Here is a 1,153,433-nt window from a genome sequence, read left to right as displayed (position 1 = left end):
ATGAGAGAGTAAATCCAAAGTAATTCCACTGAGCTCAATAAAAGGCTTTTGATTTTACAGAAACATTTCTACTAGGAATTATTCTGGATTTACATTATTGGAACTCAGAACAGAATCTTACCCCAGATTCTATAAAGTGTTCTGGATCAATAAAAAGGTTTCCATTAAAAATTGTGATGGGATAGGGCACTTTAGGGTGTCTCCTGATGTGCTGGGGTGCCACTAAGTCAGCTTATTCTGCCAGCCTGGATCCCCTTTACCTGGCCTTGCTGGGCTGGGCTCACAAGCCTTTCCAGTCAAGCACACAGGCAGAGCCACACCCAGCTGCACAGGGAGACAAAGATCAGCTCTAGTGCCCACTCCCTGTAAGGAGGTACAAACCCAAAGGTTGTATGAAATTCGCTCCCTCCCTCCCTCAATGTGGAGGGAGATATGCACAACTTCTTCCCCCCCATTAGAAATTACATAAACTAGGCTATACTATAAACAAGAAATAAGTTTATTAACTACAAAAGTTTTAAGTGAACATAAGAGATAACAGACAGAACAAAGCAGATAACTGAGCAAATAAAACAAAGTATGCAAGCTAAGCTCAATATACTTAAGAAACAGGTTACAAAATGTAAATTCTCACCCTAAATGTTATTTTAGGTAGGCTGCAGAGTTTCTGTGGTTCAGAGTTCCAGTCATATTCCTTTTCAGACTGGTTGCCTGTCTCAGTCTGGACTCCCCTCTTGCCTTCCCTTCAGGTGGCTTTAGCAGTCTTTCTTCTTGGGCAAACAGGTCCTGGAGAGGAGGAGTCCTGTTTGCCTTCCTCCTCTCCCTTAAATAGGATTTACATAAGGCGGAAATCCTTTGTTTCCCAAACTTGACCCCCCCCCTTCCCTTCCAGGGGAAAGTTACAAGTCGTCCCAGGTAATGTTTAGTATCAGGTGACCAGACCACCTGACTCTGTAGGATCACAGCATCCAGGAGTCAGTGGTAGTATGGAGCATCCGCAGGAAGGCCAAGCCTTTCCACAGTCCATTGTCCTCGCTGATGGGCCATCCGCCCTGTCTGGCTTTTCCATGTTGTACCTGAAGTGCTAGCAGTGGGCGTCACCCAAACTAGCATAGTTGAAATACAGATACATAGTCAGTATTCCTAACTTCAGATACAGAAATGATACAGGCATACAGATTTGATAATCACATTCAGTAAATCATAACCTTTCCAATGGTATCTTACATGACCCATCTTGCATAAAGTACATCTCAGTTATGTTATATTCATATCATAAGCATATGGGGGGAGGGATAGCTCAGTGGTTTGAGCATTGGCCTGCTAAACCCAGCATTGTGAGTTCAATCCTTGAGGGGGCCACTTACAGATTTGGGGCAAAAATTGGTCCTGCTAGTGAAGGCAGGGGGCTGGACTCAATGACCTTTCAAGGTCCCTTCCAGTTCTAGGAGATGGGTATATCTTCAATTATTATTATATTTTCATAAAGAATATGGAGTGAAATGTCACAAAAATAACCCTCAATGAAAAAGTTTGTTTGGATGTCAACAGCCCCCTGAATGGTTTGCAAACCAAATGTTGCAAGCTTACAGTAGTGCATGAAAGCCACAGGGGACTGGTCTATTTTCATTGCCCATACTGAATAACAAGAAAAGTAGGTTTTGTAATGTGACTTCTAAACTGAGTGACCCTTAGCTGACCCCAAGTGAAGGGGTAGATAATGGACCCACTCCTTCTTCCATTAAAGTCAATGGTAAAATTACTTTGTGGCCAGTAAAAACAGACATTCAGAACCACAGCACTACAGACCAACATGGGGAGAAGAAACTGTTTTTGCCTCTTCCTTGATTGTATTTCCTTTGGGTGAGGAAGCTGGGGAAGCCAGTTTTACATCATCAAATGCTACAGTGGCTAAGATGGCTTGTAGCAAAAGGGCGAGAAGCATCATCTGCTATGTTTCTTATTTTTCAAAATTCAATTTAGTGCAGTAAATTACAGAAGAAACAAAACAAAGGGCTATTTTTGTAACTGTGATAGAATTTTAAAAAATGGATATGCTAGCATCTGCATAGCCTGCAAATAGCACCCCACTGGAGAGGCATGCTATTCCTGAGGCACAATGGAAACCTAAGAAATGGACACAGCACTTCAATTTTTATTGCATACCATCAACAGAGAGAGGAGAGAAACCCAATAGTTGAGCACTTAGAAAGAATGTGTGTTTGATAGTACTCTCACACAATTGCTGCTGGAGCAACTGGCTGTTAGGGGTTCTACCCCTGAATTGGGATATTAGTTTCTGACAGCACCATATATAATCTTGTATTAGGCTGGAAGTAAGCTTTTAGCCTTTTCCTTCTAACTAGGCTAACTTGATTCACTTAACTGGATGAGAAAAACAGCAAGAAATTGTTGTCGTTAATTAAAAAGTCATGACTGGCTTCTTTTGGTCTGGAGTGACAGAGCAAGTCACTGCTGGGATGAGAGAATCCAGTGGGTTCTGCTAAAGGGTAAACACAAAAGCTATCTTAATTTTATTGAAACCTTTAATGGAAATTATATGTGAAGTCATAAAAGAAATGGAGAAGGAAAACATCTACCGGTGCACACTGCGGAGTTGGTTCCTTCCTTCTTTCCATGCTGGAGAACAAAAAGTAGAGCCCTGGACATTCTTATTGTAAGGCACATCTTTTTACCTCAGAGCTCGGTGAAGTCAGTTGGACTTAGATTTCATTTTAAATCACAGATGAGGGTGTGTGAGTACATTAGTGATACCCTCACACAGCGCTATCTGGTGCTAGAAGAGAATTTGGAAACAGGGAAGGAACTCACTGGCTAAAGCAAAAGGAAGGAGAAACCCTGAGTAGCGCCCCTCTCCACCCAGTTACCTCCTTTAATGCCAATCCACTTACAGGTTTTGATGGACAGGTCTGGGTTCTTTTGGATCCCGCCACCCACTCAGAAGGGTGAATCTTCTTTCTTTTTTTTCTATGAAATTATTTGGTGGTGTCTCCATCCCTCTCGCTCCTTCCTGGCAGGGTCACCAGGGCAGCTTGGGCAGAAAATTCTAACTACAGAGTAATCCCCACTTACTAACTAAAAGTTGGTGCACTCACAAACTCCATGAATGATCCTCAGGTTTGAAGTGACTCCTCAGTCACTGCAGAAGGGCTGCTGTCCACTGTCAGGGAGCCTTCTCAGGCAGGAATCAGGCTGCATCAGTCCCAGGATTTGATGCAGGGCTCAAGGTGTAGGTTATACAACTACACTAACATCCAAACTGTAGCCTCCTAGCCCAGCCTCCAGTCACACATCCAGCAGGCAGCAGCCCTGGACTAGCAGCGCTGACCATGTGGTGACTGGTCTCACCTAGGGAGCTGGAGGGTGAACCCAGTCTGGCTAGGGAAATTTACCAGCAAGTGCTACAAATTGGGAATAAGCAGTGGGGAAGGAAAAACCCAGCTAAGGGATCTGCTGTCAGGTCCCTAGAGGCCTGTTCTCAGGGGGAACCCTGCATGCAAGCCTGGGACTCACCAGCTCCCCACACAGCCAGTCCTGCCTTTGCCCTGGCTGGCTCCAGATTGACTACAAAATGGCTTCTCCCTGGGAGGGCCTGTCACTCCCTATTGGTTGCTGGGCAGACTCTGAGGGCTTGGCTACACTGGAGAGTTGCAGCACTGGTGGTGGGTTTACAGCGCTGCAACTTACTCACCGTCCACACTTGCAAGGCACATACAGCGCTGCATCTCCCTGGCTGCAGCGCTGGCTGTACTCCTGCTCTGCCTCGGGTATAACTATTGCAGCGCTGGTGATGCAACGCTGCTCCGCCAGTGTGGCCACCACAAGCGCTGTAATTGGCCTCCAGAATTTTCCCAAAATGCTTTTAACTAAAGAACTCTTTGTTTTGTTATGATGCCTCTGTTTGTTTTGTTGTGAACTCGGGGCTCCCGGAGCTGCTTATCTGAAAAACAAACACAGCTCCTGTTTGCTGTGAATGAGGCAGGCAGGGGAATGAATGTCAACAGCTAGTGTTTGCTTGAGGAGAGAAACAGCACGGTGGGGGGGGGAGGAAGGGAGTCCGTCGGAGCAGCTGCTTATCTGGTCTGCAGGCTATTTGCATTTAAGAATGAATGAGGGGTCGGGGAAATGGTCAGAATTTGCAAGGCAGGGAGCTGACACAGTGTCGGCTCCAAAAATCCACTCTCTCTCTCTCTCACCCCCCCCCCACGCTCCCTGTCACACTCCACCCCACTCCCCTCTTTTGAAAATCACGTTGCAGCCACTTGAACGCTGGGATAGCTGTCCATAATGCACCACTCCCAACTCCGCTGCAAATGCTGCAAATGTGGCCACACTGCAGTGCTGGTAGCTGTCAATGTGGCCACACTCCAGCACTTTCCCTACACAGCTGTATGAAGACAACTGTAACTCCCAGCGCTGCACACCTGCAAGTGTAGCCAAGCCCTGAGTCTGCCTTGGCTCCCCCTCCCTGAGCTGCCAGCAGACAGAGTCCCAGGAATCTATGTAATCTCTTTGGGGGTTACATTTGGGATTATAAAGTCAGTTACAATCAGGAATCCATAGTAAGAAGACTTCAAATCAGAAATCATCCAGATGCTCCCTTGCATGGTAAAGCTGGGCCTTAAAGAAGGGTGATTCCTCATAAAGATAGCACCTGAATTTTGTCACTGGAATGTTGTGAAGGAAATTAATTTATTTGGGAGGGTATGTAATGTAATCGTTCTGCCAAGTGGTGTCAGCAGCAACAGGGGCCAGCAACAGTAGCTAGGTGTTCCTCTTAACTTTGCAAAACAGAACCAGCACAAGCCCCCACCCAGAAATCTCAGAAAATGAAACACTCCCTCTGGGTGCTTCTAAGACGGGAATACCCCCCCTCCCCCAACACAAACACTGACTTTGTGTATAATAATAATACCTTTTTATAAAATGGGAGAGGGACCACAGCATTAATTTTGGGAGAACACCACCACTTTGCCTCCATAGTACTCAAATGGATAAACACCCACAGTTTTTGGGCAGAAATCCTTTGACTAAGTGTCCAATGCTGTGATGTGATTGTCCATAGGACAAATGTCCCTTTAATGTGCCATTCCCCCTTCTACTCTGCTGTACACTACTCATGATTTGTGTCTGAGGTCAGTGAAATCCCATAGCCTAGGTGTGTATTCAGGTGGGCTTACCTCCAGCCCTGGGGAGGCAGGACTGATGGGGTGGTGAGATGATGATGATGATGCTATGCTGCCACCACCTCTTCTTCTCCACTGTGTCCTTGGTCCAATCTGGTCTGCTCCTACAGTACCATGACCACCTAGCTCAGCTATTAGTAATCACAGCTCTAGGATTTGCTGCTGCTCTATGTCTCACTATGGTGTCTTTATCTACAATGCCTTGTTCTGAGGCTCCACTGCTTAGCTAAGTTCTTAGTGATTTCACTGGGTAGTGGGGAACCTCACCGCTTACTCCTCCGGGCTGTCTTTCACCAGAACACTCTCTCCATAACAGGTCTGAGGCTCAGCCTCCCAGACCAGCTTAACAGGGATTTCAGTTCTAGTGGTCAGTGAGAACAGATAAGAGCTCTCAAATGAATCTGATCAGCTCTGCCTTTGAACTTCGGAGGAGGAGAGCCAAATAGTATCAATAAACCTTTAAACAGACTCTTAGCCACCAGGTAAGAACACCTATACCTACCCCCTCTGTCTCGCATTTGAATTTACTTCACTTCCCCAAACTTAGCAAGTGAGGCTAAAGTTAGGGTGACCTTCCCCTCAATTAGGGCATATTAAATACAGTTCTACTGCCCTTTAGACATAAAATTAGAATTTCATTACCCCTTCACCTAAGACGTAAGTGAATTTTAACCTAACACAGCATCATTGGAGGATTTTAAGAACAGGTTGGACAAATACCTATCAGGGATGATCTAGGTTTACTTGGTCCTGCCTCAGTGCAGTGGGTTGGACTAGATGAACTCTCAAGGTTCTCACCAGCCCTACATTTCTGTGATTCTATGAAAATTGATCATTTTGGTAAAGCATGTGTGTTTATGTAAATATGGTCTGCTCCTGAGGTCTTTTCCTCCACTTCATCCATAGATGGCAGAAAAGAGCTCATTCAGACCACTGGCTTACATTAAATAATAACAACCTATTTATGTGCCTACAATAGATGTCTAATTTTTTTCTGCTCTTCCTCTTTTCACTGACTCCTATACATTTACAAGCCATGTACCTTGTGCTACAATGGTCACATGACATGGAGACATAACATTTCCCGTTTGGGGAAGGGAGACAGTGAGAACTGGATCTGATCCTGTTGTGTGTGTGTGTTGTTGTTTTTCTTTTAAACTGCCACTTTATATTAAGCCAAGAATAGCAAAAATTATGACTATGTAGGCAGTATGGACAGTGCCAGAAAAGTTTTATAAAGAATGTATTGTACCTTTATGCTACAAGAGAAATACTGAGGGGAAAAAAACACAAGCATTAAAAATGAAGGAAATTCTAGTATCTGTTTGCTCCTGCATAGTGCAGCCAAGGAGGCTGGAGATGGTAGATAGGTCTGGGAGGCAGCTGATGAATAGAGGGCTTTGGCCAGTGGCTCGGGAATTGAGGGATGGAGTGAGGAAACTAGGGGTAGGTGGTGAGAGTGCTTGGTGTGAAAGAGCAAGGGTTGAAAAGAGTGGGCAGCAGACTGGGTGCGAGGATGTTGACAGCAAGGAAGCTTGTAGCTTTTGCCTTTGTTGTGGGCTGGCAAATGGGAGTCTTGGAGGTCAGATGGGAAAAGGGGCTAGCTGTTACCTCTAGGAACCAGTGGAGCAGAAGGCTATATATTCTCTGCCCAAGGCTGGTTTATTCTTTCAGTTTCCTGGCTCAGCCAAAACCCCAAACTGGACTGATGGGGAGTCAGGGCTCTTGTCCTCTAAGCTTGTTTTCAGGGGATAGCAATGTTATTCGGTACCCATCTACCATTGCCTCCAACTGGCCCCTTATTAGGAAGGGGTGGAGGTCTGATATCTACTTGTGTGCTGAGACAGCCAAAGTTTCCTGGCTGCTGTACTCTGCAGCATACATGGAAAATTCTGATTTGCTGTATTTTCATAAGGATGGTAGAAAAGGGAAGACAGCTGGTCAAAACAGAGCTTCCAGTAAATTTATGTAAAAGCAGCAAAGAATCCTGTGGCACCTTATAGACTAACAGACGTTTTGCAGCATGAGCTTTCGTGGGTGAATACCCACTTCTTCGGATGCAAGAAGTGGGTATTCACCCACGAAAGCTCATGCTGCAAAACGTCTGTTAGTCTATAAGGTGCCACAGGATTCTTTGCTGCTTTTACAGAACCAGACTAACACGGCTACCCCTCTGATACAGTAAATTTATGCGTTTTCACTGAAAACCTCTAGTCTATGGGATAACACCATGGAGATGGCAGGTCAATTTGTAATAGAATTTAGAAAGGATTTAGAAAGAAAACAATATTGAATTTAAATATCCCCAAATAATCAGCCTATTTTTTTTATTTTCAAAGTTCCTGTTCTCCTTTTGAGAAAACCATATGGCAATATTCCCTCTAATTTTTTCCATCCATGTGCGGAATTAATTTTTGTTATATGCACTTATATCGAGGTAATGTGCGAATGTGTGATACCAGTAGAAACACAAAACCTAGATATAATATATATTTTTAAAAAGTTACCTTACGGATAATTACTTCTGCCAGAACAGGTTAGGCATTTTAGAACTCACTGCTCAAAGAATTAAATTTAAGCATAAGAAAGCAATAAAATTATGAAATGCATAGACCAGTCAAAAAACTAAAAAACAGCACTTTGAAAGAATAAAATTACAGAGAATATATGATAGGTCTCAGAGTAGCAGCCGTGTTAGTCTGTATCCGCAAAAAGAACAGGAGTATTTGTGCATTGCAGGAAGTACCAAGAAGTAACAACAACAACACAAGTATGTGTTGGGAGGTGAGTGTGAAAGAGACCGTGTCTGTGTGTGTGTGTGTCTCTGTGTGTGTGTGAGAGAGAGACAGACAGAGACTGTGTGTGTGTGTGAGAGAGAGAGTGAGAGAGATACTGGGGAAGTGTATGAGAGACTGTGTACTGTCTCTTTAAGCAGAGAGGCATTTACCAGTCTGAAGGTTAGTACAGACCACAGCTCCCATCTAACTCCTGAGCCCTATTCCTCCTCCCCCACTCTGTGAAGATGGGGTACATGGGTAGGGGAAGGCAGAGGTGAAAGTAAGCTGGTACGGGCCGGTACGGAGGACCGGTAAGAAAAGGAGACTGGCTGAGGGAGGGAGAAGCCTGCCCCCTGCATAAGAACAGTTTAAACTCAGCTGTTCCCTGAGTGGTTCAGCCCTTGGGTTAGGAGTGGTTTCTGGCATCCTTGTTAATTTCACTCACAGTAGCTGCGGGGAGTGTGTGTGTGACCATGGCAGGGGCAGTCCTTGTCTGCCCCCGGGATGAGGAGATCTTGTCTCCAATACTAATATACACAACAAATACAAGCATTTGGCTGCACAGCTTAAATCCAGAGCTAATAAAAGCAGGTGGAAGGGGAAAGCTCACTGTCACATTGGTTTCTCGTCTCCTCCCTCCCCCTCCTCCAGCCAGGCTGCAGACAAGGCTCTGCATTCCTCCCACCGCACCCCCAGCAGGCTCTAGCTAGGCTCTAGCTTGCAGTAGGGACACTGGTTGAGATGCCTGCTGCTACTGCCTGCATAAGAACAGTGTGTGACCATGGCAGGGGCAGTTCTTTTCTGCCCCCAGGATGAGGGGATCTCCTATACACAAAAAACACAATCAAAATCAGGAACCATTTCCAAGTTCAAATCTATCCCATTCCCTCCCCAGCAGAGGATCATGGTTGTGATGTCCAAACTGCTTGCAGATCCTCTTTGAAATGTTACTGAACCGCGCAGGGAACAGCTGAGTTTAAACTGTTCTTATGCAGGAGGCAGGCTTCTCTCTCCCTCAGCTAGTCTCCCTGCTGCAAGCTAGAGGGTAGCCCCTGCAGCTGCTGCTCAGTGCCAGGCAGGGAGAAAGCACGGAGCCTAGTGTCCACAGCTTGGCTGGAGGAGGAGGGAAGACACGGAGAAAAATGTGACAGTGAGTTTTCACTTTTTCAGGCTTATTCCAATAGCAAAGTTTTATTACAGACAGTACTGGTAGTAGTAATAGTAGCTTTATTTTCTCTATCTATGTCATGCAATGGGAGGGATCCAGGAAGTACGCAGGAGAGGTGGGTTGCTTGCGATTGGACCACATGGGTAAGAAATGTAAAATTACTTTCACCCCTGCCCAAACCCCAGGGCTCCCAGCTGCCTCTGCAGCTGGTAGCTCCAGGGGTGATTTTAAGGGCCCAGCTCCTAGCTTCAGCTGAATCCCAGAGCCCTTTAAATCCTGATTGAAAAGCCCTGGGATTTAAAGGCCACACCTCTTCCGATAGAGGCCACACCTCTTCTGATTGAGGCCCCTCCCCCTCCACAGGACTCTGGAGTACCAGCAAGTCCTTTAAGTTACTTTCACCCCTGGTGGGGAGGGGACATCCTGACATCAGTGCCCCCTCCCCCCAGCTCTGCACAACAAGCAGAAGGGTTCCATCCCGGCAGCAGCTGGCCAGGGGCTCCAAGGCAGAGGGCAGGAGCAATGCAGCTGCAGAGTAGTGGGGGGAGGGACACCTAAACACAAGTCAATGGATGTGCGTGGCTCTACTAATCAAGTGCGTGGCACTTGATTGATTCTTGGGCGGCTGCAGGCTGTTTAGAGGAAACACTGCAGGAGGGGAACTATTTGTATGACAATAACTAAGGCTGTGAGTCTGTCATGGAAGTCATGGATTCCATGACTTTCCGGGACCTCTGTGAGTTCTGCAGTGGCTGGTGTGGCTGGCCTCGGGTGCCGCGTGTGCTCTGGGGCAGTTCGGGCAGCCCCTGGGCCAGCGGTACTGGCCACTGCTGGGGCAGTCTCAGGCCACCATGCCCCCCCCCAGCTGCAGCAGGGGTCTGGGGCTGCCAACCCCCCGCAGCAGCGGGAGGGGGGGCAGGCTGCGTGGTGCCCTCGGGCCACCTCCTGACCCAGAGCACCTGTGGCACCCTTGAGCCACTCCATGCCTGAGAGCACCCAAGATTTAGTGAAGGGTATATAGTGCAAGTTATGGACAGGTCACAGGCTGTGAATTTTTGTTTACTGCTTGTGATCTGTCCATGACTTTTCCTAAAAATACCCCTGACTAAAACATAGCCTTAACAATAAATGATACCTAGCGGTCCCAGTCAGGATTAGGAATCCTGTTGTGCTAGATGTTGTACATATAGGCCTCTGTCCTCCAATCACTTACGCATGTGAATAGCTTTATGCACAAGAGTAGCAACAACAATAAAATTACATCAAGGTTGTATGATCCAATAACCACCCACCTTGGGTCTATAGTATATTTGTAATTTAGTTTTAACCCTAGCCTGTTTCTCTTGCTTATTTTTAAAACCTCTGTTCTACTTCTCTAGTCTCTCCCCATTTTGTTTTTCTTTTGTGATTTTCCTAATGTAGAGCTGTGTGAGACACTGTAGGGCAAGGAGGAAACTAGGGAAGGAGAAGGGTGGAGGGAAGGCTTAGGAGGCATGGATCAAATAGCACAAGAAATTGTCAAAGTCCAGAATGCAGACTCTGATATGACAAAAAGTGTCTCAAGTCTGATGGCATGCCCAGGGCCGGTGCAAGGATGTTTCGCGCCCTAGGTGAAACTTCCACCTTGCGCCCCACCCCATGCTCCCACCCTGAGGCACCCTCCCCTCCCCGCGGCAGCTCCCCTCCTCCGCCCTGAGGCGCCCCCCTTGCGGCAGCTCTCCACCCTCTGCCCTGAGGCACCCCCCCACCCCAGCTCACCCCTGCCCCGCCTCCTCCCCGAGCACTCCGTGGCCACTTCACTTCTCCCGCCTCCCAGGCTTGCGGCGCCTAAGCTGATTGGCACCACAAGCCTGGGAGGTGGAAGAAGTGAAGCAGCTCACCCCTGCCCCGCCTCTTCCCCGAGCACTCTGTGGCTGCTTCACTTCTCCCACCTCCCAGGCTTGCGGTGCCAATCAGCTTAGGTGTCGCAAGCCTGGGAGGCGGGAGAAGTGAAGCGGCCACGGCGTGCTTGGGGAGGAGGCGGGGCAGGGGTGAGCTGGGGCGGGGAGTTCCCCTGCATGCCCCCCCCCTTACTTGCTGCAGGTGGCCCTCCCCGCGCTCCCCTGCCCCAGCTCCCTCCGCCTAAATGCCGGCGGCGACCGGGGCAGCCTAAGATCCGGCCGCTGCGGTCGCTGCCGAAGAAAATGGCGCCCCCCAAATGCCAGTGCCCTAGGCGACCACCTACGTCGCCTAAATGGTTGCACCGGCCCTGGGCATGCCTCCTCCCTCACTGCTGGCTGGGTGGCTCTAAGACTTTCATGCCCTCCAGAACTTAACTGCTGGCTGGGGGTTCTTACTGATATTGGTGGTTATCCAAAAGTAGCAATCGAGAAATGGTCTAAGATCTTTAATTGAACCAACACAGAAATAGTATAAAATTTCTACTAATGGTTTTACAAAATGAGAGCATGGAACACCCATGCCAAGAAGACCCATGCCATGTCTTCCTTATTTTAAAACATGCACTCATCTGATCTGACTCTCCTGAAATGAAATATGATAGCCTTGTCAGCCTGTTTTAGTATTAGGCTATTGTCAACTTTTACTGAAACTGGGCAGCTTTTGTAATCAGTTCTGTCAGTGTCTTTCATTGACACAACACCTTGAATATTTAAAAATCATCATCGCTCAGCCTATTCATAGTAATCAGATCAGAGATACAATGCAGGACTTGTTTACTGTCTGTAATACAATCTTACATTTTTAAATTAAGTGTGCCCATTGTCTAATGGACTTTGTGACAGTGACAGGAAATGTTTGCCTGTGAAATATTCCACACTTTTTCTGTTTTCAAACTGAGTATCTGGCCAGATTAAAGATAGCATTATAGGGAACTTATGTAAAAATGAGGAGACAATGGAATTGTAAAATATCTTCACTGATCTAGTGCAATAACATATATACTGATTGAGTTCTCACTTCTCTCTTGTTGGAAATGTGTTTCACACAGCACAGCTTTTTGGATTGCTGCCAACCCCCCTCAGGATTACATTAGCTACTCCTGGGGGAATTCTGTGCTACTGCGCAAGCACAGAATTAATGTGTATAGACTTCTGGCCCTGGTCTACACTACGAGTTTAGGTTGAATTTTGCAGCCTTCAATTGATTTAACCCTGCACTTGTCCACACAACAAAGCCATTTTTGTCGACTTAAAGGGCGCTTAAAATTGATTTCTGTACTCCTCCTCGACGAGGGGATTAGCACTGAAATCGACATCACTGGGTCAAATTTGGGGTAGTGCGGATGCAATTTGACGGTATTGGCCTCCGGGAGCTATCCCAGAGAGCTCCATTGTGACCGCTCTGGACAGCACTTTCAACTCAAATGCACTGGCCAGGTACACAGAAAAGCCCCGGGAACTTTTGAATTTCATTTCCTGTTTGGTCAGCGTGGCAAACTGATCAGCAGAGGTGACCATGGAGTCCCAGAATCACAAAAGAGCTCCTGCACGGACCAAATGGGAGGTACTGGATTTGATTGCTGTATGGGGAGATGAATCCGTGCTATCTGAACTCGGTTCCAAAAGACAAAATGCCAAAATATTTGAAAAAATCTCCAAGGGCATGAATGACAGAGGCTATAACAAGGACCCGCAGCAGTGCCGCATGAAACTTAAGGAGCTGAGGCAAGCCTACCAAAACACCAAAGAGGCAAACGGCTGCTCTGGGTCAGACCCCCAGACATGCTGCTTCTATGATGAGCTGCATGCCATTCTAGGGGGGGCCCCGCACCACTACCTCTCACCTGTTCATGGACTCCTGCAAGGGGAGAATCTCACGCAACAGGGATGAGGATTTTGGGGATGAGAATGATGATAGCGCACAGCAAGCAAGCGGAGTAACTCTTCTCCCCAACAGCCAGGAACTCTTTATCCCCCTGGAGACAATACCCTCCCAACCCTCCCAAGTCGGGCTCCCGGACCTTGAATGCAGAGAAGGGTGTGTATACCTTTGTAAATATAATACATGGTTTAAAAGCAAGCATGTTTAATGATTAATTTGCCCTGAAGACTTAAAGAAGCCAAAAGACTGTGCCTTACCTTGGCTTCCTGCAAGCCGAATTCTGTTGCCCGCTCTGCGTGTGTGACCTCTCACACCAAACCGTCAGGCCCTCAATATAAGAGGCAAAATGCGACCTTGTACTCTAAAAGTGTCTTTTTAAATAGTACTCTCCCTTTTTTTTCTTACCGCAGGTGCAAATGTTTCAGCGCTCCTCCTATCATCTCCATCCCAGAGGATAGAACAGATAACAAGGGGAAAAAAATGCACTCGCAATTAAATGTTCTCTGAGCTCATGCAGTCCTCCTGCACTGAAAGAGCCCAGAAAAATGCGTGGAGGCAGACAATGTCAGAGTCCAGGAAAGCACAAAATGAACGCGAGGACAGGAGGATAGATGGCTGAAGCAAGAGGAGAGGTGGCGGCAGCGTGATGAGAGGAGGCAGGCAGCAATGCTGAGGCTACTGGAGGATCAAACTGATATGCTCCGGCATATGGTTGAGCTGCAGGAAAGGCAGCAGGAGCACAGACCGCCACTTCAGCCCCTGTGTAATCGACTGCCCTCCTCTCCAAGTTCCATAGCCTCCTCACCCAGATGCCCAAGAATGCAGGGAGGGGGGCTCCAAGCACCCAACCACTCCACCCCAGAGGACTGCCCAAGCAACAGAAGGCTGGCATTCAATAAGTTGTCATCTCCTCGTTCTGGTTCTGCATGTACTGCAGGATAATGCGCGAGGTGTTACAACGGTGATAACTGCCGCAGTGATCTGAGCAGGTTTCATGCTTGCCGTGGTATGGCATCTGCAGGAGAGCAGAGTTGCGGTGGAAGCGGTGGATGATGGAATAGATATTTATAGAGAGATGCCATGAGAATATATATTTATAGAGAACGACAAGAGAACCTGCGAGGTGGATTCATGAGAGCAGGAGAGCAGAGTTGCAGCTGAAGCGGGAGCCCATGACAGCTAACATGGAAAAATTTGCTATCGATTGAGACAGGAGAGCAGAGTGGCAGTGGAAGTGGTGGCTGGAATATAATTTTTTCCAATTTATTGCTCCATCTGCGGCCAGAGCAGGAGAGCAGAGTCGCAGCAGGAAGCGGTCGTTCGATGACGACGATTAGCAGTCCTACTGCACTGTCTGCTGAAGCAATATGGCGCACACATGGAAAAAAGGCATGAAACGATTGTCTGCCATTGCTTTCACGGAGGGAGGGATGACTGACGACCTGTACCCAAAACCACCCATGACCATGTTTTTGCCCCATCAGGCATTGCAAGCTCAACCCAGAATTCCAATGGGTGGCGGAGACTGCGGGAACTGTGAGATAGCTCACAGTGGAACGCTCTGGAAGTCAACGCTAGCCATGATACCATGGATGCACTCCGCCAACTTAATGCGCTTAGTGGGAACACACACAATCGACTGTATAAAATTGTGTCCTAAAAAGTCGACTTCTATAAATTCGACCTAATTTCGTAGTGTAGACATACCCTTCTGGACTGGGGCTGGAGCCCTGGCTCTAGGACCCTGCAGGATGAGAGGGCCCCAGAGCTCCAGCCCTGAGCCCAAAAGTCTGTACAGCAGTGAAACAACCCCACAAGCCTGAGCCCTGTGAGCCCATGTCAGCTGGTGTGGGTGAGCTACAGGTTTTTCTTTGCGTTGTAGACATACCATTAAAGACGTCTGTGCTTGACATAGATGGAAATATTAATATTGACACCTGCTCTATGGAGTCATATTGATGTGCTAATGTACATAGTAAGGAATCTATTGGTCAAAAAACATTTCCTGAATCTTTTTTGTTGTCTGTATTGTTAGACATACTTGCTGACAGGTATTTTGAAATAAATTATGAAAATAATTGAAAATAGCATGATTTTATAGTGTTATTTTGACAAATAAAATATGCAGTATTTTAAAGTATTGTGTGCTGAATTTTAATTTTTTTGATGCAGAATTCCCTTAGGAAAAAACTGTAAATGTTAACATTGCTAACTATTTTGTTGCTTATGCCCTGCAAAAAAGAAGTAGTAATATCATATTATGAAGATCTCTACAATGTACTCTGAATGACCAATTGTTTTGATGCCATGAGTGGATGGGCTTGGGAGAGTGCTACATCTTGTTTTTTCCCCCTCTGTCAAGAAGGAGACAAACTCAGTGGAGTTCATGGATGTATTCATACCCCACTGAAGGGGAGTCAAGCTTAAATAGCCCAGAGAGCACTCAGGATCATATTTTGAATACTTGATAATCTACTGAGAGCAGCATCTCATTCTGGTTCCTTGAGTGGGCATAGTTTAGGGGAATACCACTAGCTTTTTATTTTTTTCCCAGTTTGACCCGTTGACAGGACACTGAAAAAATGAGTTCTTTTCGTTCTGTTGCTGGTACTTTCTCTAATCAAAATACCTTTTGGCCTAGGGGAAGATGCACTCTGTTAGGAACCAGGAGATGAGTCCTAAACTCACTTTTTCTATTAAGTGGTGCAAATAATGATGTGGCCTTTACAACCTTTTATTATTAAGCCAGGCCCCACAAGCTGGGAACAGAACACCTCTCTAATATGGTGGCCATAAGACTCAGACACTTAGACACACTTTCTTTCAGGGAAGGAAAGAAAGAAAGAAAAAGAAAGAAAGAAAGACCTTTCGAACTACTAAATATTTGTCCTTAGCTAGGCCATCTATAAAATGCGACGACTCCTGTTCATTATAATCCACTGTTTAAATGTCTTGTGTGTCCTTCTCTTGTGGTTGGTCTCCACAAGATTACAGGTTTCTTATGCTGCCAGCTAACATAGCTACCAGAGTGGGATTGAATTTTTCAGTTGACAAGTTTTCCCATCAAAAATAATTTTTTTGAGGGAAAATGTCTCTTTCAAAGTTTTTTATTTATATTTTGGCAAGAAATAATCAAATGAAAAAATTATTTAATTTTAAATTGAAATATTTGGTTTTCAAAAATGAAATAATTAAAAAAATTCTAAAATTTTGGATTTTTATTTCTTCTTTTTCTTCTTTTCTTTTCTTCTCTGGAATTTTTAAAAAATTTCCTCAACTTTGGGAATGCCAGAGAACTTCAGTAGGAAAAATGTAACTTTTTGCTGATCTGTTATTTTTCCAGAGTTGAAGATATTCTTGAAAAATTACAGGGTAAATAAAGGAAAAAGGGGTGGCTGGTACAAAAAAAGTGAATAATTCCAACTTCATATATTATTAATTGCCTTCAGTGGGAAACAGGAAATCTGAATTTTTTCTAAAAATGTTTCACATTTAAAAAAAAATCATTCAATTTTGATCTTTGCAAAATGGAAACCACTTTGAAATTTTGATTTTTTTGTTGTTGTTGGTGAAATGGTTTTTCCATTTTTCATGCAGCTTTAGTAGCTAGTCCTTTAGCTGAAATGGTAGAGGTCTTGGCTACAGTCCTCAAGGTTTCAGGCTCGTAACCTGTAAGTGATCCAAAATGGGGCTGGGAGTTGTTTGTTGCACATTATAAAATATGTTTATGTCTTTTTTTCTTTTTTAAAAACCTAGGAAATTATATTAAAAAGGAAAATTGTATTTAAATATCACTAAGCTTCAAATTATACACTCCAAAGTTAGGAAATGCCAGAATTAACTCTGCTTGTGCAACCTCAATTGTCATTATAATAGAATCTTTAATAACATGATCAAATAATATTTTTTTCAAGGGATCCCTGCTTCATTCAGTGATTTAGATAATGGTATAGAGAGTACACTTACAAAGTTGGCAGATGATACCAAGCTGGGAGGGGTTCTGAGTGTTTAGGATTAAAATTAAAAATGATCTAGACAAACTGGAGAAATGGTCTGAAGTAAATAGGATGAAATTCAATAAGGACAAAAGTACTCCATTTAGGAAGGAACAATCAGTTGCACACATACAAAATGGGAAATGACTGTCTAGGAAGGAGTACTGCGGAAAGGGATCTGATAGTGAACCACAAGTTAAATACGAGTCAACAGTGTGACACTGTTGCAAAAAGAGCAAACATCATTCTGGGATGTATTAGCAGGGGTGTTGTAAGCAAGACATGAGAACTAATTCTTCCGCTCTACTCTGTGCTGATTAGGGGTCAACCAGGGGCAGCTCTATGTATTTTGCTGCCCCAAGCATGGCAGTCAGGGAGCCTTCGGTGGCGTTTCTGTGGGAGGTCCCGCGGATTCCGCGGCGGTTCAGCGGGTGATCTGCCGGTCCCGCGCCTTCGGTGTACCCACCACCGAATTGCCGCCGAAGATACGGGACTGGCAGACCTCCCGCAGAAATGCTGCCGAAGGCTCCCTGACTGCCGCCCTCACAGTGACTGGCACACTCACCCGCCCCCCGGCTTGCCGCCCCAGGCATGCACTTGCTGCGTTGGTGCCTGGAGCCACCCCTGGGCTCAACTAGAGTATTGTGTCTAGTTCTGGACACCACATTTCAGGAAAGATGTGGACAAATTGGAGAAAGTCCAGAGAAGAGCAACAAAAATGATTAAAGGTCTAGAGAACATGACCTGTGAGGGAAGATTGAAAAAATTGGGTTTGTTTAGTCTGGAAAAGAGAAGACTGAGAGGGGACATGATAACAGTTTTCAAGTACATAAAAGGTTTTTACAAGGAGAAGGGATAAAAATTGTTGTTCTTAACCTCTGAGGATAGGACAAGAAGCAATGGGCTTAAATTGTAGCAAGGATGGTTTAGGTTGGACAACTTCCTAACTGTCAGGGTAGTTAAGCACTTGAAAAATTGCCTAGAGAGGTTGTGGAATCTCCATCATTGGGGATTTTTAAGAGCAGGTTGGACAAATACCTGTCAGAGTTGGTCTAGATAATACATAGTCCTACCATGAGTGCAGGGGACTGGATTCGATGACCTATCGAGGTCCCTTCCAGTCCTATGATTCTATGATTGTGTGATAATGAAAGAGTAAACTACACAGCTCACTGGCTCAGAAACCTCTGCCACCACTTTACCCACGGTAGATTTCCCAACACCAAACTGGTTGGCAACAGACCTGTAGCAGTTTGGGGCAGCCAGCTTTCAGTTGGCTATTGCAACCCACTTCTGGACATGCAAGGGTGCCTTTATGCATGTGTCTTTATGCTGGGGGGCCAGGACAAGCTGCTCACAAAGGTCCAAAAATGTGGCTTTCTTCATGTGAAAGTTTTGTCTTAACTGCTGGGCATCCAAGGGCTGCATGACGAGGTGATCCCCACCAGCCTGTGCTTGTGGCCTGCACCAGAAGCACAAGTCTACAGCATCAGCGGCTATACCGGGTGTAATGAGCAACATCAGCCAGTTTGAGACTGCCACGCCTGGGTACTCCTCTTCCTCTGCCTCCTCCCAGGGGTGTCAGAACCTGGAGGGCATGGGGACCATGGCCCTCCCACTTTTCACTGGGGCAGACCCCACTCCCTTCCCCTCCTCTTTCCCCGTGAAGCCTCACTGCCCAGCCAGGGAGGGAAGCCCGGGCAGTTGTGGGAGACCCTCCCCATACCTTCAGTGTAGGGGGGACTGAGAGCAGTCCCCAGCCCTTGTCCCTGCCCCCTGGCCTCCTCACCCAGCCCAGGGCAAGTGAAGTGGAGGGTTTGTGACGCCGCACAGGCTCACCACAGCTGTTCATGTGGCTTTCCCTGACCAGGCTCTGGCTAGGGAGTGGGGCCTTGGAGCCACAGCCTGGCCATGGTAAGAGCCACGCCATGGGCAGGTGTGGGGAGCTGCGGACCCTCCACGTGCCCTGGACAGGGACATGGGCTGCTGCTCTTGTCAGGTGCCTTTGGTGGGTCAGAAAACACTGCTGAAATGTCCACCAGCATCTCACAGAAGCTATGCCCATTGCCTGACAAGAATGAAAGTGAAAGCAAGAGAAGTTCTTGAAAAGGTGCCTCCTCCATGTTGCTCAGCAGGGTGGGCAGTAAAAGTTTCCCACAGTGCACCACAGTCAAGGGCTAGAGCGGCCACATGTCAGGAGGGTAATAGGGAGTCTGGGATATGGTTGGTTTGACTCAGATCTGTCTGCTGCAGTGTGGATGTCAGAGTCCCAGGGTTTGGCTACACTTGCAGCTGTGCAGCGCTGGGAGTTACAGCTGTCTTCGTACAGCTGTGTAGGGAAAGTGCTGGAGTGTGGCCACACTGACAGCTACCAGCACTGCAGTGTGGCCACATTTGCAGCATTTGCAGCGCTGTTGGGAGTGGTGCATTATGGGCAGCTATCCCACAGAGCACATTGTCCCATTTTGGCGCCGTGGGTTGTGGGAAGGGGGTGGAGGGTGCGGGTCATTCTGCTTCCTGTCCCAACGCCCCGTGATGTATCATGCATTGGAATCGTGTTGATGCAAGTTTGCATGGCCATTAATCGCATCCTGCTAAGAAGAACCGTGACTCTGGGGAACGTGCAGGACATTGTGGATGGCTTTGCACAAATGGGTTTCCCTAACTGTGGAGGGGCGATAGACGGGACGCATATTCCTATTCTGGCACCACCCCACCTAGCATCTGAGTACGTTAATCGGAAGGGGTATTTCTCTATGGTTCTTCAGGCGCTTGTGGATCACCGTGGGCGTTTCATTGACATTAACACAGGCTGGCCTGGAAAGGTGCATGATGCACGCATCTTTTGAAACACTGGCCTGTTCAGGAAGCTGCAGGCAGGGACTTTTTTCCCAGACCGGAAGATCACAGTAGGGGACGTTGAAATGCCCATTGTGATCCTTGGAGACCCCGCTTACCCATTAATGCCATGGCTCATGAAACCATATACAGGGAAGCTTGACAGGAGCAAGGACCGGTTCAACTACAGGCTGAGCCGGTGCCGAATGACTGTGGAGTGTGCTTTTGGCCATTTAAAGGGGCGCTGGCGATCTCTGTATGGGAAGCTAGACTTGGGGGAAAGCAGCATTCCCGTGGTTATATCCGCGTGCTGTACCCTCCATAATATTTGTGAAGGAAAGGGTGAAAGATTCAGTCAGGCATGGACCTCTGAGGTTCAACGCCTGGAGGCTGAATTTGCACAGCTAGAGAGGCCCAGCACAGGGCTGCAAGGATTAGGGATGCCTTGAGGGAGGAATTTGAGGCTGAAAACCAACAGTAATGTTTGGTGCCTTGTACGGGTCTTCGGGGCACTTCGGCGGCGGGTCCCTGAACGGAAGAGCCCCCCCGCCGCCGAATTACCGCCGAAGACCGAGCTGAACTTCGGCGGCGGGCCCCCCTTCGGCGGTAATTCACCAGTGGGGGGTCCTTCCGCCCCGGAGCGGAAGGACCCCCTGCCGGCGAAGACCGGGAGTGGAAGAAGCTCCTGGGCCCGGCCCCGCAAGAGTTTTCCGGGCCCCCTGGAGTGAGTGAAGGACCCTGCTCCAGGGGCCCTGAAAAACTCTCATGGGGGCCTGTAGCAGGGTGGACCCCTGCTCCTGGTTTGAAGGGGTTTAAAAGCGGCTTGGCAGGGCTTGAGAGCTGCTGCTCTCAAAGCTGGGCTGATTGGGGGAAGTGGCTGCATCTGGGCCACACCCCAATCAGGCCACAGCTGGCCCTTATAAAAGGCTGTGAGCCAGGAGCCCAGTCAGTCTCTCTCTGTTTCTAGAGGGAGATGGGCCTGGCTGCAGGGAACTGAGACAAGGTACCTAGGGTGAAGCAGGGCTGGGGAAAGGCTGAGGAGCTAGGGAAGCTCCAGCCTAGTAAACCCCAGGCTGCGGCCTAGCATAGGGCAAAAGGTACTGGGGGTTGCAGGGGGCAACCTAGGGGTAGGCCAAGGCAGCAGGTCCAAACCCCCTTTGCTGATGATGAGTGCTGGCTACTGCAGTCTGCCCCAGTGAACGGGGGCTAGATAGAGACTGGGCAGTAGCCACTACTGAGGCGAAGTGGGGATAGTAGGGTGGGGGTTCCCCTGGGAAGGGGAAACCCAATTAAAGGTTAAAGGGGCATCGGGGTCCTGGGAGGGACACGGGGCCAGTAGCAAACAGGTGGATCACCGGCCAGCAGAGGGCGCTCCGAACGCTGGAAAGAGCTAATTCCCCAGAGTCACCAGCAGAAGGCGCCACAGGGGTGAGTCGGACCCATTACAGGGCCCCTGTGGGGCCCGGGGCAAATTGCCCCTCTTGTCCCGTCCCCCCGGGCGGCCCTGGGCTGTACTGGGGTTTCTGTGCATTGAGAAAAGCAAACAGCTGCAGGGGGCACCTACACTGAACACTCTCCCAACATTTTCCACAGGAGTTGATCCTGGAAGATATCTCGCTGCTGCGGGTCACCTGGGAAGAGCGGGAGGATCTTCTACAGCAATGCAGATTCCGCCCTGGCCCCTATGCAGCTTGCCTGTGTGCAGCAATGGTCCCCCCACCCCTCACGGCACAGTGGCGCGGACGCGTTAGCCTGACTGGGACAAGGACCACGGTGGCTCTCCCAATAAACTTGCACAAGCGCATTGCCCACACTCTGGCTGAAACTTTTGAAGAGATTACCGAGGCCGATTACCGCGACGTGATAGACCACATCAATGCGCTATTCCACTAGGCAGGCATGCATGCATGCAGCCCTAACCCTCCCTCCTCTCCCGAAAAATTTCCATCCTGAAAATAAAAAGCCGCTTACCGGGAACCCTCTCCTCTGTTTGTCCTCCACCAAGTACCGGCTGCTGCAACTGGCTACCTTTCTCCTGGCTTGAGAAGAGCTCCTCGCTGCATGCCTCCTGGGACTCCGTGGTGTCTCCCCCCACCCCAGTACCCTCACTCTCCGTTTCCTCCTCCCCTCCCCCTCCTCCCCGCTCTGAAGTGTCCATCGTGGTCCTCGGATTGGCGGTGGGGTCACCCCCAAGTATCGCGTCTAGCTCTTTGTAAAAACGGCAGGTCGTGGGGGCAGCGCCGGAGCGGCGGTTTCCCTTGCGGGCTTTGCAATAGGCATTCCGCAGCTCCTTCACTTTAACCCTGCACTGCAGCGCGTCCCGGTCATGGCCCCTTTCCAGCATGGCCTTTGATACCTGGCCAAAAGTATCGTAATTCCTACGGCTGGAGCGCAGCTGGGACTGCACAGCTTCCTCCCCGCAAACACTGATGAGGTCCAGCAACTCACCATTGCTCCATCCTGGGGCTCGTTTGGCGCGTGGAGGCATGGTCACCTGGAAAGATTCACTGATTGCACTCCACACTTGGCTGAGCAAACAGGAAGGGGATTTTTAAAATTCCCGGGGCATTTAAAGGGTGGGTCACCTGAGGCCAGGACAGTAGAGTTTGAACTGATGAGCAGAGTGGCTGAACAGGCATTCTGGGATATCTCCAAATACCTCTGGAGGCCAATAACAGCGCTTTTGGTGGCCACACTGGCGGAGCAGCGTTGCATCACCAGCGCTGCAGTCGTTATTTCCCAGGCCGATGTGGAATACAGCCAGCGCTGCAGACAGGGAGATACAGCGCTGTATGTGCCTTGCAAGTGTGGATGGTGAATGAGTTGCAGCGCTGTAAAGCCACCACCAGCGCTGCAACTCTTCAGTGTAGCCAAGCCTCCAGTTTCAAGCCCAGGTTAGAAAATTCTTATTGTAGGGTTAACGTCAGTTTAGATGCTTAAGCCTTGGGTTTTCTAACTCAGGGTCAGCTGACTTGAGTCCCACTAACCCTGGGCTTACATTGCAGTGTAGACATACTCCAAGAGGGGTAATCTGCTCAGTTACTTGTTAGTGAACTAAAGTAAAGAAAGATTTCTTATATTAAAATAAACTTAGCTTTTAACTTAAAGATAATATGGAGGTCAGCTCAGTACCCATTAGCAGAGTTAAAATCCCAGTATAAGCAATGGAGGTAAAAGACCAGTAAAAACTGGTCAAGGTGAAGGCTATCAATTAGCACAGAATGTACAACCATGTGCTTCCCAGCCCAGATAGACAGACATGTGCTAGCTCTGCTCAAGCCAGCATGCTAAAAATTGCAGAGTGGATGTTGTGGCACGGGCAGCAGCTTAGGCTAGCTATCTGGGTACGGACCCAGAAGGTTGGGTGGATTTGTACCCATGCCATCACCCATGCTGCAACATCCACACTGCTATTTTTAGCATGTCTACCCAGGCATGTTCCCAGCCACAGTGTGGACATGCCCTGTATGAATATACTAGCGCAACTCAGTAGGGGTCTGTCTGGAAGTCAGGTATCAAAGGAGGAGAATGGCTCAGAGCAAACATTTAAGAATTGTTAAGAGACAGTGCCAGAACTGTTAGCTTTGATTACTCTCTCACAGGGTATGTCTTGATTGCAGAGTTAACTCCAGTAAATCAGCAGCTGGGTCAGCCATGCCCAGGGGTGTGCAGACACACTGCACAGCCTTACCAGAGTTACTGAGTCCTCACTGGTGCTGAATTCACCCATCTGTATTGGTAGGACTTTTGGGGATATAGTCCATGGTTCTTTGTACTGCAGTAAGCGGAGTCACTCTGTGATTCTTTCTTGGTTAATTGTGGGAGAACTTGTCTACCCTTCTGGGTGCAAAGGGGTATTTGCATTTACAGCGCTCAAGTGGTTTAGCCTATATCCTCTCTGCAAAATGGGTGGGCTACTAAATGAGTGAAAGCTTCACTGGGATTTTAGCCTACAGCCCCAGATGAGCCAGCTGCCCTGGGTAGAAAGCTCCACTAAACTTGGGCAAGAAGGAATTGTGTGTGGATGGGAGGAGAGTTGCGAGCAACACCTGCACAAAACCCTGCGTTAACTCTGCAGCTAAGACTTGTCCTCTTTTTCTGGACATCCTCTGAAACTAGTTTAAGCAGGAATGACTGAGGTCCTGCAAACACAGGCAGAGTTTAAAAGGAACATTCCCTTAGGACAGCAAATGGGAGAACCAGACTAAGACCAGACCCAGGAAATGGTTGGGGATGTCTGGAGAAGCGAGGCTTGCCTAGGTCACCATGATGGGCTGGTAGGACTTTAGGTAAGATAGAGATGTATGTAGATGGTTTGTTGTTTTAAAAGCCTTTCTCTCCAAAGCTTTGTTCCTACTGCTAAGTAAACAATGTTTGTTTTAAGAAGGATGTGGGTTACTGTGAAACTGGCAAGCTAGGTGTCAACTCTTGCCAAGGCTTTAGGCCTTAGCCAAGTACTGACAAATTCATTGCTGGAAACCAATCTGTTCCCCTGTGTGTTAGTATGGTTAAGATGTGTATTGAACTTATAACAATGTGTTTAGTCTTTATACAATGCTTATAAATTGCTGCATGCATTAATCCCACTTATAATTTCTTTATCACATGCTACAGTAACTCCTCACTTAAAGTCGTTCTGGTTAACATTGTTTTGTTGTTATGTTGCTGATCAATTAGGGAACATGCTCATTTAAAGTTGTGTAATGCTTGTCATTTGGCAGCCGCATGCTTTGTCCACTGCTTGCAGGAAGAGCAACCCCTTGCAGCTAGCTGGTGGGGGTTGGAACCAGGTGGATCAGCAGTCCCCTATCAGCTCCCCACTCCATTAAGTTCCCTGTGCAGCAGCTGCCTGCAGTTCAGCTGTGTCCCTCCCCCCACTGCCACGTGCTGCTCCTGCTCTCTCCCTTGGAACTGCTCCCCAAGACTCCTGCTTGCAGTGCCAGGGTGGGGGGGAAAAGGAGGGGGGCTAATGTCAGGGTGTCCTCCTCCACCCTGCTCCTACACCCCACTTATCCCATCTTCCATAGAGCAGCACTCAGGATGGAGGGAGCTTGCAGCAGCTGCAGTCTCAACAAGCGGATCTAATCAACAAGGCAGTGTACTTAAGGGAAATGTGCATATCTCCCTTCAGTCCTGTCACCTTGCAGAGTGAGAGAGTTAACCCTTGAGGGCACAGCCAATTGCTAGTTCATCATTTAGCAGTAAGAGAAATATCCCACCCTCTGACTCCTCCTCCTCAACCAAGCTTCATAATCATCATCACTGTGTACCAGTATTAAATTGTTCATTTAAAACTTATACTGTGTGTGTATATATATATATAATATAGTCTTTTGTCTGTTGAAAAAAATTTCCCTGGAACCTAACTCCCTCATTTACATTAATTCTTATGGGGAAATTGGATTCACTTAACATCGTTTCACTTAAAGTCACATTTTTCAAGAACATAACCACAATGTTAAGTGAGGAGTTACTGTATAAGATAATATTTTTCTTCTTCGAGTAGGGTCCCTATGAGTGCTCCACTGAAGGTGTGTTTGCATCCCTGTGCTGCTGATTGGAGAATTTTGGTAGCAGTGTCTGTTCAGCCCACACATGTGCTGTCTCCCAGTCCCCTTCTGTCCCTCCACCCACTGTGCTCTGCCATGAGGCTAACCAGTGTTGTGCAGGCAAATCCTCCTCAGTTCCTTCTCAACAGCCCTTGGCTAGAGATGGAGCTTTAGCTGTCTGTTAGCAGATTGTTAACTTTCAAAAGACTTACTAATCATTTCCTTTTCTTAACTACTTCTTAGAGTTTCCTTTACATTTCCCTTCTTTTATCCTGTTACTCAAAAATATCTCTAATTTAAACTTTGTTTTTTGTTCAACTCCTCCCCTCATCTGGGGACCCCCCTGGACAGGTTATGCCTGGTTCACTGGCATGGGCAGTGGGTGGAGCCCCCCTTTGGGGAGGCTAGCCCCCAGCTCTGCCCCTTCTGCCCATGTCCTCCCCTCCATGGCCGGAACCCCAAGACTCCCATCATCCCCCACGGCTGGAACCACAACCCCTCCCACCTGGATAAACCCTGAGCATCACTTGGCCGGAGGAACCCCAGGCTGGCCAAAGCCCCTCTCCCCTCCCCCCGCACATCTGCCTGGAGAAGCCCCGGGCTAGCCACACCTCCCCTCCTCTCCCATTCCTAGACCCAAGTTGCCCCAGGGAAAAGCATCTCTTCCTTACACATTTGATATGCCTGTTGCAGGTTCCGGAGTGGCTGAGGAGGTGGTATGTACTACTCAGCTTCCTGGGTTCATCAGTAAGCTGAATAGCACATTCCACCTCCTCAGCCACCCTGGAACCTCCATGGGGCATAATAAAGCAAAAACTTCCCCGCCAAATCCTGCAACCAGGGGTCTGGCGGCCACGGCAGCATCAGGGGACCCTCCCCTGGCCTATTATACCCACTTCTTATGTTCACTGGGCTTCAGGAAGTGTCTCAGCTGTAAAGAATCTATCCAGGTGACAGATGAACATGCCCAGTGTGTCTATTGCCTTGGAGAAAACCACATTCCCCAGAAGTGTGGTTTATGACAACAGTGGAAACCACGGTCCAGAAAGGATAGAGACCTGAGACTCAAATTTCTAATGGAAGCAGCTCTCCAATCACCTTCAGACCTGTGCCAAGTCTCAGGATGGCGGGAATCCTCACCACAACCCTCTACATTTAAGGGAGGTGAGCCTAAGAAGACAACCACGAGCCACTCACACAAGGCTTCTAAGAAGAGAGCCATGAGTCCCCACAGCGAGCCCCAACCAAGCCCAAAAAGATCACTGGCTCATTCAGTATCATCAGTACGGCCGGCACCGAGGCTGGCTAAACTTGATACCCAGAGCTGTCATGGTACTATCCCAACAGAACATGTTGGACTGCCTATGGACCCAATGGACAGGCAAGGAAACATCAGTACTGAAGGGGCAAGAGAAAGATAGAGACTCCACCCTGGGGAAGGCTCCTTTGGTATGGACAATGTCGGTACCGTCTTTGGTACGCAAAACACTGGTGTTCCATTCAGCCAAGATCTCCAACTTCAACACAGACATCCCAGAACTGTGAACCAATACCAGTAGCAATGCCTACAGCACCACTGCCAGACTTCTGGTACTTGAGAGACTTTTCTGTGTCTGATGCACTGGACTTGCCTCTACTCGGTACTGGGGCTCCAGTACTAAGTCCACCTTGAACTCCATATTCCACTTTGGTATTGTGCCATGCACCCCCATTCTCTAGAGGGGAGTCAGAGAGCGAACAGGAGAATGTAGTCTCCTGTTGCTCCTCTCATGCACCCTGTACCACCCCTTACCAATATAGACCTCAACCGACTGTCTCACTGACCCTCAACCTCCCTGGTATGGGCAGCCATGGTACCAACCACTGGGACCCTTCCCACCATCCCAGTGGCCTTACTGGGACCCTTGGCAGGCATATAGTCATTGTACCTCTCAAAGTTCTAGCATAGCTTATCAGGAGCCAACAAGGTATTTATATGTTTGTATCACATTTGTATTGTGAGTTATAGATATGTAGGGTATATCTGTATTTCAAAACTTGTGCTGTGTTTCTGGGTGACACCCCCAGACAGATTGGCAGCAGCATTGCCTAGCCTGTTTGAGGGCCCATTAAGGGTCATCAGCTGTACAATGAACTCATTGAAAAAGCCCGAGGCTACACCTTATGAGTCCAGCAAGGCATGGAGAATCATGCCTATGGACAGAACTCTAAGGCTTTTCCAAGCCATGTGCTGTGAAACTTGTGTTTGGGACTCGGGAAGTACAAGCCACATGGCAAAAAGGAATATAAAGGGCAGCTGCATCTTCTCCATTTTGTCTTCTTTCCTGCTTCTTACCTCATGAAGCTCTGAATAAAGGACTGAATGACCCATCCAAGCTGTGGATGTGTTCCAGAGGGACTTTCAAGCCAGCAAACTCACCAATACTACTAAGAACCTGATACATGGAGTTTGAAGTCTCTGTATATATCTGATTGCTTTATGATTTAACAACTCTCTTCTTGGCCCTTTTTTCCTTATAATAAACCTTTAGTTTTAGACTCTAAAAGATTGGCTGGCAGCATGGTATTTTGGGTAAGATCCAATAGTATTGATCTGGTAACGTGGCTGACGCTTTGGAGTCAGAAGAACATTTTGTGTATGTGAGCAGAGTTTTTAAATAACTTCTTACTGTACTGGACCTAGGTGCTGATTGGGATCCAGAGAACTGGAATGTGTTAGCCAGCAGTTTTTGGAGAATCGGCTCTCCTTTTTGCAGCCTGCCCAGGCACCCCAGCTCACATAGGGTATGTCTACAGAGCAATTAAACACCCACAACTGGCCCATGTCAGCTGATTCAGGCTCATGGGCTCAGGAGCATCCCAGAGCACAGGCTCCAGCCTGAGCCTGAATGTCGGCACTGCAATTTTATAGCCTCACAGCCTTGTGAACCTGTTAGCTAGCATGGTCCAGTCGCAGGTGCTTAATCGCTGTGATGACATATCCTTACACATGGTCCACATACACAGTTGCACCAATTAAATGAAAGGTGTAATTTTAAAATTAATTTAGTTAAGTAGTGCCACTTTTCATGAGGACACTCTTCGAGTGATTTAAAGCTGGCTTTTTATTAGCTTAAATTTACAGAGGCAAGCTAAACTAATATAACTCTTGTAAAACTCTATAAGTGGGGCCATCTTAGGTATTTGCATCAGTTTAACTAAACCAGTGCAAATTTGTGTGTACATAAACTCTTAAGAGGAAAGTATCTATGTTCTTGGGTAGCTTGTGTGTGCATAAGTAAAATCCATTTATTTATGTCTGAATATTGGTGACATCATAGCAGAATTTTTGGAAGCCTTCTCTATCAGTAGTTTTGAGCACTCAGCAGCTGCCCTTCCAGTGATCTGTCGCACACTATCTAATCATCTCCTTACTGGTCATCTCCAACTCTGTTATGATGACCCACTGCCATATTGTCAGATGTTTGGTGGTGTGTGTGTGTTCTCTCTGTGTGCTGTCCCAGCTCTGTGCAGATAGTTAGCACAGCAGACCTCCATCGAACGGCCCAATAACCACAGACCTGTTAGTGAAGGCACTCTGTCATGTTTATTGTCAACAAAGCATGGTCCTAATGCCATGGCTCAATGGTTACAGGTACACTAACACACGGAATGGACTATTCGATTAATGATGGGACTTTCCATTATCCCCTAGGCCAGCCAAAGACACTCCCTCTGAAACGTCATTTTATACCCCAATACAAACAAGTTACATATTGCCCCTCTGACATAGTTAGTTACTCCTGATGTGGGTTGTTACCACCCATTACCTTGTACACGTTGGTTCGATCAAAACATCGCTATCTATCACACTGTCCTCCTGACCTCATCTTTAGGAGGGGTCATTGTGTTCTCGTTATCTTCGGGAAGCATGTTTGTCCCAAACTTGGTATGGGGTGTTCTAGTACCACCCTTCTGGAATGTGCTTGCGTGAGTGTCCTGTGCCTAGCACTTCTCAGCAATGTGTGTTTTTGCAATATCAGCCCTGTTCTTACCAGGTTCTGTGAGCCCGCCCACAGGCAGAGCCTGACTTCTGCTCAAGGCCTGTCTCTTGCTAACTTTGCTTTATGTTAGCAAGGCTTGACTACTACTTTAGTTGAGGCCTCACACCAGGCTTCTGATACAAGGGGGTATGTCTCAGGCTCTCTTCCTACTAGACACCAATTCTTCCATTATAACTTTGTTGAGGTTATTTCCATTTCTATGCCTGATGTGACCAAAGTACATACGTTTGCTCCTGTTGACTTCTCTCCAATAACGTTTCTAACATGAATGGGAAGAAAGATGAATACCTATAAGATACGCAAGTGTTTCCACGAACACCTCATCTCAAAGGTTTTAATTTTCTCCTTGCCAGAAGCATTAATTTCCCACAATTCACATCCATAAGTTGCACTGGAAAAAGTATTCTTTTTACCAGTTGAACCTTTGTACATGTCAAGATGCCATGGTTTTTCCATGGGTGAGGCCATGGGTGAGCAAATCAATCCTCGCCTTCTGATTCCTTTGGTACAGCCTCCTTGATTGGATATGTATGATCCTAGATAACTGAATGCATGTGATCTAGCCTATGGGCAGGGGTGGGGGAAGGAGAGGGAAATGCATGGGAGTCAAGGGTAGGGAAGAGATCAAACTAGGAGTGAACATCTGAGTCTACTGAAGGATGAGACAGCAGGCTTCAGAAGACTGGAGGTGGGGAAGGTTAGGTGGAAGGGTGGGGTGGGGGTGTCATAGACAATGCTGAATGAGATTAGGCGGTGGCCAGAGCCAGAGAATTCAGAGAGATTAGAGGACAGAGTTTTAGTGAATATAAGGTCAAATGAATGGCTTTTTTGATGAGTGGGAGAGTTAATCCAAGGAGTAGTTGGCCAATACATCAAATGGGGCACTGATATGGAAACTGAAGTCACCAAGGATAGGAGTGGCAGACTCAGAAGAGAGGACAGGGACAGGGCTGGGGGAGATCTCATTTGCTGGTAAGAGTAAGTAAGAGCTGGTGTGGCAGGGGGGAGGGAAGAATGGAAGGAGAAAGGGAGAAGGGATGGAGAAGGCAGAGTAGAGGAACTGGATGGAGATGAGGCAGCCAGCAGAAGATTACTTCAATAGTCGTGATAGAAGTGAAAAAAAACAAAATCCACAGTGACTCAATACAGTATTTGGAGAAAGGATAAACCACATGAGCAGGGAAACAATTAATGAAGGACAAAAATTAGAGCTATGAATTAACTGAATACACAGAAAATCAATTGAGCAAAGAACTAATAATTAAATCTATAGAGGCAAGACATTTAATTAAGGAGAAAACAAATGGGGCTTGAAATAATATATTATATGGAAAATGTAAGCGATCAGTTGACAAATCAATATACAGCGAATCAATTGGTCAAAGGGATAATCAAGTATTAAATAGATCAAAGCGGCCAGATAAATGGCAAGCAAGTTCAGTCAGACATAGCTGGAGAGGCAATTGCTAATTTGTTTTCATTAGTGGAGGATAGTGTGTTGTCAACAAGGGAGATGAAAAACTTGCAGAATTATGCCCTCCAGGTCCCTCTGCCTGCCCTGTACTTTTCAGAGGCTGGAAAGGTGGCAGTAGCAATTGGTCTGCCATGGAAGTGATTAACCCCAATGGTGGGGTGAGGGAGAGTCAGGTAATATAATGTTCCCAAAGCTAATATTGTTAGCTCTGTTTCGTGAGAACTGTGCATTTCCTTTTTTTTCTGACATTGCTGAGAATACAACTCTCACATTCGGGAAGGGCACAGGGCAGTAGTGAATTCTTGCAACCTTAACTCCATGTTAACAAAAGTTTGTGTGTTCATTTTAGGCATGTTTTATAATGCAATCTTAACTATGGAGTGTAGCCTATAGAACTAACCTGCTTTCTTGTGTATCTATATCTCTAATTGTAGCTTTGGGGGGGATAGCTCAGTGGTTTGAGCATTGGCCTGTTAAACCCAGGGTTGTGAGCTCAATCCTTGAGGGGGCCACTTAGGGATCTGGGGCAAAAATTGTTCCCACTAGTGAAGGCAGGGGGCTGGACTCAATGACCTTTCAAGGTCCCTTCCAATTCTAGGACATTGGTATATCACCTATTATCTTTTCTTATAGTTTAAATATTTGGTTTACTGTAATAGGTTTATAGATTTATTTTAAAGTAAGTTTGTCTGTAATGCAAGAGACCTAAAGGCCATATCCTGTACATTAAGCTAAGGCAAAATTAGCATATCTATATTAAGACTTTTTACTCAGAAAGCAAAGTTGACATATATCTTGTTACCTAACTAGATGAGTACCTACGCCTATGTCCATGACCTTTTAGTTAGACCAATAGACAATGGAGAATGGCATAGGGGTTTTTTCAGTGTTGTACCCACAGACTTAACAAGTACACCACAAGAGACTGATGTGTGTACATACCTGTCATCAATATGCACATACATATTAGCCTATGGGGTAAGTGTACCCTAACATTTCTGTGGGTGAGGAATGAAATTTGGGCATAAGAGGAAGGATTTCTGGCATTTGCCCTATAAAAGAGGTGACCCACCTCAATAGAGTACTCCGTTCTCACTTTATTCCATCTCAATTTTTACTTTCCTCTAGTCTCACTTACTTCCTCCACAATATCTATTCTATCTATTTACGATGACTGCTACTATTCGTAGGCTGTACTTGTTCTTCTTAAACTTTAAGTTTCAAAGGAACTAGGCTAAGCTTGGTTTCCCTAAGTTTTATTCTTAGTTTGTTTGTTAGGTTTTGATTTACGTGTAAGTTAGTCAAGTAAACCCTAGTCAGCTTTGATAGCTCTTAGCATTTTCTAAGCACTGCATCCTTCACTCAAGAATTGAGAAACCTGACCCACAAGGCTGTTCCTGTGTCTCTTACCACCAGGTTATCAAGAAAGGGTGTGAGTATGTTAACCAAAGCTTTGTTGCATATAATACTACATCATCATATGTATCTTTTGAATAGCACTAATGCAATTGTAACTTTGTAACCCTGGTTATTTTACCATTTACTTACTATTATTGATTTTAATAAAAAGTCTTTAAGGCTCTATCTGTCTCAGTGTGAGCTTCCTGTCATACCCCTGAGGGTCCTTTATAAATTGTGGAGCCTGATTCAGGACAAGAACTTTTATCTTCTGATCAAACAGATTGGCGAGCCTAAGACCCATATTAATTAACGTTGATGATAATAATTATTATTAAAATCAAATAAAAATTAAATTAATGAATTAAATTCCCATATTATCCAAATTAATATTATCACTACACACTAAATCAGGCTACAGGAGCTGTAAGCAGTGGCTGTCTAATAGTACAGAAATGACTCTCTCTCTGTCTCCTCTCTCCACACCAAACAACCCAAAAAGGCAAATTTTGAAGATTCTGGTTTAACAAATTTTTGAAAATGACATTTCACTTCAAAAATTCCCTGTGAGTTTTTGAAAACCCACATTTGTTGAGTTAATGTTTTGTTCCTGTTTTTGTTTTGACAAAACAAACTCAAACCCCAAGGGATACAAATCTTATATGAAACAAGATAACAAATTTAGCACCCCTGATCATATAGCTCACGAAACTGGCCTACAAGGAAAAAAAAGGATGGGGAAAGCAAAAGCTTTAGGGTTCTATTTTCCATGCTTTGCAGTTTGGCTAGAGTACATTTCCCACTGGACTGCCTTTTTATATATTCAAAATAATGTAAAAGATACCTTTCTAGCATAGTTCGTATTATGTTGATCATTAAACATTAATGTATACCAAGTGCCAAAGTCAAGCATAGCATAAAAGGTAAACGTTTCCTTCCAGAGCATTTACATTGCTGTCTGTGAGAAAGTATATATTTATTACATTTTCTTTCCAATGTAGATGCCGATTTCTTGACGTATCTGCATTTTTTGCTTGGGTCTTTCAAACATTCTCATGTACAAAATACCCTATAGGTATTGCTGGCACACTAGCATGACTTTGCCCTCATTTTCTAGACATCTCACTCTTGACATATTTAAAAAAATATATATACTGCAGTGATTATTTGTGATTGAAAGAAAAATAACACAAAAATAACATCCCTCAAGGCACATTTAGCATGTGAGATTTATAAGTCATGTGCCTGAAAATACAAACTCGGGTTATTTTGTTTGATGTTCTGTGTCTGGTTTAGTTTTAAATGGTTCAGATGAGAGGGCTTCTATTGGACACTGTTGATAATCTCTCAGATCTAATTTTGAGGACATTGTTTTGATACTCCAACTAATTTTTTGTTCTATATCATCCCACAAATCTTAACTAAATACTTATATCTGTCATCTCTGGATTAAGATAAACAACTTAATCCTTATACCTTTCACAGCTTTGTAGTCACTCCTCAGATATCACTTAGTCAAACTATACAGATATCGTTCTATTAAGCTTTCCTAATAAGTGTATGTGATAAAGTGCATAAATCCCACACTGCAGGAGCCATGAAGGGGTTAATGGCCAGAACAGTGACTTTCCCAGCTGTAACCAAGTGGCTGACTAGCAACAGCTGGATAAAAGGCTGCATTTTCAGACAGAGAGGGGAGGCTGCTAAGGCCAGTGATGATCTCAGAGGTTCCATGAGTCCTGGCAAGGAGCTGCCCATGGAACAGGCTCACAGACCTTACTCTACAAGGTGAGAAGGAGAAAGCTGGACATCTGGAGGCTCACATTTAGTCACCTCTTGGAGTAGTCCTCAGAGACCCAGAAGGCTTGGAGACTGTGCTCTTAAAGGGCTATGGCATCACAATAGCCTCTTGGATATGGGGTGAAGGATTAAAAAACTTTCACATTTCAGCTCTTTATTTTTCTTGTTCTTGTCTAAATTTTATCCATTTGTTATCATTTTTCTGGTATTGAGAGGCCCAGAACTAAACACAGTACTCAAAGGGATCTGAGGAGCTGGCCCCTACTTTGATCCTACCTGATCAGTTTCTGTTGAATAAGATGATGCAATGGTGAGAAAAAACCTAAAACGCAAACTATTTTAATTTAATCCTTAAATAAATCCTTAAATGCATCAACAACCAATGAAGCTGAATGACACTTGAGAATAGGAGGGCAGTGAAGTATTAATTTAGTTGCATAACTTTGAATGGAATGAAGACTGTAGTTAGAAGAAGAAAGGATTCCAGTCAAAAGAGAATCACAGTAATTTAGGCATAATATATAGCTAGAGCTTTGACCAAGGTACCATAGCAAAGGGGAAGGTCAAGGAGTTGCATATTTCAGATATACATTCAAGAAATTAGATCAATAAAAGAAAGGTAACTGGATTCCTAATTCCTTATCTATCTTGGGTTTTCAACAGCATCTGAGTGCCTTCAACTTAAAATAGATTAGCAATAGCTCACATGCTCACAGTCTAATTGGTCACCATATGTGGGATTGAGAAGGAATTTTCCCCCAGGTCAGATTGGCAGAAACCATTAGAGGTTTTTTGCCTTCCTCTGAAGCACTGAGTTTGGGTCACTTTCCAGGGTTATAAGGGTATATCTTAATCAATTCCCTCCTATTGCAGGGGCCTCAGGTACTAGTGCACCTTGGTCCCTCCTACTCTCTGCCTGTAGCGCCTAATAGTCTAGTCTCCTTTAGTCCAATTTTGGACTGTTGGATTTGGTGTGAGAGTGGTGGTTGGGGGCTGTGGTGTGTAGGAGGTCAGACTAGATGATCTGGTGGTCCCTTATGGCCTTCAACTCTGATGTCTCCAGGAGGCTATGTGGAGTCTTTAGGTCTTCTTCATTTTTTGAGGCACAGAAACTCTGCTAATGGTTGGGTTATTTTTGTTTTTTTTCTGTTATTGGTCTTTTTTTTATGGTATTACTATGGGGCTGAGTTATAGGTAATAATAATTTAAAGATAATAATTGGAGATATACCAATCTCCTAGAACTGGAAGGGACCTTGAAAGGTCATTGAGTCCAGCCCCCTGCCTTCACTAGCAGGACCAATTTTTGCCCCAGATCCCTAAGTGGCCCCCTCAAGGATTGAACTCACAACCCTGGGTTTAGCAGGCCAGTGCTCAAACCACTGAGCTATCCCTCCCCCCATAGTTAAGATTGGGTTGCTTAACTATGCATTTCCTTAAGCTTCATAGAATTTAGGTCAGAAAGGGACCATTAGATCAAATAATCTGACCTCCTGAATATCACAAGCCATTGAATTTCATGCAAATACCCTACATCAAGCCTACAATGACTTCAGTTATACTAAAACATCATATTCCTCTGGATGCTAAACTGTTGCTGAAAACAGAGACCAAGGCACCACCAATGCCTGAGGTTCCTGCAAAGTAAAATTAGAATAATATTAAAGGCTGACAAATACAAGGAAGTAAAAAATATGAAAAGAAAAGTAATGCACAGAACACCCCCCCCCCTCCAGAGCAAACGATTTGGTAGTGCCCACTATCTTGTGCCTGCTCACCAACCTCACTAGGCAGAGGATCTGTTAAATCTTTTGGTGGGTGTTCCTAAGTCACTAAGGTTTGTGCACATATTTGGTTTAGTAATGTGGCAAAGTACCTGCTTCTCCTCAGCTGGCTCAATCTTGGGCAAAGCAAAATCCTTCCCAGTCACACAGGGTCTGGCTGATCCTCCTCTCAGTCAGTCCCTTGCTGTTTTTCTTCCCTTCTGGGGACAGAGTGCACTTTTCCTTGCTGGAAGAGGGCAGAGTCTTGCTGCACCTACTTACTGGCAGCTTCTCTCACTCCCCTCCCCCCTATCCCTGCCAGGGAGGGTTTAAAAAGGTCACCAGCAATTGGGGCCAGCTGAACCTAATTAGTTCCCTGGTAATCCCTGTTCCAGCTGAACCTAATTTCTCATGGCTATCTCTCCTCAATGGATAGGGGGAGGCCTTTTAACCCCCCTGGGACTAATTCCTACCCCTCCCTTTGTAGCCATTTGGCCTGGGTTTGCCACAGTAAGTATGTGCTGATATATTTTAAAATATTTTTTAAACATAAAGATAGAGTTGCAATCTGTTATTGCTTTCAGAGTTGCCTCAGTCACGCATAGCGTCTCAAGAATCCTAAATGTTGACTCACACAATAAAGTGAAGAGGTCTCTGGAGGCTCATTCACTTTTCCATAAACAATATAGATCACTACATCCAGTCCAAGTTGTTCAGAGATTATCATACAGTAATAAATATCCTTAGCCTTCACCTGATGTTTCTAATTGTTCTTGTTCTTCAGCATGCATTTGACTTTTCTTCCTGTTAATGCCACCTCACAAACAATCATTTTAGATCCCATTGTTTCAGGACAGAGTTGATCACTTCCACACAACCTTCTCAATTGTTATGTTTGGAGGAAAAGTAGTTAACCCTCTAAAAAGGACTAATTATTGAATAGTATTGAGACCATGCATACAAATATTCACAATTTTCAGACCAGGAAGAATTTTTATAAATCAAATATAAATACTTGAAATGTGGGTTTTAATGGGAACTGATTCTTAACAATACTTTTCAGGAAATAAGGTTGTTCATAATAAAAGAAATACATTTTATGAGAGTGGTGTGCACAGTTACTGCATACATGTTTGCACTATAAATCCAGGGCACCTTGTTTGTGCCCTTGGCATAAGGAACTGTGATTTTCCATAGTAATGAATTTTGTGTTTGCTCTTAACTGAGATTTGAGAAAGCTCCAGATCGGATGGCTGGATGCTTGCTACTTTTGAGTATCTTGTTTACTGAGTTAGTATATGTATAAAAGTGACAGAAAATACTGATAGCAAAACTATGATGTAGAAAAGAATGCTGCAAGCAACGATATAATGCTAGTAAACATGGGCTGTCTTTCCACTGACTTCTATGAGTTTTGGATCAGGACCTGTATGAGCCCTATCTCTTTTAGAGATGTTCATACTGTGTCATGTTTATCGGTAGATTTTACATTTCAAAGTGTAATTCATGCAATAACTCTTGGCGTCTGTACATACTCTTAAAATATGTGGGCTATATATATGCATAAAGGCTCTGTTACTGCTCTTCATACAAAGCAATATTATTTGAAAATAACCACAGATGGGTGTGAATGTCAGGCAAACAATAAATAATGCCTTTTTTGTTTCAACAAGATACTAGTGTATTGCAATATTATCCACAATCCACACAATAACGTCTGCTAATATGGGGTTTGTAAATAGAATATGTTAACTGTTTGAGATTGTACTTCTGAGTGTTGTCTTTTTGCAATGGAAAAACACCTCTTACCACATTTTTATGTGCTCTGGAATGCATGCCTGCTATCACATCTCTCTTTCTGCATTATGTTTTTGAAGCAGAAGCTCTAATCACTTTGATTACGTGACAAGCTGTTTCATCCCCTTCTACTTTTTCAAGCAATTTTCTAGGTCATGATTGCATGAGACTTCCCTGATTAACAAAAGGATTTGAGGAGATTTTCTAGTGTGTCTTTCAGCAAGCAAATTACATTAATTGTTTGGACACTTAATTTTGACACAGCAATTTCTGTTTGTATTTCTGAATAATTTTACCATTCTCTTATTTTTTTCAGAAAAATGTGAAGCACATTTATACATTTGGCAGTGAAAGTCATTTGTAAAATATTTAGAATGTAGTCCCTTCAATAAATATCAAACACAGATGCAATTAATATTTATTAAATTCAATCCAGCACCTTTCACATGCACTATTCAACTTTCAATTTAAAATGTTTAATATAAGTATTTTAGATTGAATTTATCTGACTTTTTTGATGTAGTGTAAAAACTTGTTTGTCTGCTTTCTTATCTTACAAATGATTTCATTATGTTTGTGGAATATACTGTCGAGTCAAATTATTGTGGCAAATTACATTTTTTAAAATGTAGAATAAGTAAATCTGGCTGGTAAAATAAGAGAGTGTTTTCCCATCAAAGATCATGTGGATACAGTCTGTAAGCATTCTCACAAGGAATAATTCCTCACCCCGGCTCATCCCCTTCTGTGGTAAATCCTCCAGGAGCAGGTTCAAAGGTTAGAAGTTTCTGCAAGAGATTATTATTGTGCTGGAGATGTGGAATTTCCCCAATCATGGAAATGACCTCAGGGCCATATCCCAAACCTGGAAGAAAGGGAAAAGATGATCTTGTGACCCAAGAGAACTGAGTTCTATTCTTGGCTGTGTTACCCAGCTTTAGGGAGTCTGTAAGTCACTCACACCAAAATGTTCATAATTATGTTCCTTATTTTCTGAGTGCCACACTTGAGAATCCTAGAGTGAAATTGTGACTCCACTAAAATCAATAGGAGTTCTTCAAGTGATTGCTCATGTGTATTCCACAGTAGGTGTGCGTGCTCACCAGGTGCACCAGTGCCGGAAGTTTTTCTCTTAGCAGTACCCGTAGGGAGGGAGCACCGCTGTGACCCCTGGAGTGGCGCCTCTATATCGCGCTATAAGGGGAGCTGTGCACTCCCCCCACCCTCAGTTCCTTCTTGCCGCCAGTGAAGGTAGTCGGAACTTCATGCTCCAGCCTTCCTGCAGCTTCTCTAGTTAGCCTTAGTAGTACAGTTGTTCAATAGTTAAATAGTTTCTCCAGTTAGTCGCCTGGGCTCGGGGCATGCCCCGTGCCCTAAGCTTCAAGTCCTGTGACTCCTGTCGCAGTTCTATGCCAAGAAGTGACCCGCACACGCAGTGTCTCTGCTGCTTGGGCGAGACCCATGTAAGTGAGCACTGCAGGATCTGTAGATCTTTCAAACCGCAGACTAAGAAGGAGAGGGACATTAGACTTCGCGCTCTCCTAAAGGAATCAGCGCTGACCCCGGCACCGGCAAGCTGAACAGATTCGGCACCTGGCACCGCGTCTTCGTTACGGAGTGAAGTCCCCTTCACTAGCCAGCACCACTCCCCTTCAAAGACGCAAAGGAAGACTCAGCGGCGCCGAGAGAAAGATAGGGGTGAGGCCGGACCCGAGCTGGGCAGCCCGCGATCCCCCTCGGGACCCAGGCTTCCGACTCACATTGAGCGGAGCAGCCTGGTCCCGTCCGCGCATGCCTCCCCTGTGGAGAGGATGCCGTCGATGCCGGAGGTGGCACAGGCTGCGTGTGACATTTTAACCCTCCCAGTACCCGGGGCGCCGCCTAAGACGGGCCCCCGGTCTCGAGGGAAGCCGCCATTGGGAGCACAACAACCCTCCCCGACGCGGCATAGTCCCCGCTCCGAGGACCGCTCGCCGCCTCGCTCGACGTGGTCTTCCTGCAGCTCGCACCAGCCCTCTACCCCGCTTAGGCTGACGGGCTTGCCACCTGCAAGGGAGCCTCGGGGCTCCTCTATGCCCTGCGACTGGGGACACAGGTACTGGGATCAGTGGCGCTGACACGCCTCCTCGTGTCGAAGCTACCAAAGCCAATCCTGTCGCCACTGATGTAAACGCTCTGACTCGAGCTCCCGCTCTACCAGACATCGCGGACGGGACTCATCTCGCAATTCACCAGCACTGAAGCGTCGTAGCTCTGGCCGCCGGGGCGAGTACAGGAGCAGCACCTCGGATGGGTACTGATCTTCGTCCTGGAGGTCCCGGTCATGTGGACAGCACCGTCACGGGCACCTTCACTCATGTCGCGCCTACGGTACCGTGCGGTCGTCGGCGACCTTCGCATTGGCACCCAGCCGCCCGTCTCCAAGTCATGCGGCTCTGTGAGAGCAAACTGCACCGCCTGGCACCCAAGTCGGTCAGTGGCATGGAACACTGTGGCAAGGGCAGTGGTGTCAAGGGGCACCGTGGCCACAGATCCCCGCCCAGGCAAGACCCGCTCAGTGGCGGGAGCGTCTCAGGCTCCTTTGGCCTCCCCTCCACGACAGAGGGAGAAATCAACAGGTCCCGAGTCGACAGCACCGTGCCCAGACTCTGACCTGGGGATCGACCCACCGGTACTGTCCGACATCCTAGGCTCTGTGCTGGTCCCCCCGCCGGCGCCAGAGGATACCATAGTGGCACCGCTGCCCGTCCCACAAGAGGACTTCAAGGCTCACCAAGAGCTCCTCAAGTGGGTGGCATCCAATCTGCAGCTCCAGGCTGAGGAGATGGAGGAGCCGTCTGACTCTCTCTTTAATGTACTGTCATCCTCGGCACTGGGCTATGTGGCCCTACCTCTCCACCAGAGGATAGCCAATATCTCGACTACCCTGTGGCAAACCCCAGCTTCCTTGGCCCCCATCTCCAAGAAAGCGGAGAGGAAATACTTCGTGCTGGCTAAGGGCCACAAATACCTGTACTCCCACTCAGCACCTAGCCTGGTGGTAGAGTCAGTTAATCACTGGGAACGTCACGGTCAGCCTGCACCCACCCCTAAGGACAAAGATAGTAGGAGACTGGACACATTTGGCAGGGAGGTTTATTCCTCGGCGAGTTTCCAGCTCAAGGTGGCCAATCACCAAGCCCTTCTAAGTTAATATGACTTCAATTTATGGGGGTCCCTACCAAAGTTCGAACCTCTTCTCCCGGAGTGGGACAAAAAGGAGTTCAGGGCTCTGGTAGAGGAAGGAGCGTCAGCGGCGAAAGCAGCCCTCCAGGCGGCATCAGACGCGGCAGACACAGCAGCCCGTTCGATGGCCTCCGCCGTATCCATGCGCAGGGCGTCGTGGCTTCTCCTGTCCGGACTGTCCGCAGAGTCCCAGTCCTTGATGCAGGACCTCCGTTTCGACGAGAAAGCGTTGTTTGTGGACCAAACTGACGTCCACCTGCATGGGATGAAAGACTCCAGTACAACCCTGCAAACCTTGGGCCTGTACATCCCTCCGGCGAAGGACAAACCTAGGCCACAAACTTCAGTTCCTCCTGCTAGGGACAGATACAAGCCCCCACCTAACAGACCGAGGGAAGAGAGACGCAAGTCCCAGCGTCAATCCCGCTTGGCCCCATGACCTGGCCCCTCAAAGGGCAAAAGACAGGGAAAGAGACATTTTTGACTCTTTGCAGGGGGCCACTGGGCTTGTTGCCAGGGAGACCCCCCAGTTAATAAAGTTTGTGTTCTGCAGCTGTTTATTTGTCTTCTGAGTGGAGTGGTCCTGGATAATGTCAGACCAGTGGGTCCTCAACACTATTTCCAAGGGCTACACGTTGCAGTTCACTTCACCCTCCCCACCCCCTGCTCCAGGCAAGCCTCGGGGACCCGAGGAAGGCCCACCTCCTAGAACAAGAGGCGGTGCGCCTCCTCCACCTGGGGGCGGTGGAAAAGGTACTGGTAGAATTTCAGAACAAGGGCTTCTATTCCTGGTATTTCCTGATCCCGAAGGAAAAAGGGGGGCTCAGGCCCATCTTAGACCTCTGGGATCTCAACAGTTTTATGGTCCACTACAGGTTCCATATGGTATCCCTGGCCTCTATCATTCCCTCCCTGGACCCGGGGGATTGGTTCGCAGCCCTGGATCTCCAGGACGCATACTTCCATATCCATATTTACAAGGGACACAGGCGTTTCCTCCGATTCCTGGTAGGGGGGGACCATTACCAGTTCACGGTCCTCCCGTTTGGCCTTTCCGCGGCCCTCAGAGTTTTCAGCAAATGCATGGCAGTGGTAGCAGCCTATCTCCAGAGGAAAGGGGCACAAATTTTCCCTTATCTGGATGATTGGCGTCTCAAGGGCAATTCTTGGTCCCAGGTACAGGCCCAGGTGGGACTTCTTCTGTCCACATGTGCAGATCTCAGCCTAGTGGTAAATGAGGCCAAGTCAGTTCATAGGGGCTCTACTGGACTCATTAGAGGCCACAGCCTCTCTTCCCCGGGACAGGGTCGAGACCCTAAAAGGTCTCATTGCCTCAGTCACAGCCTTCCCAGTGACGATGGTGAGGGTGTGCCTTCAGATCCTCGGTCACATGGCGGCATGCACATCTGTGGTTCACCATGCCAGGCTCAGAATGAGGCCCCTCCAGCTCTGGCTGGCCTCCCAGTATTCCCAGGCCTGGGACGGGCTGGACAAGGTTGTCGTGATACCATCCCAGGTAGTTGCTGCCCTACAATGGTGGTCCCTCCTGCGCAACATGCTGCAATGGGTCCCTTCCGAGAAATCTCCCCCTCACTAGACCCTGGTGTCGGATGCCTCGAATCTGGGCTGGGGAGCCCATATAGGGAATGTTCAAACCCAAGGGAGATGGTCGGCCTCGGAATTATCCCTACACATAAATGTCAGGGAGCTCAGGGTGATACGGCTGGCTTGCAAGGCCTTCAGCGGGCACCTTTGCGGGAAGGTAGTCAGAGTCCTCATGGACAATACGGCTGAGATGTATTACATCAACAGACAGGGAGGAATGCGCTCCTCGGCCCTATGCCTGGAAGCCCTGTACCTATGGGAGTTCTGTATAGCCCACAATATCTCCCTGCAAGCCTTCCACCTACCTGGCGCCCGCGATGTGCGAACCGATCACCTCAGCAGTGTTTTTTCCCACCAGTACGAGTGGTCACTCCACTAGGAGGTAGCCCTACAACTCTTCCCAGAGTGGGGAGTTCCCTGGGTCGACCTCTTTGCAACCGCCCAGAACCAACGCTGCCCCCAGTTCTGCTCCAGAGGAGGGGCGGGAAGGGGGGCATTCTCAGATGCCTTCCTCCTTCGGTGGTCAGGCCAACTTTTCTATGCCTTCCCACAATTCCCCCGATAGGCAAAGTCCTGCAAAAAGTAAAAGCAGACAGGACGCAGGTCGTCCTCATAGCCCCAGATTGGGCCCATCAACACTGGTACGGGACCCTCCTGCAACTCTTAGCGGCTCCTCTGCGGAGGCTGCCGCTTCGTCCAGATCTCCTCTTCCAGGAAAGGGGATGCCTCCTCCACCCCAACCTGGCCGCGCTTCACCTGACAGCATGGTTGCTCCGTGGTTAGATGAGGAAGAGGGGAGGTGTTCGGAGAACGTCAAACGAGTTCTGTTGGAAAGCAGAAAGCCGTCCACTTGACGGACACACCTGGCCAAATGGTCTAGGTTCTCTAGGTGGGTGGGGGGAGCGGGGAACTTCCCCATCGTCCGCATCACTCCAACTCATTCTCGATTACCTCCTGTCCCTTAGGACCCAAGGGCTAGCTCCCGTCTCCGTCAGGGTGCGTTTGGCGGTCATATTGGCCTTTCACCCACCGGTACAGGGCCACTCGGTCTTTTCCCACAGTATGACTTCCCGCTTCCCAAAGGGCCTGGATCGTTCATTCCCATATGCTAGGCCCCCTGTGCCACAATGGGATCTAGACCTAGTGTTATCCCGCCTCACGGGTCCTCCCTTGGACACATGTTCCTGGTCTCACCTGTCAAGGAAGGTAGCATTCCTTGTGGCTATTATGTCAGCCCGACGTGTCTCGAAGCTTAGGGCCTTGACCCTGGAACCCCTGTATATGGTCTTCCACAAGGATAAGGTCCAGCTTCGCCCACACCCCGCTTTTCTCACGAAGGTCTCCGCCTCCCATATGGATCAGGACGTTTTCCTACCTGTACTCTATCCTAAGCCCCACTCCTCCAACGAGGAGTGCTACCTACACACGCTAGATGTGCGTAGGGCGTTGGCTTTTTATCTAGACCGAACCAGGCCGTTCCAAAAATCCTCACAGCTGTTTGTTGTATCGGTCGAACGGATGAGGGGACAATCGATTTCCACCCAGCGCCTTTCATGCCGTATCACCTTGTGCATATGCACATGTTATGACCTGGCAGGGGTTCCCTCGCCGCCTATTGTTAAGGCGCATTCTATGAGAGCTCAGGCCTTGTCGGCTGCCTATGTAGCTCACGTCCCTATCCAGGACATATGCAGAGCTGTCACGTGGTCCTCTGTCCACACCTTTTCTTCGCATTATGCGATCGTCTCCCAAGCACGGGATGACGCTGGGTTTGATAGGGCGGTACTGCGTCCCGGAAACTCCTACTCACCTCCATCAGACATAGCTTGGAGTCACCTACTGTGGAATACACATGAGCAATCACTCGAAGAAGAAAGGACAGTTACCTGTTCTGTAACTGGCATTCTTCGAGATGTGTTGCTCAGGTGTATTCCACATCCCGCCCTCCTTCCCCTCTGTCCGAGTTGTCTGGCAAGAAGGAACCGAGGGTAGGGGGAGTGCGCAGCTCCCCTTATAGCACAATATAGAGGCGCCACTCCAGGGGTTGCAGCGGTGCTCCCCCCTACGGGTACTGTTAAGGGAAAAACTTCCGGCACCAGTGCATGTGATGAGCACACACCCCTACTGTGGAATACACCTGAGCAACACATCTTGAAGAATGCCAGTTATGGAACAGGTAACTCCTTTTCGTCTTGTATTGAGGATCCTATTGAAACCAACAGGTTTCCTACCGCTAGAATCTAATTTTCAGAAGTGTTGAGCACTTACAACTGTACTTGATATCAACAGGAGCTGTGGGTGCTCAGCAACTCTGAAAAATGACATCCTAGATTTTTAAGTTGGGTACCTAGGTAGTGAGGCACTCACAATTAATGGACATAGGTGAATTTGGGCCTTAATTGCTCTGTTCTTCAGTTCCCTGTCTATAAAATGGGCATAGTAATACCACCCACCCTTCACATGGGTATTGTGAAGACATTCATTTATTTTTATGAGGCACTCGAGCACTATGGTGATGGATAGCCTAGAAAAGAAAATGAATGATTCTGGTCTGGGTTTGGTTTGTGTACAGCAAATTAGGCATAGGAGCCACACACTGAATGATGATAAATAAAAATACTGAATAGCTTCATTCACCAAGCACCTTTTATCCTGTGCACTGAATGAGGCAAAGGTCCCAAGCATAAAAATGTGGTAATTTAATTAAAGATTGTATCACAATGCATCTGCACAAAAGGGCAGAATTAAGAATGCAGCAGCAGCAACATTAATTCTGACATTTTCTAATTTCCGAGTACTTGACTATGCAACCGTAACAGCTTTTGACATGTCTTGTGTGCGTACAGTTAAATGTACACATTTACAAGGTGTACAAAACAAACCTACAACACCGAGTAAACGTCTCTGGTAACACGAAGCAGATCTGTCACTCCCTTTTTATTCATAAATATTTTTCTATTCCACCGACACTTCCACTACGAGCAGACTCTGACTCAGTGTCCCTGGGACTGTTCCCTTTGCATTCTCAGGGCACAGCTAAGGAGAGCGGCGGCAGGCAGCGCTCCCCTAACAGAGCCGGCGGGCCAAGCCGGGCTGGGTAGTTAACAGAGCGGGGCGAGCGCCCCGCGCCCTCACACCCACCGGCCGGGGCCGCACCAGCCGGCGGGGCAGGACGCGGGCTCAGCGCGCGTCAGCAACCGGGGCGGAGCGAGCGGCTCTTCAGCCGCCGCCCAGACACGGACCCAGCCGCGGGCTCAACCGCCCAGGCCAGCGCCACGCTGCGCGCATGCGTGAGGCAAACGGGGCCGGTTTCAGTCGGGTCGGGCCGCCCCAAGCTGTCCCCGGTGGGGAAGGGGCGGGGGCTGGAGGGGCTGGCGCTGCGCGTGCGCGTAGGGCCGGCCAGACTCGTGGGTGAGAGTGAGGCTGAGGGACTGCGCAGCCCGGCTGCAGTTCACAGCCCCGCCCTCCCGCGCTGGCGCCTCGCGGACGCCGTAGCCGCCTCGCGCGGGGTCAGAGGGGCGGCGCGCGAGGGAAATGGCGGCGCCCCTGGGAGTCTGTCACGTTGCCTGTTGCGCGAACCGGGCCGGCGGCGGGGCCGTGGCGTGGGGGCGGGGCGGGCTCCTGGCCTTCGGCACCTGCCGCTCCGTGGCGCTCTACGAGCCCGAGGTGAGGGGCGGGCTGAGGTGACAGTTGACCCTACGGGGCTTCCCCGGGCTGGGGATTTAAAGGGCCCGGACCCCCGGGCCCTTTAAATTGCCGGCAGAGCCCCACTGCCGGAGCTCCGGGGCAGCGGCGGCGGCGATTTAAAGGGCCCGGGGCTCCGCAGCAGCTGGAGCCTGGGGTCCCCTTACAGCACCGCTGGGGCCTGCTGCCGGAGCCCCGGGGTAGCGGTGGTGGCCGGGAGCGCTGGGGCTCAGCTGGCAATTTAAAGGGCTCGGGGCTCCCAGCAGAGGCCGGAGTCCTGGGCCCTTTAAATCTAAGCCGGGGCTCCGGCCACCTCTGCAGCTGGTAGCTCCGGTGGTGAGTTAAAGGGCCTGGGGATTTAACAGCCCTGCCCCCTTCTGGCTGAGGCTCTCCCCCTCCCCCCACCCGCTCCGCTCAGGACTCCAGTGTACTGATAAGTCCTTTAAGACAGTGGTTCTCAAAGCTGATACCCTGTTGGTTCAAGGAAAGCCCCTGGTGGGCTGGGCTGGCTTGATTACCTGTCACGTCTGCAGGTTCAGCCGATCGTGGCTCCCACTGGCTGCAGTTTGCTGCTCCAGGCCAGTGGTAGCTACTGGAAGTGGCGTGGGCAGAGGGATGTGCTGGCCACCCTTCCCACAGCCCCTATTGATCTGGAGCAGCGAACTGGGGCCAGTGGGAGCCGTGATCAATGGAACCCACGGATGCAGCAGGTAAACAAACAGGCCCAGCCTGCCAGGGGCTTTCCCTGAACAAGCGGTGAACTGGTTTTGAGTACCACTCCTTTAAGTTACTTTCACTCCTGGGGGCAGGACAGCTACCTCATTTATCCCCCAGTTAGCGCCGCTGCTGGGCCTGCTGGTCTCGGGAGTTCCACTGCGCACGCCTCAGCCCCGCGACTGCCTCACATACCAGCGGGCGAGACCCCAGTCTGCTCAACCTCTAGCAGTCTGCACGCACTGTGTTGGGCCTAGCCACTTTGTTTGCATTGCAGCCGCGCCCCACAACGACTTGGTTATCAGCTCCTGCTAGCCCTTCTGCTTAATGTGCTGGCCGCGAGCCTCCTCAGCTGCGTGCGCCATGGGGAACCGAGTTCATGCACTCACGCCAGGCTGGCAGCATTTACCCGGCATGGAAACCCACATTTTAACCAGGCCAGCTCTGTATGTGTGGATGGGCTTGGCCCCCAGGGGTGGGGCCACCTGCCGCTGCCCCCGGTGTCTGCCCCCGTGAGAGTAGCCCGTGTAGTGTGAAAACTCTCAGTCTTAAATTTGCTACATGTAGCAGTTACTGATATTAAACTGCTATCTGACCTGCTTTGCTACTGTAACAGCCATAGCAAATTGTAATCAGTATCAGCAAAAAGAACAGGAGTACTTGTGGCACATTCGAGACTAACACATTTATTTCAGCATGAGCTTTCGTGAGCTACAGCTCACTTCTTCGGATGCATCCGAAAGCTCATGCTGAAATAAATTTGTTAGTCTCTAAGGTGCCACAAGTACTCCTGTTCTTTTTGCGGATACAGACTAACACGGCTGCTACTCTGTAATCAGTATCAGTTACTGATATGTAAAGTTGTTCTTATTTCCTGACTTGTCCTAATTTGCTAAAACTTGACAGTGGTATGGGATGGAAGCATAACATCTTCAGCTTCCAAAGAATCCTGCTTGGGGTACATATGTATCAATTACTTCTTAATTGAGTGAGGGCTTTTAAACGTTTATTTTGCAGCTTCATTTACTGTGCTCACACAATATAGCAATTACAATACTAGAAATACAGATGTCCTTGCTAAAACTATTAGTAAGTACTTACACATATCCATTAAAAATATTTGTTATTAAAATATAAATTAAATAGCACAGTGACACATCTGCACAATAACACAGGTAAATGATGAAGTGCTAAGAGTAATTCAGGGAATCCCAGCAGCAAATAAGTTTGTGAACTGCTAAGATACTTTATGCACTCATATAAACTGATAAGGGATTCTTTGTTTGTGAAGGGGTGTACGTAAAATATTTCACTGAACAAGTCTCCTGCAGCACCTCAGTAAGTTACGTCAGACAGAGAGGAGCTGCGGTGACTAGGCATTGGGATGCCTGTGCCTTTAATAACCCAGCGGGAAGCCCATGCTGAGAGGCACTGTCCTGTGGGAGGGGAAATGAAAAAGCCCCTCTGACCAAATTAAAAAGCCCCTTTGCCCCCGCACCCTATTTTTGCAAACACTGGTGTTTCAGTCCACTGGCGTAACCGTTACCCTCTCTGTCCCTGCCTGTGCTAGGGTTTTGCCCTCTGCCACTCTCTGGCAGCGCTTCATCCCTGGGCTTAACCCCAGTTCCTATCCCCCATCCCTGGTTTTGTCCTTAAGCCCCTATCCTAACCCTGCCTCCATGTGCTTGAACCCCCTGGCCAGTCAATTTCCGTCTCGTGCTCACCCCCCGGCCACCCTCCTCCTTCATTTTGCCCCTTTTGCCCCTTTATAACTTCTGTAAAAAGCAGTCCACAGAATCCGATGCCAAGTAAAGGCAGGCTGAAGGACTGTGGCTTCAGCAGATGTTACTGAGTATGCTCAGTTCGTGTGATACACCGTAAGTAGCAAATTAAGACAGAGTGTGGTTTGTCCTCACTCAGCCTCCCTCTGGCTGGGGGTCTGTGTGTCTCCCTCCAGCTCCCTTTTCTCCACTTTGCTTCTGGTGCCCAGGCTGCTAGCTATGTGATTGCCCTGAGTGGTTGAAGGACCCGCCTGCCATTAGAACACTAATGTCAAGAAGGTGTTTGATCTTTTTTTCTATAACTTGTCCCTTCTTGAGCAAGCTCTCCAGCACATCAGGAAGTTGTTAGATAAATGTCCCTTCTTAAAGCTTTGGCAGTGTGGCTCACCTCCCCTTGTTTTTATAAAACATAAATTTCCTCAAAAACAGTTGGGCGACTAAATGTTTTCTTTCTTTTCTCAGAAAAGAAGAGTAGTTGCTACACTGAATGGTCACACTGGTAGAGTTAATTGCGTGCAGTGGATTCACAAGCAAGATGGCTGTAAGTACTAAGCAAGCTGTGTTTACAAATACCACTTTTGTTCTATGCTGGAACAGGATGCTTAGTTTTCATGTGCTCATCTGAGAACTGTTGAATCCAGGATGCTGTCAACTTGCAATCTCATCAATTTAAAAATTTGAATTAAGTAGTTGTTTGTGTGTTAACTGACTCCAAATCCACTTGTGAGTTTTGATTTGATTTTTAATCATGCTTTGCTATTTTACAAAAATGCTGCTCTCTCCTGTTGCTTGGCGAAAGACCCATGCAAATGAGAAATGGTCCTAATTTTGCAAATACTTGAGGTATGGCTTCACTTCAGAGTTAACTTGGGTTATTGGCACCTGGGTTAGCCTACCTTGGGTGTGAATGGCAACTGTGCACTGGTGCTATACTCACTCTAAATTTGTTAAAGCAGTGGGTACTACTGCCTCTCTGCGTAGGTAATCTGCCTTCCCAAGAGGCAGTAGCTAGTGCTGTTTGCACTGAGAGTTATGTCAGCATAGCTACATTTCTCAGGGATGTACGTTTTTCGCACCACTGAGAGATGTAGCTGTGCTGATATAAGTTCCCAGTGTAGACCAGTCCTGAGTTAACTCTTCAGTAAAAACAAGTTTTTAAACTCATGCATAACTTTATTAATTTGAATAATACTGTTGACTTTAATGGGGCTAATAATTTTAATTAAACTACACAGATGTTAAGTGTTTGCACAATTAAAGCCAATAGAGGGAGACAGTGAAAAGGACTTTACAGAAAACACTGATGCAGAACGTAAAACTAGAAATAATGATTTTTTTCGCTAATAATCCGTTATAATCATCTTGGGATAGAGGCTTTGATAAAACCTGCAGAGGGGGGACTTATGATTAGGAAATCTCCTCACAGATATTCTTTACCTCATCTTACTTGGGCAAGGTTTGTTTTTTTTTTCCTGCAGAGAGAAAAAGTCATCCAGAAATCTGGTGGACCCTAGTAGCTGCTAAGATACTTGGAGGATACTCAAAATTAAGACCCCAAGAGCTATGAATAACTCTTGTGTATATTGTGCTGGGCTAGAAGGGGAACAGTGTATCCTACACCAGCCAGCCCCCTGGTGCTCCAATCTGCCTCAACTCCACCCCTCAACTCCTTGTGCAGCCTGTGGACCAGCCAGAAAGTTCTCTGAAGAGTCTGGGATGTGTGCACTGGGGTTGAGGGGGTCGGGGGAAGAGTGACACCATGGTGTCACTGAGGTAGCTGAGCTCCAGTTCCACATACTGAGAGATCTGTGCATGGAGGATCCCTATGTGAATCTCAGGGTCGTGATCTGATCTGAACCTTTAAGTGTGACTGGTAAGGACTGCAGGTAGAAAGTTTCAGAGAGAAATGTGACTTTATTTTGAGCTGATAACAGAGCATATTAAAGGAGATTATTTTTCATCTACTCCTTGCTCGGCAGTTGCTTCCCAGTTGTCTGCGAAGGAAAACAGCTAAACTGCTGTGTGGAAATGTTTCTGTTCTTCACAGTACATAATTGGTGGTTGGTACCTGTGACTGAAGCTCTTCAAATAGGAGAGTGAAGTGTGTATTTTAGGACAGTTCTTCCTCTGTCCCCATGCTTTTTCAGTAGGGAGGAACTTGAATCCAAGTGATGGTAGAGAGTGCTGCAGCATCTTCAAGGGGTACAGACAACTTGAAAATAATATTTATTAGAAAATGTTATATATAGAAGTAATCACTAAGATTACAATTGAAAGATTACAGTAATTTTTCTAATTTTCATTCTGTTTACTTTTAGGATTTGACAATACTTTGTGCATAGTCAGTTTCATTGATTTTTTTTTTTTTTAATGGTCAGTTGCTCTTCTTGTTTTTACCTGTGAGGTATGCATTCCTGTGAGGGGAGGGAATTTCAGTGCTTTTCCTCAGGCCCTTTAAGAGGGCATTTTTGGTGTTATTTTTGTGACAAGTTACTCCCCGTTGCTGAGAAGACCATTATATGCAACAGCAGAGAAGCAGAAAAAATGATTATAAAACTTATTTAAAATGGAATTAAAAAAACAAAGTAGGAAACAATATTTAAGGAGTTCTTCACTGGTAAATGTGAAGTTAGTCATCTTTAAAAATAAATAAAATTCACAATGCTTCAGGGGCCTCATCCAGTACCCACTAAAATCAAAGGGAGTCTGCCCACTGAGTTCAGTGGATATTTAATCATACTCTGTGTTCCATGCCCCGGGGTAGAGTGATGAGTGCATTTGATTTCTTCTCTGAATACTTTTGTTGTTTGTTTTTTTCTTATAAAACATTGGCAAACTGTAAATTTGTTGAAGCAGACTCGACAAATATTTTGAAAATGTAATGCATTACATGGCCCTGCTTCTAGACTGTTCTTGGAGTTTGGAGTTCTGTGTATTATTGTCTTGCAGAAAGCCTGTCAAAGAATCAGTAGGGCCATTGGATGATCGAGGTGCTAAACGAGCACTCAAGGAAGATAAGGCCACTGTGGAGAAGCTAAATGAATTCTTTGCATCAGTTTTCTCTGTAGAAGATGTGAGGGAAATTCCCACACCTGGGTCATTCTTTTTAGGTGATAAATCTGAGGAACTGACCCAGATCGAGAGGTCATTAGTAAGGCTACATGTTAGTCACGGGTATTTTTAGGAAAAGTAATGAACAGATCATGGGCAGTAAACAAAAATTCACGGACTGTGACCTGTCCAGGACTTGTACTATATACCCCTGACTAAATCTTGGGGAGGGGGGCAGCCTGGGGGTACCGCAGGTGCTTGGGGGGGGGGGCGGACCCAGAAGGGTGCTGGGGGGGGCAGGCGGTGGTGCACGGCCTGGGACCCTGCTGGTGCTGGCGGGAGGGGGTGTTCTTTGGAAGCGGCAACATCCCTCAGCTCCTAGGTGGAGATGGAGGCACGGCCACGCAGCTCTAAGCGCTGCCTCCCATCCCCGAGTGCTGGCTTCACAGCTTCCATTGGCTGGTTGGCAGTGCCTGTAGGCAAAGACAGCGCACAGAGCCCCCTGGCCGCACCTCCCGCTAGGAGCTGAAGGATGTCACTGCTTTTGGGGAGCTCCCCCCAAGGTAAGCGGTACCCAGAGCCCTCACCCCCTCCCGTACCCCAGCCCTTAGCCCCCGACCCAAACATCTGCTGCTTGGGGGGAGGGGGCAGAGGGAAGGCGGTGGCCTGAGACTGCCCCAGCAGTGGCTGCTGTGGCTGGTCCAAGGGCTGCCCGAACTGCTGAGGTGGCATGCCCTTGACCGTATTCATATAAAACTTCACAAGCGTTAATGTTTGTGGGTTTTTTTTTCCCCAAATATATTCAATGGTCTGTCTAGTCTTGAACAGCACTTAGCATTCTTAGCTATCACAACTCTTATCTTTTTAGGGAAATTTAATTTTCTGTAATACACATTGAGTAGCTTTGTTTGTTCTGTGACTGAAATAACTCTTATTTTATAGTAGCAATTAAAAGTAGGTGTTCACATAATTTAAAAAATATTTTTTTAGCTGCTGAGACGGAATTAATTTCTGGAGGATCTGATAAACAGCTCATTGTATGGGAAACACAGAATAAGCAGGTAAGCAGAAATGTTCCTATTGTCTTTTTGAACTATCACTTCATCAATTTTAATTTTCAAGCATAGTATCCATCAAATATTTAGTAAATTAAATTACTTCTGTCTGCATTTCTGAACTCTTTATCATGCCTTTTTATCTCACCTAGATTATTGCAACTCTTATATGCCTCTTCCAACTCTCTCTCTGAACTTTTGCATCAGCATAATGTTGCTATCCTCTGTCACATGATTACATTTAATCCTATTTCTAAATATTTCTGCTGCAATTCTTTTAGTGATTCATTTACAAAAAATCCATAGACTTTACATAGCTTGTTTCAAAGCCTTTTATCTCTTGCTGCTCCAAGCTTCATTTTCTAACATCATATAGTATACTTCTTTCCCATAATCTCATCACTCTTAGTGTGAGACCCATTTTTCTATAGTTCTGTGTGTCTGGCACAGCATTCCTGTATCTCTCTTCAGTCTTCTCTAGTTGGATCTGGTGAATCCACAACTGGAATACAGCATTTATGTACAGGGACCTTTATTACCAGAAGAATAGACAAATTGTGAGGAGTGTGGAAAAGATGGTTTGAAGGCTGCAAGGGTTTAAACCTTCTTGAATAAGAAGTTATACCTAACACAGTCCTGATGTGCATTATGGAAATTCAAAAATTCTATTTTAGTCAGAATCAGTCTCCCACTTGGTTGAAAAAAGAGGATTTGAAAAAAGACATTTGCACCCAGTATGAGAAGGGCTGTGATCAAAATGTAGCATGTATTTTGCACAAGAGAATACAGAGGCGCACTAAATTTACAAAAGCAATTGAAGGAAGATTTTGAAGGAGTTTGACAGATTGCAGGCTGACAGACTGTAGACTTTTCCATACTCAGTGGAAGTCTCAATTTAGCTAATTAACCAAAACCTGAAACTAGAACCATAGAAGGATAAAGTACGGTAATAATAATAATCCAAAAAGATGGAGATGCTATAGAACCTTTCTCTTACTTAAATAACATGGCTGATCACAAATACAAATGTAAATGATTGAGCTCAGTACATGAAGAAGAGGCTGAAATGTGACTGATGGACCTTAAGCCAGAGTGTGTTCTTGATATTCTAGCACTTAGAGATTTCTATCCCAAAGCCTGTGTGTCAAGGAGGTTGTCAGAGTTGTTTGCACCACAGTGGTGGGAAACCATGGGACTAAGTTATAGAAGGTGTAATAATTGAATTCAGAACTTAGTCAATTTTCAAAAGACCTACACTATGTTTAGCCAGACCACTGTCAATCAAGCACTTTTAATATATTTGAATTGGTTTTCATGAAACTGTGTAATAGGCTAGATTAAGATAAGGTGCCAGATGTTTCTGTGGGTGGAAAACAAATGCTAGGCCTAACTAGTTACAGGATTGCAAGCTTTTCTTTTCAGTCTGTAGGTATCATGTGATTATGAAATGTATCAGTCACAGTATGTTTTGTGTTTAATTTCATAAATTCTTTATGACTTAAAAAATGTTTTTTGGGGGGAAACAGTTTGATTTGCAGAAAATTGCAGCAATCCTGTATTAAGAAGTTGTTGGACACTAAATACACACTCAGGACAAGTCTACACTGCAGTGTTACATCAATGCAGCTGCACTGATGCAGTGCATCTGGTGAAGATGCTCTATGCCTACGGGAGAGTGCTCTCCAGTCAGCATAATTACTCCACCTCAGCGAGAAGCGGAAGCTATGTTGGTGGGAGAGTGTCTCCCGCCAACATAGCGCCAGTGGGGAGAGTGTGAAACTTGCATTGCTTGGGGGTGTGTGTGTAAGCTTTTTCACACCCTTGAGTGACGTAAATTAGATTGATTTAAGCGGTAGTGTAGCTCTGCCTTCAGCTATACTAATTGTTCCAAGTCTTCTTCAGTAATATACGCCACATTCTTATGAGCCTTTTGGAAAAGAAACTGCAGAACTTATCAAGGAAGTTATCATTAAATAGTTTTTTTCTAATGACCTTGTTATGACCAGGGCTCCGTGCCTGTCACAGAGGTCATGGAAGTCACAGATTCCGTGACTTTCTGTGATCTCTGACACTTCTCAGGGGCCAGTGTAGGTGACCCCTGATTCCCCCTGTCCCTGAAGATTTAGTCACAGATATTTTTAGTACAAGTCGTGGACAGGTCGTGGGCCATGAATTTTTGTTTATTGCCCGTGACCTGTCCATGACTTTTACTAAAAAATACCCATGACTAAATTGTAGCCTTAATTATGACATCTGTAATCTGGCAAGGTTCTCCTTTTAAGAAATACATGAACATATACTGTAATCAAGTTACCTCTTTGTCATTTTTTTCAAGGCTGAATGTACTTAAACCTCGGCAAGCTAGCCCACATAAGTTGTTAGTTTTCATATTTAACCGTTACAGCGCTCTTCTAAACATTTCCAAGAATTTAAATGTCTACATGCCTGAAAGTTTCATGTTTTCTGTTAAGTGATCTATCTTTATTCTTTGTTTAATCTTATGTAACTTTCTGTCATGTTCAGCTTGTGAAATGCATTCATCTTGAAGGCCATACAGAAGCTGTTTGTGCTGTGGATGCTGTGTACCAGACAGATGAGTCAAAAACAGAATTAAATCTACTAATAGCTTCTGCCGCTTCTGACTCTACTGTTAGAATCTGGTCCAAACGAGGTTCAGAAGGTAACTTTCCTTACTGTTAATACTGTAGACACAACAGAATGGCTTAAAGACCAACTCTAAAAATGGATGAATGTACACTTGTTAAAGTACCTCTAGTACACTAAAGTCTCAGAAGAATCTCTGCTAAAGACAGGGTGTAAGCTGGATTCTGTTTCTTCAGAGCAGTCATTCAGTCAGACCTCTTAAAATACATTGAAAGCTAGGGGATTGCACTGGTGTAACTGAAGATCTTATTTGCCCTGCAGAACCTTTGGCATTGATATAAAATAGAACCCACCCTGGGTCCAGGCTGAATTTGCAAGGATGGCAGTTAGAAAAAATACCTCTCTCATATCCGGCAGTGTGAAGTGTTTGGCATCCCCTTTTCCTTGGAGTATGATGGCACACTAATAATTTTGGCAGCATGCAGGGGCTAGGACTGCGCCTTTTTTGGAGTTCTCCAGTGTTCTTTGCCTTTGAGCCTGTAAATGTGTGGGACTCACCCCTGCAGCACCTCCTGCTGGTCGTCTCAGGGAATTAGCTCTTTCCAGCGCAGAGTGCCCTCTGCAGGCCGGTGTCCGGCTGTCCACTGGCCCCTGTGTCTCTCCCAGACTCTGGTGCCCTTTTACCTGAGGTGCTACCCCTCCAAGCAATACCCCACAGATCTGTGTCTCCCCTCCCTGGGGAACCCCCGACCTCTATCCCTGCCTTGCCTCAGCCTATGGGCTACTGCCAGTCACCATCTAGCCCCCTTTCACCGGGGCTGACTGCAGTCTGTATAAGACAGTCATAGGCAAGGGAGATTTTGACCTCATAGACTCAGACTCTAGATCAGAAGGGACCATTATGATAATCTAGTCTGACCTCCTGCACAATGCAGGCCACAGAATCTCACCCACCCACTCCTGTAACAAACCCCTAACCTATGTCTGAGTTACTGAAGTCCTCAAATCATGGTTTAAAGACCTCAAGGTGCAGAGAATCCTCCAGCAAGTGACCCGTGCCCATGCTGCAGAGGAAGGCGAAAAACCTCCAGGGTCTCTGCCAATCTTGCCTGGAGGAAAATTCCGTCCCGACCCCAAATATGGTGATCAGTTAAATCCTGAGCATGTGGGCAAGACTCACCAGCCAGCACCCAGGAAAGAATTCTCTGTAGTAACTCAGATCCCACCGCATCTAACATCCCATCACATACATTGGGCATATTTACCTGTTAATAATGAAAGATGAATTAATTGCCAAAATTAGGCAATCCCATCATACCATCCCCTCCATAAATTTATCAAGCTTAGTCTTGAAGCCAGATATGTCTTTTGCCCCCACACAATATTCCATATGAGGTCTCACCAGTGCCTTGCATAATGGTACTAACATCTCCTTATCTTTACTGGAAATACCTTGCCTGATGCATCCCAAAACCGCATTAGCTTTTTTAACGTCCATATCACATTGGCGGCTCCTAGTCATCCTGTGATCTTCAATACTCCAAGGTCCTTCTCCTCCTCTGTTACTTCCAATTGATGTGTCCCCAGTTTATAACCAAAATTCTTGTTGTTAATCCCTAAATGCAAGACCTTGCACTTTTCACTATTAAATTTCATCCTATTACTATTACTCCAGTTTACAAGGTCATCCAGATCTTCCTGTATGATATCCCGATCCTTCTCTGTGCTAGTAATACCTTCCAGCTTTGTGTCATCCGCAAACTTTATTAGCATATTCCCACTTTTTGTGCCAAGGTCAGTAATAAAAAGATTAAATAAGATTGGTCCTAAAACTGATCCCTGAGGAACTCCACTAGCAACCTCCTTCCAGCCTGACAGTTCACCTTTCAGTATGACCCGTTGTCTCCCCTTTAATCAGTTCCTTATCCACCTTTCAGTTTTCATATTGATCCGCATCTTTTCCAATATAACTAATAATTCCCCATTTGGAACCGTATCAAATGCCTTACTGAAATCGAGGTAAATTAGATCCGCTGCATTTCCTTTGTCTAAAAAAATCTATTACCTTCTCAAAGAAGGAGATCAGGTTGGTTTGGCACGATCTACCTTTTGCAAAACCATGTTGTATTTTGTCCCAATTACCATTGACCTCAATGTCCTTAATTACTTTCTCCTTCAAAATGTTTTCCAAGACCTTGCATACTACAGATGTTAAACTAACAGGCCTATAGTTATTTGGATCACTTTTTTCCCCTTTCTTAAAAATAGGAACTGTGTTAGCAATTCTCCAGTTGTACAGTACAACCCTTGAGTTTACTGATTCATTAAAAATTCTTGCTAATGGGCTTGCAATTTCATGTGCCAGTTCCTTTAATATTCTTAAAATATCTGGGCCCCCCGATTTAGTCCCATTAAGCTGTTCAAGTTTGGCTTCTACCTCGGATGTGGTAATATCTACCTCCATATCCTCATTCCCATTTGTCATCCTACCATTATCCCTAAGCTCCTCATTAGCCTCATTAAAGATTGAGGCAAAGTATTTGTTTAGATATTGGGTCATGCCTAGATTATCCTTAACCTCCATTCCATCCTCAGTGTTTAGCGATCCCACTTCCTCTTTCTTTGTTTTCTTCTTATTTATATGGCAATAGAACCTTTTACTATTGGTTTTACTTCCCTTTGCAAGATCCAACTCTACATGGCTTTTGGCCTTTCTCACTTGATCCCTACATGTTCTGACCTCAATAAGGTAGCTTTCCTTGCTGATCACTCCCATCTTCCACTCCTTGTAGGCTTTCTGCTTTTTCTTAATCACCTCTCTAAGATGCTTGCTCATCCAGCTTGGTCTACAACTCCTGCCTATGAATTTTTCCCCCTTTCTTGGGATGCCCACTTCTGATAGTTTCTGCAACTTTGACTTGAAGTAATTCCAGACCTCCTCCACCGTTAGATCCACAAGTTCTTCAGTCCAATCCACTTCCCTAACTAATTTTCTTAATTCTTTAAAGTTAGCCCTTTTGAAATCAAAAACCCTAGTCCCAGATCTATTTTTGTTTATCCTTCCATCTAGTTTGAACTGAATTAGCTCATGATCACTCGAACCAAGGTTGTCCCCTACAACCATTTCTTCTATGAGGGCCTCACTACTCACCAAAACCAAATCTAAAATGGCATCCCCTCTTGTTGGTTCTTCAACTACTTGGTGAAGGAATCCATCAGCTATTGCATCCAGAAAGATTTGAGCCCTATTATTATTACTAACACTTGTCCTCCAGTCTATATCTGGGAAGTTAAAGTCTCCCGTGATCACACAATTCCCATTAATGTTTTTAATGAAGTAAACACTAAAGAGGTCTCTATCCATATCCAAATCAGATCCCGGCGGTCTGTAGCACACCCCAAGCACTGTCTCAGGGGAGGCTCTAGTAGCTTTCTTCCCCAATTTTTTTACCCAGATAGACTCTACCTTATCCATTCCATCACTTCTTATTTCTTTACAGTCTACCTCATCATTGACATACAGTGCTACTCCACCACCTTTGCCTTTATTTCTGTCTTTCCTAAACAGCACATAGCTTTCAATACCTGTACTCCAGTCATGACTACTATTCCACCATGTTTCTGTTATCCCTATAATAGCTGGTTTCACTTCCTGCACCAGTAACTCTAGTTCCTCCATTTTGTTACCTAGGCTCCTCGAATTGATGTACAAACATCTTAATTTTTGCTGTTTGGCTTCACTCACATTCTTTACCCAATTAGGCCAGATGTTCTACTGCCAGTATCACCTATTAGACCGGTATCTACACTACCCTTCCTCCTTATGTCCATTCTCCTACCCATGGCTGTATCCTTTCTTACATTGTTTTCTTCCCTCTCAATGTTAAAATCTGGTGTGGGGATTACCTGGACATTTCCCCCAAATTCCTAGTTTAAAGCTCTCTTAATCAGTTGTGCCGGCCTCCATCCTAGAAGTCTATTTCCCTCCCTACTCAGATGAAGTCCATCCCAAGAGAACATTCCTCTGTCCATGAATGCTTCCCAGCGGCCATACATCCCAAAGCCTTCTTTATAGCACCACTGCCTGAGCCATCTGTTGATCACGATAATCTTGTCACACTTTTGTTGCCCTTCTCTAGGAACAGGCAGAATCCCATTGAAGATCACCTGAGCCTCAATTTCCTTAAGCATCATCCCCAGTCTGGCATAGTCTCCCTTGATATGTTCCAGTGAGAATCTAGCCGTATCATTTGTTCACACATGAAGGACAATCAGCGGATTCTTTCCCCTTCCCATTAGGATCCTTTTCAGCCTCAGGTCCACATCCCATATATTAGCACCCGGCAGACAGCACACCCTTTGGATCAGCTCTGGTTAGAGGCCTGTCTTTTCTTCTCAGTAAGGAGTCCCCAATCACATAGACCTGCCTTTTCCTGGTGACGGTGCGATTCTCTGGTCTATCCCCTGTTCCCTCTGGCTGCAAGTCCTCTTGATTTCTATTGTCCCTTGCAGTCCTCCACAACCCATCCCATCCCATATCCTCCTGGGGCTCATGTTTGATGTTGTTGTCTCCATTGACTCTTCCCCTCTTCCTATAGCTGCTCTTCTATTCCTGAAGGTGAGCGACCACCTGCTGTGCCCCTTCTTCATTTTCTAACTCCGCAAACCTGTTCCTGAGCTCTATTTCTCCTTCACTGACCCGTCTTTTCCTCTGCCTGGTTCTCTTAGTCACATGCTTCCACCATCCACTTTCCTCACCCAGCAGTCTCCCCTCAGAATTCTTTGGTCCTGCTTCCATCTGCAAGTCTGAGCTTTTCCCTTCAGCCTCCTCATGTCTCTGCTCCATCATTTGCTCAAAACCTGTTCTAAACTCAACCAGAGTTTCCACCTGCATCTCCAGTCCTCGGATCTTTTCTTCCATTAGCTCTATCAGGCGGCACTTCATGCAGACGAAACTCTTTTCTGGTACCCCCTCCAGGATCGTGTACATGCCGCAGCTTCCACATCCAGTCATCCTCATTGTGATTTCCACTGCTGCCTCTGTATCGGTCATAGCCTTCCCACCTAAACCCTGTTAGTCCAGGAAACACAAATCAAAGCAAACCATCAGCACCTACAGCAAAACAAACCCCCAACAGGCTCCGGGACACCGGCAGAACACCATCCACTCCCTTCACTGGCCTGTCTATTCCTCTGCCTAGCTCTCTTAGTCTCCCCCGCAAACTCCCACTGAAACTCCCCTGTTTACAGCTCTGTTTGCTGGCTCCTGTGCCGCTGCTGCCTTTCTCTGCAACCCAGTACTTCCAGGGGCCTTGGACCAGGCCCTGCAGCCTGGGGAGTTGCCAGCCTGGAGCTCCCCTGTTCCTCTGGCTCTCCCCAGCCCTGTTTCACTTCCAGTACCCTTTCTGCAGGCAGCCAGGCCCTGCTCTCTCCCAGCCTGGAGAGAGCCTTCTCTTGGGCCTCTGGCTCACAGTCTTTTTATACAGGCCAGCTGTGGCCTGATTGGGGTGTGGCCCAGCTGTGGCCGCTTCCCCAATCAGCCCAGCTTAGCAGCTCTCAGCCACAACCTTCTCCCAGGGCTGACTTTAACTCTTTTTCTGCTGGAGTGGGGGAGCCGCCCCACTACAGAGTCCATGCAGGAGACAGAACGAGGGTCTCTGCTTCTGGCAGGGCTTTGGGGATTCTTTTCAAGCCTCAAAAGAAAAATGAGGTAAAAGCAATTTTTGACTTGAAACAAAACAAGCAACCCCCCATCTCCTCAAAACAAAGAAACAAACAAAAAACCCAGAGATTCCTGGGCTCCTTTTAACCAGGGATTCTAGGAGTCATCTCTTCATGAACTGCTCCTTCCAAACAGGGAATCTCTTGTACCTAGGCAATGCCCAAGCAGAGCAGGAAGCACCTTTCTGCTTCTCCACACTGCAGCTGGGGCCACATGGACCAGAAGGCCTGAGGTGCAGGATCTCCTTGGACAGAGCAGAGAAGGACCAGGAGGCACAGAGAAAGCTAGGTGTTTGTTCTGTCCTCCCGAGCCTTCAGAAGGAGGAAGGTAGCATTCTGGGCCAGCTCAAAGACAAGGTCTGCATCGATCTGCTTGATTGGTTGGTTGTCCTCTCCTCTGCATTGGGTTGCTTACCTTAGGATGGGTAGCCCGATTTTACAGACAGCGTAGCAGACTAATGTAGCTAAATGTGTGATATTTTGGTTTTCCATATTAGAGATCTATGTTCTATTCCCAGCGTATGTAACCTTTCAGTGACACCTTGCTTAATAATAATGATTGTGAAGGGTACAGAATTGTTAGCACCAATTGGTAGAAGAGTGAGTCTAGAACTTGTAATTTCCTGGTTCCCAGTTGTGGGGTTTTGTTTTGTTTTATTATATAGACCTTAGCGGTCCCAGTCGTAGATCAGGGCCCCATTGTAATAAGCACTGTGTGCATACCGAGCAAAAAGTCAATCTCTGCCCTAAGAACTTAGTCTTAATAGGCTAATCAAATAATAATAGACAACATAGAAGCAAAATGTTGAGGTACAAAACTTGATGGTTATTTGATAGTTGTTTCTAGTTCTCTCAAACTAGTCACCTCCTCCACACCCCATGTACATCCGCCCCAGGCAACCTACACCACTATTTCTCATCCAAAGAGATCTCACTTTAACCTGACCACGTCAGAGAAATAACTTCTTTCCTAGATCAAACGAGCAGGGAACTGCCTAAGCAGAACTACCCACCCCAGAAAACAAATCCCCCATCTTCCTGCACAAACATTATAATTCTCTACATGTCTCTTCCCCCACATTGCCACACTCTAGCAGCAGCAGGGCTGAGCATCTCTTCCTAATCCTGCCCCTGAGATATGGGGGAGCTCTTCCCTTAGGGTGTTGCCTTTAGTTTAGGGTGCTGAGCCATTTGGGCCACTGCTGGGTCTGTAGGGTGGTTGGGGAAAAGTGTGGCTCATCTCTCTCTCCCTCCTGCCGCTGCAGCTGCTCTGGTAGAGGACAGGCTGAGTTTCTGCCCCAATGCAGTGAATGCATGCTGCAGTGATGGGGCCCATCCAGAGAGGGATTTAGAACATGCAGTGCTATTGTCATGCTGCCAAAATTAAACTGTACAATATAAGATGCTCTGGGAAATAACTTTTAATAGCTTATAACTCAGATTTCAATGGATTTTACTGGGGCCAGCAAAAGGCACTTCCCTAATTCCATGGAGGTCCCCTGCCAAAATCAAATGTTTTCTCTGACCAATGGAGGTAACAGGTTCTCAGTGGGGTGCATGATTTTTTTTTGTAATGGAAAGTGTTAAGCAACCAAAACATAAGTGTGCTGTCCCCTCCCCCTACAGCGTTAATTTGGTAGAGTGAGTTCAGCATTCTTTACTCTCAATTTTCAGCTAACTGCCTTCAGACCCTGGAATTTGGAAATGGATTTGTTATGGATGTCTGCTTATCCTTCTTGCCTGGCAGTGATGGTAAGTATATCTACATATCCTGAACGCTTAGTCCAGGAGAAATGACACATTTTTAAAAACAGTGGTTAATGTGCCTTGAAAATCAGTGTTTTCATTTAGCTAATTTTTGGTGCACACAGTATATGAATAATCATATCTAAATTGACAAGAAACCACCCCGAGCTTCACGTCTGAATAGATTTAATTTGGAGGTTAGTAGTTAGAACAAAGTTGCTTTGTTGTAGTGCTTCCAAAACAGTCTTGATAGAGCATATATTATATGTCAATTTAGTTGCATTGTGAGGCAGAAGTCAGTTATAGATTCATAAAGTTAGGTCAAGATATAAGCCCCCCAGCCCCCCCGCAATGATAGGATGGAGTTAAGCTCCTTTGGAAAGGAGGAACCATACCTGCAGCACCCTGAAGCAATTGTATAAATGTCATAGATTTTTTCTTTTTTTTTTTTTTTTAAAGACCAAAATGACCATTTAAATCATTTAACCTCCTGCATAACACAGGCCATAGAACTTCACCCAATACTTTGTGTTAAGTTCTATTATTATTACTAACTATTATCTGATATTTGTGTTATAGTAGCTTCTAGAAGTCTCATTGTGCTAGGCACTGTATACAGAGTCTGAGACAGTCTTGGCCTCAACGTTTATAGTCTAAGTAGACAAGACAGAAAAAGAATGTGTGGCAGAGATATAACACAAACAGTGAACAGTATGATGGTCTGCAAATATCATGTGAGTTCATGAATTTTTGGGGGGTGGGCTTTGTTGGGAGTAGATTAGCTAAACAGCTGTAGGAAGGGATAAGGGACGTTGCAGGGAGTGGGGTAAGGCAATCAGAAGGGAAGATGAGGAGGGCAAGGGGATAGCGTAAGGGAGAAGTGGAACAAGAGCAGGGCTATATGAGTGTGGGGTGCAGTGAGATGAAGAGGGCGGGAGGGAATTGAATTAAACTGCAAAATTAATGCAAAGGAGAGAGTGTCCAGAATAAAAATTGTAGGAAGCAGGTGTAGGAAACAGCACTGACAACATCATCAGTGTCTGATGGTCCCTGCTGCAGCTGCTTGGCTCTGCCTCTGCCGGCTGAGTCTCTTGGTGGGTCCTTTCATGAGTTTGTCTATCCCAAGATCATATGAATTGGAGGAGGGAGGAGGCTGAATGGAGCCTAGTGTCCGTGGAGTAGGTTTTTCCCCGTGCACAGTTGTATGCCCAGTGATACTGGGGGTAGAATATGTGATGAGCAGGACATGGGTGGTCTGGCCTAGCAAGTAGAACCAGGAATCAGGCTTAGTGGTTGGAGACAGGAGTCAAGCCAAGGGTCATAATTGAAGTCAGGAGACAAGCCAGGGGTCAGCCTCAGAGGCAGGGATCAGAGCCAGAGTTGGGAGTCAGGAGTTGGAGCAAGCCGAGATGCAGGTCTATTGATAAGTGAGTTTTTGCCAGACAGGATGCTATCAAACTGTTTGCTTTTACATCATCTAGGCTCTTCCCTTTCTCTGGAGGTGATAGGAATATCAGGACAGGATTGTATTCCTAACAGCCCCATAGCACCTTATTTTAATGTAACTAGTTTGGAATGTGAGGATGTGACCTTTCACTTCCTAGTTTATGGCTGCCTCTGCTGCTTAGCTGAATGCCTTAGCCTAAGAACAGGGCTCAGACTGTCACAGTAAGAAAAGGCCCTTAGACAGACAGACAGTGGTTTTGATTCTTTCTTTTATACCTCTATAACTACCTTAGTAATAAGAATACACCTAAATTCTTAAAGTATAGGCCTTTGCAGACAGGCCTGAATATCTATATCCTAACACCGGGTAATAGCATGGAGGCATTGGCCATCCTGCAGACCTGGGTTCCAGTCCTATCCCTGCAGAACCTCACATCGCACCCCCTTCAGGGGTGCCCATATGGCATTGTTGGACCAGGGTGTTTTTATGAAAGGTCAGGTGCATGGACGTGGTCAGGTGGTTCCCAGGACCATTCTTTAGGGCCATAGTCTTTCCAGTCGATGAGATACCATAGTGTGCCCCAATTTATCTTGGAGTCAAGCACTTTGTGGACTACATACTCTTTGTAGTCCGGGACATGTACCGGTGCAGGAGAAGGTTGGGTTTAGTGGAGAATGGATCTCCATGTAGGGTTTCAGGAGCGACATGTGGAAGACAGGGTGTAACTCGAGGAATCTAGACAGGCAGAGTTTGAAGGTAACTGATTTGTTACCTGATTTGGTATGGCCTGAGGAACTGGTGGTCCAGTTTGCAGGATGGCCTGTCCGTGCAGAGTTGTTCTGTGGAAAGCTGTGCCCCTTGGCATACTGAAAAAGTTGGCCATTGACAGTCTGATATCACTGTAGGCTTTCTTTGCTTCCTCAAGGGAGCCTCTTACCACTTCTTCGACCTGGTAAATCTGTTGAATCCAGTCAGTGACTGCTGGGTTTGGGGAAGGTGTAGGTAATGCTGGGTGAATCTGAGGGTGAAAACATGTTGTACATGTGAATTCCGCATAGGACAGGAGTGCGGACCTGTAGCTCTGGTGATAATTGACAAAGCATTGTAAGTAGTGTACTAATATTTGGTTTACCCTCTCTGATTGGCCAGCTGTCTGTGGGTGGTACACTAAAGACATGTAAGTGTGGGCTCCAAGTAGCTGTAGGGCCTTGCATTGGGAGTGTGATATGAACTGTGGGCCTTGATCTGAAATAACCTGGTCCAAGAGCCCCTGGAGGTGGATGATATATTTCACGAGGAGCTGAGCTGTTTCTTTGCAGAAAGGTAGGTGAATGCAGAGGATGAAATGTGCCATTTTGGTAAATTGGTTCACAACAGTTGTGATTACCGTGTGGCCACTGGACTCAGGGAGTTGGACAATGAAATCCAGGGCAATCATAGAATATCAGGGTTGGAAGGGACCTCAGGAAGTCATCTAGTCCAACCCCCTCCTCAAAGCAGGATCAGTCCCCAACTAACGATGGCTCCCCAGGGCCTGGGCAGGAGAATCCTCAAGAGTTTGTGCCTTGGTATGTTGATACTTGCATACAAGTCACGGGAGTTGACTTAAGCCTGTATCACAGCTTGCGTTCGGCATTACCAGAAGAAACAGGAGGGTTGGTGATAAGTTATAAGGTGACTGAAATACCCTGCTACAGGAGTGTTGGTGTCCCAAATGCATCACCTCTGTTGTGGGAAGCTCCTGAGGGACATGTGTGTCCAGTCACATATATTATCTCACCCCATGTGTCATGATGTCCCTTGTCCTTAGCTCTATGGGAAAGATCACCTTCCTTGAAGCAGAATGGATTAGGGTTAGATCTTGGTGAATGGCAGCATTCAGTAAATTGTGAGGCTTGAGAATGGAAGGCAGCTTCTGGCTAGGCATGTCTTGGACTACATAATAATTATGCCTTTTGGAATAGTTCATTGACCTTACCATTTTTGGCCTCTGGGCGGTAGGTGATGGTGAAGTTGAAGCGGGAGAAGACTACAACTCATCTGAGTTGCCTCTGGTTCAGTGCTGTGGCTTTGTCTAGATATTCAAGGTTTATGTGGTCCGTATAGACCTGTACTAGATGTTGCATTCCTTGGGGGTAGTGATGCCACTTCTCAAAAGTGGCTTAGATTGCCAGGAGTTCCTTGTCCAAGATCTCATAATTTTGTTCATTGGTTTTGAGTTTCCAGGACAAATAGGTGAACAGATGTAATGACTCTTTGGGACCATATGTGTGACAGAGCACTGCCCTGATTGTCACATTTGATGCATCAGCTTCCATGATAAAGGCTTGTGTGGGGTCTGGGTGTACCAGGACAGGAGCAGTGGTGAAGATGAGTTTGTCTTTTGAATGCTTGCTGGGGCTTTGGAGGACCAAATAAATCTGGCATTTTTATAAATGAGCATGGTCACAGGTGCTAATTGCCCTGAAAAGTCTGTGATGAAACACCAATAGTGAAGCCTAAGAAGCAGGTTTACTGAGGCCTTGGCCAATTGCAAATGGTCTCCACCTTTTTTTGATCCTTCCTGGGGATAGAATAAACCCTAGGAACTCCGTGGAGAGTTGATCAAAAACACATTTTTCCAATTTTGCATAGACTGTGTCGACTTTTCTTTTAGGTCGGCCCTAACGTGGTGAGTGCTTCTTGGGATTCTCTGAGGAGATGAGTATCTAATTGGGATATAAGATATTTCTGGGACATCTTGGATCAATATGTTGTCTTTAAGAAAATACTGGGAGGTTGCAGGGCATTCTTCAGTTCAAGTGGCATCACTAAATGCTCAGAGTCACTGTAGTGGGTACGGAATGCAGTCTTCCATTCATCCCCTGCCCAAATACATATTAGTTTAGTAAATAGCCGAGCAGATCTAATGCAGTCTAACAGTTCAAGTATTAAAGGTAAGGAATATTGGTTCCTGATCATCATTTGGTTCAAGGACCAATAGTCCATGGGACCAGAGCCCCAGTAGGAGATTGGCGCATAAGCACTTGACCAGGTTCCCTTGGAAGTATGTGCATAGGATAGCCAATTCAGGCATGAATATTGCGTGGATTTGACTATATGGAGCCCTCACCCCAAACTGCAGATTTGTGGAGCACTTGTAGTTCTGGCATGGAGGCAGGGTGTCCATGTTCTCCTCAAATGTCCATGGTATCTTGGTCTGAAGACTTGTTGCTAGTCATGTATAGGCAGACCCATTGACAGAATTCAGAGGGGGAGCTGGTTTTTTTTTTTTTTATTCCCACGAGAGGGTCTGAGGATTGTGGAGAGCCAACAACATTATATTGAGAATCAGTGGCCAAGTGATCTTGCCGAATTGCAGCATCTCTCTGTGTCCTTCGATGATGGCTTCCAAAGATGTGATCTCTTTCACCACTGGGGCTGAGGACAGGAGGAACACTTCTGTTTTATTAATGAGGTGTAGGGTGCAGTTTGCCTGTATCAGTGTTCGTAGGGCTCGAGCTATAGTGTCATCTTTAAAGTTATTGGCAGCACCTGAATTTTAAGGGCCCACTGTGTGGATATGTGTCAGATCTTGCCCAGAATGCATAGTTATAATCATATCATGAAGGTGTGGTGAGGACCTGTGTGGCGAGAGCATATCTCAGTCAGGACTTGGGGGATTGTCCTGGGGTATAACACCTTGGTCATGTGTAGGCTGGCTCCTAACTGCTTCAGTTACTTTCAACAGCAGTAGCAGATGGACCAGGAAGCTCACTGGTTCCTCTAACCTGGATTTGTCAGCACATTGCATCCCCAAAGGTGGTGATGCCTTAGTTTTGATAGATTTCAGTTAGTTCTTTTAACTAATGATCTTGATTCAGTTCCTTTCTTCTGATATGTTGGAACCGAAAGCAACGAAACTGGGGTTTAAGAGTTGTGCCTCTTACCCTCCTAATTTTCTTGCTTCTTATGGAGATATGTATTGTTTTGGTTTATTTGAGGAAGGTCATTCACCTTGTTGCTTTACATACAGCCCTGTTACTCTGAGGACCAGAAAGGAGCATCAGAATCTATAATTGCAGGGAGAGTGGCCTTAATTCCAACTCCTAAGGAGACTAAAAAGACTAGCCAACTTCCAGCTCACTCATCTGCTTCTTCGATTGAGCCAAACTGAAGGTGCTGTTCACTATGAATCCTCAAATATTGGATCTGACCAAGCATAAACTTTTGGCCTCACAGGTATATGCCTCTACTGAAAGAGCAAATTTCAGGAATCCAGTATTTCTGAGTCTGCATACTCAAGTGCAAAAGCATCCCCATGAAAAGTCTGAGCTCAAAAATCAGAACAGCAGCAAAGAGGGTATAAAGGGCCAGTATCATCCTGCCCTGAATTGGCCCCAGGCTTGAAAACTCATCAGAAGCCTGATAAAACACCTGATGCTTCCTTAGAGCTACTGGTTCCTGTTGGATCCATGGTTACAGTGGTGACTTAGGTTCACAGTGAACACTTGTAACACTGTCATTTAGTTACTCTCATGCAACACCAGATACGTTATCTTTGGTGATTTAGGGTAAAGGAAAGAAGTATAATGTGGTGGGTCTGGTTCCTCTTCCTTCTCCCCCTCCTCCAGAAAATAAAAATAAAAATGTAAGTTTAAACCATTTTCTTACCTACACAGACCTCTCTGGAGATATGAGAACCTCCCTGTAGGACCCGCTGCTTGTCCGCCATGGAAATGTGTCACACAGTTTTGATCTTTGTGCTTAACCAGGTTGCTGCTGTTGCCTTGGAAACTGCTTTAGATTGACACTGAGCTGCAATCAGGCTACTACTGGCCTGATACTTTTCCTTGTCATTGCCCTCCCAGAAAATGGATCAGGGAACCTCTCATAACTGACCATTCTCTTATAGATCTGGCATTTCAATTGGTATGCGCAACTTGGTAATCTGTATTGCAATCAATTTAACTGCATCGCCTCATCCCACCTTCCAAAAAGAAGAGTGCTACTTGTCAGTAGTCAAGAATTGGAATTTGCAAAGGCTACTTGAAGAAGTAAAGGTTACTCAGCCATACAGAGTTTTCATTGAGATGGATTCTGCACATTCACACTCCTCACCCACCTTTCCTTTTTTCCTCAGAGTCCTAATTTCAGTTTCAGACTTGAGGAGGTAGTGGTAAGAATTAAGGCAGTTGGCACCACCCCCACCCCCCGCCCACAGTCCTGCCCTTAGTATGGGGGCCCAAAAGTGCTCCAGTGGGCACTGCTGCTAGTATGGTCAGCTGATCCAAGCTGTACCCTTGCACAACGTGAGAGAGAATAGACCGAGTTCATCTTGAAGAACTCAAATTATAGAGAATCACCTATATTTATTTTTTAAAAGGAAATTTCAGGCCCTCAAGATTGTGGAGGAGAGCATGAAAACTTGAGTGTTCCAGTCAAGGTGTGCATGTGTTCCATGCACCTGAGATTGGAAGATTTTTTTCCTAGCCATGTCCATGGATCCATGTCTCTGCCCTTGTGCCCTGAACCGAGGGCATATGGGGCAGGTGTCCACTTCTCCAGTTCCTTTCTGCTGCCTGTGGTCCTTGGAGCTCAACTCATACTTTCACAAAACATTATTCCTTAGATCTAGCATTTAGATTGGTATGCACAATTTGGTAATCTGTATTTCAATCAATTTAACTGCATCTCCTCATCCCACCTTCTGAAAAGAAAAGTACTTCCTCAGTGTTCACAGCTTTAGCTGGAATTCCTGTTAAAAAAGTTTGATATTAATAGTTTTCAGTTTAGATAGTGTAGTTCTAGTAGTACAGAGGCATGGAGAAAAACCCGACCTACCCCAGCAACCCCTATACAGGGTTGCCTAGCATACCCAAGACTTCAGGATTCGAGATCTGCATTGCCTGCCTTCCTGGTCATCGACTCCACGACACATCTCTCTATCTGCCTTCTAAGTATAATATCTGATGGTTCTTTTCTTGGCAAACTTGTCAAGCCTGTGACTTCAGACGTAGAAGATTCCTGATGGATCATTCCATGAGACCGCAGTCCAACCCTCACCCATCCGACCTCCCTGTGCATTGCACAGAAGCATTAAGTATCTCTTCAAGCAGCTGGTCTCAGGCTCAGGGACTGCTCAGGGTAGATAGACTCTTCCAAACACAGCCTACATTAGGCGGCAGGAGCAAACCCTCACAAAAAATGTGAAAAATCTCCCTCAAAGTCTTCAAGTACCGGACATCTTCTTTGACACCCTCAAAGTTGGCTGAGACTCCACGCACTGGTCCACGTGGGTCAGGAGCTCACAAAAGGCATGGTACCAGTTTCTTGACACTGAGAACCACAAATGTCACAAAGCCATCCACAGCCAAATGGACAGCACCATCCTTGATATTGGTGAGGAAAAGAAGACAGTGGACATTTCCTACACCGACAGTACTATGCTCAAAGAAAAGAAATGATCAGTACCGAAAACAGCTAATCTCTGCAGGCCCAGAATCAATAATACTGTCAGATCTGGTCTAACCAAGGATGTCCCTGTAACTTTGATTAGCCACTGTCTGGTACCATTGACCAGCCAAGGAATAATGAGACCACCAGTACCAACAGCCCAGCCCACTGACAGAAACCTCATTCTCCTTCAGTGAGTCCAGAATCAAGGAGAGGGCTTCACCAGCCGAATCAAGGTGGAAGATCAGCCCTGATAGCATCTCCAAGGTCTCATGGGCACCTTCCCACTGTCACAGGTAGGACTACCTTACTTGGGATTGATGGTATCCTCCTCCAAGGGGACCATCCCATGAGCCCTTGCACTGGCCTTATTTGGGTCCCTGGGATCTGTATGAGACATCCCAAATATGCGAGGTCTCAGTGGGAATCAGGACAGGCTTTTTTATCTGGGGAAGAACCTCAATCTGCCCAGGATCACTCTGAGGAAGGGGAGCAATCAGCACAGCCAGAACCACTCACTTCTGTAGGATTATCATTGTTCTCACCAGATGAGGCAGTCACTCCTGCCTTGTCATTACCACACAATGATTATGACCTCTTGAGAATTGCATGCACTCTCTAGATTCCCCTGGAGGAAATACAGGGCACCCTTATAAGCTGCTGGATATTCTCCACAGTGCTACTCCCAGTAATGTGGCACTGCCTATTAATGAGGCCACTTTAGAACTGGCTGAAACAGTCTAGCATACTCCAGCCACTTACGCCCCCACTCTGAAAAGAACAGAGAATAAATATTCTGTATCATGGAAAGGGACAGAATAATTATTTTCACTCCTTGCTCCATACTCTTTTCAGTGGTGCAGGCTGTCATTGAAAGGAACAAGCAACTACCAACCCAGATCTAAACCCCCCAGATGAGGCTAAATGTCTAGAGCTTTTGGGGAGGAAGAACTTCACTTTGGCAAGTTTAACAGTTCTGGATAGCGAAGTACCAACCTTTAATATCAAAGTATGAGTTTATTAATTACAGTAAGTTCTCTGAATTCACTAAGAAACTGACTTGAGGATAAACTTCAGCTCCAAGCAATCATTGATAAAGGTAAATTTGCCAGCCTGATTGGCCCTTCAGGCTTTGTGCGTGCAGCAGATACAGCCTCCTGCTCAATGGCAGTATCTATAGTTATGAGATGAGTTTCATGGCTCTGATCCTCTAGATTCTCAAGGAAGTTCAATTCACTGTGAGGATCTGCCTTTTGAGGGCAATGATCTATTTAGCAAGAGAACGAATGAATCGTTAAATATGTATCAGATTCCAAGGCCATCTAGTCTGACTTCTTATATCACACAGGTCTTGCCCATAACAGAACTTCCTCAAAATAATTTCTAGAGTGTCTATTTTAGAAGGACATCCAATCTTGATTTAAAAATGGTCAGTGATGGAGAATTCACCATGGTAAATTGTTCTAAAATGGTTAATTACTCTCTCCATTAAAAATTTGTACCTTATTTCTGGTCTGAACTTGTCTAGCTTCAACTTCCAGCCATTGGATTGTGGTATGTCTTTCTCTGCTAGACTGAAGAGCCCATTATTGAATGTTTGTTCCCCATGTAGGTACTTCTGGACTATAATGAAGTCACCCCTTAACCTTCTCTTTGTTAAGTTAAATAGATTGAGCTACTTGAGTTTATAAGGCATGTTTTCTAATCCTTTGATCATTCTTGTGGCTCTTCTTTGAACTCTCTCCAATTTTTCAATATTCTTTTTGAATTGTGGTCATCAGAATTGTACACACTATTCCATTGGTGGTAGCACCAGTGTCAAATGCAGAGATAAAATAACTTCTCTACTCCTACTCTAGATCCCTTGTTTATGCATTCCAGGATTGCATTGGCTCCTTTGGCCAAGTGTCACACTGGTATCTCATGTTCAGCTGATTATCCACAATGACCTCCACATCTTCAAGAGTCACTGCTTCCCAGTATAGAGTTCCCCAACCTATAAGTATGACCCTGCATTCTTTGTTACTAAATGTACACATTTACCTTTAGCCATAGTAAAATGCATATTATTTGCTTGTGCCTAGTTTGCCAAGTGATCCAGATCTCTCTGTATCAGTGACCTGTCCTCTTCATTATTTACCACTCCACCAATTTGTCATCTCATCTGCAAACTTTATCAGTGACTGTTTTATATTTTCATTCAGGACATTGATGCGGGGGAGGGATAGCTCAGTGGTTTGAACCCTGCTAAACCCAGGGTTGTGAGTTCAATCCTTGAGGAGGCCATTTAGGGAACCGGGGTAAAATTCTGTCTGGGGATTGGTCCTGCTTTGAGCAGGGGGTTGGACTAGATGACCTCCTGAGGTCCCTTCCAACCCTAATATTCTATGATTCTATGATAAGTGTTAATTAGTGTAGGGCTAAGAACTGATGATCCCTGTTGGTCTATGCTGGAGAAGCACCCACTCAGTGACCATTCCCCATTAACAATTACATTTTGAGACCTATCAGTTAGCCAGTTTTTAATCCATACCTATGTGTGTGTATGCCATGTTAAATTTATATTCTAATTTAGTCAAGTGGTACCAAGTCAAACACAAATACAGAAGTCTATTACTTCAACAACCTGCATCAACCAAACAAACTTGTAATCTCATAAAAAAAAATTAAGTTAGTTTGATAGGATCTATATTCCATAAACCCATGTTCATTTGCACTAATTACATTGCCTTCATTTAATTCTTTATTTATAGAGTCCTATGTCAGCTGCTCCATTATCTTGCCCTTTTTCAAAACTGGCACAACATTTAGCTTTCAGTGCTCCAGGACTTACTGAAGATCAAAATTAATGGTCCAGCAGGCCTCCTCAGGCAGTTATCTGGACCTGCTGATTTAAAAATGTCTGACTCTGGTAGCTTCTGTTTAACATCCTCTAGAGATACTAGTGGAATGAAAAGAGTGTAATCACCATATGATGAGACTATACGGTCTGTTTTTCCCCCACCGTTGTTATTGCTCCAGCACAGGGTTCTGAGTTTGCTTACTTGGTAGGAAAACAGGATAACAGTGTGTGTGTGAAGGGTTACGTTTGTCCCGTCCCTACCCACAAAAAGTTTGATCAGCCACCTGCTTACTAAGTTGGGTAGACTGCCTGGATAAACATGTTCTTGGACCCAACAAGAATCCCAATTGCACATAAATGTCCTGGAACTTTGGGCAATGCAGAAAGTCTGCAAACAATTCCTACTGTTTATTCAGACCCTGGATGTTCAAGTCATGTCAGATAACATGATAGCACTTTATTATATCAGTGAATTGGGAGGAGCAAGGTCCACACTTCTTTGTACAGAAGCTCTTAGTATCTGGAACTGCATCTACCATCAAGTCACCATCTTGGCAGTGCTCTTTCCGAGAGTGGCTGACATCGCAGCAGACATTTCTCCAGAGACCGTGAGTAGGAACTACATAACTCAGTGGTACAGAGCATATTCAAACAGTGGGATTCCAATGGTGAGATCTCTTTGCATCCTCAAAAAAACAATAAATGCCCTGTCTACTGCTCCAGAGTGTCTCTGGGACACATTTCTGTACAGTGGATGAAGTTGTTGATGTACACATTCCTATACCATCCCTCTCTAACCTCAAGTCTTGAGGAAAACAAGACAAAGTCGGTAATCCTACTTGCTCCTCAGTGGCTGAGGCAGTTCTGGTTCACCAGCTTTTTCCAGATGCCCACTATTCTGGACTGCCTTCTCTCTAAAAAGGTCAGAATTGCCTATCAGCTTCTTGCAAGTGCATGGTGGAAGCTATTAACGTCTTTCACCCTCCAGTGGACAGCCCACATTTGCTCTTTGCACATCCTACTACAGCATGGTTTCTCAAGGCACTTGTCAGAACCCTTTTTCTGGTAGTGAAACCTACCCTGATATGGAATCTCAATCTAGTCCTGTCAGCATTTATGAAAGCTCCATTTGAATCTTTAGTCTCATGTTCCTTTGTTCATCTGTCTATGAAGGTTGCCTTTCTGGTTGCAAGAACCACAGCCAGAAAGGCAGCTGAGCTGGAGGCCCTGTATGGCAAACCTGCCCTACAAGGTTTTTCATAAGGACAGGGTTTTCCCTGAGAGGTAGCTTCCTAAATTAATCTCTAGAATAATGTTGGAATTCCATCTGAAGCAGGTCATCCGTTGACCTGTCTTTTTTTTTTATCTGAAGTGCCATGCCACCAGAGACGATGGGAAGCTACACACTTCTTGGATGTCAATCAAGCCTTGGCATTTCCCTGCAGAGGACAAAACCCTTCTGGAAATACCCTAAACTATTTGTCTCCTTTGCTTCCCTTCTCATACATTCAGAAATATCCTGTCAGAGACTTTCCTAATGGATTTCGCTCTGCAACCTGCTTTGGTAGGAGTTGATAGCAACCCCTCTCTTGCAAGGTATAAAGGCCCACTTGACCAGAATCCAGACTACATTGGTAGCTTTGCTTTGAGATGTCCCGCTCCTAGAAATCTATAAAGCAGCAGTCCGGGGCTCTGTGTACACTTTTACTAGGCATTATGCCCAGATACAAGCTTCTATAGCAAATATATCCTTCAGCGGAGCAGTCCTCTAATCTGTGGCACAGCATAGTTCCTTGTACCCTCCTTCTCAATGAATATTGCTTCTGAATCACCTTGAGTGGAATACATATGGAGTGTGAAATATGGTTATTTATCTTGTGGAGTAACTGGAATTCTTTAAGATGTGTAGTTCCTATTTGAATTCCACTACCTGCCCTGCTTCCCTTTTGTTGCAGATCCTTCCAAAGGCTGTGATAGAGCAGGCCATGAATGCTCACAAAATTGTGGTTGGAGTGCGGGAGTGGGTGAGGGCTCTGGTTGGGGGTGTGGGCTCTGGGGTGGGGCTGGGGATGAGAGGTTTGGGGTGCAGAAGTGTGCTTCAGGCTGGAATCGAGGGGTTTGGAGAGCAGGAGGGGGATCAGGGCTGGGGCTGGGGTTTGGGGCATAGGGAGAGGCTCAGGGGTGCAGGCTCCGAGCGGCGCTTACCTCAAGCAGCTCCCGGAAGCAGTGGCATGTCCCTTCTCCGGTTCCTACCCGGAGGCACGACCAGGTGGCTCTGCACGCTGCCCCATCGGCAGGCACCGCCCCATAGCTCCCATTGGAGGGCTTAGGAGCCGCGGGGCCATGCTGAGGCTTCCGGGAGCCACATGGAGCAGCCCCCGACCCAACGCCCCATCCAGAGAGGGCTGAGCCACGTGATGCAGCCCCCGACCCAGTGTCCCGGCCGGAGCACCGTAGTAGAGCAAGCCCCAGACCATGCTCCCCAGCGGGAACTCGCAGGCTGGCTTAAAACAGCTCGCAGGCTGGATCCGGCCCGTGGACCGTAGTTTGCCCACCCCTGGCATAGTCCAATGGACACTGGTAGCAGAAATCTTCCTGTCTAAGGTTCAAGGAGCACATGTGCACCTTGAGTGGAATAAACATAGGAAGCACGCTTCTTGAAGAGCTCCAGTTACTAGATAAGGTAAATAACCACATTACAGTAATGGGCGCCATATAAAATATCTGAACACCTCCCAGTATTTAATAGAAGTAGCGAGTGTGTTGTTAGTATGAATGCACGTGTTTCTGAAATACTAGGAAAATAAGCCAGAGAGAGAAGCCCTCCCAAAATCGCCCTGAATGTTCAGTGGGGGAAGAGATTCTTTGATAAGATAATTAAAATGTCAGCCATTTTGCATGGTGAGAAGAAGCTGCCAGCAGATATTCTTTCCTCAGGTGAATAAGGTATAAACTACCTTCTGGCCATGCATGTAAGGAACTGCATCAGGGCGTGGTTAGGAATATGCTGTATAACTGCTGCATTAAGACAGCAATCCAACAGTGCCCAGCATAGCACAGAACATGTATGAATAGGTCCCTACCAAATTCATGGCTTATTTTGGTTAATTCCACAGCCACAGGGTCTTAAAATTGGTCAATTTAACGATTTCAGATGTTTTCATCTTAAATTTCACTGTGTTGTAACCATGGGGGTCCTGATCCAAAAGGGTATTGTGTGGGGTGTGTGTGTGTGGTCCCAAAGCTGTTGTATGGGGGTTGCAGGATTGTCATACTCACTTCTGCAGCGTTTCCTGCAGCTGGAGGATGCTCCCGGAGGTAGAGGTAGGTCCGATCTCCCCAGTGTTGTTGGGAGTGTCCCAACTGGGGGCTCCTAGCTGCTAGTTAGGGCCAGTGGTGGATTAACTCGTGGGACCAGTCTGTGCCCAGAGGCCCCGGACAGTATGAAAAATGGGTGCCCTAGCTCTGGCAGGAGCCACAGGTGGAAGCCCCGAGCACCAGCAGGAGCTGAGGAGGGGGGAAGGGAGGCGAGGCAGAAGCCCCAAACTTGGGCAGCCCGGAGCCCAGGCAGGAGCCCTGGGGAACCACAGCCCTGAGCCTGTGCACACCGAGCTCTGGCTGGAGCCCTGGGGCGGGGTGTGTGTGTGTGGCACCTCCCCAAGCCCGGGCAGGAGCTGCGGGGGGTGGCAACTCCGAGTCCTGGCTGAAGCCTGGGTGCCCCGAACCCCTGGCAGGAGCCATCGGGGGTGGAGAGGGAGAAAAGAGAGCAGCAGCCCTGGAACTCGGGTGTCCCGAGCTTGGGCAGGAGCTGCGGGGGGTGGGGGTGGCGGCAGCTCTGAGCCTGGGCAGGAGCCACCGGGGGTGGAAGCCCTGAGTCCTGGCTGCCCCTAGCCCTGGCAGGAACCATGGGGTGGGGAAGTGGCAGCCCCGGAACTTGGGTGTCCTGAGCCCGGGCAGGAGCTGCAGGTGGTGGCAGCCCCGAGTCCCAGCTGGTGCCTGGGTGCGACTAGCCCAGGCAGGAGCTCAGGAGGGAGGGAGAGCGAGCAGGAGCCATGGGGGAGAGGGAACGGAAGCCTCAGAGCTTGTAGGCCCTGAGCCCCGGCAGGAACAGTGCGCTTGTGGGGGCGGAAGCCCTGGAACTAGGACACCGTGAGCCCAGGCAGGAGCCATGGGGAGCTGCAGTCTGGAGCCCAGCTCTGGGGCTTCTGCAGCACATAAGTGAGAGTGTACCATCCTCTTCTGTGTTGCCTGTGGAGGTGGGTCTGACCTCTCCCCATAACAGTCATGCAGGGGAAGGACAAGTCCTGTCCCTCCCCTAATAAGCCCCAGGGCTTATTTCGTGGTCCATGACACATTTTTTACAGCTGTGAAATTGGTAGGGCCCTATATATGACACACTTAATGAGACAAATATAGGCATATTCATAGCTGTCTAGTTATGTGTTGTTTAACTCTGACAGTTATTTTTACTGCAATGCCTTCAGAGCAGACAAGTCAGTTTGTTTGGTTTATGAAGTTTTCAAATCTTCTAGAACTGTATACAAAAATACATCATGCAGTTTGAAAATGCTGTCATACCGTGAAGGCAGTGCAATATGAAAAGCAGTATTTCCATTTTCACTCTGAATAATTTTAACTCAATAGAAATTTTTTCCTTAGATGTGTGAGTAGGTGGTTGTTGACAGTAAGTTTACAAGGCTGGAAAATTACAATAAATTCTTGTGACCTGTAGTTTGAAATAATAAAGGGTCTGTGCTGCATATTAGTCAGGATAATGCTGTCTTAAAATTCATGCTGTGAAGCAATAGATTAGTTCTTTGTTTATTATGGTGGTGTACATATTAGAAATTCTTTTTGTAGTACCCTAGGGGAATATATCAGTATAGCACTGTGTACATAAATGAGAAGTATTCATTCACACTTCAAGATTTAAAATAAAGCTTGCAAATCTATATAAGTAGTTTAAAAATGAAACTCAGAATTTACTGTGCTCAGTCTTAAAATCAGCTCTGTCTAAAGATGATACTCCATGTAAGGCTTAATCTTGAAATGTAAATAACTAGATATTAAACATTTTGCTTTATTATAAAGGTACCCTTTTGTTTCCATAGTTAAGGCTGAGTTTAAGTTTGTATTTAAGGCAGGGAACCATCATTGTTATGTGGAAATGATATAGCATATCTTCTACAGCTTAAAGGTAAAGAATGAATTTTCATATAAATCTGTTAAGTGAGGTATAAGCATTTTAAAATATCCCAAAAATTCTAAAAAGGGGACAAGCCTATTATTTTTAAAACCAATGGATAAAGAAATTCTTTGTTTTTTGTTTTTTTGGTTTTTTTTGTGGGTATAGGCATGTGAAAACTGACTTGCCTCTAGACCAGGGGTCCGCAACCTTTCAGAAGTGGTGTGCCGAGTTTTCATTTATTCACTCTAATTTATGGTTTCGCGTGCCCGTAAAACAATTTAATCTTTTTAGAAGGTCTCTTTCTATAAGTCTATAATATATAACTAAACTATTGTTATATGTAAAGTAAATAAGGTTTCAAAATATTTCAGAAGCTTCTTTTAAAATTAAATTAAAATGCAGAGCCCTCCCCCCCCCCCGGACCTGTGGCCAGGACCCGGGCAGTGTGAGTGCCACGGAAAATCAGCTTGTGTGCCGCCTTCGGCACATGTGCCATAGGTTGCCTACCCCTGCTCTAGACTGTATCAAAAACTCAGGTATGCGATAATGAAAAATTATTCATTTGTTAATTTTTGAATACTAGTTATAAATGTTTTGGTCTGTGCTGCAATGATTAAGGTTCAAAATCTATCATTATGATCCAAAGTCTTGTTTTAAAAAAAAAAAAAAAAAAAAAAGGAAATTCTAACTATGTTGGTAGTAAAGGAAACCTTGAAGACTTGAATAGCATGTAAACTGGTGCAGTTAGTTGTGTTTTCTGCTTGAATCCACGTTTTTATCTGCTATTCTGATATGTTCAAAGAATCCTAATACATTAGAGAGGCATCTAGTGGTTTGTCCTTATATTATCATTTGTGTTATAATTCTGTTTTTAATTATTTCAGTCAGTTTACTTGGTGTGGTACAAAATTTAGTAACATGTTACTTGCAGGATTACCCTACTACTCTTTTCTAAGACATGTCCATTTTCTACATTCTGATCTCCTAGTACAGTAGCTGATTTTAATGAGTGAATACTTTTGCTAGCATCTCAGAACTCTTTGATGGATAACATCTGGACCTGCTGACTCATTGCTCCTTAACTCATCAGCCAGTTCCAGCACCTTTGCCTTTAACATCTCAGTCTCTGACAGTTCTTCATTGTTATTACTTGGAAAGAGTAAGGTTGTGCTTGGTGTTTTCCTATTGTAATTTGTAATGAAGACTGATACAAAGAAATCATTTGGCTTCTCTGCAATGTTATCCTCAGACATTACTTCCTTAACTCCCTATTCCAGCAGATTTACACATTCTTTTGTCGTCTTCCTGCTTCTCATAATTTTAACAAATGTCTTATTTATTTTTATACCTTTAGCTACTTGTGCTTCATATCTATCTTCACCCTCCCACTCTCCTTGAATATTACTTGATGTAACTTCCATTTTCTGAAGGCTCAAATAAGGTCTTCAATCTTACTGCTTAGTCATATTGGTTTTCTACTTGTCTTCCTAGTTCCTTTTTTTAAATTAAGGGATCAAGTCCAACGTTTGTGTAGTTGAGGAGGTATATGATGAATACATTTCTACAAACTTCCCAGAAATAATAATGCCTGGTGTCACAGTTCAGGACAACTGTACCTGTATTTCCCTCTTTGTGGTTCAGCAAGGACGTCAACTTTTAGGCTTCTGGCTCTCCGCTGTCACTTCTCTGGGAAAGAGATGCACATCTCTCTCCCTCCTGACCAGTGGAATTCCAGGCAGCCCAGTTTCTTACCTATACTGTGTTATTCACAGCAAGCTAAGCTGCCTAGACCAGGGGTTTTCACAACAAATTTTGGTGTCCTTGGAATGTGGCCATCAACTTTCACTGATGGCCGCACTGACACTTTTGCCTAAAATATTTAATTAACTTTAGGAAAAACAATTAAATATGCACAGATACACATCCACATAATTGTAATTTATATGTGTAGGGTTTTTTGGCAGACTCAGTAATAAAAATAATGCTGCCTCCCCCTTCAGGAGTGATATTTGTATATTTGTTAATATCACAGCACACTTAGTAACTACCTGGGAGGCTATGAAAAGTAATAAGTGATATTAACAAATATACAAGTATCACTTTTCACAGATAGCTAGTAAGTCTGCTGTGAAAAGTGATATTTGCATGTTTGTAAATATCACTTTTCTCAGCAAACCCTACACCCATTAAGCTCTGGATGGGGGGGAGGGAGGTTGAAGGGGCAGGCATCAGGGGCCAGAGGCGATGGTGGGATGGATGTGGGGCTGGGGAGGCAGCGGGGGCACAGGGCAATGATGGGGATGGATGCAGGCTGTGGGAAGCAGTGGGGGCCGGGGGCGATGGGGATGGATGATGAATCTCACTGTCACGTGGCCAGGGCCTGGTGTCTGCTGTCATGCGGCCAGAGCCTGGTGCTGGGGACAGGACTGCGTGCCCAGAGCCAGGGATCAGAGCCTGCTGCCGCGCAGCCAGAGCTGTGGGTCAGCGCCTGGGGCCAATGCCTTCCGAGCCAGCACTTACTGCTGTGCGGCCTGGGCCAGGGGTTGGCACCCGGGGCTTGCTCCCACCACTGTGTGGCTGGAGCCAAGGAACAGAGCTGCTGCCATGCAGCTGGGCCAGGGGATCGGCGCTAAGTTCAATGGCTGTTAGCCAAGATTGTCAGGGACACAGATCCATGCTTGGCATGTTTGTAAACATCTGACTGCTAGAAGCTGGGACTGGATGACAGGACTCGATAAAAATGTCCTGTTCTGTTCACTCCTTCTGACGCATCTGCTACTGGTCACTGTCAGAAGATAGCATACTGGACTAAAGGGACCACTGGTCTGACCCAGTATGGCCATTATTTATAGTGTGTAAGATCTCCCAAAGATATTGCAGGAAATTGCCATATCTGTCACAACTGGACTTAATAGATGTACATTGGAGACCTAAATTAGAGGTACTTGCCCTTCAGCGTCCCAATATTTGTAGCAGATACTATATATCTACAAGAACTTCCATTTTAGATGCTTTTAAATAAGTCTTTTACTACTTTGAAGTTCCATTATATTATTCAGTTATATTTATGGTTTCATCTTGTGCCCGTTTTTTCTTTTAATAAAGATCACATAATGCTAAAGTTACAAGATTTAATAACAAAGACTTAATTTTTTCTCTTTTTTTGCAGTACCAATATTAGCTTGTGGTGGCGATGACTGCAAAATTAGTTTGTATATTCAACAGAATGGGCAGGTAATTATTGCTTCATATCCTGTCTTAAGTAAAATACTCATTCTTTTCTGCTTCATTTCTTTTGATGTGTGCTGCTATTCTTTTTGGCTTCTTCTATAGCTGTTATCTCTCCCTAGATAGCCATCACATAATAACAGCTTTATTTAAATTCTGTTTCAGGTATTTAGTTTTCCTGCATAGCTAATAATGGATGACACCAAGAAGGCTGAGGTGTTTAATGCCTATTTTGGTTCTGTCTTAACTAAAACAGTATTAAGTGTGCTAAGCATCTGGTCACAACTAATAACAAGGGGCACGTAACAATCCAGAATAGGGGGAAAAAGTGTACGGTCTGATGAAATTCACCCTAGGGTACTTAAAGAACTAGTTGAAACAATTCTCAGAACTTTTAACAATTTTCTTCAATAACTCATGGAAGATGGGTGAGGTCCCAGAGGACAGGAGAAGGATAAACATAGCACCTATATTTAAAAAGGGGAACAGAGATAACCTGGAAATTTATAGACGTGAATCTAGCTTAGATGCCTGGAAAGACAGTGGAACAAATTATTAGACAGTTTGTAAGCACTTAGAGGATAACAGGGTGATAAGGAATAGACAACATGGATTTTTCGGGAACAAATCATGCCATACCAACCTAATTTCCTTCTTTGACAGGTTACTGTCCTAGTGCATAGGAGAGAAATGGTAGATGTTGTACCTTGATTTTAGTGAAGCTTTTGACACAGTCCAGTATGACATTCTCATAAACAAACTAGGAAAATGTGGTCTAGGGGAACTTGCTCTAAGGTGGGGGCAAACTGGTTGGAAAACCATGCTAAATAAAAAGTTTTATTAATGGTTCTCTGTGAAAGCGAGAGGACTTATTTAGTGGGGTGCTGCAGGGGTCTGTCTTGATCTGATGCTAGTCAATATTTTCATTAATGACTTGAAAAATGGAGTGGAGAGTATACTTACAAAATTTGCAGATGGCACCAAGCTGGGAGAGGTTGCATGCATTTTGGAGAACAGGATTAGAAAATGGTCTGAAATCAAGAAGATGAAATTCAATAAAGACAATTGCAAAGGACTACACTTAAAAAATGCAACATACAACTAAAAATGTAGAATAACTGGCTAGATGGGTAGTATTGCTGAAAAGCATCTGGTGATTATAGTGGATGAGAAACTGAACATGAGCCAAAAGTGTGGTGCAGTTGCAAAAAAAACCTAATGTCATTCTGGGGTTTATTAGCAGGAGTGTCATATGTAAGACACAGAAGGTAATTGTTCCACTTTACTTGGCAGTGGTGAGGTCTCAGTTGGAGTATTGTAGCCAGTTCTCGGTGCAATACTTTAAGGAAAAATGTGGACAAATTCGAGAGAGTCCAGATGTGACCATAATGAATGAAAAAAGACTTAGAAAGCCTGACCTATGAGGAAAGGTTAAAAAAAATGGGCATGTTTAGTCTTGAGAAGAGACTGAGGGAGGACCTGATAACACTCTTCAAATATGTTGAGGGCTGTTATAAAGAGCATGGAGATGAGTTGTCCTACCTTTAATGGACTTGGAGAAGAAGTGTAATGGGCTTAATATATAGAGCAAAGGAGATTTAGATTATATATTAGGAAAAAGCTTCTTACTATAAGAATAGGTAAGCACTGGAATGGGTTACCAAGGAAGGTTGTGGAAACCCTATAATTGGAGGTTTTTAAGGACAGGTTGGACAAACACCTCTCAGAGATGGTCTAAGGTCCTGCCTTTGCACAGGGGGGATGGACTAAAATGACCTCTTGAGGTCCCTTCCAGCTCTACATTTCTATGATTTCTTAGGTAATCATGAAAAACAGATATGTCAGTTTCACACATGGAAATCTCAGGGTTTTTTTTAATATTTCTCTCTATGAAAAGGAAACCTACCTCAGTCCAACCACTGAACTAGAGTAATTATGCATCTCTTTCCTTAAGGCGTATCCATGCATTTAGAATATTTTAAAATAACTTCCTCAACTGAAAATGTAAATATCGTAGTCTAATTGTAATTACATTATTACTCTTTTTGGAATTAGGCATTTCCCATGAAAAGTACTGTGTGTCATTTGGAACATGGAAACTTTTAATTTTTCATATAGTTAACTATCAAAAGTATTCAAATGAGGATATGGGATGGAGCTCTAATAGTGCATCTGAATTTTTAGCTTCTGTCAAAACTTAAAAATGTTTGTGTCCCTCTGGCTTTTGGAAACTTTTTTTTAAATTTCTTCCATTGGCAAGTCATTCTGGCAAGGTCTCCCAAACATGTGGTGATGATTTTTTATATATCTGTTGTGATAGGCGTTAGAGACTAAATAAAAAATGTTTCTCTGATACGCACAACTTACAGTCTGAGGCCTTGTTTACAATAAATTCAGACCTATAATTCACCCTTTTGGGCAGCTAAACTAGGGTGAATTCTGGGTCTGAATTTTAGTATGTATATACACACAGAATGAAGGATTTCGGAAAGTTGTGGCTAAAATGCTAATTTTTTGTTGGTGATGCTGCTGCATTGTGGCCAAGAATTTCAAAAGTGATTTTATTTTGTGCCTTAATTTTTGGGTGCCCAACTTAAGATACCTTAAAGGTACTTGATTTTCAGAAAGTGTTGATCAACTATTCTTTGAAAATCAAGCCTCTTCTAAGTCATCTACATCTTCAGAGTCTGGAGTTGAAGATACTTTAAACTCAGTTCTTCTGGAGCTTGGGGAGGATACCTGATTTCAGATTTTCCTGAAGCAATACTCACTTGAAAATGTTGGGGTGTGTTGTATGCTGGTTGGGTTAGCTGCTCAGTGTAAGGGCTAAACTTCAGAAACTTGGCTCATACCCTATCCAAATTGACACCATTGGTAATAAGCCACTTTACACTTCTTACAGTCATGAAATGACATGGCCAAGGCAATAAAGAAGAGGTTCAGAATACACTTGTGAATGTAGGATTATATTCTGGGTCATATCCACTGTTTTCTGGTTTTGGGCCCTCATAGAGTGGCCATTATTACTAATACACAGTTTCAAGGTTACTTAAAGCATAACCAATTTTCTTGAATTTCTTTAAGTGCAGAGTTGCAGGGTTTAAAATAAGTCCCCTCCCAATCCCCGCATGCCCCTCCTCCATCCAAAAAGCATGAGAATCTATGAACACCCAGTCGAACCTGTATGTTCCTTCTTAAAAGTATTTGTCTGTATCTTGTACCTTTAGGTAATTAATGAGATGCAATCAAATAGTTTTTTTTCAGAGTAACATTTTGTCATTTTTTTCTAAAACTCAATGTAAATTTAATATTTTTTAAAGGTTTTTTACCAATAGCTTGTCCTTTTTCTCACTCCCCCATTCCATTAAGACCCACTGTTACCTTCAGCTCCCTTTTTCATCCAGGTGTAGTCCAGTCATCAAGTCCTGCCCACCAGGCCCAGTGTTAGCTCTGTTACATTAGAAGAAACCAAATTCAGTACATTAGGCGACATTTAAACTTGTACTTACTGGTCAGTTCCTCCTCTTTCCTTTCTTTGTTTTGTGTTTCAAGAGTTAGACATTTTATACAAAGTGAGGGTGGTCTCCATTTTGATAGTGAACACAAACTAATTTTAAGAATGGTGGTCTGGACCTAAATTCACATACTTTATTTAAAAAAAACCAAAAACATCTTTTTGATCTATATTTTAAAAGCATCTCTCAGTCGCTCCTCTCTATTTCTGTTCCTTGACCTACTGCCAGCTCTGCAGATAGTTTCCCCTTCACTCCCATGTTTTCTCTTTTCAGGGGCACATATTTATATGAATAAAATGTTACGCCTCATCCTGTCTCCTTTCAAGTTAATTTGGTGTGGAAGATTTAGTTTACAGACACTGCCTCCTCCCATAGCCAGTAAAGATCCTTCACCCTTCCCAGTCAACAGTGACTCTTTGGTGTTGAACCATCCCCCTCAGAGTCTCATCATAAGAAAAATAAAGTTTTGTGTGTGGGAGGGTGCAAGACAGGTTGATAAAGGAAAGTTCAGATAAACCCTAAAAGGGGATTGTTGTCATACTCTTGAGCAAGGTGAAATCTCTTCAGCTTCACGTCAAAATTCATGCTGAGAGCAATCTGAATATACTTATTCCTAAAGTCACCTAGGTTTTTGAGAGTGAGGGGTCAGATGTGAAATCCTTGAAGATTATTGTACTAAGAAATCCCTTGTACGATGAAAGAGAATGGGGAAACTTTCTTTTTATGTGAGTCTTTGAAAGATAGTGTTGATTCAGAATTGTTGCTTCCAGCAGGGGCGGCTCTGTTTTTTTGCTGCCCCAAGCACGCGGATTCGGCGGCGTATGTGTGAGTGATCTGCCGCTGCCAGTCCTGTGGCTTCGGCGTACCCACCGCCGAATTGCTGCTGAATCCGTGGGGCAGGGGGACCTTCCGCAGGCGCGCCACCGAAGGCTGCCTGATTGCCGCCCTCACGGCCACCAGCCTGCGCCCCCCGCAGCTTGCCGCCCCAGGCACACGTTTTGAGCGCTGGTGCCTGGAGCCGCCCCTGGCTCCCAGGGAAGAAAAGTTATGTGTCTCTTCCTGCATCAGCATTCTTAACAAGGCCTCTCAAGAGAAACTTAAGGAAAACAAAAACAACAACGAGTCCTTGTGGCACCTTAGAGACTAACAAATGTATTTGGGCAACAGTGTCTAAAAAATTTCAAAATTTGCATAAGGTTCTTTTTAGACAAAATGGAACTAGACTGTTAACATGTAAAATAAATGAGTTTGGAGAAATGGCTCAACTAAAAGCTGGGGGGAAAGCTGGCAGGAGCTGAAATGCACACAAGTTGGACAAAGACATTTGTTAAAGATGTGGGTAGTACAATGGTATCTGTGTATCCAATAAAGGGTAGAGTGAAAATACAAGTACACGAGAGCAGAGACAGGATAAGAACACAGAGGTACATTCCACAAAATTAGCTTGGTGTTAGATCAAGGAGTTATATAAAAACAGACACGTAGGCAAGAATATAAGCAAGAAGTTTCTGTGTGCCAAGGCAAGAGTTTTAAAAGCAAAATTAGGTATCTCAGAAATGTGGCGGAATGCTCAAAACCAGCCGGCTATTGTAATATCTACTTATAAACTATACAAAAAAGAGAGAAAAGGCCAGAGATGTTGAGGAGTAGTGCTATATATTAGTGATTCCATAGAACTGAATGAGCTTAAAAATGCTGAATGGAGACTACTACACAAGTGAATCTATATTGATACAAATCCCAAACTAAAAATGTAAATATATTAGTAGGTGTTACTTCGAGCTTCCATATCAAGCAAATGAAATTGAGCACTCAGTACTGAGAGAGACCAGTCAGGCAGTAAAATCTAACAAAACAATAAAGTGGGACTTTATCCATATAGAAACTGGTCAAATGGCATAACAGGACAGAGTTTAAAGAAACCATTTCTTGACACTTCAAATGATTGCCTCTTTCAACAACTGGTTCTAGGGCATAGGCTATTAATTAGCACACAAGAACTAATTCAAGAAATGATGGTAGCTAAACTATGCTGAAATACTGACAATGGTATGATTAGGTTTAACATTCAAACAGCAGGTAGAGTATTAAAAAGTGACACTAATCTTTAGAAAAAAAGATTTAAATAAAATGAGGTTAGTCAAAAGGCTGTTTGTGCAAATTGAAATCCTTCAAAATTTGGAATTCTTACCCTAGCTTAGCCAATGAACAGGAGTATAAATTACAGCAGTTATCAAAGAAGAGGAAAGTTAGAAGGGCCAAAATGAAATTCAAAAAGTAAATAGCTAAAGGTGTGAAAATAAACATGAGCTTCTTTAAATATATTGGAAGCAGGAAGCCTGCAAATGAATTGGTGGGTCCACTGGATCCTCAAGGGCTAAACTGAGCAATTTGAGAAGATAAAACCATTGCTGAGCAGCTAAATGATTTCTTTCCATCAGTCTTCATTAGTGAGAAAGTTGGTGAGATTCCTACCCCAGACCTAATCTTTCCTGGTAACAAAGGTGAGGTACTCTCAGACTGAGGTGACAGGAGAAGAGGATTTGGAGCATGCTGATAATGTAAAATGCAGTAAACCATCAGGCCCAGGTGGTGTACATCCAAGAGATTTGAAGGAGTTTAAGTATGAAGTAACTGAGTTGGTAACACAAATTGGTAATTTTTCATTAAACAGTTACTCTTCCAGAGTACTGGAAAGTAGCAAATGTTTTATTTATGTTTAAGAAAGGCTCGATAGATGATCAAGAAAATGATAAATCTGTAAGCCTTGCTATCTGTCTGTACCTGGCAAATCAGTTGAATTGATGGTTTAAAAAGAATAACAAAATCTTCCAGATATTTAATGAACTAGGATTCAACAACGAAAAGTTGTCTCACTAATCTCTTAGAATTATCTGAGTGTGTCAGTAAAGTAGTGAATAAAAGGAAACCAGTTGTCTTAATTTATTTAGTTCTCCAAAAGGCCTTTGGTAAGGTTCATAGGAAGAGACTACTAAAAAAGTCAGAGTAGTTATGGGTGAGAGGCAAAGTACTGTTTTTGTTTATCAAAAACTGGACAGGAGACAAAGCAAAGAATAGCAGTAAGTCAACTTTAATCATGGCAAAAAATTTAACGTCAGGGGGCCTCAAAAGTTCCATACTATGTCCTATGTTTAATATATTAAAACAGTGATCTGGAAAGGGTGGTTAATACGTAGCAAATTTGCATATGACACACAGTTTTTTAACCACTGAGCTATCCCTTAAGTTATTCAGGACCAGAGAAGACCATGAGAATCTTCAGAGCTAAACATTTTGGGCGAATGGGTAACATGATGGCAAATAATATTCAGTGTCGTGAAATGTAAAGTAATGCACATTGGAGGGAAAATTATAACTACTCATGTACCTAACAGGATTCCAAATTAACTGTATCAACCCAAGAAAGGGACCAGGGTCGTCATTGTAGACAGTTCAATGAAAATATCTGCTCAGTGTGCAACTGCAGTCAAAAAAGCTAACAAGACGTTAGGAATGGGATGAAGAATAATACTGAAAACACTAATTCCTTTATATAACTCAGTGGTCTAACCTCGCTTAGAATACTATGTGACGTACTGGACACTCGATTTCAAAAAGGGTATTGAAGAACTGAAGGGGATTCAGTGAAGAATGACAAGAATGATCAAAAGCTGGTAAAATTCCCATGTGAAGAGAAACAATCCCAATCTACCTTAGAAAGGAGACAAATAAAAGGGAAAACAATAAAAATATATAAAATTACAGAGAAGATAGATTGGGAGCTTCTGTTTTCCCTGTCTCAAAGCTGTAAGAAGGCAAAATTCAATGAAATTAGAAGTTGGCAAATTCAAAACACGCAGTGAAAAATTTTCCTCCACCGTATGTAATTAAACTAGAACTCATTGCCACAGGAAGTCATTGAGACCAAGAACATAATGAGATTCAAAAAGTGAATGGATATTTATACGGATATTAAGAATATCCAGATTTGTCATAATCAGTGACAGTACAGATTTTGGAAATGGCATTAAACTTGAGCTTCTGAGTTTAAGCCAATCTCTAACTATTAGAGATCAGGGTGAGACCTGTTTGAGGGACAGATTATTCCACATCTGCCTACTACGGGGTTCTTAGGCAATCCTCTGAAGCATCTGGTTCTGGCCACTCTATGAGACAGGGTGCTAATCTAGATGGACCATGGGTTTGCTCCAGTATGGCAATTCCTATGTTCCTACATTTTTATTTTATTTTTGTATAACATGTTTTCTTGTAATATCACAGGATTCACTTCATAGTCTTTTCTCTGATCCACAGTGGCCACAAAGCACATCTTGTTGTAGTCCTGGGATAAGGATGACCAGGGGCGGCTCTAGACATTTCACCGCCTCAAGCACAGCGGCATGCCGCGGGGGGCGCTCTGCCGGTCCCGCGGCTCTGGTGTACCTCCTCCCGCAGGCGTGCCACGTCCCACCGGAGCCGCGGGACCAGAGGACCCTCCGCAGGCATGCCACCGAAGGCTGGCTGCCTGCCACCTTCCCGGTGACCGGCAGAGCGCCCCCCGCGGCTTGCCGCCCCAAGCACGTGCTTGGCGTGCTAGGGCCTGGATCTGCCCCTGAGGATGACATCTCTAGAACCCACCTGATCATACGTCATTTGGTGGTCTGAAGTTAGATACAGCTTTCTAAAAAGCTTTGGATCTTAGCAAGCTCTCTGTATTTCAAGAGCATTTTTCCTACTGGTAAGATCTTCAAGATCTTTTGGAAAGATCAGAAGTAGTAATCATGAAAGTCTAACTACGTGTGATGGCAGCCAACATCCTGAATGCCTCACAATCAGGCTTCAGACCAGGGCACAGCACAGAAACCGCTCTAATGATGCTAAAAGACTACTTTCTTAGAGCCATGAACACAGGCAAAATCTCCATACTCATGCTGTTGGACCTCTTTGCAGCTTTTTACATAGTAGGCCACAAGGTGCTGTTAACCTGCCTATGTGACATAACAGGAGTAGATCGCTGTGATTGTACCTTTCCAGCAGAGCTAAGAGAATGATGAGTTGCCCTCTCTAAAACTCTTCACTTCTTCTACATCTACATGAGATTACAGAAGAGACAGTGGTTTTGCTGCCAACAACACAATAACTCACTTGTATATCTCATTCTGAACGGATGCAATTACCACCACTACAAAACTGTGATAATGCCTACAAGCAATCAGCACTTAGATAAAAAGCAACTGTCTCAAGCTAAATCTAGGCAAGACCAAAATGGTGATGGTTGGAAAGGGGAAATGCAGTGAAAAACTAGTGTAGATGTTGGCTCCGCTTTCCACTGAAGGCATTCATTCATCAATGTGGTGTGAAGCTTCAAAGTCCAACATGAAGTATCATTGTTTAAAAATGCTTTCTTTCACCTCCAACTTGCCAGGAAAATTCTCCCTTCCTTCCAGACAAGGATCTGGCCACAGTGATTCATGCATTTGACATCTCTGGTCTGGATTACTGTAATTCACTGAACTTGATGCTGAATGTGAAAACCATGCTCCGGCTCAAGCTATTATGGTTTAACATTAAATGTATTAAGTCACTGAAACCTTTTGGAAATCTGAACAGGAAAATTCCTTCCTCTGCAGGCATTCCTTCTGCCAGTTTGGAGTAATGGCCCTGGTTCTCTATATAATGAGATTTTAACCCTTCATTTACTGTTTTGATCTCTGGAGTGGTGCCTGAAAAACCAGGAATATGTCTAAGGGCAAACACTTGATGGACATTCCAATAGAATAAAAATTGCTAGGGTGATCTGTCTGAGCCACCCAGGACCTAAATTTGTCAGAGAATATGGTCATCTCTGGAATGGGGTCTGAGTATTATTTACCTGGAATTACAGGTATCGGGAAAAGTCTATGCTTCTAAAAGTGCCTCTTGCGACTTGCTCCCAGTTCAGAGCAATATTTGCCCTGCTGTGGAATAAGCAAATTGTTGGGGGGACTCATCTAAGGATAGTACTTCTATCACAGGAATGTCCTAGCTGCAGCACAGCTTTGGTGACAGCGCTGAGGTTCTTGCCTCGTATAATCAGCTGAGTCATTTGATCTAATCCTTTGGGGATTAGGAATTGGATGATAAAATTCTTCAGATGTGGGAGAAGAGGGCATGGAAAATCAATGTGTTGCAGAGAAGGTTAGAGCTTTTACCATCAAAGAACAGACTGGATTGAGGCCCAAGAGATTCTGGACTAAGGACTATCATAGAAGAATGTATAGAATGGCAGGCACTTGTTTATTATCAGTTTCAAAAGGCATTTGACAGCCTGCATGGGCATACATTGTGCAGTGTTGGTCAATTGTATGGAATTCCAGCTAAAGTCATTAACATCAAGGCTATGTACAGCTATGCAAAGTGTTCTGTAAAGGCGAACAACCAGATAATAGAGTGGTTCAGTGTGGATATTGGCATGAAACAGGGCTGTGTTCTGTCTCCACTGTTATTTGACATTGCTATAAACTGGATAATGAAGTATATAGCAATACAAACACTGGCATAGCATGCATAGAAGGCAAATGCCTAGAAGATCTAGGCTTTGGTGATATTACATGGAGCAACACTCCAAAAATCTACAAAGACACGTTGGCAAAAACAGCAGGCCAAGCAGGGATCGAAATCAGTTACACCAAAACAGACATCCTTGAAGTCCAAATGTCAAGCGATAATATAATATTAGAAGGCAAAAACATCAAGACAGTAGAACAGTTCCTTTACTTTGCCAGCACTGTCATGGGGGTACAGCCCTCATTGCCAGACTGGCACCTCCTCCTGGTCATGCTGGGGATTAGCTCAAGGCTGATGCCCACATTCACAGTTTGCACACCAGCACTCTCTCTCTGCTCGCGCCTATGGCGCCTCTCTCCTCTCCCAGAACCTCAGCATCCTCTTCTCAACTCAGCCCTCCGGCTAGGTCATCAGCTGTGTTTTCCCCTTCCAGGGTTAGGTATCGCCATCCAACAGTCCAGCCACTTCCCCAGGAGCAAGGGGGGTGACCCAGGCACCCTGTAAATAGCAGCCTCCTGTTGTGCTTCTGTAGCCTCTGTCAATACTGCTCTATTTCCTGGGCCACTTCCCCATGGCCCCAGCACCTTCTTCACCTTCATCTCAGAGCACAGCTGCTCAGTCCCAGGAGCCAACCACTTCTCTGTCCAAGGTGGTTATAATTCTCTTAGCCCTCCAGGGACACAGTCCTTACTCCCTGGGCTCCCAGCAGCAACTGAACTACTCTGCCCTGCAACTCCTTTTATATGGGCTCAGTGAGCCCTGATTGGCTGTTCCTCACTCTCCGTAGCCTCCCCAGGTCTCTGCTAACCCCATCTCTACCAGTGTGGTGCAGATGTCCCATCACAAGCACCATACTAGCCAATGGAGATGTCAAGAAAGAAGTGACATCAAGGATAGGAAGGGCATCCACAACATTCACTAAACTCAGTAACATTTGGAAATCAAAGCGAGACAGTACCAGACAAAACCTGAAAAATTTCAGCTCAAATGTAATCTCAGTGCTAACATATGGCTGTGACAGCTGAAGAGCTTCCAATACATCATATAGAAAATTAGATGTCTTTTTAAAATAAGTGCTATAAAAGCTCCTGGGATTCAATGGAGAGACTTTATTACCAACATAGAGATCGGAGAAAGTACCAACCTGCAGGTTGTCTCCACTAGAATTAGGAGGAAGTGTTGGACACATTTGGGACATGTACTCCGGTTGCCAATACGCAGACTCCACATGAAGCTGTCAAGTGGTAACCAATTGGGTGCTCTCATTTCCTCACTCCAAGGGAAACCTTAAGAAGAACTGTTAGCTGGGAGGACAGAACAGTCAAACTCAACACCATAGAGCAGATGGAAACAGCAGCTAATAATAAAGAGGGATGGAACAAACTAATTTCCACTCCATGTGCCAACATTGGCATGCGAAGGATACAATCTATAATATCTGGGGTGCCTGAGGAAGCTAGGTCTGCCCAGGTTACCATCACACGATGGTAGGGGCTTTAGATAAGACAAAATGGCATGTTAACTGTTTTAAAAATCCTTTTTCTTGAAATGCTTTGTTCCCACTGGTCAGTAAGCAATACGTTAGTTTTAAGAAGGCTGTATGTTCACTACTGACTCTCAAAGGTAAGAACTGCAGGTGGTGAACCCAGTTGAACATGCTAGGAAATGCAGTTGATACGCTGGGTACTGTAGTCCAGGAGCATGGGCTAAGAGTGGGAGAATTGCAGAATTCCACCCCAAAAGAGGTAGTGGTGGCCTGAGACCTTAGGGGCACGGAAAGGGGACAGAGATGCCACTAGCTCTGTAACACTGACAAGTATTTCATAGGTTCTCTTCTGTGTTGGAAGTTACCTCCTGGGCTTGTGCTATAGTTACTGCTCTGTTGTAGAGTAAACATTTAGGTGAGTAGTCAGATTGTTGGATTCCCTGTTACAAATAGACAAATTTATAGTTAAGAACAAAATTTTCCAATTTGGAGTGTTTTCAAAAGTCTTTTCAGTGACTTAATGTTTTTTATCTAGACATCTATGTAATGTTAAGGCTGTGAATTGTAAAAACAGAAAAGCAAAGAAATGTTGATTAGTAGGTGAAGATGATTACAGGAATGTCAAAGACTATGTAGGTAGTCATCCCTTTTACTGTGTATGCGTACATATCAACATAATAAATATAAACAATAATGGTTAATGGCTCTGCTGCTATTTCACTCAGACAAAACTCCTGTTGGAGTCACGTAAGTGTAGGATTGACCTCCGAGTTTACAGTACTGGCAATTTTTTTCCAAAAGATTTAAAAAAGAAAAGAAAAAGTTCATAGGGAGTAATAACCCCATCTGTTTTGCGCCCACCTTTCTTGTTTAGATAGTGGGACAATAACTGAGATGAGATGATCTGCTAAAGTTACTCCTTGGCTATGGCCCCATCAAAAGGGCCCATACAAGAACATGGTATTGGACAATAAGGCTTTGTTCTTCAGGTACTGAACATCCAGTTAATAGGAGTTGCAGGTGGTCAGCATATCTGAAGAGCAGAAGTTAATTGTCCAAAGGCATATGTACAGTATGTAAGACTATTGGACATTGAAGTTCTGACTTCTGTGGTGTAATGATGATTTCTTTTTAGTTTCAGAAAACACTAATACTCCATGGCCATGAAGATTGGATAAGAGGCATTGAATGGGCAGTCTGTGGTCAGTATGAAAGTCCAATAAAATATTTAATGAGGCAGAGAGTTGAAGATTAGGAGGAAATAAACAACCATCTGATCTTAATTTTTAATCCCATTCATTTGTTAGATCGCAGTTCTTGGTCCAGTGGAAGGCTGATGTCATTGCATGGATTAGATGTTAGGCAGAGGAATATTTTAGCATAGCACTGCCATTTTACTCCAGTATTCGCTATTCTTTGATATATTTATATTCTCTGATACTTCTATGACATATTTGCTGTAGATCTTTTTTTAGATGGCACCTCTGATTATAATCTATCTGGGTCACTTTACTGAACAACATTCCTCAGACTACACAAAGTACAGTAACTCCTCACTTAACGTCATAGTTATGTTTCTGAAAAATGCGACTTTAAGCAAAACGATGTTAAGCGAATCCAATTTCTCCATAAGAATTAATGTAAATGGCGCGTGGTGTGGGGGGTAGGTTCCAGAGAAATTTTTTTTTGCCAGACAAAAGTCTCTCTCTCTCTCTCTCTCTCTCTCTCTATATATATATATATATATATATACACACACACACACACACACAGAGTTTTAAACAAACAATTTAATACTGTACACAGCAATGATGATTGTGAAGCTTGGTTGAGGTGGTGGAGTTAGAGGGTGGGATATTTCCCAGGGAATGCCTTACTGCTAAATGATGAACTAGCAATTGGCTGAGCCCTCAAGGGTTAACCTGTTGTTAATGCCTCTACAAGGCAGCATGAATGGAAGGAGTGGAGACAGCATCCAGACAGAGATGCACATTTCCCCTTTAAGTACACTGACCTCACTCTTAAGTACATTGCCTTATTAAGTTAATCAGCAAGCTGAGATGCAGCTGCTGCCAGGAAGCTCCCTCCATCCTGAGCCCTGGCGTGTGTCCCCCCCCTGCTCTATGGAGATGGGGTAAGTGGGGTGCAGGAGCAAGGGGGAGGGGTACACCCTGAGATTAGCCCCCACTCCCCCCCCGCCCAGCAAGCTGGAGGCTTGGGGAGCAGCTCCAAGACAGAGGGCAGGAGCAGCACATGGCGGTGGGGGGAGGGACAGCTGAACTGCTGGCAAATGGTAGCCTGCTGGGCGGCTGCTGCAGAGGGAACTTAGGGGAGCTGATAGGGGGCTGCCGATCCACCCAGGTTCCAAGCCCCCACCAGCTAGCTGCAAGGGGCTGCTCTTCCTGCAAGCAGTGGACAAAGCAGGCGGCTGCCAAACAACGTTATAAGGGAGCATTGCACAACTTTAAACAAGCATGTTCCCTAATTGATCAACAATGTAAACGAAACGTTAACTGGGCCGACTTTAAGTGAGGAGTTACTGTATAATGCAAAGTAATACAGAAATTGAATTGTCTCAGTTAACCAGAATACCAGGATACTCAAGATTGGGGACTTATCCTTCCTAACGGCATGGAGGGTGAAAAGGTCAAGGGTGCAGGAGGGAGAAGCACATCTCAGAACAGTAAACTTGTGGGTTTTCTCCCTAAGTCAATAACCCAATGTATCCTGGACTGATGAACTGTGAGGCTGAAGTTTTAATATTGTATATCCCAGGATATGGCTGTTACCATGTAATTGAGGCAGGATCCATGAGTCAGTGTGTTCGAATTTGCTTGGTTGTGTTAAAATATTAGAATGAGTTGACATTGGAATAAAAGGAACAATAGTGTTCATAATACTGTTTGCAGAGGGAAAAATAAAATGTGTATGGTGTGGTGAAGGGTGATAAGAATAAAAGAAGTTAATCTTGTTAAGTCAGAATGAAAAGGTATGTGACTTAACATTTTTATTTTTACTGTGTTATTTTTTTAAACAGGCGGGGATCTTTTCTTAGCAAGCTGTGCCCAGGATTGTCTGATAAGAATCTGGAAAGTGCAGGCAAAATCAACACCATCTGTGGAAGTCAAAGATGATGACTCTATAAGGCTGAAGGAGAACACTTTTACTATGAAAAATAAAAGTGAGTAACAACTGAAATTCTCTCTCTGTAGCTATTCCTTCTTCCAACCAGTGTAGTGGTTATTGCTTTCAGTAGGGATAATAGGAATTCTCTCTGTTATAATTTTATTCCTATGCTAGAGGAATTTAAGACAAATTAAGTTACAGTAATAACTCTTGCTCCTTAGCAGCAAAAAATATAGTAAATATGTTTGTGTTTTAGAAGCATTGACTGTGTACAGTGTCTGGTTTATTGCAGAAATAGTACATCAGCAAAAAGTCTCAATAGAGGCCTTCTATTAAACTATAAATATTATAAGCATAGCCTATGGTTTTAAGACATGTATTTGTTCTACACACAGTAGGCTTGTTACACAGTTTCTCTCCAGTTATCAGACGAATGCACGTCTTAAGTTTTTTTAAATTAATAAGATTAGTAAGTCTTTCATATTAATAAGATTTAATTACACAGGTGCCTTTAAAGGTGAAAAGAGAGCATTTTGTATGCATTTATTACTTCAGATAATTTAACAGACTATGTAATCATATGTAAAGATAAATTATGTCACAGAGGTCATGCAAGACAGCTCTCAGCCACAGCTCCCAGCTGCTGGCCTTGCAGCTCCAAGCCACCATGGGCTGTGGAGGGGCCCCCACAACTTCCAGCCACTGGTCCTGCAACTCCGAGCTGCCTCGCGGGGTGCCCCCCTTCCTCCCTCGGTCTCTCATCCCCCTCATTGTTTTTTGTAAAAGTCACAGACATGTAGTCTTCTGTGTGTTCAGTTTTTACTGATTTTTCACTGGTAAATTACCAGGTTTTTTTATTAAAGGAGTTCAGTTTTTACAGATTTACAAATACAGATTTACAGATATCAATCCACTGAGTATTTTTTTTCAGGGACTTATTTTTGTTAAACATTAAAGCTTTATGCGATTGTTGTGTCCCGTAGCTCTGAGATTGAAGCAGTTCCACGGTGTAAAACACAGAACACACACACACGTGGTGGAGGTCTGAAAATCAAACAGTTAATATTGCACTATGATTGGCTCACAAAGAGATGCTGCCTGCCTGTTTCTTTGCATCTGTTTAGTGTGACAATGAATTTAAACAATCAGTTCTCCATAAAGATATCTAATGCCCCCTATCCCCACCCAGTTACCTCCTTTAGTGCCAAACTCCTTACAGGATTGGATGGACGGGCCTGGGTTCTTCTGGATCCCCACACAACCAGTCCTGCCCTTTCTATGGGTGGCTCCCGACTACCCCCAAAATTTCTTCTACCCTGAAAATCACAAAATTAAAAAAAATCACGATTAATTGCAGTTTTAATCGCACTGTTAAATAATAATAGAATGCCGTTTATTTAAATATTTTGGGGGGGGGGGGAAGTGTGTGTGTGGGGAGCACTGTCTCTTAAGCAGAGCACTCAGGAGCTTGAACACTTTTCCAGGCAGCAGAAACTGCTGTCAGCAACACTCACTCCTGAGCCAGCAGCAGACAGTATTCCCCTGTTGCCCAACCCCAGCTCAGCAGCAACAGGGTATGCGGGAGGGCGAGGGGGACACCCCAACATCAGCTCTCTGGCTCTGCACAACAGACAGGAGACAGGCTCCCAGTCCGGAGCAGGTTGGCCAGGGATAGTTCCATGCAGTAGAGCAGGGTGGTGGGAGAAGGGGCACCCCGACTCTTGAGGCATGGAGAAGGGCCCCTCTGAGCATGGCACCCTGGTGTGCGATTAACGCTCATTTAAAAAAAAAAAGTGTTAATCTGTTTTGAGTTAATCGCATGCGTTAACTGTGATTAATTGACAGCTGTAATTATTAATTTTTATTACAAATATTTGCACTGTAAAAAGATAAAAAAAGGTAGTGCAATTTACAAGTTGAATCATGAAAGGGCTTACAAATGTTTAGCATATCTGGCATGTAAATACCTTCTAACCCCAGCTACTACAGTGCCATGCAAACACCTGTTCTCACTTTTAGGTGACATTGTAAATAGAGGGCAGCATTATCTCCTGTGAATGTAAACAAACTTGTTTGTCTTAGCGACTGGCTGAACAAGAAGTAGGACTGAGTGGAGTTGTAGGCTCTAAAGTTTTACATTGTTTTGTTTTTGAGTGCAGTTATGTAAAAAAAATTCTACATTTATAAGTTGCGCTTTCACGGTAAAGAGATTGCACTACAATACTTGTCTGAGGTGAACTGAAAAATTCGATTATCTTTTACTTTGTAATAAGTCAGTCAATCGCAGTTAAGTCACAATTAACTCAAAATTAATTGCGCTTTAAAAAATTAATTGCAATTAATCACAGTTTTAATCACACTGTTAAACAATAGAATACCAATTGAAATTTATTAAATATTTTTGGATGTGTTTCTCCATTTTCAAATATATTGATTTTTTTTACAACACAGAATACAAAGTGTAAGCTGCTTCCTTTATGTTATTTTTTATTACAAATATTTGCATTGTGAAAATGATAAAAGAAACACTGTTTTTCAATTCACCTCATACAAGTACTGTAGTTCAATCTCTTTATCGTGAAAGCTCAACTTACAAATGTAGATTTTTTTTTTTTGGTTAGGTAACTGCACTCAAAAATAAAACAAACTTTAGAGCCTACAAGTCTACTCAGTCCTATTTCCTAACTAGTCCTTCTAGTCCTAACTAACTCATACAGAGCTCTTCATATAACAAGAGAGAGAAAGAGAGTGAAGTATGGTATAAACATGTTTGCACATATTTAACATATTGTAGGAGTTAGACTTGTGAGCACTGGAAACATCATGTTTATGGAGATTATAGCCAAAATTCGTTAGTCTTACACGGAGGTTTATAAGGGGCAGGGCCAGCTCCAGCTTTTTTGCCACCCCAAGCGGCAAAGAGAGAGAGGGGGAAAAAAAGGCACGATCACCGGCACTTCGGCAGCTGCTCTACTGCGCCGCTTCATTCTTCGGCAGCAATTCGGCAGCCAGTCCTTCTCTCCAAGAGGGACTGAGGGACCCGCTGCCGAATTGCCGCCAAAGACCCGAACGTGCCGCCCACTTGCTTGCTTGCTGCGCTGGTGCCTGGAGCCAGCCCTGATAAGGGGAGAAGTATAACAACATTTGAAAAAATCCCAGATATCTGTCCCTGTGCTGGATCAATTCATTATGATTTCCTTTACATGGAATGCTAAGTAATTTTCTATAGAAATTTCTAAAAAATATATAGTAATTCAGAGAAGATCAAGTCTCAGAGGCTTATTTTAAAAAAAATTATAATTATTAACATATTATTTCAAAATCTTTTCTTCTCTTTAAATATAGTACTTAAAGATGTATTAAAATATAATATATTACACAAATTGTTATAAATACCTCACATACCACCTTGTGTAAGACTTGAGCTATGGTTTGAGGTCAGAAATATTTTTATAATTAAGTGCATTGCAGTGAGTTAGACTGATTATTCTATAGTTATGAGTATTTCAATTTATGCGGGGCAGCCTTAATTTGCTAATTTCCAACATCATGGAGAGTAGAGTAAGGCTACAAATTACCTTTAATTTTGGTACCATTTCCAGAGAGGGCAATAGGATTGGCTTGTGCACTGCAGTGCCCACATTGGGTGTGACCCACCCAGCAGTGCAGGGTACCATATTGCAGTTCACTTTGCTTGTTTTTAAGGCTTCTCATTGAATTGTATCACGATATCAGCTGTCTCTGTATTTGTGAAAATGTGAAAGATCTTTGTTTTTATCAAAATGCTATTGAAGAATAAGCAGTCTCATTCCCTCTGTTCTATGGTAGATACTGAGACAACATATGCAGTTATTCTGGAGTCTGTGTTAGCTGGCCATGAAAATTGGGTATTTGCAGTTCACTGGCAACCTTCTTTTTTGAAAGGTAGGAAGAAAGTACATAAAGTACATAGCTTACCAGATTATGTATAAACATGGTGCTACTATACATTATATACCTTTTTGTGGGCAAGAGTTTCCACAGAGAAGCTATTGGAATATTCTCTGTAATTTTGCAATCAGAACATTTTTGCATGTATCATAAGGTCCTGCTGTATGGTGTTCCTGCTTTATTTGCTGTTGTGCACCATATGATGCTTTGTCTTTTATTGATGTTGCCTTGATAAAAGACAATATGAATATAGTATATGAATGTTTTACATGTAGTACTGGCTTTGTTTGATTTGTGATTTATACAGCTTGTGGTATCTCACTTCAGTTTGTTCAACACAAACTAAAAATAAATTGTAAAGATGAAGATTTGTTTTTAATAATCTCTCCAGAAGATCAGTGTTAACTCAAATGCCCTTCCTTGTTTTTCTTAATATAGAAAAATAGTAGGGTAATAAAATATTGGCATTCTGAATTTTTTTTATTTCAACCTTACATGCATTAGTAGAACTCTTCAGAGAAATCACTTGAATTTGTCTTTTTCAGATATAAATTATTTAAAACTATGCATTCATATTTAATTAGTCAAAGGTAATTGAAAACATTCTTCTTTAGTGCCTCTGCAATTCTGTGTCCCCAGCCATAGTATCAGGGATTTAAACAAAATAAAAGAATAAACTATTTATTCTAAATACGTGAAAGAACAGTTCTTCTTCGAGTGATTGCTCCTATGCATTCCATGTAGGTGTGCGCGCCGCGCGTGCACGGCTCTTTGGAACATTTTTAGCCTAGCAACACCGGCGGGCCGGCTGGGCGCCCCCTGGAGTTGCGCCGCTATAGCGCTAGTTATATACCCCAGCCGGCCCGTCCGCTCCTCAGTTCCTTCTTCCCGCCCGTGACGGCAGTTGGAACTGTGGAGTGCTTGTCGTCCTCCACTTACCTAGCTCACCTTGGTTCTAGTTTGTATTTAGTGTATATAGTTAGTTGTTAAACTCAGTTAGTTGATTAGTTAGTAGTTAGATTAGGGGGAATTAGGGGGGCTTAGCCCCTCTTTTCCCGTCCGGTGCGGGTGTATGCCCAAGACACCGGGATTCAAGCCCTGTGCGGCTTGCCAGCGGCATATGCCCGTTGGGGACCCCCACGACGCCTGCCTTCGTTGTCTCGGCGAGGGACATCGACCAGACAAGTGCCTCATTTGCAGGTCATTCAAGCCGCGAACTAAAAAGGAGCGGGACATTAGGTTGCGGCAGCTCCTTATGGAGTCGGCGCTTACCCCTGCGGTGCCGACTCCTCCGGCTCCGGCGTCGTCCTCGGTGCGGAGTGCTCCAGCGGTCCCCGGCCAGTCCGGTACCGAGACTGTTAAGAAGCAGCCGGCACCGAAGCCCCGGCACCGTTCCCATTCACCATCTGGGAAACGGAAGCCTAAGCCCAAGGCTGTAGACTCTGCTAAGCCGAGACCATCGGTCCAGCAGCCAGCAGCGGCGCCTTCGGCACCGTCCGTGACAGCGCACGGACCGTGCGCGGTACCGTCGACTCCGGCACCGGCTGGGCCGTCGAGTCCGGTACCCCCGCGCTCCCCGGTGCAAGCCGTGGTCGAGCTGCCTCTCCCGTCCACGCCCGAGACGTTCTCGACGGCGAGGGAGCTCATAGAGCTAACAGAGGCACCGAGCCTCCGGCCCCCGGCACCGCCGGTGCGGGCTGTTCCGTCAGCGGGTAAACCGGCCATGGTACGACCGGCCACCCCTGACAAACGGGATAGGAGGCAATCCAGGTCCCGCTCCCGGTCTCGATCCCGGAGACGGTCACCTTCCTGCCGTTCAAGGTCATGGCACCGGTCTCCATCACGGTACCGCTCTCCTTCTCGGCGCCGGTCACAGTCCCGGTACCGCTCCTCATCGCGGTACCGGTCGTACTCCCGGAGGCGTTCCAGGTCCCGGTCCCGCTCTCCGGACCATCGGCACCGAGGGAGGTCCGGATCCCGGCACCGCTCCCGACGCCATTCTCGAAGCCGCTCCCGTCGGCGACGATTGAGATCGCGGTCGACCTCCCGCTACTCTCGCGGTCGGAGGTCCCGCTCCCGCTCCCGGCACCGAGACGATCGGCACCGGTACACGGCACCATCCACGGACAGACTGGTGGCATCGACGGCGCAGTCTCTGAGCGCCTCTGCCCCCCCGTGGCCTTCCCGCCAACCGTCGGTCGCTTCACACGACGGCAGCGGTGCAGATTACCGCGCGGACCCACAAGGACAAGACCTGGGTCCCCAGCAATGGGGTTTCTGGACCCCCTGGGCGGGTCACGAGGCTCAAGGCGCCCCCTTCCTCCCGCGACAGGGGCCTTCTGACCATGGGGTGCCGGAAGCCACCGTCAGTAGGCCCCCTCCATCGCCTCTGGCTGAGGTTCCACCGCCGCCTGTGCAGACGGAACATCCCATAGAGACGGTGACCTCACACCCCATGGACGAGCCTCAGCCTCTGCCTATCGGTCAGGCCCACTCCTCGTCTTCCTCGCCCGACGAGGCGGTGGCGGGATCCTCGTCATCCGATCCCCCGCCGATTGACTTACGTGCCCATCAGGACCTCCTTCGTCGGGTGGCACAAGCAGTTAACCTTCCGGTAGCGGAGGTCGTCGAGGACGAGGACCCGATCACTAATGTGGTCGGAACGGAGGCCCCCATGCGAGTGGCCCTACCGTTTGTTCGGACGATCCAGAAAAATGCCACCACACTTTGGCAGTCCCCGGCGTCCATCCCTCCCACTGCCCGTGGAGTGGAGAGGAAGTACTCGGTACCCCCGACTGGGTACGAGTACCTGTACACCCACCCGACCCCGGACTCCCTAGTGGTACAGTCCGTGAATGACAGGGAGCGAAATGGGCAACCTGCGCCGGCTCCTAAGTCTAAGGACGCGCGCAGGATGGACCTCTTGGGCCGAAAAATATATTCGGCTGGCAGCCTCCAATTATGCATAGCAAATCAGTTGGTTCTCCTGGCCCGCTATGCTTACGATAACTTCGTAGCCCTCTCTAAATTTACGGAGTTGGTTCCAACATCCTCCAGGCAGGAGTTCTCAGCTTTGCTGGAAGAGGGCAAGAAAGCTACCAGGTCCTCCATTCAGGGTTCACTGGACTCTGCAGACTCCGGAGCCAGGACCTTGGCATCGGGAGTGACAATGAGACGGATCTCCTGGCTGCAATCATCCACCTTGCCGCCAGAGGTTCAGTATACTCTGCAAGACTTGCCCTTCGATACTAAGGGCTTATTCTCGGAGAAAACGGACTCCAGGATACAGACCCTTAAGGATGGGCGCATTGCTATCCGTACGCTAGGCATGCATACGCCTGCGACTCAACGGAGGCCTTTCAGGCAACAGCCCTTTCGGCCGTTCAATCAGTCCAGGTCTCGGCCGGACAATACACGCCGGGGCAGACTAAACCGCCGTAGGCCATCGGGCAATTGGCGTACCCAGTCCCAAGCGCCTTCCAAGGCCCCCCAAGGGCCGAAGCAGGCGTTTTGACGGGACGCACGAGGACGGCCCAGCAGTCTCTTCCCCGGATTCTTCCCCATTATTTTTCAATCGTCTTTCCCACTTCCTCCCAGCGTGGTCCCAGATTACATCGGACAACTGGGTGCTACGCACGGTAGAGTCTGGTTACCATCTCCAGTTTGTTTCGCCCCCACCCTCCCACCCACCCACCCCGTCCCTCTTCAGGGACCCCTCTCACGAGCAAGTCCTCCTACAAGAGGTCGAGTCTCTGCTGAGATTGGGTGCTATAGAGGAGGTGCCGAGCGATATGCGAGGCAGGGGATTTTACTCCCGATATTTCTTAATCCCCAAGGCGAAGGGAGGCCTACGACCCATACTCGACCTCCGAGAGCTCAACAAATACCTTGTCAAGCTCAAGTTTCGCATGGTAACCCTGGGAACTATCATTCCCTCCCTGGATCCGGGAGACTGGTTTGCCGCCCTCGACATGAAGGACGCGTATTTTCATGTCGCCATTTACCCTCCTCATCGGCGATACCTGCGCTTCGTTGTCAACAATGCGCACTACCAATTCACAGTGCTGCCTTTCGGCCTCTCTACAGCGCCGAGGGTATTCACCAAGTGTATGGCAGTGGTGGCCGTGGCCATCCGCCGTCGTCGGATACATGTCTACCCCTATCTCGACGACTGGCTAGTCCGAGGACCATCCCGCCAACTGGTGGCGTCCCACATGGCCACGGTCCTAGCCCTGTTTCAGCGTCTAGGGCTCATGATAAATGCCGAGAAGTCGATGTTGACCCCCTCGCAAAGAGTGGAGTTCATCGGTGCGGTCCTAGATTCCAACTTGGCCAGGGCCTGCCTGCCCCAACCTCGGCATCAGTCTCTGGTCTCTCTAGTTCGAGACCTACAAGCTTTCCCACGGACAACAGTGCGTTCCTGCCTCCGCCTTCTAGGCCACATGGCGTCGTGTACGTTCGTCACTCAGTACGCGAGGTTGCACCTTCGCCCATTTCAAAGTTGGCTCGCGTCAGTGTACCGGCCCCACCGCGACTCCATCGATATGGTGGTCACGCCCACGAAGCCAGCACTCGCTTCGCTCACTTGGTGGCTGGACCCAGCAGTCGTGTGTGCCGGAGTCTCTTTCCGCCCTCTTCAACCATCGGCCACTCTGACCACGGATGCGTCAGAGCTGGGGTGGGGAGCGCACCTAGCCGACCTGCACACCCAAGGCCTCTGGTCGCCCCGAGAGCTCTCCCTCCATATCAATGTCAGAGAGCTCCGAGCGATTCGCCTCGCCTGTCAAGCCTTTTGCCCCAGTCTCCAGGGGCGTTGCATCGCGGTGTTGACGGACAACACAACGGCGATGTTTTATGTCAACAAGCAGGGTGGAGCCCGATCTTCTCCGCTGTGCACGGAGGCGATGCTACTGTGGGACTTCTGCATAGCCCACTCCATTCACCTAGTGGCGTCCTATCTTCCAGGGGTGCAGAACACGCTGGCCGACCGTCTGAGCAGGTCGTTCCTGTCCCACGAGTGGTCCCTCCGCCCAGATGTGGTTCACACGATTTTCCGGAGGTGGGGGTTTCCCCGGATAGACCTGTTCGCCTCCAGAGAGAACAGGAAGTGCCACCAGTTCTGCTCGCTCCAGGGTCGCGCCCCGGGCTCCCTGTCGGACGCATTCCTCTACCCCTGGACGGGTCACCTACTGTATGCCTTCCCTCCGTTCCCACTCGTACATCGGGTGCTTCTCAAGCTTCGGAGGGACAGAGCCCGCCTCATACTCGTCGCTCCGGCCTGGCCGAGACAGCACTGGTACACTCTGCTGCTCGAGCTATCGGTACGAGATCCCATCCCTCTGCCCTTATGGCCGGACCTGATAACGCAGGACTTCGGCAGGCTCCGCCACCCGGACCTGCAGTCCCTCCATCTGACAGCCTGGTACCTGAGTGGTTGACCCGCGCGGAGCGGACCTGTTCGGCAGCAGTCCAGCGGGTCCTGCTGGAGAGCAGAAAGCCCTCCACTCGCTCGACCTACCTCTCCAAATGGAAGCGCTTCGCCATATGGTGCGACCAGAAAGATCTGAATCCATTCGTCGTCCCTATCCCAACGATACTGGACTACCTCTGGTCGCTTAAAGAACAGGGTCTGGTGGTCTCATCGTTAAAGGTGCACCTGGCAGCGATATCGGCCTTCAGGCCACCCGTCGGTCACCGATCCATCTTCTCCGATCCTACGGTTTCCCGCTTCCTCAAGGGTCTTGAGCGTTTGTTCCCGCCAGTGCGGGCCCCGACTCCGCCCTGGGACCTGAATCTGGTCTTGGGCAGGCTCATGGGACCTCCCTTTGAGCCCATGGCTGCGTGTTCACTGCTCCACCTGTCGTGGAAAACAGCTTTTCTCATCGCAATAACCTCAGCGAGGCGAGTTTCCGAGCTCCAGGCCCTGACGGCCGGTCCTCCGTACACCATCTTTCATGCGGACAAGGTCCAGCTTCGGCCTCACCCGGCCTTCCTCCCTAAGGTGGTGTCAGCCTTCCATGTAAATCAGGACATTTTCCTTCCCGTTTTTTTCCCGAAGCCTCATGCCTCGAGTCGGGATCAACAGCTGCACACCCTGGATGTCCGCAGGGCCCTTGCGTTCTACATACACCGGACAAAATCCTTCCGGCGTTCGCCACAACTGTTCATAGCGGTTGCAGAACGTATGAAAGGCAAGCCGGTCTCCTCTCAGAGGATTTCCTCATGGGTCACCGCATGCATCAGAACTTGCTATGAGCTGGCTGGGATGCCAGCTGACCGTCTTACCGCTCACTCTACGAGAGCGCACGCCTCGTCTGCTGCCTTCCTGGCCCATGTCCCCATTCAGGACATCTGTAGAGCGGCCACCTGGTCCTCTGTCCACACCTTCGCCTCCCACTACGCGTTGGTGCAGCAATCCAGAGACGATGCAGCCTTCGGCTCCGCAGTCTTGCACTCTGCCACGTCTCACTCCGACCCCACCGCCTAGGTAAGGTTTGGGAGTCACCTACATGGAATGCATAGGAGCAATCACTCGAAGAAGAAAAGACGGTTACTCACCGTTGTAACTGTTGTTCTTCGAGATGTGTTGCTCCTATCCATTCCAGACCCGCCCTCCTTCCCCACTGTCGGAGTAGCCGGCAAGAAGGAACTGAGGAGCGGACGGGCCGGCTGGGGTATATAACTAGCGCTATAGCGGCGCCACTCCAGGGGGTGCCCAGCCGGCCCGCCGGTGTTGCTAGGCTAAAAATGTTCCGAAGAGCCATGCACGCGCGGCGCTCACACCTACATGGAATGGATAGGAGCAACACATCTCGAAGAACAACAGTTACAACGGTGAGTAACCGTCTTTTACTGCTTTAGTTTGTAGAACAATGAATAGCATTATAGAATTCCCCCATCCCCGCTTTCAAGCAATAATAATCTAATGATATATATCCAACACACTAGACTCTCTTTACAAATAAAGAGTTTGGAATTGTGATTCATAACCTTGGGGTCTTTAGTGTTATCAGTGTGTGCTAGCTTTTGTTTCCTCTAAATCAAAACTTTGAAAAAATTGAATAAGTCAATTACCTTTGACTAATTAAATATGAATGCATAGTTTTAAATAATTTATATCTGAAAAACAGACAAATTCAAGGGATTTCTCTGAAGAGTTCTACTAATGCATGCAAGGTTGAAATAAAGAAATTTCAGAATTCCAATATTTTATTACCCTACTATTTTTCTATATTAAGAAAAACAAGGAAGGGCATTTGAGTTAACATTGATCTTCTGGAGAGATTATTAAAAACAAATCTTCATCTTTACAATTTATTTTTAGTTTGTGTTGAAAGAAACAGTATAAATTGCTTATTCTTATACTTTCCTTTAGCATAGCCCTGGTACAAACAAATATTTGAAACAATATTTTAACATACCTTATCAGAGATTTGCATTTATCAAGGGCCTGATCTTGTTAAGGCTGGTATTTATTCATTGTTTACAATGCAGCAGTTGAATTTTCAGCATATTTAGATTTCAATATTGCTATATTCTGTTCAAGAGCATTCTAATTTGTAGTAGCAGAATAATTTATTTTTTGTACTGTAGATGGCATAATACAACAACCAATGAGACTACTGTCTGCATCAATGGACAAAACTATGATTCTGTGGGCTCCAGATGAAGAATCTGGGGTATGGTTAGAACAGGTAAGGGCCAGTTTTTCTTAGCATACCTGTGTAACCTAACATATATTGGGTTTGCCTCAAGTTTCACTGTGATTTTTGTTTTTTGTGCTTTGTTTCTTTAATTTATTGTGGCAAATTTCAGGTAGAATATATTGCTTTGAAAATGTTTCCTAAGTTATATGTATGTTCAGTGGAATAAGAACTGTATGCAAAATATAGAAAAGATAATGCAGAAAACAGTTGTCGAGTTCAAGGGCAACAGCTGAACAAAAGATGTAGTACCTGACAAAACTGAATTATAGCTGAAGTGCTAGTGATATCCTTGGTTAAGGTTGCCATTTTAAATGCAGTTACTCAGTTGTGAATAACATTCTAATTTCCCACTTTTGGGGCTGAAATTTGCAAGAACTGGTTTTGATTGCAAAGTGAATTCTTTGAAGTTTTTACATAAACTGTTAAAACACTCTCTCCTTTGTTCACTCAACTGATATACTCTATGACATAAATAAAACTACATTTCTCAAAAAGAACAAAGTATACTTTGTGATGTAATAGTTTTAATTTTTCTGATGTATGTATTTTCTTTCTTATTTGCAACGTGTGGCAAGCCATAATAAGTTTCTTTATCATTAGTGCATACCACTACAGTATTTGTAATGGTGTTTTAATATATGTTCAACACCTATATTTAAAGTTCCTTTACACTTTCTAAGTCCCTGTTTTCCGTTACTTATAACTTTGCCAGACTTTAAGTGTTTGGGCTAAAATTTTCTATGCTTTGTCTCTGCTTAAGGTCAATTTTTGGATATAGCTATAGATATCAGCAAAAAGTTTCAACCATTTTGAGAATGAAGTTTTAGAAAATAGGTTGTGTTCTTAAGGTTAAATGTTGTTATTATTTCTTTGAAGAGTTATATAGGATCTTTGTGCTTGGGAGTAGGAATTTGAAATTGGCGTGGTGATGCTAATCAGGTCAGAGAGATGCCTTTTGCTATCACTATGAAAGTTCACACACATCTGGCCAGATAACGTCTCTGAAATCATCAGTTGCATATACAGTAGAAACTCAGAGTTATGAACACTTCGGGAATGGAGATTGTTCGTAACTCTGAAATGTTCGTAGTGCTGAACAAAATGATATAGTTGGTCTTTCAAAAGTTAATAACTAGCCATTGACTTAATACAGCTTTGAAACTTTACTATGCAGAAGAAAAGTGCTGGAATTTGTTTTCTTTCCTTCTGACTAAACTTAGGAAATTCCACACACAAACCTACATTAAATGGACTACAGTTGCAAAGACAAGAATTTAAAAGCTAAAAAATACCAAAATTAAGTTTGACCGTGCAACCTTAATACAGTCCCCTTACATATACCGTATTGTCCCGAGTATAGGCCGCACTTTTTCCCCCTAATTTAAGTCTTTAAACTAGGGGTGCGGCCTATAAGCGGGATCTTGCCCAAAAAAACCCAATAAAAATACTTTCAATCCCAGCCGCGGCGGGGAATCAGAGCGCTCTGCGGGCAGCCCGGAGCCCTCTGATTCCCCGCCGCGGCTGGGATTTAAAGAGCTCTGGGCTCCCCGCCGCAGCGGGCAGCCTAGAGCCCTCTGAGTCCCGGCCGCGGCTGGGATTTAAAGGGCTCTGGGCTCCCCGCCGCGGCGGGCAGCCCAGAGCCCTCTAATTCCCCGCCGCGGCTGGGATTGAAAGCGCTCTGGGCTGCCCGCCGGGGCGGGCAGCCCAGAGCACTCTGCTTCCCCGCCGCGGCTGGGATTTAAAGAGCTCTGGGCTCCCCGCCGCGGCGGGCAGCCCAGAGCACTCTGATTCCCCGCCGCGGCTGGGATTTAAAGGGCTCTGGGCTCCCCGCCGCAGTGGGCAGCCTAGAGCCCTCTGAGTCCCGGCCGCGGCTGGGATTTAAAGGGCTCTGGGCACCCCGCCGCGGCGGGCAGCCCAGAGCCCTCTGATTCCCGGCCCGCGGCTGAGATTTAAAGGGCTCTGGGCTCCCCGCCGCGGCAGACAGCCCAGAGCCCTCTGAGTCCCGGCCGCGGCTGGGATTTAAAGGGCTCTGGGCTCCCCGCCGCGGCAGACAGCCCAGAGCCCTCTGAGTCCCTGCCGCGCCTGAGATTTTCTTTAAGTTAAAAAAAGTTAAAAATTTAATTTTTTTAAAATAGCACCAAACTTTAAGGGTGCGGCTTATAATCAGGAGCGGCCTATACTCGGAACAATACGGTATATAATACAATGTATATAATACAATAGTCTTCGATTACATGATCACGCATTTGTTCTACAAGTCCCATTTCTCATTCAGTTCAAGGATGGATAGTGAATGAGGCAGAAGATTGCAAGAAGTTCTCTTGTGTTTAAAGAGCTGGACTGAGCAGGAGAGCTGGGTTCTATACCTGGCTCTACCACAGACTTACTGATTTGGGGAAAGGTCCCTGATATATAGAATCATCGAATATCAGGGTTGGAAGGGACCTCAGGAGGTCATCTGGTCCAAACCCCTGCTCAAAGCAGGACCAATCCCCAACTAAATTATCCCAGCCAGGGCTTTGTCAAGTCAGGCCTTAAAAACCTGTAAGGAAGGAGATTCCACCACCTCCCTAGGTAACCCATTCCAGTGCTTCACCACCCTCCGAATGAAAAAGTTTTTCCTAATATCCAACCTAAACCTCCCCCACTGCAACTTGAGACCGTTACTCCTTGTTCTGTCAGTCAAGGAGGCCACATAAAAATTTCATGAGCAACCTTTCTTTTGGTACCTCTTAATTTTTGTGTCCTTGATTTTGCAACCATAATGTAGTCCTGAGAGAATTCTGTGCCAAAAAACAAAATTCTGCATACAGTATATTAAGATTCTGCAAATTTTATTTGTCAATAAATAAATGTGGCAGTGGGGAGCACAGGTGACTGACTCCACAGAAGTGGGAGATCACCCTGCAGCCCCACCCGTGCTCCCCCCCCCTCCCCGGGACATGGACTTGGTGGAAAGGCTGCACCTGACCCTGACACAGCGCAGGGGCTGAGCCTGTTCCAGAAACACTCCAGGTCCCTGCGACTCCCTGCTAGATGCACCAAGTGTGGGCAGGCAGGCTCAGTCCAGCAGGATCAAAGTGTGGAGGGGTTCAGTGTGGGGAGATCCAGGTGTTGGGCGAGAGGGTTCTGTGGGGGGCAATCTGGGTGTGGGTGGCTCTGGTGGGGGTCTGGGTCCGGGTGAGATCTGGATACACAGGGGCTTGTTGGAAGGCATCCGGGTGCAGGGGCAATGGGACTGTGCAGTGGGGTCCAGGTGAAGGTAGTTAGGGCTCAGAGGAGTGTGGGGGGGCCTTCGTGTGGAGGAATGGAGCTTGGCAGGGGAGGTCTGGGTGTGGGGAGCTCATCAGGGTGGTCCAGGTGCATAGAGGGTGCGGCTCATCGGGGTGGGGGTTCAAGTGCAGGTGGCTCAGTGAGGGTGGTTTGGGTGCAGGGAGTGGGGCACGGTAACGGAGGCCTGGATATGGGGGCATCAGGATGCACGGGAGCTGGGCAGATGGGAGCAGCTCCCCATATAATGACCCCTCCCCCCCCAGCTGAGGAGCAATGGGGGCAGGAATGGCGGGGGTGCAGCACTGGGGAAGGTTTCTGGGGATGGGTCTGACCCAGACCCAGCCGCTCCGTATAGGGGAATAGTGCTCCTCCCCCCACTCCCAACCCAGCCGGGACTAGCAGCTGAGCCCGGTGCAGGGTAGGAGGCTGCCGGGGCTGGGGAGGGCTGGGTTAGGGGGGCTTGGTGGGAGTGTTTTGGGTGTTGGGGGGTGAGGCTAGATGGTTGGCGGTTTGGGTATGGGGGGGGGGCTTCATATGCATGGGGGTTGGGTGGCTGGGGGGTGGTCTGACCCGGCACTAGCCAGGGTGTCCCCAGACACCCTCTCCCCCCAGTGATTTATCTCTCCACTGGCTGCTCTAGGTGCCCGAAACCACACGCCCACACTACTGGGGAAGGACACGTGACCGCTCTTGCGGCTTCCCTTTGCCTCCCCATCAGAAAGTAATTTTTCTGTAGGGAAGCAAAGAAATCTGTGAATTCTGCACACGCAGTGGCATAGAATTCTCCCAGGAGTAATAATGCTCTTTTAATATGTTTTTTGCATGCAAAATATAGATTGTGCTATGTGGCTGAGCTTGGAGTAGGATTACAGCTAATGAAATACTAGTTACTGAGCAATAAATACTTCACTTTCAATTGTTCATTCAGGTCCGTGTAGGAGAAGTGGGTGGTAACACGCTTGGATTTTTTGACTGTCAGTTTAGCCCAGATGGTTCAATGATTCTTGCTCATGCTTTCCATGGAGCACTGCATCTTTGGAGACAGACTCCAGCTAACAAGGTAAAACCATTTTATTGTTTTTACTGTTGAGTAGAAAAATCATGATAAATGTATGTGCACCGAGTGCTATTTAACTTACTTTAAATGACAGAGCCTTTCTTTGTCTAAAGATATCATTCTTCAGGATTCTCAGTTCTGGACCTTGAAAATAAGGCATGCTGGGCCCCTCAAACTCTTAGCCTTTTGGTTTCTAAGGGCTGGTCTACACTACTGCAGTAAATCAATCTAACTTACACAACTTCAGTTATGTGACTAACGTAACTGAAGTCAACGTAGTTAGATTCATTTACTGTGGTGGCTACGCTGCACTGTGTCAACAGGAGATGCACTTTTGTTATGCTTCTCGGGGAGGTGGGGTACACAAATCGATGGGAGAGTGCTCTCTCATCAATTTAGCATGTCTTCACCAGACCCGCTAAATTGACGCCTGCTGCATCAATTGCAGCAGTGCTGACCTACCGGTAAGTGTAGACATGCCCTAAGGGCAATGATAGTGGCTTGGGGAATGAGCTAACTTCCATTTGGGTCTGGGCTGTGGTCCAGCTGCCTCCTCTGAATGTTCACATCTGCTGATAGTCAAGAATCACTGAGCAGCTCCCACCAGGACTTGAGCCTCTTCAGCCCATGCTCTGGCACTTCACTTTGGTCTAACCTTTTGCTGTTTCAGGTATCCTGTTTGTGTCTTCCTCACAGTCAGGTCTGGTAAAGGACTTCTGTATTCAGTTCTATGTATTTTGTATGTAAAAAGGTACACAGAAATAAATCTATTGCTCCTTTTTATGCATGTTCTCTCTCACATATGTGTAATTGATGGTTTCTGTTTTTTTAATAGAAAGAATGGACTCCAGAAGTTGTGATTTCAGGACATTTTAACAGTGTACAAGATGTAAAGTGGGATCCAGAAGGAGAATTTATTATCACAGTTGGTTCTGATCAAACTACTAGACTTTTTGCTCCATGGAAAAGAAAACACCAGACAGAGGTAAGTCTTTGGACGTTTTTGCAAAGGGATGTTAGAACTCAGGATGGATAAAGCAGTTTGGCGCAAGATTAGAGACGACCTGAACAATGGTTATTCCTTAAGCTATGCTAAACTGGGACCCATAGAAGGGTTTTTGTGTTTACATTTTTAATTTTGTCCTTCACCATTTCCTGTTTTCAGTGTTTGTAAGGACAAGAAACTGAAATCACAAAATATTACAGAGGATTTCTGGCAGTATTTGCTGCAGGTTTTTATGGTGTCCTGATCCCTGACTGGGGGTCTGTAAGTGCTACTGTAATATCAATTATAAATAGTAACATTTCCAACTCGTCAAAAACTAGCAAGTATTTGGAAACTAAAACCTGATCTTCTCACTGGTTTTCCATCCAGGTTTTTTATTTATTTTGTTATTTGTGTAGCATCACTTGTAAATTACATCAGAATTCTTAGTTTTGGTGACTTGTTCTTAAATTAGCAGTTTTGTTCCAGCACCTCTTTTGTTGACTCTTCAGTTTCTGATATGAGAGTACCTAATTAAGTATGTGAAGAGGGAGGTCCAGGTAAGGTATCTCCCCAACATCCCCTGGTGACAGAGCTGATTTCAGGTTCACTTTGAAAGGACAGTGATGTAAACAAAGGACACATCAGCTCATCAGCATCCCTTTTTTGTTTTGTTGTGGTTGCTCTTGTCATTCTATTTATAAATTGGTTTATTTCTATGAAATGTATTGGTTTGTCAAATACAAGAATTGAACAAAAATGGAATGAACTGAATAAAATATTTTATTTTGACTATAAAAAAAAATCCTCTGGTGAAGGCTGATGCAAAGAAATCACTTCAGCTTTCTTGCAAGGTCCTTATCTTCCTCATTGTTTTCTTAAATTGCTGCTGGTCCACTAGACCTATCACTTCTTTTTGTAGACTTTTTGCCTTGGATATAATGGAATAGGCATATCCAGGTGGATGAAAAATAATGAGGTCTCTAACTTTTTTTTTTTAAGATGTAGAGGAGATAGCGTCATGTTCAATTAAGCATCTGCTTCCTTCTCAAGCCATACCAACACCCCTCTCCTTTGTGTGTTTGTTGTTTGTTTTTGGAGGTTTTGTGCTGCTGCACTGACAAGCAGATATTCTAAAATGACAGACTTCTGACTTTTCTGAGGCTGTCTTTACTAGAAACGATGCTGCAGCTGTCGCTTTAGTGTAGATACTCACTACAGTGATGGAAGGGTTTCTCCCATTGCTATAGTTAATCCACTTTCCTGACGGGTGGCAGCTAGGTCGACAGAAGAATTCTTCCATCAACCTAGCCCTGTCTGTGCAGGAGAGAAGGGTAGGGTGAGGTTGGTTTAACTACATCACTCAAGGGTGTGGCTTTTTCACATGCCTGAGCAAGGTAGCTGGGTTTACCTAATTTTTTAGTGTAGACCTAGCCTGAAAAATAGAAATACCAATGAGAGGATGTGTACTGTTCAGTTGGTTAGTGTTAATACTGGACAATGACTTGGAAATGAAAAATGTTTGTTATGTGTTGTTACGCTGATTAAGGAATTATTTTGTGGAGGAATTGAAATAGGCCTGTGTTTGACATTGAGAGCACTCTTCTTATTATCTCTCTCAAAAAAGGGAAAGAAGTAGAAAAACAGGCTAATACAATTCTTGCAGTTTTAACTCACATAAGATGTAGTATCTTTGTCATTGTTTATACTACTATAGTCACATCTTCAATAGCTTCCACCAGTGTTTCCCAAACTCCCCCACCTCCTTCAGTAAAATTAAATCAATCATGCTTCCCTGTAACCTCACTTGTGTTTTGCACCTCTCTGTTTAGTCCTTCATGTGCCCCTCACTTTGGTCATTGTTGGAATAGTTCTTTATAATGATACTTCTCTCTTTTCTCATGTCTGCTCTACATGCAGTTTTTGTACTGATAGAACTATTTTGGTGAGGGGTATGTGATTATTTTACCAAAATAACTATACAGGTTTAGCCCCTAGCTTGGATTCAGTTAGGAGTTGTCTACACTTGCAGTTATTCAGTAATACCTATTAGGCTTAGGCCTGGTCTACACTACAAATGCTTTGCCGATATATCTATGCCAGCAGAATCCCCCAGTGTAGACACAGGGTATGCCAACAGAAGCAGTCTTCTGTCAGCATAGCTGCGTTTACACTGGGGGGTTTGCTGATATTGCTATATTGGCTAGAGAGTGTGTGGGTTTTTTTCCCACGCCTCTGACTGATATAGCTATGCCGAAAAAACATTGTAGTGCTTAAATGAAAAGTAATACAAAGTACTACATATGTGTCATGAGACAGTTAAGATTGCTGAGGGAGCTTCAGCTTTCAACTTCCTAATTTTTATGTATGTTAATTGTCAACATGTTAATAGCATAAAATTAAGGAATAGCTGTTTCTTCTCAGGAAATGGTATAATGTGGACTAAATTTAGATACCAGGTATAGTATGTATAGTAGATGTACTGCAAGTTGACAATCTTCAAAAAACTATCTGTCCAGAACATATTAGGGGTACTTATGGCTTTAAGTTATTGAGGTATCATTTACTTACGATACAAACTATAGTATAGTACTATGTATACTTTGTATCGTAAATAAACGATACCTCAATAATTTAAAGCCACAAGTATATTTTACTGTATTTTTAATATAGAGGTTCTCAAGCTGCTTAAGTATTTTCAATTTACTGTATATAACTTAGAAATGTATAGGATATGTAATGTTACTGATGAGGACAGTGACATCTGTTTGTGAATTAACTGTTGAGCAAAGTACAAAAAATAAAACAGGTATTGCTCAGATGTCCACGGAAATATTGGCAGCCAAATGTTTTTTCATCACAGCTGTTAGTTGCTTTTACTATGAACCTCTGTCTTATTAATTCTTTAATCCTCCATTTCGGTAAGATCCTGGGTCACTTTTTCAGTAATCTCTGTTTACCTTTATTTATCTTCTGATCTGTGAATGCAATACAAAATTAATCATCAGTTATAATTTGTCATCCAGACTTGCACTCTATTTTTGGAAGAAATTATTGAACAAATCATTGCAAAATTAGTACGGAATAGTATACAGGAATATAAATGAAAAGATAAGTTAGTAAAGAGTGGGGAAGGACTTAAATATAACTTTTTATGTCAGATAAGAGTTCAAAAAACTCTCTATTTTCACTGAAAAGAGATCTTGGGATTTTGCAAGATCTTTCAAACTTCCCATTGGTTTGTCATGGAAAACTCTTAGGACGCATGAAACTCGTGCAGATTTTTTCCACCTTGTAAGCTCTTCAGAATAGGCACCGTGTCTTTTTATATGTTTGTATAGTGTCTAGTACAATAGGATCCCCATAAACCAAAGAACACTATATGTTCTGCAAAGTAAGGTGTCAGATATGTGTAGTGGCAAAGGATGAAAGCTTTGGAATAAATGACTTCTATGAAAGGGAATTTGGTTAAAAAACTTTTTTTCATTTTAAGAAAAAAATTCCTTTACTTCGTTAAACAGATTATTTAAATTGAAATACTTTTTCAAAATCTAGCTTACTTTTCAATATTTGTATTATCAGTGTAGTTTTTTGCCTTTTATTTCATGTGACCAATAAAACTATTTCAAAGTCAGTTTCATTTGTCTAGTCAGTTTTCTCTGTCACTTTCTATTTCTCTTGCACTTGCAGTATCTGCATTTACACTCCAAGTATTACAGTATTGTACAAGAGAATTTTTAATTAAAAAAATGTTTCTATCAACACCAGGGTTTTGCAAACCCCCACCCCCACCCCAAAAAAACCAAAAACAAAACACAACAACCCAACAACGTATTAATAGGGTCTAACTACCTAAAAAAAGAAATTTTGCTAAAATGGTAGATTATGTTGTTGATGTTCTTTTATTGCCTCAGTTGACCTCCTCTTAATCTTTCTTTAATATTTGAAAACGTGCATGGTTTGCAAGTGAGCAATAATGAGCATCAGTATGAACGTACATCATTACATGCCACTTAATACAAAGCATTGTCAATTTAAGACAAAAATAAACCTACAATAAAAACATTGTGATATAGACAGAAGAGGGGAAAAAACAGGAATTGTAACACATTCTGTAAATAATGATACCTAGACTCCTTTTTAGAGGCTGAAACACAGAAAAAAATGGAAGGAAGGGAGGTCTGTTGGATGCATACTACCTAGAGCTAGGCAAAATTTTTCAGCTGAAACTTTTTCCAGTGAAAAATATTGATTCAGCACCAACAAAATATTTTGAAAATGTAGGTTTGTTTTGCCAAAATGTTCATGTTGGGGCAAAACAACAATTGTAATTTTTATTTATTTGTTTAGCAAAGAAATTTTGTTTTGCCATTTTCGAAAAGAAACATTTTGTTTTTTTTATTTGAAATGACTTTGTTTTGAAATTTCATTCAATTTTATTTTAAAAAATTAAAACTTGAAATCAAATAGTTCTTCCAGTGATTGCACATGCACATTCCACTCTTGGTGTTCATGCACCCTGTGCACCGTTGCCAGAAATATTTCCCTCAGTGGTACCTGTTGGGGCAGCTCTAGTGCCCGCTGGTGAAGCTGGTGTAAAAGGCCCAGCCGACCCCAAGCCCTCTCAGTTCTTTCTCACCACCTGTGACAGTTGCTGGAACTGCCCTTCATGCATTTGCAAGTACTCCCAGTGAACTGTGTTCTCTTGAATTTTATTGTAAATTGTTTAGTTTAATTAAGGTTATTAGAGTTTAGTATAGTTAGATAGGTGTTTACTACAGATGAAGATTTTGGTTGATTCCTGGTACTGAGGAATGCCTCTCTCACCAGGCGTCAGGTCCTGTGTTTCCTGCAATAAAGCTATGCTCATGAGTGACTTGCACAAAGGTTGCTTAAAGTGCCTCGGGGAGGTTCATATTGGAGAGCGTTGCCAAATTTTCAGACACTATAAGCCTCTCACGAAGAAAGATTGTGAAGCTAGACTAAAGTTTTTACTCATGGAGGCTGCCTTGAGACCTCCATCTGGACTGGGTTGGTGGACTCGACATTGGGTGCACCATTCACCATCCTCAATGCCTAAAAGAGGCATAAGAAGCAGACAGCCAAAAGGGGAAGGTCTCAGGCACCTAAGTCTGCTAAGCAAGGGCTTAAGAGGAGAGTGTGGTCTAAGTCTAAGCACTCCTTTGCAGAAGATGGAACCATTGACTCTGGCATCTGGGTAGGTGCCATGGAGTCTGGAACCAGAAGGAGCTCCTTCCACCTCTGCAGCAGCAGACCGTAGCTACTGTCCCGGTACCAACTGTGCTGGAGGCATTTGCGGCTGCCAATGCCTTGACTCTGTCAGTACCAGTATTGCCAACAATGCAAGAGTCAATGCTGTCTGTGCCAGCAGACACAGGAGAACCAGCAGGATTGCTGCAGTGCTCAGTGCTATGCCAGCCTCACATACTCCTGACGGCTCACCCTTTGATGGTACCATCAAAGGGAAACACATGTGATGCTATCCTCTCTGCAGGCCTCTCCACCTCTGTGGCAGTCACTGGCACGATCTGCAATTGGACCTCTGTAGACAGCAGAAAGAGAGTCATTTTCCGAATCGGAGATCAGGTCCTATATTTCCCATCTTCAGAGCCACTCTTGCTACCCCTCTTACAGATGTTTCCACCCTTCCATGGATCCTGTCACAGGAGTACCATCATGTGGTTGTCTGGAGGGCGTTGCTATGGGGCTTACCCCTGTCCAGTGGCCTTTTTGGAATCTGTGGTGCTTTCTCCTTGATTCCAGATCATATTCTATTAACTCCTGTTTGGTGGCCTCCAAAAGACATGTGGCACCTACCCACCAAGCAGCACCTGTTCCTGCCTCCGGTACCAGGCCTGGTACCAGACATCAAGAACTGGCTCAACAGGATCCTTTGGATCAAGAAATGATGGAAGAGCATCCACAGACAGAACTGGCCTTCTCTTCATCCTCCCCTGATGAGGCTGTCACGGAAGGGTGGGAGGGGAGGGAAGCATGTCGCCTACCCCAGATGACTATAAGGCACATCAAGAATTATTAAGTCTGGACATGCAGATGGAGGAAGTAAAAAAAATCCTCACACAACCTGGTTGATATTTTAGCCACTGCAGGTCCTTCCAGAGTGGCTCTGCCTCTCGATGGGGCCATTATGGACCCAGTTAAGGCACTGCAGCAGACTCCTGCATCCCTTCAACCACTACTATAAGGGCCAAACACAATAGTTTTGCATGAACATCCTGGCATCCGTTATTACCTGTCTGGATCCTTGAGACTGGTATGCTGCCCTCAATTTAAGATATGCCTACTTTCATGTTTTGGCTTACCAAGGACACAGATGTTCCTCAGGTTTGTAGTGAAGCACTCGCATTACCAGTTCACAGTGCGTCCGTTCGGCTTGTCTGCAGCTGTTTGGGTGTTCACAAGATATATGGCCATGGTGGCAGCATTCCTCAGGAGACTAGGAGTGCAGGTCTGTCCTTACCTGGACCGCTGGCTAGTCAAGCACCAGCCCAAAGCCCAGGTTAAATCCAGCATTCAGTTCACTTAGCCAGCTTTCAAGGCCTTAAGCCTACTGATCAATGCAAACAAGTCTATTCTTTGCCTAGTACAGAGGATAGCGTTCATAGGGACTATGTTGGACTCGACTCAAGCTAGAGCGTTCCTCCCAGAGTCAGGATTCCAGTCTATTCAATCTCTTGTGACAGACATCAAGATTCATGCAGCCCAAAACTGTATGAGGCTCCTAGGGCACACGGCCTCGTGCACATATATAATACACCATGCACGGCTGCACCTCACACCCCTCCAGATGTGGCTGGCCTCAGTGTACTTGCCAAGCCGTCTTCATCTGGACCCTGTGCTCACAGTATCTTCATGGGTTCTAATTTAGCTGAATTGGTGGTTGGATCCTCTGTGTACAAATGTTCCCTTTATCCACCCTCAACTGTCAGTCACTCTGTCTCTCTCGTTGGCTCTAGGGTGGGGAGCTCACCTGGGGCTCCACCTAACTCAAGGTCTTTGGGCCTTGAGAAAGTTCTCTCTTCATACGTTAGAGAGTCCAGGGTGATTTGTCTTGCCTGTCAGGCTTACCTGCCTCCTGCCGGGGGAGAAACCTGTTTGTTCTTATAGACAACACCACAGCAGTGTTTTACCTCACCTCTTTTGTCAGGAAGCAGTCCACATGTGAGAATTTTGCATAGCCCATTCAATCAATCTTGAGGCCTCTTACCCTGCAATGGTCCCTAATGAGCTAACAGACCACCTGAGCAGGTCATTTTCCAGTCACCACGAGTGGTCTCTTCGTGCAGCCCAGGCCGTAATTACTCTTTCCACCCCAGTCCCTGAGAATTATGAGCACCAGAGTTACGAACTGACCGGTCAACCTCACACCTCATTTGGAACCAGCAGTACGCAATCAGGCAGCAGCAGAGACCCAAGGGGGGAAAAAGGCAGACACAGTACAGTAGTGTGTTAAACATAAACTACTAAAAATATAAATGGAAAGTATAAAAAAAGATTGGACAAGGTAAGGAAACTGTTTCTGTGTTTGTTTCATTTAAATTAAGATGGTTAAAAGCAGCATTTTTCTTCTGCATAATAAAATTTCAAAGCTGCATTATGTCAATGTTCAGTTGTAAACTTTTGAAAGAACCACCATTGTGTTTTGTTCAGATTTATAAATGTTTCAGTTAGAAATAATCTCCATTGCCAAAGTGTTCGTAACTCTGAGGTTCTACTGTATAGCTAATTCACCTTTATTTTACGTATACTTACCTAAATTAAACTTTTTTCCCCGTTGTCTTGAATCTTTTTTCAAAGCTTAATGCTTTGAGAGGGATAATGTAACATATGATCCTCCTCTCCCCCCTCCTAACTAACCTAGGCCTGACCCTGCAACTTTACTACCATGAGTAGCCCTGCTCACAATAGTGAAGTTAAGCTTGTGCATGAGTTTTTGCAGGATTGGGCCCTAATGGTCTGGGTTGGTTGTTGGGGGAGTTGTTCAGCTGAAGAATGGTAATCTTAAGTGTTTTAGCCCTTGCATGGTGAGCTGAGAGTGGTTTTTTTTTTTTTTTTTAAGAGTATCAGCAGAAGATTAACTTAACCTTAAAGCAGTATTTGAAGTAGCTTAATTTGAAGATGGGAATTTAAGCTATCTGTTGTTGAATTTAGACAACTGATCGTTTGACTACTGTAGTTGCTTTTTACTTAGGTAACTTGGCATGAAATTGCAAGGCCTCAAGTACATGGATATGACATGCATTGTCTAGCGATGACTGGCCGATTTCAGTTTGTTTCTGGAGCAGATGAAAAGGTGCTGCGAGTCTTTACTGCCCCCAAGAATTTTGTGGAAAACTTCAGTAACATCAGTGGTATTTCAATGGAGAAACTATGTTCCAGTGTAAGTATTGAAACAAACAAACAAACAAGCATTTGATCAAATGGCTCCTTTGGGAGAGAGAGAGAGAATCATCACTACAGCATAACTATTGAGATTAAAATTTATAAAATGTCAAAATAATTTAAAAAAATCCTGAAACCACAGCCCTTAGATATTTTTCTCTTTCCAGTCTATTCAGGCAGGTGTGTGTGTACTTAGATCACATGTACCTTCTATATCGTTTTATCAAATTGGCTGGATAGAAGGAAGGTTGCTGAGGGTTTTAAAGTGTGTGGATATTTAGTAAAGGTCAGCACGTGTAAGCTACTCTTAATAAACAATTAAAAACAAATCTTGTGAATAGGTTCTCAAGATTGTAAGGGCATAATAACATTATCTAGATGTAGTTACAGTTGTATGGTATTATTTGTTCTTTAATGGTATGTTTTGAAACAATCCAAGGCTCCCAGAAGCTACTGCATTAGATGTTGTGTATAAATGTTGTATACGTACTCATCAATGTCTTTTTCCTCTTACCTTGCCTTGTCTTGTCTTCAAACTGTCTTGTGAGGTCTTTATGTCCCAGTTTTCCAGGCTATAGCTTTGCTTCCTTATCCACAGAAAGAGACATGACCACAGCATCTCCATCCTAAAATAGCTTCACTGGCTTCCCTGTGATCCAAATCAAATCCATTCTCTTTTCTTACTAACTTGCTTAATCTTAATAGGCCTTGTCTCTGAGGTTCAATCCTTCCTGTTTTCTATCTGCTTTCCGTTCCATAACATATTCTCTGCACTGCAGGCTCATGAGCTCTCTCTGCTGCAGCTACTACCAGCTGGAACAATCTTCTTGTGTCCAAACATTTTAGAGTTTCCATGTATTAAATATCAGCTAAAAAAAAAATCTTCTCCCATGGCTACTCATATTATTTCTCACTATTTTTATCTTTAACACGAAAAGGCATTTGTGATCATTTGTGTTAATGAAGCTATACAAAATAACATATTGTACTGTATGATGCAGACACACACTCTGTATGATTTTCCACACAGTTCTCCCTTTGTACTCTGTGACCTACAGTATTCCAGAACTCTTTACAGGCCTTGTCTGCACAGGAAGTTTTTACAAGTTAGAATGTAACTATGTACAATACATCTATGATATAGTTTTATCAGAATAACCCTCTGTTTGGACACACTTATTCTGGTATAAAACTGGCTTTTTTGATCTAGCTTAAACCCCGTTCTCGTGACATAAGGCACTTTTATACCAAAATAAGTGTCCACCTGGAGTTATACCCAGAACAATTGTATTGGTTTAAATTCATACTTTAAAAAAATTTAAACAAGGCCTTAGAGACTGTTATTTGTATTCTGGGTTTCTGATGTGGCTTTCTGATATAATTAAATATTGTTTATCAGGTAAGGTGTTTCCACCTAATCTGTTAACCCAATCCTGGAAAGTACTTTTGTCTCAGTGAATTTGCACAGAGGTGCTGAGTATGAATATACACACCAGCAGATACTGATCTCTCGTGTCCCTGCCCTCCCACCCCCCGAAAAGTGCTCCAACCTGACTTCCCGCTCATAGCTTTGGCTTTCTTCCAGGACTTCCCTTCCTTTGACATATAGCTGATGCAAACTGCCAGTCAGCTAACAGGACCTTTTCTCTCCCTATCCTGCCATGTGCCCAAAGCAAAGCTGCCCCTTAGGCACCCTAAGTCTTCTTGAAAATCCCAGATATATACTCTCACATCCTTTCCCCCCAGAAAAATCCTTCCTTGTACCCAGACCTCAAAACACCCAGTTCCCAGGTCTTGTTTTCCTGGAAACTATTGTATGAGTTAAGTATTCACTTTATAAAGGCAATATATATATTGAATAAGTGCAGTTACCTCAGAATACCTGTACTAAAATGATTAAAGATGCATGCTTCACACCAAATCTAGAGAAGTGAGCCAAGTTCACCATATGTAGTTTCAGAGGAGGGGCTGAAGCATGGCTTGGCTTTCAAAGTCTGTCAGTGCAGTTGCTCAAGCATACACTTCCCTGAGGAATTCTGGATGATTCAGAGGCTTCTTCTACAATGTGTGCTCAAGCATACACTTCCCTGAGGAATTCTGGATGATTCAGAGGCTTCTTCTACTTCCCTCTAGTGACATCTGGCCCTTGATTTTAAAGTACCCATAAAGTATACTAACTTCTGCATGAAAATATATTTACTTTTTTTTACCCAGGAAGCTGTTGACCTTCCAGAAGGTGCGACTGTGCCTGCTTTGGGTTTGTCCAATAAAGCTGTCTTTCAGGGTAAGACTATTGTGGAATAGTGGTGAAGGCACTCCAGAGTTGTTTGTAAATTTACATCATTACTTGTCTTAAAAGTGTATGTTTGATGACTTGACTAAGTCTGCCTCCATACAACTGATTAATGTTTAAGATCACCTGGAACTATTGTTAGGTGCTGAGCATTTACCTGTCTATGTAGGCTTCTTTATTGGTGCCCACTCTATTTGAGTGCCCTCCCGAAGGTAGAAGTGACAACAATAATTTCTCCTTTCTCTGCCATCAGAGACAGGCTTAGGAATTTTTAATACTGATGTACGAGAATGAAGGTGCTGATATGGGAATGCTTGGGCAAAGAGATAGGGTTTGCATTTAGCTCTGAATATGAATGGGGGGCCTTTTATATGCATTCCTGCTGTTCTTTCTGTCACGGAGTGTGGGGGAGACAGGGCCCTGCACCCCCCTCTTCCTGTGATTCACCGTGACTCTCAGCCAGCCAGTAAAACAGAAGGTTTATTAGACGACAGGAACACAGTCCCAGGCAGGGTTTGTAGGTACAAGCAGGACTCCTCAGCCAGGTCCCTCTGGCGGGCAAGGATCTTAGACCCCAGACTTGGGGTTCCCTGCCTCTTCCCAGCCAGCACAAAACTGAAACCAAAAACTCCTCCAGCAGGCTCTCTCTCCCTCCTTCTCTCCCCCTCTCCCTTTGTCCAGTTTCCTGAGCAAAGGTGTCGACTTGCCCCACCCCCCTTCCTGGCTCAGGTTACAGGCTCAGGTACTGTCCCTCACCTCAAGTCATCTCCTGCTCTCCCATCCCCCATGCAGACAGTCCCAGTGAAACTAAACGACATTCCCAGGTCAATCCACCCCACTCCCTACTGCATCACATCCTCTCATCCACAAGGTCCTCCTCAAGGTCTGGCAGGACAAGGCTTTGTTTCTTCTCATAGCACCGGCGCGACCCTGCCAACACTGGTTCTCCATGCTGTTGAACCTCTCGGTGGACATGCCCATGACCTTGCCCGTGATTCCAGACCTCATCACGCAGGACCATGGCTTCCTTCAGCACCCCAACCTAGAGTTTTTCCACCTCACCATATGGAAAATCCATGGTTAAACCCGTTAGCGCTCCAGTGCTCCGATTCGGTTTGGAAGGTTCTCCTTGGCAGTAGAAAACCCTCCACTCGTGCCATTTAACTAGCCAAGTGGAAAAGATTCTCTGTTTGGTCCTCACAGAATGGCACCCCTCTGCTACAGTCCTCAATCCCCTTTGTACTGGACTACTTACTCTACATAAAGCAGCAAGGGCTAGCAGTCTCGTCAACCAAGGTGCACCTGGCAGCTATTTCCACTTTCCACCCAGGTGCAGCAGGGCAGTCGGTATTTGCTAACCCCATAGTTAGAAGCTTCCTTAAAGGGCTAGACAAACTGTACCCCCGGGTGTGACAACTGGTCCCCCCCAATGGGACCTTAACCTGGTCCTCTCAAGGCTCATGGGGGCCCCCTTTCAAACCTTTAGAACTTGTTCTCTGCTTTACCTCTCTTGGAAAGTGGCATTTCTTGTGGCAATAACATGGCTCAAAGCTTGTCTGAGCCCCCTTATACAGTGTTTTATTAGGGAAAGGTACAATTGCATCCACACCCGGCTTTTCTCCCTAAGGTTGTTTCACAATTTCACGCAAATCAGGACATCTTTTTACCAGTGTTCTTCTCAAAGCCACATGCTAATGACAGAGAACGCAGGCTGCATTCCCTAGAAGTCAGATGGGTGCTGGCTTTTTACATTGAGCGGACAAAGCCATTTAGGAAGTTGATGCAACTCTTCATCGCCATTGCTCAGAGAATGAAAGGGCTGCCGGTCTCATCCCAACGAATCTCTTCTTGGATCACAGCCTGTATCAGGACATGCTACAGCCTGGCAAAGACACCAGCCCCAGCATTGACGGCGCACTCCACGAGAGTACAGGCTTAATCTGCAGCGCTCCTGGCGCAGGTCTCCTTTGAGGACATCTGCAGGATGGTGCCTGGTCATCTATTCATACCTTTTCGTCGCACTACACCATCACACAGCAGGCTAGAGACAATGCCACGTTTGGTAGAGCAGCGCTTCAGTCTGCAACTCCGTGAACTCTGACCCCTCCTCCGAGGGACTGCTTGAGAGTCCCCTACTTGGAATCAACATGAGCAATCACTAGAAGAAGAAAAAATGGTTACCTACCTTTCATAACTGTTGTTTTTCAAGATGTGTTGCTTATGTCCATTCCAAGACCCACCCACCTCCTCTCTAGCAAGAAGGAACTGAAGAGGTGGCGGGTCGGCATGGACCTATATACGCAGCCATGGAGGCTCCACTCCAAGCAGCTCCACAGCTGACCCAATGGGTACCGCTAGGGAAAAGCCTTCTGACAATTGTGCATGCGGCGCGCACACACCTACTTGGAATGGACATGAGCAACACATCTCGAAGAACAACAGTCACGAAAGGTAGGTAACTATTTTTAATTTTTAGACCAAAATAATTCCTAACCAAGATTAACTCTTTTTCCCCATACCCCAAATCTTCAGCAAATGGATGCGAGTGGAGCACATGATTGATGTGATTTTAAAAACAGTTAAAATATACACTGTATATGTTTGTGGAACTTACCAGTTCAGGAAAAGATCTTTATATATTCCCTTCTACCTTAGACGTCTGGGCTTGAGAGCAGCCAGTCCCTACTTGCACTGCATAGAACAAGTGTTCTGTCCACTGAAGTATTTTCACATGCAAATAAATTAATTACAGAAAGATTCAGAGCCCACTCAACACGTTCCAAAGCAGTAAGATAGGCAGAAAAGGCACCAGCTAGTACTAAGAAAATCTGTAAGAATTCTAACTAGTCATCCATAAACACTATCAACAGTTTGGTAAATCACTATAGGCTTGATTTTTATTACTCTGCCAAAGCATCTTTCACCATGAAGGTGCCCCAAAGTGGTTGTCTGAGAAGAGATAAGTGGTGGTGATTTTGGGGAAGAGGGAACCTTTCTCTTCTGTTCTGCATCATTTTTCCTCCCTTCTTATATTTTTTTTCTTAGTGCTTTCTGTATGCCAGAATTGAAAATTTGTTACTTGATATCATCCTTTCTGAGACTGACCTCCCTGAGTATGCCCCACCTGATAAGTTCTTTGAGTATCTTTTCAGTGGCCTCTTTAGGGTCAGATTAACAGTTGAATTTTAATTTACTAATTTACTTTAACTTTAGGCACCTACTGTATTTAAGTGCTGAGCACCCAGCAGCGCACATTTAAGTTCATGGGAAGTGCTGAGTTTGGCACCTTTGAAAATTAACCCCTTATTCAGCTGCCTAAATATAGATTTACAAAGCTAACTTTAGGCACCTGCTTTTAAAATCTTGGCTGTAGTGTTTCCACACATCTTTGAAAATACTCTTCTGGTGCACGGGGAGAAGCACATGGCCAACTCCCTGGAGGTTTGTGGATGAGTCTGAACTGCCTCAGAGTCTCTGTAAGAGAGAGACAGACCAAATGCCTCTAATCCAGGGAGAGGGCAGTCCCAGAAAGAAAATAATCAAGTAAGAAGTTTTACATTTCATACTATATATTTTTCTGACAAAGGCTTTTCCCCCTGACTTCCATAGATGTACACAGGGGCGGCTCCAGGCCCCAGCACGCCAAGCACGTGCTTGGGGTGGCATGCTGCGGGGGGCGCTCTGCCGGTCGCCGGGAGGGCGGCAGGCAGGCAGGCAGCCTTCGGTGGCATGCCTGCAGAAGGTCCGCTGGTCCCGCGGCTTCGGTGGAGCCGCAGGACCAGCAGACCCTCCGCAGGCACGCCTGCGGGAGGTCCACTGAAGCCGCGGGACCAGCGGATCCTCCGCAGGCACGCCTGCGGGAGGTCCACCGGAGCCGCGGGACCTGCGACCGGCAGAGCGCCCCCCGCGGCATGCCGCCGTGCTTGGGGCGGAGAAATGTCTAGAGCCACCCCTGGATGTACATTAGATATTTGAACTTACATTGAATAATTAATTCCTAATTTACATAGTTGGATATTACTGCAATAGACATATCTTCATCTAGATAATTTCTGTCCTAAAACTAATAGGATCTCTTTACTTATATGTAACCAAATTTTCACGTCAAGTATATTCTGTGTGGCTGAATTAAATATTTATTTTGAATAGGAGATATGGCAGCTCAACCAGCTGATGAGGAAGAAAAGTTTAACAGTGTTTCGAATCAGTATCATCAGATCTACTTTCAATCCCTCATCCTTACAGGTATGCAACATAAAAAGGGTATTTTATGTGAATTAGTAGTTGCTTTCATTACTAGAATGAGGTTTTTTAGGTGTTGCCCTTTGGGACAGAGAGATTAACTGGTAAAGAAAAACACTATACTAAATTTGAATAAAATGTATGCATATATCTTGTAGAACCTCCCACAGAAGATCATTTGTTGCAGAATACATTATGGCCTGAAGTTCAAAAGCTGTAAGTTATTTTGTTTTATATAAATATAGAAATGTTACAAAATGTCTTAGAAGCTCTTGTTGTAACTGATTCTTGTAGTCTTGTACACAGTATTATTATACATGTTTGTAAGGCATCCATTGCAGTAATATGTTATGTTCTTAATATCCAGTGCCCTTATTCATTCGTTTGCTAGTTGTTTTGATGTCATATATGTTCAGTATGTAGGTTGTAAGAAACTTTTTAAATATGGGTCAGTATACAAGTTTGCACTGGATAAATAGGAACTGATATACTTTTAAATAAGCTATTTCCATGTCTCTCATGGTGGTATGTCTGTAGCATAGCAATCAAGTATAGCTCCTTGTCAGCTTCATGAAGGGCTTAACACTTTTGAACCCTCTTATTAAAAAGCCCCCTGTGACCTGCGTCCTATTAAAACACACTGAGACACATTAAGACTAAAGGGCTTATATCAGCAGCCAGAAGCAGTGTTCTGAAGCTATAGAAAACCTGTACTATATTCCCAGCCATAAATGCACTTATGCAAACACAGATATTTCTGATCCATTGAAGCTTTTTTCTCCAGGATTATATGGTAACAGAGAACACAGCATTTACAATAAACATAAATCATGAGAAGTGTTTTCACATAATATAGTTATGCCAACTAATATAAACCATTTGGGCAAAGTAATACACACAATAAATAAAAAAAGACAAAACATATATTGGAATTCGTTGTTCCTAAAATGCCAAAAATGTGTTCTTGGTATTAATGGTGTTTTGAAATTTCATAAAATTACTGAAAAAGGTTTCACTGGCTTAAAAAACCCAATCCTGGGAGAATGGGTGAATTCAGTGGGACCACAACATTCTATTGGGCTTCATTCTGATCCAAGTAAACCTTATAATAGAGCAAGTCTGAACAAGAACACCACCAAACTCTGTCCAGTTTGTAAGGAAACTGGAATCAAGCAATTGTTTTAAATAAATACCGCTGCTGCATAGATCTGTATGCATCTGTGTGACAGTCAGCTGGGATTCCCAGAACTGTGAGCCACTTTATCCCTCTTAGCCTCAGCAAGTAGGAGCTTTGCTGCTAAGCTGACATACCAGCATGTCTGTCTTACCAGGAAACTCTTCAAGATGCTCTGCCAGTCCAAATCTTGCCTAGCAGGTAACAATCAGTGAACCCCAGTCCCTGAGTTCCCCAGAGATCTCTTTCTCTGCAGTGCTCAGCTCCTCTTACTGTAGCATCCACAAAACTTACCAAGCCTGCTGCTCTTTTAAAGAGACAAATCCTCCACTTCAATCAAAGCACTAAGTTGGTTTATGTTAAAAGTAAAACAAGTTTATTAACAAAAGGAATAAACCAAGTATAAGGAATAAGGATAGAAATGTTTACGAAAAAATAAAAATATGTGTCTAAGACTAAAATTCAACAAACTAGTCTTTGGTTCAAAGACATTTTTCTTTCCACTCTTTCTTCCAGCATGGCTGACCATTTTTTTAACCCGGACCCTTCAGAGAGTTCAAAGTGTTTGGTTTCTTTGTCATCTCAGGTGAAGGATAAAATAGGGGTTCTCTCCCCTCCTTTTTGTAGTCCAGTAAACTTTTGAAATGTATTCTTTGAAAAGTAAGCCCAGACAAAGTCTCTCTTTCATGCTGGGGTGTAGACACCAGGCTGCCTTCTCCTCCCACTTGTTCGTTGATAGCTTTGTTTATCTTGTATGCAAATGTACCTTCATTGTCCCTGCTTGAGAACCCGGCTGATCAGACAAAGAAATACACATTCCTTTGTCTAGGGCAGACTGAGCTTACCCATTGCTAGCTGAACACATTTTAAGAACGTAATTCTTTGTACACATCCTGTATGTGTACACCACTCAGTGATGATCAGGAATATTGTGTTACTAGTTTGTATATGATACTTTACATTACATTTTATAAATACAGATTATGACAACAATGAGTTGGGTTATACTGGGCTGGTCAGGTCAGCTGAAACTCACTGCTAGATACCAGGGAGCCCTTTATCTTCTTGCACTGGGATGCTCTGAGGGCCACAATCTGATACAAGGAGATTCATTTTTCCTGGTGGTACTGACTTCAGCTCATAGAATATGCTTCAAGCTCTAGTGACTAATTTACTGTAGAACAGACCCACTCAAGATTCTTTTTCAAGGTGATTGATGGGATTCCCCCCTTTGTTGGAGCCTATCATCATGCCAATGGTCTTCCCACGCTTTCTTGCCCATCCTATGAATGGCCCATAATTCACATCAAAAGGTCCTTGGGATTCTGCTTGTATTGATCTACCGCAGGGGTAGGCAACCTATAGCACGGGTGCCGAAGGCGGCACGCAAGCTGATTTTCAGTGGCACTCACACTGCCTGGGTCCTGGCCACCGGTCCGGGGAGCTCTGCATTTTAATTTAATTTTACATGAAGCTTCTTAAACATTTAAAAAACCTTATTTACTTTACATACAACAATAGTTTAGTTATATATTATAGACTTATAGAGAGAAACCGTCTAAAAATGTTAAAATGTATTACTGGCACGCGAAACCTTAAATTAGAGTGAATAAACGAAGACTTGGCACACCACTTCTGAAAGGTTGCCGACCCTTGATTGACCGTCTTTGTGTGTCCAAGATGAAAGTATTCATATTTTTTCTTATTTTAAAAAGTTAAAAGTTCAAGACTGACCATTTATTCTCCCCTGCCTCGGGGGAACTAGTTAAAAGTGTGGGGGAGAAGTCTAGCTGCATTTCAGTATATCCACGATTTTGGATTCTTATGCAGTAATGCAACTTTGACAGTTTTGTGATCCCCATTACTTAAAATCATAACTATATTACATTTTAGTGATAGGGTTGTGGGTAGCTTATTTAATCTAATTAATTTCCCTCTATTTTTAGAGATACTGAATCTTTTTTAAGAGAATCTTAAGAACATAAGAATGGCCACATTGGGTAGACCAAAGGTCCATCCAGCCCAGTATCCTGTCTACCGACAGTGGCCAATGTCAGGTGTCCCAGAGGGAGTGAACCTAACAGGTAATGATCAAGTGATCTCTCTCCTGCCATCCATCTCCACCCTCTGACAAACAGAGGCTAGGGACACCATTCCTTACCCATCCTGGCTAATAGCCATGAATGGACTTAACCTCCATGAATTTATCTAGTTCTCTTTTAAACGCTGTTATAGTCCTAATCTTCACAACCTCCTCAGGCAAGGAGTTCCACAAGTTGACTGTGCGCTGTGTAAAGAAGAACTTCCTTTTATTTGTTTTAAACCTGCTGCCCGTTAATTTTATTTGGTGGCCCCTAGTTCTTATATTATGGGAACAAGTAAATAACTTTTCCTTATTCACTTTCTCCACACCACTCATGATTTTATATACCTCTATCATATCACCCCTTAGTCTCCTCTTTTCCAAGCTGAAAAGTCCTAGCCTCTTTAATCTCTCCTCATATGGGACCGTTCCAAACCCCTTATCATTTTAGTTGCCCTTCTCTGAACCTTTTCTAGTGCCAGTATATCTTTTTTGAGATGAGGAGACCACATCTGTACGCAGTATTCAAGATGTGGACGTACCATGGATTTATATAAGGGCAATAAGATATTCTCCGTCTTATTGTCTGTCCCTTTTTTAATGACTCCTAACATCCTGTTTGCTTTTTTGACTGCCGCTGCACACTGTGTGGACGTCTTCAGAGAATTATCCACGATGAATCCAAGATCTCTTTCCTGATTAGTTGTAGCTAAATTAGCCCCCATCATATTGTATGGGGTTATTCTTTCCAATGTGCATTACTTTACATTTATCCACATTAATTTCATTTGCCATTTTGTTACCCAGTCACTTAGTTTTGTGAGATCTTTTTGAAGTTCTTCACAGTCTGCTTTGATCTTCACTATCTTGGGCAGTTTAGTATTATCTGGAAGACAAGGGTGACATTTTGAGGCTGTCCATGCTACACTTTATATGCCCTTTCTATAGAAGGACAACATTCCCAGCTTTTTCTCTTTTTTAATTTGTATTTTTATCAAATGAGGCTTCATCTTTAACAAACATTTTGTTGACCATCTGAATTTTGCTTTGAGGAAAACAGCTGCTGCTAATTAGGCAGCTTATGCTTACATCCTCACTGAGGCCTCTTATCACTAGTATTATTCAAATAATAAAAAATATCCTTTAGAAAGAAAGGATTAAAATAATATGTGTGCTAACAAGATTATCAGTAATAAAGAAATGTAGATGAGAGCAGAACCCTATGTACAAAGAATGTAGCCCATATATAACAGAATAGAGGAATCATTAAGAATTAAGGCATCCGAAGAAGTGAGCTTTAGCTCACAAAAGCTCATGATAGAATAGAGGAAGACACTTGTAAAGCAGTGGCTTGTAAAAGAACATGAGAGTCATGATGTATAATCAGCTGAACATGAGCTCCCAGTGCAACACTGGTCAAAAGTGCTAATGTAATGCTTGTATGTATAAACCAGAGGATATTGAGAAGGAGTGGAGAGGATATTTTGCTTCTGTAGTTTACACTGGTGAGACTGTCCACAATTCAAGAAGGATGCTGAAAAACTGAGCAGGGGAGTTACTTCAGTGGGAGGAGCATTTCAATGTGTACACATCCACTGTTTTGTCGACAAAAGTGTGTAGTGTAGAAAGGCCTTATACTAAGTTTTTTCGAGTTCTATTTTGCCCTTAAATTGGGATCTCATCCTTTCTTTCTGGGGGAAAAACAGTGCTTTGCTCTTCAACCAGCTGAGAATAATTGAACAGAGAACAAGGTCTTTGACAAAGCAACAGCTGCCAGGTTGAAGATCCTATTCTTTGTGAATTGATTCAGCCTGCTCAAGAGCATGGGGGTGCGGCTCTCTAGTCCAACATCATTCTTGTTGTTTGTACAGGAAGATTTTCAGCAAAGCACTGATTACTTTCATGAAGGAAAAAAACCTTCATAAAAGTGCCCTTTCATGAAAGTGAAGTCCCAAGACAATCAGACAGCTTAACAAAGATCCTGTTCTTCATATTGCACCTCCCTTCCGAAATCTTAAAAAACCAACCAACCTCCCACATCTGGGAAATTAATACATAACACCACTATGTTGTATGTCACTTCAGGTTAGTCTGTACATAACATACCTAACACAAAACAGACTAAGTTAAGGCATCCAGTAGTGTGTACCCTCTAGTCTTCTACCCAGAATCTCACTCACACTTTGCTACTAGCATAACAGTGATACACTTCAGACAATGTACTATGTTGTGGCTGTGCTTCAGAGTGGACGTGAGTGAATGTGATTTTCTAGAACTGTGCAAAAAGGGTATTGGGGAAAGACTGGCTGATTTGTGTTGATGTGCATGTATTTTGTTGGGCGAGTTCATATATTAATATTTTGTACCTCCCCCACCCATGAAAAAAAAAACACCAAGTGTGTCATTTTTCATTTTTAGATTGTAAACTCTTTGGGTAAGGGACTTTGTCTTTGTTTGTACAACACCTAGCACATTGGGCCCCTGATTCTGATTGGGTCCTCCAGCCATTATTGTAATATAGATATTTAACAACAGTAAAGTAAATGGCAAACTCATTTTTATTCTGTTCGTGAAGAGTTTGAATTGCCTTTTAAATACTGCTTCCTTTATTGATTTGATCTAGAGGTCTGAGGGAAAAATGAGGGAGATTAGATACTCATATCGTTGTTTTTGAGATTGCCTCATAATTTACATCAGTGGTGTTTTAAAAAAACCCTATATAACTCCTGTAACGTATCACCGAGATTCTGTAATCTGTATAACAAATTTTATTTTCCGTTTCAGATATGGACATGGCTATGAAATATTTTGTGTTGCTTGTAACAGTTCAAAAACTATAGTTGCCTCAGCATGTAAGGTAAGAAAAGAGAGATTTTAACCCCATTTATTGAAAAGGGTTATATGATATCAGATTGACAAGGATTGTGGTCTAAAAAATTAGAGCACGGGATTGGGAGACAGGATTTTAAATTGTGGTCTACATTCTGCTACTTGACTCCCAGTGACTTGGGGAAAGCCACTTAACTTTTCTGTGCCAGTTTGTCCATCCATAAAATGGGTAAATTTTGCCTTATGGACATATGCAAATGAATGTACAAAAATTAGTAATAATAAATGATTTTTGGTATTTTTGGTGTTGAGCAAGTTAAGAAGAAAGTGAATTGCCAGAATTCATACATATACTGTTGTCAGCTTCCAGAGTTTAGTAGAACGTTTAAGCGGGAAACATCCTTACTATCATAGTAACATCTGAGTGAAAATAAAACCTGGAACTTCCTAGAGGAAAATTCAATCTAACTCAGTTGCAAGCATTTAAAAAATCATGCTAATATTTTAAGGTGGTGTGTCATTTTGTTTTTTGTGTCCTTTCCTTCATTTTCAGTGGTTTTGTCCCTGTCCTTACAGGCCTCCAAAAAAGAACACGCAGCAATTATTTTGTGGACCACCACTTCTTGGAAGCAGCTGCAAAGCTTGTCTTTTCACAATCTGACCGTTACGCAAATGGCATTTTCTCCTGATGACAAATTCTTATTAGCAGTTTCCAGAGATAGGAATTGGTCACTGTGGAAAAATCAAGATAAAAAACCATTGCAATCAGGTAAGCTACATGGCATTGGTGTGTCTATTCAAAAAGAGGTATTGTAACTAGTAAATAAGTTTAGCTTTTAAAACTATTTTAACAATAAGTTAGTAAGATTCGGTTATATCTCACTGTGACCTTGTGTTATACTTTTATTTTTTCACTCTTTAGGAAAGAGAATTGTTCACATGGTTCTTTTTAAATACGGTACATTTATTGTCGTATGGACCAGCCACAAAGTAGATTAAAATGTAGAAAGCCAGGCATAGACATATTAATAAAATAAATACATGTATTGAAATAAAAATACATGTATATATGATGTGCTATCTCTGGGTTTTGTCAAGTAATTTGATTTGGTTTCACTAAATCAGAGCTATAAAAATACTGGTTACGGGAAACCTGTGATGTGTGGTCTGAACTGTAAAACTATAATCCATTAAGTAAGTTATTTGTTTGGTGTCGTCTGTCGCTCCTGTGCAGGCTAAAGGACACTATTAGACTGATGTCTAGCTCAGAGTCTGTTGGCCTTGTGTAGTAGGGCTGTATACCTGTTGAGTATTTCTTGATAAGATTAGCCACTTCCCACCTCTCTGGTGCTTTCTATGCACTCTACAGCAGTGGTTCTCAACCAGGGGTACGTGTTCCCTTGGGCATATGCAGAGGTTTTCCGGGAGTATTTCAGCTCATCTAGATATTTGCCTAGTTTTACAACAGGCTACATAGAAATCACTAGTGAAGACAGTACAAACTAAAATTTCATATAGACAATGACTTGTTTATACTGCTCTGTCTTCTGTACACTGAAATGTCAGTACAATATTTGTGTTCCCATTGATTTAGTTTATAATGCTATGGTAAGGATGAGGGAGTGAGCTGTTTGTCAGTCATACTGTGCTGGGACACTTCTGTATTTTTATTCTGGTTTTAAGTGAGGTGAAACTTAGGGGTACGCAAGACAAATCAGACTCCTGAAAGGGGTACAGTAGTCTTGAAAGGTAGAGAGCCACTGCTCTATAGGGTACACTGACTTTACAAACATAGCTCTGTCAGAGGAGAGTTTGATAAGAAGAGATTCATGTGACTTTCAGCCTTGGAAAATCCTGCAAGATCCAACTCCTAGTGGAGTGTGTTTTACTCAAACATCATATGCATATGCTGAAAGCTGTTGTAGTTATACCAGCTGTTGATTTGAACATAATTAAAGTTCAAATAAATAAAGTGGATATCCGCAGAGCTGCAGGGCTGCAGGGCTCTCTCAGGAACCACAGCGGCAAAAGCAGCAGCATGTCGGGCCGCCGCTTACAGGAGCCAGCACCCAGCTTGGGCAGCTCCTCCAGTGTGGTTATATCGCCCCCAGTCCTACCCACTGGGATGGGCACTAGGCTTACAGGCAGCTGTCCCTGGTGCAAGCATGTGCAAGCAGCTCATGCTCCTGGACAGGAGATGCAGAGTGATGGCCCGACATACTGCTGCTTTCACTGATGCGGTTCCTGATAGAGCCCTGCAGCTCCACGGATATCCGCTTTATATCCGCAGATATAAATTTTGTATCTGCGCAGGACTCTACATAGGGGTTTTCTGCATCTATAACTTCCGTGAGACAAATTTGGTAGCATAATTATACTTTGTATTTACAAATTTTAATAAGTGTGCTACAAGTAAATGAAATATACAGTGCATTTCAAGGGACAGTACTGAGCCCTGTGTTTAAAAACTAAGACCGTGTCTCCACTACAGAGTTAAGTCGACTTAAGTTATGTCGACGATCATAAGTCGCTTGTGTCTGAAGAGCATGTCCCCAGTTGTTGCTCTTCCATAGATAGGCAGTGTTTTGCATTGTGGGTAGCTATCCCACTGTGCAACTCGCCACCCTCTGTCACCCTGTGCCGCTGGGAATGGATCACGGTGCATCACGGGGACGTGTTCGCTGTCCCATGATGCAGTTCTTTCCATCCCATCATTCCATGGGCTTCCTACTTCGTTTCATGCCATTTTTCAACAGTCCTTGTAAACCGTGCACCTGCCATCTCTGCCTGACAACATGACTCTTGAGCTACTGACCAGTCTGGTAATGAGCGTTATGAACACAATGCAGCTGGTCCTGCAGTTATTTCATGAGCTGCAAAACAGAGAGTGAATCGGTGATGCATGCCCTGCTGGCTACCATGGAAACAAATAATTCAAGATTGCTGCTGCCATGGTAGACCATTGGTACTGGGCTCAGGAAACAAGCTCTGAATGGTGGGATCACATCGTGATGCATGTATGGGATGACGAGCAGTGGCTGCAGAACTTTCAGGTGCACAAATCCACCGTCCTGAAACAGTGTGTGGAGCTCGCCCCAGCACTGCGGTGCAAGGACACCAGAATGAGAGCTGCCCTCACTGTGGAAAAGCAAGTGGCAGTCACTGTGTGGAAGATGGCAACTCCATTTGCTACTGGTCAATTGCAAATCAGTTTTGAATGGGAAAGTCCACCGTGGGGGTAGCAGTGATGCAAGTGTGCAGGGTCATTAATGCTATGAAGGACTATAACTCTCGGTAATGTGCAGGAAATAATTGATGGCTTTGAGGCAATGGGATTCCCTAACTGCAGTGGGGCGATAGATGGAACACATCTGAATTTTGGCCCCCCCAACCATCTTGCAACAGAGTACATCAACCGAAAGGGCTACTTCTCCATGGTCTTGCAGGCGCTAGTGACTCACCAGGGCAGTTTCACTGACATCAATGCAGCATGGTCAGGGAAGGTGCATCATGCACACATCTTTCAGAACACTGGACTGTATAGAAAGCTGCACGCTGGGATTTTCTTTCCAGACCAGAAGATTTCAATGAGGAATGTGGAAATGCCCATAGTGATCCTTGGAAACCCCACCTTACCCCTTGCTCCTGTGGCTCATGAGCAGCAAGGAGCGCTTCAACAACAGGCTCAGCAGGCATCGAATGATTATTGAATGTGCCTTTGGTCGATTAAAAGGATGCTGGCCGGTTAGGCCTCAGTGAGAAAAATATTCCGATGGTCATTGTGGCCTGCTGTACTCTGCATATTTGTGACGCGAAGGGTGAAAAGTTTCCCAGGATGGACGACTGGGGCTGATCGTCTGGCTCCTGATTTTGAACAGCCAGAAACAAGGGCAATTAGAGGAGTGCAGTGGAAGGCTGTTTGAATCAGAGAGGCTTTAAAGGAGCATTTTAACAATGAGTCCCAGTAATGTGTCTTTATGTAATGCAGGGGTCGGCAACCTTTCAGAACTGGTGTGCCGAGTCTTCATTTATTCACTCTAATTTAAGGTTTTGCGTGCCAGTCATACGTTTTAACATTTTTAGAAGGGCTCTTTCTATAAATCTATAATATATAACTAAACTATTGTTGTATGTAAAGTAAATAAGCTTTTTAAAATGTTTAAGAAGCTTCATTTAAAATTAAATTAAAATGCAGAGCCCCCTGGACCGGTGGCCAGGACCCAGGCAGTGTGAGTGCCACTGAAAATCAGCTTGCGTGCCGCCTTCGGCACTCGTGCCATAGGTTGCCTACCCCTGATGTAATGCATTCGGCCAGGCAATGTTTACTTGTCCCCTTGAATTGCCCCTGTATGCTTGCTTCCTGAGCATTAATTGTACTAAGCAAATATTCCCACCTATAGCCACTGTGTTTCAATGTTAGCGCTGACTGATGTGTGTATGTCACAAATAAAGAGTCATTTCAAAAATTCAAGTTTAATAACAGGACAAAACACAAATTTTTGGTCAAACATGGGACATGACAATGAGAAACAGTCTCGAGGTTAGGACTCTCACAGCTGTGTGTAACTCCAGCTTTCATTGGGAAACAAGTCCTTAGGCATTGAGTGCACAGGGTATTGCGAGGGACCGAGAACACATGAGGAATGTGGTAGGGGAGTTTAGGGAGGGCATGGACCGAAGTTCTGTAGTGGTTACAGGGGAAATTGTGCACAGACCTGCTCATAGTGCATGGTTAATGAGGGACTTCATCATCTCTGTCTGGCCCTCCAGGAGCTTTATCATCCACTTCTGCCCCTGTGTCCTTTCCAGCTATCCAGCCTTAGTCTTTCATTAATTGACTCCCTCCTTGCTCTTGTTTTGCCATGTGCTGCATCTCTTTACTCCTCCTGGTCCTCCACCTTATCTGATGGAGGTGCTCTGCTGGTGTAGAGGAATGGGTTCGCAAGGGCACATCTGCAGAAGCCAGAGAAACAGTGAACAGAGACAGTATTGTGTGTGTGTGTGCTTACAGCTATGAATCATAAAAGTTGCACACACCTCTTTTTCACTGTCCCTTGGCTAGCACGCAGATCGGCATGAGTCCCAAATATGATGAGTTTGCAGGGGAGGAGGATGACAAGGGGGAATGGGCAAGAATTGATAAAGGGTGGTGTGATGGGTTCCCCCCAGGGTGCCATCTAGAAATAGGATACCACTGAGCCTTCTGACCCACCAGCCTGGGCTCCCTCTCACACTGTGCTGCTGTGACGAGCTGCAGACCCGCTCCCGGTCCTACACCTCCACCTGCATTCGCATTGGCAGGGACACACCCAGCTGCAGTTACATGCAGGCTCTCTGACCAGTCACTGCATGAACCAACAATAGAGAGGCTACAGCCAAAATAACCTCCAGCTTCCCAGTCTAGGACCCCAGAGCTATACCGTCCTGCCCTGGTTACAACCCCGAACAGTATGAATTTATTATCCAGTTCGCCTCCCTCTCAATGTGAAAAGGAAATGCAACAGCCTTTGCCCCTTGAGCTAAGATTTCCAAGCACTTCTTCAAACTCACTGGTTTAAATAAAGCAAAAAAATGTATTAACTGCAAAAGATAGCTTTTAAGTGATAACAAACAGATCAAAGCAGATTACCTAGTAAATAAACAAAAATGCAAACTAAGCTTAACATACTAGAAAGATAGGATTTGATTTAACAATCTGTCACCCTGATTGATGGTACAAGCAGGCTGCAGATTCTCAAGGTACAAGCTGCACCTGCTTTATAGCTTGGAATCCCCAGGTTTTTCAGATACAGGCTAGAAATCCCTTTATCCTGGGTCCAGCATTTCCTCCAGTTCAGTCTTTGTTCCTCAGGTGTTTCCAGGAGTCCTCTTGTGTGGGGAGTGAAGGACACCAGATGATGTCACTCCCTGCCTTATTATAGCTTTAGCATATGGCGGGAACCCTTTGTTCCCAAACTCAGTTTGTTGAAAAACATTGAGATCCCACGATGGAGTCCAGAGTCATGTAGCCTGCTCACATGTTCTTTTATACCTTGCTGAGTCATAGCAGCCATTACTTACAGCTTGTCAAAGTTCCTGTTGCCGGAGCAAAGCTGCGACTGCACAACCTCCTCTCCCCATAGACTCAGTAGATCCAACAGCTCTGGTGTGGTTCATGCAGGAAAGCGTAGCTGTGGAAGGCTGGCATGGTCAGCTGGGAAGATGCTGTGTGAACTGTGCATGCCAAACAAATGGGAAGAGGAATTTAAAATGTCCTGGGCCTTTAAATACCTGTGTACCTTCAGGGCAACGGAGTTCAAACTGCTGACCAGCGGTCATGACAGGCACTGGGAGACACCTCCTGGAGGCCAATTATGGCAACATAATCATGCACATTGTCTATGCTGATGCTGCGTCACTCTAACTGGGTCTCAAAAAGCTCTAGTGCTTGTCATGGTGGTTTTATTATGTTGGTGTAGCAGGGGAGTTACATTGGTGGGAGGAGCATTTTAGTGTGTGTATCTCCACTGTTTTGTAGACAAAAGTTGACTTTTGTCGACTAAACTATATAGTGTAGACAAGGCCTAAAGCAACACTATTAGGTTAAAAATCACATTTAAAAACAAACTTTCTTACCTGATAGTACATTAGATTATTAAAACTTAAATTTCCTTTGGTTTTGTCAGATATGAAAATTGGCTGTGTTGATTCTTCTTAATAAGTTAAATATCCCCAGATTTTGATGTTTGATGATATCTCCTATAAATAATCTGCTAAAAGGAAACTCCAGTGGTTGGTGGACTGGTTGTTTTTTGTTTTGTTTTCGGGAGGGGGTGGGGTTAGGATTTTTTTAAACATTGCAGAGAGATTTGGGGGGAGTACAAAAATGTAAATGCAAATTGAAAATAAATTAAAGAAATAAGTAAAAATGTCAACATTTTGTGGCTGTGGAAGGCTCTGAGCTTATTCCACAGAGACTGCCATTTTCCTGTGAAACAGGCAGGAAGCTTTGTTAACAGAAATCGAGTCTTTTCCACTGATTTCAGTCAGAAAAGCAGTCAACTTTGAATGTTGTTTTCAGTTAAGTTTCAGCATCTATTTTAAAGTTTTGTGTGAAAGGAAGGAAAAAATGTTTTGGTGTTTTACTTTGTAGATGAGGTCTAAGATATGAATGAGAAGAAATTCTGCTGTACTTCCCACTTTCTCAAGATTTTTTGCTCATTAACTTCTGAAAGGATGTGTTACTGATGTTTAAGTATGCCAGTCCAATCTAGTGCTAATCTTGCTAGCTTGTTTACAGTACTCCTCTCACTGGAGAAACTTCTTTTGTTTATGTTTGTGTTACTTTAATAAAGCAGTAGGAATAAGATTGGCACATTTAGTTTAAACTCCAAATAGCACACACTGTTCCAAGTTAAGGATCAGGAGTACTCTGTGGGAGGTGGACGGAAGAGATTCTCTTTTCATGTACAAATCCAGAACCCATCTGTCAACAAAGTACACATCACCAAATCAATTTAAAGTAGAACTACATTTACTGCCATCCCAAGAAATTTAAAGGCCTATTACAATTTAATATTACTGCTTTTTCCATTGCAGTAAACGAGAAAGTTAAACTTAAAACAAAAAATTGTTATCCAAGACTGCATGATTCTAGAAATTTGCAATATCACTGGAGTTTTTTGTATAAAGAATGAAGAACTGTTATTGGGTCAGTGACTTTTGCACACATGATGATACAGTGAAAGTTACATTGGTAATACTTTTCAAAGTCACTAAAATGTACTTATTAAGATACTATCAAAAATAAACAGAATGTCATAGAATTAGGCCAAGTAGAATATGAAAGAGTATTCTTATAGACATGGATACATTTTCAGAGCGAGAGAAATGCATGCAGAAGATAAAATTGTTTTTGCTATCATCTGGTGTTATAGCTAACAGTATTATATTGTAATTAGGCTGACTAGTTATATTTATATTGGTCGTTGTTCATATATAATAAATATGAAAGGAATATGGGTTGATCCTTCCTACAAAGTGCTGACTATCCCAGCTCCCACTAAAGTCACTTGGAGATGAGGGTGGGATTGTACAGGATTATTTCTGTAGCCTTGGTCCCCGTCCCCCCCCTTCCCTTTACTGCTTTCAAAGCAAAATAAGAGCAGGTATTTTTTTTACAAAAGATAATCACAAGGATTTTTCTTCTGTTTACTTGTTTTATTCCAGAACCTGTTTTCAGCCTCTTTGCGTACACAGACAAAAACACAGCTGTGCACAGCCGGATCATTTGGTCTTGTGATTGGACCCCAGACAGCAAATATTTCATTACCGGAAGTCGGGACAAAAAGGTAACTATACCTCTACCCCGATATAATGCCACTCGATATAACACGAATTCGGATATAACGCGGTAAAGCAGCACTCCAGGGGGGTGGGGCTGCGCGCTCCAGCAGATCAAATCAAGTTCAATATAACGCAGTTTCACCTATAACGCGGTAAGATTTTTTTGGCTCCCGAAGACAGCGTTATATCGAGGTTCAGGTGTAATACAAAAGGAACTAACAAAAAGAACAGCATAAAGTAAGCATTGATTTGAAATAAACGTATTTGGATTTAGCAACTGTATCATATGTATGAATAGTGACATGGAAGTCATTGAGGCTACTTGGGTGCATAAAGCTAAGCACGTACATAAGCATGTGCAAGATTATGGCCAGTGATTTGCTTTTTTTTATTGTGTATAGCAACAAAAGGAGAACATGCTGTATGTCATTTTGTGCATGTGTTTTTTAATCAAGGATTCTGTAACTTGATTCATTCTGCACTTACAAGTAGACTTATATTTACCAAATATTGGTGCCAACATCTTTAATAATACCACTCTAAACTCTGTTTTTAAGAAAGATTTAAATTCCTATAAATAGAAGCTGTTGTTTATTTCAGGGGGGGAAAAGAGTTTTGCTCCATCTACCTCCACACCACAATACAAAATTACCGCTATTCCTGATGTGTCCTTAGTTCCTAAGCACAGGTACATAAAAGATAAAAGTGAACAATTGATTCTCTTATTTCTAATAGGTCATTATCTGGGGTGACCGTGGCTCAGCTGGAGCTACTGAAAGCAGTGGGCTAGGTGCAATCGAGCCTTGTTCTTCAATACTGGATGTTGGGGATTCTGTCACTGCAGTCAGTATCAGCCATGTGCTTGCTCCTGATGAAAGGTATTGTTACCTCTGCATTCTGTAATTCATTTGTTGGTGTTTTTTTTCTTTTTACCTGCAATTGATATTTGTTTTCCACTTCAGTCAGTGCAAGCCTTTTCTAGGTCTGTTGCTTGCTCTCTTTTAACATTATATTTTTGTTTTCATTTACATGTTCTTTTGATGATGATAAAATATTGATTTGAAGAGCAGGTTTCAACATAAAATGTGTATGATTTGGGTAGTGATCATCTTTTTTGAAAATTGTTGATTCAAGCTTTTTAGAAATAACATAATTGTTCCTTCTCAATAGCTACATCATTGCAGTAGGGTTAGAGTGTGGGAAGATTAACTTGTACACATGGAAGCAGAGTGAACAGAGACCAGTGTTGACTGATTGGACCAAATGTGTCGAGACTGACAACAGGTATCATTTTGGGTGAAGGGGCTCATGAGCAGTTTTCCAGACCTATCCTGTCTCACAAGTGTGGCAAGGTACCTTCTCGGTCTCACCAGCCTCAGCTTTTTTTAGCCTTGGTGAGATGGGCTTGAGTAAAACAGTCCTCCTGGGGTGCATGGGGAAGTCCGTTCCTTCTCTCAGCCAGTCTTTTGGGCTTGTTTTTCTTCCCTTATGGGAGGGAATGCAGCCTCCCCTCCTGCTGAGGCTCGCTGTCTTGCTGCTCCTAGCCTATTGGCAGCTTGACTCCTTCTCTCTCTCCTCCCGCCTCTTCTCCCAACAGGGGAGGGTTTAAAAAGGTCTCAGGCAGCCCTTAGTTGGAATCAGCTGATCCTAATTGACCTCAGGTAGCTCCCTCTCAGCTGATTCTAATTGATTCTCTTGTAACCCCTTCTCAGCTGAACCTGATTGACCTGTAGTTACCCCTCCTCAGTTGATAGTGAGGAAGGCTTTTTAATCCTCTGGGACTGTTTTCCCCCCACCCCGCAGCTGTCTGTCCTGAGTTTATCACACAAGTCATATGCAAGGAAAGAACTTTCTTTTGAGATCTGGACAGTATTGGAATTCTGAATTAAATTTATTCAGATACACCTTTTTTTTTTTTTTTTTTTTTGCTGTTTTTATGGTGTATGAAAAGCTCTGGAAGTTTTTTCAGAAAAAGACAATATGCAACTCCTGTAACCCCAAGAAATCCTCCAGCAAAACCTGGGAAAGACCAGCATCAGCATTCCTGATATCTCCAAGGAAGCTTTTTAAAGACAAAAATATTATTTCAGGCTGCCATTAGATATCAGAGAAAGGCAAAAAAAGGGCATAAACCCAGTTTTTAAGAAATCCTTTGATGTCACCTCTAAGGGTAAAATAGGATTGAAGCTTTTAAAAATATTTTTTTAAAAAATCACTCTTAAAATGTGGAGAGGAGTAGGAAGTGAGAGAAGGCGTGGTGATTCCTAGCTCTGTATTCATTGGGAGTTGGTGCAGGGCTATAGCCGTTCCAGAAAGGCCCCAGACAGGGTATGACTTTCTAATAGTTGTTCCCAAGTCATAGTCATACTTTAACACCAATTCTTCAGTTCATTTAATTTGGCCCAAGTAACTTTTTAGTTTAAATTCAACATCCCAATCATCACTGTTGTTCTATCTACAATGTTTCCTGACAAGCAGTTTTATATGGCACCTTCCATACAGAAAGCCAACCCAAAAGGATCAGCACATTAGAACATACATACTGGTACTGTAGTGACTTAGTGGGCACATACAACAATCATTATAAAGCTGGTCAGGAACATTTCATTGAACCAAAACGTTTCACAGAGAGATCCGTTTCCACAAAACTTTTGTTCAGAGAGATCCTGTAATTGGGTGGGTAGAGGATTGGCCTGGGATGTCAGAGACCCAGGTTAAAGCACCCTGCTATGCCTGATTTGGAGTGATTTGGGATGAAAAACTACTGTGAATCTGGCAGAGCATGGACTTGAACCTAGGTCTTCCACAGCCCAGACTGATATCCTGACCACCTGGCTGGAGAGAGAGAGATACTCACAGACACATCAGTTTTGTGTGAAAATGTTTCAAAAGGTTTGGTTTTCATTCCAATATGGAATGGAAAATTTTGAAACCACAAAAGTGGTAATGAAAACATCCTCCTGCCAGCTCTAAGTCATTATGTTCCTAAGCACTAGCTTATGCATTGCATCCTGTTTTAAGAAGTAAGAAAAAATTACTCAATATACTGGAATTATACTCAACTCTTTATCTTGGAGGCCTGGACATGATCATCAGTCAGAAACCTTAGACTGATATCTTCGGTAAATGACAGCAGTATTTTAGAGTACACTACAGGAAGGGAAGCTACAGTGTTTCTCTGAATTTGTAACTAGAAATTATAGATGAACTCCAGTCAGAGCCGTGCATTAGAATCACCCTCCACCACCACCATACATTGAGGAAATTGGGATTCACATTTGGATCTGCAGATGAACATTGTGACTTTGGCTTATGTATACTTAGTCAGTTTGAAAGATGCATCAAACAATGTTCTAGCATTTAGTCAGCAGTGTCATTTCTGAGCAAGTGAGATGTTTAACCTGAAACTAATGTGGTGAAACTTGAAATTGATAGCAGTTTTAATTATTGACAAGTGAGAGGATAAAATGTCATTAGTGTTGTTAATAACCCTAGAAACTCTGGAGTGTTTAATACCTTCAGGTCATGACAAGTCAATTTTTCTCAGCTGGTAGCACTGAAAGGGAGTGCACTAATTAGATAAATGATGATATTTAAACTCAGAAGTCCAGCTGAGTTTGACATTTTGAAGTTGGTGTATGCATTCTTTTTTTCAATGTCTTCCGTCTTCATTGCAGCCAAAGTCACACTCTTGCTGTCAAACGGCTATGCTGGAGAAATCGGGTGGGCAGAGCTGGACATAATGACCAAGACAACAGTGAATGGTTGCAGCTTGCAAGTTGTGGAGCAGATCACTGTGTAAAGATACTAAATGTTAACAGGTGTGCTCTTTAGATAAGGCAGCAGACCCAGCTGAGCCAAATGAATCTGTATTTTAGTTTGTTTAACCATTTAATTTTTAAACTCCATTTTCTGTTGTGAAAACAGGAATGTCTGACCAGTATATTGATCTAATTTATTAAAGTATCTTGAATAATAGCACCTTGTATGTCTTGACGTGTAAATTATTATCTTATCCAGCAGTATTAGGAAGTTTCAAATACGTTGGGTGTTCCAGCTAGTAAATATTTTGGAGTGTGTGAAATAGATGGGGGTTTCCACTTTATATAGAAATGATGGCAAGGAGACGATGTTTCTCCACTCTGCATGGAGATAGAAGTACCGATTTCTCTGCTTATCCATCATCCAGTTGAGAGGGAAGGAACTGTTTGTGTTTGGGCTTCAAATGAAGTATCAAAACATTTCAAACTTATTACAGTAACTCCCCATTTATCGTTGTAGTTCTGTTCCTGAAAAATGCTACTTTAAGCAAAACGATGTTAAGCGAATCCAATTTCCCCATAAGAATTAGTGTAAATAGTGGGGGTTAGGTTCCAGGGAAATACACACACACACACACACACATATATATAAGTTTTAAACAAACAATTTAATACTGTACACAGCAGTGATTATTGTGAAGCTTGGTTGAGGTGGTGAAGTCAGAGGATGGGATATTTCCCAGGGAATACCTTATAGTTCTTCGAGTGATTGCTCCTATGCATTCCAGTTAGGTGTGCGCGCCGCGTGTGCACGGCTCTTCGGAAGATTTTTACCCTAGCAACTCCGGTGGGCCGGCTGGGCGCCCCCTGGAGTGGCGCCGCTATAGCGCAGGATATATACCCCAGCCGGCCCGTCCGCTCCTCAGTTCCTTCTTTCCGCCCGTGACGGCCGTTGGAACAGTGGAGCACAGCTCAGCTGACCTCCACTTCCCTAGCTACTCGTAGTTTTCTCTCGTTCTGTTTATAGTTGTAGTTAACTCTGTTTGTTTGTAGAATAGTATAGTGTATTTATTTTACAGGGGTTGGGGTTTATCCCCTTCCCCTCACCCGGGGCCGGGTCCGATGCCCGGTCCACAGGGTTTTCTAATGCTCGGCCGGCCACAAGCCGCTGCCGACAAGAGATCTTCTTCTAAGTGCCTCGAGGGATCTTACCTCACAGATAAGTGCCGCATTTGTGAGGCCCTTAATCAGTGAACAAAGGGGAGCGGGGCTTTCGTTTTAAACAGCTCCTGAGGGAGGCAGCTCTTGCTCCTCCGCTCTCGGCGCCGAGCGCTAGTTAGTTTTCACGGCGCGCTCCCTCGGCACTGGACCGCCGGTGCCGCCAAGGCCTCCTGGCACCACCGTCGCTGACTCCGACGTACCCTCGGCATGGACCTCTCTCCTGGAGGATGAAGAGTTACTCCGGCCAGGCAAGAGCCGTCGAGTCCGGTGCTGGAAAGCTCCCCGGTACGCACCGTGGTCGAGCTCGCCCGGAAGCTGCGTCCGAGCCGCCTGCTCCGCAGCCGAGCGCTATGCTCAGTCGGATCGCCCGGCACCGATGTCTGCCGCGGCACCGACAATATCCGCACCTTTCACTCCGGCCAGGCAAGAGCCGTCGAGTCTGGTGCTGGAAAGCTCCCCGGTACGGACCGTGGTCGAGCTCGCTCTGAAGCTGCGTCCGAGCCGCCTGCTCCGCAGCCGAGCGCTATGCTCCGTCGGATCGCCCGGCATTGATGTCTGCCGTGGCACCGACAATATCCGCACCTTTCACTCCGGCCAGGCAAAAGCCGTCGAGTCCGGTGCTGGAAAGCTCCCCGGTATGGACCGTGGTCGAGCTCGCTATGAAGCTGCGTCCGAGCCGCCTGCTCCGCAGCCGAGCGCTATGCTCCGTCGGATCGCCCGGAACCGATGTCGGCCGCGGCACCGACAATATCCGCACCGTTAACTCCGGCCAGGCAAGAGCCGTCGAGTCAGGTGCCGGAAAGCTCCCCGGTACGCACCGTGGTCGAGCTCGCCCGGAAGCTGCGTCCGAGCCGCCTGCTCCGCAGTCGAGCGCGATGTTCAGTCGGATCGCCCGGCACCGATGTCTGCCACGGTACCGACAGTATCCACACCGTTAGCTCCGGCCAGGCAAGAGCCGTCGAGTCCGGTGCTGGTAAGCTCCCCGGTACGGACCATGGTCGAGCTCGCTAGGAAGCTGCGTCCGAGCCGCCTGCTCCGCAGCCGAGCGCTATGCTCCGTCGGATCTCCCGGCATCGATGTCTACCGCGGCACCGACAATGCCCGCACCATTAACTCCGGCCAGGCAAAAGCCGTCGAGTCCGGTGCTGGAACACTCCCTGGTATGGACCGTGGTCGAGCTCACTATGAAGCTGCATCCGGGGTGCCAGCTATGCTCGAGCTCACTATTCCCTCCACGCCGGAGACAGTGTCCAGGGCGAGGGGGCTGATTGCAACGACAGCATCTACGCTGCCTCAACCCCCGGCACCGCCGGTGGGGGTTACATAGTCGATGGGCAAGCCTGCCTTGATCAGACCACCCTACCTCGGCACCGCACAGCGGCACCGTTCAGGGTCGCGGTTCCGCAGATGTTCTCGGTCCCGTCACCGATCTAGGTCTCGGCGCCGTTCTCCCTGTTGGTACCAGTAGTGCTCGCGGCACCGGTCAGCATCCCGTTCGCCGGTCCGGGACACTCAGCTCCAATCAAGCCTCAGGCACCGCCCTCGGTCGACCGCCCGGCACAGCTTCGGTGGCAGGTCCCGTTCTCGGTACCGGTCTGTCTACCGGTACCGATCCCCGGTGCCGCATCGAGCGACGTCAGTTACAGATGGAGACTCTACCAAGAGCTTTCAGCTCCTCCAGGGCCATCCAGCCACGCATCAGTGTCGTCCCGTGCGGACACTTCATATGCGTAGCACTCTGTTTTCCGATGTGCCCTCCAGAGTCTTCGAGGAGACCTATCAGTGGTCATTCTGGACGCCGTGGGTGTACTACCACGCCAGAGGCGTACCGGTGATCCCATCTCGCTCCGTTCCCTCCGAGCTCTGGGTGCCAGAGGTGACAATTAGTCGTCCCCGTCCGACTGGTACAGAGCAACCCCCGGTTCGGCACCGGGCTCCCAGATCCCACCGGATCAGGAGGTCGTCCAGGAGCTCGAGCCCACACAGGACCCGCTTGTCCCGGGCCTTTCTTCTTCCTCCTCCCCAGATGAGGCGGGGGCAGGAACGTACCCCTCCGGCCCTCCTCTAATCGAAATGCGACCAGCCCCTAAATCCAAAGAGGCTGGGCGTGTGGTCTTACTGGGCCATAAGATGTACCCGGAGGGGGCCCTGCAACTTCGTGTAGCGAACCGGCAAGCCCTGCTTATCCGCTACTGTGGGTGGCGGTGGGCAAATTTACAGAGTCGGTTCTTCGGAACTCCCGTCAAGAGTTCGATGCCCTCCTGCAGCAAAGGACGGAGCTGGAGAGAGCTTCCCTCCAGGCCTCGTTGGACGCAGCTGACTCCGCTGCCATGACTCTGGCCTCGGGTGTTGCCACGCGGCGCGTTTCAGGACTCCAGTTATCGAGCCTTCCCTCGCAGCTGCGGCACGCTATACAGATCTTGCCCTTCAGTGGCACAGGCCTGTTCTCTGACAACACTGGCCCTAGGCTGCAGAACCTAAAGGGCAGCAGGGTCACTTTGCTCTCTCTCTCTCTCGGCATGCACACGCCGGTAATTCAGCGCCGACGCTTCCGTCCCCAACCTCCGCTCTTACCCTGCGCCTTGACATGGCCAGGTCAGGACATGGCCAGCGGGCGTGGCTTACACGGTCGTGGCCATCAATCCGCACCCCAAAGGAGCCAGAATTAGGGTCCTTCTGACCACCAATGGGGCAAAAGCCTACCCATCCTCGCCCCTCCTAAGGACCCCTCTCACGAGCGATTCCTCTGGCAAGAGGTGCGGACGCTCCTCCTCATCGGAGCTATACAGGAGGTACCTAAGGGCGAAACCTATTCCCCCTAAGCGAAGGGAGGTCTCAGACCTATCCTAGGCCTGCAGGAACTCAACAAGTCACGATGCAGATGAGTTCCGCATGGTACCCAGGGCGACCGTCATCCCATCCTGGGATCCCGGAGACTGGTACGCCGCCCTCGATATGAAGGGCGCGTGTTTTTCACGTTGCCATTTCTCTTCCACACAGAAGGTACCCTCGGTTTGGGGCCTACCATCGTTATTCCCAGTATACGGCCCTCCTGGTTGGCCTCTATACAGCCCAGGGGTATTCAAGGTGCATGGCTGTAATCGCCACCTTTCTTCGCCACCGTCTGATACACGTTCTCCGTGTCTAGACGAGTGGCTCATTCGAAGAACCCCCGGGCCCAAAGTACCAGTCATGTGGGCATCGACACGAACCTTTTCCTGTGTCTAGGCCTGATGATCAATAGTAAAATCCACTCTGATTCCCATATAGGGAAGGGAATTCATTGGGGCCGTCCTGGACTCCAGACTCGCCAGAGCCTGCTTTCCTCAGCCTTGGTTTCAGGCAAGGGTAACAATTGTACAAGGTCTACGGACCTTCCCGCCAACTTGGGCTCGCTCTTGCCTCGGTTTCCTGAGTCACATGGCTGTCTACACGTTTGCAACTAAACATACCAGGCTTTGCCTCTGTTCACTTCAATCGTGGCTCACCTGGGGGTGCCACCCGGGCAGAGATGGCATACTCGTGGTCGTCTCGTTTCCACCGAGCAGCCTAGGCTCCCTCGACCGGGAGTCGGCGTCCTCCCCGGTGTATCCGGGGATGCTGTTTCACTCACCCCTCGGGGTCCCTCGTGACAGACAGCCCATCTCTCGGCTGGGTGCGCACCTGGTATAGTTTCGCACTCACAGCCTTCGGTCAGTGCAAGAGCTGGCCTTACACATCAATGTCCGAGAGCTGAGAGCAGTCTGCCTTGTGTACCAGGCGATTCAGCTGGCGGATCGTCTCAGCAGATCCTTCCTGTCTCACAAGTGGTGGTTTCCTCCCGTCTTTATCTATTCCGTTTTCCAGAAGTGGGTCTTCCCCCGCATAGCCCTCCTCGCTTTCGCGAGAACGGAAAGAGGGAGAGAAATTCTCCTCGTTCCAAGGCCTCTCCCCAGGCTCGGTCTTGGAGGATTTTCCTGAGGCCATGGATCAGCCATCTGCCGTATGCTGTCCGCTGTCCCCGCTGGTTCACAAGGTCCTGCTCAAACTCTGCAGGGACAGAGCGCCCCTGATCGGGTTCGCTCCAGTGTAACCTGGGCAGCACTGGCACACCATGTTGCTACACCTCTCGGTAGCAACCCTCTTGGCACAGACCCCATGACGCGGAATCACGACAACCTTCACCACCCGGTCGTGTAATCCCTGCACCTCACAGCAGGACTCCTGCGTGGCTAAACCGATCCGAGTTACGTTGTTCGGCCTCGGTTCTACGGGATTCTCCGGGGTGGTAGAAAATTCGTCCATTCGATTAAAGTATCTGGCCGAGTGGAAGCGTTTCTCATGCTCCGAAACGCGCAATGTTTCTCCCGCCGAGATCCCGCTCCGTTCCATCTGGTTCCTCAGGGCTTGGAGCGTTTATGCACCCCCCCCCCAAGTGGGGCCCCGCCATAAACCTGGCTCTTCAATCTGGTTCTACCCAGTTTTATGACTGCCCTATTCGAGCCAATGTCAACATGCTCATTGATATAACTGTCCTGCAAGGCAGTTTCCTGTAGTCTTTCCTGCGGCCAAACAAGTCTCCGAGCTTCAGACTCTCACAATAGGCCCAAGGGATACTGTGTTCCTCAAGGACAAGGGCAGTTATTACCACGTCTGACCTGCCTCCCTAAGGAGGTGTCAGCCTTTTATATCCACCAGGATATCTTCCTTCCGGTCTTATTTCCGAAGCCACTCTCTGTGCAAGGAGAGCAACGGTTGCCCTCCTTCGACATCTGCAGGGCGTCCGCAATCTATATCTAGCGGACAGAGCCCTCTCGTAACGCCCCCACAACCTTCATCGTACCGGCATACCGGACGAAGGGCATACCTGTCTCCTCCTAGAGGATTTCATCTTCAATGACGTTGTGCATCTGCACCTCTTCTGTTTCGGCCCATGTGCCATAGAGCCACCTTGCTGCACATTCCGCCAGGGCTCACGCTTCTCAGCTGCCTTCCTGGCTCGCATTCCCTTTCGGGGGGATGTGTTGTACACCTGTCTGGTCCTCGGTCCACACCTTTGCCTCATTGGTCCGGGAGTCCAGAGCTGTTGCAGCCTCTGGCTTAGCGGTTGCGTTCTGCAACATCTAACTCCGACCCCACCGCCTACGTAAGGCTTGGGACTCACCTAACTGGAATGCATAGGAGCAATCACTCGAAGAAGAAAAGACGGTTACTCACCGTAGTAACTGTTGTTCTTCGAGATGTGTTGCTCCTATCCATTCCAGACCCGCCCTCCTTCCCCACTGTCGGAGTCGCCGGCAAGAAGGAACTGAGGAGCGGACGGGCCAGCTGGGGTATATATCCTGCGCTATAGCGGCGCCACTCCAGGGGGCGCCCAGCCGGCCCGCCGGAGTTGCTAGGGTAAAAATCTTCCGAAGAGCCGTGCACGCGCGGCGCGCACACCTAACTGGAATGGATAGGAGCAACACATCTCGAAGAACAACAGTTACTACGGTGAGTAACCGTCTTTTAAATGATGAACGAGCACTTGGCTGAGCCCTCAAGAGTTAACACCGGGATCTCAAACTCAATTTACCTTAGGACCAGTGCCAGCCCTCAAATCCTCCCAGCGGGCCAATAATGTCACTCATGTTGCCCAGAACCCATCCCCCAATCTGCCTAAGGCCCTGGGATGGAGTTTGGGTGCTAGGTGCAGTCTCTGGGCTGGGACAGTGGGTGGGGTTGCAGGCTGTGGGAGGGGGTGGATGGGAAGGGGGTGCAGGCTCTGGGAGGGAGTTTGGGGCTGGGAGGTGTGGGGAAGCGGTGGGGTGCAGGCTCTGGGAGGGAGTTGGAGGGCACACTTACCTGGAGCTCCAAGGCGGGGCGGGCCAGGGGCCTCTGCGCGCTGCTGCCCCCAGGCACTGCACCTGCAGCTTCTCATTGGCCGCAGGGGCGCTCAGGGTGGGGGCAGCATGCAGAGGCACAGCCCTGCCCTGTCCCAGGGGCGCAGGGAAGGGCCAGCAGACACATGGAGCGAGCAGGCAGAAACCATTGTAAATCGCCCGGGGGCCACGCCAAGGGAGAGACCCGGCCACAAAATTGCTGGAGCCCCGCGGGCCACATTGGGGAGGTTCTCAGGCCACAGATGGCCCGCGGGCCGGGAGTTTGAGACCCCTGGATTAACACGTTGTTAATGTAGCTCACACGTTACAAGGCATAGGCACCGTCTTCCCCACCTTCCCATGGGTGCCCGACCTCCCCCTGCCCCAGCCCCACCCCCACTCCACCCCTTCCCTGCCCCTATTCCAACCCCTTCCTCACAGTCTCCACCCCCTCCCTGCCTCTTCCCCGCTTCCTCTCCTGAGCATGCCATATTTCCGCTCCTCCCCCTCCCTCCCGGAGTGTGCTAATGCTGCCAAACAGCTGTTTGGTGGCGGCCAGGCAGGAAGCGCTGGGAGGTAGGCAGAGGAGCGGGGATGCGGCACGCTCGCGGTGGGGGAGAAGTTGGGGAGGGGGAGCTTGGCTGCCGGTGTGTGCAGAGCACCCACTAATTTTTCCCCGGAGCACCCATGGAGTTGGCGCCTATGCTACAAGGCAGCACAAATGGAGGGAGGAGACACAATAGATGCATGGCAGTGGCTGCAAACATTCCCTGTGGAAACTGAATCTGATGATGAACCCACACTGTCCCACTGGACCGCACCACTCTCTCCACTTTCCGTGTGTGTGTGTGTGTGTGTGTGTGTGTGTGTGTGTGTGTGTGTGATGTGCATTACCCCTTTAAGTACACTGACCCCACTCTAAGTACACTGCTTTTTAAGTAGATCAGCAAGTTAAATCAGCAGCTGCTGCCAGCAAGCTCCCTCCGTCCTGAGCCCTGTTGCATCCGTCCCTGCTCTGTGGAGGTGGGGTACAGGGGGAGAGGGACAGCCTGACATCATCAGCCTCCTGCCCTCCCCCCTCCAGCTTTAAAATAATAGTTATGCCTGGGACTTCAACTCCTCTATCCATTCAATAGCAGCCAGGAAATACTTTTCCCACTGGGCACTATTTTTGAAGTGTATTATACAGCATATAGTATTTCATATTTCAATTAGGTGAAATAAGTACAGGGTGCAGCTAATGAAACCAGTATAAGACACCACCCTTATTAAGCAATTTCCTCTCGAAAGAGACTACTCCTAATCCAAATTTACAATTTTGCTTTTCCTTTATTATAAGACTATCTCAGTTAATTGTTTGTGCAGCTGGGTAAGGCCGCGATCCTGCAAATGCTTACAAATGTGCTTAACTTTACCATGTATGCAGTGGTGGTGTAGCCATGTTGAACCCAGGATATTAGAGAGACCAGGTGGGTGAGGTCGTATCTCTTATTGGACCAGCTTTTGTTGGTGAGAGAGACGAACTTCTGCGCTTATACAGAGCTCTGCTTCAGGCCTGGGAAACAAAGGCCAGGTCTACAGTACAACTTACATCAGCGTAGCTGCACCGGTACAATTGTGCCGCTGTAGCGTGTCTGGTGAAGGTGCTCTGAGCCGATGGGCGAGCGCTCTCCCCTCGGCTCAATAACTTGACCTCTGTGAGCGGCAGTAGCTATGTTGACGGGAGAAGCTCCTGCTGACACAGTGCTGTCTACACCCACACTTAGGTCGATGTAACTGCGTCTCTCAGGGATGTGGATTATTCACATGCTGAACGATGTAGTTACACCGAAGTAAATCTGTTGTGTAGACCTGAGCTAACTCAGTGTCACTGCTAAATACAAAGTTTGAACAGATTGTTTAGCATAAGTAGTCAACATATTTCAAGAGACCATTCAGGTGAAGTGATCTGTTAACACCCAAAAATCATGCATTGAATAGACACTGGATTTATGGCTTATCACAACAAACTGTAACCCACTAACAACCCCCTCCATCCCCACAGCTAATTTCCCCCTCCTTCCCTCCCTATGACTGGAGGGGTGTAAACAGGCTACTTCACCTTGAATGGTCCCTGAAATATATGTTTGTTTAGCATTAGTAGTTATTTCTTCAAACCTTCAAGTGTATTTACCAGTGACACTTTGAAAAATCCACTCCCCTGAGTGATGTTGTTACTACTCTCCAGGGTAGACAGCACTATGTTGGCAGGAGAACTTCTCCCATTGACATAGAGACAACCTCTCGAGGAGGTGGATTCGCTCTACCAATTGGAGATCTCTCTCCCTTGGACATAGAGCATCTTCCTTAAAGCACCACAGCGGCACAGCTGCGCTGATGCAGCGTTTTAAGTGTAGACCCACCCTTTGTCTCCCAAACCGGAGGAAGAACTCTGTGTGAGCTCAAAAGCTCATCTCTCTCACCACCAGAAGTTGGTCCAATAAAAGATATTCGCTCACTCACTTTGTCTCTCTAGCTTTACCTGGAGCAGTCACACTGAAGTCATGGGACTACGCATGGTGGTAGAGTTAAACACATGCACAAGTGTGTGCAAGATTGGGGCCTAAAACAGGTTTCTCTGGATTATAGATAAGAAACTGTGCAATGGTAGAAGGTCAGTCTTGCACATGAGTTAATATGTTAAAAGAAGAATAATTCCATGTATTTTTATTTCACAGGGATGAAATTCTAAATGCATAATATTTCAGTGATCATTGAACTGAAAAACTGCTCATTTTGTTTCTTTCTGTGTGGACCACCAGATGTCAGTGTAAGAAAAAGGATAAGCAAAGGACCACAGAATCTGTGATCTATAAATGAAAAAACAAAATAAAATGATCATGTCATTCAAAGGAAAATATTTGTTCTAGACTGAGGTTGCTTAAAAAAATGCTTCTGATAAGCACCTGACAGGAATAAAATGTTCACTCTCCATTTGTTGGGGTGGGTTGAATCTGACTTTAGAAAATGGAGAACAGTCTTCAAATCAGACTGCATCATGTTCTGCATTCCATCACCCTCACCCCAAAACTACAAGTTGAAGATCACAATATAATTTTTAAATTTCATCTAAAGCAAGAAAAATTAAGAGTAAAATCCAAATTATTTTACCAAAAAGCTTTTAAAGAGTGGGGGTTTTCTGCATTTTATGAAATCCTGTTAGAGTTTGTGTTTTACCTTGTGGAGTCTGGTATAACCATGCAGGTGTTGTAAGAAGGGTTTACAACTGTGAGGTACTGTGCACTCTGGAAGCCTGTGGGATTTGCAGTTCCTCCGCACCACAGTATGCATATAAAAAGATCAACAGTATTTATTACAATAGGTGATTCGTTTCATTTGTTTAAGTTGGGATTTGGATTGCATAGTAAATAGAACTGCTTATTTAAGACATTTACAAATCACTCTTCCATTTGAAAGAAGTTAAATCTTCCTTTTTTTGAAGCAGTGAAACCACCTGAAGTGAATTTAAAATAACCTTCCAGGACTATATGTGATGAGACAGAGCAGTTTCCCATTGCCCCTGGACTACTGCAGTCTATTGTAATTTAAGACACAACTAAAATGATTTTGCTGTTATTGGTCTAGGCTGTAATGGATACTTGTCAGCATCTCAAAATCACCACACAGTTTGGGATGATCAGCATTTTCTGCTAGTGAGGTTAATAGTTTAATAGTAGGCTGAGGTGATGGCAGTGTGCTTGCTTAGTACTGATAACATTATGCCTTATTCTAGCCTGTGCTAGCAGTCTTCTTGTAAATTCAGGGATCAATCAAAGAACAGTAGTGAAAAGTACGTTTATTGCCTCAGTGGAGGAAAGGGAGGCCAGAGGCCTTGGTCCACAAAGGGACTTAGGCACTGCAATGCTCAGCATTGTGGTGCCTAGAAAAAAACAGGATTCCTGTGATCCACAAAGCCAAGTTAGGCACCTAGGCTCACTATGCAGTGGATGGGGTGAGGCAGGAGAGGCGCCATAGAACACAATCCACAAAAGCCAGTCTGCTAGGTGGGGAGCTGCCTAAAATAGTCAATGGGAGATTCTGACAAATGGGGTGTGTCCCAAGCCCTGTCCCTCTCCCAAAGATCTAGGGACATCTAAGTCCAGGCTGTAGAGAGAAGCCTGTGTCTGCTCACAGTCCACGAATGGGAACCCACCACCTGGAATCAGGTGGCTCAATCAGGTGCTGAAGTCATTTCCTGCAGGAATGAGTGAGGCACGTTTCTCACTCCACACAAAACAGCAGGAGGAGATAGTAGTGGTGCCCCAATCCAGGGGGTAGAATACTTGCCTGAGATGTGGGAGACCCATATTCAATTCTCCTTTCTGCTAGAGGGTGAGAGAGGATTTGCAAAGGGGTCTCCCACCTCTTCAGAGAGGGCTGTAACCCCGGGGCTATGGGACAGTCTGATGTGGGGCTCCCTCTCTCTCTCTCTGCTGGTGAAGCTATTCCACTGTGGATAAATAGCAATGGGGGGAGCGATAGCTCAGTGGTTTGCACATTGGCCTGCTTAAACCCAGGATTATGAGTTCAATCCTTGAGGGGGCCATTTAAGGATCTGGGACAAAAATTTGTCTGGGGATTGGTCCTGCTTTGAGCAGGGGGTTGGACTAGATGACCTTCTGAGGTCCCTTCCAACCCTGATATTCTGTGATTAAGCCACAGCAGCCCCAGGGTCAGGGGAGCTACCCTCACCAGGAGCCTCCCCATAAGAAATCCAGAGGCTACAAGATGTGTCCTAGCCAGCAGGCCTCTCAGTCAAGCTCAAACCACAGTAGGCAGGCACGCAAGCTCTCATTTTGAGGGTATGCCCAAGAGCAAACTACTGGACTGTTCCCAGGATCCTCCCTCCCCTATTCTTGCCAACCACCTTTCTCCTTTCCTCCCTGCATGGGCATCTATAACATCGGACCGATGGGGCCTCAGTACAGTGGTGCAGGGCTACACCCTTCAGTTACTTTCTACTCCTTCCCACCTTCCTCCCCATCCCTCTTCAGGGACCCTTCTCATGAGAGTCTGCTCGCACAGGAGATAGAAGGGTTACTGCAGCTAGGTGCGGTGGCGGTCATTCCTCCAGAGTACAGGAACAAGGAGTTCTATTCACGCTACTCTTTAATCCCAAAGGCCAAGGGCAGCCTACAGACCCGAACCGCTTCTTAGCGAAGCTGAAGTTCCACATGGTCACCCTGGTCTCCATCATCCCCTTCCTGGATTCGGGAGACTGGTATGCTGCCCTCGATCTGAAAGGTGCATACCTTCACATCGCCATCTTCAAGGGACACAGACGCTCTCCACCCACTACCAGGCTTCAACCAACAACTGGTGCCGTGGGGTGAGGGAAGGGCTTTCTTGGTCAAGCTCCTGTCTCCTGTGACCTGTGTAGAGGTGCCACTAGCCTGCCCTGATAGCTTTGCTCATGGAGTAGGAGAACTGATATTTTGGTTGCTCCTGATGTGTGTGCACAAGGAGCAGAGAAGTGCTTCAGATGGCCTCTTCTCACCCCAGCCCTATCTGCCCCTGCCTTCTGCTGGGGCAGCTAGAATCTATCACACTGTGTTAGTCATACAGTCAAAGTCTTCACAAATACTTTACTAACGTTCTCCTTGTTGTGGCTTATTTTATGCATTCAAGACTTTCAGTGCTGCTTTTCACAGCAAAACATTTGCCTGAGTTATATTTATTCCAAAGATATTAATTTTACATGAGCAAGAGTTAGATTTAAAGTGTATAAAACATTGGCAGTGCTCTTAATCCGATTTCTAACAATGCATGCAACTATTCCAACACCACCACTACTGTTTTCATAGATATAATGCCAAAGTCTGCCTTCATTTACACTTGCCCAACCCTCAGTGCCTCAGTGGGGTTGAATGGGTTTAACTGATTACAGATTTAGGCACAACGCCTTCTGAGGCTGAGCTGTTTTGATTGTTATAAAATAAATCTGACCCAAAACATTGTTAAAAAGCAAATTTTATTTAAAAAAAAAGTGGCAGTAATTTTAGTGACCAGCAGTGCACTAGCCAGACTATTCAGCACTTCGTCTCCCATTGGAAAGACAGAAGTGCAGTTTTTCTTCATGGTAGTGACTCCAGTACATAAATTAACCAAGATCCTCCAAGGCTTGTACTTTTCATGCACTCTGCATCATGTTAGGAACATTAAAATATTAGCCAACTTTGATCCCAGAGCAATTTAAATGCTCATTCAGTCCTCTTTTCTGGCTAGAATACACTCAGTCTTTTGAATCAGTGGTCATGTTTAGAAACAGTCTTGATATTCTGGCTTTCAGTGTAACTTCCAGCATCTAAACGCTCTGATAATTTCTTTTAAAACCATTCTTAGCCCTTCTTTGGGGTTGTATTTTATAGATGTTCTGGGATATAAAATTATTCTAAAGAAAGACATATCGTATGCTCTCTAATCAGTCTTTTCCTTTATAATTTGGGGTGCTACAATCCCTATGCAACAAACCCAATATCTTGTGCTTCTTTATTATCTTGAATCTATCAATCTTCCCATGCTCACGTGGGCTCACAGTGTGGCCCGTGGAGGGTGAGTAGGCAAGTGGTGGGTGAGGGAGGGGGGCTGAACAGGCGGGTGGGCAGTGGCGGGGGGTGAGAAGGCGAGCCGGGTGGTGGAGGGGGGCAGGTGAGCTGGCAGCAGGGAAGGGGGGGGCTGAGGAGGCGAGCGGGCAGTGGCAGGGGCTAAGTAGGCGAGCCAGGGGAGTGGGGGGCTGAGGAGGCGAGCAAGGAGTCAGTGGCTGACCTATTCTACTGAGCTGGTCTGGCTCCCATCCCCTTTCCAAGGGTTGCAGCTGTCTGGAGGTGATTGCCTTCCATGCCTTCCTCAGTCACACCTCATTTATTCAACAGGGCGATTGATTACAAAGTGGGGGGAAGATCTTATTCTACTTCTAGCAAAAAGACATTTTTCTTTTACCTTAATTATACTACCTTAGGGGCTTGCTATAACATATTACCAAGGTTCAATACCACTGGTTCGGTGGGGCAGCGCTGGGGAAGGAGGGTTTGTTTCCGCGGGGGTGGGCGTTGCTGGGGGGGATGGCATTGTGTTTTTGGGGAGGGGGGCTTGGCGGCGCTGGGGGGGGGTGTCTGTGGGGCCAGGTGGGGGTCGGCCTTCAGCTGTTTTCTTTGGAGTAATATGGCCCTTGCCGCTTTACGAGTTGTGCAGGCCTGCTTTATATGGATGTGACCTGAATTCTTTAGATGCATTATTGTGTAGACACTGGTACAAAGAAATTGGAAATATTAAGATTGAGGTTGAGGGGGGAAAGGGAGAAAAGAGGTGACAAGGAAGCATTTCTTCTTCCTTCCCTGTGTATTTCAGCAGCAACACAGGGGTATTATGAAGGTCAGCCAGCAGAGATTCTCCCCCTTTTCCTTCCCTCCCCTTCCCCCCAGCTGTGACCTTCGCCTCAGGGGCCTGAGAGTCTTGATGGTGGCAACAGCAGACAGCCTGTGGGAGAAAGGCAAGTGACATTAAATCACTGTCATCTCTACCTACTGTGCTAAGCTGCCAGTTCAGCACTCATTCGCTTCCCTTCACAGGCTCTGTGCTGCTCTCCCCTGCAGCTGAGGTTCTGCGCAAGCCAGGTGATACGGAGTCAGCTGTGCTAGCCAGCCCAGTGCAGGAGCAGGAGTTAGCCAACTGTTAGTAATAGCATAGCACTGACTGGGGCCTGGGCGAGGAAGTGTAGGATTGGAAGGCACAAAGTGGGGACAGTGCCCAGCATGCCCTCCTCTTTGCTTCAAGCTCTCAGTCTGAGTTAGTGATTTAGCTGTATCTCCTCAAATTTGGTGTATTTCTCTCATGCCCTTCATTTAGGGTAGATCTTTTGAAAATATCCCTCTGGTTTGGGTCACATGAAGCCGCACGTCAAACACATTCCAGTCTGGCAAAATGACTTGCCTGTGCATTTCTAGCCCTAAGTCTCCTGTACTGTTTCCCCTCCTTCTTTACTGTGTCCCTGTCATCCAGTTCTAATTGGTACCGCTCTGTGATCTTTACACAGCAAATATTTTTCAGATGGGTCTGCCAGAGAAATCTGAAATATTGGTGATGTGAGAGACATAAAAGGCGGAGGGTGTGTGTGTGTGTGGGTATCCGTGGAAATTGAGGTACAATGAAATAGCTACTCATCACATCTACCCACAGCTATACCTGCAATGTTTGGTGACCTGCCACCATTTGGCATCGTAGTTGGCGTTTTACTTTTACTGACTGTCAGGTATTTTAATACTTGCAGATCATTAAAGGATATTTCTTTTGTTCTGCTCCTCAGTCTGAAAGTTCAGTTGGTAAGAAGCAGTTTTCACCATTAATTAGCTGTGAATGGAATGTAAAATGAAAGCTTAATTAAAATTGGCATTTCTGAGCCTTTTGTGGGTGGGAATCAAGTTGGTGACAGGTGACATTAGTGGTGACACTGAGTGTGGAAAATCAGTGTGAAATGTGTATGATAATTAATAGGAAGCTAGTTGATAACATGCATGACTGCAAGTCTGTATAGCAGAGGTCCCCAAACTATGGGGCTTGCCCAATTCGGGGGGAGCAGGGGCACTACGCAGCCCCCACCCCACCCCCAGCTCTGCTCTGGCCCTGCCACCAGCCACGGGCCTGATCCCCAGCCTTGGTGTGGCTCCGTACCTGGCCAGGAGCCTGACTGCTGGCTCCCACACCATGTCCCAGCTGTGGCCCTGCCCCCCGCCCCCAGCCTTGGCCCAGCTCACGGCCCCCTTACCCTTAACTACTCCCCTAGCTGTGGCCCCAGCCTTGGTCTCCTTATCCCTGTCTGCGGCTCCCTTCCTCCCCCTGAGACGCAGCCCCGTTCCTGGCCCCGGCTTGTGGGGGAGGGGGCATGGACAGGGATGGGGTGGCACAACCTTCCAAAGTTTGTGGAGCACTGCTGTATAGGCTGAGATCTAATTCTAGCTCTGCTACAGCCTCCGCTCTGATTTTAGGCATGTCATTTCACCTCTGTGCCTCATTTTCCATGACCTTATACCCAGTAAACTGGCATAAAACCTACCTCACAGGGTCTTTGTGAAGACTTGACTGGGTTACAATTTTCAAAGTGCTTTCTGCACTGATTTACTAAGTTCACACAAAAGTTTTAATTGATGGATCTTCCTCAGTATTAGTTTGGCAATCAGACTCATCTTTATTTACAAAGTGCACCCCTGCCCCACTGTAAACATTCATTAAAAGATCAAAGAGATTGCAGTGATTAGCCTAAAAAAATACTTTTGAAAAAAAAAGTTTTTATACAAGTTAAGCAAATACCCTCCAAGCACAAATATTAACAGAGTAAGCAGATGTGGCTTGCACCCTGCTCTGACCCACACAGCATGTGTCCAATTTACACCCTTTCTCAGGTTTGGTTTTGCTGGTAATGCTAGTAACAGCAACAAAACATAGACTTTGGCCTAAGCGTCCTCCCCCTGCCTGGCTGTTCATAGTGGTTTCCCCACAGGTCTTCTGTTTCCCAGTCCCATTTCCCTCTACTTCCCTGAGAGACTCCAATCCCTCTGTGATTTGGTTAGAGTTAATGAGCTGCATCTACTACTCCAGCTCTGCTGTAAATATCCTGCAGTTTCTTGCAGGGTTCTAGTACCTGAAGTCAAAGTGGCTCAGTGGAGCACTGCATTTATAGGAGGAATCTAGAAACTGTCATCACTAGATAACATAGGACATCTAGGTAATGCTGTCAGAAGGCAGCAAAAAGCCCTCTCTCTCTCTCTCTCTCTCTCTGTGTATGTATATACATTATATTAGGACTGTTAGGACTATGCAACAAGCACAGAATGAAATGCTGCTAGAATTTCTACGAGGTTTATGGAAGATTTAGAATATTTTAAGCACTAAATGAAGTCATGCATGATGTCTGAAAACTGTCATTCAAGCAATACTTATACAGCTCAGAAATTCACTGGAAACTTCAAAACAGGATTTTGAACAGGAGTCTGGGCTCTGAATTCAGACAAATTTCTGCAGCAAATTTTAAAATGGCACATGAATTTTCAAAATGAATGCGTGTTTACATTAAAGAAACAAGATGGATTGGACCAACTGCTGCTGGTGAGAGAGACAAGCTTTTGAGCCATACAGAACTGAGCATTGACATAGCTATGATTACACTGCATATTACAATTTAGTTTCTTTACTTGAATTGGGATTAAGATTAATTTTTCAGATTCCTTCCTGATTTAGAAGAATATACACTCTGAAGATAGAGGTAGCTATTGTGATGCTCAGGAAACAGTTTGTAAAACAACACACTGAATCTTTTATTTTCTAAAGCATCTTTCATACAAAATGATTGAAAGAATTAAATAATACAGCTCCAAAGTTAAATAAGAAACAGGCATGAGTGTATGTATAAGATATTGGTGAGGGAGGGAAAAATAGGGTTTCAGATGAGATTTGAAAAGAGATGGAGTCATGAAACAGAAAGGAAGGTTACTGTAGATGGTAGGAGCTGGAAATGAGAAGGCTATTACATCAAGAGAGGCCAGATACTGGGAAAGACTAAAGCAAGCAAGTGAAAAGAGAACCCAGTCACTTTGTTTCTACCAGCTCCTTTAAAACAATTGTATTTTGGAGTCGAGCGGTACAGGCTGTTCCCTTCTTCACTTTGATGCAACCAAATGCCTTTCCCTTGGCACTTCTAGTTTTCGTATGGAAGAGTCTTGCTTATATAACAGGGAAAGTTTAGTAGTATGGGACGATCCACTTTCATACTGGTCTTTCCATTAAAATTATGGTGTGCCTTGATTATGTAACCCTTCTGCCAGGCCGAATTGATAGCAGCAAGGGCCTGGTTCAATACATAGAGGTCCCTTCCCTACCACGTAATGCAAAACCAGCTCGAGCCCCCACCCAGTGACCTGGGAAAATCTTACACACACCCCTGGGCACCTCGAAGAGGCAATACTTCCCTTCTCACAAGCACAGTGTCTCAGTGTAGCAGAAAATGTTTAATAATATGAGATAAACAACATAGCATTAAATTGGGAAAACACCTCAGCTAGAGTTCATAGACCAAACCATGAGCAAAGACTCACCCCAGGAAATTGGGCCGTGTCCTTTTCCCTGGGCTCTTGAGTCCAGCAACCCCAAAATCACCCCAAGGCTCCAAAGTCCAATACCCCAAATGTTCCTAGAGTCCAGCAACCCAAAAATCACCCACAGTCCCAAAAGTCTCTGTCCCGGTCAGTGCAGCCCCAGAGTTCAAGAGTCTATCTGTAGGGTTTTTTCCCATCCCCAGCCTGGGTAGAAAGGGGCACCTTACGTAGTCCGGGGCCGACTGCCCTGCCTCTCCGTGGGGTTCTGCTTCCGCCTTCACCACGAACTGCTCCACTCTACCAGCCACTCCACTCTGCTCCTCCAGCCATCCCCATAAACTGCTCCGCTCCACTCCGCCAGCTGCTCTGCTCCATCAACCATCCCGTGATCTGCTCCAGCCGTCCCCGCAAACTGCTCGGCTCCGCTCGCTCTGTGGGCCGCTCCAACCATCCCACAAGCTCTGCCAGCTGCTCTGCTCCACCAGGCATCCTGTGATCTGCTCCAGCCATCCCCGCAGACTGCTTGGCTCCACTCGCTCTGTGGGCACTCCAACTGTCCCCACAAAGCAGTTTCATAGTTCCTCATTCACATAATCAGGGTGACAACACTTTATTCCTCCTGCCCCAATAACAAAGAAATTGGGGATCCCACAGCTGTCAAAGTAACCATTTTAGGCTGCCAGGGGCTGCGGGGTGGGTGTGCCTATGCAAACACGATCAGCCTCTGAAATTCTTTTCCACACTCGCCATAATTCACCACCAGACGTCAGGGTAGAGCTCATCCTGACTCTGCTTACAATTATAACTACTGTGAAGTGTCTACATTGTTCTCCTTTAAACACTTAGTCAGCAGGCCTTTCAGAGCAGCTGGAAATGTTACTAATTGATGAGCAAGTCTAAATACTGAGAGTGTGAAATAAGTAACATTCTTAAAGGTAAACATAGAAACTTTTAATCTGGAGGATGCTGTTGGTAGGTGCAGATCCAGTAGCTTTTGTCTGACGACACTATCTACACTATTGGATCTGATATAAAACACTTCAAGTCAAGTCTAAAATAGTGGCAGTAAAACCTCTGAACATGAAGCCTGTAGCACCACTTCAGCACTAAACAAAACATTTCGCTTTTAGTCTCTGCCCTAGTGGTCTCAACTAGACTATGACAAGCTTATGTCCAAGTGTAGTAATTGTTTCCGAAATAAAAGCGTTGTTGAACACAGTTTTGCTCTGTGTGAATATAAATAATTTCCCATGGAGTAGATGACGATGATTGCTGGATGACAGATTGATTTCCGCTCTATGCTTAACCATAAATAAACCTTGGGGCACAAGGATATTACTGTTGTGCATTCCTACCTATAATATTCAGCAGCAAGTGATCAATCACAAACATACACTCTGCATCTATTTGCTTTGCTTCTAGAGGCTGGATGACTGGAACACCAGGCTTTTTCAGGGCATAAAATTGCTTGTGCCATTATACATGACAGTTGTTAGTTTCCTCTGGGTTCTCCTGAACTGCTTTCGATTTACTAGATGCTATTTAACATTTTTAAAATCTTGCTGCTCTGTTCTTTTCTCTGAAGTGCTTAAATTCTTTAATAACATTAAAAGAGGAAAAGGAAATAAATAACTCCTTTTGTATGGATCAGCAGTCTAGAATACTGGATGATGATCTCAGACCCCCCATGGCCGTGCTCCATTAGAAGGGTTGTATAAGCAATGTAAAATTGCACCAAGTTCTTATCTAACCAGTGGTTTTACAGCCACCTAGGATAAAGCACACATTTTTTCTAAATGATTTTAGAAATGTGTATTATAAGCTTTCGTAGACAAGCTCACACAAATAGCTAAGCCCCTGTACACCATACAAGCTGTGGTTGCGGTTAACAAAAATAGCTGAAGTACCCCAGTAAGCTAGTCCCCATAATTCATTGGCAGGGATCAGTGCTGGTGGCAGTTGTTATTTAGCAATGAAGGAATGGGGTCTCCAGTGAGATTTCATTTTCACAGCTAGTTTGGTTGACAGAAAATTTGATTCTTCAACTAGATCTAGACACATATTCCACATAGGTGTGTGCTTATCCAGTGCACCGCTGCTGGAGATATTTGCCTAGCAGTACCCGTAGAGGTGTGGCCCCTCCCCTGGCTATATGCGGTGATGCTGCCTTCCCTGCCCCCCCCCTCGCCCCCAGTTCCTTCTGACTGCCCATGGCTGGAGTCAGAATTCTGTGTGGTTGTAACCTCACAAACTCACAATCAGTCTTAGCGTAGTTTTTACTGTATGTAGTTAGTATTTAGTGTTAGGTTAGCTCTAGTAGTTTTGTCCCCTGGTTCTGCCCTCATCTGGGGGAGCGATCCCTAACAGTGATCCCCACATGCGGTGCCTGCTATGTCTTGGCAAGATCAAAGAGTGTTGTTCGGTCGGCAGATTGTTCAAGAAAAGGACTAAGGTAGCCCAAGACCTTTGCCTCACCAGCACCTGCTCAAACAAGCCATGTGGTCTGATCTGGTACCAAGGCCTTCATCAGGCCGACGATCATCCTTGGGCTCTGAGAGGGTGGCTGCCTCACGCTCAGGAGCAGGTGCTTCTCCGAAGAGGCAGAGGAGCCTTTCTGCATTGACTGTGCCAAAAAAAGATCACATAAGACCAATTGACACCACTCCAGGTCTCGGGGTGACTCTCCAAGAAGAGCATGGACAGGCACAAAGCAAGTGCTGGCAGGCAGGACAATGTGGGTATTGCTGATCCATCCCTGGTAACATGTGGGAAGGTCAGAAACCCTGCATCATTGACTATGGTTCCAGCCTCTGGGCATCTGTGAAGTCCAGTGCCACTGAGAGAGCTGCTGGTATTGACTATCCACGGCATTGGCATGCCAGGCAGCTACAGACCTCCTCTGCCTTTTGGTCCCAACCTCATTGTTGGTTCAGGACTTTTCCAGGCCACTCTGATGGAGTAAGATGCTGAACTCTCGTGTCTGTCCACACCATGTCCCAGCGTTCCCCTTCCAGTAATTGCGGTGGGGCTGGTATCAGAATCAGTACGCATGCTTCCTTGGCAGCTCTCACCCCCCCACGGCACCAATACAATCGGGCATGCCAGTGCCACTATTCATGTCAGGATGACACCGCCTTTGCACTAGTATTTTCGGTACCAATGGTACTGCCTCCATCTGAGGCACTGTTTTCTGCCTCATTCTGGGTGACGGACAAATTGGATCATCTATTTGATCCCTCTGGTCTCACGTCATCCTTGTCAGCAGAGTCCCAAGACTCCTCAGCATCTGACCTTGATTCAGATCTTACCAAGGTCTGTGGTAAGAACAGAGGCCCCTGGCCAGCCACCAGGCCCTATCTATATCTATATACTGGCCACCAACTCCCTATCTATATCAGTGACCCCCTTGGAATTAGTGGGACACCCCTTGTTCATAGAGGTCCTGCTCTTCATCTCGTTCAAAGGTGAAATCACCTGCCAGATCTGTAATAGTGGCCACAAATCAACCATGGGCTCAGACATCAGCTGTCTTCCTCCCTGCAGAGCCCTCTTGTCCGGGTGCCTCATCCTTGGAACACTGTTCACAGGACCGGCTCTATAGTTTTCGCCGCCCCAAGCAGCGCACTGAATTGCCGCAGCGGGGGCAGTCCATGCGCCCTTAGGGCGGCAGGTGCGTTTCCGCGACGGCGGCAATTCGGCAGCAGCTTCTATGTTTAGCTGAAGCCACCGCGGATAGCTAAATATAGAAGCTGCCGCCGAACTGCCACCACTGCGGAAACTCACGTGCCGCCCTAAGGGCACATGGACTGCCCCCGCAATCCGCGGCGGCAATTCGGCGCGCTGCTTGGGGCAAAACAACAGGGACTGCCGCCCCTTGAAGATTGCCGCCCCAAGCACCAGCTTGGAATGCTGGTGCCTGGAGCTGGCCCTGACTGTTCAGCTTTGGCTCAAAAAAAGGTCTTTACTTTGTCTGCAGACAAGGCTGTACTACCGGGTTCATCCTCCTCTTCAATACCGGAGGAGTTTAAGGCATATCAATACCTTTTGTGCCATGTGGCTGCATCCTTCGGCATCCAGTCAGAATTCCTGAATGAGAACATCCACAAATTGGTGGACATTTTACAGCCATCTGCCCCTGAAAGAGTTGCCCTTCTGATCAGTGACACACTCCTCAAACTGGCCAAAGTCCTTTGGAGTACACCAGCCTCAGCACCATCAGCGCCAGCCTCAGCACCACCAGCACCAGCCTCAGCACCACCAGCGGCTAAGCACAAGGAACTTTGTTCCAGTTCAGGTATTTAAGGGCTTTTATTCACACCTGTCCTCAAATTCTCTGGTAGTGATGGCAGTGAATGACAGGACCTGGCAGAGCAGATTCAAATCCACTCCCCAGGACAGAGACTCTAAGCAATTGGACCTTATGGGCAGGAAAATCTACACATCCTCAGTCCTACTGATGCAAATTGCTAATTAATATGCCTTGCTGTCCAAATATGACTTCCTTAATTAGACATCTATGTCCAAATTTGCCGACCAAGTGCCCAAGGCCTCACAGGATGACATTAAGGCTTTTGTCAAGGAAGGTTACTTGGTGGCCAAGATGTCCCTGCAGTCTGCCCTTGTCATTGCTGACACTTAGGCCAAGGTGATGCTTCTGCAGTCACCATACGGAGATGCTGCTAAACTCCGGCATTGTGCCTGATGTCCAGCAGGCCTTTGGAGACTTGCCTTTTGATGGCTGAACCCTGTTCTTGGTCAAGACTGGTGATGTGCTTCACTCCTTCAAGGACTCCAGGACTACCCTGAGGTCCTTGGGGGTGTACACCCTGCCAGCAGAGGCACCACTATGTTGCTCAGTACCTTTGCACAGCCCTTTCCCCTGAAACAACAGGGATACCCTAGGAAGAGGGATAGGTCCCACAAGAGAAAGCACTCAGGGTTCAATCAGCCTACACACCATTCCCCAGTGTCATGTAAGTGCCCATTTTGACTCCCTGGTCCAGTGCACTTTTCCAGTTGTTGGTCCTCCCTCCTTCTCCTCTTGCCCATTTAGGGACAGACTGGCCCACTTTTACAGCAGTTGGGGCTTGATTATTTCCAACAACTGGGTGTTAGACACTGTCAGATTGGATTATGCCACTCAGTTCATCTCCCCACCTTCCCTCCCTGTCCCTTTTCAGGGATTCCTCTCATACGAGTCTGCTCACTGAGCAGCTTAGTTCCTTGCTGGCCCTGGGAGCAGTAAAGGAAGTTCCATTGGAACTCCATTGGGTCATAGCTTCTACTCCAGGCATTTCCTGATCTCCAAATCCAAGGGTGGGATGAGACCCATCCTCGACCTTCACAGCCTCAGATATATGAGGTTCTCTTCGACTATCCTCCCTGTGTTATTTCAGCACGACTGGTGCGCTGCTCTGGACCTCCAGGATACCTTATTTGATGTAGCGATTCTGCTGAACCCCAGGAAGTTCCTTTGCTTCGTTGTAAGAGAACACCATTTTCTATGTTCTGAGGTCCTGCCATTTGGCTTCTCTTTCTCTCCCCAAGTCTTCACCCAGTGCATAGTTCTTGTTACTGCATATGTCAGGAGACAGGGACGCCACATCTTTCTGTACCTCGACGACTGGTTACTGAGGGGCAGAACCAGAGAGGAAGTTCTCATCCCATCAGCACCACATTGCACTTGCTTGGGCCTCATTTTGAACACTGGAAAGTCAACATTGGCTCACACTCAAAATATCAAGTTAATTGAGGCCCTGTTAGATTGCATGAGGTCAAAAACATTCCTACTGAATAGCCACTTTCAAGCAATTCAACATCTCTGTTCCAGTCTGCAATCCCAGTCCTCCACGACAGACCAGGTGTGTCCGAGCCTCTTGGGCCACATGTCTGCTTGCACGCAGGTGGTCAAGTTTGTGAGGCTACACCTCTGCTCCCTTCAAATGTGTCTCAAGATGGTCTATCACCCCACCCTTCATTTGGGGGTTGTGCTTGGTCATCTTCCTCACTAGCCCCAGACTCCTTGCAGTGGTGGATTTACCCACAGATTGTTTGTCTGGGAGTTCCCTTCACCAACCAAGTCAGTTGTTACCAACACTTCCAGCAGGGGGTTGGACTAGATGACCTCCTGATGTCCCTTCCAACCCTGAGATTCTATGATTCTATGATAAGTAGTTTCATCTGGCTCAGCAACACCCATATATATATTTCTGTCTCAAACATTCATTTTCTATCAAAGCCAAAATTTTTAACAGCATATTCTTATATGGTCATCAAATAGAAGAAGAAAACACATGATGGATTCTGTGTATATACAGCCCACTGGCACTGGAGACATTCTGTGTATATACATATATATATACACAGAATCCAACATCTGTTTTCTTCTTTTATTTGATGACCATGTATGAATGTGCTGTTAAAAATGTTGGCTTTTGTAGAAAATGAATGTTTGAGACAGAAAGACAGGTAAGACATTCTCACCCTGTATTTGCTGGACTCAAAAGATTTACTGCTGGGAACAGTAACGTTAGTGACAACTACAGGAGACATCTGGATGTTTATTCCACAACAAATTGTTTTTTTAACATGCCTTTAATAAGAACACAGTCGGGGCGGCTCTAGCTTTTTTGCCGCCCCAAGCACGGCAGTCAGGCTGCTTTCGGCGGCATGCCTGTGGGAGCTCCGCCGGTCCTGCGGCTTCGGCGTACCTGCTGCCGAATCCGCAGGACTGGGGACCTCCCACAGGCAAGCTGCTGAAGGCTGCCTGACTGCCACCCTCGCAGGGACCAGCAGGGCGCCTCCCGCAGCTTGCCGCCCCAGGCACACGCTTGGAGCGCTGGTGCCTGGAGCCACTGCTGAAAACAGGCACCAAGTGAGATCCAAACCATCACAAGTCTTTCTTCTTTTAAAACCAATTGATGTTTATTGCAGTATTAGGAAGTGAGCTGATGCTCTGGAGATTGGTCAAGTTGCAGAGGGTTTGGTGTTCATTGGGGGAGCATCTTGTACCCTGGAGGAGGAAGGGTTTCTGGTTCTTCCAGGTGGGACAAGTCAGGATTCTTTGGAAGAGCTCAACATGTCCTACATCGCTGCCCTCTTTTGGGAGTTATAATTGGAGATATACCAATCTCCTAGAACTGGAAGTGACCTTGAAAAGTCATCACGTCCAGCCCCCTGCCTTCACTAGCAGGACCAATTTTTGCCCCAGATTCTTAAGTGGCCCCATCAAGGATTGAACTCACAACCCTGGGTTTGGGGGGGGGGGGGGCAATGCTCAAACCACTGAGCTATCCCTCCCCTCCTTTGGCCTGTGCTCCTGATGTGCATCATCCTACTTGCTGCTGTTATCTGACCCCTTTCTGAGGCTGGAAACCAGTGTGTGCGTGTGGGGGGTGTGTGTGCGCGCGTCACAATGGAAATGGCAGGGGAAGGAAGAACCCAAGTACAGGTGGCAGCAGAGAATAGGTAGGTGCAGAGCATGTGATGCTTTTCTCATTCAGGTGGTGTGATATCTCCTTGATCTGTGTGTGTTGTGGGGAAGGAGGCTAGAGGAGGGCAGTGCAGTTGGTAGGGGGCTCATTTGGCTGAGGTGACTGAAGGAACAGGACTAGTTAGGGAAGCTGGGATCCTGTTGAGGTAGAAAAGGAGGAATGAAATTAAAGTTGAGATTATTTGGATCCCATCCCTCAGGAAATTGCCTGGGGACAAGTATTCACATCCTTAGACTCTAAAGTTTAAGAGGGAAATTGCTTAGGCCCAGATCTTGTTCCTGACAAGTCAATAACAAAACACCACTTGCCTTCAATGGTATAGGATTGACAGGATAAAACAATTTGCAAAAGGTCTGTTCCTTAGAGAGGCTGCACCCCCACAGTTCCTTCTGAAGTTAACAAGAGTTGGGGCTAATCAAAACTTCTCAGGATCATAGCTAGCAAAATTACATTGCAGTATCATATTTATAGAACTCAGGAATCTATGCACTATAAAGTGGACTGCACAATTACACTACTATAACTCATAATGCAAAAAGATAATATTAAGAAATGACCTAATTCTTCTCTCAGCCTGACTTTAAAGTGGTGTAATCCTCTTGACTTCAGTGGCACTATTTCTGATTTGTCTGGTTTGAAGTCAGATGAGAATCAGGCCCATAAACCTCAAATGGAATTTAACCATTAAAAATAATTAAAAATAGAAGGAGAATACACAAAGCAAAGTATAAAGACAAGACAATGAAAACTCTTGATGACGTTAACCACAGCTTTCAGCATGCTGCACAGCAACAACACAGCAGTGAATAAAAGCTGACATTAATCACCCTACATCTATGCTTCACTAAAATAGCAAGAGTTTATAAAAAATGTATGAGCCCCAGAACAGCCTGTCAAAAATTCCTTACATGATCAATCAGTATAATCTTTATGTAATGTTTCTTATATTGGCTCATGAATATGGGCTTTATTTAACTGCAGATATAGGACTTTTTCCTCTTTTAGAGTCGCTAATACTGCATTACTCCTTTGTTCAGTATTTGGAAGGGATAGGTTTTTCCACAGTGTGAAAACCAACCTATGGACTTATGCTAAAATTAATTTAACATAATATCAGTAGAGCTGGTTGACAATTTTCTGACAAAAAGCTTTTATCGGAAAACAGGATTTGATTGAAAGCATTTGCATGTGAAAATGTCATTCATTGATATTTTTCAAAAAGAAAAAATATGGAAAAAACTGAAATTTAAAAATTGTTTTTTTTTCTTTCAGAAATGTTTCATTTTGAAATTGTGAGTTTTTGCCAAAATTCTCATTGTTTGCTAAATGGAGTCGGGAAAGAATAAGAAAGTATGATATGAGAAATCCTGTTAAGTGTTGTTACTTACATTCAGACTAGATCAAAAAATAAACTCACTGGGAATAACTGACGGGTTGTTTGCAAACTGTTTTTAACCCCAGTAACACATTTTCCTACAATATAAAAGCCAGCTGAATGTGGCCAAAGGCTTCCTGGGCGTTGGCAAATGCCTGTTACATGGCTTCATTACCACTTTAATGGCTCTTTAACAGTTTCAGTAATCTGCTACTAGGTCTCTGGAAGGCTTTTTCACTTGTGTAAAGTTACTCAGGGATCCCCTCCCCTCGCCTCCTCACTCCCCCGACTGCCACTGACTCCCCACTCGCATTCTCACACACACACACACACACACACACACACACACACACACACACACACACACACACACCATGCCCCGCAAGAGGTGGGGGGTGAGGAGGAGGGATGCGCTGGGTGGTGGTGGTGAGGAGGAGGGATGTGGCTGGCAGCTGCAGGGACCTCCAAAGGCGGAGGGGGATGGAGTGGAGTGGAGGAAGACTCACCAGGCAGCATGGAGCAGCAAGCTGTGGGAGCCCCAGGGAAGGTCAGAGCAGGGAGTGGAAGAGGTGCGGGGGGAGGGGGAACATGGCCCAGGTGTCGGGCTGCACGGATGGCTGCACTAGGGGATGCACAGCCTCTCCTTGCCTATTATACCCGCCGCCTATGGCCTCAGATCATTTTCAGGGGCTGTCTTGCCCTGTTTGCCCACAATAGGGGCAAGATCGCCATCAGCTGCTGGGTGCTGGATGTTGCTCAACAGGAGTACCTGATAGGGTTCCTCTCATTCCCTCCATGTCGCCCGCCCCATGGTGGCTCTGCAGATCCTTCCCAATGCAATCTCCTCTGAGCAGAAGCGGACACCTTCCTCCAGAAGGATGCCATAGAATGCGTCTCACGCTGCTACCAGGGCCGTGGTCCTTGTGCTGAAAAAGTGGGGTGGCTGCCGCCCCATTCTGGATCTCTGGTTGCTGAGCAAATTCATACACAAGTTCTGCTTCTGGATGGTCACACTCCCCCTCATCATCCCGTCTCTCCCCTCAAGGAGCCTGGTTCGCGGCTCTCTAGATGAAGGATGCATTTTTTAATATAGACGTCCACCCTGCTCAGCGCAAGTTCCTCCACTTCACAGTGGGACACTCCCACTACCAGTTCCGGGTGCTCCCCTTTGGGATTGCCACCACTCTCCATGTCTTCACAACAGTCTTTGCGGTTGTTACAGCCTACATGTGTAGTCTAGGCCACTCCCTATTCCCCCACTTGGACAAATGGCTCCTTGTTGCACCATCTTGTGACTGTCTCCTCGCCACTATCCAGCTCTCCCCCCGCCAGCCTGGGAATCTGCATCAATGACAACAAGTTGGTTCTCATCCCTACCTGCATGCTCACCTTCATAGAGGCATGCAGGACTATCATGATCCAAGTGCATAGCAATTTGCCACCCTCACCTTGCTCATCGCGCAACTACATTGCCATCTGCTTATGCATATTCGGCAGTGCCTCTCCCGCCTTGACCACATGGCAGCCTGCATCTCGGTCACATGGCATGCCCAACTGCATATGCGCTGCATCCAACTGCGGTTCCGGTCAGTCTACAATGCGCAGCTGGCCCACCCGGGCAAGCTCTCCACCTCTGTCCTGACTTCCTCACATGGTGGTGCATCCCATCCAAGCTCCTGGCTGGCACCCCATTCACTCCCGCCGCTTTGACCACGGACACCTTGCTTGTGGTGGGGCCACACTGCTCTGAGCCTCCGGTCTTCCAGGAAAGCACAGACGCATATCGACATCCTGGAACTGCAGCATGCCCACCTTGCTTGCCGGGCGTTCCTGCCCCTTGTCAGATTCCAATACATTCAGCTGCTCTCTGACAATATGATGGCAGTTTGTGTATATATAAACAAACAAGGCGGCACCAGGTCCCCTCCCTCTGCAAGGAGGCCATACACCTCTGGAACTGGTGCCTCAGGCACAGAGTCACCCTCCATGCTGTGCACCTCCTGGGCACCAGCAACTCCCTAGTGAACATGTTCAGCCACTCCTTCTATGCCAATCACAAATGGGAGCTGCAGAACCCCTGCACAGCTTGGTCTTTCACCAGTGGGGCACGCCACATTGGGACCTTTTCACAACTGCTGCAAACCACAAACTCCCCCTCTTCTGCTCCAGAGGAGCCCTTGGGCAAGGCTCTCAAGGTGAAGCACTTCTACCCTGGACCAGCGAACTCTGCTACACTTTCCCATGCATCCTACTACTCCCACAAGTCATCCACAAGGTGCAATGGGACTGAGTGACTATTAGCCTCCTAGCCCCTTTTTTGGCCCCCACCAATACTGGTTCACTGACTTCCTTCACTCTTCCGCCTGCCCCACCAATCTGCCTCCCCGACTCCTGGATCTCTTCACACAAGTGCATGGCCATCTCCAGCACACAAATCTGAGTCCGTTTCACCTCATGGCCTGGTATCTGGATGGGACTTGCGTGTAGACAGGGCATGCTCCACACCAGGGCATGACATCCTTAGAAACAACAGGCAACTGTCTACCAGGGCCTGCTATCAGGCAAAATGGTGATGCTTCACCACTTGGGAAAATCACTATCACTACCTCTTATCTCCATTCCTGCCCTGCTCGACTCCTTTCTCCACCGTAGGCTCTCGAGCCTTGCCCATTCCTCCATCTGCATCCATCTGGTGGCCCTTAGTGCCTTCCTCTCCCCTGTAGACATTTTCTCTGCCTTTAGTCACCCAACCATCATCCACTTCCTTCACAGCCTCCTCAAAGCCTTCCCATCAGTACTGAAGCCTACCCCGCCTTGGGACCTGAACCTCATCCTCTCTGTCCTCACTAAGCAGCCCTTCAAGCCCCTTGTGACCTGCTGTCTTGCCCACCTCGGTGAGGTGGGTTGGCGAGCTGGCGGCTATGATAGCTGACCTACCCTTTACTGTCTTCCACAATGACAAAGTCTCCCTGGGACTCCAACCTAAATTTCTCGCCAAGGTGGCCTCTCCATTTCACCTCAACCAATCTATCCACCTTCCAATTTTCTACCCCAAACTGCACACCTCTCTCAGGGTACGCTGTTGTGTTGTCTGTAAAGACTGACACTCACTTGCCCACCACATGGGGTTGGAATACCTGGCAAGCCAGGCGAACTGCCCTGAGCTCTCTGACATCGATGTGTAGCCAGAGCTCTTCTGGCGACCAGAGGGCTTGAGTTCTGAGGCATTCTTGGCTTTGGGGGGTTGGACCTTGCTGACCCTGTCACTCCTGCTTGTTGGCTTCTGACACTACCAACAAACTTGGCGGTGGATGGGTATACAGGAATTAGAACCCTTAAGCCAGAACAAAGTACTTTTTCTTCATCTTTTTTGCTATTGGTTGAATGGACACTGGGGTCTGCCACAAGGCCTTGATGGGGTCCATTATAGCCTGATTTAAGGGCAGAGCCACTCTTGAGAGGCCAAATGCAGCTAAAATGTCCACCGGGGCTTGGAAGGACTCCCTGAGCTCCTCTACCTGGATCCCCATGTTTTGGGCCATTCTTTTGAGGAGCTCCTGATGTGCCCTGTAATCATCCTGGAAGGGCACTATGTCGTCTCCTGGGATGTCGTCTGTTAGTAAAGCCTACAAACACAGGCAAAATGACTGTGGGACTTTGGGATTATTTCACCATTTAATCTGCAACACCAAATTTGAGAACAATACTGTGAAATGTTTTCTAATTTTTTTCACTGATAATGATAATACAGAAAAAGATAAGAAGAAACATATCATACTCAGTAGTGTACTTACAGTTTAATGAGCCACCTGTTAACCCTTGAATAGCCTGGTGATAAAACTTTTGATGAGCTCGTAAATCTGTTTTTAAAAAAACATTTCAACCCAACAGCCAGGGAAATAGTAGAATTATTTAAATGTAACTCTTGGTCAAGGAAAGCAGGGGAAACAAGGAGAATTTGTGGCAGAACTGAAGAAGCTCTCTCATGATTGTGATTGTTGTGTGACCCTGACACAAGTGCTAAGAGACAGATTAGTTGTGGCATTAATGATGACAAAATGCAAGGAGATTACTGTCTGAACCACAGTTAGCATTTGAAACAGCTCTGAAATTGGCTCAGGCATGGAATCTGCAAATAAAAATATACAGGATTTACGAATGCAAGATACAGGACCTGGGAAACACAAGGTGTACAGTGCACAAAATTGCAAGGCAACTTGGGAAACACATCCAATCAGCTAGCAGAGATTCTTATCGTTGTGGTGGCAAACACAACTCAATGGACTTTGGATTGAAAAAAATGAGATACGTCATATTTGTGGGTTGACAGGGCACAAAACAAAACCAGGAAAACTGACACACAAAGCCATGATAAAAAGAAGCCTCTTATCTATGTTACTTTTCATGTATTTTAGGAGGAAAGTAGTGAAAAAGAAGATGAGGTGGTAGATATTATCTACAGTATAACTGAAACAAATATTCCTAAAGTAGGTCCCATTATATTGGGCTCCCTGTAAATAAAAAAAATATACAATTTGAGCACAACAAGGAATGTAGAATTACTATTATGAGCCAAGAAGTGTATGAGACCTTGTGGAAAGACAGCGAACCACCTCCATTGCTGTTACCAGATCTGCCCGTTACTTTGGGGTATGCTCATTTATTCAGGTTACTCTTCTGCAGGGGGGCTGTTCTGTAAATCTATCAATGTACTGCTTGTGTCATGTGTGTTTTCATATGGAGCTCTACTTCTCCCTTCTGCAAGTCCCCTCCCAATGGAGCTATCCTGCAGGACCTAGGTTCCCTAGGGCTGGGTTCCTCCAGCCCCAGAACCGGATGAACACACACACACACACACACACATACATTAACAGAGCAAGTCTGAGCGGACTGGGTCAATCAGCACTTTCAAGCTGACCCCTTATATGTCCCTGGACAAAATGGGCTGGATCAAGCAGCACTTTCAAGCTGTCCCCCGCTTATGTGTCCCAGATTCAGCACGTCCCTATCCCCACTCTCACATCACAATTGTACTGGCAGTAACCTACTTGATGAGTATTTTGAGCGCTGCAGGGATCTTTAGCTTAGGTAAAAGAAACGTTGCTGCAGAGTAAATGGGGGAAGCTAAAAACACAAAAGAGTGAAGTTCAGCAAGAGAGAGAGAAGCAACCAGTGTAATCATAAAAGTTATTTATTGAATAATAGTGATAACTACACAAGGAGGCTAAACCAACATAACATACATTATTAAAAATTAATACCTAGGGTAGAAAGGAAAACAGAGAGAGAGAAAGAGAAGGGGATCTCACCACTCCATGAGGCTTGAACTGGTCAGGGTTCCCAGGTGATGGTGGTAGCTCAGGGTCCTGAGTGCTGGAGACAGGTAGAGACCCCAGCACAATCAGTCAGGAGAAGATGGAGTCCCAGTGGAGCTGATGCATAGTTTGGATCTAAGCATCAGAACACATACTTGAACGTAGGTAGGGGTTTTTGTAGAGAAATAACAATGGTTCAAGGGAGAACACGAGATTTATTTATGGATAAACTGATGACTCAAGGGCTTTCTTTAGGCTAGACAATAGGAGCTGATCACTCTTGGCTATGGGGTGGTGTTTTCTTCCAGGGAGCTCACAATGCAACTAGACTGCTTCAGTATTTTGGCTATCAGTGAAGGATTCATAACTAGAATTGGTCTGAAAACTGTTGAGCTGGGTGTGGGCAGGTGTAGGTTCATTAACGTCTGGAGCAGAGATTCCCATGATGCAGTGCTTCCCTGCTTTTCTGGTCCCAGAATTCAGTGCAGTTCTCTGTTCTCCATTCTGTATGCTAATCCCTGTCCCATCTTTCATGCAGATGAGACTAGGGGAATTGTCTTTGCTCTCCATTCTGTTTACAAATGGAGATTCCTTAAGCAGGGGAGGGATAGCTCAATGGTTTGAGAATTAGCCTGCTAAACCCAGGGTTATGAGTTCAATACTTAGGGGAGCCACTTAGGGGTCTAGGGCAAAGATCAGTACTTGGTCCTGCTGGTGAAGGCAGGGGGCTGGACTCAATGACCTTTTGAGGTTCCTTCCAGTTCTAGGAGATTGGTATATCTCCAATTATTATTATTATTATTATTATTATTAATCTTGTCACCCTTGTCAGGAGGGGTCTAGGTTTGTCTCCCAATACCCTTCACTGCTGTCTGCAAGCCTTTTCTCTGATCGGTTTTGTTTCAAGCAAAATCTGGTGCAGGGGGTGGGGTGGGAGTGTCTCTCATGAGTCAGACAGGCTAGATACTGCGCCCTGGTTCCCCAAGAACACAGTGCTGACTGGTGTCATTGCACAAATGTAGGATAAAATTTAAAACATACACTGAAGAATCAGTAAAGACTGCTTAATTTGTAATGAAAGAGGTGCCAAGGCTTGGCCCCAGCAAGGCCTGGCACAAATTAAGCACTCGCTGGGTGGCTGGCCAGACACCCAGCTCTGAAGGCAGCGCAGCCACCAACAGCAGCGCAGAAGTAAGAGTGGAATGGTATGGTATTACCACCCTTACTTCTGTGCTGCTGCTGGTGACAGCGCTGCCTTCAGAGCTGGGTGGCTGGAGAGTGGCAGCTATTGACTGGGAACCCACAGGTACCCGGGCTATGAATGGCCAAGGCTAGAGTTGCTGGGGCTGATCCCTGGCAAGCCCCCATCACTAATTAAGCACTGAGTAAAGATGCCGGGAGTCACCGCTGTGAAGGCTTGCCACCAGAGCCAAGTAAGACATCTACTGTTGTTAGGGTTTGTAGGCACTGGTCCTAACTTGCTTGGTAGATGGTGATCAGTTGACCTGCCACTGGACTGTATAGGACAAGGACATAAATTGAAATCAGAAGATAATCTAGTTCTGGAAACTGTTTTAAATACACATAAGAGAGTATTTAAAGATGGGCACTTTAAAAGGTACTACTGCTAAACTCTATTTAAATCCAAATGCCATGTCTTGTTATTTCAAACCCAGATCTGTACTCTTTGCCATGAAACAAATTTGAAATTGAGTTAAAAAGGCTACAGGCAACTGGTGTTATTGAACCTGTGAAGTTTCTGAATGGGCTGTACCAACAGTTCCAGTGTTGAAGCTGGATGGCTTTGTATGCATATGTGGTGACTATAAGTTGACTGTAAATAGGATCACAATTAGAATAATATTAAGTTCCAAAAACTGAGGATCAATTTGCAGTTTTAGCAGCAGGGGAATTGTTTACAAATTTAGACATGAGCCATGCCTACCAACAGCTCATTCTGGAAGATGATTCTAAGCAATATTTCACTGTAAATACTCACAAAAGACTGTTTAAATACAATCAGTTACCTCTCAGTGTGTCCTCAGCTCCTGTTACTCTCCAAAGTACCACAGAAAAATTAATTCAAAGAATTGCACATCTGGCAGTACAGTAGAACCTCAGAGTTACAAACACCTCAGGAATGGAGGTTGTTTGCAACTCTGAAATGTTCAGAACTCTAAACAAAACATTATGGTTGTTCTTCCAAAAGTTTACAACTGAACATTGACTTAATTCAGCTTTGAAACTTTACTATGCAGAAGAAAACTGCAGCTTTCCCTTTATTTTTTTAGTAGTTTACATTTAACACACTACTGTACTGTATTTCCTTTTTTGGGGGGTGGGGGTGGGGGTGTCTCTGCTGCTGCCTGATGGCATACTTCCGGTTCCAAATGAGGTGTGTGGTTAACTGGTCAGTTCATAACTCTGGTGTTTGTAACTCTGAGATTCTACTGTATATCTGGATGATCAGGGCCAGCTTTAGGAAGTGCGGGGCCCAATTCGAACAGTTTTGACGGGGCCCCGGCAGGGATGACTAAAAAAATAAAAATAACATTTAAAAAAACTGATGGGGCTTGTACTCACTGGGCGGTGCTCCGAGTCTTTGGCGACAGGTCCTTCACTTGCTCCAGGTCTTTGGCGGCACTGAATGATCCGCCGCCAATGTGCCGCCGAAGACCCAGAGCACTGTCAGGTGAGTAAAAATTGGAAGGGCGCCTCCAGCCAGGGAAGGGATTCTCACTGGGCACGGGGCCCTCTTAGGCGTGGGGCCTGATTCAGGGGAATTGGTGGAATAGGCCTAAAGCCGGCCCTGTGGATGATGTACTAATCACAGGTACCACCGACACAGAACATTTACAAAATTTAGCAGACGTGTTAAATAGGCTAAAGGAAGCAGGTCTGCTCCTAAAAAGGAATGTGTTCCTTCCTGGAGCATTAAGTGATATACTTGAGATAAAAAGTGGATACTCAGTGAGGATGTGAGTGAGAGATAGAGTAAAAGCAATTGGGGATGTCCCAGCACTTGGGAATATTTCAGCGCTTTAGACTTACTTAGGCTTGCTTAATTACTACTGTAAAAGTTTTTACCAAACTTATCAGTGTTTCTAATGACTCTGTATATATTACTTTTAAAGGGGGTTAAATAGTACTGGAAATCAGATCAGGAACAAACGCTGCAGGATTCTAAACTATTGCTACAATTGCTGACAAAGAACTAATATTGACTTGTGATGGATCACCTTATGCAATTGGAGCCGTTTTAGCTCACCAAATGGAAGATGGGTCAGAGAAACCAATTGGATTTGTATCCAAGACTCTGTCTTGTGCTGAACATTATTCACAGCTAGATTGAGAAGGCTTAGCTGTTATCTTTGGGGTTCAGAAGTTTACAAATATATATATATATATGGGTATACGTTTACAATCTATACTCATCATAAACCCTATATCTCATTGTTTAATGAGATGAAAGCCATGTCACAGATAACATCACCCAGGACCAGAGATGGGCCGTATGAGCCTATGACTATTCCATTGTATAAAAAGCTGGTAAGAAGTTGAGAAACGCAGATGCTGTAAGAGGGCTGCCTTTACTGGAGACACATGAAAAAGACAAAAGTGAACACAGAGTATGACTAATGGACTATCTCAATACACCTCTAGTGACAGAGTTCCAGGTAAAATCATGGACTGTAAAGATTTAGTACTCACAAAAGTTAGAGAACTTGTGCTAAGGGCATGACCCCAGACCAAAGCTGATCAGGAGCTCAGACGATGCAGTGAATTTAGTAAAAGCAGCAAAGAGTCCGGTGGCACCTTATGTGAATTTAGTGTGCAAGATTCTATAGTGTACTACAGGAGCCTGACTCATCACTCCAAAGCAAGGATGTGAAGTAATAATGGATGAACTCGATAAGACACACCCAGGTAACACTAAAATGAAAGAGTTAGCCTGGAGTTGCATGTGGTGGCCAAAGATGGATATTGATAATGCGAACAATCCTATTCTACTTAGCAAGAGAGTCAAAAAGCTCCTACTGTGGCACCACTCCATCCTTGGTAGCGGCCAGATAAGCCTGGGAGGAGAGTACATATTGATTATGCTGGACTATTTCTGGGAAAAATGTTTTTTAATACTAGCAGATGCACATTCCAAATGGGTAGACATCTATCCTATGAATACATCCATTAGAGAAACCACCATAGAAAAACTAAAGGCCAATTTTAGACTCTGTGTTTTACCTGAAATGCTTGTATCAGATATTGGAAGTTCTTTTACTAGCATTGAGTTCCAAAGATTTATGACTCAAAACACCATTTAACATATTACATCAGTATCTTACCAGCCATCATCAAATGGGTTATATTTACTTCCTGCTTAATATAATGACTGTGTTGGATATATTTTATGTTTTTGTTATTTGTTGGGCGTCTCCAACTATCTCCCAAGTAAGTGGGGGTTACCTTGTGCTTAGAATGTTTCTTCCACACTGGCCTGGCAACCCTGCCAAGAAGGAGGAAGGTGTGTGTGGAAGCACTCATTTAAAGAGGGTATTAAAAGAAAACATGGAGTTACTATAGAAATAAAAAGAACAGCAGTACTTGTGGCACCTTAGAGACTAACTAATTTATTTGAGCATAAGCTTTCGTGGGCTACAGCCCACTTTTTCAGATGCATAGAATGGAACACAAAGAAAGAAGATATTTATACATACAGAGAACATGAAAAGGTGGAAGTAGCCATACCAACTGTAAGAGGCCAATCAATTGAGATGAGCTATCATCAGCAGGAGAAATTTTTTTTTTGAAGTGATAAGTGAGATGTCCCACAGAAGGTGTGAGGAGAACTTAACATGGAAAAATAGATTCAATTAGTGTAATGACCCAACCATTCCCAGTCTCTGTTTAAACCTAAGTTAATTGTATCTAATTTGCATATTAATTCAAGTTCAGCAGTCTCTCTTTGGAGTCTGTTTTTGAAGTTTTTTTGTTGCAAAATTGCCACCTTCAAGTCTGTCACTGAGTGGTTAGAGAGGTTGAAGTGTTTTCCCACTGGTTTTTGAATGTTATGATTCCTGATGTCAGATTTGTGTCCATTTATTCTTTTGTGTAGAGATTGTCCAGTTTGGCCAATGTATATGGCAGAGGGGCATTGCTGGCACATGATGGCATATATCATATTGGTAGATGTGCAGGTGAATGAGCCCCTGATGGCGTGGCTGATGTGATTAGGTCCTATGATGGTGTCACTTGAATAGATATGTGGACAGAGTTGGCATCGGGCTTTGTTGCAAGGATAGGTTCCTGGATTAGTGTTTATGTTGTATGGTGTGCGATTGCTGGTGAGTATTTGCTTCAGGTTACCTATTTAATTGTCGGATAACACTGCAGTCAATCAGAGGCCTGTCCCCAGCAGCAATGTTAATGGGAAGGAAATGAAGGTGAAGGTTAGACCTTATGCATACATACTTAATGGGAAAAATACATCAGAAACAGTGGAAGCAAAAGCAACAACATGACAAACATGCTAACGAATGTAGTTTTACTGTTGGCAAAGCTCTATACTAAAAACTCTGGTTCTGGTCTCAGTTGGATGCCAGCTATCATCCAATATATTACAGGACCAATCTCCTACATGGTAATTCTAGGGATAGCAAAGTCGTGCACCAACGTATGGATCAGCTGAGAAAACGGATTGTGGTAAACTCTGGAGAGCAAGAATGGAATTGCCTCTGGAAAATGCCCAGTTAGGGTCTGTACTAGTTTCTGGAAGTTTGAAGGGGCATCAGCCTGCAACAAGATCGACTACTACAGACAGCCCTCATGGACAGAGTGTGCAAGTTCCCATCACAGAATGGCAGGTTTGAATCAAAAGCTGTTCCTGAAAATGCAGCAATGATGGTGGAATTACCTTTTTCATTGCTTGAATTGAGGCATTCTGTACATGAAAAATGTTCATCTACATACTGCAAATATTATACAGTGTAATAGTGATTGAGTGCCTATTTCTTTATTATTATTTGCCATTTGAAATGCATTACTAATTATTATTATTCATGTTGTAATTAGTATAGTACATACTTTAAAGTGTGTATGTGGGGGACACAATGTTATGAGTCTTCTGAACCAGCCCCTGGGGAGGGCAGATAGTTGAACAAGGAAATGTGTGCCTGTCTAATGTTCGTTGGTTTGTTGTTGTCGGCAATTGCTGGAAGTGGAGGCCTGGAGAACCACTCCAGACATATATGTGTGTGTTACCTGAATAAACACTGTAAATAAATAAAGAAGCTACCACACTTGATTTTATGATACAACAGCTAGATTTCTTTCTTTTTGAACTTGATGGTTTTCCTAATATCCCAGTAAATTCCTAGTGGTTGATCTGAGAATGCCATGAATTTAAGTGTTAGAAAATACTGATTTTGTTTGTGTAACTGGATGATGCTGGGAACAATGAACAAAATTCCCACTGTGCTGCATTTCAGTCAGATCAAAAAGTGCCTGTCTCTCCAGTTCAATTGTATGTTTTGATTCTCAGATAAACAGCTTGTTGGATTTTACACCCAAACAGAATAATAAATCAGAAACATCAGCTTCTGAAAAATTATTCCTAAAGCTAAGACTCTAGGGCATTGTTTATTACAACAATATTCTGCATACCTAGTTTAGAGTGTCAGCCTTGCCATTATAAACCACAAGTTATAAGGGTTTGTAGCTGAACTGCAAAATTCCTCCAAACTAAAATTCTAAAACTAAAAGGTGTCTGATGAGAGGAAATGGTCTATATGATTTGCTATCTTGGAAAAACAAAACAAAAAGGCCTTCCAGGATATTTCAGTTTAAAAAAAATATTTCTGTGCATGTGTAGAAACTGTTTCAATAAACCTTTTCACAAAGAGTTGTGACTTACTGCACATGGATTTAGACCCCCCATTGGGAGTTGGGCATCTGAGTGTTAAAGACAAGCACACTTCTGTGAGCTGTTTTCAGGTAAACCTGCAGCTTTGGGGCAAGTAATTCAGACCCTGTTTTTTTGTTGGAGCAGACGGGAATGTCTGGCTCAGTAAGACAGGGTGCTGGAGTCCTGAGCTGGCAGGGAAAACAGGAGCAGGGGTAATCTTTGCCCATCGGGTGGCAGCTCCCAGGGGAGGTTTCTGTGATCCAACCCATCACATACGCATGCTGAGGCTTTTAATGAAATGATCAGATTCAAATTTTAACATTGTGAAATTGGCTTTTGGGGTTGTCCAAGTACTCCAGTTTCAGTGGATGCTCCATGTTAGGTGTGCTTCCACCTGATGCTGACAATGGAACTGAAATGAATGCTGTCTGATTTCATGTGCATTGGGTTTCCAGCCAGCCATGTTGCTATAGTTCATTTTCCATTGGAGTCTTTTTCTTTGGTGGAATAGTAATTCGCAGTCTTATCACTATGGGTGTATAGCCAACCATAAATTAAGGATATTATATCTGTAGCCAGAAAGTCTTGGAGGGCAGGGGGTACTTAACTTGATCCCTTTCACCACACTCTTTTCTGTGTCCATATTAGGACTAAGTGTCTTCTGAGAGCTTTTGAACTAAAAGTTGTAATCATGAGCCATAGACATTCTCTGACCATAGTGAAATATCTGGCTTTTTATCATAGAATCATAGAATCATAGAATCCAAGATCAGAAGGGACCATTATGATCATCTAGTCTGACCTCCTGCAAGATGCAGGCCACATTAGCCGATCCCCCCACTCCTTTAGCAAGCGACCCCTGCCCCATGCTTCGGAGGAAGGTGAAAAACCTCCAGGGCCACAGCCAATCTACCCTGGAGGAAAATTCCTTCCCGACCCCAAATATGGCGGTCAGCTGAACCCCGAGCATGCGGGCAAGACTCTCCAGCCATACCCTCTGGAAAAAGGTTAAGAATATCATATAATTGACCCATTGTACTATTTACCAGTGTGGCACTTAATTAACCTATTGAGTAAGCCCGGTATCCTATCATACCATCTCCTCCATAAACTTATCTAGCTTAGTCTTGAAGTCATGGAGGTCCTTCGCCCCCACTGTTTCCCTCGGTAGGCTGTTCCAGTATTGCACTCCCCTGATAGTTAGAAACCTTCGTCTAATTTCAAGCCTAAATTTCCTAACTGACAATTTATATCCGTTTGTCCTCGTGTCCACATTAGCACTGAGCTGAAATAATTCCTCTCCTTCCCTGGTATTTATCCCTCTGATATATTTAAAGAGTGCAATCATATCTCCTCTTATCCTTCTTTTGGTTAAAACAAACCGAGCTCCTCAAGTCTCCTTTCATACGACAGGCCTTCCATTCCTCGGACCATTCTAGTGGCCCTTCTTTGTACCCGTTCCAGTTTGAATTCATCCTTCTTAAACATGGGAGACCAAAACTGCACACAATACTCCAGATGAGGTCTCACCAACGCCTTATATAACGGGACTAGCACCTCCTTATCCCTACTAGAAATACCTCGCCTAATGCATCCCAAGACCGCATTTGCTTTCTTAACGGCCACATCACTTTGCCTGCTCATAGTCATCCTACGATCAACCAGGACTCCTAGGTCCTTCTCCTCCTCCGTTACTTGCAACTGGTGCGTACCTAGCTTATAACTAAAATTCTTGTTAGTCATCCCTAAATGCATAACCTTACACTTCTCACTATTGAATTTCATCCTGTTACTAATACTCCAGTTTACAAGGTCATCCAAATCTCCCTGGAGGATATCCCGATCCTTTTCCGAATTGGCAATACCTCCCAACTTGGTGTCGTCCGCAAACTTTATCAGCCCACTCCTACTCTTGGTTCCCAGGTCAGCAATAAATAGATTGAATAAAATCGGACCCAAAACCGAACCTTGAGGAACTCCACTCCAACCCGACAGTTCCCCCTTCAATACTACCCTCTGCAGTCTCCCCTTTAACCAGCTCCTTATCCACCTCTGGATTTTCATTTCGATCCCCATCTTTTCCAATTTAACCAGTAATTCCTCATGCGGTACCGTATCAAACGCCTTACTGAAATCCAGATATATTAGATCCACCGCATTTCCCTTGTCTAAAAAATCTGTTACTTTCTCAAAGAAGGAGATCAGGTTGGTTTGGCACGATCTACATTTCGTAAATCCATGCTGTAAACTATCCCAGTTGCCATCGGCCTCCTGCTCCGTAACTACTCTATCTTTTAAAATTTTTTCCATGACTTTGCATACTACAGATGTTAAACTAACAGGCCTGTAGTTACCCGGGTCACTTTTTTTCCCCTTCTTGAATATAGGAACTACATTAGCTAATCTCCAGTCCAACGATACAATCCCCGAATTTAGAGATTTATTAAAAATCATCGCTAACGGGCTAGCAATATCACTCGCTAATTCCTAGGATGAAGATTATCCGGGCCCCCCGATTTACTTCCGTTAAGCTGTTCAAGTTTGGCTTCCACCTCCGATACCGTAATGTCTACCCCCATATCCTCATTCCCATCGGTCCCTCTATCACTATTCCTTAGCCCTTCATTAGCCTCATTGAAGACCGAGGCAAAATATTCGTTCAGATATTGTGCCATTCCAAGATTATCCCTAATCTCCACTCCGTTCAAAGTTTTAAGCGGACCCACTTCTTCTTTCTTGGTTTTCTTCCTATTTATATGGCTAAAAAACCTTTTGCTATTGCTTTTAATCCCCTTCGCTAGGTCCATCTCCACCCGTCGCTTTGCTTTTCTCACTGCTTCCCTACACCCTCTGACCTCAATAAGGTAGGTTTCTTTGCTGATCCCTCCCATTTTCCAGTCCTGGTACGCTTTCTGTTTTTTCTTAATGACCCCTCTGAGACGCTTGCTCATCCAGCTCGGTCTAAAACCGCTACCTACGAGCCGTTTTCCCTTTCTCGGGATACATGCCTCTGACATCTCCTGCAACTTCAACCTGAAGTAACCCCAGGCGTCATCTGCCTTTAGATCCCTAAATATGTTAGTCCAGTCCACTTCCCTAATTAGTCGCCTTAGTTTAGTAAAGTTAGCCCTTTTGAAATCGTAAACCCTAGTCTCAGATGCAATATTTTTGTCCGTGCTATCTGGAGGTTTCTTTTCATTTCCTTCAGAGTGTAACTATTTTTAATACAGTGGATCGCTGGATCGTGTTTGTTATCAAGTTTCTGGGTGAGTGCTTGTGAATTCTTTCTTTGTGCAGAAACTTGTAAGTACAGTTTGTTTGTTCTTAAGCATAGTGTTTTTAAAACCCAGTGTGTGATTTTGCTCTTTTTCAGGGAGGCCATCTGGATCATCTGGATCATCACAGTTTTTTATCGCTCTTTTTCTCTACAGATCAGGAATGTGATGACTTTGACCTGAACTATACACTTGTCATCCTCCCCTGCATATTGGTCTACCCTCTCCTATTCAGGGTTTAAATGACATGACCAACTCTTTAAGACAAGAGATGATGTTTTTAGGAGATGTGACTGTATCTTTAAGATAAAAATGCTGGCCTTGTCTACACTGCCACTTTACAGCGATGAAATTTTCTTGCTCAGGGGTGTGAAAAAACACCCCCTGCGCGATGCAAGTTTCAGCTCTGTAAAGAGGCAGTGTAGATAGTGCTACAGTGCTGGGAGCCATGCTCCCAGTGCTGGTAGCTACTCCCCTCGTGGGGATGGGTTTTTTTACAGCGCTTTAAGGTTGGGCGTGAAGACAGACCCACTGTGGTTTTGATCACTTTCCGCTCCTTTGTTGTTTTTTGCTTGAAGAAAAGCATTGTGTAATGCAGGAGCTTTTTCATTTGAAGCAGTGCTGCTTGCTCAGCCAGAGACACTACGTGCATTTTTGCAAAGTGAAGAGGCAGTTGCCAAGTTGTTCTTGCTGTTTCTTGCTTTCATCCATTTTCAGAGCTGCTGGAGAGACTGCTGTCAGCTCTGCCTGGCTGCTGCTCCTGCTGGATGACATATTATTTGATGAGCTGCAGAATCTGTTTTGGGGGCAAACGAAAGGATTTCTCAGGCTGAAGGAGCAGTTTTCACCTCTGTGGCAGGAAGAGCTTTTCTCCTGTACAGTCATGGTATAAGTAACAGGAACAGCAGATCTCACAAGACAGGTAATAGATTGGAGAGGGCTCCTTTCCTTTTACAGAAGCTGTGCTGGGTCCTCCTAGCATTCGTGTTCATTTAACCATCTTAAACTAAGCCATGTCTGTGCTAGCAAGCGGACAGTGGCACAGCTGTACCGATGCAGCTGTGCTGCTGTACGATAGCTCATGTAGTCGTTCTGTTCCGATGGGCGAGACCTTTCCCGGTGACATAGTAAAATCACCGCAATGAGTGGCAGTAGCTATGTTGGCAGGAGAGACTCTCACACCAACATAACGCTGTGCACACTACCACCCCTGAGTGACATACATTTTGCTGGCATATGTAGTAGTGTAAATATGGCCTAAATAGTATGTCAACTAATTTACCTGGCAAGGAGGAAAGACTCACGCCCCTTCTTAGAACAGAGGTTCCTGTCTCCAGTGTGTACTGTGATGCCTTTGCTACAATTTAAGTAACTGAAGTTCAAATACCAGAGGCCACTTATTATACGGGACTAATGGGTCTAGCTCCCAACAGTAATGTCAGAAGGCCCTTGCCCACTGTAAATACTGTGGAGTGTGGCTAAATGTGCTGCAGGGTGCGGTACCAACTGCTGTCACTGGGGGTTTCCTAGCCCTCCAGCACATACACTGAGGGTCTTCTGAGGGAGGAGGCGCTGCCTGGGACATACATGCTTCTGCAGGAGTAATTCAGCTCAGCAGCCGTCAGACACATGCACATTTCCTGCTTGTTGCACCCACAGACTTTCCTTTCTGTTTCTCTAGCTCCAACAGCAGTTAGTAGAGATGTCTGGCCTGAGGGGTCAGGGAGGCTGCTGAGCTTGGTGGGGTTGGGGTGAGGAAGAAGGAGGACGTTTTCTGAGCCCGGGGATGGGCTTTCTGAGCACTCTTGTTCACTCTGTGGGGAGGGGAGGCTGATATTGGCTTTGTATGGGAAAGGGTCTTGAGCTCCAGGGTGGCTCTGAGCTGTGGGCACAGGCTAAGTAGGAAAAGGCAGGGCTCTCAGCCTGGGGCTCAGGGCTTTTGTGTGTGTGTGTGTGTGTGTGTGCGTGCGTGTGTGTGTGTGTGCGGGGGGGGGGAAGAGGGGATGGCAGTTTATGAGCAAGTTAGATTGATGGGTGCTCAGAGGCCTTGGGGAGGTTGAGGGAGGGGGGTTGGCTTTTGTACAGGAGAGAATGGGGTCAAATGGTGAATGAGGCTATAGGTGACCTGGCGATGAGTATGTTGGGGGGTGGGAAGGTTGGGCCTGGGGGGTGAACAGTGAAGGGCTAACAGGGATAATCAGTTTGCTCCTGGCCTGGCCTTCACTATATAGTGTCCCTGGCTTTCAGTCAGAAAAGGGGTGGGAGAAGGCAGCTCTTGTTCCTCCTGCTTCCTCACCAACCCGCCTTATTCCCACCAATACGGTTCCAAGCAGCACCTTGCCTAGCTTCCTAGTTTGAAAACATAATTTGCCAAGGTGCCGGGGTGCAGCAGCGTGCTACCTGCAGCCCCACTGCAGGGCATATTTTGGACACCAGCCACCGCTAGACACAAGGAAGCAGTGTCACATTCTGGCAGCCACGCCATGTGAGCCCTGGGCCTGGAAGCTCATTGGGTGTGCTGAATCATTGCATGCCTAGCTCCCTTTCGCATCTCACACCCCAGCCAGTGGTGCTATCTTTGGCGACTCTGTTGGTGGACTGTGGGGTTCCTAGGAGAGGGGAGGCAGCTGCCACCTTGCTGAATGGACTCAGCTGTGCCCTTTGACAAGAACTGCCTTTGAGTAAATTTGACTCAGTATTAGTTTCCTTACAGAATTACAAATAAGGAGCTGGTGCTGGTGCAACACACTGGAATTGCTCCTTCATCCCTGTCGTGTCTTCCAGGTCACTATCCTGGGTCGCTTGTCCTGCTCGTGCCCTTCTGCTGCTTCCTATCCCTGCCATTATCACTCCTGGGCTCTGCAGCATCATGCCCATCCAGTTCAAGTTGAACTGATGCTGCCGAATGACATACCCCTCTACCCCGATATAACGCTGTCCTCGGGAGCCAAAAAGTCTTACCGCGTTATAGGTGAAACTGCGTTATATCGGGGTAGTGGCGGGGTAGCAGTGGCAGGGCTCTGATGATGATCTAAAGGGCCCAGGGCTCCCTGCAGCGGGCAGAGCTCTGAGCCCTTTAAAGCGCTGCCCAAGCCCTGCTGCTGGAGCACTGCAGTATTATCTGCCTGAGTTTCTCGTACCAGCGGTTCTTTGGCTGTATTCTACCCTGAGTTCCCATTTAACCAGAATGCTTTACCCCTTTCTGTGCGCATTCTTTTTTTACCATTTGGTCTATATGACCCAAGTTCAATCAGAATGGTATTTGCCAGGAAACCTATTTTTTGCTGATATCAGTCTCCTATCATCTTGGTTTATAAATCACTCAGTACACTGGCTTGAAGATTCTCCCCATTGCCACATAAACATGCGCTCTTGGTTACTCCCCTCCCCCTGCCTTGGCTTACTATGCGCCCTGAAAACACATGGGGTAGCCCAGCCAACAGAAGAACCCAATGTAGAACATGAACTCTATTGCCTGTGCACGAAGGGGCAGAGAGGTTTAGCACATGCTTTCATGAAACAATTTTAGATTCCGCTTAAAACCAGCTTGTTCACTGAAGCAGACATTGCCACAGTTTTATTACCTAGGTAGGTTTGCTTGCCTTCTAGTCTGAATAAATCTAGCTGTAGGAAAAGGTGAAGCTGAGGTGGGGCCTCGGGGGGAGAGGTGAAGCCAAGGTGTGGGGAGGTTCCAGCGCTTCCGCTGTAGCGTCTGTTTTTCAGAAATTAGAAAGTTGGCAACTCTAGTCACTTTGGAGTGGGAAAGGGCCAAGCTGAGGGATCCTGCTTCCAGGTTCCCAGAGGCCAGTTCTCAGGGGAACCCTGCATGCCGGCCTGGGCCTCACCAGCCCCCCACACAGTCAGTCCTGCCCTTTCTGTGGCTGGCTCCAGACTGCTCCAAAATGGCTTCTCCCCCCTCCAGGGCTCCCAGGGGATGGCATTTCACTTAGTGTTAGTCAGGTTAGCTCTTTTTTCTGGGCTTTCCCTTGTCAATCATTTGACTCTGCCCCCTTCTTTCTCTCAGACATGGCCCCTCTTCTGAGCAGGTGCCCTGCCAACCTCCTTGGCTCCCTTGGGGGAGGGATAGTTCAGTGGTTTGAGCATTGGCCTGCTAAACCCAAGGTTGTGAGTTCAATCCTTGAGGTGGGCCATTTAGGGATCCGGGGCAAAAATTGGTCCTGCTAGTGAAGGCAGGGGGCTGGACTCAATGACCTTTCAAGGTCCCTTCCAGTTCTAGGAGATTAGTATATCTCCAATTATTATTACAGTGACTCTCCTCTCCCCTTCTTGGTTGCCTAGCAGACTCTGAGTCTGCCCTTGGTCCCCCTTCCTCCCAGGGACAGTGCTTCCCCCTGAGTTTCATGCACACCAAGCCCCAGGAACCCAGATAAGCTCCTAGGGGGGTACAGATGTAAATGTTTAGAATGTCTAAATTGGTCCCTCACAGTTTCTAGTCTCTTTGGTGGACATTGCAAAGAAAGGTTTGTGAGAGGGATATAGACAAGGTTCTAAACTTCAGGCATAGTCACAACCAGGGCTGAAGCAAGCAGGTCTATTGTATCTTGGTGCATGTGCACTCAGTTAGACTATTAGTGTGCATTTTTACTCTTCTGGCTTATTACAAAGATGTATTGTGTTGTGATTCCCTCCTTCTCCAGAGTTTGGTTTGCTGCTCCTTTAGGGATGGGAGGCGATGGACTCATCAAGCTATAACAAAGTTAGATTTTCTATATTTTATTCATAAAAACAGATTTGCAACAATTTTTTAAAAATTGATCTCATGCAGTATAAGGGTATACAAGAAATTTTTCATTTACATTTTCTTCTGGCAGTTCCAGTCTAGTTTAAAGCATTTGTGCACTAACATCATTGGAAAATGCCATTGGGGCACAGCCTCTTCATAAATTTACAGTACTGTTTTGCTGCAGTATAAAAGAACAGAAACATTAAATAGCTATATTCACTTGGTGAGTCTTGTTATGCTGCAGGAAATTAAAAAAAATGTCATGGGAGAAACTACAGTATCATTGAGACAAAGAATGTACTGCATGGTTTAAACCTAATAAACGGCACACAGTCAGTATTCACAAAGTTACAGACACACACACACTCACCTCCATCAGGCCAATACTTTTGAGTTTTTCCTGCTATGTTGGATTAATATTTCTACAGCGATGTTTGTGTATACATTATATACAATATTGTCCTTTTCTCGTTTACAAATTAACAGATTCCTTTAAAAATAAACCAGGCTCTGATTAAATTAATAAAGCAAGAGAATACTGTCAACACACATTGAGTGACAACATCAATGCTTAAACAGAGTCATGAATTCTATTTTACCTGTGTTATACTTACATTTTTGTTCTAAAAGCTACAGGTACCTCCATAATCTCTCTTACTGTATGTGCCAAGTGAAATATTTTGTGATGCTCTCATTGGAAGATTTATATTTATGGTTATTTTTGGCTACGTGGTGAAGATTTTTGCTTGTTTGTCAAAGCTGCAATTAAGTCCCTCTGTTAATGAGCCTCCTCCACTGTGCAGATACTGAAAGCTGCTCTTTAGTCATCGCTGGTCTGAGAGTGTTTGTGGAATATTCACTTCAGAATGTGTGAGGTGGGCAGGCATTGGTTAAAGACACCTAGGGTGACCAGATGTCCCGATTTTATAGGGACAGCCCCGATATTTAGGGCTTTGTCTTATATAGGCTCCTATTACCCCCCACCCTCTGTCCCGATTTTTTACACTTGCTGTCTGGTCACCCTAAAGACACAGAGTGCATCCTGAGGCACAACTGCTATTTTTAGCTAGACAATATTTTTATTTGGTTTAAGAAAATCACTGGTCTTAACAACTGACGAGGCTGTGATACATCACACTGCCAATATACTAGGGAATAGGCTGGGATTAGGCCTCACTTATAATCCATGAGAATGTCTCTAAGATTGGTTCAGCTAGACCAGGGGTTCTCAAACTCGGGGTTGGCACCCCTCAGGGAGTTGCAAGGCTATTACATGGGGTGTCGTGAGCGGTCAACCTCCACCCCAAACCCCGCTTACCTCCAGCATTTATAATGGTGTTAAGTATATAAAAAAGTGCGTTTAATTTATTACGGGGGTCGCACTCAGAGGCGTGCTGTGTGAAAGGGGTTGCCAGTAAAAAAGTTTGAGACCCACTGAGCTAGAACATCTTGCAACTATAATACCTTAGAATAACTTTGCTTAGGGGAGTGGAGCTAAGGTATGTGCTCAAATATGAAAAACGATCAGCCTCTATCAACAGAGAGATTAAAATTCATGCTTTTCCCACAGCTTTATTTTTCATATTCAAACAAAATATTCTATGGGCAAACTTGGTTTATGCCACCTATTACCAGTTACAACTGTCACACACGCAGGTACCAAGCAAAGATTGTGTATATTATTGTCTATGCACTCTGCAGAATTTGCCTGCAGCCGCAAGGTGCTGTGCCCTGTTCCCCCACCCACCCCCTGTGTACTAAATTAATATGATTGTAATTATGTGTGGCATAATTCAAACAAACTGTGAAAATCAATCCATCCTGTGACATTAAGACTTTACTACCCAGCCATCCTCAGCTTCTTGAGTTAGCAGCCCTAGGACTTTTTCTGCCAGCTTTGTATATTACGGTTGGTTGTGTTTATTTTGAAAGAGAGGCAGAAACTCTGTCAAAATGAAGTCCCTGATGGTCAGCATGGGAACCTGGCAATCACCACAGCTAATCCCTGGAGAACTGTAAAGAGCTCTGACTCGGAACAGCAACTCTGTAGCTGGTAACGCCTCAGGGCTGTTGCTACAACCTCTGCTTCTGCCCTATGTATAGTTTTTAGTTACAAGGGGACCCTGCTATTAGCAACACAGAGTCTAAATCACACTTCAGGAATCATTTCTCAAAAACCCCCGTTCCCACTGAAAATCCTCTCTGAAATGAAAACAAGCAAGACTAACCAGTGCAGAATGCTTCCAACAATTTAACACAACTTTTGTAAAATGAAGTGTATCTATTTCAATAAATGTTATAGCTCTACCATTTTATTTTTCTTACACGGACAGCATATAGTTCCATGTTTTCAGCAGCCATGTAACAGTGACAGTTGAGTGGTTGTTTTTTTTTAATTGTCTCATTTTTTGCAAGATTCGTATTTCCCAGCCTCCTTGTTGCTAGTAGAAATTTGGGAAGAAATATTTTCAATGACTTCTTTGTGAAGAAATAAAAGCTCCATGAATAAGGCTACAGATCAAACTCCAGGTATCTCTTGCTCTCGCCTTTCCACATGAGTTACACTGGTACTCCCATGATGATGGCCTTAGCACTAGTTCCTCCGTGTGGTAAGAGCAAATAGTATGTTTATAGCAAAGTTCTACGTCTGATGTTCAGTCCAGTCACTGAGTACTTAAAAGCAGTTCAGGAAGCTCTGATCTCCCATTTCTACAGGCCCGAAACCATCACTCGAAAAGATGGTGGCACGTGTCTGTGCCGAGGACTGGCACTGGGGCTTACACATGGACTGGCACAGCTAGCGTCAACCCCTCCTATGGATGGCAAATAGGCATGGTGAAGAATGGGCAGCTGTAAAGACAATCGGCGTTGTATACTGTAGAGAGAGGGAAAAAAGAGATGTTAGCAGAAGAGGAAAATTGAATATATCAAATGCTTGATGTCTCTGCAGGTTTCTGTAAGAATGTTTTCTCTGACTTCTGCTATGACAGTGAGGGTTAATGCCAAGAACATTACATTTGCTGCTGTTGAGATATACCACTGCTGTTACAAACTTCCCTTTTGGGAGTTTTTTTTTTGACAGACTAGACAAGACAGGAGAATCTAATGGCTTGTTTCAAGTACCCCACAACTGTCTAAAATTCCCAGCTATTTTGAGATTAAATGTTAGCCCTGGTCTACACACACACCCTAATTCGAACTAGGGTACGCGAATTCAGCTACGTGAATAACGTAGCTGAATTCGAACTACCCTAGTTCGAAAACGTACCCGTCCAGACGGCGGGGAAGCGAAGTCCGCGGCTCGCAGGTCGACTCCGGCAACTCCTCCTGACGCGGTGGAGTACCGGAGTTCGACCTAGCGCTTCCGGAGTTCGAACTATCGCGTCTAGATCAGACGCGATAGTTCAAACTCCGAGAAGTCGAACTCCCCGCGTCGGACTGCAAGGTAAGTGTAGACCAGCCCTTAGACTGCTGATGTTTGGAAAAAACCTTTAACTTGCAATGAGGATGAACTAGCTAACAGAGCACACTCACAGGCTGATTTACCACCATTCTGAAGGCTGGATAACTAGACAGAACAGAAACTGAATGAATGAGTTCCAATCTATGTGTATTTTTAGTTCAAAAAGATTAGAATTAAAGAAGTCAGTTTTTCAAATCCATCTAAAGCAAATAAGTGCATACGGAAGTGTGGAAGGAACCTCTGGGTCACTCTGCATCTTTCTGTAGAGTTTGTCTACTTTTGCAGTTTGGGTCCAATCCAGGGACATGCTGAGCACCCCTCAAAGCCCAGTGAAGTCAATGGAAGCTGTGGTGGCTCAGCCCTCATGAAAAAATCAAGCCTAACTGTCTATTTGGAGCTTAACTTTAGGCACTCAATTTTCCTAGTGGGCTGGTTTTCACATCACAAGATCCCACCATCATAAATGCTAGTCTTAAGAGAGATGCTGAAGAGTGAGGACATGGAGTCTGAACTAATCTCTCCTCCCTGAAGGAGGAGGTCCTTCCAGAACAGAGTCGAGCCATACTAGCAGACTGCTTTGTGGAAACCTCTATTATCTCTGTGCATGGGCGGCAGATATAATAGGCAAGGGGAGGTGTTGCCTCCCCAGCACAGCCGTCCCTGCTGCCCGACACATGGGCTGTGGTGCCCCCCTCCCACCTCTTCCCCTCCCTGCTCTGACCCTTCCCCAAGGCTCCCATGGCTTGCTGCTGCTGCCTGGGGTGAATCTTCCTCCTCTCCTCCATTCCATCTCCTTCCGCCCTCGGAAGTCCCCGCAGTTGCCAGCTGCATCTCTCCTCACCCCCTGCTGTCACGGGGCGCGGGGTGTGTGTGTGTGTGTGTGTGTGTGTGAGAGAGAATGCAAGTGGGGAATCAGTGGCAGTTGGGGGAGTGAGGAGGCGAGGGGAGGGGATCCCTGAGTAACTTTACACAAGTGAAAAAGCCTTCCAGAGACCTAGTAGCAGATCACTGAAAACTGTTAAAGAGCCATTAAAGTGGTAATGAAGCCATGTACCAGGCATTTGCCAGTGCCCAGAAAGCCTTTCGCCGCATTCAGCTGGCTTTTATAGTGTAGGAAAATGTGTTATTGGGGTTAAAAACAGTTTCCAGTTGAGGACCCTTCAGTTATTCTCTGTACCCAGAAGCAGTAACTGCTAACCTGGCTCAGGGAGGAGCTGACATAGCCAGTGAGTTTATTTCTTGATCTAGTCATTTTATTCAAACCCAATTTAAGTAAACAAGTCCAGCAGGGAACTCTGTCTAAGAAAGGTGATTAAACTACTGCCTTAATCAGGGCTGGCTCCAGGCACCAGCACAGCAAGCAGGTGCTTGGGGCAGCCAACGGAGAAGGGCGGCACGTCCGTGTCTTCTGCGGCAATTTGGCAGCGGGTCCCTCTCGGAGTGAAGGACCTGCCACCGAATTGCCACTGAAGAATGAAGCTTTTTTTTTTTTTTGCTGCTTGGGGCGGCAAAAATGCTGGAGCCGGCCCTGGCCTTAATGCAGGCTGTCAATGACAAACACTTTTTCAAAAGGAGAGATTAGGCTTCAGTTTGGCACAGGTAGCCTGGCTTTTCATCTCTCTCTATACAGCATACACTGAACTCCCTGCCGTGCAGCGGAGACTCTATCTGGTAACTGAGCTATACCTGTTGCCTGTTCAGTTCCCTTGGGGAATGTTATTAGTGCCCTAAGGTGAAATGGAGAGAGGGTGTCACGGGGGCAGCAGCAGGGTGAGGAGTCAAGCGGTGAGCCAGCTGCACAGGGAGGTCTCATGGTGGGTGGGGAAAGGGTCTGCAGGGGAAGGTGAGGAGGTGAGCGGAGAGGGAGGTCTCAGGGGGGGTGAAGAGGTGAGTGGCGAGTCAGCGGGGGGTGAGGGCAGGGCTGTGGACAGAAGAGACAGGACAAAGAGCTCGTTTCTCCCAGGGGAAGTTTCAGCCACCACCGATGTCTCTGCCTGTGCTTTTTCTGCACTGTGGATAAACTGAGGTCTTCAGTTTCCAGGGCTGTCAATTTAGCACCTTTCACAAGAACCAGAATTTACTTAGGGCTTGTCTACATGGGAGATTTTCCCACTTATACTAGTATAATTATTCTGGTATTGCTAAACTGCTATAGTTATACTGGTATAAGTCCCATGTGGACATTCTTGGTCCAGACTAAGAGTGCTTTTTTTTGTTTTAGCTTAAACTGATTGCAAAGCAACATAAGCTAAACTGGAAAAAAGCACAGTTATACCAGAATATGAGCGTCTACATGGGAGATTATACCAGTACAATTATAGCACTTCTCACTCACCCTATAGCCTTCCCAAATAATAGAATTGTAGATTATTAGGGTTGGAAGGGACCTCAAGAGATCATCTAGTCCAACCCCCTGCTCAAAGCAGGACCAATCCCCAAATACCTAAATGGCCCCCTCAAGGATTGAACTCACAATTCTGGGTTTAGTAGGCCAATGCTCAAACCACTGAGCTATCCCTTCCCCAAATGGACAAGTCGTTTGAAAAAAAATATAAGCTTGAATGCTTGCTTGTTGATGATCTTTCTTATTCTAATAGATCTGCATTTGTTGTTTGTACATTATGCTGTCAAATGGAGATAGATTACTAGTCACCCATTGCTCTGCTCATGAACCAAAAATTAGTTACTATGGAGAACTTAAAATTGTTGGCTTTGTTCAGATTCTGCATTACTGTGCTGCAGTATATCAGACAAACATAGGGGGTGTAAATGATTGCAAACTGCAACACCCTGGACAGATAGACTCAACTTTACATTTCAGGGCTCTGCAGATTTCCTTTCAATGTTTTAAATGTTTGGTGAAATACAAATGTACACTGTTTATCATGCTACTGACGGCATTACATCTAGTGGATTAAATCAAATCCACTTATTGTTACTCTGCTACTACGTCACACTATTTTGGTGGTATCAATTGAATCATGCCCGTTCCCAGGGAGTGCAAAGGTGGCATGTTTGCTGATTCCACGTGCTGAATCCTTATTAGTTTGATGTTGCACTTTTTAATTGTGTTTATGGTACAGGGTCAAACAGAGAATTGCCAAAGCTTATTTTCCCACCAGTGAAACTGCTTAGTTTGACTATTACAAACTCTTCTTTAAAGAGCTATTTGAAGCTATTCCAAGAGAATTCAGTTGCATAATAGACTGAATGGGATTTTTCACCCATTTAAATGTCAGCCATGCCACAGACAAAGCATGTTTGACTACATCAATGCTGGCTGCAGTGGGTGGCAATTTTGCTTTAACTGTACTTAAAATTTACTTTAACTTGAAAACTTTGTTTCCAGCGGGGTAGCCTCTGGTAAAAGGATTGGATTAAACATAACAGTTTATACAAAAACTCTGTCTTAAAAAAATATCTAGCTCATAGTTTGCAAGGGCAAAATGTCTAAAGAGAAGGTGAAAGTTCAACTTCTAGAGTTAGTTACTCTGTATGGCATTGTATTCAATCTGCATTGCTTTTCTCTACCTACATCTTGTGGTCATAGCCTTCCATGATGACTGCTCATGAGGTGTCTCAAGATGGCTACATAAAAACTGAGATTCCAAAATTAGTGGACATTTTGAAAATGTAGGGCTAACCAGGTATTGGTGTAGGAGAGTTTAGTATTTTATTATCTATAGATTATATTGCAAATCCCTGTCATTGCTAAAGCTAGCCAAGATGGATGATAATGTAAGATGCTTCAGGAGTACAATTCAAACTGAAGTCAATTGGAGTTTGGCAAACAGAGTAGCTAAAAGTCAGGGCATTGGATGGGGCAGGAGCGGTGGAAGCGCCCTAAAAGTGTGTGTGTGTGGGGGGGCGGCCACAGGTGCCTGAACCGTGGCCCTGCCCCCTGTGCCACGCCATCCCCTGAGGCCCTCCCCCGCACTGCCCTTTCCCCCCCGAACTCCTGCTCCCACACCACCTCTTGCCCCCAAGACCCCCTCCCAATCGCTCCTCTCTGCCCCCACCCCCTGTTGCTTGCCCTTATGGACATAGCTCTGGTCCCCCCAGCCTCCCTGTTCTGGCGCCCCTGGTATGGGGAATAGAACATAGATGGTTTTTCACTTCTGTATGGAAATATATTCTTTAAATTTATCGGGAACAAGTGAAATCCTAGCAATAGTGTAGGTCCAATACTAGATAAGGATGGTAAAACTGTCAATCATGATGTGGGGAAGGAAGAAGCATCTATATAAAAATATTCCAGGATTGTCATTCTGTGTGTCATGCAGAAGCCTAGAATGTCTGAGTCAGTGTGAGGCAATGGAAACAGCTACAAGCATGGCTGAGAACTCTGTGCTCATACTATCACCAGGTTGAATCATCACTGGGTTTCACAGTCTGTTCCCATCCAATGTTTAAGTTCTCAGCTATTTTGACTTTAAGAATTATAATACAGAGTAGATTTCAGTAACACATGCAACTGTGACATGCCAAGAGTCCACCGAAACCATTGTGATATCGGAGGACACTCAGCCAATCATCTCCCTTACTCTACGGCTAATTTGCATGCAGCAGTCTCATGCGTTGTGTAAAGGAGACTGCACAGATGGGGGATTAGTTGGCCCAACTGCCCCACCTGTGTGCCCAGTTGCCACAGTTCTTCAAAGCCATGCACAAAACAACACAACCCCCCCCACACAATAATCCCGAACACACACAACCCTTTATGGCAGCACACATCCCTCATTTGCCATCACAACACACAACCCCCACACAATAACCCCAAATGCACATAGCATCTCACGGCATCACACAACCTTCATCCTCAACTGCACAAATCAACACAAATCTCCCAGCACAAACCTTCCCTCACTTCAACACAAATCAACACAACCAGCGCACACACTAATAACTCCAAACATCACGCTGAAGACTAGAATATTTAAGTCAATGTGAAGTGGTGGAGAGAGCTACAAGCATGGTTTGGAGCTCTTTTTGTTTGGAATATCACCAGGCTCAAACATCACTAAGACTCACAGTTTGTTAGCAACAAATTATTAAGTTCTTAGTCATTTGTGGCGTCTCCCATCCCCCATGACTTTATGAATTAAATTGGTGTGACAGCACTGCTTTCAGCTACTACTTCAATAAATATTTCTATTCTATATTTGAAAGGATGAGGTATTCACATCTTACAATGATGCTGAAATACTTTTCCATCAGTAACTAGAGTGAGTGGGTGTTAACAACTGTTATCCAGTCCAGCAGATTTTAAAATGTTTAACTTGCACCCAAGATTATTAAAAGAACTGGCTGAGGCACTCTCTGAACCATTAATGTTGGTTCTTGGGACACTGGGGAAGTTCCAGAGGACTGGGGAAAAAAAGCAAATGCTATGCCAATATTTAAAAGGGGAATTAAAATGGGATGGACCCAGGTGGGGTCAAACAACCTAAGTAGCTTTAAGATGGAACTTGATACGTTTATGAACAGGATTATATGACATGGTTGCCTGTGACTGCAGGGGACTGGAGTCTGACCTATGCCCTTCCAGTCCTATGTAAATGAACAACTAGTTAGAATGATAAATGATCTAAAGCTGTGTTTATAGAGATCAGCTTCCCTCTAGAAATACTGACTTAACTCCTAGTAACTCAAGAAAAATACAATTTTAATATTCTGATTGAAAGTGACCTAATCTAAACAGCACTCATGAGTTTTAAGCAGAAGAACTTTCTGTGGTGATCAGTTTCATACATGCCTACAACTTGTATTCGATTCATGCCTTCAGTTAGTATTCAGCTTTATGAAGAAGGGTCAGATTTTTAATTATTCAAATATATTGGTAACGCTCAGAGGTAATTTAAACGAAAACTCCTCTTTTTACATTGCAAAGCTTGAAGAACTTGAAGAGCTGTAAGTGTTGTATGCTAACAATAAAAGGAAGTGAATTGATTTTTGGTTATTACAGAAAGAATGAGTTGACATTTTCCAAAGTAAATGGTCACACTGTCTCCTAGGTTTGCATGAAGAGGAAATATTTAACGACTTTAATTCTAGCTCTCTGGAGTTAATTATTTTAGGTACACATTCCTGAGGTCTATTTGCTGAACTTTACTGAGTGCTGCTAAAGCTGTGAATTGTTAAACTGCTTCACCAACAAGTGGTTCAGATCAACCCTAACTACTTCAACCTTGAATTCACTTTTTACCAAATTATTGAGTGTTAGTAACCTTAAAGACACATACTCCACAACTCAAGCTGGAAAAGTGAGCATGGACACATTCAAAGTGCAATTCTACTTATGGAGAGCACAAAGCTTAGGTAAGAAATAGTCTCTTCTTAAAAGGTAAATAAAAAATTGTAGATCCCTAATCCCAGAGTCTAAAAAGTGTTCTGGTTCTCCTATAGGTACACATTCTGTGGTATGAAACCTAAATAGCAAAACTTGCTTTACAAGTACAAAAAATAATAGCATCTCCCTAAAATAGGTGCAATATAGTGATACAGAATCACTAACACAAACATTTATTTTAAAATGAAAAGAAAAGACCCTTCAGACAGCACAGTGCGTGAGTTTGGAAAAGGAAAACAGAGAGAAATTTTAGACCAGTTCCTTGCCTCCATTTTAGCTGCTGTAGTGCCCCAAAGCTTCTGGAAACCAGTGAATTTGTACAGGGGAATTCCCATGTGGCAAAGAGCTGAAGGCTCTGTGCCACCCCATCTGTGCATTCCCCAGCATGTAGAAAAGGGATGTGGCTGCTCAGTGTGCGTTACACATAGTCCTCTGTGTCTGATCTGCAGAGGATGTGTGTCTGCTACAGCTCATCTTCAGAGCCTGCTCTGTAACTTAAGCTAGAGAGACTTCTTTTCACCTCTGGAGGTCTGTAGTATCAGCCATGATGTTGGCTAACACACAAGTGTAGCATGTGCCTTCACCACTTGACATGAATGATTTGTTGGGTGACAGCAGCTGCAAGCAAAGGGTGGAGCTTGTTATATCTGTGCAAAGCATGTGTAGAATGCTACCATTTCGATTTAGAAGCACTTTATTAAGTGCTTTGCATAGGTATAAATGACTGTATAAAATGCAAGGCAATGAAGATTCAAGACCATTACCTTTGTGGAACCTCATTTTCCCCTCACCTATCATTAGCCTGAAGGAAGGATGCTGTATCCAACAAAATAGTGATTTCTTTTGTGCTTAATATGCATTAGGAGTTCTAGAGTATTTGTGTTTGGATATCTTTTCATGATATAACTCTATCTTTAATATAATAGTACTACGTTAATCGGCTGTGTATTAATCTATGCACACTACAGCATGTCTTGTAAATGGGGTTGAAATGGAAAAGGCACCTAATACCCATACATTAAGGGAGACTGCTCAATCTCACCAAACTGCATGCATCCTCTTTTAATGTGGGCCTTCCTTTTGTGAATTGACCAAATATTTTCTTGGTATATTTTTCCAATAACAAAATGCACTGGTAATTCAGGTCCCTGTGGATTTTCCTGCATCAGGGCACTACAGGTATAGTAAAATCCACATGTCTGTGGATTCGGTCATGGCTGGCACCATATAGCATAAGTTACATAAAGTATGGCTAGATCCACAAGTCTCTCTAATAGCTTTATACACCAATGCACGTGCATTGTTGACAACAGAAACTAGATATGCTGTGTCAAATCCTGTAGTGAGCCAGACAAATGCCAGGCATAACTGTGGGGCACAATGGTGTCTTGCTGCTACCTTTCTGTCCCCCTTAGCTCCCAATCTTGGGGGCTACTGGAGGCTGAACCGGGCTGCTCTAACTTGTGCTGTGGATAGAGGCTCCCAAGGAACCATTCTGCTGGCCAGGACCACTCCCTATCACATGGAAATCCTCATTTGCTGCCTTAAGGAAATTTTGCATCTCCATTGCAGCCCTGCAAAAGGGATTTACAAAAGGGCGAGGATCTGCCCACCTGTCAAAGACCTGTGATCTCCGTAGAAATCTAGACCTAAATTCTACGGCAGAGTCCCCTGGTTTCTGAATGACTCCAGCAAGACAGATTGGAAACTCTGCAGCAGCTTCAGGTAAACATTTTTTTTAAAAAAGGAGGCTGTTTAATTGCATGTTAAAACAAATATTATGATCAGATCAAAATCTGTTGTTTTATGTTGATACTAGATTCAATTTATTTTATATTAAACATATTTTACTCTGCCCTTACAATTTTCAATATGATCCAGTTTTCTGTATAAGGAACATGCAGCCTTAAGGGAGCCAGTGTGGTCCAGTGTGCAGGGTACAGCAATGAGACCTGGGTTCTATCCCTGACTGTGCCATAGGGCTGCTGGGTGACCTTGGGCAAGTCACTTAACCTTTCTCTGCCTCTACCAGGCAGGTGGAGCTTGTCAGCTGTAGTAGGCAGTGCACCTAGGAGAAGGAAAACTCTGATTCCAAACCAAGAACATCAGGCCTGACAAGCCAGTTTGTAAAATGTGTGCCAATGCTCTATGGGTCTGCACTGCCAACCCTGGCTACTGGGCCAAGGCAAAGAACCGTGCAACCTTAGGGCTTGTCTACATTACCTGCTGGATTGATGAGCAGTGATTGAGTTAGCGGGGGTTGATTTATCACATCTATTCTAGACGTGATAAATCGACCAACAAGCGCTCTCCCGTCAACTCCAGTACTCCACTGGAGTGTGAAGTGGAAGCAGAGTCAATGGGGGAGCATCAGCCATTGACTTACCACAGTGAAGACACCGCGGTAAGTAGATCTAAGTATGTCGACTTCAGCTATGTTATTCAGGTGAAACCTGGAGATTTGGGCAGCTAGGCAGAAGATTTTGGGGAATTCTGGCATGACATGAGGCATGGGCAATGGTTGAGGAATGTAGGATAGCCACATTAGGTGGATATTTCTGCTTAAATGATCAGCAATGAAATAGCTACCAATACTGAAATTTAAGCAGTTATTATTAGGATTCAGTGTTAACAGCCGTTTGGGATGAATACAGTAATTCACATCTTTTATAACTACTAGTTCGCTGACTGCATAATTGATAATAAAGCTGGTAAAATATTTTCTACAAAATGTTTTTCCGTTGAAAAATGCCATTTCATCGAAACTGAAATGTTTAGTGGATAGGTAGTATTTGAGGAAAATTTAGTTGGGGGGAAAGAGGAGGTTGTGAGGGTTAGTTAGTGCTTATAAAGTGCTTTGAACATATGGAGTGTTCTGAAAAATCAGGCCCTAGGTATCCCAAGTTGGGCACAATCACTGAGGCACCCCAAGTTAGTGGAAAGTTCTTCAAATATTGACATCAAATGTGTAAGTGATCAAATAATTAAAGAGTATCAAAATCCGTATGCACAATTGGCCTAAATTAAGGTTGCACAGGTAAACTCAAAAACTGTCATTTCCTCATTTTTGTGTGCTCTAAATAATGTTTAACAATAAGTGGCCCATGGTAAAACATGACCAAAACTTAACTCTCCAGTTAAAAAAATGTTCTCAGTTCCTTTCTGCATTTACCACTAATCTGTTTTCACCAATATGCTACTTACTGTTCTGGAGAGTTGATGTCTTCTATAGGATCTTTGCTTGTTCTGGAGGGCTCTGTTGTGCTCCACTGTGCTTGTGGATTTTGATCAAGGTGATTTTTCAAAACCGCTTTCTCACCATCTGGATGGGGGGAAAATGGTTAAATTGTATTTACTATGATGCAATGAAAATGTATTTTTGAAACGATTTCCTTTAAAAACATTTGCTATATGCTTAGAGGCATGACGTGACCCTTCCACGCACGCCAGTCCAACAGCATCTCTAATTTCACTGCAACTCTCAGCCTTTTTCTTCTTTCCCTCACCTCCATTGGTTGGTGCCCACCTCAACTTCACTCTCTCTTCTACACTTGATTCCTTCAGTCCTTTCTCCATTCGTTATGTCTGACTCACTAATTCCAACACTGGCTTAATCCTCACATCTTCCTCTTTCATCCCCTGCTTTCAATTACTCTGAGCACCTTTGGAGAAAATTAAGGACTATACTGACTTCCCTCATTCTCTCGTCTTTCAGATCTGCCTCAGCCCTTGACAAATACCATGCTTACTTACTAATGTGCCAGTAACCCATAGAAACTCCATCTCCATTTTCCATGCCCCTCCTCCAGCACCTGCCATTCTGCAAAAAAATGTTGACCCAATCTGGCAATACCTTTCATTCAATCTTTTCCCTCCTTTCTATGCTTTTCCCAAACCACCCAAAATTAATCACGTTTTTATATTTCCCCCCTTCTATTGTTTTTGTGCATCTTCCCATCTAGCCCTTGATCGATGACACCTGGAAGAGGGAACATGTTCCTCTCAGTTTTGTTTACTGTCTTGTGGTCCATCCACATGCAATCGCAGGATGAATGTATTCTCACTCCTGGTCCCAGACTTTATTTCTTTCAATGTGGTTTCACTACTGTATTGTCCTACACTGAGAGCTCCCTAGCTTTACATGCAAAAAGCTGCCCTCGCTTCAGTTAAATCTGTCCTTAAAATATTCTGTGAAGCCTATCAGTGGTAATTCTCCAGTGGAATAAGTATGCAGCATTTTCAGGACTGGATTAGGGCAACCTGGGGCTGTAGTCATATCCTAATAAGTGGAACCCCAGTAGTCCTACTCACCCTGACCACCTGAGGTCACTTACATAAGAAATTTAAAAATGCATAGGAGACTTATCTGTTTGGTATAATTTGGTATTAAGGGGCCTTCTAAAATATTAATGTGTAGCTGTTATCACATAACACTTAGACCGCATACTGCCCTTAGCAAAGATGGCCACTGACTCTTCACTTGCTTCTTGCAGCGTGCATCTTTCCATCTGATGGCAGTATAGCAGGCTGGCATCTTTGAGGGCAGACTGGCTTCACTCCCTTTTGACTCTTTGTGAGACAGTGGCCATCTTTGCTAAGGGCAGTATACAGGCTAAGTCCCATGGAGAATAAGGGGAGATGACAGTCATTTTGAGACAGTTGTCTTAACTGTGGGTTGTTTGTGACTTCAGTCCCACTGAGAACAACGTCATTTTGAAAGAGGACAGTTCTTAATGAATTTCTTTGAAGGAGAAGATTTTATGTGCCAGCCACTGTTGAGGGAGAAATTTGGAGTCATGAGGAACACTGGCAAAAAACTACCCTTAATCCTAAAAATTTCTTTAAAAAAAACCAAAACAACAAACTACTTGTGCCAGATCTACTCAACAAAGAGGAGAAACTGGGGAGTGATAACTCAGTGGTTTGAGCATTGGCCTGCTAAACCCAAGGTTGTGAGTTCAATCCTTGAGGGGGCCACTTAGGAATCTGGGGCAAAAATCTGTCTGGGGATTGGTCCTGCTTTGAGTAGGGGGTTGGACTAGATGACATCCTGAGGTCCTTTCCAGCCCTGATATTCTATGATCAAAAACTGGGACTGAAAGGTTGTAATAGAATATGTATAAATCTATTAAAGGTATTTGTTTCTAATACACTGGAAGCACAATCAGTGTTCTCTACAGCAGAATAGTTGATGCACTTTGCAACGGTGCTAGTTAAGGCAAAATGGCTGTATGCTGAATACCACAAAGTCACACAGACAGATTATAATGACATGTGATGGACTATGATGATGAGTCTAAAAATGTTATGTCTCTTCCTGAGAAATGAGGGGAGGTTGGATTAGACTTCACGTATAGTGTGATATTTTAAAATGTACGTGACAGAATGTCAGTCTGTTTCCCAATAGAGCTCTTAAAGTTAACAGACAATGCCCATTCTCACATTTTAGCTAACTGGCATGCTCATGAAGAGAGACCTATGTGGCTAGATAGTAAAATGGGTCAAATTCTGCTTAGTTATTCCAGTGTAAATCCAGTGTAATCTCAGAGTCAATGAAGACACTCTTGGGATTAGACTGGTGTAATGGAGCAGAATATGGCCCAGTGTATCTGTTCTCTCTACATTTATAGAGCGTCTGCATTACTAATGTGTTCCAAATCCTTTGTGACCATTCCCTCTTGGAAAGGGATATTTTAGTAGAATTGTATTTTGATGAGGGAACTGAACAAGAAGAGGGTCAATGTTACAGTTACATGTCTAGCTGCTTCTGTCCCCTTTCTGGTCTCTGAGTCACCCCTTCAGGTGCCAGGCCACAAGCTTTTACCGCTTCTGGGGAGGAATTCCAAAATTCTCCCTGTGGTTCTTCCCTTTGGGAGTCTGTGATCAATGGTGTATACATTGTTCAGACAGTCTTCTTAAAAACAAAGTATTCTTTATTTTAAACAATAGAAACAAAGAATTTTAGAGAAAAAGCATTAAAAACAAACAGTCTACCTGCATGTCTGTCTTAGCACCCCCTGAGGGTAGCTAGGGCAGGCCCAGCTCCTTCAGATGCCCCCAGTATGGTGTGTCTTAGTCTGGTTTCCCTGAACAGCTGAATGGGAGGCTAAATCTTCAAGCTAATAGTCCTGACATTGTCCCTTTTTACAATCCTCAAGTGTTTGCAAGGAGGTGGTTTATCTTGAACCATTCTTTTCCTTCCTGCCTGTTTTTTCAGACACACAATCTCCTCTTGTGTTAAGCCAATACAGTCACACAGAGAACATCTCAACCAAGTCAACAGACAGTATTCATAAATCATTACAGAGCAGCTCCAAATACATCAAGGTAGTTGTTTGCTACATATGAAAAGTGTGACTGTTGCAAGCATACAGGCAACATGGAAAAAGGGATGAAGGTGAAAATGGGAGAAGAACACAAAGGGTGCAGTTAGGGAGGAGGCTAGGACAGCGTGAAGGGAATGAGATGATGAGTAGCAATACACTAGAGAAAAGACAACACTAGAGAAAAACAGCAACAGAGCTGCAGAAAGCTTTCCATGGGTTTTATGTATTGTTTCTTATTGCAGTAGCACCTAGCATATGGAAACCTCAATCAGAGGCCGTTTTGTGTTAGGTTCTGTAATACCTGTAAAAATATCCCCAAAGAGCTTACAATCAAGATTAATAATGAGACAAAACAGATGGTGAAACAAGGCAGTGGGTTGGGTGTCAGGGAAGGAAGATGGGATAACAGTATTATGTGTGTTTTTGTTCAAACTAGCTATTCTCCACATGTGTTATTCTGTAGTCATCACAGAACAAGTGAGTCTTAAGGAGTGATTTGAAGGGAAAAAAGGATTCACATAGGAGAGGATGCCGAAGTGAATAGTGTATGGGAGTGCTATGGTCCAAAGGGTTAGGAGCAAAGATTTTCAGTATATTGGATGGACTAGTAATGAACTTGGTGAGAAGGAAGGAGGAGGCTAGAGTAGAAGAGTTACTTTAGCTGAGGCAAGGAATGACCATACAATAGGGACAAGGATTTTAGTTGTAGGAATGGAGAGGGAAGGACGAAATTTAGAGATGTTATAAAGAACGAAATGATGGGATTTGATTGCCTGGATGTGAGGGGAGAAGAACAGAAAGGAGTCGAATCTGACACCAGTTAATGTAAGAAGTTTAACATTTTGGACAGTGGTGAGGGTGGGGTGGGGGGTGAAGAGAGCTGAAGTGTGCTGTGTTTGCTGCGGCAGCTACTGTCATGTAGGTTCAGATTTTATTTTCTATACATCACATTTTTATGTGTATTGTTCTTGGCATTTGCGTAAAAGCCTTGTGGTGTCTATAAGCAAAGGCATTAGACAGGAATGCTTTTTTCTTTCAGAGATTAAAACAATGTTTGATGTAGAGCTGATTAAGGTGACAGTGTAACACACTGACTTTATGATACAGACCAATTAAATTAACAAACAAAGTTACATTTGGCAAATCTTAGAAATTAGAGACTGAACAGACTTGTGGTTTATCTAGTCCACTCCTTTTTTAGAGCATCATTGTTACCCATGCTACATTTTCTAGCCAATTGTCCAGTCTGGTTTTAAATGTCTCAGTTGAGGTCCCACCATTTCTTGTGGGAAACTCTTCCACAATTGAACAGAGCTCAGTGCCAGGAAGATTTTTACTAGTGCTCATGGCTGGATGGTGCTCAAAATAAGTGTTGGAGCTGGGGAGAGCAATTACATACCCACTCTCCTTCCCCTCAACCTGCCCACCCCTGACAAATTTTTTTATCTCCCAAATTAGAAAAAAGAACAACTGAAATATTTGGGGGCTCTTCCCCTTCCACCAATACATAAATCCTGTCCCCTCCCTCAATAGCTCCTCTGCTGTAACGCCCGCTGCCGTTTCGCTACTCCTCCTGAATATGAGCAAGCACCTGCTCCACTCACCAGGTTATAGGCTCCCCCTTTCACCCTTTTAACTGATTTACAGGCCCCCATGCTCCCCCTTTCCTCCTCAGTTGCAGGCTGCCCCTAGAAGCCGTTGATTTGCCAAACTCCTCTCTCCTTCTGCCCCAGTTTTCCCCACTAGGTCCCTGGGGCTGCTCCTGATGTGAGGTGGAGCGCTACACTCTGACTCTGGGACTACCTTGATTCTGCCTCAAAAACCAGCCTATGAACTTATGGTGCGCTCAGGAGGAGCACGCTTAGGAGTTGGAGACTCACCAGCTCCTTCTTTCCTGGATTGCCCTCTCTGGTATTGCACTGAAGATGCTACAATCTGCCAGCCCCTACTCCCAGCCCACCTGCCCCTTGCTCTTTCCAGGGTGCTTTAGGAGAGAAGGGAGAAAAAGTCATCAGCCTAAAAGGGGGTTAGTTTGTTTAAAAGGAGAGGAGATTTCATAGGTAGGGTTTAGCCCCATTAGTCCTTCAATACCTGAGTTACCCTCAAATGTACACATCTTTCTTGTGTCTCATTATTTGATACCCTCTTCTATCATTCTAGTCAATTCCTTTCCCTTCTTGACAGTACATGTAAGCATACTCATAGAGTATTGCCATGCCAAAGTGTTCATGAATCAGGCCCCCCAAACTCATAACTGGCTTAAAATGACTTTTAAAATAATAAACATGGGGTTATTTTTATTTGACCTCTCATGTTTTCAAGCTTTACTCCACAGCCAGGAGGGCTAGGAACTTTCATTTTTTTAAAATGAAAACTACAATTCTCCCAGATCCCATGCCTCCGGAAGCTGAGACTTGAAGAAAAACACCAAATGTCCCAAGGCTCACAATAAAATTATGAGAATTGGCAACACTGTATATAGACAAAACAATGGCAGAAACTTAAAACATACAACATTTTGAGAGCAAAGGGAAAGGACTTGGTTCAGATAACAAGGCTGCAATTTAAATTTCTTGCGCACATAGACACGGCACAAACAATAATATAGACAGTATTAACCAATGGGTTTATTTTATATATATATATATATATATATATATCATTTCATCATATGGTTCACATCATAATCATGATTTATGTGCAAAAATAGGTGAAAAGGAATAAAGTAATTGCACTGGCAAACTTTCAAGCTTCCAATTACCTCTGAAGCTCAATATTGGCTTGAACATCTCTTTCTTATTGTCTTCTCTTTCTTTGTTCATTAAGTACACTACTTAAAATTGCCTTCTTCCCTCTTCAAGGTGCTGTTTGTTACTACAGGATGTGAAACCTCAAACTGAATGGGTTGCACTGAAATGTTCTAACTCACTTTAAAACTGCATTTCCATTATTTGAAGGCAGTTTCTAAAGCACTCCACATTCGCATCTCATGCAGGTACTTAGAATCTTGAATAAATAATGGGCATTTTCTATTCACAGAGCAGTGGCAAGAGAGCCAGGCAGATATCAAGTACTTTACATGGAACAGAACTGATTGGAAATGCAAAAGCCAGTGCCCAATTGTCATTGAATGCCAGAAAGCTTTAGCAAAGGACTTTTATTCATCTATGGTAGAGAAGTGAATTCCAGTTACAAAACTCACAAGTGTATAGATACTCTCACTTGTTATAGTTTCTTAAAGCAACATGAACTATTTCTATGGTGTCATATACGTTTCTGTAAGTTTAAATTTCAATGTCATTTCATAGAATCATAGAATCTCAGGGTTGGAAGGGACCTCAGGAGGTCATCTAGTCCAACCCCCTGCTCAAAGCAGGACCAAACCCAACTAAATCATCCCAGCCAGGGCTTTGTCAAGCCTGACCTTAAAAACCTCTAAGGAAGGAGATTCCACCACCTCCCTAGGTAACCCATTCCAGTTCTTCACCACCCTACTAGTGAAAAAGTTTTTCCTAATGTCCAACCTAAACCTCCCCCTCTGCAACTTGAGACCACTACTCCTTGTTCTGTCATCTTCTACCACTGAGAACAGTCTAGATCCATCCTCTTTGGAACCCCCTTTCAGGTAGTTGAAAGCAGCTATCAAATCCCCCCTCATTCTTCTCTTCTGCAGACTAAACAATCCCAGTTCCCTCAGCCTCTCCTCATAAGTCATGTGCTCCAGCCCCCTAATCATTTTTGTTGCCCTCCGCTGGACTCTCTCCAATTTATCCACATCCTTCTTGTAGTGTGGGGCCCAAAACTGGACACAGTACTCCAAATGAGGCCTCACCAGTGCTGAGTAGAGGGGAATGATCACATCCCTCGATCTGCTGGAAATGCCCCTACTTATACAACCCAAAATGCCATTAGCCTTCTTGGCAACAAGGGCACACTGTTGACTCATATTCAGCTTTTCGTCCACTGTAACCCCTAGGTCCTTTTCTGCAGAACTGCTGCCCAGCCATTCGGTCCCTAGTCTATAGCAGTGCATGGGATTCTTCTGTCCTAAGTGCAGGACTCTGCACTTGTCCTTGTTGAACCTCATCATATTTCTTTTGGCCCAATCCTCTAATTTGTCTAGGTCCCTCTGTATCCTATCCCTACCCTCCAGCATATCAACCACTCCTCCCAGTTTAGTGTCATCTGCAAACTTGCTAAGGGTGCAGTCCACACCATCCTCCCGATCGTTAATGAAGATATTGAATAAATTTGTACTGTTGTAGTTTTATTAAGGCTCTTTGTTACTCTGCTTAAGTTGCAGCAGCATTTTAATGGTTTGCTACTTGATGAAAATACTTCTGTTTACTGTGTTTCTCCCGGTTTGATCATTACTTTCAATTCTATTGGAAAACATATTTTACACTCCACTCATTAATAAATACAAGTCTAATACTGACTTGAGGAAAACTGGCAGGTTTAAAATTCATACAGATTTAAAGCCAGATAACCTATCTGTATTATTAAAGGAATCAGAAATTTTTGAAGCAGATTTTTTTTTTAAATCTACTTTAATTTTCCCAATGTATGTTGTTTGTTTCCTTTGGACAGTGAAAACAGACCAATCAATTTCTGTTTTGTCAGCAATTTCTAATGAATTTCATATTTTGGGATCATAAGTCGGAGATGACAATCTGCAGATTAGAAACACTACACCTATTAAAAATAAATCATCTCTTTTGAAAAGAGTAAGATAAGATGACCGTATTCTCAGTTGGTATAAATCACATAGCTCCACGGAAGCCACTTCCCAGCAGGTGACAGTCTGGCCCAACCCTTCTAATGAGGTTAGGCTTTGAAAAAAGATTTTTTTAAACAAAGCCTGGGCAAAATTCTACTCTCATTCCACTGTAAATGTGACAAAACTCCATTTATTTTAGATTTACACCGGTGTAAATGAGAACAGATATTGAACCACCTACATTTTGGCCCTAAATGGACCTCACAGCTATTGTTACTACTGTTGTGGTATTGGAGTCACAGTATTAGGGTGGCACCCAAAGGCCCCAATCAGGATTGGAATCCATTTGCTTGGCTCTGTACAAACAAATAGGAAGTCCCTATTTTGAAGCAGTGTCCCTTTAAAGTCATATAGATCTCATTTTTGAAAGCCTTTGAATCTATCTGTGGTTCAGTCTCATGCTTAATGACTTCATCAAAGCAACTTCACTGAGGTATCATTTCTCTCTTCTGTTGCAGATGAACTTCTCTTTTCCCTGCGGTTACTAGCACCCTGCCTTTGAAGTTTGTTTTTCTTTGAAATATTTCTACAAGAGGAAAAAGTGTAACACTAAAAAAACATTGGAGGCTGGTGAAAACTGACAGTAGATAGGCAAACCTGACCCACCAAGCTGTATTCTGAGTCAATTTACAGCAGCGAGTAAAGATTATACTGTGTCTGACATGATGGGTAATACCTTCCCTGAGCAAACTATAGTGCTAAAGAGAGAAAATTTGCTAATGTGACAAGCAAAAAGTCAGAATTCTATCAAGTAGGGGGAAAAAAGAGTTGCAAATCACTGCCTTTAACTTCTTACTATGCTTCCTACAGTGCAGATGTCATTCATTGATTCTCCCCATGAACTGCTCTACAACTTACCATATAGATGTAGAAATAAATCAAGGGATTCTACTGAAGAATATAGAGTTTGGTTTTATATCAAAAGTCCTGTCATCCATGAATCATTTCTCATTTCTTTATCTAATTAAATGCCAGACACAATGTTAATGCATAACTGACTGCATATTTTAAATGATAAAATGTCAGTAGCCACATTACAAGTATATATTTTTTTCTGTTTTTCTTGTAGGGCCAAATTCAACCCTCATATACACATATTCAATTCCCATTGACTCCTGTGGGATTTATGCACAAGTATTTGAGAACCAAATTTGCCCTTAAACAGAAAAAGGGAAGAAAAACTCAGGAATCAGAAGGCACCCATTTCCAGCTGTGAAAAGGATTAACAAAAGATCAAGGGGAACCTTCCTTTAGCAGATATAATCAATAGCTCTTTAGAGGACAACTGATTACCAATGAATTAATGAAAGAAATAAACTAACAGCTACAGTAAGTGCAGGTCTACTCTGAAAAGCAACGTTTAAAATGGCATAATAAAGTACGTCATTTATTAGGTGAGCATATTTGCTCGTTTGCAAGTAAAAAGAGGTTGAGATCCCATGCTGCATTTCTTGGAGGCATAGCACAGAAGGCACAGCCCAAGGGGACAGGAGTTTGGCTTGCTCCAGAGGAGTACATGGCTTCTGGCAGACATCTGAGAAGCCCCAGGATTGCTCCAATGTATGGCAGCATCCTGAGGGCTACTTCACAGTCTGAAGCAACCCAGAATCTCTGTAGCAGTATGCACTAAAGAGACGCCCTGTCCTTTCTTGACAGGACCTTTCCTGTCCCTGATACACCCTCTACACTGGGACAGCATGGGGCAGCATGGGGCCACTTATGGCAGCCCTACGCTGTGCAAGTGCCATGGTAATTCTCCTGTGGGCCCTTGAGCACATTTCTGGCTCCAATACACTGTCCAAGTGGCTAGGATGGGGGATAAAATCTATCCTTTTTTTTTATAAATGCCAACCTGGGAAACTCAATCTGGACTCTTCTTGCTTGCACATCATCACCAGTAGCAAATATTCTGCAGGCCAAATTCTGTTCCAAAGGGTGTTGTATACAATGTAACAGGATGGAATGTAGTGTTACAACTGGAACAAAACTAGCAAGTATGTTAGTAGGCAAGCCAGAACAAAATCTATCTCTGCACTCATAACTCTGCAATGCTAGCAGAAGCAATGCGTTCAAAGAAAATAAACTATTTGAAGAAAATAACAAATAGAGTTGATGGGATGTTACAGTTGAAAACATTTCTATTTGGTTTGGGAAGCCATTTGATTCTGTATCGCAGAGGTTCCTAACTTGGCCCCAAATAAACTAAATGCTTTCCTAATATTACTTTTCCATGTAAGCAATTGCTGTAGATGCCACAGGAGTGTTATGGGATTATGGATGGGAGGCGAGTGTCTTGGACAATCTCCGTCTATAGGTAGGGTCTATCCAATGAAAATGTTTGTGCTGCACAAATACAGCACAGCTCTCCTGATTTAAAGAGTCAAACTGGGAGTTGCAGGTGCTCAGCACCTCTTGGGATTTGGCTTTCTATTCACCTCGCTAGAGAGCATGAATATAGGTTGCTGTGGTGTGACAGAGGTTTTTTAATGGCACAAGTTTGGAATGGTCACATTTCTCACACGTGGTGATGTGCATCTTGGAGCTTATCCCAAAAGAGTGTTCCTAACACCTTCATATTCTGCTACACCACTGTGTGTGTTCTGGCCAAGATTTTCTACAGTTAAACTCATAATTCCATATTTGAGATGAATGGGAAAATCAAGCAGCCTATTTAGGTGTTTAACTACAGATTTAGGAGCCTAACTTTTGCTCCTATTTTAAGAAATGTCTCCATAATACACAAGTGTGTGCTGTGGTATAAAGATTTTTATTAGAGATGAGCTGTACGGCTTACTTGTGGTGTCATCCAACCTCTGAAATGTGGTCATTCCAAACTCATGCCAGTGATAGACAATTGGAACCTACTGCAAATATATTCTTTTAGAACAGAGGAACACTGTAGCCTGGAGATTGGCTTAGGAATTAAACATGCCCATAAGAGCAGAGGCAAATGATTTTGCAGTGTCCAATCTGCTCCCCCTATCTAAGCCCTGGAATTACATCACAGCTCCAGTCTGCTGTTACTTTGCTTCTTTATTGTCCTGCTAACTCTCTCTCTCTCTCCACTCACCAGCAGGCCAGACGTGAACTATGAAGTTAGTGCATATAGCCCATCCCCTGTGCCCAGACATAGGCTATCCCTCTGCCCCCAGATGAGACATGTGGCCACTCCAAACTCATGCCAATACCATCTTTCTATCAAGCCACAACATTAAGTATTCCCTCTCCCCGTCCAAGAAGGACAATTTCACAAATATGCTTCTCTTGTCTATTCTAAAAAGCTGCAGGGTCCAGCCACAGTGACCACCTTTCTTCTGGGCACTGGCATCTCTAAATTTAGAGTTCACCTGCTCTAAACCTTCCTCTGTCAAAAGTATGTTATGGTATACTGTAAACCAGCATGCACAATATTTCCAGTTAGACACACCTGAAACTCAACTAAGAGACTGCAGCAAAGAATCCTGTGGCACCTTATAGACTAACAGATGTTTTGCAGCATGAGCTTTCGTGGGTGAATACCCACTTCTTCGTATTCACCCACGAAAGCTCATGCTGCAAAACGTCTGTTAGTCTATAAGGTGCCACAGGATTCTTTGCTGCTTCTACAGAACCAGACTAACACGGCTACCCCTCCGATCTAAGAGACTGTCATTGCTACTGGGCCCCGCAACTTAAATAATAAAGGGATTTTGAAGGTTCATTATCTAAACTTTTAAAAGGCTTTGGTTTGGCTAGAGCAAACAATGGGGTTTTATTTGTCTGAGGTTTTTACTCTGGCTAAACCAATTAGTTAGTTCACAACAAAGAACTATCTGGATACAAGAAGATTCTTGTGAGTGGAAGCAGTTTAATACAAAACAAACAAACACGGAACCAGTGGCATTAAACAAAGTTCACTCTTAGGAGAGATTTTGTGAATTTTATATGCCAATGATCTGGAAGAAAGAATTTGAAAAAAATCATTTATAATAATATACTGCTAGGGGACAGTACAATTCTGATTAAGCTGAATAGATTTTGAAATCTGTAATTCAGTGCAGAAAAAGGTAAAATGATTTAGCCTAGGGACAAAAACATGAAAATGGAACATGCCCTTGGCATTTGCATGGTGCAAAACAATGAAAAGTCTGGGACACCAATGTTTAAAATTTGAATACCTTCAGCATGCTGTGGAAAAGTTAATTTAGCACAAACAGAATATGAGCTACATAGAAAATTATTCTAATAAACTATTAGAAATAAGAGCAAGGTCACATTTAGAATTCTCTTTACCAAGGGAATCATTTTTATTCAAACCACATATTCAAGAATCCATTTGGCACAATTTAATGGCTCTTTTTTGCATGAACTATTGTTTGTGTTTTGTTATTTTTTTCTGGCGTGTCTGTCACTGGTGAAATAGTCCACGTTCCTTTCAAACACATTATAAAAGTGCTTAATTCCACTCCCCGGGGTTAGTTCTTGTTGCTGATCTCAGCCCAGTAATTGCATGACTCCAGCAGCTATATATGCTTTTTTAGGACATTGGAACTTTCTGGAGCCATAACTAGTGTAACTATAAGTACAGCCACAGTTGAAAATATGGATATTCTCTGACATGAAGGAAAAAAAGCTGCTCTGATACAAGTCAAATTATTTTGACCTATTGCAACAATAGTACATTTTAATGATTGAAAGACTGTAACAAATATTTTCATTGAAGTAGCTTCTGACTAGCTTAAATGGAGTTTGTGCTGCTGCAGAAATATGATACCTGTGCCCATCTGTTTGTTAATGTTTAAGCAATACACGATGTCTTATAGTGATAGACTCAAGGAACTCAGCTTAACAAAGAGAAGCTTAGGGGGTAACTTGAATACAGTCCATAGTACCTGCATGGGGAAGAAACGGTTACTCACTGCCATAGGCGCTGACTTCCCCTCTTTCCCCTTGGTGCTCAATCCCTGCTCTGCCCCTGGCCCCACCCCCACTCCACCCCTTCCATGAGGCCACACCCCCATTCCAATCCCTTCCCCAAAGTCCCCGCCCCAACTCCACCCCCTCCCTGTCCCTATTCCAACTCTTTCTCCAAATCCCCGCCCCGGCCCCGCCTCTTCCCTGCCTCCTCCCCTGAGTGTGCCATGTTCCCGCTCCTCCTCCTCCCTCCCGGAGCGTGCTAATGCTGTCAAACAGCTGTTTGGTGGCGGGCGGGCGGGAAGCCCTGGGAAGTAGGTGGAGGAGCGGGGACGCAGCATGCTCAGGAGAGGAGGAGGAGGTGGGGCGGGGGATGAGGGGAGTTTGGCTGCCAGTGTGTGCATAGCACCCACTAATTTTTCCCCGTGGGTGCCTATGCTCACTGCAGTGCCTCAAGATGTGTCTCCCTATGGGTGCTCCATTCTAGGTGCACTTGCACCCCCTGTGCCTTCAATTGGAGATTTTTCATAGCAGTGTCTGTTTGGCCCATGCATATGTGTTACTCCGCCTTGTGCTGCATGCTGTTGTTATATAGCATTGTGTGAGCTAACCGTCCTCAATTCCTTCTTACCACGATGCCCCATAAGAGGGAACTCTGAAGCAGCAGGGAAGGAGGGCGGGTAGTGGAGCACCCATAGGGACATACATCTCGATCTGCAGTTACTGCACAGAATGAGGAACTATTTCCTCTTCTTCGAGCAGTTACTCTCCCTATGTTCCACTGTAGGTGACTCCCGAGCAGTTCCCCTTTAAGGAGGAGGGGGCTTTGGAGTCTGGCTCTGCTGTACTTTCTTCCATACTGGACTAAACACAGGGTTGGAAGCAGAGTTGTGAATTGTTGCACAGTGTTCAGCAAATGTATGCGGAGAATCCCAAGTTGCGGCTTTACATATTTCAGTGATAGGAACATTCTAAAGAAAGGCTGTGGAGGTGGAAACAGACCTTGTTGAGTGAGCTCAGATGTCAGTGGGTGCTTCAAGATTATGAGATTGGTAGCAGTTGCTAATACAATCCTCTTGGCCCAGTGATGGGATTATCACAGCAAATGTCACCATTCTGAATTTTTGTGCCTTCACAAAGATGTTGAGTTGTCTTAAATCTAGAATGTGTCTCCAACCACTGCTTTTTTGGGGGGACCAGGAAATACCTGGAGTAAAACCTCTTCCCTCTGTGATGTGTGGGGACTGGTACAATTATGCCCAGCTGTAGAAGGGAATGAGATTCCTGCCATAGCAGGGTCTTGGGAGAAGGGTCCCTGAAGAGGGATGGGGAAGGGGGGTTGGTGAGTGGAAGAGAATTGAAGTGGATGCAGTACTCTGTGGAAATGTTCTCCAAAACCCACTTGGCCGTAGTCACGGACTCCCATGACGGCCGGAAGTGGTAAAAGGAGGAAGGTAGGTGAAACACTGCAGCTGGTATGAAAGGGGGTGGGAACTCAGGACCTTGACCATCCTGTCTAAATTGATGCTTTGAGGTGGAAGGTTGTGATGTTGAGGGCTGGGAGGTGGGTTGTTTCCTCCTCTGAAACCTCTGTCTCGTGCGGTGAGTTGAATCTGGCATCTGCAAGCCTGGGAACTGAGTGGGATGGGATCTCTCTGCTGTCTGGGACCTTGTCACTGAGTCCTGGTGTGGTTTTTTGAGGGGTCTGAGCTGCTCCTGACTGGCCTTCCATAGCTTGCACATGGATAGGACAATTCTTTGACTCTCACCTCTAAAAAAGTCTAGTAGTCTGCTTCAGTCTCTGTTCATGGAGGTAGTCTGGTGCAGCCTGGGTGTCATAGAATCATAGAATATCAGGCTTGGGAGAGACCTCAGGAGGTCATCTAGTCCAACCCCCTGCTCAAAGCAGGACCAACACCAACTGTTGCCCCTTTGCTGTCCCAGGCCTTTCTATCCCCCTTTGCTTCTCTGTACTATAGCAGACCTTGTTTCCCCTACTGGCTGCTGCAGCTGTGGGCGCCTGCCTCCAGGACTGGCAGCTCTAGCAGCTCTGTGGAGGTGTGGTCAAGCTGCTTGCGGTAAACAGGAGCGGCTCTCCTCACTTTTCTGTCTATGGTCAGTTTCGGGTTTGTAGACCCCATTACAGACCTACTAAATTTTCTCTTCTGGGCAGGCGTGTAGCTCCACAGAGATCATAAAGTGGCCCTGGGCTCATTTAATGTATGCAGAGATTCATCCATGTTGCCAGTGAACACCTTAGAGCTGTCAAAAGGGTGGTCTTTATCATATTATGGACCTAATTTGGGAATTCAGAGAGATGAAGCCAGGAGGCTCTCCTCATAACTATTGTTGTGGACTGGGGCGGCTCCAGGCCCCAGCACGCCAAGCGCGTGCTTGGGGCAACAAGCCACGGGGGGCGCTCTGCCGGTGCCGCGAGGGCGGCAGGCAGGCTGCCTCAGGCGGCTTGCCTGTGGAGTGTCCGCTGGTCCCGCGGCTTCGGAGGACCTCCTGCAGGCACGCCGAAGCCGCGGGACCAGCGGACCCTGCGCAGGCAAACCGCCGGAGGCAGCCTGCCTGCTGTGCTTGGGGCGGCAAAATCCCTAGAGCCGACCCTGGTTGTGGAAATCGAATGAGCAGCAGTATCGGCAAAGTTGAGAGAAGCCTGTAAAGTAGCTGAAGAATAAGATTTTTCTATCAAGGCAGTTGAGACATTTAAGATTTTTATCATAGGGCATAGATTTAACGTGGCACTGCCTTCCACATTCGTTAACCGCCTTGACCACCAAGGAGTTAGGAGATGGGTGAGAAAATAAAAATTCTAACTCTTTAGAAGCAACGCAATATTTTTTGTTTGCCCTCTTGTACCTGGGAGGAATTGAAGCTGACATATGACAGATGACATTTGCAGGATCCAGGAGTGCCTTATTGACTGGCAAGGCAGTGGGGGCAAAGGAGGCAGTAGGGAGGCTGTCAAACAGCTTATGATTCAGTTCTTCAATCTCCTTGATGGGGATCTGTAAAGAATCCACAACACTCCTGATGAGATCCTGAAACTGCTTAAAATTGTCAGCCAGGGATGGTAAGGTGGCATTGACAGCTTCATCTGGGGATAAAGAAGAGATGTTCGCAGTTGGAAAGATCTACTTGTCAACCCTGGCCTCCTGTTCCTCAAAAATCTCTTCCTGAGGCTCTAGTCTCCTGGAAAGGGAGGATGAGGAGGGTTATCTGTCTCTACGAAGGGTAGAGCTTGAGGCCCTAGAGAACTCATGGCAATAAGCCACCCAGGGGTTCCAGTATGGCCGATGTGGTGGTGCATATGGCACAGGAGGCGGATTCCATAGGTGCTCACCCCAGCGGGATGGTAGCTGTGGACGTCTGTCATGAGTGATCTCAGGCTTCTCAGGGATCTCAAGAAAACAGCCTTCCTGGGGGAAGAGTGAAGAGCCTTGCACAGATATTTGGGAGATGAGGAAGAGTGTTCATTGGAATCCCCTTTCTCTGAGTCACTTGGTAATGGTGGGGCAGCAAAAGGAACTTGAGGTAAAACCATTAATATCAGATGGGTGTATGGAGATCTGGAGGCTCTCGGTAATGAGGAAGTGTGAGATACCACCATTGGTACTTGGTAGGCATTTGGAGAGCTGGAAGTTCTCGGTATCAGGAAAGATCAGAGCCGAGAAATGGTGAATCAGGGGTCTTTGACACTCTTGAGGTCTCGGGGAAACAGGAATTCTTGCAATACCAAGATTGTGTTGGTACTGTGTCCATGGCTTAAGCTGAAGTAATGGTAGCTGAAGGAGTGGATGGTAGCATGAGTTTTGAAAGCTCCCAGGGGAATCCGGATGGAGCCCAAGCACTCTTCTTCTGTACCATGGTAGAGCTCTTCTTGCCACTGTAGTCTCCTGTCACTACCAATGACCTCTCAGAGCCTGATACATTAGAGTCTCTAGGCTTGGTGGAGCTCTCAGTACCTGAGGAACCATCAGCCTCGTGGGTACCATGCTGGAGATCAATGGGATCTGGGGGAGCTAATGACTTTGACTTCTTTGAGGTAGATTATCTGGAGAACTTGGGGCATGATCTTTGGAAGATTTACGAGAGGAATCTAGGGTCTTCCTCTCAGATGTCCTTATGGACTCCAGCTCAGAGATAGAAGAGGCAGCCGACTTACTCAGAAACCATCATATGAGGGGGCTCTTGGCCGGGGTCAGAGGCTGGATGCAGCGAGATCTCCATTATAAGGAGTTGAAGTTTTATCTCCTGGTTGTTCTGGCTCTAGATTTTAACACCAGACAGAAGTTGCACTTTTGGGAAATATGAGAGATTCCCCAAAACAACGGATGCAGCGGGAGTGTCCGTCACTCCCTGGGATTGACTCTTGACATGACAAGCAACACTTGAAGCCAGGAGAACACACCCTTGGAAAGAGTGAAAGACTCCCCAGGGGGTGGAATGGGGGAACTATGTAAAAGCTATATATATATTTTTTATATATATTTTTGTAAAAAATCTGACTATAACTAAACTATTACTCAGTACTAACTACTGTAATACACTAAGTACAAAAGCTAAGAGAAACAGTTGAGGCAAAAACCTCAACTCGGACAACTAGCTGAGGCTCCGTCTCAAGCTGGGGCAGTTGAGAAGGAATTGAGGATGGCTAGCTCATGCAGTGGTATACAGCAACGGCATGGAGCATGAGGTGGAATAACACATATGCACAGGCCGAATGGACGTTGCTATGAAAAATCTCCGATCAAAGGCGCAGGGCGTGCCAGAGCACCTAGAGTGGAGCACCCAGTGGGACACTACTCAAAGAAGAACAAATATTTAATAATGGTCTCTTCAATCTAGCAGAGAAAGGTATAACATGATCCAGTGGCTGGAAATTGAAGCTAGACAAATTCATACTGGAAATAAGGCATACATTTTCAATGGTGAGAGTAGGGCTGTCAAGCATTTTAAAAAATTTGCGATTAATCATGAGATTAAAAAAATTAATCGCGATTAATCACAGTTTTAATCACACTGTTAATAGTAGAATATCATTTATTTAAATTTTTGGATGTTTTCTACATTTTCAAATATATTGATTACAATTACAAGACAGAATACTAAATCTACAGTGCTCACTTTATATTTATTATTTTTTATTACAAATAGTTGCAATGGAAAAAAGATTTAAAAATATAAAGTATTTCAATTCACCTCATACAAATACTATGGTGTAATCTCTTTATCATGAAAGTGCAATTTAGAAATGTAGATTTTTTTTACATAACTGCACTCAAAAATAAAATAATGTAAAACTTTAGAGCAGTGTGTCTCAAACTTTTTGTGCTGACGACCCCATTTAGACTTAACATAAATTGTGACCCCCCCCACTAGAAAAAACACATTACTTGTGCTGTGAATTAATCCTTAATTGACAGCCCCTAGTGCAAAGTGAAAGGCCCTGGGGATTTATCAGTTGTAAGTGACAGAGAAGGAATAAGACTGGGTGCATTGATTGATGACTATGAGCTGCCAATGTGATGCAGCTGTGAAAAAGGTTAATTAACTCCTAGGATGCATCAGGCAAGGTATTTCCTGCAGAGATAGGGAAGTGTTATTACCACTTGTACTATTACAAGGTTCTGGTGAGACCTCATCTGGAATACTGGATGCAATTCTGATCTCTCATGTTTAACAAAGGTGATTTCAAACTGGAACACGTTCAGAGAAGGGCTGCTAGGAGGATCAGAGGAATGGAGAAACTACCTTACAAGAGGAGACTTAAGGATCTTGGCTTGTTTAGCCTAACAAAACAAAGGATGAGGAGAGGTATGATCGCTCTCTATAAATACGTCAGAGGGATAAACATCAGGGAGAGAGAGGTGCTATTTAAGTTAAGGGCCGGAGTAGTACAAGAACAAATGAATATAAACTGGCCATCGACAAATTTAGGCTTGAAGTTAGATGGAAGTTTAAGGCCCAGAACAGCCTTCCTAGGGGAGCAGTGGGAGAAAATAAACTAACTTGTTTCAAGACTGAGCTTCATAAGTAGGACTATTAAGCGATTAAAAATTAGTTGTGATTAATCATAGTTTTGATTGCACTGGATAAAAAAACGGTTTTATCTAGCTATTGCAAGGCTAAGTTCTAATACCATTGAAATACTTCAAGTCTGCAGTACCACCTACACACTAAACATGCTTTCGCCTCCAGATCTTGTGCTACAGATAACCCACCAACAGCAAATGAATCCCTCCAGCCGTGACAGAGTAACCTTACAGAGTTTCAGGATCGCTGCAAGCCCATGTATCAAAGAAAGTACAACAGTTTAACCAATGCTATTGCAAAGCGAATAGCTATGGTCTGCAGACCATTCAACATTGTAAATGACAGAGAACCAAGAGATGTTATTCAAATTGCATTTTCCAATCAGTCACACCTCCCGAGGAAAACATGACCTATATCACAACGAGAAGACTACAAAGTTGGAGCTTCTGAAAAATGCACTGCTTGCTGTGACTGGTGATCCTTGGACATCCTTGAGCAATCACTGCTCTCTTGGGAGTCACAGCACATCTGATTGATGCTGCATGGACACTGCAGTCATTTGCTTTAGCAGTAACACCTACTGAAGAGAGACATTATGCTGAAACGTGTAGAGCATTTCTTAGATGTTGCGAAAGAATGGAATATTCAAGAAAAGGTAACAACAATTAGTACTAACTGTGCCATCAAAACTGTGATTAATCACAATTAATTTTTTTAAATCACAATTAATTTGTTTTGAGTTAATTGCTGAGTTAACTGCGATTAATTGACAGCTGTAGGTGAGAGTAATTAACCACTGGAACAACTGAGGGCTTGGCTACACTGAAGAGTTGCAGCGCTGGTGGTGGCTTTACAGCGCTGCAACTCACTCACCATCCACACTTGCAAGGCACATACAGCGCTGTATCTCCCTGGCTACAGCGCTGGCTGTACTCCACCTCTGCCTGGGGAATAACGACTGCAGCGCTGGTGCTGCAGCGCTGGGGTGCCAGTGTAAACAGTGATTAATCTTACTACGCTGTAACTGACCTCCGGAATTTTCCCATAATGCTTTTAACTAAAGAACTCTCTTTGTTTTGTTATGATGCCTGTCGTTGTTTTGTTGTGAACTCAGGGCTCCCGGAGCTGCTTATCTAAAAAACAAACACAGCTACTGATTGCTGTGAATGAGGCAGGCAGGGGGATGAATGTCCACAGCTAGTGTTTGCTTGAGGAGAGAAACAGCATGGCGGGGGGGGGGGGCGCGGAGGGGAGGGAAGGGAGTCCGTCGGAGCAGCTGCTTCTCTGGTCTGAAGGCTATTTGCATTTAAGAGTGAATGAGGGGTCGGGGAAGTGGTCGGAATTTGCAAGGCAGGGAGCTGACAGTGTCGGCTCCAAAAATCCACTCTCTCTCTCTCCCCCACCCTCCCTGTCACACTCTACCCCACCCCCCTCTTTTGAAAAGCACGTTGCTGCCACTTGAACGCTGGGATAGCTGCCCATAATGCACCACTCCCAACACCGCTGCAAATGCTGCAAATGTGGCCACACTGCAGCGCTGGTAGCTGTCAGTGTGGCCACACTCCAGCGCTTTCCCTACACAGCTGTACGAAGACAGCTTTAACTCCCAGCGCTGCACAGCTGCAAGTGTAGCCAAGCCCTTAAATTGTGGTAGATTTTCCATCACTGACAATTTATATATCAAGATTGGCTGTTTTTTGAAAAGATATGCTCTAGGAATTATTTTGGGGAAGTTCTTCAGTATGTGTTATGCACGATATTAGACTAGATGATCATCCTGGTCCCTTCTGACCTGGGAATCTATTAATCAATTCTGAGATGTCTCACTGTGACATCCCAATTAATAGCAATTAGTTTTTCCAATAATATATATTGTGACTTTGGCAGACCAGGTGCCAGCTCATGCCAAGGCATGTAGGCCTCAACTGAACACTAACAAATAAATAGCTGAAACCAGCTGAAATCCTCCTCTTGTGATCAGTAATAACATGCAATGACACAGAAGCAGATTCTCCAAAAGAAAGTATGATTTATTTTGCCCAGTTGGTACATAGGAGTATGAAGAGACCTACATTATCTTATTTATGCCTGGCATTCTCCTCAACCCGCTCTGTGGACTTGACTTGGTGTCCCTGTTCTCTCTGGGCACCAAGTTACAGCTCACTTGCTGCAGACTGTGACTCCCAAGTCACTCTGTGTGTCAGCTTCGCTACATGCTGACTTTGTGTTCTGTCAGTTTCCAGCTGAGCAGACCATCCCCACTCATACCCTCATTTTCTGCCAGGGGCATCTTTTTTTTTACTCCTCAGGATATTTTGATCTCAGCCCTTGCCTTGGGAAGAGATAAATGCCTTAGTCTGGGTGGTTCTAGCAAAGTAATTTCTTCCCCCAGCTGATGGCCCAGCTCTTGTTTTTAACTTCTTTGAAGCGGGTACCTTAGAGGTTGTCTAGTATGTGTTATTGTTAACCTTTCCTAGATTTTACTTTTACATCCCCCTTTGATTTGATTATGCATTCAGGTAGGTAACAATACCAAACCAAATGGGGAAACAGGGTCAGACATAAGATTAACGAGAATAATGAGCCATTTTCCTGATTTGTCACATCATTATCCCCATTTTAGTCACAAAGCAGATCAATGTCAGAGCCAGAAATAGAACCAAGGTGTCCTGACTATGACTCAAGTGGAGCATGCTGCTTCTCAATAGCGAAACATCTTTAATGGAAGTAATTGTTTTTCCTGTATTTCTTTGGGGAGTGATGCAAAATACATGGTGAAAGCAGCTGTGGGGTAGCTATAGTAGTAATGAAAATTCCTTTTTAGCACAGCCTATTTCTAGGTAACAGTTTTCAGACACAAATGTCTCCAATCTGACGTTTGGAAGCTCAAATCACCACTTAGTATATAAGCACATAAATATTTATTTTTTGCGGCTTTTTGCCAAAAGCAAAATGTGGACACCCTAATAAGACCATCACGTTTGAAAACTTGGTTTCCCATATTTAATACTGACAACATGGGTGAGGTAATATCTTTTATTGGACCAGCTTCTGTTGGTGAGAGAGACAAGCTTTTGACCTTACATGGAACTCTTCTTCAGGTCAGGTCAGGTCAGGTCAGGTCGGGTCATGTTTAATACTGACTCAGTTAATTGTCACAACATCCAAAATAAAACAAGAAAGTCTTTTTAATCATCCCGCTATGACTTTCTATTCCTGCTTGCAACACAGAAAATCCTTGATTCTGAATATCTTTTAAAACGTCTTTCTCTATGATATTTTACCATATATGATATGCTCTTAGAGTGCACAACAGGATAAGGCCATTTTATATAGCGCGGTAACTAAGCAGTGAACATAGTATAGTTTAGTATTAGATTCTGCATATTTGCAAAATGAAACTTTATAATTTAACACTCAATCCAGTAAAATGAAGAGCCCTCTGGAGCCAGTCCACTGGGGCCAGACTGCTTAACACCTTGCAGGACCAAGCCCTTAGCAGGCATCAGTGATTCTTACCTTTGCTGTCTGTAAAGTTCCGTATACTGAGGATGTCATTAAGATCCTGATAATGGTTCTGCTTAATGTATGTTGTCTTCTCAGGTGTGTCCTGGAGCTGCATAGTAACCTCTTCTAAATCCTTGTCCAGCTGTAAAACAAAAACACAGTATAAGAAATCTAATGAGTGGGAACTAGGGCTGTCAAGTGATTAAACAAAAAATTAATCACGATTGATCGCACAATTAAAAAAATAATCATGATTAATTGTGTGATTAATTGAAGTGTTAAACAATAATATAATACCATTTATTTAAATGTTTTTTGATGTTTTCTACATTTTCAAATATACTGATGTCAATTACAACACAGAATACAAAATGTACAGTGCTCACTTTATTTTTTATTACAAATATTTGCACTGTAAAAAACAAAAGAAATAGTATTTTTCAATTCACCTAATACAAGTACTGTAGTGCAATCTCTTTATCATGAAAGTTGAACTTACAAATGAAGAATGTACAAAAAAACCTGCATTCAAAAATAAAATAATGTAAAACTAGAGCTTACAATTCCACTCAGTCCTACTTCTTGTTCAGTCAATCACTCAGATAAACAAGCTTGTCTACATTTGCTGGAGATAATGCTGCCCGCTTCTTGTTCACAATGTCACCTGAAAGTGAGAACAGGTGTTCGCATGGCACTATTGTAGGCAGTTGTCGCAGATGCGCTAAAGATTCATATGTCCCGTCATGCTTCAACCACCTTTCCAGGGGACATGCGTCCATGCTGATGACAGATTCTGCTCGATAACAATCCAAAGCAGTGCGGACCGACACATGTTCATCTGAGTCAGATGCCAACAGCAGAAGGTTGATTTTCTTTTTTGATGATGTGCGTTCTGTAGTTTCTGCGTCGGAGTGTTGCTCTTTAAAGACTTCTGAAAGCATTCTCCACACCTCATCCCTCTCAGATTTTGGAAGGCACTTCAGATCTTAAAACTTGGGTCGACCGCTGTAGCTAGCTTTAGAAATCTCACATTGCTACCGTCTTTGTGTTTTGTCAAATCTGCAGCGAAAGTGCTCTTAAAATGAACATGTGCTGAGTCATTATCCGAGATTATAATAACACGAAATATATGTCAGAATGCGGGTAAAATAGAGCTGGAGACATACAATTCTCCCCCAAGGAGTTCAGTCACAAATTTAATTAACACATTATTTTTTCAATTAGCATCATCAACATGGAAGCACATCCTCTGGAATGGTGGCCGAAGCATGAAGGAGCATACAAATGTTTAGCATATCTGGCACATAAATACCTTGTAATGCCGGCTACAAAAGTCCCATGTGAATGCCTGTTCTCACTTTGTTATGATGTTTTAAATAAGAAGTGGGCAGCATTATCTCCCGTAAATGTAAACAAACTTCTTTGTCTTAGCGATTGGCTGAATGAGAAGTAGGACTTAGTGGACTTGTAGGCGCTAAAGTTTAGCATTGTTTTGTTTTTAAGTGCAGTTATGTAACAAAAAATCTACATTTGTAAATTGCACTTTCACGATAAAGAGATTGCATTACAGTACTTGTATGAGGTGAATTGAAAAATAATGTTTCTTTTGTTGATCATTTTTACAATACAAATATTTGTAATAAAAAATAATAATGTAAAGTGAGCAGTGTACACTTTGTATTCTGTGCTGTAATTGAAATCAATATATTTGAAAATGTAAAAAAAATCCAAAAATATTGAATAAATTTGAATTGGTATTCTATTGTTTAACTGCATGATTAAAAATGCAATTAATCGCAATTCATTTTTAAATTTCGATTTTTTTTTTAGTTAATTGCGTGAGTTAACTGTGATTAATTGACAGTCCTAGTGGGAACCATTAAAAACTCAAGTCGCTGCTTCCAGTATGTGCACTAAATGCATAGCTTTCTATCATTAGATTAGTAGACAGCTTGATATTGCAATTACTACAGTGTGTCAAATACTGATTTTTAATAGCACCCGTATAGTACCTCCAAAAGTCATGATAAAGGTGAATTAAAGTGGAAAGCTGTGCACATAGGACTCTAAATAGCCAATAAATACTGTTATTTGCTAGAGATAATGTACAAATGAAAAACAACAACAACAAGCTGCTGTGTTGTTTAGTACTTTTCATTTTAGTTAAGCAAATTTTACTTCACATGACCTTGTAGTCTTGCTGAATAAGACAGCGAGTCCCTTGGACACTGGCATGCCTTGCATGGAAACCTCTTAATTTCATTCACTGCACACACATTACAGATGTACTATAGGTGGCTACTATACTGATTTCCACAGCAAGCTGCACACAGCCCTTTGTAGGAATTCTCCGTTATTTTTAAATTTGACCTTGTCTGAGTCAATGGCACATCAGTAGTGCACAGAAAGCTTCAGTCATTTAGCAGATTCAGTAATCAAACAATATATGAAATGTCAAAATATTTGATAACATGATGTAAAGAGAAAGCATTTAAACAAGAGATTGAGATAATCAAGTGTATGTTGTGCAGGAGTTAAGACTAGGTGATCATAATGGTGCCTCTGGCTTTCATAGTTATGGGAGGGATTCTCTGTGCTGCTCCTGACCCTGTATGCCACTGAGCCAGCATATGAGACCTAAAGGCACCACAAGGAGCTCGGAGAGAATTCCCCAGTGTAGGTCCTACGCACAAGATGTGTGTTGGGGTGGAATGAGGCATGTTAGAAGAAGCTGAGTGATCTCTATAGTGTACATTGCTATACCGATTATGGACACTGCAGGATGCACAGCCACTCAGGCCTGGTCTACACTACGCGTTTATACCGAATTTAGCAACGTTAAACCGAATTAACCCTGCACCCATCCACACAACGAAGCCCTTTTTTTCGATATAAAGGGCTCTTAATATCGATATCTGTACTCCTCCCCGACGAGGGGAGTAGCACTCAAATCGGTATTGCCATTTCAGATTAGGCTTAGTGTGGCCGCAATTAGATGGTATTGGCCTCTGGGAGCTATCCCACAGTGCACCATTGTGACCACTCTGGACAGCAATCTGGAGTTGGATGCACTGGCCAGGTAGACAGGAAAAGCCCCGCGAACTTTTGAATTTCATTTCCTGTTTGCCCAGCGTGGAGCGCTGATCAGCATGGACTGTACGGGAGATACTGGATCTGATCGCTTTACGGGGAGACAAATCTATTCTATCAGAGCTCCGTTCAAGAAGTTGAAATGCCAAAGCATTTGAAAAAATCTCCAGACAGAGGCCACGGCAGGGACTCAACACAGTGCTGCGTGACAAGCGTAATGGAAAGCCAAAGAATCAAATGGATGCTCATGGAGGGAGGGAGGGGGGACTGAGAACTCCAGCTATCCCACAGTCCCTGCAGTCTCCAAAAAGCATTTGCATTCTTGGCTGAGATCCCAATGCCTGAAGGGTCAAAAGCATTGTCCCGGGTGGTTCAGGATATATGTCGTCAATTTACCCCTCCCCCCCCATGAAAGAAAAGGGAAACAAATAGTTTCTCGCCTTTTTTCAATGTCACCATATATCTACTGCTGCTGGTAGACGTGGTGCTGCGGCGCTGAACAGCAGCATCGCCTCCCCTTCCTTTCCTGGTGGTAGACAGTACAAAAGGCTTGGAAACCATCCTCATCATCCCGTGAATGCTCCTGGCTGGCCTTGGTGAGGTCGGCTGGGGGTGCCTGGGCAAAAATGGGAATGACTCCCGGTGCAAAAGGATTGAAAACCGTCTTCATCATAGCAACTGGGGGCTGAGCTCCTCCCCCTCCCCCTTTCATATCTAATGAAGATTCTGTACTGCCTGGACTATCATAGCAGTGGGAGGCTGAGCTCCTCACCTCCCCCCCCTTCATGTCTAATGAAGATTCTGTAGTGCCTGGACTATAATAGCAGTGGGAGGCTGCCTCCCCCTCATTTTATCTCACTAAAAAGTCAGTGTTTCTTATTCCTGCATTCTTTATTACTTCATCACACAAATGGGGGGACACTGCCACGGTAGCCCTGGAGGGGTGTGGGAGGAGGGAAGCAACGGGTGGGGTTGTTGCAGGGGCACCCCGTAGAATGGCATGCAGCTCATCATTTCTGTGGGATATCTGGGGCTCTGACCCAGAGTGGCTGTGCTCTCTGGTTCTCTAGTAGACTTGCCCCATATTCTAGGCAGGACTGACTCTATTTTTAGACAAAACATAAAGAAGGGAATGACCTGGGGAGTCATTCCCATTTTTGTCCATGCGCCCCCAGCCGACCTCAGCGAGGCCAGCCAGGAGCACCCATGACAGCAGCAGACGGTACAAAAGGATTGATAACCGTCATTGCCAATTTCCAATTGCAGACGGTGATATAGGGCTGGTAACCGTCTCTGCTACCTTGCAAAGGCAAATTAATGCTGCTGTGTAGCACTGCAGTACTGCGTCTGTCAGCAGCATCCAGTACACATACAGTGACAGTGACAAAAGGCTAAACAGGCTCCATGGTTGCCATGCTATGGTGTCTGCCAGGGCAATCCAGGGAAAAAGGGTGCAAAATGATTGTCTGCCGTTGCTTTCACGGAGGAAGGATTGAGTGACAACATATACCCAGAATCACCCGCGACACTGTTTTGGCCCCATCATGCATTCGGATCTCAACCCAGAATTCCAATGGGTGGAGGAGACTGCGGGAACTATGGGATAGCTATGGGATAGCTACCCACAGTGCAGCGCTCCAGAAATCGATGCTAGCCTCGGTACATGGATGCACACCGCCGAATTAATGTGCTTAGTGTGGCCGCGTGCACTCGACTTTATACAATCTGTTTCCAGATACCGGTTTCTGTAAAATCAGAATAATCCCGTAGTGTAGACATACCCTCAGACAGCCTAGGCAGGAAATGCCAGAGCTTAGGTCAGCCATGGCCTATTTTAAGTTGTGCTGGAAGCAACACTGGCCCATAACTAGCCAGAATCCTGAGAGTGCTTTTGTGTCCTGCGCCTCCTGGAGTCACGTCACACACACTCACCCTATGAATAACATTTTCTTATAACAATAACAAAGTAGCACTGACATAAGTAACTCATTTGTTTAGTTTTGGCAATTAAAAAGGAAACTTACCCAAATTGTGACATCATGGATGTGACTATGAAGTCAAGACTGCAGGAAGGATTTCATTCCTTTAAACAAGACAAGCTGGGTGAGATAATATCTCTTATTGGACCAACTTCTGTTGGTGAAAGAGAGAAACTTTTGAGCTTACACAGGATTTGAAGAAGAGCTCTGTGTATGCTGAAATGCTTGTCTCTTTCATGAAGAGAAGTTGGTCCAATAAAATATATTAGCTCACTCACCTTGCTTCTCTAATAACCTGGGACAAACAACATCCTTTTAAATGGTATCTTCACTCCCTTATAACCTTCCCAGAGAAACTCCTTTTATGAGGATGTTTTTCTGTAATTCAGCTCAGAGGTGGCATTTTTGTAAGGTTTGAAGACGATCAAGCTCATGACAGAGTTGAAAAAGTTCCATGCTTTCTGTGATTTGGAAATTATTTTCTAACTTTTTAGATCCTTCATAACTCAAACTGACCAACCTGCCAGTCAGCAGGTGGCCATTCAGCTGCTGTTTTTGGTTGGCATTGCCCTTGGTACCCTCCAGGCAAGGGGAAAAACATCCTGAACTCTTTGAAAGCAGCCTTCAGACTGTAGGGAGAGAGAATCAAAGAGCTCTCCCCAGCAACATGCCTGGAAGACCAAGAGAGAGTACACTGGCCTGCTGCACTTGCACCATAAAGGACTGTACAAAAACAAAGAATGACCTCCCTGAGGGCTAAACTGTGCTAGTAGGTACAGTCCTGAGTAGGGAGTGGAGCAGGGTCTGGATTTTAATTACTCCTGGTACTTACAAGGGGCTCCTTGTACCACTCTCTTTATACAATTCTAGGGACACTCTATCCCCAGAATTTGATCTGGTTCTAGAACTGAGACCATAATAATGAATTAAGGTGTTCATTTAACATTGCTTCTTCATAAATCTCAGATCTGGAAACATGATGAAGGTAAGCTGTAGAGGTAGTCACAAGCTTTAATAGAATGAGCCCCGAGTTCTTCTGACACTGGAACTCTTGATTGCTCTTAGCAGATTTTGGTATCTAGTTTAATCCATTTAGAAAAAGTCTGAACAGAAAGAACTTCTACTCTTGGACTGCTCTGCAAATGCTATGAAGAACCAGTATGATTTCCAACATAGTTTGTTTCTATTCTGGTAATAGCTAACAGTTCTTTTTACATCCAATTTACATAGTCTGGCCTCACCAGATATACTCTAAGGCTCTGATTGGCAGACCAGGAGCTCGATGCTATAATTCAGATGGAATTCTGAGATCAACTTGGGCAACAATTTGGGATGAAGATTTGTCTTTGTGAAAAAATGTAACAGGAGAATTTCTCTCACCTCTCTCATTGACCTAACTGCTACCATCAAGGCAACTTTTAGAGAGCTGGTGAAAAGAACCATAGTTTGCAACTGTATTAAACTTTAGGCTATGCTCATCACAGTGTTATCTTAGCACCTCTGCGATTCTGATGAGTACTATGTTCAAGTCTCATGCATTAGGAGGATTATGAATTGGTGGATACAAATGCAATAACACTTCTAAGAAAATGTTTCACAGGAGGGTGAGTAAAACAGATGCCAATGTCACATTAGAGTAGCAAGCAGAAACCACCACCAGGTGTAATTTAATCATGCAGTAGACAAGCCAGGCTTCATTCAAAATGGCAAGGATTCTAAGATGAAAGAGATGGGGCAGGAGAGTGATGGGAGAAGCAGAGTTGGGTGGCCAGGATTGGGAGGAACTTCCCTAGCCCGGGCAGGGAGTGGAGCACTGAGCTGGGAAGGTGTCAGTGAGTGACCAGGATGGACCTGGGGGTGAGGGGCTGGGGGAGAGTTGTGGGCTATGAGGTGAGTGGGAGGTGTTGGGAGGGGGCTGCAGGGTGAGATATTGGGGGCAAGTGGGGAGAGCTGGGGGAGACGGGGTGAGTTGTGAGGGCTGTGGGGGGATGGGGGATATTGGGAGCTGTGGTCAGTGAGGCTGAGGGGTTGGAGTTGTGGTGAGTGAGGTATATGTCAGGGCTGCTGGGATGTGTGATGGGCCTGTCACAGCAAGCGAGGACTGGTGGAGGATTGTTGGGGCATATATGGGGTGAAGGAGAATTCTGGTGTCTGTGTGTGGGGCGGGACACTTTAGGAAAGAGGGGGCCCTCCAATTACCATAGTGCACAGAGTCCCAAAATTCTTTAATCTGATCCTGCTCCTGGTCTTAAAAATCTGTGAATAATTTGTAGCGCTAGCTATGGAATTAGCTTAGCTAACAAATGTAAAAGCCATTTATTCTTCTAAATAAATATTGACAGAGTGTTGTGAGATGGTGGTGAAAATGGTTCTGTAGGAAGGTGGGAAGAGAAGATGTGAGGGCAGTTGGGGCTGCACGCCTTTTATAACAGGGAGCAGAATGCCTGGAACTATCACCACGTATGGCATCACAGACTAATTGCTTTAAAGTGGGTCAGGGACTCAGGAGGCTCAGCAGTTAAACCCTACAATGTGGATTTGTGAAGGCAGCCATATAGAGGAGAACCTTGGCTTTCCCTAGTGAGAGCACACTGTGAATCAGGCTGCAGGATCAGCTGCAGAAGGGTAACAATGAGAGCAAGGACTTTTATACCCTCTTGCTGAATGGGGAGGTGGGGCAGGCAACCCATTGCCCAAAAAACCTTACCATGGACCTTAGGGGGCAGCAGCTCCCCTTACCAGCTCTCTGAAGACAAAGCTGCTGTGTTTCCCTTAACACATCTCCAAGTCCGAAGGGAGACCCACATCTGTTGGATTTTGATATTTGTATTCAGAGACTAGAACGCCACACATAGTATTAGGCCATGCTAATAGGAATTTTATACTATGGTAGTGCCCTGAAGTGCCAGCCAAGATCAGAGTCCCATTTTGCTAGGCACTGTACAGATACAGAGACACAGAGAGATGAAGTGACATGCTCAAGGTCATATAGCAATTAAGCAGCAGAAATAGGAACAGAATCCAGATCTCCTGATCCACAACATACTACCTTATCCACTAGAACACTCTGCCTCAGCTACCTCAAAATTGGGGTATTGGACCGACTCAGTAAAAGTGGAACTATTATTGGGATGCTGCAAGGTACAATAAAAAATTTCAATATACCATATCTATTCTTTGAGTCCCATGGTGGTCATGATATAAGGTTTGCACTTTTACAACTACACCTGTACAACTAGAGGTGTTCAGTCTGTCTACAGGTAGCATAGGAATTAATGTACCTGTTGGGAATTCTCAGAAGCGAGGGAAGTTTCACGTAAAGCTGATACAGGTATCATCTGTGATGAGATGAAGTGTCTCATCTCTATTAGTTTATAAGTATGCCAATACTTATGATTTTATTTTTTTCCCACTTGCTAACCAACTTTCTTTCTTTAGAAACACAGGCTAAGATTATGAGGTTTTAGTTGAAAAACATGACTGTAAAGCTTTATATGGCTTTACAGCTATGCAAATAAAGTATTTCGTCCACAGGACAGATTTATCTGGTTTAGTGTATACAATAAATGATACCTCTGTGATTTTCATTCTCAAGCGGTGGTTTTCTGACTGTAGTCCTTCTAGCCGAGATGTACTGGCTTGATTGACACTGGTGACTGATGTTGATGTTTTTGAGTCTTCTTTCTTTTGATTTTGAGTGAATTGGAAACGTCTGTTCTGAGTGGCCGCATCAGGATTTGTCCTCAGTGTGATTAACTGAAAGGTTTAAAAGCTGTGAGAAATTCTGCAGAGGATTTTATTTTTATATCAGTTTCTCCCATCCCCCAAAATAATAGAAGGTACACTTTACTTTCCACATGGAGTACAATTTCTCTGTGACCATACAGACTCTTGAGCTATAATAACCTCTGTTGAACTGATGAACTGTTCTATTTTTTCCAATTATTGGGAAATGTTTCTTAAAGTTCCAGTTAAATATATTATTTTTTAATTTACTGCATCATCCCTTATTAGTTCTTTCCTTTCATTGATATTTTCATCCTTCAAAGGGAAACATTCAACTTAAAAATCACACTTCTGTCTGAAAATTTCTTACACTCTATAGTTACAAGGAATGCGGTGAGCAGAGAGAAACCCTAGACAGAATGCGAAAGAGAGGTACCGACAAAGGGATCACAGGGAATTTAGACTGGGTGGGAGTTCAGCAGCAGGGGAGGAGGAGTAGGCAGCCATTAGTAGACTAAAATAAAGAATAGCCATTCAAATAAATTAAATACACCACGTTTTTAAAAAAAGGTTAAGATCAAACTTAAAGATAAAGATAAACCCCAGCACAACCTAATAGACAGTGACAGAGAAAAAAAATCCACTTTAAATATGAAGGTGGAAGGCCAGCAGCAGTTTAACAAAGGTGGGGGCTATCCAGTTTACTTCAGAGAGTGCAAACTGTATGACCATTTGCCAAGTGACATATGTATAAACCCACTTCGAGCCTCTCATGGCCCTCAAGCACAGTGCAGCCTCTTAAGGCCAAAGCTGATGAACCAGTAAGGCCTACAGAGATAGCGAATTATTTGAAGAGACGGCATATAAGGACATGGTAATACTGTTCCACCTCAGAGCTGGCTCCCCACATCCTCCAGTTAGGGAAGTTCTTTCTTAGTTCATGAGCCGAAGGAATGAAGGGAAAAACGCCTCTCTTTGGAACTCCACTTCCGATAGAGGTGGGAAGAGGCTGATCAGGCAATGAAGTGATCATTCCAGAAGATGGGGTTATAAATGAGAGATACAGACAGGCTACGGTAATAGGCTACATTTGAAGACATCAGGTTGTAATTAAGTTAAGGTATTAATGACTATTGTATCCAGTTTTTATAGTTAATATTTCCAGACAAAAAACTGCATTAAGATGGAGTTAAGGTAGAGTCTGAGTAACTTTTTCATCGAGCAGAAAAAAATATCACAAAGTTTGGAAGTTTGAAGTGAACTAAATTCAAATTGGAAATAATACAGAAAGAGTAATTAATTATCAGATCAGCTGACCAAGGAATGTAGTGAATTCTGCATCACTTGGGAGTCTTTAAATTAAGATTTGGCTGTCTTGCTAGATAGATGTGCTCCACTTCATCCATATGTTGTTAGATTAGATGCAAAAATCAGTAGGTGAAATCTATGGTCAATGTTATACAAGATGCCAGACTAAAGTATCACAATGGTCCCTTCCAGCCATAAAATTTAATCAATCCTCTGTTGCTCTGCACTTGTACAGTCCAAAGTGGGTGTCAAATGCTACCAAATTAGAAAGATAGAGTTTTACATCAACTTTGTACTCACTTTGCACTGGTGTAAAATATTAGGATGCATAAGAAATTGGATTAAAAATGTTTTAATACCATTATACCAATCAATGCTATGCTCTCATATGGAATGCTATGCTCATTTCTGATCACCCTATCTCAGAAAGGATATAGTAGAAGAAGACGGCTTCAGAAATGGGTGATAAAAATAAACAGGCATGGGAAGATTTCTATATGACAAGAGACTAAAACTATTAGGATTGTTTACTTTAGAAAAGAGATGAATAAGTGGGGACATGTTAAAGGTATACATTGCAAGAAAAAAGGGACTTTAAAGGCAGCAGATTTAAAACTTCTAATAGGAATAATTTTTGAACCAATGCATACTTAACCTATGGAGCTCATTTCCATGAGATATTAATGGGGCTAACAATGTAATACTATTAAGAATGAGTGGACTTTTATATGGATAAGCAGATCTTCCAAAGTTAGGTAGGCAACAATATATTGGATATGAATCTGCATACTTGGGGTATAAGGCAACCTCTAGGTGAAGAAATGTTAGGACTAAACTTTTCTCTGATTTAGTTATTCCATTATGAGCTTTCTTGAACTTTCTTCTGAAGCATCTAGTGCTGGCAACAGGTTACTCGACTAGATGGACCACTGGGCTGAGCTAGTATGGCAATTGCTATGTCCTATATCCTGAGCTAAGAAGAGAAAATGGTTTTTCTCTTTGTTCAGTTGTTTACTTTGTGTATTTGACAGTCATTTGTGTAGAGTCACTGTTTCTCCTGGGCAGTCAGTTACTCCCTTCCAGAAATCACTCTTACAGATATCAACATAATGACTTTTTAAAATAAGAATTAATTTTTCACAAATAAATAAATAAATTAAAAAGCCACTTTCAGAGAGACCATTTTTACCTAGTATGCCATAAAGCTGGAATTTTAAAAAGTCATTAAAAAAAAGTCAAGTGGTTGATGTGCCTTTAATTAATGCCCAGTTAAGAAAGGTTGTGGTACCCCCATCTACAGGTGCCACAACTTGCCAAAGCAACATGCAGTATCAATAAAGCCTCTCTAGTCATACAAGTAACTATCCTGTAATTATATTCTAGAACTGATTTGACAGATCTATTATTTATTTATTTATTAATTATTATTATTATTTTATTTTATTATTTAATTTCATATTTATATTCAGGGTAGCACAAAAAGGCCACAACCAGGTTGGGCCCCATTTTACTAGGCACAGTGAAAACACTGTAAACAATAGTCCTTGCCCCCAAAGAGCTTAGAGTCTAAAAGACAAGACATAACAGGGGGCAAAGACAAACAAGTGGGCTAGGATGGAGGGCAGGGGAAGCAGGACAACAAACCTAAGATGGTATGCACAGTTTTTAGCCCTTCAGGAGGAGTGATCACAGCACTCCCCATGACTAGCCATGATCGGGCTTCAGTATTCTGTATGCATTATAGCAGAGAATTCTGAAGAGGGATGTGAAAAAGGACAATTTGGTGGCTTTATGGATTTTCCCTGGAAGCTTGGCAATAAGATAATAGATTGATGGAGTGGAGTTGAGATTTTTTCTATGCTCGGAGATATCAGTGCACGTTTGCATTGTGAGTGGAAGGAACCTGATGAGAGTGAGAAGCTGAGGAGGAGAAGAAGAGCAGGGGTGAGTCAGCCTAAGAAATGGGAAGGGATGGGAGGGCAGGGGCAGGGGCAGGTGGAGGGGTTAGAAGAAAGCTGGGAAGCAGTCTCAGTGTCTGTAACAGGGAAGAGGGAGGCAAGTGTGATGGAGAGGTGTGATAGAGATGGTCTTGTCAGATTTTGTCAAGTTGTTCTCCTTTGAAGAAATCAAGAAGATCCTATGGGGAGATATGCATTCATATTCAATTTGTCATTCACTAGTACTCCTAAATCTCTTGCTTCATGACTGTGTTTATGAATAGGCTCTCTTATCTTATGGCTATGTTGTAAGTAATTCTTCTGTAGGATCCAGTATAAAAAAGTTGGACTATACAGCCCTGGAGACTGAATTACTCTAACCGCAGAACGCATAAAGCACTACTGGTAAGCTAACGTGACATTCCACCCACATGTCTCAACCCTCACCTACAGGGACCACATTTAGAGGCGATTTAGTAGTTCAGTTCCTGCTCCCATTTGTAGTTGGTCTATCTGCTGAAAATGCCAATCACTGCCAGATGTGTTGGTGGTTTTGTGGTGTGGACACCTGTTCACTAAGAACTGTTTTTAATTCTGGCTAGGAACAGATGCCACAACTAAACCCCAGGTTGTGAGTTCAATCCTTGAGGGGGGCCATTTAGGGAGATGGGGCAAAAATCTGTTGGATGACTTAATTGGGGATTGGTCTTGCTTTGAACAGGGGGTTGGACTAGATGACCTGAGGTCCCTTCCAACTCTAATATTTTATGATATACTTTACAGAAGCCACTAAAGAATTGTTGACAGTTGGTCATTATTAACCTTAGTTGGATTGGACCTGGTGACCTAGAGGTGAAAGGCTCCCAGTCTCTGAGGCATCCAGTCTCCAACTAACTATATGAAAGTCATCCAGGATACACATTTCATTTATGTTTATGTTACTTCAAAATATCAAGTAGATTTCCAAAAAATGAGGTCTTTACAAAGTCAAACTCCCATAGGAATCAATTTCCCTTTGACTCAGATTCTGTCAGACTCACCTTGACTAGCACCTCACTTCACAAGTAGCCCACAAGTGAATGGGACCATTTGTGGAGTGACATCAGACTCTGGCTCTTTGTGAATACATTCTGATTCATTCCACCAGTGCATAATATAAATATACACCTCTACCCCAATATAACGCAACCCGATATAACATTAATTCTGATATAACGCAGTAAAGCAGCACTCCGGGGGTGGGGGTGGGGGAGGCTCTGGCGGATCAAAGCAAGTTTGATATAACGCGGTTTCACCTATAACACAGTAAGATTTTTTAGCTCCCGAGGACAGCGTTATATCAGGATAGAGGTGTACAAGAGGAGCTCAAAGATAATAAAAGGCAATTAAATCGTGTGTTTCAGGGCACATCTACATGGGTCAGGAAAGAATTCCTCTCTCCTTCCATCATTGAATTGCACAGTCGGTGAGATGCATTAGGCTTTTTTGAGAGGGCCCCCCTTGGACGCATCAGATATTGGCCACTAATGTAGGCAGCATCCCAGACTTGATGGACCAATAGTCTGCTTTTATATCACAAATCCTGTGTTCCTCGGAGTTTCTATTATGTGGCAACCATTCCTGCTGTGTCTAGTGCTTCACAGTCCTTAACATATTTATCCTCACAATACCCCTCTAATGTAGACGAACACTCTTATGGCTGTTTTGCAGATAAGGAACCAAGGCATAGAGGGTATGTCTACACAGCCCGTGGCAGTGAGCCTCCCAGGCTGGGTCGACAGATTTGGGCTTGCAGGGCTCATGCTACTGCACTAAAAATAGCTGTGTAGGTGTTGTGGCTCAGGCTGGAGCTCAGGCTCTGGAAGCCTAAGGAGAGCAGTGGACTCCACAGCCCAAGCTCCATCCAGCCTGAGCCAGAACTTCAAAGCACTGTCTACACATCTATGTTTAGCATGGCAGCACAAACCCCGGGAGGCTGAGTCTGTTGACCCGAGCTTCTGTGGGCTGTGTAGACATACCTCGAGAGATGGAATAACTTGCCTTAGGTCACATAGCTTGTCTGAGGCACAGCAGAAAATTGAACCCAGGTCTTCTAAGCCTATGAATAGCACCCTTCCTCTCTTGCATTCCTTAAAAGAAGGAACCAGAGACCTATTCAAATTACGGATGCAAATCATTGTTTCCTGCAGACTTAGTGAGAGAGTGAGAGTGTATGGATTAGAAATGTATGTATTCAAGTTCTTGCACATTTTCCTTTATGTATTCATCTTTCTCCAAAATCTCATGGAAGTTCACCCCCTCTCCCACTAGGGCTCAGAGATAATTTAATGCATAACAAATTGGCTTAATTTAGAAATCTCACATATTCCTCTTGCTTGTAGGAGTAATGAAATTAATATAGAATTACCATACAAAAATCAAGCAACAATGTAAGTACTAGCATAAATGAATTCACCTACCTTAGGTACAAAAACAAGGCAGAGTGTAATGGTACTGCAGAATATAATGACTAAAGCAACAATGCAGAACTGAACATTGGGTTGATCCCGAGTGAGGAATGAAACTGCAGCTCCAATAATACACATGATCCCCACATTGTATACACTCATCCCGATGTATTTGCTGTCATTCAAAGCAGGAATGCTGACATTTCGAGTCTCCCATGCTAAGAAACAACCAAATAACTGAAATAGAAAAGAAAAAAAAAAGAAAGAAAAGAAAAAAGCTCATTGTTATAACACAATACCACTAGTTTACATGACTCAAAAGAGTAGTTTTTATTACAAGCTGTTATATATTTGGCATGGTATTTCTCTATGAGCAATTTATGGATTGTTGACAGATCGATACAGCATTAAGAACCAGAGATATGAATGTGCACAGCACACAATATCTAATTCAAAATACACTAACTTCTATCAGTAACTACAAAAATTAGATTTATATTGCTAATCCTACTCTCAAGAGATAAATGTGAAAACTATATTAGCAATCGGAAGAGATGGGACTGAATTTCCCCAAAGTTCAGGGTTGTTTGAATCTAGGCCCATCTTTAGCCATCAGTAAAGAAATATCATTACTGCTTTCATTCAAGGATTTCATTAAAACCCAAATATGGGAGGCCCAATTCATTTAGGCTTTGTTTCAGCGATGACTGAGAGTCCTAGTCAATCCTAGTCAATCATTCACTGATTATCACCTCCATTAGTAAACGGGCAGTGCTGAGAAACATCCTGTGACATCATTCAGACTTGTCCAGATAGAAACACCCACAGAAAAAAGCAGCACACCAGCTGCTAGGACAACAAGTGTGATTTATTTTATCGCAGGAGGAGTTGATAGTAACCATTATATTTAGGTGGCCTAGCACCTAATATAAACAATTCTTGTGACCTTTTTTGACAAGCTCTAACACCTCCACTGTTTACAACAGGCCTTTGAAATTCAGTAGAGGGAATGTCTTTAGGCTTCAGCAGTGGTTCTCAACCTTTCCTGACTACTGTACCCCTTTCAGGAGTCTGATTTGTCCTGTGTACCCCAAGTTTCACCTCGCTTAAAAACTACTTGTGTACAAAATCAGATACAAAAATACAAAAGTGTCACGGCACCCTACTACTGAAAAATTGCTTACTTTTCTCATTTTGTCCACGTGAAATTTTAGTCTGTACTGACTTTGCTAGTGCTTTTTATGTAGCCTGTTGTAAAACTAGGCAAATATTTAGATGAGTTGATGTACCCCCTGAAAGACCTCTGCGTACCTCCAGTGTACCCCTGGTTGAGAACCACTTGGCTAGAGAAGCACCTTTTCTTTGAAATTCCATTAAGGTTTGGCTGAGATATAAACTGCTGAAAATCACTTCTCTCCTCTCAGTTGCATTCCTCAAGAAAATTTTGGCAACTTGCCAGAAAAGTAACTGAACATGAACATTCCAAATGGCTGGGATCAGGCGACTGCCTAAGCAGCAGCAGCTGGAGGAGGACACGTTGCCCTCTGAGGAACCCTGGGGACCAGACAGCTTTTCTGGGACTGGGGAAACTGGGTCAGACTCCCCATGGCACATGTCCCAGCCCACCCCAGTCAAACCAAGCCTCTCAGTATGCCAGGGAGACTCCCGTTTGCAACCAAAAACTCCCCATTCCCAATTTAATGTCATTTCCTGCATAAAAATGTTACTCAGAATATGTGTCAGCCACACATGCACATCAGCCTTTGTTTGGAGAAACTCTGGCCAAAGCCGTCCCTTGGGTAGGCCGAATCAGGGCAACTGCTCCAGGCCCCACTCTTTGGGAGGCCCGGCGGGCTGGTATGATTAGCTGGTGCGGTCGGTCCTAGAAGCGATGAATCTGTCACTTCTGCACCGGGCCCCCCCACTCTGGGCCCCACGCTTTGGGGGTCCCCCCGGGCTGGTGCAATTGGTCAGTGTGGTCAGTCCCAGAAGAAATGAATCCGTCACTTCCGCCCCAGGCCCTGCACCCCACTAAGGACGGCCCTGAAATATGACAGATGCACAACATGCTGGGTAATGTAGCTGACCTTTGCTCTCCTTTTGGTTTCAACTAATGGGAGTTCAGAAGGGGTAGAGCTGGATGGGCTTGGTGACCAATGGCACAGGGGGGTGGAAGCTTTGAAGAACAGGGTTGCAGTGGTGGTGTGGAGCCCTGGCAGTGTGAAGTGGAGTCAGGTAAGGGGGCGGTGGCAGTATGTCAGGGAGAGGGCGGTCATGCCCCACTCTCCCCCAGGCCCTGACCACTGCAGGGAGTAGATAGATGGGGAGTTCAGGGAGGTGGGACACAGCCCCACTCACTCTGGGACTCAACACAGCAGGGGGTGAGTGGGGTGGGTGAGTTCATGCCCCTTTCTCCCCAGGCCTTTGAGTGCAACAAGAGGGGTATCAGGAAGGGAGTAATATCCCCTCCTCTTTTGGGACTTGGTGCAGCCAGGAAGGGGTAGACCTGGGTAGTTCTATTCTGCTGAAAGCACCAGGCCAAAAGTGAATGTCTTGTCTTCACTTCCCTGGGTGTAAATGCAGGCCTGCCTCCCAGAACATAGCCTGCCAGAACATAGCCAGGGGCAGCTCTATGTTTTTTGCTGCCCCGAGCACTGCAGTCAGCTGTTCACGCAGATTCGGCGGTGTTTCTGCGGGTGATCTGCCGCGTACCCGCCACCGAATTGCTGCCGAAGCCGCGGGAATGGCGGACCTCCTGAAGGCTGCCTGACTGCCTCCCTCACAGCGACCAGCAGGCTGCTCCCCATGGCTTGCCGCCCCAGGCACGCACTTCCTGCGCTGGTGCCTAGAGCTGCCCCTGCCTGCAGCTGAGCTTGGGATAGCCCTCCTGGGGCAGGGCCCACACTGGGGGTGGGGCTGCAAGTCTGCTTGCTTTGGTGTGTGTCCTACAGGGTGCAGGCATTGGATGGGCTGGAAAAGGCTAAGGAGACTGGATGGGAGTATTAGTGAGTTGGCAAGGGGATGGCAGTGATGGTGTGTTAGTAGGGCTAGCAGTGGCAGTGTTGTGGGGCGGGAGGCAGGGCAGTGAGGTTAGCAGTGGGGGTGTTTGGAGGGCATCACAGGTGTTGGAGGCTGGGGTGGGATGTTTCCTGAAATGAATTTGAAAGTGTTGATCAGTATGCCTCATTCCCTTTGGGGGCACCACAGGGGGAAAGGGGGAAAGGGAAAAGAGAGAGAGGGGTTGCTTTCCCCTCAGCCAAATGCACAGTACCAGTCGATCATTCCCCCCAGGACTGCAGCCTTCTCCTGTTGCTAGCTAACGTAGCTAGTCTGGTAGCTCAAGTAGTAGTAGTCTGTGCTGCAATGTCCCTGATGATGGTGATGATAGGACATGGAGGGTGGAGGCTTACAGTTACAGTTCTGACCATGTAATTAAAAAGTGTCTCATAATGCATATGCATAAAGGGGCTGAATGAAGGTTGCAGAGACAACCTTAATACGAAGGTTGCTTACCTGTATCCAGTTCTTCAAAATGGACTCTGCATATTGATACTGTTGGATATGTGCTGACTGATGTCACTGAATGGTGCAATCTTCCACTAGCAGTGCCTAGTCAAACACTCACATGCCCCTTTCTGCCCCTACCCTCAGCCTCCGAGCATTATTCTGAGGACGAGGCTATAAAAGGGAGGGAGGCAGCAGTTACCACCTCAGTTCCTTCCACTGCTAATGCTGAGCCAGTAGAAAACAGGATCCCGCAAAACAGAGGAAGGAGAGTAGGGCATGTGAATATGCAGAATCCATCTCAAAGAATCTCAGTTACAGGTTAGTAACATTAATTTCTTCTTTGACTTTTCTCGGCATAGTCCCACTCCTGGTATAGTTTAGTCCGTAGTACACATTTTAAACAGGATGGTTGGTATGGAGTCCTAACTAAATAAGGACTGAAGCACAGAACTACCAACTGTGCATCTGACCATATATAACAGATAATGTTTAATGAATATGTGTTTTGACTCCACATGGCTGCTGTACAAATTTATAGTAGTGGAACATGTCTCATACATGCCACCATTGCTACCATCACCCTAGTAGAGTGTGCTTACAGCTGAAGAGTGGGAGATCATGCTGCACTCTTATATCTTTCTATTATACACTGTCTGACTCATCTTGATAATGTTTGTGCTGACGCAAGATTTCCTTTATCGTTACCAGCATACGAAACAAGCAATTTATGCAAAAACCTAAAGTCCTTGCTCCTATTGAAATAGAATGATAAAACTCTTTTTGCATCCAAACAATGCAGCTTTGATTTGCCCTTACTCAAATGAGGTCTGGGAAAAAACACTGGTAGACTAATGGACCAACTGATATGGAACTCAAGTGATATTTTGGTATGAATCTAGGATGTGGATGAAGAAATACACTGTATTTATAAAAGGTCATAAATAGCATGTCAGCCATTAAGGCATGAAGTTTACTAAACTTCCAAGCTAATGTTATGGCTATAATAAAAGCAGCCTTAATTGATAGATGAAATAAGGAACATGAAAATAAGGGCTTGAAGGGTGGAGACATAAGCTGTGATTGCATTAAGTCCAATGGTGCAATAGAATCTCTTACCGGGGGTACAAATTTAGTAGTCCTTTAAAAAACTGTTAACAACATTATGTGAAAATACTGACTTGAATATAAGAAGCTGCTGTTTCAGCTAAATATACCTTTAAATGCTTTAAATATAACAATTACTCTAATATAGTTTGAATAGGGGATGACACAGGATTTATATCCTTATCAGATAGCCATGGCAAAAATCTTTTCCATTTTAACTTATAATATTTTCTAGTTGATTTCCTTATAGCATTAAGTAGAACATGTAGAAAAAATTATCTAAGGTATATCTGTAGACAAAGACTTCTCCAGCTCTGCTAAAAGCGTATTGCCCATGCTGTCAGATGCAGTGATGACAGGGTGTCGATGGTACACTTTTCCTTGTTGTGTCAGAGGCCTTGTCTACACTATGAGTTCATGTTGAATTTAGCAGCGTTAAATCAAATTAACCCTGCACCTGTCCACACAACGAAACCCTTTACTTCAATATAAAGGGCCCTTAAAATCGATTTTTGCTCCTCCCTGACGAGGCGAGTAGCGCCAAAATCGACATTGCCATTTTGAGTTAGGGTTTGTGTGGCCGCAATTCGACGGTATTGGCCTCTGGGAGCTATCCCACAGTGCACCATTGTGACCACTCTAGACAGCAATCTGAACTCACTGGTCAGGTAGACAGTAAAAGCCCCGCGAACTTTTGAATTTCATTTCCTGTTTGCTCAGCGTAGAGAGCTGATCAGCACAGGTTACCATGCAGAGCTCATCAGCACAGACGAAATGCCAAAACATTCGAAAAAATCTCAAAGGGCATGATGGAGAGAGGCCACAATAGGGACTCAGTACAGTGCCGCGTGAAAGTTAAGGAGCTCAGACAAGCCTACCAGAAAACCAAAGAAGCAAACGGAAGATCTGGTTCAGAGCCACAGACGTGCTGCTTCTACACTGAGCTGTAGGCAATTTTAGGGGGGGCTGCTACCACTACCCCACCTCTGACCGTGGATTCTGAGGAGGGGGTAATCTCAGCTATGGCTGAGGATTCTGTGGACGGGGAAAATGATGATGAGGAGGAGGACGAGCTTGCAGAGAGCACACAGCACACCATTCTCCCCAACAGCCAGGATCTTTTTCTCAGCCTGAATGAAGTACCCTCCCAAGGCATTATCCCAGACCATGAAGCCATGGAAGGGACATCTGGTGAGTGTACCTTTGTAAATATAAAACATGGTTTAAAAGCAAGCGTTTTTTAATGATTAATTTGCCCTGAAGACTTGGGATGCATTTGCAGCCAGTACAGCTACTGGAAAAGTCTGTTAACGTGTCTGGGGATGGAGTGGAAATCCTCCAGGGACATCTCCATGAAGCTCTCCTGGAAGTACTCCAAAAGCCTTTGCAGAAGGTTTCTGGGCAGCTCAGCCTTATTCCGTCCTCCATAGTAGGACACTTGACCACGCCATGCTAGTAGCAAGTAATCTGGTATCATTGCATGACAAAGCCTGGCAGCATATGGTCCCGGTGTTTGCTGGCATTCAAGCAACATCCTTTCTTTATCTCGCTGTGTTATCCTCAGGAGAGTGATATTGTTCATGGTAACCGGGTTGAAATATGGGAATTTAATTAAGGGGACAGAGGTGGCTATTCCTACTGGGCTGTTTGCCTGTGGCTGAAAAGAAATCCTTCCCTGCAGTTAGCCATTTCATTGGTGCTGAGCTTTTCGCGTTTGGCTAGCAGGGATCTTCCCTAATACCAGCCACACAGTGAGGGGAGGGGTAAAGCGATCATCCCAGAGAATTGGATGCAGGGAGGGGTTAGTTTGGTTTCTGCAGGGATCTTCCCTGATACCAGCCACGCGGTAGGGGGAGGGATAAAGCGATCATCCCAGAGAATTGAATGGGGCGGGGAGTTTAGTTTGGTTTCTGCTGCTGCACGTTAACCAGGAAAACTGCAGCACTCAACGGGCTTTGCTTGGTATGTGGGAAAGGAGGGCGCTGCTTTTATGAAGGCTGCAGAAGCCAAAAGACAATGGCTTATCATGGCCGCATGCAAGCCGAATTCTGTTGCCCAGACCTGCGTCTGTGATCTCCAACACCAAAGGCACTCAATATTAAGATGCAAAATGCAACCTTGTACTGAAATCACATGTGCTATGTAATGTGAATAGTGTTGTTCACCGTGAAAGAGTATAAGCATTGTTCTGTAAAATGTATCTTTTTAAATACTTCTCTCTCTTTTTTCCCTCCGTCCCACAGCTGCAAGTTTTTCAAGCCTCCCTCCTCCGTCCTGAAAGCTATCTCATAAGGCGGTGAAAAAAAACGACGTGAGACTAAATGTTCTCAGAAATCATGGAATCGACCCGCAATAAAAGAGCTCATCTGAATGAGTGGAAGGTCACCCTATCCCAGTACAGGAAAAATGCCAGTGAACGTGAGGCCATGAGGGATGAACGTGAGGAGAGGAGAGACACTCTAGATGAGAGGTGGCAGGATGCAATGCTGGGGCTGCTGTGTGATCAAACTGACATGCTCCGGCGTCTAGTGGAGCTTTAGGAACGGCAGCAGGATCACAGAGTGCCACTACAGCCCCTGTATAACTGCCCTCCCCCCTTCCCAAGTTCCATAGTCTCCTCACCCAGACGTGTAAGAACACAGGGGGAGGCTCTGTGCACCCGCCCACTCCACCCCAGTGGACAGCCCAACCAAAAGGCTGTCATTATTTTGAACTTTTGAAGTGGCCTTTTCCTTCCCTCCTATCCTCCTCCCAAACCCCACCCAGGCTACCTTGTCAGTTCTCTCCCTCTTTTTATAATCAATTAATAAAGAATATATGATTTTTAAATGATAGTGACTTTATTTCCTTAGAAAGCAAGCTGTGATTGAAGGGGGAGGGTGGGTTGCTTACAGGGAATGAGTCAATCAAGGGGGCAGGTTTTCATCAAGGAGAAACAAACAGAACTGTCACACCATAGCCTGGCCAGTCTTGAAACTGGTTTTCAAAGCTTCTTTGGTGAGCAGCGCTTCCTGGTGTGCTCTTCTAATCGCCCTGGTGTCTGGCTGCACGTAATCAACGGCAAGGCGATTTGCCTCAGCCTCCCATCCCGCCATAAACATCTCCCCCTTACTCTCACAGAGATTGTGGAGCACACAGTAAGCAGCAATAACAATGGGTATATTGGTTTGGCTGAGGTCTGAGCGAGTCAGTAACGTGCGCCAGCGACCCTTTAAACGTCCAAATGCACATTCTATCACCATTCTGCACTTGCTCAGCCTGTAGTTGAACAGCTCCTGACTACTGTCCAGGCTGCCTGTGTATGGCTTCATGAGCCATGGCATTAAGGGGTAGGCTGGGTCCCGAAGGATAACTATAGGCATTTCAACATCCCCAACTGTTATTTTTTGATCTGGGAAGTAAATCCCTTGCTGCAGCCATTTAAACAGAGTAGTGTTCCTGAAGACATGAGCGTCATGAACCCTTCCCGGCCATCCCACATTGATGTTGGTGAAACGTCCCTTGTGATCCACCAGTGCTTGCAGCACCATTGAAAAATACCCCTTGCAGTTTATGTACCGGCTGCCCTGGTGCTCCGGTGCCAAGAAAGGAATATGGGTTCCATCTATTGCCCCACCACAGTTAGGGAACCCCATTGCAGCAAAGCCTTCCACTATGTCCTGCACATTTCCCGGAGTCACAACCTTTGGTAGCAGCAGCTCAGTGATTGCTTTGGCTATTTGCATCACAGCAGCCCCCACAGTAGATTTGCCCACTCCAAATTGATTCCTGACTGACCGGTAGCTGTCTGGCATTGCCACTCGCTTCTCAACTGTGAGGGCTGCTCTCATGTTTGTATTCTGGCACTTCAGGGCAGGGGAAAGCAAGTCACAAAGTTCCATGAAAGTGCCCTTACGCATGTGAAAGTTTCACAGCCACTGGGAATCGTCCAACACCTGCAACACTATACGGTCCCACCAGTTAGTGCTTATTTCCCAGGCCCAAAATCAGTGTTCCATGGCTAGAACCTGCCCCATTAACAGCATGATCTCCAAAGGGCCCACGGTTTGAGAGAATTCAGTGTCCATGTCCTCATCACTCTTGTCGCCGCGCTGCCGTAGCCACCTCCTCCTTGCCTGGTTTTGCAGGTCCTGGTTCAGCATAAACTGCACGATAATGCACGAGGTGTTTACAATGTTCATGATTGCTGTCTTGAGCTGAGCGGGCTCCATGATTGCCATGGTATGGCGTCTGCACAGTTCACCCAGGAAAAAAGGCGCAAAAAGGTTGTCTGCCGTTGCTTTCATGGAGGGAGGGGCGAGGCTGTAGCCAGAACCACCAGCGACAATGTTTTTTGCCCCATCAGGCATTGGGATCTCAACCTAGAATTCCAATGGGTGGGGGAGACTGCAGGAACTATGGGATAGCTACCCACAGTGCAACGCTCCAGAAGTCAACGCTAGCCTTGGTACATGGACGCACACCGCCGAATTAATGTACTTAGTGTGGCCGCATGCACTCGACTTTATACAATCGGTTGCCCAAAATCAAATTCTGTAAATTCGGAGTAATCCTGTAGTGTAGACATACCCAGAGGGTCTGTCAATGCTAGTAAGCATCTATCTTCCCTTGGAATGAAGAGCAAGTGTGTGTACCACTGTTGTCTTGGCCATGCTAGTATGATCAGTATCAACTGTGATTAATCCTGTCTGATTTTTTTCAACCACTTTCAACATTAGAAAAAAAGACAGGCAAGCATACACTAGCTCTGTCTCCCAACTGAAGAGGAAACACACCTGCTGTTAGACACTGAGTATCTATTCCTGTCCTCTAACAAAACTATTGGCATGTCATGTTGAACTTTGTAGCACAGAAATCTATCTTTGGAGTACCCCAAAGAGCAAAGATGTCTCAGATCACTGAGTCTTTCAAGGACCATTAATGAATCTGGGTAGATTCCCTGCTCAGTTGGTCTGCTAACTGGTGGATCCCTTATTATGACCCTGTGTCCCCCATGCCTGTCCTTGTTTATTCATTTGTTGTCCCTTGAATTTAGTTGAACCCATAGGCTGAGGAAGGGGCCTTCCTGTGTTATGGCTTTCCCAGTATTCAATTGGTGGTCTGCTAACTGGGTAGGGGATCTTGCAAGATGCAGAGCTACTGGGTACACCTCATGGAGTATACACCCATCGCAAAGTTGTATTGCCTCCTTGCAAAGATATGATGGTCAGGCTCCTCTCTGTTTGTTTACATAGTTCATTGTGGTCATATTGTCTGTGGCCAGTTGAACCACTGACCCTTGTATCTGGGGAAGAAACTATATGAATGCCAACCAAATTATCCTTAACTCGAGTATGTTGATATGAAGCTGACTGTCCTGTTGACAACAGAACCCCTTGTTACAAACTTGATGAGCTGTGCCCTGAAGCGTATTTTTGAGGCATCTGTAGATGGAGCAGGAGGGATGAACAACACCCCTCTCAGAACATTTCCTTGATCCATCAACCATCAGAGGGATCTTTGGATTTCTGCTAGGATGGTAAGTATCAGATCCATACTGTCTACTATGGATCTGAAGTTTTTTAACAACCAACATTGCAGTGGTATCATACTTAGTCTTGCATAAGGTGTGACATATGTAGTTGACATCAGCAGACACATTAATGATAGAAAGAACTTTACTTTCTGAGACGGACTCTGCAGTAGAGATTTAGAAAAGAGTGCCTATGAATAGGATTTTCTATGATGGAGTCAGTAAGGATTTCTTTTAATTTATTAAGAAACTCAAACTTTGGAATACAGAGCATGTGAAATTTGTGATTTCTTCTAGCTCACCCTCTGAGGCTGCTTTTAGGAGTCAGTGGTCTAAATATGGAAAGACAAAATCCCTTGTCTCCAGAAATGCTGCTACTATGGACAGACATTTGGTAAAGAGATGGGATCCTGAGGAAAGGCCAAAGGGGAGGACCCTGAATTGAAAACGGTCCTACCCTATGGCGAAATGAAGGTACTTCCTGTGTGATGGTCTTATTGAAATATGAAAAGAAGCTTCTTTGAGATGGATCACAGTAAACCAATCTAGGTAAGACAGGGAAGGAATAATGGAAACTAGAGTCAACATTCTGAAATGCAGCCATCAAAAATACTTTTTAGTTTCCTTAGATCCAAGATGGGATGAAGTCCTCCATTTTTCTTTGGAAATGGGAAATAGAACCTTTGATTCCTGAAATGTATTGGAACCTCCTCTATTGCTTCCTTTGTTTACAGATAATTGATTTCTTTTCTTAACACTGAGTCATGAGAAGGGTACCCAAAAGAGGCAGATGTGGGAAGTTGGTTTGGGGTGAGAGTGTTGCACTGGATGGAGAAACTGTTCTTTATAATGCCCAGAACCCATCTCTCTGTGACGATATTTAGGTAATTGCTTTAACATTGGCTTAAACTGTCTCCAGTTGTAAGGGAAATAGAAGCCAAGATTGGTTTGCTGCCCTGAATACCACCCCAAACCTGCATCTAACAGCAGGCAAAGAAATGGTGGCAGACAAATTCTTCTGCTTCATTCTGGCTTTAAATGGTCATCTCTTATATGACTGAGAAGTAGCAAATTGTTATTGCTGTTGCTGTTGGTAGTGATGTCTACCTTTGTTGAAATAAGAAGAAGGTAGGTATTTAGCTATTCACATGTTTAGAGAGGAAGAAGAGATTAGTTTCCTTCCTAGGGAATCTAATCTTTTCCCTTCTCTATTGCTAGGAGTAGAATGTACCTCCTGATCTTGATCTTTGCACTGTTGCCACCACTACTAGAGAATTTGGCGAAGGATTGATACCAGTCAGCTCTGTGTTCTTGGGGAACCAGGGCGCAGTATCCAGCCTGTCTGACTCATGAAAGATACTCCCCCACCAGCCTCTGCTTAAACCAAAACCCACCAGAGAAAAGACTTGCAGAGAGCAATGAAGGGTGGATGGGAGACACACCTAAACCCCTCCTGACAAGGGTGACAAGATTAAGACATCTCCATTAGCATACAGAATGAAGAACAGAGACAACTCCCCTAGCCTCATCTGCACGAAAGATAGGACAGGGAGACATCTCAATTTGCATACAGAATGGAAAACAGAGAACCGCACTGAACTCTGGGACCAGAAAAAAGCAGGGAAGCACTGCATCATGGGAATCTCTGTTCCAGATGTTAATGAACCTACACCTGCCCACACCCAGCTCAGCAATTATCAGACCAATTCTAGTTATGAATCCTTGACTGATATCCAAAATACTGAAGCAGCCTAGTTGCATTGTGAGCTCCCTGGAAGAAAATACCACCCATAGCCAAGAGTGATCAGCTCCTATTGTCTAGCCTAAAGAAAACCCTTGAGTCATCAGCTTACCTATAAACAAATCTAGTGTTCTCCCTTGAACCATTGTATTTTCTCTGCAAAAATCCCTACTCACCCTCCAGTCAGTGTTCTGATGCTTAGATCCAAACTGTGCATCAGTTCCACTGGGACTCCATATTCTCCTGTCTGATCATACTGGGGGCTCTGCCTGTCTCCTGCCCGCAGGACCCTGAGCTACCACCATCACCTGGGAACTCTGACCAGTTCAAGCTTCAGGGAGCGGTGAGATCCCCTTCTCTTTCTCTCTCTCTGTTTTCCTTTCTACCTTAGGTATTAACCTTTAATAATGTATGTTATGTTGGTTTAGCCCTCCTTGTGTAGTTATCTCTATTATTCAATAAATAACTTTTATGGTTAAGTTGGTTGCTTCTCTCTCTCTTGCTGAACTTCACTCTTTTGTATTGTTAGCTTCCCCCATTTACTCTGCAGCAACACTTCTTTTACCTAAGCTAAAGATCCCTGCAGCGCCCAAAATACTGTGGGGTTTGCTCATCAAGTAGGTTACTGCCAGTACAATTGTGATGTGAGAGTGGGGATAGGAACGTGCTGAATCTGGGACACATAAGGGTAACAGCTTAAAAAGTGCTGCTTGACCCAGCCCATGAAGCCCAGGGGCATATAAGAAGAGTCAGCTTGAAAGTGCTGCTTCCTCCAGCCCAGTGAGTCCAAAGACATATAAGGGTCAGCTTGAAAGTGCTGATTGACCCAGTCCACTCAGACTTGCTCTGTTAATGTACGTGTGGGTGTGTTCATCTGGTTCTGGAGTTAGAGAAACCCAGCCCTAAGGAACCTAGGTCCTGCAGGATAGCTCCATTGGGAGGGGACTTGCAGAAGGGAGAAGTAGAGCTCCATATGAAAACACAAGTGACAGAAGCAGTACATTGACAAAATTACAACCCCGCCCCCAGAAGAGTAACCCGAAAAAATGAGCATACCCCAAAGTAATGGGCAAATCGGATAACAGGATGTACATGAAAAAAAGAAAATCCTTCATATGGAATCTGGTAAAGCTTATCTATCTTGTTTGCAATTAGCTGCCACGACGACGGGGTATTCCACATTAATTTTGCTGGTTGCCATACTCTCTCCAAAAGTGGCAGAGAAACTTTATTTGTAGAAGTGCTTCCAAATATATAAAAAATGGGATGCACAGTTTCTTTTAATGAAAAGGAAGGTTATTTCAATGTAGAAACCATTCTGCTGATTAATTCCTGGGAATGAATGGCATCCTCTGAAGTTGAAGGTGTTGAGGCTATTCCCACATTTTTGTCTGGAGAGGATTCACCCATAGGTTCCTGATCATGGGAAAGATCTGCCTGTAGAGAAACGTCTACCTTCTCCTCTTCATCATATAATTCATCATTAATTAGAGTAGGGGACTTGTATCCCATTACTGGGTCCATTAGTGTAGGATTCAAATGTCTTAGATCTGAATGTGCTCGAGAGTGGATGTGTCCGATCCATATAATTTGGATCTGGATGTCACAGATCCAGAAAGACCTCACCAGACTGATGGTGAACAGAAGGCTTGACCCTGGACGGAAGTTGATATGGAAGGTCTGGAGCTAACCAATAAGGTCAAGGAATTCATGGAGGCACTTGCCAATCCTGTCAATTTCAACAGTTTGGTATCATGGCAGAACCAGGGGGATACCTGGGTTTGTAGTAGTCCGTGTCCAATGGAGGTCTCTGAGATTGTGGTTCCGGACTATCCATTGGATCCAGTTGTTCATTTGAATGTGGATCTGAGTCCAGATCTGACAACAAAATGATTGGGGTGGGGGGACTACTGAGATTGGTATTCTTAACATGGACATTGGAGAAATCATCGTCTGAGGAGAGTCCGAAGGTGTCTTGGGTGGTGGAGGTAACATCATCAATGGGACATCTGATTTCCTTTTCTTGTGAGAGTGTGGGGATGGATTCCCATCCAATCTTCTTTTCACTGTTGTTATTGCAGAATCCACTGGAACTGAGGAGGGTGGTTCTGCAGACACTTGTATGTTTGCTGCATTGGATCTGATGAGTCTCCAGACAGGTGTTTAGTCTTCACTTTTTTCTTCCTTGGAACCGATGGCCTTGGTTCCATGGAAGTTCTTGGCATCTATTGTTTACCTTCCATGTCTGATTTCTTTGATACTGGTACCTTCTTTGGTATGGGGATCAGATGACCTTGTTACCAAGTGCTCAATTTCTTTAGAACTGGAGTTTGTTGCTGAGACGGATGGCTTATGTTCAAAAGTCTTCCTGGAAACAGAAGGGCTCAGAGCTCACTCAGAGCCTTATCTTCCAGAGCCTTAAGAACTAAGGATCTGGAGGTTCTTGCTGATAAGGCTTCTTGTAGAAGGAAGGCTTGGAGTCTCTTCTGCTTCTCCTTTCTGGCTTGCAGTGTGAAAGTGCTGCAGGTTGAACAATAGGAAGGAGAATGCCCTTCTGCTAAGCACTCCAGGGAGCAAGCATGGGAGTCCAGATCTAGGTAAATTGCCAGACATGACACACATCTCTTAAATCCATGCTTCCTGCTCTTCGGGTCCACCACAAGAACAACAAAAACTAATAAAAAAATCAACATATATTATCTATAAAACAACAACCAAGGCACTGTAACTAACTGTCTAAAGAATCTTGATTTGTAGAAGGCTCATGACTGTGTCAGCCAGGGGTGGCTCTAGACATTTCGCCGCCCTAAGCAGGGCGGCATGCCGTGGGGGGCACTCTGGTGGACCTCCCGCAGGCATGCCTGCGGAGGGTCCGCTGGTCCCGCGGCTTTGGTGGACCACTGGAGCTGCAGGACCAGCAGACCCGCCGCAAGCGTGCCTGCGGGAGGTCCACCGGAGCTGCCTGCCGCCCTCCCAGCGACAAGCAGAGCGTCCCCTGCGGCATGCCGCCCCAAGCACACGCTTGGCGTGCTGGGGCCTGGAGCTGCCCCTGGTGTCAGCATTGTGCAGGAGGTCAGACTAGATGATCATAATGGTCCCTTCTGACCTTAAAGTCTATGAGGTGGAAGGAACTGAGGTGGCAACCACTGCTGTGCCCACTTTTATAGCCATGGCCTCAGAATGTGCTCAGAGGCTGAGGGTGGGGGCAAAGAGGAGCATACAAGCGATTGACTAAGCACTGCTAGTAGAAGGCTGCAACGTTCAATGGCACTGGTTGGTGCATATCCAAGAATGGGAATATTCAGAGGACGTGCGAAGAAGAATCTGGCATTTCCTAACTTTTGAGTGCTTAACTTTGAATCCCTAATTATGTCCTTTTAACATTGTTTTTGGGTGTTCAGTATCACTATTACTGTTATTACAATAATAAAATTACAATACTGATTTACCATATTAGTTTCAAACCATAATCCTGTAACTTTAATGAACAGAGTTAGTGGACAGTACATGCTTTGCAACCTGTGACATGTCAGGATTTCTGGCATCTCCTACTACAATCATTACTAATTAGATATTTAGAATTTTTATTGAAATATGAAAAGATTCCTTTTAAAAAATCATTAGTCTGGGAATACAGCCAACAAACAAAAATGATGCCAGCATTTACTACAAAGGCAGTTATAAAGAGATCAGAAACATCAATTATAACTGAAAAACTGATTTGAATAGGGTTGTGGGAGTTGTGGTTTGACCCATCCTCATTTACAACCCGAGCACAGCATGTAAAGTAGTTAAATATTCTCTAGCTCAATAGGAAAATACTTCATTTTTATGATAACTGAAGAAAGGGAGAAGGTTTGGGTGCAAATGTGTTTCGTTCACAACTGTATGTTATAATTTGGGGAGTTTATTCCTACTTCTCATTGGCATTTATGACAAAATACTTACTTCTGGGAGAAATCCTTGTTTTTAAAAGAACCGCAACTAATTATGGCCACGGTAGTGTAAAAACAGGGGCAAATGCAAAGAGAGTTGCCCTTGGCCTGCTAAGAGGACAGTAATGGTTGTTGCAACGCTTCTTGGTTGCCAATATGAGTGACTGTACTGAGCCCAGCTAAGAATCTAAAGGGTTCTACAAACAGGCAACCAAACTGCTGATATGGTGAGAACATGTTGCTCTTCTCTTTTCCCCTTTGCCCTCACCATGCTGACTCCTTCCTTCCCAAGTGAAGAAGCTAAATTGGAGAAGGGTAGTTAAGATTGTGGGAAGCCTGCCACACTCAAAAATGCAATTATTGAAGTTAAGATTGGGAGCATGAGCTGTTAGTGAAAGATTCTAAAGTCTGCAATTCACTGACAATTCCCATGGAAATTATGTGCCTGGCCACTTTTGAAAACCCCACTTAATGCTTATCTGCATAGTTAGGCACCTAAATACCTTTAAAAATCTGCCCCTTCCCTCTTTGGTTCAATAGGTCCAGAGCTTGTTGATCTTCAGAACATGTTGCAAGGCCTGTTTTTAATTTTCTCTGATGATGTGGGTGGGGTGTGAAAGGCTGGTTTTCCCTTCTTGGTTTGTGGGTTGGAAAGTTCTGTAATCCCTCTTTTTGACATTATATTGATTTGGGCTATTATCTTTATCTGTGTTTTTAAATCGTAGTGCCAGTGCACTTAGAGAAACTGTGACTGTACAAATTGGAAAATAAAATTAAAAAACCTCCTCAGAAGTCGATGGGGTTACAACGCTATACTTGAAAGGAGAATTTGGGCCATTAACAGAAATTCATTGTAAACTGCTGGAGGAAAACAGGACTGTGAGCAATAAACAGCATGGATTTATAAGTTTTAACTGACAAACTTGATTTTTTTTATAGAATTACAAAATTTGTGGATGACAGGGATGCAGTAGAGGCACTATAGCTTGAGTGTAGCAAAGCATTTAATGCTGCCTCTCAAAACTACACTTGCAAAATCATTTCCAATTACCTTATTACGAGTACTGTCACACAGAGTCCATAGTGTGTTGTGATAAATGTCAATGTACTGAGTTGTAAAGGACTTCTGCTGGGGTACTGCAAGAACTAGTGTTAGGTACAGACTTATTTAACATCTTATTCTTTTTAACATCTTATTTAACAACAGTGATCTTGAAGAGAAAGTAGAGAACTTCTGTCTCATCTGTTAGTTTCTTTTCCTGAAAAACTGAATGCCTGCAAACCTATTATAGAGCCATGTTGGTCCCAGGATATAAGAGAGACAAGGAGGTGAGATAACATATTTTAGTGGACCAACTTGTGGTTGGTGGAAGGGACAAGCTTTCCAGCTTTGCAGAACTCTTCTTCAGGTCTGGAGAAGGTAACCAGAGTGTCTGAGCTAAACATGAAGTGGGACAGATTGTTAAGCATAAGGAGTTCATATATGCTGTAGGAGACCACTTAAACTGAAGTGGGCAATTAAAGGTTGGCAGACAGGGGTGTTATTAACTGTTGTAATGAGCCATAAAATCAGTATCGCTAATAAGTCCATGCAGATCTATTACCCTCTCACTGATTTGCTGGAGGGAGCTGAAACTTAATCACAGTGAGCCCTAGTCTATGGGGCCTGCTGACCTACTTCCAGCAGCAAGAATTCTTCCATAGCAATTATATTTAATAATGTAACACTTATAATGAACATAGGTACTGTGTGCACATAGGAATTTTTTTTCCTGAATGGATCCCTGAGTATGATCTGAACAACTCTTTGCTTATATACCAGTTTGATTGTCCCACATGTTTCCTTTGAGAGGCATGTCCACTTATCCTCTGCACAAGAGATATGAGTAGGAGTGAGGAAAAAATATAACAAAGGAAGGTCACAGTGAGGATATCAGATAGAAGCATAGAAAAATAACAGAAAAGCTGGCTACTATCCTGCCAAAAGTCAGGCCTGTCAATAATTGGAGGTCTGTTTTGTCACAGCTTTGGAAACTCTGCATATTAGACCAGGCTGCTGCTTTGCAGATTTCACTGGCTGTTTACAATTTGTATTGTAATAAACCCTGGGGGCCACTCTCATGTATCAGGGCCCTACTGTGTTATTTAGAGACACATAGCAAAACGTTGGTCTCTACCTCAAAGACCCTATGGCTCTTTTCCTTTGGCTGTGATGCTTGGTTAGTTTTTTCTTTCCTAAAATCAAGACAATGGCAGTTTTAGACCTGCAGACATTTCAGAGTCTTAAGTCACTGTGAAAATGGAACTGTGGTATTCCACATTTATTATCTCTTGGTGACTCAAAATTAAAAAATACTTTACAAATAATGTCAAAGAACTGGTTGAATTTTTTTCACTGATTATTTTTTCAACAAAAATAGTGTTTTGAGCAAAACAAAAAAAAAATCACTGACATTTTTTATTTTGTTTCCAATTTTCATGATTTGAAATAAAATATTTTTGGGGAAATCATAAGGGTTTGTTTTCAGTTTTTCACTGAAAAAGCAAAACATTTTCCTAGGAGAATTAGGAAAAAACAAATAAAAAATTTCCTGTGAAAAACAATTGGCAGTTTTCAACCAGGTCTATAAAAGATGATTTTTCTAAATACCAGCACTTCAAACTCAGTCATGAAATTGAAAGATAAGCTGTGTTCTTTCAGGCTTCACATCATCACCAATAATAGATTCAGCAGTTAACTCTTCTGTTGCTGATGTATAAGCCAGAAATGTATCCAGCTCTCTCTCCCAGATTTGTGTTTATGTACAGTGCTACATCAAAGTATTAATAGTGCTTAGTTTTGCAGGAATGTAGCCAAATGTGAGTTGGAATACACAATGGAGGTGAAATTCACCCGTTGGTGGAGGCCCGCACATAAAGCCCAAAATTCCCATTACTGTCCTGCGTAGGGGGTGCTGGTTAACCTTTCTTAATACCTGCATAGGCCTGTGGACAGGAGGCTACATTAACACTGAAAGTTATTTAAATAAAACTCACTTCATACTCTAGACCAGGAGTCTCAGACTCAACTGACCGCAAGGGCCACATGAGGACTAGTACATTGGCCTGAGGGCTGTATTACTGACACCTCCCCCACACCACCCTTGGCCCCGCCCCCACTCCACCCCTTCCATAAAGCCCCTCCCCTGACCTGCCTCTTCCCACCCCTTCCCTGTCCCCATTCCAACCCCTTTCCCGAAATCCCCACCCCAACTCCATCCCCTCCCTGCCCCCAGGGGGTGCAGGAGGGGTTTGGGATGTGGTAGGGGCTCAGGGCAGGAAGTTGGGGTGTGGGGTGCAGGTGGGATGAGGAGTGCGGCAGGGGATAAGGGTGCAGGAGGGGTGCGGCAGGTGGCTCAGGGAAGGGGGTTGGGGTGCAGGAGGAGTGCGGGGTGCCCCGGGGGCTCAGGGCAGGGGCTCAGGGTGCAGGGTACAGCAGGGGATCAGGGTGCGGCAGGGGGCTCAGGGCAGGGGCTTGGGGTGCAGGAGGGGTGTGGCAAGGGGTCAGGGCAGGGGGTTCGATTGCAGGAAGGGTTTGAGGGGCGGGCTCTGGCTCAGTGCACACTGGGGGCAGGGCAGGCTCCCTGCCCTGCCCCCACACCGCTCCAGGAAGTGGCTGGAAAGTGGGGGAGCAGGGGCCCAGGGGTGTGTGTGTTGCTGTTGCTTCAGGCACCACCCCCAGCATCTCCCATTGGCTGGGAACGGGGAACCACGGCCAATGGGAGCTGCTGGAGGCGGTGCCTGAAGCAACATCAACACACACCTCTGCGCTTCTCCTCCCACAGATTCCGTCCGCTTCCCGTAGTGGAGCGGGGGCAGGGCAGGCAGGCAGGGAGGGAGCCTGCCCTGCCCCCAGTGCGCGTCGGGCCGGAGCCACTCTAGGTAAACGCTGGAGGAGGGCGGGGGGAAGGGGACTGCGAGGACCTTGCAGGCCGCAGAAAATAACCGCGTGTTTGAGACCCCTGCCCTAGCCTTCCGGCCCACATGGATTGTAACAGCTTTTCCTTCCCTGTTTCTAGGCAGCCTGTGTCTTTCGTCCCTAGATCCTAACTGCTCTTCCCTAACAGCTTTATAACAACTGAACTAAACCTGTGGTAAGCAAACACCCTTTAGAAAACAGCCTATAACTTCACATTATTTCTACTATGGTTTCCAAAGATTAGATTGCAAGATTTTTAAAGTAATCAAGCACTTCTGCCACAAACATACTATCAATTTAAAATGTTAACAACATATGTACAGTTTATTTTATTGTAATATATTATATACTTTTGCTAAATAAAATAAATGCTACAATGGAGAACAAATATGTGAGACCCCATTAAAACCTTGTGCAACTTCCCAAATTTGTTTTGGCAGTTCTCCCCTGGTTCAGGTTGTAGGGATTTATCCTACAAATCCATATACCCTAATGTATATTTTCCACATCCTAAAATACCACCATTATTTTATACTATTGAAGAAATATGTAGATCTGGTACCAGTAGATGTAAAAATCCCACAATCCATAAAAAGCAAAATAATAATAATAAAAAAACAGTTGTAAGGCGGAATATCCAGGATGGTGCTGTATTCACTACATGCACAAGTTTAAATAGTGTAAAGGATAAATAAGCCACTTTCCTCTTATGGGTATTTTCTTTGGCTACCAAAGCATTGGGGAAAGAAGGAAAGCAAATCCATTCAAAATCACAGGTATTAAGAAAGGTTAACTAGGACTCAGGTTGTTTACCTTATTCTTTTACAGTACAAATTTTGATTCCTCAATGTACAGGTTAATCAAAAGTATCCAGATTACTCATTTATGAATTAAGTATTAAGAGTATAAGTGAATGGTCCAGATTCTGAACAGTACTGCAGGGATAGGAAAGCAGACCACCTGTGCAAAAGCAGTGGTAAAGAGCTATGCAGTGGGCATGTACACCAGACACAGTCCCAGCCAGTGCAGTCTGCATAAGGAAATTTATGTGGCTATGACAGGGAGGCCTGCCGACTGTGAGACAAATAGTGTGTATGAGGATACAAATCTTATATAAACTTTAAACATTTTATTTCTCAAATGGGTTTCATCTTGATAGGTTTTAAAGTACGGTAACTTTTTTTCTATCAAGATTCCAGAAGACAAGCTGTTGATTTATAGCCTAATTCCAAAATAGACAGGTTACTGTAATCTCCAAGAATAAGCAGCAGAGGTGATGAATTTATTGTTAATGTTGTTGATGAATGAATGTTGAGTGACAACTTTTGTTGCTAGTGTTTTTGCAATCAGCTATTTTTAGAGGATTTTTGTGTCAAACGTTGTGACACAATGTCCTCTCAAGACCTTTTCATCCAGATAATAAATACCATGGCAACTTCTTCAAAAGTGATATCATGCTTTGGATTTTTGATACTTTGGGAGTCACAGGTCACAGACCATTATGGTATTCAAAAATCTGAATATTTCTAAATTTGCTGATTTAAATGCACTCCTCCAAACAGGAGCGTCCTTAGGATTTATGGGCCTCAATGCAGTATTATGAAACTGGTGCCCCGATGCCCGACGGCAGCCTGGGCTTGCAGCCTCGGGGGGTGGGGAGGAATGAGACAGCAAAGGATACTGAGCCACCCGGCCCACCTCATGGTGGCGGAGAGTCACAGTTCCCCGCAGAGAGCCCCGAACCCTCTCCCTCATGCAGAATGTGCGGCGCCAACACATTTGTCTCTGTGAATATGGCCCCTGCCTAAGGAGACTGCAGTGTGCACTGGGTGTGCGGGAGCCGACCCACTCTTACCTGCTGTCATGCGCGGTGGGTGAAGCTGCCACTTGGGGAGGCTAGTTCCCCAGCCCACCTGAGGCCCCACCCATTTCACCCCTGCTCTGCCCCAGGCCCCACCCCTCTCTGCCCAGGCCCCGCCCTCTCCCCACTGTCTCCCTCCTCTCTTCCCTCCCGCTCCCTGATCACCCCCTTCCAGCCAAATCCCTGAATCCAAATGAAGCAAATGACATTTGAAAAAAACACTCTTCTGCAATTTCTTTCTAAAAAAATGGAGCATGTTTTCCACTGCATTCCAGAAGGTGAAGACTGGACATGCAGAAGGTACCTAATTAAAAGCATTAAACTTGGGAATAAAAAATATCAGTCACGGGTTTTTTGATATACCCTGAAGTTTGTCAGAGATCTATTTGCAAAAACTTTGTAGTAAGGGCAAGTCTGCTGTCTGGCTGAATAAAACATTACATATTATGGAATACGTAATGCAGCTCGTATCTGTTTTACATTTTCTTAATCAGTATTTCTAAGATGATTTTATATTTTAAATGTAATCTTAAACCTTCATAAAGTAATCATTCCAGATTACTACATATTTCACTCACTGAAACAAAGACATTATTTTAAATTAATCAGTCACAGAGGTTTAGTGTGTTCATAACAATGTTCATTGCTTTTAGAAAAAGGGAACACTAATTTACTTTGTGTGATCTCCATAACAATAGACATGTGTATGAAATTTCACCAATTTTAAAAAATATGTTTCCAAAGATTTTAGGCATAACAAAGGATTTTATATCTTACTAAGGTACTGATTTTGCTAGAGGGTTTTCTTAAAACTAGTTAATCAAATAGTCAGAAGTGAAGAAAGGGAAACTCGTTTGTCCAGCTATCTTTGTCCCTTTAAGGGCTCTCTTCAAGGATTTTTTAGAGATGAGGTTTTATCATCTTCAGCAACACACTAATGAAATATTTTTAAAGCAAATTTTAAACTAAGGTCCTGTAGACGAACATGTTCTGAGTAAACATTACATTAATGCACAAATGTTTTTGTCAGTAAATTCAGAAACTGACAATATATACCTGGGGATTAGCAAATGCCTGTTAAATGGCTTCAGTACTACTTGAATGGCTCTTTAACAGTTTCAATGTTGTGCAAATAGGGCTGGCAGGCTGGAAGGCTTTTCTACTTTTAAATACTAGATCCCCTCCAGAGTAAGAGTCACCAGGCTGCAGCAGCTAGTTGTGGGAGCCTGCAGGAAGGGTCAGAACTGGAATAGGAAGAGGCGGAAGGGTGGACACTAAGACCCAGGGGTGCCCCAAATATTCGGGTGCCCTACACAGCCTTGTATGCCTAGCTGCTTCCAAACTGATGCTAGATAAGCGTGACCTAATCTGAACATGAGTGGATTAAGTTGCATGGCTCCAAGGTAGCCCTCACACTTGATTTGTCCAAAGGCCCCTGGTGAAAGGTCCTGCAAGGCAGTGTAAACAATGTTTTGCAGCCATACTAATCAAGTCCAAGAAGCCTCACCTTTTGGCTCAACAGGCCAACTGAGAGCAGACTAACTTTCCCAAATTCCAAAGACTAATCACCTTGGGGCAAGGCAGTCATGACAACCACAACCAGGCCATTCCAGCCTCTGAGCAATTTTTCCATCCACCCAAAGGAGGCCTGCTAGTGAGAAGAGCTGTGCCAGCAGAACATCGCCATCTGGCTCCTTGACTGCAGTTCTTGCTCCTACCCTATGACAGTCCAGACGACTGTAAGAGCTGGAGTTTGCATCCCCCTGCCACCATTATCTTAAGGATCTTATTTTTTTTTCTATTTTGTTTTTATTTGGTCAGAGGCATCCCAGCCCCTTTATTATCAGAGTGAGGAAGTGAAAGTGTGGCTGTGTGCATACATTTGTGTGTGAGCATCCATAAAGTACAGGTAGGAAAGGTGCCAGAAGGAAAAGTTTCTCCAGGTTGTCTCATGAAATTATTCATAAGAGCATGTTCTGTGTTCTACATCTAAAATTCCACTGAGTCTTGAGTTATCTTGTGTAAATTTTTATTAGGTATTAAAAGGTACTATAATATCTATTGGGGAGGAGGAAAAGGTTAGATATCAAACAGCAATTGAATTCAAAGAAGGAAGCTTTATAATTTACTTTGAGGTTGTGGTTCAAATATTAGATAATAATTTGGTTTCAGTATTAAGATATTTAATAGGACTGTCGATTAATCACAGTTAACTCACGCGATTAACTAAAAAAAACCAATCACGACGAAAAATTAATCGCGATTAATCACAGTTTTAATTGCACTGTTAAACAATAGAATACCAATTGAAATGTATTAAATATTTTGGATATTATTCTACATTTTCATATATATTGTATTCTGTGTTCTACTTGAAATCAAAGTGTATATTATTTTTGATTACATATATTTGCACTGTAAAAATGACAAACAAAAGAAATAATATTTTTCAATTCACCTCATACAAGTACTGTAGTGTAATCTTTTTGTCGTGAAAGTGCAATTTATAAATGTAGATTTTTTTTTGTTACATATGTCAAGGTTCCTTCCCCACTCTGAACTTTAGGGTACAGATGTGGGGACCTGCATGAACACCTCTAAGCTTAACTTACATCTGGTCTTGCTGCCACCACTCTCAAATACTAGCTCCCTTTTCTGGATAGTCTTGAGAGACTTCTTCACCAAGTCCCTGGTGAACACCGATCAAACCCCTTGGATCTTAATACAAGGAGAATTTAACCATCCCCCCTCCTTTCCCCCACCAATTCCTGGTGAGTCCAGATCCAATCCCCTTGGATCTTAAAACAAGGAAAAATCAATCAGGTTCTTAAAAAGAAGGCTTTTAATTAAAGAAAGAAAGTTAAAAATAATCTCTGTAAAATCAGGATGGAAAATAACTTTATAGGGTAATCAGATTCATAGAGCCCAGAGGAACCCCCTCTAGCCTTAGGTTCAAAGTTACAGCAAACAGAGGTAAAATTCTGTCAGCAAAAAGGAACATTTACAAGTTAAGAAAACAAAGATAAAACTCACATGCCTTGCCTGGCTGTTACTTACAAGTTTGAAATATGAGAGACTGGTTCAGAAAGATTTGGAGAGCCTGGATTGACGTCTGGTCCCTCTTAGTCCCAAGAGCGAACAACCCCCAAAACAAAAAGCACAAAAAAAAGCCTTCCCCCCACCAAGATTTGAAAGTATCTTGTCCCCTTATTGGTCCTTTGGGTCAGGTGTCAGCCAGGTTTACTGAGCTTCTTAACCTTTCACAGGTAAAAGGATTTTGGTGTCTCTGGCCATAAGGGATTTTATAGTATTGTACACAGGAGGGCTGTTCCCTTCTCTTTATAGTTATGACAACATAACTGCACTCAAAAACAAAACAGTGTAAAACTTCAGAGCCTACAAGTCCACTCAGTCGTACTTCTTGTTCAGCCAATTGTTAAGACAAACAAGTTTGTTTACAATTACAGGAGATAATCTGCCCTCCTCTTATTTACAATGTCACCAGAATGTGAGAACAGGCATTCACATGGCACTTTTATAGCCAGCATTGCAAGGTATTTACATGTCAGATATGCTAAACATTCGTATGCCCCTTCATGCTTCGGCCATCATTCCAGAGGACATGCTTCCATGCTGATGACGATTGTTAAAAAAATAATGCGTTAATTAAATTTGTGACTGAACTTCTTGGGGGAGAAATGTATGTGCCCTGCTCTGTTTTATCCACATTCTGCTATATATTTCATGTTATAGTAGTCTTGGATGATATCCTAGCACATGTTGTTCATTTTAAGAACACTTTCACTGGAGATTCGACAAAACACAAAGAAAGTACCAATGTGAGATTTCTAAAGATAGCTACCACACTCAACCCAAGTTTTAAGAATCTGAAGTGCCTTCCAAAATCTGAGAGGGACAAGGTGTGGACCATGCTTTCAGAAGTCTTAAAAGCGCAACACTCCAATGTGGAAACTACAGAACCTGAACCACCAAAAGCGGAAATCAACCTTTTGGCATCTGACTCAGATAATGAAAATAAACATGTGTCAGTCCACACTGCTTTGGATTCTTATCGAGCAGAACCCGTCATCAGCATGGATGCATGTCCCCTGGAATGGTGGTTGAAGCATGAAGGGACATATGAATCTTTAGTGCATCTGGCATGTAAATATCTTGCGATTCCGGCTACAACATTGCCATGAGAATGCCTGTTCTCACTGTCAAGAAGTGACATTGTAAACAAGAAGTAGGCAGTATTATCTACTGCAAATGTAAACAAACTTGTTTGTCTGAGCGATTGGCTTAACCAGAAGTAGGACTGAGTGGGCTTGCAGGCTCAAAATTTTACATTGTTTTATTTTTGAATGCAGTTTTTTTGTACATAATTCTACATTTGTAAGTTTAACTTTCATAATAAAGAGATTACACTACAGTACTTGTATTAGGTGAACTGAAAAATTCTGGTTCTGTTGTTTTTTTACATTGCAAATACTTGTAATAAAAAATTAATATAAAGTGAGCACTGTACACTTTGTATTCTGTGTTGTAATTGAAATAAATATATTTGAACATGTAGAAAACATCCAGAAATATTTAAATAAATGGTATTCTATTGTTGTTTAACAGTGCGATTAATCAAGCAATTAATCACAATTAATTTTGTTAATCACGTGATTAATTGTGATTTAATTTTTTTAATCACTCTAATATTTAACCAACTCTAAATTATAATTTTGATTGACTTCAATAAAATTCTTTAGGTGGGAATTATAACCAACAGACAGGCACCTTCTATGAATCTTTTCTTTGAATTTTTGAGGACTATTTTTTGTATTAATTTAATTATTTAACAAATTTGATTTAATTCCAGTCCAATATTGAGACTAACCTGTTGATTTTGCTTTGATTTTATACAGTTGATAGCTGTATTGCTTTATTCTTACTCTAGTTTAATTTTATCAGTAGTAGCTTAACTTTGGCGATACATTTTATTGATTTTTATGTTTAGTGTTTTAAGTAAATGCTTAAAACTGATACTGAGTCACCTTTTAGTAATCAACATGGGTGTAGAACCTTTGAGAACTGGGATAGATATCAGCCGGTCAACCTTGAAGCCTGACTCTTAAATAGTGTTTGATTCTCACAACACATCCCCAAAATGAGATGTGATTTTCACATACTGGAAGAAAAGATTTGTGGACCTGAAGAAAGAGCTATCAAGCCTGCACAGCACCAGAGATACTGAAAAGTACTTGGCCAAATGGATTTGGGCAGCATCATTGCAGAGTCCACAAAGAAAGAAGCTGTCAATAAAGGAACTAGAAAGCACAGAAATTAAAGAAAAGATTGGCAGCTTGTGTGACTAAAGGAAAAAAGGAGGAATTTTACATGGCTTGAAGCAGAAGAATATGGACAATCTATGAGCCCCTAGAGGGAAGATAACCAGCAGGACCGCTACCTAGTCGATGTTGGTATCGAGCATGGCAGCTGAAGAGAATGCTTCTGAAGATTTTACAGGGGGAATGGTATAGAGAACTTCGGGGTGGGCGGGCATACCTGAAGATGGTTCCTCAGCCCAACTCACAAGGATGTAAGGTATGCTCAAGAGGTCTCCAACTGTCCAAAGATAGCAAACCATTTTCACTAAGACTCCATGTTGAGAACATTCTGCAAGGGAAATAAGGACAGCAGGATGCTGTGCTGTCTTCCTGGAGCTAAGACAAGATGTGACTGCAAAACTGCAAGGGATTCTGATGGCATCAGGCAAAACTGCACAACTGATGACACATATTGGCACCAGTCCAATTGGTCTTTTCAGAGATTTTCCGGTCCCATGAGCAAGGGAACACAATATTCTGGAAGCAAGCGAAATGAATAGAGTGATTGGCTTTGTGGAACATTAGGCCATCTTCTATGGTGAGAGGAAGCTGTGTGGTCTGGCTGGCTTCTATCTCAGTCTCTCTCTTCTGGATGGCAGGCTATCTAGACTAATCACATGAGTGTTAACCTAGAAACAAAAAACGAGGTTGCTAAGGGGGTAAACACACTGCCTAAATGCTCAGGCGTTTAACTCACACTCAAGTGTTCATGAATGTAATAAATCAAGGTGTCAAGGGATGTAAAGAAATGAATTTTTGTAGTTGCCTGTACATCGAGTAATAAACACAAGAAACTAGAAATGATCATTCATGAGAAGAAGTTTGATCTAGTTGGTATTCTTCTGGGAGCAGTGCAGAACCCCGGCAGGCAGGGAGCCTGCCTTAGCCCCGCTGTGCCACCAACCGGGAGCCACCTGGGGTAAGTGCTGCCTAGCAGGATCCCACACCCCAACCCCCCTGCCCCAGGTCGGAATGCCCTCCTGCACCCTAAATGCTTCCCAGATCCTGCACTCCACCCCAAATCCCTGTCCCAGCCTGCATCCTGAAGCCTCGTTTCTGGCTCCACCCCAGAGCCTAGGGGAAGCCCTGCTGCAGGGGGAAGCTCTGAGCCTCTGCGCCCCCACCACCCCCTGGAGCTATGTGGGGCCCATGACTGATTTTTATTTTGGGTCAGTAGACCCTGATAGTAAAAAGGTTCCCCACCCCAATGTAACAGGTCAAAACATTCAATAAATATTTCTTTGGAAAGAAGCTGGGTGAAATATTCACATTTTACAGTAAAAATTAAATATTTTCTATTCCAACAGTGATTAGGGAGGATGTTAAAAATATCTGCTAAAATTAACAAGACCAGATAACTTGTGCCTCATGAGTTCTCTGGACTGCTGACGTCAGCTGTTAATACATATTGAAATAATGGGGAAAATCCAAAGAACTAGAAAAATGCTTATGTAGTTCTATTGTTTAAAAAAAGTTAAGTGGCATGTTCTGAGTAATTATAGCTCTGTTAGCCTGCTATTTTTCATGGGCAAAAGAATGGAATGAGTGATATGGGAATCAGTCAATAAAAAAACAAAAGGTGGGAATATAATTAATGCCAATCAGCATGGTCTTATGGGAAATAGCTTTTGTCATCCAAACACATGTTGCAAGTTTGATCAATAAAATGCAATTGCATTTATATAATACTTGGATTTCTGTAAGGTATTTAACTTAGTACTGCATGATGCTCAGATAAAAAAATCAGTATAGCACATTGTGATGGGACAGACAAACCCCATGCTAGGCCTGAAGGGTTTAAAGGGCCCCTCTGGGCCTGCCAAGTATGTTCTGGCTGGAGGAGCAGGTTAAAAAGGAGTTCAGAACCCCAGGCAAAATGTGGTGGACAGGCTGCAGGAGAGACAATTCTTCTCTGGGAATCCAGGCAGAAGGCTGAGCCTGAGATGGACCACAGGCAGTGCCTTCTCCAACCACCATCCCCTATAGGTCTGGCAGGACTCCACTCATTTGGACTTTTTAAAATTAGGCTATTGACTGTTTGGACTATAATAGCCACTCCCCAGACTGAAGAAGGATATAGATAGGAAGTAGCGCAGTGTGGCAGATTTAGACTCTCTGCAAGAAGGAACCTGTTGTTGTTACTTCTCACAGGGCCCTGTGAGCTGGGACCTGGTGAAGAGGGAGGGCCCAGCTCCCCCTCCCAAGCCCCATTTAAGGGTAAAGGCCCAAGACACTTTCAGCCTAGGGGGAGGAACCACACCCACCCAACATAGAGATAAATGGCTGGAGGACAGGTGTGCTAACCACTTGGACACCTGGCCCACCAGACCCCATATCACACACATAAAATAGATTAATATCTAGTTGATAAATCTCAAAAAATGTAACTTCTAATGGAGAACAATCAGCAAAAGTGTGTGTTTCTGTGGGGGAGCCACAAAGGGAACAGTTCTTGACCCAATGCTATTTAATATTTGTATCAATGATCTGAAAGAAAGAACAACATTATTGCTTATAAAGTTAGCAGATGACACAAAGATTGATGGAGTTGTAATGAAGAGGACAGGTAACTATTACAAAGTGATCTGGATCATATAAGAATGTGGTATGATTAAAAAACAGTGCTTTAATATGGCCAAATCAAAATGATACATCTAGGAGAGAAGACAGTGTGCTGTACAGATATATATATATGTGTGTGTGTGTGTATATATATATATATATATATATTGTGATAGACCCAGGCCAGTTGGGTACAGCAGAATAGCAGAAGGCAGATATACTGGCCACTGGATTAACAGTTTTCTGTTCCCTGATTGACCAGAGCAGGGGCTGCTCCAGGCTAATGAGAACACCTGACTCTAATTAACCTGTAAAAAGTCAGGTGAGGCCATTCAGTTAATGTGACCACCTGACTTTAATTAAGGCCCTGCTGATACTATAAAAAGGGCTTACTCCAGTCAGGCAGGGGAGTCAGGGAGCCAGGGGAGAGGAAGTGCGGCTGAAGGGCTGGTTACTGAAGACACCCTAAAACCATCGTTAAAGGAGCCCTAAGGTAAGGGTGAAGAAGGGAGAAGCAGGAGAGCTGTGGGGAAGTGGCCCAGGGAAATGTAGCAACTCTGGCAGTGAAAGGTTGGCTGCCAACAACTGCTACCATTAGGGTCCCTGGGCTGGATCCCGGAGTAGAGGGCAGGCCCAGGTTCCCCCCAACCCACCACTACAGGAACAGCTCCTGGAAGGGGAAGTCAGGTCCCTGTCAGGAGAGGAGGCTGAACAGAGACTGTGGGAGTTCTCTCACCAACCTCCTTGTTGGCCTATGATGAAAAGGGCTCAGTAGACTGTAACCCTGGCCCTAGAGAGAGAAGGGCTACATGGAGGGTCACAGTGAGCCACTGAGGCTAGCATAAACCGCCTAGAAGCGCAGGACCCACAGGAGCAAGGTCAGAGCTCTGCCACAACATATATATGAGACAAGATCCTACGGGTGGCAAAGAAAGACACATTCAAACTGGAAAAAAGGGGCAAATTTTTAACAGTGAGGGTAATTAATCACTGGGACTTTAAGGGATGTGGTATATTCTCTATTACTTGAAATCTTTAAATCAAGCTTAGATGTCTTCCTATACAGGGGTGGCTCTAGCTTTTTTGCCTCCCCAAGCATGGCAGGCAGGCAGCCTTCGGCAGCTTGCCTGCGGGAGGCCCCCAGTCACACGGATTTGGTGGCTTGCCTGTGGGAGGTCCGCCAGTCCTGCGGCTTTGGCGTACCCACTGCCGAATTGCTGCCAAATCTGCGGGACCAGGGACCTCCCCCAGGCAAGCCGCCGAAGGCTGCCTGACTGCTGCCCTTGCAGGAACTGGCAGGGCGCCCCCCACGGCTTGCTGCCCCAGGCACGCGCTTGGAGCGCTGGTGCCTGGAGCCGCCGCTGTTCCTATAACCACAAGTTATTGGAATTCATGCAGGAATTACAGGGTCAAATTCTGTGGCAAGTTATGCAATGGGTCAGACTAGATGACCAAAGTAGAACACCAGACTGGGACTTACAAAACCTGAGATCTATTCCTGGCTCTGACATTGTCCTTCTGGATGACTGTGGCCAAGTAATTTCACCAATGTTTTTCAGTTTCCCCATGTGTAAAATGGGGATAATGATACTTACCTCCTTTGTAAAGCGTGTTCAGATCCATTCATGAAAAACTCTGTATAAGACGTGAGTATTATCATTACTTCTGGCATGAAAAGTTATGGTTCTGCATTCACATGATAAAAGTAGGATGTGACAAACAGTGCACCAGCCAAAGAGAAAACACACAAGGGACTTCAAAAAACTGCTCTCAGTGGACAGGGAGTGTATATTTATGGTACACATCAGTGGCAGTAAGAAAATAATTTATAAGAAGTGTACTCCTCAGTTTGGCTCTTCACATGAAATACGCTGACAGGAATTATCGAAAAAACAATGATTAGGCAGAAAGGAGTCAAACCTTAGGCAACACAGGTGTAGATGGTGAATAGACAGGTGCCTTGTCATGACACCAATTGTCCTCAGCCTGATAATGTTAGAGCTGAAATCAGGTTATGGAAGGAAAACCAGAAAAAGAAAGGCTTATGCCAATCACAGCACTTATAAACATATCAGTGAGCTAACTGTAATGGACACACATCTTTCAGCATCTACCATCCCTTGCTATATGTAAAGTGAACCATATCAACATCACCAGGAATCCAAGGCTAGACATGGAAGTGAAGGTCACCTGGCTGGCACACACAGAAAGGCACAACATCAGGAATTAGTCTACTCAACTTCTGTGATTGAGACACTTACTAAGGAATGCCAGAACACCAGACTCAAGAGCAGGCTTAGAGAGCAGTGATGTAAATATGCAGCATGGCAAACAAATGTGGTCACATAGAAAATTAATCTGGGGCAGTGGCCATTTAACAAATACAAAATCCATGTTAGCAATACAGATACAGTGTAGTGAATAATGAGAGTGGGCACAAAGCAGCCATAAATCTATGTGGAGCCATGTTTCAAAAACTGTGATATATTATATGTACAATATATTATATGCACAACCATCTCTGAAAAATCATACCAGCGCAGGCTTAAAGAATTAGGCCCATGAGAGTTAGACGTCTAAATATCAGTGAGGATCTGTATCTTGGTACCTAGAATTAAGGCAAAGCTGTCCCACACAGTGTGCTATCTTACTTATGTTTCAAGAAACATGTGTGGAACTGGTGTTAGATTATCTCCAGCAAATCTTTCTACATCATCATAGATGTGTAGATAGGTAGTCACGGCAACTTATGAACATCAGCATATTTGTGATGTCAAATTACAAGAAACTGTTTAAAGACAGGATATGTGGTCCACCTTTCTGTTATTCTTTGAACACAAATCAGGAAGAAACTGAAGTCAATACAGGAGAAACCTCCATGCTGTCAGCAAGAGTTTCTTCAGCAGTTGCTACTATTAATGCTCTCTTAAAGTACCCACAAGTACGCAAATGTAAGTCTTTTGTGTTTGCTTACTTCTGTATACAGTATGTGGAAAATGTGTAAGTACAGTTTTGGGGAATCGCTGTACAATTTATTAATTGTTTGAGATTATGAACTATCTGCATACATCTTTATCAAGCTGCAAACTCCATTTTTATTATAATAAAAATAATATAAGGCTGTTTTTTGCCTCTCTGCGTCTTTTTACTTCCATTGTGAAATTCCAAGTGGTGATGGCACAGGTCTAACATCAGAGAGTCACTAAACTTTGACAGTCATCCATTTGAATGGAGCATCCTTGGACAAAGATGGCTATGACCCAGGACAAAAGTCTGAACTGGTGTGTGTGTGTGTGTGTGTTCTAACTAAGTAATGGATCAGCAAACGGGGGACCTCAAAAGGCTGATCCAAAGGTCACCTGGCAAAAAGGATAAAAGAAAGGATCTGTCATTTTGCGAGAGAGGCAGAAGAGATCAGAAAGACTCTATGATTTGGGGAAGCCATGTTCAGGAGGGTGGGGGAGAGGAAGTGTACTGGACTCCACAGAAGACTCTGACCTCAGCCCAGAGAATGCTCCAGAGTGGTAAGGAAACTGTGAAAGGGAAAAGTGTATAGGTGTGCTTATTATTTTGTCTAGATCTGTGTATTCCTTGTGCTAGCTAAAGTAAAGAATGGTTTCCAAAGCCAATCTCTGGATCTACTTTTCACTATCATGTGTCCCTGAAGAGTGAACTGTAAACTCAGAGCACCCAGGAGGTTAGTCTTCTAACTAAAGGGTGTGCTTAAGCTACTGGGGAGGCTGGGGAGGTCAGCACTGGCCCTGGAGCCTAGGATAGCTGGGCCTCCTGGTCCCATTTCTGTGAAGGAATAACAGACAGAGAGCCTGTGCCCAGGAAATGTGCCAGAGAGGCCAAGAAAAGAGAGAATGCTACAGCCTGCTCAGTCCAAGGGAGGTTTTAGGGCTTTAGAAGCCTTGTGAGTATCCAGCAGAGGGAGCTTTGCCAGAGCTGTGCGCTATTTGTCTCTCTTATGGAACTCTTTGCTGCTCTGTGAAAACATACATATTGTTGTTGTGTATATTTATCAATACATTCATGCCAACAATTTCAGGTGTGACTTCTGATTTTGGGAACCTCAATTTTTGTATTCTCAACTTGAGACACCAGAGACACTTTAAATAATTTTTGCCCAAGTAAATGAATAAGTCAGCTGCTTAAAGCTAGATCCACAATGGGGACTCAGACTCAGTGTTGCAATATCTAATGTTTAGGTGCCCTTTCGCCCAGTGGAATACACAGCCCAGGCTCCATCTACAATGCATGGGCTGAGTCGGTGCCTAAGAATGGGATTTGCAAAAGCCATCAAGATGAGTGGGGAGCCACCTAAGCTAGCCAGTAGGAAATGCTGAGGAGAAAGGAGGGGCTAAGGCACTACCTCCTCCTCATGCTGTATTTTATAGAGGGCCTGATCAGGTAGGTGAGATAGGTGGGAGAACACCTAGCTTGTGAAACCAACTGGGGCTTAGATGTGAGTTAGGAGCAAGGCGTTAGGTCTTTTGTGACTCTGTGCATGTCCACTAGCAGAAATGAAACCACCTAAGGGAGCAGAAATGTAGGCAGGACAGACGTTAGACTCCAGAGTTAGATGGCAGCTGAGTAGAATTTTGTGAATCTAAATTTTGGACTTGTGCACCTAAAGTGGCAGTTAGGTCCCTAAATTCCTTTTGTGTATCTATCCTTTAGTGAATTATGTGAAATAACTGAAATGAATGTTTGTCTTGTTATAGATTGTTGAGTTTTGTATCTCAAACCCTTCCAATATTTTTCACAATGATATAATTGGCTTCTATTTTCTGTAACTACTGGCAAAGTATCTGTCTTGCATACAGAAATATTAAACTTCTGTGATAATGAGATGAAAAATGTTCCTAAGGTCCTCAGACATCTGGCTATGCAAAAAAACAAAACAAAAACAAAAACAAAACCTACAATAGGACAAAGGTGCAATGATGACAAAAGTAGCCTAATTAGTAAGAGAGCATCTTTCTTTTTCAATAGCAGAGATTTGTGTTATGATAAGGCACCAAAATAATGAAAGGTATGTATTTGGCTAATGGCTATGGAACACAGTACACCTCAAGTAACTGTAATTAGTAAAGCAGAACAGCCTTTGCAAACTTCAAAAAATTAGTCAATTAGTCAGTGCAATATGGCTGCCAGTAAATGAGGGACAACATGCACATGACCCACAATGTCTAATTGACCATAATAATGAGTAGCTAATGAGACATATGCTCTAGTTTACTTTTACTACTATAAATTATGACAGTAAGCACAGAAGTTACACAACATTCATTAGGCTTGATACTATCCTAGGGCTTGTCTACACTGGCAATTTACAGCGCTGCAACTTTCTGGCTCAGGGGTGTGAAAAAACACCCTCCTGAGCGCAGCAAGTTTCAGCGCTGTAAAGCGCCAATGTAGACAGTGCACCAGTGCTGGGAGCCAGGCCCCTCATGGAGGTGGGGTTTTTGTTTAGAGTGTCGCATTTGCCAGTGTACACTAGCCCTTAGACTAGCCCTTAGAGCAGAGGTCGCAACCTTTCAGAAGTGGTGTGCTGAGTCTTTATTTATTCACTCTAATTTAAGGTTTCGCGTGCCAGTAATACATTTTAATGTTTTTAGAAAGTCTCTTTCTATAAGTCTATAATATATAACTAAACTATTGTTGTATGTAAAGTAAATAAGGTTTTTAAAATGTTTAAGAAGCTTCATTTAAAATTAAATTAAAATGCAGAGCTCCCCGGACCAGTGGCCAGGACCTGGGCAGAGTGAGTGCCACTGAAAATTAGCTTGTGTGCTACCTTTGGCACACGTGCCATAGGTTACCTACTCCTGCCTTAGAGTATGTTTGTACTGTAAGTGGAGATGCAGTTTCCAGGTTGGGTAGGTATATGTGTGTTAGCTCTGTTCAAGCTAGTGGGCTACAAATAGCAGTGTAGCTATAGCGGCACAGGCAGTGGCTTCAGCTAGCCACTCGAGTACTTAGCTGGGCCTCAGACTAGGTTATACGTGGGTGGATTGCCTGTGCTGCCACCCACATTGTCACAGCTACACTGCTATTGTTAGCGCGCTAGCTCGATCAAAGCTAGCATGTGTACATCTATCCAAGAGGAAAATTACACCTCCAGTTGCAGCTTAGACATACCTTAAGGTCTTGCTCCTGGAACAATTAACACACATACCTCTCTTTACACACAGTGAGTAGTCCCTTTGAAGTGCATGGGACTATTCATATCGTGTCAAGCTAATTGTCTGTGTAAATCTTTGCTGGATTGGGGCCTAAATCTGCGGAGTCCTAAATGGTATTTGCATAACAATTTATCTGCAACAACCCAGAACATATATTTAAACCATATGCTACTGTTGAAGTTGTATGTGTTTGTAATTAAATACAAAAGCAGATTTGCAATTTAGTGTTAGTTGCTTTAATTGTCTCTATCCCACAAGTTACCTATGGACGAATGTATTAGTGGTGTTCAGTTGTCCACATGTAACATGTATGGAATTTTGCTCAGCATCCAAAGTAGTGTTTGTGATAGGCAACAAAAGATTAAGCAACATTCTCAGTAGCCAAATTATCAAATTCATACTAATCTGTAATTCTTAGTTGACGCTTACATTATTTTTATTTAAATAGTAATGAATTTCTCATCAAGCTATGCAAAAAACTATATTAGGACAAAGGAGCAATGATCATCAAATCAGCACCTACTATTTAGCTGAACTCAAATATGTAAGAGAGTATCTTCCTTACAGAGATATCATCTGAATCTAGAGCACAAAAATAAATACTTTCATGTTATCATAAATGTTACACTGATGGCCAAAATGTTTCAAAGAAAATGTTTAGTCAAAAATGGTCATTTTATCCAAAATGAAGTTTAACAAACAACTTGTTGACTTTTTAAAAAAATGTACCATGTGAAAATTTTCTTGGAATTTTTTTATAAAAATGATCATAGAAAATTGTATTGGAAATATTCTTTAATAATTATTTCTGCAATTTTTTAAAAAAAAGAAAAAATCAGTTCACTTTGAACCCTTCAACATTTTTCAGAATTTTAATTTAATTTTTGACCAGCTCTATTACACCATTATAGATGAACCAGACAAAACTTTTGACATATTAACTCTTATGAACAAAATTACAGAGAAAAATGTAGCAAACACCAATGCCTACTTTTTACCTATGAAAATGCAGAGTGAACATTTTATAATTTTGTAAGTTGATGTTGGCACTTAAGAGGTTTGGCCAATGATGTCCTTGCATACCAGTTATGGTCCTTATGATCTAATACACTATGAAACTGTATTACAAAACTAAACATGCAAAATGTGTAAAATCTGGTTACAGTTCAAGAATGAGAGTTTCCTGCTAGCAGTGACAAATTGGGAAGACACAGTAGATATAACTGAAAATGATTACAAAATCAAAGAAACCCATTATTCATTAAGACAAATGACATACCAACTATTACGGTGGGTGAAGTAATATCTTTTACTGGGCCAAGTTCTGATGGTGAGAGAGACAAGCTTTTCAAGCTTACACTTGTCTCTCTCACCAACAGATGTTGATCCAATAAAAGATGTTACCTCACTCATTTGGTCTCAAATATCCTGGGACCAACCCGGCTACAATAACACTGTATATATCAATCATCATGCAGCCTTTACATTGCAAAGAACATATATATTATGATAAAGTTTAATGACTTGTCAGCAATTGGGTACTAACGACATGAACTCAGTGCTCTTTCCAGTTATAGGGGTCTGCACGGATCTGAGGGCAGAATGTGTCCTATATTTATTGACTGAAAAATACAGTGTGTCTCCTAAAATACTTCCTAATTTTCAGAAGTAATCTTACATAGGTTTGGTTTAACAGAAAGTTTACTAGTCACATAGAATTAGTCATTAGCATTATGAAATTCAGAAAGAACCAAAACAGTATTGGTAGAATTTTCAAGAAGAGCCTAAGTAATTTGGAGTGACTTTCAATTGGATTGAGGCCCCTAACGGTATGTCTACACTGCAATTAGACACCTGTGGCCAGCCCAGGGCTCAGGCTGTGGGACTGTTTAATTGTGGTGTTGAAGTTCTGGTTCTGGTTGCAGCTGAGTTCTGGAACCCTCCCACCTGACAGGGTACTACAGCCCAAGCTCTGCCCTGAGCCTGAATGTCTTCACTGAAATTAAACAGCCCCTTAGCCTGAGTTCCACAAGAGATTTAAACACAATTCACATCTTCTCACTCGTATTCCCATTCTTTGATTGCCAAATTCTTTAGTTTGCATTATACCTATTAGGTTAAGTTTTAGTGTTGTATTTAATAATGCCCTTGTTACTTAATATAATATCACATCTGCTTTAAAAAGATTTATTCAAGGATTTTTAAACTTACGTCTATCCATTAGGAAAGCTGTTTATTTTTACCAAAGAGTAGCAACTAGACAGCACTGCTGTGTAAAGCAAGCAATACTTACCATGAGCAGCCCTTTGTAGGCATAGACAATGCCAAGCCAAATGGTCATGTGAGTGTTTTCACAGTGCTCTAAAATTGGACGAATGGAAATATCTCTGCCAGCAGGGTCCGGCTACAAAGGGAAGAAAAAGTAAAGAGTAAAATATTTGAATTAATATTTGACATGTACTTATGCCTCAGAAGCCATTTCATTCTGTTCCCAGTAAGTTGGGAACACATGTATTTGTGTGTAAAAGAAAAGCCAACTTTAATAAGACTTTTGATGGTGTGGTTCCATAAGGCTGCAAAGGAGCTTAGTAAAGATTAGTAATTAGGGAATGGAACGTGATAGGTGGATTCATGCTTACCCTGCTACAGCAAAATAGAAAGCAGAAGGAATGTTCATCATATGTTCAATGACTCTTTCTTTAATACTGCCAATCGCATCAATCTGTTATAGTTTAAACAAATATATAACTACCATGAAAAAAATATCCAGGAAGGCATTCTGTGTAACTGAAGGGAAAGAAAACAACTTGGTCTTTTTGATTTGGACAGCTAATTTGGTAAAAATAGTAAAAAAAGCTAATGGGTATAGCTCAAACATGCAGCCATGAAAATAAATATATATAGTTAAAATCACTCTTCACTCCACCCTACGTTTTGTGTCATTGATCAATGGCTGAGTATGCAATAAGACACACTGCGGTATGTTCCAGACTACTTTTTGTTTTGTTTTATTGCCCTGAGACAAACCAAGTGCTTGGATTATGCTATTGCCATTGCACTATAGAAACTGCAGCAAAAGATAAGTTTAGAATATAACTCATCCCCAAATCCCCTTAAGACCAAGTGAAACTCTCCGTACAAATTAATGCTGCTAGAAACCCTCATAGCTTCCACTCACCCTCAGAAAAGAGGATAGTGCAGCAATGCACGCCCTTTGTACCTGGACATAATACTTGTTCTTTACAAATTAGACTAGTGATTCTAACTGACTTGCTATGTTACTTTGACAGGAATATTCTGTTGCACCAATCTATCCAAAGTGGTTGTGAACTCTTATCTTGTTTTCCTTTTGAGAAGAACCTGAAATATGGGCACAAATGTTCAAAACAACTCACTATTTCCTATTTAAAATGATGGTCCAGATCTTCAGCTTCACTTTATGTACATGTGCAGTACCAGTGGAAGTCACTACAGCCAGTTTTTCTTTCAGCTGGCTACATGTATAAAATCTTTGAGGCAGAAGAATATTGATTTATCCGAGCTACGAAAAAATCAGTTTTTCTTTTACTCAAATATAGAAGTGAGTTTTTCATAGAAGGATTTCAGAGAAAAACTGGCCATTATTCTAGGGTTCAGTCTTGCTCCCATTAGCATCAGTAGGAATTTTTCCATAGATTTCAATGGGTGCAGAATTGAAGCCCCTACTCCATTTCCCTTCTCAGCCCTTCCATATGTAAAGCATGATTGCCTGACTATGACCTCAGATAGCAACAAAGAATAAAAAAAGACAAAAAAAAAAAAGAAAAAGAAAAAAGAAAAGACAGAAAAGGAAAGAGGATTGTGGGGCATGTTTCTCACAATCCATAGTTATTTCCTTGCACCCTTGGCAACAGAATGACAGTTATGTCCACCTCTTCCCAGTAGTAACCCTGAATAGGATAATCTAAATCCTAAAAATCTCTCAAATAAGAGGTCCCAGAGGAGGATTCTACCTTTTCATAAGTAGTGTATGGCCCCACTCTGACAGCCTCTGATCACCTGCAACTCCCATTACCATCAACATGAGCTACAGGTGCTCATCACCTCTCAGGGTAAGGCTGCCAGGTAGCAGAAAAATATATTACAATGCTACTAATGTGTGTTTGGGATCATTAAAAATGTCTCCTTCTCCCTGATCTGGGACAAGATGCTTCATAATGCCAAAGTCTTTATGTACAGAATGTAATTTGACATTCCAAACTGAGGATAAAGCTTTCTGGATTTTCCATCATTTATGACTGAAATGGAGAAAAGTTCAGGTGAGAGTTGCTATCTTAAAAATTCAGTAGCGTCAACATTTTCATATGAACAAGACTGTCCTGAAGATACATTTTCTCTAAGTTTCTAAACCTTGTCCTAGCTCATTACAAAGCCAAAGAGGTTTTTTTTTAAATACAGGACTGATCTCCCATACATCTTTGAGTTTTGGCGTGCCATTAATTGCATCCTTTTCTGAGTTGTGAGATAATTATTTCAGTTCCATTCTTTTCAGATCTACAGTATTCCCAAAAATGTTCAATTTTTAGCAGTGGGGAGCTACACCAGTTTACACCCACTCAGGATCTGGGCTCATGCCTTTTCAGCTACGTTCATCCTCTGCCCAAACCCCTTCTCCTTTTTACCTCACATTAGTGGATTGGGGTTTGAGATCTGCACTCAATGAACACCTGATGCATCACCATACTTGTGCCTGCATGGAAGACTGGACTCATGCTTGCACTGAAACTCAACAGGGTCAAGGTGCTGTCCAATATTTTGACATGTATGCACAAAGGGTCACTGAAGGGCTGCCGTACAACTCAGCCATAGGCAGTGAAATGCTCACTCTTCTGTTTTTCACTAAGGTATTTCTCTCCTAAAATAATGTAGTTATGTTCAAATTAGGGCTGTCGATTAATTGCAGTTAACGCACGTGATTAACTAAAGAAAATTAATCATGATTAAAAAAATTTATCACAGTTAATCAGTTTTAATTACAATTTAATTTTAATCTTATATGTATATGAATTTGTATATAATTTAATTATAATTTTGCATTGAATTAATCACACAGTTAAACAATAGAATACCAATTGAAATTTATTAAATATTTTGGACTTTTTTTCTAAATTTTCATATATATTGTATTCTGTGTTGTAATTTAAATCAGTGTATATTATTTTTATTATAAATATTTGCACTGTAAAAATGATGAACAAAAGAAACAGTATTGTTCAATTAACCTCATACAAGTACTGTAGTGCAATCTCTTTGTCATGAAAGTACAAATTACAAATGTAGATTTTTTTTGTTGCATAACTGCACTCAAAAACAAAACTTCAGAGCCTACAAGTCCACTCAGTCCTACTTCTTGTTCAGCCAATCGCTAAGACAAACAAGTTTGTTTACATACACAGGAGATAATGCTGCCCTCTTCTTTTTTACAAAGTCACCAGAAGGTGAGAACAGGCATTTGCATGGCACTTTTGTAGTTGGCATTGCAAGGTATTTATATGCCAGATATGCAAAACAATCATATGACCCTTCATGCTTTGGCCATCATTTCAGAGGACATGCTTCCATGCTCATGATGCTTGTTAAAAAAATGTGTTAATTAAATTTGTGACTGAACTCCTTGGGGGAGAATTGTATATCCCCTGCTCTGTTTTACCCATATTATGCCATATGTTTCATGTTATAGAAGTCTTGGATGATGACCCAGCACATGTTGTTCATTTTAAGAACACTTTCGCTGTAGATTTGACAAAATGCAAAGAAGGAATCAATGTGAGATTTCTAATCAACCCAAGGTTTAAGCCTCTGAAGTGCCTTCCAAAATCTGAGAGCGATGAGGTGTGGAGCATGTCTTAAAAGAGCAACACTCTGATTCAGAAACTACAGAACCCGAACCACCAAAAGAGAAAATCAACCTTCGGCTGGTGGCATCTGATTCAGATGATGAAAATGAACGTGTCGGTCTGCACAGCTTTAGATTGTTATTGAGCAGAACCCTTTCATCAGCATGGACGCATGTCCCATGGAATAGTGGTTGAAGCATGAAGGAACATATGAATCTTTGGTGCATCTGTCATGTAAATATCTTGCGATGCCGGCTACAACCGTGCCATGAGAATGCCTGTTCTCACTTTCAGGTGACATTGTAAACAAGAAGTGGGCAGCATTATCTCCTGAAAATGTAAACAAACTTGTTCGTCTCAGCAATTGGCTGAATAAGAAGTAGGATTGAGTGGACTTGCAAAATTTTACATTGTTTTATTTTTGAATGCAGTTTTTTTGTACATAATTCTACATTTGTAAGTTCAACTTTCATGATAAAAAGATTGCTCTACAGTACTTGTATGAGGTGAATTGAAAAATACTATTTCTTTTGTTTTTTTCCAGTGCAAATACTTGTAATAAAAAATAAAGTGAGCACTGTACACTTTTTATTGTGTTGTAATTGAAATCAATATATTTGAAAATGTAGAAAACATCCAAAATATTTAAATAAATGGTATTCTATTATTGTTTAACAGTATGATTAATCGAGTGATTAATCACGATTAATTTTTTTAATCATACAATTAATTGCAATTAATATTTTTAATCGCTTGATAGCCCTAGTTCAAATGTATTTCAAATGCAAGTTCTGTTCTGTTATTAGGGCTGGAGAGAATGCATGAGTTCATTACTCAAAACAGAAAAGTAGGCAAAAAATGTTGGTATATAAAAAGTGTTAAAATATTTTAAAATTCTACCAGAGTAGTAGATACATCATTTCTTTAATGGGAACAGTGCAAGAATTACACTAGAATTAGCCTGTAATGGACATTATATGCTGAGAAATATATATGGGCTTTTCTGGGATTCTGAGCTTGATCCTACAAGAACAGGCAAAGCTCCCACTGAAGACAAGAAGGGCCCAATCCTGTGAGGTGTTTGGGAGCAGAAGATACTCAGCACCTTGTGTGATCAGTCCCGATATCAGTATCAAAATTAGTAAAGCTTCTGTATTTGACAACACTCTTTTAAACCAGGCTTCAGATCCATAAAGTCTTAATATTTTTAATGACATTTTGTTGAATTCTCATAAATTATGAGTTGTGTGTGTTCCTAAACAGGTAGGAATTATTTTGCTGTATGTGGATTTTTGTGTTTTATTCCTGCGTTTCTATTTGCCTTTTGGTTGATGTATTGATTTTGCATGAATTTACTGATCCTGGCTAAACGCTAGATAAATAAAAATAAAATAAGGTCTTTTCTGATGTCCAAAGAATGTTTTAAAAGTCCATAATTATAACTGAATGCAGCATTTCACTGACCTCACTAATCAAACACCATTTGTGCACTTTGCTATTTGCCGGAGAGCTTGGCTGTAGAGAAGATGACAGCTTAAAACCTACCAAGGATTGTATATGTACTGGAATCCTGCCCTTTCCTTTTATAGAAAGCAATTGAAATGGCCTTCAGATGTCATCAGCAAAAGCCTGAAGACCTCCTGTCTGTGATTAGGCTGAAGCTTTCCTACTTTCTTTGAAACCTAATAAGGTTTCTTATACTGGCATCAGTTTTGCAATGCTTTCAGCAGCTCAACATAAACAGTTTATTCTGTTAACTTCACATTAGAGTTGCACACCATCCACAATAAAATGCTTACTCTACTCTATGCCGAAACTGCTGAGTCTAGAGAAAGGCTTTCGGACACCAATAAGCAGTTTACTTGTGAAATTATCATAACCCTCTTGGATGGCTGCATTATTATTAATAGGGGAGCAGCACCAACCCCTATTTTTAGGATGCTTAACATTGCTCATTATAAACATCCTCCAGACTGTTTTAGACCTCTATTGCCTTCAGTGTTTGCAGCAGGGCTTTGAAATTTGGCGGGGCCCCTCCCTGAGGCAGAACAGGCACCAAATATGAGCGTCTGTAATGGACACGATGCCAACCCAGGAGAGGCATATTGTGAACACCGTGGATTTTTCTTAGCCATGGCTAGACAGGTTCACAACACTCAGAGCCCAAAGTACATCCAGAATGACCGATGGGCAAAAAATTGGCAAAAGAGCTTAAGACTAACTTTGCTACTTCTAACTACAGCAATAATAACTCCACGTGGAAAGTTATGAACATTTCTCAAAAGGGTCTGATGGACAGCAGTGTTGGACACTGCTGAATAGCTGGTCAAAGCCTACAACTGTCAGAAGCAATTGAGTCATGGATGGGATTGTATTTCTTCATGCATCGCTAGGGGAGTATAAGGATATAGTCCCAATTTACAGTGTTCTCTAGAAAGGTCAGGGCTCACCCACTAGTGCCCCAGGCAGGCAGTGCTTGAAGAGGTACACAAACTTAACCCAACAACTCTCTACACCTTTTCTGTAGTAATCTGCTTTATATGAGTGAACTGCAGGGTGGGATGTCGGGGTGGTGAAAATTATGGCCCTCCTTACCTGGGGTCAGGGTGAGGAGATGTAGTACAGCCACTTCAAAGTCTTTTGTGACACTTGCACTCTGTAGTATGGCCACTGGGTCTACACACAGTGATTCTATGAACCCTCCTTTGGCCTGCACCTGGCCTTCCCTCTCACTGTTATCCCTGTCTTACTAGACAAGGACTGCTCAGAGCCCAACTTCACAGTGTGAAGGGTATGTGTATTATATGTGGATGTCCCCTTTCATGGCTGCCTTTTGGCAGTCCCGCTGCATTGGCCCACATGGGTCTTAAGGAGGGAGAAGGTACTGAATTGGCCCTCTGCACAAGTGTGAATTTCATCCATAGAAAATAGTATTCCCTTCCCCGTGGAACCACTGTCACACACTACCTCCGATACCTTCCCAACAGATTACTTCGTCACAAAATTTTCTTCAGTGTCTAGTCTGTGAGTACTGTAAAATGTTAAAAGTTTAAATATAGAGAGAATGGATGATATTGTAGGTAGGGCACTGGAGTGGGACTCAGGAGATCTGGGTGCAGTTCTGGGTCAGCCACAGACTTCCTGTGTGACTTTGGACAAGTCACCAAGAGTAAAACTTTCCAAAGTGCCTAAGTGTCTTAGTAGCCTAGGTTCCATTTTCATAAGTGACATAGACATTTTGGAACCTAAGTCTTATTGAAAGTCAAATCAATGGGACAATACTGAGTCATTTAGGCACTTTTGAAAATTTTATCCTTGATCTCTCTGTGTCTCAGTTGCCCATCTTTAAAATGGCAGTAATAATCTCCATTTCTCCCATCCTTCACCAGCCTTGTCTATTAAGTCTTCCTGATACATGTCTTGTTGATGTTGATAGTTAAGCAGAAGACGAGCTCTGTGTAAGCTCGAAAACTTCTCTCTCTCACCAACAGAAGTTAGTCCAATAAAATATATTACCTCACCTACCTTGTATAATTCTAGTCATTTTGGAAAATAACATTCAGGGAAAACACACAGGGTTGCACTCTTCTCTCTTTTGTTAGACTGTTAATTGGTCTTCATATTCTAATTCCACTGTGTATTTTATTTCTCTCGTCCCTAGATTCATATAGTTGCACTACAAGTGTAGAACACCACAGTCAATGCTGCTGCATAAACTATGCAGCTTTAACATTTAAAATCTGGCACATTTAGGAGTCATATGGAACCCAAATGTGTTTCTTCATTAGAAAATCCTCATTTTACTAAATCAGAACACCCTTAGTTCTTTCTGAATCCATGTCTTCTGCAAGGCTAATTAGATTTAATATTTCACTGCGCATTTTATGAAACTGAAAATGTTTTCTACATAAAAACATAAAATGCTTTTAATATGCAATGTATTGTGGTCGTGTTTGCAATTATACAAGGAAGACAGGAATATAAATAACAAATGCTTGTATATTTTTCAATTATTAGAACATTTAAGGACATTTTAAGATTAAACAACTCCGATATGAAAAGAGAGTGATTTTCTGTGAAATTGGTCCTCTCTCTTTAGCTAGGTATTTATTTTGTAAAATTCTTATGTTCACTAATGCAAAATAACTGACACATTACTAAACTGGGGTGACACATCCAGAATATTTTCCAAATTTTGAGGTCTGTTCATGGGAAGTATCGGAGAAAAAGACAGAATGTGATCTTTGTTTAATTTCTGAGTCTGTGGTCAAATGTGTTACAAGACATCTATGATACACAGTAGCTCAAATGGGTGCAAAAGAGTTACTGTGCTTTGATATATGTGTGACAGACTGACCATATTCTGAAATATCCTGAACAAACCTTAAGGAATTAAGATAAATCTTTCTGAATTAGAATTCATACCTTTGGGGCCCATTGAATTAAAAATACAGTGGTGTATGTGTTAATGTGGCATTGTATATAGCTTCTCTAGTAGCGAGGGCGATGCTAATATACTTCCTTCATTATCGCCCTTTGAAGCTACCCCCCCGCCACCCCCGGAAAGGTTTGCATATGCTAGTTCAAACTGGATTGTATAGGGGCCCCAGACAAAGAAAGGGGTTTTGGATAAAAAACCTGGTTTTAAACTGGCTCAGGGACTTTTCTTTCTGACCCAGCAAATGGACAGAACCCTGGTCCACAGAGGGCCCCAATCCTTAGGGAAGTGTTGGAAGGACTGGGCCTACTGAGGCCCCATAAGACTGGGTTCTTGTTTTGAGCTGAAGTTGTTATGAACTTGTAACCACAAGGAATCCCTGGGGGCCTGGAGTGGGTCCATGTCAGAATCCATGTTAGGGCTGGGGTGATCTCTGGTAATCTTAATAGCATGTGTGCAGGTTCTTTTATTGTTTTTAATATGTTTTCTCTGTTGTGCTTTTACCTTAAGAATAAAATAGGTTTGCATAGGAAGAGCAGTGTGGTAATTTGTAACTGTTGACAATCACTCTGTTATCAGCGGCAAAGAGTTCTGTGGCACCTTATAGACTAACAAAGGTATTGGAGCATGAGCTTTCGTGGGTGAATACCCACTTCGTCGGATACAGATCCGGACTAACATGGCTACCCCTCTGATATTTGACACACTGTTGTCAGTATCTGCAGAGAAAGCAAGCAGTGTGCTTGGGCAGCTAGTCTCTGCTAGGAATAACACAGTGGAGGCAGGCAACTGTGCAGCCAGGAAATACCCTGCTCAGAAGGGAGAGAGATGTGGGTCTCCACCCACAAAAGGCAACAGCTGGGGAGCTGGAAGCCTGAGAATGGGTGGCCTTGCTGGAGCATTAAAGGAAATTCAGGTGCACTTGCCCTGAACTGTGACAATAACATGACATACATCTTGTTGGTGTTGATAGTTAAACAGTGAAATGCATGAGGCTTTGACATAGCATCCTAATGAAAGTACTGGAAGCTCCAGCCATTGGGGTTTTAAACAGGGCCAATGCTCACTCCTTACAGCCTCCACCTTATCCAGTAGTTCATTTTCCAGGGTGACTTTGTTTTTTTCCTTCCGTTATACTGAAATTCAGCTTGCCAAAACATGAACTTTTGGCTTTCAAGTTATCTTGTTTCAATAGAACCTTAAAAAATTAAACTCTTTGAGAAACTGACAATACAATGGAAATCTCATTCACTTCACAATTTCCAAATCCTCATTGCTAGGAGTATCTTTAGATCCTGGCACACATATATGACAGTAATTCTGTAATGCTCAGCTAGCTGAGATCACCATGCAATGATGTCCAATAGAATGCCAGTATATATAGCTATATTGATATTAATGCCACATGTTATATATTGTAAACATATAATTTTATTTTGATGTGAGTTCTTGGAAGATGTAGAAAAATGTACTGTTTCATCACAACAACATTACCAAAGTAATAAGGCACCTACATCTTTCATGGGTTTCAGGTAACCTAATGTAGCTATTTAATATAATAGAACTTGCTACAAAGACAGATGGGATAAAACAAACTGGGGTTATGATTAAAGGGGAAAAAATGAAAGAAAAAAACGCCATGTCATAGATAACCACTGAAATTTCTTCTACTACAATAAAAAGAGCACTGGTGATTCAGCCTCAGCAATGCTCACACATTATTATCTTTGAAATAAATCTGCTTTCTTGCCCTCCATCTGTCTCTATACAAATAATTCCATAAAATAGTAATCATACATACTGTAGTTTACTGGGATTTAGAGACGAGAAAATACTCTTAGAGCTATTCATAGGCTCGTCCATTGTGAATGCTCTCATATTTTTACTCGCAAATGGCATGAATTCATAATTTATCATTTTATCCAGTGGGGGTTGATTTTTGTGTGTTTTAAATAAACTGATTTTTGAGAGCCACATGCTTCCCGGAGAGGAGAGACTTGTTAATTCCACAGCCTAACCCAGATAGCTCTATTTTAATTTTAATCTATTGATCTAATTGTTTTTAAATAGATGGCATTAACTAAACAAAAAAAAACAACCAACCAACCAAACACACAAACAAAACAAAGAATATAAGCAATAAGAGAAAGGAATATTCTGGTATATTAATGTCAAGAGTTCTCTGAAACACTATTAATTTCCTTAATATATAAATGCACTTAAAGGTCCAATCCTGATCCCAATGCAGTCAGTGGGAGTTTTGGTTTATATTATTTCCTTTAAGAAATCTAATCCAGATAGGATTATTGTCCAAGTATATGGTTTCAGACTTCCCTTCTTGTCTTCCTTTGATCACAGAATCATAAAAGTGTAGGGCTGGAAGGGACATTGAGAGATCATCAAATCCAGCCCCCTGTGCTGTGGCAGGGCCAAGTATTCCTATATGTCTGAGGAATAGAGACTGAAACCTGCCTAAATATGTGCTTGCAGCCACTTGGACAAATACTATAAGGTATAGTAGAGTGTCCTCAGCACTGGGACAGGAGTGGTTACTTTGTGACGTGAGGCAAGAGGCCAGGATTTAAGGGCTATGGCTGTGCCATGGATGAGACACAGGAATGTCAGGAGAGGATGGGGCCAGAAGCTTTGTTACTATGCAGCTCCTCTAGAACTCCATAAACTACTCATTTGGCTTCAGTAGCTGCTGTGGTGTTTTCCACAGACCTTCTATAGACTGGGTGAAGGATTCTTCCTCTCTCCCTATGAACCTGTCCAGAACCCAGCCTAGCTACTCAGTCTGGGGGCAAGGATTAGGATTTTCCCCTTACTGCTTAGCAGGGGTTCAGGGACAATTTTTATAGTGGGGCTGCTGAGAGCCAGTGCACCAAACTGTAACCCCTGTATATAATGGAAACCACTTCAAGCCAGGGGGTGCAGCAGCAGCCCAAGTTCCAGCACCTATGTACCTTGGTAAAATGGTACAAGTGATCAAATTCTCCTAGAATCGAGGGAGGCTCAGCATTGCTGCTAGCTGGGAGACTCCATTTTGAGTCAGGCAGAGAGGTCTGATGGCTAGAGTGTACTAGGTGCTATGAAGCCTGCCCCAGGCTTGCAAGAGTCAGTCTAGCTTGGGATTTCAGGTTAGGCAGAGACCTGATTCATCTTTGGAAGACTTAGTTATCCTGGGATTAACATTATGTTTGGAGTTTGGTTTAGATAGAGGCCTGTTCCAATGTTGAAAGTTTGAGTTTAGCTTGGCAAAGCCTAGAACCAGCCTGGAAAGATTTTGGTTCAACCTACGAAAAAGCTAACTCTGTTTTTTGTTTGTTTGTTACTTTAGTTGGGAGATATAGTGTTATGAAGTTGCTAGGAGAATGCTTTTGTAATTTATTTCAGTTCACTTCTCATTATGTTGAGAAGACAAATAACCAGGGCTGCAAGCTCAAGAAGAAAATATATAGAGACATTTTATTGTGTGTGTACATATACTCAAATATCAACGTTATTTTAGATTTTACAGAATAGAAAGTTATTGAAAGAACAAGGGAAGGTTCATTTAATATAAAAACCTACAGAGTATAGAAGAAAGGACTCAATCCTTACATGGGTAGTCTCATTGATTTCACTGGGATTGTTGATATGAGTAAGGACTGATGTTTTTTATGCTTATATAGTAAATTATATGCCTCCCCAGGAGATAAAAGTATGAAAGTTATGGGGATTTTTAGAGTCACTGAGTTTAAGGCCAGAAGGGACCACCAGGGCATCTAGTGTGACCTCCTGTATATCATAGGATCTCCACACTACCCAGTACTCACACTCTAAACCCAACAACTGAAACTAGACCACAGTTTTACAGCCCACAGGAGACTAGACTGTTATAGGAGGGACCAAGGTGCACCAGTGCCCAAAATCCCTACAGTGGCAGGGAGATGATTTCCTATTTAGCTTTCTTCAATAAATACTCAAGCAGTGTTGCCACTTCTGTGATGTTATTGAGAGCAAACCAGGTAGCCATGAGAAAGTGTTCTTGTCTGCATTCAGTAAAACTTTTATGCAACATTTTCCTTAAATAATTTATCTTCTTTCAGCAGCTGTCAAACCAGATTCCATTTAACACAATTCTACCAAATACTTTTTCATGTTGCTGGTATAGAACAGAAAAGTTGTTAATTTGGTAACAGTTCAAAACAATAATCAGGCGCCCTTTTATATATTCCTTGGAACTGTTCTTTGTTATGTTACCATGCACCATATGACTGAAATCCACATTTGCTTATGCAACAGTGTGTGTTTAATGCATGTCTGGTACAACTGGGCAATTCTGAACCTACTGTTACCTCTACTGTGTTAGGTAACATAGTTCCTATATTCTTAACAAAAATAGCTCTCTGTTCAAAATCTATTTATTTATACAATCATGCCTCAGTGACTTATAATAGTGAATGACTTAGGCAAGGCTATATGGCTTATTTTCAAAAAAGAATTCATTTTGGAAACTAACATATCATACAGGAGATGATCCATATACCATTTTCTGTCACATTTTCATATATTTTAGTTGGTGGTTGAGTGTAGGTCCGTACCTATACCTGTAAGCTTTTCCTCTGCATTTTAGGCCCATCTGGACTTTCAGTGATTTAGCTAGTCATAGGCGTTTCTTGCCCACAGAAACCTCTGTGTGGTGTAGGTATGCTGGGAGCCCATTTGCAGCATGTAGTCTGCCTGGGTCCAGCTCTGGCAGTGGTGCTATGGGTTAACCTTGGCTGACCTTGGACACTTCAGAAAGGTGTGTGTTTGATGTGTGGTGCCACTACCCTCGGCCCTGTTTATTCTTTCTATTCTTTTGGACAGTTCTACATATTAGTGAGCTGAATTCTAGTTCCAGCTCTCCTTGAAGTGACCTTGTGAAACCTCTGTTAGTTTATTTATAAAACTGCAGGAGTAGCAGGCCCTGGCTGCAGCAGAGACGAATATTTGACTTCTTCTAGAGTTGGGGTATGAGGCCTTGCTTAATAATGACGGCAGTGAAGTATATAGCAGTCAGAAAAGACAAGAGTTTAACTCCTATTCACGGGCTCTTTCTGCTGTGCATGTTCCCCTAGGCTACAGGGTATTTGGAAGGGCTTGCCCACTGTTGCATGTCTGTGGATCTTTGCCTGAACTACAGTATGGTGGGATAGGCAGCCTGATTCAGGCAAAATGTGGAACATACTACTACACTTGAGAGGTCTGGTTTTAACAGTGCTTTCCAGGGATCTCACTTCAGAAAAATTCAGTTGGAAGGGAACAATATTGAATAACATTACTTCAGCCTGTGGCTTTTCACATACAATTTAGAATATTCACAATCCCACCTTCAGAGTAAAAAATTTAAAAGTTTAAAAGGAACTCGGGGCAGAGGAGTTTCCACTGAAAAACAATGAAGAAAAAGGAGCAACAAAATATAGACGCTAGAAGTAAATTACAGAGGTGGAGCCAACAGTAAGAGGATGTCACCCAGCCTGAGGCAAACATATGGGTGCGGTAGCAGCTGTATTTCATGCATCAAAAAAGATACATTTAGTGCTTTCCAAAATAATTAAATAAAACCTGGAGTAGAGAGTACAGCACCTGATTTATCACAGAGTACTTATACAATATTTCTCCTTGAATCACAGATAGAATAATAAGCAACAATATTCCTCACTGAATTTTTTAATATTTGTTTTATCCATGTCAAAAATTAACATTTTGTGACAAGAAAAAGTCTAAGACTTGCATTTAATGGATGAAAGGTGGATTCAGATAACATATAGTTGGATATTAGACTCAATACATGTATCACTCATTCTTTTCTTATGCACTGAAGGATGTGTCCTCTCATATGCCTGCCACATTACAGAAGATCTAATTTATGTAGATAAACTGTAGGTATAAAAGAATAAGACTCTGTTGTAAGCCTGGTTTGTGACATGTTTATTTTTACAATACATACCAGTCATCTAAGAAAGGTCAGGGAACATGATGCTTCTGAGGAAAAGTTTTTAAAATATATGCAATACCTTTTTAAGGGGACAGTGTCAACTTGAACATCACATTTCCATGGGGAAATTTTCTGAAGGATACCTATTTATAATTGTCTAAAAATAATAATATATTTGGCTCAAAAACTTCATGAGCTGTTCCATATAATCAAATGATTCCCCTCCACCCAGTTTTCCCATTTCATTTTTTTGTAGGGGGTAGGCATTCCTTCTCTGATACTGTTATGACATGCTTAAGTAACTTCCAAATGGGTGGGTGTGGGTGAGAGCAACGGCTGTGTGCACAGTGGAACTCACCTACATTTTAGGGGTTATTAACTGGCAGTGTTCTGTAGGCATCAATTAGTTTTAAAGAGGGAATTGAAAAAGGATAAGATAGTGGATTAACGGAGTATTTTAGCAGTTTGTGTTGGCATAGGTTACAGCAATCAAGACTTAAGGAAGAAGTGGATTAACAAGGGACAAAAGATGGGACTGTTGGCTGAGTAAAAATGGAGGTCATTGGTGCAATAAGCCAATAGATAATAGATAAGGCAGGGGTGAGTCTATCTATGCATTTTTGATGTGGTGGTGAAAAGGGATCCATCTGCAGGGCTTAAAAAAGTGAGAAGACATGATTGAAGTAACAAGCAAGGAAGATGATTTTGGTAGAGAGTATTGAATGAAGTTGAGTTGCCAAGGTTGGAGTTGCCAAGTCCAGAGGAGAAGACATTACAGTAGCTGAGACACAAGATAAAAGTCTGAATGAAAGATATGGCTCTGGTACAGGGAGGACACTGGATGCTGGTTACTTCTGGCAGCAGGCAGTGCTCTACTCCTACTCCCAACCCACCCACCATGGTGATGGAGAACCGTTATGCTGCCCTGTCAATGAGTGATGAGGAATCACCCCCAAAGTTTGAAGAGGAGAAGCTCTGTACCCCCTAAGGCTGGGAGGATCACAGCCACAACTCCCAGGAGGAAATGTAGGATAATAGTGGTTGGAGACTCTCTTCTGAGGGGGACAGAAGGACTCATCTGTCACCCTGACATGGCATCCCGGAAGGTATGCTGCCTGCCAGGGGCCCATATCTGAGGTGTTACGGAGGGATTGTCGAGGATCATCCAGCCCTCTGACTACTACCCCATGCTACTCATCCATGCGGGCACTAATGATACTGCGAGGTATGACCCTCAGCAGATTAGAAGTGACTACAGGGCTCTGGGAGTAAGGGTGAGGGAGTTGGGAGCGCAGGTGGTGTTCTCTTTAGTCCTTCCAGTCAAGGGTAGGGGCCTCGGCAGAGATAGATGCATCTTGGAGGTGAATGCCTGGCTGCGAGGATGGTGTCTTGAAGGAGGACTTCGGCTTCCTTGACCAGGGGATGCTGTTCCAGGAAGAAAGACTGCTAAACAGAGATGGGGTCCACCTATTGAGGAAGGGGAAGAGCATATTTGGCTACAGACTGGCTAACCTAGTGAGGAGAGTTTTAAACTAGGTTCGATAGGGGCAGGTGACCAAAGCCCACAGGTAAGTCAAAAATATGGAGACCCATGAGAAGGGTCGGAATCTTGGGGGAGCATGGGCTGTTATAGCAGAAATAAGGGAGAGACAAGACAGAACTGGGGGAGGCGGTAATTCAAATCAGGCCTGGGTTCCATCTAAGATAAGAGAATAGCGTAGCTGAAGTCGACGTATCTTAGATTGACTTACTTCACATCCCTGGGGCGCGGGATCGATGGCTGCTGCTCCCCCATCAACTCCGCTTCCGCCTCTTGCCCTGGTAGAGTTCCGGAGTCAACGGGGAGCGCGTTCGGGGATCGATGTATCACATCTAGACGAGACGCGATACATCGATCCCTGATAGATCGATCACTACTCACCGATCTGGCGGGTAGTGTAGACATACCCTCAGTATCTTAGATGTCTGTATACTAATGCGAGACGTATGGGGAATAAGCAGGAAGAACTGAAATGCTAGTAAATAAACACAGCTATGACATAGTTGGCATCACGGAGACTTGGTGGGATAATATGCATAACTAGAATATTGGTATAGAAGGGTACAGCTTGCACGGGAAGGACAGGGAGGGAAAAAAGGGAGGAGGTGTTGCCTTATATATTAAAATGTATACACTTGGACTGAGGTGAAATAGGAATAAGAGACAGACTTGTTGAAAGTCTCTGGGTAAGGATAAAATGTGTAAAAAACAAGGGACATGTCATGGTAGGGATCTACTACAGACCACCAAACCAGGAAGAAGAGGTGGATGAGGCTTTTTTTAAACAACTAACAAAATCATCCAAAGCACAGGATTTGGTGGTGATGGGCGACTTCAACTACCTACACATCTGTTGGGAAAATAACATAGCAGGGCACAAATTATCCAACAAGTTCTTGGAATGTATTGGAGGCAATTTTTTATTTCAGAAGGTGGAGAAAGCTACTGGGGGGAGGCTGTTCTAGATTTGATTTTGACAAATAGGGAGGAACTGGTTGAGAATTTGAAAGTGGAAAGCAACTTGGGTGAAAGTGATCATGAAAAGGAAGAGTTCATGATTCTAAGGAATTGTAGGAGGGAGAACAGCACAATAAAGACAATGGATTTCAAGAAGGCAGAGTTTAGCAAACTCAGGGAGTTCGTAGGTAAAATCCCATGGGAAGCAAGTCTAAGGGGAAAAACAATTGAAGACAGTTGGCAGTTTTTCAAAGAGACATTATTAAAGGCACAAGAGCAAACTATTTGACTACATAGGAAAGATAGGAAATATGGCAAGAAACCACCCTGGCTTAACCAGGAGATCTTCAATGATCTAAAACTCAAAAAAGAGTCCTACAAAAAGTGGAAACTTGGTCAAATTACAAAGGATGAATATAAACAAATAACATAAGTATGTAGGGACAAAATTAGAAAGGCCAAGGCACAAAATGAGATCTAACTAGCTAGGGACATAAAGGGTAAGAAAAAAACATTCTACAAATACATTAGAAGCAAGAGGAAGACCAAAGACAGCATAGGCCCGTTACTCAATGAAGAGGGAAAGACAATAACAGAAAATGTGGAAATGGCAGAGGTGCTTAATTACTTCTTTGTTTCAGTTTTCACCAAGAAGGTTGGTGGCGATTGGATGTCTAACACATGGGCGCCAACTTATATGGGCTCTTGGGGCTAAAGCCCCAGGAATATTCATAATCAGGGGCTCTGCTCCACCAACATTTGAAGCTAGGTTTTTCCCCCTCCCCGGAGCTTCCCTGCCTGAATGTAAAGAGAGCGCACAGCTTTCCTTTGCTGCTGCTGCCATAGCCTAAGGGCTGCAACATTAGCATAAGAGGAATGCTAACTACTGCTGAAGCACTCAGGAGGGGGAGGAGAGTGGAGGGGGCCTCCCCTCTCCTGCCCCTACCTGGAGGAGACACAAACGGGCCAGGAGACAGACATCATTCACCTTAGCAGCTGCTGGGGCTTCCGTGAGTGTTTGACCCTATGATTTCTCCCCAGCCCCAGCCCCAGCCCCAGCCCCTACTCCTACCCCCAGTGAGGCACAGCAGGCTGCACAGGGGAGGCAGGAAGCCACATGTGAAGGCAATGCCCCCTCCCCCAGCACCCACCAACCCCCCCACCACAGGAGGGATGGGAGAGGGAGGCTTCCTAGACCTGAGCAGCTGGGGCTTGGGTGAATTTTATGACACCCTGCTCCCCCGTCCCATAGCCAGCCACCACCCTGCCTACCCCACTTCTGCCCCATGCTGGGCAAGGGGCAGCCCCATCACCCATCCACAGTGAAGTTATGGTGAGGGGCAGCATGGAAGGCCACCTGTGATGGCAAACCCCCCCCCCCAGTACCCATCATAGGGGAGGGGAGTGAGCTTTCTGGACCTGAGGGGCCCTAGGAGCATGTGCAGTGACTGTGGTGCAGAGTAAGTGTGATGTGGGGGGCAGGGGGGCAGAGGATGGGTCCCTCCCCTGGAGCTTGCTGCTGCCAGTGGTGGTGATGGGGAGTCCTCTCTGGCCCTAGCCCTGGGGCAGCCTGTCTGCACCCCAAGTTCCTCATTCTCAGCCCTGCCTCACCCCAAAGCCTGCACCCCCAGCACCGAGCACGCTCCTGCACTGTGAACCCCTCATCCCCAGCCCCACCCCAGAACCCTCACCTGAGGGGAAAAACATGCAACTTAAATGTGGTGGTCAGTTTGGAGTATCATTGTATTTAGCACAATATTTGATTATTTTACACCCTTCAAAGTATGTAACTGGTCATATACAGGTGTTTTCTCTGAATACTGTCTGTGTGCCTCAGTTTCCCCAATGCATTTCTTAAGGCTCTAGATGGTGGGATAAGGGGGTGTGATTGTTGTAAAGCCCTAGAGGGCCAGTGTGATGCTGTCTGCACAGAGAATGGCCAACACCCTGTCTCCAGGCAACTGATGGTCTGGGCCACTCTCCTGCAAGGTGCCAACTGAAGGTGTTTGGAGTATCATTGTATTTAGCACAATATTTGATTATTTTACACCCTTCAAAGTATGTAACTGGTCGTATACAGGTATTTTCTCTGAATACTGTCGGTGTGCCTCAGTTTCCCCAATGCATTTCTTAAGGCTCTAGATGGTGGGATAAGGGGGTGTGATTGTTGTAAAGCCCTAGAGGGCCAGTGTGATGCCGTCTGCACAGAGAATGGCTGCAACCCTGTCTCCAGGCAACTGATGGCCTGGGCCACCCCCCTGCAAGGTGCCAACTGAAGGTGTTGGAGAACAAAGAGATCAGGTGGCCTCCTAATGCCTGGAAAAGAGACAAAGGCCAGAGGAGGGAGGCACATGTTGTGGAAGGGGATGCTGGGATGCTTTGGAACAACTCCATACAAAGCCAGTCAGGACTCTGGGGGAGCCTCCTCTCTGAGCATACTGTCTCCAGAGCAAGAAGCTTACACCTTCCTGGGTCTGACCTCGGAGCATTCAGCCCTTCCACACCATGCACTTTCTGCAGCGAGTGTGCCCAGGCAGGTCCTGGGGCAACCAGAGGTCCCTGCACCCCAACTCCGCAGTCAGATGTGACTCTCAGCCAGACAGTAAAACAGAAGGTTTATTAGATGACAGGGATACAGTCTAAAACAGAGCTTGTAGGTACAGAAAACAGGACCCCTCAGTCAGGTCCATCTTGGGGGGCGGAGAGCCCAGACCCAAGTTCTGGGCCTCTCCCGATTTCCCCAGCCAGCTCCAAACTGACACTCCCTCATCTGGCCTTTGTGTCTCTTCCGGACAAGGAGGCCACCTGATCTCTTTGTCCCCAACACCGTCAGTTGGCACTTTGCAGGGGAAACTGAGGCACCCACACAGTATTCAGAGAAAACATTAAGAACATTCCCACTTTGTCACAACAGGTGCAACAAAATTTAATACCGTATATTAGGTATTAATAGGCAAGTGCTGCTTCTGACTTTCCACTTTTAATTGACCCTTGTAATCTTGTGGTGCTGACGCATTGTAGCTTCATTTTATATCAGCTTACAGGGTGAGAGCGGGGGGGGGGGGGACCACCATTTTGGGCCCCACCAAAAATTATACGAACCTGCCGCCTATGGTCTAACATAGTGAATGCCAGTGAAAATGAGGTAGGCTTAGGGAAAGAACAAGTCAAAAATTACTTAGACAAGTTAAAAGCAACGAAGAGTCTTTGTTGCTTTTTACAGATCCAGACTAACAAGGCTACCCCTCTGATACTTAGACAAGTTAGATGTCTTCAAAAAAAGGGCCTGATGAAATGCATCCTAGAATACTCAAGGAGCTGACTGAGGAGATATCGGAGCCATTAGCAATTGTCTTTGAAAAATCATGGAAGACGGGAGACATTCCAGAAGACTGGAAACGGGCAAATATAGTGCCCATCTATAAAAAGGGAAATAAGGACAACCTGGGGAATTACAGACCAGTCAGCTTAACTTCTGTACCCAGAAAGATAATGCAGCAAATAATTAAGAAATCAATTTGCAAACACCTAGAGGATAATAAGGTGATAAGTTACAATCAGCATGGATCTGTCAAGAACAAATTGTGTCAAACCAACCTGATAGCTTTCTTTGACAGGGTAACAAGCCTTGTGGATAGGCGGGAAGCGGTAGATGTGGTATATCTTGATTTTAGTAAGTCTTTTGATACTGTCTCGCATGATCTTCTCATAAACAAACTAGGGAAATACAACCTAGATGAAGCTACTATAGGATGGGTGCATAACTGGTTGGAAAATCATTCCCAGTGGTTCACAGTTATGCTGGAAGGGCATAACGAGTGGGGTCCCTCAGGGATAGGTTCTGGGTCCGGTTCTGTTCAATATCTTCATCAATGATTTAGATAATGGCAAAGAGAGTACACTTATAAAGTTTGCGGACAATACCAAGCTGGGAGGGGTTGCAAGTGCTTAGGAGGATAGGATTAAAATTCAAAATGATCGGGACAAATTGGAGAAATGGTCTGAAGTAAATAGGATGAAATTCAATAAGGACAAATGCAAAGTACTCCATTTAGGAAGGAACAATCAGTTGCACATATACAAAATGGGAACTGACTGCCTAGGAAGGAGTACTGCAGAAAGGGATCTGGCGGTCATGGTGGATCACAAGCTAAATATGAGTCAACAGTGTAATGCTGTTCCAAAAAAAGCAAACCTCATTCTGGGATATAGTAGCAGGAGCATTGTAAGCAAGACACAAGATATAATTATTCAGCTCTATTCCACGCTGATGCGGCCTCAAGAGTATTGTGTACAGTTCTGGGTGCCACATTTTCAGGAAAGATGTGGACAAATTGGAGAAAGTCCAGAGAAGAGCAACAAAAATGATTAAAGATCTAGAAAACACGGCCTATGAGGGAAGATTGAAAAAATGGGTTTTTTATTCTGGAGAAGAGAAGACTGAGAGGGGACATGTTAACAGTTTTCAAGTACATAAAAGGTTGTTACAAGGAGGAGGGAGAAAAATTGTTCTTATTAACCTCTGATAGAACAAGAAGCAATGGGCTTATTCTGGGCTGGTGGGTGGAGCTGAGAGGTTTGGAATATGGGAGGGGGCTCTGGGATGAGGCAGGGGATTGGGGTGTGGGAGGAGGTATGGGCTCTGGTCTGGGGGTGCAGGTTTGGGGTGGGGCCAGAAATGAGGGGTTCAGGTTGTGGGACGGGGTTGGGGTGCAGAGGTGTATGAGGGCTCTGGCTGGGGGTGCAGACTCTGGGGTGGGGCTGGGGATCAGGAGCAGGAGATTGGGGCCCAGGAGGGGGTTAGGGGTGCAGGGTCTGGGCGGCACTTACCTTAAGCAGCTCCCGGAAACAGCAGCATGTCCCCCATCTAGCTCCTATGCCGAGGTGCGGCCAGGTGGCTCTGCATGCTGCCGCTGCCCCGCCTGCAGGCGCCGCCCCTGCAGCTCTCATTGGCCATGGTTCCTGGCCAATCAGAACTCCAGGGGCGGTGCTTGGTGTGGGGGCAGTGTGGGGAGCCCCCTGGCTGCCCCTACGTGTAGGAGCCAGAGAGGGGACATGCCACTGCTTCCTGGGAACTGCGCGGAGCAGAGGCTACAGGGAGCCTGCCACCCCTGCTGCACGACACCGCCAACCGCACAGTTAATGGCCTGGTCAGTGGTGCTGACCAGAGCTGCCAGGATCCCTTTTTGACCATGTGTACCAGTCGAAAACTGGACACCTGATCACCCTATTCAAACCTCACTTCTATATGGTCCAAATGCAAAGTGCACTTCCTTTGACCTGGCCTTCACAAATAGTAGTACATTAGGTATTTTTTGTCTTTTTAAAAATTATAAACCACACACAAAGTTCCTCACAGGGAGAAGAAACACGTGTGACAGTTAGTCACTTATTTATTTCTCACTGAACAGCGCTCAGATACCACAGTGATGAAAAGATGGAAGAACCTGAATAGATTGTGAATTACATAACCTATTACTCTCCAACAGGGCCGACTCTAGGGTTTTTGCCACTCCAAGCGGTGGAAAAAAAAAAGCTGCAATCTCGATCGGCGGCAGATCCACCGCACCACTTTCTTCTTCGGCGGCAATTTGGCGGCAGGTCCTTTGCTCCGAGAGGGACCGGGGGACCCGCCGCCGAATTGCCGCTGAAGAGCCCGACGTGCCGCCCCTTCCCCTTGGCCGCCTCAAGCACCTGCTTGCTGAGCTGGTGCCTGGAGCCGGCCCTGCTCTCCAAGAATAATGTATTACAAATAGTGAATAACTCAAGTCATTAGTTTGTCTACAATCCAGAGACTAGAATTTGTTCACATCAAATGTTCTTCTAACAATTTTGAACACACACACACACACACACACACACACACACACACACACACACACACACACACACACACACACACAAAAGAATCAATGCATGTTTATGCATAATTTGTGAACAGAAGAGAGGGTTAAAATCACTCTTATTACTGTTCTCCAAATAAGTAAGTTACTAGCTTTTCTCCAGACTTCTGGTACTCTATAATTTTCAAACATTGCTCAAATGATTGTCAGTGGTAAAGCAGGTTCATGGTGCTATTACGAATACCTTAAAGCTGACTGTGATACCCTTACGCATGCTGAGTAGCACGTTACTCCACAAAGAGTCCCACTGAAGTCAGTGGAGCTATCTGTGGAATAACAATAAAGGGTTACCTGACATGAATAAAGATATTAGAATCTGGTCCTTAGAAAGCATATAGTCCCTTATTCACGTGTAATAGTACCTTACCCTTGCCATGTGAGTAAAGATATCAATCACACTTGGTCTTACATGCTTATCTACACATACAGCGCTGCAATGGCTCAGCTGTGCCACTTCAGCGCATTGGGTGAAGACACTCTATACCAACAGGAGAGAGCTCTCCTGTCAGCATAATAAAACCACCTCTGCAAGAGAAGCTCTCCCACTGACATAGGGCTGTCCACACTGGTGATTATGTTGGTGTAATTTATATCACTCAGGGGAGTGCTTTATTCAGACATAGACAGCTTTTGGCGACAAAACAGTGGAGGTGTACACACTGCAATGCCACTTTTTTTGGCAACAAAACTTGTCTGTTTCAACAACAAAATAAAACCACATCAACAAGAGGCATAAAGCTTTTTGCGGCAAAGTTAAAGAGACAAAGTGTCAGTATAGACACTGTCGTTCATTACATGACCAGAACTGGCCTCCCCCAGTATCCCACAATGCCTGCCGTGACCATTATGCTCACTCTTTTGAACTCAGCAGCCCTGCTCCCCTTTCAAAGCTCACAGAAGTTCTGACAGCTGGGTGTGCTGCTCTGCTCTGGACAACAAAGAGCAAAGCATTGGTGTGGAACGCTCCTGCTCTCTTCCACACTAGGAACACAGAGGCAGACAGGCAGGGTGCATATGTGTGTGTGTGAGAGAGAGACTGCTGTGCTGTGCAGAGCCAGGAAGGGAGGCAGGGGCTGATGTTGGGGTTTCCCCCCTCCCCCTGTCTCAGCACTGGTTGCTTCTGGTGGCTGTCTGAATTTATGAGACAGCATGTGGACACACTCACTCCCCTCCCCGCCACACACACTCCCCATCACACTTTCTCCCACCTCCAGACATGCCAAACCCACAAAAAAAACACAGAAATTGGGCTTGTTTTTGGCTTAATAGGCTTGTGAGTTGCTTGTTGGCTAGTTTTTGGCTTGTAGCTTGTTGCTTATTTGGTTTGTACCTTGTTGCTTGTTGTAGCTTCTTGCTTCTTTTTTTTATCGGCTCCCGGCAAGGGGCAAGCAGGGTCAATGGGGGGAGAGAGCCAGGGGTGCACAGCAGGGGCAGCACAGTCCCAGACTGCATGCTGGGGGAATCTAGTCACATAGAGTGTTGGGGTTCTTAGGGATTGTCTTGTTTTGGCCTCGTTTTGAAATGGGATTAGTTTGATTTTTGATTTATTGTGAAAGCCGGGATGCTAATTTACCACGTGAAAGTTGGCAGCTGTGCCCACCTCCCTCCCCACACACTTCAGTTGAAAAGCAGCTGACTATCTACTAGGATGCCCCTGGAACAATGGGATTGAGAAACCTGCATCATGTGATGCTGTACCTGCCCCATGACGCATTGCACACCCTTCCCAAAGCACCTTAGGGACACTTGCACAGTGGGATAGCTACTCCATCAACACAAGGAGCATAGTGTGGATATGCAACAGTGGTTTAATTAAAGTGGCATAAATTTTGGTGACTAAACTCTGCAGTGTAGATACACCCATAGCCTAAATTTCCTATGAAGCATTTTGGCTTCTTATGGGTTCTTTAGATTCATTGTTTTCAGAAGAATTATAGCCATTTGTGTCTTAATTAAGGTTTGCCTTAATTATATTTAATTAAAGGGATTTAATTTATAATTTGATGTACATAAATAGACTGCTTTTAATGACTGTACCAAGTACAGTATTCATTATTCAGTTTTGATTGAATTAAGTCAGTGAAGCTAAACACTTTCTGTATAAATGGATTTATGTACAAATCAAATCAAATTTGGGAATCAGCATCTCTTGTCACCAGCAAAAGTAGATTTCTCCAATATGATCATATCCCTGCTGACTATGCAAAATGCATCTGATTTTTTTTTAAATTGGAAAATGTATTCCCCTAATACATATGATATAGTTTAATTCCTATCCACAATATATTCTCATGCACCACACTGTGATTTCTGCTTCTGTATGTGTCAAGCTCTGTGCCCTTCCTGTTTATCAAAATAGTTTCAAAAGGATTCAGTCATATTTCAACTTTCCTGCTAAATGCATTTGATCATGCCACTAGATAGAGAAATCTAACAATGTAGCTTAAATATTACAGACTGAAATCAAATCCACCAGATGCTGCTTGCCGCTTCTGGTTTGCTTACTGTGCACCTTACTTGGTGGAGGGGTAAAATGGACACAGACATCATGATACTTTCACTCTTTTATTTATAGACATTGTCATACCTATATGGCAATGTTTACCATAGTATCCTAGCATCTGCATGATTCTATGGTGATTTCGACTCTTATTATTGTGATATCATTTAAACTAAAAATAAGAAAAGATAGCGATGATAAATATCTTGACTGGGGACATGCCTGAGTGCTTCCCCAGCAGCATACCATCTGCCAGCTGAAAAGGTCCCATCTAAAATAAAAAACCACATTTAAACATGGTTGTGAAACATAACTGTGGTCAAACCCATGTTGTTATATGAATTACTCTTGCCCACGTAGACAGAAAAACATATTAAAACCATGTTAAAAAGTGTTTTAATGTAGGTATCGACTTGGATTAGCCAGGCTTCTGTAACATGGCTGTACATTTTTTTTTCTGTACATACAGGCAAGAATAATTCATAGTACAACATGGTTTGGCCACAGAGGTCTTGTCTACACTATGAAAAGTGTTACCCATTTTTCAGCACTGTCACAGTTGTTCATTGTGTCATCCAACCTTGAGGATAAGAAAACTGCCTACACCTGAAGTGAAATCCTGGCCCCATTGATGTCAATGAGATTTGCCATTTACCGGAAATGAGGAGTGAGCGGATTCAGTAAATCAAAACCTAGGTTCATCAGATACTTTGCATTACCAGCACTGTATCAGTATGTAATTTTTGAGTTGGCATTTCTTCTTTATGGCTGTTCTTTAAAAGAGAAAATTTAAAATCTACAAATTGTGTATAGAAGAATCACAATGTGCCCCTTTCTATTTACTTCATAAAATGCTGAACTGTCATTGAACAACACAATTCCAAATCAGAAGAGTAAGTCTGTGTCTACACTACAGAGACTATACTGACATAGTTGTGTTGGCGTAGCTAGGCTGGCATAGTCCAGGTTTTTCCATCAGTGTAGGAATGCTGTCTCCCCAAACGAAGTTGGCTCTGCTGATGGAAGCATTCTTCCATTGATAGAGCTGCATATACACTGGGGATTAGGTTGACATAGCCACATCAGTCAGGGGTGTGGTTTTTTTCACACCCATGACCGATGTAGCTATGCTGACCTAACTTTTAAGTGGTGTAGAGCGAGCCCTAGTCTCACCAGCTTCCTAAAGCTGTCCTTTACATGTGCAAACATTCACAGGGCTTCTGTACAGTTCGGTCTCCAGACTAATTAAGTGCTCACTGTGGACACCTGTCACTCAGGCCAGCCATCTGTGTTTTCTCTGACTTAGCCCCCTCTCTAAATCCAGGTCAAGTCTAAACCTTGCAGATGCTTCCGGCATAACACCTCTAAGATAACTCTTATCAGATCTTCATTATCCTGCATTTCAATGATCAAAAATTGGCTCGCGTGCCACCTTTGGCATGCATGCCATAGGTTGCCGAACCCTGCACTAGTGAGAGATCAAATCCCGCATCCACTCTACCAGCCTTTTTCATCCATTTGTACCATTTTCAAATGAGCGTCTTTGCACTCTCTCCCTTATGTATGGGAGAAGCTCCCTGTAAACATCTGTAGAACCACCTCATTGTCCTCCTTCAAAGGCCACCTTAAAACTCTCCCTGCCATGACGCCTATAAAATCTCGACACTACTTTGGCAGCTGGTGGGCTGTGTCTGCTGCTTATCACCATAACCAGTATTATGTCGTTGTTTTCCTATGTTTGCCCCATTGGTGATGTATTCACATGTTGTTCTATGTCTTGGATTGCCACTTACATATCCTTTGGTTAGGGACCATCTTTAGTATGTCTGTATTGTATATAGCAAAATGGAGCCCTGATTCATGAGTAGGGACTCCACGTGCTACCATAATACAGATAGCTAATAAATAATGATGATAAAAATCTTAATGGCACTACAGACTAGAATATCGGAGGCAACAATGTATCACTTTTTTATTGTTCCTAGGCTGCTCTATCCAATAAAAACATTGCAATTAAAAGACTCCATTTTAGCCCATGTGAATATTATCCTTTTACTTTTGGAGTAATGCATGTGCAAAGCACATATCTAACAAACCCTGATTCACAAAAAATTCTCTATAAATGGATTTATAAACAAAATACCAATTCTTAAATACAGATATAACTAAAAACAGTCCACGTGGATGAGGTAATATCTTTTATTGGACCAACGTCTCTTGGTGAAAGTGACAACCAATCGAGGTCCACAGACCATTTTTTTTTTCAGGTCTGGGAAAGTCAAAAGTGCAAAAAAAATAAAAATAAAAAAAAATCCCAGTGTATTAATTACATGCAATGCCAAGCCTGACTGAATGACTTTTGTTCTAATGGCATAAAATGATACTGTCTGGTCTGGTAAAGAATTCTGTATAATCTCTAGACAAAAAGGAAACTTATTAAGAGTATTTAGAATAATTGTTTTAAGTATTTGTTAAAAGTGGAAAAAGAAAAAGTTTTAAATCCATTTTACACTATCTTCTGTTTAGTCCTCAGGTATATTTCACAGCTTTTCACTCACGCTATGTCCCTAGTGCTGGTATTAGTGGGTATGTTGAAAATTTATGCAATGCTTTACATGGCTACCTAATTTGCCATTCAGTAGAGATGTTGTCATAGCAACTGCTAGATCTCATGATGCTTAACACTGTCTCCAGGATACCAAACACATTCTCAAAGCAATATACCAGACTGTGTTTAGCCACATTCATCCAACTTTCTACAATTCAGCATTTTCCATTAAAATTAATACATTATCCCCCTCAAGGACAATTTTTAACAAATTGACTGATTCCATTGAAACCCTTTTCCCTATAACTTCTCCTTCCACCCTAAACTGTGCTAAAATAATGTTTGTATAAGGATGAAATTTGAGGAAGGAATTAAAATGCAATTCCAGGGACAGCTGTGGAATTAGTGAGATCATACGATGTATATGGCATCTGTTGGTGACAATATTTGGGATCACTATTACCTGTAAATATTTGTGGCCTAGCCTCTGTGATCACTGCAGCACAGAAAGGTCCTGTATAGTGAACAAGTAAATACTTCCTTCCCCTCCACCAAATCATTGCTATTTTATTTAACATTAGGTGGCTCTTGGTATGCAGAATTAATCTGATATCTGCTGCAATAGATCTACAGACCGTGCAGGGGACCTACTGAGACACATGTATCATGCACATCAGGAGCAATCTTCTAAAAGTAAAATGTACATGAAAGCAGAGTCTAAGTGGAATACAAGACTGTGAGAAGCCCTGTATGCAACCCAGTCTTGAAAAATATCATCAAGCTTGATAAAAGAGAGACCGAGATAGACTACATGATTGTGTCTTAAAAAAAAAAAAACTTTGAAAAAGAGACTTCAGAGTCTGAATATGAGGATACAGGGCACCAAGCAGTTGCAAGTCAATATTCTTAAAATACTTGTTACTGTAGAGGCATTGGCAGTGTTCTGTTGCTTAAGAAAGAAAGAAAGCCAACTAGGGTTAAAAACTGAAGGCAAGAGTGAAAAACACACACAGACAAAAGGAAAACAGGAACGGATTATGAAAGAAAGAGCTCTCTGTTGCACCCTTCCCCTCCTCTCTTGTGTGTATATTGTCTATTTAGGCTCCAGTGCTGCTAATCCTTTTACAGGATCAAGACCTCAGACTGTATGGGTCTAATTCTCCACTCCCTGGCATCTGGTATTGCAATTTCCAGCTATGCAATGTAAGTGCAAAACACTAATCTTGGTGTAAGGGACGGAAAATTCAGTTTTGATGGCATTTTACACCCAATTTACCCTGACTTTGCACAGGTGTAAGCCACTACACAAGTTTCAAGCCAGTGAAGAATCAGGCTTGAAATGATTTTGTTAGTCAAGGATCTGTCTTCTTACCTGTCTGATTTATCATGCAAACTTAATTGCGCTCTATAAATAACAATAATTAATAATAGCTGGCTCTTCTGTCTTTGCTACTTATACATCCCTTTCAGTCACATCAATTTCACTCTGGGAAGCATTATGGGCAGCAGCATCAGAGGTGCTGTCATGATCCTAACAGCCTCCATTGTAATCATCCAAAAAATCAGTTCATTTATCTCTAATGCAATTATCTTCTTTAAATGAAGAGTGATGTTAATTTGCTGCATTAAGTTATGAGATCAACCAGTTCTCCTAATATGTTTACACTGCTCTAAAGAAGACAGGCCAGGTTCTGTTCTCAGCTACTCTGATTTTCACTGGTATAACTTCAGTAATTACTACACTTTTACACAAGTGTGACTGAGAATAGCATTTGGCCTGACAGTGCAGCAGCCAACTGTGTACTCACTTCATTTACTGACATAAAAGCATGTTTCTAAGGCTAGCATTTGATGTCCAGTAAAAAAAATAAAACTTCAAAAAATAACGTCCACCCTCATGATTAATCAGTAGTGGAATCTGTGATGAGTATTTGTCAGTGGCACTCGACATATGTTTAGTCGATGAATAGAGAGACTTCTATAATAAACAAAACAAAACAAAATTTGAAGCCATTCCATCTCATTTTCCTGTGCATTTCTCTGAATTGTGCCTGTACATTAGACTGCAAAGCCCTTGTAGTAGGGACTATTTTTCTTTGTACCTTGTGCAGCACCACGCTCTTTGCTGGCACTAACCAAATAAGAAATAAATAAAAATCTATTGTAATGATAAGTATTAATTCAATATTTCTAATGTACTGTATGTCATGACCAGGATGTGGGCAGTCTGAGCTAGTGGTCAGAGCAGGAATCATGATGAGTCACATACCCGGACATCAGAATCAGGGGCGGCTCCAGGCACCAGCATGCCAAGTGCGTGCTTGGGGGCTGCAAGCCACGGGGGGCACTCTGCCGGTCGCTGCGAGGGCGGCAGGCAGGTTGCCTTCGGCGGCATGCCTGCGGAGGGTCCACTGGTCCCGCAGCTTCGGCGGACCTCCTGCAGGCTGCCGCCGAATCCGCGAGACCAGGAACCTCCTGCAGGCAAGCTGCCAAAGGCAGCCTGCCTGCCGTGCTTGGGGCGGCAAAATGCCTAGAGCCGCCCCTGATCAGAGTCGGAGCTATACCAGAGGGCAGACCGAATATCAGGAGGCAGGCAGGGTCAGGCAGTAGGAGCAAATAGAACAAGGGAAGCAGTCCTAAGCAGTTGCATGGAGAGTTGCCTGTTCCTGTGCTTGGTTTAAATAGAAACAGGGAACCAATCAGATCCCAGCACTGGAGGCCTGTGTCAGAGTTGAGCTTCTAATTCTGGCAAGTGTTAGCAGGTCACTGGGTGGCAGGTTGGAATTTACTGGCTCCTAAGTGCCCTGTAGAGAGGGTTGGAGACCCATAGTCAATGGGGTGCCCTCTGGTTGACATTAGATTGGGCTTTTCAGGGTGGTTCCTATGGAATGCAGGTGCCTGCAACCTATTCTACTGGCTCCCAGACATGCTCCTCAGGACCATATCTTTCCCAGTCAGTAAAATACCAGAGCCTTTTACATTTAGAGTCCAGGATCTTGTGAACCACATATTCCTTGTTGCCCTGAACTGGTGGAGGAGGCGGCAGGGGCCAGAGATGGACAGAGTTTTCCGTTTAGGGTTTCAAAAGTGATACATGAAACATTGGGTGAATCTTCAGAGACCAGGGTAGTTGAAGTTCAAAAGTGTCACAGGATCCTAAAGGGCCAAGGAACAAAAAATCCAGCTTGGGAGCAGGTCTGTCTGTGTGGAGATGCTCAATGGAGAGCCATATCTTTTGTCCCACTGAGTAGGTGGGGCCTTGCTGGTCTGCATCCATTTATAGTCTGCTCTGGCTTTTTCCAAGGGTCCCTTCATTTCTTCCTGGGTCAGATAAATGTGCTGCACTAGGTCTGAAGAAGCCGTTTTGGGAGAGAATGCAAGTAATTGCAGGGGGAATCAGAGTGATACCCATAGTTGGTAAAAGAGGGCTTTGACCCATAGACGCATGGGCTGAAAATGCTGTATTAAGGGAGAAGTGAGGACCAATTACCTTTGTCATGATTGATGTAACATCACAGATACTGCTTGAGGATTTGGTTGGCCTTTTCTGTTTGGCCATTGGGATCGGGATGGTAAATGGAGGAAAGGCATGTGGGACTCCTTGCAAGCACAGGGCCTTGTTCCAGAACCAGGCTGTGGACTCTGACCCTTGACTGGAGGTGATGTGCTCTGGAGGGCCATGGAGGTAGGCTACATGGCTAATCCATATCTGGGCTGTCTCTTCAGCTGAGGGGAGGCCTGTGCAAGGAATTTAGTGGGCCATTTTGGTAAAGTGATCCACTGCTGTCAAAACTCTTGTAGATTTTTGGTAGACTCCTGTAATTCTATAAAAAAATTCTATGTCGATAGTCACCCATGGTTGAGATGAGGTGTCCAAGGGCTGGAGGAGACCAGGGGGCTTGTCGCATGGTGTCTTGGCGCGAGCAGAAACATCACAGAAGGCAATAAATTACTACTGTGGGGTGCAGCTGGGGCCACCAAAAAGAGTGGGAAATTAATCATTGGGACTTAAAGTGCTCCAGGTGTCCTGCTAGGGGAAAGTTGTGGCATAGTTGCAGGAGAACCATTCTTGTGGATCCTGGTGGAACACAGACATTGGTCCCTTATGTATGTAATCCCTTCCCAGGAGCCTTGCAGTTGCTTGTTGATAATGGCTTGTTCATCAGGTGCAATTCATGAGGCAGAGTTAAAGGCAGAGTGTACCCACGTGAGTATATCCTGGTGAAGAGCTCTGATGAGAAAGTTACGGGATTTGAAAATGAGGGTTGGTTCCTGGCTGGGGCTCATGGGTTGGTACTGTATCTACAGGATATGGTGTCAAGCTTGCCGTTTTTGGTTTAAGAGTGATATGTGAGGACAAAATCAAATTATGAGAAAAACAGGGCCCACCAAAGCTGCCATTGATCTAATGCTTTCACCTTATGTACATGACACATTACCCAGGATACAATCTGGACTGATTAACAGTTGTGTTGTCTCAGTTCTCCAACCTGGGGTGCTTTTTATACTGCTTCTCTGTGAGAGCTACCACTCCTGGGCAACAGGTGGAACCCCACCTTTGGGGAGGCTAGTCCCCAGCTCCACCCTTTCTGCCCGCACCCACCCCTGATGGCCAGAGCCCCCGAGACCTCCTCTGCCCAGAGGAGCCCTGAGTACCCCTCCTTGGCCAGAGGAGCCCCAGTCTGGCCGGAGGTCAGAGCATCTCCCCCCTCAGCCAGAGGAGCTTTGGGCCAGCCAGAATCCCCCTCCTCACCTGCCTGGAGGAGCTCTGGGCCAGCTGGAGACTCCAAGCTGCCACAGGGGAAAAGAGTCTCACTTTCGTCTGAAAGAAGTTTTTGATATGCCCCATGCAGGTTCCGGGGTGGCTGAGGAGGTGGCATTTGCTACTCAGCTTCTTGAGTTAATCACTAATCTCTCTGGAGTCCAGGGAGATTACAGATGAACCTGGGAAGCTGAATAGCACATACCGCTTCCTCAGCCACCCCAGAACCTGCACTGGGCATAATAAAGCACAAACTTCCTCAGCAAAACCCTGCAACCATGGCTTTGTAGAATGGTGGCACTACCTGGAAGGAGCTCACTGGCAACCATGGGTTCAGCAGCAGCAGCAGCAGCACCAGGGGAGGCTGAACCTCCCCTGGCCTATTATATCCACTGCCCATGAACTCCTTGTCTGCTCACACCAACCTCCAGCATGAAAGTTACTCCCAGTTATGGTATATGAATGCTGCAGCCAGGCAACACTGGCAAACTCCCAGTCCCAGACTTTCCCCAGAAATGTACGTCTTGTACTGCTCACCTCTCTCCTGGACAATGCAAGTTCATATAAAGTCCATAATTTTATTATTAGAAAATGACATACTCAAATCCTGTTATCTCAAATAGAGTTTCTCAAACACTTCGATTCAAACACACTAGTTTAGATAAAACAATAGAACACATTTATTAATTACAAAAGATAGATTTTAAGTGACTACAAGTAAAGAGGCATAAAAGTCAGAATTGGAAACAAGAAAATAAAACACAACTAATGCCTAACTTAACAAGCTAAGTGAATTCAAAGGAAAGTCTCTCTTACTACATGTTTCAGCAGTTCCTGGCTGAATTTCTTTCAGTCAGTATCCCTCCCCCAGTCCAATGCGGCTTCCTTTGTTCTTCAAGTGTTGGCAATGCTGTGGGTAGAGACACAGGGAGAAATCATTTGGGGTTTCTACTCTCCCTTCTTATAGTTCCTTCTCTTCTTCGAGAATCATCTCTAGCTGAGGTTCAGGAGACAGAAAGTCTGTGTGGATGAGAACCCCAAAGATGTTTCTTTGTCAAGATGTAGATTTTTCATCCACATCTTCTTTCCTGACAAAGAATGGCTACTTAATCAGGTGATGCTCCATTTGATTTTGTTGACACTTGGCTGAGGCATCAGCTAGCCTCATGTCTCTGGGGAACTGGTTTGTGACTGTTCTCCAGGCTTAGAACATGTTTTAGTAATATCACAGAGTAGAATATTATAACATTACATACAATGTTGCCATATATATTTTACCAGGACAATAATGTTCAGCAAATTATGAGAGTTTTCTAATAATGCCTCCCAAGGCATACTTTATACAACATTTATCATAGTCCCGTAAAAGGGGTGAACACAGTGGTACAGACTGTCACAGTAGGTATTCCAGATTTTTATGATCAGTGAATACCTGAACTAGGCAGTGAGCTCCTTCCAGGTAGTGCCACCATTCTACAAAGGCAGTTTTTATCATCGGGGGTCCTTATCCAGTATTTCACAGTGTAGCTCTCCAGGGGTGAGCTTCCTTAAGTAGTACACAAACGGGTGTAATACTTTCTCAGGACCAAGTCAATGAGAGAAGACAGCCCTGATCACTGTACTGGAACTGTCCACTTCTATAAATAAGGCTTGCATGACATCTGGATGAGTCAATAAGGGTGCAGTAGTGAAGGCAAGTTTCAGCAGACTGAATGCATGCTGGACTTGGGAGACCAATGGAATTGGGCATTATTCCAGAGGCGAGCGGTGAGGAGCTCGATTTGTTTTGAAAAATTTGGGATGAATTGATGATACAAATCAGTGAACTCCAAAAGCTTTACAGATCATGTACCATGAGGGGAATCAGCCAGTCTTGAATGGCTTAGACCTTGCATGGCTCCATTTGGAGCTCTTCTGGGGCTAAGATGAAGCCCAAGAACTCTGTGGATGCCTGATTGAAAGCACACTTCTCGATCTTGGTGTAAAGGCCATGCTGCCGTAAGCATTCCAAGACTTCAGACACAAGTGGTATTTTGTTCAGGGTACTCAGAGAAGACCAATATGTCATCTAGGTAAACTACTAAGTTCTGGTTCAATATGTCTTGGAATACATTATTTATAAAATGTTGAAAGATGGTCAGAACTTTGGTCATTACAAGATATTCATAGTGGCTATATTGGGCTCGGAAAGTGGTCTTCCACTCATCCCCTCCCCTAATTCGTACAAGGTTGTGCACCCACCTAGAGGTCCAACTTAGTGAATATATGGGCAGCCCCTAAACAACCCAGCAACTCAGGAAACAGGGGTAGTAGGTAACAATTCCTGAAAGTTATCTGACTCAATGCATAGTAGTCGACACAGAGACTGCCATCTTTCTTCTTGATGAAAAGAAGTAGTGCACCAGCCAGAATGGTCAACTTGCGGATATACTCTTGGGCAGGTTTTACAGGGTTATGCTTGGAGTGCTGTCAGATCAGGTTCTGACATGGCATAAATTCATCCTAATGGAATTTTTATTCCTGGCTGCAACTCTATTGGGCAGTCATAGTCCCAGTGCAAAAGCAGGGTTTCCGCATTCCTCTTTTCAAAAGCATTGGTGTAGTCTTGGTATTGTAAGAGGAGTTCCAATGTAGCTTCAACAGAAGGTTCTGCCTGGATAGCCACCTCAACCTGAGCCTTTAGACATCTGGACAGGATCCACCAGTCCCAAACAGTACTGCCAACAAAACTGCAATGGAAAACAGACTTCCTATAATTGCCACCAAACAAGTGGATTGTGTAGGCTCAGTAAGGAGATCCTGAGGATCAGGAGAAAGTGTGGAGAATGGATCACACCAATCTGTAACATTTCTCGATTACCCTGAATCACAGCCTCCAAGGGAGTTGTTTCCTGTGTTAATGGACCAGAAGCAAAGAGGAACCATCTACGAGGTTGAGAGTGGCTTTGCATTGCCGGGGAGTCTGCAGAATCTGGGCTGCCACTGCCTTTATGAAGTAGTCAGCTGCACTGAGTCAATGAGAGCCAGTAGGATGGGAGTTCACAGGAATTCCCCAGGTATGTGCAACTGGACCAGCACCTGCACATGGGGAGCCCTTGGGCAGAGTCCAGAATGTTTCAGTTAAGACCAGACGTAAGGGATCTCTTTTCCCTGATTTTTTGAGTTCATACAGGACAGACAGAGATCATGGAATGACCTGATATACCGCAGTAGAAGCAGAGATGGTGCTGGTAGCAGCATTCCTTTTCTACAGTGGCAAGCCATCGATAGCCCCCATCCACCTGCATCAGCTCGGGGGGAGGCAGTAATGAAGAGTTATGTACATGGATAGGAGAGATGCAAGACCCTTCTTTTTTCCTCCCTTCGTTTCCATAACCAATTATCCATGAGGGCATCCAGACTCATGGGTGTCTCCACCCAGGTTAACTCATCTTTAATTTCTTCTCTCAGGCCCCACCGGAACTAATACAGTTCACACCTTGTTCCAATCTGTATTGGCTGTGAGAGGGTGGAATTGCATGGTATAGGAGGCTACAGTGTCCTGCACCTCTCAGAGCTTTCTTAGGGCAACCTCCACTGTTCAAGCATGAAATGGCACTGACCCACTTTGGAGAAAGACTGCCCAGTGTGTCAGTATGAGGCTGTCACATTCCAAGAAGGGGGAGCCCCAGTCTAATGCTTCTCCTGACAGCAAGTTGATAACCAGGCTAACCTTTGCACCATCAGTAGTGTAGGACTGTGGATGGATTGTGAAAAGCAGGTGGCACTGGTTTATGAAACCCTGGAATCATTAGTGACTAATATTAAACCATTCTAGCAGATGTGTTGGGGAACATGGTTCTGTGAGCCCTACCTGGAGTGTGGTGTTTTCTACATGCAATTGCCTGACTTGGTTCTGCAATAGCTGGTTCTCCAAGGTTAACTGAATGACCTGGGCCTGCAGGGCTTGGTAGCCCATGGAAACTGTTATGACTGGGACATGACATGGGCTGTCTGATCCTGTCACCAGAGCAGGAGTCAAGAACCAGGCAGGGTCAATTACCAAGAAATCAGAGTCTGAGGTATGCCAGAGGGCAAAATTAGAGTCAAGTGTCAGGCAGGCCCATCAGGTTGCCAGGAGATCAGGCAGTAGCAGCAGGTAGCACCAGAGAAGCAGTCTTAGGCAAGAGAAACACACTTGCATGGACAACTTCCTCTGCTTGGTTTAAATAGAAGCAGGGAACCAATCAGGACCCCCAGAGTTCTGCCAAATAGAACCCAGGTCTGGAGTCCTCTGTCAAAGTTGAGCTTTTAGTTCTGGCAACTGTTAGTAAGTCACTGGTTGACAAGTCAGAACTTACTGTCTCCTTGGAGACAGGAGTTTGAGACCTGCGATCTCTGACACTAACTGTTAGAAAACAATGATGAATGTATTTATTTACTTTGAACGCACTTTCTATCACTATCTCATATCTCCCTTTCTTTCTAAATGAACACTCCTATCCCGTTCCCACTATTCACACCTCTTTCTTCCCGACATGAGTTCCCAGCCCTTTTTAGATAATAAGACAAGTCTCTTTCTCCAGAACTGTCTCCTTCCCTGTCATTCCCTCCCTGGTACCTGCCCTGCCAGTTGTCATCCTGACACTTGTAGACACAGAGGGCTGGATCCAAAAAAGGATTTAGGTATTGTGACACTGAGCACTACAAGCCTAACTTTTAGGTGCTTAGAAAATCACAGGAACAACACTGAGATCCACAAAGCCTGAGTTAAAGTGCATAGATTCCCTATACATGGGAGGAGATAGGCATCTTAGAATACAATCCACAAAAGACAACACCTACACTGGCCAATGGCAGATGCTGACCAGAGGGCTGTGTGCTAAACCCTTCCCCTCTCATGGAGATAGGTGCCTAAATCTGGAGTGCAGAGAGGAGCCTGTCTCTGCTTGTGACCCTCAGTTGGGAAGCCCTCTCCTCACGTCAGGTGTCCAAGGAACCTAAATTGTTTCTTGTGAGAATATGTTAGGCACTTGCCTTACTCTACACAAAATAGCCCAGTGATTAAAGCACTCACCTGGGATATAGGAGACCCAGTTTAATTCCTTCATCTGCTTGGGGAGGGAAGAATTTGAAAAGGCATCTCCCCACCTCTTCTGAGAGTACTGTAACCCCTGAGCTATGGGACAGGCTGATGCAGAGATTCTTCAGTCTCCCCTGTTAAATCTGTCCCACTATGGATAATAATGAAAGAGTGATGGGAGCAGAGGACTGGACCCTGGGTCACCCACTCTGAGGTTAGTGCCCTAGCCACCAGGCTTCAGAATCATTCTCTCTCTCTCTCTCTCTCTCTCTTTGGCCAATGACTCTTTGGATTAAATAATTAAAGTGGAACAGCTTCAACAAGAGAGATGGCGGGAGCCCCACAACAGAATAACCCAGTGGTTAGATCACTCTCCTGAGAGGTGGGAGACTTATCTTCAAATCCTTTCTGCCCTTCAGGTGGAATGTGGGGAAACTGAACTGAGATCTACCACAGTGCAGGTGAGTGCTCTCACCACTGGGCTAAAAGTTATAAGGTGGGCTGCAGCTCCACCATCACTCCTCCTCTGGTCAGATTTTGAATGGGACATGTCCAATAGGCAGCCTGGCCTTTGAGCACACCTACTGGATTGGGCACTGCAGGCAAGATAAGCAAAGGAGACCTCTCTTTCCTGGTTTGTGGCTCACTCTGGGGCTTAGATGTTCAGGTGCCTAGAGTAAGGCAGGCACAGGCATGCCTAGAGGCAGAACTTTAGGCATCTGGGAAACTTTTACTTCAAAAATTTAGGAGCTGAGTGAGTTTAGGCGCCTATAGAATTAGATGGTAGCCAAACAGGAGTTTTGTGCATTGCAGTAGAATCTAAAATTGGGATTTAGGCACCTAAATCTGGAGTTAGTTATCTAAGCACTTTTGTGGATCTGAACGATAGTGCTGCCCATCCCAGTCCTTTTATATCACCACTCAGCACAGTGGTTCTTCTGAGAAGAGAATTGCTGGGTTGCTCAGAACACACAACAAGAATGGGACATGCTGAGAACCAGCAATGATGACCTGGACATGTTGAGATTTGCTCTAGACAAGGTAACATTTCAGTACTATGTGGGACTAGTTAAATCAGTATTCTTTAAGCATGAAAAGTTGAAAAATCAAAATGAGATGCCTGTAGATGTAGATCAGCACGTAGACCAGACCTTTGTCCTAAAGTAACACACAGGAGTTTGTTCAAGAAGTAACTATAGTTGATCCATAAAGCAATAGAGACTGAAAAATAATTAAGAATGATATCAAGAAAGGAGGGATTGTGGCAGAACCAAGAAATGTGATAGAAAACATTAGCAATTAATTATATTTAAAATACAATAAATGAAAAAGCTAGTCAAAATGACCAAAATCAAAATGGAAGAAATTAAAATTCTTACCCATGTCACTGAGAGTATTTAAACAGCTACAACAGAGTCAAATACGGCATGCTTGTCCCTACACAATACAGGAAGCAAGAAGGCAAGAAAAAAACCAGTATGGCTGGAAGGCAAGACTCAAGGGGTCATTCAAACCCACCAGAGATCCTTCAGAAAAATAGAAATCCACCCCAAGTAAAGCCAAGAGAAAGGGAGCACAAACTATAACAGATTAAATATAAAATCATCTGCTAGTTATAAAAAAAGCAAACAATTCTTTAAATATATCAGATATAGACAGCTTATGAGAGAACCAGTGTGTCCCCAGGACATAAAAGAATAAAGAAAATAATTACATTGTATACTCATTGGGCAAGGAGCATCTTTTTTGTTCTGTGTTTGTACTGAGCCAAGCACAATGGGGTCCTAGTCCATGAGACTGGGGCTTCTAGGTGCTACAGTAATACAAAAAATAAATAATAATAACAATTAAGGAAGATAAGGGCATTACAGATATACTAAGACACTAATTCTTTGCTATGTTACTCCAGTTTTATACTACACAGGTGTAAACTAGTTTAATGGACTGGAAAATCAGTGGGACGCTGGAAATGACTCCTCTGAGTCCTTAGCACTATTTTGATATAAAAATAGTCAGTTAACTTGGGATTGCTTCAAATAATTATCTCATTGACCATCTACAAAACCCTAAGGCCTATCCCTGTATAATGGAGGATAGGTGTCAATTATGTTTTGAGAGGGGGTGTTTGCTGGACAACCCAAAAATGCTAAGGTGAGCTCCTTGCTCTCATGAATAACAGAGAAGATTTGGCCCTTAGTATTCTGGAATAGTTGTAGGGAAAGGAGAAAGGAAGTAGGTTGATTGGCTGGGGTGGAGAAATGGGCATCAGGAAGGAAGGAGGGAAATTTTGATTTAGTGTTTTGTAATACCAATAATCACTGGCTAGTAAGTGTCTCTAATCCTCTTCTAACTTTGTTCTGGCATTTTATTATGTGTGTGGCACATCTATCCTGCCAGCTGTTTTGCTTGCTTTAGGGAACTAAAACTAGCTCACAGCACAGCAAAACTAGCTCAAAGTGTGTAAGAGAGAAAGGGGACATAAAATTAAATCTCTCTCATGTGCCACAGTTTGTCTCCAGTGACCAACAAAATTATAAAAATGCACTATGGTCATCATCCCTTTGAAATACAATCAAAGGGTGCATCTTCAAATATTTTAATAAAATAGTCTCCAGGACTTGTTTTTGTCTAGTGAACAAATCACTCTTCCTAAACAGAGATGATGTTAGTATGGCTCCAATGCACCTGAAATGCTATATTCATACAAAAGCCACTTGTTTGAATGATGTGACAATTTAAGAAAAAGAATATACCTATACAAATGTACTCTATATTGTAGCTTTTGAAGCCTTTTGTTCAGTCAACGCCCAGTGCCTTTAATGTGTTCCCACAGGATGAAGAAAGCTTCTACAGCTAATCCTGACTTTAAATACTTAATATTCTAATCTGCCTCATCCACGGGCAACACTGTTGATTAGAAGTAGGCTACATATGGTAGACTATGAAACTACTCAATTATCTGTGTCATTGCTTCATTCCCAATCTGCGGGAGGGGTAGGAAGGGAAGCCCCATCCTAAATGTTTTTTAAATAAGAATTTTATAAGTATGCCAAAAATTAACGTGAAGACATTTTGTTGTTAATCTTCCTTGGTACAATATAAGGGAAACAATTTTACAGTATTTCTTCTTTAATCCTCTTGGTAAATAAATAAATGGCATTTTTAAAAATGTTTCTTTTTAAAAATGAATATCTTTATATAGTTACTGAAATATCCTCTCCGCCCAGTCATAGTATCTGATCACATCCAAATGCATCTGTGATGTAGGGAATTATCATCCCCACTTTGAAACAAGGGAATTTAGAAACAGAGAGATTAAGTGATTGTCCAAGGTCCAAGGAAGTCTATGGCAGTGTGTGGAATTAAACACACGGTTCTTGAGTCTTTTTCCAGTGCCTTAACTACAAGACCATCCTTCCTCTTCACTACCCCAATGAACAATACCTATGATTATTTTTCAGAGTAGAAGCCGTGTTAGTCTGTATCCGCAAAAAGAACAGGAGTACTTGTGGCACCTTAAAGACTAACAAATTTATTTTAGCATGAGCTTTCGTGAGCTGCAGCTCACTTCTTCGGATGCATAGAATGGAACACACAGAGAGGAGATATTTATACATACAAAGAACATGAAAAGGTGGAAGTATGCATACCAACAGGAAGAGTCTAATCAATTGAGATGAGCTATCGTCAGCAGGAGGAAAAAAAACTTTTTGAAGTGATAATTAAGATGGCCCATAGAAGGTGTGAGGAGAACTTAACATAGGGAAATAGATTCAATTAGTGTAATGACCCAACCATTCCCAGTCTCTGTTTAGGCCACAGTTAATTGTATCTAGTTTGCATATTAATTCAAGTTCAGCAGTTTCTCTTTGGAGTCTGTTTTTGAAGTTTTTTTGTTGCAAAATTGCCACCTTCAAGTCTGTCACTGAGTGGTTAGAGAGGTTGAAGTGTTCTCCCACTGGTTTTTGAATGTTATGATTCCTGATGTCAGATTTTTGTCCATTTATTCTTTTGCGTAGAGACTGTCCGGTTTGGCCAATGTACATGGCAGAGGGGCATTGCTGGCAGATGATGGCATATATCACGTTGGTAGATGTGCAGGTGTACGAGCCCCTGATGGCGTGTCTGATGTGATTAGGTCCTATGATGGTGTCACTTGAATGGATATGTGGACAGAGCTGGCATCGGGCTTTGTTGCAAGGATAGGTTCCTGGGTTAGTGTTTATGTTGTATGGTGTGCGGTTGCTGGTGAGTATTTGCTTCAGGTTGGGAGGCTGTCTATAAGCAAGGACTGGCCTGTCTCCCAAGATCTGTGAGAATGAGGGATCATCTATAAGGATAGGTTGTAAATCTTTGATGATGCGCTGGAGAGGTTTTAGTTGGGGGCTGTAGGTGATGGCTAGTGGCGTTCTGTTATTTTCTTTTTTAGGCCTGTCCTGAAGTAGGTGGCTTCTGGGTACTCTTCTGGCTCTGTCAATCTGTTTTTTCACTTCAGCAGGTGGGTATTGTAGTGTTAAGAATGCTTGATAGAGATCTTGTAGGTGTTTATCTCTATCTGAGGGATTGGAGCAAATACGGTTGTATCTTAGAGCTTGGCTGTAGACAATGGATCGTGTGGTGTGACCGGGATGGAAGCTGGAGGCATGTAAGTAAGTATAGCGGTCAGTGGGTTTCCGGTATAGGGTGGTATTTATGTGACCATCGTTTATTAGCACAGTAGTGTCTAGGAAATGCACCGCTTGTGTGGATTGGTCTAGGCTGAGGTTGATGGTGGGATGGAAATTGTTAAAATCACGGTGGAATTCCTCGAGGGCTTCTTTTCCATGAGTCCAGATGATGAAGATGTCATCAATGTAGCGCAAGTAGAGTAGGGGCGTTAGGGAACGAGAGCTAAGGAAGCGTTGTTCTAAGTCAGCCATAAAGATGTTGGCATACTGAGGGGCCATGCGGGTACGCATAGCAGTGCCACTGACTTGAAGATATATATTGTCCCCAAATGTGAAATAGTTGTGGGTGAGGACAAAGTCACAAAGTTCAGCCACCAGGTTAGCCATGATATTATCGGGGATACTGTTCCTGATGGCTTGTAGTCCATCTTTGTGTGGAATGTTAGTGTAGAGGGCTTCCACATCCATAGTGGCCAGAATGGTGTTTTCTGGAAGACCCTAACACCATCTTAATTATCACTTCAAAAAGTTTTTTTTCCTCCTGCTGACGATAGCTCATCTCAATTGATTAGACTCTTCCTGTTGGTATGCATACTTCCACCTTTTCATGTTCTCTGTATGTATAAATATCTCCTGTCTGTGTGTTCCATTCTATGCATCCGAAGAAGTGAGCTGCAGCTCACGAAAGCTCATGCTAAAATAAATTTGTTAGTCTTTAAGGTGCCACAAGTACTCCTGTTCTTTTTACCTATGATTATGTTTTATAATAATGAACACAAGGCTCCATCTGAATCTTGAGCACGTATACTGGAGCCACAAACCTCTTATTCACAGAACAATTGGCAACTGTTTACCCAATATGTCCTGAGACCACAGCAGTGGGAATTGAGCTTGGCACTTCTCTTCTTAATTTATAAAGTATTTCTTTAAAGATAGAACAAGAATTGCATAGTAGAAGTGCAGCAACAATATGCAAGCTGTCTTGACTTCTGCTTTGGAAGCAGCAGTTGCTCATTTACATGTAGAGCCATTTGTATGACTGCCAGTGAAATGTATCTCCTTTGATTTAAGTGGACTTTAAATAGGACATTGCAGAAATAATCTAGCCTTTTTTAATGTTGCTGCAGTTTTGAAATAGTGCTCAGCTTGCAGAAACAGGAAGGTGGAAATCTGTGTGAAGTCACCTCTTTGTTTTGTGTACTTGAAGTGTCTGCATTGCATCATAGCAATGAAAGAATTGTCATCCTGGATCAGCCCAGCAGTCCTTCTAGTCCAGTATCCCATTTCCAAAAGTGACTAATATAAGATGTTTCACATTCACAGGAATGTCTAAAATCCCTTTAACTAATTATAACATGCGAATGAAGGAAATTTCTTCCTACCCCAAGCAGTTAGTAGCTGGGTTGTTCCCTGAAGCATGATGGTTAATTCCTATTATTTGTATACACTGTTATTTTTTGTATTATTTCTATATCACTGTTATTTTTACTGTGCCTTGTATGAGAAAGGGTAAATTACACACATCACTCACCTTTACTGTGCCATTAATTGTTTTATATGCCTCTTCCATGTCTACTATTGTCTTTTCTCTAAACTAAATTGAAGACTTTCTATGTCTCTTATCATTTTTGTTGTCCTTCTTGGGACCTTTTTGATCTTTTTCATTTCTTGCCTATGCTTGCTGAAACAGGGTTTCCAAAACTGTACATAGTATTCAGGTGGGGACATAAAACTGATGTTTATAACAGCATTGTAAAATTGCCAGGATTATTTTCTGTTCCTTTCTCAATAGAGTCTAACATATTTTTGACAGCTGATGCAAATTGAGCAGATATTTTGACTGAACTGTCCAAAATAACACCAAGGCTTTTTCCTGAGTGGTTACAGTAAATTCAGAAGCTGTATAGGAGTATTTAAAATTACTGTTTCAAAGTCAGACTGTTGCATTGTGTTTTCTAATGCTTATCTTTGTTAGGTCCCTTCGAAGTTCCTCACAACCACCTTTAGCCTTAAGTAACCTAAGTAAGTTTTTGTCAGCTGCAAATTTTGCTACCTGATTAGCTGAAAGGAGATATGAACAATTAATAAATATATTAAACAACATTGGTCCTCATACAGAACTTTGGGGCACTTCACTGACACACTCATTTCATGCAGGCATGTGGAACTAGGAGTGCTGGGGATACGGCAGCACCCCCTGGCTCAAAGTGGTTTCCATCATATACAGGGTTTACAGTTTTGTTTAACAGTGTTCAGCACCCCCACTCTAAAATTTGTTCCAATGCCACTGATTCCATATTGCAAATTTACAATTTATTTCAAATTCACAGCAGTATGACGTTATCATTTTCTGATCTGCAAGCTACAGTTAAACCATACTATCAAAATAGAAACATAAATCTTCACAGGATCATTTGACCAGTATTCTTATTTACTTGCAATTTATTGTGATCTGTTTCATGTGATGCTATCAGAAAAAAATTGTATCTCAGAAAGATGTGATCTTTATTCATGTTTTAAACTTCACCAACATAATCAATTATTCAAAATGGGTATAAGTTCATACTTTGCTGTGATCTGCTTTTCTCCTTCTTGGGAAAGAAATATTTTGCCAGTTTAAAAAAGCTATGTCAGGAAAAGATGAAATACAGGCATATTTTGTAATGCTTCTGGGATATCCTGAAAGGAAAGGAGTTTGTGTGACAAATTTGATTGGTTCATGCTGTCATTTTTGTGTTTATCTGGTGCAATTTATTTTCCCTGTTCCTTAAAATGCATAGAAGAAAGCAAGCACTTACAGTATCCAAGATATTTTTTATTCCTTTTTGACCACTAGATGTCATGACTCACATTTTTGTGAATATCCCCCATATTTTTGAAAGAATTAAAGAAATAATTAAAAGGTTCATGTACTTTTAGACTGCATTCCTTAACAAAATGATGCCTGAAGAGGACATAAATCTTGGCAAAAACAGTGCACACCAGTGTTATATTTCAATTTGATTGTACTCTTTGGTTGGACCATAGCTAGGGTGACCAGATAGCAACTGTGAAAAACGGAACAGTGGGTGAGGGGTAATAGGCACCTGTATAAGAAAAAGTCCCAAAAAACAGGACTGTCCCTATAAAAATGGGACATCTGGTCACCCTAACCATAGCTGTTAAATTAATGAAATAGAAAACAAAAGACCAAATTCAACCTTGGTGTAAGCAGAGATTAGACTCACAGTACTGAATTTGGCTACAAAAATAGAAAAATAAAAAAGACTTTATCAAGTAATTTGTTGAAATTAGTGTAACCAGGAAGCATGAAAGAATAAAAGAATACAGGAGAAATATACGTTCAGATTTTGTCTTTTCATTTGGAGGTACGTTACAGATGAGCTGTACTTTAAATATAATGATTAGAACTAGAGGAATAATTGATTTTTTTTATTTTTTGGTTCAGCCAGCAATCCAAAAAAAAAAATCAGTGAAAATATTTGGTTTGGATTTAAAAATGTTTGGAATTTGTCAGCAAATCAGAAAAGGTTGCTTCCAAAAGGAAAGAGAGGGTCCCTCTTGTAGCATTTAGCCCAGTGATTAGGGCATGTAAGTGGTGGCCACAGCAAATCTCTATTTCAACCTTCTGTTTTAAAAAGAGCCCAGGATGACAGCTGTAGATAGAATTTAAGGGAATAAAAAGGGGATACCAAAAGGAGGAAGAAGAAGAAGAAAAAGAAACAGTTGCAATTTTAACTGCCAGTCTTTCCTTGTCATTACTACTGTGTAAATTACTTGAGAAACAGTCCCCTCCCAACTTCTCATAAGGAAAGAAAGCAAAATAAATAAACATCAATTTGAAACAAATCCCATTAGGGCTGCATGGGGGTAGGAGAGAGCAGTGGAGTGGCTCTGCAGTGGAGCATTTGCATAGGTCTTTGTAGAAGGCAGTGACATAGATGGGGCCCAGAAGTGGTTGGATGCAAGGGGTCCAGCACCCCAGACAACTGAGGTGCTCTCATTGCTACTCCAGCCTTTTGTAAGATTCACTGCATTTCTGGGTGGCTGGATTTCACCTTTCCAGGCTACATCCTGTACTTCTGTGCAGCTGGGGAATGATCAGACTGTTTTTTTTTTCCCTGAAGATTTTCATTCTGAGCTCCTCTAATAACTTTTGCTCAACTTGGAGCTTAAAACATGAATAAAATTTTAATATCCAAACAAGGAATAAGAGAATCTTCCAGAAACATGATATGAACCTTAAACAGGCTTAGTAAGAGTATAAACAGGGATTTTAAAGAAAATGGTACAAGCAGAGATAATTTATTCCAGTATATATACTTGATATAATGTTGAGAGTCCTCACAGCTTTTCAGCCCAGAACTTCTCTGCTAATACTCAGAGCTTTCCAGGGCTGGCTTTCAATGCTTCCCAGGGCAAAATTCCATGACTCATTTGTATAGTCCCTCCCATGTGCATCCCATAGAAAGGAAACAAATATCCTCCTTGAGTGTTAGCCTGTACAGCTGGGATCGATTGCCTAACTTCTCCAATACAGCAAACCTCTCCTAGGGTAAGATTCTTGGAGAACTCCCAAATCTCGTTTTAGAGTATTAAAGCTAATCCTCACTGTTCCAATACCATTTCTAATCTCTAGGTCCTCCTCAGACCAATGCTGAATGTTTCAGTGTGAAATTGTAATTTTCAGAATATTTTTCTGTGATAATACATGCAGTACATATTGGACTGGACTGTAATATCCCTTTAGTCTCTAGTACACATATACCTCACTACAAGACCATGAAACATTACTACAAACAAAACTGACTTTTGTTGAATCATCTATGACTCCTGTGTATTGAAATGCGGGTAGGTCAATTGAAATGGGAGTCACAGACCTTCAGACATATGAATTAACAGAAGGAACTTTAGGGCTAGATTAAAAGTGGGTTCTTCCCTAGCTTTTCCTTTCAGGAGACTTCAGATCAAATCTGGCCTAGCTCACACATGAATATTAATTTTATCATCTCAGTTTAGTGTGAATCCTACTCTTGACAGATGGATCTGTGTTGCTGCATAGCTTGTAAAATCAACTAATATATTTGCACATTCATGGCCAGTAGCTGATTTTACAAAATACTCAATGAAGCCCTGCCATGTACAACTAAGTCAGCTGAAAAGTATAAAGCACTCCTGCAGAAGACAACAAATTGCAATGAAGGTTTACTTCAAATAAATTAGTACCATGTTTGCATTCCCGCTGAAGGAAAATTTCACTTTTCCGCAGTCCCCACTTCATCTGAGGACAGGATTGAAATAAAATGTGTGTCCAACATGCAGACTGAGCTACTTTAACCTAGCAATTGTAAGTGTCATCATTTTTTGATGTGTTGAAAATATTAAAATGGTTCAGAAAGGGACCATAAGAATGATTTGAGGTTTATTTAGCTAATCAAAGAGAAGGTTAAGCGATTACTAGATCATAGATTATAAATATCTATGTTGCGATAAGATTTCTGATAACAAAGGTCTCTTCACTCCAGAAGACAAAAGCATAATGAGATCCAACAGCTGGAAGGTGAAACTAGGAGAAGTCAGATTGGATGTAAATTGCAAATTTTTAACAGTAAGAGTAATTAATTATTGAGAAAAATGACCAAGAGATGTGGTGGATTTTACATCAGTTGAAGGTTTAAAATCAAGATTGGATATCTTTCTAAAAGATACATTATAGCCCAACCAGTAGTTATTGGGCCAGGAATTACTAGGTGAAATTCTATGGCATTGTGTGATGCAGGAGATCAGACCAGATGCTCATAAGTGTTCTTTCTGGCTACACACACACACACACACACAAAATAGACAACTACCTTGCAGTATAAGACAGGGAGGGGGGAAGATTAAACTGTGGAATGATTATTATCCTAAATGGCTGAGCTATGGAACAGTTTAAAAAAAATACCCCCCCCCCAACTCACCTCTGTCATATACAATTCATTTATTTCATAAGTTGGAAAGCTTTAAAAATTGTAAAAAAAACCCTGAGAATAATAAGCATGGAAAGAGAGAATGTTTCCTATATATTTCCACACATTGCAGGAAAGTAGAAATTGTGAGAGAAGCCTAAGTTTGTCTGCAAGACTCGTTATCTGCTTAGATTTGCAGGACCTCTTCTTTGAAATTGCACACACAGTATCACTGGAGCAACTGATTAACTCTCTTGTTTTATATGTCAATGGGATTAGTAATACTTAATATAATATCTATTGTTGTAATAATAGGCCTCTTTTCCTTCCTGGTTGTTATTGTGTGTGCAAAAATTAAATAAATAAAACCGCATGATCCGAAAAAAATCTCTGTAATCCACAAAAATAATTAAAAGCCTGAGAAATGTGAACGTAATGAAGACTTTGCAAATAGAGATCTCGAGAAAAATACAACATAAAATAACTGCAACAGTAGCCTTTTGAGCCTTGTGTGCGAACATAAGCAAGCACTGCCCATAATGACCACCAGATGGCTCCCTACACTGGAATGTTATAAACTTGTAAAATTCCTTTTTTTATAAGAACAAATGGCTTGTGCATAAGCAGAGCTACTCGGATTTTCTCTGGATCTAAACACCCCCCCATAGCTACTGAGCAGACATGCAGCCTAGAAACCAGTTTGAAAGCCTCATGCATATATCTTTTCCTGTTCAGTTTGAGGTGGTTCTTTACAAAAGGCTCTATGACTGCTTCCCAGCCTGAAGAGGAGTGCCCTGATGTTTATTTAGCATTCTGTTCCTCACTGAAATGAAACATGCATGGACAATGGATATAATAGGTCAGGGAAGGCCCTGTCTTCCCTGGCTGCAGCTGGGTTGGGGCTACTCCAGCCGCGGGAGGGGGGAGTTGGGGTGCGGTGGGGGTCAGGGCTCTGGCTGTCGGGGGTGGGACCTCATGCAGAAGGGGCGGGACCACCAGGCTAGCCTCCCCAAAGGGGAGGTCAACCTGATGCCAATGGAAACATATATCAGAGGCGGCTGGACAGTTCTCTATAATAAAAGGGTTATGGAAAGCAGGGGTGCTGGGACTAGGGCAGCATCCCCTGGCTTGACGTGGTTTCCATCATGTATAGGGTTTACAGTTTTGTTCAATGGCTTTCAGCACCCCGACTATAAAACCTGTTACAACACCACTGCTTGGAAGGATTCTTGGTTTCTGATTAGTTTGGTCTTTTTCTAATTGCTACATCCAGCTGCATTTCTACCTGATGTGTGTCCTCATTAAAGGTGATGGCTGTTAAAGCTGTACCAGATTCCTCAAAACCTGCGCAGAAGGCTGTAGACAGCTCCTTGTCAGTAAGCTCTGTGTTTGGGCTATCCTGTTTTCTCTAAAATTCCCCACCACTGCTACTTCTTGTACGATTGCACTGGTGGGAGAAGTGAGGGAAACGTGTGTAAAGATAGCTCTGGGCAGCCCCTAGTGTTTTGATTATGGTGTCATCTAACACAACTCAGAACTACGTAACACAGTGTTTCAGATGCAGGTTCATCCATCTACACTAGCACAAACACAAAGTTTACTGACAAAGAGCTGTGATAAGACATTTTAGGGGGGAAATCCTAGTACACACAAAGTCTGAAGCTCTCTGTGCTGACAAATGGAAAAAGAGTTTTGTTGCTTATTTAGGGAATAGGAGCAATCCCTTTCGGAGCAATTGCCCATCCTCTTTCAGAATGCAAAAGACTATAGCTATGACTTCAGGTCCAGATTACTTTTCCCTGGAAATGTCCACTTTTGCTATACAATATCATTTGGAGCAGTGTGTACTAGAAAAAAAGGCACAGAGACTTTTGTAGACCGCACAAATAATATCCTACTGAAGTAGGATCTGCTGTCATTTGCCCCTCATCCAAACGTTGAGCCAGATCCTCAGCTAAATGTCAATGTAAATGTTAAATGTAGCATAAATTGGCACAGCTCCACTGACTTCAGTGGTGCTAAGTCGATTTACACCTGCTGAGCTGAGGACCAACCATTAGAAGCCTGGACGTCTGTTGAATTAATGAAGATAAATGTTCATGTTTCAGCAACTTTGATTATCTTCATCTTCTCCTTTCTCCATGCTCATCTTACAAGAACAAACTCTTTCTTAAATCCCTATTACTTCATTTTTGCATACTTCCGAGTGCTACATCATTTTTGTTTCTTCCACCTGTTTCAAAATAAATTAACTAGTGAATTTCTGTTTTATTTTGGTTGAATAGTTTATTAACAGAATCTGAATCCATCAGCTTTCTTCTTTTATCCTTAAGGGAAGACAAATGCCACAAATGCTGTGTTTTAAAGTAATCAGCACTGACTTTAATTATTGTGCACTTGGCCGAGGGGAAGGCGAGCCTACCTTTGAGGAGGCTTACCTACATGGGTTCAGCTATGAGTGTGTGTTGCTTTGTAATGTAGTCCCTGTGTGCGGCTGTGCTCATGTGTTTTAGCAAGGGTTCCTTCTAAGAGCTGGTTGCTGAGAAGCCCAAGCCTTGTTTGAGAATAAAAGCAATAGAAATACATTTTTGTTGGTTTTCGTCTTAATCTTACTTTGTCCTTTGTATTGATTCTTCATAATGCTGGCATTCTGACAATGAAAGAGCACTTCACAGTGTGGCATAGTTTCTTTGTTAGGTTATCACTTTCTCCTCTTATATCTATCTTTTCAGACCAGCTGCTTGCAACATGAAATGTTATCGCCAAAGAGAGTGAAGAAGAAGAAGAGCTTTAATTTACTGAGAAACTAAAGTTATTTTTATGGAAGAAGAGATATTTACTGATATCACAGGATCATTGTAAAATAAATGGAAGTGCTTGAGAGCCTCAAATGAAGAGAAGGTTCTTTAACTAAATCCCCACCTTCTCTTACTTCAAACCCAAACGTTACTTCTTAGTAGAGATGGTCCTCAGCTATAAACTATTCTCTAAGTGCAAATTGTTATAAATTATAATTTTATTATAATAACCCCCTAAATTCTAGTGTTTGAATAGGGAGTGTAACCTAGTTGTTAATTGAAGGAGACCAGGAGTAGGTTCTTCTAGGTTCTACCCCTAGATCTCCCACCATGCTTGCTATGTTTTACTGGGCAAGTGATTGAAATTAGAATACCAGCCTTAGCTATGTTGCACAAGATGAACAGAAAGAAGACACAGAAAGCCTCCTAAATAAGCAACATGACAGAGTTTTTCTTTACTACTTAAGGAAGTTAGAAGGGAGAACCTTGCTATGGCAACCACAAAGGGGTGTGGCCTGCTACCTAGGAGACATAAGCAAATATTTTGCCAGGGTATAAGTACCTTCATAGGGAAAAAAATACTGGGTACTGAGAAGCTCTTTAATCTAGTGGTAAAAGGCATAACAAGAATCAATGGCTGGAACCCAAAGCTGGACAAATTCACACTGGAAACAAGGCACACATTTTTAATAGCGAGGGTGATTAACCATTGGAACAAACTACCAAGGGAAATGGTGGATTCTCCATTTCTTGACGTCTTCAGATCAAGACTAAATACTTTTCTGGAAGATACGCTTTCATAGAATCATAGAATGGTAGGACTGGAAGGAATCTTGAGAGGTCTTCTAGTCCAGTCCTCTGCACTCAAGACAGGACTAAGTATTATCTAGACATGCCCTGACAAGTGTTGGTCTAACCTGCTCTTAAAAGTCTCTAAAGGATGGAGATTCCACAAACTCCATAGGCAATTTATTCCAGTGATGACAGGAAGTTTTTCCTAATGTCCAACCTAAACTGCCCTTGCTATAATTTAAGCCCGTTGCTTCTTGTTCTATCCTCAGAGGTTAACGAGAACAATTTTTCTCCCTCTTCCTTGTAACATCCTTTTATGTACTTGAAAACTGTTATCCTGTCCCCTCTTAGTCTTCTCTTTTCCAGACTAAACAAACCCATTTTTTATAATCTTCCCTCATGGGTCATGTTTTCTAGGCCTTTAATAATTTTTGTTGCTCTTCTCTGGACTTTCTCCAATTTGCCCACATCTTTCCTGAAATATAGAGCCCAGAACTGTACACAATTCTCCAGTTGAAGCCTAATCAGCATAGAGTAGAGTGGAAGAATTGCTTCTTGTGTCTTGCTTACAACACTACTGTGAATACATTCCAGAATGGTGTTTTCTTTTTTTCCAACAGTGTTACATTATTGATTCATATTTAGCTTGTGATCCACTATGACCCCCCAGATCCATTTCTGCAGCACTCCTTCCTAGGCAATCATTTCCCATTTTGTATGTGTGCAACTGATTGTTCCTTCCTTTCTCCTTATTGAATTTCATCCTATATACTTCAGACCATTCCTCCAGTTTGTCCAGATTATTTTGAATTTTAATCCTATCTTCCAAAGTACTTGCAACCCCTCCCAGCTTGGTGTCATCCACAAACTTTATAAATGTACTCATTATGCCATTATCTAAATCACTGAAGATATTGAACAGAACTGAATCCAATCCCTGCGGGACCCCACTCATTATGCCCTTCCACCTTGACTGTGAACCATTGATGATTACTCTCTGGGAAGGTTTTTCCAACCAGCTATGCACCCACCTTATAGTAGCTCCATCTAGGTTGTATTTCCCTAGTTTGTTTATGAGACGGTCATGCGAGACAGTATCAAAAGCCTTCTAAGGTCAAGATTTACCATGTCTACTGCTTCCCCCCCATCCGCAAGCCTTGTCACCCTGTCAAAGAAAGCTATCAGGTTGGTTTGACGTGACAGTCAAACAAAAGTTACTGGGCTCAATGAAGGGGTAAGTGAGCGGTATTGAAGGGCCAGTGATAAACAGGATGTCAGACTAGATGAGCTAATTGTCCCTTCTGACCTTCCAGTCTACGAATCTATGCAGCGCATAAGTTCCAGATGGCAGCACACCCTAACTGGCAACACACTTTGTCAGCAGCAAGTGTGCTCCACCACACATACCCCAGCCCACACCATGAAATCCTGGCTGGTAGGATTCATGGAACACAGAATTATCTCCCAGTGTTTTTATTCCACCTTGCAGCACTGGCCAAGGCAAAATGTGGACTTTAACCTCCTTGTTCCTCAGGTTACACAACTGTAAAATGGCTATAATACATATCTGACAGGTACTGAAGTTTAATGAATTAATGTTTTAAAACACTTTTAAATCTTCAGATGAGAGGTGGTGTATAAGTCCCATGTACTATTATTGTTATGATTAAAAATGCAGTCTCCCCACTCTTTGTAAAATATGTAATGGGGGGTTACTGTGTGATCAACTGGTTAGGGCAGGAAGTTGAAGGAGGCAGGGAAACAGCAGACACCTTAACTGAGTGCTGCTGGACAACAAAAAATCACGAGAAACTCTTTTAAAAGATCTGAAGTTGTGAAATTCATGATCCTATTGTGAGAGCTGTAAGGTACCTTCTCTTAGTTTCTGTGACTAAAACCCACAAACTCAAAATGATAAATCTTCCTATGTGAGATTTTTAATAGAGGCAGAGCTGGTTAGCCAGTGATGACAAGTTCTACATACTTTAAAAGAGAGACTTTGAAGAGTAAGTCCCACGTTTCCTTAATCCTTAAAGAAAAAGGGACATGGAGTAAGGAGGGAAGGAAGTGAAGTGAGGGATCAGGATGTGCCTTGATAGATTTGAAACACACACACACAGAGAAAAAATATTTATATTTACACACATTACCAAAATAAAATATCATTGTAAAGTAAGGTTAAAAATTTAAATGCAAAAAGGTTAGGAAATGATGAAATGAGAGCATTAAAGTTCTCCTAGTAGTAACATTAACTCTGCCACTTAGCACATATTTCAGATTGCAGACTGATAGATACCTACCTAAATATATACAATGTGATGTGCAGTTAATTTTGATATAATACTTTTTTCCATTTTCTGGCTTTAGTGCATTTAAAATTGTGACCTTAATGTATTAATATTCACTTTTCTTGTTTGCTTTTTAAAGAAAAACAAAATGAAAAACTAACCAACAAAATTACTGCTTGAGAAATAAATATAAGCAATTAAACAGTCCATGATGGCTAAGAAGTTTGAAGTTCACAGATAACTTTGGATAAGTGTTATGTTCAGACCTTTGCTGTGGTTTTTATTTTATTTATTTATTTATTTGCAAGGAGACCGTTTTCTTCAGGGCTAGGTTAACAGGGCAGCAGCACACAGGTTCATACTATGACAGTCAAATCATTCCAACAGAAAAGGACAGATTTTTTTTAAATAAAAGCTTACAGTTTTCAGAAAATTGTGCAGTGCAGCAAAGATCACTTAGAAACCCTAGAACAGCAGGAATGGCAGCTCTTTCATGCCTATGATTTTCTTTTGTCCTTGAGGATGACAGGAATGTGGGGATTTTTATTTTTGGATTCTGTGTGTGTTGCAGCGAGATATTTGCAACATCCTTAATGCAAATTGTCCCAGCAGCAGCCTAACAGTAAGTAGATGTTGTCAGGTCAGGCACAAAGTATACAATGTCATGTAAGGGTCAAGGCTTCGTTAGGAAACTAAATTCTTAGCAAATAACTACTTAGCAAAATTATAGGAAAAACTGAGTTACAGATGTGTATAAATTACTTTTTAAATCCCAAACAAGATAAGTGGAATGGAGCTTTACTAGTAGACAAGCTGAGCCAGGAAGTCAAGCATTTGAAAGGAAGCTATTTAACATCACTAATGGACCACTTTCCCCTCCCAAAACAATTTTCTTCAGGATGTGAGAATGCAAATATTTACCCATAGCATTTACTTTGTAAAAGAGGCATATGGGCCAGAGTATCTGGCCCACTCATTGCGTTGCTCAGGAAGCAGAAAAGGAGTGGAAACTGGCTGCATCTCACCAGCTGTGGATTCTCTTGGCTCAAGGGAGTCCCCTACAGTTATAGCGATGATGGCATCCCCTAGCCACAGCAAAGGGAGTGTCCTGGGGAGGTAGTGTGGCTAAAGTGTGCTATGCTCAGGCTATCCCTAGCTTGCACACTGTTTCCTTGGCACAGTCACTTGCTGCCCCAAACTGTTAAAGTTATGGCCAATGCAGAACCAGAAAGAGAATCAGGGAATTGAGCAGATCTCAGCCATGCCAGAGCATCTGGATTTATGTATTTTTCCACTTAGTAACAGGTGGAAAGATTTCCTCAAGCTTTCAAAAAGTAAAAATCCCTCTACTATAACTTTTGTGGTGAGAGCAAAAATGGAAATTTTTAGCTTGAATGGACACATTTTCAGATCATTATGAGCAAGGGAAAATAGTTTTATAATGGAAATTTGTATTTAATTTCATGTATAGACATAATACTGTACAATTTAACTACAAACATTGTATAATTTTAGTTTTAATATGGAGTAGACCTTTTTGGGAATTTTTTCATATCAATGATTTTTGAACAGGAAAGAAGTTGTAACCCACACACCTCCTGTGTGTGATGCTCTGTCTCCTCTAGTGGCACCAAGACCACTCAGTGATTAATGAGTCTGCTACAGCTTAAGCTTATGCAGTAGAGGCTCATGTACTTAGTTCCAGAAGTTCCCAGGTTCAGTTCTGCCCGCTGACAACCAGCCTGTGTCAGTGTTACATGGTGTCTTCAAAATTATATGTTCCATGGGAAAATTTAGATTTTCCCCAGATACTTCCATTTTGGGGGGAAAAATTGAAATTAAATATTTTGCTTCAAGTCTATTCAACCCAAACAGAAACATTTCAGTTTGTGAAACTGAACCCACAAATTTAGTTTTGAGACAGTTCAACATTAAACCTCATCAGACTGCTGTAGTGCCTCATGGAAGTTGTAGTTCAGGCATCTTAAGCCCATATTCTCCTCTGTAAATCAGGGCCAGACTACATCTCCCACAATACACCAGCCTCTCAATTCTGACGTACTGAGCAGTGAATCATAGGGAGTCACATGGTTATGGGTGCATCATGGGAGATGTAGTCTGGTCAGGGAACCTAATGCATTGGGGAAAATGAGGTCAATCAGCATGTCCAATGAGGTATTTTGGCACCATTGGCAGATGCAGTTCAATATCAAACTGACTCAAAAGTAGACATTTTGATTCAGTTCAACACACTGAAAAAATGTTTCAATTCAGGGATGTCAAAATGTTTCATTTTGATTGCAAGTGTGGAAACAAAACATTTCTGATATTTCCAAACTGAAAATTTTCAGAACCTTTCATAATGGGAAAAATTTAGATTTTTAACATTTTTATTCTGATTTGGGATAAAAACAAACATTGAAGTATCTGAATTTCCTGCATGATGGAAATTCCATTTTTTGCTCATCCCTAACACAGGGGCATGATAGTATATCTGATAATAAGATTGGGTTCTGTTTGTCCACTTAAAGTAAGGATTCAGCTTCTTGTTTTACATGAAAAATACACTACACTGCTACCTCGATATAATGCCACCCGATATAACACGAATTTGGATATAACATGGTAAAGCAGTGCTCTGGGGGCTGCACACTCCAGTAGATCAAAGCAAGTTCAGTATAACACGGTTTCACCTATAACGTGGTAAGATTTTTTGGCTCCCAAGGACAGCGTTATATCGAAGTAGAGGTGTATATCTTCTCCTAAGACACACCACATAAACTGTGGGTAAAAAATGAATTTTGGGGTGATTTTCAACTAATTCTTACATAATTTATAAGTTAAAAATAATTTAAATATAGAAACTTTAAGAAAATGTTCTCCAGTGTGACTCTTTTCCGTAATCTTTTTGCTAATAATAAATAGCTGATCTATTGTTATTAACATTTTCAATTTTCTGAAAACTCACTGTCAGCTACCTTTGAACGTACATTTGAAAAAATTAGGTTGTAATTAAGCACAATTATTAGCAACCTTTTTTTTTGTTTGTTTTTCCACTATATTCACAATTTTCACTTACTCAAAATGGCAGCTATTTCCCTTAATTTACAGTGGGACTGAAGCTGACCAGTGGAGTTGAAGCTATTCATGCCCGCTGTAAATTTTCTCACTGTGTAAATTAAACAAACTATTGATTTATTTTTTAAAGATGACACACAAAACAGGAATTCCATCATGTGCAGTCATAAGAACCTCCTACAAGGATCTTCAGCAGGATTTGAACTCTGGACTTTAGGAGGTTGATCATGACAACATAACACATTTCCTCTGTCTATGAAAGTGGTGCTTAAACAGTGTTAATTTAAATGTTTTTAAATGTGTTTACAAACTCACCACCTATTTTTCTAGTTTAGAATAGGCCTCTGTGGAAGAGCCATTAGAGCAGGAAGTAAAACACACACATTCCCAGGGAGTTACACAACTATTTGCTAAACAGCAGTAGAATATTGGAAATCAGGACTTCTGCATTCTACCACTAGCTCTGGGAGGGGAGTGGCATCTGCCCTGTAAGAGTCCCGGATTCCTGCTCTACTAGAAATGACCTAGTACTACCTGTTGTTGTTTCTGGTGGTGTTGTAGTCATATTGGTCCAAGGATATGAGGGAAACAGGGTAGATAACAATAAAAATAAAATCAGATTTTAAAAAAATTAATAAGATTTGTTATTGTTTTTGTTATTTAAATTACAATACCTTTTTCTTTTTAAAAATAAAATTTAATCTGAATTTAATACAAAATATGTTAAGGCCTAAACTTATTATAATCTCTGAAAATGTTTAAATAAAAAAGAAATATGCTGAATCCATGAGCCTCCATCAAAAACTTTGCATCAAGGGCTGCTTTGCTATATAAAGAAAGAACAAGGGGAAAATCATCTAACTTTTCAGGTCATGCTTTTTAAAAATGGCACAATAGGTCATATACTGTATTAAGGTCTTGTTGTAGAGAGGAACTCAAAGGCTGTACTACTAGGTGCAAGAAAGTGGCAAAGTCATCACAGGCATTGGGACCCAGCTTCTTACTCCAGGATATGCCATCTACATGATCTCATCAGGATCATCCCCTATTTTATAGCTTCTCCCTGCTTGAGCTCTGATTGGCTCAGTTGTCAAATTATCATATAATCATAGAATATCAGGGTTGTAAGGGACCTCAGGAGGTCATCTAGTCCAACCCCCTGCTCAAAGCAGGACCAAACCCAACTAAATCATCCCAGCCAGGGCTTTGTCAAGCCTGACCTTAAAAACCTCTAAGGAAGGAGATTCCACCACCTCCCTAGGTAACCCATTCCAGTTCTTCACCACCCTACTAGTGAAAAAGTTTTTCCTAATGTCCAACCTAAACCTCCTCCTCTGCAACTTGAGACCATTACTCCTTGTTCTGTCAAAAATTATACATATTTATGACCATGGAACTTACTCTTCAGATCATGAAAAAACACTGACCTGCACAGTAACTACCAGCCCTTGATTTTGGATCATTCTGGGCACTTCCAGTAAATGGCTTTGCCATGTCTCCTTGTGTGTGTACACAGAGATACAAACAAACAAAAATTCCTTCATTTCTCAGTTGCCCCACTTGTCCCCCCTGGGCAGCCCTGTTACTTATTATGAATTTCAAAATGTTTGTGCTTGAAATACAACTGGTATGTTAATTTGTCATGGGAGTACTTATCAACTACATTGTTACTGTTACAACTGCATTTCTGAAATGATTTTTTTTATTGCTCGATATAATCAAACATCCTAGGTAAAGATTTCTCATTTAAAAGTAAAGTTTTAATAGGCATTTATGAATTTTAACGTTCAAAAACATTTTTAATCAAGTTGTTAGGCATATTATTACTGATAAGGGTTTGAGGTTTAAGGGCTTAAGGATATATTTAGATCATCTTTGTGATTTATTAATTAGTTTTCTGATAAAACTGGGTTTACAGTAAATTATCTCACATAACCAGTGCTACAAATAGGTGTAGCAGGAGGACTCTTTCCTTTTCAATCTTATTTTTTAAAGCTGAATAATACTCAGTGAGTGAGAGTGACCTCTTTTTTTTTTTTACCAATTTGTTTCAGGGTCCAGCTTAGACATAAGGGGGGTTATGAACGTCCATCTTCTGCAATGTCTACAATTTCAGAGTCACTTGCTGGTACCACCACCTGTGCTGCAACTAAACGTACATCAGACGGTAAATTAGCTGTATGATGACTTTTTTCATCACCCAGTAAATACGTGAATGAGTTCATAACCAGAACCAGCGAATTCCAGCAAGACTCCATAGATGAAAAGATTGCTAAATTCATTTATGCAACAAATTCTCCCTTTTGTCTTGTTCAGAACAAACATTTACTTGATATAGTTCAATCCTTACAACTAGGCTACTCTCCACCAGACAGAGCAGACAGTGCTGGGAGGTTGCTGGATACAGTATACAAGAAGGAAATCCAACAGTGTGCAAAAACCATTGATGGGAAATTCATTAATCCGAGTCTTAATGGCTGGAGCAATGTACACAGTGTACACAATGATCCAGCAATGTATGCTTGTGTGACAACAGAAGATGGGGTTGTCTATTTTACAGAAACAATTGTTACATCAGGAAATGCTCATACAGCAGAATACTTAAAAGATGTGGCAGTACTATTACAAACTGTGAACAAAAATTCAAATGTTAAGCAGCTTTGTCACAGACAATACTGCAAATATCGCAAAGATGAGAAGAAATCTAGAAGAAGATAATGAAGGGAACCTGAAACTTATATGGGTGCAGTACTCATGAGATGCATCCAGTGATGAGCTGCCAAAAAATTAACAACCGGTTCCCTCTTCCTCACCCCACGAGGGGGTTGTGGCTCCCCCCCACCCTCCAGGACTCCTGCCCCATCCAACCCCCCATGTTCCTTGATGCCACCCCCCCAGGACCCTTGCCCCATCCACCCCCTTCCCTGTCCCCTGACTGCCCCCTGCCACCCCATTCAATCCCTCCTCTCAGTCCTGATGGCCCCCCTGGACTCCTGCCCCCATTCAATCCTCCTGTTCCCTGCCCTCTGACCGCCCCGACCCCTATCTGCCCCAACCCCTATCCACCTCCCCTGCCCTCTTCCAAACACCACCTCCCTGCTCCCTGCCCCCTTACCATGCTGGAGGCCGGGCCGGGGGTGCTGGGCGAGGCCGGAGCCGCTCAGCCGGGGCTGCTCGGCTGGGGGTGCCCGGCTAGAGTCAGGGCCGGGCCAGAGCCATGCTGCCCGGCCAGCTGGAGTCAGGGCCAGGACTGGGGCACGCTGCCCAGTTGGGACCGGGGCCGGGGCGCACCACCGAGCTGGGGCATCTGGCTGGGGCCGGGGCCAGAGGTGGACCAAGCCGCCGGAGCTGCACCGAACCACTGGAGCCGGGCCGGGACTGAGCCATGCTGCCCGGCAGGAGCTGGGGCCAGGGCGGCCAGCCGGAGCTGGGCCACACCACCCGGCTGGGACCGAAGCCAGAGCCGGGGCCAGGGCGCACTGCCGGAGCCAGGCTGGGACTGAGCTGCGCTGCCCAGCAGGAGCCGGGGCTGGGGCACCCGGCTGGGGCCAGGCCGTGCCACGCTGCCGGGGCCGGAGCCAGGCCACACCACCCGGCCAGGACTGAAGCCAGAGCTGGGACCGGGGTGCGCCGCCCGGCCGAGGCCAGGGAGCTGGGCCGTGCCATCCCTCCTCAGAGCCCTCCTCGCTCCCACCCCCACTCACCTGCGCAAAACTGCCCTTCTCAGCCCTTCCAGGCTTCCCGCGTACAGGGGAGGAGGCAGAGGTGAGCTGGGGCTGGGGGTGGGGCGGGGAGCTGCTGGAGCTTTACGGGTTGTTAAATTTAAAAGCTCTTTTGGAACCAGTTGTCCCGTGTGGGACAACCGGTTCTGAAAGGGCTTCTAAATTTAACAACTGGTTCCCGCGAACTGGTGGGAACCGGCTCCAGCTCATCACTGGATGCATCTTTTAGTCAAAGACTTAATAAGTACAACTTCAGGAATAAAGGGAAATGTTGTTGAAATCGCAAAATAATTTCATAACAACAATTTTGCTAAAGCTTCACTGACGAGAGCAGGGGAATCCCAACTAATTATCCCCCAAGATGTGCAGTGGAATTCTGTGTTTCACTGTTTATTAAGAACTGGCCTATTCTGATGAAAATTTGTGAAGAAAATTGTGACAAAATAGATGAAACTATCATAGCCAAAGTAGTCAACATCAGACTAAAGAGAAATGGAGAAGATCTTCTGAATATACTGAAATCTATTTCCATAGCACTGTACAAACTGCAGAAAGTTTGCTACTATATTTCTTATGCAGCTGAAATTGCAAAGAACTCAATAGATATTGAAGAAAGTAATACTCAACAATAAAGAAAAATTGCAGGCAGTAAAGAAGCAGATGGAGAAAGCACTTACTCCACCTCACTTTCTTGCCAAATATTCTCAGCCCAAAGTATGAGCGTAGATGCCTAATTGCTGAAGAAGATACTGCTATGGTATAGGCATCTAATAACCACCCATCAATCATGCCAACCACAATAAATTTCAGGGCTGGAAGTGACCCATTCAAGCAGTACATGTTTGCTGATGATGTTTAAAGTCATACCACGGAACTGGTGAAAGTCACAAGCTAAGCACCTGGGACCAGAGTTTGTTGATGTGCTAAATCAGCTTTTGACAGCAATAGCCTCTGTTGCAGGCATAGACAGAATATTTTCTTCATTTGCACTAATTCATTCAAAATTGAGAAAATGATTGGGAGTTGAAAAGCAGGAAAACTTGTTTTTCTCTTCCAGTCTATGAGTAAAAATGAGGAGATCAGGGATGAGATCTACTAGTTTTAAAAGTCTGAAGGACTGCCTAAGTGACTTAGGAGACTGTTCTCATTTTCAGGGGACTTAGGTGAGTAGGAATTTAGGCTCCAGTTACTATCATTTAGGAATATTTGAAAATATTCCCAGGTTGACACGAAATAATCAGTTGATTACAGTTGATCCCTCCATACCTTTACAAAATCATATAGTTGTAAATATGAAACATGTTTTGATAAGAGAAGTTTATGTATCCAAAACATTTAAGGATGTTTTGTTTGATAAAAATACTTTTATATGCTGTTGTGTTTAATTAAATTCCAGTTACCATCCTAATGGAGCTTGACAAAAATCAGAAGCAAAAAGCTAATTATCTAGTAAATAAGAAATTTATCATTCCTCAGTTTCTAACACATTAAAATTATACAATTAATAAGACAGAAAATATTCAGCTATATAATTGCTTAAATAAATGTATATAGTTATAGAGTACCCTCCCAGGTAGCAAAAAGATGTACCAAATCTAGTGTAAAGTGTCTATTTAGTTGTACATCAACATGTTTTAATTAGGGCTGTCAAGCGATTAAAAATATTAATCTTGATTAATTGCGTGATTTAAAAAATTAATCACGATTAATCACACTGTTAAACAATAATAGAATACCATTTATTTAAATATTCTTTAATGTTTTCTACATTTTCAAACATATTGATTTCAATTACAATACAGAATAAAAAGTGTGCAGTGCTCACTTTATATTTATTTTTTATTACAAGTATTTGCACTGGAAAAAAACAAAAGAAATAATATTTTTCAATTCACCTAATAGAAGTACTGTAGTGCAATCTCTTTTTCATGAAAGTTGAACTTACAAATGTAGAATTATGTACAAAAAAATTGCATTCAAAAATTTTTAGCGTGTGCATGTCCACTCAGTCCTACTTCTTGTTCAGCCAATCGCTAAGACAAACAAGTTTGTTTACATTTGCAGGAGATAATGCTGCCCGCTTCTCGCTTACAATGTCACCTGAAAACAAGAACAGCATTTGCATGGCACTATTGTGGATGGTGTCGCAAGATAGTTATGTGCCAGATGCGTTAAAGATTCATATGTCCCTTCATGCTTCAACCACCATTCCAGGGGACATGCATCCATGCTGATGATGGGTTGTTTTTTATAACAATCCAAAGCAACGCGGACCAACGAATATTCATTTTTGTTTTCTGAGTTAGATGTCACCAGCAGAAGGTTGATTTTCTTTTTTGGTGGTTCGGGTTCTGTAGTTTCTGCATCGGAGTGTTGCTCTTTTAAGACTTCTGAAAGCATGCTCCACACCTCGTCCCTCTCAGACTTTGGAAGGCATTTCAAATTCTTAAAACTTGGGTCAAGGGCGGTAGCTATCTTTAGAAATCTCACATTGGTACCTTTTTTGCGTTTTGTGAAATCTGCAGTGAAATGTTCTTAAAATGAACAATGTGCTGGGTCATGATCTGATACTGCTATAACGTGAAATATATGGCAGACTGTAGGTAAAACAGAGCAGGGGACATACAATTCTCCCCCAAGGAGTTCAGTCATAAATTTAATTAATGCATTATATTTTAATGAGCGTCTTCAGCATGGAAACGTCCTCTGGAATGGTGGCCAATGCATGAAGGGGCATATGCATGCATATCTGGCACATAAATACCTTGCAATGCCAGCTACAAAAATACCATGCAAATACCTGTTCCTACTTTCTGGTGACCTTGTAAATAAGAAGAGGGCAGCATTATCTCCTGTAAATGTAAACAAACTTGTTTGTCTTAGCGATTGGTGAACAAGAAGTAGGACTGAGTAGACTTGTAGGCTCTGAAGTTTTACATTGTTTTGTTTTTGAGTGCAGTTATGTAACAAAAATAATCTACATTTGTAAGTTGCACTTTCATGGCAAAGAGATTGCACTACAGTACTTGTATGAGGTGAACTGAAAAATATTATTTCTTTTGTTTATCATTTTTACGCTGCAAATATTTATAATAAAAATAATATACACTTTGATTTCAATTAGAACACATAATACAATATATATGAAAATGTAGAAAAACATCCAAAATATTTAATAAATTTGAATTGGTATTCGACTGTTTAACAGTGCGATTAAAACTATGATTAATTGTGATTATTTTTTTTAATTGCAATTAATTTTTTTCAGTTAATCACGTACGTTAACGGCAATTAATCGATGCCCTAATGTTAATGATTATATCAGCCAATAAGACTGCACCTTTCTTTAGAAAATAACGAGTACAAATGAAAAAGTTGATTAAAATCAATTATTTAAATCAAGGCTTTCCATTTGGTGATATAAATCATGATTTAAGTAGCTGATTTAAATTATATTGATTTAAATCAATCCATCCTGGAGAGAGAGAAGGTATGTGAAGGTAATATCTTTTATTGAACCAATTTCCTATTATGGAAGGGACAAGCTTTTGATCTTCCCGAGGAAGAGATTTCTGAAGATCAAAAGCTTGTCCCTTCCACCAGCAGAAGTTGCTCCAATAAAAGATATTACCTCACCTATCTTGTCTCTTTTGTACTCATAGACTCATAGACTTTCAGGGCAGAAGGGACCATCATGAACATCTAGTCTGACCTCCTGCACATTGTAGGCCACAGAACCTCACCCACTCCCTCCTCTAATAGACCCTTAGCCTTTGTCTGAGTTACTGAATTCCTCAAATCATGATTTAAAGACTTCAAGTTACAGAGAATCCACCATTTCCACTAGTTTAAACCTGCATGTGACCTGTGCCCCATGCTGCAGAGGAAGGCAAAACCCCCGCACCGTCTCTGCCAATCTGACCTGAGGGGAAATTCCTTCCTGACCCCAAATATGGTGATCAGTTGGACACTGAGCATTTCAGCCATAGCTAACAACAAGATGACAGGAAACAATTCTTTATAACTCAGAGCCCTCTCCATCTGGTTCTCATAACCAGCTACTGGGGATATTTGCTACTAGTGGTCCCAGACTGGTTATATGCCATTGTAGGCAGTCTCATCATCCCATCCCATCCATTAACTTATTAAGCTCAGTCTTGAAGCCAGTTAGATTTTTTGGCCTCACTCCTCCCCTTGGAAGGCTGTTCCAGAACTTCACTCCTCTGATGGTTAGAAACCTTTGTCTAATTTCAAGCCTAAACTTGTTTGTGTCCAGTTCATATCCATTTCTTGTGTCAGCATTGGTGCTTAGCTTACATAACTCCTCTCCCTCCCTGGTATTTATCCCTCTGATGTATTTATAGAGAGCAATCATATCTCCCCTCAGTCTTCATTTGGTTAGGCTAAACAAACCAAGCTCTTTGAGGCTACTCCCATAAATTAGGTTTTCCATTTCTTGGATCATCCTAGTATCTCTTCTTTGCACCTGTTCCAATTTGAATTCATCTTTCTTAAACATGGGAGACCAGACCTGCTCCAACTATTCCAGATGAGGTCTCACCAGTGCCTTGTATAATGGTACTAACACTTCCCTATTTCTATTGGAAATACCTTGCCTGATGCATACTCGAATCGCATTAGCCTTTTTCACAGGCACATTACATTGGTGTCTCATAGTCATCCTGTGATCGACCAGTACATGCAGAACTTTCTCCTTTTCTGTCGCTTCCAACTGATACATCCCCAGCTTATGGCAAAAATTCTTGTTGTTAGTCCCTAAGTGCACGACCTTGCACTCTGCGCTATTAAATGTCATCCCTTTTCTGTTACTCCAGTTTTCAAGGTCATCCAGATCTTCTTGTATGATATTCCGGTTGTCGTACATATTGGCAATACCTCCCAACTTTGTGTCATCTGTACACTCCCGCTTTTTTTGTGCCTAGATCATTAAGAAAAATTTTAAAAAAGATGGTCCTAAGACTGATCCCTGAAGGACTGCACTAGTAACTTCTCTCCAGCCTGACAGTTCACCTTTTCAAAATGACTCATTGTAGTCTCCACTTCAACCACCGTTCAATTCTCATATAAATCCCCATCTTCTCCAATTTAATAATTTCCCATTTGGAATTGTATCAAATGCCTTACTGAAATCTGGGTAGATTAAATCTACCACGTTTCCTTTGTCTAAAAAAACCCATCTATCTTCTACAGAAAGAGATCAGGTTGGTCTGTCAGGATCTACCTTTTGTAAAACCATGTTGTATTTTATCTCAATTACTGTTTACTTCTATGCCCTTAGCTACTTTCTCTTTTAAAATTTGTTCTGAGACCTTGCGTACAATTGAGGTTAAACTAACAGTTAAACTAAAAGTTGTCTGGATCACTTTTTCTCCCTTTCTAAAAAATAGGTACTATATTAGCAATCCTCCAGTCACAGGGCTTGCAATTTCATGTGCCAATTATTTTAATATTCTTGGATGGAGATTATCAGGCCCCCCGATTTACTCCCATTAGGTGTTTGAGTTGGACTTTCACTTCAGATGTGGTAATTTTTATGTTCTGATCCTCATTTCCATTAGCCACCCTGCCACTATCCCTAAGCTCCTCATTGCCCTTATTAAAAATGGAAGCAAAGTATTTGTTTAGGTGTGGGGCCATGCCTTGATTATCTTTAATCTCCACCTCATCCTCAGTGCTTAGCGGTCCCACTACTTCTTTCCTCGTTTTCTTTTAATGTATATGGTTATAGAACCTTTTACTATTAGTTTTAATTTCCCTTGTGAGGTCCAACTCCGCTTAGAGTGACCAGACATACTGATAAAATCAGGACTGTCCTGATATTTAGGCATTTGTCCCATGTCCCGACCGATGTTTGGTTGGGATGCAATTTGTCCCGATATTTCGCACTCCTGTTTTTTTTGCTCCGCCGGCGGGACTCCCCCCTACATGTGTCTTGATATTTTCTTCATCCCATCTGGTCATTCTAACTCCGCTTGGCTTTTGACAGTTCTCACTTTTCCCCTCCACTTTCTGACCTCCAAGATGTAGCTTTCCATGCTAATCCATTCCATCCTCCATTCCTTGTAGACTCTCTGCTTTCTCTTAATAATCTGACTGAGATATTTGCTCATCCAGCTTGGTCTGCAACCCTTATCTATGAATTTCCCCCCCTTGTTTGTGATGCAGGCTTCAGATAGCTTGTGCCACTTTGACTCAAAGTAATTCCAAGCATTGTCCACAGTCAGATCCTTGAGTTCTTCAGTCCAGTCCACTTCCCTAACCAATTCCTTTAATTTTTTTAAGTTTTCCCTTTTGAAATCAAGGATCCTAGTTGCAGATCTATTTTTGTTTATTCTTCCATTTAGTTTTAAATTAATTAGCTCATGATCACTTAAACCAAGGTTGTCTCCTGCAACCCATTCTTCTATGGGGTCCTCACTACTTACAATATTAAATCTAAAATGGCATCACCTCTTGTAGGTTCAGCAACTATTTGGTGAAGAAATCTGTCAGCTATCACACAAGGAAAAATCTGAGCACTACTGCTAGTAGTAGAATTTGTCCTCCAATCTATATCTGGGAAGTTAAAATCTCCCATAATCACACAATTCCCAGTAGTTTTCATTTCATTAAAACAGTCAATAGGTCTCTATCCATACCCAAAACCGATTCTGGAGTATGTAGCATACCCCAAGCACTATCCCCAGGGAGCCTCTGCTAACTTTCTTCCCCAAAGTGAATTTGACCCAAGCAGACTCTGTTTTATCCATTCCATCACTTCTAATTTCTTTACAGTCTACCTCATCATTAACCCACAATGCTCATCCACCACCTTTACCTTTATTTCTGTCTTTCCTGAACAGTGCATACCCTTTAGTACTTGTACTCCAGTCATGACTACCATTCCACCATGTTTCTGTTATCCCTATAATATCTGGTTTCACTTCCTGCACCAGTAGTTCTAGATCCTCCACTTTGTTACCCAGGCTCCTTGCATTGGTGTACAAACATCTTAGTTGTTTTTGCTTGGCTTTTCCCAGATTCTTAACCAGATCAGTTAGTCATTCTACTGCCAGTATTGCCTGACTATTAGCTTAATTGATTTTGGCACTATCTTTCCTCTTAATGTCCATTCTCCTACCCACTGCTGTTCCTTTCTTCATTGCGGAATCCTCTCTTTGATTTTCCTCCCTCTCAATCTTAGAATCAGGTGTGGAGATTACATGAGTATCTCCCAACCATCTCCCCTGAGTTCCTAGTTTAATGCCTCTTAATCAGTTGTGCAACCTCCATCCCAGAAGTCTATTTCCCTCCCTACTCAGGTGGAGTCAATCCCATGAGAACAGTCCTCTGTCCATTAATGTCTCCTAGTGGTCGAATATCCTTAAGCCCTCCTTATGGTACCACTGCCTGAGCCATCTGTTGATCACTATAATCTTGTCTCACCTTTGCTCCCCTACTCTAAGAACAGGTAGAATCCCACTGAAGATTACCTGAGACTCCATTTCTTTAAGTGTCTTTCCCAGCCTGGAATAGTCTCCCTTGATGCGTTCCAGCAAGAATCTAGCTGTGTCATTTATTCCCACATGAAGGACAATTAGTGGATTCTTTCCTGCCTCTGTTTCCTTAAAATAGAATGGCTGATACCTGACTGCCTGCTACGGTAGTGGTGTGAGGCACTGTTCAGTTATAAGTATACACAAGTTTAAACAGCAGTGAGTGGAGATGGTGAGATTTGATTTCCATGATAGTCCAGCTTCCTTCCAGCTCAGTACACCTTCAAGCTAAAAGGCATTTGGATAGGGATCTCTTCTTCTCCTGCTACATGCAACAGGAAAGTTGAGTCAGCTGAAATGAATATACTTAAGAGTTCTGTTTATCATGCGAAAGTGAAGCTGTCCAAAGTCAAGATGGTTATCTCTGGACACTTATTTCCATTGGGACTGAAGCTACAGGCTACTCCCAGGGATGAGGACTGTCTGCTATACTTTATGGTTAGGAAGCTGTGAGTAGATAATTTATGCCACAAACTTCAGCTCAGTCAGGGATCAGCATCTGGGGTTCCCCAGGAGAAAAGTTATGCATTCCAATGCTGAGGTGCACCTCTTCCTCTCTGAATAGCTATGGCCAGCCGGGTGGAGAAGATGTGGCATTTGAAAGGCTCTATGATTCTAAGAATTCAGGCACTAGTGTGCTGGAGTTAGGGAGGGTACAGATGGAACGGCTGGGCATTCTCCTAAACACAAATTATCCCCTTTCGCTGCTTCCGTCCAGAATCTGTCCTTCCCCAAACCTCAAACATTCCCACACTTTTTATATCTTCACATTTATTCCCACAAGGGAAGTTGAGTGGGCATCCCTGGCCTGTTCCTCTTTTCATGCCCCTACAAAACCCTCCTACACATTCTCTATTAAAAGCCCTAGAAACTCCATAAACAAAAACATAATTGAAAAGGGATTAAGTTTGGTTAAGTGTGACATCTCATCCACAATGTGAACCCTAAAAAGCAAGTAAATGCCCAAGTTATAGGACACCCATTAACCACCCCCTACAGCAAATTTCCACTGACATATTCCATACCATCTCAAGGAACTTTCTTTTGCCTCTAAGTGATAAAGAAACACACTAAACATACACACAAAACATTAATCTTCCTCACAGTATAACACAACACCTGAACTGTGACCTTCTGCTTCCCCAACAAACACACAACATATCACACACTAAACTTGTCAACCCTGAATATTTGTTAACGTTGATAAGATTATCAATGAAAACTGTGCTATGTGAGCATTAGGCTACAGTTAAGATAAGTTGGCATAAGTTGGTATTTCCATTTTCCTTTCTTTTTAGGGTTTATATGGGTGGGAGGATGCCATACTTACCTAATATTATATTCTTTTAAATTGTTTGTGGGATTATATTAAAAGTTGCACATATATAGGCACAAATTTTCGAAAGTGTGAACTACTTCTGGATGTCTCCATTTTTGTATGCCCAATTTAAGAAACCTAGGTATTAAGATGTGCACCATAAAGGAGGTGCTCAAAATAAATGGACACCTTTGAAATCTTGAGCCATAGTACTTTAATCTGAGGATTTAAAATGGTGTAATAATGAAAATGATTAATTATGATAAACCTCACAATGCCCTTGAGAAGTAGGATTTATAGTCAGGTTACCGAGGTACATCAAGGTTAAGTGACTTGCACTATTATCAAGGTTTCTGAATTAAATGAACCTTACGCATCAGAGGAAATAGAATCGCTTTCGATTTGTGCAGTGCCATAATACAAACAACACATAATATTTAGTATCTGTATTTAGGTGGCTGGCTAATTCACAGAAAGTGCCCTGAATACAATATAACCAAAAGTTAATCTCCTTCAAGAAATCCTGAATTCTGCTTCATGATTCTATTCTGAGACAAATACTTTTTATCAGGAGCCAAATACTTCTGTGAGCACTATGCAGAACAGCAGCTGCTAGTATTTTGATATATAAATGCAAAATGGCTCTAGTCCAACATTATGTTAAAATATCAGCCAAAACGGCTATACTTTGTATGATGATGACCCTGTAGACTGCGACAGAGTGTAAATATCATTATTCTGCCTGTCTTAAGCAAAGTACTCTCAATAACCAAGCTGAGAAGATGAACAGACATAGGTTTCCTAAAAGATCTGATCCTTTTTCATTGCCCTGATACTACTGACTAATTAAGTGGAGGTTCCATCACCCAATCAGCTATATTAATTGAAAGAAGGCAAACAATTAAATCCTGTCCTATCTGACTTGTTTTAGAACCTTATAGGAGAGAACTGAAGTAAAAAAGATAGATCTAAACCTGTATTTCTTAACCTTTTTGATACCAAGGCCCGGTTTGCTGCCTTCTTAAACTGTCAGGGAGATCTCAGGGTCTGGTGCCAGTCTGCAGACCGGTCATTGAGAAACACTGGTCTAAAAGATAAAGCTCCTTTGCAGAATTTTTCCTTTTAAAAAAAAGCAGAATAACTCATACAGTGGAAACAACTGTAGATAAAATGCAATTACCCAATCTGTTGACTATGACTTTGGAGTTAACATTCATCCTATTGCAAATGGCAATGGCTTCATTTGACTAGGATCCGGATTTTACATTTCTTCTGAAAGTTGGCACCTCCAATAACACAGTTCTTTTAGCAACTTGCTAATGCACTGGTCAATACCAACACACATTAAAGAGTGCCTCTTACAAACTATCAGCACCTTATCAGCTCCTTATCTGCAGCGCCCCATGCTGGCAGCTTCTCCGTGTGGCTGTACTGCCCTCAGCCCCGTCCACTGGGCCAGACACAAGGCTCAACAGCAGCTGTCCCATGTCACACTCTTGTGTTCAAGTGGCACGCATGCCCCTAGACAGGAGATGCAGACAGCTACGTGGAAGGGGTGGGGGTAGGGCTGGGGGCGGGTCTGCTGGAAGAGCTGCCGGCATGGGGCACTGGCTCCTGGGAGTAGTGGCTCCATGTTCTGCTCCTTTCGCCGCTGTGGTTCCCAGGAGAACCCTGCGGTTCTGCAGCTACCGTTTTATATCCACGGATATCCACACCCACAGATATAAATTTGTATCCACGCAGGGCTCTACTTATCTCACAGCACTTGGATTTTCCTTGGGAGATCTGTTAGATGAGTACTGACCAGGCCCACCTTCTTTAGATTGTGGGATCTCACTGCTTCAAGTAGCACATTAAGCTGGGCTATTTTTAACTTGATTTCTGCAGAAAGTACACTAAATTCTTAATTCAGATATTAAATGGAAAATGAAAACTAAATCTGTTCCAGCCAGCAGAGAAGCACTGCTAGAGCATGGCAGCCAGGAATGGATTTCAAAGGTAAAACTGCTGCCTGCTGCCAGCCTCCAGGCTCCTGCTGATACTGCTTCCAAATGATTAGCTTAAAATGTTGAATCGGGACGTTAAAGGTGTCTGGCAGTCAGGGACACCACTTGGAAGCAATAAAAGGGATGGGAGAAAATCTAGGGGCTGGGAAAAATCTACAGACTAACTGACAGGTACGCCTATATTATGTTGTTTAAAGTATAATTCAAAATAGAGGAATTGGTCTTCACATGTAGATATAGTCTGAATTGAAAGAAAGTACACTGGGTAAATAAAAGCAGCGTAAAGATCTGTTTTTGGTTTGAAGCAATGAAATTCACATAACTATTAATTTCAAGTACTTATTGTAGTAAGCAATTTGTATTTTGTGATTTGTCAATATTTTTTAAAATAACCCAGAAGATTCCAACTGCAGTCAATGAGATTTTTCTATGAAAAAAGTCTCAATGACAACAATTTACAATGCAACGGAGGTTTTAAAGAACAAACTGGATTACAAATCTTCTGCTCACCCTCTCATTTGCTCATGTCACCCTCCCCACATCCCTTCCACTATGACAATGATCTGATCCTCAAACCCATCTGTCTGCTTCTGCTATGTGTAAGGAACAGCAATGAAGAATGTACAAAGGCAGTTTGAATCCCTTTCTGAACTAGTCCACAAGCGCCCTACTCTCGCCTCCTTGAAAATCCGCCTCAAGACCATCTTCTCCTGTGATGCCTACACAGAATTAGCTAAACAATGACTTAGTAGAGGGCCTGCTGGAGATAGTTGATTATTAGCATTATTATTACTATTACATTTGTCACTTGTCATCTCAGACTGGAAGTTCTCTGGGAAGGGAGTACTTTACATAAAAGACAATAAATCCAATTTCTATTTGAAATGTACTCAATGTTTGACACAGCTAAGGAAAAGTATGTAAGTGTAAGCAGAGTCAGGATGAGCTCTACCCTGACATCTGATGGTAAATTGTGGGAAGTGTGGAAAAAATTTCAGTTATTTGCATTGGCACTCCCACCCCACTTAGCATAGCTCACAGCAGTCTGGGATGGTTATTTTCACAGCTGTGGGATCCCCAATTTCTTTGGTATTGGGGCAGGAGAAATAAAATGTTGTCACCCTGATTAAGTAAATGAGGAACTACAAAACTGTCTTATGATAAAAGGTTTCATTATCAACTAAATAGCACTTGCTAGACAAGGGACATGGGTTCCAAAACCCAGTGAATTGAGAGAGGCTGGGGACAGGTATCTGTACTTGGTGGTGCAGGCTCCTTGTGTGAGCCAGATGCACCAGTTCCACCTATGCTTCTCTCCACTGTGGAATGTCAGAGTTAATTTTTGATTCCCTTAAGAATCTAGATACAGGTTACTGAGCTGAACCCACTTTGGACTAGTGGGGCACTGGCACTGGGGCTCCCCTACTGTGAGTTGAAATCACTAAGAGCTGAAATCACTAAAGAGGTGGAATTGCTGAGCTGAGAGCACTGAGTACTGTGCTAACTAGTGGGGGAGCCTGAAGCTATACTGTGGAACAGAGCAGCTGGCAGAGTGGAGCCGAGCAGTTTCCGAGGATGACTGGAGCGGATCACAGGACAGCTGGTGGACCAGAGCAGCTGGCAGATTGGAGCAGCTGTGGGACGGGTAGAGCGGACCACGAAGCCAGCGGAGCTGAGCAGTTTGTGGGGATGACTGGTGGAAGCAGAACCCCACGAAGAGGCAGGGCAGTTGGCCCTGAACCACGTAAGGTGCCCCTTTCTACCCAGGCTGGGGAGGGAGACCTCTGCAGGTAGACTCTCAAACTCTGGGGCTGCACTGACCCAGGACAGAGACTTTTGGATTGTGGGACTTTTGGGACTATGGGCTATTTGGGGGTTGCTGAACTCAAGAGACCAGAGAGAAGGACACGGCCCAATTTCCTGGGGTGGGTCTTTGCTCACGGTTTGATCTATGAACTCTAGTTGAGGTATTTTCCCAATTTAATGCTTGTGGTTTATCTCATGTAATTAAACCTTTTCTGCTACACCAAGACTCTGTGCTTGCGAGAGGGGAAGTATTGCCTCTTCGAGGTGCCCAGGGGTGAGTGTAAGATTTTCCCAGGTCACTGGGTGGGGGCTCGAGCTGGTTTTGCATTACGTTGTAGGGAAGGGACCCCTATGTATTGAACCCGGCCCTTGCTGCTATTGTTTCAGCCTGGCAGAAGGGTTACATAAGAAAAGTAGGCTTTCCGAAACACAAATACTTACATTTAACTTACAGCACAGTACTTGCCAGTACTCAGATGTTGTTTCCAATGGGCTTTTCAAAAACTTTTGAGAAAAAGATAAAGATATACTAGACAATCAGTGCTTTAACCTTGAGATGATATTCTTTGTAACTGAATTATCCTTGGAATAATCTTTTCATTTTCATCTTTGATTATAAGAACTGCCTACAGATATGACACAATGGTAAATTGTTGTTTTCAAGCTTGTTTTATTGCAAATTTTTAGATCGTTAAACACAAAATGAAATTGTGTAAAATGCCCTGGTCTGCTTTGAAGATGTTCTACATGCTGTGAACCAAAACAGCAACAAATAATAAAAAAACCCAATCAAATAAAGAATGCTTATAACTGAAGTGATACGTTAACTAATGGACACAATAAAAATGCTTTTTCTAGTGGTGTGGGAAAGGCAAGATAAATACTATAAATGAATCTTGTTTGTAGGTTCCCTATATGTCTGGCCATAAAATGCATTCCTTGAACATACAAATATTTTACTGACCTTCAGGAATTTTGCATATGCATGCTTTGAAATGTAGAGCTTCATCCTAACTAGATGCTTATAACTCCCAGCTCACATTCATGCCAATGGGAGGTGGCAGAGAGTGACCAACTCTTTGCAACTCAGCATTTTCCAAAATCAAGCTCAACTGGAAAAATCTGCTAATGTTACTTCTGATTCAATAATTCATCATACTGGGTAAAGATGGAAAAGTTTATCTCCTTTCCAATTCAAGACTATTCCCTACTGTATCCTTAGTATGCTAATTACTCTTTAGTACAGTTGAGTTTTATTTCAATCCAGTCACAAAATGTCAGTATAAGAGAGTGAAGGGTGTTGTGTACTTCAATGGAGTCCAGTTAACACATAAAAACATGGTATGTTTTCATTACAAAAATTCTACAGCTTAACAAAACAAAATTAAACATTTCAAAATTAAGAAAGTTAACAGTTAAGTTATGCAGCCAGTTCCTTATTGCCATATACAAAGAAGAGAAATAAAACCTGGGTTATTGGGCTTCCCCTAGCTGCGCTCTAGTGCACAGGACCAAAATTTAACTGATTAAAATCTAATTTCAAAGTTATTATATCATATTTGGAATTTAGCTCATCAAAGTCCTGAATTCTGCTTCAGGATTCTGTTCTGAGCCAAATACTTTTTATCAGGAGCCAATACTTCTGTAAGCACTGTGCAGAACAGCAGCTGCCAAAGGGTAGTTGTGGGCAATTTCTCCTCTCTCCTCTGAGATAGCACAGGGGGCTACACGGTCATTTCTCCTGTTGTACATGTATGTGAGGGTTATGGGCAGATGAATGAGGAGACACGGGTGAGATGCTTTCAGTTTGCTGATGATACCCACCTCTACAACTTCATCATGTAAAAGCAGCAAAGAATCCTGTGGCACCTTATAGACTAACAGACGTTTTGCAGCATGAGCTTTCGTGGGTGAATACCCACTTCTTCAGATGCAAGTCTTGCATCTGAAGAAGTGGGTATTCACCCACGAAAGCTCATGCTGCAAAACGTCTGTTAGTCTATAAGGTGCCACAGGATTCTTTGCTGCTTTTACAGATCCAGACTAACACGGCTACCCCTCTGATACTTAACTTCATCATGTTTGACTGAGTGGAAAAATGGAATGAACTATCCAACGTCTAGATGAGCTTGGTGCTTGGATGACAGGTAGCTGGCAAAGGCAGAGAAAGTTCTGGTGGAATTTATATTAGCACATGATTGAAGTAGCATGACTGCCTTTTGTAATACATGTGCATAACCTGTGAGTGTTATTAGATCCAGGGCCACTTCTGATTGCCTGGGTCACTTCTACACTCTATTGCTAAGAGCATTTTTTCCCATCTGAGTTCAGTGAGAAGACTGTGATGTTTTCTCTCCAGTGCAGGTCATGCCACATTTAGACTGCTATAATGCACTTTCCAGGGAGTATATCTTGGGATCACGTGGAGACTGAGTTGGTGCAAATGCCATGTTCCACTGAGATCTGCACTGGCTTCCAATAAGCTTCTGGGTGGAACACAAGGTGTTAGTTTTAAACTTATGAAAACCTAAATGGTTTGGAGTCTTATTACCAGAAGGACTGCCTTTCTCGCTATGCCATACTGCCACACAACTGAGATCACTGAGAAGGCTCCAGCCTAAGTGCTTCCAAATTGAATGACAGGGAGATGGTATTTGCCATGAAGGGTCCTCACCTTTAGAACTAATTTTTCTCCTTTGACCACCCAGCTGGCATTTGTTAACCTTCTGGGTATGCTGCAAAAAACAGTATTTTTCTCAGGTTTGTGGGGAGGAAGCAAGCTGAAAGCTGGAAGGGTTGGGGAATATTTATTTTTATATTGGCCACCTTGTATATTGTATTATAATTTATAATTTATATGATAGGTGCCCAGAGCATAGGATGGGCACCTATAAATATTTTTTACAAATCTAATTAAATACATAAAGACAATGGGCCAAATCCATCTAGTCTATGGCATCCCATCTCGCCAGAGATGAAATTGATATCAGTATCCTGAAATCCAAAATCCAAAACCCACAGGTAGCCACTGAGACCATACAAATATGAAAATGGATTTCTCATTTAAAGTATCTATCACATATCAATAGCAGCAACATTTCCCCTGGCTTGTTTCAGTGGCTTTAGCTCACAGACTAGTGATAGCACAACAGATTAGCTGTCATAAGATGGCTGAAGTCAGTTCATTTTGAACCTCAGTAGCTGAGACTAGAAGCAAATAGTAATTACAAAATGATAGAAGGCCCTCTTAGCACACATGCACACAAACTTGTCTGTAATTGAAACCCTACAGCCCTGGCAAGTTGGGAAAGCTCACATTAAATTCATTGTTCATTGCTCAACACTCAGGGGGACAGAAATGCCTGGAGCTACAACAATTAAGTGTTCAAAAGGCTTTTTTGTAACTGGAATGTAATGATTCAATTGCTGTTGTAATCATTATTGTTAGTAGATGGGAATCCCTACAAAGCGGACTGTCATGCAAGTGGATCATTTTCAATACTCTGCATTCCTGTCAGAATGAGAGTGGGCTAATTCTCTTTGTCAATCTTCTGCTTTTGCCTTCTTCAGTCAGATGCTTTCCCCCTCTACATCTATTATGTTCAGAACCAGAAAAGGGACTATGCTGATCATATGTTACTGCTCATCATTTTTCACAGACAACACAATCAGTGTGATTATGAAAAATATGCTATTCCCATGGAGGACAATATCATCTAGTAATGTCTCTAATGCACTTGAAAATGTGTTTACCATGTGCTAATGATATCATTGAACAGATGCACTGCTTGTCATTCCAAAGGGAGCAGTAGACTTTCTAAAATAGAGCATCAGTTAAGTTGTTTCTGCATAGAAAGGGGGTGTCATCTGATTCTGGTTTGTCACCTCTATCATATATTGGGCCACTTGCTCTCTCTCAAAAAAAGAATAATTCTCATTCCTTCTGGGGCTTCCTAAAGAAGTTATTATTAACTTACATATAGTGTTCATTGTTAGCATAAGGCAAAAATTTGCCAGGATCATTTGAGTCACTATGTTTAATTTTACCATTGTAAGGGTAACACTTCTGTAGTGTTTTTCATCTGTAGGTCTCAAGCCAATTTAAAAAGGTGAGTGAGCATTATTAACCCCATTTTAGAGACTGGAAAATTGGGTCACAGGAACATGTAGGCCAGGCGCAAGGAAGGAGGCTGCTGGCATAGGGAGGCTGCAGCCTCTTTCAAGAGATGACGCCTATGATAGGATTACATTGGAGAGGGGAAATATTGAAAATAAGTTATACAGGTGACCCAGATCCATTTTATTAGCAGGTGAAAATCACTCATTAGCATCTGAGGGCAGGAAGAGCAAAGTGTATCTTCTGTGATGCATATCCAACAACAATTTGGAGCAGTACAGACACAGCCATTGCTAGAGGGGATGTCAGATGGGCGTTGGGTTTGCTCCTGAATAGCATTGCCTCTTGCTGAGGTGTATCCTCCTGCACTCCTTTTTCCACATTATACCACCCCCTCTACTGCCTCTTTACACACCTAGCATCCCAATCTTGGGTACTGGGGCACTGTCTGTGGCTTAGTGTCCCTTCCCATCACTACCCTGCTCTGCGCCTGCTCTAGTTGCCTATCACCAAGGGTCCGTATGATACATACATTTGTGGTTTTGGTTTCTCCCACCATTTGCCATGAATGGCCCACTCCTGCAAGAGGAATCGTACCTAAGCCATGAGGGACCGTGCCTCTCCTCTGCCCTTCCCTGCTACACCCTCAGAGAACAGGACATGCCAAAGGGAAACGAGTATTTTCCCCATCAACCCTTTTTACCTCTAGCTATGGTGCCCGGGAGTGACAAGCACTTTTCGTTGGTGGTGCTCAAGCAGGTTAGACCCCAAACATTGTCATTAAAAAAATAAGAAAAAAAGGAAAAATAGCGCTATCTGTTTGTTACACTGGTTACTCTGTTACCTATCGATGTTGTGTATTGTTACTAATCTAATGATTCCCTCCCTTTGTGTTTCCCTCTCAGTGCCACTCTGGGCCATGACAAGAGTCCTGTTTCATTGGCAGGACAGGCCACTGAGCCCTAAATAGAGCCTCAAGCCTTAGCCTTTTCTCCCTTTGCTTTAAATAGAGCCCCAGGGGCTGTATAATTTCTCGGAAGGAGGGCCCGGTGATGGAGGTTGGGGGCATCGAGACCAGTGGCTGTTGATAGAAGAAGGGGATGTAAAGTTACTTTGGGTAAGTTTCTGAAGGGGCATGTTGTGTGTGTCCTCACTGATGTACCTGTTCCGTGTTCCCTACTCCAGTGCTGTGAATGAATGGATCTGCTCTTCTGGCTGAGGCAGGACTATGTAGACAGACACAGTAATGAAAGGGTTTTCTGCGGTGGTCAGTGTGGCCTGTGTGTGGGTGTATTTTTTAAGTTCGTATAGGCAGTAATGGGTTTTTTTTTTTTTTTAAATATTATTTTCCATATTGAATCCTGTGAGACCATTGTCTTCCTTTTCCTTTCTTTATAAAGAGAATTAAAGTTATGGTTAGTATTCTCCCTGCATAGCTGCTTGGGGGAGTGGGGTTCGCAGTGAGTCAATGGCAGATTCAGAATATAACTCAAGTCTTCTGACTCCCCCTTAGATGTACTACCATTAGAACATGCCACCTTCAATGTTGATAGTAAATCTTCAGTGACTTTTTGAAGGGACTTGTCACTGCTCTTGAGTTGTATTGTGTTGTAATAGTCATTACATTCATTTAGGTGATCCAGCAAAACTGCTAGCCTGGGATTGCAAATTTCTAATTGTCCACAGTGACTAATATTTTTGAAGGGTGAATAAGATGTGACTTTTTATCATCATCATACATAGTAAAACTTGGGCAAGTAGATTTTCTGCCTGGACTAGTAATTTTGTTATAATTTTTCAGAGCTGTGCTGGAATTTTAAACAGTCATCTTTAGGACACTGTAAACTCAATGTCCTCAGGCAGTCTTCATGCAGCTGGTTGATGCAATCTGTTTGCATCTGTTTGCAATATCACAGGAATTCTTAAATCTTAGGCATGTCCAGTTTTTGTAAGATAACACTCTGACTACTAAATTGACCCACATATAATACAGATGGGTCTTTGTATGCACCATTTAAAATGAGTTTACAACTTTTCACTGAATTTCTCAAGGTGTAAAACACTTAATTGTGGCTTTCTATCTCTGAACTCCAGAAAAATCTACTCATATGCAATCCTGGACAGCCAAAATATTTTACAGGTGTCTAGCACAGTGTTGAAAGACATTAAATCCAGAATTCTTATGCAGTAGATGGGCAATTTAGAACTGCATGCATCTGGGTTGGAGCATGCTTATTTTTTATTTAATTCTCTTAAAAGTCACCTGATAAGAAACCAAGATTGTTATTTTAATAAGTTCTTAAATATAAAATCAATCCATCTCTGTGAAATAATGCATACTTTCAACCTGGTTTACCATAAAGAAACCGGGGATCCTAGTTTAGTAGTGTGGTGCTCCAACATGTCCCTATATAAGGAGACTTAACTATTTAGCAAGTTATAATGTGATATGTAGGAATATGAATAAACAAATCACCAACTGGACTTGTACAATTAAATAGTAATGTTAATCTCAAAGGAAAGCAGCTATATACCCTAATCTGACCCTGTAAATATTAGACAGTTCTAAACTGCATACAATACATGATTTACAATGTTCTATTGAACCACTAGATGGCATCAACCTATAATGTAACCAGTCGCTGCTGCTTTTACTGTTTTAAAATTCTACCGTCAATGCTATTGCTTGCAAAAACTTTACGCATATTACCAGATTTTTTGGTTCATTGTCTAAACTAAAATCTAGAAGGACATTGGCCACACAGTTGGAAAGCATTAGCTCTGCTACACAACAATTTATAATATTTAGTACATTTTACAATTGCCTAATATAGTCAATGGATTTTTTAAATAAAAGGATATGTGTGTTTCAACGGTTAAAGTATGCATTTATTTTTTTTAAAAACATTTCTCATTTATGTCAATAAATATCTACTGGCATATTCTAAGTTTGCACTGAACAGAGCATTTTCTTCTGAATTTAGGGTATTGTAGAATAGTACTGGATAGTCACCCTGGCTAGTTTGTGAAAGGACTTCCCTCTTATCACACATCCTAATCCTGCACAGGGTTACAGCTGGTCATGCAGTTAATCTGTCAATGAGAATCAGTGTTGGAGAAATTATTCATGAGAGTATGACACTCTGCTGGAATACGGTCTTCATGTGCTCAGTTCTGCCTTCAAGTATAGCTGTACAAATCTCATTCAAGTAAACTGTGAATGCAAACCTGAAAGCAGAATTGAGTGCTGGTTATGTAGTTTGGTGTAACTAGTAGTCTTCTGGTCAGGAGAGAAAAGGTACATGACTGGAGTAGCAGGACTGTTGTAAGTAAATACTGAAAGGCATTGGCAGTGTGGTCAGGAAATACTGTCAAATCTGCACGGTGGATCTGTGAAAATTAGTACTCTTTATCTATGTACATCCAAACAATCTCGGAAGAGATTAGATATTACAATGATAGGCTTTGTAGAAAATACTAAATTGACTGATGATATAACTGCACCTAGCAGGAGCAGATCCTTCAGTTCTTTATGCTTTTTCTCCCATCTGCACTGTTCTATGTCAATGAGAATCAGTGCTTCCTTGCAATACCCTTTGAGGATGAACTCTGCAGTCCTGGTGCCTGTCAATGCTTAGTCCCTTGTGCTGTTTCTGCCTCCCTTGAGGGCACAAATCAGCTTCTTTTATCTCTGGAGAATCCAGCAAAGAGCATCCACTAACAGTCACCATAATCCATTTTCAGTTGTCTTAATTAAAATGAGATTTATTAGAGAGACAGAGAATCAAATTAAAATTTAAGCATACTACAAACATAGCTAGATTAATGCCACAATAAATTTAACTCTCTAGGCTAGACTCGTTATTTAAGTCACCACCTATTAGATAAGAAAGAATTTAAAAGTATATATTTTAGGAAGTTAATATGCTTCTGTCCTGACAGCAATAAGCTCAGTCTTTTAACCTCCGTTTCCTATATTGTATCTCAGATCTGCAATTTCAGGGCAAAATGTAGCACTCAGTAACATTGTGTTATGGGCCCAAACTTCTTTCCGGAGTGTCACAGATCCTCAAATATGGCCAAACCATTCCTAGTATAGTTCCATTCAGGTCAATGAAGTAAGTCAAGGATGAATTTGGACCTTTACAAGGCTCTGTGAGATTCTGGAGAAAAGTTTGGGCTTATAAAGCAATGAACAGGCAGAGTATGAGGTGTCTAGAGACCCTAATCTGCATGTTAGCAGCAGTGCTGTGAAGGCTGATAAGGGGATTGGCAGAAGGAACTGGCCTTTCTGCCCCCTGAGAGCTCTGATCATTAGGGAGCTGGGAGGAAATGTGAGCATGGGTCATGGGTAAACCCCCTGTTAGGGGAGATTAGCCCCTGCCTGAGGCCCTATTCCAATCCCACCTCCAGCCCCACCTCTGCCCCATCCCACCTCACCCACTGGATCCAGAGTAGCCCTGAGATGCCACTGGGGCCCTGAGCTGCCGGCTGGCCTGAGCTGAGCCCCTACTGTCGTCAGGGGAGAGGCTGAGCGAGGGCAGGGCCAACCCCTGGGTTTGTGGAGGCTTAGACTCTCCTAGCCTATTATACCCACCGCCCATGCCTGCCAGCCTGTGTTACACTCCCAGGTGGTTTTCACACTGGGGTTTTATTAAAGTTGATATCCAAAAAACCAAAACACAGGCAGCTTGCACAAGCCCCACACTAGCTCATTCTCACCACAGCCACCACCCTCCTGGGACCACTTCATCCTTCCCCAATTTATTCCCTTTGACCTCTTCAGCACAGCTCCAAACCCTTAAAAGGACAGAGCACAACCTTAAAGAGACAAGGTGCAGATAAATCTAACCATGCCATTCCCTTATCAGTGCTATATCTACTTCCCCTTGGATGATGGAACTGCCACTGCAAAGGAAGAGCTCAGCCCTGCCCAAGTGGGGATAGGTAACTGGTAGGTAATGAGTAATCAATTAGCTGGCCCAGGTACCATTGAAAAGAAACAGCTGGAGCTGGAAGAAGATTGCACAAGATGGACTGCAGATAGGAGCATGTGTTCTGATTGCATGAACACAGCCAGGGTTCATGATTGAATAAAGGTTCATGGAACAGGTTCAGTCCATGTTCACATGGAGGCCCAGAGTGGGCTAAGGGATAGAGGCCGTCTGAACTAGACCCAACTGACAGCTGGGATAGAGCAGGTCTAGCTGTCTAGGATTTAGCTCTCCTTGTTCTCCTTTCAGGTCAGCTCCTGAAATTTCAAAAGAGCCTCTAAAGAAGAACGATTGAAGTATTTTATACAACTGACAGAATTTTGACCACATCATGGACAACCATAACGGTGCACTTTTCCGTTAGATTTTTACAATAGTTGGAGAACCTTTGTTTTTCATGCAGTAGCTGTTGTCTCTCATTTCTGCTAATGTTGCCATCTGGCTCTGGAAATATTTCCTAATTTCCTCAAAACTTAGTATTTCAAATACACCTCTCATCCTGCGTACATATTAGTCAGCATAAAGAGGTCAAGGAACATGGATTCTGGATGACATCTCAATTATCCCTGGTTGAAGACAGATCATTGTCCAGTTTGCCTCTGTGCCTTCAGAGAAGGGGCTCATAATTCTTAGATTTATCCTAACATTAATTCTACTCTCTATTAAATATGAATTATTTATAGATTTTATAGGTTTCAATCTGTCACATTGCCAAGCACTTTAATGTAAAATATTCCACTCTAATGCTTGCTGAACAAATCCAGCTAAATGCTAATACCATTCATTCATACCAACAAAAACGGAAAACAAATAAATAGCAACCCTTTCACCAAGAAATACCATTTAATGTTGTGTGGTTTGTCATTTGTTATATGGTATTGTTTGTGCCCCCTGATTGGATGATTAAAACATTTTTAACAGGAGAACCAATGGAGAACAACAGATAACAGTTCCAAAAGAAATTTGCAGACAAATAACATGAACTAACCCTCACAAGGCTTTTAGATTTGTGAACATTTCTGCTGGGTGTTACTAATGAACAAAAAATGATGCCACAAATTAAAGAAAAATGAACCTGTGCTTCTATTCAAAAAAATATTTGTGAAACAGTTCACTATCCAATCAATTCTGCCACTAACTACTACATTGTTAAGAGTATAACTGTTTTTAGAGCAGGGGTTCTCAAACATCATTGTACTGTGACCCCTCTTCTGACAACAAAAATTACTACATGATCCCAGAATGGGGGAGCAAAGTCTGAGCCCGGCCCACGACCCACCTCCATGGGTGGTGGTGGGGGACCTGAGGACCTGAAATTTATTAGAATAACCTCTGATAACTATGCCTGAGATCCAGCAGTCCAAGGTGATTCCAGTCCAGGCCTGAGAGAAGAGGGAATGGCATTGAAAAATGGTGGGAACAAGGGGTGGAGCGCTGTCACCAGGAACACTCCAGAGCTCTTCCCAGTTCTGTAAACTTGCTGCTTTTTCTCAGGTGCAGATTGGTAACCCTTTCTTGTGAGAGAATCTTGTCTTTTTATTAGATGGTAGGCTGTTGGAAAGACTTGAGCTGCTGTATCTAATAAGACTCTAGGGTAGGAAGAGCTTCCTTTTAGCAGATAGTCTGTATAGCCTCCATGACTGGAGTGTGGTGTTGGAGTCTTTCAGTGAATAAAAGGCTTCATTGGTTTTCACTTTGAAAAGGTCTGGCCCTTCAAATGGTAGTCCTCAATCATTGACTGGCACTCTTTAGGGATGCCTGAAGATTGTAGCCATGAGACATGCTGCATTGACACTGCTCTGGATATTCATCTAGTAGTTCTGCTGGAACATCAAGTATTGCTTGAAGGGAGTGGTTTGCCATGAGATGCCCCTCTGTTCTGATTTCCTTTGGCTCTGCTCTGGAGCCTGGAGGAAGCATATCAAGGAAACTTGACATTTTGTCCCAAGTGAGGAAATCATACTTGAAGAGTAGGGCCTGATAGTTAGCAATAAGCATCTGTAAAGTTGTAGAGTAACAAGTTTTTCTTCCCTGTAGTCCTAATGCAGATACTGAATTAGGAATAACAGCCTCATTGGCTGACAAAGAGAATAAATAGTGAGGGGCAGAAGAAGGTTTCTGGTGAGGAGAATCTTCATAGTTTCTTCAACCTCAGTTGTCTGATTGTCTTCTTGTCTCACAGAAGCACCCAGAGGAAATGAAGATCTTGTCCTTGTCTTTGGGAATCAGGTTCTTGATTTTCCTCTGTCAAGGAAGGTAGACATGTCCCAGTAGGGTCAGGGTGCCATCCCATAGAGGTATGGGTGAGAAGGACATGCCCAACTGGAAAGATTCCAGGGGCCACAGGCATGTTTGAGGGGACAGGTTGGGGATTAGTTATGGGTACACTGGGTTGGTCTCTGGTTCCCACTCCAGATAAAGGACATGAAGGTATTTGTCCAGACACTTTGAAGGGGGTATAAGTAGGAAGGGGCTAGAGGCAGTTCTTGTGGCTCTGAAAACACTGATGAATGAGAACAGAAATGAATTGGGAAAGTCCCAAATGTGAGGCAAAATGTTTGTCCAGCATCCAGGAGATATCATCCAGCACTGAACCCTGATCAAGGGATTTGAAATGTGACACTAGAACTTGCAGCACAGAGGTAATCTAGGTTGAGATCTCGGTACTTCAGGGATGTGGTTAGTATGTGTATCACTAAGGGTGGAATCAGTGCTGAAGACCCTGGCCTCAAGGCAGGTGGTGCAGATACCAAGGTTGCTGGGTTCTCTGTCGGGCACTACTTTACTTTTCTGGTTCCCGAGTTTTGGTGCTGAGGGGAAGCACAGGATTTGACTCTTTTTTTCCCCTCCCTGGCTCAGAGAGGGAAGATCAGTGCCAGACATGCCTGAAGGAGCAGAGCTCCTTGCTGCTCCTGGGATCTGAGGTGATGCCAGAAGGGGAAGCAGTGCTTAGTTGTAGCCACAGTGCTTGGTCCTGAAGACATGGAGTAAGACTCCATCCCTGTACTGTGGATTTGGAATCAAGGCATCTAATCTGTATTGGTCATTGCATCTAAGAATTTAGGTGCTCTGGTGCCAGTCTGGATGTGCTTTGAGGAACTCTGAGTTGGAAACTACTTTCAAGGACTGTTCCAACCAGTGAAGCATGAGCTGGCTGTCCTCTTTGCATCAAGTCCTGTGTGGAAAGTTTTGACAGACTCAACATTTACTGGAGAGATGCATCTCTAAAACAGAATAGACAAGGAGTGTGACAATCTGGAAAACATGAGGCAATTGGAGATTTTGTTTGGCCATGAGGTGGGAGAAAGAGTCCCAGTGCTGAGCCAGTCAGCTGACAAACCAAAGTTAGTTATAACCACCAACTGGGCAGAACCACTTTTAAAACTCTAAAATCTAATCTGACACTATTTAGGGAACAGAAATTGAAAAAAGAGAGATAGAATTGTTTTAACTAAATCCACTATGGGGTGGACAGCACTGAGTTCAAACTCTCTGCCCTGGGAACTGAGTGGCAGTTGGGGTCACACAACTTTATGGGCCCTAGAGTAGGGGACACAAGGGCTTGTAGGGCACAGATGGCCAAAAGGTTATGAGCTTGTGCACTCAAGGACAAGATGTGGGACCCAAGTAGACAATACTTAAAGAGGAACTGGTATTTCAGAGATGTAGTGGGAAATCAAATCAACTGGATACAGTGGTTTGTGGACACAAACTGCAGATATGATAGCTTGAGACACAAGTAGAGACCTGATACATAAGAAAGCATTGCATGGTAGATATGACTGCGAGGTGGACTCTTGCTGTGGCAAAAAAAGCCAAGGGGAACAGAGCCTTTACTGTGTCAGAACTTTCTGTGGGCTGGGGATTTGCCACTCCATGTCCTTAGTCTATCCATCTGATTTGGACACCAACTAATGCAGGGAGTTATTCAATGAGGAAAGCTCTACTTAACCATAGCAGAACTTCTGACAGGCCTGAAAACCACTACTTTATTGCAGCAACTATACTTGCACCCAATCTGGACACAACCATACTGAGAAGGGGGCGAGCCTGTTTGTGACAATTGAATTGCTATTCCAAAGGCACTGTTAATGATAAATCAGAGTGTGGCTTTCACAGAAATTGAAGTCTAAGGAGGAAGTTGTAGAGCAATTAGAAACTCAATTACAGTAAGTCATCAGGACCAGATGGTACTTCATTCAAGGACTGAAAAGGAATAAACTGTTACAGAGTGTAGAAACTGATGAGGACATTTTATTTATTCTGAAATTCATAAAAAAATAGATTCCCCACACATAACCTCAGTAAAAGTTACAGTACACTATTCATTGACAGTTGTCCACTCAGTGACCCGTGACCCATACTACAGCTCAATCTATTCCCCAAAAATCATCCTCTTCAAACAAAAGCCTGAGAAAAGGGATGACCTTGAAGGTCAGACTAGGGGTCTGACAGGCAAAGTGAGTTTCAGAACCACAGCTCTCGACTGAGAATGCTGTGCCCAAGAGATCAAATGCATTGACTGTTAGCAAAATTTCTCCAGCCCCACCACAATCTCAGGAAGCAAAATGGTTTGAAATTCAACAAGAGATAATATTGCATTTGTACTGTCCTAAAATGGATATGCTAGAATGGCAGTGGTCCATCTGGTCCAAACTGGATCAATCGTATCAGTGAAATAGATATAGAACTCCTGCTAGGAAGAAATATTTTATTCTCTTTCCAAGAAAAGGCAGCACAGGTTCACCTGGCTGTCCAGCACTTCGTACAGACCTGCTGGTAGGGACTTCATGAATGCTGCTATTAGAGTAATGCCTACTATCCCCCTCCAAATGTCTTCCCATATATTTCATGTGTCACAGCTCATCTGTATATCTGGGTGATCTGTGAGGATGAAGTTTAGGAAGAGGACATTTTAGCAGACACTCTAGTGATGGTTGAGGTCAAAAGAATCGATGTCCTACTGGGCCAGTAACAGAATGGGTCACTGACTGCACAGAATTATCTCTTATGACAATCTGCAACACTGACAGTTCATTAACCTCTGCGGGGTAAGGTAGGGGGAGGGACCCCAATGTTTCCACCCCATTACAGCACCTTGGAGAAAATAATGGTTTGACTGAATGAGGCGTGATCCTCACAGTCCAATACAGAGTTCAAATTTAAAAACAACATCTAAACTATGCCTCCCCTCCATATGTGACTGAATAGTATTTGCTGAATACAAAATTCAGTGAATTTTGATTAGAAACTATTCAAAGAATACCACTGGCTAAAAATGGTAGTCTATAGAGTACATGAAATATTGATGTTGGTATTCAAGCTTCAAAACTGGCCACCCAACTATTCTAGTGGGTAGAATTCATAGAATTTTTACTTTGAAGGCATATATATTTTCAGCCAGAATATGCTGACAGTGTTGAAGCTTCATGAATTCACAAATACTGAAAGTTAAATCAAACCCAAAGCCTAGTGTTTAGAAAATACTTACAATCCTTCCCCATCCCCCAATTTTCAACTACTCTATTGTAGCACGAGAAACTACTTTGCCTAATCTAATGCAATATATATTCAACATACTGTTCATGAAGATATCTTAAAAACTGCAAGTGTTCCTAAACATAGTAAAGCTGCTTATGTAGGGCCTATTTAAGAAGATATTATTGGGAATTGCAGATGAGTGAACCTCATTTCAGAACCAGAAAAACTCACAGAGAATCTAGTGAAGGGTAGGGTAGTAAATACTGATAAATATAATCTGAAAGGGTAAAATCAACATGAATTTGGTCTATTAAATAATATCAGCAAAAACACAAATCTCAGTCTAAGTTTTCTTCTCAGCAATTCCTATGGCTTTCCTGCAGAGACCTCTGTCTTAATCCCAGTTCCTTCTATTCAAAGAACCAGCTCCATCTCTTGTATATCTATGGTGGTGTTAATAAGCCACTGCTGCCACAAAGAGTTTAGCTTTAGGTGACATTCTAACTCCTGATAGCAGGGTTGGTCAGCAAAAGAACTCTGCCACCTTGTTGCTGTTCCTCAGCATGCTAGAGAGATGAATCATTGCGTACCCCATGTGTTCGTATTGGCTATTATTTTATATATTAATTATTTAGAGGAAGAAATGGATAGTGAGTTGGCAAAGTTTGCTGACCATGCTAAATGGTTTCAGTTATTAAAAAGAACAGAGGAGTAAAACCACAGATGGATTTAAACACATTGGGGATTGGCCACCTATGACACCAGATGGTACAGATAATCCACACTTACATTTTAAAAGCACTGTGCTAACATTAACTGAAACCACAGAACACCAGGGGGATAAGGAAGGAGAGGCATGTAAGTAATTATTCCCAACATACAGATGGGAAAATCAAGACAGACAAGTGATGAGGCTTGCCAAGGGCCACACAGTGAATAAGAGTGAGAAATGGGATTTGGCCAGAGGAATCAGGGAGTTGATCTGCTTACGCCAGTGCTGAATTTCATCCTGGCAGTCAGCCCTATGCTTAATCTACAAAAACATAACTCTAGCTAGTGTACAGGTGTAAGGTTAAGCACACTGGCAAAAACAGTCTACTTTTCTCATATGCTAATGGGGTCTGAAATTGTGGGGTCCTGTGAGGAGGAAATTTAGGAATATTTTTGGTTGTGCAACTGATTCCAAATACATGACATACCACAAGTCATACCTGTGTAACTAGTTTAAAAATGGCAACCCTTAACTGTAGAATAGGTTGTCAAAAATAATAATATAGTATATGCCTGATGTAGGCAGATTTCAGAGGCATCTGGGATGGAAGATCAGTTAGATAGAAAATGAATATTTAAAAATGGAAGACAGATTGTCTGTTGATGGAGAAAACACTTAAAGTGGGGTTGATCCAAAGCCCATTGAAGTCAATGACAGTCTTTCCACTGACTTCAGTCAACTTTGAATCAGGCCCATTATGTGCTCTACTCCATTTAACATCAGCATCCTTGTTGCCATTCAGACAGTTTTGTCACTGGGTGTGCAAATCGTCTCCTCTGCAGCTCATGTGTTCTGAAAAATTCCTCTTGTGTTTTTCTCCTTCACTAATAATTTTACCTCAAGTCTACTCTTTTGCTTCTGTTTATGAGCTTTTCTGTTAAAAAGGATGACCTGATATTTTGCTAGAAAATAAGGAGGGAGAACCTTTTCTTACACCAGAATACCCAAACTACAAATAACAGACTAGCAACAGTAACAAACTCTGATTCTAATCTGATTTTTCAGATCTAGATCCAGGATTAAGCAGACATTCAAAATATACCTGTGCATTTGAGGACTGGAAAATCATAGACCTTAACTGCAGAAAAGGTGGCTCAGATTTAAAGGTAGAACATCCCGAATATGGATGGTGCATTTTTGAAAGGCAGGATTAATATTTAATAATATTTGGATGGTGAAAATGCTGGAAGAATGTCTATGCACTTAAGGTAGAGGAGGGCAGTGTTACTGACTGACCAAATTTATACAATAGCAAGTTCTGGAACATCTTGCTGTCAGTTGACTGAATATTATAAATGAATCCGTAATAGAGTAATTGCAGTACAACAGCTGTTGTCTTGGAGGTGCTGCCATTGGATGATTTCTGGGACCTTACAGAATGCTATGTTACTCTGTCTGCTAGTACTGAAAAATGAGGCCCATCTCTGGATGTGGCAACTACTAGAAACGTCACCATTTTTAAAAACAGACCTTGAATCTGTCCCTATTTTCATTCTCCTCCCTCTGGGTTTTTTTGTACTAGCTGCAAGTTCGGATCCTTTGTGCATGATCATACAGGAGAGCAGGATATTTCCACCTCTGCATCCACACACTGTACTTCAGTCATGGGAGGCACTTGGATGTTTTGCTCTGTTCAGACTGAGAAGAACCACTTGAAAAATCTGGCACTGGCACCATTTTAGAATGTCAGGCTTCAGACTGTGGGGGTGCTCTGGATTCTGGTGATGGTTTGATAGGAGTCATATGTTCACACATATCTCCTTGACTAGCTATTGTGATTAGCTTTTCTATTTTTTGGCTTTCCTAATATTAATATTAGCTTTGAACATAAATAAAGTAAAGGCCAGGGTAGGTTTGTTTATTAAATCTTTACAAGATTTAACCTGAACTATTGTCATGTCAGCTCACATCTGAGAGAGAGAGAGATTTTCTTTTGTGGTGTTGCTAGGATGGGCTAGGTTCAACCTTATGGGTGCAGAGCAGTTCAGTTTGCATACTTTTGTGTCAGTAGTGGCAATTATACTGCAAAAAAGAGGAGACGAATCCTAAAGGAGGGCAGGCAGTAGTACTGCTGCTGCCTCTCCCCAGGTTTCTGATATCTAGTGTAGACTGGCACTGAATTAGCACATCTCTTCACTGGCCTACCCCTGCCCCCTCCCGGCCCAGCCTGGCCCTATCAACTTTTTTACTTGGCCAAACTGCTCTTAGAGGTGGTCAGTAGTGTTTTGTTTTACCACTCACATTGACATAGAAATTAAAATCTTCCATAAATATGTATTACAGACAAGAAGTGTTTAAACCCATTAAAGTTGTCTTTTAACCCATTAAAGTTAAACGGAACATTCAGCAACTCAAATGCTCTTTGGTTCTAGAAGTGTGCCGGTTTGGCAGAGGAGGATGTTACTTTTCCTAAACCATTTCACCCATGCCATGAGCTATAATATAATACAAACACCACATTAAACAGCAGGGCACCTTCTGCACTCATTTACGTGGGTGCAGACACATTGTGCTTGGTGGGGCTGCAATAGTGCAAATGAGAGTAGAATTTGAGCTACTGATGACATCAAAATGTCTGCTATAAAATAGGCTGTAAGTAAGTCTCTCCCTGATTTTGACTGTTCATATATGCCACTGGCTTGAAAAGTGCCAATATTTAACTTCTTTTCTTTCGGGGCACTGGGAAACAAACACAGCAATTATAATTATTCCTGATTTTTTCCATAAGTTAAAAGAGTTAATTAGTTCACAGATGGTAGAATGGTGAAAGGGATGGATGTAGTCAGCTTGCCTAGAAAGCTGGATTTCAGAACATATGCAGTGAAATGAGACAGAAAACAGGCTGGCAAAAATAAATCCTAGTTTCCTCATAGACTTAAATAGACAAAAAGGTCAGAATAAAACTGTGGCCTGCATATATCCAGATGTATACCGATTGCATCATTGGGAATAGTTGTCATAATGACCAACAACCAATTTCAGACAGAGGATGAGAGTAAATCTGCTGGTGAGAAAAACAGCCCTACATGATTTGTCTCTTTCTCTCATCCTCTCTAATCAGAATAGATCAGTCTAAACATGCTCTAGGGCTTGCTGATATCATTCTGCTCTATTGCTGATAATGAAGCTGGACACCATTTTTATATTGCACATTTAAATGATTTAAATCAAAATATTTTCATGGGTTCTCGATTTACTGTATATATGAATAGGTTATAAAATTATTAACTTGCAGCATATTCAGTACATGTTTTATTTGTACACATATCCTCATGATTTGACTCTATCTATTTTACACTTCTATAGTTCAGAAATCCATCTACAACAATACACATGATTTACAATTGGCATCACATTAATAGTCCTTATAATAAGAGCAGCTGTGGCCATGGCTTACACTGTGTTGGCTGAATTCTGGATTTCTTATTCATTTTTTATAGTTGGGCAAACTCCTATTGAAATCAAATGAGTAAACACCTCAGAATTTGCTGAATTAAATGATCATAAAGAAGTTAAAACATTAAGGTGCTTGCCTCGTGCAAAGGTTCTAAAGCCACAGAAGCAGGATGTCACATAGGCAAACTCGGCAGTTGCAAGCATGCAACCTCATTCAAACCAATAAGACTTTACATGTTTCAATGACAGCACAATTTGCCTTAGTCCTTAACCTAGTCTGTTACACTTAGTTATTGTAAGAATATCATAGCAAATGCATAATTTTATATTTCATGGCCATCTTTCTGGTTTCAGATACACCCATGCAGCTCCATGAAGAGCTGACACTCTTTTCATACTAGTAGTCTAAGGAAGGGATACTTTCAGTAACACCAGTTGCATCACACTAGCTAGTACAATACTTAACATTGATGTGAAAGGAGAATCAGGTCCCATGTATTCTGTAATACCTCCACAGCAACTTGAATTCTATCTAGGTTTTTTACTGTGTTCTTTGCCATATTATATGAGTACCTTAGCTAAATGCAAACTGCTGGCCTAAGTTCTGAATTCACTTTATTTAAATTAGGTTCTTAGGGTATATGTATAAAGGAATTTAGGCATTTAATTGCTGCTTAACTCACCTTAATCCAAAATTTAGATTCTCAAAACCCCTGCTCAACTGCTACCTGTAAATGGCAAAATTACCTATGCACCTAGGGGTATGTTTACATAGCACAAAAGCAAACAAGCAAACAAAACCCATGGCAGCAAATCTCAGACTTGGGCTTACAGAGCTCATGCTATGGCACTAAAAATAGCCGTAGAGACATTCCCGCTTGGGCTCTGAAAGCCGGAGAGAGGGGCGGGTTTCAGAGCCTACGCTCCAGATGAAGCCAGAATGTCTACACAGCTATTTTTAGCACTGTAGCAGAAACCTGAGTATGTTGACCCACAGTCTGAGACACTCTGTAGCAGGTTGTTTTTGCCATGTAGATATAACCTAAGTTTCCACTGCTGGGTATGCACAAAGCTGCTCTGGTCCTGATGCCCACCACCTAGCTCATGCCTAAGCCTGTTGGGATCCTCAGACTAGGTGTTCACCTGCTTATCTGTTCTGTGGGTCCTAACCTGGTAGGTATGTGCTGAGCCTGCCTATTGGATTGGGCTCATACAAGATGATGATGAGTTGGTGATGGTCCATTCATGCTATAGCCCAGTGATTAAAGCAGTCACTCAGGATATGGGAGACCTAGTTTCAAATCCCTTCTCTGCCTGATTTGAACCCAGGTTTCCGACTTTTCAGGTAAGTGCCTTAACCACTGGGGTATCATGTATTTTGGGGTAGGTCTCTTTCAGTCTCTCCTGATGAAGCTATTCCACACTGTATAAATTACTTAAATATCAATTGTAGCAAGGACTGGAACCTGGGTCTCCCAAGTGAGTGCCCTAACCGCTGGGCTACAGAGTCATTGCTAGCCCTATGCCATTAAAATAGTGGATAAAGGAGAACAGGTGGACATAATACATTTAAACTTCCAAAAGGCCTTTCACAAGGTCCCGTACAAAAGACTACTATAAAATCTATGTAGTCATGGGGTGAGAGACAAAGTATTGCCATAGATCAAAAGCTGGCCAGGAGATAGAAAGCAAAGAATAGGATTAAATAGTCAGTTTTCATCATGGTTAATAACAGGGTGCCTCAAGATTCCATAGTAGATCCCGTGTTGTTTAATATATTCATTCATGATCTGGAAAGGGAGGGGAACAGTGAGGCATCAAAATTTGCAGATGACACAGAGTAATTTAGGTTAGTCAGGACCGGAGAAGACTGTGAGAAAGTTCCAAGAGACCTAAAGAAGCTAGAGCAATAGGCAACATGATGGCAAATGAAATTCATTGTGCAAGCAAAGTAATGTACATTTGAGGGAAAATTTAAACTATTCATGCACCAAATTTGGTTCTAAATTAACAGTATCAACTGAGGAAAGGGATCTAGGCACCACTGTAGACAGCTGGAGAAGACTTCTGCTCAATGAACAGCTGTGGTCAAAGAAGGTAACACAAGATTTGGATGCAAATGGAATGGGATGGAGAATATTATAATGCCTTTATATAACTCAACGGTGTGGCCTCAACTGGAATACTGTGTGCAGTATTGGTCACCCTATCTCAAAATGTATATTGTAGAATTAGAGGAAGTTCAGAGAGGGTAATGAGAATGATTCAGGACCTGGAAAAACTCTCATAAAACTCTGAAAAGAGTGTAATTGATTATTTTAGAAATAGGAGGCATGATAAAAGTATATAAAATACTGAACTGTATAAATAAGGTAGATAGAGAGAACAGAAGTTCCCAGTTTTATATCACAAGAACAAGAGAACATTCAATGAAATGAAAATGTCACAAATTCACAAGCATTAAAAGGAAATGTTTTTCCAGACATGATTAAACTTTAGAATTGATGGCATAGGAAGTTGTTGAGGCCAAGAACTTAACAAGATTTTAAAAAGGGAGTGGACATTTATATGGGTATCAAGAGTATCTAGAGCTATCATAACTAATGACAACAAAAATGTTGAAAAGGATACTAAACCTCATGCTTTAGCATTTACAACAATCTATTAGAGATCATGATGAGACCCCACATTGGGGGCAGATTATCCCACATCTACCTAATGTGGGGTTCTTACAGCTTCCTCTGAAGCACCTACTAATGCCACTGTCAGACACAAGATAGTGGACTAGATGGACCTGGAGTCTATGCAGTATCACAATTCCTATGCGCCTACAATTAAAAAGAATCTCAATCTAATTTTGTTTTTTGAGAGATTTAGAATTAAAAATTGTTTAAAATGCAATAGGGCTAATAATTAACATTGGACTAGCTTGTGGCAGTTAGCCATATCCCTGCACTGAGGGCAGTGAAGAGCTGTACAACCTTAGAGGGAGCATCAGGTGGCCTTCTGCTTCAGAGAGACACACAATGCCTCTTGGCAGGCCATAGCTACACTGAGGAGAGAGCAATCTGAAACCCCTTTGAGGAGTGCAGCATAACCTCTCTCCAGTCACTCCTCCCCTCCACACCCAGGGAGCAACTGGGTAGCAGTCCATGTGCTTCCACAAGCACAGGGACTACCATTCTGGCCATCCTTGAGGACTATGAAAGGTGGGGTCAAAAGAAGGAAAGGGAAGGTTTTTACACCCTACTCACTGAAGCTGGGTAAGAGCTAGCCATAATCTTTCCCACAGAGGTTATGGACTAAATTCACCACATGCATATGGAGGCATAATGCCTGTGATGACAATGCAGTTGTGCCTACTTTTACCAGCAATAAATGTGGCCAATTGCATTAGCTGTTCAGTAAAACCCTGGAAATGCAGGGTTTCACTGGCAAACAGTATAAAGAATAAAATTGTCTTAGGTAAACATTGTTTTCATGCTGTCACTCACATTCTGGTTTTCACCTGTACCATGTTATGCTTTAATCAGGCCTGTTGGCAAAGAGAACTTGATTCTCAGGTAACACTGCAGTTCTCAAATGCATAATTTTCTAATTGCAGTATGAAGAACAGATGGTGTAACAAAAAATTAGGACTAATAAAATATTAAACAAAATATCTGTTCATGTGGTAATGAAAGAATTACAGAAAGCATAAACAAATGCTTAGGGCTGAATCCTGCTCATCTTTCTCATACAAGTAATCCCACTGATTTACAAGGGAAAATTATGTACCTGGTAATTCTGTTTCTCATAGTTTCCTCTTCTCCCATCCTACCATATGGAAATCAGGGACAGATAGTATTATGATGCCATCAACTGGAAGCAGGGAGGTAAAGAACTGTGAGACCTTGCCCATAGACATATAATCCTCCCCCATCCTGAATCCCTTCAGAGATATTTCCAGTACAACTATGAAAGGCAAAAGCTGAATAAAAGATTGTGTCAAACTGAGGAGGGGACAATCTATAGATATCAGTAGCAAAGCACCATGAGGAGAGAAAGGTGATATATAGGATGGAAGAAGAGGAGGTTATGATAAAAAGAATTACCAGGTATCTAATGTTCCTTTGTCATATGTCTTCCTGCCTCTCCCATATAACTAGGATCCTACCAAATTCATAGTCCATTTTGGTAAATTGCATGATCAATAGAATTTTAAAAATCTTAATTTTCATGGTTTCAGATGATTGAAATCTGAAATTTCATGGTGTTGTAATCCTGGGGGTCCTGACTCAAAAGGTGATTGTGGGTGGGGGGAGGGTCACAAGGCTAGTGTAGGGGCGAAAGTGGTATTGCCACTACTACTTCTGTGCTGCTGCTGCTGGTGGTGCTGCCTTCAGAGCTGGGTGGCCAGAGAATGGCAGCTGCTGGCTGGGCACCCAGCTCTGAAGGCAGAGCCGCCACCAGCAGCAGCACAGAAGTAAGGGTGGCAATACAATACCATGCCACCCTCTCTTCTATGCTGCTGCTGGTGGTGACACTTCCTTTAGAGCTGGGCTCCCAGCCAGCAGCTGCGGAGCTTCCTGCAGCCAGGGGTGTAGGAGCAGGATTTTATAATGTCCCATAAGAATTAATGTATGATTTGATTTCATCCTGTTAGCCACCCTTTTTGAATAGCAGAAAGAAATGACCCTCTGGGACTATGAGATTCAGTTTTCCCATATGCATTACAAATTGGGCCCTCTTTAACTCTTTGTTTTAAAATTTAGATACTAAGAGACAGGATTCTCTATTGTGTCTATGGTAAGTAGATTAGAGGAACATTGAAGGCCTGGGTCTCAATGTAAATTGTCTTGGTTATTGATTGTAAAACTTAGCAAGGTTTAATTTGCAATGCCTTTTTGCTCAATATAAAATACTACTGTTTGTATTCTCAATCTGTATGTGTGAATGAGGAATATCTGCATCATGAAAAGATAAGGTGTGAAGGCCATTGTTATAGCCAGATGGTCAAGAAAGAAGGAGTGAAGAGACTTAAAGGCATCAAAGAATCATCAACGCGCATCCACAATTAAGGGTAGATTGACGACCCTGAGGTGAAGGCTGGGACCCCTAAGGACAATTGATTAAATCGGAACAAAGGACAGGATGACCCTCTTGGAGGTGTATTGGAATGTTTACACCAATTAAGAAGTAACAGGTCACAAACTGACACAGCAAAATCCATAGACTTCAACAGAGAAAAAAACCCTATAAGAACAGGGTGCTTGGCCATGGGACTTTGGGTTCATCTTGCCACACTCCAGGAGCATCGGATTGCGACTGACAAGAGCCCAGCTCCACACTCATGCTCAATCTAACTGGCCATTAGATTGACTTGCGCTACAACAGACTGGTAACTATGAACATCACTGGCAGGACTCTGTGTGTGTGTGTGTGTGTGTGAGAGACTAAAAAGCATATGCTAACTGTTGTATTTTCAATAAATGCTGCGTATTTATCTTCCTCTATAAAGATCCTGTGTGCTTTGTATGTGCATAACAGGGGAGGTCCTGGAGGTGGGTCTGATCCGGCCCCAAGAATGGCTTGTGCAGGGGAAGAGGAAGGCCCATCCCTCCCCAACCCAGCCAGGACTAGCAGCTGGAGCCTGATGCTAGGTAGGAGCCCCCAGCTGGGGAGCCCCCAGCCCTGCCCCTCCCTGGCTCTAGGCCCAGCACTTGGGGGCTAAAGGGGCCTTGGGCTGGCTCTGGGTGTGTGGTGAGGGTGATCATGGTAGTCCCCTGACCACAGCGCCCTGGACAGTCGCTCACATCACCCACCTGTAAGGCTGCCCCCGCCCCACAAAAAAGTGATAACCCCCCCCCCGCACCATGCCACCCTCACTTTTGTTCTGCTTCTGGCGGTGGCGCTGCCTTCAGAGCTGGGCGCCTGGCCAGCAGCTGCCACTCTCCAGCTGCCCAACTCTGAAGCCAGTGCAGAAGTAAGGGTGGCAAAATCCCCACCATAGCCATATTTCACCGGGGAGACCAGATTTCACAGTCTGTGACACATTTGTCATGGCCATGAATTTGGTAGAGCCCCATGTATAAGGTAAGAGATATCTTTGTTGCAAGACTCCTTGACATCAGAGGCTAAAAAGGCTTGAATGAAGATAAGGGATCATTAAGGTAAGGGTCTTGGTAAAGATGCTGGGAGGCAAAAGACAGACCAAAGTGTGGGGTAATAAGCTGATAACAGTTGTTGCCAAGGTTGAAATAGAAAGCTCCAGTGCACTGGTAGAACTGGGATACATAAACAGACATCTTTCAGGTCTGTACCAGAGAGAGAGAGAAGCCTAGAGCAGGAAAAAAAGGACAGACCTGGTGGTTCTGATCCTGCACCTTCTCTTGTGCAGACACCTGTTCAATGCATGCAGCTTGAGAACGGGCGTGAAGCCTTCAATCTTTTTGTGCATAAGACAGTACTGAAAAGAGAAACCCTGTCTGGGTTCTTCAGGAGGAACACAAAGAATTGCTCTGTTGCAGAGCATATTCTGGATCTCTGAGAGAAGAGCCAGGGACCTATTCTTTTCCAAAGGCCAGGGAGTTAAACTGAACCAGGAGAGTCAGGGTCCTGAGCTGCACTCCATTGAGTACCCCTGACAAATCACCTCCTTCACCCAGGCATCTGAGGAGGTGGTAGCCCACACTCTTGCAAATATCAGCGGGCCGCATCCCCCCGTGGTGGGGACAATGTTCCTGGGTGGTAGCTTAACTTCAGTAGGGCTGCTTTGGGAAAAGAGGGAAAGGGCAGGAAGAATCTAGTCCCATAGTGCATTCCACCCCTCAAGCCAAATATATCTATGCCACTATGCCCATCCCTCATAATACAAACAATAGAAACCTCATAAGCCCTATGCAGGGCGAAGCCCACCTGCTTATCTGTGGGAGAAGTCTTAGTCTTGTGTGAAAGGTTGATTTAGAAGGTAGGACCTGAGCATCCATCCTAGGGAAAACAAAACTTGTCTAGTTCCTCATGGGAAACAGGATGGTGTAAGAGTCCAGGGAGTGTCAGTTCATGTGGTTCTATTCCTCAGACATAACACATAGAATTATTATTAGCAAATGCACAAGTGGGACAATAAAAATGGAAAAAAGTTCAAAACACAATAAAATAGGGAGATAAACCAGAGATGTAGAAATAAATAAAAGAAAAATGTCAAATATGTCAGAAGGGCTTAGGCCGGCATCATTCATTTTAGCCATTCAATAAATAGCCTGAGAGTCAGCAGTGTGAAGTCTGGAAAATTCTTCTGATAGACCAGCACCATAGGAGCAGCCATTTAACAGATGTGCAGCATCCTCAACTGTACAGCAGCTACACACAGAGGGCTGATCCTGAGTTCCCAGGTGTGGTCCTTTGCCACACACCCGTGCATATGAAATGGTGAGCTTGCACCAGAGATAGTGTGGCAGCTCGAAACCAGGCAGGCTCTCATCAGGCTGAGTGATGAGGAAGGAGCTTTGTACAGAGGGAATGTCTAGAATGGTTGAGTGGAAGGGAAAAGCCACCTGGCCCCGCTCAGGACTCTTACTCAGGCAGGTAGCCTGTCCTGCCATCCATACCACTATGGTTATTTTTAGTTCCATCGGTTGATCAAATCTAGCACCCATACATAGACCTGAATGGGAAATTACATCTCTGCTTGAAGTGTAGATGTAACCACAGCTCCCATAAGTTGTGCTCTGGCACCCAGGGAATGTGGAGTCACACTGTGTGGCCTGCTCTCCTAGGCAGTGGAATAACAGTAGTTCTGTCATGTTTAAGGCCTTCCAGGGTGCTCCTAGACACCAGTCCAGCAAAACACTTAAACACATGCTTAATTTTAAGCATAAAGTAATCCTACTGAGTTAAACATGACTAGTCATGTGCTGTAGATTAAGTATGTATTTAAGTGCTTTCCTGGATTCTGCTCATAGTGGAAAACAGGATTTGCCCTTCCTTTAGTGACTTGAAAGAGGGTACGCTTTGCGGTGTGAAAATTTTTAGATGATATCAAGATAGTGGAGGACAGCAAATAATACCAAGACAGTAGAATAGATGATAGAGGGGGAAGATTACAAAATATTAAGAAGATTTAGATGTTTAGGAATGTTAGGGGGCTATTCAATGCTAGATAATGCAAAGTGATGACTGAACCTAACTACAGCACCTTCTGTGGTTTGAATACCTCTGAGCTATTTATAATTTCATGCTTATCACTTTTTGCCTTTAGCCAATAAATAATTCTCTCTGAATTAAAGACTCATTATAGGACTATTTTTTGCTGACAAAAAGAGGTGAGGTAGTGGTGCAGGGAGGTTACACATTTAACAGTTAATTGCATACAAAAACCCCTACACTAAAAGAATGTTATTTAGGTTGCAAAGTCAAGCGCTTAAAAGTTAGGAAATGCCAGATTTACAGTTGCCAGTGCAACATTAATTCTTATGCCTTGTATGTTCACCTTGAATGAGGCAGGTGTCCTGCAGAAAAATAGTATGAGATCATGTAAATAAAGACTGTATCATAATGAACATGAGGAAAGGGATTGAATTAAAATTGTGCAAGCAACAGTAAATTTGGCATTTCCTAACTTTTGCATGCTTGACTTTGTGACCTAAATAATGTTCTTTTAACATATTTTTTTAAAATGTAATTTCCTAGGTTTTTTTAATGAATAAAGCTATAATAATATAATTTGTTTTTATTACGAGAATTTAGGTTGTTCTGAAGCAGTCAAGCAACACGAAGGTGTGGTGTAAGCAAGTTTCCTTCCCCACCTTCTGAGAAACAGAATCCACCCACCGCATAGTGGAGAGTACCCCTCTACCATGGGTTTGACTTTATTAATGTGATGAACATTTAACAATAATAAATTCATTAATAACTGTAAAGGTTTGAGCATGGAAAACACTTATAAAATACTAAGTATTATTAATAATTAAGAATAAGGTGATGACACAGTTCTGTGTTGATTATCAAAACCTCAGTGCTGTTATGCTAAATGTGGAAAACCTGGTCTAGAAAACTTATACCAACTTGAATGAGTCAAATATCTGACAGTATTTGATCTCTTTAAGTATACTTACAGATTCCTCTCTCTATAAATCAGGTCAAGGTAGGCATCCATCTTCCAATTTGGTTTATACAAGTTCCTGGTCATGCCACAAAGAATAATGACTGTGCTAGGTACCTTGTGTAGACTTATAAAGTATCAGACTTGGGAAGGCCTCTCACAGAGGTGAGGTTCTATTATTGGACTGATAGATGCAAGGCCAATGATAAAAGCAGAGAACTCACTGATTCATAGATTTTTAAAGCCAGAAGGGACCATTGGCCTCCAGCATAACTCAGGCCATAGAATTTTGACAAGTAATTCCTGCATTGGAGGGGACTAATCTTCCTACTAGGTAAGTGAGCTAGAGCATATTTTGTAGAAAGACATTCAATCTTGGTTTAAAGAGCCCAAATGCTGATGTATTTATCACATGGTAAGATGGTCTAATAATTTATTGCCATCATGGCTAAAAAGTTCTATCTTGTTCTCAATGTGAGTTTTTTTAACTTTGACTTTCAGTCACTGGACCATGTTATGCATTTGTCTGCTGGATTAAAGGGTTCCCTAGTGCAGATCTTTTCTCCTTTATGTAGGTGCGTCTCGACCATGATCAATTTGATTCATATCCTTTTATTTGATAAGCGAAATAATTAAGTCAGAAGGCCCTAAGTGGTATAATCAAAACACAGGATAGGTCAGATCCTGCAAAGCTCAATTATACTTACTAATATATGGGATCTGTGAGATGAATAGCTAATATTTGGATATGTTGCAGTTCTGCCTGACATCTTCTCTACGAGATATTTTGTAGCTCAGGTGAATGTGCACTGAGCTACTATTTAGGAACCCATGACTTCTAATCCCAGGTCTTTCACCAAAAATGGGGGGTAGCAGTGAGCAGGAAGATTTTAGATTCCTGGTAGCTCTGGAATGCAATACAGCTCCACACTGCCCCTTATTGTGGGCAATGCCCAAATGACACAATCTAGGCTTAGTTAGTTTTATGATCTAATGTTTGTGTTTTTAATATATGATTTATTTAAATTAACCATGAAATGGGATATTAATTACTGTTGTCATTTCATTTTAGACAGCCAAATCAATTTCAAAATGATCAATGAATGTTACTTAAAATGCATTTCAAAATCAAACACATGATATAAGCAAAAGCCTTTCAAAATAATCAACATTCAAAATCTGCCTTTGAAGAAGGTAGAAGAATAACTTTGGTTTGCAGCTTGGATCCTGTATGTCATGTCAGTATAAGGAAAAGCCTTGTGGCAGGGAGATTAATATGCATACAGTTCTTTATTTTTCCACTTAACTAGCGTTCTTGCAGTAGATATAGGCTACATGGAGAGAGATGGCAAGAAAAAGAGGGGCAATTCTAGGCAGGAATAGATTCCCTCAAGAATTTTTGAATATTTTCTTGTACCAGCACATGCACTTTCTTATCTGCATTTTGCAGCAGGCTAGCAGACACTAATGAGAGATTTCATGTTCATACCAATTACTTGAAATATTTAACATCCCTCTTAAGGTGCATTTACACTTCAAAGAAATGACTCACTGCATGCATTCCGCTATATTGCAAAGGAAAAAAAATGTGTCCCCACTTGGTATTATTATAGAAATGTCTTTGAGTTCTACTATGGTTAAGGTCCTATTATCAATTGTATTTTAAATCCTTTTTTCAGAGGTTTATATTTTGGTGTAAAACATTGTTTCCAGATTTTAACTTGATATATAAGCAGGGCCCGGCACACCCTGCAGTGCTCCTTTCCACTGTAGCCAGCTTTGATCTCTATTGGGGGCCAAGGCATTTCTCATCCACACCCATAAATCTGACAGGTGCCTCTGAGGGGCAGACACTCCCAGCAGCAGCACACAGAACTTTGGAAACTGCTACTACTGAAATGAGCAGCCTCTTTTCCCAGCAGCCAGTGCCTCCCTCACTAGTTACTGCTGTTCCTTACCATTAGAGCTAGTAGGAATTTTTCCACTAACAAAATTTCCCACCAGAAATGGGGTTTCACAGAAAATGATTTTTTTTTGTTGGAAAGTGTGATCTTTGTTTACACTTTTTTGTATTTTTGACAAGTAATTTCCAAGTAAAGTGAAAAAAAAAAGGCTGTTTCTTTTCATTTCAAATTTAATTTTTTTCCCAACACAATACAGGAAAAGAAAGATGAAGGGGTTGGAGGCATTTCTCTCCAATTCACAAATCCATCAATGACTAATAGACACCCAGATACTACAGTGATGAAGGCCACATCAGAACCTTGATAGATGTCCTTCATTTCAACTGTCAACGTTCATCTCATTTTAGTCCCCGAATTATTTACATTCCACACAAATTTTGTATCCCTTCACTATTATTATTAAAAATATACACATCAGAAATAAAGAATTGTGAAACTGAAGTAACAAAATGTGGACAAAAACGTTTCCTGCATGAATAATATTTTCCCCCCATGGTGCACTGCCATTCTGTATTTGGAAGAAGTAGAACCACTGGAAGGTGCAGGAATACTTGCCACCCAGCTTCAGTGTCATTGGGCAGGACACTATGACTACCATGCTAACACCAGCCAGTCTCAACACGAGCCAGAGATATCTATCAGGTTACTAGCTAGGGGGAAGGAGGTATAATCTAGTGGTAGAGTGCCAGGAGCTCTTGAGTTCTAATTTTGGCTCTCATACTAATCTTTTGACATAGGACCAGGGGCGGCTCTAGGTATTTTGCCGCCCCAAGCACGGCAGGCAGGCTGCCTTCAGCAGCTTGCCTGCGGGAGGTCCCCAGTCCCGCATATTCTGTGGCACACCTGCGGGAGGTCCGCCAAAGCCGAGGGACCAGCGGAGCCTCCGCAGGCATGCCGCTGAAGGCAACCTGCCTGCCACCCTCGCGGCGACCGGCAGAGCACCCCCTGCGGCTTGCCGCCCGAGGCCCGCGCTTGGTGTGCTGGTGCCTGGAGCCGCCCCTGCATAGGACAAATCACTTAATATCTCCGCCTATATTTCTGCATATGTAAAATGATGATTTTACCTACCACCAAGGGCTTTGTGAGAATTTATTAGATGTTTGTAAAGAACTTCAATGAACAGCATTGTTAACTAATATTTTATTATTTACAGAGACAGTTTCTAGAACATCTTCAGAAAGTGGTTTTCTATTAGTAAGGAAATCATGACAGTGGACAGTACAAGCTGTAGTAAGGTTAGTTTCTTGGTTCATTTGCTATGGGCTCTCAAAAGTGGGGGAACTATTGCCGATTTTTGTGAAGTGCTGATAGGTATTACCTTCAACTGCTTTACCACTAGTCAAGCCAAAGGAGATATACTTCTGTTAGACTAATGATCTAACTAATTCTAAAACCACTTTATCCTATCTGTATACTTACTGTTATTTCTTTCTGAAAATCTGAACCTGGAGCTCAAGCTTACTTATTAGAATAGCCACTATTGGCTGTATGTGCATAATTCCTATTAAACCTGCCTAAGGCTAGCAGCTACTATAGTATTTGTAGCCAGCAAGAGGTGATCTGATCCATATAGAAGGCAACATATTAGTCAGACATTAAATGAACCCAGCATTGAAACACCATGCAGAGCAGCACTCTCTCTCCATTGCACCAGTTGGCCACCTCCATCCTGCCGTTCTTAATCTATATAAATTGTTGTTATTGTCATGTATTGTTTCTCCCAAAGACATCTTACCCTCAGTACATAAGCATTATACAAATTTAGTTTCATGTCCTTTAAAGTCCTATTAGATCTATTTCTTGTAAGGAAGCTTCTTTATCTGTTAACCCAGATAGCATCTTGTTAGTAAATACATTTCAATGATCAAGTTCATTTGAGAGTCTACTTCTTAGGCTTTTCTCATAAGTATGAAGTCAGGAATAGCTTGTCAGTGTTAAAATATTTGGAATTTTGTTTTTTCATTCCAATTCTCAAAATTTTAATGTAACTAACCAACACAGTCACACATATGAAGTATACCTGTGTATGGTAGTTTCAGAAATGGTATCAGCTTTTAAGAACCAATGGCTATTGTTCCATGTTGTTAATGAGAATATTAAATTTTCATCTACAAAAATTAAAAATAGAATGGATACTCTTTGGAGAATTATACAATGCCTGACTCCTAAGGACATTTCCAGACTGATTAATATGATTATTTCTCTTTATGATGAGAAAGATTTAATATTCAAAATAACCCAAGCGTATGTTCTTTATACTAAAGCAGCCTATTTCATTTTTAGTGAAACATATAATAGCAAATCAGAAGAGAATAGCATCTGTTATAATTGCCTTCATGGGATTTGTAGATCATATCTGGAAAACTGTCCCTTAAGGACACCTTCTAGTTGTTTGTGCAAATCAGGGTAATGATTAAACTAATTCTTCCATCAGGTAATGCTGCTTAGGTCAAAAAAACACTTGAGCTTTTTGGCTAGTCATTTCTGGATTAAACTAGCCATTAGTTGATATGTCTGCCTTTAAAAAAAAAGAGTTATTTTTAAATAATGAAATACAGCTTAGAGGATGTATGGGGTAATGTTTTAATTTTTATAAATTCTGTGTGCTACCACTACTGTATTGTGAATATGTCCCTGGTATTTTTCCCCAGGGGAGTAATGTAAACAAGTTTTGAAGAACACATACTAGTATCCTGGTTCAAAACCCAAGAACAACATTTTCAAAATATTGTTGAAACCTATGCATGAATGTGCATATGCAAAAGGGGTCATTATGCACACATTTTAAATGAATGACACTAGCATGGCAAAATCTGTTGAATAAATAAATGGGAATATAAAGATAACTGGGCAGTCCAGAGCCATGACCATGTATTTAAATTCATACATTAATTTCCATGCTTAAAATGACAAAGCAATGTGGATGAATTAAGGATAGCACCTTACAAAATATTCAGAAAGAAAGGCTAGGTTCATGGACTAAAAACTGGCCAAACAACAATAGCAGATGGAGATGATAAAGTGTGATATATCAAATTAGGGAGAGGTATCTACTTGGATACAGGAGGGATCAATGTTAGGATCGGTTTTATTTAAGAGGATTAAGGGTGAAATTCACCCTTTTGCACAGGGCCAGCACAAAGCTTCTGCACAACATAAATCCCATTTCAATCCTCAAAACAGTGCCTAAATGGACTGTGTGTGATGCACAGGCCTTGGGCTGGCCCTGCTCATAAAGGGTGAGTTTCATGCTCTATAAATACTAAAAATACCAGTTCCATAAAATAAACACTTGTAGACTTGTAGACTAAGGAAGTTAGGCATCTAACTACCACTGATACCTTCAATGGGATCTGGGTAATTACTTCCCTTAGGACCTTTTTAAAATTCCAGCCATAAGGAATATAGGCCATTCTTCAGGCCATGAACCAACCATAAACTGCTCTGTGTTGAGAAGAAACTTCCCTTATAGGCATGTTACTTCCTAATTTTTTTAATTGGGTTTTACACCTTCCTCTGAACCATCTGGTACTGTCTGAGACAGGAAACTGGAATGGATTAAATACTCCTATGATCCTAATATCTTTATTATTTATCTGGAAGAAGAATTAAACTGCACATTAATTAAATATGCAGATGACACATTATGAGGTGTTTCTAATCTCAGAGAAGACAGAAATAATTCAAAGAAATTTAGGATAGAAATATGGGAAGGAAATGTGAGCTGACATCAATGTGACACAGGCAGATCAGGTGCCGACTCATGCCAAAGCCCTAGGCCAATTCACTTGTGTATTAGTAAAGATGAAAGTGATTATTAAATGTATGAGAATGTATTTGGTGTTTAAACTTCATTGAAAACTAATGGGATGTTACATGCATTGTTTTCACTTATCCTGTTGTAATGTAATGGCAAATATTTATTCTGTATATACCCCTGTAAACAAATAACCCATCAAAAGAGAAAGAAGACTTGTGTAATGCAAATTAAGATCTTTGAGAGGAAAGCACTAATTTCAAAGCAAGTGGCCATTGTGTTGATGATCAGAGATCAAAGACTCTAAATGTGGTCCTTTCCCTCAGCTAATCAAAGAAAGAGCCCATTTGGTTGGTGACCCTGTCAGCTTGTTTTCTATAAGAAAAAACTGTAAGTATAGATTTAGGGAAAGATTTTGCATCTCTGGACTGTTTGTATTCTAAATGGGCAGAATAACTGAATGAGAAGACAGAGCTCTCCAGATTTACTCTTGGTTGCCCTGAGAGACTTGTGGGAAACTGGTAGAATAATGCATCTCTACTACCATTTTGAATTATAGACTGACTTACCTGTACATATATTTTACCTGCTTTAACCTCTCAGTATTTCTCATTTCTTTTTCTTAGCTAATAAACCTTTAGTTAGATTACTATAGAATTGGCTACCAGCGTTGTCTTTGGTGTGAGAGCTAGGATGCAACTTGATCTGGGTGATTGACTGGTCTCTTGGGACTGGGAGTAACCTGGAATATTTGTGACGTAAGTGACCTTTTATCACATAGTCCAGCATGCCTATGTGGCAAGATAGACGGTGATGTCTAATGGGACTTTCTGTGACTCCATTGTTAGATTACTATAATATTTGGAAGTCTACATTTGGTACTGGGTTGGTGAAATCTAATTATAGAACATATCAGTTTCGGGTGCCTGCCCTGCGTCTTAACAGTCTACCTTGAAGTAGGCACTCATGATCATGAGCCGCTCCAGGCACCATGACAATCAGGATATCTGAAATATGGATATCAATAGGAAGGAGATATGTAGGAAACCCATAATACTGAAAAAGAACTCGTGGAGAAAGTGAACAAACAACATAAGCACCCACTATGAAATATGGCATAATCTCCACCGTTCTGCAATTTAAGGCAGCTTATTCATAGGCATCCCTTCACAGACCACATATATAATGTAGCATCTCAACATGGTCCTCATGAGCTCACACTATATAGTTCTTGCACTTCAGTACCAGAAGAATATTGAAAAATTAAAAGGAATTCAGATAACAGCGATCAAGAGGTTGAAATGGCTTATACATTTAAATTAGAAGGAAATAATAATAGCATCGTTACATGATGAATACGTGTGGCTATGATACACACCTACTAATATTTGAAAGGAATAAAACCCAAGAAAGGAAATGAGTTGCTTAGATGAGTATAAGCAGTGTAACTATAAAAATTATGCAATGAATGTAAGTGAAGAAAAATTTAGGCAAACAACAAGAAAAGTTTCCTGAGAAGTGAGATCTGTTAGTCTCTGGAACGGTCTCGTAAGAGAATTGATTACTTGGGGCATTTTAAATGAGATTGGACAGAGAATTTTTAAAAAAAAATGTGCAAGAGACAATCTTGCCTTGCAAAGAGATTAAAATTGAAAACAAGCAAACAAATAAGCCATAAACCAAAAGTACCTGAACTTGCAAGTTACAATCCCCCATCCCACCACCTGTCCACCTGTCAATCTGGATTGTTATTATTCACCCAAAGTACCCTCCCTGAATGTATTCCCTCAGCCTCAGTCTGGGTGGAGAAAAATAAAACCAAAATGCCTAAAGGCCTGCTCCTGGCTGCTTCTCTCCCTGCTGGGGGTGGGGGAAGGATTTATGATCATCCCTAATGGAAGGAGGAAAGGTAGCCCCTACGTTAGGTTACTTGTTGGTGGCAGGCTTCAGAGTGCTGTTTTCCCTCACAGCAGAAGCAGTCTTTGTAAGGGGATTAGGGTTCTTTGTGTCAAGCTCTGCTCCAGGCGCTGGGGAGAGTGAAGATATTGGGAATGAGCAGATTTAGGTCATGGGAGCAAGCTTTGGGGCCTCTGTGGCACTCTTGAAGTAACAGCAGAATTTAAGAATGCTAAAGTAGGAAGAAGAAACATTTGCTAGTGAGAGAATGCTGGGTTCTTTGACTGATCTGCCATACATTGTCTCATTCCCTCCTATGGCAGAAGAAACTGAGGCCAAATGGTTCATCTATATTAGTAACAGATTCCCTTGAATTGTAGACATTATTATTAATTTATATTATAGTAGCATCTAATGTGCACTAGGTGTTGTACAAATAAATGGGAAGACACAATTCATGTCTCAAACAGCCCAACACACACAGAGGAAAAGGATTCAATATACAAGTAAAGTGATGAGAGTGGTGTTTGATATACATCCTGTTTTAGAATGTATACACACTACACTATGCATACATTACACACAAAAAAGCTATGTTAAAAGAACATTAAGGTTGAGAAGTCAAGCACTCAAAAGTTAGGAAATGCCAGTATTAAGGTTGCATGAGTAACTTGAATACAGCCCCCTTGTGCATATGCATGATACAGGCTTTAATTACATGATCACATACCATTTTTTTACGGAGCCCCTTCCTCATCAGTGCACTAGATGGGCAATGTTCATTTAATGAACAGCTATTCAATATTTTGTTATATCCTCATTGTTCAATGTGTGACCATAGGACTTATTTCTTGAACAATATTCAAACTCTGCTATGAAGTCAGAAAAGTCTCTGAGGATATTAATAATTCTATGAGACTTATTATTATGGTATCCAAGTGTTTCACAGAAATTAATTTATCGTCACAAAACCCCTGTGCAGTGAGGATGGCATTATCCCCATTTTACAGATGGAGAGCTGAAAGATTAAGGTCAAAAGTATCCACTCATTGTGGATGCCCAACTGAGACACTGAGGACCAGATTTTTCAAAGTCTTTAGCATTATATTGCACTTCATGTAGTCAAGCACAGCTTCCATTGACTTCAGTAGCAGCTGTGAGCACTCAGCACTTCTGAGGGTCTTAAGTCAGGCACTCAGAAAATGAGGAACACACAATTAGTGAATGGATCTGAAAATGTTTGATTTAAAGGATTTGACAAGTATCACATAGGACTTCTGTGGCAGGCGCAGGGATATTATGCAGTTCTCCAGGGCAGCAGTTAATTGTTTTAACCATAAGACCCCCTTTCTCTTCCTGCAATCCCCTGCCTCATTCATTATATGTTTTCCAGCTCCTGCAAGGAACCTGGGTGGGATCCTACAGACAATAACCTCCTTTACTGCAAAACCCTAGAGCAGGTCTCCATCCTGCGCAATAAATGAGAGAGGCATCTAGTAGAAAAAGTAGCATGTGATTATGTAATTAAAGACTTTGGTAGCTGCTGTTTAACATCCTCCTGAAATACTAGTGGAATGGAAAGTGTGTTATCATCAAAATATAATATATCAACATATGATATGACTAAATCATCATTTTTTTTGCCAAAGAACAGAAATATTTATTGAAAACTTAAGCCTTTTCTGCATTCTTATTGATAATTCTGTTATTTCAATCTAGAAATGGACCAATAGCATTCTCAGGGTTCTTTTTGTCCCTAATATACTTAAACTCCTTATTATACTTAGCTCCGCTGGCAATAGATTTCTTGCATCCCTTTAGTTCCCTTATCAATTTTCTACAATTCCTAGTTTCTGATTTATATTCATAACTATCATCTTCCCCTTTCTTCCATTTGGTTTTTATTATTTTTCATAACTGGCTTCAATTTCACTCTAAACCAGGCAGTTTTTAAACCATTATGACCTTCTTCCTCAGTTGTGGGATTGATATTCTGATGTACTAGTGTGGACAATCTCACCTTGATTATTTCTATTTTGTGATATCAGACCTGATTCTGAGCTGCACCTTTGAGATTCTCAGATTCTCAGGACAGCCAGGAAACAGTTAAGTCTACAATGTAATCCAGAGCAGTGATTCCAGCCAAGGAGCCATTGCATCAGCTGAGACTAGTCAGAGCACAGTGGCACTCTGGGTCATTCCCCTGAGATGCGCCCTACACTGACAGCGGTGAGATGGGATAGCATAAAGCCATCCCACCAGTTCTGTGTCATCTGGGTATTTCCCAGTGGCCAGTTCAGTCAGCTTTACACTTCCTCCTCAGAGCCAGTGTAAAGGGGCCATAGCAGAACACAGAATTGGTTCCACTGGCTGCATTATACAGATTACATGCAAGAGACTTTGTGATACAGAGATGAGAATATGTCAAAAGTAGGTAATCCGGCATTTGCTAGAGTAGATGGTTTAAAATAAAGATATTTACTGTTTTTTGTTGCAGTGACAAGAATGAATGATTTAATAATACTTAACATATGTTGAAGTCTAAAATATTCTGGCAGCACAAAGGGACTGGACAACTGCCCTAAAGAAGTAACCAAGGATTCCTCTAGTTTAGGGGAATCCAAATGTGGTGCATAGCTGGCTCTATGCTTCTTTCCCCCTCACCTGCCTCGCCTAATCACTCAATAGCACCTCAAAAGGGCTTCTTCCCAACAACTGACCAAGAAGGAAGTAGCTTGCAAAGGGGGGCTGGAAATCCCCAGCTGTGAGTATTGCCTTCAGGAAAGATGCTCCCTCACTTTCACATCTCCAAAGATGGTTCCTGTCTCCAGTTCTACCACCAATGGGATCTGACTGGCTGAAGGGATGGGACTTAGCAGTCCATCAGAACATCCATCTCTGACAAGTCCACAAAGCTATAGCAACTGGCCACCATCTGAACTGAGAGTTGTCTCTCTTTCAAGGTCAATTACAATTATAGGAGGGTGAAATTTTTCAGATAAATAATTTATTCAACAGAAAATATTTTGGTTGACCCAAAATGATTTGAGAACTTGACATGAATAGTTCTGGCCATTTACAAACCAGATTGAAAAAGAAGAGGAGGAAAAAGGTGGTGATGGTTGTATGCTACTGTTACCCCTTCTCCTTGCCTCCACACTATCCCCTTCATAACCTTTGGCCCAGGAGCCAGGGAGCTCACTTAGGATGTGGGGGACCCAGGCTCAAATCTCTGCTCCAGAGCAGATCCAATCCAGATTTTTTTGAACTCCAAAAAAATTCAGATCAGTTTGACCCAAACAAAATTTTGTTTTCGAGTTTTCAGAACTGGTACCACACACAAAAAATAATTATGTACCCTGTTCTAATTACAGTGTGAAAGGAGTTATAAATAATCTGATCAGAGGGAATGAGACAGAGTTCACCAGGTCCTGGGATATAGCTCCTAGAGCGTGGGATTAGGAAATGCTGCTTGGCAAATGACTGGGAGACAGAATGGAAGAGAAAAGAAAGTTCCCTCCAGGAAAATATAAGGTCTCTTGTATTGATGGTTACTGAGCCTAGTATATGTAGCTACCTCAACTTTTCAGAATATAAGATGTTATGCAAAACCAACTTTTGTTTTAACATTTTCTCTATTTTTAGGGTTTTTTTAATTAGACCATTTGCGCCTTAGACTGTAGTTTTGCAAAATTTCACACAGACCATCCCAAAGAGAGGAAACACACCTCAGAGGGGCACAGACTATGGGATTTTCTCCCATAAAGTGTGGTGCAGTCCAGGCTGGGGACAGGCATATTCATGGGAAATGCCCAAGGGCCATGGAGAAGAACTGAATTAAGGGGAGAAGGTAACAGTGTCACAATCTATCATGTCTTAAATATGTCACTAGTCAGGGGTGGCTCTAGCCATTTCACCGCCCCAAGCACGGCGGCACGCCGCGGTGGGGGGGGGGGGGCTCTGCCGGTCGCCGGTCCCGCGGCTCCGGTGGACCTCCCGCAGGCATGCCTGCGGATGCTCCACCGAAGCTGCGGGAGCAGCGGACCCTTGGCGTGCTGGGGCCTGGAGCCGCCCCTGTCACTAGTGCAGAACTGGCACTAGTTCTTGTTAGGAGTAACAAGAAGGGTTTCTTCAGATATGTTAGCAACAAGAAGAAAGTCAAGGAAAGTGTGGGCCCCTTGCTGAATGAGGGAGGGAACCTAGTGACAGAGGATGTGGAGAAAGCTAGTGTACTCAATGCTTTTTTTGCCTCTGTCTTCACAGACAAGGTCAGCTCCCAGACAGCTGCACTCTGCAGCACAGTATGGGGAGGAGGTGACCAGCTCTCTGTGGGGAAAGAAGTAGTTCGGGACTATTTAGAAAAGCTGGAGGAGCACAAGTCCATGGGGCCGGATGCACTGCATCCGAGGGTGCTAAAGGAGTTGGCCGATGAGATTGCAGAGCCATTGGCCATTATCTTTGAAAAATCATGGCGATCGGGGAAGGTCCCGGATGACTGGAAAAAGGCTAATGTAGTGCCCATCTTTAAAAAAGGGAAGAAGGAAGATCCAGGGAACTACAGGCCAGTCAGTCTCACCTCAGTCCCTGGAAAAATCATGGAACAGGTCCTCAAGGAATCAATTCTGAACCACTTAAAGGAGGGGAAAGTGATCAGGAACAGTCAGCATGGATTCACCAAGGGCAAGTCATGCCTGACTAACCTAATTGCCTTCTATGATGAGATAACCGGCTCTGTGGATGAGGGGAAAGCAGTGGATGTGCTATTTCTGGACTTTAGCAAAGCTTTTGATACAGTCTCCCACAGTATTCTTGCCAGCAAGTTAAAGAAGTATGGGCTGGATGAATGGACGGTAAGGTGGATAGAAAACTGGCTAGATGGTCGGGCTCAACGGGTAGTGATCAATGGTTCCATGTCTAGTTGGCAGCCGGTATCAAGTGGGGTGCCCCAAGGGTCGGTGCTGGGGCCGGTTTTATTCAATATCTTCATTAACGATCTGGAGGATGGTGTGGACTGCACCCTTAGCAAGTTTGCAGATGACACTAAACTGTGAGGAGTGGTTGATACGCTGGAGGGTAGGGATAGGATACAGAGGGACCTAGACAAATTAGAGGATTGGGCCAAAAGAAATATGATGAGGTTCAACAAGGACAAGTGCAGAGTCCTGCACTTAGGACGGAAGAATCCCATGCACTGCTACAGACTAGGGACCAAATGGCTGGGCAGCAGTTCTGCAGAAAAGGACCTAGGGGTTACGGTGGACGAAAAGCTGAATATGAGTCAACAGTGTGCCCTTGTTGCCAAGAAGGCTAATGGCATTTTGGGTTGTATAAGTAGGGGCATTTCCAGCAGATCGAGGGATGTGATCATTCCCCTCTATTCAGCACTGGTGAGGCCTCATCTGGAGTACTGTGTCCAGGGCCCCACACTACAAGAAGGATGTGGATAAATTGGAGAGAGTCCAGCGGAGGGCAACAAAAATGATTATTGGGCTGGAACACATGACTTATGAGGAGAGGCTGAGGGAACTGGGATTGTTTAGCCTGCAGAAGAGAAGAATGAGGGGGGATTTGATAGCTGCTTTCAACTACCTGAAAGGGGGTTCCAAAGAGGATGGATCTAGACTGTTGTCAGTGGTAGAAGATGACAGAACAAGGAGTAATGGTCTCAAGTTGCAGAGGGGGAGGTTTAGGTTGGATATTAGGAAAAACTTTTTCACTAGTAGGGTGGTGAAGAACTGGAATGGGTTACCTAGGGAGGTGGTGGAATCTCCTTCCTTAGAGGTTTTTAAGGTCAGGCTTGACAAAGCCCTGGCTGGGATGATTTAGTTGGGTTTGGTCCTGCTTTGAGCAGGGGGTTGGACTAGATGACCTCCTGAGGTCCCTTCCAACCCTGAGATTCTATGATTCTATGATTCTATGATTAGTTCCACTATGGGTGGGAAGGAATGACAGCATATGGCAAAAATTCCATATTTGTGGGACTTAGGATGACCAGACAGCAAGTGTGAAAAATCGGGACAGGAGGTGGGGGTAATAGGAGCATATGTAAGAAAAAAGACCCCAAAATCGGGACTGTCCCTATAAAATTGGGAACTCTGGTCACCCTAGAGGGACAGCAAATTTTAAATGATCATCTGTGTGAAGCTGCTCAGGGAGGTTGGAATGTTAGGTAGGACAGATTAATGGGCAGAGTGCAGGTGAACGGTCAAAGGTGGGTTAATCTGCACTTGACCACCTGGATATCACCTCCAGAAATGTGACATATTGTTGAGCACTGGAGGAACAGTCTTATCCTCATTGCCGAGGAAAGGGCTCGAACGAGAGGCAGAGCCTCAGGTGAATCATGATGTCCTCCAAGTCAGCAATGAGGGTGAAATCACTATTCCATTGCTCAGTGTCAATAACAATCTTTAAAACAGTGATTCTGAAAAAAACCTGACAAGAATATTTGTTAAAAAAATCTGATTTACAGCACATTGGGAGTAGGCTCCGGCTGCAGAAGCCATCTGTCTGTGCACTTCATCGCTGTTTTCTATAGGAGACAGGCTGTCATCTGAAGGGTTTATTTCTGCTGTTTATTCTGTTCCTTCATTTATTTTGGGGTTCTCATTTGAAAATAAATGAAGTAGTTTGTATATTTCTTCATCACGAGAAGTCATTTTTGAAGGCTAAAGCATGAATAAAAATGTAGGAAAGGGATTAAGTTTTGGTGAAAGTGTAAATATAGGCACAGATGGAGTCAGATGACTGTGAATGGTATCAACAGGCTTTACGCAAAACGCTTTAGGGACACCAACAGGCAAGTTTGAATGCGCTAACATAGCGAGTACATGTATCTGAGAAAGCAAGCATTTGCTGTATTGTCAATATGTCTAACTGACCTTTGTATATGGCTCTTTTTACATTTATGTCAGCGGTGTATTGTTATGATCACATTCATAGAAACACATTTATATACTCTGGGATGCCTAAGAATGTGCATGGGCGGCGAGTTCTATGGGCCCCAGGAATATTCCTAGCCTGAGGCTAAGCTTCAGCACTGTCTGAGGCAGAGCCGAGGGAGAGACCCGGCCTTCCGCCCCCGGGCGCTCCCCCCATGCAATTTAAAACAACCCGGGGCCCCCCATCCACCACCAGCAGCGCAGTGGAGCTGAGCAGCTTCCTACCTGCTCGCTCCACGTAGCTGCCAGCCCCTTCCTACAGCCCCTGGGTGGGGTGGGGTGAGTCGGGTCTGTGTCCACACATGCTGCTCCCACCCCAAGTGCCCCTGCAGCCAATACCTCCTACCCTGCCCTGCCTAGGAGCCCCAGGGAAGAGCTGCACCCCCCTCACCCCTTCCCAGAGCCTGCACCCCCACCCCTTTCCCATACCCCCTCTCCTGCCCCCAAACTCCCTCCCAGAGCCTACACCCCCACCCGCAGCCCAGAACCTGCACCCAAAGTCTGTCCCAGAGCCTGCACCCCTCACTCCCTCCTGCACCTCCAGCACCTGCCCCAGCCTGGAGCCTGCACCCAAACTCCATCCCAGAGCCTGCACCCCTCACCCCCTCTTCCACCCCTACCCCTTGCCCCAGCCCAGAGCCTACACCCAAACTCTGTTCCAGAGCCTGCACCACCTCCTGTCCCCAAACTCTCTCCCAGAGCCTGCATCCCCACCCCAGCCCAGAGCCTGCACCCAAACTCTGTCCCAGAGCAGGCACCCCTCACCCCCTTCTGCCTCCCCACACCCTGCTGCAGCCCAGAGCCTGCACCCCCACCCCCTTCCCACGTACCCTCTCCTGCCCCCAAACTCCATCCTAGAGCCTGCACCCCTCCCCCAGCCCAGAGCCTGCACCCAGCACCCAAACTCCATCTCAGAGCCCAACCTCTCACCCCTTCTGCACCCAAACTCCCTCCTAGAGCTTGCATCCCAATTCCCTGCCCCAGCCCAGGGCCTGCACCCCAGACCTCCTCCCCCCACCCAAATTCCCTCCCAGAGCCTTAGGAAAATGGGGGACAGAGTTTGGGAGGGTGGGCTCTGGGCATTCTGGGCACCTACAAAATTTCTGCAAACCTGCCACCCTTGAGTATGTGTATATATAAAATGGAGTTCTACCAACGACGAATATAAACCATTATATTAAGACAAAGATGGATTAAAGGCAGATCCTTGGAAAAAACAGATTTGGACCCAGTGCTAGGAGGGGATCCAGAGTCAGTTAAAAACGAAACCTGCAGCGTCCAGCAGGACCCACTTCCAACATATTCTGCAGCTGCTCAGCACCCTACAAACTGCAGCAATAAGTGAGCAGTAGCAAGGCTGGCTGCTGACATAGAGCTGATTGCAGCAGTGGCATTGATGTTTCTTCCAGGGGAGAGTAGCATACTGCACTTCACTGCTGCAGATTCAGCAGGGATATCTCCATGCATATGCCCTTCCTACAAGGTGTGGAGTATGGTGCTTTCTGCCTTGCCAGCTTCCTCAGTGTGGGCATAAGAGAGACAACCCTAATGGCCCAAACACAGGTTTCCCTTCTGGAAGCCCCCACCCTGCAGGGCTCCTACCCCCTCTACAGAGGGGAGAAAGACAGGAGTCCCATCCAAAAGAAGAAGAAAATGGAAGCTTCCTCCCCCTTATCTCTTTGCTATAAGGGACAAAAGTGTGAGTGTGAATGAGGAAGCGGGGAGAGAAAGATCAGAAAGGAGGAAAGAGCAATCTGTGCAGAGGGAGACTAGAAGAGTGAAGTAGAGGAAACAGGCCACAGAAACTGTGGGAATGTGGAGGGGAACTAGAGAGAATACGGTGAGTGAAAGAGAAAATGGGGAGGAAGAAAGGAAGGTGAAAGAGGAGACTGGAAGGAGAGTCTACAAAGGAGGGAGAATTTTGACATAGGTATGAGATGTGGTGTGATTAATGAATTGTGTGGGGCGGGGGGTAGCTCCCTTTTATGGACATCCAGCCAGCCAGTTAGCTATAAAATTCCTCTTAGTACCTGTTCTCTACTTGCTTTATCTGTAAAGGGTTAGCAAGCCCACAGGTAAAAGGAAAGGAGTGGGCACCTGACTAAAAGAGCCAATGGGAGGGCTAGAACTTTTTTAAATGGGGAAAAAAATTCCCTTTGTCTGTATGTTGTGGTTCTCTGGGAAAGAAGGGAGCAGTTATGCTGTGAGAAACTTTAAGCCAGGTATGAAAAAACATCAGATCATACCTAAAGATTGCTTATCTGAAACCCCAGAAATGTAAGTAAATTAGGGAATGTATAGGAAGATGCGATTAGGGTTATTTCTTTTATTTTTTACTGGATTGTGGACTCCTCTGTGCTAACCCCAGATGCTTTTGTTTTACTCGTACCCTTTAAGCTGAACCTCAAGAGAGCTATCTTGATGCTTAATTTTTGTAATTGTTTTTTTTAAGATCTAACAAAAAGCCTAAGTTCTAAATGTATTTCCTTTCTTTTTGGGTTTAATAAAATTTACCTTTTTTAAGAACAGGATTGGATTTTTATGTCCTAAGAGGTTTGTGCACATGTTGTTTAATTGGCTGGTGGCAACAGCTGATTTCCTTGTGGTACCCCCACAGAAAGGAATTCTCAAGTGAGCCTTCCTGAGTCCCAAAGGGTTTTTTTGCACTTGGGTGGTGGCAGCATTTACCCATCCAAGGTCAGAGAGAAACTGTAACCTTGGGAGTTTAATACAAGCCTGGAATGGGCAGTATTAATTTTTAGAATCTTTGCGGGCCCCCACCTTCTGGACTCAAAGCGTCAGAGTGGGGAGTCAGCCTTGACAGAAGGAAATCAGAATAGCAAACAGGGAAGAAAAATGTTTTGAAGAGGAAGGAGAAATGAAGAACAGAGGAAAATGATGCCGAAAATTTTGATATAAAGATACAACATGTACAGGAAAATGAAGAAACAGAGAAAAGGGGAAGAAGAAATACATTGAATACATAGGGTCTGACTTGACTTGAATGGGAATTCAAGTGATTTGAATGGGAATTGTCTCAGGACAATTGTATTTCCCTTTAAAAAACTGGCTGCTAAAATATTATACAAAGTTCTCCTAGTTGTTTAATTTTATAAATCAGGAAACACCAGAGGATGTGGCTGTGCAGGAGGAATGGAGTTTGCAGGAGCTGTTTGTGGCTGCAAAATGTGCAGGGACAGTGGGGTCCTGTGCCCCATAGGAAAAGACAGTGTTGGCAATTCATAATATTATTATTTGTTTTGCTTTGCCAATGACATGATTGTGGTTGGGACTACAGCTCATCTGGGAATGGCTTGAAACGCTCCAGCCCTCTAGAAAATTTGACTAATACAGTGACTAAAGTGAAATACCTGCAAGCTGCATGGGTGCTTTTTAAAGACACCATAATAGGGGCCCAACTTAAATGTATTCCCCAAATTAAGAAACACAGTAAAAGAACTAAAAAAGAGCCACCATGGCTTAACAACCATGTAAAAGAAGCAGTGAGAGATAGAAAGACTTCCTTCAAAAAGTGGAAGTCAGATCCTAGTGAGGTAAATAGAAAGTAGCATAAACTCTGTCAAATTAAGTGTAAAAATGTAATAAGAAAAGCCAAAGAGGAGTTTGAAGAATGGCTAGCCAAAAACTCAAAAGGTAATAACAAAACATTTAAGTACATCAGAAGCAGGAAGCCTGCTAAACAACCAGTGGGGCCCCTCGATGATCGAGATACAAAAGGAGCGCTTAAAGACGATAAAGTCATTGCGGAGAAACTAAATGGATTCTTTGCTTCAGTCTTCACGGCTGAGGATGTTAGGGAGATTCTGAAACCTGAGCCGTCCATTGTAGGTGACAAATCTGAGGAACTGTCACAGATTGAAGTGTCACTAGGGTAGGTTTTTGAATTAATTGATAAACTTAACATTAACAAGTCACCGGGACCAGATGGCATTCACCCAAGAGTTCTGAAAGAACTCAAATGTGAAGTTGCAGAACTATTAACTAGAGTTTGTAACCTGTCATTTAAATCGGCCTCTGTACCCAATGACTGGAAGATAGCTAATGTAACGCCAATATTTAAAAAGGGCTCTAGAGGTGATCCCGGCAATTACAGACCAGTAAGTCTAATGTTGGTACCGGGCAAATTAGTTGAAACAATAGTAAAGAATAAAATTGTCAGACATCTAGAAGAACATAAATTGTTGGGCAAAAGTCAACATGGTTTCTGTAAAGGGAAATTGTGTCTTACTAATCTATTAGAGTTCTTTGAAGGGGTCAACAAACATGTGGACAAGGGGGATCCGGTGGTCATAGTGTACTCAGATTTCCAGAAAGCCTTTGACAAGGCCCTCACCAAAGGCTCTTACATAAATTAAGTTGGCATGGGATAAGAGGGAAGGTCCTTTCATGGACTGAGAACTGGTTAAAAGACAGGGAAAAGAGGGTAGGAATTAATGGTAAATTGTCAGAATGGAGAGGGGTAACTAGTGGTGTTCCCCAAGGGTCAGTCCTCGGACCAATCCTATTCAACTTATTCATAAATGATCTGGAGAAAGGGGTAAACAGTGAGGTGGCAAAGTATGCAGATGATATTAAACTGCTCACAATAGTTAAGACCAAAGCAGACTGTGAAGAACTTCAAAAAGATCTCACAAAACTAAGTGATTGGGCAACAAAATGGCAAATGAAATGTAATGGGGATAAATGTAAAGTAATGCACATTGGAAACAATAACCCTAACTATACATACAATATGATGGGGGCTAATTTAGCTACAACAAGTCAGGAAAAAGATCTTGGAGTCATCGTGGATAGTTCTCTGAAGATGTCCACGCAGTGTGCAGAGGCGGTCAAAAAAGCAAATAGGATGTTAGGAATCATAAAAAAGGTGATAGAGAATAAGAAGGAGAATATATTATTGCCAGATTATAAAACAGATTATATTGTGGTTTTGCAGTCTGTCACTGATTTTTTTAATTCTACCTGCCCAACCCTAGTGCTGTGTATGCGGCAATTAATGTTGCCCACTCTCCCAAATGTACTGGGTAATGTGATTTCCACCCCTGCTACAGGAGCTCTCAACTCCACATCTGCCTGTCCCCTGCCCAACAATTAATCCTTCCCCCCTTCCCGTCATCAGTTCTGTCATCACCCAGCCCTCCCATTGTTCCCCACCAGCTGTCTCAGTCCCATTAGCCCCTTCCCAATAAGTTCAATCCCCCCAACCCATTTGCCCCCATCCCCTTCAATTCAGGCCCCCACAGCTTCCCTCATTACAGCCTCCTCATTACAGCCTCCAGCCCCATCAGCTACCACTTCACTAAGTTCAGCCCCCCACTTCCTTCAGTTCAGCCACCCATTAACCCCAACTCCCTATCAGGTATCATCAGAAACAAAGCTCCCCATAGATCAGGACACACCAACTAAAAGCAGTACCAGACTCTTCCACAACAATAGATGCAAAACCCTCAGTCATATCACCACTACTATGATGATCAATACCTCCCACAACCTTTTAAGATCCATTGGTCCTACACATGTCTATCACGACAGGTGTACCTCATCCAGTGCATCAAGCGCTCCAATCATAACTGTGTGGGTGAAACTAGACAATGACTACTCTCTTGCATGAACCCACACAGAAAAGTGATAACAGATAAAACCATCCTACCACTCATGGGCTAACACTTTTGACAAAACAGTCACTCCATGCAGGGCCGGCTTTAGGAAATGCGGGGCCCAATTCGAACAGTTTCGACGGGGCCCCGGCAGGGATGACTAAAAAAAAAAACCCACACATGTAAAAAAACATGTGGGGCTTGTACTCACCGGGTGGTGGTCCGAGTCTTCGGCAGCACTTTGGTGGCGGGTCCTTCACTTGCTCCAGGTCTTTGGCGGCACTGAAGGACCCGCTGCCGAAGTGCCGCTGAAAACCCGGAGTGCCGCCAGGTGAGTAAAAATTAAAAAGGCACCTCTAGCCAGGGAAGGGATTCTCCCTGGGCACGAGGCCCTCTTAGGCGCGGAGCCCGATTCGGGGGAATTGGTGGAATAGGCCTAAAGCCGGCCCTGACTCCATATATGACCTTTCAGGCCTCGTCCTCAAAGGAAACCTGCACAACACCTTCAAAAGCAGAGCCTGGAGCTTAAATTCATAACTCTGCTAGAAAACCACAGTTTTAATAAAGACATTGGATTCACAGCTAATTACAACAATCTGTAACCCACTAACCCCCCTTTTTATCCTCTGACTACAGCAGTGTTAATGGGCCACTTCACCTTGAATGATCCCATAGAATAGGTACTAATTACTTAGGAGAACAGGCACCGACTTTTCCGGGGAATGCTCCATCCCCGCCTCTTCCCATCCCCGCTTCACTCCAGCCCCACCTCTTCCCACCCCCACTCAACCTCTCTCCGGAGCACGCTGCATCCCTGCTCCTCCCCCCACCCCCAAAGTTCTAAGCACCACCAAACAGCTGTTTCGTGGTGGGGGAAGTTCTGGGACGGGCGGGGGGAGGAGGTGGAGAAGAACTTGTGCAATGCTGCCTTGTAAAGTCGCTGCTCTTCCACAGAATCTTACAAGCAGTGGATAGAGCAGGCAGCCAAACGACATTATAAGGGAGCATTGCACAACTTTAAACGAGCATGTTCCCTAATGAGCAGTGACGTAACTTTGAAACATTAAGCGGGAGGATGTTAAGTGAGGAGTTACCGTATGTTACTTCGGGTGACGCCCCCTGCTAACACTTCAGGTACAACAATGAAAAAGCCCAACAGTGCTGATGGCCCATCAACAAGAGACAACGGATTATAAAAGAGCTGAGTCTTCCTGTGAACATGTGGGTCAGCCTGTGAAGAATGGCTACAGGGGCCCTACAAAGGCCCATGTCACCTGATACTGGAACCCATCTTGAATTCTGTACTTTTCCATGAGAAGCTGAAAGGGAAGGGTGGTCAAACTAGGAAACAAAGGATTCCCGCCTTATGCAAATCCTATTTAAGGGTGGGGAGTGAGGTATGACAGGTTGTCAGTTGTTCCCTGCTGCCCCACCCAAGGTGACTGCTGGAAACAATTAAGACTGAACTGGGGGAAAGAACTGGACCCAGGCTGGAAGGGCATCTGGCCTGTGAAGATTATTAGAACCACATTTAGGGTGAGAAATTACATGTAACCAGTTTCTTTAGTATATTAAGCTTAGTATGCATGCTCTGTTTTATTTTCTTAGTAATCTGCCTTGTTCTCTATGCTACATCCTTAACTACTTAAAATACAGTTATTATAACTAATAAATGTATTTCTGATTTATAATAGAACCCAGTTTATGTGATTTCTAATGGGGGGTGGGAGGAATGGAGTGAGGAGTTGTGCACACCCTCCTCCACATTGAGGGAAGAGGCAAATTTCATATAATTTTGGGTTTGTACCCAACCAGCATCTTCCTCCTTCTATATGCTCCAGGATGATTTCCTGGAAGGCTAATGGACTCCAGCTACTTCTGGTCCCTGTTTATTAACTTCTGTCTTTCAACACAGCATCCTAGCCCAGACTATGGGGCTTCCTGACTTGGCCTGCTTGCTGTTAACTCCAAACCCCAGATGAGTAATACCCAGTTATAGGCTAAGTTCCCTCTAAACTGTGTAGCCATGTGGCCGTGCAGCAACCTATTAAGTGCTGTGCAGGTGGCCACAGCTGTGGCGGAGAGAGGTGCCCCTCCCCCAGCCCCTGACCCAACCCAGTCTGGCCCAGACGTGCCGTGGCCTGGGGAGATGCGCCCCTCCCTTGGCCCCAACCCAGCCCCGGCATGGACCTGCCGTGGCTGGGGGAGATGCGCCCCTTCCCCACCCCAACCCAGCCTGGCCTGGACCTGCCATGGATGTGGGAGAGGCAGGTGCCCCTCCCCATGCCCTATCCCAGCCCCGGCCTGGACCTGCTGCAGCTGTGGGAGAGGTGCCTCTTGCCATGGCCCCAATCCCGGAGCAGCCACAGTGGGGAGAGGCACCCCTCCCCCTCCAGTCCAGGTGCTGCTGCAGGGAGAGAGAGCTGGGGAAGTCAGATTTACCCGTTGCAGCCCCGGGGCAGCCTGGACCCCAAACTCCTCATGCCCGGCCCCACACCAGAGCCTGAACCCCCAGCTGGAGCCCTCACTCTCCATACCTCAACCCTCTGCCCCAATCCTGAGCCCCTCATCCCCAGCCTCCCTCCAGAGCCCACAACCCCCGCCACAGTTCTCATCCCCCCACCCTACCCCTCTGTCCCACTCTTGAGCCCCCTCCCACAGTCCAAACCCCTCACCCCGCCAAGCAGAATGAAATAGGCAAGTAAAAACAGTAGAAAGAAACCTTTCTGTATGATAGCAGATCACCTGCATGAAATCAAACCCATAAGATGTGGCAGGGAAATATTTTTCCTACACAGTGAAGTGAGGGGGAATCTGTAAATTAAGTGGCCTAGACATGGGTGTTGTTATAGTGATAGAAGAAAAGCAAAATTGCATAATTCTTACAGCCAAAAACATAAAGATGCTTTAAATATTTTTAGTTTTATGTCTTAATTATTTTAAATGGCTTTGATTGTTTTCTCTAGTGTCAGATGTGGGGAGCAAGTCCTGATAACAGTCATCTGTTATGTTACAGTGACAAGCAGGAAGAACAAAAGATGGGTTTGCCGACTGTTTAAACACTGCTTGTCTCGTCCTAGTTCTGTATTTGCAGCTTGCTCTTTAAGCAAATTATTGGGCATCTTCCTGTGGTCTTTAGTCAGTCAAAATCCTTTGGCCTGTGACTGCCTAAAAACAGTGACCCCCTGCAAATTCTGGCTATGTATTCTGCAGTACCAATGGGGAAGGAGAACAGTTAATGGGTATGCAGTTATTCAATTCCTTTGGCCATAATCCATGAATCAGTCATGTAGCGGGCAACAGCTAGTGTGCTGGAAGAATCATTTGCATTTCCCATTCACTTCATTTTGCTTACTTGGGTCTTTCATATAGTACCAGGATCAGGCCCATTTGAGGTCTATAATTTCTATTTTGATCATTCATATAAAAGGACATTTAGCAGTATGTTTTGAGATTGTGTGCTCAGGAATGGCTTCTGCTCAATAGAAGTTTATTTAAGGAAAAAGGAATACCAAACTAAAAAGATTTCAGAGTATCTGACAATTTGCTGGTATTTCTCTTCGTAATGTTAGAATTCCTAGTAAACAACCTCTCATTAAAGTTTTGCCCAATAGGTATTGATTTGCAACTTATCACCTTAGAGTTTCTATCCTGTGGGACTATTTCTGCTTCCTTAGTGCCCCACTGTCTCACATGCATTGTCTCAAATAAATCCAGTGTGCAAATAACTATTCCTTTTGCTGGACAAGGGTCAACAAGAAAGACAAAAACATAGGAAGCATCCTTTGGGCATGTAGAAATTTTTTTAACATAGCCTATTGCCAAAGAGGTTATTGCAAGAACTGATGTGTCCGGGAAAACAGAAATTCAGCCATTGGGAACATATTATTAAGGCCAAATCTGAGAGTTACTCCACATGAATAGACTCCTGTGTTTGTGCAGTATGGCTTGCTGCATCAAGGGCTAAACTAGCAATTTAAAAAAATCCTATAAAAATGCTCTAGGAATTATTTATTTTGTTTTATTAAATGTAGTCTATAGAATGTATATAACCAGTATGTATAACCAGTGTATAGCATTCAGAATGCCAAAAAAGTCTTGCCAGTACTGATTTTTCCCCACACAAACCAATATATGCAGTACATTTAACAATCACTTTCTGATCCTGCTGAAAATATATTTAGTTTTAATATTATTTTTCTTCCTGGTCTCCAATAAGATTGTTTGTAAATTTTGGATTTTTTTTTTAAATCTAAGTAAAAATTGAATGTGAAATTTACCTCTGTGTGGAGGGCCACCACAAAAACAGGACTTAAGAAATGGATAGGCCTTGTATCGACTCTATGCACAGATGTGAATTTCACTTTGAAAGCATTAGATATGATGTTATATAAAGATTCTTTGGAGAAAGACTACAAAATATTAAAAAGACAATGCTATGAAATACCAACCCAGGTACAATTATGTGTTCTCTCTCTCTCTATTCCATGCCTGTCATTCTTTCTCTCCCCTCAGTGAAGTCAGCAAAAATCCATGCTTGATTTATTATCTATTTACCTTATTCAGCTCATCACTCCCTCAAGGAACTACTTGTAGGCTTCATTACTTGAATTTTTTCCCCAGCTTCTCTGCCAATTGTGCCATAGCAACCAAAGTAAAATTAGCATCAGAGAGGAAATTCTGAGCAGCACAGAGCTAGAATCTTGGGAAATTCACCTTTTTATTTACAGGAGAGGATGTTAAACTGAATGTGTGGCTTGATGAAATAATCACTTATGCATTATGGTTTGTTATTTGGAGCTAAACTTTCTGACATGCTGGTAAGTAACAGTCCAATCATTCTCTAACTCTACAGTGCTTGGACAGCAACCAAAGCTCTCATAGTATCAGAAGCAACAGCTTTCAGCTAGTACTTGTTGAAAGCATTTTGATATAATCAGGTACCCTACTATACTGGAAAAACAATGTGATCATTTAAGAAAATCTGGGTAAGCAACATTAGAACAGCAAACACATAAAACAGAGACCAGCATATTCAAAGGCTGATTTCACTAGTGAAAAAGGTTATTGTGGAAAATATACCTTAACTAGAAAGACTCTAATGACCATCAGATGACCATAATGATCTGTAACAAGAAAGATTATGAAACAAAACCAAAAACATTTAAACACAGAGAGAGAAGTCCGAGAAAGAGGTAAAAGGAAAACAACACCCCCCCCCCCAAAATAATAATACTAAAAACCCTCCCACCAAACTCTCAGATTTAATTGGGCAGAAAGCTAGCAACAATAGAGCTCCAGCCCCTCTTTCCCATTATTTAAATTCTTTTTTATAAAAATAAATACAAGCATTATTACTAGTGTTAAACTACTAGTTTTAAATTAAATTACCCATTTAGGAAACTGAATACTATACAGTGTTTTAGATTATTACATGTTTCTGGTTTACCAACAAGGCAAATGGTCCTAGAGTTCTGCACAGAGGAGATTGTGCTCTGATTTTTGCATATTTCTTTGATAATTTAGGCTTTATGAAGAACAAAACAGACAAATAGGCTATCGAGTTCAGTTTACTGCCTCTTTCAGTGGGAAGTCCTAAATGCTGTATAGGATGGATAAGAACCCCCATAAAGCACATGGCCATTCTGCATTAATATGCACTAGGGGAAATTTCTTTCCCTACTCCAGCTAATTAGTTATGGCCAGGTGAATGAAGAGTTGGAATTGTTTTTCCTGTAACTATACACAACTATAAACTTTTTAATCTGAGTTGCCTGCTAGTGAGTTCCACAGTGGAATTATATACAGAGCTCACTTTTAAACATCTGGCCGTAAGTGTTGCAATGGGAGCGAGTGGGTACAGAAATTCCAGCTCAGAGTGTGTGTGTTGAACATTTGAAAATCTAGCCACTTATCATACATTTACTATGGCATATTATTCTCTCCTTAATAACTATATAGTTCCAGGGCCAGATTTTGATCTCAGCTACAATGGTATAAATCAGGAGCATCTCTTTGAAGTCAGTTGAGTTGTTGAGCATTTCCACTGGTGTAACTGAAATCAAGGGGCTAGATTCTCCACTTTTACACCTGTGTTAGGCAATGTGTGTGATGCAATTGAACTTTTTGGAGTTATTCCAGATTGACACTCACATGAGACAGTCATAACTAGAATCTGGCACCTAGTCCTTAATTTCAGCTTTTATGAAATTCCTTCTGTCTTTCCCTCTCTTTCCACACATGATGCCTAAAATATTGCTTATTGCTCTTCTCTGGAGTTTACCTATTTCAGTTTTGTTCTTTTCAAATGAGATGACAAAGGCCACAATATTCAAGGTGAGGCTGTACCATATATTTCTATAATAGCAATAATCTTTTCTGTATTAATATATCTTTTTCTTAATGCAACTCACACATTTTTCACTCGTCACTTTTTTAACCTCCACTGCACATGATGCCTAGGTCTTTCCCCTGGGAGGTTAAAACTAATTCAGAATTCAGCACATATGAATAGTTTGGATTGTACCTTTCAATATGGATTATCTCATATTTATGAATCACTAAAGCAAATCTGCCCTAGGGGTCTGTCCTAACATTACTAGTGGGTAAAGGAAGGTTCTTGTGCACACGTACAGCTATCTCATAGCTCTTATAGTTATGTCCAATCATTTCAGGTGAAATTCAGTCCACCCACACAGGCTCCATACAGGTGGAGTGCAGGAAGGTGAAATACACTCCCCCATTTCAGGGCCAGGATGTTGGGCTGCTGCAAAGCCACCCTGTGGCTTCCCATGGCCTGGAATCGCAGCGGAAGCCTCTCCATGTCAGTTGTACAGGGCACTAGATGCTTATGTATGCATCACTGGACCACCCCACTACTACCCCAAAAAAGACCTTTCACATCAGCCCTGCATAAAGTGGTGTAGAGATCATTTCCACAGCACAGAGAATGCACAAATGCTCAACCCTAGGACAAGGGTTAATTGGTGCAGAGGGTCTTGAGTCAGCCCTGTGCACTAGAGGTGCAATTAACTCTCGCAACAGAAACAACGAGGAGTCCTTGTGTGACCTTAGAGACTAACAAATTTATTTGGGCATAAGCTTTCGTGGGCTAAAACCCACTTCATCAGATGCATTGAGTGAAAAATACAGTAAGCAGTATATTACAGTAGCGCAGCCCTGCCCCGGTTGCGGAGCACAGGGGGTGGTGGTCGAACATGGCGGCCGGGCAGGCCGCTCCTCCAGCGCTGGCTGCGGGCTCCTCTTCGGCTTGTCCCTGCCTCTGCCGCCTCCTCTCCCCTGTGACACCTCCTGCCAGGAGAGGGGAGCGGCAGCCCGGACTAAGCCGAACTCGTGCCGCTGCACAGGCCGAGCCCGTGGCCATCTTGTGGGGTTCCTGGGGAGCGGGAGGCCCAGGCACACTGCCCTGTGATCACCAGCCACCGGCTGCTCTGCCCCATGCCCCAGCAGCTGAACCCCGCAGCCGCCCCAGCTCGCTCCACGGGAGAGCTACAGGTGGTGTCCCCTGCCTGGCTGGCTCTGTCCCTGGCCAACCAGTGGGGTGACCGCCTGGGATGCTGGGGTGTTGCTGAGGCTGCCCCTAGGCCAGTGTGGGAGCCGGGCCGCAGCCCTGCTCTCAGAGCCTCCTCCCCTCCTTGCACTGCATAGCAAGATGTGGGACCATGGGCAGGGCAGCTACAGCCATTTCAGACTGGGATTGGCGCTGGGAGAGCGGAGGTGATTGTGCCCTGGCTGGAGGGACTGGGCAGCCCCCTTTAACACCCGCTGCTTGCTCCTGCCAGCACAGGGCTGCGACGCCCAGCTCCAGAGGGCAGCGCCAAGCCCTGGGCATGCTCACAGGGAAGGAGAGACAGGAGGCAGAGCTGCTGGGTGTCTCCCACGCAGCTCCAGGCCTCTCTGGCTACTTGGCAGCGACAGCCAGGCTGGGTAGCCAGCCAGCAGTGTGACTTGCTCCGACACACATGGACCACATGAGCTCCGGGGTTGGCACTGATGTCCTGCCTATGCCAAGGCCTCCAGTGCAGAGGCAGCCCTAGCTCTGCCCAGGCAGACACAGCCCAGCTCACTCCTTGGCCGGCCCAGTGAGTAAATGAGCACACTAGTAGGAAATTGTTTTATTTCACTAACTACAAATTCTCTGTTTTCATTTTTAAATTTTTTAAAAACAAAAACAAAACAAAACATTGCAAAGTGCAAACCTGTAAAAGCCAAAAAAAAAAAAAGGGAAGGAGGATTTTTTTTTTGCTTGGGGTGGCATAAAACCTAGAGCCAGCCCTTGAATGGCTGAGACACTGCAGTCTGCCCCAGTGAGCGGGGGCTAGATGGTGACTGGCTGTAGCCAAATACTGAGGTGAGATGGGGCTAGTGGGTGGGGGTTCCCCTGAGTGGGGAGATCCACAAAAACTGTGGGGGAACTGCCTGGGGGGGCAGCACCCAGAAAAAGGGTCATCTGGGGTCCGGGAGGGATGCAGGGGCCAGCGGCAAAGTGATACACTGGCTGACAGAGAGCGCTCCGGAGGCTGGAGAGCTAATTCCCGAGACGACCAGCCGGAGGCGCCGCAGCGGTGAGTCTGCACACGCTTACAATCTGCCATAAAAATATCCTAGAACATGAATGGTACAATTGAAGGCAAATAAATTATCAGTTTTTTGGAATAGTTAAAAACTACACTATACACCGGTTGCTTCATCCTTGCCTTAAATATTGAGACCGATGGAAGATCACAGTTGTTGAATAAATATAGCTACAAAATAGACTAGCTCCCATGGACACTAACTGGGACAAACCAAAATGATCTGCCAATTCAGATAATAATAAACAAACAAACAGAGAAGGAGAGAGTGAGAAAAGATGGACCAAGCCCATTTGGAGCCTTAAATGCACAGAGAAAATCTGAAATTTGTGTGAAACTTTACAGGAAGCCAGTACAAATATTTTAAAACAGAAGGAGTATGCTCATGATTGCAAGTGTGTGCACTGATGAATTTTGAATGAGCTGCATGTTGTATTTGATATGAAAAGGAGCTTAATGAAAATAAATAATTACAGTAATCCAATTTTTAGAAAAAAGCTTTCGCCAGTAATCCCAAATCCTATTGCTGAACAATGGAGCTTGGTGATACATTGTAGAAGTAAAATAAATTTTAATAATAAAATGATACATATATATTGATAAATCAAAGATAGTATAATATCCAGCCTTTTTACATATGAGGCTGAGGCTGAAGTTAGTAAGTTATTACCAAATGGGCTGTCAGGGTAGAAGTATCACTCATATACTTAGAATGAATAATAATTTCCTTTTGTGTTGAGATTCAATTCCATAAAGCTGTAGAATTTCTATTGCTGAGTTATTGTTATTGGATGGTCTAGGACACAAATGGAGTATAAAATTTTGAGTCAAAAAAATAATCCAATAGGAATGGAAAAAGCTAGCTGAGGGCACAGTAATGAAGGAAAGTGAAACCTGCATAAAAAGCCATTTAATTAGGAACCTGTCTGAAGAGATAGCCCAGATGTAACCGAATTGTACTGAGTACAATTTTGCTCCATTAGAAAACTAACTCTGTTAAACACTGAATAATTACTTAGAACAGGTTTCACTGTAGTTGCAATCTTGCTTAGGGTAACTCAGTACAAGCACAGCAGCCAGTGTGACAAAAGCACAATGAAGTCAAGTGACTTGGCAGAAGTGCTACATGGGTAGAGGACTCAGCTGAGATTTGCAGCTAGGATGCTGGGTGCTGAAATGTCTCTGTATCCATAAGGCAACATGACTTGCTTAAAAGGAAAGTGTGGTTTTAGTGGTAAAGAGGACTATGAGTCTGAACTCTTGGGTGATATGCTCAGCTCTGGCACTAACTAAGTGGGACCTTAAACATGTCATTTAACTTTTGCCTCAGTTTGCCTTCCTGTAGGCGTTCTAGTAAAATGGGTATAAAACCACTTATGTTTTGAAGTCTTATTAGCTGTTTGTAAAAAGAACTGAGATTGTCAAATGAAAGGTGCTTTAGAAGTGCAAAATATTTATTATTATGATTTAATTTTCAGAATGTATATAAAAAGGGGGTTAAAGAAAATGTAGGCAAATACTTATTTGTCTTAGGTAAAATCATCTAACAATCATTAGTCTTGGGTTATAGCAGATACGGTTACTAATTCAGCAGGATCAAAATGTACAAAATAGGTAACTTGTATAAATGAAGAAAAATAATATGGCTACTATTATCAAAACAAGTCCCTGTTTTTATGTTAACAAATACTGATTGCTAGTTGTTGAGATTTCCCAGATTTCAGCCATTTGACACTACTGGCTTTTTGAAAACCATGAACTATTTTAAACAGTGATCATCAAACTGCTTTATTTATGCTGCTATGCTCAAAGTATTGGGTTGTGAGGTTTGGAACAATCTAAATAATTGATGATATCCTAATCAAAAAGAGATTCACATCAAAGAGAGACACTACAGTTTCTGTTCATTGAAAGAGTTAGTCAAACAAGCAAAACATAGGACATTGCTGGTATAAACAGAATTTAACAGCTCCAGTATATCTTTAATGGACTCTCACTCATAAATCCTGCAGATTGTCTATTGGGCATAATTCAGCTGAGCATATGTAAAAGAAGTGAAACTCAATCAAAATAAAATTATTTCCCCAAACTCCTCCTCACCCTCCAATTTGCCCCCCCCCCCACTAGTTCCTAATCCAACTGTTCAAATGTCTAATTTCTCTAGACTTAAGGCTGGGTAATACTTACAGTATTAGGCCCCAATGCTGCAAATTGTTCCACATGGAACAGGTGACCCACTGGTGCCGAACAACTTGCAAGGTTGGTGCTTCTAAGCTTGTCTTAAAAAGAAGCTCTATTGGTTTAATTTAAATAAATTAAAAAACCCGTTCAGTTAAACTGGTGTGATCCCATGTAGACACACATATAAATTTAAAACTAGTTATATCAGTTTAGTTTTCACCTGTAAGATTACCCAGGCAAGCTAAATTGCTGTAAGACAAGTTAAAACTAATCTAAGAGTGCCAGCAAACAAAGTTGCACAGGTTTGAGCAACTCATTTTAAAAACACATATTTAGTTAAATTCATGCAGCTTTCTGGGTAGATCAGGTTTGTCTCTCACCAACAGAAATTGGTCCAATAAAAGATATTACCTCATCCACTTTGTCTCTCTAATATCCTGGGACCAACATGGCTACAATAACACTGCAAAAAGTACTTCAGGACATTTATACTAGATAGAATAAAACTTAATTCAATAATAACAATGTTTCACAGGATAAGATTGTCATAAGCTACTTGATTTCCAATGGGAGTTAGGTGCCTAAATACCTGGGCCTTTGCCCTAGTCCAGACATTGCAAAGCACGATGGTGAGCCTGTGGCATCGAACTGCAACCCACCAAATTCATCTCATGTAGAGGCTAGCAAAATGCCAAGAAGGCTAACGGCATTGTCGGCTGTATAAGTAGGATCATTGCCAGCAGATTGAGGAATGTGATCATTCCCCTTTATTCGGCATTGGTGAGGCCTCATCATGGGTCCAGTTTTGGGCCCCACACTACAGGAAGGATGTGGAAAAATTGGAAGGAGTCCAGCAGAGGGCAATAAAAATGATTAGGGGGCTGGAGCACATGACTTATGAGGAGAGGCTGAAGGAACTGGGATTGTTTAGTCTGCAGAAGAGAAGAATGAGGGAGGATTTGATAGCTGCTTTCAACTACCTGAAAGGGGGTTCCAAAGAAGATGGATCTAGACTGTTCTCAGTGGTACCGGATGACAGAAAAAGGAGTAATGGTCTCCAGTTACAGTGTGGGAGGTTTAGGTTGGATATTAGGAAAAAAGTTTTCACTAGGAGGGGGTAAAGTAGTGGAATGGGTTACCTAGGAAGGTGTTAGAATCTCCTTCTTTAGAGGTTTTTAAGGTCAGGCTTGATAAAGCCCTGGCTGGGATGATTTAGATGGGGATTAGGTCCTGCTTTGAGCAGGGGGTTGGACTAGATGACCTCCTGAGGTCCCTTCCAACCCTGATATTCTATGAAACATCCATTAAATGGGAATGACTTTTTACCTTTACTGAGCTGGGCTGGTTTCAAACTGGTGGCCTATAAATGAAAGCTTGGTAGTGCATTAGTAACACTCTGAAGCATCCACTCCCCTAAAATACCTTAAAGAATAGGCTTGTTTACTAGAAAGATAAGTTTATTTAGTCAAATTTTAACCATTTTGGAGCTTCCATGGAGAGGATTTTTCCACCTTCTTGATGCAAAGACAAAATCTCTTACACACTGGTCTGAAACCAAACACACTTAAAAAAAGTGCTCTGTACTATTTTTAAAGGGTCAGCTCCTATTAACAAAAATATGAACACTAAAGTACCGTATTGTCCCGAGTATAGGCCGCACTTTTTTCCCCTAATTTAAGTCTTTAAACTAGGGGTGCGGCCTATAAGCGGGATCTTGCAAAAAAAAAAAAAACCAATAAAAATACTTTCAATCCTAGCCGCGGCGGGGAATCAGAGCGCTCTGGGCTGCCCGCCGTGGCGGGGAGCCCAGAGCCCTTTAAATCCCAGCCGCGGTGGGGAATCAGAGCGCTCTGGGCTGCCCGCTGCGGGGAGCCCAGAGCCCTTTAAATCCTAGCCGCGGCGGGGAATCAGAGCCCAGAGCGCTTTCAATCCCAGCCGCAGCGGGGAATCAGAGCGCTCTGGGCTGCCCGCCGCGGCGGGACGCCCAGAGCGCTTTCAATCCCAGCCGCGGCGGGGAATCAGAGTCCCAGGTTTTCTATGGCTCCACCCAAGTCACCTACATTCAGACCCATTCCAGGGTAGCAGAAACAAGTCCAAACAAAAGTCCAAATTAATAATTCTTCTGCCCTCTTGGGCTACCGTTCTCTTCTCTACTTAAAAATCCTGTCTCAGGGCTCCCTCCCACAGGAGCCTACATTACTCCCGCTGTGAATTTCCCTCTGTAGAAAAGTCCTGCCTTCCCCCAGTCTCTCCCTAGATCTTGCCCCCATTTTTTCCAGGGCCCACCACAGGTACCAATCCTGTCCCTCTGGCCTTCCTTAGTCTGCCTACCACAGGCCTTTCCCAGGGAGGGAATTCCTTATCTCCTCTCTCATGGGTCTTCCCTCCACAACTGAGCTCCCTCAGTTAACTTATTAGGCCTTGCTCTGCCTCTTCTGGCCAGGAGGCAGTTAATTAATCAGCCACCCTACAGATGCAGAGCATGACTAACTGGAGTGTTTGTCCCTTATCTTGCAGGTGATGGGGATTAAGCCCCATCGCACCAATCTAATCCAGGTTTTTAAACTATAATTTGAAAATATGAATTTTTTGGTGTTTGCACACAGCCTAAGATTTTAGTGAGAAAAATAGGCCTTTACAAATTGCATGTGTATATTTTCTTTAAGTTAAAAAAAGTTAAAAATTTAATTTTTTTAAAATAGCACCAAACTTTAAGGGTGCGGCTTATAATCAGGAGCGGCCTATACTCGGAACAATACGGTATAACAGTAATTCAAATACTAAAATAAATCCAAATGTGCTTCTAAATGCAATGTTTTATAAACATTCCAACAATTACTCTAAGGTCCTCAAACTCACATATGTCTCATTTCCCCCACCCATGGATCATTAACAAGGTTTGAACGTGCAACCTTCAGAGTCACAGCATAGATTTCATTATTTCACCTATACGTTACTCTCTATGGACCAGCCAATAAAGGAAGACACAACAGACACTTCACTAGAGGGTCACTCAGTTCTTTCTGAGACAGCAACTGAAAATTGGACATCAAGATTATTGGTTTCCATTACTGGGCCAGGAAACAGAGTGTTGTTAAGCGGCTACTGACTGCATAGCCAAATGTTATATCACCCATTTGAATCACTGGCAGGTCTGAATCCAGAAGTTCTCAATGTAAAAGCATGAGTCACTACCATTTGTGCTAAAACAGCTAGCCAGTAACAGACTTATAAATCCACATATGTAGTCTAGCCACTGTGGAGAGACAAAGAGCCAAATTGTGTTAGTGTGGGATACACAAGCAACATTTGGCTTTTTTTTGTTCCAAAAGGTGATATAGCAAAGTGCATGAGAATTGGAGCTATTATGAGTTATCAGAGTTCTGTACCAGCTTTGCTTGAAATGACCTTGGGCAATTTCTCGGTTATTTTATCTGTCAAATGGGTGAATGACCAATACTTCTTCTAAGGTAGCAGTCCGAGGGCTTGGTTAATTATAATAAAGGTTGTGAAAGACACAGAAATATAAACAGTTATGGGAGGAGGGGGGATTAGAACTCAGTCTTCTGTCCTGTAATTTCCCTTTAAATTACAGGGCAATGCATGTAGGTGACTCTTTTTTCTCCCTCTATTGCCTCCAAAATTGGGTGAAAGCAGGAGCTAATTGTGTTTTAATGAGAGCTCCTGAAGCAGGTTCAAGATCATGTTACTTGCTATACATTCAAGAGAGTTGGAACTGCTGCCTATGACAATCTGCAGCAATATAATCTATGGAATTCTCTGAATTTATAAATAATTATAATGTACTGGTTGGGTCTCAGACACAAGAATGCTAGCAAGAAGCTGGAATTGATTTCCTGGCCCCAATCATATGATCCATATCTGGGTGACACGACCCTTGGCAAATGGCAGAAGTTAGTTTCCATTGATTCTGCTGGGTATCATTAAACTGAAGACAGAACACTTTGGAGAAACATCATTTGTTACTAGCAACTAAGCACTGTTATTTAAGATGTATGCATTTTCTGAAGCAGCCAGCATTGGCTGGTGTCAGAGATAGTATACTGTATTAGATGGAATGTGGGTCTATTCCAGCACGTCAGTTATGATCTTAAATTAAATCTTTATGAAATTACTTAAATCCTCAATAAGAAATCCTCATGTCCTTAATTATCTATACTGTGTGTCTGTATAAAACCAATGTAAAACATCCAGGAAGCTAAAATTTTCTAATTGTGTCTTGATTACTTCATAATTAAACAGTAAAAATAAATCAGCTACTTCTTGACAAAATTCTTCCAAAAAGTGGTGAATATGGAATATTTTGGTTCCCCAGGAAGAAAGATAGGGAGGCAGAGATAGAATGACTTTAATATTGACTTTGGATGATCACAGATCTCTTGTATCAAAAATTAAAACAAATCTCAGCCAAATGTATTTTTGAAAGTATTTACACAACACTTTCATAATTTAAATAATCTACTTCTGCAATTCAGTATTTCTGGTTTCTCCTACTATCTCTACAGTGAGGTCTGATGGGTTGGCATATTATTAGGGTAAAAACCTTTATGACAACATGAACTTTCCTACATTAAATAAGGCTAACTATTTTAAGCAGACAAAAATGAAAGATTTTTGAGGTTCCCACGTGAATTATTCTGTGCTGATATATGGAAAACTGACTAAGCAACAAAGAGTCCTGTGGCACCTTATAGACTAACAGACGTATTGAAGCATAAGCTTTCGTGGGTGAACACCCATTTCGTCAGACACATGCGTATTCACCCACAAAAGCTTCTGCTCCCATACATCTGTTAGTCTATAAGGTGCCACAGGACTCTTTGTTGCTTTTTACAGATCCAGACTAACACGGCTACCCCTCTGATACCGGAAAACTGACTGTTATCTAAGAGAGGCTTTACTTAACCATGTGTTTATTTCTCTGTATTTAGTACAGTCCTTTACTTGAATAGTCAGCAGCAAGCCACCTGCTCTTTCATTTCTTCAAAGTAGGTCAGCAGTCAGTCATCAATCTTTCATCTTCATTACTGCTAAATCCTAAAGCCTGAGGCAAACAAACAGTTTTTAAAAAGATGCAGTGATAGCGGTGGCACTCTCTTTTCTGTGTTAGCCATTTGTGGCTGAAAAACTCCACAATCCAGATAATGCTAGCCAGGCCTTTAAGTGGGAAACAACAGGCATTCTATCACTTTGCATGGGCTGCTGAAAAGAACTTAGGGCACAGTCCATAAAGCATCATTTATTCAAGGTTTCTAAACAAAAATACTTTTTATTTTTTAATCTAGATTTTTAAAATACAAATGTTTATTTGCCTCTCCTTAAAACACTTTTGTCAATGCACAGTGGGTCAGCCCCCCATTGTATAATGAAGCTATGATGCCCACTGTATACACTGAATATTTTTGACTTTGAGCATCTGGTACTGTTTCAAATATCTGTAGGAATCAGGAGCACATGCTATGGCTCACTTATTTATTTTTAAATAGATATATTTTACGTTTGAAAGAGATGTATTTCAAATCCTGCCCTTTAGTGAGTTTTCTTTTCCCAGAAGTCACTATAGTGCTAAATAAACATGAGCTAACACTGGTCCCATCTGCCTACTACTAGAGGAATTTAAATGAACTTGCCTTATCACAGTATCCACAAGAAAACCACTCTTTGAAACAGGCTTGGTGGTGCCTACAGAAAATCAAGTAACACAAAGTACTTGGGAAAAAATTGCAGGCCAAGTGGTGCCAAAAGTGACTACTGAAAAATGTCTTAGTTACTTGCTCTGAAACATTCAGACTTGCCATCATAGTATGAAAAAGCACCCCCTCGATCCTACAGGAACATGAGAATGAGAAGAAATAGAAAGGAATGAAGTCAGTCTAAAAATGGCATTGAATATCCCCTTCTGTGTAGGTGAAGAAGAAGAAAAGTAGGTAGAACTGATGCAGGAAATGGAGAGAGCAGTGGATTTGCAGCATGGTCTCTATAAGGCTATGGAAGGCCTTCTGTAGGACAGCATGCTGGAGCAAGGAGAAGGAAGAACCAGATCTTCACTAGCATAGGTAGTATACTGCTCATACATTAGAAGTAAAACTCTGGCAAATAGCACTACACTTAATGCCAGTACATGCAGCTTTAACTTCCCTGCTGCAGTACTGACTTCCATAGAAGAGGGTCATTATTTGCAGCTGTGGTGGTGAAGCTAAAGATAGCATGGCTCCAGGGTCAGTAAAATGTTGGGAAAAAGGGTGCAAATTCGTTGCAAAGAGGAATCCACTGAGTTTGAAGACCTATTGAGAGGGTGATGAGACAAGGTAACAATGAAAACTTACTTGTATTTTTGGAATAAGTCATCCCTTTACTCAGAAATAATCGGAAGGACCAATGACATAAGGACTTAACACTTTCTCTCAACATATCCTAAAGGACAAATTCTGCTACCTTTGCACAGGTATTCAAGTCCTAACAAGAGGCAGAACTTGTCTGGTTTCATTGTAGGATGAAAAGAACCACTCTCTGTTCTTTGCATATTGTGGAACCATGGTCCGTGGCTGCTGCTGCCAAAGAAACACAGGGATGTGCGTTTCTGCTGACTCTTGGTGATCCTGCTGAGAAAATATAGCTCTACACCACTCCTAGTTCAGCTATGTAGCAAAAAGCTGCTAGACTAGATGATCCATATGTAGCATGGACCCATAGGATTTTGAGGCATCATAAGGCCTATTTCTGTGCAAGTGCCATTAGATTCTGATATAGAAAATTCCATTCTGCAACTTATTTGATATTTTATTATATCACACTAATATCTATGGTATCTATCTTAGGGCTTTCTATAGCACCCATCATGGTGGCATCTAAGCATTTCCTAGGAAATCTGTATAGTAAGTTTTTTGCAGTAATGAACCACTGCTTGGAGAATTATGCATATTAAACGATCCTCAGCTACTGGTTATGGTGGAAATTAATTAAAACTTTACTGAAAAAAAATAAAAATTAGCAAAATAGAAAGATCAAAATGATCACTCTTTCTCCCTCCCAGTTGTCACTCTTTTCCACCTCACTCCATGCCCACCCCATTGTAACAACAGTCCTTCTGCAAGGAAGGAATCTTCCTGTGGGTTTGTTCATTCTGCTGTCCTTTGTTGCTACTCATCCTGAAGGTGTCTCTGCAGTGCTCTTAATAGGCTCTCTGTTTTTCCATACTAGTACTCGTGACAGGAATAACACTTTGCACTCCCAAAGGACTTTACAAATTTTAATGAATTGAGTTTTGACACACTTGAGAGATAAATAAGGGTCCGAAGGCAATGAAGACACATACCTAGAGCCAAGGGGAGGGATAGCTCAGTGGTTTGAGCATTAGCCTGCTAAACCCAGGGTTGTGAGTTTAATCCTTAAGGGGGACATTCAGGGATCTGGGGCAAAAATCTGTCTGGGGATTGGTCCTGCTTTGAGCAGGGGTTAGACGAGATGACCTCCTGAAGTACCTTCTAACCCTGATATTCTATGAACAGAGCAAGATCTGAAGAGAAGGCACCTCCAGGTAGGCTAAACATGTGAGATCACCAGTGCTTAATTTGTAATGAAAGAGGTACTGGGGCTCAGTCAATTAGGGTACGTCTTCACTACTCGCCGTATCGGCGGGTAGCAATCGATTTCTCGTGGATCGATATATCGCATCTCATCTAGACGCGATATATCGATCCCCAAACGCGCTCATGTCGACTCTGTAACTCCACCAACGCGAACGGCGGTAGCGGAGTTGACATGGGGAGCCGCGAACGTCGATCCCGCGCCGTGAGGACGGTAAGTAATTCGATATCAGATACTTCGACTTCAGCTACGTTATTCACGTAGCTGAAGTTGCGTATCTTATATCGATTTTCCCCCATAGTGTAGACCTGCCCTTAGGTGCCAGTTCTCAAGCAAATTTTTTTTACTTTCATAACTGATGTGGCAAGTCCAGCGGTTCCAGGGCTCAGCTCTGGCAAGCATGGTAGCTAGAAATTCTTCTCTCTTCCATCTACCTCATGAAGTTAGGTGATAATGCACTGGTCTTAGAGGATAGAAAATTCAGCTAGTAAACCATTTCCTAGTCATACACTAAGACTCTATGGGACAGGATCTCTGCTCTACTTTTATTTGTACCACTCAGAGGGCACAAAGGGGGCAAGGTCTAACCACATCCCCTTAGCTCAAGATTCTCCTGCCATGGGAGTGTTCAGCGGGTAGACAGCATATATAGTCAGCTCTTAGGCCACTTACTTCACACCCCCAGGCATACTCCGACTATACTCATCCGGTAGACAATCCCTGCTGTAATCTACGCTGTAGCGAGTCAGAAAAATCAGAGAACCATTTTCAGTGCATTTTCTCTATTTCCTCTTGGAGAAGTGTACATAAAATAAAATTCAGAAAAAGTTCAATGAAAGGAAATAAAAGGACTCCCTTAATTGTAGTTACAGTTACTGAGCCCAGCAGCAAAGCATCAGAATTCTTTGGTATCAGAGACCAAAGGAACAGAAGCGTCTAACAAAATGTTAATAATGTGGGACTTCAGCTATATAAACTCTGTATATAAACTGGTCATAGAGAAGCAATGAAAGTTTGGAGAAACAATAGAAAAGCTAGTTCTAGCATACAAGAGAAGAGGCTGTTCTCAATTTAGCCTTAAGTAATATGCATGAGTTGATTCAAGAAGCAGGGATGATAGCAAAACCTGACAATTCACACTAAAATGTAAAAAAGAAGGTTTTAATAAAATGAGGATGCTAGTCAAATAGGCCTCAAAGTCAAAAATAAAGGAAGTAAAATCTATAGATGTGTCATGAATGCTACTTAAAGAAGCAATAGTATTGTCTCAGAAGCCTGAGTACTGCTGAACAAAAAAGGAACTAGGAAAGAAAGAAGTAAACACATAAGGCTAAATGGCAAAGTTCAAGAGGTTATTTGAGCCAAACTGAAATCCCATAACCCTAACCATGGCAAAACTAATAAAACAGGTTATTAAAATTACAGCAGGCAATGTATAGAGGGAAACTGAGAGGACTAAAAGAGCAAATAGCTGAAGATATGAAACACAACAATAAATTCTTTAAGTGTATCATAAAATAATCAGTGGATCACCTAGAATAAAAGGAGACATTACTGAGAAACCAAATGACCACTTTGAAATCATTACCACAGAGGATGTTGGGGAGATACCTACCCCAAATCCGCTCTTTTCTGGTAACAAATATGAGGTACTATACAGAGATTAAGGTGTGAATAAAAAGTCCTGGAATAAACTGCCAAATTAAAAAGCAATAAATCACCAGGGCCACATGTATCATCCAGGAGTTCTGAATAAGCTAAAGAAAGAAGTGGCTGAGCTTCTTGCAAAAATGTACTTTCTCATATGAAAAACAGCTACTAAGCAGAGAATTGAAGGGTTGGAAATGTTATAAAGGTGATCCAGGACTTACAGTTGTCTGACTTCTATTTTGGATTTCTGTCCTATATAGATTCTTATGCTGCATTCATCACCATAGTATCTGAGTACCTTCCAGAAGTGCATTAAGCAATGGGACTAACATCTGTCATGTCTTTATTCTCTCATCCTCTCCCTAGGGAAGGAAGTGTGTGCAATGGAGTGTTTTAGTTTTTTTAGTTTTATATAATAAATACACACACACACACACACAAAGCTATCAGAGAAGATAAGGTCAAAGAAATAAGCCTTGCAGTTGCAATATGTGGAAGGTGGCAAGGTTTATGATGGTCTTCAGTTCCTGAGGGAGTTCATTCTGATCTCGGACCAGCCTCGAGAAACTTCTGTCTCCTGCACAGATGAGCTTTACCATTATTATAGAGAGTTCCATCATGAGTAAGAGTAAAGTTGTCAACTAGGGTCGTCATCCAACAGCTTTAGGTGATCTTCCAGATACCATGAACCCAGGTCATTGAACACCTTGAAGAGAAGGACCAAACCTTGAACATGATTCAGTAGTCTATGGAAAGCCAGAGTGTGGAGGACAAGTATATGTTGCTGAGGAGATCAGTTACTGCAGAATGCTGCAGAACAGTGAGTTTCCTAAGTGCTGAAGTCTTCATGCCCAGGTATATTGCATTGCTATAGTCCAGCTGAAAGGTTACTGATGCCAGGAAGGGACTGAGTCTTCTAGCCTACCAGAGATGTTCAGAAGTATTACTTGCAGAGGCTGCAATGTGAGAGCTCAGCCTCAGCGAGGAATTAAAGAGAACTCCTAAACTAAGGAGTGACTTGACCACAGACAACACGTAACTGTTAATAGTGTGTGTGGGGGGGATACAATTTAAAGGTTCTGGTGGTATGCATCAGGGTTCAGGGAAGGTCATATAAGCCCTGGCAGAAATCGGGGAGAGGAGGCTTGTGACCCTATGTGCCCGCCCCCACGTGTTGCCTCTCAAACTGATGGAATGTGGATGTGCACCTTCAACCAAAGAGATGGCACCATGGCTGCAAAGTCTTCAGAATGGTTTCCTCTGACCACTAGCATAACCTGTCTTGCTTGGGTTCAACTTCAACCAGCTACTGTTCCTCAAAGAGCTGATTTCATCTAAGCACAGGCTACCTTGGTGGTAGTGTTGTGGTCATATGAAGGGCTGATGGTTAGGTAGATCTGTGTGTTATCTGCATATTGCTTGAGTCTGAGTCCATTTCATCTGACCATTCACCTAGTGGCTGCCTGTATATGTTGAATAGGACCAGAGAGAGAATTGTGGGACTTGACAAATGAGAGGTCTGGTAGAGGAGGTGCAGTTTTTCCATTACTACTCCTTGGGTGTGTCCCTCCAGGAAGGACTCTAACTATTTAGTGTATTACTATGGACCCATGCTACCTCTCTCTGGTGGGACTAGCAGTATCTTACGGTTAATGTGTTGAATGCTGCAGAAAGGACAGGGAGGATGACAATGGATGTCTGTCCTCTATCTATCGACAGCAGGAGATGATCCGCCAGTTCTGCTAAAGCAGTTTCAGTTCCATATCTTGGTTTGAATCCAGATTGTGCTGGGCCTCAGACGTTAGCTTCAATTAGATAAGCTTGATATTGGCCCTTGGTTAGCTTCTCTGTGAGCTTGCTCAGGAATGGAAAGTTTCCCAGACTTGAAGAAGAGCTCCGTGGAGCTTGAAAGCTTGTCTCTTTCACAAACAGAAGTTGGTCTAATAAAAGATATCACCTCACCCATCTTGTGTCTTTAAGTTTAATACTAGGCAGTAGTTGGCTAAAAGCATGTATTTAGGGTGGGCTTATTCAGTGTTGGTTAAACTATTGGGTGTTTGATAGGGGGAAGGGATGATTCCTTCCCAGAAAGAGAAATTGGATACTTTGGTCATCAGTGGCAGCAGTTGCTCATGGCTTTCTTTCACCAGCCAGGAAGGATTCACAAGCCTTAGGTTGAGACTCCAGAACCTTGTAGTGAATGAATGCACTGACCTCTGGGAATTCAGGGAAGTATTGGTTGGTAGGTATAGGTACAGTTGATCAAGGCTGTTTGGAGCCTTCTTGAATATTCACGATCATGTTGGAGAAGCAGGAGGTTCTTCACAGTGCTTATGTAAGATGCAAGATGCCGACACTCAGGATTGATTAAGTGGTTTATCACCGTGGATAGCTTCTTGGGGCAGAATTTGGAAGCTTCAAAAGAGGCTGATAGGAAGGTTCTCTTACCCTGCAATATAGCCTTCCAATACAGAATGCCATTATGCAGATCAATGGTTTGCCCTCATCTAGGATACTGTGTCACCCCATCTCAAAAAGGATATTGCAAAATTTGAGAAGGTTCAGATAAAGGCAACAAGAATGATTAGAAGCATGGGGAAAAATATCATGTGAAGAGTTATTTAAAAGTGGGGGATTGTTTACCTTAGAAAGGAAACAAAAAAAGAGGAAGCCACGGTAAAAGTGTGCTAAATAATGAATGGTACAGAGAAGGTTTGCTTGGGAGTGTCTGTTTTTTTGTGTGTTATGACACAAGAACAAGGGGACACTCAAAGAAACTAAAAGGCAGCAAATTCAAAACTGATGAAAAGAAATACCTTTCACATAATGCCTTATTCACCTGTAGAATTAATTGCCACAGAATATCAGGGAAGCCAAACAGACAGAAAGATTCAAAGATGCATTGGATATGTACAAGGATAACAAGAATATTCAGAGTTATAAGAGTTAATGCATTTTAAAAACAAAAACAAAAACAGTTTTTAAGGGATATAAAACCTCATGTTTCAAGATTTAAACAAATCTCCAATTATTAGAGATGGAATTTTTCACAGTGGGCAGATTATCTCATAGCTATGCATGGTAGGGTAACTTATAACTTCCTTGGAAGACATCTTGTCCTGGCCACTATTGGAGACTATGGGTCTGATCAAGTCTGGCAGTCCCTATGATTTAGAAAGTAGAGTCAAGCAGCTGAAGTGAACAATGGAGCTAGAACCAAAAAAGGAATGCTCAAAGCATTGAACATCAGCAAAACCCTCATTTCAACTGAGTAGCTGAGAAAGGAGCTGTTCATCCTGCCATCTTGGAACCGACCCTGCCCTGTTTTTATTTTTGCCAATTTCATATTGGTTCCCATGGAAACAGAAACAGAACTAGCCACCAGCTGAGTCAATTTCAGCTGCTGGCTTCCAGTTCTCATGTCTTCTGTTTCCCTGGAAACTGATGTGAAATCAGCAAAAATAAGGTAAAGGTTTCTTTTTAAAATATATTCTCTTATTTAATATTTACTTTTACTTTGGATCTGGTCCAGCTTCCACTGAAACTAATGAGAGGTTTGCAACTGACTTTAATGGAAGAAGGCTTGGGCCCTTTATTTTCACCCTTGTTGGAAAGGCTGCCAGTAGCCAGCAGGCAGTAGCAGCTGAGAGTGAGAGTTCTCAATTTCACCTGCTGGCTGGCTGACTGCCTGCTGAGATCTACAATGGCTGGTTTTGAAAGCAAACTACAGATTTTAGGAGACATTTGGCTCCCACAGTCTGTAATATTTCAAATTGGAAGGAAAGAAATTAAATTTATTTAAAAAATAGTAGGGGAAACAGATGGGTGTAATGATATTTAGAGAACAAATTGACTAACAAGCCCTGACCTGTGTTAGGCTGAACACCCCCAGAATCTACTTCAGCCAATTGCATGCTTCATTTCATAATGTACATTTGAAATAGTTCTCTCTAATCCAGCTGTTAGCTGATTGAATAGCCCAACAAGCATAATTTAAAGAGTATATATATATATACACACACACACACACACATATAAGAGACAGAGATGAATGTGATTTGATTGAAGAAAGTTTTGAATCTGCATAATCATTTCCACCTGAACACACATATCAGAATTATAAAACTGTTTCACCAATTATTACCTTAAAATATTCTTATATTTTTAAATTTATTTTTTTCTTCTGCATTAATTTGTATCAGATTATTTACTATTTCTTATGGCAGTGTGTGGTGGTGAAGCCCGGGTAGAAGGAAGGTTTTTAATGAAGTCAGACTAGATTATCATAATGGTCTCCCTTTAACTTTCCTCTGCTGCTCCCCAGAGCTTTCAGGGCTCTCCAAAACTTGACCCATGCAAGTTGTGAAAAGCTCCAACTACTGCCATGTCAAAGGTGGTGCTGTAAATGTACCTCCACACATAGGAAATAGTCATTGAAGTACAAGCATTGAAGTATGCTGAAACATATCCCTATGCAAGCCAAATGCCATCAGTGAAACAGCAGGTAAACCCTGTGTATAATTTGATCCAAGATTTCTGACTCTCAACAAAATCTTGCTTTTTTGATCCAGCATGTGTTGCTACTTGCACACACTTAGGGCCAAATTCTGACCTCAAATACTGACCAATATGATTTCAGTGGCACTGCAAACATTGGAAATCACTGCAAAATTTGGCTCAAAGAGATTGCACAGATGTAACTAAAAGCTAGTCCTAAGACTACAGCAATTACCATTAAAAAGTCAGTTTATTCACAGGTACTATATAATAGTTTCTGAGATACACATTATTATTCCAAGCCGAGAGAAGCATCTGTTGTATTTTAGCTACCACAGTATGATAACACCAGATAATAATAATACCTAGCAATAAATATTTAATAGCAGCCATCCTATATATAGCAGAGTAGACATGCAGGGTGAGGTGGAAGTGAGCTAGAAGAGGGATTTAATAGAACTACCTTTTTTGTTACAGTGAACACTTGGGGAAAAAAAGACTAGTCATAAATAGAGTTGTTTCCAAAAGTTTACAGAATTAAAGGTTAGGAACTCCTAATGTACCTTACTGAAGTTGTACCTTTATTGATCTTTAGTACAAGAAATTGTTCCTTTATTTACTTGCATTGTGTCAATTGTTAATGGATACCAAAATCAAATAATAATTCTCTTGGAATAAACCATTTTCTAAGGAAGGAATTAGAACATAAGAATGTCCTTACTGCGTCAGACCAAAAGTCCATCCAGCCCAGTATCCTGTCTGCCGACAGTGGCCAATGCTAGGTGCCCCAGAGGGAGTGAACCTAACAGGTAATGAATTCTGTAATTGGGCATGTGAGATTAGGTATCATCCACAAAAAGTTTATAGATACTGAAAAGTGTGAACAGGAAAGAAAGGAGAGAAATGACAAAGTGAACCATAGTTTAAAGTGACTGGTTTTATGTGTTTTTCAGTCATCCAGATTTATTACTTAGCACTTTTGATCCATGAAAATCATGTCTTTCTCAATTTAAAGTGAGCGGTGAGCTCAATGATAATATCACCTACTTTTCAAAAATAAACCAATAATTTCTGGTGTCTAAACAGATCCTGGAAACTACAATAAACCAAACAGGTACACTGGCCAAGCAGAGGTAGAAGAGCTACCTGCTAATTAGAAGTAGAATGAAAAGAGAAACACTAGAAACAGGTAAAGAAAAACTGTAGATGTGGAGATTGGGACGGTGCAAAAGTATTTAAGGAATATAATAGTGAAAGTGGCATTTTTCTCATGAATTAAAATGTCCAATTTAATGATAAAATATGTGTTTAGGACACAATGTTGCAATGCCCAGACTCAACGACACACTCTTCTATGAGGTGCATAAATGTTTCCGCAAAATGGTGAAGAAACAAAGAATTTTCACTGGAGATGAAAATGGTCACATATGGAATGAATCCGGACTAAGTCATTGTTGAATCTGTGTTGAAAATAAAGGAAGGCAAATGACCACCCTCATTTCAGGCCCACTAATAGACCATTATCTGTGTGTCATTAATAACCCTGTACTACTGTCTTGACCCATTGCCTTCCAGAATTGCATTCTTAGTGAAGTTCATCCACTGTGGAGGAGAGAGGTATAGAGGGTCTCTCTTAGTGGCTCATAAAATGAATACTAGACTCAGAGAGAGCCTTACTTGAAGATGTAGAGTCAGCTGTTGGTACAAATTGTGTGTCTGGTTCACTGAGATAATAGGAATAACAAAGGAATAACAAAGATGTAAGCAGAGTCTGAATGAGATCTCCCCTGACATCTAGTGGTGAGCTGTGGAAAAAGACTTCAAGAGCTGATCTTATTTGCATGAACACGCCCACCCTGCCTAGGTGCTCAGCATGATGGGATTGCTTCCCCAAATGATCAGTTGTGGGTAGGGTGACCAGATGTCCCATTTTTAAAGGGACAGCCCCATATTTGGGGACTTTTTCTTATATAGGTGCCTGTAGTGGGGCGGACTGCCCCACTCCCTGTGAGAATGGGCTGTGGCAGGCCAGGGCGCCTGCGCAGACAAGGCTTATTGTGAGCCAATCAGAGAGGGGCTTATTGTGAGCCAATCAGGGCCCAGTTTAGAGACAGCCAATCAGGGCCAGGCTCAGGCATATAAAAAGGCTGCCCAGAGCAGGAGCTATCAGTCTGTCCCAGGCCTTCGACAGGGGAAGGTCAGTCTCCAAGGGAGGAGACTAGCACCGCGGACAGCGCAGTGCTGGCCAGGCTCAGGGAGGCTAAGGAGCTTGAACCCGTAGCCTGCCAGGCTGCAGGCCCTGAAGGGAAGGGCCTAGCGGGTGCAAGGGGCCGTAGGGGAAGTAGCCCAGGGAAACAGACAGCGGAAGGGGAGAGAAGGACAGCGAGGCTGACGCCAGAGGGTCCCTGGGCCGGGACCCAGAGTAGAGGGCGGGCCTGGGTCCCCCCCTTCACCCTTTGCAGTGCACCCAGCCATTGGCTGTAGGGAGCGGACATCTTGCTATGCCAGATCCCTGACAGAAGGGATTAGACTCAGAGGGCGATTGCACATAGTGACTGGGGTGTGAGACTGCTGAGCACTGAACCCCCGGAAGGGGGCGCGGAAGGACTAAGGGGCACCAGCAGGAGGCGCCGCTGGGGTGAGTCCCAACAGCTGAAATCACTAAGAGCTGTGTTAAGTGGGGTGCCCTGAAGACATCATGGTGAGTGGCCAGTGGGTGGTTGGTGGAGAGGTGCAGTAAGCAGCCAGCAGGGAGGCTGGTGGAAAGGGCCAGAACAGAACCCCACAGAGAGGCATGGCAATCAGCTGTTGGGGCGATGAGTGAGTGCCAGAGCATGTAAGGTGCCTCCTTACTGCCCTCCTTCCCCATCACAGGGTGGAACGTGAACTCTGCGGATGAACCTCTGAACTCTGGGGCTGCACTAGCCAAGGACAGCAACTGTGAGTGGGGTGCAGAGAAGGGACGGGCATGTTAAAGGGACTTTTGGGTTGCTGGACTTAAGAACCTGGGTGGGGGGAAGGACACTGCCCAACTTACTTGGGGATGGCTCCTTTGCTCATGGTTTATGTTTATGAACCCTAGTTGCGGTGTTTTCTCAAATTAATGCTGAGTTACGTCCCTCCTTTTATTAAAAGGTTTTGCTGCACTCAGAGGCTGTGCTTGCAAGAGGGGAAGTATTGCCTTTTAGAGGCACCCGCGGGGTGGTGTGTAATTGTCCCAGGTCACTGGGTGGGGGCTCAAGCTGGTTTTGTGTTGTATTGTTGAAAAGGAACCCCTAGATAATCAACCTGGCCCTTGTTGATGCTGGCTCCACCTGGCAGAAGGGTTACAAACATATGCTGTGGAAGTGAGCCACATTAACACATGGCTTACTACCAGTGAACCTACTGAGGGCAAATATTGTAAGGGATTTTCTATGCACAGAATTGCACCACTTTACCTAAGGGTACTGTTTTTAGCAGATTTAGTTAGTCAGGTGCAAAACCCAAGATACTTTCAGTTTAAACCAGGCTTATTTTGGTTTAGTGTAAGTCAATTATGAACAGGTTTAAACTAACGTGAAATTAGTCACTGTCAAACCAAAATAAGGCTACAGTTACACTGCACACCTCTTGTGGCAGAGTGTAGCCTACACGTAGCTACATGCAGCAGTAAAAAACAGGCTGCATCCACCTTGTGGTGTGTAGCTACATGTGTTAGTGAAAGGATTTGGCAGTATGGTGGCAACAAGGAAAGGTTCAGCAACTGGGAACTGATGGAGACTCTGTTACCGGAGCTTCTGGAGACTTTCCCTGGCCCAGTGATAGAGTGCCACTCCCCTGCCCCTTTTGCCAGGTTATATACATTGATTTTAACATTCCCGTAGTGCAAAACATCTCCCCAGGCTTCAGTAATACTAACTAGGTCAAAAATTCCAGTTCTTCTTGTTTGTTACCCAGGCTCCTAGCACTGACATTGTAAACGGGCTACTCACCGCCGCGGCGCCTCCTGCTGGTTACTCTGGGGAATTAGCTCTTTTTCAGCCTGGAGCGCCCTCTGCAGGCCGGTGATCCCCTTTTTCCTATCGGCCCCGTGTCCGTCCCAGGACCCGGTGCCCCTTTAACTATAATTGGGTCTCCCCCTCCCAGGGGAACCCCCACCCTACTATCCCCACTTTGCCTCAGTAGTGGCCACTGACAGTCATGGTCTAGCCCCACACCCTGGGGCAGACTGCAGTATCAGCCCACTCATCACAGGCAATAGGGGTTTGGACCTGCTGCTTTGCCTACTCCTGGGTTGTCCCTTGCAACCCCCAGTACCTCTTGCCCTTTTCTAGGCCGCAGCCTGGGGCTTTCCTGGCTGGAGCTTCCCTAGCTCCTCAGCCTGTCCCCCAGCCCTGCTGCACTCAGGTATCCAATCTCAGCTTCTAAGCAGCCAGGCCCATCTCTCTCTGGAAGCAGAGAGAGACTGTCTGTGCTCTGGCTTCCCTGCCTTCTTATAAGCCCCAAGGCTTCAGTTTGGGGCGTGGCCCCAGCTGCAGCCACTTCCTTAATCAGCCCAGCTTCCAGAGCCACCGCTCTCAAGCCCTGGCAGGCAGCATTTCAAGCCCCTCCGGGCAGGAGCAGGGTCCACCCTGCTACAGACATGTATGGAACTGAAGAATTTCTTCTCTTTATGTCCTTTGGCTACTTGATTGATTTTGTTCTCAATATCTCAATTTTGTGCTGAGTGGCAATATCTTCCCTCTTTTTATCCTGCCCTTTTGCTAGTAGTTCAATGCCAGAATACTCTAGCCAACCTGTCCCCGAGGAAATTGATTCCTTTTCTCCTAAGGTGTGAGCCATCCAAATGATACAGTCCTATATCCCCATAAAAGATGGATTAGTGTTTCACAAAACCAAAACTCTACACCCTATGTCGTTTACCTAGACAGCACAGTGCCACAAGAAATGGTAGAAATCAAGGCACTGATTCAAGTCAAAGTTTTGCATAAGACAAGAGGGCATGGAATCACCATTGCCTTTCATCATGTTCTTAATTTGGACATTAAGAATGGTAGATGAGTTGGAGGACATGATATTGGGTGATCTAGAGTTAAGCTCTTTAGTTTATGCAGATGACATAGTACAACTGGGAGACACATTCGAATGAATGATGATACTCCTTGCTACCCTGAAAAATTGGGGCAGTCAACATGGACTTACAGCAAATGCCCTGAAGACAAAGTAGTTGCATCTTGGAAAAGGGACAATAGATAAAGTGTTGAAAACAGCAGCAGTGAAGTCACAGAACAAGTAATATCTTATGTGTACCTAGGAAGCTTGATCTGTGCCTGTGGTTCCATCAAGGATGAGGTTGAAAGAACCATGATTTAGCTACAAAGCTGCACAGAAATTGATGAAATTATGGACTGATAAAAATGTTTCACTTGGTAACAAAGTGAAAATGTATCAAACCAGTGTACTAATGGCGTTACTCTATGGTCTGGAAGAAGCTGCATTCAATTAAACAAACATTAGATGTCTGGAGGAAGTAGATATGACAGTTCTTTGGAAGGCAGCAGATGTAAAGTAGGCTTTTAAGAGAAAGGAAGAAGTTAGAAGGAGAGTCGGATGTGAAATCAGGGTATGGGATTGGCTGCAATCAAAAAGATTACAATAATGGGGACACTGTAGCAAACATACAGATGACAGCATAGCAAAGAAAATAATGCAAAGGCAACCAAGGCCTGTCAGACCTAGAGACCGACCACTGATCAGATGGCATGACATTATACACAAGCACATGACTAGGCTGGGCTTAATAGAGGAACAAACCATGGACCGGAATGAATGGTGATGCTCTAATGCTCCTCCTGTCTGTAAAGATGCTTTGAAATGAGAAAAGAAAGAAGTTTGAAGATGAAAGAATAGGTGTTGTGGGTTCTTTCCAAGACTGACCTCAGTTCTAATTGGAACTACTTAGACTGCCATTCTCAGCCTGCCAATTCTGAAGTCTGCTCAGACATTATCCATAAGACTCCAGGGCTTGGTCCTCTTACTCTAAATTGTCATTTTAAAGCTGTCTTGAAACCCTAAATTCTTTTAAATATATATTACACATGAGGGTGTGTGTGTGTATACATATATAATGTGTGTGTGTAATAACTTATTGAACTATATACTTGAATTCTGAAGAACCTGTTCTATAAGGACTAGAGTTGGCTGGAGAAAGGTCATTTGGTTTTGCAGAGGATATAGTTATTTCAAATTTGGTTTTGTTCTGATTTGGAATGGAAAAAAAAAAAAGATTCTCTGTGAAAGGGAATGGAGCCCTGGCTTCATGGCACTCTGCCCACTGGGCTGCCCCAGAATTGTGGGTCCTGGAAGCCCTGGTGCCCCTGATTTTGAAGTAATCTACCTGGAAAGCTATGAAACCAGGGCTTTCCTGTAGCTCACAAAGTGGGTTGCTGAGGAGCTGGGAGAGTGAGCTGGCAGGAAATTGTCTCCATGAAACATCTTGATTTTGACAACTTGGCAAATGCTGATGAAAAACTATTGTCAGAATTTTTATGACCTGCTCTAATAAGGACCCAAAAGACTTATGAAGTGGATAGACTCAGGAAGAAGTCAGCCCTAGAGAGGAAATAATCAAGTTTTTCATTCTGGATCATTACCTCTCCAACAGTCCAAGTCTTTGAGGATGTAAAGACATTTAGTAGGGATGGAGAAAAATATTTGTGTTTATTTAAAATTAGTAACATTAACTAACATTTTCAGACAACTGCTTGGTGCACCTTCATGCTAAAAAGATACCCCTGCATTTGAATGAAGATAAAGCCTTTTTGTGACACTGTTTTACAAAGAAAAAATTAGATGCAATGGTAGAAAAACTTAGGCCTACGTCTAGGTGATCCCATTTAAAAAAAAAACGCAAGAGAGCTGAAAACCTAGATTTTTAGACAAAATATTTTGTCTTTGTTCATACTTGTGTATATGGCCTTCTTGACGAGTTTGGGGTAATGATAAGGATCATTGTTTCCTCCTTTTTTATCTTTTGCATCACACTTTCTAAGAGTGAAATTGGGGCATAAAGCATCCTTTTAGACAAATAGTGAGCTAGTGTCAGTTTGCAATAGCCCTTGGCCTGCTTCTCTGGTGAAGCACTTTTCCTTTGTTTTTAGATTGGATAAAAACAGCTTCATTTGGGGGTGGGTTAACCACCTGATATCATCAGGAAAACATTGATTGAATTGTCTATCTGCTGATGGCTTAGTCAGTCTGCCTTTGTGTTCACTGTGAATTACGTTGATGGAGATTAGGTGAACTCCCCCCCCCTTCCCCCATGATCATTTTTGCATAATTTTAACACTGAGACTTGTATTTCTTGAGCCCCCTTGTCCATTTATGTATGCCACAATCATTGTGTTACATAACTGAATGTCCTTTTTCAAGTTATCCTAGAAATCAAGAATAACCAACATGACACCTCTTACCTCTAGGAGAGACTAATGTTCAGGATTCTGTCTCTGAACCACAACATGTTGCATGTTTCAGAGTGGTAGCCGTTTTAGTTTGTATCAGCAAAAACAACTATGAGTACTTGTGGCACCTTAGAGACTAACAAATCTATTTGGGCATAAGCTTTTGTGGGCTAAAACCCACTTCATCAGATGCATGTTGCATGAGCACTGTAGGCCCTGTGTGTGTTACCCATACAGAAAGGCTAGCATCTGTGGTCAAGATTTTAGGGTACAGACTGTAAAGGGATGCACATAGAATGAGATGGACTTCTTGTTTCCACCAACAGAGGGTCTCAGTAACTCCTGATGACATCCTCACTCTCCTTTGCCTCTGCAGGGATGGTTTACTTGTTCTAGGCCAGAAGGAGGTATCCCTCAGTCATTCTTATATGCTGCCTTGCTCATGAAACCTGAAGGCTCAGAAGCCATAGGCAAAGGTGGATCAAAAACACTTGGTTTTGATACTTCAGGTATCAGAGCCTGCACCTTGTCAAACTTCTCTTGCATAGTGAAAATTCTGGCCCTCTTTGTGTCTCTCTTGACTCCTTGGTGAATGGTCATTTGGGAGAGGATCAAGGAACATTTCTTTAAGTTTTCTATGAACCCATGTATCTGAAGCAAGGAGAGGCTCCTTTGAGTTGCCTCCTGCAAGCTTCCCTGGGATGGTGCTCTGATATGACTGTTACCCAGATGAGTTCCTAGACTCCTCAGCCTGGACTTTATCATTATCAGCACCTTTGTGAAGATGCGGCTGATGGAGAATCATATGAGAAGGTAACATGTTATACACAGAGTTGTTATTTTCCACAAGTGAGCCAGAGAAATTGTCAATGACAGAGTCTGATGGCTATGTGCATATAATATGTTGCCAGGCCTACAGAAGGTCTGGAGATATTGTAATGACAGCAGAACCTAAAATCTCCCTGACCAGTTTATCTTCATTAAACTGCTCAGACTTTTGAGGTAAAGGAGAACTTGACTCCTGATATTTTTCTTACTGTGGAGAAGCAGTAGAGCACTGAGCACCTTTCTTCTGGGGAAAAAAGTTCTATTATCCCTAGTTCTAGTAGTTACAAGATCTCCTTCAGGCTAATTTGAGATTTCTCATCATCCATCAAGGCCAGAGAGAGAATAAAGAAAGCATGTGGTGGTGCCTGAAGTTCTAAAAAGTAGCATGTCACACAATCTCTGTTACCTACTTGTCCAAGGCCAACTGGAACCATGTATCTGAGAACTGGGATATTTTGCCCCCAGGCCTGTTTCTGGGTGGAGTCAGGCATGATTGCTGTCAAGCCAGTGGCTTGGACTAGAAAAGAGTAATCTGAATTGTCAGCCACCGCTATCAAGCTTTTTCCCAAACAGGCTTTCACATGAGAATTTTGAGGCAAGAGGATTTGTTTGGAGTAACTATCCACAGTCCAGAGTTTAAGCCACACAGCTTGCTGTCATGAGCCTCCTGGCCAGTCTCATGAAATCCATGTATCTCTCTACCATGAGCACAGTAGACAGATATTTTCTTTAGCATCAGCTTAAATTTATTATGATTCCGAGGATCTAGTATAAATCATTGCATCTGGATATTGTGTCCCTGGTGAAAACTGTTACTGCCAGAAAAGCTGTGAGCTCTGCTGACAAACTTTCAGTCCCCTTCTAAGAGTGACCTCTGTTCTACTTTCTGCAAGGTCTCTGGGAAAATAGCCACTTTGTGCAGGGAAAGTTGGCAAGGGAATGGTAAATTCTCACAGCCTTGAAAATAAGATATTTGCCCTTGAAATTCACTCACTCATCCTCTCTTTTCTGCACGATCTCAAAGGTGACCACCACCTTCCTTTTAATGGTGTCTCACATCTGAGGGAAAGCATCTCTCTGTGGGACTCAGCTCACAAAGGAAGGCTTTGACCCCTTCGGACCACCAATTGTCATCCAATATGTAACTGGAGGGCAAATGCAGGGAGACATTCCTGAGGGAGCCCAAATTATTCTTACTCTGTTTGCCTAACCACTGACTCTAAATGAATGTGGAAGGCCATGGAGTCTCATGGACAAGACTGAGCTGTCTCTGGCATTTGCAAGAAGCGAGGTGCAACCCACATCTCTCAGACTTGGAGAGGCCAGTGCTCACTTTTCCATGAAAGCTGGCTAGCTCTTCTGTGGTTACCAGCTGAAGAAGAAAATCCCATTCACTGGAAAAGTCCAGAGGCTTGCCCTGGGTGTTTGGTCAGCTAACTATTATTTAAGCCACAACAATCTTTTAGCTATAGTTAATTCAACCATCGCCTGATCTGAGGTCCTGATAACATCAGACATGCAATTGGCCATGAAAGACCCTACATAACCTAGGGAAAGTAATATAAAGGCCAGTTCCAAATGCTCATCTTTGTCTCTTTCAATAGCAGAAGAGCATGCTGCATACAAGGCTATTTATACGGCTGTTCTGATGATTCCAAGGCAGATTAAATGCACAATGGAGATCTTGGTACTCTATGCTGCTCTGGATACACTACATCTATCCAGGAATTTCTTTTAAAAAATGTTGTCTTTCCCAGAGAAAGGGTAAAAGATTCTCATCAGTGTGGTAGAAATGGGATTACTATTAGGAAAATTCCAGTCATGATCTTGCAAGTTTCTTTGACAGTGCACTGACAACCCCTGAGAGGCTTCATTTGAGCTACACAATATGAGGTCACCTTGAAGTGGGTTTGCTAGTTTTTCCTCCAAAAGGGCAGACATTCTTTTTTTAGTTTTGTTTAGAAGAGCCTCAATTTCCCATAGGAGCTTGCACCACCTTTGTTCATCCACAAGCCCTTTAGCTCTAGAATAAGGAACCTAAAAACAGTTTACAGTATTATTTCTTATATTATTAATGCATATCATGAAATTTATAGGATATGCAATGTGTCTGAGTTAATGTGGAAAAGAATGTTTAGACTTCCTGATCTGAGTGATTGATTTCACAGCCTTAAAATTACATGAACTCTAGCTGCTTCTATTTAATATTAAAGCTCCATGGGGCACTAAAAATACTGAGCAGAATGACTGATAACAGATGCACTGAAAAAATGAATTTCTGTATGCCCACCCAGAAGTCAGGTTTTCATGAATTATTTTCTATATAATCCACTTAAGTTATCAATTACATTTTAGTATCTTGAAATATAGAACAAATAAACAACATCGAGAGAAAATACTAGAGAGCAACAATAAGGTACCACAACAATTAATCAATTTCAACGTCTGCCTGTACACAATTAGGGATATGCATCTGTGTGTGATTACACATCCGTGACCCTAACACACACACCTCCCTATTTTTATATGTATTTTTCAAAAGTCTGGCCCACGAATGCTTTATGAAGTAGGAACAAATCAGGGAAACAATAAGTGATCAAACAGAGAGAGTTTGATTAACTGAAGGTGATACAACAGAAGAACAGGATTCCGGGGCTGACCAATGGTCCATCTAGTCCAGTATCCTGTCTTCCGACAATGGCCAATGACAGGTGCCCCAGAGGGAATGAACAGAACAGTTAACCATCAAGTGATCCATCTCCTGTCGCCCATCCCCAGATTTATACTTGATCCGTAATTACCTTTTTCAAAGTCACTTTTCTGATCTTTTCCTGTACTCTGCTTCTTTAAGGCAAGAGAAACAGAGTGAGAGAGGCTGCAGCTGTTGGTGCCCAAGAGCCACCACCTGCTTATGTTAACTAGGACTGAATTACACAGACTGGGTTGTAGATGATTTACTAATCTTTTCCCTAGAGGGAGGAAAACTCTATCTCTAACATCACTAATATCTGTGAGTTATTAGTCTGTACACCTAATCTCTGTTATTACCTGCTGTGCTAGGACATGAACTCATGGCAGAGGTCAAAAGGATCAAAGGCACAAATACCCACTGAAATGAATGACATCAGTTATCATTTTCAGTTCATAATAAAGTATGTATTTATGTGATACAAAGCCTTTGTACACCTGGTACTGAACAATGCCTGAAATCTTGGTAGTTATACCAGCACTTACAGGCAAACTCACAACAATACCCTTTTCCTTGGCTAAAGTGACATTTACTTATTCTGAGCCTACTTTCTGGGGGAGAAAATCCTACTAAAACTATATTTTGTGAAATAAGCAAGACAGTGAAAAGCTTTAGAGTACATGTTAATTGTTTGTGACCACTTTTCATAAAGTTATGCTACACCACAAGGTGACATATCTCAATTCAGCAATAGGTACTTCTGGAAATAAACTACTACACCATCGGCACTTTCCAAACAAACAGTTAAAAAGGGTGATGTCTATCCCCAAAAGCTCACAATCTAAGGAAGACTCCATTGCAGAAAGCAATAATAAGTGTTATTTATATTTCCTTTAGCACAGCATTTTCCAAACATTGAAAGCTGCGACCTCCCTCAGAAAATATTAAGCCAGTTATGTCCCGTTTCAGTTCCAGCTTGTATTGTTAAAGGCCTACTCATGTTAGGATTTTAATGAAATTAAATTATATTTTAAAAACACATCCTTAAATTTGTACTTTATGAACTGATGATATATACATTTATATAGGCTGCTAAGTATTGCTCAAATACAAGTTATTATTTAAAACTGACATAAACATTACTTTTCATGTTTACAATATTATTACTCAACAGTGACACAGACCTATTGTTTCAGGCTCTCTGCAAATTCAGGAAGATATCTCCACATCACTTAATTTCAATCACACTTTCAAGTTCTTCTCCACAACCATTACAGCTAGAGACTAACTTTGAAAAAAACAAACCTCAAACACTGGTGAACAATTTTGCACCCTTTGGAGTGTCCCTTGGAAGGCACATCTCACTGTTTAGGAGACACTGCTATGGCATATTGTAGCGAGGTCGAAGACTCACCTGTGTGGCACCTGCTGCTGGTCATCTGGGAATTAGCTCTTTTCCAGCATAAGGAGCACCCTCTGCAGGTCGGTGTCTCACCTGTCGCTGGCCCCCTGTCCCTCCTGGACCCCGGTGCCCTTTACCTCAGGGTTCTGCCCCAGCAGTACCCCCACACTCTGGGTCTCCCCACCCAGGGGAACCCACAACCCTCTAAACCCACCTTGCCTCAGTGGCTGCTGCCAGTCATCATCTAGCCCCCACCCACTGGTGCAGACTGCAGTCTGTAATGACCACTCATCATTGGCAAAGGGTTAGGACCAGCTGCCTCTGCCTATTCCCAAGCTGTATCTCTGCAGCCCCAGTACCTCTTCATACTGGGGCTGCAGAGATACAGCTTCATAGGCCTTCATCAAGGCCTGCAGCCTGGGGGTTTCATAGAATCATAGAATCTCAGGGTTGGAAGGGACCTCAGGAGGTCATCTAGTCCAACCCCCTGCTCAAAGCAGGACCAAACCCAACTAAATCATCCCAGCCAGGGCTTTGTCAAGCCTGACCTTAAAAACCTCTAAGGAAGGAGATTCCACTACCTCCCTAGGTAACCCATTCCAGTTCTTCACCACCCTACTAGTGAAAAAGTTTTTCCTAATATCCAGCCTAAACCTCCCCCACTGCAACTTGAGACCATTACTCCTTGTTCTGTCATCTTCTGCCACTGAGAACAGTCTAGATCCATCCTCTTTGGAACCCCCTTTCAGGTAGTTGAAAGCAGCTATCAAATCCCCCCTCATTCTTCTCTTCTGCAGACTAAACAATCCCAGTTCCCTCAGCCTCTCCTCATAAGTCATGTGCTCCAGCCCCCTAATCATTTTTGTTGCCCTCTGCTGGACTCTCTCCAATTTATCCACATCCTTCTTGTAGTGTGGGGCCCAAAACTGGACACAGTACTCCAAATGAGGCCTCACCAGTGCTGAGTAGAGGGGAATGATCACAACCCTCGATCTGCTGGAAATGCCCCTACTTATACAACCCAAAATGCCATTAGCCTTCTTGGCAACAAGGGCACACTGTTGACTCATATTCAGCTTTTCGTCCACCGTAACCCCTAGGTCCTTTTCTGCAGAACTGCTGCCCAGCCATTCGGTCCCTAGTCTGTAGCAGTGCATGGGATTCTTCCGTCCTAAGTGCAGGACTCTGCACTTGTCCTTGTTGAACCTCATCATATTTCTTTTGGCCCAATCCTCTAATTTGTCTAGGTCCCTCTGTATCCTATCCCTACCCTCCAGCGTATCAACCACTCCTCACAGTTTAGTGTCATCTGCAAACTTGCTAAGGGTGCAGTCCACACCATCCTCCAGATCGTTAATGAAGATATTGAATAAAACCGGCCCCAGCACCGACCCTTGGGGCACTCCACTTGATACCGGCTGCCAACTAGACATGGAACCATTGATCACTACCCGTTGAGCCCGACCATCTAGCCAGTTTTCTATCCACCTTACCGTCCATTCATCCAGCCTATACTTCTTTAACTTGCTGGCAAGAATACTGTGGGAGACTGTATCAAAAGCTTTGCTAAAGTCCAGAAATAGCACATCCACTGCTTTCCCCTCATCCACAGAGCCGGTTATCTCATCATAGAAGGCAATTAGGTTAGTCAGGCATGACTTGCCCTTGGTGAATCCATGCTGACTGTTCCTGATCACTTTCCCTTCCTTTAAGTGGTTCAGGATTGATTCTTTGAGGACCTGTTCCATGATTTTTCCAGGGACTGAGGTGAGACTGACTGGCCTGTAGTTCCCTGGATCTTCCTTCTTCCCTTTTTTAAAGATGGGCACTACATTAGCTTTTTTCCAGTCATCCGGGACCTCCCCCGATCGCCATGATTTTTCAAAGATAATGGCCAATGGCTCTGCAATCTCATCGGCCAACTCCTTTAGCACCCTCGGATGCAGCGCATCCAGCCCCATGGACTTACCAGGCTGGAGCTCCCTAGCTCCCTTGCCTTATTCCCCAGCACTGCTCTGGTTCAGGTACCTTCCTCTCAGGCAGCTAGTCCTTCTCCCTCTAGGGCTGGAGAGAGACTCCTCCAGCTTTTGGCCCAGAGCCCTCTTATCAGGGCCAGCGGGGCCCTGAGATGGCCACAGCTGTGGCTGCTTCCCCTCCCAGCCTTTCCCAGCTGTTCTCACTCCTCTTATTTCAGGAGCGGGGTAACCACGCCACTACACATATGTTTTAAAAATGTATTTGCCTAAGAAAACCCAATGCAAATAAGTCATCCCCAAAATAAACCCAAACCCCTTTTCAAAAATGCTGGTGAAATATAGAAATAATGGAATAAAATGTTATAGTATAGAACAGAATGACAAACTTATTTTTGCAGATAGTAAGCAGCACTGGTGATAAAAATATTGTTTTTCTCACTGATAACCAAATATTGATGACCACAAAATCAATTGTGGATTAATTGGCATCAGTCTCCATGTTGGAAGTATGTAGTATGCCATGTGAAGGTACAGGGCTGATGTGCATATAGATAGGGTATTTCATTAACTTTATGTGATTTCTTGTGGTCATTCCTTTTACTTTCAAAATGTTCTAATTCTAGGAACAATATCACAAAGTGGTATTCTGCTGTTGTCGCCAGACAATTGCAATCTTCAACATGACCTTTCCAGGAATTACATCAAAATAGGAGCAATTAGTGTGTGTGCGGTGGGGGAGTAGGGTGGGATGGGGTGCGGTGGGGTGGTCTTACAAGTGAGAAAAATATACAGATATAGGAAATATAATTCCTGAACATCTGCAATAATAGTGCAATCTAAGCAATGACCTCTCCGCAGATGTCTTGAATGTGTTCTTACTGAAACTGCCTAATGGATTCTGTAATCTATTATTTATTGCAAGAGTATCTGTTATAGATTCTTATTACAGAAATCTCCTGTGTTTACAGCATTATTGCATCTAAAATCTCTCAAAGTGGCAGAGATGCATCACCTTATTTAGAACGCAGCTAGGATTTCCTCTGTAGTTTCATTTTTACTTTATTAAAAACAAAACAACAACAAACCTCTACTTGGCCTGTTTTAATATATTAACATGTATCCTTACCTAGGCCCAATGAAAGCTACAGAAGCAGACATGGGACGATAGATATTGATACTTAGTCTTAGTGGCATACCTCCATGTTGTACTTTTCCACTGTCCTTCTCAAGGGGTCCACAACCTGCCAGCAAATCAAGATGCAAAGATCAATCAGCAGCATCCCTCCAACAATCACCATCAGCTTCTGGTCCTTAATGATCTGGAAGGACAAACACAGAGCAGAGGAGGGCAGTCCCATGAGTCTGAGATTCCTCTGGAGCCTTCCTCACATGCAGTGAATAAACATGCACTGTTGCTAAATAGGCTTTTTAATAATATATAGAGAATTATTTCAGAAATAGCAGGTGAAAGAAAGATACTGTAGTTTTGTCTCCTGTTTAATGTGAGTGTCTAACGATTATATAAACAACTCAAAAGGAGATAGTGAGGACTCGTAAATACTTATTAATAACAAATTCAGAATTCTAGAAAATCTAGACGATTCAATCCCAAAGATCAATTACTATGTGTGTGCATATAGAAGTCCATTAATTATTACAGCTCTCACCATAGCAAAAGCTATAGTTACATTTTCAATTCAGTTTGAAATCCTGTTTTCTAGTAAGGGGAATATATGTTTCCTTCGCAACCAAATGAAGAGGTTTTTTGCACATGCAGCTCAGAACAGTCAACTTTAATATTTTAAAGTTTGCATATGCCCAGATTTCAATAGAGAATAGTTGCTTTACTAGTTAAAATAAATAAATAAAACCTACACTTACAGCCTTACAGGGGTATAGCAGCATCTATATATAATTTCTATTGCATACAAAAAAGTCACCTTTAATTGTCTTTTAATGTAAAGTCAAACACTTCAAAGTTAGGAAATGCCACAATTAAGATTGACTCTTAATTCAGCCCCCTTGTGCATATGCATTCTGATACAGTCTTTAATTACACAGTCACAGAGCATTTTTTCTACAGGGCCCCCATTTCAGTGTTCAGTGAAAAGGCCATCGGAATGGGCAAAACAATGCATTTCCCCCTAGTCTCATTCACGGAAATGGGTAAACTGTTTTAGTGAAAAATTTTTAAACAAATTCAACCCGAGAGGGACGCCTGGCATGGAAAATTTCAGCCCAAATGATTACATTTTGTCAAAGTTATAAGCATTTGAAACCAGGGTCTCATAATGGGAAGAGTTAGGCAACCTACCAGCCCTACCTATAAGAAATTGTATTTTCTATTGAGTTTCTATAAAGTTGCAGGAAGGGGTGCATATTATATAACTTCATTTTTTTTCTTCCATTTGGAAATTAAAAGCTTTCCCCTACTTGTCCTTATAGCATATACTTTCAATTTTATTTAAACTATGTAAACTTGCACATATTGTGTCTGTAATCCCTTTCCACTGAAATTTCAGGAATAAAATTATCTCTAAATCAGCTACTCCACAAGCTACTAATTAAAAAAAATGTGACAAAAATTATAACTAGAAATATAAGAATGAAGGAAACATATGAAAGCTCTACCTGTTTATTTAGTGGAATACATTCTCCATTCTCAGAGAAGCTACTGCAGTATTGTATGCCACTTTCTACTAGCTGCTTCCCCAATTATTTAAATTATTTGGAGTAAAAATACTAAGTTCAGCAACCAGAGTAACTGAAGTTACCTTATGTGTTATTTCCATTTTCTTCCTTATTAAAGGCCATATACACCGCTACCTCGATATAATGCCACCCGATATAACACGAATTTGGATATAACGCAGTAAAGCAGTGCTCCAGGGGGGCGGGGCTGCGCACTCCGCTGGATCAAAGCAAGTTCAATATAACATGGTTTCACCTATAACACGGTAAGATTATTTGGCTCCCAAGGACAGCGTTATATCGGGGCAGAGGTGTATCTAATATTGTTATAATTAAGGGCTAGAGCATGACCCTTACTATGTGCTCATCCATTTCATGGCTGGCACTGCAGGATGGAAGTGGGGCTGAGAGCAGCTGCTGTCACCATGTTACTACTCCCCCTTCTGCACAGCTGGGCAAGGAGTGGGTGGAAGGGAAGGGAAGTTGCATCGGGAAAAGAGCTAGCACTGCGTACTTCCCCTGCAGACTAAATTGGGAACAGGCACTGAACTGTGACTCTCAGTCCCAGTCTGCTCTTGGCATAGCTCAATTACACCCTGCCCTTTACTCATGACCAGCTGTAAGATTACACTCTAACCCTAAGGGATGTTGTGTAAGGGGGACATTTACCCTGTGTACAGGGACAGCCCAAAGCCTTAATGCATCACTTAAGTCCTCAAAGGAGGGCTTAGGTAAATAAGTAATGCAGTTCTTGTGCTGTCCCTGGGCACAAGGGGGAATTTCATATTGAGCTAATAGGGAGGTATGAAGATAGTCAGTAAGGGCTAGGTCCATAAAAGGACTTAAGTACCTAAGTCCAACAGTTAGGACCACTGAGATCCTCAAAACCCCTGCTCTGATGCCACCTACACTTCCACTATTAAAGTTCCCTAGGTGTCAAAGTTTCTGCCAGTGAGCACGTGCACACATACCTCAGTTCAAGCACCCAGGCATCTATCACACGCCTAACCCCGAGTGGGATCCTCCAACTAGGTGCTCCCTCACCCATCTCACCTGTGGGACATGATCCAGTAGGTGTTCTCTGAACAAACCTAAATCCACACAAAATGGCCAGAGGAGGAAGTGATGGTGCTAATCCCCTCATAACTACCAGGTTCATTTAACCTGATATGGAGATCGGATTTGAATTTGGGTACCCTACCTCTCAGTAGAGTACCTAACCACATGCAGAGTCACTCTAACACTCTCCCTGGCCTAACAGGAGAGACTGAGAGAACTTGTAGAATACCCCGAAGTCCAGTGGTTATGATACTCTCCTGTGAGGCGGAGACCCAAGTTTGAATCCTTCTTCACATCAGGTGGAGAGGGAATTGAACCTGGGTCTCTCACATGCTAGGTGAGTGCTCTAACCATTTGGATAAAAATTATAAGGGAAAAGTTATACACAATTGAAACCATAGTCTTATAATGGGAAATGTTAAGCAACCTACCAGCCCTACCTATAATTAATTGTATTCTATATTGAGTTTCTATAAACTTGCAGGATGGGGTGTATATTATTTCACTTCATTTTTTTTCCTTCCATTCAGAAATTAAAAGCTTTTCCCTACTTATCCTTATAGTATATATTTTTAATTTTATTCAAACTATGTAAAATTTCAGATATCAGGAATAAAATTCTCTATAAATCAGTTACTACACAAGTTACTACTTAAAAAAATGTGACAAAAATTATAACTAGAAATATAAGTAATGAAGGAAACATATGAAAGTCCTTCCTCCACCTCTGTTATTGCTCACCAAAAAATGGCTTAGGTGGAGATAGGTTCCTCCTGCTGGCCCAGTCTTAGGGTATGTCTACACTACGGGATTACTCCGATTTTACAGAATTCAATTTTTGGCAACAGATTGTATAAGGTCGAGTGCATGCGGCTACACTAAGCACATTAATTTGGTGGTGTGCATCCAGAGTACCGAGGCTAGCATCTACTTCCGGAGCGTTGCACTGTGGATAGTTATCCCATAGTTTCCGCAGTCTCCACTGCCCATTGAGATCCCAATGCCTGAGGGGGCAAAAAAACATTGTCGCGGGTGGTTCTGGGTACATGTCGTCAGGCCTCCCTCCCTCCATGAAAGCAACGGCAGACAACCGTTTCGCGCCTTTTTGCCTGGGTTACCTGTGCAGACACCATACTACGGCAAGCATGGAGCCTGCATATCTGACTGTCACCATAAGTCTCCTGGGTGCTGGCAGACGTGGGACTGCATTGCTACACAGCAGCAGCTCATTGCCTTTTGGCAGCAGATGGTGCATTAGGACTGAAAGCCATCGTCATCACAGAGAGATGGGAGTGACTCAGCCAGGTCATTTCCCATTTTCTGCCGAGGGCCCAGGAGATGTTGAGGGCTAGCAGTCATACTACACTGTCTGCTGTCAGCCTAAGATGTAAAAGATAGATGGAGTGGATCAAAACAAGAAATAGATCAGATTTGTTTTGTATTCATTTACTTCCCCCCTCCCTCCGTGAAATCAACTGCCTGCTAAACCCAGGCTTTTGAGTTCAATCCTTGAGGGGGCCATTCTGTGTGACAGTTGTTTGTGTTTCTCCTTGATGCAAAGCCTCTGTCTTTGTGGAATTTAATTCTCTATAAGCCATGTCATCAGTCGCCCCTCCCTCTGTCAGAGCAACGGCAGACAATTGTTTCACGCCTTTTTTCAGTGCAGACGCCATACCATGGCAAGCATGGAGCCCGCTGAGCTCAACACAGCAGTCAAGAAATTTGTAAACACCTCGTGCATTATCGTGCAGTTTATGCTGAACCAGAACCTGCAAAACCAGGCGAGGAGGAGGAGACGGCAGAGCAGCAATGAGAACGATGAGGACATGGACACAAAATTCTCTCAAACCACGGGCCCCAGCGCTTTGGAGATCATGGTGTTAGTGGAGCAGGTTCATGCCGCAGAATGCCGATTCTGGGCCTGGGAAACAAGCACAGACTGGTGGGACCGCATAGTGTTGCGTAAGGGCACTTTCATGGAACTTTGACTTGCTTTCCTCTGCCCTGAAGCACCAAAATACCAAGATGAGAACAGCCCTCACTGTTCACAAGCGAGTGGCGATAGCCCTGTGGAAGCTTGCAACGCCAGACAGCTACCGGTCAGTCGGGAATCAATTTGGAGTGGGCAAATCTACTGTGGGGGCTGCTGTGATGCAAGTAGACAAAGCAATCACTGAGCTGCTGCTACTAAAGGTAGTGACTCTGGGAAATGTGCAGGTCATAGTGGATGGCTTTGCTGCAATGGGATTCCCTAACTGTGGTAGGGCGATAGATGGAACCCATATCCCTATCTTGGCACCGGAGCACCAGGGCAGCCAGTACATAAACCGCAAGGGGTACTTTTCAATGGTGCTGCAAGTAGTGGTGGATCACAAAGGACGTTTCAACAACATCAACGTGGGATGGCCAGGAAGGGTTCATTGAGCTCGTGTCTTCAGGAACACTACTCTGTTTAAACGGCTGCAGCAAGGGATTTACTTCCCAGACCAGAAAACTGTTGGGGATGTTGACATGCCTATAGTTATCCTTGGGGACCCAGCCTACCCCTTGATGCCATGGCTCATGAAGCCATGCACAGGCAGCCTGGACAGTAATCAGGAGCTGTTCAACTATAGGCTGAGCAAGTGTAGAATGGTGGTAGAATGTGCATTTGGACATTTAAAGGGACACTGGTGCACTTTACTGACTCGCTCAGACCTCAGACAAACCAATATTCCTATTGTTATTGCTGCTTGCTGTGTGCTCCACAATCTCTGTGAGAGTAAGAGGGAGATGTTTATGGCGGGGTGGGAGGTTGAGGCAAATCGCCTGGCCGCTGATTACGTGCAGCCAGACACCAGGGCGATTAGAAGAGCACACCAGGAAGTGCTGCGCATCAAAGAAGCTTTGAAAACCAGTTTCATGACTGGCCAGGCTATGGTGTGACAATTGTGTGTGTTTCTCCTTGATGAAAACCCGCCCCCTTGATTGACTCATTCCCTGTAAGCCACCCACCCTCCCCCCTTCGATCACAGCTTGCTTGCAAAGGAAATAAAGTCACGATCATTTAAAAACCAAGTATTCTTTATTAATTGATTATAAAAATAGGGAGAGAACTGACAAGGTAGCCCGGGTGGGGTGTGGGAGGAGGGGCGGAGGGAAGGAAAAGGCCACTTCAAAACTTGTTGAATGACAGCTTTCTGTTGCTTGGGCTGGCCACTGGGGTGGAGTGACAGGGTGCACGGAGCCTCCCCCCCACATTCTTGGGCGTCTGGGTGAGGAAGCTATAGAACTTGGGAAGGGGGGAGGGCGGTTAAACAGGGGCTGCAGCGGCACTCTGTGATCCTGCTGCCATTCCTGAAGCTCCACCAGATGCTGGAGCATGTCCGTTTGGTCCCACAGTAGCTCCAGCGTTGCATCCTGCCTCCTCTGATTTTCCTGCCGCCACCTCTCATCTCGAGCGTCCCTCCTGTCCTCACGTTCGCCCCCCCCCCGTCCTCACGTTCATCCCTCCTGTTCTCATGTTCATTGGTTGTTTTCCTGTACTGCGATACTCTGTCCTTCCACTCATTCAGATGAGCTCTTTCATTGCGGGTCAACTGCATGATCTCAGAGAACATTTCATCTCGCGTATGTTTTTTTTGCCGCCTTATCTGAGATAGCCTTCGGGATGGAGGAGGGAAAAAAAGGAGAGAAGTATTTAAAAAGATACATTTTACAGAACAATGGGTATACTCTTTCACAGTGAACAACACTATTCACATTACATAGCACATGTGATTTCAGTACAAGGTCGCATTTTGCATCTTAATATTGAGTGCCTGCGGCTTTGGTGTTAGAGATCACAGACACAGGCCGGGCAACAGAATTTGGCTTGCATGCGGCCATGGTAAGCCATTGTCTTTTGGCTTCTGCAACCTTCATAAAAGCAGCGCCCTCCTTTCCCATACAAAGCAAAGCCCATTGAGTGTTGTGGTTTTCATGTTAATGTGCAGCAGCAGAAACCAAACTACCCCTCACCCCCCATCCAATTCTCTGGGATGATCGCTTTACCCCTCCCTCCCACCGCATGGCTGGTATCAGGGAAGATCCCTGCTAGCCAGAAGCGAACAGCTCAGCGCCAATGTCCCCCACCACTTGGCTAACTGCGGGGAGGATTTCTTTTCAGCCACAGGCAAATAGCCCAGTAGGAACGGCCACCTCTGAATGTTCCCTTAATTAAATTCCCATATTTCAACCAGGTTACCATGAATGATATCACTCTCCTGAGGGTAACACAGTGAGATAAAGAACGGATGTTGCTTGAATGCCAGCAAACACTGGGACCATACGCTGCCAGGCTTTGTCATGCAATGATACCAGATTACTTGCTACTAGCATGGCATGGTAAAGTGTCCTACCATGGAGGATGGAATAAGGCTGCCCTCCCCAGAAACCTTCTGCAAAGGCTTTTGGAGTACCTCCAGGAAAGCTTCATGGAGATGTCCCTGGAGGATTTCCGCTCCATCCCCAGATATGTTAACAGACTTTTCCAGTAGCTGTACTGGCTGCGAATGCATCTCAAGTCCTCAGGGCAAATTAATCATTAAAAAACACTTGCTTTTAAACCATGTTTTATATTTACAAAAGTACACTCACCAGAGGTCCCTTCTCTGGCTTCATGGTCCGGGATACTGCCTTGGGAGGGCTGGGAGGCTATTTCAGTCAGGCTGAGGAAAAGATCCTGGCTGTTGGGGAGAACGGTGTGCTGTGTGCTCTCCACAAGCTCGTCCTCCTCCTCCTCATCTTTCCTGTCTGCAAAATCCTCAGGCATGGCTGAGAATACCCCCTCCTGGGAATCCACAATCAGGGGTGGGGTAGTGGTGGCGGCCCCCCCCCCCTAGAATTGCATGCAGCTCAGTGTAGAAGCGGCATGTCTGCGGCTCTGCCCCGGAGCATCCATTTGCTTCTTTGGCTTTCTGGTACGCTTGTCTGAGCTTTTTAACTTTCACGCGGCACTGTAGTGAGTCCCTATTGTGGCGTCTCTCCATCATGCCCTTGGAGATTTTTTTCAAATGTTTTGGCATTTCATCTTTTGGAATGTAGTTCTGCTAGCACAGAATCCTCTCCCAATATAGCAATCAGATCCAGTACTTCCCGTACGGTCCATTGTGGAGCTCTTTTTCAATTCTCAGACTGCATGGTTACCTGTGCTGATGAGCTCTGCATGGTCACCTGTGCTGATTAGCTCTCCACGCTGGGCAAACAGGAAATGAAATTCAAAAGTTTGTGGGGCTTTTCCTGTCTACCTGGCCAGTGCATCTGAGTTCAGATTGCTGTCCAGAGAGGTCACAATGGTGCACTGTGGGATAGCTCCCAGAGGCCAATACCGTCAAATTGCGTCCACACTAACCCTAATTCGAACCGGCAATGTTGATTTCAGCGCTACTCCCCTCATCGGAGAGGAGTACAGAAATTGATTTTAAGAGCCCTTTATGTCAAAGTAATTGGCTTTGTTGTGTGGACGGGAGCAGGGTTAATTTGATTTAACGCTGCTAAATTCGACCTAAACTCATAGTGTAGACCAGGCCTTAGGTGACTACATCCTGACATGGGGTGAGGCTTAGGCCACACCCCCTTCACCTCAGCATTTCCTCCAGGCTAACTTTTTAAAACAATATTTATTTTATAACAGAGACCGGGCTAAAACTGCTACAACAGTCTCTTGGAGAAGAAAAATACAGTAACTGCAGTTCTTTAAGACGTGTCTCCCTCTGGGTGCTCCACCTGCCCCTTCAATAGGAGATTTTCATAGACATGTCTGTTCAGCCTGTGCATGCATGTTACTTCACCTCATGCTCTATGTTGTTGCTATATAGCACTGTGTGGGCTAACTGTCCTCAGTTCCTTCTCTATTACAAAGCTTCATGACCGGGAACTCCAAAGAAGAGGGAAAGAAGGGCAGGTAGCAGAGCACCCATAGAAGAACACATCTCAAAAAACTGCAATTACTGCATAGGATGAGTAACCACGTCTTCTTCTTTGAGTAGTGTCCATATAGGTGCTCCACTCTAGGTAACTCCCAAGCCGTTCCCCTTTTAAGGAGGCGGGGGCTTCGGAGTCTAATCCGGTATGGAAGAAAGTACAGCTGAGCCAAACACACTGTCAGAAGTAGAGTTGTGAATTATTGCAAACTGTTCAGCAAATGTACACAGAGAAGCCAAAGTTGTGGCTTTACATATTTCAATGATAGGAACGTTCTTAAGAAAGGCTGTGGAGGTGGAAATATATCTCAGAGAGTGAGCTCAGATGTCAGTGGGTGCTTTGAAATTACAAGATGGGCAGCTGTTGCTAATATAGTCTTCCACCTAGAGAGCCTCCATTTAGAGATTGCAGTTCCTTTTGTTTTGTCTGCAATTGACACAAAGAATCTGGAAATCTTCCTGAAAGGTTTAGTCCTATCAAGCTAGAAGGCCCTGGATCTCCTGACATCAGCCATGTAGACCAAGGCCTCCCCGTTATCCTGGTGAGGATTATGGTGAAAGACAGGGAGCTGTATGGGCTGATTAATATGAAAATGAGAAGGTACTTTTGGCAAAAATATGGGGGGTGGTCGTAACGTAACTTTATCTCTGAAAAATCTCTGGAATTATTAGTATGCCATAGGAGACCTTATTTCCTCCACTTGTCAAGCTGACGTGATGGCAACTAGAAATGCCATTTTCATCGATAAAAGGAGTGAGCAGGCAGCCACAGGTTCAAACAGTGGTCAAGTAAGGCATTTGAGAACCAAACTGAGGTCCCAATAAGTAAGGCGTTTAACTGATGGAAAAAGGTTGCCCATGCCTTTAAGAAATCTTGTTGTCACTTAATGGGCAAATAGAGTAAACCCTTTTTTGGAAAATGGAAGGCCATGATGGCAGCCAGATGAACTCTAATGAGGCTCAGCGATAACTCCAAGGTCTGTAGTATAGAATATAGGACAGTATGTCTACCAGCAATAAGGTTGTTGCAATGTGTTTGGGTGATCAGGGAGAATACTGCCAGCTGTATCAGGTAAGGAAACCATGTTAGTCTGGCCATATCAGAACAATCACAATAACTCTGGCTTTGTCCTTTCTTATTATGGGTAGGACTTTGGATATCAGAGAAATCAGGGGGAGGGGTAGCTCAGTGGCTTGAGCATTGGCCTGCTAAACCCAGGGTTATGAGTTCAATGCTTGAGGGGGCCATTTCGGGAACTTGGGTAAAATCTGTCTGGGGATTGGTGCTGCTTTGAGCAGGGGGTTGGACTAGATGACCACCTGAGGTCCTTTCCAACCTTGATATTCTAATACATACAGAAGACCTGGTGACTATTATAGGTAAAAGGCATTCCTAAGGGATTGGTGACACAGATTGGCTCTGGAGCAAAAGTGAGCACATTTCCCTATTATTGCTGTGGCAAAAAGGTCTATCTGAGGAGTGCCCCATTATTGGAATACATAGGGAAATATAGTGGAATCTATCTCCCACTCATGGTCTTGAGAGAAGTGCCTGCTGAGTCTGTCCATGGTCACTCCTGGAAGGTAAGCTGCTGCAATAACAATCTGATTGCATATACTCCAATTCCAAAGCTTTATAGCCTTGCCACAGAGGGAGGGTGATCCTGCTCCCCCTTGCCAGTTTATATAAAACATGCATGACATATCTGTTATGACCTTTATGTTTTTGCCTCTGATCAGTGGCAGAAATTGGAGACAGATGTATCTGAATGCTCTGAGTTCTGGGAGGTTGATGTGCAGAGTGGTTTCTTGGGGCATCCTCCTGCCCAGAGCTGTGTCCAACAGGGCAGCATCTGTTATTATGACAGTCATTGGGAGAGGGAAGGTGAAGGGGACTCCCTCACGCACATTGTGAGTGTATTTCTAACAACTGAGAGATTTCTTTACAAAAGTGGGTATGGAAAGCAGTATGTTTAGACTGTGTCTGCTTGGTGAATAAATTGTCCTGAGCCACCCTTGAAGGCATTGCATGTGCAGTTGTGCATGATCTAGAATGAAAGTGCCGGCTGCCATATGCCCCAGTAGTTGGAGACAGATCTGACTGGGATCTGAGGGCTGATCTGAATCGTATTGACTAAGTTGGATAAGGACTGAAATCTGTGCATTGACAGGAAGGCTCCCACTACTACTGAGTCAAAATGAGCCCCTATGAATGCCAGCTCTTGCACAGGGGTCAAGGTGGACTTCTGAATGTTCAGTTGCAGCGCCAGTATGGCCTTGTACATTGCTTGTGAAGTCACTCCAAGGAGTGTCCTTTCAGAAGCCAATCCTCTAAGTAAGGGAATACCAAAATAGCATTCCTGTGGAAGTGTGCCACTACTACCAACATGAACTTTGAAAAGACTCTCAGGGTGGATGATAGGCCAAAAGGACTACAGTAAAGTGTAGGAATTGTTTGTGGAATGAGTGGATTGCAATGTGGAAATATGCATTCTGAAGATCAAGGGTCGAGAACCAATCCCCTTGATCCAGTGACAAGATTATAGCTACAAGTGTTACCATTCTCAATTTTTGTGCCTTCACAAAGTAGTCTTAAATCTAGGATGCGTCCCCAAACTCTGCTCTTTTTTGGGACCAGGAAATACCTGGAGTAAAACCCCTTCCCTCTTTACTGTGTGGGAACTGATTTGATAGCACCCAGGTGTAGAAGAGAATCTATTTCCTGCCATAGCAGGTTCTCATGGGAGAGGACCTGAAGAGGGATGGAGAAGGAGAGTTGGTGGGTGGAAGAGAATTGAAGTGGATGGAATACCTTGTGGAAATGTTCTCCAATCCCCACTTGTCTGTAGTGATGGACTCCCAAGCCCGCCAGAAGTGGTAAAGGCAGTTGCCAAAGGGAGGAAAGCAGGTGAAATGTTGCAGCTGGTATGAAAGGGGATGGGAACTCACCACCTTGACCTTCTGATCAAAATTGATGTTTCAAGGTGGAAGGCTGTGAAGTTGAAAGCTGGGAGGTGGGTGGTTTTCTCCTCTGGAATGTCTACCTTTTGCAGTGAAGTTCATGTGGCCTCTGCGAGCTTGGGAACAATGAAATCTCTGCGCTGTCTGAGACCTAATACATTTTCTCTTCTGATGTGTAGATCATAAAGTGGCTCTGGAATCTTTTAACGTGTGCAGAGATTCCGCTGTATTTTCAGCAAACAACCTAATACTGTCAAAAGGAAGGTCGTCTATCGTATTCTGATCCTCCTTTGATATTACAGAGAGCTGAAGCCAGAAGTCCCTCCTCATAATTACTGTCATGGAAAAGCGAACAAGCGGCAGTATCAACAAAGTTGAGAGAAGCCTGCAGAGGTGTTCTGGTGAGGAGTTGGCCTTCTGCAATAATTGCCAGGAACTGCTCTCTGTGCTCTGCCAGCAGATGTTCAATAAAGGAGTTCAGTTTAGCATAGTTTGTGTGGTTATACTTTGCCATTAAGGCCTGGTAATTGATGATTCTAAGCTGTAAAGTAGCTGAAAATAAGATTTTCTACCAAGGAGATGGAGGCACTTAAAATTTTTATCATAGGGCATAGATTTAACGTGGCGCTGCCTTCCTCATTCGTTAACCACCTCAACCACCAAGGAGTTAGGAGATGGGTGAGAAAATAAAAATTCTGACTCCTTAGAAGCAACACAATATTTTTTGTTTGCCCTCTTGCACATGGGAGGAATTGTGGCTGACGTATGACAGATGATATTTGAAGGATCCAGGAATGCCTCATTGACTGGCAGGGCAATATGGGCAGAGGAGGCAGTAGGGAGGTTTTCAAGCAGTTTATGATGCAGCTCCTCAATCTGCTTGAGGGGGATCTGTAAAGAATTAACCACCCTTCTGATGAGATCATGAAACTGCTTAAAATTATGAGCCAGGGATGGTGGTGGCAGGACAGCTTCATCCAGGGATGAAGAAGAGATGTTTGCAGTTGGAGAGACCTCCTCGTCAATCTTGGCCTCCTGCTCCTCAAAAGTCTCTTCCTGAGGCTCCAGGTTCCTGGAAAGGGAAGGTGGGAAGGGTTGCCTGTCTCTATGAAGAGCAGAATTTGAGGCCCTAGAGAACTGATAGTGATAAGCTCTCCAGGGTCCCCAGTATGGATAACGGGCTGGCGCATGACATAGGTGGTGGAATCCACAGGTGCTCACCCCAGCAGTATGGTAGCTATGGATGTCTATCACAAGTGACCTCAGGAAAACAGCCTTCATGGGGCAGAGTGAAGAGCCTTGCACAGATATTTGGGAGACTGAGGCAGAGTGTTCATCAGAATCATCCTCCTTTAAGTCACTCAGTAATGGTGGGACAGAAGAAGGAGCTTGAGGTAACACCATTTGTACTGGTTGGGTATCTGGGGAGCTGAATGCTCTCTGGGTGTCCAGAGATCTGGATATTTTCAGTACTGAGAAGAGATTGGAAACAAGCAATGGTGATTCAGGAGTCGCTGACACTTTAAGGGAATTCAGGGAAACTGGAATTCCGGTGGTACCGAGAACATTATTAGTACCATGTCCCTGGCTTGAGCTGAAGTAATGGTAACCAAAGGAGTGGACAATACTGTGAGTTTTGAACACTCTGGGGAGAATCTGAACGGAGCCAAAGGATTTTTTTTCAATACCGTGATACAGCTCTTCTTGCCACCACAGCCTGCTGTTGGTACTGATGGCTTCTCGGAGCCCGATACCTTAGAGCAGAGGTGGGCAAACTACTGCCCACTGGTCACACCCGGCCCGCAGGACCCTCCTGCCTGGCCCCTGAGCTCCTGGCCCAGGAGACTAGCCCCCAGTCCCTCCCCTGCTGTTCCCGCTCCCCGCCAGCCTCAGCTTTCTCTGCCGCTGGAGCAATGCTCTGGGCAGTGGGGCTGTGAGCTCCTGGGGCAGCGCAGCTGCAGAGCCCAGCCTGATCTGGTGCTCTGTGCTGCGTGGTTGCGTGGCTGGCTCCAGTCGGGTAGCACAGCTGTAGCACCGCCAGCCACTGGTGCTCCAGGCAGCGTGGTAAGGGGACGGGGTGGATAGAGGGCAGGAGAGTTCAGGGATGGTGGGCAGGGGGCAACAGGTGTGGATAGGGGTTGAGGTGGTCAGAGGGCAGGGAACAGGGGGTTGAATGGGGGTGGAGTCCCGGGGGGCAGTCAGGAAGGAGGGGGGTTTGGATGGGGCGGTGAGGGGTAGTCGGGGGGGCGTTCCTGGGACAGTCAGGGGACAGGGAATGGGGTGTGTGTGTATGGATGGGGCAGGCCTGGGGGGGCCATCAGGGGGTGAGAAGCAGGGAGGGGGTTGGATAGAGAGTGGGGGCTGGGCCACGCCTGCCTGTTTGGGGAGGCACAGCCTCCCCTAACTGGCCCTCCATACAATTTCAGAAACCTGATGTGGCCTTAAGGACAAAAAGTTTGCCTGCCCCTGCCTTAGAGTCCCTAGGCTTGGAAGAGCTCTCAGTACCTGAGGAATCAACAGCCTTATGGGCACCATGTCAGAGATTGATGGGATCCAAGGGAGCTAAAGTCTTCTTTGAGGTAGATTCTCGACATGGAGAACTCGGGGAATGGTGTATGAAAGACTTATGAGTGGAATCTTAGGGCTTCTCAGATGCCCTCAAAGAATGCCACTCAGATAGAAGAGGCATTCTGACATTCTCAGAGACCCTCAAATGGGGGGATCCTGACCTCAGTCAGCAGCCAGATGCAGTGAACGCTCCATCATAAAGATTCAAAGTTTTATCTTCCTGTTCTTTCTGGCTCTAGAGTTTAATGCCAGACAGAAGTTTCACTTTTGGGAAATTTGAGATTCCCCAAAACAATGGATGCAATCGGAGTATCTGTTGCTCACCACTTGGACAACTAGCTAAGGCTCGGCCTTAAGCTGGGACGGTTGAGAAGGAACTGCGGATGGTTAGCCCACACAGTGCTAAATAGCAATGGCATGGAGCACAAGGTGGAATAACTTGCATGCGTGGGCTGAATGGACAATGCTACGAAAAATCTCTGATCGAAGGCATGGGGTGCCAGCGCACCTAGAGTGGAGTACCCATGGGAACACTACTTGAAGAAGAACATCAGGTTGCAGTAGATATATTGTCTTATCTATATAGATGCATATTTGTTCTGTGGTTTTTGTAATTTACATTTTAGTTTAGTTTTGGTTCCTATAATTTTAATTTTAGTTCTTGCATTTCTGGCTAGCAGCTCTGTTGCTAAAGCAAGTTAAAGTGGTGACCACAGACGACTTTTTTTTTTTTTTTTTAAAGAAGAATTTCCTCAGGACAAGATTTCGATCAACCTTTGTCTGGGTAGGGGAGGAGAGGTGCATCACAAGAGCTGTCACTATGGGCAGGTAATAATGCCCCGTGATTCTTTCAAAGAGCAAATTGCTAGAAAAGAGGCAAGGAGGAGGGAGGATCATGTAGCACTGGAGGAAGTAATCTGTGTCACCCCGCAGAAGGAGTAGAGCACAAACCCTCTGTGTAACACCAAGCAGCCCAGGAAAAATTAGGAAAAATTGTGCCTCCTGAGACAGTCTTTCCCAGTACTCCCACTTGGGGATGTGGCTCCATTTTGCCTCTGACTTTGCACAGATAACACAATCTAGCTCTTAGCAAGGAAGCCATTTATCAGAATGCTAGCTCTTGAGATTAAGTAGAAAGCATTCACTTATTTTCTAAATATAAGGTCAAATCCACAGACACTCAACCCAGTCAGAAGACTTGCCAAAATCAAATTATAGCAAAATTCCAGTTTTCTTCATTGGGACAAAGGCGATGCAATTCAGTTTTCTTCGCAGATTATTTGAAGATTGCCTTACAGTAATAACGCTTGCATGATTTTATGTATCGATTGTTTGATTACAGCCTGTATTCAATTTTCCAATATTTAGCACAATTTTAATGTCTACTTTTAAAAGAGAAATTGGTCAACAGGTTCAGTGGTCATCTATGGATTAGACCTCCTTTTATATCAATGGAAAGAATGCAGCAAGCTACCATATTAGCAGGCTATCCTATTCTGGAATTGCAGCAAAAATGATACCTAATAAAGAATACGTTTTTGTCTACAAGTTTTAAAGAATTTGACTAGAGAGCCATATGGTCTTGGGCTTTTTCAAAGCTTTAAACTGTTAATAGCCTTTTCAGTCTCCTATGAACCATTTGCTATGATTTATACACCAGCTTGCTGCAGACTAACTGTTCATGTAGACAACCACATACTTTGTTTTATTTGCTACTGGTATTTTTTGCCCAATAGTATATTAAGTTCACTGATTGCCTGTATATATTTCCTGTATTTCTTTTGCCTTCCTGTACTCTTAGGAAGAGCTTCCCAGCTACATTTTTTATGGAAAGTAATTCTATGTATCTATTTTTTCTGTAAATTACTAACCATATCAAGCCATCACCCTCAAATTACTAATCTGGATACTTTCTATAAAGGTAGAGTCATAGAATATCAGGGTTGGAAGGGACCTCAGGAGGTCATCTAGTCCAACCCCCTCCTCAAAGCAGGACCAATCCCCAACTAAATCATCCCAGCCAGGGCTTTGTCAAGCCTGACCTTAAAAAGGAGATTCCACCACCTCCCTAGGTAACCCATTACAGTGCTTCACCACCCTTCACCAGCCTTACTACTGTCCCCCAAATCATTCAATTTTGGACATACAAGAATATTTGTAGAGTTTTTGTGCCTATCTGTACATTCTATAATGAAGTATTGTTTAACATCAAATGCTTTCCTTTTTCTATCTCTTTTATTTGTACAATAGGCTGCACAAACACATAGTTTGTGTGAAGTATACAGGCCCATATTTGATCTGGGCCTTTAAAAACTGTAATTTTTTCAATAGTAAATGAAAAGTAGTTTGATGGAATGTAAAATCAGTTTAAAGGTTAAAGAGCAGTAAGGTAAGCTATGAATTTAGATCTAGGCTGGCCCCCCCCAAAAGAAACTTCCTTAATTTCTTATTTAGCAACAGTCATAAGTTAATGAGTGCGGGTAAGAGAGAATGGCTGACAAGTTAGAACTGCCCACAGGTAAGCTAAGTAAGCATATTTTATTCTTCAGGTAATAGCAGTACAGAGAAAATATATTAAAAACAATAAAAGAACCTACACACCTGGTAATAAGCTTAACAGAGATCACCCCCTCCAACAGGAGCAATCCTTCAAAACCCCACGCAGAGGATTTCCCATGGTTTCAAGTTCACCACACTCTTTGCTCAGAATGAGACCAACCCATGACTGAATCTATGATAATGAGTCACTCATTTAACCACTTTGGTGCTTTGAAGAGATATGGAATAGGGAATCGGCCAGACAATGGGTCTCTGCTCAAAGTGCAGTTTCAAAGGAATGGATTGAGGTAGGATATTTGCATTTCCCTCAGTCTATAAGTATTTCCTAGGAAAACTAGTTCACAGATATTGTCCCAAAAAGTCCTTTGAAGTTTCTAGTATCTCCCAGAGGTTATATTAATCATGTCTTTCCTCCTAAAGAAGTTCCATACAATCCCACGATAGTACATAAAAATTTTGCATTTTCAATACAATGGACTCCCCAGATACTTAAATTTAATACAGTAGTTTCACTTAATTCCATAAGGTTTGTCCAGGATATTGCAGGGTATTGTCGTATCTGTCAAATCTCCCCCTTCAAGAAGTGGAAGTAACTAGAATGCCGTCCTGCGCCCAAGGAAAACCAATTAATTTATTTCCTGGTTAGAGCATGAGCAACTAAATGGGCATTCCCTTTAACATGTATCACTTCCATATCATAATCTTGGAGCACCACACTCCATTTTAGCAACTTGTTCCTCAGTTTGCATCAGCATGGCCCCAAATCTTGTGTCAGAGGCATCTGTAAACACCATAAAAGGTTTGTCAAAGTCAGGGCTTACCAGAACTGGGTATGTGCACAGGGCTTCCTTCAGTTTCAAGGAAGTCTATTGACCTTGTTTGGACCAGAGTACCTTGTCTGGCTTACCCGTTACATTGATCAGTGATGTAGGCAGTCAGAGTACTAAAGTGAGGGACAAGCCTCCAGTAATATTCTGCCATTCCAATAAAGAATTATACGTGTTTTCTTCTCTGTGGAGTGGGACAGGGGAGACACAATCTATAGTATACCTGAGCAAGAAACTGCTTCCCAAAGAAAACAAAAACAAAAATCTAACCATAGGGAAAGACCATTGTGATGTGAGTCCTCAGCAATGTACAGTTTGTTTTGAGTGACATTTCACAGTGTATACAGACCACTCACCTGAATATATCAAATGAAGGGCCTAATGCCAAGTTGCTAAAATGGAGTGTGGTGCTCCAAGATTATGATATGGAAGTGATACATGTTAAAGGGAATGCCCATTTAGTTGCTCATGCTCTAACCAGGAAATAAATTAATTGGTTTTCCTTGGGCGCAGGACGGCATTCTAGTTACTTCCACTTCTTGAAGGGGGAGATTTGACAGATACGACAATACCCTGCAATATCCTGGACAAACCTTATGGAATTAAGTGAAACTACTGTATTAAATTTAAGTATCTGGGGAGTCCATTGTATTGAAAATGCAAAATTTTTATGTACTATCGTGGGATTGTATGGAACTTCTTTAGGAGGAAAGACATGATTAATATAACCTCTGGGAGATACTAGAAACTTCAAAGGACTTTTTGGGACAATATCTGTGAACTAGTTTTCCTAGGAAATACTTATAGACTGAGGGAAATGCAAATATCCTACCTCAATCCATTCCTTTGAAACTGCACTTTGAGCAGAGACCCATTGTCTGGCCGATTCCCTATTCCATATCTCTTCAAAGCACCAAAGTGGTTAAATGAGTGACTCATTATCATAGATTCAGTCATGGGTTGGTCTCATTCTGAGCAAAGAGTGTGGTGAACTTGAAACCATGGGAAATCCTCTGCGTGGGGTTTTGAAGGATTGCTCCTGTTGGAGGGGGTGATCTCTGTTAAGCTTATTACCAGGTGTGTAGGTTCTTTTATTGTTTTTAATATATTTTCTCTGTACTGCTATTACCTGAAGAATAAAATATGCTTACTTAGCTTACCTGTGGGCAGTTACATTGTTATTAGTCTCCCAAGAAAAAGCAAGCAGGTCTGTTTAGGTACTCTGCCTTTTTTTGGGAATAACGCATAGACAGCAGGGAACTGTTCAGCTGGGTGATATCCCTCTCAGATGGAAGAGAGATGTGGGGCTTCACCCAAGAGAGGTGATGGCTGGGGAGCTTGAAGCCTGAGAGGGAAATACAGGTGGAATTACCTTGAACTGTGACACAAGTTATTGATTATTTTTAATGAGTTGAAGTGTGTCCATTAGCCTAGAGGGAAGCCTCCTAACAGTCCTGCTTTTGAATTTTTGAAAGAACGTTTGTCTTCAGTTATCACAGCAAATCTTGCAAGATAATGGTCATTCCTTATTGTCATTTGCCATAATGACCAAAGACCTAAAGACTGTCCTTTGCAAAAGGATTGGGCCACATTAACCATATCAGGCATGCAGGGACCATCTAATTGACCTTTGAAAAAACAAAGGTAGCCCATGAAGTGGAGTAATGGGGAAAATGACCTGCATAAAAGTTAAGACCATGCTGAAGAGAACCATTTTCTCTTGACATCACCATCATCTGAAGCTTGGTGCCCCTTTCTTCCCTGAACTTGCCAGCCAGAGGAAGAAGAGGTACAAGATTCAGGTCAATAGCTATGAAAGCTTGATCAATCTGAAACTAACCGAGAGATCCTGAATGTGCCTCATTAAGCTACTTTATGAGCTCTGGCCACCTGATTCCATCGACTGGTTCCAGTTAACAACAGTCACATGAATCAAAGATCCCAAGAAACAAGGAAGAAGAAAGAATGCATCCTTGTTTTTTACTTTGTTTGGCATGAGGGGATGAGTCGATGATCCATCAGGTAGAGAGGGGGAGAGAGAGAGAGAGAAAGATGGCACCCTCAATAGTTCCCCAGAAGTGAATATTGAATCCCTGATATGTTATCTAGTCAGAGATTCTCCTGGGTTAGAAAGGGGCATTATTCAAGAAGCTGCTAGTGTGTATGATTTAACAGTCACCTCTGTGTTAAGTCCTGTAGAAAGATTATGTGTTATTATCTGAAAAGGGAGGGAATAGAGTAGTGAAACAATAGCCTGTAACCTTAATGAGCCTTAATAAGGAAGAGTTAAAAGGGGAATTACAAAAAACATAATTCTAATAGCTGTACTTTCCTTAAATGAAATACAGGATTATGTCATGATTTTGGCAGTCTCACTGGCTGTGGTCTTAGATTGAAGGCAAACTGGCTCCTTCTTGAATCTCCCATGTAGGGTTAATAGAGTAACTCTTCCTTATGTCAACCTCATAATTTGATTTGACTGCCTGTGTATTAATTTGAAAAATCCACTGATTTTATTTCATTTGTGATCTTGATTTGATCATTGTATTGTTTTATGTTTTATTAGTTTATGGAAGTTATAATAAGCTAGTCAGCAACATGCTTGATTAGTTTTATGTTTGCTTGCTCATTCTTTTAATAAAAGTATACTGACCTGGTTTCGCTCTCAAAACTGCAACATGTGTCATACTACCCTGAGGGCAAAAGTACTATAATTAAGACATTGATGAGCCACTTGGTTCTGCCCTTAAATCAATATCTACATCCCTTGCATCTGACATAATCATATTGTTAATTTCAATATCTTATACACCTTATTATGGCTAGAATTGGTAGCAATGAATATGGTTAAGGTTGCCTTACACTTTCAATTATAAGCCTGTTTTCCGTTCTGTATAATTTTGCCAAACTTTATCTGTTGAGGCTGAGATTTTTCATGCTTGTTCTCTGCCTCACGCTGAATTGTTTTGCAAGATTTCTTTTTTAAATGGTTCAGCTGTGTGTCAGAACAAAATTGGGGAAAAAGCCATAGGTTTACTAATGTTAACATTTTTTCCCTTTTTTGCAGAGACTTAGCATTGCTATTATTTGGAGCAGGAACTTGACATTTGGCAGGAGGATAATTCTGTGGTCAGTGATTTGCCTTTTTATGTCCTCATGAAAATCCATTCAGATTTGGCTGAATTATAAGCCTCTGAAAAATGCCATTTGTACATGATCAACAGAGCTTGTTAGAGGCTTGCTGGTATCTCTCCCTACCCCCCATCATCCTCCACTGGCATACAGAACCACCCACCTGCATTCTCAGATGTCAGCACATTCACTCCTCAATAAGTACTGGATACTCTGAAAGACGCTGACTCAAGACCTGTGAATCTGATCCATGCTCTTCCTGGCAACTGGTGCCACGCATGACCAAAATAGCCAGTGACTCATTCAGGAAAGGAATCTTCCCTTCCTCCTTCCAGAATGCAATAGTCTGACTAACATTGAAGAAAACAACCTAGGAACCATCAGTTTTAGCCAACTATTGTCCAGAATCAATCCTTCAGTTCCTGAGAAAGCTCACAGAAAAGCTAGCCAAAAGACAAAGAGGGATTCTCTCCGGTGCTATTATGCTAGTATGTCACTAGGTCACCTGGTAAGATGACATGAGCTCAAGTGTCAGCAATATGCAGATGACACACAGGTCTACTGATCCTTCACCACCAACACAGCCTAGTACTTGGACAAGATCCGCTCATAGGTGAAGAACCTGAGCAAGATGGACATTATACTGGTGGGTAGAGGAAAGCACTTCAAGGAGTCTGCAGCAATTGTGCAGTCTCTGTTGATTGAATCTACACACCCATAATCAATCAATGCAGTCCTTAATGTACAAGTGCTCCTGGATTCTCCACTGACGCTAACCACTCATATATCAGCATCTCTACATTTCCCCATTGACTAGGAGACTAAATCCCATCCTAGCAGACCAATGACCTGACCCCATTATACAAACTTTCATCACCTCCAATATGGAAGGCAGCAATGCCACATACCTGGGCATGGAGCCACCAGTCCTTAGGAAACTCCAACTAGCACAGGAAATGGCAGTGCATCTCCTCAGTAACATGGGCTGCCGCGAGCACATCAAACCTGTCCTCTGCTGTCTACACTGGCTTCCCATAGAACATCAAGTCAAGTTCAAGATTTTGGTCTATATCTTAAAGGCACTCAATGGGCTCAGCTCAGAGATCACCTAAAGCTAAAAGATCACCTAAAAACTCTAGTATGAAGACTGGTCAATTACACCTTTCCTCAGGCACAATAAAACTTTGTACAACAAGGGTAAAGCTCACCCATGCAGGACACAGAACTTTCTCAGAGGCCAGTCCAAGACTGAGCTCCCCAAAAATATAGGACTATCACAAGCCTCACTATTCCACAAAAAGTGCAAAGCACATGACTTCACTCTTGTATTCTCTCATATAAACACATAGCAGTGTGTAAACAAACAAACCCCACCACCAACAAAAAAACCTTACCAAATAAACCACCACGCTGTACATACAATTCTTCCCCTAAGGAGAGGATTAGAGAAAGAACAAACATCACATGACAGATATAGTCATGCCATTGAATGTATTACTCGAAGGTGCCCAGATATTACAGTGATGCTATAAGAACCTAGATAGAATAGAATAGAATAGAATAGAAAGCCCACAGAGCTTTCTAAATGCGAACTGCACTGAACACACTCCCAGGCCTCACAGAGCTTCCTGCTTGGGAGATGCAGAGTGAGTGTTCTACTCAGGACCCAGGCAAGTAGCCACCACTTCTTTACTGGTCTAAGGGACAGCAGGCAGGAGGACCATGAGTTCTAGTCCCAGCTCACCCACTGACTACTGTTAATAATTCTCTGCACTTCGTAAGCCTTATTATTGAGGAAGAATTCATATTTCCTACATTAAGAACTGGATAAGTATCATTCACTCCATTTTATGGACGGAGTAATTAAAGAGATGTACAAAAAGTTACTTCAGACAGAACTGGAAACAGAACCTAGATCTCTAATATGGCGAGTCAAGTCTTATCTACATCTCCTTTCAAAATGAACATGCCATATCTATGCAATAGGTTGTGCTGTCTGTAACCACTCAACCATAATTCCCCTACAGCCAGGAATTGAACCTAGAAAGACAGATTCCCAACATTCCTCTATCTAGTAAGTAGCTTTTAAAGCCACTGGCAACATGGATAATACTCTTGCCCTAGGGGCTGGTCCATATAAAGGATGAAATATGTTTCTAACTCCTTTATCAAGTTTGCAACTCAAAATAAAAGGGGGTTACTTACCTGTACAATAACTGATGTTCTTTGAGAGAACTTATATACATTTCACAGCTGGTGATTGCATGTCCAGTGCATATGTGTCAGAAAACTTCCTAGTCAGCAACATCTGCAAGGGTGCCACATGCACCCTTCACTCCCTCTTGGGTTTCAGAAAGGATAGAAAGAGTGCTGCTGCCCCACTACGCCCAGCTCCTTTGCCATGGTTTGTGGGACTCCAAAGTAGTGGGGAAGAAGGGTGGAATATGTATATGGACTCACATCTCAAAGAACATCAATTACTGCATAGATAAGCAAAAACTGCAAATAACACGAAGTTTGGAGGTATTCCCAATACAGAGGAGGTCAGGAATATCATACATTATTTGGATGACCTTAAAAACCGGAGTAATAAAATGAGATGAAATTTAATAGTGCAAAGTGCAATATCATGGACTTAGGGACTAACAACAAAATGTTTTGCTATATACTGGGGTTGTACCATTTCAAAGTGACAGAGGAGGAGAAATACATGGCTTTACTGGTCAATCACAGGATGACTGTGAGCTGCCAATGTGATACGGCCATGAAAAAAGCTAACGCATGAGGTGAAGTATTTCCAGTAGAGACAGGGAAGTGTTAGTACCATTACACAAGGCACTGGTGAGACCTCATCTGGAATACTGTATGCAATTCTGGATGCCCATGTTTAAGAAAGATGAATTCGAACTGGAGCAGATATAGAGAAGAGCTACTAGAATAATCAGAGGAATGGAGAACCTGCCATATGAGAGGAGACTTAAGGAGATTAGCTTGTTTAGTCTAACAAAATGAAGGCTGCAAGGAAATATGATTGCTCTCTATAAATACAGCAGAGGGATAAACACCAGGGAGGGAGAGGAGTTATTTAAGGACCAAGGCTGGCAGAAGTACAAATGGATATAAACTAGTCATGAACAAATTTAGGCTTGAAATTAGATGAAGCTTTCTAACCATCAGAGGACAGAAATTCTGGAACAGCCTTCCAAGGGGAATAGTGGGGCAAAAAACCCTAACTTCTTTCAAGACTGAGCTTGATACATTTATGGAGGGGCTGGTATGATGAGATTGCTGACAATAGCATGTGGCCCATCTGCATCTGCTATTAGCAAATACCTTCAATGGCCAGAGATGGGACACTAGATGCGAAAGACTCCACGTTAGCATAGAGAATTGTTTTCAGAGAGTGAGACTGGTGATCTCTAACTAACTGATTGCCATATCTGGGGTTGGAAGATAATTCTTCCCCCAGGTCAGACTGGCAGAAACCCTGTTATTTTTTTTCTTCCTCTGCAGAATGGGACACGGGTAACTTGCTAGTATGAACAAGAGTAAATAGTGGATTCTCTGTAATTTGGAGTCTTTAAATCAAGATTTGAGAACTTAGGTAAGTCAGCCAGACTGGGGTGGCAGGCCAATAATATCCATGCTTGCGGCTGCTGGAAATGAAGCCTCATCTGAGATGTAACAAACATGCAGGCTACCAGTTGCCTGAGGCAGGAACTTATCTGCATTCGATAGTAAGGCTGAAGGTAAGAGAACAGGTCCCTCGAAGTCTGGAACCTGTGAAGTGTAAAGTAGGCCATGCTGTGGTGGTATCCAATATGGACCCTATAAACTGTTGTGTGGGCATCAGGGTTGACTTATTTTTGTTCACTAGCAGGCCTAAACATACAAACAGCCCCATGGCTGTACTTGGGTCTCCAAGTGGCCTCAGACTAGCCAGTCATCGAGGTATGGGAAGACTTGAACGTCTATCCTCCTGAGGTAGGACACCACCACTCCTAGGTACTTTGTAAACACCCTTTGTGCTATACAAAATCCAAACAGCCAGACACAATACTGACAGTGACTATAGCCTGTCGTGAATCTCAGGAAACATTTGTGGGCTGGGTGTACTGCAATATAGAATATACATCCTGGAGGCTGAGACAACATAACAGTCTTTCTAATCTAGGGATGAGATGTTTGATGCAAAATCTTAGGATGTACATGTTTAAATCTCATAAGTCAAATATTTCCTGAAGCTGCTCCCCCATTTTTCTTAGGGATGCGAAAATATCTCAAGTAGAACCCTTTCCCCATTCTGCTGTGGGGGACTTTTTCTATAGCATTGAAAGCTGGGAGGAACTGCACCTTGGTTTAATGCACTCTCTTAAGATGAGTCGCTGAACAGATATGGGGAAGATGGGTGGATAGGAAGCAGGAGAGCAATTGTATTGCCCATCTCGACTACATTAGATGCCCAATTTGTCTGATGTGACTTTGGACTAGATGTGGTGCAAACAAGCCAGATGGTTGCCAAAAGGGGAGAGATATCTAGGGCTGAAAAATGAGTGATATGCTGTCCTTGGGCATGGAGTCAAATCTGCTGCCCTGTTGCAGAGGAGGAAGGTTGGTGTGAGGAAGTGGTGATTCCTCCTGAGGGCTTCCTCTTTAAAACCTTCTGTCCCTTCCTAGAAGGCACGGGTGTTCTGTATTCATAGTAAAGGAGCTGCTTGTGGTATGTCTGAGGCCTGAAATGCCGTCACTTGAAGGTTGGAGTGTAGACCTGCAAGGACCTGAGCATGGCCCTAAAGTGACCCCATGGCTGTTTAGGTCTTGTTGTGGAACAAGGAGCATCCTTCAAAAGAAAGACCTACTATTGTGGTTTGTAGCTCCTTAAGAATTCCTGACAAGGACAGCCATGAAGAGTGGTGCATTGTTGCTGCTGTTGTTATTGTTCTGGTGGCTGGGTCCATGGCATCCAATGTCTCCTGAAGATATTGCTTAGCAACCAGCTGTTCTTCTGACACGAAAGTCTAGAATTCACTCCTGAATTCTGGTGGGAACTTTCAATTGAAGCACAGCATGACACACCACTTAACATGGTTATACTTCACCAGGATTGTTTGATATCCTCTTCTGGAGGCTTGAGGTAGACAATGACTTCCTACCAAGCAAGTCAATGCACTTCTTCTCCTTATCTTTCTGTGTCAATTTCTGAAGGTGCTGGTGCATTCTTTCATTCACTGCCATCACTACCAGTGACCCTAGCACCAGGTGTGAGGAGAACTGCTTGTCGCCAATGGCCAGTACCCAGTACCACCAACTGGCCCACTTTGAAGTCGGTGCTATGGAAGCAGGCGTCTGCCACAGGACCTTCACTGGCTCCAGCAGTCACTCATTTATTGGAATGGCTACACATACCAAAACCAATAAGTGTAATATACTGAGTACCTTGTGCAGCATATCCCCATACCTCTTCGGTCGGGATCTATGGGATCGCTGCTACCCATCCCGAGGCACAGAGACCATAATCTATGGGATCTATGGGATCATTTATTGGAATGGCTACACATACCAAAACCAATAAGTGTAATATACTGAGTACCTTGTGCAGCATATCCCCATACCTCTTCGGTCGGGATCTATGGGATCGCTGCTTCCCACCCGAGGCACAGAGAAGCCAACCTGTGTTTGGAGTGTATGGGGGAGGAAAGATCCACTATGTTCTGCATTGTCCATAGGGCCCACATGGCCACCCAGGTTGGTACCAGCAGTCCTGCTAAGGGTTGGTAACAAGCTTATGCCTCGGCTGAGACCAGGTTTCTTTTCCCCATACAGGGGAGGATGAGATCACCAAGTCATGGGATCTGATTGGGGATAGGTGTAAGCTCTACTCCAAGTCTCTTCCAGGAGCAGGGATACCCTCCCTGCTATCAACAGGACAGATGTCATTGGCCTCAGGGGTACCGTGGCAGCCCTGCAGGCAACATCGGGTCCAGGAACCTGAACAGCAGCATCATCAGTATAAGACGTTCAGGTAAGTCTTTGGTCAAAAGATTCCATGTTTGAGCTCCTGAGGTGGGGGATACTGGTCCCAAGATCGCTGTTGTGTGGAAGGGCTGAGCCATTAAAGCTGCCTGTGCCACTGTTGATGCTGGTGCTGCACAAGGAGCCAATATTGGGGCTGGGGCTGGTACCAGCAGGTGTTGTCTCTCTTGCTACCAACAAAGTGAGTATGGCTGAGCAGGTGCCAGCAAAAACCTCAAACCCTGTTGCATGTCCAGCTCCACACAGCTAATGCCAGCTGTGGTGCTCAGAGAACTTGTTCTAAGTTTTGATGCATCCTTGATGTCAGGAACTCTTGTAGTCTTATGCAGCTTAGAGTCTGAGCCTCGAGACAGTATTCTATGCCTCTCTGCATGCAAGGACTTGTGCTCAGTGTCTGACTTATCCTGCTGCTACAGTGCACCTCAAAAGGTTTTAAAAATACCACCAGCTTGGACTTTGATAACCTTTGGTCCCTCAAAGATCTGGAAGTCTGGAGCCATGGATCTGAGTCCGGACAAATGGATGGCTCTAACAGGAAAGCCCTCAGGTGGGATTTCTTTGAGCGCTGGGTCCACTTGGAGAATGACCTGCAGTGCTCACACCAGTGCAGAACACACCCCTAACAGAGGCAGAATAAGCAGCTTGTGTGGCTCTTGTTGAGAGGCTTTATAGCCTCGGATGAAGGGCACTCTTTAACGCTTGGGGAATTATGGTCCACCATGCAGGCCCCACTGGTACTTGGTCTTTAGGCAGAGAACTTCAGTCACCAATGACCTCAGGTCTGGTACGCTAACACTAGTCTAAGAGCCAACTGCTGGCTTCATTCAGCCATAAAGGTAGGTTGCTCCCAGGAGAGCTGCTCAGGGAGGCTGGAGAGGAACAGAAAGTTGGGGGCAGCTAAGAAAGGGAAATAGGTATGGACTCACTCCATTGATTTTGTTGGACGTGGTGCAATAAAACTTCACTTAGGGCCTGTATATCCAGGACTAGAGCTCAGCAATAGTTAATAAAGCTGTCATCTTTCTAGTTTTCCTCTGAACTTTTAACAGTTATCAATCATGACCAGACAGAATGGAGAAGCAGTTAGTTCAGCTATAACATAACTACACTCACATCATTAAAATAAAATAATCCACTCATTGGTTGATCAGTGACCCTAGGTAGAAAACTGTTGCTTAGCAACTTTTCCAGGCAGAATATTACAAATCAACCCTTTCACATGTGTGAAACACACCATACAGTAGACAAGTGGCGTGACTACAGCATGGTAGGCACACAGTTCCTTCTTTGGAAAGCTCACCGTCTCACCATCACTGTAGGCCAAATTCATCCTTCAGATTAGCGCACCTGCTTGGCCTAAGGCTGAATTGGGTCCTATGTGTGGAGGATTTTCTACAAGAAATGTGTAATTGTCTGTCATAGGTCTCACCCCCACTTGGAGCTGTTGGGTTCCAATGTGGGGACCTGCCTTGGTTTCCCTCTACACTAAAAACCTAGTTTAGATCTGGTTCTCGCTGCCACCAGTCAGTTTTTAAGTGTCTGACACACTCCCTGTTCCCCCAAAAACTTCCCCTGGGGAACACAGATTCAAACACCTTGAATCTCACCCGAGAGAGAGAAAAGCCAGTTCCCCTCCCCCCTTCCCTCTCTCCAGCCTGCTCTGGAGAGATTACACCGAGTCAAATCCTTGACTCAACACAAAGAGGGACTCACCTCTCCCTCCCCTTCCCTTGAATCTCCACAAGAGAAGGAATTAACCAAGTCCTTAATAGAAAAGAATTTATTAAAGAATAAAAAGAAAGTAACTGTCTCTGTGATACCAAGCTGGAACGATACACAGGGTCTAAACTTATCAATCTCTGGAGAGAATTCCCCCTCCCCCTTTCTCAGTAAAAGCAATATCAGCAAACAGGAATAAAGAATTTCCTTTAGCAAACACACAATTGCAAAGATAGAAAGCAACTCAAAAGACTAATCCGCCTTTCTAATTAATACTCACTATTAAATAGTAGGAACTACTCCAGGAGAACTTGGAGACATGACTGGCCTCGTTTAGATCCAAAGAGAGCTCTGAGCAAACAAGGAACACAGACAAAGGCTTCCCTCCACAGATATTTGAAATTATCCTGTTCCTTGATTGGTCCTCTGGTCAGGTGTTTCTCAGGTTACTGAGCTTGTTAACCCTTTCCAGGGAAAAGAGACCTTAACCCTGATCTGTTTATTTATGACATTGTCATTGCCTGTGCTAAAAGGGATCCCAATCTTGGAAAGAACACTACAAAGGGCTTGAATGGGTTGGAAGAAATGTTCTGATTTTGTTTGAGATAACATTCAAATATCTAGTCTATATTTTCTTTAATGAACAATTCTGTAGCAAAGTATGATGCATCATTACTAAATAGCTGGGGACATCAATGCACTTGATTACATTTATGATCCTGTTCCAAGCTATTCAGGAATGAATTGTCTCATACTGTATAGCAACGTGTTCTTTGTTCTGTCATCCATTATTCTCATAATGCATAGAGATTATGGTTGTGGCACCATTTGTGGGCAGTTACATTTCTTTTGAATCTTCATTGTTTTCCACAGCTATGAAGGTTTAGTCTTATCAAATCACATCAGACTGAAACTCACTTATACCAATTATCAGTTCAACTAAAATTGGGTATTTTTCTCCTAAAATCGTATACTTCTAGGGAGTGAGATATTCTACTTTAAATCAGGCTAGCCCTCATAATGTTTGAAAAAGTGCCATATATGGAATATTTTTGCTCAAAATGCAATGTGGGTTGTTATTAGCTTTGAAATAAAGGGAGATTTCTAGTTTTGGTATTACCAAGCATGAAATACAAGAGGGTCTATCTAACTATGACAATACTTACTACATTCCAAGTGTCACCAAAGGGATTACAGCAAGGGTTTCACTTATTGATATCGGTAACTTTTATGTCAAGATTTTCAAAAATAGGAGTCTAAATCCATATTTAGGCACTTAAATAAGTGAACTGGTTTTTCAGATGTGCTGAGTCTCTAGCAGCTCCCAGTAACCATCGTTTGAGCTCTTGGGAGCTCAGCACTTTGGAAAATCACACCACTTACTTAAGGTCCTTAATATGGATTTATGAGCCTCACTTTAGGATGCTATTTTGGAGGCTTTGGACTGAATCTTTATGTAGTATCATGGAAAAAAAATCAATAAAGTACCTCTGCGTCTGCTCAGATCTTCTTTAAATATGCTCTATTCACATTTGAATAATAATAATCTATAAAAACATGCCGTGAAATTACACCGGAAAAACTCACCATATATTGGATATACTATGGGCCATTTGGTCAAGATGCTAAACATTCATAGTGAAAAAACAAATTTCAAACATAAGGTTTGTCTTATTTCCTATTTTAAAGAATTTAACAATAAGGCCGAAAAAATTAAAATGTTAAGTCTCCATATGTTGGTTCTTTAGAACAGATGGTCTCTAATATTGCATTTTGGTGGTGCGAATCTGATTAGCTAAAATAATAATCTGGGTTTTTTTGCTTTCTCCCTGCCAGACTTATGAACTTTCAGATTTACTTAGTCAAACACAGAGACACCACCTGGGAAATCCATTACAGTTTTTTGCGGTAAGTACAAAAACCTCTAGCTAAATTTGTATTACAAAAATGTTTTGAAAAGGTGTAAATATTTAAAAATCACCTACTGAACAATTATCTTAATAATAGAAATTAGAGATGGAGAGAACTAATTAGGTCATCTAGTCTAATATTATGCTAATGCAGAAAGGAACAGATTTACAAAGGTATTTAGGCACTTAAGATAGGTGCTTAGTGGAATTTACTGAACCTTCTGTTAATACATTATCTAGTGCATTGTTCAGTCTAGTTTTAAATAACTGAAATAATGACACATCCATTGCATCCCTTTAAGAATTGTGTGGGAAAAATGTGTGGCATTTAATAGAAAATTATAACCTTTCTATGGGTTTTTTAAACCAACCACAGTATTTAATAGAAATTATATCCTGGCTATAAACTCTATTGGATGGTTAAAAAAATTGATAGAAAGGATATATTTATCTAATAAATTCTAGCAATGTATAGAGAGATTTATTTATAATATTATTAAGAGTCATACTCTTTGTGCTGGCACAGCAGAGCAGGGTTCATCAAGGAGCCAGTTATGGCTTCCTGGTTCTTTGCTTAGTCATAGGCACAGATCAGAGCATTTTGTGGGCTGCTTTAACATGTGTCAGCTGACAATGGTCCCCAAAGGACAGTTTGCCATCTGAGGATAGCTTGAATGCTGTGTGTTCTGCCCGGGCCTCTTCCCTCCACTGCTCTGTGCCAATATGCCCACTGAGCTGGTGGCTGTTGTGAGGGTGCAGGGTCAAATTATGGCATAGGTATGATAGGTTTGTGCCTACTTTGAGCTTTTATTGAACAAAATAGTAAATTTCTGGATCTCATAGTTGTGAAAAGAAGTTTAAAAATATGACCAGAGAGTACCCAAAACAGCACATGCTTGCACATACTCTGGAATAATAGCTCTGAACAGTGCCAATTCCAAAAACCATTATTCTGGGGCATCCACCAACATCACAGAGTCCTCTGCTGTGGTGTATGGTAAGAAATGAATGCAGTAGATGAGGCTCACCTATCCAAACAGATGCACACCCTAACTGATGGGGTAAGTACTGCAAGGACCTGTGCTGTCACACTGCCTCTTTGGAGGGAGAAAAGTCCCATACTTTTTCTGCAGGGAGGGAAGGAGAGTTCCTGCTCCATGGGAGGTGGAAGGGAACAGGTTTCCTGCCATTTTCTGCCCCTGCCTCTTTGAGAGAAGAGTGGACCCTCTACCACTGCTACTTCAAATGTGGTGCAGGACAAGGAGACATGGCTCAGCTGTTACTGAGAATGAGGTCAAGGGAAAACAGGTATTTTTAATAATGGGTGTTTTTTACCCCAACCAGCTATTTGAAGAGCTCTAGCATCTCCAGGTTTTGTAGCAGGATATTGAAATATGACAGAATCAAAGCTACAGCTCTGGTTAGGGGAAAAATGCTGCTGCTGCCATAGAGTCGTTGCAAGAAAAGGTCACCAGACTATTTTAACATGGGCAAAACAATGTATTTTTGCACAGCTTTATCATCAAAAACAGCTGAACTGTTTTGGCTGAAATTTTCCAGATACATTCAGCCTGAGATAGAGACCTGGCCTGTATAAGTTCAAGCAGTGAAAGTTTGGCAAAGTTATAAGCAACTGAAAACAGGCCTTATAATGAAAAAAGTGTTGGGTAACCTTAGTAGGTAGTGCTGCCTGCCCCACCTATAACGATTACAAGTTATTTGTTACAAAGAACCCCTGCCTCATTCAGTACACAGGATGGAGAATGAACGAGGCAAAGGGTTCGTTCAAAGAGGTAAAAGGAGGTTCTCATGTATTTAAAGCACTGGACTGGGACTCAGGAGAGCTGATTTCTATCCTTGGCTCTGCCACAGATTTTCTACAGGATACTGGCCAAAATGCTCAATGAGGCCAACTTAAGACAAACTTGACTCTAGCATTATCTAGCTTTTGAATGCTTGATTAACTTTACTTTTACATCTTTTTTAATGTAATACGTCCTTATATTCAACTTGAATAGAGTACTACTTTGCTACATTTCATAGTACTACACATAGCTATACCAACTTGGACCTCTATAAATAATTCTTCTTTCTCCTTGATGTTTACAGCTTTCATCTACTTAGAGGTGATTTTCATATCCCTTTTCTAGTCATCATTTGGTTACACAATACAGATTTAGTTCTTTTACTCTTTACCCATGTATGAGTGAGGGCTTCAGGTTGGCAGTATGATTGCAGACTGATTGCAAATATAAAGAGACTCTGATGTAGTGGCATCACAGAGTGGAATAATGATGGCAAAACAGCATAAATACCAGTCTTTGAAGACAATAATACTTTTCTCTTCCATTGCCTTCATTCACGTTGCCTTTACCTTGTAACAACATTTTGACATCAAGATAAAACAAGGCCAGAAGTAGTCTAGGATGGTGGTGGTGAGCTATTAAATACTCAACAATATCAATAAAAGATGTACTATCATTTGCACAGAAAAAATCCCTATCCCCATGTCAGATGTAAGTACAGATACAAATGGACAAAGCTGGGAAGTTTTGAATGAAGTTGAGTCAAGGCTCTCATAGCACCAGCAACATTGTGCTTCCAGTGTGGATTGCAACAAACAGTAGAGCTGGTGATTGCCAATGCGTCATTTTATTTGTCTGCCAATGGACAAAATTTTACTGGAACAGGGCAAATACTGATTATGGAAACTCTAACTAAGAAATTGTTGTTTAAAATGTGTTAGCCTTCCAGGCTCAATCCTTGGGGTGCCCGAGCTGTGTTTAATGCACCTGATGGGGGAGGGAGCAGAGGTGATGTTTAGGACCCAATGTAGAACAGAGCAGCTTCACAACTGTTCTAATTTATGCCAGTAGGACTGGCTTCCTTTAGCAGTTCTGCCTGCTGAGGATACACCAGAACACACAATGACTTCCTGCCATTGGCACAGGGCCACCCAGAGGATTCAGGGGGCCTGGGGCAAAGCAATTTCGGGGGCCCTTCCATAAAAAAAGTTGCAATACTATAGAATACTGTATTCTCGTGGAGGCCCCTGCAGGGCCTGGGGCCAATTGCCCCACTTCCCCCCCCCCTCCTCCCACTCTTCACTGCCAGCACATTGTCTGTGTCAGTGCAGGAAGTGGGCTAATTCCCCCTCCTCTCAGTGGGCAAAATCCTCAACTGCCTGGAGCAGCACAGAGGGGATTTACCAAGGCAGGATTGAGCCCCAATTAAAAGTGGGTTTTTTTTTAGTAAATATTAATTCTAGTCTACTTTCCATTATCTCTAATGAGCTCTTTAAAACTTTTCCCTACTGACTTTGTCCTTTTTCATTTGACAAAAACTGATTCCCCTGCACTCCTGTGTTTCTAATGTAGCTAAAATTAATGTGATTCTTTAAAATTACTTCTTTTTAGCACTAGATTGATCAAAGAGGTTAGCAGTGCTCTGGGAATACCGTATCATTTGACAGTTAACGGCTTGGCAGCAGGAGAAACTCATTCTGGCTTTTGTTGGTTATTTTAAAAACAGGAACAATTGCGGCAACAAAGTAGTGGATTTAAAGTAAAACACAAAACAAAATTGAATGTGGAGCATTGTTCAAACCAATTATAATATTACAAATCATCTTCTCAGCCAAGTTTATAGTGTCTTCAAATATTTGTTTCAATCTCCACTGGACTGGACTTAAGTTGTACATTTCAATTTCCAATGAACAACTTCTGTTTGAATAGAATCTTCACTCTAGTTTTTTAAACTTCTTCACCCACCCAACAAAAACAAGTATTCCCCCCTCCCCAAAAAAATACTTCTCTTAATGAAAACTAAAACATCAGTTTTTTAATAGAGAGAATTACTGGATTACTATGATTATACAGATTGGGTACAGAGGATAGCTGAATGTTGTAGGCAGGGACAAATTCCACTAGCCTAACCAGCTACAAAGAGTGGAAGCTATTGTATTGCTCTAGCACTATATGAAAGTGGTGGGGAAAAACCAGACGGTCCTTTGGCAAAGCACCCCATTCCATCCCTGCCCCCTCTTCTCACAGCCATACATAGAGCCCCCACCGGGGGGGTATGTCAGGGAACAGGGGGGAGTTGGATGGGGCAGGAGTCCGGGGAGGAAGCGGGTCGGGGGAGGGCCGGGCCATGACCCCCTCCACTAACCAGCCCTCCATACAATTTCCAAAACCCGATGCGGCCCTCAGGCCAAAAAGTTTGCCTGTCCCTGTTCTATACAGTTTTTTAGAAGGAGAAAGTAATCTGTCAATATATAAACAGATCAAAAAGTTATTTATAGACTGCACCATATATATTAAAGGTAGAAATAAAATTATTAGGTAGATTTGTCCTGCTTACTAATGCAGAATGGTTCCTTTCATTATATTCTCTTCTCTGCTGTTTTATTCAGTCTACCTTTAAATGAATCAAGTGACGGGTTCTAGAACTATGCAGAGCCTATTTCACAATCTAATAGATTTCACCGTTAAGAATATTGTCCTCAGATTCAGGCTAAATTATCCATGATGACTGACAAGGTAATGTCCCTAAAAGCAATGTTTTATTGAAGCTGGACATTTATGAATAGATAGACCCAGAATTATCCATAAAGCATTAAACAAAAGGGTATTTAAATCATTTAAGATATATCCGTTATTTGTCACGTTAAAAATATTAGAGTTTCAATTTGTTTGGTTTGCTATAGTGTGTATGACCAAGGCTTGGATCATTTTTTTTTAATCTATTGTCTGTAAGCTAAATCTGACCGAAAATGGCAATAGTGTATTTTCTGTCAGTTCAGTGGTTACTGCTACTGTTACTCTATTTTGGGGACAACAATAAACTCCCACTCTCAAATCTGAAGTAGAATTACAATGCTGGTCATTGTACTGTCCCTGCTGGAAAACATATGGTACAAGAAAAGAACTTCATGTTTCTGAGTCATCTCTCCTGTCTTAAATAGAGATTATCTAGCTTGGTAAACCAAAATGGAAAACACAGTACAATTAAACATTTTGTGTGGACAACTAATTAGCTAATTTGCATTTTCTTGTCAGTAAATAGTCCTCTTTTTAAGGATTATACTTCTCAAACGGGAAACCAAAATAAGAAAGGACGAGGGAAGGGAACTGAAGTGATTAATATTGTGAAACAAACGTCATTTTGATTCATAGGCTGGTAAATTATGTTGCAAACCAATGTTTTGACTGAGATGCCCTTAATATTTCCAGCATCTCTCAGGATAAAGCAGTTTATTGGGTAGCATTTAGGTATTTGAAGACATTATCCAACCCCCACTACTGTGCTTTTATAGAAAAAACAACTTAAATGTTTAATGCACAATTGTCAATAAATGACTGGATTAACCAGGTTATTAACTATATGTCAGATTCTGCCACCCTTACTCTGAGTATCATATAATCATAGATTATTAGGGTTGGAAGGGACCTTTTAAGAAATCATCTAGTCCAACCCCCTGCTCAAAGCAGGACCAATCCCCAAATAGCCCCCTCAAGGATTGAACTCACAACCCTGGGCTTAGCAGGCCAATGCTCAAACCACTGAGCTATCCCTCCCCCCACTGAATACTCCCACTGAAGCTGATGGGACTAGCTGAGGAAAAAGGTACTAGTCAGTGGGTGAGTAAGGGCCACAGAATGCAGCATTTAATAATTAACAGACAAAAGTCACTGAATGTCAGAGGTGAGGGGCCATTTTACTGTCGAAAGGCAAATGGCTTGTCAGAGTGCACAGTGAATTCTTAATTAAAGCCCAGTAGATTGAATTATTCATTCCTGTTAGAGACCTTTGGAAATGACATATTTTGGTGCAAACGATAAACTCTACAATATAAACACAGTATTAGAAATAAAGAGGATAAGCCAAATTCTGTTTTTAGTTAGACCAGTAGAACCTTGAGCAGTGGACTTCAATGGACAGAATAGTTGTTCAGATGTTGAAGAAACATTGTTTTGTGCAGCAAGAGTTCAATTCTGGGAAAGTGGATCCTTGGACTCAGCTAGAATAAGTGTGCGCATTATAGTGGCCCTCTGTGTGGAAGGGCTAATGCGGGAAGGGGATCTCATGCCAGCCAGTGCACCCATAATTTGGCTCTTAATTGTTTTCATCATTCAAAATATTCTGCACTGAATAAAAATACATATAGAAAACTCTGGTTAAGAACCAAAATATAAGAAGTAACGAAGTGTTTTTGTGGTCAAGGCACCAGACTGGATCTCACGACTTCTGGATTCAATTCCTGGCTAAGTCAACAGACATCTTGTGTACTAGGAGAAGTCACTTCATCTTTCTGTGCCTTGGTTTCCCCATCTGTAAAATGAACACAACTGTCCCTCTGCCTATCTAGATTGCAAGCTCTTTGGAGTACGGTCTGTCTCTTACTAGCTATGTATACAATAAGTAGCACAATAGAACCTCCAGGTTCTCCTGTAGTACAAATAATAAGGTATTTTATAAACTCTTAAAATGCAGGGTCCTTGAAAAGGGCATGCAGAGGAAAATCTTTAAGGTGAACCTGTGCATTTTCCAGATAATTTTCCCCTTTCTCGGGTTTATGTGGCTCTATTTTTTTCCTTTGTTAGCATAAATATTACAATTGCATGTATAGAATTGTGTATGGTGGCTGATTTTAGCTCTACAATGGCCAATAGTTTGTCAGCTTTGTTTTTTCATTCTAATTTCCATTCATACTTTCCCAATAAAATAAGTAACTTAATAGAGTCTCATAGACTAAGGCCAGAAGGGACCATCATGATCATCTAGTCTGATCTCCTGCATATTGCAGGCCACAGAACCTCACCCACCCACTCCTGTAATAGACCCCTAACCTCTGGCTGAGTTACTGAAGTCTTCAAATCATGCTTTAAAGACTTCACGTTACAGAGAATCCACCATTTACACTAGTTTAAACCTGCAAGTAACCCGTGCCCCATGCTGCAGAGGAAGTCGAAAAACATCCCAGGTCTCTGACAGTCTGACCTGGGAGAAAATTTCTTCCCAACCCCAAATATGTCAGTCAGTTGGACCCTGAGCATGTGGGCAACAACCACTAGCTGGACACATGGAAAAGAATTATCTGTAGTACCTCAGAGCCCTCTCTAGCTAGTGTCCCTAGTCTTCTGTTTTTAAAGAAAACCATCTAACATTTCATATGTGTAAAGAAACCATATTAGAAAAAACAACAATATAGCAATCCAAATATGAGATACCACATACTAAATCAGGGATCGGCAACCTTTGGCACGCGGCCCACCAAGGTAAGCACCCTGGCGGGCCAGGCCAGTTTGTTTACCTGCCGCGTCCACAGGTTCGGCTGACCGCGGCTCCCACTGAATGCGGTTTGCCACTCCAGCACACCCCTCAGCCCACGCTGCTTCCCGCAGCCCCCCATTGGCCTGGAGCAGCGAACCGCGGCCAGTGGGAGCCACGATCAGCTGTACCTGCAGACACGGCAGGTAAACAAACCATTCCGGCCCGCCAGGGGCTTACCCTGGCGAGCCGCATGCCAAAGGTTGCCGATCCCTGTACTAGATAAAGGTCTGAACTACTGTATTTCTAGCATGGCTTTTCTATATCTACAAAATGTTTTGGATCAAAAAGATGGTTACAATATTGCTTTTTTTAATCTGGCTCTAACCACTACTGTGGCTCAGTTCTGACTGATCTTGGTCACTGCCTATGCCTTTCCAATCAAAACTAGAACAAAATCCTACACGTACTCTATCTTGTCCCCTCCTAGCAAGCTATGAGAAACTTTAGTTGGCAACACTTATATTCCAGGTGGTGCAAACTGATTTAATATGACCAAAAGGATGGCCATATTGGGTCAGACCAAAGGTCCAACTAGCCCAAAATCCCATCTTCCGACAGTGGCCAATGCCAGATGCTTCCAAGGGAATGAACAGAACAAGTAATCATCAAAGTATCCATCCTGTCATCCATTCCCAACATCTGGCAGTCAGAGATTTAGGGACACCCAGAGCATGGGATTCAATGGAGCCAAGACATGTTACACCATTCGAGGATCTGCTCCCTGGAGATTTATGGATGCTGGAGTAACTTCATAAACTATAGGATATAAACCAGTGAGGAGCAGGGTTTTCCCAGCCTTTGCATTTTGTAAACCACTTTGTAGATATATGTCCCTCTCTTGGACTCGCGGGTCCTTTCAAAGCCCACAGCTTGATTGTCACAACAGTTTATTCCTGGAACACCACGAAGGGCTGTGTAGATCACTATTTGAGAATCACTGATAGAGGCTACGAAGGGGATATAAAGAAAAAAGGGACACAATGGTTGACTATTCAGTGTATTTCAATATGATATTTTTCTGAAAGGGAGGACAGTGTTCCACAGCATCAGTGGAAGTATGGGTATCCAGGGGGTATAACAATAGTGCAGATAACAGCTTCATCATATCTGTGATAAGAACCATTGTTTCCTCACCTTTTTCTTCATTTTTACATTTTTGAAAATTGCATGAACTCTCCAGGTTTTTGCAAACATTGCTCCAAATGCAGTTGTGTAGCCCACTGTAAGAATCCACGTCCGGACCTAAGATATAATCAAAGACACGGCCTTTTAGTTTTTCACAGGTAGTTTTAATGTCTTAAACTTCTCAAAATAGTCTAAAATACCTATTGTATCTAGAGACAGTAAAACAGTTTAGCAATTTTTTTTGAAATTTTTAAATTATGTTTCACATGGTAACTGCACAGTTTTCTTCAATTTTTTACAGAACATTTTATTTGATTTTTTTTTATTTTCAAAATTTCTAATTTGTTCCCCCCTTTCTTCCCTATTTTTCTGTTTCCGATTGACTGCAATAAAATGAAGACTAAATTCTTCCCCCCACCCCTTTTTCCTTTGCAGTTTTCCTCCTTTTCCACTCTAACTTTTCATAACGTCTTCAACTTTGGAAAAACAACAGAATAGCAAAAGAAGAAATGAAAGTGTGACTCTGCTGCTCTGTAACTCCGCTTGAGGGAGAAACAAACAAGAGGCCTATCAAGGCCTGCATCTTTGGGAGAGCTATAGGAGCAGTCAATAGCTCAACAAGTTAGTAAATTTGAGAGATAGTGTGGAACTAAATGGTGAAGGACCTTAATGCCAAGGGATGTGTGTTTGGTACAGTGAAGAAGGGACACGAAGGAGGAGGAGCTGTGGTTGGAGCAACAACCAGAAAGATGATCCTAACAGCAACATTTTGAATGGACTTAAGGGACCAATGTGGATAGCATCAAAGTTAGATAGTAGGAGATTACAGTAGTCAAGATGTGAGATAATGAGGGCCTGAACAAGAGCCTGGGTAGTCTGGAAAAACAGAAAAGATTGGATCTTAAAGAATATCATGTAGATAGAAGTTGGGAGACATGGACATGGCCTGAATGTATAGGTCTTAGAGCAGGGGTCTCAAAGTCCCGTTCCGTGGGCCATCTGTGGCCCGAGAACCTCTGCACTGCGACCCACAGAGGAGAGACACATGCAGCCATGCTGTTGGCAAAGTCTGCTGCAGGTGCCGCACCCCGCAGAGTGAGGGATAGAGTGATAGAGATACCATTACTAGTTGCTGGGCGGATTCAGCCATGGAGGCAGCATCATTAGTTGCCGGGCAGAATCAGCCATGGAGGCAGCATCATTTTTTTCCACAAGTCAAAAAACCGAATACAACTATATGATGCACATCTTGCTGCAATCCTGAAGGTTTCAACTGCTCAGTCACTGAGGACAAACATCAACAAACTGACAGAACTGAAGTGTTGCCAGGTGTTTGGCAAACACTGAAAATTCTCTGGCTGGCGAAGAATTGTATAAAGTTGTAGGACAGTTTTATTATTTCTGAGAAATTCGAAATAAAAAATACAATCTGAACGTTTTCTTTTCTGAACACCATCTTCAGTGACATTATTGGCCTGCTGGGAGGATTTGAGGACTGCCATTGGCCCTAAGGTAAATTGAGTTTGAGACCCCTATCTTAGAGAGAGAGGACTGAATCACAGATAACACCTAGATTGTGGCCTTGAGTGACTGAGAAGATAGTGGTCTTATAAACAGTAATGGGAAACTAGAGGAAAGAGGAAGGTTAGAAGGAGAACCAGGATAGAATAATGGCTCAAAAGCAATGGAGGCCAGGATTTTAAGTAGGAAGTCATCAATGACATCAAAGACCACTAAGAGGTCAAGGAGGATGTGGATAGAGACAGACCCCTGAAAGCAGGTAACAAACAAATGTACTTAATGTTATTGTAGATATTGGCTTCCTACGGATTTCCATGCAGAAAGAACTACTGTACACATATGACCAGGCAGAGACCAAAATGTATAAGGTGAATGCAACATTAAGAGTAGAAATCATTGGAGAAAGGTATCCAGGATGGATATATATATATATATATATATATAGTTTCCCATTACTGTTTATAAGACCACTATCTTCTCATATATATATATATGAATAAATAAAAAATTAAAGTTTACAAAGAATGTGAAATCTTAGGTGTATCTTATAGATGGTGGCTTTGCTATTCACCTCAATATAGCAGAGTTAAGCCAACTCCAATTGGTTTTGAAAATCCAGTTACACCACGTTTTCAGGCTACTGGTTTGTGATTTCTCTTCTAGTCAGCATGCAATGAGTTCTTTTCCTAAAATGTGTGATAATTGTATGTAATGTTCTAATGTGTTATTAATAAATATTCAGTACTTTTGTGTATCCAATAGTGATATTTTGGCAGACAGATACATGATATTTTAATATCTCTAGTAAAGCTCTTTTTTGTCCTTACTCAAGCAGCACTTATCCTTGGGGATACTAATAAATTCAATTATGTTCATAATTCAGAAAAAATGTTATTTTTACCATGCTCAGTACAAAAAGGTTATGAGTTGGATTAATTTATATTATAATAATATAGCCTATTGGCTGTAGTGGAAACCCTACTAATTAAAAATAATTTGTTCAGAATGAGATCTCTGCAGCCAAGGATGTGAGGATGATTTTAAAATGAAAATAGGTTTTAATTTAAAAGAAATAACCTTCCATTTTTCTGCCATCATTCATAAAGCACACAGTAAAACAAGTTATTTACTGTACATTGAGTACCGTTAACATCATGATCAGTTTCTATCCTATCTGATTTTTAGAGAAATGATGTTCGTCATTTGTATTGGATCTAGACACAAAGCCAAAAGAACCTAAAAAAACTCATGATCCTGTTTCTCGATTGTTTTCACTTAATATAGTTAAGATATTGCTTTGATTTGCAGTGAAGAGGGTAGAAAGGTGCCATGACGTGAACAGTGAAACTGGTTCACCAACAACTACAATGTGCCAGATTCTGCCCTCTGCTAGCATACTGGGCTCCCATCAAAGCCAGTACTTTTGTTTCTCCAGACCTGGAGAAAAATCACAATATAGAATTCTTTGAAAATAAGGATTTTTCCTTGCTGACAATAATATTTCCATTTATTTGAGCTATTCACAGGAAAAAATACATCAGTGTAAGTGTTATTACTGTTGCAATCCCCCTCTAAAGCTGGATCCAGCAAAGCCCTAATGCAGGTATTTAAACAGGTGAGCAATCCCATTGATTTCACTACAGTTACTCATATGCTTAAAGTTAAGCACCTGTATAAGTGCTTTGTGGGACTGGGATCATAACAAGAAACATTATAATGAATACAAATGTACACATTTATAGAAATATCTGTTCACCTTGGGTTTGGATCCTGCTGCCACTGAAGTCAATAGCAAAACTCCAATAGATTCCAGTGGGAGGAGAAGAAAATGCAGGCTACAAACGATTGAGCATGTCTACTTACATTTCAACATACTTTAAAAAAAAATCAAGCTCTTTTATGACAAATACTTAAGTCTTTCAATGCATTCCTTAGAGTTTGTGGTATCTGCACAATACTGTCAAAAATGTGCAGCAATAATTTTAGAAAATTCAAAACTGCTGTTTCCACACAAATCAACTATTGTGCTTTCTCACTGTCTCTCACACATACTGTAGGCTTTCCTCTTGAATTTGTAATAAACTTTAGACCATTTTCAATTACCCCAGTAATAATGTGAGATTATATACTAATTGTTCATGATTCTACAAGGTGGCTTTAACATCTAGACATTGTCCTATTGAAGGAGAGGCAAAACGTATTCAATATTTCATTAATACATTTGAATCACAAATTACTGCCTTACATTCTGTGATGAGCCCAGTGTGTACTTGCTTCATCATGTGAAGCATCCATTTAGCTTTAAAACTTTTGTCCCTATAATTTGTTTGAAGGAAATTTGACTCATCAAGATAGAAGCTGAACCTAGTCTCATTCCAGTCAATTGGAAAACTCTCTCTGATTTTAACAGGAGCAAGATGAGGCCCTGAGCGAGCAGCACAGATTGTGGTGCCATGGAAATGGTTACACAAAACACATAGATTAAAATTAAAATGTAGGAAAGAAAAACAAGAGAGCAAGCAAAACACAAGAAGACTGGCTGAAAACCCCAGCTGTCATTCTTAAAAAGGAGCCTAAGAAAATTAGATGCCCAAATGCCTCCCATAGCATGACAGGCACACCTGGCCCAGTTTCCTTTTTCAGAGTTCCCAGTAACTCCATCAAGACTTCTTGACACAATACTATCCTCCTTATAAAATATTGTGCAAGTTGTCCACAAGTGAGTCCCAAGCACATATAATTTGTCACCCCACTGAAAACAGTGTTAAAATCATCCAACATCTCAGCCCACAACACCCCACATATCACACACCAGCACCTTTGACCACACCCAGAGTCTCTGGCAGTCCTCCCTTGTCCTTGTACCAGTATGACCACCCCAGTTCTTCCTACTGGAGTGTAAGCCTAGTCTTGCCAGCAGGAACCCCACCAGACTCTCTGCTGGGGAATCCTCTTTCACCAAGGGAGCAGCCCTTACTCTCCCTGGCATTCTAATGGTTCTTCTGTTTCCAGTTCTTCAGCCCTGGAGATGTCATCAGATAAGCTCCTCCACTGCTCCCCAGCCCTCAGCTCTGTAGCTTACAGCTAGCAAGCAACTCTCTGCACTGCTCCTCCTGCCTTCAGCCCTGGCTCTTTGGCCTGGGGACACCAGCCAGAAAACCCCTCTTACTGTTCTCCTGCCTTCAGCCTTCTCCCAAGTTCCAAACATGTAGTCTCTAGAACCTCTCACCTACCCCTGACTCCTACTCAGGCAGCTCTGATTCACCAAGTCTCTTCCAACTCACTGAGTTTCTCCCAGCTTCTGATAGCTCCCAACTGGAGCCCCACTCTCTTAACTGGTCGAATGTGCACATCTGTCCTGGCACAAGGGGTACTGGACCTACTTCATTCACAGGGGCCAGTCCCTCTGTGACAGTTCCATACAGTCTTTGGCTCTACTGAAAATCCCCATCAAAATAACTAAACTTGGGTGAAAGAAAATGAAGCACATATAAAAACCTGAAGAAAGTTGAAATAACAAAGAAATAACTGGAAAGCGTAAGAGGAGAGAACATAACAAATACAGAAACCAGACAGAGGCATGTGTGCTCTTACATCCCAATGGTTTTGAATGTGGGATGGATTGTTCAGCAGGTAATGTCAACAGCCAATACAATGTAAAATTGGTTCAGATGCTGCAGTACTTTGTTTTATTTTTGATTAGGCACATTTTCCAAATCTCAATAGCATATATCTAGGTTTCTTTGTGCCAGACTACATGATGATACATTAGATTTTGTATCGAAAAATGTAAATGATATCTTAGACATAGCTATCATGTAAAGTAGAGCACATTAGTTTCTCTCTGACTGGAGTACTGTATTTAAGTCAAAAAAACTTGCTCATATGGAGGCTAGCTGACCTTTATTGTACCCTGTAATAACTGAGCTGAATCCAGGGAATAAAGGGCCTGATTTTCAGAAGTGCTCTATGTGTCACTGGCAGACCTGGTGCCAGCTCTTGCCAAGATTGTAGGAGTTAGCTGAGTACTGACAAATTCATATCTGGAAACCAGACCAGCTCACCTGTATGTTAGTATTATTGAAGAGAGGTGTTAAAGTTGTAAGGATGTGTTTAATGTTTAGACTCTATAAAATACTTGTAAGTTGCTGCATGCATTAATCAAACAAATCAAAACAAATAAAAGGAAGTTCTTCTTCACACCGCGCACAGTCAACTTGTGGAACTCCTTACCTGAGGAGGTTGTGAAGGCTAGGACTATAACAGCGTTTAAAAGAGAACTGGATAAATTCATGGAGGTTAAGTCCATTAATGGCTATTAGCCCTGATAGGTAAGGAATGGTGTCCCTAGCCTCTGTCTGTTTGTCAGAGGGTGGAGATGGATGACAGGAGAGAGATCACTTGATCATTACCTGTTAGGTTCACTCCCTCTGGGGCACCTGGCATTGGCCACTGTCGGTAGACAGGATACTGGGCTAGATGGATCTTTGGTCTGACTGAGTACGGCCGTTCTTATGTTCTTAATCCTACTTGTAATGTCTGGATTCCATGCTACAAAGGTAATATGTAAGTTTTGCTTATAATTGTAAAAAAGGCCTGCTCTAAACTTGTTCTCCCTGCCTATCAAGGAGGACTATCAAGACTAAGTGGGCCATCGTGAAGCATCATGATAAAGTCTTTGCTAATTGCTCCTACACGGGCTACTTGCAGAAGGTCTCATCCCATCAGTTTGAAAAGAGAGCAGGCCTACTTTAGAGCAGCCCCAAAGCTGCTGCAAACTACGCCAGGGCTGGTATAGAATGGCTAGATCAGACAGTCACAACTGGCTCTATTACAGCCCCTTCCCCATTCATATGTTCCCAGATGATATTAATGGCGGTTGTGTATCTATCACACAGGTTGAGAGAAAAACAGCTGCTCATTATGAGGGAAGCTGGGATCAAACCCACCCTTAGGGACACATTAGCCTTTTCAACCCACAATGAGCTCAATACCGAGCTCACAGGGCATTGCTAAGCTTAATTAATTGTTTGTAAAGCACTTTGAAATATCCTCCAATGGAAGGTGTTACAAAAGTCCATATATTATTATTAGATTTAGTATTCTATCTTAATTATTTCCAATGTGCATGCCAGTTTAGTATCTAGGTGCCACACACTTTCGTGGCATTTCTGCTTTCCAATACTCTCTTGACCATTTGATAGCTGTTTTCTCAATTATTTTTCCACTGGCTTGCATTTTTTCAGTTTGCATCAAATTTTATTTCAATCCATATTTCCAGCTTCTCTTGTGATCAGCTACCATGGTGACTGTAAGATTAAAAATAAAAAGGTAGCCTCTTTGCAGTATTTCTCCTTATCCTCTGGAACACTTCCTAGTTGATTGTATCTGAACATTTAATTGAAGTAGTGTTTTGCTATTTTCCAGATCATTATTAATAAAGATGTTAGGAATAAAACAGAGCCTAACACTAATCTATGCAGTACTGCCCAGAACACTTCCTCACAATTCAGTACTCAGTGTTATTTATTATTTCCCTTTGTTTACTCGCCTTCAGCCAATTTTCAGTCCATGCATATTGGAATTTTATTGCAGGACATTTGGCCTGTTCTATTCATAATATTAAATCATGCTGTAATTGATATTATGGAATGCAGTTTGCCACCTATTGTAAATACACAGAAATTGAGTACAGTACAATATATATTGAATGTACTTAATTAACTTTGCATAGAAAAGAGGAAATAGCAAGATGGAAGCAGTAATTGAGTTTAGGAACACTGGCCCTAATTCATGAAAGCACTTGATCATATACTCATTGTAAACTCATGTATAACTTCATCCCTATTCAGCAAAGTAGTTGATCACACACTTTAAGTGCTTTGCTGAACTGGGGCTATTGTTAATGTTCAGTTTTCAATTTCAACATAGCAAATGCAATATACCATATCCCCCTGGGACAAGCACATTGCAGAATAAAAATGGTATTGTAATGTATCCAAAAATTGCCAGAAAACATTCAGTGCTAACAAAACTTTATTTGGTATGATGTCATACCACGTCACAACCAGCCCCCTCCCAAAACAATTACAGGATTCTACATTTGCCACATATCTGTAAACAGAAGATGTAGGTTATGGGCAGGTAGAAGAATTCACCAAAAAACATCAAGCACGGGATTGCTCTGAAAGCGATAAAATCTGTACTACAGAGAAACACTGCCCTAAACAGAAATAATTTGCACTAGGCAGCCATATCACCTGAACTTTGTGAGCAGCTTTAGGAGCACACAAGGACCATCCCTAACTGGCAAGGACTCATCACAAATGCAAGAAGTTCAAAAACTTCTGCTGTATGCTTGTATATGCCAGCATACACCACTTTCCCATCTGCCCCAAGAAAAGAACTAGTGGTTAGGCTCTGTACAAGTTAATTTTTACTCATGTCTCTGCATTATAATGCAATGATATTGCTTTTTTAGGAGAATGCTACAGGATTAGTTTGTATACTAGTTTTTATGTAGTTTTTCCAAAAATTTCAGCACCTTCTATTGCATTATCCCCAAGTCACATCTTACAGCTCCATGAAAGCTTGAAAAGCTTTAAATGTCTATGTTCTTTTATTTTTTTCTCAAATAATTTATTCTTATATGGTATCCCACTTTTTTTCATGGTATTGTGGCATTTCCATAGAGAGTGTAAAAATTTACACATTATGATTATATTGTATCTTCTGTTCTTTACACAAACATAATATGAATCTGTCTGGGGATTGGTCCTGCTTTGAGCAGGGGGTTGGACTAGATGACCTCCTGAGGTCCCTTCCAACCCTGATATTCTATGATTCTATGAAGGAACCACATGGACACAGTGGGGTGCCAAAAATGTGCACTGACTGCATATAACAGGGCTGGCCAACCTGTGGCTCTGGAGTCATATGCGTCTCTTCAGAAGTTAATATGCGGCTCCTTGTATAAGCACCGACTCCGGGGCTGGAGCTACAGGCGCCAACTTTCTAATGTGCTGGGGCGTGCTCACTGCTCAACCCCCGGCTCTGTGACAGGCCCTGCCTCCACTCCACCCCTTCCCGCCCCATCCCTTGAGTCTGTTGTGCCCTCACTCCTTCCCCCTCCCCCTCCCAGACCCTTTCGCACGCCACAAAACAGCTGATTGGGAGGTGCGGGGAGGGAGGGGAGGCACTGATCTGCAGGGCTGCTGGTAGGTGGGAGGCATGGGAGCAGGGGTGGGGAGCTGCTGACGTATTACTGTGGCTCTTTGGCAATGTACATTAGTAAATTCTGGCTCCTTCTCAGGCTCCGGTTGGCCACTCCTGGCATATAACATGTGAGTCCTAGCTACAGATAGACACTGCTGCTCTGGCAGGGTTCTGGTGGCTTCTGCAATATACACAGTTGGGTTTGCAAGGCTTACGCTCTGGTGCTAAAAATAGCCATGGTGATGTTCCCGCTTGGGCTGGAGCTCCAGGTCTGAAACCTGAGGAAGAGAGTGGGGCTCAGGGCATCCCACAGGAGCCTAACCTGTGGTTTCCTCCAGCCTGCCTTCACCTGTCCCTTCCCAGAGAGTGGGAACTTGCCTTGCTTTGCTCTCTGGGGTCTCCTCTCTCACTAAGTTCTCTTTCCTCTCTGTGTTGTTCTCCTGGACCATTTCCCAGCTGGGAGAACTAATTGTAACTGAGTCACCAAATCAGAATTAACTGGGGGTTGAATGCTAGATCACAGGCCAGGCTGAGTCTGACTCCCTTAAAGGGCCAGGCAGTCTGTGACAATGAACCACCTGGCTGATCCAGTAGGGCAATTCCAATGCTTCTGTGTGGTTTTGGAAACCCTTAGAAACAGTCATGCTATAGGTGACATGGGTAAGCTGATCTTTATATATTGTGAATATGTAAGAAAACAATAAAGCCAAACCCCAAGCAGGGGTAAATGTGGACTATATCCAACATGCATAGCTTCAGTTGAGGGGAGGAGAGGAACTCCTTTTATTTATAGCCTGGCTTTAAGATTTTTTTTCCTTCTTTTATTATTCAATGAAATAAGATAGTTAAGCTACTTAGGCCTGGTCTACACTAGGAGTTTATGTCGAATTTAGCAGCGTTAATTCGACTTAACCGTGCAGCCGTCCACACCAGGAAGCTAATTAGTTCGACCTAGAGGGCTCTTTAGTTCGAATTCTGTACTCCTCCCCAACGAGGGGAGTAGCGCCAAATTCGACATGGCTATGTCGAATTAGGCTAGGTGTGGACGGAAATCGACCTTAGTAGCTCTGGGAGCTATCCCACACTGCACCACTCTGTTGACGCTCTGGACAGCAGTCCGAGCTTGGATGTTCTGACCAGCCACACAGGAAAAGCCCCGGGAAAATTTGAATTCCTTTTCCTGTCTGGCCAGTTTGAATCTCATTTCCTGGTTGGACATCGGGGCAAGCTCAGCAGCACCGTCAACGATGTAGAGCTCTCCAGCAGAGGAGTCCAGGCAATCTCAGAATAGAAAGAGGGCCCCAGCATGGACTGTCCGGGAAGTCTTGGATCTGATCGCTGTGTGGGGCGATGAGTCTGTGCTTTCGGAGCTGCGCTCCAAAAAACGGAATGCAAAGACCTATGAGAAGGTCTCCAAAGCCATGGCACTCAGAGGATACAGCCGGGATACAACGCAGTGCCGCGTGAAAATCAAAGACCTGAGACAAGGCTACCAAAAAATCAAAGTGGCAAACGGACGCTCCGGAGCCCAGCCCCAGACATGCCGCTTCTACGAGGCACTGCATGCCATTCTCGGTGGGTCTGCCACAACTGCCCCACCAGTGAACGTGGACTCCGACGATGGGATAGTGTCGACGGCAGTTCCTCGGCGATGTTCGCGGACATCGGGAAGATGAGGAAGGAGATGAGGAGGAGGAGGCAGTCGACAGCGCTTACAACGCTGGTTTTCCCGACAGCCAGGATCTCTTCATCATCCTCACGGAGATCCCCTACCAACCCTCCCCAGCAGTTACCCCGGACCCTGAATCAGGGGAAGGATCAGTCGGTAAGTGCTTTAAACATGTAAACTTTTATTATTAATGTAACAGGAATCTGAACTATGTGAAAAGGAGGTCTATATATATGGGGCTAGAACAGAAATCCTCCTGGGAGATCTCCACGAAGCTCTCCTGGAGGTAATCGAAAAACCTCCGCATGAGGTTCCAGGGAAGAGCTGCCTTATTGGGTGCTCCGTGGTAGCACACTTTTCCGCGCCAGGCTATCCTCAGGTACTCTGGGAGCATTGCCTCCACGAGCATGGCAGCATAGGCCCCTGGTTGGTGCTGGCTTTCACGCAGCATGCGCTCTCTATCTCCTTCAGTGACCCTCCTCAGGGTGATCTCGCTTGGCGACTCCTGCATCTAATTAGGGAAATTACTGTAATGTTACGCCTGGTCCAAAGTATTTTTAAAAAATCTCCAGACAGACGGCGTAGCAGAGACTCAGCACGCTGCTGCGTGACAAGCATAACGGAAAGCCAAAGAATCAAATGGACGCTCATGGAGGGAGGGAGGGGGGACTGAGGATGCAAGCTATCCCACATTTCCTGCAGTCTCCGAAAAGCATTTGCATTCTTGGCTGAGCTCCCAATACCTGTAGGGTCAAACACATTGTCCACGGTGGTTCAGGGCAGAGCTCGTCAGTGTACCCCCACCCCCCACCCCCAGAAGGAAAAGGGAAAAACATCGTCTCTTGACTCTTTTAAATGTCACCCTATGTGTACTGAATGCTGCTGGTAGACGCGATGCTGCGGCACTATACTGTAGCATCCTCCCCCCCCCCGCCTCATGGGTGGCTGACAGTACAATATGACTGATATCCGTCGTCATCATCAGCCTTGCGGCAGATGGTGTAGTGCAATACGACTGCTATCCGTCCTCATCATCAGCCAATGAGTGCTACTGCTTCCCACTAGACGGTACAGAACGGCTGGTAACCGTCTTCATCATAGCAACAGGGGGCTGATCTCCATCAGCCCCTGCCCTTCATGTGTAAAGAAAAGATTCTGTACTGCCTGGACTATCATAGCAGCTGGAGGCTGCCTTCCCCTCATTTCATTTCACTAACAAGTCACTGTTTCTTATTCCTGCATTCTTTATTACTTCAGCACACAAATGGGGGGACACTGCAACGGTAGCCCAGGAAGGCTGGGGGAGGAGGGAAGCAACAGGTGGGGTTGTTGCAGGAGCACCCCCTGTGAATGGCATGCAGCTCATCATTCCTGCATGATCTGACATGGAGCAGCTGTGCTCTCTGGTTCTCTGATACACTGGATCTCTAGTACACTTGCCCCATATTCTAGGCAGGACTGATTCTATTTTTAGATACCATAAAGGAGGGATTGACTCGGGGAGTCATTCCCAGTTTTGTCTTTTGCGCCCCCAGCTGATCTCGGCCAGGGGCACCTATGACAGCAGCAGAAGGTATAGTGCAATAGGACTGGTAACCGTCATCTCATCGCCAATTTACAATGGCATGGTTGACGGTACAGAACAGCTGCTAACCATCTCTGCTGTCATGCAAAAGCAAATGAATGCTGCTGTGTAGCGCTGCTGAATCGCCTCTGTCCGCGGCATCTAGTACACATACGGTGACAGTGACAAAAGGCAAAACAGGCTCCATGGTTGCCACGCTATGGCATCTGCCAGGGCAATCCAGGGAAAAAGGGCACGAAATGATTGTCTGCCGTTGCTTTCCCGGAGGAAGGAACGACTGATGACAGTTACCCAGAACCACCCGCGACAATGATTTTTGCCCCATCAGGTACTGGGATCTCAACCCTGAATTCCAAGGGGCGGGGGAGACTGTGAGGGGATGGAACAGGGGCAGAGTTTGTGCTTTCCAGATTGCCTGCAGCAGGAGTGCGCACGAGATAGGTGCTGTGCATGGTCATGTTCACAGATACAGACTAGACTGTGTTCATTGTTTGCAAAAATGTATCTTTGCAAGGAATTCACTCCCTTTTCCCCATCACACAGCTTCGACTGTCTCCAGACCTGCCCCAGCATCCCCCTCACAGAGGCTGGCAAAGATTAGGTGGCGAAAGAAAAAGACACGGGACGAGATGCTCGCTGAACTTATGGGCTGCTCCCGAGCCGAGGCGGCCTAGCAGAGCCAGTGGAGGGAGAACCTCTCTCAGTACCAGCACTCACACAGCGAACGGGAGGAGAGGTGGCATGAGGAAGACAAGCAGGCGACTCAAACGCTGCTTGGACTAATGAGGGAGCAAACGGACACACTCCGGCGCCTTCTGGATGTTCTGCAGGACTGCAGGCAGGAGGACAGAGCCCCCCTGCAGTATATCTGCAACCGCCCTCCCCCGCCACAAAGTCCCATACCCCCCTCACCCAAAATAACAAGGAGGGGCGCCAGGGGCTGTGAAAACTGTCACCACACCCCAGCAGAGTGCTCAAGTACCCAAAAGCTCCCATTCCCTAAATTTTGAGAAGTCCTTCCCTTCCAGACTCACCCAAGCCCCAATCCCAGTTTCATCCACTAACTGTCTAGTTGATTATTAAAAATACTTTGCTGTTAATTACTGTTTCCGTCATGTTTTTGTACAGAAGACTGTGTTTGAAGTGGGGGTGGGGAAGGGGGTTGGTAATTGCATAGGACAGTCACCTTTACCAGGGTACAGACATGGGGGCAGGATCAGCAGCAGGTCACACACACAGTGCAGTCAGTAGGCACACTGGTCGGTCTGGGAGGTGGTTTCCATGTTCTGTGTGGGTGGTGGGGTACGTGACTTTGTAGCAGGGGAGGGCGGTTACAGATCTTATGCAGCGGTCCTTGTCCTGGACCACAGAGCCACTCAGCAGGGGAATCTGTAGTCGTCCTCCTCCACAACAAGAACACATAGCCCCCGCACACAGAGTCCCAAAAAGGAGGGATGGCAGGCTCCGTTGAAACAACCAGTCCGGCACTGCGGACCGCTCTAGGAGCAGGAGCCTGTCATTCCTCGAGTTTAGAGGCGGTCTTTACATCACTGCACACCCTACCCAGCACAGTCTGCGTTCCAGTTTCAAACCTTTAACGCAAAGTCATTAATAAAGAAATCTTTGTTAAGTAACAATGGAACATGTATTTTATTTTTACACGTGTGTTGGAAGGGGGGAAACGGGGTGAACGGTGTATGTAGGTGCAGAGGATAGTCAACAGTAACTGGGTAAAGAAACAGGGGCAGGTTCAGCTTCTTTGTAAAGAAACTGAACAGTCACAGGTCACACTGCTCGCTGAGGAACCTAGCTTTCAAACCCTCCCGGATGCACAGCGCTTCCCGCTGGGCTCTTCTAATCGCACGGGTGTCTGGCTGAGCGTAATCAGCAGCCAGGCGATTTGCCTCAACCTCCCATCCCGCCATAAAGGTCTCCCCCTTGCTCTCACAGACATTGTGGAGCACACAGCAAGCTGCAATAACAATGGGGATATTGGTTTCGCTGAGATCCGAGCGAGTCAGTAAGCTTCGCCATCTCCCCTTGAGACGTCCGAAAGCACACTCCAGCACCATTCTGCACTTGCTCAGCCGGTAGTTGAAGAGTTCCTTGTCACTGTCCAAGGCGCCTGTATAGGGCTTCATGAGCCAGGGCATTAGTGGGTAGGCTGGGTCCCCGAGGATCACTATAGGCATCTGCACATCCCCAACAGTTATTTTGTGGTCCGGGAAGAAACTACCTTCCTGCAGGCGTCTAAACAGACCAGAGTTCCTGAAAACATGCGCGTCATGAACCTTGCCCAGCCACCCGACGTTGATGTTGGTAAAACGTCCCCTATGGTCCACCAGTGCTTGCAGCACCATTGAAAAGTAGCCCTTTCGGTTAATATACTGGCTGGCCTGGTGGGCCGGTTCCAGGATAGGGATGTGAGTTCCATCTATAGCCCCTCTGCAGTTTGGGAATCCCATCGCGGTGAAGCCATCTATGATGACCTGGACGTTTCCCAGGGTCACTACCTTTGAGAGCAGGAGCTCAACGATTGCGTGGGCTACTTGCATCACAGCAACCCCCACAGTAGATTTGCCCATGCCAAAGTGGTTCGCTACTGACCGGTAGCTGTCTGGTGTTGCAAGTTTCCAGAGGGCTATGGCCACTCGCTTCTGCACAGTCAGGGCTGCTCGCATCCGGGTGTCCTTGCGCTTCAGGGCAGGGGACAGCAAGTCACACAGTTCAAGGAAAGTGCCCTTACGCATCCTGAAGTTTCGCAGCCACTGTTATTCATCCCAGACCTGCAGCACTATGCAGTCCCACCAGTCCGTGCTTGTTTCCCGGGCCCAGAATCGCCGTTCCACAGCATGAACATGACCCATTGCCACCATGATCTCCACGGCGCGGGATCCCGTGCTTTGTGAGAGGTCTGTGCCACTTCATGTCCTCACCGTGCTGCCGGAGCCTCCTCGTCCAATTTCTCAGCAGCTGACTGTGGAAGAGGTGGACGATAAGGTGCGAGGAGTTGACAATGGCCATAAGTGCAGCGATGATCACAGCGGGCTCCATGCTCGCAGTGCTGTGGCGTCCGTGCTGTCACTGACCAGAAAAGTGCGCGAACAGATTGCCCGCAGGCGCTTTCAGAGAGGGAGGGCGGGAGTGACGGTTCAATGATGACAGTTACCCAAAAGCACCCTCGACACATTTTTTCCCCCAGCAGACATTGGGGGCTCTACCCAGCATTCCAATGGGCAGCGGGGACTGCGGGAACTGTGGGATAGCTGCCCACAGTGCACCGCTTCCAATGTCGATGCTTGCCCCATTAGTGTGGACTCACAAAGTCGAATTAGTGTCCTTAGTGTGGATACACAAATTTGACTTCGTAAGATCAATTCCACAAATTCGACTTAAGTTGAATCGAACTACTCTTGTAGTGTAGACATACCCTTAAATATTTTCTTCAGTAGCCTCTACAGTTCTTTTTTCCATATGTAATACATCAGTTTTGCTTGTCATTTTGTTTTATAAATGAAAAATGTCTTTAGTTAAGATAGTATATTATTAAATTAAATTAAAAAATTAAAGCTGCTAATGAGTCACTAGTGCAGTAAATTGCAACTAATTTCTTGCTGTGTTTAAATAGTGTAAATTCTGGCAGTGAATTTGAAAAACAGAAATTAGAGCAATTACACAAGGATATTAAACAACTGAAATATTTTAGCATTGAGGCACTGGTGGCAATTCCATTGTGCACATGATAGTTGTGACTCCATCATTAAAACTCAGTTCTGTTTTGCAAAGAATACAAGGATTCTACCTCTGATTTGTGTGAAAAAATTTACAACACTTTGTAAGTACAGAATCTATTTTCTGAGATATTACAAATAAATCCATTTATTAGTTTACAATTAAATTAATTAAAAACTATGCTCTTTAACCAATGTAGTATTCATTAATTCATCTTCACTGATTTTAAGGCTAGATTATGATGATCCAGTCTGACCTCCTGCACAACACAGGGCACAGAATTTTTACTCAATGATTCCTGCATGAAGCCTATAAATTAAGACCACAGTTTTAACTTTACAGGTCAGTAATACCACAAGGAGAAAAATATGAAAAAAAAATGAGAGTGTCTTAAAACAGTTTAATCTAATCTGGGACCATGGACACTAAAATGCCTTAATTATAATCAGATGATTATTATATGGTGTCACTGTAACTACTGGCCAGAATAAAGTTTGTCTGTAGGGCTGGACAAAGGATTGAAATTCCATTTCACAAAAAAACTTTGAGATTTTGGCTTCATTTTGAATTGAAACAAAATCTGAATACTTTGAAGTTCTTTGCAAAGGAAAATGCTGAATTTTTTTTTTTGTGATCTACTGAAATACTGTGTTTCGACAACATTGAAATTTTTCACTATTGATTTTTATTTTTTATTTTGCTTTGGAATATACAATATAAAATTTAAAAAATCAAATTGTAAAGTTGTTTCAAACGCAAAAAATCAACCTATTTTGTTCCAAAAAGGTCAAAACATCCTATTTTGACATTACTGAAACTTTTTTTCCCTTTGAAAAAAAATATCAGTGAAATCAACTTGACTAGTGAAGTATTTCAATTTCAGTCTCCGTGTATTTCCAACTAACAATAGCTGTCTGGATGCCTTAACTGTGCATTTTTTAACTTATAGACTCACAGACTTAAGGTCAGAAGGGACCATTAGGGTCATCTAGTCTGACCTCCTGCACAATGCAGGCCACAGAGTCTCACCCACCCACTCCTGTAATAAACACCTAACCTATGCCTGAGTTATTGAAGTCCTCAAATTGTGGTTTAAGACCTCAAAGTGCAAAGAATCCTCCAGCAAGTGACCCGTGCCCCACGCTGCAGAGGAAGGCGAAAAACCTCCAGGGCCTCTGCCAATCTTCCCTGGAGGAAAATTCCTTCCTGACCCCAAATATGGCCATCAGTTAAACCCTGAGCATGTGGGCGAGACTCACCAGCCAGCACCCCGGGAAGAATTCTCTGTAGTAACTCAGATCCCACCCCATCTAGCATCCCATCACAGACCATTAGGCATATTTACCTGCTAATAATCAAAGATGAATTAATTTCCAAAATTAGGCTATCCCATCAGACCATCCCCTCCATAAACTTATCAAGCTAAGTCTTGAAGCCAGATATGTCTTTTGCCCCCACTACTCCACTTAGAAGGCTGTTCCAGAACTTCACTCCTCTAATGGTTAGAAACTTTTGTCTAATTTCAAGTCTAAACTTCCTAGTAACCAGTTTATATCCATTTGTTCTTGTGTCCACATTGGTACTAAGCTTAAATAATTCCTCTCCTTCCCTGATATTTATCCCTCTGATATATTTATAAAGAGCAATCATATCTCCCCTCAGCCTTCTTTTGGTTAGGCTAAACAAGCCAAGCTCTTTGAGTCTCCTTTCATAAGACAGGTTTTCCATTCCTTGGATCATCCTAGTAGCCCCTCTCTGTACCTGTTCCAGTTTGAATTCATCCTTCTTAAACATGGGAGACCAGAACTGTACACAGTATTCCAGATGAGGTCTCACCAGTGCCTTCTATAACGGTACTAACACCTCCTTATCTTTACTGGAAATACCTTGCCTGATGCATCCTAAAACCGCATTAGCTTTTTTAACGGCCATATCACATTGGCGGCTCATAGTCATCCTGTGATCAACCAAGACTCCAAGGTCCTTCTCCTCCTCTGTTACTTCCAACTGATGCGTCCCCAATTTATAACCAAAATTCTTGTTATTAATCCCTAAATGCATGACCTTGCACTTTTCACTATTAAATTTCATCCTATTCCTATTACTCCAGTTTACAAGGTCATCCAGATCTTCCTGCATGATATCCTGGCCCTTCTCTGTGTTAGCAATACCTCCCAGCTTTGTGTCATCCACAAACTTTATTAGCACATTCCCACTTTTTGTGCCAAGGTCAGTAATAAAAAGATCAAATAACATTGGTCCCAAAACCGATCCCTGAGGAACTCCACTAGTAACCTCCTTCCAGCCTGACAGGTCACCTTTCAGTATGACCTATTGTAGTCTCCCCTTTAACCAGTTCCTTATCCCCCTTTCAGTTTTCATATTGATCCCCATCTTTTCCAATTTGACTAATAATTCCCCATGTGGAAGTGTATTAAATGCCTTACTGAAATCGAGGTAAATTAGATCCACTGCGTTTCCTTTGTCTAAAAAATCTGTTACCGTCTCAAAGAAGGAGATCAGGTTGGTTTGGCATGATCTAGCTTTTGTAAAACCATGTTGTATTTTGTCCCAGTTACCATTGACCTCAATGTCCTTAACTACTTTCTCCTTCAAAAATTTTTCCAAGACCTTGCATACTATAGATGTCAAACTAACGGGCTTATAGTTACTAGGATCACTTTTTTCCCCCTTTCTTAAAAATAGGAACTATGTTAGCAATTCTCCAGTCGTATGGTACAACCCCGAGTTTACTGATTCATTAAAAATTTTTGCTAATGGGCTTCATGTGCCAGTTCCTTTAATATTCTTGGATGAAGATTATCTGGGCCCTCTGATTTTGTCCCATTAAGCCGTTTGAGTTTGGCTTCTACCTCAGATGTGGTAATATCTACTTCCATATCCTCATTCCCATTTGTCATCCTACCATTATCCCTAAGCTCCTCATTAGCCTCATTAAAGACTGAGGCAAAATATTTGTTTAGATATTGGGCCATGCCTAGATTATCCTTAACTGCCACTCCATCCTCAGTGTTTAGCGATCCCACTTTTTCTTTCTTTGTTTTCTTCTTATTTATATGGCTATAGAACCTGTTACTATTGGTTTTAATTCCCTTTGCAAGGTCCAACTCTACATGGCTTTTGGCCTTTCTCACTTTATCCCTACATGTTCTGACTTCAACAAGGTAGCTTTCCTTGCTGATCTCTCCCATCTTCCACTCCTTGTAGGCTTTCTGCTTTTTCTTAATCACCTCTCTGAGATGCTTGCTCATCCAGCTTGGTCTACAACTCCTGCCTATGAATTTATTCCCGTTTCTTGGGATGCAGGTTCTGATAGTTTCTGCAACTTTGACTTGAAGTAATTCCAGGCCTCCTCCACCTTTGGATCCACAAGTTCTTCAATCCAATCCACTTCCCTAACTAATTTCCTTAATTCTTTAAATTAGCCCTTTTGAAGTAAAAAACCCTAGTCCCAGATCTATTTTTGTTTATCCTTCCATCTAGTTTGAACTGAATTAGCTCATGATCGCTCGAACCAAGTTTGTCCCCTACAACCATTTCTTCTATGAGGTCCTCACTACTTACCAAAACCAAATCTAAAATGGCATCCCCTCTTGTTGGTTCAGCAACTACTTGGTGAAGGAATCCATTAGCTATCGCATCCAGAAAAATCTGAGCCCTATTATTATTACTAGCACTTGTCCTCCAGTCTATATCTGGGAAATTAAAGTCTCCCATGATCACACAATTCCCATTAGTGTTTACTTCATTAAAAACATTAAAGAGATCTCTATCCATTTCCAAATCGGATCCCGGCAGTCTGTAGCACACCCCAAACACTATCTCAGGGGAGGCTCTAGTAGCTTTCTCCCCAATGTGATTTTTGCCCAGACAGACTCTGTCTTATCCATTCCATCACTTCTTATTTCTTTACAGTCTAACTCATCACTGATATAAAATGCTACTCCACCACCTTTGCCTTTATTTCTGTCTTTCCTAAACAGCACATAGCCTTCAATACCTGTACTCCAATCATGACTACTATTCCACCATGTTTCTGTTATGCCTATAATATCCAGTTTCACTTCCTGCACCAGTAGCTCTAGTTCCTCCATTTTGTTACCTAGGCTCCTCGCATTAGTGTACAAACATCTTAATTTTTGCCATTTGGCTTCACTGACATTCTTTACCCGATTAGGCACAGACATTCTACTGCCAGTACCACCTGTTAGACTGGTATCTACACTATCCTTCCTCCTTATGTCCATTCTCCTACCCATGGCTGTATCCTTTCTTACTTTGTTTTCTTCCCTCTCAATGTTAAATTCCGGCATGGAGATTACCTGGACATCTCCCAACCATCTCCCCCAAATTCCTAGTTTAAAGCTCTCTTAATCAGTTGTGCCAGCCTCCATCCTAGAAGTCTATTTCCCTCCTTACTCAGGTGAAGTTCATCCTGAGAGAACAGTCCTCTGTCCATGAATGCTTCCCAGTGGCCATACATCCCAAAGCCCTCTTTATAGCACCACTGCCTGAGCCATCTGTTGATCGACATAATCTTGTCACACCTTTGTTGCCCTTCTCTAGGAACAGGCAGAATCCCACTGAAGATCACCTGAGCCTCGATTTCCTTAAGCGTCTTCCCCAGCCTGGCATAGTCTCCCTTGATACGTTCCAGTGAGAATCTAGCCATATCATTCATTCCCACATGAAGGACAAATCAGCGGATTCTTTCCTGCTCCTGTTAGGATCCTTTTCAGGATCAGGTCTACATCCCATACCTTAGCACCCGGCAGACAGCACACCCTTGTGTTTTCCGGATCAGCTTTAGTTACAGGCCTGTCTATTCTTCTCAGTAAGGAGTCCCCAATCACGTAGACCTGCCTCTTCCTGGTGACGGTGCAATTCTCCAGTCTATCCCCTGTTCCCTCTGGCTGCAAGTCCTCTCGATTTCTGTTGTCCCTTGCAGTCCTCCACAACCCATCCCGTATCCTCCTGGGGCTCATATTTGGTGTTATCTCCATTGACTTTTCCCTTCTTCCTATAGGACTAGCTGCTCTTCTCTTCTTCCTTGCCCTCTCACCTTCAGCGACCACCTGCTGTGCCCCTTCTTCATTTTTCAACTCTGCAAACCTGTTCTTGAGCTCTATTTCTCCTTCACTGGCCCATCTTTTCTTCTGCCTAGTTCGCTTAGCCATATGCTTCCACCGTCCACTTTTCTCACCCAGCAGTCTCCCCTCAGAATTCTTTGGTCCTGCTTCCATCTGCAAGTCTGAGCTTTTCCCTTCAGCCTCCTAATGTCTTTGCTCCATCATCTGCTCGAACCCCCTTCTAAACTCAGCAAGAGTTTCCACCTGCATCTCCAGTCCTCGGATCTTTTCTTCCATCAGCTGTATCAGGTGGCACTTCATGCAGATGAATCTCTTTTCAGGTACCCTCTCCAGGATCATGTACATGCCGCAGCTTCCACATCCAGTCATCCTCACTGTGTCTTTCACTGCTGCCTCTGTATCGGCCATAGCCTTCCCACCTAAAACCTATTAGTCCAGGAAACACAAACCAAAGCAAACCACCACCACCACGTACAGCAAAACAAACCCAACGGGCACCAGAACACCGGCAGAACACCACCCACTCCCTTCACTAGCCTGTCAATTCCTCTGCCTAGGTCTCTTAGTCTTCCCCACAAACTCCCCCTGTAAACTACCACTGAAACTCCCCTGTTTACAGCTCTGTTTGCTGGCTCCTGTGCCGCTGCAGCTGTCTATGCCGCTGCCTAACTGGCTGGCTACCTTTATAGGACCCCTAAGTAGAGAAGTCCCGCCCCCTAATCAGGGCTCAGCTTTTCTCCCAGCACACTGCCCCTACCAGCCTCCACACATATAACTACAAAATACAATACACAAAATACAAAAAACTCCTCCTCCAACAGAACTCCCACTGAAACGCCCCTGTTTACAGCTCTGTTTGCTGGCTCATGTTCGCATTTATTTTTAATGTAACCTTAACTCTGAATTTTCTGGGTTTATAATGCTTGGTTTGGGGATAATTACACCACCACTGTCATATTTTTTAACCTTTAATCTTAAATTAAGGTTACATACTCTTATCCATAACTCCATTTTAACATAGTTTTTTGTCTTGAAATTTTAAACTAAAGAGACTGATTCCACCTCGCTTAACAGAGCTCCTGGTTTAAGGATATTAAGTTGCCAGCATTACATCATCAGAACAAACTCAATAGATGATCAGTGCACTTTAGGGCAGGACTTGTTATCCAGAAACTTCTAAGAGCTGATAAGCCCTTCTGTGAATATTAGCTTCCTAATACCAAATGTTTGCTAACCAAAGAGTAATGAAAAATAAAGTCACATAATATTTCATTTCTTCTATAGATTTATCTGGAAGCATTTTAATTCAAACATTATATGTAATATTCTCAGGCACTGGGCTGAGTACAATCTTATGGTTTTGTTCAAGGACAATGATTTTGTGTAATTTAAGTATCATTTGTGTTATTTTTGGAAAGAATTTCCTTTATCTTTTCTTGTAAGTATGTTCCTCTTATCTCCTGCCCTATCTGATATGAAGAGTACATTTTATTCCTGAAGAAAGGATGGTTTCTGAATTTTGCTTGGGTGCCTCTGTTTCTACAGGAAAGCCAGAAAGAGCATCTGCCCTCTCATGTTCTAAAGAAGACTAATATTGACTGTCATAAAGATATCTGACCAATATAAAACATCATCAAAGCAATATATCAGCTGCAAAAGAAAGTACCTCAGTTTTGTTCCTTGTATTTTAAATAAAGGTTTATAGTCAGTTGTTAAAATAATATCTCTACAGTATAGGTCATGACAAGCTATAATCAAAATGTCGCACTGTAATCGTAGTTGCCATAAGTGTATATATGTTCTTACATTATGCAACTCATTCTATCTGGGACCAACAAAGTAACTTACTTGGAAACTCCATTGTTTGCAGCATGCGGTAGACATCCTTCTTGGCAATACTGACCAATGACCTCCATTGGTTCCCTGTTTAATTGTAGACTCAAGCCTTGTCTATAAATGAACTTGCATCAGTTTAATTAAATTAGGCCTGGTCTACACTAGGACTTTAATTCGAATTTAGCAGCGTTAATTCGAATTAACCGCGCACCCGTCCACACCAGGAAGCCATTTAATTCGACCTAGAGGGCTCTTTAGTTCGAATTCGGTACTCCACCCCGACGAGGGGAGTAGCGCTAAATTCGACATGGCTATGTCGAATTAGGCTAGGTGTGGATGCAAATCGAACTTAGTAGCTCCGGGAGCTAGCCCACACTGCACCACTCTGTTGACGCTCTGGACAGCAGTCCGAGCTCAGATGTTCTGATCAGCCATACAGGAAAAGCCCCGGGAAAATTTGAATTCCTTTTCCTGTCTGGCCAGTTGGAATCTCATTTCCTGTGTGGACGTCGTGGCGAGCTCAGCAGCACTGGCAGCGATGCAGAGCTCTCCAGCAGAGGAGTCCATGCAAAGAGGGCCCCAGCATGGACTGACCGGGAAGTCTTGGATCTGATCGCTGTGTGGGGAGATGAGTCTGTGCTTTCGGAGCTGCGCTCCAAAAAACGGAATGCAAAGACCTACGAGAAGGTCTCCAAAGCCATGGCACTCAGAGGATACAGCCGGGATGCAACGCAGTGCCGCGTGAAAATCAAGGACCTGAGACAAGGCTACCAAAAAATCAAAGCGGCAAACGGACGCTCCGGAGCCCAGCCCCAGACATGCCGCTTCTACGAGGCACTGCATGCCATTCTCGGTGGGTCTGCCACCACTGCCCCACCAGTGACCGTGGACTCTGAGGATGGGATAGTGTCGACGGGCAGTTCCTCGGCGATGTTCGCCGATGGGGAAGATGAGGAAGGGTTTGTGGAGGACGAGGCAGGCGACAGCGGTTACAATACTGCTTTCCCTGACAGCCAGGATCTCTTCATCACCCTCACAGAGATCCCCTACCAACCCTCCCCGGCCGTTAACCCGGACTCCGAATCAGGGGAAGGATCAGTCGGTAAGTGCTATAAACATGTAAACATTTATTTTTTAACAAAACAGGAATAAAAACTATATGAAAAGAAGGTCAATGCATATAGGGATCGAACAGAAATCCTCTTGGGACAGTTCTACGAAGCTCTCGGAGAGGTACTCGAAAAGCCTCCGCAGGAGGTTCCTGGGGAGAGGTGCCTTATTGGGTGCTCCGTGGAAGCACACTCTTCCGCGCCAGGCCATCCTGAGGTATAGTGGGAGCATTGCCTCGACCAGCATGGCAGCATAGGGCCCTGGTCTGTGCAGGGATTCACGCAGCATGCGCTCTCTGTTTCTCCTGGAGACCCGCCTCAGGGTGATCTCGCTCGGCGACTGCTGCATCTAATTAGGGGAATTACTTTAATGTTACTATTGTGAATGCTTGACTTTTCCTTTGCATAACAATGACCGTCGTTTAACAGCCACGTGTTGGAGGCTGCAGAGGAAAAGCATACAGGGATCTTTCCCGGGGACAGCCGCGAGGGGCTGGAACAGGGTCAGACTTTATGCTTTCCAGATTGCCTGCAGCAGGAGGGCACTGCTATCCATTAACTGTTAAGCAGCCTAAAGTTTACGGCTTACCAGGCCTGGCTGCTACACGGATTCTGCTGTCCTGCCCCGCTTGTCCGATCTCCAGTGCAAGACCCCAGGCAATGAAAGCGAATGCCGAAAATTCGAACTTGTCCTGAGAGCACATGAGATTAGGTGCCCTGTATGGTCTTGTTCACAGAAACTGAGTAGACTGTGTTCAGTGTTAGCAAACATGTATCTTTGCAAGGAAATCACTTCCTTTTTCCCATCACACAGCTGCGGCTCTTTCCCGAACTGCCCCGGCATCCCCCTCACAGAGGCTGGCGCAGATTAGGCGGCGAAAGAAAAAGACTCGGGACGAGATGTTCGCTGAACTGATGGCCTGCTCCAGAGCCGAGGCGGCCCAGCAGAGCCAGTGGAGGGAGACCCTCTCTCAGCAGCAGCGCTCACACAGCGAACGGGAGGACAGGTGGCGGCAGGAAGACCAGCAGGCGACTCAAACGCTGCTTGGACTAATGAGGGAGCAAACGGACACGCTCCGGCGCCTTGTGGATGTTCTGCAGGACTGCAGGCAGGAGCAGAGAGCCCCCCTGAACTGTATCTGCAACCGCCCTCCCCTGCCACAAAGTCCTGTCCCCCCCTCACCCAAAATCACAAGAAGGAGGGGCGCTAGGGGCCGTGAAAACTGTCACTCCACCCCAGCAGAGCGCTCATGTACCAAACAGCTCTCATTCCCTAAAGTATGAGAATTGCTTGCCTTCCTGGCTCACCCGATACCAAATCCCAGTTTCATCCCCCAACTGTGTAGTTGAGTATTAAAAATAGTTTGCTGTTCATTACTGTTTCCGTCATGTTTCTTTGCAGAAGACTTTGTGTGAAGGGGGGGGAGGGGTTTGTTAATTGCATAGAACAGCCACCATTAACAGGGTACAGACATGGGGGCAGGATCAACAGCAGGTCACACACAGAGTGCAGTCACTAGGCACCCGGGTCACTCTGCGAGGTGTCTGCTGCCCCAGGTCAGTCTGGGAGGTGTATGTTGCCCCAGGGTCCAAGCGCCTGGCATCCACAAATGGCAAGGCAGGTTGCCCTTACCATGCCCTTCCACCCTAGCCATGAACCTCTCCGATGCCCTGAGCCCCAGCCAGAGCCATCATCCCCCCACACCTACTCATCCTTCCCACACACCCCTCACCCCTTCCTGCAAACCCACCCCTTCCTGCACACCCTCCGGTAACCGTCCTCCCCCCAGAGACCGCTGTAGGAGCAGGAGCCTGTCAGTCCTCGAGTGTAGAAGCGGTCTGTACATCACTGCACACCGTACCCACCACAGTCTGCGTCCCCGTTGGAACCCTTGAACGAGAATTCATTAGTAAAGAAAACTTTGTTAATTAAAAATGTTCCAATAACTTTATTTTTAAACGTCTGTTGGAAGGGGGGAAACCTGGTGAACGGGGTATGTAACCGCTGAAAAAAGTCAATAGTAACTGAAACAGGGGCAGGTTCAGCTTCTCTGTAAAGAGACTGGACAGTCATAGGTTACCCTGCTCTCTGAGGAACCTAGCTTTCAAACCCTCCCGGATGCACAGCGCTTCCCGCTGGGCTCTTCTAATCGCACGGGTGTCTGGCTGAGCGTAATCAGCAGCCAGGCGATTTGCCTCAACCTCCCATCCCGCCATAAAGGTCTCCCCCTTGCTCTCACAGACATTGTGGAGCACACAGCAAGCTGCAATAACAATGGGGATATTGGTTTCGCTGAGATCCGAGCGAGTCAGTAAGCTCCTCCATCTCCCCTTGAGACGTCCGAAAGCACACTCCACCACCATTCTGCACTTGCTCAGCCGGTAGTTGAAGAGCTCCTTGTCACTGTCCAGGGCGCCTGTATAGGACTTCATGAGCCAGGGCATTAGCGGGTAGGCTGGGTCCCCGAGGATCACTGTAGGCATCTCCACATCCCCAACACTTACTTTGTGGTCCGGGAAGAAAATACCTTCCTGCAGGCGTCTAAACAGACCAGAGTTCCTGAACACACGCGCGTCATGAACTTTGCCCGGCCACCCGACGTAGATGTTGGTAAAACGTCCCCTATGGTCCACCAGTGCTTGCAGCACCATTGAAAAGTAGCCCTTTCTGTTAATATACTGGCTGGCCTGGTGGGCCGGTCCCAGGATAGGGATGTGAGTGCCATCTATAGCCCCACCGCTGTTTGGGAATCCCATCGCAGCGAAGCCATCTATGACGACCTGGACGTTTCCCAGGGTCACTACCTTTGAGAGCAGTAGGTCAACGATTGCGTGGGCTACTTGCATCACAGCAACCCCCACGGTAGATTTGCCCACGCCAAAGTGGTTCGCTACTGACCGGTAGCTGTCTGGCGTGGCAAGTTTCCAGAGGGCTATGGCCACTCACTTCTGCACAGTCAGGGCTGCTCGCATCCGGGTGTCCTGGCGCTTCAGGGCAGGGGACAACAAGTCACACAGTTCAAGGAAAGTGCCCTTACGCATCCTGAAGTTTCGCAGCCACTGTGATTCATCCCAGACCTACAGCACTATGCGGTCCCACCAGTCCGTGCTTGTTTCCCGGGCCCAGATCGCCGTCCCATAGCATGAACGTGACCCATTGCCACCATGCTCTCCGCGGCGCGGGATCCCGTGCTTTGTGAGAGGTCTGTGCCACTCTCACACTTCATGTCCTCACTGCGCTGCCGGAGCCTCCTCGCCCGATTTCTCAGCAGCTGACTGTGGAAGAGGTGGAGGATAAGGTGCGAGGAGTTGACAACGGCCATAAGTGCAGCGATGATCACAGCGGGCTCCATGCTCGCAGTGCTGTGGCGTCTGCGCTGTCACTGACCAGAAAGGTGCGGTAACAGATTTCCCGCCGGCGCTTTCAGGGAGAGAGGGCGGGAGTGACGGTTGAATGACGACAGTTACCCAAAACCACCCTCGACACATTTTTCCCCCAGCAGGCATTGGGGGCTCTACCCAGCATTCCAATGGGAAGCGGGGACTGCGGGAAGTGTGGGATAGCTGCCCAGAATGCACCACTTCCAATGTCGACGCTTGCCCCGTTAGTGTGGACTCAGAAAGTCGAATTAGTGTCCTTAGTGTGGATACACAAATTCGAATTCATAAGGTCGAATCCACAAATTCGACCTAAGTTAAATCGAACTACTCTTGTAGTGTAGACATACCCTTAGATTAGTTAATTGGATACAAACCCCTGTGTGGATGATTTTATTTTGGTTTCAGAGTGGTTAACTTTGGCTCAACTAAAACCAGTTCCTTCCTGACTATAAGTAAACCAAAATGAGTGTCCACATGGCCTTTTGCACTGGTTTAACTAGATCAATTTAAAATCACGCCTTAGTTAACTTGTGAAACTCTGCATAAAGACATGTCCTCAGTTTAAAATCCTGGTCCTACTCTACAGTAGACTATATCTTAGAGATCATATTTACACAGAAATCAATGGACTATCACTTCTGTAAAGTTAAACATGCGGGACAGTATTTGCAGGATTGGTGCCTACGATAGTTTACAACCTAGGTTGAAAACAGTTCTAGAATACTTGCATATAATGAACTTCTTTTAGGTCGAGAGGACTGGAAGAAAGTTTTGTAGTAAGCTACCATCAGGAAACGTATAGTAATGTTTAATTGACAAAGAAAACATGTATGCTCAGAAAATCATAATAGACCACAGTTCTGATTAGGTGCTGCACTACACAGGCAGTTTTCAATAACTAACAAATTTATAATTTCAAAATTTAGAAGTGCAGTTACACTTAAGACTGGAACCAGGGACCAAAACCTGAGAAGTTCTGAGCACCTGCAAGTTCCACTGGCTTCAATGGCAGATGCAGGTGCTCTGGACTGCTCAGAATTTGGACCCAGATTTCTGAAAATCCTGGCAAAAGAAGTAAAAGCATCAATGTTAAAATGTACAGAATAATTGACAGAGAACATACATATAATATGCCAAAAATTATCCCTTTTGCACAAAACATAAAGCTGTTTGCAAGAGCTTCTTAAGTTAGAGAATTTGAAGTTACTTACTGTGCAAAGTGTCTCAAATGTCTTTTCAGAGACAAAGGATCCATCAAGGCCAAAAAGAAAAATTGATGCATAGGAAAGCATCCCTCCAAGGATAATAAGGTTGTTCATGTAGGGACTGGACATCTTTATTAGCCTACAGGCAGACGCAGATGGTGCATTAAATAGAAAAAGACAACAGTTAGATGATTCAAACCATAATGAACAGTTTCATATAAAATTAATTAAAACAGATGACCGACCCTACTTGTGGAATTCTACTAGAAATCTAGAAATATGCAAATTAATTTGTGCTTTCCAAAAAAAGTTGGATAAGCATATTAATTGTTAAGGGTTTTGATCTTCTCTGCTACAGCTACTCCCTACTTTACACATTGGTTAATTAGCTAGGGTTTATGTTAATAACACACAGTGGAAAAGATTAATTTTTCAAACAGAATAAAAGGATTTGATCTAATGGATAGTTAATATCTTTCAGCACAAAGCTGTTATATAGTAACTTCAATTAAAGCAAATAACATTTTTAAAATATTGTCTTCCCAATGTGATGTTCTCTTCATATAATTTTAGTATCTACAAATGTGGTACTTAAATATGAAAAAAAAGGAAAAATTAAAAAGATAATGTACATTTCTTACTTCTGATTTCTGTTTTTGATGTTAAAGAACAAAAAAGCACTGGCCATGATCATTCCTAGGATAGTGAGTGCTGAAAGAATACTGTAGAGAGGCAAGGAGATCTTACGCAGCTGTTCTTGTATAATCGTTTTGTCCTTTGGAGGCTCCAATCCTAAAATTTCAAGAAGAAAAAAGCTAAAGCCCACATAGAGATTGAATTCTTGTGAAAAAATATATCCCTTCCATTACCCCCAGAAGATCTAAAGACAGTGGGCCATATTCATCCCTGAGGTAAAGCCATTTACTTCAACGGAGATATACCAGATAGTCAAGAAAGGTTTGGACTTCTGAAATGATATAATAATACCCTGTTGGAAGGAGAAAGTCCCAATTCAGGAAAGCTTTAAGCATGTGCTTAATTTCCTTATTCAGGAAAACAAATAAGCACTGCAACACACATGCTTAAATGCTTTTCTGAATTTGAGATGACACAAGTATTCACACACTAAAAATATTCTTTCCTAGTCTACTTTTATTTACAGCTAGTCAAACCCTAAACTCCTTATTAGGGTTCCAGTAAGTCCTTATTCACTGAAATCACTAGCAATTTGCCTAAGTTAAAACTGAGTGAGTACTTCAAAATTTGATCCAATATTTTGTCATCAAGCAAGGAATGACCAAAAAGGAAAAACAGCAGCAAGCCATTACAGCTCCCTTGTGATACCATATATATGGGAAAGAATATGGCCTTGTGTGTGTTAACTCTGCCGTAAACAAATTCAAATCCAAGTTTTAGAATATATGATTGGGTTGTCAGTCAAAGTCATTACATCCAACCCCAGCCAGTTCCCATGCCATTTGGGGGCTACCTGGCTTAAGAAAAAGAGTAATTTTGAGACAGTGTAACAGTTTTCTATATTTCCACTTCAGCTGATATTCACCTGTGTGCAGAGGGATTGTGAAAGACCCTCCATATTACTTAAGCCACACAGAAGGGGTTCAGTGCCTGATTGTCTCTTCACAATGGAAAAGGTATCCATGTCAATTCCATATAGGGCAGTGTCAAAGGCTGACTTGACTTTGCCTCCTGACTCAAACCCTGACACCTAATTTGGACTCTGACCCTTGGTATCAACCCTGGCCTGGACGTGACTTAATTCCTCAGCTACTCTTAGTCTCAGGTTTGCCCTTGCTCTGTCCTTGAGCGGATCGTGATAGTAAGTTTCATTCTTGGATATGTTCCTGATACCTGGAGGTGAACTGGTAACAAGGTGGCATGGTTCCAACATGCATCTTTGGTCACTAAAAAATTCTTCCTGCAAAAATGAAAAAGGTCGATCCCCACCAAATATTGATGCCTGGCTCAGTGATGTGGCTGACATTCAGCTACTGGATGACTGGCATTCCACAGAAGGGGAATGCCCAAAAAATTCAAAGCAATTTGGGCTGAATTTTTAAAGCTCAGTGATTAATGCAGCCCTGGGAGATAGATATGTTGCTTCACTTCCTTCCCTTTGTCCTAGTCTTTTCTTTCTTACTTTGTGTATTATGAAGGCCTCCCATGGGCCTTCATCTTTTAAAACAGTCTCAGTGGTTGAAACCTCCCCATGCAGCGTGCAGCAAACTCTTAATCCTGTTTTGCCACAACTGAGTTTGTCAACTTTTGTGAAATGTGATTGTTTTCATTTCGTAAATAGGGTTAGAGATGGATTAACACACTATTCTACCATAACCACACTTCTAACTGCTGACTAAAAAAAGAAGGGCATAATGGGTGAGAGGTTTGAAAAAAAACCAATAGAAAAAACTAAGTTGGCACCTCTCATCATTTCTTACAGGATAAACCATCATTACTCTCCAAACCATTCCAAGACAGTTAAAAAACAACCATGAAGCATACAGATATATATCTATGATTTTATAAGAAAATTAACTTGGAAAAATATTTTAAAACACTTCCTATGTTTTTCCTTCCTGAATCTGGCTTGAATACATTTCCAAATGGGTCATCAGTATTGAGCTGATCAAGTGGTGTAGATATTATACAAGAGCTTTTATAGAAGCAGTTGGTTGGTCTTGTATCCTGTGATTATATGCCTAACCTGTCAGGGAATGGATCCTGGGAGCACTCCCTCAGAAGGGTCATCCTTGCACCAGTGATGAGCCTGGCTCAGGAGCTGAAGGGGGTGAACCTGTGTCTCCCCTTTCCCAGGGCTTCCAGGATCCCACCTCAACTCAGGTGAGAAAAGCCCTAAAGGCTACCCTTACTTGTGACCTATGGGAAATGGCTCTAGTAGGCTGGTGCACCATGGTAGAATACCTGGGTCACAGTAATAATCAGTTCATGCTCTAGCTCTTGAAACTCACCCCGGAACACACCTGTGCGGGCGGCTGCTGCAAAGGTCTATGCCTGTTCTGCACTACTTCTGAGACCCTATACTGAGGATATGCCCTGGAGGAGCCTTATGACTACTTTGCAGCCATTTTACACTAGCTGTGCTGGAGCAACACACCTGAGAATTCCCCCCTCAGACTGCAAATCTTTTGCAGAACTTTAGTTCAGGAATTATATATTTAGTTGAAGGGCGATGTTCTTCACAAAACTCCTGATTTTCTGAGACAGGAAGTAACACCAGCTTCCCAAAAGCCATAAAGGTTCACCCCCTTCAGCTCCTGAGCCAGGGTTTGCATGGGTATAGGGACACCTTGGCCACACAGCAGGGGCGGCTCTAGACATTTCGCCGCCCCAAGCACGGCGGCATGCCGCGGGGGGCGCTCTGCCAGTCGCCGGTCCCGTGGCTCCGGTGGACCTCCCGCAGGCGTGCCTGCGGATGCTCCACTGAAGCCATGGGACCAGCGGACCCTCTGCAGGCTGGCTGCCTGCCACCCTGGCGGCGACCGGCGGAGCGCCCCCCACGGCATGCCGCCCCAAGCACACGCTTGGCGTGCTGGGGCCTGGAGCCGCCCCTGCCACACAGCTTCTGCTGGGGTGCTGGGCGAAGAAGGGTGTGGCAGTTCTGTATCACCCAAGCAATCCTTCATGCTGAGGGAATCTTTAATGGATCCTTTAGAACAAGTTTAATGCTGCTTTGTGCTGCCAGACCAGTATAAAGAAATGTTAGCAGGGCCCGAGATCTGGCCCTTTATCTGTACCTAGTTATACATGCACACAACTATTATCTGTGAAAAAAAGAGACCCCTTATTCATTTCTGTAAGTTTACTGAAGACAATAAAATCACAACTGGCATCTTCATGTAGTTACAAAGACTAAGAGAAATGTAACCTCCTCTTTATATACTCACACATCATGTTAGTGAGACTGATTGGTGGAGATGACATAGGAATGAAATTAAAGCATTTTGGATTTGTGAACATGAAAGAGAAAACATATTTTGAAACCCACTGAAATAATGAAGAATATCCATTTTCACAGATCATTTATGATTAGCACAAGATGTCGAAATGAGAAATACTAACACAATATAATCATTCAAAATGTTGCTACTTTCTTTTCAGAACTCTCCTTTTGAGGCTTTTAAGAGCCTGCATGACACAATAAAATATCAAGCATGAGCCTCTGGCCCTAATCCCCTCAGCATATGATTTTATAACCTTCTTTTTCAGTAACAGAATAATAAAATGTGTCTGTATAAAGCATGAAGTCTGAACTATATAGCAAACCATATAACTGCTGTGCATCTTTTCCATTTCCTGTCCTACCTTGGAACCTGATGGTGTTGTTGATTATTTCCAGTGTATCAGCTACAGCATTATACTCTCCCACCTTCACTTCCTTTCTATCTGCAGAGAAACAAACAAGTAGGATTGTTTATGTCAGTTCACATCTTCTCAATAATGTAACTGTTTCCCTTTCTTGTTGTTGCTATATTTATATTCAAAATACCACAGAAAATGGCTCAAAGAAAAGAAATACGCATAAGGAATATGAATTATTAAAGCAGAGTGGCAGATTTGATATCTATTAGTATAAAAGGAAACATTTTAGAACTTTCAGAAAAATACAAAGTTATATTGGACAATGTATCTATTAAGTCATCATTCAATACTAATTTGCATAAATAGCAAACTATTCTACTTTAGAATGAACATCTTTTCTAATCCCAAATTGGTAACATTAAATACTGGTTTGGGGTCAAATTACCACCTTTACTCATGCTGAATAGTACCCTTCTGCTCAAGTAGCCCATTTAAACAAATAGGATTGCTTGCTGAATGAAGTATTTCTCAGATGGAGTAAGGATGACAGATTCAGACCTTTGATGAGCAGCTTAGTTAAAAGAGCAACTGGGAATCTGACATCTGAATCTTATTGTGAATTAACAACTCATCAATTATCTGATTGGAAAACATAATCCATGTATTTATTGCCAAATTCTATAGGAGCTAGAATACTTGGGTGCCACCTTTCAATGGGTAACCTGGGTTTACAGTTACATACACAGCCCTATTGTTTCTCACATAAATAATTTGATGCAGTACCTTAATATCTCTGGCTAGCTATTCTTCATATCATCCCTATTGCCACAGTATTTTGAACTTGTACCTTATATGGTGTGTGTTTGTTTCAGTCTACTGTTCATGTTTGACAGGAATTTTCTATTTGACATAAGCTTTCTTGCTATTATAAACTTGTGCACCTCTCCACTTAAACTTACATTTTTACTCTCTTTTTACTTTTTGATCATAGGCATTCAAACCATCAGTATCTGAAATACAGCATTCTCAAATAGCCTTGAGGCAGAGTCTATGGTTTTAAAATTTCTTACTTTTCCCTACAACTTGCGGTTATCCATCTTCCTATTTTTTTAATGTTAGAACTTATTGTATAGTGGTCAGCATCACTCAGTTGAGATTCTAGGCTTACCTTCTTTATTAACTCCTACATCTGACTTAAGACTCAATCAAAAACTAACAGGTTTTCTCTTTATAGCAGGAAATGAATGACAAAATTAACAGCATCAACGCAATCTAGTTTCACTAGTAGGGTGGTGAAGCACTGGAATGGGTTACCTAGGGAGGTGTTGGAATCTCCATCCTTAGAGATTTTTAAGGCCCAGCTTGACAAAGCCCTGGCTGGGATGATTTAGTTGGTGTTAGTCCTGCTTTGAGCAGGGGATTGGACTAGATGATCTCCTGAGGTCTCTTCCAACCGTAATATTCTATGATTCTAAGCTGCACATCATAGAATAGCAAGACTGATCTATTAACATCAAAGGTGCAGAAGGTGACACAGAAACTAGGAGAATTTGAGTGGGTTGTTTCTACATTTTTCCTACGGTCTGTAAGAACAAAACAAAAATTATCCATGGTAAAAAAACTTACCTTGGCAACACTACTAAGAAAACAAATAAAATTACTAGAAACTAAAAGAAAACAATTAGCTGTACCACAAAAATTGTACTCTGCACTGTTTTGAGCACTTGATTCCTGAGTTACTCAAACTAAATACTCATGTTGGTCGTATAAATGATTGACCAGGGTCGCCTTTCTTCTCACGTCCTTGCACCAGAATCATAGTTTTTTCCCATGTTGGGTACATGATATGTCCTGGTCTGTAGCCCTAGCAAGATTTTCCATGGTGCACAGCTCCTTCAGGAACTGGCAGACCAACAGACATTCCATAGTTTGTGTTTCACCCCAGTCACATGTATCTTGGTCACTGGAATAGCCGCACTTCTGCATATTGACTTTTAACCTGACGACTCTTGTGTGAAGGCAATTTAAACATTTTCAGGTCGAACAATCCTCCTTTGTGCCTGCTGGAAGGTGTTCGACAATGTCAATGTGCAATTTGATGTCCTCATCCAGTATTTCAAGCCGTATGCACCACATTTCCAGTCATGTCAGCCATCGGCAATTTTTTACATGGTTTCATTGCAGCTAGGGCGCTTTTCTGTGATTTCAAGGTGGCTAATTGCTGTGGCGTGGCAATGTAACAGTTGTCTTTACTCTTCAACCTGTTGTAATAATTCTATTTATGATACCATACTCCCTGAGCATGGTATTCCCTGGCACTCCACACAGGGTGGTTATTGTAAGAATAATTAACTCACTCAAGTCCATCAAGGCCACTGTAGCCTGGAGTGGGAAAGTGGCCTCTTTCCTCTGCAATTATTTAAGAGACATTTTTCCTGGTAGCCAGTCCATTATCCTTATATTCACATTAAAAATAAATCATCCACCCCTCAGCCTTCTATGGAAGAAATGGCACAGGTACAGATGTTGGAAAAGGATTTCTTCTTACATTGAAGCTGTGGATAGGAATGTTTGAAAGATCTGTGATCATATCGAGCCATAGCTAGTTGTTTTTATTGTATTTATAGACAGCAATCATATCCCTCTCAACCTTTGTTTTGGTAGGCTAAACAAACCAAGCTCTTCCAGTCTCCTCTCAGAAGATAGGTCCTCTATACCCCTGATCATCCTAGTAGCTCTTCTCTGCACCTGTTCCAACTTAAATTAATATCTTTCTTGAACACAGGTGACCAGAATTGTTCACAATATTTCAAATAAGGTCTTGCCATTGTCTTGTACAATTACATTAATACTTCTTTATCTCTACTGAAAATGTCTTGCCTAATACATCCTAGGATTGCATTTGATTTTTTCACACCTGCATCACACTAGTGGTTCATAGTCGTCCTGTGATTGACTCACACACCTATGTCTCTCTCTTCCTCTATCACTTCCTACTGATGAGCCCCCACCTTGTAGCAGAAATTTTCATGATTAGACCCTAAGTGAATGATGGTGCACTTTGTACTATTGAATTTCATCGCATTTCTGTTACTCCAGTCTTCATGATAATCCAGATCTTTTTGTATAATGTCATGATCCTCTTCTGTATTGATAATACCTCACATCTTTGTATCAGCAAATTGCATTAGTACACTTCTAATTTTGTACCAATATCATTAATAAAAATATTCACTCAGATTGGTCCCAAAGCCAATCCTTGAGGAACTCCACCTGTAACCTCTCTCCAGTCCTGTAGTTCACCTTTCAGCACAACCTGTTGCCTTCTCCCCTTTAGCCTGTTCCTTATCCACTTCACAATTCTTGTACTAATCTCCATCTTTTCTAATGTAACTAATAATTTTCCATGTTATCACATCAAATGCTTTACTAAAGTTCAAGTATATGAGATCTACTGCACCTCCCTTAAATATCAGTTATTTTCTCAAAGAAGGAAAATAGGTTAGTCTGGCATAAACCCATATTGCATTATATCCTGTTTTCCTCTATTCATTTAATTATTCTTTCCTTCCCAATTTCTTCTAAAGCCTTGCATATTACTGAGGTCAAACTAATAGGTCTGTAATTGCCAGATCATTTTCCCCCTTTTTAAATATAGGTATGACGTTAGCTATTCTCCAGTCATATGGTATTACCCCAAATAGATAGATTTATTAAAAATCCTTGCTATTGGACTAGCAGTCTCATGTGCCCACTCTTTCAGTATTCTGGGATGGAAATTATCCTATCATCCCCAATTTTACCACATTAAGCTCTTTAAGTTTTATTCATCAGGAAACTGTTCCTGACCATGAGTTCTGCATGAGTGTGTGGACTCATTTTTAGTGGAGTTACTGGAAAGCCAGCTGAAGCAGTATGACAGCAAAGTCTCTTTCCATACCACAGAAATTGCCCTATTTTCAAATTTTTAAAGGGACATCAAGAGGTCATCAAGTCCAGGCTGATGTACTGAGGCAGGACCAAGTAAATCTAGGCCATCCCTGACAGGTGTTCATCCACCTGTTCTTAAAAACCTCAAGTGATGGGGATTCCACAACCTCCCTTGGAAGCCTATTTCAGATATTAACTACTCTGAGAGTACGTCTATACTACCTGCCGGATTGGTGGGTAGTGTTCGATGTATCGGAGATCAATTTATCACGCCTCATCTGGGTGCAATAAATCGATCTGCTAACTGATGTCCGTACTCCACCTCAGCATAAGTAAGGGCAGTAAACGGGGGCGCTGCGCAGTCAACTCACCGCCATGAGGACGGCCAGGTAAGTCGAACTAAGATACTTCAACTTTAGCTATGCGAATAGCGTAGCTGAAGTTGCATATCTTAGTTTGAACCCCCCTAAATTTCCCTTGCTTCAGATTAAGCCTGTTACTTCTTATCCTACTTTCAGTGGACATGGAGAACTGATCCTCATCCTCTTTATAACAGCCCTAACCTATTTGAAAACTTTAACTCCCTCCCCTTTATTTATTGTTTCTCAAGACTAAACATGTCCAATTTTTAAAATCTTTCTCCATAGATCAGGTTTTCTACACCTTTTATAATGTTTGTTGCTCTCCCTCCAATTTGGCCACATCTTTCCTAAAGTGTAGTGCCCAGAATTCGACAAAGTACTCCAGCTGAGGCTTCACCAGTGCTGAGCAGAGCAGGGCAATTACTCCCATGTCTTACATACAACACTTCTGTTAACACACCGAGAATGATATTTGCCTTTTTTGCAAATGCATCACATTTAATATGAGTCAACAATGTGTGATTCACTACAATTATCAGGTCCTTTTCAACAGTATGACCACCTAGCCAATTATGCTCCATTTTATAGTTGTGTATTTGATTTTACCTTCCTAAGTGAAGTATTTTGCACTTGTCTTTATTGAATGTCATCTTGCTGATTTCAGACCCTTTCTGCAAATTGTCAACATCATTTTGAATTTATAATCCTGTCCTTCAAAGTGCTTGTAACCCTTCCCAGCTTGGTATCATCTGCAAATTTTATAAGTACACTCTCCACTCCATTATCCAAGTCATTAATGAAGTTATTGAATAGTACTGGACCCAGGATTGACCCCTGTGGTACCCCACTAGTTACTCCCTCTAAGTTTGACAGCAGGCCCTTGATAACCAGTCTTTGAGTACAGTCTTTCAATCAGTTGTGGACCCACCTTATAGAAATTTCATCTCGACCACATTTTCCTAGTTTGCTTATGAGAATGTCATGTGGGTTTGTGTCAAAAGACTTACTAAAATTGATACATTACACCTGATGCTTCCCCCTCCCCACCATCCACTAGGCCAGTTACCCTATCACAGAAGAAAATTCACTGAACGTTTAAAATTTTAAAAACTTTATAAAATGGTGAAAAATAATGAAAACACAAACCTGACCAAAGCACAACATGGTAATCATCACTAGGACTGCTCATTAAAATTAAGGATTTAAATAATATATAGGATTGTCTTTATTGATTATAATTCTAAAAACAAAAAACATCTACTAGTTATAACTTGTCATGAAAGCCCTACTTTCATCTTTCTTCACTATTCTTTATTTTACCATGATTTCAAGGGATTAGTGGCCCTCCACAGCATTATAGTACAGAACACATCTCTGCAGGGGGATGGATGCAGGTACAATGGCTGCAAAGATGGGGCATCTGGGCATCCTGTGCACTGAAGGGAGATTCTGTGTTGACTTTGAAGGGCCTTGTCCAGTAGGAACCACTGGGGTGGACTGGAAAAAGGCTACTGAATCTTGACTTATCAGGATCTCCATGTAGAAGGTGCAGAGAGGCTAGGATAACAGTTACATAAAGGCTGCACTGTGGACTCCTAGCCTCCTTGAAGATAAGAGTGCGCACTCCATCCTCAACACCCCCTTTCTGCCTTTACGCTGGGAGAACAAAGAAAAGTTTTAGTGCCAGATTTGAATTTTAGGTGCTTGAAAAGACTTGCTAATATGGCTGGACAGACATACACGATTGCAAATATTTGGAGCTATGCAGCCATCTGCTCCACCTATCTGTGGTCTGCCACTTGGCATCTCTGAAGCAATGTCACAGGCATATAGGCCAATAAAATCACATTCAGATATTGGAGTCCTAATATCCTGTGATTTTAAATATCAACCTATTTAGCTCCCTCCTTTCTCAGAGATTTCTCATCTTTTTCATTTCCAGGGACCCTTTTCCCCCCAATATCCCCCAGGTCTCCTTCCCATTTACTTGGTGGTGTCTTTGGGAAGCATCTAGCTGGCCCTCTTGCCTTTCCTTTGAGGAACAGCTGGCTGGTCTAATTCCTGCCATCAGGCTCTTCAGGTTGGGGTGACAGGAAGGCTCTTTCTTCTAAATTATCTGCTGCACTGCTTGCACTTGGAGGTGCACTACTTGTGTGAGGCAACCCAGACTGCATCAGAAAGCTGACTAGGAAACTGGGTTATTTTTTAGTTTGTTTGCTGTCTTTGCTTAAAGCATTTTCCCAGTCTTGAGATGTCCTGAAGAGCCAGCACTCTCTTTGGGAGAACAAACCATTTGAAATATTTATAAGCATGTTCTAGAGCAATTCCATAAAGTCTCAAGAGTTGTCCCATGCTTGGACACCCTTGTGGATGACATAAAGGTATCTGGAGACAGAGGCACAAAAGGACTTGGATGTCTAGATGTCACTTTAGGTTCCTAAATCCAACATATAAGCTCCACTGAGATCCTCAAAAATCCTTCTCAGCTGCCGCCTAACTCCGTAGGTACCTAAAATCCCTACATGCTAACATTTCCACCATTGAAGTTCCCTAGGCACCTAAGTTTGTGTTGTTGGGCACAGCTGCCTCAGCACAGGCACCTATCTCAAACCTAAGCTCCCCATTTCACCTTAGGACATTCTAGTCAAGACTGTAGAAAGTTCTCTGACTTTCTCTGCCCTGTGCTGATTTGGCTGTTGGCTCCAACCCTACTCTTCTCTTACAATCTCTTTGCCTTAGCGTCACTCCACACTTGTGCTTCTCAGCCTGTTCTCCTGATCCTGTCCCCTTTGCCCCTCCTTGCCTTTTCTTTTCATTTATCCATTTAGCTGATCCCCTGCTAAGTAAACACCCCCAGCCCAAAGTGGAACAAGCATGCCATTTGCTACCATCACATTGCTCACTCGGCTTGTTCCTCTGGCCCCTTCCCCTACCCTATGTCTGTCGTGTCCATTTAGATTGTAAGTTCTTCGGGGCAGAGACCAGCCTCTACTCTTTGTTTGTACAGTGCATAGCACAATTAGACCCTATTCTTGGTTGATCCTTAAGCACTACTGTAATAATCTTGGATATTAATAATAAATAATCCTCCTCAAACTAGGCATTTGCTGCCTGTCTTGACAACAGAGTGCAATCCGGTAGGCAGTCTCAGAGCATGCCTAAGCCTACCCAAAATGGCTGGAAGTGGTGAGTCCCCCGCTGCCCATTATAACTTTTAGCCCAGTCATTAGGGCACTCATGCAGGATGTGAGAATCCTAGGTTCAATTCCCCTCTCTGCCTGATGTGGAGAGATACTCCTGGGGGGATTCTGCACCAAAAAATCCAAAATTCTGTGCCAAAAAAAGCAAAATTCTGCATATTTTATTTGTCAAAATAATTCACTATAATCACAACAGTTTCACTTATTTTAGTAATTTATTTAAATTACCATACAGAAAAAAATCACAATAACTGTTCAGCATTTCCTAAACACATCAGAGTTATGTTACAAATACTTGGTAACCAAGACCCTGCATTCCAGTTATAATTCTGGATTTTCATTTAAATTACATTACTTTTATTTTGGTGTCCTGTAAAGTAGACTGTTGCTTTAAATCGCTCAGACTTTCACACATGAAAGTCATACAGTTTTGCTAATCATTGTCCCCCACTTTTTAAATGGATAAGTAAATTAGATCCTGAGCTGTAATCTAACCCCACTGGTCCTCTCGGGCACAGGGTCAAAAAAGCAAGAAAACACAGATCTTCCTAGCTGAGGTTTCTGTTACTGTCATTTACAACAAGGCTCTTTTATACCATTCTGGCAAAGTAAAGGAGCCACAATTGACTTAGAATGGGAACAATTAACTAACAATGGGAACATTAGCAGCCTGCCGGCTTAGTTGTTACATTTCTGCTCTGCCTCAGGGTCAGCCTGCATCACACAGCCCTATGCCTCCCAGCCCCGGATGTAGCAACAGAGAGCGAGAGGGACGGAGTGAGTCTCTCTCACTCGTCCACAGGCAGGCAGGCACCCAGCCTCCCTCGCACAGTGATCTGCTCTCTGCTGCTGGCTGCTCCCAGCAGATGTGAGGAAGGGGCGTGTGTCCCCCTCAGATTTCTTGGCTCCCCCATTTTTCTGCTGCATGCTGACTTTGTGGATCTCATTCTTAGGCATGTAACCCTCCCCAAGTCCCCCAACTCCCAGCTGTCAATTCAAGTGACCAGATGTCCTGATTTTATAGGGACAGTCCTGATAGTTGGGGCTTTTTTTTTTTTAATATGGACTCCTATTACCCCCCACCCCCTGTCCCGATTTTTCACACGTGCTATCTGGTCACCCTAATTCCACTGAGTGGCTAAGTGCCTACAAGTTTGGAGTCACAACACTGAGAATTGCACTGCCCAGGTTCCATTGTGAATCCAGCCCCAGGTGTTTCCATCAGCTTGACACTGCCATTGCCTGTATGGTACTTTGCTCAGCCCCATGCTGGCCTTGAGGCAATTCTTTGATGAAGCAGGGAGATTTCAGATAAATCATTTATTTGCATATAAAAAGGTTTGAGAAGCCATTTGACAATGGCTGCAGAAGAACAAAAGCACAGGCATATTGGGTCAGAACAATGGTCCATCTAGCCCAGTATCCTGTCTTCTGACAGTGGCCAATGCCAGGTGCCCCAGCGGGAATGAACAGAACAGGTAATGATCAAGTGATCCATCCCCTGTCACCCATAACCAGCTTCTGGCAAACAGAGGCTAGGGACACTTCAGAGCATGGGTTTGTTTTCCTGCCCATCCAGGCTAATAGCCATTGATGGACCTATCCTCCATTAAATTATCTAGTTCTTTTCTGAACCCTGTTATAATCTTAGACTTCACAACATCCTCTGGCAAAAAGAGTTCCACAGGTTGACTGTGCGATGTGTGAAGAAATACTTCCTTTTGTTTGTTTTAAACCTGCTGCCTATTAATTTTATTTGGCGACCCCCTAGTTCTTGTGGTATGAGAAGGAGTAAATAACACTTCCTTATTTACTTTCTCCATACCCAGTCATGATTTTATAGACCTCTATCATATCCCCCTTTAGTCCTCTCTTTTCCAAGCTATAAACTCCCCGTCTTATGAATCTCTCCTCATATGGAAGCTGTTCCATACACCTAATCATTTTTGTTGCCCTTTTCTGTACCTTTTCCAATTCCAATATATCTTTTTGGGGATGGGGCGACCTGCAGTATTCAAGATGTGGCTTTTTATAGAGGCAATATTTTATTTTCAGTCTTACTATCTATATTTTTCGTCATGGGTGGCAAATGAATCCCCCTTTGGGGAGACTAGCCCACCGGCCCTCCCCTTCCGCCTCAGGGCCCCCCCCACCCCACATGCTGGAGCCCCAAGGCCCTCCCCCCGATGACCGGAGGAGCCCTGAGGCACCCCTGGGGCCAGAGAAGCTCCAGCCTATCTGCTCCAGCTGCGCTCACCTGCCCAGCCCATCCGTGCCCACGGGTTCCCTCCAGATCAAGCACCTGGCCAGCCCCAGGCCCTGGCCAAGCCGCTGTCCTCCCTTGAGCACATGACTGGCCCCAGCACCCACCAAGTCACTGGCCCTCCGGAGTGCCAGGCTGCTGGCCCAACCCTGGGCAGTTTGAGAGCTGCCCCTGGGACTGGTGGGCCTGAGCTCCAGGCCACTGGCCGGCTTCAGGGTAGAGACGGAGGTAGAGTGGGGCCTCTTGGGGAACATGGGCGGGGCCAAGGCCTGGGTTAGGGGATGGTTAGTCTGCCCTGGCCTTTAATACCTACTGCCCATTCCCTTCCTAATGATTCCCAACATTCTGTTAGCTTTTTTGACTGCCACTGCACATTGAGTGGATGTTTTCAAAGAACAATCCACAATGATTCCAAGATCTCTCTTACGTAGTAACAGCTAATTTATGTATAGTTGGGATTATGTTTTCCAATGTGCATTACTTTGCATTTATAAAAAAACAGGAGTACTTGTGGCACCTTAAAGACTAACAAATTTATTTTAGCATGAGCTTTCGTGAGCTAAAGCTCACTTCTTCGGATGCATAGAATGGAACACACAGACAGGAGATATTTATACATACAGAGAACATGAAAAGGTGGAAGTATGCATACCAACAGGCAGAGTCTAATCAATTGAGATGAGCTATTGTTAGCAGGAGGAAAAAAAACTTTTTGAAGTGATAATTAAGATGGCCCATAGAAGGTGTGAGGAGAACTTAACATAGGGAAATAGATTCAATTGGTGTAATGACCCAACCATTCCCAGTCTTTGTTTATTCCACAGTTAATAGTATCTAGTTTGCATATTAATTCAAGTTCAGCAGTTTCTCTTTGGAGTCTGTTTTTGAAGTTTTTTTGTTGCAAAATTGCCACCTTCAAGTCTGTCACTGAGTGGTTAGAGAGGTTGAAGTGTTCTCCCACTGGTTTGTGTCCATTTATTCTTTTGCGTAGAGACTGTCCGGTTTGGCCAATGTACAGTCTCTACGCAAAAGAATAAATGGACACAAATCTGACATCAGGAATCATAACATTAAAAAACCAGTGGGAGAACACTTCAACCTCTCTAACCACTCAGTGACAGACTTGAAGGTGGCAATTTTGCAACAAAAAAACTTCAAAAACAGACTCCAAAGAGAAACTGCTGAACTTGAATTAATATGCAAACTAGATACTATTAACTGTGGTATAAACAAAGACTGGGAATGGTTGGGTCATTACACCAATTGAATCTATTTCCCTATGTTAAGTTCTCCTCACACCTTCTATGGGCCATCTTAATTATCACTTCAAAAAGTTTTTTTTCCCTCCTGCTAACGATAGCTCATCTCAATTGATTAGACTCTGCCTGTTGGTATGCATACTTCCACCTTTTCATGTTCTCTGTATGTATAAATATCTCCTGTCTGTGTGTTCCATTCTATGCATCCGAAGAAGTGAGCTTTAGCTCACGAAAGCTCATGCTAAAATAAATTTGTTAGTCTTTAAGGTGCCACAAGTACTCCTGTTTTTTTTGCGGATACAGACTAACACGGCTGCTACTCTGAAACTTTGCATTTATAAACACTGAATTTCATCTGCCATTTTGTTGCCTAGTCACCCAGTTTTGTGAGATCCCTTTGTGACTGTTTATCCCTTTTTCCAGATCATTTATGAATATGTTGAATAGGATTGGTCTCAGTATAGATGCTTTGTTGCCTATCTTTTAACCAGTTACTGATCCATGACAGGACCGTCCCTCTTATCCCATGACAGCTTACTTTGCTTAAGAGCCTTTGGTGAGGCTAGAGTGGTCTGAATAGAGTAAACTGAGTAGAGTAAACTACAGTAGTCTGATCAGAGAAAGAAATCTGTTTTGACAGGTATTTTTCATTTGCAAGAAGTAGAGATGGGAATAACATACTCCTTTTATTCAGTCAATTAACTGGATAAATCAATTTTGGAATTTTGTTGGAGTTCAATTAACCATTAAGTTAATAAACTATTTGCATGCCAATGTCATGTTAGGGAAAAATATACCCATTATACCACAAACATACCAGTTATATAGCAATATACCTCAGCTATATGCAATGGCAAAAATCCTAATTGACATTATAAAAGGATATATAATGTATCCTGTTGATGCAGTAAGAAGCACCAAGAGGCGTACTAGCTGCAAAAGCCTGTTATGAAGTGAATTTCACCGTTGAGGAAAATGCACTATATCACACAATAATCCCAGAGATACCTCAGTCTGATTGCAGTAGACATGTCTAAAGGTTACACTAGATATAGCAAATCAGAAACTTATTGCACTATAGCAGTCTAGCATCATTATAGCAACATCACTAATGGCAGAGAACTCTATAAGCATCCTGAAACTCCTCTGGGACTTCTACAAGTAAAGCTGCTCCTTAGTGTATTGGCTAATTGCTTATCCACAGTTTTGAGATAAAGCATGCTGCCTTCTTAAACCCATTCACTACAGCATGCAATGGCTACAGACAAATGATTTTCTGTCAGTGTCTGTGTTCTGGGGGACATCTTGCTCCAGGGTTTTCAATGTACAGCAGTCAAAAAGTTTTTCATACCTGAGCCATTCTTTTTAGGTGACAAATCTGAGGAACTGTCCCAGATTGACGTGTCAGTAGAGGAGGTTTTGGAACAAACTGATAAACACTAATAAGTCACCATGACCGGATGGTCTTTACCCAAGAGTTCTGAAGGAACTCAAATGTGAAATTGCAGAAGTACTAAGTGTGGTATGTAACCTATCATTTAAATCAGCTTCTGTACTAGATGACTGGAGGCTAGCAAATGTGATGCCAATTTTTAAAAAAGGCTCCACAGGCGATCCCAGCAATTACAGGCTGATGAGCCTGACTTCAGTACCGGGAAAACTGATTGAAACTATGGTAAAGAACAGAATTATCAGACACAGATGAACAGCATGTCCTGGTCCCCACAAGGAGAGAGGCAATTCTTAATTTAGTCCTAAGTGGAGCACAAGATTTGGTTCAAGAAGTGAATATATCTAAACTTCTTGTTAATGGTGACCATAATGTAATTAAATTTAACGCACCTGTTGGGGAAAACATGCCAAAGAAACCCACAAGAGTGGAATTTAACTTTAAAAATGGGAACGGCACAAAAATGAGGAAGCTAGTTAAATGGAAATTAAAAGGAACAGTCACAAGCATTAAATGCCTGCAAACTGTATGGAGATTAGTATGGTGGTTGAAAATAGAGGCTCAAACTAAATGTATACACCAAATAAAAAAGAACAGGCAGAGGGCCAAAAAAATGCCACCAAGGCTAAACAGCAGAGTAAATGAGGCAGCTAGAAGGTGGGGCTGGATAGGACATACACTACGCAAGCAGCCAACTAACATCACTAGACACTTGGTGGAACCCCCAAGGCAAGCGGAAAAGAGGCCATCCAAGAAACACCTGGCGACGCGACCTTCAGGCTGATAGCAAAAAAATGGGCTATACCTGGAACCAGCTAGAGCGAATGGCCCAGGATAGAGGACTCTGGAGATCTGTGTTGGCGGCCCATACCCCAATTGGGGTGACGGGCATGAGTGAGTGAGTGAGAAGTAAAAAAGCACCCGTTAAAAATTAGAATTCAGATCCTAATGAGGAAAATAGAAGGGAGTATAAACTCTGGCAAGTCAAATGTAAAAGTATAATTAGGCAGGCTAAAGAATTTGAAGAGCAACTGGAAAAAGACACAAAACTAACAACAACATTTTTTTTTAAGTACATCAGAAGCAGGAAGCTTGCCAGACTATCAGTGGGGTCACTGGATGGATCAAGGTGTTAAAGGAGCATTCAAGGAAGACAAAGCCATTGCGGAGAAGCAAAATGAATCCTTTATATCGATCTTCACTTCAGAGGATGTGTGGGAGAAGGGCTGGCTTGAGGGTTTTTGCCGACCCAAGCGGCAAAAAAAAAAAAAGCCGCGATCGGCACCTGCTCCACTGCGCCGCTTTCTTCTTCGGCGGCCGGTCCTTCCTTCCGAGAGGGACTGAGGAACCCACCGCCGAATTGCCGCCGAAGAGCCCAACGTGCCGCCCCTTCCCCTTGGCCTCCCCAAGCACCTGCTTGCTGAGCTGGTGCCTGGAGCCGGCCCTGTGCAGGAGATTCCCCCACTGACCCATTCTTTTTAGATAATAAATCTGAGGAACTGTCCCAGACTGAGGGGTCGATAAAGGAGGTTTTGGAACAAATTGATAAATTACACAATAATAAGTTACCAGAACCAGCTGGTATTCACCCAGGATTTCTGAAGGAACTCAAATATGAAATTGCAGAACTACTAACTGTGGTATGTAACCTATTGCTTGGATCAGCCTCTGTACCAGATGACTAGAGGGTAGCTAATGTAAAAGTTGCTTTTTTAAAAAAGGTCCAAGGGCAATCCTGGTAATTATAGGCTAGTACACCTAACTTCAGTATCAGGCAAATTGTTTGAAACTACAGTAAAAACAGAATTATCAGACACATTGATGAACATGATTTGTTGGGGAAGAAATATGTAAAGAGAGATCATGCCTCACCAATCTACAGAATTCTTTGAGGGAGTCAACAAGCATGTGGACAAGGGAGATCCAATCGATATAGTGTACTTGGACTTTCAGAAAGCCTTTGACAAGGCCCTCACCAAAGATTCTTAAGCAAATTAAGCTGTCATGGGATAAGAGGGAAGATCCTCTCAGAAATCAGTAACTGGTTAAAAGACAGGAAACAAAGGGTGAGCTGGAGCCGGTTCGCACCGGTTCGCGCGAACCCGTTGTTAAATTTAGAAGCGGTTTTAGAACCGCTTGTTAACTAGCTTCCCTGCGAGGGAAGCTTTGATGGGCTCTGCCTGGGAAGCCTGTAATTCCTCCTCCCGGCCGCCGGGGGGCGCTGCGCTGTGCTGCGAGAGCCATGTGAGCTGCCTCCTGGCCCTGTTGCTGCTCCTGCTCTTTGGACCTCTGGCCCTGGGGCTCCTGCTGCTGCCCCGTGAGTCCCCGGCTGCGTCCTGCTGCTCCCAGCCCCCCCCCCCCGTGTGAGTATCTGCGCCCCTCCCCCGCCTTCCCTGCCCCCAGCCAGCCCCTGCTACAGCCACCCCCAGCCCCCAGCCAGCCCCTGCCCCCAGCCAGCCCCAGCCACCCCCTGCCCCACCCCCTGCCCATAGCCGCCCTCTGCCCGCAGCCAGCCCCTGCCCACAGCCGCCCTCTGCCCGCAGCCAGCCCTTGCCACAGCCACCCTCTGCCCACAGCCAGCCTCTGCCTGCAGCCCCGCCACAGCCACCCCCTGCCTGCAGCCAGCCTCTGCCCACAGCCGCCCGCAGCCACCCCCTGCCCACAGCCACCCGCAGCCCGCCCGTCTGCATCACCTGCCCACAGCCAGCCCGTGTCACTCCCTGCCTCCAGCTAGCCCTGCCCCACGCCCCTATCTGCAGCCAGCCCCACATCCACTGGTGCCCTGCAGTTCCCAGGGCAGTAACCCTGCACACCTGCTTTAATGAGGGGGGGGGCAGGGAGCAGCTGGGACCCACACATGTGCACACCCTAGAGTGACCAGACAGCAAGTGTGAAAAATCGGGACGGGGGTGAGGGGTAATAGGAGCCTATATAAGAAAAAGACCCAAAAATTGAGACTGTCCCTGATCACCACCCACACATGTGAAACGGAGCTCATTTCTAGTTCAGCCCCATCTTTTTAAAAAAGAACTTTAGGTAGGGTTAAAATACATCTGTATTTTCCTGGACATGTCAGGCTTTTCGGTTCTTAATCACCTCCTGGGAAAATATGGACGTATGGTAACCCTATTGGTACAAAAAATACATGCTGTCGCACATCCCTTAAATCAGAACTTTTTATAGGGAACCCGTTGTTAAATCAGAACTTTTTATAGGGAACCCGTTGTTAAGATTTTGGCAGCTCATCACTGGTAGGAATAAATGGTCACGTTTCACGATGAAGAGAGGTAAATAGTGGGGTTCTCCACGGATCTGCACTGAGACCAGTGCTGTTCATCATTTTCATAAATGGTCTGGAAAAAGGGGTAAATCTGTGAAGTGGTAAAATTTGCAGGTAATACAAAACTACTCAAGATAGTTAAGTCCAAAGCAGACTGCGGAGAGTTACAAAAGTGATCTCACAGATATGGGTGACTGGGCAACAAAATGGCAGATGAAACTGAGTGTTTATAAATGCAAAGTAATGCACATTGGAAAATATAATCCCAACTATACATACAAAATGGTGGGGTCTGAATTAGCTGTTACCACTCAGGAAAGAAATCTTGGAGTCATTATGAATAGTTCTCTGAAAACATCTGTTCAATGTGCAGTGGCAGTCAAAAAATGAACAAAATGTTAGGAACCATTAGGAAAAGGTTAGATAACACAGAAAATATCATTATGCCACTGTATAAATGTCGGGTATGTCCACAGCTTGAACAACACTAGCAGTTCTGGTCACCCATCTCCAAAAACATATACTAGAATTGGAAAAGGTAAAAAGAAGGGCAACCAAAATAATTAGGGGTATAGAACAGCTTCCATATGAGGAGAGATTAAAAAGATTGGGACTGTTCATCCTACAAAAGAGATGAATAAGGGGGCATATGATAAAAGTCAATACAATCATTAATGGAATGGAGAAACTGAATAGGGAAATGTTATTTACCCATTCAGATAACACAAGAACTAGGGGTCACCCCATGAAATTAATAGGCAGCAAGTTTAAAACAAACATAAGGAAGTAGTTCGTCACACACACACAGTCAACCTGTGGAACTCATTGCCAGGGGATGTTGTGAAGACCAAAAGTATAAGAGGGTTCAAAAAAGAATTAGATACATTCATGAAGGATAGGTCTATCAATGGCTTTCAGCCATGATAGTGAGGGATGCAACTACATGCTCCAGATGGCCCCAAATCTCCAACTGCCAGAAGATTGGATAGGATGACAGGAGATGGATCACTTGAAATTACCCTCTTGTATATATTCCCTATGAAGCATATGGCACTGGCCCAATATGGCTGTTCTTATAATCTTATGCTTCTTTTTTATGACCAAACTCATAGCAGAATTTTCTTTGGCATTTGGTCCTGAAGATTATATGGCCAAATACTTGTAATAATAATTTCTCAATAATGATAGCAGAGACAGTCTTCCTTAATTTAACTTTCTGTTGAATATTTTACTTATGGAAGTGACAGTGCCAATTGCATAAATGAAGATGCATTGAGATTTGCACATAAAGGACCACTGAAATCCCTGTTTCATAGTTTAATGGCTGCATTTATTTTCCAGATTTGACAATTCTTTATAGGACAATTGAATTTTCCATGTAGCTTTATAGTAAAACATTATTAACTTTTGCAGAGGAAACATTTAACAATGTTCCTTTAAAAAAAAATCTGTTTTCCTCCCCATTGGTTCCTCTAGCTCTCACAATCCCCACAAATTCCAGACTTTCCTCTCCCTCAAACATATGCATATTATGCCATTATCTTGAACAAATGAAACTTCTGAGCATTTAAATTAAACACTAAATTATTCCTCTGATTCAGAATAATTTAACTGAGTTTTGCCTAGATTATCTGGAGTAACGGTCAAATTCTGTCATCAGTTTATGCTTTCCAGTGCTGTCAACCAGCCCCTTTGCTCAGCACAAAGGCCCTGCTGAGGCCAGCTTGCCAGCACTGGGTATGGGAATGCTCTGAAACAGGGCTGGTGTAACCACTAGGCGAACTAGGCGGCCGCGTAGGATGCCCAGATTTGGGGGGCGCCAAAAAGCTGTGTCCGGCATCATGGGAGTCAGCTGAGCAAGGTAAGGCGGGGCCTCCATAAGAAACCTGCCCCCGCAGCAAGGGGCGCTGCGCAGGATGGTCAATGGGAGCCTGTGGCGGAGCAAGGAGGAGACAGCTGGCTGGGCGTGGCAACCAGCATGGCTGAGGGACGGAGATGTTGGGGGAGGCAGGACATGGTCCTAAGCTCAGCTGAGCTTCACCTTCCAACGTGCTGCACCTGGGGCCAGACGCAGCCGCCTCCTGGGGCGAGGGAAAGTGAAACTAAACCCCACAGTGTGACGGAGGAGAAAAGGCTGGCACAGGTGCCACTTCCAAATACACACACCCCGGTGGCACTGTGCCAATGCGGGAAGCTGGCCCTGATCCCGAGGGAGATCCTTACCTACTCTCTGGGAGAGCCCGGCTCTGCCCTCCTTGCCCCTGGGTCCCCTCTGGAGGGCAAAGTACTCAAAGCCTGGGAACGTTTAAAAACTCTGCGAGCTGGGGTCATTCTCAGCCTCCTCCTTGCTCATAGGTTCCCCCCGTCCAGAAGGGACCATTGTGATCATCTCCCCTGACCCCCTTGTATTAATTCTAATGAACAATGCCGCATTATGCAGTATTCATTTTGAGAGTTTATAATAAGCGATGCTCTGTGGGGAAAGAAGGGGAAGAGGGGGCGCAAGGTGGAAGTTTTGCCTAGGGCGCAAAATATCCTTGCACCATCCCTGCTCTGAGGGAGCACAGAGGAGGGATAGGTAGGAGGAAGTGTGTATAGGGCTGAGAGAGAAAATTTGAATTTGAATAATGGAGGTAAGTGGAGGCTGGAGTGAGGGGGAAAGGTGCTAGTGTGGGGAGAACCCCTGTGTAAGCGACTCTTACATTGGTGAGCACTTACTTACAGGAGTAGTCCCACTGACTTCAGAAGAATATTTGTGTAAGCTAGTGCTCACCAATGCAGAACTGCACAGTCTAGGCCAGGGACAGGGCCGTCCTTAGCCAAAGGCAGAACAGGCAGCTGCCTAGGGCACCACTAGGTCTGGGGGCACCGCTCTGCTGGGAGCCCGGACAGATGGGAAGCAGTGGAGCACGTAAGAGCAGGCTGCTGGGTCCTAGAGAGAGCCGAATGCAGCACAGTCTGAGGGAGGGGATTGGCTGCTGGGAAGTCTCTGGGAAGGGAAGGGAGGAGGGGTGGGGGAAGGAACTCACCTGTGTGTGACTCTTTCCCCTGGAGTGAGGTGAGGCAGGCTCCGCGGCTCTGGCAGTATCCTTTGTTGTCTCCCATAATGTCCATTCTTCTCCCCCCTTGCCCCATGGAGCACCTGCTCTCTCTGTCTCCCAGGGCTGGGTTGGGTGAGGTGCTGGGGGCGGGGGGAGGCTGGCTGGCTGCCTGCTGAGGAATGAAAGTGAAAGTAACTCACTTCCTCAGTAGGCAGCCAGGATTGGAATGGTCACACAGGGCTGGGCTGGGAATAGCCAGATAGCATGTGCGAAAAATCAGGACGCGGGTTGGGATAGGGTGAGACAGTCCTAATTTTTGGGTCTCTCTTATATAGGCTCCTATTCCCCCCCACCACCCGTCCTGATTTTTCACACTTGCTCTCTGGTCACCCTAGGTAGGGGTAATTGGTGCCTATATAAGACAAAGCCCCAAATATCGGGACTGGCCCTATAAAATCAGGACATCTGGATCTGGTCACCCTAGCTAGGGAGCGCCTCTCCCCCCCGGGCTGGCAGTGATCCATCTCATCCAGAGGGAGCTGCACAGGGCAGGATGAGGTGCAGTGGTTCCATGGGTGCCCCGTCCCTGAGATCAGATGCTGTGCTAACTTCACCATGGTCCGTTGGGCTGGCGGTGGTGCCCATTGATGTGTGATTGGACCTGAGAGTTTGCTGCTGCTGCTGCCACTCTGCACCCCAAGAGGTGGATTTTGGGGTCCTGCAGTTTTCCACCTATCTCCTCCTCTACTGCAGCTGTTGGATCAGCAGGCTGGGGGGTGAACTAAGCATGAAAGCAGTGCTGTGTTGCCACTTAGATTGACATTTAACAAATTTGTTTGCCAAAAATGCTTGCTAACAATCCTGAATTCAATTTCAATTTTTTTAAATCAATATCTTAACCAAAAACAGAAAATTAAGTTGTTGACAATTATTTGTGACAAGTTTGGTATGGGGAAGGGTGTGGGCCAGTTTTCATCAGAGAAACAAAAAATGTTGACTGACTTTCCTATAGCCCTGTTATTGCTAAATAGAGCCCTCCAACAACTGTAATATGCTCATCTCCTTACTAGTGTATGGAGCAGGGATCGGCAACCTACGGCACAGGTGCCAAAGGTGGCACGTGAGTTGCTTTTTAATGGCACACAGCGGCACTCAGCCCACCACTGCTCTGGGGTTCCAGCTGCTACCCCATTGCCACCCGGGGTCCTGGCCGCCGGCCCCACTCAGCACCTGCTGCTGGCCTGGGGACCCCCAAGGAACCCCAGGCTGGCAGCTGAGACCCCGGCTGAGCCACTCAACCCGCTGTTGGCTTGGGGTTCCAGTCACTCACCTGGCAGCGGGCTGAGTGGGACTAAATTTAACGAAATAGAAAAACAAGAGCAACTAATGACAAAGTGCAGGAAGCTAGAGCAGTGGTCCCCAACCTTTTTCGTCTGGCGCCCGCCAGATGAAGGACCATGGTGGTGGACGAACATCCACTGAAATGCTGCCGAAATTTGGCGGCATTTCGGCGACGACGTCTCTGGATGACGCTGCTTGTCGGCAGCAAGCGGTGTCACCCAGAGGTGTCAGTGCCGAAATGCTGCCGAATTTTGGCGGCATTTCGGCAGACGCTCGTCCTCCGGCCAGTATGCGGGTGCACTGAGAGGCACCTCTGGACGCCCTGGTGCCCGCGGGCACCGCGTTGGGGACCCCTGACCTAGAGAGCCTTCTGAAGCAAGGTGATCATTTTGATTTAAATGTACTTGAACTGTACAAAGAATTGAGTTGTTACCACATGCAAAATCGATGGACATTGTACAGTTTATTCATACCAGCAAACTTGTGTACATTGCCACTCATATTCTACTGACAATTCCTGTAACAGTAGCATCAGGAGAATGGAGTTTCTCAAAACTAAAGCTCATTAAAAACTATCTCCACTCTACAATGAGTCAGGAACACTTGACTGGTCTTGCTATTCTTGCAATTGAACAAGCCATCACTTTGTCTTTGTCATACGATGACATTATTACTGATTTTGCAGCCAAAAATCCAGAAAGATTGCTTTTAATTAAAAACAAATCCTTGTTTCAATACCTCTTCATATAAATTCCCAATAAAATGTTGACAAATTTTAAAAAATATATTATTTGCATCATTCTGTCAAATCAGAATTTTTTTCTATAGGGCTACTTCTTTAGTGCTAGTCCACCAGCATTACAGTGTGCTTAATTAAGTTAAATTGGCTTTAATAACATGCATGTAGCAAGTTTTCCAATACTGTAAGCTTATAAGAACATAAGAACGGCCGTACCGGGTCAGACCAAAGGTCCATCTAGCCCAGTATCTGTCTACCGACAGTGGCCAATGCCAGGTGCCCCAGAAGGAGTGAACCTAACAGGCAATGATCAAGTGATCTCTCTCCTGCCATCCATCTCCATCCTCTGACGAACAGAGGCTAGGGACACCATTCTTACCCATCCTGGCTAATAGCCATTTATGGACTTAACCACCATGAATTTATCCAGTTCCCTTTTAAACATTGTTATAGTCCTAGCCTTCACAACCTCCTCAGGTAAGGAGTTCCACAAGTTGACTGTGCGCTGCGTGAAGAAGAACTTCCTTTTATTTGTTTTAAACCTGCTGCCTATTAATTTCATTTGGTGACTCCTGGTTCTTGTATTATGGGAATAAGTAAATAACTTTTCCTTATCCACTTTCTCAACATCACTCATGATTTTATATATCTCTATCATATCCCCCCTTAGTCTTCTCTTTTCCAAGCCGAAGAGTCCTAACCTCTTTAATCTTTCCTCGTATGGGACACTCTCCAAACCCCTAATCATTTTAGTTGCCCTTTTCTGAACCTTTTCTAGTGCTAGAATATCTTTTTTGAGGTGAGGAGACCACATCTGTACACAGTATTCGAGATGTGGGCGTACCATGGATTTATATAAGGGCAATAATATATTCTCAGTATTATTCTCTATGCCCTTTTTAATGATTCCTAACATCCTGTTTGCTTTTTTGACCGCCTCTGCACACTGCGTGGACATCTTCAGAGAACTATCCGCGATGACTCCAAGATCTTTTTCCTGACTCGTTGTAGCTAAATCATATTGTATGTATAGTTGGGGTTATTTTTTTCCGATGTGCATTACTTTACATTTATCCACATTAAATTTAATTTGCCATTTTGTTGCCCAATCACTTAGTTTTGTGAGATCTTTTTGAAGTTCTTCACAATCTGCTTTGGTCTTAACTATCTTGAGCAGTTTAGTATCATCTGCAAACTTGGCCACCTCACTGTTTACCCCTTTCTCCAGATCATTTATGAATAAATTGAATAGGATTGGTCCTAGGACTGACCCTTGGGGAACACCACTAGTTACCCCTCTCCATTCTGAGAATTTACCATTAATTCCTACCCTTTGTTCCCTGTCCTTTAACCAGTTCTCAATCCGTGAAAGGACCTTCCCTTTTATCCCATGACAGCTTAATTTACATAAGAGCCTTTGGTGAGGGACCTTGTCAAAGGCTTTCTGGAAATCTAAGTACACTATGTCCACCGGATCCCCCTTGTCCACATGTTTGTTGACCCCTTCAAAGAACTCTAATAGATTAGTAAGTCACGATTTCCCTTTACAGAAACCATGTTGACTATTGCTCAACAGTTTATGTTTTTCTATGTGTCTGACAATTTTATTTTTAACTATTGTTTCGACTAATTTGCCCGGTACCGACATTAGACTTACCGGTCTGTAATTGCCAGGATCACCTCTAGAGCCCTTTTTAAATATTGGCGTTAGCTAATGTAACTTCCAGTCATTGGGTACCAACGCCGATTTAAAGGACAGGTTACAAACCTTAGTTAATAGTTCCGCAACTTCACATTTGAGTTCTTTCAGAACTCTTGGATGAATGCCATCGGGTCCCGGTGATTTGTTAATGTTGAGTTTATCAATTAATTCCAAAACCTCCTCTAGTGACACTTCAATCTGTGACAGTTCCTCATATTTGTCACCTACAAAAGCCAGCTCAGGTTTGGGAATCTCCCTAATATCCTCAGCCGTGAAGACTGAAGCAATGAATCCGTTTCTCCACAATGCCTTTATTGTCTTTAAGCGCTCCTTTTGTATTTCGATCGTCAAGGGGCCCCACTGGTTGTTTAGCAGGCTTCCTGCTTCTGATGTACTTAAAAAACATTGTTATTACCTTTGGAGCTTTTAGCTAGCCGTTCTCCAAACTCCTCTTTGGCTTTTCTTATTACACTCTTGCACTTAAGTTGGCAGTGTTTGTACTCCTTTCTATTTGCCTCACTAGGATTTGACTTCCACTTTTTAAAGGAAGTCTTTTTATCTCTCACTGCTTCCTTTACATGGTTGTTAAGCCACGGTGGCTCTTTTTTTAGTTCTTTTACTGTGTTTCTTAATTTGGGGTATACATTGAAGTTGGGCCTCTATTATGGTGTCTTTAAAAAGGGCCCATGCAACTTGCGGGGATTTCACTTTAGTCACTGTACCTTTTAACTTTTGTTTAACTAACCCCGTCATTTTTGTATAGTTCCCCCTTTTAAAATTAAATGCCACAGTGTTGGGCTGTTGAGGTGTTCTTCCCACCACAGGGATGTTGAATGCTATTGTATTATGGTCACTATTTCCAAGCAGGGCCGCCCAGAGGGGGGGGCAAAGGGGGCAATTTGCCCCGGGCCCCGCAGGGGCCCCCAAGAGAACTCTCCTGGAGCCCTAGCGCATCAAGCGCCGAGTCTCTGCCGGGGCCTCTGAGCCCCGCCCCGCTCAGAGCCGTGTGGTGAGGGGGCGGGGCTGGGAGCTCCAGGCTGAGCTCAGCTCCCTCTGCTCAGCCTGGAGCTCCCAGCCCCGCCCCCTCACCACGCGGCTCTGAGCGGGGCGGGGCTCAGGCCCCGCCGGCCACACGCTGCGGCTGTTCCGGCGAGGCACTGAGACTCCGGGCGAGGAGGGAGCTGGGGGTAAGAGGCTGGGGCGGGGGGGAAGCGGGACCCGCCGCCGAAGCTCAGCCCGGTCTTCGGCGGCGGGGGGCCCCTTCCGTTCCGGGACCCGCCGCCGAAGTGCCCCGAAGACCCGCGGCGGGGACCCCCGCCCCCCCCCGCCAAATTACCGCCGAAGACCGGGCTGCACTTCAACGGCGGGTCCCGCTTCGGCGGCAATTCGGCGGCGGGGGGGCCCCCGCCACGGGTCTTCGGGGCACTTTGGCAGTGGGTCCTGGAACAGAAGGGCCCCCCGCCGCCAAAGACCCCGGGCCCCCGGAATCCTCTGGGCGGCCCTGTTTCCAAGCGGTCCTGCTATAGTTACCTCTTGGACCAGCTCCTGCGCTCCACTCAGGATTAAATCTAGAGTTGCCTCTCCCCTTGTGGGTTCCCGTACCAGCTGCTCCATGAAGCAGTCATTTAAAGTATCGAGAAATTTTATCTCTGCATTTTGTCCTGAAGTGAAATGTTCCCAGTCAATATGGGGATAATTGAAATCCCCCACTATTATTGGGTTCTTAATTTTGATAGCCTCTCTAATTTCCCTTAGCATTTCATCATCACTATTACTGTCCTGGTCAGGTGGTCGATAATAGATCCCTAATGTTATATTTTTATTAGAGCATGAAATTTCTATCCATAGAGATTCTATGGAACATGTGGATTCAGTTAAGGTTTTTACTTCATTTGAATCTACATTTTCTTTCACATATAGTGCCACTCCTCCCCCTGCACGACCTGTTCTGTCCTTCCGATATATTTTGTACCCTGGAATGATTGTGTCCCATTGATTGCTCTCAGTCCACCAGGTTTCTGTGATGCCTATTATATGAATATCCTCCTTTATCACAAGGCACTCTAGTTCACCCATCTTATTATTTAGACGTCTAGCATTTGTGTACAAGCACTTTAAAAACTTGTCCCTGTTTATTTGTCTGCCCTTTTCTGATGTGCCAGATTCTTTATGTGACTGTTTATCATCTGATCCGGCCCTTACATTATCCTCTTCCGTCCTCTGCTCCTGACTATAACCTGGAGATTCTCTATCATCAGACTCTCCCCTAAGAGAAGGCTGTGTCCGATTCACATGCTCCTCTGCAGCAGTCGGCTTTCCCCCATCTCCTAGTTTAAAAACTGTTCTACAACCTTTTTAATGTTTAGTGCCAGCAGTCTGGTTCCACTCTGGTTTAGGTGGAGCCCATCTCTCCTGTATAGGCTCCCCCCATCCCAGAAGTTTCCCCAGTTCCTAATGAATGTAAACCCCTCCTCTCTACACCATCGTCTCATCCATGCATTGAGACTCTGAAGCTCTGCCTGCCTACCTGGCCCTGCGCGTGGAACTGGGAGCATTTCTGAGAATGCCACCATAGAGGTCCTGGATTTCAGTCTCTTCCCTAGCAGCCTAAATTTGGCTTCCAGGACATCTCTCCTATCCTTCCTTATGTCATTGGTACCTACATGTACCACGACCACCGGCTCCTCTCCAGCACTACACATAAGTCTATCTAGATGCCTCAAGAGATCCGCAACCTTCGCACCAGGCAGGCAAGTCACCATACAGTTCTCCCGGTCATCACAGACCCAGCTATCTACATTTCTAATGATCGAATCTCCCATTACTAACACCTGCCTTTTCCTAGCAACTGGAGTTCCCTCCCCCGGAGTGGCAACCTCAGTGCGAGAGGCAACCCCAGCACCATCTGGAAGGAGGGTCCCAACTATGGAAAGGTTTCCCTCTGCTCCCATTGACTGCTCTGCTTCCCTGTGCCCTTCTTCCTCCTCAACAGCACAGGGGCTGTCTGAGCGGAGGTGGGACAATTCTACAGTGTCCCGGAAAGCCTCATCAACATACCTCTCTGCCTCTCTTAGCTCCTCCAGTTCTGCCACCCTGACCTCCAAAGCCTGTAGATGGTCTCTGAGGGCCAGGAGCTCCTTGCACCGAATGCACACATACGCCACCCGCCCACAGGGCAGGTAATCATACATGCTACACTCAGTGCAATAAACTGGATAGCCCCCACTCTGCTGCTGGGCTTCTGCCTGCATTGTCTCCTAGTTAATGGAAGGGTAGTTTAAAGAAAGAGGCTTTGAAATGTGGTTTGGATTATAGGTTTTAAGGGGACTACAGGGGAACAGATAGGACTGACAAGAGACCCCCGAACCCTTCCCACTCCCCTTGCGAAACTCTGTTAGCAGCCCCTGTTTGCAAAGCTCCCTGGGTCGCTTGTGCGTGGCTTTATAAAGCTGTTAAGCTTATGTTTGTGTTGCTAGGAGCAAGACAGGCACAGGGGTTAGGGTGACCAGATGTCCCGATTTTATAGAGACAGTCCCCCACCGCCGTCCCGATTTTTCACACTTGCTGTCTGGTCACCCTAACAGGGGCACCAGTTTAATAAGCCTGCCTACGGCACCATAAATCCTAAGGACGGCCCCGGCCAGGGATTAGCAACCTTTGGCACGTGGCCCATCAGGGAAATCCGCTGGCAGGCCAGGACGGTTTGTTTACCTGCAGCGTCCGCAGATTCGGCCGATCGTGGCTCCCACTGTCCGTGGTTCGCTGTTCCAGGCCAATGGGGGCTGCAGGAAGTGGTGGCCAGCACATCCCTCAGCCTGTGCTGCTTCCCGCAGCCCCCATTGGCCTGGAACAGCAAACCGCGGCCAGTGGGAACTGCAATTGGCTGACCCTGTGGACGCTGCAGGTAAACAAAGCGGCCCAGCCTGCTAGCGGATTTCCCTGATGGGCTGCATGCCAAAGATTGCCGATCTCTGTTCTAGGCCTTTATATGTACCTCTGCCTCAGTGCTTTTGACTGGTATGCCAGAGTAACCATGGCATGGGGGGCATCCTGAATACGTCTATTGCAGAACTTAAGGCAAGAGTGCCATGGGGAAATCTGGAACTGCCAGTGTTTCAGCTCTGCTGCCTTAGTGATCTGCTGCACAAAGCACCAGTGCTGTGGAAAGACAAGAGTTAGATGGACAGGCCATGTAAAGGGGCCAGGTAATAGAGCCAGGGATATGTGTGGGATAAACAGAGAGAGAGAGAGTAAGGAATGTGTTTGTAGGGGCCTTCTTGTGCCCCCGTCCATGCCCTCCCTCCCTTAATGCTCCTATAATAGAAATAGAGCCAATAACTTAGTGGGGAGAGGAGAGCTAGCAAATTAAGACATAGATTTGCCAGGGAGAAAGAAAGCTGGGGATTTGTGAATGGAGCAAGAAGTTCCACTGTATGAGTATGCTGCCCTCAGACTCCCACGAACCAGGATCCCACTTGCATGCAGGGGCGGCTCCAGGCCCCAGCACGTCAAGCGCATGCTTGGGGCAGCATGCCGCGGGGGGCGCTCTGCCGGTCGCCAGGAGGGCGGCAGGCGGCTCCAGCGGACCTCCTGCAGGCATGCCTGTGGCGGGTCCACTGGTCCCGCGGCTGGGGTGGAGCATCTGCAGGCATGCCTGCGGGAGGTCCACCGGAGCCGCGGGACCAGCGGACCCTCCGCAGGCATGCCTGTGGGAGGTCCACCAGAGCCGCGGGACCGGCGACCGGCAGAGTGCCCCCCTGTGGCGTGCCGCCGTGCTTGGGGCGGCGAAATCGCTAGAGCCGCCCCTGCTTGCATGCTGTCTCCTTTGATGCCCCCATAAGCCATAATCGCTGTAGAAGATCTTCACCCTTCCCAGTTGTAGCCCTGGTGTGATGGATTTGCACCCTTAACTCCAGGTTAACTAAGATTTGTGTGAGGAATGTATTTATGCTTTCGAGTGGTATCACATCACATGGTATCTCTGTGCAGGAAAAACTGTCTCTTCTCAACTAATTGAATACACCTTGATAACAAATTACTGGCATTCAGTAAAGGACTGATTCTGATACCTTTAGTCACATTTCATAGAATCATAGAATATCAGGGTTGGAAGGGACCTCAGGAGGTCATCTAGTCCAACCCCCTGCTCAAAGCAGGACCAAACCCAACTAAATCATCCCAGCCAGGGCTTTGTCAAGCCTGACGTTAAAAACCGCTAAGGAAGGAGATTCCACCACCTCCCTAGGTAACCCATTCCAGTGCTTCACCACCCTCCTAGTGAAAAAGTTTTTCCTAATATCCAACCTAAATCTCCCCCCACTAACCCAAAGTATCCATTTACTCAAAGCTGCTGAAAATTCACCATTCACAAGCCATTTCCATCCCACTGAAAGGTAGCGCTGCTATGCAGAAACATGGCCATGGCATTAGAAAAGGGGGAGGGCCAACGGGGGCATGTCAGGACATGCCCAGGTCCTTGAATTGCCTTAATCCAGCTCAGCTCCTGATTAAATTCATTTTTAAATAATCCTCTCCTTCCTTGGCATTTACACCCTTCAGTTACTTATTAAATGTTTTCTTGTTCATCCTTATTCATTGTTAGGTCATGATACATGTATTTAGTTTTTTTAGAACCAAATCATCAGCCAGTGAGGGGATTTAGGGAGGGCTAAATCCTCTCTGTGACTGATGGTAGGCCCATGACTAAGAGGGCTGGGGAAGAAATAACTGGGGAGAGTCTGGTTGAATAGTATCAGCACAGAGCGGGAGCTGATAGTCACAAACATCAGGAGAATCCAAGAACCTACTCTAAGTTTGTATGGGTTCTGTGAAAACTGTTGTTTGCACAGCTCTGCTTTAACCAGTCCTGCTTTTGTGCTGCTTACTTTGTAATCTGTTTAATAAAATAAATACCCTGAACTGGAAAAGCTAGAAATGCCATTTTAAATACCTTACATTAACTCAGTAATGTAATCTAAGAGTTACGGAAACTAATTTAGCACAAAATAACCACAGAGGCATTTTTTTGTTGTGGTATCTTGCAGAAGCTTGTAGCACATCAACATTATCCTAATAGACCAGGAAGCTTTTCAGTTATCCTCACCACAAATCAACAATTAAGTCTATGCCCCACATTTCTAGCTCAGAGAAGTCACAACTGCAAGCTTATAAATAATGAGTGAGTGAGCGAGCCTTTCTTCATGTATTTCTATCCACTTTTAAACAGTTGCAACAGTTTCTTTGTTTAAAGACAATAGTGCTGAGATTAAGAATTGCAGTTCAAATGAGGAGTAAAATGTCAGGTTGTGTAAACAATTATTCTTCACAGTAGCTGTCCGAAAGGAAGAGAAGACAAGGAGACAGGAGGAGAAAAAGGAGAGGGAAAAAAGTGCATGTGTGTGAGAGAGCCAGAGTGCAAAGGAAGAATTTGAATTACTGTAGTGTTCTGTATTCATTATAATTAGAGGTGACAAACTAGTTTTGCTAGCATAAGAGCATCCCTGACCCTTCGCCCACAAGTTAAACTGAACGTTTTTGACATTCAGGAGAGACTGGATACATTTTCGCCCCCCATCATTTTTCATTTTCATATACGTCTGCAATTCTTGATTCTTGCTCAGACGAATTGCAGAAGGGTCATAATAATAAAACTTAGCACTTTACATTATCAAAGCACCATATATAAAATTTACTGATAATTAATCCTCATAGCACCTCCCCTATGCATTATTATTCCATTTTAAAGATGAGGAAGAAAAGACAGAAAGGTTAAGTGCTGAAGGCCAAAGAATGTGCATTAATGGCAGAGCCAGGATGAGAATTCAGAAGTCCTTGACTTCCAACCCTGTGCTCATTCTACTAGACTATTAATGACATTTAGCCTGGCAGGAAGTAATAAGTAAGTATGTGACATGTCACAAGAATCACTGATCCAATGAAATTTCCAATCCAGCTTTACAAATTCAAAAGATTCACATAATACGGTAAGTGTCCATTTCTGGATGCTTATCAAAACTGAAATTACTAACCTCTCCCTGTTTCCTATTTTAGCCATTTTACATTTCCACTGAGTGCATGCAGAAATCTGTTTCATACATATATAAGGTACTACAGCCTTGCACCCCATCGAGAACCCAATGACACCTGATTACATGGACTGGGTTCTGGTTGGGTCTGAAAATAGCCAGTTTCCTTGGGCTCAGGTTGTGTCGTGTAGTATCTAATCACCTCCTCCTGCCCATGCAGTTGGCACAGTAGTGGCTGTACACCCTGCTCTTGCCAGCCATCACCATCTCACTGTGCTATGTGTGCTGCGGAGTGAGTGTGCTGATGTGCTTTCAGTTTGCAGCACACACAGTGCAGAGATGGAGCCTGCAGGAACAGGGCATACAGCCACTGCCATGCTGATTCCATTGGCAGGAGGCAGCCAGAGATTGATTGTGGGCATGATTTAGTTGGGGTTGGTCCTGCTTTGAGCGGGGGTTGGACTAGATGACCTCTTGAGGCCCCTTCCAACCCTAATCTTCTATGATTCTAAGTGTGGGGAGTGCGACTGAGCCTCAAGGACAAGGTATCTGTCACTGACAAGTTTGGAGAAACATCATCAACCATTAGAATTAAAAAAAACTTAATCCTGAGACTCCTGACTAGTAATAATATGATCATTTTACATGTATATAGTGCCTTTCATTCGGAAGGACAGAGCTCAGAATCAGGCATTAAACTGCTATATAAATCATACACAAGTATTTTATCCAGCACTCAAAAGTACCCACCTATTGGGTACTCTCTATAATGAAATATGAATGAAGGATTTGAATGTTTGATGAATACTTCTAAATCTTGTTCCTAATTTCCTAGCTCATTTAATCAAGTCTTTGGTATCTTAAACTAAAGCTCGGTTTGGGATTATAAATTTTATCCCTGATTTTATGATGAACATAGTATATCACAGAATGTTAATTGATCATCACAATTAAAATGTGTAACCATTAAAAAAAATCAGCTAATAATTTGAACTACATCCAACTCAATTAAGGTAGTAATGGGATTAGAAATTATATTGAAGGATTGGTCATGGTGCAATAATATTATAAAATATACATATGCGAAATATGTGGCATTATGTTGCAACCTCAGTTTGATTAAGGCATTTCCATTCTATTGTATTCTTTCACATATAATTTGGTAAACTCTTCCATTGAAAACTCTGCTTGTTTTGTTTACTCTGAAATCCTCAAATATTAAAAAAATCAAGTTAGTTTTAGTATGTACATTATTTCTGAGTTTATACATTGTGAAATGTATTTATCATTTTTAATGTTGATATTGGTCTAAAGACACCATAACAATCTGGATTTAACTCCTGTGAAAATATTTTTCTTCATTTACTGTATTGAATCAAAGTCCTGCTGGTAAAGTTCCAAATCAATATGCTGTTTCTGAGTTGTAAAATGTACGTTGGAACCTATATATTAAGCAGATATTAAGCACTGTGTAAAAAAATAGGGATCCTGTCAGTTGTCCAGCAGCAGCTCATAAGAACACGAGATGTTGTTCAATAACAGTACATTAGACCCTCATCCTGCAAATTTTTGCTGTATGTGCTTAAATACCTTTATTCATGTTTGTAATTCCATTGTCTGTAATGGAGATAGTCAGATGGTCAAGTTACTCCCATACACAGGCTTGGACTAAGCTCCAGGGAAGTATCCCAAGAGGCCCTAGTGTTTGGAGATTCTAGAAGCCCTTGCAAGCAGTGGCAGGTTTGAACACAGATGCCATTTCTCTGAGGATGTGAGTCCTGGTTGGCAATGAGCCTAGGGCCCAGTAGCTTAGATTAACAGATCCATCTGTTGAGTCCCTCTGCTAGTGAAAACTAGAGCCAAGATGCTCAGGAGGTGGGGATGCTAGTGGCAGAGGGGCAGCCCCTGAATGCCTTCTGTTGCCTCTTGAGTTTGATTTTAGTGTGCTGTGGTAATATACACTGAGTCATGATCTAAGAAATGCCATACTGTACTGTACTAAATTCAAACACAAGAGGCAACAAATGACCAAGGGGGCAGCATATGCATCATGTCAACCAATGAGGCTGATGGGCCTACAGAGAATCTCAACATGAAACAGCCATGGTGTTTGCAACCCTCTTATCTGAAGGAACAAAATACCATCACCGTCTCCCAGGGCACTAGTGGCAGCAGTAATTGGGTATTCATAACGTGAACTACCACAGCCAAGATCTCTCCTGGCAGCTGGTTCTCTCACCTCCCTGGAGGCCCTTTCTTTCCCAGTACAACACTGCACATACGTAACTGTTTACAGAATCTGGCACCAAGTTTGTATGACAGCTTTCTTACAAACTGTATCCCTAAACACGTTATAGAGTGAAGAGGGCATTGGTTAGTGTTTAGAGTAGAGCATGCCCGACTACACAGAGAAACTGAAAAATCTGAGATTTTCATCTTGACTTGTTCCCACAAGACAAAAGAGAAGTACGTGAGAGAAAAATAACATAAAATAAATATTTTTAAAATAAGAAAAATTATATATTTCCTGACCATTAGTGTGCCTGGATAACAAATAAGTCTCAAGAGCTTAAGAATTGTTTTCTTGGAAGCCCAAATAAACAGAACTCATCTCTCTATTGTTCCTTTATGCCTTTAAATATCACTTTCATAGGGGCAGCACTGACGGCCTAGGGTAGGTGACTGTAGACTGTAGTCAGTTTCTGTTCCCAGCTTTGCTACTGACATGTTTTATGACCTTCAGTAAGTCATTTTAGGCCAAAGTTTTCAAATTTAGGTGAAAGTTCTGTTCCTTAAAGCACATTTAGGTGCCTAAACAAAATACTTTTCAAAGCTGATGTGTGTCAAGTTTTTTCTTCTGTAAAACTGCAATAATACTTACCTGCTATAGTGAGACTTAATTAACGTTTGTAAAGTACTTTGTTTCGTTGAATAAAATGTTCTCTAGAAGTCCAAAATACTACTACTATTACTACTAGTATACAAATAAATACTAGAGAGATGGGAGAAAAAGAAACATTTTCAGATAAGATTTAAGATGACATTTTTGAAGAGATGAGAGGAAGAGAGTAAAAGGGGACCTAAGGAAGTAAGCAAGCAAGACTTGAACAAAAGGGCTTTCTGTATATGAAACTCTGAGGGACCCAAGGGGAGCCAGGGGAAGAACAAAGGAGAAGAAATCACTCACCCAGAATATCTACATGGCTGGCTCATGGACTATAAAGCTGGCCAGATTGTCGGGCTCAACAGGTAGAGATCAATGACTCCATGTCTAGTTGGCAGCCGGTATCAAGCAGAGTGCCCCAAGGGTCGGTCCTGGGGCCGTTTTTGTTCAATATCTTCATTAATGATCTGGAGGATGGTGTGGATTGCACCCTCAACAAGTTTGCAGATGACACTAAATTGGGAGGAGTGGTAGATACACTCAAGGGTAGGGACCTAGACAAATTAGAGGATTGGGCCAAAAGAAATCTGAGGAGGTTCAACAAGGACAAGTGCAGAATATTGTACTTAGGACAGAAGAATCCCATGCACTGCTACAGACTAGGGACCGAGTGGCTAAGCAGCAGTTCTGCAGAAAAGGACCTAGGGGTTACAGTGGATGAGAAGCTGGATATGAGTCAACAATGTGCCCTTGTTGCCAAGAAGGCTAACAGCATTTTGGGCTGTATAAGTGGGAGCATTGCCAGTAGATCGAGGGACGTGATCATTCTCCTCCATTCGACACTGGTGAGGCCTCATCTGGAGTATTGTGTCCAGTTTGGGGCCCCACACTAGAAGAAGGACGTGGAAAAATTGGAAAGAGTCCAGCAGAGGGCAACAAAAATTATTTGGGAGCTGGAGCACATGACTTATGCGGAGAGGCTGAGGGAACTGGGATTATTTAGTCTGCAGAAGAGAAGAATGGGGGGGATTTGATAGCTGCTTTCAACTACCTGAAAGGGGGTCCCAAAGAGGATGGATCTAGACTGTTCTCAGTGGTAGAAGATGACAGAACAAGGAGTAATGGTCTCAAATTGCAGTGGGGGAAGTTTAGATTGGATATTAGGGGAAAAAACACGTTTTCACTGGGAGGATGGTGAAGCACTGGAAGGATGGGTTACCTAGGGAGGTGGTGGAATCTCCTTCCTTAGAGGTTTTTAACATCAGGCTTGACAAAGCCCTGGCTGGGATGATTTAGTTGGTGTTGGTCCTGCTTTGAGCAAGGGGTTGGACTAGATGATCTCCTGAGGTCCCTTCCAACCCTGATATTTCGTAGAATCAGACTCTACCAAATACATTCCCTCATTTTCCTCCTATGCCTATTTTGACCTCTATGTGTGGAACTACCATCTAGGCCATGTCCCTGCACACCCACTTTTGTCCATTACATGTTCTCTTGTGAAGGCTCATCATAGTTTTATCTGTAGCATACATGGGGCTGTGGAGTCTCTCTGGCTTTCGTCTTTACTTTTCAGGTGAAACCAAAAGGTGGAATTTTGACTATGTATGGCCCTGAGCCCCCAACATTATATACCTCAGGGTCAGACCTATGGGTAAGACTTCCATAAGAATTTTCAGTCTAATCTGAAATGAGTGTAACAAGAGTGGAGGGGGACACACGTGTAATAATAAAAAATACATGGCTACATAGGTCACCTTATAGCTATGAAATATCAACTGTCTCTCAACTGCTGACCCATCCAAAAGAACAGGGAACTCTCTACACAGAAGCCTGGCTGGGGGAAAAGGACTGGAGTTCCTCAACCCCGAACACAAAGCCAAAAGGATCAGAGACTACATCTAAGGGGGAATGCTCTCTGGGAAGGGAGGTCAGACCACCACAACATACAAGATGACCAGAATAAGGAGAAAGAAGGCAGGAAGAATTGCCTAGCCTGAGGATGCTAACCAAACCCAGGTGTAAACTGGTCGGATTCACCCCTGCGGTGCCTCCTGCTGGTTGCTCTCTGAAGTTAGCTCAGTCCAGCTCCAGAGTGCCCTCTGCAGGCCGGTGATCCACCTGTTCTTCTGGCCCCCGTGTCCCTTCCTAGACCCGGTGCCCCTTTCTCTGGGGTGCTGCCCCCTGGCAATAACCCCTTTCTTACTCTGGGCTCCCCTTCCTTGGGAACCCCCCACCCTACTATCCCCACTTCGCCTCAGTAGTGGCTACTGCCCAGTCTCTATTTAGCCCCCGTTAGCTGGGGCAGACTGCAGTATCCAGTACTCATCATTGGCAAAGGGGGTTTGGACCTGCTGCCTTGGCCTAACCTTAAGTTGCCCCCTGCAACCCCCTAGTACCGTCTGCCCTCTGCTAGGCTGCAGCCTGGGGCTTTCCAGGCCAGAGCTCCCCAGCTCCTTAGCCTGTCCCCAGCCCTGCTTCACCCTAGGTACCTTGTCTCCTAAGCAGCCAGGCCCATCTCTCTCTATCGCCAGAGAGAGCCTGTCTGGGCTCCTGGCTTCCCTGCCTTTTATAAGGCCCTGCTCCTCAGTTTGGGGCGTGGCTCCCAGCTGCAGCCACTTCCCTAATCAGCTCAGCTTGAGAGCAGCAGCTCTCAAGCCCTGCCAAGCTGTTTCTAACCCCTTAAAACCCCGGAGCAGGGGTCCACCCTGCTACACCAGGGCTCATGAAAGGGTCGAGATCAGACTAAGGGTGGTGGTGGTGGTTATTTTTCAAAGATATATAACTCTCCTGTGCTTTCAAGAGTAAAAGTGACTGTGGTTAAGAAATTCGTTTGCTAACCCTGGGCTCTTTGGATGCCTACCACTTTGTCCTAGAAGGGGTTAAATCAAGAAGATTAGACCACCCACACCAGGTGGAACGCTGAGGAAGCATGTATAAGAAACTGGGGGCTAAGGGGGAGTGAAGGCACTGATTTCCAAGTTTAAGGCCACGGGGCTGTGGAGTCCCATGTCCCAAGGAAGGGGAGCAGACATGAGGTCTGCACCCGAGAGTGTGCGTTAGAAACCCAGAGCTAGGAATAGTTATCCAACTCTACTCTGCTTAGAAGCATGTGGGATCCACTGGTTAGGTACACTGACAACAAACTGGTGTTCAAACAGACGGGATTGGGTAAACTTGTGAAAGTGAGCATTTGGATTTTTTTTAGCCTATAATCCCAGTCCCAGGTATAATATTTCACCCCACAATAATTTCTATTTAAGATGCTTTTTGGAGGTAAGCAAGTGAGAATCAGTGTTGGAATGTGCCCAAACATTTTCATCCGTGTGGAAAGTAAAAAGTCAATAGAATCAGAATTTAACATATAATTATTTAAGATTTTCCTGTTATGACTGCTGTTTGGTTTCCTACATTCAATATGACTTTTAAAGAAAAGCCTTATATTTATGAGATGGCAGCTTTGTTTGTTCCACAGTACTTCTCACAACTACTAACTAAAATGTACACATTCTAATGGTTCTAAAGCTACTGTAAGGAACTAGGAGCAAATTTTCAAAGGCAACTTCAATCGGGAAACCCTTTGCTTATAAAAGAAAGATCTAAGTTGCTTTGTATTTGTTAGGAATGAGAGCCATTCCAGCTAGAACCTGCTGAAAGTCAAGGTCACCATGAAAACAACTCAATTTCCCAGCCATTTTCCAGTGACTCTCTTCTTGCTTTAACTCCTGCTTCTGGCAGTCTCTTTAGTGAATTATTAATTTAAACATAACTGCAAGGAGAAAAAATGAACAAGCTGTAGTCTCTTTCCAGTATTAATTAGGAACAATATATGTTGTTCTATGGCACAGGAGAATGTTGTGGTTTATGTCATGAATAGTTATGTTTTGAAATGACACCCCCTACCCTTTATTTCCAAAGGCTTTTCCAACATTTTTCTGGGACTCTGTAAGCTACATACTTTTAATTTTGAATAGCATATATTTTTTATTTCCTTCTTACAAGACAGAACAACTATAAAGAGAGGTGCATTTAAAATAAAAATATCTTACAGAAACCTAGAACTATTAAATTATAATTGCTCTAAATAATAAAGAATTTTATAATGAGCATAAATCAATTACAAAATGTAACTGTCAAACTCACGTGCAAAAAGTTAAACATATAAGACTTTGCAGCATTCAGGCCTATAGTTTTATCACTGAAAGAAAATACATAATGTAAGGTAGAGAATCCTTGAAAACCTGATTCAAATTTGAAAAGCAGAAGTGTGCATTTCATCCTGCATATCACTATCATGCATTAAATGAAAGTGAGGTGCAGCAGAGATTTTATAATTGGCTGGGTATAAAAAATGAGAATGAGTACCTCAGAGTAGAAACTCTGAGTTACAAACACCTCAGGAATGGAGGTTGTTCATAACACCGAATTTTTCTTTTTTAAACTCTGGACAAAATGTTATGGTTGTTCTTTCAAAAGTTTACAACTGAACATTGACATAATACAGCTTTGAAACTTTACTATGCAGAAGAAAAATGCTGCTTTCGCTTTAGTTTTTAGTAGATTACGTTTAACACAGCATGGTATTGTATTTGCTTTTTTTTTTTGGTCTCTGCTGCTGCCTGATTGCGTACTTCTGGTTCCAAATGAAGTGTTTGGTCAACTGGTCAGTTCGTAACTCTGGTGTTCATAACTCTGAGGTTTTATTGGAAACCTATATAGCTGTGCAAGACTGAAAAATATAAAATTTTGAGCTGGTATATAAAAAATAATCTCAGAATTCCATTGTAACTAGAATTGTATAATAGCACATTACAATGTTCTGAAACCATGTGTGACTTCTGCCCCCCTTTACTATTGGCAGAGTTTTATTGTAACCAAGTTTATTGTCAGCATTCTACTGCATTACTGCTGTTGAACCTTTATTCAAATGTAAAAATAATTAATGCCAGATTCTCACACTTGTAATCTTAACAAGTGTCTTAATTATATACAGTTATGGAATAAGGAGCTACAGACTAGGGACCGAAGGGCTAGACAGCCGTTCTGCAGAAAAGGACCTAGGGTTACAGTGGATGAGAAGCTGGATATGAGTCAACAATGTGCCCTTGTTGCCAAGAAGGCTAATGGCATTTTGAGCTGTATAAGTGGCAGCATTGCCAGCAGATTGAGGGACGTGATCATTCTCCTCCATTTGGCATTGGTGAGGCCTCATCTGGAGTACTGCATCCAGTTTTGGGCCCCGCACTACCAGAAGGATGTGGAAAAATTGGAAAGAGCCCAGTGGAGGGCAACAAAAATTAGGGGACTGGAGCACATGATTTATGCGGCGAGGCTGAGGGAACTGGGATTATTTAGTCTGCAGAAGAGAAGAATGAGGGGGGATTTGGTAGCTGCTTTCAACTACCTGAAAGGGGGGATCCAAAGAGGATGGATCTAGACTTTTTCAGTGGTACCAGATGACAGAACAAGGAGTAATGGACTCAAGTTGCAGTGGGGAGGTTTAAGTTGGATATTAGGAAAAACGTTTTCACTAGGAGGGTGGTAAAGCACGGGACAGCCACATAAACTTTTATGGATGAGTCAAAGGTTAACTGTCAAATTAATAAGGAGGTGCTGCATTCATTGTAGGAATGAAAATCTTTCCAAACTTTGAATGTATTCAAGTATCATTCCTTTCTTATGTGGCTTCTCGTGTATTTAGTTATATGTCTGGTGTCTATTACCGACCCTAACCTTTGGCTCCCCCTCTGGCATTTCCCAAATTTCCTCTAAAATTGGTGGTTAAATATTTCCATTACTGCCAGCAGTGCTGATCTGGCTGAGATCCAGGGATGAAAAGCAATAGATAAGTGCTAAAGATTATTATTAGGAGCCACGATTTTAAAAATGAGTGCCTGCTTGTAGCGGGGTTGTCACCCTGCTCCTGCCCTGAAGGGCATAAAACAGCCCTAGGAGAGGGCTGCAGTGGGGAAAAGCCAGGCTGATTGAGGGAAGCAGCCACAGGTGGGCCCATGCTCCAATCAGGCCACAGCTGGCCCTATAAGAGGGCTGAGGGCCAGAGGCTAAGATGGACACACTCTCTCTAACCTCTGAGGGAGAAGGACCTGGCTGCCTGGGAAGCTGTGGAGGGTACCTAGGTTGAGAAGTGCTGGGGAAGGGCAGAGGGAGCTGGGGAGCTCCAGCCTAGCAAAGCCCCAGGTTGCAGGCCAAGCTAAGGGCCCACAAAAGGGTACTAGGGCTGCAGAGGGGCAGCCTAGATATAGGCAGAGGCAGCTGGTCCAATCCCCCTTGCCAGTGATGGGTGGTTTACAGACTGCAGCCTGCCCCAGGGAGCAGGGGCTAGATGAAGACTGGCACTAGCCACTGAGGCACAGTGGGGATAGGGGGTCGGGGGTTCCCCTGGGAGGGGAGACCCAGAGTGAGGGGGTACTGCGGTGGGCAGAACCCCTGGGCAAAGGGCACTGGGGTCCAGGAGAGATGGGGCTATGACTCACTGGCACAGCACCTCATGCTGGGTGTCCAGGGAATTAGCTCTTTCCAGCCTGGAGCGCCCTCTGGAGCGGGTGAGACACCAGGCATGAGGTGCTGTGCCAGTGAGTCATAGCCCCGCCACACTACTATAGAAGGCTAAATCCTGAGTAAGTGGCACGATTTTCAAAAGTGCTAAACATTCAGCTACTTCTGTTGGATTATTATTATGAGAGAGGGAGCAGCTGGGAATGGAGTGCTGAGCAGCTGGCAGGAAAAGGGCCTGCACAGGACACCGTGGTTTGTTCCTGGGGGAAAGCACCATGAGGGGTTATATAAAAAGGTAAATGCAGGGAGCAATGGACTTCCAAAGAAGGTTGTGCAATCCCCCTCACAGGAGATTTTTAAGAACAGCTTGAACTCATACCAGTCAGGGATGGTCTAGATTTACTTAGCCCTGCCCCAGCACAAGGTCCTGGGCTCGATGACCTCTCAAGGTCCCTTCCAGCTTTATATTTCCATGACTCTATATACTGTGCCAGGCTTGAAGAGTATCCTAGGGGAGGAGGAGAGTCCAAGTGTCAGGCTCCCTGATAAAGGTCCAGCTAGTAGGGATGGGAATGAAGAGCGAAGGGGCCTCTTGTAATGCTGCCTAAGTAACCAGCTAATTTTACTCCAGGCCTACATTTCCTAAATTATAATACATAGTAGCAAAGCAAAAAGAATAAATAAACATAGTATTTTTCTATTTATAAAATCATACATCACTGATGAGGTAAAGGACATAGTAACTAACTACAGAGACCCCCCAGGGCCTTATGAAGCAGCTATGCAGATCTGTAATCCCTGTTCATGATGAGAGGAAATATTTGCAGGGCTTCTTTCTCTATCACCAAATTCTTAATCTGCTCAAATCTGTAGAAGTTATTAGCATCCAAGTAACTGTTGCGAGTGCACCACCTTTGTGAAACTTCCTGGAAAGAGTTCAGAGACTTAAAGGCCCTACTTGATTGCATCCAGTTCAAAGACAATAATTCACCAATTGCATAAAGAAGACATGTCAACACAATTTTTGGTTCCTCATTAACTTGTCATGTTAACTGAGGAAAGTTTCTAAATTTTGCATAGGAAAATTAACAGCCAGACTTGCAAACAAAGAAAATATTAAATTATATTGAATTTATTCATAATATATAGAAGCCCACAGGGTTTATTCACAGGTTTTCCTCCAAACTTGAGGTCTGATTCACCCACACGATAAGCACCCTAAATTGCTGCTGACTTCAATGAGTCTTCATAAAAGAACCTTTGATAGCTTTTATGTATAACAGCTGTATTCAGCTGAACACCCATAAAAAATGTAGCATATGATCCATCCTATATGTTCTACACTACTCTCAATACTGAATGCTGCTTTTGTGAAACTTTATCCATCAGTTCTGTGAAAGAAATTTAATAGCTCTATTCTGAAGTTGCTCAATTTCCTGTCTCTTTCTTAATAGAAGACTTTTCTTACATTCCCCACCCAACCCTTTCTTTGAGTTAAAACACAAAAATTACCTGCTATCTGAAACCCAATAACATGCTTCTTACTTCTCTAAGTCTCACTTACTTCAAACAAATGTTAATAATTTATTCTATATCTTGTCTTAGCACAAATGTAATTTAATAAGCCACAGAGCATTATGCAAGTAATTTAGTGAAAATCCCATTTGAAGAATCTTGCATTTCTGTGCTTCTTGCAAAGAGAGGTTTTCTTAGAGGGATCCATGTTTTATTAATTCAGTTCTATAGCAGAAAGCGCAGAAATCCCGTGAAGATCATGTTTCATAGTACTACCACAACTCATTGCTGCTCAGAGCACATCATGCTTAGATTATATTATTACAGAATTTATAGCATTCACTAATAAAAACTATACTTAAAGTTGAGAAGGCTCTATAATTTTAAGCCCATTCAATCATAACTTCCTCAAAATATTTGTTTTTTGACTGAAGTTTCAAACTTTTCATGTCAGCCAAAGCTTAAGTGACATCAGTTTAAGCCATTTTTGAGTTAAGGAATTGTGAATTAAATACACATTTCTCTGCTTATTAAAGAAAAATCTTGCAACTTTATCTGACTGATAAACAAAACACACAGTAGAATATAAAAAGTTCCAAATGTTTGTATTCCAATTGAGGAATGAGATCCTTCCTAAACTGGGGGTGCGGGGAAATCATTCTAAAAGTTAAAGCTTTACAATTATTTATTTGCACATGCACAGTATTAACTCAGTTCACTACTAAATACTGATATAGTGTGTTTACTGCACACATGCTAAAACCAACATAGAGTGTCTGGCATACACAGCTGATTGGATTTTTTTTTTAACCTTTTCAATACTGACACTTATGTAAGAGAGTGTGACAAAGCAAAATCTTCCCTGTCAACATGGGCAGCTCAGCATAAATATATCTTTGTTTTCTTTTAAGGTATTAGATGAAAACAAATGCTAAAATGACTTTATGATTGAGAAATTAAAAGCCAGGATATTCAAAAGTTTGGATTCTTAGAGTATCATACAAAGGTGTCAGCCGGATTCTGCATTCAGTCATTGTGGAGTACATCCAGAGAACTTTATCTGAAGTCAATGGAGATTGACCACAGAGTGCTACGGACGAGTACTGGGAGGAGTTTAGATCACCTGCACTGTTGTAACTCCAATATAAAATAAAAGTTGTCCATAAAATCCCTTTTGGGTGGTACGTCCTGCAGTGTCTACTCTCCACAGTAGTCCCCAGCTATGGCTCTGATAGCCTCCCAATAACACTTTGGGAATGTCAGCCATCTCAGGATGTTTTACTGGGTATCAAGCTTTGTCTTTTAGTAAAAAGTGGATGTAACTTGTGGGAAGAGTTATTGAAAGGAATGCTTTAAGAGACCAATCCTCTAATCCTGGTTCACTCCAGACTGCTCAGGTCTCTAAGATCATCTCTACTGAACACTAATTGGCATATCCCCACTACTAACAATTTTTCCTTTCTGTTTTTTTCCTTCTCAGTTAGTTCCAGAACCTTATTTATTTGGATTATAGATCTCTCCTTCAGCAGCAGAATATATTTGTGACTGCTAAAGCAATAATAGAATGTAAAGTATGGGTTTGCGCTCTGAGTTGCTTAAGCCCGAGTACAGTGACTTCTCAGACACACTTCAAACAAGAGGCCAAATTGTTTCATTTACATGCTGTACAATTTCATTAACTTTAGCGAGGTTCCATGGTTTGTAAAGCAGATCAGTATTTGGTCCAAAATCCTTTAAAAAGATTCCATGGCATCTCTCTAGAAGATGATCACCATTTGGATCTAGGCTAAGACACTTTCCTCAGAGGACTTGGAAATGCTGAGGACCTTTTAGTTTTGCTTTTCACTATTTGCTTTGTATCTAAAATATACTGACACTTTTTAAAAAATGTGAGCTGTGGTACATTCTACTGGATCTCAGGGGTGTGATAGTTTTTATTTCCTGAGGTGGGTGTAATTTGTTTTAGGAGAGAAAGATGAATGGTCAGAAACACAGGTATAATAAATTAGTCCCCTTTACTTACAAATTTACTATCCCTGCTAATATAACTTTGAACAGAGTTATGAATGAATAAGAAAAACCAACAACAATATCCTCACTTGCACATGTTCTCGGAACAGGCCAATTTCTGCTGTCAGTTACACTTTTACAACTCCAGCTGAGTACATGAGTAAAACTATGAGTAGAATTTAGCTCAGATTCTCTACTGTTACCAACTCAATGGTCTCCATTGCCTCTCTGTTAAATATTGATGGTTTAACTTAAGCTTGCTTCAGTGGTGTCTTCTTTATGTTTTAACTCTTGACTAGAAAACTGACCTATGGATGCAAAATGGAAGGCAGTGTTCATGCTGGACTTTAATTTTTAAAACAAGAAAAGAAAAAAGAATACACTTCTAATATCTGAACATGCCTTTTGAATATCAAAATTATTTTTATTCTAGAAAGGCTTGTTAGCTTTACAATAAATAATGGTGAAGGAATTTGTATTGTTATATCAGTATTTTAGGGCCTGGTGATGGGACGGCTGCCCCTCACTGGCAAAAAAGGTTTAAAAGCAGCCCTAGGGAGGCTGCACCAGAGGCAGCCAACCAGAGGAGGGCTGAGAGGAGCAGCCAATCACGGCCAAGTAGGCTCATATAAAAAGGGAGCTGCAAGTTCTCTGTTGGGAGCCCAGGAAGGAAGAACTGTGTTCCTGATGGGCTGCGGGAACTGCCAGCACCTTGGACAGAGCAGTGCTGCAAACAGAGGCCCTGATAGAAGGGGACAGGGGGGCTGATACGTGGGTAAGGAGGGTGCCAGAGCCACTTGGGAAGTGGCTAGACTGTAGATGGCAGTTTTCATTGAGGGGAGGTGGCTGAACAGGACAGCAGGTCCCTCGAAATGGGGTATGGCTGGAGCGCTGTGTTGCTGAAGAAGACACTGCAGTTCTTGGAGAGATGTGGATCCAAGAGCAAGACTCATGGCAGCAATATACCACCCCATAGAGCTAATTCCCAAGACAGGTTGAGGGTGTGCCAGAGTGGTAAGTGAACCATGTTACGGGCCCTGATCCTCAATTGTAGCTGAAGAGTACAACTGATTGGAAAAAACTTAGGCAAAACCATTTTCCATCACAGAATGCAGTTCAATCACAATTGAAAAACTTCACATAACTATGTGAATTTCACTTAACTTTACCACAATTTTTCCCTGAAATGCAATTTATGACAGTGTCAAAATGTCCCATTTCCAGTTTTTTGGAACAAAACATGTCATTTTGATAGGTAAAATTGAATTTGTATTATGACTTTTTGTATTATAATGTAAATTTATTTAAAAAGTTGAAACTTCACTCAAACACTTAAATTTTGCCCAAATGAAAAGGTCAATCAAATGGAAAAAACTTTCAGAATTTTCTTTCACAGGGAAATTATAAATTTTCAGGTTAATTCCTAATTGGAATGAAAACAAATCTTGAAACCTTCAGCAGCATGGAAATTCCATTCTCCATACACCGTTGCTGAAGTGTGTAACCTGGGGATTCAAAGGTGGATCTAAGCCATCTTTTGTGCACCACTGATGCTGGCCCAGCTGTGTACTGGGCCAGACCCCCAGAGTAAACTTGTACACACTGGGGGATTTTCTGACTTGTGATGGCAGTCAGTGGCCTTGAGCAGATGTTATAGCAGCTGGAGATTGCTGGGGCACTTGGAAGCCCCAACCACACCTTTTTTTCCTCAGCTTTGACCTTATGCTGGCTGCATAAGGGAGGGAGATGTCCTATGAACTCTTATGCTGGCTCTGTGCTATCAAAGGATCCACCTAAACGTGGAGATCCTGCAGTTGCTGGCTTTACCAACTTTAGGGCAGCAATAATTCAAAGTGCCCTCCCCAGGAAACTTTGAACCTATGACTTAAATAGTTCAACCAGTGATTTAACTAATCAAATAAGATCTCAGTGAAAGAGCAAATAACTTCGTTCCATACAGTACAGTCCACCATTTTGAAAATTCAAATCTAGTTCTGGCAATCCCATTGATTCTAGTTGTTATTTGTTTCACCATAGTACCTAGAAGCCGCAACTACGATCAGGCCCTGTTGTGCTAGATGCTTCACAAATACATATTGAGCAACAGTTGCTTCCCCAGAGTTTATAGTCTATGTAGATGAGACAGAGAATGGGTGGGAGGAGAAAGAGGACAAACACAAAGTGACTTGCCTAATGTAACACTGAAGGTAAGTGGCAGAGTTGGGATTAGAAACCAGGCCTTAGGAGTGTTGTCCCAGCACCCTATTTACTGGACCATGCTGTCTTTACTAACAGAGATAAGTCTAGTGATGTTGTCCCAATGAGCTTTCAGATTGGGGCAGTAGCTGATTTTAATGATACATATTTTTTCTTAGCAGTTCAACCACTTTATTCTTGTATACTTTTTCTGGTCTGTTGTGCATTTTGTAGCCATCTTTTTAAAGTGAGACTTTGTGCTCTTTACATGGTGACAGGATTCAGAGTGGTAGCTGCGTTAGTCTGTATTATGGCTGACTTAAAACAAAACAAAGCTTCCTCAGCTCTTGTCCCCTTACACCCCTGCTCTACTTGTGCTACATTGATGACATCATCTGGACCAATGGGAAGGAGGCCCTTGAGGAATTCCACCAAGATTTCAATGATTTTCCCCCCGCCCCATCAACCTCAGCCTGGACCAGTCCATACAAGAGATCCACTTCCTAGACACTACAGTGCTAATAAGCGATGGTCACATAAACACCATCCTATACCAGAAATCTACTGACCGCTATACTTACCTACATGCCTCCAGCTTTTATCCAGACTACATCACACAATCCATTGTCTACAGCCAAGCTCTAAGATACAACTGCATTTGCTCCAATCCCTCAGACAGAGACACAAACACCTACGGAATCTCTATCAAGCATTCTTAAAACTGCAATACCCACCTGGTGAAGAGACGAAACAGACTGACAGAGACAGAAGAGTACCGAGAAGTTACCTACTACAAGACAGGCCCAACAAAGAAAGAAACAGAACGCCACTAGCCATCACCTACAGCCCCCAACTAAAAGTCTCCAGCGCATCATCAAGGATCTACAACCTATCCTGAAGGACGATCCCTCACTTTCACAGATCTTGGGAGACAAGCCAATCCTTGCTTACAGACAGCCCCTCAACCTGAAGCAAATACTCACCAGCAACTACACACCACACAACAAAAACACCAACCTGGGAACCAAACCCTGTTACAAACCCTTGTGCTAACTCTGTCCACATATCTATTTAAGGGACACCATCTGGTGCTTGTTCACCTGCACATCTACCAATGTGATATATGCCATCATGTGCCAGCAATGCCCCTCTGCCATGTACATTGGCCAAACCGGACAGTCTCTATGCAAAAGAATAAATGGACACAAATCTGACATCAGGAATCATAACATTCAAAAACTAGTAGAACACTTCAGTCTCTCTGGTCACTCAATAACAGACCGAAAAGCGGCAATTCAACAAAAAGAACTTCAGAAACAGACTCCAATGTGAAGCTGCAGAATTAGAATTAATTTGCAAACTGGATACCATCAGATTAGGCCTGAATAAAGACCGAGTGGCTGGGTCATTACTAAACCTAAACTTGATTTCTTCAATACTAATTTCTTCCTACTGTTACAGACAGTTGACGAGAAGGTGTGAGTAATGGGCCGCTCTCTTACCACTTCAAAAGAGATTTTTCCTCCCTTGGTATCTGCTGTTAATTGATTTCTCGTTAGACTGACCTCACACTTGGTAAATCAACCCCCATCCTTTCATGTATTTATACCTGCTCCTGTATTTTTTACTTCATGCATCTGATGAAGTGGGTTCTAGCCAATGAAAGCTTATGCCCAAATAAATTTGTTTGTCTCTAAGGTGCCACAAGGACTCCTCGTTGTTTTTGCTCTTTATATGTCATTCTACACAGTTATCATGAACGACAAACCAATCCTGATATTATCTTCCTCATTCCCCCTGAGTTGCCTTTCCTGGTAAGTGAATAGATTACTGCTGAGTAAGGAATCACTTGTAACTGAATATTCTATAGGCCACTTCATAAAAATACTTGCCCTAAAAAAATCCTGTAATATTTTTTTTGGGGGGGGGCGCAGATCAGTCTCTCAATTTTCCAACAGAAGTTCACTGATTTATCAAGCAAAGAATGAAGATTAATTTAGACATGTTTTGTGTATTCTGTGCAGTTACTCTGTTTAGCTATACTTTCCGTTTTAGCCACCAGTGTTAATGTCCCAGCTCTCAGAAGCTAAATACTGCACCATCATTTATCATTGGAACTGTCACCTATGATTAATTCTGCTTATGATGCACAACTGACTGAGTTTCTTTGCAGTGATTATGCCTTTACCTTTATATGTTGCTTACACATTATGCGAAGCGATAGGAGCTATAATGAAGGGGAGAGAGAGAATGAAATCTGGATTAAAGTTGTGGTAAACATAAAATATGAGGGTTTTTTTGTTTTGTTAGAGTCAAATTTCACCACTCTCAAGGTAGTAATTGGGATAACCAGCATGATTTGTGGCCAAATTGTGTATAATCACAGCAATCTGTAATTTCTAAAGTGGAAACAGTTTCCAGGTCTTGGATTTGTTTTTATTTTATAATAGAGATCTTAGACTAATCATTGTTGTAAAACAAATTATTATGAAAGGTTTCTCATTATTGTGTTACATTATGGCTCCAAACCTTGGTTGGTGTAACTCCATTTTCCTCTGACGTTCCCTCCACCACACTTGCCCTTGTCCCCATGAAGCTCTGCAACCCAGAGAATTGCAGCATGCATATTAGTTGAAGACTATTGAGGATTAATTGTGTTACCTCTGATATGCAATGACACTATTTAAGAATGATCTCACATATTGCTCTGGCCTTGAGTACGATCATAACAATTAGATACAACACGAGCAATTAACTGTGCTTAGTTACAACGTAATTTTTTAAAAAAAATATTCGTCTGTGGTAGTGATAATACAGATTTGTGAATTGTTGGTTCTCCAGCGCCTATGATATTTTAGCTACAGGGGCTGCAACAAGGTTATTGTCTCAACAAAAACTTCAAGGGCTAATTATGAATGATTTTTAACTCAAACAAATGAACAGATATAAATCTTCAAAAAATCATGCTTTACTCAGATTATATGCTGTAAATTTGGGGAGGATAGAGTCTTATTGTTTCATAAAGATGTATTTGCTTTACATGCAAATATTAACACAAATTTAACTGTGGAATTTGTTATGCTTCCATTACATACAGATACTATTTTGTAGTCCTGCTATACATCTAGCTACTGGTAGCAGACTTCCAGAGTTTTTTAGGTCAGTTTCCATTTGGATCTGAAATTGGTGATACCAAGTCAGGTATTTTCTCAGTATAAATTGTTTATTTACAAAAAGTAAGTAAGTCCTGTTCCTCTGGACAAAGGTGGTAACAAATGGCACTTAGGCAACTCCTTCATGCAGACACATCTGGTAAGACATCATTGCCCTGTTCCCAGAAGCAGGTGTCTTGCCTCTCTCTCTATTCAGGATCTCTCACCACTTAACACAATTTCTTCTTTCTGCCCCAATCCCTTGGTTTTACACCTGAGAAACACTTAGTCAAGGTGGACTGACCTGGTGGGTCTGGGCACCTGCCATCCTTTTGTGCAGCTGCTCTGCAACACCAAGGAACCTCAGAGCTTCAACTTCCAGACACAGGAGAGTGGTTTAACCTACATCATACCTTAACAACTCTCTAGGTGCAGTTACCAGAGGGTCTTCACTGTTTTTATGGGGAGATTCAGCCTACATGTATAGATCAATGACCTCTAATGGGCAAGCCATACTAGTAGGTTATGGTTCAAAATACTACTATGACCAAACTGAAAAATGCAGAAATTTGAAATGTCTGAAATATTTGTTTATCATAGGTTCATTGTTTCACAGGCCAGTACTTTCATAGATTCATAGGCCAGAAAGGACCATCGTGATTCTTAAATTTGACCCTTGCATAATACAGGCCAGAGAATATCACCCAGTAATTCTTGCATCAGCGTATATTAATATTTTGTATGAAGTGGGGTGTTTTATTGGCATTCTGACACTACAGATTATGCTGCCACAGGATGTGTTTTTTTTTTAAACCATGACAGAAAATCATAAAGCACAAATGTCACGTCTACTAGTAATAGTTAGGACTTATATAGCAGTTTTCATTTTCTTGGTATTTTACAAGCACAGTAACTATTTGCATTTCTATAGCCTTTTCCATTTGAGGTTCTCAAAGCATATATCTAATTTTCACAAGATCCTAGTGAGAAAGGTAAAACAAGTGAAATATATTTCCTATGATGCATACTGCAAAAATCAGATTAAATAAGATTTTTTATTTGAATTTAAGACATGAGAATCCTTGCAAGAACAGTCAGATGATGCTTAAAAATAAAATCACACAGCTTAATTTTTAAAACTGCACATACTAAATTGTACAAGCATTTTGTATATAGTAAATTGCACATACTTTTGCATGTGCCTTGTTTTGAACACACAAATTTCAACATGCATTCACAAACATGATTTGCAAATACATATGTATGGTATTTGTGCATATAAATCAGAATTTGTACTCGGTATACCTGCAAATAGTGCTTGTTCAAAAGTGACTTTTCTAGTATAACAAACATTTTCTTTAAAAATGCCTCAAAATCTTTGACTGTACGGTGTATGTATGCAATATAAATGTGATCCAGAGCCTCCCGAAGTTAATGGAAAGGCACCCTTTAAATCAGTGGGCTTTGGATCTGTCCCACAAAGAACAAGAGAAAAATTAATACCTTTGGTGTGATATTTAAAATATGTACAAATGCAGGTCTTTCATATTATCTATCAGGTTACAGGATTGATCCTACATGTCCTGAATGTTTTCAATGCCCACTCAAATCAGTCTTTTGGGATGTGTTCAGCAGTTCTCTGGATTAGGCTCATAGAGCAGAATGGTAAAACTTACTATTAAATAGCCTAATGACAATTTTTATGTACACTTCTGTAATTCATCATACCACAAGCTGTCACCGATTAAAACCAGCTTACTGGTTTTAAAACCTTGTGTAATCATTAAAATGAATGTCAGGGCTGTATTCTCAGAGGCTTGACCCACTTCTAACTCAATTTGACCCAATTTACTGTGATTCTTTTTAGTACCATTTATAGTTTATTTGCTAATTGATTTTATCCATCTAACAGATCAGCTGTTGATTTTCAGTGTAAGATTACTTTTCAGTCAATCATTTGTTTTGAAAGAGACATCTTGTTAGACAATCAATGCTTCTGTGGTGCCTGGGGATGAAAGAAATATCCATCATCTTTGATAGGTGGGTAGCTAGCTAGCCAGTTCTTAAATATCTCCTGTGACAGGGACTGTACAATCTTCTTTGGCTGCTTGTTCCATTGCCTGACTGTACTATATAGTTGTATAATAAAAAAAAAAACTTATGTGGAGATATACCTCTCTCATGGAACTGGAAGGGACCCTGAAAGGTCATTGAGTCCAGCCCTCTGCCTTCACTAGCAGGACCAAGTACTGATTTTTGCCTCAGATCTGTAGATGGCCCCCCTCAAGGACTGAACTCACAACACTCGGTTTAGCAGGCCAATGCTCAAACCACTGAGCTATTATGCTGATATTTAGCCTAAATATTCCTTTTACTTCCTGCTCTGTCTTATATAATTGTAGACTGGAGGCAAAAAAGCCTATCCTTGAGACTGGGAGTTAAACTGTGGTACAGGAAGAGAAACTAACCGCAAGTATGGTCCAAGAGACACCCCCCTTCAATTTCAGAACTGTGTGGGATACCCTTCTCATTTTTGGAGTGTCTGCTTCCCTATCAATCTTCAACAACAGTAGTTCAGAAATCTCAGAGATGCGAATGATCCCCACCACACACACACACACTCTCTAAAACAGTGACTTTCAACCTTTCCAGGCAACTGTACCTCTTTCAGAGTCTGATTTGTCTTGCGTACCCCCAAGTTTCACCTCACTGAAAAACTTGCTTACAAAAATCAGACATAAAAATACAAAATGTCAAAGCACACTATTAGTGAAAAATTGCTTACTTCATTTTTACCATATAATTGTAAAATAAATCAATTGGAATATAAATATTGTACTTACATTTCAGTGAATAGTATGTAGAACAGTATAAACAAGTCATTGTCTGTATGAAATTTTAGTTTGTACTGACTTCACTGGTGCTTTTTATGCAGCCTGTTGTAAAACTAGGCAAATATCTAGATGTGTTGATGTATCCCCTGGAAGACCTCTGCATGACCCTAGGGGTATGCATACTCTGATTGAGAACCACTGATCTAAAACAAAGGGCTTGGCTACACTTACAAATTTGCAGCGCTGCAGCAGAGTGTGAAAACACACCCTCTGCAGCGCTGCAAATTGCGGCGCTACAAAGCGCCAGTGTAGTCAAAGCCCCAGCGCTGGGAGCCGCGCTCCCAGCGCTGTCCGTTATTCCCCACAGGGAGGTGGAGTACGGACAGCGCTGGGAGAGCTTTCTCCCAGCGCTGGTGCTTTGACTACACTTAGCGCTTCAAAGCGCTGCCGCGGCAGCGCTTTGAAGTGTAAGTGTAGCCAAAGCCAAAGGGGTTATCTGAAGAAATGCTTTGACCAAAGCATGGCTGTATTTGCCAGTTTTGCAGGGAGTGTGATTGTTTCTGGCTCTTTTATGGATGTGGGAAACATGGTGGGAGAGGAGTCTTTGTGCCCTCCCCTGCCCAGCACTGGGATAATTTAGTGCCAAACTGGATGTTTGTTGGATTTACAACGAAGGGTGGATTTATTAAGCTAATAAAATGTTCCATAAAACATTAACTAAAGAATTGTACAGATTTTTTAACTGCCTGGCATCATTGCAAAAGAAAGTCACGTCAAAGGACATTGACTTTGTTCAGCAATATTAATGGACCTGAAGCGTTAATTGAATTCTCTATTCCTGTCCACTCCTATGAGAGCTGCTCCTTAGATATATCCCAAAAGATGGAGGGAGAAGGAATTGGAATGACAGATAAAGCTCATCTACTTCTAAATTTCTGCTTATTTCCTCCCCTCCTTTTTTTCCCCCACATTAGTCTGTCTGTTTCTATCTTAATCCCAAAGATTATTGTAAATGGTTTGACTGAAGGAGGGTAATGATAATTAAATTATGAAACAGCAAATTTGTGTTTGTCTCTTACTGCACAGACTCGGGGTGAAATCTTTGCCCCATTGGACTCAGTGGTAAAATGGGACCAAGATTTTACTCTCCAGGTTTTATCATCATAACAAGCAGCTGACTAAAAGCTACTATGTGACCAAATTTATTTAGTTGAAATTAACACCACAAGACAACAGTGTTAGAGGAAACCTAACTAGCTAAGTTAATTAAAGATGCATTTGCTGCTTTTAGATGTTCATAACTTCAAAACTACTGATCTAGATTTCTTCAAACCTCACTTGTTCTGCAGATCATACTAAGAATTAAAAAAACACAAACCTAAGGACTGTCTGCTGTAGCTCTCTGCATGCAAGAATAGGTATGAAATTCCAATTTATACACTTTATAATTTGACAAGGAATATATAATGCTATAAAAGGCACCATAATGTAAGCACAGGGTGGCAGAATTAATGTGGAGTTTTTAAACTTTAACCCTATTTTAATGACTTGAGTGCTCGAAGGTTGCATTAACACCAGCTTTTGGTATGAATATAAAATAATGGAACTATGAGCAAAAAGCAAGATGAGTGTACAAAGAACAAAACCTGCCAAATGATTGTGATTGCTTTTTTGGTGACAATTACAAAACCAAGGGATGAAAGGGAGTTGGATTTTAGTAAAGCAGTGACGCAATGTCTCACTATATCTTAGTCTGCAAATTCATTCAAATTGGCTTGGCTATGAACAATGCCACATGGATTGAAAGCTGTCTGAATAACTAAATCAAAGATAATGATGCAATGAGCAATATCAAGTTGTAGGGTACCACAAAGAATCAGTTTTAAATCTGTTTTTTTAATAAACTTCGTCACTATCCTGGCAGAGGGGATAAAAGAACAGATGCCCCTAAAGGCTAGATTGTGTTTGTAAAGCATAGTGTGGATATGCCCCTCCTCAGGAGGAGCATTGAGAAGATTGTGATTCAGGCAGGCACAATCTCTCCAAGTACAGCTCTGTGCCCAGCAAGGGTACACACTTGTCACAAGCCATTAGGATGGAAGAGACTCCTTCAGTTGGTATGCTGGCTCCACTTGTGGCTGGTGGTAGAACGTTCATGAGAGTCAACGTAGAAAAATTTAAGCCAATACATTACATCTAGAAAAAATTTAAAATCTAATAGGCTGAAGAGTAGCCTGCCTTTTTCCAGTGTGCTGGGACAACTGTCTCCTTTTCTTGTGATGTCTAAATGCAGCTGAGATATTCTGAAAGCAAGAAAGGTGCAGATGCAGGCAGTCTGTCTCTGGGAGTGTAGCAGGGTGCTGGTGCAAAAGCACCTAATTACCCCTGCTCAGCCAGCTCCAATCAAGGGAAATAGATTGGGGCTGGTGAAACAGACCTGATGCCTGGCCTGGTGACTGGCTCCACCTGCGGGCCTGACAAGCCAGCAGTTATAAGGGCTGGGAGCCAGAAGAAAAGCCAGCCAGGGAAAGGTCAGACTCCTAGTTGTGGGCTGACTGCAGGAAAGGAGGCAATTAACCCTGTAAGCCTTGTATATAGCTCAATACTGGTGGTGGGAGAACTGTGTATGTGTAAATAAAGCCATGGATGCTGCATAACTGAAAGCCTCTTGGCACTTTATTGGGACAGCCAGCGGGCTCTGGAAGAGGGGCGTGACAGAGAATCTGTCACAGGGAGTGTTGGATGAGGGCAAAGTGTTGTACAGAGCACCTCTGCCTACTTTGAAAGAAGCAGTATGCACTTCTGCTAGTATCTGTTGACAGAAACTAGCAAGTGCACATGGGCCCCCATTCTGTCCAAGTTATTCTTCCAATATAACTGTCTATGCCCTCATGGATGTGAAGTGCTGCCAGGCACACTAGCTGAACTGTGCTGGAGGGGTGCATTGTAGGTGGCAGGAAGGAGTTCTTCCTACATCCAAGCAGGACCACCAAAATTTTGTTTGCTGTAAGGGCCCCAGGCCAGTTCTCATGGATAAATTCAATCTCACAGACCATTTCAGATATAGTATTCCAGGTGGATGCTTATACTCCCAGACAAAATTCTGAGAGATAGAATTGGGGAACTTCTAGCCTCACAAGGCTGCCCCCCAGACTACATCCTTCTCTTAAGTGATTATGTAACTTGAAAAATCATACCATAATCCTGACAATAAGATCCACCTAGCAAATCAATGTCCAAGGAAAGGAGAAACTTGGAAAACAGTAATGCCTAGAGACATGTGCTTGCACACTGTGCAGCAACAAGGCCCACGTGGACTGCCCAATTCTGGCTAGTTCAGCCCCACAGAAGAACCAGGAGTTTGGGTTTGCTCTATTCTGAGCCAACTGATTTTTGGGTAGAATTTTCAAAAGCATTTAACTGACTTAAGGGAAGAAGCCTCATTGATAAGAGTTTCGTCTGCATGAAGTGCCACCTGATAGAGCTGATGGAAGAAAAGATCTGAGGATTGGAGATGCAGGTGGAAACTCTGGTTGAGTTTAGAAGGGGGTTCGAGCAGATGATGGAGCAAAGACATGAGGAGGCTGAAGGGAAAAGCTCAGACTTGCAGATGGAAGCAGGACCAAAGAACTCTGAGGGGAGACTGCTGGGTGAGGAAAGTGGAAGGTGGAAGCATGTGACTAAGAGAACCAGGAAGAGGAAAGACAGGCTAGTGAAGGAGAAATAGAGCTCAAGAACAGGTTTGCAGAGTTGAAAAAATGAAGAAGGGGCACAGCAGATGGTCGGCAGGTGAGAGGGCCAGGAAAAAGAGAAGAGCAGCTAGTCCTATAGGAAGAGGGGAAGAGTCAATGGAGATAACACCAAATATGAGCCCCAGTAGGATACGGGATGGGTTGTGGAGGATTGCAAGGGACAATAGAAATCGAGAGGACTTGCAGCCAGAGGGAACAGGGGATAGTGCGATTCTCTGGTCTATCACCAGGAAAAGGCAGGTCTACATGACTGGGGACTCCTTACTGAGAAGAATAGACAGGCCTGTAACCAGAGCTGATTCGGAGAACAGAAGGGTGTGCTGTCTGCTGGGTGCTAAGATACGGGATGTGGACGGGAGGGGGAAAGAATCTGCTGATCGTCCTTCATGTGGGAACAAATGATATGGCTAGATTCTCACTGGAACGTATCAAGGGAGACTATGCCAGGCTGGGGAAGACGCTTAAGGAAATCGAGGCTCAGGTGATCTTCAGTGAGATTCTGCCTGTTCCTAGAGAAGGGCAACAAAGGTGTGACAAGATTATGTCGATCAACAGATGGCTCAGGCAGTGGTGCTATATGGAGGGCTTTGGGATTTATGGCCACTGGGAAGCATTCATGGACAGAGGACTGTTCTCTCAGCATGGACTTCACCTGAGTAAGGAGGGAAATAGACTTCTAGGATGGAGGCTGGCACAACTGATTAAGAGAGCTTTAAACTAGGAATTTGGGGGAGATGGTTGGGACATGTTCAGGTAATCTCCGTGCTGGAATTTAACATTGAGAGGGAAGAAAACAAAGTAAAAGGATACAGCATGGACATAAGGAGGAAGGGACAGGAGAATGGACATAAGGAGGAAGGGTAGTGTAGATACCAGTCTAATAGGTGATACTGGCAGTAGAATGTCTGGGCCTAATCAGGTAGAGAATGTCAGTAAAGCCAAATGGCAAAAATTAAGATGTTTGTACACCAACGCGAGGAGCTTAGGTAACAAAATGGAGGAACTAGAGCTACTGGTGCAGGAAGTGAAACCAGATATTATAGGGATAACAAACATGGTGAAATAGTAGTCATGACTGGAGTACAGCTATTGAAGGCTATGTGCTCTTTAGGAAAGACAGAAATAAAGGCAAAGGTGGTGGAGTAGCATTGTATATCAATGATGAAGTAGACTGTAAAGAAATAAGAAGTGATGGAATGGATAAGGCAGAGTCTATCTGGGTAAAAAAATTGGGGAAGAAAGCTACTAGAGCCTCCCCTGAGACAGTGCTTGGGGTGTGCTACAGACCGCAGGGATCTGATTTGGATATGGATAGAGACCTCTTTAGTGTTAACTTCATTAAAAACATTAATGGGAATTGTGTGATCACAGGAGACTTTAATTTCCCAGATATAGACTGGAGGACAAGTGTTAGTAATAATAATAGGGCTCAGATCTTTCTGGATGCAATAGCTGATGGATTCCTTCACCAAGTAGTTGAAGAACCAACAAGAGGGGATGCCATTTTAGATTTGGTTTTGGTGAGTAGTGAGGCCCTCATAGAAGAAATGGTTGTAGGGGACAACCTTGGTTCGAGTGATCATGAGCTAATTCAGTTCAAACTAGATGGAAGGATAAACAAAAATAGATCTGGGACTAGGGTTTTTGATTTCAAAAGGACTAACTTTAAAGAATTAAGGAAATTAGTTAGGGAAGTGGATTGGACTGAAGAACTTGGGGATCTAAAGCAGAGGAGTCCTGGAATTACTTCAAGTCAAAGTTGCAGAAACTATCAGAAGCCTGCATCCCAAGAAAGGGGAAAAAATTCATAGGCAGGAGTTGTAGACCAAGCTGGATGAGCAAGCATCTCAGATAGGTGATTAAGAAAAAGCAGAAAGCCTACAAGGAGTGGAAGATGGGAGAGATCAGCAAGGAAAGCTACCTTATGAGGTCAGAATATGTAGGGATAAAGTGAGAAAGCCCAAAAGCCATGTAGAGTTGGACCTTGCAAAGGGAATTAAAACCAATAGTAAAAGGTTCTATAGCCATATAAATAAGAAGAAACAAAGAAAGAAGAAGTGGGACCGCTAAACACTGAGGATGGAGTGGAGGTTAAGGATAACCTAGGCATGGCCTAATATCTAAACAAATACTTTGCCTCAGTCTTTAATGAGGCTAATGAGGAGCTTAGGGATAATGGTAGGATGACAAATGGGAATGAGGATATGGAGGTAGATATTACCACATCCGGGGTAGAAGCCAAACTCGAACAGCTTAATGGGACTAAATTGGGGAGCCCAGATAATCTTCATCCAAGAATATTAAAGGAACTGGCACATGAAATTTCAAGCCCATTAGCAAGAATTTTTAATGAATCAGTAAACTCAGGGGTTGTACTGTATGATTGGAGAATTACTAACATAGTTCTTATTTTTAAGAAAAGGGAAAAAAGGTGATCCGAGTCACTATAGGCCTTGCAGTTTGACATCTGTAGTATGCAAGGTCTTGGAAAAAATTTTGAAGGAGAAAGTATTTAAGGACATTGAGGTCAATGGTAATTGGGACAAAATACAATATGGTTTTACAAAAGGTAGATCGTGCTGAACCAACCTGATCTCCTTCTTTGAGAAGGAGACAGATTTTTTAGACAAAGGAAACGCAGTGGATCTAATTTACCTTAATTTCAGTAAGGCATTTGATACGGTTTCACATGGGGAATTAGTCAAATTGGAAAAAATGGGTATCAATATGAAAATTTAAAGGTGGATAAGGAACTGGTTAAAGGGGAGACTGCAATGGGTCATACTGAAAGGTGACCTGTCAGGCTGGAAGGAGGTTACTAGTGGAGTTCCTCAGGGATCGGTTTTGGAACCAATTTTTTTATTACTGACCTTGGCACAAAAAGTGGGAGTGTGCTAATAAAGTTTGCACATAACACAAAGCTGGGAGGTATTGTTAATACAGAGAAGGACCGGGATATCATGCAGGAAGATCTAGATGACCTTGTAAACAGGAGTAATAATAATAGAATGAAATTTAATAGTGAAAAGTGCAAGGTCATGCATTTAGGGATTAACAACAAGAATTTTGGTTATAAATTGGGGACGCATCAGTTGGAAGTAACAGAGGAGGAGAAGGACCTTGGAGTCTTGGTTGATCACAGGATGACTATGAGCCGCCAATGTGATATGGCCGTTAAAGCTAATGCGGTCTTGGGATGCATCAGGCGAGGTATTTCCAGTAGAGATAAGGAGGTGTTAGTACCGTTATAGAAGGCACTGGTGAGACCTCATCTGGAATACTGTGTACAGTTCTGGTCTCCCATGTTTAAGAAGGATGAATTCAGACTGGAAGAGGTACAGAGAAGGGCTACTAGGATGATCTGAGGAATGGAAAACCTATCTTATGAAAGGAGACTCAAAGAGCTTGGCTTGTTTAGTCTAACCAAAAGAAGGCTGAGGGGAGATATGATTGCTCTTTATAAATATATCAGAGGAATAAATACCAGGGAGGGAGAGGAATTATTTAAGCTTAGTACCAATGTGGACACAAGAACAAATGGATATAAACTGGACACTAGGAAGTTTAGACTTGAAATTAGACAAAGGTTTCTACCCATTAGAGGAGTAAAGTTCTAGAACAGCTTTTCAAGTGGAATAGTGGGGGTAAAAGACATATCTGGCTTCAAGACTAAGCTTGATAAGTTTATGGAAGGGATGGTATGATGGGATCGCCTAATTTTGGCAATTAATTCATCTTTGATTATTAGCAGGTAAATATGCCCAATGGTCTGTGATGGGGTGGGAGCTGAGTTACTACAGAGAATTCTTCCCTGGGTGCTGACTGGTGAGTCTTGCTCACATGCTCAGGGTTTAACTGATCGTCATATTTGGGGTCAGGAAGAAATTTTCCTCCAGGGAAGATTGGCAGAGGCCCTGGAGGTTTTTCGCCTTCCTCTGCAGCATGGGGCACTGGTCACTTGCTGGAGGATTCTCTGCACCTGGAGGTCTTTAAACCACAATTTGAGGACTTCAATAACTCAGATATAGGTTAGGGGTTTGTTACAGGAGGGGGTAGGTGAGATTCTTGGCCTGCATTGTGCAGGTCAGACTAGAAGACCCTAATGGTCCCTTCTGACCTTAAAATTTATGAGTCTATTGACTCACATAGACTCTTTTGCAAATTCTACCCTATTATTTTCTATAGGACTTTTCCCATATACATTGTAGACAGTTGATAGGTAATTCAAAGTAGTAACACCCAGGTAACAGACAGATTGACAATAGATTATATAGAAATTTTTTTGAAGGTGTTTGAAGAATTAAGACAGCAGTAGTGTTCAGTGGCCCCCAATCAAGATTGGGGCCCTATTTTGATAGGTGATGTACAAACACATGTAGTCATGGTTGTGCATTCACAAGTTTATGATCTAATGTAACATAAGGTGTAATGAGTGTGTGTGACAGCAGTAGGAGCGTAAGGAGCCAGGAGGAGAAAGGAGACTGTGATAAGACCACATGATTATTGGCACAAAACTTCAATTTTCCAAAAAATTTTTAAAATCATTTAATTTTTTCCTGTAAAAACCTTAATAGCTCACACTCCTTTGACATTTGCTTCCATGTTAAAATAAGTGATTCTGGGGTTTCTACCTTTTATTTTGTATTTGTTTCTTTTCCCCCCTTCCATGTATATGCTATCACCAACCAACCCTCTACCTAGTACTATTAATTCTTTACAAAAAAAAATCAATATCTTTAAGTCACCCTAACAATTCCCATGAATTGGACCTCCTCCCTGTATTTTTGCAGAGTGCTTGCTCCATTGGGGAGTGGTGGTGGGTGGGCACCAGGATTCTTCTATTCCCTCTGCCGCTGTCCAAGAGCTGGGAGAGGGGGCCATATAGTGTCAAGTGCAAGAGAAGAACAAGGATGAGCTGAGACCCTGTGTACTATATTTCAACATACATGAATTTCAATAGTTGAAGACTTGATTTTCTTGTGGAACTAGACATTATACATTGCACAATTATACAACTTTAACAATAACTCTAGCAGTTGTTACTATGATAATGCTCCAGCATATAATATCTATAATTTACAAACTGTAGGGTGGAGTGAAACAGTCACTCCATAATTAAGGCTACAAATGAATTTATGTTAGCAGGTAATTTTCACCTCCCTATATAATCTACAAAAGTATTGTATTGACCTCAAAATTGCCAGATTACTTCTGGGGGCTAGGTAAAATGTTTGACAAAATATTTCTACAAAACTGGAAGTGAATTGCAGGGCCGCCCAGAGGAGGGTGGGGCAAGTGGGGCAATTTTCCCCAGGCCCCGCAGGGGCCCCCACAAGAGTTTTGCGGGGGCCCTGGAGCAGGGTCCTTCACTCACTCCGGGGGCCCTGGAAAACTCACGGGGATCAGGCCCCCAGAGCTTCTTCCGCTCTGGGTCTTTGGTGGCAATGTGGTGGTGGAGGGTCCTTCCACTCTGGGACCCACTGCCAAAGTGCCCCAAAGACCCGCAGTGGGGGGTCCTTCCGCCCTGAGACCCGCCCCAAAGTGCTGGGTCTTCGGCAGCAATTTGGAGGTGGGGCCCCCCCTCTGCTGAAGACCCCATGCTCCCTGAATCCTCTGGGGAGCCCTGGTGAACTGGACAAAGTGTTCCAGAATAATTCTAAAAATAAGGTGTTTAACAGTTCTAAAGCTCTTCTAATTATTTGTTTTACTACTTTGTAGCAAGAAAGTAGAACAGAGAGTGATAAAAGCTACTTTACTAACTATCTGAAATGTTGTGCCCAAAATAGAAATGTAATTGATTAAAATTTAATAGCTCCTGAAACCAAACATGATCAAGGTAGGTAAGGTTGCCAGAGAATGTGAGCTATCACACGGCCAGTAGAATATTATACTCAGAGACTGGATGTTATGCTCAAATACTGCATTTTGCAGGACACTTAGAGCACTAGGTATACATGAGCTCACAGCCTTGCAAATAAGGCCTAATCCAAAACCCACTGAATTCAATGGGAATCTTTCCCAAGACTTCAATGGACTTTGGACCAGGCCCATACTGTGGGGAACACATGCCAGTCATTGCCATCACAAAACCCTCCCAACAGGCTTAAAGCAACTTGAGCCTTGCTAGGCTTCCTGAGAGTTAAATGTTCTTATTTTGCAGCACCATAGGTCCATTACAACTATGCACCAATACAATCTTTGTTCTGCAAGTTCTAATCCTCACTTGGGTTGGCACTCAGATGCATTATGAGCAAACACTAACTCATTGGCTTCCACAAGCCTCACATAGTGGTCAGCTGTATTCATTGAACCTGCACAACAAATGAATAGTGGTTCAACTGTTTATGGTAATTCACAGTTACATCAAATCCCTGATGACCTATCTGCAACCTTAATGGACCTCAACATTTTTTGTATGTGGGTATCCCTGTAATTTCAAAACTTCTAGTGTATTCTTGATCATTCCTAGAAACTCAGAAGGATCATGTGCAGTTAATGCATTTTGATACACTTATAGCAGTTTGTAATTCATACTTTGTGGGCTTTTTATTTCCTTTGACATTTGGATGGGAAAGCATAAAATGATAAATCAGTGAACAACTTCCTCCTTACAGTCAGACCCCATGCCATTTGCCAATAAATCCCAATGTTTACCTGCTGTCACATCACACTGTTACAATCATGCTCCAAATGTCACATTAGCAAAGTCAGGTTAAAATCACTTTGTAGTATAACATTTTTACACTGACCTTTTGAAGGGCCAGAATGACAGGAAAGGCTTAGTTTCTAGTGCTCTGTGCAGGGAGCCTCTATTTATTTTCATGAAGAAAAGAAGCACAGGCCTCATTTTCAGGAGCCTATTAGAATGATCAATATTTCTGAATATGACACATTGTCACAACAGAGCTAGTTCACTTAGGGCCTGATCATGCAAGCAAAGGTTGCAGAAGCAGCCCCTGAAGCTAATGGAGTTACTCACCCTGAATAAGGACTTCCTGTTCTTTTAAAAATATGCCAATAAAGTAGCCTGCATTGTATGTGCTCGTAATCTCCTCCCTTTGGCAGTCTCAGTTTACCACTTTAACAAGCTTCATGGCGGACTATGAATGTTTGTTTCACCAGGCTTATTATTGATCTTTTTAAATAGCAGGGACTTCTGTTAATAAATAGGCAGTTGTTATACTCTTATTTACAATTGCTTATTGATGCAAAACACCCAGATGCCTTGGTGATAGGTGGCAAAATATAGTTCTAAGGGATAGATTACCCAGTATTCCCTGTGTAAGAGGTGGTGTGTGGCTATGCTGTCTCAAGAGCACCCTAGGGTTTGGCTACACTTGCAGCTGTACAGCGCTGGGAGTTAAAGCTGTCTTCATACAGCTGTGTAGGGAAAGCACTGCAGTGTGGCCACATTTGCAGCGGCTTTGGGAGCGGTGCATTATGGGCAGCTATTCCAGCATTCCAGTGGCTGCAATGTGCTTTTCAAAAAGGGAGGTGGGGTGGAGTGTAACAGGGAGCTTGGGAGACAGAGTGGATTTTTGGAGCCGACACTGTGTCAGCTCCCTGCCTTGCAAGTTCCGACTCCTTCCCCCACCCCTCTCTCATTCACTAACTGCAAATAGCCCTCTTCGTTTTTTTCCTCACAGACCAGATAAGCAGCTGCTCCGAAACGGACCCCCGCCCCCCACACACTGTGCTGCTTCTCTCCTCAAGCAAACATTCCAAAGGGATCCCTCTGCCTGCCTCTGCTCGAGCAAACAGTAGCTGTGTTTGTTTTTTAGATAAGCAGCTCTGGGAGCCCTGAGTTCACAACAAAACAAAGAGTGTTATCTTTACTTAAAAAGCATTATGGGAAGGTTCCAGAGGTCCGTTACAGCATAGTAAGATTAATCACTGTTTACACTGGCACTCCAGCGCTGCAGCACCAGCACTGTTCTCTTTATTCCTCTTGTCGAGGTGGAGTACATGCAGCACTGTAGTCAGGGAGATACAGTGCTGTATGTGCCTTGCCAGTGTGGACGGGGAGTAAGTTACAGTGCTGTAAAGCCACCACCAGTGCTGTAACTCTCAAGTGTAGCCAACCCCTTAGGGAAGAGGGCAATTCCCTTTCTGCTCCCAGGGATGGTAATCAACTACTGATCCATATCAGTAGCAGATTTCTACCCTCATGTCCCATGCTGGCTGGTGCACAGGGGGAGCAATTAAGGCCCCACCTATTCCTCCTATTTTCACTGGAGATGCAGGGAGGCTGTTCAAGTGTCTGGTGTTGTAGGAAGGATTTATAAGATGGCACAATTGTGCATATCCAGCCCCAATCTGGCCCAATACAAAGATATTAACATTATAAATCACACATGCTCCTAAATCCAGGCAAGACTATACAAGACCCTTTGAGTCAACTAAGACCTGGAGGATTCGCATGTCCCGGATGTGTGGGGAGTTTACCTATCCAGGAGAAGGCTAGCTCACGGCACAAAGAGGTAACAGTTTGCCCACCCTCCCCCCCAAAAAATTGAACCCTAAAACAAACCTTTGTGCCAGGAGTTTTGTCTCTGTGTACTTCCTGCAACCCATTATTCCTATGTCTGACCCTATATCTTACAGCTGTAATACACTAAATAAAAGCAATATTTATTTGGTGCATTCTTTATTTTAGCAATAATTTTAACAGTAAATGTGCTTTGGTCAAATCAGTTCTCTGGAGAGAGGTACTAACTTGTATCACTTAAACAAAATTCCCTTGTATTAAGACTGACAATGTTGTAAGCAAACATCTTTCCTAACCAGCCCTAAAAACACAGCCCACATACTATGTGAAATCCAAACCCCTCTCTTTCCTGCAATTTGGCTTTATTAATCAGTAGTCAACAAATCAGTTAACAAAGTAGAGTTCAAGCTTTTGCCTCAGATTTCCTTAGGACCCTTAGAGCCCTTCTGCCTTAGAGAGTTAATCCTCCTCCAGTCCACATGGGGTAAAGAATCATCTATGTTAGTCAGCAAAACCCACTTAAATGTTCTCCCTTTAAGATTAAAACTTGTGACCAGCAGGGCCGGCTCCAGAGCCCAGCGGGGCAAGCACCCGCCTGGGGCGGCCCTTTCCCAGGGGGGCGGCAGGCTGGGCCGGCGGACCTGCCGCAGGCATGCCTGCGGGAGGTCCACTGGAGCCCCGGGAGCAGCGGACCTGCCGCAGGCATGACTGCGGAGGGGACACTTGGCCGGCGGCTCCAGTGGACCTCCCGCAGGCATGACTGCGGACGGTTCGCTGGTCCGCGGCAGCTCAACCGGAGCCGCCGGACCAGCGAACCGCCCGCTGCTGTGGGAGGTCCAGCCGAGCCGCGCGACCAGCGGACCCTCCGCAGTCATGCCCGCGGGAGGTCCGCTGCTCCCGCGGCTCGGGGGCGCCTCCCGGGCATGACTGCTTGGGGCGGCCAAATTTGTAGAGCCGCCCCTGGTGACCAGGGTGGGGTGTTTCAGATAACACTGCCAGCCTGTTATAATTATCTTAAGCATTGACATCTAGGAGAGTTATTTAGGGAGAGTTATTTAGGGCTAAAAAAAAAAACCCAGCAACTTAATTTGAGAAATAAAACACTTTTTGTCTTTCCTCTAACATGGTTAGTGATTACATATGCTCATTTCCCACTAAACATGTTTACAGAATTAATCTTCTTTAACTTCTGTACAAGACTTTAGTGATGATGTATTTAAATAGATTGTTTTTTATGGGAACTAAAATGTCATTTTAGTGAATGAGGTGCTGGAGCAGGGGGGCTGGGTAACAGCAATCCAATACAAACCCCGGCCCTTTGGTCAGGGCGGGGCAACACACAATAGTCCACAGGGCTCCGGCCCTGGTGTCAGGAGCTGAGCGATGACAACAACTCAGACTAGTGCAGGCCTCTCTGTCTGCGCTGGGGTGAGGGGGAGACTGCCACCCGTGAGTGGGGTGGCAGGGGGGACACAGGCCCACCCACTCCACTGTGTCCCAGCCCTGGGCCCTATTAGCGGCTAGCACTGCCGCTGGTCAGTGGGGTCCTGACCGAAACACACTGACATGGGTACCTCGGTGCCTATAGCCTGACAGGGGTCGGCTATCCCCGGGCTACATTCCATATCCCCCTCTATAGGTACCTGCTCCTCGGTTGCCATGGGTTCGGGCCAGTCCACCCTCATGGGGTCTGCAGGACCAGGGCTTGGGGGCAAGTCAGGCAACTCCTGCTGGCAGTCCGGCCAGGCTGGCTCCGATGGTTCCTCCGGATAACAGCAGGGCGGAAGCAGCGGTGGCGGTTCCTCCTCGTACCGGGCGCGGGGAAGTCCTAGCGGCTGCTCCGGGATCCGATCCCGGGGAAGTTCCGCGGGTTCCTCATCGTACCGGGCGCGGGGTAGTGGGGGCCAGTCTGGATCGCCGCCTCGGGTCCTAGAGGGCTCCCAGTCTGGAGCCCCCGCCGACACGTCTGCTCCCGGCAGTGGCTGGCTCCCGACTGAGCTTTGGCGTCCTCCTTTTCTACTTCCTGCCCCTTGTCTTCCGGGGGGCGGGGACAGGAAGTGGTGACTCAGCCCACTTGGGCGTCTGGGAGGGGGCTCCCTCTGCTGGGCAGGAGGGGAGCCACACCGACTCGCTACAGGTGCCAATACATTGACTGTGTGGTTAGCTCTGGTTTGAAGTGAGATTTGCATTTTAGAATGACAGAACAAATGCAAACTGTGACATGGTGGCAAAGACAAGAAGTGGTAAAACTGGAGAGCAATTGAGTCTGCTCATGCACTTTGTAAGTAATCCACCCCTACAGTAACAGTATCTCTGCTGTGACAGTGGAAACTGGAAATCTCTAAATAAAAAGTTTTCCAGAATTCCAGCATTAGTACCTGCATGGATCCTTACAGTACAAAACAGCATTTTAGTGAACCAACAACTTAGATTTTTTTTAAGCAGTTGTATGGAAGAACAATACATCTTTACCATGGTAAGGGTGCAGACTCACCTGCAGCACCTCCTGCTGGTCATCCTCAGGAATTAGCTCATTTTCCAGCCAGGAGCACCCTCTGCAGGCCGGTGATCCACCTTACCACACTCTAACCCCTGTGTCCCTCCTAGGACCTCAGTGCACCTTTTACCGGGTGCTGCCCCCTGGCAGTACCCCCACAGTTCTAGGTCTCCCCCTCCCAGGGGAACCCCCACCACTATACCCATTTCACCTAAGTCTTGGTTACTGCCCAGTCACCATCTATCCCCCATTCACTGAGGCAGACTGCAGTATAAGCCACCCATCACAGGCAAAGGGGTCCAGACCTGCTGTGTCTGCCTCCCCATGGGCTGCCCCATTGCAACCCTGCACCTATTCAGCCTACAGTCAGGCCCACAGCCTGGAGCTTTCTAGGCCAGAGCTCTCAGCTCCTCTGGCCCTTCCCCAGCCCTGCTCCTAATCTAGGGGTCTTGCTTGGCACCTTGCAGCCAAGCCCTTCTCCCTCTATAGGAAGAAGGAGACTGACTAGGCTTCTGGCTCACAGACTCTTATAGAGGCCAGCTGAGCCTGACTGGGGCATGGCCACAGCTGAGCCTACTTTTCCCAATCAGCCCAGGCTTCTTGCCCCAGCCACAGCCCTCTCCTGGGCTGTTTCAAGCCCCGCAGGGCAGGAGCGGGTATCCACCCCGCAACAACCACATTTGTCTTCAGTTTTACCATCAGTCCTTTTGCCTGTAATAGACCTCCCTCCTACAACACTGAGATATTGAAACACCACCCTCATTGTGTGTGTTCCTGTATGCTTGTAGTGTCAGCTATTATTCCACAACTGAATAGGATGATAAAGGAAAGAAATCTTATCAGATAACCCCTTTGTAAGACTCCATTCCATTAGGTCTTTGGAGTGGTTCTCTAAGAGTATGTCTACACTGCAGCTGGGAGCACAGGCTGGCCACCTGAGTACAAACCCACAGCCTGAGTACAAACTATCCACACCCCCTAAATACACACTTGGATGGTAGCCCCAACCACCGCCCATGGCACCCCTGGATACACTGCTATTTTTTGCATGCTAGCTTGAGCAGAATTAGTGTGTATCCGTCTTCCCAGCAGATCTCCCTCGATCTGCTGGAAATGCCCCTACTTATACAACCCAAAATGCCATTAGCCTTCTTGGCAACAAGGGCACACTGTTGACTCATATTCAGCTTTTCGTCCACCGTAACCCCTAGGTCCTTTTCTGCAGAACTGCTGCCCAGCCATTCGGTCCCTAGTCTGTAGCAGTGCATGGGATTCTTCCGTCCTAAGTGCAGGACTCTGCACTTGTCCTTGTTGAACCTCATCATATTTCTTTTAGCCCAATCCTCTAATTTGTCTAGGTCCCTCTGTATCCTATCCCTATCCTCCAGCGTATCAACCACTCCTCCCAGTTTAGTGTCATCTGCAAACTTGCTAAGGGTGCAGTCCACACCATCCTCCAGATCATTAATGAAGATATTGAACAAAACCGGCCCCAGCACCGACCCTTGGGGCACTCCACTTGATACCGGCTGCCAACTAGACATGGAACCATTGATCACTACCCGTTGAGCCCGACCATCTAGCCAGTTTTCTATCCACCTTATCGTCCATTCATCCAGCCCATACTTCTTTAACTTGCTGGCAAGAATACTGTGGGAGACTGTATCAAAAGCTTTGCTAAAGTCCAGAAATAGCACATCCACTGCTTTCCCCTCATCCACAGAGCCGGTTATCTCATCATAGAAGGCAATTAGGTTAGTCAGGCATGACTTGCCCTTGGTGAATCCATGCTGACTGTTCCTGATCACTTTCCCCTCCTTTAAGTGGTTCAGAATTGATTCCTTGAAGACCTGTTCCATGATTTTTCCAGGGACTGAGGTGAGACTGACTGGCCTGTAGTTAGGCACCATGTAAGAGGAGGCATCCCTTAAAATAACTAATTCTGAAATAGGAAAAGTTTTGAGTAAAAGTTCAGAAAATGTGCATCCACTATTTCTCAAAAACAGGAAGTTTTCAAGTCACACAGACAAAGTTCTTTTCAGATGTTTCTTGTACATCATTTGATTACTGAGGAAAATAAATTGTGTTAATTATTTGGAACTCAATACATACCAATCTTGTTGGAGAGTAACTTTTGTGGAATTCTTATTAAACATTTTCCATGTTTCTTTGCCTTTGTGTTTAAAAAATCCTTTAATAAAGTATATAGTTTTAGTACAAAATGGTAAAATTGGTTTCTATAAAACTTAGCACCTTAGAATTTAGGGTGAACAAAAGTGAGTCTTGAAAAGGTAGCTAGGAATGTTTATTATTTAGAGTCTGCCTTACATACTGTAAATCAGCAATTTCTTTCATACCTGTGCTTGCTACATTAGGGATTTTTGCACAACCTAAACAATCCTACCTTCACATATGTTTTCTTCCTCTACAAAAATTCTCACATGCATATAAACAGGTCTCCCCTCCTTTGCACACAGGTAGCTCCCCTCCTGCTCCCTACACCCCTTTCTTTTCTTTCTCTACACACCCCTCTCATCCCATTCCTCCTAGTTACTGTATATTGCTTAGTACCACTGAGTAATTCCTCTCTGTTATTGGGGTTTATAGCCTTAGCAGATACGGCATACAGAAAGTGTATAGTAAAGTTATGTTTAAATTATGTACATTTTTTAAAAGAAAATCTTGGTGGATTGCAAACAAAGCCACCAAGTTGATAGATTCTGGGAGGTAGTGATGGGGGCACATATATATGCAATTTCTCTTTGTGCTATTAACTGTGATGTGGACAAAAGCAAATAATCTGTTTACTCCTAAACCACATGTAAACAGTTTACCTCTAGGAATTGTAGGTGTACCCCCATGTCAAGCAAATCTCAAAGGCTGTCTACAGGTGACAAAAGCATTGGAATTAAAAATGGTCACGTATTAAAAGAAATTTGCCAAAATTGGTATTATTGAAACATGATAGAATGATTCACATAATATGACTATTAAAATCAGTGGATACACCCTATTTAGGAAGGAAAGCATGGTCTGCATTGACATTTCAGAAAAGCAGGACCTGGAATACTTATGGACAATGTTCTAAATCAGTGGTTTTCAACCTTTTTTCATTCACCTTTTTTCAGGTGCGGACTCCTTTGGAAATTTTGGACACAGTCTGCGGACCCCCAGAGGTCTGTGAACCATAGGTTGAAAATCACTGTTCTCAATGATAAACTGAAAGATGGGGTGTTACTGGAGGTTTTGTAGACCCACCAAATCAGACTGGAGATTACAATGAACATCTCCTTAGACATCTGTCTATAATATGGAGAAAGGAAAAATTGTGTTATCAAAAGAGATTTCAATCTAGGGGATATATGTTGGAGGTCACATGCTGCCACTAATAAAACTTACTTGGAATTTCTAAAAGGTATAGATTATATTTTTCTAACACAAAGTATTACACTCGGGCTAATTCTATATAGGACCTTATTCTTACAAATACAGATGACTTAATTGCTAAACTAAAAATTATTTGCCTAGGTGCTAGTAATCACAAACTAATTACACATTTAAATGGAATGGAGTTCTGATAAATTACATATATGTCACACACACACACAAAACTACATTAAAAGAACTTTATCAAGGCTGCAATGTCAAGTACTGAAAGCTGGGAAATGACAGAAGTAAGGCGGCCTCTACAACTTTATTTCAGCCCTCTTGTGCATACTTGTGCATATGCACATAATCTTTTTTCCCCACAGGAATCCTACCTCATTCAGTGCACAGTATGAATGATCCTCAATTAATGAACAGCTATTCAATATTTTATTTTATCCTCCTTGTTAAATGCCTTATTTACTGCACACTATTCAAACTATGTTTTAAAGACCATTTTTTAATTTCCTCATAGGCTTTTGTATGGTGTTCATCACTATGGTATCCGAGTGCTTCACAAATATTAATTACCATAATTAATCTTCACAGGACTGCTACAAATATATAACTAGGCAGGATGTTGTCTTAAGACCAGAATATGCCCACTAAGGGTGATGTCTTACAGGTTTCACTATATTTAAACAGCTATGGACCTGTTCTTAGAGACCTTAGAGCCTGTCTCATATGATTCTGAAGTCTGAAATAGAATTGTTGAATGATAACAGCAGGTGCACCATAGATTCAATTCTGCTGGTAAAGTTACAGGAGAGATTGACTTGGCTAAGTGGCAGCTCAGAAGATCAAAAATATTTTGCATTCCTGATTTTAGAAGTGCTAATAGCTTAGTGACTGTGGTAGCTTTGCCTGTCACTGATCAAAGTGGAGCCTAAGGGCAAGAACAAAGCAATAGGAACCTGCCTGCACTGAGAAAATGAGGTGTGTGTTTAGGAAATGTGTTAGTTAAACAAATGTTAATGAACATGTTTTTAAATACAACTTACCACCTAATGTAGACATAGACAATGAAAAGTGAACATATTTTTAAACATCCCTGGTTTTGTCTTCTGCAGGTGCTTGTGCTGTTTTAAAACACATTAATTACCATGTGTTGGTTAACACATTTCCTAAACACACCTCCTTTCCTCAGTGTAGACAAGGCTTATGAGAAAACTTCACAGCAAGAGTACTGTAAAGAGACACCATTTGTTTGATATACACTCTATATGTTCATGAGAAGGAAAAATTAATTATACATTAAATACTGGCTATCTCGGAAAAAAGTTTCTCATTTATTTAACGTTAGCTGGCATCATTTTTTGTGGCCCTTGTACAAATATGAAGGTCAGGCATAGTTACAACCCAATATGGGGCTAATTTAAAATGAAGCTCTCCTAAAAATGTTTTTTTGTATAGTCCCTGAACATATATCTTAAGCTCTCCTGTCTGCTGGTAACTTCTGAGAACAGCCCAGGCTCCCTTATGGAAACAAAAGGGGACAGGGAGCAGGAATTAGCCAGGCTATAACCAGCCAGAAAGTCAGAGGAGAAGTACCAGAAGTTCTTTCAGCAATTCCATTATGGTAGAGGTGGGATAAAGCACCCCAAAACCTCAGAACCCAGGAATGGTGGGGACAGGACAGAAATCCATAACTCTCATCCCCCTGTAGATACCAGTAGCTGGGATGGGCGGAGGGAAACAGGCACTTCCTCTTCTTCAGAGAAAACCAGTTGGTCTTGGGGATAATCACATCCCATCCAAAAGAGTCAAGGCAATGAGATCAGAGCATCTGATTTAATTGTCAGTGTACACTGCCTGCACGTGGTCTAATCCTCATGTGGATTTCTGTATATGGTACAAGTACAGCCCCATCACCTGGTACTCATAGGCCCTGTCTATACTGGAACTTCATTGGCAAAACTTTTGTCGTTCAGGGGTGTTAAAACACACACACACACGAACGACAAAAGTTTTACCAATGAAAAATGCTGGCATGAACAGTTGCTTTGTCGGGAGGAGCGCTCTCCTGCCAACAAAGCTGCTGCTGCTCATTGGGGGTGGAAATTTTTTGTCGTCAGGAGAGCTCTTTTTGTGCCTTTTAGCGTCATGGCTGTAGAGGCACAGCTGTGTCGCTAAATGGTTTGTAGTGTAGACAAAGCCACAGGGGAAAGGAATTAGGGCCTTGCAGCTGAGGTGGAATCTTTTGTTACCTCTGTTATAGAATCTTAATGTCAAGTATCAGAATTGTTGAATGTAATGGGCCACTTGATTAATAGTGTCTCCTCAAAACACCTGTAGTAAATGTCTCCAGCTATGAGGAATTCTTATTCTCCATCCTGGAGATGACCAACTGGATTTGTAGAAATTTTATGGGATGCACAGCAGCAATACCAGTCCAGGAGGAAATAGGTGCACTGTCTTGACTCTAATCTAGTTTCACAGTCCTAAGATTCAAATGTGCATGCAATCAACAGTGAGATAGATCCTCCTCTTTTTGGCTGGTTGAACCCAGGGAGATTATTTGGGCCTTTTAGGGTATGTCTACAGTGCAACAAAACATCCACCACTGGCCCATGTCAGCTGAGTTTGGCTCAGGGTCCCAGAGCCCAGGCTCCAGCCTGAGCCCAAACATTTACATTGAAATTTTATAGCCTCAAGAGCTTGCATCTGATCACACAGCATGGGAAGACATATACATGCTAATTCTGATGGCATACGCCAGGTGTTTTATTGCAGTGTAGCCATACTCTTAGTGATCGAAGTCATGAATGCCTTTCTGTGGGAGGCCAAGATGCTGGAAACTTATCAACAAGCCTTGTTCTGATCCTTGCTTAACCTTTACATTAACCTTCAATATCATCAAACTTAAGGGACCAAGCTGACTATGGGACCAAGCTGAGGTAGATAGAGTCGTTTAAGTGGCTCTATTCTTTGTTCTCATAGAGATCACATATAGCCAATGGCTCAGTCTCCTCAAAGGCACTCAACTGTGGAATCCCACAAGGCTCTGCTCTTGCCTGTAGGAGATGTGGTCTACAATTTCAACAATATTCTGATAATATTCAGCTTTACATCTCCTTTTCAACCTACCTTAGCACAGCAGTTTTCTTGCTTGTCTGGTACCTGGCAGAAATAGGAAGCTGCATGAAAGTAAAATGGCTGAGGCTTCATCTAGATAAGATAGTAATGATGCTGGTGGACAGAAGACTAGCAGATATCTGCTCCCACAGTCTGCTGTGTCATCAAAGTGATCTGCAACTTCTACGTGCTATTGCAAGCTTGACTGCTCCTTGATGTCCACGTAGCAGAAGTTGCCAGGAATACCTTTTTCATCTCTGACTGGCCAAAAGACTTCAACATTCACCTCAGCTGCAGACCTGACCAAGGTCCTTAGACACCCCGAGGCTGGACTACTGCAATATTGTATTAACTTGGACTAGCTTCAAATACCACTTGGAAATTCAAGCTAGTGCAACATGTTTTCCAGTAGGTTGTTTGGTATTTAATGGACAATATGAAGCACCTGCGTAATATGCTCTTGTTGGCCTACCCTATTGGAAAGTAGGCCAACAAGAGCATATTACACAGGTGTGACGTAATCCCCCCAGGGGTGCTGCCTGGGACTGTGCCCCCTGAACTCTCCCCAGCCTGGGCTGTCTCTCACAATGCCTTGCTAGTGACCAGCAGCAACCCCTCCAGGAGCTGTGATCACTTAGCACAACTGCATGCGGAGCCCTGCACCCAGCTAGATTGCATGAATGCTCCCAGAGCCACTCATGAATCACACAGAGAAAGGCATCAGCCAAATCCCTCCAGTTCCCAGCATTGTACAACAGGAATATACTGTCTTGCACTGCTCAAGATGGGAAGTGCAAATTTATTAATTGGTTCACCGCTTCAACAATGGAAAGTGGACATACACCAGCCTTTGCCAACCTGAGCAGATTTGCCCCACATTTCATACAAACTCACTAGTAAAGATAAACAATTAAACAAATGTATTGACTATAAAAGGTAGATTTTAAGTGATAGGCAAAGTCAGAGTGGTTATCAAAATAAAATACAAGCATGAAGTCTAAACTCTCAACCCTATTAGACTGGGCAACATCTACATTAAGCAGTTTTTCTCACCCCACTGGACAGTGCAGTCCTTAATATACAGGAGTTGGAGTCTTGTCATCTTCTCAGTGTCTTAGTTGCTTGCAGTGAAGGTGGGGGCAGGAGAAGGGCCCAGTATATGTCCGCTCTGTCTGTTTTATACCCTCAGTCCATGTGCTTGGGGAGCACAAGTCCAGGCATGTCTGGGGGCATTGCTGAGTCTCTCCAAGCAAGGTTGAGCAATTCCCCTGTTGTGGCTTCATGCAGGTGAGTCACTGCATTGAGGCTCCCTTGCTGGACAATGGCTGATGGGTTATTTGACACCCTGCCTGGGTGTTGGTTACTTTCCTTGATGTTGCCTCTGGGGAGCTAATATCTGGCTGATTCCCCAACTTCCAGCTTGTTTTAGTGACAACCGTACAACACAATTCTCATAACTTCATATGTATTAATGATACACATATATGTATAGAGAAATGACTTTCAGCAGATCATAACCTTTCCCCTGATACCTTACAAGGCATGCTTTATATGCAAGATCACAATTAAATGAAAATGAGGAATATGGGGGTTACACTACACAACCCCAAGATACAGAATGTCACAACAGGTACTTCGTATTGTTCATTATATTCCAAATAATTTCTGGGTGAGAATTCAAGATGTTTTCCGTGATCTGTAAAGCACTACATTTGGGTCCCAGCTATGGCTGACTACATCTCCTTTTTTCACTGCAGTAGCTAAGGTTGGAGGGATATGACAGAGACCAAACAAGCTTCAGCAGCAACTGAAGATGGAGATGACTCCAGAATGAGTTTGGGAAAAATAATAGTACTTTGATTAAATTCTAAATTAAACCAGTTTAATTATAGTTCATTGTTCCAAGTCAGAGATGGGCTGTGGTTAGTATCTGAAACCACCTAGCTCGTAGTTAGGCCTTCTCTTTCCTCAGGGTGTTGTGATTAGCTTTGCACCCAGTGGTCAAACAGTTTGCAGGCTGATTTTATTGAAAAAACATTAAATTGATCTTAAGGAGATCTGGAGACTTTTTCCCCAATTACCAAATTTTAAGGCAGTTTGTAAAATAAGCATTCCTTTTTCCAGAAAAATGTCTCCTCTCCCCAGTTGGCTTCGCTTCTTAGGCCTGGAAAGCCAGTTCTCTCTGACATTGGAATCTCTTTCCCTTAGATGGACAGTCCTTCTTCTCATTATCTACCTCCTTCCCTTCATATTCTGCGATCTTCCTCCTTACTACAGGTGGAGGGCATATTCTGGCAAGTATTAATGGGGAGCAAAGAATTTCAGTCACTGACTCTAGTGCAGAACAATAATCACTTCCTCCCTTTGTCCAGTGTGGGGTTTATATACTCCATCACAGAACTATCTGGATAGATAGCCCTTAGGTTTAAGCACAAGGGAACTGAGGGAAGAGCAATGTTGGTCAAGGACCCTCACCTCTGGAATTTGATCCCATAGGAAATCCATTTGAGCCCCAAAGATTAGGGTGAAGTGTAAGATGTATCTCTTTGTTGAGGCTTTGTGATAACAGCACACACTTGTTTCTGCTGCTATTTTATATCCTCTGGGTGCTATTCATGATTTTATGTCTCGTCAGAATGAAGAGCTGGTTGCCGAGAAAGGGTTGTGTGATATATGCTCCCCATTCTTGTGGTGATGTGTACTTTTAATCTGATATAGAATATATCTAGATACCACTGTGACAAGTGCTGTATAAATATTTTATAAGTTATAATAGTAATTGTAACTTGTATGCTTTCATAGATTTTAAGGCCAGAAGGAACCATTAGAATCATCTAGCCTGATAACACAGGCCATACAAGTTCACACAGTAATTCTTGCATCAAGTCCACAACTTCTGGTTGAGCCATTTATAAAGACAGTACAGCCTCTCTATGCCCGACGGCTACCCTCATAGACCTACGGCATAGACCTATGGTGAGATAGGGCCTTGTCTATCCCGAGCATGTGAAGACAGACTCCGGCGGATTGAGCGGATGAGACCTTTTAGAATAGGACCAATGATCATGAAGGCGGTTTCTGCAAGCGATGTGGTACGCTAAGAGCACGGCAAGACGCGAAAGACGCCCTGGTCAACCACTGCGCCCAGCCCATCTCCAACCATCTCGACTTTTGTCCTGCCATTGGAGTAAGATGGAATCTGGGAAGAGAGAGTGAGGCTGACTATGCGCACCTCTCCCTCACTTTAATCGAATTCACGCGCAAGTCTTGACATCCCTCCAAATTCCGTAATCCTTAAAGTCCTGTGGTGATAGGCAAGCGACAAAGCAGCAGGTGTGTATACACTGGGAGCTGTAGCCGTGGACCTGCACACAGGCGGCTCAGGTCTAATGGTCGTCTTCCTGCTGACCGAAGCAACAGCTGGATTCGGCGTCTACCTGAGTGACTGAGCAGTCCTCTTTAGGACCGCACTGCTCACCTCCATAGTAAGAGGAAGGGGCTAGAAAAGGTGCCCTAAACATTGTTTGCTTCATAGAACCCTGGCCAGCTTACCGCGGCTGGAGGGGATCCCATCTTATGCGGTCGAACAACAAAATTTCAAATAATAAAATGTAAGGTGACACCACTCATTATTGGTACATGGAATGTACGCACGCTTCAAGACAACCCCTCAGCAGATCGACCAGAAAGAAGAACAGCCCTGGTCGCCAGAGAGCTCGCAAGATTTAACATCGATATTGTGGCCCTGTGTGAAACTCGTCTAGCCAACGAAGGTCAGCTCACAGAAACAGGAGGTGGTTACACATTCTTCTGGTGTGGACGCAGCAGTGACGAACGTCGTGAATCTGGAGTTGGCTTTGCGGTTAATAATCATCTTGTCCGCAAACTTGCCAGTTTTCCCAAGGGTGTGAACGATCGACTCATGACACTGCATCTTCCACTACTGAGAGGAAAGCGAGCTATATTAATCAGCGCTTATGCACCCACAATGACGAATCCGGATGAAGTAAAGGACAAGTTTTATGAAGATCTTGATGCCCTACTCTCATCCGTGAAGCACACCGACAGGCTGATTCTACTTGGCGATTTTAACGCGAGAGTAGGATCCGATCACTCTGCCTGGGATGGCATCATTGGAAAAAATGGAATCGGCAAATGCAACAGCAATGGCCTACTACTATTGAAGACATGTGCGGCTCATGATCTGATCATCACCAATACCATCTTCTGCCGGCCCACTCGCAAAAAGACGTCCTGGATGCACCCACCCTTCAAGCACTGGCATCTCATTGATTATGTCATCGTGCGGAGGAAAGACAGACAGGATGTAAGGGTGACCAAGGCCATGCCGAGTGCTGACTGTTGGACTGATCATAGACTTATCATCTCTAAATTAAGCCTTTACATCAAGCCAAAGAGACGTCCGCAAGGAAACAAAGCTGTGATGAAAAAGATCAACGTCAGTAAACTGAGGAACCCCAACACAGCAGCTTCACTAGTAGAAGATCTTGGCAACCAACTCTCAGAGCTGCAATTAGAGGAAAATGTTGAGAGGAACTGGGAACGCTTCCGAAATATTGTGCACTTTTCTGCACTGAAGGTTCTAGGACCCTCACATAGGAAACAGCAGGACTGGTTTGATGAAAACGACGAAGAGATCAAGGCTTGACCTGCTGAAAAGCACCACCTTCACCGTGCTCATCAGAATGACCCGTTGTCAACAGCTAATAAAAGTGCCTTGAACAACATTCGCAGGACCGTACAGAGCAAGCTTCGCAAGATGCAGGACTCCTGGTTGAGTGCCAAAGCGGATGAAATCCAGAAGTTTGCTGATAGAAACGATGCCAAACGGTTCTACGAAGCACTTAGATCCTTGTACGGACCTCGGCCTTCAGGGAGTTCCCCTCTCCTGGACTTAGATGGTGTAACTCTCATTACTGAGAAGACTCTGATTCTACAGCGCTGGGCTGAGCATTTTCAATCCGTACTGAACCGCCCATCTTCCATCAATAATGAGGCGATTGACAGAATACCCCAGGCGGATATTAACTACAGCCTGGACGTTCCACCATCAGAGACTGAAACCCTACAGGCCATTAGACAGCTGTCCAGTGGCAAGGCCTCAGGATCTGATGCGATTCCAGCGGAAATCTATAAGGATGGTGGTGCAATGCTTGTTGACAAACTCACTCAGCTGTTCCAGTCATTCTGGAATCAAGGGTCCATTCCTCAGGAATTGAAAGACGCGTCCATCGTACACCTCTATAAGAGGAAAGGAAATCGAAAAGTTTGCGATAATCATAGAGGACTATCACTGCTTTCTAGCGCAGGTAAGATCCTTGCACGAGTGTTGCTGAATCGCCTGATTGACCACCTGGAACAGGGTCTACTACCCGAGACACAGTGCGGCTTCCGCAAAGAGCGTGGCACTGTGGACATGATCTTCGCAGTCCGACAGCTCCAAGAGAAGTGTCAAGAGCAGAATCGCGAATTGTACACCATCTTCGTGGATCTTACCAAGGCTTTTGACACTGTCAGTCGCAAAGGTCTGTGGCGCATCATGTCGAAGTTTGGGTGCCCTGACAGATTTATCCTGATGGTACGTCAGTTCCACGACGGCATGACGGCTCGTGTTTTGGACAATGGAGAAGCTTCAGAGGCCTTTCCCATCACAAACGGTGTCAAGCAAGGGTGTGTGTTGGCACCGACCCTGTTCAGCATAATGTTTTCAGCTATGCTGTCAGACGCCTTTCAGAACAGTTCCTTGGGAATCAGCCTGAGATACAGGACTGATGGGAAACTGTTCAACCTGCGAAGACTCCAGGCTGTCACCAAAATAAAGGAGACTGTGCTACGAGACCTCCTTTTTGCTGACGACTGTGCCCTGAATGCTGGATCAGAGCAGGAAATGCAAGCTAGCATGGATAAATTCGCAGCAGCATGTGACAACTTCGGCCTCTTCATCAACATAAAGAAAACCGAAGTGTTGCACCAGCCAGCTCCGAAAGCCCAACACCAAGAGCCCACCATCACAGTGAAGGGACAAAAGCTGCAAGCAGTGGACCAATTTACATACCTTGGCAGCACCCTTTCTTGCGCAGTGACAATTGACATCGAGGTCAATTGCAGAATCTCCAAGGCAAGTTCTGCATTTGGCAGACTGCTGACCAACGTGTGGGACCACCGTGGAATAAGCCTTGCTACAAAGCTTAAAGTCTACCGCGCAGTAGTGCTAACTACCTTGATGTATGCCAGTGAGACTTGGACTGTATACAGGAGGCACGCTAGGCAGCTGAACCACTTCCATATGACTTGCCTCCGCAGACTTCTGAGGATCCGGTGGCAGGATAAGGTGCCAGATACAGAAGTCCTCTCCAGAGCAGGCCTGCTGTCAGTTTACACTCTGCTCATGAAAGCCCAGACACGCTGGGCAGGCCATGTTGTAAGGATGCCAGACTACCGCATCCCCAAACAGCTCTTCTATGGTGAGCTGTCTCAAGGAAAGCGATCGCACAGGGGACAAAAGAAGCGATACAAAGACACGCTGAAAGCCTCTCTTAAATCCCTGGATATCGACATCACCTCCTGGGAAACCTTGGCACAAGATCGATCGACATGGCGTACGCTGATCCACCAAGGTTGCCAGACATCTGAAGCCAGAAGGATAACCATAGCACAAGAGAAGCGAGCACTTCGTAAAGCCAGAGCTGCAAATGCTGTAACAGTGGTGCCCACGCATGTCTGCCCGACATGTGGCAGAACATTCCGTGCCCGTATTGGCCTTGCCAGCCACCTGCGGACGCACTGTGGACAGCTTACAACCTGCTAGATGTCAAGGTCTTCTTCGAAAACGATGGACGAACATCATCACAGCCTCTCTATTCTTTCTTATTTCCCTTAATATACAACAGGAATCACATTTAGCCCTCTTAGCCACCACATTGCACTAGGAACTTATGTTCAGTTTATTTATCTACCAGGGCCCATAAGGCCCTTTCAGAGTTACTGCATCCTGGAAGCATGGCCTATATTCTTGGTTCCTAGATGTATTACCTTGTATTTTCTATTCTAAAACATATGTTCTTTGAATGTGTGTCTGTGATGCAGTGACTCCCATCACCTGCTAAAAGCAGAAAAAATCCAGTCATGCTCTGCCCTTTAGGGTGATTAACTAATTACCTCCTGAAGGAGTAGGGGTGGAGCTAGCTAAGGACCCATTAGGCACTTAGACCTTATGAGGAGATGAGGAAACTCTCCTGAGAGGAGAAGATTGGAGTAGGAGAGTTCCGTCTCCCTAGGAAGAGTCTAGAGAAGACAGGATTCTCCTGTGGAGAGAAATATAGGGAGCTGGTGGAAGCCCAAAGATAGGGTAGGAGGACAAACAAGGAGCAGCATAGGCTCCTCTGGGGGAAACCCTGAACTAGAGCTTACAAGAAGCAGAGAGATCCCTAAGGAGGCAGTGAGGGAAAACCCGCTAAGACCAGAAGCAACAGAGGAAGAACTCTGCAGTGGCAGGTTAGGCTCCTGGGGGGAGGCTCTGAGGTAGGGTTATTAAAAGTATTTCAGTGGAGTCCAAGAGGGGTGGAAGATGAATTAGTCCACTAGAGAAAAGAGAAGCCAGAGGACTGAGAACCAAATGGAGGTTGTACTAAGCACAGGCTGTGGAAAAGCAGCATAAGGCGCACAGAAGTAGGGAGTAGCCTAGGGAAACAGCAGCATGTCTGAAACTGCACATCTAGCTGCTTAATACAGGGTGTGGGTTCCCCTTCAAGTTCCTAAAGAAGGGGCCTGCAAGCCCAACATAAGAAATATTGAGCCCAGGGTGGGGCTAAGGACTGACCCCAAAGGATGGGCTGAGGAAAAGCCCAAGACAGGAAACTGAAGGATCTCTTATGTTGGGATGTTTTGTGAACTTTCAGTTGGACCTTCAGGATACCCCTGAAGGGGTTTAAGCATGTATGTGTCTTGGTAGATAGCCCACAATAGGCACGGGAGCTGAGGATAATGGCAATATCATGCACTGATGCAAGCGGGTGCCATAACAGTAAGTGTGCCCCCAACAATCCCATTTATCAAGTGACCCAGATCACATATAAGTCTTTGTGTCTTCTACAAACTTCACCTGCAAACACTGTGTATTTTCTCCCAGGTCACTAATAAAAAGCAGAGGCCAAGAAACAATCCCTGTGGCATCTCATAAGAAGTGTACCAATTAACTGATGATTCCACTCTAACAACTATGTTTTGTGATCTATGTTAGCTAGCTATTAATCCATTAATATGTGCTATATTGATTTTTTATGGTGCTCATTTTTAATATGAATGTTCAGTGGTACTGAGTCCAATGCCCTACAGAAGTCCAAGTATATAACATAAAAATGTAATTTATCAACCAAATTTGTAATCCCACTTTAAAAAAATATTCAGTTAGATCAGTTTTCCACACAGTTATGGTGATTGGCATTAATTATAGTCACAAAATTTAATTCTTTAATGATTGAGTCTCAGTGGATCAATTTTATTTTGCCCAGGATCTGTGTCAAGTTAACAGGTGTATAATTACCCAGGATAACCCATTTTACCCTTTTTAAACACTGGCACTAAAATTAACCTTCTTTCAGTCCTCTGGAACTTCCCTGGTATTCCAATATCTGTTTAAAAATTAATATCAATGTTTCAGATAGCTTCTTGACCAACTTTTTAATATCTTTAGTAGAAGATATCTAATCCTGTGGATTTGTATTGATATTATACTGTAATATTGAGTGTATAATAAAAAAAGAGAAACAAATCTGTTTGCTGATGGTTTGGGGGTCATTTATAGCAAGCTAGCCAGCCTCTTCTCAGTTAAAATAACACATTTTTTCCTTATTTAAATTCTATACACTGCCTCCTGCACTCCATTTGCAAAGTTACTAAGAAAGGGACACAAGCAATTGAGAATTGAATATAAATGTGCTAAATAAATAGCATTTGCATTTGATTTAATCTACCCATTTTTCCCTAAAGCAGTAAACAAACTGCATGTCTACATGGGCCTATGTTATGGTGAAATGAGGTGTGCTACAAAAAATTGATTAATGACCACCCAAGGATGTAGATTTGAATGTTCTCTGAGACAGAAATCCAGTGCTTGCCAAGAATTGTAAAATGGTCACCTTTGACTCCTGGGTCCTGACTAGCTAAAAATCATTTGAATTCAGAGCATCTGAGTATACAGCAGAACCTTTGCATATTAAATACCATTGATGGTGAAAAATGAAGGCAATTGCTTAAGTTTAATTTTAAAAATCCAAGAATTCTTAAGATAAAACAATTTTATTTAAAAAAAAATATGGCCAGAACTTCACCAGCTTCTCTAAACCAGTTCTGAAGAAATACCCTTTTCCTTCTCCTTGGACCCCATACTCTTAAGGCCCCCATACGGAGAGGATCCTTCACATATCCTTTTTTCCTGCATGCAGTTTGGGCTCAGCTGCCTCCAAGCATAATCCATACAGAACCCTCTAAACTTCTGAGGATTAACCAACTCTAATCAAAACCCATTGGCACTACTTTTATATTTCTTTTCTCTTGGCTGTCAACCCAAGAGCTGCCTGAAGAAAATCAGCATTTCTTTATCATTAATGTTTTTGTAAAAAACTGTCATGTCCCTGGGGGGAGGAGGGGGTGATCCTTGTTGGCAGGTTTTAACAGGGTGGAAATGTTTGTGCTGAGGTAAGCTTAGCTAACAGTGTCAGTCCAAAGTGTGATGGCATGACCAGTCTGAAAAAATGGTTGCTGTCATGCAAAGGTGCAAATGGTTATTATGGGTAACAGACCCATTCAAAGGTAGAGTTGAGAGTTAATGCCTATATAGCATAGACCTACTGCTTGAAGGACAAGCCTTTGCCACATTGACCAGCAGAATTACATTTGGAATAGTCTTCTAAACTTGGTGAGAATGTCACTCTTTCTTTCCTAAACATTATTTTAAAGGGATTTGCCAGCTATCATCTCACCACTATCCTCAGAAAACCATCATCTTATGCAGCCATGGCCAACCTGAGCCTCAACCTCACTATAAACTGGGTATATCAGAATATTCATTGCACTAGATACCACAGATCAAAGTATGACGTATTATTCATACACAGACAGTGTTGCAGCTAGCTGTACTATATGATGATATAGTGCCAGATCATAGCTAGTCCCCTTACACAGATTTGCACTCATGGGGTGGGGAGGAGGGAGTGAGGGTGGGGCTAGTTTTGCAGTCCCTATGCTACTGAGATGCTTCTCCCTAGGAGGCCCTCATCTTGAAAGGAGCCAGCAGAATTGGACAGTCACACTGGGGGAATATGCTGCACTCCATGAAGGGGTATTGTTCAGAAACAGATGTGGAGGATCAGATCTGGTGGTTGGAGTGGTGGCAGTTGGGTCTAGTGGTCAGTGTGGTGGCAGCCCGGCCAGGAGCCAGAACCAAAGATCAGCACTGGAATCAACAGCAGGCTCTCAGTAAAGCAATAGTAGGGCTGGAAGCTAGAGCAGGAGCAGGCTTGGAAACAAGGGTAGAGTGGAAGGAAGGCAGGAGCAGGCTAAGGCCTGTGGAGTGGGTCACCCCTATCAGGCAGGGGACGGGTCTAAGTCATGAAGTGACATTAGGCAGACTGAGCTGCTGTTTTACCTGTGAGACTATATACCTGCCTGGAGAGTCATCAGACCAGCTCCTGGCTTGTGGATTGGCTGGAGCCTAGCACAGCAATGACTCATTGCCTCACATATAGCAGCATGTATGTTTGCACACTGAGGGCTAGATTCACAAAGGAACTTGGGTATGATGATGACCAGCATTGTCATGCATAACTTTTGGGTGCCTAGAAAATCACCTGAGTTCAGTGCCTAGGCTCCCTGTACAACGAATGGGGAGAACAGCAGTTATAAAAGCCAGGCTACTAAACAATGCTTCATCTAAGAAAGCCAATGGGAGATGCCAAGCTGACAGATGTGTACTAAGTCCCACTCCTCTCAGGGTATGTCTTCACTAACGGCCATATCGGCGGGTAGCAATCGATTTCTCGGGGATCGATATATCGCGTCTCATCTAGACGCGATATATCGATCCCCGAACATGCTCCTGTCGACTCCGGAACTCCACCAACGCAAACGGCGGTAGCGGAGTCGACAGGGGGAGCCGCAGACGTCGATCCCGCGCCGTGAGGACGGTAGGTAACTCGATCTAAGATACTTCGACTTCAGCTACGCTATTCACGTAGCTGAAGTTGCGTATCTTAGATCGATCCCCCCCCCCTCCTCCCCCAGTGTAGACCAGCCCTCAGAGACCGGCAACTAAGTCTGGGCTGTACGGAGGCATCCAACTCTGCTTGGATTCTCAGCTACAAATCCCTTAAGTGTAACACCAACAGACCCTGGTCAGTGGCAGGTGGGATCAAACCAGGGACCTTGGGAGGTTAAAGCATGAGCCTCTACCACATGAGCTAAAAGCCAATTGACTGTTAGCTAAGGCTGTAGAGCAGACTCATTTTATCTCTTTCTCTAAGTGGTCTCTGTGCCACTAGATGGGACAGACCACCACACCCAGAAGGTGTGTGGGTTACATAAGCACCTGTGCTGTTTTAGCAAAAAGCAGCTGGGGGGTGGATAAGGAGCAGGAGAATGACTAGGTCCCTCATAACTCTTAGCTCAGGCCTTGGCTACACTTGTGTGTTATAGTGCAATAAAGCCACCAAGAGCGCTCTACCTCACTCCCTGTCCACCCTGGCAAGGCACGTAAAGCGCTCTGACTCCACAGCTGGAGCGCTCCTGTTACTCCACCTCCCTGAGAGGAATAACATTTGTTGTGCTCTCGATGGAGCGCCGTGGCACCAGTGTGGACACCTAATGCGCGCTGATTGGCTCTGATTGGCCTCTGGAAATGTCTCACAATGCCTGTTCTAGCCACTCTGATCATCACTTTTGAACTCTGCTGCCCTGTCCTCAGGTGACCAAGCGTCAGACCCGCCCTTTAAATTCCCTGGGAATTTTGAAAATCCCCTTCCTGTTTGCTCAGCCAGGTGTGGAGTGCTCTCAGCACATCTTTCCAGGTGGCCATGCCTCCATGAACCAGGCAATCCCCAGTATGGAGCAATGGTGAGGTGCTGGACTTCATCAGTGTTTGGGAGGAGGAAGCTGCGCAGTCCCAGCTGCGCTCCAGCCGTAGGAATTACAATACCTTCAGGCACATATCAAGGGCCATGATGGACAGGGGCCATGACTGGGATGCGGTGCAGTGTTGGGTTAAAGTGAAGGAGGTGCGAAATGCCTACCACAAAGCCTGCAAGGCAGTCACTACGGTGCTCCCCCACAACCTGCAAATTCTACAAAGAGCTGGATGCAATGCAGTGGAGGTGGGATTGCCCACAAGTAACGACCACCATGGACACTTCCAAGCCCAGCACAGCAAGGGGCGGGGGGAGGAGGAGGAAAGCACGAGTGATGGTGCTGAGGATGGGGGAGATACCCCAGAATCCCTAGATGCATACAGCCAGGAGCTCTTCTCGAGCCAGGAGGAAAGCAGCCAGTCATGGCGTCTGGTGCTTGGGGAAGGACAAGCAACAGAGGAGGTTCCTGGTAAGCAGCTTTCTTTTCGGGAAGGAAGTTTTTAAGTACGGGCTCTTTGGGCAAGGAGGGTAAGGGCTGCATGCATGCCTAGATGCGGATTAGCACATTGATGTGGTCTATCACATTGTGGTAATTGGCATGGGTGATCTCTTCAAAAGTCTCAGCCAGAATGTGGGCAATGCGCCTGCACAGGTTTATTGGGACAGCTAGCGTGGTTCTTGTCTCAGTCAGGCTAACATGTCCATGCCACTGTACCGTGAGGGGCGGGGGGACCATTGCTGCATACAAGCAAGCTGCGTAAAGGCCAGGGCGGAAGCCACATTATAGGAGAAGACCCTCCCTTGCTTCCCTGGTCACCCTCAGCAGCGAGATATCTTCCAGGATGAACTCCTGTGGAGAATGTTGGGACAGTGTTCAGGGTAGGTGCCCCCTGCAGCTGTTGGCTCTCCCCAAGGCACAGAAACCCAGAGGACAGTACAGCCATGAAACAATCAGTCCCCACGGACCCTGTGCTTACTCACCATTTCTGGGGCTCCCCTGGGTTATGTGCCCTCGCTTTGGGACAGCCAAAGTATGTTTTTTGTGACTGCCCTCCTTAAGTACGGGGCAATCATTGCTCTGTCTGGTGTGTACAACGCTGCCTCTGTTAAGTGTTGCATTTTGCCTGTCTAGATGCAACCTTGAGATCACAGCCGTCATTCTTATCACCGGCCGACAGACTGAAAAGACCCTAGAAGAGGCCGCATAAAAGCAAAGAAGACATGCTGCATGAAGTCATGCAGCAGTCTGTAAATGAGAATCAAAAGGCACAGAAGTGGAGGGAGAGTGAAAGGAGGTTAGCGACCGATTGGTAGCTGTCTAGAGTTGCCAGCTTCCAGATTGCAATAGCCACCCGCTTCTCCACCAGCAGGGCAGCTGTCAATCTCAGGCCTTGCGCCACAGAGTGGGGCGAGCTTAGCACACAGTCCCATGGAAGTGGCTTTTCTCATCTGAAATTTCTGCAGCCACTGATCGTCATCCCAGACTGGCAGGACGATGTGATCCCACCATTCAGTGCTTGTTTCCCTAGCCCCAAAGCGGCGTTCCACAGTGGAGAGCATGTCCATGAATGAAACAAACAATTTTGTGTCATATGCGTTACGCGACTTGATATCATCGTCGGACTCCTCACTGTTACTTTGGATCTTAAGCAGTAACTCGACTGCCAAACGAGATGTGCTGGCGAGACTCATCAGCATGCTCCACAACAGTTCGGGCTCAATTCCCGCAGACCGAAAGGGAAGACAAAGCACGCTCTGCACAGAAACCGTTGAAAGATGGTGCCAAATATGGACGGAAACACAAGGATTGCTGGGATGCGAAGTGATGCATCACGGGGCATTGGGACAGGATTGAGAATGACCCGCATCCCACATCCCCTTCCCACAAGCCACAGCACCAGAATGGGAAGAGGTGCTCTGTGGGATAGCTGCCCATAATGCACCACTCCAAATGCCACTTGAAGTGCCATGAATGTGGCCATGCTAGTGCGCTTGCAGTTGTCAGTGTGGACAGACTTGAGCGCTTTCCCTGGTGTTCTCTCTGAAGGCTGGTTTAACCCAAAGCATTTTACATCTGCAAGTGTAGCCATGCCCTCAGTGTTCAAGGATGTGGGAGACACCCTGGTCAAATCCCTCTGCCACTTAAGGAAAAGAAGGAATTTGAGCTGAGAATCTACTACCTCTCAGTTGAATATCCTAACCATAGAGTTAGGGATATTCTGATACGTGGCTCTTTCTGTCTCTCCTGGTGAAGCTGTTTCACCGCGGATAAATAACGAAGGAATCACTGGGCCAGAGAGAAAGAGAGCAAGCATGAATGACACTGTAGCTTGGTGATTAGAGTACTCACATAGGATGTGAGAGAGCCAGGATCCAGTCTCTGCTCTAATTACTGTTTTATTTATTATCCACAATGGAACAGCTTCAATAGGAGAGAGTGAGGGAGCAACATACAAGGCTCTCCCATAGCCCAGTGCTTAGGGCCCTCACCTAAGAAGTTGCAGGTCCTATTTAAAACCCCTTTTCCCCCTCAGGTGGATGGGGGGCTTCCACATCCGACATGAGTATCCAAACCATTGGGCTAGAAGTTGGAGGGAGGTTGTCCTCCTCTGGCTGTTTTTATGTGAATTCAACTACAGGGACCTGTTCTGGTAGATGAGGTGTAAACACACTTACTGGATTGGGTCCTGCAGGTAAGTTTGGCAGAGGAATGCCTCTGTTCCCTTGGTTCGTGCATTGCTCTTGGGCTTTGGTGTCCAGAGCCCTGGCGTGGGGCCTGCAGTTTGCATGCTCAGAGGCAGGAATGTAGGTGTCTAGGGAACTTTTGGAATCATTGGAACAACTGAAACAATCCAGGGTCATGCTGGATTTTCCATCACTAACAATTTTTAAATCAAGTTTGGATTTTTTAAAAAAAGACATGCTTTAGGAATTATTTTGGGGAAGTTCTATGGCCTGTGTTATACAGGAACTCAGACTAGATGATCATCATGGTCCCTTCTGGCCTTGAAATCTATGACAAAAAGCTTTTATGCAAAAATTCAGAGGCTGAAGCTGAGCAAATTTAGGTGCCTACAGAGCTAAGGGGCAACTAAGTGGGGGTTTTGTGAATCCTAGTGGGGCCTGATTCTAGGATTTAGGTGCCTAAAGTGGCAGGTAGGTGCCCAAGTCCTTTTGTGAATCTATCTCTGAGAATCTCCAACAGGTGTTCTGTCTCCCTGGGGGAGATTGTCTCCTGAACTGGCCTCCCAGTGCAGGGCTGTAGCTAAATCCCACTGGTTAGCCTATAGAGAATGCCAGCACGGAGTTAAAAGAGCTGAGATACAAGGTGGGTGAGATAATATCTTTTACCGGACCAGCTTCTGTTGGTGAGAGAGACAAATGGTGGAAGTTGGTCCAATAAAAATCTCATCCAGCTTGTCTCTCTAATATCCTAGGACCAACACAGCTACAACAAACTGCACTAAAAAAACTGGTGAGAACAATTGTTTCATCTTTCTAAGTTCTAAACCTGCCTTATTGTTCAGAAAGGACTGCATTTAACACTCACTATTTCTGCTCTTTAGCACAACTTTTCAATAGCTCTTTGCTTGTTTTAAATCTCTGGTTGATGATGAATATTAGATGCTCAGTGATGCTTAGTGCAAGCAGAGTATAACAATAGATTTTTTCTCAAAGAGAAAGAAAAGTCCATTACTTCTGGGCACTTTTTACTTCATATTCCTTTATTTAGTTTATTTTCAAATGGCTGTATGTCTTCAGGCTTCTCTGAGGCAAATAGAACTCAGAGTCACACAAGTTTGCAGTACCAGACATGATCATAATGTAAATTAAAGGCAATAAACATCCATAGCCTACCTTGAAACTGTGTAAATTTGATGGTTCCCATTCTCTCTCCATTTCTGAATACAACTTGACCCTAAATAAAGCAAATAAATACCTTAAGTTTTATAAATACTTTAGAATTCATTTTAATTCAAACTACAATTCATTCCAGTTCACAGTTAAAACATCTAATATGGACATTGCTCAAAGATCAAACACAGCTGGTATTCAAATAAATCAATAACAAGCTCCCTATAGAACTTTTCATCCATAGATCTCAAAGTGCTTTACAAAGGTCAGTATCATTGTACCCATTTTACATATTTGGAAATGGAGACAGAGAAGTTAAGGTCATCTAGCAAAGCGCTGGCAGAGCTGGGAATTTTAAAACCAGGTCTCTTCATTCCCAGACTAGTGCTCCTAAGGATAGTTTTGGGGCTTGAGGACCATGTGTTCAGAGTACAATTCTGCTACCCTTATTCATCTTGAGCAATGACTTAATAAATGATCATAGAATATCAGGGTTGGAAGGGGCCTCAGGATGTTATCTAGTCCAACCCCCTGCTCAAAGCAGGACCAATCCCTAACTAGCCCCCTCAAGAATTGAGCTCCTAACCCTGGATTTAGCAAGCCAATGCTCAAACCACTGAGCTATCCTTACCCCCCCTCACTTCTACTGAGATCAGTGGAACTACTTCTATAGTAAGATATTACTTTAATGTGAGTCGTTGTAGAACTGGACCCTAACTGACAAAGGACCTGCACTAGGCACTCTGGCTGCCAGAGATACCTCCACAGAAGTTTACATACTGTATTTATTTGGACTAGAGACTACCTAGCCCTCATGACAGCACATAGTGGATGTGGGGGAGGGAGTAAGGACCTTCCCCTGCTCTGCCCACCTTGCCTTGCACAGCATGTATAGAGAAGTAATCTAACTCTTGTGATTGCCATTAAACACCGTGGGAGCCTAATTATCTTCTCATATCAGTGCAAATCAGCACTTAGTCCTTTGAAATCTGGGGACTCCCACCAACGTAAAACCAGTGTAAAAAGAGGAGAATCAGTCTGTGTGTCTTTGAATGTAAGAGACACACAAATAAGCTGTTGGTCCATCAAATCCAGTAATCTGATTCTGGCAGTGGCCTATGCCAAATGCTTCAAAGAAAAATGAATATCCCCACAATACACCAGGATATTTGTGGAACTCTGTTTGTGAGGAATTCATTTCCCACCTCCTGCAGTTGGGGAGGGATAGCTCAGTGGTTTGAGCATTGGCCTGTTAAACCTAGAGTTATGAGCTTACTGCTTGAGTGGGCCATTTAGGGATGTGGGGCAAAAATCTTTCTGGGGATTGGTCCTGCTTTGAGCTAGACTAGATGACCTTCTGAGGTCCCTTCCAACTCTGATATTCTATGATTTGGTCATAAGAAAATATATGGAAAACTGAGGTTTCCTATCCATTGTATCATTGTTTTTATCTAGGATTACAGTAAGTGTTATCAAACCTTATACAAGTATCTGGTATTTTAAAATATGCTATTAAATAATTCATTTCATGAACTTTTCGGCAACGAATTTCACAGGTTGATTATATGCTTCATAAACAAGTATCTCTTTTTATTAGTTTTAAATTTAATACCTTTCAGTTCTGCATCCCTTTGCTCTTGTTTTATGGAATAGAGGAAGAAGGAGCATCTGAACAGAGGCCTTATGACCTTCATTAGTTAGAGTTTATAAATGAAGACACTCCTTTCTCTTCTGTCCATGCTAAATTATTCCAGTCTTCATAGCCTCTTAACACTTGTAAATCCTGCCATGTTTCACTCCAGCTATTTTCACTTTCAGGTACAGATAGCTCATTAAGGAGACTATTGGCCACCATGCCAGTATGTGATCAGAAAGGAGGCTCTGCAACAACTGCACATCCAGCAGTGTCTTTCCTTCTCTCCAGGGGCTAAGCACAGTCTCATTCAAGATCTGTTGCCATGCTGCCCTAAACACCTGGACTAAAATTTCTAAAGAGTTTTTCAGCCACATCATATATACCAGGGGTAGGCAACCTACGGCACGTGTGCCGAAGGCGGCACACGAACTGGTTTCAGTGGCACTCACGCTGCCTGGGTCCTGGCCAAAGGTCCAGGGAGCTCTGCATTTTAATTTAATTTTAAATGAAGCTTCTTAAACATTTTAAAAACCTTATTTACTTTACATACAATAATAGTTTAGTTATATATTATAGAAAGAGGCCTTCTAAAAATGTTAAAATGTATTACCGGCACATGAAACCTTAAATTAGAGTGAATAAATGAAGACTCGGCACACCGCCTCTGAACGGCTGCCGACCCCTGATATATACAGTTCCTATATGGATGAAATTCAGTCATCATAGTTACTACGTTTCACACCAACGTGGGTCTTAAAATAAAGATAGCTGAGATGGAGATGCAGAATGAAGTTAACAATTAACATATGCCTAGGGCTAGGAGGTACAGTGGTTAAATCATTTGCCCTACACCGCTATAGATCTAGGTGCAAAACCTGACTTAAGTCACAAGTAGAATGAGTTTGGTAGTTCAAGATTTAGAGGCTCTGGCAGGGTTGTGGGTTATTTATCCTGTACCAAAAAGTGTGCCAGATGTCTCAGACCATACATAAGATATGATCGCTGCCTGGAAAAGCTTAAAATCAAAAGTATCCTTACTCAAGTCCAGTAATACTTTACTGTGTGAATAGTCCAATTGACGCCAATGGGACTATTTGCAGACTAATCAACTTGAGTAATGGTGTTAGAATTGGGCCCTGAATAGCCAAGCCAGATAAAGGATGTGGGAAGGGCACAGCCATACCAACAAAGGCATCATCAGTTCTGCCTGGCCTTTACACAACTACATGGAATAGGGGAAGGAGCCATGAGCCTTACCTCCCTTTGTAAGGATATACAGAACTGCAGACCCTGCACTCATGGAAGGGAAGCGCAGTTATTGCATCCTAACTACTCCTCCAGGCATGAAAGATGCTCTAAAAGGACTGGGGAGATGTGCAGGGCCAGCCTTAGGGGTGGGTGAGCAGGGCAGTTGCCTTGGGGATTGTCTTCTGGGGGTGCCACACCACTCAGTCACTGGCTTTGGGTCTCTTTTTTGTTTTTGCTTTGCTGGCTGGGGAGTGCAGGGTGGGCATCAAAAATATTCTCTGCCCGGGGTCACCAAAAAAGTGAAACACCTAGGGTTGGCCCTGGAGATGTGTTTGGGGATGAGTATGCTGCACACCTTAAAAGGGAATAGGGGCATGTGTGCTCCTGCTGCAGATCAGAGAGTTCTGCAAAGTATTCTCTCTCTCTGTGGGAATAGTGTAGCTTTGGGTTGCCCTCAGAGGCACAGTAGAACATTGAGGCACAATCAAGCCCAAGCAGTTGGAGGTTATGTTAGGATATATCTTGCTAGTTCCAATGTCCGCAGTGTTGTAGCCATGTTGATCCCAGGATATTAGAGACACAAGGTGGGTGAGGTAATATCTTTTATTGGACTCACTTCTTCTGGTGAGAAACAAGCTTATACAGAGCTCTGCTTCATGTCTGGGAAACCTACTCAGTGTCATAGCTAAATACAAGGTGGAACAGATTGTTTAACATAAGTAGTTAACACATATTTCAAGGGACCATTCAAGGTGTAGTGGCTTTTAACACCCCACTAGTCATAGAAGAGAAAGGAAGTGAGGGGGAGAGAAGAAAGCTTGGAGGGTGGCATTGTTAGTGGGTTAGAGAATGTTGTAATAAGCCATAAATCCAGTGTTTCTACCCAGTCCAGGATTGTTAGTGTCGACTAAAATTGTGAATTTAAGCTCCCAGGCGTGTCTTTTGAAAGTGCTGTGCAGGTTTCCTTTGAGGATGAGCACTGATAGGTAAGGTATAGAACCATAGGTGCCGACTCCTCAGGTGCTTCAGGGCTGGAGTACCTACAGGGAAAAATGATGGATGCTCAGCACCCATCGGCAGCCCCCCATTAGCTCTCCCCCACCCTCCTTTTGTCAGTTTTACATTTGCTGCCTCTTAATTTAATTGACTGTCCCCTTGTTTTTCTCACATGAGAAAGGGAGAACAAAATTCTAAGTTATTATATGAGTTCATATTATTCACAGATAACAGTGATCTCTTGTGGTAGGTTTTTTTTTTTGTTTTTTTTTGTTTTTTTTTTAAGTATTGGCATAAGCTCTGAGTTAATGCAGTTTTCCAAATTCTACAAAAAATAAATAGTTTGCATCTCTTTACTCAGTTTATTTTAGGGGGGAGTAGGGAGGTCATCGTCCCTCCAAACTGCAAGCCTCGGGAACGCATGTCCCTTTTGGCTTGACTAGTGCTGCCCCACAAATATAGAAGTCAAACTGCACCTATGTCTTTACTATTCTTTGTAATATCAGCAATATTCTGACAAATGCATAAAATGAGAGCATTTACCCTACTTATCCACTGATTAAAGGAAAAGCCATCCTCACTTATATGCTGTGAAATTATCCACTGGAATGGATCAGCTCTGATTCATCTGAATATACATAAACTTGTAGATAAGTTATGTATTAGGAATAATAGCTGTACATTTTTAAAGCTTTTATTTTGAATTCTCCATTGTTAAGAATTGCTGAATTATAATTTAAGCAATATACAAAGAAATTGCCAAATTTATTCAATGTATGTTTTCTCCAGTATTTATCGGTGTAGCATGATTTTTATTATGTGTATATTCAAAATAAAATACTGTATCAGCAATAAGGCATGCTGAATAATGCAAAAATAATAATGAAATCAAATGTTATTAAATGGAAAACTTTTGCTGATTTTTATCAGCTCTAATATTTGATTAAATTATTGTTCTAAACTCATGAGTTTAGTTCTAGAAAATTATACATAGATACATAAAGCAAAAAACTCCATCAGAGAAGTGTAACCTTGCTACCCACCCTACAAGTAACCCCATCCACACAAATGTTAGGAAACAGGAAAATCAACGGTGGAAATGCTATAACCAACAGAAATGCTATTACTGTTCCAGGATTAAATGCTGACTACCCTGGTCTCAGGCAGGTCTCTCTTTCAAGAGGACCTCATACATACTGAGTCATTAATATGTAATTTTACATATATTTTAACTTAAAGCAGTAACAGAAAACTATAGTAAGCTAGCTACGGGGGGGTGGGGAGAAATCTACTAACAAACTTTGGCTATTTTATCTAAACATGAGACAGAATCCTACTTTTTAAGTTTAACAAAGTAATAAGTGTAAAAATGTATTAGTACCTTTATTTCATAAACTGAGAGATGGAATTTATAAATAAGCTTATCAATGTTTAATGCCTATGATTTATGTGAGTAACGTATTGATTTTTGTGTTATTGTACAAGAGATGACATTTGTAGATGACAGATTACTTATAATGATTTAACATGTATGTTCTTTGGCCCCAATCAACTCATTTTTTTTATGTCAAGGTAGTAAATCTAAAGATTTGTCAAGAGGATTATCTTCCATATATTTCCAGATTCATAAATTATTAACAATATTTTTCTTCATCTAAGTGAAGGGAATGTTTGAATAATGGATATGTCTAATGCATGCATTAGGCCCTGAGCTTGCAATAGTATATACCAGTGCAGACCCATATAAATGCAAAGAGACCCATAAACGTTGATAGGGCAACACTTGGGTTTAAGGCCCCTTTGCAAGACCTAGAGCTTCTTCAATATATGTACCACCTATGCTTAGTTAGATCAACAAATGATACTCTGTAGAATTACAAGACAAATAAAATAAATGTAGTATTTAGATACATTAGTAGCAGTCTTTGGTGGTTTGATATGTCATCAGTTGGGTCATTACAAAAATCTAATCCCCTCCCTGTTACTCTCACCTTCTTATCAACTGTTTGAAATGAGCCACTCATTACCACTACAAAAGTGATTTTTCCTCCCTTGGTATTGTACTGTTAATTGACTTGTCTCGTTAGACTGACCTCCCACTTGTAAGGCAACTCTCATCTTTTCATGTGCTGTGTATTTATACCTTCTTCTGTATTTTCCACTCAATGCATCTGATGAAGTGGGTTCTAGCCCACAAAAAACTTACACCCAAATAAATGTGTTAGTCTCTAAGGTGCCACAAGGACTCCTAGTATAGATCAATGGTTTTCAACTTTTTTCATTTGTGGAACCCTTAAAAATGTTGAATGGAGGTTTGGACCCCTTTGGAAATCTTAGGCATAGTCTACAGACTTCCAGGAGTTGACAGACCACAGGTTGAAAACCACTGGTGCAGATGGTTAGACTAGGGTGACCAGACAGCAAGTGTGAAAAATTGGGTTGGGCGGGGGGGGAGGGAAATAGGAACCTACATAAGAAAGACCCAAAAATCAGGACTGTCCCTATAAAAATCAGGACATCTGATCACCCTAGGTTGGGCTCATGCTGGAGCCCAAACATCTACACTGCAATTTTTAGCCCCACAAGCCTGAGTCAGCCAACCTGGGCCAGCTGCCACCATGACCCAAATATTTGAGTCAGTTACTGCTTCCCCTTCTCACCCTGTAACTATGACTTCTATTCTTTGTTCCTAGTTGTATGACCTGGCATTTGATCATAACAAAATGCACACTGTTTGACTAGGCCTCCTTAGTAAACAATCCAGACCACTCTGTAAAAGTGACTTACTCATAATTATTTACCATTCCACCTATCTTTATGCCATCTGCAGATATTATAAAATCATTGACATTCCCCATCCTATTACTGACAGAGACTTGAATCAGCTATTCCACCCCCCCCCCCCCAGTCATTGACAGGCTAACAGGTCCATAGTAATCATTCCATTTATACTTTTTAAATATTAGCACAACATTATCTTCCTTCAATCCCCTGGGACTTACCCAATATTTCAAAACATCTTTGTGACAGGTTCTCTGTCACACCCCTCTTCCAGAGCCCACTGACTGTCTCAATAAAGTGCAGAGAGGCTTTCAGTTATGCAGCATCCATGGCTTTATTTGTACATACACAGTTCTCCCACCACCAGTATTGAGCTATATACAAGGCTTACAGGGTTCATTCCCTCCTTTCCTGCAGTCAGCCCACAGCTAGGAGTCTGACCTTTCCCTAGCTGCTTTTCTTCTGGCTCCCAGCCCTTATAACTGCTGGCTTGTCAGGCCCGCAGGTGGAGCCAATCCCCAGGCCAGGCATCAGGTCTGTTTCACCAGCCCCAATCTATTTCCCTTGATTGGAGCTGGCTGAGCAGGGGTAATTAGGTGTTTTTGCACCAGCACCCTGCTACAGTCTTAAATTAAGATCAATGATCAGTCAACTTTTTGGTGCAAATTATCCCAACCCACTGAAGTAAAAAAAAAAAAAACGTTTGTAGAGGCATTTAACATGCTCCATACTACTGGAATAAAAATATTTTTACCATCACTATACTATAATTATCCAGCTTATTTTCAAATACAGAACTGAAGTATGTATTGAATGCTTCTTGTTTGTGTGCATCATTGACAATTTTACCATCTCCCTCTGGTTATTGACATATACCAATGTTAGGATATCTGTCTAAAAAACATTCTTGCAGTCCTTAGCCCTGCTGGCAATAGATTCTCATTGATATCTTTAACTTCCCTTCTTAATCAATAGGGATGGACATAAGTACATGTTTAAGTGTTTTCCTGAATCAGGTTCAAGTACTGCACATGGATCAAAACTTTCAGAGCTGGCACGCATATTTTCGCAAAATGGTAATTGCTGTTTATAGTTTTCCAGATGTTACTGTATTCAAAACACTTATTTCAGAGATTTTTCAGTAGCACATCTCCTACTGTTATGCTTTAATCCTATATTATTTCTCACTATTTAAATATATAATAATAATTATGCTCATCAATAATGACATCATTAATAATTACACCCAACCACATTTTTTTTCTGGTTTATCTGAGATAATTTTTTTTGGTTCTGCTTATATAGATACTATATAAATAATTCCTGTTAAATTACAATGGCATGTAGCCAATCTGTGACTGCTAGCAGCAAGTTATCTCCAAGTGCTGATGATGGGACACTAGATGGGGAGCCCTCTGAGTTACTACAGAGAATTATTTCCCAGGTGTCTGGCTGATGGGTCTAGGATCTAACTGATCACTATATCTTGGGTTTGGAAGGAATTTTTTCTTGGGTCAGATTGGCTGAGACCCTGGGTTTTTGTTTTTTGCCATCCTCTGCAGCATGGGGCCTGGGTCACTTGCAGGTTTAAACTAGTGGAAATGGTGGATTCTCTGTATTCTTTAAATCAGGACTTCAGTAACTCAGCCAGAGGTTAGGTGTCTATTAGAAGAGTGGGTGGGTGAGGTTCTATGGCCTACAATGTGCAGGAGGTCAGACTAGATGATCATGATGGTTCCTTCAGGCATTACAGTCTAAAATGGAGCTCTTAGTAGTTGTATATTCAGGATGGGATTATAAGAACACAAAGAACCCTCTATCAGAGATGATGTCAGTTCTTCAAATTGCTGGAATGATGTGTCCAGTTCTGTTATGAACACTTCAAAAAGGATGTTGAAAAACTGGAGAGGGTTCAAAGAGATACAAGAATGATCTCTAAAATTATAGAAATTATCATCTAACACCAAAATATTATACGCTACGCAGCCTAATTCTATGTTTGACCTCATTCTGACAAAGATGAATTGAGCACGGAACTAAAAAGGAGTTTTAAAAATATATCAGGAACAAAAGAAATCATAGTAACAGACCTATGTCATTGCTACATAATGATAGCGAAATTATCAATGATGGAGAAAATGCAGAAATGTTCAATAGATATTTTCTGTATTTAAGAAGAAGCTGGATTACTTATTCACAGTTTGCGATGATAATGAAATGTTTTCCATTCCAACAGTTAGTGGGGGGGGGAGGATGGTTAAACAACAACTATTAAAGTTAAACATTTTTAAGTCTACAGGATCAGATAACTTGCACTCAAAAAAGTTTTAAAACAGTCTGCCAAAGAAAAATCTGAATGACTGAATTTGACACTTTACAAAACTTGGAACACTGGGGAAATTCCAGAGGACTGGAAAAGACTAATGTTATAGCAGTATTTAAAAAGGTAAATGAGAACTATAGAATGGCAATATAATTAATACCAACATAGTTTTAAGGAAAACAGGTCTTATCAAACAAATCTGATATTTTGTTTTGATGCAATTTCTAGTTGGTTGACAAAGGTAACTGTGTTGGCATAATATTCTTAGGGCTTGTCTACACAGGGAAGCTATTACAAAATAAGCTAGCGTGTGAATTTAAAGCACAATACCTATTCCATCATAATTTCCTGTGAATACTCTCATTCCCCCTAAAATATGACTCTTTGCAGTTTAGCTTACTCAAGCTGCCGAAGTGCATTAAGCTAAACAGCACAATAGCAAATCTTTCCAGGCTTTTTCCTCATGTAGACAAGCCCTTAGACTTTGTAATATATTTAAAGTGGTATATTCTGATTAAAGAATTAATATTATATAAAATCAAAGCAGCACATATTAAATGTTTTAAAAACTGGTCAACTGATAAGAAAAAGTAGTTGTAAATGGGGAATCATCCTCCAGTTAGGGTTAGTCCTTGTGGGCTTCACTAGAATCTGATCTTGGCCCAGTACCATGTAAATGTAAATTTTCTGTATCTGATTATTTTTTGTAGATGTCCAGCTTTAGTTAAAACAAAATCTTTCAACATTTCCAAATTGAAAATTTTCAGAATTTCCATTCCACAAAACGATTCAGAAATTCATCCTATTGTCCCAATTTGGGATAAAAATAAATGTTGAAATTTTGGAAGTTCCTGTAGGATGGAAATACTAAATTTCAATCAGATACAGTGGCTAATATCAGTGGGTCACACACACAGCAGGCAAACAACACTATATGGAGATGTCACTTGCACAGGGTCTGCTTGGCAGCTTGTGACACTGCTGATGGGAAATGGGTGCCTGAACAAATGTGAGGAGGCCCTGTTCTGGTGTCCACTAACAGAACACAGGGTGAGGAAGGCTGAGAAGGTGATGAGGGTGCTACATGTTGTCAAGTGGTGGTGGAGTTACTATTGTTGGGTAAGAGTAGTTACTGAAGTTGCTGTATAGTCAGCTACAACCTGCTGTTATTTCACTATGAAGGATAATTCCTGGGTCAATGTCAGCTTTTGTTTTCTGTTCCTTCTAGTTTGGCCTAAATGTGACATATCCAGTTGCAGCCAGTACATATGTTAGGTGTAGTATACACCATGACAACACATATTATACTCATGGTCATAATTGGTATAGTAACTATATGTTGGGTAATTATGCTAAATTGCATTATGATTACTCTTGTTCTTCTATGCTAAGTATCCCACAATACCTTGTAATAGTATAACTCAGCATTTAGCACCCACAGATAGGGAAACTGTCAAAAACAAGATGCAGAAGTTTTCTACTTATGTATAGGGAGTGCGTTCTTTGCCCAACTAATTTAGAATTCTGGATTCAAAAACAATAGGTAACAGAGAACTCTTTCCTGGGTGCTGGCTGGTGAGTCTTGCCCACATGCTCAGGGTTTAACTGATCACCATATTTGGGGTCGGGAAGGAATTTTCCTCCAGGGCAGATTGGCAGAGGCCCTGGAGGTTTTTCGCCTTCCTCTGCATCATGGGGCATGGGTCACTTGCTGGAGGATTCTCTGCAGCTTGAGGTCTTCAAACCACAATTTGAGGACTTCAGTAACTCAGACATAGGTTAGGGGTTTGTTATAGAAGTGGATGGGTGAGATTCTGTGGCCTGCATTGTGCAGGAGGTCAGATTAGATGATCATAATGGTCCCTTCTGACCTTAAAGTCTATGAGTCTATGGTACCAGGAAAACAAGTTGAAACTGGTGGGTGGAATCTTAAATGATGTATAGAGGTTTTGGCTTGTAAAAAAACCATTATAAATAGAAGCAGTTGGGGGGATTTGGGGAGGGTGATGGGTTGGGGGAAGGGAGAACACCTCTATGTAGGTTCAGTGAACAGTGTGTTAGACCTGCTTCCCAGAAGGATTGTCAAGGTATTGACTCTTTTCTGTACTGTACTCCTTTTGTCTTTAGACAGTAAATCGGATGAGCTTGGTTATTTGGTTTCAAACATTTTAAATATTGGGTAATCAAACAATTGGCTGTACAATTAAGCATTACAGTTTTCTTTCAGTAATGTCAATATATCCATGAAACCATTTTGGAAAATCTTCCTGGAAGCCTTCCTAAGTGTTCTTAAACCCAAGTAACACTCCCTTAGCTTTCCCTGTGACTCTGTAAACTCCTCAAGATAAGTCTGTTCCTCATCAGTTACTCTACTATTGCTCAGTGTGCGAGGGTGTCATGGTAGTCTTCTATCTGACCTTGAAGAGAACCCTTGTGCTGACAAATCAGCATCAGTCACAAACTCACAATTATGACAGATTTGCCTGCAGATGTACCTTTCAAATGCAGGATTTAAGACAAGTCCGAAGAGATGAACACTCAACCCTTCTGTACCAACTGAGAAGCAGCATCACACTGTGGTGGGCTAAGCAGATTGACATTACTATCTAAGCAGCAAGTATGTATATACCAGTGCGCACAAATTCTGGACAACTGTTAGGTGGGGGCTAATTAACTGAAACTGTGGAGGAAATAAGCCTTCCACATTGTGTGGCAGGCAACACTGGCTACAGCTAGTGGCAAACTCAGCCTTCCTTACTCTGTGTACCCATGCTAGTGTCTGGTAATTGTAGTACGTGGAAAAAGATAATACTTGTTAGCACTAGCATCAGACATGGTAAGGATGTCAAGATCTCCTCTCTCTCTGTTACTGACCATAGGGACATGCTAGAGGACTGCCAGTTCTGAGGAGTTAATTCTGGTGCAGCTGTCCTTTAGCTTCCAGTCCCCCGTTGTTTTGCCAGACACTCACAACATTTCTATTTGCCTAGATTGTCGTGTTATCCCATTCCTTCTCCATATCTCCAGCAACAATTGTGTAAAATGTCAGTCCACATAGAGACATAGCCAGACTGAAACAAATAATTTGTCCATTGTGTCAGTTATCCTGTCACCAACAGTGGACAACACCAGATAGTTCAAATAAGGTGTGAGAAAATTAGTAGCTGGAGGATTATTTGCTTCTAGAGAAATTTTCCTCCCAACCTTCAAGAGCTAGCGGTTGGCTTATGCCCTGAAGCATGAGGCTTTCTATCCTGTCCAAATCTTTAGTTTGTTTCCACTATTGACTCTTCCAACACTGGATGTTGTAGTTCTCTACGTACTTTTTGGAATCCTGCTAATCTCTTGGCCTCATTGGCATATCATGGCAATGGGTTCCACTGGCTAAATGTGCACTGTGTGAAAAATTATTTACTTTAATTGGTTTTAAATTTTCTACCTTTTGATTTTTTTTAAATGTCCCCTTGTTCTTACATTATGGGACAGGGAGAATAGAAGTTGTCCGTCTATTGTCTCTATATCATTTATTATTTTGCTTACTTTTATCACTCCCCTTCTTATTCACCTCCTTTCTAAGATAGAGTCCCTGTCACACAATCATAGCTATATAGGGCTGGACAGGACCTCAAGAGTTCTTCTAGTCCACCCCCCATGCTGAAGTAGACGCAAGTATATCTAAATTATCTCTGACAGGTGTTTGGAGGTTTTAAAAAATATATTTGATAATGACGGGGATTCCATAGCCTCCATAAGTAACCTGTTCCAGCACTTAACTATCCATATTTAAAAAGTACTTCCTTATATCTAACCTGAATTTCCCTTGCTGCAACCTAAAGGTATGTCTATTCTTGTGGCAATGTTTACAGTACAAACAATGCACACCTAGCTAGCATGGGTATAAACAGCAGTGCAGGCATAGCTTAGGTGAGTAGAGTACTCTGCATGCCTGAACCATAGGATATACATGCTAAACGGCTCTCTACGCACCCACACAGTGTCTCCCATGTCTACATTGCTATTTTTAGCAGTGTAGTGTCCCATAGCCTTTCCCCATTGTAGTGAAAGACTAGTAGCGGGGAAAGGCTCCAGGAGCTCCCCTCTGCTTAGAGCATTTCCCTGCTGCCTCCCCCTATGACAGAGCCTTTCACTACTGCACGTACCAACACACTGTCTTTTCAGTCTCTGCATATGAGAGTTGTTCCAGACAATCATCTCCAATAATTCTGGTCACCCATTTCTGAACCCGCTCTAATTCTGCTGAATTCTTTTTTCAGATATAGTAAACATAAATGAACATGGTAGTCCTAGTGAGGGACATTGATTTATATAACGACACTATAATATTTTCAACATATTCTGCAGCTGTGGCTACACTTAGCGCTTCAAAGCGCTGTCAAAGCGCCAGCGCTGGGAGAGAGCTCTCCCAGCGCTGTCCGTACTCCACCTCCCTGTAAGTGGGGAATAACGGACAGCGCTGGGAGCCGCGCTCCCAGCGCTGGGGCTTTGACCACACTGGTGCTTTGCAGCGCCGCAATTTGCAGCGCTGGAGAGGGTGTGTTTTCACACCCTGCTGCAGCGCTGCAAATTTGTAAGTGTAGCCAAGCCCTGCATCTCATTCCATATTGGTGCTAACATTTTGCTATATTTGGGATTTTTTAACTCCGCTACATGTTAAGCAGAAAACCTCATTTATCTATTACAGCAGAACAATTGTTCACAAGGTCTTTCCTCAGAAAAAATATTGTATGCTAATACAATTTTATCTACCTCAGCGTCTGTGAAGTTACCTTCCTGCTTTTTTTTTTTTTTTTTTGAGGGATGGGTGTGGAGGAGTTCTTTTCCCATTGTCCCAGCTCTGCCCTTTGTCATTAATTTGCCCTTTCATAAAAGCAGCACTGTTGTCAGCACCAGATAAACCCAAACTGAGCCACTCTAGGACTGCTGGGATAACAATTCAGTGATCCACATACACTTGTAAACAGCTCTGCAGCCATGAGGAAGTGCTATCATTTTATTCTCGAGCATGGCAAGCAAAAATACTATTAGCAAACTCCTGAGCACTTTGTGTTACACACAGCAGCAAGTCTGAGACTGAATTATTCTGACAAGAGATAATTATTGCAGCCTGAACAAAGAGCTGAGAGTCTCAGCTGGTGGAAGTGGGGAAAGGGGGGGGGGAGTTAAATCGAAACCAAGAATAATGATATTACATTTGTCAATCATTAGTGGTGAAGAATGAAAGGAAACCTAACACCACTCCCCCTCCTCACTTCTTACTGTAATGTGATTCTTGTGCATCTCAGCATGCATTCAGCTGATCTTACTATAAGAAAAATTCAGTCTCCAATAACTGCCATTCCTTAGATTTATCTAGTAAAAGAATCCTACTGCTGTGTGAGCCATCTGTTCTGGTGCTTATGTGACTATGTGAGCTCTTCAGTGCTTTCCTTTTTCCATTATCATGGACAGTCTCTGATACTGTTAATAGTTTTAAGCATTATGAGTAAGTAAATAAAAAGATGCATCTTTGACTAGAACTTTTTTTAAAATAAATTAAAAACAATGTGACAGGCACTGTAATAATCACCCCTAAAATGTGGTGCTATGCTGAGTGCTGGATACTGACACTGAGGGACAGCAGTCACACTCCCCCTGGGCTGGCTTTTGGATCACTTGAAGAGTTGAAATCCTTGTTAATTCTTCTTTTAATCATGGCTCCATCTCTTCTAGACACACAAATAAATAGTGATATAACCACCCTGATAAGATGTCTTTTTGGAGTGGTGATAGAGGAAGCCTGCCTCTGTCTTTGCTGAAGCTGAAATTCTATATGCTCCTCTATAGCAGCATTGCTTGGAATAGAATCAAGACATTTTCAACAGATGTCAGAGTAAATCTGCACTGCAGGGGTGAGGTTCAGAATTGTCCTGTTGGGAATCAGTTCCCCACTTGTTTCAGTTTTGATCTCTGTGCGCCTGTATAAAGAGTTTATATACTGCAGTACCTCTGGCTTCAACATACAGCATTTTCTCACCCCATCACACCCCCTTTTCCTTTCTACATGCTCGTTAATGAATCAGGAGAGCAACTTACCATGTACCCTTGGCAAGTTTTGTGCCTGAGGATGCTGTATGTTTAAGGACTCGGGTTGAAAATTAAAGATCTGAAGTTATTTCTTACATGTTTTACTTAAACTGTATCAATATTTGCAGAAAGAATGCCAGTGTAGGCGATTTGCATTGCATTCCACTTTTACATTTCTCCTGCAGATGATCTGAGAGATTATAATGTATGATCGGGGAGGTATTGCACCCTCCACTTGTCCAGCAGAAGTTCCTAACACAGTTGATGAGTCTGACTGACTACTCCATTTCATCAGTTGTTTCTCATGTTCATCTTGCATAAGTTCTTGGTGAGCAGTGTGTGTGTCCAAAGCAACATATTCATTGGGCATAGCATTTTTAGTTAGTGTATACAAGTCTGTCTAGACAGCAGAATGCTTGGAGGAAATATGAACTATTCTCTCACTTCATGGGTACCTATGGCTGAACCTCATACTACCATATTCGTAATCAGTGAAGGTGGCTGAATTAAAACCCCATCAATATGGGGGGTGGGAGATGACAACTGGCAGGGCATTGTTCATTAGGGCCCTCAGCCTTTGGAATTCACTTGTTCCCCAGATCCATAACAAGGCAAGTTTTTATCACTTAGGGCATGCTGCATGGCCCACCTTTTCTCCCTTCTTCACCAGTAGACGGTGATTGGATAGGGCTGGTAGTGGTGATGTCGGACTCTGACAATTGGGCATGAGGTCAATTAATTTATTTTATGTTACTGGCAGAGGCGGTTCTAGCTTTTTTGCCGCCCCAAGCATGGCAGTCAGGCAGCCTTCGGCGGCATGCCTGCGGGAGATCCCCGGTCCCGCGGCTTCGGCGTACCCACCGCTGAATTGCCGCCGAATCCATGGGACCGGCGGACCTCCTGCAGGCAAGTCTCTGAATTCTGCCTGACTGCTGCCCTTACAGGGACCAGCAGGGCGCCTCCCGTGGCTTGCCACCCCAGGCACACGCCTGGAGCGCTGGTGCCTGGAGCCGCCGCTGGTTACTGGGGAAAGTGATGGGTCTGTTTTGCATGGGTCTTAGTGCATTTTTAAAAGATTGTCAAGTACACACAGAGCATTACATGGGCACTCGTACTGTTGTCTGTAAAAATCCAAATGAAGAAATTAATACCAGTTTGAGAGAGATTCTCTATTCTTAAAATACAGAATACCATTGGAATTGGAAATAACTTTAAAAATAGAAGAAATTTTCTAAGTTACCACTATGAAAACTCCGATGTATTATTAGCCAGAATTTTTAGTTTTGGGTAATTAAGGCAGAGAGGGCAGTAACTTGGGTGAGAAGTACAGTAGCCTAATGTATTAGACAGAGCCCACAGAATCAAGACACTTGACTTTTAATCTTGATTTAGAATTTTATCATTTTTTTACTAATATTTAGTGTAAACACAGTCTGAACGGTGCATGGATGCATGGCTAACTTAGCTATGTCATGAACATTCATATCTTGTCAACTGCCCATTGAGTGAGCTGGGGCACTAATAATTCAGCCAAACAATTCATCCCTTCAGTGTAACAATCAAGTGACCTTTCCATCCCCTACATTTAACATTCAAGTCCTATGTTTTAATTTAGTGACACAAAAGGAAAAATGAAATATGTAAAAACAAACACATAGAAAAACTAAAAAAACTGTTTCAAAGAGGTCTTAAAAATCCTTGTGACAACAATGTACTTATACATATTCCTATGGTTCCTCAGTTTTTTCCAGGTATTATATATAATTAAATCTGTCTAGGCAGCTTCTTTTCAAAACTCCTATAGTGGTGCAATGAATTTTTAAACCTCACTGCCTGTCCAGCTTCGTCTCTGAGCTAAAATTTATAATTTCAGTTACAAATTGCTAGAAGTATATACAATAATCTTGATGTATAGTGATTAAGACAAGAAAGAGATATAGTGATTATAAAGCCAGAAAGTAGTCTATTATTTTGAGTTCATGCCAACATTTAATACTAAAAGTTATTGTAGCTGCCTGACATTTTCCATTATATATGTGAACCATGGCAAACAAAACTGTTGCATTTTATTTAATAATACAGATATTTATGGTCAAATAACTAGGCATACATGTTCATGAACTCGATCCTACAAACCTTACTCATGCAAGTCCTCCCACTGAAATCAATGGGACGACTCTCCTGAGTACTATTTGAAGGATTATATCCTGTGAGTGTTATGCAGACCAAAATTATTTTGCTTTGCAAGATGAATCTACGCAGACTAAAGAAAATAGAGATGATCTTTTTAGCTACTGTATTTTTTTTTTTCCTAGAAAACACTCAAACAATACAGGTTCTGTAAAAACATCTTGAGTTTAACTTCAGGTGGACTGTGTCAAGCTTGCACTGTTTTAATTATAGTGTTTGTGTATTAGATTCTTAGTTTCTTACAGGAGGACCACAGCGAGGTTGACAGCAATAATAACGAAACACTTTGAAGAAAGGCAAGTAACTGATTCCATTATTTTCCTCAGGGTATCTTTGGTGTCTTATCCTTTCCTTATCTTAATCAACACATTCAAATTGAATAAAATAGAATTCAATTTGTAGATAAATTTGTAAATTATTTGACAAGCTGCAGTATTCTGTACATCAGCAACCTCTTTATTCACTAACGCCCTTAAATCAATTGCTTTTATTTTTATAGCAGTCATTAAAGCCAATCAGCTATGCTAACTGGCTTGATGTATAACTCTCCTATACTGAATTAGATTTTTCAGTATAACTAATGAGATGGCTTCTTTTTTTTTGCTTTATTGGTCTCAAGTGAAAGTGCTGTTAAAAACTAAAGTATTTTCTTCTCTGTCACCAACATTCCATGAATATTTATGGTCTTCATTATGCAGCAGTGATCTGACAGTGTTAAATTTCAGATAGAATGAGGATACCAGACTTTCAAAGGGATTCTGTTCTTTCCTTCAGCCATCCACAAAAGGAATTCATAATTGCAAAACATCTAACACAAATAATTGCATCTTAATTAGATCACATTATATCTCGATTTTTCTAAACTGGCCAAAGGAATCACTTGTTCCCCACTAAAGGATGTGTTCAAAAACACTAATAAAATTAATTTGTTTAATATTTTTGAAAAGTTATTTTGTGTGCAATATTAAAGCTGACTAATAAAATGCATTTAATTAAGTGGACAAAAGGAAATAATGCAATAATGAAAATCTTATTAGCATACACATGATCTTATTTTCACAGGTTGAGAATAATCATTTAGGGAAAATATCTTTAGAACCGAGATCGTTCTTCTGAAGCCAATACACTAAATGAACTACCCTGGGAGCCCCAGTACTAGGCTTCCCAGCAACAGAAACAACAATTATCTGGTGAAATGTAGGTACTGCCCCTTACCCTGTGGACTGCAGCACAGCCTTTATAAACTGTCTCTAGAATGGGAGATCTTGGGAAATGATTGAAAAGTTCATGGGAGGCATTTCAGTTAAGGTCTGGGTATGGCTAGTGATATTATAAGTAGGAATTTTGGCAGTATTGTTTTCCAATCCTATTTTTTCTTTCCATTTTTAATCCTTTGTTGATGTGTATTGATATGCATGGAGGGAAGGGCTCTATCCCTGAGTCTCTTTCTTATTCCTCAGTAGACTTCCTCCCCATGCCATGTAGATCACCAGCCTGGCATCAGTGGCAAGAGTGACTAAATATGAACAGCATAGGTAAGCTTATTGATGTGGATGTGACTTTTTGTGACTCTTGTACAAGTAGTTGTGGAGAGAGGAGTACCCACTGTACACCCTTGCGATAGCTCCTGAGGGATGACCTGAGAACTGAAACTATCTCAAGTGTTCTTTGATTCATGTTGAGGGTGGACGTACTCTGAACTGAAGATGAGATGTGGTGCTCAAACGCTTGATATGGTCAGATCATTATCTCCTTCCATCTCAAATCAAGAATTATTCTTGCTGATATTTATTCGTTTGCCCACAGAGAGTGATGGACCCAGAATTCTCTGGGTAAAAAGATGGACCAGTTCAACACCAAGATTGCATTTTGTCCATGAAGAAAGTCATAAAATTGTTCCTGGATGTAACTCTCCCTATGTATCATCCCCACAGATCATCATGGCACTTTGATAGAGGAAATGATTGGGGGAAAATACTGGAGTGAACCTGGTCAGTATTTGATCAATTGCAGTACAGTGAATATCTGAGACCCTTTGCTGTGGCTGTGGTAGCATAAATAAGACAAGTTTCTGTTCTGCCACAGCATTCCTGAAATCTTGTTCAGTAAAATCATTCCACATGGTGGATATTGTACAGAGTACACTTATTACTTGGGGTCACAATTTGGAGGTCATGTTAGATTCTTAGAATTCTTGGATTCTAAAAAACGGACTGTGGAACCCTTACTCATCATGGGGATCTCTTGCTCATGTGAGCAGTCCCAGTGAAGACAATTGGCTAAATAATCTAGGTCTCAGTGAGTAGCTGGGACCAAGAATGCTTTTTATCTGTGCTTAATGAGACAAATGAAACCTCAGATTTGGGTGCAGAGCTCACTACAATTATCTTTAACTTGAAGGTGACAAAGACATAATGAAGGCTACATGGGACTACACGTTAAAATAATTTAGTAACTTAAGTTAGGGCAGAATCCAGCTGCCAGTTTATTATATAGTGCTTCACTCCTCTCACAAATTACACAAGAACTCTGTACTGTCTACCTGAGGGCCCGAGAAATTGATTCTCTCCTTGTTGTGATGCCACTGTAGTTGCAATCAGACCCGATACCTAAGATCAAGTTTAAATGGGAAGGGACAGGTGTCAAGCCATTGTATATAAGGCATCCTCAACTCATGATCCTCACTTCTGACTTTGGTTCAACATCTGTTGAACTTCTGAGCACAAAATAGGCTCATTTTTTCTCTTGGCCTAACCCTCAAACAAAACGTGAGAGTTTGTGTTGGCACGATGATGGAAGGTTTTCATTTATTGGGTGATTTATATGTTTAGATTTCGGATTGGTGAGCACATTCCAATTTTGAATTTCATCCATGCTCTGGAAAACTTAAATACTTTCAGGAGTGTCTAGAAATGTTTGAGATAAAAATAAATAAACAAATAAACAAATACTTGGAAGCTACAAGTGCTGCTCAATGTTAATTTGGTAGTTAAGGCATATAGCACAACTTATACCTGTGGTTTGTGTATTTTAATGGCCTCTTATTTGCTTTTGGGTGCAATCCATTGTGTTGATCATAGAATATTATGCGTTGGAATAGACCTCAGGAGGTCATCTAGTTCAATCCCCTGATCAAAGCAGGACCAACACCAACTAAATCATCCCAGCCAGGGTTTTGTCAAGCCGGGCCTTAAAAACCTCTAAGGATGGAGATTCCACCACCTCCCTAGGTAAACCATTCCAGTGCTTCACCAACCTCCTAGTGAAACAGTTTCCTAATATCCAACCTAGACCTCTCCCACTGCAACTTGAGACCATTGTTTCTTGTTCTGTCATCTGCCACCATTGAGAACAGCAAAGCTCCATCCACTTTGGAACCCCCCTTCGGGTAGCTAAAGGCTGCTATCAAATCTCCTCTCACTCTTCTCTTCTGCAGACTAAATAACCCCAGTTCCTTCAGCCTCTCCTCGTAAGTCATGTGCCCCATCCATCTAATCATTTTTGTTGCCCTCTGCTGGACTCTCTCCAATTTGTCCACATCCCTTCTGTAGTGAGGGGCACAAAACTGGACACAATACTCCAGGTGTGGCCTCACCAGTACCTAATAGAGGGGAATAATCACTTTCCTCAAGCTGCAGGTAGTGCTCCTACTAATACATCTCAATATGTCATTGGCCTAGGGAGATGGGGGAAAGCCGACTGCTGCAGAGGAGCGTGTGGATCGGACACAGACTTCTCTTAGGGGAGAGTCTGATGATAGAGAATCTCCAGGTTATAGTCAGGAGCAGAGGAATGAGAAGTATAATGAAGGGCCGGATCAGATGATAAACAGTCACATAAAAAAGAATCTGGCACATCAGAAAAAGGCAGGCTAATAAACAGGGACAAGTTTTTAAAGTGCTTGAACACAAATGCCAGAAGTCTAAATAATAAGATGGGTGAACTAGAGTGCCTTGTGATAAAGGAGGATATAGATATAATAGGCATCACAGAAACCTGGTGGACTGAGAGCAATCAATGGGACACAATCATTCTGGGGTACAAAATATATCGGAAGGACAGAACAGGCCGTGCAGGGGGAGGAGTGGCACTATATGTTAAAGAAAGTGTAGATTCAAATGAAGTAAAAATCTTAAGCGAATCCACAGGTTCCATTGAGTCTCTATGGATAGAAATTTCATGCTCTAGTAAAAATATAACAGTAGGGATCTATTATCGACCACCTGACCAGGACAGTAATAGTGATGATGAAATGCTAAGGGAAATTAGAGAGGCTATCAAAATTAAGAACCCAATAATAGTGGGGGATTTCAATTATCCCCATATTGACTGGGAACATTTCACTTCAGGACGAAATGCAGAGATAAAATTTCTCGATACTTTAAATGACTGCTTCATGGAGCAGCTGGTACGGGAACCCACAAGGGGAGAGGCGACTCTAGATTTAATCCCGAGTGGAGCGCAGGAGCTGGTCCAAGAGGTAACTGTAGCAGGACCGCTTGGAAATAGTGACCATAATACAATAGCATTCAACATCCCTGTGGTGGGAAGAACATCTCAACTGCCCAACACTGTGGCCTTTAATTTCAAAAGGGGGAACTATACAAAAATGAGGGGGTTAGTTAGACAAAAGTTAAAAGGTACAGTGACTAAAGTGAAATCCCTGCAAGTTGCGTGGGCCCTTTTTAAAGACACCATAATAGAGGCCCAACTTCAATGTATACCCCAAATTAAGAAAAACAGTAAAAGAACTAAAAAAGAGCCACCGTGGCTTAACAACCATGTAAAAGAAGCAGTGAGAGATAAAAAGACTTCCTTTAAAAAGTGGAAGTCAAATCCTAGTGAGGCAAATAGAAAGGAGCACAAACACTGCCAACTTAAGTGCAAGAGTGTAATAAGAAAAGCCAAAGAGGAGTTTGAAGAACGGCTAGCCAAAAACTCCAAAGGTAATAACAAAATGTTTTTTAAGTACATCAGAAGCAGGAAGCCTGCTAAACAACCAGTGGGGCCCCTTGACGATCAAAATTCAAAAGGAGCGCTTAAAGATGATAAAGTCATTGCAGAGAAACTAAATGGATTCTTTGCTTCAGTCTTCACGGCTGAGGATGTTAGGGAGATTCCCAAACCTGAGCTGGCTTTTGTAGGTGACAAATCTGAGGAACTGTCACAGATTGAAGTGTCACTAGAGGAGGTTTTGGAATTAATTGATAAACTCAACATTAACAAGTCACCGGGACCAGATGGCATTCACCCAAGAGTTCTGAAAGAACTCAAATGTGAAGTTGCGGAACTATTAACTAAGGTTTGTAACCTGTCCTTTAAATCGGCTTCGGTACCCAATGACTGGAAGTTAGCTAATGTAACGCCAATATTTAAAAAGGGCTCTAGGGGTGATCCCGGCAATTACAGACCGGTAAGTCTAACGTCGGTACCGGGCAAATTAGTTGAAACAATAGTAAAGAATAAAATTGTCAGACACATAGAAAAACATAAACTCTTGAGCAATAGTCAACATGGTTTCTGTAAAGGGAAATCGTGTCTTACTAATCTATTAGAGTTCTTTGAAGGGGTCAACAAACATGTGGACAAGGGGGATCCGGTGGACATAGTGTACTTAGATTTCCAGAAAGCCTTTGACAAGGTCCCTCACCAAAGGCTCTTACGTAAATTAAGCTGTCATGGGATAAAAGGAAAGATCCTTTCATGGATTGAGAACTGGTTAAAGGACAGGGAACAAAGGGTAGGAATTAATGGTAAATTCTCAGAATGGAGAGGGGTAACTAGTGGTGTTCCCCAAGGGTCAGTCCTAGGACCAATCCTATTCAATTTATTCATAAATGATCTGGAGAAAGGGGTAAACTGTGAGGTGGAAAAGTTTGCAGATGATACTAAACTACTCAAGATAGTTAAGACCAAAGCAGATTGTGAAGAACTTCAAAAAGATCTCACAAAACTAAGTGATTGGGCAACAAAATGGCAAATGAAATTTAATGTGGATAAATGTAAAGTAATGCACATTGGAAAAAATAACCCCAACTATACATACAACATGATGGGGGCTAATTTAGCTACAACGAGTCAGGAAAAAGATCTTGGAGTTATCGTGGATAGTTCTCTGAAGATGTCCACGCAGTGTGCAGAGGCGGTCAAAAAAGCAAACAGGATGTTAGGAATCATTAAAAAGGGGATAGAGAATAAGACTGAGAATATATTATTGCCCTTATATAAATCCATGGTACGCCCACATCTCGAATACTGTGTACAGATGCGGTCTCCTCACCTCAAAAAAGATATTCTAGCACTAGAAAAGGTTCAGAAAAGAGCAACTAAAATGATTAGGGGTTTAGAGAGGGTCCCATATGAGGAAAGATTAAAGAGGCTAGGACTCTTCAGTTTGGAAAAGAGAAGACTAAGGGGGGACATGATAGAGGTATATAAAATCATGAGTGATGTTGAGAAAGTGGATAAGGAAAAGTTATTTACTTATTCCCATAATACAAGAACTAGGGGTCACCAAATGAAATTAATAGGCAGCAGGTTTAAAACAAATAAAAGGAAGTTCTTCTTCACGCAGCGCACAGTCAACTTGTGGAACTCCTTACCTGAGGAGGTTGTGAAGGCTAGGACTATAACAATGTTTAAAAGGGGACTGGATAAATTCATGGTGGCTAAGTCCATAAATGGCTATTAGCCAGGATGGGTAAGAATGGTGTCCCTAGCCTCTGTTCGTCAGAGGATGGAGATGGATGGCAGGAAGAGATCACTTGATCATTGCCTGTTAGGTTCACTCCCTCTGGGGCACCTGGCATTGGCCACTGTCGATAGACAGATACTGGGCTAGATGGACCTTTGGTCTGACCCGGTACGGCCTTTCTTATGTTCTTATGGCCTTCTTGGCAACAAGGGCACACTGCTGACTCATATCCAGTTTCTCATCCACTGCAATCCCAAGGTCCTTTTCTGCAGAACTGTTGATTTTAATCTACTAAACCTTATGTAGTTTGGGTCCTGGCTGCCTAAAAGACAGACTCTTTCCCAGTGTATCAACTTCTGCAGCCAGATAGAAACTGAGGTTGAGAGCAGTCACATCTGGAGTATGAACCTCTTTATGGTCTAACAGAGTCCAAGTGTAGAGAATCTTAAAGCTTGTTTACTCTACTTTTATTTTGTCTACTCAGGCCTTTTGCCCAAGGTTAGTTGATAAGAAATAAGGGAATGCATACATTGGGGCACTCAGGAAAGTTAATCCAAATGATTTTTTAAAGTAGATTAGTTAAACCTCATTAAACCCGTGTGAACTCTCTTACTCAGAATTAAAGTGACCTTAATTCTTTTGGGAAGAGCATCCATACAGGGATTTAAAGTGTTTTAACTAATCCACTTTAAATATACACCTTTAGTTCAGTCAGATTAACTTTCTTTTGTGTCCCTGTGAAATAACTCCTAAGTCACTCTTTGTTTAATGTGTATACTATTAGATCCTAGGGGAAATTTGTAAATGTCTTGTCTTTTAGTCTGCTACTCTGCCCAAAGGTTTTGCAATGTGATTTCAATGAGAAAGAGATACTTAGAAAGTGGTAATATGAAAACAAAGCTTAAGGTGAGTAGGGATAAAAAAAAACAGATGAGAGATATATGGCAGCAAAAATACTCATGGGACCAAATTCTGCCCCTAGTTACATGTAGATGTGGAGTAACTCCATCAAAGTTAATAAAACTACATTGGTGTAACAGAGCAGAATTTGGTTCAACGTGATATGAGATTGTGTAAACAGAAACTTTGTGCCATAGATATGGAGGTGGTGGCCCATCCCTGTATAGTACTGGTGGGACTGCACCTAGAGTACTACACACACGTCTGCTTATCTTGAGACCAGACCTATGTTAAATTAGAGAGAATTCAAAGAGGGCTGGAAGGATTCCTTTGTAAAGAGGAAGAAAAAAAATCCCTAAACAGATACGGCCTGGCTAACTGGCAACCTACTGGGCACAGTATATTGTAGAGCCATCTTCAAACTCCTGAAGGGTGTAAATACCATGCAGAAGGCTGAATTATTAGTAAGACTAGAAGTAAGGATCACTTCACCTTAGTATTTTTTTAATAGCAAGATCTGTTAGATTAGTGGTTCTCAACCAGAGGTAAGCAGAGGTCTTCCAGGGGGTACTCAATTCATCTAGATGAGTCTTTCTCAACCTGGAGGTTGCAGCTCCCAGGGGGTTCATGGCACAGGTTTAGGAGGATCACAGGTGCAGGGCCAGTATTAGGGGGTGGCAAGGAGGGCAATTGCCTGGGATCCTATGCCACATGGGGCCCAGCAAAGCTAAGTTATATGCTTCAGCCGAGCCAGTTGGGGCTCGGGCTTCAGACAAGGCTCACAAATCAGAAACAGGCTCAAATAACACACTGAAATGTAAATACAATATTTATAGTCCAATCGATTTATTTTATAATTATATGGTAGAAATAAGAAGGTAAGCAATTTTTCAGTAATAGTGTGCTGCGACACTTCCGTATTTTTATGTCTGATTTTGTAAACAAGTAGTTTTTAAGTGAGGTGAAACTTGGGGTACGCAAGACCAATCAGGCTCCTGAAAGGGGTACAATAGTCTGGAAAGGTTGAGAACAATTGTGTTAGACTGACAGTCTCCCAAGGAAACTGTTGTCTTGTCTTTTAAAATAACAACGCATTTCATAGAATCATAGAATCATAGAATCTCAGGGTTGGAAGGGACCTCAGGAGGTCATCTAGTCCAACCCCCTGCTCAAAGCAGGACCAATCCCCAACTAAATCACCCCAGCCAGGGCTTTGTCAAGCCTGACCTTAAAAACCTCTAAGGAAGGAGATTCCACCACCTCCCTAGGTAACCCATTCCAGTGCTTCACCACCCTACTAGTGAAAAAGTTTTTCCTAATGTCCAACCTAAACCTCCCCCTCTGCAACTTGAGACCATTACTCCTTGTTCTGTCATCTTCTACCACTGAGAACAGTCTAGATCCATCCTCTTTGGAACCCCCTTTCAGGTAGTTGAAAGCAGCTATCAAATCCCCCCTCATTCTTCTCTTCTGCAGACTAAACAATCCCAGTTCCCTCAGCCTCTCCTCATAAGTCATGTGCTCCAGCCCCCTAATCATTTTTGTTGCCCTCCGCTGGACTCTCTCCAATTTATCCACATCCTTCTTGTAGTGTGGGGCCCAAAACTGGACACAGTACTCCAAATGAGGCCTCACCAGTGCTGAGTAGAGGGGAATGATCACATCCCTCGATCTGCTGGAAATGCCCCTACTTATACAACCCAAAATGCCATTAGCCTTCTTGGCAACAAGGGCACACTGTTGACTCATATTCAGCTTTTTGTCCACTGTAACCCTTAGGTCCTTTTCTGCAGAACTGCTGCCCAGCCATTCGGTCCCTAGTCTGTAGCAGTGCATGGGATTCTTCCGTCCTAAGTGCAGGACTCTGCACTTGTCCTTGTTGAACCTCATCATATTTCTTTTGGCCCAATCCTCTAATTTATCTGGGTCCCTCTGTATCCTCTTTAAGGATAAGAGGTAAGGGGCTAGGTTCCCTTTAAGCTATGTGGTCGCGCAGCAGACTATTTAGCTCCACGAAGGTCCCCCAGACTGGCCCAGGCCCAGGCCCGCCGGAACTGCTGTGGCCAGGGAGAGGAGCCCCTCCGCCCCAGACCAGGTGCTGCTGCAGGGAGAGAGAGTTGGGGGGAGTCCTCTCTCCCTGGCATAGCCCTGGGCAGCCTGCACCCCAAACACCTCATCCCTAGCCCCACCGCAGAGCCTGAAACCCCAGCTGGAGCCCTGACCCCGCATCCCAACCCTCTGTCTCCGCCCTGAGTCCACTCCTGCACTCCAATCCCCTTCCCCACCCCAGAGCCCGCATCCCAGTCAGAGCCCTCACCCCCCCCCATACCCTGACCCTCTTCCTCAGCCCTGAGCCCCCTCCCACTTTCTGAACCCCTCGGCCCCACCTCGCCACATGAATTTTGTTATCTGCAGCAATATGGACGTGGGGATGTGGTGAACATAACGATATTCATTCCACACATGGGTGGGAAAAATTAGAGAGAACACTGGACAGGCATGTGTGGGGGAGGGAAATTTCACTGGTAGAGGGACAGGGAAGATATGAAGTATTTTCCATGTCCATGTCCAATTTCAGTGATTTTATTAAATCAACTCCATGACTTCCTCTTGCACCATCCATTATCCCTCCAGTGTTTATAAAAATCTTCTCTTCACCAGGGATAATTGCACAACAATTTCCAGAAATAACCCCTCAACTGACATACTGAACTGTTAGTTCTAGAGTTGTTGAAATAAGTCATGGTAGGAAACGCAACAGCCAGCTTCAACTGACTTTTATGTCCTGAAAATTCTAAAATAAAATCCTATAAATATCTTGTTCCATATATTCTGACCATCTCTGCAACCCTGTAGATATTCCATTTAGTCAAATTATACTGTACTGTATATCTCTGTGTTAGGAAAAACTGGGATCCACTGACCAGCATGAATGGTCAATAATTGAAATGTGATGTTTCCTGAATTGCAGTTGATCACCATTGTTGAACATCTTTAAGACACTTTGTAACGTTACTGTAAATTTGCATGAGGCTTTTATGAATCCTTAGTGTATTGTTTTTCACTGTTATTTCATTCACATAATGATATATAAAAAAACTCCATAATACAAATTGAAAAATATGAATTATTTAGCAAACTGTAATAGCTTCTGTAAACAACATTGTAGGATTACCCTGAATGTAATGCTAACACTTTGGACCTATTTCTGCACTCCATGATACCTGTTTTAGTTGCATGTCAATCCACTGCAGCCGTCTCAAATGCATTGAATTTTGCAGGATATTTCACATTTTGTCAAATTAGGCTGCCCATTCCATTCTACTGCAAATGTGCAATGTTCTGTACACAGAGAGACTCCATCAACATCCATCTGGTATTCTAGGGGATGTGCATTCAGCTAGGACACCATGCATGCAAATCTCACCTCTAATGACTGCTGGATATGCACTTCATAGCGCTTATTACTGACCAGGGCCTCATACCTGACCTCAAAAGCCAGTAAATTATTAGCACCTTGTCATTTTCCGAATAAGTTAGCAGAGCTGCTGTTGTACAAGGTTACTTCAAGCGGAGTTAGGAATAGGACCCAGATCTCTAATAGAGTAGATTCAATTTCCCATTCAGCTACTGTATGTTGCCTTGTAGAAAAAGTGTGCCAAATATGCATGCTCTGGTTATCCTATTTCTAACTATATTGCATTCCTTGCCCAGAGACAAGGACAAGAATCTACAATTCCTTATATCCAACATTCTACTGCTGTCTAGAAAATAGTTATGTTACCCCCCTGCACCATGTGTGCTAAGTCCCCCATTAACAGCTGGGCCACATAAAGGATCAAAAATACTCAAGTAGAAGTGTGCCTGGAGATTTCAAAGTCTAGGGCTCAAACCCTTTTAATGACCCTTGTAGCAGTACTTTATGGGTGGGTGTGATAGAATCTGCTTTTCCTTTTTTATCTTTGTTAAAAACTGTCTTATTTAATTCCCACAGTGAGAAAATCTCTTTTAAAAGGGTAGGGCATCAGGTATAGTCAGCTTCTCCATTTATAATTTGGTACAAATTCCAGGATATCTTCCAGCTGTGTAAGGTGACTGCTGGTATCACAAAAGGAGGAGGGAAGCAGGGAAAAAGAGGGAAGGAGGAAGGAGCTGGCCTAAATAAGTAAGGCATGGACTCTTTCTTCTCTAATATGAAATGTAAGAGTCAGTCTACCACTTAGGGCCCAGTCCTTCGCCATTAAATCAGTGGGAATTGTGCTGCCTTTCAATGAAGTCAACATTACTGACAGTCTTCTAAATATAGTTGTCTACCTATTTTACTCTTCTCAGTATTATGAGTTTTCTTGCTTTGATGAGTTATCAAATAATAGTGGCAGTTTAGTACATGTGTAATTGCCCTTCATAAAGACTAGCTGCTGTGGAATGATGGCTATGATGGATTATGAAAAATTATTTTGAGTTAAAATTTATCATGCTTGACCTTAGTTAAAAAAAAAGATTGGGGGAAGGGAGGGGAGGTGGAAGTGGAATCCGTTCAAGTTTTCTGAGGTAGGAATTTGTTCTTTAAAAATGCTTTTGCCAACAGCTACCATTGACTGGTATCTGATATACCAGTTTTCCCCTGTACTTCTTACAGGAAATATCTGCCATATTTTGTATTTTACTCTAGGGTAACTCTTGGCAATGTTGACTTTTTAGTGGTCTCTATTGCATACTTTTTCCACAGTAAACAAAACAAACAAATAAAAAAAATTCTTAAACAGCATAAAAATGTCAGTCTTTTCATTGTTTTCTTCCCAGACTACGAACCTTTCCAAAGGTAGGGAAAAAAGCTGAGTATTTTTAAATGGTTGCATACTGTAACTTTTCAATCAGAGTACAAAGATGCAATATTTACTGCACATTTATAAAGTCCAGTATAAAACATATGACAAATCAAATGTCAGATTACTCACTGGGTATGCACTGCCTATAGTAGCAGATTTTTTTTTGTGGTCAACATAAGACAGCTATTGAATGAAAAAAATATTGTCCGTCAGTATAGACATCATGGGGTGGACTGGTCTAAAATTTGTAATGGCCCTATTAGGATAGCCGGATTAACTATATAGAACTACCTAACAAAGTAATTATACAAATTATATATTACAGTACATTTTCTTAAGTCTCTTTCAGCCATTTTCCAGGGACTAGATCAAGATTTTTGTTGTAGCCCTGAGTTTGAGACTCTATGCAGATGTGCCACCCCAGGCTGAGATCCAAAAACAAATTGTGACTCAGAATCATCCCTGTGAGTCACAACTCCCCTGAGCTGCTGTACTGCACAAGGTGTGTATGCAGTGGGCCAGAGTATGCTGCATCACGCCCATTTCTAGACATAGCACATTACTTTCCTCCGGCTCAGCCAGGTCTCACTGCAGGCACAAAGAGGAACACAGCCATGACTCTACCAACTCTCTATTCCTTCTCTCCCTTCCACACCTATTTGCTCATACAAGGACTAGTGCCCTGCAGATCATTCTTGCATGCTCCCCTAAGCAGACTGCCAACCTGCACAAGCCCTAAATTACAGTGCTGGTGTGTATGGATATGTGGGTCAGAGCCTCACCCCCTCTAAGCACCTGTGGAGAGGGCATGAGACCTAAAGTACATTCTAGCTTCATCTATGTTGGGATTGGTCCTGCTTTGAGCAGGGGGTTGGACTAGATGACCTTCTGAGGTCTCTTCCAACCCTAATCTTCTATGATTCTATGTAATGGGAGGATGGCACTTGCAAAACAGTAATGCTCAAAGCCGAGTAATTGTAAACAGTAAACCCTAAGGTGTCTACAAGAGGCATTGAAGAAAAGAGGAGGAGGAGGAGAATTATGCCTGTCTATACACCTTTGGAACTACTGCAGCTGGTAGAGTGTGATCACTTCTGGGCATCATAATTCCAGACAGATATAAATGAAAGACAATTCAGAAAACAGCAACCAAAATGATAGATTCTCTCACACTCACACATGTAGTACTGTATTCCTTGCATTGCCCTACTTAAGTCACTAGAACTGCTAAGGTACTAAATATAAATAATGGGGACAGAATCTGTCTCAAATTGATTATAGGTCTGTAGAGACTGATTTATTAGGATTACATGTATAAATATATATAGTGCTGTAGCAGAGCATGGTAGGGACCCCCATTGGCTCCTGCCTCTGCTAGGTCCACAAAAGTTACTCTGAGACCCTGGGGTTAGTCACCACTGATGCAGTTTATTCACAGGCTTGTTCCCATCACGGTTTTCATCATGTACAGTTGACCCTTTACTGTCTGCAGGCAGGAAGAGCTACCTCCCTATTTCCACTCCCTGCCTTTTCCTTTCCTTTCTGCTCCCCCTTGGCTTTCTTCCCTTAAGGCATTTATACAGCCCCAGGCTAATTAGGCCACAGTTATTTCTGCTCCCCCAGTTAGGGCCAGATTATCTCCAGCCAGCTCTAATTTATTCCCCTAAATGGGAGCTGGTGTGACAGAGGGCTGAATCATCAACCCTTTGCCCAGCACCCTGTCACAAGTGCTGAATGATAAGGAAGACAACCTAATCTGGATGGCTTCCATACACACGATAAAGGAAGAGGTATGAAGGTATCTAAAAGGGTGTCATCAGGACGAGGGAGAAAACTTGTTCACCTTAGCCTCTAAGGATAGAACAAGAAGCAATGGGCTTAAACTGCAGCAAGGGAGGTTTAGGTTGGACATTAGGAAAAAGTTCTTAACTGTCAGGGTGGTTAAACACTGGAATAAACTGCCTAGGGAGGTTGTGGAATCTCCATCTCTGGAGATATTTAAGAGTAGGTTAGATAAGTGTCTATCCGGGATGGTCTAGACAGTATTTGGTCCTGCATGAGGGCAGGGGACTGGACTTGACCTCTCGAGGTCCCTTCCAGTTCTAGAATCTATGAATCTATGAAGGAGGAAGTGGACAGATTCATAATACTCCACCATAGAAGACTAACAGTGTTTCCCAAACTTGGGATGCTGCTTGTATAGGGAAAGCCTCTGTCGGGCCAGGCGGTTTGTTTACCTGCCCCGTCCGCAGGTATTGGGATTGTGCTACACCTCAGAAAGTGTTTGTTTGCCCTGTGATTCCAGACTGTGATGTATGTAATTTGAAACACTTTGGGACTCTGCAGGATAAAGTCAATATAAATCCAAAGTTGTCATATTTTCCCCCCATTTGACAATTTTATTTGTGACTGTTAAAATTACAAAATAAATATAGCCCACAGAAGTATAAGATACTACATCTATATAGTACAGTTAAGATTGCAGCATTTAATTGCATGTCTCTCAGTGAAGTGAAAGGCATATCACAAGCTGGATTTTCAGCTGTGACAAGCCCCCTAGGCTGTGGCATGCTTCAGTTGAAAAACCCAAGTGTGACATGCCTTTCATTTCACTGAGATGCTTATTAACAATTTTACAATCCTCTCTTATTTTGTATAGGCAATTTTTCCTCTGGTATTCTCTCATACTGTACATGGTATTGTGAAACAGTTCTATAAAAGGAGACTGTTCAAAGCTAACTGTACATCCAGAGGAATTTTCTTAATTGGGACACCCCCATACTGGATGGTGTATCTTGCCAGTGAGCAGCTTTCCTAACCAAGGCTTTGATTCAGCAAAGCACTTTTCGCCTCTATTGACTTCAGTTGGACCACTCATTTGATTAATGTTAAACATGATTAATGTTAAGTGCTTTGCTAAATTGGCACCTAAGAGAAGAGATGATTATAAAGAGTCTGAAAAGTCCAGGAGAAAAAATAACATTGGACTGAATGAAAATACACATTTCCACTTTATCTTTTTTTTAACTTAAGAGGCAGAGAATTGGAATTTCACGCCTATTTAACATTTGGTCAAACACTTATTCCTTTAACATCAGAGAAGTGTGTGTTTTAACTTTTGCAAATGGGTAATAGATGAAGACTTTGATTTTATTTTGATTTATAAGTGGAATTTTTGCTAATATTATCCTGATTTAGTAGCGGTCATTTCCACTCACTATCACTAGGCCAAACTGGCTAGCTCAAAGACCCTTAATAAATGAAGTAGTTGTCCTATTTAAGTGCATCCTAGTGAAGTAGAACATATTGTATTCTCATTTTCCATAAGAAAAGTATTGCAGTCAGAGATACAGTACAATACATTTAACATTTGTTACAAAACATATACATCGTCGGAAAACAATAAAGATTCCAGAGTCATATTTTTATACCCCTAGAGTTAACACTTACCTTACAGAAATTAGAGATGGAAATATTCTAATGGAATATGTAGTGGATATTTATTGTCCAAAGTGATGGTCAGATTGACTGTTTAGTGATGTCATAGCAATGCACTTAAAGCCAGATTTTTAAAGGTAGTTAAGCACTAATAGATGCCTTTTCAAAAGCATTTTCAAAAGCACCTAAGCTTCATCGTTAGGTACCTAAATACCTTTAAAAGTCTGGTCCTTACTCCCATTGGTGCACCACTAAAACATAGGCATCCCTATGCTCATTACAGAATGTGGATTCAAAGAGGAAATGGGGGCAAAAAAGAGGGTGTTTACAATCTTTTCCCCTTGCTTCCTTTTTCTAACCCCTATTTTACAGTAATTGCCAAAGGAATGATCTTGTAAAATATTTTTTAGATGAGTGGTGTCCAGCTAGTGCCTTGGATCCCATTTATGGCCCTTAGTGTTCTAAATTTGTTGCCCTCAGATAAACTGTATTTAAGTCACAAAAAGTGTTTTTGATTATGAATGCCAATATATCACAAGCTGTTCCCTGCAAATCTTAAACTGGAGCATGTCAGTCAGCCAGGGCCGGCTCTAGGCACCAGCAAACCAAGCATGTGCTTGGGGCAGCACATTTTCAGGGGCAGCATTCCAGCCATCTTTTTTTGTGTGTGTGTGCTTTGGGTGGCAAAAGCCTAGAGCCGGCCCTGGCAGCAGCAGTGTGTCATGCGTGGGGAGTGCCCTGGGGCTGCTGCGGTTCGCACCATGGGGGAGCAGTGCCTGCACCTTGTGGCTGGGCCGAGCGGGGGATACTCAGGCTGGGGGCCGCCCTGCGGGGCACATGGAGCTGCCTGCAGGTGCCGCAGGGTGACCGCCCCCCCAGTACCACAGCTGGGGCTGGGCAAAGCAGCCTGAGCCACCCAGGGACTGCGGCAGGGCAGCCAGAAGCAGCAGCGGGGTCATAGAGGGCAGGGCGCTGCCGTGCAGGGGCCGCATCCCACTTTCCGGGGCTCCCTTCCCTCTGGGGCTGCCCTGCCCCGGCTCCTCAGCCTCCTGCCAGGGCCGTCCCCTGGCTCTGCCCTCCTGGCAGAGGCAGAGAGGTATGTTGATGAGCCTCTCTGGGACACTGTAGCTGTAGCCTGAGCAGTGTTAAGGAGGATGAAAGGCTCAGGGAAGGAGAGCAGTTAATGGGAGCAGAGGGAAATCTTCCCATAATTGGGACCTTCCTTCCATGTGATGTTGGGGTATCCTCTTGCACTGCGGTTACCTCTCCGGAGGAGAGAACTCCAGTCATTAGGAAAAGGCAGGTGTTAGTAATGGGAGATTCGATCATTAGAAATGTAGATAGCTGGGTTTGTGATGACTGGGAGAACTGTATGGTGACTTGCCTGCCTGGTGCGAAGGTTGCGGATCTCTTGAGGCATCTAGATAGACTTATGTGTAGTGCTGGGGTGGAGCTGGTGGTTGTGGTACATGTACGTACCAAAGACATAGGGAAGGGTAGGAGAAATGTCCTGGAGGCCAAATTTAGGCTGCTAGGAAAGAGACTGAAATCCAGGATCTCTATGGCAGCATTCTCAGAAATGCTTCCAGTTCCACGCGCAGGGCCAGGTAGGCAGGCAGAGCTTTAGAGTTTCAATGCGTGGATGAGAAGATGGTGTAGAGAGGAGGGATTTAGATTTATTAGGAACTGGGGAAACTTTTGGGATAGGGGAGCCTATACAGGAAGGATGGGCTCCATCCCTAAACAATAGTGGATCCAGACTGCTGGCACTTAACATTAAAAACTGCTCTGCAAACCTTTTTAAACTAAGAGATGGGGCAAAGCCAATTGCTGCAGTGGAGCACATGGATTGGACAGAGACTTCTCTTAGAGGAGAGTCTATTGATAGAGATTTTCTAGGTTCTAGTCAGGAGGAGAGGATGGAAGAGGATAAAGTATGGGCCAGATCAGATGCGAAACATTCACATAAAAATGAAAGTGACACATCAGAAAAGGGCAGACAAATAAACAGTGACAAGTTTTTAAAGTTCTTGTACACAAATGCTAGAAGTCTAAATAATAAGATGGGTGAACTAGAGTGCCTTGTGATAAAGGAGGATATTGATATAATAGTCATCACAGAAACCTGGCAGAGTGGGGACAATCAATGGGACACAATCATTCCAGGGTACAAAATATTTCGGAAGGACAGAACAGGTCATGTTTGGGGGTGGGAGTGGCACTATGTGTGAAAGAAAATGTAGAATCAAATGAAGTAAAAATCTTAAATGAATCCACAGGTTCCATAGACTCTCCATGGATTGTAATTCCATGCTCTAATAAGAATATAAAAGTAGGGATCTATTATCGACCACCTGACCAGGGCAGTGATAGTGACGATGAAATGCTAAGGGAGATTAAGCTAAGGCTATCAAAATAAAGAACTTGATAATAGTGGGGGATTTCAATTATCCCCATATTGACTGGATACATATCAAGAGCCAGATCCTGCACTCCACCTCAGGACAAAATGCAGAGACAAAATTTCTCAATACTTTAAATGACTGCTTCTTGGAGCAGCTGGTACAGGAATCTACAAGGGGAGAGGCAATACTTGATTTAGTCCTGAGTGGTGCACAGGATCTGGTAACAAGACTGCTTGGAAATAATTACCATAATATAATAACATTTAACATTCCTGTGGTGGGGAGAACATCTGAACAGCCCAACACTGTGACATTTAATTTCAGAAAGGGGAACTATACAAAAATGAAGAGGTTAGTTAAACAGAAATTAAAAGGTACAGTGACTAGAGTGAAATCCCTGCAAGCTGCATGGACACTTTTCAAAGACACCATATTAAAAAACATAGTAAAAGAACTAAAAAAGAGCCACTGTGGCTTATCAGCCATGTAAAAGAAGCAGTGAGAGATAAAAAGGCATCTTTTAAAAAGTGGAAGGCAAATCATAGTGAGGTAAATAGAAAGGAGCATAAACACTGCCAAATAAAGTGTAAAAATGTAATAAGAAATGCCAAAAAGGAGTTTGAAGAACAGCTAGCCAAAAACTCAAAAGGTAATAACAAAATTCTTTTTTACATATACCAGAAGCAGGAAGCCTGCTAAACAACCGGTGGGGCCCCTAGACGATCAAGATACAAAAGGAGCGCTTAAAGATGATAAAATCATTGCAGACAAACTAAATGAATTCTTGGCTTCAGTCTTCACGGCTGAGGATGTTAGGGAGATTCCCAAACCTGAGCATCCATTGTAGGTGACAAATCTGAGGAATTATCACAGATTGAAGTGTCACTAAAGGAGGTTTTGGAATTAATTGATAAACTTGACAGTAACAAGTCACCGGGACCAGATGACATTCACCCAAGAGTTCTGAAAGAACTCAAATGTGAAATTGCGGAACTATTAACTATGGTTTGTAACCTGTCCTTTAAATTGGCTTCCGTACCCAATGACTGGAAGATAGCTAATGTAAAGCCAATATTTAAAAAGGGCTCTAGAGGTGATCCCGGCAATTACAGACTGGTAAGTCTAAGGCCAGTACCAGGCAAATTAGTTGAATCAATAATAAAGACTAAAATTGTCAGACACATAGAAGAAAATAACTTGTTGGGCAAAAGTCAACATGCTTTCTGTAAGGGGAATTAGTGTTTTACTAATCTATTAGAGTTCTTTTGAAGGGGTCAACAAACATGTGGACAAGCAGGATCCAGTGGACATAGTGTACTTAGATTTCCAGAAAGTCTTTGACAACAAGGTCCCTCACTAAAGGCTCTTACATAAATGAAATTGTCATAGGATAAGAGGGAAGATCCTTTCATGGATTGAGAACTGGGTAAAAGATGGGGAACAAAGGGTAGGGATTTAATGGTAAATTCTCAGAATGGAGAGGGGAAACTAGTGGTGTTCCCCAAGGGTCAGTCCTAGGACCAATTCTATTCAACTTATTCATAAATGATCTGGAGAAAGGAAAGAGATCGTGGATTCATCATGGATAGTTCTCTGAAGACGTCCACGCAGTGTGCAGTGGCAGTCAAAAAAGCTAACAGGATGTTAGGAATCATTCAAAAAGGGATAAAGAATAAGACGGAGAATATCTTATTGCCCTTATATAAATCCATGGTACGCCCACATCTTGAATACTGCATACAGATGTTGTCTCCTCATCTCAAAAAAGATACACTGGCATTAGAAAAAGTTCAGAAAAGGGCAACTACAATTATTAGGGTGTTGGAACAGGTCTCATATGAGGAGAGATTAAAGAGGCTAGGACTTTTCAGCTTGAAAAAGAGGAGACTACGGGGGGATATGATAGAGGTATATAAAATCATGAATTGTGTGGAGAAAGTGAATAAGGAAAAGTTATTTACTTGTTTCCATAATATAAGAACTAGGGGTCACCAAATGAAATTAATGGACAGCAGGTTTAAAACAAACAAAAGGAAGTTGTTCTTCACACAGTGCACAGGCAACCTGTGGAACTTCTTGCCTGAGGAGTTTGTGAAGGCCAGGACTATAATAGGGTTTAAAAGAGAACTAGATAAATTCATGGAGGTTAAGTCCATTCATGGCTATTAGCCAGGATGGGTAAGGAATGGTGTCCCTAGCCTCTGTTTGTCAGAGGGTGGAGATGGATGGCAGGAGAGAGATCACTTGATCATTACCTGTTAAGTTCACTCCCTCTGGGGCACCTGGCATTCGCCACTGTCGGTAGACAAGATACTGGGCTGGGTGGACCTTTGGTCTGACCCGGTACGGCCGTTCTTATGTTCTTAACTACAAGTGCTCTGAGCAGCTGCTGCCCTTCCCTCACTGACTACAGGTTGCATCACAGGTGCAGGAGGTGAGAATAGGACTGGTTTGTTCTATTCCTTGCTCAACTGTCAGACTGTGGGAACCTAAGGGAGAACAGGACAGGCACTTGATTATGCTCAGGCAGAGTCAAAGGAATGCCTAACCAAGGATGGCTCTCTTCCCCACATACAGACACCAGGCTCTAGGGTCAGGAAACCCAGGATAGAGGAAAATGAGAGAAAAAGTTGAAAACCAACAGTCAGTTTCAGCTCCATAATTCTCTGCTCTGTGGGCTGCTGTAACTTGCAGTCCGTTGGCAACCATCTCTTAAGGACTCAAAGCCAGCTGGAGACTGGAGTGCAATGCTAGAACGTCCAGCAGGAGAACTGCAGATTGTTTCCTATCCCTTTGTGCTGCCTGAGTGAAGCAAAGGGAGTAAAATGATGCAGAGAATCTGCCCCAGAGTTTGGATTGTGGCCCTTTGACCTTTATAAAATAACACATTTACCTCCCTGAAAAGGTTGAAAACTACTGCTCTAGAAGCTGTGGCAGCCAAATCTTAACACCACCCCAATCCTTTGCACTCAGACACAGATTTCTATGGTAAATACAGTGAAAATAAGACTTGATATTTTCGTAAAATCTCACCAGTTCGACCTGATTTATAAAATGAGATATAAATTTAGGAAAAAAATTAACAGCCATAAGCCAGATAACGGTGTGCATTTGTCGGAACCTTATACTGCACTTGTCAAATAGTTGATGGCTACTCCCAAGTCATGCAGCATTAGTCCATTAAGGACACCTCAGTAGTTATTGCTATGTGAGGTCATTTAATGCATCTCTTGGGGAACAGTACCAGACTTGCTAAATGTTTGCTCGTATTGTTAACTTTTAAACAGACATAATCAACTTAAAATCTAACTTTTTTCCTTAAAATTTCTAAAGTAATTTCAGACACTATATATTATCCCAACCACCTGTCAATTTTGTGGCCTTGTAACCATATTTTAGGAACCATTTTCTCTTTGTTGTTGCTATGTGAAAGAACCACACACAACAGAAGAAATCTATTGTTGCTGATCTTTCAGTTACAGTAAACTTGGGGGATTACTTGTAACTAAAGTACAATAAGTAAAATTTTCCAGATGAAAGTGATTTTTTTAAACTGATGTCCCTTTAAATGATGAATACAAATTACTTGTACATTTAGGTTGCCTAACACTGTCCATTATAAAAGATTCTTGCAAGTTGTTTTAAGAAGATCTAACACTTGCTTGTTTGCAGCAAGCATTTGAAATTCATGGTAGGGTGGAGACCTTGAGCTAGAGCAATGCCTTTTCTTTGACCCATGAATTCCATGCCTGTTTTGTTAAGATACATACTTTTGAACATGACCATATCCTTTCTCATACTTGAGTTCCCCAGGAACATTTTAGCAGTAAGCAGAAATAACTGGACATGAACATTCTAAGGAAGGGCCCACACTGTTAAAGCAGCAGTAGCACACATTGCATTGGGAACACCTGGAAGATACTAAAGCAACTGAAGCAGTGGCAGATAGGAGGAGAAAGCTGGCTGGATTAGGCTTCCCCCTCCTAAACCACGCTATCCTGGACCAGGAACATGGCTTCAAAATGCCATCACCCCGTTTTTTCCACATACCATATGGGGCAGGACCTCTTCCAACTGCTAGAGGGCAGGAAGCGAGGCGGGTCGGAAACTGGACTGGGCTCCTCTCTAAGCCTCCCAGAGCCAGCACATGACCCAATAACCCATCCTTCCCTCTGGGGGCACCACTTGGGCAGGAGCCCCATCGACTGACAGTAGGTAGGAAGGGAGAGACACGGGTCAAGTCAGAATCCATATGAGCATGCACTGGCCCACCCCTGTTCACTGTAAAAACAGCCTTCTGCTTCTGCTAGCTAATGTCCTGTAGCTCACATGATAAAATTATCTTTCACAATACTCATGATTCACGGTTCAACCTGTGCTGATGATGCATGGGTGGGGTATTATAGTTAGCTTTAATTATACGATCAAATACTACTTGCTTCCAGAGGACCCCTGCCTCATTGAGTGCCTAGGGTTGTTGCACAAGAGGGCAAAAATGAGGTGTGTAAGCAACCATAAATTCTGACATTTAATATCTCCTAACTCCACCCCTCCCCCTATATGTGATATAAGGTCAGTTCTTTTCTTTCCTCATAAAACATTCCCTACAATCCTTTCAGTTTTTGTAGCTTTTTTTCTTGAATACTCTTCAATTCATTGATATTCCCCCATAGTGAAGTCCCCAGAATTCCATATGTAACCTCCATGGCTAAAAAACCTAGAGAGAAGAAGCTCTTCTGTTCCCTCTACTAGGGAAAAAGGGAAAAGTCAACTTTGGCCAGTTTCATTTACATTACTTAGAACATTTAACCATAATTCCACCTCCTCTGTTGTTGTTTTTGTTTGTTTTTATGAGTAAATGAGATATTAGACTATCAGAGCTGTACTGTGAAGCCAATTAGATCAGCAGCAATGTTGCAGCAGAACTAATTCTCCAGACAGACTGGACAGGTGTGGAAGAGCAGCAGCAGCTGCACTGACTCTGTAGCAAGGCCTGACTGGAACAGTGGCAGAATGGAGTTAAATCCACAGTGAGGCCTGAATGGATAGGTGGTAGCAGCAATACAGGGCTAACTTAATAGGGTTCTGGCTTGTCTGGCCAGTGGAAGCAGAGCTGAAATCCCTGAATCCCAAGGAGATGCTTACTGGAGTGAGACCCGGCAAAACAATTCTATTAGGACTGGAGCAGACCAGAAGAGGAGAGCCTCTCCTGGATGTCCTGTGGCCACCACTGAGATTAACTCACAATATGAGGTTTTTGGTGTGTGGGGATTGTGTTCAGACAGAGTTAGAATCATAGAAATGTAGGGCTGGAAGGGAACTCGAGAAGTCAACAAATTCAGCCCCTTGCATTGAGGCAGGACCTAATAAATCCAGACCATCCCTGGCAGGTGTTTGACCAACCTATTCTTAAAAACCTCCAATAATAGGGATTCCTCAACCTCTCTGGGAAGTGTATTCCAGAATTTAAATACCCTTATAATTAGAAAGTTTTTCTTCATATCTACCCTAAATCTCCCTTGCTGAACATTAATGGACGTGGAGAACAATTGATCACCATCCTCTGTATAACAACCCTTAATGTATTTGAGGGGTGACCTGATAACAGTCTTCAGTCTTCTTTTCTCAAGACTAAACATATCTAGTTTTTTAAGCTTTCCTCATAGGTGAAGTTGACCAAATTCCTGCAGTATTAATTTGGCTTGGTCAGTTTCTAATATGCAACTCTTTATGTAGAGAGCTGTATGAGTAATAGTTTTGTTTGTTTGTTTGTTTTTTGTTTTGGTTTGATGGCTGAACAAGAAAAAAGTTTGTGGCAGATCAACCCAAACCAGACATTTTTCATATTTTCTTGCCAAAATGAAAAAAACCTTTATTTTGGGCTGAACAAAATGTTTAATTTGACCTCAAAAATTGTTCCCCATTTTTTTTTAAATTTAGTTTTGGGTGTTCACCTTTACCTTTTAAATAATACACCTAGGTAAACTTTGAAATGCAATGTCTTCCAAATGGAAAGCTGAGATGTTTAAGTTTGAAAATGTTGAAACAAAACATTTTGACTCTTAAAACATTTTTTTTACCCAAATTTGCAGATAATTTTGGTCACCCTAAAATTACATTTTTTGGCAAATAAACTACTTATCCAAATGTTAACTACCATTGAAGGTAGTTAGTCACCCTAACTAGAGCTAGGGTAAAAAAAAAATCTGCAAAAATGTTTCTAAAAGAAAAAAATAGAAGATTGAAGCCAACTGTAACACTTTGAAAAAACACATCAAGTAGGAAAATTGTTTTGGTTAAAAAAAAAAATCAGCAATATGAAAAGGAACCATTTCAACATTTCTGACTGGAGCTCAGGTGTTTCCTGGCCCAGGTGCATGGCTAATCACCAGGCCATAGAATCACTCATTCTCTGTCTCTGGCCCAGTATAGATTTAATTAGGTATACGAAGTGGAACAGTATTAGCAAGAGAGACTGAGACCCACCATGGAATAACCAATAGTCTGGTGCTTAGGAGACTCACCCAGAAGGATGGACACTCTGGTTCCAGTCCCTGGGTCTCCTAGAGTGCAGGTGAGGGCCCTCGCTACTGATTATAATGGGGGGGGCACCAGATCCACCTCTTCCTCAATTTTGTGAATGGCACTTAAGTCCTTTTGTGAATCTAGCTCTTTGTTCCCAAATTTCCTGTGTTTTAATTAAACAGGTTAAAGAGGTTTGAACATGTTTAACATGGCTTTAACAGGTTGAACAAAAATACTTTGTTCAATCCAAAACAAAATTATAACTTTTCAATTGGCTGGAAATTCAAACAGATTTCCATTTCAGGAAGACCTGAAACCATTTTTAGTTGGGGTTTTTTTTTTTTTTTTTTTTTTTTTGGTGGGGGTGGGATGGGGAGCAGTGAATTGCCAGCTAATCAAAAAATCAATGACTTGCACAGCTATAAACCCAACAAGTATTCTGTGTGCTTTAATGAAGACCTAATCCAAACCATCTTTACTATCATGTAATATAGGTGAGACTACAGGCAGCAGTATTAAGAAGGCGGGAGAAAGACCAGAAACCAAGAGAAATAAAAAAATTGACAGATTCAAAATAAATTCAAATGCATTAGAAAGTTATTTTAAAATATATTTTGTAAAATCTAGAACATGCTATTATGGTACTTTAATTTTCCTGCATTTCACTAAAATGCTCCCAGGCTCCCAGAAACGTATTTGCAACTAGAGCACCTCTCTGAGGAAGAAAACTAGTTCATCACAGAAATGATGTCTCCCAAAAGAGAGGAGCAGTGATGTATGAAAATATAATCCACTGAACATCAGACCTGACAACCACAGAGCATCTCCAGGCTAAGCCAGCTAACAGCAGCATTTGTAATATTACAGGTAGATTTACACTCAGTGAAATGTTAAACTTTAATATATAGACTATTGTTGCCTAGAACTCTCTCAAAGATTAACAATAGTGGAGAGTACATTAGTAAGTGAAGCCAAAATATCTGAAGATTTGCTGCATGAGTAGAGAACTAAGATATACAATTATATGAGGTTTTGGCTAGCAAAAAAAAAAAAAAAAAGACAATACTAGACACATGCATGAAAATCTCCTACACTGTAAATTGATAGATGTTTTGCGTACATGATACCAAATACATTTTATGATTGATTTTATTTTGCTTATTTGTATTTATAGAGCACCCAATTCAATACTGTTGGTGATGTAAAAAAATAAACAAACCATAATTCAGTAAAATAGGTCAGAAATCCTTATATACCTTGTCATGCCAATAACGTTATTGAAATTGAAAACTGTTTACTCAAACAGTTATGATTTGAACATAGTCAAAAGTCAGTTATCTGAATTGAGTGTTTTCTAAACTCCGTATACTACCTGCTACAAAACTAAATAGATGTTGTGCAGTTATTTAGAGAACTGCAACAGCAGCTCTTCACAGAAAATATAAGTAGCTATTCTTTAAGGATTTACAATGACATGTTTCTACAAAGTGATTTATGAATAGTCCATTTATCCTTTTCACCATTTACAACCCTATCTGGTGTCCACTTGAATCCTCCTTCTGTATTTTTCTTTTGAATAAAAATTTCATGTACAGTATTTCAGAATATTGTGGTGCCCAGTTAAGAAGTCCACTACTGTGCTCCTTCAAAAGAATATGTAAAATGTGGACAATTTCAAAAATAGACTGCTCTGTATTTTTTGTGATTTACAAAATCTACAGTGGAAGTTGCCGCCTTTTAGAGTCATGAGTAGATCTTACTTTTACCACTTTAACTCAACCACATTGCAGTTCTCAAATGTATTTGACATCTGAGGCACTTCATTCTGTACAGTACAGTATAGTATCTACAGGCATTCTCCAAATGTGCTTGATCAAGCTTTTGTGTCTAATCATTCATCACTAATTACAGCGCTCAATCTGATAAGCACTCTTACTGATATTCTGAAAATCATTTCACAAATGATTTTTTTTTATTTCTATGAGAGGATTTTAGGAGTAACATTTTAGCTTATATTCACAACATATTTATTAAAGCATTTTACTATCATAGGGTCTACTCCCAGTGAAGTCATTGGGAGATTTGCCATTGAATATAATGGAGGCAGGATAAGATTTGTAATATCTTACTATTACATATTAACTGTAAGGCCAAAAAAGTGATAATATAATACCTAATAAAATAAATTAATCACAATAACAATAAAATATTTTACATCAATATATTTCATCCCAGAAGAATCTTAAGGAAAAGCAAAATCCAACTGAAATCACAAAGAGAATTTTAGGTATACAGAATCTAATTACCAGGGTTGGAATATACCCAAGGAAGTTGGGCTAACATCTATTCTAGTGAAAAGTTAAATAGACTCGTAATACCCTTAAGAGCTCAGCACACCAGTTGTATATCTCTTCTGAATACGGCATCTCTAAAATAATAGTGGCTGCATGGACCAGATCATATGCCCTAAAGGGAACCTTCCACCAGCCGCATGGGTGGGGCCTAATGTGCTTTTGCAGTATTGTCTTCTACAACCCACTTCTCTGCAGGGTCTAGGGTCCAGATCAGAGTTGGAACTCTGTGGAAGAAGAGGGCAGGACAGGAGTGGGGTCAGGTCATCCAATATTGTTCCCGCAATCACCTGTGGAACTTATGTGGAAAATATAAAACAGGCTGGGGTTGCATTACCTTTCCTTTAGGTCACTCTCAAACCTAGCAGGCAACCCTGGAAAAATGTCTTCACTGCAATTACAAATGCAAATGGTGCAACGGAGGGTGGAAAATTGCCACACAGTTTTCCCACTGAATGATACCAAGAGCAATAGTAACTTTACTTACTAAAAGTCTAGTTACTATTAACAGCCCATACATTACCTTTTACTTTGTGCCACTATCATACTTATCAGCAGTAAATCCACCATGAATCACTGGCAGCACATAATTATAAGGTCTTCACAGCCTGGAATGTCTCTTACACTATGCACAGTAGGGCCCAATATTGATTGTAGCCCCTGGACACTACCCTAATACAAATAAAAATTTAGCTCTTTCAACAGAATGATTTTTGACACACCTGACATGGTCTGGAACACCCTTGATATAGTAACTATGTTTATGGCCATCTTCCCCTAAACACTGCACCTGCTTCTGAACCTGTGTATTTTCCTGGTGATCTGTTTGCCCAGAATAACAACAAAACAACAACAACAAACAGTTCTAAGAAAGCCATGGTCAGGGAGAAAATCTTCAGGTACGTAACACTCTCTGGGCTGTATCCTGCCTACCTAGTCTGGTCTCAGGCAGAGTTGTGTGAACAGATGATTTCAGTTCACTGGCTGTTCTGAAAAATTTAAAAATAAATTCAGGTCCAACCCCACATCAAAAATTTCAGCAAATAAAAAAGTCAGATTTAATTTTATTTTATTTTTTGTCAAATGAACCACTTAGTTTGACCCTAAACAAAGTTTCATTTTGATTTTGGACATTTTGACTGAAAGCACAGGCTACACATTATTGTAATAATCTTTATGCAAAATATGCCTTGTGAGGTATCATTTAAAAACAATAACACACTAATCAATAATATTATTGTGCAATGTATGTACAAAATGTGTATTAAGAGATATGAACACAAGCTGAAATTATGACTAAAATGTGTTTTATCAGACAAGTCTGGGAGGGAGATAAACTGGTTTCTCAAAGACAAAAGACAAGCTGATGCCTCTAACCAGGCGTCATCAAAGCGGATTGACAAATCACCTGTTAAGTGACCACTCTTTGGCAATGAAGAGGGCCAGGAACAGATTGGTCTGCATTTTAGCAAACAACATGGAATCTCTTTTACCACGAGACCCCCTTTTCTCTATCCTCACAGCTCTAATGAACTTTATCCAGGGGTAACCCTCAGGAAAATGCATTTCAAAGGGTGACTGGACTATAAAAGTGAGGGGCAAAACCACCCCAGGTTACCTCTCTTTCTTATACTTAAGACGAAAAGGGAATCAGCCCTTTGACTTTGCAGGGAGATCATGACCTGCAAATATGGCCAGCCCTGTTGTTGGGAACATGTGGTAAGGATTTTACTTTGAACCAAATCTAGCTTGTTAAATTTTAGCTACTAGAAAGTATTTTATTTTTCTTTCTCTTGTAATCATTTCTGACTTTAATACCTGATACTTGTACGCACTTAAAATCTCTCTTTGTAGTTAAATAAACTTGTTTAATTTTTAATCTAAACCAATCCAGTACTATGTTTAAACTGAACAGTTTAGCAAACCCAGCTAAAGTAGCAAATTGTTGAAAAATTGTTGAATATTGACCCTTTACAGGGGCAACAGACCTTTAATATCTGAACTTCCCAGGAGGGGGCTGGACAGTGCAGAACACACTTGGGGGCGAGGGTTAAATTCAGGACTGGGCGTGTAATGGGGCCACCCTGCAAGTAGTAACCAAGGTTGGACTGTGACTGGAGTGCTGCTGACAGGCTGCTGGGATCTGAGCTGCTGGGCCAGGGCTGTGGCTGTCCACAGACACTCAGTGTGACCTGCATGCTGTAGGCTGGTTGTGAGCAGCCCAGCTTGGAAGCTACAACAGCAAAGCATTGCAAGGCACCCTGGGCTATGAGGCCAGTGGTGACACAACTTCTCACTGGTCTGGATTTAACTTTTTTTTTTTTAATAAATGCAAAGGAAACAAAGGGTTAGATTCACAAGGGGACTCAGGTGCCATTCACAAAACTGAGGGGAAGGGTGCCCCCTTTATATCCAACAGCACAGAAGCTAGGGCACTCAGCTGGCACGTGAGAGACCCAGAGATTGGAATGTGGGTATCCCTGGTCATGGGTGAGTGGTCTAACCTCATGGGACTGTAGAGTTAACCACTATCAAGATTTTGTAGGCTGAGAAGTGAATATGGTGCTAACTGCAATATTCATTCAAGTTCACCAGTGTGAAACATACCACCAATGCAGGAGATTTATAACAAGATATTTCTTTGAAGTGTAACAATCTCCTTCAACCATGTCTCCTCCATGTGGACTGTATTTCATAAAGATGCAGTTGCAATTCAGGGTGTTGCTGTGAATTAGGGTGATGATGCTTCCAGGTTCTTGTTGTGTACATCTCCAACTAACAGGAATTTACTGCAGAGGCAAACGCTGCACCTTGGACCTTGGAACCAAGACCTGATATGAAACCATAATCTCTGAGGTTGAGTGAAGATCCAGTTAAGGAATGACTATGTGAGAGTACACTATTACACCGGTCTGCTGTTCAGGGGTCAGAGCTTTCTGTGACCATGACCACAGTTAGTCTCAGAGAGAGCTGGGTTCCACCATAATTTTTTCATGCTCATATGCTTTCTCAACTTCTAGGAGTCTCAGCCAAACCAGTTCTGCTGCAGCATTAGGGTCTTTTGATGCCTGGTCATGGCTTATGAGCAAATCTATCAGTTCCTGATCTGGGATTTTCTTCTTAAAGGATAACCCCTCTTCCAAGCATAAATGCTCAAGGTCTTTTCTGTCAAGATCTTCATATGATGGTAATTCACCCACTGTGGTTAATCTTTAACTCTCAAAACTCTCAATATCAAATTTAAGCTTTTAATAGTGTTGGGATATGATTTTAAAACCCAGCTGATCTGTGGCATGTGAATTCTACCAACTACGCTAATTGTCATGCTGTCTGGAGTGGCTTAGGACAATGAGTGCCTACCTCAGGGCAGACTGTCAAAAAACAATGGCAGACACCCCAAACTGGTGGTATATTCCATAATTAGATTTCACTGAGCCAGTAAATGTGAACTCCTGGATCATTATACCAGTCTTACCATGGAGTCACAGGCTGTCCTTCTAGCCTTTCCAGTCTATCTTGTCACCCAGATAAACTGAACTTTGTGATAAAAGGTTACTTAAATCTAAAATCACACCACATCAATTATAATTGAATCAATTGAAATTATACTAGTCCCAAGTCTCTTGCACAAAATCAGTTGGTACTCCAGATCTTACACCAAAGACAACGCTGGCAGCCAATTCTATAGCAAACTAACTAAAGGTTTATTAGCTAAGAACAAAGAATGAAAGTTATTGAGAGGTTAAAGCAGGTGAAACTGTAACTCCAAATGGTGGCTATGATGTAACAAACTGCCAGTTTCCCAAAAGTCTTTCTGGGCTACCCAGAATAACTCTGAGGATTTCCATCTTCTTGTTTAGTCATTCTATCGTGTTAAGAGTCCAAACAGTCCAGAGATACAGGATCTCTCTTTGAGTCCCTATTTATATATTCTCACAGAAGACAAGCTGACAGTCTCTCTAACCACATAGGCTTTTCTTTTGATGACAGAGAGTGAAGAATGTACTTAGACTTTTGACCTCCTACAATATACATAATAGCCACTTGCTTTGAAATTAGCATTTTCTGTTAAAGTCCTTCATTAGCATTTCATAAGATTTATTTGATGAGTAATTTAATTGCAAGGGTATATACCATGTAAATGTTTGCTATAACATTATGACAGAAATAGATAAGCGAAAACAATACAAGTAAGTTTCCATTAGTTTTATGAAGTTTAAACACCCAAAACAATTATACATTTACAATCTCTTTGATCTAATACACATGTGAATGGACCTGAATGTAACATGACTTGGTCAGCCAGCATCATAGCCTTCGTGAGGGAAAAGAGGCTGCCTGTTTCATTAAAACATGTATGTTCTGTACTTAAGAAATCATTGATACTGACAATCTTTGCCAACTATCCCCCTCCATCAAATCTTCCATTTTGGGGTACAATTATGGAAAAGTTTGCAGTGAGACAACTCTCATGGTATCTAGTGCTTTCAGATATACAGGGCAGGCTCCAGGTACCAGTAAAGGAAGCTGGTGCCTGGGGTAGTCTATAGAAAGGGGCGGCAGTCTGTCCGGTATTGGGATGGCACGTCCGGGTCTTCGGTGGCTAATCAAGAACCTTAGTCCTCAGTGGCAATTCAGCGGCGGGTCCTTCACTCCATCTCTTCTTCTTTGGCGGGAGCTCAATCTTTTTTATTTTTTTTTCCTGCCGCTTGGGGCAGCAAGAAGCTGGAGCCAACCCTGCAGATATAACTTGGGTATTGAAGAGATATGTTTGTGCCAGATTATAATTTAGAGAGGTTCCCTCATAAGGGACAGTATTATGTAAATAGGAATTTTGAAATGTGCCCTGGAAGCAGGGATGCAGAACACAGTGTAGCTGTGTGTATAGCAGTTCACCACAGAAAGATTTAATCCTTTCTCATTCACTGGTTTGTTGTTTAATGAACCCCAAGATTATTCCGCGGTGTCAGAATTGCTGAATAAGAAGGAAACTGCAGTCATTGTGAGGTTAAATCCTGTGTTTGAAACTGAAAACAGAGGAAAGGGGACATGTGGCGTAGCAATCAGAGAAGAACAAAGGCTTTTGTGTGTATTTAATGAGCACAATAATAGCTAGACTAGCTTAAGAAGGAAAAAAAGCCAAACATGGATCTGTTGCAACCTCCACCCAGTTGGCAATTGTCAGGCAATGTTGCAGACAACTGGAAAAAATTCTGACAGAGATTTGAATTGTATTTAGCAGCCATATGGGCAGAAGAGAAAAATTATAAAGTGAACATGTCGATCTTTTTGCATGTTGTTGGAGAGGAAGCATTGGCTATCTATAACAATTTTAAATTTGAAGATGAAAGCATGAAGTTAAGTAAAATACTGACTAAATTTGGGGAACACTGCATGCCAAAAAGGTTAAGACCTTTGAGAAAGAATTTTTTTACATGCATGGAAAAAACTGATGACACCAGAAAGCAATATGAATTAAGGAGACTCAGTAAATTCTGTGACTTTGGTGAATTGAAAGAGGCTCTGGTCAGAGATAGAATAATTTGTTGCATTAAAGACAATGTGTTAAGAGAGAGACTGTTCTGTGAAGGAGATCTAGCTTTAGAAATAGCTCTCCAGATATGCAGGGCAGCAGAAACTGTGAAAGCACAAGTCACACAGCTGAAGTCACCAGAAGGGGTTGTTCACATAATAAATTCAAAAGAATATAGCCAAAAAATGTCTAGTCAAAAAGTGGAATCACTCACTATGAAAACCACTGCTGGGGGGAGACTGAGTTCAGACAGTCATGTGGAAGGCATGGATCACTACATGGCCCCAAACAGTGTTTCGCCTTTGGGAAATTCTGTCATAAATGTGGGGAAAATAATCAGTTTGCAAAATGCTTCAGATCCCACATGCAGAAAAGTCAAGTGCATTCAGCTGAAGACAACCTGGTTGAGGAGTTTTATACTGACATGCTGGGATCAAGCAAGACTGATAAGAGGGACTGGATAATGCCTGAGGAAGTGAATGAAACAATTATTCCACTCAAACTGGACACAGGAGATCAGGTTAATATTTTGTCTGAACAAGATTATGACGGCCTGAAAATAAAACCAAAACTGGGACCAACAAAAGTAAAAGTAACTAGTTATTCTGGAACAAATGTAAACAGTGAAGGTTCATTGTTAGCATCAACTATAAAAACACCACGACAGACTCCTGTTTGTCAGCGTGCCAAAGAAGGTGAGATAAATTTAGGCCTGGCCACCTGTGAGAAAAACTCAATTAGGTAATACAGGTGATCTCACAACAAGATCATACTGAACCTGGCAATGAGGTATTCATTTGGGAATATCATGATTTGTTTCAAGGGTTGGGTTGCTTGCAGAATGAATGTACAATCCAGATTAAAAAAACCATTTGCATCTGTGATAAACTCAAGACTGAGCTTGCAAGAACGGAAGCAATAAAAGTAATACAAAAAAATTAGAAGCCAACAGACTAGCTGAGCTCCTTAGTCATTGTGGAGAAAAATAACAGACAGCTACAAACATGCTTAGATCAGAGAAACCTCAACAAAGCTATAGAAAGAGAACATTTCAAACTGCCAACCAGAGAAGAGATGATGGCTCAATCTGCAAATGCTCAAAATTTCAGTAAATTGGATACATCCTCCGAATTTTGGCAGCTAAAATTATATGAAGAAAGCTCAAAACTATGCTTATTTAATACTCCATTTGGAAGATACAGATTCTTACACCTACACTTCGGCATAGCTCCAGCACCAGAAGTGTACCACAAACCATACATATGATCTATTAACATAGTAATGGTGTTGACACCTCATCTGGGGCTCAACTAAAAAGGAGCATGACTGGAGATGTCAGGAAGACCTGGATATGACTAGAGTTGCAAAGCTGAAACTAAATAGGAAAGGCATATTTACACTACAAGCTTAAATCGACCTATGTTAGGTCAACTTACAGCCACCGCTGTAATTACTGTGGTGGTTCGTGTCCACAATGCCCTCCATCTGTCAGTGGTGTGCATCCTGACCAGGAGCGCTTCTATTGACGTCAGATGGGCAGCACGGGTGGCTGAGAGCTGGGCTCTCAGCTCCTCATAGCTCCCCACCAGGAGCCCAGCTACCCCTGGGCTCCTAGCTCTGCATTTCCCACCGGGAGGTTGGCTCCCCGGTGGGAGCCAGGCAGCCGCCCAGGCTCTCATCTCCTTGCTTCTTGCTGGGAGATTGGCTCCCCACTCCCTGCTGGGAGTGGAGCAGCTGACTGGGCTCCCAGCAGGGAGCGGGAGCCAGGTGAGTACAGCCTAGCTCAGAGTGGGGAGCTGGGACCCCAGGAGCAGCCCGACTCTGAGCGGGAAGCCTGGGCAGCAGCCCAGGTGGGAGCGGAGAACCAGGAGCCGGGGCAGCCTGGCTCTGAGCAGGGCACCCAGGCAGTGGGCAGCAGCCCGGCTGGGAGCAGGGAGGACCCAATGCTATGAAACTGACAAAAATGACAGCCAATGTATATTGTGATTATGCAGCTATAGCCACATAATTGCATTGTTTACATAGCAGTATAATTATACTCCAGAATCTAATATTTCCTTTTATTTATTTTATTACAAACATTTATAGCCTACGTGGCTGTGAAGAAAAGCTCCAGAATATGAGCTGAGTGTGAAGCAACGTAATGGCCTTGCCAATAGGTGTGTCTGCACTTGTACATTTTTTACCATTTTAAGGAAGCGTGGAGCTGCACCAGTAATAGCAACGGTGTAAGCTCTAGCATAGCAAATTACTATCCTACCCCATCACTCCCAGTGGCGCAGCTGTGCTAGCTAGTGCATTGTGGGAGGCAAAGCAAAGGTTCCACTCACCTACTTGGAGAGGGAAGGTAAGTAGCAGACCCACAACACATTTTTTCTGCCTCATACCTGAACCCAAGATTTAGGAAGGCCACACAGGGACTGTGCAGGGATGTAATAAGTTTTTCACTCAGTCTAACCCTAGATATTTTTCTTCTTGATTGTATTATGTGAGAGAGACTGTTATAATAGTGAGAACTAGTTAAAAAAAGTCAAAGCTATTAAAAGCCATATTGAATCCACTGTGGTTTAGACAGATAGTGAATGAATTTGTAGTGCTACAAAATCGGAAAGAAAGTAACCACCACCAATTATTGGTCACTGGCATTAGCAGAACATCAGTTTAATGAATCTAGAGTAACCAAAAGTCTATCTAGAAAACAAATAACTTGAGTAGTAGAAAGAAGAGTTTTAAAATACCCATGAGGATAGGGCATTGCAAGGACAGGTAACTGTAAAAGGGTTAGTGAGACTGAGTTAAATTATCTATCCTTCACTTGACATTCAATGTCCTGGGCCCAAAATCTCTAGACGATTGCCTAAAGCTCCAGGATGAAAACAGTGGTTGACAACTCTGCTCTTCAGGCACAAGGAACTTCCTACCACATCGGTAAGCTTGTCTGTGCAGAAGACAGAGCTTTCTCAGGGGCTGGTCTGAGACTGTGAAACACACTTGCACAAGAAGCAAAGACCATCATAAACCTCACCACCTTCAGATTCAAGTGCAAGGAGCACTTCTTTAACTGGCATTCTCTAATAAATACCTAGCAGCATGTACATGAAAAAAAATCAAAATACACTATCAAACCAAAACACTCCTGTTCACACACAATTCTTCCCCTGCGGGAGGGTGAGAAAGAAAGAGAACAAATCACATGTGGTAGATGTTAGTCATGTCACAAAATATACTAACAGAAGGCATTCAGAGACTACGTAGATGAGGGGCAGTATAATAATTTATAAAAAACAGAATGATATTACAAATGAGTGATATTTTCCTCTGGAAAACTGTTTTCTCAAGCAAGGGGAGCTGCTTGTGTTCTTGGGCAGCACTATGAACTGAAGAATAGCAGCTTTCTGAAAGGAGATTCTCTTCAAGGACATTAACTGATATTTATTTCAGACAATTGTCCTGGTAGTTTAATTGTATTAAAGCCATTGTCATCTATCTTCCTATTAAATTCCATACAGAAATATGTTGAGAGAATATTAAGTTCATAGTGGTAAGCATTCACAAATTAAAAAAACAACACACCACCTAAACTCTGCCCCCTTGTGTGTTTGCACTGTGATACACTATTTAATTCAACTTTTACATACTGCTTTACAAATAAAACAATAGCAAAAGAAATTCTATAACTTTATATATAGTTGTAGGGTTTACTCATTCATTTTACATTGCATTTCACTGTTGTTATAGTCCAATATATCTTTAGTGATATTGACTCAGTTCCTGAGGTCCTGCAGGGCCAAAGGCGAGGGAAGAGATGGCTTAAACCCACCTTTTCACTTTCCCTATCCTGGCGCAGATTCAGGGCTGCATGGCCATACATGAGCTGTAACACAACCCTATAGTCCATTCACCAGCCCAGGATAGCCGAAATGAATGATGCTATAGCTGCCCCTGCTCTGCCCCGAGTGTTCTCACTAAGGCCTGGTCTACACTAGCCTGTTATTTTGGAATTAGCCGAGTTATTTCGGAAAAAGAATGATTCCACCCACATGACCAAACGTTTTTTTATTTATTTAAAAGGGCTCTTTAATTCGATTTCTGTACTCCACCTCGGCAAGTGGAGTAGCGCTTAAATCGAGATCGCAATCCTGGGTTGAAGGTATTGTGGATGCAATTCGACGTTATTGGCCTCCAGGAGCTATCCCATGATGCTCCCTTGTGACCACTCTGCTCAAAACTCTCAACTCCAATGCACTAGTCAGGTGGGCAGGAAAAGCCCAGGGAACTTTTGAATTTCATTTCCTGTTTGGTCACCATCAGCACAGGTGACCATCAGCACAGGCCACCATCACAGGCGACCATGCAGAGTCCACCATCACAGGAGATCACACAGTCCCGGATTCGCAGATGAGCTCCAACATGCATGGGTGGCAAGTTTGTAGAAATTTTGGTGGTGCCCAGAACCCGCCACCCAACTCTGCCCCCCCAAACTCCACCCCCACCTGCCTAAGGCTCTGGGAGGGGGCTTGGGGGGGGAGGTCTGGAGTGCAGATCCTGGGCTGGGGATTAGGGTGCAGGAGGGGTGCAGGGTGTGCAGGCTTTGGGATGGAGTTTGGGTCCTGGGTGCAGGCTCCGGGCTGGGGCAGGGGGTGGGGGGGCAGGAGGGGGTGAGGGGTGCAGGCTTTGGGATGGAATTTGGGTGCAGGCTCTGGGCTGGGGGTGGGGGCCTAGGAAGGGGTGAGGGGTGCACCCTCAGGGAGGGATTTGGGGATAGGAGGGAGTGCAGGGGTGAGGGCTGTGGGCCTGAGGATGAGGGATTCATGATGCAGGAGGGGGCTCAGGGCTGGGGCTGAGGATTAGGGTGCGGGGGGATGAGGGCTCTGGCTGGGGATGAGGATTAGGGTGTGGGGGGATGAGGGCTCTGGCTGGGGTTGAGGATTAGAGTGCGGGCGGATGAGGGCTCTGGCTGGGGTTGAGGATTAGAGTGCGGGCGGATGAGGGCTTTGGCTGGGGATGAGGATTAGGGTGCGGGGGGATGAGGGCTCTGGCTGGGGATTAGGATTAGGGTGCGGGGGGATGAGGGCTCTGGCTAGGGATGAGGGTTTGGGGCGTTGGAGAGGCTCAGGGCTAGGGCGGAAGCACAGGGTAAGGGCAGCCTGCCTTGCCATTAGTGGAGGGCAGGCACTAGGACCCTGGGCAGCAGACAGCAGTTCTGCCGAGAGCCGCTCTACTCCGGCAGCTCGAGCAGGCAGGGGAGAGGCGCCGCTGCTTTCTGTCAGGCAGGGATGCGGCACAGTGGGCGGGGACGACACGCAGGGGGAGGAGTGGAAGGTGGGGGCTGGGACCTGCTCCAGGCAGGGACGCGGCGGGGGGGGGGGAGGCCCGCGGGGGCCAGGGCCCGATCCAGGCAGGGCTGGGGGAGAGACCCAGCTCCAAATATTGCTGGAGCAGGGCACCCGGCCCTGAACATTCCTGGAGCCCGAGCACTGCAAATGTATATAACCTGCCACCTATGGCAGCATGGTCCAAACGGGAGGTACTGGATCTCATTGCATGCTGGGGAGATCAGTCTGTTATGGCAGAACTACGTTCCAAAAAAAGGAACGCAAATACCTACGCTAAAGTCTCCAGGGCCATGACAGAAAGAGGCTACTCCAGGGACACAGAGCAGTGTCGTACAAAAATCAAGGAGCTCAGGCAAACGTACCAAAAAGCCAGGGAGGCAAACGGGCACTCTGGGTCACAGCCCCATACATTCCACTTTTACCGTGAGTGCCATGCAATTATGGGGGATGATGCCACCACTATCCCACCACTGTCCCTGGACACCTGTAATGGGGGAGCTGCACGGAGCGAGGAGGAAGAGACATTGGAGGATGAAGAGGAGGAGGAGGACAGTGCACAGGTGGCAAGGGGGTAATCCGTTTTCCCCCCTAGCCAGGAACTAATTTTAATGCTGGATCCAATAGCCTCCCCTCACTCCCAAGGCGGGCTCCTGTTCCATGACCCTGGAGAAGGTACTTCTGGTGAGTGAGAGCCTGATCAGAGCCACGCGGTGGGGGACGGGGGAGGGGGGAGCCCAGCCATGCTGGGTTGTTCGTGTTTAGAGTAAATGGCTCATCCCTGCTCTGAGCCTGATCGGAGCCACGCAGGGGGGTGCGGGTTGGTGGTGGTGGTGGTGGTTGAGTGCAGTGATCATCCCAGAGAGCCGCAGGCCCTCCTTTTATATGGCAAACCCACCAGGCACTGCTTGCTGTGGGAAAGGGGGCCCAGCAGTTTGAAAGCACTGAAATGAATGTAGAAGAAGCAGAACCCCGCGTGCCCCTAGGCTGCCTGCAAGATGAATTCTGTTGCCCGGCCATGTGTGATGGCTTACTCACACCAAAGTACCCCCTTTGTTCTCTGCAATGTATTTTTTAAAATACTACCCTCCCCTTTTCTCCTCCTGCAGGGGCAAATGTTTCAACGCAGCCCCTATGTACTCTGTCCCAGAGGCTGGTCCAGATTAGAAGGCAGAAAAAAAACAAACTTGGGAGGACATGTTTGCCGAGCTCATGCAGTCCTCCCGCACTGATAGGGCCCAGCTGAATGCATGGAGGCAAACAATTGCAGAGTCCCGTAAAGCATTACAGGAACATGAAGAGAGGAGGGAGGCGCACGATGAGAGCAGGCAGGACGCTATGGTCAAGCTCATGGGGGAGCAAACTGACATGCTCCGCTGTATGGTGGATCTAATGCGGGAAAGGCAGCAAGACCACAGACTTCCACTGCAGCCCCTGTATAATCAAACTCCCTCCTCCCCAAGTTCCACAGCCTCCTCACCCAGACGCCCAAGAACACGAGGGGGGAGGGCTACGGGGACCCACACACTCAACCCCAGAGGATCGCCCAAGCAGCAGAAAGCTGGCATATGCGAACTTTTGATTTGGTTTCTGGATTTGTCCTTCCCTCCTCCTCCACCCCTCTAACCCAACCCCTCCCCCCGCCCCAGTCTACCTTCTAATTTCTCTCAATGTGCTGTGCGTCAAATAATAAAGAACAGTTTTAAAACAATTTTGACTTTATTTCCTTTCATATATATAGGGTGCGGGTAACTTCAAGAGAAACAAACACAACTGTCACACTGTACCCTGGCCAGTTGTGAAACTGGCTTTCAAACTTCTCTGATGTGTAGCGCGCCCTGCTGCACTCTTCTAATCACCCTGTTGTCTGGCTGTGCAAAACTGGCAGCCAGGCAAGTTGCCTCAACCTCCCACCCCGCCATAAAAGTCTCCCCCTTACTGTCACAGATATTGTGCAGCACACAGCAAGCAGCAATTACAATTGAAATATTGGTTGTGCTGAGATCTAACCGAGTCAGTAAACTGCGCCAGCGCCCTTTCAAACATTCAAAAGCACACTCCACCACCATTCTGCACTTGCTCAGCCTATAGTTGAACTGCTCCTTACTACTGTCCAGGGTGCCTGTGTATGGCTTCATGAGCCATGGCATTAAGGGGCAGGCTGGCTCCCCGAGGATAACTGTAGGCATTTCAACATCCCCAACAATAATTTTCTGGTCTGGGAAGTAAGTCCCTTCCTGCAGCTATTCAAACAGACCAGAGTTCTTGAAGATGCAAGTGTCATGCACCTTTTCCGGCCATCCCACGTTGATGTTGGTGAAACGTCTCTTGTGATCCACAGTGCATTCCATCTATCTCCCCGCCGCAATTAGAGAACCCCAGGGCATTAAAGCCATCCACAGTGGTCTGCACATTTCCCAAAGTCACTACCCTTGATAGCAGCTGCTCAGTTATTGCATTGGCTACTTGCAGCACAGCAGCCCCTACAGTAGATTTGCCTACTCCAAACTGATTCCCGACTGACCGGTAGCTGTCGGGCGTTGCAAGCTTCCACAGTGCTATGGCAACTCGCTTCTCAACTGTGAGGGCTGCTCTCATTTTGGTGTCTTTGCGCTTCAGGGCAGGGGACAGCAAGTCACAAAGTTCCATGAAAGTGGCCCTATGCATATGAAAGTTTCACAGCCACTGGGAATCATCCCAGATCTGCAACTCTATACGGTCCCACCAGCCTGTGCTTGTTTCCCGGGCCCAGAATTGGCATTCCACGGCCCAATGCCACCATGATCTCCCAATCGCCACATGCCGTGCATCTAGGAATGTCTGTGTCCATGTCCTCATCAGCATAGTAATCGCACTGTCGTTGCTTCCTCACCCGGTTTTGCAGGTACTGAACATACTGCTGGATAATGCATGAGGTATTTACAATGGTCAAAACTGCAGCAGAGATCTAAGCAGGCTCCATGTTTGCTGCGCAATGGCGCCTGCATGGGTAATCCTTGAAAAAGGGCATGAAATGAGCTGTTCGGTTCAAGATGGCTGATAAAAGGCGGTAAATGGTTGTCTTCTGTAGCTTCCACGGGAGCCCAGGACAGCTTCCGCCGCTTTCTCCAGATTGTCTGTGTGGCTCTGTTCACGATGGCTGAGAAACAGCAGGGAATTGTTGCCTTCTGTAGCTTCCATGGGAGCCCAGGACAGACAACATGGAAAAAGCGGCGGAAGCTGTTTATGATGGCCAAAGAAACGGCGCGAAATGGTTAGATGAAAGAGTAGATAGAAAGAGGAGAGGACATTCGAAGTGGATTCAACATACCAGGAGACAGGCGGTGAACCATGCTGCACCGTCTGCTGGCAGCCTGGCATCTGCCGTAGCTTTCATGGAGGGAGGAGCGAGTGACGGCACACACCCAGGAAAACCCGCAAGAATGTTTTTGCCCCATTATGCACTGGGAGCTTAACCCACAATTCCAATGGGCGGTAGAGACTGTGGGAACTATGGGATAGCTACCACAGTGCAACGCTCCGCCATTCGATGCTAGCCTCGGTACTGTGCACGCACTCTGCCAAATTCACGCGCTTTAGTGGGGACACATAACATCGAATGTATGAACTTGATTCTGGACATTTGAATAAAATAACTTTGAATTAATTTCATACTGTAGACGTACCCCGAGGAAAAGGGAATTGTCAGTTATCCTGTTAGCAGCAGCAGGGGCCAAGGATCTGGCCTACAATCTTTATATTCCAGTTATCTTTTCTCTAAGGTCTGATTTGTAATAACTTAGCCTGTAGCTATGTACAACCAAAAATGTTCTGTTAGCAGCAGGGCCTTACTTAAATGCAATTTAGGCGCTGAGATACTTCACTAAAAAGCAAACTGAACTGTGAACTTGAATGGTGTCTATATGCCAACACATAGCCACTGCTTCTCTACATCCTCTACTTAACTTGTAACATTCTGTACTAATACAGTTTACTGCTTTTAATTTAAGTGACTTTCATGGATTCTGTCTGCCATACCCATCTTAGTACAGCACGGCAAACTGTACATGTGTCTCTAAGGTTGTAGAAAAACTGTATATTATACAAACATCTGTATTATGGAAATGCCATTTGTTGTTCCATAATTAACACTAAGCTGCATTTTGCACGTAAAGCAGGGATTCATTCACATGGTCACATACGAAAATAGGGCATCTTTCCCTCAAAATTATGAGACCTACTATTTGAGTATGGACTGAAGTTTCTCAGAATTTACCAGTAAATTTGTTTATTAATTTAAGTTAAAATTAACTTTAAAAATGGGATCTTTAAGATTTGTAACTGTTGGTATCAGACCATTTCTTTGTCTATTATCTCAGTAACAGAATAACACAGATGTTTCAAACTTCCCAAATAATTAAAACTCAAGAAAATCTGGCTTATTCACTACATTTGAAATTTTTTTAAAAAATATTTAATAATATCTTATTATGAAGAACATCAAAAATGTCTCCTTCAGCAGGGGCTGACAAACTACATAGAATTCCATGTTCAACTGCCCTCTTTCAAAAGGGCTGCATCACCCATTGTTCCTAATGGGACTGAAGTCATACCTTGCCCACAGTTGGGTGGGCATTAGGGTGACCAGCTGTCTCAATAAAATTGGGACTGTCCCAATATTTAGTTGTTTGTCCCGCTCCCAAACAATGTACAGTTGGGACGCCATTTGTCTCAATATTTTGGCTCAGGGCTGGAGGAGTACACTGGTGAGCACTCACCTGAGGTCCCAGCGGTGCTTATTTGGGGTGGGTCCCAGGAAACGTCAGGCAGCAGGACCCTGCGGCTCCTAGTCACAGGGATGGCCAGGGTGGGTCTCTGCATGCTGCACCTACCACAAGCGCTGGCTCCAATGTGGCCAATGGGAGCTGTGGGCGCGGACAGGGCGCAGACCCCCTCCCTGGCTGCCCCTGACCCTGGGGCACTGTGTGCTACTCACACCCCCAAGTAAGTCGTGCCCCCACAGCTTCCAGCCAATGGCAGCTGGAGCCAGTGCTTGTGGCAGGTGCAGCACGTGGAGTGGAGACCCCGCTGGCCGCTGCTGACCCTAGGAGCCAGAGGAACCGGCCAGGTGTTTCCCAGTAGGTGGGAACCATCCCCCAGGTAAGCGGCAGGGCTGAAGCTGGGGCCCTGTGCCCACGGCTTGCGGTGGGGCTGCGGGTGGGAGCCAGGGTCGTGTGCTTGTGGCTGGGCCTGGGGCCATGTGCCCCCAACCCTCAGCTTGCAGCAGAGCTGGAGAGGGAGTCCTGCACCCCTGACCCATGGCGGGGCTGCAGCCAGAGCTGGAGCTCTGTGCCCCCGACCTGCGGTGGGGCTGCGGCTGGAGCCAGGGCCCTGCGCCCCCGACCTGGGGCTTCCTCAGGCTGTGTATACCCCTTCCCCCATGGCTCCAGTGGGGTGGGGACTGTGAGCCTGTGGCTGCCCCCCCCCCATGTGTCCCGATATTTTATTCTTGTCCTCTGGCATCTGGCTACCCAGCTCTGAAGGCAGCACAGAAGTGAGGGTGCAAGACTACGGCCCCCCTAAAATAACCTTGTGACTCCCTGTAATTCCCTTTTGGGTCAGGACCCCCAATTTGAGAAAAGCTGGTCTCTGCCATGAAATCTATATATTATAGGGTAAAAGCACACAAAACAACACATTTCACAGTCTGTAACACATTTTTCATGGCTGTGAAATTGGTAGGGCCCTAATAATAATCATATGGTTATTTCATAGCATCACTATAGGGCATGGTCATGGTTGTGTGGGTGTCCTAATTATACCTTTCCAAACCTTAAGATGTTTAGACTTTTTTTTAGTTTAATCTTTACTTTTATTTTCCAGGGTCAATAATGTTTGGTTGGGGGGGTAATTGTAACATGCCGAAATTAACATTAACACCTAGTTTTTGCCTGGGAATATCACATGAGAAATTAAGAACAGCATCCCTCCCTAATCACTTATGTTACAAGGTCACCAGAGACTCCCTGCCCCCCTCCAATAACTTTGCCCTCTCCTCAGTTTATCTGGCTCTTTAGTAAACTTTTGAACTGTACAGCTAAGTTAGTAATGCATGGATGTATAGTGAAGCTGTCCACAGCAGTGCACTTTGCAAATTTACCAAAAAAACACCCCCTCAAAAATCACCAAAACCTGCATAACGAGCACCATATGCTCAAATGCAAATTTTCATATGCTCAAAATTAAAAATAAAATTAAATTAAATGGACAAAATCAAAATTCACCAGAACACTCAAAAGTACATAAAACTAAGAGCTAGTTTTATACAATTACAATTTATACATTTTCACTACTGCCTGTCCAAAACAAGGTCATGAGATTTCTTTTTTTAACAACTTATTTTAACGATTGTTGTAGCATGCAAAAAACTGAACCACTTTTGTAAAAAAACTTTCCAAAAAATTAAACATTTAGTCAGAGACTACACCTCAAAAATTCCAGGCCAAAAGGGAAAATCTGGGAAAGATATGAGTGACTGAAAACAGGGACTGATAATAGAATTGCTCATACAACCTTATCTGTAGTGGTTGCTGTCACTCATAAAATAATACTTACTAGCCAGCATCATCATCTTAAGTTCTGCACATCACCTCAGTCCTAACTACTTCCATCTGCTGCTTTCCAAGTTCTTATGTATTCTGCAGCTCTACAGAGGCATAATTCTGTATTTTTCAAGATGCTGTGGAATTCAGTATTTGTCCCACAGTATTTGTGGTTTTGCTGCATCAGGCAGCAAAAATTTTGGTTTTGGATAGCATTGTGGGAGCTGGAGCCTGGGAAATAAACAGGGTTGCCAGGAGAGCCTAGTCAAAACCTATCTTCAGAAATAATCAGTGTTGAAGTAATCAGTGAATTTTATGTCAACAAGTCTTTTCAGTTACAAACCACAGCACTGTGAGTTTGTGAGCAGGCTAGAGAGAGGTGTAAGTAAAGGCTATTTCATAGCAATGGTTTAAATTAATGTTGGTGCAGAATTTAGGAGCTACTATGGTGGAATTAGCTACCATTGTGCTGCAGAATAGTCGGCGCCTTGTTCTCTGCCTGACATAAAAAAAGAAATGCCAGATCTCTCATTTTCTCGCCTCTCAACTATAATTCTTTGTCAACTTGCATTATAGTAAATAACTCAAAAACATAAAGACATACCCACCAGAAATAAACTCACATCTTTGCAGCACGAATAGGATTATAATCACAGATAATTACAATATTTAGGATTGCGCAGTGTCCTCCCTGCTACTGTCCATAAGAGTTCCAGACATGAATTAAGGACAGAAAATGGCCCAAGTGAGAACATTTACAGTATCACCTAAACCCGATAAAATAAACAAGCAGTAAGAAACATTAGAAACATTTTTTAAATGAACAAGTCAGAACTGTGATATGAAAAGATATTTATCCCCTACAGAGTCGGCATTAATTCCACCATTTGGATAGTTTGGCTTCTTCATGGAACAAAGACAGACACTCTCCAAGCTGCCACAATTAATCCTCAGTCTGGCAGGTTAAATCACTATTTATTTCAAGTCTACCTTCGTTCTTCTTCTAAACATGTTATAGAATCATAGAATATCAGGGTTGGAAGGGACCGCAGGAGATCTTAAATAGATATTAAATAGATCTCAATTTAGAGGGGTTTTTTTTTACAAGAAAGGGATAGCTGAAAGTGTCTAGAGTGTGGCAAACTACTTCCTGAAGTGGATCAGCTCCTGGGAATAGGAGTATTGTAAAACTGCCACTTTTCCCTTCCAACCTGATCACCTTGGAGCTGCAAACTCCCATTGGGCCTGAAACAGAAATTGTGTCCTTTCCTTCTCACACTACATCACCAGTAATAAAGATTTTGCAGGATTATATTACTCTCTAAATTACATCTGTCTCTCTCAATTAGGTCTCAGTAATAATTTAAGCGCATAATTCGAATGCACTGGAGATTCAAGGGTCATCTGGGCTGGATGGGAAAGTGGGCATTATACCCTTTGGCTACTTTTTCAGCTAGATCAACACAAACTGGATAAGGCACAATTGTAACTAGTAAGTCTAATTAACAAATAGAAGAGCTTATCAAGTGATATGTGTAGATTCTTCATCATTTAAATCAAGACTGGATATCTTTCTAAAAAGTATACACTAGTTAATTCAGAAGCTGTAGGTCTTGATTCAGGGATTACTATGTAAAGTTATACTGCCTGTGTAATACAAGAGGTCAGACTAGATGATCATAATGGTCCCTTTTGGCCTGAAAAAAAAATCTATGAATTTACTAGAAACATGGTTATTTGCAGCATTCATAGAATCATAAATATTAGGGTTGGACGAGACCTCAGGAGGTCATGTAGTCCAATCCCCTGCTCAAAGCAGGACCAACACCAACTAAATCATCCCAACCAGGGCTTTGTCAAGCCAGGCCTTAAAAACCACTAAGGATGGAGATTCCACTATTTTTCCCTAGGTAACCCATTCCAGAGCTTCACCACCCTCCTAGTGAAATAGTGTTTCCTAATATCCAACCTAGACCTCCCCCACTGCAACTTGAGACCATTGCTTCTTGTTCTGTCATCTGCCACCACTGAGAACAGCCTAGTTCCATCCTCTTTGGAACTACCCTTCAGGTAGTTGAAAGCTGCTATCAAATCCCCCCTCACTCTTCTCTTCTGAAGACTAAATAACCCCAGTTCCCTCAGTCTCTCCTCGTAAGTCATGTGCCCCATCCCCCTAATCATTTTTGTTGCCCTCTGCTGGACTCTCTCCAATTTGTCCACATCCCTTCTGTAGTGGGGGGACCAAAACTTGGCACAGTACTCCAGGAGTGGCCTCTCCAGTGCCGAATAGAAGGGAATAATCATGTCCCTCAATCTGCTGGCAATGCTTCTACTAATACAGCCCAATATGCCGTTGGCCTGCTTAGCCACAAGGGCACACTGCTGACTCATATCCAGCTTTTCATCCACTGTAATCCCCAGGTCCTTTTCTGCAGAACTGCTGCTTAGCCAGTCGGTCCCCAGCCTGTAGCAGGGCATGGGATTCTTCTGTCCTAAGTGCAGGACTTTGCACTTGTCTTTGTTGAACCTCATCAGATTTCTTTTAGCCCAATCCTCCCATTTGTCTAGGTCACGCTGGACCCTATCCCTATCCTCCAGCACATCTACCTCTCCCCACAGCTTAGTGTCATCTGCAAACTTGCTGAGGGTGCAATTCATTCCATCATCCAGATCATTAATAAAGATGTTGAACAAAACCGGTCCCAGGACCGACCCCTGGGGCTCTCCACTTGATACCGGCTGCCAACTAGACACTGACCCGTTGTTGTATCCATGTTGGTCTCAGGATATGAGAGACACAGGGTGGGTGAGGTAATATCTTTTAATGGACGACTTATGTTGGAGGAAGAGACAAGCTTTCAAGCTGCACAGAGCTCTTCTCCAGGTCTCCACAGACCTAGAGAAGAGCTCTGTGTGAGCTTAAAAGCTTGTCTCTCTCACCAACAGAAGTTGGTCCATTAAAAAATATATTACTTCACCCATGCTGTCTCTCTTAGAAAAATGTTAATCATTCAGTCATAGATTATTTTATTTTCAGGGAATGGTAGCAGTATTACTGCAGTCTTTTAATCTTTATAAATTAACTGAAAATCATTTAGAAAATTTTAAACACACTGCTCTGCTGTTTTTCTTCCTTTTATTTGGTGTTTGATCTGTTAATACTACCTGTTTTGAGAGGGTGAGAAGGGCAGATCTTGTTAGTTAATTAGAGGGGATGCTTTCAATCTCTCATTATGCTTCTTGCTATATTTTGCTTGACATTAAAATATTTCTACATTTTCAGGGTTTTTTTCTTTTAATGAGTATATGAATGGTGCACTATGCATTTCAGTTTGTTTAATTCTGAAAATACTTGTACCTATGAAATTCTACATCCCATTATTTTATGAAGTGTAAATTGGATTGTCAGCCTCATTTATCAAATCATAGAATCATAGAAGATTAGGTTTAAATATGACCTCAGGTCATCTAGTCCAACCCTTTGCTCAAAGCAGGACCAATTCCCAACTAAATCATCCCAGCGAAGGCTTTGGCAAGCTGGGCCTTAAAAACCACTAAGGATGGAGATTCCACCACCTCCCTAGGTAACTCATTCTAATACTTCACCACCCTTCTAGTGAAAAAGTGTTTCCTAATATCCAACCTAGACCTTCCCCACTGCAACTTGAGACCATTGCTCCTTGTTCTGTCATCTGTCACCACTGAGAACAGCCAAGCTCCATCCTCTTTGGGACCCCCCTTCAGGAAGCTGAAAGCTGCTATCAAATCCCCCCTCACTCTTCTCTTCTGCAGACTAAATAACCCCAGTTCCCTCAGCCTCTTCTCGTAAGTCATGTGCTCCAGCCCCCTGATCATTTTCGTTGTCCTCCACTGGACTCTCTCCAATTTGTCCACATCCAGCTTCTCATCCACCGTAATCTCCAGGTCCTTTTCTGCAGAACTGCTGCTTAGCCAGTCGGTCCCCAGCCTGTAGCAGTGCATGGGAATTCTTCCTTCCTAAGTGCAGGACTCTGCACTTGTCCTTGTTTGTTGCATTTTAGTGCATTTTATGCGGGCCGGGATAAAGCACAATAACCAATATGATTGCAAGCAGAATTGTTTATTATGTATAATGCATTATATTATATAGACTTTTTTATATTAGCAAACGTTAGATTTACTAATATTACATTGCTGCTGATTGGTTTTTAGTTTGATACACATGCTTTTTACATGCATGGCCCTTTGCTTACTGATTTTTTATTTTTTATGCAATTTATTTGATTTATGGATTTGTTTATTATTTTGAAACTAATTTTAGCTAGGCTACCTGGCGTTTGCCTTTAACTTTTTCACAACAACTTTATCTTACCCCACTGTTCTTGATGTCCGCTGCCTTAACTTTCCACCAAGGCAGCATAGGGATAATGTAACCCCACACTTGTTGAACCTCATCAGATTTCATTTGGCCCAATCATCCAATTTGTCTAGGTCACTCTGGACTCTAACACTACCCTCCAACATATCTACCTCTCCCCAGGGCTTAGTGTCATCTGCGAACTTACTGAGGGTGCAATCTATCCCATCATCCAGATCATTAATAAAGATGTTGAACAAAACCGGCCCCAGGACCGACCCCTGGGGTACTCCAACTAGACATCGAGCCATTGATCACTACCAATTGAGCCCGACAATTTTACTAGCTTTCTATCCACCTTACAGTCCATTCATCCAATCAATACCTTTTTAACTTGCTGGCAAGAATACTGTGGGAGACCATATCAAAAGTTTTGCTAAAGTCAAGATATATCATGTTCACTACTTTCCCCATATCCACAGAGCCAGTTATCTCATCATAAAAGGCAAACAGGTTGGTCAGGCATGACTTGTCCTTGGTGAATCCATGTTGACTGTTCCTGATCACCTTCTTCTCCTCCAAGTGCTTCAAAATGGTTTCCTTGACAACCTGCTTCATGATTTTTCCAGGGACTGAGGTGAGGCTGACCGATCTGTAGTTCCCTGGGTTCTCTTTCTTCCCTTTTTTAAAAAAATGGGTACTATAATTGCCTTTTTCCAATCATCCAGGACCTCCTGCAATGCCATGAGTTTTCAAAGATAATGGCCAATGGCTCTGCAATCACATCAGCCAATTCCCTCAGCACCCTTGGATGCATTAGATCTGGACCCATGGACTTGTGCATGTCCAGTTTTTTAAAATAGTCCTTAACCTGTTCTTTCACCACTGAGGGCTGCTCACCTCCTCCCCATACTGTGTTGCCCAGGACAGCAATGTGGGAGCTGACCTTGTCTGTGAAGACCAAAGCAAAAAAAGCATTAAGTATTTCAGCTTTTTCCACATCATCTGTCACTAGTTTGCCTCCCCCATTCATTAAGGGTCCCACACGTTCCCTGACCTTTTCTTTGTTGCTAACATGCCTGTAGAAACCCTTCTTGTTACCCTTCACATCTCTTGCTAGCTGCAACTCCAGTTGTGTTTTGGCATTCCTGATTACACTCCTGCATGTTTGAGCAATATTTTTATACTCCTTCCTAGTTATCTGACCAAGTTTCCACTTCTTGTAAGCTTCCTTTTTGTGTTTAAGCTCACTGAATATTTCACTGTTAAGCCAAGCTGGTCGCCTACCATATTTGCTATTCTTTCTGCACATTGGGATGGTTTGTTCCTGTGCCCTCAATAAGGCTTCTTTAAAATACAGCCAGCTTTCCTGGACTCCTTTCCCCCTTATATTGGCCTCCCAGGGGATCCTGCCCATCAGTTCCCTAATGGAGTCAAAGTCTGCTTTTCTGAAATCAGGGTCCGTATTTTGCTACTCTCCTTTCTTCCTTTTGTAAAGATCCTGAACTCAACCATCTCATGGTCACTGCTGCCTAGGTTGCCACCCACTTCTACTTCCCTTACCAATTCTTCCCTGTTTGTAAGCAGCAGGTCAAGAGGAGCACGGCCCCTAGCTGGTTCCTCCAGCACTTGTACCAGGAAGTTGTCCCCTGCACTCTCCAAAAACTTCCTGGATTGTCTGTGCACTGCTGTATTGCTCTCCCAGCAGATGTCAGGATGATTGATGTCCCACATTAGAACCAGGGCCTGTGTTCTGGAAACTTCAGTTAATTGTCCAAAGAAAGCCTCATCTGCCTCATCCTCCTGGTCCGGTGGTCTATAGCACACACCCACCATGACATCACCCTTGTTGCTCTCGCCTCTAAACTTAACCCAAAGACTCTCAACAGGCTTTTCTCCAGTTTCATACTGGAGCTCTGAGAAATCATACCGCTCTCTTATATACAGTGCAACTCCTTCACCTTTCCTTCCCTGCCTGTCCTTCCTGAACAGTTTATATCCATCCATGACAGTGCTCCAGTCATGTGAGTTACCCCACCAAGTCTCTGTTATTCCAATCACATCATTTGCTCAGTTTTCTTTTCTACCACCACTGATCCACTGTGTATATGCACAGTGCCCATCTTTTCATAAAGGAAAACAGTTATTTGGTTGTATTAATCTTGTGTCTTCTCGTATACACGTGACATTTCAGTTTTTCCACTGAAGTTGGTTCAGAAATACGTCTTTTTCTAGGTCTCTCAAATAATAGTGTAATTGTACAGATTCCTTTAGAGAATCCATCATGTTTCTCAGTAGTGAGCCTCTTGACAAGAAAGCAGAAGCCTGAAATTCAAATGCTTCAGTTTCCAAAGGACAGTTTCCTTAGAGACCATTTGGCCTTGCTTCAGAAATTGTCTCTGCATCAACAGTGTCATACTCCTAGAATCACTTTATTAAATAGCTGGGGATGAATGCCCACACAACATACATTTACATTTTGCATTCCCATATGGATTTCAGTCTCTATGTTGTTTTCAAATATGGTTTTTCTAATAATCTTGCCATATGATATTTTCCATCATCTACATATACAGCTGAATTCACCTCTGAGGAAGACCAACACAAATAAAATGGCATTGGTAATAGCAAGCAGAAACTGGTGATGCGAAGACTTTTCAGCCTGTGCTGAGCAATAAGAATGTTATCTATACTGCATATACATATGGTTTGGAAGTGTACAGAACTGTCTAATGCCCTGAATTGTGTTATACTTAGAATTCATACACTCCCCCGATCCGGCAGACAAAGATGGGCCCCAGCGACGACCCCGAGGCCTACCTTGTCACGTTCGAGCGGACGGAGGTCGTCACAGGGTGGGCCTGCGACCAGTGGGCTGCCATCCTGGCCCTTTACTTGACAGGGACTGCTCAGGCGGTCTATCGAGGCCTGTCTGCGGAGTCAGCCCAGGATTACGACCGGGTGAAGGCCGCGGTCCTAGACGCCCTAGATGTGAGCCCGGAGACGTTCCGACAGCAATTTAGAAGCCTGGCCTACCCCATCGGGGCTCGGCCCCGTATGGTGGCCCAGGAACTCCGCGAGACCTGCAAGCGCTGGTTGCAGCCAGAACGCCGAACGGCAGAGGAGATAACGGAGCAAGTGATGAACAGTTCACCCACATCCTTCCCCCACGGGGAAGGGCCTGGGTCCTCCGCCATCGGCCGGCGACCCTGGCCGCTGCCGTTTCACTGATGGAGGACTTCCTTGCGGCTGTAGTACTGGTGGGCCCGGTGGTTCTAGCAGCCCCACCGGGGGCAGATCGCCCTAGCTCCAAGAAGAAGACGGCGCTTGCCCGGGCTGACGGACAAGTTGCATATCGGGGGGCGGAAGCCCAGACCCATACCACAGCAGCCCCCGGGCAACCCGCTCGGACCCTGATTCCGACGGTGCGGGGGGGACCCCGGGAACCCTCCAGGCGACAACCCCGGGGCCCGGCCTTGGTCCGGACGAACGGACCTGGGGCCCTGTTTTTCCTGCAGGGAGTCTGGCCATCTACAGCTGGACTGCCCCGGACTCGAGTGCACCTTCAGCCAGGTCTGTTCAGGGGAAGCCCATGCCCGTCGATCCCAGGCAGCCAAGCTCACTGTGCCCATGATGGTTGAGGGGTACTCGACAACGGCCCTCCTCGACTCAGGCTGTGGACAGACGTTGATCCGACAATGCTTGGGTCCCCCGGCTGATGCTCGTCTGGGAAAAATCCGGCTACAATGCATCCATGGGGACATCCGACCTTACCCCAGCACCCGGACCCAACTGACGATTGATGGGGTCACCCGCTCGATGGTGGTGGGGTTGGCGCCGCAGCTGGCATATCCGGTGATCCTGGGCTGGGACTGGCCCGAGTTTCCCGCAGTCCTACGCCGCCATGCCAGGGAGGGCCCGGAACCCATGCCAGCCTTGGGAAGGGAGCCCCCAGAAGCCAAGGCAGACGAGCTGGAAGCCCTCGACCGTGCCGACTGGCCGGGAGGGTTGGAGGACATCTCCGCGGGAGATGTGGAGGATCCCTTGGCCCCCACGGATTTTTGCCGAGACCGAAAGGCTGACCCTACACTCAAGCAGGCATACAAACAACTGGCCACCATGGATGGGACCATCCTCAATCCCGGCCGGGCGGCACAGTGGCCGCATTTTGAGTTGAGACGAGAGCGCCTGTATCGGGTCGAGAAGGACCCTCACACCGGGGAGCCCCGGACCCAACTCCTCGTGCCCCGATGTCATTGGCGGGCAGTCTTGAAGCTGGCCCACAACGTCCCAGCGGCCGGGCACCTGGGCCACGAAAAGACACTGGCCCGGATACTGAGGCGCTTCTTTTGGCCGGGTATATATCAGGAAGTAAAACGCTACTGCAGCTCCTGCCCCGAGTGCCAGCTGGCCGCCCCAGCAAGAACTCCCAAGGCACCCCTAGTGCCCATGCCGGTAATCGAGACCTCCTTCGAGCGCGTGGCTATGGATCTAGTAGGGCCTCTCCCCAAGAGCACTGCAGGGTTTCAATACATCCTGGTTATGCTGGACTATGCCACCCAGTTCCCCGAGGCGATTCCTCTGCAAAACATCACAGTCCGCACTATCGCAGGCGAGTTGGTGAAGATCTTCGCCCGCGTCGGCCTGCCCCGGGAGATCCTCACAGACCAGGGGACCAATTTTATCTTGCGATTACTACGCCAAGTGTGTGAACTCCTGGGGATCAAGCAGCTGCGGACGTCGGTATATCATCCCCAGACCGATGGATTGGTCGAGAGGTTCAATCGGACCCTAAAGGATATGCTGCACAGATTCCCCCAGCAGGACCTCCGCCGATGGGACTAGCTACTCCCACCCATGCTTTTAGCGGTACGAGAGGTCCCCCAATCGTCGACCAAATTTTCGCCATTTGAACTGCTGTACGGCCGCCGGCCCCGGGGCCTCTTGGACCTAGTGCAGGAAACCTGGGAGCAAACCTCATCCACCGCCCAAGGCCTTTTGAAATACGTGATCCAGCTGCAGGAGCGTCTTAGGCAGGCGTGGGCCCTGGCCCGAGAGAATTTGAAAGCCGCCCAAGAAACACAGGCCCAGAGCTACAATCGGGATGCACAGACCCGCGACTTTCAACCCGGGGACTGGGTCCTTCTCCTTCTTCCGTCCAACGAGTCCAAGCTCCTGGCTCGGTGGCAAGGATCGTATGAGGTGGTTAGAAAAGTAGGCCCAGTAACCTATGAGATCAACCAGCCCGACCGGCGAAAGAAGCTATAGCGATACCACATTAACCTTCTCAAGCCCTGGCGGGAACAAGAGGGTCTTTTCATCAACCCCTACCCACCAGAGCCTGAGCTCGGACCCCAGATAACCCACATCGAGGACCCGGAGGGGCCCCAGCTTGGGGAGACACTGACGGAGGCACAGCTTAAGCAAACCCAGTGCCTCCTACAAGCATTCTCCCGCACTTTCACAGCCCAAAATACACTACCCTGGAACATCATATGATTCAGACGGAGCCTGGGGTGGTGGTCCGGGGCGCGACCCGGCCCCTGCCCTATCATAGGAGACGTATCATTGACGAGGAGGTACGAAATATGTTAGACTTGGGGGTGATTGAACCCTCGCAGAGCGAGTGGCGTAGCCCTGTGGTGCTGGTCCCGAAGCCTGATGGCTCCCAACAGTTCTGCATCGACTTCAGGCGCGTCAATGCCCTCTCCAAATTCGATGCATACCCCATGTCCCGGATAGACAAGCTCTTGGCCCGGCTAGGAGAGGCCCATTATATCACTACCCTGGATTTAAGTAAGGGGTACTGGCAGATCCCCCTCAATCCAGCTTCCAGGGAGAAGACGGCCTTTGCCACCCCTACGGGCCTCTGTCACTTTACCCGGATGCCCTTCGGCCTCCATGGGGCCCCAGCTACATTCCAGCGCCTGATGGACCGCCTCCTCCGGTCACATCAGGACTACACTGCGGCCTATCTGGACGACGTGGTCATCTATAGCCGCCACTGGGAGAGCCACCTAGAACGGGTCGTCGCCGTCCTGAGGTCCCTGCGGGCGGCCAGGTTAACGGCCAACCCTAAGAAGTGCTGCATCGGCTGGCAAGAAACCACCTACCTGGGGTACACCATTGGAAATGGACAGGTTAAACCCCTTGTGGACAAGGCTCAGGCCGTTGCAGCTTGTCCTCCGCCAGCCACGAAACGCCAAGTACGTCAGTTCTTGGGGCTGGCGGGGTATTATCGACGGTTCATTCCCCAGTTCGCAGCGATCGCCGCTCCCTTGATGGGGCTCCTAACCAAGGACAGCCCGCGACAAGTGAAGGGGACTCCCGAGTGTGACAAGGCCTTTCAAGCACTTAAAGTAAGTCTCTGCTGTAAGCCAGTCCTGTATAGCCCCGATTTTGACCAGCCATTCATCCTGCAGACGGACGCCTCGGAGGTGGGGCTCGGGGCTGTCCTCTCCCAAGAGGTGGACAGGGAAGAGCACCCGGTCCTCTACATCAGCCGGAAGCTGTTTCCCCGAGAGGAAAATTATGCGGTGGTTTAAAAGGAACCACCTGCTATATGCCCTGAAGTAGGGTCCTGCTCCAGCACTGCTCCTTCACTTGCCAACTGCATCTATAGGCTGCAATGTGCAGCACAAACATGTCCCTGGTTGAGCATTGCTTCATAAATATAATGTACCGCTTCTAGAGGGCATAACTGTACTTTAAAGAAAAACATGGATGCAACCTCTCATTCAGTAGAAGGCTGTTCATTTAATGCACATAAAATATGACTCAGCCCATTGAGAAAGCCTTCTATAAAGCAGCTATAATTGTTTCTTAATTATCAGGTTTCTAGTGTTATATTTTGGAACAATTATATGCTATTTTCAGCATGTGCGAGAGTACAGTTAGCACTTTTATTGCAATTCCCTTGGAAATAAATAATCTTGCTCAAATAGAATTCATCCAGTACAATTTCCATAGATATGCAAAAGAAATGCTGTTGGTGGCATGTTCTTAACCATCATGCAGTTTCCATTGCCTTGTATTTTGTTCTCAATTACATTATCATTAGGGCCCCCAAAATTGCTCCTAATAATAAGGATCAAATATATATATATATATATTTCCATACAGATCCCCACCTGCTATTGACTCAATTGCATGATGTTATTTCAGGTAATAGGAAACCTTATTTAGTTGAGAACTGATCTTTTTTTTCTGCAAAGGGTTGAAAAGCTATCTCATCACAAAATTTATCCATCTGTTTATTGCATATCTACTGCCACATTAGTGAAGACAGTCTTAAATTCTCTCTGCATTACCTGTTTCTGAGTCACTGAATACTAAGAAGCCAATGATCCTAAATCAGGGGTAGGCAACCTATGGCATGGGTGCCGAAGGCGGCACGCGATCTGATTTTCAGTGGCACTCACACTGCCCAGGTCCTGGCCACTGGTCCGGAGGGCTCTGAATTTTAATTTAATTTTAAATGAAAGTTCTTAAACATTTTAAAAACCTTATTTACTTTAAATACAACAATAATTTAGTTATATATTATAGACTTATAGAAAGAGACCTTCTAAAAACGTTAAAAAATGTATTACCGGCACACGAAACCTTAAATTAGAGTGAATAAATGAAGACTCGGCACCCCACATCTGAAAGGTTGCCGACCCCTGTCCTAAATGTTTATGGGTTCTAACATATACAGCTCAAAATGGGGTAGTAATTGGTGTCTGCCACAGACTACCAAACATCACTAGGGAACAGGATGAATGCTTCCTTACACTTCTATCTACAATGCATAGGAAAAAAGCTGGTGATCGTGGGTGACACATCCTAGAGGTCTCATGCTGCCACTACTAAAACATTCTTGAAATTTCTAAACATCATAGATGACAATTTCTTAACTCAAAAATAGTTGCAGCCAGCACAAGGGAATTCTATATTAGACCTTGTCCCAACAGATAAAGAGGAACTGATCACAGAATTAAAAATAGATGGTAGCTTAGGTACAAGTGATCATGACTTGAACACATTTATAATGTGCAAACAGAATAAATCCAGACCAGTAATATATAGACTTGATACTGTAATAGGGCCAATTTCACAAAGCTGAAAACAATTATGAGCCAAATCAGCTGGAAGGAAGAATTTAATGAGAAAAGTGTGAATGATAATTTGGAATCATGTAAGAACACCTTAGTAGAAGCCCCAAAAGTCCCAGTCCCACAATTGAGGAAGAAGGCTGTAGTGGTTAAAAAACTGTCTTGGTTCAGAGGGAAGTGAAGGCAACTGTAAAAAAATAAAATAAAATATATAACTAATGGAAGAAAGGGATAGTTGATAGTAATGAATTATAGAAAATTGATCTGGGAAGCCAAAGGACACCAGGAGAATTCTATGGCAAGCAGAGTTAAGGACAATAAAGCATTTTTTTAAAAAAAATATATTAGGGAAAAAAAGAATCCAGACACTGGTATTAGTCCATTATAAGATGGAAAAGGTAGAATTATCAATAATATATAAAAGGCAAAAGTGTTCAATAAATATTTCTGATCTGTATTTGGGGGGGGAAAAACAGATGATATAGCATCTGAAGAAGTGGGTATTCACCCAAGAAAGCTCATGCTGCAAAACGTCTGTTAGTCTATAAGGTGCCACAGGATTCTTTGCTGCTTTTACAGATCCAGACTAACACGGCTATCCCTCTGATAGATGATATAGTCTCATCATATGGTTACAACATTATTTCCATGCTAATAGTATCTCTGGAAAATGTTAAGCTGACCTCACTAAAGGTGGAAATTTTTAAGATCCAATTAGCTTGCATCCAAGCATTTTAAAAGGCCTGGCTAAGGAGATCACTGGACTGTTCATGTGGATTTTCAACAAGTCTTAGAGCACTGGAGAAGCTCCAGAAGAAAACTAATATTGTGCCATTTTTTTTTTAAAGAGTAGACAGGATAACTGAGGTAATTACAGGCCTATCAGCCTGACATCTACCTCAAGCAAGATAATGGAATGGCTGATACGGGACTTGATTAATCAAGAACTAAAGGAGGGTAATGTAATGCAAATAAACATGAGTTTGTGGAAAATAGATCCTGTCAAACTAATTTGATATCTTTTTTTAAAAATGAGATTACAAGTTTGGTTGACGTAATGTACTTGTACTTCTGTAAGGCATCTGATGCGATATTATAAGACATTTTGCTTAAAAACCTCAGATGATATCAAATTAACATGGCACACATTAAACAGATTAAAAACGGATTAACTGGTTAACTGATAGGTCTCAAAATGTAACTGTAAACAAGGAATCATCATTGAGTAGGTCTGCTTCCAGTGGGGCCCTGCAGGGAGTGGGTCTTGGCCCTACGCTATTTAACATTTTTTATTACTGACCTGGAAGAAAACAAAATTATCACTTATAAAATTTTCAGATGACGCAAAAATTGGGGAGTGGTAAATAATGAAGAAGACTGGTCATGGATTCTGAGAGAGCTGGGTTGCTTGGTAAACTGGGCTCAAGCAAACAATACAAGCTTTAGTAAGGCTAAATGTAAATGTATACATCTAGGAAGAAAGAAGGTAGGCCATACTTAGAGGACGGGGGCTCTATCCTGGGAAACAGTGTCTCTGAAAAAGATTTAGTCATGGTGGATAATCAGCTGAACATGAGCTGACAGCATGACACTGTGGCAAAAAGAGCTAATACGATCCTTGGATGCATAAACAGGGAAATTTTGAGAAGGAGAGGTTATTTTACCTCTATTTGGCATTGGTGGGACCTCTGCTGAAATAATCTGTCCAGTTCTGTGGCCCACAGTTCAAGAAGGATGTTGATAAATTGGAGAGGATTCATAGAAGAGCCATGAGAATGACCAAAGGATTAGAAATTTGCCTTACAGTGATTAACTCAAGGAGCTCAATCTATTTATCTTGACAACGAGAAGGTTAAGGGGTGACTTGATTACAATCTGTAGGCACCTACATGGGGAACAAATAATTAACAATGGACTCATCAATCTATCATTGAAAAGTATAACACAGTCCAATGGCTAGAAGTTTAAGCTAGATACATTCCAGCTTGGGACAAGTGTAAAATTTTAATAGAAAGAATAGTTTATAATTGGAATAATTTACCAAGGGTTGTGGTAGATTCTCCATCTCTGCCAATTTTTAAATAAAGAATGGATGTTTTTCTAAAAGATATGGTCTAGGAATTATTTTGGGGAAGTTCTGTGGCCTATGTTATACAGGATGTCAGATTAGATTATCATAATGATCCCTTCTGGCATTAAAATCTAGAAACCTATTAATTCAGATGTCACAGGGCAATCTCACCTGCTGCCCTCAGCTGGCAGGCCGCAGCAAAACAATCACTCCTGCCTCCGTTTCCCCTTTCGGAATCCCCATAACTCCATGCAAGTTTATCCTCCACTCCATCAACAGGATGCATTTCCAGAACATAGTTCAAAATAGTCCATAATAAAAGTCAGACACATTTAGTCCACTGCTTACCCCAGCGCAAGCTGTCATTAAAACTCAAGACATCCTGTTTCTTAATGCTCCATTTATCACACACAGGTGCTTTCAACTGCATCTGGACTCTGTCAGTCCTATGCTCTCCTTGTATGAGGACTGCTACCCCAACCCTTCCAGCTGAAGTATAACACCACTCATCCCAGCAAGAAACTTCACAGCCTCTCTGCTGGGAGCATCCCTGCCAAGGGAGCATCCCTCACTTCCCCAGCCCTCTCATGTTTTCTCTGGATCCAGGTGTGTGGCCCTGAAGATATCAGCTGGTAAGACCACTCCAGCCCTTGGCTCTGGCTGCCTGGTTTAGAGCCAGCAGACAGCTCTCCCTGCTGCTGCTGCTGCTCCTGCCTTCAGCCCTCTGGCTCCGGCTGCTGTCCTGTTGACACCAGCCAGCAAATCTCTCTTGCTGCTCTCCTGCCTTCTCCCAGGAACCACTGGTTCTGCTTCTTTCTGGGACTCCCTCAGTCCCCTGGTCTCTATCACCTCTAATTTACCCATCCTTCCTGACTGAACCAGTCTGCTCTGACTCACTCAGACTCCCTGTCACTCTCGTCTCCACTGATCTACTTACTGGCTCTTTCTGTATCTCACTGAGTGTCTCCCCAGAGATTCTCCCCACTCCTTCATAGTTCCCAATAACTTGGTCAGTCTCTCTCTCTCCTACTGAGACTCTCCCTGGTCCTTTACAGCTCCCAGGTGCTGTCCTCCCCTCTTAATTGGCCACATGGGAGCACCTGTTCTGGCACAGGGGACCTGGATTGGCTTCATTTACAGGGGCCAGCTATCCTGTGACAACAGGATCATTACAATGTCAAAGAAATTGGAAGAGAAATATCTACTTGGGAAATACAGGAAAACAGTGCTAAAGCACTTTCAAGAGAATAAAGTATATCTCTAATTTACATACAAACATAATGGCTCCCCATAGAATAATGTGTCAGAGTTGAGGTCTTGGTCCTTATCTACAAGACACTCAATGGTCTTGCTCCAGAACACCTGAAGGTGAAAGATGAGAACTGCATCTGACAGCTCTGTTCTGGCAAAATGGAACTGTCCACTGCAAGGGAAAGGCTTGTCTGTGGAGGTAACAAAGTTTTTGCAGGGGCCAGGCAAAGATTATGAAATGAACATGAAAAACCACCACAGACCCCACCACCTTCTGTTCCAAGTATAGTATGCACTTCTTCAATCATTTTTATTTTTAGCTATGTAAACACACACCGGGTAGGGGAACGCAGGCCCACCCTACACCACTGCGTTCCAGCCCAGGGCCCTGGCGGGGGCGAGACGAGGGTCCCGCCACTGGGTTAGCGGGGTTCTTTCTGCAACATAGACTCACCGCCGTGTCGTTCAGTCCCTGGGCTACTTCCTACCCGATTACGCGTCCCCCTGGTCCCTCCAGTTCGTCCGGGTAGACTGCTGCTGGCAGCTCAAGCTCTCCCCCCGGCGCAGGCTCTTCCAGTTCCTCGGGGTACTCGGCGGCAGGCAGTCCTGGTAGGCCCAGTCCTTCCTCTAGCTCAGGTTTCCCTTGGTCCAGGGCCTCCCCTGGGGTGGCAGCAAGGTCCGAAGGGAGCAGCATGCAGTCTGCATCTGCCTCCCTCCCTGGTGCTGCCCTGACTGAGCTAAGGGCCCCGCCCTTTGTACTTCCTGTTCCACCCCTCCCCTTCCGGGGGGTGGAGCAAGCTTGGCCTGGCCCCGCCCACTCAGGTTGAGAGAGTGGCTCTTTACCCTCAGGCTCGGAGGGAAGCCACCCTGGCTCCCTACAGTTCGTCATGTTGCTTAATGTGCTACTGGAGGAAATTCAGATACTATGGAGATCAACACTAGATAAGAGCCTGAATAGAACAGACTAGTCTCCTTACATAGAAAAGATGTAAACTCTCAGGTGTCAATTTTCCACTCAGCTCAGATAGAGTGGGAGAGTTGGACTGTAGAGAGCCAATTACTCCAAAGCCGCCCAGCCCCAGTGCAAGTTAGAGATGCAAAGGTTTATAATTACAACATTTACTAGAAGACATTCAGACAATTATGTCCACATATTACTACTTTACATTTGCAGAAGGAACACAGGCTTTTCAAATACCAAATGAAATCCTTTGTTCCACGTAGTATGGCATTCTTGTCATACCTGGTGCTTCATAAGAAGATTAACTTCAGTAATAGAAAGTTAGTCAAAAATGAAAGTCAGACTCTCTGCCTCACTTCACTGCCTTTGCATGGGACACATGTGTATGTATATGAATTGGGTAGCATCCCTTTTAATACTTTGTGAGCCCTCTGATGGTGCTCACTGTCCTGTGTTTCCAGAGCAGCAGTATATATACCTAACTAGGCCTCACATTTTGTATATTAGTTAGAAAACACAGATTTTTTTGGACCCTACTATGCCCATGTAGTTCTTTCATATTCTGATTGTTGTGTAAAGAACAAAAGACACATCTCAGCGGGCACAGAACTGCCATTGCTAGGTCCCCCCAGCCAGCCTCCTCCAAAGTGCAGGCCAACTCTGGATCAGAGCTGGCTGGAAAACAACAATTCTGTTTAGTGAAAAAGTTTGAGATTTCAGAATTTGTTTTCATTTTGCATCGGAAAAAATCGAGACATTTCAAAAAAATGTTCACAAGAACCTCTAAGAGAAGAATAGCACAGAGGTAAGGGCATGAAGTTGGGAAATGGAAGACCCAGGTTTACATCTGTTCTCCGAATCATATGGAGCAGGAACCTGAACCTGGGTGTCCCATCTCCAGGGTTAGACTAGTGCTCTCACCACCAGGCTAAAGAGTTAGCCTCTTTGTCTCTCAGAATATTTATTTATACAAAGTGAAATAGCTGCTAGAGGTGGGATTCCCTCAATCTCCTGCTGGAGCTGTTCTGCTATGTATAAATAATCAAATATTCATTGGGCTAGACAGAGAGAGAGAGAGAGAGAGAGAGAGAAAGAGAGACTCTATAGCTTGGTGGTTAGGGCACTCAGTAGGGTCACCCACATCCCAGGTGAGTGCCCTAACCACTGGGTATTGGCTATTCTGGGGTCAGCAGGGATGTCTCTCTCTCTCTCTCACACACACACACACACACACACACGAGAAACCTTTATGATGAAACAGCAATTTTTCAAGGGGGGACTGGGGGCTGTCAAAAGTTTTTCAATCAGCTTTAGAAATGATAGAGAGGAGGAGAAGTGGCCAAAGTATGCTATGCTGTGGCTTTGCTCAGCAGGTGAATGGTGCCTTGGGGGCCATTACCAGCTGGCTCAGCTTAGAGAAGCCCCTAGACATACTCTAACTCTGAAATCGGTATTGCCATGTCGGATTAGGGTTAGTGTGCCTGCAAATCGACAGTATTGGCCTCCAGGCGGTATCCCACAGTGCACCACTGTGACCGCTCTGGAAAGCAATCTGAACTCGGATGCACTGGCCAGGTAGACAGGAAAAGCCCCGCGAAGTTTTGAATTTCATTTCCTGTTTGCCGAGCATGGAGCTCTGATCAGCATGGGTGGCGATGCAGTCCCAAATCCAAAAAGAGCTCCAGCATGGACCGTACGGGAGATACTGATCTGATCGCTGTACGGGGAGACAAATCTGTTCTATCAGAGCTCTGTTACAGAAGATGAAATGACAAAGCATTTGAAAAAATCTCCAGGCTATGATAGACAGAGGCCACAGCAGGGACTCAGCACAGTGCTGCGTGAGAAGCGTAACAGAAAGCCAAAGAATCAAATGGACGCTCATGGAGGGAGGGAGGAGGTACTGAGGATTCCAGCTATCCCACAGTCCCCGCAGTCTCCGGAAAGCATTTGCATTCTTGACTGGGCTCCAAATGCCTGAAGGGTCAAAAACATTTTCCCGGGTGTTTCAGGATGTATGTCGTCAATTTACACACCCCCCCCCCCCCCCCCCCGAAAGAAAAGGGAAAAAAATCGTTTCTCGCCTTTTTTCAATGTCACCCTATGTCTACTGCATGCTTCTGGTAGACGGGGTGCTGCAGCGCTAAACTGCAGCATCCTCTCCCCTCCCCTCCCCGGTGGCAGGGAGGGAGGAGGTACTGAGGACTCCAGCTATCCCACAGTCCCCGCAGTCTCCGGAAAGCATTTGCATTCTTGACTGGGCTCCAAATGCCTGAAGGGTCAAAAACATTTTCCCGGGTGTTTCAGGATGTATGTCGTCAATTTACACACTCCCCCCCCCCCCGAAAGAAAAGGGAAAAAAATCGTTTCTCGCCTTTTTTCAATGTCACCCTATGTCTACTGCATGCTTCTGGTAGACGGGGTGCTGCAGCGCTAAACTGCAGCATCCTCTCCCCTCCCCTCCCCGGTGGCAGACGGTACAGTGCAAAAGGACTGATAGCTGTCCTCGTCATCATCCTGTGAGTGCTCCTGGCTGGCCTCGGTGAGGTCGGCCGGGGGCGCCTGGGTAGAAATAGGAATGACTCCTGGTCATTCCCAGCAGATGGTACAGAACGGCTGGTAACCGTCCTCATCATAGCAACTGGGGGCTGAGCTCCATCAGCCCCCCGCCCCTTTCATGTGTAAAGAAAAGATTCTGTACTGCCTGGACTATCATAGCAGCGGGGGCTGGGCTCCTCTCCCCCCCGCACCCTTTAATGTCCTGCCTGAACTATCATAGCAGCTGGAGGGGGGGAGGGATAGCTCAGTGGTTTGAGCATTGGCCTGCTAAACCCAGCATTATGAGTTCAATCCTTGAGGGGGCCACTTAGGAATCTGGGGCAAAAATTGGTCCTGCTAGTGAAGGCAGGGGGCTGGACTCAATGTCCCTTCCAGTTCTAGGAGATTGGTATATCTCCTATTATTATATTTACATTGAACAATAATTTAGCATACTACAAAAAAATTATAAAGCAACAATATTAATCATAGGTGGATAAGACATAATTAATATAAAATCACATAAATGCTCAACCTGGCTGATGATGAAATATTGTCCCTTTCCCCTCTCAAAGAAACATAGTTCATAGATGAGTTTTCACTTTTCATGTCTCCTCTGCGAATAGTTTAAAAATTAAAATGTCATGCTTCTTCATCTCAGATTAAATACTTTCCCTTCACAACCAAGACTGTGGTAATAAAATCTATCAGTTTTACCATGATGTGCTGTCAAGATTAAACAAGAGGTGGACATGGAAAAGAGAGAAAGGAAAAACAAAGGGCCTGATATTCACTTTGTGATCTAACCCTTAGTAAGGGGTCACTGCCCCAGGAGCATCCCCGGAGGGAAAATGCAACTCAGGGAACCACAGTCTCATTCCTGGTCACCCTGCTGCTGTGGGGAGGTGCAGGGTGACCAGGTGCAACAGGGCTACATTGCAGGACCCCTGACATGCCAGTGTAGCTATGCCACCAGGTGTTTTGGGGGGGGGATAGAGCTCCACCCACTCAAAGGGGGTGGTACTGAGCATTAGTCATGCAGAATTGAAGTCTACTCCCTTGTGCCAGTGACAGGATGGGCCCTGATCTGCTCCTGAGGTATTGAGAAAATGCTCAATTACTAGAACTTTTATATTTTTGTCATAGGTTCATAGACTTGAGACCTCTCTGTGCATCCCACATGTTGATCTGTCTCTCTGACATATCTTCCTGGATATCTCATCATCACCATCACGATTGCACCTCAACACCTAGCTGTTGCCTTTGACTCTCACTTCACTTCTGGACTCAGTATTGTCAACCCCAAGCATTCAAAATTTATGTCTGGCCTCCAAAATATCATGAGATTGACTTTAAATCATGAGATTTTAACATATAATAAATGTTGGGTTCTTTGTATTCATTTTCTGGCTTTTGAACTTTTTAGCGATCATGTTTACAAGTTTTTCTCCATGAGTGCTAGAAACTTACCTACATTTTAAAGAAAAATTGAGATCATTCAAAATTATAACTGGGTTCAAAAAAGGATTGGATAAGTTTATGGAGGATAGATCCATCAGTGGCTATTGGCCAAGCTGGTCAGAGAGGCAACCCCATGTTCTGGGTGTCCCTGAGCCTCTGACAGCCAGATGCTGGGACTGGACAACAGGGTATGGATCACTAGATAATTGCCCTGTTTTGTTCTTTCCCTCTGAAGCATCTGTCATTGGCCACTGTCAGAGGACAGGATACTGGGCTAGATGGACCATTGGTCTGACCCAGTACGGCTGTTCTTATGTGAATCTCATGTAATCACCTGACAACAGAAGCTGGGGCTTTAAGTGAAACACCAAATATTGTGAGACTTAAGATAAAATCACAAGAGTCAACAACATCTAAGTGTCACACATCTAAGCCACGTCCACATCTTGCTGCTTTTTTCCATTGTAACAACTCTGAGGTCTGGCCTTTTCTATCAACTAAAATTCCCACCAAGGCTCTCATCATTTCTTGTCTAGGCTCCTGCAATATTCTCTTCTCTGGCCTCCCTGACCCACATTGTCAATTAAAAATACAACTGCTATGATCACTGTAAGGGTCCGGTGTGGGGGCTCGGCCCTCTCAGGTGCGGCCGGGAGCCAGGCCGCCTCACTACACAGCCTAAATTAGTAGTTCAGTCTCCGAAGGTCCAAGCCCTAGGTCAGGGCGGGCAACAACCAATAGTCCAACGGCTCAGACCCTCAGGCAGGGGCTGAGCAAACAGAGTCAGTAAAGCCCTAGCCCTAGTCAGGGCGGGGCAACAAGCAGCAGTTCAAGGGCTCAGTTCCTCAGGCAGGAGCTGAGCAAAACAAGCAGTTAGTGAAGCCCAGCCCCAGGTCAGGGCAACAGACAGTAGTTCAAGGGGCTCAGACCCTCAGGCAGGGGCTGAGCAAAATAAACAATTCAGGGGCTCAGGTCCTTGGGCAGGAGCTGAGCAACATCAATAGTTCAGGGGCTCAGGTCCTTAGGCAGGAGCTGAGCAAAACCAACAGTTAGTGAAGCCCAGCCCTTGGTCAGGGCGGGGCAACAAACAGCAGTTCGAGGGGCTCAGACCCTCAGTCAGGAGCTGAGCAAACAGCAGGTAAGTCCAGACTTCTATGTCTGAGCGCTGGTGTGAGGGGGAGACTGCCACCCGTGAGTGGGGTGGCAGGGGGGACACAGGCCCACCCACTCCACTGTGTCCCAGCCCGGGGCCCTAACAGCGGCAGTTAGTCTGCTGCTGTGTCGGTGGGGTCCTGACCGCAACACACCGACATCGGCTCAAAGTCTGCTGTAGCCAGACTGGGGTCAGCTACCCCCGGGCTACTTTCCATCTCCCCCTCCATGGGTACCTGCTCATCTCTGGTGTCCGGCGCTGGGTCCCACACCATGGGCTCCTCGACGTGCTGAGGGCTGGCTCGCTCGGGCTGCTCCTCAGGACTCGGGTCAGGGGGACGCTCGAGCAGCTCCTCGGGGTACCGGGCTCGGGGCAGGCTCGGCCAGTTCTCCTCAGGGTACCGGGCTCGGGGAAGGCTCGGCCAGTCCTCCTCAGGGTACCGGGCTCGGGGAAGGCTCGGTCCAGCAGGAGCTCGGTCAGGAGCGTCTGTCCTCTCCGGCCGCCGGGCAGCAACTGAGCGCTGGGGCCGTGCCTTTATACTTCCTGTCCCGCCCCTTGACTTCCAGGGGGCGGGAACAGGCAGCAGTGGCTCCGCCCACTGCGGCGGCGGCTGTTCTGGCTCGGCCCTCTCAGGTGCGGTCGGAGCCAGGCCGCCTCACTACAATCACCTTCCTGGACTGATTAAATCAACTTCCTCTTTGGATGCCTTGAATTCACCACTTTAAATTCAAGCTTCTTGTCCTCATCCTTAAGGGCTGTCCCTAGCTCTGCCCTTCTCTATTTATCCTGTCCCCTCAAGTGCCCTTGTGCCCTCTTCCTTGCTGACTCTTATGCTTGCAACACTTCCCCAAACTGATCCATGAAGCCATTACCCTCTTTAAATCCTTCATGCAACCGAACAGAGCCAGCGCTCCCACAACACTTTTGCAGGGGAGGGACAGAAAGTGAGACAGCATGACCCCACAACCCACACATAGCCCCAGGAGCCTGTTCCCCACACCTTTCAGGGAGACCCATGAAACAGCAGCTTCCCCAACTCTAGGCTAAGTGGGAGAAGAGAAAGTTAGGAATCCTCCAGATATCCCCTGGAAGCAGTACTTGTACCTCATGGTCAATTGCTTTGCTGGATTAGCAGCTTTCTCCTATTATTACTTACCCTTCCTTGTTCTACAACTTTGGTGATAGTAATTTGTGTTACAATACAAGAGGTGCAGTGTTCAAACCCTGCTGATGATAGTTACAGTTGGATATCAAAGACAATTGTATTTTCTTTTAAAAAGTAAGCAATTATAGACAAAAACCTTTGTTAAAAAAGCACCATTTCAAAATCAAACACTGGAAAGCTAAGAAATCTGATTTACAGTTTTCTGTACAATATTAATTTAGCCCTCTTCAGCACATGTATTATGATACCACCTTTGATTAAATTATCACATTTTTGTTTCCACCAGACCCCTGCCTCATTCAGTGAACAAAAATGCGTAAGTGTCAGAATTAAATTTGCATGGGCAATTGTGAATTCTATCATATCCAAACACGAGTGTTTTTCTTTTACATTGCAGCCTAAATAATATTCCTTTAACAGTTTTATTGTAATATAAATATTTCCAAAATGGAATCTATCATAATGCTACAATACTTAATGATGATATTAAATAAAACCAATCCTGCCACTGATTGTTGATGTGGGGAACTAGATATTTCCCCCAACATCATTTTTGCCATATATGATTACCCTTTGTTTACGTTACTTCAACCTGTTTTGAATTCAAGTGATGAGTTAATATCTAAAATGATCGGAATTAACTTGTGCCCAGGCTGTGACAGGTTGTTACGCAGTTGTACAGATAACCAGGGACCAGCCAAGGACCCTTCCCAGCTTCTGTGTGCTCTACTCGAAAGCACATGAAACGTGAAGTCCCTGTGTTCAGATAAGTGCAGGAACTGCTACCTCCATGCCACACCAGCAACCCACATTGTCCTAAAAGTCCCCATTCCATATCTACTCACTTAGCATTACAGGCGCTAATCAGCAAGCGTGCAGCTTGCCCAGGTGAGTGTAGTGGCAGGTTCTCTCCTCAGGCATGTTGTGGAGCTCTGCAAGGCATTCATCCTGAGGCAGAGTATCTCCCAGAGATCCCCCTGGAGAGTACAGCTCTGTATCAACTCTAAACTGAGCTGTACTTTTAAAGTACATCAGACGGTTTGCGAGACATGTTATCAAATGACTTCTGAAAACTTAAGGTCCATATTCCGATCTGATTTACACTCCCTGAAATCAAAAGACTTACTACAGATTTAAAAGGGTATAACTGAGAACAGAATTTGGCTGTAGCTATATTGGGCTAGATCCTTGGTCCCACCAAAGATGTTTTGTGCTGCTCCAATAATGTAAAGTAGTCTTAAAGCTGGTTGAAACGGCTACCTGGGGAAATTCCTGAGTGGTGAAAGACTGGTGTAGCTAGCATCACACCGCTATCTCCTGCCCCTCACCCCCATCTCTCAGCTATCCAGTTTAAAGAATGTAGTGGGGAAAATAAAGTGTTACAAGAACACCCCAGCATTTCGTCAATCTCTAGCTGCTAAAATTGCCACCTAGGGTCTATTGCAGCTTGTACAACTTACAGACCCTTGGGGACACTCTGAGTTGTTCCTCAAGACTATACTGGTGTCTGGCAGCCCAAAGATCAAGGACCCATAAGGTGGCAACATCATCTAAGGATTTTCACCATTACACTCACTAATTCTGTAATTCTAAAATAAATATATCAAGTTTGTGTGGGATTGATTTTACAGATTAATGCTTTTGTTATCCTCTAGAAGTTTAGGAATCTTTCTCTTAATACTGTAGTTGTTTCATTATTTTACAAGACAAGACATGAAAGTTAGATTTTGGTAGTAACTCTGCACACATATGCAGAGATGGAACTCAAGTTGAGTACTTCTCTTGCTGCTTCCCCATTTCATCCCTCCCTCCTCCCCCAAGACCGAAACTACATGTACTTTTCTCCAATTTTTCACAAGCTCCCTGGTTTTCATTAGGTTTCCAATATGATTGATAGATCAGTTAAGTCCATAAGGTACAAACTACTCAATGCCAGGGTATCACTACTCACAAGTGAAGAAGCTTGCAGGACTTGGGCCTAAGTTCTTTGCTATTTCCCTTAATACCTCATGATGCATATCCTAACAAACTAACGTGTATATTGATCAAAACATTGATCTTTATCAACACCTATTTCACCTTTGACTAGGAAGGGAAACAAAGTTATCATATATGAATCACACTCTGTACCACACAACACCATATTTTCTATAAGAAGAAATTGGCACAAAACCAGAAGCACCTGAATGCTTACCTAGTTACATATCAAACATCGATAATGCATCATGGATCAGATTCTCAGCAGCAGAGGATTCATCTTTCTTTGGAGTGGTTCTCCTGGGGCCCGAGTGCTACCTCTACAGCCTGTATCTGACAGCAATGCAGCACAAAGCTGCCACAGTGCACCAGGAGCCCAATTCAGCTAAGCACATGCTTCAGTGCTCTGCTGAAGTGGTACAAAGAAGATCTGGCCCACGTACCATTCAGTAAGTAAGGAGGACAGAAACCTCCCAAAACACAAGAATTGCACATACACACTTCCCTTTATTTTTTAAACTGTTTAAAAAATGTCATGTGAATACTTTAGATATTGACTTAAAAATATAGTGAATAAGAGCAGGTTAGGACTTACCGTTACACCAAAGAAGTTGGTTTCATTCATAGCATCCAGAAATATTTTGCCAAGTTTGTGGTTTGTGTAGTTAAAATCCTCAATTTTTTGGTGTTTGTTTGTAGTGTTGAGATATTTCATTGCCCGCTGCAGTGTTTTGGCAATCACCCATATTCCATCGTAGGCAAAACCATGAAATTTACTGGACTGTCCATCTCCCCGTTTGTCATTATACTCCTTTTCATACTGCTGTGGTGTCTGTGGAGAAGGAAATAAAACTTCATGACATAGCTCAGGACTTCAGAGATTTTGGGTCCTGAATCTTCATTTTTTAAGTGTCCCATTGATATAGAAAAGATTTTTAAGGCAAGCACTAGGAAAAAAGTTAAAATCCCATGAGATCATGCATTCTTATTAATTTCAAAAGTGATGGTGGGAGGTGGAAGGAAAGAGCATAAACGGAGATGAATATGTATTGCACAGGCTGTGTATGTAAGAAGCACCCATTTTAAGTAATTTTACTTTCATACATCAGTCTTCTGTTCCAATGCAGCCAGCATCCTGGGTTGCAAGCTAGTGATCCATTGAATTACCAAAGGAGAAGATTCTTCCTGATCTCTGTCACAGAGGTTGGGGTATGCCCTGAAGTGAGGTTTTATAACCTAATCATTTTTTCCTAATGTAAGTGATTTTTTTTAAAAATCATAAAAGTGTCTAAGGTTTTATTATTATTATTTATTATTTTATTAGGGTTTTATTATTTATTTATTATTATTTGTTTCAGAATCTTGCTAAGCTCTTGACCTCAGTAATAGCTTGTTGCAATGAGTTCCAGAATGGTAGCATTTTGCACTCAATCTGCACAGGTGTGAATGACTACATGAGGGAAAGCAGTGGAGAATCAGGCCCATTTATTCATGGGCTGGGACTTTATGCATTATATTTTATACAGAAACAAATACACAGAACACATTTTATGGGCTTGTCTGCACTACCACACGGGGTCGATCCAAGATATGCAACTTCAGCTACGTGAATAGTGTATCTGAAGTCGACGTTCTTAGATCTACTTATCGCGGTGTCTTCACTACAGTAAGTCGACAGCTGACACTCTCCTGTCGACTCCGCTTGCGCTTCTCATTCTGATGGAGTACCAGAGTTGATGGGAGAGTGCTCAGCGGTTGATTTATCATGTCTGATCTGGTGGGTAGTGTAGACAAGCCCAGAGTGTTATAAAGAACATCTTGAAAAGACAAAGAACCTTCAAAAATCATACATGTGGTTATGTGATAAGCTGGCATTGTGAATATTTATCTATCTAAAATCTGGGGCGCATCCAATCCTGTGAGTCACAGAGAGCTAGTGAGGTTAACAATTTGCAGGATCAAGCCTTACTGAGTATAAATAATACATACAGCTAAGGAAGGAGATAGCAAAAAAGGTTTCTAATGATCTGTCTGCCCACATAGTATCTAGTACTGTGGATTGTAATTTGGGGATTTTGTATAAGGCTTGTGCGTTATTGCCTTAAGGGTATGTATGTGTATGTCTGTAGGGAAAATCCAAGAACAAAGACAACAGTGAGAAGGATTTTATCTGTATATCACCCTGCAGAAGAGAAGAAATAATATCTTACATGTTTTAAAATAGCATACTGGAGGAGGAGGATAATCATATCAGCTGCTATCCAAGTGCAAATAAGTAAATAATAAGGATGATAATTAAAAAAGAAATGAACTGACATTGTTTAATCAGAATGTTAAAGTATTAACATTTTTCCGGTAAGCACTGATGTCAAAAAGTGACTCATGGAAAAACATGAGCACCTCTGATTAAAGAAGTGTTTGGAAATCTGGCAATTGCCAGCGGCAGCCTTAGTTCTAGGTCTAATAATAGGTGCTTCCTAGGGCACCCCACTGTAAGGGGCACCAAAAACATAGGATCTGGTTGCCCTCTGTGCCTTGCAGTTACCTGTAGTAATACTGGTGTGCTCTACACTCAGCATTACCTTCTGAGAAAGGCTACTCGATAGCAGCACTGCTCTTTGGAGGCTGGCTACCTGCCTCCTAGCTGTGCCAGCAGCAGCGATTTCCTCCTCATTTGGGCCCTAGAAAGTCTTTAGCCAGAAGAACAGTCTTCAGGGACATCCCAGAAGGTGGGGAGCGGGGAGGTGGAAATGAAATGAGTCATGGAAGAGGCAGAGAGAGACCTGGGAAAGGGGCAGGAAAGTGAGAGGACAATGTAAGAGGAAGTGGACCAGACAGGGAAATTGAAATGCGGGAGGAGGGAGGCAGAGAGATGGACATAAATTGGCTACAAAGGAGACTGGGAATGGTAGGCGAAACTTGGGGAGACCTAGGGAAGGATGTGGAGCAACTGGAGATTGGTTCTAAGAGCCCTAAGGATTCCTGTGCTTCATAGACATTCATCCCCAGCATCGTGGGGCTGAGGGTGGACCTGCTCCAAAGTTTCCAGCACTGTTGAGAGTCTTTTCCAAGGCAAATGAAGCAGCAGGCCCTTAGGAAAGGTCTGCAAGGTGATGAAGAAAGGGACGGGGGCTTGTGGGAAAAGAGAGATTGTTTAGGGGTCCACTCATAGACAAGGGAGATAAAATGAGGGCAGGAGGAGAAAAGAGAATGAGGGTTACACAAAAACATGGCAGAAGAAAAGGATTGTTGTGGAGAATCTGGGGTGAGAGATGAGGGACTGCTTAATGCTTGCTGGACTCTGACTATTTCTGTTGGTAGTTATTAGTCCCTCTCTTTCCTGATAACTAAATTCACCCAAAGACACAAAATATTTAAAAAAAACCCTACCCTACAATGTCTCTTTCTGTAGTTATCAAATTTTAAATAATTGACAGGCAAAACAATATGTACATTAGGGGAATATTTTTGAATGTTGCAAAGTAGTTGAAAGAAAGATACTAACCCGTCCTGATATGGTCTTTATCACTTTTGAACTGAGAGGTTCAAAATCCACTCCAATGTAACCTTCCATGGCAGTAAGAAGATTTTTGCTGACACACTGTGAAGAATTAATCCAAGATTCCCACCATGAACTTTCATACCACCCAGGAATGATCCATTGATATTTACTGCCATACATCTCCTCATCATAAGCCTACAATAATAATAAAAAAATCAGTAGATATTGAGAGTTTACTGGTCAAAACACTTACAACAAACATCAGAAATAAAAGCTCTCCGCATTTAAGTTTCTACATAATGAATTTACTGCATATTTAAAGAATGCAAAAATATTTTAAATAACTTATTTTCTAACAGTGCAAATTTATTTCTTTTTTTGTTTCCAAATTTATGTACATGAAGATAGCATTTTAGAAAATAATAAGTCAAAAGCTGTTCAAAACCAGTTTAATTAGAAGTAGAGGAACAAAAAAGTACTTGGTATCTAAAAGGCAGCGGGGGCGGGGTGGGGGGCAGAAGCTAAACATGATTGAGGCAAGTGGAGCAATTCCATAAGAAATCCTCTATAAGGTGGCGTTCAACCTCAGTCTGAGAAGAGTGGAAATAGATGAGTATGTGTGCATATGCACAAACGTGCATTGTTAGTGTGAAAAGGCTACATTAAACACAGTCACTATATTATTTTTCCTTGGGTAAAGCACGCTTGATTTCAATTAATGACATAGTATCAGAGCAGAATGTAACCTTCTGCTGCAACATTGACATTAAAGTCTTATCAACTGATAAAGAATCATCCAAAATTGAAACAAGAATTAGGGAAAGAATATAACCATTACATCAGCTTGTAACCCAGAAGACAAAAATTCACAATGTTGCAGATGTTCATGTTGTGATGTGATAAAATAAGTTGAAGAGAAACATTAACTAGACATTTGTTTTTTGAGAAGTATGAAGCAGTGGTAAAGTTTGTGGCATAACAATCAACTTTTGCAGATATTCTCTTTTAAATAATAAACTATTTAATACTGAAATCTACTTTTCAAAACTTTGAGCACAGCCCATTAAACCCACAGAGACTGGAAGTTTTACTTTAACTACACAAAACACACAGAACAGAGGTATCCACAATACTTTATTTTTCAGACATGTATGGTAACATACATGAAAATTTGTTCTCCGTGCAGAAGAGGAATTCATTATGGTTGATAAAGGAATCCTGAACTTTTGTATTGTGAAGGAAAGCCTCCTTTATCTAGCATAAAACCTGCAAATCTTTCCTGAAGATTCTCTTTCCTTGTTGCTGCTGGATGTCTTCTTGTGGACATTTCAGTTCTCTTCAAATAGTAATTTTCATGTTTCTTTGCTTGCTTATAAATATGTGGGATGTTAGAGATGCAAGGTGTGTAATGGAGCTAAAACAGATGCCCAAGTCTTTTAGAAGTATATGATACAACCCTAAAAACCTTAAATGTAACAGACTTTCATAAAATCTGAAAAAGGAAGAGATTCTTACAAATATTCATTTTTTTTCAATCTGCATCATCCTTATAGAGAACAGACTAGGAGCAGAAGAGGGAATTAGCCAGGATATGAATATGAAGCATACTTCTTACTCAGAATAGAATCCTTATGAAAAATACTCCAAAGAGGATCTGAAGAAGGCCTTGGGGATACTTGAAGATGAGATGGAAATGTTAAAGCAAGAAATAGAAACATGGACAACTCCCAAATGAGGTTAATGACCAGGTGTAGGAAGAATGTTAGAGTTGGGTTTTATGCCTGCCTGGACTATTACAGTGCTGCCAACTCTTACAAATTTACAGTGAGCAAGGCAATTTTGCTTGCCCCGGCTGCAGGAACTCAGTTCAGATCAAGTTGCACAAACTATGTATATAATGTGCTGCTTGATGGAGTGGAGGGCCTTCAGCTTCTCCCAGAACCCCAAAATACCAATTAATTACCTGAGTGTGCCCCACAGCTATATCTTAATTAAACTGTGCACCCCATAGTCCCACATCAATTCCATTCTTCCCCTGCCCCACTGCTATTAATTTTGTGCCCCCAGACAAACAGAAATTCAGCTCCTCCACCACCCATGTGCAACTTGCTCCACTGCACACCTCTGCTCCGCCTACAGCTGAAGAGGTTCATCATCCTCTTCCCAAGCCTGTGACAGAGGCAGCTCCAAGAGCTCTTGACCCCATCCCTCCAAGACTTGGGGAAGGGCAGATCTAGGGGGTTTTCTTCCATCAGTACACTAAAGTAGCACTGAACAGAGTGCACTGGCCAGATAAACTAGGTTTACAACTGCTTTGCATCACCAGAGCAATACAAAGCAGCCCGTGAGTAATCATGAATCTTCCTATCTGGCCAGCTCTCTGGGCTGACCAAGTTCCCAGCTGGCCAGCTCCCAGGCTACTCGCCTGGTGGGGAAGTTGGTGGCCTCCTGGGCAACTGGCTAGGAGCCCGAGACACAGCATGACAATTTTAAACAATTCTGTTTCAGTTCTTCCAAATTAGAATTTTTCAAAAATGTTCATTCTGTGAAAAAATTCACTTTTTTTTAATGATTTTTTTTAATATAAAATGTTCCATGGTATGAACATTCCAGTTCCCACACAGCTCTACTCTTGACACATATTCCAGTCAAACTCCCTCACACCACAGACTCATGTAACCAACAGAATCATTGCATACAAATTGGCTATAGAAGAAGGGCAATGACTGGTTGAGTTCACTCTGATATTTCAATGGCCATTGAACTGGCCTTGTCTAGAGTCTCTAAAACAATTAATTAGATACAACAGTTTTTAATGTCTTGGCATAATTACTAATGTCTTCCAATATTGGGTATCCATAACTTTTGAATTAATTTTAACTATACAGAAAGTTTGAAGAGCCAGTTATTCCATTATTATGATCCTTTGGGACATAGGAATAACAGACATAGATATTAAATTTCTTAAAAGGACCAGTTTTAATTAATTTAAACTCAAACCTATTAAGAGATTTACTTGTACAGTCTCAGAAAATGTATTCGATAGTCACGTTTGGGAAGAATATGTTATATTTTTCTTACATTACAAAGAGCTTGAATCCATGCTCTAAATGCAAAATGGAACCTCAACCTTAACTAAGGTCACATTTGCACTGATAATCCTGTATCCATCTTCATCCATCCAATGAAAGTGTGTTCCAGCTATACAAAAAAAAATCTTACTTTGCATGAGGGGGAACATTGTTAAGTTGCTGCCAGGGGTGCTGGAACTAGGAGTTCTGGGTGGCATGGCAGTACCCTCTGGCTTGAAGTGGTTTCTATCATATACAGGGTTTACAGTTTTCTTCAATGGCTTTCAGTATCCCCATGCTACAAATTGTTCCAATGCTGCTGGTTGCTGCATGATAAGCCTGTCATCTGATTTACCTTTGTTCCCTTGGGTTTGTTGCATCAGATAGTGGGACTGTAATGGGGTCTACAAACCCCATAGCGAGCACAGACAGAAGAGGAAGGAGAGCCTCTCCTGTTTACAGGCTAACAGCTTGACCACGCCCCCATACAGCTGCCAATCATGGAGGCAGGCACCCACAGCTGCAGCCAACAGAGGAAACAAGGCCTGCTATAAAGAAGAGAACAGACAAAGAAAAGGAGGCACAAGGGCCTAGGAGAGCAAACAGGGAACACCCCTGCACCAGGCTGCCTCCATGAACACAGCCAAGAGGCTGAAACAGACTGCTAGACTTAATTAGAGATGAGGGTCCAAGAACTGCCCTGACTGTGGGAAAATTAAGGAGGGCCAGTCAGACCACTCAAAAGACCATATCAGGAACTGGTGACAGTGACAAATATATCCAATACCATTAGGGCTTTGTCTGAAAGCCTCATTTTGCATACTGCCTTATTTAATTTGTCCTTGATGGTTTAACCAAGGCAGAATGAGAATATATTGCACGGTCCACAAACAACATTCACCTTAATGGCTCCTTTACAACAACCATACAGAACACTATGAAAACATCAGAAGAAACAGAGACACCATAGAAAAATGAAAGGGAAATGCAAGCCAACAAGAAACTCTGCTTGTTACCAGTCACAGAGTGTACTGCTTTCAGAAAAACAGATTTGGGCACTGGGGAGTGTAAAAGCAATAATGAGCTGAATCACCTCATCCACAGTAAGCAAACTTAAAACTCAAAAGATCATTAAACTATATATAGGGACCAATAAGTGACTTAGGAGTCTAAGTCCCATTGATTTCCCATAAAATGTAGGCTTTCAAGTGCTTACGTAACTCTTGAAAGTGGACTTAGGTGTATAGGCTTTGCTGGAGTACTGGGCATAACTAAGACTATGATCCAGAGTTGGCCTTCGAAGAATAGTAACACACGAGGTGTCAGCTAACCAAATAAGCACATTCCTGACCAGAGAGGATGGTACAAAAATACACAGATCTCTCGAGTGACTATACAAACACATTACTACGAGACGGTACAAGAACACACTGACCCCTCCTAAAGATAAGGATGGGATGACAGGATAATGGATGAGGAGGTTTTGTTCAAACTAGCAGGTCCAAGGTGTAAGGGTGGTAACTAACAACATCTGGACTATAATATGTAACTTGTTTGTATCAAAGTATAAATGGAGAAGTCATAGGAAGGGCATCTTTGGCATAGGGCAGTGGTTCTCAACCAGGGGTACATGTACCCCTGGTGGTACGCAGAGGTCTTCCAGGGGGTACTTCAATTCATCTAGATATTTGCCTCGTTTTACAACAGGCTACATAAAAAGCACTAGGGAATTCAGTAAAAACTAAAATTTCATACGACTTGTTTATACTGCTCTATATACTATACATTGAAATGTAAGTACAATATTTATATTCCTATTGATTTATTTTATAATTAGATAGTAAATATGAGAAAGTCAGCAAATTTTCAGTAATGGTGTGCAGTGACACTTGTATTTTTATGTCTGATTTTATAAACACATAGTTTTTAAGTGAGGTGAAACTTGGGGACACGCAAGAGAAATCAGACTCCTGAAAGGGGTACAGTAGTCTGCAGACAGGGCCTGATTCAAAGCCCACTGAAGTCACTGTGGAAACTCCCACTGGCTTCACTGCGGGTTGAATCAGTTAATTTGTTTAAACGTTTACCAGGATGCTAGCCAATGTTCAGGTGACTTCTGTTCCAATCTTGAGGTGGTGTAGAGTAGGACTAATGTGCTTTGTACCCGTGGCCTTTCTCCTTCAGTTATACAGGGTTTTTGGAGTGTGGCCAAGTGAAAATGATGACATTTCAGAATACACAGACAATTATGCAGATCCTGAGATTGCCTTTTGGTATATTTCTGGCCTATCCACCAAGCATTCAAGTTATAACCTCCAGTATGAAAATGTGTCCAAATACAATAGCACCTTACTTTTATAATCCCAAATTACATCTCTGGAAGAGATCAGTCCTATGCTCTAGTGCACCTACCTGAAGGTACACCTAGGGAAGCAAATATCTGGCAGCATACCTTTATTTTGCTAATTAAATAATTGCACTCCCAGTCAAAATAGCTCAGCATAGCTGTGGGAGTACTTGAATCGAGAATATATTTCATGATTAATAATGAGCCTACATGACATATTGACACTCATTTTTATAGAAATGATCCACTCAGAAATGACCCCTTCAAAACCCTAAATATGTCACAGGTCATGGGCCGGGTCATGGGCAGCCAGACCTAGTAGTCAGAGCCGGAGTCCGCAGTCATGAGAGAGGAACTTTCTAGACTAGCATGTTCTAGACCAGAATTTCTGGTTTGTGGGAAATTTAAATAAACAACTGGGTTCATTACAATTCAGAACAAAATTAATTTTCAAAAATGCAAAATTTCCAGCAAACCATAAATCCCACGTTCTGGCCAGCTCTACTAATCAAACTGTTTTCTGCAGTTTTGCTCAACAGTCCATCCCCTTTGCTGAGTGCCTATTTGCTTTATGTCCTATGCTCCCCTTCAGTCCATTGTCTTTCCCTCTAGCTATGCCTTCCTGACCTAAAGTCAATAAAAGAATTTAAACAAAAGCAAAACTCATGGTACTACCATGATTTCTGTAGCCATCGTATTGTTCACTCTGCCTATTTGTTCTATCCTTTTCCTCCCACCCTGTGTCTGTCCTGTCTATTTAGATTCTAAGCTCCTCAGAGCAGGGACTGTCTCTTATTCTGTTTGTGCAGTAACTAGTGCTTTGTGGCCCTGATCTTGGCTAGCTCCTAAGCACTACTGTAATAACCATGATACATAAATAAATATTAACTCCAACACCTTTATCTGTTATCAATAACTGTTTACTAGTTATTAATCATCAGCCATGATACTGAACTTATTTACTGGTAAGTCAGTATGTGATGAACATCTAATGAGCTAGGGACTTGACCCTCTATACCCCAGCTTGTAGAGCTACTATGTTCTATGCGTATGCTTGTTGCAGCAGTGAACAGAGAAAACATCCTTATGTTTAGGAAAGCAAGCATTTCATGTGTAGAATTGCTTGCTTGCTTTTTCTTTATCCTTGGATGTGACTATTTGTCCATTATTGAAAAGTGTTAGGAAACTAGTCTGTGTTTTGAGAACAGAACAGTCACTGATACAACACATACATCCTTCCACGGGTCTCATAATTCTTTTTTAAATGTGACTATGCATTTTCTCTCTCCTGGTGTAAAGCCCTCTGTTGCAGCTACAAATGCCCCTCCCTTTACCTCACCTAAAGGGATGCAGAGAGGTACAGGCAGGGGACATGACTGAGCTCCTCTCCACTGAGCCTCCATTAGCCTAGGTACCCTAAGGACAGTTACATAAGTTAGAGCAGTCCCTAGGCTACCCCATCTTATGTCAGTGCTGAGGTCAGGAAACCATTACCAGCTCCCAAATGCCCCACTCCCCTGAGCCAACCAGACACAAAACAAAAGGGGAGATTCTCAACATCTCTGTGTGATTTAAATGCTAGAACAAAGTGCCTTGCATGTAAAGACAGTTTGAAGTTACTGTGGATTATGTGGAAGAGTATGTGGGGGGTAGTAAGATAGGCCACAGAGGACAGTCCCATAACACACAAATGAATAGGGAAAGAATAGTATTTGTGTTGTATTTTTTCATCCCTAGTTTAAGAAAAGCACACATTTTTCTCTGATGTGGAATATGGCCAACACAGAGCACTGCAGGGAGTGTCTCAGAGAGAATGCTAACATCTGTACAATCAGAGATGAGAAGAGAGAAAGATGAAACCTTTTTCATTGACATTAGGAAGAAAACTAAAAAGAGAACTAAAAAGTTCCATGATACATCCCTGTCTTACCACTACTGCAACAGTGACAGCTGCTGAGTAAGAGTCAAAATATTTCCAAGTGACATATAGCAATCTAATTTTGAACTTTAGGTGTTTACTCCTTTGCTGTGATGTATACATTTCTGTTTCTCTATGCAAACACTGCAAGACTGCCTTAGGAGGGAAAAAAACAATTTTTGCTTTTTTATAAAGTCAGATTTTGCCATTTTTGTTTTGCCTGCATCTTTTATTTGCAGCGTTCACATAGGACCAACTCTGATTCACTTAGATTTCTTTAGATTAATTCAATATGAATACAAATTTGGGGCCCTTAAAATTAGTTTATTCTTTTCAATCAAATACTAATAAAGGTCTAGATCCTGCTCCCTGTAATTTGAACAGGATCATGTGTATATACTCTGTATATGGATATAAAGTGTAAATTTGGGGGAAATTATTTAATTGCATGATGATTTTGTACAAGTCTTTAATTTATACATATTTCTCTTAATTTCAGAAATCTTTGATTTTACATACTAATACTTGGTTTTGTTATGAATGTGTCACAAAACTACAATATGCAGAAGAAGAGACTGTTTTGACTCTTCAGTTTTAATTATATGAATAGAACCATTTTGAGAAGTAAACGTAACAAGGATAGCTTCTGTAGTTAGTAATACTGGAATTCTTTTTTATTTTTAGTCACAGATTTCTTATTCTTTGGAAAAGAAAAAAAAAAGCCTACAGCAAGAAACATACTCTGGCACCACAGAAGAATTCCTGGATCAGAGCCAGATACAGCAAGTCCTTACTCTTGTTAGTAAAAATACTGATTTCAATGGTACTATTCACATGAGTACTACTTGCTTAGGCCCCAATTCAGGAAAGCACTTGAGTAGATCCTTAACTATAAATATGGCCCTACCAAATTCACGGCCGTGAAACACGCATCACAGACCGTTAAATCTGGTCTCCCTTGTGAAATCTGGTCTTTTGTGTACTTTTATCCTATACTATACAGATTTCATGGGGGATACCAGCATTTCTCAAACTGGGGCTCCCAACCCAAAAGGGGGTTGTGAGGACATCACAAAATGATTGTGTGTGTTGGGGGGGTGTCATGGTATTGCCACCTTTACTTCTGCACTGCCTTCAGATCTGGCTGGAAAGCAGCAGCTGCTGGCCGGGTGACAAGCTCTGAAGGCAGTGCCCCACCAGCAGCAGCATAGAAGTCAGAGTGGCAATACCATACCATGCCACCCTTACTTCTGTGCTGCTGCCTTCGGAGCTGGAGGGCCAGAGAGTGGTAGCTGCTGGCTGAGGGCCCTGCTCTGAAGGCAACAGCACAGAAATAAGGGTGGAAATACCATATCATGCCATCCTTACTTCTGTGCTGGCAGAAGCTCTGGCCACCCAGCTCTGAAGGCAGCGCCACCAGCAGCAGCAGTGCAGAATACCGCAACATTGTAGAATACCCCCTACAATATCTTTGAAATCCTCCCACAACCATGTTTTGGGTCAGGACCCCTACAGTTACAAAATCATGAAATTTCAGATTTAAATATCTGAATTGTGAATAGGTGAATTGTTGTTCGACTTCTGTGCTAGTCATGGATTGTCCATAATGAATACCATGTTCAAACACCAGGTTGCTCATAAATGTACTTGGTACCAGAACACCTTGGGCCGAAGATTGATGATCGACTTTACAGTCGTCTTGTCAGACCTAAGACCATATGTTCTATAGATTCTGGTGAAGAGAGGGGCAGAGCTGGTAACTGATGACCACTTGGTGGTGAGTTGGATCTGATGCATGAGATGCTGACTGGATAGACACAGGAGGCCCAAATGATCAGTGCATGTTGCCTAGGAATGCCTCATGGAGGACCCTGTGCAGAAAGACTTCAATTCCCACCTCCGGAAGAACTTCTCCTGCATTCTGGGTGAGGTCTTGGACATTGATTCTGAATAGACCATGTTCAGGGCCTCAATTGTTGAGGCAGCCATGAAAAGCTGTGGCCTGAAGGTAGTTGGTATCTGTCATGGTGGCAACCCTAGTATCCGCTGGTGGACTCCAGTGGTGAGGGAATTTGTCAAGTCAAAGAAGGAAGCCTTCTGAGCAATGTTCGCGAACTGGACTCCTGATACAGTTGAGAGGTACCAGCTGCGGCTGTGGCGGTTGTTGAAGCCCAGGCTTGGAAGGAGTTTGGAGAGACCATGAAGAATGACTTCCAGATGGCTGCAAAGGTGTTCTGGCAAACCATTTGTCACCTTAGGAGGGGTCGGCAGTATGTTGCCCAGGGTGTACTCAGCAAGGGTGGTGAAATGCTGACCTTGACTGAGAAAATCATAGAGAGGTGGAAGGAGCACTTTGAGGAACTCCTCAACCCAATGTACACCTTCCCTCCACCCTTCCAGGAGGCAGCACTGGAAACCTCCAGTGAGATCGGATCTATTTCTGATGCTGAGGTCGATACAGCAGTAAAATGCCTTCATAGTGGTAATGCAGCAGGGGTGGGCGAGATTTGCCCAGAGATGTTGAAAGCACTGGACAATGTTCGGGTGCTGTGGTTAATGCACCTCTTCAATGTTGTATGGAAGACAGGTGTAGTACATCTGGACTGGTAAACCGGGTTGGTGGTCCCAATCTTTAAGAAAGGAGACCAGAGAGTGTGTTCCAACTATAGGGGGATCACATTCCTCAGCCTCCCCAGCAAAGCCTATCCCAGGGTACTGGAGAGGAGGTTACACCCATTAGTTGAACCTCAGATTCAAGAGGAACAATGAGGATTCCTTCCTGGCCATGGAACAATGAACCAGCTCTTTGTTCTCTCACAGATACTCGAGGGTTTGTGGGAGCTTGCTAATCTGGTCTACCTTTGCTTTGTAGACCTGGAGAAGGCATATGACCACATTCCCTGAGATGTGTTGGGGGAAGTGCTGTGGGATTATGAGGTGCCGGTACCACTTTTTCATGCTATCTGGTCCCTCTATTCTCAGAGTGAGAGTTGCATTCGCATTCTTGGCATTAAGTTGAGTTCGTTCAAGATGGGTGTTGGACTCCGCCAAGGATGCGCCTTGTCCCCACTCCTGTTCATAGTTTTCATGGACAGGATATCAAGCTGCAGCCGAGCTGTGGAGTGCATCTGGTAAGAGGACTCGGAAGTGACATCTCCGCTATTTGCAGATGATGTTGTCCTTCTTACTTCTTCAGATCCTGATCTCTGATGTGCACTCGAATGTTTCACTGCGGAGTGTGAAGTGGCTGGGATGAGAATTGGTACCTTTGGTTCAGAGGTCATGGCCCTCGCCCAGAAGAAAGCAGACTGCTCTCTCCATGTGAAGGGGGAGCAGCTGCCCTTAGTGGATGAGTTCAAGTATCTAGGGATCTTGTTCATGAGTGATGGCAAGTGGGAGTGTGAGATCAATCAGTGGATTGGTGCGGTGGTGGCAGTGATGCGGGCACTGTACTGATACGTGGTGATCAAGTGGGAGCTGAGTTCTTGGACGAAGCTCTTGGTTTACAAGTCGCACTACGTTTCCATCCTCACCTATGGTCATGAAATTTGGGTAATGACCGAAAGGGCAAGATTGCGGGTACAAGCGGTGGAAATGAAGTTTCTTCACAGGGTGGCTGGGCTTACTCTTTGAGACAGGGTGAGGAGCTTGGCTATCAGGAGAGTGTCAGAGTACAACTGCTACTCCTCCAGATTGAGAGGTGCCAGCTGAGGTGGTTTGGGCATCTGATAAGGATGCCCCCTGGGAGGCTTCCGTTGGAGCTATACTGGGCACGTCCCACTGGGAGGAGATCCCGAGGCCAACCCAGGACACACTGGAACAATGGGGAATCCCCGAGGAGGAACTGGAACCTGTTGCGGAGGACAAGGAGGTTTGGTCCTCCCTACGCTCCATGCTGCCACCGTGACCCTCACCAGGAAAAGTGGCATAAGAAATATCTGAAATCATTAAATTTATTATTTTTAAAATCCTATGTCTGTGAAATTGACCAAAATGAACCATGAATTTGGTAGGGCCCTAACTATAAACCCATGCTTAAGTCCCATTGAAATCAAGTGCTTACATGTTTTCCTGACTAGGGATGGATTTAAACATGTGCTGAAGAGCTTCCTTGAACTGAGGCCTTATAGGTTTGCAGGGGTGGCCCACAGGATACCAATTCGAGTTTTCAGATGTACGTTTATTGAAAGGCAATTAACTCTTTCCCCAAATATGCAATTAAACATCTTTACTTACACAACAGAACACTTTTGCTGCCATTTGCTCATCAAACTGGCCAAGGATTATCCGAACATCATTACCCTGTGGACAAAATAACGTATATCTAAGTTTAATGCAGTCACAGGCCTGAAATAAACTATATTCAAAGTCACTTCATCTAAAGGCCAAATTTTGCCACACTCACTCAGACTGAGGAATATTGTACTTTTTGAGTAGGCCCTTTGAAATCACCGTGAGAACTTGCAGAGTAAGGTAGAACATAAGAGGTAAGATCCTCAGCTGCTAGTAAAAGCCATTTTGGAGTTATGCTAATTTACACCAGCTGAAGATCTGACTCATTATGAATAAAGGTGGCAGAACTGCAATTTTCAAACAAATAATTGAGAAATAACAATATTGAGAAGAGAATAGTGATACTTATTTTGTGTAGCTACATATTACTATTCAATAATACTAAGAAACAGCACAGATCAAAAGGATATTTGATTTGCTTTGTCTTCATTTTGCACTTAAAAAGCAATTGCAAATATCTATGGAGATATATTTTACAGTACACTGTCAATGATTGCACCTTATCAGACAACATAGACAATGGACACTTGTAAATGAGATAAAACACATTCACCAACTTTGATAGCTCCTAGAGGTTTTATTCATATCACTACTCTTTCCATAGACAGTAGAATACATCAATGTCTGGGGGTGGGGAAAACTGCTTTGGGAATCCACAATTGAAGTCAATAGTCAATGGAGGTCATTTTGCCTTCATGCCCAGAATATGTTAATGAAATTTTCAGATGACTTCAGAAACTAGAACTAACTTTCTGTTAATGGGTGAAAAAAATAATACAGACAAACATTAAACACAGAGCAGTTCATTACAACTCTCTGTAACTTAATACTTAATTTCACACAACAGATGGATGATCAGACAGGGTTTGAACAAGGTTTTTTTTTTTATGGGTAGTATAAAATGGTTTGTTAGCTTGCTAGTGCCACTTCTTTTTGCAAAGCAAAATATCAAGCTATTCAATTTGAGTTTAAATGGTGGAAAACATTTCAGTTATAATTATTTCGCTTTATTATAGATTTTCAGTTTAGATAACTTCAAAACTTTTTTCTTGTATAGCAAATGTACCTCTTGTTGAGATATAGTCTGGAAAGAACTATTTTGCTCTTAAAATTATCTAAAACTAAATAGTTTTTAGGATCTGTAAGTTTTGCAGTATATGATTTTCTTTGGATATTCTTAACCTGTGCAGTTTCACTAAGCTTATTTATTTTGTTTACTTAGTCACATAGTAATAAAATACTCTGTCTGAAACAGATCCATTTAAAATCTAAATCCAATTAGCTCACATAAAGCAAAGAAAAATAAGTTATTTTTATTAAAAGGACTCATTCATATGAGTCCAAAAATGTTTGTTAAAGCAAAAGGGAAAAAATATATGACAATGAAACAAACACACAACTCAACCAAGTTCTGTACTTTAAAAAATTATAAAACTATCCTGATTGTTTTGAGACCCTTAACTGAATTGTCAGACTTCTGTGCACATAAAATCTCAACTTAAATATTGCATTATCTAAAAACTAAACTGAACTAAAATAAAATCAATAACAATTTGCTGAAAACAAAAAATGAAACCAACAAAATCTGTTAAAGCTGAAATTTTAAACTCATAAAAATACAGTAATTACATTATAGTTCCCACAGCAACATGAACAATTTTTTAAAAAATAGAAAATGTATTTTCTTGTTACATAAAACAGAAGGGTTTTTTTATTTTTATATCACCTTTGGACTGAGAACAATCATAGGAAATTTCAGCCCAAAATATTAAGTTGTTAGTCACTGAGAAGACAGGTTTGAGAATCTTATTCTTTACTATAGTGACTCTATAATTATTCTGTTGCAAAATATTACGCAAATTGCAAAGCACATTATGTCCTCTTTAGTAATACCCTTGTCCTTCTTAAACATCCTCATTGCCTACAGGGGTTCTCATTATACTGATATCACTGTGTAATTAGTTTGGCAAACAACATATAGCCTGAAATCTTTCTACTTTGAACATGAGTGTGTGTTCTATGTTTGCTGGTTTTGCAAGGAAAGAAACAGACAAACATTCAAGAAATTCTTTTATTAAATGTTTATGAAAGGAGGCCAGCACCCAACCGCTGTAATTTAGGCACCTAAAAAAAGTGACATGATTTTTCAAAAGAGCACAGCTCCCATTTATAAATCCAGCGTGGTGTCCAGAGGTGAGCCCAGCTGTCTCTTCTCCTGACTCCCTCCAGAGTTAGGGAAACTCTTGTTTCATGTTGTGCTCTGAGAGGGTTGGGGAATAAGCCACTGGGGCTGTGTGTAACCTCTGGGGGATGGTTGTGGGGTTATGTTCTCTCATTTCCTACCCCTCCTTTGCACAACTGTTGTGGGAGCTTTGGTTCCATGTGGTTGCATGAGGGATTTAAAGCAGAAGAGGCTTTATGAGGAGGGTGTTGCTAGCATAAGAGACAGCAAAGAAGGCGGCACAAACACACTTGCAGGAGAAGTGGAGAAATGGATGACACCACCAGCAAACCAGAATCAGGGAGAAAAGCTACTGAACATACAAGAGCAGATAAATAGAGAGGGGCAGGGCTAGGGAGGATGTCTAAGGACAAGAAGCATGAATTTAATTTAAGTTCTGAGCACTCACAGCTGCCAAGTCAGTTAGAGCTGTGCTTTGAAAATACTGAAGTGCTTTAAAATACTAAGTACTCTGAAAAATCAGGTCAAAAGTGGGCACCTAACATTAGTAGACAATTTTGGTGTTAATCTTTCTGTGCCTCAGTTCCCCAGTTGTAAAGGGAGGATAATAATACCATTTGTTCTCACAAGGGTGTTGTGTATTAGTGTTTCTCTCTCATTAGTGTTTGGGAAGCACTCAGATGCCATGATGACAGCATCACAGAAATGTCCAGGAGGAAATTAATAATTTTGTATTCAGTGCAGGTTTGGATGGTAGTTAATAAGATCTAAGGACACACATCAAATGAAGAAGATAAAAAGAAATATTGAATAATTGCCTATTCATAAATGAGTCAGGAATCCTGTGGGGAAAAAATAGGATGTGATCATGTCATTAAGGATGGTATCATAATGCATACACACAAGGAGGTTGAATTAAAATTGCATGGGTAACCTTATTTCCAGCATTTCCTAACTTTGAAGGGCTTAGCTTTGCAACCTGAACATTCTTTTAATGTAGGATTTTTGGATGTAATATATAGAGAGGGGAAAAAAAGAGGAGAGAAAGAGAGACAGACAAATCTTTTGGTGCTGTGCAGCCAATTCACACTGCACTGCCTCCATAATCTTGCTGTAAAATAAGAACACAAGAACATAAGAACGGCCATATTGGGTCAGACCAAAGGTCCATCTAGCCCAGTATCCTGTCTTCTGACAGTGGCCAACACCAGGTGCCCCAGAGGGAATGAACAGAACAGCTAATCATCAAGTGATCCATCCCTTGTCACCCAGTCTCAGCTTCTAGTAAGCAGAAGCTAGGCACACCATTCCTGCCCATCCTGGCTAATAGTCATTGATGGACCTATCCTCCATGAATTTATCTAGTTCTTCTAGTTCTTTAACAATCTGAAGAAGGATCACCCGAGAGAAAGGATCACCATCCAGCAGGATAGAGCCAATGCAGGGATCTTATGTTATACACTCTGCCTGTTGCTGGTGCAGCAGGAAAAGAGGAGCATAGCTGGAGAAAAGGGGATGTGTCATTTTTGTTCCCCCATGGCCATTACAGCCTCCAGCAGAAACAGTGGAGTGCAAATGTGAGCTGTAAACCTCTGCCTTGCACTCTGCCATTCTGACATAGCCAAAGATTTGGCCCAAGATTAATTACCTCCCAGTGCTCAAAGGCAATTACTGCATGTAAAAAATACTGATGCAATAAAAAGAATATAATACCCATATAATGTTTATATGACTGATTTTCTAGTAAGGCGATCTTAATATTTGTCTTGGGTTCTAGCTTTAAGGATAATCCCCTTAATCTTCCCTTTACCCCCCACTGCTCTCACAGCCCCTCCTTTTGGACTCAAAGATTAAGACAAAACTAACTTCAGAGCCAGAAAAGTCTGCTTTAAATCAACCAGAGGAATCATCAGTGTGTGACACAAGGCATTTGATCCCTGAAAAGGATGAACATAACATACTAATTTAACAGCACTCCCAATTCCTGTCAGTTGAAGAAATGGGTGACTGGGCCTACAAATTAGAACAATACATATCTCTATTATTCAGGAACCAGGCTCACCCAGAATCCTATATTTTTTTAATGCTTTCAACCTTAATTATTTATAAATCTCCAGAGAAAATGCGACTTTCATGAGTAAACTGGCAGTTGCCCAGCTTTGCTAACTTGCTTTATATTACTGTTACCCCAGCAACATAGCTTGTGAATCATTTATTAACCATTGTCAGAAACACATTTTCAAATCAAGCCAAGGCAATCACTCTTCTTTTCATTTACTAAGGCAGTTCACTGAAATATCAAATCAAGAGATGGGAAAATCCCCATGTCACAAGTGCTAAAGGAAACAGAGGACCAAATTCAGCAGTGATGTCAAAAGTAGTGTAAGATACTTGAGAGTAAAGTCAAGTTCATCAATTTGGTGTTCCCTGGGAACTCTATCTCTATCCCTTCCCTACCTACATGGGATAAGTAGATGCCCCACCCACATTCTTCATTCATGGTCTTCCACTTTAACCCCCTTATTGTGACCTGCTGCTGGCTGACCTTGTTTGGGTAAGTCACTTCACCTCTCTGTGTTTCACTGGTTACACTGAGCTAAAAAGCAGCCTATTTGACTGAAAAGGGCAATAGTGACGCCTATGCAAGGAAATCATATTGCCAACAGTGGTTGATAGCTGGCAGTTTCCCCATCTGAAATATGGGGAGAATGATACAGACCTCCTTTGTAAAGCATTTTGAGATGTCTAGATGAAAAATGCTGTATAAGAGGTAGGTTATTATTTTTGTTATAGGCAGGGCTGGTAGCAATGCCTCTTAAGCCACATTTTAGGCCCTATTTTCAGTTGCTTATAACTTTGCCAGACTTTAATCATTTGGTCCAGGTGTCTATGTTAGGTATTATTAATATTATTGTTGTTTGGAAAGTGGGGGAAGGAGGAGGGAATTTCAGCCAAAACTATTGAGATGTCTCTGAGGAAAAGGGTAGGGAAAACCTGCAGTCAGGCTTGGCCGTTGAGGGGCCCTCAACAACTGCAGCTTTGATTCCTGCCATCTTGGAGGTGGTAGACAGTCTGTTTCCTATAGCTGAGTATTTTTAAACTCAGCAAAAACAAAGGCTCATGGATAGTAACATCTGCTAGTAGGAAAAAGTATTAGGCTGGAACCCATGGGTTCACATCTAAGGATAAAGACACCAATCACCTGGAATAACCAGTGTGCAAGGTTTATTCCCTGGCACTCAGGGAGATGATACAAAATGGTGTCACTCCCCATGGGATCTAGAACAACTCTTGCTGATTTCCAACAGGCAGGAATATTCCATCTCTATGTGAGAACAGCTCACTGGTTACACTGAGCTAAAAAGCAGCCTACTTGACAGGACAGCCTTCACATACTTTCATATCCTGATCTGTGGTCTAACTGAATACATCCCTGGTTTGTGTAGGGAGAGACATCTATCAAATAACATTATGTTCTGCACTCTCCTTTTTATAGCACCAAAGATTTGCACCAAATGTTTGGCTTTGTTAACTATCTTTCTCAGAGGTCAGATCATCTATGTCTGGATTTAAACTCTGGTCCTCAGTAAAGTGCGCATATTGTTGCTATCCTAGGAACTTTGTGTAAACAAAGAATGGTTTATTTTCATCCCCATACAAGAGAGGGAGTCACTGGAGTCCTGACAGGCCTCAAAACTGCAAGACTTTCCTGCCAGAGGACTCCTTCAACTGGGTGACACATGTTATCAGGCTACATGTGAAAGTTCTGTGAGTTTGCTTTTAGATATACCACCATCATCTGACCACTAGGAACACCTAAGACATTGTGGTAATAATAATGGTAGGGCCCAGATATTCCTGAATGTGATAGATGACAGATTTCTTCACAAAATAGTCACTGAACCAACAAGAGATAATGTAATTTTAGATTTAGTACTGGTAAGTATTGAGGACCTCATGGAAGAAATGGTTGTAGAGGATAACCTTGATTTGAATTAATGGAAGGATAAACAAAACAAGTCCTGCAACTAGGAGTCTTGATTTCAAAAGGGCAAACTTGAAAAAAGTTAAGGAAATTAGTTAGGGAATTTGACTGAACTAAAGAACTTCAGGATCTGAATGTGGAGGAGGATAGCAATTACTTTAAATCAAAATTGCAGAAACTATCTGAACCCTGACTCCTAAGCAAGTGGAAAAAATTCTTAGGGAAGGGTTTGTGACGTTGCATCCCATAATGCTTTATGGAAATATGCTTATGAATGTAAATATGACATAACTGGAATATGTTTTATGCTAGATATTCCATGTAACACATCTGTGTGTAAAGGTTATGTTCTTCTGCATGTATTCATCCTATTTGTACAAATGTATCATTCTTGTATCTGAAACTAGGAATATAAAATAGACCTCTGAGGTCCTATTGTAGTTATGCAAAGTGTGGGCCATTAATGGTGGCTTGGAATCTTGATGGTCCCCATTAACCAGGATAATATCATCCCTGAAATTATCTAATTCTTTTTTGAACCCAGTTATACTTTTGACCTTCACAACATCCCTGGCAACGAGTTCCACAGGTATGTTGTGTGAAGAAGTAATTCCTTCTGTTTTAAACCTTCTCCCTATTAATTTCATTGGGTGACTCCTGGTTCTTGCGCTGTGTGAAGTGATAGATAACACTTTCCTACTCACTTTCTCCACACTATTCATGATGTTATAGACCTCTATCATATCACCCTTTTGTCGCCTCTTTTCTAAACTGAACAGTCCCAGCCTTTTTAATCTCTCCTTATATGGAAGCTGTTCCATAACCCTTAAAATTTTTTTTCCTTCTCTGTCCCTTTTCTAATTTTACTACACCTCTACCCCGATATAACGCGACCCGATATAACACAAATTCGGATATAACGCGGTAAAGCAGTGCTCGGGGGGGTGGGGGTGGGCTGTGCACTCCAGCGGATCAAAGCAAGCTCGATATAACGCAGTTTCACCTATAAGGCGGTAAGATTTTTTTTGGCTCCCATGGACAGTGTTATATTGGGGTAGAGGTGTATATCTTTTCTGAGATAGGGCAACCACAACTACACAGAGTATTCAAGTGTGAGTGTACCATGGCTTTATATAGTGTTATTATATTTTTTGTCTTATTATCTATCCCTTTCCTAATAGTTTCTAACATTCTGTTAGCTTTTTTTAAATGCTTCTACACATGGAGTAGATGTTTTCGGAGAACTATTGAAATTGACCGCAATGTCTTTCTTGGGTGGTACCAGCTAATTTAGATGCCATCATTTTGTATATGTACAGTTAGGATTATGTTTTCCAATGTGCATTACTTTGCATTTATCAACATTGAATTTCATCTGCCATTTTGTTGCCCAGTTACCCAGGTTTGAGAGATCCTTTTGTAGCTCTTTGCAGTCTGCCTGGGACTTAACTATCTCGAGTAGTTTTGTATCATCTGCAATTTTTGCCACCTCACTGTTTACTCCTTTTTCCAGATCATTTATGAATATGTTAAATAGGACTGGATCCAGTACAGACCCCTGGAGGACACCACTATTTACCCAGAGGTGAAAGTAAGCCGGTCCGGCGTACCAGTAAGAAAGTGGGCTCCGGTACACAGCTGACCATACTGGCAGGGCTGCTGATGAGGGAAAAGAGGGAGCTGCCCTGGGGCCCAGTGATTTAAAAGGGCCTGGTGCTCCCAGCAGTGGCTGCAGCTACCCCGGGGCTCTGGCGGTGATTTAAAGGGCCCAGGGCTCCCTGCCACTGCCACCACTACTCCGGGGCTCTGGCGGTCATTTAAAGGGCCCGGAGCTCCAGCAGCGATTCAAAGGGCCTGGCTGCCCTTTAAAGTGGTGCAGGCTGGGCAGCACTGAAGGACTGGCTGGGGGAGTCTGGCACCAGCCATGCCCCTTCTGCCTGAGGTCCCACCCCTTCTGGGGGTCCAGAGCTGCCCTCCCCCTTGCCCAGGACCCCGGCCGCCCTGCGTACTAGTAAGTCATTTAAGTTACTTTCACCCCTGTATTTACCTCTCTCTATTCTGCAAACTGACCATTTACTCCTACCCTTTGTTTCCTATCTTTTATCCAGTTACTGATGCATGAGAAGACCTTCCCTCTTATTCCATGCCTGCTTACTTTGCTTAAGAGCCTTTGGCAAGGGACTTCATTAAAGGCTTTCTGAAAGTCCCAAATACACTATATCCACTGGATCATCCTTGTTCACATGTTTGTTGCAGAGGCACCATTTAAGGAGGGTAAGGAGGGGCTCTTACCCTCTCCCCAAGTTTCATACCAGAGATCTGCTCACAGCACATGCCCTAGCCCCAGACAGAGCTCTTAACTGCAACATAGCTTGAGTGTGATATGTGATGAGTTCTGTGCTGCTCCCAGCTTCCGCCCCCCGGGTAGGGAGTTTGTTTATAAAGGGAGGCAGGGAGATTAAGATAACAAAAGGCTTGTCCTTAAATTAAATTAAGGATTGTTAGATGATCCTGAAAGCATTGCCAGGCACTCCAGTGAACAGATATGAGACAAAGGGTAGGAATAAATCATCAGTTTTCAGAATGGAGAGGGATAAATAATGGTGTCCTCCAAGGGTCTGTATTGGGACTAGTGCTGTTCAGCATATTCAGAAATGATCTGGAAAGAGGGATAAACAGTGAGGTGACAAAATTTGCAGACAATACAAAACTACTCAGCATAGTTACGTCCAAAACTGACTGCAAAGAGTTACAAAAGGATCTCACAGAACTGCGTGACTGGGCAACAAAATGGCAGATTAAATTCAATGTTGATAAATGCAAAGTAATGCACATGGCAAAATACAATCCCAACTATCCATACAAAATGATGGGATCTAAATCAGCTGCTACCTGTCAAGAAAGATCTTGGAGTCATTGTGGATAGTTCTCTGAAAACAGTGACAATATATATAACATATAGCCTGTATATTATTCCATGGTACATTAAACATATTGAATAATGAGTGCAGATCTGGCTACCCCCATCTCAAAAAAGATATAGTGAATTTGGGAAAGGGACAGAGAAGAGCAATAGAAATTATTAGGGATATGGAACAGCTTCTGTATGAGGAGAGATTAAAAAGACTGGGACTTTTCAGCTTGGAAAAGAGATGACTAAGTGAGGGAATATGGTAGAGGTCTAAAAAATAATGAATGGTGTGGAAAAATTTAATAAGGAAATGTTATTTACTCCTTCACATAACACAAGAACTAGGGGTCACCCAGTGAAATTAATAGGCTGCAAGTAGATTTAAAACAAACAAAAGTATTTTTTCACAGTCAACCTGTGGAACTCTTTGCCAGGGGATGTTGTGAAGGCCAAAACTATAACATGGTTCAAAAAAGAACTAGATAAGTTCATGGAGGATAGGTCCATCAATGGCTATTAGCTAGGATGGACAGGGATGGAACATCATGTTCTGTGAATCCTTAGTCCACTGTCTGCCAGAAACTGGGACTGGGCGATAGAGGATGGATCACCTGATGATTGTCTGTTCTGTTCATTTCCTCTGAAGTATCTGGTATTGGCCACTGTTGGAAGACAGGATAGTGGGCTAGATGGACCATCGGTCTTACCCAGTATTGCCATTCTGATGTTCTTCTTATATTTTCCCAGATGTATCTGTCCCCCACTGTAATCCACTAGACCCACTGCACCTCCCAGAGCTGAGACAGAACCCAGGAGTCCTGATGGGGTCTCTCTCTGTAGAATTAGTAACAAAGTAAAAATATACATTCAAATTTGAAACTTAACCAGTGTCCCTTAAGTGACTTGCCACAAGATGTCAGAACACATCATTATTAGAGCTGAGTGGGTCTAATATTTATTTAATTTTCTTTCTTGTACATAGGAATTGGATACCGTGCTCCTGTCAGCTAATTACTAAGTTATGAGCCAAAAAAAACTAGTTTTCAAGTGCTTAAGTAGCTTTGGAATCACAACTAAGGTTGCCCTCCTTACCAAACTCTGAGCTAGTGCCCCTGGTTTGTTGACTCCCTCAAAAATTTGAATAGATTGGTGAGGAATGATTTCCCTTTACAAAAGCCATGTTAACTCTTCCCCAGCAAATCACATTCATCTATGTGTCTGATAATTCTATTATTTACTGAAGTTTCAACCAGTTTGCCTGGTAATGAAGTTAGGCTTACCGGCCTGTAATTGCCACCATCGCCTCTGGAACCTTTTTTTTTGTTTTAAATTGGCATTACTTTAGCTATCCTCCAGTCATCTAGTACAGAGGCTGATTTAAGCGATAGGTTACATAACACTGTTAGTAGTTCTGCAATTTCATATTTGAGTTCCTTCAGAAATCTTGGGTGAATACCAGCTGGTTCTGGAGACTTATTATTGTGTAATTCAACAATTTGTTCCAAAACCTCCTTTATTGACACCTCAGTTCCTCAGATTTGTCATCTAAAAAGAATGGCTTAGGTGCGGGAATCTCCCTCACATCCTCTGGAGTGAAGATTGATATAAATAATTCATTTAGCTTCTCCGCAATGGCCTTGTCTTCTTTGAGTGCTCCTTTAACATCTTGATCCATTCAATGACCCCACTGATTGCTTGGCAGGCTTCCTGCTTCTGATTCACTTTTTTTTTTTTGCTATTAGTTTGTCTTTTGATAGTTGCTCTTCAAATTCTTTTTTTAGCCTGCCTAATTATACTTTTACAATTGACTTGGCCAGAGTTTATTCTCCTTTCTATTTTCCTCTAAAGGATTTGACTTCCAATTTTTAAAGGGTGCCTTTTTGCCTCTAACAATCTCTTACTTTGTTGTTTAGCCATCAGAGCCGGTGCTAGGTATAAGCAGAATAAGCAATTGCTTAGGAGCCTGAGCAGCTGAAGGGGGCCCCCTATTAATTATTAGTATGTGTTGTGTGCAGAGGTGGGGGAAATACTTTTGCTTAGGGCCTCCAATGGGCTAGCAATGGCACTGTTAGCCATGGTGGCATTTTTTGGTCTTCTCACATTTTTTTGTATTTGGGGCATACATTTAATTTGAGCCTCTATTATGGTGTTTTTAAAAAGTTTCCATGGAGCTTGCAGGCATTTCACTCTTGTGACTGTTCCTTTTAATTTCTGTTTAACTAGCTTTCTCATTTTTGTATAGTTCCCTTTTTGAAGTTAAATGCTTCTCTGGTGGGCTTCTTTGATATTTCTCCCCTGCATGAGGATGTTCAATTTAATTGCATTACGGTCACTATTACTGAGCAGTTCAGCTATGTTCACCTCTTGGACCAGATCCTGTGTGCCAGTTAGATCTAAATCAAGAATTGCCTCTCCCCTTGTGGGTTCCAGGACTAGCTGCTCCGAGCCGTTAATGGTGTCTAGAAATTTTATCTCTGTATTCCGTCCTGAGATGACATGTTGCTAGTCAATAAGGGGATAATTGAAATCCTCCATTATTGTTGAGTTTTCTATTTTTATAGCCTCTCTAATCTCCCTGAGCATTTCATAATCACCATCACTATCCTGGTCAGGTGGTCAGTAGCATACTCCTGCCACTATACTCTTATTATTCAAGAATGGAATTTCTATCCATAGAGATTCTATTGTACAGTTTGATTCATATACAATTTTTACTTTATTTAACTCTATGCTTTCTTTCACAATATAGTGCCACTCTCCCAACAGCCCGAACTACTCTGTCATTCCTATATATTTTATACCCTGGTATTACTGTGCCCCATTGATTATCCTCATTCCACCAAGTTTCTTTCATTCCTATTATATCAATATCCTTATTTAATATCAGGCACTCAAGTTCATCCATCTCAGTGTTTAGACTTATTGCATTTGTATACAAGCCATTATAAAATTTGTCAGCATGTAGTTGTCTGCCTTCCTGAGTTGTAATTGACTGTGTCTTTTCAGCTCCTACCTTTACTTTATCAATGTCTATCCTCTCCTCTTTACTAGGATATAGAGAATTCCTGTTAGTAGATCCTCCCCAAAGGGATAGCACTGTTCAAACCACGTGCTACTCTGCACCTGTTGACTTTCCCCCAGCTCTTAGTTTAAAAAATCTTCTATGACATTTTTAATGTTACATGCACGTTCCGTTCTGTTCCATTTTGGTTTAGGTGGAGCCCATCCTTCCTGTATAGGCTCTTCCTTTTCCAAAAGGTTCCCCAGTTCCTAATAAATCCAGAATCCTCCTCCCTACACCATCTTCTCATCCGCACATTGAGACCTTGCAGTTCTGCCTGTCTAGCTGGCCCTGCACGTGGAACTGGAAGCATTTCAGAGAATGGTATGATGGAGGTCCTGGACTTTAATCTCTTAGCTAGTAGCCTAAGTTTGGCCTCCTATCTGAATCTTCATCCTTCACCCTGTTTAAAGAGGTGTCAGATTTCCATCTCTTGCAGAGCACTTGGCTTGTCTGTATTTCCCCAAGTCTCATTCACATCTAGTGAAGTAGGCACCATGTTTTAGATGACCACAATGCCTCTGCATGAGACAACCCTATCCTCAAGTTCTCCAGACCTTTGAAGCCTCTGAGGCTGAAATCAAGAGTCAGTCCATCACAGCTGTACAATTGTCAAAATGAATCAGACTGTTGCATGAATTTGCAGGTGTTCAACCACCTGGAGATGTCAAAGTGCTCTCAATTAAGCCTGATGTAGTTTCCATGGCAGGCTTTCACACTGTCTTCTTCTTAGAATGCTAAATAGTTCTATTTAACCTCTAGATGTGACTTCAGTAACACTTTTTTGCTCAGTGACTTAGGAGAGCAAGAGGTGCGGTCACTTCTAATACACTCTGGACATAGCGTACAGAATTAATGCTCATTTTGGCAGTTCTGCTGACCTTATTCACCTAGAACTCCGCAGCCCAGCTTCCTGGGAGTTGTGCCAGGGGTGCTGGAACAATTTTTATAGTGGGGGTGCTGATGATGGAAACAATGTATTTGGTGTTTGTTATTACTACTTCAAGCTAAGGGGTGTGGCAGCCCCCCTAGTTACAGCACCACTGGGTTGTACTGCTCACTAAACAGGTGGGAATACACAAAGGACAATTGAAGAAGAAGAAGAAAGTTACTTACCAATAACCGAGTTATTTGAGATGAGCATCTGCATATTCACACGCCCTGCCCACCTTCCACACTTTTTTGGAGTCTTAAGTTAAGACTTCCCAAATTAGTGGAGCAAAATGAAGGTTGTTGGGGTCATCCTCACTTTTATACCCTTGGAGGTCTCCTGGCAGAGAGGGGAGGTAGGATGGAAGAGCGGTTCCAGCAAACACTGCTGAACAGAAGATTTCAGTGGCTCCCGGCACAGGCACCTTGATTACACAAGTTGGAATATGCAGGGGCTCACCTGAAAGAACTCCAGTTATCAGTACACAATCTACATTTTTCTTGTCTCCAGTTACTGAAGGCTTCTCAGTTCCACTCAGGCTCTGTGATTCGGTCCAGGGACTGCTGTAGAGCTGCCTTGATAGACAGACTCTCCTTGGATTTCATGTATAAATCCTTCAATCAGCTCCTGAGGTTTGCCTTAGAGTAGCAAACCCTGAAATCCAGCTCGCTAATCTAATCCCAGCCATTTATTTTTGCAGCCTGCTCAAAATGGCTGATCCAATCAGCAACTAGGCTTTAAGACCTTTAACAACATTGTAGTAATGGTGCCCCGTGCATAAACTGTAGTCTTTATAAAGCCTTTGTATAAACCCTTTTACAGGATTGATTGTCAGTTTTGGAAATCAATTACAGATAGAGGGCAAGAGCCTGGAAGGAGCGGATTTCAGTAGGAATTGAGGATGATCACTACCTTGCGGGATCACAGCAAATCAGTGGCATAGCTGGAATTTATAACTCAGGATCTCCTGACTCCCAGGTCTTTGTAAAGACCACTAGACTGCTGCCATGTTCTAGGCAAAGAGGAACAAAACACCATCCAGCACTACTTTAAGCTGCCATTTTTTCCCAGCAATAAGGCTAAACTAGCTTTCTGATCTTGGCAGATGAGCTAAATCTTGTGTCTTATGGTACAGAAGATATTTGTTTTAGGTTCTTTTCCATTTGCTGGAAGCTGTCCATTAATTAATAAAATGGAAACTGCTGATATAAGTTGGTGAAGACGAGCTGTTCTACTATGTAAGATAGCTCTCTACTAACTTGATCAAATTGCCTCAGGATATTCCCATGACTTTCTGCTAGTCTCTGCTCCAGCTGTAACAATCCCAAGATTTCATACTCAGATTACATGGCAAGCAATGCCTTCTTCTCCTGAAGTGGTGTAACCAGATTCCTTAACGTAAAAACTAGAATACCAACAAATTTTGATCTAGAATAATCTTTTGTTTAGTGTGTTTCAGAAGTTCAGTTGCTCTTATTGACTGATTACATCTGTATGTCTTTTTACAATGATGTTGACTGGGACAGAAGGACCGAGAAATCAGCCAGATCTCTCCAACTAGGGATCTGGCCAGTATGGCAGAGTCACAAATTGGCTCTTATGTCTCCCGCTCCATCAGCATTTGGCAATGGGAATGTGGTGGGGCAAGACTGTGCATGGCTGAAGATCTATTGCATTCTAGTAATCCTGGGCTTGTGGACAGCCCGTAGGAAGCTTGTATACTTTACAGGAGTGTGAAGGCTTGTGAAAAAATATGCCAGAATCAGGGCCTCCATAGAACCTACCCCAGAATTAGGGTAGCCACAGCCAGATCTCTTGCTGCTTCCCCTTTTAGCTGTATCCAGGGGAAACTAGGAGCAGCTGAGAATATAAAACATGTATGTGTACATACTATAGCTACCATTCATTATGACACATATAATGTGAGCTACAAAGTGCATAAAAGTCATCTTGCAGCTTTGGGAGATACATCCACTTATTTGGCATGTTATTTATGTTAGCCAGAATGGTTTTGGTTCTATGTTCACCGTCTTCTAATGCAATGTACTTTTTGCTGCTGCCGTCTGCAGTAATCTGTGGAGAAGACATAATTTATTCACAACTAAATGAAAGCCAGTGAGCTGTTAGTGACAGAACTGTATTTCATGCACTAGTACTAGTCTAGATGTCAGTAGAAAAGTAGACTATTCCCCCTTCAGCAGCCTGTACTTGTCATGAAAATATAGTCTTCACATTCTAAAAAAATGCTAGGAATTACTATTCAATGGCAAGTTGCTCCACAAGGGATGTTAGTTATATGTAATCCACAAATCTGTGAAATCCTATTTACTGAAATGCACAGAAAAGTGTTCCTAAAAATTCAGAACAGTGACAATTCAATCAAATGGATGACTGGGCTGAAAAGCCCTTTTAGGCCCTGATACTGCAAATAATTATGTACATGCTTATTTGAGTTCAGTGGGATTATTCCTGTGTGTAAATTTAAGCATGTGTATAAGTGTTTGCAAGATTGAGGGGTTTTAGTGTCCAAAGACTCTACTAGAAATATAAAAATGGTAATAATAACTAAAAATGCATTTGAATTTGACACCGTCATTGAAGTCCTTTGGACACTTTACAAAAAATAAGTAAAGCCAAAATCATATCATTAAGACAACAAATCTATCAAAAATGCAATATCCGAGCTAGTAAACAATCTCTTCTACATCCTATTCATTGACATATAAAACAAAAAACTTGAAACAATGAAACTAAAATGGAAATAGAACAGCACTGAGCTTTGCCTAAATGCCAGAAGTATATTGTGCTGTGGTGTACTGTATTTTTAGGGGGAGACCATTCCAGATGTAAGCATTTGACAGAAAAGGAACCACTTCTCTGTCACAGAGTGAGCTGGTCCTTTAAGAAATCTGGGTCTCAGTTGTGCCTGTACCAGGCTAAGCCCACCTCTGTAGGTATATGAAATGAGATAAGTCATGTGATGGTAAGCGTGTGTCTAAACAACATCTAATGGGATGAGGGGCTAAGAGCAACCTGCCGGGACCTAAAAAGAGGACTCCAGGGGAAAATTGGAACAAAGGAGGACTCCACTCCTGGGGATCAGTGCTCTATGAAGAGCAGGAGGTCTGGCTGTGTAAGAGACCTTGGAAAGGAGGCACAGGACAGCTGTGGTTTTGGGGGTAGAAAGAAATGTTAAAATCTCACAAACTCCTCTCTCTCAAACTCAACTGCTGTCTCCTAAACTACAGCTCACAAATGAGCTATTTTAAGATGCCAATTCACAGGCAATTCATATAACATAACAAAACTTGCCAGTGTTTCAAGGAATCCATAGATCACATTGTATTTCTGTAAACCTTAATAAGTATTTTATCTTCCTCTACATATCCCATAATTGTAAATTTAAATGATGTTCTTTCAGAGCATACATTAATGTGTCTGTTACAAAGAAAGAGGTTTTTACTTTCTATTTTGATCGCTGTTACAGACATTTTTATAGTAACTGGGTGCCAATTTACCGATACTACAATTACACCTCATTGAAGAAAAGATTTCTATTTTCAGAAGTGAATGCTTAAGTTGCACACACAAAATATATGCATGCACCAGAAGTGAATGAAAACCTCATAATCCCCACATGCAGAATAGATGATTGCCTTGACAAGCACCCATTTTTTCAAGCAGATGTAAATATGGGTTTTGTGTACTTAACAGGTGAATATCTGTAATTAGCATATAAAGCCCTGACCCTCTAAAATTCTTCCAGTTCTGCCAGAAGGGAGATCTCAACGTTATTCATTGGAATTCACCATGGAAGGCAGGATATCTTCTGCAATACAGGAGGAATTTTGAAGGGCCAATACTGGAGGCCCCTATTTTTGAAATTTTTACTTTTTCATCATTTTTTGCAATGTGAACAAGAGAAGCAGAAATAGATGGAAGAAGGACAGAAAGATGCGGATTCTGTTGTTAACATGAATTAAAGAACTGCTTAATCATTTTAATCTGCCCGTTAATAAATGACATACTTATAGTATCCACAGCAAACACATTGACTAATATACTTCTCATCTCAACTTTACAATTAATGTTAGTGGAGGATGTGTCTCATTGTTGAAATTGCTATGGGAATCACTTCCTTGGAATACGTGTCCAATCTAACAGTAGATTAGTTAGTGAGAGGGCAAAACAAAGCATAGGTTGATAACATGAGGAAGGTCTCATTTGGTCATAAGCAGCTGGAGATAATCAGGTGTTAGGACCCTATAGAGATGCAGAGTTCTTCTGCTGATTTTCTAAGGGTATAGCTACACTGCAGTTAGAAACCCATGGCTAGCCCATGTGTAAGAGGGTGGGGACCTCCTCCCAGGTCCCACTGTCCATGGTTTACTCCCTTTTTGCCCAGTTGGCAACACTTGGGGATCTCACTGAGGCAACCACCCACAGATAAAGCATCAGCTCCTTCTCTTCCCTTTCCCTTGCAAGGGAGGAAGATCTGGCTGGAACAAGGTTCTGTCTCTCAGACAGCCACTGGATATTCAGCTTTATGGGCTTAGTCTCTCAAAGTCTATTGCCCCTTCAGTGGGTTTACCTTCTCCCCCAATTCCTTGGGTGTATTGCTTTGCTGTCTGTCAGGGTGGCTTCAGGAGCAGTATGTCTCTTGGCTGTCTCCTCCTTGGCTGGCCTACCTCGGTTACCAGCAGTCTCTGGGTGGAGCAACCTTCTTCCTGTTCATCTCCCTTCCTATGGTAAGTTTCCTCTTTTAAGCTGCTGGTCCTTCAGGGTGAACAAGCCTTGCAAGTGTTCCTCATTGGAACCCAGAAGAGTTCATTAGTCTCTTCCATACCAGTGTGAGGGCATGTCCCTTCACATACCCCACCCCTTAAGATGGCCATTTGGGTTTGAGTTGTCTCCATTCCTGATCTCTGATGAAAAGAAATTGGCATGGTCCTTTCCTGCCCTGGGTTGTACTCGGTAACTACTTGTAGAGCAAGGTACCATATTATATGGGGGTTCATATCCCCCATGGTCTGGATCCAGTGTAAGGGTGTGTGATCAGTGATAAGAGCGAAGGGGCGACACAACAGGTAATACCTGAGGATGTCTATTTGGTAGTTAATGCCTCCTTTTTAATAATTATGAGTTTTCCCTAGGGAATACCTACCTACTTAGGTGTACAGCTGGCTGTTGTTCTCCTCTGAATTTTTGTGAGAGGACGATGCTGAGACTGACATCTGAGGCATCTATGTGTAGTATGAATTCCCAAGAAATCAGAGCAGAATGGCATGGGTGCCCGGCATAGTTGTGTTTTCAGTTTCTGAATGCTTCCTCCCGCTTTCCATCTTAGGGTTTGACTTTTATGAGATTTGTAAGGGGGGCCTTCACTGAAGTGAAGCTGTGGATAAACCTCCAGTAATATCCTGCCAGGTCAAGAAAAAGTCTCACTTGCCTTTTTATCTGGGGGACGGGGCATACTGGGAGGGCCTGCACCTTGTCGACCACTGGCTTAATAAAGCTATCTCCTACACAGTACCCCAAATAAGTTACTTCACCCACAGCCAACTTACATTTCTCCAGGTTGGCCTTAAGTCCTGCTGCCTGTAGGGCTTTTAACACTACCCTTAAATGCTGCAGGTGGTCCTCTGAGGTGGGACTGTAGATGATAATGTCATCAGTGTAGGCTGGTGTGTATCGATGATGGGGGTTGAAGAACTTATTCATAAGCCATTAGAAGGCAGTGGCAGCCTCATGGAGGCCAAAAGGCATGGTCTTAAATTGGAAGTGCCCAAAGTGGTGGAGAAAGCAGTTTTCTCTTGCGAGGAAGGGGATAAGGGGATCTGCCAATAACCTTTTTCAGATCAACAGTGCTTAAGTGCTTCATCAGTCCCAGCTGTTCTAGTAACTCGTCCACCCTTGTCATTGGGTAGATGTCAATTTTATGATGACATTGACTTTTCTGAAGTCAATGGAGAACCGAACTGTACCATATGGTTTGGGAATAAGAACTACGGGCTCCTCCATTCACTTCTGGATTCCATAATCACCCCCATCTCCAGTATCACTCGGACTGTATCCTACATCCTTTGTGGCAATGGTCTAGGGTTCTCTCAGACTACCTGGCTTAGGGTAGTCTCCAGATGATGATAGACCAACCACATTCTCCCTGGGCAGTTGGAAAACTGCAAAGTCCCCAATTAGTTGGAGGAGTTGTTTCCTTTGTGCAGAGAAGAATCCTTCCCCCCTCCCCCAATATGGTTGCTGGAGCTTTGCCGCTGGGGAACTGGAACCCCAATTCTGGTTCTGCTGGAAAAGGAGTTATCAGCAGGGCCTCCCACACCATCCAAAGTTTGAGAAGGTTCACATGTTTCCTTTCTCTTCCTGGGTAGCCTTATCTCATAGTCCCAGGCCCTACCTGCCTGACACCACTTTGAACAAATCCTGCCATCGGGTGAAGGCAGTAGAAGAAGAAGCCGGTCACCTGGCTGAACAGTCCATAGTCATGCCCCTTTACTATAATTTTGTTCCTGAGTGTGTTGGGCCTTCCTCAAATTCTCCCTAATGAACACTCCTATGTTTTTGAGTTGCTCCCTTAAACTGTAAGATATATTGGTTCATGCTTAAGAACCTGATATCTTGTTCTTCCCACCTTTCTCATAGCAAGTCCAGGATGCCCTGCGGTTGGTGACCATAGAGAAACTCAAATGAGGAGAACCTTGTTGAGGCTTGTGGGACCTCTCTTATAGCAAATAGGAGTAGTGGAAATAGCCAGTCCCACTGCTTAGGGTCATCACTGACAAAGTGCTTCAACATCCCCTTTAGGGTCTTATTAAACCTCTCTAATAGACCATCAGTCTGTGAGTGCTACACTGAGGTCTTTGGGGACTTGACCTTCAAAAGGGAGCATAATTCCCATATCAGTTGGGAAGCAAAGTTATTACCTTGGTCTGCTAATATTTAACAGGGAAACCCTACGCATGAGAAGAGCTTCAAGAGCTCTGGAACTATAGCTGTCACTTTCAGGGAGCAAAGAGGAACAGCCTAAGGATACCTGCTTGCATAGTCAATAATCACTAGCATGTACTGATGCCCCACTGCAGTCTTTTCTAGGGTTCCCACCATGTCCACTCCTATCCTTTCAAATAGAGTATCACAGCGCCAGGGCTGGCTCCAGGGTTTTTGCTACCCCAAGCGGCAAAAAAAAAAAAAAAGCTGCGATCAGGAGCAGCTCCACTGCGCCGCTTTCTTCTTCAGTGGCAATTCGGTGGCAGATCCTTCCCTCCAAGAGGGACCGAGGGACCCACCGCCGAATTGCCACCGAAGAGCCTGACGTGCCACCCCTTCCCCTTGGCTGCCCCAAGCACCTGATTGCTGAGCTGGTGCCTGGAGCCGGCCCTGCACAGGGCATGGCTTCTCTCCCCCTTATCCCTGCAGAAGCTGCATGGACTCCAGTGGTTGTGCCTTCACCATACCCTTTTATTTTAAGTTCCTTCCACCATTTCTACAACAAACCCTGTTCAGCAGTCTATTTACAATACCAACAGTGCTTTTTGGCCCACTCCCCAGGACCTGAGGTGAACAGAGATCTCCATCCCTTGAGGCCTCCATGTAACTGGGCTCAACTAGCCTGGTCCCCTCTCCCTCCTCCTTGGGACATCCTTCCTGCCTCTTTATCAACCTTGGGCTGATGGGCTAATTGGCTTCTTAGTCCATCCAACCAGCCAGCCTGATTGTCTGATTACTTCCATCAGCTTTCTCAAGGAGAACTAATTAACATCTGAGTGATCAGCGTGTTGGCTCACCTGTTCACACCCTGCACTTTTTCACAGGGGGTCTCAGTCAAGGGCAGAAGGACCAAGGGTGCTGGCTAGTTGACACTCTGAGAGGAGGAACAGTGTTCTCTCACTTCATGGTGTATGCCTGGCCAGTAGAATTGGGCTAATATCTGAGCCAATGTCTTCTCTCTCCCCAGGTGTCCCACACATGGGATATCATGCACCAGCTGCAACACAGCCCAGCAGTGCTGGCACGGTACCAGCAGCCAGGCCATCACCACTGCAGCTTGCTGATTCTTCTCAATTCGGTACAAGCACTCCTCCCTGAGTGCAAAGTGCAGGTACTATTTGCCTCCCTGAGACTCTGTTACTTCTCCATCTATGGAGGCCAGTTGCTCAGATACATGGCTTAACAAAGGGTCATTCTTCTCTCCTAGCACTAAATTCCCTCTCCATAGGAGGGCTTCCAGGTCCTGATAGTATGCCTCTTCTTCCTCTGTGTGGATCTGCAGAGGGTTGAATGGGATGTTCCTTCCCTGGAGTGGTTGGCTTACCAAGCTCTCGGGAGTTGGTGTCACCAATTGGCCCCTGTTCTCACTTGCGGCCTGAGCCTGGATATTAATGAATCGCAAGGTAAGCCAACTTTTCTGTATGGGTTGCCACTGTCAGTTGTAACCTCTGGCTCGGGTAGGTCTTGACATCACTATGGATACATTGAAGGTGGAATGTGGTCTTGGGAGTGGTGTCACTTCATACCATGTAGGACTGGACCACTATCTGGCTTCAGCCGGAGTCCAAGAGTCCTTGAACCAGGTTCACTTGGACCATCACAAGTACCATCAACTTGGGGGGAGGGAGGGTCATGCCCAAGTTTATGACATCCAGTCCTGGATGCGCTCACATTCCATCAGTGGGCCTCCCTCTTTATGTGCCCTGTCTCCCCACAAGAATAGCGTGTTAATGGGCTGGAGTTGCTGGCCTCTTTCTTAGGTTGGGGGAAGCTTGTCTGTGGGCTCTGGCCAGACCTTGGACTGTACCCCCGCTTCAGTTGTCTGGGGTGCCCGGTGGTCCCAGTGGTGGTGTTGCATTGATGCTCAGCCTCCTTGTCCCCAAAGGGCTGCCTTGGGCCTGAGGAATGGCTGACCCCCTCGGAGAGACTGCTATTGATTTGGCTCACCCTCTCACCCCTGTGTCCCTTGCCCTGCTGATGTCCAGGGTTATTCTGCCTTGAATGGCTCTTCAGCTTCTACAAAATCATCCATTAACCTGATTACTTCTCATAGCATCCCAGGGCAATGCCATAGTACCCACTCCCTGCCTTGGCCACTTGAGTTCCTTCAGTCATTGTGGTTGTTATGTGTCATTCCATATTCTTTATGAAAATATGCTTATGGTATGAATATGACATAACTGAGATGTACTTTATGCAAGATGGCTCATGTGAGATATCATTGGAAAGTTTTGATTTACTGAATGTGATTATCTAATCTGTATGCCTGTATCATTTCTGTATCTGAAGTTAGGATTATTGACTATGTATCTGTATTTCAACTATGCTACTTGGGGTGACACCCACTGCTAACACTTCAGGTACAAGAACGGAAAAGCCAGACAGGGCGGATGGCCCATCTGCGAGGACAATGGACTGTGAAAAGCTTGGCCTTCCTGCGGACGCTCCATACTACCACTGACTCATGAACGCTGTGATCCTACAGAGTCAGGTGGTCTTGTTACCTGATACTAAAACATTACCTGGGACTTCTTGTAACTTTCCACTGTAAGGGAAGGGTGTTTTTTTTCACATTTGGGAAACAAAGGATTCCCATCTTATGTAAATCCTATTTAAGGGTGGGGAGGAAGGCAAACAGGACTCCTCCTCTCCATGGCCTGTCTGCCCAAGAAGAAAGACTGCAAAAGGGAAGGCAAGGGGGAGTCCAGACTAAGACAGGGCTCCAGTCTGAAAAGGAATAGAACGGGAACTCTAAACCACAGAAACTTTGAAAACTGCCTGCAACAATATCTAGGGTGAGGAATACTATTTGTAACCAATTTCTTTAGTGAAACTAGCTTAGTTTGCATGTTTGATTTCATTTGCTTAGTAATCTGCTTTGTTCTGTTTGTTACCCCTTTTACCACTTAAAATCTGCCTTTTATAGTTGTGTTTATTATTGAACCCAGTTACTGGAATTTTTCTCCACATTGAGGGAGGGGGAGAATTTCATAATATATCTTTGGATCAGCACTCCAAGGGAGGTGGACATCTGAGCATGGGAGCAAGTCCCTGAAGTTGAGTCTTCCCAGAACTGATCTGCAGCTGGGTGTTGCCATGCCTGTGTTTGTGTTAGAGGAGGTTTTAAGAGCCTAGCTCAGCAAGACAGGTTAAAGGGGGCCCATGCTGGCAGAACAGGTAGACTCAGTGGTATCTCAGCACATCAGGTGGCTTCCCAAGGGGTCTAACCCATCACAGTGCTAACATTCGGGGTCATCCCCGAATGGGGTATCTCTTGGCCCTAAACCACTGGCTGTGGGTCTCTTCCAAAATATCCAAATAATTTAAGATAGCGGACTTTTCATTTGCTTGTAATCCCTTGCCTGCTCTGTGTCCAGTTTACAGTAGGTAGCCTGTGCCTGACCGATCAGGTATGGGATTAGGATAAGAGCCCATTGTTCTTGGAGTGACTGGACTGTCAGTGCAACCCTCTCAAATGTGACTAAAAAGGCTGTAGGGTCATCTTCTGGTCCCATTTGGTGAGCTTCACTGGTAAAGGCAGAGGGACCCCTTAAGTGGAAGCATGACCCCACTCCATTCCTCCCTGCAGGCATAGGGCCAGTACTATTTGCTGTAGCATTTCCTTTTGGAACTCCTGCTGCTGGATCATCATGATCAGGGTACTTCTATACAAAGTGAGGCAGCCCACAGCAGCAAGTCTCAGTGCCCAGCCTAAAGAACATGGGGCTTGCACTATTGCACTAAAAGTAGCTGACAGTTGTTGTGGCTGGGGCTGGAGCTCAGGCTCTGAAGCCAGGCTTGAAGACTTGCTGTGTAGACAGACCCATAGTGTCAGGTACTAGAACCCTATCTAGAAATGCAGACCTATTTTGACAACGTTAGCCAGTCATCTTAGGGAGATGAGGGAGATGAAATTCAAGGCAAGGACATAGAAAGCTGTCTTGGGAGATCCATAGGAACAGCTAAATTCAGGAGGAAGATTAGCACTTATGGATTTATATTTTGTTGCTAAGAATAAAGGGAAACCCTCTGAAAAAGGATAAGGTTTGGATGCTGACCCTGCATGTGCTGTGTTGAGAGCCAATTAAATATTGTTTGTTAATGGGATAAAAACAAGATGTCAAGAGAACACTGAGATTGTATAGTTATGCACTCAAAGAAATGACAAAGTTAGGGTTACACAAAAACATAAACTCTGCCCCTCATGCCTAGTTTACAATAAAGCCTTTAGTTATATGCTCTTTGGCTATTTGCTGTTTAAGGGCTCGATCCTGTACCAATTAAATCAAGGGGAGTTCTTCCACAAACTTAAATGGGCGTAGGACTGAGTCTTACCTCTTGGGCCTCCCTAGCCCCTTTTCTGTTGGCTTCAGCAAGCCTCATGCCTGCAAAGACTTGCATATATACTTAACTTTAAGCATGTGAATAGTCTTGTTGAGTTTGTTGGGACTACTTGTATGCTAAAAAGGATGTGTTAAAGTGTTTGCAAGACTGGACCCTAGGCCTGGGTTTCCATTTCCTGAAGCATATGTGTTTGGCATGAATAACAGCTTAATCCTTGCTATTTAACAATAGTGGATAAGTGTGTGTAGGCGTGGGCATGGGGATGGGTGGGGGAAAGAGTTCCTTGTAGTTCTTGTTTTTGGGTATTCATGTTTTCTATGACTATGCTATTGTTGGCTCTGCATTTATGTGATTGTCTTTTAATTTTGTAACAAAATGTAAAGGGAATTAAAAACAAGCAAAACAGTTTCTATTACATATTCATTGTAATACTCTGCAGGCTTTTAAATTATTTATCGACACTCAGTTACCATGTATCTAAGAAATCACTGTAATAAAATAAATCAGAATGATAAATAATTTCAATATCAAATTTATCCTTGAATAATTTGTTTTCTAGGAAACAGAAAATATAATTACTAACAAAGAACTCAGTCCAAAACCAACTGAAATCAATAGAAACATTTAGACTATATTCACTGAATGATTTGGACATAAAGTCCTTTTAAAATAAACCACTATTGGGTACAGGTATGTATACATCATCTAGATTTAGGTTCCCAGTGTAAGTATTTAATATTAAATTATATATTTGTATGGTTTAATAGGTAGCAACTTCTATAAGCCTACTTACTTATTTATGTGTTTAAATTAGGCACAACATGAACATTAAGTATGTAAAAGATTTCACTGATTGGGAACATGACTTGGCCTCAAAATGCCACTTGTTAGAACTATTAGGTCTTTTGGCAAATATAACTTTTAAATGAATCCTGCTTTATCAGTTTTCTTGAAGGAAAAAAATGTAAATAAACCAATTAAATGTTATGACAGATTCATTGCTGATACCTTTTCACTCTTCTTCCTGATTACCCGGTCTACATTACAGCAATTGCACATACCTTGAGCTTTTTGACATTGATACAGGGATCATTGGAGAAACTCTCAGTATCTGAAATTTCGATGTCTTCACCATACAGAACACTGGTCAGATCGTTCCTCACCTGTCACAGAATGAGAAAAAGGTAAAACGAATAAAGGAACCCACAGAGGAGGGAGCAAATGGACTCTCTTGGATCGCCATAAGAAGATTCAAACACATAAAGGGTGATATGTATACCAATTTTCTTTTTTCCCTCTAAAATGAGACTGTCGCAGTTCAGGGCAACTGCATCTGTATTTCCCTCCTCATAGTCCAGCAAGGGCACCCACTCTCAGGCCTCCAGCTTCCCTGCCATCACCTGTATTGGCAGACACCTGTGCCTCTTTCCCTCCTAAATGGGGCTTTTCCATACTGCACACGGTTTATAGTCTTTGAGGAGAAGCAGTCCTGTTTAGAAAGTTTGCTGGGGAATTCACAGTGTAGGCAGGGAAGTGTGCAGTATGGAAAAGCCCCATTTAGAATGAAAGCATTGCAGAGAAAACATATCGGAAACAATAAAAGAACCTATACGGATGCTAAAAAATTACCAGAGATCACCTCAACCCCAGCAAGGACTCTGGCAGGAGATCGGTCCTTGAAACCCCACCAAGAAGTTTTTCTGTGATCACAAATTCATAAGAGCTCTCATTCAGAACAAGCACCCCCATGAATTTGTGAGCCACTGCTTTATCCAGTTTGGGCCCTGGATCTTGTCCTCTTGTAACAGGTGATCAGCAGACAATGGGTTTCTCCTCAGAATGTAGCTACAAAGTTTGGGTCCAGAGGTGAGAAGTTGCCATACCCTCCTCTCAACTATTTCCTGGGAAACCTAGTCAACTAAAGGTTAATTCTTATCTGGATATTGTTTAAAAGAGTCTTTTGAAGCTCAGAAAACTTACCAGCATTTACATTAGCCTTGTCTCCTCCCTAGCGATGTTTCATACAACCCCACAATAATCCATAAAAATTTGCATTTTAATACAGTGAACCCCTAAGATGCTGAAACTTAATTCAATAAGGTTTAATTTAATTCAATGAGGTTTGTCCAGGATATTATAGGAAATTGCCATATCTGTCACAGTGACCACAGTGTTCCATATATATATATATATAAATATAAAACTGTAGATTCATAGCTTTATTCTGAGCAATAAAATGATCATGGCCAACTTCCTACTTTGCATAATGATAGCTGACTGATTATTAACAGCAGTGAAATTTGACAAGAATTCATAGGGCTACATTCTTTCCTGCAGCCAAAGATTCACTTGATGCCAGAGTGTGGTGGGTGGCAGTAACATCAGGGAACCAGTTATGGCTCCTTGACTCTAAGAGTTGGTCTACACGAGCCTCAACCCCAACATGAGTTAAAGCACCCTAATTCATGCTAGTGGAGGACTGGCCTAGCATACTGGAGTTCTGCAGGGCACGAAAGGGGCCAGGTGCCCTGCAGTATGCCTCCTATGCTAGGAAAGAAGATGACGTGGTTAGCACAGGAGCTGGGTCCACCAGCTTTAAACCTACCAGCTGAGAGTTCTCTGATCAGGAGAACTCTCAGCTGTCCAGTTATGGGGGGGAGGGATAGCTCAGTGGTTTGAGCATTGGCCTGCTAAACCCAGCATTGTGAGTTCAATCCTTGAGGGGGCCATTTGGGGATTTAGTTAGGGCTCGCTCCTGCATTGAGCAGGGGGTTGAACTAGATGATCTCCTCAGGTCTCTTCCAACCCTGATATTCTAGAGCAAAAGAAATTTCACTAACCTACAGAACCACCAGTAACTAATGTAGTCAAACTGAACTAGTATTAGCTGAGTTCTTGCATCTGGAAACAATCAAAAAGAGAGCCATAATACTGTCACAGTGGGTCATTTTGCTAGGTTTGTTCAAGCCTATCCTACCAGTACCCAGTCAAGCAAGACTGTGGCAGACAAGATCTTTGGTGACTTTGTTTAAGCATTAACATCTTTGGCAGTGTATTTAGTTATATATCTTTTCATATCAAGTGACATACTGGTCAAAGCATTTACCTGCACATTAGAGTTTTCCAGACAATATGTAACTCTGGAGTTCAAGTTAGCTAATTTTGCAACCCACCGGTCTGCTGTGGTATTGAATCTTGAAGAGGTAAAAACATTGGTTTACAGGTTATTACTATAAACCTTCAGAGGTAGTCACAAAATATGTTGGTTTCAGATTGTTTCATAGCTAGAAACCCCAGCTTCTGTGAGTGAAGGTGATAATTCTTCTTGGCTGTGATGTTCTTGACACATAACCAATGACTCATAGTTTATTTTTTTGATGTTGGTATAGGACTGCACCTACTCCCTTACTGAAAGCATCCACAGGGGTCAAAGGGTAAGGTAAAATCAGGGTATGCTGTTATTGATAGCTGTACCAGGCAGTCAATCAGTTGGTTTAAAACATTTAATGTTGCTCAGTCCATTTAACCAGCTAATTGGAGGGTATTTGTCCCAGACACCTTTCCTTTTCCTTTGTGTCTTCTTCTGCTGCTTATGTGTCCACTTTTCAGGTGCTTTTTGTCAGATCCCAATGGAACAGACAAAAAGTCATACACTGGGTTTGTTCTAGAAATGTCTTGAACATACCTCTGATAGTAGGTACAAAACCACAGATGCTTAGGAAGTTCCCCTATTGTAGGGTATGTACAACTACTTTATCCACTGAATCCATCTTATAACTTTCAGTGTACACCACCATTCCCATATAATGTACCTTACTCTTAAAGAGGTTAGATTTAGATGCCTTCAGCTTAATTCCATGTTTTTGTAACCATTGCACTCCTTACATTTTTCCTGTTTTTCAAATGTGCCTCTGCACACAAAGATATGTGCCTCACCCCTAATCTTAGCAAGGTACTCTTTCCTACACCTCTGGAAGTCAGCAGTTAGTTTTGTTAAGTCAACTGGAATGCTACCAATTCATACAGACCTTAAGGTCTTATGAAGGACTGTGAGGTAATAATTTTGTTTAACCATGTGATGGGGTGTTTGCCTCAGCGAAGGGGTTAAAATCAGCCGAGGGAGGCAGTGCATGGAGCAGCCAGGCAGAGAAAGACTGCAAAGAGCAGCCAATCAGGGCCCAATGGTCTCACATAAAAGGCAGCTGCAGGGCAGAGCAGGGTCAGTTGCTGTAGGAAGCCCAAGGAGAGAGGACTGTGTTCCTAGCTGGCTGCAGGAAGGTATCACCTTGGCTAGAGTGGTTGCTGGCAGGGACCAAGGAAGTAAGAGGGAGCTCCTGGCTGTCTGCTGTCTGGAGGCCCCAAAAGGTGGACGAAGAATGTGCTGAGGCCACAGGGAAGTGGTGCAGGGAATTGAAGCAGCTCTGGTGGAGACATTAAGGAGAAGCAGCAGGAGACTGCTATCAACAGGGTCCCTGGGCTGCGACCTGGAGTAGCGGGCAGGCCTGGGTTCCCCCCACTCGTCACTGGTGAAGTGGTTGGACTATAGAACTGGGAAATACTCCCCAGAAGGAGGAAAACACAGATGGTGACATGGCCAGAGGACAGAGTCATCAAGAGGACACGGTGGTTCCTGGACTGAGGTAAGTCTGCAAGAGGAGAAGGCAATGGGAGAGGCACCATCAGGAAAGTGTGCACGGGCTGAAAGACCAAATCCCGGAGACAGACAGCAGGAGGTGCTGCTCACTTTTGTGAGTGGACTCCATCACAAGCTGTGAAATATTATTGATATGTGGCCCTTTGATCTAAGAGAGAAACAGGATTTACCTCCAAGCCCCTTTAGAACATTTTGGATTCAAGGATGGGGTTGTGTGCAACATATGTTCTTCTGCTCAACTCTGTAATCTATGCAAAGTCTTAAACTATCTTCTCTTTTCTGTACACATACCAATGGTGGGGAATAGGATGAATTTGATTTATTTTTTTTAGTTTTTTCAGCTATTCCTTTATCTTGTTACATAGTGAATGTGGCACCCAGATAAAAGTCTTCTGAATGGTTTGCTGGCTGTATAACTTGATATGCATCTCTAGATCAGGGATCTGTTCTTTGTTTCCATCTCCTCTGGAAAAAACTTTGGATTTTTTCAGCATTTGTTGAGCAACATGCCTCTGTGCCTCCAATAACTGACTCAGATTAACCGCTAGTTCAAACAAATCTTGATCAACCCCTCTGCTTAGAGGCTGTTCTTTCTTTGTTGGCTTAGTCCATGAACTTTGGTACTAGCATCTCTTTCTTGTAACACTGATTCCACCTACAAAGGTCTTATCTGCTGAACATCCAATACAATTTCAGATCTGGTCTGCTGTAGGATTTCCTGCACCGCTCATCCCTTCAAAATAACATGTTTTGATGGATGACTGACAGGGATATTTATACAGTAAGATAGTCCTCTGGGTATTTTGACTAATGTCTCTTTGATATCCAAGTTCTTAAGCCCTGAGGAGCAGCATCTTGGCTCAAGCACTGCTGTTAAACTTTCAGTATCAAGACCTGCATAGGCCCAAGCTATTACATTAGTGGTTTTCCCTTTGGGGATAACTGCATCCCTTTTTCATACTTCAAATATGCACAAATTATCTGAATAGTTATCTCTGATGAAGTTCAAAAGAGCTTTCACTTTTGTCATTCCAACATGAGGAAATGTTCACTCTATGTTGTTATGGGGACTAGGTACTGGTTCCTTGCTGGATTAATTGTCAGTGGTGTTTGACTGTCTCTTCAGCAACACTGTAGCCTATTATCTAAACTTCTAATTCATGTGGACTGACCAATATAGGAAGAATTTGAAGACATTATCTCTTCAGTTAACTGAAACAGGACTTCAATTCATCTTCTATAATGAATTTGAGTCCTGTTAGCAACTTTAAGTTCAAGGCAAACTTCTATTTTCAATAACCAAAGCTTTTAATAAGCATTTTAAAATGTCTCAGAGAGATTATCCACCAATCATTGACTTGAGACCATCACACCTGCAGTAATATGTCCCATAAAGTTTGAGTTTTTATTTTAACAAAATACCACAGTGTATATTTCTTTCCAACTACGATAGCTATTCTGGCATGCTGCTTGGGTGGCAGATGGCAAATACATGTTGGTCCTATTGAATAAAACACAGTGCTCTCATTTTTGTGACATTCCTGCATGATATGGAGGTTCTGTATAATCTCAATCCAGATATGCAACAATTGCATGATTTGTTCCTGGAGGGGAATGCTGTCTTTGCAACCTGTGAAGTTCCACTGGTCATACCTGGTCCCCTCTGCCATTTCTCTGTTGGTTGGTTTTTGGCAGGCTCATCAGTTTTCCCCATGAGGATCAGTCCTGGGCCTCTTGCTCTGATTACTGCTTTCATGCCCTCTGCCTCACTGCACCCCTTTCTAATCCTACTTTCAGTTTGATGAGCCAAATGGCTAAAATTTAACCTGTCCTTTTTCTGGGCCTCCTTGCTGTAGTTGCTCTGTTTTCAGCCTGCAGCCCAGTTTCTCTGCAGATTACACTTTTTTTTTTATTTTATATTCTAGCCCTGCCTGCTTTACTCTCTCTCACACTCTCTCTCTCTCTCTCTCTTTCAGACTGAGACTTTTCCTGCCCTCACAGCCCTTCCTGGAGCTTTGGCTGCTCTGGCTCTCCCTGGAATGCCTGGTCTGGGAGTTGCTGCAGTTCCTGAGGGTGAGGAAGACAAGCCCTCATTTTTCACTGCACAGGAATCTCACTTCATTCTGCTGTTTCCTTGGCTTTAAAGCGGATTGTTTTTCTCTTGTTGCTCCTGTGAAGATGTCCTCTCTTTTTCTATTTCGAGGGAATCTGTGCAGGGCTGGCTCCAGCTTTTTCGCTGACCCAAGGGGCGAAGAAAAAAAAAGCCGCAATCAGTGGCACTTCGGTGGCTGCTCTACCGTGCCGCTTCATTCTTCGGTGGCAATTCGGCGGCGGGTCCTTCCCTCCGAGAGGGACTGAGGGACCCGCCGCCGAATTGCCGCCGAAGACCCGGACGTGCCACCCCCTTACATGGGCCGCCCCAAGCACCAGCTTGCTGCGCTGGTGCCTGAAGCCAGCTCTGAATCTGTGTCTCCTTACTGAAACTGCTCTTCTTTTGGCTTGCAGGCCAGTTCTCTACAAAGCTACCCACTTAATTATGGGGCAGTGATAGATGGACCATAGTTAAGATTGCAATATGGTGTCTGTTTTAAAGCTGAATTTTGCATCTTCTCAAAAGCCCACCAGTAGTCAGATCAACTTGAGAATTGGTATGCTAGTTCAGAGACTGGGGTGCACATTTGAGTTCATTTGGTCAAGAGGTTTATGAGATACAGTCCCACTCCTTCAAATGATCTGTTTTTAAGTTCTCCATATTCTTATGCTTGTGCAGAAATAATGACTATCTGAATGTTTCCGCTGCAATGTAGTGCCCAGCAACAAAAACAGGCTCCAAAACCTCACTGGTATAAAATGTTCAACTGTATTTGTTGTTCTTGTATTTACCAGTACAGCTGAGAGGCTCCCCACAGGAGGGAGGGGCAGATGTGGGGTAAATATCCTTTGCAGCAGATGGTGCAGTGAATAGGAACATGAGTTCAAATCTCTTCTTCCACTGACTTCTGTTAGTATTTCTGTATTCCTCACAACCCTCATTATTAAGTCTCCATATTTTTATCCTAGTGGGAGACAATTGTCATTCCCCCAATTTGCAGCTAGAATAATTGAAAAGTTGCACAAGGCAGAGCTAATATGAAAACCCACAGCACAGAAATTTTTGTTCTGTTTGTCCAGTGCCTAGCACAATGGGGCTCTGGTGCATGACTCAGGCTCCTAGGTGTTACAATAATGTAAAAAACCTGCCTTTTGAAATCTTTACCAAATCTGTGTGCTTGGCTAACCTCCACAGGAAAGCTGCCACTACAGCCATACATTTTGTGAACACCCAAGGAAGTGAAGATAGGCTGAATGGGAGTACCATGAATTGGTAGTGTGAGTCATTCACTACAAATTTGAGGAAACTTCTGTGTCCTTGGTATATTGATACATGAAAAATAACTCTTAAATTGAGAGCGGTGTACCCATCTCTGGGATCCAGAGAAGGGACAATGGATGCCAGGGTGACCAGGTGGAACTTTATCTTTTTAAGATAATTCTTGAGTTAATGCAGGTCTAAAATAGGTCTGAGACCTCCCTGGCCTGTTGAGATTAGAAAATAACAGGAGTAGAACCCCTTCCCTCTTAAATTCTGCAAAACCTCTTCCATGGCTTTCACTCGAAGGAGAGATTGAACATCCTGGACCAGAAGTTCTTCGTGAGAGGGGTCCCTGAAGAGGGATGGAGAGGAACAGTGGAAAGGAGGGGTAGAAATAAACTGAAGGGTGTATCCCACTTTAACAGTGCTCAGCACTCCACGGTACAAGCTCTGAGGAAGTGGGAAAGGCCGGTTCACAAATAAAAGAGAAACAGAGTCTTGGATCACAGGACCTGGTATGGCGTTCTTGAGTGTCCCATCAAAATGCCTGCTTAGAACCCCTATGATGTCTGGGTGGGGCAGGCGTTGAAGTCAAGGTAGAAGGGGGTGGTGGCCTGCCCCTGAAACCCCTTTTTCTCTTCCTCTGCAGGTCCTGACAGGCAGTCAGGGCAGATTATTAAAGTAGTACTTCCTAGAGGGAGCTGGGATGTACAACCCAAGGGGCTTGAGGGTCGCTCTCAAGTCCTTTAGTCCGTGAAGCTTTGTGTCTGTCTGCTCTGAAAAGAGCAAAGCTCCTTCAAAAGGCAAGTCTTGAATAGTCTGTTGGACCTCCTAAGGGAACCCAGAGGACTGTAGCCATGAATTCCTGTGCATGGCCACTGCTGAAACCCTGGACCTGGCAGCCAAGCCCGCCACATCCAGAGCAGCTTGTAAAGCAGCCCTCACCACCGATTTTCCCTCGTCCACCAGTGAGAAGAACTCTTGCCTGACCTCTTGTGGGAGCAAGCCTTTGAGCTTTTGCATGGAGTCCCACATGTTAAAATCATACCTGCCTGGCAGCACCTGTTGGTTTGCAATTCTGAGTTGTAGCCCCCGGTAGAGTAAATTTTCCTACTGAAATTTCTTTGAATTCTTTGATTTTGGGGTTGCACCCTCTCTTTCTCTCTCATTGGTGGAAGATACCACTAGGGATCCCAGGGGAGGATGTGTGTAAAGGAACTCATAACCTTGGGTGAGAACATAGTATTTCCATTCAGCCCATACTGAAGTGGGAGGAAGGGATACAATGGTCTGCCACAGAGTTTTAACTGGGTCTATAATGGCCTCACTGAGAGACAGGGTTACTTTTGAAGGGCCCACAGTCGCTAAAATGTCAACCAAGCTATGGGAGGACTCTTTCACTACCTCCATCAGTACACCCACATTTAAGGCCACCCTCTTTAACAACTCTTGGTGTGCCTTGTAGACATCCAGAGGAGGCGACATTGAATGCTGAAATGACTCCGATATGGTAGGAGGAGCACTCCTTACCGACATCGAGGCACTCGGTATGAGTCTGATGGCCTGGCTCAGATGGAGGCGTCAGTGCTGCCAGCATGAGCAGGAACATCAGCCTGGCCCATGATCTTTCTTCATGTCAGGCTTAAAGTTCTTGGAGATCTGGCAACGGTCCCCAGTATGAGCTTTCCCAAGGCACTTCAAGCACCCTGAGTGTGGGTTCCTCAGGGGCATAGTCTTGTTGCAGGAGGCACAGGACTTGAAGCCTGGTGACTGAGGCATCCCTACGCACCGGGGATGGGAGAAAAACCCCTGATAAGCACGATAACTAGCTTACTAAACTTGACTAAAAATAGCTATGTACAATAAACAGAGAAAAGTCCACTGAGAACTTGTGAATGCAAGGAGGGCAGTTCCAGCAGCCATCCCGGGCAGTAAGAAGGAACTGAGGGGTGCGAGCTCAGCAGGGTGCTTTGTACTGGTGCTAACAGCGCGTGATAGCAGAGGGCACTTGAGCTGTCCCAACGGGTACCACTGAGGGAAAAAATTCTGGTCACTGTGTGCAGGACGTGCTCACACCTACAGTGGCATATGCATGTCAAATCACTCAAAGACACAGCCTGGAACCCCAACGTTCAGCTGCTTTCTAGAAATGGATTTCAAAGTACATTAGTTCTGGAAGGATAGAGCTTTGGTAGGGCTCTGATGCCCTGATGGTCAAACCCTGCTGCTGACACATGGGATGGGGGAAGAGCGTTTTGGTTCCATGTGATGAAAAGGTAACTATATATTTGTTTAAAACCAAAGTTTGCATCCTCTGTAAGTACTACTACTACTACTACTACAAAAAAGCCAGATCAACCCAAACATTGGTAGACTGGAAAAAAGTTCCACATACTGGCAGAGCCAAAATAAAGCAAAAAATCTTTTCCCACACACATAGCAGAACCAAGTCTTATTAACCGCCTTTCAGAACAATTAGATTAAATTGGTGCATTAAGGTATGCTGTCTGTATGGGGCTATTCCTGCATGTTCAACTCTAAAGCAGTGGGTGACATAAAAATTAATTTGCCTAGCAATTGCACATTATGAAGTTTCTGTGTCATGAATGAGGAAGGGAGCTGAAAGAAGGAAAGTATGGTCCTGGGGTTAAGATAATAGACAGAGACCCAAGAGAACTTGGTTTTTATCCCTGGCTCTGCCAGACATCCTTTGTCATTTCTCACAAGTAATTTAAACTGGAATTTTTGAAGGTGGCCTTAATCTCTGTGCCTTGATTCCCCCGCTCTAAAATGGGGGTAATACTGCTTCCCCACTTCACAGAGGTGTTGTGAATTTAAATTCAGAAATATGTGGGAAGCAAAAACCAAAACCTGGAGCCGTGAATGGAGAAATGGGGCCAGAATGTTGAGATGGGGCCAGAATGTTCAGCAATGGGAGAGGTGGCCTAGAGGGGGGTTCAGGTAATAGTGGGAGCACAGGAACAGGGCCTTTGGGTAGGGATAAGTACAGGGCCACTGCATCTCTGCTCTGTAGGGTTGGGCAAGCAGGGGCCAGAGTGACCAAGGGGCTGTGGAAAAAGCAAGCTGGGGTAAGGGCCCAGTCTGCCCCTCTCCAGTCTAATGATCTCTAGGTGGAAGGGTGTCCTTGTGGTTATGGTACTGGACAGAAACACAGCAGATCAAGCTCCAGTTGTCAGTCTGCCAGAGACTTCCTCTCTGATCTCTGGGCCTCAGGTCCTTATTTGTAAAGTGTGGATATCGTATTTCCCTATCTCACTGGGGTATTGTGAGGACATATCCATTTTTTTTGTTAAGGTGCACAGATTCTACTGAAGTACTCATGTGTGTAGCCACTCACCCATGTGAGTAAGGGAGTCACCATCTGCCCCAGGTACAGTGATATGTCTCCTTTATCAGCCTGATTTTTTTCACTTTCTTCAGGAAAAAGAATCTCTCTTCTTTTCCAATGAAAACACAAATATAAGGAGTGTAAATACTGCATTCACCTGCCACTGTATCTTGACTAATAGTTCAGCATCCCTGTAACAAGTAGAAGTGTACAGTTTGCTCAACACACAATCCTAAATTTCCTAGCTCTAAATTAAAACCACAACTTCTAGATTAATAGTACCACTTAGCTTTTAACAAATATTTCCAATTGTGTGTGTGCGTGTGTACTAAAGCTCTGTGTAAATACTGGAGGATAAATCCTTTGTTGTTCAGGGGAAATTCTAATCCCACCAGATGTTGATCATAAGAGACTCTTAATGAATGAGAACCGGTCAGAGCAGATGGTTTATACAATCAAATATTTTACTGAGATTTCCCGCTGCAGAGATTTATATTGTATTTTTTTAAAACTTTTGTTCTATTAGATTTCCAGGATAAACATAAAGACAAGGAAATAAACAAAAAAAGTTATCAAATTTGAATTAAAAGAAATAAATTGTAAAAGAACTTCTCTGGTACATGAGAAAATATGCATCATGAGGCATTGTGAGGGAGGGATTACAGCTTCTGGGATTATTAAAGGTAGAGGAATCTCAGCACACAGGTTGCTTTAAAGCTAAAACGGTAGCAATCAAACATAATGATCCGTATTTCCATTCCAGTAAACCGGATACATTACTCACTCATATTTATAGGCTCAGGTGAATTAAATGCAACCGATTTTTTTAAAACTACTGGAACAAAGATTCTGTTTAGTACTGCACGTATTAGCCATTTTCTTCACTTGTAAGCTCCAAAACAGTCTTCAGTTACACCTATGCAAATACATTAAATTACATGGGGAAAGAACCTGGCTCGGAACAAAAAAACAGAACATGGGAATAAAAAGAGGCATGAAGACAACAAAGAGTACAATTAAAAAGTTATCTATAAGAAATATAGGATACTAGAAAAACAGACTGATGGGAAAGATGTGAGTAGAGAGGGGGTTTTTTGAGAAAAACTAGAGGGAAACAGTAAATTTCATTGTTTTATTAATTGTTTAACAGAACTCTGATTAAAACCCAAGATTTATGTATATGGTGCTTTTTTTAGGTTGAGATGAGGGGAGCTTGGGCTAGTCAACCCTGCAAAATGATCTGTGTTGGCAGACACATGCACTATCTTCAATAGGGCTCTAAACATGCAGATTGTCTTGCAGCTTTGAGGTCTTAGTATAAAACAAATGCTGACTCTGGGTTGTTGGGGTTTTTTTCCTTTTTTTTGGAAGCGTAAGCAGTGCCACTCACAGCTGTAACATCCCCTGGCATTTCTAATGCCCCCTGTTGACTTTTTTGGCCCTGTGATGATCCATTTCTGCCTATGTCTCCTGTGGCTTAGCTCTCTGGCCAGGCCATCTTTAAATTCAGCCCCCTTCCACAGTAACTAAAGTCCAGCTAAACAATCAAACAAAACACCCAAACCAATGTGGTTCTGTCCCACTTGGGCTAATCTTTAGCATACCTCCTGGCCTCAGCTCTCACACCTTCTGGGCTACCTTTAAGTCCTTCCAGTTCTATTGTAGGGAGCTGATTCTCAGGCTTCCTTCCCTAGAATCTCTGTCTATGATTCACTTACTCCTAACCTTACTCTTCACCCCTACTCCCACAGGCCTGCCAAGTTCTTCTTTGCTCTTTTAAACTGAGCACTGCCTCCCAGGGCCTTCTCCCTGCAGACTTTCTTCCTGACTGATTCCCACTGCCTCTCCTCCCAGCTTCTCCCAGGGGCCTCCCCATTTCATACAGGCCATATCTCAGGGCCTCCCACAGGCTCCTATATTTCTCCCTGTAGGTTCTCTCCATCAGGAGACACTTGCCCCAGGCTTAGTTCTCTCTCCCTATGTAGTCCCTTCTGACCCTTTCACAGCTGGGATCACTAGTTGTAATTAGGTCACCAGATCAGAATCAGCTGGGGATAACTGCTAAATCACAGGCGAGACTCAGCCTGATTCCACTTGAAGGGCCGGCCAGCCTGTGATAAGAAGATTTTAATATATGTGTGGGTTTTGGAGGAGTTAGGGAGTATCTTATAGGAAATACATATGTGTGTTTGAAGAGGAGCAAACTGAAATCTTGTCAGTTTCAAACAAGAGTTAAAAATAATTCCAGGGATTGTGCTTGTCACCCTTGGCAATTGTTGTGGTTTTATAATCACTGTTTTTAACATGCTTTTTCTTCCCTCCTTGCTGTGTGGAAGAACCACAAAAACAGCTGGGTGAATAAAATTACGCAAAAGGCCCTGATCCTTCAAAGACTTACACATGCTTAACTTTATGCACGAGTTGTTCCACCGAATACATGTAAGTCTTTAAGTATCCTGACAGCATTTTATCTCTGCTCCTACAAAGTAAACATACTGAAAAATTGGATATTTTTTTTCTCTAATCTGTTTTGATGAAAATAATCCAAGGTGTTACTTATAAGAGAATCAGGAGGTACTGTACATAGCTAGAAGCAGAGGATGATCATTCTGTGATCACCAGAAAAAAAAGAACCAAGAAAAATTCTTCTGATCTACTGGTATCCAATTGCTATCAAGTACCTAGCATGGCAGCTGCGGAGAATGTCAGGGTTGAATGAAAATGCAACTGGAGGAAAGGAATACACTGAGGATGGATGTTCAACCTAATCCACAAGGATGTCAAATATGCCCAACAGAAGGTCTCTTACTGTCCAAAGAAAACAGACTATCCTCACTGGAGAGTGGATGCTAAGAAGAGTTGACAGACTATTCTGTAAGGAAAAAAAGAAAGCAGGATGGTGTGCTTGTCTTCCTGGTGTGGAGATATGTCACTGCAAGACTGGATGGGATCCTGAAGAGGGCAGGCAAGGATTCACTCCGTATGATACATATCGGCAGGAATGTCAGTGCTTCAGCTGATACCTCACAGATCATTGAAAATTTCAAGAACTTTAAAGAAAAGCTACAAAGGAGGAAAATACAAGTAGTGATCTCTAGTATTCTTCTTGCCTCCTGAGCAAGAGAAGACAGAAGATACTAGAGATGAACTATTGGCTAGGTAAGTGGAAGGTTTTGGTTTCATGGAATATTGGGCCATCTTTTAAGGGGAGAGGAGACTGTATGGTCTGGACAACCTCCATCTCATCAGAAGGGGAACCAATATTCTGGATGATAGACTTGTGAGATTAGTCAAGAGAGCATTAAACTAGCAACAAAAGGGGAAGGGAAGGTGAGTAAACACAATCACAATAAACAGACATATAACTCAGACATCTGTTATCATAAATTTAAAAGAACAAGGTGTCAATGTTTGCATATGTAGAAAGAAGAAAGTGCAATGTGCTAGCTAAGAAAGCAAATGTGATCCTTGGATGTATCAACTGGCGAATATCAAACAGAAGTAGGGAGGCATTATTATCTCCTGTATACATTGAGACAATTGCATCACTGAGACCATTAGTGGACTACTGTGTCTGGTTCTGGTGTCCATACTTCAAAAAGGATGTTGACAAATTGGAAAAGGTTCAGAAAAAGAGCTACAAGAATATTCCAAGTCTGGAAAAGCTGCCTTACAGGGAGATACTGAGGAAGATCAATCTATTTAGTTTATCCAAGAGAAGGATAAGAGGTGACTTGATCATGGTCTGTAAGTTCCTACAAAGGTTCAAAAGTCATTGAAAGTCATTAGGACTTGTGTTCCTAAGTCACTTCCATGTTTTTGAAAATCTTACCCATTATCTCCTCTTTGCCTACTTCTTTTATGCCAGATATCATTACTATCCACTTTGAAAATTAACCCCAAAAAGAAATAAGTGATACAAATAAGGGAAGGATTTCTGGGTTTGTAAATACGAGAACATGATTGAGAAGAAGATTGTTGTTCTCTGGTGAATTCTGGGTGATATCTCAAAATGGAGTACCTGTTGCAGGGCTGGGTCCAGTGTTTTTGCCACCCCAAGCGGCAAAAAAAAAAAAAGCCATGATCGGTAGCATTTTGGCAGCAGCTCTACCGCCACCGCTTCATTCTTTGGTGGCAATTCAGTGGCAGGTCCTTCCCTTCGAGAGGGACTGAGGGACCAGCCGCTGAATTGCCACCGAAGAGTCGGACATGCCGTCCCTTTCCGTTGGCCACCCCAGGCACCTGCTTGCTGCGCTGGTGCCTGCAGCCAGCCCTGACCTGGTGGTGGAGCAACAGTAACACTCATTGAAGCTTTTTGGATAATGCAGGCCTTTTGCCTCTACAAGAGCTTCCTTAGAAAAGGGAAGAGAAGTAGGCTACTTGCTCCACCCTTCCCCACCCCACACAAGCAAACACTGACGGAGAGAGGCTGTGGCTACACTTAGCACTTCAAAGCGCTGCTGCGGTAGCGCTGCTGCGGCAGCGCTTTGAAGCGCTAAGTGTAGTCAAAGCTCCAGCGCTGGGAGAGAGCTCTCCCAGTGCTGTCCATACTCCACCTCCCTGTGGGGAATAACAGACAGCGCTGGGAGCCGCGCGCCCAGCGCTGGGGCTTTGACCACACTGGCGCTTTGCAGCGCCGCAATTTGCAGCGCTGGAGAGGGTGTGTTTTCACACCCTGCTGCAGCGCTGCAAATTTGTAAGTGTAGTCAAGCCCTGAGAGTAGTTTTATGGCCTGTGAAGGAGGTTACAGCAAAATGCAGCTTAGGTTTGTCAATCTGGGAAAACCTTTTAGTAAACCTGGGCCAAGTGTTAGGTTCCAGGATTGTTTCACCTGATATTCAGTTTCATTACTAAGTCATAATTATAGAAAATATTTGATATGTATAGGTTTTAAATTATTCAGAGAAGGGATTCAATATTGTTCCATGAATAACAATAGAAACATAATGACAATTACTCAGAAAAATAATTTATCCATGAGATACAAAGGAACACATTGCAAAGAGGGTGGTGACTTTTGCAGTATTCAGAGATCTTAGTCCTTAATGAAGAAAAATATTATTACAAATATATGAGTGGGAAACTTGTTATGCATCACTGAACTATTCATTTAGGGGTTCATCTACAGTGCACATGAAGTATCCAAAGTTTTTGTGTGTGAGCAGCTTCTGAGGGACCCAACTAATGGTAGATTGACTAAGGGGAAGGGAGGCTACTTTTCCACAAGCTCTGGGAATTTCTGTATTTAGAAGGTCTTGTGCTGAAAACTCCTTGGGGCTCATGGCTCCTCCTGTGTGCATGGTTAGGAAACTTTGTGAAGAGAACTGGGCTGTCTGTCCCCCACCAGCAGAAGGGTCATGCAGGCAATAATGATTTCAACTCTACTCGACTACTTTGCATAAGTGCAACATGGAACTTTATCAGTTTCACTGGTTTACATTGGTGTAAATATAAGGAATTTGTTTTAAAATCTGTATTTTGTCTTATTTAATTCTGGTAAAATTGCATAAAACATATATCTGTCCCTATCTTTATTCTATTATGTGTCTCAGAATAAAATCACATGCTCTAGTGGGAAAACACACTTGGATGGGATCCAAAATATCAGCTCAACTGTTTTTTATAGATAGAAATAGGAATGATCTCCTTCCATGAACTTTGCAGCGGCATCAGTGAGGAAATATTCATTTGCAGGGATTTGCGGTGACTGAACACCACATCCACACCAGCTATAAAATTCCTGAAAAGACTATCTGGCCCTGAGGTTGTTATTTTCTCAGTAAACCTCTGTTACTCATATCAGTCCTTCCACAGGAAAAGCAATGGCACACTATGTACATCAAAAGAAGACGATCTCCTCAAAATTTTATTTAATCAGGAGAAAAGAAAGGAAAAAAAATCCTGTTTGAAAAATGTACCTATTTTCTGGGGAGCAACGGCATGTGAAATGAAATACAAAGTAAGTAGCAACAGTGACTGATTCCTCTGTATCTAAAGATTCAAAACATAACTGTCCCTACGTACATAAGTATTGATTATCTATTTAAAGATACAAGGATTATAGGAAATAAGCAATATTATCTAGAAGTGTATCAACTAATTTAGACAGCAGGAAAACCTTGTTGTGGGAATGTAGCAAGAACATCAACTAATATCTGGAACACAACAGACAAAGTCCAGCCTCAGCCTATGAGACCAGGCTGGATTAAGGCAATCTGTGGTTTTAGAAGCACCCCCACCTTTTTATGGTGGAGGAGAGGATCATTAGTACCCATCCAGCCCCTGAAAAACTAATAGCAAATTTAAATGTAACAACAACTCTAATGAAGTCAAAAGAATGAGAAGTACTTGTGGCACCTTAGAGACTAACAAATTTATTTGAGCATAAGCTTTCGTGGGCTAAAACCCACTTCATCGGATGCATGCAGTGGAAAATACAGTAGGAAGATAGATATATATATATATACAGATGGCAACACCCATTTTTTCATGTCCTCTGTGTATCTATCTATCTATCTATCTATCTTCCTACTATATTTTCCACTGCATGCATCCGATGAAGTGGGTTTTAGCCCACGAAAGCTTATGCTCAAATAAATTTGTTAGTCTCTAAGGTGTCACAAGTACTCCTGTTCTTTTCGCTGATACAGACTAACATGGCTACCACTCTGAAACCTCTAATGAAGTCAATACACATCTGTAATTCCACCACCCAGTCACCTCAGTCAGGAGCCACAAAATAATCTCTCTCTCTCTCTCTCTCTGTGACACTCTGCATGGTGATATTCTAATCAGTGGGAAATAATAAAACCACTCCATGCTAATGTCACAGTAAATCATGTGAGGCAACACCCTCCATCACTAGTGCCCACATCAGAGAAGCAAGGCCACACTTGTGCCATGGGATCTCCATATCAAATTACCCTAAGGAGTGCTGTCAGAGTACCAGCCAGTGCACATTCCGGCACATCCAGGTGTTCTTCCTAGGATTGCCACCTTTTTAATTCCTGGTAACCAGACCCCTGAGGCCCTATCCCCTTCCCCACATCTTCCCCCAGGCTCCACCCACTTATCTGTCTCTTCCCCCAAAGCCCTACCCTCATTGCTAGCTCCTCTGCCCCCCCCCATCCCCATCACTTGCTGGATCATCTCAAGGAGCCAGTCTGCAGGTAGAAGGTGGCCCCAACTGAGCAGCGGCTGGTGCAGATTAATGACCCGGCACCTCTCCCCGCCCTGTGGTAACTAGACTTTTGGTTCGAGTGCCATTTAGGGTTGCCAGATCCCCAAAAACCAGGCACCTGGCAACGCTAAATGGCACCCAGATACAGAAGCCAAAAATCAGACCTTCCATGTTCAAGAATTAACAGAGTTTGGCCCAAGGTATTTAAATAAAAGGCCCAATCAAAATACTTCAGCAGGAGCAGGATCATGCTTAGATGTGGAATTACAATTACCATTCTTAGCATATTCATTATTGTTAAATAATTTCTCACAACTAAAATCTTCAGATAAGTGGTCATTGTGGTTGCATGCAGTAAGAAATTTATTATCTGGTTATTTAAGATTGGTTTACAGAAATTGCTGAAGTTGATTTCTAAGAGCACCTGGTAGAAAGAATTAATGTCAAAGCAGCTGTTAAATTATTCATGGTTTTGTCATAAGTTAATTTTCGATATTTACAAAAGAATGCACATTAAAGAAGTGTCTAATTCAGGTCTTCATTGAAGTGAAGGAGAGGGGAAAATGTATTTCAAGTTGTTAGGTATTGTCTTATTCCGATTGTATTGTGGAATGTTACCTGTTTGTAACTTTGTTTAATGTACTACTAGTAATAGAGTTTGTATTAAATTTGAAAACCTTTAATAGACATGCATGTTAATTATAATGGAATGTTCTGTTCTACTCCCTGCAAAAAGCAGTAAAAGGCTCTTCAGCCAGTAAGTCTGAATTGTCTGAATATTAAGGGCCCCATCCTGCATGAAGCCGAATCCTTCTGGGAGTGAAGGGAATCAGTACCTCCCAGTATTACTTTACAGGATTCTGCCTTAAGTACTTAAAACTAAAATGAATCTTAAAGGTAAATATAGCAAACCTGCTTTCCACTCCCCAGAGATGGGTTTTTCTACCCCCTAATGTCTGGTTTCACACTGTCAAACTGTTTATTAAGGCATGCTGCTGTACTGTAATATAGGAAAGTGAAGTTGGCTATTAACACTTTTGATAGACGCCTAATGGTTTAATTGCAACAGACTCAGGGGACTGCACTAATATTTATGAAAACCTCTGTGTATCCAGGAGACAGTGATTACAAGCTGAAAACTATGAATACAAATCTCTGTGGGAAATCAGATAAATTAAGTGTTTATTTTATAGAAAAATTGAGTGATATTTTGATGAAGGGGCAGATTACAGAACACACACCTGAGAGCATTCAAAAGTAATCTAAAATTCTTAATATGTCAGCCGTCCTCCCAGATCACAGTCCAAACTTCTTAGATTTCCCAAATGCAGATGGTTCATCATTACTAAACTTTACAAATTTAGCAATATTGTCCAGTGACTATACATCCTGATTTATGTATGCTGCTTGCTCTTTTTCATTTAAACTTTGAAGACAGCTCAATAAAACTGCAACTGTCATTGATTTACTTTCCACATGGCTATATATGCTGTTCCAAGTGGTTTTGTTTTGATCAGCTGTATAGAAATGAGTGTTTTAAAAACTTCATCAATAAATACTGAAGTCTGTTTTCTTCTTGTGGTGAAATGGAAGAACAGAAACGACTTGCCCTGCCATCCCTGAGATGCACTTTTCAATAACATGCTGTGATAAATGAAGGGGGTAGGGGTAGCTCGCTTTTATGGACACCCAGCCAGCCAGTAGCTATAAAATTCCTCTTAGTAGCTGTTCTCTAATTGCTCTACCTGTAAAGGGTTAAAAAGTCTCACTGCTATGCATAGATAAAAGGAAGTGAGTGGGCACCTGGCCAAAAGAGCCAATGGTAAGTCTGGAACTTTTTAAAATTGAAAAAAAGACTTCCATTTTGTCTGTCTGTCTGTCTGTTCTCTCTGAAGAGAGGCAGGCAGGGCAGAGCTCTGCTGTAAGAAGCTTGGACCAGGTATGAAAAATCATCAGTATCATACCTGGAAACTACTCATTTAAAACCCAGATATGTAAGTAGATCAGGAAATGTCTAGGAAGATGCGATTAGGTTTATCCCTTTTATTTCGTTATGGCTTGTGGACTCCTCTGTGCTAACCCCACATGCTTTTGTTTTGCTTGTAACCCTTAAGCTGGACCTCAAGAAAGCTATTCTTGGTGCTTAATTCTTGTAGTTGCTCTTTTAAAATCTAGCAATAGCCCGAGTTCCCAGATGTATTTTCTTTCTCTTTTTTTATTAATAAAATTTACCTTTTTAAAGAACAGAATTGGATTTTTGTGTCTTAAGAGGTTTGTGCACATGTTGTTTAATTAGCTGGTGGCGACAGCTGATTTCTTTTTTTTTTTTCTTTCTCAGCTCTTTCCTGGAGGGGGTCTGAAAGGGTTTGAGAATACCCCACAGGAAGGAATTACCAAGTGCACCTTCCTGGGCTCTCAAAGGGGTTCTGCACTTGGTTGATGGCAGCATCTGCCCATCCAAGGTCAGAGAAAAGCTATAACCTTGGGAGTTTAATACCAGCCTGGAGTGGCCAGTATTAATCTTTAGAATCCTTGCGGGCCCCCACCTTCTGCACTCGAAGTGCCAGAGTGGGGAATTAGCCTTGACACATGCTGATTAGGACACAAACAGTCTTTCATATCATTCTGTAGCACAGCTTCTCTCCAAATTTATTACAAATGGGGTAATGGCCCCCACCTGTGGAATGCACAGGTAGTCAAGTGGTGTTGCTGGAGACACCAGGGCTAAGCTCTGCCCTTCAGCTCAGGCTGCCAGATTTTCTGCCTCTGGCGGTGGAATAAGTTAGCAGTGCAGTTTCTTCCAACCATTTTGTTTTAAAATATTTTTTGAAATTTGTTTTCATGCAGTTGCAACTTATAATCTTCTTCTTCTTCCTCCTCTGCACCATGTAAATAGCAGATTTCAACCATCTGGATCTGCTACTACAGCACCTCCCTGCTGGATTCCTCTGGCCCCACACAGTCATGGCTGAGCTATTTCACAAACACCTGGCTTAAATCTAAGCAGTGCTCCCTTCGTGAAGCATCATATATGGGTTCTTCAGAGGCTAAATTATCCCCTGCTTGTTGCCAACCAGCTGCCCCTCACACTACCAGGGTACAAGGTTGGAGTCAGACAGGCACATCGGGTCCCCTCCATGCCCTGAGGAGCCAGGACACCAACACAGAAAAGACCAATCAGGAGCTTTTGAGCATTTGGAAGAGTCTAAGGATGAGGAGGAAGCTATCTGGCCTGTTCAGCGGGTGAGTCCCACAATAGACCTGGGCAGGAGGAGGAAAAACCCTGAAAGAAGCCAAAGTCCCACCACCCTCACAAATACTGAAGTGGGTCCTTGACTCCCTGAGGAAACAAGCAGGGTTCCTACACAGCTCCCCTTCCTCCCACTATGAATTGGGGGATTCTCATACTGTGCTGGGGTAAGTCCTGCAAACCCCAGAGACTTTGGGTCCCTAAAAGTAAGTCCTTTGCAACCAAGGATTAGTTGAGCCCAGTAATAGCCTTTTATTTATTTTTTTTAGTTTGGGGGAATTTTGTGCTATTTTGTTTTTATCCATGTTGGGGGTGGAAGACAGGGACCTTGAAGGGGGGAATGGGTCCTGCCACCAGTGAGTGGGAGTTGCAGAGTGAGCTTGCCCTGCATTCACTCCACATGGGTGGCTCCAGTCCTACAGGGCTGAGCCCATTTCCTTGCTCTGAGGCCTGATCTACACTACGAGTTTATATCGAATTTAGCAGTGTTAAACCACATTAACCCTGCACCTGTCCGCACAATGAAGCCCTTTATATTGATATAAAGGGCTCTTAATACCGGTATCTATAATCCTCCCCGACGAGAGGAGTAGCACTGAAATCAGTATTGCCATTTCGGATTAGGGTTAGTGTGACCGCAATTCGACGGTATTGGCCTCTGGGTGCTATCCCACAGTGCACCATTGTGACCGCTCTGGACAGCAATCTGAACTCGGATGCACTGGCCAGGTAGACAGGAAAAGCCCCGCAAACTTTTGAATTTCATTTCCTGTTTGCCCAGTGTGGAGCACCGATCAGCACGGGTGACCATGCAGTCCAAGAGCTCCAGCATGGATCATACAGGAGATACTGAATCTGATCTCTGTATGGGGAGATTAATCTTTTCTATCAGAACTCCGTTCCAAAAGACAAAATGCCAAAGCATTTGAAAAAATCTCCAAGTCTATGATAGACAGAGGCCACAGCAGTGACTCAACACAGTAACGGAAAGCCAAAGAATCAAATGGACACTCATGGAGGGAGGGAGGGGGGACTGAGGACTTGAGCTATCCCACAATTCCCGCAGTCTCCGAAAACCATTTGCATTCTTGGCTGTGATCCCAATGCCTGAAGGGTCAAAAACATTGTCGCGGGTGGTTTAGGGTATATGTCATCAATCTCTCCTCCCCACCCCCTGTGAAAGAAAAGGGAAAAAATTGTTTCTCGCCTTTTTTCAATGTCACCGTATGTCTAGTGGATGCTGCTGGTAGACGTGGTGCTGCAGCGCTAAACAGCAGCATCCCCTCCCCTTCCCTTCCTGATGGCAGATGGTGCAATAGGACTGGTAGCCGTCATCATCATTCCATGAGTGCTTTTCGCTGAGGTTGGCCGGGGGTGCCTGGGCAAAAATGGGAATGACTCCCGGTCATTCCCTTCTTTAAGCTTCGTCTCCTGAAGATTCAGTCCTGCCTGGAATATCATAGCAGCTGAAGGCTGCACTCCTCTCCCCCCAACTTTAATGTCTAATGGAGATTCAGTCCTGCCTGGAATATCATAGCAGCTGGAGGCTGCCTCCCCCCGTTTCTTATTCATGCATTCTTTATTACTTCATCACACAAATGGGGGGATAACTGCTATGGTAGCCCATGAGGGGTGTGGGAGGAGGGAAGCAACGGGTGGGGTTGTTGCAGGGGCACTCCCTAGAATGGCATGCAGCTCATCATTTCAGCGGGATGTCTGGGGCTCTGACCCGGAGCGGCCGTTTGCCTCTCTGTTTCTTTAGTAGGCTTGCCCGATATTCTAGGCAGGACTGACTCTACCTTTAGACAAAATGTAAAGAAGGGAATGACCTGGGGAGTCATTCCCATTTTTGTCCATGCGCCCCCCGTCAACTTCACCGAGGCCAGCCAGGAGCACCCATGACAGCAGCAGACAGTACAATAGGACTGGTAACCATCATTGCCAATTTCCAAAGCAGCAGATGGTACAATAGGACTGATAACCGTCTCTGCTAACTTGCAAAGGCAAGGGGATGCTGCTGTGTAGCACTCCAGTACCGCATCTGTCAGCAGCATCCAGTAGACATAAGGTGACAGTGAAAAAAGGCTAAATGGGCTCAATGGTTGCCATGCTATGGCGTCTGCCAGGGCAATCCAGGGAAAAGGGCGCGAAATGATTGTCTGCCGTTGCTTTCACAGAGGGAGGATTTACTGATTAAATCACCCGCGACACTGTTTTTGCTCCATCGTGCATTGTGATCTCAACCCAGAATTCCAATGGGCGGGGGAGACTGCGGGAACTATGGGATAGCTATGGGATAGCTACCCACAGTGCAACGCTCCAGAAATTGATGCTAGCCTTGGTACATGGACGCACACCGCCGAATTAATGTGCTTAGTGTGGCCGTGTGCACTTGACTTTATACAATCTGTTTCCAAATACCGGTTTCTGTAAAATTGGAATAATCCTGTAGTGTAGACATACCCTGAGTGTTGCGACCTGACTCACAGGTTGCAGCACTCATCAGGTTTGGCTCAGCCACTCCCATCATGATTATGGAGGGGCAGCTGGGCCAAATTTAAGTGAGCAGCACTGGTATCCTGCATGCCAGGTTGTCTCTCTGACACAATGGCGGAATGTCTGGGTAAAGCAGCACTGTAATCCTGTGTAACAGTCATGATGCCTCCCACTCAAATTTGGCCAAACTGCCCCCATCTTTCTCCTCTCTCCCCCACCGCGTCATGATGGAGGGGGAGGGGTGCCCGGGCCAAACCTGAGCAGAGCTGTAGGAAAGGAGCCCCTTCTGGGGGGTGAGTTTTTCATTTAATCATTTCATAATCAAAAAGATTTTGTCCTGAATAAACCTTTGATGTGATTTGTGATGAGCGATGGATTCTAACTTGATGGCTACAAGGAAGCCATTTTATAGCCATTGCTAAACTTCAGCAGATATCATGTGCATCCAAACTTACAGGTGAGGAGCTTTTGGATGAAAAGGCTGAGCAATTAGTAGTTGAGGTTGAGGAGAGCCCTCAGTCCCCACTGCTAAAACCAGCATAGCAATCCATTAGTTGCTACCAACACCAAGGTTATCCAAGAAAGGACTCTTACCTTGGATGAGGAAAATATCTGGAGCAGAAGCTTCCAAGTAAACCCAGGTAAATTTTCCTTCAAACCAACAAAATCCTCAGCATGACAAAGCCAATGGCATTGGTATACAAGAGTTCACAGTTCCTGTACAGGACTCTTTCTTCTGATCCACTCTCTGAACCCAGAGCCATAAGTGGCTGGTTGTAGTCACAGCAAGGCACAAGTTGCATGTTACACACCTATACCCATGCACAGACAACATACCAATCAGTACTCTGCCCAGAGAAATAGACCCATTCCAAAATGAACAGCTGCTGGAAAGGATTCATAGCCACCAGTTCTTCAAAATCCAGAGGAGCTTTTGATCCCAATCTAGCAAATTGCTCACCCAGAGATCAAAACAGACATGGCTCTGGCTGTAATTTTACCACAATGATAAAGATGTGCAAAGATCCAAAATTGCATTGCATTCAAACATTTCCTGAGGAATCCTCAATAGCCAATTATCTCGAATGGTTGGGATTCCTAGTGCCAGACAGAACTCATACAGGATATTTCACTTACTGATGTGGTCAAATTTACATTGCTGATGTAAGGTGAACTAAAAAACAATCAGGAGCAAGGATTCATAGGATTAGAACCCACTTCTGAACAGCCTGGGATGGTTGACATCTCACATTGCTCCCATCAGGGCATGCAGAACCATAGCGAGGGAACACTGTGGAGATTAGGTGCTGCAGGAAATACTGCCCGAAGGATCCAGAGTGACAGTACCCCTAGCCCTCTGATTGGCCAAGCAAGCTACTTAACCCTGGAGAATGCACAGGAAGCTGAGCAACCACACAGATATCTGGTCTGCTGTAATTCCAGACCATACCTTGCTCTCTGACTCTGACCCTTGCCTCCTAACTCAAGTCTGGTGCAATCTCTGGTCTCTGACCCTGTCCTGACTCTGACCCTCCTGGCTCTAGCAATTCCTCTGATCCCTGCTCACTGACTACCATTTTGTGGCTGTCCTTGATGTTTGGACACCACTGCAGCTGTGACCACTATGTCAGATGGCCTGTGTCCTAGTCCCTTACATGCAGTGCTCAGCACAATGGAGCCCTGACTTCTACATGCTACTGTAATGCAAGTACAAAAATAATCACAAAGGTCTGGTGATCTCAACTACACCAGAGTTTCTCCAGGTTGGGCTGGAGTCCTACAACCAAGCACTGTAGAAAAATGAGTACCGGTCATAATGGCTTTTTGTAGCCAGTCACATCATAGCCTACGTTTGAGTATCAGTTGTCAAGTTCAATCAAAATGACAGATTGGACAAGCCTGTGGCTGGTTTTCTAGTCTCCATTCTCTGTGAAAGGAAAGTTTTGTAAATAGTTCCGATAGCCATACAAGAACCACACTGCCTTTGTCATGAGGAAAAAGTTATTCTTCTAGCTTCAGAAAAGTGTCTGTTCAAGGCAAGATCCTCTCTCCACAATTCCTAGGAAATAGTTCTATCATTTTTTTCTAAGCCTCAGAAGGTTGTGGCATAAATGGGCATTCCTAGAGCTCTAAAGATATACCTCAAGCATATGGAGTGCATGTGCCATTTGCAGCCCATTCATCTTATTCTATCCCAAATGTCATGGCCTTAGGACCACAGAGTTGCTACAGGCAAGATGTACAAATCCTTTACCAGTTGGCATGCTAGGCATCTGGGAAACTATTCCCAGATGTCCTTAGAATCACTGGGGGGAAAGTGTATGGACATAATCCAAGGAAGACTCGCAAAGTAAATTTGCATTCCTCTGCAGAGACACACACTGGCAGGAAGGTGCTACTGGATTAGTTCCTATATAACTTCTTAGTTTACAAAGCTCTTCTTTTATATGGGCAGAACTTTCATTCCTGTCTACTACTCTACTATAATAAATTAACTCTGTTTATCCTTTCCCTGCCTACTTCTGGGATTCATTGCTTGCTACTTCCCATGAGTAATGAATGAGGAGAGATTCTGTGCAACAGAAGGAGACATTTCTTAGCTGATCAATTTCTTTATGTTAGCAACTTCTCTCCAAATTCAGCCCACGCTGGTAGTCTGGTAAATAACCAGAATACAAATTGACTTTTTTTCTCTAAAGGGAGACACATATCGTTGTGGCAGGGCACTGCTAGGAAAGCCCTTAATCAGCACCTGCCACCCCAGCCCCAATCAGGGGGAATGGACTGGGGCTCGGTAAATAGCCCTGTGCCTGCCTGGTAACTGCCTGCACTTGCCAGCCTCATTAGCAGGAGCTAAAAGGCTGGACGAAAGTGGAAGAAGAGGTGAGGTTTGGTTCGGTTCAGAAGGAGCCTACTAGTCTGTTGCTGGTCAGGCTGGTGTGAGGCCAACCTGTGTAAATAGCCTTCAAAGAGCAGGAAACCTGTGGTGATGGGAAATGGACACAACATAAAGAGCACGGGTGTTGCACTAGCTGGGAGTGTCCGTGAGGCCAAGGGACTGAATCCAATGGGGGGCGTTGTGCACCCCGTTACACGTGGGGGCTTGTCTGGGATCTCAGCCACTGCCAGGGAGTGGCAACCTGAACATGGAAGGAACCATGCAACGGCTCGCAAAGCAACAAGAGGAGCTGCAGAAAACCCTGCAGGCCTTTCAGCAGTCCCACCAGGCCGAGAGGCAGGCCTTACTCACTTTGCAGGCCAAGCAACAAAAGACCCTCCAGGACTTCATCAGGGAACAGGCCAGGGTAAAGCAGCAGCTCCTGAACCAGTTGGTGAGTCCCCCAGGAGGTGATGGCAGCCGTGCATGAAGGTTGGGGCTCTGTAAGATGGGCCCCACCGATGACCCTGACACCTCCCTGTGCACTTTTGAATGGGTAGACATGGGCACCAGATGGGACAAGGCAACCTGGGCTGTAAAACTAGCCCCCTATCTGGCTGGAGAGGTGCAAGCTGACTATATGGCCCTAACTAATGAACAGGCCAAAGATTGTGCGGCGGTGAAGGTGGCAGTCCTGGACTGAGATGGGACTCAGCCGAAAAGTACCAGCAGACATTTCGAGGGGCATGGTAGATAGGGGGGTTGCGGCCCCATGCTTTTGCCCAGAAGGTCATGGACTGGGCCACGCGGTGGTTAACGCCCGATACCTAAACGGTGGGAGAGATAATGGACCGGGGGATCCCGGAAAATGTGTGAGTCTGGGTCCAGCGGGACCAGCCAAATACGGCAGAGGCCTGTCAAACTGACTGAGGAATATGCAGAAATGGACTTTCCTCGAAAAGAGGGGCGGACAGGCCGGGACTTGGACTGGGGGAAGAAACCCTGAGAATTTCCACTTGGAAGAGGCCCCGAGAAAAAGAAAGAGGAGATTCAGGGGGCCCCTAGTTGCCTGGGGCAGATGGTCTGCTGGCAATGTGGGCAGCAGGGACACAAGTGTCGGGACTGCCCGGAAATAGAATGCAGGCTAGCCGAATTTTGTGGCTGGATGAACGGTGGCAGGGAGAAGTGGGGGAAAGGACTGGCCACCATCCCCGTGTGGTGGAGAGGGAATTAGTGGACACGGTGTTGGCCTGCACCCTCCTTCAAAGAGGGCTGTTATAGCCACAATGATTTATCCTCGGGGTGTGAATGAGGCTTCAGTGCATCCATGGGGATTGGTGCCCCTGTAGGTTGGGGGCTGGTTTGCCTGGCAATGGGTGGGGATGGTAGAGGGATTGCCTTACACTGTGGTCCTGGGGACAGGTTGGGTCCCTGTCCCAAAGGGGAAAGGGGGCCATGGGAGGGTCCCTTCAGGAGGAAGATGGGGGAGACCCCATTGAAAGGAGGGGAAACCCCTACATCCCTCAGGCCCAGCAAGGGAAAGAACCTAGGTTCCCTGAGGACAGAGAAGATCCTAGACAACAAAGCCTGAATGAAGACAGGAGAGAGGGAGAGAGTGAGGGATTGAAGGAGTGCCCTGCTAAAGACACCCCTGGGAAGGAGGTCCGAGGAAAAAGAGGGGAAAGGCCCCAGAGAATGCCTGGAGGTAGAACCTCCAAGAGGGGAGAGCCAGACTCTCCTGAGCTGGACAACTGTGCCTGAGGTCCCGGGTGGCCAGCACAAGGTCCAGAGCCACCCGACTTCCCTGCCTGACAACAAGAGGGAGCAGCCAGTAGAGCAACCAAAAGGCTGTGACTGGTGCGAGGACCAGTGGGTAGCCGTAGACAGTCCACTCCCTTCCCAGTGTGCCTTTTGTGGCTGGAGGATAGACAAACCCCGTGAGGAAGACCCCAGGAACCTCCCAGTGGGGGGGCAGTGGGCCTCCCCAAAGCAACCTCCGGAGCAGGGGGAGAAGAGGCCAAACCAGGCTCCCCCGGTGGTCGCTTAAGGGGGGAGGTGTGTGGCAGGGTGCTGCTAGGAAACCCCTTAATCAGCTCCTGCCACCCCAGCCCCAATCAGGGTAAATAGCCAGTGCTTGCCAAGGAACTGCCCACACCTGCCAGCCTCATTAGCAGGAACTAAAATGCTGAGGGGAAGTGGAAGAAGGTGGGCAGTGACCAGGAGGGAAAAGTCAGGCTCAGAGGGAGGAAGGAGCCTACTAGTCTGTTGCTGGTCAGGCCGGTGTGAGGTCAAGCCGTGTAAATAGCCTGTAAATAGTGGGAAACTGGTGGTGAGAAATGGACACAAAATAAAGAGCACGGGTGTTGCACCAGCCTGGAGCATCCCTGAGTCTTTAAGGAGCGGGGCCAAGGGACTGAATCCAATGGGCATGGTGTGCATCCCATTACAATCATCTTAAGGTTATTTAATACATTATATCAAGTTGTCTTAATGCTAGTAACCAGCTGCTGGAGTGTTTCCTTATAGACTTTAAGGCCAGAAGGGACCATCATGATCATCTAACCTTACTCACCCACTCCTGTAATAGATTCATAACCTCTGTCTGAGTTACTGAAGTCCTCAAATCATGATTTAAAGACTTCAAGTTACAGAGAATATACCATTTACAGTAGTTTTAACCTGCAAGTGACCTGTGCCCAAGGTTGCAGAGGAAGGCACAAAAATCCCAGAGTCTCTGCCAATTTGACCTGCGGGAAAATTGCTTCACGCCCCAAAAATAGTGATCAGTTGGACCCTGAGCATGTGGGCATGACCTACCAGCCAGACACCTGGGAAAGAACTTTCTGTAGTAACTTAGACTGCTCCCACTCTTCTGCTGACCTGAGCTGAAGGGTGGAGCTTAGTCCTGGAGCATCCTACAACACCCCTGTATTCCATAGGTGGGGTCATTAACCCATTTGCAATGAATTTAGAGAGACGCTGCTACCAGGAAGATTAAGAAATGTCTTAATTGATAATTTTCTCCCTTCTTTTCCTGGGCTATACACAATGTCCTGGCATGACTGTATCATTTGTACAATCCCCACATGCTCATCATGGGCAAGAGGTGAGGTAAGGTGCATAGTCTGCAATGTCCAATAATACTATAACTATAATATAATCTTTGTCCCACAATCTGTCCTCCAGATACACATCTTTTCTGGCTGGAGAAGGCCTGTGGGGAGATTCTGAGATCAAATGCCAATGAAAACTACTGAAGATGGAAAGCTTTGGTATAGCATAGGTTCAAGTAACCATTATTTTATTGACAATATGATCAGCTGTCAACCTGTGTGGAGGCTTCCCTTTATGACCATGATTTTTTGATGAGACAGTTCTCACAGTATCTAAACACCAAATACTTCCATGACTCTTTTCAATTTGGGTACCCACCAAGGAATGATACAGAGACTGCTCCTGCTGCACTGGAAATCTTCCCAGAGGGGAGGTATCGTTGGTACTACAGTAGACCTTAGTGGGAGTTCCCTGACATTTTTGTGGCTTTGTTCCTATCTCAGTGGGTTGATGACATGCACATATAGTTTTCATCTCTTCCCATCCAGATAGTATAGTTGAGCACGTTTCTGGAGGAGACTGGCTCACTGAGGCTCAAGCCAGATAAAAAAAAAGGTGATATTGGTGAACTAGGGAAAGCAACCAGAAGATATAGGAAAAATATCTCTCTCTCTGGCTGTCAATTTTTGTGTGTGTAAAATGTGTTCAGGGCCTAAAACAGCTTTTTTCATTTGCATTTGTCTAGTAAATTGTGACCTCTTCTTTCTGAGGCAGACCTTGCTATCACAATCATTTCTTTGTTACCTCAAACCTAGGTTTTTGTATTGTACTATACTTGGAGCTGCATCTTAACTCTGTTTGGAAATAAAGCTAGTATAGACTGTGACATCCTTCTCTTTATGAGTATCCCACTGAGAGCATGTTACACCATTGCTTCTTTAATCCACACTGACTTCATGTTGGTTTCCAGGTAGAGTTTAAGGCGTTGGCATTGAACTGTAAAGCTTTAAATGGCCTTGAACCTGCCTATGTGAGATAATGCATCTCTTGTGGGGCCAGACTAGTAGAGCACGGTAGAAATCAGTGAAGTCCCTTGAGCTGGAGCCCCTCTTGGTATAAAAAAAGAAGGGGCTGCTCTTTATCTCAATGACTAAATAAAGTATAGGATTTAAGTGGTTGCAAGTTAGGGCTCTGAGGGGGAAAAAGAAGCATGAAGTGGGAATCATTAGCTGAATGTATGCAGAGAGAAGGCAATTGTCAATTTACTGAAACAGAAGCACAGATGGTGTTATAGTAAACATCAAGTGCATCTCTCTCCCTGCACTTAAGAGACGGTCTCTAAGAGAGCAAGCTTGGTCTGAGGTGAGGTATATATCATCCCAGACAGTGCCTCTTCATATCAGTGACATGGACCACAGTGAAGAGGCCATCTGAAGCAGGAATATTAACAAATGCCAGACGCTTGTTCACTACTTCCTCAGAATGGGCATGTGAGAAATATGGCCAGATTTGCACTGAAGGAACAGTCCACCACTCAGACAGTACATAGAGGATGCTTTGGTGAGAAAGGTGGTCTGTCACATATGTTAGTTTGGAGTACATCCTTAAATACCCCCTTCACACTTATTTCTAGTCACTGTATATGATCTTTTCCTAAAGGGCCTAAAATTAACTAACATACTGTCAGGTACTTCTTGGTTTGATCTTTGAACCACAGTAGATGAAAAGCAACAATGTGCACTAAATATTATTGAGAATAAGATACCTTAGGAGTTTCTCTCCAAAATGTTATGACAGTTTCTGCAGTTACCCACTGTAAGAATGAACACTACTCTATGTGAGCATGTGACTAATAAGCTTCACACTGATAGAGAAATAATTCAGCAATAACTTTGTTGTTACTGTCAATTGGTAGCCAGGCGTTAAACTTAGAATAACCCATTAGTGGAGACACTTCTTTAGTGAGGGAGGGGAACTGGCAAAACATTTGGGTGTACTCAAATTTTCCTGTACATAACCATAGCTGAGACTCAAAACGCTTCTCTTGTGATCTGCAGACAGCAGGTTTACCAGGAAGATTCTTGTAGCCAAACTAGTAGCTGTTTCACTTGGGCAATAGCAGTGCAAATGCCTATATGGGACTGCAGCATAGATGGTCTGGGGTAGCAGTCACAGCAGGGCTGAGGACTGCCTACCAGAGGCAGTAGTTGCTGAGCAGGAATTAAAGGAATCACAAGAGCCAGGTCCTTTAATAAGCAACAATCAGGGTCAGAGTCAGGCTGAAGCCAGAGACTGGAGATCAGAGGCAATACTAGGCTAGAATCAAGAGGTGGGAATCTGGGTCAGAGTCAGGCTTGAGTCAGACAGGAGAGCAAGCAAAGCCTGGCATTGCACCAGGCCAAAGTCTGTGTGGTTGCCTAGACAACTTCTTGGGGCACCCCCTGAGCTAAACAGGGCACTTGGCCAATCAGAAGGACACAGAGTACCATCACTCTGGGTCTCTCTCTCAGGTGGTACTTCCTATGGCACCTATTCCCCATAGTGCTCCATGGTTGTGCCGCTGAATGGCTCCTAGTGGTAATGTGGGACTATTGGCTGTAGCAGGCTCTGCAGCACCATGTTCTAGTCCCCGGATCCTTACAATAGCCTACTACCCCACCACTAAGCTTCAGCTTTGAACTGGAAAGCTATTCTCCACTGAATTAGAGGATATTTAGCCAGCATCCTGTCCAGTCTCTGTCCTTTCTGATAGGTCAGTCAACAAAAGTACCAATTTGTGCCAGGTGTAGTGGGGGTCATTGTGATACTGTTGCACTGGAAAATGACTGGGATCACCAACTCATGTCACATAGGTAACTGGACACCCAAGAGATGGTAAAACTTTTTGGTCACTGTCAGCTTGGCTTAGACTGGAACTGGCAGAACAGAAATGAAAGGTTTCCTGTAACATGTTACCAATATAATGACTACCCTAGCACATACAGGGACAATGACATCTAACATTGATTTCTGAGTTGAGCATTGCATAATGAACAACGTTGGGAAAATGGAAGGAAGTAGATCTAGATGATCAGTTAAACTGTTAGAATTGGTGAGAATCTTTTTGTAAATTTCCTCAGTGCAGACAAGGCCATAAGTCTTCTGGCCTAGGCAGACTAAATTTCTAATGTAAAAATAATCAGATTTTTTTTTCCAAAATAAAAACCTTTTGGGTAGAGCTGGATGGAGAAAGGTAATTGAGGAGTTTGATATTTTGAAATTTGGTTTTGTTTCTATTTGGAATGAAAATAAAAATGTTTTTAAGTTCTCCATGAAAGGAAATGATGCCCCAGTGCCAAGGCAGTCTGCCTGGTGAGCTGCCTCAGAGCCACAGAACATGAAAGCATTGGGGTCGACAACTCCAAATCAGTCCATCTGTCAGGCAGGTGAGCTGGCAGAAAACTAGGCAGAACTTGGTCATAATCAAATAGTCTCCATGAAAAATTTTAATTTCAGTTAATTATCAAATTGCCACAAAAATGTTTACTCTGGATTTTTCTGACCACCTTTACTTTCTGGCTGTCTTTATATGTAATAAAGAAACAAAAAAGTGCATAAGCCCAATTTATTTTCTTTGCAGATCACCATCAATAGTAAGAATAAAATTGGTTACATCCAGAGAGCACTAGTTTGTGATCTAGAAACTTCAGCTGATATAGTACTTGTAATTATTTTTGTATCTATTTTATACATAAACTTTGCACGGAGGGCAATTTTTTTTTCTATAGACTACAGTGTTCTTGTTGCAGCAACACTAGCATGTCTAACATGTACGTACAGTCTGCCTTACCCAAATTTTTTGAGGATTCTACAGATGTAATATTTGCAGTTTCATTAAATTGAAGTGTTATATCTAGAATGAAGGATCACATACTCAGGTCACAGTATAGTAATTTGATTGTGCATTTTTTACATTTAATTTGTGTAAAGTTTCATACTGATTTTAAAAATTCTTTTAATGACTTTTTAGATCCTTATGGGAGCAGCTTTAGCATACTGACAGGCCTTCTTTTCCCCTACATTCCCAGCTATTCATTACTGTGATTACTGTGTTCACCAAGGATACTAAGCACCAATATTTACTGCAATATAACACCCAGCTACTGTTTGTCTGTTCATCCACATGTTGCATCTTGTCATAATCCTACATTATGGTCTCTGTGAGCCACAGACAGTCTTTGTTTTACTCAATTGTAGAGTGGCTAGCATAGTAGGACCTCAAAATCCCTGACTGGGTCTTCTAGGTGCTATTACAGTACAAACAATAACTATTAATAATACTATATTCCAAGTTAGCAGGATATTTAGTTTGAGAAAGTGGGAGTAATAGCTTTTTCCTCCCTATGACCTTCATTTGTAGAATATGTTTCCTGATACTATCTATATTCCCAGTTGGTATTAGTAATGAAAAGTAGGATAAAAAACCCAAATATTTGCTGCTTCATTTAGCTGCTATTAAGAACTGATGTTTAATATTGTCACTTTGTATAGTGCTCTGAGATATTTCTGATAAGGCACTTTATAAATTTAGTTTTGTTGTCGCTGATGTTGTAAAAATGCTCAAATGGCCCTTCAGGTATATTCAAGCTATCCAGGATATTATTCAGTGCAATAACTACTAAGAAACAGTCATTTCTGAATACAATCTTCATGAATATTCACACAACCTCCTGTGGTATGCATTTAGATAAAACCTGTTTTCTGTGTCTTAATGAAAGGCTCCTGTTCTGAAGGTCTGATGTTATTAAGAACCATTAACATTAAAAATGTTTCCTGATGTGGTTGAGCCAGCTTCTAAATTTTAAGAAAGAATTTCTCCTGTGAAAATATTTAGGAGTAGGGATACTAACAGGGTATAAAGACAATATTTGCTTATTGAATCTGGGCCAATCTATCAGATTATACTGTATTTGTGATGGGGTGCATTGGATTTCTGAGATTTAAGGGGAAACATACCTCAATGCAAAGCACCTGCTCCAAGATGGTTCCTGGAAATAAAACCCACTATTCCTGTAATTACTGCAGAAACATATCAAGGACCAATGGAAGTTAAGAGATTGAGTTTGCTTATGCAGTTGCCCTTCTTACCTTGACAATTAACCAGACAGGAGGTATATAACCTCTTTGCTCTAAACTTTGCACTCCTGGAGAAGTAATAATCCAAGGGAGAGGGGAAGGTAGGTAACCACTGCAAACATGGAGAAAAAATACACCCTAAGAACTATAATTCCTAATGCGTAAACTTTCCTACACCTTCATGAACTGCATCTGTTTTACCATTTGTGGGAGTTTATCAAGCAGTACAACACTCAGATAAGTGAGCTGAGAAGTTCTCATTTAACATAGATTACAAGATTGCCCTCTGAAAGCAAGTATTAGGGCATGTCTATGATGTCCTGCAGTTTGGACTAAGGGAGTGTGAAGAGCAGAGCGCACCAAAGTAACTCCCTCGTGTGGGTGTTGTGGGTGTGAACTTAAAGATCCTGAGTTTGCACTACACAAACTCAGGCTATTTAAGTTCATGCCTGCAGTGCCCAGATGGAGGAGTTACATCTCAGCACTTTGGTGCATACTGCTATTCACATCCCCTTAGAACAAACTCCAGGGCAGTGTTAGCATGCTCTTAGATCTAGATGTCAAATTGAGAGAGCAGTTCTATGTAAATTTATGTACAGATTTTCAAACTGGAGACATTATGAAGCCATTCCCCTGAAGCTGCCTTTGTCCTTGTAGATGGAGTCCTTAGACCATGGACTACCTTTGCCCTGGCTATTGTGTAACATGTCTCAGTATGTAGCCTAATCCACTTTGACAGATAATGTGTAAGAGAGCGCATACACTGATTTGCAAAGCTATAGCTCGTCTATTACTTCCTAAATATTTCATTCTATACAAATATAAACTCAATGCCCTATTGACATCTAGGTTATAGAGTCAAATGTTTACAGAATGAGATCTCAAGAAGAATGCCAGGAGATAGATGCAGGTAGAACTCAGGAACATGTTCTGGTATAAATTTCTGATCATGTAGGATAGTCCTTATAGAATACAGCGAAGGGAGGATCAGGCATTAAACCCTGCAGCCCACTCATTCTTCACAGATGAGTCTGCAAACAAAAAGGGTGGCTGTTGTGCCACATAAAATAAAGAACATTCTTCTATGTGCTCAAAAGGCAAGTCAACAAAGACCAGGGTAACTGTGAACACCACAGTGAGAGCCTAGGTTGTAACAAGGTTATGAATTAGTAGCAATAGTCTATAAAGTGGTTCACAAGTCCCTGGTGATGGTTGGAAAACTTAATGTAGTAAAATTGTTAATTAGAGGGTAGTATGGTGAGCTTGAATGAATACAAGGAGATTCTGTAAGATGAGTACAGCAAAATAGTCCAAAATTGTTTTTGATATAGAAGGAGAGCAGGAGGACCAATTGTTAACCACTTCTAACAGTCCATATCTCTGCCACATTGGAGAACAGCATATTAATATAGACAGTTTTCTGTAAATAGCAAGATTTTTTTTTAACATCTGCTAAACAGACAAGGCCAGGACAGATGTTCAGAGACCCAAGCCGTGTGGCAGAGTGCCACTGGGCTGGGGCGTGGGCTGAGATCATGTTGCATCAAGATGTCTAGTAAAAGTGGTAGAAGATATAGCTGCTCCTGTGCATGTATTAGAGATTGTTTGGCCAAGCTAAGGCAATCAGTCTGATCCACTCCCTGTCATGTGCTCTTTTTGATCACCAATGCAATCACTAAAATTAATAGAAAGGCCTAAGCAAATCTTTTGCTCCAATCTAACAGGACACAGCGTGACTGAATTTCTCTGAAGCTCTGCTGTGGATCAAAATCAGGGGTGTGTTACTGCTGATTGATACAAAAAAATTGACCAACGGACAACCCAACAATAGGGGGAGTGGGATGGCTGGATTGGACCTAAATTCTATTGCACTTCTCAGCATTGGCTGTTACGGCTGGACTGTGGAGGTCCCTGAAAGGTCCACCGTGAAAGTTAGCTCATTTGGAGGGAGGAGTGGCCAAACAGGAGCTGTGTTGGCCTAGTGGTTCCTGCTGCTCCCAACTAAGGATGGTGGAGACTAAAGGGAGCTGCACCTAAAAATTCATGACCTAGGCAGCCACATATGAGACTTACCCATACCATTGGCTCTGGGAACATAAACTTCCTGATGTTATTATTCAACTTTCAAAGGGGAAAGATGAAGAGGATCACTGAAAAAGGTTGGGTAATGGCATGGAGTGGAATTGGATGTGTCCAACCTGAATACAATTATCCAGGATAGTTCCACCCAGTGCCTCGAGGAAATGGATCAAAAAGAAAAGGGAAACTAGACAAATTAAAAACTGGATCAAAATTCCTAGACATGTCAAATCCATAAGCCATTGTATAATCACCATCAAAATCATTGCTATGTTAATTTCAAATATTTTTTAATGTAGTCATATGTTCTTCCATGAGGTGTCATGAGGTAAAATGGAGACTGTGGCTTTCAGGGAAGCTTAAGCAATTATCTTCCACTTCTCCACATCTAGTGTTGGGTCTGAGAATGAGGCTGCTAAGAGGATTCCAAGTGAGAAAGAGAAAAGCTATTTGTGAGGTGGGGGTGGGTTCAGACCTACGTCTGAACTTGGTGTGTGTTAGAATGGGTGAGCTGCAATCATTGCTGCCTATGTTATGGGGTGTGTGGAGAAGTAAATTGTGGGTTAAACTAAAGGGGATTTTCTGTTGTAACCTATATCTTGAATATACAATCTGTTATAATGGAACCATATGCAGTCTTGCCAGCTCTTACAAATTTGTCATGTGTAACACAATTTTGGTATCTGCAGCAAGTCTCATGGGGCAGCTGCTATTGTTGTGTAAGAAAGGGTGATGGTGGTGCAAAAACTAGGGGTGTCAATTAATCGCAGTTAACTCATGTGACTAACTCAAAATTAATTGTAATTAAAAAAATTAACTGATTAATTGAAGTTTTAATCACACTGTTAAACAATAGAAAACCAATTGAAATTTATTAAATATTTTTGGATGTTTTTCTACATTTTCAAACATATTTATTTTAATTGCAACACAGAATACCAAGTGTCCAGTGCTTACTTTATATTATTTTTATTACAAATATTTGCACTGTAAAAATGATAAACAAAAGAAATAGTATGTTTCAATTCACCTCATACAAGTACTGTAGTGCAATCTCTTTATTGTGAAAGTGCACCTTAGAAATGTAGATTTTTGTTGTTTTGTTATAACTGTACCCAAAAACAAAACAATGTAAAACTTTAGAGCCTACATGTCCACTTAGTCCTACTTCTTGTTCAACCAATTGCTAAGAGAAACAAGTTTGTTTACATTTATGGGATATAATGCTGCCAGCTTCTTATTTACAATGTCATCTGAAAGTGAACATGCATTCGCATGACACTTTTGTAGCCGGCCTTGCAAGGTATTTACGTGCCAGATATGCTAAACATTCGTATGCCCCTTCATGCTTCGGCCACCATTCCAGAGGACATGCTTCCATGCTGATGACGCTAGTTTAAAAAATAGTGCATTAGTTAAATTTTGACTGAACTCCTTGGGGAAGACTAGTATGTCTCCTGCTCTGTTTTACCCACAGTCTGCCATGTATTTCATGTTATAGCACTCTCGGATGATGACCCAGCACATGTTGTTCGTTTTAAGAACACTTTCACTCCAGATTTGACAAAACGCAAAGAAGGTACCAATGTGGGATTTCTAAAGATAGCTACAGCACTCCACCCAAAGTTTAAGAATCTGAGGTGCCTTCCAAAATCTGAGAGGGACAAGGGGTGGAGCATGCTTTCAGAAGTCTTAAAAGAGCAACACTCCGGTGCGGAAACTACAGTACCTGAACCATCAAAAAAGAAAATCAACCTTCTGCTGGTGGCATCTGACTCAGATGATGAAAGTAAACATGTGTTGGTCTGCACTGCTCTGGATCGTTATTGAGCAAAACCTGTCATCAGCATGGATGCATGTCCTCTGGAATGGCAGTTGAAGATGAAGGGACTTATGAATCTTTAGCGCATCTGACACGTAAATATCTTGCAATGCCAGCTACAACAGTGCCATGCGAACATCTCTTCTCACTTTCAGGTGACATTGTAAACAAGAAGCGGGCAGCATTATCTCCTGCAAATATAAAAAAAATTTGTTTGTCTGAGTGACTGGCTGAACAAGAAGTAGGACTGAGTGGACTTGTAGGCTCCAAAGTTTTACATTGTTTTATTTTTGAATGCAGTTATTTTTTGTACATAATTCTACATTTGTAAGTTCAACTTTCATGATAAAGGGGTTGCATTACAGTACCTGTATTAGGTGAATTGAAAAATATTATTTCTTTTCTATCATTTTTATAGCACAAATACTTGTTATCAAAAATAAATAAGTGATCACTGAACACTTTGTATTCTGTGTTGTAACTGAAATAAATATATTTGAAAATGTAGAAAACATCAAAAATATTTAAATGAATAGTATTCTATTATCGTTTAACAGTGTGATTAATCACAATTAATTTTAACAATGCGATTAAGTGCAATTATTTTTTTTAATCACTTGACAGCCCTAGCAGAAACCAAAGTTATCTGCCATTCTGGAAGGTGGGATTCCAGACTGCAGGGACCTATAGCGAGATATATCAGTTAGCCAATTTTTAATCCATTTAATATATGCTGTACTGGTTTGTATGGTGATTTTTTTACACATAAAGTTTTGTAGTACTAAGTCAAACAACTTTCAGTATTTTAATTATATTATATCAACACAGTTATGTTTATCGCCAAACTTGTAATCCAGTCAAAACACAGTATACATTTAATTTGACAAAACGATTTTTTCATAAAACCCATGTTGATTAGTATTAACTAATTAAGGACAGAACCCCAGGAACGAGGAAGACTTATTTGTTATCTGCAACACAGCGTATATTTTTGGAATGGGAAGTACAGGCTCCATTAGAGCATTTAACCAAGTGTTGTGTTGTATTCTATTCTAAATTAGATGTGTAGACACCAGGTTATTATTTCTCAGCTATCCCTAGGCTTAAAAAAAATAGGCAACACATTAGCAATGTTCCAGTATTCAGAAACAGAGTTTTTAAAGCTACATCTCAATGGTATGTCTGCTATTTCACACTTTATTTACTTTAGAATACTCAGATGAATACAAAATACTGTGCTGACAATCTACTGCAGTTGAATTTCTCAGTTTGGTTCATAAACTTCCTCCATGGAGACTTCAATTTCTGTTAAAGCTATACTCTGATTTCCTGTAAAGTCCTTTTCGAAGAGGAATTTCCCCATGGTCCTCTACAGTAAAAATGATGCAACCATGTTGTTGAACTTCTCTAATATTTCCCCATCTCCCTTAATTCCCATTCTCTTCACCATTAGTGGTTAAGAGGGCCTACAATCACATTCAGCCATATGTATTTTTGTTTGTTTGTTTGCATCCTACACCTGTCTTCATACCATCTTTTTTTCTTTTTAAATTGAAATAATGCCTCATGCCTTATGTCAGGTTCTTTATAAATTAAAGAATATCATTCAAAAATGGCAGGATGATTATGTTGAAAGTGAGCATGTTGTCTTAGATGGCATTTGTAGCCTGCTCAGGAGGTACCTATTCTGGTGCTCGGTTGTGGCCCTGCATTGGGCACCTCAGAAGGAGCGGTTTGAGCCAGGCTAAGGTTCAGTAAGGGGTCTTTCAGTCCATGCTGTGGACAACAAAAGGCAATAAAAAGACATTGATTGTAAAAGTTTTGCTTCATTGGTTCCATTATATTTCTCCACACACAAATCCTGTTCTTCAGTTCATGTTGATAAATAAAAGGTACTTGATTTAATAAATTAATGCCCATCTAAGATTTATTTAAAGGATAAGGCTGCTGAGAGAATTCTGAGTGAGAAAGAGTTGGGACCTCTATGTTTGACCTTAATACAAATTATAATTATCAGACTACATAGCTGTACTGGTTGTATCTGGCAACAATAGTAAGTGTCATCTACTCCAAAACTACTTAAGTTTGTCCTTGAATACACGGCCTAGAATAGGGTTAGATGGGACCAATATTGGGGTGCAGATTACCCCTCAGCACCACAGCCTCCCTGCTTGAGTGTAGAGTGCCTCTTTCATGATTCTGGCATGATTCATAGGGTGATCAGGTATCCGGTCTTTGACTGGAACACCTGGTTGAAAACGAATCCTGGCAGTTCCGATCAGCACAGCTGATCAGGCCATTGACTGTCTGATTGATGATGCCACACAGCGGGGCTGGCAGGCTCCAGGCTAGCCTCCACGCAGCATGGCTCCTGGGAAGCAGCTGGCATGTCCCTCCTCCAGCTCCTATGTGTAGGGGCAGTCAGGGGCTCTGCACACTGCCCCTGCCCTAAGCGCCGCCCTCACAGCTCCCATTGCCCAGGAACTGCAGCCAAAAGGAGCTGCGGGGGTGGCGCCTGCAGGTAGGAGCTGGAGGGGGGACATGCCGCTGTTTCCGAGAGCTGCTTGAGGTAAGTGTCACCCAGAGCCTGCACCCCGATCCCCTCCTGGACCCCAACCCCCTGCCCCAGACTTGATCCCCCTCCACCCTCCGAACCCCTTGATCCCACCCTGAAGCACCCTCCTACACCCCAAACCCCTCATCCCTAACCCCACCCCAGAGCCTGCACCCCCAACTGCACCTCAATCCCCTGCCACAGCCTTGATCCCCCTGCTGCCCTCTGAACCCCATGGTCCCAGCCAGGGCCACCCTCCTAAACCCCAAACCCCTCATCCCTAGCCCCAGCCCAGAGTCTGCACCCTCAGCCAGAGACCTCAGCCCCTCTGGACCTCTGCCCCATCCCAGAGCCCCGTCCCACACTTCCAACCCATCAGCCCCAGCCCAGAGCCCCCTCTCACACTCTGAACTCCTCATTTATGGCCTCATCCTGGAGCCTGCACCCCCAGCCCAGAGCCCGTACCTCTCCCACATGCCAACCCCCTGCCTCAGGCTGGAGCCCCCTCCCATACTCCAAACCCTCATCCCTGGCCCCACCTCGGAGCCCTCAGCCCCTCTTACATCCCAACCCACTGCCTCAGCCTGGAGCCCCCTCCTGCACTCTGAACGCCTTATTTCTGGCCCCACCCTGGAGCCTGCACCCTCAGCCAGAGCCCTCACCTCCTCCCCCTGAGCCAGCCCGGCAAAAATGAGCGAGTGAGTGAGGATGGGAAGAGTGATCGACGGGGCGGGGGATGGAGTGAGCAGAGTGGGGCCTTGGAGAAAGGGTGGGGCCTTAGAAGAGGGGCAGGGCAGGAAGAGGGGCAAGAGTATTCGATCTTGTGCAAGGAGAAAGTTGGCAACCCTAATGATTCACCAAGATTAATTGTTCTCAGGGAGTTTGATAACTAGGCAGATGACTTTTCTGGCTTAGTTGAAAATTCCATGGTTACCCTGAGAACTACCCCAAGTGGCTTCCTATTGGAGGTTTGCAGGTGAAGATTACACTTTTGTTATGGACTGACAATTAACTCCTTCAGCTTAAGGTCAGAGTGCACATTTCCCCCGAGGCCAGTTTCAACTGTCTATTCTGGGAAATACACAGAAACAATGTGCTTCCAGGGGAGAAATTTGTTTCTTGATGATTTTACTCCCCCAAATATCCAGGTCCACCATTAAGGCAGGGTGGTCTAGTGCATAGGGTACTGGAATACAATGCAGAAGACTTCTGTTCTCTTCCTGGTTCTGACAATGACTCACTGTGTACTCTTGGGCAAGTACATCCGTCTCTTTGTTCTCTTTTCCATGCTTTGTTGTCTCTAGAATGTAAGCTCTTTAGGACACAGTTTCTCACTACATGTCTCTACAGTGTCGAACACAATGGGGTCCTAACAATGATTGGGGCCTCTAGCCACTACTCTAAAATAATTCTAGTCTAGTCTCATGTGCAATATCAGAAAGAGGACAAGATCTGTTGGTTGTGAGTAAGAAGTTGGATTTCCATTTCTGAGAAAACTGCCAGCTGGAATACTGCTGTGGGTGGAGCACATTCTAGAAATTTAAATGCTATTAAAGGTGATCTACAAATTGGGGAAAAAAAATGGAATTGGGCCCTTTTTAGAAAACAAAAAAAGTACAAAGATTTTTTTTTAAAGTGACATTAGCGCAATCTGCTTGGGTTTTTTTCCAACAGAAATTCAGGCCCTGCCTGGGTTAGAAAATTCGTGGATATCTGGAGAACTGGTAAAACGGGGACTTCATAAAAGTCAAGAGAATTAAATCTTAGCAATCAGAGAGTAATGGATTTTTAGTCACTGTTCAAATCTGAAATCCAACTAAGCTATGTCAGTTTCTCCCACACATACATGAGATCTTTAATTGGTATAGAGTTTAAAAACACTTCTTTAATTCCAATGTTTAATGAACATTTTTGATAATCGAAGCCTTTGTTAAAGATTGATATCCTCACATATCTTCAATTAATGTTAAGACACAAAGAAAGATTTGTGAGACCCTCAAGAAGTCCTTAGCAAAGCAAGGGCAAACCAGACTTGACATTTCTATCACAAAGAAGGAAAAAACAAAAGAAGAGTTCCAGGTCTTTTTTGCACATCAGAAAGAATCAAACACAAAAACAAGCAAAAAACAAAGAAACAAAGAAACAAAAAAAAATATTTTGCACATCATCTGTCATGTACCAGGTTACCTTTTTTCCTAAGAACTCTTTATAATAGAGTACAAAACCCTGAAAGGTCAAAAATGCATTTAGATTTATATGAACTGAGGTGATAGAATAATAAGCCTGGTTACCTGGAGAAGAAAAACCAACAAATAATTAGTTGGTTTTCATATTCAGGCTTGCCTTTCAATAACATGTTATTTACAGCAATAAAACTCTAAGAAGGGCTCCCATAACCATGCACAAAAAGAAGTCTGATTGCATTAGGAGTAATAGATACCACAGTGTGCTGCTTCCTTCAGCCAAAAGTGGAATTTGCCAGCACTCCTACATCTCATTTGCAGTACATTGAGAACAGTTGTATAGATGGCCACATAGACACCTTTCAGATTTCTTTGTATGATACAATGGACTTTTCAAGTCTGGTGTGCAGATCTGTAGAGTTAAAACATTTGTTTATAGATCTCTTTTATATACAATATTTTAGCCAAATATTAATTTGAAATATTTACCCCCAAATCTTCAAAGCACCTTTCCAATGTATTGAGATATCTGAAGAAATAGATAGGCGTTAGGTGCCTAGGAGATTTTGAAAACCCCAGGAGACAGCTATCTGCCTCTTTAAGCACCTAAGGTGCCTAAATTACTTAGGCACTTCTGAAAAGTGAATCCCTGGTGCTTTGTTGGACTGCCAGTAACCAGTACAACTAACAGGGCTGTGATTCTCCTGAACTGGTTTGTACTGATTGCTTTGTTGACTTCCTATACGTGCCAATTTTGTTTTCTCTTGGGTGTGGGTGTACTAAGTTAGAGCAAAGACACCACTGACAATGTTACCAAATAATCCCTGCATACCATAGGGACTCAGTGTGGCTTGTTAAGAACCTCCATCACAAAGTAGAGTTTCCATATACTACCCTGTGGGGTTTTTTTTGTTTTAAGTTTTAATTACTGAGCCTGGGAATTACTCAAATGAGATTTGTTCACCTCTGTTAATATGAAACTGCCAAAGCATTTTTGCAAAGAATGTTTGCTTTTTAACTAAGTGATAATCTATTCTGTAAATAACTGAGAACCTGAAATTTTGGTGCATGTCTGCATGATTACCTTAGACTGGCACCTAAATTGAATTTATTCCAAATCCTGGAACACTCTAAAAATTCCTATCTAATTCACTTTCTAGGAGTAACATTTCCAGTCTAATTCAGGGAGGCCTAACTTTCCTGTTTTTGGATAGATGTTGAAATAGTAACTCCTTCCATGGGGGAAGATGAATAGTTAGATATGATAATTGTTCCAGCAGGTCTAAAATCTAGGACCAGGGTAGAATCACTAGTATGACTGAAGTATTCTCTGGTCTCATGTGTATTGGGGTTCTAGATACCGGCAGAAAAGTAATAAAGTCATACAGATGTCCAGTTTTCCAGGGTTGAGACAGTACATTTTTTCCCCCTTGATTTCTGTGTTTGAAGAAAAAAGTGAGTCTTGGTATTCTATTTGGTTGTAAAGAAGTCCCCTATTAGCATTCCAATTTTCCATGTCAGTTAATGGATTACAGACTAAAGGAAACTCCATTCTCCATTGTTCCCCAATTGGCTGCTCAACAAGTCTTACTCTGTATTGAGCTTGTCTTTGATATTATTATGATTTTTATTTGTATTAACATGAATAGGGCTCCTATTCATGGACCAGGACCCCATTGCACTAGACATACACACACACACACACACGACAGTACCAGCTCCAAAGAGTTCACCATCTAAGTATTAAAGTATAAGAGACAGACTGAATACAGACAGAACGATGAGGGAGTACGAGGAAACAATAAGTACTATATTGGTAACCATAGCAGGCAGTCCTATCAGCATACCAGCAGCTTAACCTCCGTCAAATTTACTGTAGGTGACTCAGCAAAGGAGAGTTTTAAGGAGGGATTTGAAGGAGAACATCAAGGTAGGTGTTTACAGGTAGCTTCTCACAAGTGAGAGGAGCAGCATGGGAGACAGCATGAAGGCACTTGTTTGAAAATTTAACAAGTGGGCAATGGAGGCTGACATGATCTGCTGGGGAGGGGGGGGAGGGATCCCTGTGGATGGTCAACGTTGGCAAAATGTCTCATGGCCCGCAATCAGATTACCCTGATGGACCGCATGAGGCAGAGGCTTGTAAGAGGAAGAATATCTCTCGTCTTTAAAGCACTTCTGGTTAAGATCCAGGAGTGCTGACTCATCCTGGCTGAGCTAAGTTGTCTTTTGATACTGGATAAGTCCATCAATGCATACATCCAAAGTGAACAATGGCCATATTTCTGGCATTTCCTAACTTTTCAGTGCCTGACTCTGTAAACTTATACATACAGAAAACCCTGTTAAAAATGTTATCATGTCCTCCTCTATTGCCTTAGAGCTTCATAATAGTATCTTTGTTTGAATTTCACATTGCCTATGTGGGTAAAAGTATGATTTCTCTGTGCTTTCCACCATGGTACCAGCTATTTTCTTAGATACCTTGATTCAGATTGCCTGCAGCCTTGGCATCGTTCACCCTTACCCCAGAACTTCCTTTCATTCTCTTCACACCTTTCTTGTGTCTGCCATCACAACCTCAACAACATTGCCAATACACACCACTGCCTCCATTCTGTGAATGCTGAAACACCATGCCTTCATCACCTCTTGTTTTGACTACTGCAGTTCTCTTCCCTATGGCCTCTTCAAATCCCAACTCACAGCTTCAACATCTGCAGAAGGTTGCTGGCTACTGTCTCACAAATACAAAGAATCTTGCCAGCATAGGTGCAAGAGCCTTCTCCTTTGCATCACTTGCGATCTTGATCCCTACCTCATCAATTCATCAGTTTTCAAATCTCACTTTAAAATCTGCATTTTCTCCCTTTCCTATACATCTTAATTTATCACTTCCTCTACTATTTCTATTAACTTTAGGTATTAACTCTGTAAAGCATTTCTGAATACATTTGTATGAGAAAATGCATAATGAAATGTGCACTGTGGAGCCCCAAAAGGTACATTTTCAGCACAATGCACATCCAGAAACTTTAGATGAGGTTCACATCAGGGACTTGATTCTCCTCCCACTTACACTAGTATTACCCCAGTGTACTTCCATTGACTTCAGTGGAGTTACTATTGATAAAAACTAGTGTGACTGAGAGAAGAATCAGGTGAGGATCTGATTCCAACCCCAATGTGTGTAAGTCTCATGTTCAGCATTCTTCTGATACGCAGGTGAGCAGCCAACTGTTAAGGCCTGGTCTACACTGGGGGGGCAGAAATTGATCTAAGATATGCAACTTCAGCTATGAGAATAGCGTAGCTGAAGTCAACATATCTTAGATCGACTTACCTCCCATACTCACGAAGTGGGATTGATGGCCGCAGCTCCACTGTTGACTCTGCTTCCTCCTCTCGCCCTGGTGGAGTTCCGGAGGCAACAGGGAGCGAGTTTGGGGATCGATTTATCGCATCTAGACAAGTCGTGATAAATCGATCCCTGATAGATAGATCACTACCCACCAATCCGGCGGGTAGTGTGGACGTACCCTAAGAGGTATAAAACGGGATAGCAGTTCTTCCTTTGACCCACATAAGTAGCCAGTATTAGACCCCCTACTGGGAGATACTAAGAGAATTCTGCTGTCTCAGTGGGTCAGCTCTTGCTTGTTAATTCCACTCTGGCTCTGAGACAGATGCAGGGGCCTCTCAGCTCAGGGACCTGTGATCTATGATGAGAGAAACTTTATGAACAGCCAACCTTGGGCCAAAAGCCTAGGCTCATTTTAAAAAGAAAATTAATGTGTTACCAATAAAACCAAACCATAGAAAGGGGTTACACTAGAACTAAATACTGTGTGTAGGTTCTTTTCAGAGCAGTAGGGGAGATCGATTAGTATCCCAGGTGTTTCTGCCTATATTATATGGGCTGCTGATAGAGGCCTTCATATTTAAGTTGCCTTACATTTTTCATTTCCATTGTAACTGTAGTGAGGTGGAGTGACCTCCCTCTGACAGAGAGAGGGAGGAACCACTCCACACCACTACAGTAACCTTTTCTTTGAGAAGCTCTAACACCTCTATTGTTTGCAGCAGACTGTTGATATTCAGTGGGGAGGGTAATTACCTCAGGCTAGGGAAGCACCTTTGCTTTGCCCCATGACATTCTGTTGAACTTTTGCTGAGATATAGCTGTTCAAAAACTATTTCCTTTCTCTTGCTTGTATTCCACAAGAAAATTTTGGCAGCAAGCAAAAATAACTTGCATCTGAAGAGGTGGGTATTCACCCACAAAAGCTCATGCTGCAAAACGTCTGTTAGTCTATAAGGTGCCACAGGATTCTTTGTTGCTTTTACAGATCCAGACTAACACGGCTACCCCTCTGATACTTACATCTAAAAGTAGCTTGAAGAAGAGTTACGGAGGGATTTAATCATGGTCTATAAATACCTACAGTGGGAGATGACTTGTTAGATCATGGTTCTTTAATCTAACAGACAAATATATAAGCAGATATGATGAAAAGGGATCCAGTGGATATAGTGTACTTAGATTTTCAGAAAGCCTTTAACAAGGTCCCTCACCAAAGGTTCTTACACAAAGTAAGCTGCCACGGGATAAGAGGGAAGGTGCTCTCATGGATTGGTAACTGGTTAAAAGATAGGAAACAAAGGGTAGGTATAATGATCAGTTTTCAGAATGGAGAGAGGTGAATAGTGGTGCCCCCAGAAGTCTGTTCTGGGACCAGTCCTATTCAACATATGCATAAATGATCTGGAAAAAAGGGTAAACAGTGAAGTGGCAAAATTTGCAGATGATACAAAATTACTAAAGATAGTTAAGACCCAGGTAGACTGCGAATAGCTACACAAGGATCTCTCAAAACTGTGAGACTGGGTAACAAAATGGCAGATGAAATTTAATGCTGATAAATGCAAAGTAATGCACATTGGAAAGCATAATCCCAACTATACATATACAATGATAGGGTCTAAATTAGCTGTTACCATTCAAGAAAGATCTTGGAGTCATTGTGGATCGTTCTCTGAAAACATCCACTCAATGTGCAGCAGCAGTCAAAAAAACGAACAGAATGCTGGGAATAATTAAGAAAGGGATAGATAATAGGACAGAAAATATCATGTTGCCTCTATATAAATCCATGATATGCCCACATCTTGAATACCGGGGCAACCACATCTGCACACATCTCAAAAAAGCTATATTTGGAATTGAAAAAGGTTCAGAAAAGGGCAACAAAAATGATTAGGGGTATGGAACAGCTTCCGTATGAGGAGAGATTAATAAGACTGGGACTTTTCAGCTTGGAAAAGAAACAGTAAGGGGAGATATGATTGAGGTCTATAAAATCATGACTGGTGTAGAGAAAGTAGATAAGGAAGTGTTGTTTACTACTTCTCATAACACAAGAACTAGGGTTCATCAAATGAAATGAATAGGCAGAAGATTTAAAACAAATAAAAGGAAGTATTTCCTCACACAACGCACAGTCAACCTGTGGAACTCCTTGTCAGAGGATGTTGTGAAGTCCAAGACCATAACAGGGTTCAAAAAAGAACTAGATAAATTCATGGAGGATCGGTCCATCAATGCTATTAGCCAGGATGGGCAGAGATGGTGTTCCTAACCTCTGTCTGCCAGAAGCTGGGAATGAACAACAGGGATGGATCACTTGATGATTACCTGTTCTGTTCATTCCCTCTAGGGCACCTGGCACTGGCCACTGTCTGAAGACAGGATACTGGGCTAGATGGACCTTTGGTTTGACCCAGTAGGGCCATTCTTATGTTCTTATGGAAGTTGAAGTCGAAGTTCGAACTGGAAATAAGAATATTTCTAGCCATTAGAACAAATAACCAGTGATGTGGTAAATTCCCCATCACTTGGAGACATTAAGTCAAAATTAGATGTGTTTTTAAAACACATACTGTAGTTGAACTAGAAGCTATTGATCTAGATGCAGAAATTAATGGATGAAATTCTCTGGCCTCTGCCCTGTACTATTCAGGAGGTTAGACTAGATTATCATAATGGTCCCTTCTGGCCTTAAGTTTAAATATATGCAGAAAAAAATCCAGTGACATCTATGTCCCAGCTCCCATAACTTTTTCCTTAAAATACCCTGGCACAGACCTATTTTATGACCTTGGAATGATGGGGCATTTTCCATAGTTAAGGCTGCAGCTGAGCTTCCCTTATTCCAATTCCAATCTTGCCTCTTTGTGCTTCAGTTCCCATGTGAATAAAAATGGGTATAATGATATTTTCTGTTGACTCCTGAACTGACTGTGACCATGCATCATACTTCATTAGTGATTTTATGCTTGCTAAAGGTAGAATGACATTATAGACCATAAGATTGACAGGGTGCATTGGTTATTATTTGGAACATGCATGGGGGTTGCAAATAGGTGAACATAAATAAATTGCTTTTTAGGCTTGCTATGATTAAAGGTCTGTGGTATTAGTATGAGGCTTTGTGGGAGTTGTTATGCTGAAGGCTGGGAGTTAGGCCTACACTAGTCAGCTAAGGAGATAACCCCAAGGCAGATATTTTGCACACTCATTCTGAGACACCATCTAGCAAATAAACATAAAAGGTAACTGCTTGATCACAACACTTGTGGCTAAGGTCCCTGTCCTTAATTTGTAACAAAAGATGTGCCAAGGCTCATGCAACTGGGTGCCAGGGCTCGAGTAATTTTGTACATTCATAACTGATGCAGCAAGTCCAAAAGGTGCTGGGGCTATGAACTGCCAAGCCTAGAGGTGCCGGGGCTCATCCTGCCAAGCCCTGGCCTAAATTAAGCACTGTGAGGCCCTGACCCAGCACTGAGGTTCTAGGCTATAACTGAGGAGCACCTCTCCTGTCCCAGCCTCACCCAGCACAGCCCCAGGGAACCAGCAGGCAAGCCTTCTTAAATGGCCCGCTGGTTCCTGATTGAACATTGTCCCCTCCTGGCCCTTCTCGGCCTCTAGAGGACCAGGTCTTTTTGTTAGCCCAGCCTGAATGGTTTTTTTTAAGCCATTGCCTCCAGCAGGAGGCAGAAAATGCTTGATACACTCTGTCTGCAGTGTTGTTGTAGCCAGGATCGTCCCAAAATATTAAGGAGAATGGGGGTAAGGTAATAATTTATTGGACCAACTTCAAAAGTTGGTCCAATAAAAGATATTACCTCACCAACTTTGTCTTTCTGATAGACCCTCTCAGTTTTTGTTTGTTTTGTTTGTTTTTACAGAGATATTGGTCAAACAATAGGCAGGAGGGCTACCGAGGAAAGGTTTCAGCCGGAGCTAAATTTAAAATACTTTCCATTAAAGTATTATGTGGAGAAATCATACAGAAGCCTCAGAGAACTCAAAGGGCATAAAAATGAACCCTGGGTAAAGTTCCTTGCTGATTGGCCGTCCACTTGTAGAAAAACACAGGAATTTACACCCCATTTAAGACCCAATTTTGCACAACTATTTTGTCATTACCTGGTGCCTCCATAATTGAGTCATTTAGTGTTGGTAAAGAATGGGTTTCTCTGAATGAACGAAACAAGAGTATGAACAGATATCCCTGCATTTTGTTTTCAATTTAAGCGGTGGGGGGAAAGAGGGAGAAATATATATATAGTGACAAAGTTCCTCCTCTACCTTGGTGAGTCCTGTGCTTATTGGCAGATTTTGCTAGCCTCAGAGATCTTCCTGTGTTGGATCAGGAGTTGGGAGGTTTGGGGGGAACCTGGGCCTGCCCTCTACTCCGGGTTCCAGCCCAGGGCCCTGTGGATCGCAGCTGCCTAGAGTGCCTGCTGGAACAGCTACACAACAGCTACAATTCCCTGGGCTACTTCCCCATGGCCTCCTCCCAACACCTTCTTTGTCCTCACCACAGGACCTTCCTCCTGATGTTGGTTAACACTTGTACTCCTCAGTCCTCCAGCAGCACATCCTCTCACTCTTAGCTCCTTATGCACACCCCACTAACTGGGGGGTGAGAGCCTTTTTATACCAGGTGTCCTGATTAGCTTAATTAATTCTAGTAACTTCCCAATTGGCTACAGGTGTCCTAATTAGCCTGCCTGCCTTAATTAGTTCTAGAAAGTTCCTGAGTGTTCTGGAATAGTCCCTGTTATCTTACCCAGGGAAAAGGGACCTGCTTAAACTGGAGCTAATGTATCTACTTTCGACCACTCTCTTGTAGCCATCTGGCCTGACCCTGTCACAAGATATATATATCCCAATCCCAAAAGTGGTTACTGTATTAGAGAACAGGGAGATGGGAAGTCACTAGTTTTCAAGTGAGAGGGCAAACATTCTCAAACCTGATCCCTCTCCTTTCAGAAAATTAGTCCCACCTTAGCCTCCTCACTATTTACCTGGGGCTGAGATGGCTGCATTTGTCTATTTGTTACCTTGTGACAGGCATTTGTCCTGAAGTGTTGGGAAAACAAAACCAAACAAAACAAAAAAACAAGGGTGATAGAATTCATGGGAAGAAACTAGCTAACAAATACTTCTATTTTTCCATTATACTACACAGGACAAAAAAGGCCAAAATGGTTTGGAGGCTAGCTTCAGGACTGATCAAGGAAGAGTGACAAGGATAACACAGATCACTCTTCTGATCTACCAATGCCAGAGAAAACACTTTTTTTGAACTCATTAGACCTGACAGAGGCGGAAAGATGAGACTTCGCTAAGCTGCAGGCAAATTAGTGTTAGTTGATAGCACATCAGGGCATCATACAAACTAAATTAACCAAACAAAGCTAGAGTGAAGGAAATGACTGGAAAACAACAGAATGGTTGTAAGCTATGCAGTGTAATATATAAAAAAAACACATCTTAACTGAAAGTAGTTTGGGTCCACTCTTTCTTAAATGAAGTTGCTGCTGAAATTCTGAGTGCTTAACCCTTTATTGTAAAGTTGTAGATTTATAAATTTTTGGTTCTAGACTTTTTATTAAAGACCTTCATTTATTCCTAGAACAGATACAGCACCAGATTCTCAATGCGAACTTTTCCTTTTGCATCTTTGAGGCAGTGCAAACTGTTCAGAATCTGTAAAAGGCATGATGGATTGATCACAGATTTAAATTATGATTTAAATCAGCAACCAGGAAACCTTGATTTAAATAATTTGAATCTTCTTTTGCATTTATAATTCTAAGTTATCTTCCTAAAGAAAGGTTCATTCTCATTGGTTCATATAACCAATGAAACATGTTGATTTGCAACTAAATATAGCCTTTATACTAAATTTGGTACTTCTTTTTGCTAATCAGGAGGATATGTTATATCTATACACCATTTATTAAGCAATTATATAGCTCAAAAAAGATTCAGATTCTTAATTTTTACATTTTTGTTTGTTAGAAATAATGCATATCTTATTTACTAGATGACCATGTTTTACTCATGATTTGACCTGAACTGCATTTGGATGGAAACAGTAATTCAATTACAAATAATAAAAAAAGCTGGCTTTGTGTATTAACTAAATAAAACTACCTTAAATGCGCTTGATACATAAGAAAAATTAATCAAAACATGTTTTGCATTCAAAACTGATTTATTTCACAAAGCAGTATTAGCTTTTGTAGTTAGTAAACTGATGGAAAATTTTTGGTCACCATGGGCCAGGTTTTCAGAGCAATTATGTGTCTAAAGATGCAGGTAAGTGCCTCATGGGATTTTCAAATTGCCTAAACAGGTTAGGTGCCTAAGTCCTATTGAAATTAGTAGGAGCTGAAATCAATGGGAGTTGGTTCTATCCTGCACATTCAGCTCATCTTTCATTTGAAAATATAGTTCTGCTTCCACCAGCACTTGGCTTTTGTCTCCTGGTCACCCTGCTAGTATTGCTCTCTTGACTGTGTGTAGTTTGATGTCCTTTTCTGTAGCCTCTGATTTCCATCAGCTTTGCTGTTGAAATTGGATGACAGTGAAGCATACTAATGGATTCAGTCTCCTGATCCCCTTCCCTCAAGTCACTGATGCTGGATATATATGCCCTGCTCAGGGTGTCAGCTAACACCAATAATCATCCTGGACAATGTCTAATCTCTACCTAGTAGTGCTAGAGGCACATCAACATGTGCAGCAATCTCTCTGGAGCGCTAAGAAGGGTCTAGATGACTGTCTGATTGCACTAGGTGGCCACAGGTGTGCTGATGGAATCGCTCTATACCACAGCCAGAAGCTGTCTTTCTATTTGGAAATAGCCTTGTTCTGTCTCTGACAGGGCTCTGCTAGCATAAGTGATTGGCGGCTCCTGTAAAAGAGATACACCCAGTCCCTTCTGTGATGCAATGTCAGTGGCTGGCTGGTAGTACTTCAAGACCAGGGCATCCATTATAATTTATTTCAGCAGATCAAATGCTTCCTGTTCGGGACCTGTCCAGTCCCACTCAATATCTGGCCTTGTGAAATGACATATGGGCTCTGCTACCGCAGCAAGGTGTAGATAGAACTTGGACATAAAATGTATCATTCCTATGAAGCGTTATACCCTTTCCACATCCACTGGATCTGGCATGTATCTGACTGCTTTGATCTTGGTGGGATCTGCTTTCAGTCTCTCTGCTGTGAGCAGATGGTCAATGTAAGTCACCTCAATCTGTTTGAATCACATTTTTTTGGATTGAGTTCTTGTCCCTGCGTTGCTGTAGAAAAGCTTGTAGTTTTCTGTTGTGGTCTTGTTCACCTTTCTCTCATTGCTGCCTTCACCTATAATGAGGATGCTATCTGCAATTATTCAGCTTCCTCCCCCAAAGGCCGTCCTTCCAGTGCTTATGTGAAGCGTCTCTGGAACAACTCTGGTGCTTGGCTTATGCATGTGCAGCCATCTATAGTGACCAAATGGTGCTGCAAAGGTTATCAGCCTGCTGGACTCTTAATCCAGATTTATGCACCAAAACATCAGACTGCAAGGATTCTGGCTTTGGAAAGTTCTGGCAGTAGACAGTGGCATCTTTACAATGTTCAGATCAGTGGCATTGGATCTATGGAGATGTATAATTGGTCTGATGGCTTCTCTACCACCACCATGCTGCTTACTCAGACTATACAGGCCTCTACATGTGCTACAACTACACTTGGCAGAATTCAATTTTTTTTTTTTAAATTTCAATAGAAAAATTTTGGTTTTTAATCTTTTTTCAATTTTTATCAGTTTTTATTTACATTTCTGCAGAGTGTCAGCAGCCTGGATGAGCTCCCAATAGTGGGGGGAGGCCACCTTGCTGCTTAATGGCTCCTGTGGGGAAGCTCCTCCTCCTCCTCCTCCTTGCAGTCCTGGCTGAGAGTCTCTGCCCCACCAGCCCTCCCTCTTGCACCTGCAGGGATCAGGTGTCAGCTGCCCTGTTGCTGGGCAGGGAGCCCTCTGCAGCTCCACTGTCACAGAAATGAGTGAGAAGGCCCTGGTGGGGCAGAGCAGAGAACCCTGGCACTCCCAGCCGGTGAGTGAGAGAGCAGGTCCATGACAATGACACCCAGCCCCAGCAGGTGCAAGGCTGTGGGAGGGAAGAGGCTGCACTTACGCCAATTATTGATTTTTTTCCCCATCCATTTCAGCATGTCAGCTGAAATCAACGTTTCCCAAATCCTCCCAAGCCAAGCCTAGCTATGATACTCCTGCTCTGCAGATGTTCCAGCTCCTTGCATACTAGATTTACATAGTACCGCTGGAGTTTTGCTTCATGATAAGCACACAGGTCCCACTGCGGGATCTACTACCAGTTATTGCTTTCCTTTGAGGCACTCGCTGCCTTTGAAAACATCCCCATATATTTTTAAAATTCTCTCCATTGTCCCTTTCTTCTTCTTAAAGTACAGCTATAACGTTTTGATGCTGCATCATGATCAAATCTATGGCTTGTATGACTGTATTCTCCAAGGAGGGTCTGCAGTCCTTACTATCCACCATCACAAACTGTAGTTGGTACCATCTCTTATTTTTTGGGTTAATTATTATGAGTTTACATTTTCCTATGGGCTGCATTATGCTCTCATAGTACATTATTAAATTGTGCCCGCTCTTTGCAATGGGCATGTTTGAATCCAAATCACCCTGAAAAAAAATCTCATGGCAGAAGGCCTTCTGTGAGGGCAGGGGCTCTTGAGGCTGGATGTCCTCTCTTCGGGGCTGGAGAAACCCAACAGTTTCTTCCCTTCCCAAGGTTGTTCCTCAGCTGAGTGGAGTTCCCTCTTTTTAACTCCTCCTCCAGTCCTGGCATGATTGGCAGGTGTGGCAGGTCAGGGCCAAAGCAGCTTCTTAATCCCTTTCAAGCTAGTGCGAAGTTTATATACCCCATCACACCTGGTCATGCTGTCTCCCATAGTAAAGGAATCTTACTCTGAGTATGTAACCCTGGCCACCTGCTCTGCTTTGCTGTTGTCTCACTACATGTATTTCTGGGGGTGTTTTGCCCCCGAGGGCTTTCAACCTTTCTCTTGAATCTTTTGCTGCATTCTGCATGTCAGCATCTGTCTAACGAGACATTGCCTAAGAGGGTTGCCAACCCTCCACTAATTCTATTGGTGTCACTAGAATAACATTCCCTCCAGGAATCATGGGCCCACTGACTCCAGCTACACTGATCATGAAACATGCAGTGCCTAAGTGCCTTTGTGAATCTAGCCTTATGTGCCAATGTGCATCTTGATGTGCCAAAATACCTTTAAAAATTCTGGCACTTAGGTCATTTTGAACATTTTGAACATTTTACCCTCTGTACCAAAGCCAAGTCCATACACAGACTGTCAAATATTGAGATCAGAGGCCTCTAGAATGGTCTCAGCACAATCTGCTTTCTTGCGGATGCAAACACTCTTATTGTAATCCATGTCTTGGTCTCTTCATAATTCGACTACTGCAATGCACTCTACACCTCAAATCCAGTTAGAAAACTGAAGCTTTTCACTTCCTTAGAAGGTTATCTCATCATGAGCACATAAAACTAGTGCCCTACAGTCTTTACAGGTAAAATGAGGAGAAATGCCAGATACATCACTCTAAAGGCACTGACAGGAGAGAGTGAAGGAAAAAGACTGGTTTCTCCACTCCCATCTTCTGCTACATGAATTAAGGTAGCTACAAGGGTTTCTAGGGACTATATGGAGAAACTATGGCTCTTGGGAGGCATATGCAGGGCCTGGAATTCTTAATGGAAACTGGAACTACGGAGCAGCTGAGGCCTTGCGATGATTGTCCTGGATAGGGACTGCAATCTGTGGGATGTCTGTGGAGGACACTATGGATTACAGGAAGTTTCTGTGTGGAACAGACATTTTGGTGGGAGGACTGAGGCTGAATGGGGACTATCTGGGGAGGGCTGAGGTTCTTCGGAGAGGAGACTGAGATTGAGGAAGACTTCTGGCAGAGACTAGAGCTAACTGGAGGCCTAAAGCCTTCTGCATGTAGAAAACTGTCTCTTGTGGCATGTGAGGTGGCACTGCAGTTCATGGAAGGGATCCTGAGGGCACAAAGTTTAGTGACAGTGTGTTGAGCAGTCATAGGAAAGGACAGAGGACAAAATGGGAGGGCAGAGACTAGAGAACTGCAGGAACAAAATGGAACCTGAGGCATATGTGGTGAGTAAAGCTGGGAGAATAACAGATTTTTTGGATCATGGCAGTTTTAAAAAGGTGAAAAATATTTATTTGGGGAAAAATAAAACATTTTGTTCCAACGCAACTGAAATGAAATGTTTAGATTTTGACCATTTTAAAACATTTTTATTAAAAAAAATTAAAGAAAATCTAAAAAAACCTAAAAGTCATTTAAAACCAAAAAAATCAAAATATTTAATTTACAGAATGTCAAAACAAAACATTTTAAATTTTTCAGATTTTTTTTTCAAAATGAACATTTTGATGAAACTGAAATTCTTGAAATGATTGGGTGACACCAACAGAAAACATTTTGGTGTTGCTCAGTGTGCTTTTCACCAAAAAAAGATTTGGATGAAACATGTAGTTCATTTTTAGTGATGAGCTGAGGGGATAGAGAAGCAAAAATGTGAAAGGTGGGGGGAAAGGTGTGAAAGGGATGAACGAGTGATATGCTTTTTTAGGGAAAAGGGATGGGAGAGAGGCTTTCAGAGAGGAGGGAGAATGATGCTTTTTGTGGTAGAGGAAAGAGAAAAGGATGGGATACTTTTGGGAGAAAGGGAAGAATGAGGATTTGTGTGGGAGAAGAAGAGAATGAGGTGACAGCACGGGGAGAGGAAAGGAAAGTGAGAAGAAATGTAAACTGGAGAGTTTCTGCTAAGGGGAGAGTCATGAGAGAGTAAAGTTTTGCCGGAGATGGGGTTCAGGAAGGGAAAGAGAGAGAGTGGAAGGCTTTCTGAGATGAGGAGTTGAAGATGACCTCACAAAGCAAAAAAAAGTGTTTGTATTAGAAGGCCTGAGTTTTTGTTACTTGCCCTGCCAATTTGTGGTATGTTGTTTTAATCATTTAATAGCCATGGTTATTGTGACGTTACAGCCTATATGATTTTATAAAAATATGCTAATGAGTGAATATAATATAACTGGAATATGCTTCCATATGCTGAGGGAGCAGGGCTGGGGGACAGGCCGAGGAGCTAGGGGAGCTCCAGCCAGGAAAGCCCCAGGCTGCGGCCTAGCAAAGGGCCATAGGTACTGTGGGTTGCAGAGGGCAGCCCATGGGTAGGACGAAGCAGCAGGTCCAAACCCCTATTGCCTGTGATGAGTGGGCTGATACTGCAGTCTGCCCCAGGGTGTGGGGCTAGACCATGACTGTCAGTGGCCACTACTGAGGCAAAGTGGGGATAGTAGCGTGGGGGTTCCCCTGGGAGGGGGAGACCCAGTTGTAGTTAAAGGGGCACCGGGTCCAGGGAGGGACCCGGGGCCTGCGAATAGGCGGGTCACCAGCCTGCCGAGGGCGCTCCAGGGCAGAACTGCGGGAATTCCGAGGCCAACCAGCAGGAGGCCCGGCAGGGGTGAGTACCACCCGCTTACATGCAGTTTTGGGGCAAGTAATTCAGACCCTGGGTCTTTGTTGGAGCAGACGGGAGTGTCTGGCTCAGCAAGACAGGGTGCTGGGGTCCTGAGCTGGCAGGGAAAACAGGAGCAGAGGTAGTCTTGGCACATCAAGTGGCAGCTCCAAGGTGGGTTCTGTGATCCAACCTGTCACAGTTATAGTTTGCAATATTCTACATTTTAAGGCTACAGGTTTTGCCCTAGCCTTACAGATTCCATTCCATGTTCCTTCCCCACTAGATTTTTTTAAATTCATATGGGCCTTTTTTGCTAGCAACCCAGAAAGAACATACCGTATTACACTCTGTGGGGATTTCCAGGGAGGGGCTAAGGGGATTCCCTAAACTCGTGGTTTTCTGTCATGTTAGTTCATGATTCCTACATAGGACAACTCGCTTACCTACCAGATCAGTAGTCAGGGGTACCAGTGTTGTTAGATGTTCAGGTTTGTTTGTTTGTTTGTTTTCTCCCTGGGCACTGACCCAGCTCTGCACAGACAGCTGGCACAGCAGACCTCAAGCGAACCGCCCAATGACCATAAGATCCATTAAGGTACGAAGGCACCAGGCCAGGTTTATCATTGACGAAGCATGGAAATAGCATCTGGCAGACTCTACGAGGATACTAAGACATGTATGGCCGTGACAATGGACACAGCTCAGTGAATGGCAGGACTTTTCATTCCCCCCCTTGCCTGGCCAAAGATACTTCCTTTTGAAATATTTCTTTTTACCCTGATACAAACAAGTTACATGCTGCCCGTCTGACATAGTTAGTTACTGCACCCTGACGTGGCTAGTTATCACCCATCACCTTGTACATGTTGGTTTGATCAAAACATCTCTATTAAGTACTGTTATCTTGACCTTATCTTTGGCGGGGGGGGTGGGGGTGTCAGTGTGTTTCTGTTATTTTGGAAGAATGTTTTTGTACCATCCTTGATATGGGGATGTTCTGGTTCCCTCTCTTCTGAAATGTGTTTATGTGAGTATTCTGTGCCTAGCCCTTTTTAGAAATATGTGTTTCTGAAATATCAACCCTGCTCTTGCCAGATCCTGTGAACCTGCAAGCAAGCAGAGTCTGACTTTTGCTAACTTTGCTTTACATTAGCAAAGCTTGCCCATTACTTTAACTCAGGCCTCTGATACCAGGGCTTATATTTCAGACTCTCTTTCTACTACAACATATACATAAAAAAGAAACAAAAGGCAGCACAGAGCCTTCCCCCCACCCGCCCCTTTTCAATGCCACCTTTGGAAGTGTGTCTTTGGAAGAGGCAATGCGATAGGTGGAAAGCAAGCATGGGTCTTGTTTGGGGAGATAGTGGAAAACCTAGTTAAAGATTTGGCAACTTTTTGGTGAAAATTTTCCCAATAAAATGAACAGGTTTTGTTTCAAGAAAAAAGGGAAAAAGTAAAAAAAGTAAGAGTTTTCCTTTCATTTTTAACTTTAAAAAAACCCTCTTTTTTGGATACTTTTCTGGTGTGATTTTTTTTCTCTTACTTTTATTTGGGGAGGGGAATAAAAACTAAGAGAAAGTAAAGGTTTTTCCCAAAACTTTCATTTTGAATTTTTTTATTGAAGCAAATAAACAAAAAATATTATTATTAATATCTTTGCAAAAAAGTTCAACCAGCCTTACAAAGTGCTTTTCTGGAGAACTGGAAATATTAACACACATAGAAAAAGGGGATTTGAAAGGTTTTGGAGGAAGAACGAATGGAAAAGAGAAGGGAACAGAAAATGGGAGTGAGAAATACAAGAAAAACAGACAGGATATATGGAACTGAGGAGTTAAAGAAATGTTTAAAATGTTATAATAATGGTTGATGATTGATAGACACCTTCAGTGTCTCTTAATTCTTTTCCTTCTTTCTCCCTCCACCCACTTCTACACTGTTCTGTACCTCTCCTCCACTACATTCTGCCGATCTTTCTACTCACACTTCTGACCTCCTGCTGGAGAAAGGGTGGGGACTCCTATCAGGATGCAGTCCCTGGATGCTGTTTGGGGCCTCCACCTCGTATATGAACTTTGTGTCAGTTGGTGTCTGATAAATTTGAAGCTCCCTAGACCCCTCTAACTGCTGGAAAGGAGAAGGAGAATTTTCTCTCTGTACTTCCTCTCTTATCCCAGAGTCTCTTCGCCTCTGTGACCAGTCACCACCCCCCTCCCCGGGCCGGCTCTACTGTTTTTGCCACCCCAAGCAGCGTGCCGAATTGCCGCTGCGGATGGGGGCGGCAGTCCGTGTGCCATTACGGCGGCGCGCGTTTCCACGGTGGTGGCAATTCAGCGGCAGCTTCTGTCTTGCCGCTGAATTGCGGCTGAATTGCCGCTGCCGCAGAAACGTGCCTGCTGACCTAACGGCACACGGACTGTCCCCGCCGTCTGCGGCGGCAATTCGGCGTACTACTTGGGGGCAAAAACACAGGGACTGCCGCCCCTTGCAGATTGCCGCCCCAAGCATCTGCTTGGAATGCTGGTGCCTGGAGCCGGCCCTGCCCCCACCACCACACCACACACACACACCCCTTCCTTAAAATAGACAGAGGTGAGAAGAAGCCCAGTGGTCAAGGGCCCCAAACCTGCCTGTGTCTCTGCTTCCGGTGCCAATCCTGAGTGGTGCTGAGTGGCGCTGCAACTCTGTGTGTCAGGTCACAACACCAGGGTTGCCAACTTTCTAATCACACAAAACTGAACATCCTTGTCGCGTCTCCCGATCACTCCACTGCCCCTCCCTCCCTCACTCTCCCCCACCCTCACTCACTTTCACTGGGCTGGGGCAGGGGGTTGGAGTACAGGAGGGGGTGAAGGGCTTGGGGTGCGAGCACCAGGCTTGGGCCAGAAATGAGGGGTTCAGGGTGTGGGAGGGGGGTCTAGGCTGGGGTAGGGGGTTGGGTGCAGGATGGGGTGCAGGCTCTGGGCTGGGGCCAGGGGTGAGGGGTTTGGGGTACAGGAAGTGGCTCCAGGCTTGGTCTGATGGGTTTGGAGTGTAGGAGGGGGCTCAGGGATGTGGGGGGGCGGGGTTGGGGTGTGGGAGTGGGTACAGGGTCTGTGTGGGAGTTTGGGTGCGGAAGAGGTGTGGGCTCTGGCCAGGCGGTGCTTACCTCGGGTGGCTGCCAGAAGCCGACGGCGTGTCCCTCCAGCTCTTAGGCTCATGGGTGGCCAAGTGGCTCCATGCGCTGCCCCTGCCTCCAGGCACCGCCCCCACCAATTGGTTCCTGGCCAATGGGAGCTGCGGAGTCGATGCTCAGGGTTAGGGCAGCACACAGAAACCCCCTGGCTGATCCTGCACCTAGGAGCTGGAGGGACATGCTGGCCACTTCCAGGAGCCGCACAGAGCTAGGGCAGGCAAGGAGCCTGCCTTAGCCCCACTGCACTACCGATTGGACTTTTAGCACCTACCAAAATCTCCAGGACTGCTTTCAATAGTCACCAGGAGATCGATGGCGATTCCGGTAGACTCCCAAACAATGCGGGAGGGTTCGCAATCCAACACAACACCACTCACTGAAGTTTGCCTCCCGATCATGAGTGATGGGGGAGGGGAGGAGAGTAGCGGCCAGACCAAACCTGTTCACGGGCCTAAATAGAGTTGCTACCGCTGAGATTCAGAAAAAACAGCCACTGCCCTCTCCACCATCAGCTTGACCCTCCTTTTCCCCTGCCACCTCTTCTTCCCCTCCCAGGCACCCTCCTACCATCATCAGTCTGACCTTCCTCTTCGCCTCCCAAGTGCCCCCCCCAATCCAGTCTGGCCCTCCTCTTCCCACTTCAAGCGTCTCCACCACCAGCCTGATTCCCCCCTGTTCCAGGAGTCCCTACACTCACCCTGACCCAAGAACCTAAGCCCAGGCAATTCCCCTGCTGTCCTCTCAGGAGCCCCTGCATCCCTTACCCTGGTCCCCCTCCTTACCCTTTCCTGCTGGTGAGCCTCAGGAGGCAAAAGGAACATAAGAACGGCCATACTGGGTCAGACCAAAGGTCCATCCAGCCCAGTTTCCTATCTGCTGACTGTGGCCAATGCCAGGTGCCCCAGAGGGAGTGAACCTAACAGGCAATGATCAAGTGATCTCTCTCCTGCCATCCATCCCCACCCTGTGACAAACAGAGGCTAGGGACACCATTCTTACCCATCCTGGCTAATAGCCATTAATGGACTTAACCTCCATGAATTTGTCTAGTTCCCTTTTAAACCCTGTTATAGTCCTGGCCTTCACAAACTCCTCAGGCAAGGAGTTCCACAGGTTGACTGTGCGCTGTGTGAAGAACTTCCTTTTATTTGTTTTAAACCTGCTGCTCAATAATTTCATTTGGTGGCCCCTAGTTCTTATATTATGGGAACAAGTAAATAATTTTTCCTTATTCACTTTCTCCACACCACTCATGATTTTATATACCTCTACCATATCCCCCTTAGTCTCCTCTTTTCCAAGCTAAAAAGTCCTAGCATCTTTAATCTCTCCTCATATGGGTCCTGTTCCAAATTCCCAATCAAGCCCTCTGCATCAGCGCATGGAAAGTCTGGCATGTGGATCAGGCCCAAGTGCTGTCCCAGAAGTGCTTCCAGTGGCCGGATGACCTTAATGCCATAATGAAAGCTGCTGCTGGTGTAATGCCAACAGACTCCAGTCATCGGCAGGCAGGATAAAACTGGGGACCTTTGGAGCTTAGTGCATGAGCTAAAAGCCAACTGTTAGCTAAGGCTGTAGAGCAGACTCATTTTATCTCTCTCTCTAAGTGGTCTTGGTGCCACGGGATGGGACAGAACACCACACCCAGGGGGTGTGTGGGTTGCACTGGCACTAGGGTTACCACCTTTGAAATGCCAAAAAAACAGCATCGACTACACAAGGCAAGCCTGCCACAACCCCACCCCCAATCACAAGGCAAGTCCACAAACCGTGCCCCTACAGTCACTTGTATCTAGACAAAGAGCACATATAGATTAGATTGATAACATCACGTCTCCTCACTCTCATGTGACTCAAATCCTGTCTCACACACACAGTGCGCTTGCACATTGGTAGCCAGACAGCTGCTGTATTTTCAATAGTTTTGATCTGTTATCACTTAAAATGTGGAAGTGGGAACACTGCAGCACCTTTAGCTGGACACAGAAAGTTTTAATATTTGATATCCCAGTGTATTGTGGTAACGCAAATCTTTAGACCCCCATAACTCTCTCCCTCCTCCCCCGAGCAGATTAAATTATTTTTCTGGAAGCTGACAAATCCATTAAAAAACTAGGAAGTAGGAAGACTTTAATTATCTTTTCTTCTTCATATTATTAGCTAATTTCACTAGCTTTACACACTTTTCATTTCTTCCTTCTTTTCAAAATGCCACCTACATTGATGATACTAAACTAAGAACTCCAAGCGAGGGCAGAGAAATAATACAAAGGAATCACTGTTAGAAATATAGGCAGAGCACAAACACAAGTTAGACAAGCACAACTTAACTTGTTTTAAAAATAATCCCAAACACAATTACTCAATGGAGGGGACATACTTGAAAAGCAGCAGCAGCAGTGCAGCAGACAACAAATTAGACATGATGCCAAAATGCAAACAGCAGTAAAAAAAGTGATTTTAGGTTGCATAGGTGGAAGCCTTATACCACAGAACAAGGACATAGCAGGCTCTCTTCAGGTACTTGTGGGATCACACCTAGAATACAGCTTTTAGTTCTAAGTACTCTGAAGCCACAAAGTTGTATATATAGGTAAACTGGAAGAAATGCAGGAAAATCCAGCAAAACCAATTAGAAGAGTGGAGGGATTGATGTGTGATATATATACTGGTATCTAATAGCCTACTTCAAAACCATATTCAGATGCACTCCTAATCTTATTTCATCTGCACTTCTCCAATACTCATGGCTGCCCACACTGAGATAATATAGCTGTCATTTCCTGTCATCTGGCATTTTGATGGACATTCCTTTGAAGAAACCGATTTACAACCTGTGTGTATCAGAGTTTTACACAGAGAGTATACATTTAAGATATATTTTGACTAAATAGTCTTTGTACTTTTAAAAAAATCCAGCAATCTAGTTTTATTTAAATAAACTGGAATTACACAAGAAGCATCAGAATTACTTGGTGTGCCTCCAGAGGAAAGATGTTCCAAATGGACATAATAGAGCTTTCTGGGTTTTTCTATACTCTATAGTTTTATTGTTTGCATGAAACTGGAAGAAAAGGGGGAAGCTCCATATTAAACTGTAAGAGAAAAGAGTTAAGTTTTAACGGTCCCAAGGAATCATGGTTCAGTGTGTTATACATAAGCCACTTGGATGCAAGTGAGGTGTTGACGGGATCTTTCACTACCTCAAGTTTAATATAATGTGTGGCAATTAAATTGGCCATCTGCACACAAAAGGGTGACACTTAACTCTCAAGAAGAATGAAAATTTCTTTAATTCAGTTATGTATAACATTCCTTTTGGATATGATCTCAGCAGAGGAAGAGGGAGAAACAGCATGGGTATACTAGGAAAAAAGTGTGGTTTTGTCATGTGCTACCTAATACATGTTAAAATCCTAGCATAGAAAAGGCAGATGTGGAGGGTGACCGTTTATCTGAACCAGATAACGTGTTAAAACCAAAATTTTCTTTGCCTACACTAGGATTTTAACATGGGTTAGCTAGCCCTTTTTTCATAATGACAAGACCAGAGAGAGAGAGAAAGACGGGGCAGAGGGTTAACCCACTCCAGGATCAAAAGAAGTGAAGTATAGATAAGGGGAGTGAAAAGAAAACAGTGCAACTAGTTCTACCTCCTCATTCCCCTCTAGACAACAGCTTCTCAAGAATACACTTAGCACAAAAGCAGGTTTAGACACTAGATTTGCAAGTGCACAAACTGATGCTAGAGGCTTAAATGTAGGAACAGGCTGAGCCTAGATTTGGCCTATGTACTAGCCAAACCAATAACCAAACAAAGATAAAATTCCTTCAAAAGTATATATACTTTACAAATCAAAAGATTCAAAGGAGGATGTAATTAGAACTCTATGACATTTTTTATTGCAAAAAGGTGTATTTTGTAGTACAAGAGAGCTATATTGGTGTTAAACTCTAGATAGTCTTTACCTTATGTAGCTAGCTAATAGGTAAACCCTGGGTGGTTTTACCTTGAAGTACAAAATACACCTTTTTTGCAGCAAAGAAATAGCCTAAAATCTTGAAAGGTAGAACACTAGACACTGGGTAGAGCCCCGTGCAGGACTATTCTTTCATCCCACTCCCACTATTATGGCACCAGGTCCTGCAGGAGCTGTGGGATCCCAGTCCCACTGCAGTGCTCCACATTGAAGAAATTAGTTAAGGTTTCCAAACACTGATGGCTTGTCTACACAAAGGAATGTTACAACAGAGTACAAATCCCCAGCAGAAATATGCTGCACCTGTGCAAAGTAGAATAACTTGAACCAGTAGAATAACTTGAACCAGTCTGAGCCTCACTTTACAACAGTGTATCACATCTACACTGTATCAGCATAGTTCTACAAGTACCAAAATCCCTAACAGAAGCAGGCTTTAAGCACAGTAAATGCCATCTGGCAATAAAAACCAATGAGATTTAAACAATGGATGCATTTTTCCCCATTAATGAAGGAATTAGGTCCCTGAACATTAAACATTAGAAATCACCTTCTTATACTATTAGTTAAGCAGCTCTTACCTCAGAGAATCTTTGTACATCCTGGGTTAGAGTTCCCACCCTCTTCCATTGATAATATTTGAGTAACTTCAAAATCGCAGGATTCACTGCATTATCAGATGGCACTGTCCGGAAGAAATAAGGATATTTTTTCTTATCAGCTAACTCTGGGGTTGTTGCTGCAAATGAAAGCTGAAAAACAAAGAAATGGAAATCTCAATGAGTGAAATCTAATTGCTGGCCCCATAAGAAGCTTACCCTACTTAATGCAAGGCAAAGTACATGAGGTGATGAATTATGGACATTTGGAGAGTTTTTGACTGTCTTATGTTATAGAAATAACAAATCTATTTGAAATCTTGCTACAATCTTTTAGTTTTAAGAAATAAACCTTTTCAACCTTGTCTACCTTTTAAAAAAACAACACTATATATCCTATTAAAATCACAATATTGTATCCATCTGCTACAAATTTAAGTTCATGACTCATTAGAGTTTTAAGAGGGTTGCACCACAAAATTCCCTGGGTCAGATTAACCACAGCTATACTAAAAACCAGGAGCAAAAAGCTTTTGGGGAGAAAACCTCTGAAGAATCCCCTGTGGAAATCCCTCCAATGTCCCTCCACAAGGAAGGGTCCAGAGCCCACTGCCAATCCTGGTCACCACTCTGTGGCTTCACTGGAAGTTGTGGGTGTACAGAACATTTAAAAATAAAGCTATTTAGTGGCCTTCATGTGGATTCAGATGTCTAAAGCCATGGAGGAAGTCCCTAGCTCCGAATCTCCAAGTGTGTTAGATAGACAATGGCTCTCTCTGGACTGTTGTATTAGGACAGAGCCAGATTGTCCCTGGCTCTTGCACAACTTTTAAAATTAGGCCACTTGGGTGCCTAAATGTGGAGTTAGATGACTAACACCAGGCACACGTCTGGAAACGTTGGCTAAACTTCTCTGACTACGTTTCTCCTCTGTAAATTGGAGAGGATACAGACTCACATCTCAGTGGGGTTTTTGAGAAGTAATGAGTAAATGTTTTTTAAAGTGCTTTGAAAACCAAGGCACTGGCTCAGTGCTGAAAATGGCAGTTGGAGTCTATGTTCCCAATGTTGTCAACACCAATCATAGTATTATAGTACTGGAAGGGATCTCAAGAGTCTTCTAGTCCAGTCCCCTGAACTCATGGCAGGACTAAATATTATCTAGACCATCCCTGACAGATGTTTGTCCAATGTGCTCTTAAAAATCTGCAATGATGGAGCCTCCATAACCTTCCTAGGCAATTTATTCCAGTGCTTAGCCACCCTGCCAGTTAGGAAGTTTTTCCTAATGTTCAGCCTAAACCATCCTTGCTGTAATTTAAGCCCATTGATTCTTGTTCTATCCCTCAGAGGTTAAAGAGAACAATTTTTCTCCCTCCTCCTTCTAACAACCTTTTATGTACTTGAAAACAGTTATCATGTCCCCTCTCAGTCTTCTCTTTTCCAGACTAAACAAACACAATTTTTTCAATCTTCCCTCAGAGGCCATGTTTTCTAGACCTTTAATCATTTTTGTTGATGTTCTCTGGACTTTCTCCAATTTGTCCACATCTTTCCTGAAATGTGGCACCCAGAACTGGACACAATACTCCAGTTGAGGCCAAATCAGCATGGAGTAGAGCAGAACTACTTCTTGTGTCTTACTTACAACACACCTGCTAATGCATCCCAGAATGACGTTTGCATTTTTTGCAACAGTGTTACATTGTTGACTCATATTTAGCCTGTGATCTACTATGACCCTGAGATCCCATTCCACAGTACTCCTTCCTCACACAGAGACTTTACTTACCCTCTTCAGGGTTGTCCAAATGCCCCTTGCCTCCCAACCATTCATATTTGTGTGCTACATTTGTGTATATCCAGTTGGGTACCTTATGCATCAATACCTATGATGCCCTCATTTTTTTTCCTCAGATCTCATCTACCTTTCCCTTTACCTCCCCAGTCCTCCTCCTGCATCACCATTTCCCTGGATTCTAATTACTCTCCTCCTTCCCTGGGTCTCCTTAGTGCCCCTAACTTCCTTCCTTCCTTTCTCCCACAAGTTACCTTCTGTCTTCTTTTCTTCTGCCCAACTTTCAACCTAATATTCCAACTTTCTCTTTCTTCTTTTCCTTTCTCACTGAAGGGGGATTTTCTCCATCCCTTTGATGTCTCTATCTACCCTCAAACCAATCCTGAGCCACTTGCTGCACATTGGCACTGTTGTAGGGGCAGCGCGCTCAGGTACACATTTAAGGATGCCAGTTTCTACCTCCATGCATCAGGAAACAGCAGAACTGAGAAAGTCAAAAGAACCCTGCTGAATTGTCTGAAGTGCAAAATTACTGCTGCTGAAAGGCAGCACAGTTTTGTGAATTACTTTCAGACAAATCATATGCAGCTGCTCAGGAGATAGCATATGTGGTACCTGTGTTTGCGCCAGGCCTTCTCACCTACTTCCTGAAAATGCCCCCATTTCTGACATCCATGGGATACTTGTGGTTATTTTCTGCAGCAAGTTTAATACTCCAAAACTTCTGCCAAGAACCTGCCTCTCCGGCTGCTGTCACCCATGCATGGCTTTTGAATCTCTTTATTGTAACAATTTGATAAAAATTGGTGCTCTCCATATCATATAACAGAAGGGAACATATGGCTCACAGTGATTTATTTGTAGATGAATCCATACAAAAATCACTGTTCTTATGCCAGAAGGATTTTTGGTTGATGCTGAAAAAAGCAACAGAAGTTGTATAATGAGATCATAATAAAACTGATCTTTCAGGCTCAGTAGAAGAGTGATATAGCACAGGTGTAGTATATAAATGTATCTAAGTGCACTATTAAGTACATTTGCGTTTTTGACCATGCATTCTTTAAATTATATTGATATTCAAAAAAGAGATGGGTCTAAACCAAAACATCAGATCTAAATACTCCTGCATGTTGACAAAGATTGGATGTAGCTTGGAAGAGATAGGAGCCGGAGCCTGACCCTAACTCAGGAAAATAATGCTGCATTGGTTTGAATTCGGTCCGTATTTGAGAGGTTAATTTCACAAACAGAAGGGGTACAAACCCAAAAAAGAAAAACAACAAAGTTAATGTTTGCAGAAATGGTTGGTATACCATCCATAGCTCACCAAGGAAAGTTTCCTGCTGCTCACTGGCCAGCAGCAGAGTGGATTTTTCAAGCCCTATACTACTATCCATTTAACACTGCCCTGTGAAATATTCTAAATAATTAAAGCAAAGCTTCACTTATCAAAATTTATGAGCAAAGTGCATTTTATGATCATGTAGCCTTGATTTTCTTTCACGGCATTGATTGGCTTATTTAATATTCTGCCATGTGTCTGCAAGTAATTAATTCAGAGAGCAAAGGAACGAAAGCCTGTGAAAAGAACCGTCCAGCTTCTCTGGTTTGCCGAGTAAAGTTAAACTTTCTTTAAGGTACTATACAAAAGAGTGCTATAGCTGTAAATGAAGACCTCCACATCAAGTTGAAAGAGAAAAGCTCTTCGAGTAAACAGTCCAGCATGAAAAGGCAGCTGACAGCTGTGCTGTACAAAGCCTGGTGACTGGAAGAGACTTCATTTGGGAATTAATTCAATATAAAAAACTAACAAAGAAAATAATATGGTTGTTCTTTAAGAAATAAAAGTTGTCGAGATTTTACAGCAACACAAATGAAGGGAGGAGCTGAGGCAAGTTTCATACCCAGGGAGATGTGCCTGCCTAGAAGGAGTAGAGTACAAAGAAGCTTGGACCTGTCATAGAATCATAGAATCATAGAATCTCAGGGTTGGAAGGGACCTCAGGAGGTCATCTAGTCCAACCCCCTGCTCAAAGCAGGACCAAACCCAACTAAATCACCCCAGCCAGGGCTTTGTCAAGCCTGACCTTAAAAACCTCTAAGGAAGGAGATTCCACCACCTCCCTAGGTAACCCATTCCAGTTCTTCACCACCCTACTAGTGAAAAAGTTTTTCCTAATATCCAACCTAAACCTCCCCCTCTGCAACTTGAGACCATTACTCCTTGTTCTGTCATCTTCTACCACTGAGAACAGTCTAGATCCATCCTCTTTGGAACCCCCTTTCAGGTAGTTGAAAGCAGCTATCAAATCCCCCCTCATTCTTCTCTTCTGCAGACTAAACAATCCCAGTTCCCTCAGCCTCTCCTCATAAGTCATGTGCTCCAGCCCCCTAATCATTTTTGTTGCCCTCCGCTGGACTCTCTCCAATTTATCCACATCCTTCTTGTAGTGTGGGGCCCAAAACTGGACACAGTACTCCAAATGAGGCCTCACCAGTGCTGAGTAGAGGGGAATGATCACATCCCTCGATCTGCTGGAAATGCCCCTACTTATACAACCCAAAATGCCATTAGCCTTCTTGGCAACAAGGGCACACTGTTGACTCATATTCAGCTTTTTGTCCACCGTAACCCCTAGGTCCTTTTCTGCAGAACTGCTGCCCAGCCATTCGGTCCCTAGTCTGTAGCAGTGCATGGGATTCTTCCGTCCTAAGTGCAGGACATGTTTCTTTTACCAGCAGGTATATATTGTAGACAAGGAAAGAACTAGATATGAGGAGCTACTACTACTACAGGTGTAAGTAGTCACTGGGGGGAAAATACTACTCCATCTAACCACAGATGCACACAGTATGTGTAGTGTATAAAAAAATATAATTAGGGCTGTCAATTAATCGCAGTTAACTCACGCGATTAACACAAAAAAATTAATAATGATTACAAAGATTAAGCACGTTTAATTGCACTTATAACAATAGAATACCAATTGAAATGTATTAAGTAGTTTTGAATGTTTTTCTACATTTTTAATATTGATTTCAATTACAAACAGAATGCAAAGTGCACAGTGCTCACTTTATATTATTATTTTTTATTTAAAATATTTGCACTGTAAAAATAATAAACAAAAGAAATAATATTTTTCAGTTCACCTCATGCAAGTACTGAAGTGCAATCTCTTTATAGGGAAAGTGTAACTTACAAAATCCTTTTTTTTTTTTTTGGTTACATAACTGTACTCAAAAACCAGTGTAAAACTTTAGAGCCTACAAGTACTCTCAGTCCTACTTCTTATTCTGCCAATTGCTAAGACAAACAAGTTTGTTTACACTGACGGGAGATTCTGCTGCCTGCTTCTTATTTACAATTTCACCTCAAAGTGAGAACAGGAGTTCACATGGCACTTTTGTAGCCGGCACTGCAAGCTATTTACATGCCAGATATGCTAAACATTCAGATATCCCTTCATGCTTTGGCCACCATTCCAGAGGACATGCTTCCATGCTGATGATACTCATTAATAAAATAATGCATCAATTAAATTTGTGGCTGTACTTCTTGGGGGGAGAAATGTATATCTTCTGCTCTGTTTTACCCACATTCTGCATATATTTCATGTTATAGCAGTCTCAGATGATGACCCAGCACATGTGGTTTTAAAAACAGTTTCACTCCAGATTTGACAAAACTCAAAGAAGGTACTGATGTCAGATTTCTAAAAATAGCTACAGCACTTGGTTTAAGAATCTGAAGTGCTGTCCAAAATCTGAGAGAGATGAGGTGTGGAGCTTTTAGAAGTCTTAAAAGAGCAACACTCTGATGTGGAAACTACAGAACCCAAACCATCAAAAAAGAAAATCAATCTTCTTCTGGTGGCATCTGACTCAGATGATGAAAATGAACATGCATCAGTCTGCACTGCTTTGGATTGTTATCAAGTAGAACCCATCATCTGCATGGAAGCATGTCCTATGGAATGGCAGTTGAAGCATGAAGAGACATATGAATGTTTTGCGCATCTGGCATGTAAATATCTTGCAACACCAGCTCCAAGAGTGCCATGCAAACGCCTGTTCTCACTTTCAGGTGACATTGTAAACAAGAAGCAGGCAGCATCATCTCCTGCAAATTGTAACCAATCTTGTTTGTTTGAGAGATTGGCTGACCAAGAAGTAGAACTGAGTGGACTTGTAGGCTCTAAAGTTTTATATTGTTTTATTTTTGAATGCAGGTTTTTTTATACATAATTCTACGTTTGTAAGTTCAACTTTCATGATAAAGAGATTGCACTACAGTACTTGTATGAGGTGAATAGAAAAATATATTCTTTTGTTTTTTACAGTGCAAATATTTGTAATAAAAAATAAATATAAAGTGAGCACTGTGCACTTTGTATTCTGTGTTGTATTTTAAATTAATATATTTGAAAATGTAGCAAACATCCAAAATATTTAAAATAAATGGTATTCTGTTGTTGTTTAACAGCGTGCTTAATCACGATTAATTTTTTTAATTGCTTGGCAGCCCTAAATGTAATACGAGTATTTCAATTAGAAAGGCATTTTCCTTCACCCTCCTTTTCAAAGGATTAACAGAATTTCATTTAAGTGATATAATGACATAAACTCAGACAACCCCTAGTTCAGATGAGTCTTGGAGCACAAGAATGATGTTTAGAGAACTTTATTCCAAGCCTCATATGATCCACACTTGTGTCAATCTATGTCATTATGTCGTTTAAATAAAACCTAGTTAGATGTGTGAAGGAACAACTGTTGTACTAATATCACAGTCCAAATATTTAGTTAAAAAATGGCATATAACCATTAATGAATAGCATCTCATAGGAAAAACTGCTTTTACTAGTTTGATTTTTGGGATAGGTAAACTAGTTTAATCCATCATATTAACACACACGAGAATATGCAGAACTGAAGTCATCAGTTTAGTCTACTATTATGTGCTTCAGTTAACTGAAGAAAAGTTTGGAACTCAAAACTCCATATATTCTAATTAAAATGACATCAATCATAAATGGCTGAAGAAGTCTGATATGAGCATGGAAGACCCTGGAATTAAAAGGAAGGAAAACACTAGAGATAATCTAATCACATGGGAAGGTTAGTAAAGATAGCAATAGTATTAATGAATGGATTAGTATATTGTAGAGTTTGCCATTGAACAAGCTATGTGTGCTATTAAATAGTATGTTAAAATGGATACTTACAATAAACATTTTAAGATGTTTGCTAAAAATTAAAGGGAATTATAACTCTACTGTAAGAAAACACTTGTGCGGGAAAATGAACAAATCAATTATAAATCCGATTGGGTGGCATGAACATCTTCCTTTTGTATAACAGTAGAACAAAGAGATTATGCCTTGGTCAGACTTTAAATTAGAACCCCTACAGAAGAGGTGCACTATCTAGTAATCATTATTAATGACATTGTTAATGGACAATGTTTGAATGTAGATAAATGCATATTCCTCCTGCATTGACTATCCAGTGTCTGACACTAGCTATTCATAAATGTTTACAACTGTGGAGATCTATATTTAAAGGTGACAGGCCAAGTTTTTTCAAGTTTGTTCACTTTTTCATTTTATGACTTTTAGTATAAAGATTAACTTCTGCTTTATTTAGTTTTATCAAACCCCCTTCTTTCATGATTTTTAAAATAGTGGCTATTTTCCCTCTCCCCCACAACTTGCCCATCTTAAGGAAAAACATTAGTGAGAAGGATTTAAACTCTTCCTCCTCCTGTCCTTACTTGCAAACCAAGCAGATAGCTTTTATTATATTATCTTTACCCATACATATTTATACATTGCTACACTTTTGCTAAATGTGCCTCCCAGTTCAGAGAGAGTAGGAGAGGAATAATTCATGAACAAGGAGCAGTTTAGATCATAACACAGTGATAAATATGTCCACGGACTTTGTGATGTCACTACGTCACAGAAAACAAAGTTACATGAGCTGCTGAGGCTAATGAGGGTACCCAAAAAGCAAATTTCAAGGAGGAATAAAAGACAGACAAAAAGTTTTGTTTGTATGTATGTGTACGCACACACACACACACAGAGAGAGCTTAACATATATGCTAACTGGAGTACTCGAAACATTAAAAAAGCGTTCTAGGTCACCTTTAAAAAGCTTTATTTGGAAAGTCTCGGTACTAGAGAGAGCAGCTGGAGGTTTGAGCAATTGCTAGTAATAAAGTGTGGAGATCAGAAGTCAGGTATAACAGATGTGGTTGAGCAGAAGACTTCAAAGAAGGGAAACAGAGTTTAACACTTTCAGCAAGACAGGAAGACATATTCAAAGTAAGAAAAACTAAGTGGAATATAGACTGAGTGCCAAAGGAATCACAGTAGGCTAGATTCACAAAGGTACTTAGGTGCCTAAACGCCTTTCTAGGCATCTCAGTCCTACTATTAGGCAGCACTGACGTTCATCAAACCACTTCTCAGCTATCACATAACCCTGTAGGTGCCCAAGTCCTTATAGGTCCTTAAATCCTGATATTTCCCCACAGCTAATGAGCTGTGTGGAGCCCTACCTCATGCCTAAGCTCTGGGAGGACTCTCAAACTAGGCATTCCCCTACTTCTCTTCTGAGCAGGGCCTGAGCCAGTCGGCATGTTCAGCACACACCTAACCTGCAGAAAAGACAGCTGTGGCACACAGGACTTTTGAGGGTTGGCTGGCTTGCATATATGTGTATCAAAATACCCAGCAGCCTGGGGGGCTACAGCACTCACCTGCAGGATCACAAGGGGGGAGCAGGAGGAGCAGAGCCCCTACTGTGCTCCTGACACATTCAGTAGGATTTTGTCCCCCAGCTGTAGTGGTGCTGCTGTTGCAGCCTCAGAGGCAGTGTGGTGCAGCGCTGATGGGTCTCCTCTCCCTGCCCATAGAGAACAGAAGCAGAGGAGACACTCAAGCTGCTACTGCTGCTGGCTGGTGGGAGTGGTGCAGCCTCTCTGGGGCTGCCTGGACACTGCCTGTAGGAAAGTGGGGATGCCAACGAGTCAGATCTGGTTCTGAGGGTACCTTGTGGGAGCATGCCAATGATCTGGCTCTGGGGGTGCCATGGGGGAAGGGGCAGTGGTGGCCTGGGGAAAGACACTGACACTGCCAGGCCTGTTTTACTGCACAGCCTGTACAGGTCCCATAGGACCCTGACCTCTGCCGCCAGAGCTGATACCATTCAGTAAAATTTTGGGAAACATTTGGTATGGTTTTTAGACTTCACCCCTCCTGGTTGAGAACCCAAGTGGCTGCTGCTCACCTGGGCTGTGGGAGACTGTGTTAAAGTCCATGCCCCAACCTCAGCATGTCTCCCACCTCCCAGGTGAGTGCCCTAACCACTGGGCTAATGGCTACCAAGGGGAACATGGATCCTTCTCTCATTTATCACAAGAAAGGACTGTTCTGGCTTAAGGGCCTAACACCAGGAGGAGCTTATGGCTAAGAATCCTGTGTGGAGATAGGTGCCTTCCTCTGGTCTGTCAGTCAAGTACCTATGGCCCAATCAGGTTAGATACCCAAGTCCCTTTGTGGCGCTGGGCCCTGAGTCTCACTCTTCTCCTCAGCATTTCACTCCTGTTAGGGTAGGCAGCTTCCCCACTTAGCTTGCTGGCTTCTGAGAATCATTTTTGCCTACCTCTCTCTGTCTGATGCCTGGGGGAGCCTAAGTGCCTAATTTGGGTCTGTCAATTCCACTTGGCAGCAGAGCACCTAGGAGTTAGGTATTGCAACGGCTTTTCACTAATGCAACTTCCTTTGTTTTGAAGCTATGCAAGGACCTGGTTCCAATGAGCAGCTGAACAGCTGTGTCTCATTGCTAATAATAATCGGGTAAAACTGAGGCAAGTTTTCAGAGTTTCATCTCATCCCAGGAGCTGGAAGTGAGTAACAAACAGAAGTTCCTGACTGAATTCAAAGAGGAAGAAGAACAGACAGGATCCAACAAGTCAAGAAACATCATTTATTTGAAAAAAAAAAAGAAAAGAAAAGAAAAAGAAAGGGTGAAGCAGAATGGATTCTGAAGAATCTGGAGCACTCCAGTATGGAAGAAATACAAAGTTCCAATTTGTGAACCTCATGTGACTAAATAGTGTTAATCCAATGTTATTCCACTGAAGTCAGTGGTGTCACTGTGGACTTACATAGTGTACGCAACTGCAGAACTTGACCCACTGAGAGAAACCAGGGAAGTAAAATCAGTCGTAACAAAGAGAGAGAGTATGAGAACATGACAGATTGAGACTACAGTTGGGATGGATATACATGTGGATGCAGTTAGAGTTGGTGGAGTTTGTGGACACAAAGTTTGATCAAAAGATTGAAGTGTTCAGCAGAAAGCATACATTTCTATCCAAAAATTGTTAAAAACCCAATTTTCTGTCAAAAAACAGTTTTGATGGAAAAATTTCAGCGATCCCTAGATACAATAAGATGAAAGAATGTAGCAACAAGGAAGAGTAGAAAAGAACAATTTGCACTGGCATGAGGGTGAGATGGGAACAAAAAACAGCAGTATGACACTAACCTTTAGAAAACAGAATTGAAAATAAAACTAAGGTACTTAATCTTAAAGATCCTGAAGTCAAAACTAAGGAAATTAAAATGCTTACGTTAAAATGCAGCATTAACTTGAACATACCATAAGAGTCATATACTTCAACAAAACAGGAAACACATAGGCAATGGGGCAACCTGGTTAAACAGGAAGCTCCAGAGTTTAACCAAAGAGGTATCTTTCATCAAACACTCAAAAGTTAGAAAATGACAGAACTGAGGTTTCCTGTGCATTATGATACAGTATTTATATGATCACATATTATTTTGTGCACAGGAACTCTGCCCCGTTCAGTGCACAGGATAAACCTGGATCCTGAATCAGGGTTGTGGAGGGAAGAAGTCTTGTCTGCAGGACCTATGTCTCATTTGCTGCAGAAGTTGGAAGATGTGTTGTGAATGAGGCAGGGGACTGCAGGAAGACAAAGGAGGGCCTCATGGTTAAGGCAGTTAAATGATGGCCTGGAGAATCAGATTCTGTCCTTATCTGTGCCACTGAGATCCTGTATGATGCTAGTCAAGTCACTTCAACCAAACATTTCACAGGTGGTCACTAATTGGGTTTCTCATTTTCTGGCAGCTGCACCTAAAGTCAGTGGAACAACCTAAAGTCAATGGTGCTGACTCTCCGGGGCTGCCTGCATACTGGCTGTAGGAACTGGTAAAGTGCTATGTAATGCTAAGAACTCTGATAAAAGAAGTCCCAGGCATCACCAGCTGGGCATCAAAATTTAACAAATCCTCCTGACTGTAATCTTTCAATGCCTGCAAAATGAAGATAATACCACCCCCTCACCTCATGAGGGTTTTATGAAAATAAACTATTTTTTGAAACACTCAGATACTCTAGTGATGAGCACTATAGAAAAGCCCACGTGGAAATGAACAATTCTGTCATTAGAGCAGGGTTTGTCTAGTGTGCAGTAAATAATATCTCAGGCCACACATTGAGCAATTAGGATAAAACAACGGGTCGTTTGATATAAGTGTCTGTTCAACCAGGGCCGGCTCCAGGCACCAGCTAATGAAGCAGGTGCTTGGGGCGGCCAATACAAAGGGGCGGCACTCCATCCGGTATCGGGGCGGCACATCCTGGTCTTCGGCGGGAATTCGGTGGCGATTCCCTCAGTCCCTCTCTTCCTCTTTGAGCTGCCGCCAAAGAGGAAGAGAGGGAGTGAAGGACCCGCTGCCGAATTGCCACCATAGAATCAAGCAGCACAATTGAGCTGCTGCCAAAGTGCCGCCGATCAGCTTTTTTTTTTTTTTCCTGCCTCTTGGGGTGGCAGAAAAGCTGGAGCCAGCCCTGTGTTCAACGTACGTACAGCAGCAGTATTTTTAAAAAGCAAACAAATGTTATGATTGTGTAGAAGGCACTTAAGAGTTAATATTGTGGGTCACACTAGATCTGGATATAGTGCTGACTGCTCTCGGTGGTGTTCGATAATCAAGCAAGCCAAGAGGTCTGACAGAGAACTCCAACACTGTATGTTCAGGATTGCGTAACATGAGACTGTGCATAACACAACAATCAGTCCCCACACTTTACTGCATCACTTCCAAGTTACCACTAATAAAGCACTTCTCTGTCTTGCAACTGCTCCTGCTGGCCCACAAGAAAATATGGTGTCACAACTGTATAGATCTTGCTTCCAGCAGGAGGAGAAAACAAAGGAAAAGTGCAAGACAGCAGAATAAGTGAAACTCCTCTAGAGTGGGTGGGAGTTTCTTTTCCTTCACCCTCAACACTGGAGCGGCTTCCCAAAATATGCCTGCTCCAAATACTTTGAGACCAAGCTGTCCCTCAGCAAGTGGAGCAGCTCTGAGTGACTACACTTCTCCAGGAGGCAAGGGAATGGGCAAGAGCATCCAATCAGATGAGATTGCTCTATAGACTGGGGTTTTCCCTGCAGACCATTTGAAAACCCCTGTTCTGAAGAAAATCTGTAGAGCTGACAGTTCTTTTTTTTTTTAACCCCCATTACCTCCCCTTCAGCCTGGGGCTTTACCTCTGACATCAGTGCTTGTTAACAAGAGTGAGGGGTACTAATTAAATTCCCTCACAGTCATTACCCTTTCCCTGGCCAGAAAAAGGAATATGGATAGGTAAAAAAGGATTTGAGGTACATTTTGTTGGGGAACATCATGTTTTTTATGAGCGTGCAAAATGTAATAAATGCTTCCAAGAACCAGGTGAAATTTCACAAAGCTTCCTAACAGATGTTCATAGACTGGCAAAGCATTGTACAGGCAGAACACTCTCAGAAGAAACAGTAAGGGACAGAAATGTAGAAGACAATCACTTCTGGAAACATCTACTTTTAGAACCTGACCCTGCTAAAATGATCACACGAGTATGTCAGCATGAAATATAAAACAGCAGCAACATCTATCCCCGGAAAATATCAAAGGGGAACCCGAAGAAGCAAATTTAGATATTAAAAGGTTCCACATACAAGCTCAAAAAGAAATGCACAGCAGATCACTGGTGCCACTGTGACAAAAGACTTATAGGACAGCTGAATGGAAAACTACATTTGGAAGATGCCGTAAGACACCTGCCATATATTTGGAAAACATGCCCAGTTTGAGAAGCTGAGTGCAATAATTTCACAGACAAGGACCTTATGTAGATCTTCAAAGCAGGTGGAAGCAATACAGAATGATAAATAACAACAGATAGGGGAGATAATTTTCCTTGACAAATCATCCACGTGGATATGGGTGATTCATAGTATAGTCAAGATGGTTGTCACTGTGGGTCTTGTATCCAGTTTTAAAACAGTCCTTTTTACTATTCATATCATGTGTGACTATGCATGAATGGTTAAAAGGTCTGCTTTTAAACTGGATACAGGACCCACAGTGACAACCATTTTCATTCTGTAATGTATTCCTGGCTAGTCCATACAACTCACTAACAGAGATAGAAGGGAAAAATTAGGACTTGATAAATATAAGAAAATAAAAGAAACGTTTCCAGGATTAATAAAACTGCTGTTCTTTCCGCCAGCTGTAAGTGCTCTTGTTATACTGAAACAAGTATTTTTGGAAGTGGATTAAGCTAAAGTGAAAATTAACCAAAACTACAAGAAGACTCACTAGAGCAGAATAGCAATGTTCACATGAGGAGCTATTCTGGGCTCCCTCTCCCCCGCATGTGGGTAAGCCCCCACATTTAAGTCCCTGCTCTACCTGATTCAGAGCAGAGATTTTCATCCCTCATTAGGCAGAGTAAGGACTTGAACGTGAGTCCTCCCTCATAGGCCAGTACCCATGCCACCCAGCCGGTCTCACTGACTGATCCAAAACCTTCCTGCTGAAAGTTACATGGAAACAGCTACATGTCTGCAAAATGTTTCAATTTCAATGAAACAGCATAATGTTGCTGCAATGAAATTTCAACAGAAATGTTCTGACCAACTCTACTCACTACAGATTGTTCCTGGCTTGCTGTCAAAAGCTGTCAGCATTCCATTAGCACTGCTTGTTCAGCACCGCTCATCCAGCTAACGCATGTTAAAACTACAGCTTGCTGTGCCTTGCTGTGTTAGCTAGCACATTTAAAAGAAAAAAAGCACGCAGCATTTTTCCTAGTGTGGACAAGCCCCTTCTGACTGATGAGGGCTAGAAAAAAATTTCCCCCAATGGGCAAGTTGTTTCATAATTGTGCACTACAGGATTTCTCGCACTTCCTTTGTTACTGGCCATTGTCAGAGGCAGGATGCTAGACAAGATAAATGTGACCAGGGACCCATTGGGGTTAATCGGCAGATGGGCTCATAGGATTTTATAGGGATTCCCTGTGTCTGTTATATGCGTAATAGTTCATTGAAGGGTGGTATGTCAGGATTCTATGGAGTGCCAGTAGCCTACTGGTCATTACAATCACTGTGAAATGTGTGTACGGATGATACTTAAGGAATTATGTATTTATGCTGAAAATTATGTTCTTAAGGTCTTGGTGTTAAGGCAGCTCAATGGGAGATGATGTACCTTGGAAATGTTCCTTTCAAGCAGGAGGTAGCAGACACCTATCTCCCTGTCTGGCCATTTGGATGTTATGTATTGCATGCCTCACAATGTATATCTATTTGCATACTGAGCCAGGTGCCACTCAAGAGACTACAAAATCTACAGGAAGGAGCCCTAATTCAAATTTTTCTCTGCTTTCCCTAGAGACGGCAGAGCTGGCTGTGTCTGACAGAGTCCTTGCATCATCCGCTTGTGCAGAACATACGCACCTGGAACCCGCCCTGGCCTCATGTCCCCTGCCCCCTAGTGGTCTCTGGAGCCCCCTCCCACCCCAGCCTCCTGCCCCACGCTCCTGAGTGGTCTCTGGAGCCTCCCTGGCCTCGTTTCCTCTGTCCCTGAGCAGCCCTTTGAACCCACCCTGGCCTCCTGGCCTCCCCACCCCATGTCCTTCAGAACCAGTCCTCAGAGACCTCTTCAATCCTTAGGAGTGGACTTCAACTGGCTCTTCCAGGATCATCATTCACTGCAGTTACAAGTAGGGAATTTGGGGCCAGATTGGAGTAAAAGCCCTCAAATCTCTGCACTGGGACAAAATAACACTTTGTCATAGTTGGTACTGAAGCTGGCACACTCCAAAGAACTTCTGCAGCCTCTAGAAGTGCATTGTTGATATGCAGGGCTACTTTCCCAGGAGCAGATGGCTGCAAGATAGTCACTAACTTATGGGTGTTCTCCTGCAGGGACTCCGTCTGAATGCCCAGTGAAGCAGCCATGGACTGTAAAAGGTCCTGATAGGACTTGAAATCCTCCGGTACTGGAGGAGAGGAAGAGCCAAGCACTGTTGAATTGTCCGGGGATGAAGAAGAGGCAGTTAACTGCACCACGGCTGGCTTTCTTGCCTGGACTGGTGGAGCTGGAAGGAGCAGCTCCATGGGCTCTGCACAGCGAAGGTTCACTGGATCCACAGTTTCCACCACCAATCTGTGACATTGCCTTAGGGCGACCTATGATCCAGTGAGGGCCTTGGTGCCAAAGCAGACCACATGAACTGTTCAAGCAGGGGTGCTGCTTTAGATAAAGGTATCTAGTCACCTGTGTCTGTTTTTTACCTTTTACAGAACAATCTACACATTAAACACCACTCCTTGATATGGGCCTCACCCAATTATGGCCTCACCCAAGCACAGCTTGTGGGGAACCCACCCCCACATGATGGATGATGTTTAAACTCCAGAGAGGGCATCACAGGGGACTACTTAACTAACAACAACTAACACTAATCTAACTTACACTAAGGGTACTACTAACTATATACAACTAGAAAAAAGACACTAAACTAGTGAGAGGTTCTGAGGGCAGGGGCGGCTCTACCTTTTTGACCGCCCCAAGCAGTCATGCGCGGGAGGCGCCCCGGAGCCGCAGGAGCAGCGGACCTCCCGCGGGCATGACTGCGGAGGGTCCGCTGGTCGCGCGGCTCGGCTGGACCTCCCGCAGCTGCGGACAGTTCGCAGGTCCGGCGGCTCTGCTTGAGCTGCCGCAGGCATGCCTGCGGGAGGTCCAGCCGAGCCGCGGGACCAGCGAACCGTCCGCAGTCATGCCTGCGGGAGGTCCACTGGAGCCGCGGGACGAGCGCACCCTCCGCAGTCATGCCTGCGGCAGGTCCGGTCGTCCGGGGCTCCGGTGGACCTCCCGCAGGCATGACTGCGGCAGGTCCGCCAGCCCAGCCTGCCACCCCCCTGGGAAAGGGCCGCCCCACGCGCGTGCTTGCCGCGCTGGGGTCTGGAGCCGGCCCTGTCTGAGGGTAAGACTACACAGAGTTCCGACTCCAGCTACAGGAGGTAAAGAAGGAACTGAGGGGAGTTGGGATGGTGCTGCCATATATAACCTGGGGAGGGGCTATGGACAAGAGGCATGAGTGCTGCCTCCGATGAGTACTGTTAGGTAAAATTCTCTGACTCCAGTGTGCTGGATGCTCGAACACCTAAGTGGAATACATGGCTGCATCTACTAAAAAAAAGTATCCTTTTCTGAATGATTATTGAGAATGGATGATTAAAGGTGATTTTATGTGTGCTGAACTGGCCTCATATAAAGCAACAGGCTACTTGTGGGCAATTAAATACAATATTTACTCAGGAATTAAAAAATAAAGGTTTACGAATTTAGATAATGAGAATTCAGGACCCTTTCTTTGCCAACCAAGGTGGCTAAACAAAACAACCAGAGTATTAAGGAAAAGTACTCTACCAATGCCTAAAAGCAAGATCTGTCTAGGTTAAATTGCCACTAAAAACCTCCAGCAGATATGCCAGTGACTATCATCATTACAAATATTTCTGCTATGAAATTGTGATGCAGCAGTTTCTGCACTAAGAAATGCCCAGAACTAGTACAACTTGATGTTGCTTTCATCTGTTTTGGGAACTGTAGAGTTTAACAAAATACAAAAGCAAGTAAACTACACTTATTTTATACTCCTATTAAAACTACTAATAAAAGTTATGGATCAGACAGGTACATTCAGAAGATCCAAAATGAAGTTATTTATCAAGTGCTAAAATATTGTAAGTAAACTATATGGATTATAATTCACAGATTTGAAGTGGTATAGAAAATCTCATCCAGCATTTTATTTTACAAAAACAAATTATAAAATGGAAAATAACCTTACATCTTAAAAATACAAACTCTCTAATGTGATTGACAAGGCAGAATACAGCTTATGCTGTTTCTCACTGTGTCATTTTCCCCAAAGATAGTAGCTAATTGTTGCCTGAGTAACTCTCAGTGTGTTTTTCTCAATATGCATGCCTGGAAGGTCATTTCAGTGGTTACTATTAAATTAATAAGTGTTCCTTTATGTCTGTATTTGATTTTAAGTAGAATATTTGCCCCTGGTCTTTGAATGCATGCATGCTGGGTAGAAAGCATTAACTTGCATTGACATTCTCTACACCATTTAAGATTATGTACACTTCAATTAGATCTCTCAACCATTGTTTCCAGTTGTTGCCATCTTCCTAGTTCCTAAGGGCTGATATATGCTGTCTTTAGACGCTGTTACCTTTTTAATTTGTCACTAAATTCACAGTACTGTTCACTCTGATCTTGTCTGGACCCTAAACATTTCCTGTACATCTGCTGATGTGGCCAATAGTTTTGAGCAGGTATGCATCATATTTTCTAAAATTTGAAACTGAATTTAGGTTAAACATTGAATTGGAACACTGTGTTTTCATATGTAATAACATAACTGTAGTTTGTTCTTTTATGGACAGTGTGTGTATCATTCCTCACTCTTTGGTGCTGATAAAGAAAAGTGCTTCAGCGTATGCTTAACTTGAAGCACGTGAGAGTTACATTGACTTGAAAGGAATTACTCACATGCTTAAAATTAAGCACATGCATAAGAGGTTAGTATGGCCAATTACTTTTGCAAGGTTATTTTCAAACACAATCTTTCCAAGTTCAATCTCGTGTGTATAACTTTTCTCTAAAGTGGTTACCAGTTGAAATCACTTGCCCTTTCTCCATCTTCCTCCTTGTCTGACCCAAAAGCTTTTATGAACTATCCTTTATTTTTATACCATAATTCTTGCTGAAATATTCTCTCCAAGTTTTTAACTTACATCTTCCAAACCTAGAGCATGGACCATAGAGATTTCATTACAATACTGTTTCACCTTTTGTACTGACCGTTTATGGATTTTAGCCATTATCTTGGTTTCTACCACTCAGAGTAATTGGTCCATCTACTCTCTTTTCAGAAGTATGACCAAAAAAAAGGCACTGGTGTCCCAACTGCCTGTCAACATTTTACTCATGCCTGAGCATATTATATATGCCCAATACTGTGGAAATTGGAGTGAAGTGTGGATATGCCTATTATGCCCTAAAGACTGCACACATTTTTGCTTCCATTTCTGTTGGCACAAATCCCATAAATCAATGAAGGGATATCCCCTCAAATTGTTGTGTGTGTCAAATTACAATGTATGATTGCAACGGTGTCACCATCAAGCTATGATGAAACCCCTAGTTATGCTCATTGGAGTGAGAACAGGAGGTACAGAGCAATGGAAATAGCTGTGATTGATAGAGGAAAGTCTGTTTTGCAATCCATGTGCCAGAAAATATACATGTGGACACATTTGAGGATTTCACGAAAACACCCTCATTACAAAATCAGAGTGGGCATCTGTGTGTGAAGACCATGGCGTGAAGGTAAACAAAAAGAAAACTGAAATTATACAAGTAGGGAAGGTGGAAGAAAAGCTGTTGATTGAAGTTTCAGGAGAGAAACTGAAGAAAAAAGAATGTTTATACTTGGGAAGTACACTTAGTGCCATGACAGAGAGATCTGGAGAACTGAAAAGAAGAAATGAATGTGCATGGGCAGCAGGGAAAAATGTGGCAGGAGTATTGTGGGACTGGCAACTAAGTAAGAAACTCAAAAGGGAAGTGTATGCTGTGTGAGTCCCTACCTGCTCTATGGTTTGGAAACAGTGGGTCTTATGGAGGAGGAGATACAGGAAGTTAGAAAATAATATACCAAGGAGAATGGCAGGCAAGCAGATAGTAGACAGAGTGCACATGGAAGAAATTATGGTAAAGAAAAACTTGAGATTCTCAGTGATAGACAGGCTGGACAGCACACTCTTAAGGTGGAATGGACATGTGATAAGACTGGGAAAAGAACATCCAGCAAAGAAACCAAGAAAGGACATGGAAGCCTGAGGATACAATGGAAAGACTCCGTCAAGAGAAGTTAGAAGAGAAAAAAACTGGAACTCCAAGACCAAATACTTATGTCATGGACCAGAAGGAGTGGCAAAGAATTGTGGGCATCTCCGAGACTGTGTAAATGGGAAAAAGAATCAAGAAGTGAAGTGAGTGGCTTTCATTACAACAGTAATGCCTTTTCTCCAGGAACTAGATTTTAGTTCATGCTAACATGCTATTTCACAGAACTTAGTAGCTCCTTTCAAGTTAAACTCACCCCAGCTTTATTAAGCCAAAACAATAAATACAAAAGTAAAATATTGTGGCAATACTCCAGAATAATTAATATCTGATTTATAATCAAAGGGAAATTTGAAATAGGCTTGTGTGTGTTAAGAAACTATCATGTAGACACAAACAGGATATGGATAACAGAAGCTGATCTATTCAAAGGTCTGGAATTTTAAAGAACCAATTCTATACAATCCTCATTCTAAGGCAAGAACACATATCACGGGACACATTAAAAACCTAGATTAATATATTATGGATCTCTAAGACAAATACAATGTGATTAACTAGCGTCATTGTCTGTTTGATAATCAGAAGTTTATTCAAAGAGATCCTTTGAAATTACATGATTTAGCGTACTGACTAAAAGAGAAAATAGAATAGGCTATTTTATTTTATTTATACAAAGTGCTGCTGGTAAAATGAGCATACATCTTAAAATTTGTGACTCCTAATTTATCTGGCCTCTTGGTGAGAGAAAAGGAGGTAAACCATGAATGACAGGTTAGACTGGCTCTGTAACTCAATATATTAGCAGTAACAATTAATATTGTAAAGAAATGAGTCTGGAACTCTTAATTTGGTGAGATTTCTTTGCTTAAAGTATCTTTTTGTCAAGTTTTATTTTGCTTAAGCCCATGCTGAAGCTCTGGCAGGACTCACAAACAAGGCATTTTCCCACCTATCTTGCCTGTGGGACTCAGTCTGGTCAGTGCATGTGTTCAAAGCACACCTAACCCACACAAAGGGCAGAGGTGATGGTCTCCTGCCCCCCAAACAGGCACACTTTGTACTCAAGAGCCTAGAGGACCTACCAAGAAGGTGGGAGACCCTGGGTTTAAATCTCCCTTTTTGTCTTTTCATACCTTTCCCATCAACATTTGTTATTAATGTTATTGTGACATCTTAGGAATTTTCACATACTTTCTACAGTTGAGCTCACAATTAGAGTAAATTCTTAGGCCCAATTATCACAACAGACCACACTTACCACTACAGTTTGGTTGCTATGTGCAATTCCATAATCCAGCTAACCACTCAGCTATGCCAGCTTTATGGTTGCTTTGCTTCATGAGGTTAGTGCAAAGCAGCCAGATTGTACCAGCAAATCTGGCCCATGGTGTTTAAGATATTTAGAGTCCATAGCCAAAACAACAGAGTTTGTGGCTGTACCAGCACCAATATATACCACTTTGAAGATTCAATCAACCACAGTAGACTAATATCCATCAGAGACATCTACCAGACAGAAACTACACATTGTGGAGTTGACACACACTAGCTTGCACAGGGGCATAGTTAAGGTCTCTGAGTTACCTTAATTGTGCATATTTATTTCATACTTTTCAAACATTTTATTTAAATTTTAATATAGTATAGCTCCAACTGTTATTTTACATAATTTTAAAGTTTCCTATGATATGATGTTTTTTCCCTTTAGTTCTGTAGCTAGCAGTCCAGAGTACCCACAGAGAGCACTCAGCATGACCATACACTTTGAGGCTTTTTGTTGTGCACTTCAACTTCCAGGTTGTGTTAACACACCTCCATGTAGCCTTAAGGACAGAAGACTTGATACAACAGAAGCTCACCAAAGATGGTCACAGGTAATAGAATGAAAGGAAGAGATGCTGCAAGTAAGTGCTCAAAATTCACAAAATTTGGCATCCCAGATGATTTGCTTTGCCCAGTCCTAGGGCTAACTTTAATAAAGATATCTAAAATAAAGGCAAGAGGCTACATCTCCAACACCCTTCTGGCTGTTTTAGGGTTCTCTGCCAGTACAAAGCAGCCAAAAATCCTACAGATCTGGCATTCTGAGCATCCTTTGGTTGGCCTAGAGGTGGTGCAGGTGGCATGGGTGAGGAATAGAGGCTATTGACAGTATACTGTGACACTCAGCTAACCCCAGTTTCCATAATGGTCCCTTTGGTTTGTGGCAGCTGGATATAATTTAGAACAGCCCGGAGGCAGCTAAGTAAAGATGGCAGAGGAATGTAAGAATCAAAAGCCACCTAGCCATTTTCACCGGAAGATAACTCAAGGTAAATAGGGGAGAACAGTATTTTTCCATGTTAGCAAAGAGTACATATCAATTTGGATATTGTGACAGCTTTCTGTACTTACTTATTGTGTTTACTATCTGAGTACATAGAAGCTATAAATACATATCGGCTAAATTTTCAATGCCTAGGTCTTGCACCTAGTGCCCCAACAAAATCCCATATTTGCATATGCTTTTAGCTTAATTGTGTCCATAAATAACCATCTGCACATGCAATTACCTGATTTGTATGCATAGATACAGCCTGTGGCGAGCACATCAATTGTGCACATTTTTGAAGTTACATCTTCTGGGAATCGTATACTGTCTTTATATCTTTTTAGATGATAGTTTGAAAAAAAAACTCTGAACCAACTCTTACTCTCTGTTACTAAGTAATACATAGTTATAGAATACACTGTGACATCTCCAAAGAAGAAAGCAGTCTATCAATTAATTGCTTATCTTTTTAATGCCCTGAATATGTATTTAAATTATATGTTTGCCATTTTCTAGAAGAGATTAAGAGAAAGTTAAACCTAAAAAAAACCCAGTAAAGGTCACTTGTAAAAATATTAAAATAAAGGAAATTCAGACTTTAAGGCTAAAAATACAGAGTAATACACATCTTTAATTCATTCTGTTCTGCTTCTTGACTGAATGAATAGGGCACAGAGCAATGCATTATCAAATCAAACTCTGGCCCCATAACAAGAAGTTACTGGATGAGTATCTTCACTAAATCTCCAAAGAGAGTGGGCAGATTTAACTTCCCAAAACTTAATTAGCTTATGCAATTAATGTATTGTATTTGCATGCTCAAACACCCAATTAGATGTTGTTATTTAGATGTTTATTCATTTTGGGTCTCCTTTCATGAAAAAGTACCTGATTCACACACAATTTTAGTACATGTCCACAGAAATAGTCACATTTCTCCCTTCTTTTTTTTGTTTTTTTGTTTTGTTTTGTTTTTAAACTGGGAGCAGATGTGTCAGGAGAAACTAACATTCAATAGATAAGCACAATAACTTTAGATTTCAGCTGAAATGATCAGTGATGAAATTGGTCATCATTTCAATTATCTTTGTTACACTTCAGGGTTGACACTCTAGTGAGATGAGTGGGAGAAATTCACACTGCTTTCAAAACTATAGTTTCAGGTTGCCCATAGACTTAGTGCTGCCAAAGGGGTGAAGGTTTGTATCTTGTTTAAATGAGGAACAAAAGTCAAGGGATGAAGTTCTGTATTGGATATTTCCTGGGATACTAAATGTTAGCCTGATTTCATGCTGAGTGTGGTATAAATGCCTAGACCAGTGGACCCAAACTTTTCCATTGTGCCCCCGTTACCAGTAATGGAATCTGTCCATGTCCTTCCTCCATTACTGCACAGCCAAGGCTTCCTCAGCAGAGGAGCTTGGGCTGTAGGTGGAGCTGTGGGGGCAGAATTGGGGATGGGAGAGGAGCGGGGGGCTACATGTGGAACAGGCCTGGTAGGGGACAGGGAATGAGGGCAGAGCTGAGATGGGGGCAGAGCAGGGCCCGGAGTGGAGCTGTGGCTGGGGATGGAGCTGGGCTCGGGGCAGAGCGGGGATGGAGCAAAGCTGCAGGTGGGAGCAGAGCTGGGCTGGGGGCAAAGCAGGGGGCAGAGTGGAGCTGCAGCTGGGGGCAGGGGTGGCGTCCACTCCCATCGCTTATGCCCCTGAGCGTTCCTCCGTGCCCCCTGGGGGGGGATGCCCCACAGTTTGGGGACCACTGGCCTAGACAGAAGACAGGAGAGTGGTCTATCTGACCCATACATGTTCTTATTGGAGTATTTGGTTTTATGAGGAGGATGGATGGGTACAGATCTGAGTGTTTCTTTTATGTGGTTGCTCAGCATCCTCTAGGACAGTGTATACTATTTTGGTGCAGACAGTGGGAGTTCTGTAGCTATTACTAGTAAGGAAGATGTGGGAGGATGGGTTTTGTTTTGAGGCTGGGGTCTGTAATGGTATATGCATTAACCTGTCGTGGTTTAGTGCAATCCACAGTTAGTACTAAAAATTTCTGCATTTTTTGCATGGTTTCAAGCTTAATTCTTTAATAACAACACCACCTGATATTAAATATTTTGGGTTACATTCTCTGGCCTGTGCTATCCCCTTTACACTGCCAGAAATAGGCTATGAATCTCCCTGAGGATACAGAGTTGACAGCCAACTCCTCCATTCTGCCCTGCAGTTCCCAGCATAGGGTGGGAAAAGGCCATAGCTGGAACCTGCTGCACTCTTAGCAGTTCATCCCTTATTCCTCAGGCTACCTTAATCTATGCTGAGATGCAGGCCAATACAGAACTGGTGCCAGAATCAGAATATTGCAAATGACTCCCTTACAGGCTTATATTCCACTGCATCAAGTGGAAACTAGAGGCAAATGTGAGTCCAAACCTTTCTTTATTTACTTTAAAGTACAGAGAAATTGTAAATTATAAAAATTGTGTTAACCCTTTTGCTATAGGATGGAAAATATTAGCCATGTTACAACCAAAACTTTCTCAGGTTAAGCATCTATCTCAGTAAATTGGATTTCTCCAAAAACTAACCACAGACAGTCTCACACAAAAGAGAAGACGTCATGAATCATGTATTTCAGGGTTTACAGCTGTTACATACATTGCTATAAAGCCATTAATGCCTGCAGTCAAGTCCTATGGTTCAGGGCTCACGGCTGTTACAGCTCTATCAGTCAGCAGGCCATGCTCTTAACTGATATTAATCACAGATTTCGGGGTTCACAGCTGCTATAAACTGTGATAGCAAGTTGATGGAGCTGGTAACAATTTATTCCACTTATAAACAAATGCTGCCATATTCGCATTGCTTATAATTACCAAGGATCCTTTTGCCAATGGTTCTGTTGCTTACAGTCATCTGGGACTCAAGGAAGGATTCATGACATTTAGTAACCCAATGCTATCCGTGGTGCCTAACAACAGAGAGTACCTTTGACTATGGTAACAGTGTGTGCAAATATTGCTGATATGCTGGTAAGATTCATAATAATAGTCAGGTGCCTGATAATTCCTGCAGCTGTTAAAACATTAGTCAATGCTTAGAAACAGTGCTTCTGTATCAATTATGTTTATAAAGTCTGATAAGTGACATTTCTAATGTCTGAAGACATTAGAGAACATTAAAGAAATGGTCTCTGACTGACTTTTTAATCATTTAGTGTAAACCCAAATAAATAAAACTATTTATATGCACAAACACTCTTTAAGATCGTGCTAATAAGATGACTGTATTTTGAAAATTATTGATAAAGTTGTTTGAATTATAAGTTAACAAATATTTTTGAACCTTTAAAAAATTGAAACTGCTAATTTTCTAATACCTAAAATTAATAAAACAATGTCAGATTTGTTCCAAACTCTCAAAAACAAAATTAAATTCTGCCTTAGTAATTATGGGAAATAAGTCTTAAACTTTTTTATTGTTAAAGTAAAGCAAATAGGGTGGGGTGAAGCTCAAAATCAGACTTATAATGAAAATAGAGTAACAAGTCTAAGTATGGAGCCCCTAATGTGGATCTGTAACTTACCATCTTTGTACTCAAAGAGTAAGTACGGTAGTATTGGGGTAGGATATACTGTATTTTTCATACATAACAAAAAGGGTGAATACCTGCTGTCATAAAGAGATAGTTAAGGGTTAATGTCTCTTTTACCTGTAAAAGGTTAAGAAGCTCAGTAAACCTGGCTGACACCTGACCAGAGGACCAATAAGGGGACAAGATACTTTCAAATCTTGGTGGGGGGAAGGCTTTTGTTTGTGCTCTTTGTTTGGGGGTTGTTTGCTCTTGGGACTAAGAGGACCAGACATCAATCCAGGCTCTCCAAATCTTTCTGAATCAGTCTCTCATGTTTCAAACTTGTAAGTAATAGCCAGGCAAGGCGTGTTAGTCTTATTTTTGTTTTCTCAACTTGTAAATGTTCCTTTTTGCTGAGAGGATTTTATCTCTGTTTGCTGTAACTTTGAACCTAAGGCTAGAGGGGGTTCCTCTGGGCTATATGAATCTGATTACCCTGTAAAGTATTTTCCATCCTGATTTTACAGAGATAATTTTTACCTTTCTTTCTTTAATTAAAAGCTTTCTTTTTAAGAACCTGATTTATTTTTTCCTTGTGTTAAGATCCAAGGGGATTGGATCTGGACTCACCAGGAATTGGTGGGGGAAGAGAGGGGGGATGGTTAAATTCTCCTTGTGTTAAGATCCAAGGGGTTGGATCGGTGTTCACCAGGAACTTGGTGAAAAAAGCCTCTCAAGGCTGCCCAGAGAGGGGAAGGTTTTGGGGGGACAGAAAGTGATCCAGACACTGAAATTTCTAGATGGTGGCAGTGTTACCAGATCTAAGCTAGTAATTAAGCTTAGAAGTGTCCATGCAGGTCCCCACATCTGTACCCTAAAGTTCAGATTGGGGGAGGAACCTTGACACCTGCTTTAAGTGCAAAACTCAGCCTTAACTATGGCTGGTCAAAAATTGAATAGTTTTCTCTCAAAAAAGCGATTTAGTCAAGATTAAAATGTTTAAGGTGCAGATCTTGCTACCATGATCCACGCCTTTGCAGCAATCCAATAATGGGGTGACAATGTGCTGTGCGTGAGGCTATACACATCAACCCGAAAACTTAAGCTGGAGTTCTGTACTGAGATGTACTGGCTGCCTATGGGTTTATATATTGAATTTAAGGTGTTGGTTTTGGTCTTTAAGCACTCAGTGACCAGGGACCTTCCTAGTAGAGAAACCTCTTCTCCCCTCATGTCATGCTGCCATTATTGTGATCAACAACTGATTGCTGGATCCTCGTTGATTTGAAAGGGGGTTGGATTAGGGGGCTGGCAGTAGTGTTTGTTGTGAGAGGATCTCAGCTCCAGAACAAGCTCCCCTCCAAGTCCATAATACTACAAGTCTATTGACCTTCAGGGCAGGAAGCAAGATTTGTTGGGTGAAGGGTAGATTTGTGTTCTGTGAGCTGTTTGTTTTTGTAACTTATGCCAGGGCACCCAGATCCATGGACAGGTGTCCCCTTCTTATTTTTATGTATACCTAACTAAATAATAAATACTATATCCTAGTTTTGTCAATACTTGCTTTACAATTATGCTAAGAAAGCTACTTTGATTAGGTCTGACAAAACACAACAAAAACCAACCCCGCCCCCCACGTGATTGTACTTTCCCCAAGTCATCCAAATGTTCAGGTTTAATTACAATATTCAAATTTAAGTCTGACTCTTAATGGATTCTTTGTATATCCTAACAGTGGTCAGTGAAGACAGCAGAAATTATGAGGGAAAAATTAAGGACTTTAATGCTAATAAATTACAGTACCCAATTAGAGGACCCAGTTATTTGACTTTTTTTTTAATCGGACCAAATCAAATGGTCCATGTGTAAAATACTCTCTAGTAAAGGAAAGAACAGCACAAGGCCTTAGGCTATAATCTGTTAGCATTCTGTACACATCCCACAAAAGTGAAAGGCAAGATATGCCCCACGTTTTTCAAATTGCCTTCTAAGTGCAACTAAGAAGCAATCGGTATCTTAATAACAGCAGATCCAGCTGCTATTGTAGTTGTAAAATAAAAGGCTGAGAAGGAAGAAAGATGGTTAATGATTCTATTTTTAAATGCCAGAGGTGTACTTAGATAATACAGTGATAGGGACCACAAAGGCAATGAAAAATAGGAATAGAGATAATACTAATCAGAGAAGCGAGTGCCACTATATTTAAAGATAATAGTACCCACACCTAATACATATATTACAGGAGAATAATGTTAGAATAACTTAAGCTGTCCTGAGGTTATCTGAAATATCTTGCAGTCAGTAACTTTATCACAATCTAGTTTTATAGGTAATATAAGTCTTAAAACTAGATTTTAAATTAGTTTTTACAGCAGAGGTTGGTCTTCTCTGAACCAAAGGGCCATGTGTGAATTACTGAGATCCCTACCATTGAAGGAATCATAACCAAGCCTGCTGCTAAGACTTCTAAATGAAGGAACATGTGATTACTCTTATTTTAGATGCTATTTGGGGGATCTGGACAAAAACTGACTGCAGTTTCAGAAGCAGATTAGCCTCAAAAGAGATGGAGTATGTTTATGCTAAACTACACCAGAATCTGGCAAAATGGTTAGATGTGGGGCATTCCTGAAGTCTGAACCCAAAGGTGACATAAGTGACAGAAACTATCATATCAATGTGCTCCTTCTCATTGGGTTAATGGGATGTGACACTGGAACTGAGGAAATGCCACTGAATCATCTCAGATTACAGCTCGGAATCAGTAAGAGAAATATGTTCTGAAGGCAGATCAAAATCTCAGCATGGCTTCCGCAAAATGCTTCCTTTGAGCCAAAACACCTAGAGTGAAGACTGATTGGTACTGAAAGACTGGACATTTAGCAGGACCCAGAGAGAGAAAAATCAGAAGTCTTGCCTATAGTAAGCATAATTAGCTTTCAATCCAGCAAAGGAGTTTGGTGGTGATTCTGGCAAAAAAAATAAACAAACAAACAAAAAAAACCACCTCACCACTGTTTACAGTATTGCCAACTTTAAGCATTCAGAAATCATGATTACACTTCCCTCCAAATATGAGGATTTATAAAAATACATTTGGGGTTCCTTTTGCTTGTCTTCCATTTTTTAGCATCTAGGGTTCATATTTGTAAGTTGTTCTCTTCAACCGTAAGAGCTAGAAATGTAATTTTTGTAATGAAAGATGAGACTCTTGTATAATTGTATGATTCCTGCAGCTGGGTCATTAAACATAAAATCTGGGCATCTCTTCTATGAGTCTGGCACCACACCCTATATCATCATCACTCAGCAGATGAGTTCTTGCCACAGTTCTATAAATAGGGCAGTTTCCACCCCTGAGAGCTATTTCAAGCTATCTGTATAGCCCACACACATTTAATGTAGTGCTCTGTCCCCCTGTAGCAGTAGGTGCACCACATATAAAGGTTAAAGATGTTGTTGCTAGATATCCTTTCAGCTCAGGCACAAAGGCTCATGCTCTAAGATCCCCAGCGCCCAGGTTTGATTCCTCACTACTCACAATGCACTCAGGGCCTGATATAACTAAGGGTGGTTGTAGCAAGGAAGCGTGGCCTCCCTCAGAGGTGGACACAGAGGGAATGCCACAAGCTACCTAGTGGGTGGAGCCAGGAAGACCACGCCCTGCATGCAGGAAGCAGAACGGCAGGACAGGAAGGGGAAGTATAAAAGGTCAGTCCAGCAGCTCAATTGGGAGAGAGCTACCGAGGGAGACAGACACATCTTCCCTGCTGCTGGAGCAGGATGCTGAGGAGAACTGAGACTGCCCTGAAGAGTCTGCACAAGCCTCCAGAGAACCCTGCAACTACTGATGCTGAGGAGCCCCTATTACTACCCTTGGCCATGTATCCTGGGAAGACTGAAGATGACCCCTGGACACAGGTACCCCCAAGGGCGAGAGTAGGAAGAAGCCCAGGGAAACTAGACAACAGTCTGGTTAAGAGCAGGCCTGATGTGGTCAGTGTCACATGTAGCTGAATAAAATGGTGAAGGCAGTAGTTAGCTTTGCTTAGTAGAGGCCTGTGACTATGCAGTGTTGTTGTAGCAGTGTTGGTCCCAAGGAATTAGAGATACAAGGTGCATGAGGTAATATCTTTATTGGACCAACTTCTGTTGGTGGGAGATTTTGAGCTACAGAGAGTTCTTCTTCAGGTCTGGGAAAGGTATTTAGAGTGTCACAGCTAAACAAAAGGTGGAACACATTGTTTAGCATAAGTAGTTAACACTTTTCAAGGGACCATTTAAGGTGAAGTGGCCTGTTAACACCTCCCCAGTCATAAGGGGGAAGGGAAGGGAGGGGAGAAGGCAGCTAGGTGGGTTGTTTGTGGGGTGCAGACTGTTGTAATAAGCCATAAATCCAGTGTCTCCATTCAGTCTATGATTGTTTGCATCTAGCAAAGTTATGAATTTAAGTTCCCAGGCTCATCTTTTGAAAGCGTTGTGCAGCTTTCTTTTCAGGATGAGGACTCATCGGGCTCAATGGGTAGTGATCAATGGCTCCATGTCTAGTTGGCAGCCCAAGGGTCTGTCCTGGGGCCGGTTTTGCTCAATATCTTCATTAATGATCTGGAGGATGGTATGGACTGCACTCTCAGCAAGTTTGCAGATGACACTAAACTGGGAGGAGTAGTAAATATGCTGGAGGGAGTAGAGATAGGATACAGAGAGACCCGGACAAATTAGAGCAGGGGTCTCAAACACGCAGCCCATGCGGTAATTTTCTGCAGCCCACGAGCTCCTTTCCCTTCCCCCCCCCCCCCCCCCGCCCTCCCTCAGCATTTACCTAGACCGGCTCCATGCCGACGCGCACCGGGGGAAGGGTAGCCTCCCTACCTGCCTGCCCCTGCGACGCTCCGGGAAGCAGCTGGAACGTGGGGAAGGCACAGGGGTGTGTGTTGCTCTTGCTTCAGGCAGCGCCCTCAGCAGCTCCCGTTGGCCGTGGTTCCCCATTCCTGGACAATGGGAAATGCTGGGGGCAGTGTCTGAAGCAACAGAAACACACAGACCCCTGTGCCCCTCCTCCCCCAGGTTCTGACTGCTTCCCGGAGTGGTGCGGGGGCGGGGCGGGGCAGGCAGGCAGGCAGGGAGCCTGCTCTGCCCCCAGTGTGCGCCAAGCCAGAGTCCGCCCCCCGAATGAAGGTGAACCCCCTGCCCTGACCCCCTGCTGTACCCCGCACCCCTCCTGCACCCTGACCACCTGCCACTCCCTGCACCCCTCCTGCACCCTGTACCCCAACCCCCTGCCACACCCCACACCTCTCCTGCACCCCAACCCCCTGCCCTGAGCACCCTGCTGCACCCTGCACCATGACTCCCTGCCCTTAACCCCCACCACACCCCACACCACTCCTTCACCCCCTGGGGGCAGGAAGAGGGGGAGTTGGGGTGGGGATTTCAGGGAAGGGGTGGGAAGAGGCAGGGCAGGGCCTCATGGAAGGGGTGGAGTGGGGGGCGGGGCTGAGGAGGGCAGGGGGGGAGTGTCAGTAATGAGGCACTTGGGCCAATGTACTAGTCCTCATGTGGCCCTTGTGGTCATTTGAGTTTGAGACCCCTGAATTAGAGGATTCTTGGGCCAAAAGAAATCTGAGGTTCAACAAGGACAAGTGCAGAGTCCTGCACTTAGGACAGAAGAATCCCATGTACTGCTACAGACTAGGAACCGAGTGGCTAGGCAGCAGTTCTGCAGAAAAAGACCTGGGGATTACAGTGGATGAGAAGCTGGATATGAGTCAACAATATGCCCTTGTTGCCAAGAAGGCTAACAGCATTTTGGCCTGTATAAGTAGCAGCATTGCCAGCAGATCGAGGGACATGATCATTCACCTCTATTGGTGAGGCCTCATCTGGAGTACTGTGTCCAGTTTTGGGCCCCACACTAGAAGAAGGATGTGGAAAAATTGGAAAGAGTCCAGTGTAGGGCAACAAAAATGATTAGAGCACATGACTTATAAGGAGAGGTTGAAGGAACTGGGATTATTTATTCTGCAGAAGAGAAGAATGAGGGGGGATTTGATAGCTGTTTTCAACTACCTGAAAGGGGGTTCCAAAGAGGATGGATCTAGACTGTTCTCAGTGGTACTTGATGACAGAACAAGGAGTAATGGTCTCAAGTTGCAGTGGGGGAGGTTTAGATTGGATATTAGGAAAAACTTTTCACTAGGAGGGTGGTGAAGCAGTGGAATGGGTTACCTAGGGAGGTGTTAGAATCTCCTTCCTTAGAGGTTTTTAAGGTCAGGCTTGACAAAGCCCTGGCTGGGATGATTTAGTTGGGGATTGGCCCTGCTTTGAGCAGGGGGCTGGACTAGATGACCTCCTCAGGTCCCTTCCAACCCTGATACTCTATTATTCTATGACTGATAGGTCAGGTATAGAGTGATCAATTTGTGAAAAGTGTTCACCCACAGGTGATAGGGTGTTTTTTGTCTTTTATCGTCTTCCCGTGTGAGTTCATTCAAAAGCATAGTGATTGTCTGGTTTCACCCACATAGTGCACTGGATGAGGTACACCACGTGTTGTGATAGGCATGTGTAGGATCTATACATCTTGAAAGGTGTGTTGTGGGGGTGTTAATCATTATAGCAGTGGAGCTATGTCTGTAGGCTTTGCTGCTGTTCTGGCAGAGTCTGGTGTTGCTTTAAGTTGGTGTGTCCTAGAGTGTGGGGAGCTTGTTTCTGATGCTGAGCTTGCAGAGGCTGGGGGAAGGGAGGATTTGTTTGAAGGCCGGAAGAGGGGATTCGGGAAAGATTTCTTTCAGGATGGGGTCCCATTGAGTATGGGTTGTGGTACGGGTGCCAGTGTGAGGTGGAAGGTGACAACTAGAGGTCTGCGGTTGGAGGGGGTTTTATTTCTGTACTGAAGCAGGTTCTCTCATGGTATTTGTGTGGCCTGTTACAATCATAGCTCACATCATGCAATAGGACGAGATTGTTTTCCATCCTCATGGGTGAGGGAAGGGAAGACATGCATGTGTACCTTAAGACTGCAGAATGCATCATTTCTATACAAAATCGTCAAAGTTATGTCAGGTGCAGGGCATCAGGTATGTAGCACAAAGGACATTGTCAGCAATGAAGTGACATATGAAAGGATTCTAATGGTTAAGTGAAAGTATAGGTTAAGATGGTATCCTGTGAATAAGTATAAGGGAACTGTAAAAGATTGTGAAGTGGTTATTAAATTGTATGTGGTATTCTTTCAGAGGAGTTGATTAAGGTTATGCCTATATTTATGTAGAAGCAGCAAAGAATCCTATATTTATGGTGGCATGTAGAGTATATACACTACACACATGCCTGACATAGGTATAAATAGCAGTGTAGATAGCGAGACACTGCTTAGGTGAGAGGAGCAGAGACAAACCATAACCTCAGGGTGCATACCCTACCTGGGCTCTCTAAACACCCATACAGTCCCTCCCACAATCTGCACTGCTATTTTTAGTTCAAACTAAACAGGCGGGTGTTCAGAGGCAGTGGTGTTGGCACATTCCCTCAAACAATCCAGGCAAGCATAAAGTGATTGCTCAGAAGCAATATGCACTGTAATCCTTCCAGACTACATAGCTACACAAGCAAAGAAGTGAACATATATTTAACCCCCAAAGACTTACCAGGCTGCCACACACTAGCTTTGGTAAAGCTCAACAAATTGAGACCATTTTGGCATGCATCACATCAATAGTTTGAGCTCTAGCTTTGTTTATTTATTCAACAAACAACTTTTTGAATAATTGCTATTTTTTCCAGGGCTTATATCTCCACAACCACTAGCTCAAATTACCCCAAATTTGTGTCACTAACCCTGCACTCTCCCAACTAATTTCAAAAGGAATCTGATTAAGCATGTCAATTTTAGAGGATTTTAAAAGGTCAACCTTTAAATAGAAGGTGTGAAACAATCTTAACTATAGTGGCACTGCTGAATCACTATACAAATAATACAACCTTTAATTTTAAGATGTATGGCATAAAGGTGAACTGAAATCCCCTCATTAACAAGACTGGTAATCATATGATTTTGATTTGCTTAATCTCCTCTGTATCCTCCATACAGATTTTACAATTTTTATACGATCTTGCTCAGGTTGAGTGAACCGGTTGATTTTGCAGAGAAAGTTTGGCTGTTATACAAATGTTTTATCTCAAACTACACTTAGGTTTGAAAGCTTGGTAAAGTTTTTTTTAAAGAGTTTTGTACCAGTCAGCCAGAAATATAAGTGCTGAAACACTGCAAGAAATTATATTTTCCATGACTAATGTATCCAATGGCCAGCCCTAACATCTAGGTCAGGTGTCGGCAACCTATGGCATGCGTGTCAAAGGTGGCACGCGAGCTGATTTTGCCTGGCACGCGGCTGCCAGCCAGGGTCCCGGCCGCAGGCCCCACTCAGCTTGCTGCCGGCTGAGTGAACGGAACCCCAGGCCAGCAGGAGGCTGAGCAGAGCCAGCGGCCAAGACTCCAGACCGGTGGCAGGCGCGCCCCCCGGCTCCCCCTTCACCACACTCGGGTTCTGCAGCTCCCAGGAGTGTGAGTCACCGGGGCGTGGGGACCTGAGCCTGCTGCGGTGGTGGCTCACACTCCCAGAAGCTGGGGAGCCGGAGCGTGGCGAGGGGGGAAGCTGGGGGGCGCATGGGGACCGCTGCTCACATGCATCCTCTGCAGGAGCCCCCCTGGGGGGGGCACCGGGCCGCAGCCTGGGCAGGTGCGCCCCCCCCGGCTACCCCCCCCACTGCGCTCGGGTTCTGCGGCTCCCGGGAGTGTGAGCCGCTGTCGCTGCCCCTCCCGCAGCTCCCCCACCTCCCACTACCTCAGCACTCCACATGGAGTTTTGTCTCCACGTGAAGCCAGCTGCTCCCTGTTAGTGGTGCCGCCGCCTTTGCAGGGCTGCTGACCCCCTACACCACGCCAGCTCTTCCATGGTGTCCCTAGCCTCTGTTCGTCAGAGGATGGAGATGGATGGCAGGAGAGAGATCACTTGATCATTGCCTGTTAGGTTCACTCCCTCTGGGGCACCTGGCATTGGCCACTGTCGGTAGACAGATACTGGGCTAGATGGACCTTTGGTCTGACCCGGTACGGCCGTTCTTATGTTCTTATGGCTGGGGCTCGCTTCTGCTGCCGCAAGCGGGACACTCTGGCTCTCCGGTGCCTTCGGAAGGCGGCTCTTCCCTGCTGAGCTGCTGCAGCGGCCCAAGCCCAGCAAAGCCAGAGAGTGGACTCGAGGCGGGGGACACCGGGGTGGGCTGGAGAGGGCTTGCGGGGGGGGGGGTTGTGCACCCTTGTCATAGGTTTATTCCCCACTTTGAACTTTAGCGTTCACAAGATGGGGACCTGCATGGACTCCTCTAAACTAAAATCCTAGTTTAGATCTGGTTCTCGCTGCCACCAGTCAAGTTTTAAGTGTCTGACACACTCCCTGTTCCCCCAAAAACTTTTCCTGGGGAACACAGATCCAAACACCTTGAATCTCAGCACAAAGGGAAATAATCCATTTCCCCCACCTTCTTCCCCCTCCCCTTGTCCTTGGGAGAGATACCTTGATTCAAACTCCTTGAATCAAACAAAGAGGGATTCACTTTTCCCCCTCCCCTTCCCCTGAAAATCCAAACAAGGGAAGAAATCAATCAAGTTCTAAAAAGAAAAGATTTTATTAAAGAAAGTACACTATCTCTGTAATACCAGGATGGAAAATATCACAGAGTCTGACTTATAAACCTGGAGAGACTTCCCCCTCCCTCCTCCTCAGAATAATCAAAGTAACAGCAAACAGGAATAAAGAATTTATCCAGCAAACACACAATTGCAAATACAGAAAGTAACTCAAAAGACTAATCCGCCTTTTAAACTAATACTCACTATATTGACTAGAAAAGGCTATTTCAGGAAACTTGGAGAACTTGAAGGATATGACTGGCCTCTCTTAAATCCAAAAAGAGACTTTAACCCTTAACTATCTGTTTATGACAACCCTCCAGGGGAGTTCACGGGGTGGGGAGGGGGGAACCTGGTCTGGGGAGCAGCCCCTGGGCACGGATGGCCCCTGAGCAGGCTGGCTCCTGGGGGGTCTATAAAGGCTCATTGGGATTTGCCCCTCAATGAACTGATGTGGGTGGGTGGGGAGGTGGAAGTTTTGCCTAGGGCGCAAAATATACTTGCACTGGCCCTGCTCCAGGGGGTGCGTGCACCCCAGGTTAAGAACCACTGCACTAAACTGATAAGATCTGCATTTTAATTTAATTTTAAATGAAGCTTCTTAAACATTTTAAAAAACTTGTTTAGATTACATACAATAGTTTATAGACTTATAGAGAGAGACCTTCTAAAAACGTTAAAATGTATTACCGGCACGTGACACCTTAAATTAGAGTGAATAAATGAAGACTCGGCACACCACTTCTGAAAGGTTGCTGACCCCTGATCTAGATAGAAAGTGAAGGGTGATTGCTATTCCAACCTATGAACTGTGTCCCAGCCCCACTCCAACCCCTACTTAATGCTAGGCATTAAATCTAGTTACCTGTCTTTGTGTATGTGAGGAGAAAACTTCTGTCTTTATTTTAATTTAACCATTACAAATTAATAAACTATGTAAAGACAGTTGTAACTGCAGGATAAAAACTGAACAATACGCTAAGTAAACACTTATGTTTTGTCAAATGACTGCATTTTGTAACTGATGCTATATGAAAGTTTGAGAATATTTTCCATTGTCCTCTTTGCTCTTTTTACAATTCCTTTTCTACGTTATACATTTCTTGTACTTAAATATTTGAATTTTCCCTTTTTCAAAATAAGAAATTATATGCAAATGACTTCTCAAATGTTAAGTTTTGAGATTTAAATGACACCAGTGTCAGGAAACAGTTTACAGTTGCCACTATGACCTTATGTTCTTTCATTTCTGTGTGAAGGAAGAATTATAGATTCTGAGTTCTATGAAAATTTTTCTTCAAATCTGGAGTTCTATACTGGGTACATACAGGGGCTAGAATATTTATGCAGTAGTTTTAATTTGTCTATATACATTTATTGCCTCTCTCAGGCATTCAACAATTAAACTCTTCAGTATCTAGGTTTTCTTCCTGTGTAAATGAATATTTCAAGCTACTTGTAAAAGAATAGCCTTTTTAGCCATTGATACAACATAAACAACGAAGCATGCTGTGTGCATGCTGAACATAAGAGGCTTAGACACTAAGCCACATCATTGTAAAAACACTGGCTGAAAAACTGTTGTGATACACGTCACGAAGTTATTCCAATGTCAGACTGATATTATATGATTAATTAGAAGGCACTTTTGTATTTTAGCAAGGCAAGGGCATCTCTCGTAGGCTATGTCTACACTATGGATCTTAGAGCTGTAGCAATAGAGCAGTTCCGCTATATCGTCACACCCCTGACCAACAAAAATGTTACCGGCAAAAGTGGTAATGTAGACAAAGACTTAGTTTGGTGAGCAGCAGATCAGCAAACTAAAGTGTTTGTAGATTTAAAAATAAATTGAAAAAAGACAGTCTGTATACCCCATTTGGAGCAGTATACGAGGACAATGCTGTGAGCAGATGCTAATCCAAGGGTCCCTAATGACTAATAAATGATTTCTCCTTTTTTAACTGAACATAAATAATGGATATAGTGAAAAAGGAATTGTATGTCAAAGTTCTGCGGAGGCTTTTTTGTTGGTGGTTTTTTGGTTAGCCTTCCGTTTTCCTGTCCTAGTTTCTTTTTAATCAAAGAAACAAGGAATATTCATATCAATATTTTAGTAATGCTTTTATGTAGTCACAGAAAGCCTGCTCAGATTTTTTTTTCATCAAAACAACCAAATTTCTGTTTCTTTACAGAAAAAATTACCTTACATAACTGGGCATACACAATAGGTTTCTGAAAATACTGCAAAGTGTTTTTTCTTTAAATTTTATGTAGTGTAAGGGAAATTTCAAATGATTTGGAATTAACATGCATAGTTTACTCTATGTGCCTGCAGATATAGGTTGGCATTTGCTACATTACAGTATCTGTAATATCCCACTGAGTTGCCATAAGGACTGCATAGGATTTAATGTCAACTGAGGCCAAGAGTAAATGGAACAATGACTTCAATGAAAAACAGCAAAAATAAAAAACACAATGATTCAAGAACAAACTGTTGTGTTACAGTTTTATAACTGCCACCAGTAGGGCTGCCTTTCTACAAAATTACATTTTTTTAAGTGTGTGTTATATCTATATCCCATATATATATATATATATATATATATATATATATTTGACAAATTCATTCACACTAAAATTAGCAAACAAAATCTGTTTAGTAGCAGTTAAGCTGAGGCAGGACACACTCAGTTCCACCCAAAACCTTATTTCCATTCTTTTCAGAGAAAAGACTTTTGCATTCCTTTCTCCCTTCCTACTGAACCATCAATTAGAGGTAGGTGAAATGTTTCAGATTAACCTTGGCCTCCCCCCGCATACAGATTCATGTCCAACTTTTCATGAATTCATGTCAATTGCAGCTAAGTATTTTGGTAAAACAATTCGGAAGTGTCAAAATGAACTGTTTCATCATTATGTTTTCATTTTTTTGGAGGAGGTGGTGGTGTCAGTGCCCCTTATACCAAATAGCCCACTTGTTAGGCACTCACCTAGGATATGGGAGACCCAGGCTTAACCACTTAGAGCAGAAATTTGAACTTAGCTCTCCTATAGCCTGGATGAGGGCCCCAACTACCTGGCTACTGGGTATTCTAGGATGAGGTTGTCTCAATCTCTCCTATAGAAGCTGTTCCACTCTGTATCCAGTTATTAAAAATTGATTGGGAGAAAAAGAACCTAAGAGAAACACTGATTTTATAGCCTAATGGTTAGGGCAGTCACTTAGAATAACGGAGATGCTAGTTCAAGACCCTCTGCCTAAATGGTCATTTAAATCTGATTCTTGTAGGTGGTTGCCCTAATTGCTGGGCAAAAGGGGTGGTAACACTAACCTCTTTGTGGTTTAGTGAATCTAGTATTTCATTTCATTTTTTTAAATAAAACAAAAAAAGGTTAAAGATGCTCAAAATAAAGCATTTCATTTCAGGTGGAACAAAACTGTTTGTTTGATCCAAAATCTATTTCTGACTTCTTGATTCACCAAAAATTTTGAAAAATTTCAGCATTGGGATGACCCAAAACCTTTTTTTTTTTTTTTTTTTGGAACTGCAGAGAACTGAAAAATCAGTTAAAATAATTCTTAAACAAACATTTAAATTATCAAAATGATATAAAAATCTAATTCTGTAAAGCCTAGATATACCTTAATATAAATATCAACAAATCAGCATATCTGACTGTCACACATTTCATGCATTTGGGAAGTTATTCTGCCTTAGGACTCTGAGATCAGTTAAGATTTTGTGTAGGAATGCAAGCTGGATGTAGTTGAGATATATATATGTGTGTGTGTATATATGTGTATACACACACACACACACACTGCTCTTTGGTATTTATTAGTGATGTAAGTCCAAGCCTTAAGAGTGTGCTATCAATAGCTACTGCATTAGCATAATAAATACCTAAAGAAATTTGTAGATGGTTGGCACACTTAGGGATCAATATTGCAAACACTTGAAAACTTGCTTGACCATTTTATGTGTTCAAAAGGACTACATGTGTGCTTATGTGCTATCCTGTCAGAATGGTCAGCCCTTTGCAGGACTGTACCCTAAATGTGGTAGTGATCTTTTTTAAAAAATAGCAATTGCACGATTGTTTTATCTATCTTGTTAAGCCTTAGTCACACTCATGCATTTCTGATTGTAAAAGTGGAATTTCACAGAAGTAACTGACCAGAACTCGATCTTGTATGCCTAATTTCAATCCATAGTAAAACAGTACAATATTTTTAGAGTAATTTTGTAGGTATCTAGAGTACCAAAACACGACTACTAAAAGTGGGTTTATACAAAATCCATCATGCCAGAATTTTTATACAAGAGTGCAAAATTAATGGTTGAAAATGTAGTTAGTATGACATTCAGACTGAAGTGCCTGTCTCGCGGAATCTTACTTTATACAAACCCCTGTTTCGAACATTCATATGAATAGCAAAGTGGCTTAAAGATTGAGTATTATGGATAAAGGGTTTCTCCTGCTGGGGTGAGAGGGCAACAGGGAAGGAAATCATTAAAATAAGAATCCCTTGATGAAGAAAGTATCTATGAGCCAACCTCTGGCAGGCAGGCTGATTGTAGGTAAGTGTGGGCAGTTTGTGACATCAGGGGGCAGGAAGTTCTGTAATGTTGAATATAGCCTTTTCTCTCTGTTTTATTAGGGGCAGAGCCTTGATTTATAGAATGTGGGAGATGGGGGGGGGGGGAGACTGAAATGGTTTGATATTATCCAAATTAATACACCCTAAATCAGGCTACACTCTGCTACAGTTCCAGCCCACTGAGGATGATAGAATTTCATTACACAACCAGTGTTTTTGTTCTATGTCCTTCCTAGCTGAAGCCAAGTGGGGAAGTACTGGATCCTCTCAGAGTGGAAATTCAGTGCCCCTTAGAGTGTGGGCCGCCTACTGCTTTAAAGAAAACATCAATGAGGCCTTTGCTCAGAAGCCATTCTTTTGATATTGCCAAGTAAAATCACTTTTTGAAAATAGGATCTAGATGGATCTGAAAATATTACTGGGAATGAATTGATGAGATGGTCTAATCTCCTCCCATAATGGATGAAGATCAGGTATCCATGCTGTTAATATTAGGTCTCTGCATTTTATTCAATTGATCATAAAGTGTTGACTCACTTACAAGCCTTTGCAGGAGAGAACATTGCTGCTCTTTAGCTGCTTCATTCTTTAACCTCATCTCCACAGGTATTTGAGAAATTGCTTCTCTTCTCAAAGAACTCAAGTGTGGAACTAGACTATTGAAATGTACTCTACACAGGGTTACTTCATTAGAACAATTTGGAGACTGAAGCTGATCCAGAATGCAACAGCTTGCTTATTGATATCAGTGCTCTAGGATCTACACTGTCTCCAGTTGGAATTTAAGTTGTTGACCTGTAAATCATCAAATGCCTATGTGAGACCATCTCTTCCTGTGACATATGTAGCCAGCACTTGAGCTGAATCTCTCTTATTAAGGAAGGGGAAGCTGGCAAGGTTCTCTCTATGAAGGACTATGGAATTTGCTTCGCCCCCCTTTGTCCAAAATAGTCTAAATCTGGTAAGCCTCCAGGCACAAATGACAAAGCCACTATTCAGTAGGGTTTTTAGAGAAGGTGAGAATACAGCCCCACAATGTGAGGTGTAAGGGATTTTTTCTCATGGATGGATGGCTTAGAGTGGAGTTATTTCTGTTTGAATTTGAGGGGAGGGGTGTTAAATGCTGCTGAGGGTATTTTGTAGTTGCAAAATTGTAAATCTCTTGTAGAGGCATCTTTTTGCTAGTATCTAAACAAAAAATAATGACATATTAAGTCATAGGAAGGGTGTCTAGTGCATTGTTGCATGCATCAGTGTGTCCAGTCTGATTAAACATCTTCAATAATATTTGGAAGAAGGAAGAAAGTAAACCTTAATAAAACTTGCAGATGATATTGACACAAGGACGTAATGCAAAAACACCTATTGAAGTTAGTAATATGGGAAAGAAATAAAGTTGAAGGTTCTCTCCATGCACACACTCCACACACTAATTAATGGATTAGTAATTCACTAAATAGAAAATATTCATTTCAGAATGAGAGCAAATGTAAAGTTTGTAGCAAAACATTTCAGGTAGCTATGAGTAAGGGAAAAGATGTGTTTGGAGTTGTAGTATGCAGTGTTGTTGTAGCCATGTCAGTCCCAGGATATTAGAGAGGCAAGGTGAGTGTGTTAATCTTTTATTGGACCAACTTCTGTTGGTGAAAGAGACAAGCTTTCAAGCTAAGACAGATCTGGGAAGAAGAGCTCTGTGTAAGCTTGACAGCTTGTCTTTCTCACCAACAGAAGTTGGTCCAACAAAAGATATTAATTCACCCACCTGGTCTCTGGCATTGCCATTTCAACCGTAATGCCTTTTCAACCTTAAAGTTGCCATATTGAAACGATAAAGAAACACAGTAACTATGTTCCACAGTCTTTAAGAACTGTCGCCCTTTCCCTTCTTTTAGTATAACAATTTTATTTATGCTTAAATATATAGGGCCATTCTCCCGTGTGCTGCATGGATGTTCTAAGAAGATGAGTTCAGGAAGCCACTCCCTTGTGTCTTAGTATGGGAATACAGATGGTTGAGATGACTAAGGCATTGGACGGCACACAAAGGAATAAGACACGCTGCCAAGACATTCAAGCCAATCAGATTGCAACTACTTGGGACTGCCATAGCTCCTTTGAAAAAAGGAGAAGGGCAGTCAACCATACAAATTTGCCATAAACTGTCACTATAAATCCTTAAATAAACCAAGAAAATGGAGGGTACTCTAGAAAATGTGTACCTCTACCCAGGTGTTATGAGAAGTAGCCAATGGCTACAGTTCAACTTTGGATGTGTAGTTAGAGAAACTAGCCTAGAAATAAGCTCAGACTGGCAAGTTGGAATGTTGGCACACTAGTTGGTCGGAACACACAGCTGGTAGAGACATTGAGGAGGAAGCTACAGGTAAAATGTATCCAGGAAACAAAATGGAAAGGAAAGAATGCCAAAACAGAAAAAGGATACAAAATAATTTACTGTGGGACCTCCAACTCAAGTAACCGAGTCGGCATAGCTCTTGATACTAAAATAAAGGAAAGAGTGGGACAGGAAACAGAATCAATAATAGGCTAATGATGGTCAAGTTGGCTTTTGAATGTTGCTTGCTAAACATAGTCACCAAATACCCCAGTCTGATCGTGGTGAGAATGAACACACATTTCTGGGAAATGTTAGACACTGCTCTTCAGCAAATTCCAGGGAATGAGGAAATAGTGGCACTAACTTAAATGGGCATGTTGTAAGAGACAGGAATGGATACAGTAGAGTACATGGTGGCCAGGGATATGGAACTCTAACTGAGGAAGATGAAAGCACATTACAGCTGGCACAAACTTGTGACCTAAATGGTAGCACGTGACAGGAAGATACCTGTAAGTTTAAAAAGGGAAAGTCTATAAAATGATGGTTCATCCCATTTTAATGTATGGCACTGAGTGCTGGGCAACAAGGAAGAAACACAAGCAAGTGATCTGCTCCACAGAAATGCAAATTTTGACAGGGGTGCTGGAACCATTTGTATAGCGGGGGTGCTGAGAGCCATTGAACCAAACTGTAAACCCTGTATATAATGGAATTCACTTCAAGCCAAGGGGTGCAGCAGCACCCCTAGCACACCTAGTTTCAGCACCTATGAATGTTGAGATGGATGAGTGGTGTAAGAAAGACCAGGTAAAGAATGTGAATGTTTGAGTATGTCTCTAAGTAACACCCATAAATGGGAGGGGAAGGAGGGGGGGAGGAGAGAGAGAGGAAGCACAGGCTCAGATGGCTTGGTCATATAAACCACAGTCCTGACAATTCTGTGGGTAAGAGTACAAAAGATCAAGAATGGCAGAAAAAGACAGGCCGACCCAAGAAGAAGTGTTGGGATGTCATAAAGGAAGATGTTAAAATGTGGCGTGATAGAGGATATGGCACTAAATAGAGCACTTTGGAGGGAGAGGACTTGTAGAGTCAACCCCATTTGACAGGATTAAAGCAAGGAAGAAGGAGATTGCAGCTACTTGTATGTGTGAACTGATGCATTAATGTTACAGGTCTCAGTACTGTTAATGCCTGAGGAGAGAAGCAATATGGACCTGGGCCCTTAAATGGCCAAGGTCTTTTCCAGCTCTATTCTCACAAAGGTGAAGGTTCCTCTTGTTGTAACATACTCTTAGAGAGGGTGGGCCCAGGCTCCCCTATCCACTGCATCAGGTTCCAGTCCAGGGCACAATGGCGGGCAGCTACATTTTGCACCTTAGGGTGCTACGCAGCTGCACCCTTGGACCACTTCCTACCCCAGTCTCCTTTAGCTTCACAAAGTAAATCAAAATATCTTCAATCAAGTCTCTGATCTGCACACTCTTTTGCAGGTCTGCATCGTCAGGTCTCAGACAATGAGCTCCTGGGCAGCACTTCCCACTCAAGGCAACCATCTGCTCCCTTCTACTGCCTGTCTGCCTCTAAGCTGCTCTGCTTCCTTTTTAGCTTGTGCAGGCTTTGGAGGTGTGGCTAGGTGGGATCACCTGGGCACAGAGCTGTTCCTTAACCATTTGTACACCCCATCACAGAGGACTTTCAGCTTTCTGTTGGATGAGTCAGTGTTAACATTTAAATTAAATGCACTAATTTCACAGCATATTCACCTTTTGGTACTTCCTTAAATAAATAGGATATGGAAGCTGAACACTAATGGAAAATGAATTAGACCACATGAATGGATAATAGTTTAAATTGCTTACCCTTTCCACCCCTGCCACCAAAAGCATCATTTGAGATGGCTCTATAATATGTGAGGTACATGATAGTTAATTCACATGACTAGCAGTTTTCATTGAAGTTTTGCTGAAGAAACTTTTTTTTTAAAAGGTCAAATGTTGTGATGTAGAAATAGTTGGCCAAATTCATTGCTGGTGTAAGTGGATGAAATGTCATTGAGCTCAGTGGCGCTGCACATTCTTACACTACTGGTAAATTTGACCCAATATTTTCAAAGTGCTTTCAACATGAACGATGATGGCATTTAAGTGCCTGTTGTTACTATATAATAGCAAGAGCAACATGCCACAGCCATAAGATGGAACAAATATTGTTGAGATACTCCGTAGCAAATGACTACAAAAATCTGATGCGCACTATTTTATTTTGGTAATCCTCTTGGAGCCTAATCTCTGCATATATCAAGGAATATTTTTAGAAAGATAAACAGAGCATACAGGAGTCAACTGAGGTTCACATTAATTATTTTCTTCTATTACTCTGATGCCACCCAAGTACTTCATAACATTTCATGCAATCTAGTTTCAATTAGTCTCTGTTATTTCCTTGACACCCTAAAATGAATATTTTCTAGACCCATTAGAATGAGTATTTAATAAAAACAGAAATCTTTTTTATAAATATAATTAATTGCCCTTTTCCTATGATGTGGGTTTGTTTGGTTTTTTTTGGCCTTTCTGGAAGCTATAGCAGAGTGCCATTGCAAGCTAGTCAAAAATATTACTGTGACAGTCTGTACCCCATGTTCATCCTTTTTATAAGATTATGATAAATTTTGTACAAGTAGGCCTTGTGAGGTATCCTTTGAAAACTCATAATCTGCTGAACATCATGGTCTTGGTATACTATATGCATCAATCTTGTACATAAAATTATAATTTTCTACTGTATAACGTTGCTGTAATGTGTTCCAGAGTTAGAAAGGCAGGCCCAAACCGGTTTTTCAGAGACAAATACACACGGGTGCCCCAGACAAGTACCAAAGTCAAGTGGGCTATCAGTTAAGCGACCACTTTCTGACATGGGTAAGATGTGAACAAGAAATTTATATTTCATCAAAAGGACAGTTCAAATTTTATGTGCAGAAGAAGCTGTTTGTCACCATGACTCAGCAAGAATGTTTCTAGCACAAGGAATTTAATTATAAAGAGGGGAGAAAAACACTTGACCTCACTCTCCTCCTTCATCTCAGCTCATGGGGTCAACGACTCTTAAAGAACTGAACTTGTGAGGGAGAAGGAAGATTCCTGGCCAGTACAGACAGCTGTAAGCTTATGGTGAGAAAACCTTTGCTTTTATGTTCACTTAAGCTTGTTACGTTAGGCATTTAGCTTGTATTTTATCTTTTTTTTTAATTTCTTTTATAACCAATCCTGAATTTTATGCCTCACTACCTGTAGTCACTTAAAATCTCTCTTCTTTCTGTAGTTAATAAATTTGTTTTATTGTTTAATCTAACTAGTGTGTTTGAATTAAAATGTGTGGGAAACATAATTTGGGATAACAAAGCTGGTGCATATCATTTTCCATTGATGAAATGATGGACTTTATATGAGCTTGCACTGTTCAGTAAGGTACTGGGCAATACAAGATGCACATTTCTGGGGGAAAAGTCTGGGATTAGGGAATGTGCTGGTGTTCTTCTGCCATATAATTCATGTGTGGCGAGCTAGCAGCACTCAATATTGTGTAGGTGGGAGCAAGTTACATGCTGAAGGCTGTGTGTTAACTGGTCAGGAAGAGCTACTCACCAGTAAAGCAATGTAAAAGGCATCCCAAATTGGAGAACTGAGGAGATTGTACCCTGGGTAATGTCACAATTACTATTAATTTTGAATTAACATTTTAACTTTGTTAGGCTGGAAAGTTGTTGTTTTTTGTTTTTGTTTTTTTTAGCCTCGATGAAGAGTTGCCTTGCTTCTTGTGAAGGGTTGGGGAGAATCTGTTCTTGAACATGTGCCTGTTGGATTCTGGGCATACTTAGAATGGAGTGAGGGTTGTGGGGAAGAGTAGCCTATACATGAACACTTAGTGTGATGAGAATAGGCCAAGTCCTAATTCAAGCCCAGTTTATTTTTGGGATTAGTTCTGTGGATCACTTGTCTAATAATGTGAGTAATACTTATGTTGAGGTAGCACATAAAAGGAACAATCAGGTTAGCCCCCAGTTGTAACTCAGGCTCTACTGCAAGGAGTTTACACTTTAAAAATACAAGATATAATAAATGGTGGAAACAAAGAAGCGGGCTGGGGCTTGTGTGTGGGTACAGGGCAGAATAACAAATCTAATGCAATGTGCACAATACTTAACAATTCAATAGCAGAGGTAAAGGAGGATATTGATATAATAGGCATCACAGAAACCTGGTGGACTGTGAGCAATCAGTGGGACACAATCATTCCGGGGTACAAAATATATCAGAAGGACAGAACAAGTCGTGTGTGGGGGGGGGGGGAGTGGCACTATATGTGAAAGAAAATGAAGATTCAAATGAAGTAAAAATCTTAAGCGAATTCACATGTTCCATAGAATCTCTATGAATAGAAATTTCATGCTCTAATAAAAATATAACATTAGGGATCTATTATCGACCACCTGACCAGGACAGTAATAATGATGATGAAATGCTAAGGGAAATTAGAGAGGCTATCAAAATTAAGAACCCAATAATAGTGGAGTATTTCAATTATCCCCATATTGACTGGGAACATTTCACTTCAAGACGAAATGCAGAGATAAAATTTCTCGATACTTTAAATGACTGCTTCATGGAGCAGCTGGTACGGGAACCCACAAGGGGAGAGGCAACTCTAGAATTAATCCTGAGTGGAGCGCAGGAGCTGGTCCAAGAGGTAACTATAGCAGGACTGCTTGGAAATAGTGACCATAATGCAATAGCATTCAACATCCCTGTGGTGGGAAAAACATCTCAACAGCCCAACACTGTGGCACTTAATTTCAAAAGGGGGAACTATACAAAAATGAGGGGGTTAGTTAAACAAAAGTTAAAAGGTATAGTGACTAAAGTGAAATCCCTGCAAGCTGCATGGGCGCTTTTTTAAAGACACCATAATAGAGGCCCAACTTCAATGTATTCCACAAATTAAGAAACACAGTAAAAGAACTAAAGAGCCACCGTGGCTTAACCATGTAAAGGAAGCAGTGAGAGATAAAAAGACTTCCTTTAAAAAGTGGAAGTCAAATCCTAGTGAGGCAAATAGAAAGGAGCACAAACACTGCCAACTTAAGTGCAAGAGTGTAATAAGAAAAGCCAAAGAGGAGTTTGAAGAACGGCTAGCCAAAAACTCCAAAGGTAATAACAAAATGTTTTTTAAGTACATCAGAAGCAGGAAGCCTGCTAAACAACCAGTGGGGCCCCTTGACGATCAAAATACAAAAGGAGCGCTTAAAGACGATAAAGTCATTGCGGAGAAACTAAATGGATTCTTTGCTTCAGTCTTCACGGCTGAGGATGTTAGGGAGATTCCCAAACCTGAGCTGGCTTTTGTAGGTGACAAATCTGAGGAACTGTCACAGATTGAAGTGTCACTAGAGGAGGTTTTGGAATTAATTGATAAACTCAACATTAACAAGTCACCGGGACCCGATGGCATTCACCCAAGAGTTCTGAAAGAACTCAAATGTGATGTTGCATAACTATTAACTAAGGTTTGTAATCTGTCCTTTAAATCGGCTTCGGTACCCAATGACTGGAAGTTAGCTAATGTAACGCCAATATTTAAAAAGGGCTCTAGAGGTGATCCCGGCAATTACAGACCGGTAAGTCTAACGTCGGTACCGGGGAAATTAGTCGAAACAATAGTTAAGAATAAAATTGTCAGACACATAGAAAAACAAACTGTTGGGCAATAGTCAACATGGTCTCTGTAAAGGGAAATCGTGTCTTACTAATCTATTAGAGTTCTTTGAGGGGGTCAACAAACATGTGGACAAGGGGGATCCGGTAGACATAGTGTACTTAGATTTTCAGAAAGCCTTTGACAAGGTCCCTCACCAAAGGGTGTTAGGTAAATTAAGCTGTCATGGGATAAAAGGGAAGGTCCTTTCATGGACTGAGAACTGGTTAAAAGACAGGGAACAAAGGGTAGGAATTAATGGTAAATTCTCAGAATGCAGAGGGGTAACTAGTGGTGTTCCCAAAGGGTCAGTCCTAGGACCAATCCTATTCAACTTATTCATAAATGATCTGGAGAAAGGGGTAAACAGTGAGGTGGCAAAGTTTGCAGATGATACTAAACTGCTCAAGATAGTTAAGACCAAAGCAGACTGTGAAGAACTTCAAAAATCTCACAAAACTAAGTGATTGGGCAACAAAATGGCAAATGAAATTTAATGTGGATAAATGTAAAGTAATGCACATTGGAAACAATAACCCCAACTATACATACAATATGATGGGGGCTAATTTAGCTACAACGAGTCAGGAAAAAGATCTTGGAGTCATCGTGGATAGTTCTCTGAAGATGTCCACGCAGTGCGCAGAGGCGGTCAAAAAAGCAAACAGGATGTTAGGAATCATTAAAAAGGGGATAGAGATTAAGACTGAGAATATATTATTGCCCTTATATAAATCCATGGTATGCCCACATTTTGAATACTGTGTACAGATGTGGTCTCCTCACCTCAAAAATACTGGCACTAGAAAAGATTCAGAAAAGGGCAACTAAAATGATTAGGGGTTTGGAGAGGGTCCCATATGAGGAAAGATTAAAGAGGCTAGGACTCTTTAGCTTGGAAAAGAGGAGACTAAGGGGGGATAGGATAGAGGTATATAAAATCATGAGTGATGTTGAGAAAGTGGATAAGGAAAAGTTATTTACTTATTCCCATAATACAAGAACTAGGGGTCACCAAATGAAATTAATAGGCAGCAGGTTTAAAACAAATAAAAGGAAGTTCTTCTTCACGCAGCGCACAGTCAACTTGTGGAACTCCTTACCTGAGGAGGTTGTGAAGGCTAGGACTATAACAGTGTTTAAAAGAGAACTGGATAAATTCATGGTGGCTAAGTCCATAAATGGCTATTAGCCAGGATGGGTAAGGAATGGTGTCCCTAGCCTGTTTGTCAGAAGATGGAGATGGATGGCAGGAGAGAGATCACTTGATCATTGCCTGTTAGGTTCACTCCCTCTGGGGTACCTGGCATTGGCCACTGTCGATAGACAGATACTGGGCTAGATGAACCTTTGGTCTGACCCGGTACGGCCGTTCTTATGTTCTTATAACACCACTCTACCTGTCTAGCCTTTATCAGGCTGTATGCATTATGGCTGAGATGAGTTTTGAGGAGTGACCTGACAGAGGAAAATATGGTAGCTTTACTGATTTTGACTGGGAGCTTCTCTCATTTGTGAAGGGCAGCAGGGGAGAAAGCTCAAAGGTGCCTGTCGAGAAGCAGAGACTCAAGCAATCAAGGATGGCATCATTGGTGCAGTGAAGGCAAGAGTTGACTTTATTATAAGAGTATAGTTCTGAGTTGGGTCTATCCTGATGGGGGCAAAGGGTCATGTAAGCCCAGCGTTTCAAGAAATACAGGCCCTGATGTTTGGCCAAGAGGAAGAGGTTATTGGAGACTTTGCTGAGAGCTGTTTCACTGGAGTGGAGAGCTGGGGGGCCAGAAGCCAGATTGAGGGGGTATGGAATGGTATTAGAGGTGAGGAATTTAAGACAGCGCTTATAGATATTTCATTTGCAAACAGTGAAGATGCACAAGTGGAATTTTAAACCCTCGAGACTGCTCTGTCCATGTGGATAAGTTGCTTCTATCCTAACTTCCCATGTTCCCTGTTCCACTAGTGTCCTATCAATAACTGTCCCTCAAGGGAACATGGGCCATCTTACTCTAGTTCCACTGCTCACAATACAATAGACAGCACATGCAATGAAGTGAATGAGAGAATGGAGATGGGGCAATGATTTGAAGAAGCAGAGATGGGATAAAAGCTGGGGATTTTAATAGTGGGAGAGACCAGGATATATCTGTATTGTGAGCAGAAGGAACCAGAGAAGAGTGAGGGCAGAAGTGAGGGAGGTGAAGAGACCAGTTAGATGGAGTGGTTAGGGCAGGGAGAGGTGTTTGAGAAGAAAAGTGGAGAAATTGTTTGTGATAGGGGAAAGGAACAGAGAATGATACAATGGTGTAGGGAGGGGTGGGGGATAATGGGAGAATGGAGGGAGTTGAATGGGGAAGTCTGTGTTGAATGTTGTTGTTTGGGTTTTCTCTTTGAGGTTGGAAAATCCTACATAGAAAGGGAGGATGAGACAGGAGGGAAGGAGGTATTAAACTTTAAAAAAAAAAAAGTGACCAGATGGCTGGGATTGTGATCTATGGGAGTCAGAGTGAGAAAGTACTGCTGCTTGACCAGGAAGTGAATTTATAGTGAAGTCAGTATGGGCATAGGACTTCCAGTAGGGATGTGCAGCCCAGTGCTTAAAGCATGCTGTTGGAATTTGGGTGACCCAAGTTCAAGTCCCTTCTATACCTGAACCGGCACTGGGACTTGAACCTGAGTCTCCCACATAGAATCATAGAATCTCAGGGTTGGAAGGGACCTCAGGAGGTCATCTAGTCCAACCCCCTGCTCAAAGCAGGATCAAACCCAACTAAATTATCCCAGCCAGGGCTTTGTCAAGCCTGACCTTAAAAACCTCTAAGGAAGGAGATTCCACCACCTCCCTAGGTAACCCATTCCAGTGCTTCACCACCCTACTAGTGAAAAAGTTTTTCCTAATGTCCAACCTAAACCTCCCCCTCTGCAACTTGAGACCATTACTCCTTGTTCTGTCATCTTCTACCACTGAGAACAGTCTAGATCCATCCTCTTTGGAACCCCCTTTCAGGTAGTTGAAAGCAGCTATCAAATCCCCCCTCATTCTTCTCTTCTGCAGACTAAACAATCCCAGTTCCCTCAGCCTCTCCTCATAAGTCATGTGCTCCAGCCCCCTAATCATTTTTGTTGCCCTCCGCTGGACTCTCTCCAATTTATCCACATCCTTCTTGTAGTGTGGGACCCAAAACTGGACATAGTACTCCAAATGAGGCCTCACCAGTGCTGAATAGAGGGGAATGATCACATCCCTCGATCTGCTGGAAATGCCCCTACTTATACAACCCAAAATGCCATTAGCCTTTTTGGCAACAAGGGCACACTGACTCATATTCAGCTTTTCGTCCACTGTAACCCCTAGGTCCCTTTCTGCAGAACTGCTGCCCAGCCATTCGGTCCCTAGTCTATAGCAGTGCATGGGATTCTTCCGTCCTAAATGCAGGACTCTGCACTTGTCCTTGTTGAACTTCAGCATATTTCTTTTGGCCTAATCCTCTAATTTGTCTAGGATCCTCTAATTTGTCTCACTACATGCCTTAATCAGCTGGCTATTCAGGAGTGGGTCTGCCTCACTCCTGTTTTGAATCAGAAATTCCATTTGGACCTGAAGGTTTTGTCAACACCCATACGTTCCTGTGAAAAGTCTGTTTCAACAAATCAACATTTTCAGATGGGGAAAAAACTGTTTTGTGAGAAAATCTTGGATCAGTTCTAGTTCCAGGTTTCTGAGAGTCAGGAACTGGAGGGAACAAAACTGAATAGATTGTGGGTGGCTGATCTTCTTAAAGATGGAGTGTGTGCTCCAGAGACAGTAAGAGAAGGGGGGGTGGATATGAGGTTAGGAAGAGTGGCATGACGATGGTTGGGTGATGGAGACTGTGGTGGGAGAAAAGGACAGGGTTAGAGCAGATTTCACTGGAGGCAAGGAGAAGATGTGTGCATGTGGGAAGAGTGAGATCAAGCTGGAAATGGGAAGAGGCGTAGATAAAGTTAGTAGGAAGTGTGGAGAGGGGAAAGGGAATGTAGGGTTAAAGGAGAAAGGTTGATATTATTGACTTTGCACGAGACTGAGGCTCAGATAGTATAGAATGTTGCTGCCATATGGAAGAAGGATCCTTCACATAAGTGTGAAGACAAAGCACAAGCAGCACTATTACAGAATGGTCCAGATACAAATAATAAAAGATACAGACAAAGCAGCTCTAACTGAACTCTCTCCATATTGTTTCTATGATGGCATTTTAAAAAAATGGCCTGGTAATCTTAATTCAGTCTCCAATTCTTCATTTAGCTACTCTCATCTACAAATTTTTCTTTAACCAGTTCTGCTCAAGGGAAGCTAATGTCTGAGCCTGCACAAACCTGACCTTTTCTTTTGGACATAGTCTGTGCTGCAATTATCCATGCCTGTCACCTCAAGATTAGCTACACTTTCAGATCATTTGGAAATTTAAGGAACCCAGGAAGGCATAGAAGGCAAGTTAATCTATTATTTTACTTTTAGGCCCTGATCCTGTATTCTTTGCACAACCTAAGCCTCCCACTGACTGAATTAGCTTCTCAGCTTAGATATCTGCACCCCTAATCAAGTGGGAGAATCAACTGAAGTGCATTATCATTTAAGTCTTCAAACACTTAATATAACATTGTTTTGAGCTGCATGAAACCTTGTGGGTTGACTTAAAACCCCACTGATTTTGGTAGGTGCCCTTCAATTAATATACTGTAACCATAAGCGCCCCCTAAGACAAAAGGCATCCATGAATCCACCCAGAAGCTTTTGACTGAGTACTGTTTGGTATTGGTCTGTGTATGTGGAAAGAGTCATCTCACAGAAACTGAGGTCAGATGAAATCAGATGGGATGAGAGAGACAGCCTTGCTGTCTGGTCACCCTAACTGCAATCGAGCGGAGGTTTTTCCACACACTGGCTAAAGCTTCGTTGGTCTACACTAACCTTGAACTTGCCAACTGAGTGAACAAATAGCAAGGACTTATATACAGATAAATGCTCATCAACAGAAGGAAATCAAAGAGTCCCTGGCCACAGTGGAATGCAATCAACTGAAATAGGAATTGAGCCAGCTTGAGCACCTGAGTCAGACTGGACATTTAGAACATGTTTCTGCTCTGTTTGTAACTCAGAGGCCCAGAGAGAAAAGGTTGGGTTGACCCAGCTCAAATGATGCAAAAGCCCACGATCTTTGAGGGGAAAATCTCCCTGGGAGGTTTATATGGCTCAATTCAACATTATAGCTCATGTTGGCTGAATGGCTGACAGGAAGGACACAAAGGAGAACTACTAGCAGCCAACTTGGGTAGCCCAGCTCTGATGGTGCTGCAAAATTTACCCACAGAAAAGAGACTGAGTTACCCAGACCTGATACGAGCTCTTGACATGTGATTTGGAGCTGGCCAGGGCACAGCTAAGAAGAAACCCCACCTGAACTGGCAGAGGACATGTGGAGACTTGTGTTCTTGCATACCCATATACCACCAAGGAATTCTAGCATAGACTGGCAATGGACTACTTTACAGATGATCAGCTGAACTTGGACTTGCAGATCCAGATCAGCGAAAAGAGGCCAAAGACACTATGAAGAGCTGTGCAATTTGCCATGGAACTTGAATCCTGCAGCAGTATCCTAGAAAGCAGCAGCAGGCACTAGTAAGAAAATAGAAACTGATCTCCCTGACCCCGGTAAGTACAGCTGTGGCTAATATGTATGATGCAAGAAAGGATTCTAATCTGGTTCATGACCTTATGGAACACTGAGAAACTGATACATTTTATTTGTAAAACAAGGGGAATTGGCAATAATGCAAAAATTAAAGGAAACAGTTCAGTTAAATGCTGGAACTGACAAATGCACCCCCACCCCCAAAAAAAGACCCTTTATAAATTTAAGGCAGGTGACTACTGAAAGCTTCTCTCAGTTCAAGAAATGGAGGACGCACCAAGCTGAAGGGGCAAAGCTTGGTGGCGGTACAAAGAACCGCCCTACAGTTTTTGTTTAGGTCTGGGCAGTTAAACAACAATGGGAGTATGGCTAGTAAATGTGTAATCAATGCTATGAAAGGAGTCTTACAAATTCCGTTTGTGGAAATCCCCTTTAAGAGAGATGGTTTGTAGGCAATGAGTTTGCAGTGAATGAACAGTCAATCCTGTCTTTGAGGGCAGAAACCATTATAAGAGCTATATGCTGCGGAAGCTTTTCATCAAGGGGAAGATGAGAAACCTGTTTTGAGACCCAGGGTCCATGGGCAGCAAACTGAGTAGCCACTCAGGTAAAAAGAGGCAACAATATTTTTACATTTTGATATTTAAATAAGTAATGTGGTACTTCTAGAAATTGTAATATAAACTGCTTATCCACTCTGAGTTCATTAGCTTTAAATAAAAGCTAATCCTTAAAATTACTCTATCACAGGGTCCACTCACAGCTAAGGGTGCCTCTTCCTGGCCACTCTGAGGATTGGAGCCTTCCAGGTGCTGCACCCTCCACGGACAGTTTCTCTCTCTACCCATCATCCCCTCTCACTTTGCAGCCCATCTCAGTTCAAGAGCTGCAGCTTCTTCTTTGTGACCTGGCCCCCCAGCCAGGTCACTATGATCTTCCCTTTCTAGGGTATCAAAGTCTTCCTGGGCAAACTGTCCCAGGCAGTCCACTCTCCACTGCCTGATCTGTGCCACTTCCCCAGCGGTTGGTAGGGGAACTCAGACCCTTGTGCTACATCAGGTTCCAGCTCAGGGACCCTCTGATCAGCAGCCAAGGTCTGCACTATCCTACACCTTGTTGCTTTTTCCCTGAGCGTTTCCAGTGTTTCTGGTTTCCCTTTCTCTGGGTTTGCCAGTCCAAACTCCCTCCTCCCAGGGAGTAACTGTACATGACATTCCTTAATCTCAAACATACCTCCCTTCACCCACAGAGCCTACTTTCCCTGCAGCTCCTTTCTGCTCTCAGCGCCTGAGCTTAATACAGGCCCCTCCTGGGCCTATCCAGCTGAGCCTCACCTCTAATTAGTCCTTGATCCCTGGTTCCTCCTTCAGGTGTAGCCAGGGCAGTTAACTGGTGCACCTTGCCATCTTAACCCCTTCAGGCCTTGTGTGGGGTAGACACCCCCCATCACATACTCAAACTAAAAAAAGGTTGCTAGATTGCATTGTGGACATTTCCACTAGAGTAGGTGCACTGCCTAATCTTGTCAATATTACCTGATTGGTAGAGCTATTTGATTTAATGCTTTGTTTCCCCTTTAACACTGAGTTTAAGTATGAACTGACATTTGTTTCAAACCTTAAATATTACTACATATTCAAAAGCTACCCTCCCCCAAATCTTTCAATAACCATGCTTAATGTGAATTAGAATAGACAGAATTGTTCTATCAGAGAGCAAGATTTCTTTTCTTGAAAGGCTAACTTTTCAATGTGTATTGCCATTATATTCATGAAAGGTAGAGTAGTGTCTGAACTAACTAACCATTAAATTAAAATAAAGGCAAAGGATCCAAAATAAGGAATTAGGAAAAATACCTTTCAAATCCATCTCCTCTATCTATTTATTCATTTTACTACTGTTCACACAGATGCTCATTTACAGATCTTATGAGGATTGGTTCAAAAGGTTGCATTAGTTTAGCATTTTACTCTATGAAATGTATCCAATACTTCCCAACACTTCATTCCTTTGTAATTTTTTTTGGTAATTATAACATTCACTTTAAAGGTGAGTCTAATATATCCATTTCCATAATGTTGAAAAGTTTAAGAAAAATGAATTTGCACCCAAAGTTCCATGTTGATTTACAATGCTTATTTACATATTCCTGCTTTTGTCTAATTCATCATTTTTCCTCTAATATTTTTCATCAAGATCCAACATTCTTAGATACAGTTACAGAGGGGCAGTTCCAGAAATCACTGATAACTTCTAACCATAGTAACCGATACTAACTAATCGTAAGATTTTTCCTTACCAGGGACCATACTCTTGGAATAGTTTTTGAACAAAATACTATAGAGAATTCATTTCAGTACTAGGGAGAAGGAAAAACATATATGAACTGCCTTGACAGGACATACCAGTGGTCTGTCTAGTCTGGTATGCCTTTCTCTGAAAGTGGCCAACATCAGATGCTTCAGAGGAAGGTGTACGAAATAGAGTTGGGCAAAAAACAAAAAAAAAAAGATGGACAAACAGTTTATTTGCTGAAAACATGCAGTTTCAGGCTGACCAGAACTAATCACAAATTTGACATGAATTCGACAAATAATTTTGGGCCAGGTTCCAAAGGGAACTTAGGCACCATTCACAAACTAAACAGAAGAGGTGATTGTGGGAATGGTTAGGAGACTCCTGTGGGATGTAGAAGATTCAAGACCCAGTCCCTGCTCAAAAACAGATTTAGTTATACAAAGCGGAACAGCTTCAGGGAGGAGAGCAAGAGAGATCCACCCCAGAATATTCAACAGTGTGGTGGTTAGGGCACTTAGCTGGGCGGAGGGGGCAGCTTCAAGTCCCTGGTCCAGAGCAGAGATGTGAAATTAGATCGCCCCCATGACAGGTGAGTGCCCTAACCATTTGAAAACAGTGAGGAACTCCCACCACCTCTTCAAACCTAGCCCTTCATTTTCTTTGCTTTTATTTAAAAAAAGAATAAAAATGCCTGCAAATGAAAAGTTTCAATCAACCCCAAATGAATTTTCCCATCTACTTTTACGGTTTGCTGAAAAATTAAAAAAAACATAGGTTTCAGTTTGGGCTGAACTGATTTTTTTGGTGGGGGAGGGTTCCTGCAGGGGAATTGTCATTAAACCAAATAAGCAGTCATTTGCCCAGATCTAGTAGGCAAATCCCCTAATGGACAATTATTAAATGACCAGTCTCTAGGGAAGTTTCTTCCAAATCCCCATCAGTTAAGTGATGATCCTGTGCCCTGAAGCATAAGGGTTTATATCCCTTCTACACTTATTATTTCTCTAATGTAAGTGTGAATGTTCTTATCTTCTATATAAATATCTAATCCTCTTCTGAACCTTGCTAAGCAGCTCATGTCAGTGATATTTTGTGACAATAAGTTATACACTCTGAATACACATTGTGTAAAAATAAATATCTTTTATCAGTTTTATAACTGTTACCTTTCACTTTATTTTATGTCCTTTTGTTCTTGCATTATCAAAAATGGGGGGGGGGAAAGAGTCAGTCTACTTTTTCTATGCACCATTCTCTGTTATGGTGACACCCAACCAACCCAAATGTTTAGTTTGCATTGTCCATTAAAAGTCTTAGTGATACATTACTAGCATATAGTGTCAAAACTTCAAATAGGATGTTGAAAATTTGTATATGGTTCAGGAAAGAGCTACAAGAATGCGTTGAGATCTGGAAACCTTGTCTTACATTGGGACTTAAGCTTATCAAAGACATGGCTTAAGAGGTGAACTGATCATGATATATAAGTAGCTAAATGGGGAGGTGTTTGATACTAGAGGGCTCATTTATCTGCCAAAGACAAAATAAGATCCAGTGGATGGAGCACAAAGCTAGACTAGTTCAGACTGAAAATAAGGCACAAATCTTTAACAATGAGGGTAATTATCCATTACAACAATTTAACACAGGATGTTGTGCACTGCCTGTCATTGGAAGTTTTAAGTCCAGATTAATATATGTACCAGAATATATATTCCAGAATGTATGGGTTTAATGCTGGAATTATTGGATGCAATTATATGCCTTGTATTACACAGGAAGTCAGACTAGATGATCATAATGGTCTCTTTTAGCCATAAAAATCTATGAATTTCTATCAATAATAAAGTTAAAGTTAAGCTAATTAAATCCTACTTTAAACAATCTTGTCTTGTTTCAACAAGGCTGACATACTCAATTTCCAGTTGGTTTTCATACTATACTTAGCTACAGTTTGAGAAATCTAAGTAATTTTAAATCCCGTTTTTGAAACAGCCCTTGTGATTCAATGTTTGGGTCTTGGCCCTACACTATTTAACATTTTTTATCAATAACCTGGAAGAAAAAAAAATTCATCAGTGATAAAATTCAAAGATGACAGAGGTTGGGGGAGTGATAACTAATGAAGACAGGTCACTGATACAGTGGTAGCTGAGCACAAGCAAACAATATGCATTTTAATATGGCTAAATGTAAATGCATACATCTAAGAACCAAAAATGTTGTCCATACTTACAGGAGGGGGGAATCTTCCCTAGGAAGCACTGACACTGAAAAATATTTGGGGGTGGTGGACAATCAGCTGAACATGAGCTACCGAAACAAGGTTCTGGGTTTTGTTTTTTGTTTTTTTTTGGCCAATGTGATCCTTGGCTGCATGAATAGGCAGATCATGAGGAAGGGCACAGGTTATTTTACCTCTGTATTTGGCACTGGTGAAACTGCTGCTGGAATATTGTGTCCAGTTCTGGTGCCCACAATTCAAGAAGTATGTTGATAAATGGAGCAGCAAAGAATCCTGTGGCACCTTATAGACTAACAGACGTTTTGCAGCATGAGCTTTCGTGGGTGAATACCCACTTCTTCGGATGCAAGTGATAAATGGAGAGGGTTCAGAAAAGAGACACAAAAATGTTGAAAGAATTAGAAAACATGCCTTACAGTGACTGAGTACCTTGAGTCTATCTAGTTTAACTAGGAGAAAATTAAGGCAGTAACCTGAATAAAGTCTAAGCACTTACACAAGGAACAAATATTAGATAATGAGTTCTTCAGTCTAGCAGTCTATAGAAAGCTATAACACAATCCAATGGCTGAAAGTTGAAGCTAGACAAACTCAGATTGGAAATGTGTAAAATTTTAAAAGTGAGGGCAATTAACCATTGGAACAATTTACCAAGGATCATGGTGCATTCTCCATCACTGGGACTTTTAAAATCAGGATTGGATATATTTTAAAAGATATTCTCTAGTTCAAAAGTAATTTTTAGGGTAGTTCTATAGCCTGTGCTATGCAGGAAATCAGAGAAGATGACCACAATGGTCCCTTCTGGCCTTGGAATCTGACTCTTATTCACCAGTGGAGCCTGACCCTATAGGCATGCTCTGAGCAAGAGACACAGAATGTGTTCCTAGACTAGTCAATAGCCCACTGGCCAGGTCGTTTAGCTGAGACATAAGAAACCAGAGTTTGAATGTGCACACTCCTGATTAGGAGCAGGGACTGGAACCTGCCTCTCCCTACACTGCAGGTGAATGCTATAGCCAATAGCCCAGTGGTTTTGAGGGGGAGGGGTGTCTCTCTGTCTATGTGGTAAAGGGAAAACCTGGCTTAGCTGCCTAACACTATGAGAGGGTTCCTGGCTGCGATTCCCATGGTAGATATGTGTCTAAGGTCCAGATCAATGGGAGTCAGGTGCTTTTTAAAATCTAGGCCCTAAGCTCGCTCCTTTCCTTTGAATTTCACTTCCGGCTACCTTACATGACTTCCCACTCAGCTAATTGGCTTCTCAGAAACCCTTTCTTGTGTGCTTAACTCTCCCCATACAGTGCAACTAACTGGACAACTAACTTGGGGCTGGGAATTCCACCAAATAGCAAGGCACCTAGGAGTTAGGTATTGCAACATCTAAGTACTTTTGTGAATCTAGCCAAGTGCCCTTTGTGGCCACTTACATTCCTTTTACAAAACTGCTATACAGGCCTAAATAACTCCCTTTGAGCCACCCAAACTGATAAGTTTTGTTATACAGGGTCTTGAGAAATCTGTCCTTGAAATTCTTAAATTATAGCAGTTACAAAAACAGCCTTTCAATTATATTGATTTAAGTTCACTCTTTAATTGCTTAGTATTGCACTGACACTTATATCTCCTTATAATTGACTGTAGGAAAATAGTCAGTCTGCACCTCACAGCTGTGCAATGATTAGTTAAGAAAATGCACTAATTACACTTGAAACACCTTTTACTTTCACAGTTGTTATTAACATTCATATTTGGTGTTACACATGGCTTTAAAATGATGTCTTCAGAGTTGAAACTGCAAATGTGAAAACAGCTGTGACAGTAGCTGCCTTTTAATTACAATGTTTCAGAAATGGACTGTCATGTTAGTGGTTTTTTTGTTTTTTAACATTACTCTGATTTTTTGCTACCTATACCATTGACAAATTAGTCAGAAAATAAACACAAGCCGCTGATAGATTTAACTTTATATTTCACATAACCCAGTATATGCTGCATATAAAATAGTTTTATATTGATTAAGCAGACTTTGACTCCCTCAGGGAACTGATGGACATGATCCTCTGGGAGGCTAATATGAGGGGGAAAGGAGTCCAGGAGAGCTGGCTGTATTTTAAAGAAGCCTTACTGAGGGACCAGGAACAAACCATCCCAATGTGCAGAAAGAATAGCAAATATGGCAGGCAAGTAGCCTGGCTTAACAGAAATCTTCGGTGAGCTTAAACACATAAAGGAAGCTTACAAGTAGTGGAAACTTGGACAGCTGACTAGAGAGGAAGGTCAAAGCACAATTGGAGTTGCAGCTAGCAAGGGATGTGAAGGGTAACAAAAAGGGTTTCTACAGGTATATTAGCAACAAGAAGGTGGTCAGAGAAGAGTAGGACCCTTACTGAATGGGGGAGGCAACCTATTGACATATGATGTGGAAAAAGCTGAAGTACTCAGTGCTTTTTTGGCCTTGGTCTTCACAGACAAGGTCAGCTCCCACACTGCTGTCCTGGGCAACACAGTATGGGGAGGAGGTGAAAGAACAGGTTAAGGACTATTAAGAAAAGCGGCACATGCACAAGTCCATGCGGTTGGATCTAATGCATCTGAGGGCGCTGAGGGAGTTGGCTGATGTGATTGCAGAGCCATTGGTCATTATCTTTGAAAACTCATGGTGATCGGGGGAGGTCCCAGATGACTGGAAAAAGGCAAATATAGTGCCCATCTTTTAAAAAGGGAAGGAGGAGAATCTGGGAAACTACAGACCAGTAAGCCTCACCACAGTTCCTGGAAAAATCATGGAGCATGCCCTCAAGAAATCCATTTTGAAGCACTTGGAGGAGAGGAACAGTCAACTTGGATTCACAAGGGCAAGTCATGCCTGACCAACCTGATTGCGTTTTATGATGAGATAACTTGCTCTGTGGATATGGGGAAAGATGTGGACGTGATATACCTTGATTTTAGCAAAGCTTTTGATATGGTCTACCACAGTATTCTTGCCAGCAAGTTAAAATAGTATGGATTGGTTAAATGGACTGTAAGGTGGATAGAAAGCTGGCTAGATCGTCCAGCTCAATGGGTAGTGATCAATGGCTCGATACCTAGTTGGCAGTCGGTATCAACCAATGTGCCCCAGGGATCGGTCCTGGGTCCTGTTTTGTTTAACATCTTCATTAATGTTCTGGATGATGGGATGGATCGCACTCTCAGCAAGTTTGCAGATGACACTAAGCTGGGAGGAGGTAGATATGCTGGAGGGTAGGGATAGGGTCCAAAGTGACCTAGACAAATTGGAGGATTGGGCCAAAAGAAATCTGATGAGGTTCAACAAGGATAAGTGCAGAGTCCTGCACTTAGGACAGAAGAATCCCATGCACTGCTACAGTCTGGGGACCGACTGGCTAAACAGCAGTTCTGCAGGAAAGGACCTGGGGATTACAGTGGATGAGAAGCTGGATATGAGTCAGCAGTGTGCCCTTGTTGCCAACTAGACTAAAGACATATTGGGCTGCATTAGTAGAAGCATTTCCAGCAGATCGAGGGAAGTGATTATTCCCCTCTATTAGGCACTGGTGAGGCCACATCAGGAGTATTGCATCCAGTTTTGGCCCCCAACTACAGAAAGGATGTGAACAAATTGGAGAGAGTCCAGCGGAGGGCAATGAAAATGATAAGGGGGCTGGGGCACATGACTTATGAGGAGAGGCTGAGGAAACTGGGCTTGCTCAGTCTGCAGAAGAGAAGAGTGAGGGGGGATTTGATAGCAGTCTTCAACTACCCGAAGGGAGGTTCCAAAGATGATGGAGCTAGGCTGTTCTTGGTGGTGGTAGATGACAGAACAAGGAACAATGGTCTCAAGTTGCACCAGGGGAGGTCTAGGTTGGATATTAGAAAAAACTATTTAACGAGGAGGGTGGTGAAGCACTGGAATGGGTTACCTAGGGAGGTGGTGGACTCTCCATCCTTAGAGGATTTGAGGCCCAGCTTGACAAAGCCCTGGCTGGGATGATTTAGTTGGGGTTGGTCCTGCTTTGAGCAGGGGTTGGACTAGATGACCTCTTGAGATCTCTTCCAACCCTAATTCTTCTAAGTTGTAAACTTCAAAATCTTCATTTATCTTTACAGTTTGTGTAGAATATGCTGATTTGGAGAAAATCATCACTGTTGATTTCTCTTGTCCTTGCTTATCATCTACCTAAAGTATGTTGTCCTTGTATAACTGTCTGAGAGTTGTCAACAAAGCTCATGAGAGACAATAGTACTCAGATATAATTTAGTCTGAATAAATAAATTGTGCACCTTGAGGAGGTGACAAATAGTTGATTGTGTGTAAACTTTCCTTTCATCTCCACTCATAGCCTTTAAGGTCAGAAGGGACCATCATAATCATTTACTCTGACCTCCTGCATACTGCAGGCTGTAGAACCTCACCCACTCCTGCAAAGTGGCTGTGTCAACAATATTCCTAGGATCCTCGTTGGTCATTTCAAACCACAATCACACAGATGATCTGTCAAACAGAGCGTCTTTCCAGATTCATCATCCCTGGCCCCATCTGAGTACAATACTAGAATGCCAGACCAGAAAAGAAATCCCTCTGTGCTCCTCCCCAACTCCAATTTGAAAATTTGCACTTGAGCCCCAGCTCATGATTTTCATACAATGTAGAGGATTACAAACAAGTCTGTGGGGGTTGCTGATAGAGGGGTTGAAAGATGCTACAACTCTCTCCATGCAGTATTTTAAATATAAGCATCACTTGAAAACAGCCCATATACCTTGCAGTTGTTGTTCAACATGATGGCCAGAACACATTATTTTATACTGAAGTTTAAGTTGCCAGCGAACCATTGTAGAGAAATGTCACATTTTTCCTTCAGGCTGGCCGTTGTGTGCCATATTGCTTCAGGGCTGGTTAGGCTACTTTCATGTTTTACTTTCAGTAAAGAATCATGTATAGAAACTTCCAACTTAGCATCTTAAATTAATGAAAGACTTGAAAGATGTCCACTCACCTGCTAAGTAAAGAAGTTGGGGAGGGAGAGAAGTCTAATGGATAGGGAAATGAGGGGGAAGAGAACAACCATTAAGTGCTAAGTCTCGTAGCATTCTTTCAAATATCATTAAGACTAGAGCCCTGCAACCCAACCTGAAGGGACTCTGTCGTGACAAGGACATGTGCAGTCAGACATAGTGGGCAAAGTAGGAGTCAGAGTCATGCTGCAGAATGAGTGTACCAAGGAGTCACAGCATCTCTCAAACACAGCACAGCAGAGGGGAAGCAGACAGCAGGAGTAGGGCATGTAGCCAACATCATACCAACCCCATGGGCAGAAGGCAGCTTGCTGACTCAGGTGCCGGGGGGTAACGGTCGGGTTGGAAAAACAACTCAGTCCTTTTGGGTTCAGGTCAGGCGGGCTGGAGTCTGGTTCAGGCCTAGAAATTAGGCCTAAGCAGCCCTCTAATTAAGATCCTCCTTCCCTTTATTTCTCACTGGTTGATACCTATATTTAGCACTTACATTGCACTTTATGATCAACTTACTAAACATTTATAGTGTTATTGACAACAATGTGAAGTATAACAGGCATTATCAACCCCATTTTACAGATACTGAAATGGCGGCAAGGAGGTGGAATGACATGCCCAAAGGTTGGACAGTGAGGCAATAGCAGACAGTGGCACTGGAACACCTTTTTGTAGTGGGGGTGCTGATAGCCAGCTAAGGAAACTAAAGCAGTGGTCCCCAAACTTTTTACCCACAGCTGGGACCTTGGGCACTCTCTGCATCCCTATGATGGCAGAGCCAGGATCAGAACTGGCTAAATAAGAGATATTATTTCATCCACTTAAGGAAAGCCCATATTACAACATAAATCAATTCTAATGTGGACAACTCTATAATCAATTTTCAATTTTTTTGCTCAGCTCTAATTGACCATAGTTACAGTTAGATATTAAACAGAACTTCAAGAAACTCAGTGAACCCGATTAAAGCACAGAATAATATTGAAGCTCATCAGTTATCAGGTATTAAAGCCCAATTTATCAAAAGTGTCTCAATCAATTAGGAGTAAAAAAAGTTGATAGTTCTCTAAATGTACTATACAAACAAAGATCAATTCTTCTGCTGTGTATTTATACAGCTGATCATTTCAAATGTGCAGAATTCATTAAATGTAAACATTTTATAGTGTTTGTGGGAGCCTTCCTGTCTGCCATTCCCCTGGAATAAAAACAAGTTAGATTACAGGCTTCATTAGCAAACATCCACTGTAGATACTTAGCAAACATTACAAGCCAAATGAATGGAAGACAATAATTTGTCATACAAGATAGACATCAATATACCTGACATAGTATGAAAAATGTCAAATATAGCCTCTTAATGTAGAACAAAGAATGCTGAACAAAAGAAGTTTCCAGAATATAGCAATGCACTTAGTTTACATCCACAACACAACCACGTTACCAAATTTAATTTTAAGAGCATTGTGTAACATGGAACTACTTTTGCATTTATTGTCCCGTTGAAGTCAATTGGAGTCTTTCCATTTACTTAAATGGACTTTGGATCAGGCTTAAAGACAATAAATAGACAGATTTATGACTTTAGGCCTTTTCCAGAAGATTTAAGTTACACCCTTAATGCTTCACAGAATTTCAAATGAGGGGGAAATATTGAAAAATGTTACTGTCAAATGACAAAGATTAAGCAATTTACAAATAGTTTAAGTATTAACATTTCCTGTACTGTGAAAGATGCTCTCAATATTCAAATGAATGTTTTCTGTTTTTATTTTCGTAATGTCAATGTTTATTAGCCTCAAAATATCTCTTACCTCTGCAGACAAATCATTAGTATGGAGAAGCTCCTCAGTAGGGAAGGATGCAACCCAATTCCCAGTCTAAACCCTGTATTTCATATCCTCCAATTAAAAAATTCACTAAAATGTCCCAGGCTGAGCGTTGGCAAGGTACCTCTTGGCGAGAGGTACATTTTTTTTTTCTACCAAGCTTCATGCATGGCAAACAGTGTTCTGGAGTTAGTCTCCTCAAAATCCAGTGGAAGCTCAGTCTGAAAATTCTTAATTCTTTTGCTTACTCATACCTCAAACATAAAAGAAACCAACATGAAACAAACATCAAGATATTCCTCAGTGCCAGCCTTAGCCCATTTCATCCTTTTTAGAAACACGAACAGAAGACATTTTGGGATTAGTTTCTGGAACACCATCCTGGAAAATCAGTTTGCACAGGCCATTTTCAAATTATCAGTACACTAAGAAAACTTCTAGCACTCATTGCTTCTTAGCTGAGTGTAGTATGATAAGTGGAACTTAAGAAAGAGGGTTCAGGATACAACCTAAATCCATATTTCTAGGTCTCCAAACTCTAGAGTACCAGCATATAACACTGGCCACTCAGCAGACTTAATAAAGATCTTTCCTACAACCTTACCTGCCAGCCACTTCATTTATTGCTAATACAGTATTGCCAGGTGTTCAAAAATCATAGGTCAGGCCTCCAAAAGTATCATTGGTCACAAATCATGAGATTTGTTTGTTTGTTTTTTAAATGGGTTCTTTCTACTGACCACCTGATTTTTTTAGCCTTTAAGTTGCTTCACGTTTCCAAATTCTCAGCAAGGCTCTGCCTGATTTGGAGCAGGGACCTGAACACAATTCTCCTACAGCCCAGCTGAGTGCCCCAACCACCAACCTATTCTAGGGGAGATCTCTCTCTTGCCCCTCCCCCCGCCCTCACCCCTCCAAATTCCATTCTGTCCCTGAGACACCTTTACCAATGAAAGTTTTGTCAAACCCATTACAGTCTCACAAAAAGTTTCAGTTCCATCAAACCAGTATTTTCTAATGAAAAGATGTTTCACTTAAAAATTAGTGACTAACATTATAGATGAACCCTCCAGGCCCCCTGTTATGCGAAGTGATGGAAGGGAAATACTTACATCTAAAATGAACATGGCAAAATTAATCTCTTGTCCCTTCATGCTTTGGCCAAGGTAAGAAAGCACTGGACTAGGTGCCACAATGTTTTTTCCCCTGTGCTGCTCCTGAAGTGGTGTAACTACTTGCTGTCCCTTTATACAAGGCAGATTTTAACTGCACAATCTAGCCCTTGGAGAGAATTTACCATAGAATTCATAAAATGAAAGAGACTTGAAAGAAAGCTTAACTTATCCATTTCTTGGCAGGTTGACTTACCACTATTGGCATTGTCACCTATCAGCTCACATTTTAAACTAAATCATATACCTGACAAAAGAAAAGCATAGTTTATGCTGTTTTTCACACAAATATTGCCATGATAATAGGCTGCTCACTAGAAGAATAAGACAAAATAACTATGGCCACTTCATTTCAAACTACATTTTTGATACTGTTCTCATTCCTCAGTGATTTTTTGGGGGTTTTGATCAGTTACCATGTCTGTTTTTTAAATTTTGTCTGATAACTGTAAGGCAGTATCTATTGGCTTAGAAAATTTTGCATGAGTGGTGTTATTCTGGTATAGATTTATCAATACCACCACCTTTTGCAGATGCCCTCCATTGGTGAGACTTATCTTGTTTTCAGAAACCTCTAATGTAGACAAGCCCTAAGTCCCAAAAAAATCAAAGGCTTTGTTTTCCTATTTGACCTAGAAACTTTCAGGACCCAAGAGAACTATTTGATTTGAATCCGTCAGAATGGCTTGTTTGATAGAACAGCTTTTATTTCCTTTCAAAGTTTGGCCAGACTGAGGTCTAGAAGGATCGCTAGTTCCTGTTTATTAGCTTCAAAGTCTCCTTCTCCAACCCCTCACTGGGTGGAATCAGAATCATCTCCTTGTAATCTGCATCCATTACAACCTCTGTCATAGCAGTTTCAGTTGTTTCTTCCCTCTTTGCTAGGTAAAAAATAACCTCTTTAATCATAAATAGGATTATTTCGACAGCCAATTTTTTTGCACTGTTTCTTTAGTTCAGTGGATCTTGTATCTTAACTACACAGCATTCCTTTTCTTTATCTCCGTTTTTATGATTCAGTACAACTCTGAAACCACCTGTATTTGTACTAAATTTCCACTACTTTTCTATTTAGTCTTGTTGTGCTTATGGTCACTAAAGGCTAATTACTTTGGTAAAATATTCTGTTATTCCTTAGTAGTGCTTATTGTTAAGATATTTGGAACTTTCCTAATATTAATTTTAGGCCACTTTTTTTGGTACCAAAACTGGGCATGGAAAAACTTGTTTCTTTATTCTGTACAGGTTCTTACAGATAGCTATCAGATATTATTCCTAAATCAGTTTTTTCACTAGGTTGCACAATAGTTTTTTTATAAACATTCAGTTTTTTTAAACTGATAATTTTTATTTTAGATCCTCTCTAATTCAGATATATTTATTTACAGTACAGAGACCAAAATATTATAGTTCCTAGCAATGGGTCAATATAATATTTAATCCTTCATATAAAATCATAGTGGATTAAAGAAAAGTTATTTTAAAAACAAAACAAAAAGAGTAAACACTTGTGAACTAATTTTATTTTGCAACCAACCAGTGTAAAATTAAGATAAGACTTTATGATTTAGGTATTTAAAAGAGCTCTTGATTTGCATCAACTACAATCTAGCAACTCATTGAAATCAAAAGCTCCATTTCTATTTTTACACACATCAAGTCACTGACAGAGTAAAGAGACTAAAACTAGCATAGTGTCCATGAATGATTTAAGAAGATGAGAAGATGGCTATTGCATCAGGCTTCCACCATCAATATTTATACTCCATTGCAGACAGATGTGACAAAGAGTTCCTCATAAATGAACTCTTAAAAACAGAAGAGATAAAAGACAGTGCTGTCAACAGTTTGCAAACATTTTAGGAACTGTATACTCTACAGATATTGCATTGTGAAGAAATAGTACATTTATGGTATATTGGTTTTTTAGTATGTGTTTTCAATATAGGATAAGATAGGTTAATAAACTGGACAAAAAACACAAAATACCTGTAGCGAAGGGAACAATCGTAGACTGGCCAGTGGGATGTTTTAAATAACAAAACAGCTTTTCCTCCCCAATCTCTATTAAATTGATTCCTTGAATGGTTAACAATAAGAAACAGACTGGGGTATGTAATTAAATTTTTCTTTTCAAGAAACCCCATAAATTACAGACGAGAGGAGGCCTGTTTCTTATACAAGTCAGGATGCTGAACAGTGAAGACTAGAGCTTGGTTACATTTTTTCGACTTAAATTCTGTTTTGCTGAAGAATGCAGATTAATGTTGACCAAAACATTTTGCAAATTTGTGTCAAATTTGCCAAATTGCTTCAGTTGGGAAAAATGATCTGAAAAAATAGAAACGTTTCAATTTTTTTACTCTAAATGACTTTTTGTTTTGAAATTTACTTCAGTTTCATTTTTAAAAATTTAAAGGGTAAAAAAAGTCAAAAACTAAATTAAACATTTTGTTATGAGTTGAATGAAATGCTTCATTTGACCTGAAAGTAATTATTTTTTGTTTGGCCAGTGAGTCAACAATGAGTTATTCACACAACTCTAGTCAGATATCCAACCCCAGCCTCCAAGGGGGCTGCAGAGACTCATGGGAACTGTGCTCTTTGGTTTTTCAACCCCCAGTGCTCACATGCCTATTAATTCCATTTAAAAAAAAAAGAAAATTGAGGACACATTGGTACAGTTTGCTGTTTCCTCTTACTAGGTAAATCAGACATTTATCATAGCTATGCTGTAAACTTTAAATGAATTTCTCTTCTAGCTCATTTTGTTCATTTTTTGCTCTTATATATTGGGTAATGGAAATGCCCTTTGTTTTCTGTTCGTATGTGAAATACTGGTATTTTGTTGCTTTGCAAACCATATGAAGATAATGGGCATAAAATTTTCATGCAGTGCATCTGTGCATGTCACACATCTGAGGGCTGAATTTAGGTCAACATTTTCAAAATGTGGTTGCCTAAAGCTAGGTACCTAAATCCACTTTAGGATAGCAAATTTGAAATGTTGGCTTTTAGTCTCAGGATTTACATGTAACAGCATATGACCAGAGAATAGGAGCAGTTACAAATATTTTGAATTATTATTGCTTGGATGTTTTGAAATTACTTTTTAAATGTAAACTTTAAGAAATTCTGTGTATAGACTAGGGACAAGACTGTGGCATTTAGCCACAGCCAATAGAAAAGAAGTAGTTCTCCAGGAGGAATCCTGGAGAGAAAAGCAGCCTTTGATGCATTCTGCCTCAAACAGCTTTCCATTTGCACTGGGGAAAGCACAGTCTGTTTTATCCTTTTGAGGAGTGCTGCATGGTTCCCCCGGCATGGCCTATCAAGTCTGCCAGCTAGCAGATAAGGGATCTGGAGCCATGGCTCCACCTACACTCTACCCCAACTAATTGTTCCCAGGAATGAGTATCTTGGTAGCAGCCCCCGTGCTTCCTTTAACACAGTAACTGCAATTATAGCTGGCTCTTTAAATGTCTATGTACATATATGTTAGTCTTATGGGAGACAGCAATGTGGCTGGATACGACCTGGTGATTAACTAAGACTATGATTAAGACAAACATGTCAAGTCTCATTCATTGGGTGTGAAACTCATTCATTAGCATGCTATCTCACTCTCACACACATTCCTAATCTTACCTCACTCATTTTGAGTAAATATATAAAGATTTAAACATTGTTACTTAGGCGCTATAACTGACATCAATACATCAGGTGTCACAGGCATGGGGCTTAGAGCTTGCTTTCCAAGCTTGTGTACTGTGGTAATCATGGAGCCTATAGACCCACATTCTATATGTGCAGGAGAGGAGAGGGGAGGATATGCGAGGGCGGGGGCGTTTGTGTGCGTGACTACTTGATGGTAAAAAAAAATGAGTTCACCCACAAATGAGCAGACTGCACAAATTCACGTCTTCAGGAATCTCCAGCCATGCAGGTTTTTGTTCTAAGCAGCAAATTATTGTTTTTATTAAAATCCACTGATTTGTATTGTGCATAGAATTCTCATGTGCCCTAGACTTTAGTATGAATTGGGACATTAAAGTGTTTCATATGCAATATTAAGAAGTGTACATTTTAAAACAAATTATTGCATGCTGATTGGATTAAAAAACCTGGACCACTGGATGTTGCCAAGGACCAAAGATAAGTCTTCCTCTTTTAAGCAATGACCCAACACACCACCTGGAAAGTCTCACTTTTTGGCCTTGAATCTCACTCTTTGGGAGTGTAAATTTCTTTTAAAGACAGCCAATCCTTGGCATTATGCTAAAATTATTTTCAAAGGTGCCTAAGTCTCATGGACTTTCAATGGAACTTAGATTTGGAAGCCACTTAGGCATTTTTTGAAAACATTGCCATAGTCTTGTTTAATTGCCAGCCCTTGTGCAGTCACATTGTTTTAGAGGAGAAAGTGAGCCTGTAAGTCTTTTAGATGCTTTTCAAAATTTTACCCTATGATTAATTTGTGGATTAATTTGTGTATCAATTTTTTGTTTCCTTTTGTTACTGGATTTGTGGAGTCTATCAAAACTCAATCTACTTATTTTATCCGAGAGAGGGGGAAGAGGTGACTTGACCCTGGCCTAGAAATACCTTGGTGAGAAAGTGACTTTGGATAGTAGAGAACTCTTTAATCTACCAGACAAAAACATTTTAAAAAATCCCCTGGCTGCAAGATGAAGCTTGGCAAATTTAGATTAGAAATAAGGTACACATTTTTAACAGTGAATGTAATTACTACTGCAACAACTTTATAAAGGATGTTTTGGATTCTCTGACACTTGAAGTTTTAAATCAGATTGGATTTTCTTTTTCCCAAAAGAGATGCTTTAGCTCTATGGCTCTCAACCTTCCCAGACTACTGCACCCCTTTCGGGACTCTGAAATGTAAGTACAGTATTTATATTCCAATTGATTTATGTTATATGATAAACATGAGAAAGTAAGCAATTTTTCAGTAATAGTTTGCTGTAACACTTCTGTATTTTTATGTTTGATTTTGTATGCAAGTAGCTTTTATGTGAGGTGAAACTTGGGGTACATAAGACAAATCAATGTATAGTCTATAGAGCAGTATAAAAGCATTGTTTGTATGAACTGGAAGGAGCTGAAGAACCAGCTGGTCTAGCTGTGACAGGTAAACATGGTGCTGAAGATTGAACTGGAGATCTACAAGGTCTAGTGCAAAGAGCTGCAGGCAAAGACTTGTGAGCCATGCAAGGCCCCAGCATTACTATGTGAGCAAGGACAGACCAAGATGTGACGTTCATCAGTAATACTCTGTTAAAGTCGATTCAAGTTTGACACAAGGAGAAAGACAGTCACCTGACAACTATGAAAAGGAAGAATGTCCAATTAATGAGTTCTCAAGAAAAAATGATCTTAAAAATACAGAAAAGCAAGAAGCACTTGGGAACTTTCTTTGAGAGAAGATAGGAATTTTGCAGAAGTTAGACAAAGCAGTGTCTGTTCCATCATCACAAAGAGACTCATCAGTGGCTATGCAGCGTTTCCCAAATACAGCCACCGGGAGCTTTTCTTGCAGCCACAGCCTCCTGGGCTGTGATTCCGGAGGGAGAAGGGAAGCAGCAGCCCCTCCCTTTCCCAGTTGTTCCTGGATGCACCGCCTTAGCGTTGGCTGGTGGTGCGGCAAGCAGGGGTTGGGCCCTGCCCCTGCTCTGGAGACAGCTGGGCACAGTGCTGGAGGAGCAGGCAGCCAATGAGTTCCCCACCTTCCCAGTGGCGGTGAGTTCAGGCTTTGGGCTTCATCCCTGGGGTGGTGGGGCAGGAGGCTCTGGCCGCAGGGTTTCTGGCTCCCAGAGCATGGCAAAGGGCCCCAGGCTCTGGCCATGTGGCTTCGGGCTCTGTCCCCATCCCCCAGACATGGGGCTTTGGGCTCTGGCCCCCACTGCCTCCCTCAGCCACCCCACCCCCCCCAATTCCATTGCCCCTGGCCCTTCCTGCCTACCCCGACCCCCCTCATCCAGGGCTTAATTTGTCCCCAGGCTTGCTGGGGCTGAGTAAGTCTCTTGTATGTTTGTTTACTGCTAGCTAGTAAGTCTGCTGTGAAAAGGGATATTAAACATACAAGTATCATTTTTCACAGCACACTTGCTAGCTAGCAATAAATTGATTTTGATGTGTAAATGTGCATATTTATTTTTTCCTAAAGCTAATTAAGTATTTTAGGAAAAAGTGTGAGAGCGACCACCAGCAAGAGTTAGTGGCCACACTCAGGCCACCAAAAAAATTGTCCTGAGAATCCCTGCTCTAGAGCAGTGCTTCTCAAAGCAGGTCCGCCGCTTGTTCAGGGAAAGCCCCTGGTGGTCCAGGCCTGTTTGTTTACCTGCTGTGTCTGAAGGTTTGGCTGATTGTGGCTCCCACTGGCTGCGGTTTGCTGCTCCAGGCCAATGGGGGCTGCGGGAAGCAGCGTGGGCCGAGGGATGTACTGGCCCCTGCTTCCTGCCACCCCCATTGGCCTGGAGCGGCAAACTGTGGCCAGTGGGAGCGGCGATCAGCCAAACCTGCAGACGCGGCAGGTAAACAAACAGCCCCGGACTGCCAGGGGCTTTCCTTGAACAAGCAGCAGACCGGCTTTGAGAAGCACTGGTCTAGAGAATATAATGCATCCATACTAGATTTTTAAACAATGAAATGGAAGTGCTATGAAAACACCTATTGGATTTATAATAAGGGTATGTAAAAATACATAAATAAGCAAAGGGACAAATGTGGCATCCTGGGACTCTGCAGGTATGTAACAGTATGGAATCTAGAGGGGTATGGAGACCGAGCTTGGACATTCTCTCAGTAAGACACTGAATTTTCTCTCATACCTTATGTTGTGGGTGTAATGGTTAAATGAAAGCCTTCTTACTTGCACTGGAGAAGATTAAAGTTTTAGTGAATTTTGTGAATTGCAGACACTACCTGTGGATCCCAGAAGGGTAGAACGATAGTATCCTTTACACCAAAGGAACCAATTATCTAGCCCAATATGGCCGCTTCTAGTTCTGAATGTCCCTCCAAAGTCAACAAGACCTTCATGGAGGATCCCAGTCACCTGATATGCTTTTCTAAGAGAAATTAGATTTTAGAAACACAAATGGCATCACCTTCATGGATTGCATCCCATTTTTTTTTTTAAAAGCTAACTTTTGTAACAAGCAGTAGTCAGTCACTAATTACCTATCAAGCAGCAGGAGTATTGCCTTTGTCAGCCTGACCTAGATGAAACAGGGGCCAAGAAGTAAAATCATTTTTTATCAGTACTCCTGTGTGTCACACTCTAATTACCTGGTTTTTAAAGTAAAGAGAATCAGTCACAAAAATACAGCAAATGAAGCCCCTTGAATCCCTCAGTTTAGAAAGAAACTGGCAGAAAAAAAGATGTTTGCTGTGCTCTCCATTTTTTCTGAAAACTAGTGGCATTGGAGAAAGTGAAATCCTGCACACTGCTGTGCCTGGCTCAGAGGCATTCCTGATCTCCAGTAGATTCTTGTGGGAGCAGGCATGGGGCTGAAAACTAGAGCTGTGCAGTGAAGGGAAGTTTATTTCACAAAGAACTTTGCAATTTCAAAATCTGGCTTCATTCCAAATTGGAGGCAAAACTGAAAAATTTAAAATTATCCAGAGAAATAATAATTTTTAACAATCATTTTGAGTTGGATACATCTTGTTTTGATGGAATTGAAATGTTTTAGTTCCATTTTGACTTTATTTTGTATGATAATATATAATATGATACAAAATAGAAATTTGAAATTAAAATCCATTTCAAAATGAAAAATTGACACATTTTGTTCCAAAAATGTTGAAATGGTATATTTTGATATTGGTCAGAACTTTTTCTTCCAGGGTTCTTCCAAAATGAAATTCTTGAGAAACCAACCCAATTTTGAAGTGTTTTGATGTCAATGGAACTGCATAGTCCAACAGAGTATAATTCTGTCAAAATTTTTCCAATTATTTCTACTGAAAAATCAACAGAATAGAAAATCAGTTAGAAATTCCAATTATACTGTGATACTCATAAGAACATCACTCGGGAAAGGCTCACTTTTCTTTACGCAAACAAGCTGCACTGTGAGACTATTGAAATACATTATAGACCTATATAATAAAGCTAAATCATGTGAACGTGGACTAATTGGAGACAATTTATGTATATAAATAAATCAGATCAAAGCAAGATTTTTTTTTAAGTGGACTTGACTTTGAAAAGAACCGTGGAGGTTTATAGTTCAAATTAAAACATCTTTAACTAAAGTGTTAACAAGCAGGCAAGAACTGAATTTCCTCTTCATACCAAGGTATAAGGACAGACTGCAAGTATAACTGTATAAGCAAATGGCAGAAGTCAAGTTTGTTTTCAATAAATGTGCAGGCCATTGCAATAAAATACAGATGCATCAAGCACCAATTGTGTAATGTCATACTTATAGCAAAATGGTTCCTTTTATAAGTGTGTGTTTCTAAGCACAAATTGCAAAGAAATACAAAAGCAAAATAAATTAATGAACATACAACTGGCAAGTAAAGCTCTAATGTTGATCGTACCCAAACAGGGGTTTTTTGGGTTTCTTAAAATATTTAGAAAAAAAGATTAACAGATTGGTTTGTGACATGGGAAATAACTGAACAGAAAGGTAGTTTCAAATCAGTTACTGGAGCTGAGTGCAATATAATAAGAGGTAACCTATCAAATAATTAGTGACTGCTCAATGAACAAAGTGAACCCATGTGGCAAAGTTAAACTAGACCACCTTTAAAAGCATAAATCCTATTCCACTGAGTCAAACTCTGAATGGTAAGTCCCATATTTGCTTGAGTTGAAGCTAAATCTGTAAATGCAGATGAATAAACAGTCATTTTCTATAGAGCAGGATGCAAAGAATTTGGTGAGGTGCATTAATGATATACTGGGATCTCTGATGAATTATATCATTGAAAATACATGCACCACAATGTTCCATTAGTACCGAGAAATGAGAGACAAGCTGAACTTAACCAGATGGTGAAATTAAATGTTATGGAGTGCATACACACAACAACTGGATTAATAGTTTGGTCACTGGATCTAGACAAACCCTTAACTTATTTGATTTAAGAAAAGGATTTGAATAAAACCATCAAAGCTGAGTACTATCCCTTGAGAACAGATGAGGCCTTCATTTAGCTGTGTCCTTGTGATGGGGTATTGTTGTAGTAACCAGTGCTTCCAATTCTAATAATTATAAGCAACATCTAAACACCACAGGTATACAAACCCCACCCGGATCAGTAAGGGATTAAAGACCTGCTAAGGGCTCAGCCAGCCCCATCCCACTACACCTGCAAGAGATGCATAGACAGGAGGAAGAGTTAAAAGGGAGCAGAACAGCTCACTTATGGGCAGACCAGGAAGAGAACAAACCTTTAGCTTGCTGCTCCTCAGGAAAGGGCTGAGGGAACACAGGATCTCTCCATCAGCACCTACCTGAAGGTCCCTCCTTGAGGGAAGGGAGGACCTACTTCTGTTATACCAAGAGAGGGAGGCATTTCCCCCTCATGCCTATGAACCCAGTTTATTTTTGTTTATGGATCTCCCTGAAGGGGAGAGACTTGGAACTGACCTGGAGAGACAATAGTGGGGTGGTAGGAAGTGACTCAGGGAGTACAACCTTGAGATGCCTCTAGGTGTCAGACCCTTTGGTAGCCCTCACAGGGATGTGGGCCAGAGCTTTGTGGAGTGGGAGGACCTGGGCTCCCCTAACAAAAACCCCATATGCCTGTTGAAAGGCCTAAACCCTGACCACTAGGTGAGGATCCCCATGAACACTGTCTATCACACTCCTTTAATTAGACTGTAAACTCTTCAGGGCAGGGACTGTCTCTTACAATGTGTTTGTACAGTGCCTAACACAATGGAGCCCTGATTTCAGGTGGGACCTCTAAATGCCATTGTAATGCAAATAATAATTGTAACATGCTTAAGTGTTTGCTAGATTAGGGCCAGAGTGTTCAGCACCTTGCAGGCTTTCAGCCTAAAATGAGCAAAACATATTCAGAGATGATGTAGTGTTTTGCAATTTATCAAAGCAAAGAACCTTAAATCTTCCAGAAACAAATTTCATATTAGGTTAAATGAGAGTAGCAAGTTATGCAGGATGCCACTTCAGCGAGAATGAATTTTGACAGGACACCAAAAAAGCAGAAGCAATTCTACAAATGGAAAGACCCCAGCACAAAGGGATTCTTACAAAGATTCATGGACATGTTAACATAGATAAGCAAATTCATCCTTAATTTATCACAAGTCAGTGCTCCACAAAGAATGCTCCTTGCAGACAGTGCAGAATGGCACTGGGATGATTGGCAAAAGAAACACTTTGGTGAATTAAAATAAATTGTCCCAGGTTTCTGTGTATTGAATTATTCTGAGATTAGCAAAGAACCTAATATCTTGCCTTTTTTCAAGATGATTATCCAGTGATATACTTTGCAAAGCAGTGACTAGAACACAACCGTAATATTCTCAGACCAAAAGAAATATTGGCAACTGTATTTGTTTGAGTGTATTCATAGTCATAAATTGATTGAAATAGAAAAATCATTAGCCATCAGAACACATTGAGCAAAGCACTGCCTAGACTTCAGAAAATAGCATGAAATTGCAAAAATACTCATTAAATGTGACATACAGGCTTGGTAAAGAGCTTCTTATAGTGGACATACTTTCCAGGACACCTATCAATAGTGAAAGCAAGGAGCTGCATGAAGCAGAGTCTGAAGTAACTGTGACCCAAACAGGGCTGGTGCAACCCATTAGGCGACCTAGGCAGCATTGGGGGGCAGCATTTCGGGTCCTTCAGCGGTGACCGCGGCGGCCCGATCTTCATCTGCCCCGGTCATTGTTGGCATTTAGGCGGAGGGAGTGGGGCAGGGGGGCGCAGGGAGGGCCGCCTGCAGCAAGTAAGGGGGGGCGTGGAACGCAGGGGAACCAACTCACATCTGCTCCACCTCCTCCCCTGAGCATGCCACCCCACTCTGCTTCTCTCCCTCCCAGGCTTGCAGTGCCAAACAGATGATTGGCGCCGCAAGCCTGGGAGGCAGGAGACGTGGAGCGGCTATGGCATGCTCAGGGGAGGAGGCGGAGCAGAGGTTAGCTGAGGCGGGGAGCTGCCACATGGATCCCCGGGCCGGATGGAGCTGCTGTGGGGGGGACGCCTCAGGGTGGAGCGGGGGCGGGGAGCTGCCAGAAGGTGGAAGTTTTGCCTAGAGTGCGAAACATCCTTGCATCCGCCCTGGACCCAAAATGACCCAAAAGTTTACAACAATGAGTAATTCTAAATGGCTGCCCAGCAGAAAAACCCAGCCACCTCCAAGTAAAAAACCTCTTGGAATTACAGAGATTAAATTGCTATATATGATGGGATTCTGTACAAGGGATGTCATGGCATAATACAATACATTGGTGCCAATATCTAACTAATTTCTTGAACCAAACAAGTTCACCCTGAAGTAATTGCTTAGGAGTGGTATGCCAGAAAACTAGAACAGAAAAAGTACCACAAGAATACCACATACTGCTGTGAAGCTCTGGGGGTTCACCCAGACCAGTAAGGGGTGTGTCTCTGCCTGCTCTGTAACCCTGGGTGCTTCTGTGCTGTGCTGCTTTGGCTCAGAGCCCTGACACCAGCAGCCTACTCACAGCACAATGGCCACACCCTGACTTCCACCAGCCTGGTAACTCCTTGCAGGGTAACACCAACAGCCCTTCCAGTCCTGAGCCTTCCCAAAACCATGTCCCCTGCAGTGTCCAGTCCCTCTCACTGGACCTTCACAGAAGTCATCAAGCTTGTTGCCTCCAAGAGACAACACATTCAGCAGCTTGTTAGTTTGGCTGAAGACTCACACTTGAGTTTAATATACAGCACTGAGATGGCTTTGTAATAAAATAATAAGTTTATTAACAAAAAACCATAGGGTTAAGTGCTTTAAAATAAAGGTGAAAGATAGGCAAGGTTACAAATAAAACAAACAAAAACACACTTTCTAGTGAATAAGTAGTAGAAGAAAAGAAAGCTAATCAAGATAACTTTCTGATGGCCACATTTCAGCCCCTTCTTCCAGTTTTGGGCTCCACATCACTTTGATTTGGGCAGTCACATTGGCTAAATAAGGAAAGATATTACGCTTCACTGAATCATGTTTTTGATTTTTGTCTGTTTGTCATTTCTCCGTGGTGCTGATAGTCAGTTGTTTGCTAGGTTTTCCACTAAGGGTTTGGCTACACTTACAAGTTGCAGCGCTGGTGGAGGCTTTCCAGCGCTGCAATTACACCCCGTCCACACTTGCAGGGCACAACCAGCGCTGCAACTCCCTGGTTGCAGTGCTGGCTGAAAACCCATCCGGGTTGGGGTATAAGGAGTGCAGCGCTGGTGATCCAGCGCTGCTCATCAGGTGTGGACACTCACCAGCGCTGTAACTGTCCTCCAGGGAATAAGGAGTTATCCCAGAATTCCTGTTCAGCCACTCTGCTCATCAGTTTGCACTCTACTGCTCTTGCCTCAGGTGACCCGCCCTTTAAATGCCCCGGGAAATTTAAAAATCTCCTTCCTGTTTGCTGCAGCCAGGTGTGTGTGGAGTGCAATCAGTTAATCTTTACAGGTGACCATGCCTCCACGCGGCAAACGAGCCCCAGCATGGAGCACTGGCGAATTGCAGGACCTCATTAGTGTTTGGGGGGAGGAAGCTGTGCAGTCCCAGCTGCGCTCCAGCTGTAGGAATTATGATACCTTTGGCCAGGTATCAAGGTCCATGCTGGATAGGGGCCATGATCGGGACGCACTACAATGCAGGGTTAAAGTTAAAGAGCTGCGGAGTGCCTATTACAAAGCCCGCGAGGGCAATCGCCGATCCGGAGCTGCCCCCACGACCTGCCGTTTTTACAGGGAGATGGACGCGATACTTGGGGGTGACCCCACTGCCAATCCCAGGACCATGATGGACACTTCTGAGCAGGGTGGGGGACAGGAGGAGGCGAAGGCAGAGGCGGGGGGGGGGAGGAAAACACGAGTGAAGCTACTGGGATGGGGGAAGACACCCCAGAGTCCCAGGAGGCATGCAGCCAGGAGCTCTTCTCAAGCCAGGAGGAAAGTACCCAATCGCAGCAGCCAGCAGTTGCAGAAGGACAAGCAGAGCAGCGGGTTACCGGTAAGCGGCTTTTATTTTCTGGGTGGAAATGTTTCTGGAGAGGAAGGGGGGTTAGGGCTGCATGCATGCCAGCCTAGATGTGGAATAGCCCATTGATGTGGTCTATCACGTCGCGGTAATCGGCTGCAGTAATCTCCTCAAAAGTTTCAGCCAGAGCGTGGGCAATATGCCTGCACAGGTTTATAGGGAGAGCCACTGTGGTCCTTGTCCCAGTCAGGCTAACGCATCCGCGCCACTGTGCCGCGAGGGGTGGGGGGACCATTGCTGAACACAGGCAAGCTGCATAGGGTCCAGGGTGGAATCCACATTGCTGTAGAAGAGCCTCCCGCTCTTCCCTAGTGACCCGCAGCAGGGAGATATCTTCCAGGATTAACTCCTGTGAAAAATGTTGGGAGACTCTTTAGTGAAGATAGTGATAGAGATAGGGAGATAGTGAAGATCACCCCTGCAGCTGCATCTTCACTCAACCCCTCTATCACTGCAGCTGTTCGGTGCACTTCCCCGAAGCAACCAGCACCCCTCTATCACTCAAGCCCCACTTCTCCCTCTATGCAGCACCCCTCACTCACCATTTCGTGTCTTCTGTTGTGTTATGTGTGTGGTAAAAGAATGCTAAAGTGAGGACTAAGAACTCCTTCAGTGTGTGGGAATTACTGTCTGGAGATAATGAAAACAATGCTACCCTGTTAAATGTTGTCATTTCTGCCTTTCTAAAGTGACCTTGACTGCTGGACTGACCAGATGTACCACAGCACAGAGACTGCAGAATTTGAGGAAAAATCCCCGAAAGAGCAAGGAGGACATGCTGAAAACTGTTATTGCTCACTCTGCTAGAGAGAGTAAAAACTTGCAGGAGTGGAGAGAAAAGGAAAGTAGGATCCGCCAAAGGGAAAGCAGGACCCGGCAGAGAAATGCAGTGGCCAAGAGGAAAAGCACAGAGCAGCTGCTAAGCATCCTGTCGCACCAAGCGGACTCTATCGAGTCACTCGTAGCCATGCAAGCAGAGCACTACCGTGCTACTCCCCCACCCCACCCCACCCCCCGTCCCAAAGCTTTTTGCCTTGTGCCCCAATGTCAGCTCAAACCCCCTTTCCCCAGCATCCAGGTTCTTACCACCACCAGCTGCCTCCAACACCTGTACGTTCACCAACCAGCCCTGATAACTACAACCCTTACCCTCTGCACTCAACCCCCATCACCATGCAGTATATGCACCCTGAAATGCAGGATTCATTGCACAGCACTCCAGACAGGACATATGCAAACTTGTGACTGTACAGTTCACCAACCCACACCCCTGCCCTCTTGTGTTCATGAAATGTTGTGTGTCTGTCTGTCAAGGAAGTTTTTTTCTTTTCAATAAAACAATTCTTGGCTTTGAAAACAGTCTTTATTATAGCAGATAGTGAAAGATACCGTAGCCCAGTAAAGAAAGAGGCACTGCAAATCATTTTAGGGATAATAGAATAACAGTGTAAACGGTGCACTTCACTCCCATGCAAGGCAGCAAACATTACTGTTGGCTTTCAGCCTCAAATTCTTCCCTCAAGGCATCCCTAATCCTTGAAGCCCTGTGCTGGGCCTCTCTATTAGCCCTGCTCTCTGGCTGTGCATATTCAGCCTCCAGGACTTGAACCTCGGTGGTCCATGCCTGACTGAATGTTTCACCCTTCCCTTCACAAATATTATGGAGGGTACAGCAAGCGGATATAACCGCGGGGATGCTGCTTTCCCCCAAGTCTAGCTTCCCATACAAGGAGCTCCAGCAGGCTTTTAAACGCCCAAAAGCACACTCCACAGTCATTCGGCACCGGCTCAGCCTGTAGTTGAACCGGTCCTTGCTCCTGTCAAGCTTCCCTGTATAGGGTTTCATGAGCCAAGGCAGTAACGGGTAAGCGGGGTCTCCAAGGATCACAATGGGCATTTCGACGTCCCCTACTGTGATCTTCCTGTCTGGGAAAAAAGTCCCTGCCTGCATCTTCCTGAACAGGCCACTGTTCCGAAAGATGCATGCATCATGCACCTTTCCAGGCCAGCCAGTGTAAATGTCAATGAAACGCCCACGGTTATCCACAAGCGCCTGGAGAACCATAGAGAAATACCCCTTACGATTAATGTACTCTGATGCCGGGGGGGGGGGCCAGAATAGGAATATGCGTCCCATCTATCGCCCCTCCACAGTTAGGGAAACCCATTTGTGCAAAGCCATCCACAATGTCCTGCACGCTCCCCAGAGTCACGGTCTTTCTTAGCAGGATGCGATTAATTGCCTTGCAAACTTGCATCAAAACGATTCCAACGGTCGACTTTCCCACTCCAAACTGGTTCCCGACCGACCGGTAGCTGTCTGGAGTTGCCAGCTTCCAGATTGCAATAGCCACCCGCTTTTCCACCGTCAGGGCAGCTCTCAATCTTGTGTCCTTGTGCCGCAGAGTGGGGGCGAGCTCAGCACACAGTCCCATGAAAGTGGCTTTTCTCATACGAAAGTTCTGCAGCCACTGCTCGTCATCCCAGACTTCCATGACGATGTGATCCCACCAGTCAGTGCTTGTTTCCCGAGCCCAAAAGCGGCGTTCAACGGTGCTGAGCATTTCCGTGAATGCCACAAGCACTGTAGTGTCACACGCGGCAGGCAAATCGATATCGATATCATCGTCAGACTCCTCACTGTCACTTTGGAGCTGAAGGAATAGCTCAACTGCCAAACGTGTTGTGCTGGCGACACTCATAAGCACAGTCCTCAGCAGCTCGGGCTCCATTTCCCACAGAAATCGCGATTCACGCACAGTAACAGAAAGACACTCACAATGGCGCCAAACGTTGCCGGAAAGACTGAATGCTGGGATGTGAAGCGATCCACCACGGGGCGTTGGCACAGGAAGCGGAATGACCTTCCGCTTCCTTCCCCTTCCCACAATACTCAGCGCCAAAATGGGACGAGGTGCTCTGTGGGATAGCTGCCCACAATGCACCTCTCAATACAGCGCTGGAAAGTGCTGCAAGTGTGGCCACACTGCAGCGCTGGTAGCTGTCAGTGTGGCCACACTCCAGCGCTGGCCCTACACAGCTGCATGACCAGCGCTGTAACTCCCAGCGCTGCAACTTGTAAGTGTAGCCAAGCCCTAAGACTATGGAAGTCATGTTATCTGTTAAATGCCTTCAAAACCACCTTCCTTTGCTTATGTAAGTTTAGTGCCTTTCTTTACTGGCTCTTGTTGTATAAAATGTGTGTTATGATTTGATCACTGTCTTCCTTTTAATCAGTGAAAAATTCAACATAATGGTAGTTGAATTCTAGTGTAGAAAGACTCACAGGGAGTTCCCCTGGGTGTTACTCAAAAACTGGGGCATGAATCCTTAATCCATCATGAGGCTGATTGTGAAAAGTTCAAAAATTCTTCCACGGCTGCAATGATTGTTATTCTTCAGCAAGACTTAAAAAATATGTAAACTTACTGAGATTGGAAGTTAGGATGATTAAACCTGTGAAACTCCTAATCTCATTCATATAACTTTCATTACTTGAGCAAAAAGCAAAAGTTCTTGTCATGCAAAAATGCAGATAGTATGGCAGCTTCATCAATATGGACACAATGGGACTCTGATGCGGTGAAACCCCATCCTGGGATAGAAAGGATTAAGAGCCAGTTACTTACATCTGGAACAGAGGGACTCCTGTGAAGGGGCTTGAGCCCATAGGAGAACAGACAGCTCAGGAAAACTCAGCCTCATGGGCCAAGACTCAATACAGGAGCTGAGGGGAAGACTTTGGAGTTGCTGAGAAGGAGATTTAAGACAGAGCCCAGAGGAAGGGCTGGTTTGTTGAGAGAGTTTGGAAATTAGTTTGAGCTTTTGTTGCCCCAGAAGGGATCTGACTTAGAGGCTTCTCAGCTGGAGAGCTGAATTGTACACAGAGACAGATGGCTTACAGGGGGTGCATGCTGGAGATGAAGACCCCGGTGACATCACACCCACACACTGGCAGAACTGTGGAGTTGAGCACAAGGGTGGTTATAAGGTGTTTCCAGCTGTAACTACCACCAAGGAGTTTTTCTGACAGTCTGGTGTTACAGGAGTACAGCAGCGCTTTGGCCAAGATCTTTTCCCTTTTGCATGCCATGAATGTGCTCTCTGTACTTGTTCTCCATTATTTGGAGATTCCCCTTAGATTAGGAGAATCCTCCATTAATTCCAGTTTTCTAGATACACTGTTCTAGTGGTGCATAGTAAGGGCAGCCACAGATGTGATGCTCTGTTCAGAACCTCTTTATAAGTCAGAAACCATCCTGTCTAAGAAGTTCTGGGTGCGTGGATAGAACATGGGCAAATTAAGGCTAGATACTTTGTTGGAGACAATGGGTCTAGGAACTATGGAATGTTCAACTGATATTTTTTGGTGGGGGGAGGGGATTCTTTTTCCACACCCTCTGTCTCCTTGTAGCCAAAGCCATAGGAGAGGGGATGCATCTCTTACAGCAGAAGTATCAAACATCAAGCCTGCTTGATGTAACCCTGTGTAATAAAGTCTATAGGAGAACCTAGGAATAAACTCAAGATGCTAATCTGAGTTACAATATCAGGTAAGAAGTGGCAGTTTAACTTTAACCTCTGTTAGCTAATGTGGGTTAGTTAACCCATGTTCAGAATACTGTTTTTATCTGCAGTGAAGACCTGCCCAAAGAGACTGAAAAACAATGTTAGCTAAAAGTATCGTTGGTAAATACAGGCCCTATTCCCCTGATTTTAAATTCACTGGCGATTGAAGGGACTAGATAATCTTACATCTATATACTGACCCATGGACCAGAATTCAAGTTAGAACTTGGCCCTCTCCACAGAATGAGTTTGGTCATAGGTTCTTATTCAGTGGAGCATTTAAATGCGTGCTTAAGTACATAGTTAAATATAATTTGAGTGATCTGGGCTCCAGTTCAGAAAAAGCACTTAAGCACATGCTTGCTATTCAAGACAGCCCTTAAAATGATTTCAGTGGAAGTTAAGCCCATTCTTAATGGAATAGGGATATTTTTCTGCATCAGGCCCTAAAAAAAGAGGCAGAAAAAGCATGATAAAGATTTATCTTTTAGTCTGAAAGACTTCTCCAGAGAAGTCTAAGCAATCAAAAACTAATACTGATAATCCCATCCAGAGGCAACTGAATAAAGCTTAACCTATCAGTTACCATGCTGAAAGCAATGAGAAGACATGCAGTACAGACTAGAAAACAGTAATTAATACTTGTATTGTGAAAACAGTACTTAGATTTAAATAACTACCTTTTTCTTCATTGTACAGTGCCTAGCACAATGAGGTCCTGATTGTTATAGTAATAGAAATGATAATTATGCTGTTGTCAATATAAAAATGAATTTACAAATCACAACATAACCCAATATATAGCTAATTCCACAACTGTTCAGTGCATAATAAAAAAGGGACCAAGCTAAGTAATAAGTCAACCAGCTATCTATAGTTAAGTATTTCAGAATGATTGAGTAACAATCATTCTTCAATTATGCTGTGTTTTATGAGGTTCATATTGGGTTGGCCATGTTTTAAATCCATATATCCTCACTCACTGAGTGATGGGCACAATATAAGAACAGAAAAAATTAAAAAGCATTGCCTTCAGAAATGCTAACTGTGACTGGGTGGACTGGCCCCACACTGGAGCGGAAGAGGTTAAGGCAGCGCTCTTAGCATCAGAAGCCAGGCCCCCTCAGCCCTGCTGGGCATGCTCCAACTGCTGCTGCAGTATAAAAGGGAGCAGCATAGCTCAGTCTGGGCTGACTGCCAAGGAGGAGAGACGCTTAGGGTATGTCTACATTACGGGATTATTCCGATTTTACATAAACCGGTTTAGTAAAACAGATTGTATAAAGTCGAGTGCACGCAGCCACAGTAAGCACATTAATTCGGCAGTGTGCGTCCATGTACCGAGGCTAGTGTCGATTTCCAGAGCGTTGCACTGTGGGTAGCTATACCGTAGCTATCCCATAGTTCCCGCAGTCTCCCCTGCCCATTGGAATTCTGGGTTGAGATCCCAATGCAAAAACAGTGTCGCGGGTGATTCTGGGTAAATGTTGTCACTCAATCCTCCCTCCAGGAATGCAACGGCACACAATCATTTCACGCCCTTTTTCCCTGGATTGCCCTGGCAGACGCCATAGCATGGCAATCATGGAGCCCGTTTTGCCTTTTGTCATTGTCACCATATGTGTACTGGATGCTGCTGACAGACGCGGTACTGCACTGCTACACAGCAGCATTCATTTGCCTTTGCAAAATAGCAGAGACGGTTACCAGTCATATTGCACCGTCTGCCGTTGTAAATTGGTGATGAGATGATGGTTATCAGTCCTTCTGTACCGTCTGCTGCTATCATGGGTGCTCCTGGCTGGCCTCGTTGAGGTTGGCCGGGGATGCATAGGCAAAAATGGGAATGACTCCCTGGATCATTCCCTTCCTATGTTTTGTCTAATAATAGAGTCAGTCCAGCCTAGAATATGGGGCAAGTATACTAGGGAACCAGAGAGCACAGCCGCTCCGTGTCAGAGCCCCAGAAATGATGAGCTGCATGCCATTCTAGGGGGTGCCCCTGCAACACCACCACCCGTTGCTTCCCTCCTCCCCCAACCCTCCAGGGCTACCATGGCAGTGTCCCCCCATTTGTGTGATGAAGTAATAAAGAATGCAGGAATAAGAAAAACAGACTTTGTAGTGAGATAAAATGAGGGGGAGGAAGCCTCCAGCTGCTATGATAGTCCAGGCAGTACATTAAAGGCTAGGCGGGAGAGGAGACCAGCCTTCCGATGCTATGATAGTCCAGGCAGTACAGAATCTTTTCTTTAGACATGAAGGGCGGGGGCTGATGGAGCTCAGCCCCCAGTTGCTATGATGAGGACGGTTACCAGCCGTTTTGTACCATCTGCTGGGAATGACCAGGAGTCATTCCTATTTTTACCCAGGCGCCCCTGGCCGACCTCACCGAGGCCAGCCAGGAGCACTCATGGGCTGATGATGAGGATGGATACCAGTCCTTCTGTACCATCTGCCACTGGGGACGAGAGAGCAGAGGATGCTGCAGTTTAGCGCTCCAGCACCCCGTCTACCAGCAGCATGCAGTAGACATAGGGTGACATTTAAAAAAGTCAAGAAACATTTTTTTTTCCCTTTTCTTTCATGGTGGGGAGGGGGAGTTAAATTGACGAGCTATACCCAGAATCACCCCGGACAATGTGTTTGACTGTACAGGCATTGGGAGCTCAGCCAAGAATGCAAATGCTTTTCGGAGACTGCGGGGACTGTCACGCAGCACTGTGCTGAGTCCCTGCTGTGGCCTCTGTCTGGAGATTTTTTCAAATGCTTTGGCATTTTGTCTTCTGTAATGGAGCTGTGATAGAACAGATTTGCCTCCCCATACAGCGATCAGATCCAGTATCTCCCATATGGTCCATGCTGGAGCTCTTTTTGGATTTGGGACTGCATCTCCACCCGTGCTGATCAGAGCTCCACACTGGGCAAACAGGAAATTCAAAACTTCACAGGGCTTTTCCTGTCTACCTGGCCAGTGCATCCGAGTTCAGATTGCTGTCCAGAGCGGTAACAATGGAGCACTGTGGGATACCGCCCGGAGGCCAATACCGTCGATTTGCGGCCACACTAACCCTAATCCGATATGGTAATACCGATTTCAGCGCTACTCCTCTCGTTGGGGAGGAGTACAGAAACCGGTTTAAAGAGCCCTTTATAGCGATATAAAGGGCCTCATTGTGTGGACGGGTGCAGGTTAAATCGGTATAACGCTGCTAAATTCGGTTTAAACGCGTAGTGTAGACCAGGCCTTGGTAGAGGCTCCAGCCCAGGAACCATTACAAACCTTACCTATGGGAGCTGAAGAGCCTGAGACCCAGACAAAAGGTCTGCTGCCATCGGAACCCCAGGGAGTGTCCTATGTCGAGGAGCCTATGGACCGCTGTTGTAGGAAGTGACCCGGTGGGGGAGTGGCACCTTCCAACCTCATAAGGTCAGTGAGTTTCAGCGAGATTCCCTGCTGACCCAGAGGTGGACCGCTCTGCTGCTGTTAGAGCACTGGGTCAGGGCCCTGTGGAGTAGGGTGGGCTGGGCTGCCACCTCCATGGCCACACTATCCTGCATTCGATGGTGGTTATATTGACTCTGATCATTGGGCGGCGCTCCCCTGCAGACAAAGGGAGCCCTATTGACTCTGGCCATTGGGTTACGTAACCCTGAGTCTTGGCATAACCCTTTTGGCTTCACCATGGGACTATCATGCCCTTGCCCCACCCCCAGGGTGATGGGGTATACCGGTTCCATTACACTAACCATATATTTACAAGTAGTGAGGATAAATGGAACATTCCTTGTCTGAGTTTCAGTTAAAAATATTCCTGACTTAAACGTCTTGCAGCTTATCAGAATGAATGACAGCAAAGGCAGAGGCTCATCCTGCGCATAAGAAGAGAAAGTGTTGACTGTCCAAGGGATATCAGCTTTTGATATAAGAAACGGAAACTTTATATCTCAAATACGAAACAATAGCACTCACAGCAAATCAGTCTTCAGAAGAGGCTATATGCCCTATCAGGGTCAGCCTACCTGACAAAAAATGATAAAATGTGCATTACTGAGAGCAAAATTGGGTTTCTGTCAGCAAAGGGGAAAAATAATGAAATAGATCAAGTGTTGGCAACCTTTCAGAAATGGTGTGCCAGTCTTCATGTATTCACTTTAATTTAAGGTTTTGTGTGCCGGTAATACATTTTAATGTTGTTTAGAAGGTCTCTATAAGTCTATATATTATATAACTAAACTAGTGTCGTATTTTAAAATAAACAAGGTTTTCAAAATGTTTAAGAAGCTTCATTTAAAAATTAAATCAAAATGTTGATCTTAAGCCACCGGCCTGCTCAGCCCGCTGCTGGTCTGGGGTTCTGTTCACCTAAGCCGGCAGCGAGCTGAGCAGAGCCTGCAGCCGGGACCCCAGCTGGCAAGAGTCTGGCAGCAAGAACCCCAGACCGGCAGCAGGTTGTGCAGGACTGGGACCCCAGTCTGGCAGTGGGTTGAACAGAACCGGTGGCCGGGACCCCAGACCAGCAGTGGGCTGAGCGGCTCAGCCCACTGCCGCTCAGGGGTTCCATCCACTGGCTCCTGCCAGCTGGGATTCTGGCTGCTGGACCCGCTCAGCCTGCTGCCAGTCTGGGGTCCCAGCCCTGACCACATGCAGTGGGTACCTATTTTCTCCCTGGTTCTGGCCCATTCTCTTCTCTTCTGGCCCATTCTCTTACAGGGCTCAGGGCACAGGCCTGGGGGGTGTGCAGGGCTGCGGGGTTCAGGGCAGAGGGCTGGGTGTGTGTGAGGGGGGTGATCAGGGCAGCAGGCTGGAGGGGATATGCCCCTATTCCACCCCCTCTTCCCCAAGGCCTTGACCCCACTTCTTCTCTGCCTCCGCCAGGAGCACGCTGACTCTGCTCCTTCCTGACCCCCTCCTTCGCAAGGGCCATCAGCTGATCGGCCAGCAGGGAAGGAGGGAGGGTGGGACGGAGAGGCAGGGGAGCTGACAGGACCAAGCTTCTGCCCCTTGCCCCAGAAGGGGGGAGTGATAGCTCAGTGATTTGAGCATTGGCCTGCTAAACCCAGGGTTATGAGTTCAATAATTGAGGAGGCCACTTAGGACCAATTTTTGCCCCAGATTCCTGCTAGTGAAGGCAGGGGGCTGGACTCAATGACCTTTTGAGGTCCCTTCCAGTTTTAGGAGATTGGTATATCTCCAATTATTACCTTTATTACCCTGCGGGGGAGGGGTGGAGAAGAGCAGACCGGGCAAGATTTTTAATGTCACGCTGTTGCCTGCCAGGACTCCGGCAGGCAGCAGCATGCCATTAAAAATTGGCTCACATGTCGTATTTGGCACATGTGCCATAGGTTGCCGACCCCTGAAATAGATTATAGAAATAAGATCTTTTTAAATAAAAAAGAAACAGCATTTAATTTTGTTAACATCTCAGTAGAAAACAGAGGTTTCTGTAGCAATACAGTGTATCTTTGCTTGATATTTTTTAGAAAATTAATGTTTAAATTCCAGCCTTTGGCCTAGACAAAGGCTATCAGCATTACTTTATCTCCCTGATAATAAACCTTTTGTATTTTTGACATTAGCACAATTTTATTTAAAGGAGCTCAGTTATTTAAATCCAAGTCTTCTTCATAGGTAACCTTTATACTAACTTAATCTTAAAAAAAACACTAAACCTACTAGGCACAGAGTGAGCTCTTTCAGAACTGGCTGAGCACTTTTAAAGTAAAAGGTAATCACAAGCATAATTTACTTCTCTGAATTCACTGTAAAGGAAACACTGTATGCTTTAAACTGCCAAATACAATTTCCTTTTTTGATTAGGATCTTCTCATAAATAGGTTCTTATACATTTAGGACTCGGTCCTACCCACCTGAAGTCAATGAGAGTTTTGCCATTCAATTCCATGGGAGCTGATTAAGACCCTTATGAGGCAACACTGAAGGTGAGGGGTGGAATGAATTTAGATAGGAAATATTTCAAGCTGCTCTCTGAGAAAGATGTTTAAGTAGTAAGAGCCACAGAGCTATATCTTTATACAGTACCTCCAGAAAGGCAGAGTAGATTAATAATCCATAAGAAACTGTCATCGCAGTCAATTGTTGCAATAAAGAAACAATGAAAGGTTTTTAAAATCCTACAGATGTGGAATTTCCTGCAAAGCTTTTTTTAGTGCACCCTTTGATGAAATGGTAATTTACAGTAAAATGTCACTCAAATACACTCTATCTAATCATCAAAATGGCTTTAGTTACATTTTATTCCTCAAAACCCACTTTAAAAAACAAAGTAAATAAGCAATATACATGTTTAAATGTATGTTGCTTTGTTCTCCTCAAAAAAAGCAAATGCACGGAACCTCCCAGAATGAAGAGTAAAACAAGTAAGGAAGATAATGATCATCATTGGGAAATCCATGCTACAGGACATTAAACCTGAACTGCTAGATATATAAAAACAAAACTCTTAAGTTTCAAGTTTTTTGGGGTGATTTCCTTGGGGGGAGGCTTAAAGAAGATAGTGAGTATCTATTAGCAAGACACTTGAATCTGATTTTGTTTAATTAAATAATTTAAAACTCAAGTCAAAACAAAGACATGCACAAACATTAAACTTTATTTGGGTTTGTTTAAATGTATTTGCCTACAGCTAGTATAGCAATTAGCTTGCAGAAGATGATCAAGACACTCTCCCACTGACATAGCTACTTCCACTTACTGAGCTGGTTTTATTAGGTCGATGGGAGAGCTCTCTCCTATTGGCATAGAGTGGCTACATGAGTGCTTTTACAGCAGTGCAGCTGTAGGCCATGTCTAAACTTACAAGCTTAAGTGAGCCATCTACACCCATAGTCCAAGACCAAGCCATAGTTACAATATATTTCTGTAGGGTGTCACTGTGGTTGGCTGCTTTAGGCCTCAATTCAACGAAGCACATGCATGTATATGCTTAAGTACTGTGCTGAATCAGGGCTTTAATAGCTTAATTTTCTTCATTATATTGAAAGCTAAAAACCTAAGTTAACAGCAGCCAGCTGCCAAGCCGTGACTTACAAAAAGCCATGTGGTATCTGCTTGTAAGCAGCGATGAGTGCAGAAACTGCTGTTTTGAGCTGTTTTCAATCTGGTTTCTTGCCTAAATCTCTGTTGCTCTCTCCCACTCTAACCATGATCTCAAGGCAGACAGCTACATAGAGGGGCACAGTAGCTCTTTTTGTCCCTTTCATCCTCCAGGAATTGTAAAGGCGTTCATTTCAAAGCTGTACTTGGTTTTTATTTTGATAATTTTTTAAAAGGAGTGTGACACTGGAGATTTCACAATTGACATACAAAGGGGGAAAGAGAATCTTAGCCCAAAGAGCACCAGATTCACCGTCTATAAGCACCTACATGAAAAGAAGATTTCTGACGGAAGGGATCTCTTTAATCCAGTAGACAAAGGCATAATATCCAATGGCTGGAAATTGAAGCTAAGTAAATTCAGATTGGAAATGGAGTGCAAAATTAATCATTGCAACAACTGACCTAGGGATATGCTGGATTCACTAGGAGTTTAAATCTTTCAATCAAAATTGGACGTCTTTTTAAAAGATGCTCCTGCACAACCAGAAGTTATTGGGCTTGGTGCAGGAATTCCTGAGGGAAATCGTTTGGTCTGTGTTAGGCAACACATCAGACCAGATGATCATAATGGTCCCTTCTGGTATTAAAATCTAAGCCTTGGTCTACATTACAAATTTATGTCAGTATAACTGTCGCTCAGGGGTGTAGAAAATCCATGCTCCTGAGCGACGCAGTTATACTGACTGAACTCCCAGTGTAGACTGTGCTATATCAACAAGAGGGCTTCTCTCATTGACATAGCTACTGCTGCTTGGGGAGGTGGAGTACCTACACCAATGGGAGAAGCTGTCCCATCAGCAAGTAGGTCTTCACTAAGCACTGTGAGTATTTAAAATTGTTTCCAACTTCTGCCAGAGACCAGAATTAAGTGAGTTTAGTCAGTGGCAGATGAAGGGAATCCAAGATCCTAGGCCAATGCACATGTGACCACAGGACCCTGTGGTTCTACCCCCACAACCCATGTCTTAGCACCAGCCAATACTTGGAGTTGCATTGGCCATGGGACCCTCTTCTCCCAAAGGAAATATCCTGTGATCCCTCTATTGCCTCACAGGGGAACAGCAGAGTGCCCCTCAGTACTTGCCCCAGCATTTACTGAGTGTGTCTGCTTGGGTGAGGGCAGGGGCGGCTCCAGGCACCAGCGCAGCAAGTGCGTGCCTGGGGCAACAAACCGGGGGAGGCAGCGTGCCGGTAGTCATGAGGACAGCAGTCAGGGAGCCTTCGGTGGCATTTCTGTGGGAGGTCCGTCAGATCCGCGGCTTTGGCGGCAATTCGGCAGCAAGTACGCCGAAGGCACGGGACCGGTAGATCACCCGTAGAACCACCGCCGAATCTGCGTGACCAGCGGACCTCCCACAGAAATGCCGCTGAAGGCACCCTGACTGCCATGCTTGGGGCGGCAAAAAAACAGAGCCGCCCCTAGTGGGCAGGCCAGGCTAGCTACACTTTAATCATCCTGCCATTTCACATTGCACTCCATCAGTACTCGGGCCATACCGGGGAAACTAAGGATCCAACCAGTGGACCAAATTTGGTGATAATCCTGGTCACGTGGCATGTTGTACATATGTAACCTTTGGGTGGGATAAAATTCACTTCATTTCCCATCTCCAGTGCCTTAAAAAACCCAACTCCCATAGAAAGTAGTTGGAGACCCAGCGTTCAGTCTCTATGCATTTTCAGCAAGGATTGCAGAGTCAACCTCCCCACATTCAAGTTGCAAAAGGAACTAAAGAAATGAATTTAATTAAATAACTGTATAAAATCTTAGGATAAAGAAACAAATAATGTAATTTTTACAGCATGACATGGCTATTTCATAATCCACAGACATTATTTATGTCTAACTGTGAAGGTAAAGAAAACAAATTAAAATCTGAACAGTTTAGTCCCCACAGAAATACAGTGAGAAGAAACTGAAAGTTCCCAAAAGCTTAGGTTTTGTTCACCTAAGTCTCAGTTAGAGTCTTTGATCACCAAATCTATACGGTCTGCTGAGTCTAAAACAGTATCTTCAGTTGGAATCCATGCAGACATTTCCTTTGCTGAAATCACTGCTAGCCAGTCAGCTAACTGATTAACCAGCCACTCAGTTCAGTGTATAGATTTAAAGAAAACCCTACTGCAAAATGCTTCAAAGTTAGAGACAACAGCCTGCTTTCAGCTCCTGGGCTCAGCAGGGCCGCCCAGAGGATTCCGGGGGCCCGGGGTCTTCGGCGGCGGGGGGCCCTTCTGTTCCTGGACCCGCCGCCGAAGTGCCCTGAAGACCCGCGGCGGGGGCCCCCCTGCCGCCGAATTACCGCCGAAGCGGGACCCACCGCCGAAGCACAGCCTGGTCTTCGGCGGTAACTCGGCGGAGGGGGTCCCCGCCGCGGGTCTTCGGGGCACTTCGGCGGCGGGTCCCAGAACGGAAGGGTCCCCCGCCGCCGAATTACCGCCGAAGACTGGGCTGAACTTCGGCTGCGGGTCCCGCTCCGTCTTCGGCGGTAATTCGCCAGCGGGGGGTCCTTCCGCCCCGGAGCAGAAGGACCCCCCGCTGGCGAAGACCGGGAGCGGCAGAAGCTCCTGCGCCCAGCCGCACAAGAGTTTGCCGGGCACCCCGGAGCGAGTGAGGGACCCCGCTCCAGGGGCCCCGAAAAACTCTGGTGGGGGCCCCCATGGGGCTCGGGGCCTGGGGCAAATTGCCCCTCTTGCCCCCCCTCTGGGCGGCCCTGGGGCTCAGCTTCTCCCAACTCACACAGGACACATGGCCTTCTGCAAAGCCACATCCAATTCCAGAAGCTTCTGAATGTGGAGTGCTTAATCTGCCTAGCAACAATGACCCAGACAACTCACTCCTACCTCCCCACAATGGGTCTCTTAAAGAGGTATCTCCCTATGAGGCACATGGGTTACACAAATGCTTAGAAGACTCAGTCCTCTCCTGGTGCAGCCCCCCTTCATGCTTCCAGGTATAGTCAGGGCTAATATGGGGGGAGGGGTTGGAGGGCCATTTGGCCTGGGCCTCAAGCTCAAATTGTTTGGTGTTTGATAAGTTTTGCAATTTGTTTTTATGCGCATCTCTATCAGACCAAAATGTGGTGCACACTCTCAGTTTAGAGCTGCAAATTTAAACAAATAAGGGTAGGTCTATACTTACCTGCCGGGTCAACGCGTAGAGTTCGACTTCTCGGAGTTCGAACTATCGTGTCTAATCTAGATGCGATAGTTCGAACTCCGAACGCGTGCCCGTCGACTCCGGAACTCCACCACCGCGAACGGCGGTGGCGGGGTTGACGGGGGAGCCGCGGACTTCGATCCCGCGGCATCTGGACAGGTGAGTAGTTCGAACTAAATTCGCGTAGCTGAACTTGCATACCTTAGTTCGACCCCCCCCCCCAGTGTAGACCAGGCCTAAGAGATGTGATTTTTCTTAACTGATATAGATTGCCATATTAAAGAGTTTAAAGTGTTCATAAATGTTAATAAAAATATATCAGTTCTGATGGCACAAGATTAGACCATGGGTCGTCGTTTTTTATTTTTATTATGGCTAGGGGCCTCAAGAGCTGGAAGTGGCCTGGGCCTCTCTGGACCTCTGAGAGGGCCTGGGTGTAGTTAACACCTCATGAAATGCATTGGATAGTTCTCTCTCTGAGCTGTTGCTAAAAGCTTTGTGCAGATCAGAAAGTTATTACTTTATCTGTTCAATCACTGTTACACTCAGGGCATGTTTTCAAACTTTGTTACCGCCGCCAGCAGGGCTAGAAACTTACTTTAAAAAAAATACAGTGATTCTGATCTCTTTATGTGACTAAGAGCTAGGACCTGGGTCAATAATGTTTTTGTCTGCATTCAACCCTGATCTTAAATTATATATTAAAAAACCATCACACAGTGGTTGGAATGTCAGCGTGAGATTTGGAGATCTCCTTCTAATATCCCAGAGGTTTAGGATTTGAATGAACATGTTTTCCATTTAAAATTTGGAAACATTTCGCTTCCTGAAAAAGGCTAATATTTTGGCTATTCAGGGAGGAAAGAAACATTTATTCTGCATCTCCCTAGTGCTTACCCAAATTGGGAACTAATTTCACTCAGATTTCATCCAGACTGGATTTTTTGGCAGGTAATCCAGAAAGTCTATTAAAAGATCTAACCAAAAATACTACAACAAAACAGTCTATTAGGGTTGTCCAATTCTCTTACAATTATTTTATCCAGTGTTCTATGAATTGTTAATATCCAGTGGGACTGCGTTTCATGTGCTTTCCAGATGAATACTTTAATTTTTTTTCCAGTTTAAGATGTAACTTTTTCTATTAGCTAGGAAAGGCTTTCTGCTATGAAAACAGGACATTTTCCATGGTTCTCTTACAAATTAACTCTTCTGCAAAACTATCTGAGTTGAGATGAGATTGTTTGGTAATGGAGAATGAGGCCCAAGAGCTCTTTTCTTAATATACTACCTGTGCTGTTATTGGAAGTCACCAGATGTTATCATTGCAGATAGTGTTTCAAATTCTGTTAATCTGAATGTAAGCAGCTACTCTTGGAGAAATGTTTGTCAGCTGTAAAGCAGTTTGTTCAATTCCTTTAAAGTGCTGAGCATAGCACCAGTAAAACCTATTTTCTCTATCTGAGAATCATTTGTGGGTGTAGAAAAGCAGACAAATGGGGCAGCTACAATTTCACCAGCACTGTACTTTCCTTACAACACTCTCTCGTCTCTTTCATTCCTCTCAGACCTCATTCTCTCTTCTCATTTCTTTCTGTTTCACTCTTCCTCTCTATCCACAGTCTTTGTGCAATTCATTCTCTCTATACACATTCTCACACAAACTCTCTGTGCTCTCCCTCTTTCTCCTGCCAGTCCCACACTAACTTAGTACCTTTCACTTACAGTGGGAGTTGGGGGCTCAGGGATGATCTGTGATGTGGAGTGGGGGAGGAACCAGTCTCACTCCCCTCAGACATCAGGTTGGATACGGGGATCTTCACTTCTTTCCCAGGGTTGGAAGTGCTGGGATCCTCATTCCCTCTCCTAGAACTAGAGAGATGGAAGATCCAGGATTGTCACTCACCATCAGGCTGAGTGGGAGGGTGTCTGTTTACTGGGATCTTTACTTCTACACCATACTGAGAGTAGAGCTGCAAGGACCTTTACTCACTCTGAGATCAGAGGAAGAGTCAGGAACTTCACAACTCTTCAAGACACATTTCAGGCAGAGCAGGGAGCGGTTTATGCCTTTGACCTTAGCTGCCATGTACAGGCTGCACCTGCTTCCTGTAGGCTCCAGCTCCTAAAGTCTTTGCAGCCCATGGACTGCAGGCAGTAAATGGAGATGGCACAGAGCAGCAAATACAGGAATCATTCTGAACAGTTGTTACAGATGACATTCACTTGATCCCTGCTGCCTCTGCTCCTACTTTTCCAGACCAAACAACAAACAGGACTACATCAATATCCATTTGGTGGGAGTTCTGGACTGTAATTTGTTTGCTCACTTAAATATACAGGAGGTCCTGACCATAGTGGTGGGGGAGGAGAAAGTGGAGAGGACAGTTGAGAGGGAAGAGTTCTGAACATGGATATTAGTAATTTGAGACTGGAGATGGATGGAGAGAAATTATAATGGCAGCTCTCCAATGGCAAGATTTAGGAGACAGTAAATAGAATCTACCTTTGCACAGCCACCAGAGACCCACATTTATCTGTATTTACGGTTGAATTTTGATCCTGATGTGATCACATATAAGTTTAGGCAGGCAGCTTCCTTCCAAAAGCTTAGAAATCAGATGATTAAAAATAAATGTAGGCTTGTTAGATTTTTTTTAATCATGATTTTTTGTAGGCTGAATTATGATTGTTGAATGTGTGAGATTGGTAATACTGAACTAGTGGTAAAGTGCACATCATAGTGTTTTGATCAGAGTTTCACAGCTGCTCCTTTTTCCTCTCATCTTCATTCCAACCCTCCCCCCCAGAATAAAATATCCCTTGAAATCTGTTTATACTGAGCCAGCCCCTACCACACATAGGGTTACCAGATAGCAAGTGAGAAAAATAGGGACACTTTTTTCAGGGAGGGGGTATAGTTGCTTATATAAGATAAAGCTCCTATTATCAATCCAGTCCCGATAATATCAGGATGTCTGGTCACCCTAGCTGCACACATCACTATCAGAGCACTGGGACTATTTGAGGAGTAACATGAATAAAGGTGGCAGAATATGGCCCCATGTAACTCTAAGAGCAACAAATTCCATGACCCTTATTGCAACCGCTAACAAAGGAGATAAATGAAAATAAAGCCACCTATTGCAAACAATCCATGTATTGGGTTTTACATGAATATTAGTTTCAAACAGGTGTGTGGGTGCATTTTGTAGGATCATTAGAAAAGCTCCCCTTTTTTGTAAAGAGGGAGGTGATAGGAGCTGTTGGAATTTCCATGATATATGCCTCTAGTATAAAATAGATCAGTGATTATTTAAGCACGCACACAAAAAAAAGTTGCTGCTATCATCCTGAGGTAAATAAATCAAATACTGTGAATTCTAATTCCCTTGCTATTGTCAACAAATTTATAGACTTTTTTGAGTTCTACTATCAGAAATGCAATTTTCTTTTAGTGTCCTGAATGTAACATGGTTAGGCAATTTTAGAGCTCCAGTTCATATGATGTATTTTTAAATGGACATTAACACACAATTTTTTTTCCCCCTCACACACACAGCTGCTGAATTTAACTTTGAGGTTACAGTTTCCTGTTTTTCTGCTAATGGTACATTAGCCTTCAAAGCCTGAAGGGGGAATAGATAAGTACAGAAACTACAAACATACATTGAATTAAACAAGATTAAAATTAAAATCTACTACATAAATTTTAGTGCTTTCTGTTGAAAATACAGGTTAAATAATTAAACAGTCTGCTTAAAAAATATTTTAACCTAGGCTATATCTTAGAACTGCTAGCAATGATATATGTCAAATCAACTTTGGCAAGAGTTAAAGGTTAAAAATATTAAAACATAAGGCAACAGCCCTTAGGGATGTGAAAAAGGTGCTGAACACCCACAACTGATGTCAATGCTTTATGGCTAGTTTGGCTTTCTGTTGTATGTATGTCTGCTGGTATATATGGCTAGCTGCCTGAGAATAAAGTCAAAGCTCTTAGACCAACAGGAGCTGCTGGCTTTTAAAAATGAAGATTCAGGATCTGAGAGCAGGAAGCTGGTGACCTCTCAAGCCAGCTCCAGGCCCTTTGGTTGTGCAGCGTTAGTTCTGTGTGTGAGAGCAACTAGTCACTTAGCCTCTAAGCTGCAAAAAGGTGTTGTGGCAGAGCTCTGATCTTGCCCCCATAGGCGGTTCTAGGCGGTTTATGCTAGCCTCAGTGGCTCACTGTGACCCTCCACATACCCCTTCTCTCTCTCTCTAGGGCCAGGGTTACAGTCTACTGAGCCCTTTTCATCATAGGCCAGCAAGGAGGTTCCTGTAGTGGGGGGGGGGGGAAACCCAGGCCCACCCTCTACTCTAGGTTCCAGCCCAGGGACCCTAATGGTAGCAGCTGTTGGCAGCCAACCTTTCACTGCCAGAGTTGCTACATTTCCCTGGGCCATTTCCCCTCAGCTCCCCTGCTTCTCCCTTACCTTAGGGCTCCCTTAACAATGGTTTGAGGGTATCTTCATTAACCAGCCCTTCAGCCATACTTGCTCTCCTCTGCCTGACTGTAGTGAGCCCTTTTTATAGTATCAGTGGGGCCTTAATTAGAGTCAGGTGGTCACATTAGCTTAATGGCCTCACCTGGCTCTTTGCAGGTTAATTAGAGTCAGGTGTTCTCATTAGCCTGGAGCAGTCCCTGCTCTGGTCAGTCAGGGAACAGAAAACTGTTAATCCAGTGGCCGGTATATCTGCCTCCTGCTATTCTGCTGTACCTAACTGGCCTGGGTCTATCACAGTATGCATACTAAAAAGCTAAATATATTTTAAAATGTCTTGTTGTTACACTTCTGAATGCACCTTCTATTTTGCATTACTGTGGATTTCATTTATTTATTTAAGACATTTTCATATAATCTGAAATTTGAGATGGAAAAGACCTATAGTATTAGGGCAAATAGTATACACTCCCCAATTGAAGAACTATTCTGTAAAGTATATTCTCTCATGGGTTGTTGTTTTTTTCTCAATCTAGCTTTAGAGTATAAGCTCTTTGGGTCAAACACTATATTTTTGTTCCTTGTTTATACAGACCCTACCACAATGAGAACATGGTCAGTGACTAGGGCTCCCAGGTGCTACAATACTACAAATAATAACTAATAATAAATTACAAGCGATGGGGCCTCCATATCTTCTCTCAAGGCACAATTCTATCTCCCTAATAAAACTTCAGGATTATAAATATTGCAAGATATTCAATCACATTTTTCCTTTGCTCAGTTTTATTTTATTATACCTAGTTTTATGCTCACATAACACCTTAAAATTCTTTGCCCTCTTCTGTGTTCATATACTGCACAAACTCTTATCTTGCAGCATTTTATTCTTTATCAGGCCAAAAAAGGGAAAGCAGCAGTGGAAGGATGACAAAAGGATTTGTTAGAATTGTCTGTATTCCTGCATACACACACAGAGCAGTGGTTGCAGAGAAAATATCCAGAGAAAAAAAAGACTAGATGGTGGTAGTCAATTACTGAACGTGCCTAGTTGTTGTTTAAAGGCAGTGTGGAAATCACCATTGCAGGTAAAAGTTTTAAAAATAAGAATTAGGATTAACATTTTGCAGCTTTTCTGAGCAACTGAGAGCTAAAAATCTCACTTTTGGGGGATGGAGGTTGGTAAATGAAAGCTGAGAATCACACACAATCCCATTACTCCTGAACTTTGGGCTTTAGGTTAAAAAAAATACTGTAAGTAGAGTGACCAGATGTCCTGATTTTATAGGGACAGTCCCGATTTTGGGGGCTTTTTGTTACATATGCACCTATTACCTCCCACCCCCGTCCCATTTTTCACACTTGCTGTCTGGTCACCCTAACTGTAAGACTTGTGATAAAATGTGTTTGCAGTGTCATTGTAGCCATGTTAATTCCAGGATATGAGAGAGAGATGGTAGGTGAGGTAATATATATTTTATTAGACCAATTTCTGTTGGTGGAAGATACTTTGTGTAGCTCGAAAGTTTGTATATATAAGAATCCAGTATGTTAAGAAAAGGACTCTGAGCTGCAAGCCAACAGACAATGTGTTCTAGTTCTAGCCCTTCCCTTCGCTGCTGTTAATATTTCTGCACACTTCACAACCTTTAACCACCAAGATTTCATAACCAGACCTTAATGAGGCAGCTATCGCTCACCCATTTTATACATAAGATAACTGGGAGGTTTCCCAAAGTCACTTCAGGCATAGCTGAGAACAAAGCCCCAGTCTAAAATGTGATCTACTCAAATGTCATTCACTTTGCCATACTGGCTTTCAGAAGAAAGGGGTCAAATTATATGCTGTTTTAATGCAGACTAATAATGTGGCTCTTTTCCCGTCTCTAGTACCATATGTAGAGGTTTATAACTGCTACTGCCACTGCATTAATGGACCGACTCTTTTAGTTCGAGGAGCAGAGGCTCATGCTTTTAGATCCAGAGGTCCCAGATTCAATCACTACAGATAAAAAAAAATAGAACAAAGAACAGGCTCATTGCTGATGTCTCTGATCAATAGATATAACCTAACTTGCTGAGTTAGGAATTTTGATACCTAGCATTCCAATGCTATTTCACAAACAGTTGCACAAACAAGTGGGAACATGTTATGTCTCCCTCTGTGGGCTGGTCCTCACAATGCATAACAATATGACTTTCCCTCCATTGAACAGGAGGGAAAACTAGATGGATTGTGGCAGAACTCTTCATGATAGTGCCCTAGGGAAAGAAGAGCAATACCCCCGTACCACTTTATGAATGAAATGAAATGATGGAGCCATCCAAGAACAGCACCATCCACTCCTCGTGCAATCTTCAACTGAGTTAACACCACCTCATGATTAACGGTACCAAAGGCTGCTGACAAATAAATTGTATCAGCATGGACACCTTAATTTCATCCACAGCTAAGAGATTATGTACCAGCATGACCAGTGCAGTTTCTTTTCCATATCCAGGAACCAGATTGATTGACAAAAGTCAAGGAGATCTGAGCCAGAGATGTTTCACCAAAATCTTCTCTATGATATAAACCAAAAACTGGAAGATGTGATGTTTGTCAATAGTTACCCAGGCCATCATTGGTGTGTGTTGGTTTCTTGAGCAGAGTATGCACCACAACTTCTTTACAAGAAGCTGGCATCCTGCCCTCCCTAACTGACCTTCTCTAGACAGGAAGAATATGGCTCCACAAAGACAGGTTGTGGGGGAAAATGTTCCAGAGTGGACTATCAAAACAGGTCCCTCACTCCAACAGGATAAGTGAGCACCAAACTCAAAACATATGAAATGTGTCAGTCCATGCCAAAGGCCCAGTTTATAACCCCCCCCTTCCAGTTTCCAACCACAAACTTCAAAGTGTGGCCAACTATGTGCATAGAGCTAGCACCACTTGGGACAGCCCATAGTGGCTATCAAATCTCGAGCCAGTTCAGCGTTGCCAACCTTAAAAGCATATATCATGAGGCAAATAACCCAAAATCATGAGATTGACCCCCAAAAAAATCACTACAGAGGTTTTTGGGTTATCTTTTGATTTTTGAACTGTGTACACATGTATTGCGAGTGTGATAATTACAGGGTTTCCAACTCTTGCAAATGCACAGGGAGTAATAACATTTTGAATCTTTTTTGCAGGAGCTCTCATTAGAAGACCCAACCAAGTGTGGGGCCCCACTGTGCTAGACCCTTCACAAACACAAAGTAAGAGACCGTTCCTCTCCCAAAGAGCTTATAGTCTAGTGCAAGGTCTGGTGGTTGGTTTGTGAGGTGGGAGTTGGAAGTGGAAATCACTAAACTCCTCACGTATAAGGGCTACCAAACATCCATTATATTGGAATCTCTACTGAGCTAACTTGTGGCCTGTGGTGACAAGGCTCTACAGCTCATTAGCAATGAGCTGAGGCATCCAGTCCTCCAATAAGCACTACATTACATGTTTGAGAATGAGGCTTGTTCTCTGGAAAGGTAAGTTTATTCAATCAAATTCTGACTTTTTGAAGCTTACAGAAGCAAAGCTTTTCCACTCTCTGAATATGCAGGTAAGTACTCCAACACACTACTTTCAGTTAAAACACATTCTACAATAAAGTGACCCATCCAGTTCTTAAAGGGGTTTATTAACACAAACACTAGAAGTGCAACAATAAAACAAACATAACACAACATCCAAATGCACTTTGAAATATTATTTTTGCTACATAAAATAATTCCAGAAACCACTCCAGGGTCTTTTTATTTTACAAATATTATATTTCTTTCCCCTAGTTCAACTGCAGGGCTGGAACTCAAAATCTTGAGAGCCATAGCACAGACAGGAGTTACTTTGGGTGGGGGCAGAACGAGGAGTAGAGAGCATGTTATCTTCTACATGGGCCAGCTCATGGATGACGACATATCACACACATTGCTAGGAGATTACACAAGTATTTGTGAGATAGCAGTGTAATGATAGATATCAGAGTTACTGGTTTCTATTCCTGTCAAAGGGAGCAGAGTGTTGGCTAGGGATTACAGATAGCCTAGCCAAGTGCAATATCACCCCTGCAGGGATTATCTGAAGAGGCTGAACACAGAACCTCTGGATGTAAGAGCATGACTCTTTAGCTAGAGAACAAGGTCTGTTATCATGGTGGTAGTAGCAGAGTCATAAACCTCTTTATATGCTCTCACCGCTAGAAGGTGACAGAGCCACATCAAATTAGTGTGGATCACACAAAAATCTGTCATGCTCCTTCTGAAAGGCACTGTGGTTCAGTGGAGAAGAGTTGGGCTCTATTATGAGCTCTGCCTGATATGACCTTTTGCAAGATCTCAGTTGTCCTTTCTGTAAAATGACTGAATAATGGCTACTTCCCCAAAAGTAGCAGTTAAATGTCTTGGTTCATAATAAGGCTTGTGAAGACCACAGAAATGTTAACTGCAGTCACTGGAAGAACTGAAGCTAGAATTCATGATCTCCTGGTTGCTCCTTAATGCATTTTCTCCACAAGTATAGGGATTTCTCTCTCTCTTGTCCCCTACCCCCAATCCAAAATAATATGAAGGCAGGAGATTATCACACTTTCATATGAGCTCCTACAGCACAAGCCAAAATTGCATTGCTTATGACAAATTCATGGGAGTTTGCAACACAGCCAACTTTAAGGATTTGTCATCCACATGAATGATGAAGTCACTGAGCACTATTAGCATTGGCACCTCCAACACTACTGAATTTTAATGATTGAGAAACAGGATACTTGAAAAAGTGACAGGAACTTGCCAATTAAAATGGCATCTTTTTTAATGCAAGTTCATAGATGAGCTTCCTCTGCAGAGGTATTGCTGTAAGCTAATTTCCAGTCTCATGTCCACAAAGAATTCAAAGGATGTTTCTGTAACTTTGCAGCTGAGCTATCTGTGCCTCTGATCCACACCTTTATGTTTCATAGAAGAGAATTACAAAGTGAAAAATATCAATAAGCAGTACATTTTACTTTGTGGCATGAACAGAGTGGAATGATACAGTTAAGGCAAAGGAGAGAACCTGGAGGGCAACAGACTGCAGGAGAAAGCTTTCAACCAGAGCCAAATACATTATGCAGTATGGTGTACAGATGTGTCAGCCAGAATTCTGATTTAACTGAGTAGCAACTAATGCCACAAAATAATACTTATATTGAAATTATTTGAAATTTTGAAATATCATACCTACTGAATGACTCAAGTGGTTTAGAAGTCTTGAACACTGGAAACAAGCACTACCCTTGTATCTCCCACCTTTCACTTTCTTCTAATCCAATTAATATAAAATAATAATGTAATAACTAGACATTAACACTCCCCCTTCTTTATTACTGGGTAAGTCATTCTCCTTTTCTCAATAGATTCAGGGTCTTCAGATCAGAATCTGTTCATCTAAACAAATCTACAGGTTGGTGGTTTAAATAAAATTAAACAAGAGACTATTATAATAAGAGAACAAACTCTTTGATGCTTTCTTTTGTTTAAAAAATAAAATAAACTCTTGCCAAAGCCACTGAAATATCTAGAGATTGGTGCAAAGCAGAACACTGGATTCAAATGGTAGAGATGAGGTATGTGGGTCAAAATCTGTATCTAGATTTCTATTTGGACTTTGCAGACTGGCTCAATCTCTGCTTTTCATATGCACTCTTGATTTCTAAATGGTTACAGCAAAGATATTCTTCATGTTCTGTTTCCAAAGTACAAGGTTTGTTGGATACTTTTTAATCCACTCCCCTCTTCAAAGTGTGTGTTTGGAGACTTCTTACACTTAGACACACACACACACATCAGATCCAGGTTTGGATTTTGTGGTATTTGGGTAAATATTTCTTGTTCTCTAAACTAAATAGTTATATCGCAGCTATTTAGTCTTTCAAGAATGATTTGTCAGTTCCATTTTCAGTTTTAGGAAGCAAATCCACACAATTTAACCCATCTCTTTGATATATAGTGTACTCTCATATTAATTTGAATATAAACAGTTAGCACCACACTTGTACAATATTTCCTACCATCAGTGCTGTGCAGTAATATATATAAAGTCTATAATAGTTATACTACCTATTCCATTAAGCCTATTAAACAGTGCACATGATATGCTGCATATTGGATAACATACAATTTAATTGGCTTTACAGAATAACTTAGGGAGGACATCGACTCAATTCATGACTGTCAAGGTTTCTTCCCCACTCTGAACTTTAGGGTACAGATGTGGGGACCTGCATGGACACTTCTAAGCTCAATTACAAGCTTAGATCTGGTAACACTGCCACTAGCCAGAATTCCAGTGTCTGGCACACTCCCTGTCCCCCAAAAACTTTCTCCTCCCTGGATAGCCTTGAGGCTTTTCCACCAAGTCCCTGGTGATACTGATCCAACCCCTTGGATCTTAACACAAGGAGAAATTAACCATTCCCCCTACTTTCCCCCCACCAACTCCTGGTGAGTCCAGACCCAATTCCCTGGGATCTTAAAACAAGAAAGAAAAAAAATCAATCAGGTTCTTAAAAAGAAAACTTTTAATTAAAGAAAAAGAAAGGTAAAAATCATCTCTGTAAAATCAGGATGGAAAATACTTTACAGGGTACTTAGATTTATATAGCCCGGAGAAAACCCCTCTAGCCTTAGGTTCAAAGTTACAGCAAACAGAGGTAAAATCCTCTCAGCAAAAAAGGAACATTTACAGGTTGAGAATACAAACAAAAGACTAAAACGCCTTGCCTGTGCTACTTACAAGTTTGAAACATGAAAGACTGATTCAGGAAGATTTGGAGAGCCTGGATTGATGTCTGGTCCCTCTCAGTCCCGAGAATGAACAACCCCCAAACAAAGAGCACAAACAAAAGACTTCCCTCCACCAAGATTTGAAAGTATCTTGTCCCCTTATTGGTCCTCCGGTCAGGTGTCAGCCAGGTTTACTGAGCTTCTTAACCCTTTACAGGTAAAAGAGACATTAACACTTAACTATCTGTTTATGACAATGACAAAGAATACTTTCACTTCCTGTGACTTTGAGACTTGAAAATGGAACATTGGAATCTGTGATTGCTTAGTATAGTCTGGAAACTTCAAGCTACTGTAGACTCAAAAAAAAAAAAAAAAGAATGATACCAAAACTTAGAGAAACAATTCTTTCTGATTTGAGTCATGGCTGGAAATTAAGATAATACACAGATAACTACATTTCAGACACCCTCCCTGGTTAAGAAAAATAGAAGCTTGGAAATAATGTGGTAGAAAAATAGTCAAATTCTGATTCAAGTTAAGAGCTACACAAACTGTGCATGAGGCTATCCTGTCTTGAGGAAGGCCATATGCTGCTTTGGGCTGGGAAAGAAGGCTCCTGTGCTGGGTCTGTACTCAAGACAGAGTAGCTTGAGCCACATGGAATTAATGTAAAATAGGTGCTTGCCCCTAAAGTAATCCGAGGAGCATCCCAGCCATTTCTTACTCCTCCGTATGACACTGTGGTTTATTTCTGTGCCCAATGATGTGATCTAAGATCAGTTCTATCATTGCCTACAAATTCGGACTGAAAATATTCCCAAGTGTCACATCTGTTTTGTAATGGGGAACTAAAGGCAAGGTTTAGGATGACAACAATGGAGTGGAGAAAGCACTTAGCATGTATGACCTCAGTTCCCAAAATCAGATTAGTGAAAGACTGGTAGAACTGTGCCTGAATCAGTGGTCATAATTGTTGGAACACTATTCTCATACAAAAATATCCATAAAGTATATTGGAATTCCCCACGTAGAGTCACCAGGAACTAGACTGACCATGTATGTTTTGGAAGGAAATTTAAATAAACTCTTTAGGGTATGAGGACATAGAGAGGAACTGACATTAGCCATGACCATAACTTATGTGTGGCGAAAATCAAACCGAAGAAAAACAAAATTGCAAAAAGCACCAAGAAAATTTACAACAAAAGGCTAATAAGCAAGATCTTAGAGCAGCAATATCAAAGTGAACTGAAAAAAAGATTTCAGGCACAATAAGACTTAGATCCACCACAAAAGTTAATATTGACATGCCATGCTCCTTTCTGCATGACAGTATCATAGATACCACAATAACTGTAGTTGGTTTCCTGACAAGCAAATCTAAAGTCTGGATAAATGAGGATAAGTGGGGCTGTCAAAGAGAGGAAACAAGCCAAAGCAAACATTACACCTCCAGAAAAAGAAACAGCAAAAAATCTGTATGAAACAAGGATAAAGCAGTAAAAAGCAGCTTGAGAACACAGAAGAGAAATGCATAAGGACATAAGAATGGCCATAATGGGTCAGACCAAAGGTCCATCTAGCCCAGTATCCTGTCTTCCGACAGTGGCCAATGCCACATGCCCCAGAGGGAATGAACAGAACAGGTAATCATCAAGTGATCCATCCCCTGTCACCCATTCCCAGCTTCTGGCAAACAGAGGCTAGGACATGGATAAGATTGCCAAAGAAGCATCTCCTGAAAGAGATGATAGTAGAACACTTTGTCATCTCAGTAAGTTCCTAACTGGGAAATATACACCAGCCAGAGGGCCTGTCAAGAAAAGTCTTTAACAACAAAACAAGAATAAAGAGCACAATGGGCAGAGAACTCTCAAGAGGTGCTACATAAAGCAGCACCAGAAGAAACTGACTTTGATAAAGAAATTAAATGACTAGAGCTGAGCAAATGTTTTTGGATTAAACTTTTTTGGGGGGGATGAAAAATGCAGATTTGGGTCAACCAAAAACACTTTGTAAATTTGTGTAGAATTTGCTGAATTGTTTTGGTTGAAAAAAAATCAAGATGATTTTTGTTTTAAATTTTACTTTAATTTTATTTTTAAAAGGCTTTTAAACTCCCCAAAATGAAAAAAAAAAATTTTGTTCAACCCAAAACATTTTTTTCCAACTTTTTCACTTTTCTGAAAAATTAGAATGTTTTTCTAATGTGGTCAACCCAAAATGATATATTTCTTATTTGATTTGGCTAGCAAAGCAAAAAGTAATGATTCTCACCATTCTAAACTAGATATTGTAACATCTGACATCACAAACTAAGAAATGAAAGGCATGGTAACAGAGTTAAAATCTGGGAGAGCTACAGTTGAAGACCAAGTCAGAGGGGAAATGTTAAAAGATTGTGATGATGGGACCACCAATAAAATCACTGAACTTTCAATAAAGTATGAGACAAGGAAAAACTTCCAGAACAATGGGGAAATGACATACTCAAAATACCAAATAACAGTGACCGAAGCAACTGCAATAATTGGCTAGATATTATACTCCATTTAATAACAGGCAAAGTCTTTTAAGCAAAATAAAGGAAGCAGATAAGGCCAAGATAAAGGAAGAGCAGGCTGCATTTCAACTTGGAAGATGATGTGTCAACAAGATTTTTCACCCTAAGAATAATCATTGAAGAGCATCGAATGGCAAAGAGCACGTATCATCAATTTCACAAATGTCATTAAAGTATTTGTCAGCCTTCATTGTGGTTCACTCTGGAACATCTTGAAACATTATAGCATGCTAACAACAACAATTAACATCAGCCAAGCTTTAAATCAAGGTGCAATCTCTCACCTCTCCTTTTTGGCACTGCCATTGACTTAATCACGAGAAAAAGTGTAGACTGATACAACACAGGAATCTCACGGTTTAGACACAGTACACTCGAATAGCTCGGTTTTGCTGAGAACATAGCTCTCCTAAGTGACAGCTCAACCAACATGCAAGCAGAGACCAAATGACTGTCCAGCATGCAAAAGATGGGTTTAATAATTAGTTAATTAAAAAATGAGTCTAATGAGAATCCCAGCAGCTCCCAACTCAAACATTACATTAATATAGTTAAAGGAATACAAAAGGTGAGTCAATACACATATCTTGGCAGTAATGTGCAAGACCACAGGGATATCCAGAAGGAAATTATGTAACAAACTGGCATTTAACATCTTAAACAAGATTTGGTGATCAAAAACAATCTACATTTAAAACCAAATTATGAATTTTCAACTCAAATGTTATTTCCGCCTTAATATAAGGATGCTGATGATGGGAATCCTCCAAAAGTAGACAGACAAACAGACATCTAAATGCCTTCAAAAGAAAATGCCTCAGAAAAATACTAGGTATTAAATGGAATTAATTTGTAATTAATACTGAGATTCATCACAGAGTTCGACAACTCTTTATTTCCAAAGTTATCCAGAAAAGAAGATGGAAATATCTGGTAGATGTGCTAAGAATGAAGCCAGAGCATCTGCCGTAGTAGACATGCCTTGGGCAGCAGGAAGAACACGAAAAGTGGCCACCCAAAATAATCCCAAACAGAACAGAAGGGAAACATGTGATTTAACAACATGAAGGACTTGGTAAGAGCATCCCAGAATACACAGGGATGGTAAACCCTTCATTGAGCCCCAAGTGATGTTTGACAGCAGGAGGAGGATTCAGAACCTAATGGAAATCAATATAATTGCATAATGTTTAAGTCAGGGTAGTATTTGGTCCACAGTAATTTAGTTATAACTCTAAATTGGCCCATAATCTCAAATGTAGTACAAGTAACTAGCCAGACCTGTGGAGATGTTTGGGGCCAAGGGTCTGTCACAGCTCAGGGCAACTGCACCTGTATTTCCCCATAGTGGTCCAACAAGGGCACCCACTCTCAGGATATGTCCAGGTTGCACTGCCTTCACTGTGTTATTCCTAGCAGAGACAAAATGCCCAAGAACACCTGATTGCTTTCTCTTCAGAGACAATTAACAGTGTGACTTCCCACAGCTATAGACACCACATAGATCTTTCTATGCAAGCCTATTTTATTCTTAAGGCAAAAGCACTGCAGAGAAAACATTAAAAGCAACAGAAGAACCGACACACATGCTAATAAGCTTACCAGAGACATCCCAACTCTAACATGGGCTCTGGCAGGTGAATCCTTCAAAATCACACAAAGGGGTCTCTTCTGTGGTTGTAAGTTCATAACATCCTAAGATAAGAACTAGCACAAGTTTTAGGGCCTCAGTAGGCTCAATCCTTCCAACCCTTCTCTAAGGATTGGGGCCTCCATGGACGGGGGGTCCTGTGTGTTTGCTGGATAAGGAAGAAGGTCCTGAGGCAGTTTAAAACCAGGCTATTTACCTAAAATATCCTGTTGATTCCTGGAGAATTCTGTTTGAACTAGTATACGTGAACCTCTCTGGTGGGGTGGCTTGAAAAGGCTGATCACAGAGGAGTTACATTAGTATCCCCCCCCCATTAGAGAAAGTACATACAATGCCACAATAACACATACACAATTGCATTTGTAATACAATAGATCCCAAAGATATTAAACCTAATTCAATAAAGTTTAACTTAATTCAATAAACTGTATATTACTTCCATCAGTTTGTCCAGTTTATTACAAGATATTGTCAGTCTGTCACAGGAGCTACTTCCACCATATTGTGGAGGGCAATGTTTCCCAAAGTGTAAAGTATGCCCATAAGGGGAGGCACAGAGGACAAAGCCAGAACCCTCAATTGTTCTCCAGAGTCTCAGCTTTCCTCACCTGAGCAGGCATGGGAGAAAAGTCACTTTGTACCCTCTTCACAAACCACACTGTGAAAGGGCAAGTACAAAAGCCTTTTCTCTTTAACTTTGGGACTTTACACAACTTCCAAGCATCTTTCTCCTTAGCTAAATAGAAATTGATGCTGGATTTTGGTTTCTAAACTAAATTCAGACCTTTTCAATACCCTAGTAATAATATCTTTTTTTCTAGATAACTTCTCTCTGTAAATACTGGGAAGAGCAGATTTGGAATTTGTGGAAGTAATGTATCAAAGTGAATATGATGAGTGTTCAGATTTGCACAGGATGCTTGGCAGGATGGATTAATTAACACATTTGTTATCAGCCAAATATCGTCAGTGCACAGCAGAAGGTAAAATAGCTGTTCTTCCAACAGTAGATGCACTGCCTATGGAGTTCTCTAGGCCTTTGAAGTTGATATCTTACAAATCTCAGAATACTGGAGAAGTTCCAGAGGAGTGGGAAAAGGCTAATGTTTTACCAGTATTTAAAAAGGGTAAATGAGATGACCAGGGTAACCTGTCAGCCTGATATCAATCCTGGGCAAAATCACAGAAAGGCCAATATGGGATGTAGTCAAGTAAATGATGACAGTATAATTAATAGCAATCATTGTGGTTTTATGGAAGATTTTGTCAAAAAAAACTTGATATTGGTTTTTGATGAAAGCACAAGTTTGGCTGATAAGAATGTAGGTCACACTTTCAGAATGGGGAACTATATTTTGGAAAGCAGAGACTCTGAAAAGGATTTAAGAGTGATGGTAGATAACCAACTGAACATGAGCTCCCCATGTGATGTGGAGTCTTACAGGGCAAACACAATCCTTAGATCAGGAGAATATAGAGTAGAAGAAAGGAAAGGCTATTGCCTCTGTATACATTAGTGAGACCATTACTTCAATACTGTGTCACGTCTGGTTTCCACATGGTCATGAACAGTGTCTCATAGTGCCCCCTGGTGGCAAAACTCAATGTTGTGGTGCTCAGCCTCTGTTTTCCCCTCCTCGAGCTCTTAAATAATGGCTTCACAAACTCCCCTTTACAACACCATTGTTTGTGCTCAGGTATTAAAAAACAAACAAGTCTTCATAGTCCACACTTAATAATGTCCAACAGACTAGAAATCATAAACAGACTATTTGGCCACCACCAAAGCTCCTCTTCCTGGTTGACCTTCAGCAATGGTCTCACCATAACCTTATGAAACATAAGAAACATAAATTTGGCATCCTTCCTGAGCACCCCTTCTGCATATTCTTTGCATCTGCTCCTCTGCTCTGCAGAGCTCTTCCTTGCTTGTTTACCTGAGCACCATCTCCCAGGGCTTTCTTCCTGGAGGCCCTTTTTCTCCAGCAGGTTCCCACTGTCTCCATTCCCAGGACCTCTCTGCTGCTCCTGCTTCCCCCTTCTTAATGAAAGCCTGGGCATACTTGTCCCTTCCTCATCTACATCTGATTAATGGACAGGGCTGGCTTGATTCAGGCCTCTGGCCATTAAAGGGGCAGACCATGCTGCTACACACATTTGAAAAAGGAAATTGAAAAATTGGAAATTGCTAGAAAAATGATGCAAGGTCTGAAAATCTGTTTTACAGAGAGGCTAAACAAGCTTAATCTAATGTTGTTTGTTGCAGAGTTTGTGTAGCCGTATTGATCCCAGGATAAGAGAGAAACAAGGTGGATGAGGTGATAACTTTTATTGGACCAATTTCTGTTGGAGGAAGAAACAAGCTTTCAAGCTTCACAGAGCTCTTCTTCAGGTCTGGAAAAGGTAACCAGTGTCTCACAAGGTGGGGCAGATTTTTAAGCATCAGAAGTTAAGATGTTGCAAGAAACCACTTAAAAGGAAGTGGGCAATTAACACCTCTGCAGTCATAGTACAAAGGAGGGCTAGTAAATTACAGATTGTAATAATAAGCCATGTCTCTGTTCAGTCCATGATTTTTAGTGTCTAGCAGAGTTATGAATTTAAGTTCAAATTCTTCTTTTGAAGTTGTTGTGCAGGTTTCCTTTGAGGATGAAGGCTGAGAGGACAGATTTGAAGTGATTGTTTTGTGGAAAGTGTTCACCAACAGGTGATGTGGTGTTTTTGTCTTTTATCACTTTTCTGTGTGCATTCATTCAAGAGTGTAGTGATTGGTTTCACCCAGATAATTATTGCTGTGGCATTTGATGCACTGGATGAGGTATGACATGTTGTTAAAGGCATTTGTAAGACCCATGGATCTTGAAAGGTGTGTTATGGGAGTATTGATCATCATAGCAGTGGAGGTATTTCTGCAGGTTTTGTATCTGTTGTTCTGGCAGGGTCTGGTGCCATTTTGAATTGGTGCGTCCTAGACTGGGGGAGGTTATTTCTAATAATGACATTGGAAAGTTTGAGGGGTTATTTGAAGTCCAGAAAAGGGGGGTTGGGAAAAATTTCTTTCAGGATTTGGTCCCCATCGAGTATGGGTTCTAATTGTTTGATAATATCCCATACGGGTTTTGGTGTGGGGTGGTAGGTAACAACCAGGGATGTGTGGTCAGTGGAGGGGTTTTTTCCACATTAAAGGTTCTTTCAGGGTATTTAGGTTATCTGTTTCATGATACGATCTATTTCTGTCCTTGTTTGGTGAAGGAAGTTTTAAGTGTGTTAACATGTGTCCAAGACTTCCTCTTCAGAGCATGTTTTGTGATATTCGGAGCATATTCTATCACCTGTGGGTAAACACTTTTCACAAAGCAATCACTCTCCATCTGACTTATCTGTCCTTGTCCTCAAAGAAAACTTGCAAAACACCTTCAAAAGACATGCATGGGAATCTAAATTCACAAGTCTGCTAGACACTAAAGATCATGGTCTAAACAGAGACACTGGATTTACAACTCATTAAAACAATTGGTAACCTACCTATTAACCCTCATTTATCCTATTACTGCAGAGATATTAATTTTCCATTTAATTTTAAGTGGTTTCTTGCAATATCTTAACCTCTTATGTTTAACAATCTGTCCCATGTTCAAATTTGCACAGGATGCTTAGGAGGATGGATTAATTAACATAATTGTTATCAATTAATTAACACATTTGTCCCACCTTGTATTTAGCTGTGACACTCTGGTTACCTTTTCCAGACTTGAAGAGCTCTGGGGAGCTCCAAAGTTTGTCTCTTCTACTAACAGAAATTGTTCTAATAAAAGATATCACATCATCCATCTTGTCAAGTTTACTTTATTTAGTATATCCAAAGGAAGTTTAAGAGGTGACTTGATAATAGATAGTCTAAGTACAACAAAACTGGCTCCTCCAATCATGCCTAGGTACATTACTGCTCACAGTAGCAGTGTGAAGGCAACCAGGCCAAGACTGCTCTGTGTGTGGAGGGGGAACTGCACTCTGCCCGCAAGCTCCCAAATGAAAAACTGAGCAAGGGGGATGGAGCAGAGAACATAGATCTTTCCCTTTGACTTTGGCTTTCTTAGCCTCATTTCTCTCTCTGAGGGACATCAGCCACTGCAAATGAATCTGGAGGAGACAACAGAGCTGAGGGGAAAAACCCACAAAAGGCAAATAAAGCCCTGAGACCTGACTGGGAATTAAACAAACAAATTATTGAGCCAAATTCTTAGTCAAAAATTTGAATTAGGATGTTGGAATTTTTTTAACCAAATTTTGAAATTAGGTTCAAAGAGCATATAAAAGTGGAAAGATGATATTGTGTTAGGCATTCTGGAAATCTTCATATTGTGTATTTTAGAAAATATACAAGTACCGAGGTATTTCACTAATGCTTTGCCATATGCCAAGTTGAAGATGCACACCACATGATAGAGCTCACTTAACTCAGTGAAAAATGTGTTAATTATTTTGGTAACATTCCTGATACTGTTTTAATCAGGACCATGATAAATGAAAAACTGTGTCCATTAATATGTTAGCATGTAATTTGCTAGACTGAGTAATGTGAAAAATAACCCCGTTAATGTGTGACTGTAGCCCAAAGTTTAAATCTTACATTCTCAGCTTCTAAGAGGATCTGAATGGAAACAAAAGGATTTATTTGGTAATATGCTTATAAGTAGCCTTTGAACTGAACTGAAGCTTTTTTTATTCTTCTGTCACTAAGTTGCAGAAGATCATTCGTCCGGTATCTGGACCTCATTCTTCTATTCAGTCCCCATATTGATCAAAGACTAAATAGAAAGGAATGAATGTTTTGGACAAATGAGTTAATTAAGCATTCTTCTATACGGCATGCTTTCTGTTTTTGATTATACAGATCACAGAGTCAGCATTAGCGTTTGATAGTTTTGACCCAATTTATGACTGTATCATGTTTTATTTTAAGAAGTGATTGAAATAAGCCTCTTACTCCATTTATAATGAATTGGACTTGCTGACATTAGATCAAAGACAAAAGCTGTACTGGTGATGCTAGCTTATTGTTTGTTTCAACAACATAGTACAAGTTGGTTGAGATTAAACGGAATAGATAATCATAGTTAAATAAAATTAATACTGGATAGAAGCCAGTCTTCAACTGATAGGAAGTCAGATTAAGCCAGCTCATCTTGTTAAACTAAATTAGTTTTCTACATATGAGCAGAAGATGGAAGGAAAGGAAAGTTCCCTTCGGCTAAATGTTTCACTTTATACTCTGGGTAGGATGTATAATGTTTATTGTACCTCATCCTGGAGTCTTGGGATAACATTATTCTATCTAATTTAAACACAGTGGGCCTAGAATAAATATTATTCTAGCTAATTTAAACATAATGGTCTGATTCTCCCTGATATTGTGTATTTGTAGTTTATACTGGGGTAAACCAGGAGAAATGCAGTGGTGAATCAGGGTCTGTGCTTTTATTGTTGAAAAAAGACCAACTTTTTTCATAGATGCATAGATTCCAAGGCCAGAAAAGACAATATAATCATCTAGTCTGAACACCTCTATAACACTGTAGAACTTCCCCAAAATAATTCCTAGAGCATATCTTTTGGAAAAACATCCAGTCTTGAGTTAAAAATTATTAGTGATGGAGAATCCACCACGACCGTTAATTACTCTCACTCTCAGCTTCAATTTCCAGCCATTGGATCGTGTTATACCTGTGCCTGCTAGATAACATAATCTTATAACCTACTTTTACCATTCTTTGAAATATTCTTCACTTTACTGTATTGTATGTATTGATTTTATTGTGTATGATCATCTCTCTAAACTTAAGAATTTTAAGGGTGGATATCCAATTAATAACTTTTCAGGTCTAAGAGTTTGATCATGTAGTTGCTACCCTAAATTAATGAGAGTTGCCTATGTAACTATAGAAATAAGTTAGTCTTTTTCAAGTTCCAGAAATATTGTAATTAGAACAAGTGGAGTATAGGCAGAAATAGAAATTGCCCTGCACATGTAAGGTTCAGTTTTTCTTATACCATATCCTGATGTACTGAGCTTGATTTTCTTCTCAGTTACACTGGCTTTACAGTGGTATAACTCCAGAGACTGCAAGTGAGTTATTCATGATGTAAGTAAATGATGTTGGGCAGAGCTCGTGAAGGGAACAAATAAGATGTTGGGGTAACAGAGAGAAAACAAGTCACATTTTAGCTCCTCCAATGCTGGGAACACTGGGGATCAAAACAGCTCTGACATAGTTTAGAGAAGACAGGGATTGGCTATTCAGCACTCTGACTCTCCTTCATCACACCCACTCCTCTTCCTCCCACACTCCTATACAGCAGGGGCAGATTTCATAGGGCCCTATAAGAGGAGAAACCTCAGCAGTTTGTATTGGGAAAGTTTTCAGCTGTTTTTTGCAGTCTCTGTTGTACAAAGCAGCTGGAACCAGGGTTATCTTTCCAAATAACCTGACAGTAAAATCAGTATTATGTTCAGTATCTAATAATTACTATTTTGCAGGCAAGCTTTCACATAGATCAATATATATTGACTTCAGTGGCTTGCACTATGGGGATTCTGCATATCACAGTCCTAAATTTAGGGCCAAAAAATTCAGAGTGAAATGGTCCATTTCAAGGTAGTTCCTAAAGTAATTGAGAAGACATAAATCATGGTTGCAAAGTCTACAGTAAAAAGAAAAGGTTGCATATATAAATGAAAAAGTTGTCCAGTGTAGAGAAGAATTGCCCAACATTACCCTCTTCAATCTCTCAGAGAGATCAGAATGAAGGCACTTAGATATATCTTTAACACTTCATGACCAATGTATCAAATGCAACTAATAGATCTCATACTACTAATAGGAATATTTTCTCTTCATCCATCATTAGAAGATCAGTGCCACAAGAGCAGTTTCTGTGCCATATCCAAGTCATTACCTAGATTGACAAAGGCTAAGGAAATCTCAGGCATCCAAACACTGTGAGCTGGATGACTGCAAATCTTTTCAAACATCGTGAGCACAAAGGAAAATAAAGACTCATGACCTTTACCAGTCAGGAAGAACATGTGTCCAGAGCACAGATTGCATGATGAAGTTCACCTGACCACTTAGAGAGCATCGCTGGCTGAAACTCAAATAGAGATAATGTAGCATTTGTCTCCTCTAGACAACACACTGTTTCCATAAATGCAGAAATCTCTGGAATTTTCGCCACAAAATAGCCAGCAATATAGTTGTAACAGGAGGTATTCAAATCAGACCATTCACCAACCAATACAGGACTGGAAATAAATCTACTGATCAATATTTGGCAGACGCTATGGTAGAGGCAAAAAACCTTTCTTCAGCTACAGCATATGAATGATTAAATAGCTTTAAGTCATACATTCAGTCGTCCTGAGACTTTATCTACCAGTCTTTATCTAGCAGTTTTCCCTCTCATTTCAGTTGTTGCAGGCCATCTGTAAACCCGAATGAGTTGTGATGCAGAAGCCCAGGAAGTTATCATCTTTTTACGTGGTCAGGAATGAGCACATTAGAATTTTCAGTCATTGTGCAAAAATTCAAGTCCTTTTAAATAATGGATAAAATTCAACTGCAACATAATATTTTCCAATGTATTTTTATTGTTGTTTACCTCTCAAGTTATCTATGAAATATATGCCTTTTGCAGTGTTCTTCCAAGATGTGGCTGCATTTTGGTGGTGGGTGAAACTATTATTATGTAGTTTGTAATTCTGCAGCATATTTTGAGGTTTGTAAAAGGCACTATGTAAAATGGATATGTCACTGTATGTTTGTGGGGATAATTTTTAGAAAGATAGTAAGAGAGAGAAAGAAAGATCATGGGTTGGGGAGGGAGAAGAGCCAGCAAGTAAGGGGGAAAGAAGAACAGAACACAATGAACAGTAAGAAAGGAAAGGACATAAAGGGACAGAGGGAGAGAGAATCATAGAATCGTAGGACTGGAAGGGACCTTGAATGTCTTCTTGTCCAGGCCCCCAAACTCAAGGCAGGACTGTGTATTATCCAGACCATCCCTGACCAGTATTTGCCTCACTTGCTTTTAAAAATCTCCAGTGACAGAGATTTCACAACCTCTCTAGGCAATTTATTCCAGTGCTTAAACACTGCAACAGTTAGGAATTTTTTCCTAATGTCCAACCTAAACCATCCTTGCTGCAATTGAAGCCCATTGCTTTTGGTCCTATCCTCAGAGGTTAAAGAGAGCAATTTGACCTAGTTTCCACTTTTTGTAGGACTCTTTTTTGAGTTTCAGATCATTGAAGATCTCCTGGCTAAGCCAGAGTGGTCTCTTGCCATATTTCCTATCTTTCCTAGGCAGTGGGATTGTTTGCTCTTGTGCCCTTAATGTTTCTTTGAAAATCTGCCAACTCTCTTGAACTGTTTTTCCCCTTAGAATTGCTTCCCAAGGGATCTTACCTACGAATTACCTGACTTTGCTAAAGTCTGCCCTCTTGAGAAGAAAAAACACAACAACAATTTCAAAATGGTGTGAAAAATGTGACCTAAAATAAGAAAGAAAGAGTGGAGTGAAAAGTCAGGATGTGGAAAGAATGAATAATAAATTCACGGAAGGCAGGGTACAATCCATTTTGTTAAAGTTCATTATTTAAAAAGTTCATTAATAATGCTGCAACTCAATAAATAATAAACATCGTGTGACTATATTATTCCCTTATATTGCATGGGTGTGGTTGATTTGGGGGAGGGGAAGAGAGGGACAGCTTTGGAAGCATGGTGGCACAAGTATTTTTCACTTGGTCTAGAAAGCTTTGGGGGAAATACCAAGCTATGAGCAGGAAAGCTATCCCTGTCTTTGATAACAAATGGAAGGATGTTTAAGCAACTACTCTGCTTCTCTGCTCTCTATTTTCTTCTTCTCTACTCCACCCACTCCTTCAGGAGTGCCCTGCACTGAAGCATCTCTTTTATGGAGACAAGCCATCACTTCAGCCAGCCATAGGGGGTCAGTGCAAATCAAATCAGTATATACTGTGGGCTAAATATGCTGCCTCTGTTGCTTTCACAGGAAAAGAGTGATGGGGATTAGGGAGCCAAATTCAGATTCTTTTCCTTGCAGCGTAATGCCAGATCTGCCTACTGCCAATAGTTATATCTATAGAAATTGTTTCCCCTCCTATTCCTCTTCTTGGCTTCATCTAAATTACTACTATTACATCATCTACATTACTTTCTATGATTCCTTATAAGTGTCCATTGTCACACCTTTAGGTGGAACCTCTGAAGTTTTTGGTGGACGGTAGTTTTGAGTCTTCAGGGATGCTGTATACTATTTATTGCTTCATTTGCCAAGTTCTGCATAATTGTTGCTCCTGAAGGATACTAGTTAAATAAATTGCAACCTTGTGAACAGAAGGATTTGTGCTTATCCACCCATGAGACTTATTCACAAATAATACCTACTGTATGGCAGTACAGTCTAGCAAACATTATTACTTTTTTGCAAGCCATATCTAAAGTTGTATTCATTACTGCTGCACCACCCATTACACTTCATGAAATCCCCAACTCTGCTCTCATTTATGTTCTTTCATCATTTAGCCAATGAAAACATCACATTTTCCACTGCTCTTCCCCCAGGATACCCTGCTATTTTTATGGTGGAAGAGACCTTTTCCACATCATACAAGCTACCTAAGCTGAGAATAACAAAACTCCAGCCAAGGTATAGTGCAGGAATAAAAATAAAATCTTCTCTTGACAACAATACTTTTTTTGGGTTTCTATGAAAGATCCTTGATAAAAAAACTATCAGTAAATCCTTTGCAAAGAGTCACTCTTAAAATACAGAGAAAATGAAAGTGTTTAGGGGACATTTAAAGAAAAACTGAATGTCTAGAATTTTATCCCTCCCCACAAGTCAAATACTGGTAGGACAACTCAAGTGAAATAACAACTTTCAACTCTGAAGAGTTACAGGGAAGGAACAGAGAGGATACCAGAGGCCACCAGTTGAGTGCATTTAGTTGGTGTAAAGTTTTCCCTTGAAGCTTCATAGTGCTGCCTCAAGCTGATTAATATGAAACGAGTGTTATCCCTTCACTAGTGAACTACCTTAGCTATCCAGCTAAGTCTCCCTTTTCTGCACCTTCACCCCTACTACTCCAGCATGTCCCCTTCACTACCTTAATTCTGCCCCCTTGTGTCTCCATCCTGTGCACTGAATTAGGTAAGGGTCCTATGTAAAAAAAAATACTTACAGAACTTAAGTAATTGTTATACATTTATAACATGACATTTTTGTACACTTCCCCTGGGACAGTAATTTATCGATCAAATAAACCTACCTATCTATTCAGGCATTTTTCCACTTCAAAACCAAACTTAAAAATGACCTCTTTGAACTTTTCCCATCACTGCTAGCTTATTGGTTATACACTGGTCATATATGCAGTATGTAGAACTTAGAAGCCTTCCCACAGCCAGTTCCAAATCATTCACGTTTGAGGGATAGGCCAGGGAGGATCCCAAATGACATCCCCAGGTTGGCTGGCTAGTTTGTATGGTCCACTATAAATCTGGAGATTCTGAGCCAGAAAACAAGGATAGGCCTTGGGGCATCTCATGCTTGAAGCATCTCATGCTGCTCTTTATTGGTCCTATCTGGATGACTGTTTTAAAGATCAGTATTAATAAATTCTATGATTCCTCAGGGTGGGGTAAATTCCCACAAAGTGGGACCTTTAAGAATGAGAGAGAAGGGAACAGCTGGGAATAGATGTGATGTACGGGCAAAATACTGAGGTCTTTACTAAGTTTTTACTAAAAAATAATTCATTTCAATTTCTTTTGAAGTCAGTGTGAGTTTGCTTGAATAACGATTAAGAAAAAAACTGAGTGAAGACCTCAGGATGTGTTGATTCAAAGCCTACTGAAGTCAACGCCTACTGAAGCAATTAATGATCTGGAGGATAGTATGGACTGCACCCTCAGCAAGTTTGCAGATGACACTAAACTGGGAGGAGTGGTAGATACGCTGGAGAGTAGGGATAGAATACAGAGGGACCTAGACAAATTAGAGGATTGGGCCAAAAGAAATCTGATGAGGTTCAACAAAGACAAGTGCAGAGTCCTGCACTTAGGACGGAAGAATTCCATTCACTGCTACAGACTAGGGACCGAATGGCTAGGCAGCAGTTCTGCAGAAAAGGATCTAGGGGTTACAGTGGATGAGAAGCTGGATATGAGTCAACAGTGTGCCCTTGTTGCCAAGAAGGCTAACGGCATTTGGGGCTGTATAAATAGGGGCATTGCCAGAGATTTCCCTACACCCCCCACCCCGAATTACCCCAACACACACACACAGTTTTGTGAACTAGTTACATGCCAAACCTGGTGGCTGAACTTTGTGACTTTGTCCTCACCCACAACTATTTCACATTTGGGGACAATATATACCTTCAAGTCAGCGGCACTGCTATGGGTACCCACATGGCCCCACAGTATGCCAACATTATTATGGCTGACTTTAGAACAATGCTTCCTTAGCTCTCATCCCCTAATGCCCCCACTCTACTTGTGCTACATGGATGACACCTTCATCATCTGGACCCATGGAAAAGAAGCCCTTGAGGAATTCCACCATGATTTCAACAATTTCCATCCCACCATCAACCTCAGCCTAGACCAATCCAGACATGCGGTCCATTTCCTTGACACTACTGTGCTAATAAGCGATGGTCACATAAACACCACCCTATACCGGAAACCTACTGACTGCTATACCTACCTTCATGCCTCCAGCTTCCATCCAGGACACACCATACGATCCATTGTCCACAGCCAAGCTCTAAGATACAACCATATTTGTGCCAATCCCTCAGACAGAGACAAACACCTACAAGACCTCTATCAACCAATACCCACCTGCTGAAGTGAAAAAACAGATTGAAAGAGCCAGAAGAGTACCCAGAAGTCACCTACTACAAGACAAGCCCAACATAGAAAATAACAGAACGCCACCAGCCATTACCTTCAGCCCCCAACTAAAACCTCTCCAGCACATCATCAAAGATCTACAACCTATCCTGAAAGATGATCCCTCACTCACAGATCTTGGGAGACAGACCTGTCCTCGCTTACAGACAGCCCCCCAACCTGAAGCAAATACTCACCAGCAACCACACACCACAGAACAAAAACACTAACCCAGGAACCTATCCTTGCAACAAAGCCCGATGCCAACTCTTTCCATATATCTATTCAAGTGACACCATCATAGGACCTAATCACATCAGCCACGCCACCAGGGGCTCGTTCACCTGCACATCTACCAATGTGATATATGCCATCATGTGCCAGCAATACCCCTCTGCCATATACATTGTCCAAACCGGAAAGTCTCTACGCAAAAGAATAAATGGACACAAATCTGACATCAGGAATCATAATATTCAAAAACCAGAAGGAGAACACTTCAACCTCTCTGGTCATTCACTAACAGATTTAAAGGTGGCAATTTTGCAACAGAAAAACTTCAAAAACAGACTCCAACGAGAAACTGCTGAACTTGAATTAATATGCCAACTAGATACAATCAATTTAGGCTTAAATAGAGACTGGGAATGGCTGAGCCCTTACACACATTGAATCTATTTCCCCATGTTAAGTATCCTCACACCTTCTTGTCAAACTGTCTTAAATGGGCTAACTTGATTATCTCTACAATTTTTTTCTCCTGCTGACAATAGCTCATCTTAATTAATTAGTCTCTTAGAGTTGGTTGGTCTACGCATCCGATGAAGTGGGCTGTAGCCCACGAAAGCTTATGCTCAAATAAATGTGTTAGTCTCTAAGGCGCCACAAGTACTCCTGTTCTTTTTGCGGATACAGACTAACACAGCTGCTACTCTGAAACATGCCAATTTAGTGACTGTTTGGAAATTTGAATTGAAATTGAAACATTAATACATACTTTAAAAGCATATACAGTGTATGATAAAATACGTGTATCTGAAAAAGTATAATAGATTTGAAAAGTAGGAACATAGACTAGCTTCCTTATACAGCTGTTGTTTTTTATGACAATGTCAGTGCATTCATTTTGGTGATGTTGGCCAACCTAATCATTTCAAATGACGATTTGTAAGAAAAGTCTAAATGAGCTCTCCCTGACACCTAGTGATGACCTGGGGGATGGGGGGAAGGGCTTCAGGACCAGATTGTATTTACATTCACACCTAACCTACCTAGGTATCCAGCAAACAGAGCTGTGTTGCCTGTGTTTTTGTGTAAGAGGCAGCCCAGACTGCACTAGCAGTGAGGTTCCCCCACTGAGAGCTCAGCTGAAATCACTGAGAGCTGGGTGGAGACTCAAGAGATCAACTTTCAGAGGTCACAGTGGCAGGTGGCAGCAGAAGGTGACCGCGCAGGGCCATTGGCAACAGAATGGTGGAATGAATGGTGGCACAACCAACAGCAGTGGCATGAGCAAACAGTGAGCAGCTCGAGGAACGAGCAAGGTTCCTTCTTTTCTCCCACCTGGGAGGTATACTCATGTGAAAGCACCTCTGAACTCTGAGTCTCCACTGACCAAGGACAGCACTGGTGAGTGGGGTGAGGTGGAGGGAAAAGTGAGGGGCATGTTAAATAAACATTTGTTTGTTGGACTATATTTTAGTGTCTTTGCTCCAGAATGCTAATTTGTGACTGGGAATGGAAACGTATATAAATATGTTTCCTAGTAGGCCAAGATTTTTAAAATGCATTATTTGCCAAGGTTGTTATCTCACATCGTTGCTATCTTGAGAGGTTATTATGTTGGGGAGTTTCTGTATTAAACATTTTTATTATAATTAATTTTTACATAAGAATGGTCATACTGGGTCAGACCAATGGTCCATATAGCCCAGCATCCTGTCTTCCAACATTGGTCAAGGCCAGGTGCTTCAGAGGGAATGAACAGAACAAGTAATCATCAAGTGATCCATCCCCTGTTGCCCATTCCCAGCTTCTGGCAAACAGGCTAGGAACACTCAGAGCATGGTGTTGCATCCCTCCCCATCCTGGCTAATAGCCACTGATGGACCTATTCTCCTGGAATTTATCTAGTTCTTTTTTTAATCCTGTTATAGTTTTGGTCTTCACAGGGTTCCACGGGTTGACTTTATGTTGTGTGAAGAAGTACTTCCTTTTGTTTTTTTTTAAAACCTGCTGCCTATTAATTTCGTTGGGTGACTGCTAGTTCTTGTGTTATGTGAAGGATTAAATAACATTTCCTTGTTCACTTTCTTCACATCAGTCAAGATTTAATAGACCTCTATCGTATACCCCCTTAGTCGTCTCTTTTCTAAGCTGAAAATTCCCAGTCATTTTAATTTCTCCTCCTGTTTCATACCCCTAATCATTTTAGTTGCCCATCTCTGTACCTTTTCCATTTGCAATATATCTTTTTTGAGATGGGGTGACCAGATCTGCACACAGTATTCAAGGTGTACACAAACCATGGATTTATATAGAGGCAATATGATATTTTCTGTCTTATTATCTATCCCTTTCTTAATGATTCCCAACATTCTGTTTGCTATTTGGACTGCCGCTGCACATTGAGTGGATGTTTTCAGAGAACTATCCACAATGACTCCAAGATCTCTTTCTTGAGTGTTAACAGCTAATTCAGACTTCTTCATTTTGTATGTATAGTTGAGATTGTTTTCCAATGTGCATTACTTTGCATTTATCAACACTGAATTTCATCTGCCATTTTGTTGCCCAGTCACCCAGTTTTGTGAGATCCCTTTGTAACTCTTCGCAGTCTGCCTGGGACTTTACTATCTTGAATAGTTTTGTATCATCTGCAAATTTTGCCACCTCACTGTTTATCCATTTTTCCAGATCATTTATGAGTATGTTGAACAGTAATGGTCCCAGTACCGACCCCTCAGGGATACCACTATTTATCTCTCTCCATTCTGAAAACTGATAATTTATTCCACCCTTTGTTTTCCATCTTTTAACCAGTTACTGATCCATGAGAGGACTTCCCTCTTATCCCATGATGACTTACTTTTCAAAAGTCAATTTAAATTAAATACATTTTTTTAAAAAAGTATATATTTTTTAGAAATCTAGACCTGTTATGTGTTTTGGTGTAACTTGCATTATCCTTATGTTAAATTTGCATTATCCTAACAAAACATTTACTTTATTCATATCTCTTTTATATATCTCATCGGCCCTGACACACACACACCCATAACTTCAAACACCCCCTCCAATTTCAGTTCCTGGGGAAACCGCTGTTGCCAGCAGATCAAGGGACATGGGGTCATTCCCCTCTATTCGGCATTGGTGAGGCCTCATCTGGAGTACCGTGTCCGGTTTTGGGCCCCACCCTACAAGAAGGATGTGGAAAAATTGGAAAGAGTCCAGTGGAGGGCAACAAAAATGATTAGGGGGCTGGAGCACATGACTTATGAGGAGAGGCTGAGGGAACTGGTGTTGTTTAGTCTGCAGAAGAGAAGAATGAGGGGGGATTTAATAGCTGCTTTCAATTACTTGAAAAGGGGTTCCAAAGAGGATGGATCTAGACTGTTCTCAATGGTACCAGATGACAGAACAAGGAGTAATGGTCTCAAGTTGCAGTGGGGGAGGTTTAGGTTGGATATTAGGAAAATCTTTTTCACTCGGAGAGTGGTGAAGCACTGGAATGGGTTACCTAGGGAGGTGGTGGAATCTCCTTCCTTAGAGGTTTTTAAGGTCAGGCTTGACAAAGCCCTGGCTGGGATGATTTAGTTGGGGACTGGTCCTGCTTTGAGCAGGGGGTGGACTAGATGACCTCCTGAGGTCCCTTCCAACCCTGATATTCTGTGATTCTATGAAAGGGAGTCTTTCTATTTACCTTATTGGGCTTTAGATCAGGCACTGGATTAGCACACCAAGTTGCTTGAATTATCTCTCTATACTGTACTTCATTAATCTTACAATTTCAGGCATATATCACATAAAATGTAAATAACTATCTGCCAAGACAAACCAGGTAAACCAAATACATTTAATTTCTAATCACAAATGTTCTGAACAGCTTTAATATATTTTTGAAGCCTCAAAATGCCAATCCCAGAAAGTGTTAAGTTAAAGTTTCAAATTAGTATTTGAAATTATTGTCCTTTTTATATATAACCTCATTGACCTTCAAAGTTATTGTATAGTTATTCACATTTAACATTTTGCAAATCATTAATCAAAACTTTTGACAGTTATTAATTTTCCAAGAATTTCTTTAAAGAAGTTAAAGACAGTCACTAGTCAAATATTTTATATGTCATGACTTACCTGAACCAAATTCCATCCTTTTAGGGATTCAGCAATGATAGACGTGACTGTTGCACATACTCCACCAAAAACCATCAGATGATTAGGTCCATATTTTATTGCATCATAGAAGGCTTTAAGTCCTTTTGCATTGTCACACTGGAAAAAAAAAAGAATTATTTCGTAACTAGAAATCGCTGACAATATGGACCATTACAGATAACAATACTGACTCAGCAACAAACTACTGAACAGACAAAACATTCAGACATTGAATTGACTGGGTTTGATTTCTTAGTGCCCAAACTTGCAAAGTGCTGTGCACCCTGACCTTTGGATTTCCTGAACACAAGGACTCTCAATGTGCCCAGCCTCCGTACTGGAGGCAAAAGCTTATGGAAAAGGCTTCTTGCATCATTTAACTCCCTTGTGCCCACTCTGCCAGAATTTTGAGAGCTAAAATGTTAGCCATTAATGTCTGTGATGGAGAACGAAGCAGCAGTGACAAAGAACAAGTACTGATGATTAAAAATTTTAATAGAATCATTTTGCTACTCAGCTAGATTTTCTCTAGTAGTGTATGTTAATACTTAACATGACAGATTTGTCAAAGAATATATTTTATGCACTGGCATCTGTTGTGGAAGTTACATCCATGTCAAAGCATGCAAATAACATTATTTTGTATTTAAAAAAGTAAAACCTCTATATTGTATGCGTATACATATATATAAAATATAATAAAACAATACTTTTAAGTAACAGGGACACAAATTGGTCAAAACATCAAGAAAGTGTGATTTTAAAATCCTCTGACTATAAACAATTGGATTACTTCCTTGTTTTAAATTATAAAGAGCTCTACTGTAGTTTGAGAGTAAGCTCAAATAATGAAGCCTAAAGAACAATTCTAGTCAAAGTTGCAAGGGATGTGACTCTCAGGCTTATGCTGGAACAGCCTCAACTTCTTTATAAAATCTCATATAGTAGCAGTTTGATACTTCATGTTGTAGAAGAATGTTAGTAGAACATATGCCTGAAATCAAGAATTCTGTTTCCAGACGTTAATAAGAGCAGATACAGAGCAGATATCTGTCAGGCTATATGGTGGCTAATGGGACCAGCAGATTCTTTTTTCTAGTTCTCCCCTTTTTATCCTAGGAAGTCCTCTTTAAATATAATCCCTTATAAAACCCTGGTACAACAGTCTCCAATATTTAATTATAACAATTCATTTGTTCACATGTATTCATAATTTTTTGATATAACATTTACTATCATCCTATTTTAAATAGAGTATTAATTGTGTTGCACTTTGTTAAAAGAACACAGATTTCAACTAAGATGTTTGCAAGCATATATTAATCTTCTTACAGATTTCATACTTTAAAAGAAAAATATGGTTTTATTTCCATTTGGGACAGAATTATTCTTCTTACTCTTATCAAAGGATACAATTTTGCACTTAATGCATTTCTATTGCATGATACAGTACAAATGGATTCTTCTCTCTCCCCATTATGTCAGATGTTTTCCATAAAACTTGTTCAGCTTGGCACAGACTTATCAATTTGATGGACTGCTGATAAACTCAAACAATGTAGGAATTAACGATGCGATTACTGGATTGAGGAATGTCCCCAAATTGAAGGAGCAGTTTATCCTGAGCAGAACTTCAATGACACTCTACAACTAGGTCAAGTTCTAAAACATTTCAACATACTCTACTCATGGCATGAAAGATTTATACCTCACCAGTCCAGGTTGTAGGTCCAATTATCCATTTCCCATTACACCAACTTCAAGTTATTTGATGCAACTGCTGATGTGTGTGGGATATTTAGTGGTATTTGTATTTCACAGAATAATGGTATTTATGGAAAGTGTGAACCAAAATGTGGAAGAAGGAGAACGTCAATATTAAAGAAATAGTTGGGAGGTGTGGCCAATAAAATACAGTACATATAAAAGGAACAGAGGAACAAAAAACCCTTACTCCACATATTTAAGATCTACAGGCATGTTTAAAAATAAAATATTTAAAGTAACATGACTTATGCTGAAGTTCACCACTCAGTTACCTCACATTTTCTTACATCTTATTTCTCATCCTTTCCCTAAATATTGACTATCTGAGCCTGATCCTGCTAATGAATCTGCCTGCATAAAGCCTCAGTAAAATGGATGGGATTCCACTCAGACTTGATGGTCCAAGTGGGGAGATCCTTTAGAAAGTTCGGGAGTATACATTGTAAGTTGTTTTATTTATTTTATCCTTTTATATTTAAAAATAAAAATAAACCTACCCAAAAGATCTAGGCACCCTGACAATTCAATTATCAATACAATACTTCCAGCAGCATTAAAAACAAACATTAACAGAGGACCAACTTTACGTGGGCAGTTAGCCAAAAAACAACAAAAGGCTCCTTCTCACCCAACCCTCTCCCAGAACCCTGTCAAATGGATGGCTCTTTCAGAATTTCTAGAGGTTCCCAAATATGGGCTATTTTGGATCAAGACGGTGGTGGCACTCGTGAGTCCGGGAACTCCCATGTGGACTCCCAGCAGCTCCATCTCTGAAAGGGGATTTAGTTTGAGCATCTCCAGTGTCCACAGCTGGGACAATATGTCACAGGAAGAGAAGTGTACTCTCCCAGTAGGCACTTCCCAGGTTATTTAATGCTTTCCAAGTCATAACCAGTTACTTAAACTCCATTTGGAGACTGATATGCACCCAGTGCAGATCCCAGAGTACTAATGGTACATACACCCAGCAAGATGCCCCATTCAATAAGTGAATTGTTGCTTCCTGCACCATTTCAGTTGCCCTGATTGTAATAAGTGGTCCAATGTAGAGCACATTCCAATAATTCTAATCATGAGCTGACAAGAGTTTGAATTCTAGTAGCAAGAGCCACATATGGCATAGGAGGCTGCAAACTCCTGGCTAGATACAGACAGCAGAAAACTGACTAGTTTACTTCTGTATTATGATCATCCAGCAACAGCTGGAGGGACAGAATCACATCTAAATTACAAACCCCAATGACAGAAGCACTTACTCAATTAAAGGAACTGATGTTATTTCTTCTATCTCCTCTAGTTACCTCACCCAACCACTTATCATCATCTCAGTATTGCTGGTTTGAGCTTGAGCCAGCTCCACACCACAACTAGATGATGACTGAGGCATTGAATGAGACTATGCCCTGGTCTACACTACGAGTTTAGGTCGAATTTAGCAGCATTAGATCGATTTAACCCTGCACCCGTCCACACGACAAAGCCATTTTTGTTGACTTAAAGGGCTCTTAAGATCGATTTCTGTACTCCTCCCCGACGAGGGGATTAGCACTGAAATCGACACTGCTGGGTTGAATTTGGGGTAGTGTGGACACAATTTGATGGTATTGGCCTCCAGGAGCTTCCCAGAGTGCTCCATTGTGACTGCTCTGGACAGCACTCTCAACTCAGATGCACTGGCCAGGTAGACAAGAAAAGCCCCGCAAACTTTTGAATTTCATTTCCTGTTTGGCCACCATGGTGAACTGATCAGCACAGGTGACCATGCAGAGCTCATCAGCAGAGGTGACCATGCAGTCCCAGAATCGTAAAAGAGCTCCAGCATGGACCGTACGGGAGGTACTGGATCTGATCGCTGTATGGGGAGATGAATCTGTGCTATCAGAACTCCGTTCTAAAAGATGAAATGCCAAAACATTTGAAAAAATCTCCAAGGGCATCAAGGACAGAGGCTATAACAGGGACCCGCAGCAGTGCCACGTGAAACTTAAGGAGCTGAGGCAAGCCTACCAAAAAAATAGAGAGGCAAATGGCCGCTCCAGGTCAGAGCCCCAGACATGCCACTTCTATGATGAGCTGCATGCCATTCTAGGGGGTGCCCCTACAACTACCCCAGCCCTGTCCATGGACTCCATCAATGGATTCTCACACAGCAGGGATGATGAGGAGGAGGAGGTTGAAGATAGCGCACAGCAAGCAAGCGGAGAAACCATTTTCCCCGACAGCCAGGAACTGTTTATCACCCTAGAGCCAGTACTCTCCCTACCCACTGAAGGCGGGCTCCCGGCAGGCACCTAGAAGGTGGAGAAGGTACCTCTGGTGAGTGTACCTTTGTAAATATTGTACATGGTTTAAAAGCAAATGTGTTTAATTATTAATTTGCCCTGAAGACTTGGGATGCATTTGCGACCAGTACAGCTACTGGAAAAGTCTGTTAACGTATATGGGGATGGAGCGTAAATCCTCCAGGGAAATCTCAATGAAGCTCTCCTAGAGGTACTCCCAAAGCCTTTGCAAAAGGTTTCTGGGGAGGGCAGCCTTATTCCATTCTCCATTACCACGCCAGGCCAGTAGCACGTAGTCTGGAATCATTGCACAACAAAGCATGGTAGAGTATGGTCCCAGAGACTTCAAAGAGAAACTGCTGAGCTCCAGTTCATCTGCAAGTTTGACACCATCAGCTCAGGACTAAACAAAGACTGTGAATGGCTTGCCAATTACAGAACCAGTTTCTCCTCCCTTGGTTTTCACACCTCAACTGCTAGAACAGGGCCTCATCCACCCTGATTGATCTAACCTCGTTATCTCTAGCTTGCTTCTTGCTTGCTTATATATACCTGCCCCAGGAAATTTCCACCACTTGCATCCGAAGAAGTGGGTATTCACTCACGAAAGCTCATGCTGCAAAACGTCTGTTAGTCTATAAGGTGCCACAGGATTCTTTGCTGCTTCTACAGATCCAGACTAACACGGCTACCCCTCTGATACTATGGTCCCAGTGTTTGCTGGCATTCAAGCAACATCCATTCTTTATCTCTCTGTGTTATCCTCAGGAGAGTGATATCATTCATGGTCATCTGGTTGAAATAGGGGAATTTTATTAAGGGGACATTCAGAGGTGGCCGTTCCTGCTGGGCTGTTTGCCTGTGGCTGAACAGAAATCATCCCCACTGTGCACCATGCAGTGGTGGAAGGGGTGAAGCAATCATCCCGGAGAATAGGGTGTGTGGTGTGTGGGGGGATTAGTTGGGTTTGTGCTGCATGTTAACCTGAAAACCGCAGCTCCTCCTTTTAAATGGCCAACCCAATGGCTGCTTGGTATGGGACATGGGGGTGCTGCTGTTTGAAACCATTCCCACATGTTATGAAGGTTAAAGAAGCCAAAAGGCATGTCTGCCTGCAAGCCAAATTCTGTTGCCCACCGGCCCTGCGTCTGTGATTTCTCACACCAAACTGGCAGGCCCTCAATATAAGAGGTAAAATGCAATCTTGTAAAGAAAGCACACGTGCTATGTAATGTTAACAGCTTGGTTCACCATGAAAGAGTCTACCCATTGTTCTCTAAAATGTGTCTTTTTAAATACTACTCTCCCTTTTTTTCCTCCAGCAGCTGCAAATGTTTCAACGCTCCTTGTATCATCTCCATCCCAGAGGCTAGCGAAGATTAGAAGGCGAAAAAAACACTTGCAATGAAATGTTCTCTGAGCTCATGCAGTCTTCCCACACTGAAAGAGCCCAGCAGAATGCATGGAGGCAGACAATGTCAGAGTGCAGGAAAGCACAAAATGAATGTGAGGACAGGTGGCGGGAGCAAGAAGAAAGGTGGCAGGATCAAGATGATAGGTGGTGTCAGCGTGATGAAAGGAGGCAGGAAGCATTGCTCAGGCTACTGGAGGATCAAACTGATATTCTCTGGCATATTGCTGAGGTGCAGGACAGGCAGCAGGAGCACAGACCTCTGCTGCAGCCCCTGTGTAACCAACCACCCTCTTCCCCAAGTTCCATAGCCTCCTCACCCAGATGCCCAAGAACGCGGAGAGGGGGCCTCCGGGCACCCAGCCACTCCACCCCCAAGGACTGCCCAAGCAACAGAAAGCTGGCATTCAATAAATAAGTTTTGAAGTGCAGCATGGCCTTGTCCTTCCCTCTTCCCCTCCTCCACCACCCCACCCAGTGCTTCCCTCCTCCCGCAACCCTCCCAGGCTACCTTGGCAGTTATCCCCCCATTTGTGTGACGAATTAATAAAGAATGCATGAATTTGAAACAACAATGACTTTATTGCCTCTGCAAGCGGTGATCAAATGGGGGAGGGGAGGGCATTTGGCTTACAGGGAAGTAGAGTGAACTAAGGGGGCGGGTTTTCATCAAGGAGAAACAAACAGAACTTTCACACCATAGCCTGGCCAGTCATTGGTTTTCAAAGTTTCTCTGATACCCTGCTGCACTCTTCTAACCGCCCTGGTGTCTGGCTGCGCATAATCAGTGGCCAGGCGATTTGCCTCAACCTCCCACCCCACCATAAACGTCTCCCCCTTACACTCACACAGCACACAGCATGCAGTAATAATGATGGGAATATTGGTTTCGCTGAGGTCTAACTGAGTCAGTAAACTGCACCAGCGCACTTTTAAACGTCCAAAGGCACATTCTACCACCATTCTGCACTTGCTCAGCCTATAGTTGAACAGCTCCTGACTACTGTCCAGGCTGCCTGTGTATGGTTTCATGAACCATGGCATTAAGGGGCAGGCTGGGTCCCCAAGGATAACTATAGGCATTTCAACATCCCCAATAGTTACTTTCCAGACCAGAAAATAAGTCCCTTTCTTCAGCTGTTCAAACAAAACAGAGTTCATGAAGATGCAAGCATCATGTACCTTTCCTGGCCATCCCACGATGATGCTGGTGAAACGTCCCTTGTGATCCACCAGTGCTTGCAGCACTATTGAAAAATACCCCTTTCAGTTTATGTACTAGCTGCCTTGGTGGTCCGGTGCCAAGATAGGGATATGGGTTCCATCTATCGCCCCACCACAGTTAGGGAATCCCATTGCAGCAAAGCCATCCACTATGACATGCACATTTCCCAGAGTCACTACCCTTGATAGCAGCAGCTCAGTGATTGCGTTGGCTACTTGGATCACAGCAGCCCCAACAGTAGATTTGCCCAATCCGAATTGATTTCTGACTGACCGGTAGCTGTCTGGCGTTGCAAGCTTCCACAGGGCTATCGCCACTTGCTTGTGAACTCTGAGGGCCGCTCTCATCCTGGTATTCTTGCGCTTCAGGGCAGGGGAAAGCAAGTCACAAAGTTCCATGAAAGTGCCCTTATGCATGCGAAAGTTTCCCAGCCACTGGGAATCATCCTAGACCTGCAACACTATGCGGTCCCACCAGTCTGTGCTTGTTTCCCGGGCCCAGAATCAGTGTTCCATGGCATGAGCCTGCCCCATTGCCACCAGGATGGCCAAATTGCCAGGGCCCGTGCTTTGAGAGAAGTCTGTGTCCATGTCCAACAGGAAGTACGCTAAGTGCTGCATTAGGGGGGCTGTGTTGGTGAGTATCTGAGTGCCTATTGCGAGGACAGTTTGTCAGTTTGACTGTGTGCTTGATTGTTTGTTTGAAAAGTGTGAATTGGGAGTGCTTTGTTCCAGGTGGGCCTTGAGTGGGCCTGACTGTTATAAAAAGGCAGTCAGTAGCCAACCAGCTGAGCAGCGAACAGTGGAGGCTAACAGAGGGAGTTTGCCTGGGGAGAGCCCACTGAGGCTTTCATCTTGCGGGCTTCTGTGAGTTGCTGCAACAGCAGAGGAAGCTCTTAGAAGGAAGAAATTATGGAAGGTGAGCGTTCAGCTGTTGTAACCTGCACAGGTTGTGCCATGTTTGTCTTTCTTGCACAGGACAGAAGCAACTTTGCCTGTACAAAGTGCAAACTGATCTCCATATTGGAAGAGAAGGTTCGAGGTCTGGAGCAACAAGTATCAACCCTGCATTCCATAAGAGAAAATGAAGATTTCCTGGACAGATATCAGGATATGCTTCTATGGGCACAACGTCCTGAAGAATTGGAGCAGGCTGCACAGAGGGGACAGACGGATGGTGAAGAAATTTGGCAGCATGTGACCTCCAGAAGAAGAAAGAGGAGCGTCCACGTACCAGCAATGGAGATACAGGTGAGCAACCATTTTCATGTTCTCTCCACAGGTACTAATGCGGAGAGTAGACTAGATAATACATCTGAGGGAAGGGAGCAGAAGGAGACTCCACTGATTGGAAGGCATGAGATGCACTGTCCTAGAGATGGGGGTTCCATGACCACTGCTCCCAAGAGAAGGAGGCAGGTGGTGGTGGTTGGGGACTGAGTCATCTATCTGCTGCCCCAACCAAGAAAACCGAGAGGTCTGCTGCTTGCCAGGAGCTAGGATTCACAATGTGATGGAGAGACTGCCGAGACTCATCAAGCCCTCGGATCGCTACCCCTTCCTGCTTCTCCACGTGGGCACCAATGATAATGCCAAGAATGACCTTGAGCGGATAACTGCAGACTACGTGGCTCTGGGAAGAAGGATAAAGGAGTTTCAGGCGCAAGTGGTGTTCTTGTCCATCCTCCCTGTGCAGGGAAAAGGCCTGGGTAGAGATCGTCGAATTGTGGAAGTCAACAAATGGCTACGCAAGCGGTGTTGGGGAGAAGGGTTTGGATTCTTTGACCATGGAATGGTGTTCCAAAAAGGAGGCGTGCTAGGCAGAGACGGGCTCCACCTAATGAAGAGAGGGAAGAGCATCTTCGCAAGCAGTCTGGCTAACCTAGTGAGGAGGGCTTTAAACTAGGTTCACTGGGGGAAGGAGACCAAAGCCCTGAGGTAAGTGGGAAAATGGGATACCGGGAGGAAGCACGAGCAGGAGTGTGCAAGAGGGGAGGACTCCTGTCTCAGACTGAGAAAGCGGGACAATCAGCAAGTTATCTTAAGTGCCTATACACAAATGCAAGAAGCCTGGGAAACAAGCAGGGAGAACTGGAAGTCCTGGCACAGTCAAGGAACTATGATGTGATTGGAATAACAGAGACTTGGTGGGATAACTCACATGACTGGAGTACTGTCATGGATGGATATAAACTGTTCAGGAAGGACAGGCAGGGCAGAAAAGGTTGTGGAGTTGCATTGTATATAAGAGAGGAGTATGACTGCTCAGAGCTCTGGTATGAAACTGCAGAAAAACCCAAGAGTCTCTGGATTAAGTTTAGAAGTGTGAGCAACAAGGGTGATGTCGTGATGGGAATCTGCTATAGACCACCAGACCAGGGGGATGAGGTGGACGAGGCTTTCTTTCGGCAACTAGCAGAAGTTACTAGATTGCAGGCCCTGGTTCTCATGGGAGACTTTAATCACCCTGATATCTGCCATCAGGCATTGGGAGCTCAACCCAGAATTCCAATGGGTGGCAGAGATTCTGGGAACTGTGGGATAGCTACTCACAGTGCAATGCTCCGAAAGTCGACGCTAGCCTCAGTACTGTGGATGCACTCTGCTGACTTAATGGTCTTAAGTGAGGACACACACAATCGACTATATCAAATTGATTTCTGAAAAATCGACTTATATTAAATTTACCTAATTTCATAGTGTAGACATACCCTATGTGAGTTATATGACAGACACAAAGCTGGGTCTCATCGGCATACTAAAAACACTAGACTCCATGTCCCCTTATTAATCCTCGTAACAACCCCATATACACATCACACAGGAGAGGTGACAGAATGATACCGCTGACATGTGAGAGCTCTATGGAAAGAGGAACAGCTACCAGTGAGATCTCTTCAAGAGAAAAGAACAAAGCCAACAAAAAGCGGCTCTGTTCACTTCTGCCAGGGACTGTAGACAAGTCAACGTCACTTTGTGATCAAAGGCAGGGGACAGAACTAATAATACCAGCAAGAACACATAATTCTCATCCATTGCCTGATCATCAACCAACACAATCAATGTAGTTTCAGTGCCAAAGTCAGGTCTACATCCAGTAAGACAAGAGTTAAGGAAATCAGAGGCATCTAAATATTGTGACAATAGTCTCACCACAGTCTTACTCCAGAAGGGAAGGTGTGATACCAAGCAACAACAGGCCCAATTTTACTGCTTATAAAGTATCTAAAATGCCCTTATTAATTATAAATTATGGAACATTATCAGGTTAAAATTCACAGTGATGAATTTCAGAGGTACTGATCATCTAAAGCTCCCTTTCTAATCAGTCTTAAATGACTGTGCTTGGCACCTCTGAAATCAAGCCCCATATATTTTACAAAAGAAATAAATAAATAGAATAAAATAATCTTGCCTTGTTAATAACACTGTGGATGATACAAATGGAAAGAAGTTTTAGAACTTAAATGCTTTTCCACCACTTTTGCTTTTGCTTCTTTTCCCTCTCACTCTGTACAGATGATGAAAATAGAAGTCAATATCACATTTGTTTACAGTTTGTTACTAATCAGTTTCATTTTCTGGTTATCACACATTATCATCCAAACTTGAATCCACTCAGCATGTTAGATAAAGCTTCCACTTTCTTCTCAAAGAAGGACAGAATAACTTATGTCCTGAAAACTTTTTCATTTAACATTTCTTATTTCAGTTTCCCTTGCGGGGGTGCTCAGCCATAACCAAACCTCAGTCTGATTAATTTCCCATCGCTACTAGATAAAACAAAAAGTAAAAGTGATCAGAGCTGCTTCCCCCACACCCATCTGCCTCTGACTGGGATCCTTCCTCCTGGATGTGAAGCATGCTATCATGATTCATGACTTTTGTCACTTCTTGTCTGAAGTCCAGATTTTTAGAGGTATTTAGAGTTACTTGGCTTAGCATTGCTAAGCCCATTGACTCTCAGTGATATTTAAGATCCTAAGCACTGAAGTCACTTTTGAAAATGGGACCTAGACATCTCAGTCTCTTAGAGGCAGATATATACAGGTGTTTAGGCACCTAAAGATTCAGCTAGGCACCTAGTGGGGTGCCTAGCTCCCACAGAAATCAAATAACTATGAAGAGCCTCCTCCCCCTCCCCCAATAAAACAAAATAATTTAAAAAAATTGTTTCAGGTTGAACCAAAAACCATTTTCTGGATTTTTTGGCAAATCAAAGAAATTTGAACAATGTTATTTAAGGTCATAGCTAGACTCCTCCTTTCCCAAGTGAGTGCCTAACCACCAGGCTATTGTCTGGTCTACGGTGGCCATAGTGGGTCTGACCAACAGTCCACCTAAGTCAGTGTCCTGTCTTCCAACAATTGCTTCAGAGGGAGTGAACTTAAAGGCAATTTATTGAATGATCCATCTCCTGTCTTCCATCCCAGCTTCTGTCAGTTAGAGGTTTTGAGACACCCAGCGCATGAGGTTGCATCCCTGACCATCATTGATGGATCTATCCTCCATTAACTTATCTTATTATCTTTTGAAACCACTCATACTTTTGATCTTAACAACAACCCCTGTCAATGAGTTCTACAGGTTGACTGTGCATTGTGTGAACAAGTATTTCCTTATGTTTGTTTTAAACCTGCTGCCTAATAATTTCGTTGTGCGACTCCTGGTTCTTGTGTTATGTGATTGGATAAATAAGACTTCCTTATTCACTTTCTCCACACCATTTGTGATTTTATAGACCTCTATCATATCCCCTCTTAGCCATCACTTTTCTATGTGAACAGTCCCAGTTCTTTTAATTTCTCCTCATATGAAAGCTATTTCATACCCTTAATCAGTTTTGTTGCCCTTCTCTATATTCTAATATATCTTTTTGAGATGGGGCAACCAGAATTGCATGCAGTATTCAAGGTGTGGACAAACCATGGATATATATAGTGACATTATGATATTTTCTGTTTCATTATTTTCTGCCTTTTCCTAATGATATCTTAGATTCTGTTAGCGTTTTTTTGACTGCTGCTGCACATTGAGCAGATGTTTTCAGAGAACTATCCATGATAACTCCACAATAATCTCTTTCTTGAGTGGTAACTGCTACCTTAGATCTTATTCTTTTGTATGTATAGTTGGGATTATGTTTTCCAATATGCATTACTTTGCATTTATCAACACTGAATTTCATCTGCCATTTTCTTGCCTAGTCACCCAGTTTTATGAGATCCCTTTGTAATTCTTCATAGTCTGCTTTGGACTTAACTATCTTAAATAATTTTGTATTGTCTATAAACTTTGCCACCTCATTGTTTGCCCCTTTTTCCAGATCACTCATGAATATTTTGAACGGCACTGGTCCCACTACAGATCCTTGGGGGACCCCAATATTTACCTCTCTCCACAATGAAAAGTGATCATTATTTCCTACCCTTTGTTTCCTATCTTTTAATCAGTTACTGATTCATCAAAGGACTTTCCCTCTTATCCCATAACTCCTTACTTTGTTTAAGAGCCTAGAGTGAGGGACGTTGTCAAAGGCTTTCTGAAAGTCCAAGTATAGTACCTCCACTGGATCACCCCTCTCCATGTTTCTTGACACCCTCAAAGAATTCAAATATACTGGTGAGGCATGATTTCCCAAAAGCTGTGTTGACTCTTCCCCAACCTATCGTGTTCATGTATGTGTCTGATAATTATATTCTTTACTATAGTTTTAACCAATTTGCCTGATACTTAAGTTAGGCTAACTGTCTGTAATTGCCTCTGGAGCCTTTTTTAAAAATTGGCATTACATTAGCAATCTGCCAGTCATCTGGTACTGAACGTGATTTAAGCGATAGGTTACTTACCAAAATTAGTAGTTCTGCAATTTCATATTTGTGTTCTGTCAAAACTCTTGGGTGAATACCAGCTGGTCCTGGTGATTTATTAATGTCAAATTTATCAATTTGTTCAAAAACAAATCTAATGACACCTCAATCTGAGACAGTTCCTCAAATCTGTCATCTAAAAAGAATGGCTCAGGCGTGGGAATCTCCCTCACATCCTCTGCAGTGATGACTGATGCAAAAGAATTCATTTAGCTTCTCAGCAATGGCCTTGTGTTCCTTGAGTGTTCCTTTAGCACCGCGATTGTTCAGTGGCCCCACTGTTTGGCAGGCTTCCTGCTTCTGATGTACTTAAAAACTTTTTTGCTATTAGTTTTTGTGTCTTTTGCTAGTTGCTCTTCAAATTCTTTTTCCCCCCCCTCTAATTATATTTGTATACTTAATTTGTCAGAGTTTATATCATTTTCTATTTTACTCAGTAGAATTTGACTCCATTTTTTAAAATATGGCTTTTTATCTCTAACTACCGTTTTTTTTACTTTGTTTTTTACACATGGTAGAATTTTTTTGGTCCTTGTATTGTTTTGTTTTCATTTTTAATTTGGGTGCACATACAGTTTGAGCCTCTGTTATGGTGTTTTTAAAGTTTCCATCAGTTTGCAGGCATTTCACACTCGTGACCATTCCTTTTAATTTCCATTTAACGGAAACTCTTCATTTTTGTGTAGTTCTCCTTTTTGAAGTAAATGCTAGCATGATGGGTTTCTTTGGTTTTTCCCCCTGACTGAGGATGTTCAATTTAATTACTTTATGGTTGCTATTACCAAGCAGTTAATCTATATTCATCTCTTGGACCAGATCCTGTGCGCCACTTAGGACTAAACCAAGAATCGCCATTCCCCTTGTGGATTCCAGGATTAGATGCTCCAAGAAGCAGCCATTAATTATGTCTAGAAATTTTACCTCTGCAGTCCGTCCTGAGGTGACATGTTGCTAGTCAATACAGGGATAACTGAAATCCCCCATTATTATTGGGTTTTCCATTTTTGTGGCCTCTCTAATCTCCCTGAGCATTTCACAATCACCATCACTGTCCTGGTCAGGTGGTCAGTAGTATATCCATACTGCTATACTCTTATTATTCAAGCATGGAATTTCTATCTGTAGATAGTCTATGATGCTATTTGATTCATTTAAGATTTTTACTATATTTGATTCTATGCTTTCTTTCAAATATACTGCCACCCCCACCTGACTACCACCAGTGCGATCTAACTCTGTCATTCCTATATATTTTGGACTCTGGCATTACTGTGTCCCATTGATTGTCATTGTTCCACCAAGGTCTTGTGATACCTATTATATTAATAGACTCATTTAATATCAGGCACTCAAGTTCTTCCGAGTATTTACACTTCTTGCAGTTGGACACAAGAACTTATAAAATTTGTCAATGTTTAGTTATCTGTCTGCATGGGATATAATTGAATGAGACTTGTTTTCATTTGACTATTTCTCTTCAGTTCCTACCTGGACTTTATCAGCTTTTATCCTTGTCTCTTTACTAGGGTATAGAGCATTCCCTTTATTAACTCCTCCCCTAAGGGATGTGTCTGTCCAAACCGTGTGCTTCTCTGCACCTGTTGGCTTTTCCTGAGCCCTTAGTTCAAAAACTCCTCTATGACCTTTTTAATTTTACATGCCAGCAACTTGGTTCCATTTTGATGTAGGTGGAGCCCATCCTTCCATTATAGGCTCCTGCTTTTTCAAAAGTTTCCCCAGTTCCTAATAAACCCAAATCCCTCCTCTGAACACCATCGTCTCATCCAGGCATTGAGACCCTACAGTTTTGCCTGTCTAACTGGCCTTTCACATGGAACTGGGAGCATTTTAGAGAATGCTACCATGGAGGTACTGGACTTTAATCTCTTGCGTAGCATCCTACATTTGGCCTCCAGGACACCTCTCCTACCTTTCCCCATGTCATTGGTACCTACATGATACAACCACTTGCTCCTTCCCAGCCCTGCAAATAAGCCTATCTAGATGTCTCAAGATGTTTTCAGACTTCACACCCACCAGGGAATTCTCCATGCAGTTCTCCCAGTCATCACAAACCCAACTATTTATATTTCTAATAAGTGCACCCCCATTACTATTACCTGTCTCTTCCTAATAATTGGGGTTCCTCCCCCAGAGCAGTGTCCTCAGTGCAGGACTATGACATCATCCAGAAGGAGGGTCCTAACTATGGGATCATTTTCCTCTGCTCCAGGTTGATGTTCTCCTTCCTGAAGACTTTTGTCCTCCGGAATAGCACAGAGGTTGTCAGACTGGGGGTGGGACTGCTCTACTGTATCCTGGAAAGTCTCATTTATGTACCTCTCTATCACCTTTAGCTCCTCCAGTTTAGCCACTCTAGTCTCAAGAGCCCATACTCAGTCTCTGATGGCTATGAGTTGCTTGCACTGAATACACACATATGCCCACAAGGCAAGTAATCCTACATGCTGCATTTAGTGCAATAAATTGGATTCCCCGCCCCCCCCCCCACACACACACTCTGCTGATAGACAGCTGCCTGCATTATTGTTACTCTTGTAGGGTTTTTTGTTTGGTTGGTTTTTGTTGGTGGTTGGGGGGGGGGTTGTTTTTGTTCAGGGGGGTGTTTATTGACCTAAGTCTAGAGAATGTTTGTTATGTGTATCTGGCTCTCACGCTTCCTCTCTAAGCTCCCTCCCAAAACTGACATTGTGACTGACATTGTTTTGATCCTTTCCCTGGATAGTTTGGCTGCCCATGCCATTTGGAGGCATTACTCCAGAGTTAGATTGATTTATCTCAGTAATCACGCCTTTAGATTGAAATCATATGTCCCACAAAAAATCCTATATCTGATTAAGGAATATTTTATATTTTTAAAATTACATGTGGATGCCGGAGTTCTCAGCTCAGTAACACTAGTATCTATTCTCTCTTCTGCTTCCTGATTTCAGGTTAAAACAAACATTTCAACACTGTTTTATTCTCCCTGGGGTCACACTACTCAGACACTTTTTATCAAATGTTCAGATATTTCAGGTATTATCCACGGCAAAGTGTCTCACACACGTCTCATCTCTTTTCCCCAATTAAACAACAAAACACTTTAAATTAATTTCCTCATCTTTATCCCCCGATCAGCTCTGTATACAGCCTAATTTCTTTATTCTACTGATTCCATAATTATACAAGGTTTTTTGGTTTTGTTTTATTGGTCTGGTATTCCAACTTTACTCATGGCCTGTGTACCTCCATACTATGTGTTTCATCTGTTTACCGGTGCTGGTTTTTTTTCATGCTAGTCACACCCTCTTCCTTATTACACATCTCAGACTGATCCCTGCCACCATGTAATAACATGAGAGGACTCCATTCTTATTAAACTAAAAATAGGCTTTTTATTTAAAAAAAACTATTTATGGAGCTGTTCTAATTGCAGATTAACGTTCCTAGCCATCTGCACAAAGATGGACTTCCTGGTATCTCCTCCAAATTCTTCCAGGTTGCTACACTGTTCACTAGACCTCATGAAGAATAGGTTTATTTATGTAACATGGTTGAATTTTTAAAAGAGGAAAATTTTCAGAGCCAAAAACCCTCTCAGAGCTATTTAAAAAAACAAAGAAAACATTTCATTTTTTCATAGCCCTATTACTGAAAATAGAGTGGCTGAATTTCTTTAAATGTAAAATGTCTTGCTTGATTACAGTCCAAAGGTGCTCCATACGCCCATTTACAAAGATTAAAAGAGAAACAAAAATAGGGCTTTCAGCAGAATGGTTTATTGTCTGGAAGTTTCGATCTACATCAAGTACAGGCAGCCACAGCCATAGAAACACTAACTCACCAGCCACACTCAGCTTTTTTAAAAGTCCATAGGTATGTCTACCCTGCAATTAGACACCTGTGATTGACCTGCACCAGCTGATTTGGGCTTGTGGGGCTTGGGTTAAGGGGCTGTTTAACTTCAGTGTAGATGTTCACAAACCCTGGGACTCTCCCACCTCAGAGCATCCAGGGCTCCAACTGGAGCCTGATGCTTGACACCACAATTAAACAGCCCCTTAGCCTGAGCTCTGGGAGCATGAGTCAGTGGGCATGGAACAGCCATGGGTTTTTAATTGCAGTGTAGACATACCCCATGTTACCTTTCTAAAAGGATTAAAATTGGCAGTTTCACATTTCCTCAGGATATTGAACAAGTAAAGGATTTACCTGTTCCCCAAAATGACAAACAACCAGTGTATTTTCATTAGAATGAAAACAAAACCATTCCCTTAAATCACAATACAAACTCTTACTAAAGCAAGGTTTTCCCTACATAGCTGAGCTTGTTGATTGCTTCCAGCTGTTTCCTGCTTTGGTGGGATTATTCTCAGAAGAAGGCCCTTGCCTTCCAACCTGACAGCTCACAGGGTCCAGCTGAGTACAAGGTACATATTAACTATTATGCTTATGGTAAAATAAATAGAGCCTTTCTACCGTGAAATTGTTAGAAATAATTTATTTCTAATAAAACATTGAATTAGTCTTTATTATTCAATAAGATAATGATAATATCTGTGTTGTTTTTTATTAGTAATAAAGGCTTTTGAGATTCCTCCCGCACATCAATTGTGCTTTGGCATTTAATTGGCATCAAAAGGCGTTGTTTCACACACTTGAATACCGTGATCATTTTCATTTAAATATAATAATGGAAACTAGGTGCTGTTTTGTTGCTTCTTTCATTCTCAGAGAAAGTGATGGAATGTAGTAGACTTGCAGGGTATTGCATGATTATGACTCAAGTACAATTGAGGTGCTAAGGAAAATAATTTTCGCAGGTTCAACTCAATCACTAGTGTCAGTTTGGTGTGTGGCTCTTCTAGTATTTTCACATTTCTTTTCATGCTCTTCATTCTCATTGTTTATATTTAATTTCCATAAATAACACTTCCTTTCAAATAGCATAACAGATCTTGTCATGTATCAGAGGGGTAGCCGTGTTAGTCTGGATCTGTAAAAGCAGCAAAGAATCCTGTGGCACCTTATAGACTAACAGACATTTTGCAGCATGAGCTTTCGTGGGTGAATACCCACTTCATTGGATGCAAGTAGTGGAAATTTCCAGTGGCAGGTATATATATGCAAGCAAGAAGCAAGCTAGAGATAACGAGGTTAGTTCAATCAGGGAGGATGAGGCCCTGTTCTAGCAGTTGAGGTGTGAAAACCAAGGGAAGAGAAACTGGTTCTGTAGTTGGCAAGCCATTCACAGTCTTTGTTTAATCCTGAGCTGATGGTGTCAAATTTGCAGATGAACTGAAGCTCAGCAGATCTTAAGGTGGCCATCCTGCAGCAAAAAAACTTCAGGACCAGACTTCAAAGAGAAACTGCTGAGCCTCAGTTCATCTGCAAATTTGACACCATCAGCTCAGGATTAAACAAAGACTGTGAATGGCTTGCCAACTACAGAACCAGTTTCTCCTCCCTTGGTTTTCACACCTCAACTGCTAGAACAGGGCCTCATCCTCCCTGATTGAACTAACCTCGTTATCTCTAGCTTGCTTCTTGCTTGCATATATATACCTGCCACTGGAAATTTCCACTACTTGCATCCGAAGAAGTGGGTATTCACCCACGAAAGCTCATGCTGCAAAACGTCTGTTAGTCTATAAGGTGCCACAGGATTCTTTGCTGCTTTTACAGATCTTGTCATGTTGCAGATGGACCCCTAAAGACTACATGAAATCTATCTTTTTCTTCATTCTTGTATTGATACTATTTTAGAATATTAGCCAAAAAGCCACAAAAAGAAGTTTCAATTCAGCTGAGAGATTTTCATATTTTAGCTAATTTAACATGCTCCTTTTTTTTCTTCATCTAGAGTGAGATTGCTATATAGGAGGTGAAAAAGTGGGTGAGGTAACATATTTTATTGCACCAAATGGAACTGTATTTTTAAAGGTTTATTATAACAATATTCTTTCATTTTTATTTTATTTTCATTTTCATTTTTATTGTGTTATTGATTAGTAAATGTTTGTTTCTCTCTGCACAAGATGGTGATCCATTGTTGAGAACTGTGACCAGTACTTGAGGTTCACTAAATCCAATAAGGATTCATAGATTCTAGGACTGGAAGGGACCTCGAGAGGTCATTGAGTCCAGTCCCCTGCCCTCATGGCAGGACCAAATACAGTCTAGATCAGGGATCCCCAATGTGGTGCCCGCGGGGGTATCTAAATGAGCCAGCGTCCTGGCCGGCGGTCAAGCATCCGCCGAAATGCCGCCGAAATTCGGCAGCATTTCGGCAGCAACGCCTCTTGATGATGCCGCTTGCCGCCGACAAGCGCCATCATCCAGAGGCATCGCCGCCGAAATGCCACCGAATTTCAGCGGCATTTTGGCGGATGCTCGACCACCGCCATGGTCCTTTGTCTCGCGCCCGCCAGACGAAAAAGGTTGGGGATCATTGGTCTAGATCATCCCTGATAGACATTTATCTAACCTATTCTTAAATATTTCCAGAGATGGAGATTCCACAACCTCCCTAGGCAATTTATTCCAGTGTTTAACCATCCTGACAGTTAGGAACTTCTTCCTAATGTCCAACCTAAACCTCCCTTGCTGCAGTTTAAGCCCATTGCTTCTTGTTCTATCCTTAGAGGCTAAGATGAACACGTTTTCTCTCTCCTCCTTATGACACCCTTTTAGTACCTGAAAACTGCTATCACGTCCCCTCTCAGTATTCTCTTTTCCAAACTAAACAAACCCAATTCTTTCAGCCTTCCTTCGTAGGTCATGTTCTCTAGACCTTTAGTCATTCTTGTTGCTCTTCTCTGGACCCTCTCCAATTTCTCCACATCTTTCTTGAAATGCGGTGCCCAGAACTGGACACAGTACTCCAGTTGAGGCCTAACCAGCACAGAGTAGAGCGGAAGAATGACTTCTTGTGTCTTGCTCACAACACACCTGTTAATGCATCCCAGAATCATATTTGCTTTTTTTGTAACAGCATCACACTGTTGACTCATATTTAGCTTGTGGTCCACTATAACCCCTAGATCCCTTTCTGCTGTACTCCTTCCTAGACAGTCTCTTCCCATTCTGTATGTGTGAAACTGATTGTTCCTTCCTAAGTAGAGCACTTTGCATTTGTCTTTATTAAACTTCATCCTGTTTACCTCAGACCATTTCTCCAATTTGTCCAGATCATTTTGAATTATGACCCTATCTTCCAAAGCAGTTGCAATCCCTCCCAGTTTGGTATCATCTGCAAACTTAACAAGCATACTTTCTATACCAATATCTAAGTCGTTGATGAAGATATTGAACAGAGCCGGTCCCAAAACAGATTCCTGAGGAACCCCGTTTGTTATACCTTTCCAGCAGGATTGGGAACCATTAATAACTACTCTCTGAGTATGGTTATCCAGTCAGTTATGCACCCACCTTATAGTAGCCCCATCTAAGCTGTATTTTCCTAGTTGATTGATAAGAATATCATGCAAGACCATATCAAATACCTTACTAATGTCTAGGTATACCACATCCACCGCTTCTCCCTTATCCACAAGACTCGTTATCTTATCTAAGAAAGCTATCAGATTGGTTTGACATGATTTGTTCTTTACAAATCCACGCTGGCTATTCCCTATCACCTTACCACTTTCCAAGTGTTTGCAGATGATTTCCTTAATTACTTGCTCCATTATCTTTCCTGGCACAGAAGTTAAACTAACTGGTCTGTAGTTTCCTGGGTTGTTTTTATTTCCCTTTTTATAGATGGGCACTATATTTGCCTTTTTCCAGTCTTCTGGAATCTCTCCTGTCTCCCATGATTTTCCAAAGATAATAGCTAGAGTCTCAGATACCTTCTCTATTAGCTTCTTGAGTATCCTAGGATGCATTTGATCAGGCCCTGGTGACTTTCAGGCATCTAACTTTTCTAAGTGATTTTTAACTTGTTCTTCTTTTATTTTATCTTCTAAACCTACCCCCTTCCCATTAGGATTCACTATGTTAGACATTCCTTCAGACTTCTCGGTGAAGACCGAAACAAAGAAGTCATTAAGCATCTCTGCCATTTCCAGGTTTCCTGTTACTGTTTCCAAGGATTTATATTAGTATGTTAAATGCATGCCCTTAATGATGCTTTGGAATGAGGCATATTTTATACACCTAAGCTATACTGCTGTAGTATCTGATTCATTAATGTTCTCCACATTCAGTTTTAATAAAAGAAGTAATATCTTCCAGATAATTTTGTAGGTATGAACAAATAGTTGAAGCAGGTCAAAAATGTGATTGTTGAATTCTATTGACCACTATTTCAACCTTACTTCTTTTAGTACATTTAAAATTGAGATGCACAGACTGACACCTATCTGAGTACATGCTCAATACAGCTGTTCAGTAAATAAATGGAAGGACAGAATTAAGATGAATGTAAAAAACGGAAAATCTAAATTCATAAATAACAACAATTGGGCAACAGTTGTAGACTGAAAAAGTTAAAAGTGTACTGTCTTGTAACATTCTTGGGATGACTGACTACAGTATATGTCACAGAGTGGCTGGTCCCCCATATGTGACTAATGAGCTGCCTCTCAACTGAGACTGTGAGGTCAGGGATCAGGTGACAGTTTGAAGATCATGTGGTCCTCATAAAAACTAGCAAGAGTTCTGAGGTTGGGCACAGCTGCAGGGACCAAAAAATCTCCTATGGGAGTCAGTGGAAAGAGCCCATGCTAGATTCACAAAGGGATTTAGGTGTTTAAATCCAAAATTTAGAAACCCTCTTCAAAACCATTGCCTAATCCTATAGATGCCTAAATTCTCTAGGTGCCTATGTTTTCACTGGTAAAGTCCCCTCAGCATCAAAATTTTGGCTGGTGGGTATGGACACAGCTAACTATTTCTGATGCTGCTGAGCTGCTTGGCACTTAACTCACATCTAAGCCCAATGGGATCCTTAAATGAATTGGTCCCTTGCCTATCTTACCTGCAGGGCCTGATTAGAGTATGCCCAATGAGGAGGAGGATTTGATGGTGCTGGCAGCAGCAGCTTTTCCCCTTGTAACTTTTACCCTAGTAGTTAGAGTATTTATCCAGTTTGTTGGAGAACTGTATTCAATCCCAACTTTGATTTGGAGCAGGGACTTGAATACAAGTCTTCTGTATTCCAGGAGAGCGACCTACCCGCTGGGCAATGGGGTGTTACAAGGCAGATCTTCCCCAATCTCTCCAGTTGCAGCTGTTCCACTGTTTATAATAACTAATTGAAGTAGGTGTGTGATGTTGGTAGACCTGGTGCCAGCTTTTGACAAATGCTGTAGGAGCCAGCTGAGCACTGACAATTTCATAGCGGAAACCAGACCAACTCACCTGTATGTTAATATTGTTCAAGGTAAGTGTTAGACTTGTAAAGAAGTGCTTAGTGTTTTGAGTCTATAAGATGCTTATAAGTTTCTGCTTGTGTAACACCAACAGACCCTGGTTGTCAGTGGGTGGGATTGAACTGGGGACTTCTGGAGCTTAGTGCATGAGTCTCTACTGCATGAGTTAAAAGCCTGTTAGCTAAGGCTGTAAAGCAGATTCATTTAACTCTCTCTCTTTTTAACTCTCTGTGCCATTAAATGGGACAGAACACCACACCCAGAAGGTGGGTGGGTTACACATGCATTAATCTTATTTGTAATGTCTGTATCCCATGCTATAAAGTAATATGTAAGTTTTGCTTTATAAAACTAAAAATGCCTACTCTGTACTTGTGAGCCCAGGTAGGAAGAGTGATCTCCCTGCCCATCAAGAAGGCCTGTCAAATCTAAGTGGGCCATAGTGAGACATCACAATAGAAAGACTGGGCTAATGGCTCTCACACCCGTGCAGATGCTACCTGCAAGGAAGTTCATCCTATCAATGTGAATTCTGGAAGAAGCTAACTGACATGAAAATTCTTCATCTCTTTGCTGATTGAACTCCCACAGGGCTGGAGCTAGGAAACAAAAGCAGAAATCCTCAGGATCAACCTGAGTTAGCCGTAAAATAGTTCAATGCTGATAGATTACTACATCTCTGTCATTTTTGCAACCATAGACTGTAACTCATTTGTGTGCATATGTTGCCTGCATTTAACCTGTAAATAACTGCCTCGCTATTTTTTCCTAGTTAATAATCCTTAGTTAGTTTACTATAGGATTGGCTACAAGCTTTGTCTTTGGTGTGAGATCTGAGGTCTAAATTGACCTGGCGTAAGTGAATGGTCTCTTGGGACTGGGAGCAACCTGAATATTTCGTGATATTTGGTGTAAGTGACCCTTTATCACTAAGTCCAGCTTGTGTGGGTGGCAAGATAGACTGGAGTGCCCAAGGGGACTGTCTGTGATTCTATCATAGGACTGTTAAAGTGCTTCATGAATTCACATTTTTTACTGGGTTGGTGAAATCTAATTATAGAACATATCACCAGCGTGGGGTGTCTGGGCTGCTTCTTAACAGTCTGCTCTGAGACTGGCACCCACGGTCATGAACCACTCCAGAAAGTGTGATGGGGGCTTGAGTTACTACTCTCACATCTTAGGGAAGGCCCCTAGCTACTGGGATACAGTCTCCCCTCTACCCCCACTGACTATTTAAGTATTTTATAAAAAGTAGAACATCTTCATCAGGAGACACTGGGAAAACCGTGCCCCAAAATATCCCACAGCTCAGTGGTTAGGGCACTCATGTAGGATGAAGGAGACCTGTGCTCAAGACTCTGCTCCACCTCCAGCAGGGTGGGGCTTGAACCCAGGTCTCACAGGTGACAGTTTTAACCACTGGGCTAAAAGTTACATGGGGGCGGGGGCACCACCAGCTTCTCTGGCTGTTTTTCACAAGAAAGGGTTGAGCTTGCTTACATGCCTAATTCCAGGGAAGAGTTCATGTCTGTGAATCCCAAGAGAAGAAAGGTGCCTCTCTCTGGCCTGGAGTTAGGAGCCTAACTCCCTTTGAGAGATGGGGCTTAGGCTATACCCCTTTATTCATCATTTCTTACTGGCTAGCTTAGGCAACGCCCTGCTCAGTGTGTTGGCTTTTGTGGATTCCTTTCTCAGGCACCTAACTCTCCCCATGCATTGTAGAAAGATCCTGGGTGCCAAACCTGGGGCTGTGCATGGACGATGGGAGATGCTTCCCCTGCGCAGCCTTTTCCGGTCAAGGCCACGCCTCTTCCAGATGAGGCTCTGCTCCCGCTCGCTGCTCTCAGCCTTCCCCCCCACAAACACACACCCGTGGCCCTAGGGTGGGAGGAGAGGCTGAGAGCTTCGCCCCTTCCCCCACGGTCCTGGCCAGGGTGGAGGGGTGGGGGTGGCTGAGAGCGCGATTGGGGCCATATGGGTGCGGGGGGGCTGAGAGCTTGGCCCCATCCGGGATCAAGCTCTCTGCCCCTGCCGGAGCTCTGAGCCAAGGCCCCTTTCCCCATGGCCCTGTCCTGTTCCTCCCATGGCCCCAGCCTCGTGCTGCCCCTTCCCACGCGGCTCTGCCCCAATTCCACCCCCACTCCACCTCTTCCCTTGGAGGCCCCACTCCCTGCTCTCTCCTTTGGCCCCCACCCTCACTGCTGCCCTGAGACCAGAAAAAAATTGTGGCAGAGAGAAAGAGCTCCTCCAGCCCCAGGGCCATGGCAGGGGGAGATTTTTCCAAAGGGCCCCATGCAGTAATCTACCACTTCCCCCTGCCCCCCAGTAGCGTGAGATTTGGGGAGGCTTAGCCTCCCCTAGCCTCCATTATGCATTGCTCTAAACCAACATCTTAAAGCATTATTAACGGGTTTTCTAAGTACAGATGAAATTATATTGAAGCAGGGGAAAATCTTAATGTATTCAAAAAAACCACCAAAAACTGTAATGCACAATGCAACCCAAGAGGTCAAGAAATTTTGTCATGGACTTCTCCCAACTTCTCGATCACACATTAAATTTTTTAATTCAAATCCTTCTAGGATGTAAACAGTTGAACTCTGACCATAATGAATTAAACTTTATTAAGGTAATATATTTAAAGAATAATACGTGATTATTTGATTATGCTGCCACTTAGGTTAGCCTCTAAGAGGCAAATTTAAGTTCTGCATGTATTTTTTAAATTTAGTTCAAGTCAGTCCATACCACCAGCCTATGACAGTAGAAGACACCTAGGACTGGAAAATCGTATAGTACATGACAGCATACATCAATGTTAGATACTTCCATCACCAGCTAGTCACATACAGCAATACAGGAAACAGAATCTGTCACTCTTGTTTACAAGATGTAGGTCCACCTGGAACCGTAAAGGAGCAGTTCATTTATCTTACCCTGTAAACTCTTGATTACTGATTCTTTGGATGGGCGCACCACCTGGCAATGAAACCTGGGCACCTCTCCACATCCTCCTGTATCCTCTTGCTGTGCACAGCCACAGATGCCTCCTTCCTCTTTCTTGTCCTTTTCTTTCTCCTCTTATTCCCTCTCTTCCCCTCCTCCTTTTTTGTGCATGTTTTGCTCTAGGACCCTACCTGACACACCCCACCCATGTACTTATTCGCTACACCGATACTGACTTGGACGCCTTATACAGTCTATGGGTGGCGTACCCGAGCCCACTTATCCACTGACACTTTAAAAACTCTTGCATCCCAATCTGGGTCTATGCTGGTTATGTGAGATGTATGTATCTCTTCATCCTTGCAATCGATACCTGTAATCCCTCATAACTCAAGCCTGACCCCAGACGTACAGTACCTGCCCTCTTATCTTGTGTATATTTAATTTTAAACATTAACTTTAATAAAAATTGTATTCCCTTAAATCTGTGTCAGGGAGTCAGGCAGGGTGGGTTAGGGAAAGGTTCTAGGCAGAAGCTCCTCTGCAGTTAACTAGAACAGGAGACCAAGTGGTTCTGGGGCTAGCGCTATTGTACTTATGCTACTGAAGTAATTTATTCAGTGTTACATTCTCTTTGTGATGCCCTTCCACTGCTACTGTGATAGTGAATCTGCTGCTCTTCTGTCTCCTGCACTGAAGGTGACAGGCCAGCAGGAAGGACAGTTGATGGAGGAGGGGGGCAGGACGCCTGGGAGCCAGAAGCGGAGTGGAGCATTGGAGGTCGTTGTCAAAGAGCACGCTTATTAGGAGATTTTACTGAGTGTGGCAAAGTGACTCACCATCTGGTGTGCCACCTGGTGGATAGGAGTGGTTTTGCATGCTTTCATCACCTGTAATCCTGCCAACCTGGTCCACTGGTGGTCCCCTTTTGCCTTTGGTCTTGCCTCTTTTGGGGTAAACCAGATTGCCTTAACCAAGCCCTAAGTGGCATGGATCCATAAATGCCTGAATTATACAAAACTTAATGGGGCTGACCAGAGCTTTATTTGTGCCAGGGCTTGCCAGTGTTGAGCCCTGTGACTGCTAGGCTTGGCAGTTCATAGCCCCGGCACCTCTGGGCTTGTCGTGGCAGTAATGAAAGTAAAAAAAATGTGCTTGAGCCCCAGAACCTTGAGCTCTGCTCCTCTTTCATTACGAAGTAAGCACTGGGCCTGACTCTCTACTGCCCTGGACCTTATGAAATCATTTACACAAAATGGGTATAAAGTGCTCCCACTGGTGTGAATGAGTAGAGTATTCTGATATAATAGTATTTTACATCGATTTTGTACAAATGTAAATTAACTACACAAACTGCATGACAGGAGACTCAAGCCCGCTATTTGAACAGAAAAAGAGACAGGCAGAGGTATGTATTAATTAATCACAGAACACACAGCTCAGAGTTCTTCAGAGGGCATGAGTATGTGCCTTGGATGCTCTATTATACTTCTGCCCAAACAACAGTGCATGAATTAGAAAAAAAGTGATATGTTGCCCACAAAATAAAAAAGCTCTTTCCTTTTTAAAAACTCAATTTACAAACCATTTTTCAACAGGAATCAGAAGTGTGTTATAACAAAGACCTATACATCCAAATCTGAGCACTGCCCATGGCGAATTTAAAACACAAGTACAGCAACAAAAACCCCTACCAAGGAAATGGTATTAAAAATCTGTGTCCACAACCATTATATTATTTTATTCATGTTACTTTAACTGCCTGTGTCTATTTACTGAAACTACTTAACAAAGTGTGTTCAAATCTATAAAACACACTAAGAATGGATTAAAAGATAAAGTTAACTAAGTAGGCAGGTCATAACAGAAAACTGCTGAATCTAGGGCCTTGTCTACACTACAAGACTATTTCGAATCAACTTAGTTCGAATTTGTGGATTTGACCTTATGAAGTCGAATTTGTGTATCCATACTAAATACACTAATTCGAATTTCTGAGTCCACATTCACGGGGCCAGCGTCGACTTTGGAAGCGGTGCACTGTGGGAAGCTATCCCACAGTTCCCGCAGTCCCCGCTGCCCATTGGAATGCTGGGTAGAGCCCCCAATGCCTGCTGGGGGGAGAAACGTGTCGAGGGTGGTTTTGGGTAAGTGTCGTCATTGAACCGTCAATCACAACCTCCCTTCCTCCCTCCTTGAAAGCGCCTGCGGGCAATCTGTTCGTGCACTTTTCTGGTCAGTGACAGCGTGGACGCCACAGCACTGCAAGCATGGAGCCCGCTGCGATTATCGCCGTTTTCTCCTCCTCGCACTTTATCGTCCACCTCTTCCACAGTCAGCTGATGAGAAATTGGGCTACTTTTCAATGGTGCTGCAAGCACTGGGGGACCATTGGGGACGTTTTACAAACATCAACGTCGGGTGGCCGGGCAAGGTTCATGATGCGTGTGTTTTCAGGAACTGTGGGCTGCTCAGACGCCTGCAGGAAGGTAGTTTCTTCCTGGACCACGAAATAACTGTTGTGGATGTGCAGATGCCTATAGTCATCCTCGGGGACCCAGCCTGCCCGCTAATGCACTTGCTCATGAAGCCCTATACAGGCGCCTGGGACAGCGACAAGGAACTCTTCAAATACCAGCGAGCAGCGTGACCTGTGACTGTTCAGTTTCTTTACAGAGAAGCTGAACCTGCCCCTGTTTCTTTACCCAGTTACTGTTGACTCTCCTCTTCGGTTACATACCCCGTTCACCCCGTTACCCCCACTTCCAGCACACGTGTAAAAATAAAATACATGTCCCATTATTACTTAACAAAGGTTTCTTTATTCATGACTTTTCGTGAAAGGGTTGAAACTGGGACGCAGACTGTGCTGGGTAGGGTGTGCGGTGATGTAAAGACCGCCTCTAAACTCAAGGAATGACAGGCTCCTGCTCCTAGACCTTGTGGTGGAGGAGGACGGATACAGATTCCTCAGCTGCGTGACTCAGCGGTCCAGGACAAGGACCGCTCTATAAGATCTGTAACCGCCCTCCCCCGCTGCAAAGTCACATCTCCCCCGCCCACACAGATCCTGGAAAACACCTCCCATACCGACCAGGGTGCCTACTGACTGCACCGTGTGTGTGACCCGCTGCTGATCCTGTCCCCGTGTCTGTACCCTGGGAAAGGTGACTGTCCTATGCAATTAACCACCCCCTTCCCCACACCCCCCATTCAAACACAGTCTTCTTTGAAAAAACATAACGGAAACAGTAATTAACAGCAAAGCATTTTTATTAATTAAGTAGACAGTTAGGGGATGGGACTGGGATTGGGACTACTGTGAGTCTGGAAGTGAAGGACTTCGGCAAATGTACGGTATGAGAGCTTTTGGGTACTTGAGCACTGTGCTGTGGTGCAGTGACAGTATTCACGTCCCCGGCCGCCCCTCCTCCTGATTATTTTCGGTGAGGGGGGGTATGGGACTTTGTGGCGGGGGAGTGCGGTTGCAGATACACTGCAGGGTGTCTCTGTCCTCCTGCGGTCCTGCAGAACATCCACAAGGCGCCTGAGCGTGTCCGTTTGCTCCCTCACTAGTCCAAGCAGCGCTTCAGTCGCCTGCTTCTCTTCCTCACGCCACCTCTCCTCCCGTTCGCTGTGTGAGCGCTGCCACAGAGAGACGGTCTCCCTCCACTGGCTCTGCTGGTCCGCCTCTGCTAGGTAGCAGCCCATACGTTCCTCGAACATCTTGTCCCTTGTCTTTTTCTTTCGCCGCCTAATCTTTGCCAGCCTCTGCGAGGGGGATGCTGTGTCAGGTCTGGAGACAGTGGAAGCTGTGAGATGGGAAACAGGGAGTGAATTCCTTGCAAAGATACATTTTTGCGAACAATTAACTGAGTCTAGCCTGTGTCTGTGAATTCTGGGTTGAGACCCCTGTGCCTGCTGGGGCACAAATCATTTTCGCGGTGGATTCTGGGTAAATGTCGCCAGTCATTACTTCCTCCGGGAAAGCAACGGCAGACAATCATTTCAAGCCCGTTTTCCCAGAATTGCCCTGGCATACGCCATAGCGTGGCAACCATGGACACTGTTTTGCCTTTTGTGTATGTCACCGTATGTGTACTAGATGCCGCTGACAGAGGCGGGCCAGCAGCGCTACACAGCAGCATGCTTTTGCTTTTGCATGACAGCTGAGATGGTTACCAGCCATATTGTACCATCTACCATACCATAAATTGGTAATAAGATGGGTATGGTTACCTGTCCTTTTGCACTGCACCATTTGGTGCTGTCATAAGTGCCCCTAGCCGAGCAGCCAGGGGCGCAAAAGCAAAAATTGGGAATGACTCCCTGAGTCAATCCCTCCTTTTTGGTATCTAAAAATAGAATCAGTCCTGCCTAGATTATGGGCAAGTGTACTAGAGAACCACTGTATCATAGAACCAGAGAGCACAGCTGCTCTGTGTCCGATCCTGCATAAATTTGGAGCTGTATGCTATTCACAAGGGGGTGCTCCTGCAACAACACCACCTGTTCATTCCGGCCTTCCCACAGCCTTCCTGGGCTACCATACCATTGTCCCCCCACTTGTGTGATGAAGTAATAAAGAATGCAGGAATAAGACACAGTGACTTGTTTGTGAGAAATGAGTGGAAGGAAGCCTCCAGCTGCAATGATAGTCCAGGCAGGACATTAATTACTGTGGATGAAGGAGCCCATCATCCCTCTAATAGTCCAGGGGCAATTCAATCTTTTCTTTACACAGGAAGGGTGGGGGCTGATGGAGCTCAGCCCCCTGTTGCAATGATGAGGACGGTTAACAGCCATACTGCACCATCTACCATGAAAAATTAGGGCCAGGCGCCCTTGATCAACCTCACAGATGCTAGTACGCATGGTTACCAGTCCTTTTGCACTGCCCCATGTGCCAATAGGCTGATGTTGAGGACGGATACCCATCTTTTTGTACCATCAGCCATCCATAGCGTGGGGGGGAGCAAGGATGTTGGTGTTGAGTGCTGCACCATCGCATCTATCTGCAGCATTCAGTAAAGATAGGGTGACATGTAAAAGAGTCAACAGAGGATTGTTTTCACTTCTGGTGGTGGGTGGGGTGTGTGCGCAAATTGCCGAACTATGCCCTGACCCACCGCAGACACTGTGTTTGACCGTAGAAGCATTTGGAGCTCATCCAAGAATGCAAATACTTTTCGGAGACAGCAGGAACTGTGGGATACCTTGCGTCCTCATTCCCCCCTCCCTCCATGAGCGTCCATTATATTCTTTGGCTTTCCGTTACGCTCGTCACGCAGCTGCGTGCTGAGTCTGTGCTATGCCGTCTGTCCGTAGATTTTTTAAAAATACTTTGGACCAGGCGTAAAATTACAGTAATTACCCTAATTAGATGCAGGAGTCTCCGAGCGAGATCACCCTGAGGAGGGTCACTGAAGGAGATAGAGAGCGCATGCTGCGTGAAAGCTAGCACGAACCAGGGCCCGATGCAGCCGTGCTCGGGGAGGCAGTGCTCCCTGAGTACCTCATGAAAGCCTTGCGCGGAAAACTGTGCTACCACGGAGCACCCAATAAGGCAGCTCTCCCCAGGAACCTCCTGCTGATGCTTTTCGATTAACGCAAGGAGAGCTTCGTGGAGATCTCTAAGGATGATTTCTGTTCTATCCCCATATCTAGAGAGACCTCCTTTTCACACAGTTAAGATTGCTGTTATATTAAGAATAAAAGTTAACATGGTTAAAGCACTTACCGACTGCTCCTTCCCCTGATTCAGGGTCCGGGTTAATGGCCGGGGAGGGTTGTTGGGGGATCTCCGTGACGGTGATGAATAGATCCTGGCTGTCGGGGAAACCAGCGTTGAAAGCGCTCTCGCCTGCCTCGTCCTCCACAAACCCTTCCTCATCTTCCCCGTCCGTGAACATCACCGAGGAACTGGCCGTCGACACTGTCCCATCGTCAGAGTCCACGGTCACTGGTGGGGCAGTGGTGGCAGGCTCCGTAGCGTCCGTTTGCCGCTTTGATTTTTTGGTAGCCTTGTCTGGGTTCCTTGATTTTCACGCGGCGCTGTGTTGCATCCCGCCTGTATCCTCTGTCTCTCATGGCTTTGGAGACCTTCTCGTAGGTCTTCGCATTCCATGTTTTGGAATGCAGATCCGAAAGCATAGACTCCTCGCCCCACACACCGATCAGATCGAAGAGTTCCCAGTCAGTCTATGCTGGGTCCCTCTTTCTATTCACAGATAACATGAACTCCTCTGCTGGAGAGCTCTGCATCATTGCAGGTGCTGCGGAGCTCGCCCCAATGTCCAGCTAGGACGTCAGATTCAAAGTGCCCAGACAGGAAAATGAATTCAAATTTTCCCGGGTCATTTCCTGTGTGGCTGGTCAGAGAATCCAAGCTCCGACTGCTGCCCAGAGCGTCAACAGAGTGGTGCACTGTGGGATAGCTCCCGGAGCTACTAAGTTCGATTTGCATCCACACCTAGCCTAATTCGAGCTAGCCATGTCGAATTTAACGTTACTCCACCTGTCGGGGTGGAGTACCGAATTCGAACTAAAGAGCCCTCTCGTTCGAATTAAATGGCTTCCTGGTGTGGACGGTTGAGCGGTTAGTTCGAATTAAAGTCCTAGTGTAGACCAGGCCTAGGAAGGTTATACAACAGAAATAATTTCTTCAGAGAGTAATAATTTCTAAAGTTTTAGGGTTGTGTGGGTTTTTACTTATTAATGTTTAACTGTCAATAGTCCATATTAAATTTTAAAGTTTGGTTTATTTATATTATACCCCAAAGTTGGGGAAATAGGGGTTAACTTTCAGCTATCAGAGTGTTAGCATTCATTTCCTCTTCAAAATCTAACGCTTTCAGGGAGACTGGATTCATTTTTGACTCTTTCTTGGTTCATGCTCCCACCAAATATAAAACATGCAACTATATCCAAGTCATCCCTTTGTTCCTCCTGCACTATTGCCCCAATTACTTCCATCTGCAGCTCTCTCTCATGCTTTATATGCAGCCCAGACTCCAATATTCTGTATCAAGAAGCATGCACATCAGATTTTAAGGGGCTGGCATGCCACAGTGACTAAGTTAAGCCTTCATGTACAGTTTATGAAAGTTCAATACCCTGAGCTTGTTTAAAAGCAACAGAATTGATAACAACTGATTTAAAGAACTCTGGACATTATGTGTGTGATTTTAATTTTTTTTAAATCTGACCTCTGTAGGTGGTTGGGAGGGGGTAGATAAACCGCACACTAGCCAGAAAAAGTTAATCAGCTGTTGTGGGCTCAATCAGCCCCACTCAGCTGCCCCTCCAATGGATGTCAGACTTGGAGGAGGAGTTAAGAGGTTATTTTGGAGGTAGAGCACACACCCAACCCTCACTCTATGAGAGAAGCCTGGCTGGGGCTAGGACAGAGGTGTGCAAACTATGGCCCAGGAGCGGCACCCAGCCCTTCAGATGTTTTAATCCACCCTCAAGCTTCCGCCAGGGAGCAGGGTCCGGGGCCTGCCCCGCTCCTGTGCTCCAACCAGAGAGCGGGTTTGAGGGCTTGTCCCGCTCCACGCGGTTCCCAGGAGCTGCGGCATGTCCCCCCACTGGCTCCTACGTGTAGGGGCAACCAGAGGTCTCCACACGCTGTCCCTGCCCCAAGCGCGGCCCCTGCAGCTCCTGTTGGCCAGGAATCGCACCCAAAGGGAGCTGCAGGGGCAGCGCCTGCAGATGGGATGGTGCCTGCAGATGGGTCAGCGTGCAGAGCCTCCTGGCTGCGCCTCTATGTAGGAGCTGGAGGGGGGACATGGCACTGCTTCTGGGAGCCTGCATCCTGACCCCTTCTGTGCTCCAACCCCCTTCCCCAGCCCTGATCCCCCTCTTTCCCTCTGAACCCCTTGATCCCAGCCTGGAGCACCCTCCTGCATCTGCAACCCCTCACTCCCAGCCTCACCCCAGAGCCCTCAACCCCAGCCGGAGCCCTCCAACCCTCCTCCACCCAAACCCCCAATTTTGTGAGCATTCATGGCCTGCCATACAATTTCCATACCCAAATGTGGCCCTCAGGCCAAAAAGTTTGCCCATCCCTGGGCTAGGAGCTGCCTGCCAGCATCTTCCTAAGATACAATAAGCCTGATTCAGAACTTTTGTTGTAATTTGTTACCAGTGAGTTGTCTGTTACTGAATAAGAGTGCATCAGGTGGTCCCTAGCCTGACAGGGGTGAGAGCCAAATAAAATATTTTTGTATTTTATACCTGACTGGAGATCCAGCAGTGGTTTATTGAGGGCCCAGGAGTGGCACTGTCACAGAGGTAAAACCTCAGCACTGATGTAAAAATGTTAATAAAAATAATCTAATTCATTCTTACAATATTAGTTTATCACAAACTTGCCTCCATCTTTACTGACTGTTAGGAGATATTCAAAATTACTTTCATGCACATGATGTTTTGAGAGTATGATAACTCAAATACTTACATTTTCAGTTACTTATCTAATTATATGAAATGTTCAATCTAAGAAAATTTCTAGGAGATCCCTGTTTTCTATCAATGTGACAGGCTCGCAGAATGTCAAAAATAACAGTGTTTATTATCCCAAGTGTATTTACACAGACTGTAAAATGCAGCTTTATAACTCCTAGTTTGCTTTAACATTGTACTCTATTTTCATTTGTATTATGTTTTGAAGGGTGTACATCAGTTACTGTGATTTTTCCCTTGTATAGAATATATTATAAGGTTTTAATTGCAAACTGTAAATGGCTGCAAATGGCATATTCTGAATCTAGAAGTCAATTGATCAAAAGGCAAATAAACCAACAAGAGTGTATTAGGTGCACAAAGCACATCCCTGTGATACAAGATACCAGCTTGGCATAGATACAACATTATCTCTAGAAAAGACATATATGAGATATTTGTTTTAGAAAGAAGCCTGATTTGTGTAAAAGAATGTAAAGATGCTCACTAATCAGGAGACTTCAAAGAGGAGTGATGCCTAAGTGTCAAAGCTATAAACCAAGTAGTAAAAATGGGCGTTTTCACCTCTTCTCCTTTTCAAAGGAAAGCCTTCAGTTAAAAACCACACAAATTTTAGAAAGGTTCCTATTAAAATTAATTTATTTTATGAACACATGAAAGTCTTCATTCTTGAAACTTTAAGGAAAACACTTATGGTTGAGAAGCATTTTCAAAAGATATTAATTACTTCTAATGTATGTTTCCACTCAAACATGAAAATCTATATTTATTCCTTAAATTTTGGGCTGGATCCACAAAGGCCACAATTTAGGCATGTAAGGCCACCATTTAGGAGACGCTGACATTCTTAAAATGACCACTCAGTTGCTGCCTGACCCTGTGGACACCTGAAGTCCATAGATGCCTAAGTTTCTGCCAGTCAGCATTAAGGTTGCCAACTTTCTCATTGCAGAAAACTGAATAGACTATTTTGAGAGGTGAATGACTTTTATATAGCAAATAAGAATATGTAGATTCATTTGAAACAGAATTTCAACTCCTGTTAAACTGTAATGCAAATAAAGAGATTTCTCAGAAAGTGGACTGAATACAAGAGTTATTAACTCTAACTTTAGAGATGTTCTAAAAGTTTACACCGAAAGGAGAAAGGCAATTATAATCGTTCTGCATTAGCAGAAAACGTCTTCAGTTCATGAATATACAGCCAAGATAATCCCATGAAGGTTCTGAATCAATGAAAGGATGACAACAGCTGGTATCTGAATCTAGAAAACCCGTGAAAGAGGTGTGCCTTCCTCCTTCCATGAGATTATGGAATGAGGAGGGAATCAACCTCTCTGAATTTAAAAAGGCAATGGCAACACACTCATTACAACCCATGCCCATGCTTGCCTGTTCAAGCTGACACCTCTAGACAGGGCCGCCCAGGGGGGGGGGCAAAGGGGGCAATTTGCCCCGGGCTCCGCAGGGGCCCCCAAGAGAACAGCGGAGGCTCCCGCTCTGCCCCTCTCCTGGAGCCTGAGCGCATCAAGCGCCGAGTCTCCGCCGGGGCCCCTGAGCCCCGCCCCGCTCAGAGCCGCGTGGTGAGGGGGCGGGGCTGGGAGCTCCGAAGCGCAGCCCGGTCTTCGGTGGCGGGGGCCCCTTCCGTTCCGGGACCCGCCGCCGAAGTGCCCCGAAGACCCGCGGCGGGGACCACCCCCCGCCGAATTACCGCCGAAGACCGGGCTGCACTTCAGCGGCGGGTCCCGCTTCGGCGGTAATTCGGCGGCGGGGGGCTCCCGCCGCAGGTCTTCAGGGCACTTCGGTGGCGGGTCCCGGAACGGAAGGGCCCCCCGCCGCCGAAGACCCCGGGCCCCCGGAATCCTCTGGGCGGCCCTGCCTCTAGAAGCAAACAAAAGCTGCAACACAGAGCTAAGAAGAAGAAAGAAGACACGCTACAGAATTAAGCAGCAACATATAGCCCTGCACTGACTGCAATATGATGACACCACCAAGACTTAGTTACATTCACAGATACTATGGCCAGAAAGGAACATTATGATATCTAGTCTGACCTCTGGTATAACACAGACTGCAGAATAATTCCAAAATAATTCCTAGAGCATAGCTTTGAGAAAAACATTCAATATTGATTTAAAAATGGTCAGTGATAGAGAATCCATCATGATTCCTTAGTAAATTGTTCCAATAGTTAATTCCTCTCACCATTAAAAATGTATGTTTTATTTCCCGTCTGAATTTGTCTAGCTTCAACTTCCATCCACTGAATCATGTTATACCTTTGTCGGATAGACTGAACAATCCATTATTAAATATTGGCTCCCCATGTAGATACTCATAGACTGTAACCAAGTCACTCCTTAATATTCTCTTTGTTAAATTACATAGACTGAGCTCCTTAAGTCTATCACTATAAGGCATGTTTTATAATCCTCTCATCATTCTTGTGGATCTTTTCTGAACCTTTTCCAATTTATCAACATCCTCCTTGAATTGTTGACACCAGAACTGGACATAGCATTCCAGCAGAGGTTGCACCAGTGCCAAAAACAGAAGTAAAATAACCTCTCTATTCCTACTCGAGATTGCCCTGTTTATGGATTCCAAGATCACATTAACTCTTTTGGCCACAGAATCCTACTGAGAGCTCATGTTCAGCTGATTATACATCATGACCCTGAAATCGTTTTCAGAGCCACTGCTTCCCAGGATAGAGTCATAGAATCATAGAATATCAGGGTTGGAAGGGACCTCAGGAGGTCATCTAGTCCAAACCCCTGCTCAAAGCAGGATCAATCCCCAACTAAATCATCCCAGCCAGGGATTTGTCAAGTAACCCCAGGTCCTTTTCTGCAGAACTGCTGCCTAGCCATTCGGTCCCTAGTCTGTAGCAGTGAATGGGATTCTTCCATCCTAAGTTCAGGACTCTGCATTTATCCTTGTTGAACCTCATCATATTTCTTTTGGCCCAATCCTCTAATTTGTCTAGGTCCCTCTGTATCCTATCTCTATCCTCCAGCATATCTACCACTCCTCCCAGTATAGTGTCATCTGCAAACTTGCTGAGAGTGCAGTCCACGCCATCTTCCAGATCGTTAATGCAGATATTGAACAAAACCAGCCCCAGGACCGACCCCTGGGGCACTCTGCTTGATACCGGCTGCCAACTAGACATGGAGCCATTGATCACTACCCATTGAGCCTGACGATCTAGCCAGCTTTCTATCCACCTTATAGTCCAATCATCCAGCCCATACTTCTTTAACTTGCTGGCAAGAATACTGTGGGAGACCATATGAAAAGCTTTGCTAAAGTCAAGGAATAACACATCCACTGCTTTCCCCTCATCCACAGAGACAGTTATCTTGTCATAGAAGGCAATTAGGTTAGTCAGGCATGACTTGTCCTTGGTGAATCCATGCTGACTGTGCCTGATCACTTTCCTCTCCTCTAAGTGCTTCAGAATTGACTCCTTGAGGACCTGGTACATGATTTTTCCAGGGACTGAGGTGAGGCTGACTGGCCTGTAATTCCCCGGATCCTCCTTCTTCCCTTTTTTAAAGATGGGCACTACATTAGCCTTTTTCCAGTCCTGAACCACTTCTTTCTACACAAAGGGCTGGTCACCTCCTCCCCATGCTGTGCTACCCGGTGCAGTAGTCTGGGAACTGACCTTGTTTGTTAAGACAGAGGCAAAAAAAGCATTGAGTGCATTAGCTTTTTCCACATCCTCTGTCACTAGGTTGCCTCCCGCATCCTAGAAGTATGGTTTACATTCTTTGTTTCTAGATGTATAGATTTACATTTAGCCATATTAAAACATATTTTGTTTTCTTGCTCCCAGTTCAGCAAGTAATCCGGATAGCTTCGAATCTGTGACCTGTTCTCCCACATTTTTGTGTCATCTGAAAACTTTATCAGTGATGATTTTATGTTTTCGTCCACATCATTGATAAAAATGTTAAATAGCATATAGCCAAGAATGGATTACGGTGGGACCCCATTGGAAACACACCTACTCGATGACAATTCCCCATTTACAGTTATATTTTGAGACCTGTCAGTTAGCCAGTTTTTAATCCCTTTAATGTGTCCCATGTTATTTTTATATAATTCTAGTTTTTTAATCAAAATGTTGTGTGGTACCAAGTCAAATGCTTTACAGAAGTATAAGTATATTACATCAACGCTATCACCTTTATTAACCAAACTTGTAATCCTATAACAAAAAAGATAAAGTTAGTTTGACAGGATCTATTTTCCATAAATCCATGTTGATTTGCATTAATTACATTTCTCTCCTTTAGTTCTTTATTCATCAAGTCCTATATTAGCTGCTCCATTATCTTGTCTGGGATAGGTCAAGCTGGTAGGTCTATAATTACTCAGGTCATCCCATTTATCCTTTTTAAAAATTGGCACAATATTAGATTTCTTCCATCCTTCTGTAACTTCCCCAGTGCTCCAAGACCTGTTGCACATTAATGGTACAGTAAGCTCATCAGCCAGCTCTTTTATAGTTCTTCGTTGCAAGTTATGTGGACCTGCTGATTTAAAAATGTCTAACTTTAGAAGCTTCTATTTAAAATCCTCCAGAGATACTAGGGGAATGGAAAGACTATCATCACTTTATGATGAGACTGTATCATCTGTTTTTCTCCAAATACAGAAGAAATATTTATTGACCACCTCTACCTTTTCTGTATTGTTATTGATAATTCTACCATTTCCATCTAGTAATGAACCAATATCATTGTCAGGATTTTTTTTTCCTAATGTATTTTAAAAACTCCTTCTGGTTGTCCTTAACTCTGCTGACTGTAGATTTCTTCTTGTGTCTCTTGGCTTCCCTTATCAATTTTCTACAATTCCAAACTTCTGGCTTATATATACTCATTATCAACTTCCCCTTTCTTCCATTTGTTATATTCTCTCTCTCTTTTTTTTTTTACAGCTGCCTTCACTTCCCCTCATTCTAAACCAGGTCGTTCTTTTTAAATCATCACAGCCTTTTCCCTCAGTTGTGGAATTGTAGCTTTTTGGCCCTCTAGTAAGGTGTTCTTAAATGATTTCCAATTATCACTTACATTTTTTCTGATTACATTCTTCCTCCCAGCTGATTTGGCTCATAATTGTTTCCAGCTTTGTGAAATTGTCTCTATTAAAGCACCAGGTGTGTGTGTGTGTATATATATATAACTGGTCTGGACTTTATACTGCTTGCACATTATATATGTGATCAAGTCATTATCACTTGAACCTAAGCTGCCATTCATTTTTATTTCTGAGATCAGTACCTCTTTTTCTAATATAGAATTCCCCCGTGTTGGCTGCAACACTTTTTGAGTTAGGAAATTGTCATCTATTATGTTCAGAAATTCCAAGGATGTTTTAGTTCTTGCAGCAGGAGACCTCCAGCATACATCAGTAAAATTGAAGTCCCCCGTGATCATGCAGCTTTTTTCCTACATCACTTGTGAGATGGAGTTTGCAAAGGAACTGCCAATGGATTAGATTTAATTTTTTTCTCTTAATGATTTAAATGGGATATTGAAATGCTTAGTAATTTAAGGTACTAACTTCTCCTGTCAAGTACAAGATTGTTTAGACTGTGTGTTGCTAGAAAGGCGACAACAGCTAACCTTGGTAAACAAAGAGAAATAGATTGTATTTGGATTTAGGATTCTTTAATATTCACAAATTGCTTGCTTCAAGACCATTCCTTACATGGCTTCTTTTAACTAATTTAATTAACTTTTCTTCAATTTCATAGGATTTAGTTGAGATTACTCATCTTTTCCCATTTATACACTGTCTAGGTTGTCCAAGATAAATCAAACAGGATTCACTTACCCGTAAATGAAATTCCTTTGCCCATTTATAAACTGTTTTAGTTATCTGTGATACTAGTGATGATATTACTACTGATTCTGGAAATAATACAGTTTGGTACCTAGAGAATAGCATCCCGACCTTGGTAGTCCCACTCTTAAAAGTATAATCTGTTGAAAGCTTTCCACAGAGAGACATACAGAAGAGATTGTAACTGAAATTTATTGTTTGTGTTTGGTTCCCCCTCCCCCTCTTTTTTTATTAAAATGTCATAGTTAATAATTGTGACTACTTTGTTGTTAATGGTTGTGTGTCCTGTGGCATGGAAAGGACCCCAATGCAACTTAAAAAGTGGGAGTCACATCCCTGAATTGACGGTAAGAAGGGCAATTATTAAATCTTGGTCTACCATTTCTTGTTTTCTTGCACTACAAATTTTAGTAATATGGGGGATACCATTACTTGGGGGTCCACCTTAAAACACCCCTTCTTACCCGACATATCCATTTCTATGTCTGCAAATAAATGGGGATGCAACTGTTTGTTGGTATAAATGAAGGCATGTAGATGTCTAAGCACCTCATCTGCATGTACAGTAAGTTAATTAGATGTCTACATTTTCTCATTTGTGACTGTAAATAACTGCACCTGAAAACTTATACATGCACTTATTTGCAGGTACAAACTGTGAGTACAAACTCTTTATTTTTTAAAAAATGGGTCCTATTTTCTTTATGTAGTATTACAACGCTATAGTAACTCTCAAATTTCAGCTTTAAATGAAAATAGTTGTTGGGTTCTTTTATAGTACTTGCTCTTCTGAACCAAAGTTGTTGATTTTTTTAACTCAAAGAGAACCTCCAAGTGTGATATAAATTATGCTAAGAACAGCTAATCAATCAAACTATTGCATCAGGAGTAAGATTAATGTAATATCTGAATTTGCACTTGTGGAAAGACTATTGTCTTTTACAATGTGTATGTACAACAACTAGCACTATGGGATCCCAATCCTGATGGGGACTTTTGGGCACTACTTGTATATAAATAAAAATGATCTTAACACTTTTTCTTTGAGACTCTAATATGAAATCGCCATTTATTTATTGACAATGATGTTAGTTCCTAGATGCTATGTTATCTAGTGTACTTTACAAATGGCCATTTTCAGCTCCACCATTCTAAACAAATTGTTGGAGTGTGAGTGACATAAAATCACTGTAGTACACTGTAACGCAGTTAAGGAACATGTACACTTTAAATATCTGCTTTTCAATATACTTCTTAAATAATAAGTACAAGTAGATGAAAAAGGCAAACACTACCCATGTTAACAGGTCCAATTAATTTGTCTAGTCCATCCCTTTTTCAAAAGAAGTGGGTGAGAAAATGTTCAGCAAGCCCCTAGGTAGTCATGACTCCTGAATGTAATGCAGATCCATTGATCTAGCTAATAAATTCTTCATGCAAGAGACAGGGTCTCTCCATCACTGTATGCCAATAAAGCCTTATCTTATTCATGCCCAGTGATACACAAAAAGAGGGTGGAATCCCTTGCTATATTTATTTTGACATTGAACTAAGCAATGTGACCCTGACTTTGGTGGTTTGCGCCAATCTGCTAGTGCAAAGTGGACTACAGACAATGGAGACTCTCACAAAATAAGGGACTCAATGCAGGAAGATCCTCAAGTGGCATACAGCAGCCATAATGGCTTTTATGCCATATCTCTTCCCTTTGGTTAGCATACAATGTGTGGCCTAGGGAAAAGAGGGCTAAATACACAAAGGGGCCTTGGATTCAGCATTGCAGCACCTAATTTGTAAGTGGCCCACGGTGCAGTGGAATCATAGAATCATAGAATCTCAGGGTTGGAAGGGACCTCAGGAGGTCATCTAGTCCAACCCCCTGCTCAAAGCAGGACCAAACCCAACTAAATCATCCCAGCCAGGGCTTTGTCAAGCCTGACCTTAAAAACCTCTAAGGAAGGAGATTCCACTACCTCCCTAGGTAACCCATTCCAGTTCTTCACCACCCTACTAGTGAAAAAGATTTTCCTAATATCCAGCCTAAAATTTCCTAATCCACAGCCCTGAGTTCAGTACCCAGGCTCCCTATAAAATGCATGGGGAGAATAAGTTCCTAAGATTGGGACTCACAGAAACCAGCATGCTAAGTGCTGCCTAAACTAGCCAGTAGGAAATACTGAGAAGAGGGGAGTGGCCTAAGCACCATCCTGCCAACAAATTGGGTGCCTCCCTCTACTTGGGATCCACAGGTGTGAATCCTCTCCTCAATTAAGCCAAGTCTGTTCTTTTCTTTCAAAGAGAAGGACTGGCACTCCTTTTTCTGCCTAAAGCAGAGGAGAGATTTGAACTCAGGTCCCCCACTGCCAAGGGCTGGAGGGAGGTTCTCTGAATTACGGCTTCTGAGGCTGTTCCATTTTTTATAAAATAATTAAATAATCATTAGAACAGGGATTTAAACCCAGGTCTCCTCACTGTGTGAATGCCATAACCATCACCTCATAACTCTTTTTGGCCCAATGACTACTTAATTACTTTATTAAAAGGTGGACCCTCTTCAACAGCACAGTTTCAGAGAGCCCCACTGCAGAGACCTGGGTTCAGATCCTTGTACCACATCAAACAGAGGAGGGATTTAAACGTAAGTCTCTCACATCCAGGACACTATACTGCTAAAAATGGCAGTGTAGAGGAGGGAAAGCACAGCTTGGGCATGTAGAGAGATATGTAGGTTATACACCCTAGGGTTCTGGCATGTCTTTACTCTACACACCTAAGCAGTGCCTCTCCATTTACACTGCTATTTATACCCAATCTGGGAGGGCATGCAGTGTCTGTATGGGTGGGACTGAGGATGAGGGGTTTGGGGGCGCAGGAGGGTGCTCCAGGCTGGGATGGAGGGGGTTGGAAGGCAGAAAGGAGATCAGGCCTGGGGCAGGGGGTTGGGGCATGGGTGGGGGGTGAGGGCTCTGTCTTGGAGTATGGGCTCTGGGGTGAGGCTGGGGATGAGGGGCTTAGGGTGCAAGAGGGTGCTCTGGGCTGGGATCGAGGGATTCAGATGGCTGGGGCAGGATGTTGGGGGGCAGGAGGGGTTCATGGGTGCAGGCTCCGGGCAGCACTTTACCTCAAACAGCTCCCGGAAGTGGCGGCATGTCCCTCATCCGGCTCCTATATGGAGATGCAGCCAGGTGGATCTGCGCGCTGCCCTGTCCACAGGCACCACCCCCACAGCTCCCATTGGTCGCGGTTCCCAGCCAATGGGAGCTGCAGAGCTGGCACTTGGGGCAGGGGCAGTGTGCAGAGCCCCCTGGGGTGGGACATTCCATTCCTCCCTAGGCCTAGGAGCCGGAGGGGGACATACCACTGCTTCCAGAAGCCATGTGGAGTTGGGCAGGGAACCTGCCTTAGCCCTGCTGCGCCATCAACTGTACTTTTAATGGCTCAGTGCTGACTGGAACCGCCAGGGTCCCTTTTTGATCAGATGTTCCAGTAAAAAACCGGACACCTGGCAACCCTATATGGATCCATGCTTGATCCTTGACTCTCCTCCAGTTCCTTGCCTTATGCCTCACTTCCAACCATGCTCCAACCCTGGTCTCTGACTTCTGACTCTAGCTTGACCCTTGGCTCTGGCATTTGGTATCTGACCCTCAGCTTCAATTCCTGGTTCAGACTCCGGCTTGACTCCTGGCTCTGGTGCTGACTTTGGCTTCATTCCCCAACCTGGGCACCTGCTCTGCCCACTGGACCTGACTCTGCTCTGACTACTATGCCAGACTGCCTACATCCCAGTCCATAACAGTTTTCTCATACTTTCTCACATATTCATCTGCCTGTGTTTCCCAGTGCTGAGAGGTTAATTGAAGTTTCATTCTGAATTAACTGCCGGGGGGAGACAATACACTACAACATAAGAAATTAAAGGGTATCTGTTTTCCCTCCCTGTTTTGGAGAATAGGGACAGTGGAGCAAATTGAGACCTAGTGTAAGAGGATCCAACTTCCTAAGCAATTATACCTTGTTATGCCAGGTCTAAATTTGGTGCACATTGACCACACACATCAAAATCAATCAGTAAAATAATATTTTCCCACTAATAATTATGGAGAAGAACACAATAATGTATGTCATAAAGAGGGAGTTTATAATCCTATAAGCAAACAAAGGGGCTCAGGAACATCATTGTATGTCATACAACCATGAAAAGAGTGTAAAGACTGTGCCTTGTGGGATAATCATATTTAATGTTACTCAGTAGACTACAAAGTCCCATAAACAACAATTAAATCAATGAGTAGGATGAAGAACCAACTGCTGGCATCCAGATAGCAGACACAGCATGTTAGAACATTCAGACAGGCAGCCCTAGTTCCGCAGATCACGTTTTGAATTATTACTATTCTATGTTATAGCACTTAGCTACTAATGTTAGACTCTTTACAAATGCATACTATAAGAAGAGCAGTAACAATGCCTATATTTAGATTGCTTAACACCTTCCTTTATTAAAAAAGTCTGCCTTTTTTTTTAACATTAACATCTCTATGCTTTGCAATAGACATTTAAATATGGCATGGTAAGGGAGGCACTTTTTTGCTGTCGCCATGAAAATTATTTAGATTGGGCTGCGTTAGGAGCTGAGAAAAAATTACCATGCCCCACACTGATGTGCTGTGGAGTTTGCCAGAGGCTGACTCTTAATGAGTCATTGATGAGAAAGAGACTGGAATCCTATCAACATACCATAAGGTAAATTTATGAAAAAACAAATGCCTTTAAAAGTAGTTTGATATATTACGTCAAATTATTGTAATTAGACCAGGTTTTTTTATAATTACAACATATTTGTAATGTTTTATATCCCTAAGTTACTGATGTACTCTCAACCTTAACTCTATCTTAATGTAATTTTCTGCCTGGGAATATATATAGGGTTTGTAGACAGACAGACAGACCCACTACATAGACAGTTATAATATGCATGTGATAATGTAGAGAACCATGTGATAAATTGTATTTAACATGCACCTTTGACCACATCTCCTGTACTCTTCCCACTAATCTATCTCCACAACATTTATTCTAACATTCCAAACTTCTAATCAGCTTCACACAGCTGTCACTTAAAAAAAACCTCCTTTTCTCTGAAAGTGGAATTTCTCCCCAAAGTTATCCAGGAGTGAGCTGCAAAACAGGACACTATTCACCCCTGAACTACTGACAAATTTAAGGTTCACTATATAGCAACCCATCAGGGATACAAAACGATGCTTTAAACCATTGGGTAGTTTGAGATTATGATTTTAAAAAGCTATATTATGTAGTATAATGAACTGCTGGCTCATTACTGGGTAACTTCCCTACACTCCAAATGAGCTGCTGGAACAGGATCTAGCTAGTGCAGGGCACTATATTACCCCATTCAACATCCTTCCACATAATCCATAATCCCTACAGCACTAGTAATAATATACTCTGGTGAGAGGGGAGAAGGCCTGGAAGAGAGCCATGAGCACAGAAGAAGCAGGCTGGAGCTACCAGTTTCGGAGCTGGCTCAGGGGGAAAGGACAGGTAGCAAGCCGTGTCAGGGCTGGGCAGAGCCGCATCCTGTTGCTGACGGGGGGCAACAATAGCTTACAATGGAGGATACAAGAGAGCAGCCTGAAAGCTTTGAAACCTTTACCTCTGAACCTCCATATCGGACCAAGTTGGGAACTGGTGGACTGATATTTATTGTCATTGTTTAAGTTCTTGTTCCTAGAGTATATGCACCCTTCAATTTTGGGGGCCCTAGTAAAATAATTCCTGGTTTCTCATTTGAAATGAGTGTGTGTTTATGGGATCCCCCCAAGGGCTAGAGCCTGTACAACCTCAAATCCAGAGCATCTACTGTCCTTGTCTCTGAAGTCACAGCACACAGAGCATGCTACCAGACACCTAGAGGGCAATAGTGTACTTCAGAATTCACAGTGACACCCTGCAGTGGTGTTGACTACAATAGTTTGAATAGGTTTGTAACATGTATTCCTAACTGAAGAGGTAGTTAACTGTAACCCCCTTGGGCTTTAGAGAGCATGGCCCCTTTAAATCTTTGTCCTGAAGCAGAGAAAATGCTGATTGTTTCAGGAAAAGGAAATGCCAAGGGCATGGACACAGGGAGAGCAACAGGCTGTATGTGTCTGCAGCTCCAGACAGGAGGCCTGCAGCGAGAAGGCAATCACACAGCAAAGCAGCCGAGAACCTACTCAAACCACAGGAGGGACGGAGCAGCCAACAAGGAATGCCCCAGGACAGGAGCCAGGAGGAGCACCGTGCCAAGGAGGAATCACCCAAGAAGGACAAACCAGAGCTGAACCCAGTATCACCATCACCCAGAGCTGTATGGGGCCATGATTACTGGGGCTTGTGACCTTGCTGTGGGAATAAGGAGCTAGTTAAGAAGGAAGGTAGTCGCTTTGTGTGGGTTTGCAGAGAGTGACAGAAGAGGGCACCAGAGGGTTTGTTGGAGAAATTTGATTGGTGCTGAAGACTACCAGGAGAATCCAAGACTCACCACCAGACTGGAACTCTGCCCAGGATTCCTGAATATAGACACATTGCTCAGTGTCTGCCCTTTCATATCGTGGTACCACTGGGGCCTCGTGTTGGATGTAATCCTGTTCTACAGCTCCCCTTATGTTCCCCCTTGTTGTTTTTCTCCATTTCCTTCCCTATATTCCATTGTGTACATGTGTTTACTCGGGGAGAGGGGGAGAAGGAAGGTAGGGATGGAAGGAGGTTTCCCTGCTGCATTCCTTCACACACTTTTCTTGGCCAGAGCTACCTGCAGAACAGACTCTACTTTGGACAGAAGGGTGCTAAAAATACATAACACTAGGTACCTAGGAAGGTTCTGGGATCTCTGTCATTGGAGGTTTTAAAGAACAGATTAGACAAATATCTGTCAGGGATGGTCTGGATAATACTTAGTCCTGACTCAGTGCTGGGGGCTGGACTAGATGACCTATTGAGGGTCCTACCTTTCTATGATTCCATGTAATAGTTAAACTTTGTCTCTCTCAGAGGCTATACAGTTGGAGGCTGGCTTTACACACAGAAAGATGCAATGAGAAAAGTCAATACCTTCTTCATAGATTTATAGATTGTAAGGCCAGAAGGCACCATAGTGATCATCTAGGCTTGCCTCATGTATAACACAAGCCATAGAACTTCCCCAAAATAATTCCTAGAGCATATCATTTAGAAAAGCATCCAATCTTGATTTTAAAATGTTCAGTGACTGAGAATCCATCACAAACAGGGGCGGATTTACCATGAAACAAACCATGAGGTGGCACGGGGCCCACAACAACAGGAGGGCCCCCAAAATGCAGAACAAATCTCATCTGACAACCTGCCCCCTAGTCCAGGCCGGCGGTGCAGCAGAGCTCAGGCAGGCAGGCTGCCAGCATGCAGGCTGCCCCATGCTGCTCCCAGAAGTGGCCTAGCTGCTGGCATGTCTCTGCATGCCCCTGGCAGGAGAGGGGGAGAGGCGCATGCAGACTCACTGCCTCCCTCTCCCCAAGGTGCACCCAGAGACATGCCAGCAGCAGGACTAAGGCAGCTCCCTGCCTGTTCTACCTCCCTCCTTCCGTGCCATGCCACTCCCAGAGGCATCCGGCATGTCCCTGCAGCCCCTGGGGGGGGATCTCCGCACACTGTCCCCGCCATGAGTGCCGACTCCGCAGCTCCCATTGGCTGGGAACTGTGGCCAATAGGAGCTGCGGGGGTGGCGCCTGCAGGCAGCAGCATGCAGAGACCTCCTGACTCCCCCCGCCCCGCCTAGGAGCCACTGCCAGGGGCGGGGGGTGTGCCAGTCACTTTGGGAGCTGCACTGCCTGAGGTAAGTGCCACCCCCTTACCCCCCTCCTGCACCCCAACCCCCTGCCCCAGGCCAGAGCCCGCACCCTGCACCCAAACTTCCTCTCAGAGCCTGCAGCCCTCACCCCCTCCCACATCCCAACCCCCTGCCGCAACCCAGAGTCCACATCCAGCACTCAAACTTCCTCCCAGAGACCTCACCCCCTCCAAAACCCCAACCCCGTGCCCCACCCTAGAGCCTGCACCCAAACTCCCTCCCAGAGCCTGACCTCCGCACCCGCTTCTGCACCCCAACCCCCTGTCCCTAAGAAGATACCTCACTTTATTTTCATTTACTTTCCATTACTTATAATATAGGACGAGGATGAATAAAAAAAAGAATGAAAAATGGGGGGCGGGGGAGTGGGGAGGAAGATAAGAGCAAATGTTCTTTTTCTTGGCTGTGTCTTGAGCAGGGGGGCCCCAAAAATGAAGCTGAGCACAGGGCCCCACTAACTCTAAATCCGCCACTGACCACGACCCTTGCTAAATTGTTCCAATGGTTAATTCCTTTCACTGTTAAAAATTTACACCTTATTCACCTTATAAAGTCTGAATTTCTTTAGCTTCAACTTACAACCATGGGATCATGTTATACCTTCCTCTGCTAACTTGAAGAGCCTATTACTAAATATTTGTTCCCCCTGTAGGTACTTATAAACTGTGATCAAGTCTTAACTTCTCTTTGTTAAGCTAAATAGATTGAGCTCCTCAAGTCTATCAATATAAGGATTTTTCTAATCCTTTCATCATTCTTGTGTCTCTTCTCTGAACCCTCTCCAATTTTTCAACATCCTTCAATTGTGGACATCATAACTGGGCACAACATTCCTGCAACAGTTGAACCAGTGCCAAATATAGAGGTAAAATAACCTCTCTACTCCTACTTGAGATTCTCCTGTTTATGCATCAAAAGATCACATAAGCCCTTTTAGCCACAGCATCATACTGGGAGCTCATGTTCAGCGGATTATCCACCACAACCCCAAAATCTTTTTCAGAGTCACTGCTTCCCAGGAAAAAGTCCCCCATCCTGAAAGTATGGCTTACATTTTTTGTTCCTATACATATAACATTTAACCATATTAAAAAGCATACTATTTGCTTGCACCCAGTTTACTAAGTGATCCAGATCACTCTGTATCAGTGACCTATCCACTTCATTATGGAAACATAGATTTCTAGGATTGGAAGGAACCTTGAGAGGTCATCTAGACCAGTCCCCTGCCCTCATGGCAGGACGACTAAGTATTATCTAAACCATCCGTGACAGGTGTTTTGTGTAATCCAATGATGGAGAGTCCACAATCTTCCTGGGCAATATATTTCAGTGCTTAACTACCCTGACAGGAAGTTTTTTCCTAATGTCCAACCTAAACCATTCTTGCTGCAATATAAGCCCATTGCTTCTTGTCCTATCCTCATAAATTAAGGAGAATATTTTTTCTCCCTCCTCCTTGTAACAACCTTTTATGTACTTGAAAACTTATCATGTCCCCTATCAGTCTTCTTCTTTTCTCCAGACTAAACAAACCCAATTTTGTTAATCTTCCCTCACAGGTCATGTTTTCTAGATCTTTAACATTTTTTGTTGCTCTTCTCTGGATTTTCTCCTATTTATCCACATCTTTCCTGAAATGTGGCACCCAGAACTGGACACAATACTCCAGCTGAGGCCTAATCAGAGCAGAGTAGAGCCGAAGAATTTCTTCTCATGTCTTGCTTACAACACTCCTGCTAATGCATCCCAGAATGATGTTTGCTTTTTTGCAACAGCATTACACTGTTGACTCATATTTAGCTTGTGATCTACTATGACTCCCAGATCCCTTTCTGCATTACTCCTTCCTAAGCAGTAATTCCCCATTTTGTATTTGTGTACTTCCTAAGTGGAGTACTTTACATTTATCATTCCCTCAATTTTTGTGTCATCTGCAAGGTTTATCAGTGATGATTTCATGTTTCCTTCCAGGTCCTTGATAAAATTTTGTAAATGATTTGTGATTATTAAAAACATTTTTTGTAAAATATATTTTCAAAAGAAAATACCATGGTTTGGCAGAGTATAACAGTTGTAGTGCTGTTCATTTGGGATGATCTTCATAACTCACTTATTTTGCTCCACATGAGTAATCTGGTAATCCTAAACCTATGTCACACCATCATGTACTCATTCTAAATTCACTTAGTTCAGTATTGCATGTGATATAAGGAATATTGTATAGTAACCATGTATGAGACAAAGTTACTTTCTAAATTAAATTGCGTTTAAAAAAAATTGTTAAGGAATGACATTTTGGATATTAAGAATTGTTTAAATTCTATTTTTGTTCATATTTTATTTATATAAATATTTTCTTGTCCTTTCTCACATGCTTTGATGAGCAGTGAAAGTGTTAATAAGGATCATAATTAAAGTATCATTGGCATCTGAATTAGCATCCACTGAAATAATGAGGCCATTCACAGTTCAAAGCTATTGTTTCAGATTTCCAGCAAACTCTGCCAGACATCCTTGCACTGGTTATATTCAGTTTGTATTTGAAGGTTTTCTCCACAACCACAACAGCTAGAGATTTTTTTTTTAAGAAGAAGGTGAAGACTTTGTCTACACCTCTCTCTTCTTGACTAGTGTCACTCAGGGGGCATGCCCCAGACTTTTTGAAACATTGCTGACTAAATTGTGAATGTAAAAATACATTAGCAAATGTATGCAGTACACTTGCTAATACATAATGTACAATGTTTATAACTGAAATATCAACATTTGCAAAAGATAGGGCAGTTGTTTACCATTCTCAGGAAAGCATAAAAACGGTAGTATCTCAGATACCACTGCATTGTCACCTTTGTCAACAGTTACCTTTTAATAGTGAACACTGTATGGTGGTAGCTGAATATAAAAACACATTGCAAAGTTTATGGACAGCAAGGTTATATTTATTTACATATATTAATATTTTAAAAATTCTCATTCATTCCTATTCCTTTTCCTTAATAAAATCTCTCCACAGAGATGTCACTAACATGATTTCATACATATTAGGTCATATTGAACAGACTGAAGTCATTGAAAAGACACCAGTGTCTCTATGACTGGCTCTAATTCTGATTTTCTGAAAATTATTCAAACTAGCAAGAAGACAACTTTCTACTAACTTCTGCTTCTTTCACCACCAGTGAATTAAGAAAAAATTTTATAGTCTTTTAATGAAATGAATCTCACACTTAATTCAGAAAGTGACCACATCTTAGAGGTAATTTTGAAGAACACCACCATTATGTGACCTTGGGCTTAACTCCTCTGCCTCTCAGCTTCCCCACCTGTAAAACAGGGATCAAAATACTTACCACCTATTAAATGTGCATTCAGAGCCTCACTGAAAGGTTCTACACATGCAACATATGACATCTTTTCTATTTTGCATATAGTTATTAATCGCTCTTCCCTCCTGCTTTTATAACTAGGAGACCAAGATGTGCATTAGTAGACTGTGGCTGGCATTCATGCCTTGGGATACTGCAGTGTCCTTCATAAATTAAAATGGGAATATTTGACGAACTCCCATGTTAATTTTCATAATAAAAAGTGGTCTGAAAGTAGCCCAAAAGTCACAAATGTTCCTAAAAAGAAAATATCAGGAATATCAATTCTGGATTTCTCATTTTGCATGGAGGACCCGCTGGAAGACTGTAGTTTGATAGAATCTATCTATATAATTGAATTTTGCATATGTAAATTCTAGCATGCAAATATTATCACTTGAAAAGTACATGAGAAGGTGCCTAGTGTGTACAAAAGGAGTTCACCAAAATTTAAGTTTTGTGATCTAGGTTTGGAGTAGTGCTGAAATCGGTATTGCCATTTTGGATTAGGGTTAGTGTGGCCACAATTCGACGGTATTGGCCTCCAGGCACTATCCCACAGTGCACCATTGTGACCGCTCTGGACAGCAATCTGAACTCGGATGCACTGGCCAGGTAGACAGGAAAAGCCCCGCGAACTTTTGAATTTCATCTCCTGTTTGCCCAGCGTGGAGCGTCGATCAGCACAGGTGATGCAGTCCCAGAATCAAAAAAGAGCTCCAGCATGGACCGTACGGGAGATACTGAATCTGATCTCGGTATGGAGAGATGAATCTGTTCTATCAGAACTCCGTTCCAAAAGACGAAATGCAAAGCATTTGAAAAAATCTCCAAGGCTCTGATAGACAGAGGCCACAACAGGGACTCAACACAGTGCTGCGTGAAACTTAAGGAGCTGAGACAAGCGTAACGGAAAGCCAAAGAATCAAATGGATGCTCACGGAGGGAGGGGGGACTGAGGACTCCAGCTATCCCACAGTTCCCTAACTCTCCGAAAACCATTTGCGGACATCCATTCTTGGCTGAGGTCCCAATGCCTGAAGGGTCAAAAACGATTGTCACGGGTGGTTCAGGGTATATGTCATCAACACCCCCGCCCCCGTGAAAGAAAAGGGAAAAAAATCATTTCTCGCCTTTTTTCAATGTCACCATATGTCTACTGGATGCTGCTGGCAGACGCGGTGCTGCAGCGCTACATAGCAGCATTCCCTTCCTTTCCCTTCCCTTCCTGATGGCAGACGGTACAATATGACTGGTATCCTTCATCATCATCCTGTGAGTGCTCCTTGCTGGCCTTAGTGAGGTCGGCTGGGGGCACCTGGGCAAAAATGGGAATGACTCCCGGTCATTCCCTTCTTTAAGCTTTGTCTCCTGGAGATTCAGTCCTTCCTGGAATATCATAGCAGCTGGAGGCTGCGCTCCCCTCCCCTTTTTGATGTCTAATGGAGATTCAGTCCTGCCTGGAATATCATAGCAGCCTGAGGCTGTCTCCCCCCCTCCCCCTTTTATCGCTGCTTGCAGAAGCAATAAAGTCAGTGTTGTTTCTTCATGCATTCTTTATTATTTCATCACACAAATTGGGGGATAACTGCCACGGTAGCCCAGGAGGGTTGGGGGAGGAGGGAAGCAACGGGTGGGGTTGTTGCAGGGGCACCCCCTAGAATGGCATGCAGCTCATCATTTCTGCGGGATGTCTGGGGCTCTGACTCAGAGCGGCTGTTTGCCTCTCTGGTTCTTTAGTAGACTTGCCTGATATTTTAGGCAGGACTGACTCTCTCTTTAGACAAAACTTAAAGAAGGGAATGACCTGGGGAGTCATTCCCATTTTTGTCCATGCGCCCCCAGCCGACCTCAGCGATGCCAGCCAGGAGCACCCATGACAGCAGCAGACAGTACAATATGACTGGTAACCGTCTCTGCTAACTTGCAAAGGCAAGGAGATTCTGCTGTATAGCACTGCAGCACCACGTCTGTCAGCAGCATCCAGTAGACATATGGTGACAGTGAAAAAAGGCTAAACGGGCTCCATGGTTGCCATGCTATGGCATCTGCCAGGGCAATCCAGGGAAAAGGGCGTGAAATGATTGTCTGCCGTTGCTTTCACGTAGAGAGGATTGACTGATGACATTTACCCAGAATCACCAGTGACACTGTTTTTGTCCCATCATGCATTGTGATCTCAACCCAGAATTCCAATGGGCGGGGGAGACTGCAGGAACTATGGGATAGCTATGGGATAGCTACCCACAGTGCAACGCTCTGGAAATTGATGCTAGCCTTGGTACATGGACGCACACCGCCGAATTAATGTGCTTAGTGTGGCCGTGTGCACTCGACTTTATACAATCTGTTTCCAAATACCGGTTTCTGTAAAATCGGAATAATCCCGTAGTGTAGACATACCCTGAGTTTCCACTGTTCAGGTCCCCAAGGTGTCTATATTTTGGTGGCTGGGAATGTGCAATCCAATTTTATCAATCCAGTTTTTTTCAGGTACTTATTTTGATTAAACACTAATGTTTTACACAACTGTTGTGTCCTGCAGCTCTGAGATTGAAGTAGTTTTGCAGTGTAAAACACAGAACACACACAGTGGAGGTCACAAAAATCAAATAATGTTAATATTGCACTATAATTGGTTCACAAGGAGACGTTGTCTGCCTATTTCTTTGTGTCCATTTAGTGCAGTGTTAAATTTAATCAATCAATCCTCCACAAATAAAGATAAGATAAAAAGGTAAACGTGAGGCAAAAATGCAAACCTGTGCCTGAATACCAACAAGAAAATCAGTGCTTATAAATTTTCAAGAAAAGTAAAGATGGGAGTGAAGAGGATGCATTGTGCTGCAAGTACTACAGCATTGAGGTCAGTGCTTGTGGTAACAGAATAAAGGAACATTTTGAAAGCAAGCCACACAAGAAGTTTAAAGAAGAAAGTGAGCTTTGGGATAAAGAGTCCATATCAGGAGCTTTCACCAGGGCTATAATAAAAGAGAGTATGCATCACAATTGTGTCAATAAATTTGTGTGTGCTCTTTGTTTCGCTGGACAACCACTATTAATTTATTACCTACCCCTGTTGTGCCACATTGGTGGATAAGCTTGTAATTTGCTGCCCATCATGTAAATAATGTGTGGACGGTGCTAATGTGTCTCCTAGATCATCCTAAATTTGTTGGTTCTAAAGGAGAAACTCTGAAGAGACTGGCAAATAACCAGAATGACTGCCAGATTCTGCGCACCAAGGTAATTTTCATTGTTGAAAACTTGGAACTACTGTGTGATACACAGAAAACACTGGAGTTTTCTTTGACTACTGCCAACACATTTGCCAATACAAACTGGATCCTGAGAACCAAAATCTCAGCTGAATTGAGTACAAAAGCTGCATGAGAAACAAATGGTGAGAAAACCCAGCTGTTTCTAGAAATCCTTTGGACCTCAGCACATCATAAATCCTAAAAAGCATTCAAAACCTTTAACAAAATGCTCAGCGAGAAATGGGAGATGACCCTGATCCATAATCTAAACCCCAAAGTATTTGGTGCCAAAGATTCTTTTTGGAATATCATCCAGGTGTTTCACCCCTTCCTCAAGGTGAGTTTTGCAGCAGACTACGACCATTATGCCAGAGTGTTTCAACCATTTGCCACTAAAGATGAAATTTCAAATCTAAAGGGAATTTACCACTTACACAAAATTGCCTAATCCTGACAATGTGAAACTGGATGTGTTGGCTTTTTGGAACAGTCATCAAGACATACCTCCCAACTTCAGCAAAGTGACACAGTGAGCTTTGAATGTACCCCCTGGACCTGGTGATGCAGAGTGCACATTTTCAAAGTTGGACTACTTCCAAAACAGCAAGAGGCTCAACAAGAATGAGGATACTTTCAAGAAAATTATGCATGCGTACGCAAACCAGGATTTCTGGAAAATGTACTAGCTCTCTGAGAGATAAAATATACCTTTGTACATTAAAAAAAAGTTTCAATTATACTGTAGTAAAATGAGTATATTGTGAAAAAGATTATGTGTATATTTTTGTTTTTCTTTTCCCCAAAATTTTTCCTCATTTTTAATTTTTAACCTGATTCCATCACAGTTTTAATGTCTGGAAAATTAAAACTGAAAAATTCCTGGATATTTTTTTTTAACAAATAAAAACTGAAAACACGTAACATTACTCATGCCTAAGCCCCAGCAGGATTCACAAAGTAGGCATTCTGCCAGTGTTTAGAACAATCAGCCAGGATGTGGGAGACCCTACATTTGAATCCACATATTGCCTGATATGGAGCAGGGACCTGAAGTTCTGTCTTCTACCTGCCAGGACAGTGCCCTAATCACTGGGCTATAGGGTATTCTGGGGCAGGGCTCAAATCTCTCCTACTGCAAGTGTTCCATTGAGTAAAAATAATGAAATATTCATGGGGCCAACGACAGTGTGAGAGTGACTCTATAGCCCACTGTTAGAGCACGCAGGTGGGAGACCCAGGTTCCAATCACCATGCTCCAGTGATTAATTATTTATATGAAGTGGTATAGCTCCAACGGGAGCGATAGAGGGAAACTTACCTCATAGACCAGTGGCTAGGGCAATTTCCTGGGAGGGGGCAGATGTAACTTCAGGTGCCTGTTCCACATCACGCAGTGTGGGGATGTGAACCTGGTCTAGGTCTCCCACATCCTGAGTGAAAGCTCTACCACTGGGGTAAAGATTATAAGAGATTTCCTTCTTGTTTTTTTGAGAGAAGGTGTGTTTAGGTACCAACTTCAGGAGAAGGTTCATGGCTGTGAATCCTAAGTGGAGGGAGGCACCTCCCTCTGTCCTGGAGTTAGGCACCTAACTTCCCTTGAGGGACAAGGCTTAGGCTTCCCATCTCCTCAGCATATCCTATTGGCTAGATCCCTACCCAACATGCTGCCTTTTGTGAATCCCGTTTTTAAGTGCCCAACTCTTCCCATGCATTGTATAGGGAACCTGAGCACCTAACTAAGGGCTGTAAATTCCACAAGGCAGCAGGGGCACATAAACGCTAGGTGCTGCAACACCACTAAGCAGTCCGGCAAACTGCTGAAGTCAATAGGAGGTACTCAGCACTTTGCAGAATTAGTCCTGAAGCTGTATTGTATTGTACTCAATTGTACTCAATTGGATTGTATTCAATTTCCCTTTTGCATTCACCTTTCAAGATGGCCTTGCTATTTGGTCATTATTTACTCCTCCTTATCTAAAGAAAGGAAAGGAAATTTGAGGCTGTGCATTTAGTAGGGTTTAGACCAAAGTCAAATTCTGGCACAGAATGATTTGTCAGGCTCTGCAGAGAAATAAAGGTCCTTTTCATTGAAACCTCTTAGAATCAACACATTTCACACATATATGCATATTTGTGACAACCCTTATTTCTGTTGAAATAAGACTTATTTGTAATAATTGATGGACACAAAGTCATTCTAATTCTTGCATAAAGGTATATGGAAGAAGACAGCCATCCTCTGGTTTTAGCTCAGACTAATCCTGATAAAATTATAACGTTCAGTAACTCAGTAACATCAGGCAGTTATCTGAGAATGATAGACATACCCTTTGGGCTGGTATATTGACTAAAGCTCCCAACAACAGCAGAATTTCAGTACATTCCTTAAGGATTTTCTTTATTTAGAGGTCAACTGAAAGTTAATCATTAGTACACTCGGTAGTTCCTTCCTGAAACCCAGGACCTGCTGCCCAGCCTTTCCTAAAGCCTCTTCCCATGAAGGCTTTTATTCCCATTCCCTGAAGAAGTCTCCTACCAAACCTTCTACCTGGCTGCTGCTGAGACTCCCTCCCAGCTCCTTCCCCTGATCTGAGCATGCTCCCTTTTATAGGACCTGCTGCCTCAGTGCAGTCATGAGATCCTTGGCCACCTGACTCAGCCAGGCCTTTGAAAAAGGGTGCTGGATCTCATGCATCCATTCCAGGACCTGTGCCCAGTTATATAGCCATGAAGTTAGAATTCTACCACTAAGTTCTGCCAAATTGAGACACACAAACAAAGCTGGAGTAGTTTAATACAAACAGAATTCTAAAACTATATTACAAACTTGAATAGATTTTGGGTGGGTGGAGTTGACAATCTTCATTGGCTATTCTGTTATGTTGGTATTCTTCTAGGTCAGGGGTTCTCAAACCGGGGGTCGGGACCCCTCAGGGGGTTGCGAGGTTATTACATGGGGGGTCACGAGCTGTGAGCCCCCTCCACTCCAAACCCCATTTTGCCTCCAGCATTTATAATGGTATTAAATGTATTTAAAAGTGTTTTTAATTTATAAGGGAGGTCACACTCAGAGGCTTGCTATGTGAAAGGGGTCACCAGTACAAAAGTTTGAGAACCACTGTTCTAGGTCCCGATTCAGGAAGGTACTGAAGCATGTGAATAGCCCCACTGATTTAAATTAGATGATACGTGTGTTGAAAGTCAGGTATGGTTTAAATACTTTCCGGAATCAATGCCCTAGTCCATTTACCTATCTGCTAAGAACTCCTCAGTGCAAACTGGCAAAGGATTCACTGTTCTGTAATGGTAACTCCTGACAGGCCTGATAAACTCACTTCTCCTAGCACACTGCTTTCATAATATTTATCAATAAATAATATCAGGTAAGATCTTAAATGAAAGCTAGGATCACACTGGTCATTAATATAATTGCAAAATGTACAAATACCATGCAGTGTGTGTATGTGTGTTGTGGGGGTTGGCTGTATATATATACACACATACATACTGAAAGTATGTTCCTAAAAAAGTCTGAATCAAGGCAAGTTTGACAAAGAGGTTTCTGCCAGACAATGGATGTGTATTCAGCTGTCTGCCTCAGTTCACATGTAAATTAAGAATTGTAAGCCAACATAATGAATGCTCTATTTGCATACAAAATTGACATGAGGATGTGAAGTCAGCATGAAGTCAGCATACCAGGAAATAAACCCCAGAGGGTCATCCTGAATTTTGGGGGATATAAGGAGAAGGCAAAAGGACATCCTATGCTTCCCTGGTAAAGGATAAAGAGGAGAGCACTTTTGCATTCATGGCTATGGCTACATTAGCGCTTCAAAGCGCTGCCGCGGCAGCGCTCCCGCGGCAGCGCTTTGAAGCGCTTTGAAGCGCTAAGTGTAGTCAAAGCCCCAGCGCTGGGAGAAAGCTCTCCCAGCGCTGTCCGTACTCCAGCTCCCTGTGGGGAATAACGGACAGCGCTGGGAGCCGCGCTCCCAGCGCTGGGGCTTTGACTACACTGGCGCTTTGTAGCGCCGCAATTTGCAGCACTGCAGAGGGTGTTTTTTCACACCCTGCTGCAGCGCTGCAAATTTGCAAGTGTAGCCATACCCCATGAAAGAGGAATCCAATCCACAATGGTTGCAGAGGCTGGGAGATTGCTTTAGGTGAGATAAACTACTTTAGGCAAGGGTTTATCCTGTTAAAGTTAAGTTTAATCTCTAGAAAGTGTGCTATGATTTTGTTTTATATATAATCTTTCTGTGTCCATTATTATCTGCAAACACTTGGAAGGTGGTAAGGTGATAGGGAATAGCCAGCATGGATTTGTAAAGAACAAATCATGTCAAACCAATCTGATAGCTTTCTTTGATAGGATAACGAGTCTTGTGGATAAGGGAGAAGCGGTGGATGTGGTATACCTAGACTTTAGTAAGGCATTTGATATGGTCTCGCATGATATTCTTATCGATAAACTAGGCAAATACAATTTAGATGAGGCTACTATAACGTGGGTGCATAACTGGCTGGATAACCGTACTCAGAGAGTAGTTATTAATGGTTCCCAATCCTGCTGGAAAGGTATAACAAGTGGGGTTCCGCAGGGGTCTGTTTTGGGACCGGCTCTGTTCAATATCTTCATCAACGAATTAGATGTTGGCATAGAAAGTATGCTTATTAAGTTTGCAGATGATACCAAACTGGGAGGGATTGCAACTGCTTTGGAGGACAGAGTCATAATTCAAAATGATCTGGACAAATTGGAGAAATGGTCTGAGGTAAACAGGATGAAGTTTAATAAAGACAAATGAAAAGTGCTCCACTTAAGAAGAAACAATCAGTTTCACACATACAGAATGGGAAGAGACTGTCTAGGAAGGAGTACAGCAGAAAGGGATCTAGGGGTTATAGTGGACCACAAGCTAAATATGAGTCAACAATGTGATGCTGTTGCAAAAAAAGCAAATATGATTCTGGGATGCATTAACAGGTGTGTTATGAGCAAGACACAAGAAGTCATTCTTCCGCTCTACTCTGCACTGGTTAGGCCTCAACTGGAGTATTGTGTCCAGTTCTGGGCACCGCATTTCAAGAAAGATATGGAGAAATTGGAGAGGGTCCAGAGAAGAGCAACAAGAATGATTAACGGTCTAGAGAACATGACCTATGAAGGAAGGCTGAAAGAATTGGGTTTGTTTAGTTTGGAAAAGAGAATACTGAGAGGGGACATGATAGCAGTTTTCAGGTATCTAAAAGGGTGTCATCAGGAGGAGGGAGAAAACTTGTTCACCTGCCCCTCTAAGGACAGAACAAGAAACAATGGGCTTAAACTGCAGCAAGGGAGGTTTAGGTTGGACATTAGGAAAAAGTTCCTAACTGCCAAGGTGGTTAAACACTGGAATAAATTGCCTACGGAGGTTGTGGAATCTCCATCTCTGGAGATATTTAAGAGTAGGTTAGATAAATGTCTATCAGGGATGGTCTAGACAGTATTTGGTCCTGCCATGAGGGCAGGGGACTGGACTCGATGACCTCTCGAGGTCCCTTCCAGTCCTAAAGTCTATGAATCTATGAATTATCCTTACTCACTATCTCTTAAATCTTAGACTCTGATAATAAATGTACGATTCTTTTCACTATACATATATCTCAGTGCTGTGATGTTATATAATAATTGATCCTCAGTGAATCAAACAAGCTAGTGTGCACACAGCCCCATTGTGGCTAGCAAACCTAGTATTTCTGTGAGTAGCCAATGACAGGGGCTGGATATCACAGGGGAATGCTTTAAGGAGGCTCAGGGACTAGGTGCACCTATTGTTAACCTGCAAAGCAAAGTGAGGGCTGACATTGCCCTGAGGAGATTGTTTGGGTGGCCAACAGGCTAGTGTTATCAGGGAGCAGACACCCAGTTAAACACCAGCAAGCCTCTCAGCTTTTTACTGAAAGTAGGAGGCTATCAAGGTGACTCACAAGCCTAAATACTCCAAGAAGCATCACACTTTCTTTACAGCAAGAGATAACAGCTGTCATTGAATTTTTTTTTATACCTATGCCTGAGTTTTTAAGTTTGAAGCATTTTTCTGTAATTTATTTTTCACTAAAAGCTTTCTGTAATTATTATTAATATAAGAAAAGTAAATACTAGGGTAAAATCCAGTTTCTAATGGCCACGTGGAGATAGATCCTTACATGGATGCACAAAAAAAAGAGGAAATGAGCAACACACCTCCCTTCCTTTGCACACCCTCTTCAGAGGCCTGTGATGATTGTACTCTGTCCCCTGAAGCTCTCAATGTCAGTGCAACTCCACCCACTCCCCAGTGCAGGCCAGTGCCTTATAGGTTTGATAAATGATTAGCAGTTTATGACATACTTCAGCAGTTAACATCACAATGAGGCCATTTTAGAATGGAACATAATGTTTAGTTCAGAGCTGCACTCTTACACATTCTAGCCCCATTACATATAGCTATAAAAATTAATGAGAAATATTTGTTGAAAGTTTTAAACTATAAGACATATGGAGTTCAATTCTCTATTGCAATATAGACTTTTTGTTCCACTCTGATGGTGCAAATGGGCAACAGATCTAGTCTGACTAGTCATCCGGAAACACCCATAGTGGAGAAAATTGCCTAGAAGATCTATATACCAGGGGCAGCAAACTCTTTCATTGGATGGGCTGATCTGAACTATACATTTTGTATTAGGCATTATTAATCCACATTGGAACTCACACTGATGTCAATAGGTGGCTTTCTGTACTAACTAACTTTTAGCTATTATTATTTAAATATATTATTGTAACTTTCTGCATCACTCAATGAGAAAACATGCTTAGTTTCAGGCCATTGCTACTTTTATCCTTTGCTTCTCTCCCTCTTCCCTGTCTCTGTATTTCCTTCCCTGCAACAATTCTCATTCCCACCCCCATCCCGCTTCCCATTCCATTTGCTGAAAAGATCAGCAATTAAATAGTTGTTGACACTGATGTGTCATCACTGGTCTTTGGAGTTGATACTCTAATGAGATTAATCAGGGACAGGTAAGTTGACACCTCGGGCATTTTTAAACTGTTTTCAGATATAGGGAGACATCACTGAACTGACTACACTAAGGTCAGTAGGAAGGTTTTATTTGCACCCATGAGGGCTGGGAACTTGCTTTTCCTTTTAAAATGACAGTGTGGACTTGGCAAGCTAGGCAATCTTAATAGGTCCAGGGAATACATCACATCTCTCTAAGTGAGACAGATGCATGTGTATTTATCATTCTCTATAGAGACAGAAAGATAGTCATGTACCTTTATTTGCTATTTTTCTCACTGTCTCTGATACTATGGGATAATTTTAAAATGGAAAAATGTCAGTGATGGTTATGAAGGAGATTAGAGAGATACAATGTCAGACAGTAAACAGTCAGTATGAACGTTTTAGAGTTCACTTAAATAGCTGAAAGCTAAGAAATAAAAATGATGACACAAGATGACAAAGCGCCAGGTTTAATTTTTAAAGCAAATTTTACTTAACATTTTCTACCCAGGCAAATTTCCGTCTGTGCAGAGCCCTTCCCTTCTATGGTGACAATGAATACACGATGTCAAGTAACACACAGACTGAAACAATGTTAATGTCAGCTTTTGCCTTTTGGCCCCGCTACACAGGCCAGAGCCCCGCAACCCCGCGGTCGTGCTCCCCCAGCCGAGCGCAGCAAGTCCCGCGGCCCCGCTCCTTCGGCAGGAGCCCCGCAGCCCCGCACCCCCGCTCTCCCGACCAGAGCCCCGCAACCTCGCGGTCGCGCTCCCCTGGCCGAGCGCGGCAACTCCCGCGGCCCCGCTACCCCGCAGCACCGCTCTCCTGGCCGGATCCCAGCAACCCCGCGGTCCCGCTCCCCCGGCCGGAGCCCCGCAACCCCGCGGCCCTAAGTCCCGCAGCCCCGCTACCCCAGCCAGAGCCCCGCAACCCCGGAGCCCCGCTACCCCACAGCCCCGCTCTCCCGGCTGAAGCCCCGCAACCCCGCGGTCCCGCTCTCCCGGCCGGAGTCCCACAACCCCGCAGCCCTGCTACCCCTGCCGGAACCCCGCAACCCCGCATCCCCGCGCCTTCGACCGCAACACCGCGGTGCCGCTCCCCCAGCGGAGAGTGGCAAGTCCCAGCGGCCCCACTAACCCGGCCAGAGCCCCACAACCTCACAGCCCCGCTCTCCCGACTGGAGCCCCGCATCTCCGCGGTCCCACTCTCCCAGCCGGATCCCCGCAACCCCGCTTTCCCGGGCCGGAGCTCCGCAACTCCGCGGTCCCGGTCCCCCGGTCCGAGAGTGGCAAGTGCGGCTGGCCCGTTTCCGCGGCCGGAGCCCCGCAACCCCGCTACCATCACGGGAGCGCAGAAATCGGAAGTGCCGCTGGGAGAGTACATGCCCCACAAATCGTGACCCGCACTGGCTAAAGCCAGCCCTGGTCCTGCAGGCCACATAAATACATCAATCAATCTAAATTTGCCTGTGGGTCATAAATTTGGTATTCCTAGTACAGAAAGTAGAAGCTCTGGCTATCTGCAGGTACAGAAACAACCCTGGAGGCCATAGACAGCTGGCCATGCTCAATAAAAGAGGGAGCAAAGAATGTGGCATAAATGGGTTTTGGTCTACATGACACATTTTGCGCAGAACAGAACTTGATATGAACAAAATATAGGGGATATTGGATGTGTTAAAGCACCTTTCCACTGAAAAATTATCCTAACTATGAATATTAATATTTAAACTAAAATTAGGTCCAGCTGTCACTATTTTATTAATGTTTCACTTTATGATACAAGATAAAGTAGTGAAACAGCTCAGAATTTATTTATTTTTAATTTCTTCCCAGGAAGATACAGAACAGCTCATTACTCATTTGAATGACAATATCTTGATTAATGAAACTGAAGCTGAGAGAGAATGTTCTTGAGTTTACACACAGAAAGTAATATTGAAGTTATACTTTAACAGAAGGCCAGAACCAAGCCTATAAAATCGGTGTCAGGTAATAACAAAATGAAACAAAAGTATGGCTATTCTCTGTGTTATCACTAAAAGTCAGTGAAAAATAACTGATTATCATATAAAGGGATGATGTCATTAATGCCCTGTTAAAGTACTTGTCAACTTGTCCAAGGTTGTATTCTCTTCTCCTCCACCACACACCCGTATCATTGGGAGTTTGGGGTTCCTTGCCAGTGTCTATCAGAATCTCTTTTATTGTGCAAACACTGTAAATTAATAAGCATTAGAGGATTACATGTTTGCAACTAGAAAAAAGTGCTGTATTTTAAAAAATATAAGTGGCATTGATCTTATCCTCCCTCTCCTTTCCCTCTTCTTGTGTGTCCTACTCCTTAGTCAGGTTTTATCTTAGATAGTAAACTCTTCAAGACAGGCATTGTGTCTTTATGCATTCATACAGGTCTTAGCACAATGGGACCCCAATCCTGAGTGGCACAGTTGCTCTCCAATATAAATAAATAATAATAGGCTCAACTGATGCTTAATTCAGTTTTCTGCTGGTGTAACCAAGAGACAAATTCGCTGTATTGATGGATAGTACTGCCATATGCGAGCAACACCCCACTGCTGCTCCCCAATGCAGCAAGCAAAACAATGCTAGCAAAAGTTTCATGAAATGCTCATTGTATTGCTTAGGGGGATGTATTGTATGCGTGTGTTTTTAAACAGTTGACATTTCTTCACTCTCATAGTCTTTTGGCCCAGAGGCTTTGTACTGCTGAGAAATGTCATGTGCTTGTCAATGATATTGGTGAATTATTAATAAATTGTTTGGTAAAGTATATCAAAAGCCTAGGTTTATTATGAGGGTTAGGGATTTTTTTGAGGTGAAATACTAGATTCTCAGCTAACGTAAAGTTGGTGTAGCGCAACTGACTTCAATGGCCCTATGCTAATTTAGACTAATTGAGATTTTGGCCCAATGGTATTAGTGGTGAAGCAGGGTTGAATTTGGTTCTGGGAATTAAATATTTGATAAGAATATTTTCTTACTAATATCACAAAATAGCCAGAGAATCTGAGTAAGCCATTATAAGGATTTGAAAGAAAAATTCTCAGGGAAGAAGTTTTCCCCCAAGAATCTTCTTTAAAAAAAATAAATACAAAGAAATAGTCCATGCACAAGTCTCTAAAGTGAAAGAAACCAGACTATTTCTTAGTATCCCTGCAGTATGCATAAGCACTAAGCATTGACCAACTCTTAGAATTTAACTGCTTCTATACAAAACCTCACCTTCTTTCTGGTGCCTTGCGTAAATCTCTTGGTGCTTGTACTTGCATGGGATAGTCAGGGCTTAAAAATTTACATATTTATAAATATTGTCTTATTAAAGGTAGAAATGGCAATGATACTCAGAGTTAAGATTGCCTAATTCTTGGCATTAAAAACCCTTGTTTTTAGTTGCTTATAAACTGTGCCAATTTCCATGTTGTCTTGCCCTAACAGGCTGAATATTTTGTAAAGTTTTAGTAAAAACCATTCAAACATTTCTAAGATGAGGACTAGTGAAGAATAGGTAATGTTGCCAATGTTAAAAAAAATTCCAGTTGTTTCTTTGAAGAGCTGTAGCATTTCAATGCTTTTGAGCAGGGGCTTGAAAATTGGCAGGAGTGCGCTACTGGGGTTAGAGTGGTGTCTTTCACGGTTCCTGTGAAAATCTAGCCAGACTGGACCATGTTATTAGCCTCTGAAAATCACCATTTGACAAGGTGTGCTGAGTGTGTTAGAGGCTTGCTCCTACAATCGACAAATGTACCATCTAGTCTTCACAGTTGTAAAGAAAACCTTGAAAACATGCAAACTGAGTCCACAGAAAACTTGCAGTAAGAGCTCTGAGATGTGTGAACTGCCACATTAATCTCTAGGGTATGTCTATTCAAAGACGCAATGGGCCGTACTTGCACCAGTGGGCCCTACTTTTGTAAAGGGGACTATTCAGTGCAACAAAAAATTAAGTCTATTTACAGGACTGCAGGCTTGGAACTTGCTGCTTCATTTAACTGCACCACACCAAAGAGTGTGGGGGTGTAAACATGTAGGTGTGTATGGCCCTCCCTCTCTGTCAATCTCCGAGGGAGGCCAAGCCTCTTGGCTGTCACACCCCTGGAATAACAGTCTTAGACAAGAGGGAAGTTAGCAGTCTTGGGGATCAATCCCTCCGGCAGGGTTGAGCAGTGAGTGGTCAAGGGGCCCAAGCCCTGAAGCAGGTGTGAGCACCCAACGCAGTCTAGGAGGCTCAGGCAGATAGTAGACTCCCACAGGCCTCCTGGCTGAAGGTGGAGGGGCTACCATCCCAGGGGTGGGGTGGCAGGGGTTAGGGGGACACAGGCCGACCGACTCCACTGCATCCCAGCCCAGTGCCCTACAGTGGCAGAGTGGTCTGCCACTGGCTCAGCAGGGATCCAGCTACAACATGCTGAACCGGATTCAGGCAGCAACCCAGTCGGATCGCAGTCGACTGTCCCTGGGCCACTTCCTACCCTTCCTTTGGGGTGTACCTGAATCTCTGGGTTGTCCTCTGTCTCCCTTGGGTACACTGAAAGTGGTAATCCCAGCCACCCCTCAGCATTGGGCATATTTGGTAGCTCAGGCAGTTCACATGAGTCCTCAGGGCAGCAGAAGTCCTCAGCAGGCTCAGGCCCCAGCAGCAGGGTGGAAGCATCTGCCTCCCTCAGTGGCTTCCCCCCAGCTAAGCTACAGGGTCTGCCTTTTATACTTCTGGTTCCTATCCCACCCCTCTGCTTCCAGCGTGGTAGGTGTGGGGGCAGGGGGCGTCTAGCCCTACCTCACTGTCAATCTCTGAGGGAGGCCACACCTCCCTGTTACGGGGAGACTCCTACTGACTAAACAAGAAATAAGGGTGGGGTAGAGCATAATACTCTGGGTAACCCACTTTACCCAAACATGGCCACTTTACTATACCTGCAAACCCAGACACTGTGTAGCAGGAAGAAAAGAATGCAGTAGGCCTAGTTTACCACCCAAGCACATACACTACACCTACACCTCCTGACCTTTCCCTCCACCACTATTTCCCCAGTGGGAAGAATGGACCCTACTGCTGTCCCATTGGTGGGGGACAGAGGGCCAGCTGCTGCCCCTACAGATCTTGGAGTGAAGGCCCCCCCTTCCACTATCATTTCAAGAAGGGGTTTGGGTGGGAGTCATAGCATGAAGGCAGGACTCCAAGCACATAGCCAGTGGGAGGCTCCTTATGTCACAGTGTGACCAGAGCCCCAGATTACATTAATTTTGAGTCTCAAGCAAATGTAGGATTGTGGCATCCAAACTCATGTGAGCTCAATGAAAGTTTAGGAGACTCCATATTTCCGATGCTTGGGTGATCAAGAAAATAATATAGTAGAGCATGCTTGCAAAGCTAACACCAGAGTAAGAAACATGTTTGGGACTTTACAAAGCTTTTACAAGGTCTTTACCAGAGGAACAATGGATTATGTCCTTTATAAAGTGGCACTAGAAACGGTAGAGAGGAAGCTTCATGTTAAAAGACTTTCAGAAACTCGCTGCTGTGCTAGTAAAGAATCAGTGTAAGCCCACTGGAGCATTCTACCAGATGTGGTCTGCTTTTCAATGATATTCCTCAAGATTCACAGCTTAATTCAGAAATAAGAACTACAGCTGGAAGCCTCTTTGCTTCCATTCATTGTTTCCATTTTATTTTCGCTCTGAGTTTCACGAGTTTGCTTGACAAATCAAATGCTTTAATCATATCTTTGCAAGCTGAAGACTTGGAAATTATTACATCTTCTCAACTGATATATGCCACATTGCAGTATCTGAACCAGATATTGATTCCCAAATTAAGATAGCAGTGTTATTGGAAAAGAAAATATTTGATTATTTGCAAGATGACTGCTCTGAGGGATATAATTCTGAGCAAGAGTACAAAATGAGCTATAGATCAAGACAGACCCCTCCTTGGTTTCAAGACTACCGATGCACTTGTGACACAGCTGTCATTTGAATAGTTCTACAGATCCAAAATCCAGAAAATGCTCACAGTTATGGTGCAAGAGATGGATCTCGCTTATAAGAAGATGAAAGAAAAGCTCATTCTGGTTATTGCATGCCTGAAAGACCTAGGCACAACAAAATGTGAATGCTTCAATCAGGCATTTCCTGTTTGCAAAATGCAAGCTGAACAGTTGGTGATAGAACTGATATTGTTCAAAGCTGATCTCAAGAAGAATTTTGGTACAAGTTTAGATACTGGTTTTGATTAATTAATCAGGCTTTTATCTGCGGTCAAAATAGGTTCCCGAAATTGCAGACTGTCTTTAAATTAGCAAAAACAATCCCTGTAACTTCAAAAGAAGAATGAGTTTTTAGCAAGATGAAACTGATTGAACCAGTGCAGAGATCTACCATGGGTGATGACCAGTTGGACAGTTTGTGCCTTCTTGCTTGTGAAATGGACATTGTTGACTCCCTAGACACTGAGACAATAACTGAAAAGTGGAGCACAATGAAATTGTTGAAAAATTCCCTTGATTAGCAGTTTGTTAGTCAAGACATTTAAAGTAATTATTATTTGCTTGTTTTGTCACTTCTTCATAGGCTGCAGAATTAATCAGCTTGCAAATCTGATACTACTTAAAAATTCAGGCAACATTTGGTAAATTTTTGGGGTCTTCTAGGTCAAATTACAGCTTCCTGAGGACTATTCTATTGTAGATTCCAATCTGGTTGCCAGGTTCACTTCTCAGAAGAAGACACTGATAATTTCCAGTAGTAGTAGGCATATCTGGTATTTGCTAGCTTTCACCAGCCAGGAGGTGCATGGTGGTGGTTCTCATATCTTTCAGTGATTTTTAAGCTTTGATAAACATGGTGCAGGCAGGCTGAGAAGTGGAATGGGTGGGAAGGGGTTGGGTAACATGATCTGGTCAGGAATATAATTTCTGTCAGTTTCATTCATAACCAATTGATCTCACTAGCAGATTATTATGACAGCTCTGTATAGCTAGCAGTACTTGGGTCCAATGCCTAGATTATGCAATCTGAATTACTAAACTGAATAGCTCTGAGGGCCATAATTGTGTTGCATTAGTAACAGAGGAGCAGAAACCTCTGTTTGCCTTCCTTACTCTGCTGGTGTAGTTATGTCAGAGTTTGTGTTTGTTGGTGAATGGTTCAGATAATTTTTATGTCATTGGCTATTAACCTACTATGTGCTTCGTCTGCCAGAGTTCATCTGTGAACCATGGTGACCTTCTCAGTTGATGTTGGGAGAGTGGGTGGCTTGGGGACAAGATGTCAATGATAGTATATATCAAGTGATGTATCAGTGTCTTGGACTTATAGTTAAGCAGCCTGTTCTCCTGGGGCAAATTCAAAACCTAGATTGTTGAAGAGTCTCCTGAGTGAACCAGCTTTGGTTGATAGTTTCCATGGTATCTTCTATGTTAAGCACTGGAAAAGAGAGAGGTTACTGCAGCTACCTGGCAGTCCCTGCAATGGTATTTGAATTGCATAAGTGATAGAAATTATTAAATTCTGAAATTCAATTTTTCTTCTCATCCAGTGAACATATAAATTAGCATAGCTTGGATAGGATCCTCAACTTGGCAGGACACAGTATACAATCTCCATTTTCTCACGTACAAAAGGTATCTGTTCTAGATATAGGACTTAGATAAGGGGACAGAAAATTTCTTTTTCTGTGATAGTGGATTTCTGGTTGATCTTGAGACAGACTCAGTAATCTACAGTAGTCACCTTTAAAAACTTATCAGGTACCTTAGAGAACAGAACAATTTTTTACTTCACTATTTTCAATATTTTAGGCAACCTTATATTATACAGGGAATGTAGCTACTACTACAAATACCAAATAAACATTTCTTTTTCTCTAAGGCAAAACTGGAAAGGGATCATTGTATCTCTTTTCTGGACAACACAAAAAATCACACAAAATGTGATTCCCATTTTTCCAACCATAATATTTCTCTTGTTTGTTAGCACCTCTCCACCTAAATATTAATACAAAGGAGGCCTTGTTAGGCATTGTGGCTAAATGGTGCTTATAAATTTAGTTGCATCTGGTGCTTTTATACTGTTGAGAAACTAAGACTATAGCATAGTCTACACTTAAAAGTTTTGCTGACTTAGCTATGTTACTCTGGGGTATAATTTGCCACCCACCCTGACCCACATAGCTATAGCAACAGCCTTAGTTTAGATGCAGTTATACTAACAAAAAAGTCCTTTGGCTGATACATCTTCTCCCTTAAACAGGTAGTACACTCCTCCACAAAGTCCTAGGGGAGTTCACACCTCAGGTGTTTTTGAAGATGTCTACTCTGCAGACTCAGGGAGTCTTCGCTACATTGACTACACTCAGGTCACAGTTGAAAGGTTCCTTGAAAACCTCATGGCTAGATACTCGCTTTCACTTTTTAAATGGCAGTTTACACTCTAAGACACAAGGTGGGTGATACGATATCTCTCATTGGGCCTACTTCTGTTGGTGAGAGAGGTAATTTAGTTGGTGATTTAGTTGGGTTTGGTCCTGCTTTGAGCAGGGGGTTGGACTAGGTGACCTCCTGAGGTCCCTTCCAACCCTGAGATTCTATGATTCTATGAAACTCGAAAGCTTGTCTCTCTCACCAACAGAAGTTGGTTCAATAAAATATATGACTTCACCCACCTTGTCTCTCTAATATCCTGGGACTGACACAGCTACAACACTGCACACAACAAGTTTAGGCTCAGGACAGGCTGAGTATGTCCTGAGGGCTGCCTCCATACACTCCTGCATACTTTCTAAATAAATCAGATATGGGTGGTCAGAAACCAAAAATTCTGATGCCCAAATATTTTTGAGGCATTGGAATTTGTTTTTGTTCCACATCATAATGAAAATTAGACTTTTTGAAATTTGTCATAGACCTTCCCCTCCATTTTCCCCTACTTACCAATAGCACACTGTGAGGGCACTCCACTGGGATCGGGGAAACACAGGTTCAAGTCCTTGTTCCAAATCAGGCAGAGTAGGGACCTGAATCTAGGTCTCTTTCTCTCTTGGAGCTGAGAAACTTTCCTACCAAAGGCTTTATTGACACAATACATTTCTGCAAACAATTGCAGTTTTGACAAAGCCACATTTTCTGTCCAAAAATGTTTAACTGAGAAACTCTCAGCCAGCTCTAAAATTCGATTTGCACAGTAAGCTCCAAAGAGAACTTCATGAGTCTTTTTCTCTTCTCCCTTCACCGACCTTCCCCCCCACTCTACTTCCATGCCCTTTTGCATTTTAGGCATAATTTAAACTCTTGCATAAGAATGTTTAAGCATAACATGTAACCTCTGTTTGATCCCTTCATCCTCAGCCCAGGGGAGAAATTGACATAGAGCCCAAGGAAATGTGTGTGTTTGTGTAAGTAAGCAAGCATGAGTGTGTGTGTAAGCAACAGTCCCATCATGCCAAGACAAGGAGAGCGTCTCGTACCATAGCCCTGACATGAACAGATAGAGTGAAATGGAAGTGTGAAGAAGGAGAGAGAAGACTGAAATACCATTTTTCAATATTTGCAATGCTAAAATACCAAATAAAATATAAAACTGATGCTCTAATAAATTTGATTTTTACACATGCCCATCTTATTGAATACTCCTTAGCCAAACAGAAAATACAACATAGTAATCAGTGTTTAGTTTCTGTAAATCTACATTCATATTTTTAATATTAAAAATTTAGGTCAGCCAATTCATTTGCAGTTATTTTTTGTACTACAGAATTCCATTTGGAATATTAAAATCAAAAGTCTCAAAAGAGCCCACTAATTTTTGAGTGTGTTGATGCCAAACCTGGAGACACTTGGGCCAGATTTTAAGAAGAGCTCTGCAACTATTTTAACACCTAAATGAAGAGGCCAGATTTTCCAACAGTGCTCAAAAGTAGTGGGCTTCTTTGAAAATGTTGGCCTTAATGCTTCAAAGTCCTATTTCTTCTAGTCACATTGTTGGTTATTTTGAATTTCTACATAAGCTGTCAAGAGTCACAGAAATTTTAGACAATGCACTGCACACTACCAGAAGGAAATAAGGTTAATCTCCTCTTAAATATTATACCCTTGAACCAAGCACTGAAGTTGCAGATGTAATATTTCCAAATAGGTACCATTTCTTTTTTGCTAAAGCTAGCATGCTGAACAGCTGGGATATGGAACAATCACTTTACTCCATAAGGTAAGAGTAGGCTTATCACAACATATGCTGAATCTAATAAGCAGGCATTATAAACCTGGTTAAACAGGATTAGATATGATTTTTCTTTTCAGATTCAAGCAGAAATTAAAATGACTCATACTGTCTTTGAAAGAAGACACTGCCCAACCAAGCCATGTTTAAAATTGGTTAAGCTGGAACTGAGTTCCCAATCAGAGTGTAAATGGAGAATTAATTGAATGGGTAGGCAGATATTGAATCTTTACAGTTCCCTCACCATGCTCCTTTTAAAATCCCAAAACTACAGTTGGTGCTAGGAGAAGGAACTTCCCACAAATTATTAGAACAGTCAAAGAGAACACTGGGTGAAATCTATGGCCTGTGTTATTCAGGAATTCATACTAGATGGCCTTAAAATATGTAAACCTTTGACATTTATATCTTTCAAGATGGCACCAAACAGTGATGTAGTAACACCAGTAGTATCGGTATGATACCTACAAATCTCTGATCAATCCTACGATTAGAAAGAAAAAAACTGTCCGAGGTTGTTCTGCTGACAATAGAAACTTGCTAGTTAAATGTAACAATGTTACAGAAGATAATGAGCTATATTTTGCTCATTTTACGTGCGTAGTTCTATCCACCTCAATGAAATTATTTTTATGAGTCAGCCTTTGGGCACATTTTTACAATATATGGTTGATTTCCTTTCCATTACTTTCACACAGTTCACAGGCACAGATTGTGGAACCAGGGAGCTAGAGGTATGATAGCAATTTCCTTTCCCCAAAAAAAGAGTTCTCAATTTAAAATCTTTGCTCTTGGACCAACCAATTCCTACCCCAAATGAAAGAGTTCTGGAACTTTGCTACCACTTCAAAGAGATGCATTTTTTTGTCCCCTTGAATACCAGAACATTCTGCCTATCAGTCAACAAAGACATGCTTAAGTGATTGATATAATTAAATTTGAAACATGTGAAATCAAGTACTAATATGACACCTTTTAACAAAAGCCACATATGGTTTAGGCAATGCAGTGTGGCCTCAAGTTTTAGCCTAATAGTGCTCTGTAGGGGCAGGGAACCCCCAAAATAAGTGCATATTAATCTCCCTGCAGTAAATGATTTAGACTGGTAATCATTTAATCAGTGACTCATACAAAATTAATTCACTGTACACCATAGCTTTAAGAAGACAAAAAGAGAATCAGAATGACAGTAAGGTCCTGAGAATCAAACAGAATTATAGCATTCTCTGGCCATTTATCAATTCAGGTATATCATTTTGGAACTTTCTCTTTAAAAAAAATTTAGTACACTCTCCTGGGGAACAGACACAATGTAGTTTAAGCAGAAAACTCCACCTTATACTCACAGTCATTTCTGCCATGACTACTGTTACCCAACTTTATTGGCATTTTTTTCACTGAGAAATAGTTGGCATTTTCCTTGCAAAGATCATATACATGAGGTATACATAAATGGAGTTACCAGAGATATCATTTTTAACCTGTTACAATTGTCATAGGAATGTTTCCATTAAGATGTACACAATCCATGAAAATAATCACTGTCCAATCAATATATTGAAAAAAGTGTAGTTCCCTTGTTTTGTGCTTCGATAATATTCTGCATCTGGAGAACGTCTGATAAACAGCACTAGGGGTTGTATTAATCAACCACAGAATGTTAGATAATAGAGGTTGAAAAGATCTGCCATATCCTATAGTTCATCCCCTTGGCTATGAAAGATTGTTCCTTAAGTAGAAAGTGCTTTATGCAGTTTAGTTTTAAATTATTCAAGTGTTGGGGCTTCCAGAACTTCCCTAGAAACATTTTTCTTGTGTCTATTAAACTTTAATGTTAAAAAAAAGTTCTGAAGTATCAGTTTCAATGGCACAGTTTCATTCCATTTAACCAAGTGGAACATTTTTCTCCCTTATATGTGGTGGCCTGATATTGATTTATTATATTCATTAATCATCTGAAAAAGGAGGCCTACAGTGAGGTGGCAGAAGGCTGTTAGGTCTCCTAGCGACTTTCACAGAGGCCCCACTTCAGCAAAGCAATTAGGCACATGTGGAGGATCTCTCCCACTCCCTTGAGGAATGTTCCACAAAATCCTGCACACTAAAATGTCTGATTAGAAAGAAGCTTCCTTGTTGGTAGGTTATTTCATAATTGCCTATTATATGAATTCTAGAACTTACTACTGAAGCACCTACTACTATAAGAGACAGAGTCCAGGCCAGACACACAACTGATCTAATCTTAAAATCACTTATGCATGTGAGTTGTTGTACAATAAAGTTACTTTATGCATGTAGTTTTAAAGTAAAGTTACTCATGTGCATAAGTATTTGCAGAATCAGGCCCATATACTGATTTAAATTCAGTATTACCTGGTGCACATATATTAACTTTTTATTCCTGGAGCAATGAATTCTTCTGAAATTGCTTTTGCCAGCCTAGAGAGACAATGTGGGTGAGGTATCTCTTTTATTGGCCCAACTTGTGTTGATGAAACAGACAAGCTTTCAAGCTCTTCTTCAGGTGTCTTGTCTGGTTCACAAACAGAAGTTGGTCCAATAAATGATATTACCTCACCTATCTTGTCTCTCTAATATCCTGGGATCAACATAGCTACAACTTTGCCAACCTAGACAGTTAAGCAAAAATATAACTGCAGTTAAAACATAGTTTAGGGAAGTAGATGCGAATTCACATTTTGGAAAAAAAAACATTCAAAAATCAAAAACAGGCTATTATTTAAATATACTGTTCTTTACACTAACCCCTTGTTTTCTTTCTTTTAAAAATCAAACACAGGAAACTGAACACAAAAATGCACATTATGGTAATGTTAAGGTTATGAAACAGGCAAGCAAAAGTAAGAAATGTCAGAAGTTAAGATTACTACAAAGACAACACAGCCAAGCTGCACTTGTAAAAATCAAATGATGTTAAATAAATTCAGCCCTGGTAAAAACACCTGCAGCTCCATCAACATATTAGTGCTGCATGATTTATTTTTAGTAGGATAATTTGGATCAACCAGTTTTCATATTCAGTTTTTCTAAGTACTGCCCGGGGGAGCATGAATCAGTGTTCACGTTGCACTCCCCATCCGTACCAAGCCCAGCGTTGCACTCCCCGTCAGTACCAAGCCCAGGTCCAGGAAGCTAATGATCCAATCAGGGGACCATATTTGGTGATGAATGCTGGTTACATGCCACCTGAGGCATGTTGCACATACGCTAAGATGAAGAGTACTACCCTACACTGTCAGTTTTTTATCAGCAGTTATCCTGACTAGTTGATTATACCTCTATTCCTTATTCTTCTTGAAGTCACATTTAAAAAGTAGTTAATCTATTTTAAAGTCACTGTAGATTTTGAATATTTCTTCCTTTCCTAATGGGTCTAACTTTCTTTCTAGTACTATCTGTCCCCTATCCCACCCCTATGTGTTTAGTAAAGCTTTTCACACTTCCCTTAACTGCTTTGGGTACCATTAACACATTCTGCTTTTGTGCTGGGCTGAAAATAAAACCTAGAACGGGTCAATCAGTCCTCAGATGTTCCTAGGTGAGTGTCCTACCCTCAAGATCACTAATGAGCCTGTAACAGTGGCCTTGATTCTCCACTACATTATGAGTTACTCTGGGGTAAAACTCGTGTAACAGCCAGGTCCAGTTTGTTTTAATGGTATAACATGGTATCGGCCGAACCTGCAGACGCGGCAGGTAAACAAACCGGCCTGGCCCGCCAGAGTGCTAACCCTGGCAAGCCATGTGCCAGAGGTTGCCGACCCCTGGACTATATACTAGTGTTACCTATATTTCTACAAATTTAGCTCACTTATTGTTCATCTAAGTTTATATGGAAAGGTTCACTCCTAATATTTTTTTCAGTTAAGAAATAACACTGAGGAGTTTATATTGGACCTCCAACTGAAACTGATCAGAGATTGTTCTATCTCCTTTTATATCCATAATAATAATAATAAATAAACTCCATACATTAATTTATTTTACAGGTACTAACTGTATGTTGTTACAATGATATTATCATTAATCAGCTAAAGAGTCTCCCTCTGAGACCCTTCTGGAATTCCTAAGTATAGGTACCTCACACCGATTTTTTTATTTTTATATTAAAAAGCCAATACTCCTACAACTATGTAACTCTACGGAGCCACCATATCTCAGAGTACACATTAATGTTCTGGAAATAAGGTAGGCCATTATGCCAGCATGGACACTAGTAGTCCAAAAAAACAGCTTTTTCAAAGTATCTTCTATGGTAGCTTCCACATTAGGATATTTAGCCAAAACAGAAACTAAAATAGAAATTCTAAAAAGCAAAAAGTTATTTTAGTACAATATTAATGTTGCAAGGGATTTTGCTTAAATTGAAAACAAAAAATCAAGTAGCAACCAATTACGAGTCTGTCAAAATAGGCTCATAATGCACAGAGAAACTGTTTTATAACCCTAGCCTTTGTGGGTGATAGCAGGCTTCTGCTATAATAAATAGTTTCACTTGAAATAATTAAACAATAAATACCAGTTTTTTTCCTTTTATATCTCTTTTTGGTAAATACATGCAAATTAACATGAATCATTCGGTACGTTCTCGTACAGGGGTTGGCAACCTCTGGCACGTGGCTCGCCAGGGTAAGCACCCTGGTGGGCCAGGCCGGTTTGTTTGCCTGCCGCGTCCGCAGGTTTGGCTGATCGCGGCTCCCACTGGCCACAGTTTGCTACTCCAGGCCAATGGGGGCTGCTGGAGGGCATGGGAGCGGCATGGGGCGAGGGATGTGCTGGCCGCAGCTTCCCGCCGCCCCCATTGGCCTGGAGCGGCAAACCGCGGCCAGTGGAAGCTGTGATCGGCTGAATCTGCTGATGCGGCAGGTAAACAAACCGGCCTGGCCCACCAGGGTGCTTACCCTGGCGAGCCACGTGCCAGAGGTTGCCAACCCCTGCTCTAGTCACACCTGGCATCACAATTTTAGCATTATTTTTGAAGCAAGAATCACTTAAAACCTTCTATTCCAGCAACAAAAATACTAGCATTTTCTATATTCATTACAATCTTATCAATGCATTTAGCCTTCTCAAACAAGTGCCCCATTTCTAGGTTGCTCATTTTTTTCAGGACTTATGTAATGCAAGTTCTATGGTAGTTATTGTAATAGCACTACACAATAGTGTAAGACTATAAATACATGGATGTAGAGCAGATCCAGCTTTTATATGGATGTAGATCAACGGATCCAGCTTTTATATTCTGTGAATAACTTAGAAATGTCAGAGCTAGTCTCAACTTCCGTTGAAAAAAAAATCTTTTCCCCATCTATAATTATTTTCATGCTATGGAAACCTACGTCTGCTTCAGAATTCAGCAGCAGTGTACAACAGAAAATAGTGTGAATGCTACTTTAAATAGGAACCTTCCACTCTGTATATATTCAGAAACATATTGGAGTCATATCATTACTGACCAAAATAACATTCTTACTGCTTTTTACTCATGTTATCCCTGAATCATGATACACCAGCCAGAAAAAAACCAAAAAACTTGACTTTGACGTACCAGGTAGATTTTTCAGGGGTGGCAATCAGAAGCAAAACAAAACAAAACAAAACAAAAAAACTCTCAGCTTTTTAATTTATAAATTGTGGAAATCAATACGATACAAACGTGGAAACCAAGAAGACCTCAAGATAAAGCAATGCATCAATGTATGGCCTTAGCCAGACTTAAAACAAGGATTCTTGGTAGGGAGGCTAAGGACAAATAAAGACCAGGCCTGTTACATGCAGTGGTGTTGGAGGTATTGGAGTCACAGTGTGCTACACAACTAGAGAGTATAGAGAAAATGGAGAACTCAATATGACAGTCCATAGTAGCTACCACTGGCCGGCTGACCCAAATCTTTCAAAAACTGAAGCAAGTCCTGCTCTGCCAGTCACCCTTGTAAAGTGGTTGGTGCACTAGGAGCAATCACTGTTTTACACTCAAACTCTGCATTACGTAATGTGCAGACAACAGACTTTTTCCTGACTGTAACAGCGCTCTGTGTCTCTGACTCAGGGATCCCTAGCTGGGTTAAGTGTAAATGCAATGATGTGTCAAAGGGCAATGTGGTTAATCTGCTATGGGTGATTCTGCTGGTGGTCTTTTCCTTCTGCTGAGGGGAGCAAATAGGTGGCCACCAGCAGAAGGTTCCATGGGAGTGAGGGGGGTGGTAGAGGTGAGTGAGTCACAGACAGAAGGTGCCTGGGGCCCTAAGAAACATCGGGATTGAAGGCAACTGGGAATGAGCATTGTGAATCAACAGGTGTCAGGGCCCATATAGCCTTGGCAGCTGAAGTGCCTATAGTACTTGCTTTACTGGTGGTATAGATGACACACTCCCAGGGACAGTATCAAGACAAGGACTGACCCCATGAGGGGGCAATGTTTATCATATTTTGGGACCCTGAATATTGTTTTAATTCTTTATAAAGTCATGGGGATTGTTCAGAGGGTGACCGCCATATACCTGACTTGCTTGACAGCTATGGAATGGAAAGACATTGTGAAGCAGACAGAATTACACAGACACAGAGACTGTTCTCTCAAGCTACACTTACCCATTTGCTTTTTGGACACTACACGGATTGAGTGGTGTTTGGCACAAAGCAATCTCTCTTTGTAGTGGGATAAACTATTTTATATACTATGGCACTCTGAGCACTCCATTTCCTCCGCCTGTTACCTAGGGAACTGTACGATGGCATGGTCACCATGGAAACCGTGGACTGGCTTGAGAGAGGTTTGCATTGCCATAGATGGCACTTTTTGCATTATTCTTCATTTATGTTCCTCACATCATTGGCATCATTGGGAGTCCCTCACATTTACTGACAGTCTATTTTCAGTAAAGTGCACTTTCTAACTTGCCAGTCTGTCAACATTTATAATTCTTACACTGCATGAGTGGTGAATACACACAAATTGTTGTATTCATGGGATGGAAGCCAGTACTTTGGTCAATCAAATGTGACATGGTTCCTTCTCTCCTTTTCAGTGTGGGCACCAACATGAAATTTGTGAAGCCTTACCTTACCCACACGCCTTCATTTATTAGCATATGTACAATACTTATTAACATATGCTAATGAGATCTGTGCATGGAGCATTGTATTTGGAAAAGGTCAGACATTGTTAGACAGGCACTCTGCACCCTTGAAAAGACATCATAATACATGTTCATGTCTCAGACATATGAGGTGATTGACAGAGCTTGCCTTGGGGATGATTGTGGGTATTGTTCTAGCTGTGGGTAAGATAACCCCAAGAGGAGACAAGAGAAAAAAAGGCAATGTCCGAGGTTGATATTGATGTATGCTTCGTCGATGTTGGAGTGGCCAATCAAGGATTTACTGTTTGATGAAAGGGTCAGCAGAATGGCTGATATCCTGAGGTAAATTCTGTGGTCCAGGATGCCAATAGAGCATATGCTGTTGGGGGATCTTTCAGGCAGCTAGAAAATATGAACAAGTGGAGCCCACTGGAACACAGATTTAAGAGCCTCTTGGAGGAGCACATATATAGCCATTGTTAGTGTTTCTGCTGGATCTGGGACTCACTGGAGCATCTGCTGTCCTTGGAGTCGAGATTAGCATATATTTTGCTGATGACAATCTTGCAAAATCTCCTGCTGCTTGCTGTGCTCCATATTAGACCACTCCTGCACTGTCTTTACATAACTAGCAACTCAGTCTCAGAATGCAGCATACTGTCCATTTGCATCGCTGCCCTGCTTTGCTCCTGTTGCTTATTACCAGTGTCTGTAGAGTTTATCTGCTTTTGTTCATCCATTTGGTTTCTCTCATAGTCTGCCACAAGTAGTTGAGCCATGGGCAAGGAGATGCACTGTTCACTGCATGCTCCACCCTAAGGGCATCATGGTGAGGAGCAAAGCACAGTCACCTATGCCCCTGCCTGAATGTCTTTGGCAGTCATGATGAGCTTCCAAAAATAAGACCTTGCATATTATTGGTCACCTTTTATTTCTTAAGTATAAAATATGATAATCTGTTTATTACCACTGTTTCTGTTTTCCATGTCAGTGATTATTATTGCTGCTAACTACTGTTTCTCTTTTTTTGTATCTCCCTCTAGCTGCCATCATTGGCAGTAATAGGACCCACTTCCACCTGGAAGATATTGCAATAAATCCTTCTTGATGTCAAAAGAGGCTGCATGCACTCCCCGATAAACCTGTTCTGTGCTCTCCATTTCAGAACAGGAGAGGAGGAGAAGCTCAGAATAGATGGAGCAACTACTACAGCTGACTCCAAACCACATGGGTAGCCTTCAGAAGTGCAAATATTCTCCTGGGCATTCAGGTGCTCAGTATGTTATTTAGACACCCAGGTTTGAAAAAGTTGGTCCAAAAACTTGTGATTCTGATCTTATTCTTTAAAAGGAGGAAGAAAGTCCTGCTGTGAATAACTATTAAGTAGTGTGCCCATACTAAAACCCTAAATGGCCTATTTTGCTTTATTTTGCTTACAATGCATTTCTATTCAAGCTTTGGTGCCTTCAACTGAGGCACTAGATGATCATGATTCCTTCTGGCTTTAAAATCTATTAGCCTTGGTCCCCTCACATCTATTCAAAATGCAGCCTCTCTCCAACGCATCATGCACAAGCTTCCTGAGGGTCTATACCACATAGACCCACCTTACCTTTCAAAACTGGTTCTACTGAGACATAGATCACTCTTCACTCCACATATGGTGCCAGCCTCAATCTCCCTTTATTCCCCACGGGTGCCTTCAGGAAATGTAAGATGACATTCACCAAATCACTCTTTATCCTCTTTTAAAACCTTCCCTAAAAACCTTTGATATGATGCCTACAAATCACTAGTGCCTACATCTAGTTAAGCTGGTGACCATCTATGAATATCTATACCCTGTTATGACTAATTTATGCAATCACACATCTCTGTCCTTTACTTTGTAATTCCCTACGTTCCCAAATTTGTTATCTGTGGCATACTGTGTAAATCTTACATTGTGAGCCCTCTGGAAGCAGTACAATTAGGCCCTAATCCCTGTTTATAGTCTTTACGTATTACCACACTAGAAATAATAAATAAGAATTTGACCACATAATAATGGTATCATAGGGCCTTATGTTTGCCTCTTGGCTCAGTTTACAAGTAAAAAGTTCGTTTTCCTAGCCTGCAAATTCAATCTGGAACCAGAATCTCATGCATCACCACCTATGACAGGGGTTGGCAATCTTCAGCACGTGGCCCATCAGGGTAATCCACTGGTGGGCTGCAAAACATTTGTTTACATTGACCGTCCACAGGCACAGCCACCTACAGCTCCCAGTGGCCACGGTTTGCTGTTTCTGGGCAATGGGAGCTGTGGGAAGTGGTGGCCAGCACATCCCTGTGGCCCGTTGCTTCCCGCAGCTCCCATTGGCCGGGAAAGGCCATGGACACTGGGAGATGTGGGGGGCCATGCCTGCAGACGGTCAATGTAAACAAACTGTCTTGTGTTCCGCCAGTGGATTACCCTGGCGGGCCACATGCCAAAGGTTGCCGAGCCCTGACCTATGATAAAGGTGCTGTAGGCCAAATTAGGCCCTCACACACACCTGGCCAACCCTATTGCCTTGCATTTATTTGTCCTGGTGTAACTGATTGGAACTTTGTAAACAATTCTGTTCCTGGACCATAAGGAGGAATGAAAATTAGATCTCTCTCAGCTATGTGGGTATTCCCTGGCTAGCAGAGTTTACAAAAAAAAAAAAAAACCACCACCACTTTTGTTCACTACATTAGGCTGATGTGACTGAATATACAGAGAAAAGTTCTGTTAATTTAAAAGGTGGCATTTCTACAGTTTCTTTCAGAGAAAAATATGGTTACTCTTTATCATAGATAACAAAAAAACAACAAAACAACAACACCCTGTATGTTTATTACTCCTAGCTAAAGCCAGAGCTTTGTTAAGATATGCTAGGAACATAGGAATGCAAGTGACATTCTTGATCATCATGTCCAAACCCCTGCTATTGCAGGGAATCCTTTTCTTCTTGTGGGTTGATAATTATGCCAGTTTTGGGGTATAGCTTCATGAACATAAATTCTCAACGTAGTTAAAAATAATGTAATTTTAAAAAGTTATTTTTTTCACAATCGGCATTCAGAAAGGCATATATACTAATTAATTTCATCAATAACTTTTTCACTTTTCTCTTTATCTTATATGCTGCTTAGCTTTACATGCATGGCACATGCCTGTATTTTTTGTGGCCTAGAAATTGTTGCAGTTTATAAACAAAAATTTAATTTGGGAGAAATTTTAAAACAAAGGAAGAGCGCCTCTTAGAAGGTGAACGGGAGCATAAAATACTGCTTTGGAGTGCCTCAGTTCTACCTTTTTGTATTTTGGGCCCCAATTCAGAAAACCATCCCTATTCAGGACAACACTTAAGCACATATTTATGTCCCATTGAAGTCAACAGGGCTTAGGTACATGCTTAAACTTCACCGATTTTAAGGCTAGAAGAGACCACTATGATCATCTAGTCTGACTCCTGCATTACAAAGACCATGGAACTACATCCAGTTATTCCTGCATCAAGGTAATAAATTGTCGTTTAGATGGAGTGATGAAAGACTTTAAGTGACTGAGAATCCACCATGTCTATAAGTAAGTTGCTCCAGTGGTCAATCACCCTTAGTGTTAAATGTGCACCTTATTTCTAGTCTGAAGGCTTAATCTTCCAGCCACTGGATCCTTTTATACCTTTGTCTGCTAGATTAACGAGCTTCTGCTATCAAAAATCATTTCCCATTGTAGGTACTTCTAGACTGTTATCAAGTCACCTTTTATCCTTCTCTTGGATACACTACATAGACTGAGCTTCTTTAGTTTCTCAATCTAAGATATGTGTTACAGACCATGAACCATTCTTGTAGTTCTTTTCTCAACAATTTTTTCCATTTTGACACCAGAACTGGACACAGTATCCCATTAATGATCTTGTTAATGCTGTATACAGTGGCACAGGATGCAGCAGCACCACTGGCTTGAAATTCAGGGGTGCTGTGCACCTTCCTGGATCCCCACTCTGGGCATTGCAACCTGGCATAAGGGGGTCACAGCATCATTCAGATTTGGCCCATCCGACACTCTATATATGGAGGGATAGCCAGGCCAAACCTGAGTGGCGCTGCAACCCTGTGCACCAAAAAGCAATGCCACTTGGTTTGGGAACCCTCTCAAATGGGGGGCCCAAGACAAACTGCCCCTTTTGCCTCCCCCTCTAGGCACTCTAATAATAGACCAATCAGCACTGACTGTCAGATCCTGGGCAAAATATTTTATAAATTATACAGTTGCAATCTTGTGAGAGGCAGTTAATAGTTGGAATGCATTTGGCATGAGTATACAGTAGAATAGTTATTGACAATGTCTCAGAAAAGAATAGGAGCTGCTGGGTCAGCCATTTCAACCAAAGGACTACATTTTTCCTGCAAGGTGCTTTGGGACAGAAAAATTCATCTGATCATGTAAGTCTGGTTGGCATGGAAAATGGTTGTGGCTGCGCTATATTTGGGAAAATGATCATGTTCTTTGTTTGACATGTTTAAAAGCAACAGAAAGGAAAGATAAGTGAAGATATAAGGCACAAATTTACTTTTGTAAGAGATGGAGTTTAAAATTGGCAGAAAGCATCTGAAAAGTTTAAGGAATATGAAAGATGAAACTTTCACAGAGAAGCTGTGAAATAGATCTCCAGCTGGGTTGTATACCCATTAATGTGATTCTGCCTAAACGTGTTGCCAAAGAACAAAACACTGCAAGAACTGAGATATGAATGTTGTTTGAGCCAATTAAGCTCCTTTGTCATCAAGGCCTGCCTTTTAGAGCTATCACAGTTGTGATGAGGTGCTCGGACAACTAATGCTAGAGATAGCAGACACTAAACCCAATGTAAGGGAATGGCTATGACCAGACAACTGGATGCTGGATGCCATCCAACATGAGATTATTAAAACCTTCATTCATGCCTTTCAGTGAGAAAGAGTTTCACAGGCTCTAGACAGTTCATTCTTGGGACTGACTGCAGATGGAACAACCTATGTAAGTACATACGAGCAGTTTGTGGGGAAAAAAGCTTGAAGTACAAAATCATTTTCTGGGATTTTACAATGCATCTGACACTTCTGCAGAAACTTTACTATGTATATTAAAGATATATTTTTGTACTAAATTTGCCTCTCAAACGTCTACAGGGTTATTGCTTTGAATGTACAAGCAATGTGACCAGTACATTCTCAGGTGTGTAAGCTTGACTTAATGGTATATGCTCCAATTCACTGTTTGTTCACTGTAGTAACTATTCACTGGCTCTTGTTCTGGAAGATGTGGACTGGGAAGTACACTACATTTTGTGGCAGACACATTAAACTTTTTTCAGAACATTCCAGTTATTATTAGAGAATCTACCAAGCATGTCTGTGTCTGTATCTGTCTTTGGCTCTGGGGAAGCGGTGTGCGATATTTTAAGTCTGTGCCTTATTAGATGGTGCATTCATATAGTGGCAATCTCCCCTTTGTTCTGCTTACTCCTGGAGATGCTATTAATACTTCAGCATGATAGCACTCCCTCGGCCTCCCCTGTTGAAGGTGTTCCACTATGAATAAATAATGAAAGAATCATTAGACAGACAGAGAGAGAGAGAGAGAGAGAGAGAGTGACGACTCTATAGCATGATGGGTTACAGCTCTCATATGGAGGATCCAATTCCCCTGCTCCAATGATTTTTAAAATTATTTACCCACAGTGGAACAGCATCCGTGGTAGACACTGAAGGAAGTCCACATCAAAATATCCCATAGCCCAGTAGCTAGGGCCCTCACCTGAAAAGTGGCAAAGCTGTGTTCAAATCCCTTCTCCCTTTCAGGCCAAGGGCAGATTTGAACTGGGAGTCTCCCACATCTCAGGTGACTACACTAACTACTAGGCTAAAAAGTTATGAGGGAGTATTTCCCCCAACCCCAGCCATTTTATGGGAGCTCACCTATAAGGATTCAATCTGGTAGGCGAGCTCTGAGCATGTGTACCAGATCGGGTCCCACAGGTGAGTAGGTAGCCAAACACCTATCTTCTCCTCGCTCGTGAATCAAGGGCTCAAGTATCCGGAAGCCTGGGGTGGGGCTGCAGTGGGAATATTCAGAGGCAGAAACATAAGCACTTGGGGAACATTTACTGCAAAAATGTAGCCACTGAGCAAGTTAAGGCACTTAAACAGGTTTGGGGGCAGCTGAGCAGGGGTTTTGTGAATCCCAGTAGGGCCTGATTCTGAGACTGAGGTGCCTAAGGCAGTAGTTAGGCATCTCTGTCCTTCTGTCACTCCAGCCCCACTATCTATTTTAATCAGTGTCCTTCAGTGCTTCGTCAAATGCCTTACAGAAGTCTAAATATGTATTTGCCAACACAGAGAGCTTTAAGAACAGGAGTACTTGTGGCACCTTAGAGACTAACAAATTTATCTGAGCATAAGCTTTCGTGGGCTAAAACCCACTTTATCAGATGCATGCAGTGGAAAATACAGTAGGAAGAGATATATATACACAGAGAACATGAAACAATGCGTGTTACCATACACACTATAACGAGAGTGGTAATGGTGTTTGTAATGGTAATCAAAATGGCCCCTTTCCAGCAGTTGAGAAGAAGTTGTGAGGAGCAGTGGGGGGGGGGGAGGGGAGGAAGACAGGGAAATAGTTTTACTTTGTGTAATGACCCATCCACTCCCAGTCTTTATTCAAGCCTAATTTAATGGTGTCTAGTTTGCAAATTAATTCCAATTTGGCAGTCTCTCGTTGGAGTCTGTTTTTGAAGTTTTTTTGTTGTAATATTGCAACTTTTAGGTCTGTAATCGAGTGACCAGGGAGATTGAAGTGTTCTCCAACTGGTTTTTGAATGTTACAATTCTTGACATCTGATTTGTGTCCATTTATTCTTTTACGTAGAGATTGTCCGGTTTGGCCAATGTACATAAAAGAAAAGAATAAATGGACAGCTGTTTGGCAGCAGGGAAGCGCTGGGAGGGAGGGGGAGGAGCAGGGAAGCACCACATCTCCATTTGGCGGCACTTAGGACTTTGGGGGAGGAAGGAGCGGGGATGTGGCGTGCTCCAGAGAGGATTGCAGTGGGGGTGGGAAGAGGTGGGACTGGAGTGGAGCGGGGACAGGAAGAGGCGGAGATGGAGCATCCCCTGGCAAAGTCGGCGCCTGTTATTTTCCAGGGAAGCTGCTGCTGTACAAGGTCTGCTGCTGTGAAGGTGCTTCCTAGTGTCCTTGCCTGCAGCGGGGTGTGCCTGTGTGGGGTAAGCCAGGGGCACTTCCCAACCACAGTACAGTACAGTAGTGTACAGTATATAATGCCTTTTGTCTGCCCCCAAAACATTTCCTTGGAACCTAACCCCCCGCATTTACATTCAATCTTTTAGGAAAATTAGATTCATTTAACATTGTTTCACTTAAAGTTGCATTTTTCAGGAACATAACTACAACGTTAAGTGAGGAGTTACTGTACGGGCTGAGAAGCTGAAGAATGACGGGTGAATGTGTATTTGATGGACTCAAAGCTTGCTTGCAATGTTTAATGACTAGACCGATTCTCAGCAAGGCAAACATTCCCATTGTTATTGCTGCATTTTGTTTATTACATAAGAGTTGTAAAACGAAGGGGGAAAGGCTACGAGCAGTGTGATGGGGTCAGGTGCCATCAGCTCTCTGCTGAATTTGAACAGCCAGACAAAAGGGCTATTATAAGAGTCAACCATAGAGCTATAAGGCTGAGGGAGGCCTTAAGAGATCATTTTAACAGCCAGTAGTGTGGTGTGATGCTTTTGTGCACCTGTGTGATTTCATGTATTTACACATTAAATATGGTTGGGGTATCGACTCCCATTATTAACTGGGGTTGCACAAAGTTTAGTACATGCCATATCTTTTTTTGCACATTAATAAAAATATACTCTAGTTTTGAAACACTAAAGCTTTATTGTAACTGAATAAGAAACAAACCTGAATAAATTATTTTAAAACATGTTAGCAGCACTCTCAAGAGGTGACCCATACTTAAAAAACAAGTAAAACGAACATATGCATATACTATATATACACATACAGACACACACTCATATATGTTTCAGTCATGGTTAAAACAAATAGTCACTGTGCTTGCTGGCTGATCCTGTAGATATCACAGGTCGGTGTAGTTGTAGTTCTCCTTGTTTTCCCCTGACATGGAGTGGTGGGGGAAGTGTTCATGCCATGCTGCCACGTGTTATGCTGGGGGTATAGGGAGCAGAGATCATGGACTTTTACATGGATTGGAAAGGCTGCTGTGTCAGGGGTCTTTGGGCATTTAGCTCAATGATGTTCTGCACCATCTGTGTTTGTTACCCAAGCAAAGCCATAGTGTGCTGGTGCATTTCCCGCTGCACCTCTGCGTCCCTTTGCCCTTTTTCCAGCACGCAAATCTCTCCATTCCTGGTCCTTCTCCATGCTCTCAGTCATATGGCCCCTCCAGTTGCTGTATTTGTAGTCAGCAGTCGTGAACTGCACAATCTCAGAGTATATATCCTGCTTGGTCTGCTTCTTCCTTCGCCTGATTCAGGTCAGGCATTCAGCAAGTGTGGAGGGGGACATCTTAAAAGGCTGCTGATAAAAACAGACAGATATACCATTAAATGTACAGTTGTAGTAGAAAGGTAAAGATAAATCTCCCAAATCCCTTAATTATTCCCTAAAAGACCTTTAGCAAAATATAAAAATTGTCACTGTAGCTTTGGAGCAGCTTATTACAGAACCACTTTGCAGCTCAAGTAATAGTAAGTGCTGAGTAGCATGGTGCGGAACGGTCATATAGGGCGATTAGATGCTGGACAACCCTGGGTATGGGTATAGGGAAAGTGCAGTGGATATTGTAAATAGTTTCACAGGCACTGGTAATTTTGGCTGATATTTCACTCATGAGGGTGACAAAGGCCCAGAGAATGCAGCTGCTACTGGAGTCCCAAAGTTGCCTTGGTCTAAATGCTGCTAGCCTGTTTACTGCAATGGTGCCCGTGGAAGTTATCACAGAAGGGTGTGGGAATATCTCCTATCCTGAGAGAAGAAACAAGACCGCCATCGCTGTTATGCTCAGGAGGGGATTGAAGACTATCTCCATGAAAGTTTCACCAAGATTGTTCAAGAGGATAAAGGGGATATGCCCATCTGAGAATTGTACCCCTCCCGCTAGCCCAATGATCCAAAGAAAGGAAAAGCGAACACCACCGCTACCTCTTTCTTCTAGCAGAGGTCAGTGATCTGTTGTGGATTGTGTAATTCAGACTGCTATACTAATCTGTTTGAACTCATATCCTAACATGTAGTACTTGACGGAACTGACAACTATATGTGCATTCTAAAGCATTACTTTGTATTCTATTCTCAGTGCAGTCCGAAAAGTAAAATGAGGAATCCAAAATTGATTCCTTCTTTCTGTAAACAGGCAGATGGGATGGGTGCCATTTTTAAATAGGGAAGAAGGGCGAGGGAGGGAAGGAAAGTTCCATGTATCAAACAGGTAAACAAACATGCTTAAGTAATAATAATTACCTGAGCTCCCTTTTCCTTCATCACTAGGCTCATCTGTGCTCGCCTGACGAGACTGGCTTGATTCCACTAGAGTTTTGAAGAGCTCCTGGCTTGCTGCATGGTTTGTGTCGCACTCTGTATCCCCCCACATTCTCTTCCTCCTTGCTGTGCACAGCAGTGGTTTCTGCACCTGACTCTAACGAAGTATCCAGTCACATTCAGGGCATGCTGGTAGACTCCCCGCCATGTATAGCATGCAGCTCATTGTAGAAGTGGCAGCTCTGTGGGGCAGACCCAGATTTCTTGTTGTCCTCCCTCACCTTCTAGTATGCCTGCCAACGTTCTTTGGCTTTCACCCAGCATTGCTGCGCATCCTTGTTGTGGCCCAGGCTTAGCATCCCCTGTGCAATCTGCATGTAGATATCTATATTCCTTTTGTTGCTCCTTAGCTGGGCTTACACAGCCTCTTCTCCCCACGGGACAAGGAGATCCAGGACTTCGGTCCTGCTCCAGGCAGGAGTACAAGGTCTAGGTGTAATTCTGTCTGCATTGAGCTGGCATGGTTGGATGCTCACAAAGGTGAGCAACTAGGAAAAGACAATTTAAAAAATCACGCTGGAACTTGTGACGGGGGCAGGCTTCTGGTATCTGTGACCCTGGGCAGTGGAATTCAAACTTGTGACTGTCGCCAGGACATGGGGCATTGTGGGACAGCTGCTGGAGGGCTGGTAGGATCAACAGAGGTGACAGTGTCTATACTAGCACTGCATCGACAGAAGTAGGTTGACTTTGGCTTCATCTGCAGAGGTCATATTATTGTGCTGATGTAATGGGGTATGCCAATGAGAGACAAATTTAGGTGAGGACACATACAAAACGAAGTAAAAACAAGTTGATAAAATGCTATAGTATAGACAAAGCCAAAGTCAGACTGGAAATAAGGTACCAATTTTTTTTTTAAACTGTGAGGGGAACTGATCACAGAACTAGTTTAATTAGGGATATGATAGATTCTCCAATACTAACAGTTGCAGACAAGATTGGATGTCATTCTAAGGGCTGGTCCACACTAAGAAGCGGGGTCGAACTAGGGTACGCAAATTCAGCTACGTGAATAGCGTAGCTGAATTCGAACTACCCTAGTTCGAACTACTCACCCGTCCAGACGCCGCGGAATCGAAGTCCGCGGCTCCAAGGTCGACTCCGCCACCGCCTTTTGCAGTGGTGGAGTACCGGAGTCGACCTTGGTGCTTCCGGAGTTCGAACTATCGCGTCCAGATTAGACGCGATAGTTCGAACTCCGAGAAGTCGAACTCACCGCGTCGACCCGGCTGGTAAGTGTAGACTAGAGAGATGCTCTAGTTCAACAAGAATTTATTGGCTTGATGCAAGAATTACTGGTTGAAATTCTCTGGCCTGTGTTATGCAGGAGATCAGATTATAGATGATCACAATGATTTCTTCTGGCCTTAAAAGCCTATGCATATTCATAGATCCATGACCTGTCCTAAATCTCCTATGTATACTGTCTGACTGGGAACTGACAGAAACAGAGTAGACAGGGTTTGTGGAGGTCCCTAGCAGGTCTCCTCATCTGTGCTGTAAAACCTAAGCGGTTTGAATGGTCTTGCTCACATCTGCCAACACAATGGTTTAATTTCAACCTTCAAAATTGCTGATACCTACCTGTAAATACACCGGAAAATATTATCTTGTGTCCAACATTGATAGTCTCAGGATTGTCCATCTAATCCTTTCTAAATATGCTGCTGCCCTCCCCGAGTATTGTATGTTTGGTTACAATCCTCTTTGCATGTAAGTTCTGGGCTCTTTCAGTAGGTACTGTATGGTATATCTATTGCAAGCATGGAAATACTCAGGAGAATAAGTCTTTTTGGCAGAAGATATAAAATCTATAATGCCATAGATGACAATTGGAATAGTTGGATTTAAATGTTGTGACTTCATTTTCATATTACAAATTACAGAATGGGAATTTCAAAATGTCAGCTAAAGCCAACATATTGTTTTCAGCACAAAATATTTCTGCTACTCAGTAAACCCTCTGCTCTAATATAGAAACACAGTCAGAATAGTTTTGTTTTACAAAACTTCCTAGGTAGTCATAATTGAATAAACTTAACCTGAACTAATGCAGTTACATATTTCCACTGTAAAAATTTTTTATCATATCCAGTCTCCACCTACAGGAGAATGTAAATAAAAGTAGGGAGCAGATTCAGCCACTATTTGTGGATTTGCCATATACCAAATAGTTGCTCTTTATCTGATGGCAATCAGTATCAATAGTTGCTCTTTATGTGATGGCAATCAAGAGAAACAGACCAGGAAACAGAACCAAACAGAATCAGAGCCATTACATTCGGGAAGGTTGGAAGAGTCAGAGTCCAGTGTGACAGAACAGGCATGGACTCACACAGAGATCAAAGCAAGAAGAAGGTTGCAAGGCTGGGGCAGGAGGGAATGGATGGAGGACTATCACTGAGTCAGGAGGATGGCAGGAGACTGCCATCTTCACTAGGAGACTGGCATCAGGGGCAAATGTATGTGAATATAGCTGCCACCACTTTATGTATTTGGTGTTTAATGTACTATAACAGACCTGTATCTCATTTCATAACTGACTGTGCTTATCTCCCAACCTACAATTAAGTCTGTGCTTATCTCCCAACCTGCAATTAAGTCTGAAAACCAAAAGAGAGCAGGGGTAAAGTATACCCTAATAATGGAAAGACTACAAGACCAACAAGGCACTTTAAAATATAATCTGAACACCTCTAAAAATCAGGTCATATTTAGGTGCTTAACTCTGGGTACCAAATTTGAATATTTTGGTCCAAACAGTAACTGCTGCAGTTATTTATTGCAATGCAATTACATGGCTAGCAATAATTGGCCTCTGGATCTCATGTCCAGTGGAGCACTGAAGAATTACTGTGACGTGTCTTTCAGTAAGCAAATGCCACATTTACTGTGTATTTCTGTGCTTAACAGATTTGCACACTACAGTATTGTTCTTACTCACCATTTTCTTGCACCTTGTGCAGTCACTTATGCAAAGTGGGTGGAAAATGCTATCAAATTAGAATGTAAGTATTGTATACTCACTATGAACAGATGTGAATGACTATATAATACATGTTGCATCCACATACCCTAGACTACTACGTTATGCTACCTACACTGATTCAGTGCACTAGAGGGTGAGGCAAAGAACAGGCAAAGTATGTGAAACTGGTGGGTCTGTGCTGGGAGCAGGGGAAGGAGCTCTACACATGCCTTGCAGCCATAAAGGGTCACTTGGAATCCTAGAGACTCTTTCCCTTGGCTAGGAAGAAGTGGGTGGCGAAGGGGCTCAGGACTGCTGTACTTCCCAGAAGCAGGGGAAAAGGGTACTCCAAAATGCTCTCCCAATGGCTTGGAAGTCTCAGGAGAGTAACAGCTGAACACCACAGAAAGTTCAGAGGTGTGAACTCCCCTGCTCATCTTAACAAGATGTGCTCATCTTCTGCCACCAGTTCACTCAGTGCTGAGTGCCTGTATTATGCAGGGAGCCTGTGTATTCTCAGCTCCTTCCAGGCTCACACTGAGTATTGTCTTTTGATAATTCATTCCCTGGTCTTAGCATTGTGTGCCAGTGCTGTACACCAAACGTGCCCATTTTCAGCTCCCCAGCCTTGTTTCAGCACGGTGTGCACTGTGCTTGCACTGTGCTTGCACTGTATGACTAGCTTTCTACATTGTAAACACAAGTCATTTGCTAAAGGAGGAACCTTTGGACCAAGTGAACTCAAATTTCTACCTCAAACTCTAACCCAACCTCTCTGCTGACCTGCCAGTTTTCAAGTGGACCTAATTCTTCCTCTGAGTTTTAGGAGACTTTGGAACTTTGCCTTTAAATAGAAGTGCTGTGGCAGCCTGTCTTAGCAGCTGCTGCTAGCCCTGTGCTGACATACCAGGAAATTATTGTAGCAACCTTATGCACCACTCTGTAAATCCAAAGAGAAAGATTATCATACCAAATATTGCATTGTGGAGCTCCAAGTTTCCCCTAACTTTGCTCAAGTCTGTCTACTTGTATATCAGTTTTCAGGCTGCTCTAACTGTGCATGTAGATTTCTGAGCACTTTCAGAAGTCTCCTTTAGAGAGACACTTCGATGTCAACTAAAATCTGGTGCAGCTCCCTCCCCCCTCATAATGCAGGGATATGCCTTAATCTTTGATCTCTTAAAATTACAAGATGAAGGAGGACGACCAGGGATAAAAAAAATGTCAAAAGCACCAAAGTGACCGAAATGTCTAAATCTTTTTTGAAATTGTGACAACATTCCCCAGATACTTAAGCAAGTTTGAAAATTTACCCAGATCTTTATATAAGGTCAATTTAATTTTTCTGTAATGAAGGAAAAAAGTATCAGAGGGATAGCCGTGTTAGTCTGTAACCACAAAAACAACGTGGAATCCGGTGGCACCTTAAAGACTAACAGATTTATTGGGCATAAGCTTTTGTGGGTAAAAGACCCACTTCTTCAGAGGGGTTTTTTACCCGCAAAAACTTATACCCAATTAAATCTGTTTGTCTTTAAGGTGCCACCGGACTCCTTGAAGGAAAAAAAGGTGAATGTGTTCACAACTAGTCCTTAAAAATATGCAGGATACAGAAGCCAGATATGAGAGAAAGTTCTGAAGAGGAAGTTGGAGAAGATATTCTGTGAAAAATACAAAAAACCCAGCTGGAGTTAATCATAATGAGCTAGTTCCTAAAAGCAAACTAGTATGAAGTACAAATGCAGATTTGCTTGAGCAAAAGTTGAGTAGGACTTTCAGGGTTCGATTGCTATCTTTAACAATTTCTATCTAGGTTGAATTATCAAGTTAGTTATTAAGATCATGTGCCCATCTACACTGAAATTAAACTATACTTGTATAGTCCTAGCTGTAGAGAGTGCTAACAAAAACCAAAAGTGAAAACACCCCAACCATATTGGGCAGGAATTGCTCTTTGATCTTCCATGCCACATACCATGTCACGAAAACACACATACAGTGAAAATTAGAGAGAAAGTGGAAGCAGTAATCCACTGAAAACATCACATTTTTTGTTTTCTCGACTAAATTTATTCTTTCATTTGCAATATCTAAAAAAAGAAAGTCAATAGGAATTTCTCCTCAATCACATCCAGCTATTTTAAGCTTTTGTATAGAGGTCATCATCATAGAATCTAAGAAACAATACATTTCTACAACAAATGACAAAGCTTGAGTCTCCTCACTTCCACTGGTGTATTTCTACTGAATCTAATATAGGTACAAAGTGCCAGTCCGTGACAGTGTCAACTGATTACATCCATATTTCCCCTTAGGAGACTGTTCCACAGTCTAACACACCTCACTGTTAAAAGTTTACCCTGAAACTCAGTCTAAATTTTCCTTTACTTGATTTAATTCTGTTACTGAATTAACACTGGATTACAGGTTTGCATAAACTATTGTGTTGGTGCACCAAGATCTTTACTCAGTGATTTAAAAATCCTGTTTAAATTCCAATTTGAGTAATTATATTTCTACCTGCTAGCCCAGAGGTGGGAAAACTATGGGCTGTGGGCCACATCCAGCCCACAGGACCCTCCTGCCCGGCCCCTGAGCTCCTGGCCCGGGAGGCTCACCCCCAGCCCCTCCCCTGCTGTTCCTCCTCCCCCGCAGCCTCAGCTCGCTCCGCTGCTGGCACAATGCTCTGGGCAGCGGGGCCGTGAGCTTCTAGGGCAGTGCAGCTGCAGAGCCCGCCTGACCCGGTGCTCTGTGCTGCGCAGTGGCAACAGCATGGCTGGCTCCAGCCTGACAGCGCAGCTGTAGCGCCGCAAGCCACCTGTGCTCCAGGCAGTGCGGTAACAGGGCAGGGAGTGGGAGGGATGGACAGAGGGCAGGGGAGTTCAGGGGAGTGGTCAGGGGGCAGGGGGGTGGATAGGGGTTGGGGCGGTCAGAGGGCAGGGAACAGGGGGGTGGAATGGGGGCAGGAGTCCTGGGGAGGAGGCAGTCAGGAATGAGAGGAGGGGTTGGCTGTTGTGGCAGGGGGCAGTCAGGGAAAGGGGTTCCCAGGGCAGTCAGAGGACAGGGAGAAAGGATGGTTGGATGGGGCAGGGGTTCCAGGGGGGCCGTCAGGAATGAGAGGAGGGGTTGGATGTGGCGGCGGGGGGCAGTCAGGGGCGGGAGTTCTGAGGGCTATCAGGGGACAGGGAGAGGGGGAGGGGTGGATGGGGCAGGGTTCCCTGGGGGGCCATCGACCCCCTTCCCTAAGTGGCCCTCCATACAATTTCCAAAACCTGATGTGGCCCTCAGGCCAAAAAGTTTGCCCGCCCCTGTACTAGCCCCACTCTCCCTGCACTAATATAAATCAAATGCAGTATTATGATCAGTTGGTAAAATTATTTGGGATCCATTTGGCTGGATGGTGCCAGATCGTGCCTGGCCCTAACGCGTCCAGACAAGGAGATAAAAGCCCTCCCAGCCTTCTGTACTTGCCTTGGACAGAAGAGGGCAATGCAGGGACTGCCTATCTGGTACTCCCCTTTTCTCCTTAGCACAGAGCTGGAACAGAGCCTTAGTTTCCTCATGCATTTATCAACAGAGCTGTGCCAAGATGGGAGATTGGGAGGGAAGTAATCTGTACCTGATAATGGAGTGTTGCAGATTATTTCCCCATAAGAACTGTAAAGAAATCAGCTACACAACCTCTCTCTCTCTCTCAGGGCTCTTCCCGGGGGTGGCACAGCTACACATTACCGATTACTCAGAAGTATAACGTTGACTTAATCTACCCCTCCATAAATGTCTGCTAGCACCCTTGCTGTCTCTTTGCATTGCTGCTTCCCAGGTATCCCCTGTTCTGAACAGTCAGACTAGTTACACAGATTATTTTTCACCACATATATTAGTGTGTGTTGTTTCAAGATGAATGCTCATTTGTTATTTCCTACTTAGGTCCCTTTATTTCTCTCTCCTCACAGCAGCCTTGTGTAGATTGGACAGTGAGCCCAAGAATAAAGTTTGCAGACACTTTTTTGGTTTCTATTTGAAATTCTGGTTTACAATGTAAACTAGTTAATACAGATTTGGTAAGGAAAATTCTGAACTGTCACTACATACTGGCCAGCCACCCTCACTCTCCTCTCCCGCAGTTATGTCATTTGGATATGCATTCTGAGCCCACATGTTCTATTCAGAGAGACAAATCACACCTGCCACCATAGAGGGGAGAGGAGGATCAGGATGAATTTATTACTTTTGCAAGGGACAGTAGCAGTTCTCAAACTTCATTACACCGTGACCCCCTTCTGATTGGGTGACCAGATGTCCCGATTTTATAGGGACAGTCCCGATTTTTGGGTCTTTTTCTTATATAGACTCCTATTACCCCCCACTTGCTGTCTGGTCACCCTATCTTCTGACAACAAAAATTACCACATGACCCCAGATGAGAAGACTGAAGACCAAGCCCGCTTGAGCCCCACCACCCCAGGCAGGGGGGCCAAAGCTGAAGCCCAAGGGCTTCTGCCCTGGGTGGGGGCATGTAACCTTAGGCTTTGGCTTTAGCCCTCGACAGTGGGGCTTGGGCTTCAGACTTGCTGGGATCGAGGACCAACACCAGCCACAGCAACCCCATTAAAATGGGGTTGCAACCCACTTTGGAGTCCCAACCCACAGTTTGAGAACCCCTGCTCTACAGGATCAGTGAAGGAGAGAGGATAATGTTTGCCCCAGCCCATCCTGCCTCCTTTTCTCATGGAGACTTCAGACCCATGGGGAGCATTCTGCAGGGTCCATAGGAAAAGGATGGTGCTACAGGGACAGCTATGTCCTATTTTGCACAGAATCTGATAACACCACCCCTGGAGAAACCCATCTGCAAGGAAAGTCAAGGGGGTACAAGCCTCCCCAGATCTCTGCATACTCTAGGACTATGAACTTCAGAGTGCTTTAGTCTGCACCTTACAGGACATATAAAATGGAAAAGAGCAATGAGCAGGGAGGCTCCCAGACATACCAGTCTGTCATTAACATGTGAGAAGGAACAATCATGTTTGGAAGCTTCTCTTACCCCCCTGCACTCTGTCCATTTCAAGTTCAGAAGAGCGCCTTGGAAGACTCTGAATATTTTAATGGTTGCAATAGGTGCTTGTTCCCCAGTTAGCAAAGGAGAAATACTGCAAATGCAGCCATTCATTTGAATATAAGAGAGTATTCCATTGAGGATGTTTGTTATGATCAGCAGAGACAACTAAAAATATAGTGCATTATTTCCTGTCTGTATATGGCTTTAATTATTTTATTTGGAATACTAAGGAATTTTACATGCTAGCTGGAAACAATCCAAGAATCTCACACAATGTATCAGATTAGTCATACAAAAAAATCTTCAGGTTTTGTTTTTGTTTTATATTCCTTCTTTCTTTGCTCACATAAGTGGCTGAATGAGTTTTAAAGTCCTTCAATAAAGCTGTAAATAGCTAGCTTTAGCATATCTTCTAGATACTCCTTATCCAAAACGGTAAAAAACTCCTAATACTAGTTTGTATTATATACCCCCTACATGCATTAAGGTATACCTGCAAGATACTTCTATTTCAAAGACAGGCATTATAGTGCATTCCTTCTATTGCTAGCCTGAACTAATGATGTTGACTGTCACTCAATAGCAAACTAATAATATGTATTGATTTACTGAGTGTCACATTCCGGTGAGCAATCCAGACCAGTGAGGGGTTGTGTCATCATCTGCCCTGTAACTCTGGGTGCCTCACAATGCTTTGCTTTTGTAGGTCCCAACCTGAGCCACTCACAACCAGCCTACCAGCATGCAAGTAACACCCTGAGTTTCTATGCAGAGCTACAGCCCTGGTCCAGTATGTCTGACCTCAGCAGCCTGCCAGCAACACTCCAGTCACACTCTGGCTTCCACCTCCCTTGGTTACAACTTGCAGGGTGACCCCAACACACTTCACTCCCAAGTTTTCTCCAGAATGTATGTTCTGCAATGTCCAACCCCTCCTGGGCAGTTCAGATATCAGAGGTCCATTGCCCCTGTATGGCATCAATATTCACCAGTTTACTACTTTAACTGGAGTTACCAAACAGTTCAGTTTAAACACAGAACTGGATTCGTTTTGATTAAAAAATTAAATAAGTTTATTTAACTACAAATGTGTATATTTTAAGTGAGTACAAGTATAAGATAGTCAAGTCAGAAATGGTTACAAGAGAAATAAAGCTAAAACACTTTCTCATAGCTAAAACTTAACAAGCCAGCCTTGGTTCAAGATAAAATCCTTACCACATGTTCCCAGCAACAGCACTGACCAAATTTTCAGGTCAGGATCTCCCTCCCCCAACAAAGTCAAAGGGCTAGTTCCTTTGTCTTCTTGGGTATAACAGGGATAGGGACAGAAGCCTTGCAGTGTTTTTGCCCCTCACTTTTATAGTCCAGTCACCCTTTGAAGTGGTGATTAAGGATTACTCCTGAGGATTACTCTTCAAATCAAAGTTTATTCAAACAGTAAAGGAGGCAACATGAAGTCTGGTGGTGAAGGAGGCTCCATTATCTTTCTTCTCCCCTGTGTTTTCTGAAATGTAGACTTTCCTTGTCGCCTGCCATTTCCCCCTCTTGCTGTCTCAAGGACTTTGTTTACTACTTATATGTAAATCAAGGTAAAAACTCACTTTCCTTTGTTTAGGATAGACCTGTTTAAAAACTTTTGCCTAGGCCTGTGTGGGTTTGAACATGTACTAACAACATAATACAGGGGGAATTCATAAACATTACATAAAAGTTGCTACATATATTTCACCATGATATTATTGACCAGCAAGGTATTAATTTTCAAATGATACCACACAAGGCAAATTGTGTACAAAGATTATTACAATAGTGTGAAGGGTGTGAATACAGTGGTGCTTTTGGGCACACTGAGACAGGACTTTTCTTTCAAGCTTTGAAACCAAACACAATCCCCAGCAATTTAATCAGTCTGAGTACTGAGTTCAGCAAAGGAAAATAAGTTCCAAGACTTAAAGTAAAACACATACCTGACAAATTTTAAAATACCTGTAGCAGGGCAAGCACGCTGCTCTGGAGAGAAAGGTGTTAAAACCAGCTCTGAGAAAGGGCTGCCCCAAGGTGCCAATCAGGGGAAGTCAGGTAACAGCCAATCCAGGCCCGGTAGGGCTGGTATAAAAAGGGCTGTGAGCTAGGAAGCAGGAAGTCTCACTCCAGCCTTGGGGTGGGAAGGACCTGGCTGTCTGGGAGCACAAGGTACCTTTGATAGAGCAGTGCTGGGGAAGGGGCAGGCTGAGCTGGGGAGCTCAGGCCTGGTGACCTCCCAGGCTGAGGCCTGACAGGAAGGCCTAAGGAGGTACTGGGGCTGCAGGAAAAGGCAGCAGGTCCAACCCCCTAGCCAATGATGAGTGGCTATTCCAGACTGCAGTTTGTCCCTGAGTAAAGGGGCTAGATGAAGACTGGCAGTGGGTCAAAAATGGCTCAGGGAAGTGGGGTTCCCTGGGTGAGGAGCAGCATCCCAAGGTAAGGGGCACGGTGGTCTGGGAGGAATGTGGGGCCTATATGTGGTACAGATAAAGGGACTGCAGAGGGGTAGGTAACAGAGGGCAAGACACTGGCCCATAGGGGGTGCTCCAGGGCTGAGAGAGCGAATTCCTAGACTACTGGCAGGAGACGCTGCACAGGTGAGTCAGTGATATGCTACAAACCACATATTTAAGACATTTTAATTAGCAGATGGACAGAAGTAATTAACGCTTGTCTTATGAGTAAAGAAGTAATCTAATTTCAAAGGGTTGTCCATGAAGAACTGAACAGTCTGTTCCCTCTCATTCACAAAACAGTAAATACAGCAGGGGACTCACTGCTGTGCTTTTCCCACTTAATTTCTAAGAAATACACACACACCCCATTATGAGACCATTAAGGTTCAGCGGAGTTCAAGGATTCAACTAGAGTTTCACCTACATTGCAAAAGAGAACCATCCTTTAATCATACTGGGAGACAACTGTGCTGTTGCAGTCTTCTGACACAGCAATATTTATAGTGTAGAAATAGTATATAGGTGTCAAGGTTCCTTCCCCACTCTAGGGTACGGATGTGGGGACCTGCAGGAGAACCTCTAAGCTTAACTACCAGCTTAGATCTGGTTTTGCTGCCACCACCCAAATTATTTGAGTCATTTGGGAAACTCTGTCTACTTCCCCCCAGAATATCGCCCTCCCAAGTACTTAACCCTTCCCTGGGTAGCCTTGAGAGACTTTTCCACCAAGTTCCTGGTGAACACCGATCCAAACCCTTGGATCTTAAAACAAGGAGTAATTAACCATTCCTCCTCCTTTCCCCCCACTAATTCCTGGTGAGTCCAGATCCAACCCCTTTGGATCTTAAAACAAGGAAAAATCAATCAGGTTCTTAAAAAGAAGGCTTTTAATTAAAGAAAGAAAGGTAAAAATCATCTCTGTAAAATCAGGATGGAAAAGAACTTTACAGGTAATCACATTCAAAAAGCCCAGAGGAACCCCCTCTAGCCTTAGGTTCAAAGTTACAGCAAACAGCGGTAAACTCTCTAGCAAAAGGAACATTTACAAGTTGAGGAAACAAAGATAAAACTAACACGCCTTGCCTGGCTGTTACTTACAAGTTTGAAATATGAGAGACTTGTTCAGAAAGATTTGGAGAGCATAGATTGATGCCCAGTCCCTCTTAGTCCCAAGAGCAAACAACCCCCCAAACAAAGAGCACACAAAAGCCTTCCCCCCACCAAGATTTGAAAGTACCTTGTCCCCTTATTGGTCCTTTGAGTCAGGTGTCAGCCAGGTTACCTGAGCTTCTTAACCCTTTACAGGTAAAAGGATTTTGGTGTCTCTGGCCAGGAGGGATTTTATAGTATTGTACATAGGTGGACTGTTACCCTTCCCGTTATAGTTATGACAACAGGTCTGAGGACTGTCTCTATTTCAATTATCTTATACAAACAAGAACACTGAATGCTGCAGAGTTCCATTTCCCAAGAATGGAATTTCAGGCACTATCATTACAGATAATGGCCTCAGTTTGCCTGTCAGAAATCTGCCCAGTTTCAGCAGAATGGGAACATTAGAACTGTGTGAATTTTGTTTGCTGGCCATTCTGAAAGATATATTTTAAAAATTGTTTGAGGTTGATCCAAATCCATTATTTTTTCAGCAAAGTCAGGAAAAATTGTTTTGAGTTGAACAAAATGTTTTGTTCACCATGAAATAATTTTTTTAAAATTTTCTTTGTGAAATGTTTTGATTTTGAGGTATTTTACACCTTTTAATTTTTTAAAAATAAAACTGAAGTAATTTTGAAATGAATAGTTGTTTTGAACCAAAACATCAAAATGTTTCATTTAAAAAATGCTGAAATGAAACTTTTTGGATTTTTTTTAAACAAAAACAATTTGGTAAATTTAACAAAAAACTGAAATGTTTTGGTTGACCCAAATCTGCATGTTTTTTCTTTTAGTGAAGAAAAGTTTTGGCTGAAAAATTTTGCCCACATCTAGTGAACACATTACTGCCCACATCCTGCCCACATTACAGCCAGTCTAATGTTAAAGTATATGCAGCTGTCAAGAAACTACTACGAAGGCAAACTGGGATCAGCAACTAAATGAATTGTACTGGAGAAATCTACCAACAAAAGGCACAGTTAACAGTCAAGTGTAGCACCATGTCATACGTCACACAGACTACAGCAAATACACATTTTAAACCCACAGTAATGGAAAAGGTGATAGAACAAATTAAACAGTGGCAAAAGCATGCCAAATACTAATATGACAGAGGTACTAAAGAACTCCCTGAATTCCAGATATAACAGCCAGTCAGAGTACAACCAACATCTAATGTCTAGAGCAGGGGATCCTGGGACAACATTTTTAGTGGCTTCAGAGTGCGGCCATCAACTCTTGCTGGTGGCTGCTCTCACACCTTTTCCTAAAATACTTAATTAACTTTAGGAAAAACAAATAAATATGCACATTTACACATCAAAATCAATGTAATTTATTTATTGCTAGCTAGCAAGTCTGCTGTGAAAAGTGATACTTGTATGTTTGTTAATATCACCTTTCACAGCAGACTTACTAGCTACAGTAAACAAACATACAAGTTTTACTCAGCCCCAGCAAGCCTAGGGACAAATTAAGCCCTGGATGTGGGGTTGGGTAGGCAGCAGGGGCCAGGGGCGATGGAATTGTGGGGGGCCAGAGCCCGAAGCCCTGTGGTTGGGGGATAGGGACCGAGCCCAATGCCACATGGACAGAGCCTGGGGCCCTCTGCCATGCAGCGGGAACCAGAAGCCCTGTAGCCAGAGCCTGCTGTCCCACCACCCCAGGGTCAAGCCCAAAGCCTGAGCCCCACCATCCCTGGGAAGGTTGGGAACTCAGCTGCCTGCTCCTCCAGCACTGTGCCCAACTGTCTCCAGAGCGGGGACAGAACCCAACCCCTGCTTGCAGCAACAGCAGCCAACACTAAGGCGGTGCATCCAGGAACAACAGGGAAAGGGAGGGGCTGCTCCCCCCTCACCCGAATCACCTCTCAGGAGGCTTTGGCCACAAGAAAAGCCCCTGGTGGCAGCATGCGGCCACGATGGCCGCATTTGGCTCTAGACCAGCATTTCTCAGGCACAAAACAGTTTTTTTTATCCAATGAATATTTCTGAGAGTTTGAAATTTTTACCTGTCTCAAAACAGGGTAAAAATCTGAAATCTAAAAAACATTCTCAAACTGAAAACCTGATTTTTGGGGGGTCAATCAAAATGTTGCATTTTTATCATTTTGAATTGTTTCATTTAGATTTTAACATTTTTTAACCTTTTTCAGTTAATTTAGCTTACATTTCAAAGTGAAAACTCATTTTTAATTGGAAAACTGGAATTTTTTGTTTAAAAAATGTCAAAGTGAGACATTTAAATAATTTTGAAACTTTTTCCTTTGATATTTTTTTAATCTGGAAATTCATTGACCCTGACCCAGATTTGTGAATAGTTTTGGTTTTGACAACCTAGCAATTTTTGACAAAAACAAACAAAACCAATTTGGTGAAAAATTCCTGACCAGCTCTACTAATGACACAGACAAGGGATGGCAGGGCCGGAAGGTGTATGCAACAGTAGCACTAAAGACACAGTAATAGTACAAAAGCATTGCTACAACTTCCATTTCCTAAGAATCTCAAATGAAGATCCAAATGACTCCTACCATACAGTTTCTCATACCAACTGCAGGTTCGATAAAGCTATTGTTGTTAAGCACTGCAAAGAGCTTCCTGAGTGCAGCTTTCACAGACAACGCTGAGCTGTATGTTTCCATGGCACCTGACCAGGACAAGGCAGAACAGGGTCTACATTAACTTCAATTGGTTTGAATTCGAGCCAGCCGGCAATGATTTAATCCAAAGAGAGATAACAATTGACAGGGAAAGTAGCCAGAAAAGTTGAACTTATGTGCACACTCCAATTGAGGGAGCATGACCACAGTTGCATGTAGCCTGGGGTTCTTAGATTTTATGTTGGTCCTACATGACTAGGTAATGGCCATGACCAAGCATGCTTATTTCCCCCGACCCTCCATCTGCATTAGCCAAGAAGTGTGGAACCTTTCCAATACTGACATTGCAACAGTTATCAGTGCCTGCCATCTCAAGATTAGATTGCTGTAACGCATTGTATGGGGCTACACCTTGAAACCATTTCAGAAGCTGAAGCTAATAGGCCACAGCATTCTGAGCTAAGTTGAGTTGCATATTGGGAGCACACTGAACAGTGATTCAAGATCACACTGGCTTCCTATAAACTGCGGGGTGGGTTTCAAGTTGTTTTTAACTTATGAATGCTCAGCACCTGCTAAACACACAATCTGGTGACTTACTACCACTGTTAAGCAGAGGTAATAGAGCTAGACCCCCTTTTGATATAAGGGCTTGTTTCACAAAGTTCTTTTACCAATTTAACTATGCTGGTTCAGAAACTGATATAGTTAAATCAATGTAGGATTTAACTATATCAGTAGGAAGAGGAGGTTACTCACCTGTGCAGCAACTGATGTTCTTTGAGATAAGTGTCCCTGTGGGTGCTCCACTCCAGGGACTAAAAAGCAGTGTCTCTTAAGGAGGTAGGGGACTTCGGCTCTGGTAAGAAAGTTGTGGATCAAACAGCCCTGCCCATACAAGTGTCAGTTAGGGGTCCTTGGGTAAGAGCATAGTGTTTTGCAAAGGTGTGTTTGGAAGCTCAAGTGGCAGCCTTGCAACTATCTGCAAGGGGAACGTTATGTAGGAAAGCCATAGATGTTGACAGGGATCTGGTGGAGTGTGCTCTGATAGAAGTTGGAGGAGTCATTGATAACAAAGGCGAATGCAACCCGCTATCGAATTGGAAGGTCTCTGATTAGAGATGGCTGTAACTCTGGAGCATTCTGCAATGAAAACAAAGAGTTTCAGGGAATTCTTAAAGGGTTTGGTCCTGTCCAAGTAAAAAGACAAAGCTCTGCGCACATCTAGTGTGCGCATCGTTGACTCAAAAGTGTTTGCATGCAGCTTAGGGAAAAAGGTAGGTAAGTGGATAGGCTTGTTGATGTGAAAAGACGAGCGCACCTTGGGAAGAAATTGGGGGTAAAATCGAGGGTAACTTTGTCCTTAAAAAATATAGTGTACAGTGGATCTGCCATGCACGCTCTGATTTCTCCTGCACGTCTGGCAGAGGTAATTGCCACTAAAAACACATTTTTCATGGATAGGTGGAGGAGCGGGTCAAATGGTTGCTAACGGTTCAAATGGTTGTTGCGTCAAGCATGTTAGAAATAAGTCAAGGTCCCAAGGTGGAGTGGGTGGTTTAATGTCCGGGTATAGGGACTGGAGGCCTTTGAGAAAGCACTTTGTGATGGGATGAGAAAAATAGTGATTTCTCCGGTCTTGTGGTAGAATGCCGTAATTGCAGCTAGATGGACTTTGATGGAACTGACGGAGAGTCCAGATAATTTAAGCTCTAAAAGGTAGTCGAGTATTAATACAAGAGGCGCGGAAGTAGGAGCGGTTTGTTTGTCAGAGCACCAGTGCGTGAATCTCGTCTACTTACAAAGATAGGTGGTACATGTGGAATGTGTTCTGCTATGTAAAAGTACCCTGTGTACCTGGTCAGAGCAGTCTCATTGAAGAACCATTAAGGAACCATGCTCTGAGGTGTAGCATGGGTAGGGTAGGGTGATGTAGTGGACCACTTTGCTGTGATACTCAGTTTGGAAGGAGAGGCAGCGGAATCGGGATGCAAATCGAAAAGGGTACCATGCCTGCCTGGGCCACGTAGGGGCTATTAGTATGACCCTGGCACAATCCGTCCATATTTTGAGCAACACTCTGTGTAGAAGTGGCATCAGGGAGAATGCGTACAATAATATGTCACTTCATTGGATCATGAAGTGTTTCTCTAGGCCTGCTCTAGAGTACAATTCCGGACACTTCTTGCTGGTTGCAGTTGCAAAAAGGTCGAGTTTTGGTAAGCCCCATATTTTGAATATGTTGTGTAGGATGGTCTCATTTATCTCCCATTCGTGATCTAGGGGAGATGCTCTGCTGAGCTCGTCTGTGGCGGTGTTTAAAGAACTGGGCAGGTAAGAAGCTGAAATCTGGATATTGTGTTGGAGACACCAATTCCAAAGCTTCATAGCTTTGGTGCAAAGAGAGTGGGATCGAGCTCCTCCTTGTCTGTTTATATAAAACATGCAGGCGAGGTTGTCGGTCATGATCTTGATGTTTTGGTTCTTGATGAAGGGGAGGAATTGGAGGCAGGCATTGTGGACCACTCAGCATTCTAGAAGTTTATGTGTAAGGAAGCTTTGGTAGGGAACCAAAGTCCCTGAGTGGTATGATGCGCCATATGTGCCCCCACCCCAGCCAGTGAGGGATGCATCTGTAGTAATTATAATGGAGGGGGAATCCTGTAGGAATGGGACTCTGGAGCAGAGATTGTGTGGAACGGTCCACCATATGAGTAAGTCCTTGACTTTGGATGGATAGAAGGTATAGATTGTATACATTTGGTCTGTAGACAGTGGTCATCCAGCCTGGGAAGCACTGCATGTAGAAGCGTGTGTTTCTGACCACAAAAGTACAAAAGGCCATATGGCCTAGAAGTTGTAGGCAGTCTCAGAAAGTGACCTGAGGACTGTTCCGCAACTTGGCAATCTTATGGTGTTGAATCTGTCAAGTGGGAGAGATGTGAGTCCCATTAAGGAGTTGAGGTGTGCACCTATGAACTCCAGTCATTGAGTAGGAGTCGATGTGGATTTGTTTTCATTTATTTGTAGGCCAAGACCCTGGGTTGTTCCTGTAGTTCAGTCGCAGATGTATGCACAAGTTCAAGAGGAGATGTGTTGTCACCTCTTCTGGGGCTGTATCGGTCATCTGTATGATCCCCAGGGGCCCCAGTAATGCCATTGTCCGGGGAATGGCTGTCATAAACAGATAGTTAAGGGTTAAAGTCTGTTTTACCTGTAAAGGGTTAACATGTAGTACCTGGTGACCACCTGACCAGAGGACCAATCAGAGATAAGATTTTTTCAAATCTCTGTGGAGGGAAGCCTTTGTCTGTGTGAGAACTCCTTTTGAATCTAAAAGAGACCAGTCATGTCTCCAAGTTCTCCTGGAGTAGTTTCTACTAATTAATAGTGAGTATTAATTAGAAAGGCGAATTAGTCTTATGATTTGATTTCTATATTTGCAATTGTGTGTTTGCTAAAGGAAATGCTTTATTCCTGTTTGCTGATATTGCTTTTACTGAGAAAAGGGGGAGAGGGGATTCTCTCCAGAGATTGATAAGGTTATACCCTATGAGTGTCCAGCTTGGGCTCATAGAGATTCTGTATTTTCTTTTTGTTCTCTTAATAAATTCTTTTCTTTTCTTTGGACTTGGTTAATTCCTTCTTCTGTGGAAATTCAGGGGAAGGTGAGGGGGGAAGAGACAGTTCCTCCTGGGTTGGATTCAAGCAGTTTGAATCAGGTATCTCTCTCCTAGGAAAAGGGAGGGGGGAGGAAGCAGGGGGAATGGTCTGTTTCTCCTGGGTGTAAGAACTCCATGGATTTGGGGCTCTTGGAATCCCCTAGGATTTTGGGGAAGGACTGTGTCTCAGTTCACATTTCCTAATTGAGTGGTGGCAGCTTACTAGATCTAAACTAGGATTTTAGTTTAGAGGAAAACCAAGTCAGGTCCCCACATTGGAGCCCAACAGTTCCAAGTGGGGGTGAGACCTTTGACATGGTGGCATGCGGGTCCTCACCTTGAAACCCCCCAGTTTCAAGTGAGGGTAGACCCATGACAATGGCATGGGTGTGCATATCAAGGCAGTAGGTCCTTGGAATATGAGGACCTTGATCTCCTGTGTCCCATGCTGACCAGGGTCTGGAATTTGGAGGAATGCTATGGTGAAAAACCTCCTGAACATTATCATATTCATCACTAGAGAAGTGAGAGGGAATAGGAGATAACTGTTGGGGCCAAGTTGTGGTGAGAGATCAGTACCAAGCAGGGGAGACTGTAGAGTCAGTGATACCAGCAAATCCCTCGAATGAACAAACTGCGGCACCACGGTGTTTGCAGTCAGAAAGCATTCTGTTAGCTGCAATTGCGGTGCCGTGGGATTGGGTAGTGCCGAATGCCACTGTGTTGCACGGGCAGGCATAGTTGCTTGAGGTGCCGGTGCCGTGGTAGCAGCCGCACTGGGCTGTGACATGGGTGGGCGTAGTTGAGTCGGCACTGTGTCTTTCATGATGTTGCTCTGTGCCGCATGAGAAGAGGCAGTCAACTTTAAGCGTGAAGCCGCGCCACCGGGACAGTGTGCCTCTGAAGCAGCCAGGGTATGTGCAGTGCCGGAGGTGCCTGGTGCTTCATATGTGCTAAACCGCAGAGTGGTTGGCACCAAGACAGACCTGCTTGGAGATCGTTTGGGAAGTGGTAGGTCTCTGTGAAGCAAGGCAGGTGTTCGTTTTTTGGCCTTTTAAAAAATATTTTGCTGACCTAGGAAGGCTTCATCTCAATGAGGAGTCCACACTTGGGTCGGAGGCAGGTCCCAGGGACTTCTCCATTAATATTAACTTGAGCCTGAGGTCTCTATATTTTCGTGCCCTGGCTTTTAATTTACTGCAGTGGATACATTTCTGGGGGATGTGGGACTTCCCCAAGCAGCAAACACATTGAGAGTGGCCATCCAAAATGGAGATGGCATCTCTGCACTTAGTGCAGCTCTTAAAACCTGATGAGCCAGGCATATTATGAACTGTTTAACTAACTGACAGGAAAAAAAAGGAAGGAAGAAAAACTGTGTTTTGGGTTTTGGGGAGGGTTTTTTTTTGAGGGATTGGGAAAGGAAAAATAAAACTTATCTGACTAAATATCATAGGAATAACCGAAACATGGTGGAACGGTAGCCATGACTGGAGTACAGGTATGGAAGGGTATGTGCTGTTTAGGAAAGACCGAAACAAAGGTAAAGGTGGGGGAGTAGCATTGTATGTCAATAATGAGGTGAAATGTAACGAAATAACTAGCAATGCAATGGATAATACGGAGTCTGTTTGGGCAATGGTGACATTGGGGAAGAAAACTACTAGAGCGTCCCCTGGGATAGTGATTGGGGTGTGCTATAGACCGCCGGGATCTAGCCTGGATATGGATAGAGAGCTCTTTAATGTTTTTAAGGAGGTAAATACTAATGGGAACTGTATGATCATGGGAGACTTTAACTTCCCGGATATAGATTGGGAAACAAATGCTAGTAATAATAATAGGGCTCAGCTTTTCCTAGACGTGATAGCTGATGAATTCCTTCATCAAGTAGTTGCTGAACCGACGAGGGGGGATGCCATTTTAGATCTGATTTTGGTGAGTAACGAGGACCTTGTTGAGGAAATAGTTGTAGGGGACAACCTTGGCTCGAGTGATCATGAGCTAATTCGTTTCAAAATAAATGGAAGGATAAACAAAATTGCATCTGAGACTAAGGTTTACGATTTCAAAAGGGCTAACTTTACTAAATTACGGCGACTAGTTAGGGAAGTGGACTGGACTAACATATTTGTCGGGTTGGAGGGGGGTTACCAGTGGAGTTCCTCAAGGTTCGGTTTTGGGTCCAATTTTATTTAATCTATTTATCGCTGACCTCGGAACCAAAAGTAGGAGTGGGCTGATAAAGTTTGCGGATGACACCAAGTTGGGAGGTATTGCCAATTCGGAAAAGGATCGGGATATCCTCCATGGAGATTTGGATGACCTTGTAAACTGGAGTATTAGTAACAGGATGAAATTCAAATGAGAAGTGTAAGGTTATGCATTTAGGGATGACTAACAAGAATTTTAGTTATAAGCTGGGGACGCACCAGTTGGAAGTAACAGAGGAGGAGAAGGACCTAGGAGTCCTGGTTGATCGTAGGATGACTATGAGTAGGCAATGTGATGTGGCCGTTAAAAAAGCTAATGCGGTCTTGGGATGCATTAGGCGAGGTATTTCTAGTAGAGATAAGGAGGTGCTAGTTCCGTTATATAAGGCGTTGGTGAGACCTCATTTGGAGTATTGTGTGCAGTTTTGGTCTCCCATGTTTAAGAAGGATGAATTCAAACTGGAACGGGTACAAAGAAGGGCCACTAGAATGATCCGAGGAATGGAAGGCCTGTCGTATGAAAGGAGACTTGAGGAACTCGGTTTGTTTTCCTTAACCAAAAGAAGGATAAGAGGAGATATGATTGCACTCTTTAAATATATCAGAGGGATAAATACCAGGGAGGGAGAGGAATTATTTCAGCTCAGTGCTAATGTGGACACAAGGACAAATGGATATAAATTGTCAGTCAGGAAATTTAGGCTTGAAATTAGACAAAGGTTTCTAACCATCAGAGGAGTGCAATTCTGGAACAGCCTACCAAGGGAAACAGTGGGAGCGAAGGACCTCCATGACTTTAAGATTAAGCTGGATAAGTTTATGGAGGGGATGGTATGATAGGATAACGGGTTTAGTCAATAGGTCAATAACGTGCCACACTGGTAATTAGTACAAAGGGTCAATGTTGGGATATTGTTAGCCTTTTCCAAAGGGTCTGGCTGAAGAGTCTTGCCCGCATGCTCGGGGTTCAGCTGATCGCCATATTTGGGGTCGGGAAGGAATTTTCCTCCAGGGTAGATTGGCAGTGGCCCTGGAGGTTTTTCGCCTTCCTCCGAAGCATGGGGCAGGGGTCGCTTGCTGGTGGATTATCTGCTACTTGAAGTCTTTAAATCATGATTTGGAGCATTCAACAGCAGAGTCAAGGGAGAGAATTAGTTCAGGAGTGGGTGGATCGGCTTATGTGGCCTGCATCTTGCAGGAGGTCAGACTAGATGATCATAATGGTCCCTTCTGATTTTGAATTCTATGATTCTATGAAATACAGGGTAAAACTGTGTAAAACTAACTAGACTAGCTAAAAGTGAAGAAGTTTTTAAGTGAGTCTGCTGAGCTCCGTCTCAGGCTGGGGATGGTAGAGAAGGAACTGAGGAGCCCGGCCATGCACGTGTGCTGTTGAGACACAGCTGGCGTGCAAGGCAGGCACCATGCGTGCGCGGCCTGTGTGGGTGAACTGCTGTAGAAATCTACAAGCGAAGGCGCAAGGGTGCACCAACACCTGGAGTGGAACACCCATAGGGACATCTCTCGAAGAAGAAGGCAGGAATATCAGTACAAAACTGTTCACTGGTATTGCTTATTTCAGAACACATATAGAGGTATAATGGCATCTCCACGAGGGGTTATACTGATAACTGTTTCTAGAGCAACACAGTTAAATTAGTACAAGAACCATGTATAGATTAGCTCTAAGAGATAAGTAGGTGCTGCCAAGTAGAGCTGGTTGAAATTTTCTGAATCCCAAATTGATGATGATATCTTGGAGGATTCTAAAAAAGCCATACAGCAGTAAGAACAGTAAATAGTTTCAAAGAATTCCTGAAAAGATTATTGACTTTCCAGTCAGCTCTACTGGCAGGACATCTCCTGCTCTGGCTCCTTGGAACAGGCTCTTACATGACTAGTGTGCTACAGTCCAGACTTTTTAACCACCCCGGCACTGGTCAAAACCTCTTCTCTTTCCTCAGACTTTTAAGGAGAGTGCTTGTCTGAGGAAGTTTACATGTATAAGCAATCATTTTGCGTGTTATAACTACTCAGAGCCTATGGTGGGTACCTATAGATAATTTTATAAATTCAAATGTATAAAAAAGTATGAACAACATTTTCGTAGTATTGGGAGAAAATGCACCTCCAACCATGTCTGTGGTCTGCTCAAGGGATGTCCACGTCAGGCCTCTCTAGCCATCATCTCTCTCTGGACCAGGACCCATGTCCCTCTGTCCAGACCAGAGATTTAGGCTGCAGCCTGCTTGCAATTCACTGTGATTATCCCAGCAGGTCTGATCTTAGCTCAGATCCTGCAGTATTGCTCTCTCTTAAGGGCTTGGACAGTGGTTTACCAGACAACTATGAGTTACACAGAGCACAGTATATTTATTGTCGTATAAAGCACTACAGAGGAAACATACAACAATAAAAGGTCTAAACGTATACTTATGGAGGCCCTGTCAGGTTCCAGTCCTTCAAACCCTTCAGCAGAGTTTGCCCTCTTGGTTAAAGCTTCATGCCAGTTTGTTGGATCAAAATTCCACACAGGCATCCAGTCAGATCTGGTTGACTCTTCATAGCACAAGTTATTTCTTTGTCTCCTGGGTCTCTTGAACATTGTCTGAATCAGTATATGCAAACCATCTTATGGGGTCATACTTTTCTGGAGTTGCTTACCAATCCCAAGCTCTTCAGTAATTACGCGCCAGTGATTTAGTTCCTGGACAGAGCTCAGTAATCCTCCCCAACAAGCCAACATACAATCTGTGGCTCAGAGAGATACAGATAACATTTATAAAGTGGATACAATAATCTCAGGATGTGTCTGTATCCATCATATTTGTTACAAGGACTCATTTTGTATTTTCTGCTAGGTATCAGATAATATGTTGATTTATTTCACCTCTATTGAACTCTATTGTATTCTATCAGATTGAACATGAGCAGAATTTTGAAATATTTGAGATGTATTATATATGAAGAGTCAGTAACAGTAAAAAAAATATTCAATTTTTAAAATATCCTGTTGTCTTACTGCATCAGAAGTATCCATGCATTTTCATTCAGCACAGGCTGAATACTAAGTACTATTATTTGGTTGAATAGTGAACAAAGTCAGTGTATCTAATTAGTGGGATAACATTGTCAATGCTGCAAGGAGACTTGGGATGGCTGTAAAAATCAGTCTGGAGTCTGAAGTTTGGGTACCAACACAAGTGCTTGTGAGTTAAGTGCCTAGGCTAACACAACACTAATAACAATACTGCCTTGGAGCATCTAATCACAAACTGACAACAAAAAATATATATATACTATTACATACCTGTCTACCAGTCAGAAATTAACTGCAGTACTAGTCACTTGTCAGGTATAGCTTAAAAACCCCTTCTCCTTTCCAGGTCATTTTCTGTGAGAGAAAATCTTGTCAATTACGTAGTTCTCTCCAGCCTTTTAGAAGAAAATCTCAGCGGTTGGTCCCCTTTTCCTGCCACAACAGCTACATCAGAACTCCTGACTTTTTCGGGTATATATCCCAATCCCTACAGTATCCAACTAATAAATTTTTGATGGAAAACAGAGGGTCCTCTTCTACATCATCTATAATACAACTGGTCAAATTTATAAATTATAGCCAAAACCTGAAGCCGGTTTCTCAGGCCCTGATCCTGCAAATGATCTTGAAGATAATCTTTTCTAGTTTTCTATCAAATCATGGGGCCTGACTTTGAATTAATTAGCATCAAGGTAAAACAACAGTCACTCCCTGGAAGCTAATAACATTGCAGTGGTGTAAGTGAGATCAGAACTGAACCCTCTGTGTTTAACAAACGTTTTAAATGTGACTATGCAAAGAATGAAAAATGTGGAAGGGCCTATATTGTGTGATCATATAATTAAAGACTACATCATAATGTACAGGCTGAATTAAATTGCACAGACAACCTTACTTCTGGCATTTTCTAACTTTTGAGTGCTTTTCTTTGGAACCTTAATAACATTATTTTAACACAGATTTTTGTGAGTAATTTTCTAGGTTTTTAAAAAAACAAACTGAACCCCCCCCCCCCCCAAGAAAATCCATCATGTGGCATCACACTGACACACATGTGGGTCACCAACAGGGTTGGAATCTTTAAATCCACCACACAGACTTCTCCTACTTGAGCTAATGGAGAAACTTATAGCAATAGTAGATAGTTATCATCGATGTGGACGAGCACCAAAGGGGGCAAAGACACACTTTGCTAGTGGGCATCACAGATATGACAGCTGAGGAATAGTGAGACACCAAGGAATCTTGGGTTCCATTCCAGGCTCCCGTGGGGAGTGTGCTCCAGTGGGCACAATCTCTTTTTGCTCATTTCCCCCAAAGCCTGACCCCTTCTGAACACCTGTCCCTTTCCTGTCTCCTTCTCACCCCTGGTTCCTATACTCCTCACCCAGCCAGTCCCAGTCTCCACTCCTAAATCTTTTCATCCCAATTCCAGTCTCCTTGCCCAACAAAACCTAGTCTCACTCCTAGTGTCCCTAGTCCTAGTCTCAGTGTACCCCACTCCTCAGCTCCTTGTCCAGCCATTTCCATTTCCCCCCCTTCTCACTTCCTAGTTCCATGCCCCAGACAGTCCCAGATCCCCCTCTCTTGGGTCCTTGTCCAATCTTTCACCCTCCACCACTCTAGTCTCTAGTACCCCCAATCCATGTTCCCCAGCCTCGTTTGCTCCCACTCCCAAACTCTGTTCCCAAGCTCTTTGTCTAATTTCAGTATATGCCATTTGTTAAGTGTCCTCCCAAACTCATTGTCTCAGTCTCTTTGCCCAGTCAATCCTAACTCTTCCCCTGCACCCTCATCAGATTAATCTCCCTTCCCCATTCATCTTCCTTCCCCCATCCCACAGGCTTCTAGTCTTAGTCTCTTTGTCCAGATAGTTCTGAACTCCATCCAGGCTCCTTGTCCAATCTCAGTCTTCTGTGACCCCCTGGCCCTAATCTTCCCCCATCCCCATTTCCCTCCTTCGCTCCCAGTCCCAGACTCCTTGCCCAATCACTCTCAGTGCAGTTTCACACACACACACACACGCCATCTCCCTGGCTTTGTGTCCCAATCTATTTCTCCTGATTTCATGTAGGTCTGGCTCTTATCCCATTTGCATTTGAATCAGATGACTTCCTCCTCCATGTTGTCTGGGCCTAAGAGGGGAGGTCACTGAGAGCACAGACAAAACAGGCTCCCTGCTCCATGCAGTGTTAGATTTCTACTCACAAAGTACTTTCAAAACACTTCTATTTCTTTTGTATTTTTCTGCTATACTTGTTTTATTTTGAAGTCAATATTACTAAGGCCTTGTCTACACTACAAGACTATTTCGAATCTACTTAAGTCGAATTTGTGGATTCGACCTTATGAAGTCGAATTTGTGGATCCACAGTAAATACACTAATTCGAATTTCTGAGTCCACAGTAACGGGGCTGGCGTCGACTTTGGAAGCGGTGCACTGTGGGAAGCTATCCCACAGTTCCCGCAGTCCCCGCTGCCCATTGGAATGCTGGGTAGAGCCCCCAATGCCTGCTGGGGGGAAAAATGTGTCGAGGGTGGTTTTGGGTAACTGTCATCATAGAACCATCAATCACGCCCTCCCTCCCTGAAAGCTCCGGCGGGAAATCTGTTCGCGCCCTTCTCTGGTCGGTTACAGCTCGGACGCCACAGCACTGCGAGCATGGAGCCCGCTGCGATCATCGCTGCACTTATGGCCGTTGTCAACTCCTCGCACCTTATCGTCCACCTCTTCCACAGTCAGCTGCTGAGAAATCGGCCGAGGAGGCTCCGGCAGCGCGGTGAGGACAGGAAGTCACAGAGTGGCGCAGACCTCTCACAAAGCAGGGTACGCCGCGCCGTGGAGATCATGGTGGCAATGGGTCAAGTTCATGGTGTGGAACGGCGATTCTGGGCCCGGGAAACAAGCACGGACTGGTGGGACCGCATAGTGCTGCAGGTCTGGGATGAATCACAGTGGCTGCAAAACTTCAGGATGCGTAAGGGCACTTTCCTTGAACTCTGTGACTTGCTGTCCCCTGCCCTGAAGCGCCAGGACACCCGGATGCGAGCAGCCCTGAGTGTGCAGAAGCGAGTGGCCATAGCCCTCTGGAAACTTGCAACGCCAGACAGCTACCGGTCAGTAGCGAACCACTTTGGCGTGGGCAAATCTACCGTGGGGGTTGCTGTGATTGAAGTAGCCCACGCAATCGTTGAGCAACTGCTCTCAAAGGTAGTGACTCTCGGAAACGTCCAGGACATCATAGATGGCTTCGCCGCGATGGGATTCCCAAACTGCGGTGGGGCTATAGATGGGACTCACATCCCTATCCTGGCACCGGCCCACCAGGCCAGCGAGTACATTAACCGAAAGGGCTACTTTTCTATGGTGCTGCAAGCACTGGTGGACCATAGGGGACGTTTTACCAACATCTTCGTTGGGTGGGCAGGCAAGGTTCATGACGCGCGTGTGTTCAGGAACTCTGGTCTGTTTAGACGCCTCCAGGCAGGAACTTTCTTCCCGGACCACAAAGTAACGGTTGGGGATGTGCAGATGCCTACAGTGATCCTCGGGGACCCAGCCTACCCGCTAATGCCCTGGCTCATGAAGCCCTATACAGGCGCCTTGGACAGAGAGAAGGAACTCTTCAACTACCGGCTGAGCAAGTGCAGAATGGTGGTGGAGTGTGCTTTCGGACGTCTCAAGGGGAGATGGCGGAGCTTACTGACTCGCTCGGACATCAGCGAAAATAATATCCCCGTAGTTATTGCTGCTTGCTGTGTGCTACACAATCTCTGTGAGAGCAAGGGCGAGACCTTTTTGTCCGGATGGGAGGTTGAGGCAAATCGCCTGGCTGCAGTTTACGCTCAGCCAGACACCCGTGCCGAGAGAATATCCCAGCGGGAAGCGCTGTGTATCCGGGAGGCTTTGAAAGCTAGTTTCCTCGGAGAGCAGGGTAACCTTTTACTCTCCACTTGCTTTCAATAGAAACTGACCCTGGGCCTGTGTCTGTATGTGTCGATTTCGATCTGCGGTTACATACCCCGTTCTCCAAGTTTCCCCCACTTCCAAAGCACGTTTTAAATAAAATTAATTGTTACACTCATTATTAATAAATCTTTGTTTTACTTTGCATTTCTGTTCAGTTGTTGAAACATGGACGCATACTGTGCTGGGCACGGTGTGCACTGATGTACAGACTGCTTGTTCCATAGAGGAATGACATCCTCCTGCTCCTACATAGGTCTCTGGGGTGGGGGACGGTTGCAAGTGGTTGTGCATCAAGGGGAGGGATTGCAGGAAGGGATGGGTTTGCAGAAAGGGGCGAGTGGTGCCTTCTTTGGATAGGGGTTTGGATGACGGCAGTGGGCTGCGGGTTTGGGTGTAGGAAGGGGTGAGGGGTGTGGGGGAAGGGTGAGTATCTGTCCGTGGATGAGGGCTCTTGCTGGGGCTCAGGGCAGCGGAGAGGCTCATTGCTACGGTGGAAGTGCATGGTAAGGGCAGCGTGCCTTAACATTAAGGGGGTGGCAGGCGCTAGGACCCTGGACAAGCATACACATCACAGAATGACACGGGCCAGCATACACCACACAGAGTGACCCTGGTGCCTACTGACTGCAGTGTGTGTGTGCCCTGCAGTTAATCATGCCCCCAAGTCTGTACCCTGGTAATGTAGGCTATATCGTGCAATTATAAATCCCCCCCCCCCCCATACACAAAAAAATCCTCTGACACGAAAGACGTGACCAAAACAGTGAATAACAGCAAACAGCTTTTAATAATCTAATACACAGTGGGGGGATGAAACTTGGATTTGGGACTGGGTGAGCCTGTAAGGGAAGCACTTCTACAAATGTATAGCGTGAGAGGTGTGTGGTACATTAGCGCTATGCAGTGGTGCAGTGACAGTTCTCACGGCCCCCACCGCCCCTCCGTCTTGTACTTTTGGGTGAGGGGGGGGGCAGGACTTCTTGGCGGGGGAGGGTGGTTGCAGATACACTGCAGGGGGGCTCTGTCCTCCTGCCTGCGGTCCTGCAGAACATCAACAAGGCGCCGGAGCGTGTCCGTTTGCTCCCTCATTAGCCCAAGCAGCGTTTGAGTCGCCTGCTGGTCTTCCTGCCGCCACCTATCCTCCCGTTCGCTGTGTGTGCGATGCTGTTGACATAGGGTCTCCCTCCACTGTGTCTGCTCTACCGCCTCGGCTCTGGAGGAAGCCATCAGTTCCGCGAACATCTCGTCCCTAGTCTTTTTCTTTCGCCACCTAATCTGCGCCAGCCTCTGCGAGGGGGATGCCGGGGCAGTCCGGGAAAGAGCCGAAGCTGTGTGATGGGAAAAGTAACTGATTTCCTTGAACAGATACATGTTTGCGAACAGTGAACACAGTCTAGTCAGTTTCTCTGAACAAGACCATACAGGGCAACAAGTCTCACGAGATCTCGGGACAAGTTCGAGATTTCGGAATACGCTCTCATTGGCTGCGGCATTGCACAGGAGAGCGGACAAGTGGGGAGAGACTGCTGAATCCGTCTAGCAGACAGTCCTGGTAAGCCTTACAGTACATTCTGCTTATCAGTTAATGGATAGCTGTGCCCTCCCGCTAAAGGCAATCTGGAAATCATATACTCTGACCCTTTTCCAGCCACTCCCGCCAGTGCACGGGAAAGATCAATGTATGTTTTTCCTATGTGGCTGTTAAGCGAGGGTCATTGTTATGCAAAGTAAAAGTCAACCATTCACAACAGTAACAATACACTAATTGCCCTAATTAGATGCAGCATTTCATGAACGAGATCACCCTGATGCGGGTCCCTCAGAGTCACAAAGAGCGGATGCTAAGGGAAGCCCTGCAGAGACCAGGACCATATGCGGCCATGCTTGTAGAGGCGATGATTCCCATCTACATAAGGATGTCCTGGCGCGGAAGAGTGTGCTTCCACGGAGCACCCAACAAGGCACCTCTCCCCAGGAACCTCCTGCGGAGGCTTTTCGAGGACCTAAATGAGACCTTTCTTGAATTGTCCCTGGAGGATTATTGTTCAATCCCTATATGTGTGGACCTACTTTTCATATAGTTTTTCATTGAAAATTGTATATATAGTATTTCTATTTTTTATACCTGTTTTATAAAAAATAAATGTTTACATGTTTCTAGCACTTACTGCCTGATCCTTCCCCTGATTCAGAGTCCGGGTTAACGGCCGGGGAGGGTTGGTAGGGGATCTCTGTGAGGGTGATGAAGAGATCCTGGTTGTCAGGGAAAGCGGTTTTGTGTTCGCTGTCGCCTGCGCCGTCCTCCACAGACCCTTCCTCATCTTCCACATCGGCGAACATCGAGGAGGAACTGTCCAGGTTCACTATGCCATCCACTGAGTCCACGGTCACTGGTGGGGCAGTGGTGGCAGACCCACCTAGAATGGCATGCAGTGCCTCGTAGAAGCGGCATGTCTGGGGCTGGGCTCCGGAGTGTCCGTTTGCCGCTCTGACTTTTTGGTAGCCTTGTCTCAGGTCCTTGATTTTCACGCGGCACTGCATTGCATCCCGGCTGTATCCTTTCTCTATCATTGCTTTGGAGACCTTCTCGAAGGTCTTTGCATTCCGCTTGCTGGAGCGCAGCTCCGACAGCACAGACTCCTCGCCCCACACACCGATCAGATCCAGGACTTCCCGGTCTGTCCATGCTGGGGACCTCTTTCTATTCTTGGATTGGCTGGACTCCTCTGCTGGAGAGCTCTGCATCGTTGCAGGTGCTGCGGAGCTCGCCCCGATGTCCAGCCAGGACGTCAGATTCAAAGTGCCCAGACAGGAAAATGAATTCAAATTTTCCCGGGTCATTTCCTGTGTGGCTGGTCAGAGAATCCAAGCTCCGACTGCTGCCCAGAGCGTCAACAGAGTGGTGCACTGTGGGATAGCTCCCGGAGCTACTAAGTTCGATTTGCATCCACACCTAGCCTAATTCGAGCTAGCCATGTCGAATTTAGCGTTACTCCACCTGCCGGGGTGGAGTACCAAATTCGAACTAAAGAGCCCTCTAGTTCGAATTAAATGGCTTCCTAGTGTGGACGGTTGAGCAGTTAGTTCGAATTAACGCTGCCAAATTCGAATTAAAGTCCTAGTGTAGACCAGGCCTAAGGCTGTGAGGGTGCTAAGGGATAACCAACATGAGATAACATTGATTACAAATTTAAACACATCTGTAGCAGATAATTGTATTGCATGTCTTGAAATTCAGACTGCATGCAAGTCAGCAGCAGAATAAATGCACAAAACTTTAATTTGTTCTAATCCCAATTTTGGGTTTTTTTTAAACACAAAACACATGCTGCCCTCTTGCAGTTCCTTTCTACATAATGCCCCCTGGTCCAATACTAGATTCTGAATTCTGTATTCTTGATATGGTGTCCATTGAAACTCTGACCTCAGATATGCTTCTGTACGATTCCTCTGCTCTCTCATTCACCTCTCTTCACTCATGCCCAGAACTTCCATGATCTTTCCCATTTAGTCACAGTATATGTTGCAGATATCAATTACAATTTCTAAGGGTCAGACATTTATATTTTTTTAAGTGTGGTTCAGTTACCCTCACACAGTAAAAGAGTTACAGTAAAAGGCCAACCTTTTGCCATACAGTATTTTAAAGTCGCATGTGTTTCTCCCATGCCCATCCTTACTGTGAAAAGACTCTACAGCCCCACTGCTAACATCAGTGGCTGATCCACCTTGGCAACTTCCTTGGTGTCAGGTATCATACTTTGTATGCAAATGAAAAGGGGAAAATGGTCTGAATGTTGACAATTCCACCCTCCTTTCCACCAATGGGTCTGGCTGCTGAATCCTCTCCAAAAGGAGCAATACAGCTTCAGTCCTGGAGTGGGCAAATTGTAAAAGAAAGCAGTAAAACAAAAAGTGAAAGATGAATAAAAACAGAGGGTATGGCTACACGGCAAAGAAAAATCAGCAGCTGCCCATGCCAGCCTACTCGGGTTCACAGGGCTGTTTCATTGCTGTGTAGACTTCCAGGCTCAGGCAGGGTCCTAGAGTCGGGCTCCAGGATGAGACCAGACGTCTATGCAGCAATGAAACAGCGAAGTGAAGCCCGAGCCCTGTAAGTCCAAGTCGCCTGAGACAGGCCAGCTGTGAGTTTTCTTTGCTACGTAGACATACCCAGAGATGGGAGAGAGACTGACAAAGGATGAATGTAGATTATGCACATGGCTAGTCTATTCATCTGTATGCTTCCTGACACGTTTTTCCCTGTCCTTTCTCCCTTGGTTCGTTCCAATTCTTTGTTACATCCACTTATTCCTTTTTGTCTTAAAATGTTCAGGTTTTGGTTTTTCAATGAAAAGTCAAAAATTTCTACTGAAAAAGCTCCACTTTCCAAACAGCTTATTCCAGACCTAATACATGCAAAATGATGTTCTCTACCTTCTAACGCACAAAAACAGGTTGCCACCATTAGTGCAAGAGCATTATCTCCTTTAGCTCCTGCTGTTAGGAGGTGATGTGAAGAGCTGCTCAACTGAAGTCATTTGGAGTGAACAGCAAGAAGTATTATTGGTCCTACAAAACCCAGGAATTATGCTACATATTCTTGAGTACCAGCTACTGGCAAATTGTCAATTAACAACAGAGAGAGCGAGAGCACGCACTTTCTTCCTATAATAGAAATTGAGTAATTTCAATGAACTATATAGTTTTTTAAATTATTAGGCAACTTTAGACCTCTTCTGTTTCATGTACTTTTATTTTGAGTCCCTTCCTTCACATACAGTTTGCCCTCAAGAGATTTCTCTGCTGCTAGTTTTTCTCACATCACTTTTGCCAACTCCTGATGGTTACCAGTAAGAGATCTCCCCATATAGTCACTGCCACTCCCCTCTCCATCTGTATCTATGTGAGGGGACATACTTGGGTCATAGCTTGAGGGCAATTGCTACTTTATTGTTCTTAGGAAATTATAGTTGTGGAGGGTAGAGCTGTCCTTGTATTTCTATCATGTATGACTTTGGTGGTATCCTTGCATATATATATGTCCTGGCCCTATGTCTCTTGTCTCTGTCACTAGGTGCTGGTCAGTGCCTCTGGTCACCAATAAGGAATTAGGGCAGTAAAAACTATTTTACTTCTCATGTTAAACATGTTAAAAGAAGATGTGAAGAACTGCTAGGGGAAGCCATCTGCAGTACAAAACAAGAAGTTATATTGGTCCTAAAAAAACCTCAGGAGCTATGCTACAGAATCTTGAGTACCATCTTCTGGCATTCTATGTATCAACTATTTATATATATATATAGATAGATATATGTAACAACTTTACCAAGCCTACAAACGTATGAACAATTACACATTTTATACTAGTAGATTGTGCTCTTTATATTAACTATCTATCTACATAGAGAACACACATAAATCAGAGCTCTCACTCTCTCTCCTTATAATGCAATTAAATTATTTTAATAAGCCATAAAATTTTGAAATTACTAGGCAATTTTGCTTCTTTTCCACTTCGTGTGGCTTTATTATGTGTTTCTTATTTCTGATGATATTCATTAAAAGGAGATTTCTTTGCTGATAGATATTCTGCCATTCCTTTATCACTTTATCTTGATCACCTGTAAGAGAATATTTTTTCAGTTTTCACATTAAGCTTCTGTGTCTGTAGTTGCATGTTGTGACTCATTTGGATCTGCACTTAAGGCAGTTCCTTGGTACCATTAGGAACCAGTTATGCTACACTTTGCATAAATATCCACTTCCTGCCCTCCATCTCTTATCTCTGGCATTAGATGAAAGTTGTACTCTTACTAATTGTCTTATCTGAACTATGAACACTTTACTACTTATATCTTAGTAGCATCTGACTTCTTGTTACTGCTGATTACTTTGTTCTGTCATTTTTACAAATACTGCTGGCTTCAAAGTTTATTTCCTGTAAGCAGAAGAATCTGTGTAACATGAGCTATACTGGACTGCTAGCGTTGTCTACTACTGGTGTTTTTCTCCAATCTAGTAATGCTTTCTTTGGTTCTTTAATATTCTGGAATGTCCTTTCTTTTAAGTTTCTTGACAATCTTGACAGGTACTTCTGCTTTGCCATTACACTGATGGGGAGAGGACATGATATGTTTAAATTCTGCAGGTGCTATAAACTGTGTAAATTGCCTACAGGCAAACCAAGATCCATTATGTGTAATAACAGACTTGAATTCGATGGTGCACAAACTGAGATTTGTAGCATTCGGTGATAGAGGTTTCTGGTGTTGGGCATAAGGGATATATTTCTGAATAATCAGTCATTACAAGGTAGTCTCAATTCCCCATTGTACAGACATCCATGCCTAGCTTGCTCCATTGTTGATTGGGTATTTCATGCATCATGAGTGGCTCCCTTTGTTAATTTGCTATGGGTTTATTGCAAATACTGCACTGACGTGTGAAGTCTTTGAAATGACTGCTAATGTTTAGGGCACTAGAGCAGGGGTTCTCAACCTTTTTCTTTCTGAGGCCACCCCCAAGCATGCTACAGCCCATCTGTGCCACAATAACTGGTTTTCTACGTATAAAAGCCAGGTCTGGTGTTAGGAGGTAGCAAGCTGAGCAATTGCCTGGGGCCCCATTTCACGGGGGCCCCTGCAAAGCTACATTGCTCAGACTTCAGCTTCATCCCCAGGTGGCAGGGCTCAGGGCCTCCAGCTTCACTCCCATGACATGGAGCTTTGGCCTTCTGTCCTGGGCCCCAGCGAGTCTAATGCTAGCCCTGCTTGGTGGACCCCCTGAAGCCTGCTCGCAGTCCCCTAGGGGTCCCCAGACCTCTGGTTGAGAACCACTGAACTAGAGAATATCTTGGGTCATGTGTAGATATGCTTCAGAATCCATGTGGCTACCGTGTACACGGGCTAGCATTTGCGGTCATGTGTCTTTAGGTGTTATGACTCTACTGTCTTTCCAGAGAACACCATTTTGTATTGTCAGTTCTCTGTATACTATCTCCAGTATTTACAAATACTGAGTGGCATCACTTTCTTCCTCATGACTGTTCTGATTGCTTGAAGTACAGTATCTGTTTTGAGTATGTCTCTACAGCTGCAGAAACTATTTACATATCACACAAAGAAATTCTGCTCAACTGATGTGTTCAAGTTCCTGATAAAATTTGTCTTTTAGATTTATGCTGAAGATTTTATGATCAAGGGTCTTGGTAGTCACTGTCTTTTGTGGCACCTCTGCTTTGAAGGATTAGTCTGAAATGAACATCAGATGCCCCTTTTTATATTGTATATGCAAACAATAATTTGAATTTTCATTATCATTCTTGAAAATACCTTGGAGCTGATACAAAGACTTTCTGAAGATTGATTCCAAAGGTTTGTGTTCCACATGGACATGGTCATGTCCTACAAAATACTGATCAAATGATGCATGCAAAAACAAGAGCTAGGCATTCTTTCCTCCAGTAAGCATAGCTTTACTCTGCTTGAGATAGTTTCCCAGAACTACTAGCTGACTATTTTATAACAACACTTGATCTCAGTCTACATTCACTGGCATCACATTAAATGGCTACAGCTATAAGTTGCTTCACAAAATAATATTTCAAGAGTGGATGGTTATTCACTATCTTTTGGATCTGTTTGAGAGCATCATGCAGTTGAGATTCTCAGCACCCTCAAGCATCTGTACTGGCCAATCTCCTAAAAGGTTCACTGACTGGGAAGAGATGAGGCAGGAGCATATAATTAACAATCCCTAAAAAGCACTGTACATCTTACACATTTTTCCAATGGGGCATGTCAAAAATTTCTCAAACCTTTCTATGGTCTAGATTTTAGTCCTCTGCTGTTAAAAAGTGTCCAAGATGTATGTATGTATATCCCTATATATCCAGGTCCCAGAACAGTCCCATATATATATTCACTTTAAGAATCACTTGAGATGCCTTATTGTTCACTGTACTACGATATTACAATCACAATAATCTTTCATATCTTGGAAAACACCCCACAGTCATACACTAAGATATCATCAGCCCCCCCAAATCCTTCTAGAATATCATGTTGATGTCACTGGCACTGTTCAGGCACCTGAAAAATGCCAAACGTCATTGATAGCCAAACACTACTGTCAAAAGAGTCCAGAAGGTCAACAAATAACTGCTTTCTTTATTATTACTTATGAGCATTAGTGCTTTTGGACATTTAAAACTGAAAAGACTTTTGCCTTTGTGATTCTTAGTAGTATCTCTTCAGTTTTTAGTAAGGGATCATGGGAGCATTTTAGAGCATCATTCAGTAGTGGGGAGTCTATATAGAGATATATATGTATGTTGCCTGTTTTTTTAATTATAATTGGCATATTGCCAGTCCAGTCTGTTGGATGTGTGATTTTCTTTTAAGTCTTCCATCTCCACAAGGTAATTTAATATTTTTTTAGTTCATTTTACAAAGAAACTGCTTCTTTGTGTGGTTGTGGTGGTAGTAGTGATTTTACCTCAGGGTTGATTTTCAAGTGATATTCTCTAGTAAATCATCCAAGTTCTCTGGCTAATCTATCTAGGTTTTTATAAGGTCACCCTACACTGTGGCATCTGAGTGCCAGAAACATCCCCTTATGCATCCAGCATTTTTCCTTTTTGTTAAAGGCATATGCTGGAACTGTCCATAGCTTTACATATCAATACGTCACCAATTGCTTGTAGCCCTCATTCAACTTTTAACTCATTTCTTCTGAAAGCAGAATCATTGGTGAAATTTCAATTATTTCAAAATCTAGTTTGTGGAATTTGCCCATCTATGAACATTTTAATGTGCAGTATCTCAGTGAGTACATTAATGGGCTATTGTGGAATTTTAGCCTGGAGTTGCTTTCCAACATCTTGGATGATTTATTCTGTACAATTTTGCAATAATAATTAAACTCATTATGTCGCAGAGACACTGTTAATTTGACACTTGAACGTCTGAGATGGTTGCCCGGGTGATGCTTGAAGTTTTACTTGTGCAAACCACTTTTTCTCTTTGCTTTTCACAGTCCTAACCCAATGGGTGGTGATAAAGACAAACTCATCTGTGGAATTATCACTCCCCACTTGGCATACATTTTATGGCGATTTCACCTCTATTTGCATGGTTTCGCTATGTAATTTATTTTATAGCACTAAGAATTCTGACATTGTACCCTGCATATTTGCCTTGTTTATTCTTCCACAATCTATGTAAGGGTTTTATACCGCCACCCAACACCATGGTACCTGAGCACTTTTTATGTATAATAAACTAGCAATAGGAAGGTCCCCGGTGGGCTTCATGTAGTTTTCTCTTCTTTCAGTATATAGAAACCTCTTTGTTTCCAGTTTGTGTGTGCTCTACTTTTAAAGCAGAAAGATGAAGGGAGGGGGTTAAGTATTGTACATATCATTCTTGATGTGGTTAACAGGATTTATCAAAGTGGAAGGTTTTGCAGCATTTCCTAAAGACGTTCAGACTCTGGATTTGACAGATTTCCTTAGAAACTTTGTTCTATAGCCACATCCTCTAAACTAAGCATGCTTTGAGCCCATCTCTCGTGAGCTTTGGGCTTAGTGCCATGCTTTGGCACAGAGTGCAATTACCTACGTTTGGAATGCAGTCTTTCATGAAGTTTAGGCTTGATCCATTCATTGTTTAGATTAGAAGATAAGGATCAAGGCCTTAAACTGGTATTGGAAGCTGACTGGGAGACAATGGAGGGACTGGAGCATGGGCTTGATGCATTCACAATGGAATAAACCATGGAGGAAAAGGACAGCCACATATTGTACCAGCTGGACCCTGTGTATCATTTTCCCAGTCAGCTTCAGATACAATGAATTATTCTGTCTTGATGTGACAAATGTTTGGATCATTGTGACCAGGTCCTCCTCCAGCATGAATGGGCAAGTTTCCAGTCAAGTTGGAAGTGAATTAAGACATTTTTATACATTGACACTATCTGGTTATCCAAACTTAGTAAGGAGTCAAACGGGACCGCAAGGCTTTGTACCATTTTAACAAATAGGGTCTGTATGCTGTCAGTGGAAGAGGGAAAAGCATCCTGAGTAGTTCTTTAATCCATTTTCCCCTTCTGATCATCATTTTAGTCTTGTTTCAGTTGAGTTTGCAACAGCTACACATCATGAAAGTGTAGGCAATCTAACATTTTAGTAATGGTGGCATTGCCTCAGTGAAGAATGGAAATCTACACTTCATTGTCATCAACATGTTGTTGGAGTAGACAATGCATTACTTGCTTGCCCTTCTGAGACCATCAGTCCTGTTTTCCATTTTAGTCTGTGCATCTATTTTGTGTGTGAGGTATATCACATTATTATTTGTATTACAACAGTATCTAAAGGTCTCAGTCAGGGATTAGGGCCTTACTGAAGGTACAGACACATATATGGTGGGCCAATAAGGGAGTTTCTGAGAAGCAGCTAGCTCAGAGAGTTGTATGTTTGGTCTGTTTGTTGTGTGTCTGTGACTGAGCATTCTGGACCTTTAATCAGGCTGAGTGTTTAATGAGGGGATGGCACAAATTAGCTAGGCTATGTAGCTACTGAAGTTCTGACAGGGTGAACTGGAGCAAGCTAGAGTTCCTGAGGGAGGTTGTTGTGGTGAGTATAATGATACATTTCTACATCAGTAACAATGGCGACCAGCACTACAGCAGTTATCGGGACCTTCAGAGACTGTCACATTTTGTTTCCTGTCTGAAGACAAAATTCCTATGTATGAACTACAGGTTAATCAGCCCATCACATGTCCAAGTAATTAATACCCAAAGCAGAGAACTCACAACAGTGTGGCATCCTGTGCAGTGATACATATTGCATATGCCCTGAACATACTTCACTATATTTGTCTTTAAATATTAATCCATGCTAGACCCTAATGTATAATATTTAGCATGAATGAAAAAAGCAGCATTGTCTTATTTTTCAAAAACAATAAGTTAAAAGGACTTTTCACAAAGGCCCTTCCAAAAAGCCTAAAATATTAACTTGCTGTGACATTACTTACTGTGAATTCTAGAAAGTCGTTCATTATTCCTAGAGGTTTTTAAGGCCTGGCTTGACAAAGTCCTGGCTGGGATGATTTAGTTGAGGTTGGTCCTGCTTTGAGCAGGGGGTTGGACTAGATGACCTCCTGTGGTTTCTTCCAATCCAATCTTCTATGATTCTATGATTTGAAGATAGAATGTTGGCGAACTAGAGAACTGATGAGCCCTTGTGGTATTGCTTACAGCGTTCTTGAAGAACATCAAGCCAAAACTTGCCCTCTGAACTATTCTGTAAGCAACAAATTGCTTTTAAACTCCATATTGTTCCATATTTATGTGATGAGATACGTCATCTGCATTTTCTAAGCTAGTAGTTACAACAGAACACTTAAAGACTGAAAACAGAAGCTATGTAAAATACACTGGGGCCTTAGATCAAGTCATTTCTTGTTGCTTGAAGGGCAAAAATATTATTTCTTTTCAGCCATTCTTTTAATGAAGGATAATATTGGCCAAATAGTTAAAATGGTCACAACCTGGTTTCTAAATGGACACCTAAAATACTGGACACATTGTGTTTATTTGAATGCACAATCAACATTAGTACAAACCTTTGAGAAGACAGAAAAGTGACTTGGAATCTGTAGCCTATCACATGCAGTATGTTTACTTGCCCCTTCTAGCAGATGAAAGCATCTGGAAGTCATTTTTTATGGAGATTGTTAACACCTCTGTATAGTAGGGCAAGGTACCAATTTCCCTCTTGAAGATGACCACTTGACTAACTAGTTTCCTTTCTCTCATGTATTATTCTTTATCTTTTAAAGACTTCTTATCTGTTATCATGTGAAGTCTTTGATTTCTTTGGCAACTTTTAATCTCATCTTTGCAGATAGTATGGGAAAGGGCTAGTCCAATTGATTTCTTCTTGGTGAGCTGGTATCTTTACTGATTGTTTATGATCAGTCAGAAACCTTTGCTACGATATTCATTAGCTTTTGTTGACTTGCCTATGTACTTTGACTGTGATGGAAAGAGTCACACTAGACTGGTGATGTCCATTCCTCTTAGGTTAGGTTTAAGCAATTGCTCATCTGCCTGAAGGACAGCCTCTTTGTGTGGTCATACAGGTTTCTATTTTGTATCCTTTCATTAAACATATATGTGAGGTTACTGGGAGAGAGAGAGGGAAATATATAGGCTGCAGTAGCAGGAATGATGCCACTCAGCTTTCTCCCCCACCATCCACTTCTGAACCTATTTCTTTGCTATCCCAGTGCAGGGCTGTAATAAGGGCTAGATATCTGAAATGTAATGCACACAAGACAGAAGTAGACAAAATAAATCTTCTAGACAAAGCAGTTGAGGTATATTGAGGATGTGTATTCTCCTTTTGCTGGTGAAATTTGGTAACCGGTTGTTAGCCTCAACTACTCCTGGATTTCCTAATAACAGCACCAATCTGAATCTCTTCTCTAAGTGCCTGTTTAGAAGATTGCAATCTAATCTTTCTGGAGTGGACCTTGCAATAGTTGTCCAGGCCATTGGCTCTAGAATTCTATTCCCACACTGTATGATTTTTAAAAAATAATGTTACTGACATTTAAGAAAACAAGAATGATCACACTGGGTCATACCAATGTAGGGTTGCCATCCCTCCAGAATTGGCCTGGAGTCTCCAGGAATTAAAGATTAATCTTTCATTTAAAATTATGTCATGTGATTAAACCTTCAGGAATATTTCCAATCAAAACTGGCAACCCTAGACCAATGGCCTATCTATCCCAGTATCATATCTTCTGCAGCAGCCAATACCAGATGCTTCAGAGATAATAAAACAGACCAGGCAATCATCTTGGATAATACCCATTGATGGGCCTACCCTCCATGAATTTACCTAATTCTTTTTTGAACTCCATTAATAGTTTTGGCCTTTATAACATCCTCTGGCAACAAGTTCCAAAAGTTGATTGTGCATTGTGTGAAGAAGTACTTCCTTTTGTTTGTTTTAAACCTGATGCCTATTAATATCATTGGGTGACCCCTGGTTCTTGTGTTATGTGAAGGGGTAAATAATACTTCCCTTTTCACTTTCTCCACACCATTCATGATTGTATAGACCTCAAACATATAATCTCTTAGTTGTCTCTTTTCCAAGCTGTAAAGTCCCAGTCTTTTTAATTTCTCTTCCCATGGAAGCTGTTCCATACCCATACACCTAATCATTTTTGTTGCCCTTCTCTGTACTTTTTCCAATTCTAATATATCTTTTTTGAAATGGGATGATGACAACTGCACACAGTATTCAAGGTATAGGCATACTGTGGATTTATATAGTGGCATGATATTTTGTCTTATTAGCTATCCCTTTCCAAATAGTTCTTGACATTCTGTTATCTTTTTTGACTGCTGCTGCACTTTGGGCGATGTTTTCAGAGAACTATCCACAGTGACTCCAAGATTTCTTTCTTGAGTGTTACCATTTGATTTAGACCCCATTATTTTGTATGGATGGTAGGGGTTATGTTTTCCAATGTGCATTACTTTACATTTATCAACACTGAATTTCATCTGCCATTTTGTTGCCCAGGCACCCAGTTCTGTGAGATTCCTTTATAACTCTCAGCTGTCTGCCTTGGACTTCACTATCATGAGTAATTTTGTAACATCTGCACATGTTGGCACCTCACTGTTTACCCCTTTTAGCAGATTATTTATCAGTATGTTGAAAAGCACTGGGTCCAGTACATATCCCTGGGGGACACCACTATTTCCTTCTCTCCATTCTGAGAACTGACCATTTATTCCTACCCTTTGTTTTCTGTCTTTTAACCCATTACCTATCCATGAGATGACCTTCCCTCTTATCCCATGGTTGCTTACTTTGCTTAAAAGCCTTTGGTGAGAGACCTTGTCAAAGGCTTTCTGAAAGTCCAAGTAGACTGGATCACACTTGTACACATGTTTGTTCACCCCTCCAAGAATTCCAATAGATTGTTGAGGTGTGATTTCCCTTTACAAAAGCCATATTGACTCATTCCCAACAAATCGTGTTCATCTATGTGTCTGAATAATTGTCCTTTACTAAATTTGCCTGGTACTGAAGTTATGCTTACTGGCCTGTAACTGCCAGGATCAGCATCCAGCTTTAACACATTTATTTCCAAGCACAGTGCATGAGAGAGGTTCCTGCAACTGCATTTTCAGTTTGAACCTTTAACTGTACAATGATGGAGGCAGCTCTGCTCCTCACATTGGTCTTAATTCAGAAAGCATGTAAGCATATTTGTAATTTTAAGCACGTGCATATTTCGCCTGAAGACTGAAAATACTGATCGTTAAAGTTAAAGCACATGTCTAATGCTTTGCTGAATGATGGCTACTGTGTAGTTAAGTTAGTCATGTACATGTGTACCCAGTCAAATGTAAACCTATTTTCACCAGAATAATCAAAAGGTACTTTTATTATAAGAATGATTGCATGGTCACATTTATATTTTCTATTGTCAGCTGTTTCAGCACTACAACTGTAAAAAAAAGTTAAAATAATTGAATAAGGGGAAGAAATATGTATTCATTCTCCTGCTACTCAGAAAAGGCTGAACTGTTTGTGTTTAGCCTTTCCACGATTACCCATCTTTAAGCAGAGACTAAGCCTGGAAAATTTCAGCCAAAAAGGCAAACTTTTTGAGAGAATAAAAGTGACTGAAAACTGGGTCTTATAATGGAAATACTTCAATAACTATATTTAATCAACAGTGATAATCCCAGTTCCAGTCCACAAAATGATCTTGTTTCCATTATATTAAATCAGATTAACTATGGGTCCCTATTAGAAAGGAAACTTGGAATTGAAGTTGTGTGACAGTTTTCATAAAAAACCCTGATTTTTTATCTTGATCTAACTCAGAGAAAAGGTATTTTTTAATTTAATTTCTCATGTGTACACAGAGGAAAAGAGGAGGATTTTTCTGGGAGATTTTGAGGTTAATGAGATAAAAGTGACACAGGCTGAATCATGACTAACCCATTTCCAGAAGCAGCTGGGCTTTCCTCAGCAATCTACTGGGGTGGAGAGTTTCTGCTTATTTTATGAGATCTACCAAGATCTCAACTTAGTGGTATGAGACAGGTCAAATCCACAAGCATAGGCTGAACTGATGCCTGACATGTCAGGCATTTTTTTTTCTTTACAGGTCTTTCTAGATCCATCACCATTGTACTGTAGGAAATTGTCATTGAGGGAGTTGTACTGCATTGACTGTTTCAGAGTAGAAGACAGACATGGTGCAAGAGAAAAACTACTATGATGAAGTTGATCCTGAGCATATCAAAATGCTTGAAAACTGACAGGTTGCTACTATTTCTCAGTAGTGAAAGTCGAATGGAAGCATCCTTCAGTACTGACTGGGTCACTACCATGGGCATAGAAGCAACCAAATTCAGGTTTTTTTTCTGCTAATTTTGGCCAGTATTGGACCTGTAACTGAGCCATGATGGCTTCTATGATGTTGCTGGTGAAGTCATGGAAAGTTTTGAAGCCATATTGCAGAGCAGGAGTCCCATTATGAAGGAATCTCACATGCAGACGCTATCAAGGTAGGGACATGCAAGAAAAAATGTGTAGTGCTATACGTAACTGCTTGTGCATTTGCAAATGTGTGCTGGGGAAACGGTTTATCTGCAAAAGTAGTGTGTCTGTACACATACAGTCCTTTGCAATCTCTTTTCACAATTTCAGCCTATTTTTATGTAGAGACCTAAGAGTTTGAGAAACTACTTCAATGAAGGCAGAATTCCTTCCACCAAAGCAACCTCTTTAACCACCTTCACCGCACCTTATTTATCGTACAATATACTATTTAACATTGTTAACTAACATTCTGCAGTTATTTCATCCTCAGAATACTGCACTGGGGCCACTAACCTTCTACATTATACTATGTAAGCACTTCATTTTAAAATTAAAGTGGCTGCACGTCCAATACTATATGGGACATACAATTGCAGATGAGAGATGCAGTATTTCTTTTCATGAATGTCAAATCTCATGAGTAACAGACAATACAATAGTTCTGAAAGTTTTGTATGAGCGAAAGAAAATCATTCTGAATTAAGTATACATCTTATTCTATGAGTATATTTATTAAAAACATCAGCACAAGCTTTACTAAAATATGCATAATCATTCTAAAACAAGTAACACTTTGAAGGACAAAGAAAAATGCATTCTTCTGTGTAACAGAAGATTTGCAGTAACTGTTAAATTGTGAAATATTGATCACAACATAATTGGGTTATTTCCAGACTAGTCTGCTGTACAATTGTAATATAGACTTGAAAAATAATGCTGTAAATTATCCCAGTTCTATCATCCTATAAATAATGAAGCAAGTCATTACATATGGCAACTGTGCAATATTCTGTAAAGAGAGGAGAAAACTCAATTAATTGTCAAGGTTCTGAAATATATTCATGTAACTGAACCTTTTGATAAAATAATTTTGGAGCAACTGAAACTAGTGGAGCCCTTCTTCGAACACCAATGTCTTGTCCCAAGACCCGCATTGCCCCTCAGCCAAGCACTAACAGATGTCTTCCCAAGTTGGCTTCCCAATGGAAGAGAGAGCAGTGAAATGGAGTCTGTGTGGTATCTAAGTGTAATTTTTTTTCATTTACACACATACACTAGTCCTGAAACAAGATCCAGAGAATCCATTATTTTAGGAAACACAGCCCAATACCAAATTCCTATTTGCAAGAGAGAATCTCTACCTCAAGAATGGATTGAAAAACCAAAGCATAGACAAATTCTCCTGAAAAACTCCCTCTACCCAGAACATTGTACAACTAAAAGTGAACAAATATTTAAGACTAAACTTGTTCACATGCCAAGAAACAAAACTTGGAAAATTAGCATAACAGCACCACCTAACGATGTCTGCCGTAATCATAGTAACACATTGTAAGCCAGAAAGTACCTTCTCAAGTGAATGTTTGCAGTACAGGTATGTAAGATGGGAGCAAAAGTGTCAGTAAGGTACACAGTAAATTGTAGAAAATGGGGAAAAGAAAGCAGAAGAAACCTGGGAAAGTGTATGGAGGAGATAGGAAAAGAAAATAATGCAGGAAAATATAGCTTGATATCCTGAAGGCTACAAAAAAAATGTGAAGGTGATTGGAAGAGAGAATGTATTTATATAGCAAGGGAACTAGTGAAGTTTAGCTAAATAATTCTTATTTCTTACTCTTAAACTCACCTAAAATTCCACTCTACAATAAGAGACAGCAAATGTTGCATAGTTAAACTCTCAAAAGCCAAGAAATGACTGGCCTTTTGTGCTTGTTTACTGTGATACAGAGTATGATTCTCCACTCTTACTCCAGAGTGCTCTAATTCCTTTAGTTTTTATCCACATGAAACTGGAGTAATAGAGTGGTGGAATTAAAGGAGACTTAAATTACATGATCACATCTGGTTTCTCAAATGAGAAATCCCCCCGCCCCCCTCCTTCCCTAATTTTGTACGGTGCACAGGGCTCTAGATTAACATTGACTTCATTCACTGTACATCTTGAATATAAATGATTTTCATGGACTCCATTTGCCAGGCATACACAGAGCAGAACACCATAGTACGTGTTGTTACACGTGTATCTCAGATTGCAGAATAAATGTATGATATTAAGAGAAAAATGTAATAGAATTCATTTTTGGAGCTTTTTAATTTGAGAAACAAAACAAAATCAAGTGATCTAGTTTCAGTAATCTGAAGCACTTCATTATACTACAAGTTCTCTGTGTCTATTATAATGTATGAGATAATAAATGGTTACACTGATTAGAATGACAGATTCCTATTTTGCTAAAATAATTCTACTATTTTTGAAAGTCTAGCGGAACTCAAATTACAAGATAACAGCCTATACTATCCTAGGTTTGTATCTAATTTACAACTATCTGAAGGTTATCAGTTTCCCTGATGTGATAAGAAATAGTAACCTGGTTAAAAGAAGTAGATGTATTTAATATTGCCACTAAAAAAAATCAGAACTTGAAAAATCCATTTGCTACTGGTGAGTGGGAAGCTTTCCTGGTTAGGGCCTAAGCCACCAGTTTCTACAGATTAAGATTTTATTTCTAAAATAAGTAAATTATTAACCCTCATGATTGCAAAGAAAACCTTCCAAATTGAAAATTAATGGAAACCAAGGCAGTGTTGTGCTCTTTACTCTGCAAATACATAGTATCAGTGTCTCCTTCTCACAGCTTTACCAAGAAATGAATACTCTGGTCAGTTTCATGGCTGCTGCTCAATGTTGCTATGGGCACCAGTGAAGTGTCATGGAAGTTGCATGGGGCTACTGCTGCTGAGGAAAGCTTTGAGCACTAGCAGAGGTGGGCACTGGAGTTATAGAGATGGCTGGGGAAAAGGCAGTAGAGAAGACACTTCCTCTTTAGCACTTTAGTAGCTGGGAAGCTTTGAAAATATCCTTTTTCCTTCCAGCAATTAGAAGGTGATGGAGTTTCAAATTCTATAATTCAGCAGCTAGTGAGAGACTGGTCTTAAAGAGGAGACCTTAGTCAGGGTTTTGGGGCATAACTGTGGTATAATCCCAGAAACCTTCTCTTCTCAGCAGTTAGGTGAGATGGGTAGAGGGCTTCTCCCCAAGCCGTTGCTATTGAACTCACTGGGACACCCTAAGCCTTATCTTTCAGGAAGTTCGTATAAAAGTACATCTAGTCAGTTGTACTCTATTGCTTAGACCAACAACAGAGCCTAAAACCAAGATTTTAGAAAACGGAAGCCTCAAGTTAGACTCCTAAAGCTATAGTAAGTAGAATTATAATCAAAAGTGCTGAATACACAACTGTTTCCAAGGAGGACAATGGACATGGATTTAGGAACCTAATTTTAGGCTCCTATTGTTGCCACTCTTGGACTAAATCTGTGACCTTCAGCATAGCTTATAAACAGGCCATTATTTAAGGTTGTAGATATATATAATATAGCCCAAAGAAGAGTCCAACAGTATTACGCTAGCAAGTTAATTTCCATCATAAAGTGACCAGTCAACTAAGTACAGAGTAGTTGGACCAATGAAAAAGGAAATTTGGCTCCCTACTCATTCATCTATGAAGAGACCTAAAGAAATGAATTTATTCTGCACATTCTATGGCTAGCAAATATGGCATTTAATGTCAATTCTATTGCCATGTAGGCAGAATGTTTGTGATACACATATGTGTACACAGATTTGATGTAAATCTTTTTCCTGTGAAGGATAAATGAAGAATTTAAGAATATAATCCCAAGAGTTGTGCAGGCAGTTTGTTATAAATCTTGTAATGTGACAACATATATTCATGCAGCTAGCAGCCAGAAAAATCTGCTTTGGATGTTGTGTGCTTTAAAAAAATGCAGAATTTCTTCAGTTCCTTATTTATTCAAGTGCAGTCTTTGAGGAACAGCATGCCGTCCAATCCTCTTACTTTTATTCAGTCTTCTCTTTGCACATACACACAATTATGTTGAAGTAACAGGAAAAATATGTCTGTCATCTTAATAAATAAGATGCTTGCAGCAAATAAGGTTATGCATAAAAGTTTGCTATGTTACAAAAGAGTTAAATTGCACACTACTGATAAGAGAACTTTAAAAAAATTCTTAAATTAATATGAATTTTAAAAATCCACATCTTAAAAAGGTTTCCAAGGAAAAAAAAATTGTTATGATGAGCAAATCCTATAGAATTGTTGTATAATTTCCTACCAAGGATCATCATTCTTTCAGTAAAAGGCACATAATGTGTTTTGGAACATCAGGTTTCCTATTGCACTTAAAGTGGTTATAATTTAATTATATAAAAAAACTCTCTTAATCATCCAAAAATTCCATAGCACTTTACATTTCTCATCACCCATGAGAACTAATTTAAACTTAAATATTTTAAGCCATCCATTTTGTCAGTAAAAGAGAACATGTACTCTAATAGACTGTGCAAACACATAATTATGAACTAATCCACTAACATACTATGAAATTCGTACCAAAGGCTCAGTTGTTGCTCATTTTTAAAATCAGTACAGTATTTTTTTTATTGTTGTTGCATAATTTATAGCCTTGAGAATAGAGCATACAATGCAATGAATCAGCAGGGTTTCATTATCTTACAATCAGTCTGCCAGGACCATTCTTTCTTCATAAAAACCTTTGATCTAAGTAATAACTTATTTTAATTTCTACTTTATAAATGAGATGTCCCTTCTCTGATATTCATAAGAACTAAGGTACTGTTAAGTATGAAAGATGAGAGGAATAGTAGAGGTGGATTGAAACATACCCCAGATCCAAGTATCCCTGAGAGTTTAGACTTGGAGTCAGATCCTCTTATCCTTGAGATGAAGCAAGCAGCCAGTAGGAAACTACTGAGTAACTGTAGCATGGAAGGGATGACATATACTCAGAGCAATCTTGGCTCCCCTCAAAGCTGCTTCTGGGACTTCAGGGGAAGTTGGGAAGGTAATACACACTGTCCCTTCCCTGTGGAAACAGGGCTGATTTAAAACACTTCAGTAAAAATAAAAGACCCACATGACACAGCATAGGGAACACTTTTCAGTTCTTAAACATATTTTCTTCTTAAAGATACTTGAGGACCCCAGTTTGGACACTACTGACGTAGGATAAATGTCAAGTTCTCTGCAGGAAGAATTTACACTGGCACACAATTTGGCTCAAAAGCCTGCCACCGCTATCTGCTGGTGGAATTACTCTTTTGCTCAGTTGGTACAATCTGTACTTTTCATGCTGAGTCCCCGATTCAATCCCCACTGAAGACAGAACTGTGCAAGGGGTGGGCCTAAGACCTCAAGTGGCATCTATCACCCATCCCCAGCCATGCCTTCTGGAGGAGAGAAGACCTCCACAGAAGGCCAGCTCAGGGCCACAGACTCAAGAAAGCAGACACTGCAGCAGAAGCAATTTCAGCAGTAGACACTGTCAGATGTGATCATCAGATTTTTGCTTTCTATAGTTTTTGCCTTACAGACTGGCTAATTGCTGTAGACCCCACCCATTTTTTCTACTTCAGTTTTATCCTGTTATACCTCTGCATCCAACTGGGAAGCAGGGAGTCCTCCCTCTAGTGACATTAAGCTCCTGTTTTGAGCCCTACTGGGATGAGAATTACTGGCCTTTGAATGTATAGAAAGGTCTTGGTCCAGAATTCAATCTTGCCCATCCCAGGCCTCAGAGAGGTGTTTTGTCCACATTTTGAGGATGAAGATGGAAATACTTCTCTGGAAATTTTGTTAAAATAGAAGACAATTACTTGATATATCTCAGAGATTTGGAATATGTGAAGTCACCACAGGAAGATGGATTACTGATAACACTATTATATCTTAGTGGGCAAACAACAGATAATGCATTCAGAAGTGCATGATAAATTAGTTTGTCATGTGCTTCTGCAGTTTCACATATCACATGACTCTGACCTCCACATAAATTGCATTCATCATGCACGTTGAACTGCTTCACTTGTGTTCAGCTCACTAATCCATCTCACTGGGACTACTTCTAATATCCCAAAACTGAATAGCTTCAAAACAGCACCCATTTATTTGGGGAGAGGCAGGGAACTTAATAAACATCGCAGTTTGCTAACACTATCCATTATTTAAAAAACCTTAATTTTGAAGAGCTTATTGCCTCCATGATTTATTGGAATTCTTACAAATTTGACCAGGAGATGGTCCTGGGGTCTTTGGCTGGACCCAAGACATGCACTACAGAATGTTACCACTTCCCATCTATGTTTCAAACAGCAAAGCTTGTTTTGGGCTTGCTGCCAAAACACCTCACTCTGCCATTCGCACTGCATATGCGTTGTGCCCACATCTCACTTCATCAGTCCACACATAAAGCAGAACTTACTGATGGGAAACAGACACTCTTCCTCCTCCTCTTCCTGCTTATGCTCCTCTCCCCCGTCCCCCAATCAAAATACCTTTTGGGACTACACTGAGAACCAGACCCAAGATCCTCAAAGATATAGGCACTTGGGCACCTAACTCCCATGGGAGTTCAATGCCTACCTGCCTTTGAAGATTGGGGCCTAGGAGATCATGAGTTCTAGAGCCACTTCTTCTAAGACTGGCGCTAGCATTTCTGTGCTATTCACTGTCCTAATTGATCAAGGTAGAGGCGCCAACTTCCTGAGTTCCCAGGGGGTGCTCGCCTCCAGCTCCACCCCCAACCCCACCACCACTCCATCCCTTCCTCCAAACCTGCACCCCACCTCTTCCCATTCCTGCTCCACCTCTTCCCTGCCTCTTCCTGCCCCATCTCCTCCTCTTTCCCCCACCCCCAGCGCCTCCTGCACGCTGCTGAACAGCTGTTCAGCAGCGTGCAGGAGGTGCTAGGATGGGTGGGAGGTGGGGGGAACTGATCGGTGGGGCCTGATTTTTTTTCTGTGGGTGCTTCAGCCCCGGAGCACCCATGGAGTCAGCGCCTATGAATCAAAGTTGCACAAGAACACAGACCTCCAGTATTTCAATTGGTGGGATATGCAGTATAGCAACCTTAACTCAAAGTTAACAAGATTTTTTGTGAGAGTATTTCCCAGCTTTTTAATAAGAAAGTATCAACACTGATCTCTCTTCATAGAGCATTCAGATGGAGGCTAACAGTATTGATATGTATTTTCCACTTATGGCCCCTGTGCAGCCCTCATGTCTCTCATGCTACTGCCCTATCCCCACCACAATCCTGTTTCCCCTTCTGGTCTCTTTCAGAGCAGTATTCCTCCTTCATGATTCCATTAAAACCCTACTCCTCCATACCCAGAATACCCCCATGCACCTCCTTCCACATAGCTCTGCTCTACCCTGACCTCTCCCACCAGCTCACTCCAGAGCTCATTCCTCCTCTACCCCTCTTCCTTGTCATGGCTCTGTCTTCCCTACCACCTTCAGGTTTTAAATATTGACCTGTTTCCACGTGTTTGTAATCAATATCAGTGTTTTCAGACCCTGATACAGGGACATTTTCATTTCCTTTCCCCTGCCTCCTGAGGGACAGCAGCCAGTGTGCAGAGTGACAGCCTGGTCCCTCAATATAATGAGCTGGTAGAGCTACCATCCCCAGCCTCCCAGTTGTATAAGCAAGTTGCTGGGAGGCAGTGCACTCAGTACTGTGTCAAGTATCAGGAGGTAGCCGTGTTAGTCTGTATCCACAAAAACAACAAGGAGTCCAGTGGCACCTTAAAGACTAACAGGTTTATTTGGGCATAAGCTTTCGTGGGTAAAAAACTTCACTTCTTCAGTGAGGTTTTTTAGCCACGAAAGCTTATGCCCAAATAAATCTGTTAGTCTTTAAGGTGCCACAGGACTCCTTGTTGTTTCAGTACTATGGTCTCCCAGCCAGCTGGACACCAGCTGCTCTTGGCTAGCTCAGCAGTTCCTGCTGTTCTCAGCCACACCCTGGCTCTAACTATCCCTCCCACCCCCTGCAGGCCAGGAAGGGCAGCGAAGGCTGAGGGGGGGCTGGCTCTTTCCCCACCTCCCCAGAACTCTAGTAGTGGTCAGTGAGGCCCAGCTCATGTGGATGAAGATCCCAATATCTCCACTTCAACCCCCTGATGTAGGCGGCTGAGGCCCAGTCTCCACCTGCTCCCCTGTGCCCTGACCCTATGAGCTGCTGCCCATCCCCCCAGCAAGCTTTCCTCTGTCCCAAGCCCAGGCCCCAGCAGTCCCAAGTCTTAGCACCTCCCTTACTATAGACATCTTTGGTTTTCAGGGGTTTGCCTGCTGTCCCTCCCCATCATCAGGGTGACTGCCACGAGCAACCACTTCCACCCCAATTCAGAGAAACAAGGGGTTCTTCAGGAGAAGGGGGACACAGCCCTGCCAGTAGACCGCCATCTCTGCTGTCTCCCACCTGGCCTGCCAGGGAGAACATCGACCCCTCCGGTAAGGTTTGCCTGTGACAAGGCATTTAGTCATTATATGAGCAACACAGAGGGCAGAGCTTCTCCTTGGCTGGTAGAGCTCTGACTGCCTGTGAGGCTGGGTCTAGCTGAGGAAATGAGGGGTTATGGCCTCAGGTGTTTTCTATACTATTACCCTCCCTCCCCAACCCAGGTCTGACCATGTCTAGCTCCATCACGGCAAGAACTGCGTAGCTACATCATGCTACGAACTGCCTTCACCGTGCATTGCTAAGATTTTACAGCAGGATAACACATTGCTTATCTCACTATTAAAAACACATATTTTGTCTGTCAGTGAAGACATAACCTGCACCTCTTCTCCTGGAGAGGCATGCTCTTGTCTGAGATTAGGAGAGTAGTGACCCCCCAAAAGACTATAAGATGGGAGGCACAGCCAGCAACCTCCTGAAGCCAGGCTCCCAAGAGACAGTGCTGGGGACAGCAGCACATTGAGATAGATCAGGGGCAGAGGCACGTGTGGGGCAGCAGTACAAGAAAAATGGTAGAGGCTGCACTGAGAGGTGAAGGACAGGGGCACATAGGAATATATGGGCCAGCAAGTGGGGGAGCAGCAGTATCCACTTAAGAGTTTGGAGATTTTAAGATCCGCACCTCCCCTGACCTGGACTTGGACTATCCAGAGCTCTCCATGGCGGGGAGGGAGCACCAGATGGGCTGAGAGTGGGGAGGGGGTTCCTCCACTAGCTGGGACCAGCTGGGAAGTGGCAGGATGAGAGTTCTGCCTGCTACACATACTTAGAGACCAGACTTTCCGGCATGTGTAACAGTTCTGATTGGTTGCCCTTCCCCAGCTAGCAGGAGAATGAGCGGGTCGGGGAGAAGCAGCCATTCAGATAAGAGTTTTGCTATAGACTAGAGATTTTCCCCACAGTCCCTATGATGGTCTGAAAGTGTACAGTCTATGGAGAAAATCCACAGAGAAGGTAGTTTTAGGAGTGGGTAGAGGTGCATGTGAAATGAGTGGATGTGAGGTGCAGGTATGGGTGTACAGAATGAATGGCTATATGTATTCAAAATGGGTTGTGTGCATGCAGAATGAGTGGGTGGGTAAGTGTAGAATGACCTAAGAGGGAAAGATTGGGAGTAGAGTGAAAGTAGTTTGGATGAATGAGAATTAAAAGGTCACTATTGAGTGCATTTCATAGGTGTAAGTCAGACAAATGAACAATGTTCAAGTGTTTGGAAATTCTTGCAACTTTGTTTAGTTAGTATCTATGGAGGAGATTTTGGCAGGTAGTTGCAGATTCTGCATGAAGTTGCAGACTTATAGCCCAGGACTCTGGACAGACTGGTTTTGAAGAAAAGGAGGTGACCTCTCAGTGTATGACTGCGCAAAGAGGTAATTTATAAGACTATGAATAGACTAACACCCTGTTAGACCCTTGGACAACAGGAAAGGTTAGTCTACATACTCTACTGCAGGAGGAGAGAAGGATAGTGTGGTGATGGCAAGGAGATGACAAGCTAAGTTTGGCTTCCTGTAACATGTAAGCAATTTACCTGTTGTGTCTTTTCTGTAACTTAATCTGAGTATGTCTTATCTAGTTTTGCCTTTATCAAGTATAAGTCTAGATATGTTAAGACAACCATTTACTCTCTTAAATCCTGTTTAATAAGCCTTCTTTTATTAAGAGAACTGCTGCATATGTGTAAATTTCATTCAGTCCTGTCTCTGAAGAGAAAAGCACTCAGGCAACCTTGCTGAGGGGGGCCTACAGGGTAAGAGTTCTGAAACCTAGACACCCCCCACTCATCTCAGTCTAAAGGGCATGTACGGCAGAGTCCACTCCCAGCAAAGCATTGCAGAAGGCCCAGAAAGGTAACACACAATGGGGAACTCTGCCTGTTTGGAAGCACAGTGAAGAAGAGGTAGTATATTGTGACAGACAGCCTTTCTGGAACACAGGAAACTTAAAGCAAGTTAAAAATAATAATAATAGGGATACAATTGAAAAGTGAGAATTTTGTTGGTCAGATTGTTGCTATCAGTGGTCTGCCTCTCAACTCCAAACTGGTAGTGGTGAACATTACATTTTGTATCAACTATGAATACTTTTATTTCAAAGTATTAAATAGGTATGGATTTCAACTGATGCAGAGCTTTATATTCTATATTATGCTATTCTAATAGCCTCCTGTAGCATTAATAGAGGCACAGGTTGGGAGTAAGAAAATTGGTGCTTATTTCTGGCTGTAACAAAAGCTTCCTGTTTGACTTTAGGCAAGACATTTAAATTGTTTCCTCATCTGTAAAATTAGGGTCATAATACCTACCTGCTTCACAGGGGGAGATAATATTAATAAATTCTGTTTGTAAAGTGTTTTCAGGTAGTTGGATGGAAAGCACCACAGATATTCAGATAAATGATTATTCAGTTTTGGTGCACTACTTAATGCTGTTCTGTTTTTATACTCAACTGATTAATCTTTAAGAAAAATACCACTGGTTGAGTTCTCTCAGAGGAGAATATGGCTATTCTACCAGACTAAAGATAGCTTACTGGGAAGAAGGGCAATAGTCAGGGAAATGTAGCAATCTTATTCAGCAGAGGTTTGGCATATGAGTGCAAGTAAAGCATCTGGGGTGGCTAGCCGTACTGTAGGTAGTTGCACCTCAAACCTCCATGCAGGGTCAGTATTTGGTAGCAAAACAGTTTCTGCCATTCCACCAGGACAGAAGATCAGCCTTTTGCACTACCACATCAGCCATATCACAGGAAAGGGAAGGGGAAGGAGTGTTTGAAGCAGAAGTTGCTGGAGGAGGGTTTTGGACAGCCTGTTGAGTTGGATGTTGTATGAGTGTTGATGCTGCTGGTCCCAATGCTATCAAGGCATTTCTTGTGAATGACATGGAATCTAGAAAGTAGTGATTAACATGAATATCACTGTGACTGGCAAGCTATGTAGTTTTTCCTTGTCCTAATGTATTGCAGGGGGAATATCTATTATAGGTATATCAAATAGGTTTAGTCAGGTACATTTAATTCACATGAAATAAGACAAAACTGCTTATTGGAGCAATAAGGTATATAGATCACAGAAATCAGATTTCACACAGGAAAATGTTTTGGCCCGGAAGGGTACATATTGAGCCAAAGAATGTTATTTCAGATTGTGGGGAAGACAAATCTGCTTTTGTCTAATGTTAATCTTATGTTAGTAGTGTGTCATTACACATTGAAATCAGGAAACTTGATGTAGGAGATCTTAGGGGGTGAGGGAGAGATAATGTATTTAGGAGCACATTTCTTCTAATTCCAGGACTTCCATGGGAGTTTAAAGCACAGATTGTGAAGACTAATGATGCATATAAATCACCTCATTACATCTTCTGAAGACATCACATTGCTTACATTAGAGTGCCTCTGCTCAGTCCTTGCTCCAAAGTTCACCCAGGTCTGTAGTTCTGTCTTGCCAGAAGCTAATTCTGGTTTTGAGAAAGGGTAGGAGGATTATCTGTCGGCAATACAGAAATATTACAGTGTTCCACATGAAATAGACCAAAAAGCTTCTTCCTCTGTTGTATGTCTCTCCCACATCACAGGGAATTCAGATATGTCTAAACGTGCATATTTGAATAATAATGCTTCTGAGTGGTAGGCACTTTATATCAGAGAATATATTGTAAGAGCAGTCCTGTGTTGGCAGGTGATGAATCAGATGGCATAAAGTTCTTTTCCATCTCTAATTCCTCAGATACCAAGTCAGACACTCTACCACCTTCTGTCGAACTTCTGCCTCCCAGCTAGGTTTTATGGAGCAGTGATCCTATGATTCATAAGCAAGGGCCACATACAGACATCAGGGGTTGTTTAAATCTACTATTTTGAGAGCACTGCGTACAAGAATGCCATGCTCCTTCATTTTGGTATGAGCAGATGAAGTAAGGAAGTAAGTTAGAGCTTGTTGCTTATAGACTAGCAACCAGTGTTTCCAGTAATGTTTTTTGGAGTAGCCTACGTAGAAGATTGTTACAGCTGGAGTGTGTGGGATCATTCAAATAGCTAAACGATTTTCTGGTATCACTTATATATTGTGCACAAGGGATGATAAATATGGGTAATTAAGAAGCAAGATGAAAGATGACAGTGTGAAGGAAAAGATGGCAAGAAGTTAGAAATGGAGGATGATATAAGATACAAAAGCTCAGTAAAGAATGAGTGCAGGCACTCACAAATGGAAGTTATAGAAATCTAAGAATGTAAATTATATACTGAAGTAGTACTATTTCTCTCTTTTTTTTATTTCCCTCAAATTAGTTTCAGTGTCTCTGAAGTCCATACGGTTAATATTAAAAAAAATTCAATCTTCGAACGCCACAAAAATCTTCTAATATAAATGTTTCTCCTCAGGGATGCAGAGGGGATCAAAAGCAAGGGAAGCAGTGTGGAGAGCAGAGTTCCAACTGTGGAAATTCCAGCCTTCTCCCATGGGTGCTGCACAGCTTTGCTATGTAGGCTCTCTCTATGTACCACTGTGCAGGAGCTTGGGAAGTTGGTGATGGGTCATGACAGGTGTATGTGACTGCATGGATCCAACGGCCCAAATCCACTATGGAGTGGGAGAGCAGAGACTGCTAAGTGGTGTTTATGAGCCAGTGGCTGAAGATTCTATCTTCCTTTAGCTCCTGCAGAGAACCCTCATGCAAAGCCCAAATGCTGCAAAGATCAGTTCAATTTTGCCTGTGCTGTGCCCCACCTCCACTCTCTTCTTTTCTTCCACTTTTCTGGGCTATAATGGGCACTACTATAAACTCAGAGTCTACCACATAAGCTCACTGTAATATCCTCATTCATTTTGAATAAGAGATTCAAATTATACTGCAATCACTGCAGGGTGCCAAATATGTTTAAAGGCCCCCAATGAACTTTTGCTGACCACATGTGGAATAGTGACTATGACAGATGGCCTGAGGACCTACCCATAATTCATATTTAAAGTAATATTTGCTTAGGTGATTAACAAGGTGCCTGACTGAGACTATACAGCCAGAGTAGTCTGAAAGGTGGCATTGAGGTAATACATTAAGCTTTTAGAAGATAGTATTAGTCATTGGTAAAAGGATCTTCATTGGTTCATTTCCTATAGAAGTCTGGAATTTGGATTCACTTTGAGTAGATACAAGAAAACTAGTTTTGAAAGTAGGGGTAGCAGCCCTGGATCAGGGACTACTTGATAAGAGAAATCTCTAGGCATGGCAAGGGGTTGTTGGTCTCCAGACAGCAAGCAATGCTGACAGCCAGGCTGCCCACAGCCGTTAGAGAGTATAGCTTTCAAGGGATGCAAACTATTCACGTTGTTTGTCTAAATTAGCTAGCAATGTCTTATCTAATTTAGCTTTTGAAAAAGTATAATTCCAGATATGTTAAGCAAACAGTTTGTTTTAATTTAATTTGATCTGTCTTTAAAATAAGTCCTGTTTTAGTATGGTTACTGTTGTATGGAGTATTTCCAATAGATGTCCCCCAAGAGAGGAGAACCCCATCATATCTGAGGTACTAAAGGGTAAAACATTTCTGGAACATACATGCCTCGCCTGTCCTCCCCCCGGACACCCACCACTCACTTAGCCTCTATTAAGTGAGAAAGGTCAAAGGTGTCCTCTCTCAGGAAACAGTGTTGCTATTGGGCTGTGGTGGGTGAACATCCCAGGTGGTGAAGAAGGCTCAAACAAGAGACAAGCATTGAAGGTGATGTTTATCACACTGAGGCTTTGGAATGATCAGCTGTAATGGTAGCTCTGGTACAGTGCATTTAGTTTTATTTTAAAATTTGCTCGGCTGTAGTCTACATTTAATGATGATCCCATGAGGACAATATACATACAGTCCTGCTGGAGCATATTTCTACAGAGTACAAATCACAGGAAGTATAAGACAGCCTAAAAACATCAGAAAACCCTGAGCTCTAGAAATTTCAATTCATTCACAAGAATTCTTAAGGTAAGATACTATTTAGTTTCTTTAAAAGAAAGTCACCCAAGTTGTTTTCTATTTCATTGTAACAAGCCTTATGTCAGTAGTTTGTGGCTGCAACTTCAGAATTCTGCCTCTTAGTACTAGCTCTAGGCATTATGGAGTTATGTACACTATTCCTTTAAATATGTAACAGCATATGTATGTTTTATAAAATATGAACATTTCCCATATCTCAGTAGACCTAAAGGGGACTGAAGTAGTAAGGATGGAAAGGAATATTCTTTCCCCAGCAGACAGTATAGTTTCCAACTGAACTGGTGTAACAATACTCTAGGCACTAAGTACAGGTAGATGCTGTGAGTGCAGGGGACTGGACTAGATGACTTGAGGTCTCTTCCAGTCCTACAATTCTAAGATTCTGGCAAGCTCTGCTCTATCCTGACAGGTCCTGGTCTAGGAGCAGGACAATTGCAAGATTTCACCCTAAGCCAGGTAAGGGCAAGAGGCCTAACACCTGAGGGGGTGCACTCAGAGACCAGAAAGGGCACAAAGGTCCTGTTACCTCATAACTGTGAAAATAAACAAACTTACATTCACTCTGGGAAGTTATTTAGTTGTATGTGACACTTTGTCTAGGACCTGGCACAAGATGCACCAAGGTTAGGATCCGGAAATTATTCTGACATTGATACCCACATCAACATGTGAAAATATTCAGGTGCCAGGTCATCTTGTGTGTGTATGTAGCCTTCCCTCAAGGTGAGGCTCAAGCTTCCTCATTGATGCTTGCTACTTGAAGTGACTTCTCCACTCTCCTCACATGGACTGGGTCTCAAGTTCTTTTCTTGACTCCTGGTGCCCCCACCTAAGGGGAGCAACCACTGTCTGACACAACAGGTACCATCCCTTGGGAAAATGAGTAATGCTACTAACAGGCAAGGAGTTTAAAACCCAATATACAAGAAACAAAGTACATCAGCACAAACCCCAGCAAAGGAATGATACACCCCCATCTCTCAACACTCAACCTCTTGCCAACTCCAGCTTACCCCTGAGCACCTTCTCAGGCAGATGGTATACATAGAATGAGTCCAGAGACAAGTTTGGCAATACTGTGAACATTGGCCAGCTTAAACAAAATGGGACCCCTTACTGTGTCTTCACCCCTACGCAATTCAGGGTTCTCTACTGGCTCCTACTAGGCTCACTGATCTGGAGTCCTGTGGAGCTCTCAGCAGCCAGTCCTGGGTCAGGTCCCTGCAGGGCTTGGACTGCCTGAGCCATGAAACTTTCCCATAGCAGTTCAAAGACTCCATTTGTGAGGAGTGGGAGTTAATCAGAGAACCCCTGAGCTGCTCTGCTTCATTCTCTCTTGGAGCGCCCATCCCAAGCTCAAAATGGAAACTAACACTAGTCTTTGTCTTTAGGCTGTCCCCTCCCATAGAGGGGCTAAGTAGCCCTGACTTCTCATCGACTCAGCAAACTATTTGTCCAGATCATCCCATGCAGAAGCCTCCCTACTGGATTCAGCAGGCGTTTCTAGTCCATTGTGTTCCCAGAATGGTTAGTCAGAGTGCTTTTGTAGCCATTACAGCTATAGTCCCCATTGGTAAAAACCATTAGGGGCTCATTCTGACACTGTAAAAGCTAGAAAACTTCAAGTGGGTGGTTATGTGTGGGAAAAGTTACAAGCCACTATAGCTCCGGATGAGACATAGCAATCCATAGGCCAAAAGAGGCAACCAGATCATCTAGTCTGGCCTCTTCAACTATGTCAGACAAAAAAGAAAGACCAAGGACGATGTGGGTCTGCTGCTCAATGGAGGGAGTGAGCTGGTAGTGGAAGATGATAAGAAGGCAGAGCTGCTTAATGCCTACTTTATTTCTCATAAAAAATAAAATGTGACTGGATGGCTGGCGAAGTTACCATAGACAATAAAGGAATAAGTATGCAGATAGGGAAAAATAAAGAACACGTCAGAGATCTTATGACCAATTTGAATAAATTCAAATTAGCGGGGCCTGATGCTATTCACCTGAGGGTGCTGAAGGAATTAACTGAAGAAATCTTGGTGCCACTGGCAATATTTGCAAACTCATGGATGACAGGAGGGGTCCTGGAAAACTGGAGAAGGGCTAATGTAGTGCCCATATTTAAAAAGAGGGGAAAGAGGAGTTGGGAAACTATAGATCAGTGAGCCTGACTTAGATACCTGTCTAGCTACTAGAGCAATGTATAAAATATTCAATTTGTGAACACCTAGAGGATGAAGGGTGAATCATAGCAGCCAGCATGGATTTACCACAAACAAATTATGCCAAATCAGCTTGATTTCCTTCTTTGATAGGGTAACTGGTTTGGTGGGTAGGGGAAATGCAATGGACATAGTACACCTGGACTTCAGCAGGGCCTTTGACACAGTCCCACATGACATTCTGATAAGTAAGTTCAAGAAATGCAGGTTCGGCAGAACTACCATTAAGTAGATAGATAATTGGTTAAACAGCTGCAAAGAGTAATTATTAATGGAATTATGTTGGATTGGAGGGCGGTCTCAAGTGGGGTTCCACTGGGATCTGTTCTGGGTCCGGTGTTGTTTAACATCTTTATTAATGAACTGGATGTAAGTATAGAGAGCATACTGATAACGTTTGCAGGTGACACGAAAGCTAAGGGGGATAGCCAATAGTTTGGAGGGTAGAACTAAAATTCAGAGAGTCTTGATAAATTGGAGAACTGGACTATAGACAACAAAATGAAAGTCAACAAAGACAAATGTAAGGTGCTACACTTAGGGGGGAAAAACAAATGCACAAATATAGAATGGGGAAAAACTGGCTTAGCAGCAGCACTGCTGAAAAGGATATGGGAGTTGTGGTGTGTTAGTATATAGGCCTGTTTGTTAGCCTGAGATAGAAGTTTGGGTTTGACTTTTGATTCTCTTATATCCTTACTAATATGTGTGAACAAAGACACTGTGTGTTGCATTTCCCACAACCAGATGGGGCTTTTAATACAATGAGAAAACATAAGGAATAGATCTAAAGTGTTGCTGGGTGTAGTGGTAATGTAACATATGAGCATACACTTGAAGGATAGCCCAGCCTCAACTCCTCTCTAGAGATAAGGTCAAGCAACCAATCTGGAGGGGTGAGGGGAATGGGGGCAGGGACAGTATAAGAAACACTAAAAGACAGAAAATCCTGGCCTTGGCTAGTATACAACCTCACTCCTTACCTCTCCCATGGGGTACAAAAGCAGTGGTACTGAAGCTCCCAGACCCAAGACCCTCCAAAATGGAATATGACCATAAGTTAAAAAAGAACCAAGGGCATGGACTACAGGTATAATTATGCCTGCTAAGGAAGGGGAACAAGGACACTGGGAAAAAAGGCTCTACCATTATGCAGAGCTAAGGATATGCTTGCTTGAATTAATCCCAACAAACATTGCATTGCGTGCACTTCAGACTTCTGGTCTTCTGCTTTCTGCCTGCGCGACAAGAACCAGGGGAGGGGTGAAGGGAAAGCCCTTACCATGGTGGATCACAACCTCAACATGAGTCAGCAATGCAAAGCTGTTGCAAAAAAAGCAAATGCAATTTTGGGTTGCATTAACAGAGGCATAGCATGCAAGTCACACAAGGTGATAGTACTGCTCTACTCGGTGCTGGGTAGGTCTCAGCTGGAGTATTGTGCCAATTTTGGTCACTAATGTATAGAAAGAATGTGGAGAAACTGGAGAAGATCCAGAGGTGAGGGACAAATATGATCAAAGGGATGGATATCAAACCATATGAACAAAGGCTGAATGAACTGGGTATGATTAGTTTGGAAAAGAGGAAATTAAGGGAAGACATGATAATAGTCTTCAAATACTTGAAAGGCTGCCTGTGGTAGGGTGGTCTATGCCCAGAGGCCCTCCTGCTGAAGGGCACAGGATCCTGCATACCCATCCCAGGAAAAGAGCAGTGGATCTAAGTCCTCCAAGTGGCCCAGAGAGACTGTGCAGGAGGCAGCCAATCAGCAAGACTGCAAGGAGCAGCCAATCAGCGCCCATATATAAAGGAGCTGCAGCACCACAGACAGGCAGATCTTTGTTGGAGCCACAGGAGTGCAGGTGGTATTCCTAGCTGGCCAAAGGAAACTGCAGCACCATGGACAGCTCAGTACTGGCAGGGGCTTGGGGAGAGAGGAAGAGCTCCTGGCTGGCTGCTGGGCTTGAACATGGCAGAACCCTGAGGTAAGGGTGAAGCATGAATGAAGGCTGGAGCTGTGGGGAAGTGGCTCAGAGAATTGAAAGCAGTTTAGTTAAAGAGACATGGTGGCATGTGGCTGCTATTCTTAGGGTCCTTGGGCTGGGACCTGGAGTAGTGGGTGGGCCTGGATATCCCCTCCACCCCATAGACCTCTAGGGAAATAGCCTACAATTGGACAGCAATAACCTCCCAGAAGGGCCCACGGAGGACAAAGCTATTGCCTCCAGGGATTCCTGGGTGTATGGCCTGATACTAGGGCTGGGACTGTTTAAAGACTGCAGGCACACGTGACCAGAAGGGTATGCTTGTAAGAGGTGGGTGCCATGCTATTACACTACCATAAAAAGATAGAGAAGAGTTCTCTTGCGACAGAGGACAGGACAAGAGGCAATGGGTTCAAATTACAGCATAGTAGATTTAGATTAAATCTCAGGAAAAACTTCCTAACTGTAAGAACAGTAGGACAATGGAAGAGACTGCCTTGGGAGGTTGTGGAAGCTCCTTCACTGGAGGTTTCCAAAAGGAGGCTGGATAGCCATCTGTCTTGGATGGTTTAGCCACAACAAATCCTGAATCTTGGCAGAGGGTTAGACTAAACTCTTGTGGTCCCTTCTAAGTAGAGTGACCATATGTCCTGTTTTGGTTGGGACAGTCCCTTTTTTTAGGCCCTGTCCTGGCTGTACTGACTTTTTTGACAAAACTGATCATTGGCAAGAGCAAACTGGACAAATGCCCAGTTTTGCCAAAAAAGTGGGGTGTGACTGCTAGCAGGGCATGGAGGAATATGCGGGGTGGGGTGGGAGTGGCAGTGGCAATGCCAGTTCTGCGCTGGAGCGGGGGCTGCATGCAGTGAGGAGAGGGGGACCTTGGGTGGCCCTGTGTATGGGCAGGTGGTGGGGGACCTTGGAGGAACAGCCCTGTGCACTGGGGGGGGGGGGGAAAGGGGGCATGGAGGGGAAGTGGGATCCTGGCCAGGCAGCAGGGGACTGGGAGGACCAGCCCCACATGCAGACAGGTAGCGTGGGGCTCAAACCAGCCCCACTCATGGGGGGTGAAGGGGACTGTGGGGGGGACCTCCATGTGCAGCTCTGGGCACCAGTGGGGAGGGTGGCCCCATGTGGGCAGGAGGCAAGGAGGACTTGGGTGGCCTTGTGCATGGGGGGGGGGGCGGAGGATCTGGCCCTGAGGGGAGGGGGACCTCGGCCTGGCCCTGCATGGGTGGGAGACAGAGGGCTTGGGCCAGCCCTGGGGGTATCCTGTTTTCCCTTTGGGAAAATATGGTCACCCTACTTCTAACCCTATGATTCTATGTCGCAGGCAACCAATGCCACCCAGCACCTGCACACTAACCCTAACAACTAAAGTTAGGCCAAAGTATTAATAGTCTACTCTCCTGTGACTGTACGTGCCTGTGACTCAGGGCCCAGCAATCCCTAGGGCATAATGGGGGGGGTTAATCCCAAAGAATCAGCAGCTGAATCAACTGGTTTTTATAGCACAACATTGTATACAAATGTTGAGTAAAATCTTATGAAAGCTTGTAGTATTCTGAACTTTGTCATGAGATACATACAGGCTATGGTTATGAATGTATGTATATAGAGAACTGTGCTCAAAAGCTTCAGTTCCACCTCACAGCAGGTCTGCGAGTGAACAGAAAGGGAGAGGCACCTCCTAAGCCAGCTGTTTTCACAAAACTGGACACATCTAACAATCCATTGCACAACCCCAGGAAAAGACGAAGATGGGCCATTAAAGTTCATGGCAAGATATTGAGGCTATGGGGATTTCCACATCTGGAATATCTATAGTGACAGAAGAGGGGGAAGCTCACCTTTTCAAATGGAAGGGATTTGAAGTGAAAGACATCTAAAAACTTAGGGACAGTATCTAAGCAGAAAGCTGTCCATAAATGCTGGATCCTCTGTAGTTAGGGGTTATGCAATGAAGCTGTTCAGAGGCAATAGGTAACTTGCATTAGAAAATGGATTTTTATCTAATATGCAGGTATAAAACCTGAGTTTGTATATGTTTGTTTTCTATAAAACTTGTATACATTTGCTCTCATTTTATCTTTGAATCTGTACTTTTTCTATTAGCTAAAGCTTATTTATTTTTACCCCAAACAGGTTGCGATTGTGCAAGTTGTGGGGAGACTCAAGGGTCTCAGAGCTCAGGCTCCTGTTCGAGTGGCAATGTCTACACTGCTAATTTTAGCCCCATTGTATGAGCCCAAGTCAGTTGACCTGGGCTCTGATACTTGCTGTCACAGGTTTTTTGGGGGATGCAGTATAGACCTGCACATGGGAGCACCAAAGGGCATCACAACCAAATATGTCCTTCAAGAGATGCTTAACCTTCAAGTTAACACCATTCAGCTGGACCAGGTAGATTATATTGTTGGAATGGCAGAAACTGATCCTCTGATATCAAGTGAGACCCAAATTATTTCTTTATCCATCCACTCTCCACATTAATTGATTATTGTGGATTTGAAATCTTTAATTCCTAGAGGATGGAAGCAGATATTGTTTTCCTTTCCCCTTCCCTGCCCCCCCCCCCTTTGTGGGTTTTTTCTGTTCTCCATTATTTTTGAAAAATAAATTAAGACATTATTAGAGGGTTGTACATGCAACCGAAGATCTCATTATTGCTTTGCTATACCAGAGGGCAACACCAATGGAAAACTGCAAGTCACCTACTACACTTCTGCTTAGATCTCAGATCAGGACAAAACTTTCTGCACTTAAAAGTTGTTTCACTTAGAATTCCAGAGGAAAGAGACAGTGGCCCAGTTTGCTGGCTTTGAATTCGGCTTTGGGATACTGTATGATTTCAAGCATACTATTTCTGGCTACCACTACCTAAAAGGTAACATGGTTTGAATTACTCAGAACTCCAGAACAGAAACCCCAAGGCCCTGAGATGCATTATCTAAAATCTGATAAAATTTGGAATCTATTTTTACCAGCTTTAAGATAATTTGCTTTGATGTAGCTTCATTTTGTTTACTCATCGCCAGATATTTGTGCTGTGAGTGACTGGGGTTCAGGGCAGGGGGTGATAAGAGGATGTAGTCAGGGGAATTACTTCACACTAGTGTGTTTCCTGGGATTTGGGCTTTTGTATTATTGTCCCTTAGCCTTAACTGGTTTTGACAAAGTATTTTTGTCTGAATTTCACTAGGGAAGAAAATATTGCCATCTGGGTACACTCTATTCCAATTCCATTCCACAGCCTGGACCAGGGGTGGTGTTATATGCTTTATTTGGTCAAATTGAATGTGAATTTTCCCAAGAAAGTCACTATTCCTAAAACTCTTTATAAGTTCCTTATTTGTTTTGGATAGGCCACAGGGGTTCTCAAACTGTGGGTTGGGACTCCATTTTAATGGGGTCACCAGGGCTGGCTTAAATTTGCTGGGGCCCAGGGCCAAAGCCGGAGCCCCACCGCCCATGGCTGAAACCAAAGCCTGAGGGCTTCAGCCCTGAGTGACGGGGCTCAGGTTACAGTCCACCTGCCTGGGGCTGAAGCCCTTGGGCTTTGGCTTTGGGCCTCCCAACAGGTGGGGCTCAGGATTTGGCTTTGGCCCCCCCACCTGGGGTGGCGAGACTCAGGCAGGCTCAGGCTTACAAAACTATGGGGAAGGGATAGCTCAGTGGTTTGAGCATTGGCCTGCTAAACCCAGGCGTGTAAGTTCAATCCTTGAGAGGGCCACTTAGGGATCTGGGGCAAAATCAGTGTTGGGTCCTGCTAGTGAAGGAGGGGGCTGGACTCAATGACCTTTCAGGGTCCCTTCCAACTCAATGAGATAGGTATATCACTATTTATTCTGTCCCCCCTTCTGGGGTTGTGTAGTATTTTTTTGTTGTCAGAAGGGTGTCGCAGTGCAATGAAGTTTGAGAACCCCTGGGCTAGGGCATTCATAGGATAGTTTATTTTTTGCTGGATCTGGCCTCACCTCATTTTCTGAGGGAATTTCCCTAATTAGTACTTTTCTTTCAATTTTAGGCCATTGTCCCTAGTAATATGCAGAGCCCATACAAGCCTGTTATCAAATTCTTGTTCTATACTTAGCTTGCACCTGACACCATCAGGAGATGCTGAATATCTCTGGAATATTTTGGCTGCTGCAAAAACACCAAAAGGCAGGCATTTTCAACACTACCTACAAAAAGGCATGTGAAAAATTTTGAACTCAAGTAAAGGGTATTTGTTAAAACTCATTTGATTTATCCAAAATGGTAGAAGAGATCTGTCATCTGCCATTTCCCCAGGATTTCACATCTGTGTATGCAATAGTGCTCTCACTTTATCCTGGCATTCCATCTTTGCGGTCTAAACACAAATTCATAATTTCACTTGTTTTCATTCCCACAACAGTCAGGAAAAGCACCCATTTCTCTATAAAGTCTACTGAGATGAAGTGTTTCTGCAGTTTGTCCCTGAAATGCTCAGAAAAATTCCTGGCTGCATGTATGTATTATTTTTAAGGTTATTTTAGCTGTTACTGGTTAACCATAACTTATACAAGTCTGTATCTGAGTCAGTTCTTGTATACAAAATAAGAAAATTGTGTATTAATCCCAATTGCTGGCTTGGTTAAAGACCTAAAATAGTTCTTCAGTAACCTGTAAGTGTTGCAAAGGAATTACGTGTGTTAATTGTGTCCAAGTCAAACAGTGTCTTCCTACTGCCGAAACAAGATATTTTCAGGAGACTTGTTTTGTTCATCATGGAGGTCTGTTTGCCAGGTTTCATCACAGTAGTGCAGGTAACACTGATTACCGCACCCATGTCTACCTTTATGTAATTTGCATGCCATTGGTGTTTGTCTGCTAGCAATTGTTGATGTATGCAATAAATGCATGATGCCTCTTCACTGTACTTATGTATTTATGGTTCTCTTGCTTCCATTGGTGGGCACAATACTTATACCTATGGAAGACTCTACTTCTGCCCAAATGCTGGACAGTATCTATATCCATGTTCAGTCTTGTACCTGAAAGTCTTGATCACGGTATAGGAACAAGTTTTTGGTGCCCATCCTTGTGTTCTTTCCTTTGTTTCCCTCTCCTACACATGCTTCATGTCCTGCTATGAGAACATTTTTGGCTTACTTAAAGCCTACAATTGGAAGTTTGTTTGTTTTCTGCTGCTTTGAAGATTTTTATGGTTTTTTTTTTCTAACTAAACTCAACAATTGTACGTGGCATGTGAACTGCTGGCTGGGGGAGGCTAGCTCCCAGCCCCACCCCTTCCATCCCAAGACCCCCACTTCTGCACCCCCAGAGTCCCCCTCTTCCCCCCAAAGCCACTGGCCCCTGCCCCAGTCTGGGTAATGCCCACAGCCTCTCCAGCCCTGGCACACCGGGAGGGAGCGCATGCAGCACCACCGCAGCCCCGGGAAAGCGGGCGACATGGCCCCAGCCCCTGGAGCTCAGTGACTCCACCGAAGCAGGGTCCTGGTGGGAGGCAGACTGTGGGCAGGGCCATGCTTGGCTGTTTGGGGAGGCACAGCCTCCCCCACTCGCCATCCAACCTTTTAGCAAACACTCCAGCAGTTGAGTGCTGGAAGCTCCCAAATATCTCCAGGGGCCTTTGCATCAGCTACACAGGGCCGGCTCTAGGCACCAGCCAAGCAAGCTCGTGCTTGGGGCAGCAGATTCTACGCAGCGGCATTCCACCCAATCCTAGGGCGGCATGGCCGCTTTTTTTTTTTGTTCGCTGCTATGGCCTCCCTGTAGTGGGCGGCGGCGCGGAGGAGGGGAGCGCCCTGCTGGGAGCGGGCTGTGCACTCCATCTGCCCCAGCCGGTGCCAGGTCTGCAGCAAGCCCGGCAGCCCGCATTCTTCCCTCCCCACCGACCGGAGCGGCGCGGAGCCCTTGCGTCCCACTTCTCTCTCTCCCTCCGCTCCCTCCCCCTCCACCCCGCTAGCCGGGGCACGTCTGCAGCGCAGGGAGTCCCCTTGCACCCTGGCTCCGGCTGCCCTATAGGTTTTTTTCCCCCTGCTTTGCCACTCCAGCCAGGCCCCCCCCCTTTTTTTTTTCTCCCCCTGATTTGCTGCTCCGGCTGCGCCGCAGGGTTTTGTTTTTTTTTTTGCTTTGCCGTTCTGCTTGAGGCAGCAAAAAAGCCAGAGCCGGCCCTGCAGCTACAGTTAGTAATAAGACCATTCCTGGCAAAACTCATTGTGCCCATCTACTGCAGTTGTACACAGCACAAAAATACTTCCATGTCTTCTCCATACTGCTCCTAAACCTTAATTCCAGTGATTGTTTCAAGGTCTTCATGTTTATTGGCTGCTCCCAAATTCATCCACTACTTGTACCATAGTATCTTGGTGATCATGAGTCAGGCCCCCCCAAATTGTAACCCTGGCTTAAATTATAAGATGAAGGTTTCTTAATTTGTCTTCTAGTTAGAGCCTTTACATGAGAATCTCAGCTTTCATTTTAATCTCCTGATGCCAGGATGTGGGGCTCTAAAATAGACAGCAAATACCATAAATTATCCTTGTGATAAAGTTCAGAGTTGGCAACATTGACATAGCAAAGAATCCTGTGGCACCTTATAGACTAACAGACGTTTTGCAGCATGAGCTTTCGTGGGTGAATACCCACGGCTTGCATCTGAAGAAGTGGGTATTCACCCACGAAAGCTCATGCTGCAAAACGTCTGTTAGTCTATAAGGTGCCACAGGATTCTTTGCTGCTTCTACAGAACCAGACTAACACGGCTACCCCTCTGATACTTGACAACATTGACATGTTTTCTTTTCAAAGCAAGAAGCCCTTGTATTCATCAAATCACCTGTTTTATTCTCACTTTGTGTACACTTAGCACCATGTAAACCAACGTCTGCTCTTAGCTGTAGCCTGGGGCATTCTAATCTGAGCAAGCACAGACCTTTACATTCCAATAGGATGGGATAACTGATCTTTTCAGCCAGCTCCCAATTCCTTATATAAATATGGAGCTGGAAGCCTATATGCCTAACTTTTTTTTTTTTAATAAGTACTCAGCATTCCTATTGAAGGAAATGAGTTGCAGGTGCTCAGCACCTTTGAAAGGCAGCCCATTTTTAATGCAAGGATCTAAATTTGAATTTAGGAGTATATCTAATTTTTTTGGGGGGAGAGAGGTTAAAATAGAGTTCAGAGTCTGAACTGAAGGTTGAAAACATCAGTAGTAGCCTAAAAACACATGAAGGAGAAACCACTTGCAGCTCCAACAATATTTTAAGAAAATGTTAGGAGGCTAGCAAAGGGAGCTGAAATTGTGCTATGCTATTATGTGCATTCAATCAGTCCAAACTAAATATTTTCTATGTTTCATACTGATAAATATATCCAGGTAATACTTGGAACATCAATAGAGATTCAGGAGGAAGAGTCACCTATTGAATATCCCCCTGCTGTGTTGGAAATCTAAGAGGAATATCTAGCTATACTATAGAAGCAGGTCCAACCCTATTCATCTTGTTATAGTGTGATGACATCACACCTTCAGGAGTACAGTAGCAGGCTATATATGTTCAGCTTTACCTCCACCTTTGCAGTGATTCACCAACCCCCATCTGTTTTCCCTTCCCTTACATATTCCAAAGCCTAAACACATCCACAATCATCTACACCACAAACAACTCATCAATAAGCACTTGCTTTCAGCACTGCCACTTACCATGTTAAGTGCAGAATCTATACCTGATTCTTATTTACTTTAAATATTCAGGTCTAGGACACTACTATTTTTATTTTATTTTATTTTAGGGGAAAGCTTCTCAGTCATTCAGAACCACTTTGTAAAATAATTGGTTTTGAGACCCATCATAAAATACTAATTCAATATCTCTTCTACTGCAGTCACACAATAAAGTATCATTTAACTAGTATACAATAACATAAAAACTGAAAGGGTCAAAGCCTCTTTAGCTTTGAAAAGAAAAACTTATTTATGAAATAATTTTAAGTGATAATCTTCAGAAGTGAGTGAACAAGAGAATTTATTTTCCTGTTTCCTACTATATTTTCCTGTGGACCTGCTAACACAATATACTGAAATTGTTGTTCAATACTTAAGATTTTGAATTAAGACTCATTATGCTACATTACTGGTTTTAGAAACACTGAGGAATCTTCTCCATCCAGCATAATTTTCTTTGTGGACTTTTCTTTTATTGCCTAGAGATTAGGTATCACTTGAGTTCTTTTTAAGGATAGTAAACTCAAATCTATTGAGAGATTTCCAGACAGGGTGCAGGAGGTATCAGTTCTATCATGTGCATTATATTAACTGTTTCTGCTTAAACAATCAAATGTAGGTATTCTGTATATTGTTACAAGTCATCGTGGAGTCATCTTGGATAGTTCTCGGAAGATGTCCACGCAGTGTGCAGAGGCAGTCAAAAAAGCAAACAGGATGTTAGGAATCATTAAAAAGGGGATAGAGAATAAGACGGAGAATATATTATTGCCCTTATATAAATCAATGGTACGCCCACATCTTGAATACTGCGTACAGATGTGGTCTCCTCATCTCAAAAAAGATATACTGGCACTAGAAAAGGTTCAGAAAAGGGCAACTAAAATGATTAGGGGTTTGGAGAGGGTCCCATATGAGGAAAGATTAAAGAGGCTAGGACTCTTCGGCTTGGAAAAGAGGAGATTAAGGAGGGATACGATAGAGGTATATAAAATCATGAGTGGTGTGGAGAAAGTGGATAAGGAAAAGTTATTTACTTATTCCCATAATACAAGAACTAGGAGTCACCAAATGAAATTAATAGGCAGCAGGTTTAAAACAAATAAAAGGAAGTTCTTCTTCACGCAGCGCACAGTCAACTTGTGGAACTCCTTACCTGAGGAGGTTGTGAAGGCTAGGGCTATAACAGCGTTTAAAAGAGAACTGGATAAATTCATGGTGGTTAAGTCCATAAATGGCTATTAGCCAGGATGGGTAAGGAATGGTGTCCCTAGCCTCTGTTTGTCAGAAGATGGAGATGGATGGCAGGAGAGAGATCACTTGATCATTACCTGTTAGGTTCACTCCCTCTGGGGCACCTGGCATTGGCCACTGTTGGTAGACAGGACACTGGGCTAGATGGACCTTTGGTCTGACCCGGTACGGCCATTCTTATGTTCTTAAGCAAGACTGAATAAAATAGATTTAATCTTTCTAAGAGGCTATCTTTTCAAATTAAGGGGGTGAGGTCTAAGAAAGTGTTGCATATAAACTATTACTTAGACAAGGTTGAACACTTGCTTACAAGGCATATTTCCATTAAGTCAAAGAGAACACTTGAGGCTTTGTGAACAGGGGCTGCTAACAGGGAGTTTCGCAAGGGAGTTCTCCAGGTGAAGGAGGAGCAAATACAGCATCTGTGGGGTAAGTGACTGTCTGTAGTGTGTGTTTGTTTGAGTTTGGGGGTTACTTGCTGTGTGCTGAGCTTGTGTTTGTCAGTCTGTTTGTTTGGTTGGTTGTTTGAAGGACCGTGTGCTGTGGCTGGCAGTTGGAGGCCGTGAGCTTCAAAGGAAGGTTTGAAAGCTCAAAGCCTCTCGTAATTGGCTGAGCCTTAATCATTGGGCGGGGCATTCACTCAGGCCAGAGCTTTCTAAAGCCGTGCACAAGCAACCAGGGGCTGCTAACAGAGAGTTTCGCAAGGGAGTTTGGAAGGGCAGTGGGAAGGGAGCGGAAGTCCCTTGTCGGTCCTAACCTTTCCCTTGTAGAACCCTTAAAACCTATAAACCAAACCACATTTTAAAACCCCTTTCTGTAAACCACCCTTCCATTAACTAGGAGACAATGCAGGCAGAAGCCCAGCAGCAGAGTGGGGGTGTCATAGGTTTATTCCCCACTTTGAACTTTAGCGTTCACAAGATGGGGACCTGCATGGACTCCTCTAAACTAAAATCCTAGTTTAGATCTGGTTCTCGCTGCCACCAGTCAAGTTTTAAGTGTCTGACACACTCCCTGTTCCCCCAAAAACTTCCCTGGGGAACACAGATCCAAACACCTTGAATCTCAGCACAAAGGGAAATAATCCATTTCCCCCACCTTCTTCCCCCTCCCCTTGTCCTTGGGAGAGATACCTTGATTCAAACTCCTTGAATCAAACAAAGAGGGATTCACTTCCCCCCCTCCCCTTCCCCTGAAAATCCAAACAAGGGAAGAAATCAATCAAGTTCTAAAAAGAAAAGATTTTATTAAAGAAAGAAAAAAAAAAGGTACACTATCTCTGTAATACCAGGATGGAAAAATATCACAGGGTCTGACTTCTAAATCTGGAGAGACTTCCCCCTCCCTCCTCCTCAGAATAATCAAAGTAACAGCAAACAGGAGTAAAGAATCAGAGGGGTAGCCGTGTTAGTCTGGATCTGTAAAAGCAACAAAGAATCCTGTGGCACCTTATAGACTAACAGACGTTTTGCAGCATGAGCTTTCGTGGGTGAATACCCACTTCTTCAGATGCACTTCTTGCATCTGAAGAAGTGGGTATTCACCCACGAAAGCTCATGCTGCAAAACGTCTGTTAGTCTATAAGGTGCCACAGGATTCTTTGTTGCTTTTAGGAGTAAAGAATTTATCCAGCAAACACACAATTGCAAATACAGAAAGTAACTCAAAAGACTAATCCGCCTTTTTAACTAATACTCACTATATTGACTAGAAGAGGCTATTTCAGGAAACTTGGAAAACTTGAAGGATATGACTGGCCTCTCTTAAATCCAGAAAGAGACTAACTCCAAACAAAGAAACACAGACAAAGACTTCCCTCCACAGAGATTTGAAATTATCTTGTTCCTTGATTGGTCCTCTGGTCAGGTGTTCATCAGGTTACTGAGCTTGTTAACCCTTTACAGGTAAAAGAGACTTTAACCCTTAACTATCTGTTTATGACAGGGGGCTATCCAGTTTATTGCACTGAGTGTTGCATGTATGATTACCTGCCCTGTGGGCGGGTAGCGTATGTGTGCAGTCGGTGCAAGGAGCTCCTGGCCCTCAGAGACCATGTATGGACTTTGGAGGCCAGGGTGGCGGAACTGGAGGAGCTAAGAGAGGCAGAGAGGTATGTTGATGAGGCTTTCCGGGACACTGTAGAATTGTCCCACCTCCACTCAGACAGCCCCTGCGCTGTTGAGGAGGAAGAACGGCACAGGGAAGCAGAGCAGTCAATGGGAGCAGAGGGAAACCTTCCCGTAGTTGGGACCCTCCTTCCAGGTGGTGCTGGGGTTGCCTCTTGCACTGAGGTTACCTCTCCGGGGGAGGGAACTCCAGTTTCTAAGAAAAGGCAGGTATTAGTAATGGGAGATTCGATTATTAGAAACGTAGATAGCTGGGTTTGTGATGACCAGGAGAACCGTATGGTGACTTGCCTGCCTGGTGCGAAGGTTGCGGATCTCTCGAGGCATCTAGACAGACTTATGTGTAGTGCTGGGGAGGAGCCGGTGGTCGTGGTACATGTAGGTACCAATGACATAGGGAAGGGTAGGAGAGATGTCCTGGAAGCCAAATTTAGGCTGCTAGGGAAGAGACTGAAATCCAGGACCTCTATGGTGGCATTCTCAGAAATGCTCCTAGTTCCACGCGCAGGGCCAGGTAGGCAGGAAGAGCTTCAGAGTCTCAATACGTGGATGAGATGATGGTGTAGAGAGGAGGGGTTCACATTCATTAGGAACTGGGGAAACTTCTGGGATTGGGGGAGCCTACACAGGAGAGATGGGCTCCACCTAAACCAAAGTGGAACCAGACTGCTGACACTAAACATTAAAAAGGTTGTAGAGCAGTTTTTAAAATAGGAGATGGGGGAAAGCCGACTGCTGCAGAGGAGCATGTGGATCGGACACAGACTTCTCTTAGGGGAGAGTCTGATGATAGAGAATCTCCAGGTTATAGTCAGGAGCAGAGGACGGAAGAGGATAATGTAAGGGCCGGATCAGATGATAAACAGTCACATAAAAAAGAATCTGGCACATCAGAAAAGGGCAGACAAATAAACAGGGACAAGTTTTTAAAGTGCTTGTACACAAATGCTAGACGTCTAAATAATAAGATGGGTGAACTAGAGTGCCTTGTGATAAAGGAGGATATTGATATAATAGGCATCACAGAAACCTGGTGGACTGAGAGCAATCAATGGGACACAATCATTCCGAGGTACAAAATATATCGGAAGGACAGAACAGGTCGTGCAGGGGGAGGAGTGGCACTATATGTGAAAGAAAATGTAGATTCAAATGAAGTAAAAATCTTAAGCGAATCCACATGTTCCATAGAATCTCTATGGATAGAAATTTCATGCTCTAATAAAAATATAACATTAGGGATCTATTATCGACCACCTGACCAGGAAAGTAATAGTGATGACGAAATGCTAAGGGAAATTAGAGAGGCTATCAAAATTAAGAACCCAATAATAGTGGGGGATTTCACTTATCCCCATATTGACTGGGAACATTTGACCTCAGGACGAAATGCAGAGATAAAATTTCTCAATACTGTAAATGACTGCTTCATGGAGCACCTGGTACGGGAACCCACAAGGGGAGAGGCAACTCTAGATTTAATCCTGAGTGGCGCGCAGGAGCTGGTCCAAGAGGTAACTATAGCAGGACCGCTTGGAAATAGTGACCATAATACAATAGCATTCAACATCCTTGTGGTGGGAAGAACACCTCAACAGCCCAACACTGTGGCATTTAATTTCAAAAGGGGGAACTATACAAAAATGAGGGGGTTAGTTAAACAATTAAAAGGTACAGTGACTAAAGTGAAATCTCTGCAAGCTGCATGGGCCCTTTTTAAAGACACCATAATAGAGGCCCAACTTCAATGTATACCCCAAATTAAGAAACACAGTAAAAGAACTAAAAAAGAGCCACCGTGGCTTAACCACCATGTAAAAGAAGCAGTGAGAGATAAAAAGACTTCCTTTAAAAAGTGGAAGTCAAATCCTAGTGAGGCAAATAGAAAGGAGCACAAACACTGCCAACTTAAGTGCAAGAGTGTAATAAGAAAAGCCAAAGAGGAGTTTGAAGAACGGCTAGCCAAAAACTCCAAAGGTAATAACAAAATGTTTTTTAAGTACATCAGAAGCAGGAAGCCTGCTAAACAACCAGTGGGGCCCCTTGATGATCAAAATACAAAAGGAGCGCTTAAAGACGATAAAGTCATTGCAGAGAAACTAAATGGATTCTTCGCTTCAGTCTTCATGGCTGAGGATGTTAGGGAGATTCCCAAACCTGAGCTGGCTTTTATAGGTGACAAATCTGAGGAACTGTCACAGATCAGATTGAAGTGTCACTAGAGGAGGTTTTGGAATTAATTGATAAACTCAACATTAACAAGTCACCAGGACCAGATGGCATTCATCCAAGAGTTCTGAAAGAACTCAAATGTGAAGTTGCGGAACTATTAACTAAGGTTTGTAACATGTCCTTTAAATCAGCTTCGGTACCCAATGACTGGAAGTTAGCTAATGTAACGCCAATATTTAAAAAGGGCTCGAGAGGTGATCCCGGCAATTACAGACTGGTAAGTCTAATGTCGGTACCGGGCAAATTAGTCAAAACAATAGTTAAGAATAAAATAGTCAGACACATAGAAAAACATAAACTGTTGAGCAATAGTCAACATGGTTTCTGTAAAGGGAAATCGTGTCTTACTAATCTATTAGAGTTCTTTGAAGGGGTCAACAAACATGTGGACAAGGGGGATCCGGTGGACATAGTGTACTTAGATTTCCAGAAAGCCTTTGACAAGGTCCCTCACCAAAGGCTCTTACGTAAATTAAGCTGTCATGGGATAAAAGGGAAGGTCCTTTCATGGATTGAGAAATGGTTAAAAGACAGGGAACAAAGGGTAGGAATTAATGGTAAATTCTCAGAATGGAGAGGGGTAACTAGTGGTGTTCCCCAAGGGTCAGTCCTAGCACCAATCCTATTCAATTTATTCATAAATGATCTGGAGAAAGGGGTAAACAGTGAGGTGGAAAAGTTTGCAGATGATACTTAACTACTCAAGATAGTTAAGACCAAAGCAGATTGTGAAGAACTTCAAAAAGATCTCACAAAACTAAGTGATTGGGCAACAAAATGGCAAATGAAATTTAATGTGGATAAATGTAAAGTAATGCACATTGGAAAAAATAACCCCAACTATACATATAATATGATGGGGGCTAATTTAGCTGCAACGAGTCAGGAAAAAGATCTTGGAGTTATCGTGGATAGTTCTCTGAAGATGTCCACGCAGTGTGCAGAGGCGGTCAAAAAAGCAAACAGGATGTTAGGAATCATTAAAAAGGGGATAGAGAATAAGACTGAGAATATATTATTGCCCTTATATAAATCCATGGTACGCCCACATCTCGAATACTGTGTACAGATGTGGTCTCCTCACCTCAAAAAAGATATTCTAGCACTAGAAAAGGTTCAGAAAAGGGCAACTAAAATGATTAGGGGTTTGGAGTGGGTCCCATATGAGAAAAGATTAAAGAGGCTAGGACTCTTCAGCTTGGAAAAGAGAAGACTAAGGGGGGATATGATAGAGGTATATAAAATTATGAGTGATGTGGAGAAAGTGGATAAGGAAAAGTTATTTACTTATTCCCATAATACAAGAACTAGGGGTCACCAAATGAAATTAATAGGCAGCAGGTTTAAAACAAATAAAAGGAAGTTCTTCTTCACGCAGCGCACAGTCAACTTGTGGAACTCCTTACCTGAGGAGGTTGTGAAGGCTAGGACTATAACAATGTTTAAAAGGGAACTGGATAAATTCATGGTGGCTAAGTCCATAAATGGCTATTAGCCAGGATGGGTAAGAATGGTGTCCCAAGCCTCTGTTCGTCAGAGGATGGAGATGGATGGCAGGAGAGAGATCACTTGACCATTGCCTGTTAGGTTCACTCCCTCTGGGGCACCTGGCATTGGCCACTGTCGGTAGACAGATACTGGGCTAGATGGACCTTTGGTCTGACCCGGTACGGCCGTTCTTATGTTCTTATGGGTAAATATTTACTTTGTACATATGACAGTAAAAAACGTAGTGGGTAACATTCAACCGACAGGGATGACAAGTATACTCCATCTCATGTGACAATCACTTTGCAGCCTTGTTATATTATCAGTACTGCCAACCCAAGATGTTCAAAAGTCAGGCCCACCAAAATGAGGAGACCTTTGGTCTGACCCGGTACGGCCTTTCTTATGTTCTTATGACTGGTTTAATAACTTTAAATTAAAGATTTTTTTCTTTACTTTCTGAAACTTTGGAGGGCACTCAGGTCATATCTTCAAAATTTTCTCTGTAATCATGAAAGCTAGAAGCTTACTTTAAAAATAAAAGCAAGATGTCCACACAAACACCTGTCCTGATGTACTGATTCTTTGAGTAAGAGATCAACCCCACAAGGCTTGCTATAAAATTGTAAAAGTTGGCAACTCTGCATTCCTACCTTCAGCGGAGCTGCAGGACAGGAGCCCACTAGCCCCTAGTAACCCTCGCATCCACTGCTCCGTAACAGGCCCCCTAAGCTTAAGAAGCCTCAACACTCACTTTCCCCCAGTACCCCACACATCATCTAAAACCTGTCAGTACCAACAACCCCAGCTACCCTGTGCCCTACCCCCAGACATCCTCAAGCATTCATACAGGTACCCAGCTTTATGTTGCTCCCCAACCTATCTTTGCACTCCTAGACCTTAAGACCAGAAGGGATCATCATGATCATCGTCTGAACTCCTGCACATCACAATCCACAGACAATCCCCCACCCACTCCTGTAACAGACCCAGAGCACACCCTACCCTGAGCCACAGGTTAACAATAAACTTAAGTTTATGAGTATATGCAAGTCATACAAATCAAAACAGATTCAGCAGCTATGCCCTGGGCTGAGGCACAGTACAAGGCCTATGTACCATTTAAGCCATTGAAACCAGGCATAAGCTCTTTTGTGCTGGCCCTCTGCAAAAGGGTGCATTTCATATAGTGTCATTAGGGTCTCAGTACTGAAGAGGGAATTTCAGGGGGTATCTAACATTTCAGCCCTATATAGATATAGATATAGATATATGCGAATCTGAAAAACACTTTCATTGTATGAAAGTACAGAGCTACAGGAAAAGCTAATAAGAACAAACTTGGGTACAGACTGTACAGAGCAGCCTAATGAAAAGGGCAAAATACTAAACACAAAAATGTGTCAATTCCAATCTGTTTACTATAGACTAAATTTTGCTTTCAGTTACAGCCATACAGTTATCTTGATACTATACATAGTGACCCAACAACAGCTACACTTGTTCTTAACATGGTTAAACAGTACCATCACTGATATTCCCAACTGTGTAAGTCATATGTCAGGTCCCAAAAATCATGACATGGGTTGTGGGTTCTTTGCCTGCTGGTTTGAGCCTGTATGGTACACTGGAATCATGTTTTCAAGCTTTTCTCTGAAATCATGAGAACTAGAAAATTGCTTATTTAAATTAAAACGGAGATACTCATGTAATCACTTGTCTTCAGGAGGCAGGACTTTAAATAAAAACATCAGTTATAAGATCTGGCTATACTGCAGTACATGCTAAGTTTTAAAACTGACTTCTTCATTTAACTGGAAGTCAAAGTGAAGACCATTTTGAGAAACTGACTTGGTTAAAGAAACAGTCACCTTAATAAAAGGTATGATGTTTGCAGATATTTTTCCTTGAAATTTAAAACCACTGTTCTTAAAACGGATTTTTTTGAATGTTTGAAACCAATATAAAATATGAAACCATATAAAAATATAAACTATATAAAAATAATGTCTAAGTCAGGCTATTACATCCATATTTAGGTATTCTTTGTTCATAGCTCTGGGAACCTGAATATGAAATTTATTCTAATAAAATTAAATTGATTCTTTGATTTTTATTGTTCCCCTTGAAAAAAATCCAAAAAGAGAAGCAAACAAGTGTTAAATGAAATGGATTTATAACATTAGTTGAGGTTGGTCCTGCTTTGAGCAGGGGGTTGGACTAGATGGCCTCCCGAGGTCTCTTCCAACCCTAATCTACTATGATTCTATCATTCTTTCCTTCTTAATAATCTAAGGAGGTTTTTAGGAAAACAGGTAGAACACTTGTTTGTAACGTGATTTCTAAGATGACAGAGGCCCTTTAATATTGCATTTTCTTTTATAAATTATAAAGCTAATGTTGCGCAGTTTATCATTACCATTGCAGTTATGATTACAATAGAAGCATTGTAGTTTAGTTCTTGACCTCTTAAAACTTACAAAATAAAATAAAAGCAAATCACAACAGCTGTGAATACAAACCTGTGCAAAGTCAGTATTTCCCAGAAGCACAAAAATTGCTACTATTTGTATAGTTTTCTGAACATGAGTCTCTTGCTGCCCATTTATGAGCAAGGATTGCCAGTTATTAACTGGAAGTTCATTACTTTGAACTCTATCAACAGTTATCCACCAGGGTATAATATCATGCCAACACTTCCAAAAAATTGTTATTTTAGTAGTTAACACAAAGTGACTAATCTTGCAATCTTTACTCACTTTGAGTAATACTTACACAGAAAAACCAGTTCAAGCAAAGTAACTGAACTGCCCACTAAATTGCTATTCATCTTAAGGGCTGCAGAAACTATACTGATGGCATCCCAAAACTTCAGTCAGCTCAGCTAACTTTCCTGCTCTTCTGGCTCTGTGAGCCCCTGCTACCTGGCTCTGCAGAACAGATTCAATTACCTGCCTGTAGATGACTGGATTTACTGCTAGCATTCCCCTTCATCCCTGGGCATGGCACAGCAGGTTCTCATCTTGCACCCCCTACAGACAGCTGCTCTGGCCCTCTTCTCATTATGACTCAGCCCCCCAGCCAGATAACATTTACTGCTAACCTCTCCGGGTAAACAAAGTACAATAAACTGAACTCAAACATAAAACTCTTCACCCCTACTCAGATTCACTCCTCCACAGACTCTCCACTCCTTCCTGGGCTCTGCAGGGTTCTCCTCCCACTCTGGTGTGGGGCGACTCCTCCCACGGTGTTATCCCTAGAGGCCCAGCTCCCAAATCAATAGTGCTTCGTCCTCTTGTTTCAGGGTGTTTCTGAACCCCCTTTTCCAGTGGACCAGGAAGGGAACCCAGACCCTTCCTCTCCTCTGGGTTCCAGTCCAGGGCCCCTATAGGAACCAGCCAAAGTCTGTTCCCTCAGATTCTTCACTTCATCTCTTTCTTCTTACCATGACCTTCTTTCAGACACTTTTCCACAGCCCCTCCCTGGACTTGTACATTTGCATCTCTACAGGCATGTCCTCTGCTCTCTAGCAGAGAGAGAGAAGAACCACAGAGTTCTTCCCCTTTCTTCCTGCAATCTCCTTCTTATCCATTCAGTTCCTCCCCCAAATGCTCTTCATCTTTAATTGGACCTGGTCCACCCTCTAGGTGCAACCAGGTGTACTAACTGCTCTGTCTCCAATTAACTCTTTCTTTACCTGTATGGGGTACCTACTCCCTCACATTGTCACTTCTGGGGAAAGCTGGAGGCTGGTCCACCAGGGTAGGAGAGAAAGAATACATCAGATATCTCAGAAACATCAGGTACCCAGCTGTATACCCTTCATTTCCTGACCCTCATGTCCTGCCCTGACACCAACTGGCAGAACCTCCTACCACCTGTGGAGGGTGAGGAGCTCCCATGGGCCAGTCTGTGTTCTACCCTGGTCCCCCAGCCCACCGGGGATATTAGTTGGGGGCTCCTTCACACAGCCGTGAGCACGGGCATGTACTTGGCACAATTCACCCTCCTCCTTGACACTTGCAGTGTAAGGGAGACCTTGGCATATCTACCTCAAGTGTGCCAGGTTGCAGCCCCTTTTCCAGCTCCTCCAGAACCTTCTCCTCAGGTCCTGGCTGCACTCCCCCCCACCCAATGTTCACACACCCCATCCATGGCCCCAGAAGATCACAAGACCTCCTCATCAACCTCCTCCTGGTACTGGCCAAGATGGCTGTCCACCATACTAGGAGGAGGATGCTGGACAGGGAAGTGCTCTGTGAGTGTGGGGCCTATTTCTGTTCCTCTCTTAGGTCATGTCTCCTGGAAGAGTTTCTCTGGGACATGTCCACTGGCTCTCTGGATGCCTTTGAGGAGCAGTGGGGGTTGTCTGGGGTTCTCTGCTTGGTGTCCCCCTCTGGCTCCCTGATTTTGACCCTGTAATACTCACTCCCATCCCTATTTTATCAATTGTTGTGCCCCACATTTACTTGGATCTTGGGTCCACTCAGGCTTGGGCCAGAAACTCAATAGGTACCCAGCTGTGACAAAATAGTGAATTCCATTTAAAAAATGCTGAATTCTGTGACAAGTTGGCAAAATGCCAGATTGTACAGCCACAGAACTGCAAAGTCCACAGAGCCATTACTGGTCACACCCTTCAGACATAGGCGGTTTGATTGCTATATTTGGGGGGCAGCACGCACACATGTGCGCACTGAAGCCAGTTCCACTGGCTCTCTCCTGCCGCCTGGAGTGGTACCTGGGCTGCCAGTGGTGGTGAGGGCAAAGTGCCGGCTTAATGAGGGAGTCTCAGCTGCTGCCGCTGCCAAAGGAACATCACATGCAGGGGTCCCACTTCCCCACCCCATTCCGCTATCCCCTTCTCTTCCCCATTCTATCCCCTTTTTCTTTTCCACTGCTTCTTGCCCCATCTCCTCACTCTTCCTTTCCCCACCTCTCTCCTCTTCCCACTGTTCCTTGCCCCATCCCTCTGCCCCCAGTCTTCCATCCTTCTCTCCAATTCCCCCAACCCCTTCTCTTCCCCCTTCCCTCCCCAGTGCCTCTTCCCCCACTCACCCACCTTCCCAATATCATCTGACCCCCTTGCCTTGCTCTGCCCACCCCACCCTGCAGACACCCACTGTTGTACAGGAAACAGAATGGTGGCCATGCAGAGCACCCAGCACACATAGAAGCAGAACACGACCAGCACTAGGACCCAGGAGGCGGAGTCCAGCTGCAGAGGCAGAGAGCTGGAGCATCCACCCTCCCTCAGCTGGCAGGAGAGAAGCTGCTTCATTATGCCCCCTCCACTCCCCACCCAGGCCTGGCTTTCGGGGAGAGGGGTTGAGCAAGCTGAAAACATGCGGGAAGGAGACACAGCATGCAAATGACAAAGCCCCCCCCCCCCCCAGCAAGCTGAGCAGAGCAAGCCCTGGACAGCTCGGCACTCGCAGAAATAGGAAAGGGGGCAATGGCACATGACCCCATGTGCCCTTCCTACACCAAGCCTCAGTTTGGGGGGCAATTCCCCCCCACAATTACTCTCATGCCTTTAGACCTATTGTTCCAAGCACTCTGCAGACCTAGTCTGGCATCAATTTATGCTCCATTCTTGTTTTCAACAACCATAAAACCTAGAAGCTTAATTTTACATAAAATAAGTGCCAAGATTCTACAGCACAGTTTTGTAGTAGGAAGCAAGTTCTGCAGCCAAGGAATACATGGAGCCCCGGCTATATTCTTTCATTGGATCAGTTTGCATTTCCGTAGGCCTCCAGCCAGGAGGAAAGGACACAGAACTAGGAGAGGAGGGTAAGGGAAGGTGGATGATTAGAATGCGGTGTCTTGGGAACACCATCCTGGCACCACACAGGTGGCAGGGGGAGAGGCCAAAAAACAGGACCTGGAGACCAATTCTGCCCTTTCTCAGGCCAACAGGCAACATATTTTATGCCAAGTTCTTAAACTGGAGGCAGTTTGTTTTTAGAATTTTAAAAATACAACTAAAAATTTCAAATATAATTTTTTTTGAAATTCAACAAAAGAAATTATGAGGGAGAGGAGAAGTGTCCTTGTTTGTATGTGTTTGTTTTTTCCAGCTCTGCACCTAACCATACCCAGGAGGATATTTGACTAGTTCTAAGAGCACATGCACCATGTATAATAGTCATCCTAAATATGGGGAGGACTGCCCTGGCACAAGACCCTAGCAGCTTATAGATCTGAAAAAAAGGCATTGTGTAGGATAGTGGACCCAATTACCAGCCTGGGAAAACAATTAGCCACACCCAGCTCACCTTCAAACCCTTACGTCCGGGCTCTGTTTATTCTCCAGCGCACATACACATGCACAAAATGTGGCTCAATAACATAAAATACTAGGCCTTTTCCCAACCTAGACTGTAGGGTTCTCTGGCCTCCAACAGCTTAATAGTCAGGACTTTACCCAGGCTAGGGCCTACTACTTGCAGTCTTCTGCTGTAGTAGCAGGAAAGTTTCCTCCCAGACTCCTCCAGGTCCTGTTGGGTTCTCATTTATTTCCCTTAGTGGTAATCAGACTGTGATGGGATATTCACCCCATACTGGAGTAGAAGGGGTTAATCGAGGCCTCATAGGCCTGCCATACCCTGTCCCAGAAAGGAGTAGTGGAGGAGAGTCCTCTAAGCAGCCTAGAGAGGCTGCGCAGGAAGCAGCCAATTGGAGGGGGGGCTGCATAGACCAACCAATCAGGGCCCAGGAGGTTCACGTAAAAGGGGCTGGAGGGCAGGGCAGGGGTGTTGTGTTGCTCCAGGGAGCCCAAGAAGAGAGGACTGTGTGCCTAGCAGGCTGCAGGAAGGTAGCACCTTGGATAGGGCAGTTGCTGGCAGGAAGCAGGAGGGAGCTCCTGGCTGGCTGCTGGGACTTGTGGGCTGGAGGCCCTGGAAAGAGTGTGAAGAAGGTGCTGGAGCCATGGGGAAGTGGCCCAGGGCACTGAAGCAGCACTGGTGGCAAAGTTAAGGAAGGGCAGGAGGAGGCTGCTACCTACAGGGTCCCTGGGCTGGGACCTGGAGTACTGGATGGGCCCTGGTCTCCCCAACCCCCCCTGGGGAAATGGCTGACCTATTGATGGAGACACCGAACCCCACCAGAAGGAGACAAAATGCATGGTGACACGGCCAGAGGGCTGAGTCATGATGCTGCAGTACTTGGACTGAGGTGGGTCTGCAGGCAGCAAGGATGATAGGAGAAGCACCACCAGAAGAGGGTGCACCAGGTGGCAGACCTAATCCCCATGACAGGCAGCAGGAGGCACCGCTGTGGTGAGTGGACCCTGTGACACAGACCCAATCACTTGATGCTGTCCAGATGGGTCATATGATGTCCAGCACCTATCTGCCAGACTCCTCTCCAGACAAGAGGCTGCCCTGTTACACATGACCTCAGTCTGTGCTGGAGCCCCCTCACTTTCACTCAGGTTGACAAAAATTGTGGTGGAGAATCCCCATGGCAGTGTGTCAGCTGCACATGAGGAGACTGTACAAGGTATCTGGAGGCTCTCCTTTGTGCTCCTCTTTGCTGTGCCCCATTGTTCATAGCATAGGGAAATACTCATACAAAATTTGGCAAGCCGGAGTCTCTACATTGAGAGACTCCACGCTCATTGTGCCACTATTAATGGCCACCCACACAAGCCTCTTGTACCATCTAAGGATGGTGTCTCATCCATTTGGTGTCAGGGACCCTTCAATAGGGGCAGACATATGATTCATCTTTGCCTGATTTTGAAGATCCCTTCATTCCCTCTGGATCCCCTCCTGGCAATATATAACCATCTCCAAACCATTAACTTTTTGTGGGCCCATAGCAGCCTTGATTCTGGTGGGAATGGTTATTGAGGTTCCCCTATAAGGATATCATATTTAGGCAATATCTCCATATTAAGGACTCTGATCTATCTACTGGAGAATGTATTTGGACAATTGATACTCTCCTCTTCTTCTGAGCCTCTTTGAGAGTTCATGAGAAGCTACTTCCCCCGGTGAAGTTCCTGTCTCTTACTAGGGATGGTATCCACGAAGGGACTTAGGCATTGCAACACTCAGCATCTTGGCACCTAACTTTTAGGTGCCTAGAAAATCACAGGAACTACACTGCAATTTAAGTATAGTATTAACAATACTATTTAAGTATTTATCCATAGTGGAAAAGTCATTGGTCCAAAGAGTGTGTGTGTGAGAGAGACTCTGTAGTCCAGGGCACCCACCTCAGAGATGGGAATCCACAAGTCCAGTTCCCCTGCTCTAATCACTGTTTCATTATTTAGCCACAGTGGAACCGCTTTAAACAGGATAGACTGAGAGAACCACAATCAGAATATCCCAAAGCTCTGTGGTTACAGCACTCTCCTGAAAGGTATGATTTGAAGAGTGGGTTCCCTTCTCCCACTCTGGCAGATGAGGGAATTGAACCTGAGTCTCCCACATCCCAGGTGAATGTTCACACCACTAGGCTAAAAAGTTATGTGGGCATCAGCTCTTCCTCTGGCTGGATTTTGACCCAATCCAGTAGGCATGCTCAGAAGCTATATACTGGATTAGGCCCCACATGCAAATTTAGGTGGCCTATCTTCCCCCAGTTTGTGAATCACTCTGGGACTAGTCCAGATGCCTAGAGTGAAGCAGCAGTGCAGATATTCAGAAACTAAAACATAGGCTCCTAGGGAATTTTTACCCTGAAAATGTAGGCACAGCATGAGTTTAGGTGCTTACAGGGTTTGTCAGGAGTTTTGTGGATTACAGTGGAACCAAAACTGGGATTTAGGTACCTTAACTCTAGATCCAGGTGCCTAAATCTGGAGTTTATGTGCCTAAATGCCTTTGTGTACCTTGGCCTAAGTCCCTATCAAGACCAGACCCTGCACTGCTAATAGTTCCATTTTCTGTCCTCTCTCTCTCCAGAGCCGCCAACAGCAGTGGTGCTAGAGGCCACTGCAACTAGGTGTGCCAATTAGTAGAAGTATGACAATTTCATCCTTTCAACTTGCAACTTGTGCATCCATGTGTGCAAATATCCTATTAGCATACTGAAATACTTATCATCAAGCAGGGTTGCAACAGGATCTAATTTAGTATATTTTTTTCTGAAAATGCTGAGTATCTGTAGCATTTAGCACTGTATTGCCTCCCCTTTGAGGCGTCTCTGGTCAGAGCTCTGCTACCCACTTTGTCCCTGGGCACTAAATATTGACAACACAGTGCTTTAAAGAAATTACAAAATTATGAAGTATACCAAAACGGAAATAAACCGACTGGCTAAGCAGCAGTTCTGCAGAAAAGGACCTGGGGATTACAGTGGACAAGAAACTGGATATGAGTCAGCAGCGTGCCCTTGTTGCCAAGAAGGCCAACGGCATATTGGGCTGTATTAGTAGGAGCATTGCCAGCAGATCGAGGGAAGTGATTATTCCCCTCTATTCGGCACTGGAGTATTGCATCCAGTTTTGTTCCCCCCACTACAGAAGGGATGTGGACAAATTGGAGAGAGTTCAGCGGAGGGCAACGAAAATTATTAGGGGGCTGGAGCACATGACTTACAAGGAGAGGCTGAGGGAACTGGGGTTATTTAGTCTGCAGAAGAGAAGAGTGAGCGGGAATTTGTCCCATGTGTTGCCCCATACTATTACATTACCTCTTTGATGTGCTGCCTATTTAGCTATGTCTAAGGCCCTGCCCCTGAGTATGGTTCATTTTAACTGTAGAGGACAAAGTACGCCTTTGTACTTGCACTGCTACAATAGAACATTTATGTGCCATCATTACGCAATCACAAAAATCAATATTCAACAAATATATTTTAAAACATTTTCAGTAATATTTTTAATTTCAGAATCGAACAGCAGCTTTGCTGTTGCTGAATCTTCACAATATAGATGTTAATTTCAGACTGTATTATTATAGTCCACCTTCTACACACTAGTGTCAATTTTTTGTTGTCAAGGAGATGGACTACGATTTTCTTTCCTTGTAAAAAAACTCATACTGAGCTAGACACTATCAGAATATTCAAACAAACTATAATAGTTTAACCCATTTACAACTGTATAAATATAACCTGTATGTCCATACTATTCACCCAGGAATTTACAAAAGAGTTGGAAGAAATATATTCTGAGCACCAACAGTTCACGGACATATCTAAGAGTTTCCAAGGACACCCTTCCATTCCACTACATTTTTTTTAACAACAGTAACTCCCTCACTATGTCAGATTTTCATCTGTATTGCTTTTCAGATCTCAGCATATTGGTAGAAGTCAAAGGGCCAAGTACTCTTTGAAACCATGCTGCTGGGGCTTCTCGGTGAGTCAGAGATCAAATGGGAGAAAACAAGGTAGTGGCATACTGCCATGCTCTGTTCAGAGAACCATAAGAATGATCTGAGTCCTGGAAAACCTGCTTTACAACGAGAGACTAAACTTTAGTCTATCAAAGAGAAAGTTAAGTGGTGATTTGATCACAGGTCTACAATTAGCTCCATGGAGAGAAGATATCAGATATTAGAAGGATCTTTAATCTAGCAGATAAAGGCAAGATGCAGTGACTGGAAAATGAAGTCAGCAACGTTCAATTGGAAATAGGATGCACATTTTTAACAGTCAGAATAATTAATCATTGGAACAACTTTGTAAGGTATGAGGCCAATTCTTCATTACTTCAACTTTTTAAATCAAAATTGCATGTTTTTTTCAAAAAGAGATGCTGTAATTCAACCTGAAGCTGATGGGCTAGAATAACTGGGTAAAATCTATAGCTCTGTGTTATACAGGAGGTCAGACTACATTATTTTAGAGGTTCCCTTCCTTTATCTCTTCTATTTTGTTTGTCTGTCTTTCCAGGTTTAGCCATTGTGTTTACTAGATGCATGGGCTGCACAGGGAAGCTCTCCAGCATTCCATCAGTTTCCCTCTTATAGCCTTTCCATGTACAAAGCACTTCTGCAATTTAGAGTCAGTTCCTCTCTCTGTCAACCTCTTAACACATGTATTAGAGTGCCCAATGGTAAATGCTTGGGATTATGCGATCTTGAAAGCTCTTCTGTACTAGAGCCAGGGGCAGTTCTAGGTATTTTGCCGCCCCAAGCACGGCAGGCAGGCTGCCTTCGGCGGCTTGCCTGCGGGAGGTCCCCAGTCCCGCGGATTCGGCGACATGCCTGCGGGAGGTCCGCCGTAGCCACAGGACCAGCAGACCCTCTGCAGGCATGCCGCCGAAGGCAACCTGCCTGCCGCCCTCGTGGCGACCGGCAGAGCGCCCCCCGTGGCTTGCCGCCCCAGGCACGCGCTTGGTGTGCTGGTGCCTGGAGCCGCCCCTGACTAGAGCACTGTTAGCACTGCTGCTGGTGTCAGGCCAAATTTAAGAATAACAAGCAATTGACCCATATATCTTATCAGTCAGATTGTACACAGTCCATGGATCAATCATTTTAACCTATACTATATACTCTGTTGTATATGTTCAGTGGAAAAACATGAGCGGCTTCATTCTCATTTACGTTTAAGCTCTTTTACCCAGCTGTGGCAGTGTCCGCACATAATCTGCATCCACTTTAAGGCTGCTTTACATTGCAGAACTTGGTAAAAGGGTTTTAGTATAAATGAGAATTAGACCAATTATCTTTTTTCAATATTATAATAGAAATTTTAAAATAATGTAATTTGTACCAATGAGCAAAACCAATAGGTGTGCATCTTAGGCTTATGTAGATTGGATGCATTATAGTAGAAAGTTGAAATTTGGTTTTTGTGTTTATTTTTCATGATAAACATAACTTACTGTTTTAACTGATGCTACTATCTGGGTACTGCATTAGTTAATGTGGATCTCCTGCCAGTCTTTAGTACAGAACTTTCTACTATGGGTACTTTTACTGAGGGCCAGCAACAGAGATAAGCAAAATTTGAATTTCCATCTTGCATATTTTTGTCCCAAATCACGATGAAAAGTTGAAATTTTGAAAATTCTTCATGGAATGGAAATGCCAAAAAAAAATTGATTTGGAAATGTCAAAACACTTTTTTTGCATTTTTGATCAAAATGAAACATTTTGACATCCCCAAAATAGAAACGTTTGGTTTCAGTTTGTTGAAATGAAACAAAAGTCTTCGTTTTAAGCCATTTCAATATTGAACAGCATTTCCTAGTGTGGCATATTGCCTTATGGAAGTTCAAAAGCATGTGACTCTTATGATGTGCCACACAGAGCTTGTTCAGTGCATTACATTACAAAAGATGTACCATATATACTCATTGATAAGCTGAATATTTTTGGTAAAAAAGTGACGCATCAAAGAGCGGGGTCGGCTTATAAATGGGTCTACACCAAAATTTGATGATTTTAAAATCTATGGAATCAGTGAATTGAATATCTAATACATTGTCATTTTGTTTACTTGGAGCGTCTGCAGGCATGGAGCCCCTCAGCTTCCTGTGGCTGTGGTTCGCCACTCTCATTGTCTGGGAACAGCAAACTGCGGCCACTGGGAGCTGAGGGGCTCCATGCCTGTGAACGCTCCAGGTAAACAAAATTTCCCAACCTGCCAGCGGCTTACCCTGATGGGCCAGGAGCCAAAGTTTTCCAACCCCTGAAATATAGGGTCGGCTTATGAAAGGGTCATACAGTTTTTGCTATTTTTACCTATCCATTTTGGGGGATCGGCTTATAAACAAACGGGCTAATGAACAGGTATATACGGTAGTCCTCCAGGGACTTCAGCCCTTAGGAGAGATTGAAGGCCCAAATTACAAGTCCCATCAGGCACACCACTGATAGGGAAATGCAGTTTAATGTTTTATTGAACTGATTCAAAATGAAACATTACAGGACTGTTGAAAAAAATGAAATATTCCAATTTGGGTTGAATCAACCTGAAATGAAGTATTTTATTTTGATTTTCCTAATTGCAAAATAACAGTTTTCCCATAGAAAATTTTGATTTGGCAGAATCTGTATTTTCCATCAGAAAATCATTCCAATGGAAAATTCTCAGCCAGCCCTACTCAGCAACGCCTCTGAGCATGCGGACATTGAAGAGAGTAACAGCTACTTGCTTTTCTTTGCTCACATTCAATTCCATTATTCAGGAAATTGGTGAGGAGCACACAGCAGGATACATTACCATAGTGCTGCTGCTGCTTAGTAGAGTCTTTCTTCTCCCCTCTATTTAATTAATGCTATCTTCTCTGATAATTTTTTAAAATAAAAATCTGAGTAAGCATGTGAATTTTAGAACACTGTGTTAAATATCAGCTCTTAAAACAGAATGTTTGCTCTCAGGGCAAAGCTTCCAGAAGAAGTTCCTGCAGAATGTAGACCAAAAACAACTAAGGCCTGGTCTACACTAGGACTTTAATTCGAATTTAGCAGCGTTAATTCGAACTAACCGCTCAACCGTCCACACCAGGAAGCCATTTAATTCGAACTAGAGGGCTCTTTAGTTCGAATTTGGTACTCCACCCCGACAGGTGGAGTAACGCTAAATTCGACATGGCTAGCTCGAATTAGGCTAGGTGTGGATGCAAATCGAACTTAGTAGCTCCGGGAGCTATCCCACAGTGCACCACTCTGTTGACGCTCTGGACAGCAGTCCGAGCTTCGATGCTCTGAGCAGCCACACAGGAAATGACCCGGGAAAATTTGAATTCATTTTCCTGTCTGGGCACTTTGAATCTGACGTCCTGGCTGGACATCGGGGTGAGCTCCGCAGCACCTGCAACGATGCAGAGCTCTCCAGCAGAGGAGTTCATGTTATCTGTGAATAGAAAGAGGGACCCAGCATAGACTGACTGGGAACTCTTCGATCTGATCGGTGTGTGGGGCGAGGAGTCTGTGCTTTCGGAGCTGCGCTCCAAAACAGGGAATGCGAAGACCTACGAGAAGGTCTCCAAAGCCATGAGAGACAGAGGATACAGGCGGGATGCAACGCAGCGCCGCGTGAAAATCAAGGACCCCAGACAAGGCTACCAAAAAATCAAAGCGGCAAACGGACGCTACGGAGCCTGCCACCACTGCCCCACCAGTGACCGTGGACTCTGACGATGGGACAGTGTCGACGGCCAGTTCCTCGGTGATGTTCGCGGACGGGGAAGATGAGGAAGGGTTTGTGGAGGACGAGGCAGGCGAGAGCGCTTACAACGCTGGTTTCCCCGACAGCCAGGATCTATTCATCACCGTCACGGAGATCCCCCAACAACCCTCCCCGGCCATTAACCCGGACCCTGAATCAGGGGAAGGAGCAGTCGGTAAGTGCTTTAACCATGTTAACTTTTATTCTTAATATAACAGCAATCTTAACTGTGTGAAAAGGAGGTCTCTCTAGATATGGGGATAGAACAGAAATCATCCTTGGAGATCTCCACGAAGCTCTCCTTGCGTTAATCGAAAAGCATCAGCAGGAGGTTCCTGGGGAGAGCTGCCTTATTGGGTGCTCCGTGGTAGCACAGTTTTCCGCGCAAGGCTTTCATGAGGTACTCAGGGAGCACTGCCTCCCCGAGCACGGCTGCATCGGGCCCTGGTTCGTGCTAGCTTTCACGCAGCATGCGCTCTCTATCTCCTTCAGTGACCCTCCTCAGGGTGATCTCGCTCGGAGACTCCTGCATCTAATTAGGGTAATTACTGTAATTTTACGCCTGGTCCAAAGTATTTTTAAAAAATCTACGGACAGACGGCATAGCACAGACTCAGCACGCAGCTGCGTGACGAGCGTAACGGAAAGCCAAAGAATATAATGGACGCTCATGGAGGGAGGGGGGAATGAGGACGCAAGGTATCCCACAGTTCCTGCTGTCTCCGAAAAGTATTTGCATTCTTGGATGAGCTCCAAATGCTTCTAGGGTCAAACACAGTGTCTGCGATGGGTCAGGGCATAGTTCGGCAATTTGCGCACACACCCCACCCACCACCAGAAGTGAAAACAATCCTCTGTTGACTCTTTTACATGTTACCCTATCTTTACTGAATGCTGCAGATAGACGCGATGGTGCAGCACTCAACACCAACATCCTTGCTCCCCCCACGCTATGGATGGCTGATGGTACAGAAAGATGGAAATCCGTCCTCATCATCAGCCTATTGGCACATGGGGCAGTGCAAAAGGGCTGGTAACCATGCCGACTAGCATCAGTAAGGTCGATCAAGGGCGCCTGTCCCTAATTTTTGATGGCAGATGGTGCAATATGGCTGGTAACCGTCCTCATCATTGCAACAGGGGGCTGAGCTCCATCAGCCCCCACCCTTCATTGTAAATAAAAGATTCAGTTGCCCCTGGACTAGCAGAGGGATGATGGGCTCCTTCATCCACACTCCTTAATGTCCTGCCTGGACTATCATTGCAGCTGGAGGCTTCCTTCCACTCATTTCTCACAAACAAGTCACTGTGTCTTATTCCTGCATTCTTTATTACTTCATCACACAAGTGGGGGGACAATGGTATGGTAGCCCAGGAAGGCTGGGGTAAGAACGGAATGAACAGGTGGTGTTGTTGCAGGAGCACCCCCTGTGAATAGCATACAGCTCATAATTTATGCAGGATCGGACACAGAGCAGCTGTGCTCTCTGGTTCTATGATACAGTGGTTCTCTAGTACACTTGCCCATAATCTAGGCAGGACTGATTCTATTTTTAGATACCAAAAAGGAGAAATTGACTCAGGGAGTCATTCCCAATTTTTGCTTTTGCGTCCCTGGCTGCTTGGCCAGGGGCACTTATGACAGCACCAAATGGGGCAGTGCAAAAGGACAGGTAACCATGCCCATCTTATTACCATCTTATTACCAATTTATGGTATGGTAGATGGTACAATATGGCTGGTAACCATCTCTGCTGTCATGCAAAAGCAAAAGCATGCTGCTGTGTAGCGCTGCTGGCCCGCCTCTGTCAGCGGCATCTAGTACACATACGGTGACATACACAAAAGGCAAAACAGTGTCCATGGTTGCCACGCTATGGCGTATGCCAGGGCAAATCTGGGAAAACAGGCTTGAAATGATTGTCTGCCATTGCTTTCCCGGAGGAAGGAATGACTGGCGACATTTACCCAGAATCCACCGCGAAAATGATTTCTGCCCCAGCAGGCACAGGGGTCTCAACCCAGAATTCACAGAGACAGCCTAGACTCAGTTAATTGTTCGCAAAAATGTATCTTTGCAAGGAATTCACTCCCTGTTTCCCATCTCACAGCTTCCACTATCTCCAGACCTGCCACAGCATCCCCCTCGCAGAGGCTGGCGAAGATTAGGCGGTGAAAGAAAAAGACAAGGGACAAGATGTTCGAGGAACGTATGGGCTGCTACCTAGCAGAGGCGGACCAGCAGAGCCAGTGGAGGGAGACCGTCTCTCTGTGCCAGCGCTCACACAGCAAACGGGAGGAGAGGTGGCATGAGGAAGACAAGCAGGCGACTGAAACAATGCTTGGACTAGTGAGGGAGCAAACGGACACGCTCAGGCGCCTTGTGGATGTTCTGCAGGACCGCAGGAGGACAGAGACACCCTGCAGTGTATCTGCAACCGCACTCCCCCGCCACAAAGTCCCATACCCCCCTCACCGAAAATAATCAGGAGGAGGGGCGGCCGGGGACGTGAATACTGTCACTGCACCACAGCACAGTGCTCAAGTACCCAAAAGCTCTCATACCCTACATTTGCCGAAGTCCTTCACTTCCAGACTCACAGTAGTCCCAATCCCAGTCCCATCCCCTAACTGTCTACTTAATTAATAAAAATGCTTTGCTGTTAATTACTGTTTCCGTTATGTTTTTTCAAAGAAGACTGTGTTTGAATGGGGGGCGTGGGGAAGGGGGTGGTTAATTGCATAGGACAGTCATCTTTCCCAGGGTACAGACACGGGGGCAGGATCAGCAGCGGGTCACACACACGGTGCAGTCAGTAGGCACCCTGGTCGGTTTTTGGAGGTGGTTTCCAGGATCTGTGTGGGCGGGGGAGATGTGACTTTGCAGCGGGGGAGGGCGGTTACAGATCTTATAGAGCGGTCCTTGTCCTGGACCGCTGAGTCACGCAGCTGAGGAATCTGTATCCGTCCTCCTCCACCACAAGGTCACATATCCGCCCGCACACAGAATTCCATAAAGAGGGATGGCAGGCTCCGTTGAAAGAAGCATTCCGGCACTGCGGACCGCTCTAGGAGCAGGAGCCTGTCATTCCTTGAGTTTAGAGGCGGTCTTTACATCACCGCACACCCTACCCAGCACAGCCTGCATCCCAGTTTCAACCCTTTCACGAAAAGTCATGAATAAAGAAACCTTTGTTAAGTAATAATGGGACATGTATTTTATTTTTACACGTGTGCTGGAAGTGGGGGTAACAGGGTGAACGGGGTATGTAACCGAAGAGGAGAGTCAACAGTAACTGGGTAAAGAAACAGGGGCAGGTTCAGCTTCTCTGTAAAGAAACTGAACAGTCACAGGTCACGCTGCTCGCTGCTCGCTGGTATTTGAAGAGTTCCTTGTCGCTGTCCCAGGCGCCTGTATAGGGCTTCATGAGCAAGTGCATTAGCGGGCAGGCTGGGTCCCCGAGGATGACTATAGGCATCTGCACATCCACAACAGTTATTTCGTGGTCCGGGAAGAAACTACCTTCCTGCAGGCGTCTGAGCAGCCCACAGTTCCTGAAAACACACGCATCATGAACCTTGCCCGGCCACCCGACGTTGATGTTTGTAAAACGTCCCCTATGGTCCCCCAGTGCTTGCAGCACCATTGAAAAGTAGCCCAATTTCTCATCAGCTGACTGTGGAAGAGGTGGACGATAAAGTGTGAGGAGGAGAAAACGGCGATGATCGCAGCGGGCTCCGTGCTTGCAGTGCTGTGGCGTCCGCACTGTCACTGACCAGAAAAGTGCACGAACAGATTGCCCGCAGGCGCTTTCAAGGAGGGAGGAAGGGAGGTTGTGATTGACGGTTCAATGACGACACTTACCCAAAACCACCCTCGACACATTTCTCCCCCCAGCAGGCATTGGGGGCTCTACCCAGCATTCCAATGGGCAGCGGGGACTGCGGGAACTGTGGGATAGCTTCCCACAGTGCACCGCTTCCAAAGTCGACGCTGGCCCCGTGAATGTGGACTCAGAAATTCGAATTAGTGTATTTAGTATGGATACACAAATTCGACTTCATAAGGTCGAATCCACAAATTCAAACTAAGTTGATTCGAAATAGTCTTGTAGTGTAGACAAGGCCTAACATGCACAATACAAATGCTCAGAATGCTGCCAACGTCAGGACTTGAATTGGCAGTACATGTGTGCTCTGCAGGTTCAATGACCACAATACATCACTTTGATCCACCCATATATTCAGACATCAGGTTATCTGCCAACACAGAGCACCAGTCCTGCCGTACATGCACAAAAGACTTTCTGGCTTATCACCTGGGCTTGATTTACATTGTATATCTAACTTTTTTTCCTAAATAACTTTTAAAATATTGCTTTCCCAAAGGTCAGTGGACATTGCCGAGATCAAACCTGAACAGATATCAGTTTGGGACGATCAAAGCCATAGTTTGAGTCTTAGATGTTTACAGAAAAAGTTACAAGAATCATAACATTCATGTCACGGGTCTTTATGCTCTGATAGTGTCCCGCTTGGGACTTGTTGGGCACTGTACAAACAGAAAAGAGACAATCCCTGCCCTGAGGGGCTTGTATTCCAAGACACAGAGGAAGGGTTGAATAATTAAATGAAATTGGCCCAGCTTTGTTAAAGATATATATTTTTTTAAATTAGGGGGTTAGAGATAGGAAGAAAGGGAGCAGGAAAAAAGAAACAGAAGAGGAACAGTTACAGCTTGTCACCTGTGTAGCCATGATTATCAGGCAGTGTTTTGTGAGAATCATTGCAGATGATTTGAAGGAGGACAAGGTAATGACTTTGGATTTTCTCAGGGAGCTTTTCCCATTTATAAAAGAGCAGAGAAAGCATGAAGGTGTTTAAGAGAGAGGCTGACTGGTGGGTATTAAAGATGGTGAATCCTGGCAGAGGGATGTTGGGGGTCAACATAATGAGAGGTTATAAGGTCAGCTAGTTAGGGTGGGACTAAGGTATAGAAGGCTTTGAGGTAAAGACAAGAGGCTTGTATTTGATGCTCAGGTGAAAGGGGATCCGGGGGGAAAAGACAATGGGGAAAATGATGTGAGTAAGTAGCCAACATTATTTTAGCAGCAACAGTCTGAATAGACTTGTGAGTATCAAGTTACAATAGTCAAGGTCAGACCAGAGGAGTTACAATAGTCAAAATGTGAAATGATGAGGGCTTGGATGAGTGCTTTGGCAGTGCCCAGAGGAAAGGCTAGAATTTACAGTTACTGTGTAAGGAAAAAATGTTGCGATTTAGAAATGGCCTGAATGTGGGTACAGTAAAGGTATGTCTACACTTTGAACTGGATGTGTACTTACCAGCTCAAGGAGATGTACCCACACTAGCTTTAATTGAGCTAGCATGGTAAAAATAGAGTGTAGCCACATGAGTGCAAGCGGTAGGAGGAGCTAGCTGCCCCAAGTACAATCCCATCTGAGTCACTAACTACAACTACCCTCTCCTGTTGCTCACGCCATGGCACCTGCACTCTACTTTTAGCATGCTAGCTCAATGAGAGCTAGTACAGGTATGCCTCTTTGAGCTGGGAATCACATTCCCCACTGAAAGCATAGACATATCCTAAGAGGGCCAAGTCAAAGCTGAAATCCAGGTTACAGGCTTGAGTGACTGGGACAGTGGTGGTGTTCTCCACAGTGATGCAGACATGGGGGAGAGGAGACAATTGAGGGGGAAGCTCAAGAGCTCAGTTTTGGCCATTTTGAGTTAACATAATGAATCCAGAAAGACGTCAGAAAGACAGGCCAAGATGCTAGATTGGAGGAAGGGAGATAGGCACCTAGAGAGAAGTAGATTTGAGAGACTTGAGAGACATCAGCATAAAGATAAGCACACCTCCAGTGAGAGTGTACTGGGAGAAGAGCAGGAGCAGCACGGGAACTTACCTGCTTGCACAGTGGCTTCTGTGGTTGGGAGCCAGGATGAGAGCCTCAGCGTGAGAAGGGGAAAGCAGAGCTGGGGACCCTGCTTCTGGAGAATCTGGAAGCAGTCAGAAAATTGGGCAGGGGCAGCCTCCAAAAGATGTGCTTTTGTTCCTTTCCTTTACCAAAAGGGAAGAAGATTCTGTTGTGTCAGAATCACTTGATGTCTATGAAGAACATTACTTGTTGGCACATATTGTCACAGAAGAAAATAGTTATAATAGATAATACAAATGATTTAATGAAAGCAAATTCAGTTTTGAATAACTGCTTATGCAGTACATTTGATTATTTACTTGCTTTAATTATTATACGAAACCTGAACTGTCTACATTTTTATTTATTGAAATCATTGAAACCAATAAAGCCAGTCAAACCAGCTGCCGCACAGACTGAATTTCAAAGTAGATGTATTTAAGAAATTTTATGTAAAAATAAGTAGCTGATCAAAAAATGTAGAAAAGACATTTTAGCCTAAGAAGAGCACTATGACTCCATGTTGGGTGAAAACTAATAGTATCTAAACTACCTGCAAGATTGTAGTACTGCTATAAGTGCACAGCACAATACAGCCTTAATTAGGGAGCTGTGACCTGCACCTCCACAGTAAGACTGAATGGACATATCTGAAACCCTGGCAAAACTATGTACTATAAGTGGTCAGACAAGTTCACAAGTCGACCCCATCTAGAAATATGGACTTGTTCCTACAAGTGCAGATCAGGGAAGAGCCTGAAGCAGGTGACACTGGCATGCTGGAGATGCTTGGATGGTGGCTACTGTTGAAAAAAATGGCTAAGCAGCACCAGCATGCATGCCAATATGAGACGATGCACTGACCCACAATCAGGGATTCCTCATAATCCATGATATGTAGTACAACAAATTCAAAAAAGCAGACATACTGTGGAATGAGAGACATACTGGGATCAAAATAAGGGGGCTGGAAAGAAAAGGGATCTGAGGTTGGACAAGAATGAGCTAGAAAGAAGGGGTTTGAAAAGGATAAAAACTTTCCATGCACAGTGGTCTTTGTTTTCTTTGTTATTTGATCTCCTGCACAAAACAAATAGACCTGAATTCTAAAATTTTCTTTACCCAAAAGAAACCCATCTCAAAACTGTATTAGTTATCAAGGACTCCATTGTTTTGCCAGTGCATTTTCTCAGCTGAAGGCTGTTATACTTAAGGAAAATCATCTTGCCTTGTAGAGCAAAACCAGGTTCTAAATTTTTTTCTATCACTTCTTTAGCTTTAGAAGCTAAAGAATAATGCAAGACTTGTCTGGGAATGACAGCAGAATGAAAACATCATGGATGGTATTTATTGTAGAAGTTGACAATTCTGCACTAGTCACAAATCACAACAATGTAAATTGCTCCAAGCACTCACAGCACTCACCAGAGGCTTGGATTCATTCAAACAGAACAATGAACAGCAATACTAGGATCTTATCAGTTGCATTAATTGAAGATAATCTTTCCCAGAATCTGATTATTGTTTCAGCTGTCCATTTTCATTTTCGAACTATAGGGCTGGTAATTCATAAAGCTTACACTATTAAAAAGCATCTGAGGGGAGTATCCCATAGAAAAAACTTTTGTGAGAAGACAAAAGTAGATCTGTGTGGAGAAGGGAAATTCCATTTCATGGAGGCTTTTCAAGATTCTGACATTCAATTTTGTTCCTATTAGGAACAAAACATGAAAGTTTTGAAATTCTCTGCAAAAGAAAATTCCCCCCAAAAAACATTTTCATGTTGACAAAATTGAAACATTTTGTTTTGATTTCAACTTTTTCAACTGTAATTTCTCAGAGTACAGCTCTTATCTCACAGATCATTGGTGGATCATCAAAGCAGACTTCCTCTCTATGAAGACACAGGTGGTCCATTAGAGCACAGCGCCTCTCTTCTACACATTCCCTCCCTCAGATCCATGCTCAGTTCAATCCCCACTTCTCCTCCATCCCCTTACACACAGCCCCATATAGCCATCATGCCCCCTAAAGCTCCACATATCTCCCATGGATTCCTACAACCCCAGGCCCATCTCAATCTACCATGCTCTTTCCAAACCAACACCCTCATCTTCCTTCACAATGCAACCCCACTCCTCAAGATGTTCAAAGAAACCTACTAATGTGGGCTCAAGGGGGTCATGGGCTACAGTGAGCATTCTGACACTCATGAGGAGACCTGCCACAAAAACATCTCAATGTGGGGGAAGGGAAGGGCCAAGGAACATGTCTTCATTCCACAGGAGTGCTCAGGCAGGGCACATGGAGGGTGCTGCCAGACGCAGAGAGGGCCAATGGAGGGCATATTCAGGAGCAGCTCAGATTTGCAGGGGGAGCTGGGAGTGGGAAAGGAAGAATTAACACTGTCCTGCCTTTTCCACCCTCCTACTCTTCTGTGGTCCATCAATCTCAGTTTGGCAAACTAGAGCATTTTCATTGGGCGGAGAAAGAATGGAAGCACCAGTGCTTCGCCCCTAACTTCTTCTGCTGCATCACTGTGCTGCTCCTGTGTACAGCTTACCCAAAGTTGGAGGTAATTGCTACGCTGACATATCTGCTCCTAGCAGCCCCCACCCAGTCATCAGGTCAATGCTGGAAATACTTGAGGCCGTGGGTATCTGAAGCTAAAGAAGGGGAACTAACACTGGGGAGACATGTCACACTAAGGGAGGAGGAACCAAATCAGGAAAACGACATTGGGCATCATTGTGGACAGTTCAATGGAAATCTTGACTTAATATGTAGCAACAGTCCAAAAAGCAAAAACAAAAAACAAAACAAAAAAACTGTAGATTTTAAAATGAGGGAGAAAATAAAGGGAGGCAGCAAAGATTAGCTGAAGAAATAGAATAATATCAGTGAGTGAACGAAAACATCTTGTGCTTCCCCACAAGATATAAATGTAATAAAATCTTTCTGTTCTAAGAAAACTAGCTAGAACTCCCTTACCATAACTTCCTACTCAGGGCAGTGGTTGTAAACACTATGTGCATCCACAGCATTCCCATCCGCTGCACTGAAAAGTGAAATATTGGAATAAAACTGAAGTTGGCTGCCTTTCGTGGCAGTATAGAGCATTAGCCACAGGCAATTAGGCAGGCCCCATCATCCTATTTTCTTAAAAATTCATAAAAAGAACAATTGCCAATAATCACAGCAGAGAAAGATTTTCTGTAATGTTCGTTAGAGAACAGAGCATTTTTTCTTTGGTATTTCCAGTTAGACAATTCTAATAATGGGGACAGTAATATGGCAGTTTGGGAAGGCTAAAATTACCTTTTGACAAGTACTTTGTGGTTCACAATGTAAATGTCTATGGTATTATAATTCAGTCCCTCTAAAAGACAATGTATGATATTCTGCTCATCTGAATTACCAAATGCATGGTCTTTTAGTAACTTTCAGAGGGTACTAATTCACATAAGTCTCCAAAGCATCTTGTCAAAGCTTTTTCACAGTGCAAAGATAATAATACTTCTAACTACATTTAATGTGTTTTGGAACACAAGCTTTCTGAACCACAAGACCCTTTTGTTTTCTGTACTTTTCTGGGCAGACGGTTTCATACAGCGTTTCAAAAGAAGTCAAAAATGCAATTTTATTTGTGCAGATGGAGCTGCAAATTCTATCCTAAGAGTTGCACATAGGAAAATCCAACAATTCACAGTTTCTAAAATATGAAATCACACTCTAATTAATAAATAATAATTGCATGATAAAGTCAATACCAGTTGTCTAATTTTCTAAAGTTGCTTTTAAGTAGAAATCATTGTACATATGTCCTCCTGCACGAAAAGGAAGCCAATGTTAAATAATTCAAACAAGCTTGATGTAACAGTTCAGTTTACTGAAGTTTAAGCCTCAAGCAGAAAAGCTTTCTTATTTAGGTAGGATAAGAAGAAGGGGACTTTAGAAATTTTCACTGTGGAAATAATTTGCTTATCAGTGTCACTCTATGTGATGGTTTCATTGTGCCTTTTTAAAAGGTATAAGCATACAAACTCATGCATTAGACATGCTCTGTTACACACAGATAGCATTCCTTTAGATTCTTAATGTCACACCCTTATTACAAAGTAACCTGTTTGTTACTTAAAGAATAGACCAATAAGAAGACCTAATCCAGACCAGGGCATGTTGGTTTGCTTCTGAGGCAGTGTGAATGGGTTAAGGTGAGCTATCTAGCTGCATGTTGTGTTTTGGGTCAGGCTTAACTGAACACAAATCCCAGCTGGGGAAGGAGCTGGATGGTTACTATGAATGGAGGACGTTCAGAGCGGAAGAAGGCTGCAGGCAGGGAGAAACTCTGCAGTCACCCTCTGGAATGAGAGTGTAGAGGGACCAAGAAGGTCAAGGAGGAAGACTGAAATGAGAGGGAGGAGAGTAGAAAAATATCCTCTCCCTGGGAAGCAACCAGTCAGAAGGATGAGAAGAGCAAGGCTATTCCCAGGGTGAGCTGGAAGCCTGATGGGAGGTGGGAACCCTGAGGAGCTGCAGCCTGCCTGAAGCTGTGAGTGAGGGGAGGAGTCTGCCAGTTCTTGGACAGGGGGGCTGTGGAAGGCATAGGAGCCTGGGATGAAGTGTGGGGAAAAGACTATAGTATTTGAGGCACACCTGTGAGGAAGAAGCAACCTACTGAACCCAGCTGGGCTGAAAGTTTGTGTGGGTGTGGTTCTAGTGGATTTTAATAAAGGACTCTGTGGTCCCAAAAGGGGCTGGACTCTATCATGTGGTCTAGTTGGAGGGCCAGGACACTCCTTCAGCTGGAATAGGCCAAAGCATTGTGGAGGAAACTGAGATGTGAGTTCTGCAATGCCACATCCAGCCAGGAGGTTGTGTTTTAGGGCAGCAACTTGCCACAGGCAAAGCATGTACGCATAATAATGGACTCAAACATCCCTATACAATCAAAGGAAAAAGTGGCACCTTGGAATGGCACAGAAACTACCCAACAATAACACTGAGTATACCATATATTTAAACCACCCTCCCAGTTGTACCATATAAATGTCTGCTGTCAATATCTCTGCTAGCCAAAACATAACACAAGATGCAAGGTGATTGAGTTCACAGTCTGTGTCCAAAGAAAAATAGTTTTTAACTCCCAAGACATCATGGAAGCCTAGATGAGAATAAAGTAGGAATTTGGAGGAGCCAAAATAATGTCCCTTGTCCACCAGTAGAATATAATGATTTGGGGCCAGGCATGTAAGAATCTATCTACCAGCTAACTCTGAAAGCTTGGGAGGTTTGTGGGAGAACCTGCAAATGCCACTAATGTAGAAGAAAGCCTCCAGAGACACTCACACGTTTGACAGTCTGATTACATCTGCCATCCTCTCAGTTAAAATCGAGAGAGAGAGACATTTTGCCTCAAAATACCCCTTTGGTCTAGAGAAAGATGAGCTGGGCTGGGAACCAGGAAACATTGGGTTGTGGCCTCATCTCTTCTGATGAATTCTGTGAATAGTGCAGCTCACAGTACTAATGACTGATCAAGGTCTGGCATCTCCACCCCAGGAGAGAAGTAGCTGAGTAACTGACAGGTTGCACAAGGTCACTTCAGGCAGAGCTCAGAACAGAGCCTAGATCACTAATATGACACAGTCAACTTTCATTCACTCAATCATACTGTCTTTCAGACTGTACCAAATCTATGTGCCTAGCTATCATATGGATAACCACTGCTCTAACCACCAGACTGTACTCTACTCACAGAGACAGCAATAGAAACCAGAAATCCTGATGCTCCACATTCTACTGCTGCCTCACAAATAATTATGTAACTCACTGTGTTTTATGTCCTCCTCTAGAGGTTAATTCACCTAGAGAACAACAGCCTAACTGTGTAACCAGCTGCTCATTTCACTCATATAGTAGAGATCTATGCTGTGGATCCGGAGTTACCCAATTCAAAACTTGCTGACCATCCATGTGGGAAAACAGCATACATTCATGAAATTAGAGACTAACATAATGGAAACATAAGGAATGAGAATTAAGGTTGCTCTATATGAGAAGTGTTTGGTGGCTCTCTGTTCCAGCTCCCATATCACAAACTCATGACCACACTTTGGCAGATTCCTCAGAGAGGCCAGGAATTTCCATGACCATGGAGGCTGAACTGTGCCAAGAGCACAGATTAGAGTTGAAGCCTGCTGATGAGGCATTGTGTATGGAAAGCTTACCTCTCTGCTGCCTTACAGGTACACAGAGGACTTTATTTACCAGGGCTCTTATGCAAATGCCTGGCACCAGCACTGAATTCACATACTTAATTCACACACCAGCTTAAAAAATTGTATCTTCATCCTGTAACTCTAATATTCTAAAATATATTAGTTTACCAAAGTCACATTCTGCCAATTTCATTTCCAGTTAAGGTTGTGGGAAAATGAATAACTAGAACAGTTAAATAAATTTGTCCTGTTTAATTTCAGCAATGGAAATTTATGTGTACAGAATTGATTAAGTTCTGTTACTATTTAAACACATAGCCAAAATATAAGGCAACATTGTAGTATAAGGCGTCATCTTAGTTTTAAATTAAGCACTTGAAAATTATACTACAGTGCTGGTGAACCAAATAGACAGTTGCTGTTACATGAGAAATTGTCTCAGAAATAATATTTTGGAACCTTAACAAAGGATAACAGAATACCTTTCATCACAAGTACAGTATGATCATTATTGGTATGACACACTCTGCCTATCTTATAGATAGATAGATAGATAGATAGATAGATAGATAGATAGATATGGAAAGCTATAAATAAGCAAATATTTGTTTGATTTGATATTTGGTAGACTTCTTAGAAAATAAACAATATATTGAGGGGTAAAAATGTACTTTAACATGTTTCTATTGCATTTTCAGCCTATGACTGGTAGGTTAGAAAATACTAAATCAGTTATGTCCCAATTTGGAACATGATTGCATTTGAGTGGACTGTTGCATTACATTGCACTGTTGAACTGGTGCTCAACTGACTTCATGGAGGTTCCATATAGACACAGCAATTCATGCCCAGGGAGTTATTTTCAGGCTTTGGGCGTTAGTGTTAACTGCAAAACTTTTATGCACCTCTTTCATTGCTAGGTTCTGGTTTGACTAATATGAAGAATTTTGTTTCTACTATAATTGTTTCACTATATAAGCTGATCTGTGTGGACAGAAACAGAAGTTGACAGAGAAAATATCTGATTGATCAATTAACTTTTTTTATTTATATGTAATGCTGTGTACCTTACATACGACAATAACTTGACATATAGACCGAGATCCTCAGCTAAAGCCCAGGAGCACACAACATAGTTCAGGTGACCTTTGCACTCCCTCAATCCTGGGCTGACTGTGTGAGGAGCAGTCCTCTGTCTGGACCACCAGCATAAATTAGAAGAACCCAAGAATTACTCTTAGTTAAGCTAAACAAACCCGAGAAGCAGTACAGCATCTGGGGATCAGTGAGCCATACAGAAACTGTATCAACCTCCCTGTCATGGGTCTACCCTCACTTGAAACTGGGGGGTTTCAAAGTGAGGACCCGCATGCCACCATGTCAAAGGTCTCACCCCCACTTGGAACTGTTGGGCTCCAATGTGGGGACCTGACTTGGTTTCCCTCTAAACTAAAATCCTAGTTTAGATCTAGTAAGCTGCCACCACTCAATTAGGAAATGTGAATTGAGACACAGTCCTTCCCCAAAATCCTAGGGGATTCCAAGAGCCCCAAATCCATGGAGTTCTTACACCCAGGAGAAACAAACCATTCCCCCTGCTTCCTCCCCACTCCCTTTTCCTAGGAGAGAGATACCTGATTCAAACTGCTTGAATCAAACCCAGGAGAAACTGTCTCTTCCCCCCTCACCTTCCCCTGAATTTCCACAGAAGAAGGAATTAACCAAGTCCAAAGAAAAGAAAAGAATGTATTAAGAGAACAAAAAGAAAATACAGAATCTCTATGAGCCCAAGCTGGACACTCATAGGGGATAACCTTATCAATCTCTGGAGAGAATTCCCCCTCCCCCCTTTCTCAGTAAAAGCAATAACAGCAAACAGGAATAAAGCATTTCCTTTAGCAAACACACAATTGCAAATATAGAAATCAAATCATAAGACTAATTCGCCTTTCTAATTAATACTCACTATTAATTAGTAGAAACTACTCCAGGAGAACTTGGAGACATGACTGGTCTCTTCTAGATTCAAAAGAGTTCTCACACAGACAAAGGCTTCCCTCCACAGAGATTTGAAAAAATCTTATCTCTGATTGGTCCTCTGGTCAGGTGGTCACCAGGTACTACATGTTAACCCTTTACAGGTAAAACAGACCTTAACCCTTAACTATCTGTTTATGACACTCCCTTTTCCAGCTATCCTCTCCCACTTTGCTGGCAGCAGGAAGAGAGGGAGAAGAAATATGGGTGTAAGAGATTCTACGCTATCTCTGTGCCACAGACGAAATCCCTTTACGCTAGGTAGGATGATCCTCCTGTGGCTGGCTACACAAGCTTTAGAGCTAGAATCAGTTGGCAGGGTGGTGCAAAATGGCCACACAGCACCACAAAACGTGGGTCACAGAGTTAGATAGAGTTTTTCTCTACGGAAAAGGATAAATGGACACAAATCAGATATTAGGAATGGCAATATACAAAAACCTGTAGGAGAACACTTCAACCTTCCTGGCCACACAATAGCAGATCTTAAGGTGGCCATCCTGCAGCAAAAAAATTTCAGGACCAGACTTCAGAGAGAAACTGCTGAGCTTCAGTTCATCTGCAAATTTGACACCATCAGCTCAGGATTAAACAAAGACTATGAATGGCTTGCCAACTACAAAACCAGTTTCTCCTCTCTTGGTTTTCACACCTCAGCTGCTAGAAGAGGGCCTCATGCTCCCTGATTGAACTAACCTCGTTATCTCTAGCCTGCTTCTTGCTTGCTTATATATACCTGCCCCTGGAAATTTCCACTACATGCATCCGACGAAGTGGGTATTCACCCACGAAAGCTCATGCTCCAAAACATCTGTTAGTCTATAAGGTGCCACAAGACTCTTTGCTGCTTTTAGAGTTAGATAGAGCTATTCAGATTATGACAATTCTGTTTTGCAACAACATTAGAAATTTGGTTTCCTGCTACAGTGGAATGAAACCAAAACCTTTTGAACATTTTTGCAAAAATGGAATTGTGTGTCAAAATGTTCATTTTCAGATTGAAAGTAGAAGCTTTTTGATTCAGGAGGGGACATGTGTGGCTAGGGCACTTGTGTGGGCGATTCAATTTCAAGTCCCTCTTTCCCTGATTTGGAGCAGAGTTTTTCATCCCATATTACTCTGCATCAGGCAAAGCAGAGATTTGAACCTGATCTCCCACACCAGTGCCCTAAACCACCAGGCTACAGAGGGTGAGAGGGTCTTTCTTTCATTTGATTAAAAATGCTCTCTCTCGAATCGGAATGTAATTTTAACTTCCAACATAAATCAGTGCTTTAATTTCACTTTTGTCTGCTTACGGGGGGTCTCTCCCCTGCCACCTTCATGATTTTGCAAATGAGAGAGGGGATTCAAATACTTGGGATGAATCAAATTTTGAAGTATTACAACTACTTCAAATGTCTTTACACCTAACTCCTCAGAACCTCCAGCTCTTGTACATCTCTCCATCGCTGGTTATGTGGTCTAGCAAGCTACCCTTAGCCAACAAGGCCGCATGCACTGACTGCCTCCCTTTGTGACAGACACACAGCACATCTTCCTCTTCTTCCTTCTCTAACAATGACTTTCCCTATGGTAACTATTGATCTGTGGAGTGACCTCCAGAGGAAGCAGGAAAAAAAAGCACAGAGTTACACAGATAGTCCAGAGAGAAAAGACTATTCAGCAAGGCTCAATGATTGGGGAGGGAACATCCTGCAGGTACCATAGCAAGTAGGAGAAGTACTGTTGCCAAATTGCTTCCAGAATGCTGAGTACAGCACTGGATGTATGACTTCCCCAACTCACTAATGTAATGCTGCTAGCTCCTGGGATTGGAGGCAGAGCCTCAAGCCTCCATCCAACAGGCCAAGCTGAGGGCAGAGAGCCAAATGGTAGTGGAGAAAAGAAAAACAAAACACAACAAACACATTTATCAATGACTGAAGCTGCCTTGCTATGAGGGGAGAATTCCCAACACATGGGCAATTGAAAATGCAGTGGAGAGCTTAAAAGTATGTGATCACATACTATTTAACATAAAACCCTGTAAACATTACCACATCCATTTACCTGAGAATCCTTTAATGTTACCTGGAGTTCATAGTTCTTCAAAATCCATGAATGCCTGTATAAATGTTCCAAGGCTAAATGAATAGCAGGTAACACTCCTGCTGTTAGATTTCTCTGACCTGTTATGCAACTGACTGGTAAAAGCCCAAGAATAGATAGGCGCGTACGATCCCGTTCTTCAGAACATCTGATTATTAGCAGCATGTAAATTACCAGAATCTTCCTCCTCCATTTCCAGAAAACCATCTTTCCTAGTCTCTCTCTCTGTCTTCCTGTATCCCCTGGGAGCATTCATCCCTAGAAAGAACAGGCCTCAGCTTCTCTCTCTGCCAGACATTTTACAGCTTTCTTTTACCTTGGTCAGTTATGTCCCTCTGAGAAAGGAGCTAATTGTTATTAAAGGATAAAGAGCTCTCCAAGGCTGGCTTTTCCAATTTGGACAGTAATCCTGCTCACAGCAGTGCTGTGAATCAATACTTCACAAGAATAATCTTTAGGCAAATTGCACTGCCAAGTCTAATTTTAAACATGTGTCATTTCAGACATTTCTTTAGCAGAAATAATCATCCATAGTTGACAAATCTATAAACAAATAAGTATAGTCATTCTTTAAAAATCTGATATTCTATTAGTTGATCAAAATGCTAGTATATTGAAATATTATTTTCAGTGCCTCTTCATGCTCTCACGTATGCAATATTGCTTCAGTTTATTTTGTATAATTTAGCTATCAATCGTTGTTTCAAATTACATTATATGAACCAAACAGAGAATATGTAGTGTTGTACATTGATAATATCTTATATGCTTCCAGAAAGGAATAAAATAGCTCAGTCACAGTGTCACATCTTGGGCCTGATTCTATTCTATTCTGATTCTATAAAGATGTGGAGAAATTGGAAAGGGTACAGAGAAGAGCAACAAAAATGATTAAAGGTCTAGATAACATGACCTATAAAGGAAGGCTGAAAGAACTGGGTTTGTTTAGTTTAGAAAAGAGAAGACTGAGAGGGGACAGGTATCTAAAAGGGTGTCATAAGGAGGAGGGAGAAAACTTGTTCATCTTAGCCTCTAAGGATAGAACAAGAAGCAATGGGCTTAAACTGCAGCAAGGGAGGTTTAGGTTGGACATTAGGAAAAAGTTCCTAACTGTCAGGGTGGTTAAACACTGGAATAAACTGCCTAGGAAGGTTGTGGAATCTCCATCTCTGGAGATATTTAAGAGTAGGTTAGATAAATGTCTATCAGGGATGGTCTAGACAGTATTTGGTCCTGCCATGAGGGCAGGGGACTGGACTCGATGACCTCTCGAGGTCCCTAGAATCTATGAATCTATTCTCCCTGCACACCCAAAACTTCTGTTAAAGTCAATGGGAATTTTGCATGTACAAGGAATGCAGGTTTGACCTTCTCTCCTACAATGTTCACCCTTAAATCTTGATGATTGCTTTGGATAATATCTTAGATATCTAAATAATTTTACTTCGGTATTTGCAGTAGTCTTAAGGAACACTCATAATAAGTATAAAGAAGTTATAAACCCTGAGGTAATCATACTTATTTATCTAAAGAAAAATTGGCAGATTTTCAGGGCAATCACTATAATTATAAATAGATCTGCGTGGAAAAGATTTTTGCCATCCTGCAAAATTTTTTGGAGATTCCAAAAAAAATTCCCATTCCAAGTTGGGACAAAAAAAAATCTAAATCTTGAAAATGTGCATGAACCAAAAAAAAACAAAAATCTGGTTGGCTCAATCAAAATGTTTCATTTGGATAACTTCAAAAACATTTAATTTTGATTTCAACCATTTTAACTGTAAAAAAAAATACTATAATTAGATTAAATTTCTAAACAAAAAGTAATTTTGAATGAGAAAACCAGAATTTTTCATTTTGAAAATGTTGAGACAAAACATTTTGACGATTTCAAAACTTTTTTCAATAAATCTCTCTAAACCAACCCTTTCCCACAAAAAGTTTTCATTTGAATGAATTGGCATTTTCTGACCAAAAAAAACCCAAAACAAAACGCCATTCTTCAAAAAATCCCCAACCATCTCTAATTGTAAACATCCTAATTTATGGCAATTGCATTCTGTACATTGGATGACCCAATGTACAGAATATGCTTTAAATAAAATTATGTTAAAACTTCTAAATATCTCAGCTGGAAGTGATAAAAAGCTAGATAGCATTTTAACAGCTATCCCTGAGTAAAGGGGTAAGGCATAGCTGCACTGACCCAGGAGGAGCCCAGGGAATGAACTGTGTTTCAGTTTTCTGCTGGAGCTGACCAGTAGACAGTTACTTCATACTGACCCTTGCACCAACTCTTTTGTCCTGGTTAGGGTAACCAAGTGTCCGGTTTTTTACCAGAATACCTGGTCAAAAAGGGATCCTGGCAGCTCTGGTCAGCACATCTAACAGGGTCGTTGACTATCCAATGGCGGTGCAATACAGCGGGGCTGGCAGGCTCCCTGCTAGACTCTGTGCTTCTTGGCTCCCGGGAAGCAGCCAGCATGTCCCCCCTCTGCCTCCTACACATAGGAGCAGCCAGGAGGCTCCGCGTGCTGCCCCTGCCCCAAGCGCCAGTGCCATCCCCTGAGGGGGCAGTGCCTGTGGATGGGGCAGTGCACAGAGCCGCCTGGCCGCTCCTCCCCATAGGAGCTGATGGGGGGGGGACATGCTGGCTGCTTCTGGGAGCTTTTTGAGGTAAGCGCCGCCTGGACCCCTCGTGCCCCAACCCCCTGCCCTAGCCCTGATCCCCCTCCCATCCTCTGAACCCTTCAATCTCAGCCCAGAGAAACCTCCTGCACCCCAAACCCCTTATCTCCAGCCCCACCCCAGAGCCCGCACCCCCAGCCAGAGCCCTCATACTCCTCCCACCCCACAACCCTCTGCCCCAGCCCAGAGCCCCCTCCAGCCCTCCGAACCCCTCAGCCCCAGCCCAGAGCCTCCTTATGCATCCCACATCCCTCAGCCCTGGTCCCATCCCAGATCCCGCACCCCCAGCCGGAGCCCTCACCCCCTCTCACATCCCAACCCACTGCTTCAGCCTGGAGTCCCACCTCCCCCGCACTCTGAACTCCTCATTTCTGGCCCCACTCTGGAGCCCGCACCCCCAGCCAGAGCCCGCACCCTCTCCTGCACCCCAATCCCCTGAGCCAGCCTGGTGAAAATGAGCAAGTGAGTGAGGGTAGAGAGAGCGAGCAACAGAGGGAAGGGGGGATGAAGTGAGCAGGGATGGAGTAAAAAGTTGTAAGTAGAAAATTGGCAGCCCTAGTTCTGACCTATGCTGGGAAGAGCAGATCCCACCTCCCCCAGGCTCAAGCACACGGTGAATGGAGAATACTGAGTGACCAGCCCTGCTCTTCCCCAGCAGCTCCGATGCAGTCAGGCAGTACGGGGAAGCACACAGGGCAGGGAGAAGAAGGGATTTACTCCTCTTTATGTCCTTGCCTGACTGCAAAGAGCTAGGCCCAAATCCAGCACAAAATTATTGGAACCCCCCCACTGAGTAATTTAGAACATTCTCTGGTGAGAACACTACCGAGTATGCAAGGATGGATCAATCCTGCATTAGCAGGGGAATAGATATAATGATGCAATCGGTATTTTCCAGCTCTTATCCCAATGATTCTATAATCTGATTTTTTAAAAAAACAGTTTTTTAAAACTTGGGGGAAATTAACCCTTGAGCAGAGGGTGGGCACAAGGCCAATTTGCCACTTAAGTCATACTTAAGGTCTTTTTTACACAGTTTAAGTGGGATTAACTTGTGCATAGGCCTTGAGGTAGAACCTCTTTACTAGGGTTAATTCAATATTGAATACTCCAGGCATTCAAAAATTGTGAATCAGGCCCCGCCAATTCATGATTGGCTTAAAAATTATGAGGCAGGAAATTGGGTCTCTTTTTTGCGCAAAAGAATTGAAATTTGCATGCGCAAATATTGGGGGTATGATTTTACCCTACATATATGCAAAACTGGTCTTCATTCAAACCTTCACTCTTCTTGGCCTGTGCTATCATCAGGTCTTTTCAGCTAGGACATCAATGTGGTCAGATATTAGGCTGCTTGTGTGTGTTCCCCCTGTGTGCTGTTCCAGTGCTGTGCAGGCAGCTGGTACAGCAGATCTCGAGCGAATCGCCCAATGACCACAAGATCGGTTAAGGTACTAAGGCACCCAGCCAGGTTTATTGTCAACAAAGCACGGTCCTAGCTCCCTGAATCAATGTCTACAGTTATACTAGCACATGTATGCCCATGACAATGGATGCAGCTCAGTGAATGGTGGGACTTTCCATTCCCACCTCGGCTGACCAAAGAATGGATCAGTGTGTTCTTGTTATCTTTGGAGAATGTGCTGGTATCGAGGTGTTCTGGTACCATCCTTCTGGAATGTGCTTGCGTGAGTGCTCTGTGCCCAGCACCTCTTAGGAATATGTGTTTTTGCAATATCAGCCCTGTGCTTGCCAAATTCTGTGAGCAGGGCCTGCCTCTTGTTCATAACCCGAGTTTGCTTCATATCAGCATAGTTTTGACCACTACTTTAGTTCAGGCCTCAGGCCTCATACCAGCCTCTGACACAAGGGCTTCCTACTACACCACTATTGGCAGAAAGAGGGACAAAATGATTCACCAGTATGACCTCATGTTTTCTGCAACATATCACACCTGATTTCAGAAGAACCAGCTCATTAGCACTAAATTTTGCAGAAAACTGAATATTCCTGCATTGCCCCAGTGGCATTCCAACAGCTACATTGCAAATCATATTATCCTCCTATGCAAGAAAGTAAGAATGAGTAAGAACACACACATACATCCGTACATAGGCTACTCAGATCTTAGGTCCAAGTATTTTGGAGTAAACGAGGCTACTGGCTGACCAGAATAATTGCAACATTGTGAAATAGGTAGCAGTTTACTACCGGCATAAGCCAGTAGTAAAAACGACTACCTCCATAAGTAAGGGGCAAGCAAAAGAGGAATTGTGACTCATATGTGTATCTGGACTCACAATGCCTCTCAGGGCTACTTTTCATTTGGTGCACTGTATGCACCACAACTTGCTCAGGGCTGTACCTAAACTCACACTCTTGTCCTAAGGATGTGGCATGATGCCTGGTAAAGAAGGAAGATAATGCTGGAATTTGAGCTGTGTGGAAGTCTGTGTCTGTGAGCTTAGTTGTTTGCTTTAATAACCACCTTCTGTTTAAGAAAGAAATATACAATGACATGGAGGCACCTTGCTCCCCATCAATTAGGGCTGAAAAAGAAGTGCTGCTGTTTTGACTTCAGCACATAACACTTGAAATTTGTAACAGGTGATGTGTCTGTTTAATAGATTAAAATTGCCCAGTGTCACTCTTGTGTTGTACCTATGTATTACAACCTATAGCTCTGTTGAACTGGGAGAACAAATCATGATTGTTTACAATTATTTTTTCAAATCTTTGTTGCTCTTCATTAAAAAATATATCTACACTAAAAAATCCTTTTCTGAAAATGGTTTTCAGCAGTGGATTCTGGTACTGAAAACTGTTTCAGCAAATGTAACTGAGACTTCCACCAAGAAGCACTGTACTGAAACAAATCCAAGAAACCCTCTGGGAGGTCACCTTCACTTGCCCCTTTTTCCTTAAAGACAAGTTCTGCTCTGATAAGTGCCTATACATATAGAATAATGGAATTCCCATATTTATTGTCTCTCCATTACTCTACATCACATTTAATCATTTTGCAAGGAAAAGGTGGTGGTGTATTCCCCACTACCCCAGCCCTGCAAACTATGTTTTTTCCATCTCATTTAGGGTGACCAGATGTCCCGATTTCATAGGGACAGTCCCGATTTTTGGGTCTTTTTCTTATATAGGCTCCTATTACCCCCCACCCCGTCCCTATTTTTCACATTTGCTGTCTGGTCACCCTAATCTCATTCATCATCACCACAAATAAAGATTCTACAATTGGATCTTAGTTAACATTCTGCTGATGGTGCATTAGTCAGAAAAGAATTAATCTCTGCAGTTGCAAACAGGAATAAAAGGTAGCAAATTTTTTGTTTTCATTACTGTAAGCATATATGACTGAATATGCAGTGGGGACAAATCTGGGAATTCAGAGCTATCATGGTCACATAGCCGCTTTTCTGGCCACAATTTCACTTTAATTATTTTTCTTTTCCAGAATTGACTGGTTTTACTGGTTTTATTTTGACATAGTTGTCAACTTCCAATAAAATGTGTTTCCTGCCAGGAATAGTTAGTCACCTAACCAGAATTTACTTTCCTGTTTCAGATCTTCATAGATGTTTGCTGATAAAATTAATACTATTATCTGTGTATCAAAACAGATGTCCACAACTTTTCAATTTGCTGAATTAACTAGCCATAGGTGACATCCAGGTAGTTGAACACATAGATTTACCCATCAGGAGTAGGAAAATTTGCTCATAATACATAAAACACCTGTAAAGCATGTTTTACCTTAGTCACGTCTTTCAAGAGAGTTTTCTCAATTGAATTTGCTATACACACAGAATTTTTCCCCAGTCAAGAGCAACTGTCAAATCTTAATCTAACAAATGATTCACTGTATGTGATTCCTAAATCTACTTCTCAAATTTGAAAGTCAAATATGTTACTTTTTGGAATTGTGCTAATTTTTAAACAAATTTAAACTAAAGACCAATTAGGCTACTCAGTTTTGCACCAATATTCCCCAAAATTTTTAGCTGGTTTGAGCAAACAATTTACTTATTTTTCTTTAGGGATAATCACTACATTTTTGCTGAAGCTAATTTCCAGCCTTAGGAAATTAGTCACTGTTACATTTCTTTTGTGTGATGTCACATGCACGCATAAAGAACGAGGACTAATTGTGGCACTTTAGAGACTAACAAATTTATTTGAGCATAAACTTTCATGGACTAAAACCCACTTCATCAGATGCATGCAGTGCAAAATACAGTAGGATGATATATAAACACAGAGGACATGAAAAAATGGGTGTTGCCATACTAACTATAATGAGAGTAAATCAGTTAAGGTGGGCTATTATAAGAAGGAGAAAAAAAAAATTTGTAGTGATAATCAGGATGACCCATTTCCAACAGTTGACAAGAAGGTGTGAGTAACAGTAGGGGGAAATTAATAATAATTAGCATGGGGAAATAGGTTTTACTTTGTGTAATGACCCATCCACTCCCAGTATTTATTCAAGCCTAATTTAATGGTGTCCAGTTTACAATATTGATATTGAAAAATATGAAATTGAAAAATATGTGCCAGCAATGCCCCTCTGCCATGTACATTGGTCAAACAGGACAGTCTCTACGCAAAAGACTAAATGGACACAAATCAGATGTCAAGAATTATAACATTCAAAAACCAGTTGGAGAACACTTCAACCTCCCTGGTCACTCGATAACAGACCTCAAAGTCACAATACACCAACAAAAAAACTTCAAAAACAGACTCCAGCGAGAAACTGCAGAATTGGAATTAATTTGCAAACTGGACACCATTAAATTAGGCTTGAATAAAGACTGGGAGTGGATGGGTCATTACACAAAGTAAAACCTATTTCCCCATGCTAATTCTCCCCTACTGTTACTCACACCTTCTTGTCAACTAGTGTTTGCTTCGGTAGCTCATATACTAAAAAATTGGAATGATACAGAGAAGATTAGCATAGCCCCTGCGCAAGGATGACATGCAAATTCGTGAAGTGCTCCATATTAATTAGGATGATTTAGTTGGGGATTTGGGGCTTTGAGCAGGGGGTTGGACTAGATGACCTCCTGAGGTCCCTTCCATCCCTGATATTCTATGCTTCTATGAACTGTTGGGAATGGGCCATCCTGATTATCATTACAAACGTTTTTTTTTCTTCTGCTGATAATAGCCCACCTTAACTGATTACTCTCTATGGCAACACCCATTTTTTCATGTCCTCTGTGTATATATATCTTCCTACTGTATTTTCCACTGCATGCGTCCGATGAAGTTGGTTTTACCCCACGAAAGCTTATGCTCAAATAAATTTGTTAGTCTCTGAGGTGCCACAAGTACTCCTCATTCTTTTTCCTGATACCACTCTGAAACATGCACACATGTATTCCTCTTCTCCTACTTCAGTCTTAGAACAGAGTCATTTTCAGAAAAGGGACGAATAAAGCACTTACAGAAAGACCTTATCTGAGGGTGTTTGGGGGCTTTTTTGGTCATTTGTTGTTGTCTAGTACATTCCAAAGGAAAAGGGGGTACATTTATAGTTCCGTTGTATTTATAGCATTTTAAATTGAGTTCTGGACTCCTTCATCTGTACTTCTGAGACACAGTCCAGTTTAAAAGTTATTAGCTCATGTCAAAGTTTGACTATATATTTAAACTGCAGCTATGTGTCATTTCATGCCTCCCACACAATAGGTTCTCCCCTCTTGAGGACAGTCCATTAACATTTAGAGGGATGTTCCCAACCCACACTGATGCACTGGCTTTTTTCAAAGCAGATTATCATTAAAACGGGGAGAAATAATAGCAGTTTTCAATCAATTGCAATTGTTTGGGAATTTGGGTCAAAGTCAGCAAAAAGTTTCAGCTGAAAAAATGGGGGGAAAAATCCAAAAAAGTCAAAATGTTTCAACATTTTTCTAAATGAAACATTTGGACTTTTCACTTCACCAAGACATTTCATTTAGAAATTTAGCTAGATTTAACCAAAATAAAAATACCCAAAAAAGGTTAATAAAAATCATCCAAAACCAAAATGAAACATTCAATTTTGTATCAAATTAAATGATTCTTTCAAAGTGAAACAATTATTTTTGTTTCAGTGAGAAAAAACAAAAGAGTATTCATTTGGGTTGATCTGAAATTATTTGTTTTTCTGGTTTGGCCCCTAAACTGAAAAATCAGTTATTCACTCTGCTCTGATCATCATTCACCCTCTTTGTATCTGTGAGTTCCATGTTTAATTGCTTATTTTAATCAGGGTATGGCATACTCACAGGTCCTTTGAAGCCCTTATTATCTATTTAACTCTAATATGATTTATTTTTGATGGTAACTCCGATTGTCACATCAAGATACATCTTCCTCCCATGACAAGAGAGGAAACACTACCAAGATTAAGCCACTCCTGCACAGCTCTGCTCTGTGTGTGCCTCAGCTTTTCAGGAGCCAGCTGTTCAACTGAGAAACAGCTGACAGCTGGTGCAATGTTCCTCTAAGGATTTACTTTCCACACTACTACCCAGAGCAATTGGGCCTGCTTGTAGGCCAGAGAGCTTCAGCTGAAGAAAACAGAAGAATCTGTTTTTGCTGCACGCACAGCTTCTGTTGCCTCCTAACAGGTGGCACAAGGGTCTATCTCATCTCCTCCCTGCTGAGCAACACGCTTGAAGTAGAAAGGTGATATTACCACTGTAAATGGCATTAGTGAGACCATTACTAACATAGTGTATCCAGTTCTGGTATCCACACTTTGAAAAGGCTGTTGACAAACTGGAAAGGGTTCTGAAAAGATCTACAAGAATGATTCGAGGTCTGGAAAACCTGCCATAGAATGAGAGACTAAGGAAATTCAATCTATTTCATTTATCCTGTGCTTATGCAGAAGTTCAAACTCAATGCCCCTTCTGGTTCTAAAATGTATGAATGATTGGAACATAGACTTTTCCATCTCTAGGCTGCAATCAGTGGAGTAGAGCGGGATCAGAGTGAAAGCTTCAGAAAGCATGACTGCAAGCCACCAGTGGCCTGTGATTTGTATATTGAGTAATAAGGCTCTAGGGACATAAGACTCTTACAAAACTATATTTTTGCTACAGTCATAAAAGTCACTTCTATCAGCATAGGCTATGGAAATAATTACCTAATGATTCTATGCTTTAAATGAATATGTTAATTATGAAATTAAACTATGTCTGATCTATAAAGATCCCTGCATCTAGTATCTTGTGAAAATAAAATAATGTGCAATAGTTTCAAATGACATTTCATTTGCAAGACTTTGATTTAGAAAGATACTATACTGATTTAGTTAAGTCAAACAATTTAAAAATTTAAGGTAAGAAACTGAATGCATTTGTTCTTAATTATAAATTGCATTTCTGTCTCCTGCTCATAGTGCCATCTTGCTCCTAAATAACTTTACTGACTTTTACAAATGTTGATTACCCAGCAGTTCCCACTGATGTCAAGAGGAGCTGCATATTACTTAGCACTTTTGAAAATCAGGCCATTTATTTAGCAGCCTAAGGACTTGTCTACACAAGAACGATACTCTGGAATAAGGTAAGGCAGGGTGTGAATGCAAAGTGCAATAGCCATTCTGGAATAACTCCCTGTGAGGACACTCTTATTCCAGAATAAGAGTGCCTTTTTCTGGTTTATTTTAAGAAACTTCCAAAGTGGATTAAACTCAATCAGAAAAAGGCAGAATACCAATGTCCACATGGCAGCTTTTCTAGAATAGCTATTGTGGAATAGTTCATTCTGCAATAGCTTTTCTGGTCAATTTCCCCATGTACACAAACCCTAAATCATGTAACAAGTATTTAACATCAGATTGAAGTGACTAAACTAGATGTTTGGACCTGCATTAGTTGCTATCCTGCATGTTTTTCTACATTCCATTGGTCCTTTCTGTCTCTTGCTTACTCCCTGCTTTCTACTATTGGTAAAGCAGTAAAATGCAGTGTCTAAGTGGTGGAGAAGGAATGTATGATAGTGGTTGTTAAAGCACAGGACTGGGAGTCAGGTATTTTGAATATTATCCCTGGATGTGCTATTGACTTGCTGTGTTATTTTGGGAAAGTACTTATCCTCTCTGGGTCACCCTTGGCCCTCCCTCCCCTTCTTCTGGACCATGCAATTGATTCTTATTTAAAATTCTGTGGATGGGGAAGAGAAAGAAAGAGAGTTGGGCCCTCTGCTTTCTGTAAATAAAGATACCCACACTTCCCCAGACTCACAGGACTCTTGTGAGATTGAAATCATTAGTGTTTCTAAAGCATTGTATGATTCTATGAGGAAGGCCCAGGGCCGGCTCTAGCAATTTTGCCACCCCAAGCTGCAAAAAAAAAAAAAAAAAAAAAAAAAAAAAAAAAAGCCATGATCACAATCAGCAGCAATCCGGTGGCAGCTGTACCACCGCTTCTTCTACAGTGGCAATTCGGCAGCAGGTCCTTTGCTCCAAGAGGGAGTGACAGCCCCGACACCGAATTGCCGCCAAACGGCCGGATGTGCCGCCCCCCTCTTCATTGGCCACCCCAGGCACCTGCTTGCTACGCTGGTGCCTGGAGCAGGCCCTGGGAAGGCCCTATAGGAGTGCAGAGTATTAATATTATTGTAGATATTTGTGTGTATTTAATACATTTTCCACTGCTAACATTGAAAGGACATGTGAGTAAATGTATCTGAAATTGATAATGTTTGAAAAATATACAAATTACTTCCATGTTGTGTCACTTGAGTTTTAATCTGTCAAAGAGTCACATTTCATATAGAGTTGAAATTGTAAAGAAAAATATCTATTGAGTATTAGCTCTTTATTAGGCAAACACTAAATTGTCTGCTAGGGCAGGTACAGTAAACAGTGGAAAGGAAGTTAATTAACATCCCAAAAGGAGCCTTTACAACATTTCCCTGAGGGAGAAGGATGCAACATGTTTACAAAGAGGCTTACTGTATATACACTCCTTTACAGGAATTTTGTAGATCAGTGAAACTGTAGCGGAAACTGGAACCAGCCCTGTGTAACCAACACAGGAATTATAATGGAGAATGATTTGGGAGAAAACAGACAAGAGTCAGACCAATATCCCCTGGCTAAAGACACTGGAGGGATACCATTTTGTGAGGGAAATGGTATAAGTAAAGCTATGATACTAAAAAGGTGCTGCAAGGCAATGATGAATTAGGCTCACAGTGTTCAGTGCTTTAGCCAACCTGGTAAAAATGCAGGGGACTGCCGCAAGCAGTGAGTCTATTAATTAACAACAATCCACACGGTTTCATGAAAAATAGGTCTTCTCAAATGAACCTGATATCACAAGTCTGGCTAATTGTGCTGATATAATATACTTGGACTTTTGTAAACATTCTATCTAGTACCACATGGCATTCTGACTAAAAAACTGGCACTGTTCAAGATCAATATGACACACTTTAAATTGATTAAAAGTGGCTAATTGATATATTGGAAATGTTAATGGTGACTCTACAATGAGTGGGGGTGTTTCTAGTGGTTCTCGGCCCAACACTATTCAATATTTTTATCAATAATCTTCAAGAAAATACAAAATTGTTGCTGATAAAATTGGCAGATGATGCAAAAATTGGCGAAGTGGTAAATAAAGACATGGATAGCTCACTAATACAAAGTGATATGGATTGCTTGTCAACTGAGCACAATCAACAACATGTTTTAATACAGCCAAATGCAAGGTAGGGTGACCATACATCCCATTTTGACCAAGACAGTCCCTTTTTTAAGCCGTGTCCTGGCAATCCCGACTGTTTGATAAAAATGGGCATTTGTCCCGTTTGCTCTTTCCAACTTGATCAGTTGGCAAGAGAAAATGGGACAAATGCCCACTTTTGTCCAAAAAAAGTGGTGTGCGGAGGAACGTGGATGGGGGACAAGCGGCAATGCCAGCCCTGCGCAGGGAGGAGGCAGGGCTCAAGTGGAAGGCAGGCAGGGCTCAGGTGAGCAGTGACATCAGCCCTGCACGGGGAATGGTGGGCAGGGCTCTGGCAAGTGGCTTGGGCCAGCCCTGTGCAGGGGACGGGGGGTTCTCAGGGTAGCTCCATGCGGTGTCCCAAATAATGTAGGCCAAATTTACATGATGGAGGGACTGTCTTCTGGAAAGCAGAGATTCTGAAAAGGAGTTGGGGTATCATGGTAGATAACTAAGTGAACATGAGCTTCCAATGTGATGTTGTGACTAAAAGATGTAATATGATACTTGGGTGGAATGGGGTAACTACATCCCAGCTAGATGGGAGGGAGTTCTAGAGAGATCTCAATATGGAAAAGTTGACAGACATTGATCTACCACATAAAGTCACTATAAGATCCAGTGGTTTGAAGCTAAAGCCAGCAAAGTTCAAAATGGAAATAAGATACAAATTCTTAACAGTGGTGATAATTAATCACTGGAAAAACTTACCAACGAGTGTGGTGAATTCTCCATAATTTGGAATCTTGAAATCAAGATTAGATATCTTTCTAAAAGATATGGTCTAGTTCAGCAGCTCTCAAACTGGGATCCGAGGTCTCCTGGGGATCCAGGGAGTCCGTGAATCATGTCTGGGGCTGCAGGCCCCGCTGATCAACTCCTCCCCTTCCCTCCCAGTGCTTCCTGCACGCCATGGAACAGCTGTTCAGTGGCATGCAGGAGGCGCTGGGGAGGAGGGAGAAAGAGACAGAAAAGAGGAGGGGCAGGGGAGAAGCAGGGGTGAAAAGAGGTGGGGTGGGGCCTTGAGGGAAGGGGTGGAAGTGGAGGCGGGACACCCCCGGGGAAAATTAGAAGCCAGGTTAGGGAACTGCAAAAAAATTTAAATAAAAATGGTGGTCCTCGGGTTGCTAAAGTTTAAGAACCGCTAGTTCATATAGGGCTAGGTGCAGGAATCTCTAGGTAAAATGTATGCCCTGTATTGTGCAGGAGATCTGGTTAGAAAATCATAATAATCCCTTCTGACCTTAAAATCTATGAATTAGTTAGGAATGGTACATGGTCTTTGCAGAAGCATCTAAATTTTCTGGTACCAGCCCTTAGCCCTCAATGCTCAGCTTTAAAAAAATAATTACCTCATAATCTGGGACTTTATCCACCCTGGAGGCCCTGACAACATTTTTAACAGTCTATGTGATCTAGCCCTGACATCATAAGATTTTTGTTAAAATTACATTTGGCTGGGGGAGGGGACATTACCTTCAAATGTTGTTAGATTTCATTTCTAGCATTTGGTAATAGTTCTTTACCAAATGCTATTAATTAAACCTGCCAGATGGGAAAGATTAAAAACAGCCCAAAACAAATATCTTAAAGTCAAAATGACAGATATTCACATTCTCCAAGTCCCTCCCTATCAACCCCAGATTTGGGATTGTGGATTGGTGCTTATTACATCACATGAAGGTGGAGTGCCACGTCTCTCACAGGGCCCAATTCTGCATTCCACTGTGGTCCCTTTGCATTACTCCAGTGATGCAAAGGAGCTGCAAACCCAGCAGATCCTACCAACTAGAATTCCCTTTGCATAGACGGAATCTCTGCATGGCAAAGAGGCTCTGTAACATCCCCCTTGCAGACAACATGGGAATGGCAAGGAGCACAGAAATATGACTGAAGCTATATTCCAGCCATCCCATATTGCCAAAAGAGCCCTTTGGGACACAGGCAGCTGGGCATAAATAAGAGCAACCGTGAGGCTGCTCTAACTTTGTCCAGGAGACAATCTAGTGCTCTGCCAGACCCAGAACTGAGGAACCACAAAGGTGATGCAAACATCAACCTCACCTCAAGTTATGTGCAGTTTTGCTGGGTCCAGGAATCAAGCCCACAGCATATCTGGCTTCTTAGATTTTCAGAATCTTTTACTATTTTGTAGGATTACTAGTACATGAAAAGTATTCACTGCACATAGCAGTACGTTCCAAAAACTCAAAAAAATCAGATTTTGCCCTCGCATTCTGGTGTTCTGACACTGCAGGGTTAGGGTAAGCTTGACACACAGCTCCAAGAATGCAGTCTTCCACATTCTGAAGTTTGGGAGCCACTGCTGGTTATTTCAGGTCTCCATAAAGATCCAGTCTCATAATGAAGTGCTTATTGGGTGGCCCCAAACATGCCACTCTGCTGAGAGCTGCTGCTCCATGAATAAATCCAACAGGAATGGCTGAGTGGCATCAAAGGATGGGTTCTCTTTTGGCAACTCCCTCCACCTGCAGATTCCTCTAGTCAGCACTTCAGAAGCAGTGCTGCAGCTTCGCTTCTCCATAGTAATGAAGAGGAGTTCTGCAGTTCAGAATTACATGGGCGCCAACTGAATTCCAAGAAATGATGGATGCTCTCAGAATTCCCTCAAATGCCAATAGGAATTCCATAATATGCCCTAAAAATTGCCCACAATGCAGTGATCCTGGAAGTAATACAAGGAACTCTGGAATACCTTCCCAAACTCTCCATCATGCTGAAATCATTGGTGGTGCTGTGTGGTTACAAGTCTTGAAATGTGATACTACTTGTGCCTATTCAGCTAAATCAATTTAAGTTGTATCCGTGCAATGTCTGCATGCAGACAAGACCTTGGAGATTTAATAAAATATTTCCATTGCAGCTCCCCACCCTCCACCCCACTTTATCCTTTTTATAGCAAATATTCTGTTATCCCCAGGATTTCATCCCATTTTTTTGTTCACACAAGCAGGAATTCTGCCTTTGTTTATATCAAGCCCAGAAATAGCAATTCCTCCCCCTTTCATCATTTGAAGATCCTTTCTTGATGTATTCATAAAACAGAATAACTTTACACTACAGAAGAAGTCAATTTACTGTTTGAAACAGAGTTCTCTGCACAAGCCTGTGATATCACCTTAGATAGAATGATGAGTTCTGAGGCTCATATGAAATCTAATAGGCATGTGCCAGAGAATGTTATGTTGGCTATGTGCATGTTGGCAGGGAAACTTAGGGATGCACCTTCTGCTAGTCAGGGATTTATACCTGTGTAAGGAGTGCTGCCCATCTCTCTCCTTTCCTCTCCCTCACCTGAACACCAGTGGAAAAGCAAGCAGAAAATTAGAGCAGCCAATTAACTATTAAGTGTTCTTATGTTTGGAAAATCCTGAGGGAGAAAGACAGAGAGAGACATCCCAGAGGTAGTGGTAGCTAGGAGAAGCCTTAGCATTATGTCTCTATTGGAGTGACATCAAAAGATAGCTGAAGAGGCCACAGACTGCTTTTCAAAATCATTGTATGTTAATTATTAGTGCTAAGCACCAAAATATGCTCTAGTTATTGCCAAAATAACACTGCTATTCACAATTATTCATGCACATTGTGACTTAAGTGTAACTGTAGTTTAATGTATAGGACTCTGCAGTAAGTACCTATATCAGAAAGTATAAATGGCTATTTAATAATTACAATGTAATGGTTGTGCTCTCATAGGTGGGATGTGTACCCAATAATGCCCCAGCTATAGTTCTGAGTGTAATCTATGCTAGTATCAAATGCCACTGAGGACATAGAAAAAAATGCTTGTTAGTTTCACCTTCAGTTCACATCTCCTTTCTTATCCTTAGGCTTCTCCCTTGTATTCTCCTGACCACAGCCCTTTATGAAACAGATGAAGAGAACACTTTTGTCTGTCCCCTTTTGATTGAGACTTTTGAATTGAGATAAGGGTCCAGACACCTTTTCCTTTTTAACTACCTCTCTTTTTAGGTTAAAAGGATTTGCTCTGTTTGGACTGGCCTGTGAGAAGTTACCAAAACCAATCTATGACTGATACAGGCTTCTTAAAATTAAACAATTTATTGAAAATAGAGAGGAAATTTTAATAAAACAAAAGATATGTGCAGAAAATATCTAGATTTTAATTGTTCATAAAATAGATTAGATAAAGTACTCGCTGCTTAGTTACAGAATAAGACAGGGAAAATGCATTATATTCTTAGAAATTCAGCTTTTCTCTTAGACCCTCTTGGACCAACAGCATGAGACATTGTCCTTTCTGGTTGCAGTGATCTGCCTGCTGTGCCAAGACCTGATTTCCAAATCTTTGGTTGGTGATTCAGTTTTTGTTAAAGAACATTATCATAACAGGGTGAGTTACATCAGAAGTTCCACAAAGTACTCATAGATTAAGTGTAGCATCTGGGGAAAATGAAATTATCTCAGCGCTCTGTACAATGTTATTGTCCCCTCTTTCTGATAATAATTCCCCCTACTTCTGAAACAATCTCCCACCTTCTTGGCTCCAAATCCTGTTTTAAGTAATTTTGATCTTCAAAAGACAAGATGATTGAATTCTGACTTGCACATCCATTATTCTTGGCTAATAAACTTGCAGTCTGTCTGTGCCAGCTTGTGTATTGGGGGTCCAAGAGACAGAAAGTATATTCCTCATTAAGGGGCTATGTTCAAAGGCACAAAGGGCAGGTAGGCACTCAACTCCCATTGAAAAATCAGTGGAAGTTGGATGCCTGACTCCCATCTGTGACTTTGAAAAATCTCTCCCTATAATCCCTCTTACCAACTTCCACTTGCTATGAAACTAATATTAGTGACATATACCACATTCTCTGTCACATTGCTCAGTTCCTTTATGTTAGGGTTGTTTATTTCCCTACAAAATTAAGTTCTACTCTAGAAGCTGTATGAATGTATAACCAAAGGGAGAAAAAAAGAATAAATGCACCTTATTTATTGGTCCAGTACTGAGACATGTCAAGTTTCCTCAACTCCTAAAACCAGATCCAAAGCCCTTTAAAGTCAGTAGACTTTGGATCAGGCTCCTAGAGAGCAGCAGATACTCAGCAGCTCACTGTATTTGGCCCTACATTTCTAAAACAACATAAAAAACAAAATCTAGCATGGCCAAGAAGGGTCTTATTCAAAGGCTATTGAAAACTCAATGGGAGTTTGGTTACTCACTTAATCCTCAATCCTACAAACACTTACACTTGTACTTAACATTATTCACATGAGCAGTTGTAGTAGTACCCATGTGCATAAAGTTAAATACATGCAAAAGTGTTTGCAGGATTGGATCATTAAATTGGAGCAGGATCAGGCTTTTGATTTCCCTTGAAACAACCTTTGCATTTTCATAAATGTGCTTGAGAAAATATAGTACACACCCCCATCTGGCATGTGCCCCAATTCGGCAAAGGACTTAAGCATCTGCTTACCTTTAACATATTTAAGTGCTTTGCTTAAGAGTAGTGGGGTTAATCATATGCTTAAAGTTAAACATGTACTCACAGCTTTCCTGAACTGTGGCCTAATTGAGAAAGTGCCTGGCAATGACTTGAATATAAATCATTGCATTTACAATAAATGTATTCTTATATATTACAGAAATCACAAGCAGTAAATTAGCAATACTCATTTAACTTGCCAGAAAAATATCTGAATATGTAAATGCTTTAAACTGTATAAGTCAATCCAACCTGAATTAATTTAATTATTTGTATGGGCTTTTATTACAACTTTGTAAAAAAATACAATATATTTCAATACTTAAACAAAGTTGTCTCAAGGGAGATTTTGTAAAAAAACAATAAAAAATTATTAATATTCCAAAGCATTACCATATGTAGACTTAAGTATTATAAATGCACTTATAGTATGTCTCTATATATTCAAAAATCAGATTCTTTCACTTGCTATCAAGCCCTAAATTCAATGTTCTGTTTCCCCGTTAGGAGATGATGATGGCTCTGTATCTGTGATGTATGCAACTGTTATGTCCTAAGAGATGCACACTCCCTGGTCAGTGATTATGTCATGAATAGAATGTAGGTCTCCTGCTCTAACCAACAGACCACGTATTTTTGTCAATCTCAGCAACTGGGCAAGGACTGAGTAGGCCTGGTAATTTAACAACACTATCACTCACGTTTTGTCCACATTAGAATTAAGACAGCAGCTGAGTAGAATCCTGCACTGGCATAACTAAAATTTAGAGGATAGACTGACAACTTTTTCTCAGGTGCTGTCATTCTGGTACCTTTCATGAGTGCTAAGTTATTTAATTGTGACTGTTAAGCATACACTACTGATCAAAATATGCTATATATTTTCTAAACACAGAAAAGACCATTTATATTTTAATAAATTATAATAATGTTAACCTGTTCACATGGTACATACATGTGTCAATTGATTACAGTCCCAATTAATTCTATAGATAACCTCATTCTATCTTCACTAATTGAAGGACCTAAGAAAAGTGTATCAATTAAAACAAGCACAGCCATTCTCAAAATCAAATCTGCACTTTTTTTACACTGTACCCATTAGAGGATTGTATATGAACTCTCTTATATATTAAGATGAATTAACATCCTATGATCATTGAGGGCTAGCTGATATTCAATATTTCCCCAGGTCATTGCTATTAACAATCAACAGGAATTCAAAGCTACATACCAGGTTTATGTCAGGACTCTACTTCTTAATTTCCCTGGAGCATTAAATAGTAAAAGTGGAGTTTTTAACAAGACTGTTATTCAACCCACTGAGAAACAGAACCTATTTTCTAAATACTTTTAGTGTTAACTTTCTAGTTCAGAAAGCAAATTCTGTGTTAATAAATAACATAGATATATTCGACAAAGGTTTTGAGGTTTATATAAAAGTGTAGCAGCTTATTGAATATTATTGGATCCTTATATGTAAAGGGGAAATTTTGTCTAAGTTTGCCTATTTTATTTTCTTGACACATTTTTATAATAATACCATCTTTAGGAGTCAGCAGTTTATATAAGATAATGTAGAGAAGAATGAATTAGTAAAATTGTGAGTATTTCTCACAAATATTGTGCTTATATAAAATCAGGTATTGTCATTCAGAAAAAAAAAACATAATCCTTTTCATTATCATTTCACAGTTCACTGGCATTCATTTTCTAAGGACAACTAATGACTATCTTAGGCTCATCATGTCTGTATTCTATTTCAACATATTATTTGCATTAATACAAAAATGCTGCCTTAGAATGTTTGCTTAGAATTTGTGTCTTCAATTATATTCATTTCCCCTTAAAGAGATCTGAAAAATTACTATGCTAAAGATAATATAGTTGTATGTAAATAAAAAGCAGGAGCTACAGAATAAGAGATTCCCTAAATAATTTCTGGATTAGACATATTACAATGAAAGCAGCCTATCCTTGATGATCTCAGTTTATTTCTCAGATTCTGGGGACAGAGTGGGAGAAAACAGGGCTTTTTCTTAAAACAAATTAGGACAGGGAAGATCTTCAATAGTTAATTGCTTTACCAGGTTTGTTGGAAATGGATATCAGACACCAGTATTACACAAGAAATGACTGCCATCTTCAGGAAAGGTTCATTATTGAATCAGCATTTATTGGCTGCAAACACACATTTATTAAAGTTGTGACGAAAATCAAGTGTAATTCAGCAAAAAATACTTTTTCAAACCCCAGATCCCTCTATAAATTAAAGAAAACGAGAAATTCCTGTACCAAATCTGTCATCGTTTCCTGCCCAACGTCCTCCTTCAGCCTCAAAGAAACAAATCTGAAACATAGGTCTTTTAGGAATTATGTGTAGCATATTCACAACACGGAGAAACTGCAAATTTAACTCTTTGTGAACATTCGCTGCTTTGATTTCACAACACTGTATTCATGCTGTCACCCCTGAAATTCGCCTGCATTCCTTAACGATCGTGTGTGTGTGTGTGTGTGTGTGTGCGCGCGCGCGCACCACACGCAATTGATACGACTACATAACCTATTAATCGTAACAAATGGGGTAGTGAGGACAAGGAGATGTAGATCTCTACATCAAACAGGGTAATGCTTACGCTGAACAAATCTGCGAGAACTAGAAGACGAAGACGTATTCACATCCTTACATTGCATTCACCCTCCAAATACACCTCTGGAAGGACGTCCCTGCCTGCTCAGGCCGTGCAAGCTAAAGCTGAAATGTGACAAAACCCACCAGCTCCTTTTCCCACCTCCTCACAGAGCTTCCCTCAGCTAAGTCAATTTCCACTCAAATCCAAACGCTGCATTTAATAAATCCGGATCGCAGGGCCAGCTCATGGGGGGTGGGGGGGGAGAAGGGGGAAGGTCATTGACGTGCATCTGTTGCTTAATAAATCGAAACCGCACTGGGAAAGAGATACAGCCTGAGGTTCTCAACGCTGAAAGCATCAATTAAACCCATCCTTCTACAGGCTTCTCTCAAGAAGAAGGGCAGCAAACCCAGGCTATCACACAACCTAGCAACCCAGCCACCTGCCCGGCCCTGCCCCCACCTTGTCACCGTGCCCCCGTCTTCCCCAACAAGCCAGCAGAGGTGGTATCGGCCGCACTCTGCTCTCCGCGACACCGCTATAAAATGCGGAGCAAGCCCATTGATGCCCGCAGACCTAGTCCGGCCGTGCCCTGGTGTCACTGACAGCACAACATGGTCCGTCCGCCCCGCTGCCTGCCTCTCCCCCACCGCACCCTGGGTATCTCGCTCCGTGGCAAAACCCCACTGCAGCCCTAAACATCTGCCAGCTGTTTGCACTCCATGTTGACACACAAGGCTGATGCCCGGAGCACAGCTCGCGGGTCAGGCCAAGTGGGGAGAGCAATCAGCTGCGCATCAACCTGTCCGCATGCCCCAAGGTCCGGGGCTCTGGGAGCTTGGGGGGGGGGGGAAATGTCCTTCCCTCTCCGAGCACCTGCCGCATCCCCCGGACTTCCCGGGGCACCTCCCCTGCACACCCCAGGCAGGCGGGGGGAGGGGGCAGCGGGCTGGCACTGCGAGGCTGCCGCCGGAGAACTGCATCCCTACCTCGGTGTCATAGAGCCGGAGGTCCAGCGAGTAGGGGTTGAGCAGGGACTCGTTGCGGATCTGATCCATGGCCAGCTGCACGGCGGGCAGCACGCCCCGGCCGATCTTGCTCTTCTGGTCCTCCTCCGACTGGCTGAGCGGCATCAAGCCCATGATGGAGATCGGCGTGGTGGCGTTGGGGAGCAGCCCGGCCGCCCCCCGGGAGTGCCCCCGCGCCCAGCCCAAGCACAGGAGCAGCAGCAGCAGCAGCATGGCAGGGCAGGCGGCGGCCGCGGCCGCGCGGGGTCTCTTCGGGGAGGGCTTAATGCTGCGGGCGGCGGCGAGGGCGCGGGCTCCCTCACGCCGGGCGCATCGCTGGGTGGCCGCTTCCCCCGGCCAGGCAAAGGGCGGCGGGGATGGGCGCGGGTCTGCTGCCCGCTCTGCACCGGCACCCCCGGCAATAATCCTCCTGGCAATGGCGCCGCCTCCTCCCCAGGTCCGCCCGCCGCAGCCGGCCGCGGCAAGGCGCGGAGGGAGCCCCCAGCCCGCAGCGGCCAGAGGGGACCTGCCTCCCCTTGCACTCAGCGCCGCAGCCGGCCCGCGCAGCCCCGCTCCGGCGTGCGGGAGGCGGCAGCCACCATAGCGGAGTTGCGGCACCGCGCACGGGAAGGCTGAGGAGAGAAGCCCCCTGCGGAGGCCGGGCGGCGGCGGAGGGACGCGCTGCCTCCCGGGTCTGGGGGAGACGCTAGTGCCGCATTCCCCTGAAGCCGGCAGCCGCTGGCGCTCGCCCCCCCGCCGCACGCGCCCCGCAGCTCGCCGGACGGGAGAGGCGGGAAGGGACACGCTCCCCCTTTCCTCCTGCAAGCCCGGCCAGGCGGCCCCGCCGCTGCATCCGCGCTGCCGCCGCCGCCGCCGCTGCTTGGGGCTGTTGTCAGCGGGCTTCTTCCCGCCGCGCGGAATCGCTGCTGAGGAGGAGACAGCGGAGTCAGGAGATGCGGGTTTGGGCACCTCCGCCAGCCTATAGGAGGGAGGGAGGGAGGGAGACTACTTGGGGGGCGGGGGGCTCGCTCCTGGCAGCTGTAGTCAGTGCCTGGGAATCCGAGACGTTTTCAGGTAGAAGGGTGCGCTGCGAACATAGAGGGACAGCTGGAAACGCGGGGGTGTTTGGTGTGTAGAGGCTTTTCCATGGAAGGGCTCCATTTGCAGTCCTACTTTGGGGTTAGAAGGAGATCTGTGGAAGCACAAACAGGTCATTACATGCCATGACTGGTATGGTGGCTGCCCGGTTGATTAATACAGCTCCGCATATATCAGCCCGGGCCCCCTCCACGGAAATTTTATGTAATCAGCTGGCAACAACTGCCCTTCCCATCGCCCCATTCTACGATATAAACACTCTCCACACCCTTACAGTCACTATGCAAGCCCATCCTACCCTCATACTCCACCCCATGCACCCCTCCCCACACACACTGCACACACACTAGCCCACAAATCCACAGCTACATTAAGCACATTCAAACACACCGCACCTCGCAGAGTTCCCTCCATCCCACACACATATGCAATCAGTCCTCTGCCTAACACCTGGAGTGCCCACACAGGCGATACTCTGGGACATATGTATTCTGCTTTTGTAGAATTTGGCATTTTTCAAGATGCCATGGAATTCACCATTTTTCTGCAGTCTGGTGCCCTACAAATTCCCTTTGGTCTCCCTGCTTGCGATTGCAACTAAACAAATGAATGTTGCAGCAGAATTTAGCGTTGGCTCTGTGGAGTTAAAAGGTTGTTGCCATAGAATTTGGTCCCATTGTGCCTCAGAGAATATGGGCCCTATACACATTGTAGGCATTCATTCATACTATGCAAACACACCCCAGGCCACACTCACCTCCACCTATCTCCCACCTGCACACATACTGCACACTTGATCACATCTGTACACATTATCCCATACCACTCTCACACAGGTACATTTTCCCCTGTGGAACAGAGATACACTGTACACAGTCTCCTCCCCTGACTATATACTGCAAAGTACCTCAACAGGGAGGATTTAACTCAAAACACTGAGAGAGTCCAGGCAGCAATGTAGGTCAGTCTTTGTTGTTTTAGCACTAGAGGTTAACCACCCAGAGTGCGATCAAAGAACACAGAGCTATGCACAATTAAATGCTTCAGACTCCTCCCTTTTTATAATTACTAATTCTTTTCCTAAAATCACCAAGGATCTCATTACAGGTTCCACACCATTTTTCTTAAGCAAAATGTTAGCACTGGCCAGTAAATCCTACCTATATCACATATGTACTGGTGCTAACTGTGTGATAAATTAGAATAACAGGAAATTGCATTGATAGATTAATAATTTTAAAGCCAGAAGGGACTCTTATAATCATCTAGCCTGATCTCCTGCATAACACAGGCCATCAGGGCTGGCCTTACCATGAGGCAAACTGAGGCGGCCCCCTCAGGTGCCAGACTGGGTGAGGGGAGGGGGCACCATTAGGACCCAGAGTGTAGAAAATTGTGTCTGCTGCTGGTGCATATATATTCTCTCTGCTCTATATGCATAGAGATGGTGGAGTGCTGTGCTGGAGGAAGAAGGGCACAAGAGACATAACGGGTAGGCAGGAGAAAAGGTGAGAGGGAATAACAGAAAGCTGCGGGAGCTGCAGGGAGAGATAGGAGAAGCCTCTTATGTACCTCTCTAGCACCCCCAGGAGCCTGGACTGATTAACACCAACTTCTCAGGGAGCTTCCTGTTTCCTGTTGCTTCCCTGAACCCACTTGAGGAGAACAGGCAGTCAACTGAAGTAGTAGGAGTCAGTTCGGCCCTTAAGACACTGATATCTTCCCTCACTCAGGCCCTGCTACCAGCCTGCTTATTTGTCTCCTTCAATTGAGTGTTGAGAGCCACTCTAGCTGGCACAGAACAGCAGTCATGAGTGAAAGAAGAAAACACCCCTCTGGGGCAACATTCAGAAAAAGAAAGAAAGCAAAGGAAGCTTTTCTATCTAAGCAGGAAGGAGCTCTCCTGAGATACATAGACACAAATGTACACGGTGAGCCTTCCAGTCCCAGTGAGGAAGTGAGTGGTGAGGAGATGCCTGATCTTCCAGTTAGTCAGAGTGCAGGTGACCTGGCAGTTACTGCAGCATCCATATCTCCATCTCAAATGGATGTAACCATGCACATTCCTGAAGAAAAGTGTAGATCAGAGAAGAGTATGGTGAAGGCACAAGAAACAGTGCTGCTGAGTTTAGTTCCTTAAGTCTAGATGTTCCAGGACTGTGGACCCACTTGAGCAGTAGCCCGAGGGACTTCTTTGTACTGCCTGGGCCACAGCAAGTGAAAAACTTCATGTTCCCCAAAGACAATGAAAATAGAAGTTTCCATCCAACACATTACTGGCATGAAATCCCCAATGGTGACAAAGTGGATAGGATATGGCTTATGTACCCCAAACCCCAAAATGCTGTATACTGTTTTTGTTGCAAACTCTTCCGGTCTAATGTTCCAGCCACACTGGGTTCTACAGGAACGAAGGACTGGAAAAATCTGTCCAGAAATATGGCATGCCATAAGAAGGCAGCAAATCACCAGAGAGCATTCTATAGGTGGAAAGAGCTTGAGATGAGACTAAGATTAAGGGCCACCAGAGATGATCAGCATCAAGAGAAGATTGCATCAGAATCTCTTTACTGGCAAAATGTTCTGAAAAGGCTCATTGCCATTGTGAGAATGCTTGCTACCCAAAACCTAGCACTGTGTGGCACTTCAGATCAGCTGTATGTGCCAAACAATGGAAACTTCCTTAAAATTGTGGAGCTGATGGCTGTACTCCAGAAGCATCTAAGAAGAGTCACCACCCAAAAAATGTACACACACCACTACTTTGGAAAAACAATACAAAATGAGATCATACAGTTACTGGCAACAAAAGTCAAACAGAAGATTGTGACAGATCTGAAGTCAGTAAGATATTACTCTCTGATTCTGGACTGCACACCTGACATCAGCCATATGGAACAAATTACTTTAATGGTGCGTTTTGTAACAACAGAACCTTGTGAAAAATGTCCCTGCAATGGTGACTGTCAGAGAGCATTTTCTAAAATGTATTGGCACTGATGATACTACAGGAGCTGGTATGACGAATGTGCTTCTTAAAAAGCTGGAAGATACGGGTATTGCGATAGCTGACATGAGAGGTCAGGGCTACGATAATGGTGCCAACATGAGAAGAAAGAACAGAGGAGTGCAGACACGGATTCAAGAGTTAAACCCTCAACTTTTTTTGTCCCATGCAGTTCTCATTCATTGAACTTGGTGGTCAGTGATGCAGCATCAGCTTCCAGTGAGGCTGCTGAATTTTTTAATGTAATTCAAAGCATCTATGTATTTTTCTCTGCATCAATTCATGGTTGGCAAATTTTGAAGCAACATCTGGGAACATCCTCTCTGACACTGAAACCACTGAGTGCCACATGATGGGAAAGTCGAGTGGAGGCGATAAAGCCTATCAAAACGAAATTGGGAATATAGATGATGCCATAGTTGCCATTATGGAGGATAATGCTATGACAGGAACTGTTCATGGGAGAACAGTGGCAGAGGGAAATGGAATCACCAGAAACATACATAACTTCACATTTCTGTGTGGCTTAGTGTTGTGGCATGACATACTGTTTGAAATAAACGTTGTAAGCAAGAGACTTCAAGGTGTTGATCTTGATATATCTGGAGCAATGGAACAACTAGACAAAGCAAAGTCATACCTACAGTCTTACCGGTCAGATGAGGGATTTCAAAATGTTCTGGAGAGTGTACAGAAGTTGGCAGAGGAACTTCACACTGAAGCTATTTTCCCACTCATTCAAGAATACAAGAGTCACCGAAGAAGAAGACATTTTGATTACGAGGCATGGCATAATCCCATAAGAGACCCCAAAGAACGATTCAAAGTTGAATTCTTTAACCAGGTGCTAGATTGTGCAATACAGTCAGTTGAAGAACATTTTGTGCAGCTCAAGGAACACAGCAGTATATTTGGGATGTTGTATGATATTCCAAAACTCCTCTCTATACCTGAAGAAGACCTACACCAGCAATTCAGGGCACTAGAGACAGTGTTCACACATGATGACATGTGCGATATTGATGCGAGTGATTTAGGTGATGAACTGAAAGCCCTTTCAAGATACATTTCAGCAGGATCAACTCCAAAGGCTGTTCTGGAATATAAATGCACAAATAAGTTGACCACCCTCTTTCCAAATGCTTTTGTTGCTCTGCGCATACTTCTAACACTTCCTGTAACAGTTGCCAATGGAGAACACAGCTTCTCCAAGCTACACTCCACAATGACACAGGAGAGGCTGGTTGGCCTTGCAGCCATCTCAAAAGAGCATGAGCTGGGCCAGACTGTGGACCTTCAGGAAGCAGTTCAAATTTTTGCAAGCAAGAAGGCATGGAAAGCACCACTTTGATTATTCAAACAGATAAAAATGCCAGTGTTTACTATGCAGACAAGAAAAGTTACATTTACTGTTCAGGCATTTGAAAGTTAAGTGTTACTTAAAATTTTTGAACAAGGCATTTTAAATTGTTAGTTCTCCTTTATTGGGGTAGGTAGCAGAGCAGTACCATGAGAGGAGTAGAACAGAAAGAAGGCAGAATTGAGACCTTACAAAGTTTTGGCGCAAGCAAAGGAGCATGGGGGCGTCATTTGAGTTCCCTGCCTCAGGTGCCAAAATGTTGTGAGCCAGCCCTGCAGGCCATATAACTTTGCCCAGTAATTCCTGCATCCAGCCTATAACTTCTGGTTGAGAAACAGTATATCTCATCTTAATTTGAAGACTTCAAATAATGGAGATTCCATCCCATCTCTTGGAAAGTTGTTCCAGTGGTTTATTACTCTGTTAAAAATGTGCATCTTATTTTCAGTTAGAATTTGTCTAGCTTCAGTTTCCAGTCATTGGATCTTGTTGTGCCTTTGTCTGCTAAATTAAGGAGCTCTTGCTTTCAGAAATCTTCCCCCATCTAGATACTTGATCAAATCATTATACACTTTGTAACCTGTTTGATAAACAAAATTGATTGAGCTTCTTGAGAATGTCACTGTAAGGCAGGTTTTTCAGACTTTCAATCATTCTTGGAGGCCTTTTCTGAAACCCCTTGTGATGCTTCCTAGGGGTACACAGGGTTATGAGGCACCTCGCTATTATCTGCCCTTAGCATGAGGAAGCCTTGTCTGTGCCTGCTGGGGTGAGCTCCCCAACTGCGCCAGCCACAGACAATACAAACGCTCCTCTCTAGGCCTCACAGGCCCAGCTGTCAGTGTAGAGGTTAGCGAGAAGCACACACCAAACCTCAAGCCCTCAGAGTTTATTTAACAAATAAGCCAGTGGGCTACTGGCTTTCAGTAAAAACCTCACATGCCACCCTTTGGTGAACTATTATGCAGATATGCCAGATCCAGATGGCACCAATGGGTCCTTGAGTCAAACCTTTCCAGTTCTTCAACATCCTTTTAGAAGTGTTGGCACCAGAACTGGATATAGTATTCCAGTGCTGTTTACAGAGGTAATACCACCTCCTACACCTAAATAATATTCCCCTCTGTACTTCAAGGATAGTCTTAGTCCTCTTAGTCACACCATTGCCCTGGGATCTCATGACCCCTAGATTATCCACCATGACCCCTGAATCCTATTCAGAGACACTGCTTTCCAGGATGTGATTCCCTGTCCTGTAAGTGTTACCTATATTCTTTGGGCAGGATGAACAAAAGATGTTCTCTGTTGTGACACTGAGTGTCACAAGGCCTAACTTGTAGCTGCCTAGAAGTTACGATTCACAAAGCCTGAGTTAGGCACCTAGGCTCTCTACAAAATGAATGGTGACAGATATGCACCTTAGACTCTGATTCACAAAACCCAGTGCTCTAGGTGGGGAGCTGCCTAAACTAGCCATTGGGAGATGTTGACCAGAGGGGATATATGCTAAGCCCTGCCCTTATTGCTGAGCTAGGCAATAAGTCCAGGCTGTGGGGAGGCATCAGTTTACCAGTTTCACCTCATATCACCACTCCACTTAACTCACAGCACTTAGATTTGTTTGTAGTGAAGTAAAATATATGGTTATTTAACAAAGCATAGAGATTCAAAGTAGTAGCAAGAAGTAAGTTTGAAACAAAGGCTAGATCAGGGGTTGGCAACCTTCGGCACATGGCCCATCAGGGTAATTCATTGGCGGATCAGAGGCGTGGTTTTCTCAGCTATGAATGCTCTCCTGGAGTTAGGCACCTACAACATTTTAGCAAAAGCTAAGTAGGGGAGATGCCCACCTTAGAGCTCAGTGTTTCAAACACTCACCTGGGATGTGGTAAACCAAGGTTCACTTTCCCCCCACCCTGCCTTCTTTGCCAAAGTGGGAGAAAGAATTTGAATGGAAATCTCCCAACTGTCAGGTGAGTGAGCGAATCGCTGAGCTGTGGGATATTCTGATATGTGGCTTCCTTAGCCTCTCCTGTTGAAGCTGTTCCATTGTGGATGCATAATGAAAGAGTGGTTACAGTAGGGGGACTGGACCTGGGGTCTCCCACCTCCCAGGTGGGTGTCCTAGCCACTGGACTACAGAGTCATCCTCAGTGCACAAGCAACCTTAATCTTGACATTTCCTAACATTTGAGCATTTTACTTTGAAATCTTAAATATGTTCTTTTTATGTAATTATTTTGTATAATTACTTACAACTGGGAAAAAAATTTCAGCCAAAACATTTTTCATTGAAAAATGCAGATTCCAGTCAACCAAAGCATTTCATGAATTTGTGTTAATTGTGGTCAATTTTTATTTATTTGTTTTTTTTTTTGAAATGTTGGGCTAGGTTTACAGGAGATGCTGTTGACCTCTTATTCCTAAAAGCCTGGCACCAAGAACATTCACCTGGGATGTGGGAGACCAGATTGAAACCCCCACTTTAGAGCAGGGATTTGACTCTGGGTCTCCCTCATCCCAGGCAAATTCCCTAATCTCCAGGTATTCTGGGGTAGGTCTGCTTTAGTCTCTCCTGTTGAGCTGTTCAACTTTGCATGAAATACTAAATATTCATTGGGCCACAGAGTGAGAATGACTCTAAAACATGGTGATTAAGGCATTCACCTAGGACAGGGGACTCCAGGCTTCCAATCCCTTCTCTAAGTGAACAGTTAATCAGTTATTCAAAGTGGAACAGCTTCAATAGGAGAGATTGAGAGAGACCCACCCAGAACATAAGAACATAAGAACCCCGCCGTACCGGGTCAGACCAAAGGTCCATCTAGCCCAGTATCTGTCTACCGACAGTGGCCAATCCCAGGTACCCCAGAGGGAGTGAACCTAACAGGTAATGATCAAGTGATCTCTCTCCTGCCATCCATCTCCACCCTCTGACAAACAGAGTCTAGGGACACCATTCCTTACCCATCCTGGCTAATAGCCATTAATGGACTTAACCTCCATGAATTTATCCAGTTCTCTTTTAAACGTTATTATAATCCTAGCCTTCAGAACCTCCCCAGGCAAGGAGTTCCACAAATTGACTGTGCGCTGTGTGAAGAAGAACTTCCTTTTATTTGTTTTAAACCTGCTGCCTATTAATTTCATTTGGTGACCCCTAGTTCTTGTATTATGGGAATAAGTAAATAACTTTTCCTTATTCACTTTCTCCACACCACTCATGATTTTATATACCTCTATCGTATCCCTCCTTAATCTCCTCTTTTCCAAGATGAAAAGTCCTAGCCTCTTTAATCTCTCCTCATATGGGACCCCTTCCAAACTCCTAATCATTTTAGTTGCCCTTCTCTGAACCTTTTCTAATGCCAGTATATCTTTTTTGAGATGAGGAGACCACATCTGTACACAATATTCGAGATGTGGGCGTACCATTGATTTATATAAGGGCAAAAAGATATTCTCCGTCTTATTCTCTATCCCCTTTTAATGATTCCTAACATCCTGTTTGCTTTTTTGACTGCCTCTGCACACTGCGTGGACATCTTCAGAGAACTATCCATGATGACTCTAAGATCTCTTTCCTGATTTGTTGTAGCTAAATTAGCCCCCATCATATTGTATGTATAGTTGGGGTTATTTTTTCCAGTGTGCATTACTTTACATTTATCCACATTAAATTTCATTTGCCATTTTGTTGCCCAATCACTTAGTTTTGCGAGAAGGGCCTGATGGTTAGGGCAGTCATCTGGCATGTGAGAAACCTGAGTTCAAGTGTCTGCTATATTGCTAATTTCACTTCCCTTCTTAACCAGAATGTTTTTTAACCAAGGTAGCCCTTTTTTATGATTGTAGAATTGTATTTTTGGATTTCTAGTAAAACAGTTTTACACAATTATTTACATTTTTCTGTTTAAGTTTCCCCTTTCAATCAGTTTGGTCATAATTGTTTTAGCTTTGGGAAAATGCTCATTTTAAATATATATAATTGCTAGGGTCTATATGCTGTGTGCACATAATTAATGTAATCAGGTCATAATCAGTTACACAAAACCACTAATTTACAATTCAGTGATCAATTCATATTTATCTATGAGAAATTAGGACTAATATAGAATCACCTTAAATTGAATTAATAGTTTTTGTGCTTCAAAATTATCATCTATTATTTCATTAGAAACTGCAAGAATGTTTTACTAGTGGCAGCATGAGACCTGCAGCATATGTCTCCCAGAATGAAATTCCCAAGAATAACACAAGTCTTCTTTCTATACATTACTGGTGGATGCTTAAGGAGGTGTGTAGGCTCATCTGTTTTCTTATTTGGTGGTCTACAACAGACCTATTCCACTACCCCCTTCTTATGTTTTCTTAGTTAGCAGATTGATTCATAAGCACTGCAGGTCCTGTGCTTCTGAGTTGTCAATAAGTCTAAAATAGGTAATGGCATCTTTGATGTAGAATGCCACCCCCAACCCCTGCTGCCTGCTCTTTCCTTCCTAAAGAGGGTGTATCCAGTGATTTTAACATTCCAGTCATGTGAATCCTCCCACCAGCTTTCAGTAATAACAATTTTGCCAAATATCTTCTCATAAATTATTTCCAATTTCTCTCATTTGTTACAGTCTTCTGGCACTGTATACAGGCAGTTAAAGAATGTATTCTCTTTACATTTCTTGACACCTTTATTACATTCATGATACCTTGAGTGTGAATTATATGTCTGAGCATACCATGGGAGATGGCCCAATACTCTACAAAACCAAATAGCCCTGTGTTACAGCACTTACCAAGACAATGATTCACCTCCAGTACCTTCTGCTGTCTGTTCTTGCTTTGTGAAATATAAAGGATCTCTCAGAAGATAACCTGTACTTTCTTCTCCTTCAGCTCCCCTTGGAAATCCCTGAGGTTTTTTATAATCTGTGAAATATCAGTGGAGCCATGTAATTCATGCCAGTATGTACCATACTATTGTATTCATAAATGTGTGCATACAACTGCATGCTCCTAACTTTAAAAATCTCTCCTTAACATCTTGATAAGTGTATCTTTATTTCTTCACACCCTTCCAGTGTGTATTACAACTACAAAAACCCTCCAATTTTGTTTTTAGAGCATCCAAATACAATAAAATAAAATTAAAAGGTGCATATTTCCATTAGAATTACCAAGCTAATAGCATCATTTGTTTTTAAGCACGATTGCACAAATAATACAATAATAATTACACAATAAAATAATGTAAAGGAACACTTAAACATCTTGATGTAAAGGAACACTTAAACATCTTGATAAGTGTATCTTTATTTCTTCACACCCTTCCAGTGTGTATTACAACTACAAAAACCCTCCAACTTAGTTTTTAGAGCATCCAAATACAATAAAATAAAATTAAAAGGTGCATATTTCCATTAGAATTACCAAGCTAATAGCATCATTTGTTTTTAAGCACGATTGCACAAAATGATACAATAATAATTACACAATAAAATAATGTAAAGGAACACAGTTCCATCAGTCTTTGTTAGGAAACCAACATATATTTCCCCTTCTTCAGAAATATTTACTCAATATATACAAAAACAACAATAAAAACCAACACTGTTTCCACAGTCTTTGTGTTAGCACAGCAAGTGGGAGACTGCTTCCAATTCATTGCTGACCTATATAGGTACAACAAACCCTTTTGTAGCCCCAGTGCTCTCATATAAACTTCAACATTCCTCCATCATGGAGGGTCACTCATGAGTGTCTGTGTGGAGACAGTAGTCATTTCTCATGTTTTGTTTCTCATGTTTCTCATGTTTTGTTTTTAATAATCTTTTGATGTACAGAGTGTCCAACCAGTCCGTGACCTGGTGTATCCAAGGCCCAACACTCTATGATGGGTTAGCTTCTGTTCAGGGAAAACAGGAAAGAGAACAAAGAAAAATATAGAGTAAAATAAATTGGCCAATGACTTCAAGAATGTAGGATAAGCAGACTCAGGATCCTTAGGTATATGAGCAATTAACCCTTACCTGTTTATCGATTTCTAATTAGTAGCTTCCAGAGAAGCCTAACATTGAGCTACTCCCCAGCTTTATCACCTTAAGTGGTAGTGCTAAGGACAGGTGTTGTCTTCTGTCTCTTTTTAAAGGGCACTCCTCTGTTAGAAGCTTTTAATGATCTATGCCAATGGTTTTCAACATGTGATCGGCAGACCTCTGGGGGTCCACAGACTATGGCCAAGGGGTCTGCAAAAGGTGGTTGTTACCATAGAACAATGGTTTTCAACCTGGAATCTGCAGACTATGGCTAAGATATCCAAAGGGATCTGCACCTTAATTCAACAGTTTTTAGGGGTCTAAAAATAAAATAAAGTTGAAAACCACTGATTGCAGTAAACAAATCATTTGAAAGGTGATTTTCTCCCTTTTCCTCATCCCGAGAGTATATTTTTCCACTCATGGATAAAAGCAACCAGAAAAATAAGGGTCTTCTGGGGTGTGAGTAAACCACCTTACCTCACTATAGAGACGCTTTTCTTCATTATGTTTACAGAGAGAACAGAGACTGTAATTAAAGCAGAGGCTGGCCTATCCATTCTAAACCTCTATTTTCATTGGATTGTAAATGTTCCTCAAAGTATCCTGTTTGAGCTGAAAATTCTCATGCCTTGTATCAATCCAAGGCATTTCCCCCCTGAAAACATGAGGAAAATCTGTTCTGCCATTTCTGAGTTCAGGCAGGTAGAAAGAGACACTTTTTCTACTTTAGAAAAGTATTCTGTCTTTTGCACTCAACTCAGAAATGGATGAATTCTAAAACATAAAGGAAGATGTACTGATAATTCAAAACCAACTATCTTCAAATTTTAAAACCATTATTAATATTTGACATTCTGCCATATGCTACTTTTTAAGTTATAATTTTTCTGATGTACTTGATGTAGGGATATGTACTAATATAAAAATTAGTATAGAGATTGTCCATAATTTTAGTAGCACCAGTCTCTCCATTTCCACATCTAACTATGGTTTACTTCCCACACAATGGTTCCAGTCCTGAAATATTTTGTCGCTAGGATGGTACTGACTACCATGCATAGTCTCATAGAACTCATTTGGACAACTCATGTTTGTAAGCATTACATCCAGTAGTAATGATTTACCAGATCAGTCTCCAAAGATAATCAGTTTGTAGCCATTAGTTTGTTATGATTTAGGTATACTCTGGGAACTCTGACAACATTCCCTCTACTGCTAACTATATTGATGCAAAGTTAAGGTTGTCATACTGAAGTACATTTGTCAACATTACCAATATATAGGATTTTTATTGGTTCAACTGTGCAACTTTATGGACTATATACACTGTACTGTACATGGAATATAATCAAGTTAACATGCTATGGAAACCTTACTTTTTTATATACTAATTTCTGGGCTTCACTTTTCAACCTTAATGTTACAGTAATGTCATTTTTTCATTAACTCTTCTGCAGCCCTCTAGCACCTGGGAACCCTCCTTTAAGAGTTTTGGAGGCAACTATCAGACAAAAGTGTCTGCAGTTGAAAAGTGCTTCCTAAGTCATAAGGCTCATGGGGTCCCAGAGCCAAAATGCAGATACAGAACCTCCACATGATGGCACTGACTTCGTGTAGATTTCCTGTGAGCTTTGGGTGAGAGGCAGTCCCACTGAGGTCAAAAGCTGCCCTCAGTTTAGTGGGTCTTCTTAAAATGACTGCTGTCTCCCATTTTACTCAATGGGGCTGATGCCACAGGCTGTCCTTAGCAAATATAGGATATGCCTTCCACTGTTCCTAAAGTGAGTGAAACTCAGCTGCCCGTAAGAAAGATGCTGGCCCCTATGCTGTCATGAGTCAGAGGAGAATGCTAGGAGGAGACGAGGAATTGTGATGGTAGTTATCTTTGCTAAGGCAACCTGCAACCTCAGTAGCAGTGACAACAATGTGAGATGGTGGCCATTTTGAAAGAGGGCAACTCTTCATAAGTTTATTTGAAGAAGAACCATATTCTTCTGTGGAAAGATGAACTTGAGTTCTAAAGAATTTTTAAAAATCTGTAATCTTATTTGCCACCCCCAAAATATCCTTTGTACCATATCCGCACTTTGGATTAAATAATGAAAGAATCGTTGGGCCAAAAAGAAAACTTCATAATGACTCGGTAGCCTGTGGTTAGCACATGGCCCTCGGATGTGGGAGACACAGGATCCAGTTCTCCTGCTTTAGTGACTTCTTAATTTATTGTCCACAGTGGAACAGCTTCAGCAGGCGAGACCGAGGGAGTCCTTTGTACCAGAATATGCCGTAGCTCAGTGGTTAGGGTACTTGAGTGAGAGGTGGAAAGTCTCTGTTCAGATCCTCTCTTTCCCCTTCAGGCAAAGGGAGGGCTTGAACTAGGGTGTTTCCCACATCCCAGGTGACTATCTTAATCCATGGGCTAAAAGTTGCAGGAGTACCTCCCCCTCAGATTCTTGCTAAAACAGCATAGGTTTGCAGCTGAGATGCCCAAGAAGAAATACGTGTCTCCCTGTAAGCCTGCATTTAGATGCCCATCTTTAAGAGAGGGATTGGACATAGCACAAACTTCTCAATTTGGCATCTCCTCTTGGCTAGCTTAGATGAGGAGCAGTCTAGGGTGTTGACTTTTACAAATCTCAATTATAGCAAAACTTCCCTTTAATGCAGGCGCTACCAGGAAATAAGCTTGCAACAAATACTGGAGCCCAATACCCTAGAGATGTGATGTTCCAGGTAAGGTGTGCAGGCTTTGAATAATTAAACTGATGGAGCTCAGTTTAGTGAGGGTCTGTCTGCATAGGTAACGGTTTAATTGAGAGTTAGCTACTTCTGCATAAGGCATCATTAAGACTTCTGTTGCAGGATATGTTTAGCAGCAAAAGGAAACTTAGTGGTAGGGAAAATGAGGAAAAACTGCATGCATTTGAGAAATGCAGCTTTGAGAAATTCTCCTCTTGGTTTACCCTTGCAAGCCTAGATCATGGCTACATGTGTAGAGCCTAGAGCAAGACTTTAGGAGTGGAGGTAAAGGACCTAGCAGAACACAGAACTGTTCTGGTTGTGTTATGATAATCCCTTAAAGAAAAGCTCTAATTTTGTTATCCATTAGGTCTTTGAGGGAAGTGGTAATCACAGAAGACATGGTAAAGGGAATTAGAACCTACCTTAGAGCCAAATTTATTCTTCCACTTTTCTTGAGGGTTTTATACAGATTAACATAGGCCTGTGACCGCGTGTTCATTCTTCTGAGCAACGTGCAGTCACTGCCTCTTCTAAAAAAGATGAACAGCAGGAAAGAATATCTTTCTTGCTTTGTGTATTCTTAAGGGAAGTCTTACCAGAGGAAAAATAACAGAGATTTCCCTTCTTGAACTGCCAGCACCCTGTTCACTTTCAGGATACTGTTATCAATATATCCAGAGTTGCAAGTTCTAAGTCCTTCTCACAAGCTATATAGCAGAAGAAGAAAAGATGTCACTCTAACACAGGAGGAAACAGGACACCTCATGGTGTGTGTATGTGTGTGTGTGTGTGTGAGAGTTAATTTGTTTTATTTTAAGAGGTTGTCTTGCCCCTTTTGATTTTTTTTTTAAAGAAATCCCTTCAAAGGTTAACCTTATGACTGTGACACAGGCTTGTCCTGTAAGTTCCCCAGTGTGGCAGGCAGAGCTGACACAGGAGTCTCCCTCCAAGTATTTACCATAGAGCTGATAAGGAACAGTCCAGAGATGGTACTGTGACTATGAAATCAGCCTCTCATGAAAACATGGGCCCCCAGGGAGACTACAACTCTTTGATCAGGCCAAACAGATACAGAAGTTAGCAGCAGCTAGTGTGGCATAGCCAGATTCAGGATGATTGGAACCAAGGCCAGGGATGGACAGTGTTGAGGCCAAATCAGCAACATTTTATTCAGGATCATAAAGGTCTCAGGATTGACAAGCACCCCATGAAAGAAAGTCCCAGGGTGGCTGGAGTCATCTGTGGTATGACTCGGGTGATATCCATATGTGAGAGGATAAGGGTAAAGTGTTAAATGGCCCTGCCACAGTACACATGCAGGCTGTGGTGTTCTTATCAATACAAGGCAGGGCTGGCTCCAGGCCCCAGCACGCCAAGCGCACGCTTGGGGCAGCAGGCAGGCGAGCCATCGAAGACAGCCTGCCTGCTGTGCTTGGGGCGGCAAAATGCCTAGAGCCGCCCCTGATACAAGGAGAGCTTCTATTTAAACAAGTATATATTTATATATTACAAAGCACAGCAATAAGAAGTTGCTCTAAGCTTCAGCCAGCCAAAGCCTGGTCTGATCCCAGTTATCCAGAACCCTGTGTTTCAAAATGGGGGATGACCTTTGGTTTCTGTAGGCATACCTTACTTCCTTACACAACAGCTACTGCACATGTAGAGTGGATCCCCTTTGGCCCTGGTCCGGCCATATGCCCCACAAGGCCCTATGGCTGGCGTTAGTCTTGGTTGTAGCTCCACCCTTCCCTTGACACATCAATCTCTTCTCCACCAATAAGGTGAAGGCAAGAGTTCTCAACCCACCCCACTTAGGGGTACTGAAGGACTGACTCCCAGCCAGCCATGATCTCCCTCAAAGGGAACAGAATCTTACCATTTAGTTACAGGCACACTCTGTCCAGGCAGATGCTGGACTGTGCACTGATCCTATAGCCAAATGCATTACTAGGCTACTGTGGCGAGAGAGGGAGAAGAGAAGCAGCAGGTGGCTGGCACACAAAAACCCTAGAGTCACCAGCTGTAAATCCCCATAAGAGAGCAGACTGCATGCCATAGCTATAGAAATAGCAAACTGGTTCTGAGAGAGTGCCCTGACTTCTAAGTGAAGAGCCTGGAGTACATCAAATTTTTATCCCATGGTTGCTTCTGTGGTGAATTTGTATATAGTTACCTAGTCGTTTCCTCAAACC

The 1,153,433-nt window shown here is 43.2% G+C and overlaps 2 protein-coding genes, 1 long non-coding RNA gene and 1 other non-coding gene across 5 annotated transcripts; 3 read left to right on the top strand and 1 right to left on the bottom strand.

The window, feature by feature from the left end:
- Positions 1–45,894: 45,894 nt before the first annotated feature.
- ELP2 (elongator acetyltransferase complex subunit 2) lies at positions 45,895–146,928 on the top strand. 2 transcript variants are annotated; one of them, XM_045007278.1, is made up of 22 exons: positions 45,895–46,126; positions 49,102–49,180; positions 52,681–52,751; positions 55,269–55,425; positions 62,745–62,822; positions 81,898–81,962; positions 94,639–94,705; positions 96,541–96,684; positions 100,455–100,553; positions 108,153–108,253; positions 112,467–112,598; positions 113,431–113,580; positions 121,814–122,002; positions 124,219–124,288; positions 128,447–128,542; positions 128,698–128,755; positions 134,581–134,653; positions 135,202–135,394; positions 142,834–142,955; positions 143,686–143,828; positions 144,121–144,234; positions 146,628–146,928. In XM_045007278.1, exons 1-22 carry the CDS (start codon positions 45,995–45,997, stop codon positions 146,782–146,784), a joined length of 2,490 nt encoding a protein of 829 aa, XP_044863213.1. In that variant the 5' UTR covers positions 45,895–45,994; the 3' UTR covers positions 146,785–146,928. The 2 variants fall into 2 exon arrangements, with proteins under 2 accessions (XP_044863213.1, XP_044863214.1); XM_045007279.1 differs by having other exon boundaries at positions 45,896–46,126; positions 100,458–100,553.
- A 49,319-nt stretch (positions 146,929–196,247) lies between these two features.
- On the bottom strand, positions 196,248–1,137,236 carry GABBR2 (gamma-aminobutyric acid type B receptor subunit 2). Its single transcript, XM_045004115.1, has 19 exons — positions 1,136,985–1,137,236; positions 921,125–921,262; positions 795,574–795,744; positions 729,966–730,067; positions 704,432–704,497; positions 692,863–693,054; positions 689,953–690,189; positions 602,505–602,565; positions 514,576–514,656; positions 510,876–511,026; positions 510,241–510,373; positions 481,880–481,987; positions 443,206–443,328; positions 281,888–281,998; positions 243,858–244,082; positions 238,001–238,183; positions 229,371–229,500; positions 207,015–207,132; positions 196,248–196,873 (listed from the first exon to the last, which is right to left on the bottom strand). The coding sequence occupies exons 1-19, from the start codon at positions 1,137,234–1,137,236 to the stop codon at positions 196,708–196,710; spliced, it is 2,748 nt and encodes a 915-aa protein (XP_044860050.1). The 3' UTR covers positions 196,248–196,707.
- Positions 1,059,997–1,064,564, top strand: LOC123362682. The gene is made up of 3 exons (XR_006576514.1): positions 1,059,997–1,060,055; positions 1,063,358–1,063,492; positions 1,064,449–1,064,564. It is a non-coding gene; the product is annotated as an uncharacterized LOC123362682 (long non-coding RNA).
- Positions 1,123,057–1,123,165, top strand: LOC123365456. The gene has a single exon (XR_006577593.1). It is a non-coding gene; the product is annotated as a U6 spliceosomal RNA (small nuclear RNA).
- Positions 1,137,237–1,153,433: the final 16,197 nt, after the last annotated feature.

The sequence above is a fragment of the Mauremys mutica genome, chromosome 2 (assembly GCF_020497125.1).
Source record: "Mauremys mutica isolate MM-2020 ecotype Southern chromosome 2, ASM2049712v1, whole genome shotgun sequence".
Classification (NCBI taxonomy): domain Eukaryota; kingdom Metazoa; phylum Chordata; order Testudines; family Geoemydidae; genus Mauremys; species Mauremys mutica.
This window is presented reverse-complemented; position numbering and strand designations above follow the sequence as displayed.

Bases quoted from the DNA above. Each gene is read 5' to 3' on its own strand.
- ELP2 (XM_045007278.1), top strand. From the start codon at position 45,995: ATGGCGGCGCCCCTGGGAGTCTGTCACGTTGCCTGTTGCGCGAACCGG. The intron at 108,254-112,466 runs GTAAGGGCCAGT...TTGTTCATTCAG, and splicing joins CTGGGGTATGGTTAGAACAG to GTCCGTGTAGGAGAAGTGGG. The intron at 142,956-143,685 runs GTAACTATACCT...TATTTCTAATAG, and splicing joins CCGGAAGTCGGGACAAAAAG to GTCATTATCTGGGGTGACCG.
- GABBR2 (XM_045004115.1), bottom strand. From the start codon at position 1,137,236: ATGCTGCTGCTGCTGCTGCTCCTGTGCTTGGGCTGGGCGCGGGGGCAC. The intron at 281,999-443,205 runs GTATGCCACTAA...TTCCCTTTGTAG, and splicing joins TGGAAAAGTACAACATGGAG to CCGGACCCTGCTGGCAGAGA. The intron at 238,184-243,857 runs GTAGGTGAATTC...TAAACCTTTCAG, and splicing joins GCCTTGTTTTTGTACCTAAG to TTAATCACACTGAGGACAAA.